Genomic DNA, 935,426 nt, shown 5'->3' on the forward strand with positions numbered 1-935,426 from the left:
AGGATTAAAGTAAGAATTATAGAAATAGCTAAATCTCACAGATAAGTTGATACTGATAGTAGTCATATGCAAGTAGTTCAGTGCTCAGGGCTGTAAGCCATATGTTTCTGATTCATGTCTGCAGAGCAATTTTGCCTCACCCCTAGGAATGCTCAGAATAAGCATTCACCTTTTTGCTTGTTTGGGAGGAGATATTGTTCATTTATTTATTTCCATCCTACAGCTAAAAGGAAATGCACAATAAGCAGACACCTAGAGGAAGGCAGTAGAAGTAGATGACAGGCAACAGACTGTAGTCTGAAGTGTGACTGCTATGATGGTAGAGTAAGAAGGATAGAAATAGTGACATTGAGAGTTATAGGACAAGACATCTTGGGACTTGTTTTCACCTTTGCTACAGCTGTCAAAACCCATGAACTTTTCATTGAGATCACTACAGAACTAAAAATGTCTGTGCTTTGGGAAGGTTGAGCATATTTTTTCTTACATTATTTGATTCTTGAGTTAATATACTGATTTATTTTAGCAAAGTAAATACCTTACTTATGATGAGTTCCATTTTCAAATTATTACACATGCATTCATTCACTGCATAAATGTGGTCTTTCTCTCCACGTGAGACACATTTTATTTCCTGCAGCATGTAGAGATCTGCTCATCATACTGTCACACTTCTTTTAAGTTCTCAGTAACGTCACTTATTGCACTGTGACTTTTAAATAAATTTATTTTCAATATGGTATTTCTATATGTTAGATCATGCAGAATGGCCAAAACCACCAGCCTTCCATACCTGACTCACATTACAATGTAATTTACTGGACACAGCACTAGACCATGATTCAGAAGATAAATTCTTTCCTGGCATCACCTCTAGCCAGTCACTTGTTCTCTTTCTCCCTGTCTCAAGTTCTCTAATTGTAAAACGAGCTGAAGTTTTTGTGAAGTGGAAGTTTTGCTTGGGAAAAGCACTCTATAAGTTGTAGGTAATATTATTACACAATATGCTAAAATAGTGTTGTTACAGTGACATGATGGTAATTCTAATACCTCATTTTGAATTTGTTCCCAAAGCTATGTTAGATTTGTATTTTACTCAATTTATTAATATTTATTATTTTTCTTTCCAAGAACCTTTTCCTTCCCAAATAGGAGGGAAAATAACCCATATGTTAAACATTTTAAGGAGCTGCCTTTTGAGCCTGCTGAAAAAAGCTCCTTACACCACTGCCTCTTCTTCTTCATTGTCATATTTTGTCCTCTGAAGGGTCATTTCTTCTCCTCTTTAAAAATTTATAAACTAATTGTGTAGTGCAACATAATCTGTTACAGTCTGTCCATTACAGTTCTTCAGTGCAAAAATGCTGTGTAAGGGGTTGTCTTGTGCTCACTTTAGGGACATACCCTGTACAAAATTTGAAGGCATCTATATGAAATAATCTTACTTTACCACTTTTATCTCAGTGGGACCTCACTTTTCCTTTCACCTCGAGTACTGTGTCCAGTTCTGGGCCTCTCACTTCAAGAAAGACATTGAGGTGATGAAGCAGGTCCAGAGGGGATCGATGAGGCTGTGAAGGGACTGGAGGGAAAGTCTTCTGAGGAGAGGCTGGGGGAGCTGGGGGTTTTCAGCCTGGAGAAGAGGAGACTCAGGGACCTTATCACTCCCTGCAACTACATGAAGGGAAGTTGTAGTCAGGTGGGGGTCGGGCTCTTCTCCCAGGCAAGTGGTGACAGCATGCGAGGTCACGGCCTGAAGCTGCACCAGGGGAGGTTTAGGTTGGATATCAGGAAGCATTTCCTCATGGACAGGGTGATCAGACATTGGAATGGGCTGCCCAGGGAAGTGAAGGAGTCATTGTCCCTGGAGGTGTTTAAGGAGAGACTGGATGTGGCACTTAGTGCCATGGTATAGCTGGTGTGGTATTAGGTCATAGGCTGGACTTCATCTGTTCCTTTCCAGCCTCGGTGATTCTGTGATTCTTTGATTATCACTTGGCCTGACTGAGACTTCAGATGCCAGATTTGTTTTGTCATACTGGTGACAGCCAGGGCTCTTCACACCCACTTTCCAGGTAGGCAACCATTTAGTAATGTACCCTATAGTGATGTGCTCAAATAAGGTGATAACACAATGAGAGCAGGACTTTGAATAGTTGTTCTGGATAATCACAGGACTTGCCTTCCATCCCTGCTTTCTGGAGCCCTGCTTACATGAGCATCATTGCTTATTGTGGAACTGGAAGGCTCCTGTGTCATCAAGCTCAGGCAAGGAGAAACAAATTGTTCATGGACTGACAATTACTGCTCTAAGGAAATACAATTCAAAATCCTAATTTAACTGTCATACAAATATCTATTCTTTTCAAGCATTTTCAGGCTTTGCCTGTTTCAGAGAAGAACCTTTTCTCCTTTGGCTGCAGTAACTGAATAATGAAAAGCCTTTTGTAGAGACCTTCTCACTTCAGTGTAAGGAAACATCCCGTTATGGTGAACAATGCTGATCTCAAACTCATTGTTTTGTCCTTTGATTAACCTCCTACCATTCTAATTTGGAACCCATGTCTTTACATCTCTCTTCTTCTGTACCCATACTGGCATTTAATCTTTTACCCTTTAAGTAAAGAGTGCTGTTAAACTGGGATGGGCCAACTTAGAGAAAAATGCTGTACTTAACATGATATTAGCTTCCTCCTAGTCCTTTCCCTGTTTCTGGGGATGGATCTTTTGGGGTTTTTGGGGGGTTTTTTGTGGGGCTTTTTTGTGTGTGTGGTTTGGGGTTTTTTAATATACAGCCAACCTCTACTGGTTTGCTACCTTAATACCTATTTTGTTTTAAGCATATATTCTCTGTGCAAGCATGTTGTATCTACTAGCATAAAAGAACTGATCTTGATACACTGTTCATCTTCTTTCTGATCCCAGAATGATAAGATTAATCCAGATGGAATTTTGTAATCTGCAGCTCTGGGATAAATTAAGCACTCACAACTGAGGTGTAACTGGATTGTATCACTGTCTTCCTATTATTCTTACAGATCAAAGAATAACACAAGTAGATACTTACATTCAAAACAGATGGCTGGTTTATTTTTGTAGAGGTTTGTGCTTTTTAGCAAAACAACTGCAGAAAGGCCATCATTCATTTCTGCCAAATGAGATTATTCCATTATTATTATTCTATGTCTTTTTCTTTTTCTTTTTTTTTCGTTTGTTTGTTTGCTGTTGAATATGGTCTTCTACTAGTGGCTTAGTCTTTGTTGCAAATAAGAACTCTGTACTCAAACATTTTTGTTTCTGGCCACTTCCAATAGATCTGTTGCTTACAGCTTGTATGGTAGCTTGTAGTATCTCCCAGCTGCTTTGCCATTCATACCTCTTATAGCACTCATCCACACCCCAGAATGCAATTATGCAAGCCCAGGAGCTTCTCCAAACTGTGGACGTGCTGATGGTGACATAAAGGAGATACCTGAGCCCTGGCACTCAGAAGCAGCACAGAGAAAGAAGAGGAGTAGCTGCAGCCAGGCTGGGGATGTTGATGCCTGCACCTTTTAGTTTCCTGTTAGGAGGAAAGAAACTAAGAAAGAGAGGAGATGAACAGTATTAGAGCAGAGAAAGAATCTAACCTGCTTTCCAACATATTAACTATGAAAATAAGCTCAAGAGATACTATGACTAAAACAAAAACTGATAAGGGCTTGCAGCCAATCTAGACACTGTATTTCCTGGGGCATAAAGTTCATAATTACTGATGTCCAGATTTACAGTTCCAACTCCTAGCAGGCTCACCATGGACAGTCCAACAACATCTGATTGTTTAATTGAACATGTAAGAATTACTGTGTGTATATGTGTGTGTGTTTGTGTAAGTAGATGCAGTTATTAGTAGGATTTTGCATTTGAATGTAGAGCAAACAACTCTAAAAAGAATTCATAAAGACAGATCAACCAGGTGTTTGGTGGCTTCATGTGGCGATGCTTTTTTGTGCCACATAGCAGGTACAGAGCTGGAACAGCAGAGTTAAGAGAAGGATGAGACAAAGATTCCTATCACCTGTGGACAGGGAGGTTATAGTTCATCTGGAAAAGTACTGATTGTGTTCTCTGGCAGACTGCTTAAGAAATACCTTCTGGTTTCCATTAGCAATGGAGCAGGAGGCAGGGAGACAGAAGAATGCAGTCACTGATACATAAGCATTCCCATGGACACACTCTCCCAGTGTATGTGCTGCAATGTTCTGCTTTCAAAGGACAGCATATTAGCTACTGTTTCCTTTTATTCCTTGCAACAGGAAGGAGCAATAGCCAAAATACAGGACAGCAAGGAGTGTGTGTGCTTGCTTATTCACTTTTGTGTAACAAGTGCTAGAAAGCTTGAATGGGTTAAAAACACAGGCATGTTATTCTCAAGATGCTATGTTCTTGTAGAGAAAGAATCAGCAAAAAATGTAATGGATTTTGTGAAATCAAAACTTGCTTAATAACACCTCCACAAGTTTGATCAGAAGGATGCGTACAGCTATTTAAATCCATAGTGTCATGTGGAAGCTGCAAACAGTTGAACTATTTCCACTTGCTGTGAGAATACTCTTTTTCTTGAAGATACTTGAGTTGTAAGAATCGTAAGTCTGGCTACTCAGTTTCAGAGCTTTCCATAATTTATTTTATCATTAAAAACTACAGGAGTGACATTATTGAGTGAAGGAGATTTTAATATATTTAAGTGGAAGATTTTAGGTTCTCTGTAGGTCTGACACTACTTTTTCCATCCTGTTTTGCTCCAGAACTAAGGTACGCCAAGAGACCTTGAAGACAAAAAAACACCAAAACTTAGACAAATAAAACTAACATTTGGATATTTATGTTCTGATCTCATCTTGCAGTTAAGCCACAAATTTCTCTCCTCTGCCTCATCTAGGAAAGAGTCACACAGACTTAAAGAAGAAAGAGATGAGATGTATACACGGTGCAATCAGTTGCTCTTAGAAGTGAGGGTTTGGGTGCATCCATCTTGCTTTTGAAAGTAAGAGATTAACAAAGCTGTATGTAGACACCCTCTTCAGCTGTGTCAAGGTACCTTGTTCCTGAAGGTTCATATTCCCCAGTGACCAAGTTACAAGTTTCTCACAGTCCCACCAGTGAATTTCAGTTCTGATATACAGTAGTCCTTGTTCTTCCACACAAGGTTCTCTGAAAGCTCTTGCTTCACAGCCCATGTATGCAAAAGTTGCCAGTGTCATGAAAAACTACTTCTGGATTTGTTATGTAGAAAAATACTTTCTAATTCCTCTCTCATTTTCAATGCTATCAACCCACTGCAGTTCTTTGGTTCACCTACATTATGAAGGAGAGATTTTATTTAAACAGAAGGAACTAATGACAAAACTACTTTCCCTGTTTTGTATTTTCTCTGCTCTTTTCTTCTGGTCTGGATTTTTCCCAAGGTGAAGAGAGTGAACTCTGGAAATCATTAATCCATGGGATTTGGTCATGGTGTATAAAAATTTCAAAAAGAATTTGCTATATAAAAATTATTTCCTAATTGATTCTGTCAGAAATGAACAGAGTAAGGCAGCTCTGTCAAAATAACCAGACTCTCTTTCAGGTCCTCATGCATGTTGTTTTGTTTTAGTTTATGAGGAGAAAATGAAGAAGGTTAGATTTAAATCCAGATTTTGTCTTTAAAACAAATCTAAAGAAAACTAAGCATGTCCCTGAACTTTTGTGCTGTTGTCTTCAGAAGAAACCAAGTATCTGTGCAGCAGTGAACTGAGCTGAACTGAACTGAGGTCAGGCTGTGTCTTTTTGAGAACTTTCTTCTGTTTCCATTTAAAATAATGAAAGAAAGACACCAGTGATAAATTGTTCTGCATTTGGGAAAGCTGTTCACTTTCTGAGCCAAATTCATGCCTCATAAAACTGCATTGCATTCGATGGCTACAAGATGACTGTAGTTGAACCCTTGCATTTATTGCCAAACAAACACAAATAGTCTGAACAAGAAGGCGTAATTTACTTTTCCAAGCAAATACTTCCAGACTATGTAATTCAGTATCTTAGTTTATTTCCATATATCCCAGTATATTTTGCTGCATAAGCAATTTTTCCTTGTCTGATGATATCTATAATAAAACACAGATAGAGGGAGGCATCTGAGGACCCACTTAGATCCACTCCATCTTTTGTTAGATTTTTCAGGTCCTTCTTGGAATAATTCCTTTTTAACATGTATTTACCTAGACTTTGAGCCCATCGCCTCCTGTGTAATGGTTGTTTGGGAAGCAGGTTTTGTTGAGTAGCATAGTTCCATCTATATGTAACAGTGTGAAAATAATTTCCCACTTTCACATTAAAAATGTGATTGTGCTTGCTTGCGTGCTCAGAAAAATCATAGCTATATTCTGTAAGAAAAAGATTACTGCTGTTATTCCATGATTCTGATGAGTAAGGCAAGTTATGCAAGGAAATAACTTCTACAGATCAACTGATATAGCTTGAAAAACAGGCTTCTAGAGATTCATGTGGAGACTTCCTTCAAAATGGGAGCTGCAGATTTTTTGCTAAATAGAAATTAATAAGATATTCTCTGAAATTAAATAAAGTTAATTATGTGGTTTGGCAAAAGAGGAGTGGTTGCTTCTTTCAGAGAAGAAGGGAATGTTAGCAGGGAGAAAGGTGACCAGGTCATTTGCTCCTCTGCCTGGAGAACCCATAATTTAAGGCTGGTGGTCATGGTGAGTGTGTCCTATTGCATTTTAATTATTACTGTACTTTGCTTCAAGATGTCTATGGATGGCCAATATCGCATTTTTCTCAGTTTGACATTGCTGCGTTTATACCCCATGTCTTTGCATAAAACCATCTACATGGTTTTTGCATAATTACTTTAGGCACTGCTTAGACAATCTTTTAGACATCACAGTCTCTGTATGGGTGGTATATTAATCTTTCACAGTAAAAGTGACCAGATATTTAGATAGGCCTCACCAACTACCTTTTCTTATCTGTGCATCATATATGTACATACTTTAATGCAGACTTTTTATTATAAAAAACTTCTAAATACAGTTACGCCTACCTCAGCTTACCATTGTACAGCAATAGCAGGAGTACCACTGAAAAAGCAGTATGAATTCAATTCTAAAACAAGTTTTTGCCCCAATGATTTGCTAAGCTACAGTTAGATTCCCATTTGTCATGCTCAAATTTAAAAAATAATCTGTGAAATCTCAAAAAAAAAACAAAGCATGTTGTTTCCAAGTTGAATTTGTTCTGGAAAATGTTCTCAAATGTCTTTATCAGTTGGTAAAGGTGGTTTGGGTTTGTATTAGATATTTGTGAGGCATTTCCTGTTTCTACTTCATTATTGTACTGATTGCCTGCTTTAGCAAAACATATTGTCAAACTTAGCTGGCCACTAACAATATTCTAAGCTTGAGGGTACATTGAGCAGACCTCATTCCATGCATTGATGAGGATGACCTTAACCTATCAGGGCAATTAATGAAGAGGCTGCTTTAGAAGATATTCCAAGGTTTGGTCACTTTACCTGTTGTTTTCCTAGAAAGCTCCGGGCTGGTCATGAGAACAAGATGTAGTTTATGAATCCAGCCCTGCCCTGCCTTTCCACTTAGCAAATGCTCTTACACCCTCTTGAGATAAGGCAGTGGCAGCTCTGCTGTGTGGGAAGCCCAGTGCCTCTTGTTAAGAAGCTATTTCAAATTAGATATGGCAGGAAGGCAGATATAGGGGCATTTCCGAGTTGAGTGGCAGGGTTTAATGGATCCCAAGTGAGAGGAATGATTGCTCTGTGAACAGCTTTGGGAGGGCTGCTAGTTAAGAACTTTCACACGCCTCATTTGGCCTGTTTCCAGCTTGAGGTAAGGGAGGAATGTGCTTCGAATGGGGACTTGTCCCTGAGCAGTGCCATGCGACTTTTGTATGAAAATCTTCCATCCTGACTTGCTAGAGAGCACCTCTTTTTCTTTTTAAGGGACAGTTTCTGTTCACAAGTAGCTGGCAAGTGGGATTCGTTTTGGACTGATACCTGCACATCTGATGGATATTCAGTAAGCTTTGGTGTCTGGAAAAGAATACAAGGAGGCTGCTACCTTTGTTGGACAGCTAGTTATTAGACAATGACTAATGTTCACATTTGTAAAAAATAGTAGTTTTTAAGATGTGATATTCCATCACTCCACCCTCTGTGGGCAACCCAAATAGAAAGGAAGATAAGACATTTGCTAAGTTAGAAGCATCACCTTCTAAGAGGCAGCACACATTCAGATCCTAGTCTAGGTAACTTAAATTATAAGAAACTGAGATGAATTGTGCAAATTAAATAAACTACCAAAGTTGATGGGTATAATTGGCTAAATAGACTTGTGCTTGATGATGAAAGAGAAATGTAACTGTGTTTTTGCTGCTAAAATATCTCTTCTATTACCCTTTATACAAGAGAAGAGTATTCTGTCCTGATGGAGTCTGCAGTCTTGATACCTCAAAGCAGTATTTTTCCATGCGTGTTTATATCTGCAAGCAGCTGTTCCCCCAAGGCTGCATATAGCAGTAGGCTTTTTCTAAAGCATGCGATCTTGCTCTCTCTGAAGGTGTCTTCTCTGTCCCCTCTACCACAGCTGCTGTGTTGCTGTGGCTTTTTGTAGCTGATATTCTGGTGTAGGCTGCTGAGTGCAGCCACGTTCTGCAGGACAAGGAGCCTGACATGAGTTAGCTGCTTAGCCATGGCTCTCAGATCCTCTCACTCCACAGAAATTAATCTATGTAGAACAGTGTTAGAAGCAAAACAAGTGAGCCCTGACAGCCTTATTAAAAAGGGTCGGAGCCTGAGTCTTTGTTGAAAGTAGTGCCATCACCCTGCCCTGTTGACTGAGAGATTATCTCACTCCTCATTCATTAGCAGGGTCAGAGGTTTCCTATTGAAAAGATACCCTCATCCTGCTAACAAACAGCAGGTGCAGCCCTGCCTGGGAACACAGGACAAGTTGCCAGTATCGTGGCAAGGCTTTCCAGCTCTCCTAGCAGCTCCACATCAGGGCCCATACTTTCAGCACCTCATTTCATGGTGCGGAGGTACAGAGCCCCATTCTTCCTTGATTTTTCATCAGCTGCAAACCTTTGAGGTTTGTATTACTGCAGTTTTGAATACATGCCCATGAACACCTTGAACAACATGAAACAGTATTCTTGTAGGAGAGCATAGAGAGGGATTTTTGGTATGTATTTATGCACTTAAGCACTATGTGTTTTTGTAAAACAAATGAAAAATTACTCTTCAAATACTTTTTATGGGAACTGGATGACTCAAGTTTAGACTTCAATGAGATTTCAGATTGGGTAAAGTATAATGAAATAAAATTAAAGTTCTTTGATTTAATTTTTTTAGTCCATTGTGTGGAATCTGGCTTACAAACTAAATTAAAGTAATTGCCTTTTCAAAATTATTGGAAACTATATCTTAACTTTCTAGTTTAAGATATGTCTCTATCTAGTTTCTACAGCAGATATATGTTCATCTTAGATATATGTTCATCTTTTGGCATCATTTGAAACTCTTCTCTTTAGAACATGTTTATTGCATACTTAAGTTACAGTGAAATGTTTGTTGGCAAAATGGGTTAAAATCTACATTGCTATTGCCTTGGTTGTGAGCAGACACCTTGTATCAGAAAGATTTGTTTTCCTTAAGTCAGGGAGTTAAAATAGCTGACTGAAGCATTGCTGGATAATCAGTAGTATTAATGCATTAAATTTTATTACTGTTTCATTTTTCATTCATATCATTATTATTACCTAAATTAATCATGCAGATGCCATCACCATATCCCCTTCCCTTAGTGTATTTGGTATCTTTCTGTTTCCACTGGATGGCTGCTGGGTTATGGGGTAGAAGCACTGAGGGGAGAAGGAGTGTGTTCAGTTTCTTCCAGTACGAAGCTGAACAAGATTGTCACTTAGAGGCTGATCTTTGCCTTCACCACTGCTGGGGCCTTCGACCGTTCCTCACTATCTCTGTTTTCTTACTTTAGATAATTCAGCCCCTCTTAGAACTTGATCAGAATCGCAGCAAGTTGAAGTTATACATAGGACATCTGACAGCCCTTTGCCATGACCGTGACCCCCTGATTCTCCGTGGACTCACCCCACCTGCTTCCTACCACCTGGATGATGACCGGGCAGCTTGGGAGAAAGAGCTGCAGAAGATGACCCAGGAGCAGGTGAGTTTGTGGTCTGAAGCTCTGAAAAAAAGCCTGTACTGTAGGTCTTACTGATGTGCCACATCAAAATGATGGGAAATTATTCTGTAAGTGGTGAAAACACAACGCAAAGACCTACTTTTCACCTGACAGAAGGAGTAAATAATTTTTTTGAATCATTACCATTCTATTGTTTTATGGGATTTCATGTGTTCTTTAGTCTGTACTTGAGGCTGTGCATCTACACACTCATGAGAAATCAAACTGCAAGATGCCACTTCAGCCATGTTTTACCTTTTAATGAATTTTAGTTTCTCTTTCTAGCTTAACCTAGTCATAGGGATCTTAAATAATTTTATTATTATTCATGGTAACCATGTATATTTTAATTAGCATATTTTTATGAGCCACTTAATGTAAATGAATACAATGTCTTTACCTTCTGCTACAGTATGTTCTGCTGGTAATTTTTTTCTACTTACCACCTCACCTGGATGCCTAAATCAAGATTTGGACCCAGTGTGCCTGGTGCAATACAGAACTGAAAGGGTTTAGTAACAGCTGGTATGATGAAGTCTCTGCAGAGACTTCTATCAATCTAGCTATAATTTAGCTACTGAAATAATCTTCCTTTATCCCAGCTCTGGTGATGTCTTGCCTTCCTTAATCCTTCACTGGCAGTTTTTATCTTGTGTTTTTGTACTATAATTTATCATTCCTCGCAACCCTTTTTTTCTCATTCCTTCTTATTTCTCTTTTCAACTCAAGAGTTTTACTCCTACATTGCAAAACTCTTTTTTTCTTAGTTATACTAACATAGGAAATGTATCAGAAATAAAGTTTGTCTTTTTGACCTGGATTTTGGATTAGAATTCTTTCACTATGTTGTTTACTTTCGTATGTCTCTACCAAATTTGATCCACTATGCACAGAAGCTAGTGCAAGGCTTACCTAATTAAAAGTTGTTTTGCAGGTCATTGAGCACTATCTTTAGCTTACCATGAATGCTTCAGCTCTGGTTTTCTTCTTTTGTGATGTTTACACTCGTTCCCTTGCACTTTCAACTTAAAGCTGATTTTTGATCCAAAAATCAGCAAGAGCAGCTCAGCAGCCAAAGAAGCAACAGAAGCATGCCTGAATATTGAGAAAGAAGAGCAGACATCTGGAGATAGATGTGCCTGTAACAGGGCCTAGATGGTACCAGGCAGTTGATCTCTGCCTTTGTATCTGTCTTCATACATTTATTTGATTCAGTGTGTGCTGTGTACCTCACTTGATATCTTCATTTGCCTCTGTTCATCTGACAGACTCCTTTTTCTGGCAGAGCAAGCAAGCCCCTACACACCCAGAGTCAGCATTTTATTTACATCTTGGTTTCTGTGACTGCTGCTATAGAATTTAAAGTTTTTCAGTACAGTGCACGCACATCTGAATTTATTAAAGAGATACGGCCCCTGTGTTACAGACCAAAACCTGAGGCATACCATTTTGAACCACCTTATCTGCTAGACTGGGATGAAGCAGTGCATGACAAAACCTGTAACACATGTGGAGGCATTTCTGAAAACAAAGATAAGGGCTGTATGTGGGCAAAATTGGATATCCCTGAAAAAAATTGACTAGTCTTTTGTAGTTGTGATGGTCTTTGAATACAACCAGGATCTATGGAGAGAGGTGGTATCTTCTATTTGATCAAGAGATGTAGGTAAAGAAAATAGAAAAGACCTTCTTTAGCAGTCCATAATAGACAGCTCAAAACAGTCTCTGTTTTTTCTGTGTACTGATCCAATGAAAGGTAATATTTCTCATCCAAACTTTACTAGCCCATTAGCAACATTTATGGGAAGAAAGCATTTAAGCCTAAATTATTAGGAAAAAAATTGTCTAAGTTGTCCTGGAGATGAGAATAAAAAAGTATTTTTCTATCCTTTCCCATTATTGTCTTAATTCTAAATTGCTATCACCACAGTTGTTTAAAGTTAATACTCCATTTGAGAGTCCTATGTATGACTAACATCTGCTAAAATAAAACATAGTCTCTTCTTTCTTTCCCATGTTTACTTAGATAGTATTTAAAAAGCTTCAGTTGAAAAATACAATCTAATGATATATTTAAATTTGCAAACACTTTTTTTTATAAGTAATGGAGCTTTTCTGTTTCTAACTGCAGAATTTCCTTTGTGTTTAAAGTATTCCCATGGGGGAGTAGGAATCAGTTCTCCAGATTTGCAGAAGCCAGTCACAGTATACTCATTTTGCATCTTTGGAATTTTAATGAGTTTTGTAAATTACTTCAAATCCAGTGCATTAAATTCACTCCTGTCCCTTCTAATATGATCTTCTGTAGATAATGCTTCACAAGCCTCAGTGGGAAAAAATTAATCCTCTTGAATGTTAAGAAGTGCTAACATGATTAGCAAGGATACATTAACTGAACACCAGTAATATTTAAGAATGATGCCAATGCATCCACTCTCACCAGTAACATTTTTTAGTTTGTTTAAGATTTCAGGTTTTTTTATTAATTAGCTGAAAATTTATTTTCATCCTACTGCTTGAGCAACTATCACTGATGAAGGTTGGTCCTGCTGTGTTTCATCATATACCATGTAGGTTTCTCATTCCTGTTGAGGATGCTCAGATAGAAATAGTTGTAGAAGTTTTCTGTGTCTTCTGGTAGGTAAAACATGAAGTAGGTGTAGGCTTTTCCAGTCTTCCACCACATCCCCAGTGACCCACAGAAACTAATGTACAAGTCATTGGAAAAGCTTCTGCCAGCATCAACACCATGATTCTAAGGAGAATTTATTGCCACAAAAATAATTTAGTGGACTCTCAAAGTTTGATTGATAATTGGTACCTCTCATATATAACAGTTTCTTTATGCTACCATTAAGTTCAGCTGTATTCCTTACTTAGTGGTTTAAATTGATTTTAATCAACATGTGGGGGCAAAATGTTTTATCCTATTTCTGGCATTTTATCAAAGACATTTTGTAAAACTGACTTTCTGCAGTAAAATTTTGGTCCATTGGTAATGAAGGCCTAAAGCCAGTACTTCATGAATATCTGTTATTTTAAAACCTAATCTACACCAGTATATTGGCCTAAGTTGTGAACAATAAAGGATCTACAGTGCATGGAACCATTTCATTAAGTTAGTCATTTGGTGGAAAATATTCTTTTAAGTCAGTTCTGACTTAATGTCCCCAAAGAATTGAAGCAGGACTGTTTTTGGAACTGTCTTTCTTCGGCTAGTTCATGTCCTGTTCAACTTTTCCTATTAAAAAACTGAAATTACCAGAAAGAAGGATGTTCTACATCTCAACACTGAGAAATAAAAATTAATTCATTATAAATAATCACATTATCCCAGCAACTTCTAGAAAATACAGTGTTTTCTTTCACTTTTTCCTAAATGTATCATTATGTTAATGTTCTTGGGCTCTGTAAAACTATTGCTCCATTTCACATTTCCGATGGTTGCCTTTCAGTGAGGGCTTTTTTTAATATAGGAAAGGAAATTACATTAAGAACACAATTATGGGCCGCGTTTTTACTTATATTTTGGTTTTTGTTTTTCTCTTACCTTTACAAAATAGTGGAGTAGCAACAGGAACTTTCTGAAAATCATTACTTAAATTATGTTGGTGGTATGTTCTGCTGTGGGTGGAAGGCAGCATTGCAAAAAAGTAAGAGATAACCAAAATGAGCAGCCAGATACTAGCGGCAGACAAGTGTTTTTCTGGTAACACCTTCTGTAGTGTAACAAGGCAACCAGGTGCCCCTGATTGGGCACAGGTGGGCTTAACACAAGCTCATGCCCACTCCCTGGCAATTAGGGGCACCTGGTTGCCTTGTTACACTACAACCTTCAGCAGTATTACAAATGTTTCTTATCACTTCAAGCCCAGCTCCAAAATGTGTGGAGCCTCATGCTACAGAGAGTTTCTTTTTCTCAGTAGATCACAGAATCATAGAATGGTTTGGGTTGGAAAGGACCTTAAGATCCCTTGCCATGGGCAAGGGCATCTCCCACTAGGCCAGGTTGCTCCAAGCCCCATTCAACCTGGCCTTGAACACTTCCACGGAGGAGACATACACAGCTTCCCTGGGCAACCTGTGCCAATGTGTCACCACCCGCACACTAAATAACTTCTTCCACAGAGCCAATCTAAATCTACCCTCTTCCAGTTTAAAGCCATTACCCGTTGTCCTATCACTACACACCCTTGCAAAAAGTCCCTCTCTAGCTTTCCTTCAGGCCCCTTTCAGATACTGGAAGGCCACTGTAAGGTCTGCCCAGAGCCTTCTCTTCTTCAGGCTGAACAACCCCAACTCTCTCAGCCTCTCTTCACAGGAGAGTTGCTCCAGCCACCTGATCATCTTCATGGCCCTCTTCTGTACTTGCTCCAAGATGTCTATGTTCTTCTCTTGTTGGGGGCTCCAGAATTGGACACAGGACTTCAGAACAGGTTTTCTGGAAAAATATTTATTCCATCAGAAGAGGTACTATCAATTAAAATCATTGTCTTAACCTCAGGAATAGGAGAGGTGCTTTTGAAAAACCTTCATGACCCTAGAAAAGCCTTTGTTGTGAAGAAAGGCTGTCTTCCCTCTCCCTGTGTGCCAGTTTCAGCCAAAGCACAGACTATCCAGAGATCCCTACGTACTAATCTTCTCCCAAGAAGACAGAGTTGTCTTTTCTGCTCAGCGCTCAAAACTGAGGAAGAAAAAGGTGATAATATCACTTCACTCCATCAGTCACAACCTGCTGTATCAGCCCAAAAGTCGTGACTTGGTTCCGAAGAGCATAATTTACATTGCACTTAATTCATGTTTCACTCTCAGCAAAGTTATGTTAATCTTTTCATAGGAAGGGACACCAGGCCACTTGTATGTAGCCTTCAAATTCCAGTTTAAAATTGCATGTGCTTGCTGAATTTTGAAAGTAATAGGCACACATTTTGATTTGTTATACAAACAATATTGTAAGTAGGATAAACTTAGCTCTAAATAACAAATCGCTATTTTATAAACATCCTGTGTACTTATTTGTTCAGATTCCACTTGTGTTCTTACTTCTGTATCATCTGTGAGAAATTACTCAACTTTTTTAGTTTCTGTAAAGAAATTACTCTGCCATGTTTTGCATTTAGTCATTCTAAATTACTCTATTACTTCAGAGTTTATCCTGCCTTTCTTCTCTGACTGCTCTTCCATTAGCTTGTTATCTTTCCCACCTGATTTATGTCATTTATTTTTAATTTGTAATCTTATGGGAACACATAATGTATTTTAAAGTTAAACAGCCCACTTCTGGTCTCTGTTAGAAATTAGAAGTAATAATTGCAACAATTTATATCCGTCTTCATGTGCAAATGTATTTCCTGAGTTCAGCTGAGAAAAGTAATGGTTAAAGGGACTCTCTAAAATTACTACATTTTACAGTGTTTTAATCTTCTATATTAAAATAATGCTTTGGGTAAGGATGAGAACTTCAGATCAGCTTCATAGTTCTTAAATACTGGTTGAAGTCACAAAAGTTACCTGTAAGTTGATCATATCCATAATGCCATAACGTTATCCATTTTTATTTGTGCATGGAATTGCTAATTCATTTAAAATATATATTATCAATCAGTAATATCAATTATTCCCAACTTGAAAGGAGATACAAACGGAATAAGATGCTTTCAGGACACGGTCAAGTATTTCATGTGTGTGTGACATCTAAAATTTACTGTGGTCCCATTTCAAGCATTTCCTACAAGCAGATGATGTACCAACTTGTGCTATTCCTTATTGTTTTACCTCTTCATATGTTTTACTATTAGTAACAACTTATGTTGGGCATTGCTCAATCACTGTGGTCCTTGTGGAATTTTTTTTGCAGCATCTCCTGGTATGAGCTGCTGCTGTGAATTTTGCTTGGCTTTGCAGGGATTGCTGGGGACCCTTTTGTGGCCATTTTCTCCTGCCTGGAGAAAACGAACCACATGCAGGAGCAGCTGAGTCCTCTGTTGGCTCATTCAGCTCCCTGGCCCAAAATATTCCATGAGAATTATTTTTTTTAATGTCTGTGAGAAATTTCAGAGCTAATAGGATTCTCCATGAGTTCATAATAAACCAAATTAACTTCCTCTTGGAGAGAAATAGGTAATATGGAAAGAGTAGAAAGGACTCCATCTTCAATCTTGAAATAAAAGGATGCACATAACTGCATCATCTCATTCAGGTCCTTTCTGCTTTGTCCTTTCTCTTCTCTTTTGCACCGTGCAGGTATGAAGCCATGGCTGTCCCCCAACCCTCTGTTCTAACAATTAAAATGCTTTTCCAAAACTCATCAGGTAGTATATATGAGAGGTAGTTAAGATTTGCCTTGTAGACAGGTGACTTTTCCCTGCGTTTATGACTCTCAGGTCCCGCCTTGACTGAAGAGGCAGATCTGGGGGGATGCCAAGGCCTAATTTATCTGCAGAGAAGCAGAGGGGCAGGGTACCAGCCCAGCATGCAGGGTGCATCAGAGGTAGCTCTGGCAGTATCTGGCAACCCAGCTTCAGGAGAGTAAAGTGACACGTAAGGTAATGCAGTGCAACTCTCAGACTAGGAGAAGCAGCCACCTGGCCCTTTTTCACAGATCCTTTAACATGCAGAACTGCAAGGTGGTAGGGATTAGGGCTGTGGGGTTTGCCTGCCTTGTGTCTACTTAGGTCAGCAGGGCCTGGCCCTAGCAGATAACCCTGTGGTAGAAGCAATAACTCTGCTTTGTTCTGCTTAGCCACAGAATAACAAACTTCTGTAAACTACAGCAGCATTAATTTTTAAGTGTATAGCACAGACCAGATTTTACATGAACAGAAAATTGTCCTCTGGCTGTGAAATGATTTCTACAAAGGCAGGATTTGCAGGAAAACTTTCCCAGTCAGATGCCAAATATAACTTTTATTTCATTCTTTCTTCCCATTTATATAATTTTGAAATTCACTCATTACCAAGGAAATAATAATATTTCCACTGTTCACAAAGCTTAGAGATGTTCAAGATAAATCCCATGTGCAAAATTATTTCAAATATGGGGTGCAAGACCCCCCTCAACAACTTTTTTTTTTCCTTAAAATTTATTGTAAAATCCACTCAAGTGTATTTAAAACATATTTTTAAAGTTTACATTATTTTAAAAGACAAGACAGAAGTGTTTAATTTGAAATCTTGCTTTAATTTTTAAATATTTTTAAATATTTAAATATATATTAGTGTTTTAAGTATTTGAAAAAGTTAACATAAAAACACAATTTCCACGTATAGCAAAAATGTGTAAGGGTCTACATTAAAAAAAATGTGGGTTTTTTGGTTTGGTTTTTTTTAAGTTTGGCAGAATGGGATTTCCGTATTTCTAACCATTTCTTTAGGACTTTTTTATAGGTCTGTAATTGAGAAATAAATACAGACGTACATACTTACAGTGGTTTATCTGGGAAGATGCAAAAGCTCTTGACCATTTGTCCGAGAGTTTCAGTGTAGTTTAACTTATTTTTAGACAAAACAAAGTTTAAGATTAGATTAGTTGAGGGGGTTTTGTGCTTTTTTCTGTTCCTTTAAGCTCTAAATGTGTTTTTCAGACTAACCATAGCCTGATCCAAGAACACCTAAACTTTGGAGAAACGTAAGATCCCAGTATTGTAGTTTCATAGAGGTCCTGCAGTTAACTTTCTGTGCTGCTCTACAAGCACCTGATGTTCTTTATTCAGTTTTACTGTCTGTAACCTGAGATTAGTCACTACTTCGTTTCTGTTGGGCTTTTTCATCAGTGTTTTTATGGAGTTGTTAATGAGAGTAAAATAACACTTTGGGGAGTAAGTCTCTTTCTTACAAATAAATTTTAAATCATTTTAGCTTAATGTTGCCTTATTTATGTTATGAGATAAGCAAAGGCAGCAAAGGTTCTGCAGAGCAGCAGCACCATTCACCTAGGGTGCATATAAAACAGTAGCATCCTATTTTTTAACTATGAAGTTATCTTCCCTCTGAAGGTCAATTAATCTTTAAATAAGTTCTGGAATATCTTGGACAAGAGAAGCACAATACCAGTTAAATTAATGGTGAATGTCTGGGGATTTTTTTCACTGATGGAGTTTAACTATAAATGGAAAGTATTCCCATTGCAACTTGCTCTAAACCCAGGGAGGAAGGCAGCAGTGGCAAAAAGCATCTGAACCTTTTGCAGATTATCTGCAAGCTTCCATTCCCCTGATATGCTGAAGGTCTTTTCTGTTCCTCTATCCAAAGATAAAGTATAAATACTATGAAGCACCTCTGGGGTCATTGCTGTCTGTTTCTTTCTGAGCTGTCTACAAGTAGTCATCATATATCATTATATAGGCAAATATATCTAGCCTTGCCTTCTCTTTTGGTCATTTCTATGAGACAAGTGTATGAATCTCCTCATATCTTCAGATGAAAATGCCAAGAAAAAATGGCCTTAACATTTTATAACACTTATTTTCTTTGAAAAATGGTGTAGGGAAGATTGCACCATTTTCATTTGCATTCACAAGAGGAAAATCTATGAAACCAGGAGCAGAACTGGTAGCAATATTTCTAGACAAATGTCCCTAAAATTTGGACTGACAAACATGTAGGTCAATCAACGTATTCCATGGAGAACTGGATGTTCCCCATGAAAGAGCTTGTCTGAATGAGGAGTGACGTGTGCTGCTCACAGCTGTTTCTGAAAGGAATGACGTAAACGGAGATGACATACATGATACAGAAATGCTGCAACCAGCCACATAGTCAATTAAGATGTCTTTGTTTAAACAGAAATCACATTATTAAACCTAGATGTTCTGAAGCTAGCAAACTCAACGCAAGGCTATCATTGCTACTTTTTTCAAAGACGTTTCATCACAGACATCTGCCAGCCAGCTGTGCAGACTTTCTGTCTGCGCTAATTTGCAAAGTATTATTGCTGGCCTTCATCATTCAGAGTCATCTCCTTTTGGGCTCTTGTTGGTTAAAAATGTATGTCTTGAAAACATTTTCTACTGCTGGTTGATTACTTTGTTTGATTGCAATGGATTTATTTTAGCTTTGGCATGGGCTGATTTTGTTGGGCCTGCCTTGATTGTGTAAGGATTTGTACAAATACAACTGAAGCTGAAGACCACATTCTGCAGCTTGTGTCCCTTCTCCACAAACCTTTCAGTTCTGAATCTCTTTGAGGTGCTTTTATATTGGATTATTTAATTGTTTTACCCTTTCCTGGAGCTTCATCTGGAGGATTTAGCTGAGGCAGCTGGAGCAGGGATGCTGACCGGGGCAGGTGGTGGTACCGGACCTGCAGGGAGCCAGCCCAGCTTTCCCTGATAACACTGCCCTCTCCTGGCTCTCCTGTGGGCCCAGGGCCCCTTGCAGGAGCTGGATGAAGAAAAGAAGTACATCTTTGGCTTCTTCTTCCATTGCTTGCTATCTCTGCTGACCTCCCTGATAAGTGGCACCATGGAAGCTTTGCACTGGCTCCAGAAGCCAAGGCAGCCCTGCCTCAGAGTTCATCATCCAAATCAGTCCCATGAATTTCCCAGCAGTTAGGTGGTTTGCAGGCTGCTGTAACTGGGACTGCCTGAATCCTTGGTGTTTCACTGGGCTGAGTAACCTGAGATTCAGATGTAGTCCCTGCCACCCAGTCCCCTGGCTTTTAATATTCAGCACTGCTCCTGGCTGGCTGTGCTGGCTCTTTCAATCCTGCTTGCTGACTGGACCTCTCCTAGACTTATCCACCCATTGCAAGTTTCTGACTGATAACTCTGCCAGGCTGTTGGAACCAAGCTAGCTGTCTATCCACACCGTGCCATTTCTGAACCATTATGGGTTTCTTCTGAATTCCCCTCCTCCTCCCCTTCTCCCCCGAGAGCCCTTGCAGAGCCCGGAGTGCTCCCCTCCCTCTCATTTTCCCCACTTCCCAGCTAATGTCACTCGGTGGAGCAGGATCAGGTTGCTTTTGCATTGTGATTCTTGGCTGGAGCCCCTCTCAGATTGGTAATAGCTGTTCTGTGAGTACAGCAGCCAGTAGGAACAAAGCACATAAGAACACATTAAACTAACATTCAGCACGCAGAGCCCAAATAATTTACTATATGCTACCCTGCTTAGTAAAGGGAATAGCATAGCAGGCTTACCCTTTTAATTTCCTTTCTCTCAGTTTTGTCTATAGAAGGTTATCCCATAACTTCCTTAAAAGGTGTTTATATTTACTCTGTAGTCTTTCTTAAGCTCTTTGCTTTTATGCAGTATTTCTTGCAGTAATAATCTCCCATACCTTGCTTGATACTGTTACTAACCAGAAACTTACCATTGTATCTGATTAGAATTTTAATTGTAGAAATATAACCTTTCCCACTTCATTGTGCTCTTACAGTGGTAAAATGATCCCTGTTGTGCTGCTGCCTGACAGTTCTCTTTTTAAAACCTACAGTGAGGAGTGTCACAGAAATACAGAACAAGAAATGTGCATACTAATGACTAGTTACCCCTTCAGGGATGAAAAATTCAAAATTTGACATTATTTCCATGTCATATATTAACATAATAGAGTTCCAATAAAAATATTAATCACTTAGGAATAAGGAAGTTAGCAGACTGATGGATAATATTATGAAAAAAAATAAAAAGAAGGTTCAGAAGTAGATAAATTAGTTGCTACAACTGCTTAAAATGACAAAGGACTTTGGATGCAGAAGCTCACAATAAACTTCAGAATCCATCTAAGTGTACCTGCTACAAGTGTGCTTTTCTTATATTCATCAGGAGTACAATTCATTAGAAAAAATCATATCCCTGAAATATCAGAAGAGAGTTTTTTTGGATATAGAATATATGAAAGAGTTATCTGCTTGAAAGCTTATCCAATCTGTCTGCATCATCTGGTCTAGTAAGAGATGCTGCTTCTTGTTCTGTTAGATCCTTACAGCACTGTGAGAACAGTAATCCCTGAAATGCTTGCACAAATTACATCCTTACTTGGGATTCTTCACAGTTCACAGGCTAGCATGGACTTCATCAATTGCTGGGCAGATAAACAGGTTACCAAAGGCAGATGTTTCCTGCTCTTCATAAAGACTCTGTGGGCCCCTAGTTCTGGCAATGGTATTAGACTTGGAGCTAAAAATTATGTTCACGTTTACTCCAAGATGTTGTGTGGCATGGTTTGTAACACTGCATGTTGGAAAAACAGTTTATAGACTGTAGACAGTGTGAGTAAGACAGAGGTTTGAAGTTCCACATCTTGTTCTGTAACAGTTACAGTAATCTGAACACCAGATGATCCAACAGGAAATGCAGTGTTAGTAAACAGAACCCCTGTAAGCTCCACCACAACTGTGTATGTGTATCTTATGACTGAATTAGGAAACACCATCTCTGAAAATTATTAATTCTACAGAAAAAATACAATTCTGGTTAATTCTGAGTGTAGTATTTATACTTATATAACAGTTCTATTGATTTCGTATAGGAAATAATTCTGAAGTGACATCTCATGAAGCATTCTGTTGTTCACGAATAAAAATCAAACTATTTAAAATTATGTACTAGTAGAATGTTGTATTGCTTCTGGAACAAGTTGCTTTCAGAAAGACATTCTGCAGAGGAAACTTTTCTAATACTTACCATAAAACAATTTATTCAGGAATAGTTAAGTCAGTTTTACCATTTGGACATGGGAAGGTCACAAGCTTGGTCCTGTAGACTGAAAAAGTGAAATAAAGAGCAGGGAGATCATCCAGTCCTGGTGAGGGTGTCGCCAAGGGAAGATGCTGGTCCAGAAAGTTCACTGCACATTATACCTCTGCCAGCTCCCTTTCTGAAGCTGGTGGTAGCTGAGGGCTGAGCCTGCTGGGCAGGTCTCTTTTATACTTTTGTATTATGAACATGTTTAAATGCAGAGAATGACCATGCCTCTGTGTGTTTCTTGCAGCTTCATGAGGAGTTAGAAAAGGGCGAGAAGGAAAGTGCAGAGCTGCAGGAGTTTGCCAACGCCATCTTACAGCAGATAGCAGATCACTGCCCTGACATCCTGGAACAAGTCGTCAATGCACTTGAGGAGTCCTCATGACCTTGGCCACTAGCCCCACTGGAGCAGCACATCAGTGGCCAAACCCAGCCAGTCCAAGGAGCCATGAGAGTGGATAGGAATGTGAAAGACAGAACACGGGATGGAAACTTCTGATGCACCTTTTACAAAGAAAACAAAAGCAAAAAGAAAAACTTCTAAAAACTACATGCTCTCTAGGTTCTTCCACTCTATAGTTAATCAGTCATGTTTGCATTCATCTGCTCACTGCCTTTCTACTTCAGAATCCCATTCCCCATTGACTTTGTTGATGGTAACTTGTGGATACAATTAACCAGAGCTCTTCTACTGAGCAAAGAAGAGGGGATCGACTGAATACAGCAGCTCTCATTCACCATGAGGTTGCAGAAGGGTAGCCCTTGCCTTTTATTCATTTATTGCTTCTTTTTTCTTTTTTCATTTTTCATTTTTTTTCGGTTGGTTTTGTTTCTTGGTTTGGTTTTTGTTTTTCCTTAAAAGATGAAAGCCTGAATTTCATAGTGCTAAAACCAAACCTGAGTGTGCTCTGATTATGGCTTACAACTGGCCTGCATCAGCTAGCTCAGGTCTTACTGCCTGTGTCAATGTTTCTTATGTTCTTAAATAACAGAGAGAGGAAAGGAAAGTTTCCCTATTTCTTCTTGTTAGTCACTTCATCTAGCAGCTGGGAAACAACGTAGGCAAACTGGTACTTTCTGTTTGCTTAACTTTGATTTTTATTGTTCACTGATCTGACTTTGAAGTGCTGAGTGGGGCATTTTTTCAGGTAAATGTTTTCATCTGTTGGTTTCTTCTTTTCTTTTTAGCTTTTTCTTATCATAGGTCTGTGTCTCTTAAGTTCTTATTTCATAGAGAGCTCTCTCCCTTCAAGCAGGTGTGGTCAACAGGGCAGATCCTAGCTTTAATTTGTATAGTTTGTCCATTGCAAATTTTTCAGGCCATAGCTTTGTGAACACTAGCTTCCATCAAAATAGTTTTAGGCATTTTGTAAATGAAAAAAATGCATCACTTAGCTTAAAAGTATAATTTTAAAGCTAATTTAGGTAAATTGGTTACATATTTCTTGCTATAATTATAATTTAATTTATTTTGGTTTAGCTTAGTTTGACAAGGAATGAGTTTGAGTTCAGAGCAATAACCCATTCTTATGAAGAGGAGAATCTGCTGGAGTTGGCACCCAGCTGAGTAAATAAATATAAAAATCACAGCTTTAGTTAAACCAGTGCAATTCTTATATGTATATGAGAGGCCTTAGTCTTTTTCCCATCCATCTTTGACACTCATTAAAGTTTCTGCTGATAGGTAACATGACCTGAAATAGCAGGTCAGTTTGTCATTGTGGTAGCAAGTCAGAAAACTATTTTAGGAGTAGGACTTGGGTGTTCATTCTTGGACTATGCATTAATGGGGAGACACGTTTCTTCCTGGCTACCAGTGGTTATGTGCGTCTGGGGGCATCTGCAGGACAGACCCCTGTAACTTGTCCCCTTGTGCTCCTTAAAGGAGTTGTTCCCCTTTAGCTTTCTCATGTTACTTAAGAGAATGAGGGGAGGGGGAAAGGAGACCAAATATCAACATGGCAGTGGAAGAAATCTTGGTTTTCTAGTCACTACCTAATTATGAATCCTCTCGGTAAACCTTCCGTTCAGAGCCTGCGGTTTTAATTCCATAGGACTTACTACATTTTGAGCTTAATCACTAAACTGTTATGCTAAGGAAAATGTCCCACGTTCTTTTAGGAAAACTGCATTTCTTATGTCTTTCAAATTCACAGCACAACTCCCCTGGAGGTCTTTCACACCTTATTTTTATCTTAAGAAGTGACCAATTGCTTACAATAGAAAGGAGATCAGTGAAAGTTTGAGTAAGGGAAGATGTACCCTGTTGTTTTTTCCAAAGAAGCACTGAAAATCAGGCAAAACAAACCTTATATACCTGCAGACTATTGAAATCTAACAGATAGAAAACAAATCACATCCCAGTTCATTGTACTGTGATGATTCAGCAGAAGGAAATGGATCCATAAACACGGTGCCCACTAGGAAGAAATATGTAAGTCTCCAAAGAAAAACTGATTCACACCTTTTCCGTGTTTTGAACTGCCAGTGCTTTCCAAGTTGGGAAATGTAACTTTAGTTCTTGCTATAGTAGCAGCCTTTGTCTTAAGCTTTTTTTATCATGGAAGAGGAGGGTAACGAGAACCTGAATGTGTGCAAGGAGGGAACACCGGAAGGCATGTAGACAGTGACTGAGCATACCACTGAGCCATGCCTCATCATAGAACCGCCCCTTTGGTCCCATTATTTGAGTCAGCATGTTTCAATATGAGCTGTTGTTTTGAAATCTTTCCTCTTGCTTTTTGTTCATCACCCCTAATTACTCACACAAGGAATTTAATGCCGCCTGTAAAAGCATCAGAGCCATCAGCCAAACATCATCACACCACCACCACTCCTGACTGTCTCATTAACTTATATGGTCAAATCTCCAGCTGCCCTGGTTCCCTGCTGTAAAACAATCCCTCCTCTGTGAGAAGCTGTGGAATTTCCCTTATCGATGGTTCAAATGACTCCTGCTTGTAAACTTCTTACTGAGATGTTCCTTGATAGTGTTTCCGCTGCAGGCAGGGGCAGGGGGAGGGGATGAGAACAAGGGGTGGTCTCTTTGGGCTGTTATTTCAATTCCCTGGGTTTACTGCATTGCCCACACAATGCAGGAAAGCTGCAAGTTTCAGTGCTGGTTCTGCATCTTTAATGCAGCTGACAGCCTGTGGCTGTGTTTCTAGAGTTAAAAATGCCCCAGCCAAAGGCAAAGCTTGCACACGACATCGTGTGCAGCATCCATGCATCAGCATCCAGGTGAATCTCACTGTTTACACATCTCCCAGCCTCTTCCCTGTGAGGATTCCCCAAGCCTGGCTAGTTTTCACGCTGGCCATTTGGTCTTTTATCTCCCAGCCGCACACCTGCTGTTCCTCCCATCTGGGTTGTTGAGCCTTTGCAATTTTTGTTGTTAACTACTGTTATCTTTTAAGCTTGTAGGCTTCCCATCTTAACCATTGATCTTAGACCTCAGTAAAGTGCTTTCAGGGAGAGAGCAGATCTCATTTAGGAACAGACTTGATCCAACTTATCTCCACTGAACTTTTTCAGGTAATCTCTGTGATCCTGTGCCGGTGGAGATCTTGTCATAGTGAATAGCTTGAGGAACTATGTGATTTGGGAGGTGCTGCTGGCCACGATTTCCTGCTGAATGTGACCAGTGAAAGCTTTTTGCTTTTTGCTTGTAGGAGTGCCACACCATTGGCCTTAGGGCATCAAAGGGATTTGTTATCATAATCCATCACGAAATCACATATCAGGCACATGGCAGAAGAGCCATATGTGTACACAGACTGCGATGCTCATCCAGTTGCCTAACCCATCCCTGCTCTTTTAAAATCTTATACTCAGGTGTCAGCAGCCAGGCAGATGCAGACAGTTTCCTAGCACAGCAGTCCTGCAGAGCAGCAGCGCTGAGAAATTCAGGAACCCTTCCCAGAGAGCCTGGGGAAACTTGCTTTTTCTTCTCTTGTTCCATTTGCTACCAGAACTGTGAAAGTTTTGGCTACTCAATTTTTTTTTTTTCTTTGAAGCTGTCATTTATGGCAAAACTGAGAGATGTAAGGACTTGAGGAGCTGTCTTCAGAAAATTAAATAGGCCATTTTAGCTCGGTTAGGGCTAAAAAATAACTCAAGTTTGAAGCCCCCATACAGGGTAAAAAGCTGACACCACAATCATGCTTGTTCATTATATCTCCACGTCCAAGTGCATCTTTTCCTCTGAATCCAGCCTCATGTAAAACACTAAAAAGACATTACAACACTAAAATTGCAGGGTGAAGACATGAGCACTGTTTGTAACTGGAAGAGTTGCCTGGCATGCTCCCAAGTGAAGCTCCAGGCTTTTAGTATTCTCTCTCATTTTTACTGCCTTTAACCAGTTTTCCCTCTAGAAAATGCCAAACCCTCTTTGGAGTATCCAATTTTTGCCAAGTCCCGGGGACAGAAGGTGAAGGTCTGACGTGATTCATGAGACTGTGTGTGCCGTTTCTGGTTGCACAGCTGGAATATCCCTTCTCTTGCAAATTCACTTGGTACTTCAGGGCTCTCGGTGTTTTGCACAAGGGAGCATTAATGTCATAAATCTCATAGACATAACCCTGTGTTTTGAACCAAAGGGGCACCACTTTTCATTTGCCCTGTAATTCCCACCCATTCTGCTGCTAACGCTCAAATTGTTGGGAAGTTTCTACAACGAGTAGAAGGTTGACAGGGTTGAGTCCCCACTCCTGTACTAATTGCCAACCATTGCCACTGCAGGGGTCTTTTTACAGAGGACACTGAGAGTCACGCTGTGATACCATTTTAAAGCAAAAATTTCATTATGTAAGTAATGTTTATATTCCTCAAATGACTCCAATGGAAGACAAAAGGGAAACAGTACAATCAAGGAGTCTGATAGAAAAGGAAGCCTCTACTCAGCTCAGCACCCATGCTGAAAGAGGAAAAGGGAGAGGATGCAGAAGGCTGTGGATAACTAACACTGCCCCAGTGAAGCCGGCGGGGTGGGAGGGTCAGGCAAGGGGCATCACGCCTGGCAAGGCCGGCTCTGCCAGCCCATCTTGTCAGTGTGGTGAGGAAAAGGAGTGTTGAGGGGTGTGTTTTTTAAACAAAATAATGTTTTTAATTGTTTTTTCCACATAAATGGAAGGAACCTTACACAACAGCAATTCTTCTGAACAAAATGGCTGTGTCCGCTGACTATTTTTAAAAAAAGAAAAAGAAAAAAAAAGAAAAACTGTTTCAAAACTTTTTAGTGTCAAAAGCATAAACACAGAAATCCTGACTTTTTTCAGTGTGTGTGGTGAGTGCTGTAACCCTGTCATCAGTATCTCTCCTGACTTTTTCAGGGGTGTTTTTTCCTGTTTTGTTTTCTGCTTGTCGATATTGTCTGTGTGGTCCTAAGGCTGGGGCAGTTACCAACAATGTGTGTCTGTTGTCGGATTAAAAAAAGATAGTAGTAGAACTGAAAAAAAGATGTGTTTTTAAAAATATATTAAAATATATTTCATCAAAAGGAATTCAAGTAAAGAAGTGACAAATCCATGACTCCTCCTCTTGGGATTGTACAGAAAAGGATTTGTGGGCTTAAAATTATAACCAGTTGCCTTTCACAGGCTTTTGAGGTCCGAGGCAGCTTGGTCTCTTAGGAAATATTACAAACCCTGTATAAAATTCCTGCTTTCCCAGGTTTATACTGTGCACGTGTAATACAGAAACGGGCAAAATGAAACAGTATTTTGGAAATCAATCTTTTCAAGTAACATTTATCAGCTCCAGGTGTCTCTTAAGATAAGAGCTGCTGATGTACATGAGCCAAGTACTTTGGCCAGATTTTCTCTGTCTTTGCAATCGGACCCATCAGTACCAGGGACACCTGGAAGCAGGGATCAGCTGGTGCAGGTGATCATGTGGAGGTCCATTATCAGAGTTGAATTTTTTTGTATCCAGTGGTGCTCAGATAGCCACAGTGGGTTATGGTACAGGAGAGGACTAGCAGCTACCTTATGCTGCAGTTGCATCAAAGACTTTACCTGCCCAAAAGGGACAACATGAGGCTAAATGGGAACATAACATGAACAAAAAGAGCCACTCAAATCACTTTACCTTGAAGACTGGGTAAAAAATTTCATTAAATGGATGTATTTTTTGGTACCAGAATTATCATATTCTGTTTGTCCCCATTTTGCATGGTTTGTTTGGGTCTTGAAAATCAAGTTGAATCAGTTTTGGCTGTGAATAGACGTTTGCACTTTACGTTCTCAGTGCTTTGGTGGGGCTTTTTGTTCAAAAATTTTTCTTTCACTTTGGAAACTGAAAAAAATGATCTGTCAGTCACGTGTATTCTTATTTTTTCTAAAATGTGGTTATCTGAAAGCCAAATTTGAAGCCAAATTTTATGAGTAGACATTGTTCCTTTAATCTACCCCATCTTCCCAGCTCTCCATGGACATTGCCAGGTCTCTCTTTGCCCTGTGCCTGCCCAGGGGTGACCACATTTGGCGCTTACTGATGTGCTTGTTACAGTATATCTGGGGAGGCTTTAGTGGCAGATGCCTTTATCTGTTCAGATGCTGATGGAGGATGAATCAAACGGGACCATGAACAGGGGAATAATTTCTGTGCTAGCCTAACATGCTGCTCCAAGCCTACTAAATCAGTATCCGGCCGTCTCCCTCCAAGTCTGTAAATGAGGGGAGCCGCACACCTGGCTCACAAATCATTTGTGGGAATAAAAAAAAAGAAATCTGTGGGATGCTCCAGCCACTCCACAGACACAGATCCCTCATTTGCTTTGAAAGAGACGTGTTGCACTTTAGCGGAGGGGAAGACAGGCTGCGGGGATGGGATCTGGCATACTTGAATTCCTTTTTGAAATAACAGCAGCGGGAGACACTGATGTCTGTGATGCAAGTGCACACGCTGCCTTCAACTTGTATGTGTTTTATTGCTGGAGTCATGTTACTGACAGGATAATGAAATCGCAAAGAAAATGTGTTATATTCAACTTTGCCTTGATAATATAAACACTTTGTTCATTTTTTTTTCTTCTTTTTTTATTCACAGACTAAGTTCATCAGGAAATTATAAAATTATTTAAAAATTCTGTGCTGTGTCTTCATTTCGGTGTGTCTTGCTTGGTGCCCCCCTCCTGAGTGCCCAGGGCTGGAGGGCAGGTAGGGGGCTGAGCAGCTGTGTGGCAGTTCCCCGAGACCAGGTCCTGTTGTTGCCCACCCGGACCACTGAACCAACCCTGGAGGGCTTCTTGGCTCCACCACATTCCTCACGGTTGTTGGTGGGCACAGCAAGGTGAAGTCAAGGGTCTGTCGATTACAGGAGTGCCCCTCATTGCCCTGGGACCTCACAGGTCAGGTAAGTGGGGTTAGAGCAGCAGTGTTTACTATCAGCTGTTTCCTTTGTCTTTCTTGTGCATGTTTTCTAAGTAAATGTGGCTTAAATGTTGCATCCAGCTTTGAGTAATGCACCTGGAAAGTCTTGCTGTGCAAAGACCAATTAGACTCTCCTACAGAACATGTTCGTGGTGAGATGAAGATGTTCTCCCCCCTGTAATGCTGGAGGAAACAGGCTCTACCCAGGGCCCAGTCTCCAGCCACATTTTGAGGACATGGTAAATTGCCTGAGTAATGTCACTATAAAAATCTCATTTTTCTGGTTTTTAACTGTTCTAAAGAGAATAGCATTGCAACACTGTGTCCCACTGGTAGAACAATGTCCGTGTTAAACACACTCCACCAGATTCTCCGCAGCTATCCCAAAGCCTTGGCAGAGCAGACCTCCCAAAATAAAAACACTTTCTAACTAATTCCTCTTTCAAAACCCCTGTGTTTCTTTCTCCTTTTGTTCATCTGTATAGCCCATTTTTCTTTGGGCTTTCTCGCTGGCCTTGTCTTTTCTGTTTTCTGTAGATTTATCAGTTTAAGGGGCTCTTGAGTTCCTGACTTGCTGTTTCCATACGAATGACTTCATGTGCGACAGGAACAGGCATCCTGATCTCAGTACCGGGACATTCCTCTCCCTCTGCTAATTGGGCTTCAATCACTTGGGCTTCAATCAGGCACGTAAAGCAGCGTGTGGAAAAAGGATACTCAAGGATTAAGGGTCTCAGGAGCTTTGAAGGGATGAGTCCATTGGCCTTTTGGATTCCAGTCTGTTTTATGTTCACTTGAGCGTCTTTGGCTGGGAAGGGGATTCGTGATTCCCATCAGGCCAGGGTGTGCCTGGCTTGCTCAGTGCAGTCCAGATCAGCTGAATGAAACCACATGCCACATAAATTTAACCAGTTTCCCTACAATGGGGTATCTGAAACTGTCTGAAAGCAGCACAAATGCCATTTCTGAACGGCTTGTCCTTTTGGAAGAGAAGGACAAGTGAAAGGCAAGGCGTGGCAGATGCCACCAGCAGGAGAGCAGATCTTCAGGGAGCTGAGCCCAGCCGGGGCGAGCTCCTCAGCCCGCACTGCCTCTGGCTGCTTGGTGTGCTGCAGCGCCATATCCCTGCAGGCTGACTCATATTTTGGATGGCCCATAACAATAACATTGTTCGCCTTACAAAGCAAAGATGCCAAATCCCTTTTTGTGTGTTATCGGGTTACATTGTGTGCACCGTGCAGCGAAACACGGCGAGGCATCTGAATAAAACTGTGTTGTCCACTGTTCCTGTAACAGAGAACAGGCGAGGCAGCAGCGGAAACTGCAAATGGTCAGCCCTGGGGTGAAGCACACATTAGTTTAAAATGTTTCCCTTTGCACACACTGCAGCGACAGGTTCATAGGGCTCTGTGGAACCCCTGTGTCACCCAGGCTGCTGACTAAACTGTCTGCAGTCTTCTAGCCAGGGTGACTGTGTAAAACCTGCTTTTCTAAATTAGACCAGGCAGGGAAAGTCCACTGAAGCCCATTTCTGATAGGGTCTGCAGCACAGACATGTTGGACTTAAGCAGATTGATGAGATAGGGATGCATCAGCTGTACTGCACAGGATTACCCAAAATGCTAATTACAAACTAATTGCCTGGGCAAATGAGGTGATCTGCATATGGCTAGTGACCTGTAGACAGGAACTTCAAGGTATCGAGTAGCCACTCTTCTCACTGAGCTTCAGAACTTTTAGAAATGTTATGCAAATGGCCAAAGTCCTATTTTTTTTTTTTACTGTCTTTAAAAAAAAAAAAAAAGCCATATGCTCTGGAAAACTAATTGTACTGTAGCTGTATACAATAAAATTAATTGCAAACAATTTTTTTTTGCTTATCAAGCAAACAAAGCCATACATGTTTTGTTGGTATATTTTATTTCTGAATACTGATGATGTAGTAGAAAACGTAAGTGGAACAGCTGGGACCAGCTTGGGTGTAGCCATGGGGTTACAGCAAGTGATTCTCTGGGTGTGGGCTTTAAATCCAGCTGGTTTTAAGTATGTGATCAGTAGCTTTTCCCAATGGCTACAACTGCAAACATTAAAGCTTTTCTAGATGAATTACTAGGAAGTTCAATGTTTAGGCCCAGGTTCTGCAGCCTATTTGTGTGAAGGTGTCATTTACTTCAGCAGGAATTGAGCTCCATGATGTCTATGGGGACAAACTTTGTGACAAGGCAAGTTAAAAAGTGTATTATTTCTTTATATACTGGGAAAAGGGGTGGGTTGCTGCTGTAGCTCAAAACCCTTCCTAGAAGGATTTTTATTCAGCTCAAGTAAACCCTTCATTTTCTGTAAGGGTGCACCATTTTGGGGAGCCACAAGTCTTGGAATGTATATGAACTATTTTAAACTCTCTTATATAACACAGAAACTGTTTTTAGCTTTAAACAGCATGTTATCTTGTAGCCCAGTGTATCGCATTTACACACGTGTGCATAAATCTCTATCTGTTTGTGCCCATCTATGTGATAATATGTAAATATATACAGCTACACACTGAAAACCATATTTCAGGAATACCAAGCTTGCAATGCCAAAGGTCTGGAAATTAGAAAGTCTCCATGACTTCATACCTAATAGGTCCATGATGCAATTTTTAGTGATGTACTTATATAACTATTTTTTTGTTTGACCTTTCCTTTGTTAAGCATACAGGATGAATTGATTTCTTCAAGTCAGCAATTGCATAAATTCTGGTGTTGCTGCCATCCATGCTTCTTCCAAGATACCAGTTCTCTGTTGTGAGCCTTTTGTTACTTGGATTCTGTAACTTCTCCCTCACATTAGTGACTGCTTAGACATCAAGAGGGCTGCTCCTATAAAGAAGGAATTGCCTCAAAGTCCTTCCACATTTTTCAAGAGACGTGTTCTCATATCTACATTAATGTGATTCTAAAATGAACCAAAACTTGATATTTGGGAAGAACCCAGACTTCAAATTCCACAGCTAGCAAGTGCTGGGAGCAGGGGATTTGGTCTAGCACAGCACGCATGTATTTCATCTACATTCAGAGCTGAATTTTGGTACATCATTCTACTTGTACATGTGCTCCTTTGGCTAGGTCTACAAGTAAAATCTTGTTATTCCAGGGATATGTGCATCACACACCTATTTGGTCACTTGGCCCAGTTTAGTTTTGCATGTGTAAAAATGCCATCTAGTTCTGTTTAACTGTACACCTGCATTTACCCAAACTTTCCATTTGTTTCTCTGCTCGTCCCCCTCTCTTGACAGAGATGTCTTGACCTTTCTCTATAAAACATCTGCCATGGGGGCTTGAGGCTGCTAAGCACCTGCAGGTGAACAGTGCTTGTGAGCGGATCTCCACTTCTATCTCCACCAAACACAGAGTGGTACCAGCCTGGCAGCAGCCTGTCCTGGTGCTCCCTGGACATGTCAGCATTTCCCCATGGGATGCATCTTTGGCCTATAATTGTCCCCACTTGTTTCCAATGGGTCTGATAACTGGAAGCTAACAGAGATGACTCCTGTTTCTTCAGACACACAGCTGGGAAGTACCTGTGATCAGACACCACAGACAGCAAAGATTGCCTGAGGCTTGTCAGGGAGTCTCAGAGGGAGATCTGGTTTGACATTAAAATTGAGGTAGCAATGAGTTTCCTCTGTTCTTATTGTTCACAAAGCATATTGCCTTCCTCAGCCAGGTAATTCCTGGCATCACAATAAGTCTCCCACAAAGTCCTGTATAAAATATTTGGGACTTTACCTAACAGCTAGAGAGACATATATCACAGAACAGGTGATACAGACAGAACAGTGTTTACAGACATTTGTAGACTGTGGGTGCTAAGAACTGGAAGATGCTGTCAGATACTTAATGACTTGGAGGACCCATGAAATACATGCAGGTGGGGATTTAAAGACTAAGTGTGAAGTGCAGAAGGAAGCTGGATTTCAGAATCTCATTTTTTGGCTTCATGTTTCTTCAGTCAGCAGTTCATGCCATTCTTCTGTGAATTAATTAAACTAGTAGTTGCTATTAGTGTTTGGGGGTGGGGGTGGTCATTGAAGTTGGAGAAAACAAAAGGTGTGACTACTAAGGTCATTTTGAACTATTGCCACTTTTGCTGATATCCTTCATTGCTGTAAAGTAGTATATCTTGGCTTCAGGTGTGTTTTCCCAGCCTAAGTGTAACTATAAGGCTGTTTTCAGAGGGAGCCAGGACTCAGCAGCAGCCAGGGCTGGAGCAGCTGGGGAGCTCTTTAGGCCCATGGCACCCACCAAAGCCAAGGAAGCTCAGCAGTTCGTAGGGAAGGTGCTTTATGCATTGCTTACCACAGAAAACATCAAACATGCAATTACAATAAAACTGTCACATTAGTTGGCCCCGACAGCTTGCAACCTGAGTGTTATCAGCTGTTGCTTGATATTAAATGTTAAACTTTCTCTGAGACACTTTCAGCCCAAGTAGAGAACACCATAATTTTAACTGGAAACTCTAAAAGCTGCCCTTATTTCTTCGCCTAGGAAATGTGGCTTTGTGTTAGGTTACTGTGGGTGGGGACCAACATAAAGTTCTGGTGAAAGAGCAGCTGGTGACTGCATTTGCCTGGGGACTAAGCGTACCCAGCGTGGGATGGGTTTCTTAAAGGCCAATGTTCAATAGGAGACACGAGTTAGCTTCCTTGCTTCTCCTTCTGCAGTACCAGAAATGGGTGTCTTCATTGCTGCTTCCATCTGATACAGAGGGGAAAAGCCAGCAGCACTGAATGGCTTTTTCTCTATAATTTTGACTTGGCAGAGGAGTTTATTTGAGGGACTAATCTCTTATGTGTAAATCCAGCAGAAGGATGCTTGTATGGGATATCCTCTTGTCTTTTTTTTTTTTTTTTTGTACAGCTGAAGTGGTAACAAAGGTATTAACAGGTTTGTGTGGAGCGTGGCTCTTTTCCCAGTATGTCTTCCTCACAGTGCCTGGAGCAACTGGTGAATACTCATGTTTGTGCAGGCTCTCAGGGCTCAAAAGATGTAAAATGAACCAGAATAAGTGAGAATTTGTGCTCGATTCTCTGGATAAGAGAAGAGCCTACAACAGAGGATTTTATGAAAAACCAAGAATCTCCACTGAAGATGATGTATGACTGTGACAAGGTCTTTCTGCTACTCAGCAAGGAAGGAGAAGACAATGGTAGCTGGCAGCTACTGTTCCAGCTGACATACTTGACTTAAATTTGCTTTGGGCTAGGATCATGCATACTGCCAATTGCTAAAGCTCAGCTTACTTGCAGCAATTTGTTAGGCTGTAGTAACTCAATGGCTTGCATTGTCTCTTCAGATGACAAACTAACAAAATACTTAAAGGCAGTAGCACCCAATTTTTTTTAATACTGTCAGTTTCTGTGTCTCTCAGCACCTTTTTTTTTTTTTTTTTTTTTCCAAAACTGTTAAACATGGAGGGGTTGCTTATTACCCTGAGTGGGCTGCAAAGCCATCCAATGGACATGATAAATGCAGGAACCACTGCCCCAGAGCACGTGGTGCTGCTGGTCCATCAAGAGGAGATGGTAGGAACTAAGTTGCTCAATCCACTCTGGTTTCTGCAGACTCCTTTGTGACCATTTCTAACACTGTAATTTCTAATACTGTACGGTCCCTATTTTTCTGCTCAAGTGACATGAGAAATGTGAAACACTCTTTGATGCACAGATAAAAGAACCACTTTCTCCTTGTGTGTTTAGGCCAGTGTTTTAATGCCTCTGTCCCCATGATGACATTGCACACCTTAAATTGTGCTTCCTATCAGTGCCTTCTGAAGGGTCCTCTCCTCTTAGTTTGACAGCAACACCACACCTTGAATAGAGACCTGATCCCTCCCTAGATGCAGAGCAGGAGAGGTGCAACAGCCCAGAGGAACTCCAAGGAAATTACAGAACTGGGATTTGTCAGCAAAATATAACACATGTTCACAGCTTCCATCTGGAATCCATGTCCACAGCCACTCTGGGGATGGCAGGGAGGAATTAATGTCTTCAAACACCCACTCTCTGTAACCCACAGTTCCTCATGGACCCGAGGAGGGGTCTGGCCTTTCACCCAGCCCATGAGCCCGGTGTGCCGGTGTGAGGCAGCTGCTGCTGGCTTCACACCAAGCTGCAAGGACTTCATCAAATGGTGAGTGTTGGAGATGTAGTGCACCTAACACAACACCAGTCCCTACAGTCTCCACCCAGTAGCCCACACTAGCCACAAGGACTTCAAGATGGCAGTGAAAGGCTGCTCCCTGCCCTTACTGTTGGAGTCTTTAATTTGATCCCTTTGTTAATGAAGTGATGACTCTCAAAAACAAGAGCAGTAACACAACTATTTATGCTCATCTGTCAGAAGAGTAGATCAAAGCTATCTGTAGAGCCACAGACAAATATCACCATGGATGACCCAGAGTCTTCCTTTGTGTGAAGTGACAGTCTGGAGCATGACTTCATTGGGAAACCAGTCTTAGTCCCATGCAGCAAAGTCACCCAGCCTAACGCTGACCCAGAGCTTTCCCTTGCATTTGCTCACAGCTGAGCAGTGACAGGGGCTAGAGGCAGTGACGCCGACTTTCCCTGGTTTTGTTTTTGTGGTAAGAGACCTTATTCAGCACAACAGTATCACCCATGCTCATCCCTGCATGTGCAATCTTGAGATGGTATCTCGGCAAGTTCAGACGTGATGGAGGCCTTTGGGTTGTGTCTCTGCAGGGTGTGCTGCAGCCTGGTGCTCTGCAGCCAGGGTGTCCTGGAGCATTTGGGAACCTCTGTGTGGAGTCGGTGGCATAGCAATCACTCCATGCCCAGCTTGGAGCCAAACCTGACTGGATCCCTGCCATCCGGGTGCCTCAAAGCACATCCTCACATTAACACTGACACCACCACCTCAACAAGGAAAAACCAAGGAAATGTAAGAAAGGACAGAAAGCAAGTCCACAGAAGATGATGTTGAAGTACCTTTGCAAGAGTACATGACAGCGAACTGTCTGTTCCAGAACTGTTCAAGAGTACCTGAACTCATTGGTTTATACATCTTTAGTTTCTTGCACATCTTAACGTGCTCTTGCACACACATTTTTTTGTGATTTTTTTTGTGACCCTTGAAATGTGCCAAGACCTGCTTGTGGTGTTGGACCATCAGTATCCACATGCATCCCTGTGTCTGATGGCTGAGCACTGAGCCCATACTCAGTGCAGCATCCAAGTGCCTTAGAAGAAAGCCATCTATTGCCACGTGTTTTCTTTTCCTTCTTCATATCTTGTGGCTGCAGTGCTGCCTACTTTGCGTGCTTTAATGCTGATGTTTGTGTAAGCCTGTATATTACCCATGCTATATATATTTGTTTAGAAGCCACAGTGTCTAAGAATTGCATTTATATTTCCTTCAGCTGCACTGTGAAGGTGAGACTATTAAGCAAGGACATTTGTCATCAAAGGATACTTCAGAGCCTACAAAATGCCATGGTTTTCATCCAAAATCTTTATTTTCATCAGACTGGTTTGTGGAATGATTTGTGAGCAGCAAAGCCAGGAGCTACAGAGTCCATCCTAAGCCTTGCTTACTCTCAGAGCCCATCCCTGGGCTTTGTGGAACCCAGAAATAAAAGCAGGAAATGCTCTGTGGTTTCACCAGCTGTAAATAGCGACCGTCCCCAGGCTGTGTGAGATCTGTCCCAGGGAAGCATTTGCCTCTGGGCAGCAGCACCAGCAATCTCTCCTGGCAGGCATGCATTGTATCATATATATATTATCCCTCCCTGCCCTAGGCCTCCCTTGGCAGCCCCCTCCCACCTTCCCATTCCACAGGGTGATGTTCCCCACCCCCTCCATCCTCTGCCCACTGTCCCCACCCCAGCACTGGTGTCAGGGAGACACAGGTTGCACCCTCCTGGTTTGGTGTCTCACCACCCTTCATTCCCTTCCCTCAATACCTGCCAGGCCGCAGAGTGTGTGCCACCCACCCCAGAAGGAAGCTCTGTCACCTCCTGGTGCTGGCCCTGCAGCTGGGACACCCCAGGTCCAAAGGCACCAAGTAGGCCCAGGGAGAAGTTGTTGTGCTGGGTTTGGGGGACTCTGCCCCCCCATGCACACCCACCAGTGAGCCTGTAGGGCCAGGCAGGTGAGAGGATGCTAAACCCTCTTAACTCCATCCTCTGTCTCTCCCCATTGGTATAAGGGCACCCGTCTGCACCATCCATGGGAAATCTGAATGTAAAGTGTGAGTTGTATTTTGTTTCCTCCCTCAGCTGAGGTTGCACTGTGGGGCTGATCCCACTCATCAGGAGAATGATCCCGTTTCACCTCGACAGTGCTAGGTACAGCCAGAGACCTGTCCTCCCCACCTGTCCTCTGAAGAAAGAAATAACAGGAGAATGTCTGAGAAAGTGAAGTAAGAAATTAATGAAGGAGAGAGGGAAGGAGAGAGGGAAGAAGGGAGGAAAGAAGGGAGGAAGGAAGGAAAATTAAAAGGAAAGTAAAAGAAAAGGAACAGATAAGAAAATAAAAAAGAAATGAGAAGGGAAACTAAAATGAAAATTAAAAAGAAAATTACAGGAAAATTAAAAATAAAAAAGGGAAAAAGAAAGTATGAGGAAAGAAAAAGGAAAAGTAAAGGGAAAGGGAAGGGAAAAGATTACATAGAGAAGTTAGGAAGCATATAGTGAAGCCAGGTATACCCTTAGCAACACCTGGGAAGTCATGGTGCCATGCCAGGGAAGTGGCTCACATTCCCTCCCACCCCAGACCACAGGAGAGGGGAATGCTGGGGCTTGCCTGTCTCAGACAGATCCCAGCTTGAGCCTTGCATGCACTTTTCCCCAAACCACCCGAGGATGCTCACCTTTTCAGGGACATCTTCTTGCCAGATTTCTGGGGCTTCAACACCATTCCACTGATGGAGGGGGAGAGGGATGGCAGGGCAACTGTTCTCTTCTGACTCTGCAGGGCAGGAGTCTGGGTTTTGTCATTCCCTGACAATAAGGTGTGAGGGGGAACCCTCTTGTCACCACACCCAAGGGGAGCAGCCCCAGCACTACGGCCTCAGTGCCCCCATGCCCCAGCCCAGCTGCACCCTGGGGTTGCTCCTGTCCCCTCAAGGTGATGCTTGCCCCTGCCTGCAAGCAGACAGGGGTGTGCTGTCACCTTCTGTGAACCCCAGCCTGCACACACACACACACACACACACACCCATGTGTTGCTGCTGCTGCTGGTAAAGCCCATCACATGGTTGCTATCACAGCCCATGTTTAATTGCTTTGTGGAGCTCGTTACCACAGGAAGCAGCCAAGGCCAAGAATTAAGTAAGACTTTAGAATGGGATCGACCATTTGAAGACAATAAGAATATACTGAGTTGTCATAATTCATGCCGATAAAAATTTTGGAAAGGATATACAACTCTTTGCCTGAGGGTTTAAGCCAAGTAGAAGAGACCAAGAGGCTTGGTCTGAGAGGAGGGGGGCAGATTACCTCACTGTCTGGCTATGGCCATGGCCCTTTGCCTCCCCCAGCCACGTAGCCCTGGTCCTCATCAGTGGCGGGCACAAGCCTTGGGGCCCCAGGTTGGCCCCAGGAGCATCTCCTGACCTCCCTCACTTGGCAGTGCAATGGGGAGGGGGTGATGTTTATTTGCCCCTAGGAAGGATGGATGGGGAAGCTCTCCCAGCTCCATGGGACAAAATATAACATGGTGGTGGTCCACTCCTATGGCTGTCATGGGGATGGGGGCACCTCACTGCCCCTCCCCCCGCAGTAGCCTGCAGTCAGGGCCAACCCTGAGTCCCTGCTCAGGCCAGCAGTGAAGGGTGGTGGGACTGGAGTGTCATGCTGGTCCTGCCCTGGTGACACAAGCTGTGGCTCCCGAGTGGGGGCTGCTGAAGCAGTTACACTTTAACTCAACCAGTCCACAGAGCCGGCTGTCAGGAGAGTCTGTCTAATGATTAAAGTGCTAAACGAGGAGGCATGAACTTTGCGTGCTCTCCCTGGCCTTGCTACTGAGTTACGTGGAACCAGCAAGTCAGGACTTCACAGCCACCAGGTCAGTCTGATTACTGATGCACCCTTTTAATCCTTGTGTCTTCACAAGGGTTTCCTGCTATTTGATTTCTTGCTATTCAAAATCTAGTAAATGAATCAGTTCAACCCTTTGTTCAAGGACTGGGAAGGAAGAGAAAGGAGTTACAAGGAGGAGGGCTGCAGCTGCAGATCTACCTTAGGACAGCTATACCCAGATCAGCTCTCTGTCCTGTGGAGCTCAGTGTTCAGAAGTGCAGCTCCAGACACCGAATCCCCTGTGGGCACTTGATGAGCTTCCCAGAGATGTGCTTCAGAGGACCAGGAGGGCAGGAACAAACTGGACAGAGGATAACATTTGTAGCCACTAAGCATGAGGAGGTAGCCTGCCAGGGCAGCACATGTCAGCCAGAAATGTGGGCTGCTCTGGAGTGGCCCCCAGCCAGAAGCAGCAACTAGATGGGGAGATCAATCCCAGGGACTCTGCTAGTGCATCATTGAGATGAGGAAATGCAAATGCACATCACAGAGTTGCTTCATTGACCTTTATGCCCTGTGCTGGTGGATGGGAAGAGCATGCCTGAAGATGTTTACCTCCAAAGGCAGCAGCTTCTGCTTGTCCCATGAAACCCCACTTTGGCTCCTGACTCTTCTCAGCAGGGTGCCTTTGAATCCAGGATGGATTTTACTTGGTGATGTCAAGCCAGATGAATCCTCGTTTAATTGACTGTGGGTGAAATTGTGCTTCGATGGTTAATGTTATACTTGGGTCTGGGAAAACTACTGCAACATCATAGCAATTAGAGCTGGAAATGATTCAAGTAATCTAATTTATTTCTCCTCTCCCCCCTCACTGTCTCTCCTGGGGATGGGAGCAGTAAGGTTCCCAACAATACATCTCCCTGTGTGTTGTCTGTTCCTGTCTCCCCTGACTCAAGGAATGGAGCATCCACGTGTCCCTGGGGAGATGATTCCACCATTTAAAAGACGTCAACATTAGGAAATGTTCCAGAAGTTTAGCCTATATTTCCTTTTGTGGAGTGCCACAAATTCTCAGTTCATGAGCTTTATGCCTCAAGGGAACTGGCTGCTTCCCATGAGGGCAGTGGCTGGGAATAAGGTGGTGGTTTTCTTAGGTTTGCAGGGGCAGGTAGAGACCATGGAGGTGGGTCAATGAAGGTTTTCACACCTGCAAGGCATGTCAGATCAGGTAACTCACCTGGAATGAGCCCTCCTTTGGCAGGAGTTCAAGATCATTATTTTTTTCCATTCCTATATTTTTATTCCACCTTGACTCATAAAAATCTCACTGCTAGAAACTTCTCTAGTTCCTCACAAGCACTTCACCCGCTTTGACTTGCTCCAAGTACAACTACTAATCCCACCACAGGAAAGTGAGGCAAATAGTAATGAAAGGACAAAAAAGATACATCCTGGTGAAAGAAACATAGCAGGTACTCCTTGAAAGCTGTCACAAAACAGGCATCATCTTGCCCTTGTCTCTGCCCTGTACACAGGACATGGGACTATCTGAGTAGGGGGAATCAGATTGTGCAGTTGGAGGAAAGATCCCAAGAGATCAGAGCTTATGAACACCACAGAAATGCTACACTGGGCCAATATCTTTGTTTAGAAAAGATGGAGCCACATGGTTCACTTTCTAGTGATAAGAATATGTTCTGCAGGGTTATCCCATTGACTACGAGCGGGTTATGCTCCTTACACGTTTGAAGTCACTCCTCTGCCAAGTGAGTTGAGTATTTCTGCATCTCAAGCAGTTTGTGCACTTCCCCACCCTCTTCATGGTCACCAGCAGCAGTGGCCAGACAGGTGAGATACATGACAGCCAGGAGTCTGAGGGTGACTGGAGCTGTAGGAATAAAGAGAAGCAAAAGGGTTTGTGTTGTCCAGAAGACTGCATGGGTTAAGCTACTTTTCACAACTGATCAACTGTAACATCCTCCCTGTGCGTGCTGTCACAGTCTCCCATCAATATTAGTCATATCTGAGACTCTGGTTGCAGATTAAAGTCCAGCTCCAGTTGTGGACACTGCTCATTATTAAATCAGTGAGGCTTAATTATATTGGGACATCTAAAGCACACCTGGATGGTATCTTCAGCAGCTGAGAGTAGATAGGAGCCCCTCCTACTGGCAGATGGTGCCCCTGGTATTTAGTGAGGCTCACAAGTGCCCTTCCCCCTTCTGTCCTCCTCTGTTGACAGAAGAATAGAGTCAATGAACAAAAATGATGGTATGAGATTCAGGGTCACTGTTTTGGTGGAGTATAATGCAAACTTGTGGAGGAAACTAGAAGGAAACTAGTAGAAGGTAACCATCTTTTCTCCTTCTGAGAGAAAAACAACACCACCATTTCAGGAGAAAGAATAAAGTGAGGTAAAGTAATAAGTGTTCTCCTGTCTTCATGAGCCAGACAAGAACCATGACCAGCTCATTCTGATTTTGGTCCTCAGTGCTGGTGGGACTGCCAGGTCTTCCCCCTTCTGAGACACACACCCCCCTAGATGGGCTACAGACCTTGTTACTGCTGGTTGATAACTCCTTACCTCTTCTCCAGCCCCTCAAGCAGCTAGCCAGGTGTCCATGCCCACTTTGGGCATCTTTGGAGGTGCACATCCCTAGCTGTCCCTCCTCCCCTTTCTGGCACCCAGCACCACCATGGGACTACCTGGCAGTTCTTCTTGTCCCACCAAGGCAGGAGTGGAGACAGAAAGGAGGGATTCCACCTTTCTCATGGACTACCACAGAAGCTATCATGAGCTTTCAGTAAGCTGGGATCTTCTTTGAATAACCTACATAGCTCAGACCTGAAGGTTTTAAGGAGCACATGTATCCATCCTGGCCCATCCATCTATGCTGTTGGTCCTACAGGGGCTCTGCCTTCCTCTTCTGCTGCCTCTCACCCTGATTTGAGGTACCATCTTGGGGTGGGAAGCAGAGCAAGTCCCAGGAGGATTCCCATGAGGATGAATGAGGGTCTCTGGCCTGCTAACCCATTGTAGCCAGCTGTCCTTTGTAACACCAAAAGTGAAAAAGTGTGTTTCTCAACAGGCCAAGTGATTTATTACCAAGCCTCCTGTCTGTGACATCTCCCTTTCACACCTCTAGGTCCCAGGAAGTGACCCCAGTGTTCTCCAGGGCCCCAAAGGAGCACCCTGCCAGCCTACGCAGCCTGATCATGCAAGTTAGAAGTTTGCCCAAAAAGCAGTGAACAACAGCCCTCATGGTAAACCAGCTTTACCTCGGAGTAAAAGAGCTGGCACCTAAAATTTCCTGCAGCCAGCTGCAATTTCAAGACTGCCTTTGCCCTCTAATTAGTTGGTATTTGCTGTGCCAACCATTATCTTTCTAGTTACATAGTGCTGAGGACAATGGCTCCTTATTTCCTACCACAAACACTGGGTTACTATTTACCTCCAGCTGTACTTCATCTATCCTCTGTGCCCATTAAAAGTAAGTATCGCTAATGACTACAGCGATGGGAAACACTGGAACAGTTGGTCATAAATTAAGACACTCAGAGCCTTCAATTATTTGTACTCTGTAGCCTGTATTCAAACATTTACCTGCTCCTGTAAAAATGCTCACGTGAGCATCTCCACTGAACATAAACAGATCCTCAGGTTTGAATCCAGGCAGTCGTACAGGGGTGCATGCCTGGAGCTGCACCAGCTCCCAACCTGGTCCAAATCTGAATAATTTTGAGGGGGCAAATACCTCCTTGCTGTGAGTCACTTTGGATGTGACGCCCCGCATGGGGCGTGTGTAGGAGCAGCAAAGTGTTCCTTGTACTGCAGATGAGGCTCTGCAGCTCGTTGTATGGAGATTTTGGATGACTGATGCTGTAGGGGCCTGGAGATGGGGATCCTGACAGAACAAGTGTAAATCCTGCCTTCCTCGGCTGCTGCCGAGCTGCCACCAAGCTTGGGGGCCGGGCATGTAAATCCTGCCTCTGTGCACTGAGATGCCCAAGGATCCGGAGGGCTCGGCACCGCTTTCGGTTACACCAGCACAAATTTGCTGTGATCCTGCTAATGCCTGTGCAGCTACTCCCTGCTTCTGCCAGGAAAAGTGAGAACAGGGTCTGGCCGTGAATCTGCGAAGTTTTATGGGAGGAGAGGCGGGGGAGAGTCCCTGGTGTGATTCCTGGTGTTGCAGGCAAGGGATGTATGTGCCTGTTGAGAGCCAGCCCCATCAAGAGCTTCATGCAAGCTGTGTGCTGCCTCCTCTGCCAAACTTTGCCAGCCCTTTTTAAGATGAGTCTCGAAAGAGGCTTTGCCTCATTCACACTTTCCCTCCAACCCACCCCTGCCCGCGCTGGGAGACAGATGCCAAAAATCCCCACTGGGATGAAGCAGCAGGTCACTAGGTCAAAAATTCTTCACTGGCTAGAGCCAGAAACCCCATGATGGAGCGATTTTGGCTTCCAGCACGTTGGCTACCCGAGCCACATAAGCCAGTTGCCTGTGAGCACTCACAAGCAGAAACCTACTGCAGGAGTGCGCTGGGACCGACCCACGTGTGACCGAGAGCCCCAGCGGGGGCTGCGCTGCCGGGACTAGGGAGGTCCGGCAAGAACCGGAGGGCTGCAAGGGAACCCGCCTGGTCCCCGCGGCCACCCCGCAGAGGCACGGAGCTGCCCGCGGTCTCTTCCCGCCTCCTCTGCCGCACAGGGCCGTGGCGCTCCCCACCTCCCCCGTTGCCCTCCTCACCCGCCAGCCCGCCCCTCTCCCCCGACGGCAGCGGGCCGGCACTTTGCCCCCCGCCCGCCCCGGCGGGGGAGGCCGTCTCGCCCCCTCCAACGAGCCCCATCCCGGCGGCGGCGGTGCCCGCGGCGGGGCGGGCGCAGGGCGCGGAGGGCGGGCGCAGGGCGGGGGGAGGCGGGGCGGAGGCGGCCGGAGCCCCCGGGATCCGCCGGCACCTCCCGGGCCCGGCACTCGCCACAGCCGCCAACTTAGATCGGGAGTCGCCTTCGGTGCCGCCGTTCAAGGAGCCCAGCGCCGCCGCGGCGACAAGGAGGGCAGCGTCGGCAGCCTCCCCCTGCTCCCTTCTCGCTGCCGGCGGGGGGCTCGGCCCGACGCGGCGACGGGGCCGCGGCCCCCGGGGCAGGTGCGTCCCCTCGCGGTCTCCGGCCGCCGCGACGCCCCGGCGGGGGTTGCTGAGCCCCGTGCCCGCCAAGGACTCCCCCTCACCTGCCGTCGCCGGTGCCCAGGGACGCGGCGCCCGGGAGATGCAGGTAGGAGGCGGCCCCGGCCCGCGGCGGAGGGGAGGGCGGCAGCAGCGGCGGCGGGGGGAGGGGGCCGGGGGACTGGAGGAGTTTCGCCGTGCCGGGCGACCCGGCTGCCCGGGCCCATCGCGGTCTCCGGACGCCTCCACGGGCGGCCCCCGAAGGGGCGGGAGGCGACACGGGGATTGCCGGGGGTTCGCTGGTTTCTCTCAGTTCGGGAGTCACGGTCGCCTTTTGCCGCCGACCTCCGGCAGCGCAGCCCGTGGGCTGCCCGGCCCGTTACGGCCGCCGGTCGGGGGTTACGGGAGGCTGTGGGGACGGGGCGGTTCAGGCTGCGCGGAGCCCCGCGTTGGGCGGCCCCGGCTGCGGGAAGGAGCCGTCGGGGGCCGCGGCTGTGGGGAGTGCTTGAACTGCAGCTGCCGCCCGACAGCAGCCCGAGGGTGAGCCCCCCACGGCACAACACGGAGTAGAGGAGGGGCGACCAGAGCACGGGGCTAGGGCCAGTTTGAGGAGTGGCCTCAAGGTGGTCTTGCCAGTGTTACAGCCATTGCCGAAGAGGCTCCGCGGGGGCCTGAGGGACATTTCTGGGATGTGAGGGATGTTTCTCTGGGGTGGCAGGCGCTGAGCTGGTAAAATCGATTTTCCTTGTACATGACAGCCATGAGTTAGGTAAAACAGATGTTACTCCGGTAAGGTGAATGTTACTCTGAGCTGAGAGATGTTGCTCCCTTTCCTTGAGTGTGACCACAGTGATGTTCCCAGAAGCACCCAAATCCCTGTCCCACAGTGTCCTCACTCACGTGTCCGTGATGTGGCAGCAGACACACAGTCACAGACCACGGCATGCGGCATGGGAGGGGGTGCTCGTGTGAGTGGAAATGCAGAGTAGCAACAAAGTGCGTGGTCTCACGGTACGAGGGCCCGAGCATCCCGTTTGTGTCCATAACTAGCATGCTGTTTTATAAAACCTGCTTTGTTTTGTTTTGTTTTTCTGAGAATTATGGTGCAATACTTCCCTTAGCGGTATGGGTAAAACAACTTCCCCAAACCTATTTTTGTATGCTGCGGTGCACTTTGTTGCCCTGTATGTTTCATGCTTTTCCTCTGCCACTAGATAAGCATCCCTGTTGGTCTCCCTATGCAACTTTTCTCTGCCTCTGAGTGCTTTTCCTGCCTCCACTCTCCATTGTGTGATCTCTCACATTTGCTCTGCTGCCTGCACCCACATTACTCACCTGTTCAACTCTAGGGTTGTTTGGGGTTTGTTTTGTTTTGTTTTGTTTTGTTTTGTTGGTTTTTTTCCCCTGACGGAGCTGTTTCCCACACATGTACCAGCATTTATGTACTTGCTTCATTTTCTTCACTGCCAAAAACTTGCGTGTGTGTGCATCGTGTTCGCACCGGCATGTTTCCTGTATAATTTGCTCTTCCACACTTCACCTGCACACACAAACTGTCTTCTCCACTAATGCCCACTTGTCTGCCTACACATCAAGGACTCTTTTCTGTTGCCCTTTATTTGGGCTTTTGTGCCTGCAAAACCTCAGGCGCACGCATGCAGTGGACACATAAGGTATCTCCTTCCTTTACGCTCATCTTTGTCCATCTGTTTCTTTGGAGCTTGTCTGCTAAATGTATATCTCTAATGTCTTCCCCACCAGGTAGGAGGTGGGGAAGGGGGGACACCAACACTCAGGTGGAAGCCTGTCCTTGCCCTTCCTTCCCACATTTGCTGCTGGGAATAGACACATGAGCTGAAGTGACTGCTTTTTCTGATGGTGGCAGATTTAACCTGTGGCTCCCTGACTTGTATCACAGGCACAGATGCTGTTTTAGAAGGGTAATGGATTTCCGTGCATGCTCTTCTTTCAAAAAGAGAAAAGTGGCCAGGAGACAGATTCCTCTTAAACCAGCATCCTATGGAGAACACCTGGGCTTACGCAACATAAAGGCAGAAATTCGAGTGGCATTTTTTAACCTTAAGCATCCAACCTATGGGCTAAATTACAAGGTGTAGCAGTAGACCAACTACTTGTTGGTTTTTTGCTCATTTTTCTTCTTCTTTAAAGAAATTATCCAAGCATATGAAGGGAAAAGCATAAGACTGAGCTGCCAGTGCAGAGCTGGGAAGGCAAGCTGGCTTTGTTCCAGCCGTGGGTTTCCTCTGCTCCCAGGTTTTGTCGCTCACTTGCATTTCTGTGCCCAGGAGTGTTCGTGTGAGATTCCTCCCTTTTGGAAGGGAGTCCTTCCCTAGGTCCTTCTGTGCCTTCAGTATTAGCACACCTTTCCTCAGTAGCTATAAGCAGACCCTAAGTCCTTTTCCCAGTCTCTAGAGCACACACAATGAAAATGTCCTTCCATGTGTGACTAACCTCTCTTCAGGGAAAGCTGAAGCGGAAATCGTGGCTGCAGGGTCCCAGCTCTGCAAAGTCTTCTCTCGGCCCCTTCTGCCAGAATGCATTACATCAGTTGAATAAAAAAAATGAAGTTTTGAAAGAGCTGGATCTAGTAAATTGGGGGTTCCTCTTTTTTTTTTTTTTTTTTTTTTGGTAATAAGGTATGTCCTAATTCTATTTTCCAGACTTTTTCTACAAAGACCAGAAACACACTCTTTTAAAGAAAAATGTATGTTCATATATAATGAAGTCTCCAGGAGCTTGGACTTTTACAGAGACATCAATAATTGAGAAATTAAAAAAAAAAACCAACAAATAAATCAGTCGAGTCACATTTAATGTTATTTGTTCCTTTCTCTAACCCAGTTGGTCTCTCTATTTCTGGACTAATTCAGATCTTGCGTCTTTGTCCTGAAGTCATTGGGCTTGGGTTTCAAGGCGCACAGGAAAACCATTTCTTTTCTGAAAACTGCATGATTATTCATTTAAATGAAAATAAATTGTTTCTATTCATAAAATCTGTATTTCTAATGACTGATCAAAGTTGGAGTGAAAACTGTTTCATTTCCAAATTAATTGGACGGACACAATAAGCATTTCAGAGAGACTTTTAAACACAATACTGTTAAAATCAAGTTGTGGATAGCCAAGGCATGTTGTCATGTAAGACAAGGCAGTCTGTGATTTACTTCCATTTCTTGCAGAGAAAGGGACCTTCACTTACTGGAAAAAAGGCATACAGACTTTATTGAAGCTGAAGGCAGTGCAAAGAAGAGTCGTGGGAATTTTTCCTGAGCTGGAAGAAAAAAATCCTTTACTTATGGGAGATTTAAGGAATATGGACATAGGTAGCGTTTCAGAAAGAAAAATAAGAGGTAGCATGGTGTGATACCTGAGCACTTTCAGCAGCACTGAGATAAGCTGGAGCTTGGACAGCTTTTTAATTCCAAAAGAGAACTTAAAGCATGTGGCTGGGCATTTAAGCTCTGTACATTCACAATAGAAACAGGCAATGTTTTTAACAGTGAGGTGATTTAACCAGCGGAACAAACGACTAAAGGCAGTGTTAGCTTCTCCAGGTCCCAAAATCTTAAAATAAAGAGTGAATGTCTTTTTGGAAAAGTCTGTTTACTGGAGCGTGAGTTCTTGGGCTTGCTGCAGAGATAACTGGCTGAGACTGTATGGACAGAATTACAGACAAGACCAGACCCTGCAATCCGTCGCTGCCTTCCATCCAGGCTTTGGCTTAGGCCTTGGTAAAGCTTACGCAAACCTTCCCCAGCTCTGCGTGAGGCAGAGCAGCAGGGTCACTGGAAGCAGATTGTCACTTTTCAGCACAGCTGTTTCCACAAAGTAGGGATGGCTCTGGTGTGCCTCCTAATTGCGTGGCTGCTCTCTGCAAAAGCGCTTATGCAAGGGGAGCCTGGTGTTGATGGCAAGCTGTCTGTATCTGGGGAGCTGCCACTTGGCCTTGGGAGCTGGGAAATGGGCAGCAAGGTCTGATGGATTGCAGAGGGGCTGCAGGGAAAGGAGTGCTGTGTGTCCCCTCCAGTCCCCAGGGCCTGTAAGACAAGCTTGAATTTGGCTGAGTTTGCGAGGCTTTAACACCTCGTTTTTGCATTGTCACAAGCAATTGCCAGCCCTCTTCTACTCCCTGCTCCCTCAGCAAATGGAGCTCAGCAGGGTTCTGACACCCAAATGGCTGTACTGATGCTGTGGCCCCCATGTCGCTGGCTGGGTTTTTGCTGGTACCTTTCCTTTGGTACCTTTCCCTGTACCTAGCTGGTCGGGCTATGGCTCTTGTCAGGCTGCAGTGTCCTCCACACTTCTCTCAATAGCTTCCCTACTTCCCAGGGATGCTGTAAACACTGGGGACAAAATGTCCATGCAATTGGTCACTCTCCCACCTACTCACCCCAAGGGTGCCCCAGCCTGCTGCTGCAGCCCACCAGCAGTTTTGCTGGAGGTCCTTCTCAGGGCCTGGCAGCGGGAGATGCTGAGAGCTGTGTGAACCCCATCTCTTCCCCTTGGCATGTTTACCTCTCTAAATTTAACTCCCTGTCCAGCTTCATCCATCCTAAGCCGACCTGTTCTCATGTGGCTGAGCTGTGGGTCTGGCTCCTGCTGCAGCGTTTCCTGGCTGCCTTGGGCTGGTGGTTTGCTGCTTGCTCCCTCTCTCTGGTGGATGCTGGCTCTTTCGGGGTCCCAGGCAAGCCAGTTCTCTCCATTTGTAGGTTTTATTTTTAAATCTGGTCTCACAGCCCTCAGGACTGGAGGGTCCCTTGTTCTCTCATCTTTGGTTGCTTTGAGTATTTACTCTGCAGTGGGCTTCAGGAAATCTCCCCTTGTTCCGCTGCAGCCTACAGCCATTTCCCTTCTGGCTGTGGTTGCTCCCAAATGGAGACCAGGCATGCTGAGAAGCTCTTTGGCCATCCCTTAAGGGACAGTGCCTCTTTCTGTCCCCATTGGGACTCCAGTGGTGGGATTGGTAGGTGCTTCTCTGTGAAGGCATCTTTCTTGTTTCACTTTGTTCAGAGCTGGGCTTTCCCGACCTGGCTTTCATCCCAGTTTGTCTGGGGATCTAGTGATGTGCCCCTTAGCTTTGGAGGAACTGAAGAGAGAAGCAGAGGAGAGGAGCACTCCTGTTTCTTTTGAGCTGGACAGAATAAATTTTCTTTAAAGTTTCAGAGTTTGGGATAGTAAATATGGCCCAACTTGGCAGCCTTCATCTAAATAAAACTGCTGGGATCAAGCCATTCATGTCCTGCCTAACCCTGCAATAGACCCCTAATTGATCTCTGCTTTTCCAGGCATGCCTGCTTGTCATGTAGTTAATGCTGTGGTCAACCACATGAGAGGGATGGTTTGAATCCTGGCCTCCTCTGTCACTCTTTGAGCTAACCCGGTGGCCTTGTGTTTAATACTCTTGTATTCAGAGGAAAGGTAATAAAGGCCAAAGTTTTCAGTAATGACCTGTGATTTGGGGTATCTGACTTGAAATGCTGTCAAAAGTCCCCATTTTTTTTCCAAGTTTCAGCTATTTCTGATGCTTGGGCAGGCTTAAGTTGCCTGGACTTGAGTACTCAAAATGACTGGTTCTTTTTGCAAACCTTCATCTCAGGATCTGGAGACGAATTGGGCAAAAAACCCTGACATAAAACAATGCACAAAATAGGTTTCTAGCAGGGTTACTCAAATGGAGCGAGCATTCTAGAGTGGGAATTGGTTTATGGCTGGAGAGCTCATGGCACCATTGCATGCAGAGATTTGAAAAATCTTGGTTTAGTCTAATTTGTGGTTTTCAGTAGGTCATGGGAAGGGCTTGAAGGGTTTGATAGTTTTTCTCTTAGGGAAGGAAAAGAGAGCAGCACTGGGTTTTTTTATATTTAGATATCTCTGCGTGTATATATACATGAAGTTTAAGTCTTATTGTAAGGATTTGGGGAAAATAGATGATGTTTTCTGTAAACTCATCTCAGCTGCAAATGAAGGAAACTGAAATGCTTGGGTGGAGCACATGCTTTGTGGTGTGGTTTTTTCATCATTAAGGTTAATAAAAGTCATACCAATGCTAGTATCTCAGTGGTCTCCTACATTTGTCTTGCATTTGTTCTCTGTTCATCTTTTTTGCTGGTTTGGTATCATTGTTTCACTGAGTCCTGAAGTATTCTAACACCTCTATTATGAGTAAGTTGGAGTTCTAAAGCAAATTAAATGACACTGTCCCTGGCTTAGCTCTGAAAATGTTTCTAAGCTTTTTTATGCATCAGAAATGGCAAGAGAAACATATGAGCCCAAATATGTCTTCATTAATGGAACATTTTTCAGAAAAAATAATTTTGTGACTGTCAGGTTCATTACTCTCTGAGGTGTTCCTAAGTACTCCGAAGTTGTTTCTAATAATAAAAAATTGATACTGTACAAAAGAAAATTAACTTCCTTTTTTCCCCCCCTCCTCTTTTTACAAATAGAGCAATTCTAGAAGTTTCCTTATTACATTCTGTTGCCCAGATTTGTTAATAATCACCATAAATATTGGTCCTGGCAGGATGTCAGGGTTTTGTTTAGTAAATATTTTGCCATGGTTATTTCTGTGTCACAGTTGGGAAGGTCTGGAGTATCCTGTGGCTGTCATCACTGTCAATTCTGCCTGGCCTTGCATCTTTGAAAACTAATAGGAGCTTTACAGTCTTATATGAAGGTGATGCAGGTCTTGATGGAGTAGCTCCACTACTCTGCACGCTGTAAAAGAAGCTTCTAGTTTCAGACCAAAATGTCAGCTCTTGCTCCACTACATAGCGTGTCCAAAAATCCTAGATTTTCTCCAGTGTATGATGTGTCTAAACCGTGTTTCTCACTCCTTGTGGGTGGCTACAGCTTTTATACTGCCTGTGGAGATTTTGCAGCCTGACATATAGGTAGAGTGGAGTGAGGGCTCTTCTGAATTATGACCAATTACTGTCCATATGCATTTTCTGTTTTCATAACTATTCCCCATTTCTACCTTTTCTTAACAAGCTTTTTGGGAGTATTTGCCAAAGTACAGAACGAACTTCTATTTTTTTTTTATTAATGGAAAGAAAGTTTTTAACTGGGGAAGCCTGGTAAGTGCATCGTTTACATTCAGCTTTTAACATAGCTGCACAGGTTCTTCCAGCATCTCTGCAATTTCCCAAGAAGCCTGCACACTTGTGAAAGACTCAAAGGCTGGTTGTCCCCTCCATACATAGCATACTGTGATGATCTAAGAGTGGATCTTGTGTTCTGCACAAGAACAATTGCACTCCAGTGGCATAGAATCCCATGTGACAACCAAAATTTTTGTCCAGAAGACATGTAAAGCTTCTGTATCTTCCATGAAAATGGTTCACTCTTAATGAACAGTGACAATTACCCTGATAATCTCTGTCTGAATTTGGCTGCCAGTGTTAGGGGGTGTCCATGCCAGAGCAGTGCCAGCATGGCTTTTCTGCTCATGGAGCTGTGACACCTTTCCAAAGACCATGACTGAAGGCAGCAACAGCTCCTTTTGCAGGCACAGCTGTGGCTGCATTGGCATCTTTTTGCTCACTGGGGTGTTGGGAGGCATGTGGTTTTATTATTTATTTAAGATCTCAAAAACAGCACCCATTCCCAAATTGTGTTTTGTCATTCAGAAGGTCCATCAGTCTACCAGGTGCTGGTCTGATGTTGAGATCTGTGCATTCACTTGGACACAGCCCCTTCCCTGTTTTGGTCTCAGGCAGATATTGCTGCTCTACTCAGTCACAGGGTAACTCTACCTGAATAAATTTTACTTTTTCCTTCATCTCCTCTATTCAAATATGAAAAACCTTTGGCTTTAAATACCAACATCATCACATCAAATTTATCTCTTGATTCCATCACCATTTCCTTGGTAGTGCTTTCACTCAGCGTACCTCAGCATTGTGCTGAGTGAATCTTCCTGACTTGCAATCTGAGGTCCCACATCTCTGACTAGTTGCTGTAAATGGACTTGCTATGTGATTTTTGTGCTGCCCTGACTTGCATGTTCATAGCTACTGTCCTGTGTGTCCAAAGGAGCAGATGTTAGTGCCATAGTTACCTTTTTGGTTGAACTTTAGAACCCTGTGTTTGGGATATACTTCTTTCTTTCATTGTCTCCTTTTTCACAGAAGACTCTGGCTGGTTATTTCTTCACAGGGCAGAGGTTGCTGGTTGTTATAAATCTGCCCAGAGATGTATTCATAAATGTTCTGGATCCCTAGAGTTTTGTGGTTTTTTGCAAATAATTAATATTAAAGAAGCAATAAATCATTAGAGGTAATATTATGTTTCCAGAATTCCATCTGCCTTTTCTTTTCCAAAGTTTTGCAAAGCAGGCTTTTGGAAGGAGGTCTGTATTCTCCTGTGGTAAGATGGAGAAATGCTGCTTTGGAGGACATCTAGGCATATCCTCAGTCCCTACTCCTCATCTATATGCAGAGATGCGTTTCTGCTTGTCCAGTGCTCATCTGACACCATGGACACTTTCCCCTAAATTAAAATTTGTATTGCTTTGTAATATTTCAGGGTATGATGTTCCTAAACAAGTCTGGGTGTAGGTATGCCAAATTCCTGGGCTTCTATGAGGAATCTCCTGTGTGTCTTCAGTGTGTATATCAGCATTGTGGACATCCATAGGCTTGGAGCAGATGCACAGTCCTCAAGCAGCAAAACAAGCAAACATGGAGCTGGTAAAATAAAAGGGCTTTCACAAGAAATCACCATTTGGTCTAAATTGAAATTTTCAGAAGAAAAACATTTTTGTCATACTGATGTTTCAAAACCTAATGATTTCTGTTTCCCATTGACATTCAGACTTAAAAGTCAGTTTAACCTGAAACAAGAATTTACATTTCATGCAAATGTCCCAATGTCTCTTGTTTTGGATAAACATTTTATTTTTCATGCTTTGTTTCTATCAGTAATATCCTAGGGCTTTTTCCCCCACATTTTCAAATCAAAAGCATTTTAAATTGTTCATGACATGAAATGATATTTTGTCCTGTCATCCTTATTTGGGATGCAGGCAAATATTGAAATCCCAGCCCTTCTTGGGGAGCAGAGACTGTTCTCCAACCAGATCCACAAAAGTGTATTTCCACTGGTTTTGCTGGCTGGCTACTTCAGTACTTTGTGTGTGATCATTTGTAATTCACTGCAGATTGAATCCATGGCATGTCCACATGGCTGGTCTGGAGAGGTTGAGGGCAGTTAATCTTTCTTGCTCTGTGTTATTCTTTCAAATTAATATCCAGATTTCTCTCCCAACATAAATTTTCCTTTCTAACCAGCATTTGGTAGTGCACCGTGCAGCTGCCTGATACAAGTTTTGTGCCCAGATGAGGACTCTGGTGCTCTCTCAGTCTAGCTACAAGCTCTTCTATGAAATGAGGATGTTTCAAAACTTGAGACAGCTTCTTAGTCCTCTGTTGTTTGCAGCCTCTCAGACTGCCATATATCTTTCTGTTCCAAAGTTACTTTTTCCCCTGTCCACAGTTGTGGGGAACTTTTTCCTGCCAGGCTCTGTGCAGTGTGTCTCTGAAGCAGTTTTATAGTATTCCCCAGAAGCACACTTTTGTCAAGCTGCCTCAAAGCATAATCCAGAGAAAAGTCTCCGAAGGAAGATATGCCTTTTTCTGTTTGGCTTTGAGGTGTTATTGCCCCTCTTCCAAAAATGCAATTGGCTCCATCTACATCCCTAAGCTGTTTTGTTTGGAGTGAAGAGAGCTCAGAAAACCAAGGCAGGCCACACACATAAACAAAAGTGTGTGAAACCAATTAATCTAAATGAGCAAGAGACATATTCTTGAAGGAGAAAAGACTGTTTCTCACAGAAACTTCCCTTGAGTATGGCATTGGCGGGGCTGCTATAAACATTATGTCACTGGAACAATTATGAGCTAGGTGAATATTTTGAACTTGTTGGCTAGTATTGGCCAATATTTAGAGGAAGAATGATGTTTCGTTGTGTTTGAAGAGTCTTCCATCCTCTTTGGGAATATTTTAACAAATTATTTTCAGAATGGAAATGCTCACGTTAGCATGCTAAAGCATTGAACAAACCTAAATTTTGACATCTCAACTTCAAATATTTGCATTATAAACTTGATTGAAGGAACTGCATTCATCTAATCAGGGCTAAGAAGTCATACCTGTCATTCCTGTGTATTCAGGTAGCAGATATTGTCAGCAATACATACACAAACAACCTACGGGATGGGAATTATTTTCAGTTTTTGTAAACAATTTTTAGTCTCCAATTAGAGAGAAATCTCATATTGCTTTTTTAAAAATCTGATAAGAAAAGAGATTTCCTCAAGCCATGTATTATAAACTGCTGTTCATCTCTGAAGTTGCAAGACTGTGAACAGGACACCAATAGTAGGGATTTCTAACCCTGGTTAGCTCTTGGATGGTGATCACGCAGAGTGGCAGTGCCCAACCTTCCCCTCAGGATGAGGATTATTCATGTCTCAGCACATGGTGGTCCTGTGCTTTAGTGTGCCCTAGGGTCAGTGATCACAATCAGATGCCCAGTTCCTCTCTGTGTCCCTTCAAATAATAGTGTCATCCCTGAGCCAGCTGGCCTGGGGCAGCAATAAAACTAGCTGGGAACAAAAAGCTGTGCTTGGTCTTTCTTGGCTGAGGGAAGGCCATGGAAAGAGCTCTTTAGAGACCACTCTTCTGGGGAAAGGGATGAAACTACGAGGCAGCTACTCCACTCAACCTCATTAATTGTCAGAGGAGAGGATGAAGCAGTGCAACTCTGAGAAATCAAAAGGCTTTGGTGTTGCAGTGTTACTCAGACATTTAAGTCTTTCCACTGTCATGAACTTTCCCTGACCCTACCTTACCTCTTGTTTGAGGATAAGGAAAATAATTAGAGAAGTTGCTTTGTGTTCTGCTCGGAGGTCTCCCTGATGAATCACACACTACTTAGTCCAGCCTCGAACTAAAAGTTTGTTCTAAGGAGTGGAGGATTCCTAAAGGCTTGAACTAACCAACCATGTTACGGACAGCTGCAGGATAGGGGTCTTGCAAGGATACTCCTGTTCAGGCAACCTTGTCATTAAGGTTTTGCCCTGAATTCTTGTTTCATTTCTAGTATGTGATAGACAACTTTCCTAATTTTAGAAGAAAGTCTTTTACAGCTATGACTTGCACGTGTAGTTTTTTTATTTGAGGCCAGGAGATTGTCCAGAAAGGAAGCCAAGAAGATGCCCTGTGTTTCTTTGCTACAGCTGGGAGTTTGTCTAGAGAAGGCATAGAGCCCTTCTTTTAGCTTTCTGGGTGTAAGGGAATCACCATGTACAACCTGCTGGTGCCAAAACCCAATAGGTTGGCAGATGCCTCTAAGCAGCCACTGCCTTTAGTCATTCTGATCAGTATTCTTCATTCTCCTTGATGGAGGCTGAGAAGGAGATCACTTCCCAGGACCCTCTGGGCTTCCTAGAGCTGTGCTCTCTTTCTGACCCTCCCACAGCCCTGGGATGACCTGCTCCCAAAGGCATCTCTCTAGGAAGGTGAAATGCAGCAAGCATTTGCAAGTTAGCTGGCTGTACACCACTGAAATTCATCCCCCTTGGGCACTTTTCTAGATCCCAAAAGCAGCCATCAGGCACCTAGATGTTGTTAAAGTGGCTTATTGTCCCCTAGTTTCACATTAAGAGGAAAAGAAAAGAGGAGTCCCAGCATGTTCACATTTCCATGATGCTTGAGTAGTTCTCACACCATTTTTTCTCACAAGAAGCTCAAGGAGGAAAAGTAGATGCCATTCTTGTCCCCCGTGTTCCCATCTGGTGCTTGGATGGAAATACAAAGAACATTCGACAAGACAAATAAATTAAACTGTTAATTTCTAGGGCTAATTACAGCTCTTGGGTTTGCTGCCAGACCTGAAAATAAAACTCCTCATGCAAAGTTTCCTTGCTTTGTTATTTTTGTTTGTTTGTTTTAAACAAAGCAAGTAAACAAGAGCCATACTAATGAATGGGAGAGGATGGTTTGCCCGGTTCATTTTCCTGTATTCCTCCCTGGGTTTTGCTCACTTGGTTGTGCCCCACGCTGTGCTTTGGGAGGGGTGGACCAGGCTAAATATATCTGCACTGCCTGTGAAATGCAGTATGGGGTGCTACGTCATTTGGTAGAGTTTACTTGGAAACTAAGGTGGGAATCCAGCTTTTATTTTCAGCCTGGGGTCAGTTGCATTGGTCAGTCGGCTCACTCAGAATCGTCTGGATCAGGAGCTTGTCCTTGAAAGACAGATACAAAACCTAACCTCGAAACAAAAAGCCAAAACCAATTGCAGCAACAAACTAACACTGGGGCAACCGTATTTTTCTTGTTCAGCAACCAGATTTACAATTTGAGAGCTTCTTCAGATATGTTACCTTAAAAAAAAAGCAAAAAGCCCCATAGCTCACATATCACGGCTTATTGAGTGAAGGGATTGGTGTGATGCTGCGTGCTCTAAATATATCACAGAGAGCTCCAGCCCTGGCAGCATGGTGACAACTGCAGCCCTTGGGCTTTCACTTATGTTGAGGCAGAAATGTATACCTCCAAGAAATGTGTGAGGAACAGATGCAACTCAGTGACTAAAGAGGATTTAGATTTTGCAATTTCTAGTTCTCTTTTTTGGCTTGTCTTCCTCTGCCATTTCTGCTAGGGCACTGAGAGTGATTTCATGGGAAGGGAAGTTATTCCCACAGCGTGGAAATGCTGAGGGGTGGATGCAGCGCAAGGAAGCCACCTGAGCTCGCTTCAGTCTCTGTCACACACAAGTAAAAGCACCAGGGTAAGCATAGCTGCATTGGTGACACATTACCCGTGCAAATGCAGGGGTGGAAATCCCTGCTCTTTCTCCACAAGTTCACAAGGAGCACCTGCCTGCATGTCTGAGGTACTGCAGTCACACCTCTGGCTGCTGAATACATTTTTCTCTCTTCTTCCTTAGCCCCTCCAGAAGTGAGAGAATACCAGTGTTTCTATATGGCTAGATTATTAAAAAAACAAAAAAAAACAAAAAAAAAACAAAAAAAAAAACCCAAAGAAAAAAAACAGAAAAGAAGAAGAAGAAGGAAAAAATATGTTTAAACTCTTTGCTGTACGGTTTTGTAATTATCTGGGGGGATAGTGATGATGTGAAGTAACCTCTGCCTTGTTCTTTTTAGTTCCTAGAACACTGTGGCCTCTGAATATTACTGCAGCCACATGTTGCAGACCAAAGCTGTACAGCTTTGGCAGCATAGAGATCCTGGCACACTGAAGTCCTGGTCTACACCCAGGGACACTAGAACTCTGGGGTTGCGTGCTTCACGCTAATGGCAATAAAATATTTTAGGTTTCTCACAGAGGATTTGGTTATGAGGAGGAGGGCTGGGCACTGGGATTTCTGGGTTTAACACAGGCTCTCTGACTTCTGGTAAGCCTGAGTGCCTCCTTTCCTTCATGGACCTCACCTGGTCATAAAGGTGAGGCTGTCAGAACTACCATATGAAGAGGATTCTCAATTGCCATTTGAACCTGCCCAGGTGTAGCTTATTTTGTGTGTAACTCAGGACATTTGAAAGGGCAGATGGAAATTTCTTTCCTTTAGCTTCTGTTGTGGGGGCTTTTACTTTTTTTTTTTTTTTTTTTTTTTTTTTTACTGTACAGCACTTCCTAGGAAGGTGGTAAGTGAACAGTCTTAGCAGATACAGCTATATGTTTGTCAGCTTTTTATTTCCTTGACTTCCCAGTACGTTGTTCCTTGGTGCTTTACTGCAAAGGGATTTCTTCCTTCCCCCTTCTAGTTCGTCAGCATCCCTGCCTCAACCCCCAGGAGTCAGTATAGCTCCTGTATTTGGGATTACCTGGTTTCAGCAGTGGGACAGCAGGGCTTGGGGAAGGTGTCTTGTTTTGTTTGTTTTTTTTCTAGCAAGCAGAGGCAGAGTTCACATAGCTGTCCCACAGACATGTGCTCCAGCTGCTGTACCATGTTTTTATTCATAGCTTTTATTCAACTGTTATGTGGAAAGTAAAGGTTGTCTGCGCAATATGCCACAAAGATACATACCTCTATTAGCTGAGGAGGTCCTTGGATGGAAGAACATGTCTCACTCTCTAATCCACCTCAGGTTATTAACTGAGCCATAATAATGTGCAATTGACCATTCAAAAAATAAGTGTTGCTCTTGCATGAAGTTTGCTCCCTTTCTCCCTTAAGCCCTTCTCTCTACCTCTCTTATCACTATGGATTGCCTCCTGGCTGGGCACTTCAGCTGTCAGTATCAGTGGGCAGGTTGTGGCCTGAATGTCTGCTGCTTGAAGAACATATGTGGTCTTGCCTTAAATCCCAGTGCAGAAGGTGAAACTGGCTGAATTGGTCACTGATCCTGCACAGAGGGTGGGTTGTGTGAACACAACGAGTGATAACACTTGTGCACTTGTGAGGACACTGTGTGGTTTTGGCCATCATGAATGCTGGTGGAATGGCTCTGGGAATGCTGGTGGGATCTAGTCTATGTTTGACTGTGTTAATATCCTCAGTTCCCGTGTCTTGGGGCTCCAGGGCAGGAAACTGCCTGGAAAGGGCAGCTGATCTTGAGATACTGAAATACTGCTGGTTCTCAGTCTCCTCTGCAGAGGGATGTAAGGTAGCACCTGAGGATGTGGTGGGCAGGAGAAGGGCTTGCCTCTCCACCAGTTCCGCTGCTTAATCCAAGTGTAAATGTAAAGTAGCAACTAAATCATGGCAGTCCCAGCTCTGCTTTAGCCTTCTGCACAGGCTGCAGTTTTTGGGAGCAGCCCAGCCTTACAAGATCAACTCACTCAGCTGTGCCAGCCAGAGCAGCCATGAGCTTCCCTGCTGTTGGCAGGCATTGACTGCAAGAAGATGAGGAGAGGGGCCAAGAAGGGAAAAGCAGCCTTGGGACTGGAAAGAACAGGGACAGAAAAGGAAATTAACAGGGAGAGAGCATGTGGTAACCCAGCTGGGATATGGCATATGAGAAGGAGGGTGCAAGTTTGCTTATGCACTTCCCAGTATAGACACTGCAGCGGCTTCCTTTGCTGGTGACCCTGGCACAGACAATTGATGGACAGTTGTGGGTGTGTGTGGAAGGAGATGGGGAAGAAGGGGTTGTGGTAACATGGAAGATTAACCCCACAGAGTGGGGTCTGTTGGCATTGATCTCGTATTCTGTATTTTGATTACCTGACCTTGATTACCTGACCACTCTCATTTCCCAAAGAAAACCTGAGTGTTGTTCATATTCTGTGTAGGAAGGCTGCAAAGAAACCTCATGACTGCAGAAAACAAAGCAGGGGATAACACTGTTTGTTTTTTTGAATTAGTATTCCTCAGTCATTACTGAACCGATGTTCCAGGAAAAAAAAGAAAAAAGAAAAAAAAATAGGGTGTCATGTCATGGGAGAAACAATCTTTCTCATGGGGTACACCACTTTGTGTCTGTTTGGTGAATGTCCCCTGGCACTGATGCTAATCATGCCCAGGTTTTACTGGGCAGTATGTAATGTAAAGCATGCGATAATTTCTTCTGTAGTTTCAGTAGAAATTTTTCATTTCCTAAACAAGTGTGCTGTGTTCCTACATCCTGTTAAGCCTCTGCTGTGTGCAGCTCCAGCAGCCCTACCTTAACAGCTCAGCTGGTTTGCTGGGTGGTTTGGATCCTTTTGATGGAAGGCGCTATTTAATTATCAGCGGTGTTATATTCCCGGAGCTCCCTACATGAAAGCAAAACACCGGCAGCCTGTAATTAATCTAAGCTAATGTGCCACTATTTACACTCCATCTCCCAAACCAGACAGATGTAAGAAGACACCCAGCCTTCATCTGGGATCCTCCCAGGTTATTTCTGAGCTATCTTTGAAGAGCTGCAGTGAGCATATCTACCCACCCTGCAAGTCCCTCAGAAATTAGAACCTTTAACTTTTTGAAGGAATGAGGGGGAGACTTTGTTTCCCTGCATGGAGCAGGGTTTAATGTCTTTGCCTTTGTGTTACCACTGGGTAGCATGGTGCAGGAGCACAAAACTCCTGCAGTTGTGAATTTTGTGGTGTGAAAGTGTAAAAAGCCTTGCTTCCTCAGTTGCTCCCCTTGCTTTTGGCGAGGGGGCAGCTGCTGGCAATGAGGATGTGCTCTGGATCTCTTTGGTGGAAAGATGAGGGATTCTCTGGGGCTCTGGTGTTAAAAAATAAAACATCATCCGTTCATTTTCAATCAGTCTGCTACAAATATTTAGCAGGCAAAGGTGATGAAAACACTTAGAGCTGTGGAGAGACTGAAAAGATTATGCATCCTTAGTTAGAGTGAAGAGTAATAAAAAGCAACATGACAGAAGTATATAAACTTTGAAGTAGAGAGAAGTAAACCAGGCATTCCTGTGTATACTTTTATGTAATATAAAGGTTTTGGTGACATTTGAAATAAAACATCTGACATAGGTGAAACTTAATGTTTTCTTACAGCACATAAATAATTGAGACCAAGAACTTGGTAGAAGGTACAAAGGACTGGACCTAATTTATCAATTAGATATTCATAAAAATCTTATGCAGTTTGTGAATTTTATGCTAGCTGGTTTAGAAGGGTTAAGCCTCCTGCTCCTGGACACCCTTCCAGCTGTGTCTGGTTAAATGCTCTTACTGGCCCCATAAGCCTCCAGTACTTTCCTTTGGAACATCTGGCAGTGGATGATAGTTTAGAAGAGTCATTGTATGAGCCTTGCATTCCTGAACATCTCTGTGTTGAATGATTACTATAAACCTGGCTGGGATCAGAGGTGACAACAACTTTCTAATCACCTGAAGGCTGAGATGTAGCATATGAGGATGCTGTGGTCATCATCCTGGACTATAGATTGAAGATTACAATTATCCACCTTGTCAAACCATCAGCTCTCTTGTCTCAGTTGCCTCTTTGCTAGTCATCCATCCCAGTGTTGTGGTGGATAGGTGACCTCTGCAGGTCTGAGTTGCAGCAGAAGAACACATTACAACATCAGAGCCCAAATACCTCCTATCCTCTTGGTGAATGATGCATTTTGGATGTGGTATTGTCATCTGTTCTTCAGCAATGTTTTATTCAGACTGGAGTGGGCTGTAAGCAGCTCAGTCATGTGGTGAACGCTTTTGCTGGCTTTGACTTTCTCTTCTTCCTAGTGTGCTTTTGGGCTCTGTTTTCAGTGACTACTGACTTATCTCACTGCAGATACTCTGATGCAGAGTAGTCCTCCCCAGTGGCTTGGGCATGTTGTACTCTGGGGATACCCAGGACAGGGTCCCAGGTGCCACACCCCAGCGTTTTGCTGCTTTAGTGGAGGTAGCCTGCCGGCATCCCTGGCCTGGAAGGAAGAAACATTTGTAGTATCCAGCAGAGGGTGCTCATAAACAGATATCCCAAGTAATCAGGTACCACTGGTACCTCTACTCCAGTTCTCTGCTGGGTAAGCACAAGTTTTTGGTGACCATGTTAGCAGGCATTGTGCCAAAAGAAGTGGGTCTGGAGAGTAAACAGGAGGTGCTGAAGACCTGGCATGTACACAGGAGCCCTGTGGGGGGGGGCATGTTATTTTGGACTAATTGTTGTCTGGTCCCATGGTTGTGGAGGAGGAGGAGACCTCCTCAAGCATGATCTTCTGTGCAGTTTCATCCAAAGGGAATCCAGTTTGTTAGTTCTAAGGCTGTATCAATTTGCAGACTGCTATTTGGGTAGTGGGATTGATGGGATATTTTCTTCAGAAGTGAATCCTGAATTTAACTACAATAGCTCATGGCTGCTCTGTGTTGGTGGTGTCAGGTGTGGTGTCATGTCCCTGTCATCCATATCGAGCTGACCCTTGTTTTCTGTGCATATGAGTGCAGATACTCCAGCTGCTTTCCATTCAGTGCAGTTTTTAGGCTCTGAGTTTTGAACTAAGTTTATGCCTGAAGTGAACTCAAACTCTCTAAGTGAATCTCCATCAAAGCTTCCAAATTTGATCAGATTTTTTTTAGTCCAAGCCACGAGGTATAATGCAAAACTAACTCGGCCTCAGATGTGCTCAGAAGGGTCACAAACCTTTCAGTGAACCTAGGTTGAGTTTGTGCCAAATCCCTGAACCAGGTGTATTTTTCATGTGTTTTTAGGACTGTGTGTTGTAAATGTCACATGGATCTGAAATGGAGTCCCCAGAGCAAACGTAGCATGTGATCAGAGCACTGGGATTAGGGAAGAAGAGGAGGAATTTTTCTTCAGATAATTATAGGCAGCTGAGTTGCCTGTGGAAAAAAAAATCCTACTAATGCTCTGCACCTTTAGAGTACTTACTGTAGAGTAGGCATGACTGAGCTCCTCTGCATCAAAGGAGGAAATACCTGTCTGGTCTGTACTCTGAGACACTCTGGGATTACAGAAAGATCATAAGTCCTGATTATATCAAAAGCAGAAGATTCCACTGCTATTTGTACAAATGTCTCTTGTTTTCCCTAACACCTTTTCTACTGAAAAACATCCCAGAGTATTTAACCAGCATACCTAATTAAAAGGTAATTCACCTTTATAGTGCTGTCATGTGCTATAAGGAATGTTTGCCTGTAGCTCTCAATGCATTTTCCAAGGTGAGATTCTTCTTGTGAAGAATCCCCTTTTGCACATGGGGAAAGCAAGGGAGGAGGAAATGTAGAATAGACAGGCTTAGGTTATGGCGCCAACCAAAGGTGGGGTCAGCAATGAAATTCCAGTTTTTTAGTTTTGGGCTCTGCTGGAACTTCTTCAACCACCGAACTGCAGTTAGGGCTGGATGAAACACAGCAGCTATTGAAACAATTCAGGACAGAAAGTGGAGGAGGGCAGAAATGTAATTATGCACGTAGGGAGCGGTCACGTAGCCAAATGCTGATGTTTGTTCAAGCAACGTGTTGTCTTTAATAACCACAAGTGTGGTCAGGTACCCATTTATTTCCTCTGAAAGACAACACGCTGGGCAGGTCAGCTCCCTCCAGCATGATGCTGAAACACTGGGTCAGTGTTGACTCAGAGGAAGGAGCTCCATGGCCTGAGTCACCCGTGTTGCTTCCTGAGGGACCCTGGTTTCCCCAGGGAGTATCAGCAAGACCCATTGCTGCCATCCTGCTGCCATCAGATGAGATCATGACCTGAAGTGGTCTGGATACAATAAAATATAAAGAGCTTTCTTTAACTTGGTAATAATAGTATGGTTTTAAAACTACTTGTTTAGCCAATGCTGACTATATGCTTACACAGCTAGCTCTGGCCTGGGAAAGACTGAAACCACAATGGCTAAGTATAGAGGCCTCTAAAATATCTTCATATATGCAGTGCCTGAATACACAAACAGAACTGGCCTCTCTCCTGTCTACAGGAGCAATGTTTTCCATAGGATTTGTATTGACAGAGGTTTTCCCCTGGAGTTATGCATATTTATTAAAATAAAAATCCTCCAGAACTGCATCCATGTGCTGAACCCCATGCCACAACTACCTTCAACCTGATACAAGAAATACAATCTCTTCCTGAAGAAAATAAGCACTTTTTTCATTCTGTGGTATAGCAGGCTCCTGACGAGGGATTGGTGTATTTTTTATTTTTTTAAATTTTTTTCTTTGCTTTTAAGGAGAGGGGGGAAGCTGTTGCCAGGATTTCAGCCTTAGCTCTTGAGAACATCTAGTGAAGTGTGGTAGGATCCATGGTCTAAGCAACCAGAGCCGTACTAGATGCTGGGCATACTGAGATGCATTTGCTTTTGTAAAGAACACACAGCCGTACGCAGCGTGAAGCTTGCTGCTGGGATAAGATAAACCCCTCTCTGCATTTAGTTCTTTGTAGCCTGTTTTCTGGAGCGTAAATCTGTCTCTTTTGGAGCCTGACCCCTGACTTCTCTGTGTGCCTCCTTTTAAGTGTTTGACTTAAACTGCTGCAGTTGCTTTTGGGCAGTTGCGGGCAAAGCAGCTTTTCTGTTCCTCTTCTGTGAGTGTGATACCTCAAATATGTTCCTGCTGATTCCTAGCTGTGGGCTAGTTTTGTACTGACACAACATATTCTTGGGTAAATGACAGATTTCTCTGAACTGGGGTTGGCGCTACTCGCTCTGCACGTAGCTGTGGGCCGTGTGTGACATTGTTCTGGTGGGAGCCAGGAGGTGGTAGGAGTGGCACGCTGAATCCATGCCCAAATTATGTGCTCCAGGGAGCAACACCTGGTTTGTGAGACATGTGCAGCAGATGTTGCGTAGGTGGTCCTCGGGCACTTGTAGGTTTTCCTATCGTTTCCACCGTGATTATCTATCCTGGCTCTGGATCGTTTGCTGGCTCACCATAATCCTGGAAACCACCCAGCTTTCGTAATAATAAGAACTTGTCCTTCCTTCTTGGATACAGCAGCTTCTTTAAATGTTTGTAACAGTGCGCAGCTGAATATATAGACAGTTCTTTCAACACTGAGCCCCTGTCTGACACAATGTGTCTGCAGTTACTGTACTCAAGCTGCGTTTTGGAACCCTTCTGTCTACAAGAGCTGTTCATTCTTCAGGGAAATGGTATGGAAGAGGGCAAAAATGAACATGTGCTGGGATCTCTTTTCATTGTGGTGTGAGGCTCTGAGACAGGGATATCAGGAAGAGGAATACTGATGATCATGTTTGAGACTTCTATGATGATTTCTATGCAGGGGTCTTGAGTATCTTTTTTAAACTTCCAAAAATAAGCTTTTCTATCCTCATACATATATAGTACTCTCAGTTTAAGCATGAAACAGCTTAGATGCAAAGGGATGGTGGCAGGACTTGCCTGCAGATGTGTGATGAGCCTGGAACAGAACCCACTCTTGTTATTTTTTACAAGGAAGTACAAGTCACCAGGAGCTCCTGTGATGCTCTGGGACACCTGTGTGCCTAGACTGTTAGAAAACCTCAAGCTGTAAGTATCTTCACTTGCCTTGCTCCACACCGATGCCCCATGTATTATGTAGCTACACACGAGGGCAATGCACTGTGTTAAGATACAGAACTAGATGTCCTAGATGAGCAATGTTATTTCTGTACTGTCTGGTAACTTGGAACTTCTTTTCAGTGACAAGCTTGAAATTGAGTCTCAGAAGTAGCAGTGATAGCACAAGGAGAACAGAGGTCCCTACCTACCTGTGTGACATACCTTGTCTGGGTACAGTAACAATCAGCATGGCTACTCTGCCGAGAGCTGGAAAAGGATTTTTTTTTTTCACTCTCTTTGTGATTGTGGGACATCTTGTACTGCTGACAGAATTGACAAGAGCCCATGAAGGTCAAAGGTCTGTAATGCTCATGCCAAGACAGCGTCAGTGCAGTGTCCACACTGAAGAGGAGTGGTTCTAGTTGTAATGGTCTCTCGGTTCCCTCTTTTCCCTTGCATCATAAAGCTATACTAGAAAAAGAAGATCCTTCGACTTTGTGCAGCTCCATGTGGAATGCTGGTTATCTGCCATAAAATAAATATGACCACTATCCAGTCCTCTTAGGTTTTTAAATCCCCTTCTAGTGCCTGAAGGGCATCTACAGGAAAGCTGGGGAGGGACTTTTTATAAGGGAATGTAATGATAGGTAATGCCTTTAAGCTGGAAAGGGATAGATTTATATTAGATATACGGAAGAAGTTCTTTAGTGTGAGGGTGGTGAGACACTGGAACAAGTTGCCCAGGGAAGTTGTGTATACCTCTTCCCTGGAAGTGTTCAAGGCCAGGTTGGATGGGGCTTTGTGCAGCCTGGTCTGGTGGGAGGTGTCCCTGCCCATGGCAGAGGGGTTAGAACTAGATGATCTTTAAGGTCCCTTCCAACCAAAACCACTCTATAATTCTGTGATTGAGTCTTATTGAGCTGAGCACATCCCTCACGTCTCCATCGGTGGCTCCAGGTAGGAGACAGAAATACAGTCCCTGTTGACTTCTGTGGGGAATGCTGCTGTTAAATCAAGGGGTATGAGAGAACACCTGTAAGGAGCAGGGCTGCCAAGATGTCTATAAAATAAAGTAGTGGAAAACCAGGATATGGTGGATATGGAGAAAAATTATTAGAAGTAAACTGGAAGTGGTTGGGTAGGGAAGGTGCAGGCTATGCCTTTAGGCAGAATTCTAGGAATGGGTAAGATAAATCCTTGTCAGGAATGATCCAAGTATACTTGATCCTACCTCTGTGCAGAATTGGGATGATGATCTCTGGAAGTCCCCCATGTTTCTATCCTGTAAGTAGGGCTTTTCAAGGTTTTCCATTGACAGAAGTCTGTGTATGAATAGAAAGATTCAGGAGTCCAAGAGTGAGGCCTGCTGACAACATTCAGGAGGCAACAGGCTGACAACATTTCCAGCAGGCTTGGAAAGATCTGTTTCTCTTAAAGTACTAAAGGGCAGCTCTCCTTTGGTGCCATGCCTGGTGTTCTGTTACTTAGGGTGAGAAGATGGAGTTAAATCTCACTCTTCACTTGATCTTACACTTGTAGCACTGGTAGTGAGTCACAGAGTTCACAATCCAACCCTGCTAGTTACTGGGTCCCTTATCTTTGGGTGCCGAAGCTTTCACACTATCTTGGAGAGCAAATTCATCCATCTTTCAGAAGTTAGACATGTGCAGAGTATCTTGATGCACATCAGCCTTAATGAGTAATTTTGAGCAGCTAAGCCACTGGTCTTTTTATCTTACTGTCTTAAAACTCTGCAAAAACAGTGTCCCTATGGATGGAAAGAATGAGTTAGAGATGGGCAAAGGACCTGATCCAAGAAAAAAAAAAAAATCCACACAATCCAATACATTTAGGCAGTAAGCAAAAGTACAAAATCTAAATCCCCAGCTTAAGCACCACCTAGCTCCTACAGGCATCTAAATTCCACAAATGCCTCGTTTGCCTTTTTCTCAGTGTTTGTTTATCTGGTTTTTAAAATTAGTTTTATTTTAACACCCCTCAGGTGCTGAGCGTTGTAATTTCGTGTCTGCCCAAAACTGCACGAGTCTGATCATGATCCAGAAAGCAAGCACCCTGACCCCCTGGCCTTCCTTCCTGGGTGCTTTCAGAGCGCACCTAGCACACACAGACAGGATAAGATTGAAAACCCAGTGGCAGCTGCCACTTTCTTTTGAAACATCTTACATAGCAGCCAAATGGCTGGAAAACTCAGGGGTCAAAACCTGATTCACTGTTTCATCCCGCAGCTGCCCCTGGTTCTCAAAGGAGAGACTGGCCCCCAGAGCAAAGGCTTGTGGGCTGTAGCGTCATGTACTCTGTTTCTTGCAGCAGATCTCAAATAATCATTGGTGTGGCTTAGATGAGAATAGTGAAGAGCAGCCCTTTCTCCTGGATGGTTTCTCCAGGAGGGGTAGGTTTGAAGTGCCATGAAGGAAAGGAAGAATTAAAGCAGGTCTCCCACTTCCCTCAGTGCTGTTTCAAAGCAGGGCATGCAGCTGCTTCCTCCTGTTTGCTTGCATGCAAGCTGGTGTGCAGCAATTGCTGGTAGAGGAGAAGCACCTAATTTTGGATCACAGTGAGCGTGGGCAGTTTCTGGTAGCTCTGAGCAAGGTATGGAGCTCCTCAGGCAAGAGAGCCAGTGGCATTTCTCCTCTGGTTGGCCCATGATAAATGTGCTGACAGTAAGTGGCTCTGTGCCCAGCAGGAAGTTGTTTTGGAGCCTTGAAGGTGTCTGATTCTTCTCAGAAGAGAACAAAAGCCCTGAGGACCGCAGCCCCAGGACCCACCCCTGGAGCAAGGCTGTTAAAAGCTGGGTGTTGCAGTGCATGCATCTTCAGTGCCAGGGCTTTTTTGGAGCTTGCTACAAGTAACTTGTGTGAGACCTCCTGCGTAATAGCTTTGCAGAGCCAAAGCCCAGCCTGTCCAGTGGACCGCATCCCTTGCCCCTCCTCCCCCGCCTTGGTTTTTCAGTTCAACAAGGCTCCCAAGTCTGGAACTGGTATCTTTTTTCTCAAGCTGTTACTGCAAATATCCCAAGCTTCTAGTGTTGGTTCTACTGAAAAGCATTTCTGATTGTTGCATGGTGACTGGAGTCGACTTGTCTAACCCAGAGGCTGGGGTCTGTCCTACGGGACAGAGGGGATGTGTGCCGTCCAGCTGAGTATTGGTTTTGCTGTATCCAGCTGCAGTGGTTTAGGTTTCTGGCTGAATCTGTCTGGAAGCGGCACAGAGCAAAATACAAAGAGAGGGAGGGTCGTAAGTACTCCCATTCTCTCCTGATAATCCCTTAAAAAATAATTGCAGGCCTAAACCTCTGGCCTCTAGCAAATTTTCCACTCGATTAGAGGCTTTTGTGAAGCTAGGGTAAGGGACATGCAGACTTGCACATTGTGCCACTGCCCGAAACTTCCAGCTGGGATTTTTTCCATCAAAAGGGGATTTTAGTAAAACCATTATAAGGGGCTTAGTCACAGAAAAGCAGTTGAGCTGAGACAGGGGTAGATTAGCTTTAACATGCTTGTTTTTGGCACCAGGGACAGGGTAGAAGTTACACCCAGCCGCTCACATGCAGCCTCCCCCATCTGGCTGAGTCCCCACCAGGTGTAGGGGGAGGGAGATGTCCCCTCATGTCCCCATGATGTCCCTGCAGCACTCTGCATCTGAAACCTGTGCAGAGAACAGGCAGCCCCGGTGCAAGTCCTTGCTCCCTGTGGTCTGGAAACCAGAAGTTGCTGTGGCAGGGTCAGTCCTTGGTGTGGTCTGAGTGATCTTTTTTGCTAATGGACAGGTGTGTCCCTGGTCAGAAAACCATGAGGGGTGAAAGCCTTTGCAGCCTTAAGGACTGCGGTCCTGCCTGTGCCTTTGATCCGTGTGGGTGGTCCCATGCAGGGACAGGCCCGGTGAAGATGTAGATAAAGCAGCTGGGAGAGCTGCCACCCCAGCCATACCTGTTGTTGTGACTTGGACCTTCAGGGCTGTCAAGGCAGTGCTTTTTATTAGCTCTGCATTTGTCTGCGAGACTCACTGTTGTCAAAATAAAAGCCATGAAGAGTCAGAACATGTAGGGGATGGTTTGCCAGAGCAGACCCTTCAGCTGGGATTTCTTCCCACACTTGTACACCAGCTCTTCTGGGGGTCTTTGGTGGGAAGAGTAGGAAGATGTCCTCTGCACTTAGTGTTTCTCTGCTCTGATCTTCTCTCTCTCCAGCGTTACACGGGGCTGGAAAACTCATTTCAGGTTTCACCATACCAAGTGGCACAAAAAAATAGCGGGACCACAGATGATGGGTGAAGGGGGGGGGACAGGGAAGGTGAGTTTGCCCACTCAGGGATTTGGGGCATACCTTTAGTCAAGCTGCTTCGACCTCATCCTTTTTCCCGGGATGAGTCAGCCAGACGCATCCTCCCTTTCCTCCCCCGGCCACGGGGAGCCGGGGTTCCGATGGGGCCCCCCGTTGGGGGGGGGAAGAGGAGGGGGTAGGCGGGTTGACCTGGTGGCTGGCGGTGGCACTCAGCGGGCAATGCTTCCCCCTGGCGGAACGGAGCCCCAACTGCAGGCCTGGCCCAGCCCGACCCGACCCGAACCGGAGCGGGGATGCGACAGGTCCCGAAAGGTTCTGAGAGATGGGGTTAGAAACCTATCGGTGGCAATGCGGCTCCGGATGAAGGATCACAGATTCGTTTGGGATGGAAAAGACCTCTAAGGTCATCGAGCCCAAGAGTTAACCTAGCATGCCCACCACTAAACCATGTCCATGAGCACCACATCTATATGTCTTTTCGATACCACAAGGGATGGTAACTCCATGACTTCCTTGAGCAGCCGGTTCCAGCACCTGGTAACCTTTTTAGTGAAGAAATTTTTCCTAATATCCAGCCTGAACCTCCCCTTGCACAACTTGAGGACATTTCCTCTTGTTCTACCACTTGCTACTGAGGAGAAGAGACCAACATCCGCCTCATTGCAACTCTTTTCAGTTAGTTGTAGAGAGTGATAAGGTCTCCCCTCAACTTCCCTTTCTCCAGACTAAGCAACCCCAGTTCCCTCAGGTGCTCCTCTTGAGACTTTGCTCTAGACCCTTTCCCAGCTTTGTTACCCTTCTGTGGACATTGTCCAGCACCTCAATTATAGAATCATAGTATAGAATCACATTTTAGGAGTTGGAAGGAACCTCTGGAGATCATTGAGTCCAACCTCCCTGCCAAAGCAGGCTCACTTAGGGCAGATAACATAGAAACGCATCCAGGAAGGTCTTGAAAGGTCTAGAGAAGGAAACCTGGCAACCTCTCTGGGCAGCCTGTTTCAGTGGGCTATCACCTGTATATTAAAAACATTTTTCCTCATATTGAGATGGAACTTCTTGAGTTCCAGCTTATGTCTGTTGCCTCTCATCCTATCACAAGGCACCACTGAAGAAGCTGAGCCCTTCTTGACACCCATCCTTCAGATATTTATAAACATTAATAAGATCCCCTATCAATCTTCTCTTCTCCAGACTAACAGCCCCAGGTCTCTCAGCTTTTCCTCATAAGACAGATGTTCCAGTCCTCTGATCATCCTTGTACTCCTCTATTGGACTCTCTCTAGTATATCCCTGTCTTTCTTGTACTGAGGGACCCTGAACTGAACACAGTGTTTGAGGTGCAGACTCACCGGTGCCAAGTACAGGAGCACTGTCACTTCTCTTGTCCTTCTGACCACACAATTTCTAATGCAGGCCAGGATGCTGTTGGCTGCCTTCACCACCTGGGCACACTCCTGGCTTATATTAGCTGGCTGTTGACCAACACTCCCAGACCCTTTTCTGATGTGCAGCTTTCCAGACACTTCCCCAAGCCTGTAGTGGTTGCATGGAGTTGTTGAGACCCATGTGTACAACCCAGCACTTAGCCTTGTTAAACATTGTTAAACTGCTCTTGACCATTGATCCAACTTGCCCAGATCCCCCTGTAAAGCCTTCCTACATTCAGGCAGATCAACACTTCTGTCCAGCTTGGTGTCCTCTGCAAACTTGCTGTGGGTGCACTTGATCCCCTTGTCCAGAGCACTAATAAAGATATTAGAGACAGTTGGCCCCAGGACTGAGCCCAGGGGAACACCACTTATGACTGGCTGCCAACCAGGTATAGGGGATGAGTTTGCAGATAGAGGATAGAGATGCACATAGGGGATGTGGATGCTTCACCCAGCCCCTGCCAGTGCAGAAACCCCACTTGTATCATAGGCAGCATTTGCTTTCCCTTGTTACTATGTCGTCCCTGTCTCATTTTACTGGCTGTCTGGCAGATGAGTGGTCTGAGGGATCCCCATCACCTCTGGCCAGTCTGCATAGGGTTTGGTGGCATGTAGGGGGCTTTGTCCAAGTGGCTAGAGATTTGCTAGCATCAAGAGGTGGGCATTGCATCCACAAGCCTGGAAAAGCAGAGGAAGCCAGCTTGCTTGAGGCACAAGCAGCCTTACAGGACTTCTCCTCAACATGTGTGACAAGGAGTTTATAGCACTGAAGGATGCATGTTCTTCACACTGGGATACTGAGCAGGCAGCTGTGGCTGTCATGAAATGAAATAATGGCAGGGTTTTGTTGCTGATGGGTGTTTGGCATTTCAGCTCATTGAACAAGGAGAGAGGCTGCTGGCCACAGAGCTGTGATCAGTGTGGTGGTCTGTACATCTTTGGTGCCAACCTGCCAAACTGGCTTAAGTTGCCCAGGGGTTGTAAAGCTGGGACACTTAGTGGGAGGGAGAGGGAGGAAGAGAATGAAGCTCAAGTAATTTTCACTGGAGTTTTTATTTAAAGCTAGGAGGGGAAATTGCTTCATCTTCAAATTACTAATCTGTGCCTGGAGACACAAGACTCTAAAGGAAAATAACTAGGAGGAGTTGCCCGTTTTTAGATCCAACTGAGTTTCTGTAGCAGAAGTGGAGTTTCATTTATGTCTCAGTTAATTCTCTCATGTGGAAATACTTGCTCAGGGCATGTGTCCAGACCCTGGTATTAAACTTTTGACGCCCTTTCCAAAACATGCCCTAGATTTTCTAAAATCTTTTTGAAAAATCCCATTTCCGCTCATCTTCCTGTTGTAAGGACAAATCAGGTTCCGATCTTTCGAAATCTTTGCAGTGCTGTTTCAGGTGGAGCTGCCATTGAGCTAACGCATTTGGTAGATTCAATTAAAGAAGGGGGAGAAACACTAGCATCCCTGCCAAACGTGGCTGGAGTCTGAGTTCTGGCACAGGATCCTGACAACCCCTCTCCAGCTCTTTCTTCCGTGCAGCTTGGGGCTGGGGAATTGAGCGGGACGGCCCTGCTGGCTGGCTGTGGCAGGGAGTGTCATGCAGCCCAGCCAGCAGCTCTGGTCCCTGAGGGGTCCTCATATCCAGCCCACACCACCCTGTTTGGTTTATTGATTATCTTTTTCCTCCACAGAAGGCACTATTAAAGAGCTGCTGGCTGAAAGAGTGGGATTTAAGGTAAGGGAGGGAGAGAGAGAAAACAAAAAAATGTTCCACTTTGCCAGAAGCATCCTGCATACGTACGAAGCGAGGCTGCCAGATCCAAGGGATGCCTGCCCTTGAGCTGTTAATGGCAGCCTGTGCTAAGTTCCAGCTTTAGTTCCAAAAACTTGGGTGTCTTGGCCACCCAGCTCTCATTTTAACTCTTCCCTGACGACCAAAGGGCATGTTCAGTAGTAACCTCAATACTATCTAGCACAGAGATCACATGTCCTGCTAGCACAGGCCCCAGGTGGCTTGCATGACAGCTGCCCCGTGACCCCGTTATTTATTATCAGGGAAACAAAGGACCCCAGAACCACCACGACGAACTGATTCAGTCCAGCCCACAGTATGGGGTGGGAACATATAAAATGTATAAATCTGTCATGCGCGGACCTCCCATATGCCAGTCCAAGGGCAGTAGGACCCAGGTGGAGCCTTCCTGTCCTCCCCATCTCCCAGAGAGAGGAGCCAGCTCTGGCCAGAGGAGCAGCTGCTGCAGCAGACTGGGGACCTCCACGCATGTAGGGACTTTGCTGCAGCTTGTGAGCCAGCATACCCTGTCACTCACCCTCTGTTCCTGACCACCTCCTCTCCTGACCAGTCCCCTCACCCCCTCTTAATGTCACTCCTGCATTGCTCTGCTTTCTGCTGCCACCTTTCAAGCGTGGTCCCTCTACTCCCCAGGGTCACCAGTCCATAAAGCAGGTCCTTGGTTCAGCCTCTATGCCCCAGCTGTAGGCAAGGGACCCTTCTGCCCCTGCTAGAGTGTCTGGATATGCTTTTGCTGGGTACAGCAGTGAAAGCTGGCACCAAAACCACCGCTGGGGCACTCCAGGCTCTCTGACACAGATGAAAGACTGCCAGCTTGCTTCCAAATAGTGGTGCGGGTTTTTTACGGTTTTCTACCCCAGTTGCCAATTGAGTTGTCTTCAAAAATTCAAGAGCGTCTGGAGAGTGAAAATTAAGTTTCCTTGTTAGCCTGAGGAGTCACGTGGTAATTTGTATATGGCTGCTGGCAGTGGATTGTGTAAGAAATCCTTCTCTTCACTAGCAAACACTTGCACCCCCCCCACCCTGGCCTCGCTGGGCAGTGAAGAGCACAAGGAGGTGCTGCCCCACTGGGGCATGAGGAGCATTTCTCCATTTGCAGGAACAGCCTAGGGTGTCTAAAATGCTGGGCTTTGGAGAGACTTTGGTTTCAGCAGCTTCCTTGGGCTTCAGTTCCCCTTAATTAGCACTGTGAGCCATGTGTGCTATGTTTTGGCTTGGTTTTGTTTATGTGGGAAGTTTGGGGATTTTTTTTTAGGGGGAAAAAAATTCTGTCCTAGTTCTGATTACAGAACTTACAAAGTACACACATTTTGACATAGATGCTTCACTCTAACCCATGTGATCATGGGGCTTATTAAGGAGATGCCATTTTCATTCTAATCTAGCAGAAACAAATCTACCTTACGAGAGGTGTATCTTGTTCCCCATCCCTGTCTGGAACTGCTGCCTACCCCAGGAACATTTGCATTTACAGCAGTAATGGAAACCTGATCTGGAATTCCCATTGTTTATAATGTTCATACATCCTCTTTTTTAGTCAAGAAGTTACTGTAAACTTTTTTTCTTAGTGCAGAGAAGACAGACCCCAAGCCTCCCTCCAAGGAAAGGAAGATGGATATAGTGTCAGGCTCTATTAGATCCAATTGTGGTGGCTTTCCCTAACACGAACAATGCAGCTTTTGTGATGGACTCCCAGCAGAAAGCTTGGAAGTCTTGGAAGGAGGAAAAATCAACACACACCCCAAAGCCCAAGCCTTGAGGCAGTCCAGGTCCTCGGGATGTGGAGGAGGTGGTGTTTCTTTTCAGAAGGGCCAGAGTTGGGAACTATTTTCCCCTTAGAAATGCAGCAGTGACATAAAAGGGGTGAGGTGGTTAGAGTTGGCAGCAAAGTATGCCCACCAGTCCGGCCTCAACCAAATATACCTGTGGAGGCAGAGGTTAAGAACCTGGGGCAGGTTGGCCCCCCTGATGCACAGGGCATCTCCTTTGGTAGGGCATATGACCCACCTGGAGCAGCAGCCTGTGGAGGGCTGCAGGAGCCAAACAAAGTGGCCTGCTCAGCGCTGGAAGTGCTTAAAATGCAAATGTACAGGAACTTCAGACCATCCCCCTCCCTCCTCCTCAGCGTGGAGGAAAGCAGCTTAAATACAGCCAGGCCTGGAGAGGAATGTTAAGAAGAGGGGAAGAATCGCCCTCCTCCTTTCCATAGGGACCCGGGCCCGGCCAGATTGAGTATGCATGACTGAGCAAGCAAGCAAGGACAGCTCCTCTTTTAACTTTGCTGAACAATGGCTCCGGCTTCTTCCACCATTTCGCATTCCCCCTCCTTCGAGGCAGAAAGGGGACAGCGGGGCAAGCGAGCCCCACCACCGGGCTTGGGGGGGGGGAGATGGGCTTTTGTCACTGCCTTATAAATATCACGTAAGCTCCGTCTCCAACAATAAAAACCCCACATCATGGAAGGTTAAAAAGCGACCCCATCAGGTTAAGAGTCATACATTGTGGAGAAAGATTATGGGCTAGGACAAAGGACACCTTAGATAAGTCAATTTATTTTTATTTTTTTTTAATATTCCCGATTTACTTCCTCCTTAATCTTAGCCTGGACAGTGGAAACTAACCAGAATATTTTGGGTTTCCCAGGTCCTAGTGCACTGGTGAGGGCATGATTGTTGAGGGTTGTCACTCCTGGGGAATGTTTTTTATTTGATGGGTCTTCCACCCAGGGCGTGTCTCATTTAAGTAAATCACACACACACACATAAAAACCTCTGCTACCTTGAGCTTTAAAAAATTAGGAAACGCAGCCTTTCTATCCCCCCTCCCAAATGCCTTTCTCTGCCCTTGAACAATCACTAGCAAACTTCAGTGCTTTCAGTCTGTCTTAACCCCAGACTGAGCTGACACCTCACACCTACGAGCAGCTGAACTCAAGTTTCTCACCACGGCTGCTGCTGCTGCGAGCGTCCTGGCAGACAAGTCTGGTCCTACTAAGCCCCCTCCTTTCAAACTCTTCAAAGTGATGTTGCTCAACATCCTGCATAGGAGGCATGGGCTTTCTTCCTTCTCTTGCCACTCACTGGAACAAGACTGAGCAGCCCCAAACCCCCAACACGAGCCCCACAGGATACTTACCAAACTCAACACATAGACAGAGAGATACCCATCTTTAAAAAGCACAGACAAGACACATATGGCTTTTTTTTTTTTTTTTCAAAAACATACTTCATATTTCCTCTTTTATTATATAAATATGTTTAACCTTTTACTGTAAGAATATAAAATGTTTTAAGAGGATCTTTGTTATTTTTTTTATACAAATTCACAAACAGTACAATTAATCCATAGGGGTCTCTGGGTTTGTGTTAACTCCGTGGTCTGGCCTGTTACTGTGGAGGGTTTGAGATTTTGAACAGATGAGCAGGAAAAAACCCAAGATATTTTTCTTTTTAAAAAAAGCAAACAAAACAAAATCCAAACTTACTCTTTCTCTTTAAAATAATAATTAAAAAAAATAAATCTAAAGACCCAGCTCCATTTTATTGACAGAGATAAGACAGATGAACTTCAGTCTCCTCCCCTTCACATTGCAGCCTCAGGGCCTGCAGGCCAGCTCTGCTCCTCTCCACCTACAAACAGGAAGCCTGGCATAGTGACCTTTTGTAGGTGATCTGGCAGGGGAGGGGAAAGCATTTGCATATATCTATATATATAATTTATTTTTTTAAAAAAGAGCTTGCATTTTACATGTTTCTGTTAACAGTAGCCCAATTCTCAGCATGGATTCTCACGTAACATGTTTGTGCTAGAGGAGTAAAAATGCAGAAGCACAGTTTGGGTCCCCAGTCCCCAGTGAAGAGGGAGGGAGAGGCACAACCAGAATGTGAAGGTGGGACACAATAAGGTAAGCTTAAAAAAAAATGAAAAAAAAAAAAAAAAAAAAAGGCGGGGAGGGCAGGGAGAAAAAGAACAACAAACCCAAGGGGCATTATTCCAGTCTAGGCACAAAAATGTTTCAGTTTCAAAATCTCTTTCCTGTAAGAATTCCAGGGCTTTTGAGGAGGAAAAAAAAAAAAAAAGTAACAAATTAAAACGAGGTAGCCAGACATCATATATATATTTATATATATAGAATATATTCAGCAGAAAAAAAATGTACTTAAAAATCCACAAGAACAGCAACTTCAAATGTCTTAAAAAATAAAACCATGTAAGAAAATGAATACTGTGAAGAATGAGTGAGGAAAACTGGAATCAGTTGCAGGACATAAGCAAGGGATAGATGGGAGAGTAAGAGGCTGTTTTTGTAGCAGTAATTTTTTTTATGCATTTCAAAATAAAAACAGGTCACAGTATCTCAAATGAAGCAGAAATGAAGCTAGGGATTCTTCCTCAAGTCCCCTGGGTAGAGGGGAAGCTACCCACCCCTCATACCCGCTCACGCCCAACTCAAAGAGGAATGGATATGTAGCTGGATATGTCTGTCCCTGTTGCCAAGAAGAAGGAGGGGAGAAAAAGAGAGAATGATCAAAGGGAAGATGAGTCTAGGTGTCCCCCAGTGTATGGGAAGGCTTAAAAGACTGGGGCCCATGTCCAGTCCCCACAGAGACAGGAGAAGGAGGAAATGGTATCTTCATCTCCAGTAGAGATGGGGAGAGAGAATGGAGTGCCTAGGCTTTTCCATTAACTATAGTGCAGGATGGCATAGAAACATTCTGACAAAAGGAGGCTGTAGCTAGCTATCCCTAGTCTCAGTGCAGTGAAGAACTGGAATAGTGGGAGGCTGTATCCACCCACAGCGGAGTATAACATGGAACTGGAGATTGAAAACAGATTAAAAAAAATAAAAATAAAATAATAATAATAATAAAAAAATCAATGTACCTAGGGAGCAGTATTTCTGTCACAATTCCCAGTTAACAGAGGAGGGGCAAGTGCAGAGGTGGAATGGTTATTTTACCAAAAGCTGTATCTGTGCCCAGTGCAAGATGACTGGGTGGCTGGGTCTCTTAAGTGTAGCGAGGAAGCCTTTTCTGCTCTTGTTATTGGTTGTTCCCATCTCCATTCCCACTCTCCTTTATAGAAACCAAAAATAATCTATTCTGAATACATGGCAAAACAAGGGTCTATCTTTATCCATCCTTAGTGCACAAGGGGATGGAGTCAGGGAGTGGAGATAAAGAGGGGTGTTTCTAGCCCCAGTGCCTAAGAGTGTGGGCTTCTACCTCTTCCACAGGGAAGGATGCTGTGGGGGAAGGGGGAGCTCTGCCTCTCCAGCATGGAGCTGGAGGCATTACCTGGAAAAAGGACAGGTGCTTTCCCTCTCTCCTCCTGCTCCCCTTCCTCCTCCTCCAGGGCAAGGGTAGGTAAGCAGCACAGAAGGGTCAAGGATATACTCTCTTTCTCTATGCTCCTCCCTCCGGTGCCAGGGTGTGTGGGTGGCATGGCTCTGTGCGTGCCCCTCTCTCTCTCTTTCTCTCCTCCATTGCAGCAGTCAGTCAGTCAGTCGGTCGGTCTGTCAAGGAGTCCCTCCAGAGGAGATGGAGGTCCCGGGCCGCCCCCCTCCTCTCACCTGACCTTCTCGCTCTCAGTCATTTCCCAAAGTCCCAGGTTGAGCACCTTGAGGCAGGGCAGCTGGGTGATGCGCTCCAAGCCCCGCTTGGTAATGCGGGTGCAGCCGTAGAGATCGATGCCGGTCAGCTGGCTGAGGTGTTCTGCGATGAGCTCCAGGCCCTTGTCAGTGATGCGGACGCACTGCCCGATGTTGAGGGTGCGGAGCCCGTGCATCTGCCGCACCATGCGGTTGATGCCCTCGTCGCTAATGTGGCAGGAGCAGAGGGAGAGGGAGCGCAGCCCGTCCAGGCCCTGTGCGATATAGGCTAGGCTCTGGTCCCCCACCTTGTCGCAGAAGGAGACGTCGAGGCCAGAGAGCCGCAGGCTGCCCATGGCCAGATGCATGATGCCCGTGTCACTGATGTTGTCGCAGGAGCGCAGGTTGAGGCTGCGCAGGCTGCTCATGTGCGACAGGTGCAGCAGCCCCGCGTCCGAGATGCCCCCGCAGAAGCTGAGGTTGAGCTGGCGGAGGCGGCCCAGCCCGCGGGCCAGGTGCTTGAGCGAGAGGTCGCTGAGCTTCTGGCAGTCCTGCAGCGTGAGCTGCTCCAGGCCCAGGCAGCCCTCGGCCGCGCTGCGCGTCATGCCCGCCAGGTGCCCGATGCCCACGTCGGAGAGGTGCCGGCAGGAGCGCAGGTTGAGGCTCTTGAGGCGCTGCAGGCCCCAGGCGATGAGGAGGAGGCCGGTGTTGGTGATGTTGCTGCAGCCCCCCAGCTCCAGCACCTCCAAGCCCTTGAGGTACTGGGCGATGCGGCCCAGGCTGCTGTCCGTGATCTGCTTGCAGAGGCTCAGGTTGAGCGAGCGCAGGGAGCTGATCTCCGCCACGAAGGCGTGGCCCAGCCCGTTGTCGGTGAGGTTGTAGCAGCCGCTGAGGTTGAGGCTCTCGATGTCCGCCATGCCCTGGATCACGTAGCTCAGGCTGCGCCGCAGCGACAGGATCTGCACCCGCCGGATGCCCCGCGCCGCCAGGCTGGGGAAGAGCGAGGGGTTGGCGCGGCGCAGGTGCAGCTTGGCCTCCACGCCCCGCCAGACCGAGCGGTGGTAGGCGGCGTCCCGCCAGGCCGTGCACACCTGCGCCGCCCGGCCCTTGTCCCGCACCTCCAGGTACCCGAAGATCATGGCCAGCAGCTCGGGGAACAGGCACGAGATGTGCGTTTCCATCGCACGCCCGCGCCCGGCCGCCCCCGCCGGCGCCGCGCTCCTCCTCGCCGCCGGGCCCGGCCCGCTTCCGCTCGGGGCCCGCCCGCCTTCCGCTCCGCGCCGTGCCGCGCCGCGCTCCTCCTCGCCGCCGCCGCCCTCACATCGCCGGCCCGGGCGGCGCGGCCCGGCCCGCGGGAGACACTTTGCGCGACCGCCGGCCCGGCCCGGCCCCGCGCCCTGCGGCCGCCGCCTCCTCTACCGCCGCGCCGGGCGGGCCGCGCCGCTGCTGCCGCCGCGCTGCTGCGGCCGCGCCGCCCCGTGCCGCATCGTGCCGCCTCCCGGCGGGCGGGCGAGCGAGTGCGCCCCGGCGGCGGCGGCGGCGGCGGCCCCCGTGCTCCGTCCCTGGTGCCGGCCGCCGAGCCCCGCCGCCTCCCTTTGTCTCCGCGCTGCCGCCGCTCACAGCCCCCGGCCCCGGGCCGCCCGCATCCCGCGGCGGAGGCAGCGAGAAGGCAGCGAGGCCAGGGAGTCGCGCTGGCCCGGCCCGGCCCACCCCGCCGCCGGTACCGACTCCGCCGCTCCGGGCCCGGCCGCCGCCAGCCGCCTGCTTCACTCCGCCGCGCGCCGCTCGCTGCTGGGCCCCGGCGCCGCGCTCCGGCCGGGCGGGAGGGAGGGGGAGGAGGCGCGGCGAGGCGGGGGGGGTGGGGGGGGGGAGGAGGAGGGAGGGAGGAACGGAGGGAAGGAGGAGGCGGCGCTGGGCCGGGCCTGTCGGCGGCGGCGCCGCTCGCCTTCTCTGCCCCCCTTCCTTCCCCCCTGTACCGCTTGCGCAATGGTACGATCCGGAACACTCGGAGCCGTCGCCCTGGAAACAGCGCGGCCCATTCGCTGAGCCCCGCCGTTAACTGTTGCAGCGCCGCCGCGGCGCCTCTCGTCTCGCCGCTCCTCCGCTGGGAGCGGTCGGAGGGTGACTCGGGCGCCCCCACCCCCTGCCCCCCCATTTCCTCCCTGTCAGTGAGGAGAAGTCGTGTCTGGATGCTGCGTTGTCACCCTCGGGTGACTTGTCCCTGCTGCGGGTGGCCGTCCCTCTTCAGGCCTTCCTGCTCCCCCAGGAGCCACCGGCACCTACCAGCGGCCCACCTGTCACTGCCGCTTGAGGCTGGCGAGTGAGCGGAGCCTTGAGTTGCCTGGGGATCCACCGTGAGGAGGGACTGGGGGTTCACGCTGCTGCACAGTGGGGCAAGGGGAAAGCACCCGGTCACCCTGTGGCTGCTGTAGTCTGCGGTTTGGCCCGAGACTGCATGATGACCTTGAGGGACAAAATCTGGGGACTCCCTATCTAGGCATCCCTGCAGGAGTGATAGGAGTTTATCCATTTATGTAAACAGCTCGGAGATCTGGGTAGCTGTCAAGGCTGGGAGACCGCTGCATGGGACATGTTATGGTCTCTGTGATAGGAAATAGAGAAACTTGGGAAAATGGCTTTCACCTGATGGTGTCCATGAACTAACTGTGAAAAGAGTTCAAACAGTCACATAAACTGAACCATCTCTACGGATTTCCAGCACTTTCAAGAAAGTATGTTTGAAGTTCATGTTTTTTAAAGGTCCATAGTCTTGTGTAATGGTAGCTTAATGTTTCAACATTGGGCACTGTTGCAGTAGCGTTAAAAATGGGTTAAATTCTACCAGAGATCAGGTAGGGCTTTTCAAAACAGTTTCAAAACAGCAGGACTGCCCTTCTGTTTCCACAGGGCTGTAAGGAAGAAAAAAAATAAAGTTCACATTTGTTCAACACAACAGGGTGCATTTTAATACTGTTTAGATTATAAAATACTATGAAAATCAGCCTAGTTGCATGTTTACTGGGACTTTCACCATGCTGAAGGAATAGGCTTTGTTTTAATAATAATGTAAATTTATCTGCTACAGTAACACCCATGGCTACATCTTCACCTACAGAGTGTGCAGACCCCACTGGCAACTTAAGAGGTTAAATGTTTAGATTTCATCTGGCTTTTTTCTTTCCTTTTTGCTTTGAGTTGGAGGCAATGCAAGTTGAAGGACTGAGGCCCTGATCATGCAGTGAGATCCCTGAGCACGTAAGCATCTCTATCGACATCAGGCTGTGGTTTGGCAGCACAGAGAACCCACCAGTACGGCTTCTATTGTTGGCTCAAGAATGGGGTGGCTGCACGATGTGAAGCGCTGACCTGGTATTCACTCGCTCTGCCTGCTCAATTTAATTCAAGAAGTTTTTGACAGGTTAACATTTTACTAGCAGACTTTATGCTGGATCAGGTATCACTGTACACAGCTCCAGCCAGATCAGGTATCGTCTGCACCCCTGCGGCTGGCGCACAGCCAGCGTAAAATTGGCGTTGGCTCCGTATCGTGTGCGCTGGCTCATTCAGCAGAAGTGTGATCACATGCCTTGGCCCGATCCCGATCAAATTTGTACTCCTGGGTGATCCAGCAATGTGCAGACCTGGTTTCAGCGATTGTGGAGCCGCAGCTGCACACAGTCGCTGCACCAGGCTGTCACCCAGTACGAATTATCTCTGTCGCGTTAGTATGTTGTGCTGTCAAGGGGAACGGAGGGTGTGTGAGGGGGGTGGTTATGTTTAACCCTCAGGTTAATAAGACAATATTTAGGGAGGATGGATTTTGCCACCACACTACAGGTCTGCTGTGCTCAGACCAGTCACTGAGCATCAGGATAGAAGAGGAGCATTTCCATGACACGAGGAGCAGGTGAAAGGTGCGACGTCTTGCACACCGCGTGGGCAGCCCCAAGTGAGCATTGCTTGGCTGAAGACAGTGAGGTCGTTTACCAGAAGGCTGAGCCCGCTAGACATCAGGAAACCTGTAAAAGAAATGTGGTACAAAGGTGGTGTTGGTGTATCTTAGCGATTGTTGCATTACTCATAGCTGGCAAAGCTAGGAGCAAGTTATACAAGTCATTCTGAAAGAGTGCTAATGAAGTCTTTTACCGTATTATCCCAAATTCAGCTGCAGAATCTTCCTGTGGAAATAATGTGGCATTCCCTCCCTCTAAGCCTTTTACCTTCAAACCACATTTGAGAAGTGGGGAAAGGCATACGCTTTAAGGCATAAAAGCTTACCTGAAATACTTTTTTCTTTATGTTTTAGCATGTTGTGTCTTTAAAGCCTATTGTGTGTAACAAACAAAGATTGGAGATAGGTGATGCATCTTCTGGAGCCCCTGAAGTTCCCTTTCTCACAATTTTTATACTTCAAGCATCTGTTCTTTTTTTTGAACAATTAAGATTTATGATTAAATGGAACAGCCCTGGAATTGGACTCATAATCCTAATCTACTGTGGGATGGTTTTTTTGAGAGGGGGATACCAGTGTTTTTCTAGTAGATCTTTATTGCTCACTTTTTCTAAATGATAGATGTTTGGAAATAGAGATTGGGAAAGACAAAAGTGCATGAAAAGGGCCAGTTTATCACATGGTTGTTCAGCTAATATTTGTGTTTCCAGGAATAAGGAAATATCTGCCATGTTTTTCATGATCTCATATGGTATAAATAGGAGGTGGTAATCACCCTGCGATAAAATGCATTTTATTAAAAATCTCTGCCTGCCTCGTATACATTCTGACAGCTGATCTGTCCCCGTGGAACTGTCTCCAGCATTCCAGCCCCTTGAGCAGCTCCCAACAGCCACTTTCTCTTTTTGAAAGCACTTGCCAGATAAATGTTTCATTTGTTTTTTGTTGGGGTTTTTTTCCCTAATTACACTGGTGTTCAGGAGAGGCCGGACAGTTTTGCTTGGCAGAGCTTCAGGGGGATCTGCATCACTTGCTTGTGGCTTCTGCAATTGGAAATAATTCGTGCTGATAAAGCTACACCTTTGCCTGTCCTCTGTCTTTTACTGTGTGGTTGGGCATAAGGTTCATGAGGTCTTTCTTCAGCTCCCATCTCAGTCCAGCTGTAATTGTTTCTTTTGCTTGTAAATTTGCAGGGTAGCTTTTGGCTCAAAATAATAATTTAGGAGGTAATGTAGAGTCCTTTCCTACTCTTCTTTTTCTTTTGCCACTCTATTTCATGTGTTTTCTGCATTTTTATGGCTTCAACCATGGAATTAAATACTTGTTAATTTACCCATAGGCATCTGCTTAGCATTTGGCTTTTTCTTACCTATGGGCTGTAGCCACCGGGACTGCAGGGCAGAAATTACACAAAAAATAAAGCCAGCCTGTGGTCTGCAAACTCTTCTCTTCCTTTTGATGTATTGAACCTTAAATTAATTCCTGAAGTACTAGACTTAAATGCCTTATTTCCTCTAGCTGACAGTACTACTTTCCCTTCCTTGGCTCCTTGAGAGTCTGTGCCACTTTTTGCCTTGTGCCTTGCAATCCTTCACACTGGGTTGCACCATGTGCCATCCCAGTCCAAGTGCCTGAAAGAGGAGAGGCAGCTTCATCCCAGGGAGCAATGAGCTGCAGGAAGAGGGTATCCGGGCAGCTCAGATTCATGTGCTGCACCCCCTACAGCTATGATGATTGGGCAGGTAGGGGCCCAGTGGGGCCCTTGTTCTTGTAGAGCTCTAGGCTTTCATTTGAAACAGTGGAGCTTTCCACCCTTGGGAAAAAAAAAAAGGGCACCGATGACTAGAGCTTCACTCATCTGTTGCAGAGGCTGCAGGCTGGTTGCCTTTTGGGGTGTATCCTGCTACAGTCCCTTAGCTAATTTCCTGTTACTGGCTGATGTTGAATTTTCAGTCCTTTTGTCCAGCCCACCATGACATTACTTCTCAATTTAAAGCATTTTGCCACAGCCTAAGCTTCTGTGGGGAAATTTCTCCTCTCCAAAAAATGCAGCTGGCTTAACAAGTAGTTCAGCTAGTGCTGTTTTGGGACAGGGTACAAGTTTTAATGTCAGCCTCACTCCAGGGGCCTACAATTGTCCTTCAGAAATTGCCTTCCAGACCTTCATTACCTCTGAAGCATGTTCACAAAAACCAACTAAGCCTGATAGAGCACATGGTTTTAAACCAAGTTTAAAATTCATTTAGTGTAACTTTTGAGAAGTCAGTTTGGGGAATGTTTTTCGTATGTGCATGAGATCAAAATAGTCCTTTTGCATTGTTGGCACCTGAGCCAGCTTCATCACCTTCTGACATGGCTTAGCAAAACATTGGTGCCAGCTTGTCATGGAGAGAATGTAGTGCTCATCAGTGTTTCTCACCCAGAGTGGACTCCTGACTACTGCTGTGGATCTTCCCTGCTCTTAGCAAGGTTTCAGAGAAGCTGCAGTGGAGTGTTTTAGAGGTTCCTTTCCTTTCTTCAATGTAAGCAAGAATGATCCCCTAGAACTCTTCTGCGAATGCAACTAGTAATTACTTGACAAAGATCTCTATTAAGACCTATGCATTAAAGTGTAGGCAGAACAGAGAACAGGTGTGTAATGTGGATATTTTAGATACATGAGCATATATAATCTATGTTCACATACATACATGCATATAGAAATCAGGATAGGGCTGCTAAGCGAATTAATTCCCTTTGGAATTCATGCTGGTTAAAATTTTTTTCTTTTTTTTTTTCTTTTTTTTTTGCCAGGGATTGCAGAGGAAATGTAACTGTGAGTGTATTGTTTAGAAATTCTAACATTAGGATCCTCTTGCATTGCAGAGCTCTGTTGTGGAGCTTAGGACACTGTGAAGCTTTCCTTGAAAATAAAAATAATGGTGTTTTTTTCTGTACTTTGCAGGTATTGTGACTCTAATGAGTGGTACACGAGGCAGTATTTTAGGATTACATGGCTCCTGCACAAAGTAATTCTGATCTATCACATATTTCCTGGTGTTGGAGGTGGCTTACTCAAAATACAGTATGCTGTGAATATGTGGTTAGGAGTGCAAAATTCAGAGCTGATGCCTCAATGAAGGCTCCAGCTCTGAATTTGAGCCTTTGGGATTTGGGTATTTTATTCAGGTTTTGATTTTACTTGTCCATGAAGAGCTGGCAAGAATATGGTCAGAGGATATAAAGCGCAAAAGGTCCGGAGCTGGTTCCCAGTTTTGCTGTTAAATTGGCCACAGCAGTTGCTGGTGGGACAGATTGAACAAAGTATGAATTAAAGGATCATTCAGAGAACAAAAATAATGTTATGGACCAGGTAACCACACTTGAACATCATGGACTTGTCATGTATGTCTTATCTGCTCTGGTGGGACAGAGCTGTCTGGTGCTTAGAGCAAGTGTCTGGGCCCCTGGCAGCAGGCAAGTCTCTGACTCCATCGAGCATTTCACACCCTTTGTGGCTTCTATGAAGCTCAGTGCTCAGTGGTTAAAGGCATCGAAGGCATCCTGCTCTGGGAGGGCAGGATGTAAAATCCCACGTTCAGCAGTTGCAGTTCAGTTCATTGGGTGCTGTTTTAGATGTTGGGCTTCATCTTTTCTTTATTAGCAGTACTGAAGAATATCAAGATGGCAGAAGGTATCTGATGTAATAATTATTATTAAAAACAGTAGCACAGCAACAAAGAGACCTTTCAGGTAGCAATTGCTTTCATAAGCCATTCCTGGAGATTGAACTCAGACCTTTTACAACTTGATCTAAAAGGGGCAACCCCTGCAACCACAACACAGACATCATATGTCTGACCTGCTGTGTGGTACCTGTTACAGCAGCAGGTTTGTGCAATCTCCCTCTCTTAACAGCTGTTTAGTCCAAAACCCAGCAGAAGTGGCCAGATGCTTTGCATGTGCATGTGCGTAGCTCCACTGAAAGCCGGGACATTCAGCCTGTGATAGAGAAATTCAGGCCTTTGGTTGGGGCTGGAGAAGTGGGTGCAGCCTCCCCTCTGCTGAAGGTTTCTAGCAGTCAGGGCAGATGTGACAATAGTAGCTAGCTTGCTAGTAAGTGTTACATGGCTGTCAGGCCAGCTTGTTGGTGGTCTTCTTTGTAAGAAGCTCCAAGGCATCGATATCTGAGCTTGTCCCTCGGTGATAAAGCCTTGTCAGGGGCCTTAGGAGTGAGGTGCAGAGGTGGGTAATTCATATATTCAGATCCTGCAGGAAGGCAAGGGTTTGAGGGAGGGTAATTATGTTGCTATATGGTTCTTAAAACACAGGATTTTTGTACCCATGGATTACTGCAGCGTTACTTTTAACTCTGGACCAGGGCCACCAGCACTTTTTCAGGTAGTAAGTAGCATTCTAAAATTGTCTAGAATTGGACCAAGTTATGTCATCTGCCCTACAAGCACTGGCTTCAAAGTAAGTACTTAAGGGAAAAATGAAAAATAGGGCAGTACTGTTTTGGAAACATGCTATGAAAATCAGAGTTGGAACCCAGCACAAGCTGCAGGTGAGAGTTATGAAACACAGTTATATGCAGAACACAGGATAAAGAAACAAAATATAGTTTTATACTTAATGGAAGATTTACATTAGTTTTGGCCAGTGGGAGGTTACTTTAATATCTTCTTCCTAAAAGTAATCCTACAGAAACTGTGGTTGCTACATTTCCCTGATTTTTCTGAAAGTTTTCTGCTGTGACTCCAATAGGTGCACACAGAAGTGGTAGCAAAAGAAGGTGCTTGCAGAAGCTGCTTCTGTTCTTGCTTTCATTCTTAAGTATGCACAGATGTGCTAAAACCCCATTTGAACTCTAATTTCACCTTCGTGTGTTATCTGCCTGTGCACGCCAAATATCTTGAAAATCTTCTCTGAAAGTATGGGTGCAAAATGAAGGGCATATGCAAACAGAGTAGGAAGAGAGTATGGAGTTTACTATGTCACAAGTGAAAATATTAAAACAGGATCTGTGTTTTAAACTAGCTCTTTCAACTTGTTTCTGCTCCATTCAGAAAAAAACCCAGAATAATTCTTTGCCTACAATATAATGTAAATTAATCTTCTCTGTGATCAGACCCTGTCATGTACAATGAGAACACAACTTTAATACAGATGGTTCCCAGTTAAAAAAAAAAAACAACCAAAAAAAACCCAACCAAAAAACGTGCATGTACAGGAAAATGCAATCTAGAAATACAGCTTTTATTCCTTTTTTTTTTTTTTCCCCTAGCATACATGCTGACTAAATTATGTAGAAAAGCTGCTTGCTTTCCACTATTTCACCCTTGAGATCTAGTATTTTCCTACTCTTGTCAGTGTTGTTGTTCCATGCTTTTTGCCAGCAATCCCAGTCTGTATTCTTTATGTTCCTTTTGGAGCAGTGAATCGTTTCATAAGAAGATTATTCCTTGATGCCCTGAAGCGGGAAATGTCAACAAAAATCTTGAAACCTGTGAAAATATTTATATAATGGCAGTGGTTGCCAGGACATGAGAAACAACAGGTAACTAAATAATCCCCCTTTGCAGATCCATAGCACCTCTCCTTTGGCAAAACGAGAGGTCTACATAATCATGTAATACCAGCAGGTTTGTAGCATTTCAAGTTGCTTCACAGGTTTTATGCCTCATTGCATCTGTGATGAAACTGATCCCCAGAATGTATCCTCTGCACGGGTGGGAGGTTAGTACCTGTGCCTTAACTTTGTTTGAAATCCTGGATGTTTGGGCTCCTGCTGTCTCACGTTAGGTGCCCAGAAGTGTAGGCACGAAATCAGTTTTGGAATCTAAGTTTTGGAAACTTCGAGCTGAATGACTTTCCAGCGTCACATGCTGGGTTTGCTGCAGGGCCAGGAGTACAGCTCAGATCTCCTGGCTCTCTACCCACTGCCTGAACGGCAAGGTTAGTCCTCAGCTTCATTTCAAGGGATCCTAGAGGGCGCTGGCATTTTAGCAAGTCAGCTGGCAACTCTGCTGTGTTTTGTTTAGAATGGTTCACATTCTTCCATCTAATTCCCGCACTGAAAAATTCCAGCTTCCCATTTTCCCTGAGCTGTCCCAGCAAGACGTATTAAATATGCAGATGTGATGGCACACACTCACACACGTGCTTTTCCTGAAGCAACCCCTCAAAGTTTGTTCTGGATGTTTGTTTTACTCCAGTTTTTCTAATCCCCAAAGTGACATTAAACAGATTTTTTTGTTTAACCTTTGTATGAAGCACTCTCTCTCCCTTCATTTGTAAGGATATGTGGTTTTAGTTACATTTTGTTATGTTCCTTTGTGCATGGAGCAGACACTGTAAATGAAAACATATAATTATTATACACCATGTACAAATGTCTTTTTAGACATCTCCCATACATGATTTCCCTAGAACATAGTTTGGACATGGACATCACTATATTTTCAAAAACCATTCATGTCATAACTGCTTGCACTCTATGAGGGTTCAGCAATGTGAAGGCTGTCCACCCCAAGTCTTGGAAATACATCTCAAAGGCAACAGAAGTGGAAACTGAGAGCAGGACTAAGAGCTAGGAGGCTTGGTAGCCCATTTTCTAATGATTAATCTCTCAGTACAAAACCAGCACTGGGCCTGACTGAGGAGCTGCACACTGTCAGCACGAGCGAAGTAAAGACAATGAAAAAGTTGGCTTCTGCTTCCAGTGAGGAAGTTATTTTGCTGGAACAGCATAAATCCTTAATAGGATTTCTTGCTTTCTCTGCAATAGAGAGACTCAGGCAATTCCTTGTCACCTCCTACACCCCTGCCTCATCCAGGGATGAGTACATGTATCCTCATTCACCAGCTTTCTGTGGTCCCCACCTGCAAACACACACACAAGCATGACCCATCTGTGCACTGCAGCCTGCCCCCCTCACCTACAAGACAAGCATTCCTTACCTTCTCTACAAATACAGTATTTTTTGCAGGATAAACACATTTTTCACTTCGAGAACTTAATATTTGTCAAAAAAAGCCTAGATTGCATTCCAGATGTACAGCTGTTCCACCTACAGAAATCCCATAGTCTTGCCTAGTCAACATATCCAATAACATATTGCCCAGAGAGAATAAATATGTTCAAGATAATGGGGGGAAAATTCTCTGGTAGTGTATATATCCTTTTGAATGATAGCATAAAATAGATCATTTTCATTTTCTCTGAATGGTAACGGGAAGAACTTAACCCACTGGATTTCTCCCACTTCATACTTGTTTTCCTTTTAGCTTCAAGGGAAGAATAAAAACATTTCTTCCTTTGAAAAAAAAGCTGTCTCCTATAGACTGTTCTCTTGTGTATGCTGTGTTCTGCCTGAGGTATTTCTGTAAACATAGATTTAATAATAATGGTATTTACACATTTTCACTGAAGGATCTTTAAGTGCATTGGAGCCCGTGATGTATCACACCATCCACAGACAAGATCACAGTTCAGTTCCTGAATTAAATTTACCTCCCCTTGGCAGATGAAAAAAACTGAATTTCAGAGTTAGTTATAACCAAAACAAGTGGGCTAAGCAAGTCAGCAGTGGTGCTTGGAAGACAAGGTCCTGACCTGTAGTCACCAGACACAGGGTCAGTTCCCCACCTTGCCTGGATCAGCAGAGCTCCAGACGAAGTCACCGTGGGGAAGGAGGACTGTTTGTGCCAAACCATTGGCTTTGTACGTGCTCCTTGCTGGAAATGCCAATGCAGTGCAATTTAAGTGCCATGCATTATATGGCCAACGAGTACAATTAGCATAAAGGTGTGATGCAGCCTCAGTGACCAGGGAAGGGAGGCAGACTGTCCCTGCAGAGAACGTGGCCTGATGTCCTCTCTGTGCCCAGGGTAAAGTTTGGCTAGAGGAGAGGATTTTTGTCTTCCAAGGTGTGTTTGCTTTTGAGGAAAATGCCCTTCCCTCTGACAAATTAGTGCATGATTGTCTGCACACCTGGATTTTCACCAGGAATGAGAATCACTCAGTTGTTACTGGTTTCGTTCTTCAAGTGTGATGCTGTGACTTGGTGACACTCTCACACCACCTGATGCTGTAGGTGTATGATTATTCAAAGATTACATCAACCCACATTGCACCAAAAGAAGCAGTCCTGCCTTTCCTCAGCTTTTGATAGCAAACTGGATTGAAAAACTGTTTGGAATTAAAAGCCAAAACATCCAAGTGCCTTTCTGAAGTTTGCAGGATCTTAATGATCCAAACTGGGTACCCTTATCCAGCCCAACTGCACCTGCTGCAGGAACTATGACTTTTAAATCACTATTTGAAGAGCTGTGAACTGTGAGTACTGCTGAATGGACTCTCAGAACAGCTTAGGGTCAAATTCTGTGGTGCCCATCCTCCTCAAATTGAACAGCACTTTATGAGTGGATGAGATGTTAGATAAGTACTTACATTTTCCAGATAATTTAACCCCATGGAGTTTTCTCTTTCATGTCAAAAGCAGGAAAGGGAAAGCTCAGTTTTCCACAGGCACCTCTGAAACCTGATCCCTTATTTTGAAGCCTAGGTGCGGGCTGATCTCTTTGCAGGATAAAGTCCTTAGCAATGAAGTGCAGGATGTGCTCAGAAACCCTCAGGATGGGTGGAAAGCCTGTCTGGTGACAACTTCCACTGGCTCAGTTGATATAAAATGAGTTTTGACTTTCACTAGCCCTGCTGGGCCAGCAGAGCTGTAGGAGGAGAAGATGGGTGCTATTCTGGTGTCTGTACCACCAGCATAAATGTCATATTACAGTTCATGTTGAGGAGAGAAGCAGGAAAAATGCATAGCTTTTTTTGGAAAGGTTTTGGATAGCTTTGGCAGTTGAAATATATATATAATATGCTTTGAAAACTGAGTTAAATTCAAAGTCATTGAAAAGGAATAAATTTTAGTAAAGTGCACTTGCAACTTTAGTTACTTTTCCAGTTCTTTTTTCTTTATGTTCAGGAAAGGATTTACAAAGCAGCAAATAGTAGTTGCTGCACTGGAAACCTCATCTGTTCAAAACCAGATAGTTTTACACAGAGGCAGATTTCAAATTAATGCTTTGTTACTAAATTTTTAAAGCTCAGATTTAAATTTATTTTCTTCTATTACCATGTTCTTGCACTTGATGTCTTGCCCTGGTAACACAAGGGCTTTGGCAGCCATATGGGCTTAAGTAGTTCCTGTCCAAGAAGCTGATGTTCACCCTCTGTGCAGTTGTGCCCTCAGGCTGTGGCAGTGAGCTGTGAAATCAGTCAGGGAACGGATCCACAATCAGAAAAACCTCATAGGAATATAACTTTTCTTGATGCACCAGTGTGACTCCATACAAATCTAACTCAGGCAAGGGTGGAACTGTTGTGGCTCAGCCCCCTCCAGCCTCTTGGTCCTGCCCAACTCTGCTGTGCTTCCGATTCCTACATGAACCAGTCCAGGTTTATAAACAAGTAAAACTCAGTCTTTTGTTTTTATAGGGTTAATTTTGAATCTTTTCCATTCCTTCTATCATCTGTTTAACTGCTTATATTGTCAAGGGACTTTGAAAGAGAAGTGTGCTGGGCACAGGTCTGGGATCAGCCCCCGGATTGGAAGGGGTCTTTATTACACTGGTCATGCTGCCAACAGGACCATATTATCATGCTCTGGCCTCAGTTTTGGCATCCTGAGCTCTAAGGGACAAGCTGGCACATGAACAAATGGGCGTGAGCTGAACATGAATAAATTTAGACTGGAAATTAGAGTCGCAGTTTTTGCATGGTGAGATGCCAGACAGATTAGGGACCCCAAATAATCCACATCTTTCAAGATGTTCACAGACTTTATACTTGGGATCATATGATGTGCTACTGAAAAGAAGCATGACCCTTTGTTCCTAATATTAGACCTTATATACTTAAAAATAAGGTGCAGTGATTTAACTGAACAGTCTAGTTAAGTCGGTATGGATCTTAATTTTGAAGGCTTGCTTTTGGTTTAAAGGGTAAGTAGCCTACACAACACTGATTTACTGATAGAACTCTTCCAGATTAGGTTTGCTGGATACACATTTTGCTGACAATTTGTATCTAGAAGCCCTTTATTTAACCAGGTAATAATGTTACAATGGCATTTTACAAAAAAATTCTTAAGTAGGCTACTCTATTTTCTGAGGTTAGAATTGCACATATATGATTGGCGTTAGAGTAAAAGTGAGATATAAAATTATCTTCTTCTTGGTACAAATGTATCTGCAGTCTATTCCCAAGGTGGCTTGAACAGGTTTAGCTTACATCTGTTGCATCCAGCATTAACAGGAAATTCCTAACCCCAAGTAACAGTATGGAAGGTAAGTTCTGAAATTGGTTAGTTCAGTGTAATTTTCTGATATATGTAGGGTTTATTTATAGTGTTTTAGCCTTTTCTCTATTTTTTTAATACAAAAACTTAGAAGCATGCTTGGAAAATGTTGTTGGTTTGGTTTGGGTTTTTTTCATTGGTTTGAAAACTGTGTTAACTATGTAGACGATACAGTTGATACACTGGGGCATTATTCCCAGAATGTTTTGTTTACTGGTCACCCTTGAATGGCCTGTATTTGGGCAGGAACAACACTTAATTGATGGCAGAAGTGTCTGATGGTCGAAAGGATGGAAAAAGCAAGCAGATTTTAGTTTTGATCTTGATTCAGCAATAATAAGTAGGCATATACTTACTTTTAAACACCTGGTTTAATGCATTGCTGAAGGGAGACAAAATCTTCACCACAGATTTACTGTTTTTGAACTTGTTACTCAGCCCTTCCTGCACTTCTCTTTCCCTTTCTGTAAGGTAAGAGAAAAATAATGGCTGTTAGAGCTGTGGGATCTAATGTATGGGGTGTATGTGCTTGCTTTGAAATTCTAGAGTGGAGGAAGAAAAATGGTCATTAACATTATTTTCATTAGACGGGACTTTTTAAGAACATCTTTGAAGACTCTAACAGGAAGGAGAGAAATTTAATTAAGTTTGAATTTATTCCGTGCCTTCCCATTTCCTTTGGAATATCGTGCTTTGCTGTCAATGATTTAACTGACAGGAGACTATTGATCCAAGTTGGTCTGACACCAATCCCTGTGAGGGGCACCGAGGTGCTGAATGTCCAAGACAGAGCAGAAACTGCATCTCCCTGTTTGCCCTGGTCATTCACTTCCAGAGAGCTAAGAACTACTGCAGCAGCAGTTTAACTGCATTTTACATACTTTACTGTCTTTGCCAGTTAATGTAATTATTACAGAGCATGGAACAAACTGAAAGGAATATGTACTCAGAGCAAAAATTAAGTGCAGGCCTGTGAGATGTAGAGACATAATCTTCTCAGTCTGGGATGGCTCCAGTAGGACGGGGAGAGACCGACACCCCTTTGGGGAGGATGAAGGGTGCTCTGTGCTTTGCAAGATCAGAGTGAAGAAGAAAACACTTAAAAGTCATCCATCTGCTTCCATCCCCTAGCCTGTTTTAGAATCTCTGCAGAGAAGTTGCTATGACTTGGACTGCTTTTCGCTGCCTCATCCACACTGTTGGAGAACATTGTCCTGTTATCCTTCCTAATCTTCAGAGAGGGCTGTGCGTGCTCATTACCACCATAATGAGAGTCCAGAGTTTTCATGCAAATCCTGCAGCCAGCATCAGCTCTCTAACAGGACTAGGGCTGCCCTTCTGTCACTGCTTGAGGGGTCCATGTCATGGTCAGCTATGGCAGGCCAACAAACCAGATCCAACAATTGCCCTTGAAGAAGAAATAAAAAAGGGATGCACTTTCTTCTTTTTCACTTTCCTCATGTTTTATTCCCCTCTAAGATGGCTAATCCTCCATGAAAAATTAACACTTGGGTAAGGTGTTGGCTGGATGGCCTTAAGGGTTGGAGTCTTTCATTCCTAAGAAGCCACAATGCTGGGGAGCAGCAGTGTGGGCTTCCTAACCCTGCCTGGGCTTGTGTTTCAATATGACCTCCCATGGCTCCTTTGAGCAGGTCTGGTGAACAATTTCTGAAGCAGAGATTGTTAATACAATTAAAGAGATGGGGTGCCTGTTTCGCAAGTAAGCTGTGGCACTGTGGGCATGTGAAATAAGCCACTGAACGGTCATCAGAGGATAATGCCTGGTGCTTTTTTCAAATATATGTGTGAAATGATTTGTTAGATTATGATTACACATAGTGGAGCTGGTCTAACTTCTTACAGGGCTTGCCCATGTAAATAGATGAGGCTAAGAAGGTTTCAGTTCATTATTACAGATGATTTGCTGTAGCCCCAGAAGCACTTGTATTCTAGTAGTTGTGGGAACAAGAACTGCAAAATTTGGGCCAGACATGCCCTAATTCAGTTCTCTGGCTCACAACTGAAGCCACCAACATGCAAATGGAGTTCCCATGGAAAACCGCATGGCCTGGATCTGTCCCTGGGAATATCATAAATATGGATGTTTTCCAGGCAGCCATGTAGCTGCTGGGATGGATCTGAGTTGCTTCCTTCTGGATTTCAAACAATCAAAATCAAATTTGTTTCAGCTCTACAGGTTGCTGCTACACCTCTTGCACTTTTTTTTGGGACGTGGTCTCAGTGAACCCAGTTAGACCAATAATAGTATTAAATCTTTTGTAAGAGCACAACTACCATGAATCACCTTGAGAGGGAGGAGGGTCATGTCCTCCCTCCATGTGTATCCTTGGAGTTTGTTTCTTTTTTTTGCAGTGGGTGAGATGGTCTTGCTCCAGGTGAGCCAGTTGCCTGTCATGTGAAATATTGTAGCATAAATTACAGTGCTCATAAGGCTTTAAATATATTCTGTATTTTTCACTAATGGGGAGCTGTTTTACTCATAGAATCACTATGCTTTAAACCTATTCTGTTTTTAAATGGTGAAAATATTTAGTGTATAGCTTCTTTTGTTGCCTAATACATCTGCTTTCCTTGCAACCTTCCTCCATTCTAGCTCTCCTTGGTGAGGCACTTCAGGGACAGCTGTCACTAGCTCTGCTGAGACTGGCAGGTATATCTTGGCATTTGCTGCACTACATGCCCTGGTGACAGTGAGAATGAATGTCATTGGCCAAGGGAGTCATGGAAAAATGAAAGAGCAAGGTAGTGGTGAAAGGAAATCTGGATCTGTCAGCAGGGGTGACAGGTGATGAGATGCAGAAAAAGGTAGCACATGAGCACATCAGAAGATAAAACTGAGTCTGTAAGTACCAAAAGAAACAAGCAGGACATAAGCAGGAACAATCTGCTCTTCCAGTGGAGACAGACAGTGTGTAACAATTCAACGAGGCAAGGCAATGCTGAAACAAAAGAGAGAGACACGAATGGCTGATATACTGGGATACTTGGAGAAGGTTTTATTACACCTTCTGAAACACTCCATCAGGATCTGGACCTATGGAGGCAGCTCCAGTTGCTGTTTGAGTAATAATCACAATACAAATAAAATAACACATTTAGATCTGGGAAGGTTGACTCCAGTACAGCAACGTGATGGTTACAGCACTGGGAAAGGAACAATCTGGCAGCAGGGGAGCCACACAGGACCAAACAAGTGGAGGGTGGTCAGATAAAAGATGATTTAAGTTTCTGTGTGAGTGATGGAATCTAGCATCAAGGGCATCAAGGGACTTCTTTTTTTTTCTCTCTCTCTCTCTCTCTCTTTTTTTTTTTTTTTTTTTTTTTTTACTACAATCCCTTTAAAACTGGTTCAGCTGAATGGGCAAGTATGCAACTTTAATGATATTCCTGAGGTCTTTGTAGGAACTGTGGTTACAACCAAGCCTGGCTGCCAGAAGCAGATATATAGCAGGACATTACAGTATGTCTCTCTGCTGTCAGGAAGCAGGACCAACCAGAGGGCAGGGATTCCCTTTCAAGCAGAATGTGTAAAGCCTCCTTCTAGAGTAATGCATGTTTACTGGCTCCTTCAGTAGAGACCCTACTTCAGTGAATATTTTTCCTGTCTTGAGTAAGTGACTATGTCCGGAGAGAGCAATAAATGTTTCTGGATGCGCTGGACATTGTGAGGCATTAAAAACAAGCATTGAACCTCAGTCAAGTTGCAAGATTAAACAAGAACCCAAAAGCAGCTCTTGATCATTACAGGGAGAATGTAAATCCAGTTCTCCCCAGCCTGGGAGAAAGCAGACAAGAGGCAGAAAAAAGGATCATTGGAGTTACATGGAAGGAGACCTACGTTTTCTTTCAAAACTCTTACAGCACTTTTTATCAAGATCTGTGTCACGCTTGGGGACATCCAAATTTTTTGAAAGACAGTAAGGATAGGATAAGAAATTTGCATGAGTAACTCTCCTCATTTATCAGGTCTGTCTTCCAGCCAGGGTTCAACTTTTTTCATGGTCTGCCAAATCTTTGCAAATGATCTCATGGACATGACCTTCCCTTCTTTCCTGGAGTTTTGAGCCTCCATCCAGCAAACGCAGCCGGGATGGTATTGGGAAAGCAGTGATAGCTCTCCAGCTGCTCTGCTGTGACTTTCAAAACTCAGTGTGCATGTTTTTGCTTTGTGCTCAGTTGTCACCTCTGAAAATCAAACAAAGGCAAACACAGGTACTAATTTTAGGTAGCCAGGCAACGCAGTAGACAGTTGCCTAGGGCAGCAGACTGTTGAATGCAGCAGAATGCCAAGGCTTTATGAAGATGAAGGCTTGCTGCCACTGTTCTTCCCCCTAAGTACTCCCTACTACAAGTAATAGACCTTCAATCCTGTTTTCAGGTGACAGTGGTCTGGGTGCCCGCAGTGCTCAAACTACAGTGTGGGTTCATTGACTCCATTTGAGTGGGCCAGGTCCACTGGAAAGGGTGGGAGGGGGCCTTTCCCAGCAGAATCAGAATGTTTCTATGGCCACTTCCTTTTCTCCTGCAGAAGCAGTGTGAGCTCATGTGAGTGGGCTGCTGCAGGGGAGGGATGGTTTGAGATGAAAGTAGGAGTCACTTGGGTGGCATGGGGAGGACAGGGGTGATGGCCATGAGGGGTGATCTGCCTGGGATGAGGTTGGGCTCTCCTGGATCTGAGACAAGGCTTATCCAGGGAACAGAAAGTCAGGTGAGACCAGCTTTTTCCAAGGCCTTCCCAATACATGTTAGTGTAATGATCCTATTCATATCACTCATATGTAGCCACCCCAAAATCCTGCTCACTCCTAGCTTCCTTCTCCTGAATCCCCTAAGTCCTGATGACCCTGCCATTATCCCCTCAGTCGTCCAGAATTAGCCACTGTCAGATCCTTACTCCCCCTCTTACCTGACATTTCACTGATTCTGTTAATCCCAGATCTCCAGCAGCCCCACGTCACCCCACTTCTCATGTTTACAAAATTTCAGTCACTTTGCCCACCCAGCTGTGCTTTAGCAGAAAACCTTGCCAAAGTTGTTTGAACCAGCCCTGTAGTTTGACTTTAAAAATGACCCAAGCTTTTTATTTACAAAATGTAAAACTTGCTTTTGAGATTTTGGTGGCAAACAGATAAAGGTGCGAGGAAGAAGGATGGAGAGTATTCTTTGGACTACAGACCAAGTGCTTTGCAGCTTTTGGTGTGGAAGTTGCTGGTTAAGGCTAAATCCCTCCAACAGCACCTCACCTGCTATTACCTCTTTATCTGAAGTCATAAACAGTGAAAGAATTATTTCCAGCACCTTAAAAAGGACTCAGTTCTACATTTAACATCTTAATTCAATGGCTGTCACTCTCACCAGCAGCAAATTTTGGTTAGAACCCAGAGTTCAGACCTTTCCTGCTGAAGATCTCCTTTAGCCGCTGCCTTTCACAAGTTATTAGGTTGGCTGGATATGTGATCCTATCCCATAGGGCAATTTTTGTCTCATGTTTCAAAATAAGATCGTTACCTTGCTTGTAGCTTGTTGGTGGTCAGCTTGCTACTAGCAGTATTTACAACACTTTTCTGTTGTTAATCATTGGCTGCCTTTGCATATTAATACTTAAAATCAGATATTTAATAAATGTTGTATTTTTCTGGACCAAGTTTCATACGAGCCTCTCCCAGGAGTTTGTAGCTGGAAAGGTTTTTGTTTCCATGATGCCCCAGTGCTGGAGGTGGACCACTGGTCCAGCACTCCATGGTGGTACATCTTTGCTGCCCTGTGGAGTGCTGCAGCTATGCACAAGCGCTCAGAGAAGCTCACACATGAACACGGACATTGACATCACCCGTATTTGTGGAAGTGCCTCATCGGCTGATGCCGTCTCGCATTCCTGGCTGGGAGAGGCACCAGGGTGGTTTACTGCTTTCTCAGAATCTGGGAAGAGACTTGGTGAGAGCAAAACTTGGAGATACACCTCTCTCATTGTGTCATCTATTTACATGGCGCGTGCCTTGTGTGAGTGTGTGAGACAGGGAGAGCTTTTTTTTTTTTCGCCTGCCCTAGTGCTTCCTTCTGCCTGTGGTGAGATGGAAAGGTGGGACACCCTCTTCTTTGCCAGCAAGAACGTTTTCTGTATCTAAGTCTGGGTTGGAAATTCTTTAGGTGACATCACACCATGTCTGTGCACACTCATTGTTTGTCATGGAAAAGCCATTCATCCATACACAACTTCCTTCCTCCCCAGACTCCTGGAGATAAACTTTCCATTCTGTCTATTCCCTATAGAAACAGACCCAAAACATGTATGCGTGGCTACACACACATACACCTCACCATCCACCGTCACGCTCGGGGCTGTGGGAGGAGGAAAAGGGAGGATACAGAAGATGTGAATAAAGTCACCCTGTTTTCTTCAGACGTGAATCCTGCTGTGCCCAAGTAGTAAAATTTCCCTCCCACTGAGGTTCTGGGTCACACAAGGCTTTTTTGTCCTGAAGCTAATTCTGGCACTCACAGCCCCACATCTGCCTGCCAGGTGAGGTGGGCCACCAGCTGCAGGTACAACACATCTGGATGGGGGAGGAAGCGAAGCGTGCTGCAAACAAACACAGCAAGTCCACCGTGGTGGGCACGAGGAATGCGATAAAAAATATACTGCAGCGGTCTGAGATGCCGAGTCTGGTGATTCATGTCTCGGGTGCTGCTTGTGAGGCAGAGCGAAAGGCTGAGTATTTGTGGGTCTTGGACCATGTATGCTGTGGCCACAACCTGGGAGCCAGTGGAGGGGACTACATGCTTAACCTGCTCTTGGGGAGCCATCAATGCAAGGACAGGGTCAAGGGGACGCCAGGCCCTGGAAGGAGGTTGTGTGGGGTAGGAGGGGGTGGCATTTGTCTGTGGCAGAGAGGTGTGGACTGCGTGGCCCAGAGGAGGATCGGTCTGTGCAGAAATGGAGGCAGCAGCAGTAGTGTCGATGCTATGATAAGGTGTGTGTTTCCCTGCAGCGTGAGGGAGGCAGAGTGCGAGAAGCATTTGTTATAAGAACCCCCCCAAGTCCCGGGATGCTTGCTTTTGCTTTCTGCCAGTGTTGGGAGGAAAAGGGCTGAATGAGCTGACAGCTTGCCCCTGCCCCAGCTTTAAGGGTTCCCCGTGGGTCAAGCAGGGAAGGGACAGGGGACATGAGGAGCCTTTGAAGCTTTTCTCCTGCCCACCTCCCCTGTCCATAAAGCCATTAGGCTCTGGTGCCAGCCCTATCTGCGCTCGTCGCCAGCAGACCAGCTTCGCCTCACGGACCCCCTGCCCGGGGCATGGGGCCGGGGCCATGGCGTGGGGCCCTTCGAGAGGCCGTTTTGGGGAGAGGGCAGCTCATTTCCGAGCGAGCCCTGCATTACAAAGGCTGCGGAGCCAGTGCCAGCGCTTTGATGTGCCTCGCCGGCTCCCCGCACACCTGCGGCTTCGGGGCTCCCCGCCACGGCCCGGTCCGGCCCGGCCCGTGGTGCACCGGCGGACCGCAGACCGGGAGGAGGGGGTCAATCAAAGGCGGCCAAGTCGGGGCGCCCCGGAGGCTCCGGGGGTCCCTTCCGATGCTCCTGATAGCGAGACCAGCCCCATACGACTCCCCATTCCCCCGGAGAGGAACGGGGAGGCTGTGTCGGTACCGGGGGAGCCCCGCCAGCGCGGCCCCTGCCCCGGGGCCGAGGGAGGGCGGGAGTCTGGGCCGCCGCCGGAGCCCCCAGGAGGCGGCGGCCGGGGGAGGGTCCTGCGGGGGGCGGGGGCGGCGGGCGGCGGGGGAGGGGTGGGAGGGGGGCGGCAGCAGCCGGGCTGTGCTCGCCGCGCCCCCGCCGCACGCAGGCCCCGCTCCAGGGCTTCTCCTCGGCTTTTCTCCGCAGGGCGCCCCGTCCCGGCGGCCGGCTCTGCGGGGGCTGCCCCAACGCCGCCGCCGCCCGCAGCCCACCATGACCGGGCCGAGGCTGGCCCTCGCCGCCGCCCTCCTCTGCAGCTGCACCTCGCCGGTGGCCGACGCCAACTCCTGGTGGTGAGTGAGGGCGCGGGGCAGCCAGCGGAGCCTTTGTGCGCCGCCGTGGTCCGGGGACGGGGGACCAGGGGTCGGGACCGTCCCGGGGCGGGTGGCGGAGCGGGAGCGGAGCTGCTGCCCTGCGTCTCCGCGGGAATTTTCCTGCCTCCCCGGCTTCTTTCGCAGCAGCTCGCTTGTTTCCAGTGTTCCCCCCTCCCACTGTCCCAGCCCTAGTTTTGGGGAGGTGGGACGGAGCCCCCTCTCCTCCTCCTGGGCTCCTTTTTTGTGCGGGTTCGCTGAAATCTCGTCCGGGTTTTAGCATGGGAGGAAAACACAGAGGATGGGTCAGCATTTCTACCCGCTGCGAAAAGCCCAGGGGGCAGCAGCAGAGCCCCCTTCCCCTAAAGAGCGGAAAATAGCCCTGCTCGAAGTCAGGCGTCGCTCGCTGGCGGTCTGCAGAAAGCTGTTCACTTTCTTCTTTTGCAGAGAAAGTGCTGAGCTTTCTCTCTGCCCCCTCCCCATCCCGGGTGTGCTCTGTGTTTAAACTCAGGTTACAAACGAGCTGTGTTTCTCCCACTAAAGCCCTAGAAAAGCCTCGCATCTGGCAGAGCCGTAGAGGGAGGCAGCTGACATGAGAAATCCGCCCGGGTTTTCGGAGCGGGGCTGGGCTGGGCTGGCTGGGAAAGGTGCCGGGCGTTTCGCGAAGGGGGCCTCTCCCTCCAGACTCCCTGGGATGTTTTTCTCATCGTAGGTCTTTGGCCATGAACCCCATCCAGAGACCTGAGATGTACATCATCGGCGCTCAGCCGGTGTGCAGCCAGCTGCCGGGGCTCTCCCCCGGGCAGCGCAAACTCTGCCAGCTCTACCAGGAGCACATGGTGTTCATCGGGGAAGGGGCCCGCAGTGCCATCAAGGAGTGCCAGTACCAGTTTCGGCAGAGGCGTTGGAACTGCAGCACGGTGGACAACACCTCGGTCTTTGGGCGAGTCATGAAAATAGGTAGGAGCCTCCGGCACGGGGCAGGTGCGAGGCAGAGGCCGGCTGTCCTCGTTCAGCTTTCTCCCTTTCTTTTAATTCACACGCCGTTCCCGTAGCACTGCTCCTAATACTAACTTTAAGGAGCTTTTCCATTCCCTGGTGTGCTGGTGCTGCCTGTGCACAGCCTGCGCCGGAGTTTGTTTGGGTTTTTTGTTTTGTTTTTTTGGGGGGGGGCGGGGGCACCTGAGCCACAGCAGGAGCTAGCCGGGGAGATGGATGCTGTCTTTGGGGGGGGGCATGAGAAGGTCAGGAAGTAGGGGGCTGCTTTTGTTTTGTGTGCTTGTTTAAAGGTAGGGAGGGATGAAGCTGGAGCCAGGAACAATGGACCTGCGTTATCATTCCCAGCATCTGGAGTGCCCTCGGACAGGGAATGCAGCCCTGAGATCTGGGAAATATGGACTCCTCTAGCATGGGATGTCCCCTCTTCCCTCTTCTGCCACTTTCTGTGTAAACCTAAGAGCTTTTTATAATTCCTGTCCTGCTGGCCATAAGAGGCACATTGACAGGCCATTACTGCACTTGAATTGAGGTGTGACCTAGCTACATTGTCCCAGCTTCTTTTGAAATGCAATCATCTGATGGCAAGAAACTGAGAAATCCGGGCTCAGTTTGATGTGTCCGACAGCCAGGACAATAAAGAAAAGGTGTTAAAATGGCTACTTACACACACACACACACACACACTCACTCACTCACTCTTTCTCCAATCCCAGGTTTTCTTTCCCACCCACAAAGCTGATAATTTACACTGAAGAATCCAGAACCAGCACTATTTCTCGGTGGTAATGTCAAGGAAAACACTAAGCAAGGGATGAAAAAAGACCCTCCGGCTCCTGCACCTCCTCCCAACAATTGCCCCCAACTTTTTGGCCTCACAGAGGCAGCAGGACACCAAGAGATGCATCTTTAATACCTTTGGGGCATCAAGGTGATAGGGAACTGGGATAACCAAGTCCTGTGGTCCCTTCCATTTGATCCTGGAATTCTTACTTGTCACCATGGAGAATTTTAGGAACTTTTCTGCACATGTTACTCAACATTTCAGAATCCCTATTTCAGCCCACCACAGCACCATTCTAATTCCTCCCTTCCTACCCAGCTCTTACCTCAACAAATCCCCACTCCTCTGGAGTGCTCCCTTGGGAAATGCTGTTTCCTGACACATACTTTCAGCTCCTGACACACATCCAAGGCATCTGTGCATCATTGATCTCTTGCTTTCTGGTAGCAAGGGTGGTGGCCAGATGAGGCTGCATGCAGTTCCAGATTATTAAAGCTTGTGCTTCAGGGTATTAAAACTGAAATTTCAGCCACCAAAGGACAGAAATAAGTCTCCATCTCTCCCTTCTGATGTTCCTCCCTCACATGGAACCTTACTCAAAGAACAGGGTAATTTCATATCCCCAAAGAGATGCTAGTTATTCCATAAGGACACAAGAAAATATGAATTTTCCCTTCTGAAGTGGACCTCCTCTTCTTCTTCAGTACATTTCTGTAGCCCCAGATTGGTCCAGTGGGTGAGTCCAGAGCTGGAGAAAAGAAGAATGAGCTAACAGAAAGCAAAGATCAGAGGTAAAGGAAGGATCAGAGGGTGTACTGGAAGGAGGGAGTAGAGTGGCTAGTGGAAGAGGATAGATACCTTCTCTCTAAAATGAATTTGGTTGTGTTAGTTTAGACTGGGAGTAGAATAGGGTTTTTATGAGGAAGGAGGTGGTGGGTATATCCAGTTGTCCTGCTGCTGTTAGGTGGTTTGTGTGTGTGTGTGCATTTGTTTGCTGAAAGTACTGTTGTATCTCTAGTAGAAATCTGCTGATAATAGTGTCTGTGAGGTGACTGCCCGTGGTTCCCTGCTGTTTAAAAACCTATCCTAACAAAGAGTTTTGAACACATCTCCTTTAGATATTCTGGTCACTTGGACTGTGGTCAGATGATTACACTCGAGCACAAAACAGCGCAGAGGAGAATTCCAAGACAAATGTCACTAAACGTGGCCTGGGGTGTTACAGGTTTTGAGATGATTCATTGCTGTTGTCTAAGTCAGTGATAAGCTGTTGTGGAGGGGAATGCTGTCTCTATTCTCTTTGTTCCACCTTCTGCTTTTACTTCTTCTTACTTTGTAATGAGGCATTGTGCATCATTTCAGCAAATCTATTTTCCACGCTGGCAAAGAAAACAAAGCCTTTCAGTCTCTCAGGTTGTGTCAGCTATAAAGTCATTCTTCCCTGGGTTCAGACTGTGTGCCTGTCTCCTGTTTTCAAGCTTTGAGCCCCAATCCTGGACCACAGCCCTTTTTCTGTATGCTGTGCCAATGGCACGAGAAAGGTCTGGAGACCAGAATATCTGCAGGAGTGCAGAGGCATGCCAGAGTGTTGTGGAGAGGAGGGGAAAAAAAGAGATAAGAAGGACTCAGAAGGTATATAGTGTGCCAGCAACCCTGGGCTGCCCACCCACTGCTGCAGGCATGGCATATATTATATGATTTCTTGAGCTGCCCTAGATTGTGAGAGGGGAGGAGAACCTGCTCTGGCCAAGTCCAAGCCTGGAAGATCCTCAGGAGAGCATTCACTCAGAAACCTGGAAGATTAGTTTCCTTTCCCTCTCACAGAACTTGGCTCAGCTTGTTAACGGGAGACCTGGTCGGTCTGTGTTTAATCATTACACCTTCATTTTGTGCATTTCATAGAGGTGAGGCAGTCCAATGATACAAAGCTTTTGTGGAGGTATATGTAGCACTGAAACAGGCTGCTTTTTTATCATAGTTTTTTTTCCTAGTGTTCGTATTATTGTGAGAATTGCTTTTACCTTTTAAATGTGGTTTCTTCAGTAATGGTATCTGGTGATTTACAAAAAACATCCATCTGAAGTTGCTTATTCTTTTGTCAATATAAATTTTAGAGACTGCCTGTGTGTGCATGTATATATCCATACATTATATAGACATATTCCTTACTTTTGCATTTCTGGGGGAGAGGACAGAGCACCCAAAAAGTTAGTGCTGTAATTCCCTCAGGGGAGGAGGAAATAGATCTCTTGTCAGTGCAATCCTACATGCAAGGCTGGGTTTTCCAGATTAGTCCAGGATCATTTCTGGAGCCAAAGGTTGTCTCTCCATCCCTCCTTTCCAAATGCAAAAATGGGGAAAAAGAAGTTGTCGTTAAAGAAGAGAACAAAGAGAAATATCACTTTGTGATTGCCAAACATTAGGGAAATGCTAAAAAAAAAAAAAAAAAAAAAAAAAAAAAAAAAGAAAAAGACAAGACACATCAGTTGAAACGAAAACTTTTTCATCAAAAAAGTGAGACCGACACCTCCTGATCACCTGATCATCTTTGCATGATCAGGATCATCTCCGCCGTGGAGCGTTCTCCTCCCATTTCCTTCTCGTACAGCTCCAGAAAAACTTTCCAAGGACCGACACCTGGCCTGGCTACAGCTCATCCTCGCCAGTGGCCCCCGAGGGCCGCCTTGGCCCCGGGCTCCCCGCTGGCGCTGGCCGGCGGGCACAGGAGGGCAGCAGAGCTCCGCGGAGCTCTGCGCCGGCGGGCAGAGCCTCCTGAGGTCCGCGGCCCCCGGCATCGTTCCTGTCCCCTGGCTTGGTCCCACCGCTCAGAGAGCTTGTCAGGGGCGTTAATGGTTCTTCTTTATCGTGTCTGCACAAATTTGGAGTATAATGCCCCTGTCCGTTTAGCTAGATGACAGCACCATGGCGTGGAACCAGAGTGAATTTTGAGATGATGAGCAAAACCCTAAATACTTTTCTAAGACTGGATGGCGTGGAAGGAGAGCAGAGGAAACTAGGCAATATAAGCCCACGATTGCCAGCTACAAGTTTACTTCGTATTAGCTGAGGGTTTCTGATTCTGCCTCCTGAAACAAGATGAAGTCTTCCAAACCTACACCTATTGAACACCGTGGTTTCTTCTGCTTTGTGGGCAGAAAGGGACAAAAAAACCCCAAACAACACCCTGTGACTTGCTTCCGTCTCTCCCACCACTATCCTCAGCAGCCTAAACTCATCCTGCAGGTCCAGAAGCTGCACATTGTCACGCTGCAACATCTGAATGTGTAGATGGTTAAAACACAGACAGTAAAAGTGTAAATCCAGTCAGTGCTTTCAGGGATCTCAATCAAGCCGTGAGGACGCTAAGCACCTGGAGCCATGCAGGCTCTGTTGCACAAGCTGTAACACCGGGAGTACCTTTCCTTGGATTTGTTTTAATCTCTATTGATGCAGGGAGTGCTCTGTAGGAGGATTGCTGTGTCCACAGGGCCCTTGCCTTGCAGGTGTAGACTGGTAGGGGCAAAACTGCACACTGCACTATTACTTTAAAATACCCATAGCATGCAAACCAAAATAGATGAGTGAAAGCTTGATTTTGTTTTCGGCTGAATTACCTTAACTAGGAGTAATTTCTCTTTGCCTCTTGGATGAAGTAGGTTTGAGGGGCATAGTGATCTCCTTATGACCTGCTAGAAAAACCCTCCCTTCTGTATTATGTGTCCCATTGCATTTTTTCAACCTTGTATTGTACTATTCCAGAGGAAAAGCCAATAGTTGCAACTCTCATTTAGGGGGAAAAAAAAATCTCAAGTTGTCTGCAAGGCGGTTTCCACTCACAGCTTTGCCTTTGTCTTGGGTCATTACCACTAAGCTGGTGATAAGCTGCTATTAATTACAGATTGTCAGCACATGCAAATTGGAACAAGAGCATACCAAAAGCATCAGCTCAGGCCTGCTGAGGGAGCTGGCATTGAGAGCCTCGTGGGCTGGTGGCAAACTGTTCTTCGAGGATCTGCCCTCTGAAGTCATTCAAATTTGCTTGAGAGCATTAGAGGGTCACTTCTTCCTGGGGTTTAGTGTAAGTAGCTCTTAACAATCAGATTTCTTATTCCAGTGAAGCTTTGGCAGTTGTTCTCTTTATCACCTGAAAGTTTAGTGATGCACACAATGACTCTGGAAGTGTCAGTTTAGCTATTTATTACACCGGTGTGGTGAAAGTGCAGGTGTAGATTGCCTCCTCATTATCATTCCCTATACTCTTCCCCTTCAGACCCACAACACTTGCTGGTGCAGTGTGCTTGGCCTCATGCAGTGTTCTGGCTGTGTTGGTGCCCCGGTCAAATTGGGGCTGAATCACTGCCAGGAATACATAGCTGGAGACCCGATCCAGCTGCTTGGCTCAGACTCTAAGCTGTATAGAGTGTACTCTCCAAGCAGGGCAGTCTCTAGTAAACCTGCTAATGGAAAGTCATTTCATTTATTACTGTCTACATGGGAAAGTTTTACTTGTTCCAGCACTGCAGTTCTGTAGGTGTTGGGAGAGCCTCTGCCTTGATGCTGTAGCATAAAAATGTATTTCTTCCAGTTTGTTTCAAAACAATTCTCAGCTGACCTTATGTAAACCAAAATTAAGGTCAATAAACTGTGAAGCTCCTAAAGCATGCTTGTCCCAATTAAATGAAAACTGCTCCAGAGTGATACCTGGCTCAACCAGAACACTCCTTTTGCACAGACCTAACCCTGTTAGTTGTTCTTAATGATTATTGGCAAATTCAGTTTCTGAGGCAGCAGCTGTATTTTCATCAAGTGAATAACCGTCCCACTGCTTGAAAGTTTCCTCTGGGTTAAAAAGAGGATACTGAAGGGTTGATCTGCGGGGAAGGAGGTTCAGTGGTCTCTGCCTATGGTGTTTCTGTTTCTTTTGGTCAAGGCCCAGAGTTTCCAGGGCTCTTAAATTGTCGAACATAAGTATAATAAAAACAATAACCCTTGAGGGGCAGTACCTACAAATTCATGAAGAACACGCTCTTCTCAAAAATATTCCTTCAGGTGACAGCAGGAATCTTAACCCCTGTGTGTCAGACAGATTAGGTTTGGGTTTGATCCTGGTTACATAGAAACTGACAGCTCTAGACAGGAAATTGACTGGAGCTGTTACTGTGAAAAGAAAACAAAAAATGGGATGCAAGCGTGTGTTAGGACAGTTTCCCCTTCCACCGTAATGGGGATGCCTTTGCATTTAACTACCCCATTCCTTTGTTCCAGTTAATGACATTCACTCTCTCAGCGCACACCACGCCCTACTCTCCAGAGCCCCGTTCCCTTGCTCCTTTCTGCAGGTTGTGTTTGTTAAATTTGTTTCTTGTTGGTTTGCTTCTCCCACAGGTAGCCGAGAGACTGCTTTCACCTACGCTGTCAGTGCTGCCGGGGTGGTGAATGCCATCAGCCGGGCTTGCCGTGAGGGAGAGCTCTCCAGCTGTGGCTGCAGCCGGACTGCCCGGCCTAAGGATTTGCCCCGAGACTGGCTGTGGGGTGGCTGTGGAGATAACGTGGAGTATGGATATCGTTTTGCCAAGGAGTTTGTGGATGCCAAGGAGAGGGAGAAGAACTACGTGAGAGGTTCGGAGGAGCAGGCTCGTATGCTGATGAACTTGCAGAACAACGAGGCTGGTCGCAGGGTAAGACGAATGCTGACCCTTTCCTCTTTCTCAGAGGCAGATTCAGAAGGCTTGAGATAGCTAGGTACCAAATCACTTGGAGGTTTGTTGAGGGGTAGCCCGATGATGCCCTAGTGACTCCCCTGAAACAGTGGGTGGCCGCATATTCTGTGTTTTTGTAAATACTACAGGTGATATTGACAATGTTATATTTCAGTTTTAACAGCAGGCTTCCATTGATAACTAAAGCCAGTTGAGTTTTTGAGTCTGTGGATGTGTGTGCAGACATGTAAACCCTTCCAGAATAAACTAACTGCTGTCATGGCCCACTTTCAAGGTTTACATCTCAGAAATTGGCTTCCCAAAGTTGCCAAAATGCCAGGCTGGGGGTGGAGAGGAGAGTCAGTTGGCACAATTGTTCAGATTTGGGGGAATGTAAGGCCAGAAGCAAACAGGCTACCTGTCTGTCTCAGAAATTTTGGCTTGCTCAGCTACCTTCTTATTGGGCAAAAGAATTAATTTTCATATAGGTGACAGACAGACATTTTCTGAGAAGGTACAGGGTTTTTGATCCCTAGAGATGGAGAATCCATCACTTCCCTATGTAGCATCATTCACATGCAATCCAACTGTGTAGTCCTGCCTCTTTCCAAATGCAGAATAGGAATTACTTGAATGTTTGTGACTGTACCACAGCATGTTTAAAATTGTTATCATTCTTCCCTAGTAGTGAGCTTTTCTGAGGTTCATTTTTTTTCTAATACATAGTAAAAAAATCCTATTAAGCATACTTAACCTTGCTCTTTTGCACATTCTTAACTAATATCTTTAGTTTCCTTATCAATTTTCTACCCTTTCTTACTTCTAATTGTTACTGAATTATCTTTCCCTTTCCTATGTATGTCTGTCTTTTCTGCATGTAATTCTGGCTCCATTTTTCCACCAAAGAAGATTTGCTCTGGTTTTTTTTGATTGTGAAATCCATGTGTCAGGTAGAAGCATTGCAAATACTCCAGTCTTCTTTTGCAAAATCAAATTGGGGTAAGTTTGCAGTAGGTGGAAAACTGTGGACTTGAAAGCTGTAGAACTCAGTGGGCTTGGGGGTTGTTTGTTTTTGTTTTGTTTTGTTTTTCTTGGAAGGGCAGAGGGTCTGCATTTGCTTAGAAATTGAGAGGCATTCCTCCATGGAGTAGTAGTCTGGAACTGAAATTCTTCTCTACTTTACTTGCTTTGAACATCTTATACCCCTGGAGTCATGAACTCATAATTGCTACAAATAAATATGCTGCCTAAAATAGGGAGTGAACATGTCATGGGACTTTTAACAGGCAGTCCCCTTGCTTGGAGAGATCCAGAGACAGAATATGACCAATATTTTGAGGCGCCAGTTGAACTGTAGTAATATCTGTATTAGAAGATCAAGTCAGAAGATACTTGTTCCACAGCAGGAGTAAAACACTACCCTGTTTTTTTATTGTTACATGGGCAAGAATCCAACTGGACTGTGATTTCAGATGATAATATGGTTTTAGATAGAAGAAAGTTTTGTCCTGCTTTAAGGATAGAGCTAAAGCCAGTTATGTCATGACTTTACTGCCATGCAGAAAGTTGTTTAAATTGTGCTGGGAATGCTGTAGCCTGTGGTGCTTTGGGCAGCTCCAGAGAAAAGCTCTCAAGGTTATTTCTTTGTCTCTAGTTAGCCCAGGAGCTGGAGAATAGCTTTCCAGAGGGCCCAGCAAAACACAGTGCTGTGTCCAGCTTGGCTTTAGTAGACTCAGTAGTAGAACAGGCATAGAAAATAACCTCAGATTAAATGAACACAAGTAATTTTAGATAAAATTAAATAAAAATATTAACCAGTGTGTAATTAAGCTTGTGGATTTCAAAGGACAAACCGTGACAAACTAAGGGAGTCGGTTAGTAAACTCAGCTGGGGAACTCGATGTGGTGGAGGTCTGGAAATTTTTCAAGTCAGAGATGCTAAAGCCATTACAATTCTGCGTGCCAAGCAAGAGGAAAAAGCTTGTAGGAAGAATATCCAGACCTCACTGAATGAATAATTACCACAGACAAAATATTAGGAATAGACGAAGAGCCTACTAAGAATGGAAAAAAAAAGAACTGATAGCAAATAAATAATAAGAAGCTCTGTCTTAGAGGTCAAGAATGCGAAGATGAAGAGTAAAAAATCATGCTGAGTCAGGCCTTGCAAAAGGTAGTGAAATAAACAAGGAAAGTTTCTTAAACTTTGTAAATTGAAGGAGATTGGAAGAAAGGAGGCTCCTAGTAAATGGGCATGGGGCTGAGTCTAAAGACAGAGTAGTTTTCATCCGCAAACTAAGTGTTCTACTTGGGGCTTCAGGTCAGAATAGGGGACATTGCTTGTGGAGAGGGGTACTACATGTCTGCTGCAAAATGGAGGTGTCTTTTTCTGTCCTCAACACTTCTGCCTAGGGGAGTAAGTGCTTGAAGTGTAAGATTTTATTTTTTCCAGGAACAGTGTTTCTTTGGGGGGAAGCCAGGCAGGGTGCCCTCAGGGCAGGCCCAGTAGGCAGTAGACAATGGTGCTGGCAGCCTGTGGAAGCAGAGAAAGCATGAGGAGGCAGCTGTTGTGCTCAGACAGGTAGAGGGGTAGTGAAGTATGGAGAAGTATGAAGTATGGTGCAGAGAGCTGCTAAGAGGGGAGTTGGGACTGGGTCAGATGATTTGGATGGGAGTCAAGTGGCAGCAAAGGTTTGGGAGAACAGAGGGCTCTGGAGTAAATGAGACTGGCACTTTGGGGTTGACCAAGAGGGTGTGGTTGTGGGTAGTGAGAAATGGAGATGCTGGGGTCAGTAAAGGAGGTGAATATGAAAGGATCTAGATGAAGATGAGACCTGGGGTGGCTCTTAGAAACCATTACTATGGGTTTCAGGGTTGTCTGGTCAGGATGGAATCTGTTCAGTACAGGGAAGCCCTTCTCTTGGCTATGAGAAATATATTTGCGTGGGAGAAAATCAGAAAGATTGGAAATGGAAATTATCATCACCAAGCTGGAAGCAAAACTCAGGCAGTGTAAAGCCTGCGTCACAGGGAGTGCCTACTTTCTTTTCTGACACTCTGAAAGAGCTGGCACCCGGCAGCATAGGCAGTGTGACCTCAGCAGCATTTTCAGGAGGACCTGGGAGGAAGGATATCTCAGAGGAACAGGCAAAATATGAAATAATGAGAGAAGAATTTCTAAAAGATTGATCACACAGTCATTTAGAGCATCACTGATTTCCTAAAAAGCAAACTAGATCTGTTAGGTCTGGTTTATCTGAACTTCTGTGAGACATTTATTTCTCACATGGGAAACGCAGCAGCTATGAGATAGACAAGAAACTGTTTCAAAGAAAGATATCAGTAACCTGTGTGAAAGGATGTCTTATACTTAATGGAACGTAATTAGGGGAGTTCTTCAAGGACTTGTCTCAAACCCAGCACTTAGTATTTTTGTTTCTCAGCCTCAAAACAGGAAATAGGAATGGGCTGATGAAGTTTGCTGGTGGTGCTGAGGTGGCAGGTATTATGAATAGAGAGGATAATCCAAATTTTTCACAGCGGATAACGATATCTAGTAAAACCATGTTAAGACCACTGTGTAAGGTCTTGTATGAAAAATGTTTTTAGCCACTAGGAAACAAGTAGAAAACAACTGGTCACAGCAGTCAGCTGCAGATGACTGCAGAAGTAATGTGGCTCAGAAGGTCGTAAATACCCTACAATGCACTAGGGCAAGTCTTTTCATAAAACATGAGGGAATACTAATTCCATTGTATTAGCCTCTCATGAGGCCTCAAATATGGTATGTTCTCATATTCCCAAGCAAAATGACCTCAGACTAGAAAAGGCTTGTTATGGCTCACCCAAGGGATAGGAATCTTTTCCTAAGAAAGTGGCCTAGAATAGCTTTCCATGTTTAGCTTAGCAAAGTGAAAGTTGAGAGAGAATATGAGTGATGTCTGTGTTAGTGGGAGAAATAATAAGGAAGAAAAAGTACTTTTTAAGCAAAAGGCCTATTTGGCACAATAACAAATGGGCAAAAAGTGAATACATTTAGGTTGGGAATTAGGAAAATATATTTTATCTTTGGAATAGTGATCAGAATAACAGTGGCTGAAAACCTAATTGCTTTTATAAGGGCACTCTATACATTTAAGGAAAATGTTATTTGAAGCAGTGCCTAGAATAGCAAGAGATCATACTTAAGGAGGATAGGGACTCCTGTCTAGTCCTGCATTCCTAAACTTCTTAGATTCCGGGTTTGGAAGTGGGAAGGTGCATGTGTAACTCCATACTCCTGAAATCTAGTGTTGGAAGGAGTACTGGGGACATGGCAGTGAGCAGTGCTTAGTGACCACCAGGTGCCCTCTCACGTACAGCATTGCCTCACCTTCCCAGCCAGGGTTTCAGCTGCTGTTTCCTAGGCTGGCGGATGTCTGGTGTGTTCCCTCATTCAGGTTCCTGTGGATGAGGAAGTTTTCCTTGAACCTTGAGGAGCTCTGGTGGCAGGAGAGAAGATTGTCCCTGCTCTCCATGGTTCTCATAAGGAGACACAAGAGACAGGAGGGGGCCAGAGGTCTTTTATCTTTCAGGCAGTCCTGACCCCGTCACCCCTTCACTCCATGTTGGAGTCTTTGTGGTAGTGGCTCTCTGGCATTATTGCCCTTGTTTGTTTGTCTTTGGATGTTATCTCAATGTGTCCTTTCCTTCCATCTGTCTTTTCCTTCCAACTGGTCTCCATTACCCTCTCATATTTCCCCCCTTTCCTTATCTGTTGCCCTGTCTGGTGGACTGTGGCAGTCAGTCCTTGCACAGTGTTTACCTAGTGGGCATATGGCAGGCCTCAGTCATCAGTCACTCTAGTCAGTGCCTGAAGAGCCTGGAAGGGGGTCTGGCTAATTGACCACATAGGAATTCCCCATTAGCTCTCTTCCGATTTCCATTCTTGCAAGAAAATAATGGGAAGAGAACTTATGAAAAGGGGATGTAAGCCTTTCCATTTAGAGACGTTTTCAACCTGTTCAAGTGGCATGGCCATTGATCAGACCCTGCCCTCAGAACTGCATGTGGGGTCTGTTATTCTTTACCTTGACCTGAGTCCAGTCACAGAGGAATTCTCCAGTTTCCTCTGCTCTCTCCCTTGTCTGGGCAGACAAGGGAAAGTGTGGGAGAGCCATTTAGCAGCTGAATCTATGGTTACCTCTGTGGGACACGGGCAGTGGGAGCTGCTGGGGGCTGAGTGGCACCATGCTTACCTGTGATAACTGGTAGCATTTGCATTCCCCAGCACAGCTACTACCCACATGGGCCAGATGTTTTGAGCATCAGTTGCTTAAAGCCAAGTCAGAGTGAACTTAGTCCCATGACATTAGCTGAAGCAGATCAAGTTGCAGTGTTTTTATAAAGGAACAAAGCCCCGGATTAGGAAGAATCGTAATACTTTATAAAAACACATGCAAGGGCAAGGCAGGCACTGGTGGCTTGGGATTTGAGAGAACCATAACCAAAAAGTGCTAACACAAGATTATAGAAAGCAGGCTGGCAGTGCAGTGAGGATATACTAAGTGTCTGGGGCTTGGGAAATTCAGCTGTAGCTCTGTCTGGTTATAGTACAACAGGAATCCTTAAGTAGCCATGTGGTTGGTCCTCCAGAGTTGTAGTTTGATCCCAGACAAGTGCTTAACTCTCAGCCTGTAGCTGTTACATTGCACCATGAAGGATTGCCTCAGTAAATTGAGCTCCAAGGGGCAGAACTCAAGCTTCTGCGTTTTAAGTACGCACTCCATTGACTTTCTTGGGAGCTGGGTCAGCTTCCATGTGATTTAACCATTAAGCCAAATTGAATCTTCACTACCTGTCAAAAGAACTAGATGTTAGTTAGACCATGAGTAAGTTGTTGTAGAGCTCTGACTTCTCACTGCTGGTCCAGAACACAGTTGTAGGCAGAAAGTTTTGCTTGCAGTATGTTCAGTTGCCTTAATCACTTACACCTTGGTAAGGAAATGCAGAAAACCTCTCCAGAAGACATAGCACCATCTCGTGCAGAACATCCTATTTTTTTCTTAGTTTCCTTCATCTCCCTCACTAGATACAGCAGGTGGTAATTTTGCAGCTGATGCCAAACAGCTCTGCTTGACACCTGGAATCTGGTAGAGGCACTGCCTTGCAAACCTGCAGGATGGTTGGGGGAGAGCAGGTGAGAACCTGATGGTGAAAGCATGAGGAGTGAGAGCTGGGGGGTAAGCTGCTGTAACATGGAGTAGCTCTGATAGGGAAGGGATGACATCTCTTTGCTTCTCCAACTCTGTTAGTGCCAATGTGATCTCATGTAGAATGCAGTTTTGTACCTGTCTCTGAAATTAATGGAAAGAAAACAAGCCCAGCCTGTGTTTTCAGTTTAGTTTGAGCTTTGTTATTCTAGATTATTTTTCAATATTTCTCTCTCCTCCCAGCTAATGTGAGGAGAAGGAAGGTGCCCACCGTTACCCTTTACAGCATGTACTTGCCCTACTCAGGGGGCCTACACTCGCGGGCCTGAATTTTCAAAGCGATCTGTTAATTTTGATGCCGGATTTTCCGAGGTATGATGCATCTACAGCCCCCGCAGACTCATGAAAATGTAGCTGAAAGTATCTGGGAAAAGACAACACGGAAAGCTTGCCTTTGCTGTGTAAAGCAGCGGCCCTGTGAGTGCAGGGAAATGTCTGGGCACAAGATGGCGCAGGTTTGTAGTTAGGCTTTCTCTTCAGGGAGGGCTCCTGGTAACACTCGGAGCTGAGCTGCTTTGCTCCGGGTTGGAGGTGCTAATTTTTGGTACCACCACCCCTGCTTGCTCCTCACTGGAAGGAGACGTTTTCTAAGGACGATGTCCCTGAACAAGCTGTTCTCAGAAGAGGTGGAGGGAGTGGGTGTGGGTCCGTGGATTCATGTCAAAAGGATGCAGATGTATCCCTACAGCGATAGCATCAGTTCCTGGTGCGGGTGGTAGGAAATGGACAGGTTCCTTTTCTGCAGCTCTGAAGGGAAAAACATGCAATTCTGTGGTTGGATTTGCAGAGTCCACGCAGAAAAGGACTGTTCTCCTTTTTTTCACACTCTTGGCCCTGCTGTCAAGTCAAGAAATCTGTCAGGGAAAAAAAAGGTGGGGTGGGGCAGTCATGTTTGGGGGCAATATGACCAGAAACAGAAGTATTTAGGGAACAAGTAGGCAGCAATTGCAACAGAAGGAAGAGGAGACTTTTGTCTCTTTGGAGGGGTGGAAGAACAGAAATCGGGGGATAACCAAATCAGTTATGAAAAATGTTACTAATTCACTGTAGTTAAGCCAGCTGCCAGCGCAGCAGGAATAAACGCAGCCGTGCACTCCCTTTCCCGCAGGCCGTGTACAAGCTGGCGGACGTGGCCTGCAAGTGCCACGGCGTGTCGGGCTCCTGCAGCCTGAAGACCTGTTGGCTCCAGCTGGCCGACTTCCGCAAGGTGGGCGACCTGCTGAAGGAGAAGTACGACAGCGCCGCTGCCATGAGGATCAGCCGCAAGGGCAAGCTGGAGCTGGTGAACAACCGCTTTAACATGCCGACACAGGAGGACCTGGTCTACGTTGACCCCAGCCCGGACTATTGCCTGCGCAATGAAACCACCGGCTCACTGGGCACCCAGGGCCGACTGTGCAACAAGACCTCGGAGGGCATGGATGGGTGTGAGCTGATGTGCTGCGGACGGGGCTACGACCAGTTCAAGAGTGTCCAGGTGGAGCGCTGCCACTGCAAGTTTCATTGGTGCTGTTATGTCAAGTGTAAAAAGTGCACAGAGATCGTCGACCAGTACGTCTGTAAATGAAAAGAGCCACCAAAGCGACAAATCTATATTATATAAATCTATATAAATATATTTTATATTTGTATAAATAAACAGATGATGATAATAATTAAAGAAGCTTATTTAAGAGACATTTTGGTTTTGAAATTTCCCCCGTGAGGCCGGCTGGTTTGCCATTGCTGCAGTTCTGCTAGGGAGTTTGTCTTTGGGTGCATCTCCCCTTGGATGTTTCAGTCAGGGTGAAGAGGCTGAGGAGGTGCTGACAAAGTGAACTCCCCCCGGGGCACATGAGCACATACTATTTCATTACAGAAACAAAGCCAGCAAGAAGAAGAGTGGCTTCTTTCTGCTCTCTGATCAGTAAATGTCAGCATTCTGCATAGTCATTGCACATCTGAAGTTACAGCCAGACATGGGTGAGTCCTTGTTATCTTGAGTTTCAAACCCTGCCACCCCCTAAACCCGCTGGAGAATTTGGAACCAGTTCTTAATCCCTTTAGAGGGCTTTGCAGCATTAGAGGGAAGGTTAGCCAAGGCTCTTTCTCAAGACGCTGCTTAAAATCCACAGCCTTGTAAACCATTCCTGGACACTTCACAGACCATAATTTGGCGGAGTCAGGTTTACAGCCTGCTGTTGTGAGGAAGGAAGGTGTGACCTGTGGCTGACCAGTGCGCAGTCTGGGAGTCCCAGTGAAGCCAGCACCCATCTCTTCTGTACCTCCCGGACAAAGGGGAAATCTATCCAGCTCAGACTACAGGGCTATGTGCACGAGGGAGACTTTTTTTTTTTCCCTTTTAATCCCGTGTTGAAACTTAATTTGTCAATATAGAGGAGAGGCTACCAGTGCCCAGGGATGTTTGCAAAGGCAATGTACTTCATGTTTTGTCATTAGAAAGAAGCATTTTGCACATACACGTGCACGTGACTGCATAAGCACTCCTCATACCTCTGCCGGTTTTCCTTTTTGAAGTGGATGCAGGTGGTCACCTTGTTCAGCTCTATTAAGTCCTCCTCACCACCATCCCAGATGTATAGTTTCTCTTTTTACATTAAACATCCCTCAGTGACATTTCTTTCCCTCCGTTGCTTGTGTATATGTGTGGGTTTGTTTTATTCTTTTGGTGGGGTGTCTTTTATTTTGCTGCCCTGTATTTCAGATCCCAGGGGCCATGCTCTTCCTCGGCATAAGCTAACCACAGCTATGTTTGCTCCCAGAATGTGGTCGTATGTTCACCAATGGAAGTCTTTTCTGTGTTTTTCACTGGTAATAAAAGAATATAATAAAACTGTACTAGGGCAGAAGGCATTACCAAAGTCTGCTAATCAGCCTTACCATGTTGGAATTTTAGTAGAATCCAATTCATAAAGTAGGGAACAAATGCTGCTTCTAGCACAAGACATTTCCTGTGCCTCTCAGCATCTGCAAAGTTCATTTGGAGTCAGAATAATCTAGAGAAGCCAGTTGCCAAAATATAAGGGTTTGCTAATATGTGTCCTCTTTGTTACTGACATTCCAAGGGTGTTGGGTTTTTTTTACTGTGAATTTTAAAATGCTCAAAATATGCCAATAAGCAAAGAGCCAGTCATGAAGATTATTATTTTTATATTAAACTGCTGTTTCTTATAAAGTGTTGCAATTTTACAGATTCCACCATTTCAACCACCAGAGAAGAATTTATATGTACCTTTCATACTTTAAATATTTGAGGACTCCAGAAAAGCACAGGGAAGAAAAATTATGTTTAATAATTAGGAGCTGTTGTTTTTTTAGACCAGTGTGTCCAGTTTTTATTTTATTTTTTTTGAGCCAACAGGCAATATATTTGCTGGCATCCCAGAATGCAGTTTCTTGGAATATAAACAGTGGCCTAGATTTATTTTATTATATAAAATCCAAAGCCAGTGGTATTGTAATTCAAAGTAACGGAAATAGTTTTCCATGCATGGAAAAAATGTGAGTGCAATGGCCTGATCCAACTCCCATTAAACTTCAGTGGGAGCTGGACTGAGCCCAAGATCGGATCAAATGTGTGAGCTGTTCGCTCCTGGTATATTATACATTTCTAACCCGGTAATAAAACTTAGTCTACCTTGGATACAGCTGAGAAAGACCTTGCCTCCCACTGCCCTCACCTCATGTTCTTGTCCATCCTTATTGCATCAGTACTTAAAGGTGTCAGCTATTTGTATATGACACCCTCAGGCATTGTTAATGTGTCCAGTGATTCCAAATGATTTCATTTGGCCTTGCCAGTGCAGACCACACATCTAAGGGAGTCGCGACTCTCCTTGCAGTTTGGCACTACGAATAGTTTTGTGGGTGTAAACAACTTTGGGAATGGAAAAGTCGGCATTATTAGGGCTACTATTCATCTGGGTGACCTTGGACACGGCCTTCTTTTTCCACCTAAAATGTCTGGATGGAAAAAAGATGATTTTTGGCCTTTTGTCCCAGCACTTCAGACCTCTGGCAGGCTGGTTGGAGCCAGCAGTTCCTATTAGACTGGGTTCATACAGGAGAAATGACCACTGCATTTCTTTCCTTTCCTTCATACCCACTTTTTTACAAGACCTAGGTTTCAGTCTTCACGACTTTCTGGGAGTTTTGTATCCAAAAATTTGATTCCACTGAACTCTAGCTTAAAACTTAATTTCTAAAGCCCTCACACGTAGAAGAACCTCCTTAGGGTGGTAGTAAGTATAAAACAAGAACACAGCTGGTTTGGTTTAATGCAAAGCGAAATGAAGTCAAACAGAAATCTGTAGCAGAATTGCTTCTTTACCATGAGAGTTAAGAAGTGGTGGATTTTAAGTTGTGCCTTGTTAGATGCACAGAGTGCTAGAGGGATGTGTGGAAAGTGGAGCTAAGCTTGATTCTGAGTTTTGCTGATTAGCTGGATTTACAATCTCCAACGAGCTACTTCTTTTCATTTTAGCCTCTAGCCTCCTCCTGTATAAAATGAGGAGCAGAATACCTCCTTTTTCTGTAAAGCTCTTTGAGAAATATGGCTGAAAAAACTATAATTGAAGGCCTGCCCTCTAGGCTTATTAACTCCAGCAGGCAGACAGCTGTATCCCCATTGTGCAGGGACATGCTCAATTCAGGACAAAGAGGCTCTGCAGCACCTTGGAGGGCCAGATGCTTGGAGGTGGTTGTTCAGGGGTTGGCTCAGCAGGAGACTCGCAGGGTTTGTTGCAGCAAAGCTCTGTTCTGGCACAGCACTGGAGGAAAGACCATTCTATAAAAGAGAAGGAAACCTGGGGCTTGTTTATTTATGGGTATTGAATATCCTGTAGCAAGAGTGAGGCTTTGGGAGGTTAGTCTGGTTTCTGAATCAAATACCTGCCTGCTCAGATTCTGTTGGCTGTTCATATGGATAAGATATTCACACAATATGCTATTATGTAGTGTGTGCTGGTAAACTGGCTGCCACATTCCAAACCTGAAGTCACTGCATTTCAAGGCTGATAGAAATGACCACCCATAAGTCATGTAAAGCTAAAATATTTTAGAGTTTAAGGCACTATGCAAATAATACGGTTATTGCAAGTCAGTGATCATCAGATCCTAAACGGAGCAGAGCAGGATGCAAATCTGTCATCATTTTCCAACTGGCTACTAATACATAAGGAATGAGTGAATGAATGAGGCCTTAGTATGTTCTGCTGCAAGGTAAGTTAAGCAATAGCTGATCCCCGAAACAGAAACTTTCATTTTATATTATGGTAAAAAGACTGGACTCTAGGCTGTTTGCGTCATTGGAGGCTCCCATTCTTTGTCCCCAAGACATCTGTGCCTACCCAGAGCTCAATGTAATGGAGAGGCTGCTGCCTTTTGCAGTTCAGGAAACAGCCAAGCTGAACCCAGACCTGCAGCATGAATGTAACTTACACTTTCTATATGGACCTGAATTTTGTAGCCCTGACAATGCACAAATTAAGCAGATCCTGTGCAGTTGTATAAAATCAAACATGTAAGGGTCTCTTTGCTCACTTGACTCCATTTAGGGAGAAGCCTTGTAGGTTCAAATTACTCTCTGAGAGCAATTCCTCATCACCTGTGGCTACAGAAACAGTATTTTTATCAGCTGACACAGACATAGAACATTCCAAGAGCTTGGGAAATACCTTCCAGCAACTAAAAGGCATTTCTCAAGTGTCTGTCACAAGGTTTTCCAGAACCTACTGGTTATATGGTCATTCACTTTCCTTTAGCTTTTGTTTAACTACATTTCAGATATATTATTCTGGAAGATACTCTATGAAATCAAGTTCACCGAATGGCAGGCTCTAAACGAACTGTCATACAACAGATAGTGAGCAGATCTGAACATAATACTTGTTCACCTCCTCCTCAAAGGTACACTCTGTCTATCTCTAATCCATGGGACTCAGTGATGCGTCCCATCTCCTTAGTCCAGATGTGTGTCCTGGCCATGTCCTGACTCCCTGCCAGGACAGCGTGGGCATGGATATCCTGTGTACAAAGGCTGATGAGTCAAGTGGGTAGCCTGTTGCTCCAGCTCCAGTGTACATGGCTGGTGGTTTTGGGACTGGGCCATGTCGTGAGCATACCAGGTCTGAAGTCTAAATATAACCAGCCTCAAGCAGAACAGACTTCCGTGGTCAGCAGGACAAATACCAGAAAGGACAAGAAGAATCATGATCAGCCATTGTAAATCCTGAAAGAAAAATAATAAAAAACCCACAGTATGATACAATGATCACAGCACGCTCATGCTTTCTACTCACTGTCAGTCTTTTTTAAATTTTTTTTTTTTTGGGCACTAGGGAACAAAAGGACATGACTTACATTACCTCAAACAGAGAAAAGGAGAACAAACAGTAGGGTCAGAAATGCTTCTTCCTCTGTGATCAGGGATAAAATGCAGTAGCCTTAAAATAGAGTATTAAACAATGCCCTATGGCAGTCAAGTTGGACACCTGCCCTAAGTGTCACAGTTACCTCTCCATGCTGGCTGCCCAAGGAAAGCTGGGTCTCATGGCCCTGGGGGCCTGCTGGGAACATGGTGGCTGCAGCAAGCACCAGCCTTTGGCATCGTGAGGGTGTGTGAGCTGAGGGTCAGGCCCTCAGTGCTCTGAGAGGGGAAGAGGACTTTGATAAGGAAGGGAATGCAAAGAGAATAAGCAGGCACTTCTTTACTGAGGGGCAGGGAGGTGATAATACCTCCCCCAAGCCCTTTCCCCACTAGTGCTGCCCCAAGGCACTGTCACATGGTGGCAGCCATCCTGGAGAAGTCAGAAGGGAGCTGCTCAAGTATGTTTGCCAGCTGAGATGAGACAGTGTGAAGGCTTGCAGCAATAAAGCATATCCTGGGGGGGAGGGAGGGGGAGAAGGAGAACAAGGAATCATAATTGGTCTTCTGGCTCTTCCTAGAATGCCATGTGGTTGTGTTACTCCTTCCCATGACTGCACGAGCATGGTGATCATGCTGGATGGGCAGGATGAGGCATGTGCAAGGACACATTACAATCCTGCCTTTCAGGGGGAAATCAACAATGAAAAACACTGATGTGGGTTCTTACTGTCTCTTAATAAATGTCACAGTCACTGTCCTGTCTTGCTCACAGCCCCAAGGAGCTGCACAAGTGCTTAACCATTACCTTTCACAGGCCGAGAAGACATCTAGACAAGGTTTCAAAGTGGAAGCCCTCTGCAGTTCACTGTGATGAGTCTGGCCAGTCTGAGTTTCATTTCCCACAGATAAATTCTTTCTCTCTTGCTCTGGAAAAATGGTGGAGCTAACAGAGACCTTCTAACTTACAAAGTGCAGGGCTATGGATTGAAGACAAAAGCATTCAGCAATGGAATTATGCAATGGACATTTTATATTAATGCTAAAATATGTCTTTTTGAATGAATACATCAGAGCATGGCTGTACTTTCTAATAAACCTCCCTAATTGCTTTTATTTAATATTTAATGAAATAGTTTTCCAATCTCAATTTCAGTCTTGATTGGCTGAGTACATCTTAAATTATGGTGACAGGAAATGACAGATGAAAATGACATGCAGTTTTTATATGTCTTTTTCGTCAGCAGAGCTCAAAATTAGTTGAAAATCATTAGCGCCATTTTACAGATGAAATACTGAAAGACAGAGCAGGAAATACTTCATCCAACAGGCACAGGGTGGAGCTGGAGCAGGCGCTGCAGCTGCTACTCCGTGCTGCTGCTGCTGCTCAACAGCCGTCAAAATACATTTTGATTGATGAGAAACCAGAAGTGCATGTAATAATGCAACTGTGTGTTTTATCTTACTTCCTTTGCAATAATACATTTTTTTTGCAAAGGCAAAGAAGGGAGAGTAGGGTATCAGTTTTATAAACATAATTTTAAGGAATAGCCAGTGTATATTTAATGTTGGTGGGTAGTGAGGATCAAAACACTTCAAATACTAATTTATAGGGATAGTTTTGCCTCCATTATTTGTTTACAGTCAAGTGTTTGAGATAAAATTTCTGTGTGTGGCTACAAGTGTATTGGAATCTTCAAGAGTATTGATCAGCAAAGCACTTAAAGTGTATGGAGCCAAACTAAGTAGATGGGCGAGTCCTTCCAGGTCTATTACACTCCTTGGCAATTCGAGGTTGCCCTCTAACAAGAAAGCGTTTCCATAGTGTTCAAACCAGCCTCACTGTACAACATGCAGGATTAGGGTTTCCACCATTTTTCTGTAGGACATGATTTCAGAAGCCATCTCCTCATTACTGCTCAGCCTACACTTCCCATCACTCAGCAGAGGAACTTCTCATTTTGCTGTTGCCTCTCTGTGCCTCTTTACCAGACATAGCTGTTTGGGTCCTGTCACAAGACAAGTCTGCTTTCCATCATCTTTCTGGACTTGCACCGGCTGTGGTCCCCTTGCCCGGTGCCACGCTCAGTCCTGAGCATTAAACCCCGGTCCAGTGGTGCCTGTTAGCCCCTCCACAAGATCTGCGGCAGCTGCCGTGGCCAGGTGGGGGGGGCACACTTCAAACCTCAGCGAGTTTCCCAGTGCCTCCCTCACCCTCGATGGCTGCACCGCGAGTGGCCTCTTTCGGGTCGCGGGTGGGGGTTCCTCTGACACCGTTTTCTGCAGAAGCTCACGCTCCGTGGGCACATTGGGAGTCACAAGAGAAGCCCCGACTAAGCCCCCTCTTGAGGGCAGAATAGGCCCGGCACTCCCTGAGGGGCTGGGACACCGCCCCCTCCTCCTCACCCACCGCCCCACGAACTCCCCGGACACGGAGAACAAAATCCCGCGCAAACGCCCCTCGCTCCCCTCAGCCAATCAGAGCCGGCGGCCGCGGAGCGGGAGAGGGGGGGGGGGGCTGCACCCCCTCCTTCCCCTGGGCCAGGGATGAGGCCGTCCCGTGCGCATGCGCAGCGCTCCCCAACCCGGGGGTTCCCCTCCCCTTTCCCTGACTACATTCCCCATGATGCACTTCGACCTCTCGCACCTCCTTCCGCCGGGCCGCGCGCAGGCGCAGTGGCGCGTCCTGCATTGGCGGCGGCGGCCTCGTGCGATTATGACGTAGTAGGGAAAGGGGGAGGCGACACCAGGGCCGGGGAGGTGGCGGCGGCGGTGGCGGCAGCGGTGGCCGCAGGAGGGGGGCGGCGGTGGCGGCGGCGGTGGCGCGGGGCGGCGGGCAGCACCTCGCGGGCACCGGGGAGGGGGGCGGCGGCGACGGCGGCGGCCGTTGCCAGGTGAGTGCCGCGAGGAGCTTGCTCCCCCCCGCTCCTCAGCGGAGGGAGGAGTGCGCGGCCTGGGTGCCGCCCGAAGGAAGGTTCGGCGGGGCGGTGAGTGAGGAGGATCCCCCGCGGCACGGGGGGGGACGTCTCCTTGCCTCCCGCCCCTTCCCGGGGACGGCGGTGGGGCTGGGGGTCGCGGCCTCGGAGCGGGTGGGTGGCGGGGGTGCTGGGGAAGGCCGGTGGTGGGCGCTGGTCTCGGGCCGGGCCGGGTGTTGTGTCGGGGCGGCGGGGAGCGGGCCCGGCGGGCGGTTGGTTGGCCGGGGGCTGAAGTGAGGCGGGCTGAGGTCAGGGTGTTTGCTGAGGGGTAGGAAGGAGCTCTTAGAAGTGCTCGGCTGAAGGAGGCTTAGGCCGGTGGAGCACTCTAAGTGGGTCAAGAGCACTGTAAGTGGGTCTTGTTAACCTGCGCACTTGTTGCTTGTCGGGACAAGGAAATCTGCTGCTGCTCCTCCTAAAACCTTTTTTGTGGAGGCGATAAAAATAATAACTCCTGAGCTTGCACAATATGGGAGCCTTGCCTTGCCCGTGGAGAACTCTGTGTGTATTTACGTATCTATAAAGAGCAGAGTTAGCAGCAGTAGATAATGTAAGTAATCGACTCTACTGTAACCACAATTTGAACGTTCCCAAGAGGCTAACTAAACTTTTTAAAAAGTTGCTTTTTTTTTTTTTTTTCCTGGGAGAATCAGATATTTGTCTCTTGGTTGCTTAGGATCAGCAACAAGGTTCTAGAAACATATGGTAATCGACTAGGAGAACAAAGCAGATATGACAGCTGCTGTTCTTACTGAGCTTATCAAAGTGTTTTCTGTTTGTGTCTGTCTTAGCCTTTACAAGTCATTGATGTAGTGGCTTTAAGTGTCTTTGTTGGCATATGTTTAAGAAAACTATTAATATCAAAACTTATTTGACATGCAGACTTTGTCATTCCATGTATGTAAGCTATTATATGCACCTGCCACATAACAGAAAAGCTTTTAGATATTATTCCATATTAAAACATACATAGTGTTCTTACTACAGCATTAAAGTTTTTTAGGTAGTTGAATTGCCTTGTGTATCACAGCTGCTTTGCGTATTTTTTTTAAATGGACCAGGTTTTATAAGGATGGCAGTGTCCTCTGGGCAAACTCTGTCGGTTGCAATCTGGTTTTCAGGGGTTGAGGTCCTGGCAATAAACTTAAACTCCTGATTTCACTCCTTTGCAGTAGTCAGTGTCAGGTAGTATTAAATTTCTGGTTGTGTCCTGGCTGTGGTCTTTATCGATCTGGAAGTCGGTGAAGAGTTGCATACTGCACAGTCTTCCCTCTCTAAAAGTCCTCAGCTTTTTGGTAGCATTTCAGTAGGGAGGTGCCTACTTTCTACAGAACCTTAATGATACTACTTCAAGTTTGGTCATGGCTGCTGTAACAGAGGAAAACGTGTTTATCCTAACACACATCTACAGAACTAGATGTTGTGTCATCGAATTAAGGGTGCAGCATGGTCATAAAACACAGCCTTATCATCAACGATGAGCTAATAATATTTATAGAAAGAAGGACATTACAGTGTATGGGTACTAGCCAGTTCAGTTACCAAAATTTTATGCTCTGGCTCCTGTGTTACAGAGATAACTTATGTGTAGAATTGTGAAGACTGTGAGTTTGTGTGAGTAGGTAACCTTTAATAAATTCATTGTTGTCTTCCAAGTGTAAGATTAGTTGACTAACACATGGCAATTACTCCCTTGTCTGGACTTATAGCTAATAAGCCTGTGGATAATGTTGGCAGCTTCATGGAGCAAAACGTGAAGAATCATTGCTAGTGTGACAAATTATTGATGGAGGAGTCTCTGCTGTCATCTTAGATCTTCAGTTACATGTTCAAGGAGAAGCGTTGAGCAGTTATGTACAGAACCACTTAATATTAGACAATAAAAGCTTTACAGTTTTTACAAGTTTCTGATTGTGTAACTGTATTGTCCAAGACACTCTGCAAAGAAACAAGACTTGCTTTCATCAGCAGAGATGCTGTCTGTGCATGAGGAAAGTCTTGATAACGAAACTTAAGGGTCCTTGGATTATTATGCCAGCAATTCAGATGCTTAAATAGAAGTAGTTCTGAAATGGAAATAGCAGTTTTGAGTGTTTATGATTTGAAAGTGTCTGTGTCTGAGTCATTCAATGAATTTTCTGGCCGACAGTCCTGGCAGATTTGAAAAGATGTTACACAAGATAATGGTAGTGATTATGAAAAAAAGGTTTGGGACAGTATTTAAGGGGAAGGCTATTACTTGAAGCTGCATCATTCCTGATAAAATTTGTCTTAAATGCTTCATGCTTTCTGCAAAACGTTTTATTGTACTTAAAGTGGTGACTGGCTTTCTTTGCTTTTTAAAGCAACATGTTTACCCAGGCAAGTTCAATAAAGAAAGTGGTATTCAACAGTTAAGAGTACGGAGACAAACAAGGTACTAGTTCTGTTTCTTCAGATAACATTTTTTGTTTTGTTTTTTTTTTAAACTTTCACTTGTTTATTTCAATATGCACCCACTATCAGAACATTTTACTTTTGAAGGAGCACCCTGTAGAACAGTATGTAAACTAATAAAGAGCAGGAGGTGAATTGTTTCCACATAGTTCCTGTTGCAGTGCTTTGAAAAGAATGACATCCTGCTTTCCCTGTGCCAGCAGCTAGGAATGAGAGATTCAGACTTTTATCATCAGCTAACTGTAAAAGTGAGTTAGACTTTAATTTGCCCAGTAATTATATATGTTTTCTGGAAAGTTTGTCTTAATGGTTTGACATAAAAATAAAAGTTTTATTTTAGCCCAGTTTGAAGGTGAATCTCAAGGTTTCCTTTCAAGGCACAGTAGCAGTCTTTTTTGTATAGAGAAGACTGCTCACCACATTGTGGTGTGGTGATGATCAACAGCCAGCCTCTCAGGAAAGGAGGTGCCACAGCTGATAATGCTGCTGCTTGGTTTGAGAAGTAGCAAAGAACCTGAAGTGAGGAGGTGTTGGCAAAATTAAGAGAGTTGCTCAGAATTTCACAGAGGAAATATTAAATGTCTAATTCCAATTTGCACTACGATTTCCATGATTTTCAACTATAACTTCTTTTGAATTTCCAGAATATCTCTGTCCTTCACTGTTTTTTGTTAACTGGCATCTGCTTGAGGTGTGATATGGCCAGGGTAGAAAGAAAAATACTGTTGCTTTTGTTTGGGTTTTTTTTTGTAGCTTAATCCTCTCTTGAGCAGATGGAATATATTGTAGGGATAGTGGGTGTAAAACAAAATTAGATGGCAGTTGTATTTGTTTGTTGCATGTAGCCATGATTACTCTTGTATTCTAAAGTTACAGATTTCTGTTGCTCCGTTAGCAGAGGGGAGAGTTTTTCTGGCCATGCAGGTTTCTGTGGCCTTCTGTGAACTCTTATGTGTCGGTGAATGTTTCAGAACCTCTCAGAAGTCTCAGAAGAAGAACCTTGCAGAAGTGTCTTTAAAATGTACAGGTAGATACAAGGTTCACAAGAACATGTGGTAGCGTAGAAAAATTTGCAGCACACTTCAGATGAATTTCAGTAGCTGTTAAAATGTGATGGAGTGTTGGGATGTGCCAGCTGCTGTAGCTCTCTGTGTACAAGACTAATTAAGCCCTTGTGAGAACAGAAAATGGGCACTATTTACAGGAAGAAAGTGTTGGAACAGGCAGAGCTATAATCATTGGCTCTAAGGTACTTTTAGACAGCAGTAAGCAAGAGAGTAGACGATGTACTTGCAGAATGGGTTGAAAGTCAAGTCTGAATACTTAAAATGGGTATTGAAGTGTTCCGCTGGCAGATTGAAGTACCCTACAAGCTTCTGTTTGGGCCTGCTGCAGGGAAGGCTACTTCCTTTTCTTCTATTGTGTCTCAGTCTTTTCTTTCTTCCAGAATGGTTAGCATTTATATTTCTTTATCTGATGCTTAAAACTAGATGTCAGAGTATTAGTGTTGCATGCATTTTAACAGGTCATCTAAAAATCTGCCCTTTGATCTTCGTTGTGTTTTTCTAAATGTAGCTATGATCATCTGCATATATTCAAAGGGAAGATGTGGCTAGCTGACTTCTGATAAGTACAGCAAACCTGCTTTTTATGTGAGTTCATCCAAGTTTCTTCCTTCTTAACCAAATTAAATGCTCTTTTCCTCAGCCTGTTTTAGTTCCATCTGCTTAGATGGTCGTAGAGGCTGACATTTCTTGGTTGAAGCCTAAATCAATCGTGCTGCTCTGTTTAGGTCTAAAGGATAACAATTTGTATGCTACAAATTTTGTTAGATTACTTGGTGTGTTAAGCAGTTCTTTTAGGTAAGGATTGTTACGTTGGTAGGAAACTCTAGCTGTTTTTTTGTGGTTTAATAACAGCAGTTCCTGTTTTAACTCCTTACTGTTGGATATGGGGCTGCTCTGCTGGAAGGAGCAGGTCATGGACCTTTTGCTGCATTAAGTGTTTTCTTCCTGTAATTCTGCAGACATTAACAAAAGCACTTTTTGTTCTTTTTTGATCATTTGTGTGAACAACTTGGTGGGCAATACTGTATTTTGGGACCTGATACTCTGATAAAGACTTCAAGGCAATGTATGCTTGTATACTGTGTTTTTATAAAATGCAGAACTTTTGATGAGACTGGAATAATTGAACCGAGGCAGTAAAGGCTGCCTTCTGGGAGAAAAGGCCACCTCTGGCTTCTTAGATAAAATCTGATTGGTAAAATTCCTTTAGCTAATGGTGAAATTCCTCTAGCTAATCATTAACTCCTGCTTGTACTAGAAATACTTGTACCTCTGTCTTGCAGTCTGCAGTGGGAGCTATTTAAAAAACCTTGTGCAATGCAAAGGTAAGTATAGAAGAGACGGGCTCTACTCTCAGTCCTGACAGTATTTGCAAGCTTTTACTTGCAGGGAAAGGCATTTTAGCATTTGAAACAAGGAGGTGGATGGCTAGTTGGGCTTGAGGTGAAGAGCCACTGAAGAGCCATTTCAGCTTCTCTCAGCTGCGGGTTCTGGTATGCTTTTGTTAGGAAGAGTACTGCACTGCATTTTCTGATGGGCTTCTCCCAAGATTTAGTGGTTGCCATACCCTGGCATAATCTGAAGGGTATACTTTTCCTGGTTTTCTTTCTAACACTTTAATTCATGTCCTGATCTCCTTCACGGCTTGAGAAATTTGTGGACATGTGTTATTTAGACAAATAGTAGTGCTGTCAACATAGCTAGTAGTGGGGAAATCTGATATTTTCTGACATTATGGGATGATACAATTTGCTTGTGAAGAACAGTGTGCTTTGCAGATTGTGTTAGTTTAAGCAATTCACGTGCGTCTCTATGTTCCCTAGAACAGCATATAGCCTTGCAAGGTTGGTAACAGTAGTATTCTGCTGTTCTCATTATTAATCTTCTAGGCAAATAGTTTTTTGTTTTAATGGGACATGACTAGGATTTAAAGGAAGAACCCATTCATAATTCTTACTAGAGCAGCTCTGTGACAAAGTGCCAGCTATTGGCTTTTTGCCTGCTGTACCTTCAGTGGAGAACAAAATGGATTATTTTCTAAAGTGTGGGTGTCCTGAGAATTGTGAAAAGCATAACAGAGTCAACAAAAGCTTTACTTAGTGATTTTCTGACCTTTATATAGTCCAAGCTAAGAGAAGGCTACTGAAAAAAAATCTTGTGTCCTGATGATCTTTATGTCCATGGTTAAGTGCAGCCACTCTTTGACTTCCTTCTTTTTGACCTTTTAATAATTGGCAACCATATGAATTCTGCAGTGTTCCAGAAATAGTTCAATAATGGATGTATTGTAAAAATCCTTTTTATGAGCTTCACTAATGCAGTGAAAGAAGTTGCTAGGTAGCTTAGACTTGATTTGTAGGATATTTCTTGCAGGGCAATTTTCAAATATGTTTTTTTGTATAGGAGAAAAAGACTATATTTCTCTGACCACCTGATAATTATGAGTTATTTGTTTCACTCTTACTAAAGATACAGTTCTTCATGGTAGTTTTTTGTTCTTGTTTTAGATCCTCCTCCAGAAACATGGAGGATATTTTGCCAAAGCTTCCTTTTCTTTTTATTGCAGTTTTTTGTAGGTGTTCTGACATTCTTAGGTCAACTAGGACCCTAGAGAAAGATCATCAGTAATAAAACATTAAAACTTTCTGGGTTACCAAAATCCAGTGCTTAGTTTTGTTAGGAGATGACTTGTTGCTAAGATAATTGAGAAGATGTGTGTTTAGCCTCTGTATATATAAAACTTTTGTAGTTGGGCCTTGATCTTATATTCTGGAATATAAAGGTAGAGTATTTCCTTTCTCCTGCTATGAAGGCAAACTTAGAATTTCAAGCTAAGCTGGTCCTTGATAGAGAGTGAGAGAGGCTGACCAAATTTCTCAGCATTTCTATGTTTCTGTCCAAAACATCTAACTAGCGCGTGATGCTGTTGAAATTATAGTTATGTCAACTGATTTGGAAAGACTCCAGGTCAGCATAGATAAAGATGATACACAAGAATGTTGGAGAGGATACTGAAAAGTCTCTTATACTCAGATAAGATCAGGACTGAGCTAACAGTACAGCTCTGCAGGGCTTTGGGTTACCTACGTTCACTTTGGGTTTTGAGTAGCTGAGCCTCAAAATGCTGTTGGGAAAGTGGTGCAAGGAGCTGTCAGAAGGACAATAGTTTGTCATTCTTCTGTGTAGGCCCTTTCCAGCTGACTCTTTATGTAATAGTTAACAGCTTCAAATACCCTCTTGTTAACACATCACAGTAAAGTCATTGTGAGAAGCAAAGCATGATCACAGAACCCATGACTGTTTTCCTCTAAAAAGTCATTCCTTGGGTCTGTTTCATGATTATGTAAGTGCCTGAGGGCTTGTCTGCCTGCAGGACTCACATGAATGTTTTGTGCAGTCTAAGGTCATCCTTGAAAAGGTACAATTCCACATTCCTTTCCTTCTAGCAGTCTGATGTGCCCAGTAGTCCTTGTAGTGCCACCTGAAATTTTACTGCCTTTTCAGAGGCTTTATCCTGTGTGGAGAATGAAGTTCTTTAAAACTTGGTGCTCCCTTCTTGGAGATCCTGTTCTGAGGTAACAGAATATTTGAACGCTTTCTCATTTCAAGCCAAAAGGACTCCTGAATTGGGTGGTAATCTAAGTTATGACTTTGTAATAAATGAACAATTTATGAAGGTATTATTTATTATAACATTCAAAGTCACAGGTAACAATGGTGATATTTGAGGTTGACAATTATACATAGTTGCATAATCCCTTTTGTAGAATGACATTTAGTCATACCAGTGACGGAGTAATTGCGAATTACTGGCTCTTAAGACTAATTACTAGGCAGACATAAAAAGAAAAGGTGTAAAATGTGTCCATTACTGCTGTTTGCTTCGCAGACTGCTTCTTCAGGGGATGTGACAGGTAATAGGACTGTATCAGCGCATTGTGCTGATGGTGATCCAGTTGCTAAGCAAACATGTGGGATGTGTATGCTAAAACTGCCTCTCTTCAGTGACTGTCTGGTTGTCTTTACTTGTCTTTGAACTTCAGATTTGATTGTACTGAAAATCTTGGATTATCTGGTGAGTTGTTTAGAGAACTGGTTATATTAGGAGGCATGTGGTCTGTTAGTGAAAACCAATTCTGCTTTGTGTTGAGAATACTGAATAAGGGAGACGTACAGCTGGAAGGTTTTAAACTGTTGGGTATGAGACTTTGTGTAGAAATATTGCCAGCACTTAATGTACATAATGTAATACGTGTAACATTTGAGTCAGCTTCTCTGTCTCGTGTGCTACTTGCATTATGTCTAAACTTAACTAACCCTCCTCTGCTGGAGTGCAGTGAATGTCAGTTTGAAGCTGGCATGTGAATAGTGTATGCTTTACAACTCCAGTGACACAGGATCCTAAGATAAACTCAGCCTTCATTTAATGAAATTTTAGGCTCTAGCAGCATGCCATGAAGTGAAGCAGAGAAAATGGATTACAGGGAAAGTCTCCTGCATTCCTTGCTGGTTTCATGCTGTAATATTTATGTCATAGAGGATCTCTCCCAGGCTCTGATTTCAAACTCACGGTTGGACCAAAAGCAACCTTGAATGAGCTTGACAAAAGTCCTTTCTGGCTAACTTTAAGTGACCTGTAGCAGATTAACATGCAAATTAATGTATTTGACAGTAATAAATCAGCTTAAATAAGTACTAAGGCAGAATTTTTTTTTTTTTTTTTTTTTAGCAGAGTTAGAATAAAATATGGTATCTGCAGTTACAGTGAACATTTTATGGAGAATGATGTAGATGAGATGGCTACATAAGTTCCTGATTTCCTTGGTTTTGTGCTGATGCATCTTTATACAGTTTAGCTGTAACTATGTGGGTTGTCAAAGTTATCTAGGTGAGTGAGCCTATAAAAATCAAAGTATTCTAATTTGAATGGAATGTGTGCATTTTGTTATCCACTGTAAATATTTAATAGCTGCTGTATCGCACGCATACTTGCAAGGCCTTTTTTTTCCCTCTGTCTGCGTAAATTTATTATCAACTTTTACGCTAACTAGGAGAAACAGCATCCATGTTGATTTCACATCCATCTTATAGGAATCTTGGACTTTAACCATCTTGGGCTTGAATACAGACACCAAGAATCAGTGACAGTTTTTAGGTGAGAGAAACTCATCTATGCTTCCTCAGAAGTAGCACAGCAGTTTGTCAGAGAGCAGTAACAAATTAGAGATGGGGAATACTGGGTGTTTTTGTGAAATATATTTTAGTGGTTAACTGCTGTACAGGGAAGATGCGAGATCTGTGTTTCATTGTTCCAAGTTGTATTTCACAGGACTGAGGCTTACAGGAAACTTAGATATATGTGAATCTAGTGTGAGAAGCTTTGCTTCCAGATTGGAGTTGGTTGTTGAGATGAATGCTCTGTACATGGTAAGAGTATAAAGCAGTCAGAGATGGGACTTGAGCTAGTGGTTCTTTTCCTGTTCAAGGAGAGAAACTGTAGCAATGTGTCAGAATCATAGAATTGTCAGGGCTGGAAGGGACCTTAAAGATCATCTAGTTCCAACTCCCCTGCCATGGGCAGGGACACCTCCCACTAGATCAGGTTGCTCAGAGCCCTGTCCAGCCTGGTATTAAAAACTTCCAGGGATGGGGCTTCAACCATCTCCCTGGGAACCTGTTCCAGTGTCTCACCACTCTCATGGTAAAGAACTTTTTCCTAACATGTAATCTGAATCTACCTACCTCTGGTTTCCATTCTACTAGATACCTCTAGTATCCATTCCCTCTAGTCATACCACTACCTGAGATCCTAAAGAGTCCCTCACCAGCTTTCTTGTAGGCCCCTTTAAGATACTGGAAGGCCACAATAAGGTCTCCTTGGAATCTTCTCCAGACTGAATAACCCCAACACTCTCAGTCTGTCTTCATAGGAAAGGTGCTCCAGCCCTCTGATCATCCTTGTGGCTCTTCTTTTTGGTACATTCCAGCACATCTGTATCTTTCTTGTAATAGGGGCTCCAGAAATGGACACAGTTCTCCAGGTACAGTTGGATTTTTGAGTGGGGTTTTATGGTGGTTTGTGTTGTTTTTTTTGTTTGTTTGTTTTTTCCCCCCAGGTTTGTGTTGCATTTGTTTTAGGGTTTTTTGTGTGGTTGTGTTTTTTCTTGGTTTTGGGTGTTGTATTGTTTTTGGTTGGTTTGTTTTGTTTGGTTTTTTTTGTTCTTGTTATTTAAACCTCTACTCTTTTGACTTTCATTTTGGAGCTTCTGCTTTAGCTTCAGCCCCATGAAACTGACCAGACTCTTGCATGGCATGTAACCCAAGTAGGCTTCTTGATACCTACCCAGTCTGCCTCTTAGCCATGGTACAGAAACATCTTTACATTCCAGTGCTCCACTTGTTCAGTTTTCTTGGCCTTGTTCCCCACCCATGCACTAAGTGACAAGACCTCCTGCCTGGAATGGAGATGGAGAAGCTTTGGGCTGGCTTGTGCCCAGCAGAATCTCTGTTTCACTTGGGGATAAGTTGATGTTTGAGAAGTGTGCAATGCGTGCATTCATCATATGGTTCACTTGATGAGTGCATGCCAGATGTACCAGGCTGCAGCACCTCTAGCTGAGGCTTTGACTGTTCTTTGTCCCTGACCTTTCTATTTATACCCTTTGAGTCTGAAGCCTGGCCAAGCTGCAGAACCACCTACTGGTCCCAGCCAGGCTGGTCATTCAGGGGAGGAGGAGGAAACTTGGCAAATGAGGTTCTGGCAGCTATTAGTTTTTTCTGTTCCCTTGTCCTCTTATGTAAGTCATAAGAGAACATCTCTTAAGCCATCTCTAAGTCATAACCCAAAACATCTCGGTGCCTACTGGCTTCTTGGATGCCTTTTGGGAGTTATTGGTGTTGTTAGGGTGTTATGCCTGGTGTCCCTGAGAAATTTTCTATTTCATCCTTCATCCTTTCTTCCATGGGGTTTTTATTTTTCTGTTTCAATCATCTGATTTCTGTCCTATTTTGTTTTTATTTACTAAACACTTTGCTGTCCTTCAGAGAGGACTCGGAAGGTAGGAGTGTTCATTCCCAAAGGAAGAAAATGTCTTCTAAACATGAATATGAAAGCAATACACGACAAACATGCATTAGTAGTTAGGGGCTTCTAGAGCTGGAGGTGGCTTTGTGTGCCTAGCACTCTGGTGGGTTTAACCTGTGCATTTGAGCTGTTATCCTGTGGCAAGGAGTTCCAAGGTTCAGTTATTTGCTTTGTCAAGAACAACTTCTTTTTGTGTTTGGATTTACCATCCATTAACTGTGGCTTTACCGTGGCTTACAGGCAATGCTTGGTATTTTCACTTTTTCTTGGTTTTGGTGGTGGTGCTGATGGTGTGGACATGAAGATTGGGAAATGTGCTGTGCTGGGAAACATTGTGCTGTGTTGAAATCCTAATGCAATTTTGAGTGGTCAGCATTGGTTTTAAATAAAATTTTCTTTATTATTGCAAAGCAAATGCTTTCTCAGAAGATTTAGTAAATGTGTGAAAAGTGATGTAAAACATCTGAACTGTTACTGATTATCTAGCACATGATAAAAATAGATACCAGATTCTACACTGCATAAATGCAAGGCTTGTATTACTTCATGCTCTTGTCTCTTTAGCTGCAGCTGCTTGCTTGTCTACATAGGTCAAAGTTTGCCTGGTTATCTAGGCAGGTCAGTTTTCCTCCAAGATTTTACTTCTAACATACTAAATTGATAATAGACATTTCTTAGGACTTGCAAATCTGTCAGTTTCTGCTGCTTTCTGAAAGCATATGCTGCTACTGCACTGTCAATGCTAGAAGAACCTCTCTTTTCACAGTATTATACCTGAGGATTTTAGAAGTGGGTAAGGCAATGCTCACTTTATGCTTGAGTTCTCTGGTGGGTTTCCAAATCCATTATTGTCATACTGATTAGGGGGTGGCTTCTACATGTAGCTCTCATTCCCTACTGAGGAGCTTGGCCTGCATTTTCTCAGTATTGATAATTGCTGTCTGCACATCAGATGAATCTGAAGAGCTTTGTTGTGTCTCCATCATGGCCACAGAGCGCTAGTCTTTTCATCCAAACTATACTAGACAGCTTGTTTTTCTTACAGAAAGAGAATAAATATGTACTAGAATGAGATCCCTTATTTGCTGACTCCATTGATAGCAGGTGTTGTGTCAGCAAGGTATTTTTTTCTTCCTTACCCGAATAGTTGTACATGTATTAACACCCTGTGGTACTGTTGGGCTCAAGTAAGAGTACATTCAGTGAGTATTTGAAAAGTAGGACAAATAACCATTTAGTAATTTCCTATCTCACTTCTTGCTCTCTGCTCATGTTCCTCCTGTCTGGGCCCTTGCCCAGGAAATAACTCAAATTCCTACTCTTCTTACTCTTGAGTGTGGATGCTTATCAACTTGTCCATGCTTCCTTCCTGTTCTTAAGGCTTCTTAACGAAATCAAGTTGTCTCCCATGATGTCTAGAACTTCTTTCTGCAAATAGCAAGTGCAGACAGTGACTGCTTAGCTCCTTTTTTAATTTATTTTTAATTTTTTACTTTTAGGTGCTGTTACAGTACTGCATATACATGTATAAAAAGGCCCTTTGGTACAAAACAACATTGACCGGGTCACCCTGGCTAAAAGAGTTCCCTTCTGGGGAAAGAGCATGTTAGAAGTTCATATGGTCTACTTAGTTGCTTTTCCTGGGGCTGCATCGGGCTTTGTAATTATATTTTAATTACCTACTAACACTAAGACAGTGCTTTTCAGAGTTGCAGAATGGGAGAAGGAATGAAGGGCTCCCTCTATGTTACATTCTTGTTCATTGGCAAAGAGGAAGCCCCCCCTTGTGTGTATGTTGGTGCATATGAAAATGTGTGTAAAGCCAAGAATCTATTGCTAATATAATGAAAATCTTAAGGGTCTGACTCAAATCATTAGCCTAGATTTAGTTGTTAAAGAAAAATTAAGACTAGTGGTGTGTTACAGTGCTTACATACAGGAAGGTGCTGCCAAATGCAGCTAAAATTGTAAATGTGAACCTTTTGGTTTCTGTCCCTTCTCCTGCAGTTACTTCAATCTTCCTGTTGCTTCTCTGGGTCTTTAAGTTGGCAGCGTTCAACTGCTGCAGAGGACAAAGAGGGTTTATCAGACTTTCAGACTTGGGAGTCATGTGTTGGGCAGAGTATGGTGTCGATCCTTCCTGTTTCTTCTTCCTCTATGATCCACTTACAGTTTTTTTTTTCTGAAGTGCTTTTATGATTCCTTGTTTCATTGGTCTGCAGATCCAAGTTATGTCTGAATTTACTATGTGTGCTACCCTATATGTAAATTAGTTGCTATGTTCTCCCTAAAGCCAGATTTGTTCAGGTCTTTTTTTTGTTAGTTTGTTTGTTTGTTAGCTGAGCATTAGCAAGTTGTTTATAGCCACGGTCTCTAGTGGCAAGCCTGTGCCCATCTCTTATCCCATGCTTGTATACTCCCCTGATCTGCATCCTGTCTTTCAACTTCTCTGTTGACATCTTAGGCCAGTATTTCCTGACATCATTGCAGATGCCTCTTTCATAGAAAGACAGCTTGAGGTTATAACACACCAAGATAAACAAAAGTAAAATAAATTAGCCATAGACATCTAGTCAATTAGAGAAGTTGCTGTTGCAGCTAAACCAAATAAAAGGTAAGTCAAGAAGAGTTCAGACAGAGCAAGCCCTACAGGCCTTGTTCTTAAGGCCTTGTGGTTCAGTATGAAGCTTATAGCCTGCTGCTGGCAGGAGTAGTGCTGTGCTACAGGGCTACATGGTTATCACAGAAGTCGCAGAAAGTTAGTGGTTGGAAGGGACCCCAAAAGATCAAGTCAAACCCCCTTTCAGAGCAGGGTCACTACAGGAGGTCACATAGGAACACGTTCAGGTAGGTTTTGAATGTGTCCACAGAAGGAGACTCCACAATGTCCCTTTGTCAGCCTGTTCCAGGGCTCTGTCACCACCACAGCAAAACAGTTTTTCCTTATATTTATGTGGAACCTCCTATGCTCAAGTTTGTACCTGGTGCCCCTTGTCCTGATTCACCCTGCTCAATGTCCACAAATCATTGCCTGTCAGTCATGAGGCCAGGAAGGGTGTTGCAAACCCTCCTGTGGTGTAAGGCTCCTAAGCAAGACGTGGATGTTTAACTTTTAACTTTTTCAGATTTATGTGAAATTACAGTTTTGTAATAAGGTTTGTAATATTGTTTAGCAGCAAGATATTTTTATAAGTAAATACTGTGTCTTTTTTTCTTTGAGGAATTTTTTTGCTTAATATCCTGTTGTCATTATCTTCTATTTTGAATATTTGACTGTAGTTTGACATAATAAAGGTTATTTTCCTTCAGTGATGCTGTTAAAGCCAGTCCTCATTTTACTAAAATGGCAGTGTTGATCTGTTCTCAAAGGCTGGTTTTCAGTTACATGCTCCTCATTGCTGTAGCTCACTCAGAACATTTTTAAATGCAATTCATATATGTATATGGGTGAACATTTTCATTCAGTGTTTTGGAGTTCTTTGTGGGGTTTTTTTGAGTTGAAAGAGATGTGGATTGCTTTCTCTTTGCCCTCCCCATATAGCTATCTGTTTGTATCAATAGGTGATATTAAGTAATGCAACACATCTAATGTATATAATCCCCAAATGCTTTCTTGTTACTTGAAAATTAACTTGGAGCACATTTATGGTCTTAAACTGTTTCAAACTTAAAATTTACACTAGCATAGCTTTGCAGATTTGACTGCAGGCTACAGGTACAGTAGCAAAAACCTCTTCAGAGAACACCTATGCTAGCAAAAATGGTGATATCAAGTGGGTAAACCAAACAACAAAAAGATGACTTTTTGTGTGTCTCCTTGGTCCTCTAGGCATGTTTTGCTACATCCCTCTTTGAAGGGTTTGTATATACACAGGTAATAACTTTGTTACTTAAAATTTCAGCAGTAATCTCAGGGCATATTTTAAGTGGACTGTGGGTGTGTCTCTCGAGTTTACTTAGTAGAAAGTAAAATACTTAACGTTTCTGCTTTTGAATGACATGTTTTCATATCTATGTCCTTGGTCTTCTTACTGAATGGGAGACTTTCAAACAAGGTTACCAGCAAAGAAATGTATATGGGAAAAAGTGTCACTAAATGGTAGAGGAGACTAAATGCTCACTTGAACTTATTTCTTAACTCTCAACACTTATATTTTAAAAACTAAATTACTCTGTGGCTATTGCACTAAGGAAATTAAGATACAGAATTAATAACTAGCTTCACGTGGTTATGTCTAAAATTTCAGCTGTTTGATTAAATCTGCTTCTGATTGACATAAATTAGGTGCAGCCTAGTAGATCTGTTTCTTCTGCTTGAGTTTTAGTAGTGAAGAAAATATCCTAAAAAGATGCTGCACCGCTGTTTAGATAGTAGTATATTAGCATGGTGTGGGTGTGGATGCTGATTATTCCTACAATGCTCTTGTAACATTATTGCTACAGAAAACTAGCAAATTTTTAGAGCTGTCTGTCTTGTGGCAAAACAACATTGCAGTTTTTGAGGAGAGGAATATGGACTGCTTTCAACTGTAGAAATGTCATTGTTGAACATACGTAAAGGAGGAAGCTTTCTTCTTATTTCACAAATATATGAATGCAAACATATTTTGTAGACCAAAACTGTCGACCACAAATCAAAACATTAATGAGTAAAAGCTTATAAAGATTATCAGCAAAACTAAAGAGCAGGTGTTTCCCAAATCTGGGAAGAGTGTGATGGTCAGCTTTTTGGAACCCAAGCTTCCAAGATCTGACCACTGTTTTAAAGTCAATAATCTTGGTAAGGTATCTGGTTTTCTGTGCCAGGTGTGGTCTGCAGCTGGTCAGCAGATCATAATAAAGGCTGTGGTATGTACATATATGAAAACTAAAGGCTTGGGCCAACAGATAATAACTGTCAGTCTGCAACAGGTTAGGAAAATACACAATTAAAATCTTGACTATGTAGTCCTATCCTTTGTCATGTTGTCCATGACAGCGTAGGGAGCAGACTCAGTTTGCTAGGTTGATGAAAAATTACTACCTCACTCTCCTCCCTGGGCTAAAGTCTTTCCAAATTGTCACGTGGAGTGGGTTGCGACATAAGTCAAAGCACCTCTGGGTGAGCAGCAATAAAATGTGGGGCTGTTTGATGCCCACCTCAGGAAGAGGGGGCTGCCACCTCTTGTCAGCCCTTAAACCTATACAGTGATGGCATCTACAGAAAGAGGTATCTAAGCAACCCAGTCAGAAGCACCAAAGGCAGCTTTCTTAAATGCTTTCCTGCTTCAAATATGCAGAATAAAATGTGTGTATTACTCTTCTGTATTAAAAGCAAGGTGATATTATTTGGTTTTGTGCAGTTGCTCCAGGCACCAAAACATTTTCTTGAGTTGTAAAAGATCTCGATTCAGTTTCTAGAGAGATGTAAGAAAATGCTTCCTAACAGAAGAGTGTTGTACTGCCAGCATAGTGTTTACTCTCTGGATCACAGCTCTTAATCTTGGTGCCATTTACATTTTCCTGCAAAGATCCTCTGTGTAAAGGGGTTAAATTAATGTAGCTTCAGTTTAGTAGTCTGGCTCTGGATTTTAGTGCCTTGCTCCAAAGATTGGTTTCTTCATCTTCACCCAACATTTTTGTGAATTGGATATCCTTGAGGGCAGTAGTTAAAAGGATTTTCACTTAAGAGGAAAGTAATGTCTAATTCAAGTCTTTCACTTTTAGACAGTCTGTAAGCCACAGTCTGTGAGCCACAAAACCCAACTGCATCTTTTTGTTGTTGACAACCCTGAAGTTGGTGTAACATGCCACAGAAATAAGATTACAGAAGGGCACAGAGATGGAACATTTCTCACTTGGGGGAACTGGGTTACTTAATGAAAAAAAGAAAAATAGCCAAAAGCACATTTCCCAGGTCTGGGTTATGGATTTTTGTAGAATGGGATGTGAAAAGAACTTGAACTTAGTTTGTACTGGTTTTGTAGATATTCTCTTGCTTTTGGTTTATCGAAGAGTAAAACTAATTTACAGCAATCATCCAGTCTGTAACAGCCGGACATTGTGCGCTGGGGGTGGGCCAACCTTTGACATAGTGCTGAACCAAGTTACTAAGCTGGGGCCCAATTTGCAGTACAAATTGGACAAATGTTGTAACAATGTAATGCGATCCTCTGAAATGGAAGCATTTCCTTAATGTAGGCAGACTGCTGGCTTGTTCCCTTTCTTTGGATCCAAATGCGTCAGAATGTACTTGATTGTTTGCCTCTGCAGCCTGCTGTGAAATAGCTTAGGTTGAAGTGTCCAGTGACAGTTTACAAGTTACAAAGACAGCTTTTTGGCCACTGACCCTCCGCGGGAGCCTAATCTTTGTTTTGTAGATGTCTCTTTATCTAGGGAAATAACATCTAGGAGAAGAGGTGCTGGATTGCTTCCTTTTTGTTCCTCATTGTTGAAAGATGACCTCTAAAGAATTTTTACAGCTCGATTCATACTTTTTCTTTAGGGTACATTGAGAAAACAAGGTTTTATGTGATTTTTTTTTTTTCCTCCTCCTTCCCCCTATTCATGTTTACCCTTGTTTGCTTTGGCTTTTGCTGTAGTTTTGGAGAATATTTGGAATGTTGCTGTGGATGTTTATCTCCTTAATTGAAAAAGACAACTCAATAATTGAAAGATTCTAAGGAAAAAAAAAGGATAATTCCTTGATACTTTATACCTTAAACCTTACTTTATACCTTACTTATACCTTATACCTTACTTATACCTTATATCTTTATACTCTTGAATATTTTCACCTTATACTCTTGAATATTTCAATATTACTGTTTTGTAAATTTTTTAGCTGAGGGCTTCTAACTTAGGGTCACTTTACATATCTACTTGAAATGTATGGCTTTCTTATCTTTTCTTTTCTGTGTTGTTTTATGCATATTCAAAAAAGCTGCCAACCAACAGATACTTCGTGTAGTTAGTGACTCAGCATGAATTAGGCCACATGTATGAGTGACCCCCAGCAGCAGTCTCATGTGAAACTCATGTGAAACTGAGGTACTTGCTGTCTGACTTCCTCTCTCGTTACCCAAACTGTTTGCCCCTTCCTTACGTTGGCACTGGTGCTTGCCTTGATTTCCCCAATAAATGGACCAGGGTGTGGTGTAGGCAGAAAATCAAAGACCACTACCCCCAAAAAAGTGCCAAAGCACAGAACTTCCTTGCCAACAGCTTACTGTTGATAAGCTCAGTTGAGCATCAGTACTTGTGCTAGGAAGTAGGGGAACCAGCTGGGTGATAGGATGATCCCAGTGTCACCTGAGAATAATTTAAGCTTTTGTGTGATGTTACTGAATATTTTTGGTGTTACTCTACCATTAGGCACTACATGTGACAGCACCTCTGTGCCAGTCGAGAGCAGTAGAAATACAATGTGCTAAGAAAGCTGTATTTTGTTTAGTATACCTTAGTTCAGTCAAGGTACTCAGAATCAACTACTTTTTAGGCAAAAATCCCCTTCATCACCCTATATGTGTTCTTAGGTACAATCTGCCTATGGATTGTACTGGAACTTTGCCATTTGTACCTGTGCAAACGGTTCTACAAGTGGAGTTGTGCCTGTTTAATTGTTACTAAGTCCTAGTCTAAACAAATAAACTTTGGATATGGTAAAGTTTTATTCAACCCATGGGGTGGTTTACTGTTCAGTTCTGGTGATGTGGATGTAGTAGCTGGGCAACTAGTAATGCAGTTGTAGCCGTGATGGTACTTAGACACAGAGAAGGCAAAGTTTGTGAACTGAGATAGTATCTCTTACAAGACTTTGGTCATTTGAGCCCTTCCTGAAATATTAATGAATGTTTTGATAAATGATGTAGCCTGAAATCTTTTCTTCTTTTGTTAAGTAAGCTCTGGTAGGGAGAATAAGGTACTTTAATGAAGATTTGTCTGGTGTGTATATATTGCTTATGCTAGTTTAGAGTACTTTGAAGAGAATTATCAAGGAAAGAGCATACAGTGGGTACCATTGTCCTGAACAGGAAAATTTCTATCAGAAAACCTGTTGATCAATGGAAGGGGGGCTAGGGGGATGCAATTTTCATTCTTCTTTCATGTACTGGCTTCAGACAGAATGAAATAGCTGTAAAGGGATCATTCTTGTGCTGCTTATAGGAGGAACATACTGGGAAGAGCTGGATGCTGGACAGATTGCTTTGCTTAGGAGTAGTAATGTCCCATGCAGTATTGTGTTTTATCTTCAGAAGGGAGTTGAAGATCTAAATTTAACTACAGACAGTATCCCCTTAGCATGCTTTTTTTGCTTTGCTGCCATGTGGCATTCTCAAGATGAGGAGTAAAGAGTAGAAAACCAGCCCTCATGCCAGGTGAATTCTGGGACATTAAAAGGACTGTGCCACTTACCCTGGGGAATATCCAGGATGATCTGGTAAAGAACAGTATTAGCATCCTGACATGCTTAAGATTGTTTCACTCCTCAAGATGACAAGGAAGGATTCTCTACACAATGTCCTAAATGCTGCTGCCTTAAGTGTTCTGTAATTGTTGACTCCTCTGACATTGCACAATTGTGACAAACTGCTGAAATTGTCCTGATTTTGTTTTCAGAAAGATGATGACTATCTGTGTACATGTAGCCTGACTCAGTAGATGCTTTTCTCAGCTGATTTTAAACACAGCAGGAACTCACTGATTTATCTAGATGCTGTTATGCTTATTTTGTATGTATGCAATCAGTAAGTAGCTTTTAAGTTGTACATGGCAACTTTTTCTTTAAATGGAGACTAATTTGAATGAAAACATTCAGTTTGTTGTATGCTGCAAAAAAGTTTAAAGACTTTCTAATCTCAGTGCAACACAAAGAAAACCTTATGGAAAACCTCAAACATTCCATAACTCTACATTTTATGGTTTTAGTTTTTTTGTGAACTGCCAAATCTTAGAGACAATGTGGAGGTACATCTTTTTATTCACAATGTTTCAAACATGGTCTTCTGGCTAGATGATACTGACCATACTTAGACTTATTGTTTTCTTGGGAAAAGGTCATTTTAGTCACTCAAGGCCTTTGCTGAGATTTGGAGTCATTTAAACTTTATAGTAGAAGTTAAAGACCATCTATGCCTTTCTTGTTTGTAATCTCAGAGTCCTTTCACTTGTGAACAAACAATTCTGCTTGTTAGCAGTTTTCTCTTGGCAACACCATATTGCATTCTGGCCTCTGTTTTTGGCTTTTGTAGTACATTTTTAAAAAGGACTCAAAATTGGTAGCAATACTTCAGGGCTACCTTTCAGCTTGCTTACATTTACGTGCTCAGAAATGTTAAGCATATTTAGCACTAAGCAGGTCATACATGAAAGCCATCATGGAAACATCTTAGTTTGTTAAGGAGTTCCACAGTAATTACTAGAAACAACTTCACTTGTGCAGAGCTCTAAAGTTCAGCTTTTCTGCTGAATGCGAATCTCACTTCTGGAGGTGAAATGCATCTTTTATTTTTAACCTTGGTGATTGCTTGGCAGCGACTGCCAGTGAAGTAAATCTTAAAGGGCTGATTTAAGAAGTCTCTTGGCATTCTTGCATCTTCTTATATTAGAAGAACCTTTCGCAAGCATCTTGGCCAGATGTGGTTAAGCCTGTTGTGCTGATGTCTCTGAGCGTTGCTTCCACAGTGTCATAGAGGTAATGTGAGGACATGCTCTGAGGCAATATGACAGGTAATTCAGCACAATGGCAATTCTATTGCTTAAAGCTGGTAGAAAGAAAAAACTAGTAAAACTTGTTGGTTATATGTCTAATGCAAACTGAATGATCCGTGAAACTAACAATGGCTGTTTCAGCTAACAACCTGTTTGCCATGCTGTGTGGAGTATCAGGTAGGGGTGTGTGCATGTGTGTGTAACTGTTGTTTATGAACAGCTGTTTTGCTTACTTGTCTTTCTTTGGTTTTAGCTACAGCTGCAAAGTGATGCAGTGTACTGCCATGAAATGAGTCTTGAAATTGCCTTTTAAAGTGAGACACCCAACAAGTTCATTTGAAACTGTAGTTTTTGTTGCATATGCTTTTCTTTCTTCCCTAGATCAGTTTTGCCAAATGGCAGTGTCATTATGTCTTCATGTTTCTTGCACAAAAATAGAATTGTGAATTGGTTGCTTGAAATAAGACAAAGCAAGGCAAGATTTCAGCTGCTCTGTGGTTTTCTAAATATTTGTCCTTGGCTTTAGAATCCAGTTGCTTAACTTCTTTGGGCTTCCTGTGTAATGTTGTTAGACCTTGGCTTGACCTGTGTAATGTTGTTAGACCTTGGCTTGATTTCCAAGGGGTGATAGTCCTGTGGCCCTTGTGTTTACCGAGTAAACAGCTGTGGCCATTTTAGATATTACCTCTTGTGGAGGTTACTGACCGTGTAGTGGAGGTAGCAGGAAGATGAGCATACCATCTGCTCTGCTGTCATACTGTAAACTTACCTTCTTGGGTGATTAAAGCAGTGTGCCATACTGAACTCGGACAACTGAAGTATCATTTGGTTTGGCAATGTCTGTTAACTGCTCATTAGCAGCACTTTTCTCTCAGGATTGCCAGACAGCTGAGGGGATATAATATTACAAACTGCTGCAGCTAAATTAATGATAGCACATCTGTCAGATCTGAGAATTATCTTGCAGTGGTCATACATTAATGAGATTAGTCTGTGAAAGGAAGGAGTATATTATTTATTGGCTTTTTGGAGATGGTGTTTTATCCCCCATCTTGTATATTTAATCTGCCCACCTGCATTATGGCAAAGTTCAGCATCTTTTATTGGGTACTAAAATTTCAATCTAATTATGCACCCTGGCAAGCTAAAGCTTCTTAAATCTGTTATCTCAATGTTACATGTTAATCACATCTGAGTACTTTGATGCTACAGTAATAGAATGACACCAATTGATCAATGCAAAGCAGATTCTCATTCAAACTAATTCTCAAGCTTCCAATAAGCACTGATTTGTTCTGATGGCTTCTGGTGCTGTGATGTCAATGTTCTGGCTGTTCGCCTCCCAAGGCAACCAAGTCTCAAACAGGTATTGCTTGGCTGGCTATCAAAATTACCACCACACAGTGATGTACAAAATAAATGCGTAACCAATAATTCTCTTGGATGAGGGCTCAGATTAACTGGTTATATCATTAGGTAATTTTCTGCAACTTTAATTAATCTTCAACACCTTGAGTTAAATTTGTCTCAAAATCTTTTTGCAGCGTTGTAAGTGTAAAATAACATTACTCTTCTGAGTAGAAAGCACAGGTTATGCTTTTCTGGAGGAACTGTCTCTGATTGCTGTGGTGGAATGAATGGTGTTTCAATCTGTCTGGTCTAATTCTTATGTAGAGGTAAAGGTGCAGACCTGTTGCTAGCAGTAACTGTGGATATGTTACTTTCAGTAGAAGAAACATACTCACTGTGCACACCACTGCCCTCCTTACAGTCTGTCTAAAGTTTGTTGCTGCTTGAGATGTACTTGCTTGCTACTACTTGAGCAGCTGTACTACTGCTTTGTGTTCTAGTTTTGGTGAAGCCTACCCTAGGTGGTTGAGTGTGGGTTTGAGCTTCATACTTGGAAAGTGCTGATAATTATAGAGTGGGTGTGGTATGTAGTTTTTTTCGAAATAGTGTTAACAGTCTAGTGTTTGCAACTTTGTAAAAGTGAAAAAAAAATTATAAAACATCACTGTTTTTGTGAATTTACTGTTTTATGGAGGTCACTCTATGTAATCTTTCAAAGTTGTGTTTAACTTGTGTTAGGATACAGAAGTATTGATGGTCACAATAAGAATTCATTTGCTAGCAGTGTCGAAATCTATGTAATTGATCTCTTGAGAGTTTGTGTACATATAAAAGGCGCTGCTCATAGCTGCCTGGTAGCTACTGAGTATGCTCTTCTTTCAACCAACTCTTACGCTCCTCTTTTTAATTTTAGTTTAATTATACCAACTCTTTGTCTTTCAGAACCCACACATAATCAGGCAACCGAACCAAGAAGAAGCAGAGTATTTGCAAAGGCTCCCAGCATCTCATGAATGAACTAACGGAACCCGATAATGCTGGTTCTGCAGAGCCAGGTCTGCGGCTCAGAAAAGGACACATGTCTGACACTGCAACAGCACACGCAGCCTTTGAAGAGGACAGCTCTGAGCAGAGCCTTCTTTTAGTGAAGCCACCTCTGTCTTCTGACCAGGAAAATGTAAGTTATATGATTATCTGCTAGGTTTGCTAGGGCAGAAATAAGTTTTGATGCAAGTGCTTCAGTGCTTTATATAAAGTTCCAGGAATTTGAAACATGGCCTTACAACCTCTTTGCTAAATAGTTGTAATAAAACCAGGAAGATATCATAAATACTCAGTTACATGTACGAGAACTTGGGCGACGAGAGGATAGATTTGCCACTGTTAGATATTTTTATTCCCACCTCAGAGAAATATGACTTGTAATGGTTTATTCTCTGCTGAGATGCTGCTGTTATCAAAATATTTTTGTTCTGTAACTTCCAATTAATTATAAGTGAAAGAAGAAAATATATTGACACTGTCTGTCTGAATGTCATTGGAACCTTGGATAATTGCTGTAATTTTAGAGATTTGGACAGAAAAAATTGTTTGCAAGTATTCTTGTTGGAAGAATGGTCAGGCTGGATTAGATATAACATCCATAGTCACAATATCCTATCTCAGACAAGCCTGTAACAGACACAGAAGGAAGAGTATAAGGATAGAGAAGCATGTAGTATTGCTTTGCTAAAACACTCTCACAGCTTTTATTAATTGGTGGCTCATAGATGTCCTGAGCCAGTGGCAAAATTTTTGAATTTTTGGTGCATAAGCCTTCGTATGTTTTAGCAACCACAGCATCCTGCGGAAAGGCATTCCACAGTTTAATTAGGTGTTGTATGCAGGTAATGACTCCAAGCATTGGACAGAAGCACCTTCTGATTAGAGAGTTTCCAAATTGTAATTAGTGCTTCTCCCAGGATATATACAGATAGATACCAGCAGAGTTAAGTGGAAGAGGCATTCAGCTTAGACTTGCTGTTAAATTTATCACAGCTTAATGAATTTATTGTATCAGCTCAGTTACAGCAACTGTGTGGTTTTAGCCAGTAGCAAAAACATACTGATGCTACTTAACATAGCCTTCAATACAAAAGAGTTGGATTGTTGCTGTGATTGCATTTGTCACAGACTCTAGGTGTATGCATGGACCACTACCATAGTTCAGCTGACATGAGAACTTGTATTATGCTAACTCCAATTGATTAGTTTCAAGTGTCCTTATAATGAGATGTCAGAACAGGTATTCATGGCTGAGTAGCCAAACCAACATGCTGGAAGTTGTACACCACTCAAACTTTTATAGGACATTGCTCAGTATCGTAACAGGAAGCACCCAGTCTTTATTTGCATTCTCTGGAAGGTCATAATACATGTATATAAGGTGCAAAGTGTTAGCCAATAGCTGCATTTGGTAAGGTTAGAAAAAAGAAACGTTGAATTGTCCTAGGAGATATTTTGAACTTTGAACTTATATTTTGAATGCAGTCATGTTTATATGACTGCGTTTGGGACACCTGTTTTGAAGGTCGTTTTCATTCTTGTCTCTGGTTTCCTGGTTGAATAATGGGACTTACCTGTTGCCTGCAGATGGAATAACCCAAAGTAAAAGCCCATAACTGACTATTGCCTCTAATTGTTTCTGTATATTTGCTTAGCTAAATAGAAATTATTTAGATGAGTTCAAGTGTTTAGTTTTAGAATCTGGGAAATAAAATAATCAAAATACCTTCACTCTCTCTTCTGCCTTTTCTGGCATTCTTAGCATGTGCTAGTCTTTTGTGTGTATTTGCTTTCATCTTTATGACAAAGGTATGTATTTCTTCTGCTTACTACTCTTTTTCTATTTGATGTCTTCTGTCTTTTCCAGTTTCCTAAAATGCAACTACAGAAAGTTGTTCTTGCCATTTGTCTTGAACTGTATCTCTTTCTTTGCCTTATATAGCCTCCTGGTTTTTTGACTTTTTTCATCTTACACTTTTATTCTTGGGCTTTGTGTTTTCTTACTTTTAATACTCTAATATCTGTACATTTTTTTCTTCTTAGAAGGGTATAATTGGTAATTCAGATGGAGCATCCCAAAACACACCTCTGTCACAAGTACCATTTACAGCTTGCCAAATGGCCTTTATTATGTGACATGCTGCAGTGTTCTAAATAATGTGGAGAAAACATTATGGTGTATATCTTCCTCTCTTGTATAAGCCTCAGCACAGCTGCTACTTGAATGCTTGCTAGAATTCACTTTTTTTGCTCTACTGTATGTTGTGGATAAATGCAACTGCCTCAGTAGAGATTACCTGTTAGTTCCAAATCATGATCTTTCTTTGGTTTTGAAGAGGCCCATGTTTAGATAACAGTAATATAAGGTTGTTGTTCTTTAGTGGATGTCAATAGTGCTCCGGCACACAGGCTAAACACAGGCTAAAAGAATTCAAGTGGTGCCTTGCTTGTGTTACTGTTCTGATGGCTAAATGCAACCACACTGAAGCTGATGAGCACAATCAAGGAATTCCCATGTTGGAGAAGGAAAGTGGATGAAAAACATATAGTATGCTGATGGTAGAAGAATGGTGGTGATTGAATATACTTTTAAGTGCTTCTACTTATGACAGGTATTGACTTTCTTGACTATCATAACACAGATGTATTCTCGTAGATGCACTACTTCCCCAAAACTTACTTGGCTTAAGGAATGAGGTATTAGTGAAACACTGTGGTTTTATGCAGTGGTAATATTACATAGATTGCTTTTTCTGTTACCTCCTAATACTCTATGTTGTTGCAGCTCCTTTATATATCTAAGTACTGCCCCAAACTTGTCTATACAAGATTCCTTTTCCTCTGCCTACTTGTATCTACTTTCTGCTTTACCTGTAGGAGGAAGCTGTCTGAGCTCTTAAAAGATAGTAGTTGCTTTTATTGCATTATTTTAGTAGTCTTTTCTAAGGAGGTGTGTGGAAACATACCACTGCATTGTTCAGAATTATTTTCCATTTCTTCGCCAAGTTTAATAACTGTTTCTCATTTTGATGGGCCAAAATATTGGTCTTATTTAGAAATAAAGCATACTCATGGGAATTTTTTTTTCCATGGTATTAAGTAGTCAAATTCAGTCCTACATGTTTTTTTTCTGGGGCTTTTGTCCCTCAGTAACCTACCTGACTGGTTGCATAGCTGTGAAATAAAAATTACATTACAAATCTCATTTTCTGTAAATTGTGCCATTCACTGAGTACATGTAGCAAAGATTTAGTAGCTGTGTTGAGCGTGCATATCCAAAATAATAATAAAACAGCTGCATCATTCCGCCAGTGCTGTTAATCTGCCAGCTTTATAATGATGCTTACAAGAAGATACAGATCATATAAAGTCAATATCTTTTTACACCTGAACCTCTTAGTTTGTGTTTTATCCCATAATTCTGTTCTCTCCTAGACTGCATGTATGTTTGTATATTACTGCCTTTTACAAATATCTGTTCCAAAGAATAGATACACATCTTGCTATCTTGTTTAAACATGCAGTTAATGTAGTGGCAGATGAATGGTGTACCACCTGTGAGAAGTAGTGACCATTTCTCTAAATGATAAGGATTCGGTGGTGAGAAAAGGTTCAGGTGAGCTGTTTAAGTCTTCTCCTTTCAGCAGTTTAAACTTTTTTTCCCTTTGTTTAGTTTGCATGTGCTGTGTATGTGCCAATAAGGCTTTTTTCAGCAGATGCTTCCCCCCTGTAGTATGCTGGGTTGCCTATCCTTTGGGACAATCTTTGCTGCTCTCCTAGTGTGCCTATGCCTGAACTGCCTTTGTAATTCCAGCAGTGATAGTTCCTGAAGAAACCTCTCTTACTGTGGCTTTGTTAAGCTAACACAATCAAATGCATGTGACTTTTTATAACCTGATGAATGGGCTCTGTATGCAAACCCGTGCTTGACTCTTTCCTTTTATACTTTAACCTGCCAAATGACAGGAGGTAAACAAAAGAACCATCTTCTTTGCTTTTATTTCAGTTGCCTGACTTTAATGATGATTCCTTTTATGCAGTTGAGTTGTATTGTGCAGTTGTCCTGTGTGGCACCAAAAGTTATCCATGAATTGGAGACCTGCTACTCTGAAGTGTTTGATAATGCATAGTAAAGGTTTGAGAGGAAGTATGCATAGGTCTCAAGTCATCTGAATAGACAGAAGAAATTTGGGCAAACACTCATGTGGATTGCTTCTCAAGGAGCATGAGTTTGACTTCAACAGGAACTTATTTGACTTCTGATGAATTTCATGATACCTAAAAAAGTCTTGAGGCAGGGGGCAGAAAGATAATAGATTTTAATGCACAAAGGATAAGTTTTGGAATAATTGGAAGGTGAGCTTTACTTGAGGCTTTAGACCAGGACTTAACCAAGGCTTTTTTTGTGCTGGAAGTTTGTACATATGTACAGAAATAATGAGAAAAATAGTTTTGGTATTGACAGAAGGGAGCATCTAAAGTCAAGAAATCAACTATATGGTACATGCTGAATGAAAATATACTGGTGAAGTTTTAAACCAAAGGTGAACATTTAAAAAAAGCCATCTGTCTGGAGGTGATACCTGTAAATTCTGATTTCCTTTTTTTTTTTTCTCCTTTATAGGTATATTTGAAAGTTTCTTGTGTAGCTTGAAACTATTTAGCTTTGTTTTCAAACCATTTAGTTTGTTTTTCTAGCATTTCACTCTTTGTGAAATAATGATTTATGATGATTTGAAACTCAGCATCTGTATTTGCCTTCTCCCTGCATTGCATTACATTACAGTTTTTGTTGGTAGAAATTGTCTTTTAAGTGTGTCTGTGAAAGACCTGGCCTAACAGAATTTGAGCTCCCACCAAAACTAGTTTGCTTTTGTTTTAAGGCAGATTACTTTTTAAAAGTTTTGTTCTGTAGGATTTATAATCTCTTCCTTTCTTACATTTTTTCAGCTCTTGGGAAAGAATGTTATTTCTTTGAAAGCATGTGTAAATAGGCATTTTACTTGGAATCAAGATATCTTAACAACTGAATTTCTCCTTAATCTGCTGTTTTAAGCACTGGAAGTAATGCATATTTTTTACTCAGACTGTTAGTCGCTGAAGTGCTCAAGTCTATCTTTCCCTACAAATATGCCTTGTTTTTCTTGTACAACAAAGCCTTTTTAGATACACAGAGTAAAATATCACCAAGTATTCCCACTGAAAACAGTACAAAGACACTGTACTTCTGAGGAGATGTTTTTGAGGCTTCACAGGCTTGAGTTGGTTGGATGCTGATGCATCCTTTGATGAAGGGTGATGTGCCTGGTTTATTAACAGGCTTTTAGAGCTTGAATGTCTGCAGAAAAGACAAACTGGTGACCTATTCAGCCTGGAGTAGACAGTAGTCTTTGGTAGCATGTGGGAAATATCTGTTTCTCTGTGTTTGCCCTGTCTCCTAAAAAAACCTCACGTGAATGAACACGAGAGTAGTAATAGGTTATGGTTTCTTGAACTGCAGTCGGGTTCAAGTGCCTTCTGTTAGTCTGGAAGAGGGTCTTAATTCTTTTGAGAGGGGAACTGTTGGTACTGTGCTGAGTTTGCTGCCTGCCAGCTGGTTTTGTAACCATTGCTTGCTGTGCTGTGTGTTGAAACTAGGAGAGGGAGGGAGTGGTTTTGTTTGTAATTCACTGTAAGGACTGTTTGCCTGGACAAGGGTTAGATTCCACAGTTTTTGCCTTTGTTCTCTTGGAATTTGTATCTGTCTGATTTGGGCAGCAATGGGGGACGTGATAGCCTTGTGCAGAGACATAAGATAGTGTTGTACTGGCAGGTTGACTTGCATCTCCCTCCAATTGTTTTAGATTCATTAACTCTGCTCTTAAGTTCAGCAGTACACTTTCAATGTCTGTTTTTTAACTGAGCATTTTTTTGCATGAGGCCAGCATGCTTATTTTCTTTGTCTGTTGTCAGGATTAACAATGATAGAGGAGCAGAAAATGGTTCAGGAGAGCCTCCTGAAGTAGAAGCAACTTCTACGGGCTTTTCCCTGAAGTCTGTGCCATGAGTCTGTCCCTAAAGTCTCAATGCCGTCAGCTCATGGGCATTGAGGTCTTTGGTATCGACAGGAATCAGTAGTTGTTGCTGCTTAAGAGATTCATCAGATCATTTTCATCTGAAGATACTTAATGAGAGACCTAGTTCTAATAAAGGGTGTATTAGCAAAGTCGATGAAGCCAAAATGTGACTTTGTCATAGGACTATTTGCTAAATGAGTGTGAAATGTTAGTGCTTGCTTTTAATGAGCTCCAGCAAGCATTCACCCATGACCAATTGTATAAAACTGTTTCCAAGTGCTGTATTAAGTGACCTCTGGCTTTTATAAGAAGGTGACCTACAAAGGAAAAATACTAAACTCCAGGAACTTTGAAGCACTTAACATTTTGTCCAATAGGCTGAAAAGGTCATTGGCTCAGTGCTAATGAAAGACATACTTCAGTCCTGTGACAGTGTGAACAGCTATGTACACCCTGCTTAGAGGGTGAATGTAGTTAGCCTTTTGGAAACTCTGATGTCTGTATGTTTACAAGCCTGTTAGCTTGAGAGAGAACATGAAGTTAAGTGACAAAGCTATTATATAGCATAAGCTGGTATTTGCAGAAGTTAGGAAAAGTCAGTCAAAGTTTTAAGATGCTTTGCTTTTCCAGTTAATGACTTACAGTCCAAAGAACACAAGCTGATGAAATTCTGAAAAATGTGCAGCAGGCTTTTATGATAAATGCCATGGCATGGCACCATCTACCACTGTTTTCCCCTTGCGAAAGACCAGCTGATAAAAGGTCAGTTGACAGACTGGGTACAGAAGAGTTGCTGAAAAAAGCAATCTAGCTAGCTGAAAAGGATGTTGTTACAGGACTGAGATTAGAAAAGCAGCGTTTTTATGTTGTAGCCTTGAACTGATCCTAGCCATTATGCTGAATGCTCTCGAGTTACTGAATCTGGCTTACTGCCCCAAGAAACATTAAATGTCTTGAATGTCATGTTAAACACTATTAATCATTCATCTGATGAGATCAAGATAAACAAGAGCAAAATCTCCCAAGTTGTGTCTAGACTTTGTGACTTCAGTTTAATATGGTGGATAACAGTGCTATTGTAAATGCAGCAACATATGTTTTCTAACTTGCATTTTAAGAAAATAATTGTATGTAAGTACCGAACTGGATAATACCCTACGACACAGTCTTGGTCAAGACTTTTGCTTTTTCTGCAGTATCTTGCCTGTGTTACAAGGATGTGTTTCTACTGGGGCAGATTTCTGTCAGTACACAGATCATGAAGAGAGTGGGGGAGCATCTGTCAGCAGCTGAAGGAAGCCACAAGGACATTAGAACAGATTCAGACTCCATCACTCTTTTTGGAAATTCCTGTGATGGTAGCTTTAGGGCACTGGTGTGGTGTCTTGGTGGTGAATTGGCATCACAGACAGTTGAGCTTTGAAACATGGGGCTTCATTTACTCCAGAGATTAAAACTACATAAATATGTGCACAGTTAGGTCCTTGAGTAGGTGAGTGATGAATGTCCAAAAAGTAATCCTAACATGGGAGAGTTGTGCCCTTTCTGTGGCATAGGAGACTTGTATTGCAATTAGTGGTGTTACTGATTAATTACTGGTGCACTTCTGGTTCTGCATCAAATACCACTGACATGCAGTCAGGTCAAAACTGCCACATTTTTGAGGGTGCAGTCCTGAGAGCTGCTGGAAGTTTTGAGGGTACAGCAGCCTGTTGAAGTGATCAGTAGTTTAACTTGCCTTAGTCCATGTCTAGCTAAGTTCTTAGGCTCCTTTTTAACTGATGAACAATACAAAAGGGGGAACTGGAGATCATTTGACATCCAGCTGGTATGTGTTGACAAGAAACGTGGCCTTGCATGTGATCCACAGAAGGAATTCCGGGATGTATCACAGTGAAATGGGAGCTGGTGTTCCCTTTGTTTCTGTTGCACTAGCTTGACTTACTTAAATCCTTTGGTTATCTGAAAAAGCTCTCGATAAAAATGTTACCAGTTTCTGCCAGATTAGTACTGGGCTGGCTGATGAGCCCAAGGATCAGAGGCATGCCAGAAGCAATGTAAAAGAAGATGGTGGTGAAGAAGAAAGAGGACCAGTTTGGACAGAGTAAGCTTCTTAGGTGGCTTAATTCAAGTGTGACTTAAATTTCAGTTTGCACACTCTAATGAACACAGATTGATGATCTTACCTAGGAAAGCTGCAGTAATGAATAAGAGCTTGCTTGTCACCTGCACAAGTAGCAATGTGCGAGCTCTCAAACTGTCTAGAAATCTATAAAGTGACATCAAGAAACTATAGGCCTGAAGAAACTGCACTTCTGCCACTGGAAGTCCAAATTTTTCAGAAGTGGGAAAAGGGTTTCTGGAATCTTTTTCTGCTGTTGTGACTTGACTTCTGACCGGCTTTTCCATAGTAGGGGCATTAATAAACAGTGTGTCTGCTAACAGATTTGAGAACAATAATATAAAAACTTTTAATACATGTGAGAAAGATAAGCTGTTGAAGTAGATAAGTATATTGCATTTACTAGAGCAGGTTTTACTGCAGTTTTGTCTGTAGCAAGATTTTTGGTATGTGATCTGACATTTTTGGACTGCAGATTGTACTAAATGTAAACATTTTTTTGCTTTTAAGCTTTTGTGCCATTGCTATAATAGACCAAGATTTTAATGTTTAACTTATTTAATGATGAGCACTGTACAGTTGGACTCTTTGGTTTCTTACTTTTATTTGCTCTGGTGGTGCTCTTAAGTCTTGGTTTTGGCATTCAACTTTTCCCTCCATACAAAAGCACGCTCTCAAATTATTGTTAAAATGATGATCTGTGCCTAGAAGTGTGTTGCCTGGAACTCTGTACAAAGTGGTATATTTGAGTCTGATTTCTACCTCTTTCTTACCTTCTTTTCATCACAAAAAAATTCTGGAAAACTTCCCAAAACACAGTGAATATGTATAAACCAGTAAAACTATTTTCTTCTGGTCATTGCTACTTCAGACTTAGTTTACTCTCTGGCACTATTATTCAATTTGGGATGTGTTTATACTTCTGTTGTGTAATTTCTATTCAGAAATACCAATTGGTCACTTTAACACTGAATTTGCAAAGGGTGGGGTAAGAGTAAATTTTCAAGCATTGTTTGGCCCTTCCACAGAATTAAATGTTCAGATCCTCTAGAGTGTAAGTATAGAAAAGCCATGATTTCTCTTTTGTATGAAAGACTTGATTCTACACATTGCTAGGTATGTGCAGCTGAATAACAACTGATGATGGCAACAAATTAGCTTGTTACAAGTGGAAGTAGGATTTTTATTTAAAGAGACTCAAAAATGTTCTGAAGAGTTCACAGAATTGTAATTTTATTTAGTAAAAACCTGAGATGGCTTTTAAAAGAAATAGAGTAAATTAGATGTAATAAAAACATGTGAAACATTAGCCAAGTGAAAAACCTTTTCACCAGTGATCTAGAAATTACAAAGGCAAAAATTATTCTGGAAGCACTTGGTTCAGGGTATACCATACTGCCTTAGAAGTGGCAGTATCAGTTTTGTTCTGGGTGCTCATTTCTTGTATGGTGTTAGGCAAGTGAGATTATTTTGCCCAATGTGTTCCCCATTTTAAAATTCTGTGATTCTGTGGGCAGAACTTAAAAATAGTTGAAAATGGATCCTAAAGTGTATACTTACTATTGCTGCTTCATGTCAGAAGTATTCTTGAATTTCTGATGTGATCAACTGAAGAGAATATATGAGTCCTGAGATAAGAAGGAACTTGTCACAATGGAATTTTACAATATGCTTTTTGAACAGAAAAGTGGTGTTTTCCCCCTTCAGTCATTGTCTGAAGAACTGAAGGTCAACAGACTCCTTCAGATTTCCAGATGAAAACTGGCATTTGTGTTGAACTCCAGTTTCCAAGAAGCACAGATCACTATTCTTTCTAATAGGACATTAGAGGAAGGAGTCGGGAGAGGACAGACATTCCAGAACAGACCTCATTTTCCCTTCTTAGCAAGAAAAGGACTAAGAAGCTGAGCTTTAGTTTTTTGTCTTGAATGTTAATTTTGCAGTTTAATGGCAGGAAGGAGGTAGTAAAATCAGTTCCATTTTCTGGCAGCAATCTGGACTGTATATAAGATATGAATTCTTTTTATCATTAAAAGAAGCTCAGTAATGATTTGTTTGTAGGCACATTGCCAAAATGCAAAGATTTTGGACTAGTTCATAAATAGCTGTGCTCTCCGAGCTTTACAGTCTGTTTAAATTCAAACCTTCCCATCATTCTAGAAATGGGAGTATGTGGAGAGGGGGAAATGAACATTTTTTGGCTTTGAGTCACTGAGCAGACTGCAATGAATACAGGCTTTGATTACATAAGGGACCTTTTTTTCATTCAGTCCACCCAGTTTTGTAAATTGAGGATTACTAACTTGTTCACCCTATCCCATCTGGTCAACGTGTGGTGCTGAGACAGGGAATTCTAGGGTAGCTAAGCTGTGCTTCTTGTATCAAGGACATTGGAACTTAAACACCAGCCTTGCTTTCTGTAAGGCCAGTTTTTGGAAATGGAAATTTTCCTAGATTTCTGAGATGGTGCAGACTGTCAAATGCATCTTATCCAGACCTGCACGGCAGGGGTTATGGACTAAAGGATCTTTAAAGATTCCTTGCAATCCAAACCATTCTATGTCACTGTGACCTTGAGTTAACAATTTATAATACTGAAAACTGAGAATCCTAACCAGAGAGATCCATTAGTAGAAAAAGGAAGTACAATTGACACTGTGGGAAATAATGTCAGTGAATGTTGCTGAGTCAGATTGAAAACAAAAGGGTGTTTTATTTACACACAATCTGGTCCAACAGGAGATGCGCTTATTTTAGGAAGATACTAAACCTGTTTACATTTCAGTGTTGCCTGATGCCTTTCTCAGTAGAATTAATAGGCTAATATAGACAGAATGTATTTAATACTGTCGTATACTGCTGTAGGACATGCCCAGAGCTGATCAATATTTATATCAATTATCTGCTCTGAAATATGAAATCATTGCCTGGACTTGGTCAAAGAGGGTATTGACTGGAAGGATAAATGAGGGTGTGTAGACAGTACAAGGAACCTGGATGATGTTCAAAGATTAAATTAGTCAATAAAGTTGTCCTTTTGTGAACAAATGGGAAGTCATACATAAAATGCTAAGAGTGTGTGCTATGTATTGCATAGCAGAGATCTGCATTCTGGATAATCATAATTAAGGAACTTTTGAAGAGGTGCAACCTCTTCAAAAGATGAAACTTCAGTAGCTACTGTAAGCCTTGAGTTCAAAAGCAAGCATGTAATTTCTCACTCAAAATACATAATTTTTCAAGAATCTATGTAGCTTATTGTAGGTTGGAAGAAATCTCCTTTTATTTATTAAAAAAATAAAGTCTTGAGCAGCTTGACCAGTTAACTTGTTGATGGAAAAAGCCAATAAGGCCTTACTCCTAGGGGAGAGCTGCCATATGGAATGAATGCACAGCCAGATCTGATCTCTGAATCAAAATTGAGGATATTGAAGAAAAATGATAATTCATAAAGTATGCGAGGCTCCATAATAGACTATGGGTTGCTTTGCATGGCATTACTCTAAGTAATATTGATTTTAAAGTTGTTAACCTTGATTTGGGAATAGGAGAGAGGAGGTGGAGTAGCTGGGCATAGCGAAGAGGCCAATCTCCATACAGATTGTGAGGCTTTCTTGGCTTGGTCACTTGGTGCCTAGCAGCTTGCTAGGAAGGGGAGGGTACAAGCCTGGAGGATACAAAAGGTTCATTCTCTCTTTTCTAGCTTTTTGAAACTTTTTTACCTTGGAAGCTGAAGTGTTGAATGGAGTCTTTTCATGAGCAATGAGGATTGTAGTAAGAGAAATGCAGAACTATTGTGCCCCCCTTTACCCCTCCCCCTTTGTTTTTTCCTCTGTGGAAAGCTAGAGTGTATCATACTACATATGGATGGGTAAGGCAGCACCAGGGTACAGAACTGCCAGAGTTGTGTACCAGCTGAATGTCCAGACTCAGTGGGGGTTTTGTTTGTTTTGTTTCTTTTTTTAATTCTCTTGGTACATTTTGAGGGATATTGATGCTTCTCTTTATTTGAATTCTGCCTCTGGCTGCTTTTCTTTGGTAACTTGCCTTTTGTCTAACTGGCAAAAGTTTCATACTAGTTTCTGAAATACTTTGAAAGTCAAACAAAATGTCCATTACTGGATTACGAGCTGAACAGAAATGTCAGTTAAACAGAATAGATCTTCAGATTTGAATTTAGAGTTGAGGTGAAGCATTTATAACAAGGTGAGTGGATTCCCTTCTTTGGCTTGCCTTTTATTATCCCACAATGCCAGCTATGTTATAGGGTCATTAAGGCAGGCACTGTGACATTGAAACAAAGTAGGGAAGTAATCCTTCCCTAGAGGTGAGTAAGATGAAAGACTCAGACACTGCTTCCAAACCTGGTAAAAATGTGCAAAATGGATTGCACATGTTGTTCTCACATGCCTAAGAAGGTAATAATTCTTCTGAATTCCTTCCTCAGTGCCTTACAGGGGAAGAAGACTTCTTTAGTTGCCAAAATATAACATCATAATTCTGTATGAAAAACATGACCTTTCTCTGTTCATGTTTTATGTTGCTACAAAGCATTTTCTCTTTCTCCCCCACCCAGTGTTCTGAAGAATATAAACACAATGATGAGTCACCTCAAGAAGATGAAGGGTTTATGGGTATGTCACCTCTTCTGCAAGCCCACCATGCTATGGAGAGAATGGAAGAATTTGTGTGTAAGGTAAGGCCACGTGGAATTAGTTTCCTTTTTTAGAGAACTCTAGTGGGCAACAGACTATACCTACAGCAGCTCTGCTACTAATGTGGGGGAAAGCAGGTGCACACCATCCCTGAATGGGCATCTCTTACAACTAGTATCTTAAAACTAGTAACACTGCAGCTTCTCAGGATCTCAGTAAATGAATAAATTGTAAAGCATGGAACAACAGGGATTGCAAATCAGACTCTAAAGCTAATAATGCAACCGAGTCTCTCTTGAGATACACCTGTGAGTGCAAAGCAGCTCTTCTGGTTCAAGACACTTTCATTTACAAGGCCATTTTTTCCATGTTTCTTCAAATTTGCAAATATTTTGCTTTTCCAGCACCATTTGTCTCCATTGTAGAATAAGCTTTGTCCCTTACTTGAGAAGGAAACAAAGCTTTGTTAAAGCTGTATAAAAGTAAATCCATTATGAATTGTGTGATGGCTGACCTTGGATCAATTTTTGCTACTTTTTAAAGCCATAGGGCTATATCAGTCTCTGGCTGTCCTTCCTTGGTGAAAGGAGTGCTGCATCTTTATACACTTGTTCCTTATGGTTTTATGAATGATTATTGGATGTTTTTTGGAGAGTGACCCTAATTATTTGGTCTTTTTTGTGTATGTGTGTCTGTTGAATTTTTTTTTTTTACTACGCATCTTTCCCCCTTTTTAGAGGTTCTGTAGGATGGATTGTGTAAAATTAATTCCTTCCTGCTCCTCCTACTTCAATTCAAATTTTTTGGTTCATGAAGTAAACGAGTGATTTTCTTCTTTGGTGTATTTGAGCACCCATTCTTTAACTGGGTTATTCTGTTTAGTTTTGTTTTGCTTCTGTAAAGTAGTATGGAGAATTGGTTCTAAAACTCTGGGCTCTTGTTGAAACTGAAATAAGAATGTAGCTTTCTGAACTTAGTGTTTCAGGATTCTTCAAACTTGCTCCTGTACTACTAGCCAGACGACAAACCCAAGAAACACTGCAGAAGCAACCCCGGTACATAAAGCATTCCCTGATACCCCTCTGCTTGGCCGTGCAGCTTCTGAAGCCAAACTGAAGACTTCATGTGTCTTATGTTACTGAAGCAGTGCCAAGAGCACCTGTGCACACTATTTTCATTCAGAACCAGCTGCAAGAATATATTTGTGCACATATGTTCTGTCTCTCTGAAAAGCAGAAATCTGATGGAATTGAGTCATGGATCTGTTGCCTTAACTGATTTGTCACCATTTGTTTTGGGAGTGGGGGAGCATTTCTTTTCCAACCTGGCTAAGGGTTTGGATACTTCTCACAGGACTCTGCCACTTCATGCTTTCTGGCCCATATTAGTGCTGATAAGTAGCTTTTTTGCTAAACTGCCCCAAAGGCTAGCAGGTACAGAGTCTGAATGGTTTGTGGTTAGAAGAACAGACTTTTACTTGTTTCTTGGAGAGAGATAGGTGTCGGTTTCTTTAGTTAAATGGAAAGCATAATCTGTGAAAATAACAGGACATGGAAATTAAATGCTTTCCCTTCATTAGCAGTGAAAAAGCCCAGTAGCTTTCCTGTTCAAGGAGATGCTGAAGTATTTCTCTCTGGTCACGCAGCTCAACTTCATAATTATACTGTTTTGAATAGGGAACAGTGGTTTAAGTATTATATTCCAAGTGTAAAGCCTCTTTGCCAGAGATGTCTCTTACTGATAGGGGTTTTCTGACTTCTGCCATAGATCAGTGGAACTCAATTTCCAGCATTTAACTAAAATCCTCTAACTGGCAGGTATGGGAGGGCCGATGGCGAGTCATTCCTCACGATGTTCTGCCTGACTGGCTAAAGGACAACGACTACCTGCTGCATGGACACAGACCACCCATGCCTTCCTTCCGGGCTTGTTTCAAGAGTATCTTCAGAATACATACAGAGACTGGTAACATCTGGACACATCTTCTAGGTATTTTTAGCTTTCTCCAACATTTGTGGATTTTATTGTTCTCTTTGAGAGAAAGATAGAAAAGGGGCTGGAAGGTCAGCATTAGGTCACTGGTAAGCGATTAAATTAACAAGTTGGTATCGCTCTCCTGTTTTTGTCCCAACAAAGTTGGATGGAACTTAATTATGGCATTTGGTACAAAGTGAAAGATTTCCTCATCATTAGTATAGTACCAGTAAGGATTCTTTTTTCCCAAGTATGTAGGTGTTAATTGAAATTGCATTTCTTGCCATTCATTGTGTAGAAACACAAATGAAGTTTCAGCTTGTATAAGTGGCTTTCAGCTTGGAAGGAGCCTTGAAGAGGAAGGGTTCCTTTGAACTATGCCTTTCTCTTTTTATAATTTGCAACAGGATTTTTTATTGTTCTAGAATGTACAACATTGTCATCTTGCAAAACAAGTAAAAATACCTACTTTAGTGGGAGATTTGGACTAGGTCATTTCTAGACATCCCTTCCAGCTCTGATAATTCGGTGTTACAGAGTCCATGCAAGTCTGTATCAGATCAATCTGAAGCAGAAATGAAGTTGAAATGTTAAGCTGCATTAGGGCAGTACTTTATTCTGCATGCATGCTGCTGGTTGTTGTGCAGCTCCTATGTTTAGTGCTCATGTATACTAAAGTCATGTTTTTAAAAAAAGATTTCATTTTGCCTGAACTATACACCTTTCTGCCTTACTGTTTTTCAGGATGTGTGTTCTTCCTTTGTCTGGGAATTTTCTACATGTTCCGGCCAAACATGTCCTTTGTAGCACCTGTGCAGGAGAAAGTGGTTGTTGGGTTGTTCTTCTTGGGAGCCATACTCTGCCTCTCCTTCTCATGGCTCTTCCACACAGTGTATTGCCACTCAGAGGGTGTTTCCCGGCTCTTCTCCAAGTAAGTGCCTAGAGGAGAGGGCAGGCCAAATAGGAAACAGGTGGAAAAACAGGGCTGGGATTCATGCCTGGAGCCTCTGTGCTGGAGTTGTTTATTGCCTGACCATGTGTACTGTTGAACAGAGTTGAGTGGAGATTTGATGCAGCTTCGTGTAATTATTGTTTGCTTCAGCACAGGTTTTTGTGCTGCTTTAGTGTTAAAACAACTTCAATTTCTGCTGTTTGGCAGGCGTGTGCATGCATCTTGCTGCTGTAAGTAATGTACCTAGAGCTTAGTTGCAGGACTTGGGAATTTTAATGCAGCTGTCACTTCTTGTTATTTCAGCTATTCTGAGTAACTTCGTATCTTAAGCTTATGTAAGACATCTCTGCAACATGCATCAAGATGTCTTGGTCTTTTGGTTTTACTATGCTTTCTTTTTTGGCTGGCCTCTAAATATGTTGTTTTTCTTAAAATCACTCAACCTAGGATTGTGTAATCTGCAAGACCACCTCTAAAGTAACCCAGCAATTAAAATCCTGTACTGAAAAATTAACTCCCATCTTCTGTAGGAGCATTTTGTCAGAATGTGGTAAAAAGCGATAACTGTAGAAATTCCTTTTCTTCACTGATGTATAGAAAAACTGTAACTGAAGAATTGTGACATTATTTCCCAGTGGTCACTTAAGCTGATGCCTAACTAGCTCATGCTTGTCTGATGCTAAAGTGTTTGTGTTGGCTGTGCTCTCACAACATGCTGTGTGTCCTTTTTTGTGTTCAGAGAACTCTTCAGATGAGGAAAAAAGCGGCCTAAGCTTAACTCTGAGCTTTAGTCTAAAGGCTGCTGCATTAATTGCTGATAACTGTCCAAAAATGGCCTTCCTAGTTGTTTATCCAAGTAATCCATTATTGTAGGAGGATGGTGGTGAAAGAATTGCCATCAGGAAGTAAGTTGCAATAGTGAAATAACTTTGTTTGGTAGTGGGAATGAGACAGTTGGTCTACTAAAGGGAGTGTGTGTTGGTAAGAGGACTTCCATAGGTTCACATTACTCATCAAACTGATATGTGTTTCCTTCTAGGCTGGATTATTCTGGCATTGCACTTCTCATAATGGGCAGCTTTGTACCATGGCTGTACTACTCCTTCTATTGCAACCCTCAGCCTTGCTTCATCTACTTGATTGTGATTTGTGTCCTGGGCATCGCAGCCATAATTGTCTCACAATGGGACATGTTTGCAACCCCTGAATACCGGGGTGTAAGGGCAGGTAAGACCTGGAGTTAATTGTTTTTTCTTCTTGACTGTCTTTCCTCCTTCCTGCTTGCTACTGGGAAAAAAACATCTTGAAGATTTAAAAGAGCATGATTTTGAAAGAGAGATAATGTTCTTTGATTGGTTTTTATTTAGCATTTATTATAGCCATCTGGATGCACAGATAAGGGCTGGTGTAAGTCTAGAAGTACATTCCTGAAATGGGCAGTAACGCAGCAGTAGGAAAGGTGGTGTGAAGTTTCTAGCGGTATCTCACAACTTTGCTTCCAGAAAAGTGACTGACTGCTTGGTGTGTGTATGTGTGTATTCCTTCTATTGTTTGCCTTGTTTTTATAATAATGGGCTTAGCCAGCAGCAAATCATTGAATAATTTAATTAATCTGAATGATTTGCCTAGATATAACATGTTTAAGACCAAGAGCCTCATTTTTCTTTACATGATCAAAAGAACAAAAACATTTGGTTTCATGTTCTGAGGCAGGAAGAAAGGGAAAAGCTTTAGGGGATAGCTGTGGAATCTGAATACAGCTGTGTTGAATACTAATATTTCTTGTCAATTAACTTGCTTATGCTGTCTACTGAAAAGCTACATTTCCTCAACAAACTATGGGTGTACCTTCAGAGAGCTCAGCCTTCCAGATTTATAATCTGCATAGGACATAATTACTGCCCCCTTGCACCCTTTTTTTGCAAGATTTCTATATTTGCTGCTATAATCTAAATAAATCAACCATTTTTTCATATATGGGAGACAGATGATCTTCAGGTGCTACTTTCCTGTTTCCTAGGGCGACTTGTACAGTATATACATCATCTCTTTGTGTCTCCTTGTTGTCTTGCTCTTGAGAGATTAGGGTGCAGTGAGACACAGTTGGTGTAGTCTCAGTGCCCTCTACAGTCCAAGATGTGTAACTGGCGTAATGTACATTAAAGCTGGCAGGCACCATCATTAAGTGAAATATTTTGCTATCTCCTGGCACATATAACTCTCTTCTTGTATATGAAGAAAGTCTTTTTTAACCTCTTCTCCAGTTAAACTCTTTTAGGGACCTCCAGCTTCAGGAGTTGTCACCTTTCTGCACCTTTGGCAAATACCAAGTTTTCCTTCTGTAGCTTTTGTGTTTCAGTTGTCTCCCTTTTACCGCCATGGTATTCCAGTCTGACTCTCCCACATTTTCTTTACCCCCCAGGAGTATTTCTAGGTCTGGGTCTTAGTGGGGTTATTCCCACGCTGCACTTTGTCATCTCTGAGGGGCTCCTGAAAGCAGCCACCATGGGGCAAATAGGCTGGCTGGCACTCATGGCATGCCTGTACATCACTGGTGCTGCACTATATGCTGCCCGCATCCCGGAGAGATTCTTCCCTGGCAAGTGTGACATCTGGGTGAGTCTACAGAGTGACTGATGAGCAGAACAGTGTGAAAGGTTCCCCTTGAGGCTGGAGGATATTGGGTCAATTTTCTTATGGCAAGTATCAAACAGCTGCACCAGGAGCCTAGGTCTTAAGGGGCTGAACAACTGTGGGCTCTCTGAGCCCAGCTTACCTGGTGCCTCTCTTTTGTTATTACAAGCTGTCTGCTCTGAGGTAACTGCTGGTGTGCAAACTCACCATAGCAAGTGTACTAGACAGCTTTACTAGGTGGGTGACTTTGTGAACTTTTTTGTGTGTGTGTCGAGCATCCTGCAAACACACATCTTACTTTGCTGCTGTGCAAAGTAGTGCATGGTTATTTCTCAAATGTTCAGTGTGCTTTCTGGGATCTTCACCATGTCTGGCTTCTCAACCTGTGCAGCCAGTGAAAATGTTGGGTAGAGATGGTAGACTCCAAAGGGATCTCTGGCCAAGCAGGGGTGCGTGTGGGAAACTTGGTGCGATGGAAAAAATTGCTAAGAGTGTGGGGGAGAAGTAAGTGGGTTAGATGTAAAGAAGGAAATTGGATGGAGCAAGAGTAGAAATGAGAGGGAGGAGGGTAAGCCTTTGGAAGGCTACTGTACTTCCACTAGGATAGGTTAGGGCCCCTAAAGAAGATTTAGATGTTTGAACGAGGCATGGGCTGTTTGTCTTTTGCACAGCACCAGTTTTCTAGGTTTGTTTAAATTACCAAGAAAAACCTTGTTACAGTAGTAGGTTCCAAAAGCACTGGAGTACCACCAACTCTTTCCTGAATTTCCTGTGGAGCCTGCAAATGCACATTTGTAGAGATTTTTCAAGAGTGTTATCCATATTGGTATGGGTTCCCTCAAACAAGAGCATGCTTTGTCATGTAGCTCCCTTGTGGATTGTATTTTGCTGTAATATAATCAATAGCATCCTGGGCAGTCATTCAGAACATCTGGTTGTTTCTCGGTTTTAATACAATACTGTTTTTTTCTGTTCTTTTTCTCTGAGGCAGAGAAATAATATCATAACATTCTGAAAATCGACTTGGTAAAACTTACGCCTGTGCCCAGAGAGGAGTTGGTACCTGTTGGCTGCATGAGACAGCCCTTTTTATTAATCAACCACCAGTGTTTGGTGTGGAGGAACTAATTTAGAAAGCCTTTTGCCCAAAGCCTTGGATTATCCTTGTTCCTTGACAAAGATACACTCTAGCATACTTGCTGGTTGACCACCTGGTTAAGATGACTGAAGGGGGAGAGGTGTGTGTGTGTGTGTGTAGAATTTTATTATTTTGCTAATGATATGAGAGGAATGGACTTTTACACAACTTGGAGAACTCTACAGCTTGTAGTATGAGGTACAGCTATGTGTTACTATGTACTTCAGCTGAATATGTGGCTTTTTTAGAGATAGGGTTTCATGAGAACCCAAAGTATCCCGTCTGAACAGAAGTGTTTTCTTTTCTGCAGTTTCACTCCCATCAGCTGTTTCACGTCTTTGTAGTGGCTGGTGCTTTCGTGCACTTCCATGGGGTTTCCAACCTCCAGGAGTTCCGTTTCACACTCGGAGGAGGCTGCACAGAGGAAGATGGGATGCAGTAGAACCAGCCTTCAGCCCAAGATGTAACCAAAACAGTACCGCAAGCGCGGTTGCAGCGTGCAGGCTAGCAAAATGAATACCTAAGAAGAATCCAAGCTTCAGCTGGTGGGGCGTGGAGCTTCGTGGGGGATTCTGACTAACCAAGATAAATTCTATACCTCAAGCAATGGAATGAATCAATTTGAAGACCAGGAAATTCTGAAACCCTAACTTATTCTTGGGATCTACAGAATGAGCTACAGAGGACCCTTTCCAAATCGGCTTCTGTTCAATGCCATATTTATTTGTAGAATTGGGGAGGGATAGCTTAGCGGTTTCCTTTTTTTAAAAAAAAAAGAAAAAAAATGAGGTTAAATTTATATCCTCTTGGAGGGTTTGGGAGTTGATTTTAGATGCTCTTTTGGGAGAAAAAAAAATTGTAAATAAGATTTCTAACTTTCTGTTTAAATAAAATTTATATAAATGTTTTAAACAAAGGGTGGGGGGGGGAAGGGTTTTTGTAAAGAATGCAACATGCAAGTACCACACACTGTTTCAATTTTGCACAAAATAAATGATTGCAGGAGGACCAGGTAAAATTTCCAGGAGTGAAGCATATTGGCCCTGCAGATTTTCCTGGTGGCCAACATGCCCTGGGCAATATGGGGTCCTGGCCAGCACTTGGAGTAGGTTCAGTATGTGTACACAAGGATTGTGAAGGCTGGATTAATCATGTTGTCATCCAGGTCACAGTGTTAACAAGTTTATTTGCTTGTGTAGCTTGAAGATTTATCTGTGCCCTGCCTAAGCATGTGGGACAGCTGCCTTCCAGGCTTCCATGGCCTGTGTAGTACTGGGTTGTGGATCTTATAGTTGTTTTGGCTCTCATCATATGAATTGGAGCGTGGTGGGATAACTGCACGTGGAATGGCAAACAGTCCGACTCCGTCAGTGCCTGCCTGTTCCCAGGGGCCACCATTGAGTAGATGGTTGCCATTTGCAGGCCTGCCCTGTTTTGTTGAACAAATGATGGTAATGCATTTGTCAGAAGATAGTTGAGCATGTGAGGGGAAAAGAGGTGGGGTTAAGAGGGACTGGGAAGTGGAAGCTGTGTGCTTCAGGACTTGGAGTTAACAGTTACTGCAGGCCTCAAGCACGGTACCTTCTCATGGGTCAGGATCTGTATGCCAAGGGGGTTTGCAGTTTTTTCTTTTTAAGAAGGAAAATCCACAATCAGCCCAATGCAGTTCCATTTTTAAAATTTTTTTATTTACTAAGGTCTGCTTCCCATCTGTGCTCTAGCAGTGGGACTGCTGGTATTTCTTAAACCTAAAACTAAGAGTTCAGTTGGATTGCTGTGGAGCAGATGGCACCTCCTGTATAAGGGGAGGCATATAACCTTCTCTTGTGTAATTGATGTAGCTTGATCTTTGGAGCCTAATCAGAAGCCAGAATGAAGGAGAATCTTTGGAGTCATAAGGTGAAACTTGAATGTTTTGTTTCTTATGACACAGGTATTGCTTGGAGTGTTTAATTGGAAATTCAAAGCAATTACCTCTCATGGATGAGTTAAACAGCTCATGAAACGCCGTATTTCACAAGGAAGAAAGGTACAGCATGGATTTTTTGTTGTGGTGTTTTTTTACTTTGTTTTAAGACTCCTGCAAGTTCACCCTTCAAGAGAAAAATGTAGATTGTGAAGATTTGCCATACTCTGGATATTGCAGAGTGTGTTTTGGGGAGTTGCTTTGCCTAATGGAGTCAAGTAGAAGCAGAATGCCTTCTGAAAGTTTGACTGGATGTTAAGGCTCCACCCCTCTAATGGAATCTTTGTAAAGCCTCTGAGAGCAAGGTCAGCTGCACAAAGAGGTGCTGCAGAGCTTAGAGGGACATGTTCTCAGTAGGATCACTACAATGGATGCCTGTAGGGCCAGAAGTTATCACAGGTCTGTGAGGTACTAAAAAGAATCAAAGAGCAGTATTAACTTGGGCATAAGGGCTAATAGCACTGGCATCTCAGACAAAGATGTAGAGTTGCATGGTAGGAAGTATGCTGGTGTCTGAGAAGGGCCTGGTACATATCAGAATCAGAGTTGTCTGTAAGGTGCTTTGGGATACCTCTGTATCAGTACCAGCAGAAGTTGCAGTCTCCATCCTGGATCATCCCATGTTCACTCCTCGAAGGGTGATTGTAACCTGGTCCTACACAGCACAGAATTATTACAGAAACACAGTACTTCACCTGCTATTCTTAACCCAGTCAGTCTCTCCTTTCCAGAAGTTTGTGTTCCAATAAAAACAACTTAGCTGTGCACTTTTCTGTAGCTCTTGCTGAGAACTCTTCCCAGGTTGGCACCTGAATGCCTTACTCTCAGCAGTCAGAGGCTTGCTTGCTCTGTGTGCAGGTTATTGCCATAGAATAGTTAAGACCTACAGCTTCTTTCCTTCCCCATTAAATAGTGGCCTTGTTCAGTATATTTCTTTTTAAAAATTGCTTACTGTTGAAAGCAATGAAGCACATTCTGGGTTTTTGATGGTTGGGGACTCTGGTGATGGTTCCATATAAGATGGGATCTTATTACTTGCTGTATTCTTAACTTCTGCTAATAAAAGAACCAAATTGAATATTGTCTGGTTTGGGTCTTTTTGTGCTGCATGGGAAGCTTGAAAGTTTTTCTTTCCCTGTCTTCCTGATGCTTACAGGCAACACTTCATAGTTTAAAGATTTCTGCAGGAGCAAAATCTAAACTGATGGCTAAAGGCTTGGTTATGTACAGTTAAACTGATGGATGCTTGGCATGTGCCTTCTGGAGCAAAAGTTACTGGATAGTGGGAGTTCATGCCACGAAAACCATTAGTTCTGCTAATAACTAATTCACATCAAGTTTGTGCCTGCATTTGTCACAAGATTTCAGTACTGTTTAATGTGTATAAGCATTGCAGCAGACAAAAGTGTCCATGAACTGTGCTGCCTCTTAGTGCTAATCTCAAGGGAAAGTTGTTTTTCCAGGATCTATATTTATTCAATGCCTGCTGGAGTTGACAGGTGTAGTACAGGGCAGATAGTGGGGTAGTGGCAGGGGTAGTGTTGGGTGTATCAGGTGCCACCACTTCATGAAGCTGCTAGTCAGAAATTCCCCTGGCATACACCTGCTCTGAATTTGTGGAAAATGAAGAGTGTGGGACAACATTTATCCTCTCCCGTGACTGCTTGTTTTTGACCTCTGTCATATTTTAAAAGTAACTCCAGGACAAAGGGGGCTTGGTGTTAGTGTTCAGCCTTTTGTTTTGGAAATCTTAGCCTGAGGAGTGAGGCCATAAAGCTGCAGGGTGGCCTTGGGGCTGGTTAGTCTTTGACAGGCCTCTCTCTCCAGCCCCCAAGCCTCCATCCAAGCCTAGGCTAGCTGTAATTTCAAAGGTTATGTTTTTGCATGTTTGATGACACTTAATTCTCAGTGACTCAGTTTTCCCATTCCAGCTCCTGCAGGCTTTAGAGCAGACTGCATGTGTACTGTCCTTGTCCTTGCTCCAAGGTTCCAAAAGGCTGTTTCTTAACACTGCAAGGTGTGTGCCAGGGGTAGCAGGCAAACAAGGGAAAGGAGCAAACTGGCCAAGGAGTTCACCTGCATGGAGCATTGTGGAAGGAGCAGAAAATGGTTTATGGACAGTGTTGGAAGGCCGAAGGTGAAGCACTGGGGTGTGGGAGCTTGCAAGAAGGAAAATGGGCAGCAGGGCCTGAGTGCAGTAAATGAGCTGGGGGTGAAAGAAGGTGGGTGCCGCAGACCTTGGTTGTTGTGTGCAAATTTTTAGGTGAGCTGAGATCATAGAATCATAGAATCCTAGGGGTTGGAAGGGACCTCGAAAGATCATCTAGTCCAACCCCCCCTGCCAGAGCAGGGCCACCTAGAGCACTTCGCATAGGAACGTGTCCAGGCGGGTTTTGAATGTCTCCAGTGAAGGAGACTCCACGACCCCCCTGGGCAGCCTGTTCCAGGGCTCTGTCACCCTTACAGTAAAAAAATTTTTCTGGATATTCAACTTGAACCTCCTATGCTCCAATTTACACCCATTACCCCTTGTCCTATCACTGGTCACCACTGAGAAGAGCCTAACTCCATCTCCTTGACACTCACCCCTTACATATTTGAAAACATTGATGAGGTCACCCCTCAGTCTCCTTTTCTCCAAACTAAAGAGACCCAGCTCCCTCAGCCTTTCCTCATAAGGGAGATGTTCCACTCCCTTAATCATCTTAGTAGCTCTGCGCTGGACTCTTTCAAGCACTTCCCTGTCCTTCTTGAACTGAGGGTCCCAGAACTGGACACAATACTCCAGGTGCGGCCTCACCAATGCAGAATAGAGGGGGAGGAGAACCTCTCTTGACCTACTAGCCACACCCTTTCTAATGCACCCCAGGATGCCATTGGCCTTCTTGGCCACAAGGGCACATTGCTGGCTCATGGTCATCTTCTTGTCAACCAGGACCCCCAGGTCTCTTTCACCTACACTGCTCTCCAGCAGGTCAGCCCCCAACCTATACTGGGACATCGTGTTGTTCTTCCCCAAATGCAAAACTCTACACTTCCCCTTGTTGAATTTCATCATGTTTCTCCCTGCCCAACTCTCCAGCCTGTCTAAGTCTCTCTGAATGGCAGCACAGACATCCAGAAGCCTGGACTCAAATTCCTGGTGTAGGGGAAATACCTCCCAGCCTGTACCCAAATAATGGATTGATCATCTCCTCCAGAGACACAGGCTTAGGGGTAAGAAGGAGATGGGTTTGGCTGGGGATAGAGTGGAGCTGGTGCTGACCAGAACAACTGTATGCCTGGGGTGAGGTCTTAATTGCTGGTCCTTGGCTATCAGCAAACATCTCTGAACTGCCTGGGAGAGGTAGGGCTAATCCTCCTCTTGTGTTGGTTCACAGAGTCTGGGCATTTACAGTTGTGCTGTTTATCAGTTACTTGACTCAAGATCCATGTTTTGCAGTGAACCATAGGAAAGCTGCTTCCAGTAAAGGACCTGTGGCAGCTTGAGGTCTCAGGTGGATATTTTTTTTCTTGGAATGCAAAGCAAAGTCAAGGAACATAGAGAACAGATTGCGTCAGATTTCACGTAAATGATATGGAAAGAAACTGCCACGTTTTACCATGAATTTGATTTATTTTGTTTTCAGAAGGCAGAATGATATTTAAAATGTGCCTGTGCAGACCAAAGTTGTAGGTCATCCTACGTCTTTGGCATGTAGCTGTGGCCATGCTTTGCCCTCTCCCAAGAGCCATTTGCTTTGTTCATTGCAAAGGGTGAACTTACCCTGACTGTGGATTAAAGCACTGAAGTCTAGGTGAATGGGTGAACGTCTAAGCCCATTTCCTAGGTTTTGTTTTGTTTTTTGTTTTTGTTTTTAAGGAGCTTAAAATAAATGATGCATATGATTAGCGCAGAGGAGCTGAGTTTATTTTGGTATAACCCGTTGGAGACTTCCCTGCAAGACTGACTTCATTTCCCTCCACATATTTTTTTTTTTTTACTGCCTGCCATGTGGCATCAAGTAGTTTGTTTGAACCAAACTCTCCTGCTGGTCAGTGCTTCTTTATTTGTCTGGAGTACCCTAGCTGACATTATCCAGGCTGATTTCCACAAGTACGCAGCACTGATTTGCTTTGAATAACGTTCCCTAAAATTATCAACTCCCTGGAGAAGATGTCTTAATTCCTAAGTCACTGTTTCTATTTATGAAGAAGGAATACCAGTCTCAAGCTCATGGCAACACAGAGCAAGTCACATTGGATCATCTTCAAGTACTTGAACAGGAGCAACGCAGGCAAAGCACACAAGGAAACCCTCTGCGCAGCATCGCCTGGGCAGTGCTGCAATCCAGCTGCTGCAACAGGACCTCAGTGTATCTGGTCCTTGTTACCCTCAGGAAGGTAGGCTCCTTGGGGAGCGATGGTGGGATGTGAGCCTGGCACTCCCACGTGTGCACAAGGAGGTAGTTTGCCTGCTCAGTCTTAATTCTGGCATTTCCAGAAGCTTCACCTTTGCCCCTTTCTCCTCTAGTGGAATTGGTGTTTGGACAACAAAGCTGTTACTGTTTCTGAGCTCAGAGCTGTTTGCACGGGGGAGTCACGCTGATCTGGCTTTTTAGCAGCTTCATCTCTGGTACACTGGTACTGCTGGGCACAGAGGCTCTTCGCAGCTGGCATCCAACCCAAGTGGTCTAGTTGTAAATGAGATGAGAAAATCATGGGCCTGGCTGAGTTCCCAGAGCAGTGATGCATTTCCCTAACAGGCAAATGATGCCCAGATGAGCTCCAGCAGTGTGGCCCTTTGTTTCCATCTCTGACTGTGCTGAACCTCTGCATATGGTTTGAGGTTTGCCATAACGCAGGGATGGAGCAGAGCTCCCCTAAACCCAAGCAGTTGTTCTCAGCAGCTGAAGCAAGTGGGGGGCAGCCCCTCAGCCCCTCCCTGTCTTGCAACAGGAGCAGCTGGGACACTGGGGTGACAGCTGCTGCTGGGATGGAGCACTGGGAAGCCATCTGTCCCAGGAGGGGGAGGGAGCAGCCACTGCCACCACCTCCTTGCCAGTTCCCTGACTGGGCAGCCAGCCGATGGCTCTGCCCTAGCTCTAGCCCAGCTCCCCCATCCCGCTGCCTGCAGCTGGATTTGCTGCCTTTGCCAGGGAGCCTCCTGCCAGTTTTGAAAGCGATGCTGTGTCCCTCAGAGCTGGGCAAGAGGGAGGTGACAGCAGGCTCCACCCCTGGCTGCTGCGGGTGGGAGACGGCTGAAGGAAACCATCGATGGCTGAAATTCAGACAAGGAGCACACCTGTGGCATCGACGTGCCTGCTCTCACTGGTGTGAGGGACTTCCCCAGCAGATCCCTGTCCCCTTCCCTGCCAGCCCCTGGTGTGACAGTGGCCTCCAGGAAGGCTGGCAGCCTCCTGCCACCATCCCCAGGGCTTTCCTTGGTGGAGGGCTGAGATAGCACCTGCGTGCATCCCTGCGCAAGGTGCACGCTGCTCCTTGTGATGCTGATGGAAGGGATAGCAGGGGCTGCCTGGCCCCAGTGGAGCCAAACTGGGGTGCAGTGCACAGCCCCCTCTCCCACTCCTGGTGTTCTGCTCAGGCAAAAGCAGGATGCCGGTGCTCCCAGAACACGAGGCAGGAGCAGGAAGCAAAGCAGGACGAGCTGATTAAATTTCCTGCCTGGCCCATAAGGTATTTACAGGAGAAACGTGCTTGGTAGCGTGCAGGTGGGGCTATAAGAGTTTGCATCATGCATCATGGTGAGAGCTGCCTTGCTGCTGCTGATGTCATGTGAGGTAATGACAGCAGCGTTGGCTGAGTGAGGGAAGGTGTAAAGGCTCCTTTCAAGTGCAAGCAGAGGTAGTGTAAGGGGCCCTGCAGCTGGGGCAGGGCAGAGGCCAAGGGAACAGCCTGTGTTGAAGGATGGGGGAGCTCCCCAGTGCCCAGCAGAGATGAGAGCAGCAACCCCCCCCAGCACCCCAGCAAGGACCTGGCTGGTGATGGAGTTTGATGCTCCTTCCCCACTTGGTTCCAGAAATTGCTTCGTACACAAGTGCCACCTTTGGCTGCCATCAGCCCCCCTTCCCCTGCTTGTGTGAGCACAGGGTTTGTATGGGCTTTGTCAGCAGAGAAAGCATCTTGGAAAACATTCTGAAGAGCTCTAGCCTGATAAGCACACATAAAACCAAGCAAGACTATGGTAATGGTCCTTCCGTGTGGCAGAGAAGGGCAACCCCCTCCTTAACCCACTTGGAACATGTGGCTCCTGGCTATGACCTTTGCCATCCCCAGCCTGGGATGTGCCAGCCTCTCACTAAGTATAAGCTGACTCAGGCTAGCCTGCTGAAAAGCTGCTGCTTTTGTGCCTGTTCCCAATTGCAAACAGCTGCTGTAAATCCAGGGCTGATTTTCCTACTATACTGTGGGATGAAGTCATCCCCATCTGGTCATACTCAAAGGTGTAGTCATCTGTCTGCCCCATCCCAAGGCATGAGTCAGGGGAGGGCACACGTGTGTGCGATGCTGTGCGATCCGTGTGTCCCTGCCTGCAGCTCGGATGCACTCAGTGCCCACCACAGCATTTGGGGGGGGACAAGGTTACCTCAGCATGCAGGGGGGCATTTCTGAAGCGTGCAAGGTGTGTAGCAGAGAGATTTCAGGTCTCTTCACAGCTCCCTTTTGACTAGCCTGGGAGGAAACTGCAGATTTAGGGCTTCTGAATCCCCTGATTTGTGTGGCAGGCAGATGGGGCTGGGTGGGTCTGATGGACACCCCTTGCTGCAGAGCACTACTTGTGGCTTTTCTCCTATCAAGGGTTGCTGTAATAGAACAAACCCCAATGATACAGTTTGTGTGCTTATGGTAGTGGGCAGGATCTTGCAGGAGGTACAGCGGTGGTTGGTAGTGCTGCAGCAGGATGCTGCTCAGCTGGAAGTGAGAGATGGCTCCTCTCACAGCTGCTCTGCTCCTGGTCAGATTCTCTGGCCTCAGATCTCTTTGCTTTTGCTGACCTACTTTTGTCTTCTGTGTCCAGCATATGGCTGAAGAAGTTGGGAGCTGGAGCAGCTGCTTTTCCTGGTGGGTTTTGTTTCTGTGTTTGCTTGTTTTTTTGTGGGTTTTTTGTTTGTTTGGTTGGTTTTGTTGTTGTTGTGTGGGTTTTTTTGTGGGTTTTTTTTTTTTTTTGGTCACCTGGTAGGGCTGTAAGCCACTATCTCTTCTAGGAGAGCACAGCAGGCAGTGGAATTTGTGTAACTCCATGTCAGAAAAGAAACAGGTAGGTGGGCTTGGGGTTTGTTTTAGTGAAGAAAAATAAAATTAAAAAGAAAGCAAGCTATACCTGGACATCATGGATCAGCAGTACTGTGGGAAGAAAATAAATGGCTAAACCAAACCTCATGTAGTGAAGTAGGAGCTTCTGTCACATAACCAAATACCACAGCCTGTGTGTGTTGCCTTCCCTGGGGACTGCTGACACACCGCTGTCCCAGCTCCAGCTGCAGGTCTGTAAAACACAGCCCCTCCCCAGGCAGCAGGCAGACCCCTGCAGAGGGGTAACTGGCACAGTCCAAATGGTGCTGCTGGAGTTTCCCAGGGACGCTGAGGTGTGGGAATGGGCAAGGGGTGGTGGCCAGGGCATGCCTATCAAGCAACAGGTGGAAGGATGGAGGAATGCTCTAAAGCACAGCAGGGGCTGGGAGTGCAGCCCAGTGAGGGAGCAAGAGGAAATGTCTTCTCCCATGGCCCTGGAGCCAGAGGCTGGGGAGCTGTGCTGCAGATTTGGGGCAGCCCCAGAGCAGCCTCAGCTCAGGGTGGTAAGGGGCTGGGGGGGTCACACCTTACCCTCTCTCTGGAGACACACACCAAATCCATTGTCTATGAATTACTGACTGGTTTCAGTCCCCCCAGTCCCTATCTCAAGCCCTGCATGGTGGGTGGGACACAGGGGGCACTCAGGGGGCAGATGGGGAGCACTGGAGGGGAGGCAGCTTGGGCTGCCCACTGCTTGTGCCTACAGCCTAGTTCTTGCTGCCTGGCAGGTGCCCAGGGAGGCCTTGGCATGGAGGCACCAGAAGCTCCTTTGGCTTTAGCCAAGGGCACCCCAGCACCGGTGGCACAGAGGGAGATGTCTGTCCTTCTGCTACTCAGTGCTGAGGTGTGGAAATGGTGTACTTGGCTCTGCCACTCAGTTCCTGCTGTGTGCTGGGGGTTTTAAGTCATGGCAAACTTTCACCTTTATTTTTTTTTGGCTTAAAAAATAATCCAGGTCTCACCCCTGTCCTATTCCTACCAGTAACAATTTATGCATAAACTGGTTGAAGCAACTAAACTGGGTAAAATTCACATCTTCACTCTTCGCAGGACCATGGGTACCATGGATTAGTGCACCTGAAAACAAACATGGTTACTTTGCAGAGGAGCAATGTGTATTTATGTCTCTTTTTTAAACTGAGTGGAGATGGGACTGCTAATCCTTTCTGACAGGGAGGTCACCCTTGAGAGCGTTGCCCCAGGAGGGGAGGCACCAAGGCCAGGCGTATGGAGCTGGGGAAGATGGGCCAGGTGGAGGGGGATGCCCTAAGCTGGTGGCTCTTCTGAGCTCTGAAAGCACTTCCTGATCCTAGGCCTTGACAGAAGCCCTTTTTCCCTCCATGCTGCCTCCATCTTTCTCAGCTGCTTCTGGCTCTGAAAAGGTCACTGCATATGAAACATGGAAACCATCTCCACATCCAGATTTATTCCAGTAATGTGATTGTTCCTCTCCCCCTTGCTGTAAATGCATCTCCAGCAAAGCAAAACCAGGGGCACAGCTGTCACAGGGGCAGCTGTAACATCCTGAAAGGTCCCCACCAGGACCCAGTTATGGCTGGTACTGTCCCCTTGGTGTTGGGTGATGCTGGGGGGCAAGAGGAGCAGCACTCACACTGACCCCAGCACACCTGGGGTGCGTTTGTGGGCTCTTGCAAGAGGATGGCTGTGATATGAAGGGAAAGCCCTTGTCCCTAAAACAGCCCTTTCCAGCAACTGTGTGTGGGTCAAACCTCAGCAGTGGTGGCTGCAGGACCAGGTGGCTTGGTGGGCTCTGTGAGGGGCCCTGCAGCTCCACATGGGCAGCACACGTGGAGGGCAGTGCTGCTTGTAGGGCAGTAAGCAAGGGGGGGGTGGACACTTGCCCTGCATCAGATGATAGCTTGGTGTGATGAGGCACATAGCTATCAGGGGTCTGTAGGGTTGGAGGGGGCTTCTAAAGAGGACCATCTGGCAGAGGAGGCCAGGGCAAGGTTCTGCCCTGGTGGCCTGATCCCTTGGTGCCACCAGAGCATGGTGCAGTGCTGGTAGCTACTGGAGTGCTGAGTAGCTACAGATTGGGGCAGTGTAGAGCTCAAAGTGAGACCTTATTTCCACCTGTAGCTATTGGCTGTGGCATCCCTACCCCTGGCATACACCCTGCTGGCACCAGGACCCCACCTTGCCTCAGATGTGACTGAGAGCTGTGAGTAGCAGCTGGCTGGATCACAGTGTGCCCTGCATGGCCAGAGGCTCCTCTTCCTGTAGCTCTGGTAAAAATAACAGGACAGCGACCAGAAGCACTTCTTGGCCTCCACCTGAGTTGCTGGCACACCTCTGAGGGCCAGGCCACTGCATGCAGCTGTGTTTGAAGTCCTTCCACCTGCACCCTGTCCCTGTGGGTTTGGCAGGGAGAGGGGTTTCTGGGATGTAGTGTAGAGGAGTCATCAACACCAGACATGACATGCTGATGCTTAAGTATCTACTTAAAATATGCCATATATTTGTTTTTAATGAGATGGTATGGAGCAGATAATAAAAAAAAAAAAAAAAAAAAAAAAAAAAAAAAAAAAAAAAAAAAAGAAAATCAGTGCTCCCTACCTGTTGTCTGTAAAGCTCTGTGAGTACAACCAGCCCATGCCTACCAGCCAGGAGCACCAGGCTCAGGGCCAGGGCTGCTCACCCCTTGACAACAAAGGGCAGCTTCAATGAGCAGGGCAGGGCTGCTCCCAGGGGTGAAGTGTTCGTTTCTTAGCTGCTTCTGCAGTGAAACTAGTAGGCAGTGGGGAACATAACCCCTCTTTTGGTGGGTTATACATAATAACCCTTTCCCAGACTAGATGTCCACGTCCACATCTAGACAAGAATCTGGATGCTGTGCTAGCAGTGTCTCTTCAGCAGAGCTAGCTTAGCTGCACCAAACTAGTCAAGTCATGCTACTTCCCATCGTCTGGTTGCTTGTTAAGTTAGTCCAGTTCAGGTTAAGTTCCATGTCCTGGGGTCCCAGACCACCCCCAAGAGCAGGAGATGCTGCCTCCCTCCTGATGGACCAGTAAGGGCCCTGTTCTGGCAGGGCTGTGCCTGGTCTGCTCCAGTCTCAGGTTCTCAAAGTCATGGTGGCTTCCACTGAGGGACAGGCAGACAGCATCCCCTGCCCCTCCTGCTCTCCTGAGGCCAGGTCTTTCTCACCAAGCCTTCTACATCCTGGGGCCACCTATACCAAAGTGGCTCATGGGTGATGGTGAAATGCCAGCCCTGCCAAAGAGCTCAGCAATCTCATCTGTGAGCTGATGTCCAGGAGGAGCCACTCAGCAGGTGCTGTGCAGGAAGCTGACCCTGCTGCTCTTTGCTCCTCTAACAGGCCTTTCTCTGTGGGCTTCTGAGGAGGGAGCAGCTTGAACCATCAGCACTGTGCTGGGCCCTGTGGCAGAGGACACAGGATGTGTTGTGTCTTTAACAAATCCATCTCCTCTAGGACGCTGCAGTGGGTGTCTCAGAACAACCTTCATTCTCATCTCCTCCCCTCCTGCTGCTCTGGCCACTGGTGGCCCTGTCTTCCCAGCTCTCTGCCGTGTAAAGTGCTTTGAAGGCAGTGTCACCATTGCAGGCAGTGTCACCGCAGGAGCAGTGCCAGGGGCAGGAGGAAGAGGGTTGGTGACATGGAGACCTCAGCAGCACCGCCGCAGTCCTGGGCATTTTCCTGAAAGATGAGAGATGGTGTCAGCTTTCTTGCTGCCAGAGAGAAGGGAGCCCAGCCCTTGCCATTGGAAGGAGGAGAAATGCCAAAACAGATGGTGTGGCAGCTACCTGTGAGCTAGGAAGCCACCTGCCTCCCCGGCTTTTGCCATACTCTGCCCTGCACCCCGATTCTTATCCCTCAGCCTTGAAGGCTGCAGCAGGATTGGCTCCTGCTTTCATGTCCTCCCTGCAACTCCTTCCAGAGTGCCCTGCCCATAAGCAGCTCACTGTGCCTGTTCCTGGCCCTATGGGGCAGGGAGAGGCATCTGGGCTGCCTCGCATCCCGTGCGAAAGTGCCCAGACCGAGCTCCTGCTGGCCTGGCAGGCAAAGAGAGCTGCGTAGCTGCACCAAGCCCAGGTGACAAGGGCTGGTGACAGGAATTGTGCCTCTCCCAGCAGGTGAACTTTCCGAAAAAACCAGCAACCTTGTGATGTTTGAGCTCAAGCCCTTCCCCAGGGCCATGAGTGTGGCTGTCCCTCCTGCTAGGAATCTCTCTGGGCAGTGACAGGGCTGTCTGTGTCCACACACACACAGAGGACACAGGGGTGTGAGAGGGGGTGTGTGGGCATGGGTACAGGCACACCCCTGACAAACCCCAGCCCTGTGCTCTCCCTCCCTCCCTCCCTCTCACCCTGCCCTGGAATACCTCGGGGTGAAAGGCATGGCACGAGTCTGGCCGCCGCCTCAGCTTCTGGGACCGCATCCTCTCACACTTCACGGAGGCGTTATGTGCTGGGCTGTTAAGGATGCTGGCAGTGGCAGGCAGAGACAAGGGGGAACTAAGTGTGGCCCAGCCCCACAGGGCCCTGATGCATGCTGACGAGATGTACCTGCACAGCTTGGGAGACAGATCAAGGAGGACAAAGGAAGGACAGATCACCCTGCATGGGCTGGAGATGTCTCCAAGGGCTAGAAGGCAGCAAGGAATGATGGGCAGCTGGAAGTGGCCTGAATGCACAAAGAGGGCTCAGCTACACGGTGACAAATCACACCACATCACTGCCCTTAGGAGAGGACCCTGCAGGGACAGGTTACGAAAGCACCTGGGAACACTGCTGGAGAGCAAGTCCAGCTGCAATCTCTCCACTGCTGACCCTTTCTCCTGCCCTGTCCTACCTTCACCTTCATACAGCACCTCTGACAGCCTGCCTGGTGGCATCTGGATTCCTCTTGGAGAGTGGAAGGTGGGACTGTTGCCTTCTCACCACCCCACTGCAACCCTGCCTGTCTCTCTCCCTGGTGACAGCTGTGACCCCTGTCGCAGGTTTTCTACCCTAGCTAACATGGAGACAAAAGGGCACGTGGGGTTGTGCATTCCTGCTGTGCATGGAAGGATATATTTGACCTCTTTTGCATCCAACAGGACGGGTGGGAAGGTGCTGCAGTCGCAGGTGGCATCTGTGACGAGGAGGAGGAGGTTACTTCTGGTGATCTGCTGCACCACAAACATTCTGCAAAGAAAAGAGCAGTGGAAGAAAGCACATCCCTCCCCTTGCAAAGCCAGAGCAGCAACCCCAGCATCACTAGGCCCACAGCAAAGAAATCCAAAGAAAAAAGAGATCATTGGAAATGGGATGTCAGCAGGAAGCACAAGAGATGTGGTGAGCAGCACTGCGCATGAGGGAGAGGGTGTTTGCACACCTTTCTGGCTTCAAGAAGCTCCAAACTGGCTTAGATTTATGACTTCTATGCTAGGCACAGAAGACAGATTCCAACCCAAAACCCAACCAGACAGTGAAAAATATGAACCAACAACACAAGCCCTCCCCAACTATGGCAGCCATGTCACAGCAGATGATACCCAAGAAGGCCTGATTTCATGTGGAGGTGTGCCAGTGTCCAGTCAAAGTACATAGATGTATGTATGCATATCCTTTCCCAAAGCAAGGCTGTACATACTATGTGATCCTGCAAGGGGCAGAGTTTGCTAAATTTCATGTTCATGGAGTGAGAAAGGAGGATACCAACAGTATCCCATGTTACGTTGCCGTGATGAAACTGGCCAGCTGGTGCTTGGTCTTGCCTACTGCCACGAAAAACATGCAGCTTCACTTTGCCTGTACCTTCCCCATCCCTGTTGGACAAGCAGACTACAGTGAAGGGCCAGTGAGGAGCACAGGCATGTGCCAGGGAGGCTGTGTCTGGGTCTAGGGGTGAGCCTGGCAGAACAGGGCTGGTGTGGGCAGAGCAGGATGAGGGCAGGGATGTGTTCTAGCTGTGTGCATGGCTGTGTGCACACGCATGCTGGGCCAGCTCAAATGTGTGTCTCTCTGCTCAGGAGGCTGTGAGTGGCTGTGGGTTTGCTGGTGGCAAGCTGGTGCCTGTTGCTGTGGCACAGGGTGAGTATGGGGGTGTCTGGGAGTCCGTGTCACCACATACGCACCCTGGTGTCACCACAAAGCTCTGTACCTGTCTTGACCATCCCACCAGCCTGTGCCCCATGCCTTGTGGGCACTGCCTGCTCTCTGGAAGCGCAGAGGCTGTGGCCAGCCCAAGCAAGGCTGAGGTGCCCAGGCTGCCATTCCCCCAGTGCCAGCCTGTGGGCAGCCGTCAGCCCTGGTAAGGAGCCTGCAGGCTGGGCTGGGGCCGCTGAGTGTGGGGACATGAGGCTCGGTGTGCCCGAGCTGGTGGCCGGGCTGCGACACTGAGTTCACGGCTCTGTGAACTCCGGGTCCTGCTGACCAACTACCAGCCCAAGGAGAGAGCTTCTGGATTAGAAACACAGGTTTGTGAGGGTGTGCTCACTGCACCGACCAAGCTGACGGCACTGGGGCACTGCGCTGCCTCCCTGGTTATTCACCACCTCGTCTCGCCACCTTCTGGCCTCCGGGGATTTCTGTATTCACTTTTGAAGATACTCATTGTCACACACTGCACCGGGTGACCGTTTCATTAGCATTCCAGGCTGATGACTGCTTTAACAAGCAGATTTTAATCTGCTCACAAGATCAGCAACCAGCGCAGAGCCGCCCCATGCACCAGTCTGCAAGCTAATTTTTTTTTTTGCCCAGGATGGAGCAGGCTGTCCTCGCCCTCCTGGGAACCACTTGGGCTTGCAAAATATGATGGGGAAAGCAAGCACTGCCCAGCGGGCCACTGTTCAATGCTACACAGAGCCTGTGTCAGGGCACAAGTCTCTCCCTAACATGGAAGTTGCAAAAGAGACGTGCTCAGGACCCAGAGGCTGCAGCCCAGCCCCACATCTGAAACTGAAGGAGCTGAGCAGGAGCTGCTGCTGCTGCTTGTGAGGTGCTGCATTTATACCAGCAGGTTTTATACCCCACCCTGTATACCATGGGATGGGCAGTAGGAGACATGGGGTTTAGGCTCATCACCCTCGGATCATTTGACCCTCTCTGCATCTCCCACCACTCTGGGTATTCCTATAACCACCACTGTTTAGAATAACCATGGTAGGAAACTACACCAGCTGCCCCAGGGAGGGAGGGTGGGTGTCAGGCTCCATCAGTGTGGGGTCAGCCCCAGGATGGGAGGAGATGTCTGCAGTAACAGCTTGATGCACAAACAGTGAGTTTGAGGCAGTCAGCTTCTCTCGATCTGCCCAGAGCTTATTGCACCTACACAATATCTTCTTGTTACCAAATCTGCAACCTCACCTAAAACAATGTTTGGCAAGGCCTAGTTTTCCTAACTAGTACAGGCTGTTTTCCTAACCTTTAAGTCTTTCCTGCAGTTGGTCCAAGACTGAAATCAGACTAGGTAGGACTGGGGTTGTTGTTGTTTTTTTTTTTTCTTTTTTTTTTTCCTAAAGAGAGATTCCAGTCAGATCTCTTTGGATGCCTCATGTTAGGAAAAGCTGGATCAGTGGAAATTCATCCCGCTGTCACCTTTCCACATGTGATTGCTGATGGTGCTATGCAGCCACTGAAAATAGCCTCTTTTCACAATACCTTTTCTGTTATTTTGCACTGTTCATTTTCTTAAAATGAAAATGGAAGATAAAAAAGTGGACTCGTTTTCATTTTTTTCAGTTTAACAGTTTAACACTTCTTTTCCCCCTCCTCCCTCCTTTTTTCTTTTCTTTTTTTTTTTTTTTTTTTCCCCCATAGACAAACAGAAAAGAGGGAAAATAAAAGAAAGGAAAAGGGAAGTTGAAAGCATTGCAAAAAGGAAAATTTTCTAAGGGGAAAACTTTTGCCAGAAACATGGAAAAGTAGAAAAAGCTCCTTTCTGAAATCTGTGGAAAAATATTACATATATAAATGCCCTTCCCCTTGTTCTATTAACAGATGGTTTTAATTTTTTTTCTCCTTTATCAGTAAGTGATAACTCAGTAATTTCAACTCCTCATTGTCCAGTGTGGCTCTGTTTGTCTCTGCTCTGCAGCCAGAGCTGCAGATGGGGCATAGGCCATCTGATGGGCACAGCAGCAGGAGACTCTTGCTGGGTGGCTGCTGTCACTGATGGGCTTGGCAAAGGGACTACCAGGACCCAGGAATAGGTGTGCAAGCCCTCAAATGAAAAGGAAGCTGCAATTCTTACTTTTGGCAATCTCCACACTCAATCAGCCCGTTGGTCTCCTTGATGGTCGGCTCGTAGACGAAGACGGGATACTCGGTGTCACAGGGTTGCAAGCTGTCCTGCTTCTTGTGCTTGTGAGCTGTGATGGTAAGGAGGCAAGGTGAGAAATGAAGGGCAACGGGATCATATAGGAGCGAACTGCACCGAGGTGGGAGCATTTAAAGACCAGTGATGTAGGTTGGAGGAGCTGCCCTCAGTCCTCTCCCACAGTGGCCAAGAGGAGGTGCCCGGTGGAGAAAAAGATACCGGGTGCTCCAGAAAGCAGCCAGGCAGTGATCCCTGCTCCCACTAGGTGGGGTGGGAAAACCGGCCTATGTGAGAGACGTGCCCAGTATTTCCCGAAGCAGTCCTGGAATCGGCTCTGCAGAAGCCGTAGCCGGGGGGGCCACAGCATCCCAGAGACCCCTGCAACCAAGTCCGCATTTGGGCACAACATCCCGGTGCACAACATCTCGGTGTTCAAAGGAGAGGGAATCAGTCGAGCAAGCGGTGTCAATAAAATCCCTCCTGCCTAACCCAGCCCCAGTTCGTGCACTTTTTCAACCATCCAAAGCTGTAACTGGGCTCGTCCTCAGTACCTGTGCTGAGGGATCTGCCCCTACAGGGACCCTGTGTGTCTGTGATGGGCTTCCTCACCGACTGCTTCCTCAGCCCTCTGACATTTCAGAGGGAGCCCACAGCAGGCAATGAGGTGCTAAGTGTCACATTTCAAAGAAAAACATCAGCAAACAGATCTGTCCTGAGACCACAGGCAAGCAGACCATGGCTTTTGAGGAGGATCAGAGAGACCTGGCTAACACATGGCAGTGACTTTGGGAAGGACCATTTACTGCAGAGGCAGGGAGCAGCTGCTCCATCACTCATCAGTCACACTCCTTGGGATCCCCAAACTAATTTGGGAACGTGGGGGACCTAAACTGTCTTCCTGAGCCTCCCTTGAGAAGCATGGGCATCCTTTCTAGGAGGTCAGCAAAGCCCGCCTTGCCTAAAACTACAGCCTTGGGCCCTTCTGGCAATTATTTTCTGCAGTCAGAGACAGCAAAGCCAGCTCCTGCCTCTGCAAGACACAGGGGAATGTCACCGATGGAAATGTGAGGCTTTGTTGCTAGGGAAGAGGTGGTTGTGGCTCAGCCAACAACAAGTATGAGAAATGGTTTCTGCATCAGCTTTAGGTCTGGGCACAAAAGTCTCATTCCACAGCCCCCATCCACACAGCAGCTGCAGGGAGCCCTGCCAGGAAGGACGGGCAGGGAAGAAATTCCTTCTAATGTGGAAGATGAATAGCTTATCCCTTGCAGCAGCAGAGCTGAAGATTTATAGAAAAATACAGCAACGTGGGTTTTAATCAGTAAACATATGGTAAGAAGGCACCCAGAGGGCATCCACAATCCTGGTGAGTAATATGTATCACTGTAAAACCCTCACTAAGAGTTATAGTCTCCTCTCCCTTGATGCTGCTGGGGCACACAGACCTAGAGAAGCACCACTCTGCAGAGCTTGTCATCTAAACACTGTGGTTTACATGAGAGAGAAAAGCTGGATGATTTTTCTTTCCACCACAATCATCCAGTGACACAAGACATCCATTTAAGAGCAGCATAATCTCCCCTCTGGTACCTCCCCAAATAAATGTGATGGGTGCTAAACAAACACTCCCTTGCAGCCCAAAGTCCCTGGTAGGTCTGCCTCATGCTTTTCTCCTGAACTTTGCAAAAATGTCACACACAAGGCATCCTCCCACTTAAATATTTCCAGATGGTAGGATCCACCTTTCAGTATCATGATTAGGTACATTTTGCACAGATCTAAAAGCACACAGGGCTTGATTTTGTGTGATGCCTTGTTTGGTATTCACCATGAATTCATATAAAATCAATCTAAAATAAACTCAGCATTTCAGGGTCTGGCAACAACACCATTCACCCTCCCTCTGTGCAAATCCCACACTGCATGGCCTTTCCCATTTTTACTAATGAAGAACTAGTACCTGTCTTGGGGCTGAACTACTCTGGGGACTTTCACGATGAGCAGAAGACCCTGTTAGTAAGGTGAATTTCTGACAGAACATGCAGAATATCCTCATTTTATGCTGTAAGGAGAGACACTGAAAATCCTTTCCATCTCTGATCAGCTCCAGGGCTGGTAACTGTACTCTGGTCAGTGAAGTCCCTGATGTACCAAGGGAGTGTGAGGAACCAAGCGAGACACCTTTCCTTCAGCCTTAATTAACTGTACTAGTGACTGGGAAAACAGCTCCAAACTCCAAAACAAAATGGTCAGACTATCATAGTCTGGGCCAGGGACAGACCTTCTTAGGGACATGCTTGTGGCAACTCCATACATTAGTCCCTCAGCCTCACACCACCAAAGTCACCTTGTGTAAGCCCTTGGGTTCACAGCACTGGGTGACTGGCACTGTCACAGCGGCAGAGTTGTTGGTGACAGACTGTGCTGGTTCTTGGCCAGAAGAACAGCTGTGATGACCACAAAAGTGACCTGATAAAAGCTGGGGTACAACTTCTTTCAAGAATTTAGAGTATTGCTCATGTCAGGAGTAGCAAAGGGTCCTAAGATAGCAGAAACTTCATTCAGGTACTTGTTTTTCCCCTGTCCCTGGCAAGGAATGACATTCTCCACTAGCTCCAGCCTCCTGATTCAGTGTCATCAGAGGGGATGGAGTTAAAGCCATGTAAAAAATGAAGGATGACCCCTGTCCTTCACAGGATGGGAGGAACCAGGATTAGAGGGAGAGATTCAGACACCTGGCTTCGAAAATATAGGATGGAAGGAAATTTGAGTCCTCTCCATCTCAACCAGTGTTGAATCAAGGCCATTGTGCTGGACTTGGTGGGCTTGGAGAACTGAGCCTCGAGATGAATAACAGATAAGGAGACTGCAGCACCCACACCCAGGATAAGCCTGGCTTGTGCTGCTTGTGGGCCTGACCCACATACATGGGCAGAAGCAGTATCTCAGCTCTGGACACAGACAGGACGAGGGAGGCAACATGTAAGCAGTAATTCTGGAGCAAGCTGTGCTGTGGTGACAGAAGTATCCCACGTATCTGGAAATGGGGAATGCATTTGATTTAGTCCTTCAGGGGCAGTTTTGCCACTGGCAGTATGGACTAAATCACCAAGAGAGGCTGTGTTTCTGTTTCCAATCTTTCAGGAACATCTGTAATTTGACTTGCTCTGGGTTAACATCATCACATGCACCAAGCTGTATTTTTAAGCTGTGCTGAATTGGCACAAGCCCCCTGCACAGACCATCTTAAATCAGCTTCTTGGCACAGGCTTAATGAAAAGAAGCCACTTTTAAAATCTCCTAACTTCTGCACCGAGACAAGACCTATGACAGAGATTATGCTTAAACTTACTGCCACTTAATTTCCTTGGAAGCAGTGCAGCTGCAGCACTATTGAGAAGTTCAGAGGAACCCAGTAGCACATACATCATCAGCAAAATGTCTGGGCTGAGCCTCTGCGTGCACATGCTGGACATCAAAACACTATCAGAGCTCTGAGAGTCTGGTGATCAGGGATTAGTAAACAGTCAGAGGAGCTGATAACAAATAGCAAACTTCATAGCAAAGAGTGAGTTAATTCCAGGCTGTCGTTGCTACCATCTGCACTTCCAAAAAGACTTTGTCAGACATTTGGCAACTAATCCTTCTGAGTAGCAAAGGCAGCCACTGTGTCTTGTTATGAACTATACAGCCCAGATTGTGAACTCCTTCCCACCAGTGTAAATCATGGATAACAGCACCCAAGTCAGTAGATTTACTTTGGGACCCTTGAGACAAAACCTGCCACTTAGTTACAAATACAAAACACAGAATTTAATCAATAATCTTTTAAAATATTTTCTGTGTACATTACCATGCAGGCAAAGAGCAACTTTACTGAGCTACAGAATTCTAGAAATAGTTCTTTTTAGGCTGCATGCCTTGGCTGGAAGTAATTTTGGCTTAATTAAAGGCTTTCTAATCTATGGTGATGATGTCCATAAAAGCAGAGGCCCTTACAAACACAAAGAACAAGAGAGCAGTGAAAAATCTCTGGAAGCAAACATGTCTTCTCACCACCTCTGAAAAGCAGCTTTGCATGATGGTGCAGTCTGAATCTATCATGCCTGTATTTGAATGGTAAGCCTCATCTTCCCAGAAAGCAAGAGAATTTGGACAGCAGAAATAGTCTCAGTGCTGCAGAGCCAGAGGTGCACAATCAGGCATTAGATCCCTGACTTGGATCTTAATTCCCCTGCACGTACTCCTGAAAAAATGTGCTCAGTTTCTCACTCACAAAATGTCTCCTTCTCTCCATATTTTTTGCATACACCAGCCTTGGCATGCAGTCAAGAAAATGTTAACATCTCTGGCAAAAATCTGCAGCCCCTTCTTAACAACATATGCAATCAATTTCTTTCAGTCCCAATAGTATTTCTCCACCCTGCTACTCCCCCTCACACATGGTCACTACTTTTTTTTTTTTTCATCCATGGTCACTCTCTCTTTCTCTTTCTCTTCTTCATACACTATGACACATTCCAACTGTCTCTATTTCTCCATCTCTGTCTCACACATATGTCTTGCTGGACAGAGAGCAAATAAGGGAATATAAGCTAGATATGGAACATGGAGTTACAAACACAGGCACAGTCTGGACTCAGTCTGGAGGGATTTTTAACTAGCCTGTAGGAACAGATTTATGAGCCAGAGCATGCACTTATCAGTTGAATTGCTTGAATAAAATTCTACATTATCCTGGAGCTGGGCTGGAATTCATCAGAAGGAGCTAAGCCATGGGGTGTGGAAAAGAAGAGTTAAGGTGCCTCTTAATAGCTGAAGTCTATGAGACTTGTACAGCTTTATTTATTTACTTTTTCTCTGAGTAGGCATGGTTTGGTCTTTGGTTTTGAAGTAATGGCTGAAAACAATAGGGCAGCTGGGAACCAAGGTGCCTTAAGGACATGACATGGTACACAGGCTACAGGCCCATCGATGCCATAGTAATGAGTGATGGTTTTGTCTGCATCTGCAGTCACTGAGGAGGCTGGTACACCCCTTCTTTTATTGCTTTCTCAGATACAGACCTTCCATTACCAGCTCAGCCAGCTAAAGAGCATCACTTGTAATGCAGCGAACTGGAGCCAGACATTGCCTTGTCCCTCTCATATCATTCTGCAAGCTCCCCATTGCCTGAAAGATGGAAAAGTCTTTCCTAGCCTGGGATTTCTAGCTAAATCCGCCTCTTTTCACAGCTAAGTGGTCATACTTACAGTGATGGAAGACAGCCTTGGCTGGGAAAGTCGTACAACACACATGGACACACAGTGAAGATGGAGCCACGTGGCAATTTCACATGATGGCAGCACAGTGAAGAGATGAATTTGCACACAGCAGTCATGGACGTGAGGTGGGAGAGAGATGAAGAAAGCACAAAATGAAATGGTGATGAGCAGAACAGCAGTAAGAACCCTCGTCATTTTTTTCTCCTTTTTTTCTCACATCTCCTGAAGCAAAGACTAAATCAATCTGCTGCCATTCAGCATCCACAGCAGCTCCCTGCAGGAACACCAGGCTGTCTGTCCTCCAGTAAACACAGTCCCTTCTGCAACTTCTACCAATATGTGTGTGTCAGTCATCTTTGGAAGAGGTGAGTTGAACCTTAGTAGTACCCAGACACTGGGTGGGTTCTCTAACTGGAAAAAGGAAATGTTGCATTCTAAAGTGACTGTTGTCCCATTACACCAGGAAGAAAGAAAAACCTCCCCCTAGCCCAGCAGTTACCTTGAGGAAAGCAATTGGTGTGCTCTGAGCTGCACACATCTCACCCTGACTGCTCTGGTGCTGTGGCAGCCTGAAATGGGATGGGTGTGGAGAAAGATGGGGTGATGGTGGGACCTGGAAGCTGGATTCCAGTGTCCACAGAGGGAGAGGTGTTGGGAAAGATGACGGGCTCTTTGCACAAGGCGAGGCTTCCTCATCCAGCTTCTTCTGCCACCAGTGTCTGTAGCATTCATGTGCTATGGGGTGGCTGGACTCTTGTGTACTCACCATCTGCTAAGTTGTCGAAGTGCCAGAAGCTACTCATGTTAAACTCCAAAAGGAAGCTGTCAAAAGAGCAAGAACAGAGGATGCTTTTTCAGCAGTCTGGAAGGATGCAGGTGTCAGGGAGATGGCCCTGTCGCCTGGTGAGTATCAGTTCTGAAATGCTTACTATCAATTTGCTGGCAGTGGAAGTCTGAGATTTGTTTTTTTGTTTTTTTGTTTCCCTCTTCACATGATGAGTGTGTAGCTCTGTATCATGGGATCTCTACTGTGGAATAACTGAATGGGCTTTTTCCTGGAGTACATATTGTGCAGGGGCTTTGCCAGCAAAGGAAGGACTGAGTTTGGCAGCCACCAATGGTTGGAGGGGATCCAGTCACCATGAGACCCACCTGAGGAGCAGGCATGGATGGCCCCAAGGGAGGCCATACACTAGCTACTTAGAGGTCACATTGGATTATTTTGAATTATGCTCATTCCCTAGGAGCTGGATTTTTTTCCACACCTTGCCTTTTGCACACCCAGCAAGATAAGCAGTGACACTTTCATCCTAGTTTGAGCTTGAACTTCGATTCCCCCCAGTAATTTGAGCTAAGCCCGAATCTGGAGCTGGATTCATAGCCCTCAGTCTTTTCTCCCTCTCCTGTCACTCCGACCTGAGCTCTATGGCTTCCTTCCTTGAGCCTTCAGCCCCTGCAAAGTGTAAGTGTGCATTTGCTCATCACGGGCAAAGGAGACAAGCAAGAGGACTCAGCATCAAGGATCCTTATGGGGCCCCAGGAGACCTGAGTCCTATTTCTGACTCTGCCACTTTGTACTGAGTGACTTCAGGTAAATCCCAGACCCGCTCTGGGCCTCTGCTTCTCAAAATGGGAATAGTAATAGCTTTCTGTCTCCCAGGAGCAAGGCACTGAGCTGAATGCCAGGAGGAGGCTGAGAGCAATGCCCTTTATCAGGGGGCCCTTCACTTGCAGCTTTCTCAGCTTTCGTCCCCATTGGTCTGAGCCTCCCAAACAGCCCCATCTTTTGGTACTCACATGAGGAAATCACTTATCAGCCATTTCACTGCAGCTAGAAAGGCATAAATTGGCTGGAGAACAAAAGAAGAAATGAGAAATACCATAAGAACCTCTTATAATAGGTTATAATCGTTATGCAGGACCCCATGTTTCAGACCAATTCCCTCCACTGATCAGAGCTCTTGAAGACAGGCTGGAAATTCAAGGTCTGAGCATCACTAGAAAATGTTCAAAATACATCAAAGACAGTGGAGCTGCATTGCTACTAATAATATCTTCTCACCCCCTCCCTGTCAGGGTCAGGGAGTTTATCACAAATGTATGAAGGACTTTGAAGATATAATTGCTTGATGATTTCTCTCCAGTATGGATGACCTTGAGAGCTCAGAGCAGAAGAGAAACACAGATAAATGGGACACCACCAGTTTAGGATGCTTTTATATTCTGATAGCAAGTGGTGTTTCTGGGACAGGCAGCAGCATTGCCTGGGATTTAGTATTATCTGCCATGGATTGGTTATGCTTAACTGTGCTTTCATCCAGCTTTTCCTCAAGATGGCACGACTTCTATCATCTTCCTGCTTTTCAGCTACAAATTAGAAATCCAGCATTGTCCCAGGGACAATTCATCTGCAGAGGATCCTGCTGCTTCTTTTCTTCATGGTAACCATGTCTAATTTTCATCTCTCTCTGATAATCATGCCCATATCCTCAAACCCAAAACAGATACAGCAGTCACAGACACAAGATAACGTTCCATTACTGCTAACTAACTTATCTTTAACCAAAATAAGTCAGCAGAATAATATATATAGATGGTTGGGAATTTGCCTGAATTTTCCTTTGAATGATACATATGAAACATATGATACATATGACTTTTCTTGAGTTCTTCCTTCTTGAAGAAAGAGCAAGTTGAAGGCTGAATGCTCACCCTTTTATTCTCTTCCCAATTTACTCGAGTTCTGTCAGCGTATATTTTCTGACATTTTTTTCAGTAATCAAAAGTCTTGAGGATATGATAAAATATTTTCACTACAGTCACAATATTTTATCTACCCAGCTTAAGTATAGCTATTGCCAAACTGGATATATAATTAAAAATATAACACATTTTTACAAAATAACATTTAGTTGAAAATTTTTTCACCGTTAAAAAGAGGACCATGTTATGCTGTAGGATATACTGCCAGCACGTCACATTTTAAAGTGTCAAAAAAACAATCATAAAAGCAATAAACACATCCCTGTTTAGAGTAGCTTCAACCAGTGTGAGGTGGCCTGAGTGTCAAGTAATTACTCAGTTCTGCCTGCTCGAGGCCAGGTAGAGTGGCATTAGATTATTAGCTTGTATCAGACTTCTGAGAGGTTGCATTTGGTTACTGGCAAAATTATTCACTCTGATAGCTGTTTCCCTGAGCTATCAGCATTTCCAGGCAGCTTTAAACCCTCTGTCTGTTGCTCCAAGCCCACTCATGCTTTCCTGAGAGTCTGATAGCTTTCTCCCAGATGCTCCATTCCCTGACAGTGCAACCCTCTTTTTTGAGCTGCTGAGTGAAACCATGCCCTGTAAAAGCATTTCTGTTCATTTCACCTGCTAACAGGTTCTTTGGCTTTTAGGAGATCCCCGTCATATTCTAGTCCCTGTCCTCTTCCCAGTCTTTCTTGTTTCCAGCAAGATCCTAAATGCCAATAAACAGCCAAATTGCAAACCACTGTCAAGTGGCTATCACTGCCTTAAAAATCTGCCTTTGGTGAGACTGGGCATCACTGCCATCACCTGAAAGCAAACAGCTACTAAGTTCTTTTGGGGAGCATGCTAAATCAAGGTATTGGAGATGTCCTCTAGGAGTGAGCCCCCATAGCCAAGCCCAGAGGGGGCTGCGTGCTGACAGATACATACGCTGAGCAAAGGCCGGGCACCGCTGTGGTGGTGGTACACAACTTTGCACATTGCTTGGTAATCATACATGGTCACCCTGCAATCAACACAAGACAAGCAAGCAGTCAAAAGCAAGCAATGCAACCGCCTGTGGGATGTGCACATAAGCATGCACTGCATTTATATAAAAGCTTCTGTACAGAAGAACGAAAGTAAGTGGCTTGCTTACATATTCCTTTAATATTTGGTCAGTGCTGGATTTTACAAAGCAAGAAATACAGGCCCTGGATTGATAAAACTGGGTCAGTACAGGAGTAAATATGTCCCTCATTTCAGGTGGCGAGTAAAGCAGGCTCTGAAGCAGAATTGTAATTGTTGCTACCTCAGGTTCCCCTATTTTCTCTTTTCAAGGCACTGAAACTCTGAACTCTCTTTTGACAGGGGGTGGGGGTAAAGTGAGATGAACAGCAGTATTTTCAGGAAAAAGAGAAATGTGCTCGGCCAGATGCAATATCACATCTCAGGGGTCTCAGACAACAGCTCATAGAAAGGCTTTCCAAAGTACAGGAGAAACTGAAGCATTCCACCCAAAATGCCAAGAAGTGTTTCCCACAGCCCTGGAAAAGACAGAGGTGCAGCTGCTTTCTGGCCACCCAGAGACTGGGAATTACTTGGTGCTCTGCAGCAGGTGGGAAAGCCCAAAAGGAAGAAAACCAGGGTGTGTAGTGACAATGGCTGAGCAAGTCAAAGGAGGGGTCAGGTAGCTAAAGGTGCAAAATAAGAGAGTTGCATGTATTCTCCTCTGCTGAAGTGCTGCTTATGGGGCCCAATATACTCTGACCCACACACCAGCTAAAGAGAGAGAAGCAGAGTACAGAGATTCCCCCACTTACCGCCTGAACATGCCCATGTTTAGTAGCTGGGTCATTACTGAGCCATCCACTGCACCAAAAAATTTTCCAGTCTGCAGGCACAAAAAAGGAAAAACACAGAATAAACTGTCAACAGTAAAATTTCCAAATGCTTGATGGTTCCAGCCAATCCACTCTGTCTGGAGGCCTACTACACATAACAAATGTTTTAAAAGGAAGCAATGCTGAGCTTTGTCCTTTGGCTGGCTGGAAAGCTTGAGGGAGGACATCTCCTGTTGCCAACTGGGCATCCTGCACCATTCCTACCATGTCTGGAAATGATTTAGCCCACGTGAATCCTTGAAGCTTGTGATATAAAAAGGCAAAGTCTCAAGCTCCAGACACCCAGACATGTTGATACACTGGGAGCCTGGGCTCTCCTGTGGTCTTTGTAAACCCACATGCTCTGGGTCTGAGGGGTCTGAGGACGCCAGCCTCTTCTACTTGAGCCCCTCCACTAGCCCACAGCTGCAGTGGTTTTGGAAGCCTCTGCTCTCCTGCTGCCCCAGGTGACCTGACCCACCACTCACAAGTGCACTGTACAGATTTATTCAGGTAGCAAACACAATTTTATTACTCACTGCTATGCAAGTCCCAAGCAGGCAGCAACCCAAACACCACAACACACACCAACCCATCCCTTTGCACTGCCATACACTATGCACTGGCATGGCCAGAGATGTTGCATCGGCTCCACCCTAGCATTTGTGGCTCAACAACCACCAAATCCCAGTTGCATGCTTGTACCAAAACCAAAGCTTATGTCCCTCGAGTCCAAACTTTATGTTTTGAAGTTAATAGCTTCAAATATAGTGCCAGCCTCAAGTTTGGGAACTGCTGCTTGAAAGGCTTCTTCAAACAACAGTTCTGGCTTTCCTCAGTACTAGCCCATGACAAAACTATTTGCAAAAATACTTCAGATCTGCAAAGTCTACTGCTTTGTTTGTGAGTAAGTAAATAAAATATTGGTAAATAATAAAAAGACAGATATGAGCTTTAATCCATTTGTTTTCCTGGTCTATGGGTCTTGACACAGTAAATAACTCCCATATGTTATGGAACCACTCATGCAGTTTGGGGGGACTTTCGCACTGATAGGCTATCAGTCATTTAGCACACATTAACAGATACAGATGACTTCACTTATTTGAGTGGGGCATTTCCACCAAAAAAAAAGGCCCTTAGGCAGATTTACCTAAGATCATATGGTAATCACCAAACAGTAGTGGTTATGAGCCTCTTCCCAACAGGCTTTAGAAGGCCTTTACTGTATAAATCATACATAACATCAACTCCTCTTTAAGCATTTAGGCTGTAATCCTCCCAGACATAGTCAAAGGTGTCTGAGTAAGCACTAACTTTTTTCACCTCCTTCGCTCTTCCAATCTAATCAGGGTGCTGAGGAGGCCAGCTGCTCCCCTTTAATACCAGTCTGCAGCCCCAGCAGGAGCCAGAGCCAGAGCAGCGGGATTTAGCTCAGTTCAAGCTGCAGCCAGTGTGGTGGGGGGGAGTGGGTGGAGGCACTGCAGGACTGTAAATGGGGTCTGCCCTGTTTAAAGATGCTGATGTCTGACTAAATTTTTCCAGGTAGGATGTACTTCCTTTAGGTACAAGTATGAGGAGCTATTAGTGTAACTGAGCATGACAACTACTGTACTACATCCCACTGCAGCTGAGCCTGAACAAGCCCATATGCATTGCAGGGTGCACATGCAGCTCAGAAGGTACATCACGGCTCACAGACCATGTATGTATCCATGTTTTGCTGGCTTGTTGAGCAGCTTGGATTTTTGCTACACCCAAAAGCTGTAGACAAAGAGGATCTGCCAAATGGGTCAGCTTTTGGGTAAGGAAGCAGCCTTCTTGCTGTATGGCTCAAACCAAAGCCAGCATTTGCTTCTCCACAAGTACTCCTGGAGTAGCCCCGGTGGGATCTTGGCCTTTAAGCTGCCACCCTGCACTCTGCCCCTGGAGGTCCACCTGGACAGAGCTTGCAGACATATCCTGCAAGATGTCTCAGGGAGAAGGAAGCAATCCTAGAGAAAGGTTTAGAGAGCAAGGGGACATCAGGGTGCAGTGGATGGAAGGACCTCTGGACCTGTGATCTGCAGCTGTGCCTCTTGGCTGGCAGCAAAAGGTGGCTAAACACTCAGGGGTTGTCATAAGCCACTGCTGCCAATGCTGGCAGAAACACAGTGCCACAGTGTAGAGCAGCATTTCAGCACAGACTGGGCCTGCCACTTGCTTTCCCTTCTTCTTCCCCTGCCCTAGATTGACTGGCCTGCTTCTCCCTCCATCACTCCCTTCTCCTGGCTTTGGCTATTAAACCTTTGCTCCTCTGTGATGAGTCAGGATGGGGAGATTAGCCTGAATTAGGAGATTACCCACTCCTCCCCAAATAATCCTACAGGGAGCTTCCAACTCATCACTCTTTTAAAATCCTGAGCCCCTCTTTCTTCCGTGATGTCTTCTGGCTTCCAGTAAGCTTCCTGCCACCTTCAGGCAGAGGTTATTAGAGCTGATCTCCCAGCCTGATTCCCCATCTCAAGGACTAAGCAGGGCACAGCCTGAGCCAGGCTGTACCCACCCTGCTCCTGCATGAAGAGGGTGTTCCATGCTCTTAGTTTCCAGTGTGGTCACCCAGAAAAGGAGGTGTGGGCATCAGGCAGCCCCAGGCAGGCAGCAAGCTGAATGCCCAGGAAAGCACTGTAACCCCAAGGGAGTGAGCAGAGAGACAAAACAAAACCTCTCAGAGCCCCCTGAAGCAGCTGTCTGGTGCCAGCTGCTAGCTCAGGGGGCTTGTATGGACACAAGCACTTTGGCATCCTTCTCTTACTCTTAACTTATGCTTTGCCCTGGGATGCAAGTGTTTTGGATGTGAAAGCTCCTCAGCTGGCTTCCTTGGGGAAATAGGGTTGTGCATGGCATGGGGTCTGTGCAGCAAAGCAAGGCAGGTGGCTCAGCTGTGCACCCTTGCTCCTTCAGCATCCCATAAACTCCCTCATGTCCTGGATGGTGTGTCTCCTGCCCTTCTCCCTGCCACTGTCTTGAAATGCTGACCTGGGCAGCTAAGCCACTCTTTCTGGTCTTGATGTCAGGCATGAAGAGGGAAGGAGGGCAGCAAACTAGCTTACTTCTCAAAAAAGGCAAAAAACCCACAAAAATTCAGGTATGGGATTTTTTTTTTTCCCCATTATGTTAAAGGATGCACTGAGTGTGAGATGATACAGGCAAAGCCACCTAGCAGCAAGTCATCCTACACAGCAACATCCAGGTAGCAAGGTTATGAAACTTGGTATTTATTCAATGCTGTTGCTGTTTTGAATTCCCTGTAGGGTTTAACTGTATGGACACTCAAGGTGCTACCTGGAAATAAAAGCTGTAACTGGAACAAGATAAATAACTCAGAAGAAAATTTATGGTGAACTCTTTGAGGTCAGGGGAGGTAACAGCTAGGTGAGATGACAGCTCTGGTGTCTGTTAAAATGCCTGATCTTGGAGGCATATGGATAATGTTTATAATTTACTCAAATCCACTATAATTCCATGTTTCTTCTTACCAGACCTTTCAGAGATGAGCTTTTTTTAAAAAAGAAAAACATTTTCCATAAGATGCAGGAATAATACAGAGGCAGAACTCAGGAGGGTGGTGCTGAGGATGAAAAGTACCCCTGGTACCTAAGGGGTGAACTTGCCTTTTTTCTATGTGCAGAGGCCACAGGACCCAGGAAAGCACCTTTGAAAATGTTTTGGAGATCAGAGGAGGAAACAGCAAATTACTAAGAATAGCAGCTCACCCTAACATACAGCAGGACCTGGCCTCCCAGAGTAAGGAGACAACTTTACAGCATTTTCCTCCCCTATTTTTCAAGTTTTCATTGCTTACTTCGTCACACCAAGATTGAAGGGACAATTTTACTGGAATATTCAGTGTGCCAGCTAGGTCACTTTCCTGACAGAGAAGAGGTTCCTTGCAATATGCCCTCCTTGATATTTGTCTGTATCAACCCCTGGTGCCACTGTGTTGCTGATTAATTTTGCTTTGTGAGTCTCCACAGTTCTCATTTTGGCATCTCTGAACTTGCTGTACAGTGCCTGCAGAATTAACCATCTCACCTTTTTCTTTTGTCAGTCTACTCTGAATGTGCTAACCAACACAGGTCCAGATAGAAGTCCATGGTACTTGTATAGCTGATGTTTTCCATCTAAAAATTCCTTTTCTTTCTTTTCTGTCCCAGTTACTTTGAGATCAATACCACTGCTTCACATTTCACTATTTAACCATTACTTTCTCAGCCTCTTGTAAAGGAGGCATTTAGAGGCATTTAGGAAGGCATTCAAGGCATTTAGAAAAACTGAAATGCAGTAGGTCATCCATTCTTCCTTATCTCCTGACTTATTCACACTTTCAAAGAACTATAGCTAATAAGGAATTCTTCCTTTACAGAGACTGTGCTGATATGTGACAATCACGTCCATCAGGTGTTCTGTTACTTTATTTTTAATTTCCATTTTAACCTGTTTGTCATGCATTGAAGAAAGTAATTTCTGGGACTGGATCTACTGCCTTCTGAAAATATGCATACAGTATCTGTTAACTCCAGTACTACAGCAATTTTAATGAAACTCCACACTTCTGTCCGTAACAAAACTGCTTCATTTCCCATTTCTAAGTCCACTCCTGCTATTGACTTATTGCTTTGAAATTTATGAGACTGTTCCAATACATCACTTTCTGACATCCAAATCTATGGCATTTTATTATTTTTTTTTTAAATTAATAGCTCTGTGGTGAACTTACCATAGAACAGAAAAATAAAGCTAAACCATGTCGGGGCTCGTAATGCTGGCTTTACTGAAGCTGCACAGGATGTCACATCCCAAACCCCACGCCTTCAGCTCCCTGGAAGCTGTTATGGAGGCATTTGCAGTAGGAGAGAAGGAAGTCACTTTTGTTGCTTATATGTTTATTACTATTCTAAGTCTTCTTCCTTACTCATTTTACCTCCATAAGTTTAGTAAATCCTCCAGTTCTTCCGGTGTCCTTCTGTTTCCAATTTTCTTTAATGATTTCATCTTAATTTTTGCCTTTGGCATTTTGCTCTTACCATCCCCTCAGTTTCCTTTGCCAAGGAATGCCTGCTTTGGCTTCAGAAGCACTAAAAAACACTGCTTCTTTTGCTTGCCTTCCCATGTCAGGGCATGCCTGCCTCCTGGGACTGTCTCAGATCATCTTTCAGTAGCATCCGTGCCGAGGGAAAGGAGTCTAATTTCCTCACCTCTGATAAAAAAATATTTTGACTACTTCCTTCCTTATCATTGCAAATTCCATTCTTACCTAGGATGTGCTGTCACTCTGTCGAGAGGCTTCCCCCTCACTCCACAGCCAAATTTAATTATAAGGTGGCCACACTTTATTACACAATTGAACTGCATTTGTGTTAACCAGCTCTGGTGGGTTGTTTAGGAGCAAGCCAAGCACACTCTCCTCCCTCTCTTCTGCTCTCTTACCTCTGCAGGTCTTTTGGAAATGAGTATAAAGCCGTTGTTATCAATGAGGAAGCAATTCAGAATCTGCAGAGATGAAAGAGAAGCAACATTAAAGACAGCATGGTTGGCTGGTACATACTGCTGTGTGCAGGATGGAGCAATGTGGGCTTGTGCTTATGGCAACAGCCTCAGCATTTCCATGCCTAGCCCCACGGCTCAGCTACCAAGGGTTTTAGACAATTGACTTTTCCCTCTCTGCCTCCAAATTTTGAAGTATTTCATTTGTGAGTTGCCTGTGACAGATTGTCTCTTGCCAGGTCTATGTACAGGCCTAGCAGGCTCTGAGCCACTTTCAGGAAGACAAGGCATCCTGAAGGAAGTGGCAGGATATTTGGAGAACATTTCTCCTTAATAAAATGGTATCTAATGCTTCCCATCTTCTGATTTCAGAGTTTATAACCACTCGTGAAATAACCCTTTCCTCACCACTGAGTATCATTGGTGCTGATCTTATTTTACAGAACAGGAAATGGAGGCACAGAGTTCAGATGAAAACTTTTAAGTCTCACAGGGAAAAACTAGGATGCAGAGGAAATTCTACATGAGCATAGAAGGAAAACTCTCTGGTGCTCTCACTCTCCGGGGCTGAGGAGCTTCTGTACCAAACATGTCTTAGACCAAGCCTGAAGCATTGGTGTAAATGCAAAGAGAGGTGGCCAGCATTCATGTCATGACAGATCTTTGGCAGGTCTGGGATGTCAGTGAGACAGCCTTAGAGCAGATGAACTCCCCTTAGAGTCACTAGCAGGAATCCCCATGGCCCTGCTTGGGCTCAGCTGACATCTCAGAACTGAGAGAAAGACTTAAACTGCAGGTTTGCCTCAACAGCATGAGGTCTGGCTCCAGCTGTGCAACCTCTTTTGAGGAGATGACAGGGAATACCTTTGTTTGGAGGAGAAAGAGACCTCCACAGAGCAGGTAGCCAGTCACATGCATCACAGAAACAGAGAAGAAATGTGGGCAACTTACATCATCCTGACAGCTTAGTGGACAGGCACCATCGAAGGCATTGCACTAGAAAGGAAAAACAGCATGGCATGAGCTCATCTTACAGTCTCCCCATGGGGAATGCTGAACTTGAGGTCTGACTACCAGCATCTCCTAAAGCTCTGCAAATTAGCTAGTGTTTCCATCAAGGTGAAATCTATGGGTAGCACAGGTACCACCCCAACAAGTTGGCCACTCAGTGGCTCTTGGTGTACTCCCCAATTCTGTGAGAAACATCCTCTTTGCTAAAAGGCTCAGATCCTCTCTGACACACTTCCAGCAGAGACTTGTTAATGAAAGGTGAGGCATCAAGCTCTCTGGCTGTGAAAGCAAAGGTTGTTGTGCACTGGTGAGAAACCAGCACGCATTTCAGCATCTGCTGGTATCTGGACTAAACACATGGCATTGTATTTTAGATCATGATTCTTCTCAGGCGGTGATATTTTTGTTGTTGTTGCTGTTGGTTTCTTTATTATCCAGACAGCTAATGATAAAACTGGATGTGAATGGTTCTCATGTAGCCCAAGGCTCCATCCATTTGTTTCATTTAGGATTTCTGTGTACTGGACTTGACATGTGTTTCACAACACTGAACTGGGTGGGGACACAAGGAATTAAGTGGTGAGTAACAAAGCCCTTCAGGTGCTTATTGATTTAATAATTGTTCTGAGTTTGCTGTGGCTGTGTGTGCCTGTCTCTTTGCGTTATATTTAATGCTATTTTCTCTAACAGTGGTGAAGGGTGAAAGCTGACATGGCATTGCCATTTCTGTATGCAGGGTCCTCTTCCTGCCAGGGGTTTTCTGGGGTCAGGGAAGGACACTGATGTGTTGCATAGACTGCTCTCAGCCAGATGCCCTTTATTTTGTCAAAACCCTTCTACGTAAGCCCCAGCTTCCTTTCAGGATGATTCTCAGTAACAAGAAGTGACTTTGCCATTTCAGACCACAACAAGACTATTACTTTCAGTTAGAATTTGTTTCTCCTCTTCAGTTTTGCAGAACAAACTCTAGTTTCAGATTTCTGTTCCTCTGCTCAACTTCAGAGGAGACTCAGAGATGCCTGAGTTTGTTTCAAGCCCCATGGTTTTGCAATGTCACACTCCAACTTTGACACTGTCTCTGAGGATGATGGTTTTAAACCATCTGTTTAACCACAGCTGCAAGCATCATCTCCCTTATGCCTCACCACAAAACATCATTGTGTTGTTTTGTCTGTCTGGATGTACGCACAGAAGTGGCCCTGTACTTCATTCCTTTGATCAGCAGAGAAACATAGCCATAGGGAACAAGTTTTATTTTCTTCGGGAATGGTAACCAATACAGAGCTCAGAAATCAGAAAACAGAGTAGATAAACTAGAGTGGTTTTCCACAAGAAGGGCTTGTGTCTCACAGCATCTTCCTCCACAGTGTGAGGACTGAGTTTCACTGCTGTTGCTCTTCCAAACCTGGAGAAACTCCAGCAGTGCCTGGTGCTGGTCTGGCCAAGCAGCAGAGGGAGTGCAGTGAGGAACCTGGTCTGAGAGCATCGGCAGCTTGCAGAGAGCCCCTGAGGCAGCAGCAGAGCTGAACCTGAGTTTCCTGGTTTCTCTGAGACCACATCTACTGCCTTATGGGCACAGCTCCCTCCTCAGAGAGCAGCCTATCTCACAGCATCTTCCTGCTGTTGGTCAGGTCTCTGAAACACTGTGACCAAGAGCACTCTCAGCTTTGTCAGAGACCCTTAATTACTGTGAAGACAAGCACAGCCTATGACAGGCTCGGACCATCTCCAGGGACTACAGACAAGGGCCAGGGCCTATAATATGTTGGTACACAAATGACACATGATTACAAAGCCGAGCTGTGGTGAGGCACATGGGGATGCCTCCCTGTCCCCAGCTTTTGTCAACTTACATCAGTGTCATTGGGCTGGGAGATGGGAGGCACAGCATGGACATCCAGAGCAGCAAAGCATGCAGTGAAGGGGGAAAGAGAGAGAGAAAACAAAATCTGTTAGTCATTCCTCTGTCCAAAGGCAGTGTGTCCTGAGAAACCATATGCAGGCTTTTTTCATATCAGTGCCTCCCAGAGCTGTGGCATGCAGGCACTTGGCACACAGGCCTCCTTTTGGCTTCTTTAATGAGGGTTCTCAGTTTCACTTCACACCCTTGGAGCCATGCATGTGTTAGAACCACCTGGGTATGGCCTTCAGGGGATTTTTTTTTTTAATTAAGCCCTCTGCTGATGCTCCAGGCTGTGCTCATGTGCTTCACAGGAGTCCTTTTAGCTCAGGTTTGGTTTATGTGGCCTCCCACCTGCAAGGATACTCCTGCCACCTGCAGCCAACTCTGAGCTTTTCTGTTCCCCATGTGTGCTCTGGAGCAGCCTCCTGCTCTCCCCTCTGTCAGAGTTCCCTGTCATGACAGCAGAGAGCTGTTTATGCTGGGTGCTGCTTCGGTCCATCAGCCCCACCCTCCTGGTATGTTGCCCCAAAAGCAAAGTCTGGGGTAAAAGCTTCTGGGCTGTAAGGGAAAGGTGTTTCATACAGCCTGCCTCTCAGACCAGGGAGCTGTTTTAGTTATTCCACTTCCCTCAGTCCAGCAAGAGTGTCCAAAATTAAGATACCAGGTTATCCCCAAAGCAAATAATTTTTTATTTTCACAAGCTAGCAGTGTTTTGTTACTATTATCAAAATGATAAGAGAGGGCAGTAGAATTTTTTCCCATGTGCCCAAACCTACAGATTTCCATGAGGTTTCTGAAAGGCTGAGTGAGCACAAACATATTTCCACAATTAAATGTGTCATATGCAGCAGAGCTAATGCCAGGCCAGGATGCTGACACTGTCAACACAGCATTTGCAGAACAGATTCAGGACTCACATGGCATTAGTGTCGTCAAAGGATTACAGAAATGTGTGACTTCAAACTAATCTACTTCATAAATCTTTTAATATGAATTTCACAAAAGCCCTCATCAAAATGCCATCATATGTGATGTAACATAGCATTGACACAGATGATGAGAAGCATTAAATTGTCTCACTGCACAGTTGCTAATGATCCTACCTGTTGCATGGCCACCCAAAACTTGCGTCGGAGCAACTCCAACCTAATTTGCACGCCCACAGCTATGGGAAACAAAAAGAGGGGAGAATGAAAAGAAGAACATTCAAGAGAGAGAAAGAAAAACACAGGTTAGGAAAGAAGGAGTAAATATTTGCCCAAAGTGATAGGATGGAAATTACAATCACAATCTGCTTCCAAGTGAGAATGATAAGCATCAGGGTGTCAACACTGAGTCAGACTGCCAAGTGAGAGTCAGAGGTTTAACAAGGTAGAGGAAAAGGGGAGACTGACTGTACTGAGGTACTCACACCTTCCTCCCACTAAACACTATGGAGCCACAAACAAATTAATAAAAAAAAAATCCCACACAAAAACCTCAGGAGAGATAGCATGCAAGCTTTTCTCTTTGTCTTTCCTAGATTTTTCTGACCAGAAAAGATGTTTTTGATCACCCCAGCCTCAGCTCCTGCATGGCACAGCATCGCTGACAAATAAATTAGGCCAGTGTGAGGAAGGGATTAATTTGAAACCTCACCTGTCTCAAGGGGAGACCACAGTGGATTACACTGCTCCTAAGCAACTGAAAAAGCACAAAAATATGACTGCCACTTGATGAAAAAGTGTCAACTAGAAATAGTGCTTCATTACCCAGTCCCAGTGTAGTGCATGCTCCGCTAAGCAGAAGTGCGTGTGTGTGTGTGTGTGTGTGTGTGTGAGTGTGTTTCTCAATGAAGTGCATCCTAGTTTCTTGGCTTAATTTTTCCTCTATTCCCAGTATCATGGTTCTGAAGCTCCACAGGAGGAAAAACGGTGCAGGGTCTCCCCAACAGAATAACCCAGCTGTCCTCAAGCAGGTTGCCTGCAAGCACGGGTAATAACCAGCACAGCCATGCACAGCCTGGCAGAGTGATGGGGAACAACAGGGCTGTGTGTCAACTGATTGAAACCAAGAGCTCCACAGGAATTACAGCCTCAAGCAAGACCTTGAAATAGAATACAAAGTGCGAGGGAGGGAGAAAAGAGAGGGAGAATTTAAGACTTTTTTCACAGCCACCAATATTGGGCAGATGAGGTGTTGCTGTTGCTACAGATTTCATCTGAATTAGCAGAAGCTTTAAAGGGGGCAACACCTTCTTCAAAGCTGAATCATGTGGTGTGGGTGCTTTCAGGCTAACCTGGTGGTCTAATTCAGATGGGTATGAATTAAAACCAGAGTATGCAATAGTATATTTTCTTGCAGCATGTACAAAGACTAACCTGGCACCAGCTCTGCCTTTTATACCAGTGTCTTCCTTGTCACATTCCCCCTGTTGGCACATCACACAAAATCCCATTCATGGGTGCATTTCTTTCCCAGCTCTCCCTGTTGCCTGCACGTGGGGGAATGACTTTTATAGAGCTGTCTTGCCCTAAGCTTCCTAGAGCACAAACCAGACAAGACAAAGAATGCAAACAGAGGAAGGATGGGGCTCAATACAGCCTGGGTGAAGAATCATCAGCTTTAGCAGTGCTATTGCGGGCATGGTTTGGCTTGATGCCCTCACTGACAAGACCATGACAGAAGGAAACGGTGCTGTTGCTGCTGAATTTGATGAGGCCCAAACACCTGAATGGGTATGGAGATTTAAATAAATTCATAATGATCCTTTAAAACCATCTCAAGGAAGAACTATGCCCCTTATCACATCAATGGGACTGAGCATTACCTAGGACATACTGGTTTTATGACACTCGAGGAGTTCATACATACATAACTAACCTTGCAATTCAGAGACTTACTCAATGGCTCATGCTTTTGACAGTGGGAATGTCTAGCCTCAAATTGCTCTTCAAGGGAGTTTGGCCCAGGAGGCATGACTGCCATGTACCGAACTTGGACAGAGTTACTTGCAACATGAGGTAGAATACCTTGGGGGGTTGCACTGGTGGTCGGCACAGGGACAGAAAGTTGTGGCTCCCAGATCCATCCTTCTTTCCACATAGCTTATGGCCATATCTAAGCTGTCTGTGCCATCTGTCACCAAGCCTGTCCATTGGCTGCAATATTTGCCGCCCTAACCAATTCATAGGGCTTGCAGTTAATTGTCTTCTGTGCATCAGCCTTTTCTTTCCTTCCCAGAGATCCAACACATTTCTAGCCGTCCCTGTTGAGCTGCAGCAAGCACCACTCTCTTTCTCACACCACGGGACAGCCTGAGGAGCTCACTGAAAGCAAAGCTGGTGGCTACTCTGCCTTGCAGTCAGGTTTGTCTGGATGGATGGTACCATCACAGGGAACCATATTAGAGTAACTGCTCTGTGCTCTTTCCTTTCAGTTAGAGTGGACTAGCAAGAGCTGTGAGAAACTTCCATGCATTTAAGTGACCTGAGGAAGAGATGGGAACTGAGGAGAAACAGGTCACAAACATCCTCTCAGTGCCCTTAAGAAATACTTACCCAGGTGCCTTTAGGCTGTTGGTGAGGATGGGTAGAAAGGAGGAAAGCAGTGGTTCAGTCTGAGGTAAGGATGATGCTACAGCTCAGGTGTGAGTGAAAAAGCTGAAATAACCCTCCCTTGCTTTTTCCAAAGTATAGGGATTTGCTCTGGTGGTAATGAGTATGCTGCAGTAACAGGAAGATCTGAGATCCACGAAATGAGGTGTGGCCTTGCTGTGCAGCTCATCAACAACCAAAGAGTCCTTGGTGAGACCATGGCGAGCAGTTTTATTTGGAATAATGTGGAAGCAAACTCTTCAAGCTTAGCATCCCAGCAATGAAATAAAACACGGAGGACAAGCAATGCTGCACACCTTGCATAGTTACGTGCTGCTTCACCATGCTGACAAACTACCCAGACATCTATCTGCATGACTTCCTACCAGCAGGCACCCTGCCTTCCTGCAAACCCAAGGGGTGCATGGCTGCAGAGGGCTTTCTCTGGGATCACACGCTGCCATTCATCATGGAGATAAGAGCCTTCCCCTCCACCTGTTCATCCCTCTGTTGAGCATGTCTGCCTCATTAGCTCAGCCTCTGATTCTCTCCCTGTCTGCCTTCCCTGACTTGGCTCCTTGATTATCCATATGCTGTTCTCATAAGAAGCTTTCCCTGAGATTTAATTCTCAGGCCTGCCACAAAAGGAAGGCATAACAAAGAATTGCAAGATTACATCCTATTTATTGATATGTACCTTGCCATTCAAAACCTGTTTTCATGGCAGCCACTTTGATGGTTAAATAAAAACCTATGATTCAAATAGGAGAACATACCAGAACATACCAGGTCAGCCCTGTCCTTACCACCCATTTGCATTCTCCATTCCCTATTTCTGAAATATTCCCATTTCCCCTCTTAAATCAGCAGAGGAGCTGCCCCATTCAAAATGTTTACTTTACTAAACATCTTACTTAAAAAATAACTTCCAGGCAAATTAAAAAGAACAAAAACCCCAAGCCAAGGGCAACCTGCCCATGCTGCTGGACCTGACAGAAGAGGCAGTCCAAGTGGATAAGCACAACAATAATTCTTGCAAATGTGGCTACCAAGGTCCTCGGGAAGCATGTGAATGGCCTGATTTTGAGGGAAAAGGCTGTAGGAGCCCACAGGAGTGACAGGGGAAGCTTGACAGAGGAAGTGGGCTGGATTCAGGTCCTTACTGCATCCCTGTACCAGCAGGACATATCATACAGGGCAGAGGATGCCTCTGCAACTGCATGGATGTGACTGCATCCAACACTTGCACTGGACATACAAGGCTGTGCATGCTCTCCCCACTGCACACCAAATCCAGTGGAGAAAACCACGGGTACTAATACTCCGCTCTTTCATCCATTCCCTTCATCCCACTACCCCTGCCAGCATTCAGATTTTCCCCAGATTCTCAAGGAAGGGGATGATAGGGTATGCTGCATCTGAGCAAAGAAGCATTACAGCAGCTCATGTGCTCAGCCACTGTGGCTGGGCAGGGTACAGCCAGCCTGCTGTGGGCACCTCTTGTGTCAGACACACCACCTCCCCTCACCATCTCTCTAGATGACCAGTGAAGAGGTGGGGACTTTACCCCCAGGTCCCCTGGTTTCCCCCTGCTGCCTCGCCTTGGCTGCAGCCACTTGTCTGTCTCAGCCCTATACAAAACTCAGCTGACAGCAGGGCTCATCCTTTCTCCTCTTTGTGCCTTTCTCTTCAGGGTTATTGTCATCAGCCATACCAGACAGGGGAGGGATGGAGGGAGGGAAGGAGGTGTTCGGCTCAGTGCCTCCTCTCATAACCTGTGACTGACCAATCTGCCTCCTGAGGGGCTGCAGGGAGCTCCCCCCACCCCAGCATCTCCTCCTCAAGCTCCTTGGCTCCCGACACCCAGAGAGGGATGGTGGCATGGAGGGAAAGAAAGAGAGGGACTGACAGCAACTGCTCTTTCTTCACGATGGGTTGAGAAAGCTGAAACCTCCTGAGCTCCTTCCTCTGAGTGTTTCGGAGCAGATCCTGCCTGCCTGGCGGGGTGACTCCTCTGCACTGTCTGTGCGCGCTCCTCTGCGTGTGCTGCTGCCATCGCAGATGTACCCCCAGCTGTCACTTTGCCGCGCACAGTCGCTCCCTCTCCCGCCTCTCTCTCTCTCTTTCCCTCTCCCCCTGTTTATTATTTACAGAGGATTACAGTCCCTTTCCCACGCTGCCATCTCACCGTGTGGCTTCTCTGCCCTCCACACGGAGCGAGCGGCTGGCTAGGAGGGGCTCCTGCCAACTGGGGTCCACTGAGAGCCCAGCTGGCAACAGAGGGACTTTCTGACGGATTCGTTTTGGGATTGTACCGGGTTTGCTGGAAGAGCTGCCATTCTTACAGGAGGGTTGATCTGAGCCTGAGAGAGGTAAGCAAAGATGTCTCTTGTCTGTATTTCCCCCCTCCCTGGCTATGTGAGATCAGTGGGGCTGCCCCCCAGGAATCAGCTTCCCCACGGGAGAGGAGCGGCAGTCAGGGGCAGCACCATCTGCTCGACGGCATGGAGAAGTCCTGGCTGTGCGAGGCTGATGGGCAGCAATCTTTCTGATAAAGCAGAATGACAACCCTGCCGCAGAGGCTGCTGGTACTGGTTCCAGTCCAGTTTCAGTATTGGGAGCAACTTCTTCCAGCTGTGAATGGCACCAGTGTCTTCTGGTGCAGCACAGGAAGCTCAGGTGCAGCTCTGAGGCTAAGTGCTCGGTGCTGTGGTCACTGGACACTGGGCAGCTCCCAGAGAGCCCTGGCTTTTGTCCTCTCCTCAGGTTTGTGAGTGCCACTCATCTGACTCACGGTGGCTTTGCTGGCTTTTGGTCTCAGTTCTGTTAGTAAGAATGACTTAAAATGGAGATGTGAAGACAGACTTCAGGATGAGGGGTGTGTATATGCATGTGTCTGTGTGTGTGTGTGTGTGTACCATTTCAAACACACAGTTCAGACATGAGCACAGGACTTGAAGTGAAGGATGTATACCATAAGTAGAGACAAAAGGAAGCCCCAAATTGTTTCCTGCATCCCTGCCTGCAATTTCTGAACCTTTGGATGGGAGGCACAGAACCAGGAGTGGGGATGAAACAGCACAGAGAAACTTTACAGCCTTTTCCAGCCCTGCCCGGGAGGAAAGGAAGAGAAAGGGTCCTGAATTAGGATGATGTGATGCCACCTACAGACAGGGGTATATTTGTGAGCATCAGGGTATTGGGATGTGCATATATACACGTGTGTATACATACACATGCACAGGCACGTGCACACATACATTCAGCACAGGGCATTCTGCCCCCCCTTCTCCTGCTGCCTGCCCAGCTTATTACTGCCACTGCATCTCATGCTAATTAAGAGAGACATGTAAAATTGGAGCTCTCCCTTTCTGAAGAGAGAGGATGTTTGGAGCTGTTGTTCCAACCAAGTCATGACTGAGCCAGGCCCCAGGCCACCAATGTGGACTGTCAGGTTGCCTGAATGTGCCACATCCAGCACATTCCTGATGCTGACAGTAGTGAGCAAGGTACAGCACTGTTCTGCTGCTGCTATCTGATCTGTCACACCAGGAAACGGGGGGAAATGAAGATCTCATTCAGGGAAGGGCTGAAACAGCTGCTATTGCAGGGTTTGGAGAAGGAAACCCTTAAAAGACAGGGGAACCCTTGAAGGCACACAGGGTCATGTCACAAAGCAGGGGACACTTCCAGCAGTGAGGAGGAGGAGGTGCCTTTCCAGAATCACAGACCATTTTTCCTCTGAGCTTTGTTGCTCAGGTCTGTTGGGGAGCAGAGGGTGGATCTGCCTCTAACTGCTGTGGGCAAACAACATTTGCAAGGGAATTATTCCACATGAACAAAAGGCTTGCGGGAGTTGTCTCCTCGTCACACATCAGTGCAGTCTCTAAAATGATGGTAAATCCTGAGTAAAGCTGTTTGCTAAGAGAAAGGGGAAAAACCCTCTTTTGGCATTTTTAGACCAGATCATAGCTTTACCCTTGCCGCCAGCAAAATGAATGCCACATCCTAGCAAGGTGTATTCCCAGCTTGGATATCTTAATGAGCTATGCCAGCTTCTTGCCTGGCTTTTCTAAACCTGATGCAGAAAGGATTTTCTAGGCTTTTCAACACCAGAGAAAGCTGATGAAGGCAGACCTGTGCCTCAGTGTGGCAGGGTGGGTCAGCAGCAGCACAGAGCCCTCTATGAGGAGCATCCAGAGAGCAGCAGGGGCTGGAACAGAATGGGGACAGGCTCAAACCTGTGGAAAGACAATTCTGGGAAGTTCTTTGGTGAGTCTTCAGCCGTTGCCTGTTGCTGATTCAAAAATGAAACCAAGCAGTTTCCCTCACTTTCCATGTTTGGTTACAAGCAGCTCCTTACTCTGCTTGACATCTGTCCCAGCCCTGGGTGGCTCAAGCTGTAATTCAAATGACCATACTGGGATGCTCCTGCCAGCTGGGTAACACTCCAGAGGGCTACACCATGACACACACTCCAGTCCTCAGAGGGAAGGAACTGGAATACTCAGCTGCTTCTATGCTGTACCACATGGAAACACCTTGTAACAAATACCTTACACCTGCTGTGGATTTACTGAAATTGAGGCTCACAAAAATGTTTTGTGTGGCTAAGGGCATTCTAATAGCAAGAAGATTTTAAAATTTAAAAAAAAAAAAAATAAACTAGTTCAGTTCCAGGATGGAGAGATGGAAGGAAAAGTTGCTTCACCTGTGAGGGGTGGGATTACATGAAACATGGTTTTATTCCCATTGGGAAAACAAGCAGTCAAAAGTTAGGAAATGCTGGGATTCAGGGCAGCATGCCATCTCCACTGACTAGTGGAGCCCTGACTAGTAGGATCACACCCTGTATTTCCATAAGCTGCTTCATGCAGGGCACTGGCTACACAGTGCTCAGGGAGTGAAGCAGGGGGGCTGTTATTCTTTTTTTGGTACTGCAAATGTGTGCCTATTTTATTTGTTTACTGCTTGCTATCCAAGCCCTGCAGGCAATACATCATTATTCATTGTCTTGTGGTGTTCTGACGATGTTCGCTGCTACAGATGCATCATAGCTGATGATAGAGAATTTATGCTCCTGATGAGGCAAGAGAGAGTGATTGTTTTCCTTGCTTTTGAAGGGAAAAGAGAATTCCTCTTTAGCCACATGGGGAGGGAGCAGCAGATGCAGGACCAGAACATGCTGCCTCTTTGCTCTCAGTGCCATTGAGTCCTTGAGACCGTAGCAGCTTTCTGGTTAAACTGATGTGAAAAAAGCCTGGTTTTGGAAAACTACTGTGAGTGCTCAGCAGTTCAGCAAGATGGCCCCTAGGGAATCATGTTGAGCACCCACAAAATTAGGAATCTACAGACTGTGGCCACCTGCCAAAAGTGTGGTTTAATATTTAATGATGACCATAGGAAAATAGCCTTATTTATTACAACGTCCTCACTGTTCACCTGAGTATTATGTGTCCTTAGCACTGAGTATGGGACAGGGTCATGTGAAAAAAAGAATTAGTACTTGCTCAGGTAAGCAAAATCTGTGAGGTAATGCATACATGCAAGTGGCTGAATGAAGGCTGTACAGGTATTAACTCACATTTAAGTGCCTGGCTTTGCAAACCAAGTGGCTTATTTTATCATATGCCAATTCTTTAATGAAATGAAAACTATGCCTTTTTTAATGAATGGGGAAAATGACACTTTCCATTATTTATATTCTGCAATGCCCTAAACCCATCACAAGAAGGACTGAGACTTATACAACAGGACTATACAAGTCTGAATGACTGCATGAAAGCAAAGGATCTTTGAAGACAGGCTTTGCTACCATGCTCCTTCCCCATAGAACATGCCCTTACAGGAAGAATGAAAAAAGGGGGACCACATCCTGAGTCTGGAGAGGAGTCTTTAGAGGAAACTTGACTTAGCACTCATCACTTGCGTTCCTTTTCTGCTCCTGGTGATGCTCTCTGCTGCTAGTGGTCCCCAAAGCAGAGCATGCTGATGTGATTTTGCTGTGTGGTGCCTGCATTGGGGCAGAGGAGCCAAAGGTGGGCCCTGCTCTCCACACTGCTTACATTTAGTGATTTTGATGGGATGTGAACGTTGCCATGCCTATATCTCTTCTGTGGCTGTAGTCCCTCCAGAAAACTAAAATCACATCAGATTTGAAGATCTTCCCCAGCCTTGGCAAACTCTGCAGCATGGAGCTGTGATGTGTGTGCTGATCTAGATGCATCCAAGGGACCTGGCTGGAGCTCTGGGTTGTGAGAGCTGTCACCACATCTTGTTGAGCTGTGGGCAATGTTCCCAGCTTGAAAAAAGTCTGTGTCCCAGAGATCCTCAGCCACCCTTGGAGCTGCAGGCAGCAGCCTAGACCTCATGCAGTTTCTATGCACTTTCTGGGGATGCCCCTCTTGGATATTCTGGGAAGATGATGGGGGGGGCGATGGGGAAGAGTAAGAAGAACTCCAGGCTCTTTCTAACAGGCAGCACCACCAACCTCATGCCATGGTGACAACCAAATGGAGCAGATTTATGCATCTCACAAAGACAGAAAAAGCTCTCCTTCAGAGGTCAATATAAACACATCATGTGCTAACAATGAGAGTCAGCCTTTCCTTGGGAGGTTTGCCAGGAGCTGTGTGCGTGCTGGGTCACCAATCCCCTTATGACAAGAGAAGAGAGGATTTTTACTGATGGCATATTGTGTCCTGCCCCACTGCTCTGCATGCTTCTCTGCCACTGTCAATGTGCCTGTGGTAAAGGCTTGTGAGGTGAGATGGTAGTGAAGTTCTTCCCTCATTCCACCATGTTTTCTACCTCCTCTCTCTCCTCCCACTTAAACTGGTGACCTGGCAGGACACTATCCTTGCATCTGGGGTCTAATTCCGAGAGGCTGGCAGCCAGGGAAGCACAGCCAAGGTGCTGGGTGAGGAGGAGGGACTCTCACTCTGCAGTTTAGACAGCAGCAGTTCTGCATCATGTTAGCTTCCCCACCAAAAGCAAATGTAACAAGAATCACGCACTAGGAAGACCAGTGAGCTTGGGATCTTGGCGTATTTCAGAATGCAGACTATGAAAGAAGGCAAGATCAGTTCTTAGGCTAATGCAGACATGAATAATGACAAAAAAGCAGATATGGGACATTTTGTATGCAGGGATCACCTGGTGTTGCAGAAGCTCACCTGATTCTACGAATGAGGAAGCACAAGGAGAAAAGCCTATGGCTGAAGTGTTTGGCCCCCAGAGGATACAACAGACATTTCTTGTTATTGACCTGGAAGCCCCTTGATTTGGCAGTCTGGACATACTGTTCTATAGACCTCTGACCTAGCATTCCAGGGGGAGAACTGAGAGCTTACATTGATTTTAAAAAATTACATTTTCCTCTCTTGCTGCTAAATTGATGCACTTCCATCTACTGCTTTGTGCATGTAAGTGTATCTCCCATCACTGACATCTTCCATCGCATGGATCTGCTGCATCCTTTGCCCCTTATAAGAACCCCAGGGAAGGTCAACTCGAACTTTCTGAGCACTCAGAATCCTTCACATACCTTCCTTCTTGAAAACCACTTGAATAAAAACAGTGAGGCACCATCCAACTGGCTTTTGTCTCTCAGCCCTGTAAAACTGCTGTTCCTGACTCCAGCTTGCTGTAGCAAACCACTCCCCATGTTACTTGGTTCTGCTAAATATCTCTGCTTTGAGTTTACAAGAAAATTACCTCAGCATTTATTCTTGCTATGCCTGTAACATAAAACAGCCATATTTCAGATAAGAAGTGCAGAAAATACCTGTGTGTGGGGTGGGGAGGAGAATGAGAACCACGAAACCATGATTCTCCCACCAAGCAACTTTCTCTGCCTGGAGGCTCTCCCTGGGGTGTGCCACCCCCACACACCCCTGGAGTACGCTTGGCAGGAAGGGGGGAGATGCATTTTAAATGTCAGTGAACTGAAGGATGCTTGTGGGGTGTAAAGGAAGAGGCTCCCTCAGACCTACTGGGTCAGAAGCGGCCGCAGTCCTTCTGTCAAGAGGCTGAGTGCAAGGATTAAGAGACTGAGCTACTACTGACCATGGGGTTAACCCCCGCAGGAAATTAAAGTTGTAGAGAAGGCTCTTCATTCCATAGCTGATAGAAAGAGAAAGACTGGAATCTGGATTAGAATTGGCAGGGCTGGTGACAACCTACCACCCACAGCCAACTGTTCCTGGCTGGATCAGAAAATGTTATCTCAGTCTTCATGTAGAAACCCCCTCCACATCTCATTTGATTATCAATTTTTGCCAACAGTGTGAGAAGAACAAAAACATCACCCTGTGGCAAGTAAAAGAGGAGGAAACTGAGTAGCAAGCTCATGTGTCCCTCCTCTGAGCCCCTTTCCCACTCCCTCACCCGCTTCCCTTCTCAGCTGCCTCTGTTTTGCAGGGAGGAAACATGCACGTGGTCTGTCATGTTCCATAATACTTGGAGAAGATGCTGGCACACACATGGCTAGATTTCTTCCTGTCAGCTGCCCCCTCAGCTCTCCTCCTGCTGCTGCTCTGGGCCTCCTCCATATGCCACACTCTTGCTGTGCTGGGACTTTCCTGTCACTCCTTGTTGTTGGATATCCCAGTCTCCCCACCTGCTTCCACAGACTCCCCAGGAATCCCACTTCTCCATAGCTATTTGGATCTTTCCCATCAGTGCTACCCAAGATGATTAAGGGAGTGGAACATCTCCCTTATGAGGAAAGACAAGCTTGGAGAAGAGGAAAATGAAGGGTGATCTCATCAATGTTTACAAATATGTAAGGGGCTAGTGCCAGAAGGACAGAGTCAAGCTTTTCTCAGGGGTGACTAGCAATGGGACAAGGGGCAATGGTTATAAACTGGAGTACAGGCAGTTCTGTATAAGGAAGAGTTTTTTCACTGTGAGGGTGACAGGGCACTGGCACAGGCTGCCCAGGGAGGGTGTGGAGTCTCCTTCCCTGGAGACATTCACAGCCCACCTGGACAAGTTCCTGTGTGACCTCCTGTAGGTGACCCTGCTCTGGCAGTGGGGTTGGACTGGAGGATCTTTCAAGGTCCCTTCCAATCCCTAACTTTCTATGATTCAATGATCTATGATTCTATCTGCCTCCGCTTCTCTTCTGATGTACTTTCTCAGAGGGTTCAATGGGGCCTGATGCCCTTGGCATCTCCAGCACATATCCCACATCTCCCAGTCTTGTTATTGTGCCTTGGTCAGAGAGGCTTGGGATGCAAACATTTCTTGTTTAAGGTACAGCATAAGGAATCAAGAAAACTGTCTTCTATCCTGATTTTGCCACAGGCCTGTCAGAAAACTTTGGAAATGCCTGGTCAAAACTCCTTTATTCTGAGCAACTTTGATAAGCCCTACAAATCATCTCTGCAGGACAGGAGAGCATTTACAAAAACCCCAGTGATCCCAGGGCAAGCATTGCTCTTGGCAAGTTTCAAAACCCTGAGTAGGGAACTGGTGTGGGCTCATAAGAAGGTACGAAGAGCTGAAACTCAGAAGCCAGTTTTACCTCTACCATAGTTTACTCCTCCATAAAACAGGGATAAAGTTTATACTTCTTAGAGGGGTCTGGGGAGTAAAAACATTTTAACACCAATCACATTTTCACTTCAGAGATGCAGAAATGACACACTGTCATTTCAAGGAGCAGAAGGTTTCTGACCTCTTTACCATCCCAGAGAACAGGGTGAGGCTTTTTTAACACCAAGTCAGGATCATGGCAGGGTCCCTTACAATACCAAGAGGGCTTTGCATGCTTTCTACTTTACAGCTTTCGGCATGAGGTGTTTTGCTTAGCTGTGATTGATCACTGCAAGTCAGATGGCACCATTTCTTCTGCAGTTTCACTTCTATTGTGAATTTAAAATGTGCTTTTCATTGATTGTGACAGTACAACACTAATGAATCTTGAACACACGTGTTAATAAATCAGCAACTGCTGAAAATGAAGCCCCCAGCTATTTAGCTTAGAAGCTCGCTGGGGCAGTGACATACGCTGTATGTTTCTACAGTGTTGTTGAGCTTGGCTACCACCTCTGGGTGCTTTTGCAGTTCAAATATACAACAAATGAGGAGCTGCTGCTGGGAAAACGTGAACTCCTGTGGTCAATAAATTGTTCGATTGATTCAGGTCTCTTGAGGGACCAAGAATGGGCATCATCGCCATGTCATCTAAACTCTGGTACTGCCAGGAGCAATACCCCACTAGGACTCATCAGCCTGATTACTTCATGAACTTCCAGTTGCTGTAATCAGACCACATCAGTGATGGGTGTTCCTGCCCTCTGTGTAAGTGTAGCTACTCTTGCCCTCCAAGGGCTGATAAAGGAACAGACATAGAACAACATGCTTTAATTACTGGATGCTGGTACACTACTGCCTCCCTGCATTATGGGGTGACAGTAATAAAAGAGGACTCCTAAAAGCAACAAGGAAAGGGAAGGGAAAAAAGATAATCTCCTTAAAGTGTCCTCCACACCCCCCCCTCACCCTGCTGCTTTCCTGATAGATGTAAAAGCAATCCAGCACTGGAAAGAGGAAAGGGACTTTGCCATCACTCATCAAGGGAAGGATGGGGGAGGGATGAATGTGCGCATGTACTTCCTGATAATTTATTGCTGGCATCTGTTGCAGCCTCTGTTACCTCCCCTTTTGTAATATAGGTCACCCACATGCCCTGCCAATGCTCATAAGCCAGGCTGTTAACGGAGTCTGATCCCTGAGCCATGATCCAAGGGTGAGTGCAAAGGGCTAGGAGAGATAATCAGAAAGAGAGGTTGCTGGGCTCTGTTTGTGACAGTGGCTCATCATGGTGGCACAGTCACCTGTCTGTCTAGCCTCGACATTCCTGGAAAATGGGGTAACTTTACCCACATACCTAGAGCAGGGGCACAACTGGCTAATACTTCAGCCTTACTCGTGGGGGTCATTAAATACAAAATAACACCACCTACAACCATGGAAAGAGCCATTTAAAGAGCAGATGGAAATCTTTGGACAAAAGGTGTCACAGAATTGGGAAGTGTTACTAAACCAGTACGTGGATGCAGTAAACTAAGATCCTCCCCACTCTAACAGTGTGCTCCCTGGGAACTGGCTTATGAAAGCTAAGGCTCTAGAGTGATACTGCAAATATTATTGGTGTCTAGGCAGAGAATGGAAGTACAAGACAGTGACAGTGCCTGCTGCAGCTATTATGCCCTGGCAAGTGTTCCACAGTCATTACAATCTCCTCAGCATCCTCCCCCAGAAGTAAAATTCCCTGTTCAAACTAATAAGGGGAATCCTCATTAGACAGTCCTCTAGAGTCTGACAGCAGGCCAAATGTCCAAGTGGCACTTCATCTCAGTGTATTTTTGGTCACTGGAGCCCATGGGCCAGAAATGGATGATTTCATTCTCTTGCTCTGAGCTGAAACTATCAACGTTGTCTTTTACTGTCCTATATCAAAAGCCAAGAAGAAAAGGCCATCACCAGCCCCACAGGCTACCCTGTTCATGTCTCCAGTATCTGGAAAGAAGACTGAGCTCTGACCACAAGGAAGAAAGCTCTGGACATTGTGTCCCATAGATCACAGGCCATTTCATTGACATGGTGCTCCAGGGAGAAGGAACCATCTAGTAAACCCACAAGAAAGACTAATGCCTGGTTTGCGGAGCCCTTTGGTGACTTCAGAGTACCCAGAACTCCAGCAATGCACATCAGCCTTGAGTGTCCAAACTCAGGCAATGCCATACTAGTTCAGAAAGGATGGCATAGTGCCTCTCCTCTTGGGAGGGGAGTGTATGAGAGGCACTCCTATGGCTGGCAGAGTTTCGCTGCTGGAAAAGTCTTCTGAGAGCAGCCAGGCAGCTTTGGTGCTGCTCTGGAAAGGCTTAAGGTGTAGGCAGGGGCTGCTGATTGTCCCAGGACCACAGGGTTTTCAGTGTTGTGTTGGCAGTGAACACAGCTGGCAGCTGCCTGGTGCTCACCAGAGCAGAAGGAGTCTCTTGGGCCACAGTAAAACAGCTAATTAAGTCAGGACTCGAGACAAAACAGAGAAAACCTTTATAAAGGAAACTCCCCCAAAATCCTCTCTGCCTCCTTGCTCTCTCCTGGGTTCAGAATTTTAATCACTAAGGGTCTAATGTGCTTATGGGCAATGGATGCGTGGGAGAAACTGGGTTTTTCTGTATCCTTGGAATTAAAATTTCTCCATAAACATACTACTTTAAGGTATAAATGCTGAAGCTCATTGGCCCTTGAACTCCAATTCTCAGGAACATGTACCTGTTCCAGGTCTACTTCTATGCCACCTGAGCATATATTATGTTTGGAGATGCAGCTGGTTTTGTGCAAGAATTGGATGTTGATGTATATGGGTCACAGAAGAGTCCCCAGTACATGTGCTAGCCCAGCCCTGTGCACACATTTGTAAGTGTAAGCCAGATTGGAAACTATATCTGCATATGCACATGAAGATAGCTGCTTTTAAGTTTTAAAAACAGGTGCATGAGTGCACAAAGGGTGGCTGCTCTCTGTGGGGTGGGGAGTGCTGCATTTATGTGACATGCTTTTAAAATAATCTTGGGTTTATCAAGGCGCCTCCATCTTTGTGTGTGTTGCAGTGCAGGAAGCAGCATTAAAGCCTGAGCAGGTGTTAATCACTATGTACTGTAATAAATTCTAAACATAGGGAAAGGGCTTATTTATACATAGCTGCTCCTCCCACCCTGCACTCTGTGCTTGAGCCTTGGCAATGCCTGAGAGGAAGAAGTGCCTGTGAGTTACCAGAAACCAGTGCAAGAGCTGGACTAGCCCTGCCAGAGCAGAAGGAGCTAGGGGTTGAAACCCTGAGCCTGTCACTGTCCTCACTCCCAGAGATGCTGGTTCTGCTCCAGCCCCCCACTGTTGCCAGGGGATGGTGTGGCTGAATTGCACAGAGCAGCAAGAGGGATGGGAGGGACACCAGCCCGTGGCCTGAGTGGGGGCCTTGGGCTGAGGGGAGACTGCAGATGGAAGTCATGTCACAAAGCACCCAAAGAGGCTGTTTTTTTGTTGGTTTTCTGTTTTGTTTTGTTTGTTTGTTTTTTTAAACTTAGCCCCCCTGATTGGAGCCGAGCCAGCTGATACAGATGGGGTGTTACAAAACATAAGCCAAAAGGCAAGAGCGCAAGGAACAGAGCTATCTATAACCCTGACAAAGTTAGGTGGAGTGAAGGTGGGGAAGAGGGAAAGACAGAGCGTGGCAGGCAGCCCCTGATGCTGAGAGCAAGGACACGATCGTTCGGCAGCGGGATTTGGAGCTGATCAGCTCCTGCTATCCAGCAGGCAGATAAGGCTCTGTGGCTGTCAGCTTAACTCCGCCGTTTATTCCTGTGCTGTAGGGAGTTAAATAGAGCACACGGAAAGCCTGCTGCCGGGGAGTGAAAGTCAAGGAGGGAGAGGGAAGGAAGAGAGTGTAATCGGGCAGTGCCTGGAGAGTCGAGTGGACTTGGCTGCGGGCAGAGCCCCTCCAGGTAAGTGCTTGCAGCTCTTCATCGGCTTTGTTGATACTGAGAGTGAGGGACAGGAGATTTAGGGGTGGCATTTAGGACGGAGACATTGGTATGTGGGAGTCTGGAAGTCTCTTTCTCAGCCAGGGCGAGCGCAAGCAGCGAATGGGGACAGCTATTTGTTGCAGCTTGTTCTTCAGCAGGGACTGCAGGGAAGGGGCTCCAGCTTGGTTTGGGGAGTGGGAGCTGCAGTGGGTGAAGGTGCTGTGAAATGTATTCACCTATTCGGTTCATCGGCATTTGGGTAAATGATCTAAATAGTCTTTCAAACTGTACTAGTTTAGGCACTGAACCTGCTAATATTTCTCATCAAGATACTGATTTAAATATTTCCTGGCAGTTTGCATTCCCCTATAAATCAGTCATGGGAGCCTGGGGGAGGGAGAGAAGCTGGCACGTGTATCGGGAGAGTGAACCGGTGGGAGTTAAGCACCCATCTAAAATAATGTCTGTGGATGTTGTCAGAGCCCTTCAGTGCAGATGAAGGATGGTTTATTTCTGTACTCTGGTTGAAATGTGTCCATCCAACTGCTGCTGTGACTGTGAGAAATACTTCAGAGAGCAAGCAGAGGGACAGGAGGGTCCATGGTGTTTCCCCTTTCCCTGCTTACCTGTACCCAAAAGGGGAGCAGGAGGGAAGCTGGAACCTGTTGTCAGCCACTTACTGTCAGGGGAGAGTTTATGGTCTTTGGGTTTCTAATTAGACTGAGAATTTTTCCTTCTTCTTATTAAGATGTAATTCCTCTCTTTACAACACTCCCACTCAGTCTCCCCCGCCCCAGGTCCTCCCTTCTCTGAGGCTTGCTTGCTCTTTAGCTCCTGCAGTTGCTGCAGTGTGAAATCCCTAAGCTGAAGGTGTGCTCTGCTCAGCCCTGCTGTAGTCACCACATCCGTTTTATCTTAAAACAGAAAGGAAGCACTGGTGGGGAATATGGGAGGGGGAGAAGTGGCTTGGTAGCTGCTGGTGCCCAGACCTCAGTGAGCCTGAGCCGTGCATCAGGGAGGGGATGCACAGGTGGTACCTGGTGTGCAGGCACCACCAGCCTGCGTGATGGTGAGAGGGAATGAGTGGAGGCCACTGCCCTGGGAGAACCACCTCAGCAATTCATCAGGTTGACCTTGAGTGTGAGGCTAAAGTGGCAGCCACAGAAGGCTACTCAAGCACAGTCTCGTCTCTTCTGCATTAAAGCGGATCAGGTCTTATTTCTGCACTGTGAGGTTCAAAATGAATTAATGTTGCACCTTCATCATGCTGCTCCTCCTGAAACATCTTCCATTTCTCCTCTAAAATGGAGCTGATACCTCAACGGCAAAAATACAGCTGCAGGGGGGAAAAGCACAACACGGAGCCTGGCCCTGTGTCCTGCACCCAGGGAATAGAATCCCAACCACTCTGCTCTGCTCTCCCCCTCCAGGACCTGGCAGGCAGGCTACAAGGTCGCTCCTCCTCCCTTTGGGGCTGTGTGCCAGGCTGGCTGGTGGATGTGAAGACACGTTGGAGAAGACAACAATGCTGCCTACAACTGCTGGCCACCGGTGGAGGAGCAGGTTCCTCATGAGGTGGCAAGAAGCTTGTCGTAAGTAATGCCTACTCAGTTGCTAAGTATGATGATCCTGTTTGTCAAGGGAGTGGAAAGAAAATAGGGCACATCAGGGTTAAGAATAGGGGAGAGGGACAGCTAAGAATGGAGATGTTTGAACTAATTCCTGATTCCTTTAGAGGCCAGGCTAGCCGGGAGGGAGAGTGAGACTTTAAAGCTGAAGATGGGCTTAAAGTGGGACAGTGAGTGATGATTGCTTCTGAATTCCAGTGGGCCTGGCAGGTGAGAAACAGTGAGGCAGATACCACTGCACAAAGATCCACTCTGAATGTTTCTCAGATCAGCACCTTATAACTGCAGACTCCCCTGTGTTGTAGAGCTCTATCTGTAGGCTGCTGAGCAAGGCTCCCAGCTCTTCATGGCAGAAGTCATGACAGATTTTAGAAGGGAATGCAGGATGCAAATGCAGAATTCTCCTACTGGGCACTGCCACATGTAGTGAAAATCAAGGAGTAGATAAGTAGAGCTCTCCTTTAAATTCAATTGTAAAAGTTCAGTCTCTGATTCTTCCCAGTGGACTGGGGCATCTACTGTAGTATCACTGAGTGCATGGCAGAGACTGCTAGGGCAGTGTGGGGCTTCAGGAAACGTACCTGCCCTTCAGAGAGGCATCTGGGGACTGCCACAGAGGCAAGGGAGCAGGGCAGCAGTTGGAGAGTGTCCATCACTACTGTATGACTACGCAACCGAGTAGGTCTGTGGTTCCCTTTGTTCCTGCTCCCCTGATGAAACTTGGGGCTGCCACTGTAAGAAGCTGGGGGAATTACTTCCTTCTTCAGAAAACAGGCATCTTTGTAATCCATCCTTACAGACTAGACTGCTGTATAAATTATTTATAATGAATGCTACTGAGCCTTGACTGTATCTGATACACCAGGATCAGCTTGCTGGCACCTACTAGAGTCACCAAACACCCTACAAGTAACTTCATCTTCCCCTAACACAAAAACACATGCTACTCATCCTCCTGTAGATCTGGATGACAGCTTCAAGTTCTGTCTATTGCTTCTTTGCCTCTTTCCCCCACGGAGCTGCATCATAACCAGTGCAATTAATTCCTTGGTCTCAGGTCACACCTTAGCAGATGCATCTCTTGTAGGGACTAAAAATTAAATCAGACTTTCTCCTCTCTATTATTTTAGTAAAATATTTCCATGAGCAAAAAACAATATATGGGTAACAAGAAGACATTTTTGGCACATCCTGCATGGCTGCAGAAACTTGGCATAAACCCAGTTCCTGAACATAACCACAGCCAGCTGTCTGAGATTTTGTTCCTACCAGCCACTGCCAGCATACATACTGGTGGAACCCCACAGCCACCCAGTCAGAGCTGGTGGCAGATAGGCATTTTGAAAGATAAGCCCTGAATGGAATGCCACCTGTATAGCATTACATGCTGTCTGCTCTTGCCTTTCTTGCTATACAAAGCAGCTAAGTGTTATCTCATCATCACAGCTGTCAATCTATTATTAATACTGTATTTTTATTAAGCATCCAGAAAAAGACAGGGTCACCCGAATGACTCAGGATATTTCCCATTCACACTCTAGCTCCCATTCTTTTAATTCTTTCCCTACAATAAGAGCGCAATGTGTTCTGAATGGAATCAAATATTAGCCAGCCAGATAGTACCTGCACTGCACCAGTCCACAGGCTATAATCTGCTTTCACAGCAATTTCTGCTGTTGACCCCAACCTCTGCATGACAAAAAAGCACAGAGGCACTCAGGGTAAAGATTTCTCTTGTATTTCACCATAAGGATCCATAATTATCATTAAAAGCACAGAGATTGGCATGGCCTGGAATGATGTACTCCTGAAATCTCAACTCTATGACAGAAAAAAAGTCTTGAAGGAATTGTGAAAGGTGGATGAAATAAAAAAGAGCAGAGACATTCTCTCTTCTTATCCTGTGGTCCTTAGGATCCAAGCTGTGGAGTCTCCTTGGGCTACCAATCCAAAAATCTGTCAGTTCTCACAAGGATCGCTAGGAACACAAGCAGACCTGACACAGGATGTCAGGATCTGAGTATGAAGGCATCATCACTGAGAGAAACCAACTCAATTTTAAAAAATGTGCAATGGGGCAGACTAAACTCCAGAGAGTGGTGTGAAGGAAGGGAGGAAGAGCATAGATGACTGCAGAAATCTTCCAGGCAGAGCTTCTCCATAGCATGAATCTTCACTGGCTCTCTCCCCTGTGACAGTGCTTTCACAATTCCCTTGGGGTTAACGATCAAAAAACCTGCTTGTTTGTTCAGTAAAAAACCAGCAAGACATTAAATGCATCCATTTTAGCCATCATTCACCCCTAAAAAGACTTTACCAACCCCAAGTGACTACCTTCTCTGAAGCAAAATGAGAAATGGAAGGGACAGGGCATGATATGCAGACAAACCTGCTTCAGTTTCAGTCAAATGCTCAAACTTGTCACCTTAAAAAACAGTGAAGGAGCTGAAATTGCTTCCCACATTGAAGAAACTAATTTCAATTCCACAAAAGGAATTAAGATGAAAGATGCAAATGTTTTACACAGTCTGCTTAAACATAACTCCCACTCCTCTAATGACAGGAGGCACAAAACTTACTTTCCTCTTGATGGTTCTTTGTCACAGAAACGAGAGTTTTAAAAGCCACTGTCTCACAGGTAGGGTTGGTAACTAGTGCCCTGACACAACTCACATGATCTAGACACAGGTCTTGAATGCTGGTCCACAACAGCCCTAAAAAATGCTGTTCTGTAGGTTGTCCAACCTTACCTTTAAGACAGTGCAGGAGAAAGGGTGTTTGTGCTAACACTTTTGCTAACACTTCAACTACCAGTCTGCATTTTTTTCCTCATCTCTATTGCTATGGTCAATTTTGACCAGAGGAGACATGTGGGGCTACTGCTGTGGGATTCAAAAATTATTTTGAGAGCAATGGTAAGTACTAGGTGTCCAGTGGCCTAGGCTCTCTTTGTTACTTTTTAACAGCTTTCTTGGTCATCCCTTTGTAAAGTAATCTAAGTCATAATATAGACTCTTGCCACAGGGCCCATACAACATGCTGTGGATATGGAAAGCAAATGATACTCTGATTTAGAGGCTAACTGAGCCAGACCTGAGTCTGATCTACCATAGATATTAGGATTCAAACTGCAGGAGCACAACTGTGATGTAGGTTTTCATTTTTCTTTAAAGTTTTTCATTAACATGTCTATTTTGGAAAAGAATAGAGCTTCTTAAATATATACCAGTCCCTCTTCTCTCAGCTCTGACTATTTAGAAAGAGCTGTCCTCTTCCAAATGTGACATTTCCCATTGCTCTGCTCCGTTCTCCTCTGACAGCTTTCAGTGCTCTAGTATCTGGCAGCAAAGTCCTCTTACTTCCTTGTGAAACTGGAAGGATATTTACTTGCTGGCTGTTAAAAATGACTAAGAGGAAAATCACACTGCCAGGGTGCAAGACAGCAGAAAAAGGACGTAGCTGTGTAGTAGCTCATTACTCTGCAGGACAATGTGGCGAATAACCCCGCTGTAAGGGTCAATTTGTAGCTGTAGCTGTGTTCAAGGTGGCAATGCTTGGAGATGAGAAAGCCCTGATCTAACATATAAACTCTCTCTCTACTGCTTTTCACCAACCAGTGCTCGGGTGCTGGCTGTCACTATGTGCTGCCGAGTCCTTCTTTGCTTGCCCTTCCTCCTGCAAGTGTAACAGTGGCAACCTGGAAGTGGACTGTAGTGGCTTGGGCCTCTCTTCCATTCCCTCAGACATCCCCACAAACACCAGGACCTTCCTCTTTCTCAACAACAAACTCAGCATCCTGCCAGGAGCAGTGTTTTCCAACCTCTCTGCCCTCCAGAGACTGGATCTATCCAACAACTTCTTGGACCAGCTCCCTCAGAACATCTTCAGCGACCTGGGGAACCTCACAGAGCTCCAGCTGAGGAACAACAGCATCCGGGCCTTGGACAAGGACCTGCTACAACACACGGCCCTGCTGCGCCAGCTGGATCTCTCCATCAATGGTCTGGCCCAGATACCCTCAGGCATCTTTGATGACCTGCCTGCTCTCCGCTCCCTTTCTCTCAAGTCCAATCGCCTACAGAGCCTGGACAGGGTGACCTTCGAACCACTCATCAGCCTGCAGCACCTCCAAGTTGGAGATAACCCCTGGGAATGTGACTGCAACCTCCGAGACTTCAAGCACTGGATGGAGTGGTTCTCCTACAGAGGTAGGTGGTCACAAAGTGGGAGACAGCTGCAGAAGTGATGGTCTTCCATGGAAAGGCATAAAAAAGCAGGCAGGGAAGAAATACCAGCAGATACATCTGGCAGATCAGACTGACCTGAATGCCAGATCTTAGCCAAGGAGCATGAGGACTGTGCTACAGTGCTAAGAGTCAGTTTAAACACTGCCATGCTGAGAAGTCCTCTCCAGCCTCAGATCTCCTATTTCCTTGTTTTGTTTCTAATCTGAAATATTTTTTTTCCTTGGAAGAGGAAAGAGCTTTCTCAAATCACATCAAAGTTTTAGGATATCTCCAAAACCTTTTCTGTTCAGAGAGAAGAAGTATTTTTTCACACTTGAAAATAACCATCCCTTTCTCTTAAGCTGGCAGAACTAAAAGCCAGATTTGGCTGTAGAGCATCAAGTTTGCTTTCAACAAGAAAAACCACAGGAAACAGTGCCACTTAGGAAAATGCTGCAACTAATATTGGCAAACTCAAACCAAACCTTGTTTTTACAATCCAGGCTCCAAGTCAGACTGGCTATAAAATTGCCTTTTCAAACCAAGTGGTTTTTGACAAGTTTGTGTTTCCAGCTTTCCCTTGTACTACAGAAAGCTGGAAAGGTAGCTATCACTTAGCAGCAATGCCAACAGGATGACATGCTTTCAGGAGCTGCAACTCAAAGAAAGATGGCACATTTTAGAGGAATGACGACTGAAGGCCTGACTTTCTGTCACTGGAGCCAGTGAGTAGGAAAGGGTCTCAAATCATGCAGATAGAAACAGTCAGCTGTCACATCCCTGATGATCAGAGTCATGCTGCAAAGAGATTATCTACGCCTATGGCTACATTGCAGTCTGAAATATACATTTGTGTGAGCAGAATCAAACAAGAATCCACTTTTTTTTGTTGTTGTTGTTTTTGTTCATTTCTTTTCTTGAGTCTCATATCAGAGAGATGATGGAAAGCATACAGAGTTAATTTTGCTTTTTTTTCCCCTTCCAAAGAAATTGCCCAAACTCACTCGAGCATTTGTTTCAACATCTGTCACTATTTTCACAGAGGGGGGGATGGATTAGTTGTTACAAGATGGGTCTGCGTGTCTGTTGTTATTTTGAGAAGATACAGCCTGGCCCTATCATTTTGCTTTTATTTCTCTTCTAAAATGGTTCTACTGACACTTACATAACTCACTAAACAGTATGAGCATGACTTCATAGATGGTTTTAGAGGGCTTTCATATCTTGGCCTGAAAGATGTCTATGCAGATACCATGCACCATGAGCTCTACTGTCAAATCCAACCTAGGATGAAGCATACCAGTCATCTGCCATGACTGAAGCTGTTCCAGCTGTGGAGGGCTAAATGTCTTTAAGTTAGGCAAAAGGATAATCTTAAAGAATACCTCATGGGTGTGCTCCTTCTGCCTGGTGCATGGAGCTGCAGCCATTTCTCCCTCCCTCCATCATTGACAAGTGATGAGGATCTGGCAGGTTTTCTTGAATACTCTCTCTACTCAGCAATGCATTCACATATGAGGGACTGGATTTTATGGCCCTACTGCTGTAATAAAGCAGTTCCCCACTTGATAACTATAATGCTGCCATGCCTGATTTCCGTAGGGCAAATATTTAGCAGATGTGGATGGAGTCATAGGAACTTACCCTGATTGAGGATCTAGATCTGCTGTCACTGAGTTGGGATGAAGCTGTGGTTCACTCCTATTATCTCTATTGGAACAGGTGGGAAAATCGACCAGCTGGCATGTACCCTGCCCAAGGAGCTGAAAGGGAAGGATATGCGAATGGTACCCATGGAGATGTTTAACTACTGCTCCCAGCTGGATGATGAGAACAGCTCTACAGTGCTGGACAATATCGGCCCTCCCTGCACTAAAGGAAGCCCAACTCCCCCCAAATCTAAATCAGGCACAGAAACAGAAGTGGAGCCCAGCGTGGGATGCCCTCAAAAACAGCGATATAGGCCTGTAAGCGTGCGCCGGGCTATTGGCACTGTGATCATTGCAGGGGTGGTTTGTGGCATCGTTTGCATCATGATGGTGGTGGCAGCTGCTTATGGTTGCATCTATGCCTCCCTCATGGCCAAGTACCACCGGGAGCTGAAGAAAAGGCAGCCACTCATGGGTGACACAGAAGGTGAACACGAAGAACAAAAACAAATCTCTTCTGTGGCATGAAACTCTTCTAGGATGGAAGGGACAGATATGAACAAAGGTACCTGAGAGCAGTGAAGCATGAGGTCCTCCTAAAATACATCTTCCCAGACAGACAGACTGTGCTATTGCTCCACTCACCTAAGTAGTGCAACATGCTTCTGGGGGGTCAGGCCACCTGGCTCAATTTTCGTTCCTCTGCCCCAGGCCTGTTTCATGCCCTTTCACCCTTGGGCCCTTCCAGATGAATAAAGTAGAGTCAGACCTCGAGTGCTTGCTGTGCCTCATGCCCTTGCACAGAGCTTCCCTCACATGCCTGCTGTGGAAGCAGCTGGCACTTTCTGGGAACCTGTGTCATCCTCTCAGCTTCAGAGTCCTGAGCTGTCCTGTATTCTGTCGAGGTCTCTGCAGACAGAGAGTGGCTCTGTGAAAGCTTCTGTGAGGAGCAGGACACCTGAAGTGTCCATTGCCTCACTGTTAGGGTCACTGTTGTTGCGTGACAGTAAGTCGCTGCCCATCTTCAGCCACTGCTGCTGAGAGAACATCAGAGAGGAGGAAAGGTCCCTGGGGGATGACAACAGTCAGGGCGAGATTTCCCTTCTCACTTTTAAAGGTGGAAAGATACCTGTATCACTCTAACACCCTGCCAGGGAGCACAGTGTTCCTCTTTTGGCTCCTGGCAAAGTCCAGATCTGCAAGCTGACACACACACACACACACACACACACAATCATCTGCTGCAAGTGCACAGACAGAGATGTCCTCCTGCACACACACTGACTCATTCTCATCCCCGCACACACACAGACTCGGCCCCAGATCCAGACACCCAGGCACCCCACCCATGCATGCAGAGCCACATGCACCCATGCTGATCTGCCCCCTGCATGCAGCCACAAATACATCCAGCCACTCTCCCTTACTCCCATCATAACAGTGCATAGCACCTTCTGCTTCAGACACAATAGATGTACTCTGCCACCGAGGAGCTGACAGCATCTCAGACACTGACAGCAGAGCCACTGGAAATGGGCAGGAGAGGGCAGAGAGAGGCAAAATTAGTATGGTTACAGTATGAGTTTGGGGAAATAAGTAGACAGCATGAAAAAAATAGGGCATGCTCCTGGTGTCTGCTCTCTGTGATAAATGGAGAGGGTAAAAAATATGAAGCCTTCATTTAGAAATGTTTAACTGGCAGAGCAGAAGTGGGTCTCTTTCTCAGAAGGAAGACCAGAGGAGGAGGTGGCTTACCAGCCTTGGTAGTGTAGGCCATGCTGAGAAGTAGTGGGAGCCCAGGGAACAGTGGCTGTAGAAGAAAACACACAACTCTGACATGGATGGCAGAGGGTCAAGCATGCAGCTGGGGTGACTGAAGAGAGGGAGCACAATTCTGGAGGTTGCTGAGGTGAAGGCTGAAACCATGGACCACAGCATGACACAGGCAGAAGCACCCAAGAAGGGTCTGGCACAGTGGGCCGTGCAGTCCACATATGCTTCCCTCACCATCCCTGCTGTGTTCACTGTCATCCACGGGTGCACGTGAGCATGCCCACACACACAACTGCACACACACTGCCACTTCCCCCAACCAGATTTGAAAGCCCTCAGACTGCAGTGTCTCCTGTTAATCTTAGCTCTTTCTGATATGATGGGGGCAAAAAAAAAAAAAAAAAGTGAGAGGGGAAAAAAAATATGAAAGGAACTTGACATAAGGATTCATTTTGTATTACTGGAAGTGGGAGAGTGCACATTGCCATGGTAACCTGCTCTAACCCGTCACAGTGGGTATTCCTGGGCAAGGAAGATGACACCAGGAGGTCGTGCATCCGCAGTGCCTATGGATGTTGTGATCCCTGCCATCAGGAAACAAGCTGGCAGTCAGCCCAGCTTTGTGGGGTGTTTTGCTAGCAACCTGTGCTCAGAGCCCAGCACACACTGCAGGTGGGCCCTGCCAGGGCATGTCACCTCTTTTCCCTGCTCCAGCTGGATCCTATGCCTTCAGATGTCTCACAGCCCTCCTGCTCGCTGCTGCTGGATCTCTGTAGAAGTGATGCATGTTGGCTCCTCACCTCCTCCTGCTCCCAGACAGGTGGTTGTACTGACCCATGGGCACAAAACACCTAGACTTCAATTAAAGCCTGGAGTTGCAAAATCCCTCCTGGCCTACCCATGGCCACCAGAGACAAAGAGACAGCATTCTATGGACTATTTTACCATGACTTCCCTTTGACACACAGGGATGCATGGGACAGGGGAGGATGTTCTTCAGGAAACAGAAGACCAGGATGCCCTGGAAGAAGTACTGGGCGAAGCTGTCCACCCACAAGTGTGTGCACGTATTTTACTCCCACTCTCAGCACACTGCTTGTGGGCAAGAGGAAGAGGAGGGGCTGGCAAGACATGAGGAGGAAGAACTCTGCCCCTATGCACTGTATAGCCACTCCATCCATCCATCCATCCATCCATTCCGTCTGCTGCAATGGTAGCCTGATCTGAAGGGTGGAAGGGGTGCACTGCAGACTCTCTATGTGTGTTACTGCTGCTCCACACTCCCAGCAAGCCAGGACTAGACTCTGTCTGCTGGATCCAAACCTCTCCCTGACCTCCCTCTCAGGGGAACTTCTCCCTTTACCATATTGGATTCTGCAATCATACTTGAAATGGGACTTAAGTCAGAGTGGTATATTTATAGATCTATATTTTACTTGTATCAAATAATGGTGAAACATTGCACAAAACAAATGGGATCTATATATGTGTTTGCGTGTACGTGTGTGTGTGAGTGAGCAAGAGAGAGAGATTGTTTTTAAGGGGATAGATTAGAGATAAAACAAACAGGAGGGAGGCAGGGGAAAATGTAGGGGTTGGGGGGAGGGAAATCCTCCTCTCCCTGCACCTTCCCTCTGACCTTCTTCTGCCCTGACCAGTTTTTCTTTGTTGCTAATAATATTTTCTATATCTTGTGTCGTGGGGCTGAAGATGACCTTGTCCATCCTTTCCTTTTTGTTTTCATTTATAAGGCAGAAAGTCTGGATTCATCTCAACCCCAGGCAAGGGACTGCTATGTTTAGAAACCCACCAAGGAACAGAGAAGATGGGAAAGGGGAAAAAAGAGAGTTGCTAAGAAACATTGAAGGTTGGCTGCTATGGGTAGTCCCACTGGAAAGCAAATACTGTGCTTAGAAGGACAAGGACCTGTCCTCTTTCATGCAGAGCAGAGTAACAGGGTTTACTGGGAAATGCCCTCTTTATACCACTGCTTGCAAACAGGCTCTTACTCTGTTCCCTGGCTTTGGGAACCTGGAAAACAGGCATTCTAGGGAACATAGTACCCAGGATAGTCAGAAAACAAGGTCTCCGGTGGGATACTGGATACAGAATGAGACCCAGTGCTCCCTGTGTGCTCAGGCAATGGGTTCCACTGGTGTGTGGGGACAGGGCCTCCTGCTCTCCCTGCAGGCATGGCTAGGCATGGGGGGAATCCCCCTGAAAACATCCTTTGCTGCAGGCAGGTGTACCAATCCCACATGCAGGTGCCTGCCCTCAGAAAACATTCTTCTGGGACAGGCAAGTCCAACACAATGTAGGGGCTAGCAGGGCCACCAGAAACTCCCCTTCTGCTCCCCCAGCTTCCCTTCCCCACACACCCGACTGTGATACAGGCAGGCACATTTATTGCAGGCACATTTATTGCAGGGAACAGATGGCTCTTGTAATTTCTTTTTCTTTTTACTACTGTTTGAGGGAGAGCGACAAGATTTTCTAAAATGATTGAATGGAGGTTTCTTTGGCATGAGATAGAAAATTTTTAAAGGTATATTATATTTCTGGCTTGTTGTTACAGAAGAATAATAAAGAATGTATTTTCCTATGCTCCTTCTTGTTTAAATGAGGTCTCTAATACTAACCTTTCCTCTCTCCCCTACCCCCTCCAACAGCAAACACTGCAAGGATACAATCAGCCAAACAAAAAAGCCCCTGAATTCCCACATACGTGTATGCTTGACTGTACATAGTGTTTGAACTTGGAATGAACATACATACACACACACATAGCCTAACTCAATGCAAATCCTAGGAATCCATGTACCTGTAGCCGGGGAGAGGCTGTAGGACTAAATACAGTCAGTCAAGGTGAGACCTTAGATCTAGATACACACACACACAATGCTCCAGGGACACAGTCAGACAAGGGCGATTGTGTAACAAGGATAAGATACTGTGGCAATCAGCTCATTACATAAAAGTAGAAAGGGCCAAATTAATCCCCAGTGTAAGAACGCAGAAGCCAATGGAGTTATATTCAGGTCAAATTTGATTCCAAAGCCTTTGCGTGGGTTTGGTTTTTTTTTGTTTGTTTTTTGTTTTTTTGGTTTTTTTTTTTTAAATTAGAGCATAGTGTTCAATAAAACTTACAGTAACAAACAGTGAGCTATGGGTTCTGACATCTCCAGGTTCTTGACCCTCCTGAGCAAGGTTATTTTGAAATGAATGGAAAACACTATCTAATCCTATTGCACCCCCAAGTACACAAGCTGTCACCCCTAGAGCTAAGAGTCTCTCTACCAGCTGTTCACTAGCTAAGTCTATCACACACAGCTAAGAAGTTTAAATTCCCCAATTCTACACTTTCAGTGCTAAGCATGCAAAATTCATCACATACTCCTCCTATGATAAAAAGCTCATCCTAATGCACATAGAATCACAAAAGATGTTAAACCCTGCCATAAGCAAACTTTGTGCCACTATACTCACATGGTTATATTCAGCCACCTTGGTATACTCAGTCTGATCTTCAGAAAGAAATTGAGAGCAGAACCCAAATACTCTTAAGCTGATAATAGCTGAGGCATCTGTTCTGCTGAAAAGGTATGTGCCTGAAGAGAATCACCATTACTGTTTAATACTATGATGTCTATGACACATGGTTTAATCTAATTTAGCCATGTAGGTAAAGGAGCACACAGAGATACTACTGAGCAGTTCATATAATACCAGAAATGTAGAGCAGAAAAAAAAACCCAAGCCAACACACTCATCAGATGACTCTAGGTTTTTTCAGTTCATGAATTATCTGGGAGCAGTCTGTGATTTTCTTCAATTTGATTATCTTTCATTTGGCAAATGCACTTGCCATGCATACATATCTACTCATGCACACATACAACACTATATAGATATGTAATTATGTATATATAATACATGTAAATCCTCCTGAGTATATTGTTCATCAGCAGTTTGCTGTGCTGGTGTGAACAGCATTTGCCAGCACTGATTCGAAGCACAGGTCAGAGGGTCAGCTTCTACCCTCTGATTAGGTAAGCACAAGCCTTAGCATGGGATTTCTGAGGAGTAAAAGCCTTTCCTGTGAGCATGCTGTGTAATACAGACAAAAGAATCAGCATTCCTTGATGAGTATGGTTACAGAGTGGAGTGCAGGTAAATAAAGGTCATTCCAGTGAACTCTCTCAACACATCAGTGGCAGCCCTGAAAATCTGGGGACGAAGCAGCATCCTCACAGCTTTTCTCCCTTTAGAGTGTGGGGAGAAGCAATTAACAGGGGTTAGATATCACCTTCCCACAGTGGTACTGTGCTGCACCCAGGCAGAGGCTTTTGCAGGGCACCTGGAGTCAAGGAGAAAGCAAAATGTGATACTAAGAATAACTCTGCCTTGCATGAAGCTTCTGGGCCAGGACAACAAAATGACACTCTTTGCTCAGGGGTTCAAGTTGAGATTTGGCCCTTCACATTTGCTTTTTCTGTGTCCTAACTTGGGAACAAACTTGTTTGTTAGAACAGCTGCTGAAATCAATTTGTAAAGGGCATCAAATGAGAGACAAATGCAGGTATTTAATTTGAGAAAATATGCACAGATGATACACTGAGATATTCAACCAGCTCTGCATAAAGCTCAAGGGAATATCCAGAGTAACAACAATGCTTTGCATTTCAATAGTGCTTGCCTTTGGCAGCTCTCTGGTAGCTTGCAAACATTAATGAATTCACAGAGGCAGAGATTCAGAGAGTATAAAGGCCAGAAGGGACTTTAGATCATCCAGTCTGACCTTCTGCATATCGCACGCTACTTGGAAAGCGTGTGGGAAAGAACCACAAACATTATTTGAGGGTGGCAGAAAATGCCTTGCTGTGAAAGGCTTAAAGAGCTCAATCTGTTTAGCTTATGAGACAAAAAATAGAGAAATTATCCTGCAGAAAGTCCAACAGTGAGTGTTCGCATGCAGCTAAGATGAATCTTCCAGAAAGGCATCTACCTTTGATTTAAAAAACATTCAAGAGATAAAAAAATGCTTTTCCCTTGGTACCTCAGTACAATAACTATTCATGTCTACTGTTAGCATTCATGCTAAACATCTCATCTGAATCTATTTGGTTTCCTGTCACAGGGTTTTGTTATGCTTCTTGCCCCTAGATTAAAAAACCAAACATTCAGCATCTCTCCCTGTCAAGGTACTTTATACTTTAATCAAGAAATCTATCAGTCTTTTTTCTTTTTTTTGTAAGGTAAGCAGATTGAGGTCATTAAGTCTTTCACTGTAAAGCATTTTCTCACCTCTAGAACAGCCCTGTAGTCATCTGTCATGCTCTTTCCAATTTCCCCCCCCCCCCTTTTAAAAGTATGCTTCTCATCCACCAAAATCTGATCTGATCTGATCATATTGTAGATACTACCTGACTATTGCCATACAATAGTAAATACCACCTTTCCCTACTCCTCCCCACCAAACAATGTCTCATAGCATACTCTCTAGGCTGTGTGAACATTGTTCCTACTTCAAAGATGGAGGCATCTGGAATTGCTAGGGCAAATCCCTAATGAGTCATTTTGAGGGAGCCAGATTATGGGAAACTGGTTCTGATCCCACAAACGACCACCTTTATAGTAGTATAAATTCACTCAATTTTAAAGAAGAATCTCCAGATTTATGCAATTCTTGGCAAGGAAAATATCTAGCCCTTTATTTAAATTGATGATCCATTCTAGCAGTTTCCACTTTCTCATCCACTCATGGTCTCATACAGTTATCTTTCATACCTCTCTCACTGGACATAAATGTCCTTGAATCCAATTATTCTTTCTCTCTCCCCCTTATTTCCATCCTCTTGTGACTGATCATCCCTTTTTCAGTGGCTGCCTCTGACCAGCTGCTTTTGAGATTCTCCCTTCTCCAATCTCCTCAACAGTCACTTCTCAGCTGCCACAAAACTGGCCAGCCCCCACATCTCCATCTGCTTTTTAAAGGCTCGTTATCATAAGAAGGGCCTTCTCCTCCCTCTTCTTTACTTTGCAAAACTCAAATCAGTGAAGAGAAACTACCAGCATTTCAAAGGCTGAGAGAGTGGTTTGGGTCAGCCCTGACTTCTGGCCTTCCAGGTACTATGCTGGAGCTTTCAGCTGCATTAATGAGCACATTTTAATTCAGTTGTGACTAAAATCATGGTTGCAAAAAGGCGCAAAGGGAGTGCTGTGGTGAACAGGGAGGACCCTGAGTGACTGCCCCATGGCTTGCTTGCTTGCTAGTAGCTGTACTGTGGCATGGTAAGACAAGGGACTTCAGCAGTTCTCTGGTGATGGAGAAGGGACTGGAGGCTAACAGAGTCTCATCTCTCTATATTCCAGACACCACCAGCTTCTTACAGACTTTTCAAGCTCCAGCTTAAATCCGTTTGTCTTTTTACCTCAGGTTCCAGCTGAAGCTGCATTAAGCTAACCATTAGAAAGCCTCTTCTAGTTTTTCTCCCTAAATATTTTCATGGCCTGCCTATACTACACTGCCTTCATATAAACCATTTGTTTTAGTTCAAACATTTCCTCTAAGATGTATTAATTACAGCAATCCTATCTATTTCAGCCTTGGTTGCATGTGGTTAAACAAGCTGGTTTCTTTAACCAGGCTCCTCTCATGAAGTCAGGCTTCCCTTTCCTCTCATCATCTTTCTGTCCTGTCTGTACCCATCTCAGCCTGTATTACTTTGGCCAAAACTGTAAGACAAAGTATACAGAGAAGTCTCTCAGGGCTTTGGGTAGAAGCAATAATACACCCCCATCCCCGTTGGGAACACCTCTCCAGGTACATTCCAGAACAATATTTGTTTCATCACACTACCACTTGCCATCATCCTACCGTCACTGATACTAATAAGTTTTCAGCATTTTTCTTCTGCTCTTTCTCAGGGTATGTTTACCTCTGATTCTGCCTTGCCCATTTGGCACGGGTCTCAGGACAGAACCTGGCAGATGACAAAGGTTCCCTGAATTTTATGTGGGCATCTGGGGGAAGTACAGTTTACACTGAGGATCCTCACCGAGGCTTGGCAAAATGAGACCAACAATTCCCAGAAGACAAGGGCTGACTCTAGCCCTGCTTGCTGTGCTCTCTGTGAGATCTCACAGAGTTCCCAGCTTACAGAAGATTTCTAATATTAGCTTTCAAGCATATGACCTTGTCTGTCGTATTATTGAAATTCTGTTTCTAGTACTCCTGCCAAGGTCAAATAAGGCTTTCTCTACCATATTCTGGTCCTTCCCTGTACTAGCAATGCCTTCTAGTGTTGAATCATCAGGACACTTCCTTGCAACCTATTGCAACCTGAGCCAGGGTTTCAGGTTAATTTCAGCAAAGGCTAACCCCATGGCTGACCATGAGGGAGCACTGCAAGTAACCTCTTGCTAGACTTTGATCTTGCAGTTGCCATCTTCCCAGACTGATTTCTACCTCCCCACCCCTTACAGGTCCTCTGCCTTTCCTGGTCTCTTCCATTTTGACTAATTGTTTCTTATGTGTCACTAAATTACTGAAGTATCTGCTAAGATTACTGCTTAACTGAGATACAGAGATGACACCTTCAAAATTTCTTTTGCCTTGCAGGAAAACAATTCCATCTTAAAGAAAACTATTGGGTTAGTGTGGTATGATCTAGCACTGATAAACTCATATTGCCTGACTCCTTTTCCCCTAACTGCTTGGTAAGAGTTCCTTCAAGTGACAGAGTTTCCTTCACAATGTACAAACGTTAGAGAGGACACGCTTACAGGTCTGAGACTGACAAACTTATTTCTCTCTCTGCCTTAACCATAACTGTTGAATTTTCACTTTTCCTGCCTGCCTGGAGCCACCACTGTGGGCAAAGCTGAAAAAACCCCAACCTCTTGCTGTAAGGCTGTGTTTTCATGTGCCATCTCTCCTGGGGCAGGAGGGCACCCACACTCTGCACTGTGACTACACGAAGGAACTTGAGCTGCTTATTCCCAGTAGTCAACTTGTTTCTTTCCCCAGGGATGATATTGCTCCCCTTACCAATAACTTGGGCACAAAATCCTCTTTAGTTTTGGTTCAAACCATAGTCTCCTTAATCCTGACTTCACTCTTACTGCCCAGAAGTAGCCTCACATTTTATTCTCTTGTTTTAATAAATACCTGAAGAATCTTTTGCTGTCTGTTTTAATCTCCTTTGCAAGGTGTAACTTAGCTTGATTTGTAAGCAATCCTCACTTTATCTCTGCATTTCCTGACCTGTAAAACACAGCTTTCTTTCTGTTCTTTTTCCAGTCTTCCTCGCAGGCTCTCTGCAGAACCAGTTTAAGCAGTTGCTTGTGGTGGCAGACAGAGGGAGGGCAACAGAATCAGGCATTGCCATTCTATGAATCCCCAGAAAAGTGGGCTCCACAGGGTTCCTGAAAGCTGAACTGCTCCCTATCCACACTCTGGACTTCGCACTGCTGTCTGTGAAAGAAGCACCAAGAGCCAGAGCAGAGCACCCCTCCCCATGCTGTGGGCAAGCAATGTTGTCCACATCTTGCCTACCTCCTGCACACACATCTTTGCCCTGTCTCGGAAAAGCCTGGTGCTCCTCAGGGATTCCAGGCAAGGGCTCCTAGCCAAGTACACAGGCAGGAGGGCCAGCTTCCAACTCTGCTGTCCTTACATGCTCTATGCCCCACTACCCATTGCTATGCCCATACCCACTGCAAACTATCCTGCATCCAGCATCTCCTCATGAAGCTTTGCTGATAGGTCCCACACAGAGCAAGGATAGGGAGGGAGAAAGAGAGTGGCTATCAGTACAGCCTCTGTGTGGTAAAGATAATAAGGGCAGAGCATATCAGCCTTAGCGAGGAACAAGGAATATTTCTAGGAATGCTACTCCAGTAAAGATCTAAGCAAACTTATCTGATCTAACAGCTGATCCTGCTTTGATCAGGAGGCTGTCTAGAAACCTCCTGAGGTGCCTTCCAACAAAAATTATCCTATGATCCTATGAATGGACTTCTGTATCCCGGTAAGAGAAAACAGGATGAGTGAAAAGACTTATGATGGGAAAAGGCTGACAGTGGCAATCCCATTACATAGCCTTATCATGAGGAGATTTGTGCCTTAAGTGGATAGGTAGAACAGGAGAAGAGGAAGGAAACAGGTTGAGTTTGATGGTAAAAGCAATGTATCTTAGAAGTAGACTGGAGATGTCCTCAGATCTGTCCACAGATAAGTTTCTGTGGTTCTCACCTGGCTAAACTTGTCTGCTTGTGCCTCGCCTGAATTTAAGAGAAGCCATCTCATGAGACATTTCCTATAGCTTTCTCTGCTGCAGTATGTACCCTGTTCAGACCTACATCTACAGACTGCTTCTATGATCCCATTCAGTACCTGATCTCATGACTTTGCTCCTCTGCTGACCTACAGCTCCTAACACAGGTCATGACATCAATAATACCTATGCTAAGGCTATCGCATGAACAATGCTGCTTTCCTCCATGTACTTCAGATGCACAGATGTGGGCTCTAGTCAGGGGACACAGGTGAGTGAATCAGTGAAATAATCCCACAAGAGTTAGGTTTGCATTCTGCTTGGTCAGAGCTGCTAATGCCACTTGCTTGGCAGTCTGGATCTTCACACAGGTCTGGGTGGAAGGGCCCAGTTTGTCAGTCCCCATGAATACTGGGAGCATACTGGCAGACTACACACTGAGCACACTCCCATGACCACGTAGATCACTCATGTACAGACCTGTGTGCATACACAGAAAACACATGAGCATGGTGCCCCAGCACAGACAGAAAGAAGTGCAAATCACTCTGTATGTGCATTTGTGCACAGCCCTGCTTACACAGGCAGACAGGTGTCACAGCCACACAACGTGCTGTAGAGAAACTGCTCGGGTGTGCAAAGCCACTCGTGTACACACAAATCCCCTCACACACTCTGCATCTACGTGTATTCTGCACACAACGTGCCCCTGCAGGCCCACCTGGTCCCAGGCAGAAACCAGGCAGAAATCCCTGGTGGTACTGGCTAGGTAGGAGTTAATGTGAGAGAGAATAGGAAGGAAATTAAAAACAAAAACAAACAAACAAACAAAAAGTTGAGAGCCCAGCACATGATTCTTCTCCTATCACATCTGTGAATCCTGGAGCGTGAGAGTAATTGTCTGCAATGAGTCAGACCAAAAGGCAGAAGGAAATGGTTGCCATGACAACCCACGCACTGCTCTAATTCGGCTCAGAATTAAAATGATATCAAATAATTTGCAGGCAAAAGGAACACAGTAAAGGCGCTGGGTGCCAATCTAAAAAATCCAGCTATATGCAAGCCTCTTCTGAGCCAGTGTCAAGGGCTCTTTTTCCTTCAAGCGTGACAGCCATGGCAATCAGAGGAACTACAGAGGCAGCAGTGATGGATAACCTTAGGCTAGAAGATTTCTGCTATGCACAGGCAAGAACAGGCTCCTGGGCTGAAACTCCAGCATGGAACAGGCTCCAGGACTAGGGACGTCCCAGAGAAATGCCTCATTCGACCCCACAAGAGAACTCCCATTGCTCACAAGTTGTTATGGTCTCCCATTGAAAAAAATACCCTGAAGCAGCTGGTGAGGGCTGGGTCTGGGCAGGGGCACTCAGCCACAGTGGGGGCTCTATGCTGGCTGAAGCAATGGCCACACTGGCTGAGAAAAGGAGGGCTGATTTATTTATCTTTGGTTGGTTGGTTAGTTTTGGGGGTTTTTTTGTTTTGTTTTGTTGTGTTCTGAGTAAGTGATGCAGCATGTAAATTCCAGCACTCAGCTGATGCTACAAGGAACTATTTGTTGACTATTGTCTTTGTTTTCCCTCAGCCAGGGGCTCATCCCCAAGGCAACAGACAATGTCCACCTACATAGCAAGGAGCACAATCCCTGTGCTGAAGATCTTATAGCCTGTGCAGACAACAGATATGGAAGAAAAAGAAATTGTGATGTCCAGGTAGAGTGGGCATAACGCTATGGAAGATGTCTCACATACCTATTTTTAGCATTGTTTTGAGAATAAAACAAATGTATTTGACTCCCTTGTCACTAGTTACTATCTATGCGTGGAGATATCTGTATGGACTTCTGCAGGAAGACGCTTCCTCTTTCTGCCTGTTCAGTGACCTGGCTGGAGGACAACCAGCTCTGAGCAGATACCAACCTTGGTGAAAGAAAGTTTTTAAGATCAGAGACAGTGTAAAATCAGACAACCATCTCCCTTCTGTCTGGCTCATGGAATGGCCTGTGTCTATCCTAGAAAAACCCCAAAAAGCAGTCTTTATGCTTACAAGTCTCTCCCCCAAGGCTCAGTATATAAAGTAGATTGCAATAGATGGCAGGCAGATGGATGCAGGATGCAACAGACACTGGTTTTGGCACATCAACAGCTTCATGTTACGTTGATACCCTGGCCTGCAGGGTACTGGCTCAATCCTCAGGCCCCACAAATGTGTACTGACTGTTAAGGGCCTCCAGACAGGTGTCCTGAGAGCTGGAGAAGGCTTGACTGCTTTTAGTACTAAAATCATCAGCGTTTCTCCCTTATCAAGTGGCCCCTAACCCTTTCTGTGACTGAGCTCCCAGGCACAGCTCCTTCAGATTTCTTTGTCTTTGTCACATTAAAGGCTTGCCTGAGAAACTGCCTGGGCTTCAGGGGTTGCCAGGAAGGAATGCCATCAGGCAGAAACTACATGTAGCAGGTGGGAGTCTGAAAACATGTTGAATCTTCTTCCTTTCTACCCATGCTACTGTTGGATGCAGGGGAGACTGTAATTTCCATAAAGGTACCTTGGTGATATCTGGGGAGAAATCAGATAAATCCTTGAAGTGGGATAATGTTGATACAACCTCAAGCATTGAAACAGGGACAGCATTCCTTCTGAATACTGCAGCACACATTCAGGGGTCCAGGCATTCTAAGGTTTTGTATGGGTAATGTTATGCTGGTTTCTGAGCCAGCCAAGTAAAATAATTTTAATTCTCCAGCTTGGATGCAGCTATTCCCATGAAAAGGTGCTTATATTCTACTGTAGCTTATTTCCATGTATTTTAGCAGCTTCTACAGTTGCAGCTGTCACTTTCTAGAGAGAAGGTTGAAATGTTTTATCCGCTTCAGGAACAAAACTGTAGGAATACAGAATTGTGTGTAGATTAGTTTGAAAAGATGCCACGGCAACAGAACTGCTGAAAAAGCCACCTGCATCTCATCTCCCTGCTTGCTGGCACCAGACAGCAGGGAGCCAAAACTGGGAACTAAGAAAGAGGATGGAGATACGTCAAGATGGCCGGGTAATAGGTTTTCAAATGAAGAGCTTCTGTCAGACGGATAGAGGCTGGATTTTAACCAGGGGTATAATGGAAACATTACTTCCCATTATCTGTTTTCTAGACTGATTGATTTCAAATACTTTTGACTGAAAAAAAAAACCAAAAAAACTAAGCTTTTAAAAAAATCTGCTCTTGCTGTGAGTACAGAGCTCTTATGAAAATCCTGGCCTTAATAACTCAGTGTCCCAAAACCTTCTCTGCAAAATAGGGACAGTATTTCTCCTTTCTCACCTGTCTCTGAGCTTGTCTCAGACTCTCCCCAAACACATCCTGTGTCAGCATGGGGTAGGGATTTCATCGTGGCCACACCACTGCAGATAAGCACTAACATTAACTTCCAGTACAGGCAGGAGAGGTGTTGTATAAAATAAACCTGCATCTCCCACATGGCTGTTTGGATTTGGGTTTTTTGGCGCCATGGGGCCTGGGTATTCTCCATGGTTTGCCAGAACTGGCTGCTTCCCATCCCTGACACAAGACAACCACGGTGAGGAACCTAATGGAAAGGAACCCCCTCCCTGCCCCTGCTGAGACAGCCATGTAACTCAAACAACGGGGAGATCAGGCAATGAAAGACACATCACACACAGCCCAAAGTAACAGCTAAACTCCTGCACATATTCCAGCAGTTTCACTGGGGCTTTAAATCACTAAAAGCTTCTGTCAGCAGCTACATGTGATTTCTGCAGTGCACCCCCTGAAGACTAGAAACCCCCAGGCTACTGACTCACGGGAGGGAGGAGATGACAGTGCTATCTGGGGCAGGACTTGGCTTGGGGAGAGTGCCATCACAATTCCTTATATTTCATTCCCAACAAAGTTATTGTGTGTGAAAGGTACTGGACTGACATCCCAGGAGAACAGCTGCCTTTAATTAGTTATAATTAATCACCCAGGCATTACTTAATGTTTGCATAGTGCTTTGAAGTGCCAAAGCACAATATAGCAGATAGATACTATTAATTCAAAGAAACAGGTATAGCCAAGGCAGGGGTAGGTTTGCTTGTGTGGCTCCCCACCAAAGAGACCAGATCAACTCAGGGTGCACAAGGAGCACCTCCCTTGGCTCCATCATGTCCTCTGACAGATCTGTGGGTACCTTGAATTCTTTGTGCATCTCCTTCATGCCCCAGGCATAGAGCAGAGGGAGAGGAATAGGTGAAAAGGGGAGAAGAGTAGTGTAGGGCAGAGGACACCACTTTTACCTCCTGTATTTGGCCAACTCCTTACCTGTCCTTGTGTGGACCAGCCCCTCTAATGGTGAGAGAAGCATCTTGGGTCTCTCTGCCCAGAACTGTTCTGTGATTCCCTACTGAGCCAAGACAGGCAGAAACAGGAGGAAGGAGGCCCTTGCACTCTCTTTCCTCTATCTCTGTCCTCAGCCCTCCAGCCCAGTTGCTCTCTAATTCCATCTGACTGCTTCCCCATACCCTGACAGCATCCAGGTCTGCATCATCTCCCTGGACATTTGCCTTTCTCTGCCTTGGCTGGAGACTGACATTCCACTGCCAGAAGAGAAGGGGCCCAGCATTGCCTGTCACTGGTGTCCTCCCCATGAGGGCAATGGGGGGTGGTTCCCTCTCCACAGGCAAGGCTGTAAATCCTAGAGCTTAATTTTTTTGCTGCATGCATAGCAAATATTTCAGAATGTTTACAAATCCCCCCAAGCACCATCAAGTCAAACAAATGACAGTAATAATCAGTGGCAGAATGACAGGCCAGTTCATACCACTTGCACTTTTATGGGGGCATGTAAAAAGCCTTTGTTGTTCTACTTTTAGAGAGCAGCATCTACTCACAAACTACAAGCTTACCCAGCTATTTGACTTCTTGGGAACCAGTGCTGGGTTATCAGGCTGTCTCCTGTAGTATCCAGCTCCAAATAAACACTATATCAAGCTCATTGTAGGCTGATGCCATCAGAATAACAATAACAACTACAATCTGCTTCCCATTATGCCCTGATTATTTCTTGCTGTGTCTCTGCTGTCCCCTCTTCCTTCACCTCTCTCCTGTACCTGGGATGGTTTTACAGCACCTCCTCAGGATCCTCTGTGCTGCAGCCTCCACTATAGGGTGAAGTCCCTTAGAAATGAATCCCAATCACTCAGGATGATTGTATTAGTGTCATGACAGATGAAGAGAGACCCAAATGCTTACCCCCAAAGCTGCTGTCCTCAAGATCAAGCAGTAATGGATTTAGACTTATTTTATGGTCTCACTATTGTGAAAGAATTATGGCAGTGTGACAATAATTCTTGGGTTCTCAGACTTTGAATGAATTACAGGTAGTTTTCTTCAAAGCATAAGAAACAGGGAATAAAGAAGAACTGAATGTACCATGTGTGGAAGTAAGCAGAAGATGTTTGTGGTCAGATGACCTAATCTGCATGCTTGTGGCAGGAACCATGGTACCTTTAAGGAACAAAATCAACTGAGAATTTACTTCTGTGTCTTAACTTCTGTGGTTACCAGTGAGGATACTGGTTTGCTCTGTGTCATTTTCACACATGACAGAAATTTTACCCAATTGTTACGGTTTTAACATGATTTATCAGCCCATTCTCTGCTGCTTTCTCCACCTTCTTCTCCCCTCTCCCTAAGATCCTACCCCTTCACAGCATGTCCACACAGACAGTCGATTCAGCATAATTGAGGAGGTAGAAATCTCCACATGGGTTGTGAAAAGCACTGCTGACAGAAGAGAAATGGCTCAGACAGGGGCACATCTTCCTGCCACTTGTTCTTGCTCAAGCTCTTCCACCCAGAAGTTTCTTTCCTTGTATTTATGCTGAGTGCCAGATGTACTGCTTGTGTGCTCCCTGCTCTAACTCACAGATCAGGAAAGGGAAGGAAATGAACCAAGAAAACCAATATTTTTGTAAAGAAAATATGCTGGGTTTTTTTTCCTCTTCCAAAATTAATGCTTAGAAAAATGCTCCAGTGCTGCACTGGGACCCTTGGTATAGTTCCACTGCTATTTCCTTCTCTGCTAGGTACATTCATAACAGTACCAGCTAGTATTACTTTTGAGAGCAGATTCTATGACTCAAACACCTACTTAACATGAACTTTATTGAAACCATCTCTATTTCACAGGGGTCTCTAGGCAGATTTCATAATAATTTTCTGACTTTGGACTTGAAATGATAGTCTATTAGTGAAAAGTGCTATTTCCTAACACCCCTCCTTCAGCTTGCAGGTACTTTCTCAATGCTCAGGTGCTACTTAAAGAGTACCACTCTCAACTGGAACTTACTGAAAGCTTGAAAATTAAGGAACTTTTAAGCAGATGAAGTTAAATTGCCATAGTTTCACTGACTTGTAGTACTGAAGAACATTGATTGTATCTCAACTAGCTTAGGCAAAAGCAAAGGCTGACTCTCAAGCTGAAGGTATCTGCTATATGGCTGTCTCTCTACTGGGTATTCCCACAATAAGGTCACTGTTTGGTATCTATTTTGCTCAGTCATTCCTTCCACCACAGGGGCTCAATTCTTTCTCTAACCATTCTTTCACAAGCAGCTTTGCATCTCATTATGTTTCTGGTGATAATTATTCCCTTACCTGTTCTAGCAGCCTCTACCCCCAGTCAGTGCTTCCAGGTCTAAAAAAAAAATTCCACTGAGCTTGCTTCTCTTGTCCCAATACTCCTACACAGACCATTGAAGTTGGGATATGAAGTCAGCATTACTGATTAATGATTCTTTGTTTGGCTAAATGTCTCCTCTGTTTCACTTCTGAGTTTACTGTGCTCCCATAAAGGCTGAAACAATTGCTGCAGAAAATGGTAAAGCTTCAAAAGTTCTAGGGTTCTGTTCAAAATAATGTGCTTTACAAATTTTTCAAAAGCAGATGCAGAGTCTAGTGAAGGTTTGTCAAAAAGTGTTTAAAACTCAGTTACAAATCTAAGTCTGGCAATGTGTATGTCTGAGTTGGAAATCTACTAATAAGCCCATACCACCAGCAAAACTTATTTTTCAGCTGAGGTAATGATAGAGGTGCATGAATGTGCTGTTCTTCCCAAACCAGAAGTGTGTCCTGCAAAGAGCTCAAAACCTGCACAGACTTCTTAACCTACTAATGCTCCAAAGAAATAGTCTCAATCCAGAAACTCACTGGCACTGAAGACAGGAAGCTTCCATTCAAACAGCCAGTTTCCTTTTCAAAGCCTATCAGCCATTCAGTACCTGTTCTAATCTTCTCTGCTTAGCCCAGTTTTCGGCATCGCATGCTATTGTGGCTCCTGTCATTTCCCTTGAATGACAAGATAACAGCTTTCAACTCCCACTCTCAGTACAAGATGCAACCATTTCATTAAAGATAATGAGAGAAACCAGAATGTCCTACCTGCAGCAATACCCATCTTCCCATTCACAGACACAGTCACAGCTGTGCTCACTGTCACCACATTTGGTAGGCCATCTCCCTCTGTCAAGACACAAATAGAGCAGGCTTGGTTAGTTTACCACCAGAGAGGAGTCAAACACAGCAGCAGCAGCTTGCTCACACACTTTCACATCCAGACCAGTGTGTATATATATGCCTCAACTCTGAAACATCCAGGGCTTTGGAGGACTGCATATTTCAAGACATATGAACAACCTGAGGGGTTGTGAGTAGATTTGTTTTTTCCTTCTAGATAATGTCCCATTATAAAAGTACTATCCTCAGCATAAAATGTAAAGGATAGGTGTCCTCAATCTTGGGTGTGTATAGCCTCTCTTAGGCCAGAAAGCTGCTCTGCTTCCTGCATCTCTGCTGACAGAGGAGAAGCAGGGCAGGTAATCCTAACACTGACCATGCTTTATGCTTAGCTCTGTTACCCAAGCCAGGCCAGAACTACAGACTGGAGAGACAGACACAGCACTTCCAGGTACTTTGAGGGTGCACTCCATTTTAGAAACAAAGTCTTCTGGGATTTTGCTGCCTAAACTACGTTATGCTCCAGGATCTCCAAACTATTCTTTAGCTGCTGCTTTAAGCATCCTGTGGGCCCTGTATCACATCTGCCAGCTCTCTGCAGATCTTTTAGCTCCCACCGGGCACTTAAAATAGCATGGGTGGATAGGTTTCAGCAACAGAACCTCACCTCCCCTCTTTTGTTATTGCAGTTGTTTCAGTCTGCAATTGTCCATGTGACAGATTCCATTTCTGTATTTTTTTAAAGTGATTAGATTAGCTTCATCTGGGGCACCTCTTTTAGAACTGCCAAGGGACACTTTGAAGGTCAGCATGATCAATTTAGACTGTAACCAATCCTCTCCTTGTGCGCTGTATGGAAATCAGGAGATGGGTCAGGGATTCTTCCCTTCCAGCGTTTATTGCTTTCCATTTCTGCATCCATCATTCCAGGTTCTTCCCAGTGTGTCCAGAGTTTTTTTTGGGGGGGGTTGGTGGAGTTTTTTTTGTGGTTTTTTTTGTTTGGTTCGTTGGTTGGTTTGGTATTTGTTTTTTTTTTTTTTTTTTTTTTTTTTTTTTTGGATTGAAGCCAGATTAACTTGCCCAAGAATGTCAGAAATAGTAAAGCCCTTGTGAAAAAAACACCACACCAACTTATCCCAACATGCTGTGAGCCTGATCCTGCTTTTACAGTCAACCCGAAAAGTCTTGCTTTTCCTAGAATGGGAATGATAAATGATTCCTATGACCTGCAGCCATTCTTGCTGGTTTCCTCCTCAATGGGGAGATCTTCAGGCTCTTCCCTCTTATGTGACGAGAAGTGCATCTGCCATCAAAATGCCTTGTTTCAGGGCAGGCTCGTACTGAGTCTCATGGAAAGCATGAAAGGGGGACTTGGGCATCTATCATCAAGTATTTCTTCAGAAACAGGAAGGCTCAGTCTGGCCAAAAGGTGGGGCATCCTACCTGCTTCATCATATGTCAAGGCAGGGCCTGGGCTCTGCTCTTACATTGAAGCACTGTGTCTCAGAAGCATGACTGTTACTTCCTAGCTTTTCACAAGTGTCTCGTGATCTTACAGATCAAAGTCTCTCTAAGCCCAGATGCTCATCTCTAAATAGATAAATTACGTCCCCTACAGCTTATACTCTAAGGTCTTCAGGGCCATACCCATGACCCCAGTGTTTAGCTGGCAGTGACTACTGGGGCCAGCGTAATGGCTGCCTTAGGGAGTCCCACTGGGTGTCAATGACTTATTTTCTTTCTCATGCTCTACTCCAAAGAGCAAATGCCATGGTTTGAAGGAAGTAAAACGTCTCCCTGCCATGCCTTCCTCTCTCTATGCATTTGCCTTTTAAATGAGATGTGAGAGTGCTGAGCAGAGAGGCGTTCATGGAAAGTTTCAAGTATTTTCTTTTTCCATCCCTCTCCCTTTACATCCTGGTTCATCTCTTGCATCCCAGTCTGGTTTTCTCCTCTTTGCTACTTGCTTTCCCACCCACCAGCCTCCCACTACTGTGCCACAAAAAGCTTTAACAGCTAAAGTGCTGAGCTCCCTGACAGAGATGGAGTGCTAGGGGACAGGGAAGAGCACAGAGGGGATTTCTGGTGTCTGTGTAGGAGTCTCACACGAGTCTTTTATTTGATTGTTTCTAGGCTCTTCTGCTCTCTTCCCATCTTTGAGAAGGTCCTGGCTGGCCTTGCACACTCACAGGAACCAACATGCCAAGCAAGAGACTGAAAAGAGGGTCCTTGCTTACCTCTCATGTGTAAGTTCCTTAGCTGAGAGAGAGGTGCCATAGTCTAGTAGTATGATGGGACAGGAAACCAATAAAACACCCTCACCGAGAGGAAACCATGAAAAAGCCCTCCCTTTTCCTCCACCATCTTCCATAACAAACCCATCCTTTCCTGAAATGAAAAGTGGTGATGGAAAAAAAGACACCCTCTAAACTTACACTTCCCAACTGACTGCTTGCTGGTCCCTCATCATTCCCTGCTGTTACTGTCATTCAGTTCTCATGATGATGTTCACTCCCAAGACTGGTCACACTTATGTGTCTAATTCCTTCTGCAACACCTTACCCTTCCCTTACATTTCATGGGTTCTCCAGCCACAGGAGTGCCTTGAGATCCCTTGCTTCCCTAAATCCTTCTGTCTACTCAGGCTCTGTGTCCATATATCGTTCACCTCCTCTGTAACCTCAAGGTATACAGACGTCTTTTCCACACCTTGTAACTTTATCTTTCTGCTGTGCCCAGTATCCTGGCCATGACCCCTCTGCCTCTACTCTGATGCAAAGACAGTGCCAAGAGGGACAGGTCTCAGAACTTTCCACTAGGCAAGACACACCAATAAAAGGATCAGAATGAGCATGGGCAAGATACGAAAGGCTTTCTCTTCCCCTCTCCTCTGGTGTTCAGGCTGGGGTTACCTGAATCGTCTTCCAAGACAATGCTGTAGATGAAGCTCCCAGGGGGATGCTCTGCTGCCCGGCGGTACCACAGAGGGAAGTGATCCATGGTGAAGATGCTTTCCTTGTCCTTTCGTGTCAGGAATTTCCTGCCGGGAGAAAACCCAGTATACAGGGTGGAGGAGTGGCAGCCTTCCCTGGGGCAATGCAATGGGACCTCGGGGCTGGGCACATCACCTGCACCTCATCCCCTGGGGCTTGCTCGGTGGCAAAGGGACCCCCGGGTGACCAAAACAAGCCAGTGCCAGGATCCTCGTGGTGCACCCCTCATCCCGGGGACTCTGGGGCAGTGTGCGATGCCTCCCTCGCTACCGAAACTTGGCTGAGCGTCTGTGGCTCAGCGACCTACCCCCGGGACGCCTCAGCAACCCCTCCGCAGACAGCCAAACCCCACCCGCCCTCCCGCGGAACAACCACCGCCATTTTCCCCTCAGCCCCCGGGGGCCCGGCGGCGGCGCCCGCTCCACGCTCCCCACCGGGTCCAGCGCCGCTGCCGGCCGCCCGCCAGGTGCCGCTGTTGCCCCGGCCGAGGCCCTCGGCACCGCCGCCGCCTCCAGCCCCGAGGGCGGGCGAGGGGAAGGCGTGGGCCGGCAGCGTCCTGCTGTGGGGAGGGCAGTGTCTGCTGAGGCGTTCCCGCCGTCTCCGGGAGGGGGCTGGTGGCTGGGGGGTAGCGGGAGGGGAGATGTTGCCATTCTTCCCCTCCCCCCACCGGAGCGGCCTGGCGGGCTACGGGCGTGAGGAGCAAAGGGCAGGGCGGGGATTGAGATGATGCAGATGGGTGAGAGGAGGGAAGGTGGTGCTTGGGCGTTAATTACTGCAGGAGAACGGGGACAGGTGAAAAAGGGAATTAGTCTTAAAAAAAAACCAAACAAACAAACAAAAAACAAACAACAACAACAACAAAAAACAAAAACAAAAACAAAAAAACAGACCAAAACCAAACAAACGAAAAACAACAACAAAAGAAACCCCACCCTAAACCGAAGGTGATGGTGCTTTTGGCCATTTGGCCGCTGAAGGAGAGGTGGGCGGGCTGAAGTACTGTAGGCAAAGGCTACTCCTGAAGACGAGTCCTAAGGGGACAGCAGGGCAGGGAGAGCGTGCTCAGGAGAGACCCTCCTGAAAATCAGGTCATGGGCTTCCCTGGAGGCCCCTGCCTCTTGCCTGACAAATCCCCTTTGTATGCAGGCTCTTGTTTTGCTGTATATTTTGACGTAACGATAATTATTCATTTATATGGTTCTTTTCTTTCTGGGGATTCCAAAAATGTGATGTTTGGAGGTCTGTCACTGCAGTGCGGTGATGGCGGCTGCTTCAAAGAAATGAACGATGCTCCCTGATGAGCAGGGTGGGGGGAAATAGGGAATAATTTTATCAGCTTCCGGCAGCACACATTGTTTTCTCCCTTGTTGCCAGAGCCTGACTGCTCCGACTTAACCAGACGGCCTCAAAAAAACCAGGAAGGGTGTCAACTTTCAGGCACAGCAGAGCTTTCCGTCTTGAACTTACGACGGGGCATGCGGAGACAGTGAAACAGCTGCTAAGAATCTAAGGACCACCACAGACTCTGTCCCCACCCGTCCTGTCTGCTGGTGTGCCTCTGTGACCTGTCTGACCTGTCCTTTCCTACAGCACCATGCACCAGCCTGAGTATTCAAAATGCAACACATGCAAACCTTTCCGTGTCAAAGCCTTCCACTGAACACACTTTTGCCTTGAAGGAGAGGACAAGTGAATGAATCATCTATGACAGATGTCAGTCACATCACTTAATGCCTCACTGGAAAGCGCTGGGATATTACTGCATTGTGAGCAATGCAGGAGGCAGAACAAGAACAAACCTGGAAGAGGAATTGTGACAGAAAGATCAAGCCTAGCCAAGCTGGAATGTCACCAGGACACTGGAGTGCAAAAATCTCTGCTCTGCAAAATGGTCCTGAGGATATATAGTAACTGGACATTTTCTCTGCCAGCTGACTGAAGTCGTGGAGTGATCGAAGGTTTTCATTTCAATGAATACACTTTGAGATAATATTTTAAGAAAAACTCAAAAGAACCAGAGGAAAAAGGAGGCCCCCTACCCTGGCTCTGTAAATCAGCACCAGTGCCACTGATGCGTTGCATCTTTCCTTTTTGTTTCTGTCTCCCCAAATAGATTTCTGAGGCTGGTGATGATTTAATGCTGCCCTTCAGAGACATTGAGAGAAACCCCTTAATATAGTTTAGAGACTCACCTGTTGGAAATTTTCTCAGAGCCCACATATAGGATACTCCTCATGAGCCCAGCCCGAGTGCCTAGAAATGCCATCTCAACACCTGTTTCAGACTCTCTGTGGAAAAAAAAAAAACACAACACACTAGTAGAAGCAAACAGTTCTCTGAAGAATGACCATCTCCCCACCCTGGGGTGAGGACCTTTCAAACTAGAAGCCACAGCTGGAGGTGTGGTCCCAAGTTCATTTGCATTTTAACTCATTTCCACCAGGAGTAACATTGGCTCTTACCTACGAATGGGAGCTGGCTGTTACTGGCTAACAATTGGCAAGTGTAGACTGGTACCTAGATTCACCTCTCTTTAAGTTTGCTCATTTGATTGTCTTGCAAATAGAACATAAGCTGCTCTCCTCCTCCCAGCCCTGCTCCAGGCTGCTTGCATGCTGCTGAAGTTAGCGAGGGAGACTGAAGAGAGAGAATGGCTGCCTCAGATATGTACACCATGGGCATGCTGACTGACTCTGAAGCTGTAGATTGACTTGAATTCATCTTGTGAGAGGTGTCAAGGGCACAGATGGGCCAGCTAAATGGTGGAGAGCTGGCTGCAGCGTGATGGCCTTCAAGCAAGGAGGGTGTGTTGGTATAGCTATTTAAAGATGTGGTGGTAATTGGGTTTCCTAGTGTGATTGCCACTGGGTCAAGCTCTGTTAGTGGCCGGGGTACTGGTAACAGAAATAGGGATAGAAGTCATACAAGTAGCATGTTGTCTGTTAAAAGATTTGTGTGATAGGATACTAGACAGAAGCATAAGGTGCCTCACTGGAAATAATAAAGTAAAAAGTTGTTTACTGAAGCCAGCCTGTCCACTCCCTTCCTGAAGCTTGTTTTGAAGCTATCACCAGCAGAGACAAGATCAAACTCCCTCTTCTTCTCTACTGGGAAGGGAACAAATTCTTTGCCACCTGGGAGGGAACTTCTGCTGCAGCCATATGGAAAGTCGAGCCAAACCACACTGCAGCTGTTCAAAGGAATTAATGATGCATGGGTAAATAATTCATAATAATTTTAAACTGAAATGGTCTCAAATGCCCTGAGATATCAAACTCTAGCAACTAAAGAGGCAAATGAAGTGCATCTGAGCTAGGTGCTGCAAAGAACTGTGCTGAGCACCCTTTGCAGTGACACAGCTGGATCACTGCCGTCTTCCAGTGATACTGAGACAAAGTCACCAAACTAGAGGCTCCTTGAGAAGGCCGAACCTGCTGGACTTCACTCCTGAGAGGCACTTTTGAGCTTTTTCTGAAGATACTGAGCTATTTCTATGACCTTTTTGAACTATTTCTAAACTTTCTTGTTTGCTGTGCAAGAATCTGTGACTATTTCATGCACTGCATATGCCCATAGCTTCTGGAGGTGCATCTTCAGTGGTGTTTTACTCATTTATTTCTCATACACTTACAGGGACATATTGAGGGCTAATGTTGTCCAGTAGGCCTCCATGGGTGCAGTGACCACTGCATCAAACAGAACTTCCTGGACCAACTCCTCATCACCTAATAAGAGAGAACAAGAATCAGGAGAGAAAGATGTGTCCTTCCCTAGATGTCTTAGAAAGTTCCTTGTAAAGGAGCATCTGCATCACCCAGGACAGTGAAGCAACATGGCAGAAAAAGGAGCCTCCGCTTGCAGAGCTGAGAACAGGACCCACCACCCTTGATGGTGCAGGCCACAAGGATAGATGTTACAGCTAAGATTGGCAGACTGGTTCACCTGTAAAATCAGTCAAAGGGGTTTGGGTTTGAAAGTGTTGGTCAGAGAGGCTTTCAAATAAAGTTATTAATCAGGCATCACTCCATCTTCTTGATTAAAGAGGCTACCCACAACCATTGCCTCAAATCCCTGCTCTGACCTTTCTCCTAGGTGCCCTATAAGAGGGCACCAGACACCCCATTATGCAGGGAGATCCTATAGAAGCCTTCCAGTACCTGGAGAGGGCCTACAGGAAAGCTGGGGAGGGTTTTTTTACAAGGGGGTGTAGAAATAGGACAAGAAGTAATGATTTTAAACTAGAAGAGTATAGATTTAGGTTAGACATTAGGAAGAAATTCTAGAGGGTGGTGATACACTGGCACAGGTTGCCCAGAGAAGCTGTGCCTTCCTCCTCCCTGGAAGTGTTCAAGGCCAGGTTTGATGGGGCTTTGTGCAATGTGGTCTAGTGGGAGGTGCCCTTGCAGGGGGATTGCAACTGGATGATCTTTAAGGTCCTTTCCAAGCCAAACCATCCTGTGATTCTGTAATTCAAAGCCCCTAGTGACTTCATTGCTTCTACTCTATGCTTGTGTTCCTTTGCTTCTCTGTTACTGCTCTGTCCTTCCTTTAAATCTCACAAAACAGTCTCCTGCCCTGTTCCCCTTCAGATGCTCAAGTCAGTCCAGGCTACCAGTCTGGTCCAGGCTGGACTGGGACTGAAAGGTGTTTACGAAAATCCGTATATGCTCTGTGCTCAATGGCATGCTCTAAAATCCCTTTTTTTTTGACCCACTTCATTTCTGTATTGTCCTGCCTGCATTCAGTTCTCAGTGCCTGTGAGAATATGATTGCTGTCATAGTGCAGATACACCCCTTTCAGTGCTTTTCTAGATGGAGCTATCCCCCTTTCCCATTTCAGTGTTTCCAGATCCACTTACTTGGTTCAGGTCCCAGGCCTCCCTTAATATTTTCCCCAAAGGTTTACCTTTCTTTCTCCTTTCTTTGTCACAGCTATCAGGATCAATTTCTCCATCCTTGCTGTCCATTCTGACCTCAAAACCAGAGCTCACCAGCACATCTTTCCCTCCCCAGGCCCCACATATCTAGGATGTATCCAAATCCTGTTTCTTTTTTCTCCACAACAGTTCCAAATCTTCATGTTTCTCACAGTCATCTCTCCTGAAACTTCCCTCCTCTTCTCTGGCCTCTTCAGCTCATGTGTCTCTTTTAAGCTTCTCCAAAGAGGGGAGCCAGGAGAGGGCTGCTCAAACTATGTAAGGGATTGGATTACATTTGGTTTTAGTGTTAAGAGATTCCCATCCTTATGCCAAAGGTTTGTCCTTCTCAGGAGGAGCATTCCATACAAAAACTTGAACTTGGCACAGCTAAGGGGGCTGAAGTTGCAGAGAGTGAGGTGGGCTGAAGGACATCCTACACATAAATTGCTGTAGGGGATTCCCATGCACAGCTGCCCACCACAGAGCTCCCACTCCATAGAGGTGCTGTATCAGCTGCTTGTGTGGCTGGCTACACATTGCATGGAAAATGGGACCTGGTGCAAGGGATGAGCAGCAGAGAGAGCAGGAAAGAGAACAATTCTGTAATATTTCTTTTCCCCACATCAGTTACCAATTGTGTTTGGAAAACAAAATTAATAATCCTTGTACTGAAAGATCCCATCTGTCTAGGTGGCACCATGCAGGTCACAGAGGATGCTGGCTGAGGCACTGGGGAGTAGTATAGTTACAGCAGCTGTGCTCTCTCCTCCTGCCAGCACCCTCTCTAGCCCAGCAAGTCAGTTTGTCTTAAACATGGTGTGCAGCCCTCACCAAGCTCCATTCAAGTCTTTCACTTTTCAGTATTTCCCATAATGAGACCTTCAATGAAGTCTGAGTTACGTGGCAGCTTTGAAATGAAAAAAAATAATCCTCTGATTAAGATGAAGAAGTGGATCCTTCAGCATGTGAATTAATCTGGGCTGTAGATCAATCCTGCCTGTGCGAGCAGGTGCCACAGGATCTCAGTCTAACACCAGTCAGTTTGTCACAGTCCCCCCTCCCCTGTGGTGGGTACAGGAAAACCCTAGAAAGACCCTTTTGGTGCCCGGGACTCACATTCCAGGTCAGGTTCCTCTCCGGTGAGGAAACGGATCATAGCCTGCAGCTGGCTGAGCTTGCGGTGGTCAGGATCAATGTCAGTGATGCAGTAAATCCTGGTGGGAAGGGGAGAAGCAGCCCGCAAGGGCAAAAAGAAACCACAGTTAAGCAAATGCTCCTGGAAATTAAAAATGGCAAACAAAAATTCAGCAAGAATGCTCGGGCTGTGAAGATGTTGCCATTGGTGTATGCCATGCCCACTCAAAATCTAACAATGTGGCTGCGAGTCAAACCCTATCAATAAACCAAACACCAATTAATCTGACTGCTGTGCTTAATAGGGCTGATATGTGCCTTGGTATAAACTCAAAAAGCAATGTAGAAGTCCCAAATCCTTGCAGCAGTTTTCTGTAATACATGTTATGCAAGATGTGTACTTGTGTCTCTATAAACAATGACAAGGTGATAGAGAGACCTGAAAAGCAGAGGGTCACATGCAAGGTAAGACTGGACTGGGGGCAGTTAAACCAAGAGACAAAGAAAAAAATGCGAGATGAGGAACGAGTTTACAGTATGATCTGATGGTAACAAAAGCTGTCCCAAAGGGACACTGCTGCAGGAGCTTCAAGGCACAGTCTGGGGAGAAACTGGAGAATGTATTAGAAATTTATTATAAAAGAAAACAGCCTTCTAATCCTGCTTCCAATTTTGACCACTTTATTGTCAGGACAATGGAGAGGAAGGGGTTGTAAAGCAGAATTACAACTCATAAAGGGGCCTAAAGGAGCAATTTATGAGAAAAGTTTAAGAGGAATGAGTATGTGAAGGGTAGTAAGCTGACACCCCCAGCTAAGAGTAGAAGAAGTCACTGCTTGTGTCTCAAAAGCACTGCCTGTGAAACTTAGCAGTGTAATGAGAGGTGTGAAGGGCTGCAGGGCTCCTTGAATATAGTTATTTTGGCTTTGGTACAGGCTGGGTTCATGTGCCTGGGTGTAACTGAATGTTGGGTTCATGAAAATTCCAAACCTCACAGCAATAAATGGAAAGTGCCATGCTTCACCCTGCCTCGTATCCAAACAAAGCAAATCCATAAATTATGCTTGCTATTGAAATGAGGATCATAAATCACCTCCATGTTCACTAGAAGTAAGGGCTAGGCTCAGTTCAGAAGAATGCCAACCAAAAATAAGCTAAGATTTAAAAAAAGCATTTCAATCTCTCCCTAAGCTTTTGCAACAAAATTTCCTGACAAGTCTGACATACTGTAGGTTTTGTAGCAGAATTCTGAGCAATAGGAGGAGGAACAAAATAAGTCTGAGCAGAGAATACGGAGGCTAAATCTCAGAAAATGTTTCTTAGCAGAGGGTTGTGTCAGGCCTTGGTGAGATCTCCCACAGGAAGAGGTGGAACTGAACTGCTTGTTCAGTCAGTCACGTCTTTGCAGGTATGACCCCTAAACAACACTGCTTTTTCTCTAGCCCACTGAGGGTGGTCAGATTTAAGCCAAATTGATGGGAACTTTGCCAACGTCTCACGATGAGATCCTGTGTCATCGACAGGATTTCCTCCACTTACCATTCATCTGCTAAAGACAAGTCTGGCTGGAGCAGGTCATGCAAACCTGAAATCAGATAACACACAGAGTTCTCAGTTGGGTGGCAAACAGACAGGGACAGGCTGTGAAGAAGGGAAGCAGTGAAGTTCAGAGGAGCTACCTTGACTGTAGGAACAGAATGGCTGTTCCATGCTGACCTACCTTCTTCCACAGAAGTGTTGCCCAACAGAATGTACTCCCCATGTCCCCTGGACAGCACGACACCCAGGCTGCAGGCAGGAGGGAAAAGAGAGGGTTTGTCAGCAAGGAGAGGTGTAATCCCTAAACATGACACTGCAATTACAATCCTTAAGGACCCTGACTCTCTCCACAGCTATTAAAGAAAAGAACATCATCAAAAGAGGATTAAATGAGATCAAATTTCAGCACAAGAGGCTAAGGAACCCATCTATAGAGCTATGAGGCATTTCTTGGTGACAGTTTTTTTGACCAACTATGTAGGTTCATGCCAACAATAAAATTTCTCAAATCTGTGGTAACTTCAAACCATCCCAACTGGGGAAGAAACAAAAAAATTTTTGCTTGATTTTTTTATGTGATGTTTTTTAGTTTTCAGTTTATAATGATGTTTTCTTTAGACCCATACACAAGAACATTAAACACTGGGCGGAACTGAAAACTGAAGAGGTCACATTTCTCTGAAAGGTAGCAACATGCTTCACCTAAGCTGTATTTCTTGGCCCCTGAACTGATAATATTCCTTTTGAGCTGGCCCCAAACAATATTTTAGTGGTTATAGGAACAAAGACGTAAGTTATTCACACTGTTCTACTCATGAGTTGTAGAAGAAAAAATTTCTTCTGCATTCTAAAATTCTAAAAAAAATTTTTATGAAGAAAAAAATTTCCCATCCCCTATGGCAGACTTCTGACACACTGTATTGTGTCCTGTGAGTCCTTGCTCACCTGAAGGGTGTGCCACTGATGTCCGTGAAAAAATAATCATTGGTGAGGAAGAGAACTCGTTTCTGGAATAAAAACATTAATAAGAAAGTGAAAGACCGTCTGTCAGACCAAGAGCACAGTGGTTATGGAGAGCTGGGATATGTGTCCCCAAGGATAAGAAGCCATTGATCACCAACACTTCACACCCTGCTAGGGCTGGCTGGATGCAGGGATGAATGTGCAGTATTCAGCATATTCACCAACTTGTGACTTTTGGGATCCAGGCAGTCACTCTGTCTTTCCATCTAGGGCTTCAGTTAAACCTTTCTTTGCTTTAGGGCTTCTGCATGGGCTGGAGGAAGGAGTGGGGTGAAGCTGCCCTCCTGCTTGCGCCCTCCAAAGCAACACACTGGTGCCCTTGCTGCTCTTTTGCCATACATAGCAACCTTGATGGCTTTGCACATCATCATCATCCCCAGCAGGAGTGGGGGCTCAGTGGGGCAAGTAGGCAGGAGAAATAGGGTTGGAGGAGAGGCAGGATGGCAAACCTACCCACTGTGTGGGTGTGTGGGCAGCCAGGACCAAGTCTCCCCACTCCTGTGGGAAATGCTGGGTTTCCTGACATTTGCTTTCACAGCATACTGGGACAAAACATTAACATATTCCAATTTTGTTAAAAAACATCAGTTAAAAAATTTACATTTTCGAATTGAAGAAAAGTGCTGATTCAAATCCAAGCTGTTTTGATTCACGTGAAAACATTTTCTTCAGACTGACATTTCAACTGAAGATATTTCAGATTATTGAAAGCTGCTTCAGAGCTTCAGCTGTTTGCCAGACTGGCCTTTTCCTGTAGGAAAGTGTTGATTTCAGTGGAACTCTTTTCCAAAGGAGAAAAGTTTTTGGAAAGTTTCTATCCAACCCTTTTGCCAGTATATGAACCCTAATATGTTTGAAAACCCAGCCCCAGTCTGAAAACGAGGTGAGAGGATGTGTGTGGGAGACAGGGAGTGAACACAGAAAAGTCAGTGTTCCCCAGGGTCAGTCACTGCTGCTCTAACATGCTCGAGTCGTGCAGCAGTGGAAGGGGAGCGAGGCACAAAGAGAGAGCCCGTGCCAGCTCTGTGGTGTGCCCTGAGTTTGTGCACATAGTGGATGGGCTGATGGAGATGAGGGTTATTGTGAGGTGATGAAGTGGCAGACAGTTCATCCCCTTCCCTCCCCTCCCCTCCCTCTCCCTGCATGGCAACTGTGTACTGTTGAGAAACAGGGTCCAAATCTTTTGCAGAGCTGAGATGTTCTATAAGTGCTGTCATACCCCCAAGGTACGTGATGGTATTTTGGTGGCTGAGGGGGAGGTTTGAAGAGGTATTAAACCTCCCTTTCCTTATCAGTCTCATCTGATAATGGAGGAGGGGAGTTCTGGGGAAGAAGATGACCTGAGGGTGTAGGACTGCTACTGGGGGAAAGGATGCAGTAGAAAATGGCCCAGGGGTGCCACTCTTCTGAGATCCTTTCCTTCATCAGGGTTTGTTCTGTTCATTCTTTGTTCCTCTGGCCTAACCCTCTCTGCACATGCAGCCACTCAGCACTTGTGCCCTAAGGGAGGGAGGGAGGACAAACTTCTGTTTGGGCATGGTGAAGGGATGGGCATCCAGCTCTCCTCATGACAGCTGGAGGTATCACCACATATCCATGGGAAAGGAGTGAAGCAAAGGCCCCCTTCAGCCAAGCAAGGCTGAGGATGATCAGGCAAGACTTTGCACAGAGCAAAGGAGAAGACAAGAAGCCTGGATTTGCTGGCACAGTGATGGGTTGTCTGGCTACGAGCACCTGTGGTCTGGGAGCACGTGTTTCTATTTTTAGTATTGTCACTGTACTAGGCAGCCAGTCCTGGCTAATACCATTATCAGTGGTTTTCCACAGCTCCTACACATGTCCTTGATCTTTTGCCTTCACAGTCACAATGCTTTTGTGCCCCAGCTGCAAGCAAAGGTATTTTTACCACTAGATCTCTGTAACGACAGACTTGTGTCTTTGGTCCTTGTTTTTCCCTCTCTATCTCAGCCTACTTGCAATACCTTCCTGGAATAAACCTAGGGAATCAATACTTAAAGTGGGGCTGACAGTATCATTTCTATCACCTTCACTCATCCCTTCTCTCCACTGTCTGACTGCTTCATTTTCTTTGTTTCAAGGCTCTGTCAGCATTTTCTTTGTTCCAATGCTGTTCTGCTTCCTCAGCTAGCAGAGTACAAGAAAGAATTACCAAGTTTCACTTCTGGTCCCCCCTCCTTATATATTCTGAGGAGAGTAAAACTGTCACATACTCAGCTTCAGTTCCCTGTTGTGCTTCATATGGCTTGCAGTGTTGCAGAATAAACCAGGTAATATCTCTTACCAAGGTTACTTTTGTTTGCCATTTTTTTTTCCCCTGGGCAGGGTAGCAGAAAGATGTCACTAAAATACTGAACTACAAATGTATCTTTGTATGACTCAGAAGAAATATTGTTGAGAGTGCAGAGAGACAGAGAAAGAGGTTAAACTAACCAAATAAGCCATCTGGACTTACAAAGAATTTATTTTACTGGAAAACCTTGATTGCTTTTCTGACAGAATAAAAAAGGTAATGGATGAAGGGAATAAGGGACATGCAATTTATCTGGGTTTATATAAAGCACTTAGAGGGGCTGCTCATGAAATTTTCTTCTAAAGAATCAGTTAAAATGTGCTTAAATAAGATGTGGAGTGAGAACCAGCTGTGGCACTGGAAACAAAAAGAAACAATAAACAATAAGGAATTGGTGGAAAAAGATCTAATTAGAGGAACAGACAGACTCTGTCTTAGGAGCCCTTATGTGCGGTGATCTATAAGACAAAATAAAGCAATGTTTCTCTGCATTCTGAGGAAAAGTCCCAGCAGCAGCCCTAATAATTAGAAAGACTGGAAAAATAGGAGGAGTGGGATTCATGTGGAAAAATGTCAACTGGAGGGAATAGCTAAGAAACACAGAAACCAAGGCAGCTGTTCTGGCACAGCTGTGGGAGGGATAAAAAAACAGAGGGGACAACAGAAAGGAGATTTGGGCCCCCTATTGCAAACAATAGATGCTCTTTACAGAGCAAGAAGGAAACAGTACTCAGATAACTCAGTGAAGCCCTGGTGTTTTTGTACCAAAAATGATGCAAGACACAAAGGGAATAAAAACAATTGCTGAAGTGCTTGGACTGAAAAGCATGCAAGTGTTTCAAATGCAGATGTTGGCAATGTCCAGCAGAGGAAGGGCAAAGACATTGACAGGTTCCTGATAGCTGCCATCCCCAGGATTGGAGAAAGGGAATTTAGTTACAAGATCTAGCAGTACAGCCATTCAGAAGAAACAAGGGGGGATGTCTTCATTAGGAAATGGCACCATTTCAGCAGTAGCTCTGAGCAGTTGCTTTATATGGGTGCTGACTGTGGCTTAGCATGGGAGCAGTTCAGCCAGCCTGATGGCTGAAAAAAAAATGCTAGTTATAAAAGGTGGAAAATTTTCCTGAAATATGGAAGATTTCTGGGCAGTGTAACTTGCAGAATTCTGGAATACTTCCTAACAGGAAATTATAAAAGCCAAAATCTTTAGGAGAGTTAAATAAACCTGAGTGAAAAAGTACCAGTGAATGTAAATGTACAAGATAATTTTGCACTGATTCCAAGAGAAGATGTATAACCCTACATTAGAACTGCTAGGGAATGTTCAAGTCTCCATTACACTAGGACTTTTCATAAAGTGCCTGGAACTATTTGCACAGAAATTTAATCCTGGACCTGGGATAAAGGTTCTGACAGAGAGAGGGACAAAGTTTTCATGAGTGTTTTTGGACAGGGAAAGGGAGTTGCAAAAGAGTCTCCAAACCCCTTTCTGTCTAGGTCAGCTCAGCATAGGTTTCCCCATTTTAAACACTTGAAGGTCTCTGATTCATTTCACAACCCTATAAACAATGAACACACTTTTTGGCTTTGCCTGTAGGAAGCTGTGAGGCATTTCCAATACCTTTGTAAGAGCAGAATGTCAGTAGGTATATAGAGCACTTCTAATGATGCTCTGTTTTACGTCCTTAGCACGTGTTATATAAGTGGCAAAACAATAAAATCCTCACACTCAGAAACACTGAACATGAACACCACATACTTTGTGATTCTACAGCATCCATTTCCCATCCCTTCCCTTGTGTGACCTAAAGAAAAAGATAATTTCTTACCCCTTTATCCACAGGAACCTTCACATCCATAGACAGGTAGCCCGTTTCCCCATTGATCATGGCAGTTCTTAGCTGCAGAGGTGAACAAGATGAGTATTAGTGGCTCCAGGTAGGACAGGAATTCATAGACCCACTTGGCATTAATGCACAGGAGCTGTCAGAAAAGAGTGACCATAGGTTTCCCACTGTACCCTCCAGAGCTTGCTTGTTTCTTTTAACAGAAAACCTGTTCTCAGTGGTCAGGATCCTTGTTCAGTCAGGTTGGTATGTGACACAGAATAAAAACTACTTGTATTGAAAGCTTGCTAATATGTGTTTTAGCAAAAAGAAAAGCTCTGGAAGCTGTGAAATGGTCAGTCCAAGTTTCAGACTTCAGTGGTTGGCAGTCAGAAAGTCATCAGCATGATGCTTTGATAGCCTGGAAGAGGAGGCACCCGAGAAACCCAGTAACTCCCCCAGACCAATTCCAAAGCTCTTTGACATTCTGAAAACTGATTTGGAAATTATAGGCTGTATTCAGCACTACTTCTGAGGTGCAGCTAAGTAGCTGTTTAACACAGCGAAGCAACACTGTATGCTAGCAGTGTAGGCAGTGACAAAACCATTTTATTCAATACAGGTTTCAAAGGCAAATTGTAATTTTCTCAGCAAGTCCCAGACTCTTGAAAGAAAAAGACAAGGATTTTTTTCCACAAGTGCAGGGGCTTTGACTTTAGGTCCAGCCTGCCAGAGCATATCAGCCTGTTGCTTCAGCCTGGACAGAAAAAAAAAGGTGGGAAGTAACTTATTCATTCACACAAATTGCCTCCTTACCTCCAGAGACAGGCCTCCATTCAGGTGCTGGCCAGTTTCAACTGTGTTTGCTTTATAAGGCCACAGTTTTGCTTATTATGGCTGTTTGATGTGAATTATTTACAGACCTAGAGTATAAAGCTTCCCATAGCCCACTTCTTGGAAATCAAAACACTGACTGCTACTGTTGCTCCTTTTGACTAAGAGTGTTTGACCTTCTGCCAGAACCATGGCATATTCTGTTCTGGTCTGACAGCCTGCAGCATTTGCTATGTGTTCTGAGTTTAGTGTAGATACTGTTTTTTCATCCATATCTTCTTGAATGTCAGGCATCTTTAATTGCCCTGTGAAATAAATCAGTGAATATTTGAGATCTCCTTGGATCTCCTCAGCTCATGCTAGTCTGCAGGCAAGCTACTTGTCCTGTGCCCATCTCCCAGGTGACAGTGGCTGTAGCTTCATGACACAGTCCAGGTTTGCTGTTTCTTCCTCAAGAGCTTCTCCAGCTTTGAGAAATCATTTACAATTCTGGCGTGTGTTAGCCCCCTAAATGCTCAGTCCTTTTTAGGCAGGATACTTCTGGTAACAGCTGGCCTCCACAAAATGTGTAGCAGAGTTTGGATGGAGAGACACTCTGGTGCGTGCTGAAGCACTCATTTGCAGCCCCCCAAACAGCAAACTTCTGATGCAGGCCAATGAGTGCCCCTGGTGCAGGTGCCCCCATTATTGGCTGTGAGTGCTGCTGACTCTTTCCTCCTGCCTGCTTTTGTGGTTTCAAAACAACACAGATGACTGGTCTCACAATATCTCAGTTTTTTGTCACTCAGTTCCAATATCTTTGCAGACTACTACAGTGGGTCTGAAGAAGGCTGAAGAAAATCAATTTGGGTAACGATTCCTAGACTATTGAGGAGGATCCCTTGAGTCTTCCCTTCTCCCCTCACACTGAGAATCATGCCTGTGTTGCTTCACAAGCAAGCCCAAATTTCCTTGCTACCTACCTGAAGACAGTACTGTTATGCACCAGTTGGTATTTCCCCGACAGTGCCATCTTCCCTCCCTTGGATTTCTTTATAGCAGCTGGCTGTGTTACACATCATTAGCACTTGGACACATTTTTCCAGTCTGAATTGCTGCTTATCAGTGTTGCTGAGAATATACTGCAACTGATGTTGAGTCTGTCATTGATCTAATAGTGTAACTGCAAATCTGAGTGTTGAAATGTGGGCAGCTTTCTGCTGCAGTGGGTGTTTCTTGTGAGTCGCTCGTCTTGCTGAAGTCGCACTGCAGCTATCGTTCACATCACTGAATGCCTCTGTACCCTCTGTGACTGCAACCTTTCTTTCCTCTGGAATTTGCAGTACAGGAAAACAAAGTGGCTTTGGTTTTCATGCCTCTTTTGACATTTTTTTTTCACTAGATATTTTTGCTCTGCCTACAGACAGAAACCTTACACTTTGCATCGTATTTGCATTCAGGTATCAATATTATTTGATCAGAACGACTGAACAGGTTATTTGGAACCTGCTAACCAAACAAACATGACAGCAAAGAAAAGCCCTTTGGTTTCCTGGATTTTTTTTTTCTGTCAAACTGAGTGAAGAGAAGCAGCTCTAAAATCAGTCCCAGTGAGACAGAAAACTATGATGGGAATAGAGCTCCTGTAAGACATCAGTGAACCCACACAAAGTCATTTGGCAACCTGTAACTTGGTGGTTCCACTGCATGTAAAGGCTATTGTTTTTATCTCACTTAGCATGTTTCACACCCAGTCCCACTGTGTTTCCTTTCTCAAGCTGCCATTTTTCCACTTCCCAAGTTCCCTTTTTACCGAGCCTGCACTAGCTGCTGTAGCTACTCTGGATCCTCATGCTGGGCAGTTCTTTTGTCCTGCCTGTTTAAGTGGATATCTACAGCATCAGATCCATTTATCTCAGCAGTCTCCCCTGTAATCCAGAGGCACGTGTCTCAGGGATAATTGTCTTACTCCAAATTCCTTTCTTATCTTAGAAACTTAAATACCTTTCCTCTTCTAATTCTTCCGCATAAATAAAAACCAGCCACAGAGGGACCTCTCCACCTTCTCATTTTATCTGGGTTCCTACTTGTGCAATACAGCAATGTGAAGCTGTTGAAGTGCATGCTGTTTCTTGATTATCACTTTTGAATAATTTTGCTTGAAAGATGATAGAAAAAGTATTTTTAAATATTTTCCCTCTGATCTGCTGTTGTTCTCAGTGTCTCCTCATCTGTGCAATAAGGTGTTTTCTGGAAACTTTTTTCTCAAATGTCAGCCCCTTATCATCTTTGTTTATTATTAATAGTGACTGCAAGCTTTAGTCTCCTTTTGAATGCACTATCTTCCTCTTTACAGATCTCATTACCCGAGTGGCTTCAACCATACTCATGTTACATGGATGGGTAATTTGATGGGAAAGTGCCATATTTCTAAGCCATCTTGGCTTTGTATTAAGGCAGCATTTGGGTGATGTATACACAGACTGGCTCCCTGAAGCACCCTTCAAAGTGCATCCTTCCTCCTGCCAGTGCTTTCCCTACCAGTTCCATGAGAAGGAAAACTCCTACTGGGAAGGAAGACAAGCACTTTGTAGGGGTGCATCACCCTCGTCCTCTTGTAGGCTACCAGCCTAGCTTAGTTAGAGCCAGTCTGGCACAGAAAAAAAAAGAGTGCCAGCTGCTCCCCTGACCCCTTCCATATGGGCACTCATGGTAATAGAAAGAAGGACCTCCAAAAAAGGCTTAGTTAATTTTCTGATACTCACTATTTCATCCTGGTCTTCCCATTCGACTTCTGAGAGATCTACGCTGTTGTAGTTAGGCTTAGGCTTCAGTTTCTTTCCTTCTTTATACTGGCATTTATTAAAAAATAAAGAAACACACAAAAATTATGTCTAGGAAGATGACTTCCTAAACTATCCCCTTCAGAGTTGATATGCAATTTGAAAAGTAGGGTTGCCCCTTTTCTTGTCTGACTAGGGAGGCAGTGTACAGATGCAAGTGCCTTCTTGGTCCCAAGATATGGTCCCCAGAACATGCCATATATGTCTTTATGCAAGAAAGTTCAAGTGGGAGAGGTTCTTTCAGGAGCAAGGGATAAGCAGGAACACAGATAAACTTGCAGGTAAAGGCTACAGCCTCCTTTGTGAGAATATTCTTCTAACTAGATCAGTACAACACACTTGCCTCCAGGAAATGAGGTTTGGTTTGGGTTTTTTTTTTGTGGTGTTTTTTTTTTTTTTCCACAGATAAGATTGTAATCCCAGTAACACTATAATACCAGCAGGTGCTCTTTTCTGAGGGGAATTAGGCTTTGGCTGCACTGAGAGAAAGGTAGGCTTCTCACCTAGGGTTGACTGGTGCAGGAGAGCTATTTCCCTGTAACCTTCTGGGTGAAGGGAAAGGTGTGGAACTAAGACAGATCAGTTTCAGATGGGGAATGAACCAGTGCCCTTATCTAGCTTTCTGTTGCCTCATCCTGGAAACATGATAGGTCCCTTGCTTTCACTTAGTGAATCTGTGCCTGTGGTCTGCTTCTGCAAAGCTGCCTTTCTGACAGCTGGTGCAAAACCCTGTGGTGGCGTTTTCTCTTGCCATTAACCACAATAATGCTTATAGCTGCACGCAGGTAGATTTGTCCCAACAGGCATGTGTATGAAATATAAAATTGTTGTGTGCTGGCATAACAAGGCCATCTGTGCGTTTGCAGAGAGATGTCTGGTCTGAAACCCAGGTGGCACTATGAGGGAGAAACGCACTTATGTCCACTTCCTCAAGTCCCAAGATCATTGTTGCAGCTCAGTGGTTTCTAAGTTGTCTCTGATGTAACATGATACTAAGATTTATGGTAGTGGACCCTGCTATGGCCAGATTCCCAAAATGTCCAACACTACAACTACTGGGTAGCTATTACCAGGGTGCTACTTGTGCTAAGACTTCTTGCAGGGGATACGCCTGACCAAGCAGATTTTTTTTTTCAGATCATCAGTGGAACCTTGCATGGACACAGGAACACATGCACCCATGCTACAGAAAGTCAATATAAATACATCTCTCAAATACTCTTCCATGGAGAACAGAGAGGTGGGGTACCTTACACTTCATGTGTGCATATATATATATATATGCCTATGGAACTGATTTCTCTTATGCGTCTGGGTGCCTATATATATATCAGAGCCTGGTAGCCTTCACAGCTCAACAAAATATGAGAAATAAGGAGTATCCCTGAATACCTGAAAGCCATTGTTTGCAAGTAAGCAAAGGTTCATAAATTCACAGCTATACATACCAAAGGACGGAGGTCTGGGTGTGAAAGGATGTAGCCATTGTTGGTGTTCAGAAAGGCATATCCATGGACACCCAACTGGAGAAAGAGGCATGAGAATAATTACTGTTTTAACTAGAAACACTGCTGTGTAACGGGTCCCACTGATACTGATATTCAGAAATATTTTCCTTTTAAAGATATTGACCAGCAGAAAATATGATCCGTCCAAAACCATTCCTTTCTGGGTCTTTGCTCTGTCTGAGCTGGCTGACTATGCTTAGATGAACAAAAGGATGGGCAGGTAGTTGATTTGTGTCTGCATTCAGAAAAAAGATGCCCTCCTAGAGAATGATTGTCATCGTGGACAATTGCCACAATTGCAATTGGACAATTGGACAATTGCAGAATAAGCTCTCCACAGCAGACACAGCAGTGCTGCACGTAAAGAGGGCAATGCTGTAAGCAGTACAGAGCCAGTGGTGACAAGGTCTGTATGTCCGTCACTAGGTATGCACAGCAGGGAATAAACAAGTGAGTATGAACTTCACAGATGGCTTCCCTGGAAACCCTATTGGTCTTCAGAGGAGTTCTGCATTATGTTTCTGTGTTGGCAAGACCAAACCTAGTGTAGGATGATTTCCAAGCCTATAGTCTTAAAATGCTTTTTAAGGAATAGTGTAATCTACCAAGAGCAGACACTGGCTGACCTGATCTGCAAGAGATTTCTGAGAGAGCAGTTACTCAGATCAAGCCCATTTATAATATAAATTTCAACAACAACAAAAAAGTTGCTAAAAACCCACAGACAGACTGTGCTTGCCAAAACAAGAGACATCTCAAGGAAAACATGAGTGGCTAAGATTTTTATCTTCAAAAAAATGCTGCAAGTTTATATTCCTGTAGAGACAATCCTGGAGGAATAACAATAGGGAAAGAGGGAGTTAAATAAACTACAATCCATCTTTGCTTTTGGGAGGGAATGAATTCTGCATTTCACACATTCCAGAACAAAACTTTGAACTCTCTCAGTGTGAAATAGTTTTATTCAAAGAGCACACTGAGCTCAGCTCAACGTGGCAGGAATGAATCTAAAACATTGGATCAGCACTACGGCAAACCTCCCTGTTGGCATATTAAAGCTGAAGTTTCCTATCTCAGTAAGTGCAACCACAAATATATGAACTCTCAAGGGCTGTAACTCTGGAGCTGGTCCTTTGTAGCCAATAAGCCAGGGCATTCAAGCTGAGGATCCTAGGCTTCCAAACTGGTCTGGGATTGGAAGAGCTTCTGGGAAGTTGTGTCTTGCCTCTGATGTAAAGAAACCCTTCAAATAATTTTCCCTCCTTCTGTGGCACTGCTTAGTGGAAAGACCAGTGTCCCTCCTGGGCCTGGAAGAAAGATTATTGTGACACATGGCCTTCGAGTGACATGGAGGAGGAAGGCAGACTAAAAGGTATTTAGTTTTCAGGAGAAAATAATTATATATAAAAATTGAAGTTCCTAGATAAGGTTTCCCTCAGACCTAGACCATCTAGCCTGTTCATGCTGAGTTCCCTGCTTGCTTGAAGGATCATTTCCTACAGCTGCATGTGAATGGTCTGCCCTGCATCCTCATTTGGAAGCATCACACAAATTCATAGCTTCTGACAGCACTTTCAGTCCTGTGAGTCTTCAACAATCAGATCTTGGACAACTGCCTAACTGGCAGTAGTTGTCTGTTAATTAAGAGACACTAAAAACTGTAAATGAAGGCTCAAGTTGCCTGGATTCGTGGTGATCCTCAGGTGTGCTTACTGCCTCCGGTGTGCAGACTGACTGAACAAAAGGCCACTGAATTGAATTTACAGCAGAAAATAATCGGTGTATCTCTGAGGTGTTTTCCTATGGTATGGATGAGCATACATAATTTTTTTTAGAAATACTAAATACATAGCTAATGGAAAGTTTTTGGACTAACAGTTCTGGAGAGAAAATAATCTTATCTAGGTACAGCAGAATTGAGTGAGAGCCAGCTTCCTGTACACTGTGCTGCCAAGAAATCTTCCTGCTGACCTGGAGAAAGGAACATCTAGGCATGACAGAAAAGTTGGCTTTTCATAGCCCATTCAGTCCTCAGTTTTCTGCTACAACTGTTGACAGCAAAACTAGTTTAATTTTTTGTCAGCTGGCATGGAAGCTTTTGTCCACTGGGAATTGGATATAAAACACACTGCTCTGATACAGGCTGCCAGATCCATATCATCCCAGGGGGATCTGGGTTGGTCACAATCAAAATCCAAAGGTTCCATGACCTGTTGCCAGTCTACTGGGTTATCCAGTCCTTGTATTTCTGAAGCAGCCTAAGACCTTCTATTTTAGTGACCGATGTCTCATGTGCTATATTGAAAACACACACGACCGTATCTGACATTGCTTACTTTATGCTCAGAGTGCTTCTTACAGGCAGAGGAATGATTTTTCAGTCATGGCCATGGAAGAATGAGTGACTTTGCTGTCCAAAATAACAAATGGCATAATTTTAGTCTTACCTTATACCGTGGAGCAAGTTTTAACAGCTCCCTCAATGGTACATCAGAGCCCACCACACCCAGGAGAATGCCATGAGATCGCTTAAAAACAAAGGAGAATCAGTTTTCAGAAGAAAAATCAGGGCAGCTTTCTACCTGAATACATACTGTTGCCTCCTCTCTCACATATCCTCTTCTCTAGTCTTGTGTGAATATGTTCATTCACACCCAACCAACATACCTCAGAAAGTCTAAAGGGGCTGCTCCAATGTTCATGGAGAGGAGTATTTCTCCCCAGTACAAGCCAATATTTTTTACTATGATTTAGAAGTAATGCAAAAATCACTGAAAGCAAATTTGAGGGAAAAAAACCCCCATCTTCATTCATTGCATGTAAATAACAGCAAACCAAGCCCATGGATGGGCTGATAACTTAAGCCAACCAAACCAAACACCAAATACAAAACTGTTAACCTAGGAAAAAGCAATGCAGGAAATTCCCATGAAATGGGGAACTTGTTGTTTAGAAAATGTCTGGGGAGCATGATGGGAAAGTGACACACAGACTCCCACTGAAGTGCTGTGGTAATTCATATTAAATCCAGCCCCAGGTGGAGAAGGCAGACAATTCTTTATGGGACCTAGATGAAGAGCTTATGTCTTGTACATCATAGGTGAGGTACCATCTCCCATTTAAAAAGGGTGTTGAGGAACTAAAATGGCTAAAGGGTTTCAAAACCCAGAGGAAATGTCCTTATCAAAGACACCAAAACTGTTCAATTTTTTTTTTCTGTTATCAAAACATAGTCAGGTGTGATTTTATTGCAGTATAAAAGATGCTACCCAGCAGAAGATACCAAAGAATCAAGGCTTTTTAGTCTAGCAGAGAAACCCATTATGACTGGAAGGTGAGGCCAGATAAATTTAAAGTGGAATTTAGACACTGTTTTTCAACACAGAGTGAGAAACCACAACAGAGAGCTCAGAACTGAATGCCTTGCTTCAATGACACTTTTGCCAAACAGATATTATTGAAGTCATAAATGACCATATGAAATATTAAGGGCTGCAATAAAATGCATACATTAGGCAAGGTAAAGATCTCTTCAAGCTTGAAAATTTATGGTTCTGGGAATTAGGCTCAGTTTGAAAGTGGAAGGGATAAAACAGGGAGAAGTGTCATATCTAAGGGATATTTTTTAAAAAAGCATTCAGAGGAAGTGACAGACTATAATTTTGACAGGTGAATTATCAGCTTCACACCCTGCCAGAGGTCCACCACAGTCCTTAATGGCCAGCTCTTCTTTCAGAGACCCTGGGCTTTAAAACCCCACAAAGGTCTACTACATCCTTTCACTTCTGCTGGCTGGAAGGAGAGCAAAGCCTGTGTTGCACTCACCGTCTCGTTCTTTTTGCTGAAGACTGGCATAGCCACTGTTGTCATGAGCAACAGGCTTTGAGCCTGAGATGAGAAGAGCTGCCACAGAACAACCAGCCGTGTGTTAGCAAATGCAACAACACAGGTAACCCCAACAAAAGGCACTGGAATCCCCAAGATCCAAATCTGTCAATCCCCAATTGTTGACTGGCAATTAGCCACTTCCTTGCCTCCCACACCCCTCTAAAAACAGGTGGCAAAACTTTTTGATACTCCCTATCCAAGAGGATTGTGGATGTTTGCTCATGTGGGGTGATGTGGATGGGATGAAAGCCAGTGAAATGTGTTGAAGCAGGAGAAATTAAAGAGTTGTTTTAATGAAAAGACAGGAACCTGTAGAAGTGATAGTAACAATTTATACCCACCAGGCTCTGGGGAGAGTATACATGAACACTTATGCAACTAGTGTAAAAACCACCAATACAAGGAGCACAGAACAAAGGAAAACAACAGAAATACGAGTAAAACTCCAAGCAAGATATCATCTATGCTGCAAACACATAAATACCACAAATAACATACACCATGGGCAAACATTTAAAAGGCACAAATACACACAGAGCCTGCTTATATAAATTTGTGACTAAAATATCTAAGCTTAGGAAAAAGACAACATCATGATCCAAACAGATACAACGTGACAAGCTATCTCTACAGGAGATAGAGGACACACATGTAACTGGATTATAAATGATCTCAGTATTGCAAAAGAAAGATGCTCTAAAAGCACACACACAAAAAGAGGTAAAGCAGGAAAGACACATGCAATGAAGTCTCCCAGACATGCCTCGCTAGTAAAAGGACCTAATTTGTTGATGCCAGTAATATCCCCCTTCCATCTCTCATTTGTAAGTTAGTCATAAGGCAAGAAATACATCCTGCCTTCATTAAGTATACATGCTGGAGCCATAAAGGAGCCAGTCAAAAATCCAGACAGTAGTTTGGTGGAGATTTTAGCCTGGTTAATCTTGAGTTACTGGTCTTACGGAATGGTTTAGGTTGGAAGGGACCTTCAAGATCATCTGGTTCCAACACTCCTGCATGGGCAGGGACACCTCCCACTAGACTGCATTACTCAAAGCTCAGTCTAGCCTGGCCGTGAAGCCTTCTAGGGGTAAGACATTCACCACTCCCCTGGACAACCTGTTCCTATGTCTCACCACCCTCACCCTAAAGTGATGCTAAAGAATCTCCTCCTAATGTCTAACCTAAATCTAGATTTAGTTTAAAATCATTACCCCTTGTCCTATCACTACACTCCGTTGTGAAAAGTCCCTCCCCAGCTATTCTGTAGGTTCCCTTCAGGTACTGGGCAGCCACTATAAGGTCCCTCTGGTGACTTCTCTTTTCCAGGCTGAACAACCCCAACTCTCTCTGTCTTCACAGGAGAGGTGCTCCAGCCCCCTGATCATCTTTGTTGTCTTCCTCTGGACTTGCTCCAACATCTCCATGTCCTTCCTGAGTTGGGGGCCCCAAACCTTGCCACAGTACTTCAGGTGGGGTCTGACAAGAACGAAGTAGGGGGCAGAATCACCTCCCTTGATCTGCTGGCCATGCTGCTTTTGATACAGTCTGGATGATTCTTTGTGGAAACATCCCATTTAGAGCAGCACTCATACTAACACACAGCAAGTAAACTTCTCTGGTATTTACTGGACATATGCAAAATTAGATCTGGTGAACTAAGCTACTGTACAACACAGACACACTGACCAACCCCATGCCAACATCACAGCACAGCTCTCCAATACATCCAGCATTTCCTCTTTTCTTCAGTGCTGCACCCCAATGGTACATCCATCCCTCCTCTGCCAGCACCTCCAGATGTGCAGGCCAGCTGTGCTGTGGCTGTGAGTACTGGCACTGACACACTGACTGGCACAAGGGACACAACACGCTCACAAAACACAGGGGTGCAGTTACCTCCTCAGACTGTGGCAGCTAGTGAGAGACACGGATGAACAGAGGAATGAATACATGAATGGAGGAATGAATCAAAGATGGGAGAGGCTGGGGTGGAGGAAGAGCCAAGAGGCAAGAGAAGAAACGTGGTAAAAAAAAGTGCAGCAAACAAATCCCTATGGTTGCCTTAGGAAGTGTGACACCATACACCACTGCCAAGTGTGGCATTCTAGCTAACAGAATAAACTCACTGGGTAGAGAGTGGCTTTTTGGGAGGTTCTGCTTATACACTCAAGTACAATGTCCCCAGCTCTCACTTGGCATAACTCCTTCAACAGAAGACTTCCCCACATCACCCTCATAGAGCTAGTGTGCCAAGGCTGCACCCTCAATGGAAAGCCACAGCACTGAGGTGGGGATGGTACTTCCCACAGGAGTCTCCTGAGTATGGCATCTATGCATCATGACAGTGCAAGCCTGGGTATTTCTTGGGATTTGTGTGGTTTTGACTCTGAGCATCAATAACAGCCATGTGTGACTTGGACTTCCATGTTTCCTGCTACAAAGCTAATTTCAGTACCCCTAGTTTTACTCCAACTCAGAGTTCATGTTTCTCACTGTAAACCTGGAACCCAAAAACTATGGGTTCTCCCCAGAGCTGTGGCAGACACCCTGAAGCTGCAACTGGCTAGACAAGCTCCAATAACTTTGGTCTCACAGTGGGACTGTGTACAGAAACATCCTCAATGTTTCTAGAAGATTTTTCACCTCAGACAGTATAAACAGTCCCAGCACCTCAGGTTTGTCTCTGATAGAGGGAAACCTGACTTCTGCTCAGCTCTAGGTGTTACAGTTATGCAGCCACTTCTCTGGAGGGAAGAGTCCACTGCAGCAAAAAAAGCCTTTAACTCCCTGAAAGCACAGTCCCAAAAGAACTGCAACTTTCTCTTTTTGCAGTGTAAAAAGGGTTGGAGGTAGAAACTGAGGAAAGCCTTCTATTTGGGGAAGTACAGGAGAAGGTTCCTTCAGTGGTGATCTACTTTTTTGTCTTTCCCTTTACTCCTTTGAATTTCAAAGCTGCCTTGGCAGCACAATACCACAATACCACCTGCTTGTCATCCAAAGGTCTCCAGTCTTCCAGTAGGGCAGGCCTGAGACAAAGCAAGGGGTGCTGGCAGTGGTTTTTTTCTGGTCCTTTACCATGTGTCATTTACTCACAGGGCTGAGCACAGCGCTGTTGTGGTGATACTAGGTCTCGCTAGCTCAAGAAATTAAAGAGTGAGCCTGATTGCCAAATGGAGATCTGAAACTTTGAATGGCAAGCATCATGCAGTTAGCCACTGGGCTGGAGGAAATTACTCTCTGTGACCTTTTTCCCAAGCTCTAAATAATTTTTTCTGTGAATAATCCTGTGGAAGGTAACCTGCTTTTAAAGAAGCACCACTGAAGTCATGCGGTGCCTGTGTGATTAGTCCTCGGGTCCTGGGTTACTGCAGAATCAGACCTGAAGTCTGCATACACATCACAACTCCAGGAGTTATAACAAAAGAAATATTGTCTATCTCAGCAGAGCCAGAGACCAGTGATTTCTATCCATCAACCAGCTCTTGGTTTTACACAAATGTGAGGACTTTACTTACATTCTGATGCATGTAAGAGGTTTAGATGGGAAGCTGGGATAAGTTATATGCCGAACATACTAGATGGGTGTTTAACAACTTGGCCAGCTTGGCCCACAGGCCCTGCTGTTCCCTGACTAAGGGCTTGTGCTACAAGTCCTTACCGCGCTGTCCATGTAGGCTTCAGTCCAAATAATGTCATGGTCATGATTGATGACCATGGGACGGCTAAGGACATGCAGGTACTCCATCACATTCTCCTGGACGTCAGCCAGCGTGGAGATCTGAGTGTAATATCCTTCATGGAGAAACAGAGGTGTGAGTCACTTTTCTAATGCATCTTCTGTATTTTTAAACAAGTGTGTGCAAAGCTAGGGAACTGGATGTCAAGAACTGTATCTACCCAGATGGTTTCTCTGCTCTTTTGAAAAAGTTCCTTGACACACCTTGTATCCACCAACTTCTTTAGGAACCTGTTTCTGTGGAAATCTAGAGTTTCAAAGCACTAGCTCCATTCTTTTCAGAATAGTGGACCAATGCTTAAGACTAGAGTTTGATATAACCAGAATCGTGCCGAGCAGATATAAAATGTTGCTTTGCATTTTAGGCAGACAAAAAAACAGTCCCCTAATCAGGGTGCCCTTGGTCCTGAAGGCCAAACATGTGCAAACAAAGTACTCCACCAGGCCACCCACTTACTCTGCCCAGTGTTACATTAGGTACAAACTCCCAACTTCTCTTCCACATTTTTTCCAGGAGTCTACTCTTCCATCTGCTTAGCTTTTCATCCAAGGACGGCAAATACTTCCATCCACCCATTGGAAACAGACTGTAAAAGTGCAAGACCTACTTCCAGAGCTCTATCCCTGCAGATGGACCTATAATACTTTAACACTAAAACAAGGACTAAAGGAGAAGAATGTTTTCAAGTTATCAAAAGGCCCTCAAAACTAGCTGCTTAAGTGGTTATAAATGTTAACACAATGTAATGTCCCAGGGACTCACGTTCTGCTTCTCACCCCATGGAAATGATTGGTGTAGAAGAGAGTATGCCAGATAGATGGAAAATATTTTTACCACTAGGAGAAAACTGACACGTGAAAGGGCTTCCAATCTGATAATCTGTGATGTGGAGACAGATTTAGTGTGCTTGAAAACAAGGACTACAAGAGCTGTAAGATGTGTTGAAATAAAAGTACAAAAATCAGTGAGCCGTATGCAGAGCTCAAGTCTGGTGAGAATTCAGGTGCAAAGAGCACATTTTTGTTCTCTGGTTATTCAGGAGAATCCATTCTCACATTTTATGGTGAACCAACAGCACCATTAATTCCCTGTCACTAATCAGAATGCTGAATATGCAATCTGAAATCCAAGCTTCTGGTTCATCTAACAAAAACTAAAAACATTGAGTGTTTTTCCTAACACTAAGAGATGAACATTTGAGCCTTGGACACCCCCAGCTCACAGACATTCTGCAGGCCAGCAATTCTTGTCTGTCAATTATTTTCAGTAGCAAATGCACCCATGCATTTCAGTCTGCTATAGCCACTGCTCAGAGAGGAAGAGTTGATAACCTTAGCTAGTGAGCCTCCAAATTCAATCTCCCTTTCCCTGTTTAAGCAGGATACTGATGTAGCAAACATTGCTGTCTGCAGGCACACTGTGGCCAATTAATGCCCAAACAGGGAAGACTCCCCCCCATTTCTTCCTTTACCCTTGCAGGCTCTGATAAGGTTAACTGGGCTTTTTAAAAGGCCCCAAATGCATAGAGGTGACTCACCTACTCTGAATGGATTTTCCCATTCATGCAGTTTCATGCCAGCTAGAGAGAATATTGGTTTTGGGGTAGGATGAACAAGTTATTCTGGTACCTCAGTGAAACCACTTGCACACAAAGATTTTGACCAGGATATAGGGGGTAACCTGCAGACCTTGGGAAAACTGCTGTGAAATGTTTAAAAGAAGAGATGCTTGCTTTACATCTCAGCTAAAAGATGTCAGGCTTTCTGACAGAGTTTTGGACAGACTGTCAAAAGCCAACAACAGGGACACAATAAGCACTTAGATGGACTGCAGCCAGCATGAATCTCGGTCACAGTGTCCCTTGGCACCACGACAGGAAAATGTGGTGGCTCAGCATGGAGAACTTGCATTACTTGGACACAGGCACACTTCACGTGGACTAGCAGGGTCTGCTCTTTCCTTAGGCTGCCTTCCAGCCAAGGGCTCAGCTTAAGTGGAGTAGCCTTAGGGGGGGTCCCTGTGACCTGTGTGATGGGGCTTGGGGAACCATTCCTGTACAGCACCTTTGTTATTGCAGGCGATCCATTTCACATTAGGGGCAAAAGTGACCTCCCGTCCAATAAGGTAAGTGAAAACCCGGACCTAGGAACAGGAATGAAGAGATGGAAGAATTAGGCTGTAATGTGATACCAAATCCAAATGGCTGAGGTCTGGCATCCTGCTATACACCAGTGTGAATGCCTGTTTGTGGTGCAGAACAGTAACTCTGCTTGCACACACAAACAGGAATCTCTTGGCCCATTTGTTTTGCATTCTGTGGACTGGAACTTCATCTCCAATTACAATAAGCTCAAAAAGCCAAATAGCACCCAGGTTCATCTGAATAACAAGGCAGAAATGCAAATTTGGTTTTATGATAGCAGCTCTGCCAGGCACTCGGCAACCACATGCAGAGAGGTTAATAGCTCCCAGGAATCCTTTACCCAGGGGAACAGCTGGCCCCATGAATCATTTAGAGAAAGCTTCACCATTTCTTCTGTGTTTGACCAACAACAAAAGAGCCAATCCCAAAATAAACTGCTTTAACAGCCCCATGCACTGGCCTCATACTAGGCTGCTTCTCTCCCTCTGTGCATTGCTGCTATATGGAATGAGGCAAACATAAAACAGGAAGGCTTAGGATGAGACTGGTCTATTCCACTTTCATGGTCTGCTCTTGCCAGTACAAGCCTGTGATCATAGACTTTAAAGTAAAAAGGGTGGAGGATAGCTGGAGGGGTTGTGTCATCCACTCTCCTGTCCACTGTAAGAACCTTTTCCTAAACAGGACCATTTATAAACCGTCTTAGATGGGATAAAATTCTTTACAGAAGTGTTTTGTTTTGTTTTAATTTTAAAATAGTCAGTTCGGTCCTTATCATCTTATCAGGAGAAAGTTCTGGTTGCCCACATCTTTGGAAAATGAAGTGTACGGAGAAAACAAACCTTCACTGACCTACAGATATCCATTTGTCATCCTACCACCTCTAAAATCACCACAGCAGGCTCTTGCCTGGCTGCTTTGTTTTGTTTTTACAGCTGGATGCACACAGGTACTGGAGGATGTGAATGCTCAGCTCCGCCTGTTGTCCTGGCTCATGCTCTTCTGTTCCCACCATAGCAGGACCATAGGACCTTTCCTTGCCCTTTCTATTTATCACTTCCCAGACAAACCTTCCGATCTGGCCAGTTGTATTTCTCAAACACAGACTGATAATCCTCCAGTGCTCCGTCTGTGATCAGCATGATAGCTTGGTTACACAAGCCTCCTTGACCAGCTTCTCTGAACTGCAAACAGAGAGGAAGAGCGTTAGTTAGGCCAGGCTCCTTCTGTGTAATTGCAATGCATTTATTACGGATGGGCCACCCCATCATTGACACTGAGCTAGATACTTATTTCCTCTTACAAATCTCATCCTGTATTCAGAAAGATCTCTGCTTAAATAAGGACTGTGTATATTTGATATATATACAGCCCTTCTAGCACATGTGGACACAGGAGTGTAAAATAAGTGTGTACATTTTGCAGTGTGTAAAATAAGGAGAAAATCAGTGCTGTGGAGGAAGGGTGTGATTCCCTGCTGCCTCATATCTTGCGTAGTCGCAGTCGTTGATGCAAAATGACTACAGAGTGACCATAAACACTGCAATTCTGATCTGAACAGCAATAACTGTCACTTTTTATGGCAGAAAATGTGAGAGGAGGGAGAAATCAGACTCATTATTTTAGGCTACATCCATCAATCTGCCAAAAATAGCAGAGAAAGGCAGGAGAACATGAAAAGAGAAGGCAACTGCCATCAGAGATGAAACACGTCACAAATGTGCCAGACCGAAAAGCCATGCACTGTGATGACAGGGGACCTTATGCACTTATCTGTGCATAAGTGATATTTGAGGTAGTGTGGCAATACAGGGGGACACTTGGTACAAATGCTGATGTGCTCCCAAGGGCATGTGGGGACTTACTGAACAGCCATGATCTTATTGGCAAGCCAGACCCTGCCCATTCACCCAGGTAGATCAGCCTTTGAAAGCTGCTCATCTTGTAGTGCTCCTGCCTGTCCCACCCTCAGGTACATCAGCTCTAGAGAACCAAGTGTCTCATGCTGCACTGTCTGGGGTGTTGAATTGGCAGTCACCAGAAGAAGAAGCAGATGATGTGAGGGCACAAAAATGAGCAGCTGATTTGCTGCAGCTCCTAGCTCAGCATCGGTGGGCACTTGTTGCACAGCATCTCACCACTTCTCTCTGAGCACAGAAAAGGCTAATCAGCAAAGGAGGATACAGAACCTGGTGTAGAGTAAACCAAATATATGGAAAGAGGAAGATATGACAAGTCTGCACAAGAGATTAATGAGTGGCAATGGCATGAGATGGAGAGTGTACTGGAGACTAATTGAAGGGTGAGTAAAGTAATATCAAAAGCAGCAACACTTTTAAATTGGAAGAGAGTGGTTGTATCTTATAAATGAGGAAAAAGGTATCCAAGTGGTAAGACTAATTGCATAAAATAAAACACACACTGGCTGGGAGAAGAAGAGCACAGGGGGTGAGAACTGGGAGTTTTTAGATATTTCAGGGTTTGATGCACAAGTCCCTTTTGGTTTGGTAATGCTATGTTAGGACAGAAGGCAAATGTTTTTCCCAACACTGATGGCTACTATGGTTCCACTGCAGATTTACATCATGACCATCGATACCTGGAAGCCAACTCCAAGTCCAGATTCACCCAGTCATTTCACCACTACTACAATTACCTGTGACTGTCCCTTATTAAGAAATCACCAGGTTTAGGGCTAATATCACTATAACATCATCTTCCAGCACCATTTGTATTGTCAGACTTGCCTCTTTCAACATTTCTCCTAATATTCTCCTAATTTCTGCCTGTTAATCTACTTCAGTATGCATGGATTCAGCAGCTTCTGAATGGCCCTGTGTTTGAACCCATACAAATAGTATCCTCTTAGGTGCCAACAAAAGGGGAAAAGCAGTTGACAGCCACAGGGCAGACCAGCAGGTAAGAAAAGACAAGGAGTCTCAAGGGAGCTATTCCTAGGATGGAGATCAACTGCATGCAGATTAGCAGAGAAAACTGCTAGTGTGAGCATCCATTAGGGAGGCAGAGGTTTGTGATGGTGAGAGAGATGTTGTCAGAATGAGGTTCAGATCACAGATTTGTGAACCTTGTAATTACAAAAGCAGCTTATTTCAGACTGTTGCAATCTACAGCATGTTTCATTTAGATGATTATTAAATTAACACTTAATTAAGGCCATCCACCTTTTCATCAAACTACTTAAGTCATCTCTTCCTGTAGCTTACTTCAAACCTCACAATACTGAAAAATTAGATGCTGCATTAGAACTAGCAATCTCTTAATTACAGGGGTAGATGATATTTTCAACAGGGAAAATGAGATCATCAGTGTCATAGAAATAGAGATTAAAAAGACAGATTTAGAAAACAAACGAACAAGAGGTAATCCCTGATTTTTAGGTCCTTTTGTGGCTGGCTGCAGCTGTAGCAAGTGATCTGACAGCATTCACATCAAGCTCTGAGTGTAATTCCCTGCTCTGACTGAAGTCTCAGGAGAATATAAGAAGGGGAGATGAGTAGCAAGATGTCCTCAGAATAGATGCCTGGAGAGATTTGGGATAGAGCTATAGCTGATAAATGAGTCACAGAGCTACACATTTTCCTGTATAACTTTGGTCATGTTGCCAGCAGTAACAGGCATGATCTAATTAAATCAGGGTCAGTCTCTTGTACTCCCTTGTTTGCTTATTGCATGTATTTTGCAGTTATAGCCTGACACAGAGTTACTAGTGAAGCAATAGGAGCATTAGAATAGCTCAGTGATGTGCAGACATGCCTGCTGATTGTACACACATCTGGCCAGACGACTGAGCAGGCCCTCTCCTTCTCCTCCTGCCCTATTCTGATGCAGACTCGCCCCCAGAGTGGCCTCCAGAGTGACTGAAAATCCCAGCCATGTGGAAAGTGTCTCATGCAGAAAATAAACAACAGAGAAGGAAACAGAAAGCCAACGAAGAAGAAATGAGAGATGACATTAAGTAAAATTGTATAAACTGCCAAACAGGAAAACCTGAGCTTTACATATCCTGAAAAATATGCTGCAGAATCTAGGTCCATAAAAATGTGAGTGAAATAAAGAAAAGTTTTCAGAAAAGAAGCAAGAAAGAGATTATGAAGAGTATGCTGACAGATGATTAAAAAAAAAAAAAAAAACAGAGGGAAATGGTCAGGCAGAAATACTTTATACCCGCCATACTTCATCCTCAAAAGGACAATATTTTAATGGCTGGGTACATGCTGAAGTGATAAGAAACAAATTAAAAAAAAAAGAATACAGACAAGATCACAAAGTGGCAGTGTTAAAGAAAAAGTTACTTGAAAGTCGTTGAATAATTTTTGCTTATCAGGAAGGAAAAGATTTGTAGAAGGTGTTTCTGGACTACTTGCCTCATGGACTGAGAACTGACTTGGACTGGATAAGATCCCTAAGGATGAAGAGGGAATCAGCAAAAGATGTATTATAAGAAGGGAAGAAAATAGGTAAATTGTCTTTAAACATCTAGCACATTGCTAGAAAAATCAGTAACACAGTCCTCTGAGTAAAATTAATTAATAAATAAAAGTTTGCACACCCTGAGTGTGCAAATGAAGTGCTTCCCTCCCCACAGTGCTGGGGCATAAGATGCCACAAAGTCCTTTGATCACTCACATTAGGAGCCAGGCTAATTCTTTTTATGACACCAGTTTGCTCAAGTTATGCAGAATTTCATGTCTCACTGAAATCTTGTAACAAATCTAATAACAAATCTAGTTTGTTACTAGTTTCATCATTTTTTCACCTATGATGATTTTAGAGGGACCTTCTCATATGTCACTTCTGAGTTCAGGAGGAAGTAAAGGTACTATTAAAACAGCTTAGTGTTACGAGAAGGCATCATTCCAAGGTGGCCTCAGAGAGCAGAACCTAGGGTTTCTTTTCCTCTAAAAGGTCAGAAAACTGCCAGCTTTCAAAATAGTCTGAGCAGGTCCTGAGGAAAGAGAATCCACAAGAGTCAAAGATTTTGCACTATCTAATCCTAAAAGATTCATATACAGCAAATATATTAATATGTATATCTGTATGACTCTCTTGGGATTAGGGGTGTGTGTTTGCATATGTATGCACATACACACATCTATGTAGTATACAAAAAAGCTATAAATAACTTTACAATTGATGTACATTGGAAAGGCTAGTCAGAAACTCAAATACCTACCAGGAGGATAAATACTGGCTGGAGAGAAATACTGAAGGGGCAGATCAGCTGGATAGGAATTAAGAATGTGACAGCATCTGAAGGAAGGTAATGGTTGTCTTACCTTGCCTTAAGAGGACTATGGTGTGCAAAAGAAGGAAGGCAATTATTCTGCTCTGCTTAGCACATGATGGCTCTCAGCTGCAGCATTTACATGCTGTTGGGATCCTGGTGTTTCAGGGGAGGCAGGCAGACTGCAAGTAGCCAAGAGCAGAGCAGTGGCCAGAACAAAGGGATATACATCCTCCAAGAAAATGTTGAGAGGACAAGACATGTTAAGCTTGTTGAAACAAAGAAGGGAGGGTAGCAGAGAGACAGACTAAAGCTTGATAACCAAGAAAGGAGCTTGAAAGGTAGTAAGCACTTTGTGCTTCAGAATTTTGAAATGCTTTATAACTGTATGCGTTAAGGACCATGGTTTCCCTGGGATCCTTTATTTTATTTTATTTTATTTTATTGAAAGCACTGGCTGTGTGGCTAAACTGAGTTTAAGTAGTTTATTGAGCATGACAGAGAGAGGCATGGGAGGCTCTGCCTAACTGTTCTCCTGAAGCTGGTCTGGAAATTGCATCATGGATTAAAGTATGCCCTGTCTATCCCCAGAACATAATGGAGGAAAACAAAGATGGTGAGAGACTGTGCTCTTCCTCCAACCCCTCTCTGATTCTCAGAGACTGAGTAGGTCTCTGCTGGGCTATTAATTCTAAGAGCAATTGGGCTGAGGAAAATTACCAGGGAAAATTTGCAGTCACTTTCATTACAGATATTATTACTGGTTGTCTGTTGTAATCAGCAAAGCCTGTTTCATCAATGTGATGTAGCAATTCTCATTTTTATTCTCTTGCGTATGCTCCTGTGAACAATAACAGGACAGTCTGTGAGGAATGGCTATGATTACAAGCTGAGAATGTGAATTTTGTGTCACTGGAAGGGGGTAGCCAATTCCACCAAAGTTCTCCCTTCTCCCTCTTGCATGACTGCAGCAGCAGAGATTTGCTTCAGGACACATTGATGGAAACCCTTTTCCTCCCCTATTACTGATATAGATCTAAAAAGCTCTAAGAGAAGATTTCAGAAAGTGCTTAAAGCATATGAGCTCTTCGAGGTGGTGCACTTTGCTTCAGGGAGGTTGGCTGTAGTACTTGCAGAACCTGGAGTCTTCCAGTTGGTGATATTGAGGCAATCTCTAGAGGAGCCCTTTACTTTTTGGGGAAGGCTGCTGCAGGCCAGCAGACATGTTTCCATTCCAAGGCACCCATGTATACACAGCCTTTCAGTGTGCACTGAGATACAGTCTCTGTGTCTTCTGAACTTCACCGGGCAGACAGAAATCCTGGGATGAAGCTGTCAGGCGACTTACAGGAGGTCTTGCAGGCCTCATGCTACATGTGCAGCCCTCCCACAGCTGGCTGCACACAAGGCTTCTAGATGGAGGTTTCAGTGACCTTGGACTGAGGTCCCAGACTGATGAAGAGGAGGCAGTCATAGTCCATGCTACAGTGAATGACACTGAAAGAAAGCTGCAGCCAGTGTCGCTGTGAAAGGAAACCTGGATGGAAGAAATCTATAACCCTCTTTTACACATTTGACGACAAAGTTTCTTGCTGTTCCTGAACTTCTGCCTTATGGACAGCATTCCCAAAATGCAGAGAAGGACACCATCAGCCATGGAGAGTACAGCTACCTTTCCTTATCTGCAGGTGCACAGAAGAAAGAGACGCAAATGCCTGAGTGAGTTGTCCTCTCCCCAGATCTGAGGTGATAATGAAAGGAATGAGGGAATCAGCATCTCACTCTGTGAGTAACATCTGGTTTTATCACTGCTGGGTGCTGTGCTGTCTAAGAGCAATTTCAGAGCTGTTTTGACCTCATTAGCCAAGGGAGAATCAACAAAGATCAAAGTAAGTGATGACTACTCAAAGTGTTGTCTGCCTTTTTAATGCTAAGAGAGGAAAAAATTTCTCTACCTGCCAAGGATCTTCTTCTTTGCTGCTGCAGTGGAGTTATGTTAGTCCACTGGGCTGTGTGGACATCACTGTCCATCTGGAGGTATTTTAAGTGAAGCCATGTCAGTGAAGGACAGGTTTTTCTCTTTTAGCTGTTCCAGCATGTCTCTTTTTTTTCCCATGGGCAACTTTGGCTCAAGGTATACAGGGTTTTATAAAGTTCCAGTCTCCTGAGGGCTTGAGGATTACCTAGTCCAGTGAGTGAACGATGCCTGCTAGAAAGGAAGTGTGAGGTCTCCTCATTAGTGGGACCTGATCAGATTTGATGCCTGTGCCTGGCATGCCCAGCTGCTATTTCTGTTAGGGCATGCAGACTTTCTGTTAGGGTTATCTTCCATTATTCTCTACTGAGACCTTCAAAGCTGTGTTGATTGAGAGAATCTGAAGCTGTACTGCATTGGGTTTCTTTAATATTTTGCCACTATATATAATCAGTGATACATTAGATATTAAGAAATCATTTTCATCTGGTGGAAAAATGTAAGTGTTCTAATATATATATTGCAGGCCTACATAGGCTCTGGATCTTTGGTTTTAAAGATAAAATTATTTTTGTCATAAGATGCAAGGATACACACAGATAAATCTAGCAGCCATCAAGCCCATGTAATTGCTCTAGGCTTATACAGTTACTACTTCCCTGTTCATATCAGCAACTATCTTCCCCCAAAGACATTGAACTATTACTACAAGGAGTGCTACCATCCTGTTACTGCAATGGCAAGGCTACACCAGACTCTTTTCAGTTTGCCAATTAAACCATCAGGCTGCTATGACCACTGCAAGTCAGCTCAGCTACAATTATCCCTGGTGTTCAATTCAGATATGCTAGCACTGGCATGAATTAGAAAAAACATTACCACAGCCAACAAATTAAACTTCCAGTTGGTAAAATAAATAAGAGTACAGTGCCATGAGGCGGAGGGGGGTGTTTAACTGGTACTTTGTCCTTTTTTTAACATTACTTAAAAATCAGAGTTAAGTTATACATTTCCCTCCAGGCTACTAAACTCTCATTTTTTCACATAAGGCAGTGAATCATTTACAATTCTTATTACAGGACATGATCAGACTGACTGATTAATTCTCCTGTACCTCTGATTTCTTCCCCAAGTGCAGATCCTCAGAAAAGTGACACTGAATAAATCTGAAGCCTTACAATTATCTTTCATGTCTTCATCATCATCTGCTTCCTAGGGTTCACTAAGAATTTTCAGCTGATTAGTTACATTTCATTGTTACCATTTATCCCAAAGTGCCTGAGTGATGCCCGATTGTAGGGCTTGTTAAGGAAACACCTGCTGGCTCCTGATGCCTTCTGAGCAGGGATTGTTGGCCCCAGGGCATCACACACTGACTGACCCAACACCTGCTTGTTACAAATTCAGGGCCCATGAAATTGGTTCATATCTCCCCTACCCTCTGCAGCATCATGGTGGATGTAACTAACTCATTACATGCAAAGGAGAAAGTAGGGGTAGGCAGGGAGACAAGTGCAGGGAGACAAGCCCCAGCACCACCTCTCTTACCTCCCTCAGGATTCTGAAGGACTCCTTCAAGGCCTTGCTCACAGTCCCCACTCCTTTTGCCTGCAGTTCGTCCACCAGCTGCTTGAAATGCTGGCAAGAAGAGAGGCAAAAAAGGCAACAGTGAGTTGAAAGCAGGGGTGCTCCCTCAGATCAGAAGAAACCTGGAAAATTCTGTGCCATTGGGCTCCCCCACTGCTGACAGGAGAGTGGAGCACTGTGATAGACAGGGATGGGAAAGTCAAATGGATGCTCCACTGTCAGAGCCCTCAGGCTGCAGCTACCCCCCCACAGACACAGCATGGATGCCTGTATCAGCCTGTGGGCTGTGATCCATTGGTGGCCCATGGAACATCACACAAGGGACATAACTGCTACAAATTGGACTGTCCCTTCTCCAGCCCTTCAGGAAAATCATTCCTGTTTATGCGAGACCAGTAAGACTGGGAGAAAGAAAAGTACTTTAACATGTATTAATCTGCTTGTGAATGAAACCCTCAGAGAGTGCTCAAGGATGGACAGTGCTCAAAAAGCTAGGGGGTTTCTTTGAGAAGCACAGCAGAAGACATCACCCTCTGGAGTCATGCTCTGCAGTCTAGGGCTAAGCTGGGAAAGAAACGTGTAGAAAGCTGGTTGTAAAAGACACTGAGGAGTGTGCTACTTCCATGGTATTAATATTGAGAGAAAAGGGAAGGAAAAAAAAAAAACAAACCAAACCAACTACCAACAGTAAGAAGAGCTAAAAGTGTAAGTCAGCCCAAAGGGTGGCCTCCTCAGAGCTGCTGAGCCCTCCTGAATCAGGGCATCAAACCTCTCGTCAGAGCAGCCTTGCTCGCAGCACACCCTGGTGAAGGATTAGGCCAGAACACATTCACCAGGAAAGGGCTGATTTTTTTTCTTTCTGAGGGTGTGGGCTGTCCGATACGGAGAACTGTTGCCTTGTGCATACTGTTTTTCCACAGTAGTCTGGGACAGGTCCATTTATGCTCTGGCAGTGGTGGTGCTGAGTCTGCTGTGACACAGGGAAGTTTTGTTTCTTGTCCCTGGAGATTCAGGCTTTATCATCTTCAACCTCATGTACTTACTGCATTAAGAGAACTACCTGTATAACACTGATAGGAGCCTGCTACTCACCTCTCTGTTATCTCTGTCTGCCTGGACCAGGATACCCTTAAAACAGGGTTCAAGAAAATGAACATAATCATTGTACTGCAAAGAGAAAATGGAAAAAAGAGAGAGGGGTTGTAATGACAGAAAATTAATAAAAGGGGCTCCTGCCCTCCTGGATATTCAAAAAATATTATGGAGCATTATGTCATTTTATACACATTTCCCCTAAGAATTGTGGGAAGCGACCACAGCAAATTATATTTTAGATAATTTTTGTATTTTTTTAAATAATTATGGTGTTTTGCTGAGTTGTTTCTGGGCCTTATCTATACCTATATATTTACTTTTTTCCCCACACACATTCTGGAGATCTTCTCTACACTTGTGCCCCTGGCTTTGCTTCTAGCACTCTTTGCAGATATTTTTGACTTCTGGAGGCTCTGAATCCCCAGATGCTGGCTGAACCTTGCAATTGGTTTTGTAACCTAACCTCTGGCACTCAGCTGAACAATAACATAGCAAGTTACCATGCACCCACCAAACTAGCATAATTAGTGGGGTGTATGCTTCTGGACTGATATATATATTAGGTAAAACTTGCCAGTGTAAACCTACAGCAAGGCTCAAAAGAGCATAATTCATAAGAGCGTGCCTAAGAGGTCACTAATCCTCATCTGATCAATAGGAGCTTAGGTCAGGAGATAATGTATCTGAACCAGAAAGTCCTTGGTGTAAGTACAGTGGAGAAATATGTTCCTTCTAGAACTGTTTTTGAAGAACAGATGATATTTTCAACTTCCCTTCATTTTTATGTCAACACTGTTCACTCTTCCATCTACCCAGCCGTACAAAGACTGAGTTGTCACCACTGGAATTTCTAAATATCTTGCACAATGAGAAGCTATCAACAAAAAGTATACTTTATATCTCACTGACCATGCCCTGGCCAACTTTTATAGAAAGGAGCCTGGAAAAAGAGATGATGCTTGAATCAGCCTTGAAAATCAGGAAGTGAGCCATCATTTGCTTTTAATCTGGCACCAAACCCTTCAATCTTGGTGTGAATCATACAAAAGTTTTGCTTTCTGTTGTCAGTGGTGCTGGTTCTCTTTGGCAATCACCCCATCCTCATCCTGGTCAGGGCTTAAAAAGGAAGAGGGTAATCCTGAGTCAACCTGACCAAACTCCATGTGAGCATTTGCAGGTTGACTCTTCACTGGGTTGCAGCCTTGCATCAGATTCCAGTGCACAAAAAGCTATATGGTGGTAATTTTCTAGCCTGTAAACATTGTCCTGAGGATTATACTACTACTGAATCCACACACATTGTTATGCTATGCTGTGTGAATTTATTAGCCTACGTCCTTCTTAGCTCAGGTATCTCAACAGATAACACAGGACTTTGTTATCTGTTGCAGTCACATTCCTAAGTAAGCCAGAAGACGTAGCTGGCATGCTTCAGAGACAGGGGCAAGAAGACTTAGCAGACACCTTGCTGACCACATGAAGCTGACTTCCCAGGGGTAATTGGTTTTAATTCTCCATCCAACATAGCTGCTAAGTGTTGCAGGTGCACCACTGTAAAGCCTGTTTGCCAAGGGAACTGAAAGGTTCATATGAGGCAAAAGGAAGACAACTCAGCCCTGAAAATAGGATATGCGTACCGCAATGACGTTGACAAAGTCATTTTCTCCCAGAGTATCTAAAATGGTGACAATGGTGTGTTTGGCAATCGTCAGCCGCAGGCCCTTCATGCTCCCACTGACATCCACAACGATGACAATGTCCTTGGGAGAGGTGGCTGCTTGGATGTACCTTTATGAAAAGAAGAATATAAGGAAGCAGGGTGAGCATAAGGGGAGGAGGAATGCTGGGTGTGCTGCTGTAACATGATGCTAGCTGCAGCATAACATGCTCTGCAGGCATCACCATCCAGCAGGGTCAGGTTGGGCGTCTAATGGGTCCCCTTCTACTAACCTGCCGGCAAGGCAGCCCCAGCATCTCACTTCCCACATCAGCAAGTGCTGAGCGTGCTGCAGACATATGTCCAGAGTCAGTTGAGAGTGACAAGCCCCATTTAGCTATTTTGAGTGGATTGAGTAAATGCCCCACATTTCTGGAGGGTTACAGCCCTCTCCCTCCAGTCACAGAATTGTAAGTCATCTCCACGTAGCATGTGTTAGGTGCCACGTGGAGAGCTGATAGTAGTAAGGCAGGCTTCCTAACCTGATATTGCCTACACTTATGTACCCTCCATCTCTCACAGGAGCATCATGGGGCAGTAACTGGTGATCATCGAGGTGTTATCTTGAAAAAGAGCAAGACAAAAAGATAGGGACTTTGGTGAAGTCCCTCCAAAACTCTTACCAGCCACGATTCCTGCAGTCGAAGGAGATGACTCCATTCTCATCTGGTAACCACTTTATACCTGAAGGGAGCAGAAAAAAATGAATCATAGAATCATAGAATTGGCTGGGTTGGAAGGGACCTCAGAGATCATCGAGTCCAACCCTTGAACCACCGTTGCGGTTGCTAGACCATGGCACTGAGTGCCACATCCAGTCTCTTTTTAAATAGTTCCAGGGACGGAGAATCCACTACTTCCCTGGGCAGCCCATTCCAATGCCTGATCACTCTCTCCGTAAAGAAAAGCAACACACACAGACAGATGGGCACCTGCTCCCCAGACAACCTGTGCTGCTGCTGTTCACTGAGGAGACCTGGTTACCCCATGGGGACCACACGTCTGGCCAGCAATACCAGCAGCCTTTCTGCAGAAATACAATCTTCAGCAGTTCTCAGTAAACTGTTTATTAATTTCTATATAAAAATGCAGCTATGCATAGTCTGTTTGAATTTGGGGAGCAATCACACTTACTTCAAACTTTCTGCCCCTTTTTATGCAGCTCTCAACATCTTTTTCTTCCCAAGGGTGGTTGGAAGCATGAAAAGGCAGCAGCAGTGACAGGGACGTGTCCCAGATTCTCCACTAAAGGCTCTGTTCATGGTCACCTCTGCTTTCCCCTTGCCAAACGTGATAAGTCACAGAACAAGAGCATGCAGCCACCTAACTAGAGGGCCACCAGATTGAGCTACAGCTGTGGGGGACCTTGTGGGTTCCTCTGATCAAGGGGCCTGCCTCTTGCACAGTGACATAGCATGCCACTCACAGCTGGTGAGTGAATAACAAGTCAGGGCTATACCTGGCTGCATCTGCCATGTGAGGCCTTGGAAATGGAGAGAGACTGTGGTCACCGCTAAAAACCACAGGGAGCTCAAGGCAGGGAGGCCTTGTGGAGCCTCTGCACCCTGACTATGGGATTTGTGGGTCTTGCCCATGGTCTTTCATGCTTTCAAAAGGCAGCCTGTCCAAGGAACACCCCTGCCAGTTGACTGTCCTGGGCTCACAAAAATTCCTTTTGCTTGCTGCACCCTGCTCTTTGTGGGCCATGCTGCCTGCAAGCTTCACAAATTGGGCTCTTCTATGACACAGTTCCTGTCCTGCAAAACTACTGCTTTGCTCTGAAGAGTGAAGCCTCTGCTCTGTTACCTGGGTAGAGCCTGAAGAATCCAGTGGAGCTGCCGAAGTACTGCCAGGTCAGTGTGGGATCCCTTTCAAAGTTGTCCACAAAAATAGGATTCAAGGCTTCTGACATGTAAACGCCATTCAAGATGTCAGGGTCTGTGAGGAAAATAGTAGAATATTGGGGAAAAAAAGTGTGTGAGAGATGGAGGATCCCTGCTACCCCAGATGGAGGTCAAGGAATGAGAGCAAAGAAACCCCAGGAGGAATGCAGCTTTATCCAAAGGAGGTTTTCGTCATGGTCTGCAAAAGCCATGTCTCTTTTTCTCAACCTTTTCCCCTCAAAATGACACCTGTGCCCTCAGCAGCAGCTTTCCAGCAGAGATTACAAAGAGAATCATCCAAGTAAATCTTGGAGGGCAGGTCACCACTGGCCACTACAGGCTATCTCTGTTTGGTCACACACATTATTCCCATTTCTCTTTCCAGCCTTGTCTGCCCTTGGATGTTACATCTGGTTGGAAGAGGGCTCCAAGAGACACAGGAAAACCAGCACTGTGCTGAACAAATGGTACAGGCAGGACTTGGCTGCTACCTAAGAGGGGATGTGTGGCTGTTGTAAGGTAACTGCCTGATGCACTGCTAAGGTGAAACAGCCTTTCTACAAAGTGTTCAAATTTATGCTAGACGCAATCACCTGAGACAGAAGAGCTCTAGGATGTACATACTATTTCTCTATCCCTTCTTTTACTCCACAATTTTTTGATTCTTTTCTTCTTCACCTTCCTTTTCTTTCACAAAGCCTGAGCTGTCCTTCCTTGCCCTCAATCTCATCAGAATCAGTAGGAAGCTGCAGGCTTTCAAGAACTCATATGAGGCAGTGTCTATTTGGTGTCTGCATTGACTCATTGCCTCAGGAAACCAAATAAAGCAGCCGCAATAGAAAAAGCAATTGTAAGAAATTTTTGCTCATGGTAGGATTAATGGTATTTATGTTACAAGGGATGGGGCTTTGACCTACTACTTCCTGTTCAGTCCCTTCACTACAGGCACTTTTGGTCAAGATAGGGGAAAAATTGAACTGTGAGTCTGCAGCTATGAGGCTGAAGTAACTCATGCAGGAAGGGAGCCAGGAGAGCTGTGGACAGCCAGGCTTGCTCCTGTTTGCAAGAGAGGTAGGTAGTACTGCCAGGCACTGCTCCTGGGAGGAGCCCCAGGCATGGAAGCAGCCCTTCTCCATCTTCTGCTCATCCTCCAGCTGTAGTCAGACCCGGTGAAAGGTTTATATCAAGCTGAAGAGGCAAGAAATCAGCTAGCTGGGCAGTGCCTCTCTGCTGTCAGCAACCATTTGGCCACCTCTTTCTGTATGCTGCTGTAAGCAGCAGCCTACTTTGTGTTGCTCTGCTGTACCTACCCAGAGCCAGCTCTGCTGGTGGCTCTATTGTGCTCAAGATTTTAATGTCTGGGGCTGTCAGACCAGATGGAAGTAATTTAAAATCATGGGAGAAATAGAACACCCTCTATTGTCCTAAATAGCATAGCAGTTGTGAGCACAGTCACCAGCTCCTGCCCCGTCTGCTCCTGAAGATTGTAAATGAACTCCAGCTATGAGAGATGATATGGCCCTATTTTTTTCTTGCCAAACCATATGCAAGGGGAAGAACTGATAGGGTGGCAAGGCAAGGAGCCAGCTTGGACAGCTTTGAATGTTGGCCAAAAGAGCAGTAAACTTAGGATGATCTCAGCTGGTGTGTCAGTCTGCAAGTTAGGCAGGATGCTGACCAGCCTGGAGATAGATCAGTTTCTGGTGTGTAGCTAGGGTGGTGTGAGTGTGGGAGAGGACACAGACCAGGCACAGACGAGGCCATATGAGCATTGGTGCCTCCCTGGGCTCCTAGATCTGCCAAAGGCTTGCGGAGAAAAAAAAATACCCAAAACAGTCACATCCTGAGAGTAATTGAGAGTTGCCATCAGTCCCCTACAGATATGCTGACTGGGAATTAAGAGTGTCCCCATCAGGTGTTAGTGCCTCATAAGACAAAGGTCCTTGGGATCTAAACTGACAACCGAAATCAATTAAATCCTTGACACCTAAAGACCTTGACAGATCTGACCCTTTGTACAGAATAGCAATTGCCAAGAAATTCACATCATGGGTTTTTTTTGCAGCATCTTTGATTGGGTAGATGAACCCTAGGAGATTATACAGCCTGCCTAAGATGGAGGATGCCTATCATTAGAGGTCTTCCAAGAGCAAATTTTATCTAAGCCCTGCCACAGTGACAGGCTCCAGTACAGACATGATGGTGCCTTGGGACCATACCTTTCCAGCCCTGTTTTCTGTCTATTGTTTTTTTCTGTTCCCATCCATTCTTTCACCATTATTCCTGGTAGTTTCTACAGCAACCTGCTGGTAGTGAGAAAGTAGAGGCCATTACCTTTGTTGTAGACATTCGTGGGGAGCTGGATATCACTGTATGTTGTGTTCACCAGCAGGTTATTGAAATGCTCATTTGGTTCCAAAATGAATTCATCTCCAAGCTCCACATAATTGTCATTTTCATCCTTCTCATTAATCAGGAGAGAGTTGTAGTAATCAAACTGTTGATGAGGAAAATGGAAAAGAAAAGCAACAAGAATGAATAAGACTGAGTGTTATCAGTACTGCCTGAGAAAAAATGCTCTTTAAAACATGAAAAAGGGAGATCTGGAGAGTTCAGGCTTCAACTTGGGTCAAAATGAGTTGCAAACAAGAGCCATTATCAACTGAAAAGCATCAAGTTGCCCAAAAGGTGGTTTCTGTCCAGTTTCTTAGTGTCAGGTGTTCACCTGAATAAAAGTGTGGCCATAACTGGTAGCAGAAGAGCCACCTGAGAGCAAAGAGGCACAGTGACAGATTGCTGTGGTCCCTCAGAGGTATTTAAGTGACTAGCCAGAGAAGTGGAGTGTCTCATTGGGTCTGGCTGCCAGGTTTGCTATTGGGTATGCCAATGCTGACCTTACTTGCCCTGTTTCTACAGCTGTAATTTACTGGAGTTAACTCCTGATGTAGATCCAGCCAGGATTAAACCCTCAATCTGTCACTCCAAGCAGAACGTGTTTGTCAAGAGCAAGGGTAGAGCAGAAGGTGCTCAAAGACAATGTTTCCCTCCCTGTGTAGTCCACTGAGGACTCAGAATCTGTGGTCACTTTACCTTCAGGACTCTCCTCACCCTTGGATGACAGATTTTAAGATGGATATGTTGGCTTTATCTGAGAGAAGAGTTTTTTTAAGGATTTATGTTCAAGACCTAAAAATACTGAGGGGGTGCAAACTGTGTGTGCAGATACAGGGTCATGTACTTTGATTCATCCATGACTCTTGCTGAAAATACAGCTGACCCAAGAAGCATGACTGTAACATGATTCTTAAATAGAGGCGGGAGAGGTGAAATTAGTAAGTAGTTTGATTTCAAGAAGCATTTTCATTCCCAGCATAGAAAGGTGTATCCTGTATTTCTGTTAAGCACTCTCTGCTTGTACTGTGGGCAGTGGACTTGCTTCATCAGAGTTTTCACTCCAGTTCCCTTCACCAGCAATAAATCCCATAGCGTGGCTACAGTTTTTAACAGAAAGCCAATTATCCAGATTGCTTGAGCAGCACCAAGCTTTCACCTAACAAGGAGTCCTGACAAGTGGATGCCTGCAGGGTAGAGAAAAGACATAGGAGCTGTTGAGAGAGATGGTGAGAAACTCAGATCATTGGGATTAACAGTTTGCTGTGGGTATTTGTAATAGCATCCTCCTCCTTGCTCATACACACTCAGTTTTAGCTTATTTTCCAGTCAAGTAGCCCACAAAGCACCAGCTAATTTGCTCTAACATGTCACATAATGACAACATTGGTGTAATGCCAATAGTATCATACAAATCCATGTCTTTCCAAACCCTTCTCCTCCTGGAGGCAAAGGGACTGACCTCCTAGGTATTACTAGGGGTCTGCCAAGGGAATCATTTACACTGGTTTCTATAAAAGCTGGGTGTCCTGAAGACAAGGGAACTCCCAGCCTGTCTAGGAGTCCAGGTGACTGGGTGCTGCTAGGCTTGCCTTTTGGCTAGTCTGAGGATGCTTGTCACATTTTGTCAGTGACAGGGATAAACTTACCTCCAGTGAGGAGTTGTACTCATGATTCAGATCTGCATCTTCTGCTGCTTCCACCAACCTCTAGTGCACACAGAGAGAAAGATGAGGGGGTGCTGTGGAAAGCCTTCCAGCTGCATCAGCCATTCATACAGTTAATGAAAAGACACACGACTGCCTCCTTCACCACAGCACAGAGTCACAGTGCTATAAATTTCCCTCTTTCCCTCCCTTTTCTTCTGGCCTGTCATTCTGTGCTGCAACTTTACAGCTTGGAAGGTGTATTCACAGCTATTTATTGCTGAGTATATTCACACCTACTTACTCCAGAGTCCCTGTTAAACCCCTGAGTAATCTTAGATATCATGGGACATATACAAAGAGAAACACGTCCATTTAAAGAAACAACAGCCAGAGATTTAATTTCATTTTCCATGAAGCCTCCCAAAAAGCCATGGGAAAGGCATTTCAGATCCAGCCTGATGTCAGTATCTCATCAAAGGAAAAGGCCTTGTGGGAATCTCAGTCTGGTATTGTTACCGAGACAAAGACCATGACTTGATTTCGTAAAGAGCTCAGCAATGCTGTGGTCATTTATAAGCTCTTGCCATTAAAGGAAGGCAATATAATCAGCTAGTATTCTCCAGTATGCTGCTTCAGGGCACTAATTCTCAACTGGTACAAACTGGGAAGGAATCCAGCTAAACATGTAAATATTTTCAGGGCTGCACAATCAGCGACAGTCTCAGCAAAACTACTTTTCGTTCCTTCACAAAGGATAAGGCAATCCAAACACTGGAAAAGTCTGGCTATGAATTTAATGTTATGGGCCAAAGCTCTGGGCCTAAATATGCCCACATTTCACTTTGAGATTCAAATGATGTGTTTCTGGATGACTTTTCCACATTAGTCACCTTAAACAGTCAAGGCTCTGTGACTGCAGAGACATGCTTTTCATAGTGGGTAAATACAAGGGAATATGATAGATCCTTAGATGCAAGAAGTAAGAGGGGCCATAATGATTACATGCTCTGATCTCCAACACATCAACAGCTAAAGGCTTCTTGCCACCTCCTCCATGCTTCCCCATGTACACAGCTGGAAATCCAAGCACTTTCCTTGCAGCTCATGTTCAAGGGCTGCAGGAATTTCCCTTGAGCCACACACAGAGCTGAAACAAGCTGCTAGTCTTCAGTGGCCAGAGTGGATTATGCACTCTGAAATGTATTTTAACTCATGAGAGGTTTTCCCTCTTTAAACAGCTATTTTCTTCTAAAAGTTCATTCCCTCACATTTATTCCTAGACTCTTTCGGTGGTTTTTTTGTTTTGGTTTTTTGGGTTTGTTTGTTTTTTTTTTTAGTATTTTATTTCCTACATGTGGCTGAGGGAGAAGCCAGCATTCCCTTGTCTGAACGCCCACATCCTCCCACCAGTGTCTACTTACAGCTCAGAGTGAGCAGCCAGCTGCACCAGCAGGCATTTAGTTGGGCAAGGAAGTCCTCACACAACCTCTGTGCCCACACACTCCTGGTACAGCCAGGAGCACAGCACCTACTGCTCTGGGGCTGGCAGGAGAGGACTTCCTTCCCAGGGGCCCCATGGTCATACCTCAACAGCTTCCACCTTCCGCCGGAGCATGCTTTCCATCTGCTCTGAGAACTTCTTCACCAGCTCCAAGCCATCCACCTCTTTGATCTTCAGAGTTGGCTCCACATCTTTGTACTTCTACCCAAGGGAAAGGAGAAAATCCTGCTGAGCAGGAGGCTCCCAAGGAGAGGGGTGATTCTGCAGTTGTTAGCTGGGTATTGTCTCTGGCGAAGAATGATGTGTTTAAATGGGATGTGGCACTCGGTGCCATGGTCTGGTAACCACAGTGGAAATGGATTAAGGGTTGGACTTGATGATCTCAGAGGTCCTTTCCAACCAGGATGATTCTGTGAACTGGTCTGATTTACCACCTTCTCCCATCTTTGTCTTTCCTCCCTTTGAATCTCTATAATTTGGATGTGTGCAGATTACTGGCCGTAACACAAAGTTCTTTGATTAAGTACAAGTAACCAATCCAGTTGTAAGCTTGTGGCTCTTAAAAGCAACAATGTACCCAAAGCTATTGGTGCCTACACCTAAGAGGGAGAGAAGCAGAAGCCCGACTTTTGACAACTTGAAATACACATTGTGCTTACATCTATAATATCCTTGTATGCACCACATACCTGAAATCTATTTAAGACAGAGGGGAAGGTGTTGGAGACTTTTTGGAAGAAAATGGACATGTGAGCAATCCTGACTATTTAGCTTTAGCCAGAATGAGCTAAGGGCCTTGAGGCCCAGCTGCAAGGTTTCTAAAAGATCATCTACAGGCAAAAGATAAGGGAGTTGGCAGCAGAAAAGAAGAATAACAGGATGGGAAAGCATCTCATAGACAACACATAAAGAGTTGTATTTAACCAGTTAGATAGTGCACTGTGGCGTATGAAGAATGTGTTGCACCAATCAGCAATATGATTATGTTATCAGCCTGACTGTATGAAAAGGCTACCACTGCTCTCAATAAACAGCAATACTTTGATTATATTATCTGCATGTTGTCCACTGTTCTCCCGTAGAAAGGCAAGGGAATGGAGTTCTGTGCTCTCATTACATCACCTCCTACGTCGTATGTGCTCAGGGGCACTGGTGGGAGAGACGTCATGCTAGTGTGAGCCCTATCCTGCCACGCTGTCACCCAATCTGCAGGGTAACTTGTCAGGAAGGATCTGCTCAGTGCTTATGCAGGACAATGGCAAAGAAAGGTTGGCAAAACAGTTATGATGCTCCTCATTCAGTGCACTTGAGCATGTTCTGTGCCCAGAGCCTCACACAGGCAATTCCAGGAAACTGGGAGCATGGCTATTTACTGCCACCTCCACTGGGAGAGATGCTGTGATGAGGGAGATCTGGATCGGACAGCTTTAGAGATAACCAGTTTCTTCTGACCATCTTTGATATAATCTAGGCATTGAAAACCTGAAAGTACTCCCAAACTGGGTAACAGTAATCTACCTCCCTAAATCTGTTCTTTCAAGACTGAATACAACGTTTTTTATTTCCCCATTTCAAAAAATCCCAAAGCCAACAGAGATAGGCAAAAAGGAAGAGTAAAATAGCCTGCAAAAGGACACAGTGTGATTAACCTATTTCAGAAAAGACAGAGGCTTATCTTCCTGGCAATGCTGAAGCATGAAGGTAACCAATTGAATTTTCCTGAGCCCTCATCATCATTTCTCACTGCAGTGTGTGCAGTCCCCTTCATCTTCATGTTGTATTAGCACCATAGCAGCGATCTCAGACAGAAAAACACTTCCTGTGCTGGTACAAAATGAGGTGGTAAAAAGGGTAAGGGGATATCAGGGGCTTTTGTGGCAGTTTTGAATTAGAAATAAAGTCTGGTGGGGAAGGAGTCTGGATGTCTTTAGGATGAGCTGTCTTTTGTTCAAGAACCACCCGGAAAGACGGCTGAGCAGAGGGGGAGTAAGAAATGCCTGCGGATGGGGCAGGCAGAGGAGGTCAGACAGAAATAGCAGCAGCATCCAGCCTGCAGCAGGCATGGTAGGGATGCTGCTTGCTCTGCCTGGCGTGATTAACAGCAAGGGTTTTACTGGATTAAAAATTCCAGGCCTTGCGTCCCCTCTACTGTGGGTGGGTAGCTGGGACAGGCGGGGGAGGAAGAGGAGGAGGAGGTCAGGTTGAGGGGGAAGGTTAGTGTAACCATACTGCTGAAAGAGGCATGTGCAGAAACAACCCCCTGACTGAGGTCCCTGGCTGCTGCTGAGACAGCATCACACATCCCAGCTGGTGCCTGTCCCATTTAGCTCCGTGTCATGGTTTTGTTAAGAGGGAAGTGATCTCTGCCATGCCAGGCTTTAATCAGGCCCTCCTCTAGGGTGGTGGGGGGATGGTGGGGATGGTGGTAATCTCTCCTGGGAAAGCAAGCAAAGGGGAGGGGACCATTCCAGCACAGACCAGCATACACTTTACAAGCCATTATTTACCTTGCATCATATTCTGAATTAAAAAGAGCAGGGATCTTTACCACCCAATTATTTTTAATGTGCTTTTGACACACAGACACGTGGAGTTTAATAGGGTAAAAGAAAGCAGGAGCAATCACGACCAGAGTGTTAATACTGTACACACATCACAGCTCTGGGAACCAGCCAGAGCTTGGAAGACAAAAGAGAAACCCCAAAAAACTTTCAACTCTTAAGTTGGCTGAAAAGAATACACTAGGTCTGACCTGAGATCCCCTTTGAGTTTTTCCCTACAAGTGTTCCAGTGAACCATTTTGTGTCTGTATCCCTGCCACTAAAATCTCCTCCTACTAATGAATATTGTCCTTTCCAAAAGAAAATTATTCTAGGATTCTATGATTCACTGTAAGATTTCCCAAGCGTGGGCAACAGAGTAGTAGTACCTGTGATATTAATATTATTACTAGACACCATGGCTAAAAATACACAGAAAATGTCAACACACATGCTTATAGCCAAACAAGATTAACCTGCAAAACATAAGGCTAGAGTTCAGAATATCAGATCATTATAATTTACAGAACAGGAATCAGATACAGATTTTTGAGAACAGGCTGATTTCTGGTGTTGAAAAGGGGCCAAAAGGTTAACTCTGATCCAACAGAAAATCTTTTAATATTCATCTAGGACTAAGTATTCACTTAAAACTACAGGAAAACAATTTATTTAAATTGTCCTTCTGCACTGATGAGGGTGGTGATTTAAAAGTGGAAGATCCAGGAATCAATCTGTGAACAGAGCTATTTCACCAAATCTATTTTCTTCTTCCCACCTCCATGAAATTTAGCCTATTGAAGGTACATGGTGTTGCATTACTCACTGCTAGTGAAACTATATTAAGAGTGTGAAAGACATTCCTTTCATCTTCACCCAGGAAAATGTCTTGACTGAACCTCTTGAATTTGTCTGTTCTTTGCCATGTAGTTGTTTGTAGTGCTTTCTAGTAATTATACAGCTGGAGTCAAGCCCTGCTCTCCTTTCTCAGCCCTATCCATCGGGGAAGGCAGAGGAAACAGAAGGTAATTCTCAGAAACACTTAGAATGCATCATTAACACAGTAGAAAAAAAGTTAGGTTTTGGGTCTTATGAAGCTCATGGTGATTCTGTCACTCAGAGGCAAATCCTGAGACATTCAGAATCACTGTGGTATACTCATGGCATGGTTACCATTGGTGGCCCTGGCTTTTGGTCACTGCCTGGAAAGCTGCAGCAGCTGGACTGTGGCAAGCAGACTCAGGCCTAAGAAGCCACAGGTTCAACCTCTTTGTTCCTTTGGTCTGGGAGATGCTACCACCCTTCCCCGGATCAGCTTTCCACATTACCTCTTTGCTCCAGCTTTACTGTTCTAGACCCCTGCCAGCATTTCATTACAGATACAACATCTCTGAGCCAGGCTAGTGAGCCAGAAAAGAGTGTAAGCTAATCATAGAATCATAGAATTAGCCGGGTTGGAAGGGACCTCAGAGATCATCTAGTCCAACCCTTGACCCACCGGAGCAGTTGCTAGACCATGGCACTGAGTGCCACATCCAGTCTTTTTTTAAATGTCTCCAGGGACGGAGAATCTACCACCTCACCGGGCAGTCCATTCCATAGCCTAATCACCCTCTCCGTGAAGAAATTCTTTCTAATATCTAATCTAAACCTCCCCTGGCACAACTTAAGACTGTGTCCTCTTGTCTTGTTGAAGGTCGTCTGTGAAAATCTTAACCTCTGCTGCACGACCGTCAAGAGAATGCAGTGACTGCTTCAGCCATCAAACCAAAACTACTCTTTTGCTTTTGCTGCCACTGTGAGGTTTAATTTGATGACATCTTGACTGCTTGGGATTGACAGGAACCTAGGGGCTTTCTCAAAGCATTCTGATCCAGGGTGAGAACCTGCTCTTATTGGTTCAAGAGCTGTCTACTTCCTCACCAGATCTATGGGAACGATAAAGCTGTTAAGAAATTGAATGTCAAGGTTTGCAACAGAATATCAGGGTTCTTTGTGGGGAGGGGTGGGGTGGAACTCCAAAGAAATCTGCATGAACTCAAACCCACCAAAGGAAATTTATGCTAACTATTAAAAATAAGGTTTAAATATTCAGTAACTGAAAAATTATGGGTCTTAAAACAACAATATACTAGTTACTCCAAGCCTATTTGGCACAAGGGAGTAAAATCTGAAGTAAAATTTGAAAGGTGCTATTATCTATCTCTCAGCTTGTATTTCCTCAAAGGCAAAGTGCCCATTGATTTAAACAAGCACAGAAGAAAGAATTAGCTGGGCCTTTGCTTTGTACTCCCCCCCTTCTCCTGGTCTGCATATACTCATGCACACAGACATATATTTCACGTGAAAAAGAGGCAATGGCTCAAAAAGAGAAAAATGTGTGCAGAGGACATGTTTAGAATTCCAGACTTGGTACATTTGGCTCCCCAGGCCTGATTTGCAGCAATCTGGACTAGTGCTGTGAGCTATATAATAAGCCATTTGGGGTCTGCCAAGGTGTGTCTCATGAGGTATGGAAATGTTGCATATTAGTAAGAGACTTGGCTGTATCCTACTGGAGCTCTCCTCCCACAGTGCTGGAAGTGGCAGGGATGCAGAGAGAGCCCTCTGGGATGGTCCCTGCTTTGAGACACTGGTTCATGAGAAGGCATCAGCCCCTGTGCTTGCTAAGGAAATGGAACTGAGAGGACTTCAGTGGGTGCCAGATGATCTTCTCCTATTTCCTTGTCTCAAGGAAATAAGTGGAAACGAAAAGCTCGAAGAGTGGGGTGAAAGGTAAACCTGAACAGCTTAAACTGCTGAAGTAAAGTTAGGGCAGGACATGCATTTAGGAGATTACTCAGATGGAGAGTATTACCAGAGCAAGCTCATCTATACCCCTGCTGGAAGTGATGACAGTGACCTACTGGTGGACATTTTCCCTTTGAGTCATAGGTGATGCTGTGTCCCACCCAGTGGTGACCAGAGACTGCAAAGCACAGGCAGTCTGTGCTGCATCAAGGCCCCAGTGCATGCAAGAGCAAGCCAGACACCTTCCCCTCCTCAAGAGTGAAACTACAGGGACCTGGACTGTGGCAGGCAGATGTGATTATTTTATAGGGCTGTAAGATCACCAGGAAAATACAGCTCGCCTTGACTCCCCTTGACATGAATGCTAGATTGGATTCCATTACATTCAGGGTTCTTTTTCATCAAAAATTAGTTTCCTTCCAGTGAATTACACCAAAAGCTGGCTGAGTTGTGAATTTTTGCTCAAGATCTGGTTTCCATGACTGTTATTTTAATCTGGGGTATAGGAACATCTACAGGTCTCATATAACCCCTGCCTCAAAGAGATCAAAATCCCAAGAGACAAAATATATAGTCTGGACAGAGGGAGGTGAAATGACCTGGTGCAATGGCTCCAGAGGGCAAACACAAGCACTTGATACCTGCCATGTCATGTCTGCCATTCTTAGCCTCCACTTTTAACTTTTGTGACACTGGCATTTTCAAGATAAGCCCTGTTTTGTTTAGTCAGGCTGATTTTCGGACCTCAAGAAACATGTGCCCTCTTAAGCTGTTAGTAGAAGTAGCCACAGAAGTAGCACAAGCTGGCTGTGTTGAAGCAGTAAGGAGAAGACATAATGGCTAATGTATTTCTTCACACAACATAGTGACACCCTTCCTTATCTTTCAGGAAAAGCTGGTATCTACAGACTTTCTGTTGGACAGCAATACCTATAGAAATCAGACACAGATACCTGACCATCAGATAGCTCCAGTCAATCTCCTGCACATCGGAGCTGGGTTCTAGGCTGCCCCCTGTCACTACTGCTTGGGGACCCCATAGAAGAACAGGGAATTCAGAGGCATCATCAACACTGCTAAAAGTCAATTTTTTGCTTGCTGTGACATGACACCACAGCTGCCGGATGATTAGGGCATGAAGTCCCTATACCAGTGCTGACAATTTTTTGTTGCACGATGACGCATTGGTCCTAAGAAGAGCTGATGGTCAGTGTAGACCTTTGTGATGGATGGTAGGAGGGAAGCTTCTCTAGAGGTGCAAACAGGAACATTTACCTAAAGCCTTTAAAGCTGGTAGATAGTTTAGTGCCGCAGTGCCTGTTGTTTAGTGGCCAAGCCAAGCATGCCAGGCAGGGGAGTGAGGCAGAGCTCTGCACCTCTGGGATATCACAGCTTCCAGGGCACCTGCTTCAGAGACCTTTCTCAGAGCAGGGTTTTAAAGGCAAATTCAAAGAATTGATGAGTGACTGGAGGAAGACAGATGAGGAAGCAGAAGTAAACAAGAGTGCCAGCTAGAGAGCTACAGGAGAAGACAATATGGTGAGATGAATGGATGAGTAATGAGTGGGATAGGGACTGAAATGCATTTAGGAATGAATGGAGGACTAAAGGGTCAGTAGGGAAGAGCATGAAATGATCAGAGTGGAAACACAAGGAGTAATGTTAAAAAGTTTTGTTTTGTTTTGTTTTTAATGGCACAATTTAGGTGGTATTTGGCCATGGTTAGTGAAAGCATGAAAGGCAATGGATGGATCACCTTCTCCAGGTCATGGAGAATGGCCACAGGGCCATATGCTTATGGATGTGAACCTGCCTGGTTTTGAAAGTTTGCTGGAGACTTTTGTGTGTTTTGCTTTCTTCCACCCCAGGGGGAAGCCTTGGAGGGCTACACAGGGAGATGAAGTGAAGCCAAGGAAACATTCATGGCTCTTGCCTACCTTCTGCAACAGGAGAGAGCCTGAATACTTAGTCACAACGGAGTACAGCTCCGCACCGAAGGCATCTGCCCAAGACTTCACCCTGAAAAGAGAAAAAAGGAAAATGAACATTAATAACTAAAATTCAGCAGAACTGTTTACTTCTTCAGACAGGGAAAGCTCCATTTTCCTGAATATGAATCCTCCTCATATTTCTCTAAGCCACTATAGTAACAATTCTTTCTCCCTGATAGCCAGAGAAGCATTAAGGTAGGAGGTAGATGCTGGTTTTGGACATTCAGTGGCAAGCATCAGTCAGCGAGAAGGAACAGAGATCTGCTGGTCATTATTCACAATATTTTGACTCAGAGTGGACTTTGTCTCACCTTACTTTAGGCAAAAGTTGCACATTTGGTCTTAGATATAATTTGGTTTTCTCTATTTTTGGTAAAGTAAAATAAACAGCTCTGCATACAGCTATTTGTCTTCACTGATTGCAGAGCTAGACACCTAATGTCAAGATTACTGAAGACAAATAAGTGTCAGACCTTGAAGAAGTTGTCAAGATTCACCCCTTGGATTCCATTCCCAGAGCTGTGTGAGGCAGTGACTAACAAGCCAGAAGAATTCACTGCTCTCAGTGGAGATACTACAGCTTGATAATGCCAGATTAGATTATGCACCTCATCACTGTAAAACACTACTTGCATTTGTGCCATCCTGTAAATAACTGATGATAGCAATACCACATGGAGAACATAAGGATGCTGAAGAGCAGCCTGAACACTGAGCCATCCAAATCAAAATAGATGGCTCCCATAATTGACAGAGCACTTCATCAGAAATCTGTTACGTGATTCACATTAGGCGGTTCCACCTACGTGCTGCTCCTTCAACAAGGATTCACTTAGGAGAGATTTATTTAATGGGATAAATGGGCCTCTCCACTTATAAGAACCCACTGTTTATTTATGGGGTGCAGGGTCTTACCTATGGCTTCCAGCAGATTTCTTCAAGTCCTAAGCATACTTTAACCTCAGGGCCTGATTGCCCAGCCCACTGCACCACGTTCGTAGCAGACTAATATGCCAACATAGATACAATCCCTGGAGTGAAGCCATCAATGGTAGAATAATCACAACAGCTAACTTCAGCCTAAGAAAACCTCTGCTGGCCCCCCTCTTGCAAGCAGAGACAGAGAAGCAGATAGGGCGACAACGTAGAGAATACAGAAGGCTTCTTCTCTGAACTGTACCTCTACACTGCTTATGAAAGCAGTATAACAAGACTGGGTGCTCTTTTAAATGACTCCTTAATTGGCTGAGATGTTAATTTCTAACCACTGGGTGTGACTCAGCACCAGCTGAGATCAATAAGAACAAGGGCTTCTTGCTTTCTTCCCCCCCCCCCCTTTTTTTGGGTTTTTTTGGGGGGTTTTCTGGTGGTTTTGTTTGTTTGTTTGTTTGTTTTTATGGGGGCATGGTGCTTAATATTTTATTTTGATAGCCAGAGCTTTTAACTCTTCATTCTTAGAGAAAAAAAACCATGTTATTTGCCAGGAGGTCAGGAGTCATTGCTCTGTGTTGGAGTTATGTTAGCAAGCCTAGAACTAAAGGAGGTAACCAGGACAGGGACCCCAAGGGATGCTTTGCTATTTGTTGTAGTGACTAACATGGTCATTGAGGTGTAAGGACCTCTTTATATCCACCTGCTGCTGCTGATTTTATAACTTTTATGTATGAGATGCTTTGTGCTGAGAACAATTAATGCAGAGAATAATTAATATTCTCCAGTCTCATCACATTTCACTATGTGATATACACATACAGAACCTAACTGAAATTTGGGTTAGTAATTTTGGCAGGGAGGTTTATATCTACCCCATTCCCTCCCTCCAGAAATAAGGTCTTGAACCCTTGATCCTGGTCTTTCTGTTTTGTGTTGTGTCTGTGGCCCCGTTCCTCCCAGCACTCATTATTTTCCAACCCAGCAGGACTGAAGAGTCAGTGCTATTAATTTATAACTTGTGGGTGCTGTTGGACAGCTTCAGCAGGAAAATGCTATTAGTGAGGTAAAAGGTATTCAAGTAGAGCTTAGCAAGGATCAGTCAATAGAGAAGCCAGCCACAGAGAGTTTCATAGAAGACCCAGCCCTGCTGCTTGTGGAACTGCTCATTTGTGCAGTCCTTAAGTCCACCATGACTTGGGATTCTTTGCTTTCATAAAACCAGGAAAAGGCAAGGTCAGGTTTTTCTTTAGCTTTTGAGGATGTGGTGAGAGAAGCCTAAATATGTAAACCTTTAAAGTTCCAATAACATCAGAACTTGAGGATAACAAGTTTGGGGTTTGTGTAACTTCCCAATTTCTATGCGGATGCCCTGGATGTTGAACACCCAGCTGGGAAGGGCTCTCCCAACCCACCCAGGCAGCAGACCCATGGCCACTGCTGAGCCCCCACTCCAGCACAGGGGCTGTTTAGTCTGATGAGAAGGAAGCTGAGGGTATACCTCATTGCTCTCTACAGCTCCCTGAAATGAGGTTGTAGCAAGGTGGAACTGCTCTCTTCTCACTAGGAAATAGCAATAGGATGAGGGGAAATGGCTTCAAGTTACACCAGGGGAGGTTAATTGGATGTTAGAAAAACTTCTTTACAGAAAGGGTTTTTAAGCACTGGAATGGGTTGCCCAGGGTGGGCAGCTGTTGAATCACCATCTCTGAATGGGTTTTAAAAAGGTATAGATATATGCTGAGGGACATGGTTTAGCAGTTGGCTGTTAGAGCTAGGTTAGTAGTTAGGTTACAGGTTGGACTGGAAGGTCATAGAATCATAGAATTGGCTGGGTTGGAAGGGACCTCAGAGATCATCGAGTCCAACCCTTGATCCACTGCTGCTGCAGTTACCAGACCATGGCACTGAGTGCCACATCCAGTCTCTTTTTAAATATCTCCAGGGATGGAGAATCCCCTACTTCCCTGGGCAGCCCATTCCAATGCCGGATCACCCTCTTCGTAAAGAAATTCTTTCTAATATCTAACCTAAACCCACAACTTAAGACTGTGCCCTCTTGTCTTACTGGGAGCTGCCTGGGAAAAGAGACCAACATCTCCCTGGCTACACCTTCCTTTCAGGGAGTTGTAGAGAGTGATGAGGTCTCCCCTGAGCCTCCTCTTCTTCAGGCTGAACAGCCCCAGCTCCCTCAGCCTCTCCTCATAGGGTCTGTGCTCAAGTCCCTCCACCAGCCTAGTTGCCCTCCTTTGGACCTGCTCCAGGACCTTGATATCCTTCCTAAACTGATCTTATGGGTCTTTTCCAACCTGAACTATTTTATGATTCTATGACTTCTGCTGCTCTTGAAGCAACTCTGCAAGGTGCCATGTTGCAAAATACTCTCACCATGGGAGGACAGGGCATGAGAAGGAGGAAAGAAGCACAGAGGCAGGGGGGAGCAGAGAGGGACAGAGAGAGGCAGCTTCAGAGAGCTGGCTGGAAGATAAGGGGCATGGAGGAATGAGATGGCACAAAGTCCCAGTGGCTTGCATGAAAAGACTGGAGAGTGGATAATTAAAAATATAAGGTGGCATTTCATGGAAGCTGAATAGGTGGCAAGCACAGAGGCTGAAATACACTGGCATTTACATATTTAGAAGACAATCATTTGCCAGGGAAAGGAGTGACCTGAATGGGAAATTGTGGGCAGCCTGCTGAATTTAAATAGGTTTCTTTGTTTTTTTTCATAAATAAGCAAGAGAAAAAGTCAGTCTAAAATTCAAGAGGTTACAGAGAAATTTCAACTAAGGCTGCTGTCTCCATGAACCTAGGAGCAGTAGGGGCAGTCTCAAGAGCCAAAACTGGGTCAGTCTTCACTTCTGTCACCAGCATTTTCTGATGTTTCTGGAACCCCAAGAAGAAAAGGCTGAGCAGCCTGCCCCAAATCCTCACCATTCTCAGCTGCAAGTACTCCTACCCATGTCATGGGTCAGCCTGTAAGTAGAGCAGTGTCCAGGAGGAAAATAGGAGGTGGCTTCTGTGCTGGGTCTGCACTCCAGAAGTATTGCTGTTAATTGTCTGGCCAAGTTTTTGCACTGCTGGGGTGAGAGCTGAGTGAGCTTTGCAGAGCTGTGAATAGGTTGGCAATGAACCAAATGTGGTGCTGGGGAAGCTGGGGAAGACTTAAGGAGCAGCAGACTTAGCCTTGTGTCACTTAACTGTGATTGAACCCAGCTGGTGTTCAAAAACCTCTGGTTTTTCTGTCCTCAAAACGTCCCTCTATGAAGCCAATTAATTTTCTGCTGATTTACTCTCCTTGGTCCTCTGGCCAATGTGCTCTTCTACTGAAATTTCATTTGAAAAGGGCAACTTTTGCATTTTAGTTAAATTCATGAGTGGATTTGAAACACTAGGGATTAATTCAGCTCTTGGTCTGGTTTCAGTACCAGGGGAAAAAAGCTCTTTTTCTTTTGTTTATTCTTGCACATGAAAATGTTCCAAATTGTGCCAAGTGATGTAACTCTCTTCTCAGTAGTAAAGGGCTATCAATTATAATGAAACACATCAGAAAAGGATTTGGTCAGAGATTGCCTGCCTGTAATCCCTACACTTGCATTCTGTAGTGAAAACAGCAGAAAGGACAGGCTGTCTTCTTAATGCCACAGATTTCAAGGCCTAAAGGTATTTCCATGCAGAGTTTACCCTAAGTATGTGAAGTCTATTTTTATATTACAAGGTTTGAAATGATCAGAGGTTGGGCTTTTTTTTTTTTTCTGTATAACCTCTGTGTTCTTTTTGTGAAACCCAAATCAGAAACACTTTGCTTTCTAGCACAGCCAAAAATAAAGTCAGTAGCAAAGTTTCCTCCATATAGTCAGTGTAACTCTTGGTGATAAATTGGGTGGTATAGGTGAGCACATCCTCAAGGGTCTTATCAGCACTTGTTAAATATAAACCATTTTCTCCATCTCAGGAAAGGGCCTGAGCTCACTTTGGTTGGTTTAGTGGCCGTATCTCCTCCTGAAACTTGATAGCTGTGATCTCTCCAGGCCAGCCTGCTGTCCTGTGCAGATGGACCTATTACAGCTCCAGAGAAGCTGCACCACAACAACTTCTACCAACCATGGTGCTGACATTTTTAATCCTTAAGGGATTTAACTAGCTTAAATCAGCTTTACAAGGTGAGGTTTTTATAAACTGGGTTTGCTGAGGGCTGCTAGCCTCCTGGTGAGCTGCCGGGGGGGTGGGCTGCACTGCTGGGAGGGAGGGAGTTTTCCAACAGGAACCGTGCTGGAGGAGCTGCTTGCACACACTAACACAGGTACAGGCCCTGCATATCTGAAAACCTGTATAAAAATTCCCTACACGTGCACTAGCATCCAGACCCAAATGCAGTGCATGTACAAAAAATGGCTGCTCATACTTCTATATTGCAGCTCAGCTTCTCATTTGTAATACCTCAGAGCTTTGGCACATGTTATTACAGCCTTGGTAATAAGATGGAGCAGGAAAAAGCACGAAAAGGTGCTATGGCCTCTTTTCCTCTCTGTAGCCCACCAATAATATCCCCTGATATCTGCACACGTGAATAAGTGTATGTGTGTTTGTGTGTGTGCGTTACCAGGGCTGTGTACGTATGTACAATGGCTTTTTCCATCCATCAGTGCACCAAACTGGTGCAAGGGATCAGAGTTTTCGAGATGTAAACCTTGCCCTGCACAATCTGGGTTTCTTGTGTGTTGAAGAGATGCGTCTTTGCTCAACCTCCCCATGCATAATACCTCCCACCAGCAGGTCCTGACAGGCGCTGTGCATCCCCAGTGTCCCTGGCAGACTGGTTTGAAACTGGGATGCTATACTTGGGGAGCTACTGAACTGGGGTTGATGATGTCTGCCTCCTTGGCTGAATCTCCACAAGCTGCACCAGTGGGGAGGTTTTACAAATATGCCTTTAAACTGATTTTACATCCAGCTGCCCCATGCATTAAGCAGAGCATTAATCGATGTCAAAGTGTTTAACTATAGGAGACGAGTACCATTGCCCTGCTTGAAGAACAGGGAAAATGAGGCACTGCATCTACACTAGACCTGAGAATGGAATTTGTGGCTCCTGTGCCCATGTCCTCTCCCAGGAGCCACTGCCACCATCGTAAGGAAATGCCACCACCCTGCAGTGATGGAGCCCCACTGGCAGTACCCACCACATCTGGGGAGGCACTCCCACACGCCTGCCCATGCCCTTGCCATCACCCAGTCCACACCAGAAACAACCCCCCGCCACGGAGAGGGAAACACTTACGTCTCCAGAGGGATCTTCGTCTGGGCCCTGGCAGAGGGCGGGAGGCAGAAGAGCCAGAGCATTATCCACAGGACTGCCCAGGGCCCCATCCTCCGCATGCCAACCATCAGCAAGGGGACCGGCCGGCGGGATAAGGGGGATCCCTGCCCTTCCTGCTGCCCCAGGGAGGGTCCCAAAAGGCCCCTGCCATTCTGCCAGGCCGGCTGCCCTGGCGCTATGGGGCCGAGCCCCGGGGTGACCCCGGCTGCCTTTGCCCCGAGGACGTTGCTCCTGCTGCCAGGCGCCGTCAGGTATCTCCAGCGCGGGGTGGGCAGCCAAAATCCCACCGCGGACCCTTCTGGGAAGGCACCCGTGGGTGCAGTGCTTCTCCGTGCCGTGAGGAGCGGCCGTGCCGGGAGGCAGCTCTGTGCTGGGAGCCGCAGCAGCTACGTAATCCCCCACCAGCCCCTTAATCCCCTCGCCGAGCAGCAGCCGCCGCAGATTTAGGGAAGTGGAGTGGGATAAAATCACCCGGGATTACTCTGATTCCTGAAGACGGGGCTCGGCTTCTCCAACCGGAGGTCAGGCTGGGCCTGCTTTAAAGGGGTCACCTCCACATACCTGAAACCCCACCTTGACCTTTGATCTCTGTCCATCAGACCTACCTGTCCCACCATAGGATGCTGGCAGGTCACTCTCTCTTCCCTAAGGGGGAACCCAGGGATGGGAGCAGGAGCTTGAAGGTGTGTGTGGTGGGTCCTGAGAGCACTGGTGGGTTCATGCCATGCTGCTGCTTAGTGCTGAGGTTTGCACAGGACTCACAAAGCCATACAGAGCCAGTGCCTTGGCAGTATCCAGCCCAGGTCCTGCTGATGTACTTGTGCTCCGAGCTCCGAGTGTCTGAGGACTTCACACAGGCTTCACAAGACGGGGGGGAGGGAAAATGGGCAGTGGGAAGCAAAAGCAGTATGAGAAAAAAAACCAAAAGGCTCTGCTGGTTAACTGATCGCCTCCTAAAGTGAGTGATTATTTATTAATAGTCAAAGTCCTCAGCTGAGGCAACATTCAGTTCAGACTGCCATCCCCTCATCTATGTTTGGAGAGCCATGAATCAAAGGAGCCCCATGGCTCAACTTGATGAATAGCAGCAAACTGCACACTTGGATGAGGGGCATGCTATATAAACTCATTATCATCAGGAGAAGTATGAATTATAAATAACTATAGATACAGCACTGAAAAGATTATAAATTACTAGAGCAACCTGTTGAACAGCTTGACTATGCCTATCAGCCTACTTATGAGAGTATCTTCCAATCATCTTTTGCACCTTTCCAGATGGCTTACTTAATATAAAATGCAAAGCAACAATGGCTTGTTAGGCTTCTCCTAAGGATCTGGATGGGAAAACTAGGTGTCTAAACACTGAAGCAAAACTAAGGGCTGTATTATAGATGTGCTACTATAGAGTGCAGCATTGGTGCTGCACATTAAATGGGATAATAGAAGTAGCAGAGGAAATACAGAGAAGGGAGTAAAACCATGAAATATGGAATAGCAGTTAAATTGTATGACAAAGAGGCTGAAAGCCCGGGTTGAGTAATTAAGTAATTACAGGAATAACTCACCTCAGGATAGGATGGTTTCATAATTTATTACAATCTTTACTCTGGACTGAATAAAGCAGGGGTTGTGGTCCTGAAGGGCAGAAATGTACAGATGATATCTTCTCAAAGGGTTGCTCAGAGTTTAAAATATTCCTTCCTGACCTTAAAATCTACAAAAAAAAATTATTTCTACACACACAAACACTCTAGAGACAGTGCCTTCAAGGTACCACATGGCTGTACAGCAAATGTTATAATCAGCAAATGAAGGCAACAGGCAGAGCAGGCCTAGGTCTTTGTAATGCAGCTCTCAAATGGCCAAAATGTGCTATTGTGTGGTGTCCTGGAAAGGGGTTCATACAAACCCAGAGGGAATCTGAGAATGTGGACAGTACAGAGAAACATTGCATTCCCAGAAATGTTCTTGGCAGATAAGGGATGCAGGGTGTTGCCCATGGGAACAGGAGGGCTGATTGCCCTTCCCCTGACTCTGGCCACATGCTGCTGGCATCAGGGACCATGGTTCTGCTGTCTCCTTCCTCTGCAGCCCCAAAATAGGAAAAGACTTCTCTTAGAGGAGTTAGGAAAATTGGTCATCGAGGTCTTATTTCCCCATGTTTACTAGGATTAAGTATGAGGGGCAGGGTCCAGGCTGGCAAGCTTTCCTCTCTGGGTACTGCAGGGAAGAGATGATAGGAATTTATGTTTTGAAAAAAAGTCTGAAATAAGATCTGACGGCAGGAAATCAACATTTTAAATAGCATTTTCTCTCCAGTTTTCAAGAAGTCATAAGCAAATACTTATTGTGAGCGATTTTTGGAGTGTCTTTTCACAAACCCTTCCAGTCACTGTGCACTATTTGCATCTCAGATCCAGTTAAATCCAGATGGGTTCTCCTTGTCTGAGTGTGTTTGGAAAACCCTGAAACACATATAAAAGGTAATGAGACATAGCAACACGCTAAATCTGGAGACCCAAATCCCTTTATTTGGGTTTATCTCATTTACTGAATATATCTTGCTTAACCCCTTAACGATCTGAAGTTGCAAGGGAGTGGGATTTGAAGATGAAGTGAAAATAGCATGGAAAACTGAGAACCCCCAGGTGATTAGAAGGCCCTTAATTGGATTAGTGTGCATCCAGTTACTTCTGCAAAGCTCTGCTACCACAGAATGTGAGCACACCTGGAGCATGGGGAGGAGATAAATGATGGCAGAGTCTGACTGGGGAAAATGAATCCTACAAGAATGAGTGCAAATGCATAATGAGGAGTAAGAATTTCAAGTTGCAAGAGATATGGGGTGAATGAGTACAGTAAATTGGAGGTAAATTTGCCAAACTATGGGGGAATAAAAAAAAAATACAGCAATTTTGTGCTGTATTCACAGGCAGGGGGAAGATTTACTGGCTCTGTTCACTTCTGGTTTGACTAGAACCTGAGTTCAGTTTGGATTATCTTGTTATGAAAAGATGCTGGCAAATGTCAAGCTCAGTCAAAGAATAAATATAATGAAAACACTGGTGTAGCAGTGTATGAGGAGTGTTTATTAAATAGAACTCTTCATTTGTTTAATGTAGTCATGTGTGACCCTGACCTGGTCTTGGCAGACCATGTAGTCTTACAGAGGGATAAATAGGAGAATGGACCAAAACTTAGAAAGTGGAACTCTACACTGAGCATCAGGAAAAGATTATTAGAAAGCTGGAAAGATGTGCCAGGCATGGCACAACTTCTTGAGGCCCCATCTTTCCACACAGTACTGGTCAATAAGGTACATTTTGTAAGAGCCAAATATTTCTTTGTTAGGAAGTAGGCTGGAAGAGGGGATATAGCAACAACTTTGAACACAACAAAGAAAATTGTGTGCTGCAGTGGTAAAAATGGCCCACAGGATTCATCACTAGCAAAGATAAAGAAGTCATCATCTCATTCTACACAGTGAGCTTGTCAGGTCATCCCTGGGGTGCTATGTTCAGTTCTGGTCTCCTCTAGACAAAGAAGATGTGGACAGGCTTGGGAGGGTTGAGAGAAGGGCTATGAAGGTGATCAAAAGACTGAAAAGCAGTATGAGACTGTTTATCCAGTCTGGAGAAGAGAAGGTTTAGGGGAGACAATATTGCCATGTTCTAGTGCTTAAAGGGTGGCTACCAAGAAGATGGAGAGTCCTTTTTCACAAGGAGCCATATGGAAAAGATGAGGAGTAATGGGTGCAAGTTACTCCTGGGGAGATCTCGACTGGACATCAGAAGAAATTTTTTTTCTGTGAGAACAGTTGGACATTGGAATAATCTCCTGAGGGAAGAATTTTTTGCCCAAGTCTCAACACTTTTTAAGACTCAGCTTGACAAGGAGATGGGTCATCTAATCTAAAGTGTGTTCCTAGCTAGGTAGGTTGGACCAGAGCCCAGAAAGGGATCCTTAAGGTTCCTTCCAACATGGCATTCCAACATTTGATTCTATGATTAAGAGTGTGCTGCTTCATGGAGATGAAGAGCAGATGGGACTGTGTTTTAGCCCTCCCAGGTATCAAGCTCATTGAGATCCTCTCCTGTGGCCAGGAATTTTATCATGCTGGAGCTGCCCACCAGAGACATTTCTCCTTCATGACACCCACAATACTGATCTGTCAGTTGGCCCTTGCAGAGAGAGGGGGTGCTCTCTCCTGTTTTCTGGGCACCCTGGAGCAGTGTCTCAGGGCCCACATGGAGTGAGCATTAGAATTCTTTTTGCTCTGTAGGGATCAGGAGTGGGGTTGAGGTTGCAGGAGATCAGTACTGACTTGTTTTTCATCCTGGGGATATTGGGATCTTCCTGTGTGCCTGCTACCACATCTTAACTCAGAGCAAGTCTTTGCACCATCATGAACTTAAAACATCTGGGAAATAATCACTTAATTAGAATAATTTGCTTTGATTTTGGATAGCTTAAAACAAGGTATGATGGGAATAAACTCTGTGGTCTTGCTCAGAGCAGATGCATTTATTATTGTTGTTGTTGTTGTTATTGTTGTTGTTATTATTTAATGGCAGGACTCCTTAGATAAATATCTGGGTATGAAAGCTCTTTTTTACCCTGGTCAAACATCTGATTGCAAACCTGCTGTCTCAATGGTGTTTGAGCTCATTCCCTGTTGGGGAGATATGAGGACAGTATCTCTGGCCTGCCTGAGTAGTACTACCTGTTCCTCGGGGCAGTTTGGAAAGCAGTTGTCTAGAAATACGGGGGAATCCCATCTCCCTCTCCCAGCAGTTGGCAGGAGGAGGGGACCTTTGCCAGAGAGCACCCCAGTGATGGCATAGCACTTCTAGGTCATAGTTTTATTGGCTGGTCAGGCAAATCTCTTCTGATTAGTTTTCAGTACTGTGGTGAGTTAGCACTTGCGATCTGAGTTTGCAGAGGTGTGGATTTAATAACTGAACAGGGACGGAGAAGAAGGCTGCAGCCTTGCTTCTGCCTGAGGGTTGGTGCTGCAGGCTGATAGAGGGCTGGGAGCTGGGGAGGTGTCCCCACAGCTGAGTGCTTCTCTTCCCCCTGGTTTGGTCACACAGGGGCCTGTGCAATCCCAGCCAAGCTTCTGGAAGCTGCAATGCCATGAGGAGATGGTGGTAGCCCTTGTTGTTTTGGGCTGGCTGCATGACTGACAAAGTGCCTGGGACCAGGGAAGTTCAGGTTGGTGAGACCTGAAAGATGTTCATTCAGTGCTGGGTGAGCACAGCTTCTCTGAGCGCCCACTTGTGTCACCACAGCCACTGTGGAAAATTATACCACCTTCAGTTCCAGGTGTGTTTCGGGTTAATCAGCTGCTTTAACACCATCTGGGAGCAGGGGAAAGGATTCCTCCAGTCCAGAGCTGTGGGTGGAAGGGTCCTTCTGCCATTGGAAACCAGGCTGATGAGTGCCAGCAGTCACAAAGGGATCCTTCTATTACTCCATAGAGGAGTCACACAAAAGCCTGTTTACCTTGGGAATGCAGCTGAGACCTGGATACCTGATTCCTCACTAGGATCTCTGTAGACCAGGACAGATTGACCTCTAGTTTAACACAGGGGGGACATACAGGGGAACACACATGCCCACAGACTGACACAGAAACAGGTATCATACCACTGACTTTATTTCAGGTTGCCTCAAAAGCAGAGAATGATGGATGAATATCTGGCCTGCAAAGCATCAGCAGCAGGATGACCCCAATCAAACATGTCCTTCTAGACCCCACATTCCACTCGAGTGCTCTATAAATATCTGACTAAAAACCCATTCTTTTGCAAGCCGAATGCTCTCCCTCTTGTTTATAGGAACAGCCACAGAGGTGTCATATGAATTAATGCCTTTGGCTGGTTACTTTGTCTGTATTGCTTTTCATTTTTTTCCATACTGCTCTGCTCTAAATTAGACTTGTTTAAATACTTCAATATGAAAGGAGCATTGTTTTTCCTTTTTTCTATCAGCATTTTAGACCCTCATCAGGCATAGTGTTCTGAGCAGTAGGAAATTTAGGGCATGGAGGGAGACACCAAGGGAAAGCAGAATGCACAAGAAACAAGGAGCATTGAAGCATCTTCCCACTTTCTCTGAAGGCATGAAGGCAAGATGAGAAAAAAAAAAAAAAGTAAGTGAAAGGAGATACTCAGTTTGGGGAGAACTGTGAGTAGGCTGCAGCTTTTCTGAATGCTGTTGCAAAAGCATCCAGAGTGAAAGTCAACTTTATCCTTCTCTCCCCACTACCAAAGGGTTAAAAATTAATCTTTTCCTTTTCAAGTCCACATGGACTGAAGAATCTTGATTAGGAGGAAGGGAAACCCCATTTTAAAAGAGATTAAAGCTTTTTGTAGTAAAGTGGCTGCACTAAAACAGCTTTTTCAAGGGAGGAGGCTTTCTTCATGGGAGCTCCGGGAATTGTGGTGCATCAAGTGACTAAACAAATGATGCCACTTATTCTGATAATCTCCATGGCTTCAAACACACTTGACTCAGTGTGCAACATCATTTAGGTTGCCAAATCCTTTGCGTTAAATGTGTGATGCAATGCCCCTATTCAGGACATGCTTCAAACACCTCCTTCTCCCTTCTCAGTGTGTTAATAAAGATTCATGTTTTTGCAAGGTTATCAGCAGAGAGCTGTGTGGGCCAAATCAGGGTTTCTCCAGGCTGGCTGAGCTAGAAAGGAGAGGCTCTTCTTCCACGTGTTCCCCTGTCAGGGTCAGCAGATGCAGAGGGCACAGAAGTGAGTTACTTGCCTTCCCCGTCTGATGTTACTATGAACTCACCTATTTGCTGAAATCCTGGTGAAGATTTATTAGGTAACAGCTGTGGGGTGTTTTGGAAATGCAGGGCACTCTCTAATCCTTGCAAAGGGAGGCAGCATAACCTCTGGGGCCAAGGACCTTCTTCTCTCTTGGCAAGGGACCTGCAGGGGAAGAGCAGCAAACCACTCTGCATCCCTCCCCTGACTTATTTGGGTCACATTGTCAGTGGTCCAGGGCTCAGACCAAGCCCACAGGATGCTTTTATTTATTCCCCAGCTATGGGGGTGGTGCAGGGAGCCAGCCAAGCTGGGCTGCAGCGTTCTGCAGACCTCTCTATAGTGATCCAGGCATTAAACATCTGCCTGTCAGGAAAAATGGCATCAATGCAGATGAATTGACTATCCCCAGTATAGCATCTGTGGGCCACAGGCTCTGGGGCTGTAGGTTTGCACAATATATACAGCACTCATGCCTGATCCCTTGGGAAGCTGCTGCATGCTACCATAGCATAAATAAAGGGAAATCTGTAGGCAGAAAGAATTTTTACTTTTTTATTTTATTTTTGGTTTTTTTCAACGTGTTTCCTGTTAATTAGATTTGTTTTGCTTCTCATCCTTAGAGTCTAGGCAAGAGTTATCATGAGAAGAGTTATCAGAATTGCAGGAATAGTTGGAACTCAATTAAAAAACTTAAGAGTTTGATTAGTTTTTTTCTTCCTTTTGATTTTACAGAAGGGGACTGCTTTGCCAAATTTATAGGTCAGAAATTACAACATTTCATGTTTTGCCCCTTGAAAACAGGCCTATTTTTTCCCCAGAAAAATCAGAGGCAATCGATTTCAGTGTGATTAAAGATAAAAGTTGGGCTTTTGGCTACATTTTACCACACACTGATGTAGGTGTAGATAAAAACAGCCTATTCTTTCATGAATATTAATGAAAACATGTTTTGTGATTTTAGGCAACCATCGATTGTTATTAAAAATATCCTGACAGTTTTGAAGAAAAGCAGGAGGGAAGGATCTGCAAGGATCCTTCAAAGTCCTACATCAAATTAACACCGTTTTGCAACACCTTGCATTTTGCCCCACAATTACTCAGCAGCGAATGTGAAAGGTGATTCCCTGACCTGCAGCTGCTCACCGGGTTGACAGAGGATGGTGCTCAGCCCATCCGAACACAGCAGCACTGACACCGTCTCCTTTTAACCTCTGGTTACAATTCCAGTCACTTCCCATCACCCCAAATTGCATCCGAGTCCGTAATTAGCTCAGTCACCTGCCAACTTCCATCACACCCCCTCAGCCTTCCTCCCATCCCCATCTGACAGCGTCTCGCTTGGCGAGCAGCATTCAAAGAGATTCCCCCTCCACCCCAGGGGTTTCCATGCTACGAGCCTGCCTGGAAAGGCTGAAGATACAAATCACGTTGTGCCCAGAAGGATCATTAAATGCCTGCTTTGGTTTCCTTCGAGGAGCACAAATCAGCTGAGGAAGCAAACCAGTGCGTTTCTTGCTAGAAGATTTTGTTTGGGTTTTTAACCATCAGCAGGGAATGACAGAGCCAGGGAGTGGGTGAGGTCTCTCCAGGTTGCAGCCATCTTCTCCTGACATGGGTGCTGGCTGAGGAGAGCATCAATCCCCCAGGACAGAGCTACTCATGAGGATTTAGCATGGTCTAGGAACATATGTTATAAGTGCAAATAATCTCTCTCTTACTGCTGGGAGGTGTAACAGTACGTGTCTGAAAAAATCAGTTTCTAGCAGCCTCAAATATTCTGCTTCCTCTTGTTGTTGTCAGCATCTGGGCAGCACATGTGGCAGTCAGCAGAGAGGCAGGGACAGCCCAGCTAACCATTTGCCTGGTTCGGATCCAGAGAAGTCTGCAGCATGCTTGGAATATAACTAAGAACAGCGTTGAACTCTCCGTGACAAAAAAAAAAAAAAAAAAAAAAAAATTACCAGAGCTATAGATAAATAAATAATGCATTCATAATTTGAAAAAAAAAAATGAGTTCTGAGTCATGATGTCTGTCTAAAATCATCTGCCATTTGCTAAGGAGGCCCTCCAGCTGCCTGCCTTCTGGTTAGAGCAGCATCGAGGTTGCAGTTAGCATCTTTCTGAGCCAAAGGATCCTAAAGTTTCAGACAGAAGCCAAACAGTTGTGCCCTGAGGAATCCCTTCACAGGAAATCTGATGTGCATAAAATAAGCAGAGAGGCACTGAAATCTCATTAGTAATGGTTGCTTGCTGCAGCTCTGACCTTAGTTTGATTTGTTCAAGTGAAGCTGGACTTAATTGGCATTTGCAGTTTGGAGTGATTCCCTCTTCTAGCTGCAGTTAAAACCTGGATCTACTCTGCGCACCAGGTCTGTAAATCCTCTAGAAAAAAAAAATCAACCCAAAATTAAAATTTTACCTGGTTATATTGTACTCTAATGTAGAGTCTCACACTCTGATGGCCACTAAGGTATTTTATGACTGTGTAGAGACCAAAATGTCATAGCAGGCAGTGGGGAAATATGTTGTAGCTTGCATGCTGGTAGTTCTGGTGGAGCACTTCTGCTCTGAATGCTTAAAACAGCTGCATCTTTGTCCATTTTCAAAGCACTACATTGCAATAAATAAAGCCCACATCTAAAACACTGGGATGGATAGAGCCAGAAAAGCTGCTCCAGAAATGCTGGGCCTGGGAGCTCTAGCAAATGCTGGTTTGAAGGGATAAGTCCTCACAGTGGCTCTTGAAGGATTCTTGAGAGCTGCACCTAATTGGAAGGGAGAGGGACAGCGGCCTCTGCCAGCACACAGGGCCTGCCACACTGTTGGTGTGTGCTTCAGAAGAGCCCTGGGCAGAGGTGGGTGATGTTTCCATGGAAAGTGGGACACAAGGTCTCTCAGGTGCGCAGAGGTAGAAGTCTAAATTATTATATCAGGCAGGCCATAGTCAAGTTTCTCCCTGTACTTTCCAGCTACTAAAGATTCTACCAGCTGCAGAGTGATGTGGAGATCAGTGCTGGAAGGAAACCATGACCAAACACAACAGCTGGGTTTTACCAGCCTTATGGTTATCTGCTCTCCATCACTGAGGCATCCAGCCAGGACTCTCCACCTGCTCTCTTCTTCCAGCAAGTTCCCCTTACTCAACTTGCACCTTCACTCTAAAAGTTCCAGCTCACATAGGAGGTGAATTCTTGAGACTGGCTGGAGAAGGGTGGTACTCAGTGCCAGAGATCCAGCATTCATCATCACACCCTAGAGATGTAAACGATACCCAGGAATTAGCACCAAACACAGCACCAAACTGTGCTGTGACCATGGCAAGTGCTCAATTTCTCATCAGCTTTGTCCCATCTTTAAAGGGCCATAAGCTCCCTCTTGTCCCCTACAAGTTTTCCAGAACTCTGACGTTTTTTGGTTTTGGGTTTTGTTTTGGTTTTTTTTTTTCCCCTGTGTGCTAGTGTCTGGCTTCACATCTGCCAGCAGCTGCTTTCTCCTTGTCTACCTCAGCAGAAACAGCAAATGCAAAGGTTATTCACTTCCAAAGCCTTCCCTCCAAGGATGGTCTCCTGCAGCAAAGGGCAGACTGTTGTTCTTTCTCATCTCAGTGACATGAACATCTGTTCAGGGTGATCAGGAAAGAAAGGAGCTCACTGCTTTCACGTTCCACCCAAATTGCTGGGGGGAGGCCAGCATGTTTTCAAATACTGTATGGTGCTGCTCATATCCTGGCTGAAAGATAAAAAAAATAATATAACCTTGTCATGTGGAATCAGGTGGAGGCAGAAGAGGTTGATTTAAGTAAAACTCCTGAGAACTGATCGCTTTGGTGAGCTAGGAAAACCGACAGGCTAGAATAGCCATAGAGCTCTTTTCCTGCTTTTTCTGGCAGAGAGGACACCAATCAGCTGGATTTAGTACAGTGCTGCTCATGTTAACCAAGTAGAAAATTGTTATTAGCACTAGAAAATTGTGAGTTGTGCACATGGCATTTCAGGGCCAATAAGGTGTGGAAACAAACGCAGATAATGTGCTCGAGAGTGCAGAGCAACCTCCATCTCTGTACAGGAGTTCTGTGCAGATAAGGTGAAATGTTGCTGTGTTTGGGACTCAGGAAGGTGCTTTATCACTTACAGTGGTTTTCAGCATTTCTGAACAGTGCTATGCTGGGCCATGGGCTTCCTGTGAAGAATGAAACTGGGATGGCAAAGGACAGGGCCAGAAACAGATCTTGATTGCTCAATAGTCCAACCTATTCTGGCAAATTTGCATTTGTGGGAAAGTTGCTAACACATGGGAGGTTTTTCCTTTTCTTCTCCCACTGAAAACAGGCCTTCTGTCAATTCTGGTCTTTCCTGAAATGTAAGTAGCAATTGCTCACCTCTGGACAGACCTTCAAAAAACCTTTAAATCTCCCATTAAGTTTCAGTGGTCACCTGGCTGAAGAAAAACATTTCTAAGGAGGAAGAGCAACACCACCTTTGTCAGCAGCACCTTGCAAATCACCTTAGAGACTCTGAGCAAAAAGCCAAAGGAAGAGGAGACACTAATGGGACAGGAAGGATAATGGGAAACCTTCCCTGACTGGCCTCTTTAGTGTGGTCTCTATTACACAGCTGGAGAGAGTACGTTTCAGGGCAACGCTGATTTATTTTTTGATCAATATAGGAGCTGCATAAGAAAATACTGTCACTGTTCAGTGCCACATCCCAGGCTGTGAAACACTGCAGAGGGAGAGAGAGAGGAAAGGATTCCTGCTGGGTCACATAGCACCTGCAAAGGGAAAAAAAAATAACATCAGAAATACAGCATTTGTCAGGACTCATTTTTGGTGGCTAAGCTGCTGCTGTTGCTTCTATCTGTTCCTTGCTTTTTCCAGTTTTCCCCACCTACACAACGTGATGATCTCTTATGAGGTGTTGCATCTGGGAAACAGAGCAGTTTAGGCTGGACTGAGGGATTTTTTTGCTTGCAGCAAACACAAGTGAAGTGATGGAGAAAGGAGTGAAGCCCTAGTGAGGCATGACTGAGAATCAGTCTCCACTTCTGCCTCTTGAATTCTTCTGTGACCTCCACAAATCCCTTATGGAACCACTCTCCACATCCATTTTAAATGGAGATAGGATTTCCTCCTCTGTCCTTTGCAAGAGTAATTTGTATGGAAAGCACTACTAGATACCTTGTATCTATCTAGCTATTTGTGTGAAAGCACTTTCAGAGCAATGTTGAAGGCACAGAAAATACAGGCAAGAAATGGAAACCTATTACAATCATGTGAGAGATCACTTAGGGTTAAGTATTGACCAGGGTGTTTGGTTCCTCAGTTCCATATATGAGCCTGCCCACCTTACCCACTATCTGTATATTCAGATATTCAGATCTGCCCCTCCAGGACCAGTTTAAACATACTCCAGTGGTGTGAGAAGAAAAGCCCCCAACATTTCTCTATCTATTACCTCCTAACCTGGCATTTTATTTCTGGAACCTTCCTGTTTAATGAGTGGCTTTCTTTGACGTAGGCACAGTAGCATTTGCAGAGTGCTCTGCTTCACAAAACCTGCTCTGCTTTGACTGCCTGCCAGTGTCACAGAGCTAAGGGCTTCTTGTCTTCATCTTTGGTCATCTGGCAGGTTCAATGCACTTGACACTGAAGAACCTTCATCTGCTGGATTTATCAGCCCCTCCCCTCTGCTGTCAGGGATTAGTTTAGTGTTTCTCCTGAACTTTAATAGTGTTACAAGGAAGTGAAAGTTTTCCTGGACAAAAGCATGTTTCATTTGTGCTTTCAATCCCCTGCTTCCTCTTCCTCACTTTCACTTCTGTCCCTACAGGTGGGATGCAAATTCTGAGCTTTCACTTCTGGTTATAGTTATTCACTTCCTTTTTCTTACTGGATTTTCTCCAGTACATAGTCAGTGTGTCTTCATACCTCTCAGTCAAAAGAGTAACTGGGAATTGTTCATCTCCTTTTATGTTTCTGTTCATTCCTTCTACCCTTCTCTTGGCAAAGCTTATGTTTTATGATATATGCAGGGACATTTCTCAAAGATTGCAAAGCTTTTATTTATTGTAGGAGTCACCATCTTCACCTTAGTGTTGCTGTGGATGTCCATACATTCTTAAGTCGTGGTACACATTTTTGGTGGGATGTGACCCACTTGAAAGTAGTACATGGTGGCAGCTTGTGCTTGCTCACATGGCAGAGTGGGCCAAACACCTCCCTGTGAGCAGCTGCTTTGGAGGAACTGGAGGTGGGAATTACAGAAATTGAGGCAGTGGTGGGAAAGAGCACACAATCCCTGGGAGCACCAGGTTTTGGCCTTCAGGTGTAGAAAGAGGGGAAGGGAAAGGCATGTGACAACAGTGTGTGACAGTAGGGACAAGCATTTGATTCTGCTCACAAACATTGCTCTTGGAGAGATGGGAATTCTATCTCTATTGCTGACCAGCAAGTATGGGATCCCTGGATTATGCTATGATACCACAGCCTGACCAACCTTCTCATTCAAACTCTTGCCCACAGCTTGCTACATCCATGGGAGAAGCCCAGAGAAGCAGGACTTCCCTGGTAAGAGGGGAGCCACAGACAGGCATAAAACCCCCCTTCTTAGATGAATGAGAAATGTAGGCACTTGAGCTAAATGGTAGGTCTGGGGCTAATGCTCTAAGTGAAAAAAAGAAGGTGGTTGTTCGTGATCCAGGCTGCTAAGCCACAGAAAAAAATTAAGGAAAACCAAGCTTTTGTTCCCAGCCTGAGTATCCCTACACTGGGAGTGCTGCCAAGAGCCTGCATACTCCTTCCCCCTCTCCCTCTAAATGTATTTACAGGCAAGTGTTGGAGAAAAACATGCAGGTGGGCAGGTTTCTGAAGTGACATAGCAATAACCTCCCTCTCTGTTTCAGATGTTGATTTCAGGTACGGGGTGGAGAAATCCAGCACTCGGTGGCTGTACATGAACAGGTAACACAAAACAGCAGAGTCTGAGGAACCGAGCAGCAGCTCTGCAGTCAGCTCAGAGTCCTGTGGAGCAGGGAGGCAGCACCTGGGCAAGGAAAGCATTAATATTTATGTAGGATCTAATGAGAGGATTAGCATCCCTCTACTTACATGGTAGCAGCTGTAGGACTTTGACATCATTTTCCATAGTTCCCTCATCGACTGAAAATAGGCTACTCTTTTAATGATAGTAAGATGTCATCCTTTCTATTCCTTGACTTTTGTTTAGTCACTGCATGCCAGAGGGCTTTTTTCTTCTGCCTTTATTGACTTGTGGTGTTCGTGCAGAAACTTTATTCTGAACTCAGAGCTTACTTTGCTTTTGGTAGAATTTGTGTCCAAATATAGTAAAAAGGGCTTTTAATTAATATATGCCCCAAATGGTTTCAAAGAGTTTGGGTTTTTTTAACTACATGTATGACTGAAGCTGCTGCTTTCAAAAATGTGTAGTGGTTTCCAATTGTATGCACCAGATGTTTATTCTAAATTCATACTTCAGAAGTTTTTATGACATTGCTCACCTTTTAAAAGGAAGAAGCATAAAGACACTCACAAATTATTTCTCTAACAATTATAAAAGTGTTCATATACTAGACACTCTTTTTCCAAAAGCTATTCTTTTAAATGACCTAATTTTTTTTGTTTGTTTGTTTTGGTCTCTTCTTTATCTTTCCAAGCTTTTTTTCCTGCTTGCTTCCATAGGTTTTTCAGCTACACATAAAAAAGCAACCTGTCTTTTAGCATTTCCCATTCACTTCCATGCTGGGAGATTTATATCCAAACAGTCTGTTCAGGTTTGATGGTACAGTCACCACTGAATTAAAAAAAAAAAAAATCAGGAAGAAAAAATTTGCCCAAACATCTGCTGTACAGTGAGAAAAGGTAAGGGCTGACTCAGATGTCAGTACTGGTTCAGTATAAGATGGGGGATGGGAGAGAGGGTGCTTGCAAGGCCTAAATTAAACCCAGTCAATCTAATCTCCCAGTCTAAATTAGGTTTATACTGAGACTTGTCCTCAAGAGGACCCTGTCTTTCCACTGGCTCTGCAGAGAGACTGGAGAGATTAGGCTCATGAGCAGCAGTTAACCTTTGTGGAGGTTTGTGCAAATGCTTCCACGGATCCGTACCCAGAGCCAAGGTAAGAGATAACGATGAAGTCACATTCTGATCATTAGGGCATCTTCTGTGTCCTAATGTCAGTGAAGAGGGAAATGACAGTTTCACCAAAGGTTCTGGTCAGTTTAAGGTAATACTGCAGCTCAAACCTCTGGCTATAAGCTGCCCGGGCTGCTGCTCCCTGAACAGATGTAGGTTAAAATACACCTTGGTGTGGAGGGAGTCTTAATGTGGACAAATTCTGCTGCTGTACACTTTATCATGTATCTGTCTTAATTAAAAAATAATCTTAAAAAAGGAGAAAATTAAAGGTAAAAGGAAGAAAAGACTGGTATGGGAGCAGGGATGAGCTAGGAGTGGGTAGCTGGGATGGGCTGTTTCTTCAGCAGCAGAACCACCTTAAAGTGTTTATAAAGCTACAGCCCTTGTTTCTTTGGTGTATGCAGAACCACATTTTCCTCCTCCTGTTTGTATATATCAAGCTCTCTCCTATATTCCCAATTCAGCTGCACATGGGTTTAGGTTTAGAGGCCAGAACAAGCTTGTTAGAGATACTCATAGAAGTCTGGAAAAGGCAAGGACTTCTAAGATTCTCTTAAAAGTCCTTAGGATCAGCAGTGAAGTTTACTGGAGGTTGACAGGATTAATTTTTTAGTGCATTATTCATCTCCACAATAAGAATTCTGCCTTTTTCAGGGTTTCAGGAGTCCTTATGAGTAAAGCTGCCACGTCATAACATTTTCTATATTAGAACCTCAACTGCTTACTGAAAAATGTCTTTTAATTTTGCCTTTTCCTCAGCAAAGACCTCCAAGTTTGCTAAAATATCAAACCATGATTTAAGTATCTTAAAGTGATGAAGACATCTAGAATACTTGTCACTTTCATGACTAAAATTCAAAGCTCAACATATTTTAAACAGTATGTCAGAGGAGATGAAGCATCCTGCCTATGCACCTGGATCCTGGAAAACTTTATTTTGCTGTTCAGGTTTAATTATCCCCTTTGCAGCTACAATAAGACGTAGTAAACAGAAGAGCAACAGTACTAATGAATAAAAATCAAATTAAGGCTTTGAATTTACTGTGAGAAGGGCCTGAGCAAAGATCTGGATACTTTCACTAAATATTATGTTTTCATGATAAACACTGCCAGAGATCATGCTTTAGTATTTCACTCACTTTCTACTTGTCTTCTCACTCTAGTTTAATAGGTGTGGAATTTCTTAAGGACAGTGGTTAAGTGAAAATACATTGAAAACTAATATTGACTTAAAGCTGAGACAGGGATTAATGCATAAAGCACTGCTGCAACTTCTGGAATTCTTGCTAAGCCCCATTTTTTTCTTTCTGCTGAAAGAAGAACCAAACTCAAAAACTTAGCGATATATTAAGGAATACACAGATAATAATAAAAATTACAAATGCATACTGTGGAAACATATAAAGCAGAGTTTCTGTGATCCTTACATATCTTCTCATTTTCAGCTTGCTATTTCTTTTCCACTTTCCAAAAAGCAAACCCACAAGCCCAAAGAAAGACAACTCTAACATTGTGGCCTTTTGTTCTCCAAAGGACTTATAGCTTAACGGCTTGCTACTTCTAACAATGTGTTAAAAAATAAAATACAGGAACTTTTCAAAACCACTCCAATTCAGAGGTGACCCATCAAACCTGAAATAAACTTTTTGGAATTTTTCACAATCTGGCTGCATAAAGAGATGGTCCCAGCTGATAAAAAGGCTATTAAACGAAACACAATACCAAAAGGCAGAGACGAAATTGTCAGTATTAAATGAAGGTCCTCCCGCTTTTCCATGGTACTGGAAGGCTTCCACTATATTTCTGGAAAAAGCCTTTTTCTAAGACAGGTACTTCAGTTTGCAGATGCAAGGAGGAAGATATACAGCACAGTTCTACACTCTGATATGACTCCAAGCTCAGTCTGCAACTCTCGAACACCTCTGAAGAAGCAGATCCTGCCATCTGAAATGCAAATCTAGACAAAAAGTTTGGCTTTGTTTCTCAGTAGAATTCTGTCATTACTTTTTCTCTTCTGTTGTCATAAAATTCAGAGAGTTTCTTTCTGAATCTGTTCTATCCCTGTTGCTCTTGGTAAGCATACAATTCAGCTAAAGGCAGCACTCCCTTCTATAGCAATTGCCCTTCTTTACTCCACTCCACTCCACAAAAAGCAGGTTAATGCCTCCTGAACACTTCCAGAAATCCCTGATAGCATAATACAGGGAGAGAAATCTGACTCTGCCAGTGTTACTTGCTGTAGATGTGACCAGGAGAAAGAGCAAAGAGAAGCAACCCTGAATTAGATCTGTCTTCACTTCAGGATAAGCCTCAGCTTGTAAAGCATAGTGCCAATACTACTGTTGTCAGAAGCATCAAAAGTTAACAGAACATGTGTTAGAAAATATGCCTCTTATTTTTATAAATTATACATTACTCTGAAAACCAATAAATAAGGATATTTTTAAAACACCCCCTCTCCTGTTCTATGAATATAAAATTTTCTTCCATGGCTAGAAAATTTATCACAAACACAGCTTGAGGTGCTTAAGGATTATTTTTACCCACCAATTACATAAGTTCTACATGTCAAATATGTGTCTCCATCATTAAATTGCATTCTCAGATAATCCAGTGTCAGACACCAATTATTCATGTACTTAGTCTCATACTAACTTTTTTGTTTAGATTCCAGTTCCTTCCACAGTGGTTTGTTCAGAAATAATACCAAGTAACTTAGTAGAATCCCATAAATTAGAATGGCTACAGGATTAGAATTAGGACCTGCTGTCTTTCAAGTCTGCCCTTCCTGGTAACTGCTCAACATTTTATTTTCACAGAACCAGAAAGAACTGTAAGCAATTTGGTAACAAAATGGAACCAGAGTACAACATGCTGTCTACAAGCTACTTAGTGTAAAGAAAGTCTACCAGTTTTGTAAGTACAAGTCTCTTGGAATTACTTGTGTCTATAGAAGTAGCTTTTGACTTTTCTTTAGTATTGATTTAGAGTCTTTTCCAAGGAATGTGAGCAAATCCCCACCCTTGCTCCAGCAAATCACACTCTTACACTGGAGAAAGGACAGATGTAGGGGGATGGGGGCAACTGTTTGAATAGCTACAACTACACAAATTGAAACCTGCATCCTCATTTACAGTGAAGAACCTTCAGAGATGAGGTTGCTGAGTTAAGCCTACATCAATGCCCACAGTAAAGAGAAGTATATAACTCATTTGTGTATTTGCAGATTGGGTCCCTTGCTTCCACAGAAGTGCCTTCTCAGCTACAACTCTGGGGTCATAAACTGTAGTAAGCTAGGACTTCAGTGGCAGATGCTAAATAAAAATATACATAAAATTTCTTTCAGTCATTTATTCTAATTGATTAAAAACCTCATGTTTTTCGCCAAGTGTAAAAACATTTTAAAGTCATACAAATACAAGTGACCCAACACCTCTAAATACACAGTCCGTGGTACAATAAATGAAATCAGCACATAGTAGGGATTATCTATTTTATTCTTTAGAGGTGGAACAATGAAATTACTGTGCTCCAGGAACACAATAAAAAAATTATTAGGACTTTTACACCAGATAGATTTCCCCTTAATAAAGTTGTACATTGCTTATAATACCGTAGATTGGATCTGGAATGATAGAAACATGAATTCAGTGCCACCCCATAGCTACAGTGATAGCAAGTACATTCACAAACAAACCCTCCCCCCAGTTCTTCAAAACACCTGCAGAGTTCCCATTTCTATAGCTAGCTAAAAATATTCTTGTTAAAATAGAAAAAGATTTTTCTACAAAAAATTTTTGGGATAGTTATGACATTGCATCTAAACTGCTTTGCAAACAACTAAGCACGATGATAAATCAGTGTTTCCAAGACTTTCCCTTCTAAGAGTTCGCCCGGATTTTCACATTCCTAAGAATAGTCCAACATTGCCACCAGGTGGTCAGAGATGCGCATGTTCATCGGGACAGTTGCTTACGACACCTCTCAGAGAAAATCCATGAGAGATACCTTGTCAATGACTAACAATATTGCAAGTAAAAAAGGGAAATGAATTCTGAAACCACAGTCCTTCTGCAGTGAAACCACTTCAAACCATGGAAAAATATATGAAAAATAATTTAAGATATTTTGGGTTAAGTCTTCGGTATTGTGATGCTCCCCTCCCTAAAGGCACAATCCGTTTCCACCCACTTCTTTCTTAGTACAGCATGTACTTGCCAACAAGCAAAATCTACATGTATGCAAAATGCCCAAGCCCATTCCTTTCTTCAAACATAAACATACTTGAAAATTTCAAAACCTGGAGTTCAGGAAGCAACAAAAATTGAATTTTTAAAATAATCTTTCACATAGACTTTTTCACTGCTGCCTTTCTCACACTGAAGAGATATGCTTCATAAATAATATTTAAGAAGTTGTCATCATTCTGAAAAACAAAACAGGTAATTGTTAGTGCATGATAGGTGCATGAAGTTTTTTTCCATTTCATGGATGAAATACTTTTCAACATAATTCTATTTTAAAAGGTGAGCAACAGGAAGGCTATTTCTTTGGCCAAAAATATTTATTGTTTCCAAGCCTCCCTAATAGCCTTAGAAGAATGAGATACGAATATAAACTTTATTGCAGCAAACATTACTACCTCTTTAAGAAGTAATGAGTACACAGAAAGCACATTTTCCAAATTCACAGTGGATTTAACCTGAGTCCACTATTCTTGCATGATATTGCAGTGATGATACAGACCTGTAATTTCTTCTCGTCCCTCATTTACCTAGGGATTACTTTAAATAGGCTCCTCCATTAGGTCAGTGATAATTCTAAGCATGTCTGAAGGAACAATGAAACACCAGGGGTCTGATACTCTAAGTGGACAAATCCTTGCATCTTGTTTAGTTCTTTTTGAGCTCTTCAATGCTTACTGCTCCTAAACCGACACTGTTCCTTTTGCTCTGATGCGACTTTAGCTTTTACTTCAGAAGATCATTTTGCAGGAACAGGTCAACTCACATGAAGAAATAATGTTCTAAAGTAGCTTACACAAATTTATGAAGACAACTAAAATCCAGATACTATTTAAGGAAAACAAAGTGTATTTGAGATTGCAGTTTTATACAATGGAAAGGCACAGGAAAGAAATTGGCATTCTTTGCATATAACTCAGTGACTCCCAACAACCACCAAGAACAGCAGGGTCAAATATGGAAGTAGAGTTTCAGGGGGTAAAATCCTGTTTTCCTTTTTTAACTTCATATATGGTTTCCTACTATCCAGATAGTCAAAGTACATAAAGATGGGATAATGTGATTTTATTTTTTTTTTTCAAAATCCCAAACTAAAAATACTTGGAAAAATGAGAAAAGCTTCTAATTTGTTAAAGATATTTTTTATCTGAGTCTATAATTTATATTGCATTTTGAGTTACTTCAATATTCCAGTAATGACTTTATACAGGCACATAGTTTTGTCCCAGAAATGGGACCTATGTCTCTACCCCTCATGCTTTAGAGTCAAGTCTTTAGATATAAAACCTCATCTCAACCTGTGATATTTATCACAGGGTAAGTTAAGGAAAAAATATTCATAATCACTCACATCAACCCAGAGCAGTAAACAATCATCTCATACATAATGTTGTTAATGCTTCGTCACATTTAAACTGAACAACTGCAGCAAGAACAATTTTAGCATTTGAACTAAAAAATAACATTGAATAGACTGAACTGGTGTATTTTTAGGTTATCTAACCCATATTTTGAAGTTGCTTATACTCATCCTGCAATTTTAATTTCCCATCTGAATTCCTCTTACTGCTAACCTGCATCTCTGAAATATTTGGCAGGTAAGGCAATCACCCATTATTTATCCTTGGCTAAAAATATAATAGATACCTTTCTGGCTCATAGGCTGACCTTATGAAGCTTTCAGTCATCTTTGTTCTTTTCCATCAAATTTATTATCTTTCCTGAACCCAAACCCAGATGCATTAATCAAAATGCAATTAAGCCAGCAGTGTGCACGGAGAGGCTATCAGGTCTGTGGTCTATGCCATACTGCTCTGTTAACACACAGATGTAAATAGCACATCCTATATTCTAATTACTCAGCCTCTAGACAGATGGATGAAACCAACTTTATAGGCTGCTTATATCAAAATGGGAACTGGAATTTTAAGTGAAGCAGAGAATTCTCAGTGCTTTACCTGGATCAGGTGTAAAAGTGTTTCCTGCAGCTGCATCTTTGTCATTGAGCTGCTGTTGACCACAGATGGCTCTGGGGTTTGCAGTGGCAGGAGAAGGCTGGCTGAGCTCGCAGCAGGTTCTTGGTTTGCTGCTGTTAACCGCCCACTTTCACTTGGTTTTGGTGGAGCAGATGTGGACTGAGTGAACACCATTGGGGACATCAATAAGGTAGGAGTCACAGTGGTAGGAATGTGTTGAGGTGAGATTACCTGTCCATATAAAAATAAAGTCATCAGTTAAACACAGATGCTTAATTCTACAGGAATATCAATAATGAAAACTGCAGACTGACTGGCAACAGGTACAAAGCCTGTTGGAGTTTGATACACTTCTGTGAAACTCCAGTTCAGGACCACCTACATGACCTCTTTCCAGATTAAAAGGTTTCCATAAGGAAAACCCTACCTCTATATGTAAGTCTCTATGATGGCCAAATGATCTCAGGACAAGAGTATTTTATTACTATGAAATATCAGCACTCTCAGAGAATGCAGCTGTAAAGTCTTCTACATAGGGACAGTAAGTCACTAAGTTTAAATTTTGAGAACATACTTAAACGCACACACAAAAACAACCTATGTCCTGGGCTGCATCAAAAGAAGCACAGACAGATGGTCAAGGGAGGTGATTCTCCCCTCTACTGTGCTCTTGAGACTCCACCTGGAGTACTGTGTCCAGTTCTGGAGTCTCCAACATAAGGAGGACATAGAGCTCCATGTCCAGAGGAGAGCCACAAAAGTGATCAGAGAGCTTCCCTATGAAGGCAGGCTGAGGAAGCTGGAGTTGTTCAGCCTGGAGAAGACGAGACTCCAAGGGGACCTTATATCAACCTCCCACTATTTGGAGGGGGCCTACAAGAAAGCTGGGGTAGGACTTTTTATACGGGTGTGTAGTGAGAGGACAAGGGGAAATGGTTTCAAAGTTGAAGAGGGGAGATTCAGGTTGGACTTTAGGGAGAAATTCATTCTTGTGAGAGTGGTGAGCCACCGGAACAGGTTGGAAGTTCTGGCTGCTCCCTCCCTGGAAGTGTTCAAGTCCAGGCTGAATGGGGCAACCTGGTCTGGTGGGAGGTGTCCCTGCCCATGCAGGAGGGTTGGAACTAGATGATCTTTAAGGCCTCTTCCAACCCAAACCATTCTATGATTCTATGAAATATCACTGATAAAGACTAATCTTTGCACCTAATACTAGCAAGTATTTTGCAATTATATGAATACTTTTTTTTTCTTCTTGTTTTATTTAAGGAGAGGGGAAGGAAAACAGAGATGATTTATCTAATTTGATTTAAGGGCTACAACACACTGGTTACACTGTCAAAGAAACAAACAATTCCTATTAAATACTCAGTTGACAAAAATCAAGGCCTTCAAGGAGAAGGAAAACTTTGATGCTGCAATATCTGTGCAAGTTCCCTCAGTATCATATCTGTGCCAGCCTGCCAAGATAGGTGTCACAAAATTTTACTTTCAAATTTTGCTATGCATCTTTCAACTGTTAACTATGCAAGACTAGCAAATCCTATTGGATATAACATACAGCATCAAGGAAAGTTCATTCACTGCAGATATTAGAGCTCTGTCCAGGTAATCTCCTGGTTTAATTAGGTAAACTCTAATTAGAGTAATAAATCTTAATCCTAATTGGCCATCTCCTCACTTTCTAAAGAACGGGACATACAAACGACTTGACATGAGCTTACCAAAACTCCTATCTTTTGGACTGGAGCACAACTTATTGCTCATATAGAAAAGTGAAAAGCTACTGAATCACCTCATTCTGTGTCCTAAGTTCATTTGAATTTTTCTTCAAAATTGAAATACAAGAAAATATAAAAAAAAATCTTCTAGGTATGCAAACCAACACAGTTTAGCATTAAAAAACATTCAAATTTTTGTAGCTTGTCTTACTCCTAGTTATGATTGTTGTACCCAAGACATTTCTGAACAATCTTCTTACACAAAATTTAAGGAAGCAGAAGAGTAGGGGTCAGGAAATACTCATGTATATTAGAAAGCATGTAATTTGCAAAAATCTCCCAGCTCACATTTAGGAAATATTGTTTTAATTTAAAAAATCTGTTTCTTAGATACAGAGTACTACTTTAAAATGAAACTCATGACCCACAGCTTTTTTTTGTACCTCATACCATGAAATAATACCAGCAATCTTCAAATCTGTGTCAGAAGCTCCAGAATGAGTTAAGGTATTCCTAATTCATTGTAGGTGTGCTTCAAGCAGTCAGGCAGTGCATCTGTTTGTGCACCTATGCTTGAAAAACAACGTTTATTTTAGAGAGAAGCCAATATAAGTCCAAAGTGACATCCCTCTGTGGAGTGAGGCTTTCAGGCTCTGCACAGATGTTCTCCTGAGAGGAAACTGTTCTCCTGTCTGTGGAAGACAGATTACCTCCAAACACATATCACAACACTTCTGCTCTAGTCATCCATGCTCTCCATCCATGCGTCCAACTTCTCTTTAATTTACCTCAAGTAAAACTGGCAGGGTTTGCTTAAACCAGATGATTTTTCCTAATGTGATTTAAAGAATGTATATACAAACTGCTCTGCAAGGGCAGGAACCTCAAGGAAAGGCATGGTGGTGAGCAGCTGGAGGAGATAAACTGACTAACATAGCTGAACCTATGACAGACTGCATCAAAGATCTAGATAACGTCCTTTGAAACCAAAAGACATTTCTCTCTACAGTCCAAGGCAAATAAACAAAACCTGAAAAAAATGTGCTCCTAATAATAAACAGTTACTACTGTCAAAAACATATAATGTTGCGATTTAAGAGACATATGAAAAATTGTTTCTTTGACCAGAAACTGCCTTATGGTAGGAATTGCCAATCATATGGAAGCTATATGGAATAAGCAATATCGCCATCTACCGGTGACACAGCTAATATCTACAGGTTACTGCAAAACAAAATATTTGTGTCAGAATGGAAAATATATGTATAATTTTTTCAGTTGATAGCATTTGTTTCTGCATGCAGACACTAAAATGTGGGGGTTTTCTGATGGTTCATGCTCAAAGCTTCTGCCATTTAAAAAACTTTAAACACAAGCAGCATGGGTTTTTAAAAATATAATAGCAAATTTTCATTTTACATTCAGTTCAGATCACCTTCTATCACTGGGACAACACTAACCAGAAAATGGGATGCTGATCTTGACATTACCAGTACAGCTCCTATAGCACCCTACTTTTGCTCAAAGAACTGAAAAAGCTCTGTAGTGACACAGAGCCAGCCTTCTAGCTTTGAGTAATTCCTCACAAGATGTAACAGCCCTTCCAAATTGCTGTTGATGAGGTTCTTTCCCACAAAACTGAACCAGTGTCACTTGTTCATCCAGCCTCTACTGAATTATCTCCAGCTTTATCAGGTCAACACTTAAATCTCTGAGACACTAATAACAGTAGGAGACTACTGCCAGCTGTTCAGCAATGGACTAAGAAAAATTTAAAATGTGCAAAATAATTTTTGCAGCATACAGTATTCCTTTTCTGAAGCACAAATACTCACTGTCATACCTACTTGATATCTTGTGTGGCTGTTGGCAGCTAGAAGACGTGATAGCTGGCAAATTCACATTAACACCATGAACTAAGGAATGTCTTGGATCTCTTGTAATAAAAACTGGCACCCATCATTGCTTCCTACACGTGCAGAATCCCACATGCATCAAGTGCTCCTCTGGAACATCAGCACCTGGTGGGTGCTGTGGGCCTCAAACTGTTTTTAGTGTCATCTCTTAAAAAAGAGAACATTTAACTTAAGAATGGTTCAGGAACTTGAAAGAGAGTTATTGTTAAAATGAAGCGTGCTACAATACTAACATTGTTTTGTCTTCTAAGTTCAATTCAGATTTTTTTAATTGATTCTTACCTAGAGAATCTTAAATTGATTTTCAAAAGAAGTTTAATGTACCCATTGCATTCCTTCTGGGCATGTTTGAAATCTGATATTGAAACTGAAGTGAGGAAATGCTCACACCAAAGAGATACGAGGTACCACGCACGTATTCAAAAGATGTAACACTATGCACAAAATACATTCTTGATGGAAAATCTTCCAAGAAATGAGAGAAACAGCCTGCAAGATAAGTGGCCTTCTGAAGATAAGATAAATTTGTGTCAAGGTTATTGTAAGCACTTTTAAAACCATAATTCTGATTAACATAAACACTTATGTATGCATACATCTATAATCAAGATAACTTATGCCTAGCACTAAGCATATGATTAAAAGCCCACTGCAGATTGTTTTTTATTGCATTTTAAGCACACGTTACTCACTGTCCACATAAGAAATACTTCATGGAATAAGGCTGGCACCAGACCAGACTGAATGCTTTTAAGTATTATTCTTCAGCGTTTTTTGGTTGTTTTTTTTTTTTTTTTTTTTCCCCTCATAACTGGTCTCTTCCTTTCCATGTGGGAGATCACAGCTCTTACACCATATGGAGATGCAGCAGAAGCCAATTTAAACTTGGACTGTGTAACATGTCAATTGTGGAAAAGACCATTGCTTTCACTTTCTCAGTGCTGCTGATGGATCTACTGTGTTTCTTTAACACAATTTTTCCAGCAACAGACACTGTCCAGATACCTTTCCATTCCTGACAGATTTTTTTGAATTTGCTTTCTCTGTATGCTGAACTGTAGTAAAAGAAGAAAAACCAAAAGATAAATAATTACAGAGAACAAACCTTTTGCTGCATTTGTTGTCAGGATCTGCTTTGATCAATTTTGCATGAGCATGTGCAGATACATTTGTGCCAATTCAATTTCACTTGAATGACTGTCTGCAGGCGTGGCAGCACTTAAAGCCTTCGGTCTACAGCAAGGATGATATTATAAACACATTAATGTTGGTTTTAAGGTTGCTTCAAATTTTTATCTTTCAATTAAAAAAGAAAAACTAGGAATACTTCATGTGGCTAACTCATAGCATTGTACAGGAATATAGGCTCTTTCTTCCATTTTTAACCACCTTTTCCTGTGGTGGTGATTTTGTTTTGTTTTTGTTTTCATTCTGCTGCATGCAAAAGAAGGCTGCAGAGCTTTAGGTATCCTAACCAGTAATTAGTCTTACTTTCATCACCATTTATATGTATAAAGTCTCATTAAAAAATACTAAGTGTTGGAAGAAGTGTATCTAATAATGTTTTGATACAGCCATAGCTGTGTCAGTCCATAAAGCCACTCCTGGGCAGACTCAATGTGGTTGGTCTGCGCACAGCCATGAAGAGCAAGACTTAAAGTCTCCTTAATTGTTTGGGTTTTTTGTTGTGGTTTGTTGTTGGTTTTTGTTTGTTTGATTGATTTTTTTCCCTCCTTTTTCTTTAAGGCAAACTTGCAGCAATAATTGCAGTGAATGAGACTTGTTCCAGTGAATATCCCTGTCTTTTCTCAAGCTATTGTTCAATTCATACTCAGGCATAAAATTACTGAAATCGAATTATGTCAGACCCCAGTAATTCCCTGTCCAAATTGCAAATAATGCTAGCATAATTTTCTGTTTCAAGTGTAGACAAAGTCATTAGCCATATCAGCATCAATACTGATTTTTAATTTGAAAAATATAGCAGCATATTTCTCATTTAAAAAAGGCATACTGGCTTATACATATGGCCTGGCACTTGCCTCATTTCACTTTTACCTTCAATAAAGGTCTTTATGTCTCCATTTACCAGTGAATCAGACAATTTACTTCATTTGTAACAGGCAATTTTCATTCCTAGTGGAAACAGAAGTAAGTTTTTGTTTTACTTTGGATCCTCTTTTTATTCATTAGCACTCCACTGGAAAGTCATGTCACCATCTGCAAGCAACTCATCCTGAATAATTTCAATGACTAATCTCCCCAAAACTCTTTCACACAGATTCAAAGTCATGCTGCTTTAATTAAAAAAATAAAAATAATGATAGATATTTGCTGTATCAAATTCATCTTCCTCTGACCTCTCTCACCAAATTAGAAATCTTGACCTGTCACACTGTTAGTGACTGATGTGACTCTAATTGTTAAATGACTATTTCAGCCTCTTCACAAGTAGGACAACTTTCTAGAATAAGTATTTTTGTAGCATGCCAAAGTATTCTGTACTTTCTCATTCAGCTTTTCAAGCAGTTGCATTAAAGAAGGCATCTTTTGAACTTTATACTGAAAAGGTGAATGCTTTATCATTTGGATAAGTATCTTCTAGACTCCAGTACGGTATAAATAGAGTGCATTACAGCACAAGACTTGTGGATTCCATGTCCACAATAAGGGAAGTTAAAAGGGGCTAAGATGCTAGCTTATCCCCACACCAGGATACTGAAAGCCACTCAGCTGTAGAAGATCCTATAGAGAACGTGGACCTTAACAAAGATAGCAGCTATCCAGAATGGGACATTTTGCAATTGCACATGATGCTTTTCTGAAGAACAGAAACTTGGTTTTGAGAGCCCACTCAGAGAGACACAATTTCTTGCAACCTCCTGGATTTTTTATGACCCTGATCTGATTTTTAGGATCATAATCATCAGAAATAATGGTTTAGGACTTTTTGAAGGTATTCAGGCACAATACCTTATTTCAAAAGAATACACAGCAAATAAAAAGAAGCTACTGAACAGCTAGAAATAGCAGTTATGGTATAAGATTACTAATTCAGAAATATACAAATAATTAAAAGACCTGCTGTTAGAAAATACATGACTTTTAAGCACCTTTAGCCCTTTTAGCAACCACCATACAAAGGAATGCATATCTGGACAAAGAAAGCTTTGATTAATTTTGGAAGGAAAAATAAATAAATAAATAAATAAATAGAGCAATAACAGCCTAAGACCAAGTATGGCATCTGAAAACTAGGCGACTTTTCAAAGTGCCTCTATAAAAACCCAAGACTGTAGTATTTTTGATCATTATTAATATGCAAGAGATGTAGCCTTCAGTATTTACAATATCACAGTCCGGTAAAACATAACTTTCTTGATGTTTCTGCAAAATGAATGATGTGTAACACCTAGCAAGACAGTAAAAAGGATACATTGCCCAAAACAAAACAAAGGCTAACCTTACAAAACCTTACTTAAACTTAAAAAGATTGCAATTTATTTATTTCTTTATTGTAAATTTGAAAGTTGCCCATTTACCTGAAAGAGAGAACTCTGTTTTTCTTTACCCGGTGCTTTTTCTATCCAGGAATCCAGTGGTTTCAGTGTGCTGGTATTCTGAGTGACAACAGGAAACTTAGCTGCCAAGGTTGGTCTGCTGGATACATGCAACTGTTCTTGTTGCACTATGTGGAGTTTTTTCAGTAACTCTTGAGGTGAAATCACCCCAGAACTGGCACCTTGATTGCCTGTGAGACTAAGTGGCTGTCTAGGAAGTTTGGATTGTTCTTTACCAGCTGTCTGAGACTCTAAAGTCTGGCCTGGTAGGGAACCATTGAAATATACCAAAGGTGGCTGGCTCATGGTGTTTACTGGTGCTGCTGGTGCTCCAACAGCAGTGGGAGTCCTGCTGAACACAGAAGCTGTCGAGTTCACTGTTCCTGTTGCACTGGGCTCCATTTTAGTCACTGGCCCTGACTGACCCTGCAGTTTCTGTAATAAGCTCTGAGTGCCAGCAGCATCCTGAACTACATGAGTTGTTGCAATACCATGAGAAGTCACAGGCTGGAAGAGTCCTGTGAAAGTCTCACCCACAGGGTGGAGGTTGCCATTTTCACAGAGTCGGTTCTCAGGCAACTCAGCAAGTGGATGAAGGTCTGTCCCACGCACCATCAGCTTCTGAATGGCAGGGCAAAGCTGCTTCTCTGCAGAGGGTGAATGCCTGCTGGGTTCTTCATAGGACAGGGAACGTACCACACCCTGCCTGACAGGAAGATTCTCTTGATGCTGTTTATTAAGAGGTTCTGAGACATCTGGTTTGTCTTGTTTCCCAAACAGTGCTGTCAAAGACAAGTGCTGTGGTTCAGGATCCACATTCTGTGAGGAGATAAAGGAAAGAAATAAACACAGCTCCTTCATGCATAAGTCACATTAAGTAGTGGTGATATTTAGCCAGCAGTATTCAAGGAAAAGCCAAGAAAACTGTTCTGTTTTGGGTTTTTTTTCTCTCCCAAGAGAACTTTTAACACTTTTGTCACATCGGAAGGGCAAGAAGACAGTTGTCAAGTTGCTAATGTGGGAGAAAAAAAAGTGAATCTGAGAGATAGCAGTGGCTTCACTTTAAATACCAGGAAAGAGCATCTTGCCTTCTAGCCATCAGTACAATACTAGTAAGAGACGGAAGTCTCCCCATGTGTGAAGCAGGGTCACTTCTTGGGCTACTGCAGCTGAATTCAGTTCTTAGCATTTTGCAGTGTGATTGAGCTTGAAGATGAATCAAGAGACTTTTCTATATTTAGATTAACTGAATTCACCTATAGAAAAAGAACATGAAAAATGTGGTCCAACAAATGTGCAGACCAGCCTGCGATCAAAGTAGCATCTGAAAACTGAAAGACCATTTCTTTCTTGCATCAAGGTAAAATGCCTGTAATTTACATGTTTCCACACAATAAGGTGGGGGATAGTAACTTCATACAGAACAGTTTGGGTTTTTATTAAAATAATGCTTTACTATTGGTTCCACCTCAAATTCTTGCACTGACCTGAATCAAACAAATATTGCTAGATGGCTGCTCAGGAAGCACTAGTCAGAGAACACACAAACCATTTTACCTTGCTTTGCTGAGGTATTCGTTGATGCTGATTTTCACTAGGCTTCACTGGAATTGGTTTGATCAGGTTGGGGTTGTTATAGATTGCAGAGGAACTGGTTATTTGTTTTGGCTCTGAGCAGGTCTTACACTGCGACAGAAAAGAATTTTTTAGTAAGTGGGACAGTATCTTATCCCATAGTTCTCCACTATAGTAAAATCCAGACATAGCGAAGTACTCAATAACCAAAAATATCAGTTGCAGCACTGATTATGAAATGTTATGCTATTGAAAGAACTGTAAAGACTGCAACCTAATTTTCTAAAACCACAAAGCATATGTAAAAATAAATGCTTGATCCCAAGATTCCCTGAGTATGAGGCTCCCTTCTAATTTAAATCTCATTTCTCTTTCGTATCTTCTGCTCTTCCAGCACTTCAGAAAATAAAATAAAAAAAGCACATAGAAAGCCAAGCAACAGCCATGCATCAGTAGGCAGCTGAGATACATGAAGGATTAATGCACCCATAAAAACCATTTAAAATGCTATTTGTTAAAAGCTGGAATTATAACTCATATTCTTTTTCATAACTATTCCACGATGTAGGAACTTGAAGGGTTCTGACAGAAAAAAAATTAAAAATTTATCAGGTTTTTAGAATCAGTATTTTTTTTATTAAATATGACAAGATTAATAAAAATATTCATAAAACAATGGGCAGACACAGACAACTAAAAGTTATCAAAGACATGGATTGACTGACAGGAAGAGAGTGGGGAATGATTTAATTCCAAAAAAGTGCACAAAAAATTCTGCATGAAAATTAACTAATGAATAGAATAGAAAAGAAAAAAGTGAGTAGGATGCTATTATATCGTATGAAAAATAAGAATATAGTCAATGAAACTAAAAAAGCATTGTGTATACAAGGAATGCTAATGTCAGGAAAAAAGAAAAAAGTATGTCAGAAGTCATTGTCACTGGTTACAACTGAAACCAAGAAACTGGAATGACTTTTTAAAAGAATTATCTAACAAAAAGTTAAGTCGATCTAAAAAGAATATCCACAGTCTATTACCTGAATTTGAGAGTCTCTAAATTTCATGCTGAAATACTAATGGTTTGGGTAAGGAATGATCAGTTTTGTCTTCTCATTCTTTCCTTCAAAGAGCCCAGTCTTGTGCATTACTTGGACAGAACTCTGAACTGGACAGACTGCCACATGTACACAGAGCACATCCACTGCTGTACGATTACGAAAATGTCAGTTTTCCAGAACTTTCCAAGCCAAACGCCATAGGATTAAAACGTGTTAGATAAGAAAATAACCCCCATCCTGAAGTATAAAAAAAATGATCATTTGATCCATTTCTGGCATCTACAGCAATAACCAAACACACACTTTGTTCCAGCGCCTGTTTCAGTAATACAGAGCTTGAGTTCTCAAAGGGACTCAACGGGCTCTAGAGTTACTCAAGGCCTCCTTTGCAACATTTATTTTCAAGAATCCCAGACTCCTGAGGCTGCTGGGAAAGTCTGAAGTGATAGAGACTTACCCTTCGCAGAGGAGGATCAGGTTAGGGAGTATTTGAACAAAATACATAAACAAGTCTATGGGATCTAACAGGATGCACTCATGAGACCTGAGAGAGTCTATTCTATTTGTTTTTGAAAGGTAATAGCAATTGGGGAAGGTTCCCAAGGACTAGAAGAAAACAAATATCCGTTCTGTCTTACAGAAAAATAAGAAGGAAGATTTGAAGAACTTCAGGCTGGTTTGCCTCACCTTAATCCCTGGGGAAGGTGATGAAACAAATGGTTTCAGACTGGAAGCCATTTCTAAACATATTAAGGACAAGAAAGTGATTAGGAATAGCCAGTGTGGATTTACAAAGTGGAGATCATGCCTGTATCAACCCAGTAGCCTTTTATAGTGAGATGACAGCTCTGAGGATGATGGGAGAGTAGTGGGGTTTGTTCACCTATACTTTTCTTTACTTTTGCTAAGCTTTTGACACTCTCCTGTAACAGCCTCAAAGAAAAAGTGATGAAATGCAGACTAGGTAAGTGGAGAAAGAGGTGGAAATAAAACTGTCTGATCTGCTGGACCCAAAATATTGTTGGCATGAAGTCCAGCTGGAGGCAAGTCACTAGTGGTGTACCCCAGAGTATGACATGGAGGTCAGTACTGTTTAATATCTTAATGACCTGAAGACCAGGTTTGCAGACAATGTAATAACAGGGATGTGTAGAGAGAGTTAGAAAGTGACTGATAGACCACATGGTTGTGCTGCCATTCAGAGGGACCTCAACAAGATGCAGAAATGGATTGATAGGAACATGAAGGTCAACAAAGGGAAACTGAGGAACAATAATCCCACATAGTACAGGTTTGTCCCAGTGACTGAAAAGCAACTATTCAGAAATTGACCTGGATGGACAAGGACCTGATTATGAAACAGCAACATTCCCCAGTGGCAAAACAAGGCCAAGAGAATCAGTGGGGATTGTGGGGGACAGTGGCAGCTTGTCAAAGGAGGTTCACCCTTAGTGAGCACTGCTGAGACCTCTCTACTGAGCACTGCAGTGCTATACCAACTCTGGGCTTCCTAGCACAAGAAAGACACAGACACTTTTTTCTTTGACATGATGCATAAAATACTGCCAAATATTTCTCACTGTGTTCTACAGTATTTGAACAAATAATTTGGCCCTTATTTCTCCAGGATACTCTCACAGGCTGACTTCTTTGGAAATCATGAGTACATTAGATTCCACTGTACCTTAGATTCACTGATGAGAGAACTAAGCATATAAAAACAAAGTGAGAAGCAGCAGAGTTTAACAGATTTATCGTTATATAAGAATTTTTCAGACCAAATTCCTCAGCAAAATGGACAGCAGTATACACAAATGCTTACAGAGAATGACAATGACCTGACTTAGTGTCATTTCCATGATCTGGTAACATGGCTAGTAGGCTGCTATCAAATCCAGGAAAGCAATTTGAAGAGTTAAAAAAAAAAAAAAAAGAAACCCTGTGATGATTTCAAAGGAACCTGTAAGTAGCAGAAAGGATTTTCAGTGAGAGCTGTGCTTAAATGAGACAGACACAGAACCACTTCAGACTGGTAAAGAACATTAGCATATACTCTGTATCATTCATGTCAAGCATGGCACTGTGCCCCCACGGAAGTCAGGCTCTCTGGATCCTACTATGAAGACTTTAACACAGGTAATAAATCAAAAACTAAAGCACCTGAAAACTAAGAAACTACATGCTTGTTTGGGCAGGGAAATACCATTGGAACATGTTGGTGAAAGACAGTGAAGAGGCAGCTGAAGAACTAAACTTGACGAGATGATTTTTCATGCAACCTCTAAATGTCTAACTTAATTTGGGAATAAGATATACCCTTCAAAATTAGCTACACTCTTTAAAAAATAAATTTAACCCAAGCTTTAAAAATTGAGCAAAATTCCTCAGATGCTTTGAAAATTGATGCTCTTGTTCTACAGCTTCCAACACTTTAAAGCACCCTCTTCTCCAAAACACACAGAATTAAAAAACCAGAACAATGTATTTCATAACTCATTTCAGCACACTGGCATTTTAAGTCACAAGACATAGACGGGCAAAGATATAGATGCCATAAGGCAGCCCAAAAAGCATGACTGCTTGGAAATATACTCACATTAAATTTAAAAAATTACTGTCATTGCCTTCATCACACCCTTTCTAATATTATTTTACCTACAAAACAAGAAAAAACTACATATCCTGTTCTTAACATGTCAGATATTCCCTTGTCATGTGATAAAGGGGAAGTTTTCCTGTTATTTCCTTAGCAATCACTTAAATGCAGAAAGATTAAAGAGGGAGTAAGAAACAAATTTGCAGATCTTGTCTGCAGGAGAACTTTAAAGCCTTATTATTTAAACAATGGATCCTCTAGAATTTCCTCTCCTTTGTCTTAATTTTCTGTGCGCTCATACAGAAATGGAAGGTAACATTTTTAAAGATTTATTACCTCCTTATTCCAGTTTCCCAATTACAGTATTTTAAAGATAATTTCTTAAAAACTGTTTAAACATTTCACAATATTTCAAATCATAGTTTTTTTATGCCAAGACTAGATACTGATTCAATATTAAAACATAGAAAACATACCAGATTTTGGAGGTGTTCATCTACTATAATACATTAAATCCCTATTATGCAAAATATGAAGGTCTTAAGCTCCAGAAGAAGCTATGCCACAACAAAAAAAGGCTACATTTCACTAAACCTCAGACAGTTTGCTATTATTTCTCAAAGATCTTATTACTAGCCCCACTTCAGAAAAATAAGGTTTTCTCTCTGTAAATTGCTTATGTTTAATATATATATATTTATTTCTAGACTCAGAACACTTATGAGCTTTATTACTGCATAACAACACATATGATATAAAGGAAACAGCAGTAGGAACCTGCAGGCTCCATAACAATCCACAGCATATATGTGAATAGTTGAAATTATTAGATTTTTATTCCCCAAAGTGAAATGTTTTTAATTGCTCAATAATACAGAGCATTATTAATCCATTAGTTACTTCTTTATTCAGAAGACTCAGATGATCAAAGCAGCACATGGGCTGAAATCCTACTACATTTCAGCCTGTTCATTTCTTTCCATTAGTGTTTGAAAGGAGCTAAAAAGCACAATTAAAACCAGTAACTTCACTGTTAAAGGTCTCCTCTGAAGGAAATTATTTGTACAAACCACAGAACCTCCTAGCAGGTTTGAAAACTTCACCCAGAAAAAGGACACAACTTTCTGGTGCTACCCAATAACCACAGGAACTCTAAGGGTCAAAATAAAGCATATTTAGACTTGTTCTTACCTCCATTCAAAAAAATAAAAAATCAACTACATGCGTGTTCTCTTTTCAGATGTTTTTGCTGATGGCATTAATTTTTTTAATTGTTGGCAAATTCAGACAAAAGCTTTCTACCAGCTGTTTCCACAAAAAATGAAAGCACACTGTACAAAATTTATTTCACTTTGAGTAAAATCATATTAAGATGTTTTACAATGCAAAATGTTGGCATCAGAATACCACAAAGAAATGTGCTCTTTTTAGGGACAGCAAGTCTCACCTTGGTATACTCATCTTTGGCCTTGGTAAGCAACCGTAGTATATCCACTTCTTTGTTACTGGCAGAATTCATGATCATTGGGGACACTCCTGTTGCTGTGCCCTGCTGTGCTTTGAATTGCTCCTGCTGAGTTAGGCTGAAAGTTGGAGGTGAGAGGAGAATATACAAGACAAAAACTAGATAAAATATAAAAAAGTTTAAGCCCAGCTACTTTACAATAATTAACCAAAAGTCAAATAGTTTCTTTTTTTTCCCCAACTACATAAAAAAATGTGTTAAAAAACCTCAACTGAAATATCAATATTAAAACACAATTTGACCAGGAATTACATTAATTTTCTCCGAACTTGACTGCATTAGGCTTTAGGCTAAAATTTCTGTTAGTCACATTTTCTGTTCTGAGGAGTGGGGAATTTATAGTGTTATTCAGTTCTGCTAGTGGTGGAGGATGGCAAACACACACAAATCAGTCATTAACTACTAGAAAATGACCAATTTCCTGCCCCAGCTGTTTTATTATTATTGTAGAATGCTGAGAATTAAAACAACCAGCCAACTGGCTGAGCAACAGGGTATTTTTTATCTATATGCAACATTGCTATTATGTTGCACCACTACGTGTGGTTTACAATTCCATGAATCCTCTGAAAACTAGTTTTTATTGTAGAAAATTACCAGTTTGAGAGTACCTAATCACCACCAACTGAAACTTGAGCTAGTTAACTAAAATTAGCTGTCAAAAACCTGGGTTTCCTAGGGTTTATTGCTACTTGTGTAAATTCATCCCCACCAATTATTTCTTGGGTCACAACTGACTCATTTTAGAAATGCAGGGTATACAGCAGCCCCCTCCCTCAACCCCCTCCCCAAACCCTAAGCAAGCTCCCACCCTTGTCATGATTTTTGTTTCACAATGTTTTGTCGCTGCAAAATGAAAAGCAGCAGGTATTGCCTTAAAAAAAAAGAGAGACAGAGCAAACACCTCTCCATCCAATATTTTATAAAAAATCCTATCTGGAACATAGCAGCAGTTAAACCACTTTGCTATGAATCGAGATGTGTGAGGATGAGCCTTGTTTGGACTTGTTTGCAGTGCAAGACACAAACAGGCTTTTGGGCAATCAAAAAATTTTGGCAATCAAAATCGATGTCGCTTCCTCAGCATGCTTCTGGCTACAGAAGCTTTTAAGACAAGGACAGGTGACCTGAAAAGGAGATTCACAGGTCTGGCAGTGCCTTTGCACTGCGCTCTGTTAGTACCTAATGCTGTCAGCTTGACTGTATCTGCCTCCCATGGCTTTTCTTGGCATGACAAAGACCAGGCTCTGTGTCATCCCTCCTCCTCCTGTCCTTTAAAAGAACTGTGACACAAAGATATGTCCAACCCGATATACCACAGGCAACCAGTATATCCAATCTCTGCCCACCCCTATCAGGCTACTTTTCTATATCCTCCACGTTATACCTCTAAAAAATTTAGATGGCATATGTTGGCAAAAATCTATAAGGTTTTAACTCCTTCCTCCTCCAAATAGACATGAAAACCTGCAGAATATAGTAATAAGAAAGGGGTCATTGCAAGAAGGCTCATCATTAGGCCAAACAGAGGGTAGAGCAGAAGAATGAGCCCTGTCCATCCTGGACAAGTGAAGAAACAAGTGACAGTGAAAAAATTATCCATGATACTGCTAGATTAAATACAGCAGAGAATACAGTTCTGTCTCAAATTTACTCTCTGAGTTGATTGCAAAATTAAAGATCATACAACAGGTATAAAATGATATTATCTACATAAAAGTAATTAATTCAGAGCTAATTAAAGTCTTGTTTTATAAGATAATTTTGTACTATCGATAAGAAATGAGGAAGCAGGAATGCAGCTGTAATGCAGGAACAGGAAAAAAAATTGTATTACTACAGCCTTCATGATAGCCCTCAGTTACACTGATACAGTTAAAAAAAAGCAGTAACATTACAAAAGGTATGAAAGATATGAAAAATATATTAAAACCTCAAAGCATACAGTCCTTGAAAACAGATATTGGAGTCATCAGGAAGTAAATCAGATGAAGTGTTACATTCTTATGTAGCTTGAAAGCTGTGTTGCAAATTCTGAAAAAGTACTGCAATAGGGTGACTTATTTGTGATTATACAAAATGCACACGTGCGACAATCTTTTCAACAAATTATTTGAAAATAGGCTTAAAGTAGAAAGGTAGGACCATCCTAGTAATATAATGTGCATTTATGTACAGAAACACACTCATAATAAAATCACGGAAAGTCTTGTTTACCCATCACTTACTTTTTCATGAGCTCTGCAATTCTTTGGCATTCTTCCTTATCATAAAACCAAATCCCATATATGGACACTGTAAATGCACAAACACAAACTATGAGTATCTTCTCAAACAGCAATTCTACCTGGTAGATATTTAAAAGTGACCTGTAAATGAATTATTGCATTCACTTCTGTCTTATGTTTTCCACATCTATATATATAAAAATGGCACCTCAGTTCCTCCAGACTGAAAAGATCAAAGGCATATGTCCAAGGATGTAAATTACAATCTTTTAAACCTTCAGTAAAGGCAGAGGTATTTGATCCTTTTCTTCAGAATGCTAAACTACAGTTTTGTTTCCTTCAGAACTTCTTCCTTTGTTTATTTTGTCAGCTGTCACATCCATTTGACTCCAGTGGCTAGTGTACTGCAGATACTGTTGCATGCATATATAAGCAAGCAAGATTTGTTTAGTTTTCAACAACCTTCAGGACTACCTTATATATCACCAAAGTTGTTAGAATAGTACTAACTCATCTCTGCCTCCCTGAAGATTTCCTGTAATGTTGCCTATTATTTTCACTGCCAAAGACATAATTATTTGTAGCAAGGCCCAGAATTGGAAAATCTCTGTGCAAGTTCAGACCTCCACTAATGCAAGTGCTTGCAGCTCTGCAAAACAACAACAGAGTTAAATTTAATAGTAGTTCAAGATTCTAAAACCTACAGACCACTGATGAAACCACGATGGAACTGCAGTTTGTGCAGCTTCCACCTTAATAAATAGGGAGGTTTTTCCACTCATGACAATGTTATATAGCTCTCGTAAAATAGCCTGGGAATACATCTACAAGACTGTCTCAAAACAGTGTGTTCACATTTGTCAGGGTAACTGTACTGTCCTACCTTTAACCAGAGGCACAGATTTGCTGTGAGAACAGGATGGAAGAAGCACCTATATGGTTAACACAGATCTTCCCCTCTCTATCACTGCAACCTTGTGTAACACTCATGCTCCCTTTACATGATATGGTAGCAAACAGGTAGCGGCTGTGTTTCTTCCCCATCCCCTTTCCACCATATTGCAGACAAGAGTTTTCCCTTCATCCTTCTTAGAAATGGTAATTCCTAACACGCCTTCAAACGTAATAGAGGCTGGATATTATTTGAAAGGGGCATGAAAGGACTGAGTATCAATTAAAAACAACTGCAACACTTATCCTGACCATTAGCAGAATCCAAAAGCAATCACTTCTCCAATCCCACAACCAAAACTGTGGCAAATAAAGTGTAAACTGGCTTTGTTAATGTTTGGAAAGAAAACGAACATGCAGCTGTTGGTAAGACACAAATGTAATACCTCCATTCCCCATCACATCCTCAGACATGTGTTGTCTTTTACATAGCTAAAAATGGTTCAACTGCTCAATAGTGCATAGAGGCTAAAAGCCTAAAAAAAACCCCAGAAGCCATCCTGTAGCCATACAGCAAATACCTTCCAAAAGATGCCCAGTCCTTCTGAAAAGTGTGATGGTGATTTCTAGTATTCCTCTAAAAAATGGCAAGTAACACAACAGGCAACAGTTGTTCTACAAATGTGCAAAGTAAGAGCTGATATGAATCAATATGATAAACAATTCAATTTTTGTAACATAAATACTAAAATACAGATTAAAAATAGATATTAATAGTCTAATACATTCCAGTAAGCATCTAAAAATAATCTGCAGACCCATAGAAAAGTGTGTGAATGATTTGCCAGGTTCCAAAATCCTGACCTATTATTCAAGACTACACATTATTCTGATGAAGCACATCTGAAAACATCTGGCTGTTCATATTACAATGTAGCAAGTAAACTGAAAATCCCAGACAGGAAAAATTTGTTTCAATCAAGATTTTTCTTTGCAATAAAAGAATGTCCAATGCAAAAGTGTATCAATGAAACTTTGTCCATCTGCTTCATCTTCTCAGTTTTTTTTTTAATGTCTGCCACGGTTGGTGGCATCGCCCATATGCTAGACAGGTTGAAGAGCTTTACTTTTTGGCCAGTTGGTCAAATGTCCCAGCCTATTTGTGAGTATCTAATAAATCTGAAAGCTGACAGGCCCATGGAAATACTAGAGTGCTTCTGGACATTAAAAGATGAAAGACTGGAATCAACAGCAAGGCAGTTGACCTCAGCCCAGTGACAAACACAAGTAAACTGTCTGACCACCACTATAAAGGATCAATTCGTATTTTACTGAACTACAACTAATATTCTGAAATAGAATGCAAACAAATGCACCCCCATTTCAGATCACAGAATAAAGACACTAAATATTGTCTGTCCCAGCAGACCAAAGCACCATCCCAACAACGTCTCACATCTCAACTGAAGCTTTAAGTCAGGATATTGCAGAACCAGAGACCTTTATCCTAGATGTTAGCCCAGCTTCAAAACCACCCACCCACACTTTCTTACGTCAGCCAAATGATAGTTTCAACCCAGAATATGAAGCACAGCTGAAAGCAAGCCAAGACCAAACCCCAACCTCTGAGCTTACAGCCCACTCATTCCATAGTGAAATATTTCAGAAGTGGACAGTCCTCTTCTTCCTTCCACACTTCTCCTATCTGTCTAGAACAGATGAACACTTCAGAAATACAGTGAAAATAATCACACAGATCATAGAATCATAGAATCGGCTGGGTTGGAAGGGACCTCAGAGATCATCAAGTCCAACCCTTGATCCACTACCGCTGCAGTTCCCAGACCATGGCACTGAGTGCCACATCCAGTCTCTTTTTAAATATCTCCAGGGACGGAGAATCCACTACTTCCCTGGGCAGCCCATTCCAATGCCTGATCACCCTCTTCGTAAAGAAATTATTTCTAATATCCAACCTAAACCTCCCCCGACACAACTTGAGACCATGCCCTCTTGTCTTGCTGAGAGTTGCCTGGGAAAAGAGACCAACCCCCTGCTGGCTACACCCTCCTTTCAGGGAATTGTAGAGAGTGATGAGGTCTCCCCTGAGCCTCCTCTTCTTCAGGCTGAACAGCCCCAGCTCCCTCAGCCTCTCCTTATAGGATCTGTGCTCAAGTCCCTTCACCAGCCTGGTTGCCCTCCTTTGGACCTGCTCCAGGACTTCGATATCCTTCCTGAACTGAGGGGCCCAGAACTGCAGCATAGTGTCCTCCGAGTTATTTTGTGCATGGGAGAATGATGTACCAGTGAAAAGGCAATTACTTGATGGAAATCTAAGGTAACAGGTATCCAAAGTACATTATGGTATGTTTTCATATTAGGTGCTCATTATCTGGACTTACCCTGGTGTAAATTCATACTACAGTAGTACATTCTGCTATGATCTACATTTAAGGAAACAGAATTATAAACAATAGTAGTAAAAATGTATATTAACGGCTATCTTCTGGATTAATGATGAACATGAAATGGCAAAAAACCTTGTGCATGACAACACTTAAGAAGGCAAGATTATCAAAAGATCATAAGAGGTGATTACAGACATTAACTGTCAGGATAGGAAGATGGCAAGTTCTCCATTAATAAAAAATAAATATACATACAATACATACTTCACTACAAGTTTTCTACAAACCATGAAAACATTGCATGTCTTAGCAGGGTCACAACTAAACAAATTAATTTTATCCATCCTCCAACTCTACCACACTGTTTGACAAAAAGGAAATCCTGACCCAAGGATCCTCTGTAGAGTGGTAATTTCACTATAATGTTCACGTGTTAAAAAATGAATCACTAAACAGCTGGAGGCGTGACTAAATCACAAAACAACAGAGGCAAATAGCAAATTCTTCTACTGCAGCACAAAAGAGCAAATATTAAGCCACTTTTAGGTTTAGATTCAGATACAAAGTCATCCAAGAAGAGACCATTGTAAGAAACAAAAAGAAAAAACAAATCAAAGTTAAGTATATTCTGCCAACTAAGCGAGCCAGTTACATGAAAAGTAGCTAAAAAAAGTAAAATTGTGAAAGCTCGTTTTACACTGACAAGATGGCACATATCTATTCATCCACTTTCAGCAGCTCCAAGGTCATTTATGAAAAGAAATGAGATCTGGTAATAAAGTGATCACATTAAAGAAAAAAACCTAAGACACCAAAGTTATGATGTGGTTAACAAGATTACACAAAACTGGAAGGATATAGTGCAGCTATCAAATCAAGAAGATACAGTTAATATTGAACAGGAACAAGCCAAAAAAATTTCTTAAATCATCTAATTGAAATTACTAAATATTAAGGGATATCAGTCTTCAGAATTTTTAGGATTTGAAAAAGGCAGGTTACCCATAAAATTTTTAACAAAACCTGTGAAGCTCATTTAATATAGCTCAGTGATAAAATTTCAGGAAGTATGTTATTTATTTTTTAAATCACAACTTCAGAACCACTTCCACAGCTTCCGCCTGACAATTTTCATTTTCTGGCTACAGATTTCTCCTGTCCTTAAAAACACTAGAGCACTCAATACTATTTATAAACAGAAGCTGACAGCTGCTATCTACCAGAATTATAGATGACAGTTCCTAACCTCTCAAAATTGGAAATATTTATTTATTATTATGATGAAGAATTTCTTACCAACCTCCATAATTCATGCTAAGTATCCTATTAAAAATGAGCGCATTTTCTCTAGGATAATTTCTTTTACTCTTCATTTGTCTAGCTTCAATTTCCAGCCATTAGATTTTTGTCTTGTGGACAGACATTTCCATTTTTCTGCAACACATTCTCTTCAATCAATTGCTCTACAGATTGCATACAATATTTAAGCTTGGTAAAAATAAATAAGAGAAACATCAAACCTACTGACTAGAGACTCCCCTGTGCCTAGAAGCTGTTTTACACGTGCTAGTATTAAAAATAAATATGGAGAAAAAAAATGATTCTTCAACATTCATGTTTTATTCTTTGTATCATGCTTCCTATCATACTTCATTTCCTATGTATGTATGGCCAGGACTTCTGCTCCTGAATATGTAAATCTACACTTGACTATATTAAAATGCAGTTTCTCTACACACATCTTACAAGTCCTTTATGTTTTTTTGTTGGCTTTTTTCTCTCTTTGGTATCTACCATTCATGTAATTTTTGACTATTCAGCAAACTAGCAATGCTTGCATTTTTTCCTACTGCTTCTTAGAATATTGCAGTCTCCGTTTTGGAGGACCTGCTGAAAAAAGAACAGAAGTAGGTTATATCCACAATAGTAATTTTTAATCTATGAGTACTTAAAACATGAATGAATGCATGCCACAATAGTTTTGTGCTCTTCTACTCCAATGCAAATGTGATCCCTTTGTACATTATTCTGTCTTTACAAGTGCAATAAAAACATATGATGTTCCATACACTTTGCCCAGGCTTAAGTAGTGAGGGAGATTTGCCTGCTAAAGCTCTACATCCTTTTCTGCACAAAGCAGGAGAGGACTGCAACAAAGGAATGATGATTAAAAAAAAACCTGCAGCCAAGGCAGCTGCATGCTATCTTGGAAAATCTGAATTCCATCTGACGCTGCCCTGGAGATATTATGCAATGATACACAAGTTGTGAAATGTCATCTTAAGTGGCTGTCACTGATTGTGTATGTTTCATTTTGCAGTGTTTGATTTGAGGTCCTAGACCTGCATGTAAGATTTGAGTGCGTGACCTGCAAACACACCAGCTACTTATAATCACAATCAAAGTCTTTAAGAAGACTTCTTTGAACATATGAATGAAAAATATTTCAGAAAAAATAGGCCTGAGTAACTTAAAATCAGACACCCTGCATTTAATTGAGCATTGCAATTGTAACTACTCTGCCATAGTATCATAATTTGTAAAACCGGAAGACTAATGCTTCTAATCTGAGCAAGGTACAACAGTTCATCTTACTCACGAGTTCCTAGCTATTATGCAGATTAATCTCAGAAAACAACAAAAAAGAAAGAAGCAATAAAGAATTCTGTCCTTAGTGCACAATTTTAATAGTATATAACAAAGCAAGAAGCCCACATGAGGGAAAAACAGAATACTGAGTAGTCGCTCTTTATATGAATGTCATTCAGGCTCTGTGATACCTGAAGTAAAGCCCTTATTGCAAAAGATGTTTATCATAGAATTTTAAAATCCATAAGCAAAAAACACAGATTGCACAAGCAACCTTTATCATGGTATTTGCTTGTTTAGAAGCCATAAAGTTCTTTTAAGTTTTTTTGCCAACCAAAAATTATTTCAAACAAAATATTTTTTTAACTATTAAAGTATTTAAAAACAAAACACTACAAAAACTTTATTTTTCATTCTATTATACCATATTGATAGTGATGTGGGTCATCAACAGTACTGGAACTTCTAGGTCACTTACTTCTCTACATTGTGTAAAGCAGCAGAAAACAACAACAATAAAAGCTCATGTGTATTTGTTTCTAAATAATGGAAATTCAGCTTAGAAATATCCTATTTTTTCTGGAAGTTCTTACAGAAGAACTAAAATTTTTAGGATGTTCTAAGCATAAAACCACCAAGAAACTGAAGCAAGGTTTTTCAAACAAAAACCGCCCTGGTTTTGATATAATCTGAGCTTAAATTAAAAAAAAAAAAACCCAAACAACCAAAAAACTGAAAAAAAACCAAACGTAAGACACTTGTTCTTTCATTTAAGGGTTGACAAAACTCCTGATCCACTTAACTTGGGGAATTTTTAACAGATACAGGGAAAAAGATGATTTGGTATTTCCATTATTTCAAATGTATAAAACCTCATATATCAATAAAAAGAGAGAAAAGGTCAGCTACTGACAAGAAAAGAATCCTGCTCAGAGACATCCTAATGTAAACTGATCATCAGACAAGGAAAGCAAAAAAGCTGATTTTCACCTCAAATTCAAGTGAATTTCTATTCACACTATTCAAGCAACTTTCTTAAAAAAACAACCAAACAACAAAGTAAAAAAAAAAAACCCCACTCTAAAATAACAAGAAAATACACAACTAAAAACCCAAGAATATGTAAAAGTCCCTCAAAACCCCTCTCCCCAAAAGCAGATGGTTTGACAGTGGGCAATGATTGGCAACACTACTGAAGTCAAGAATTTAAGTTCCTCATCACCATCTGTTAAGTTGTGCCTGGAACTATGCCTTAAAAATCAATACAAGAAAAAAAATTTTGTTAATAAGATGGACCCTAAAATATCCCTGCAATCTTCTACCAGTCATGAAAGGTGGGTGATCAATTTGCAGACTTCCAGATAGAACCAGCAAATATTCCTGATTTCTTGAGGCAGAAAAAGGGATAACTCAGAGATGGTGGACTGTTCATTAAATCATGTCTGTGGCTCTACTGTGATAACCTGACTTCAGATTTTTTCAATCAAAAATTTATCAGAAATTCTTTCTGAAAAAATATCAACTCTGTAATTAACATAATCAATTTTGGCTCACCAGAATGGTTCTTAAACAGCCTCAAAGCTAAAGTTGTCTCAGTTTTGCACACAACTTTAAAGCTCATTGACCCATTTATTTCCAAATGAAGCTCAGCAGATACCAGAGTCCATCAGCAATTTCTTTACTTTTTCAAAAAGAGCCCAAAGGCAACTGAAGTTGCAAGATTTCCCTTCAAATCGCATTCTGTTGATGCTGCAAGAAATTTTTAGTCACGACACAGGAATAGCATCTATGTTATGATCCATCTGGCTTAGTGCATTTATTTTTTCTTCCCCCACCACTGGTTTTCCTGACACATCCCCTGCCATTGCATCATCAGTTCCAAGTAATTTTAAAATCATGATGATGCGTTACACTGAAATTAAGGCAGGATGCCTATAGATGCCAGACTATCAATTTGTTAAATATAAATTTGTTCTTAATAAATCCTTTAGTGTTCTTATTTATGAGTAGTTCGTAAATAACAAGTGGCTCTCGTTAATATTTCACAACAGACTTCTGAAAAGTCCACATCAGACTGGAGCTCCTGTTGTAATGGAAGTGATTAATCAGTCTTACTCAAGAAGCGTAAAAGCTAAGAAGTATTAAGATAAACAAATAGTGGGTGAAAGCTCTGTGACATTTTTGATACTGAATAAATTATAAACAGTGCCTTTAGAAAGGTAAGCGAAGAAGTCTGCAGCAAGGCTACAAACTAGATCCAAATATACTGACTCAAAAAAGCATCCTTCCTGTGAAAAAAAATTCCACCAGAGAATGGCTCAGTGGAAAAGACACGTAACTCCTCAACATCTGAAACTCCTGCCTGTACTACCTTACCAGTGCTCCACATTGCCTGCTGTCTCCAGCAAACCATTTAACATGTCCTCAACGCACTGAAATGAAGCCAAGCCCTCATCTAGAGGAATCATCTGAACATAAATGTCATTACACAAATCTAGGCCAATTATACACCCAAAACTTCCATTAGCAGAAAAGCTTACACTAAGGTCAAGCTCGAAATCATAATCTTGATTTCATGCATATAGCACTGTACCTGCTAGCTAAATACAATGAGAACTCTTCTCCACAAGAAGGGGACAACACTGCCTTTCCAACCAGCAGGTAAAAAAAAGTTTGCTTTTTCCATTCTTTTTATTCACACACAGCCTTCAACTACATTTCTAAAAGCAGTAGTTTCTGTCATATTTCTTGTTGACTATCTGGGATCCTAGTCCTGGGGAGATAAATTCTGCTCTACTGTATGTGACATGCACAGTTGGCAGAGGACTCATCAGGATTCAAACATCATGGTTTTCATTTATAATTTAGTCAAGTCTAAGAATATGTTCCTGAAGTTTTTTAAAGTGCATCTCTGAGGTACCTGCCAAAGGTCAAAATACACCTCTAATTCCAGAGCTACAGTCAAGTTCAAATACAAGTTCTTTTCCACTCACTGCTAATAACATTTTTTCAGTAAGACAGAAAAGGAAAAAAAGAAGGAAGAATATTTTAACCTTAAATAGGTATTCAATAGCACATTATGCTACTTCTCCCCTGAAGCCCAAATTTTTACTATTATCAGTTTGATGAATTCTCATCCCAAGTTGATTGAGTCCCACAAATTTATGAACAACTTCAAAAAGGTTTTAATGAGGAAAATAGGCAACTAAGGATGATGTTTCTAATTCTGACTGCTGGGATCTCATCTCTTATTTCTTCATTACATATTTTTATATCCTAAGTAACAGAAATACATTTGCAGATCTGGACTAAGTTCTTAACCTACAACAACAAGAGTCTAAGTTGCTTGTATATATGTACTTGTTCTTGTAACCTAAGATACACCATAAGATTAACAGAATTAAGAAAAGCTTTGTATTTTTCCATGCCTAAAAGCTAAATTTTAGTATATGGCTGCACCTTGGACCCTATATAATTGACATGTAGCCACTGCATTTTTCCATTCTTAAAAACTGAAGGGTCATTGAATTAAACCTTTAAGTATGAATAAAAATATTTGAAATATATTTTATGACTTATTTTTTCTTATGAAAGTTGCAAATTTGTAATTTCTTTCATGAAGCACAAATAACACCTCCCTGAAGTACATTATTGTGCTGAAATTGTTTTTTCAAACATATTTCTGCATCTTTAAAAAATTTATTTTAACTATTGAAGTCAGTATTGTGAACATTAGCAGTTTATTGACTTTTTTACCCTCTTGCACACAAGACATCCTGTGTGGTTATATGTATAGAGGGAGAAACAGAATGTACTCCTTAGATGAAGTTAGTCATCAAGAAAATAAAATCTAAACCGCAAAGATTTTCCTGTTTTAAATTTGTAATCCAACAGATAGACACATTTATTAAATTCATTTTATGCTAGCAGCTAGATATTTCACAATAGCAGCACTGGGAGGTACCCAGCAATTTTTAAATCCCTGAATATAGAATAAAGAAAAAACATTTAGATTCAAAAAAAAATTTGGAATTTTGCATTGGGTTATTTTCATGACAGCAATTATATTATTTCCATACAGAAAGCAAAAGTGCGTATTCCATTATGCCTCAGAATTCAGCTGTATTTTACTAATTCATTAATAAACTTTATGAATAATACATATCAATAGCCATCTTCTGCTTCCTCAATCTCTCCCCTCCGTCTGCTTTTAACTCTCAGTGCATATTTTGCTTTTTGTTTCAAAGAGAGATGTACAAAATAGTCATGTGAGAGAAACCAGTATAAAACCAGAAAAGAATAACAAAAAACCCACAGCAAAACACTGCAGGAAGGCATGTACCTTACATAAAAATCCAATGTGATTTCTCTCCTCTTCTAATTGTTATGAAATATATAAATCTTTTCATTGACAGATGCTATACATTCCAGTGTACAGGATTTAACACTTTTGTGCTGTTAAGCAAATACCAAAATTTTACAGAAAGGCAGTTTGTTTGAAAGAAACAAAAGAATTGGTGGACCTCATGAAACTGAAAGTCCATATCCTGCCTAAGACAATGACCAGCACCAGATGATTCACAGGAAGAATCTTTCTAGTCCCTTTATTGTTGACTTCTGACCTGAAGCATCTGTCTTACATCACTTTCATTTTTTTTCCTCTGGCTACGAGACCTCTGGTTGTTTTTATTCATATAAATAATACCTCTGCTATGCAAAAAGATTACTGAAACAGGCTGCAGAAGACCTAGAAGTATGTATGTCCAAAATAATAAAGCTAGCAGGTAAAACCCGTGGGGGTTTGGTTTTTTGGTGGTTTTTTTAGACTGCTTTTAAGCAGTACCTTGTATGAAAACTTTGCATTTTATTAAATGTCATTAAAGCAAGCTCTGCCTTGCAAAACCAACAAGTGGTCTGCAATTGCAGCCACTAAAGCACAGAAGACAGCAAGTTTTTAAACCCAGCGTTACTAGTTTGAATGTGAGTTAAGGGAAGAAAGCAACGCTGCATTTGCAGCCTTAGTGGAATTCCACTGGAACAGTTGCACTGTGTTTCTGTATGGAACACATTCCTTGTCCTTTAAAGGGTATGCTATCTCATACTTGAGAAGGGTTTCTTTCTTTTTTTCCTCCTGTAACTGAAAAGTATTGTTTACTGCCGATTTAAGGCTTGTTTTGATGAAGAGAGAGCAGATGAGGCACTCAAGAGCTTGTATGAAATCAATACTAGTCAGAAGTGAGCAGCTTGTATGTGAACTGTGGGATACACTTGCTCACATATTCATCTTCCATGTTTTGAGAGAAGGTTACAAATATTTTTATATATATACACACACTCATAAAAGAGTGTAAGCTTGCATTCCAAAAGAAGTTTTCTGGCTATGTCAGGAGTGAAGTCCACCCCGTACCAGACAAACCTATTTTTTTCAAACACAAGAGGTTATTATCACAGAAGTCCGTGCTGATATACAGAAACCAGAGATCGTCATGGCTCAGTGAGGTGATGAGCTGACGGGTGGATGGCGCCCATTATCTGCACTTCTCAATCCAAGTTTTCCTGAAAAACCACAGGGGGAGGAGAAGGCTCCAACTGAGCATAAGGCACAGAGGACAAGAAAAGGATTAGGACTGAAGAGCAAGGAAAGGAAGGATAATGCAAGAGATACTGCAGAGTTCCAAAGAGTCAGAAAATAGTTTCTAGATTAAAAGACCAAGCTGCCAGTAGTTTAAAGACACATTCAGGTTTTAACTACTGTACAAAGCTATTAGATAAAATAACTCTAAAGTGAGAAAAAATTGACCAAAAGGAATTTACCTCTACTATATACAGCAAATATACTACAGTTCAGCAGTTGCAACACTGCTTGGAATTTTAAAATGTTTCAAGCCTTTGTTCGGCAAGCGTATCACCCACTTCCCAACCACCAGCCAGAGGAACCTGAAACGAAGTACAAAGGGAAGCTGGTGAATGAAACTCAGCTTAACTGCTTCTACATCAAACCTGGAGGTAAGGCATTACCCAGTCGTGTGCACGCAAACTGTACCGGCATCTACCTGCTCGGATAAGTATTCTGTTTCTATTTAAATAGGATGTATGAAACTACACTAATAACTTATAGCAGTAGTTGAGGATTCTTTACTGTGAAGTCCTGTTTGTGTGACCACACTACCAGGGGATCAAGATAATTTTGGTAATTCTCAGATCTGTGGAGTTAAGTAGACGCATGGCTTCTCTTCGTCACATATTGCCATTTGAGAATCTAATGAACATAGCTATCCCACTTCCACTTTGACATGAGAGAAAAAAAAGGCACTGAAGTATAAAGAACAGGCATGGAGGTATAATGAATAAGAAAGAAAAATGTGCTTTTTTTTTTCTTTTTTTAGACAAAGAGGTGAAGACGTTTAAAACATACAAAATCTCAAAGTATTAAATGCATATGTTTCCATGTGATGGGACTAATCTGAAAAGGTCACATAAAAGATTTCTAAGAAGCACTCAGCTCTGTACTATTTTAAATCACAGAAGAAATACACAGACATTCACAAACATACTTTGCTGATCTGGAAACACCTACCATTTTACACAAGGTGTGTATGAAGTAGAGGGTACGCAGGTAGTCACATGAAAATAACCTCTTTGAAAAAAGTATTATCTGTTCCAACTTGAACTGTTGAGCTTTACTGCATCATATGCCTATCTTATCTTCCTTGAAAAGATGTCTGGAATTCCCAGAGCTGGCAGTACACTCTCAGCAGTGAGCATCCAGAGAGGCTAATATGTTGCTTATATGCTGACATCCATAAATGGGAAACAAAGACTGTGTAGCAGATATATGTAGTATTATACACCTTCCATTCCATACAGAAACTCTGTATTTATTCTCTACAATAATCACAATCCCAACACCCTAAAGTAGAGCTAACCAATATCCAAGAAACCTCGAATCAGAATGATTTAGTTTTGCTGGGGGCCTCTGCAGGTCAGTAAGTCCAGCCTTCTGCTCAAAATAGGGCCAGCTTCAGGAAGATTAAGAATTAGAAAAACAAGAAATTATGATCAACCAGAAGTTAACATAGAAAATATATTATATGGCACTTTTAAATTCGATTTATTTTTTACAGTGCTTTGAACATATGGATAGGTTTTCACCACAAATTATCCTGTAGCTCTCACTACATTAAAAATGCAATCCTAGCTCCATAGAAGTAAGCAGAGTTTATATTTCAAAATCAGGTGCATCAGATTGTATACTCTAGAACTGACAAGCCAACTCAGCAACCAGAAAGCAACATCATGACTCCCAGTCTTAAAATTTATCATCTGCCTTGAGCCAGCTCTGCTGCCTGTCCATCCACACCTAAATGCAAAATAGCGTTTAGATACGCCATCAAGTTACAACACTATTTTTATATCTTGATAAGTAAGCATTAAAGATTTTTAGGCACTCTTGGAAATTTAAATGAGGCAGAAAGCACAAGAATAATTGTATGTATTTCATGTTTTATATGTATAAAAATGTAAATCAATACCTATACCATTTCCAAGGAGCAGATTATTATTTTTCTTGGCATTCTGAAGCAATTTTTACCATCTCCTACGCACAATAAAATCATTAGTAGATGGAAACTTAGAACACAAAGGGAAGAACTGTCTTGGAAATGTGATAGGAAATTATTAATACTTCTATATAGGCTTTTATAAATTGGAATAAGAACAGATAATTTCTGGGTGGAGGTACAGTAAGCCACTAAACTCAGTGCTAGACAGCATCTTGCATGTAAAAAAAAAAAAAAAAAATCGTACACGTTATAAGCAAGTTTCTTCCTGCTCCTATTCATTTACTTCCCTAAAGAAATTGGCACATGACAAACTATTTGTGTTAGACATAAACTGTAAAACAGATTTTAAAAGAACACTTTCATGTAACATGACAAAGCTCATTCTGTCTGAAAGCCGACCTTAATTTTCTAGGTTTAGATTCAACTTTTATTACAACACTAATGCATTTCCAGAATGTATATTTTGCTTTTACATTATAAAAAAACCAAAACAAAAACCCCCCAAAAAACCTATGTTTAACAGTGTTAGCATTCCAACGCTCTCAATAAAACTGAGATTTCACTTTAAGGTCAGTAACACTCAGAAAGACAATTGTGACCTCTGCTGCTGTTTCTGTCTTGCTGGATGCATGATGAATTTTCATAATGCTGCTCAAAGGCAAGAAAGTGGAATGGGAAGAAGGAGGAGGAATTTGCTTATTTCTCTGAGATAGAAGTGTCTCCAAGGACAGAATCTCAGGTAAAATACAAGCATTTGTGTTCTGAACAAATGACAGTTCAGAGGCAAGCTTTTTAAAGTAAACTTCAGCCAATTTGTTTAGCAAATGACAGGCTGAGAAGAACATACCTCTAATGAGGGCAAGGCCCTTCTGCCAAAATTACTTTGAATTTCTATAGTTTGATCTTTCACTTTTCAATTACTTTTGATCCAAATTGACAAACACTGTTACAGAAATATTTTCTTCAACAAAACATGCAGGTTCTAGTAAGCCATAATAATAATTTTGCAATCAAACTTAATCTCTGAAATTTTTTTTAAGTCATTCAGCTGTGACAAAAAGATTGAGTTTTGCATCATGATGCAGCAACAGAAAGCCATGTAATGTTACTGAATTAGTAGACCACTGAATTTAGAGAAAAACAATACAAATTGAATAAAGTTAAAAACATTTAAATGAAGTTGTTACAAAATTCAAAATGACCAGTGAGCTTTTGGGGAATAATCAACTGAATACAAGTTTCAATTTACTGTGTTCATGCTGTTGATTTTTTAATTTTTTTGTTTTTTATTGAAGTAAATACTGTATTTTGGCAGGTAGGAGGTTGATAAACAAGGTTCTCAATTTTAAACTGACGTTTTTATTGAAACCAAGAGCCAAACTGAAACTCTATTACATCATAAAACAAAGTGTGGAATATCTATTTTGCCTGTCTCAATGGAAACAATTGAACAAGTAGTTGTCAATTGGTCAATATTCAGAAGGTTGAATCTAAATATATACACAAGCAAATTTAACCACCAAATGGTTTCATTCTCAAATTAAAACACATTGCAGAAAAAAGAAGATTATTTTAAACAGTGAATTATGGAATATAATGTAAGATAGACTAAGAACATATTTCAGGGTGAAAAAGACACTATAGTATCCAAAAGAAGATGTCTCTTCATAACAGACTCATTTTTACATATCACTCAAATTCTACTACTGTTGAATCCTGCTTTCCCTTCAGAACTAAACTTCTAACAGACTAGATGTTTTTCTTACAAAAGAAATGCTGCTTAGAGCTTTTATGGGTCTTCAGAAAGGCCTTCAGAAGTGGGACACTCATTATCTGTTTAGCATTTTTTACCAGCATATATTTACTTAGAAGGGTGAGCTGAAATGAGCCATAATGAGTTTCCAAGATGAATTGTTCTATTTGAGAGGGCTCTACGATCCTCTAACACAGTTTTAGAATGAGAAACAATAGTTTGGGGAAAAAAATATACCATTATTTTTTCCTAAACATTTTACAACCACTCGCCCCCAAATACATAGTTGGAAAAATTTTCATACACAAATATTTATGACCTACAAGGAACCCCTCCTTCCAAACAAAAGTAAAACAACGTTTAGGCTACTTCTTTGGACAGCTGACAAGCTGCCCTCTCCCCCTCTCATCTACTGGACATCTTTGCAGTATGAGAATCTGGGAAAGTAATACCACATTTTTAGGGTTGTGATAGACATACCTTGGAATGTTAAACTGGGCAAGTGAAACTAGTATGAGGCTGTGTACATATCACCTGTTTCTGAGAGGTGGCTGGGCATGTCTAGCCTGCCTGTGTATCACTCCCCAAAGCTCTGCAAAAGCTCAAATTCAGTAGAATATGCTACACCTGACTAGGAAGCTTCATTTAGTTTCAAGTTTCATTTAGAATGGTCAAAGTCCTAGCTACAGTCGTGGCACAGAAATGAACAATAACTTCTATGCCCAAATAGGTGTAGATAGAATCTAGCCCAATATAGAATATTTCTTCATCTGTCACACAGTTTCTTTCTCCACTTGCTACTGCACAAAAGCACCCAATTAACCTGTATTGATCATTGGCAAAATTTGCATACTAATAGCTATTATAAGATAGGATCTTGCATTTTTTTCTGGCAGCTGAAATACTCCAAGTGGAGCTGGCTCTATGATATGCAACTTAATACTCACCAAATTCTGTGTCCGGTAAGCGTGAAAACCAGCATTCAATGATGAAATGATAAATCAGCCCACTCAAGAAATAATTCAGTGATGGAGCATACACCCATATACATCTCATACAATATACAGTTGGGAATAATTTTGAGTAAACTATTATATGGCTGACTAGTGCTAAAAGGAGAAAATTCGGTTATTTTATGCGCTATTTTACATGTTAGTTATGTGCTTTTTCTGAACTATTTCATAGTAATCAGCATCAAGTCTTAAGCAAAGGGCTCTAAACATTGGTTTTCACAAAAAAATACCACCAAAGATTAAGGGAAAAAAGTAATTATGTGGTTGTTATTACTGAAATATAGAACTCTGGAAAAAAATTTAAACCCTTGTAATTATTAATTTTCTAAACAAAACAGAATTACTGTCTTACTTGCTCAGAGACAGAAAGCATCTAACACTGCAGTCAGACAACTATGTAATTTTAAAGGTCAAACTGAAAATACCTATTTGATCTATTTATCTTCTGTTTCTTGGTGGACAAAGATTTTTGCTGGCATTCAAACACATAATCTGAGCTTCCCTTCTGGTTTTGAAATTAATCCTGCCTACCAGATTTCCTAAACTAAAATTTTCTCTGAAATAGTGGATCAGGGAAAACATTCACTGGCATGGACCAGTGAATACATCCTGAAAAGTCCTGGGATTAGCCTGTATGTGTCTGCAACATGGTGTTTAGATAGCATTTCAGCTTTAGATGACAAAGTTCATATGGAACAGCAGAAGAAATACGAAAACCAATAAAGTAAAAGATCAAAATATTACTTTTCTAAGTAATAAAATTTTATTGTGTGTAATTTTGGAAAGTTTTTCCATTGTAATCATATATTGGATGCAAAGAAATCTTTACTATAACATGACAAAATGTTTGCAGACTTGTCCAGTACACAAATACCACCTTTTGCTTCCAAAAGCACTTATTTTAGACTGTGTGATCCAACCAGCCACAGATATTTGGCTGTATGGAAATGAAGTTGATTTCAACAAATGTTCAGATTATTGCAAGAAAGAAAACACTGGGCAGGACTGCTTCATTCCTCCAATTGCTTGTTTTTGTATTTTTATGAAATTTACATTGTCACCAAATCCAAATGTAAGCCCTGTAACATGGGAAAGCATCTATGACAATTACCAAAAAAAGGAAACTCTGCTACTTTTGTTATAGCTAAGAAGGAGATATGTATGGAAAATAGAGTAAGAATTACCAAGTCAAACAAAAGGTTAGGAAGTGGGAACTTATTTCCAGATCCTGTTATGTATTAACAAACTCTACACTGTTTTGCCAAGTGAAAAGCTACTATTGAGTACTTGTTAGTATCTGGAATCAGGAGATAAAAATAATACTAAAAAAAAAAGTTATAAAGACAAGTTGTATTATAAAGCAAAATGCAAGCAAATTATAGGAAATTATCTTAAGAATGAGACCCTGGCAAAACACATATTAATATTGAGGAGGTTCCTTTATTTTATGTAGTAAAGGCTTTGAAATACACAATAATGAAGAAAGGGCTAGAGGACTCCATCTCAGTAGAGAAATTGCCACATGAACAATTTGTAGGGACATAAACAAAACATGTAAAAGTCAAATGAGTTGCTAAATAACTTTTCTTCTATGGGTCCTTTTGATTTGGGAACAGATGTTTCTGTGAAAAATCTGAGAAAACAGAAGTTTTCCCTTTAAATACCAAGACTTTCAGTTTTCTTGAAGAACAAATTATTACGCCTTTGTAAGAGTATTTTAGGACGATACATAACTAGTGTATGTAACATATTCCTACACCTGGAACACATCTGATACTAAGTGAAATCCTGAACCAGTGGATTTTTTCAGTGAAGCAAACACAGTATTCTCTCAGACAAAAACAAAAACAAAAACAAAACAATTCAAATTAAGTAACAGATACAGATTTAACCATAGTTATATCAAACAGCTAACCATGGTAAAATCAGATCCAGAAAGCCTGACTGATGATGACTTTATAAAACTGGGCTAGAGTTCTTGTTACTTCTTCTTTCATGGTTGCATTCAGTGATACAGTAAAAAGTGTCATGAGGTCAAGGAGCTATCAAATCTTTTGGCTGAGAGATCCTAAACTGAAAGAAATGTGTCAAAACTTTCCTCTTCCCACTAGCAAATTGTCAGTGTAGGTGTTGTGGGTTCACCCTAGGTGGCAGCTCAGCCCTACATGGTTGCTCACTTCGTCCACTCTATGGGATGGAAAAAGAAACAGAAGGGCAAAAATAGGAAAACTTTTGGGTTGATAAGAAATTCTGTTTAATAGGTAAAGCAAAGATGCCTGTGCAAGCAAAGCAAAATAGGGATTCAATTCACTACCAACAGGCTGACACTCAGCCATTTGCAGGAAAGCAGGCTTCATCACATGTAATGGTTACTTGGGAAAACAAATGCTTTCATTCCAAAACTCCCTTCCTCTGTCTTGCCCCAGCTTTTATTGCTGAGACTGACATCATGGTCGGGGGCATCTGATTAGTTGGGGTCAACTGTCCCATGTGAAACCTCTCCCAAATTTTTCTGTGCCCCAAGCCTACTCACTGGCAGGGCAATGTGAGAAAGAGAAGCCTTGACACAGAACAAACTGTTCAGCAGTAACTGCCCTAAAAGAATCATTGCCTAGACTGAAGAACACAGAAAAGAAGCCTTCTGCATTTTGCTATTGCACAATTAGCCAAAAAGCCCTGGACAAGTTTCTTGAACAAAGGCCCAGTACTTACACTTGAGACACTGCAAATCTAAAATTCTCACATCTCTTAGTAAACAAATATCTTATACCCGCCCTTCAAAACCCACAGTTTTTCTCCTAATAGAAAAACAAACCAGCTTACTTGTAGTACTCAGACTAAAAACTGTCTTTCTTCACGTGAGCATAAAACTGAACTTGAATTACTCTTTAATACCAACTGTCTCAACAAAACAGAAAAATTATTAGCTCAGATTTTAAAAAGTAGCCATTAGTCTACACATAAATAAAATCCTAGTGGAATTCCAAAACTAGATAAAAAAGATTACATATACATAGGAAAGACTTCAACATCTGATGGAGTAAATAAGTCTCATGGTAACCTACAGTCTGGTCTAGTCTAGATTAGCCTGGAGACGTCTGCATTACTTTTCAGTTTCTTTGGGAATTGGTTGGTCTATCAAATGCTTTCAAGATGAGAAGTTTTGTTTAGGTTATTTAAAAGCTAATTCTCCACTGTTTCTACCACATAGCCTATGCAAACAACAGGATTCCCTCTTGATGTACTTTCCAACCCCTTTTTACACTTTAGGAAGTAAACAGGTCTAGCAGATTATCAAACTGGGCTGCTTTTTATGCCCGAATTTCCTCCACTTTTACTTCATCCAGAGAGAACATTTCTGCATCACAGTTCACATAAAACATATTTGCAATCTGCTTTTATGCATCAAGCACAAAGTATAGATCATACTACGACTCTGCTTCCAAGCTCATAAATGAAGAGTAAATTTGTAACTGCTCATTCTCAAGTAACTGCATATTATAATAATTCATACGTATATTTGCATGTAAAAGTACAGCTTTCTCATGTCTTCCACTTATTTATGAATTTGCCTGACACTTGCTAATTCTTGTATAATCATGCAAGAAAAGCACAGAGCCTAAAATAATAACTTTGTCTTTTATTAGGGTTTAAATTAGGAACAACACTATGCTGTCAAGAATTATTCCTCATGGTTTAGAAGTAACCTACCTTCCAGCTTCCTGTACGGAGAGTATTTTGGAGCTGGAGCAGAAGACAGGTTTTGAATTGGCTGCATTTGTCTGTTTTGATGCAGAAAACCAAGGCTACACATATTACTCCAGCCCTCAGTAGATCTCCTTTATGATCAGACTTCCCAACACTGACCAGGGGATATTCAGAGCACACATGAGTTTCAACACATATCACATGCACACAAAAATAATGGTCTACAATTTGTAAGTTAAAGGAAGAGGTTACTGTTAAACATATTCTAATATATTTTTTTGTAAGAGTAGCACTTTTGGGAGCACTCAGTGGCTCTTTCAGCACATCAAAAAGCAACAAGGATTCCTTAGATTGTAACTGTTAACCAGCTAGTTTCCGCCCTTAAAAGCTGCAGTCTAATAATTTTCACTGCCTTAAACCATGAACAGACTCTGAGGAGAAGCAGACATTTTCCTATCACATACTTACATCTTGCATTTCTGTAGAGTAAAAAAGGGTCCTGCAGCTGAAAATCAAGGTCTTTAGTAATAGGTTCTGTTCGATTTTCCATGCTCAGTCTGTTCATAATTGTGAAGCCATGCCTTGGAGAGGCTGATCTGAAAATCATCAATTAGAAATCATATCAAGTCAAAGAAAAAATAAATTACTAGAATGTATTTGTTGTATAGTTCTCAAAAAAAATTTTTTTAAATTTATTAAATATATGACAAAAATCTAATTTTGTTGACAAGGAAATAACAATTGACTCCTGTAGAAGAATGTCATGCAAGCCTTTTAATTATGTGAAAACCATACATTATGTATGACAACTAACAGAAGCACCATCGGTCTCACAATAGCTCCAGAGTGTTTCACATCTGTGATGCTACCATTTGAGGTCCAATGATTCAGTCACAGTATAATCAGATCTGAATATCAAGTTTTCACTTCAAGATACAAGGGTCTCAACTTCTGAACAGACAAGCTGTCACAAAAAGCCTCTTTGTCCCAGGCCATTAGCATCACATTATCCAATTACCACCATCTACCCTATAGTTTCTCACTGGAGTAGATAACAGCAATTAGAACGATTGAGTAACAGGCCAGAGGGAGCATATTTTTAGCACTCAAGTTAACAACTGAAGAGAGTAACAGTCACACCACCTCAGACAGGATTTTCTGTATCACCTAAAGCATAAGGACAAATGATAAGGAGGCAAGACAGTGGGACCAGTTGCCCAGGGAAGCTGTGGCTGCCCCCTTCCTGGAATTTTTTAAGGCCAGGCTGGTTGGGCTTTGAGCAACCTGGTCTAGTGGGAGGTGTCACTGCCCATGCATGGGGGTTGGAACCAGATGATCTTTAAGGCCCTTTCCAACCCAGACCATTCTATTATTCTATGACTCTAAATCATTATGCTCTTCCTGGGGGGTTACACTTCAAGGCAGGTAATTTTTATTACTGTGAGCTGCTGAATCCACCACAATACTAACAGGATATGCTAATTTCAAACCAACTATGCCAATAAAGGAAAAGATGATGGCTAGATATTCGAGAAAAGTGCCATCTCCAGTAATTCCTGGTGGGTGGATTTTTTATGAAATCCAAAGCACAGGAACCTTCCCTACAGGATTGGAGTCTATAGAAAACTAAATAAAAGTAGAACCCTTAACAAGATTCCTTGCTTTGCAACAGTCAGTACTTCGCTTAAAAAAAAAAACTAAAATGAGAAACAAAAAGAGTCCACTTCCACTGGTGTTAATCCAGTTGGAAGTCTGATACTCAGACTGTTCCCAAGAATTCACAAACATGAGATAAGTGATAAATAAGTCAGCTCAATTAAAACGGTCACATTTCTTTACAATGCCACAACAGTAACGAGGAGCAACAAAGGCAACATCAGCAGTATCCAACCTACAGTCTGTTGACAGTGGTTTTTCCACTAGACTTTATGACACTGTTCAAAGCCACAGGAAATAGAAATTAAAACTGATGGAAAAGGCAATGTATGATGTTACTCAAGAGCTTACAACCTGTTTCATAATGTTGCCTACAGGGCAGCAGTCTCTGTGGTAGGTGGAAACCACCTCAGCCAACAAAAAGAACAGTGAAAGGTCATGGATGCCAGAAGTGCCAGGTTATAGGTTGTCAGTTTTGGAGTGTTAAAACCAATGTACGAAGAGAAATATCAATTCTGTTTTGCTGTAGGCAACTGGCCAGCTGCTACCATAACTAAGTGCCAGTTCTTCCTTCTTTTAGTGGTAATAGACTCTTATCTCTGCTTACCTGAAAGCAGCTTAGAAAAGTTACTGATGACGGCTTCCACTGCTGGTACAAAAGAGCTCAAGAGATTGAAACTAGTGTTTCCACTTCACAGAAAGCTCAGTCTCTTGGGCCTCTCTGTCAGTTTTCATCTACATCTCTTGCTTTCTCAGTTCTCCTACCATATCCTCACCAACATAAAAGTTAAATGAGAAAGCTACTGTTTGGGCACCCCATCCCAGCAGCTACTGCAAGATCTGCTTACTCTTATTATTTTCTGATTTTAATAACAGTCAAAGGCAAATGGTGGGCATTAACTTGGAAACCTAAACATAGGCCAATACATCTAAGGTATATACTGACATAAATGATGTAACCAATGCTCTGGAAAGCCACAAATAGAGTTGCTTGTAAAAGAAAGCACTAAAACCATCCAAAATGTTGAATGAAATATGCAAGGAAAATGAATAACCAGACACAAACAAAATAGAAGTTCCCTACAAAAGGAATGCAACACTACAATTCCCTTTAAAAATATTATTATTCAATACACTATTTGCTTTTAGTTAGGGCAACTTTTAAACTGCAATGCTACATCCTATTTAAAACAATGCAACAGATTTCTATGGTTTACTTGTCTTGAGATTTAAATTACATTTGGAAGTTTTATCCAAATACAAGGTGACATCTCCTTCCCAGTTTTTTTCCTCCCTGCATGTGCCTCTGCCAGTTTCAGTTTCTTTTCAGCCTTGAACAAGGAGAAACACTTTACTTCATACAGCCACACTACATCCCAGCTAGCTTTTCCACATCTGAGTTTTATTTACAGACGTTAAACTTTATGTCCTCACCTTGTGTAAACAAACAGTGTTCCCTCCACATCAGTCTTCTCCTGAAGGAAAGGAAAGCAAAGAAAATTGAAATCAGGGGAGCATTTTGGAAGCCACCAGTGAGCCACTCCTTTATCTCTGTTTTAGCAATAACATCAGTTACATCACTCTGACCTAAGACACACAAAAAATAACTAAACTCAACTTTGTCAGATGGTGGCAACAGACTAGAGCTAGCACAGGTCAACCAAGTTTTATGAGAAGGTATGAAAAAGCGTAGTGCTTGACATCATGAGGCTAAACATTGTGCTGGATGATTTTTACACTACGCCCAAGAGTGACACATAGGCCAGATTCAGAGAAAGGAGTTTCCAAATGACACCTGCCCTCAGGGGTTACACTCAGTACTGGAAAGGGAGAAACCACAAAAAAGGCTGATTGCATGACTTCTTCAAACAGAGGCCCTAAGTCCCTCTGTTACAGCAAACCATGAAGCCAGAACTGTCAAACGATTCCCTAAGTTTTTTACTTCTAAATAGCCCTCTTAGTACTGATAACTCCAACACTCCTTTACAGGTCGCCCAGGGAAGTTGTGGCTGCCCCCTCCATGGAGGTGTTCAAGGCCAGGCTGGATGGAGCTTGGAGCAGCCTGGTCTAGTGGGAGGCATCCCTGCCCATGCAGGGGGTTGTAACTAGACGATTTTTAAGGTCCCTTCCAACCACCCAAACCATTCTATGATGTAGTTCCACTAAAGCCTCTGGGATAGCAGAGGACCACCTCCTGAGGCCGGGCCACCTGGTTTAAACCCTAAGTCTCCTACAAGCCCACCCTGCAGGCCTTGAATAACCCCTCTAACTTTTCCCAACCCGCTTCCCAAGGCGTCACAGGGCTTCCCCACTCTCCTAAGAGAGGCCGATCCAGGCACAACCCATCACTGGGCTTAAGTGAGGGCAGGGAGCACCTCCGGCTGGGCCAAAAATCCGCCCCCCCCCCGGGAGGGATCCTCGCACCTCAGCCACCATGGCTACCCCCTCTTTCCTCTCCTCCACGGCGCAAGAAGGAGAGGCGGAGCCTACTCCTCGACGCACCCACCCACCCACTCAAAAAAAAAAAAAAAAAAAAAAAAAAAAAAAAAAAAAAAAAAGGTGTAGGCGGGGTCTCTGCCTCCTGTCCCCGCCCCGCCTGAGGCGGCGGAGGGGCCGGGGAGGGGCGGCCTGACGTACCCACTCGTTGGCGCGGTGCCCGAAGCTGTAGAGCGCCACCTGGCTGGCCACGTCCACGATGCTGCTGATGTAAGGGTCGTGCTGCCGCAGCGCCGCCAGGCTGATGTCCAGCCCCTTGCCCAGCAGGGCGGCCCCGGCCACCGCCGCCGCCATTTTGCCTCCGACAACAACACAGGGTTCCTCGTAGGCGCAACCAATCCAGCGCCGAGAGGAAGGGTGGCGGCTCCCACGCCGCCCTCTCCGATCCCCCCCCCTTCCCCTCTCCTCCCCCGCTTCCCGCTCCCCGTCCTCCCCTCCCAGTCGGAGCGAGGGCGGGCGGGAGCGGCCCAGCCGCCGCAATCGAGCGCCGAGCGCCGGCAGCTTCGGATTGTTGCCATTGGCGACGGGGCAAGCCGAGGGGCGGTCTGGCGGGGCCCGCCGCGGGGTAGCGCGGTGCCTCCGCCGGCAGTCCCCCGCCTCTCTTGGCTGTTTCGCCCGCTGTGCTGGGGCCCATCATGTTCAGGGGAACTGGGGAGGCTACTGTATGGTTTCCTCTCCAGAGGGACAGCTCTGCGCTTGAGAAACAACATGGTTCCCTTGTCTGCAGCCTAGGCCTGGGCGCTTGCTGAGCTGAGTCCTTGCTGAGCTGAGTCCTGCCTGCCCACTAGGCTCAGCCCCTTAGGCTGAGCGGGAGAAGGTGTGGTGTGAGCCACAGCCTACAAAGCCTCAGGAGGGCTGGGAGCCACATGCTCCAGGGTGGAGCTTTTTCATAGAGTCATTAAGGTTGAAAAAGGCCTCTAAGATCATCAAGTCCAACCATAGATCATCAAGTCCAGCCATAAGGCTTTCTGCATACTTCATGTACAGTTGGGAGCAGTTGGGTGGACCTGGTTGATGGCAAACTGAGTATGAACCAGCAGTGTCCCCTGGCAGCCAACTGTGCCCTGGGGTGCATCAGGCACAGCGTCACCAGCCAGTGAAGGGAAGTGGGTGATTGTCCCGATCTTCTCTGCACTGGTATGGCCTCACCTTGAGTACTGTGTGTGCTTTTGGGCACTGCAGTATAAATAAGCCGTCAAGCTACTGGAGAGCATCCAAAGGAGAGCAACAGGGATGGTGGTGGGTCTGGAGGGGATGACTTCTGAGGAGCAGCTGAGGTCACTTGGATTGTTCAGTTTGGAGAAGAGGAGGCTGAGGGGTGACCTCATCGCAGTACATTGCTTCCTCACAGGGGGAAGAGATGGGACTGGCACTAATTTCTTCACTCCTGTGACCCAGGACAGGACTTGGGGAAATGGTAAGAAGCTGAGTCGGGGGAGGTTTAGGTCAGATATTAGGACAAAGTTTTCACCCAGAGGACATTTGAGCAATGGAACAAGCTCCCCAAGGAAGTGGTGACAGCACCAAGCCTGCCTGAATTCAAGAAGCGTTTGGATGATGCTCTCAGGCACGTGGTGTGATTCTGGGGGTGCCCTACACAAGGACAGGAGTTGGACTTGATGATCCTGATGGTTCCCTCCCAACTTGGCATATTCTATAGTTTTATGATTTGGGCACACTGGTGTACTTGAGGCAAGATTATAGGTGTGTCTAAGCACATGTGTAAAGTTAGCACATGTATCTGTTCGGGTGTGAGTGCTTCCCATGTGCTCACACAGCTGCACCAAGGCATTGCACATACTGCACTCAAACAGGAAAATAAGTTGGTTCAGATCAATGAGGATACACGGTCTGTATTTGCTGGCATACACTCACAGGCTTAGAACTTAGGGAAAAAAAGAATAGAGACTTATATGAAAAAAGACAAAAGCAAAACCTAAACAACAGAACAGCCCATAAGTGCAAGCTAAGCCACCATAGAAGCAGTGTGTGTGTGTGTATATATACATACAGGCATACATGTGACAAGAGGCTGAGACATAAACAACCTACTATGATATGGAGATACACAAACAGCAGAGGAACAGATGGAGAAGACCATGAATTTAGTTACCATATTTTCCTGTCAGGCACACATATTTATTATTAATCTATTGATAGCAACAGTTTACAGCAAATATATGAGCTTTATGTGGCATGCTGATGAATTCAATATGTACTTACATTAAAAGATTTGCTTAACTGTTCAGCCTGAACCCCCTTCAAGAACAAATATTTTTAATTTCATCACCTCAGATGAATGTAGCAATTTGAAAGGAGTTACCACCTTCTGTATATGTAAGCAACAGGATGATATATTTGCTTCCAGAGAATGAGATACCCTGGAATATCTAAATGCAAAGGTAATGGATGTTATCTTGTTGGTTTCCAATATCCCTAACACAACGTTCTAGGGGAGTAGTAGCTGGACAGAGGAGATGAATACTGCCATTTTGTTTTCTTCCCTCCTTTTTACTCTAGGCCAGATGTAGCCTGTAGGATAGGGTGAGCAGCAGCAGCAGCATTTGTTTTGAGAGCAAAAGGGCAAGCACGGATGAAAAAGTTTCCACGGTGTGAAGTGGGGATAGGGGAGAACTGAGAGACAGCAATCTAGGAATTCATATCATTAAATGTAGGAACAGTGAGTCTCTTGAGTGGAGTTAGGAAGAGGCATGCTTTCAGAAAGGACAGAATGAGAGATTGTTCTCTGGGACTCTTGAGAACATGTAGGTTATGTTGTAGCCCAGAAGGCTACTGAAAATTTTGTTACTAAGAACAAGGACCTACAGCTTGCTCTGTGAGCATATTGTGGCAGAAGAAACCTCTATACATATTCTCTTGTTATAAACCATCTCACTTTTAGTTGCTCTTTTTCTAAAGCCATCTTGTGTCTGGTTGGGGCTATGATGAAACACAGCTTTAGAGTTTAGAAGTTTTTAAGTGGCTTTTGGTATACGCATGATAGGAAAATGGCTCTAAGCAGTTCTGTTGCAAAGCTCTGGCTGACTTACAGCAAGAAAGATACATGGGCTGGTGTTGGACAAGTGAAACTGCTGGTTTTGGTCTGGAAAGGAACAGAGTAGAACAGGAAAAAAAGAAAAAGTAGTAAGTAGGAAAGACAAGTCATGTTGCTCAAACAGTGATCAGAGGGACAATTAGTCTTTTTGCTGATTAGGTAGTCATCAGTTCCCAGTTTCCAGGCACACCTAACCACATCTCTCTGCATGTGCTGAAGTTTCTCATTACCATCTCAATCTCCAATTCTTTGTCAGTTTTCCTGCTTACTAGTCCCAACTTATCACCGAGGTCTAGAAGTGACAAAATCTATGAGTTCCACTCTTGGAGTTTCTCTTTCTAGATTCCTTTGCACCCTGCAGCAAGGTACCTTTCTTGGTTTTTTTGGTGTTGTCAGGGATGGGGTATTACAAAGTCCTGTAAAGAAGATTGTGTTGTAGGAACTGTATATGTATGTTCAAAGCCTATTGATTGGAACTAAAAGTAGTTACTATTAACCGTGATCGGGTAGGAAAAAGCATTATGCAGAATTTAGAGGATGTATTTCAGCCCAATTGAAAAAAATGTTTGAAGCAGAAATAAGTTTCTTTCAACATTTACAACAGACCTTGTTTCTGTTGTTGCCAGGTAGTAGCCAATACTGGAAGCCTTGCATGTTTCTTATGTTAAGAGAGACAGACTGACTGGGTCAGTTTTGTCTCTTGCGCCCTTCTCTTGACAGACAAAGATTGCAGAGGGTTCTCTTTCCTTGATCTCAATGGGGAAAAAAAAAATCCACCTATAGGTTAAATATTATGAAGTTGGCCTGTCAAAAATTTTATCTCTCTGTTTTTGGTGCCCTGTTTGTGGCTGCTTCTTTAGAATTACCTTCCTCCTGCATTACTGTGTCACTTTCTAACCCAGCTGGACAGACAGTTCCCTAGCTCTGTGTTTTGAGTCAGCAAATCTGTCAAGATTCTGATCAGGCCTTTTTATATTTTCTGTTGCATGGTGAGGTAACTTCTGCTAGTTCCTGCTGTTTTGCTTGTATAAGTGGGGTGTAATTGCTCTTTCCATTTAGCCTGAAGTAAAAGTACTTAATAAAGCCATTAGTTCTGCCCTGCTTTATGGGATCACTTGATGGTAGACTGACAATTTTCCAGCATAACAAGATCTTCTTAAGAGCAACAATACTGTGAATTCTCACTGCATCAAAAAAAGTTAAGAAAGTTTCAGCAAAAATGTCATTGCTTTAAAAGGTTGGTTTTTTAAAATGCAGTTATTTGCTTACAGTAGTCCATAACTAATTGAGTTTGAATGATTTAGATGTAATTTGTTTATGAAACAAAGTCATTTTCTAATTTTCAGAATGTCATAATTTTATGAAATATGTAATTAGAATGTCACGTTTTTCTCTTCCACCCACCTGGATACTATTCTGTTTAAAAAACAACACACTGATGATTTTTACATGGAATGAAAGGGATTTTGTGTAGGTAATATCCTTAGTTATTTAAGGCAAAATCCACACAAAATGATGTTCTTAAGGGTTTCCATTACTAGTAAACATTAAGATTGCTAGGCAAATCTTTTCACAGGGTTGTTCAAACAGATATCAAGCCTTTGCTTCACAGTCAAGAATCTATGAAACTTGTAAAGATTAAACTGTGCCTCCTACAGCAATTGACTGACACTTAAAATATGATTTCATGTGAATCTATTTGGTGGCACTGCTGGATGCATGCAACCTCTGCTCTAGGTCCCAGCTGCTCACTCCTGCCATTCTGGCACCTTGGTAGTGCACTGGCACGGGTGTGTATGTGCACGGTGTGAACAGGTCAGACAGCTGAAATCAACTTATTGGAAAACAAGTGTTCATACTGCTGCTGAGATCACAGCTCTGACCGACTGCTTTCCTACCTGTTCACATTCAGTCCTTTCTCTGAACAGCAATTATTTTAATAAACAGCAAGAGTCACTTGAAAAAATGTAGTTTTGAGCACCTCACTTACTTCACTTCCCTTTTCTCCATCCCCTTTGGAATTGTTATTGCATGCTAGTTGCCTTTTCCTTTTTATTCCTCCCCCAAATCAGCCATTATTTCCTTCTCATTCTGTGACTGGTGGCACCTCTGCCACCCCTGCTAGCAGCAAGGGTGCTGAGGCAGAATAAATAAGCTCCTCCTACACCCCCTAGGGCCCCTTGGGTAGCTGTGCCTGGTGCTTTGAGCATGCCAGCTTCCTGGGGAGCAGTGGGTTGCTCTTCAGGAGCCAGAATGACCCCACAAGGTTTCATTACCCAGTCTGCAGCAGGGTACCTCTCACCACTCGGGAAGCAGGGCCCTGGGGGTTGTGCTGGAGGTTTAGCTGCATCCCTTCCCAGGCACTGTTGCAATGTGCAGTCTTTTCAGCCAGCATTTATTCCGTGCTCACAGTAGCCAGCTTTAAAGTGCTTTCCTCATGAAATTGTTTGCTGTATTGTTGGACCACTTCTGAGCTCCAGTCCTAATGGTTAAAGCAATTTCAGGCTTTGTGTTAGTAATTTATTATTTGCTAAAGGTTCCGAAATAAATACTGGGTCAAGCTATTAAAGACAGTTGTTAAAAAATGTCTCTACGCTAAAACCTGATCTAGTTACTTTCATTCCAATTCAAAACATCTCTCTTCCCCTTCTCTAGATATATGCCAGTGTACTAAGTTATTAGCATGCACATGTGAGTCTGTAATGTTGCTCCCTGGTGAAGTTTATGAGACCATTTTGAGATTTTCTGCAAATGTTAGTCCACACCAAAATGGGATATTATTCTTTGGCATTGTTAGTTTTGAAATTCTGATATTATAAATCCTGTGTATGAAATAATTATCTATAATTTACTATGATTTTCATCTGAAGGTTGTTTTTTCCCCCTATGTATAAAAGCCTGTGTTTTTATCAAAAAGCTGCTTCCTTCTTTGACTTATATTTTGCTAAGGGATTCTGGTAACATATACACCCTTTTCTTTTGCTATACACTTATTTGCAAGATACTGAGTTTTACCTTTTTTATTGCCCAGATTCTGTCAGTGACTTAGCTCGGGGAGAACTAAAGGGAAGTTCCCTACCATCTTTAATTGAACTACAGAGTTTTGTTTTGGTTTGGGGTTTTTTTTTTAACTTCCTATGTATATATTCTGGAGTAAAACATTCTTTTTGATTTGGCTTAAATAATTTTTCAGAGGGCATAATCTGAGCTGAAAAAAATTAATACCAGGAAAAGACTGTTTCAGGAGGAGGAAGGGAGAGGCTGCATCAATATAATTGCATTGAATTATAGTGTTATACAGAAAAATATATATGTGTACATATAATCAGTATAAACTGATTTTTATCCATGTCAGATTTTCAGTGTTTAATGGCTGTATGATTTCAGTGTCTTACCTTTCAGTAGAGCAGAAAGGAGAAAATGATAAACCTAAAAAAAGGTTTTTGTGCGTGGGATATTTTTCCCAATTATACTACGTGATACAATAAAAGATGTTACCTCTATCCATAAACTTTGCCTGCCTCATATAACTACACAATTGTATGATGCTATCAGGTCTCTTAATAAAATTCTAGATTATATCCTCCAGTCTCTGTCTAACACTGGTGATGTTGTAAACAAGCATTGTTGACATTTCTGCTATAACAAAGAAAAAAAATGTGAAAACTTGTTGCCTTATTTCACTCTGTTTATTTAATGTAGCAGAGATCACTGAATTCCTTCAGTAATATTTCTCATAAGGTTTAACTTTACAAGTTCCTTTACTTTCATGCCCATACTACTCTAATTACCGTTAAAAATATGCCACTGGATTTTATTATGAGATGGCAACCATTTGGGGCCAGTATTTGAGTTCTTCAGTAATTTTGTTACCACAACTACATGTCTCAATAATTAATAAAATACTGTTGATAGCCAGTACTTTATTGCTATCCTGATAAGCTGCCATGCACTGTTTTGATTCATCAGCTTCATTCCTTACACAGTTGGTTGGCTAGGCAAACCACCAAAATACTGATGAGGATAGGGCATTCCTGCTATTTCCCATAGGTTAATAAGATATAATAATATAATTATATCTTACCTAATCTAATACCTTTCAAACCATGTCTTTCTGATAATCACCATTTAATTTGGCAGAATCAAACACCTGTAGCTCTAAAAGAGCTATTTTCCAACTAGTTACAGAGAAGATGGCCTCATTTAATTAATTCTTAATATGAAAAATTCCATTAGGTAATTACATTAAGTCAGGACCTCATTTTTACACCTCACCTGACACTGGAGCTCTTTCTGTATTAGGGAAATGGAGTCATCACAAAGATTTGCCACAGTTGCTGCTGCAAAGAAGCTGGTAGCAAGGCTGGAGAAGACTTGAGCTAAGTCTGGTCAGTGGGCTAGGATGGCACAGCCAGTTGTGCCCATGATCATACAGATCATAGAATCATAGAATTGGCTGGGTTGGAAGGGACCTCAGAGATCATCGAGTCCAACCCTTGAACCGCCGTTGCGGTTGCTAGACCACGGCACTGAGTGCCACATCCAGTCTCTTTTTAAATATCTCCAGGGATGGAGAATCCACTACTTCCCTGGGCAGCCCATTCCAATGCCTGATCACCCTCCCTGTAAAGAAATTCTTTCTAATATCTAACCTAAACTTCCCCTGACACAACTTAAGACCATGCCCTCTTGTCTTGTTGAAAGTCGTCTGGGAAAAGAGACCAACCCCCCCCCTGGCTCCAACCTCCTTTCAGGTAGTTGTAGAGAGCGATGAGGTCTCCCCTGAGCCTCCTCTTCTCCAGGCTGAACAGCCCCAGCTCCCTCAGCCTCTCCTCATAGGGTCTGTGCTCGAGTCCCTTCAGCAGCCTGGTTGCCCTCCTTTGGACCTGCTCCAGGACCTCGATATCCTTCCTGAACTGGGGGGCCCAGAACTGGACACAGTACTCGAGGTGTGGCCTCACCAGGGCTGAGTACAGGGGCAAAAGTATGATGCTGAAGTAGCTTTCTATTAAAATGAGCTCCAGGTGCAAATCAGCTTGATTCTTTTGGGGTCTTTTTGTTTGTGTGTTTTTTTGGTTTTGTTCTGAGTTAATTGAAGAATTAAGTGAAACTCTTACAAACTGTTATACTATTAGAGTGTAACTTTATTAAAAGGATTTGTATTATTGCCTTATCAGCTGACATAAGTATCATCTTGAGTTTTGTTGGTTTGGAGTTCTTTCTTGAGTTTTGTTTGCTTGGGGTTTTTTTGTTTGTTTTTTGTTTTTTTAATCTGATAAAGGATTTCATAGCCTTAGATATAGTACAAGTGGATAAAGTTAGTGTGTTGTAACAATACTGAGTTCTAGATAACTACAACAGACAAATGATATAAGGAAGGATCTTTAAAGTTAAAAAAACAAAGCAAGTAAAGTAGGCTTTCTGCCTCAAATATTCCCCTAATATTTTTGTGTTTTTCATAGCTCCTCATGGAAATTGCCATAGAGAAATTCTTGTGACACTAATGGCTATTTCATATCTGATCCTGCAGGTGGTAAAAGCTTGAGAAAGTTCTCAAATGTATCATCTGTAGTTAAAATTAGGTTTAACAGCTACTGTATGTGTCTTTAAGTGTAATATCAGCTAACTGATGATAGCATGATTTTTACACTTTGTTACAACACTCTGGGTGATCTCTTTAATTTGTTACTGGATTTATTTGACTAACAAGTTTCAGTGAGATACTTGTTTCAAAGTGAGATTCCCTTCACACTGAAAATTGACCTTTTTTTTGTTATGCAGGGTGAAGCGTTGCTTTTTCCTGAAACTTCAGAGTGCTTAATTTTTATTTTATTTTTTTCATTTTGGTTGTTTTTGGTGCTCTAGGGTTTGTAGATATAGAAAGAAAGGTCTGGGTAGAAAAAGAAGCTCATATTTGTGTGACTGTACCAGAAGATAGCACTTGATAACATTTGAAATGTTGCCCTTGGAAACAATGAATGCAGTCTATCCTTGGTTGTTAGGAGGGATGGATCTGGGCAAAGGCACCTTCCAGCAGGCAACAGTAGAAGATTTAAACACTTTGAATGCGATTTTGAATTGGAAACTGTAGCCATTAACACCACGAGCCTCGAGTGGGTATCTGAGTTTGGCTTTATAGTACTTGTGTGAATTTGTTTCCCCTGGTGAATTCTGAGAGCTGTGAAGGCATTTGGCAGTCCCTCTTCTACAGTCTGATTTTGTCATTTTCTGGTGATGCTGTACTGTGTCTTCTGTCAGATTAAATTTACAAGCATATTACCTTGCTTGACAGAAACATGAACTACACAGATTTTTCAAATAAAAACTTCCATAAGCAGTTAGAGATTGAGGTTTCTTTTTCCTCTTACTTTTTCCTGCAGGTTTGCCCAAACACTTTAATTTTATGATAAGCTTAAATTAATCTTATAAATATAATCCTCAGGTGAACTTATTTTGTGATCAAGGATGATGTTGGTGTGTCATTCAAGCACTAGTAAACGTAACAAGACTAACATTTAAAAAGGTTCAGAACATTGGGGGTTTTTATTTATTTATTTTTGAGTGCTTCTGTCATTCACTCGGTTTATTTCTCAACTTTAAGGAAATATCCTTCTGAAACAGTTTTACATGGCTTCTGAGGGAGTTCAGTTGTTAACATGTCAGATACTACAATGTACATCATGGTGCTCTTAGAATCACAGAAGGCTGAGGTTGGAATGGACCTCTTGGAGGTCCCATTGTCCAACCCTGCTCAAGTGAGGTCAGCTAGACAGGTTGCTCCAGTACTCCAGTAAGGGAGGTACTGCAGCCTTCTTGGACAGCCTGTGCCCACAGTTGGTCAGTAAAAGGAAAAAAAGGGCATTTCCTGATGTTCAGTGGGAACCTCCTGTGTTCTGAGCTTCAGTTTGTTATTGTTGCCTCTCGTCCTTCTGGTGGACACCACTGAAAAGAGTCTGGCTAGATCCTCTTTGCACCCTCCTTTCAGGTATTTATATATCAAGATAAGATCTTTCTCTAGGCTGAACAATCCCTGATTTCCCAGCTTTTCCTTGTGGTAGAAATGCTTTAGATTCTTAATCATCTTTGTAGCCCTTTGCTACTCTATTAAATAGGAGTTTAACATCTTAAAAACTCCTTTAGACCTTGTTCTAATCAATATGATTTTTTTTTTTCATTTCTGATGCAAGAGTTAGCCTGGTTGGTTTAATCTCTGAATCAAAAAGAAAAGGCAATGGGGCAGGGGAAGGGGAGGAAGGGACAGGGGACAGAAGGAAGAGAAGATGCATGAGAGAACTCGATAGATTGGATTATAAAGGAGAGAGAAGGACTGGACGAGAACTAAGGATAGTACTGAGTTTTCATTTATATAATACATGTGCATACAAGCTGGGGAAGCAGGCTGTGCGTGGTCACAGTTGATGAGATGTGGGGACGGAAGAACCAGGAAGAATGGGATGGAGTGCAGGAGGCAGGAGGTAGGACAAGGGTTCCCCTAGTGGAGTCGAAGGCAGGATTAGCAGGGGAGCAAAACTGAAGGAGGCTTGCAGCAAGAATGGAACACCCACTAGGCATAAAATGAAACAGAAGGGACAGGGTGGTGTAGATCTTGAGGCAGAAAAATACAGGTAGTTTTTATAACTGGAAGTAGAGTAAGAGGAGAATTTTGATGGTATTAAATTCTGAGCACAAGGGTAGGTAAACAGTGTGTTGTCATTACTGGAAACTGCCCTTCTGCCATGACCATTTTTTAGGTCACTTTAATCACTGCTTGTGACATGACCCAGTTGGGATTAGTTGCTCTTACAGAACAGAATGTATGGAGAGTCTCTCCTCATGCAGCAATGAGTAATTAGGAACCAAATGCATCATCATGTACGTTTTCTTTCTCTTTGTCTCCAAGTAGTTTCTGAGGGATACAGAGAAACAGGCATTTTCTCTGCCTGCTTGAGGAAGAAAGGGACATAAATTTAAGAGCTGGAGAAGTCTTTTGACCATCAAGAGAAATGTTGCAATGACTGAGGAAATACATGTGAAAAGAAAAAACCTGCTAGAAAGCATCAGTTTTTCTCTACGTCTTGACAACTGTTGCTGTAACTCTGCTGTACCCTCCTGTACAGTTCCAAGAGAGATGATACAGTCTAACATTTTCAAATGTCTTAGTATCATTGATACCAACTGATAAATAGCAATTACATTTTATCCTAAAATTAACTGCATGTAAATAGAGACTGTGGTTTAAAATGTGGTTTAGGATACACAGGGAGGAAAAGGTGTAGGGTACTACTCTTGACATTCTATCTTGGATATTGCTGTTTGCAAACATTACATAAACCAAGCTGTTTTTTCTGAGCTTTAGGTAGTATGTGCATGTGTGCTTGTAAAAAAAAAAAAAAAAAAAAAAAACAAAACCAAAAAAACAACCACAAAAACAACCCCTAAACAACTAGATCAAAAAGGGGAGAGGGGCCTCTTTTACTTGTCTGTGCAAATTTCAAGCAATGAAATGATATAAAGCTTTTCTGAAGTTTTATTTCCTCTAGCATTTGGTTATCTGCATTAACTGCATCAATGATGACTATTTTCATTCAGCGTAAATGAATAAGTTGGCTTGACTTAAGGGTTTTTCCTTTCACATGGCAGATCCATCTTGTTATTTTAGGAGAGCATTATGACCATGTTTGTCATTTCATTGATTCTCAGGTGCCCAAGGAATATGTTCTTTTGCAAATGAAAATAGTGTACTTAAACTGCTACATTAATAGAAAAAAAGTATCAAAAATCTGTTGTTTTCTTAAAAGTGACTCTGGATGGATCTTTAATTGAAAGCAAAAGAAGTAGCAATATGGAGATTCCGCAGTGTTCCAAGGCAAGCCTTTCCAGCATTTTACCACCCTCATAATGAAAATTATTTTCCTTATGTCTAATTGGAAGTTTCTTCTTTGTGAGTTGTTTGCTTCCTCTCTTCCTTTCACTATGCACCTCTGACAAGAGGCTGGCACACACTTCTCTATACCCTCCTCTTGAATACCTAAAGACAGCAACAATGTATAGGTTACTAATTTCTTTCTCAGGACTAAAAAGCCCAGTTCTCTCAGCCTTTCCTCACATGTCATGTGTTTCAGCCCTCTAATTTAGAAGTTCTGAACTTCTGTTGCTATGTCAGTGTTTTGTACTCCATAGCCCAAAACTAGATGGGGTACTCCAGCTGTGGTCTCACAGAATGACTTCCTCATGATTGGTTGGCAGCATTCTCGCTGATTAGGTCCAGGATGTGGTTGGCCTTCTTCACAGCCAGGGCATTCTAATTGCTCATATTCAACTTGTTCTCTATCAGGATGCTCAATCCTTTTCAGCCAAGATACTTCCCAGCCTCTACTGCTGCATGTGATTATTCCATCCCAGATTCAGGATTTTACACTTGCTATTACTTAACTTCATGTGATTCCTGCCAGTCTGTTTCTCCTGCTTGCTAAAGTCCCTCTGGGTGACAGCTCTGTCTTCTAGTATATGGACTTCTTCCCCCAATTTCATGTAACCTACAAGCTAGCTAGCTAGCTACCTCTGATATCATGATTGTTAATAAAAGCATTCAGACAGCATTCACCCCAATTTTAATACCCAAGAGACATATGCCACTAGTAGTTTGCCACAAGTAGGGCTTTACAATACTGATCACAACTCTTTGAACATGCCAGTCCTGGGAATTTCCACATTTCTACAATTAGACTACAAAACGTGGGAGACTCAAAGGCCTTGCTAAAGTCAAGTGACACACTTTAGTCTTCTCTTCATCACAGAGCTGGTCCTTTCACCATAGAAGGTAGTCAGGTTGGTCTGGCATGGTTTGCCTTTAGTAAAGCTAGTCTGACTGTTCCTTTTTGTACTTTGAGTGCTTGAATATGGCTTCTGGGATGGCTTATCCCATAATCTTCCCAGGAATGAAAGTTAGGTTGACTGCCCTACAGTTCTCTGTGTTCTTCCTCCTGGAAATGGATGGGATGTTTGTTTTTCTAGTCATCAGAAACCTCCCCTGATAGTATGACCTCTCAAAAATGAGAGAGTGACCTTACAGCAACATTGATCACCTCTCTCCACACCTTCAGATAAAGCTCACATCATTCCAAGGACCTGTGTGTATCCAACTGGATTAAGTACTCCACTCTCTCAACATGCTACTGGGCTCAGAGACTGGGAAGAAAAACGTTACAAGGAATAAAAAAAAAACCCCAAAAACATAAGGCAAAGCAGACATCGAAGACCTGAGCCTTATCCACATATTTTATCACCAGTTTCCTTGCCATACTGAGCTGTGCGTCCACATTCCACAGCCTTCCCTCTGCTGCCAATGTGCTTACAGCAGCCCTTCTACCCTTTCCTATCTTTCATTACTTACAGTTCTCTCTGAGCTTTGGCTTTCCTGACTCCATCACTGTGTTCTTAGGCCATGTTCTTGTATATCTCCTGGGTACCCTGTTGCTGCTTCCACACTCTGCATACTTCCCTTTTTGCATTTGAGCTCAGATTGGACTTCCCTCTTCATCCATGCTAGGTTTCTGCCATGCTTTCTTCACTACTACAAGTCAGAATTGCCTGTTCCTGTGCACTGAAGAGGGGTTACATGAGGGCCAACTACCTGTCCTGGGCCACTTTGCCCTGCAGAAAAATCTTCTGTGAGATTCCATACAACACATTCCTAAACAAGCTGAAATACTTTTTGAATTCCAGAGCTATAATTTCAGTTACATCTTACTCCTTACTTGCTTACTTCTTTCAAGATGTCATGTTTGCTGCAGCCTAATCTGCCCTTGACCTTCACATTGCCCAGCTCTTCATCCTTTTTCATGAGTAGGTTGAATGCCTATGTTAGTCAGATCATTGATAATCTGCACTGAGAAATTATCATCAACATCTTAACATGATCATTCATGAGAAGGGTTTGATTTCATGAACTGTCTATTTCAAAATTATAGATTAAAGAAGTTTGCATAAGTTTCCAAAACTGCTGGTTAATTATCCAGATAGAACCTTTTAAAGCTCTTCCACTCCATATATTAATAGGAACCACAATATTCCCATGCCAACTATGAGGGGAAAAATCAATATCAGCAAACATACATTCATATTGATTTATCATCCCTTTTGGTTTTCTAATTTAGTAAAGGGTACTAATGCAACATTACTCAAAGATTCTCAGGAGAGTAAAAAGGCTAATAAGATGACATATCACTGTTTATTCTGTGGAAGGGAACTGACTTTCCTGTACAGAGGAGTCAACTGTTGGGCTGCCCAGCACAGGAAGGCTGGTGTATGCTTTTGAGGAATGTGTCCGAGGATTTTGAGGATGTGTCCAAGGTCTAAGAAGAAACCATCAAGATGACTTTTGGAATGCAGGCTCAGCATGCTGCTAGGATAGGCGCATTGAAGGAAAGAGGTCCAAGGAACCAAATGATAATTGTTTTTTCCCACTTAGTGTTCGAAAAAAACATCGTATGTGTGTTTGAATATGCTGTTATGCACTTCTGTTCACAGCAGCTAATAAATTTTTTCAAACTAGGTTAGAAAAGGGTGCAAGTTCCTAGGCAAATATTTGATCTTTCAGATACTGTGAAAAAAAAAATGATATTAAAATGATCAGTTTGCTTTTCTTATCCATTCTAAACAAAGGGAAGCAAATGAGGAGGGAAATACTGTTATGATTTGAAAACTGAAGGTTATGGCTGTCCAGGAAAGTATTTTTTTTGTGGGAAAATAAGTCAGCTACACACATACAGGTTAAACATTTAGAGGTGAAATTAGGACAAGATATAGTGTAAGCTATCACATGTTTGAAAGGATATAAAGCTTCAGAAACAAAGCTTATCAATTTTACAGGGAGTATACACTTAACACAACCCTATCAATCTTGTAACACTATTTCTTTCACTAAATATTAAATATCAAGATACTCAACCTTACAACTGAAATATATACTCCGTTATGTTAAAAACATGAAAGTGCAACAGGTCATAAAATGGGAACATAATTATCTGTGCTCTTAATATATATCATGTATATGCACAGAGTCATATTTGGAAGTATTTTCTGCATTCCACAGTGCTGTTTTTTTTTCCCCATCTTCTGAAGTTAGGACATTCATGAGGGCACTGTTAAAAAGTAGGACATTTCTTTATCTTACTAAAGGACAAGGAAAACAGTAGATTACTGGAAAATAAGACCGAATAATTAGGTCACTGAAGGTCCATGCTCATAGAGGTATTCGGTGTCCCAGATGAACAGCTGATAATCTGCAGCTGGGAAATCACATTGTCAAGATGATTGTAAAAGCTGAGTTCCTTCTCCCATGCCCCCAATTTCTAATATTCTCTGCTTTTAATGAACTTGTCCATTGAAGCATTCTACTAGAGATCTAAATGGAAGAACAATCTTTGTCCTACTGTAATTGATGGAAAATTAATTTTCATTAGTCACTTGCATTGGACCATCAAGATGTCCTTAGGAAGAAGGATTACATTTTGGAGTACCATATGATAAGGTGTCTATCTCCAAATGGCCATGAACTCATAGCTTAAAAACAATTGTGTTCAGACTGTGCTTTCCCAGCTTCTGCCTGGAGCTACAGTTCACAGAATCACAGGAACACTGAATCATCTGAGTTGAAAAGGACCTCTGAGGTCATCAAGTCCAACCCTTGATCCACTACCACTGTGGTTCCCAGACCATGGCACTGAGTGCCACATTCAGTCTCTTCTTAAAAACCTAAAGAGACAGAGAATCCACCACCTCCCTGGGCAGCCCATTCCAATGCCTGATCACCCTCTCTGTAAAGAATTTTTTCCTAATATCTAACCTAAACCTCCCATGGCAGAGCTTAAGTCCATGCCCTCTTGTCTTAATGGGAGCTGCCTGGGAGAAGAGACCAACCCCTCGCCTGGGAGTTGTAGAGAGTGATGAGGTCTCCCCTGAGCCTCCTCTTCTCCAGACTGAACACCCCCAGCTCCCTCAGCCCTTCCTCACAGGACTTGTGCTGGATCCCTTCACACCCTCCTTGCTCTTCTCTGGACCTGCTCCAGCACCTCAATCTCCTTCCTGAACTGAGGGGCCCAGAACTGGACACAGGACTCAAGCTGTGGCGTCACCAGGGCTGAGCACAGGGGAAAAATCCCTTCCCTGGACCTGCTGGCCACAGTTTCTGACATAGGCCAGGATGCCATTGGCCTTGTTGGCCACCTGGGCACACTGCTGGCTCATGTTCAACTTCCTGTCAATCCAGACTCCCAGGTCCCTTTCTGCCTGGCTGCTCTCAGCCACTCTGTGCCCAGTCTGGAGCTCCCCATGGGGTTGTTGTGGCCAAAGTGCAGGACCTGGATCCCATTGGAATCAGCCCAACTCTCCAGTCTGTCCAGGTCCCTCTGCAGAGCCCTCCTGCCTTCCAGCTGATCTACGCTCCCCCCCAGCTTACTGTCGTCTGCGAATTTGCTAATGGTGGACTCAATCCTCTCATCTAAATCACTGATGAAGATATTGAACAGAACTGGGCCCAGCACTAGTCCCTGGGGGACACCACTGGTGAGTGGCCGCCAATTGGATCAGCACCGTTCAGCACCACTCTCTGGGCCCGGCCCTCCAGCACAGGGTGCTCTTGTCTGAGTCCTGGGCTGACAGCTTTTTCAGGAGAATGCTATGGGAAAGTCAGTTATTCTAGTTTGGTTCAGTATACAGATGTTCCTTTTTCCTAGGAGCAGAGATTTTATTGTAAATATGACCTCTTTGCTCAGACCTTTGGTTCCAGAAGTAAAGAAGCTTAATCAATATCACAGAAGGTAGGACTTCCAGTAATCCTGTGAGAAAGCAGTACTTGAATATAACTTAAATATTATAAGACATAACTCCATGGAAACAGAATTACAAGGTTACTCAGCCAGGCTTAATTCTTGTTTCTTTCACATGGTCTTTTAGATATAATTTTCTTGTTATATATCTCCTGAAACACATTTTCATCCACCCCCAAATTTAAATATACCAAGTGTTATTACTTCAAAATTTAGTAAAAAAAGCCAAAACATTTATATTCATATCTCTTTTTTTGCCACTTGAAGACCAGGAGTTATTGATAAGATGTAGGTGATCATACTGTTATGTCAGCCCTGGAGAGAAAACAGGGACTACAACTACAAAAGATGGGGAAGCTACTCCCTCTGAGCATAAAAGTGTTAGACTGCCAGGTGTGGAGTTCTAGTCTAATGTCTGAAGTCAGTGACTCTTGTGTTCTGGGATGTTTCTGGCCCTATAGTTTGTTCTTTTTCCATACTGAGCATATGGAAGCCTCAATTCTTTTATGGAACTGTAATATGACAAGGTTCAAGTCATGTGTATGAGAGAAAGCCTTGGAATTGTCAGATTGCAAGTCATAGTTTTGAGGCATTTATTACTCTATTACCCATACTCACTTGGAATTTCTAGCATGTGAATTTTTTTAATATTGTAAGAAAAAGCACTTCTAACCCTTCTCAGGGAAATGACTGATTTGTTCTACCTGGAAGCTTTCAGAATAAATTCAACCTGCAACCTGAGAAATTTAAATCCAAACACTTAAAACTTTGCTATCAAAATACTTAAAAGAATATTTTGTGATAGTGTTGCCATGTTCTTATTTTGTGTAAAAGCAGATTATGTTTAAATGAAAATCAGATTACTGGGTACCATTTAGTAACACCATCGTTCATGTGTACTAATATGGACTTTCAGGTTTTTCATTCCAAATCTCAAATAACTTCACAAATATCTCAGTGAGATGCAGAAATACTATATTAATCTTATTTTAAAGTAAAAATGGGGGGGCAGGAGGGGAGGATGCAATTGATTAATATGAGTAAAGAGGCAAGTTATATCTGAGGTTAGGGATTAAGTTTTTTACCAAGTCATTCCTGTTAACCTTTGAAACTGCAGCTCTTCTTTCTGAAAGGATCTCTAGGAAAAGTGAAATCGTTCCATCTTTGTTTAGAATGGCTGTATTATTCACTGGAGTCAGTGTGGCTCTTTGACTCCAGTAAGTTTGGAATTAGGTCTCTTATTGTGGCTTGCACAGTCACAAAATCTTGCTTAGTGATAGGAATCCACATATTTTTTTGCCTTCCATGTTTCTTTATAGGTAATGCTCTGCATGTCCTGCCCAGGGGCCTGGTCAGTGGATCAGCAAGTATTTTAAACAATTACTTCCATCATGTTTGCCTGGCTAGTGCAAAACCACAAACATATGTGATGTCTTTCTTGTTGTCTATAAAAGTGCTTGTCAACACACAGGCTGTTCTGGTTTGAAAGTGCCAGGATAAAAATTGCCACACTGATCTCATCATTATTACTATTTATTACTTCATTAAACCTAATCTAAGGTTTTGGGGTTTTTTTTCCTTTTTTTTTTTTTCTTTTTTTTTCCAACCTTTGAGTCTCTCTCCCTTATTCCCCGTTTAGGTTCCCCAGGGAGGATAGTGGGGAGGGATAACAGAGAGCATATCATCAAGTTATTGGCTAAAACTGGGACACAGACCAACTTGGAAATAATTCTGCATAGCTCCTAATAGAGGGCTCTCTTGGTGCCCCTTCTTTAAATAAAGTCTATTGACTGTAAGTTAAATAGGCACTATCTTAGAAATATAAAATGGTTTGATTTGGAGGGGACCTTAAAGATCACCTAGTTTCACATCCCCTGCCATGGCAGGGACACCTCCCACCAGACCAGGTTGCTCCAAGTCCCATCCAACCTGTCCTTGAACGCTTCCAAGGAGGGGAAATCCACAGCTTCTGTGGGCAACCTATTCCAGTGTCTCACCTTCACAGTAAAAATCTAAATCTACCCTCTTCCAGTTTAAAACTGTTCCTCCTCATTCAGTCAGCACATACCCTTTTAATAATTCCCTCTCCTATTTTCTCGTAGACTTCCTTCAGGTACTGGAAGGTGACTATAAGTTCTCCTCAGAGCCTTCTCTTCTCCAGGCTGAGCAACCCCAACTTCCTCAGCCTAGAAGAAAAATTTATGAAGCAAAAATTTGTTTTTAAGTATTTCAGCCTGCGTATTTCAGACACAAGTTTTAAAAGTCAACACTGATGCTGCTTATATTTTGATTTTCATTCTTATGAAAATGATAATGTTATCCTTTGTAATCACATCCCCCTTTTATTCCTAATGGATTAGTCAGCAGTTCTTCATCTCATGTTGCTTGATGAAGATATCAGCATCTTTACAATCAAGGATTTGCCCATACTAATGAAATATCTCTGAAGATATCAAATACATCATCTGTCTGGACACGTTTCTGCTGATGATAAAATAATGACAATTTTTTTCAAAAATATTTTCAGTATTCAGAAATTTTCCAGTGGAAATATTGCTGGTATTGCATGCAAATGATATGGTTTCCCTCCTTGAGATATCAGTGAATTATTACTGTCTGCAGGGAGACTATTTTTCCCAAATCATCTTCTAGGCTTCTTCAGAGGTTTTTAGGATGTATGTTACTTTCTTGAAAAATCCATTTTCTGATAATTAGTTTTCTAATCTGAGGAAAGGAGGCCTATTTGCTTGTAGCTTTTCCCTGTCACTGTTTATCCAAATGCCTGGGTGATATTAGCAAAATATATGAAACACATAAGTCAAAATTCAATCTCAGAGAGTGAAATGAAGTGATGGATGAATGAGAAAAATAATACAAAGAATTAGTGATGCACACTGCATCCTGCCATGAGGAAATCTGCCTGAAGAGTCAAAGTGCTTGCAGTCTTGTGTCCTCCTAGATCTTATTAATTCCAAAACTCCCTAAAAATTTTACTGAAAGCCAAATCTTTTCCACCTGGCAGCAGCAGGAAGACTCCATGTCCTCATGTGGAACTTAGGTGTAGTCAATGGAAAGCCACGTGCATTGCAGTTTTCATTCTTGTAACTTTGCCTCCTTGGTGCTTTCTCTCCCTGTGAAATCTGGGGAGAAGACTTTAGGGAGAGGGACACAGCACTGGGGAGAGAAAATTATTTATTTTGCAGTGTTACTAGAGGCTAAAAATATTGGAGGTGTACCTGAGCAGTAATGCAACTAGAAATTAGCAAGGATTCTTTCCATTTCTGTAGGTTTCAGTAATAAATTACCCTGCACTTACAGATCTATTCTTCTCCCTCCCACCCTCAGCTGGGAGCACAGTAGCTTCCACAGTGCCTCACAGGTTAAGGGGAAAGACAGGAAGGTGTCAGTACAAGCATCCTTACTAACTGCATGTGGTGCTTGGGAACTAAAGGGTGAAAGATGCGACAGTTTGGCTAAGTTAAAATATGTCTTGAAACCAATGTTAAGGAAAAAATTGTCTCTGTCTTTATGGTACTTTAAATGTGATCTGAACCCAGAAAACTAGGTAGGGATAAGAATGAAAAACTAAGATGAAAGTATGTAGAAGATACAATGCATTATGATACTTTAAATAGTGCCAAGTACTAAAGAAACAGAAATATGTTGCATGTTTGGCTTTTTCCCCTCTTTTTAAAATTTAAAAAAAAAATTTTTCAAATTTTTTTTTATTTTTTTATTTTCCTTCAGAGAGGGGAAGGAGGGACAGCCAGTACATGTCTTCATCTCTTTAATTGAAATACAGTGCCTTTTAAGATGCACTCTGGCTAATCCTTTCAAACTTTCAACAGTTTTCATGTGTTTAGTAAGCTACTGAATAAGATAAAGTATCTGTAATAACAAAGGTCTTTAGCAATTCAGACATCATTAATCTTCCTCTTACTGTTCAACAGTCATTGTTTCTTGGCTATTAAGGATGACAACACTCTCTTCCTCAATGTTTTTTTATGAGAATAAATGACTCAGGAGCACCTTCTTGTTGTACCACTTGTAGTAACTTCCATGTTTGGGCTGATGTTTTGCTCAGTGAGTTCATGATTAACCAGTAGTTTTCCTCTCACCTTACAACTCTTGGAGTAAACTCCATTTACTTTGTGGATGGTTTTTCCTTTCAGAGCTGACAACAGTTTACTTAGGAGTTGTCTTTGCTTTGCCAGGTATTCTGTGACACAGGTGACTATATGTAAGTAGTACCCTCCATTCCTCATGGAAAGACTTTTTCCATTGGGAAGAAGTAAGGTGGTGAAAAACATGGGATTTCCCACCCTGCTGCATGTGTCTTTCCTGGTGGGAGGTGATAGTTCAGTCAGTGATGCATTCATGATGTGCACTGTAGTTTTTCAGGTCCATTTCTGCCAGATGTGCAGACCATAACTTGCCAAATGCAGTCTTTTACTTTTGTCTACAAAGAGCTGATTTTGTGTCTGGCATGATTTCTAATTGTTTAAAGTCACAAAACAACTTTTTTTTTCCTTTCTTTTAACCCTATACAAAGAAGAGGGCTGCTACCATTAAAAAATAATTGAGTCAGAGCCTCTTGCAATCAATAGATGATTTGTTTCTTGTGTTTATGTGTGCTCTGATGTGAACCAATCTATTATGTCTGTTTTGTGTTCCTAGGGATGCACTATTTTTATGTGGAACTTGCAAAAGCAGACACAGTTCACTGATGCTTTTTAGTGACCTTGTCTTGTCCTCTGAATTATGGTCAGTCTGCTTTGAACATGGGGAAATACTACTAGCAGTCATTATGTGGATGTTTGGGTTTTCTTGTAGTTGTTTAACCTCTCCAGGGCCCTTTCTAGAAGTGAAAAAAGAGAAACTGAATTATGGGTGTTTAAAGCTGAAATATTTATAGAAACAGTTTTTTATTTTAAAATAGCATTTGTGCCTGAGAAGATCAGATGTACTACTTCAGTAGGAAAAACAAAACCAGATTTTAGTTGATAGTAATAATAGAAATTGCATGAAATTTTTATAATATAATTTAGTTGAAAATATTTTTGTCCAGTCTAGATTTTGAAGTGCTTTACTTTTACTAAATATTATGCGAGGGGAAAGGAAAAAGAAGAGAAGATAAACTGTTAAATTATTGTTTATTAAATAAGAGGATATAATAAGGACATACACCATAGAAACTAGATCTTTCAAATGGAAACATAGGCAAGTATATTTGAAAAACTGTTTTACTTACTATGGAAAGATGGGATTCCCCTCTATCACCAATGAAGTGATATAAAATAAAATGAAAATGTGTTCTAGAAATAGATTTAAAAATAGTAGTAAATAAAAACCTGGATTATTTAGGATGAAAAATTTCCTTCACTGTCAGTGAATGGAGCTAACTTGGACTTTAAAAATCCATCCTTATTAAAAATGAAAAACAATACGTGGAATTCTGAAGTCACTATTTATTTGAAGTCAATGTTTAGGTTGATTAACATTTTACTTCAATGAATGTCAAGTACTGCAGGATGTTGGTCAATTGATTTTAAGGTGGTGGCAATCATTAGTGCTCCAAATTTGGGTTGTTTGGAAATGCTTCCTGATTTTTGAAATGATATACTGATAGTATTGAAAGAGTAAAAATGTACCCTATGTGTCTGTTTTAAGGCTCAGGCAAAGAATGTAATATACTATGCTTTTTTTTCCAGCACAATGAAAGAAACTGTTTCACCTTATAAAATACTAAATTGTGGTAGGGAGTAAAGGGCTGTTGTGAACTACTGCTTTGGCTTTTAAAATGCTATCTTATAGCACACTCTGGGGGAGGAGTGGCCTCTGAGCAGTGACCCACAAGTCCAAATCAACAAGTAAATCGATGTGCATTTTGAAGAGGGGTTTTGCTCCACTTTCTTCAATGCTTGAAAATGTTCCCTGTACTGTGACAGCTCCCTTAAATAAAAATTTGAAGCAAGAAATCTGCCTAAAACTTTGAATACCAGCTGTGGAAACCAAAGCCTATCTGAACAAAAGAAATTCCTGCTTCGTGTTTCCTTAAAATAACAGATCTCCTTGGCTTTGCAGTATTCTCCTCAAGAAGAGCATGAAGTAGAACTCCTGACTAGTCAAGAGAAGGCAGCATGCAACCATTAATATTCACTGTATTACATCACACCATCTCTCTCCATGATCTTGGAAATGATTTCTTGTATTGTTTAGTCGTGACTGACTGGAAACAACAAATTAATTGGAAGTACTATTATGATTTACCCCTTACTCTTGAGTCCTCATAGTCTCTAATTAATTTTGCCTCTGAAAGACCTAAAACTTTTAACTGTATTGGTTGATCTATTAAGAAGAGATAGTATCTGTTGTATACTAGAACATTAAATGTCTAAAGAAAAAAAAAGTACATGGAAACTGGTGTAGAACTTAAGTTTTCTCTTAAAAAACACACCAAAAATATTTTTGAATGCTTGAAGGCTTTCTGTGAGGGTCCATTAAACATCTATTCTCACATATATTTATGGAGAGAGGAAGGAACTTTAACATGTAGGAATATTGCTAGGCAAGCACTTGACTCTATTTCCTGACTCAAAACTGACATTTCACCTTACCTCCAGATGTGTGATTTTGCTACAAGCAAATTTCCAAGATCTCTGCATTTAGTCTGGTTGCATCTGAGCATGAAGAACAAGATTTTATTTGCTGTGTTCATAGGTGCTCTGAAAATTAATAAACCCAAGCTTTGTAATGCCTTTAAGAGTTAAAAAATGCTATGTAAGCATTAGAATTTAATTCTTTAGTGTAGTCCAGCTTTTACTTGCTCTGTTTGTCATACCAGGACTTGAACTCTTGCAAAATACCTAGAATCAGCAACAGTTATTGATTGAATGAGACATCAAGTAGAATTTGGGGTGATTCCATATGAGGTAAAGCTAGTGAAGAGACTGCATTCTTCTGGAATACTGAGCCAACAAAACTCTGTGCTTTCAGTTTCGCTGTGCTGCCTAATATGGTACCTTTCAGTAGCTGGAAGGTACATCTGATAATAATTTATGGTCATTATAGGTCTCACTGAACCTTTTTGTAAAGTTTTGTAAAGTGAAAGCCAAGCGAATTTCCTGTTCTTATATTCTGACCAAATTCTTACAATAGCTAAACAATTTCATATGGCATTTTTTAATTCCAGTTTCAAAATATGGTACGGTGTTAATTCAAGATGAAGCTTTAACTTAAATGCCAATTCGATCTCTGTGAGTAGTAACATTATTTTTAAACAGTTTCTGAAGGTTTTTGGTTGCAAGGCACTCTGAATATCCCCACTGACTGGTTTGGTGCTGCTATGGAATATGGGAGCTTCACCTCAAGGACAGAAACTTAGAACATGGGGAGTCACAAGTGTGTTTTAACTAATGCCAAAACACCTCAAGCTGATTGATCCCTTGTGTCACCCTTAAGGCAAAAGTGAATGCTGAAGTACAGGTGCATCTTTATGGGTTAGATTTTAATTCCATTGAAGACTAAATGGTGTACTGATGTGCTGTACATTTCTAATAATGTAAGTTAGGAGTAATTCAGTAAGACTTATTGACCTAGAAGAGTAAAATTCTTGTATGAGATCTTGACAGGTTCAACAGCTTCGCTAGAAAGAGGTTTGGTCTTTGCAAATGCATATGTTCAGCTCCCCTGAAAAGTATGTGGATTTCCCATGTACTGGAAATCATGTCTAGGTACTAATTCTTATTCACCACCAGAATATTTGCAAAATAAATTCTCTGAATAAGTTTAAGCCATGTGCTCTTCCTGTGTAAAAGTTCAGGAATGATGCTTACAATGAATTATTAGACTTGACCACCAGACGGCTTCCATTTTGACAATAATACCATCTGCCATTCTTTCATAGTGTGCTTGTTCCTCTATCTTTGTAACTCTCTTGATGACTACATTGTTTTGATATGCTGGGCCACTTAAGCTGCAAAAATCTAGTTTAAAAATAGCAGTATGATTTTAAAATGATTTTTAAAAACTGGAGGAGCACAGAAGAAAAAATTGTTTATATATGGTTATAGATCTATTTCTGTAGTTCTATTTCTGGTAAACTGAAGCTATCTGATGTACTGGAGTAGCACAAAAAAGAAGTTTATGCAAGTATAGATAGGGATTTTTTTCAGGCTCTGGTCAGGATGATTTTACTGATGTGTCTTTGTGTCACTGAGCTATGCAGGGCTTTGGTGGTGGTGTTTTTTGTTTGTTTCTTTTCTTTTTTTCTTTTTCTTTTTTCATTTTTTTTTCTGTAGCATTCTTCTATTGACTCATGTTCTTTTGAGAACAAAATTTCCTTTCTAGTTTCTTCCTTCTTAAATTAATTGATGTCTTTTACATCTAGACATTTGGCAGGCTGGAAAACTGCAATATCATAAGGTACAGCTAATACAGATGTTCAAAATGTCAAATGTGTCTGTCCATCCCCTGGGCACAGGTCTATGCCTATTCATGTTACAGCAACAGTCAAGTGTCCTATTAAACCAGGTACTCTTCTTGCAGCCCATGTGCTGTAGATTTGTTCTGCTATATACTGCATAATTCCTGATAAGAATTCCTTCTTCAGGCTGCAGTGAAAACCAGCAGCCCTTGTTGTGTGTGGTAGCAATTGCCATAAACACTACAGACTTGAATGGAAGAGAAATGGAATCAGGAGGATGTAATAGTCCCATGCTATTTAAATACTCATTTTCTACATTCTCAAAGTCTCACAAGTTAGAACTTGCAGGCCACGGTTTTCCTTCCAGGCAACACTGAGCAGTAGAAAGCTCAGAATGAAGATACCTCCATTTTCTTCTCTTCCTCCAAAGATCAAACTGTGTTTCTGCAGGAGCTGCCAACATGATACAGTAACTGGAAAAGTCAGACTCTCCTATGAGACAGGAAAGGGAAAAAAAAATTATATATTTCCAACAATTACTTAGTTAAATAGCAGAACAATCAAGCCTTTAGGGTGGTACAGATAGCTGTAAGATTTTGAGCCTTTTGTGTTCCTTTGATGCAAGAGAAGGATCCTCCAGACTAAAGGGAGAAGGAAAATTACAGTATCAAGTGAACTAATAATTTTGTTTTTCCTGTTCTTGTTTCATAATTGCAGTGATCAATAGACATTTTATTCTGACTACTACAAAAGAAACAGCAGAGAAGTTTCATTTAAAAATTGGCATTTTTTCCACTTTCAGTCATAGAAATAAAACAATTCCTGTTGGAATGGACCTCAGGACTACCTACTCCAACCTCCTTCTTGAAGCAGGGATCAGCTTGCTTAGGGATTTGTCCATTGACTTTAAAAGCTTCCAAGAGATACCTCATCCCCTCTGAGAAACCTGGTCCAGTGCCTGAGAACTCTCAGGATAAAGAAAGTTTTCTTTAAGTCAAGTTGGACAATCCTGTGTTTTAATTTATGAATGCTGTCACTTGTGTCTGTTGTAAAGACCCTGACCCTGTCTTGCACTGGAAGTTTAGAAGAGGAAACTGGATAGGGAGACTTTGTCAGGGATTTAGTCATTAGGGAGCTATTTCTGAAATATTCATCCTTCATTCATTCATTCATTCATTCAGTCATTCTATCTTTTGAAGGCAGAAGGCTCAAACTGTCTCATGGAAATACAAGTAAATGAGATATTAAGAATATTTCCTGAAAAAGCAGTTCCAGAATGAAGTGGGAAGTGTGACCTTTGCTGTTGTCTTTACAGCTTATTGCTTGTGCAACACTGGGTCAGATATTTATTCTTTTATTAATATATTTTACCAGTTTGGTTTTTGATGTCCAGATTTATTGTTCAGGACCAAGGCCTGAGTTCTTTAAAAAAAATACAAAATGCAATTCCTTTTTCTTTTATTTTTTTTTTCCCCCAATTTAAAAAACAGTGCAGAAAGGTGAGATGGACAGGACAAGAAGGAGATATAAAGGCAAGAAAGAAGGTGCTGCAATTGCATATGCTTGCTGTATGCATAAGTGGCATGAGCTTTCCATTCTTGTGATTTCTTTTTTCTTATTAAAAAAATTGTTAGTTTTTTTTCCTATGGTGTAGAAGGGAAAATTTCCTAAAGACTGAAAAATTCCATGGTGTTCTGAAAAAGGGTGAGTTATGTACATTACTGGCTCTAGCTGGTGATGAACAGTATTATGAAACCCACCTCTTGTTACTTTATAGAACCCCATAGTATTGATTAGCTGGTGAGAAGGCAAGAAGCTTCCCCCTCAGTATAAGACTGCTACTATTTTAAGTTCCAGCAAAAGGTGGTCTCCTCATAGTTCACCTTTAATGAAAGAAAATATTAAATGTTATCTGTAAAGCTGACCTCTTGTGATGCATTCCTTTGGATAAAATCGCCCTTTTAAACATTTTATTTATTTCATGTGTGTGTATTAGGAGTTTAGCTTGGTCATTCTTGGTCTCATGGAGTCCTTGAGAGGCAGCTCCTATAAACTTGTGTACATGTTGATGGCATGATAAAATAACTGAACTCTTAAATTAATATGCAACACAAATATTTCCTTCAGATCATATGGAAGTAGTGAGTAAAGATTTTAGAGTTGTTTATTTGTTTAAGTTTCCTTGTCTGCATGTTTAAGCAAAGATGGGAAGAAATTAATGGGAAGACATAAGTGAAGTCTTCTGATTGCATGCTGGAGGAGTAGTTTAAATAACAGGATAACATTTTTTTCTCATCCTCTAAGGCTACAGGTTTTTTTTAGAAACTGTTATCATAATGATCATCTCTTACACTGTGTTGATTCAAAAGCTACCTTACTGTATTAACTCCAAATCAAATAATGCTCTCAACTTTCCTGCCTGTCACTTCACCTATTTTACTGCTTCTGTTCTACCAAGGTTCCACTGCAGCTAAGTAATCTTTGGAGGAGACATTTTTGGGCAACAACCCATTACATTCTACTGCAAGTATTTGGAACACTCTGCAGCAGATATGGAGTTTACAAACACTGAGAGCCATGCAAACATTTTAGAATGAAAGTTGTTTGACTTCTGTGTGCAAGCTCAAGTCCATGCAATTGGAATGGATTGAATTTATACAGTATTCAGGAATTATTCCAGGATGCTTTTAATATCTCTCCAGCAAATTACACTTTGAAACACTTTGTTTCATATTTTCAGAATTTCTGTAACATTTTCTTAAGGTCCTACTAAATGAGATTTTGGATGTTGTAGGAGAAGGATTAGTCAAGATGCAAACATAATGAAATGTGCAGATTCAAAGTTGATGATTTAACCAATTCAGTTAGGGTCTGTGTTGCATATGCTTGTGGTGTTTTGATAGCACTTTTTATGGAAATAACAAGCGTTAATTTTGAGCAATCTATTGGAACTAATTTTATCTTAAGGGACCATTTGCAAAGAAAGGCTTTAGATCCTGTGATTGCAAGGTTAAGGTGGTACTGAGGTGACCCTGGATTGACTGTAATCTGTTACCATCCAGTTCTGGAAACTGGGGTAGAAATCAAACATTGCTACACGTTGAAGTTATCTTTAACTTAGCACTCATTTGAAATTACCACAAATCATTATTCAGCTATATGCAATTACAAACAATTTCAAAAGAAAGCAGTGGGAGAAATGCAAGTTCTAGACCAGATGTTAAAATCACATGAATTAATGGTGCTGCAGATGAAACAGAGGCTGATTGCTAAGTGAGTTGTGAATTTCTTTATTTTAAAAGAAATACTAATGAGAAAAAAGCCAGAACAACACTACAGAGGTTGTTACAACCAGATATACTTACTAAGCAAATTTAATCCTTCAATATAGAAAGACCCATTATGGAAAAATGAAATATTTGACATTTTATGGAAGGCAAATATCACAATAATTAACTATACTGATGAATTAATTTAATTATCTTCCTTGTGGCTGATATGTAAGACCATGTATTTTTAGGCAACTTTATCTCATTAGTGATTATTGAAAATCCTCCAAAATTTGTCAGAATTTTGAATTATTGGCTGCCTTGAGTTTGTCAATAATTTTCTATGTTGACAAAACAGATTTAGAAGTTCCAAGACTTGAAATGCCAAAAGTGAAGGAAGGAACTTGGTCTTGTAGCCCACTCCTACACTTCATTTGTTTTCCTTTTTTGAGCTCAGTTTATGGTTTGTAAAACTGGACAAAGTTGTACTGGGTAAATATATTTTTCTGCATTGTCTTCTGATTTTGACTGTGAAGTTTTCATTGCTTAATAATTAGATCCACTGAGATTTCCAAATGCCAACATCCTTTAATCCTTCTAGTCACTGTAAAGTCTCCCTCAACAGCTTGCAAAAATTTACTCTTTGAAGAATCCATCTCTTTCAAAAAAAAGTCCTTCTTTGCACTTGCCCTAAGTCTCAACTTATACGTGGTACTTAGTTACAAATAAGATACAAACAACATATTCCTGAGTATTGTTTAGAACTATGGTAGACGATGAGAATCGTAATAACCTACTTTTGTTGTGTAAGCAGTGGCACGTATCTAAAATACCCTCAACATTGCCAAAATGTAGGCCAGTTGGATTAAAACTTAATTTTTCTTTGTAGAAAGACATAACCAGTTCATGTCTTTTGTTTGGCTGATAATTTTAGACTATTATGAATGGTAATTACTTTGCTTTTTTTAAGGTGTTTTTTTTGGGAGATTGTTTTTTTTTGTTTTGTCTGGGGGTGGGATTTTTGTTTTTTTGTTTAATTGTCAGTGGCTAATGAAGAACTGCTGAACTTATGTCTCTTCCTATCAGTACATATCCCAATCTAGATAGGCCCAGTTATTTCTCATCTGAAACATAAACAGTGCACACTTTCTGTTAAGTTCAAGTCTTTCCCTCAAGCTTTTATAGCAGATTCAACTATTGACCTTATCCCTTTTTATAGGAACAGACTACTTCTGTTTCAAAACTCGTGAAATGTGTTAGACCTTGCTCAGTGCACTGGATGGCTCTGTGGATGGGTGTCACTGATGGTGATGGCACAATGGAAATTGTCACCAGTTCTCTACTAGTCTGGTGTGCGCACCTGCATTTATATTTTACTTGGGATAAATGTCTGTCGTGTTGCTTCAGAGTGTTCAAGTATTTGTTCGCTGCTGGACTTCAAATCTGTGCATGAATTCATACACTGCTACACAGTAACAATTAAAAAAGTCTTCTGTTCACAAGGATAAATGGTGAGCTCTTTCATTTCTGCAGTTGTAATTTAAAAAAATCACCTCTGCCACCACCCACTGAAATCATAGATCACAGCTGAAAGCTAAGATAGCTATCAAGATTTGAATAAAATCATAATTTCAGATATCCAGGTTACTTTCTAGATGCTTCTGCAGTCTAGGAGATCAGAGCCTACTTAAAGGCTATCAATTTAATCTACATACTTCTGTCTAATGACAGTTTATTCTTCTCTCCTATGCAGTTGTCAATAATTTTCTTTTCCCCCCTTAGATATTTTCTATAAAATAATATAATGTTTTCTAGTTTTACTGTAGTAGGCCTTAGGATACTTTAGTAGACCATACAAATATATGATAAAACTTATAATTTCCCTTCTAACTTTTTGTATTTGCTTGTTGACATTTGAATGTGAAGGTAAAAGCTAATGACAGAAATTTCAGAGCCAAGTAACCACTCCTATAAATTCCGATGTGAAAAATTGAAATCTAAGTTTTCCAAATTAACTTTGAAATAAATCTTTATGGCTGTAGACAGTATCAAAAGTTCCTGTACCTATAGCACTGCTCCAGATTTTAAGAAATGGACTCACCTAGAGATTCTGATCATCAGCTTTCCTTTTCTTTTCCATCCCAGATTTCTTTTTTCTTGAGGAAGTCTCTTCCTGTGTACCAGCAAGTTAATGGTTTTGGAAGGTCTGCTGTTTTCTGACCAACCTTTGAATAGCTTTAGATAGGACTATCGATGTTTTTCTTCAAATTAAAATTAAGCAACAAAAAAGACAACACTTTTTTAGAAATCCATACTCTTAGATTTCAAGTTATTTTTTTTTTCAGTAACAACTAGAAGGTTCAAATGAAGAGGATGATACTCAGTTTTAGATTACATGGAGTTCAGAAGAATAAAAAAAACCTTAAAAAACAGTTCTAAGCAGAGCACTCGTGAAATATGAGAAAAAATTGCTATCATCAATATTTGATATTAAAAATCCCCACATTATAGGAATGCAAATACCCAACGTTACTATCATGCTATGTATGGAGCAACATGTAGTAGTGTCAGAAATTACAGAAGTTGTTGAGAGTATTATATCATTCATACATAATGATTCCTCTAATGTATTCAGGACCAATCAGACTGTCACTTCAGGTTTGGATGCTCTAAAGGAAACAGATTCTAGACACAAACCTGAATTATTGATGTGTTAGCCTTTGAAAAAAAAGGTCAAAGTCTTCATGCAAAGACTGCATTGTGTGTAGATCCCATTTATTTAAATTGGTGACCAAAAAAAAAAAAAAAAAAAAAATCCCATAGTTTTCAGTTAAATGTGTAGGGAAAAAAAATACCTTTCAGCAAAGTAATAAAGAGCTCTGGCACTGTTTCTCTGAGCTGGCACTGGAAATAATCACATTTGTCTTATGAATCTTAATACTATTTCTGATGATAAATACATTTCTTTTCCACTTTTGAATAATTTACCTTATTTTATAGTAAAAGGCAATACTGACAAAATAGTATGAACATAATCGACAGCAATTAGATACCTAGATAACTTATACAGTAGGCCAAATGAAAACCCTAAATCATTTAAAAAGCACCGAGACTGCTTAGAAGAGCCTATCAAATGATTTTACAAGTTATAAAAACAATTCAGTGCAGAGTTATTGCATGCTCTTGTCTGTTTTCATCCCATTGCTTCCTAGGCCCATCTTTGAATACAGTAACTCTTCCTTTTTAAATCAAGGAAGCATTCTCAGGCGCAACCTATTTGGGTGATTTCTGTTCTGAAGATGAATGTGGGTTCTGATACTGGATTTTGCTGAAGATGTTGTGCCCAGTGTACTCTATATATGGCTGGGTACTACACTGTACACAGAAGAAAAAAATTCCTGACATGAAGAATGGACTGTTGCATATTCATGTTATGCACCCTACAAATCATCCGTGACGCTTTGTAACTTTAAATAGCTATTTCTCAGAAATCTCTGTCTTAGAGCTTTATATGGCCCTCATTACCATTGTTCTCAGAGAAATTTCAGAACTGTTTTTTTCCTTGTAACATTCCTGTGGGGTAGAAAACTAGTATCTCCACTTCAAAGCTGGCCTAAGGCTTGAACTTACATTGGATCATTTGTCCAGTCTACAGTCATCTGCTTGGAGCAAGTCTACAAGCACAGATTCAGCCTGGTGTGAGATACCCTTATTTCTGATCATTACATTCTCTACTTTAAATTTCCTGGCTGGCATGTAAGGCTGGGAGTCAGGACTTTCTAATTGGTTTTGTATTGAAAGAACAATTCTTCAATAAATCTTTAAAGATCTTTCTCTCTCTTGTATACTTCTGTTTGGGCTCTGTGTTTATATCTAACTCTGAAGAAGGTTAAGAGTGCTACCCCTTTGGAAGGCTTTCAAGCTTTTTTGGGTGTCAGGTGTTCAGAAAAGATAGAAAGCCTTGTAATTAATTTAGGCTGCATGCTTTGCCTTTAGAGTCCTGGCTTGGAACATAACTGATTGGAGAGCTCACGAAGCAGGGAAGGATTGTTGGTCTTCTCTGAAGTCTGAACTGCTGCTATGGAATCCCTAATATAATCCCTTCTGTACTACTCCGAAAAATGGAAAGAAAGTGTGAAGAACTGAGAGAAACAAATTTGGGGCCATTTGAATTTTCCTGGTTTCTGTGGAAGGGAACATCTTTGGTTCTTTCCTGTGAGAATTGCTACTAAATGTGAATTTCCATATTTGCATTAAGAAAAAAATTCTTACAAGCACTTTTACTTCAAACACCACCTTCTTTACCAAAACTTCTTTTCATGAGCTACATCTTCTTAACACACTTTGACAAACCAAATGCTTTAGGGGAAGGTGTGATGTTCACTTTTCTGTCACCTGATTCTCCTTCATTAGGAAGATCTTTCATGTTAATCCTATAATCAATTTTTTTTCACTTCTCTGTATGGAAAATGATGTGCATCAGAATTGCTAATTGCTGAGTAAGGAAACCTTGAGTGATAGTAGAATTTTATTTATGCTGAAGAAATTAACGCCAGCTAATGTTCTTGCTTCTTGTTCTATTTTTCTTCTGTATTTGATTTTTGGTAATTGGCCCAACTTGTGTCCCACTGTGGGAGCTTGGCGGAGAGAGAAGAGTAAAGAACAGAGAAAAAGATTTGTAGGTGGCAGGGACAGCTTGTGTATGTGGCTGCATACGTATGTGAGCTGGCAAGGCTATGTGGATGTTAACTGTTTAGCTAATATTGTATATAAATTCTTAGCTAGCCAAAAATGTGAAGACCAAGAAGAGAAGAAGAAATATTTAGAGGAGCCCACCGGTGTTTAATTTTTTGATTTTAGAAGATGAGTGATCCTTACGCACTTATTTACTTCCCCAGAGATTATGGCCATGCAAGGGTATCTCTTGGTTGTGGAGTTAGCACAATCCAAAATGTTAAGGATTTATGGTCACAAGGAGAAAGATAAAACGAGTGTACATTCACACAACAAACATAGTGAAGCATTTTCTCTGCAGTCCTTCTTATAATGGTGAAGGGAGGACTTTTTTTTTTAAAGAAAAGGGCAATTAAAAAATGAAAGTTAATATATTGTCATTCACCCGCTAGCTGTGATCTTGCTTGATCTGGTAAGTTAAACGGGGTAAGTGCATGTGACATTCTTAGAGAAAAACTAGGCAAAAGAGGACAGAGTATTTTAATTGCTCAGAGGATCTTTTCCTCCTGAGTCAGAAATAAAGCTGCGTCTCTACGTGCTGTCAATGGCAATATGTTGTTGGTGAATTACCCTTAGAATAGCATCTAGTGGAGAAGTTGTGATCATCAGTGGTCATTAGAAACAAAACTGACCTTTTTTTTAAGGACAAGTCCTGTGGCTGCATCCAGTTTTTGGTAAGTGCTTTACATCTATTCCAATTTCTTGTGTAGGTCCAAGAGGACGTGTTATTATCTTGTTCTGCCTAAATCTGTTAGGTGGTGTTGTTTTCTATTATATTTTGAGTTCCATCTGAGACTCAGCTCATGTAATGTGGTGGTGGGAAAGCCTCAAAAAGAGACAGATATCTGATACATCCCACTGAAAGGCACTAAGTTTGTTTGGAAGTAATTCCTTTATAGGGTTACTACCAACTTTAAAATACTCTTTTTCAAGTTGAAATGGAAAACCACTCGAAAGGAAAGAACTGTTGTATTTTAAGTTCCACAAATAGTATTGCATGCATGTGATGTTAAATCGATACTTTTTTTATCATGAGAATTTACAGCCATGGGCTCACACAGTGGACATGGAATTCCGGATGATTAGCCCCGTGTAAGCCAGAGGTGTTCAGTTTCCCAGGTTGTGGCAGTTTCTGCAGTAGGTCCTGAGGGGTAATTTTCAACTCTGCATCTCTTGTTTAACATGGCAGCTCGGGGAGTCCAGATACGTTTAACATGTACTGCATTCAGTTCACATTTCGTTTTAAAGAAGTCATTTCAATTACAGAGGGCCAAATGACAGGCATAATTACGGCGAGTAGTGGGATACCAGCGGAGCGCTTTGGTGTTTCCACCGAGGATTTTGCAAATCCTAGCTTGATTAATCTGTTTAAACATCTGTGCATCCTCTCGTCTGTGCAACTTATCCCTGGGTATCTCTTTCCCTTCCGCTGCCTGCCTACCATGCCCGTGCTTGCCGGCTGGTACCGGATCGCACACAGCCGCAGCCCGTTCGGTTAAAACGCTCGCACACGGTGCCGCCCGTAACGCTTCAGCAAACGATGCTGTTTCTCCTTGAAATGCAGCTCACACTCGCATTCCGTAGTGGAACCGCAGGGCAGAGCCCACAGTATTGAGAAACCGGATCGAAGCGGGGCCGGAGGACGGCGGCGCCAGCAGCCGCGAGGCTCTGGGCGCGGGCGGGAAAGGCGAGCGCGGCGCTGTGCCACCGGTACCGCCGCCTTGACACCGGTACCGCCGCCCTGCCACCGGACCGACCTGCCGCCCCTCGGCCCGGCCCGGCCCCGCCGCCGCTGCCCTCGCCTGTCCCCCCACTTTTCCATGCAGCCGGCTCCAGCTCGCCTCCTTGACGTCATGTCTGTAGCGAGGCTTCGGCAGGCGCAGTGACGGCAGCCGGGCGGGCGGGCGGGCGGGCAGCGCCTTAAACTTTGGGATCAAGTCCGGCGGCTCCTAACGCCGTGCGCGGGGGGCTGCGTGCAGCCGCCGCAGCTGGAACATCTGGAAGCGTTCAGTGTGTCTGTCTGTCGGCGAGAGGGAGAGCGCGCTGAGGGAGGGGAGGGAGTAAGGGGCTGGGACTGTGCTCTCTTCCTCTGCAGAAACAGCTCCCTGCCAACACAACGCGCTCAGAATGGCTTTGAAGAGGAGGAGCAGCAGCGTTTGAACATCTCTCTCTCTCTCTCTCTTTTATTTTTTATTTATTTATTTTTTCTTCTTTCTCCTTTTCTTACTCTTATAGTTGGTGGATTTGTTAAAAAGACATTTAACCCTCAGAGGTTTGTCCTGGATGCTTTTGCTTTTTCCTTTTTTTCTTTTATTTTTTTTTTAATTTTTTTTTTTTTAATTCTTCTTCCCCTCGCTCTCTCGTTTCCCCCCTTCCTGTTCTTTTTTATGGTTTAACAGCCAGAGGTGCTGTGCTAAATTCTTGGAAGGGGCCCGGATGTACTGAGGATGCATTGCAATTTCACTAAAGGAGGCAGTAGTGGAAAGGATCAGTTTTTGGTGTTTGATGCAATAATGGGAATCAGGTAATAATAGAAGGAGAAATTCTGCAGCTCCATTCTTCCTTGAATTTTACCAAGCCGATTTTCGGAGGGATTAACCTGGACTCGTTTTAAATGGTCAATGAAAACAAGAGGATGTACATTCCCGAAGAAAACCATCAAGGTAAGCCTGAGATTTACCTCCCTGGGTCTAGCAACCATTCTCTCCACTAGCCTTTGTCCCTGTTCTCTCGGTTGGGCTCAGCCCCTGCCGCCGCTGCCACAGCCAGCGGGCAGTCGGAGGGGCCGGGGCAGAGGCAGCTTTTGACACCGGGTTCCAGTCAGAGCACGCAGCTCCCCTTAGCCGGGCGTGCTTCAGGGAGACCCCCCGCAGCCCCTCGGCGAACGTGTGGTTCATAGGAAACCCCGGCCAAGGAAAAGTTGCATTAAGTCGCCGTCGTTGCCTTGGGAAGCGGAGGGGCGAGGAGGGGCAGCTTGCTGTGGCCAGGGGTTCGGTGAAACTGCGGAGCAGCCTTGCTCGTCCGTGTCAGGAAGATTGGCTCGCATTGAGACCGGGATTAGGGGATCTTTCCCAATTCATGTCGTCCCGCTGCCCTAACCCCCATCTGGGTACGGCTTCCTAACACACCGGAGAGAGGAGCCCTTCTCTTCTCTTGCGCTATTTCTAATCTCTCACACGAAGCGGGAGGGGAAGGGGGAATTTTCTATTTACACTCACTCATGCTGATGAGAATGAGGGACACCGGGGGTGCCTATATTAAAATTAAGGTTGGTTTTACTTGGAGCAGTGATTTCTCGCCGAGCTCCTCTCAGCATCGCCCGCATCATGGATACCAACCCATGTTGCTTCTCTTCGGCATTAGCAAACATCCCCGGCTATTCCCTGTAGTAAAACTTTGTTTGTCCAAACTCCAGAAGCCTTCCCCCTACCTCCCCCGCCCAACCTCGATCTGCTGTTCCTGGAGTTATTTTTATCCTGTTACCTGCGTGTTGTCACCCCCTCCCCACCCTTCCCCACCAGCCCTGGCTGCACACACACGTCGGTGTTGCAGAGCAGACAGAGCCATTTCCTCCCCTCGGGGAGAGGGAAGCAGCGTTCCAGCGGGAGCGGGCTACCAGGCTGCTTCTCGCTTCCCACCAGAAACCCCCAGCCCCAATCAACTTCTTCCTCATCTTCCTCCCTCGTCCTCGGCCTCACCCTACGGGGCAGCCTCTCCTTTCGGTGCTCCGTGTCCGGAACCAACTTGCTTCCAGCGAACGTGCTCCCTCCTGCTGTGATTGAACATCTGGTGTGGGTGCAAATGTGCCCGGGTGTCTGGGGGGTAGAGGCCTGGAGAGGGCCCCCACCCGTGGTATGCTCCCCAGGTGCCCCCTACTCCTAAGCCCCTTGCAGTGGCGGCCAAGGATGCAACTGGGGAGTTTTATTGGAGCTGTGGCAGCCCCTAATGGTGGACGGGCAGTGGGTTTCAGAGATAACACCACCCTCCTTCCGTTTAAATGCAGAAAAAACCCAGCACCCCTAGCCACTCCATCAAAATGAGGTGGGAGGGGAAAGAAAGCAGCCCCTGGTCCAGAGTGCTCCTTCTAAGTGGGAACGAGTCCACAGCACATGCATTCAGCAGGCGTAATTGGGCTGCATTTCCTGGACCACAGCTGATAAAGTGGACGAAGAGCTCAGCCTCCATAGCAATATGCCAATGCTATGGCAACCTAAATCCAGCTCTCTCCTTATCAACTGCAGTGATTATATAATTGGAGGAACGGTTTTGCATCTGTCTCTTGATGCGGATTGTCATTACTCCCAGGTGAAAGAGCAACTTCTAAAGCAAACAGAAAATCAACCAGGTGGAAGAAAGTTCTGTTCCCTGATAGTACTCAGGCTGCAGTTTATTTACAATCTATTTTTATTTTGTGCAAACAGCTCCTGAAAGGTTAAATTGATCAGTAGTCAAGAAAACCTGGTGGCAAGGAGAGAAGGAAACCAATCACAGTGTGGATGGAGTGATTAAAGCAGCCACAGCTTCCCAGCTGTAGGACAGAGAAATAAAAGATGAGTAGAAGACAAAGCTAGGTCTGTGATCCTGGTCTGCTCCTTGCTTGTAAGAAGGAAGGTTTATTTGGATAAGTCTGGGGTCTTTCATTCTTCTCAGCTGTCTTCTCAGCTGCTCGCAGTAAGGTGGATGTTCCAGGTGCTACCAATGCAAGACAGATTTTTATGTCTTTTACTGAAATATGAGCGACATGACTAGGCCTCTGCCAGCACTTTCTGCATGTCTGTTCTCAGTTAACCCCTTATCAGCCTACCTGAACAGCCTTATGTTTAGGATCTGGAGCAGCAGGGTATTTGTCATTATAGGGGCTTGCCTAAATAAGTAAAGCATGCTAGAGACCATTCCTTAGGTTGTGAGGACTGTGGAGAAGAGGATTTGTATTTGAAAGTGCTTTGTTGACTTCTTAACTGCTAATTTTGGTGTGTTTGTAATATACTTGTCTAATACTTCTCAATGTAACAACACATGGAACACTGAAAAGTCTTTTGCCCTACAACAAGGATTTCTTCTTTTTTTTTTGGTGTTAAAATATATGTCTTCTGCGTTTTCATTGCAATCTCCTATTAGACAAAGAAAGGGGAGCTGATGTTATTTGTTGATGCTGAGACACTTCTCAGTATTTATTCTTGCTACACAATGGAATGGGTTTTTATATGAATTAATTATTCATTATTACCATAGAGCATGTGTTTATCTAGAAAATATTTAAAACTCACCAGGCAAGGAACAGAAAGAGCTCTCAAAACTGACTACATCACATTTAATGCACATGTGGGACCGGGTGGAATCCTGGATGGGCATCTTTAATGCGTTCCCTCATAATATTTTGAAAACATGCTCTCATAATATAAAATGGAAAAATCAGTTTGCAAACCCACATTTTGCAGCCCTCTCAAGAGAGGGAGGAGAATGAGTCAACCTGGCCTCTGGGGTTGCAAATCTGAATCTCAAGTGTAGTTTAACCCATCTAGTTAAATTTTGCTGCTTCTGATTCTGGTGTTCGGCAGGATTTTCCTGGTGAGATGTGGTAACTAGCCAGGAAATGAAACAAAGCCAGTAGTTTTACTGTGCCTTCCAGCTGTAGGGACTAGGTGGGGAGATGGTGGTGGGATGGAGAGAGGTTAGGGGTCCCCGGGACTGCCTCTCCCAGAAGGTGGCACTGCAGGGCTGCGGAGATGTCAGCCGTGGCTGTGCTCCAGAGGGGCTTTGCAGAAGACACTTCTAGGTCTGCTTCATCCATACCCTGCTTTTCAGGAGAAAAGGCCAGATGTGACACTGAAAGATACGTCTCTACTCCAGAATAAATTTCATTAGAATGGAAGAGCCCCTGGTAGGTCGTTTATTCCATATAGTAATGGCCCTCTTAAGTGAAAAGCCATTTCTGATACCATGTCTGAACTACCCTTCCTTCAATTTCAGATAATACCTTTGGGCTTTGCCCTTGTTGCAAATTTTGAACAGATTCCTACTTGCTGCTGGTAAAAAAGAACCCCCTCAGGTATTTGTCAACCATAATTAGGTCTTCTTGCAACCTCCTTTCCTAACCTGCACATATTCTGTTCTTGAAATCTTCCTCTGTAAGACACTCTTTTCATAGTCCTTGTATCTTTTGTGTCTTTTAAATTAGGAACTAATTAATATTCCCTTTATTTCTCAGAAGCCTATTGATAGCGAGAGGGTCAAGTCACAAGCATGGTCCCTAATGCATTTTCTGACCTGAAGTGAAGTCAAACCCACAAATATTCCCAATAACTTCACAGGTATAAATACACAGATGATTGTGTACACTTCACAGCTGATTTCAGTTAAAGGGTTGAAATCTGCCTCATGCTGTGCTACAAGACAAAACAATTGGGTGTAAGGTCTAGAATTTATTGGATGTTTGGTTTAATTTTCTGCTCTGTTTTCAGCATGCCAATTTTCTTCCTGTGCTTTTGCGTGTAGGAGAAACTGTGCTCTTTCTGTGGTGACAAAGCATTCACATTAGCAAATGGAGTTGTTGGTTTTGAGTATTTTTGTACTCTCAATTTGCTGTAAGAGTCTGTCAGAATAGGCTTCAGTTGTGGGACATAATACTGCTAAGTGCTTTAAAACAGTTAATCCTCAGGACTTTTTTGGGAAAAAGATTCTAATCAGTTTTAAATGTAGAACTAAAATTTCAGGCCTCACTCATTTAACAGTAAATGCTGTATTTAAAAAGTATGATTTACCTCAAACTACCTGGAATATTCAGCAAGTGTTATGTTTTTAATTCAACATGACATGAAATAGCAGTCTAATGTAAACATTTTTTAAAAATAATGTCAAATAACAGTACTTAAACATTTTGCATAATACAGTGCACTGCATTTACTTGTGACAGTTGCCAGTAGGGTCTTCAGAAAAGTATCTGAGTGTTTTCAACTGTTTCTCATCCTTAAAAGGTGTACTTAAGTATTCTTCTAAAGGCATAGAATAGTATTTACTTTTCAATTATTTTCTTTGAAATGATCTTCAGTTATAGAGACCAGTTTGGGTTAGGTCATTATCAGTGTTCCTGATGAGGTTTGTGTTCTTCATGAGGTTTGTGGGTTTCTCCTGTCCTGGCTGTCCACTTTTGAAGACCTAGCTGGTGTATTCTCTGCAACCAAGTCAAACTTAGAAACCCACTCTTAGTTACATCTCTGATCTAAAATCAAGTATGTTTCTGGGTTATATCTGTGTAATTCACTGCAGTAGATGTGGACACACCTTTGCTGTGTGGAATTAATTCATCCTACCAAGACATTTAATGTGAATTACTTGTCCTTGTATTTTGTTTTGTTTCCTCAAAACATGTTTAGGGAACATGTCATATAGCTGCACTACCGTGTATGCTTATATTTAGCTTACTTTCTTTCAATTTTGTGGAAAATGTGTCCACATTTGTACTTAAAATAGGATTCACCTGAATGGCAATTGCTCTTAAATTTACTTTTTGCTGATGTATATGTGTGAAAACTGTCATTGTGGTTGCTTGACTTGTTAGGAGATGTCTTGTTTAACTCTTTCGGGGAGTTAATTCAAGGAATGGGCTCACTAAAGTTCAGGAACAGCAAATACAAGATCTCTTCTGAGCAAATGTGTTTTCTAAATTTATTGTCTACCAATCAACATAACAGATGAGACTGTGTGCAATAGAAGTCTCTTAAATTATTAAAAACAACAAATCAAATTAACAATGAAGAAAGCTTTTACCAACTGCAGATATATACTTTGCAAAACATAATGTTATTAAATAATTCAGTTTTTTTTTTTTAGATTGTAGCCAAATCCAATACATTTTTAAGTCGCTCATTTATCTGGAATATTTTTATTTAGATAGTAGGGATAAGATGAATTTGAGAGAAAGATTATTAATTTATTATTTATTACTAGATCCAGCAACATTAATTTTAAGAAGATGTTATTAACCATTCAGACATAGTGCTTATCACTGAATACTTTTCCTTTTGATAAAGTTTATCTATTACTCAACATAAAATTAGCATAATTCTTGTTTCTTGTGACTTTTACCAATGGATGTTTAAAAAGAAATTACTATTTACCTGTTTTAGGTACATGGTTGTAGTAAAAGAATTATTTTCCATTTAAGGTACTGGGGAATCTTTTCCCTCATCTTTCCCTTTTTAACATTTGGAAGAATAAGTCACAGTCAGTGTTCTGTGGAGAGAACAGAAGGCATGGTGATAGGCTCACAGTGCATCTCCCAGAGACCAGGTGTAGTTCTAGGTGATAGAATGATCCTTTTGGGAGCTCTGAAATGCAGTAATGAAGTTCTAAGGACACAAGGGCACCTGTTGCTATTGCAAGGTTGCAGTGGAATAAATCAGGATATAGTCAGAGTGTCTGAAGCAGTCTTTGAAATGGTTTGTACTCATTTCCATGGATGGAGCAAAACAATGAGAGTAATACAAACTTCATTAAGAAAGTGGGAGAGGTTCAGAGTAGTTCTCTTCCAACTGGAAGAATCACAGGTGTCTCTGTAGTGTGTATAGAGATTTCAGGAGCAGAAGTTCTTGCTGAATTTCTCCCAGAAACCTAAATGTAACATTAATAGATTGCATGGTTTGGATTGCTGAATTTGCCAATCCATGGGAAATGGGGGGAGAGGAGGAGGAGGAGAAGAGATTAATATATGTGTCAGAGAAACTGACAAAAGATTTGATGGAATGACATTTTTTTCTGTGTTCTCATATTGGCAGTTGTCTAGATATAAAGGTGAATTAATGTGCTCTGCAGCTGACAGATTATTAGCACAGTTCACCCTCAAGAGAATCTTAGATTGAGGGGAACCCACTGATATTGGCTTTGGAGCTGGTCTGCTCTGTACGTCACCTTCCCAGGCGTCTTTCCCAGGAAGACCACGCTCTCTCTGTTACGCATTTCGGTCCAAAGAATTGTATTTCTAAGGACTGAGGATTAAATAAAATCATGATTTAGGATGGAAAGGACCTACAGAGGCCAGGTAGTTCAACCCTTTGCTCAAAACAGGTCTAATTAGATGAGGTTTCTGAGGGACATGTCCAGTCAAATATTGCATGTCTCTGAGGAGACAGGTTTCACAGACTCACTGGGCAGCCTGCAGTAGTATTAATTACCCTGGTGGTAAAAAAATAAAAGAAAACTCCCAACACGTTTTTCCTTGTATCTGTATCTCTGAATATATATATCTGTATATTTTAAGATGGATTGGTCATTTACATATACCAGTCAATACCTAAATTGCAACCACATTTCTGTGTTTAAACAGATATGGTGGCTATTTGTTGAAACTTTGAGATGGAGGGACTTTTGCCATGATACTTTACACTAGTTTTAGAGGAGTTTGCTGTTTTTTTTGTTATTTTGGAAATCTTACCATAATTCATGGGTGAGGTGAGACAACCCTGGAGTCTCAATTGCTCTAATAGGATCACTGAGTTTGTAAGTAGGTTTTTTTTCTTTCTCTCTAGAATGGTTTTAATGTAGGATTGTGGCTAGAGACAGAGACCTGTGCATGTAACGATGAAATAAACTTTATGACTAGCTCTCTTTTATGTTCCAGTACATGTCAACATATCAGGTCAATAGATGAATCCTGCTGTGATTGACAAACATCTAGCTGAATCTAACTGCTTAACTGCTGAGATATATATACCCGCACATAAAATCACTGTGGAAGTGATGATTACATAGGGCTTGAATCCAAACAGGACTGGGTCCTAATTAAAATTTAGATTCCTTTTTTCCCTGCTGACTAAAGAAAATTGAGATAACTCCTAGTGGGTGTTCCATGGGATGTTAGAAACTTATACAGGAATGCTAAGACTATATATTTGTAAAAAATTTCCTTTTTTTCCTGTGTGTGTATTTAGTCACAGGTATTCTAAATCTCAGTGGCTGTTTCAGCAGGCAAAATATTCAGAATCCATTAAAAGAAACCAGCAAATTTTATCTCTTTTGACATTTGGGAGGAGTTATTAAAGTACCAGGTAAAGCCTTGTCTGGGTATGGGGGTGGAAGTGGTGTTTAACCTGACACCTGTAAGGAAATAAAAGAAATCCATGGGATTCATCAGTCTCCTCTGCCGGGCACCAACAAGCTTAGCACTGCTAAGAGGGAGGGAAAATTTGCTTCTTTTCTCAAAGACAGAAGATTAAAAAAAAATAATTCTTAAGGGTGTCTGAAGGCTCAGTGGTTTTCAAACCAGACCCTGAAGCGAGAGGAAAAAAATCTGGCTACTCCCACGGGAACTCTCTTTGCATCTTGTACATAAATTTTGAGTTAATTGTTTTAAGGAAAATATTGTCTGAGAGCCATCTAACCTTAAGGTATTTTTTATCATATGTTTAAAATATGTTTCTCTAAATGGTATTGTTATTTATCTTGAAGTTTTCAGGTTTTCAGCCCATGATGTGGATGATTGCCTTTGGGTATTTTGGAAAAAACAATTCAATATGACTGAACATGACATTATAATTACAAAGTAAATATGTTCTAATTGAGTAACTAGCTCAACATTTCTTCCTAAAGGCATTGTAGGAATGAATTCAAGCTACTGATCAAATTTCAAATTCCTTATACCAAAGGAGAAAAAAAAAACTTCCATTCTTCATTATGGCTGGCTAGATTTAAGAATTCTTAAGATATTTCAGTTTTTAAAATTTAATATGTTTTTGATGTCAGATGTCCCCCTAAAGCTTTTTGACAGATGAAATAATATTTTAAATATATAAGAGAAGTACATGTCTCTCTTTCCTTGAGTGTTAGTCCAGCTGTGTTAGGTACCAGTTATATTCTGCTTCATGCATTGTTGATAAAAATCAGAATTCTGAAATTGAAGCTTGTATGATGTAATTGTTAGTAGTAGAGTTCATTAATTTTACATTAAGAAACACTACAAAGGGCTGTGTTATAAGCAATGGAATCCATTCAAATGTAGGAATTCAAATTGATGTTTATTGAAGATAGCAGAAAAATGAATTATTTCACTTCAATACACTGTACAGTGTGTTTATTTCAAAATTGTTTAATCCTGACATAGATTGACAAATATAAGGAAGCTGTATTCTAAGACTGGTATTTGCAATGCCAAACTTTGCTGTGTTTTCTATCTTGTAACTTTCATATAGTTTGAAAAATGTTTTCCCTGCAGACCTTAAATATGGATCGCATCACATGGTGTGATGTCCTTGAGATGAACTGAACATTTTGACAGCACAATTAGCAAATTTAGTCAGAGAAGCTCAAGAGCCATTTCAAAAACAGAAGAAATCCTTAGTATTCACTATTTACTCAGGTTGTAAACAGTCTTAGGTGTAGGGAGGAAAGCTTCACCTGTGTGCTGAAATTACATGATAGCTAAAGTGCCTATCACTGCTGATTTTTAAATTGTATAGGTGCACAAAGTGTTTTCAGGTGTAATTTCAATTTGAATTTGTGTTTAGAGAGAAGAAAAATGCATGTATAGAATGCAAATTGGAAGTGATCGGGTTTAATTGTGGTTTGAATGGAACTTTTGTATGAATGTATTCAGGAGCAGTATATAGGGGTGGCTTATACAACATTTTTAATTCCCTTGCACCTAAATAAAAAAACCAAAACCAAACGTGAGATTTGGAGACATTAGTTAGATTTGGTGTGGCAGTGTCAATATTTAATTCTTACTTGAGTGAGTGGCTCGAGTGCTGTAACTCTGCTATCTTTTGTCAAATTCCTGCTGGCTTTGGCTCAAGCACACAAATCCCATGACTGAAATGTTTGTTAGCATGTGTTTGGGATGTGGTAGGTACTGTATACTGCTGGATGTTCTCTGCTGATCTTTGAAACCCATTTCTCTACAGTTTTCTTTGAAAGGATTTTCTTTTTTTTTGTTACTTGTTAAAAGTAATGAAGTTTATTGCTTAAATCAGAAATAGAGGAATCCCAGATTTCTGAGAAGTACATGAGGGACTGTGTTGAAGTTGAATTGTTAATTTGCTTTCTGGATTCAAACTGTGACCAAAAATGCTTTAGTTTAATTTCAATTCTGGGATTTAAAATAAATAAAATGGCATAGTGATGGCTGGAATAAAAAGAGTAACTCTTGTCAATTTGGCAAAAGTCAGAAATAAAAGCAGAGAGTTAAAGATGAACATGGCTTGAAGACATTTATCATCTTTAAGGCCAAAAGTGTCAAGAAAGATCCTAAAAGATGAAAATGTGTCCTAATTTGCTAATTTGTAATAAAAGACTTTAAGCATGCTGCTAAGTCAGTAAAAAAATACCTAGAGGTACTTGCTACTGGCAATTCCTAAAAAGGAACTAAAGTGCTTTAAAAAAAAAAAAAAAAAGTCAGCTATCAAGCTTCAGAAAATTTGAGCACAGGGTCCTACAGGTTCTTGGCAGAATTTCTAGGGAAGAATATTAGGACATGTTCAAAATTGACGCACATTAAAAAGGATCACATCTTACAGGTATTTCCACAAAACATTGTAAAAAACTTTTAACGTTAGCGATGCAAATTCTGTTACTCCCTATGAAATGTGAGGCATTTTTAAGTGTGTTTAATCTAAAATGTGTTACACAACTTAGGATATTTCTGTCAATAGATATGTGTTTGAACTAGAACATAGACACTGCTGTCTTAATGCAAAGCTTATACTAAAATAAGCAGTTTTCTGCGGTCAGCAGTTTTCTCTCTGCTTTTATAATATTTAGTGTTCTAGTTGAATACTTTGCTTTTATGTTACTTTGCCTTGATTCTGTTCTTATTTCACCAGAACACATTTTATCTTTTATTTTGGGGTATGAATTTTTAAATTTTTTTGTTGTGCTTTAAGGTGGCTTCTCATGCAGAATATTAGTGCATAGAATACAGAGTTAGGTTTGACTGAATGTTGCTAAGAATTTTGTCATTCATGCTGTAGGGCCAGAGGATGCATTATTTTAGAAAAATATGGATGGGCAAACCCTCTATGGAGTCAATTCTACAGATATCAGAGGGCAGAAAATTTATTCCTGTAGCACGTATCAGTAATGTTTTGATACTTCAAAAGGAATGTGAGGTAAGATCATCCAGATGGCTTAATATATTGGTGAATTTTATTGTTCATTTCCCTATGTCAGTGTTGATATAGTATTTTGAAATACTATTTAAAGAGAGAATTACTTTACTAGATGGAAAGCCCCACTTGTCATCTTAGGTTTTAAACCTCTAGTTCATGTAGCTAGTTGTTTTAATAACAGCAATAGAAAGCTCCTAAACCTGATTCTGCAGCTACAAAACACCGAACAGAGAGATCTGACAGATTGTCAGGTGCTATTTGGGAGATTTATGTAAAGACTAGAGAACAGGCATTTAGAGGATCAGATTGTATTTTAATTTATTTCTGTGCTATGATGTAGACTTTCAGAAATTCTGTCCTACCTCCACAAAAGCCAGATTTCTTTCCTTTTTGGAAGACTGGCAAAGAAATATTTTCTCTTAAGTTATCTACCAATGTTCTTATATATTTACATGGTCATGATCCCTGTAGTATGAACATCTGTTAGTGTTAAGCACTCTTCTAGTCTTCCCAACATGCCAGGTTAATAGGCTTGGAAAATTCATTTTCTTTTTTCTTCGTTAAATATATTTTGTGTACTTCCATGAAGATATTACTCTGGGAGGTGTAGGTAAAGAAATGGTAATGGTTTTAGACAATAACCAGGTTGACAGAAGCTTTCTGCTACCTCCCTACTTCCCTCCCAGGGTACAATGAAAGGGGAATAAATGAGAGAGACTTTAAGGTTGGAAAAAACCTCTAGAAGGGCTTTAATGAAATAATAAATAGGAGTATTAATGGAAAATTACATAGAAACGTATACAAATACTTAAATATGGAACCCACATTCCTTAGATGATAATTATGTCCCAAATTGGAAGTAGCAGCAGCTGGAGGCGGTGGCAATGCCTGAGTCCAGGGTCCCAGCAACAGTCCACAAAAAGCCTTGCAGTGTCAAGTGGCAAGTCCTGCTGGGGGAGGCAGGGGAAAGTGACCTGTCTCAGTAAACAGTATTCTTCTCCAGTGTGAAACCGGGATGCAGAACACCAGCAGCACAGGGAAAGATGACAAACAGCAAACTCAAAGCATGCCAGCCAAGGAGGCCAGGAGAGGGGTCTTTCTGGAGCCATTTCAAACCAACTACCATGGGCAGGAGCTCTGTGATTGATCCATTAAAGTCACTTGACTCACACTCTCCACCCCATAGGCACAGCTGCCCCTCATAGTCACTGCCACAGCCACAGTCTGGAACCTGCTGAGGGGTCTTGGGTGGGCTCAGGTCAGTATGGCCACAGGACATTTTTATCCTGGTCATCTTTTAGCCTGGATAGAAATTAATATGGCATTTGATTTTAATGAGATGAATGTTATGAAATGGTGTGTAGTTACTGATGTCATCATGACACTGACATAGCAAAACTGGGATGCTCAATCCATCTGTCTGGCTCTAAGCCAGGGAGAGCACCTCATGCCCTGGTCCTGCTGATGGCACGACTAGGCTTGAATCTTATGGTATGATCAGAACAACACGTTCGTTTGTTGTACTGGTCCAGCTGTGGAGAGCAACTGTAGGGCTTCCAGTGAGTACCCCCATACAACTGTTGTCATGTGCTTTGCATCATCCCTTTTCAGTTCTGCTCTCAGTTTTGTTTTTTTTTCAGATCCCTTTCAGTCTCTGCCTTTGCCTCTGTGCTCTGTCCAGTCTGCTCCAGAATGAACATTTCAATCTTGCTACTATTTTTCCCCACTGGTCCCAGATTTTCTACATCCATACCCAAATCTGTTGTTTCTGATACTGGTACTCACTAACTCTGGCCTCATTTGGGATGACAGTTTCCTGGGCACAGGACTGCAATACTTCCTTTTGCTTACCTGTGGATTTTTGTCATCTCTGATTAAGGCACCCTCTTAACTGTGTGTGAAATTTGGCCATTCCTCACGATACTACCTGTAACTCTTGTCAGGTTCTCACTCCATTGGCATGTCTGGTAATTTCTCATATCACATCCAGTAGTTACCCAAGCCAGGACAAAGTCATCTGCCTGCAGACTCACTACCAAGCATTCTGAGTAGTCTTAACATTGGCAGGCAAATGCTACATATAATAAGTAAAGAGGATTCTCTTCTTTGTACTTACAATCTCTCCCTGGTGATCAGCAGTTTTATATTTAGGAGATACATGAAAACAGGTCAGTGTCATAGGTAAGAGGAAACAAATGATTCACAGGTTTATGAGGAGTCAGTACAGAGTCCTTGGTATGAATTCTGTACCAGATACTTTATCCTTAGACTGTGTGTGGTTTCATCTTTGGATGTAAGTTGCAGAGATAAGGTGTGCTTCTTTTAAATGTAGATGTTGCCATGATGGGATGTGAATCTGATAGCAAAGGGGATGCTTTCTGGTCTCTTTCTAGAGACTGTGCACGGTAGTATGTGGTGTGCACACAGTGTACTTGGTGCTGATGGATGAAAGGAATTAAGATTCTCTCTTCATCTAAACTCTACACATATTTATCTGTAACCACCAACAGGGATGAATAGCAGGCTTGATATGCAACCATTTCTGGTTTTATCTGCCATCTTTCCAGTTAGTGTATCATGGGGCAATTTTATTTTTGCTTCCAAGTAGCTGGGAAAAAAAATATGCTCTGAAACCATTAGAATGTCTTGGAGATGTCTGCAGTTGCACTGTGACTACACAGTTTGGTGTGTATATATAGTATAATAAGTATAATTTGCTTAGTGGACCAGAATTAATAAGTGCCTGTGATTGGAAGGATCTTGCTGTGTTATGAAATATTTGGAAGAAATAGAATAGTATCAAACAAGAAAGAAATGGTCTATGCTTTCACATTGTCATTCTTCATATAGTAAAACTAATCATTTGGCATAAATTTTTTTTTACCTTGTTGTAGTTGTTTAAGTTGTCTAGTTGGAGCCAATAATCTAGAATCCATGTGTTGTCACTGGAGAGGATGGCAGGCGTAGACATAGAACATTATAGATATGTAGAGTAGGTGAGGTAGACTGCTTTTTTTTACAGTACTTTGCCATGCCCTGAATGTATAGATAATGCTTTGGTTGCCAAGTTAGACTTAATGTCAGATTTTAGACCTAGTGAAATGAATTCCAGTCCTTGATGTGTCTTTATTTCTACTTTTGATTGTCAACAACCAAAGTGTCATGCGAAGACAGGAGTTATGTCCTAATAGTCATCTGTCTTTGAGGTGGCTTGTTTGGATGTAAATAGATTAAATATATACTACCTATCTGAGCACATGCCATTAAATAGAATAGATTGTTAAAGAACAGAAAAGCATAAGAAAAACAGTAACTCAGGAAAAATCCCTGTTGGAAATTCAGGAAAGCTTCTTCTTGAGGAACAGCCCTGTCTCCATCTGGGGTGAGAACAATTCATTCTTCTCAATACTATGGTTAGGAGCAGAGAATATTGTAAAGTCAAAACAGGTAGCTTCAGGAAGGAGATGGGGCCTTCCAGGCAGTGTCAGTGAGGGATGGCAAGCCTGCCAGAAAACAAAGCTTCAGAGGAACCATGCAGTATTGAGTTTAATCTGCTTTACCTAGCTAGAGATGGTGGTTAGGCAGGCTGGCTGGAATGTACAGAAATTTACAAGTAAAGGTGAATAATTAGGTAATAGCAATGTGGAGAGAGTTCTCTGTAGTAACTCTTTGGGCTGTGTGTTTTGTGCTTTTGAGGAATAAAAAATACAGCATGCCTTATTTTGAAAGTGCCATTTTTTAATAATTTCAAAATTATACAGTAACAGGGTCCCAAACAGAAGATAAATAGAGGTGGAAAATTCTTTTGATCTTGTTAACTTCACAATTTTATCCAAATTTGGTTGTGCTGGCAAACAGGCTTCTGCTTGCCAGAGCCTGGAGTACTGGGTGAACCATGATGGGTCTGTCATTTCAACAAGAGGGAAGAGCCCTTGTCCCTCAGGGATGCAGCCAGAAGAGGAATAGAAAGGTGTTTAATTGTGGCAGCATTAGGAGAAACAGTTAACCCATCTCAGCAGGGCAAGTTTTTATCATCATAAATAAAGGGGGACACACACACTTAAAAAAATATCTTTATAATACTCTATTATCTCAAAGAATGCATATATCTTTGAAATTTATTCTTCTCACTGCCACAAGCAGAGATAGGAAATCTTTATGTATCTTCCTATTATCTCTTCAGAGACTCTTTTTCCCTGAATTTACAGCCTTGACTCTATCATGCTGCCCTTTGCACGAGCTGTATAGTGACTGAATGCCTGCCATGCCCTCAAAGAAAGCCCAAGCTGCTGCAGCTGTGGTCCTTGAAGCAAATGCTAAACCTTCCTGAAGTGCACCAACAAAAAATTCTGCTCACAGAAACTGTCATCTGTGGAGGGGTAGGCCAGTTCAAAATAATACCTGCCCTTCTTGAGACAAACTCTTGCTTGTGAGGTGCTTATAAAATAGATCACACTTTTTGAACCGAAATTTGAATAGTGAATTTTGAAAATAGGAAGGGGAGTTCTTAAAATGTAGTATTTCTCAGCAGAAGCCTCCACTTCAAGCTTTCTATAGAGATCACAAACACATGCTGTGCCTCTATAGAAAGTTATTGTATAATTTTGCATAGGATTGCTATGATGCTTTCTGTCATTATTTCAACATTTGCTTTTGAATGCTCTTTTACTGCCTGAGCCTGGTAATGATACAATGACTCAAATCTTGAAACAAGAGAATGTTTCAGGAAATGTATAGATTTGAGTAGGAGTAATTTACTTAAAATAACATTACTGTTTTTGTAACGCTATTTTTCTGATTAAGCCATTGTGCTGCAAATAACATGAAATAAGGATGACAATGGGGATCCCCAGTCTGTAAGTGAAAATGTTGCATTTATCCCACTACAGGGCTCAATGCGTTGTAAAAGATACGATTTTACAGAGAGATTTCTAAATGAAGTATTATTTAAAAATATCATTATAATGGTTTTGTGTTTCCTGCTGTCCTTGAGTTCTCTGTGAATAACATATTTTTTGAGGACATCTGCCAAGCTGAAGACTCTCACCCAGCAGTTTCTAAATCCTTCTGTTTGAGCACCAACAGGACATTGAAAAAACACCCAGGCGTAACATGGAGAAGCAAAGTGGAGGGTAAACCATGACATTTCAGTTATATTTTCTACTGGTTAGGATTCCTCACTGTTAGCAATGTATACCTTATGAGACATCTGAGTTTGCTTAATTACAGTTACCAAATATTTATTCTCATAAGGGTTTTTCCAGTTAGTTGAAAGAGTCATGGGATGTCAAAAGTCCTTTGCATGCTCATGCTGATAAATTTTGAATAATTTTTTAAGCTGTCTCTTATGCAAGATTAAATGATTCAGATGTCTTTAGGCTCTCACTGGAAGATATTATTGCACCCTGCATTTTCCTGTACCTCTTTTTCTCAGTCCTTTATTTTACAATTGTTTTGAGGTGTGGATTCTAGAACCAGGACCTTTGATGCTGTGTTTTGTAGTAATGCTCTGTAAAGCCATGTTACCTGGGCTTTTAGTCTCACATATGGGTCGAAACTCATTGAGGTCCATGTTGTTTATTTGTTGGTTCATTCAGAGCATTGGAGCCAGGCAGCTGGCTCCCTGACCAAAGCAGCTCAGTCATGAAAAAGGGGCTACCTTGTATGCACCCTCTGTCTCTAAACAAGAGATGCCAAGCTACAGAGGTAATCATAGAACTGTAGGGACTGGAAGGAAAGTCTGGAGATCGAGTTCCACCTCCCTGCCATAGCAGGGTTACTTACTGCAGGTCAGACAGAAATGTGTCCAGGTGGTCTTGAAAGTTGGATGCCAGCTCCTTGCAAATAGGCTGGATGTTTTTGTTTGTTGTTGTTTTTTTGGGGTTGTTTGTTTGTTTGTTTCTGGGGTGGTTTTTTTGTCATTTTTTTTTTGTTCTTTGAGGCTCAGGGTATTAATTTATTTTCTTCTGTTTGTTTCTTTGTTTGTTTTCTGATGAACAGTATAGATGTAGTTATCTCTTAACCTGTGTTTAGGTGCTATTAGAGTAAATAGTTTGTGGGAAATTTCTTGACTCTCTTGTGATGCTGATCCTATGAAGTGCTAAGTGTCCCAAGACAGGAATGCAAAAGCCTCAGCTTTCAACACCTTTGGTGTGATCTGAAAGCTATCAGAAAGATGGAACTGAAGCAGTTGGCTGGAGTGCTATCTCAATGGCAGTACAGAAATAGTGCCCGCTGACTTCTAAGCAAGTACTCTACAAACCCAGTGTGCATCTCCTCTTGCCACCTTTGCCAGATCTGGTACATGTAAACTCAGTAATGATCAGTGAATCTGTGTTTATGTAAGCGGGACTTTTTATTTTTAGAAAGAATCTATAAAGACCATCTCAAACGTTTGTTTGCTTCTGCTATGGAAAAGGTCACAGAGGAGGTGGTTAACAATGTTTGTATAGGCAGCCAGTGACATAAGAACTATTTCAGGGTTACATCTTACAGTATTCAGTCTAAGATGTAAGCCAGATGCTTTTTTTTTTTCTCATACAGGTGCTTACAAAGATTGTCTCTCATTAATTTTTCCAATCTTTTATTCTCTTCTACCCCCCCACCGCCCCTCCCCCTCCGCCTCTCTTTTTGCTACAGTTGCAATCTTCTGATTTTGAGCCTTATTTAGCTCGGAAATGGTCTTAAGCAGCACAGCAAGTCAAGAGTGCTTGTTTTTGTATCTGAATATTACACATGCTTAATATTCAGATCAGAGGATACCAGTAAATAATAAAATAATGGTAGAGAAAAGTCTGCATATTAGAGATAGACGATTGTATTATAAGTATCAAAGAAAGTGAAGATATTCTCTGTTTCTATGTATTTCTACTCAAAGTGACTGTAAAAATATGACTCTAAATCTGTTCCTGCTGCAGTACCTCTAATCAAAAAGGTTTAGTTTGAATACAAGATTTTTTTTTTTCAAATAAACATTTAATATCACCCTGAAAATGAAACAACCACTGTTCCCCTTTGTTGTATAGCATGGCTTACATTCATGTGGTCAGTAATTTTCTGTGGATTTGTTTTAATGGAGGTTTGCAAGTGTGAGGGCTTTCTTTTCTTGCTTTGCAGAGCATGTTGCATATGGAGTATCCTCTTGAGATTCTGTGGATGAAAGGAAATAGAAGGCAGAATATTTTCTTCTTTCCTCGATTAAAATTTTGCTGTTATTTGCATGATCTGTTTCTAGCACCTTAACATGGCCAAGTTAACAAGTGAAAAAGAGCCCTCCTGATGAACCCTCTTATTTTGCCTATATTATTAAAAAGGAGCATAAAATTAGTTAGATGACTGATATTAGAAGAAAACATGAATTTATTTTACTTGCTTAGTTCTTAGGATTTGCTCCAGCTGTTTGTATAGCCTGTTTCAAAACTTCCCTCTACAGCTGCATTTTCTGATGTTTTGCTGATTTTAATCCAACCAGTAGGGGAAAAAAAATATTCACATTTTAATAATGGAAAACTGGTGTTTAGAAAACTAAGATTAATAGCTGAAATCAAAGTCAGTTTTGACACTTGTGGAATCTTTTAATACCTTTTCCTTTGAAACTGCCTGAATTTCAAGGAGTGCATCTTTAATTTATTAGGATATTGCATGCATAATCTAAAATTAGGTAAATGCAGTTTAATGTAAATCTTTGCTGCTTTTCAGAAAGGCAAAACCTAATAGTTTTTAGGTGACTGTTTTTTTGTTGGGTGCCAATGATGTAATTTACAGATGTCTGCTTTTCATAAAAGATGAAGTAGTAAGTCATGAAATTAGGTATGTACTGTTCTCTTAAGCTGTGTGCCCATTACAAGAATGAGCCTTTGATTTGGGCTTCTGCTGTGGTCAGTCTTTGCAACCCTACCTATGGACCCAGGTATAGTAGTAGTGGTGCAAACTACTTTAAAATTTAACCACTTTGAATGAGGGAGCTAAAAAGAAGGAGGGCTTTAACCAGATTTAGCCACATGGCCTTCAGAGCTCCCTTTTAGCCTAACTTATTCTATGATACCATAGTTTAATGGCTTTCTGCTGTAACACATCTGTGAGGGAGGGCTGGCAGGGAGTACTATGGCTCACATAGGAAGGTTAGATATATACTTGCCTTTTATACACTTGCTAAGCTCTTTACAACCATGTTCCTGCTGTCTGGTTTTGAGCAGCTGGACACCAGGCCCATAACAGCAAATGGAAGCAGAAAACTCAGCCTGTAAGAATTAGCACTGTGTATTGTTTATCAGGGAGGATCTCCACTTAGATCTGGATAGTAAAGGGCATTTTTGTTTTGGCTGGCTGGTTTGTTTGTGTCTGTCTTCATTGTAAGTCAGATACAGACCTAAAGAGAGATCTCTGTTCCTTTTAATCATCATCTACCTGATATAACTGGGAACAGACTGCTATTTCTGGACTGAGAATACTTTGACTTGTGAAAGAATTTTGATCGATTTTTCTAGGATGAAGAATCATTACAATTGCAAGCTTTGAATTATTTAGATATCATACATTTGTATATATTTTCTTTTTTTTTTCCCCACCTTTTGGGCCAAAAGCATCTCTCTGCCTCATATGTATGCATGTACTCCCCACACATAAATGGGAGTAATTTCATCTCATTTAATCCACTTACATTTGTGCAATTAAATTTATATTCTATACTACTTGTGTACAATCTGAAGAGAGATTGGCACTTCCAGCAGCTGCTTTCACTTGCATTTCAGACATCTGTCTTAAGAATAGAATAAGTGGTCCTCTGCTTTAACTACAGAGGGAGCTTAGACAAGATCCTTTCTTAAAAACGGTTTGGGTAGGTCTCTCTTGATATCTCCAATTGAGAATCTGTGTTTGCAGTTTGTCCAAGCAGCATGTTCTAAGAAAATCACCATGATATGCATGAATAGTACTGCAGAAGTTTTGTACTGATGGATACACTAAAATACTTTAAAAAGATGCATTAATGCACAATACCATGACACATGCATCTGTGACTGCCTCAAGTAAAGAAACTCGGTTTTGAATTTATATGCCATTTGTTGTTAGTAATGCCTTTGTGGTTTTCATTCTGTGGGAGATGGCATTATCACAGCAGAACTACTGTTTTACATAAAAGCTCTTGCTAGCCATTCCTTCAAATACATGGCTAATTGGGTTCTCTCAAGCTTATTTGAGATGAATATGAATACTATTATTAGTAAAAAGGATCTTTACGTCACTAGTCCTCCATCGCTATTTTTGAGTGTTATAAACATTTCAGTAAGCTATAGTTAAAGAAAGGAAAATATTCCCTGGCTTGATTTCTGGGAGCTTATTCTAGGTGCCATCAGAAACATGTCTCCATAGGCCAAGAAGGATTACTTGTGTTGGCTTGGAGTGTGAAAGCTGCAAGGCGATGCAAATGCTTCAACGCAAATTGGCCTCTCAACATCTGCCCCTTCTTACCCACCCCACCCCCAACCTAATACCTAATCTGCAAATAGAATTGGTAGTCCAGCTGAGTTGCATTATAGACTTCTCTGGCTGTTCTGGTATCTATATGAATTACCAAACTTCTCATATTAGGCAGTTAGTTCAGGGCTTAACATTTAGCAGGCTCCATGGTTTTTCCCCTTCTTCCTCGTCTCTTAAAAAAAGACCTTAACCTCCCAGTGTAGTTCTACTGAAGCCATCGATGGATTTTTGTGATTACTGAGGATTTTCAAACTTGTGGCTTTCTAGATTCTTCTGAACAAAATTTTTTATGAGATGTTTCTCTGGTGAAGGAGGCATAACAGGCTTTGTTTTGTTTCAGAATGAAAATATAAAACTAGAGAATTAGAAGAAGGAATACTTAAGTGATGAAATCTCAGATGACATCACCTGCTAATTAGAAAGAGGGAGAAACTTTATAATCTATATTTTTCTGAGGTGTAAAAACCTCCATATTTGTCAGTAAGTAAGAATATAATTTGCTTTTACTACAAGAACAGGATTGTGTCTTTTATTAAAAACAAAACCAAAGCAAACAAACACAAAAACAGCCAGTGCAAACCCCCCTGCTGCCCAAAAGCCCCCCAGAAAAAACAAAACCACCACAAACAACTGAATTGTTGTCATTGAAAAGCATGGCATTTTCAAACAGAAAAGCATGGGAAATGTTGGAAATGTGTATCTTGGTGCCTAGTTCATTTTGTGTGTCTAAGTGCATATGGAGGGTAGGTCTTACCAGGAAGCAACAGGTTTTCAGCACACTCTGAAACAAGGTATTTTTGCATGGAGACAGCTAAATACATAATGATTTTAAATGAAGACTTGTTCCATGATTTGTTCCAGGGTTGATAAGGAATTATTATCGCTTGTATTCTTGTTGTGCCTTATTCATGAGCCAGGAATATGTTGTGCTGGATGTTCTACCAATTAAGAAGAAAAGTACATCTCTTCCTCAGAAAATTCACAATCTTGGCAAAGTTATATGAACTTACTATGCCGTATCCGCAGTTAATTTTCAAGCATAAATATTGAACTCGGACTCATTTGATACTTGAAGAAAGAAGGCCTTGTGCAATTAACTCTCCTTATTGAAATGGACTGGTTTTTTCACATTGTTAGTAGCTCCTTGCATCTTCCTAAGTTAATGGTATGCAGCAAAATAACCTCTGTTTGTAGGGGGGGGGGATAAAGGAAAACAAAGATCCAGTTGCAAATGAAGCATGGTCATTGAATAAGATTTTTTTGTTTAGAATTCAAGAAGTGTTTAGTCTCAACTACAGCAAACAAACTGTCTTATGTCATCTGTCTTTTATGTGTGTGTTCTGAAGTCCCAAAACAATTTACAGGAAAAATTCTTTAAATGTCTCATCTGAGCTAACAACTACATATTGAGTTTTATTCTCACATGATGTTTAAAAGTATATATGTGTATTACAATTTTTTTAAGAGGAAAAAAGTTTGTTTTTTTCAAAAATTTTTTTGAAAAACAAAACAAAACTAGTGTAACTAGTAATTCTGACAATTAGATGTCAGAATTAAGATTTTGTCAGCTTTTTTTATCAAGGGCAAAGAAGGAAAAATATACAAATCATTATTTCAATAAAGTGAGTTTTATCTGTGTGCAGCCCTATGTTCACTAGGGAAAATATCCAGGGATGTCTACTGAAAATTTAATAAATATTTCTGCGAAAGGATGTTCACTCACTCAGATAAATGGTTTTATTTCAGTTCAAGATTTTAGATTTTGTGCCTGGCCAGTTGTTATTGTCCTGAGATACTTGAAGTCTTTTAGAGAGAGTGAGGTTTTAAAACCAAAGGACTTGATGACCTCAGAGGTCCTTTCAGACCTCAATGCTTCTGTAAATAGAGTTCCAGGTCAATCAGACTGAGGGCCCTCACCATTCACCCCCCAGAGTGATGAGCTCTGAAGTCTGACAATATGCTGATGTATCAAAGATTAATCTAAACATTTGAATGGAGCAGGGTTTACTCAGAAGAATCTTTTTTTGATAGATTAACTGATGGAAGAAATATATAAGCTTTCTGTACAAAGGACTTCAGGTCAAACTCGCTTTAGACTATCAAAAGAATCTACTTCTCACTATAAATCTTGCCTCATATGCATCATTAAGGATAAATATTTTTCTGGCTTGTGTAGTGAAATGAGGCAATCAGGTGTTGCTAATTACAAGATGGGAGGCGTGAGCTTGTGTTAAGCCCACCTGTGCCCAAGTAGGGCTGACCCCAGCTGTGCATGGGCAGGACTGGGGGGCCAATAAAAGGTGAGCTTCTGAATGCATGCTCAGCTCACTCTCGAGCAGCCAGAGGAGGAGGTTAGCTGAGCACGGAGCAGAAGCACTAAACAAGGCTAGCCAAATCTAAAGGCAGCAAGATCAGAGCACTGTTTGTGCACCTTGGTGAGAACACCTGCTTGACTTCAAAGCACTGTGCCCCAGGAAAGGTTTGTCTGCTACAGGCTTGGTCTAAAAAATCTAGAGTATTAGAGGTTCTGTCACCAGTAAATAGATTGTCTTCATTGTCTCTGTGGTTAGAAAATATTTTCCAAAGTTAAATACTGAATTATTCTTACTGCAAAAGCCATTTCTTCTGCTTATTCATTCTGACTATGGTGAGAGATAGGCCCTTTAAGCTCTCTGAAATACACACATATATAAAAATATATGCTAAAAACATTTATAACATATGCATATAAAAAAAAAATATATATATACACACACATGCTTAAAGATGGTTATAGAATGCTAGAATAATTTTATCATATCTTCCTCCCTCTCACATCCTCATAAGCAGCAGTCCAAGTTCCAGCATTCCCATTTCTGTAACTTTTCCTTATAGTTCATATTTTCTAAGCCTTTGGTTGGTATCTCTGTTTTCTTCTGAGCAGCCTGGACCAAGCCACATCTTTCCTGAAGTGTGGAACTGAAACTGTCCATGTATTTCAGCTGAAGTCCTGCCAATGCTGAGCTGAAGAGAACTACTACTTGCAGCGTTGCTTAGATTTTAGCCCTGTTTATATACTACATGGTGACGATTGCGTTTTTTGAGAAGGCAGTATGACAATACCATCTTCTTTTCTGTGGTGGATCTAATATAACCCCCAAGGCTTTTCTGAAAATAATCTGGGCAGATGATTCACTTTGCTTAAATACTTTTCATTTGTCCCTGTTGAACTCCATTCTATTTTAAAAAATCTTTCCAACTCATGAAACTAATTTTGAGTTCAAGCCTTTTTCTTCTTTTATCTCCCAGCTTCATCATTACCTGCTTGTTTCATAACACCATTCACCATTTTATTATCCATATCATTAATGAAAACACTGAACAAAATGGGATCCAGGACAGGCAGTTGTGCAACTCCATGTGATAGAAACTCCAATTTACACCGCGTACCGCTGAAAACTGCTCTCAGGCATTTGTTGTGCTCTTACTTGTTTATAGCAGGTTTTTCTTCTTTTCTTGCTCATATGTTCTTAGCATCCTTGTGAAGCTGTCATACAAGATCTCATAAAAACATGGATAAAGAGGGCATGGTCTCAATTTGTGCCAGGGGAGGTTTAGGTTGGATATTAGAAAGAATTTCTTTACAGAGAGGGTGATCAGGCATTGGAATGGGCTGCCCAGGGAAGTAGTGGATTCTCCATCCCTGGAGATATTTAAAAAGAGACTGGATGTGGCACTTAGTGCCATGGGCTGGTAACTGCAGTGGTAGTGGATCAAGGGTTGGACTTGATGATCTCTGAGGTCCCTTCCAACCCAGACAATTCTATGAATATATGTTTTGGTTTGGGGATTAATTTGTGCTAATCATCTGGTTTTGATGGATTTTTTTCTGCGGTAAAAATTGGTGCAAAAGGGTCATGTAAAACTAAAGTGGCTTTAAAATATTCTATCAAATGTTCTCCTTTTTCCATTGGTTAATTTATCAATGTTTTCCACATTCTTCCTTGTATTAGCAGATGGACACTGACTTTTTATGTGTGTGCTCATGTGCACAGTTCTTCATGTTTCTTGGTAGGCATCTCTCCAGTCTTTTAAAAGAAGGTTTTTTTCTCATGGCCTTGAAGTAGGGTGACTGCTTTCCTATGTTGTGAGTGCTTTCTTTCAGCGTTTTGGTTAAGACATTATGATTTAACCAGTTTTGTCTTTTCCTAAGTAAAATTTAGGAAAATGAAAATGAAATTTTAGGAAATTTTAGGAAATGAAATTTCTTCCTCTGCTTTGCGGAAAAATACAGCTGTGTAACAAAGTTTCAAGGTTTGCATTTCTAAGATTGTTGTTTATAATGTGATGCGTGAAAAGAACTGTAGCTGAAGGTCTCTGGTTACAGCAAAATTTTGTGGTGGTAGAGAAGCGAGGGCTATAGGTGAAATTTAGCCTGGTGTCTCACAAAGTCAATATGAATTGTGTTCTATTTACTTCCTAGGCATTAACACCTAAGCATTTAGATCATAAAGTAGAATTTAATTTTCCCTGAAAGTCTGGCTATGCTCTTTGAAAATATTTTGCTCAGTTCTTGAATCTACTTTCTGTGAAGCTGGGTGAGCTTCACTCTTTAATTTAATCTAATTCTATAAACTGCCTGTGGATCAAGCCATTTGTCACTTCTATTAGTTTTTTAGTATAGATAGAGTCTGCAGTCTCTAAACTTCATAAAACAGACAGATTCTTAACAGCAATCAATAATTGTAATATTTATTAATATAAATCTGTCATTACTGACTCATCGTTTGAAATTAATTTGAGACAAAGCACTTTATTATTGGACTGCTGACCATGGTAAGAGCAAAAGCAGCAAAGCCACTAGGAGTTATATCCTTGACTTTGCTGGCCTATCAAAGACAAAAGGCATAGACTTGAAATCTCATGTGAAACCTAACTAATAAGCAATAATATAAGAAAAGCTTGTCACACTCCTAAATTGCAGAAAAGTCTTCATTAAGATGCAGCAGCTGTTTGTTTTCAGGACCACATGGTCTAGTCAGCATGATAAGAACACAGTGGCGATGGATCAGCAAGTTTGCTTTTACTGAAAAACACATGCATAATGGGTCAGTATTAAAGAAGAGCTGGATTTGGAGAATAATTAGCGCAATTTTCCATTTATTTTTCTTTCCAGCATGCCTCAGGCTAAGAAGGTCAAATAGATGCTAAAGAGAAAAATCTGCATCTGGAACAAGTCTGAAAATAAATATGTATCTCATGAGTAGTGCTGTGTACAATTTGCTTCGTCTTAGAAAACTAAGTTTGTCTGCCAATTGATTGCCAGCTTCATCGAGAAAATCTGTTTAGCCTATGTGATTCTGAAAGCTCTTTTTCTTCAGTTTCAAAATCTGAGGGATGTGAATTAACTATTTCCCATTTCTTGTTTCTTTCAGCTTTCCCTTTCACATATCAGAGTCATATTACTCACCAGCTTCCTTTGGCTGGTTTGCAACTAGGAGATTTTTTAGTGAGCAGACAAGCTCTTGATTTTCCTTCTATCCAAACTTTAACAGCCTGGAAATTCTGTGGCAATGCCTGACATAAAATGACATCTGACTCTATTATGTCCTTCCTTATGATTCAGTGAGATGATTAAAATCTTGAATGCTTTCAGATTAGAGGTAATCCTGATTGCACTCGGTGTGTCAATGTGATTATATTTTTTTTTTACCTGCTTCAGTTCATTTGTAGTGCAGCCATTGCTGTGATATAGAGTCATAGAATTGGCTGGGTTGGAAGGGACCTCTGAGTTCATCAAGTCCAACCCTTGATCCACTACCGCTGCAGTTACCAGACCATGGCACTGAGTGCCACATCCAGTCTCCTTTTAAATATCTCCAGGGACAAAGAATCCACTACTTCCCTGGGCAGCCCATTCCAATGCCTGATCACCCTCTCTGTAAAGAAATTCTTTCTAATATCCAACCTAAACCTCCCCCAACACAACTTAAGACCCTGCCCTCTTGTCTTGCTGAGAGTTGCCTGGGAAAAGAGACCAACCCCCTGCTGGCTACACCCTCCTTTCAGGGAATTGTAGAGAGTGATGAGGTCTCCTCTGAGCCTCCTCTTCTCCAGACTGAACAGCCCCAGCTCCCTCAGCCTCTCCTTATCTGTGCTTGAGTCCCTTCACCAGCCTGGTTGCCCTCCTTTGGACCTGCCCCAGGACCTCGATATCCTTCCTAAACTGAGGGGCCCAGAACTGGACACAGTACTCGAGGTGTGGCCTCACCAGGGCTGAGTACAGGGGCAGAATCACTTCCTTGGACCTGCTGGCCACGCTGTTCCTGATACAGGCCAGGATGCCATTGGCCTTTTTGGCTACCTGGGCACACTGCTGGCTCATGTTCAGCTTCCTGTCAATCCAAACTCCAAGGTCCCTCTCTGTCTGGCTGCTCTCCAACCACTCTGTCCCCAGCCTGTAGCGCTGCTTGGGGTTGTTGTTGCCAAAGTGCAGGACCCAGCACTAATCTCCAGTCTGTCCAGGTCCCTCTGTAGAGCCCTCCTGCCTTCCAGCTGATCGACACTTTCCCCCCAGCTTAGTGTCATCTGCGAATTTGCTGATGATGGACTCAATCCCCTCATCTAAATCATCAATAAAGATATTAAACAGAACTGGGCCCAACACTGATCCCTAGGGGGCACCACTAGTGACCAGCCGCCAACTGGATGCAGTGCTGTTCAGCACCATTCTCTGGGCCCGGCCGTCCAGCAGTTCCTAACCCAGCACAGGGTGCTCCTGTCCAAGCTGTGGGCTGACAGCTTTTTCAGGAGAATGCTGTGGGAGACGGTGTCAAAGGCCTTGCTGAAGTCCAGGTAGACCACATCCACAGCCTTCCCCTCATCCACCAGTCGGGTCACCTGATCATAAAAGGAGATCAGGTTGGTCAGACAGGACCTGCCCTTCCTAAACCCATGCTGGCTGGGTCTGATCCCTTGCCCATCCTGCAGGTGCTGTGTGATTACACTGAGGATGATCTGTTCCATAACCCTGCCAGGCACTGAGGTCAGGCTGACGGGCCTGTAGTTTCCCAGGTTCTTCTGGCCCTTTTTGTGGATGGGTGTGATATTCCCACCCATGTCCAGTAAAGAATGGATGTTTTCCTTGCCCCTCCTTTTGCCATTGATGTATCTGTAGAAGGACTTTTTGTTATCCTTCACAGAGGTGGCGAGATTCAGTTCAAGTTGTGCCTTTGTCTGTCTAATTTTCTTTCTACACAGCCTGACTATATTCCTAAATTCCTCCTGAGTAGTTAGCCCTTTTTTCCATAATTGGTAGGCCCTATTCTTAAGCCTAATTTCTTTCAAAGTCTCCCTGTTCAGCCAGACTGGTCGTCTTCCCCGCCGGCTCGCCTTTTGGCACACTGGGACAGCTGGCTCCTGTGCTTTCAAAACTTGCTCCTTGAAGTACGTCCATCCCTCCTGGACCACTTTGTTTTCAAGGGCTGTTTCCCAGGGTATACTCTGGACTAGTCTTCTGAGTAGACCAAAATCTGCCCTCCGGAAGTCCAACGTAGAGGTATTATTGGTGACCCTCCTTGTATCCCTGAGCATTGAAAACTTTATTATTTCATTATTGCTAAGTCCCAGACGTCCACCAACCACTACATCTCTCACCAGTCCCTGTCTGTTTGTGAAAAGAAGGTCAAGCGGGGCTCCATCCCCGGTAGGCTCATTTACCAGCTGAAGCAGGAAATTATCTTCTATATACTCTAAGAATCTCCTAGACTGCCTCCTCTCTGCTGTGTGGAGTTCCCAGCAGATGTCCGGCAGGTTAAAGTCACCCACGAGAACAAGGGACGATGATTTTGAAACATCTGCCAACTGCTTGCAGAATAGTTCATCACCCTCCTGACTGGGTGGTCTGTGACAGACTCCCACCAGGATATCAGCCTTGTTGGCCTTCCCCATGATTCTGACCCACAGGCAGTCCACCTTATTATTACAGACTTCAATTTCTACAGAGTCAAGAGACTCTAACATACAGGGCCTCTCCTCTCCACCTCTCCTACTCCTCCTGTCCCTTCTGAAGAGCCTGTAGCCACCCATGGCAGCACTCCAGTCATGGGAGTCATGAAGCATGCTGCTTGTGTAATTATTTATGTCCAAGGCTTGGATGGGCATATGCTCTGCTGGGTAAAAAAACTGGCTGGACTACTGGGCCCAAAGAGTTGTGGTGAATGGAGTTCAATCCAGTTGGCTGCCAGTCGCAAGTGGCATTCCCCAGGACTCAGTACTGGGGTCAGTTTTGTGTAATGTTTTTATCAGTGGTCTGCATGAGGGGATGGGGTGCACCATCAGAAGTTTGCAGATGACACCAGGCTGGACAGGAGTGTTGATCTGCCTGAGAGTAGGAAGGCTTTACAGAGGGACCTGGACAGACTCCATCAATAGGCTGAGGCCAATGGTATGAGGTTCAACAAGGCTGAGTGCTGGGTCCTGCAATTGGGTCGCAATGATCCAATGCAATGCTACAGTCTTGGGGAAGAATGGCTGGAAAGCTGCCTGTTGAAAAGGGCCCTGGGAGTGTTTGTAGCAGATGAACCTTTCTTGGGGCATGGTGCTTCAAAGTCAAACAGGTGTTCTTGCCAAGGTGCACAAACAGTGCTCCAATCTTGCTGCTTTTAGACTTGGCTAGCCTTGTTCAGTGCTTCTGCTCTGGACTCAGCTAACCTCCTCCTCTGGCTGCTCGAGAGTGAGCTGAGCATGCATTCAGAAGCTCACCTTTTATTGGCCCCCCAGTCCTGCCCATGCACAGCTGGGGTCAGCCCTACTTGGGCACAGGTGGGCTTAACACAAGCTCACACCTCCCACTTTGTAATTAGCAACACCTGATTGCCTCATTTCACTACAAGCGTTGGTTGACAGTCGACTGAATATGAGCCAGCAATGTGCCCAGGTGGTCAAGAAGGATAACAGCATCCTGGCTTGTGTCAGAAATAATGTGGCAGACAGAACCCAGGAAGTGATCATAGTCCTGTACTTTTCTCTGGTGAGGCTGCACCTCAAATCCCAAGTTCACTTTTGTGCCCCTCACTGCAGGGGTATGGAGCTGCTGCAGCATGGCCAGAGAAGAGCAGTGAAGCTGGTGAAGGGTCTGAAGAACAAGTCCTTTGAGGGGCAGCGAGGCTGAGGGGAGGTGTTATCACTCTATAGCTATCTGAAAGGAGGTTGTAACACAGGGAGGAGTCAATCTTTTCTCACTAGTAACTAGTAAGAGGGTGGAGAGATGACTTCAAGTTATATCAGGGGAGGTTGAGGTTGGATGTTAGGGAAAACCTCTTTACAAAAAGGGTTATTAAGCACTGGGACAGGCTGCCTGGAGAAGTGGTTGGATCACCATCCGTGAATGGGTTTAGTAATCTTATAGGTACAGTGCTTAAGGATATGGTCTAGGAGCAGGTAGAGCTAGGTTAGCAGTTAGGTTAAAGGTTGGCCTGGATGGTCTTACAGGTCTTTTGCAGTCTGGAAAACTCTATGACTCTGTGATTTAGGTTCAGGAACAGGTTCCCAGTTTTCTGGGTTTGCATGTCTTTTATCTCATATTTTAAGGAAAGCAGTGCGTCACATGGTCTTCTGTTTGCTTTGTCCAGTAGAATATAGGAGCCCATTTGGTATATGTAATAATACCATATATTAATCTAAAGCAGAATATAGTCAATAATAGACTTTGAACTTTGAGATAAAAGGTGATCTTACTCCTTTGCTGGGTTTCTACTGTCTGCCTCTTGCATGTATGCTTTTTTCTGAAGCATCTGATCAGATGCCCTGCTGGTCAGAAGTAATGAGAAACAATCTCTTGAGTGGGCAGTGTTTTGAAACTGAAGACTGGTTTTATAGCCTATGGAGGAATAAGATGTGTAGACCACTTGGGCTTCCTTTTATTTGTCTTTTAACATAAGGGTCATAAGCAAACTTGCAAATCCACACAATATAAGTAGTCTCCTAAATCTTGTACCTCACCTTTTGAGATTTCTAACACTCAAACTTGCAAAGTGTGTTGTTAAAAAAAAAGAAAAAAAAAGGAAAGGAGGACAGTTTCTTTTCTGTGAATCCCTAGAGATTTGTATTGATTAGGAGCACTTCTAACAGCTTGCTGTCCATTTGGACTTGTTGGGAGACTGTTACAAGATGAATGATTGCATAGAATTCTTAAAAATGAAGAGCTTGTATTGGAGGAACAAGCTGGTAGTAAGTGGATAGCCTTAGCCAGCTTAGCCAGCTACGTAACCTTAGCTCTTGATTTTACTTCAGATTTTTAAAACCCCTATTTCTCTTTTCTGCTGTTTAAAAAAACGCCTTCACAAATTTCTCTTTTGTTTTTCCTTTTGCTTTCACAGGTTCCAACTATGGGAGTCCCCGTCCAGCTCATGCCAACATGAATGCCAATGCAGCTGCAGGGCTTGCCCCAGAGCATATCCCTACTCCAGGGGCAGCTCTGTCCTGGCAAGCTGCAATCGATGCTGCCAGGCAAGCCAAACTGATGGGTAGTGCTGGCAATGCAACAATATCCACAGCCAGCTCCACGCAGAGGAAACGGCAGCAGTATGGGAAACAGAAGAAACAGGGTAGCACCACAGCTACACGTCCTCCCCGGGCATTGCTGTGTTTAACGCTGAAAAATCCCATCCGGAGGGCATGCATCAGCATCGTCGAATGGAAATATCCTTTTTGATGTTCTCACATTTGGAAAGCAGCAAATAGTTTGTGTGCATCAGGTGCTATTCATAAGTGTGAAGAAATCAATACCTCAAGTTGAAAGGCATGGCTAAGAATGTATAGTATACAAATATTTCTTGATGTCTTAACTGAGGTCATTTATGCTGGGAAGAAAAAAACCACTTAAGACTGAAGCCATAACTATACCCTTTTGTAAGAAACCACTAGAAGTTGTTCAAATTATAAAGGTTAGGAGTTAAATTCTACCCTTTTAAAAGCATGTCATCTAGGCTGAAATCAGTGGGAGATGTGCAAGGTATCTAAGGCCAGAATTGAACCAGCTCTAGGGACTGATAGCAGCTGCTGGCTTTTCCCTTGTTTTTTGTTTTGTTTGTTTTTTTCAGGCACTTAAAAAGGTGCCACCAGTTAAACAGTTCTGGTACTTAGAATCAAATGCTTTTTTGTTAAAAATGTGATATCACACTTGCTACAGTAAGGAAAAAAGAAAGGGACAAAAGGAGGGAAGAAACCAAACTTATGCGATAAGACCGTAAAAAAGGACTAAGTTCTGTTAACTATATTGGAATTCCACTTAAACTAGTAAGGCTTACTAATGTATGGTAAGAGATACTGGTTTTATGGAAACAGTGAAAAAGACACTTGTAATCCTTTAACGTGTACAAATGCAGTAGAGGGCCAGATCAAGTAGCATGGAGACAGATTGTGTCACAGATGATAGATGCTAACCATTCACACAGAACTGCAGAGCGTGAAGATCAGTGCTGATTCCCTGGGAAAGTTTGTAAGGGTTTGGCAATTGGCTTCATCAAGCCTTTTTACTTACCCCAAATGTGATCAGCACAAGCTCATATACTAAACCTGAACTGTAAATGGCAGTAAATAACAAGCTAATGGGACTCTTAAGTAAATACAAAAGAAAAAAACATTTTATTAGGGATAGGTAGGTACATCAAGCAAAGGCAGTACAGAACTTGGCAGTAGTTAATATGCTAACAAATGAATGATGGCACTTAAGAAAATGTGATAATATTGTTCCTTTGGGGGTCTGGTGGGATTTTAGAACAATGAAAACAGAATATGCGTTTATTGACTTATTTTTCAGACTAAGAACTTGTTTAAAATATTCCTGTCAATTCTTGGATGTCCTTAAACTACCTGCCTCCATTTTTTTTTTTTTTTCTTCAAATGCTAATTTTTAATCCCCCTGATTAAGTTTGCTACTTTTTATCCGTTCTGGCACAGCTCTGATACCATAAGCATAAGATGATGGATGATGACTAACAGGATGGAGCTGAATATTGGTTTACTTGCTAGCACTCGAGTAACCACATCTTTATAGAAACAGCACAGAATGACATTTGATAAATGAATAAGATCAGCAATGTATGGTGGGAATGATGTGTTGTAAAACAGAATATGGCACTGCTGAGACTGAGAGAATCAAAACAGTGCAATTAAAGCAATCGAAAGATGCTGCTGCTTGCTTTTTTGGGGGTTTTGTTTAATTTTAGGTGAGTTGGTGGAAGTATTTTTTTCCATCAGGACCTCTCATTGGACATCTAATGTTTATAAATGTGAGACAGTTCAGTGACAAGTAACATTATGAGTGTTGTGACAAGTGATAAGTTGTGATAAATTAATTTCATTCTGTACTCTGACTTTCCTAATTGCTAAAAGCTACTGAGAAAACCGTAGCTTAATTTGTAGACCCATTTAAGTCTAAGCAAATTAGATGTTAAACAAATATCAAATGGTACTTCTGTGGTTTTTCTAACCCAAACATTATACCGTTAAGGGCCTGAAGGTGCAATTGCAGATAGGAAAAATTGAAATTAATTAATTACCTTATTTAGTAAAGATTTAGCTGTGTATTTTAGTTTCTGCTTTGTGTGCAGTGTATTTGTGGATTTCATACCATTTTATTTTTACGGTGCAAAAAAGAGAACAGAAGAAAAAGAAACTTAAACAGTGATAAATTAGTAGATAAAGATCATGTCAAAACAAAGCAGTAGAGGAAAAAAAGGCAATTATGAAAAGGAAACCCTATAGGAATCCAGTTCTTTATGCAGTAGACACCATATAAAAAGCCAACATGGGGTACCTGACAAGTCCTCATGGTTTCATGTGTAATTTGCATACTCTCCTCCATATTACCCTATATCTCCTATTTTGCAGGTTTAAGCACAGTAATCTGGCAAGTTTGAAACCCTTTGGCTCTGGGAAACATAGAATATGTCTGAGTAGACACAAAGCTCAGGTGTCTGGGATTTGTGTACATCTAGCAATTCAGGCTGCTGCACGTCCTGATCTCCAGTTATTTCCTGCTAAAACCTGCTGAGAACAGTAGTCTGCTGACCAAAATCATACATGTGCTGTCATTTGGCAGTGCTGAAAAACCTGTCCCATGGTAGATAAATTCATGCTCAAATGCACTCTGTGTCACAGGTATGCTTGGCATTCTCCCTGTCCTATTCTGCTTTTCATTCCCCTCCAGAGCACTGGTGAGTTATCCCAGAACTAGCCTCCAGGATATGCTTGCAGGAAAGTAAATGTAGACAGACTGTAAATCTGGTCTCTGCTCTGAGTCTGAAGACAATTCACAGCAGTGAAAGTTAAGGAATCCACTGAAGTAGATGAAGTATGGTGCAAGCAAATTGATCAGTAGAAAAATACTTTTTGTTTCCACTGGACAGTAAGTAGGCTATCAAGGTTGTGCATAATTTGTTCACTGAATATCTCAAATCTCTGTTGTTTTTTCTTTCCTATCAACGCTGATGTCAGGCTGAAATTCCCCTGAATTGTTGTATGTTTCTCTGTCATATAGAACTCTTAGATTTCTGCTGTGCCTAATATGCCATGCTGGGTACATTTGTTTTCCTTATGGTGCCAAATGGAATACAAGTAAAAGAAAAAGAAATACTCCCTCAAACATATCTTAAACAAAATGAGTATACATAGTAATGTATAGAGAAAACAAATTTTGGACAAAGTGATTCTTTTTGCTGTAACTAACTTTGTAATCATTTAAAAGCCTTCTAACTGAATATATGAATGTAGTTTTTGGGCCCTTGCATTTAACTTTGAGATAGGAAAGAAAAATTGAGAAAGGGGAAAAAAAACACCACTACAACAAAATAACTCCAAAAACTTCTGTTAAAATTATTTCAGGTTTTGTAAATGCACATTGAAAAGAGAAAGAGAAGCTAATTTTAAGAAGCAGGATGACAGTCCTTCTAGAACATGTTTCTGTTATTAAAAGTAGTACAGCCACCCTTGAAGGAAAATGGGGAAAATGCAAGCTAAATAAATAGAGGAAGAAAAAACTTTTAAGAAATCTCTGTTTACTCTGGCACGCGACTGGCCTACACTGCTTTTGACATATTAGGAAGATTCTTGGCTGGGAGCTCCTAAAAGCACTTAAAAAGGCATATGTTTCTTTTCAGAATATAAGGGGCTTGGAATGTTTTATTTAAACAGAATTCTTATAAGTCTTTCATTATTTTTTTTATTTATTTATTTTGTGTGCACATTCTGGAACTCCTTAACTCCATTCCTCAGACCATTTGAAATAATTATTTTACTGACTATTTTTGCCAATTGTGTGGCCTTAGCTATCTATATCCCCTTTCCAGAAGATGATTCCAATGCCACCAATTCCAATCTGGTAAGTTCTTGATGGTGTTTCATCTTACTATTTTGAAAGTTCTTTTAAAGATTGACCAGAGAGACTGTTGATGCAAGGGAGCATAAATATATCCACCAAAGATGAGAATAGAATAAAAATTGTTTTTGAGGGCTATGTCTCCTCTATTTGTGTTAACACCTGCTTCGGTTGAGCTGGTTTAAGAAAAAATGTTCCAAAACCTGTGTGTGTGCTGTATGTGTTGTTTCGGATAACAAACTTCTGCAAAAGTGCTTGGTAAACTGAAGGTATTTGCAAAAGAAATCTTTTGATCATGGATTATATGGTGGTTTTGCTCTTACAAAGTGCCATTGTGAAATTAATGCTGTCCTCCTCTCAGGTGATACGAGGGTACAAGCTTGATGACTGGTTTCTGGGATGTACCTTAATGCTTGCATTTCACAGACAACATTTCAGTTGAACAATGTTTGAGGGGTTTGTTTTAGTTTTCTTGCCTCTTGTTAGGGGAACATAACTTTTTCTCTGATGCCACTGAGACTGATGTTGGTATTTTGGGATGTACCTGTCCATATAAAATGTCAGGAGTGTTTACTTTTGGCTTAGTATGAATTCATAGCAAAGAATTCTCTTTGGTAAGGGCAAAACACAGAAGAGCTCTGGACCGCTAGTTACTGTGTTAGCAGGAAACATTTTTCCTCCTTTCAAATATGTGAAGAAGTCTCCTACTTGTCTGGTTGGATCAGGATGAGAACTTGCTCCCAGAGTTTAAGAGCTGGGGTGCCATTTCCTGATTCCTAAAATAAGTTTTAGCATAACATAGGAGGAAAACAAAAGCCCTATTTCCAAAGTAGGGATAATAAGAATGGTTGACTGATGTTGTGATTAAAATGATCAAGACTATTCTTGGAAGTCAGTGATTTGATTGTAAGTTTTATAAAAGAAATTGTGAACTTCAGGACTTTGCTGGAATAGTACTGTGTTAAAAAACGGACAAACAAACAAGCAAAACAAACTTCAAAAGCAAAGCCAAACAAAATCCTGAGAAAACAGTACCTAAAAAGCCCGAACAAAGGTTCTAGTGTAGTGGTTTTCCACTGCAGCTCCTTAAAGAAATTTAAAAATAGGAGCAGGAAGAGATAAGTGATTGTTAACTTTTAACTACACTCTCTGTACTCTCTATTTACAGAATGTGAGTTGGTCTTGTTTCTCTTTTGGTGCTATCTCTTTGTTAGCCTGACTTAGTGTTTAACAATGGTGAACTGTGGTGTGCATGTTGAAAACACTTCAGTATGGCATGTTTCAAAAATTACTATTTTTATTTAAAAAAAGAAGAGTCAATTGATCCTCTGGCTGTAAAAGACAGTATGTTGTTTATTGCACATTCTAACTGGATAGGTTGAACGAGGGAAAACAAAGAAGAGCTGAAGATTAGAGGACCCTTAATTTGTCTTAAGTTTAATTGAGTATGGGTATATGCCTTATTCCAGTGAGGAGACTTCTGGCTAATACTAGGTTGAGAATATATTCACAATTGAATATGGTGTATTAATTTTTCTGCTATCAGAAAATATATGCACTTTGTGAGCTGGGTGGCTATTTTGTATCTCTTTTCCAGATGCCTTTTGCATCATTCAATCTATCAAAATGCTCCTGTTATTTCTGAGTAGAATTTAAAAAACCCTGCCTACACTAGAATTATAATCTCAGGAAATGTTATAGCCTTAAGGATAAGGTGGCATTGCTAATTTATCTTAATAGCTGTTTCATAAAAGTAAGGGGAGAAAAAATAAAATGCAGAATCTGTTTGACTACAGTTTATTATTTGGATATTAATGGAAAAAGTAAGGAAAAATGGAAAATTGGATGCTTACTATTACATGAAAGGCTTGCACTAGTGGAATTAAGACTATTCTACACTATAGGTGAGAGCCTGGAGCTCCACCTACTCAAAAGCTTTAGTCCTGTCAATCTCTCTTTGTAGTTGTAGTTGCAGGGTTTCATGTGTTTTGGTGTTGTATTTTTGGTTTTTTTTTTTTGTTTGTTTGTTTTTTGGGTTTTTTTTCCCTCAGGGTGATATACATATGTCTTTGCAAGTATATACTGCTTTTGTACTGCTTTTGGGAAACAAACTTTTTAACTATATGCCATACTACATTCCAAAAAATTTTCACAGAATTTTGAAGTGTTGTATGTTGTCATTAGTGAGTAAAGTACTGAGCAATAGGGAGGGGAAGTAGATGCAAAAGGGTGAGATAAGAATGAAAAAATGTGTTAGTTGTGTCTTGGAATGGGATGAAAGGATAGATGAAACTTTAAGAAAAGCTATTCCAGATGTCAAGAAGTGCAGAACAGTGGGACCTTACACTCAAAGAGCTAAACTATACATGGGAGAGACTAGAAAGTAGCTAGAGCCAATAATATATTACTATAAAACCTCATGCACTCACTAGATTTTTTTTATTTTTTTTTTCCTACTGGTGAGCATGTATTTTACAATCACATCTATTTTATAGCCACAAGGTCTAGAGCTCCAAAAGCTATAATCTGGAACAGGAAAGGAGGAAAAGAGTGTATGTCTGCAGTGTGTGCACTTAGGTTAAAAGCATACACAGATGTGTGTGCTGTGCTGAACTGTGAATCTGACCAAATGTGTATGGAATCTCCCTATCTGCCTTGAAGAAATTTTTACTTGTGTAAGAACTCTTGATTCATTTCCATTTTGTGACATAGTTCTTTTAGGGGGTAAAGCTATTTACATACCTTCCACATCCCAGGTTTCCTGAGCCATGCCTACCTTCCTGAGACATGAAGGAACTTTCTACAGAAAAGATACAGATGTAACAGTTTTACCAGGTTTGAAAGTGAATCAATGGTTTACCAACGTGCTGCTCTTTTTTGCTTAAGGTCTGAATATTCCTTATCTAAGGTTTCATCATAACTTTTCAAACAATGTTTTGTATGGGGGCTGAGGCAAAAGTTCAATAAGCTGTCTTTAAAAAAGTAATGGAGTAGAGGAGGGTGAGAGAAGAGAAAGGAATTCTGAATTATATGAGTGGCTTCTTCTCTCTGTAAGAGTAGAAAAAGGATAGCTTAGTAATGTTTTGATAAATAATTATTCTGTATGAATTTCACAGATATGATCAGCCATTGGTCAAATGTAGCATGCTTATTGCTCTTTGCCTTCCACAGGAACCTTAAGAGACACATGCTTCATTAGCCTTGTAACAAAATCATTACAAAACCAGTAACCTGTTGCCCTATCTCCATTTTAATAAGCCTTGTCTTTAGGTGCAAGACCTATTCGATAAGATGTCATAGTAATTAGTATGAGAATTGGAATTAAATACAGAGGAGTCCAAAAAATAATCCCTTTCCTTTAGTGTTAGTGAGAAATTGTGATTAGCTGTTATTACAAGCTTAGGCCAAATATGAAATGGATGTTCTGACTGGTTCTCTGCAATCTGTCTTCCTGTAATAACGTCTGTAAATCTTTAAGCCATTGGTGTCAAGTCTAGGGATGGTAACGTAGACTGTGAAGCACTTTCATTTTTCAAATGCACATTTACACTAAACACCATATTTTGTATCTTCATGCTCAGTGCAGTGTATTTGTCACTGGCTTTAAGAAAAATTGCAGAACAATACAATGCAATAATAACAAGTGCTAGAAATTGGCTACAGAAGTTTTGTTGTTGTTTTACATCTGCAGTTTGTTCACTGTAAAACTATTGAACTTGCAGAAATGGAGGGGAGTTGTATTGGGTACAAATTATTTTTGGTATTAATGAGATCTTCTGAGACTTTGCTTAAATTTATGAGTAAAGAAGGTTCACGCATGACTGCGTGAAAAAAAAAAAAGTTATATGTTCTCTTAATGCAATCAGGAAAGTTTGAGCTAATTTTGGGGGGAATTAGAGTTAGCCTGTATGAGAGGCTGTAACTGATATGGAGGCTTTCTGCTTGTTATCCCTGCAATTATGCATTAGAGCAGAGATAACATACATTTAGGAGTAAAACTATAGACTGCCTAAGATAGCAAGCTGAGAGGAAAATGTTTCTACTGCTTCAGTGGTCACTGTAAATGCCCGAGCCTGGTCAGTGTCACAGCAGGGTGAAAACATAAAAAGGCTAAGACCAAGGTTTACAACATGTCCTGTGGAAGTGGACCTGGTAATTTGTTTATGCTTCAGATAAGTAGCAAGAGATTTCTTGTGTTGTTTTGATAGTTCTGCTTTCCCTCCCTTGTCCTTATTACAGGAAGGAAATCGTGTTGTACACTAGCTAAGTTTAAAAAAAGATCTCCCGTGTTTATTTGAGCTTCTGATGGGATATCCCTTTCAGTCTAATTTGTTGAATCTGAAATAGGACCCTGTAAAAGGAAAGATGGCTTTTCAGTTTGCTTGTCAGAGCTTGCACCAGTGGTGTTTATGGGAATCCCAGCCTACAGAAAGGAGGGTTGCCTTCCAGGAAGATGTAGCTGCCTTATTAACTCTAGTATCCAGTTGAGCAGGTGATTTCTTTCCAAAAGAAGAATTTTTTAATCCTTTTTGCATTTACAATGGACTAACAGAATATGTGGATGTGGATATATAAATACCATTTCTAGATGCTGGCATATCAGACTTCAGTGTTTTTTATATCAGAGAATTCTGGAGTTTTCTTGTGTAAAGTCAGAAAGTATTAGAGAGCCAAGTAGGGGTGAGGAAGTCAGGAAAAGAAAGGATGGCTTTTCTGGATAAGAAAGAATACTGCACAAAAGCTCTTGGTTTTCTGTCGTTGTGACAGTTCCCAACTAGTAAATGAATGCAATAATGAGATAGGCTAACACTAGGCATGAGGTGCAGGGTGGGATAAGATGGATACCAAGCTAATAAGCACTGGTAGTTTTATTATCTTGGGTCTCATGGCAGCACTGTTACCTCTGGGGAAGTTACAGAATTTGAAAAGAAACAAAATCTGTAGCATGCAATTCCAAGCCAGTGGTCATTAACTGGAAAAGAAGGGTAAAAAGTAGAATAGAGGCCCCATCTATTTGCACTAGGGAGGGCACAATCTAATTTCTGCAGAGAAACACACAGGATTGTATTCCTGCTCTTTGCTTATGTGTGCTGAGTTGATTTGAGAAGGACTTGCTTAATGCTTACATTTTAATGCTTAAATTTGCATCCTTTGTATCTTTCTTTTAACACCGTGGTGTCATTTCCAAAGCTTTGGGAAGATGAAACATCTAAAGCAGAGATGAATATCTGTATGTGTTACTAACAGGAAAAAAACTGTTGGGTTCCCTGGGCAGACCTCTGCCACTTGAGTTGTCTAGGTAATTAGCAAGTGGTAGGAGGAGGCTCTCTGTCTGGAACAGGTGAAGATAAGATTGGGAAACTTTTCAAGAGGATTCAGAGGTGTTTTGCCCACAACAGAAGAATGCCAGGTTCTATTTCAGGTTCTGGAAAAAATTATAAGGGTTCTGATGTATCTTTGGAAAAATGGACTTTTTCTGGCTCTTCCAACAGTAAGTCCTGAATGTCCCCCATATCAGGTGTAGTTGTTTGAGCTATGACTCTTCCTTGGTTCTGCAATTCCTGGTTTGTTTTGGTTTTTTTTTTTTTTTTCTGTTACATAAACTAGTCCAAGTCCATGGAAATAGTAACTTGAAATTTGCAGGTTGCATGTTTCAGTGTAAGTGATTTTGAAATTTTAACTATATATTTTTGTTCTGATGGATGGCAAAGTTTATTGGTTTAGTTCAAACATTAACCCATTTATCCCATTTCTTTTGACAGCTTTGATTACCATTTTCTCTGTCTTGATGTGAAAGCTTTCCAAATCTGTGACTTATCAAGTGTGTTTTAGATATTTTTTCAGGTAGTAATTATCGTTGTTTATCAAACCTCAAGTTCACTGTAGGACACCTTCTCCCCTCCTCATTCCCCCCCTCCAACCCCTGTTCAGGAAAGGTAGGAAAAGCCTGGAAGCATGCCAAATAAGAGATTTTTAAGTACTGTTGTTTTCACTGTAGTTTAATTTCTGCCTGCAAAAGTAGCAGTCTTATAAAAGGAAAGATTTCCAAAATACCAGGTAGTTTTTATATGACCTTTTTTGTACAAGTATCCTTATCCCTCTGTAAATGTGTGGGATGTTAGATTTCTGTTCATAAGTGTATCAGAATCCTTTTAATGAAGTTAGGAAGTAAACATCTCTTTCTAGAAATTAATTAGATGGTTTTACATGTGATCTTTAGATTTTGTTAGGTATACCACATTACTGGGCTTTCAGTCAGGCAAACTTCCTGTTGACTTCACTGGAGTTGATTTCACTGGAGTCGCCCAAATCCATCCACTTATTCAGTGCATTCTATTGACAAACAGTTGTTGGAACACTGGGCTTTGCTGACATCAACAAAATCATTGACTGCAAAGGCAATATTTGTACTTGTGCAAACTAGAAAAAACCCCAACAAGTTCTCAGAATTCCCTTAGAATTAAATGAATAGATATGCTGCTTGCCAAGGGGCAGAATTGGCAGAAGGGAAGAATGTTTTTTATATTCAAAGTTTTGACTGTCTCTTCCTCTCATGGACAATTCCTTTCCCCCCTGTGTTTTCTAACTCTTAAAACATGAGGGTCCATAGGTCACAGCTGCTTTTCAGTCCTCCTATCCGAATGAGAGGCATTCAGTACTCCAATCTAAAACCATACTTAAATTTTACTTTTGAGAAGTGATGGACAGTTTATAAATGCATTTGTCTGCAACCCCATGGAACAAAATAACTCTTCTTGTACAATAGCCATGCAGAGTTTATACTTATCAATGATATTTCTATTCTGGGAATATAATGACAGAAATCCATAGTTAGGGGAAGACTTCCAGTAAAGAGCAAGGAATATTCACTAGCATCTCTTCAGTAATTTTGCACTTCTGGCAGACACTGGGAAACTGAGACAGCAGGTTATGTCCTTAGGACATCTGTAGCTAGTTCTGTTTCACCTAAGCCTAGGCAAAGGAGCTGGACTGTTTTTGGACAACAGTGTTTTCATAAACTTTTGCTATAGCCTTGATAACCTATTGTGGTCTGTGGGACACTAAGGAATGCTCCACTGAGACACGGTAATGATGTATTCCTGTAAAGTTTTAAATATGTATAGTATAGATTGATGTCTTGATACCCATAGTGAGCATAAGCTCATGCAGACCTGGGGTTTTAATGCAGAATATTTGGCCAAAGGAGCATAGCCACTCTTTGAAAACTCCTACTCTCTTGTGGTTGCTGATAGTACACTCCTTTACAGTTTCTCTAACAGTGGTACCAACACCTTTAGCCCAATAAACTAAATTTGGCAATGCAAGATGCCCCAAACCCATGGCATAAACTTTCCAGAAGCAGCGCGTCTGCAGTTCTCTATGTAGCTCTGTTGGCAAGTGATAAAATCTTTTTCAGGCTGTCTTAGTAAACATCCACTGATGGAGAGTTTGGGGTTTTGGAATTCTTCCTCTGCTGCTGACTCGCTGTTGTCTTTTGCTTGTAAAATTATGTTCAGGTAGCTTATATTGGAAACTCAAGCAATCGTGTTTTGCGTATGATTATGTTCATCTGGTCTGCTGAAATGTTTTTCTAGTTAGTAATGGATGTGCTCAATCTCTTACTGTTCCTCTTTAATCTGAAGCATGGTGAATGCTTTTTATGTGGACGTTTTAAAATGTTTTAGTTCTGTTATATACCCTCAACTATAAAGCCTCACTCAAAAGCAGAACTTGCTTGTTATTTTATGATGATTATTTTTATCCATTGAAAACCACTTAGAGTGCTGTTTATCCTTGTGTGTCCTTATTGTTTGTTAGAGTAACTTTAAAGCAAGAGTCCCTGTTCAAATCAGATTATGGAGACAAACATGTCACAAAAGATTTTTAAAGATCTAGTTGCATAATTGTTTCACAATCTAAACTTTTATTAAAAGCAAACAAATAAAAAGCTTCTCCTAATAATGGTCACTAAGATAATGTCTGAATCTGAACAAAAGCCACATCAGCCCTTCAGGGGTAGTTCACTGAGATGAAAGACTGCACACCTCCCTTAGCTGTTGACACTAAACCATAACAATTATAAACTAAGATTGCAAACACACATAAGGTTTGTGCCACTGCAGTGATAGATACTGGGGCATTTAACTGTTAAAGATTGTTATTCTGTAGAACAAGGAAATCTGCTGCCTCTGCTCTATAAAGCCACTGCTGTCCTTGCAACAAACGGAAGGAAATACAGGATTTCCAGCTTTCTGCTTCTGCCTCAGGTGCCTCCTGAGTCCAAGAAGATAATTAAGCATTTGCTTGTGCAAATACTGAAGAGTCGTGCATGGCTATAGTAATGGAGTGGTACTTCATTTTCATTTGGAATTTTCTGTAAAATTCAGTGCTGTATGTCAAAGTAGGGAGGATAGTAGGTAAAAATTGGCACCTGCATATTGATATCCAGGCTGAATGTGCAGCTGTGATTTGCACCTTATGTTGCATTGATTTTTACCAGCAAGAAACTGATAAATCTCCTTTAAACCAAACAACTTGCATCCTAATTTTTATAAGTCATTAACCACAATTTATTCTTCCCTTATTCAACCTGAATCAAGTTTTAACTGTGAATCAAGCTGCTGAAGTTTTTATAGCTCTTATTTAATGTTTTCACCATATCCTACTTCTCATTTGACAATTATATAATTTTTATTCATCTCAGGGATGTGATGCTTTCATCCTGACATAAATAAGTTCTTGTTTATAGCAATTCAAACCCCAGCATTACCTTTTTCTTACTCAAATCAAATGTTTAACACATTTTACAACACACTTAAGAATTACACTCCAGTTTTAGTGCCTTGGGATTATTGGATATCAATATTAATGTCCAAATCTATTTTGTCTGCAATTTTCATTGTTCCTATGATAAAACCAGCACTGCTACTGCTTTGTTTTCCTTTTGAAGCATCAAGCTGTGGCATATGAGTACTTGACAGTCCATTGGGGATAAAGGAAGAAGCAGAGGAAGCAAAGTTTGAAGTTTGTTTTTAGCCTTTCAGAGGCCATGAAATATGAGAATGCGTTCAAGCCTTTGGGCTGATCTTTCTGTACTGAAAACTTATGGAGTGGAAGAAAAAGAGGACAAAAATATATATGCTGAAATGTTTTTTTGACTCTCAGAAGATCTAATTCTTTTAAGTTTTGAGCATGTACATAGCAGTAATCTTAAAGAGGATATGGTTGTTTGTGGGACAGGAAATTTTAAAGATGTAAAGGGTAGGAGCAAATCTAGGGAAAATGCAATGCAGTATTTGAGTGCTGGAACAGCTGTGGAAATATTTTGATAAATATCTCTTGAAATAAATTAAGTTCTGTCTGACAGCTCCTTTTGGAAATGTTTACCTTTGCTTTCGCATTTCAATACTGTATTGAGAAAGGATATCACGGAGATATCGATCCTCCTTTCAGTGGAAGAGAGATCACAGCTTTTATTCAAGATGCTGCTCATATGCCTCTCTCCTCTATTCATCTTGATTACTCAAGTAATTTTCCATGATAGGTAGGTAACATTGTTGGACTGCAGTGTGAATCTAAAGGAGTGCTTTTAAAGCAGTCAGTGTTTTTTGTGGTTCATTTTTCCCCCTCCACCATCCAGCCCTGAACTAACATGGCTCCCAGCCTGTGTGCCTGCCAGTGCTCTTCAGTAAACTGCAAAGAAAGTTTTAAATGGATGATAAATTATAACTTACACATTTTTCCTTTTCTTAAAATAATAAAATTTCTAAAGAAGAATTTTTTAATCACTGGTTGCTTGAATCATTGGTTCTTCCAGCATGTCTTGGCTTTTTTTAAAAGCTTCTGTTGATCTAATACATTGAAGCAGAAGAGCATTTTTCCACCTTTGCTAGGATCCACTTCTGAGATTTTCTTGGGAGCCAGGGTTATGGATGATTCTGAACTGGTACTCATAGCAACCCATGCCACTGAGAGGCTGTGCAATTGTCAGAGGGATGTCTTGTTCTTCTCTGTCATTCATTGTCCCTAACAACAGCACACACACTGACACAGACAATCAGGATAGCAGGCACCAGTCTGGAGACTTTTCCCATATTCCTGCATGCAGACACAGTGGCAGCTGTGTGTGTAGGAGTGCCTCTTCCTCTTCCTTTGCACCCTCCCTCCTCTTTCACTGGGGTGGGTAGCAGGTCCACTTGACAGTCTGTGCAGGGAAGGAAGCTGTTCTGCAATTGAAACAGCAGCAGAGCAGGTAAAACCTTTCACTCTTCTCCTATGGATGACTGTTTTACACTTTGAGAGCGTGTTGAAAATTGCCTCATATTGATGCATCTGCATATCTGGGCAGAGGGCTGAACACAGCTAAGTACAGTGATAACCATGTTGATCTCTGTGCCTCTGGCTATAGAAACTGATGTGCCTTTTCTGTTCCAGCCCAGAAGGCAAACTGGGCTCAGCAGAGCCTTTGACCTTTTGAAAGCATGAACATCCATAGGGAGCTGAAAATTATTCCTTTTTTTTTTGTTGTTGCTGAACTGCTTAAAATAAAGTGGCCTATGACCTCTTGAAAGTATGTCTGACCCTGTGGGACTAGGGAGAGACCAAATGAATTAGACCATAGCAGGATCCAGAGGTGTGCACAAACTCAAATTTGGAGACAAGCTCCATATATCAGGCTATGTTGTTAAGTGGGAGGTGGTGATTTCAGAAATATAGTCTTTCTTTCCAATGTTCATATAAATCAATGCAGTAATTCCTCTATAAAGAAAAGAAAAGATGTGTATGGCATATTTGTAAGGACAACCTGAATTCTAATTTAGAGTTGCTTAAGAACAATGTAACCTAAAAAAGGAAGAGATATTCTTTGTTCCTCCATATACCCTTCTACTACTATACAAATTTATACTAAGAATTAAGATGTCTTTCCTAGCTTCTGTAAATTCTGACAGACTATACTTGACTCATGGCTCAATTGTCCCTATTATAAGGACCATAGCTTTTTCTGTTTTTTCACTATTTCCTGATGATAATTCTGATGGGGTTTTTTTCCTCCTGAAAATACTCATTGACACTCTCACTGGATGGACATTGGAAGTAGATAATGTTTTTAATACTGCTTTCTCTATCACAGGATAGAAAATTCGTAACTCCTTTCTGGTTCTATTTATCTCCTTGGGCATCTGAGAATCGTATTAGTATCTTATCCAAAAGCTTTACTCTAATGCTTATGTTGGCCCTGGATGTGATCTAGAAGCTACATTGAAGAACCAATATTTAATGACAATTTGATAAGTTCAGTTGATATTCCTCAGTCCCAGATATATGCCTTTGTTTTTGGCTATGCTGAAACACATTATTCCATAGTTTCCAATTTGCTGATAAATATTTTTAAGTTTGCCCTACTTTAGCAACATCTGAAGCATTCAGATTGATTGACTCAGCTGGTGAGTCCCCCTCTAACAGCTTGCAAATAACTTGAGTTTCTTCTGCTGTTTAGCTACTCCAGTCATGTCTCTACATATCTCCATCTTACCTGATGGAGACCCACACTGCATACAAGTAATCATGTAGTTACTCTGTTCTACTATCAGTAAATACTAGAGAGCAAGAGAAGCCAAGTGTGGGCTTTGAACCCTTTGTATTTACTTGCCATATTAAAGTCTATTATTTTAGAACCCCTGGTCTTTATCAGAAAGCATAAGGGAAAGCCTGTAAACAAATCCAAATCTTGCTTCCCAGGACACAGATGAGAACATATTTTCCCTCATCATACCTAAGTGAGAAAAGAGGTGTGATGATTGTAAAGCAAACAAGGAGGGGAAAATCACTCGTAAACAGCGTACAAAAAAAAAAAAAGCACTAAGTCAATTTTAAGATGTTCTTGTGATGCGACTGACCAAGAGGGGTTGTACTGCAATTTGTTCTGATGTTTAATGTCATAAAAAGAAATCAGGATATTCGTCACTTTCTTAGCAATAGTGAAATACTGGATAAAGCCTTAAATGTTTTTGAATCTAATCTCATCATTTCCATCAAATGACCATGCTTGAGGTATTTATTGATGAGGCTGGATAAATCCTAGCTAAAGAGAACACCACTTGTCATGGAGTGAGTAAAATCCTGGGCATGATGCCAGACGCTCAGGGACAATTTTGCCTTGATGGCATAGAGTGATTTATACTTGTCTTTGCTTCCATCATTGAGTGCTGGAACAGGGAGGAAGGAGGACAGCAAAAGCACTGTCTTCTCACAGCAATGTTATTTACTTAAAAATTAAAATCTTCTTGCCATTTTCGTTGAGGGGTGGGGAGGGGAAGGTAGTGCAAGTAGACTCCTAACTTCATTGGAAAGTATATAGTCTATGCTAAACATGAATCAGATATGATGACTGCGATGACTCTTTCTCACCCTAAAATAATTTTTCATGCTGAAATGCTCAGAATCCTGTGAAAATAGAAGGTAGTTCATATTGCATAATCTTAGACTAGACTGCTGATAAACAGACTGAATTCTTGGTAGAACGAGTTAAAGTTCATTTTTCCAGTCTGCTTTCAGTGAATCAGAGAGATGTCTATACACTTTGAAGATGGAAAATGGCAGACACATAGAAGCCTTTTATGACATGCAATAAAACATTTTTTTTCTAGTTTATTAAAACGAATTTTTGCACTCGGGAGCTGACTGACTTGTGCAAGGAGCAGTAGATTCCACCTATTCCCTATAGCCCCACGGGGAAAATAACACTGCTTAACAAAAGTTGAGTCAGGAGAGAGAAATGACTCATTCTTTGTACCATTCCCCTCTGACATTACTGCATGAAGAATCAAGAGGTTTAGTCTGAACTATGACTGTTGTATAAGAATGCAGGAAGTTTGCATAAACTCTAGGGAGGAATGGAGCAAGGACTTGGAAGAGACATCGACTGAGGGTTAATAGATAGACAAATTGCATTAGGCTGAGAAAATCCCCTGGGCTGAAAATAACTGAAGGCTGGGAGAGTACAGAAAAGAGATACATGCCTGTCCTGTCATTGATCTTCCATTGGTTTTTGATTATGGCCACTGAGGCATTGTACTGAGTAATTTTTGTTTGGGGGTGGTGGCAGGAAGCTTGAAAAAAAGAAATTTGGGATTCACTATCCAGAAAAGATTCCAAGAGTTTTTGTTTCATGGTTCTCTGGCCGACTTTTGCTGGCATGGGAGGAAAGAAAAGAAACCACTGTATTTTGAATACTTGAGACTAATAATGCTGAAATTATCATTTGAGGTCAGTAGTTTTTGTTATAATTGAAAGTTAAGATGAAGATTTGTGTCTTGTTACTTTAATTAATTCTGAAGAAAAAGAAAGGTTCAAGGTTAACTGTGAAGTTAATCCTGAGACAGTAATATAAGAACCACTAAACTCAGGTAGACACTCACCCCAAAAATGCACTTTTACCTCAAATAGCTATTTTTGTTGGTAATAAGCATTGGCTTCATATATTTTTTGTATGTAGATCCAAAGGAATCTGGGAAATGAAATCTGAATATGCCTGGTAAAACTATTCATAGGCAATTTTCTTCTTTCACATCCCTTTACATGAAAGAGCTTTTCTCAAGAACATGGCTTTAACTCTGTCTTACTGGTTTCTTAATTAAGCTGGTCATCAAAGCTGTGGCTTGTAAACAAAAAAGCACCAGTGATTCCTGCCATGAGATAATACTGTTCAGCTATATTTAAGGTGAAATCACTAACAGCAAAACTAAATTCTGTGCTTTTACTAAATCTTTCAGTATGCTGTCATGGATTTCCCAAAATACTGAAGGTAAAAGTAGTCTTCTAGTTACATAAAGAAGATTTCTTTTGGGAGGTCAGTAACTGTGAAAGGTTATTCAGCAAAAATTCTTCATCTGAGATTGGTACAGAGATGGAAGAGTGGTATTAAGATGAGACGAAAATCTCATCTGGTAATTGAGGGGGCGGAGGGGGGACAAGATATCACAATGTCATTTTGTTAATTTATGATACACCCTCTATCCAAAACAAATATTTTTAAACCTAATTTTGTTTTCACACTGCAGTTAAGCAAGAGAAATTGGAAATCTGTGAACTGACACCACGAATCCCACATTAGTCTTGACAATATAGTGTCTCCAAGAAGCTGACAACTAACAATCAGATTTGTGACACTTTTTCTATACATGATGTCCTTCAGTAGCTTCATTTCAAGGAGATTTCAGTGGAGAGTCACATACAAGGACTATAATGGAGATGGCAAGACCCAAGACATTTCAGCCTCTCTCTGAGGAAAACAGACCTAGCAGCATGGTCTAGATACTGCCCCTATTTTCATCAATTCCCTAGCAAGTTTGAGTCCAGATATAAGTGTCCCAGATATTAGAAAAAATGGATCTCTGTAAGGCCTCAGAAACCTTGCCTGAACAGAATTCTCTCAGTCTTTCCAATAAAGTTCCTGACTGGGGAACTTTCTTAGAAGACAGCTTATAGAAGCAGGTTCTGCTTACTACTTACACAACAGAATTAACAAGTGCCAGCACTGATCACTTAGAGGGTATTCTACCCATTTTTAACAAGATACTTTCTTCCCTTTTAGTCTTGTCACTTCCAGCATAGAGGAACCACAGCACTGGTTTGGTATTTTCCCAAGGTGGCTTAGTCAGTTTACCAACTGCGCAGAGGTCATGCCCTAACCCATTTGAAGGTGGGTATGTAAGAACTTTGAGGCAACTGTGTTCACTCTATGTTAGTAATGAAAAGGAATTTCCCTGGGATCATGAATCAGGCTGAAATGAGCTCTGTGGCATGTAGGTCACTCTCTAGTGTTATCTGAATTGAAGGTCTGAATGCTGACTCTTTATGTTGGAAAATATCTTGCTGATTTTGCATTTGTTTTTGGCATTTCTCAGATTCTCTAGGAAGGCAGTTCAGCAAAATTATTCTGAAAGCCAATAAAAAGAAGCTGAAAATACTTTTTAAAATTTTATTTTAATTTTTTGTTTAGCACACTAGTATATCACCAGGATATCATTAGAATCCACACATTGATGCATTTCCAAATCAAGATTCTTTTCTCTGTACACATACTTCTGCTAAATTTTGTTGGTAAATTTATCTTTTGCTGATAAGGTGTCTTTTATGGACCAGTGATGGTTGATGGTGATCTGGAATTGAAGTTGGAATGTCCAAAGATGGACAAAGCAAAACTGCTCTGTTATATAATCTATGGCTGGATCTACTTGACTTCAAATTGGCCACTGTTCTCTTGATATCAGCAGATGTAGAGGGTAATTAGCAGGAAGCAATTTCTGCATTAGTGAATATTTTGTCACTCTTGGAACTTTTGTGAATGTCTGATTCAAAACAGGACAGAAACATAGGAATACATTACATTGGACCAAGACAATCCTGTGCCGCCTCTTCAGGTCACAGGATCCTCTTCCTTGAGGATCCCTATATGAAAATGTTGGTGAAACTGGCTTTTTTCATGGCTTTGAAATCTGGCCAAAACCTTTCTTGTTAATTCATTTCTATTTTCATAACTTTTCTAAGTATAGAACTGTCAGGAAAGATAAAGATCCAGTCACAGCTAATAAGGAAGTAAGTGGTATGCTAATTGTTCTGCCATGTTTGCTTTCACTTCCAGCACTTGACTTAGGTACCTGGATTTAGGACAAGCATTAGATCTTGTTTGGCACTAACTTCTTCAAAAGAATGATTTTAACATGACAGGAAGGTCACAGATTCCACAGAAGTACCATCTGTGAGGTATTATAATAATTTCCACTTGGAGATTGTAAGAGTACATTATCATGACACTACCTTTGTTATTTCAACAGGAGTCAATATAATAATAGTTAATATAATAATTTGAAATAGTTAATATAATGATTTGAAGGAAAGCCCTTCGGTTCTATTAAGAATACTAATTATAGACTTCTGAAGAGAATCATAGAATGGTTAGGGCTGGAAGGGACTTTAAAAATACTTGAATAATACACAGGACAATGGGGTTATAAAATGGTTATAAAAATCTTTCTTTTTTTTAAACTTTCCAGTAAGTGATTCTAACTCATAATCCTAATTCAACCAGAACAAATAAATGCAATAAAAGTATCCATGACCTAAATTATGTCAGTAACACTTGCTAAGGCTCTGAGAAGGCTGTGAGTATAAACAGTGATAACCACTTTTAAAAGAAGTCTAATTTAAAACTGCAGAAGAAAATATTTTTCTTTTTATCTCCAAATTAAATTATGCCATTAGCAGAAAAACCTTCACAAGCAATATAAATTATGTGTTTGTTTCTTGAAAGAACTTTACTGGAAAAAATAAGGGAGCTGCTTTTACTGATATTTGTCTGAATATCTTTAAGCAACACTGAACTGTATCAAATAGCACTTGCAAGATAATGTGTAAATACTTATTTTTGAATTGTTTCCAACTGTGAGTTGGTTTGTGGTTTTTAAGTTATATTGATGCTTTCCCAAGTGCTATATCCCTTCCATGTAGGAGCATTTGTGGTATAGTTGGCAAGATATTCATTCTGAACATTCATCAATGCTTGCTGCTTAGGACAGCACTTCAGTGTGTGTTTGGGAGCACAGAGGAGAATCTTTGGTCATCACTGCTGAGGTGGAAGCAGGACAGTAGCAGTCTGCTTCTGACAGGGCTTTCAGAGTTGGAGAAGTTAGTTGAATTTCAATAGGCTGGAGATGATTCTAGAAGCATTTTGTGTATCTTTATGAAAATATCTTCAATGCAGGTTTAAGTGAACCTGTCTTCTTGGGTTTATCTTGAACAAGTGCAGCCACATAGCAAAACACTTGAGTAGCACATAGCATTTGCATTTGCAGCACAGAGTACTGCACAGACTAATCTATGCCATCTATGTCATTAGACTGCAGTAAAACTAAAGAATCAAATCTGCTAGGAGCTTTAGTGGTAGGCTGGTCTCCATCGTGCAATGCATTATAGAGAATAAAAGGTGATACCTGCCCCAGTCTTCCAGTACAGTGCTTGGAAGAAGCAGTCCTGGGTAACTGTCCTGATTTGAGCCAGGACAGAACAATTTGTCTTTTTAGTTACTTCCATATGGTGTTTTTTCTTTAGATACTTGTACATTTTTAATTCTTTTATTTTTCATCATTACTGTTTCATTAAATCTGAGTAGTTTAGTTTTCAACCCATAAGTCTCTATCCTTTAATCTCTTTCCCCTTTCTGGGAAGGTGGACGGGTTACATAGAGAACATTTGTCATAGGTTTAGTTGCCAGCCCAGTGTTAAACCTTGACAGAAACTCAAACACTTTTTTCAAAGTGCTGGGTTCTGTTTCATGAATGTGAACAGAGAATGTGTATATCAATACAAACTGAAATCTGAGTGAGTTTATCTGAGAATCAAGAACTATCTCCAAGCAAGAGACATATATCATAGGAAGTGGCATATATCACAGAGAATTACTGCTTTGCATGTCTATATTTAAGAATGCTTCACTTTACACAGCGTTATCAGTTTCTTAAGATGTGCAGAGTTGCCAAAACAGGAGGAAAGGGTTTAGGACTACTCTATTATAGCACTATATTTATCAGTGTAAAAGTGGTGGGGTTTTTTTCTTTAAGCTACATTTTCCTAAATGGTACAACTGGAAAAAGAGATGTCTGTTGGATCTTGTGTATCTAGAAGCACAATAAGGTACCACTGCCTCAAAACAAAATAAATAAGAATATAAGAATGTTACTGTAATTTTTTTGTGCTTTAAAAAATCAGTTCTGAATGATGATAGCTATGTTTTCACATAAAGAATGTGAGACAGAATACATGAGGAGGAAATTTTAATAGAAAATATGCAACATTATTCCAGTGATTTTACAGTGTTCTCAATAGAATAGCTTGTTGGCCTTGTCAGATTCTCTTTGTGTTGTGAAGGGAAAAAAAAATGTGCTGGTGTTATCTTGAGGCCATGTTGGGTTTTTTTCCATCAGAAGATGAATCCTTAATACTGGCATTATCTGATAGTAAGTTAAGAGTCAGTGTACTTAGCCTTATCCTGGCTCACTGAGGATATCACTGAAATCCTACCACTTTAATTATCCAGTACATTTCCTATAAAATTTCTGCTTAGATTCTGTGTCCAAGTTCTCTTCTTTGAGATTTAATGTTTGAGAACAATCACAACTTGGACCAAGAATCATGGATATAGCCGCAGTATTTTAGAATTAATCTGTGAGTGGTTGCTTTAAGACTATGGCCAAAGAGTTAAGTTTTAATTTACCAAAAGTTTCCAATCTTGTGGTGCTGGACTTTAAATCAGGAATGTGATCTAGATAGAGAAAAGGAACAATAGACAGTAGTCTCTTGTTGCCTTCAGATGCTGTATAAATGGATAACAATTCCAAATTGAATAGAACACAGTTTCTCAGCACTAAAGTTTATGGTATCTTAGTTTAAAAATATTAAGAGTTTCTGTTAAGGAAAAAAATGGTTTGTAACTAGAAATTTGGAGTGAAGCAAGCTGCATTCTTAATTTCCAACACTTGCTGCTTTCTCCTTCCTTCCTCAACCTCTTAGAGCAATTGAGGGAATATAAACTTTAAATTCTGCATCCTATTCCTTCAATCTAATTTGTTATTATACATTTACATATAAAATATTGATTTAGGACCAGGATAGAGAAGAAGAACTTTCTGCTGACACAGAGTGTTTCAAATGAAATAAAAAATTGTAATAATTCAATTTCAGTCATTGCAGTGAGTCACTGTCCTGAAGACTTTATGTTCTGACACAGTAGTGGATTAAAGAAGACTCTTCCATCTTTTCCTCATGCACGACAAGTCATTTTGAAAAACTGTGCAGCTGGCAGAGAAGAGGTGTTTGCATGTCAGTCTCCTTGACAGGCCTGACACTTTTCCAGCTACATTAGGTAAAATTCACTGATTGACTAGGAGCAACTTCTGGTTTGTGCTAAGGATAAGGAGGAACACCTTGAGCATGATTTACCTTCATTTTGTTTTCCATGCATTTTTATAATACATAACTATATTAAGGGTAAACATATTTGTCAGCCACACAAGTATTTTAGTTTTCTTCACATGTGACTGTAAAGCTCAGTAAGTTAATGAAGTTGTGAAACACTCACAAGGATATTAAACTGAAGAATTTACTGATAAAACAGTGTGGTAGCTGGACTTCAATGCTATAATGCAGTGACAATCACAGTTTAATTATGCCACACACGTTGACTTAAGAGGTTTGCCTGTGGGAATCAGTGGAGTTCCTTGCATCTCTAACTTTCACACATTCACAAATCTCTAATCTCATCCAGAGGGTTGATGAAGATTTTTTGCTTTCCTGTGAAATTTCTTAAACCAGCCATGACTCAGTATAGGTAGTCAGATTAGATTAATGATCTGACTGTATTGCACATTACAGGGGGTCTTAGGATAAGGTTATTATTTTCTTCTCTGACTTTCTCTGTAACAGAGTGGTGGAGATTTTTTTTCTTGTGATTGCCCTTGAAAATCAGTTGTCAGAGTATTGTCTTTTATCTAGAATGTAAAAGTTTGCATTGGTACTAAAACAAAAAAGGAAGAATATAGCTATTTTTGTGTTGAGGTAAGGTGCAAACTACAAGGGATTTTTGAATTTCAGAATTGGAACACAAGATTTAAAAAATGAGCAGAGTAAAGCTGTAGTGAACTTAAGGGTGCTTCATGAATCACAAAATCAGCTGGGTTGGAAAGAGCCTCTGAGATCATCAAGACCAACCCTTCATCCACTACCATTGTGGTTCCCATAGTGCCAGTCCCATGAGTGCCACATCCAGTCTCTTCTTAAAAACCTCCAGGGACGAAGAATCCACCACCTCCCTGGTCAGCCCATTCCAATGTCTGATCATCCTCTCTGTAAAAATTTTTTCCTCATATCTAACCTCAACATCACAACTGTCACATTACAAAAGCAAAAATTTCTTTTTTCTTTACTGTGCTTCCTTTGGTAGAGAAATATAATGGTGTCTGAATAGAAGAGTGGAAGAGGAAAAGCCATTATAATTTGCAAGCTTATCTGAGAAAGAAAATATTTTTCCTCATACTAGTTGACTTAGGCTCTGAAAGATACTTTATTCCAGTGCGTTGTTTTTAAAACCTCAGTGAAGTTCTGATCTTTCTCATTTCATGTGGCAATGAATTTCAGCATTTATATATAATCTTCTACTTAGTTAGGTAGGCTTTTGTGCTTCATCTGTCAAATTTTCTAGATGTATCATGAAAAATTAAAGTGAAACATGTCAAACAAACTTTCTTTAAAAAAAATATCCAAGTTTCAGTGACTTATTCTTCATCCCAAAAGTTAGGGTAGGAGCTGTATGCTTAGCACTTTTGAATATTAAACTGCTGCTTTTAGGTGCCTAAGTATACATGTAAAATGTTTACTTCATGCAGTCATTTTACTAAAACATTGGCTTTGGTTACAAATATCAGTGAATACAGGTAATAGCAGAAGTGCTTAATGCAGAACTACTTAATGCCAGACTCTAAATAATGAAAAGACTTGGATGGTAATCAATTAAAATCTATTATTGAAGCGTGAAGGAATTATTATAATTAACTTAATACCAAATGACTCACTAGCACATGAAGACATATTGTAAATAAATACTTGTTTACAACATAATAAATATTTGGCTTAGAGCACAGAAAGGAAGAGGAAGGACTTAGAACCTTCTTCTGGATACTGATGGAGGCAAATAGGGTATTACAGAAGTAACAAATGGTGGCAATGATATGCCATTCTTTTGGCCACCCATTTCAGTTTGGAAGATAAGCACATCTGCCTTGGGAATTGTGCAATATTCTAGATGGTGAAATGTGGCTGCTGAATCACTGGCAGACACTCTGCTGCCCAAGCTCCTGGAAGGGTTATTCACAATTCTGTGAAATGGCAGAGCCAACAACATACCCAAGTGGCCAAGAAGGCCAATGGCATCCTGGATTGTGTCAGAAATAGTGTGGCCAGCAGGACTAGGGAAATTATCATCCCTTTGTACTCAGGTCGTATCCTGAGTTCACGACTGAGTCCCTCAATACAAGAAGGACATCGATGTGCTGGAGTGTATCCAAAGAAGGGCAATGTAATTGGTGAAGGGTCTGAAGCTCAAGTCTTGTGAGGACTGACTGAGGGAACTGGGGTTTTTCAGCCTAAAGAAGAAGAAGCTGAGCAGAGACCTTATCTCTCTCCACAACTACCTGAAATGAGGTTGTGATGAGGGGGGTGTTGGTCTCTTCTACCTAGTTACAAACAAGAGGACAAGAAAAAATGGTCTCAAGTTGTTCCAGGGGAGCTTTAAATGGGTTATTAGAAGAAAATCCTTTACTGAAAGGGTAATTAAACACTTAAATAGGCTGCCCAGGCAGGTGATGGAATCACAATTGTGTTTAAAAGATGTACAAGTGTGGTGTTTAGGAACATGGTTTAAGCACTGGACTTGTCAGAATTAGATTAAGCTTGGACTCCATCTTAAAGGTCTTTTCCAACCAGAAATATTCTGTGATTCTGAAATATTGCTTGATGCACCAATGTCTTTACACTGACTGTATCTTAGTTATTGTCTTATTCAATTGCCTCCAGATTTGCCCATGAAACCAAACTCTTCTTCCATCCCCCTGGGGCAATAGTCAGCGCAATGTCCCTGTCCTTCAGTTGTTCCAACCTGTGCATGGGGGGGTGCCAGGCTCTCTGCTATTCTCAACTACCCTATTACCTCTTTCTTTTCCTTGTGCTAATAGTGCTGCTGTCAGGATCACAACCTAATGAAAGACCTGGTTGAATAGCTGGAGATAGTAGAGTAATACCTATTTCTCATAGTGGTGATATTTTTTTACCAGTATAGAATGGCAGAAATTCATAGACCAACCCTCTCTACAGAAGGGTAGGAGCAATTCAGCTATTAAGTGAGGGAACAAGTGTTTTGGTGGCAGTTTTCATATGTTTAGTTATTGTGAGACTTGAGGGAAAGTAGTTAAAATGTGGTTGACAGTTAGATGGAAAACCAAGAGAAGTCTTGAACTATGAATTAATTTTGGATAGCTCCATTTAAATGCATTTTGCTAAAAGAGTAAATTGAATAACAAAACAAGGGTGCTAAGTTTGACGCAATAAATCACAGGAGAGAATGAATTCATTAGAGCCTAAAAATGGAAATTCTGTCCAAACACCATTAGCAGATTGGAGCACAAGTTCTGACACAACCTGAAAATAATATTTATTAAAAGACAGGAAGATAAATACAAACAGTAGAAGTGTTTTGAAGGTATGATGTAAGGTAACTGAATATATAATGAAAGGCTTCTGCCCTAGTAGGAGATGACCTAGAGAATTCTGTCTTGCGGAAAATATTGAGGAAATTACTCATTTAAAAGCGTTTTATAAAACAGAGCAATTTAAAATGGCTTCAAATGAAGATAGAACTTATGGAATAGAGTTCCTGCCTCTTTATGTATCTGCAGTTTGGTCTGCGCTTTAACTGGCTGAGGTTTGTTTGCAATTTTCTGGATTGGGGTGATGGCACTTTGCTGATCTTTAATTTATGTACCTATTATTATATAATAATCAGAACATAGGGGAAAAATGAAAGGACCAGAATCAAATTATATTCAGAAGCATTTTGAACAGATGGACAACTGAGAAGTTTGGATCTATATCCCAAAATCTGGGATGATTGAGGTAATTATTTTCTTTTCCAGTCAGGCTCTAGATCTAATGAAAATAAATGGTAGATATGGCTGAGGAAGCATCATGTGTCCACAAAACCAACTGTGATCAAAGACCTGAATTAAAAAAAAAACAACAAACCCAAACAAAAAAAATCAAACCCCAAACTGTTCACATTCTGAAACTGAACCTACTTAAGAAAGAATTGTTTAAAGACCTGAAGTCTTCTTTGAGCTAAAAGCTTGTCTTTCAGTGGGAGGTCAGATCAGATGATCTCTAGAGGTCTCTTCCAACCTAGATTATTTTATAATTCTTTGATTCCCTCTGGTCTGTTTTATAGTAGGCACAGAGAGGTACATTTTATCCTGGACATCTGACAGATGAACTCAAAGGCACTGCAGCTTCTCTGGAAATGCCTCTTTGTATGGTACAACTTGCCACAAGCAAGGGTTCATCTCAAGGAACATGTGTGTTGGCAGTGGGCCCGATTACCCCCAACAAGGCAGCACATGGTAGACAGGGTTCCAGGATGGTTGGATGTGCAGCCAGGAGCTGCAAAGATGCAAATGTTTCCAGGAGTGAAGTGAGAGTGGATCGCTTAGGATTTGGATTCCCATCCCACAACAGATGCTTTGCAAGTCAACCACTGAACTTGTGCTCAGTAGGAATCTTGAATGCTATTTAATATTCCTTTATTTGGGAAATAAATATGATGAGTTATATATTTGTAACTGTCAGTATGTTCACCTATATGGTATTATATCTGCTTTTGAAGAGTAAGACAACATGAAATAACTTCCTTTTTGAATTGTCTGAGCAAAATTGCTTAAACAAGCCCTTGATTTTGAATGACACTCCATGTTCATTAGGACAATATCTAAATCTGCTTGAAACTTGGCTTGTTGTAGTCCTCTTTGCATTGCTTGGTGCCTAGCAACCACAATCAGGGCCAGTATTTTCATCCACTTTCCTTTTGATTTGCTTTCCAGTTTCTTTTGACCAGCATGTGAACAAAAACAACCAGAGAGACACCTACCTCTGTATGTAATGGCTATAGCTGATTTTATTCACTTCAGGGCAAGCTTACTGTGTTAGGAAGCCCTCCAAATGATTCTTTGTTGTTCTAGTATTATAATCTCAAATCCTTGAATTCAATTTCTTGGAAAGGCTTCCTATCCATGTTGTAGGAAGATGCAAAAATTTGTGTGCTCTGTGCCACTAAGAAAAAAAAAATCACAAGTCATCTGCAGGGAAGAAGAGAAATCAGAAAATAGTCTTAACTCCATTTTCCAAAGCTGTTCTTCAAATGTTATCAAGAGAAACAGTCTTGAATGCTTTCTAAATAAGCAGGCATCTTGCAGATACAAACAGGTTTTCATCTCTATGCTATTCAGCCAATAAAGCTATTTTCCCAATATTAATAACTGCAGGGGCTTTAGGGGAAAATCTACTCTTGCAGCAAATGTTAAACCAGAATTGCATAGCCTAGACCTCAGGTGTGAACATCTTGCTTTCTTTGCCAGGTTTCAGTTGGAAGGTTTCATGTTGTTCAAATATTGGCCTTTTCTTTCCTCTCTCAGGAAGCTACTGTGCCTGCTTTACTTATACAAGCCTCATGTTACTGTTCATGTATTTGCAAGTACCCTTTGCTTGTTGCATAAAGGCTGCTTTTCTCAGTAGTGTCCTGAAGTGATTATTTATCTTGGCAGTAAAGTAAAAGAAAGAAATAACTATGTTTGTTGTTTTCTTTAAAATCAAGTAGATTTAAAATTGAGCATCTACATTGCTAGTTGTAGCATTTAATTTCTTTACAATGTAATAGCTCAGCTAGGGTATGCTGAAGCTTGTACTTTACATAGGTCCTGCAGAGGCAGTTCAGGCCACACTGCAGAACTAGCACTTCACTGCTTCTATGAAAACAGAATTAAAACCAGGTGGAAACCTCTGGACTCCCACTATAATTTATTTAATTAAAACTCATGGAAAGTTAGTGAGATGAGATAATTTCTGCCCGTATGAGACTCTTATGATGATGAGTTATTTCTGAAGACTAAATGGTTTACAAAATTAAAATTTAAAAAACCAACCAAACAAAACAAAACACCAATCAAGAAGCTTGATACTCAAACTGTGTAAACTGGTGTAACCCTACAAATTTCAATGGAACTAGGTTATGACTGGAAACATGGCTGCCACATTAAAGACAAATTTAGCTGTGCCAAGGGTGAAGAACAACCTACCTATAAGCTTCTGTCCCCTGTGCCTTTCATTGTTTTACTACTTTCCTGCAGTCTTCCCACCTACATAGCTCTTTTTTCTTCAACAGTCAAACCAAGGAACAACATCTATTTGTGCAATCACAATACATTTCTGGAGACTGTCCTCAGAGACTGGCTGATGTAGCACAAACATAAACTTGGGATGTATTACCTAATTCATATGCTGTTTGAAGGAGAAAAGATCTTTTGAAAATATTCGTTCAGATAGTTGAGTGAATTTTGCCTTGTGGAAGTTCGAAGTTTCTTATTTCATTTCCTCACTTTACTGAAACATTGCAGTCCAAACTGGGGTTCAGTACTTTTAAGCAAATTTGATGCTTACAGATGTGAGATTAAGTGTTATGGATTAAGGTCTGGCTGTCTAATCCAATGAGAAATACATGTATTTTATCTCCTATTGAGCCAATTGTTGGTCTGCTTCATGTGCACAGACACTGTACTGCCAGTATGTATTTGTAATTCACTTACTGCTGCTCAGTCACATCCCAGGTAAAATTTTAAAGTATTAAGCTTATGTATACGGCTCTAAAAGGTCACCTGGGACATTTGTTGTGTTTATTTCCTCTGAAATACCAGTTCCATTTCAGAAGCACCTTCAATTACAAAAAAACCATTGATATATATTGCCAATTATACAACATAGATAACGATATTCCTTGATTTGCCTACAAACGTTAGTTTTGATGTGGCCTTCTGTCCTGGTTGTGGCTGTAGGGGAGAAAGAGTTTAACAGTAAAGGTATAGAGGATTATTATTTTTGGTTGTTTCATTGTCTACATATTCCTCAGTGCATGAGGATCAAAGAAATTAGAAATATCATCAGAGTGTGCTTGTTAAAATTATGAATCGAAGGAAAGTTGCTTGAGGTGACATTATCATATTTGCCCCCATTTTTTTTTTATGTGCCAGATTTTTTCTTGGGGCATCTAGATTCTTATGGTCACCTGTTTATACAGAGGTAGAAGAACCAAGGCAGCAGGTGAGAGTTTTTTGAGAGAAACCTTCTTTTTGCGACAGAGATCTTGTCCTCTGACTCAGATCCATCCAAAAGAAACAGGAGTTTCCAACATGTAGTTTGCATAAATGTCAAGCTGCAGTTTTCTGAGTAGCATGTGTATTACAATCTGCACTTTTTATAGCAGTCTACACTACTGGTTTCTGCAGAAAAATATTTTCAGCCTTATTTATTTATGGCATTTATAGTAAAGAGGAGAAAACAGCCTGAAACAGACACTGATAGCTCAGGGCATTCACTTGATGAGGATGATTCAGAGTCAAGTCTTCAAAGAGCTCAGCAACTTAAGAGATAGCTCTTATCACTAAGTGTAGTGAAATGAGGCAATCAGGTGTTGCTAATTACAAGGTGGGAGGCGTGAGCTTGTGTTAAGCCCACCTCTGCCCAAGTAGGGCTGACCCCAGCTGTGCATGGGCAGGACTGGGGGGCCAATAAAAGGTGAGCTTCTGAATGCATGCTCAGCTCACTCTCGAGCAGCCAGAGGAGGAGGTTAGCTGAGTCCGGAGCAGAAGTACTGAACAAGGCTAGCCAAGTCTAAAAGCAGTAAGACTGGAGCACTGTTTGTGCACCTTGGCAAGAACACCTGTTTGACTTTGAAGCACCATGCCCCGAGAAAGGTTCATCTGCTACAGGTAGGTTACAGAATAATTCTTGGCTTTTTACCTGTTAGAGATATTGGTAAAAATGTGAGGGGGACTGAATCCATGCCCGCAGTTTGAACTAGACTAGAGATGCACAGAAGAGGTTCAAGTATGATTTGCAATGAATCAATCATTTATACTTAGTGAGGGATCTCTGACAAGAAACCTTGGGTGAGAATAATTCTGTAATGTAGTTGCTAAGACATGCTTTTTTTAAATAAGCACAGAGTGAAGACTGGGATTTTCCAAACCCAAGATGAATGCTTTAATCAGTTGCAGAGCTGCTGGTTATGCAGTGGGCAAGGGCTCTCTATTTCTTCTTGTAGACACCAGAAAACCTTCATCTGTAAGAAGAATTTGTTTCACCTAATTTAAAACTCTTGCGTTAGGAAACTAGGGACCTTTTTCATGCTTAGATTCAGTTGTTTGGGACTAGATGGAACACATGGTGCCTCAGTGTTATGTATTATAGGTGGCTCTACTCCATTTTATGTGTATGTTCTGTTGCAGCTGTTGCACAATGACCCTCTGTGGACAAAGGATGTGCCTCTACATACCAAACTACTTGTGGCTGGCTTCTTTTTGCAGTTTTCCTTATAAAGGGTCAGAAAGAATGATGAAAGCCAGTAATAAGAGCAATACTGTTTGCATTATTAAACTGCCTTCATTGTTTTGAAATGCCTCAAGTGTATAGCAACAGGAAAAAAATTAGAAAAAGGCCTGTATATGTTTCACTGGGATGTTTCAATTACTTTAACCCTTATTTAATGAACTGCACTAAGCTAAGTGCTTAAAAGCCTCATAAATAGTCACAAAGATTGTAAGCAGCCCTTTTGAACCCAAAGCAAACTAATGAGGAAAATTGATTTAAAGGAACTAAATAACTTTGGCTCAAATTAGTAATGAGACAAGAGAACATTTTACTGCTTCAATAGCTTGTGTGAAACGAAATGGTGGCTCCAGTCCAGTTTCTAGTAAATGCTTTGCTGCTACAGTAATAATCTCTCTATAAATCATCAGTAGTGCCCACATCAGAAAAGTCACTACTAACATTTGACCATAATTGGCTGAGTGAACATGTTCATGAAGGATTGTCCTCAATGCCTTTCAAAGGAGTTTCTCTTTGCTAATCTTAAAAAGTATTGGCAAGGATTTTGAGAGGCTTTGGTGAATGCTGCTGCAGATGTTCTTTAAGTAAAACCTCTTGATTTCTATTTCTATAAAAGTTTCACTATTGTCCAAACTAAAACAGCAAAAATGGAGGAATGTAAAAAATGACATTGGACTGTACAGGCCTGACTTTCTCCTGTTCTAATGGCTAATGTTTCAATTATTTTTTATGATACTGCCTTTTCAGTAATATGCACAATATTATCAGTAGTAATTCTATTTCTGGATGTTCACAGAAAAGTTATTTTGCAATTCTTTATTTTGATCTAACACTCAGTGGTGTTTTCTTTAATACAGTAAACCTGCTTTATACTGTAAGTTGTTCTTAGTTGGCTGCTATTTTAAGCTTTCCTTATGAGCCATAAGGAAAACTCTTGCCTGCTGTCCTATTGCCTTGCCCTAGGGAATCTCCACAATATGTTCTACTTAATGGGAGCTAGTAAGTTATGCTTGGTCAAACTGCCAGTTTGCCAGCAAAAAAGACTCTTCAGGGTCTTAAAAATCTGACATCTGTGTAACAATATGGGTGTAAGATCCACAGGACTGTGTTATGAGGGCACATAGGACAGCCATTACAAATAGGGGAATCAGTCCAGATAAATTTAGAACTGACTCTGTTCTTTACCAAGTCCTTGAACTAAACCTACATCAGATTACTTTTGAAGTAACTGTCAAATATCACACATTTTTAATTGGAATCACTTGTTCAGGACTCTGATCTTTCCATTTCCTTGAGCTCTTCGTGCTAATCCAATTTTGTTCATTTTCATGTACCCCGCACTTCCTTATTCTAGTCATAGCCTTTTGTGCAAAATCTGCATAGTAGAAGGGTTGCTATTCCAGCCAGACCAGACATGGGAGGGACCAGAAACTTCCCCATGGAAAAATAAAATCAAATGAACAAAATACAACAAAGCAAGAAACAGGAATTTTTGTATCTGCTCTTGAAAGATTTCCTTCTGTGTTAAGAGACTGAAGAGGTTTGGTAAAGTTTTTGTAAATCACCAAAAAGGTTTGGCAAATCAAACATTTGGTGTACTTAACAGAACCTCAAACCTGTCAGTGTTCAGAATTAAAAAGGCTATCCTTGTTTAAATGTACTATGCATACCTAGCAGTCAGTCTTTTCTTTTTTTGCTTTTTTTTTGTGTGTGTGTGTGCTTCAGATAAAGTATTCTATTAGAGCATTAATGAACAATTCTCTTAAAGGTCAGATGAAGTCAGAGAAGTAGATTCCTCAGTGATAATAGAGTAAATCCAGAGCTAACACTTCAACAGGGCCAAGGAAAACATTTTGTCTGCATGGATGCAAGTGTTCCTGAATCAGAAAGCCAGTCTCTTCATTCTTTTAGAACACCATAATAACTTCAATAAAAGTAGGTTTCATAGAGAAATGTAATATTGACTCATGAAATGACAAAATTGTTTTGTTTTCTTGAAACAGTAATTAGTAATCATCATCCGGGTGCTGCAGCTAGGAAAATGTGGCAGCAAAGTCCATGCCAATTGCATTTGTATAATCTTTTTCCTTATGACAGAGTAAAAGTATGAAGTTATTGGAGATATCTGAAAATTAATTATTTAGGAAGGAGTTGGATAAAATCATGGTACTTTTTGTTTCACTTCATGTTACTTTTTTCGTATGCTGTTCAGGATAATTAGTGAGTAAGACTTCAGAGTGGCATGACAGGTGATGGTAGGAATGGTACTTTGATTAGTTTATTTCAGTATTTACTCTGTAAACATATTTAGTCTAATTGAGGCAGTCACATAAAAATCAGAACAAGCAGAGAAAAAAGAATGGCCCGAAGGCATACTCTCTACAGTGAATACTTAAAGGTTGGATTTTGGAAGGCTTTTTTTCTCACTCAGCATTATTGATAATGAAGTCGTAACTAGAGTAAACCATAGCAATCTAATCGAGTCACATCTACCGGGTTATACTATAACCTGTAATCTGGTCATGAATTAAAAGCCATGGGAATCTCCTGCAATGTAGAAGAATAAACCCTTGGAGGTGTACAGAACTGTACATAAGCATCAGTAGAGCAGAAGTAATCATGTGGTGGCTCTCACACTGAAGGTAGGTTAGCAATTTTGTGCTTGTTGACTGTTTTAGAAAAAAAAAAAGGAAAAGCTATTTACTTTAGAATAAAATGTGTTTACATTCCCTGGAGCAATAGTTGATATTATCTGTGTTATTATGGTAATGCTAATGTGTACCTTCAGGTCTGTTCTTCCTTTCCGCCCCCATCTAACATATTGGCAGATAATTCTCTTCAGAAATTAAATCTGCTTCCCAATGAAGCTAATGGAGATTCTAGAACACTGATAGTAAAATATGTTACCTATAGGTAGGTAACTGTCACATCATGTTCACAGGGAAGTAGTGGATTCTCCATCCCTGGAGATATTTAAAAAGAGACTGGATGTGGCACTCAGTGCCATGGTCTAGCAACCGCAACGGTGGTTCAAGGGTTGGACTCGATGATCTCTGAGGTCCCTTCCAACCCACCCAATTCTATGAAAGGCTCAAAAATTAGCTTACCAATTGTTGGATCGACATCCTTTTCAGTTTAAAGCTTTAGAATGTCTCAAACTGGTGTAAGAGTTCTCTTACAATAGAAGATAAAAGTAAAGATCACTGTAAGTGTTGTATAAGGCTTAAGCTCTATCCCTCAGAATTAAACTGGTCAAATTCAAAGTCAATAATAAAATGTCTTTTTCCACAAAACAAGACCTTCAACACTAAAAAGAAAATGAAAATTCTAGCAAGGCTGAAGTGAGCATTGGTCTAAGTCCTATGAATCTATATCATTCTGGCCTCGATGCAGATGTCTCTTACCTCAGATGCATGTGACTTCCTCAGCGAGTTTCAAACTCATGAACTTCTGACTTCTGCACCTACAAATTGTATGAAGCACAGCACAGATATCTGTTCTGCTCCCAGTTCTGGTGTAGATGCAATTGCTTGAATGGGACAGACCCACATATGCTCCCCCTTCAGACAAAATCCCATTGGACTACTTCATCCTTCAGGACTCCAAGGTGTGTGAGATGATGGATGCTCACAAAAAAATTAGAGGGGCTGCGGATATGTGTGAGCCTGAATTATGACTGGCATGGGGGAGGTGGTTATGCAATGTAAGATATGCTTTGAAAACAGACCTCTCAAAAGAACAGCAGGTACAAATCAGTGATGAATCATTCTAGTAAGATAACTGCAGCTTGTACTCATGCAAGTTGTGAGATGCTTCTGCCCTTAACCTAGAAACTTGACCTTGAAAACAGACTCACAGGATAAATTAGGTTAGTAGGGACTTGTTAAAATCATCTGGGCTCTGCATTGAATGAAAGCTTAGACAACTTTGAGGTTAGATTGAACTTCAGAGTTAGATCAGATTGCTCTGTGCCCTGTCCAGGTGAATTTTGATAAACTTCAAGAACGGAGATTCCACTTCCTGTTGGCCGCATTTTTGATGAAGTGTTTTGCCTAATATCTTATCTGAAATGCTGCATTAAGGTTTTCTGTAAAGTCTGCTTTGAGTTACAGCCTTCTGTGACAGAAAATAGAACATGCAGAACATTTTACAATACTAATTTCTATTTATTCAATTCCATTTTTTTTTCCTGGCAAGCTGTCATTACAAAATTAGAGGAAATGCTTCCATTCTAAATAAATTTTATAACATTCGGAGAAAAAGCAAATGAGATGCCTTTTTCTTTTATTCTTAATCTTCAACGTCTGTGAGTTTCTTCAGGTTACTCAAATAGAAGGTATTATTTCTTAAAGAAAGATTTGATTCCTTTCCATTAACACAAGTTTTTATGAACATATAAAATTGTGATCCCAAAACTGCACTAAAAAGATGAACAATATCCAATACACTTACATGTAGTATTTCTATGCTAATATATACCTGTGAAAATCATACTGTTCGCTGTAGCAACAAAGCCTATATAGACAGGACATCATTACCTAAACATCTTTTTTAATGAGTCAAATTACCTATCTGCATGTTCCTTATGTAGGCAGCAAAGACTAGAAATCATAATTTCAATTTTTATTTTATATTATTCTAGTTCAATATTTATTATACCAAGGGTTTTAGAAGAATGTGCTGTTTCAGCACATTCATACAGGTAAAAAATGTTGGAAACATTTCTTTTGTGTGTTTGGGATGGCAACTAGATGTTTTGATGTATTTGCTATTTTCCACGGGGTAAATATATTTACATATATATAGATATTTCTTCTGTGTTCTTGCTTTCTGAGTGAGACTCTTCTAGCCAACCAGCTTTCCTTCCAAACAGGCATATTTTGCACCAGCTGCTTGATTTGACCTTGATTCACCTGTATTGCTGCTTAATATGTCTTAATTTTGCTAAGATGTGCCTGCTCACCTTGCCTTTCCTTTGGGGAACTAAGCATGTACTTCTCTAAGTTTTATTTCAGTTTATAGGCACCACTGCTGTTTGATGGTGTCCATATCCAGAATATGCCAGACTCCTTCTGGGTATCAATAGTTTCCCATTTTTTTCCCCTCAAAATGGAGCTGATGCAAGTTGCTTGTTGTTTGAATGATCCTGGAAGGGAGAATACTGTGATACTGGGTGTAATCACTTTAGGAATGAAGATGAAACAATTAGTGTGAAATAAAGGGTCAGAGGTGATGACATTCTAGTCACGTGAGAAAAGCCATTTCATATTCAGAAACTTTCTTCAGCATAAATATATTCATAGCTTGAATATTCCTATATCATCATCCATCATCTCTGTCAGCTCTTTCAATCTCATTCAAATCTGTTTTATATATTCCTGGGAAACAGAGAGAACATGTGTCTCATCTAGTTCTGCTGAAATAACAAGTGTATTTGGTATATTCTAAAATGTTTGTGGTTGCCAGTACACTACAAGCCAAAGATTTAGCAGGAGTCTGTAGCAGGTAAATTTGGATGTGTGTAGGAGATCCAAAAGTTTTTTAGTGTTTTTGTGTTTTGGGAAATTCTTTTTTGGAGTAGTCAATGAAGAAAACATTCAGAGATTTCAAAAATCTGATCTGGTAATCTAAATTTTGTCTCCCTTTTGAATCTGATGTTTAGATAAGGAGCAGTCCTATTTCCATGCTAAAACAAAAACCAGAAAAGTACTTCTAAGACAGATGTATCAATCCTTTCTTCCTGTTAGATTCTGACATAATTGGTTTGTAGAGCTCTACTGGCCTTAGAGTTCTGATTCACCCTGGAAATTGCTCATTATATCCACCATTCTTTTTGTGTAATGTATTTGTCAAATTAAGTGTTCTTTGCTGGAAACACCTTTTGTCTTTATGTGGAATTTGTAGGTATGTTATGATTTTATATTTGAAAATACTATTGTTTAGATACCAGCAGGGGTACTTTTTTCTTTGCATTTAATAGTTCATTGTATACCCTGGCTTATATATAATGATGGTGACTGGCTGCAGGACTTAGGAGATAACTGTCACATTTAGCAAGCTCATGTCATGCAGGTGGAAACTTAAGGCACACTGTTGCTACACTAAAATGGTAAAGCAAGAAGGGTTTTCAGGCTGACTATGATAAGCAAACATTTCTCAATAGTTGTACATGCAGGTATGAATATTGATATAGGTACACAGAGCTAGTTGGAACCCTAGATTTTGGTTAAACGATTTCACTTTGGGTGCCTGATAATTTGGAGAATAGAGGAGAGCTTTTTGTTTGGGAGTTGTTTGTTTGTTTACTATGATGGAAATTGCCTGAAAGCCAATACATTTTGTTAAATATTTTCATTATCACTGCTCGTAATAACATAAAAATTAAATGATTTTCTGTAGTGAGACAGGACCAGGTGCCCTGAGTTATTGATGAGTGGGTGTGGGTTCACCTGTGTCTGGCCTCCCTCCTGAGCATGTGCAGGAGCAGGGGGCCAATAAGAGAGCAGCTGACACCCACGGAGAGAGCTCTTACTCTTCAGTGAGGATGGAGAAGCTCACAGCTCGAGGAGCCCCAGGAGCAGGCAAGAAAGGGTAGATCCCGAGGCCACAGGAACAGCCCTAGGACATGGTCCAGGAATGGGCTAAACCCCGAGGCCTCAGGATCAGCCCTAGGAGCAAGAAGGGCTCCTCCCGCTACAATTTTCTGTGGAATGTTGCTGGTCACTAAAATTGTGAAGTATTATCACTACCGGTGAGGATCTGATATTATATGAGAACAACTTGATGGTTAGACTAACGTAGGAAAAATCGGATGTAGTCTTGTAGCGCAAAATGGAAGGTCATGCCTTAAGGATTCACAAGAATAAATTTGCTGTATCATCTGGAAGAGTGTTTTTTTTTTGTTTTGTTTTTTGGAAAAAGCTAAAACAGCTACAGTTGGACCAGAGGATGAGTGTGAATTTTCAGTGCAGTTTAGCTGTGAAGGGGATAGATGTGTTGCTCGTGTAACAGAAGTCAAACTGGAAGAGTTGTTAACTGCATCACACATGGTGCTTCACATGATATTAGATGTGAACAAACCAGAATGGTTAAAGGCATACTAGTAGTAAGAGAGTGGAAACCATTACTGATTAAGTTGATTGCAGTAGTTTCCCTCGGCCTGCTTAGTAAAACAAAGCTGAAGAGGAGGTAACAGTTGCTGTCTACGAGTTCTCAGGAAATAAGTAACAAGAAGAAAAATACTCGGTTAAAGGATAGCTAAATGGTTTATTACATTTCAGAGGAAATATTTTTAGCACACTGCTAGGCTTCATTTTAAATTTGTACATGAATTCATAGAGAAAATATTTACAATTTTTTCATTCCTCACTAACACCCAACCAACACTTATTTTGAAGCAGAGAAGGTAATAATGCAAACAGGCATAAATAGCAATGTCTTCTATGTAGAACTGTGGGATCTGTAGTAACTGTAAATGCTTGAGATCCCCATCTGTAAAATCATGTCTCTGTTAGTAACAGTAAAGCACACCCTCTAAGAGTCTCTCAAATCAGTCATTCAGTTACTGATTTATCAACAGTGGCTTCTGTAAGAGAACACCATGTGCTGAATTATGGATCAAGCTTTCCAGAAAGATTCTGTTGAGATTCTGCTGTGTACTTCCCCTCATTTCTCTTAAATAGCCAGTATAACCCCAGACAAGCTGAGGAACAGAATTTTCCCTAGGTGCATGTTTCAAGTTACTCTCTTGTGCTGGGTGCTTGGTGCAAGAACCTGCACTAGGAGAATGATGGAGCCTCAGCTGAGCAGAGATTGAGCATCCAGGAGAAGGAGCTCAGGTCTATGAGTACTGAGAAGCATTCTGCTATTTGGGTACAAGTGGTGACAAATTTACAACATCCTCACATTCTGTTGTAGATAAATTGATGTCCATGTTTCTCTTTAGAGCAGCAGTGAGACTAATAGCATAACATATACAGCTGGGGGGTCCCACTGAAATATTCTGGATGACATAACTACTTTTGTCTTCTTACCCTGTTATAGTCCAAAATCCCTTGTAGGGTTTGCTGGCTTCTCAGGGGTTGGAGTAAGTGGAACATTGGTCACATCTGAAGTGAGTTAATGTAATAGATTTTGTAGATCTATAGATTTCCCCCAAACCAGGTTGAATCTACAGTATCCCCTTCCTTGTGAGCAGAAATAGAATTCCTGAGGTGCTAGTGTCTCAAGGTAAATATGAAATTTCATTAGGCTTTCCTGGTCCTCTCATTTTGTGAACAAACACTGCTTGTGTTAAAAGGAGCACCAAAGGTGAACAACATTCATGATGGTGTGTTTATTAAATATATTCTGAATTTTAAATCAAACTGTTTAAACTAAAAGTTTTGTTAAACTAACATTAAACTAACATTAATTGTTAGTTTTAAACTAAAATTAATTGTTAGTTTTAATGTAAAAATTAATAGCAACAAAATGCTTAAATGTATCTAAGATGGAAAAATCCCATTAAGAAGTCCAAAATTTGTTCAATTTTTGTCACTTATCTTGTCCACTTCTCCCTAAAGGAGGGTTACAGGTGTGACCTCTTTACTCCTTTTCTCTTTCTGGACCACAAGTTGTTCCTCAGAACTGAGCAGTGGCCTTGCTTCTCTATGACATTCTGTAGCTGTAACTATAAACACTGAGTGTTACCAGTCCCAGAAGTAGACACTGGCTGAGAAACTTACTGTTAATTTCAGCAAGTACAGCTACTTACAAAAGACTTATCTGAAAGCAAGATTTCAACATTTCAGCAATTTTAAAAGCTTTCCCTCACCCACCTTTATGAATTGCCCTAATGACTAGAATTAAATCTTTAAGTCAAATTTCTTTTGATTTTTTTTTTCCTACACATGATTACATTTATTCTATAGAGGAGGTGACATTCGCCTTCTCTCAGAATGATAAATGTAGGCCACATCTTCTGTTTTCCACTGTCACAAAAGAGCAAAATAGAATATTTTTGGTATAGAAGCCAAAGAGGAGAAAAGGGGGAGAGACTGAAAAGGGAAATACAGATTATAATCCCACATGAGTGAGTGACATATTTTATGACCTTGTGCAAAACACTTTAAATTTTTTTCAACTCTGTATGAAACACTAGCTGATTTGGTCAATAAAAAAGAAATGTAGTATAACAGGAAAAGTTATACTGAATCTGAGATTAGTTTTGTGGCGGAAGACAGAATAACGCTATGAATGACTACTCTTTGAACTGTGTTTTTTTTGCATAGGTGCTTCAAGAAAAAAGCATGTCACTTTCTGTCAGTCTGCTGCTAAGAAGTTTTGAGTGTGTTGGCAAATTTTAATCACAAGTAGCATGTAGGCAGAGATCTCAAAGTTGTTCGTTTCTAAAACATTTATCAAAAAGGGTGGCTGATTGAACGAGAAAAACCTTGTTAGTCTTGGTGAAAGAATGTCTGAGAAAACTCAACCTGTTATTCATTGAGTTTTGCAACAGCCACTTGGGCAGTTAGCAGAAGAAAAGCAAGCAGCATGTGAACAGTACATGAGCAAAGTCCGTGTGCTGGGGCTCCAGACAATCTCATGCTGAGCTTTCCCTAAACAGGAAAAGTCAGTGAGGAATACTGCTGCTAGGAGATGGGTAAGAGAACATTTAGAACAACATGGAGAAATAATGGCAGTATGGTGAGAGACAGAATGTATTTTGCAGGTAGCTGGTACTGCAGGTATTTGGGTAAACATGAAAGATCTAAAGAAAGTACAATGGGAAACATGGAGTGAAATGAGCTTCTTGTAATGGAAGTGGAGGAGGCAGAATACATGCAATGATTTTTTTTTTTAGTTTTCCTCAATCAGGAACCATGTGTTTTCTTTTTATTTTGCAGGGTATGGTGTACTGTTCCTTCTTCTAGGCTGAGTTGAATATGGTAGAGGTTTTGTGCATACGTAAGGGTCCTAATCCCAAAGACAGATCTGAATTGTCCAAGTTTTATTGAAAATATTGTGCATATTTTCATACTTCATTATTGAGAAAAGATAATTTTTATGCTTAATTTTAGGTGGGTTTTTTTTTATCACATTAGAATTTTTTTTGCAAGCTGTAAATTAGAGATTTGTGTTATGTCAGAGACCTTTCAAAAGAATCAGAAATATCCATATTCAGGAACCTCATGTTCTCTTGAGGCTGATCAATATCTCTTTTTTTCCTCTGTGCCTCTTACTAGTTGAATTAAAAGGATATGTCACGCTACCTGTATTTACCGTTATTATTATTTTTTTTAATCTTTAATGCTGTGATTGGAAGTCATTGTTTAATTTATCATTTTGTGTTGCATTTTTCCTTAAATATATAGATAAAGCTGATTAAATCTTTCCTTTTTTTCCTAAAGAAATAAGTTGTTTCAGTTTTGATGACAATTTCATAAAATCTTAGAATTTCAGCAAAACAGGTACAGATTAATGTAAATCAGTGCATGGGAGATTTGTGATCCAGTCCCTCATCTACTGATCAAAACACAAAAGAAATCAAAGCTTGAAACACTTTAAATATGTAAATCTGTTGTTTTCCTGCCAGCCTTACCAATATTCCACATGGATAACACACTTCATTGGTTGAAGAAATCAAGCTTATTTCATTTAGATAGTCCAGAATAACTGAGAAATATTAAACAGTAGAAAATAGGCATCTCTTTGTGATCTTGAGATCTTAGCCTTTCAAAATGGTGTATCTGGTTTGTAAAATACATTCATCCCTATGTATTAGCACCCAGTATAACTTTGAGGAGAAAAAAAGACGTGTTGACCACTATGGGTGCTGCAAAGAAATTATGCTGAAGAGTCAGAAGCGAGATCATCTGGAGACTGGTGGGTCTCTTGACCTCTCGGTGAAGTAATTCTCAGAAGGAAAATGGTGCAGAATGACTGTGATTCATCAACAGGTTGATTTCTAACTCTTTTTTGAGGGTTTTCCAGGAGGTGGTGATCACTTCTGAAGGACAAAGTTCTGCTCAGTTCCCCTGTATATCTCTGAAGGAAAGCCACCTTTCCAAAGGGCACAGAAAATGATTGACTTAAATCTAAAGATATCTGCTGGAGCTTTGCATGTTCATAATGCTGGCTTTATGCTTTCATAACTGACTCAGACCTCAAAACTTGAAAGACTCCTTAAATTGCATTTCTTCTTAGAAATGTGACTTTGTTTAAAAAGAAAAAAAGATGTGATAGGTTGTCATGTTTCTCTCTATATAGCTTCAGATCAAATATATTTAGATTACAGATATTTTTGCTGTCACCCTTACAGACTTAGCAAAGAAAGACAAGCCTGATTCTTTCTTACTTGCACATCATCACCAGTAATATTCTGCAGCACAGATTTGCTTCTCAATGAAACTTATACAATCTCATTGTTTCAGTGTAGTTTAAGAGTTGCCATAAACTTCCAGATCTGGCACTTCAATGGAAGCTTCTAAATTGATATATAAGCCCAAAATTAACTTTTCTGACTTTGATAGATGTATTTCTTCCTCACTGACAGATATAAGAAAAGTTATTTAAAGCAGTCCCTAAGGCAATCAATTATAACAATGTTATATAGCTAGTATTCCTGTTGATAAAATTATTTTTATGGGTTGCTTTGTAGAGAAGAAATCATAGAGAGATTTGTTAATCTGTCAATTACAAGTTTTTAGTGAAATTTAGCTGCAATTCAATTATTCTAGGGAGGATTTTACTCTAAGTTTTAGGTTTAATTAGATTTTAACTGTCATAAATTGTTTTCACATGGAAATGTAAACACATTAATGTAAACACATTTAAGTGTGTACTTTCATGTCAGAAATTTTGCAATTCTTACTTAGGGGACAAGAGAAGGGTATCCTGTAACAGTGATTAGTTACAGTTGAACAAAGCCTCTGTAGAGTCTAGTGAAGGAAAAGGATAAAGATGAGAAGGTACTTGATACATATTTTATTTTGAATTAACTCTTTGCTACTGTACTGCATATAACTTCTGGACATAGATAAAACGTTACATTTTAAAGAGGTTTGGCTTGCTAATGATTAATTGCTCTTTCCTAACTAACAATGCAAGAGATGGTCATGGTCCTACTTAATTACTCAAAGCAGAGAAAGTGGTCCAGGAGTCAATTCCATTACATTCAGAAGTTAAAATTCTCATCAGCATAACACTTTTATTGTGCACCTAAAGTGAAGTTCTCTCAAACTGAACAATGCTCAGGTAGAGTCGGAGAGATGACACTGGTGCCTCCCCATCCTAGTGCTGCTCAAGAATGAGACCCATGTTCTGTTTCAGCTTCAGGTCTCATCAGCACTTCTCCTTTCAGTATACAGTCTCTGAATTTTGGATTAATACAGACAACTGGATTTTGCAGGCCTTCAGTCTCTAACTAGTGTTTTCCCCCATTCTTGTGATTTGTTCTCTGAACACAAAGCTTTATTAATACTTTGCAGTGAAATAGGTCAATGTTATTGCAGCTTTTTTCATTTATTACCTGGGGTAGCTGCTGTTTTAGCCATGAAATATAAAGAAGCTACACAAAAAGGTAAGAAAAAATAAGTATAAAATGCTTCTCGAAGCTAGAAGGATTTATGCAGAACTTTGAATTTAAATTATATTTTAATGTCGATATTCTGAAGGTAAATTAATAATGACTTTTTCTTGAGTGTATTCAATTTAGCTAATGCTCCTGGGCTTGCAACTGTATTCCCCAAAAGATTCATGTGAATGTGTGATAGTTATGTGTTTAAAATAGCAGATTTTCTCTTCTATGGGAAACTCCAAAATTTGATTGGAAAATAATTTCAAGTTGTAATATGCATCCAACATTTTTTTAAAAGAAGATTCAAAATATCAGTCATTTTAACGGTGTCAAAATATTTTCATTAATTTCATATCCACTTTTATGTTGTACTATCCCACAAAGTATAATACATATTTTTACATATACAGTTACAATTAATATTTTAATAGGAGTAGAGGGAGTAGATTCACTGATGTGTTTAGCATCTTAAGTGGAAAGCTTTGAAAATTTTCTTTCAAAAATTTAGTTGATATCAACAACTCTGCAGAACATTTCAATTTTAATAAAACTATTTTTATGCAAAAGGGAATTTTCTGCCTTTTTAAAAAGCTTTAAAATATACCAGAATGAGTATTTCCTCTGAATGATGGCTGTTCCCTTATTTGCCCTTAGCACTCTACGTGTTAAAACTTGAAATAAGAAGTCTCTCATCTGCTCCTCACCTCCCAGCTGCTCCTCTGATACCCGGTGAGGAAACTGCTCCAGCACAACCAGTAACCATCACTGGGTTTCACTCTGTGCACCTAAAACAGTGTTCAGGCCTCCTGTTTGGGTGCTGCTGAGGGGTTTGCCATGACAGATTCCTCAGAGAAGCATCCCCCTAAGTAGTTCAACTCAGTGGATGCAAATAGAGTCCTTAGCGTGGCATGGGGAACAGAATGTTTCCATAAAGTCACGTCAATTTGTGCCTCTCTTTGGAGAGCTGCTACTTCCATGGGTGCCAGAACTTGGCTCAGGCTAAGAAATCCTTAATTCTATTGTAGAAACAAAATGAAGAAACTTGGAGTTCAAAATAACTCTTCAGAAAACATTGTATCTCTGGAAACCATTTCTGGATGGGTATTTGTGTTTCTCAAGAGGATGCAACAAAAAGAAAAAAATCAAGTCAGATTTTTTTCGGTATTCAAGTTTGTGGCTTCCTTAAAGGTTATCACCATAGTCACAATTGCTTTGTGTTTTCATGGGAGCTGAAACCCATCCAGAGAAACTTAAAATTCTAGGCTGAAGTCAGCGGAGTTATGATACAGTTATAGTAAGTGTTCTGTGTGTCTTGCTATGTTTGTATAAATTAATCTTATTTGACGCTGAGAAACTAAAAATATATAAAATTCAGTGATGGATGCCAGAAGAAAGGGAAGAGGATAAGAATGATTCTTCTAACTAGAAGAGACATGTTAATTTTAGGTCCTTTCTGAAAACAAACAGTCATTAGTAAAAAATCCAGCCCTCATTGTTTTAGCTTTCTCTGTATTGTTTTTGTTTGTCTCTTGAAGTAATTTTCCACTCAAAATTCACTTTTAAAAACTTTTTTAATTTTTTTTAATTTCAATTTCATGCCTTTGTTAGGGTGTCTAGAAGTATATTTTTAGAATGTTCTCAGTAAATCCACTGCTTATTTATGCCACTGTATTAAAGATTCTTGGGCACAAGGATGTTATTCCGGTTTCTCAAATCAATCATGCCACTATTAACTGTTTGTTGTGACATTTTCCACTTGCCATTGATTCCTGTTATACACTGAAGAAGATATATTGTTTATTAGACACAGCAAAAAAAAGTAAAATGAGAGAATTTTTCACAATAATGCAGCTGATGTGCTGTGTTTTTCTATACACTCAGCCATGTACACCATAGATTTTATGGGGAAAGTATTGTTTGGGCTGGGTGCTTGAGGTACTGAATATTTTGATCAAATTTTGCAGAAATCTGAAATATACTGATTTGGTAACATCAATATGTTTTAGAAGTTTCTTTTTTGCTGCCCAGTGTATGTTTGAAGCAAGTGTTCCTAACCCACCAAATGTTGCATTTTAGCATCTTAAGCATTGAAAGTTTATATTATTTTAAACTGTAACTGCTTTCCATTTCTCAGTTCCTTTTTATGTCATTGTATTTTGTTTTCAGTTCACAAGAAAGAAGAAAAAAATGTTCTCTGCCATAAAGAATTAATATTTCTTCAGACTTTCCTTACTTGATAAAAAGAAGTTCTTGTTTTTTACGTGACCCAAAAAAAAGAATAGTTGATTTTGCACACTGAAATAAGCTGAGACTTGACTCCATATTTCATTCTTTGTCTTACTTTTCCTGTGAAAGGGCTCAGCTGGACAAGAAGTTTGGCCTAGCCCTGCTGTGTTTGTGCCATGGGAAACCTCCAAGGAATGGTTCGGGGGAATTCAGTAGCACAAATCCATGCAGATCTTGGAGTCAATAACTGTAAAACACTACTGGTTAGCTCAGACTTGATTTTGATATTTTAGTTTACAGTGGCTCCTACAGATTTTTCTACTGTAAAATACTTGTTCTTGGGAAAAAAAGGTGCTGCAGAGCTGTCTTTCTGTGGGACCTGGGAGTGGTTTGTGGTTGATTTTTGGGGTTGGGTATTTTTGCTATTGTGTCCATCTATTGCCCAGGAATGAGCAGTGAAAGCAAACTTTTATTTTCATAGTTGCAACTTCTATTAACTTGTGCTGAAGAATTTTTATCCTCAGCATTCATTCCTTCCTTGGAAAGAAATTTTTGCACCTTTGGCTTTCACAGACCTTGTTCCAGTTATTTATGGTTTATCTTGTATTCCCATCATGGCTTCAATCTGAGAATGCAAAAACCCTCAATGTGTTCAGCTGTACACTACTGAGCTGCATTTTATTTTATAGGGTCCATATGCATAGAAAGTTTTACAGGTGGAAACAAAATCCATTTTTTTCTGATCCCTTTAACTGCAAGGCAGATGATGTAAGCCAGCAGAGATGCATGCTTTCTGACTCTTCTGATTTAAGGTTTTATTCTTTTATCTGTCAGCTTCTTTGAATATTCAGAACAGTTTACCTCCTTTCCTGATTTTTAGTCTCATATTTTCTTTGAATTGGAAAATCTTCCCACTGTTGTTTTTGTTAGAAAAATATGCTGATTTTAAAAGGTGATCAAAGCCTGTGGAACATAAACACCCTTAGATGCAGAGATCTTGAGGGAGTTTTTATTATTATTTTGCCTGTTACACATGAACATCTAGGAAAAATACCCCAACATCTTTATTTTTAGGCCTTGCTAATTCTCAGTCTTCTCTTAGTCATGGGCTACCTGGCAACAGCTGATTGCCATGGCAACACTGTGCTGATGAGTGAGGATCAGGCTGCCTGTTCTGTCTGGGTGGTTCTGATAGGCAGAAAGCTGCTGTAGCTTTACAGCCATCAAAGGGCATAAACCAACAGAGTGCCTGCTCTCTCAAGATGCTGCAGTGCTGCTGGTGACCCCATGCATGCTGTAGAGCTGCAAGGAGAGAAGGGAAGGAACTTGTTGCCTGAGGTTCAGATTTTTGTCTGATTTTTGTCCAATTCATCTCCTCTACTGAGTCATTATCCAGATTCTCAATGTACTTATTATCTTTGTTTAGTTCACAACTGCAGCTCCACTGGTACCTGTTGGTGTTCCTTACTCTGCTTGTTGAAAGTACCTTGTCTTTTACCAAGTACCTGTTTCTGCATCTCAGTCCATGATGCTATAGCCTGTGCAGGCTAGATTCAGATAGTTCATGCCTGCCACTGTAGTAGTTTTGTCTCTGAGGCCAGAGTTTTAACTGGGACTCTAGTGCTGAGTTGTAAGCCAGAGCAGAATTTTGACCATTTGATATAAGGAAGTTAAAATAGCGCAACAAGAAAGAACTATTCATTCTTTTGTAAATTAATATAATACTTAATGTTAATTCAGAGGTTAGATTTCTGCCTATTGTTTGTGTTTATTCCACTGAACACTCAAAATATTAATATTTGATTTTTTTCTTTCTGGGATATTGCAATGAAAGTTTGCTGGAGTTTTGTTAGACAAAAACTCTTCTCTCCCCTGGATGTTAGGACACACTGCTCACTTTGCTACTGGCTTTGGATTGAAGAGTCGGCCAGCTAATGCACAGTGCAGGGAACAGACAGGAGGAATCAGGAGTCTGTGTGCAATTTCAGGGCTGTGGTATCATCTGAATCATAGACAAGGTGGGATAGCTCACTCAAGAGCAGCACTGTAATGGGTGCACACATGCTTTTTAGGAAGGATGGACCAGGATGATAAGGGGGAAGTTGCTCGTTTGGGAGAGCAGTGGGAGTGTATGGAGCTAGATATGGGCTTCTACTGTATGTAGATATTCTCTGCCTAGAAGCTCTGGCTCTGATGAGCCACCTGGGACCTTATAGGTTAGGGCTATAGGGAAGGCCCATATGGGTGACTTTTCAATAGGGGTCTGTTGTCAGGTCCTTGATCAAGACTCATCAAAGAAGATGATGTTGTCTTGAGGCAACTGAAGGAAGCCTCATGTTCAAATGCTCTGGTCCTACTGTAGGACTTGAACCAACCCAACATCTGCTGGAACTCCAGTACAGAAGGCCATAAAAAGCTCAGGAATTTTTTGGAGTCTATTGGTGGTAACTTATTGTCAGAGACCATTGAGGAGCCAACAAGGGGAGGACACCAATACACCTCATACTTGCAAACCCAGGAAAAATAGTCAGGGAAATTAAAGATGGGTGCCACCTTGGCTGCAACAGCCATAAGGTGGTGGTGTTCAGGATTCAGAGAGGGAGCAAGGCAAATAGCAGGATCACACCTATGGATTTTGGGAGAGCAGACTTTGGTCTGGTCTGGTATGTACTTGGAAGAATCCCATGGAAGACAGGCCTGGGGAGCAGATAGGGGGGGCAGGAGAGGTTGTTGAAGTTTTTTAGGGGGACTGTTTTCCTTTTTGTTTGCTTTGTTGTGTTTTTCTGGGGGTGCTGTTTTCTCAAGAATCACCTCCTTAAACCTTGAGAACAGCTGATCCCAAAATCCAGAAAATGGAAGGTGGCAAGAGGCCTGCATGGATGACCACAGAGATTTTAAACTCAGATTTTAAAAAAGGAAGCATACAACAGGTGCAAACAAGGTAAAGTGATCCAGGAAGACTACAGAGACATGGTTGATGGGGTTAGGAAAACCAAAGTCCACCTGGAGTTGAATCCAGAGAAGGATGTGGAAGGCAACAAGAAGTGCTTCTATAAGTATATCAGTATATCACTTACAAGGTGATATACAGTGCTTACAGTATATCACCACTGTAAAAGCAAGAAAGGGTGAATCAGGCTGCTGCTGCATATGGGGAGTGACCTGATTACAAAGGACAGGAAAAAGCCAAGTTACTTGGTGTCTCCATTGCCTCCACCTTTGCTGATAAATCTTTACTGATACCATCCTTCAGTAATCGCAGGATCTTGAGGCTGGTGGGATGGTCTACGGTGATGAGGACTTACCCTCAGTAAGGGAGGATCTGTTTAGGGCACATGTAAACAAGATGAACATACACAGGCCCATGGGACCTGATAGATGCACTCAGGAGAGCTGAAAAAGCTGCCCCTCTCACTGTGAAACCACTTGATCCTTTTTGAAAGGTAATGTAGAGTTCCTGAGGACCAGAACATGCTGTCTTTTGCTCTTCTGTAGTGTGAAAATAGATGGTCATACTAGTCACAACAACAGAGCAAACATGAAGTCAATAATGCCCTCAAAGTGGTAACGAGAAGCTGATTTTCTTCTGAATTTAAAAAAAATCTGAACTTTCTACATAGTTTGTCAAAGCTAAATCAGTGTTACCTACATAGAAGTAGCCCTTGGCAGGTGTGCTAATGGTCAAACACAGCAGGTACTAAATGGCAGAGAGCAGAGCTAGCACAAAGGCAGATCTAGGACACCAGGCACTCTCCAAAAACATTTATGAGGGTGAATGCCTCCCAGGGTCTGCTTTCAGAACTCAGAGGGAGGTTTTGGCTTGTACTCATGAAGTGAATGACAGCAACATCTCTTGAGTCCTGCTGAATATCCACCATCACCTTCAAATGTTCAACATCTTACCTGGGAAAAAAAACATACCATTTAATATACTCTTCTTTACAGGTAGATCACTGATGGTTGCCTTGAAATTTCTCCTCTTGAATCTGAGTTGGTCAGTTTTGGTGTTTTTCCTTTAATTATTTGTGTTTTCACTAGATTTTCTAAATCTTGCTGAGTTAGGTTCAGTAATACTAATTTTAGGGTTTTGATTATGTAGAAGTAAATAGCTTTTCATGTTACCCAAATATACTTTATTAAAACCCAAATATGCTTCCTGTCATGTGACTTGGAGCATCTGTACTTACCCATAAAAGCACTGTTTGACATGCTTACTTCCCTTATCTGTCATTGGAATAGAATTATCTGTCATTGGAATAGAATGCTCTGTGATTGGTCTGATGTTCTAGTAAGCAGTAAAATACTAAGTGCTAATGCCCAGTCTAGACCTTGACTGAAATTCCAGGGTTTGTGCAAACTAGAGGAGTAAGAATATATAGAACATGTCTTGATTTAGAGAATTTTGGGGTTAGCTCATTTTCAGGTTTTTTTGTGAAAAATGAAAGTGCATGTAGGTATATTAGAAGAAAGGGTGAGATCAAATATTTTTACCATTTACTTTGCGTTGTACATGTTTCATAATCCATGGGTGGAATGCTGAATTATATTACATGTGAAAGATGCTTATTCTTAGAAGCAACTGAATTTACTAATTTGGATGAGTTTAAAAAATATTGCTATAAAACTGTGGACAAAATTGATTGATACTCACTGATTGAGAGCTTCAGTGGGAGTAAAAACAGTTCTTGGTCTTGGTGGGCTCTGCATTGTTGAACCCCATGAATGAAATTATTTCCTAAATTGAGATAATGAGCTTCTTAGGGGATAATATTTCTAAAATAAAACCTGTGAAAGCATGAATTTATTGTAAATTCTTTAGCTATGTGATGTAGCAATCATTATGATGTCAATCTATCAGCAATTGATCTGTACTCTTAGTTTGTATCTCTCTGGTAGTTCACTGCTATTCTCTTATACATATTTGTAGAAATCACAAATTGGAATTTTAAATAATTCAAGAGGTATAATAAAATATTTATAAAGATATTCCTTTCCCTTTTGATCCCAAACTTACAGTATGTTTTGGAGCTACTGGATGTTCTTTCAAATCTTCTGTAATAATTTTATGGTTCATTGATTGTATTCAAGCCACTGGAAATGCTGAAGGTTGTCCTATGTTAAAAATATATTTTTACTCATTGGATACATCATTTTTGGTCTATCATTTTAGCAAAAGTTGAGTTTATGATTTTTGTTTACTTCAGTTGCAGGGCTTTAAAACTCAGCTTAAGGCCCTAACACAACGGGGAATCTTTTTGGTACCTGTAGGTGTTGTCACAGGAAGCCTTAGACAAACTTGTAGCAGAAAAGAATATGTATCTCCTACTGTTGGGAGGGAGCTACCGGAAAGGATACATAAACATACATAAACAAGAGAAACAAATGAGAAGCCTCCTATCACTCAAATGCTCTTTCAGGATAAGAAGTTAGCAGAACTGGGTTGAATTGTGTTCACAGTGATAAAATAGAAGATGACTGACACTTTGGAAGATAGAGAGGATAGGATAGGTTGCAGTGAGCTCCGCAAGAGAAATTTCTTCTAAAATTGAGATTATTCACACAGCCACAATTCTTTATTTGAGCACATAGCTCGTTTTTGAGGATAGACTTTATGAATGTTCATGTCTTTTTTCCCTGGATATAATTACCCTGCTAGCATAGTAAACATTTTATTCTCTCAATAACATAATCTGTCCAACAAGCTGTTGGCAGGATAGAAGATGCTTTAGAATACATCAAAGCTACAACTCCTATTGCAATCACAGTATTGTTGCGGGTAGCTGCTTGTAGTTCATAATTCCTTTGGGAATGAAAACATGAAAAATTTATAGGAAAAGGTGTAATACAGCTATTAAAAATAGGTCTGTGTTGTTGAGGGGAAGGACTGTTGTCCATGTAGGCTTTTAGAAATACATTTACAATTTTAATTGTAGCTGAGCCACAGTTTTTTCCCTATTGTCACCCCAGTTGTTGAAACACAATGCTTGTAACATAAGAAATGCTGCTTCTTTCTCATTTCTATAGGTCTAGCAGTACCTTTCTATTAGGAATTGCCCCTGCCAGCATCTTCCTTCCATTTCTTTCTGAGCTCTGTTTTTATCTTTCTCTTCCTCTCTTATCCTGAAGCCTGTCACCGAAGTTGGGATATAAATATAGCTTGCAAACATACAGCACTTTCAAATTGTCAGGAGCACTTAGGAAAGGAAAAGGGTATGGGCAGAAGCAGAACCTGAGTTACATTCCAGCAGGAATGTGAGAGATGTACCTATATTTTTTTCTAACTTCTCATCAATTGCCTTTAACTAACAAAAGCAGAAAACAAGGATATATTGGGACTGATCTTTTTTATTCCTAATCCATTAAAGTCACTGGGTGTGTAGTCTGCCTAAAGAAAGAGCCAGCAGGCCTTTATGATTTACAGTGCTAGAAAAAGGAATAAATACTGAAATTGTTTAGGAAAATGCATCTATGCAACTCTTAATTGTAAATTGCAGTTACGGAGAAGAGGCTGAATCCTTTTATTTTTAACTGTGATGGGTTGACAGTGTGTTATGTAACTTCAAAATACTGCCCTCATACTTTCCTTGAACATCTTAAAATCCAGGAACAAAAGCATATAAAAAAAAAAGTGCTTTGCTGGGTTTTATCATCCATGCTGAGTGCTCTGCAGGAATCATCAGGCTGGACCAAATACACAATGATGTGTACTGTTGCTATCACAGATGCATTTTTTCAATCAAAAGTTTCCCCCTTCACAAGATGAAAAGATATTTTCTTAATGTGTATTAAGGCATTAGTCCTCAGATCCTTTCAGAGCATTAGACAAAGCATTGTCATTCTTTTGTTTTCATCGGATGAAATAATCTGTTATTTGAAATTGCATTACCTTCAAATAAAATAGGGAAGAATATGGGCTCAAGCTTTGACAATCAAGGCTTACTTTAGGTAATGCAGTTAACCACTTGAAGTAACAGAGCGGGACATCTGAGCCATTGCTATGTAGCAAACCAGCAGAATACAGGGCAGTGATTTTGGCTTGTTCTACAACACTCCAGGCCTATATTAAGACAAAATCTAAGGCCAAAGTCAGCCTACTTGTGATAAATTTCCAATTTGACTTTGCATTAATAGGTGAGAGGGAGGTGAGAAGCTGTTAGGAAAATATAAAAACATTGTATTTTTATTAATTTGGGGTTTACTACAGAGGCATAGACATAGAGGCAAAGTTGCTTGTGACCCTCTACAGACAAATAAAACATGAGGTCCTGACACTGAGGAGTTAAGACTACAGTAGAATGTTAGACAGTAAGGGATGGAATTATTCACAGGGAGATTAGAAGAAAATTTTTGCAGAGGGGTGAACTTATCTTGAAATGGTTTATTACACACATGTTGATGTCATTAAAAGGTCATAATAAAGCTATGCTTCACAGAATGGTAAGGATCTCTGGAGATGATTTAGTCCAACCACCCCGACAGAGCAGGATCACCTGCAGTAGATCAGACAGGAACCTGTTGAGACAGCTTTTCAATGTTTCCAGAAACTGACTCCACTATCTCTCTTGGCAGCTTGTTCCAGTGCTCTGTTACCTTCACAGGAAAGTTTTGATTTGTGTTTAGGTTGAAAAAAAATTCCTTACAATTAATTTAAGGTTGAATATTGCATTTAATACTATGAAATTGTTAGTTATTTCCCAGAATGAGGGTTGAACTTAAGGTAGTTGTTGGAAAGATGCCTGAAAAAGTTAGATACATCAGGTGCCTGAAGATGGAAAGATGGAAGACAGGATCTGAGAGAAAACTGATGGCACTTCCTACAGTGGAAGGGCATGGCAGAAAAAGATTTGTAGTCTACTAATCATCAGCAGGTCAGACTCACTCTAGCTGTATGTCCCTGAAATTCTGGTTGTAATCCCAAACTGAGGAAATGGATTTTTGTCTTTGTGCATAGTCCAAGGCTATTCAAAGACCTCATTCTCTTCCATTTTGCCATGAAAAAAGGTGTCTGTTTTCTCTCCCACTTTCTTACAAGTGAAGAGATAGTTTATGACAAGGTGGTAGAAACGGCCAAGCAATCAGAGGAGGGAATTAAAGAGCAGGATAAAGCAATGATCTGAATTTAGGTAGTGGGCTGAGCGAGAAGGGAGCATTTAGACCATTTAGTCTCTATGAAAATAAGCAAATTGATAAGTACAGTGGAAAATTTTCCTAGTAATGGCCTACTCTGCTAATCAAATCACACAGACTTCAGAGAACGCTTTTTTGGGGAAAATGCTCATTGTCTTTCAGGTCACTTGCAATGGCGACTTTGTCGATATGTTACAGAAATAAACATGTAGAATTTTGTTGGAGATGTTCAATTGAGTCTTCCATGAGTATTATGGCTAAAATGACTTGCTAACTTTCCTTGTGAAACAGAAGGACAGATAGTAGCATGCAAGAAAGACTCGATTTTTTCTAATATCCAAGAATTGAAATTAACTCCATTCATAGAAAAGAAAATCTGCAGAGATCTACTCCTTCCTCTTTGATAACTGCAGTGTTTTCTGTCTGAAAAGATAATTCATGGTGATGCGTAGTTTGGTTATTTTTTTATTCAAATGTATGACGATGGAAGATTTAATTCAAGTTATTTCTGTATTACTTGTGGAGAATGTGAACCTGGACAAGAAAAAGAGTGGAATTATCAATTGGCAGAATTTTATTTACTGCTAATTTTCTAGTGTTTGTGCTTAGCAATACCTCCATAGTTAAGTTGGGTAGAGGGAATTGAATAATTACTGTATATTGCAAACAAAATTCTGAATTGAAGAGGATTTTGAAAGGCATTGAGGACTGGCTAATAGATGTATGTTAATCAAAATAAAGCCATTCATCTGTAGTAAAGATATGGGATCTTCAGGTAGGATTGCTGAACTGGAACAAAACAAAAACATTTTCATGGATAAGCTTTTTCTAAGTTTTTTAACCTATGGAATATTTTAATCTTTATTTGCTTAATCAATCTGACTAGAGATGCTACTGAAGATTTTAGGAATTCACCTATATATTTGTTTTTTTTGATAAACTTCATTTTCTGAGTTAATAGTTCTAGCTATTTTTTAAAAATCCTACCCAAATCTTCTTGGAGTGTAAATTTACAGCCGGAGTGCCTATTGGGTGCTGCAGATGGGTGTATTCTTTAACTAAGAATAATCAAAATCTACCAGATCCATTTTATTGCATTATAACAAAGATAATCTCTAAAGAAGGTCAATCTCTTTCCCCTCTGTGTGCACAGGAAAATGCTGCTTTCCAAGCTAAATCCTGATTCCCTTAGTCAGTTTTGACTTGGTCATGATTCAAACAGAGACATCAATAGCTTTGCATTGACTGAAGCAGGAATAACTAAAAATGTGGGAACTTGTCCCTAGAGTCTTTTTCATGACAATTTAATAGAAGGAAAATATATTTTGGGATTCAGAGAATCCAGTGGAAGTGGTGATTTTGGTGTGAAGAAAGTATAGTTAGCTACCGGAGTAATTTTGTGAGACCATCCTGCCAATCCTTATGACACTTCTTTTTAGCACACAAAATTTAGCAAATTGCAGTGAGGATTTTTTTCTAACTAACAACGGTTTGGGCTTTATGGTGTTCTTAATTATGCAAATTGGTAATCATTGTACAAACTGAGATTTAGGACTACTTGGTAATTATATCTTTTCTAAGTGCTATGGGGCAGCCATCAATGCTTTTGGATGACTGAACGAATTCACATTTGGGTGGGTGAGTGCTTGATATCTACATGTGGACTACCTCTTTTTTTTTTTTTTTTTTTCCTTTATTGTCCTGAGAACTCCTAGGTTCATTCAGGAATATTTCAATGCATCTTTTATGAACTCAGTATCTTCATGTACTATTTAATTTAGTCAAATATTTCAGTCACAAATTACCACATTACATAAATTACCACATAAATTACATTTTACATAAGAATAGGTAAAACTGAATCTGTCAAGAAAAGTAAAATTCTTGCTGCAAACTTCCACTATCCTTGCAAGCAATTGCACAGCACTGCATTTGAATGGACATTTTCAGATTCAAGCTCACAACTCAGTATCAAAGACAAGGTTTGACTTCCCAAACCAGCAAAAATTAGAAGCCAAAATTCAATTCTAACCTCCTTGATACACCTTATTTGGAGTCAATTTGAGGTCTGCATGAGAACAGATTAGCCTTCCCTTCTCACTGTTAGCATCCTGCAGCTCCACTCTCTCCTTTCAGCTGAAAGCATATTATGTCTCTGGTTTACATTTTACCATGTCTCTTTCTGTTAGTAGTTACTTACTGTTCCTGTTTTATTGCCCTCAGTTCTCTCACGTTGGTCTTCCTTGTCCATGTAACATCATAATATTTTTGAGACAGGCACTGTCTCAGATAATGTAGAAATGTGATCTCTAAAGTGATGGGAATTGAACTTCCACAAGCCCATTCAGTTGCAAAAAGATAAAGCTTCAGGAAAAAGAATAATTCCTGCATCTTAGATGATACAGAAAAACATTAGGCAGACTAACACTTCTGCAGAAACTACTCAAGGAAGTACTGAGGCATTTGCTTCAGTTTGTTTGTGGGGCTGCTGCATAGGCCTAAAGTTAATCATATTCTTAAGTACTCTTCTGCCTTCACAGCCTGAATTATATTCTGTTGCTGTGTGATTATTTTTCCAAATGAAAACCTGCATTAAAATGGAAGTTTTCATTAATATTATCCTTTGTTATTTGGGAAATTGCAAAGAGAAGCCTCTGGAGAAATAAAAGCCAAAAGGACAGGTAAAGTGGCATAATTGACAAACACCAAGAGAGCTCCACTGAGACTAAATCTCATTAACATTGTTGTAGAGTTGAACTGGGTAATCTCCTTCCTGATTTCCATTTTCCATAGAGAGATAGATGTCATATATATTAGCAGCAGAGAAGAATCCCAGCCACACTGTTAAATATTTTCTTTATTAACCTTTGAGAAAGTCTGTTTATGTCCTGTATTGTTCACTTGTACACAGTAAATAACAATGAGGAAATCATGTTTTAAAACCAACAAACTTCAAGCAAGAATCCCACCACATTGCTGTGGAGGTTTATGATGCTGAGGAAAAACTTTGTACTGAAGCCAAACTGCACAGTGTTTGACCTATGCATCAGTAATGGCTCTTTGCTATTACATTTGTCTGTTAGCTTTATGAACTTCAAAAATGAATTGTATTGGTTATAGGCAGGCTGCAGGATCCAACATCTTGATATAACTGTGGTTAGCTAATATGATGGATGACATAATTTGCAATGATATGATAGTGATTTGTTAGATGTTTCTCCATCCAGATGATTTGTGCCAAGTAAACAAGGCCCTAGTGGTTTGAAATGTTTACATACTATAGATCAGTATGTAAAAGATCAGTGACACATCTGAATATCATCTGGGTATGCAGTTTATCACGTAGATTTCAATTCTGTATATGCATGAGTGTAAAATATAAAATATGTACGAGATATCCTCCCAGACTTGTAAACACAAATCGCTTTGTCTGTTATTAGGTAAGCATTAGCAGCTTGCATTCAATTCAGGGAGCAACCTGATCTCACATAAGAATGGGTTATTCTTAGTTGATAGCACCTGGGATTAGGCTTTTTTTTTTCATTCATACACAACTGCAAAGAAACATTCATTATCAGAGAGGATGGTTTCTGTTGAGCTGTATTATTATATAAATCTACCATAAATTAATTCACAAAGGATGCCTGCAGAATACTGCCACAGGAAACTAGGACCAATGAGATCTTCTGCATGGTGCTGTCAAGTTAGGGATGCCAAGGATCAAAACAGCACATTTATCTGCATGTTTTCATGGGTACAAATAGGTAATCTGCTAAATAGGCCTTCAGGTTTAAAAGGATCTCTCCCAGCTTTTATTTATCAGTTGCTCTTCAGTCTACAGGTAATGTGTTGAATTTGCTGCTATGGTAACTTAGGATTTAAAGCCAGCAGAAATTTTGCTATTTTAAGGATATCCTTTTGCCATTATCATCCTCTCTGTACTTTTATCAGTCATATTTCAGAATTATATTAACAAAAAAGTAATATTGAAATAAATCTTTCAAGTGACAATTAGCTGGGCCATTAGCTAGCAGCTGAATAAATCAGTACAGGCTGAAGGAGCTGAGTTGTGGAAATGCTTGCTATATGTCTCTAGTGATGTGCTGTTGTGACATGATCAGAAAACAATTCAAGCAGGATTTTTTTCAAAGGTCTATAGAGAAAGGACGACAAAGAATTGCATTTGCAGATCGCAAGGATGTGAGTAAAACACATGGACCAAATGGCAATGCTTACAGGATTGGTTTGGACTGACTATTATTAACTCAATAAACTTGAAAATTACTGTATCAGACTCTCCTTTTTTTGTTCTCTTTCCTAGGAAAACAAGTAAGCATAACTGAGAGATTCTTTTACAAAATCTTTTCAATTTAAAATTAAGAACAAAGGAACAACTGTATAGGAGATGGAAGAAGGTTCTATTCTTTCTTTCTAGCCTAAGTAATGCACAATATATATATATATAAAATAATTCCCTGGAAGTTGATGAAAATAAAGGATACAATAAACCAGATGCACAGAAAACTTTACTAAAACATATACCCTAAACAATTATATTTTACAAAAGAATTGATCAGGAAGAATAATCTTAATATATTTACAACTTGATAAGTCAAAAATAGATGCTGGTAAATTTAAACCTGCAATTTGAAGTACTATATGCTCACATTAGCGTGAAATTGAATCAATCTTTTTCCTGCCTCTATTCTCTCTGTATTCTCTACAACAAGATCCTCTTAGTCAGAAGTAATCCCTATCTTATAGTGCTTTCCTTGCTGTTGTACAAATCCTACCCCACTTCACAGTGAAGTAGATTTTGCTCTAATTCTGATTGGGCTCTGGAACACTTGCTGGAAGAAACAAGGAAATTTTATTGCACTTTTCTTTTTTAAAATAAGATTCCTAAGGTATAGATGTAAGTTTCATATCAGGACAACTGCTTCCCAGTAATGACAGCTTTATCTTTCTGTAATTTTTTATGGATATTATTTGATCTGGGTTCAGAAGTGGTTAGTTGAAACGGGCAGAAGAGACAATAGTGTCCTGTTGTGTGCGATGTTGCGGTATTTCAAATATTAGCTCATTCTGCAGATGAAGAAGTCTTTCAAAGAAAAATGGTCCTTCTAGAGTGTTAGACACCACGTTAAGGTCTATACTTGGTTGGGGTAAAATTTTAAACCTCCCTCCTCCATTAGAATGTAACAAGTTATTTTCTCTTCCTGCAAAATGGAGCTTGGTTGAGACATTCTCCTATTTGGGCCTGAGAACCCATCTTTGTTGATAGAGGCATAGATATTAATTTGAACTTTTGACTTCAATATATCAACATCTTTCTGGAAAAAGATAAATGCTTCATGTGAAAATCTTTAGCCAGTATTTAAAGTCACTAATTGTTTAAATATCTTCTCTTTGGAGACTGTTGTTAGACTTTGGAAAAGACTGTGTCTCTAAGGAGGTGATTTCCCTGTGTAAGGGAGCTCACAACATCTGCCTTCCTCATATAGAAACTGATATTGTTAATGAATTTATGTTCATGGCTTGCTATGTTATATCTAAAGCTAAATACTGGATGAGAATAAGATTCCTGACCTTGAAATTGGATGTAGTACTTTTCTAGGCAAAACTTAGTCTAGACAGAATGTGGCAACCCTTTATTTATCTCTTACCCACCTATTTTGCTAAATTGCAGCTCCTTTAAAATTACACTCTAATTAATCAATAATTCAGCAGTGAAATCTTTAGAAGAAAGCACTAGGTGCCATTTTGAATAGCTCTACCATCAAATGATCAGCTATTCAGAGAAGAGAGTGGGAATACTGCTGAGATACTGTGTCTGTTCCCAAGCGAAATTCAGTTAACATGAGAGAAAACTACAAAACACCAGGGCTCAGGAGATTGTTTCACAACAGACTTTTGGTAGGCACGTAGCAGATTGACAGGAAGGGAGAGGGAAGCCTGTGGGGTAAATACATCGATGTTATCTTCTTGCAGCTTTGCAGGCTTATCTGGGTATTTAAAGCCCACGCAAAAGAAGCAGATCAATGCGTAAACCACGCGCACTGCGCATGAGCGCCGGGGGCTGGCACCCAGCCATGCTCTGCCAACGCCACAAGTAGTCAGTGTGTGCTAAATAGATATGTGTGTGTGTGTGTGGTATCCCTTTAGATCAATGCTAGGCTTAACTCTTTCGGGATGGCTGGCACAGCACAGGGTGCTTGGTCGCCTCACCTGTGTGCAGGGCTGTCCTGTGCATCTGCTCGCTGTGCCAAATGCTGGAGAAGGGTGGTTGCAGCAATGTGTTTGCTTTTCCAGTTTTGTTATAGCAGATAGCTCCAGTTGGACTTTTTGGTGTTTCAGAAGTCTTGTTCTCCCTTTTCCTTTCCATGTTTTACCATGTGACAAAATAAGTGGATACAGGTATATCTGGATATCTGGATACAGGCAGGGATACGTACGTACATATGCTATACATACACGTTAATGCTGTAGTAACACTTAATGAGTGAAACAGTACTTGTTAAATCACGTGTAGATCAAAAGGATTATATCATTGAAACTGATTTAACTTGTAAAGTAAATCACTTGCCTCAGTTTTTGATTTGCATGGAAGTTCTGATGGACTTCTAAGCGTAACTGTATTTTTTAAAAACTTTTCAATATATTTGAAATTTTCTTTTAGTGAAAAGAGATTAATGACATTATGAGAGGACTTTGGTTATAGGTACTGTGTGTATATACCTTCAGACTTCTGTATGATAGAAGCTGAAGAAACCTTCTTGCAAGACAGTTTTCTTGTGGAATATCTGAACCCTGGAACCCACTCTCAATTCCTTGCAGCACTATAAAGTCAGGCCCAGGGTGGAAGCTGTGGCCTGTACAGGTCTGAGCACTCCTATACAACATTTGATGTCTTATGGAAGACAAAGTCACTGTTTCTGGTTGTGCTTGGTTATCTACTTGATCCTAGTGTCACTGGTCCTGTGTCTGACATATTTCTCTCTGTGCCTTCCCTTTAAGATTGGGTAACAGCAGCATTTATTTTTCAGGGACCACCTAGTAGCTCTGAAATGAGCTGCTCTGTGCAGGGGCTATTTAGCTCTTGATTGTAAAAGCTCACCTAGGCCCTCAGTGTCTTAGGACCCATTCCAGTGTTAACTGATTATTTATAGATATTAATGCTTAAGAACAGCAGCCTTATCCTGCCCAGACTATCATGATGCCAGCAGAATTAAAATAGCACTCTTATTTATAAAGTACCCTCCATTTCTTTTTATATTCTGTTTGTTTAAACAAGGAACCATTAATTTAAACATAAAAATTCAGTAATAATAAATAACATAATGTTAAAATGCAAACACATTAAAAACAAAGGCAGCATCGCACTATCCCTCTCTCTCCTACACATTCACAGGCTCATAAGGGAGGCTGGGAAAAACATAGCATTAATAAACATAAGGCCAGCAGCAATCATTAAATAAATATAGTTTAAAAATCCCCTTGATATTAAAAATTGCTGAAGGATTTGTTTTAAAAAATCGCTAGGAATAGAAAATGAAATGGGTGCACTAGAGTAGTGAATTCCATGGTCAAGAAATCAGACACAATAAAGTACAAAGACCCACCACTTCAACAGGCAGCAGTGGGACTCCTGGAGAAAAGATGAAGATAAGTCAGTCAGTACAGAGGTCTCTGTGTTGTATAGGGTCTTTCCATTGGGGGTTTTAAAACTGAATGAGATTGCCTTCAAGTAAAAACACCGCCCACAGAAAGCACTCAGGGCAGATGAAATCTGACTGCTCTTTGCTGAACACAACAGCAGACAGGCTATTCCATTCTGAAGAAACTGCAAGTTTTGGAGCTGCACAGCAAAGACAAAATTACAGCACCTCCAGCCACGTGGTGACCAAGGCACGTGTTGCTGGTATGAAGTTGTGATGGGTTAAGTAAGGCTACAGTACATGCAAACTATGCAACAGGAAAAACATTTTCAATCGTGTATTCATGTCTCATTCCAGAGAGAGAAACAAACGTCAGAATTCATCTCACTTGCTTTCAGATTCTTTGAAATGCTGGAGGACCCCAAAAGAGAAAGCTAGGAAGGAAAGTGGTAGATTGTCTAGTTCCAAACTGAAGTGTTGGCCTGTTATGTTCAAATCACCAGCATCTTAAACAAAAGAATACCTGAGAGCTGTAGAGAGGGAATCATTTTCCAAATACATTCATGGTAAAGACTCTTGGGAGTTTCAAGACTCAGAAGAAACTTTAGTTAATCTAAATAGCTGATAGAACCCTGGACAATGATGCATATAGCAGCAGCTTGTGCAAAAGTGGAGCTAGCTTTAAAACTGAAGAGCTTGTCTAGTAATAGCTCTTTTATCACAGAAGCACAGAGTTTAGATCAAACTAACTGCTTCTCAGGAAATCTTTGCAGTTTGTTTGGCATTCTGGGATTCTACATCCATGCTGGTGGCAGAACATATGTAAGCAATGTTCAGGCTTAACTGTGTAAATGTTGCTGTGTTTATACTGTATAAATATTGTATTCATGGAAACGACTGTGGAGAGAAGTATTGTATCTACTTTAAAAAAAATAGCTCATAGATTTAGCACCACTGAGGAGTGGGATCTCCTTATGTTCATTCATTGTCTACAGCAAAACCAAAGCAGTTTATGTTGTTAATTTCTTTTCCAGTGAAAGATAAGTAGGAATATTTTGCTGTAACTGTGAGCTCATATGTAATGGAAACTCAAAAGTTCTTCCAAATGAATGTGTTGGTGGTATTCCTGGCATAGGCAATACCTGATAATGAAGTACATTTTTGCTCATAGGTAGTGTATATCCATACCAGTCATCTACTATAGACCTTTTACATCTAATTGACATCTATTGTACCTACAAAATGGAAATGAGTTAAAAAGTGTCTGCATTTAACTTATAAGAACAATTGCAAATTTTATCTCCTATGTCTTCTGAGAAGTCTCTATTGCCTTCCTTAAATAGATATTGGGAATGTAAACAATTTGTGAGATTATAAGAGTGTTTTTTTAATACAAGCCATGGTGTAAACATCGAGCAGTTAGGTTGCTGAAGCAGTGTTTTTTTCTTCTCCTTCTGTTTTAGATTTTACTTTTGTAATTCCTATTTCTTGTTCAGATCTTCATTACTTCTTAAAAAACAAAGTATTATCAAATGTAACAATTTTTAATGCTTACAAATTTGGTGGTCACTAGAGTTTTAGTGAGTCAGTAGGATGTCAATGCATTCCAAAAGGGAATTTTTTTTAATGTAGAATACTTAGTGTTCTGGAGACATCATAAACCATAATTTTCCTGGGTTTTGTGCTTTTGTCTTCCACCACAAAAATTCCACTAACAAGATCCCACTGCTATACTTTGCAAAACAAGATAATGTAACTTAACTGAACTATTCTGCAAGTACCCTCCAGAGAAATACCAGGTAAAAACAGAGCTATCCCAAGTTATTTTTATTGAAACACAGATTTCATACTATTATGTATATTTGGATGCATGATAGATTTAAGTCCATAGTCTTTGCCTTGAGTAATTTATTTGGAATAATAGTGGCTCTCATTTCTGCTGCAGACTTATTATGCAACTGATGGGACTCATCATACTATATACAACCTCACAGACACTCCCTAGGTGAACTGTCTACTGGAAGACTTGAATATGGGGATTATATTCACACTCATTCATCTCTGCTGGTTTTGAGGCACTAGTTGTCCAATAATCCATCGTGCCTTTCCCAGTGAATAGATCAGCCAAGCTTCAGAGCTGTAGAAGTTACTGAAGTAGAAGATCAGATAATAGTTGTAGAGCCACATGATATTACTTTGCCCTGAAGAACATGCTCAGTTGTAGGAAGGAATGAATTAGTTTAAATTACTCTTAAATTGGACTTGATGGGCCATAGAGATAGAACTTTCTCCTATGGAATTTCACATTGTTGCTGTTGCTTTATGACATATGCTGAATTGGAAGGGCTTTTTGTTGAACTTTGCCTTCTCCTATTCCCCTCTCCCTGCCCTGTGCATAACAGTTGTTTTTCATAGTAATTATCAAGGTGTGAACAGGGAAGACTTTGCATCACATGGTGGATGAGCCAGTGCAACATGCAAAGCACAGGCTTTATGATAACTTTCCTCTCCTTTCTCCCCAAGTTCCTTGCTGCTATTAAAGTTTGGCCATATTTCACTGCAGTTAATACCATGCTTTAAATACAGCAGGCCCTGTTAACATTAACAGTAAGACCTCTCTTTCTCTCTGTCTCTCTCCTTTTTTTTTTTTTTATCACAGGCTGCTCCTGTGATATTTTCAATATGTTGCTAATCTGCAAATACCTGCTCTTGTCAGTGACTGAGGACCTCCTGTGTCACAGGTAGTGTCCTTGGCTTCCATTGGTTTTGGCAGAAGCTGAGGATAATCAGTACCTTGCAGGAATGGCCATAAGTGAATGCTTCAGGCGGTAGGAGCACAGGAAGGTAATCACAGTGCTAATGAAAGCAATAGGTGGCTGTCTGTGAAATACAGGTTTTTATATTGAGTTCGTCTTGAGAGATTTAAGAAAAATTTTGCTTGAATTAAGTATGTATTAAAAAGCCAAAACCATTCCTTACACCCCAACCTGCCTGCTCCCCACCCTCTCCTCCCCAAAAAAAGAAAATTGAGAAGATTATTCATATTAACATTTTGAGTTTATGTTCTCAAACATCCATGCTAGCACTTGTCAAAGGAAGAGTCACTGAAGTGCTTGGACACAGAGAAAAGGATATTTTTCTGTTGGCCAACAGCACAATTCTTATGACTGAAATGAAAATGAAACACTCCAAACTCAGGATGAAAACTTGAAAACTTTCCATCAAGGCAGCTACACATCAGTAATAAGCAGTGGAAAAGAGTATCTTTTAATATGAGGCATCAGACATCCTTAAGCTAGATGTTGCTGACAAGAATATTGGCACCTCTGATAGCTTCTTTGTCTACAGTAGACAGTGATTTGGGACACTGTAGAATGGTGTCAATCTAAAACTGAAAGAACATTTTTAGGATGGAACTAGAGGGTTAAATAGAGGTAATGACTGGAAATTATAACAGGATCATTTTTGACCTGAGGGGAATAGATTGTGGAACAGAGAAATAGTGGGAACCCTATTGTTGACACATTTAAATATAGACTGGACAAAACGTTAATACATGTACAATAGGGAGCAATTTGACATTGTACTCAAGGAGATGTAAAGGATACAGTAATGAGTCTTTAAAAAAGGACATCAGATTATCTAATATTATAGAATCATAGAATGGTTTGGGTTGGAAGAGATCCAGTTCCAACCCCCCTGCATGAGCAGGGACACCTCCCATTCTTCCATGTTGCTCAATGTCCCATTCAAACTCTCCTTCCAGGAAGGGGCATCCATAACTTCCCCAGGCAACCTGTTCCAGTGTCTCACCACTCTCATAGCAAAGAATTTATATCTAGTATCTTATTTAAATTCACCCTTTTCCAGTTTCGCACCATTATCCCAAGTCTTGTTACTCCATGCATTTTAAAAAAATTCCTCCCCAGCTTTCCTGTAGGCCCTGTAGGTACTGGAAGGCTGCTATACCATCCCCCTGGAGCCTTCTCTTCTCCAGGCTTAATGACCCCAGCTATCTCAGCCTGTCTTCACAGAAGTATTCCATTTCTCAGATCATTTTCGTGGCCCTCCTCTGGTCTTGCTTCAGCATGTCCATGGCCTTCTTGTGTTGCGAGCTCCAGAACCAGATACAGTATTCCAGGTGGGGTGTCATGAGAGTAGAAGGGAGGATATATTTTATTGTAAATTTTGTTTCACTTAGAACAAGTTTGTGTTTAATATAAATACAACAGCATATGTTCTATTTATTAAAGAAAATTTTGCTTTCTTTTTATTTTTTTTCCATTCAAACATCACAATTTTGAATTCAACTCACTGTCCTCAGTTGTTTTGTTGGGCACGGGGCTCTCTGTTGATTTGTACCTAGTGAGTGCATAGACAGGTAATTTATCTTTTTGTAACTCCAGGCACTAACCTGTTCAGTTTTAGTAAATCTCTCAACAAGTAGCCCCAGAGATGATAAAGGCATTTGGATATGACCCTTAGCATCTGAAAACCCACTGAGGCTATTGAAAGGAGGAACGTTTAAATTGGAGCAGTCAGTAGGATCAATTAGGTGTTGGTCTTGATATTTTCTGAACCTCCTGTAAGTGTCCCAAAGTAATGAATCACCAATACTAAACAGCTGAAAACAATGAGTGCTATCAAAAAGGTAATTTTTATTTTGCAGGCAAGGCAGTGAGAGAGTGTAGAGCTGCCATCTATTGAAAAGATATGTTCAAATGAATATTTTTTTTAATGATTAAGGTGTGCTAATTTAGTTTATCATTTTAAACTCAGGCAAATCTCCAGAAAATTGTGTTTGCTTTAGCATAACATTGAAAGATAATTAATGGTCCTTGACATTGAAGTTGTAGGTCAAGTGTAAGAACATAGTGTAAATGTTGGGAAAACTACCTTACCAGTGACATATAAAAATAATTTGTATTTGCTACTGGTTTTCATCCTGGAGGACATCCAGATATTTTGCAACTCCTGGACATGTGATAAGGTCTTTGCTTCTCATTAATAAGAAGATACTGTTTACAAGTTTTTGGTATACAAAATGTTCTTGACATTCTGTGGATATATGAGAAGTCAGTTGTTGTCCAGAGGTTTTGTATGCTAATAACAGCTGAAGTGTATGCTATTACTGCAGCTGTAAAGGGTTGGTTTTTGTGGGGTTTATGGTGATTTCTGCCTTGGCAAGCATGGAGAGAGAGTGTATAGGGCAAGGAGTTTAACCTGCTCTTCAGCCAGGCTGTTGATGCTGAAAGTGAATCTGTGAGCATATACTCCAGTGCTTTTGATGCTTTTCTAGGCTCGTGTAAAGAGAAGAAGAAAGGTTTGAGAATGCTTCTAAGCTCAGGAGCAGTGACTGTCAAGTGTGAAAGATAAGCAGGAGGGAAAACCTGAGCAGTGAAGAGCATTTCTGCTCTGCAGAGACATTACATAGGAATGTCTGAATTGAGTGAGTGTTGGTAGCTGTAGGTAAGGAAGAGCAGGAAACTGAGGACATCCTGAGTTCACAGAACACTGTATTAAACAGGGCAAGACTGAATAAAAGGCTGTCCATTGCTAAATAATGATTTCTGTAGTACAGAGAGAAGAAGACAAAATTTAACATTTATTGAATTCTATACTTTACATTAATTTGAAAAATGTGTGAAAGCAACTGCATAGCAGCCAAATCTTTCTGTCACCTCCTGTTCATCTGCTCTAGAAATGTTTTTATTAAATGACCTAGATATATTAATAAACCAATTAAAAGAAAAGGAGGGACAATATAACGGTATGAGTGATTTCCTTAGCTGACAGGAGAAGGGCAAACAAACCTACAATGGATACCTAGTTTTGTTTTCCTTTTTTGATAGCACAATTGCAATTTGGACAATCTTGTTTCAAAGAACTGCTGCTCTTGTGAACCTTGCAATAACCTTTTGTAGTGCAGTGGTTAGACACAACTTGGTTGCAATTGTGTTTGCATTGCTGGTTGACATTAGGTTGAAGGAGGCAGATTCAGTCTGTCAGAGCAAAACCACAATATCTCACTCTCATTTGCATTCTGCATGCCATGTTTCAATTTTCCATCATTAAATAATAATTTGCAGCTGTGTAGAATCTTCTATTAGGGATCTTGGAAAGCTTTATGAATATTGTATTAATGAATAGAGCCTTGCAACATGCCTGTGAGGTACAACTAGGTAAGAGTCATTATCTCTGGCTTATGTAGGAACAAGATAGGACATTATAGCAGAGGTGGACTAAGGCTCTGAGTTTGATGCCGAGATGGTGAAAGCATTTTTTTATAGCAAAGCAGTTAACTGTTGAACATGAATGTTTGCAAAAGGCTGATATATATATATATGTAGGTAACTTGAATGAAGTTACAAAATAAAACCTTTTTTCTTCAAGGTCATGTAATGAGTTTGATCAGAGTGAGGAAGGAAACTGATGTCTTAAGTCTCCCTGTACTGGTTTTAAACATAGAGCTACACATCCTCCTTGAATGGCTGAAATTAACAGGGAGGTTGATATATCCCAGAGAGGATTAATCCTACTCAGAGTTACATGGATGCTTCTTTAATTTGTTTTGGGGTTGTTTTGGTTTTGGTTTGGATTGGGGTTTTTTTGTGTTTGCTAAATGGCTTTATCTCACATTTTCTTTTCAGCTGGATTGTTCCCCATTGAGTTAAAAATAAATGTCAAGCAATATGACTTAAAGGAAAATCCGTGTGTTTCAGATCTGACTGCTTTCCCCTGGAAATACTAGGCAATTAATAAAGCAGAATGAGGGATTTTGCCTAGGGAGCCATCATGAAATAAGAAGTGTGTATAAATACATGCACAATGAGACACATACAAACCCATTAAAAGAGCATTTCATTTGGACAGAATCTACTTATTAGAGTGGATATTTATGAGGCATTGTAGAGCATATGCAAACACAAATCATAGGATGCTATTTTGAAAGGCTGGTAAAATTTTCCTTGAGTATTTTTTTTTTGGTGCTGCATAAGGAAGACCATGAAGCCATTACTGGTTAAGTTTGTACCACAGAAGTTTTGAAGCAGTTGTTTTTCCCCAGAAGACTTAAGAAGATGTTATAATTCATGTATCTACTGCCATTTCCATACTGCATGAAAATTCCCTGTGTCATACAGCTTGAGTATCTCTCTCTAACCACCTTCATTAGCAGCTTTAACTTCCCCTGTGGAGATCTGCTCTAATATCTGATTATGCTGAATACTAAGATACTTGCTACTAGTTAGTAAGTTTTCTGGCTAAGGTTCAAAGCCAGATTTTTTGTATTGGCTTTGCACAAGTTGCTCAGGTTCTTTCTATGTGATCTGTGCATGTTATGTGCAATACACATTCATCTTCAGATTACCCATCCTTGTCTTAATCTTCTCCATCTGAAGGCTGATAAGTATTCTAAGATGGAGTTATCACAGCAGTGCCAGGTAGGAAAAAAAGGCTTCTTAAAAGAAACTCACCATTACAAATACCATACAGTTAAAAGGAATGTCTTACTTTCTGAAATCTTAGGGATTAATAGTGGCAGAGGTAATAAAAATCTTCTTAAAAGCATTTTGTGAATTATTAAATAAATTTTTCCTATTGCTTTATTACTCATAGGAATTGTATCAATCAACAGTGAGAGCTAAATTACTAGATCAGTCAGAAAATATTGTTGCAGTTTAAGAATCAATCCTAATTGAATCATTATGGCATTATTACATGAAACACAAATAGCTATGGATGATAACTCTGCTCTGCTTGATCTATAAAGAAGACAAAATATCAACAATTGCAATGCTTCCTCATTCTCCTCCTTAGCATCATATTTTCTTAATACAGTATTTTTCTCTGTTGGTGTCATTTTGCTTGTAAATCTCCTGCTAGTGAATTTTTCTTTTAAAACCCCCTCACTTTAGTTCAATGCAATACTAATTTTCTCTGTACTTCAAAGGTCAAAGTTTCTTCAGCCAGACTTCCAGTGATTGCAGTGAAATCCAATGTGGTCATTTTTGCTTTAACTATTTTTGCACTTCTGAAGAACCCTGTTGGTGTTATCCTTCCTACACTGTTAAAAGCAAGGCTGGATCTGGGGAAACTTCTGAAGAACATCTGTATTAAGACTGACATTGATTCAGGGAACTCAGTGCCTTGGGTCCTCTGTGTGTGTGTGATTTGCCCTGGTTCCCTCTTTACTGGCAACCAGGAAAGTTTGCTGTTAATGCAGAGGACGGATGTGGGTGTTGTAAAGATAATTGTATTTACAAGACTATGTCAGATAGGATGAACAAGGATGGTGCCATATCTTCTGCTGCTCAACCAATTCCTAAATAACAGCATTCAATGTTCTGGGCTTTGCTCTATTGCTGTGCAGTTCAGTGAATGTTGCTCTGTCTCCTAGCTGTTGTAGTATCATTGTATTATGGGTAAAGCATGGACTACATATGTCTATGTGGGTGAGAGATAACATAAATATATGGGACTGTTAGTGTGCATGTGCTAGTAGTGGTGATGAGGATGGTATTTAGGTGGGTAGGAATAAGAGCATCTATGTGAGAAAGCAAATGTGTGAATATATAGGTTAGAGTAGGCTTGAAAGGGTGTTTTTGTTTTGATTTTCCTACTCTCTCTTTTTTCCATGAACAAAGCAACTTTGGGTTTAACATATGTGCTTGCAGTCCTAGCAGGATTTTGTTATACGGAGTATGATTTTTTTTTTCCATTTCATCCCAATAATAAAACAAACCTGCATCTTGTATCTCCAAGAAACTTAGGATATTTCCAGCTGCTTGGTTTCTCATTCTTCTGAATCAGGAAAATCATTTTAGTGCATAAGATGATTTCTTCTGAAAATTGCCATCTCCTGCACTCAACAAAGGTTTGGAGCAGTGTAAGTGCATATGTATGTGTGTACATATAGTGACCAGCTCCATGAAAAGTAGCTCCATGGAGCTGGAAAATATCGGTCAGGAAATCACAGAACCCATTATATATTCTTGAATTCTAAAGTTCATTGACTGCATTAAGAAGACTGATGACTAAAAGATCTTGATGCCAACAAAGACTGGGACTGCACATTTTGAACCTGTGTTAATGTAATTTAATGGGAAAGAACAACACAGTTGCATATTTTTTTTTTCCTTTCTTTTAAAGTAAACAGCTCTTTTTATTCATGCCGATGGCTCTACCACAACCTTTCCAGGCAATTTTTCTGCCAGTCCAATGTATCAGTTGGGAAATCTATGAATTGCTGCTTTTTTTCCCTCCATCCTTTCCACATTTCTGTTCCTCATCATTGCCCTGAGTGAGTGGTCACCCAGTTCTGTAATCACAAGACTGCAGATGCTCGTCATCCCAGGATGGTATAATATGGCACAAGACGCATTGGGGAGGCAGCAAAACATCATGCAATCATTTTCACTGAAGACAAAAGATATCTGGAGATTTTTATTTCTTTATTCTTCTTTTTTCCCTATCTTTCTTTCTTTCTCTCAGTCCAGATCTCAGACCTATGCAATAGAAGACAAAGCAGCATGAGAGACATACTTTCATCTTTCACCCAACAGAATTCTTATCTTAATCACCATTTCCAAAATGTGGCTTTGTCTGCTAAAGAAACAAATTCATGTGAAGTCACCTCCACAGTAAAATAGGGCAGTTGTTTTAAAGTACTCACAGTTACAAAATAATTTCAGATGAAACATACCTGGGCATATCAGATAGTTAAGAAATTATTCCCTAGCTTGGAATTTAGCTGGGAAACTAAGGGAAAAAACATGCTCTGTAAATGTATGAGATTTGTTAGGAGAGAGATATCTCATACAAAACCTCCTGCTACTACTGAAAAGTCGTCCATACCAACAACAAAATATTTCAAATGTAGGCAAGTTCTAGCACTATTTCACTAACAACTCTCCCAGCACTTTGTTTTTTGTTTTTAGATGGTCTCCATTCATTTGTGACTTTTTCCCACATCATTCAGTTAGAGGTACAACTTGCTAATACAATGAAAATAATGACTGAACTGAAAGATTTGCAGCCTTTTGGGGTGTTTAACGTTGATTTACTGGCTCATCTGTCTTGTGTACTTTTTTTTTCCTCTTTCCAAAAAAGACCTGTCAGCAGTTTCTTCCAAATTCTGAAGTGTATTTCATGGGATTTGTGACTTCTCCTACACTCATTATTGAGGTTTATTCCATGTTATTAATAGGGACATAATTTGACGTACAGACAAGAAAAAAATTTTTAGGAAGTATCCTAGGGTCTGTTTCAGGTTAATTACATGTGAAAAGCTCTAATATACAGAAAAGTGAGGCCAAGGATAAAATGGAAAGAAGGTCTTGCCCATGAATACTAAAGAATCTAAAAATACCAGAAACAACATCTAAAGATAAAGATGAAGAAATCAACAAAATCTTCTCCATTACTGGTGACTGTGAAAGTCTCAAATCCAAAGCTCCTTTCACAAGTATGATTCAAGACTTTCCTGTCTCTAATGTGTATTCATTTCTCGTACTAAAATAAGTGTATTTCCCTATTGGTTTTAAGACGTTTTATTCCATCCTGCACTGCTCCATGCTTGAAAAGCAGGACTCAGAAAAATTTTCACTGTTTGTGTACTAGAAAGGGAAAAACAACTAAAAGGACTGAAATGTGCTTCCTAAGAACAATGAAACTAAGTCTTGTTTTTGCACCCTCACAATGTCACTCCATGCTCATATTTCAAATACTCTATTTAGACCATCCTGAATACCATTCCCATGACATGTGCTGGAAGGATTCATTCCAGATACTCAGGTGTTGCTAGAGACAGTGTTGTCTCCTGATGATGACTAACTTTGTGAAGTTAATACTCTTCCATTCTGCTTGCTGCCTGGCTTTTGTTCAAAGAATACTTTTTATGCTGGTGCACACTCTACTAGAACTGTGTTTGGCCCATATCTGGACGATGGCTAGTCAAGGACATACATATCTAAAAAGACTCTCAGAACAGAAAAAGGTCATGTATTTCTCTATTTTTGTTTTTATCCAACTTCTGATTTTTCATTCTTTCCTTTGAACCTCCAAAAATAAATACGGATGTTTCTGCAGTTCCTGGAGTGCTGTGATTATAAAGGCCTTTTCCAACAAGTCAAGTTAGCTCTATATAGTAAATCCTGAAAAAATTCTCATAGAAAACTGGTGATTGTTGAATGTGAAAAGTTGAATGTAGTGCGTTCAGTCCCCAGAGTGCCCTTTAGATCAGAGGTGTGTAAGTTGATGATGGTTTGAGAGAAATGTTTTTAATGGATCATGAATGCAAAATAAATTTCCTGAACCGAGCCTTATGATTTGGTGACGGAATATTCAGATTGGCTTCACTATTACGAAGAGGCAGTGGGAAGTCCTGATTCTCCATTTGATTCCCATGACTGCCCTGTTGTCTGTTTTGTGAGCTGTGATTGATCTGTACAGCTTTGTTCCCTCCTGGCTACTGTATTATGGCAGTGGAAAAGAACAGTCCAGTCACTCAATTCTGCACTCTGCTGCCTTCCCATGCTGCAGAAGTTAAAGGGCAAGCATCACTACATTTTACTTAGAACAGCAGTGCCTCTGCCCAAATGTGGTCTCCCTTCTTCTCCAGAGACCTGAAGCAGCTAATGGGAAAAAAGGAGAACAGACCGATAGCAGAAAATGTGATAGATTAGCAGCAGTTCAGTATGGTTTAGTCAGAACAATAGCTGAAAATACAATTGTTCTCCAAGCTGTATCTGGAGTCCCTTACCCTCTGGTGCTGCTGGCCCCTGTCCACAGATGTCTGTCCAGGCGTTCAAGCTCGTAGTGACCTTCTCTGTCCTCCATACTTTGTGCCCAGCCTTCTGTGTGTATTTTTGGGCTCCTTCTTTTGGCCCTTGCTTCCTATGTTCTTCTCTCCCGGAGGCAGGTACTGTGATATACTCTCTGAGTCCCTGAATGTTGGTGGCAGTCTTGGTAGAGAGTATAACAGCTCTCAGGATACTCTAACTTGACCCTGTTAGATGTGATTTGTAAGGGCTCACAGACTATGTCGCTTACAATATGCTGCAATTATTTTCTTCCTTTCTGCTTGCTCCTGGCTGGACATTGTCCAGGGCAATTCCCTGCCTGCTGGTGGCTTCCTTGCTTAAACACTTTTCTCAGCAGAAAAGCAGTTGGGTGGTAGAGCATCTGTCCCAAAGCATTCAGTGTGAGCTTTCCAAATCAGTCATTTTAATACTCACTGAGCTTCCCTTTTTTTACAGGATGGTATGACAGTGCATTATGTTGATGTTTGGACATTGAGATGCTTCAGTTTTGCAGAGCTGCACTTGCTTGCTTTGTTGCTGAGAGAATATGTGGTTGGATATCAGTCACTCAAACTCTCCAGTAGTTTTTGCTTTGCTTTAAGATGAATCCTGTGACAGAATTAATTAAAACTTAGACATTTCAATAATTTAGTTACAGATTCTGCCTTCAGCTATCTGTGTACTTTTCACAAACAAGTAAGAGCTCTGTGTTTATTTTAGATCCATCTGTCTTGATCTTTCATTAGTTTTTCAGAAAGGAAACTGCTATTGAAAGACAATGCAAAGAAATAAGGAAAAGAAAAATATAGAAACCTTTAAAATTCATCTCTGCATAAGCCTGAGTTTTTCCCTTCTCAAATTTTATCAGAATATCCCTTACTCACAGAGACTTATTTCCTACGATCCCAGAATCTCAGAATCTTCTGAATCTCAGAAAAGATTCAGATTTCGACTTTAAGACTCCTGAGCTATTTTGAAATCTAGAAACACCTAAAATGGCTTAGGCAGTGTCTCTATTGCAGGATAATCATCCACGCATTTTGGATTCCTTCTCAGATTGTTTATGCTGAACATTCTCTTAATCTCACTTGCTGTAGTGCCACCTTCTTTGTAAGAAATAATAAATCAAGCTCCTGGTGTTCTTTGCCCTCCACCTCTAGTCCAAGGCTTGTACAAGAGTGATCAGATCCAGCTTCAGTGATGGTATAAGAATGCCTGGAATCTCTCTGATCTGTTTCCAGGGAACATATCCCCCTGGCATGGCCAATGAGCAAGAAAACTTTCCTTTGTAACAGAGCTGAACCCTTGATTCCGCTCATGATCCTCAATAAATTTAGCTTTCAGTAGCAAAGGAAGTGTTGGGTCCTTGGTACCTTAGAAAATGAGAGGTGATAAATGTTTCTAGTTGGCCTCCTACGCAGGATATTTCCTGCGTTATAAGAGAAAGGTGGTGGCACTACCTGATGAATAAGAGTTGTTTTCTTTTGCTGGCACAAATTCTCTTATCCCTCATGCAAACTTCACCCTGTCCAATGAGAATTTAGAATCATAGAATCATGGAATTGGCTGGGTTGGAAGGGACCTCAGAGATCATCGAGTCCAACCCTTGATCCACCGTTGCGGTTGCTAGACCATGGCACTGAGTGCCACATCCAGTCTCTTTTTAAATATCCCCAGGGACGGAGAATCCACTACTTCCCTGGGCAGCCCATTCCAATGTCTGATCACTCTCTCCGTAAAGAAATTCTTTCTAATATCTAACCTAAACACACAACTGGCACAACTTAAGACCATGCCCTCTTGTCTTGTTGAAAGTCGTCTGGCAAAAGAGACCAACCCCCACCTGGCTACATCCTCCTTTCAGGGAGTTGTAGAGAGCGATGAGATCTCCCCTGAGCCTCCTCTTCTCCAGGCTGAACAGCCCCAGCTCCCTCAGCCTCTCCTCACAGGGTCTGTGCTCGAGTCCCTTCACCAGCCTGGTTGCCCTCCTTTGGACCTTCTCCAGGACCTCTATTTCTGTTGATGTCCAGGCTGTGCCTGTGATCTCTGAAAATTCATGAAAGGGAATGTGAGGTGAAGGCTGATGGCAGATGATAACTGCTTTTCCACTGCTTTAAAGTCAGAATATAATGCTGTGTTATGCCCATGGAGGGGGAAAAGCTAATTTTTGAATTTTCATCTGTACCTCTACACTTCTATGCAAAGTGAAATATTTGAGAGTCAGATGATGGAAAATCAACTGATATAACTTAGAAGAAAAGCTAGGTCCAGGCCTTAAGTAATCTTTGAAGGTGTGATGAAAATTAGGCTTCTAGAACTTTCATCATCCCAGATGGAGAGCTAGTGAGGTCCATACTGCCTTTCTAAATATTTAAAAATGGGTTAGAAGGCCGTTTTCAGAGCCCTGGTTAAACTCATAGCATAGTCATACAACCATTTTTCTTAGTCCTTTCTGTAGTGGTGGCAGTGTTTTGCAGTTCTTCAAAATATTTATGATGTCCAAGGAGTCTGACTTCAAAATAAATTTCCTGAAATATTTCACTGTTCTTAATTCATAAAGCCATATCACATCTTTGTGTAAGGTAAGCTAATATTATTACTTTTGTGTTAAGAACAAGGAACAGAATGGTTAAAATTATTGGCCAAAACTGCTGAGAAGGTCTGTGGTAATGCTTCAAACAAGAAGAAATCTTGGCTATCAATGTTCTTTTTTAAAAGTCCTTGGTGGTCTTATGCTATAGAGTATGCAAAACAGTAGAATTTGAAAAAAATATTATTCTTTATTTGATGATATTACAGATGAAATGATTTTATTAATTTCAAGTTGAAATTTTACTTTAGGGTTTCCTCCTTCTCATTTTTTATCTGCTCTTTTTCAACTTTTCCTTTTTTTAGCTGCTGAACATTTTTTGACTAAGAAACCCAGAAAATGAAAGGAAGTAGAAAGCTTAGGTGAGGTATCTGGTGGTAGGGATGGCTACCTTCCCATACTTGGGCAATGGAAAAAAATCTAGGGGAAATTTCTAAGCCTTAGACAATTAACTGCTTCCTCTAATGTAGTTTGGATTCTTTTGATGATGAAAGAAAAATTCAAAATTTATTATGGATTTGTTTGTTTGTTTTTTAGTGAAAAGCTATTTAAATTTATTCCTTCCAAAAATTATAGATACAAAGAAAAGTTTTCTAAGAACATTCACACTGAATATAAATAGATTTAACACCAAAAGATTGTGTTCTTTTTTAATCAAACTTTGTTTGTTTCTTTGGTTTTTAATTTTAAGTCTGAGGCCTCTGTCTAAATCAAATCAGGAAATTTGATTTTAAAGTTATATATTTTTTTCCAGAATATTAAAATATTGACCAAACATTGCTTTTCTATCAATATTTTGTAGATGATTATGTAGGTATGTAGTTGGTTCTGAGTTTTAGTAATTAAATATTCACACAATGAAAGAATGGTTTATGAAAGTTTTGCTTAAAAATGTTAATTTCACTGCGTTGGAAGTGGTGTAGTATACATGGATTTTAAATGGATGTTTGAAATCAAGCAGTTTTCAGGAGACTCAGGGACAAGAGAATTCTACACTGGGAACTAGTCAAAAGTCTTTACAACATGTACATGAACATGTACCTGTTACATATTTGAGACATAGTAGTAGGTTTTCCATATTTAAGCTCACCAAAGGAAACAGTAAATTAAATTGTTGAATTTCAGAGCAATATTAGTTCAAACCATTCTAGTTTCAAACTACTGAAGAATATACTTGTATTTTTGCAAAATGTGGTAAATAATTTCGGTTTTAAGAGATGCAAAAAAACTTAAGTTTTTCTTTGCAAAACTGATGGTATGAATTTTGATATATAATATGATATGAAACATTTTATAGAATTTTTAAAAAAGTTTTCAGGTTTTAGTTTTGCTTGGGAAAAAAACAAAGAAAGAAAAAAAAGGTTATTTCTCATCAACCCGAAAAAAAATATTTTCAGCTAATATCAATGTTGAAAAACCCTATAAAACCCCTGAAAAACCTCCTCTAAGGAGTAGCCTGCATTCCTTTCCATATATCACCAAAAAAGCTTTATTAGTATACAGTATTCACAGTGTAACTTCACCGTGCTCCAACAACTCTCTTCTCCAGTCCTGAGACTTTCTTCCTTGTGTACCCATCCATGCCTCCTTTCTTATCTAACTCTACATTGACACTTATATAATAACTGGGGCAGCTGCTGGCAGAGGACCTAAAGGATTTAGAACAACTTTTTCACCATGTCAGATCTTCACCATACTCATTTTGTTGCCTGCTGTGGCCAGGCAGAATGCCATGGTAATGCCTGACAACACCTTGCAGTAAAACCAACTGGTGTTCTGACTGTCTCATATCAATGGAAGGGGAAGGGCTATTGCACACCCATAAAAAATTGGGTTCTGTTCAACAGAAAGCAATGGTCTAACATCACATTAAGAGCCAATTAAAGACAGTGTCATTATAAGCAATCTTCTTGTTGACTGTGTCTTATCCTCTTATGTTATGTCAAAAAACTGATTATTCTGCTGCCAAAGGATAAAATGCTCTGGAATTCAGTCCATTTTATCTTATGTTTCAAATGCCACCGCCTGGCTGCCACCTCTTCTGTGATATTTGGAGTTCTGTGTATCTGGGTTGTTTCAGAATCAACAGCATGACTTCATTGTGCTCTCCCAGGCTTCATTTTACATACATGTAAAAATATTGATCAATAAGAATTTATTAACATGTCCTCAAAATCATTTTCAAGAACCAGTGTGTTCACACCCCTGCAGCAGTGGCACACAGAGATTTGTACCTGGTTATGTATTTATACAGCTATCTCAGCATGAATTCATCTGCTACCAATTTGCTCACGTGAAAAACAAAGCTTGGGGTGGGAAGAGTAGGAGCCATATGTTCCTTCATCCTAAATTCTGTTCTAATTTTGTCCATCTTAATGTACAGCTTTACTGGAAAAGGTTTTAGGGGGTTTGCCTGGAGCTTCTAGACAGGAGGGGGAAACAACAGATTCAGATTCCAGCTTTGTCTGGTAAGGGTTAGATACTCAAACCTGGGTCTCATATGCATGTGACTGCTACAGTTTCAAAATTTTCAAGAATTAGCCCCTTCCTGCAGTGAGTTCTGTTCTAACCTGGGACAAAACAAAGCAAGTGAAAACCAAACCAAACCAAAGCAAGGAATTTCCATGAAATAGCATATAGCATTGTGACTTTCCAGCTCTCCTGGTTAAAAGACAGAAGAGAATGTCTTATGATATTAGAAAAATTCACTTATATTTAAACATGACATAAAAATGATGTGAAGGGAGCATAAGCAATGCCTTATAGAAACACCATGGACTTGATAGTTTTGTTTCTCCAAACTGAGTTTCTAAAAAAATTTGAATACACTTTTCCATTCGGTAACAAAGTTCCACTGTTTCTCTTAGGAGAAAGGAAAATGTCTTTTCAGGAAACAGAAAAATAAGGATGGGTATGGAATAACAGCACTTTCAACAGTCAAAAATACCCATATTTGATTACTCTGCTCTCAAAAGACATATGCTCATGCAAACTAACAAATACTTCTTTGGGAGAGTTAGCAAATGGGACATTTTTGTGGCAAGCTTATACTTTTTGGCCCAGCTTCTGATTTGGCACCTGTTCGACCAGACAGTTAAAAGCTCTTTTCTGAAAGACAGAATTTGTCTGTTACCTGTATCAGAAATAGGAATCTCAGTGGGAATATGTGATCCCAGCTGCTTGTAAAAAGCTTTTGTCCTTCCTTGTATGTCCTCCTTACCTTTGCTGAATTCAAGATGTACAGAAACCTCCTAGCAGTGACTCGTGCCATTTCATTGACTCTTCTTCTGTCACAAGTAGCAGTACCAGCAGTGAAATGAAACTATTACAAGCTGCTGCTTTGGCATAATAGCTTGGAGTATACTTATAGTTAGTATTCATAGTTAGTATGCACTTGGTGCACCCAAGCAGGGACTAGGATAAAAAATATGCCTAAATACTTAATGGAAAATGCCACAGTTTATCTGTGACAATTATAGAATCCTGGCTACATTGGTCTGGAATGTGCTGGCTTTTGGTCATATTGCTTAGAATTTCATGTTTCCTAGAGATTTAAAAAACAAACAAACAAAAAATCCTTCCTGTAGTTCTGGCAAAGGCAAAGAGAAGGGATAATTGTTTCTAGACGAACAGCAAATGAGCAGATTCAGTATCTGGGATTCATATCTCTTTTATGTTTCAATTTTCAGTTACTTTGTAAGAATTAGCAGTTTCTGAAGCACATAGGAAGGTATAGTTGGTTCGGTCATCCTGAATCAAGCTGTTGCTTTCTCAATTCTAATACCTTTACCTGGGAGTAGCCATCATTTGAGGCAACAGAGGAATGTACGAAAGACTCAACAACATTCAAGGGATGTGCTGTCTTTCTGGGGTGAGAAATGAGACTTGGGTTTCCACAGAAGTGCTTTTTGGACAGTGATAAAATCTTGCATCGTTCCAGATGTTAATGATAAATTTTTTTGCCTCCTCTTTTGATGAATTAATCACTGAAGTTTTGTGTAGAAAGAGCAGGAGAAAATATTTTTTAATTTCTTTAAAATCCTTTTAAGTTTAGTGAATTTGAACTTCAAACTGGAGCTGTAGTTCCTTCTAATTTTACTCATGTGAGTAATATTTGTCATTGCATCCTCTACTTTAATACACAGTAGCCTGAGCTATCCATCTGGATCAGTTTAAATCAAAACTATGTATTTGGATTAGTAAGCTTTCTGCCTTTCAGACTTGCATACTTTGTTCTACACTTCTGTTTTCAGTGCTCTTCCTGACTGCACTTTTGAACCAGTTTGGTTGCATAAAATAATTTTTATATCTCTATATTCCACTTCATAGTTCCAATTTAGGTACTGAATACATTATTTAATATCTAGAGGCCTTCAAGCTCTTGTAGATGTTTATTAGCATTTGGTGTAGACCAGACAATTTAGAGTAAGAAAACCTCAGCTGAAACTGAAGTCTTTTGCAGTTTGGTTCTCTGTTGTTTCAGCTCTCTTTCCTTCTTCTTGGAAGGTGGTCTTATACAGTGTTAAGTGCAAATTTCTGCGTAGTGTTTCTGTAGTAATGGCTTTCAAGCTGTTATATTTCCCATATTTTCTTTGCTTAGTGATTTGGATGTGCCCTACAAACAGAATGACTCAGATGTATTTGGTATAGACTTGATTATGGCAAAACAATCAGAGGAGTTCAGCCCTTTTTGAAAGTATTTTTTCAAACTCCTGCTGGTTGTCTGATGAGCCAAACAGAAGTGGCTACCTGGTTTCAGAATCTTTTCCACTATTGTTCACAGACATCCCAAGGCATACATATCACACACCCCCACTTACAATGCTCATAGTACAGCTCAAATGGAAGAGCTCAAGCCTTATGCTCAGCTTCTACACAGGGAATTCATTTCAGCGTCCCACTCAAAAGGAAACTTGCATTAGCACCTTTAGTGGCCTCTTTATTGACATTAGTGAATATGAGTGAATTTGAAAAGATTTGAAAGCTTTCTAATTTTCTACAGAAGTATTTGTGTTTATGGAAGGATTATGCGTTGTATCATCTGAATTAACATTTTCCCCCATCCGGAATAATCACTGCGACTCTTTAGAGAGTATAAGGACACTATTCACATAAGCTTTTCTCTATTCATAAGATCTTATAACAGGAGTCTTGACTAATGTCTTATAAAAATAAAGAGTCAATCTGACCTCAGGTTGACAAAAAAAAAAAAAAAAAGTTCACTTTGTTGCTGTTATTATATTGAAAAAAATAATATATCTAAAGGTAAAAGTAATTTTTCAAACAAGAATATTTTTGATAGATACTGTTGTTATTTTGGTTGGTTTTGGTTTGGTCTGGTTTGTATATTTGGGCTGGGTTTTTTTGTTTGGTTGGTTTGGTTTTGGTTTTGTTTGGTTGAGTTGATTTTTTTTTTTTTTAATAGACATCTCATTTGAAATATTTTGGCAGTATTTCCCAGGACCATAAATCACTTCCAAAACTCAGCCAGATAATTTAGCTCTTACATACCACATATATCTTAGCCTATCAGGGTTGAAAGCCCTTAGCAAATATTATGACTTTGTTGAACTGAAAAAAATGAACGTGTTGGAAATACAGCAGGGTTGAAAACTGCTGGATCCCAGACTGGGAAAATAATATTCCTATTAGCATATTCAGGCAATTACAAGAGGTGAGTAGACTTTCAGGTTGCAGAAGTTTCTCTTTGTTGATCATAAAATGATACAGAACAGTCTTTGTGAGGTTCTGTATGCATCTCCTCAGATAGTATTTTTTCAACTGAAAAAATGGGACACCTCCTCCCCTCCCTAGCCCCTTTTCTTCAGAGTTCCTTGTCTACACTACCAGCAAAATAAATGAACTATACCTTACAGTAAAGTGATAGACCCCAAGTTTACTGTGTGATATGAAAAAATCAGTGCAGTCATCACAGTGCTCAGGTGTAAGTCCCTCTTTTCATGGCTCTGCACCTTTCTGTGTTTCATATTGAATCCCGACTTATTCCCATAGTTTAACTTTTTTAAAAATAATTTTTAATTATCCTATTACAGCCAAAATGCAACATGGCTGTATGTTAGCATTTTGATACAGAGAAGTAGTGCTGTTTTGAAATTACTCCTCTGACTGTCCCCACTTAACCACCTCTTGGTTCTTTTCTCTCCCAGTTTTGGTTCATGTTAATTAGATTCTTTTCAGAAGAAAAGTGACCAAAAGCTCTGATCTAGGTATATATCTGTAAGTCTTAAAATCCTAAAGGGAGCATGGGGATCTGAACCAAGGATCTGCTGGAAACTTTAACACCTCTTACATAGCAGGGATGTTTTAATCGAGGCCAGATAGAATTTGATCTGAAGTAACAGTGGAACTTTGTATGGTGGCGATATGGTGGGCCTGAGAACCAACTGCTCTAACCTAGTGATCCTCTTCTGTTGTGTTAGAAAACTTTCCCATGTAGATATAGCCACATAAAGCAGATTTTGAACAAGTGGGTTTTCAGTGTTGTTGTAAAACTATCACCAATTATTGTCTTCTTAAATCTCCTTTCTACCCCAACCTGATGGGGTATTGTATGGCATTCTAGATCTGAGCTTGATGATTGAAAATACAGTATACCATAGAAGACCCAAAAGGGAAATACTGTCATGGGAGAACAGTCTTTCATGCTTCCAGCTCTGCAGGCAAAGAACAGATATTATCTCCCACTATGAACCAAAATTAAATGACATCCAAAGTGCTAACCTGTCTTCCTAGTGGGGGTGCTCATAATGGAAACAGGTAATTTCTAGTACTACTGCTCTGTAAGGTCATTCAGAATTGAAACACAGATGCTCCCATCTTGTCCTTGGTGTGAGTACAGTTGCAGCATGAAGAAAAGGCAGCCTGGTTCAATGGGAGCCTGCTGCTACTGAAAACCTACTAAAGGAAACTCAGGATAATATGCTTCTGAGTGTTCTGCTACTATGAAAAGAAGATTAAAGGATAAGTGGCTTATACTGTTACATTGACTTGAGCCTACAAAACAAAGTGGCAGAATTCTTTTCTGTGGCAGTTTTGATAATGCTGTTTATCAGTAGTGTGTGGCATCTGTTTGAGCATTATAGCATTAAAGAAATAGATGGGAAAACGCATTTTGCCCTGTAGGGAGGAATGTATTCCAGTGAAAGAAGTGTGAAAAATGTAGAAATCAATTATTCTATCTAACTTGCTTCATGACTTCAGGTAAGTCATATTTTCCCAAATTTTCAAACAGAAGTGGTTAAAACTAGGTAATTGTGCTCTTGAAGCTTGGCTAGCTAAATGAAAGAACTGAAGAAGGCTCAGACTCCTGTACACAGATGGAACATTTTTCTGGTTGACAACTTCAGTTGCAAGGTATCCACACTATTGGGGAGAATTTACTGCTTTCAGAAAAATGAGGGATTTTATGCTGCTGTCTGCTACGGGAGGCCTTTTGAATCAGCTGTTTGAAAAATCCTATTATAAAAATGCAGCGATTTTCCTACATAGAAATAAGTTTCTAAATCATGTATGGAACGCTTCTAATCCAGGTCTGTCACCAAAAATTAATAGGGCTCTCATCATCCAGAGAGTGGAGGCTCACCTAATTTTGCAAAGTTGCTGATGATTTACTGTATAGGTAAGAAGCAGCATGTACAAACCACCTGTAAAATGACATTTCTAAAGAGAACTTTTTTGATTTGCAACATCAGCTTTCTTTTGTTAGCATACAGGCAAGTGATTTCTGTTTCTGGCTGCCTAGCTCTGCTGTTCTGGAATCCACTTACAAATCCCTTGCTGTTTTCCTTGCAAAGCCAAGGAAGATTCTTTCTCCTAAAAACCCATACATGGAATCTTGAGACCTCATTCTTTGAGATTCAAGTGTGCTCTTAAACAGCTCTCAAGGATCTGAGTGTACCTTTCTTGTCTTCCTTCCTCTTACCAGGAATATAAACATAGATTTAATTGTTAAAATACCAACAAACAAACTCACTTCTTTCCCCCTTTGTGACCGATAAACTTCTTGATAAATGCTAGTGAAGTTATAGACTTAAAGTTTCAAATTAATTTCCCATGGAAGCTACAGTTTTGTGTCTCTGTGGAAAGCAATGCTCTGGCAAAGTGGAAAGTGACCCTTCCAGACTGTGTTCATGAAATACAGTGAACTGGAACATTCTTTCTACCTGGACTTTTCAACCCATTTTTTTCCTTAATGTCCTGCTGAGTCCTTGGCCAATGTGCTGTAGACCAGTAAGAACTTTAATCTCTAGGGTAAGGACACTATATAATTAAATGCTCATGTACTGTCAAAATACTAAGTGTTACAAAATGCTCCAGCCAGGAACTTGTTGGAGAGCAAGCAATGAGCAAAATTACTTCAATATGCAGAAGAAATTTATATGCCCTGAGGGAATGCTAATTCAAAGAAATAGTAATAGGGGTTACTATTTGATTTATAATGTGGATTGAAAGGAATCAACAATACCAGACCTGCTGCCTGCATGTGCACTTAGCCACGCACTTACAGTTCAGAAAGGGAAACATTAACTGTCCATCTTGCCTAAATGCTTCCTTCACCTCCTCTCTGACCTCTTTCACTCAAAGTCCAGGTGGATTCTTTTCTGACTCTAGTTCAACAAGTCCTCTGTGACTTCAACTGTCCCTCCCATTTCCACTTTGTACCTCTGTTATGTCACCTGAAAACTTACTGGGTTCATAATTTGTAGCTGATGTCCCAGGTGTCACCTCCTCCTGTCTGATGCCAGGTGTAACCCCTGTCATTCTGTCTCCTTCTCTCTCTTCTCTCTTCTGCAATAACTGCACTTTAATAAGTAAACTGTACTTTAATAAGCAAAGTCTAGAAAAGTTTCTTTGTTGACAAATACTCCTCTTTGCCACCCTAAATCTTAAATAATTTTTTCTCTATTCTACTTTCCATTTCCTCCTTTGAATCTTCCAGTTACTGTGGAGTATCTTCTGTCCCACTTAACCTCCAATTTGGGAAAGGAAATTGCACTTTAGCATGTCAGACTGGAAATACAGCTGACCCCTCATTTAATTTCAGCTGTCTGACACGCTCCATGCTCAGCCCTCTGCTCTTTTGCTTTACAATGTTTCTTCTGCCACATTTTATGGAAAAGAGTCAGAAGATGGAAGGATAATCTGTGAGTCACTTGTGCAATGATGACTTGCAGATTTCCTGCTTCTCTTTCTCTTTTTTTTTTTTTTTTTCCTGCCAATCGTTTATTTCAGTTTCTTCTTTAAGAGGGGAGGAAAGCATTTTTGAATATAAATTCTTAAAGTAGAATTTCTCAACTTTCATCTGCAGGGCATATCTAAAGGATTTTTCCTTTTTGTCAGAAAACATAATCTTATCACAGAGATTTTAGAGCCCTGTTCATGACAGCTCATACAGGGAGATTATATACCCTTTGAACTCTAGTTCTCTTATGAGAAGCAAAATGCAACTTTTTGCTTGTGTGACTGTGCCTTTGAGCTTTGTTGTTTGTTTGTTTGTGGGGTTTTGGTTTGTTGTTTTATTGGGTTTTTTTTTTCTCCCTTGTTGTTTAAACTATGTTAGAACATGGAGATACTTTAATGCTATGAAAATGAAAAATACTAGATTTATTATTTGGGACCCAAGATATATTATTGAGTAACTGGGTGGTTGAGTGGGGAGATACAATTAAGTATTGCTCTGGACATTTTTTTACTGCAATTACTAAGTATTCTGGAAGTCATCTTAAGTTTCTAACTGGGGTGTACAGTTGCCTTGCTGTTTGTATTTGTCAATGACTATTGAGGTGGAGAGGAGAAACTCACAGAAGAGAAATGAGAGAGTATATTACATAGTTTTATTTTAATGCTTGCTGATAGATTTGGTTTGAATATAACTTATGTTCTGATTTATTTTGCTCTGCGCATGAATTAGTTATTTCCATATGTACTATAAGTAGAATTTGTGTCACTGTTCAACATTCATCATTTGGCTATGAGACTTGATATAATTTTCATTTTTTTGTCTTTGACATTTTTAGGGTAAACATGTTTTTGGAATGGCTTGGGTCATTATCTAGTCAAGAATTGCTGTCGGATAGAGCTGCCTGGGCAACTCATCCATGGCTTGTGACATCTCATTACTGTTGGCCTCTGACCCTCACCCAGCTCTTTGACTCTGCTTCACATTCTGATTTCCACCTTCCTCACTTCTGCTGTTCCAGATATGTGAACTACCTCCACCATATGTCATCCACAAACCCCTTTTCTGTTCCTTTTAGAGTTTCTCATATAGTTTGCCTATTGCATTTAATTTCTGATCTGTGTAGTAGCTCTGCTATTTGAATCAGGCCTTACCTGAAGAGACATCAGCCCTCCTGTCGAGTCCTGTGAAACATGATAATAGTCCACAGTCATAAAGGCTGCACTCCAAACAACACTTTCCTAGCAGAGAAATTCCTGTTATGAACTGGATTTGAGGCCTGAGTTTCAAACACTGAGTTTGTAAAATGAATAAAAGGAAACTAAGGTGATATCATCCCAGTCTTTTTCCCTTTCACATATGCTACCTACAGGTTTTTCAGTGGGAAACTAATTCTTTAGGTCCTGTGACATTTAAGCAGAACAACAAATGCAAATCTTGTTTATTTCAATAAATGTTTCACACTGGGAGAAAGCTATAATCTTATTCTAGTTACCTGGGTCAATATGATGGTTTCATGCTGCACAGGTTCTGACTTTTCTCAAGGAATGCAGGAGCAGATCTATAAAGCCACAAATAATTAGAAACTGTAATTAAAAAGCAAAACAAATCAGGTAAAGAAGTTAATCTAGTATTTAAAATGAAGGGGATTATTTGAAGATAATCTCAAAATTTAACATGTCTCTAATATTTCTTTAAGAAAGCAAGCTATGAATAAGAAGGGACACATTCAACCTATTTTATTTCTGAAATGAAATATATTTTATGAAATTCCATAATACATATTGGAGTTGAAATGAGTTACTTCTATTACACAGGCTAAGAGTATTAGAATCATAAAAATGAAATGCTTAACTTCTAACTAAAGCATGTTTATGTTCCTAGCAACATGTGTTTGCATGGCAAAAGTTGCTGAAAGCTGATCCCATACTGGGAAAATTGCTGATCTCCAAACAGAATTCTAAACAACGTAAAATAAACATTTTACTGCTTGCATTTTTAAGGTCATCTCACAAGTTCTGAGACTGTATTTCATTCCACACTGGCAATGTGAATGAGCTTGGTCCTCCAAAATGTTGTTGCTATTTTTACCCGAAGGCTCATCCCAATGCCATACCACATTCACTTAATTCAGTATTTTCTCAGATGGAATAAATCAACTCTGGCCTTGTTTTTGAGTTTTTTTGATGATTTTTCATTGATTATTCAAAAAAGAAGTCTTCTCAAGTGTCATTTACTTTGCAAAAATTAGGTTTAATACAGAATGAAAGACATTATTTCATTTAGAATTTCTTTCTCTAATCAAGTTGTAACTGTATTTTACAATATAAATTTAAACATGTTATATTGCTATTTATGCACACACACACACTTTTAGAAGTAGTGAACTACATCTTGTATTTTGCTCTTTTGTCAGAAGAACTAGTATGCTCTGCAGCCCTGCAAGATTTTAAGAAAAGATGCCCTTCTGAAATATTCCATGGTATGGTAAAAACTGGTGATAGCCAAATTGGAAATATCTCTCCACTTCAACCACTGGGTTGCAGACAAATAAACAGAGCAAGCTGAGGAACAAATTTGATATACATGGGTGGCCCTCAAGCAGGAACCAGGCTCCAGTAAGAAAGATTTCCTATAGAGAGAAGAGAATAAAAAACCAAGTGTCAGCCAGCCACTGGCAGTGAGAAGCCTCTGGCTTAGTAACAAAACAAAGTGTTGGTTGCTGCCTTCAGTAATATGATTATGCCAAAGTCATGCTGATTTGCAACTCATCATTAAGTCTTTGGAAAAAATGTGGTTCAGTTCATCCACAAGGACAGATCTGATTATTACAAAAGTCTCTCCCAGCCTCACAGCACTGATTCAAATCTTAGCTTTGATTGAAACTGTTGACAGAACTACTAAGTTCAAAACATCCTTGGCTGCTTCATCTGAATTCACTGTATGTACATTAACTATTCTAAAACCAATAAAGATTCCTTACATCTCAACTATGGGATGGCTCAATTCATCATCTTTAAATATCTCAACAGTTTCAGATGAAAAGTACTCTTTAGATGTGGAGTATTACTCTTAATACTTACGTATTTTTTATACTTTATATTTTTACTACATCTTAAAAATGTCTCAGTTCTTTCTGTATTTACCTAAATTAGTGTGATGATAGTTTCCTTACAACTGTGGTAAGCCTTTACTCATCACATCTTTCTCTTCCTTTCTGTATCCACAATTTTTCACTTTTTTATGAACTGTATTTTTCTGCATCTGGATATTAAGCTAATTAGGTTTGTGCACCCAGCATTCATGTTAGAGTGGATCTGGACTTTGCTTATCACCTCTTTCTTTAGCACATTAAGGCTGGCTTTAGATTTCTCACATTTTTAATTGTATCCGAAGAGAGCTGTTTATGTGAAGCCCCAAAATGGATTTGTTTTCCAGTGCTTCTCCTTTGTTGCATATTAACGTTTAATTAGCAAAAAGATCCTATTACCTTGGCACTAAAAGTGAGAATAGCTGAGGGACCTGCTAAGTATAAAATTAGATGCACAGTCAACCTTTATTCTGGTCATAATGCTGTTACCTAAATATTGTTCTAACCCCTATCATAAACTATGATCTGATTGATTCTGAAAGGTTTATACCCGGTGTGTCTGGCACAACTTGTTTTTGTGAGTATGCTAAAGTCAAAATGTCTGAACTAAAGAGACAGCTACTCCTAACAGGCTTTATTTGGGGTTTTCTTCAGTCCAAGTGGCTGGTCCGTAATGTTCTTCCTTCAGAATGGGAACTGAGCTGGAATCCAAGTTGAACTTGAACCAAGAAAAACAATTCCTTAAGCATACTTAAATCACTCTTAAAGGTTCTCAGGACTCTGAGGACTGTCTTTCTGTGAAATCTGGTTTTTAAGGACTAGGAGACTTTTCCCTGGTGGTACTGGAAATTGTGGGTGCATAGGTAAAAGGCAGATGTAACACAGAAATATATAGGAAAATATATTCTTTTGTTCAGGTTATGTTTTGAGGTGAGAAGCATGAAGTCAAAGATTAGATGGAAGGTTTCATAGTGGGATACAAAAAGAATGACAAACAGAAAGGCTCTTGGTATGTCTGTCCTCCAGCTTTAAGGAGAGCTTTGCTATTTATTACAATTATTACAACACTTAAAAAGGCTTCTAGTAACATGCCCTGTGCAAAATCCTTTGACTATTTTTTCCACTTCATTTTTGTTGCTAAATTCAATTTCTAAACATGACATCTGTGTGTTTTGTTTTGTACCATGATGTCTCTGCAGCAATGGTTTATCACGGACAGTTGTTTTGATGCTCACTTGTTAATACAGTAATGGGGATTGCACATATCCCTCTATTTTAAATTTGGGCCTGCTGTTAAAAATCATGATTAGAGGAAACACAATACAGTTGTCAGGATATTATGTGATGAAACATGCATCTGTAATTTTCTTCCAGCATATAAAACATGTTCAAGCCAGCTCAGAAAAGGGTAAAAACTGAGATATTGTTTATTGTTATGCTTCCAGTTTGGAAATTATATTTGTTGTTCTGGATTGAACTTTGAAGTTAAAATAGTTTGAAAGTCACACATGTGCTCTGTTTTTGTAATTTAGAAAGGGGATATCTCTTGAGAGGATTAGATTTTGTGACAGTTTCAAGCAATTTGCAAATGAAAGAGGATTTCTTTGGTTTGTATCACTATTTATTACAACATTTCCTGCAAATATAATTTGAAAACAAATTGTCTTTTTAAAGTCTTGTATTTTCCTTCAGAAAATTTTTACCAATGTTTTCTTTTTCTTGCAAGAAAAAGCAAATTATTTAATTTTGAGTCTAGTTAATCTGATGCAGTTTTGTGCTGAAGTGAATAGGAGTCTATTCGCTGTTAATTTCCTGGCCTGATTTAATGCCTCACAAAAGAGGTAGCTGAGGTACCTGCTGCCTCTCCTTCTCCTCCTTGTTCTCCATGGAATGGTCTATAGCACACTCAGAGCCTTTTCTCTGGTTGTAAACTGAACATCCAGAAACACATCAAAGAAGCAGTATGACAGGTTTCAAGAATTCACACTACTGAAAAATCAAACTTGAAGAGCTTTCTTTTCAATGGATGGTATAGAAAAAATAGTTCAACAATTCATTAGTTAACATCTTTCTAATTCTTTCTAATTTGAAATTCTTGCTAGCAATATTTAATTATTAAAGCCTTACCCTTCAGTACATCTTTAGTACTGAAGTGCCTGAGAGGTGGTTCTTGGTTGTCATTCTGAGTGGACAAGTATGGAAAAAATATCCAAGAGGGATCACCTCTTCTGATGTGATGGTATGATACTTGCAACACCTATTAGAAGATTATAGATATAATTCAAATTCCTTCAATCTATATGCTGCAATTTTTGAAGCACACAATTGCTGCTTGTGTATTGATTTTTTGTGGTTAGTTCAATGAGTAGTTACTCTTGTGGCTTATCTCTTTCCTCCTGCAAACATTATTTTTATTTTTTATTGAGTTCTCTCATTTATTGAATCTTCAGCTCTGTTGTTGGGCCAGAGCTAAACTTTTACACTAGGCAACAAAAAGAAGGCTGAATGAAATTGCTAATACCCTGAGAATGCATTTTCTTCTGTATTTGAGGAGTTGCTTTGAATTCTGCCCTGAATTAAAACTGATGATTAGAAGTGAACTCACTTGATATTCAAGGGGGAAGACACTGAGCATGGCTTGCCATTAACAACTAGGAAAAGCTCACTCTTTGTGACCCAAGTAACTCTCTATTTTCCATCTGTCATTGTCATGCCATAACACCACTGGTGTTAGTCACAGGAGATGTCCTGTGGTCCTCTGAAAAAAGGCCAGACTCCCTTGCTGCAAGGACAGATGGGATTAGTAGGTAGCCTTATTTGGACACAGGGAGACAGATTTAGGAATACTTGACAGCTTCCAGCTGGTCCCAACACCAGCCAGCTCAGGTGCAGATATGTGTAGCCTTCATGTTAAATCCCCAATGGATGCAAATAGGATGGTTCCCTTTCTGAAGTACATGATCCAGCTTAAATGACTTTTGTATACTACTATATTCTTGAATTAGTTATGTATTTGTCAATTTTCGCTATCTTTCTTTGGTCTGGTATGCTTTCCACTACTCTTTTTTACCTTTTTTTGTTAAAGTGGCCTGATTTCTGCTAGTATGAAGTGTATTCTGTACATTTTGTTTTTTGCTGGTTTAGTGCACTGCAGACAGTGATTCTGTGCAAATTATTTTAATTTTCCAGTCCTCCTGCATGAGCTGTTATTGAATGTTTTTCACCATCATGGTGACCTGATTCCATCTGCAGTGAACTGTAGTTGTTGGCAAAAATAGAATTTGGGGACTAGGACTGTAGTCCTTTCTAAATAGGCTGTTTGGAAAACAGGGAACTTTTTCTGCCTTCCTAAAGATTCAAGAAAAAGGGAACCAAGTGAGAAACTCTTCAACCTACAGACAAGAAAACATTTTGATGCTCTGTGTACATTATGTAAAGATCAGATTTAATTTAGATATTTAATATGGGGACATCATCCTTCAGGATACTTTATAAACCAATTCTGCTTCAATATCACAGCTCTCCAAATGTTCAAGCAGAAACACCTGATAGTAGACCCCAGCTTTTCAGTCAGTTTAACTGAGTAAAAGAAGTTATTAGCCCTCCTTCTGAGTGAGATAATCGAAATGTCTCTTAAAGTAAACATGGCAGATAGCAAGGTGGAAATTTTCAAAGTTTTCTGAAGATTTGGAGTCCTTGAACTGGTGGCTTTGAAAAATCCATCTTAAAAGTTGTCAAAAAAAAAAAAAAAAAAAAAATTGAGTGAGAATCTGTCCAGATCTTGTCCTTCTGGCTTCACCTTTGTATTCCTCACTCCCTTAACAAATCTTTCTCTGTTCATACCTGTTCTGCAGCAGGACAGTCAGTGAATGAGGTGAAGCAAGTCCCAGTGAGTCTCCCTCTGTCCCCTCCCCCTGTGAGGCCTCTTTTGGCTCATCCTCTGCCTCCTCTCCATATTTCTGAGACCTGAGTTGTTGTGTTGCAGGAGCTCCTTCACTGTTCTGTTACTAATTTGTGTTCAAAGTCCTAATTACAATTTACAAAAACGTTTTTCCATTTTCTATCTATCATGTTCTAAGCCTATAAAAGAGTGGGTGAGAAGACTTGTCAGTAAGTCACACCTCTTCCATTTTTTAAGCTATATTTTTAGTTGACTGACTCAGATGGATTTCTGCTGTCAGAACATCAAAAAAGTCTTAACCAGTGTGTGTATCTCTTTTCATGATTCGACTCATTTGGAATTCAGGATTTGAGTTCATGTGTATTTGTATCCTCAACTTACTGATTAATTTCAGCCTGCATGTTTTTCCAGTCTCCTGAAGATTGAGGATAGATTTCATGAAGCTCTGAATATGACATTTCAACCTTTCCAGTTGTTTCTTCCAATAAACAGTTTCAGTAGTAAGCATTTGCACTATATGCTTTTTGCACAGGTAAGATGTTTTGCACAGGTGTGCAGTGAGAGGACAAGAGGCCGTGGTTTAAAACTTGAAGAGCAATGATTTAGATTAAATATCAGAAGGAAATTCTTTATGATGAGGGTTGCAAGACACTGGAACAGGTTGCCCAGGGAGGTTGTTGATGGAAGTGTTCAAGGGGAGCTTGGATGGGGCCTTGAGAAACCTGGTCTTGTGGTAGGTGTCACTGCCCATGGCAGGACAGTTGGAACCAGATGATCCCTTCCAACCCCAACCATTCCATGATTTTATGATTCTGTATGTCCTGATTGATGTTAGTACAAAACCTGAAATTTAGCTCTAATTAAACTGCATGTATTGATGAACCTGTGGTCCCTGCAATTACAGTAAACATTTTCATTTACTGTATTTTTTTATCTAAGGGGGTTAAAGTACCTTAAGCATGCAATAAGGTATGAAAGAGGGTTTAGTCAGTGCCCTTGTTTAATTGCTCTCATTATTCCTCTATGTCATTTTTTACAGTGCTGCTGGATTTTCATTTGTAGTATTATGTGGTAGTATAATCTTCCATGTTATTGAAAAATATCTGTAATTTATCTTATAGTGATAAGTTTTTCTTGTCTTTGCCTGCTTGCATACCCACAGTCACCCATCTATTCTTACGCCCACCTGCACACAGCAAATGCACCTGCATGAACCACTCACATGATTCCTTTTGTGGAAGATGAACCTGCTAGAAAATCTTCCTTATCTTTATATACCAATCATTCTGCATAATGGTGCACCATCTTTTTCCAACATGTATCCTGAAGATCTGGTTCAAGGTGGAAGCCCAGCTCTGAACACTCTGAAGCTGGAAAAATTCAGTGTCTAATCTGAATTAGACTTCAGTCTTCAACACAGAGGCTCAGGGAGAGGCTGTGGTGTGAGGAATTACTTCTTCCCAAAGTTTATGTCAATCTTAATATAATCGCTTCCATTATGGTCAGAGTGCCTTAAATGTTTCATGCTGTAAACATCACTAACAGGAAACCATTCATCCCTCATTGATCTTTTCTGGCAGCTTGCTTCCTCCCTCCAGTGGAGAAGTGCACCTTTGGCTTCACCTGCCATACCACTGGCTATTTCAAAACCAGTACTGATGTTACTGAAGCTTTAGGGAGTCTTTCCACCAATGGCAGTTCAAGTCTGAGTGTTTAATGTCACTTTAGCAGTTGTCACAAAGGAGAACAAAACACTGATTAAGTGATTGCAGGGGCAGGCCTGACCCCAGCTCTCCCAGCCAAGGTAATAGCAACTATGTCATACCATCATACTGCCTTTGTTTTTCTGGTCTAACCTTTTCACAACCTCTTACAGAAGCCATTTCTCTTCTTGCTTTGTCTTTTGTACCAAAGCTGTAGTAAAATTCTGCCCAGCTCTATATTATCCCTCCCAGGTGTACAATGTCTTGGGTTCATATGTGTTAAGAAATGCCTGTTACTGGAATCTTTGCAGTTATCTTAATTTCTCAAGGTGTCTACAAGCACATCACTAGCTTTGATGTCTGGTAAAATCTGAAAGTGCAAGTCCACTTGCTACCCTTTGTGGGACAGTGTGGAAAGTAACAAAAGGATTGAAACCCATGATGAAGAAACTTCTGTCTTCATTTCTCTGGTTCTAGGAGTCACAGAAGGTCCCTGGGGTGACCTTCAGTGAGGTCTGTTCCCTATAACACTTGACTTGTTTCTGAGTTGAAATGAACACAGGTGTTGGTGTGGATGACATTGCTCTTTTTAGAGGAAAACACTTCTGCGAGATGAGGTTTCTTGCTGCGGATCCCCCACCAGGCTGGGGCATGGGTCACTCAGGCTGTTGTGCTGAGGATCCCAAGGCTGCTCAGGTGTTTTCTATTCCCATTAGAAAAGCTAAAGAGCCCATGCTCCCTGCATGGGGCATAAAGGTGTGTAGTGAAATGAGGCAACCAGGTGCCACTAATTGCCAGGGAGTGAGCATGAGCTTGTGTCAAGCCCACCTGTGCTAATTAGGGTGGGCCCCCACTGCACATGAGCAGAACCAGGGGGCAAATAAAAGGTGAGGCCTAAGACACAGGCAGAAGTCAGTCCCTTGCTAGCCAGCAGAGAGGCCAGTTGCTCTTGGAGCAACAGCACCGATCTGGGCTAGTCAACTCTGAGAGCCATAGACTTGGAGCATTGCTCGTGAGTCTCTGCTGGAACACCTGGTTGGACCTTGAAGCGCTGTTCCCTAAAAGAGGTTCGTCTTGCTACAAAGGTGGGCTCCCTTTCTTTTCTATACAGAGATGAGCTTTTTTATCCTTCTAAGACAGAGAGGAATGGCAGCTCCCAGCCCTTCCTGGCCCTTCTGCAGGAGCACCGGTGTGAGTATATTGTCTGCCTTGAAATCTCTGAGCTGGAGGTGTTTTCTGCAGTCTGTATTCCTCCTATTGAAATTGCTGATGCTTTGCCTGTTAGCAGCCTTTTGTTGTTACACATAGTTCTAGTTTATATTTGGTATGGAGAGCTTATATTTTTCCCATGTTATATTCCATTTCCAGCAATTTCTGTGTATAGGCTGCACAATGAACATTAACAGCACAGCCACTTGTGCTTGCAACACATGGGTGGGAGAGAGGATATCATAGGTACTAATGAACACTGCTTGATTTGCTTCTTTCTAGTGGTTCTCATAGCCTTTGTTGAGTAATATTTAGTATACTTGGTTGGAAGGACTGTGACTGTCAAAAGGTAGTGCTAATAGGTACATTTGACCTGAAAATTAAGCTGAGGGGCAGTTAATGTAGTATAGAATATTTTAATTAAACTCTGTTCAGAAGGTATGTAGCTCATTAAAATAGTGGGATGCCAAGTTGTCAGCTTGCCAGTCAAACTAATAGGGTTTCCATCTAACAAAGTGGACCCATTTGAAAAATAAGATTTGTTGAAATTTGGCACCTTTGAATATTTATGGATTAAATGTGTCTGCCCTGTGAAGCATCACTACAATGGATGGAGTTGTGCCTGGGAGGCCAAAGCTTTCTGAGCAATAAAGAGTCTGTGAGACAAGTACAGTCTGTGCGTCAGGACTGCTTAAGGGCAAGGAGGGTGATACACAGTGGGCTGGAGGTGTAAGACCACTATTATGTGGATCTCTGATGGTTTAAAGAAGTCTTTTCAACCTGTAAACACTGTGATTTCTTTTAGACTTCAGGGTCTTTGTGCAGACCAAATTCGGACCATTTTGATAGATTTTTATCTTTACCACACAACACTGAGGAAGAGTAATGCTGTTTGTACTGATAATCACAAAAGGATGGAGCTCTGGAAAACCAGCACTATAACTGCTGGACCTACATCCTTTTCCAGCAACACAAATACCAGTTCATTTTCAGGACTTTAGTCTGAAAATGCTCCTAGGACAGTTTCAGGCTATCAAGAACATCTGAAACCTGTCAACTCACTCAGCATAAGCCAGCTAGAGATGTTACAGCTGTGCAGAGAATGAAATAGGGGACAAACCAGGAGCAGTATTTGTTGAATTTATGTTGGCAGGTCTTGGATCCAATGTCCTCCTACCTGTGTTTAAGTTGGAGTGGGTTATTTTTTTCATTTAATAAATTTACCACCAGTGTCTTTCAAATCCTAAATGAAGTTATTTAGAACACTTAAAGCAGCTGTTTTCAATTTGGTAACTTTTCAGCATTTCCACAAATATGCAACTTCATCATGTAATACTGTGTCATACTTCCTGTATTTACAAGTGAAGCAAGATCCCTGTATGAAGTACAGTTTATGGCTGTGAGGATTGTGATTGTTCTATTTGCCATGGTATTGGAGAACTTTTACTATTTTCCAGAAGGGCCCAGAATTGGCCGTGTAGCTGGGCAACAGCCAGAGAGTGTAACAGAAATATTAAGTATGGTGATATTAAGGTCACAGTATGTTGCAAACTTGAAGAAATGTTGACTGAAAATGAAGTGCAGGATGTTAGAGGTATGGAGAGGATGAATGATGCAGGGATTTTGTTTTGTTTGAGGCTAAGAGACAAATAAAAGCAAAACTGTGGTTCTGTGATAGTTTATGGTCCTCACCAAAGGGGTACACTTCTTTTCTTTCTTCTGACTGTATTAATTCCACATCTCTTGTGCAAACACTAATTTTGCAGCAGTAGAGTGAGTCAAATCAGGATGAGAGCTAAACCTGTAGGACAGCCATGACTGGTTTTGAGCATGGTGATACAGATATTAACAAATATATGTATTTTAAAGCAGGGTGTGGGGGCTGTTGATGGTTGGATGCAGTTGATGGTTGGATGCAGGCTTTTTCCAGCTGTTATAGTTCTGTGATTCCTGCTCAGGTGAATGGAAAAAGCTGGGGAATGTGGAACAAAGTGGGAGGATGGCCCCTTTGAATACCAGCGTGTGCTTAGATATTTTATTTATTTTGTTTTATTAGATATTGGCATTAGGTTTCATAAAAAGTACCTTGAAAGCTACAGCATTCAACCTGTTGATGGTTGTGAATTTGATGATTTGGGATGTTAACCACTGTAACTCTACCAAATGCAGTCCTCTTTTCCAAATCACTCTTTTACCCAAATACAGTAAGCTTCACATATTGTCTTTTAGTGTTTCTAAAAATACTCTCTTCTCCATTAATTCAGTTGGGTAGGCCTTCAGAAATGGGTGAAATACTTATTTTATTTTTTTTATTCCTTTCCTGCTTCTCAGGAGATGCTGTGATGCTAATGAGTCAAGAATACTCAAACAGTTGAATCTAAAGTGGTGTAGGACGACAGAGTGTCTTAGAAGATGCAAAGAACATAATACCCCTTTTGCCAATTTGCACATAGAAAAATCACTCTTTTCTTGCCACTTTTAGCAGAAATGTAATAACATAATGCTGCAATGCATTTTTTAATTATTAAGGCTTTTTATTACTTTACATTTTTAATTACATTTTATTACTTTTAACAAAATATGGTAATGAACATTTACTATTTAATTATGAAATATTATCATACATAACACTATAAGTTACATTTGGAAAATAAATGCTCAAAGTACATTGTGTGATGTACTCTGCTTGATTTTGTGTTAGTGTTGTTCATTTATTTAGTACCTAGAAAAAATCAGGAATTTTCCTTGTGTTTCATAATGAAAGATTGGAGAAATGACAATTTAGTGTATAAAGCTAGAGACTGAAAGCTATAGTTCAGTTACACAGAAATAATTCCACTGATTTCTGTGAAGTTGTATTTGGGTGTAAAACTAATGTCAAAAAAGTATGAAAACAAGAAAAATATAGAGATTGTAGTTTTGTGTATGGATAGTAATGCCTAGGTGAAAAAGGAAAAGAGAAAAAAAAAAAACAAAACAATGTTTTGTACTTCTTCCAAAAATGGAAAATTTTTAATTCTAAAATACTGCACTGTATGTATCACACACTTGGTTTACTTTCTTAGATGAAACATTTTTAATGTTTTGGTTTTTTATTTTAAGTTTAGTGACAAGCTGAAATATCCTATTCCGAACTAAAGAATTTTGACATAATAAAATTATTATTTTTTTCAATCTTCAAGGTCTTGTTGATTGGTATTTTTGTTTAATTCAGTCGCAGTATTTTTCTGCAAATTGTCCTGTCTCTAACTTCTATCATCACTGGTTTACCCCTTTCTCATTTTGTGCCATTCAGAGTTAATTTTTTCACTTGTGAGGCACAGCTTTCATGAAGATATATTTTAGTCTTGGCTTCATACCTAAACAAATATGCACCCTTCATTTCTTGGAGGGAAGATGAATAAAATGAGACGACAGCTAAAAATAAGTGACTTGGGTACTACTTTTCCCAGTGCCATGCGTTCCTCAGGAAGCCAGTTCCCGATTCAGTAATGTTACAACTGGAAGATGAGAAAATACCTGATGCCTTGAAAAAGAGAATACAGTATCATTTTGGGGGGCTAGAGATTAAATTTTGTAGTCATACTGAATTCCCTTTCACTTTAAGGAATGATGGCCACACAAAATAGAAGCAGAAATTTGAAAGTAGAATAGCTGTTTGCTGGCATTCATGAGTGCAGCCATACACACGCTGATGTTTTCAGACTTATGCTGAAAACTGGTGAAATTTTTGAATGAAAGAAACCTGATCATTTAAAAGGAAAGCAACAATTCTAAGATATTAAATCTAAGTGTAGTTTAGAAACCTGTTATTGCCTGATTATCAGAATATTGGGTTTGGTTCTGCTTAGTGGTTGGGGTTTTTTTGGCTGTCTTTTTTTAGAATCCTTATTTCAGTTGTGTAGGTAACTGGTTGCTAACACAACCTATCTGATGAGAAAGTCCTTCTTAAATCTAAATTGTTCCTGTTAATTTCTGTGGAAAGAAAAGAAAAAAAAAGGGTGTATTCATTTGAAGCTCAAGTGTATCTACACAGACAGCTTTAAACAGGCTGTTTGAGTAAAGAAAATAGATTTCATTTAGCCTGTCTTTCAATAAATATAATCATTTAATAATTAGTTGCCAGAAGTGAGAAAGATTAGGGTTTCATTACTACAGCATGAGGGATTTATTATGCTGGGCGTATACCTAAAGCTGCTGATAGTTTGGAAAATCCTCAGGCTGAGCACGCTAGTACTACAGCTGTCACTTTGTGGGGACATGAGGAAGTATGCAGAGCTTGGTGCATCCACTATTTTTGCCAAAAATTGCTTGTTTTTATGCTGTTTGTACTCATCTTACCATAGATAAAAGATATTCAGGAGAAAAAGAAAAACAGCCCTCCTGCCTGAGCTGGTTTCTTTGAAAAACCCTTACGCTGAACTAAAGCTTTAGCTCTTCAGTACCTATATTTAAATAGCGCTACGCTTTTCGTTTCTTTTTAAAAATAGATTATTTATCCTTCCATGTAAAAGAACACAATTGACATGAGAGGCATAAGGAATAATTATTTATTTCCACTCCTACTCTCTTGTTTCTTCCCTATTAACATTATCTCCTTGGTAACACATCCCATGCATTGTGTCTATGATATGTCAGTCACTGTGGTTTATTTAGTGTCTTGCTACTTAACTATATTTTAATTTTGACTGTGAGGTTCCACCCTAAGTGGTGAACTTCTTACATACTTTTTTGCTTTTATTTTTCCTCTCGTCTTTCCTGAGTGTGGATTTTTCTTGATTTTGTTTGTCTTCATTGGTCCCAGGTATAAGATGACCCTGCCTCTGAAATGAACGGTGATGAACTTCATTTCAGAAATTCTGGCTCAATTATTTTACTCTTTTAATCCTATTTTATTACCTAAAAATGTTCATCTTTTTAGTATATTAAGTAACATCTCATCCAAATATATGCTCCTGCCTAAACTTCCCAAAAAAGAATTTGAAATCTGTTCTTTGTGATATTCTTGAGAAAGGACATACTGACTTTTGTTGTAAATATTTGATAAAGTGTAATCAGAATCCACCTGAGCATAAAACATTACGACTTTTAATACCAATTATGACTAATAAGCTATTCTCTCTTATATGGGGCTCATCAGACATTCTTAGTGTAACTTTTGGAAAGCTATAGAGGTCTGCTATATTTTTATAATGTGTACTTTCTTCATAGGCATCTATAATGTGTACTTTCTGCATAGGCATCCTCAGCACTGAAAAACTAGCTAGTCATTTGGGATGGGGATAATAGTAATCTCTGTCAATGACTAAATTGACCTTGATGCAGCCTGCTTTAACTTGTTACCTTCAGCACCAGAGAGGTTCCTTGTCAGAATGAAATCAAATTGCATGCTGGTGATCTTTCTCTTTCATCTATTAAAACTTATTAAATGTCTTCCCAAATAAATACAGGGGCACAGAAATTACATTAAAAAAAAATCTATTTGAAAGTAGCCCTCTTGTATGAAAAATTCTGGATTCATGGATTCAGAAGAAACACTACATTGCCTAATTAAGCATTGACTTAGCTCTGCTAAGTATGTTCATAGCTCCCTTCTTTTTATGGTGATGAACACAGGCAGAGAGGTGAAGATATTCTTAGTTCTGTGAAGCAGAAATTGTAGCAGATATCTTCTACAGTGTGTCCTGCCCAGCTGTGGAAAGTGGAGACCTCAGCAATGGCACTGGATACTTCTGCAGTACAATCCAAATGGGCTCACAAAATTACTGGTTGGTTGAAGCAGTGCTGTCTTTAATCTGTTTTATAATAGAAAATGGATAAAATAATGGATATCATTTTTATAGAATACATAAACATTGATATTCACAAAATGAAACTGTAGCCAATGCAGACTTCAGAAATGCAAAATGTCGAAAAAATGCAGTAATGAGCTGGGGATGTTGCAGAGGGCAATTGCCATAGTTTAATGCAGAGATAATCCTGGTGAGATAACTGAGCATTGGCTGTGTTAGGGGAAAGAAAGCTTGGCACGAGAAACCCACTAATAGGACTTGTACATCTTGGGTGTTAAAAGCAGCTTAACAGCCTACAACTGCATTTCTGGCTGTGCCTCTGTGTGGGTACTTACACAAATGTGTGTCCTGGTGACAGCTAAGGCATTGTAAATACAAATGAATAAGCAAACATCTTTTTCATTGTCAAGAAGTTTAGATTATGTTGAGCTACTCCATCTGTCTCCTCTGATTTGTTCGCTGGTGATAAAACTGTCACTTGTCTGTATGTAAAGCATCAAAATGTGTAAATATTTTCTTGGTAAATAGAGTAAGAAATCACTCTAACTACAATTTTAAAAGGTTGGGAGTAGTGTTGTCAATCTTGAGTGTCTGAGAGGTTAGGTGCTTGTCAATGTAGAATGGTTTGGGATGGAAGGGGCCTTAAAACTCATCTAACTCCAACCCTTCTGTATGGGTAGGGACACCTCCTTCTACAGAAGGTCACTCAAAGCCCCATCCAATCTAGTCTTGAACTCTTCCAGGGATAAAAGGTAAAGTTTTGACTAACTAAAGGCTTAGGAATTCTTTTGCTTTGTCACTACTCTGTATGCTAGGTGGTGGTAAGATCTTTATTCCAGTAACCTGTACTGATGAACCTTGTGAACACTTTTCATGAAGTAATCTTTATTTCCCTTATGAAATAGGGTTTAGTAAAATAAGGCTGATTTACCCAAAATAGGGGTATGCGAATATAATGTTAAATTATCTTCTCCTTTGTGACTGGCATGGTGTCCTTGTGCATGGGAAGCAAAGAAAGTGGAAAGAGAAGGACTGACAAAGAGAAATAATTTTTAGGTTCTTTTAATCATTGTTCTGCCACATAACTTAGAGAAGATGAGTAAATCAGTCTCAGGGCAGGTATTTAAGTAAGCTAGAAAACTGTGAATCTGACTTCTAAAGAGCTAGAGAGCACAATATATTTGCTGCAGTAAAGCTGGCAAGAGGAGTGCTAGATTCTCTTGTTCTCCAGATATTTTTGTGTTGCATAAACTAGGCCCATGCAGTTTGGCCACTGTGAACTTAGAAGAAAGAGCCAAAGACTTTAATGTGTTGAGTAGGACGCCCAAAATCTGTGCCAATACTTCATGGGAACCAAGTGTGAAAGGGCATGATGATCTTGCAACAAAGAAAGGGAGTGGAAATAGACATGTCAGTTACTGGAAGAAAAAAATAATGTAATACAATGTAGGCAAGGTGAATTTTGATTGTATTTGCAAATTTTCTGAACTCGCTTAATTTTCTCTTGGTTGACATGTCTAAATTCTTAATGTCAATTACCCACAAAGATGAGCAAGGCGAGAAGAGGAAATTACCCCAGCTGTCAGCACGGAGGACTGTGCTATTGACAAGGAGCATTTACCAGACATGTTTAAAGGTTGTTTGCTTTATCAGCCACACTGGTTGTGTTATAAAAGAGATACAGTAATCTTTCACACAAGGTAAACCTGACAAATATAAAGCCTCTGATGGAAACAGACACTGCTATTAGGTTACACATTCGTAGCAGGATATTCTTATTACAGTATCACCTATTTTGAGAGCATAAAGACTGCCCAGACGGCAGCCTTAGATTACAGGCTTTTCTCCCTTTCCCCTGCCAGGGCAGGAAGGGATGTGCTGAACAAACCCTGAGGAGCTGGGGCTTGGCTAAGGAGAAGAGCTGATGTAATGTGCTACTTCAGTCCACCTTCTGGGTATGAGACAACTCTCACCCCACATCTCGGCAGGAGATTTTTTCCCCCCTCTTTTTCTTTTTCTTGCTAGTAGAAAAAATATTGTCCTCAAATTTCAGGAGACTATTTTGGTACAATATAAAATCCTCAGGTTTTTATGACCAGTTGCAAAGGAAGTTATGAATCTGGCCTTCTGACATGCATGCAAGAGACTGAACTTTCAAATGTCTCACCAGGCTTCATTTGTTTTATGATGGGCTTAATCTCAAACTTCAGCACAGCCATTCAAGCTGAGCTGTTGGGTATTATCACTGAGACCATAAGTTTGGCCTGTCACAATTTTTGTCCAGTTCCAATAAGAAATGTCCTACAGGCTACAGTGTCATGACTTGGGCAAACAGCATCAGATCTATACCTGAAAGATTTAGCCTGCAAGCACATCTAAATGTGGCAAGCTCTGTCTGGGTGTGCATGCTTCTTATCCATGTACATTTTGCATATGTTTTTATATTACTTTGAAGGTGTTCAGATGAGTAAAAATGATTCTACCAAGAAGCTGGAGAGGATGGGTTTACAGGGATACCATAAGATTACAGTTTGAGTGAGTGGCAAGTAAAAGGGCTCATCCAGGTGTCAGGAAAGATTTAAAGAGCATTAGTGAGAATGAAGAAATTGGGTCAGACAATCTGCAGCCCATGGAACAAGGACAAGCCACTTTAGTGCCTGTCACCTTCAAGAAATATTCTGAAGGTAGTGATTTTTAGAACATGGAATTTAATGCAGGCAATATTGTTATAGGTTTTCATCAGCAGTCCCACCATCAAGCACATGCAAACATATTCCCCTGGCAGGAACTGCACCAATGATATGCAAAAAAAAAAAAAAAAACAACTTAAAAAAAAGGCAACAATAGAAGCTTGGAAGGAGTCTGCCTGCAAGACTACTTCAGGGAAAATTTGGTCAAGTCTAAAGTTGCATTTAAAAAATATATGAAAGAAATACTAGGGTAAGTTACTCTAAACCAAAACACTCAGGTTTTTCTTTTTCAGTTTTAAGATATTTCTAGCCATATATAAGAAAGTAGTGCTAACTCCTGTCCTATTCTCTATTTAGAGGAATTCGCCCATGACATAGCTACAGCTGAACAAAATAAATTGTCCAAGTTCACATCCATAGTGGACTAAAATAATTGCTTTTTGTAAATATTTTTAAAACAAGAAAGTGTTCTTTGGCTTACAATTTTTCTTCAGATTGATACTGGGACATGTCAAATGCTCAAAGTATTCAGAAATTGTCATGAATAGTTAGTAGTACATCATGAAGGCAGGAAAAAACAGAGCTATGTTGACTGGTGTATTGTGGGTAATGCAGGCAGGCAATTGGTGGTCCTAAGCAGAATAAGAAACTATAAGAACAAGATTTAAAAGTTTTTTTACAGAGGATAACAAAATAAAATATGTACCTCTACATATTTTGCACTGACTACAGCTGTGCCAGTGACAGCCTTCTGGTTAGAATCAAATTAATACTAAATTAGCATTTCTCTTTCCTTTGGACATCCTGAGTTACTGGAGAACTAGAGTATATAGATATGAGTTCCTGGGCACCAGTGATACCTCCAAACTGTTCACAAGGATAGGAGCTTTGTGTATGTAGATATATGTATATATATATGCCAATCACATCCTAATTCACAAAGAATTAGAGAACTGATGTTCTCCTGCTTTACTTTTTGTGAAATTATAGCTGTGTACTTCGTGCACTTCAAATGCTGCACAGAATTTTAGGACAAGTTCTGTGTGGGGTTTTGGTCTGAGGGTTTGGCCTTCCCAGGAAGTTTCCATGTCTTAGACATCTTTTAGCACAGTATTTTGCAGTTTTGTTCTGCCTAGACTCGGCACAATACAGCTTTTTTGTTGTTCCATTGCCTGAATTTACCACCCTTCTACTCCCACTCTTCATAATAGGTTTCTAAAATGAAGACTTTTATCAAGAAAATTGAAGCATAATGTAAAAGGAAGATACATTTAATAAAGCATTTCTTCACATGGAACTTTCCTAAGCTTCTTAAAGCCTCTTTACCCTTAGTTAGGATATGTTTCTTCAGAACTGCAGTGAAATGTCTGAGGACAGAAGCCTTTTCCCTGTGAACGTGTCCTGGAAATTACTGTCTGCCAAGATCAAGTGTTTTCCATTGAAATCTTATGTTACCTGTTTCCATGCATTTTTTCATAGCTGAGTAATATATGGGTTAGCTCCATACGGGTTAAACCATGGCCACAACCTCTGCATTATCTCAGGTATTTTTTGAGAGGATGTTAATGAGGCTATAGACCTCCTTCATGCCAGTATGCAGCTCTGTCAGTCTTGAACTAAATCCTCCTGTACATATAGTTAATTCCCTTTATTGCAGTCACTTTGTACCCCATAGGAACAAGGTAATGATTTATGGAAGTATGTTTTGTAAGGTACTTTCAAATATTTTTCAATAAAAGCTGCAATTCAATCTGCAGCAAGTGTTACTACTTTCTTTTGGAAAAACCTACTGGTAAGTGTCTTGTCTAGGCATTACATCACACCAATTAGTGTTTTCTAGACGAACACAAATCCCACATATCATGACTTTTTCACTTTTGGTTGTGCTGCAAATCAATTTTGTATGAACTGTACTTGTAAAAAGGTATGCAAGATTTCTGAGAATATCTGTAAATCTTCCTCTTCCCAGCATTGCTAGTGGGGATAGAAATAGAAACTGAGATGATGAGGAGCATTAGTCTACTAATGTCTTTATCACTTTGAAAGTAGTCTGCTTTGATGAACACAAGGTGATGCTACATCTTAAAGCTGTTTGGGGACTGCAGTGATTTGTAGTCAGGAAGGACTCCTGCTATTTCTTTAATAGATTAGTTCTATCCTCTTCAGTCCAAACTGTTGCTGGTTTTCAGATGCACTTGTATAGGCTTTTTGTTAAACTTTCTCTTGTTTGGGTCTATTAAGATACTAGTTTTCTTATTGTAATGTTTTCTTATTGTAGTTTTTTTCTTCCTCCTTTCCTTTGTTATTTGAGTCGTGGCACAGGGATTAGTGAAAAGACCAGAAAGTGTGTCCTGGTCAGTGATGGAATCCTCTATGAAAATTTGTTCCAATGTAAAGCAATAATAATTCCAGTTTTTGGTAACTGTTAAGATTTTAATCTAAATAAGATGCATTTCATACCTTAAAGAATACTTGTAATATAAATCCTTTTCTTGACTAATAACAACACTAACTAGAAACAGTGTCTCCAGATTACACCCAAAATTTAAAAATAAGTTCTGTATGTCATTTGTCTGGATTTTGACAGCTTTTTCACTTCTGATCTTCTCTTTTGACTATGGAGCAATACCTCTGTCCTTGAGCAAGAAACATAATTTGATATCTAATGGCATCCCTTTCATCTAGCTTGCTGCACCCATATAGCCCATTAATTTGCTCAAGCGTTATGTTAATGAGAGAATAACTAGAAGATCATGTATAACCTCTCTTCCAAGTGCAAAATGCCTCCTTAGGGGACTTATTTATCTTATTTGTGATATGGTTATTTTTTTTAAGTAAGTGGAAACAATTCTGTTTCTACATATGGGTGTAGATCTCTGCCTAGGATCTTGCTTAAATCATCAGAAACATTAGTGTTTTGTAGTTGGAAGGAGACAAAAGCTGCAGAAACAAGGCAAAACAAAGTCTTTAGTGGGTTAAAGAATAAGACTTCAAATAAATACTGCGAATTTGTTCTCTAAATTTTTTGTACTATTTTTAGTTGTTGAACATGTTGACTCATGCATAAGATTCTTTTAGAATATATAAACGATTCACGTAATATTCCTAAATATGAAAGAATCATGTTTTCACCCATTTTGTTTCTGTCTTTCACATTCTAAAACAAGCCATGGGGGTATTTCACATATATTTCTGTAATAGGCGCATGAAGTTCTAACATTGATCTATAAGTGTATATTAAATACTAATAACACTGAAGGGAAGTCACGACTTGGGCAAAGGGAGAGATATATTTTTTGGTACGTGTGTGTTGTATATTTAAGTTCTATATCTTGATAAATGTGTGTGGAACTTTTTTTTTTTCTTTCTTTCTTTGTCATACCTGCTATTCTGCAGAGCCATTGCTGTGCTGAGGAACTTTGCAATACAGCTACTTGATGACCAAGTAATTTCATGATGTTTTTAACCATGGCTATATCTGTATTGCTTTTGGTGGATGTGCTGGAGTTTAGACTTGGCTACACAAAGTAAAGTTGAGTTTTATCCAACTGACCAGAGAGATAGAGGTTGTGCTTGAACCCAACCTTATGTTCTAGAGTTTCTCTTCCAGCAGATGAAAAAAAAGAATTAGATTAAAACCTGTTGAGGAGCTGTGGTCTCAAGTACATGAATGAGCTTTCTGGTAATATAACTATCTTATCTCTCTTGTTACAAGATGTTTGGGATGCAGTGGTGGTATTCAACTTTGCACAAGTGTATATGAGTCTCATGTGGGCAAAGCTACAGTTTCCAAAAAAGGAATTTTTTTCCCCCCGCCGCTGAAAACTACTGAACACTTTTTATGTTTTATTCAGTTCACTACTACTTAGTTCCTACTAGTTGAAGTATAGCTGCAGTATGATTATGCATATTATTGAAGACCAAGACTCCAAGAGATCCAGAGTGTTTGATCTAAGGAGGTACGATGCTGGGGCAAGAGATTTCACTTAATGGCATTTTGTGTCTGAAAAATCACAGTGTAATTAGGATTAGCCTGGTCTATTTAGGTTAAATATCTTTTGCTACACTTTATTATTCATAGGTAATGCTTTAAAATTAATAGGAAAATACATTGACATATCTTCATCTTGTTTACAAAAAAAAAAAATCCTCAGCAACTGTTTGGTCACATCCCTGAGGGATAAAAGAAATGGTTTGACACTCATTACTTCCATTTGATCACTATCTTCCCAAAATTCTACGGATCTGGAACCCTATGTAGGAGTCACTCCTGTCTCCAGTAAGAGAAAAGAGGACATCTAGGAATCTCTACTATTTGTCTCTTGTGCAGCTTCCTCCAGGAGGAATTAGGAGCCAGTCTGACATAAGTGTTTTCAAACATACATGGAATAAACAATAGGGAAGGGCAAGTGTTGGAGACATTTAAAACAAAACAAAATGAAAAAGGTTTCCAGCATTGCCAAGCTAAATAATTTTAAATAGTTTTCTTCTGTGAAACAGTGTTAAAGACCAGCATTGCAAATGAGAAAAAGCCTCCAGAATATTAATTCCTATTCCTTTCTACCTAGCAGAGGAAGGGGAAAATTGCTTCTGCTGCTGTTCCCTCTGTCCACTCTGGAAGTGTTTGCAACTCAATGCATAAATCTAATTCTTTCACCTCTGTCTGCTTCCTGACCTGGTTCTGCAGGGTGCTGCAGAGTATGGAAGAACCCAAAACTTAATCCCTCTTTCCTAAAGAAAATTGCTTTACCTAACAAATGGCTTTGATTAGGTTCATAATGTCTCCCAGATGTTGCCAGTGGTGATCAGTGAGACTGTATTGCTCTCAGACATTCTCATACCACAACTGTACTTGGGGCTGCACATGCCAAACTTGAAGGTGATTTGCAATGTGATTGCTACAGGGCACAGAGAGGATTTAATTAGTGCCACCACCACCACGCCTGTAAGACTGCAATTAGTTGTTGATATTAATACCAAGCAAGGTGAATCCACTCTTATTAGAACAAACACAACTGAGTGACTTTGTTCCTTACCTGCAAGAGGGAGGGAAATCACTGATGATCTGCTAGCATGAATCTTCACAAAAATAATCTTATTGTTTCCTTATTACCACAGGAATTTTGACTGGTGCAGAGTGAGGATGGGGTGCTGTGTGAGGAAAGCTGAAGTTATAAGGTGTTTTGTTTCTGTTATGAAAGCAAGACATATTCAGTCTGTGGGCTGATATGATCTGAGATTTCTTAAGGGGGTCATGACTAGGCAAAACCCACTAAAGCTAATTCTTAACATCAGAGAGAGAGAGAGAGGACTCACAGCCTCCTGTTATGTATCACAGAGATGAAAGAACCTTTCTAAGTATTTACAGAATCCCAACAAGTAGCACAGAAGGAACAAAATACAGGATTTCCACAGAAAAGAATCACAACAGATCTTCCAGGAAAATAGTCAAAAATCTTGTAACACGGGGTTAAATAGCATCTAGTGAAAAAATGGAAAACAAATGTTAACAAATAAAAAAAAACAGGGCTTGGCACTTATTACCAAACATCAACCTGCTTCTCAAAGTCTGCACAAGGAAACATAAGCTGCTGTATGACTCACAGTATGCATCAGATGAAGCAGATTCCTCACCCATTTTGCTGGCACCTGGAAATAAACTATTTTAAAAATTACGATTTTGGTAGCAGCAATTTTACAGTCACACCCTGGATAGAGGAGGTGCTCCAGACAGCAGCCATCTTTTGGGAAAGATGTTGTGCCTGGAGCTGGCAGGAGGTGTGGTTTGGGTTCCAGCTGTGTGGTGATGCTGCCTCTCTGTGAGGTGAGCTGTTGGGTGCTTGCACAGATGAGTGGAGAAGGAAACAGGAAACAACAATCCCCTTGGTAACACGGCTGGCCCTGCTTCACCTTTCTCTGGCACCTAATCCATGGCCATCAGGAAACCACTCTGCTCAGTAGATTTGGGGGAAAACAATAGATCATACATAACACAGGGAGATTGTAATATAAAGTGCAGCTATATATGTAAATATATGTACATACATATATTTCACACATACATATATGTACACACATACATTTCTTCCTGAGGCATTAAGAGTTTTCTACTAACATGTTTTCTCATGGGGGAAGCTACAGTTTTGCCCATACTCCTTGATTTTATATTTTGGGATTCAAAATGATGTTTCACTTTATAGATCCAAACAACTGAACTAGTGTGTTTCAGGTCAAAGTGGTGTCCATCTTTCTTCACCAGAACTGCTGTGTTTCCTTCTGAGTGTTCCTATTCACGTGGTGTGTGTCTCTTTTCTTTTCCTGGGTTAGGCCTTGCCGTGTGGTTCTTTGTTTTGTGATACCATTTCCTTGACCATCACAGTATATTATGAGACTCCTAAATTCTATGAAAAGCAAAATACTTTGAATAAAAGTATAGCTTCGAGTTTCTGTTTGACGTTGATGTCTAAATAAAAAATATTGGCATTTCTAGTTGAAATTTTCTGGTACTTCATATTTTACAAAAGATGCATGATGTTTTGGCTTTTTGACTGAATTTTGGCACATTTACTCGATCAAAATTACTTTTGAAATATCGAATGCCAGTACTGAATTTCCATTATTTACTAGTTCTAGCCTTTGTTTATGCTATTCCAGCCTCAGCATACTCAGACTGCTCTGCAGCATTAGAGAAACCCATATTTCACACAGTCATCATCAAGGCTTCAAGAATAATGTATATATACTCCTACCAATCCTACTGAAACAGAAGGAAACATGCATTGCCCAACTAGTAGTAAGAAGACAGTATCAGATAGCAAGTGCTGATAGTAACAGCATGACAGCACCCTTGCTGTAATCTTATATTAATAGTGTGCTCATGGGAGTGTCTTGCCACAAGTGATGTCTTTAATGAGAAAAGAACATTTCATAAACTTATCTGTTCAATAGCTTTATTCACATAACTCATAATTTCTTACAACTCTCAAACCAACCTAATGTGACTTTACTCTTTCCCTCCCACTTTCGGTAGCAGTTGTATCATATTTTCTCTTAACCTCTGTGTCTGTCACTGTCTATGTGTTTATGAACCAAAGGCCCACAGATTTTTTTGTTTTGGTTTGGTTTTTTTGTTTTTGTTTTTTTTAGTTATTTTTTTACAACTAAGAGTTCTGCTCAGATGGGGCTATTTTTTGTGACTAGTACATTTTCTACCATCCTAATTAGACTTGTAATAGTAAAGTGACATTCAGCTTCTAGGTCCCATGCAAAATATCCTCAAGATACATCTGCACATCAGTAAAATACGAGAAATACATGTTTCAGTCTCAGTTTCTGTTGCATCTCTTTATATAGTCAGAAGGATTGTAAAACTGTGATTTTTCTCCCCCCCCTCCTCTGTTCTTCTTGCCACTCGGAGATTTAATTAAAATACAACTTTTCCTGAAAATCTGAACTTTGTTCTTGTGCTAGGTTACAATTCAGTTGACCTAGCAGTAATATAATAGAACCATTTAAGCTAAATAAAAAAAGAACCCAAACCACCAAAACTGAAGGCAGTGTATTTAACAGGTTTTATTCCTGATTTAATACAAAATGAGCCTTACACAGAGCAGTTGTCCAGTAAGGTAGGACAGAAAGTTTCAACTGTTCCACAGATGTGCTTAGGTTTTTTCTAAATGATTATCAATATTCTGATCCTTTTAGCAGCCTCATCTAAACAAACAGTAGAGCTAAGCATGGATGTTGCCATAATGCAAAGTACCCATTTATACTTCCTTGGTTAACTCATGTATGGTAGGGTTCAGCAGTCCAGGTCTAAAAATGAGATATATCTACTTGATTGAGCTACTTGGTTGAATCTCAGCCTGGAAGCATTTCTTACTTGTCACTAACCTTTTAAAGAAACAAAAATTTTGTTGACTAGCTCAGTTACAGCCTTTCAATAAAGACCCTCTTTCTTCTCTATCAGAAAGCTAGGAATCTCACGATACATTTCCTAGGTTGCCTTATGAGAAAATGGAAGAATACTTTTTTGGGGTTTGTTCAGTCTGAAGAACAGGAGGCTCAGGGTAGACCTCATCACTCTCAACTACCTGAAAGAAGGGGGTAGCTGGGGGGGGAGGGGGGGTGTCAGTCTTTTCTCCCAAGTATCTACTAGTAAGACAAAAGGGCATGGACTTCAGCTCTGTCAGGGGAGGTTTAGGTTGGATATCATGAAAAAGTTCTTTACAGAGAGGGCGATGAGGGGCATTGAATGGCCTGCACAGGGAGGTGGTGGATTCTCCGTCCCTGGAGGTTTTTAAGAAGAAACTGATGTGGCACTCAGTGCCATGGTCTGGGAACCACAGTGTTGGTAGATGAAGAGTTGGACTTGATGATCTCTGAGGTCCATTCCAACCTGGATGAATCTGTCATTTTCCTGGAAAGAAATACCTATGATCACATGTACCAGCCTGACTGAATACTGGTTGGAAAGCATTCAATTCAACTTACTTAATTTTACTTAAAGGAAAGAGGGAATGGCCATCTGAGTGGAATACATTCTCTGAGCACTACAACACCTCTCTGCCTGCCTGAGGGTGCTGCCTGCTACTGCTGCTGGCATTTCTGCTGCAGCTCTGAGAGATACTAAAAAAAGAGAGGGCAGATGCCACTGCCAAAATGACACCTCATAGCATCAGCAAGCATTCCTGAAAACTCCAGGAGTGGCAGAGCTCTGCAATGTTGTGAGAAGGGCTATGTTTGGCAGATGATTGTGCTTGACACAGATGGGAACAGGCTTGGGAAGAACGGGTTAGGTGCTATGGGGAGGAATTGTGGATGGAGTAGAGGGAAAGGCAGAGTCCTCAGATCTTCCCTGATGTGGCTGGAGGGTGTGCTGCAAATGGCAATCATGTCCTTGTCATTGCCTGACCATCTCCTCCATGTAAAAGAAACAGTATTTGGGGGGAAAAGAGGTGTCTGGATGACTACAAATAGTTCAAGTATGCGCTTATCTCTCCATTAAGTGAGGTACACAAAATATTGACATCTTCCTACAGATCACTTCTGCCCACTTCTGTGCTGTGGCAGACTTATGTTTGGAAGAGTAGGGCTGCTTCCACTCAAATGACCTTTGACTGGTGACTCAGTTTGTATCACTATGGATTGCTACAGCAGACCACTTGAGGAAATTGTTCTCTTCAACTGCTTGTGAAAGGAATGGAAAAACACTTTTCCATTTAAGCATTGTTTCCCTTAAGTAGGTATAGATTTCTGACTCTTTTAGCAGTTTGTACTGTAGTTTCTTGAAACACACTTGTTGTTTTTTTTTTTTTAGTTCTTAAGGGTTTTCAGAAATAGTTAAAGGGCATTATTTAGGTACATAAAGACATGAAACCTTAAAAGGTTTTTGTGGGTCATGAAACATCAAAGAAATACCCAGAATCGTGAGTATGTAGCCATGAAGTGTGTTTTGACTTTGTGCAAAGACTAAAATACAGCCAACACAGAAAAGAATAAAAGAACTCTCAAGACAAAAATCTCTTATATTATGTACTTTGCACAGGTACTTTTACAGATTTTTCTTTTGTTTCAAGATAGAGATTATAGTTCCAGCTTTAAACACTATTTTGCCTGCAGCTCCATTTTTAGTCTCTTTATAAGATCTCTATTCTATAATATAACAGAGAACTTCTTTAAATATAGGTAGAATAGTAAGGAAACAAGACCGTATTGTCTGGAGTGATAATTGCCTCTTGATAGAAACTGATGACTCTGAGGTCTTGAATGTAAGCAGCGTAATTCCACTTTGACTGAAGTAAGTTGGCATTTTTTCCTACTGAATTCTGTGTAAGAGGAACCAGGCTCCAGGTGAATGACAGTCTGAGGATGGAGATGAAAGAGGGAAGTTTTTCTTTGTTCTGACTTCCTGAGGGTTTCCTTTGCTTGTCTTGCAGTGCTGGGGGATTTTGGCAAAGCTAAACTCTGCTGCCTAACAAAGTTTCACACTTTTTTTTCAGAAGGGCATCCATAGCAATAAACTTTCTTAAGTCACTGTGACAGCATAAGCCTTTAATATGTGTTGTCTTCAGTGATTTTTTTTTCAAATGCAGTTTATTTTTTTATGAAGAGCTTAAATAGTAAAAAAGATAATAGACATTTTAGCAGCACAGATTTGACATTACTCTTTTTGACAAAAAAGGGTGGTTCTTTCTGGAGACTGGGTACAATTTAAGATTTTAGTGTAGGAAATAGATTTGATTTTTAGTAAGTGTTTAGAAGATTAACTATTTGAAGTTTAACGTTTAGTTAGTAACTATTTTATCCATATATTTAGCATATAGTTAGCATGTATAGTAACATATCTATAGCATCACTGTTATGTTAATTACAAGCAATGAAACTACTAATTCTTTCAGTAACTTCTCTTTGCCTTCCACAAATGAAAGAAAAGCAGGTTATACACAGGTGTAATTAAAAATTTGGGAGTCAAAAGATGTTTTGGATTAGTGAGCTGGAAATGCATTCGTTCTGTTTAAAAATAATTTTTTTTTAATAAGGGTATATTTTCCCTTGTTCTTTCAAGTCAGTAAATACTGAAACCTGTAAGTTGGCCTTTTTATGATTGTAGTAGGATGTGAGAAAGCTTCTTGCATACTGTTAAAATGTAGACACCTGACTGGGGTGCAAAGATGAATATGAGAACTTCCCAAAAGCATAAAGTAATGTTACCAAAGATTTTTGGGATTGGGGGGAAGGCTAAATATCATTTACAGCTAAAACTGCAGTGAGGATTTCAAAAGGCACTCTCAAATTAGCTGAGTGGGAATGGTGACCATGCTGCCATATGCAGAAAATATTGTCACCTAAATCACTAATGCTAAATATGTTCTTTGGAGGATTTCCATGAGGCAGCTGGCCTCATATGACCTTCTTGAGCTCCTGAGACCTGGTGCTATGGCAGTGCCAGGTGGGGGGGCTGTGGGCATCAGTGGTATGCTGAGAAACTGGAATCCCTGTAGCAGGGGAGGTGTATGGCAGCGTTGCAACAAAATCCTTTGTAGTGGGATCATATAGGAGGAAAAAGTCACCAGGGCCCCTGCACACATTGGGGGGGGGAGGAGGGGCAGTAGATCAGGAGCCATTTGGTCAGTAAACAGTGCACACATTCCCACCGAGACTGTTCTGCTTGTAGCCTTCATAATTTGGGACTGTTGTTTTTGCAGTTCATACTCACACAATCAAAAGTAGTTTCTTTAATGCTGTAGAACATAATTATAGGCCTGACAAGCTCTGACAAGTTGCTAGAGACATTTATTCTTGCAGTCGGCAGATGCTTAAATAATTTTTGTATTGGAAATGATGCCTGTGAAATGTTCTGTCTTAGTCTCTGTTACTAAACCCAGATCCATATTGAATTCTAGCATCAAATATTTATGTAAAATTACTTTAATCTGTAAATAGTTTTATCTGTAAAATATAAAAACATCTGAGAAAATTGGTTAAGGGGGTTTCAGAACTTTGTGTTACAAAACAGTGATGTGTTTCTTTTCTGGAGTCTTAAAAAGCTGGCACTTTCCAGAGAAAGAAGTCTACAGTATCCATTGCTATCTGGAAGGTGTTCATGTTCTGATGTATTAATAGCACAGTAACCTATTCCTCGTGGGGTCAGTATGTATTATTTAAATCGTCTCATAAGACCCGTTTAGAAAAGCAGAAGGCTTTATATAATAACCATGAATCAGTCACAAATAAAACACATTCCCACAGAGCTGTCCTCAAACCAGGTTTGTTCTTATATAGGAAAGCCAAAACTATATAGGTTTTGCTTGCATAGCTCTCTCTACCTCCTAGTTTAAGTTGTTAAAAACAAAACTGAAGAAGCAAACCTTTTCCCGTGAACTGACTTCAAGTAATTGGAAAGCCACCAAGAAGAGAGGGATGTCTTTAGCTATTAGAGCTCTTTCTTGGAGGTTTTGACAGTAACTGAGTTTATTTTAATGGATCGTTATTTGGGTGCTTTGGTAGGTGGTGGTTCATCCACAGCATGGTTGAGTCTTAAAGTGACTGCATCCTGATCCTATGGAATTGCACATTTCCTAAATATTTTAGTAACAGCAAATCTACTCGAGTCCTTTTTTTTCCAGGTTTACACACACTCTTCTGAAGGGCACTACAGAGGCTTTGCTTATCCCTACCACAAGGGATGCATAAATCTCAACCATTGGCGGCTCTGCTTACAACTTTTTTTTTTTTTTTTTTCATAAGGTTTCTAAAAGTAATCCCTTCCTAGCCACTAATCTGACCTAGTTACTATAAACTGATTTATCTAGGATGAAAGGGCCAGTCATTCCTCTGGGACTACTGCAGTGGGACTCTCACAGATTACTTAGTGGGTTTTATACTTGCCTTTATGATTGCATAATTTGGAGACTTTCCACTGAAGTGTTTGTATAGCCTATAGAGCTATAGTATTCGTGTATCTCAAAAATATTTTAAAAAATGGTGTCACTCAGTTCCTTTCCAGCTTGGAGAAAGGAACTGCTTGTTTCAGTCATAGGATTTTGTTGGTGTTTACTTATTCTTTTGTGCTTGTGGGTGGCTAGAAATTTTTCAAGGAAAAGCTCAAAAAGAAAAAAAAATATATATAATTTGGTTCTGAAACCAATGAGAATGTGATAGGTTTTCTCTCTTGTAAGTGTAATCTTACAAGATAGGCTTAGCTGCTCTCAAAGGTGTGATGGTTGGTGTTTAGCTGTGTCAGTGAAAAGTAGGTGTTGTAGGAAGGCTTTGACAAGGGGAAAGCACAGTTCAGTGATGGCCAAGAATAACCCTAAGAAATATTTGGGTTTTTTTCTGAACAAGGACCTCAGCTCTGCATCCAGCAGACTCTTGGAATAGAAGGCTGAGTATTGCAGGGAAGGGCATCTGTCATTTGTGCTCTCATTTGCATAACACTCCAAGATAAGCATGGCTATTGACAGATAGGTGATATTCTTCTCTCTTGTCCTCTTTGTTTCTAGATGTGCACACAAACGAGCTCTCTCTTGCTACAGTGTCTCTTTGGCCGTGGCTTAAGGAATCCAGATGAGACTAAATAAATCCCAGTTAGCAAATCTGAGGACAAATGTCTTTCACTGGAAAAAAAAACCCAAAACCCTGCATCTTACCAATGTTACTCAGTCTTGTGTAGGTTGTTCAGCTGTAGGTAGATGCCATGTCTCCACATGCTGTTTTCTTAGAGGCACTGAGAAAGCTGAGGGATGGTGCTATTTACATGTGATAGAAAGGAGATTTAGAGCTGTGGGTTGGCTCACAGACTGCCAGCAAGACAGTGTTTGTTATCTTGCCCGCTCTCCCATCAGCTTTGTGCAGACAGTGGGTAATGTGGAGGAAAGATCATACTCCTGAGGTCTTCTCCAAGGAGGATTCTAGAAGTGAAAGAGCAATTTCCCAGACCCCTTCTGTTCAAATGAAGCAAAACAGTGTTGCTATTGACTGCTGTTTGTTCTCTCTGACAAAGGCCATGGATTAAGTATGAGACATAATGCTATCATTTCTTTATTGAAATCTTGGAAGGATTAAAGCCATTAGGCTCTCTTGCACTAATGAATGCACTAGAAGGAATCCTGAACCTTTCCTCCAAGATGTTAATTGTTTTGATTTTCAGGTCTTCTATGTAGCGCTTATTATTCATACAGGTTTTATGTAAAGACCTGTACCATTCTTTATGGTAAAGAATAAATTTTGCCTCAAACTAAGTTAATGGAATCAATTCTAGCATTTTTGTCATGCTGGAAGCTACCAATAAAGAGAAAATAGTCCCTGGGATTGTATAGGAGAAGAAGAAGGAAGCTTCCTCTTTTAAAGAAATGAAAATAATAAGAGCCTTCAGAGTTACGTAACAACTTGCAGACAGGAATAGAGTGTGTAACTGCCAGATTTACTCCAGATTATATGCACATAATAGAAATTTAATTCTTCTTATGCTTTATAGCTATATAAGTATAGGAGGTGTATATATATACACACACACACACACACACACCAGTATCCAATAGGATATCTTGGAGTTCTTAAATCTCTGTAGGTACCTGTGGATTAGCTCATAAAGAACATTTCATTTTTTCTATGAAATCAACTGAAAAGAAGAGGAATAGACAACTAGACAAGAAGGATTTGCAAAATTATTGTCATGTTTGCTTATAAAACACACAGTTCATATTCCCACCATTACTTGCAGTATGCAGACGCTCTTGATCCTTATGCACTATATAATAACTTCCCATGAGAATCTTTACTTACCATGCAACTTGCTATTTCCTTTCAGAAACTAAAAAATAATTTTGTGGTCATTTCACTGAATGTGCACTGTATGAAAATAGTTTAAGAGTTTGACAGCAATAGTGCTAAAGGCTTGCTCAGGGCTATTGAAATGTTTTTATTTTTGATGGGAGCTGCAGCTACACTTCTTAATGTGATAAGAAGTGTTAAAGAATATAAAAAGGTTCCAGCAGGTATTTAAAGCATTGAAAGGTCTTATTTTATAGCTTGTAATCACATATTTACAGTGCTTCATTACTCTAAATTAAAGGTGTGGTAAGCTAAGCAACAGTCACTTTCCACAAAAATCGAGAGAACTGCTTGCCTCAGTTGAGAAAGTGGCTGTATTGTTCAGAACAGGTCAGAAAAGTCTTGTTCTACCTTCTGGGAAAAAATAAAAGGAAAGAATTGAAGAGAGAGGAAAGGAGAGCATGGAGCGAGGAGGAGAATATGTATATCTTGCCAACGCTCACATTAAGATTCCATAATGTAATACAGCAGATGAGAAAATATAGGAGTTAAGTTTTCTTTTATAACACTAAGCTCCCTGCACAGCACAGACTATACTAACCTGCCTCTTTAGCTTTATTACCAGTTATCCAAAACAAGACAAGTAGTTAGGGTCAAATTACCTTAGTGTGTTTAAAGTCTGTATTTCCTAGCAAAAAAATGTATAGTATTGAAAAATGGGATTACAGCATCCTATGTTTTTTGTATTTAATTTCACAAAAGCAACTTTAAAAGAATTAAGAGCAGAAAATAATTTTGAAAGTTCTGTAGCATTAGTCCTGGGAAGTTACCCTATCATTACTTTGGCAAATCTGCAGCCTGTATGCATGTATGTACCATAGATAGAACACAACCAACCCAAATGCTGTGACTTACCATTTTATTCGCCTTAGGGCTAGAGAAATGCCTTAAGGATTGATGTACCTAGAAACCTTTTCATGCTTTTTTTCCTTTTAGTGGTGGCTACTTCTTCAGGTCTTTCACTGTATTCTAGACTGTGCTTGCTCAGTTCTTCTGGAGTATGGAGCTACATTGTGGTGTGGGTTGGAAATTGTCCCAGTTAGGCTGGAAAGTCCCCAGTGTAAGAAGATCACAGCAGTAGTAAATTATAATCCTGGTAACTGGGGATCTAAATAGCTATTCTGGCATCCAGAAATTATTGAAGCATAAGCAAGATGAATCTTTGACAGGAGAAGCAAGGAAACTGGTACTAGGAAACCAGCATAGAATTGTATAGCCCAGTATGGTGGTGTGAGGAGAGTAGGTGCAATCTTGGGATGCCTGAGCAGAAGAACAGACTGCAGAAGAAATGAGAGAACCCTTCAGTCTTGCTGAGCTCTAGCAAGACTAAATGAAACACTGAGATAGTCCCAGGTAGTACATGCTAAGTTAGTTGTTCACCAACTGCAAAGAGCACAGAGGAATGATGGTCACATCATGACTTGCAGTTTAGAAATGTTTTTTCTAGAGATAAGAAAAACAGACTGGATATTAGGAAAGACATTTTAACAATAAGGATTTGGAAGCTGTGAAATACATTGCCAATGAAGGCTGTAGAGATTCATTCATTGGAAGTTTTCCAAAAGAGTAAGCAAACATCTGTTAAGAATGATGTAAGTATGCTTGATGCTCTCTTGGAACATGGAGAAGGAGTATACTATGCTTAAAAGGCTGAAATAAACTAGTGATTTTCAAAGTCTGGGTCGTTCTACTCTTGAATTCAAAGGAGTCTTAAAGTGTTAGCAGTGGCTACATCTAATACTATTTGACCTTGAAGTTTCTTGCCTCTATTCACATAATTGTTGCAAGATATATAACCTGAAAGGGAGCTGTACTTTCCAGAAGATGAAAATCATTGTAATAAATAGCTTTTGAAGGTTTCTCCTGGCCTTCTGACTGTAATCCCACATAATTGCTGCTCGGGCAATACAAAAGCAAAGCAAAGTGGACAGATGAGATCTGAAATTCAGATTTCAATTTAGGTTAATCTCTAGCACTCATTTTTAATGGATAAAAATATATAATAGTCATTGCTGTCAAAATTTAAGCTCAGTGGTCATGGGTGTTTAAAGTTGTTGTAATTTTTTTATAGCTATTCAAAATCTTTCTGCAGAAAGACAAGGAAAATACTGTATTTTTCTCCTTGTGTAATTTATAAAATAACCAGAAACATTAGTTTAACAGATGAACAAATAATTTTTTGTAAGATGTTCTACCCTACAGATATTTCTTTAAAAAAGCACTTGTGTAAGAGTGCATGGCAAAACACAGGAGATTTTGAAAGTCTGCCATGAACAAGTATCCTTCTTGATATTGGTAATAGTGAAAGGCTGTTGATTCTGAAAGTCAGATGCAAATTAAAACATCTGTGGAGTTCATGAATGAATCATGAAGTAGTCAGTTCATTTAGTGGAGCAATGCCTGAGCAAGAACCACTGCCCATACCTTAGGAAATGAGCATGGATTTACACCATTAAGCTTGGATTTTAAAGTAATATCTCGTCTTGGTTTCTGGCTTTTAACACATGCACAACAGAAGAAACATACTTTACTGAGTAAAAAAACAAAAAAAGGAAAACTAAGAAATTATACAGGATAACAAAAGCATAGAACAATTTAGATTGGAAGATTCCTCTTAAGGTCATTTTGCCCAACCATGTTCTCAAAAGAGTACTGACTAAGGTTAAAACAGCTTGCTCTGAAGCTTCTTTCATTTGAGGTTTGATTACATCCAAGGATGGAGATTTCATAACCTCTCTAGGTGCCTGATACCGTATTAGATCACCCTCATTGTAAAAACAAACCCAAACAACCAAACCCCACAAACCAACCAACCAAGCAACTGGAAAAAAAAATCTATATTGAATTTTTTCTTGGTATAATTTCTATTGCTTCTTGTCCTTTTGTTGTGTTGCTCTGAGTAGCGTCTGGCTCCACTGTCTATTCACCCTCCCACCAAGTAGCTGCAGCTGAAGACAGCAGCTACATCTCCCCCGCACCCTCCTCCCCCAATTTCAGCTTTCTCCAGGCTGAGCAAACCTGGTCCTCTCTGCCTCACCTCATACATCATCTGTGCCAGCCTCCCCAGTGACTGCATTCTGGCATGTCAGTCCCTGGCTTGTACCTTTGATGGGAGCCCTGATGTAGCCTCACATATGCTAAATAGGGAGAAACTACCATTTTCCTCTAATTTTTAACATCATTTCTCCAAATAGGACACCTGGGTGACTTTGGCATTACCAGGGTTCATTAGCAGGTTCATACTGCTTGGTAAGCACTTGCCATACCTGGTTGTGTGTCCAGGTGATGAGTAGCAGAATACCTCTAATGCTTTCATGTGCTCAAGGTCATTGAGCAGTGGTCAGGGTTCATTGCAGAGTTGCCTGGTTCTAGCACCAGCTCTTGTATAGTTGTCTCATTTTCCCACAGGAAAAAAAAAAAAAAGAAAAAGGTTGACAGTCTACCTGTGCTCTGATTTTGTTTAACCATGTCTTCATAAGTTTCATAGTTGGAGATTCTGAGATAGGGATTTGAAGTTTCATAGGATGTACTGACAGATGTCTTTAAAAAAAACAACAAAACCTCTTCCACAATGTAGAAACTGTTCTCTTGTTTTATGTTCGTAGAGGTATTTCTGAATACAGGGTCACTATCCCTCAGTACCTCTCATCTGACTATTAAGATAAGAAAATTCTTTGTAGGCTTAAACAAACATCATACTTGTGGCTTTTCAGCTCTTGAAATGTTTGGATCCACAATAGTCTTCTTGAGTATCCACAATAATTATTTGTATATATATTATATTTTCAAATGAGACTTAAAAATCGTATTTTTCGTTTTCTCTATCCTTTCTTTCCTCTGGTTAAGAAGTGTCTTTATTTTTTTTTATTATTATTTAGTTTATTTTTTTTTCTCTTGAGCTTATTCCTTTTCTCCATGCAGAAGAATTACTATGGCCTGCTATTGGTTGAATATTGCTGTAGTTATTGAAAAGAATCATGTCTTGCTTTATATGTATTGATACACAAAATATCACTGAGAAATTAGGAAATATTTTGTATAGAGCTACTGATGAAATTTTCTTCTCTAGAGAAAAAATGTACTCTAGAAAAAGCTGACATGGATAAAATTGATTAATGAGTTCTTTAGCTTCTTTCTGCATACCTACCATTAGGTATTTTTGCCTAGCATCTGTGTAAGATATTTATATATACTGAGATCCTCGTAATGCCTATTTCAGACTTATTCTATGTGGAGAAAAAAGTCTAGTTCTAGTTACCTCAAAATTTTTTAAAGAAAAAAAGCTCTGTTTTATTACAGGGTGTTTTCATATCCATTCAAGAGGCAGGACAATGCTTTTTTAAAATATATATGGATACTTTTATTAAGGTTTTATCACTACTGTGTTGCATCAATAACAGAAAGTAGACAAGCAAAGCATTACTGCTCTGCATGGCTAGGCTTGCTCTCTTACTGTGCTCACATACACACAATGTACAGGCAAATTCACTGAATTGCTTCTGGGACTTTCCCCAAAATAATTATGGGTCAAAGTTTCTAATATATGTGCTGAAATGGAGTTGGAGCAGGTGTAGAAGGTAGACAGGGCTTGTCCCTGATGGAAGAACTCATTGAAGTGTGACATGTTACTGATGACCAAATCAGTGCTGCCTTAAAAGCAAGTTTCATAATTTGTTCTCTGAAACAGAAAAAAAAGCCCTAATGAAATAAGATGGCAAACTGCAATGCTATAAAACTATGGTCCCAATGAAGGCAACAGAAACTGTTTTAGACATCCTGGGACATAGGAAAGTCTTAACTGTTGAATGTGGAAGTTCTGGTGTGCAGACTATAAGATAACTGCATTTTATCTAGAACCTAGTTATTGCTATTGAAACATGAACCCCTGTAGCTGCATTTGATTCTTGTTAAGAAGTTCAGAATTTCATGAACACATTTGAGTCTGTATTGTTAAGGATGTGTTTGGCATAATTATGTCTGGTGTGACAATTTTTTATTTTGGTTTTTTTTTTTGCAAAAACATTCTCTGGATAATCTTATCTGCACACCAGTGTAATTCTATCACTATTTGGATCTGTACTGTAATGCAGTGATAGAGTACAGACATTTAGAATAAAGTGATTTTTTTGAAAAAAGCTGATTCCCTAAAGATAAAATTGAAAATACATTCTGAAATATGCTTATTACTAGTGCTCAACATGACTTTTTCATGTTGAATGCATGCTTTTGATAGGATGAAGGGCCCAGGGCAAGTATGTAATGGCAAGAACTGTGTAAGTATAAATCACAAAGTATAATTACTGGCCCATTAAATCTGTTTCTTGCTAACATTGCCAAGAAGGCCACCTGGCAACATTGGTGAGTGATATATGGATATTAGTAGGAACTGATATGAGCCCAAGAATTCAGCTTACTACCTTATAGCAATACCTCTTTCACCAAACACTTTATAATAGATTAGATCTCTTTAATACATGATCTAGACATAGATGATCGTAGGAAGTAGCTTAAGTTTCTTTCAGCTTGTTTTCTGTGAATGATGAAGTAAGAATTTCTGTGAACCTCTACATCTGTTTCTTTTGTACCATCCTATCACTTTATTTGACCAATGTCAAATTGATAGATTTTCACCATCTAGTAATTTCTACAATTGCCTCCTATTGTTTTCTTGGTTATAATTTCAGAGTCTTCTGAGGAAACAAAACCTGTAGGGAGAGAAGACGAAATGAATTAAAAAAAAGGTCATTTGAATACCAGGCCCCCCTTAATTTTCAAAACCTCAGAGCATACATCTCAACTGTTAACAAGGACTGTGCCAGAATTAACAAGTTTGAATTTCTCTATTTAATTCCTTGAGTGTCTGATAAAATTGTGGGTTAATTCAGAAGGATTGTAGTTTCAACCAAAATTCAATCCAAAGACAATGAAAAGCTGACGTTCTAATTAGCTATGGATGTTATTTATTAATGTGATGATCATGTTTATGGCAGATCAGCACTTTAAGAAAGAGCACCTTTTTTTTGTTACTTGTGACATAAATACAGTCACTTCTGCTGTTGCCAAAAGTTCTATGTCCAAATAGCTGTCTACTTACATGTCTCAAGAGCCATTTCAGTGGTGCATTGAATAGAAGCAATTTTAGTCTGTTAGTCAATCTTTGATAATTTTTGGCAGTCACATTGAGTTTTCAGCACCCTTTTACAAAGCATTGTAGCCTAGACTTGACAGGAGTTAAGAGAGCAGTCAAAGACTGGACTACTTGATCTGCAGAACTCTTTTTCTGGCACTGAGTCAGCTTAATCCCTGCCAATCTTATTTAATTTTTCAGAATTCAATGGATTTTTTCCCACCTTTTCTTCAATATCTCTTTTCCAGCTTGCTGGCTGTGCATGATCCCATTCTTTCTCTCTAGCCCAGCCCTTGTTAAAATGTTATTCCTGCAACCAGCAAAAAAGGGTTGCCAGACTGAGCATTATTTTCACTTACAGACAAACCATACTCTTTGAAGCAGTGTGGAATAAGTACTTTAAAAAGAAGGCTGCCCAATTCAGGCAGTCATGAGTGAGCACAAGTGTAAGTACTTGGATAAGAAGAAGTTAAAATGTGTTTGGAGCTTGATTTTATGATTTACATGTTGTTTTTTGGTTTGGATTTTTTGTTTGTTTGGTTGGTTTTTTGTGTGGTGTTTGGTTTTGTTTTGCTTTGGGTTTGTTTTGGTTTTGGTTTTTTTTTTTCTTTTTAAAATTGCATCTTAGAATATAGGATATGATTAAAACACTGCTTCCCCTTGAATTCTGAAAGATTTTATATCTCTTTCATGCCTAAAATTTTGGTTGCAAAGGCTGGCAGTAGGAATGCTGTGGAAGTTACTTAAATTCTTACACTTGATTTTTCTTTGAAAGTAGTAATTCTCTAACCTTCCCAACCATTAAATTGATCACTTGGATATTGTTTGCCATTGATAGTAGTATTTCCTCAGTAACCCATGTGGGCCATTTTGCAAGAGAGAAGCATGCAGCTGGTGTCAAGGGTATTGAAGTTGCTATGCAAGTAAATGCAGATGAAAAGATTAAGCTTTAGGAGTTCCTGCTGATCACATGCCCCAGTTCTGTATTGGAACAGAATTCTTTCATCATATCAGTTCAGCAGACAGTCACAGTTTCAATTTTGTGAAATTATGTCATACACATAGGCCACTTTTTTGTTGATCAAAAGGAAAGTAATTGAAATGCTAATAAAAATTTATCATGCTGATGGACAAGTTAACTGCTGGTCTCAACATCAACTCCAGATTCACAATAAAAGGTAATATGAATAGTCTTTGTGCCTTTCATGATTAATTTTCCTGGAAACTTTGTAGGACTGCATTCCAGGTTATGGTGTTTAATTTAATTTGCTTTTATACTTTATATCACAACATTCACACCGAAGTGAAAGAAGTTAGCAGCAAGATCTGTCTATAAAATTTGCACATCATATTTTTCATTGTATCTTTCTGAAATGTGATTTGATGAATTCACAGCTAACTTACTAGCACAAAAAAAAAAAAAAAAAAAAAAGGGGGGGGGGGGGAAGGGGGGGAATCCAAGCATATTTGTATTATGTTTGAGCATTGGAATGTGTATTCTGAGAGACCTGTAAAAAGGTTTGGGTGGCAGGATAAGGTATCACAGCATTATCAGTTCAGGCATTCTTTCTTAAACATAATCAGATTGCTTACAGGTAAACAAGTCAAAGATATGTGGTCATTAATGAAATACAGGTGAAGAAGCATAATGCAAACACTTTTTTCCAAGTCTCAGTCTGTACATATTCAGAGGAAATATGTTTATTTCTGACTGCATTCAGTTCCAGGGTCTACAGTTCCTATTTTTAGGAGCCACACACTATTGTTAATCTGAGATTTTTGACTATCCAGTGAGTCAGAAGGTCTGACTGCCCAGAGATACATGAGTCAGACAGGCAGGAATAGTCTGTTCTTCTTCAAGACACCAGGAGACATAGATTTAAAAAGGAGGTTTCATATTTAGTGAACAATACAAATGGAAACATAATGTATAAATAGAAATCCTTTTACCCTTCACATTGCAGTCTTTTCCCAGGAAACTCTTGTCCCAAAATTGTTACTTACTACACTATCTATTTGTATATAAAAAGGGATAGCTTGTCACCCTTTGTATTCTTTCCATATCCCTTGTCTATTGCCTAGTTAATGTATTTCTAGGACACGCAATCCTCTCACTGTGACATAGCTATTCCCACAGTAAAAGAATACGTAAGAAGCCTAGAGAAGGGGTGTGGGTCAGGGAGGAGAATTTCATAATCATTTAAATTTATCTTCTGAAATTGCCTCTCTGGAAAGGGCAAATTCCATTAAAACAGCAAAGACATGGGGGTGTTTGTGGTCCTGAAATTTCCTTCTGAAAGCTTTTATTTTCAAATGCTAATATTACTGATGGTGGAGAAAAACCATAGGGCTACACATAAGGTGCAATCTCAGCATGGAACAGTAGCCTGTAAAAGGATGCATGTTACAAATTGATATTTAGTCTCAATCTCTGCAAAATTTCCCTCAGGAGGACAGAAATGTCCAACCAGTGATAAAATTTGGTGGGTTCTGAGCTGGGGATCAGGTTTAATAAGTAAATGCAAGATACAAAGTCACACTGGAATGCTTACTAATGGAACAACAGTTACTTGGCAGCTCAAAAGTTTGGGAATGAAACAAGGGTGCTGTTACTCAAAGGTCATCAGTTTAAGAGCTGTCTGTGTCACAAGAGACTAAAAGGCATGGCAGTGTTCAGAGGGAAAGACTTTGGTGATCTTGGGTCTAATTAGACCAGCTGGGAACACAAACAGCATCAGCTGGCTGCCTTGTGGCCAATTTTAGCAGAAAGTCATAGTATGAAGTTTAAAGTCACCTACTTTTTGGGTGAAGAAAGAACATGAATCTCTAAGAATCCAGAAATTAGTTTTCAGAATGAGTTATTAAATGATGCCAAGAAAATGTATTTTCTAATATCTGCATATTTTGAGAGGTGTTCTGAAGACCTCTAGGGGCTTTTGAGTTAGAGCTCAATATACTCAGTCCCCTTCGGATATGGTTCAAGAAAAAGAAGTGTCATGAAGTGATTTGGACAAATAACTCATGGAGCTATTTAGAGAAACAGTGGCCTGTAACCGAAGCAGAATGCAATTATACATGAAGTAAAATAGTTGCAGTTATTTTCAAAGAATAAAAGCAATTGACCTTTCGTTTAGCCTTTAGTTTGCTATCTGCAACATTTGTATCATCTGTTCAGCTCTCCTAGGGCTTCAAGTGGTGCACAGTGTCCTTTGAGCCAAGTATCTGACTGTGAGATTGGAGTAGAGTAGAATATTCCAGTTGGAAAGGACCTACAACTATCATCTAGCCTGACTGTCTCACTACTTCAGGGCTTAACATGTTCTTAACATGTCTTCAAGAGCCACTGCTTTTTCTGCCCCATGGTCATTTGGGCATTACTTTGAATAGCACAGTTAGTTCTGCAATTGACTATGCAGAAGTGTTCAAGCTGGAAGGCTGCCTGAATAAGGACATTGTCTGGTAAACATGAATGAGTATATCAGTTTTTCATTGCTGGAGGCATCAAGATGCATGACAAAATGCATCTAAGTTTAATATTTTCCCCCATAACAATTGGGAGCTCATATCCAGACTACACTCAATATGGCTCATCTGACTTTCAGTTTTCTCTCCCCTCTCAACAAAAGTTCTAGAAAGCACTGACTTCATCAAGAAGAGTAATCAGAGCCAGCATCTTCAGAAAGATGTTGCTGAGTTGCTAAGTCAAACAGAGTAGTCTGTACAACAGTTACTGATAGGTGTATGTATGCCAATTTTTGATGATTGATCAACACGCAGTATGCAGAGTTAGTAAAAGGAAAATAACTTTGTTTATTAAATGGTCATTTCTTCAAGTGAGTGGTCAAGCAATCTACCGTCTCGCCACAAATGTGTCATTTGACTTTGTTTCACTAAAATTATATTGATAAACAGAATATGAAAAGTTTCCAAATTCTTTCACATTGAGGCATATTACATCCTTGTTTTCCTTGACATTTAATTATTTGGACAATTTCAAAATTATTGCACTCTTGTGACTTGATGGTATCCTGTTGATCTATCATTCAGTCTCATACCAAAGCTACTTAAATCACAATGCTCCTGTCAAAGCCATTCTTAAAAAAACCCCAGTCATTAAAACCAGAAAAAAAATTTAAAAATATTCTTCAAATGTTCTTTCATGGAATTAGTATTTCATTTTTATTAGCTCATATTGACCCCTAAACTGTACCCCTTCGTAAATTCATTAGATAAAATACAGGAACTCTTCTAATAGTGAAATTTTGTTAATAAGAGCACTTGAAAAAACTAATTTTTGATGCCAAGCTAAAATCAATTTAAGTGCAGTAATTTCTAGTTGAAGCAGAAATAACAAATTCATGTATTATTGTGTACATGGCTATTGTATTAATCCAGGTGATCTGGGAACAGATACACTGCAAGTTGGTTGATATGAGTTGTCAGAATTATTTTGAATTGAATTATGATGCATATCAGCAAAAATAGTCAAACAGCAATCCATAGATTTAAAATACACTATACCCTTAAGAAGAATGTAAATATTGTCATTTGGGGGGGGGGTAAAATTTATCTCAGCTGCTCAATTTGTTGAATGAATTGTCTTTAATAATTCTGTGCACCACTGTAGATTTGCAAAAGTAGTCAGACTGGTATCAATGTGGTTGTCTATAAATGGGTGATTCCAAGCTATGTTGCTTTACATATAAGGGAAATACTGATTTTTGTTAAGAGTTGCATAGGGAAGCCTTTTGCATCTCTTCAAAGGAGCTGTGTGCTTTTTTGAGCAGAGTAGAGCTGATCAAGGCTGAGGAAGTAACCATAGGGAGTCAGGACCCTGGGACTAGAGAAGAACTCAGGAGAGCAGCACATGTACACTGCCTGCTCCTTCAGTACTAGTCTGAATCCATTCCAAAACCCACAGTTTCCTTGACAAACCTATTCTCCATCTAAAGGGAAAAAATATGAATTGTGTTGACTATAGTAACCAATATATCTGCTAAAGAAAAGATAACCTAATAGATTATTTTCAAATATTAGACAAGTACAGGATTCTTTGTTATTAAATATTATTCTTTGTGTCTTCTGTCCATCAAACATTACTTTGTGACAATCTGTAACTTAGAGATAATTGTGAAGTTTTTTTCAAATTAAATTACTAACCCTGTAACTCATACTAGGTGTAATATTAGCTATTAAAAATTATTCTGTAGGAGGGATGGTTTTCTTTTTAAAAGCCAACATTATTATCCTTTTTTCCCCCCTCCATTGTGCATGCTTGGTGCATTTAGCACCAAGTCCTAACAGACATATCAATGATTGGAGGTAATGAAAATTCTTGCTAATAATTTCATATTTTCCTCTTGAATGCACTGCACTAGTATTTTTTAGAAAATGTTAACTAATCTAAGTTGGCAGAAGTGCCTTCTGGAAGTTTCATTATCATCTGATTGATGTCAATTTAGTCTTTAACTACAAAAGCATCTACTTTCCATAGTTTTATCATGATGTGCAATTTCTTTTCCATGGTTAAAGAGACGAAAGATTTTAGAATTTACAGTTATGACCATTAATACTATTTTCTTTTACTGGAGCTATAGTCGGTTACATGAGCAAAAGAAATTGTTGCTAAATTTTTCTCGCTTTCTCCTTGCCAAAATATTAGAGCCTCCAGCTGGAGTTACTCCAGATTTTCACTAATGTAGTTACAATTAATGTGAATTGCAAATGATTCAAGATGGGAAAAGGTCTTCAGACTTTAAATCTGAAATAAAAGGTTCTGATTTTTGTCTACAAAAATGAAGATTAGAAACACCCCTAATAGAACTAGAAGAATTAACACTAGTGAAAAGTCAATGCAAATGGGATTAGAATTAGGTGGAATGGAAATGTACCTTTCCTGTCAGATCCAAAATCTGGTTTAGGCTTAATTTATGCCTAGGCTAGAAGTCAAAATCTTGTTCATTAATATACAGGGATTGCTTATGGGTTAAGGAAAGTAGATGGTTTGTTGTTGGCTTCTTGGCAGCAGCTACCTTGAGCATGAGGAGTTGCTGTCAGTTTATTTAGTAAATTTGTCCAAATAGGGCAATTTATATTGTGAAGGATAATGTCTATCCATAAATTCAATTATTATTCAGTTGCTAGTCTGAAGATAGTAAGATGGAAGCTTCAGGCAATAAGGAGAGATGTGGAAGAAGTATATTGATATTCAGAGAGGGAGTAAACAGGATCAACAAATATGTAAGAAGTATGTCTAATGAAAGGAGCAGGATAAAAGCTTTTGGCTCTGAAATCTGGATTGTCTCTTGTTACTGAGGCTGACTGTAAAACTGTACACTGTTGTAAAATTCAGAGTGGGATTTCTCTCCTCTGTTTTCTTCCAACCTCACTGTACAAAAGTAAATCATAACATTGTTCTAAAAGTGAAACTCTGTTGTAAACTCATAGATTTTAACATGAAACCATGTTTAGAGCATTAAAATAATTCCATAGCAAAAGCATTTAGGATAATTTGATCAGGTGCTCTGACTCTAGAAGAGTAAAAGCCTCTCTGCATTGATTCCTCAGCAGAGCTTTAATAAAAATTTCAGAAAAAGAGGAAGCTTGGGGAAAAATTCATATGGAATCTACTCATCTACCATGCTTTATTTAATGATACGCTTCAGGGGTCTGACAGCTTGCACACATTGTTCATAAATCCTGATAGCCTCGTGGTCTGTATTTGTAGAAGGATTGGTACTATATGGGAAAGATTTAAAAGTATGTGCTAAAAGCATAATCTGATGCTATATTTCATAGCAAAAAATGTAAAGCTTTCCCAAATAGGGAAGGAAAAAGGTATCCTAAGGTGTCTTAGTCTGTCACTGCTTGTAGTTCTGTCAGCAGCTGGATACAACTTTGATAGGAGCCTGCTACTCTAGGACTTTTCAGTAAAAACTCTTGCCAAAGGTAAAAATCGACAAGAACTCTAAAACTCCACTAAGTGTTCACAGAATCTTCAGAGTTGGAAAAGAACTCTGATCTTAGAGTTTAGTCATCAACCCAGAAAAAACACCATGCCCACCAGAACATATCCTGAAGTGCCTCATCTACGTGGCTCTTGAATAATCCGCCACCTCCCTGGGCAGCCCATTCCAGTGTCTGACTGCCCCTTCAGTAAAGAAATTCTCCCTAACGTCTAGCCTAAACCTTCCCTGGTGCAACTTCCGGGCATTTCCTCTAATCCTGTTGTTATTTACTTGGAAAAAGAGGCCAAGCCCCACCTGACTATTACTTTCAGGGAGTTGAAGAGAACAATAAAGTCTCCCCTCAGCTTCCTCTTCTTCAAACTAAACAATCCCAATTTTCTTCTCCTTTTTCCTTCCTAATGAAAATAACTCTATGAAATGTGTATTTTAATTAATTTACCTTGGCTTCTGCTTCCACAAAGCAGCAATTGAAATTTGTGAGATATTCACTGTATGCTTTTGAAATGAAGATTGTGCCCCGGAAGCTTCTGACTGTAGCGAGGATAAAAATAATTAAAGGAGCTCCTAAGAGGTAAATGATTGTTTTTTCAAGAAATGAGCTTAGCTGCAGAACTTGTGAAGTCAAGAACTTCTTAGTTGTCTAAAAATTTGATTTAAAGATGTAAATTTAAAATTGTATTACAACCAGGAAAGCCTACTTGCCAGTTATATAATTAATCCACTAGATCATGCCGCCACTTAGCTCTGCTATTAAGAAATGCTTGTCTGCGTAGCCTCTCTGAAATGGGGCCTCCTGATGAGATAATGTATTAGGGAACAATGATGGGTTGTTATATAATGAAACCAAACTCCCTATAATCTAGGGCTGTGCTGGTTAAACAGCCAAAAAAAAAAAAAAAAAAAAAAAAAAGCTGTTCAATCTATTCTTTCTAGAGGTATTACTTCGTGCTTTTCATGCTTAGTCCCTCCTTTAAAAAGCACTGTAAAAAATCCAGCTTTCCAGGATGCCTTTTACAAGGTCAGAAGCCTATTGCATCTTGTGAAAGCCTACGTGTAAGCAAGAATAAGCTACAAGTAGATAAAAGGTTGAATTTTCAGAGGGAAGAGACCAGATTTTTCAAAACACACAGGTATCTGAAGATGCAAATATGTGCCTAGTGAGATTTTTTTAAGTGCATAAGAAAGTTAGGGCCAAGGAGGTATATGGCTCACTTGGTTACTTGTGCCTGAAAATCTCACTTGGCCCTTCTTAGCCCTTTCCATCTCCTCAGTAGCTTTGAAAATTTGGCCAAGGGAGATGAAAATCTGTTTTCTCTGTTCTAGAAACCTGGCAAGTCCTGTATGCCCTGGGTGTTGGGGAAGTTCCAGTGATTTCCAACAGGCAGATTTAGTTATCTGTCCTCTCAGTTTATAGGCATGTGTTCCAGACAGTGCAGGGCATTACACTAGCCAAGAATTCCTCCTTCTTTTTTATTTTTTTTTATTATATCTGCACAATGTGGTAAACTGTTTTGTGAGGTATGAGTGCTGCTACACAAAACAATATGCAGGAAGAAGAAAATAAGATATGCTATTGATTCAGAAACATTCAGTCAGCAAGCATGATACACACATGCATTTACTTTCACTTGAGAAATTCACAGGGAATCTAAAGCTGGACCTTTCCAAGCTGTTCTTGCCTTGGCTCCCATTCAGTCTAGGGAGCAAAGGCAATCATATGCCTCTGCTTGGCTTTTCCAGTTCTGAAATTGCTACCTGGTATAAATTAGTTCTTTTCTCTGTTTCTTTAAAACAGGGATTCAGTTCTGTCTTCCATTCTTAGCATGGACTTCTGGTTGTCATTAGCTCCTTGTAACTGGAGGAGACAATCTGACTATTTCTTTTTCTTCATTCTACTCATTTACATTGCATTCTCCTGGTTCAAGGATATCCCTTCATAAAAAGGAATTACATGAATGACATAAGTGCTTCATCATTAAAAATAAAAGCCACTGAATAACGAATGAAATGTGTAAGATAAAACAAAATCACTTGGTGTTTCCATGAGTTTGCAAGTCAGCAAAGCTAATGTTGTAACTGCGGAAGGCCTAGTGATAAGACAGCCCTTCAAACTTCCCTTGCTGTTTCATTGTGCTACATTTCTCTAATGCCAAGAGTATGCTTTTTCAATAAACTGTAGCTGATCAAAGGAGACAGAAGGAAAGAGACAGAAAGTAATCCAAAGCCAGCCCTGCTTTATACAGGATTTTCTAGCTGATTGGATTCATAGTAAAGAGAACTAGAGAGAGAAAAATAAACCATTTAGTAGCAATTATTTTTAAAACTTTATTTTATGGTTGGGGTGGAGACTATTGAGGAAATAACTCTATAAAATTCAAATGGAAAAAAGCCTCACCAAACACAGAAAAAAGGAACTTGATTTGTGAGGGTTGGATGTGATTATAAAAATTCTGATCAATTCTATTCCTGAGATTGTAATTGTATTACCATAGATAGCAAGCCCTGAAGCAAGAAGGTAATAAGAAGAATATATCTATTCTTTTACCCTATTTTTCTTTTAATCAAAACATGTGGCTTAAGTGGGTCTTTGGGTTTTTTTATAATTAAATTTTACTGAACAATGCAGAAGTTGGCCATTTCTCAACCGTCTGGGGCATCTGTTTTCACATACTGCAAATACAATAAAGATTTTTGTTGTGGGAGTTTTTTTCTTTTTTGACTTCCTGTACAAGAAAAGTAGCAATGGATGTGAATTTATAATTGGATATGCCTTTTGGGTACAGGCAGCTGGACTAAAAACTGCATGAACCAAATTTTGCCCTTAGTTATTCTTAGATAATCTTTGAGAGTTTAATTTCTACACATATAGAGAAGGGGCAAAACTGTTGTTAATCCCTTTATGTAGAGCAGCTTTGTCTTCTAAGGAAGCACTGCTTTAGTACTCCTTAGTCAAATTAACCTGAGCTTAGCACTTTCCTTCAATCTGTCTTGCACTCAAGCTCTGTCTGCCATTTGTCACAGTGTTGGTGTCAAAATATTTATTTACATGTTTTTTTCATTCTTCTTCTGGAACTTGACTTTTTCAAACTTTTCAATGAACTGCAAGTTGCTTTGGTAACATGAGAAACACCCACGAACTTGGGACACTGCACCATTAACTATTCAAGGAACTAAAAGCTCTTAAACTTGTGTTGCACATAAACTCCTACTGGCTTAGCGTCACAGACTCTGGGTTTTTTTCCTGCTGTTTTTCATAAATTTCTGGTGCTTGGAAACAAAAGCTGGTCACTCTTTTCCCAGTAAAGGCATTTAGTATCAAGAAGTTTGTCTTCATTTTGCCAGTCAACTAGAGCTAGATTTGTTGTCCTTTTTTCAATAATTTTATTTGAGCTTCTCATGTAAAATCAGTGTGAGGAAAAACATACTATAAATATCTTTATATCTAAAGAATTTCAATAGTAATCGCAGCCTGATTTTTCCCTTTCTACTGCTGTAAAATGATATAGTGACACCAAGCTTTTTATTTATCATGCAATTCATAAAACATCCTAAATCAAGCAGCTCTGTGACCAATAAAAATGCCCAATAGAAGCATGATTCTGCCACACAGTTTGTTTTTATCTTGGTGTTCTACATATCAGAAGTGGTACTACCTATTAAAGTTAAAAATTACAATCAATAGATACAGTGAACAAATCATGTATTTGAAGGAAATTTTAAAGTACTTGGCTTTATTTTTGTTTAATTTTTTGTTTAATTTTCCTCTTTTTAAACTTGTGCCATTATCTGGACCATTGCTTTTCAAAAAGTGAAGTTTAGAATCTGAAGATTTTTTTTTTTTTTTTTTTTTTACATTATTCTATAATGATAGCCTGCAAGGATTTGGGATGTGCCTGCAACATTTCACACAGCCCAACTTACCAGTAGACCTATGAAACACATTGTATTTTCTGTGCTTCAGATATTTTTTTCTTCACTATTCTGACTTTTCCATACAAAGTTATGCCATTTTGAGCAGTTGCTAGATAAAAAAATAAACTTAGACCTTTTTTTTTATTTTTGGTGTTGTTTGGGTCACTGTTCTTTGTTTTATTTCAGAAAGGCAAGAGGCCACTTTTCGAAGATAAATTATTTTCAGATAAGCTCAGCAAATATTTTACAGAAAACAGAGTGTGCTGAAAAGATACCAAATTAAATAAGTATGTATATGTATATGTAGTACTGGGCTAGTGCAAGGAGTTAAATATTGTTTATATAGACTTTTTGCAGCTCCACGTACAATTAGTTCTTCTTTCTCTGTGAATTCATAGGGGGAATATCTTTAGAAACACAGTAAAGGAATAATTTCTTGTTTTCAGCAGAACTGTTTTCTTCTTTACATCATGTGGAACAAATAATAGAAAGTTTTTATGTGAGAAACTTTCTTAGGAGAAGATGATTGGGCCTGTTATGTTAGCTCTTTTCTCTATTGTTTGTTCTATTCCATATTCCTGTTAGTTAAATACATTATTGCACCAGCTCTGGTTTGAAATTCCTCTTCAGAATATACAATTCTCCTAGGAACAGACATACACATCAATATCTCTGTCTATCTGGCTTAGAGAATTTTTTCTTTTACTCTTTTTTTTTTGTGTTTGTTTTGTTTTGTTTTTGTTTGGTTGGTTTGGGGTTTGTTTGTTTGTTTGTTTTTCCCCATCACTTCAGTATTTCTGTGAACTGCTGGTCATCACCTCACATTTTGCATGAGGTTTTGTATCGTTTCTTGGATCCATAGGCACTGCTACAGTTTTGATAAGCCATGGAAAAATGTGCCCATGTTGTATGTTTCTATGAAGCCTCTTTTGCTTGAGTAATATTTTGAATACAGTCCAGTTGGTGGAATTTAGTATGTGAATGGCATAATAGGAATGGTTGCTATTCTATTAATTTTCATGTCTTTGTGCACTGAACTGTATGCTGTAGAAGTCTTTCTGGCTATTTCTTATAATCAGATGTTGAGATGCATTGCAAACAGCAGTATTTCTTGATTGTTTGCTATAAGACTTATTACTTCACTATACTTTTATTCCCAAGTAAAAAAAAACCAAAACAAGACAAAAAACCCAAAACAAACAACAACAACCACGAAAACTAAACGTAATGTATGTGACTGGTTTTTTCCCCCCATCTTTCTCTCAAATCAGTGAAATGTCTCTGTCAGCATACACAAAAATCTGCAGTTTTTTCCTTGTTTTTCTGCATTAAAAAATGGCACTTCAGAGTTTTGAGAGATCAGGTTAGAATCTGATCAGGGCTGTGCACGTAGCTGAAAGGATTATAAGAGTTCCAAGTAGTCCTACCACAAAAGCAGTTTAGGATATATAAACCAGTTTAGGTATATTAACTTCTAACTGAAGTCTTCCCACAAAACTCAGATGGAACTCTTTCTGTAATTCAAAAATGTTCAGCCACTTTTTTGCCTCAATTTTTCATATTTTCCATGTCTCTGCGCTTTGTTCAGAAGCCTCAAGAAACAGCAATAAAGACTATCCTGCAGACTCAAGGGATTATGATAAGTATCAGACATTCTGAATGCTGGTCTGAACCTTCAAGGTATTTACGGTTTGCCCATGACTAATTTCTGGTTGGCTCTGGAGGGAGCAGCTCAGGATGACAATTTTTCCAGAGTAATGTATCTGGATGTGCTTTTTTTTTTCACCAAATAGACTTTTAAGAAAGTTTTCTTCCCCTTTCAGATGCACCAGTTTGCGAAGCAGTCCTTTCATTTTTCTACTACAAGGGCGGAGGAAAAGAAACCTTCAACCTCTGTCATTTCTTTTATCTGATGCTGCTCATTTGCTTGCTTAAAGTGATGGTAGGGATCGCTAGTGCATAATATGAGGTCTGCCAGCTGCCCTTTTGTTGTTGATACAGCTCTTAATGTGCATTTAGTGTAAACAGGTAAAATGTCAGGGTAGCTGAAGAGAAAAGAGCAGTAAAGTCAGTTAATTTGATGAAACACTACAAGGGAAATTCTACACTTAGCCGTACCTCACCAAGCTCTGGGGTTTCAGTGGGATTTGGGCTGTAAATGGTGGCAGATGATGCCTGCATGTGTTTTGCTGAAGAGCTGAATGGTAGTAGCATTCAGCTTGGAGGAGATGATAGCTCCTGGGTTCTTCTGTTGGCACTGTGCTTGAGATCTCAAGGGAACACACTTCCCTGCAATAACTTGGGAAACCACCTCTTTCTAAGGAGGCTGGAATATTTTGATAAGGGCATTTCTCATGTTATCTTGAGGACTAGTATGGAAGTGTAGAAACTTGTATACAGCATACATGTGGGACTCCTGACTGAGACAAAAAGAGATGAGGAAGCTTGAGATTCATTTTAGATGAGAATAAAAAAATAAAAGGTTATGGCAGCATCTGCCTGGGCCAAAATGGCAGCTTTTTAAAATGAAATCACTGTGTCTTAAAAGGGACAAATATTTTCATTCAGCTGTTCCTGACCATCACTTAGCATTATATTTAGTCAGGAAGAAATAGGGATGTGATTTTTTAAAATTTTATTTGATTGTTATTAGTCTCCTTTTTGGTAATTTCTCCTACATCTGGAAAGCTTCAACTTCTAGAACATTCGTAGTACACAAAAGACTTACAGGGAGTTCCCCACATAGCTACAGCAATTCAGGACGCAGGATTTTCATAAGAGTACGTTTGACTTTATAATATGGTAAGAAGAATGGGTAGCTATTTTCAGGGACAGGCATATTTCATCTATCTCCGTCTGTTATTTAATTTCGAATCTCAAGAAATATAACTTACAGTACAAAATAAGACCTGGTTTCTGTAGGTTCTTAGAGAATCAGATACATTCTCCCAGTCAGTGTTTCAATCTGTACTTCAATGTGATGTGCTTAAATCTCTTATTAATCATTTGATTCAAGACAAATTTAACTAGCATCCTAGACAAATAAGAGGAAAGCCACCCAAAATGAGATTTTTGTTTTATATAATTGAGGATATATAACAGAGTATAATTACTAAAAGTTGTTGCTGGATTAACAGTGTACAAATTGTTGAGGTAAGGTTTAGGCCTTGTGGCTAAATACAATGTTTAGAGCACTTGTCTCTGCAATGTGGAACCTCTCTGAAGAATCTAACACTAAATACCTATTTCACAGTTTTATTTTCACTGAAGTGTTTGGAAAACCTTTTCTAAATAAATTGTGCAGTAAACATAAGGTAGAACAGAATAGCAGCTGGAGATAGGAATGACTTCCCAATTCTCTTTTTTTCTTGGCTTCTCCTTTGTAAGTTGCTGCTGTAACATGTTAAGATTTTTCCTCTTTTGTTCTTGCTTCTCCTCAACTAGCTAGCTTGTTTGGCTTCTTATACTTGTGAGTATTTTTTGCACCTCTTGAAAAACTCTGAGATGGATTCCTGCTGCTCATCAGCCAATGCTTCACTCTCCAGTAATTGCCATCAAAATATCTTCTCTTTCCTTGGCACTTTTTACTCACCTAGTTTTTCTCTTCATATTACCTCCTAGTATGTGTTCCTTCTTTTTGGGGAAGGAGACCTGTGAATTCTAGCTTGTACCTTGGATGTCTTTTGCCCAGACTCTCTACTTGCTATTTAAATACCTGACAGAAACTTTGGAGTTATATTTCCATAGTGATTGCAGCATGTTTACTGTAGTATCTGCCTTGTGTTTTTAATGTTTGAGAGGTCCTGTTCTCTCTTAGCATGGCTTTTTTGTGATACTGCAGGGATATGTCTTACATAAATTCTGAAAAAATAACCTCTCACTGTATTTAATGCAATGGGATTTATTTTTTTTTTTTTTGTTTTAGAATAACTAAAACTAAGAGAGGAATTGTCTTCTGAACAAAGACAGGCTGTAAGGGTGGTTTTTTTTAGACCTACTCGGTACATCTTCTCCTGATGCAATAGCTGCCTTATATAGAAACCTGAGTTTGCTCACTTTAAACTCAGATAAAATGTTCTTAGTTATTACAGGCTGTTTATTAGCAATGACAGTTTTCATATCAAACTTCCAGAATCAGTATCCTTCTGCCTGGGCTCTCTTCTGACACTTGTTGGAAATCTAAAATGCTTATGCAGTATTTACAGCTGTGTTCCAGGGACATTTCTGCTGAAGCTTTTGCTAAGGTAAAAATTAATTTGAAGCACAGACAAACAAGTAAAAGGTAAAGCACAAAATGAGGCAAGATTGGGTTCATGTCTCACTACCTGGAGTGCTGTGTGACTGCTGCTGCATATGCCCAGTGTTCAATCCACAGCACAAATGGTATCCATCTACAACTGGATCAAATGAGGACAGCCTTCTATGCCATTTTAGTAGGAGAACTCTGCCACCTACATCCCTGAAATGAACAACATATTCTTTATTTCTTCGTAGTACTTCTCACTCACTTTCAAGGGCCAGATTTCTGACCTGCAAAATACATGAATTGGATTCAAACTGTATTTCTGAATTAGCAGACTTTTCTGGGAAGCACTGTAGGAATCATGAGACCATGGTTGTTGATGTGAGCCCTCTCCACCTCAGCTTATGAATATGGTTTTGCAAACAGTGCATGTGGTGCTGGTATGTATTGCCTAGATGTTGCTTAGCCTTTTCAGTGTTGCCCTGGAGAGTGAACTATCATAGATTCCTTATTTTTCCTGTCCCTGCCCACTTTCACCATTTCTTGGTCATGTGGGGAAGAGTAAACTGTGCTATTGTCTTTGCTCATGAACCTGAAGCAACAGGATCTTCACACTGCATGTTTGTCATCAGAGGATGGAGCAGCATCTTGGAAACTCCCGGTTTATCAGGAGTATCCTCATGTGCAGGAAGCTATAGACATCAATTCCACAGTGAAGAGCATATGTTTGTCATGCATGTACTCAAAACAGGAAAAAAAAAAAAAAAAAAAGGAGTATTTGAATTTCTGATGGTGATATCTGGGAGTTGTGTTCACTGATATCACAGGATACTATAAAGAGAGGAAAGAATCACCTCTCACTAAAGTGGGAAAATAGGCACAGAGAGGTCAAAGGGCTGAGTGGGAATGGACCTACCTGATGCTTGCTATATTATATCCAGCTGCTATCACAGCTTTATCACATTTATCTTACATGGTTTACTAAAATCTTATTTATTCTCCTCTGAAAGCTAATTTCTTGTCTATTCAAAACTTCCAGTGATGTCAGAAATTTGAACATGCAAGGAATACAGCAATATGTCCTGAGAAGCTGTTCAACCCCTTCCTTTTTCTAATTCAGTTTAAATATATAAAAATTGAATTTCTTATGTGAAAAAATAAGGCTTTTGTGTTTGAAAAACAGTCAAGTGGACCTCAGTTAAATCCCTAAGGTTTTGTTTTCTTCTGTTTTGCTCAGAAAAAGATATCAACTAATATACCTTACATTATGACAGTGTCTTTCTTTAAACAGAAACTAATTTAACTGAACTCTCAGTTAATTGGTTTAAAAATATGAAAAATCTCAACTAGGGTGTGCAGTCAGCTTTTCATAGCACATCCCAGAGTCAGTTACCATGGCACTGAGAAAGATTTTGGTCTCCATAGCAACCTCAGGTCGGCTTGTCGCACCTTTATCTTATGTGGACTGAAAGCGGCAGCTTGTGGTATCTGGAGTTAATATGTCAAGGAGGAGAAAAATCCATTAGCAGAGAGGTGTTGGGTTGTTTGTTTTGCTTGTGTGGGTTTTTTTCCTCCTGCTTCAAACTCAATCAGTCTTTTAATTATTCCTGATCGGGCTAATGGAAGGAGCTGGCAGTAAAGGGAGTGGGTGGAAGAGACACGCTGCCTGTTGGGTGCACGGAGGGGCAGGGTGCTCCTGGGAGCCTTGCAGCAAGGGGGTCATCTTCACCTTTACCTTCTGGAACTGGAAAGCCACGACTCCATGGACTTTTCAAGACCCCCTGCAGCTGGTTGTTTCTTTGCTAACCCTGTGATGAGAAAGGCTGTGCCTTTGGTCTCTTGTTTACAGTGTGCTTATTGCAGGCTGCTTCAGCTCAATGCTGTCTCTGGGCACTGCTGTCAGTCTCCTCAGTGTGCAGCTGTGTCTCCTGGCCATCAGTTCCTCCTCTCATGGGTGGCTTCACGTCTGGTTGTGGCTGCTCTGTCTGACTGTGTTCCTGCTGCTTGGGGCAGGGAGGAGAGCATCTCAGCTCAGCTTAGGGAGGGCTGGGGGTGGCCTTCATGCATGAAGCAGGGCAGAACAGAGAGGAGACACCAATTGAGGCACTGGGAAATCATGTTTCAAGTACATTTTCTTTTTCAGATTGCTTGTATCTTAAGTTCTGAGCGATTTGGCCAATAGGATGGAAAAGGTGGTAACCTTTATCTTTCTGATCTAGCTGTGCAAGTTGTGGTGTATGCTTTTATGGGATTTATTTATTTATTTGTTTGTTTGTTTTTGCTTGTGTTTGCTTGTCCCTGTTGGAACTAGGAGGAGTACACCATTAGATTTTGTTATTACTTCTACAAATAGCCCTGTGGAGGAAGATGTTTTCTCCTCCCTCTTCTGGCCCAAGGACTGCCTGGCTAAGCAGGGTGCAGGAGGGAGAATCCTCAGCATTCCTTACTCTCCCTCACTCTCCTCACCCTCTCACATGTTTCACCAACATTGCTGTGCTGCTCTGGTAGATTTGTCACATTCAAGGGCATTGCAGAAGATAGGGTGACGGAGGAAACCTCTATAAAGACCACCTCTGCTCAATCATTGGGCTTGTCTTGCAAAATCTTGTTGGGGGTGTTCATGCCCCATTGCTGGAAAGTAAAGAAGAGTTTCTGAAGATAAAAAAAAAAAAAAAAAAAAAAAAAAAATCTGACAACTCAGTGCTCAGAGCTTCTTTAAATGGGTCTTCATGAACTCCCTGTTTACTGTAACATAATGGCTGAGAGAGCAGGCTGGTGAGGCAGACTGACAGTGGAGGCAAGAATCAAGGCAATATTCTCTAATTTGAGAACAGATTGAAAACTCTCTATGTTGATATTTTCAAAGATATCGTGTGCTCTCAGGGCAGAGCGACATAGGCAACTAGAAAAATAGCTGCTGGGCAGTGGGAGTCTGTGGTGTCAGATGAAGGCTCTCTAATTACAATGTTTTTTTAAAAGCAACCAATGCTTAACCCATTTTAATAGAAACTTCTGAATATTTTGTCTACCAGGAACTTTATTCTTAATAATCTACCATGAAACCTTCAGACTGCTTGTATTAATGCAGAATATACTACAAACAGCAGAAGCAAGTAATTTTTGTCTATAAACGAAACTGAAAGCCATGAAAATCCTAGGTTGCTGGTAGACAAATGAGCATTATAATACATTTTAAATGTCCTTGAAGATTTCATACATATTGTCTTGATTTTACCCAGCTGCCAGTATTGCGTTTGTATGCCAGGGTTTATTTAGTGGGGAAATGCAGGGGTGGCTTCTCTGAGAAGCATAGAATCTCTTTGGATGAAAAAGACCTGTAAAATGACCAAGCCCAACCTTTAACCCAGCACTGCCAAGTCCACCACTAAACCATATCCCTAAGGCCCCCATTTATATGTCTTTTAAATACCTCCAGGGATAAGGACTTCACCTGTTTCAGCACCTGATAACCTTTCCAGTAAAGAAACTTTTCCTAATATTCAACCTGACACACCACACACACTCTGCCTGCCTCCTGCCCCCACTTCCCCCTGGCAAAACTTGAGGCCATTACCTCTTGTTCTTTGGGGAACAAACTTCTTGGGAAAAGAGACTGACACTCACCTTGCTACAACCTCATTTCAGGAAATTAGAGAGAGTCATAAGGTCTCCCTGCAGCCTCCTTTTCTCCAGACTTGTGCTCCAGACTCTTCACCAGCTTTGTTGCCCTTCTTTGACCACAATCCCTATTCCCCACCCCTCTGTGCTGCCCGGGGAGAGGAGGTAAAAATTTGAGAATGAAGTTAAGACCGGGAAGAAGGGATGGGTGGGAGGAAGGTGTTTGTAAATTTAGTTTCATTTCTCATTAGCCTACTGTGATTTGATTGGTAATAAATTAAACTAATTTCCTCAAGTCTAGTCTGTTTCGCCTGTGACAGTAATCAGTGAGTGATCTCTGCCTATCCTTATTTCAACCCACAAGCCTTTTCTTATATTTTTTTTCTCCTCTGTCCAGCTGAGGAGGGGAGTGATAGAATGTCTTGGTGGATGCCTGGCATCCAGCCATGGTCAACCCATAGCACAGCATACCTGAGATGCAGTTTTTATTCTCCTTCCTCTGTCTGTAGGGGTACTGGAAAAAAACAAAAACAAGCCCTCAGGAGGCCCATAGATTCATTCACAAGACTTTTGTTAAACCTTATTTGGGCTATAGTGTTTTCTGCTCCCTTAATATGGAAAAGAAAAACTTCCCACCCTCTACCCAAATTAAATCTTTTCTGAATTTTGTATCTAGTTCAAGACCAGTGGAATGAAAAATTAGGGCATATGGAATATTCTTGGGCCTCAGAGTAGATATATATTTCATATGGACATAGGCTTTGTTTGAGTCTTATTTTATCATTTGTTCTTAACCTGATGATGGGGCCAAGGAGTAAAGTTTGGATCTGCTTTCAGAGAGGGAAAGTATGTATTGTAAAGAAGACTATTAGTGATGGCATGAAGCTTTTTGGCTAAAATTAGAAAGTCTGTTTTAAGATTCAGAAATTACATTTTTTGATTAAAGCATTGATATCTAAATCTGTATGCTTTGAAATACATGTATTTCCTTTAGAAATTTAACAGCCAGAATTGAAAACACTTAACTGTGACAGAATAGTACCCTGTTAAATTCAGGGAGAAAAGAATTGGCAATGACAACAACCAGATGTAAGAGCATGTTTTAGAGTGATCCCAGGATTTGAATAGACTGCTTCCTCACTTGCCTGTGCAGTGGCCTTTCTGCACTGGAGTTGAGCAGTTTTCCTGCAACTTCCCAGCAGGCAGCTGCCCTGAGAGCATCACAGTCCTGCTGCATTGAGAAGGCAGAGCTGTAAGGATAAATTTCATGTCTACATTTCAAACCTTGCTCTGTCCAATACACTGAAAGACGGAAATGTATACAGCTGTAAGAAATCGTATAGCTTTTCTAGTTGGAAGCTTCATTGTGTAGCTTTTTTCATCATGTAGTTGTTTTTCCTGTAGCACTTGTGTTCTAGAGAAACTTGTGACTGCTGTAAGGGGCAATTATTTGCTCTGACTGTGGTGGTTTTCAGTGCTTAAAACAAGGCTTAACAGGTGCTTAACATCCCTGTTCAATGTTTTCAGGAATTGCTCTGTATCGACAAAGGGAAAGAACACAGAAAAGCAGAGCACGCTCTGCCTTCTGCTTGACTTGAGATAATTGACAGTAATCACATAGACAGTAATCTGGCCTTTTCTGCTCTGCCCACTTGCTGCTGTTGTTGTCATGCTCTGCACTCTGCTGCCATCCTCTGTGACAGCGGCGCCTCCAGCTCGGCACTGCTGGGAATCATTAGGGGTGGCACATCTCTGCAGCTGCTGTGGTGGGAAAGGGGGGTGCAGAAAGAGAGGGGGTAAAAAGCTGGGCTGGAGCCAGCGTAGCAGGAAATTAGCTGAGCTGTCACTCCTGTGAACAGCGAGTGGTTTAGCTACAGTTCTAGCTAAAGGGCAAGAAAGGGAAGGTTTTCCAACTGGAAGTCTGACTATGTTACAGAAGGGATGAGATTAAGGGGCATCATGAGAAGTTCAGCCATAGGCCAAAGTGTAGATGGATATAATGAAGCTCAGAGGGCAGACCTTGGCATCTTTAAATACAGCTATGATCCTTTAAAGTTTCACCTGCCCTTCACAAAGGGAGCCCTTTATAGGGCAGCTCTGGTCTTCATTGGAATTGTCCAGGGCAGAAATCCTCCCAAGGAAAACAGGCTGCTTGAAAGGGCAGGCACTGTCTATTTTTTGACGCAGAAAGGGCACATCTTAAAACACTTTAATGCATCCCAGCTGTAATTAATGAGGAAACAGAAGTCTATGATTGTGTAATTTAAAAAAAAACTAATAACTTTTAATGGTAAATTTAAGAATGCAAACCCTACTGGGTGTAGCTAATTGAAAAAGCTGTGGGGATATGGAGTCTAGGTAAGAAGTGAGCTGGTGAAGAGTGCAGATTGAAGAATAGCGAGTTGTAGGACATAGAGGTCTGCCCTAGGTCTGAATTCACAGATGGAATGTTGATACGATGTTAGGTCTCAACAGTGGCTTTTAACCTTGCAGAGGTCAGGTTATAAGGTGGAACCCGGAGTGTTCCTACTAACGGGAATTGTTAGCACTCATACAGGGCTGCAGTGTATGGGGTCATTGTTTTATCTGATCTAGCTATTTTAGTCTGACCCTCTATAGTTCAGCATAGATAAGGACAGTTCTAAGGAATATAAAACAAGTGGACTTCTTCTGAGGACATACTAACCTACATTGTTTTATGTGCATAAACATACACACGCATACATATATAGTGTAAAATTGTACACTGGCATGACACGGTCTAATCATTTTTGACTAATTTTCTGCTGTAGATGAGCTAGAATTGTTCTTAAAATGCGAAACAAATGAGGTTAGTTACTGCTTTTCTGTATCAGTATTGAAAGGATGAACTTGTTACTATTAAGAGGCTTCTGACATGGAAGATGTTCAGATTCTATTATTGGTGCTAGTGCCTTTGGTAGGCCTCTGTGAAGGATGTTTTTGAGTCCCTTCATACTTTCCATTCCTCCCATTGGACTTTCTTTAATAAGCCTCTGTGTGGTCGCAAGAAATGGACACGCAGATCTGAACCTTCCAGTTGTTCAGTAGAAAAGAAGGATAATTTCACATTAACTATTCTTGTGCGTATCAGTAGTTCACACAGTGACAAATCTTGTTTGTATTTTGGGAAGTAATCTCTAAAATAGTCTTCCTACTAGTTTGCATCTATTTTAATTTAAGTCTTGTTTTCTACATTTATGGCACATAAAAGAACATTGCATACATTACTGAAGTCAAGTTCTACAACACTGAACATTTTTCTCCTTTCATGAGTCCTGGTACCAGGTCCTAAAAATAAATTAGATTTGTGCAACATGATTTTTTTTCACTGAATGTTGATAATTACCTTCCATATAGTTACAAATTTTCCATAATTTGTTCCAGAAATTGAAGTTAAACTGACTGTTTCCAATTCTCTTTCTTCTCATTTCACATCTTATAAAAATAAAAGACTAGAGAAAGGTAAATGTGGTATCTAATACTTTACCAGCCTTGATGAGTTTTCAAAATAATGGCTAAAAGGTTTAGATTTCATCAACCAAACCTTTAGTTTTAGGCTGAGATGGAGCTCATTAGATATGGACAATTTAGAAACAATTGAATTTAACTAATGCTTGTTAATCTGGGGAGGGTTTTTTCTATTTGAAGACTTGGACCTTGCTCTTTTGTGATGAGAATTAGATATCATAGCTGTCTGATGAAAGCTTATCTTTTGTGACGATTGGCACACAAAAAACATTAAACAACTTGACCTTTTTGACATCACACATTAAAAACTTCTCCTTTGTTTCAGGGCAGACTACTCTTGAGCCTATTTTTATTGCTAGTGTCTTTATTGAATGATTTCCTCACGTTTTGTGGTGGTTACATCCAACTTTCTACCCTGGGCATTCTTAGTGAATAACACCCTGAAATTAAATGTAATCTTGTTGGTCTTATACTTAGCTGTCTGTCTTGCTTTTCGTTGCTGGTTTTTTTCTTTTCATGCTTCGGGTCAGTGAGGAGCTTGCAGTCTAATCAAGATTAGTATGTGACTTGTCTCTTCTCCACAGTGAATCAGCTGGCACTCAAGGCCATCAGATTTATTTCATTAAAGAACTTCCATCTTTCTTTAATGCCTTTTTCTGTAGACCAGTCTCTAGAGGTCTTTCCTGACAATCCTCTGGGGTGACCAAATTGTGCTCTCTTCAGATCCACTCCTTTGATTTTCCTGTTGTGCTGCCTTCCCAGATGTCTGCTGCCAAAATTAGGAACTCTGAATACTTGCAGCTTTTCCCTTTAAGCAGCACCACCATATTTTCTTTCTGTTAGTGTTTTTGTTTGTACATGTCCCCTACAATTGTCTCAGATTAGATACACAAGAGTGTGATTCAAAGGATGCTTCAACTCTTGCTTTCTGTTAGTATTTATATACTGGACCCCGCTTGTTTCTGGGGGATGTAAAGGGAGACTGAGTAATTTAGGCTTTTAAGTTTGGTGCTCAAAATCAGGCACTTTTCCATGGGATGCCTTTCTTCACTTTCCCTCCTAAAATCCTCTTTAGCCTTATGCTCCATTGCAATGTCTCTTTAAGATTGAATGGAAGATCCACGGGGAAGAAATGTGATCTGGAAAGCCACAATGCACTCTACAATTTTCTGCATTCTGACTGATAAATTAGTGTGTCTTCAGTGTGCTCTGGCATGCAGTGCAATTTGTCCATGTAGCAGTGATGGTAGGTTGTTCTGAGTTAATAATCACAACTCCTTTGATTAGATTCCTCAGCCTTTTAGAGAAGTCTTAAAAAATAGTTCTTAACTCTTTCTCAGTTTTTATTCACATTTTATTGTAAATGAAGAAAGGTTTTAGCCTGGAGAGTTTTACTGTGATCATGGTAAGAGGCAATCTTAAAAGAATTGCCACTGTTTGCAGTGACAGATTGTCTTTGTGCATCGCAAGAGGATATGGTTAATTGGATGCTGCAAAATGCTTAGAAGAGGCAGGCTACAATTTACTATTGTGCATCTGAGGTCTTAATGCCATCTTAAAGCAACAGGCTGGCTTTGCCCTGGAGTTGCCTCAGCTGTTCAGCAATGGCATGATTTCACACTTTGTACCCTGTACCTACTCATCTTCCTTCCACCCTGTGCTCAGGGTGCCACTCAGAAGTGTATTCCAGTATGTGCTCTGTAGCCTGGTACTCTGTTTCACATTTAGTATCTACTAGAACACTTCCTTGCCATATGAGGTGAAAGATTTCTTTCAAATTAAAAATTGGTTGTCAGGGTCACAAGGGCAGTATAATTACCTTACAGAAAAATGTTGAAGATAATTAAATTAGATTTTCAGCTATAATCCTGCATTATTAGCTACTTAATTTTGATCATTTGAACAAAAACTATTAATGGTTTTGAGGGACCATAGAATGTTTTTGGCTGGAAAAGACCTTCAAGTCCAGCTACTAACCCAGCACTGCCAAGTCCACCACTAAACCATGTCCCTAAGCACCACATCTACATGGCTTCTAAATACCCTCAGGGATGATGACTCAGCCACTTCACTGAGCAGCCTGTTCCAATCCTTGACAACCCTTTCCATGAGAAAATTTTTCCTAATGGCCAATCTATACTTCCTCTGGCAAAACTTAAGGCCTGGACTGTTCCCTCATGGTGCAGGGATTATTGGTAGAGCAGGAATGGTTCCATGGCTATCCAAAAGCAAAATTAAAGGATGTTGAAGGTGGATTGTCTCTTTCTGAGTGTTTGTGATAATAGAATGCTCTCCTTTTCTCAGTATGATCTGCAGCTCCACTGTGTTATCTGTCATTGCAAAATGTAAAGCTCACATATAGATGTTTTAATTCAGTTTAAGATTGCTCATATATTATTTCAATTGTAGAGATGTTTAATCTTCCCTTTTACCTGCTTTGGGGCCTTGCTTGGTCATGTTAGCCAAACTTCATAACTGTGTTTCAAGATCTGTTTTAAGTAACCAAATTAATATAGAGGCAAACCAACCTCTCACTTATGTAGTACTTTAAAAGATGTTTTGCAACTCATTTCAATGACAGTAGCTTTTGAGTTTATTGGGAGATGCTAATTTGGCAAAACCATTTCTGTTTTCAAACACCTTAATCCTTTTTTCTTCTATGTCAACAAAGCATAAGCCACCAGAACTGGTGACTCCAACTCTGTCATTATATCATGTATTGTATTAGGAGTGGCACCATGGAGTTAGTTGTTAACGTTTCCATTAAAAGATTATTTTTCAGAGCAAGTGGATTCATCAAAACTGAACTGGTTCACAGTCACAAGTTAGTTTTGATTAGTTTTTCAAGTCAAATATTTTTGGGGAGCGGAAATTTTCCACATTTGCAATACATACATTTTGACCTTTTTTAGATTTAAAAATAGTGCTTTTTCATTTCAAAATGACCTTTTCTTTAGAAAGCTAAGCTAATTATAATTTTAAACTTTCAAAAACCAAAAAGTTTAGATTTAAATCTTTTATACAATCTGAGCTGTTTTTTGTTTTGTTTTTTTTTTTTTAATTCTCCTGTTTTCTCTGGGGCAAAATATTACATTTTTGCACAACCACAGAGAAGCTAAGAGGCTTGCACTGAAGCTGAATATACATTTTGGTGGCAGGTTCCAAAGAAAGAACTCTGCAGTCTTTTCACTTAGATAATCTGGAAAAAAAGGGACCAGTCACTACAAAACAAATAACTACTGTGGCCTTTAGAGTTGTAGATTACCCACCTGTTTAACACAACTATCAACTTCTTCAGAAAAAATGCTGACCCTTAAGTCAGGAACTATGCCTTCCATAACTACACATGCATTCAAGAATTTTTTTACTCCTCTCCCAGCACTTTCTCATGGGATTTCATGTGTGTTCTGAGTGCTTACCAGGCTGTGGACTAAGATGGTGTGATCTTATTATATTAATGTTTTGAAAAATTCCTATGAGAGATGTAAAAGAAGCGCCCGTAGGCTGTAGTGTAAATAAGGATCAGAAAGATGTGCAAAGGTTTACTGCAGAAAGAGCTGTTCTAAATGAACTCAGCTCTCTTACTGCAAACATCATGGCTATTTTTGTTATGCTCTCCAAAATCATGTACTTCTAAAGTAACATCTGCTTGAGTGAAGGCTGAATTGAGTTTCCCAAAGCACTGCATCTAGAAGATACACAGCTTAATTAGTCCATAAACCATATTTATTCAGTCTTGTATTTTCTTACCAGGGTGTCACATCTGTGTTTTGTTTGAGGCCTCAGCTAGTTTGAGGCAGTTTGAGGCCTTGTTACAGCTTCCTTGGCTGAATGCTTACCAAACTGCTGTGTTCTGATCCTACCACCTAAAAGGTTAATGGTTCATGGATTCTTGCTTTTCCTGATATAGAGCTAACCGAAGCTGTGAGCTCTGCAGCACTTACTAAGTAGAATTTTGCTCTCTACTGGTCCTCCTTGTAATGTGGAACTCATTTACTTTCTTTTCAAGATCAGTGCAGAGCACTTACCTCTACCTTCAACCTAGGTATTTTATGCCTCATACTTATTTATGCTCTTTTCTGCAGATCCACTTTTGATATATCTGCAAGTTCATAAGGGGATTTTAAAATGTTTTATAATAACTGAAGACTCTTGTAATATGTATAGATTTTTCCTTGTGTTTATCTGGTCTCTTTCTATCCTAACTAGCCATATCGCTTCTTTCTCAGTGTGGTTCCTAGCTCCATGAGACCTCTGAGAAATGAAGTCAGGTCCAGGCCTGCTTAGGAGACTTTGTGAGTCTTTTTGTATTTCTTGCATATCTCTTGGGCTCCATGACATTTATGAAAAAAATCCCAATTTCCAACAACTTTGTCTCCTTGTATGGATGTTCACCACTGTTTATGTCCCAGCATTCTGTACAAAGTTTCGAGGAAGTTTCTTTGGGCCATCCCACCAAGAGCAGCATCAAGGTTCAAAAAGTCATCATTTTCCTTGGCCTGGGAGGTGCACAACAGTATAAATGACTCTGTGTGCCAAACTATCCCATGGATCAAAAATTACAGAACTAATAAACTGTAAACGGATAGAGTCTTAATGTCTATCAGGTCTTCAGCCTGAAGGAGACAAGACTGATATATACAGACCAAGGTCTAAATTTGTGTTCTGGAGTCATGACCAGGATTCTGGAAGTAGGATGAAGTGACGGGCTGTTGAAGAGTGATGATAAAGGTCAGAACTGGGAGGGCAGAAAGGGGAAAGCAACTGCTGTTAAGTCCCCTTTTCGTATATAACTGGAAACTGTGGCTATGGATTACAACTTTTTCCTCACTCACCCATGCCAGACAAGCTTGGTTTATGGAGTTAAGTCTGTATTTTTTTGACAGCTATGGTGCATTTGCACCAATCCTATGTAATTAAGACAAAATTAAACCACAAATGTTAAGCAATGGTAGGACACACTGAGCTCCTACATCAGTGTTCTCTGTACAGCCTTGTTGCATGTGGTATGATATTGAGGTTCATACTGTCCTCTCCAGCTACTCTCCATTTCCACAGCTGAGTGTCTTCAGTGCTGACCCTGACATGCTACCTCAGTTATGTAAGGAAACTGAGATCACATACACAATCATCTCTGTCTAATCCTTGTCAGTTGTTAAGTTTAGTTCTCCATGCAGCTTCATGTGTGATGCTACATACAGTGAGAATCTTAGTTATAGGGGCAGGGACAAAAACAGATAAGGCCTTAAGCTCTCATGAAGTTAAGGGAGCTATGGAAGTGGTTGGGGTGCTGGATGGGGTCAAGTCAGGGTGAAAGGAAGCCCAAGGGGAAATCTGTTTCAAGTAGGCACACAGAATAAACTACTTGAAGTAAATTTTATCTTACTGAGGAAGATATTCCGTCTAAAGTCATGTGGCAGAGACTTAGGAAAGCTGGTAGAGGAAGACCTGCTGTAGTGATACACATTAACACACAACATCATGTCAGTCAACAGTGCTGCTTGGTGACAGATTCCTGCATTACAGAGGGGATCACCCAACTTAGCATGTCAAAAAATATTTAATCACAGCACTCTTATTTCCAGGAGACATAAGATTAATTTAGTGTTTGGTACTGGAAAATCAAGTCCCAGTTTTTGAGTTGGTTGGCTTTCTCCTTTAGGATAAGACATCTAAATTCCCTGAGCCTATGTTTAACCATCCATAAATGAGGATAATTCTTACTCATCTTCCAGGCTGCTGAAAAGTTTAATTAGCATTTTGAAATTGTCCTGAACTATGCAGATACAAGGCACGGGAAGATGCTATTATTTCTTAACACTAAATGCATACTTTCTTTCCTTTTTTAAAATTTTTTTTTTAACTGTAGCTGTTGAAAGAACCCTCTGCTGCAAGCTACTGAAGCTGCATGGTGTTTTAGTCTATCATGCTGTATTAACCTTCTATCCAGAAAAAAAAAAAACAAACTGAACCAGACATTGAAACGTTTACAGACACTTTTCGGTAATCGCTGCAGTTAATAGAAACTCTAGTTGCTTTAACAGAAGTCTCAGTTTATGGCTGCATTTGGTTTCATGGCACATTAAATTCATTCTGACATGAACAGAGCCTGAAGCTTTTGCTGCTCAAACCTTGCTTCATGAAGCTGAGAATCCTAATGAGAAATGAAGGCCCCAAGCTAAGGATCTCACACCAAGCTGTTGCTGTAAACAGAGCAGAAAATGCACCCCAAGGTGAGAAATCGTCTTTAAAAGATTACTCTGCTGTGGAGGTGGAGGAATGCCAAAGCTTCCTTCATTGACCAAATTGTTTGGAGCCAGGTAGATATTTTGGCAGATGCTATTTGATGAAGAAGGAAAACCCCACACCACCTTGGAAGGTTTCTACAGCAGTGCTCTGTGGATGCTACAGGGGCTCCAAAGAAAACCCTTTCCACCATCAGAGCTTCTCTTTCCTTTCAGTTCATTTAATTCTCCTGCATACCAACCCTTTTCTTCCCTCCCAACTACATATTGACTTGCAGGTTGTTGAGTGCAGTACTTAACAGCATTTTGCAGAAGTATGCCAGACCAATACAAGCCATGGCATATTTCTGATATGAAGGCACTTTTGAGATTAACATTTGGACTCTTTTTCACCGGGCAAGTTGTGAGAGCCAATTCAAACAGAGGGCAATATGGGCAGCAACACAGCCACGTCCTTCCTCTGTCTTTCCACAAGCAGGTGAATTTTGCCACCTGTACCAAATTCACAGCAACCAAGTTGCAGCCAGTCAAAATCTATGTCTGGTATTTGCGTTATTGACAAAGAGACATTCAGTGCAATGCAGCAAATCTAGCCTACATTTTTGATTTAAGTTCCTTTACAAACCTGGGTCTGGTCTACAGTAGGCCATTTTTTGAGGAATGGTTGCCATCAGCTGGGTTTGCTGTAGCAGTCATGAGCCACCTCTCTCTGCAAAACCCACTCTGTTTTCAAGAGGGATTAGTGTGTGGCCTTCAGACAGATTAAGAGCGAGAGGGTTAGATGCAATAGGCTAGTTTATTATAACCTCTGTTACTCTGGACAATATAATGTTGAAAAGTAAAAATTCCCCTGTAGTCAGAACATGTTGCTTCTCAAGGCAGTGGCAAAAACCATGGATTGTTCATAGAACTGGCTAGTGACAATTTGATAAAGAGGCAGAACTGCTAACTTACCCCAGATGCTCGCTACTTTACACCAGAAGGACTGGGGATGATTCTATCTTTGCTAAATGAAAAGAATTAACAAATTGGGATATGTATAAAAACATAAATATGCACAAACATAAATATATAAATGAATGTGCACTGAGTACATCTAAAAGATCTGGAGAGAGAGAATGATTTCATATTTCTATTGACATTGTTGCCAAAACTGAATGAACACAGTAAATTCAACAATGCTCTCTGATCATTGTTATAATCAAATTGAGTATAAATATTTTTGGCAGAGACTTTTATTTCTGTCAACAATTATTAGTCAAAAATATATTTGCTCTTTGACTGAAAGGCAATTTTCATGTATGTCACCAAATTTAGTTACTTTAGGGCACGTTTTCAATGTTAGGTGTTCTTGTATTACACCAGCTTCAGAACTCCCTGTTCTCTCTCTTTAGTAAATAAATGAATTATTTAACACTCACTTGAATCTTTGTACCTATCCTGTCTGGTTGCTCAACGTGGAAATGGCCTTTTTATTCTGTAATCTTTTTCATTTCTTGCCATGTAATAGTAGATCTGGGAAAAGAGAGAGCCATACATAATTGTGCTTGTCTGGAAGAAGATTTGCAGTCTGTTCTGAGTGTATTTGTCCCACATACTCATGTGTTGTTTACTTTGAATGCAGATGGCACAAGTAATAGGAAAACTGTTCAGTAAGACTTTGGCTGATAAAAATTAAAATTACTAATCGTCTCCCGCAGTCAGTGTCCCTGTGCCTTGCTCTCCCCATTTTACCATGCTGACTGTTCCAGAGCTGCTGCTTTATGCTGCACTGAGAATTTCTTCAGTCTGTTTTCAGTATTTAGATCATTTAATTCAGCATTTTATTCAACATATAATTTCCTCTTACATGCTCCTTCCCTAGGTCTCCCAGTTGCTTGGCAGAGCAAAAGAGCTCATCAAAGACATTTGAATTCTTGCGTCTGGTATAGCTGGCTTGTTGCAAACAGAGAACATTCCTTCAAAAAGTTTTCAGATAATTTTGACAAACGTGTTCTCAAAAAATGAACACATTGCAAAAACAAATTTAAATCTCTTTGCTTTCGTAGACTATCTAGTCCACAAGGAAATTTTACAGTTTCACAGTTGGTATTACCAGAGGTTGTGGAGTCTTTAGTAACATCTTTGTCTTTCTGAGGAGCGAGGAATAAATTCAGTAAATCAGACTATCCATTAGTTGGGTGGAATATCAATTTTAGATACAGTTTTTGTTGGGGTTTTTTTTCATAATTTCTTTCATAAAGAGAAAAGGGGATTTGGTATGTAGGTAGTTTTGAATACCTATGAAGATTCATGAATTGCCTTATCTTGCTCATGAACAAAGCAGTTTGGGTGGTTCAGGCATGCAGCTTGGCTCTCCAAAATGGTCTTCTCTTGTCCATTTCCTGGTCATCAATGGTCTTGTCTTGACCATTCTGGTAGCAGAGCCACCTCTGGCTTTGGCAACACTGAGTGACAGCTTTCCACAGTTTCCTGTAGTCCAGAATATACTTTTAGTTTTGTTACAAAACATGATAGGAAATGTAGGAATGCCTTAGGAGAATCTTTGAGTTCAAATGCAACACAGCTTCAGAGAGTTGGCAGTGAGGCCGGTCTGTCAAGAAACCTTAAAGCGAATGACATGGAGACCAAGAGGGAATAAGAATTCCCTTTCTCTGTTCAGCAATATGAGTTTCCTAACAGAAACAGCAGAGCAGTACCATAACTGAAGCTTTAAAATTGCAATTCTTACAGGTAGAGGTGTTTTTCACAGTTTTTGTAAAGCGAATAAGCATTAGCCTGCAGATGTGAAATGGACATTGCATGCAATACTGCTGAATTCCTTGTTAGAACATCTTCAAGAGAAAATAAAAGGAATAATTTTATTATTCATCCCTTGTCAATAAAATGGAAGACCGATGCTAATTTGGAATACTGTATGTAGAAAACACTGAGCTCTAGTAGTCCAACGGCTTTGTTAGCAACAAACACGCAGCAGATGTCGTGTTGTTTGTTATTGGTGACACCTTTAGAAAGCAGAGAATAGCGAACAGATTTTCTCTGTACTAGTGGGATTCAAAATAAGTCTCTTGCAAAGTTTATGATAACCAAGTGTCTATTTGGCAATGTGAGAAGAAAAAAGAGTGTTCTTTTTGTGCTGTCATCATTACCTCATTGAGAAACGCTGACGGATGTAGGGTGGAGTCTGAAGTGTAAGTAGAAATGGAAGAGAGCATGTGGGCTTGGGTGGCATGAATGTGGCAGTGTAAGGAAAAGGGACTTGTGTTTTAAAGCTGTAACAGAATGAAACAGAAGAGAATGAATGCCTAGGGAGGTAAGATGATGGGCTGGAAAATGTCCAAGGGAAGATAGAAAGGTTGGGGCATCCTTAATTATTTGTATGACAAACTGTAAGCTTTATTAGTAATTTTGCTGATAATTATATTTCTTGAAGGGAAGTTAACAAATGTCATTTTTTTAAAACATGAAAGTACTGAATTAATCATGTAATTGAACTGCATGTGTCTTGTGCAGATACATGTCACAGATCTGGTCCACCTCTCTTAGCCTTCTTCAGAAATTGTGCCAGTGTCTGTGAGACTTCATTGCTAGTGTTTCCTGAAAGGGCTAAGCATTGATGGTTTGGATTCCTTTCTGGTTTGATTAAATCCAAGTTCTGGGCCCTGAAACACAGTCTGGCTCTTCATGGCATATGGCATCAAACAGCATCATCATCACTGCCAGCCAAACATGGATTTCCTGGCTTAGATGAAAGGAAGAAAATTTAACACACTAAATCAAGATACTTTTCTGTGTAACATGCAATTTGGTCTGTGTTACAAATGATTAAATAGGTCACTAAGAGAAGATTGGACTTGTGTTCGAATAAAAATAGGGATTATTTTGGTTTGCATAATATTACAAGCATGTCAGCTCTCTGTGTTTTAAGAAACTTTCAGATAGCATCAGAAAGCAATCATGCATGTATGTAGTAATTTTACAGCACCAAGATATTCAAGGCTTTGCGGAGGTCAAGTAAGTGCATTTGGCTTTTCTAGGGCTCTTTAGTTGCATTTTCATATGGAATAGGTTACCTTGTTGTTGGAGAGTTTCTGTCTCTATCAATTCAATAATTATTTTGGGGGAAAACAGACTGAAAACCAAATTTGGGAATTTCCTAGACCTTCCTGATCACTGAAGCCCTTTCTAGTGATGTAGGAAAAGCATGGAACTTTCATAAACTGATTAAACCTCAGCTTACAATAGTTTTCTCTTGACAACTAGGATTTGAGGCAGTCCTATAGCCTCACTTTTTCTCAGAAATCTTTTTCTATTTTGTGCTTTAAGCATAGGCATGTGTTTCTTGAGCAGCTATGTCATTTTTGTTAAATAGGTCTTCTCCCTCCTTAGAATTTCCCATGGTTTGTGTATAGACAACAATTATATCCCCCAGTATAATGTTATTACTGGTTAGCCTCAGGTGAAGAGATTACATTCCAAACTTACCCAGGTGGTAGTGGAAATGCATTCCCTTACAAGAGAAAATAATGTAGCTCTATAATTTGGAACTATGTTTTATAGAATTTGAAGTGGTAAAACTTCCATTGTTGATAAAGCCCATGTTTATTTCATCCCTCTAATCAGAAGTGATGAGTCATTCTTCTGTGCAAAACCAGTTCTGTGGTCTGTCAGCAGCTTCTGAAGAAATACTGTCACTTCTGTAGAGCTCCTCATCTTGGGCAATCCAAAAGCAGTTCACAAAATTATATTTAAACTAAAGAGGGGGGTTATTTGTCCACTCTGGAAAAGAAGCCTTATCTCTGTGGTGGGTAAGCAGTTTCTTAGCAGAGCATTTTATTACCACTCTGAAAATTTGTTTAAAACTGGAGGGTAGACTTAGGTGTTCTGGAGGAGATGCTGGGACAGCCAGTGTGCCTGCTTCTGCACTGAGGCCTGAGAAGTTTCCTCTTCCTTTAGTTGTCATTTTTGTTTGTCAACTTTGCAGCTCCCTCAGTCATGTCTGTCATTCTTGGTGGAGCAGAAAAAAAGCCTTAATGGTGGTGCTCGATCTGCTTTCCTTTTGATTAATTTAGGCTTTTTGATTAAGTGACAGCTTTCATCACTTTCAGCACTCTCTGACAAGGCAATTTATAGATATTTTAACATTATATGATTAGAACAAGCACAGTAAATAACAAATGAGAGTGATTTATTTTGAAATTTAAACAGATCCTCTTCCAAAATTCAATGTTCATGCTGTTTTCATATACAGAAATAAATTTTGTTTGCTGAGCAGTTTAATACTTGGTGCTCCTTTCAAGGGTAATTGCTACCATTAACAATGAATACAAAAGACAAGGTATTTAGTATCACTTTGAAATTTGGTCTGTATTTCTGCAAAATCTGAGCTAACTAGATGTAAAGAAGGAAGAGTTAGAGTTCAAACAGCTCTTGCTGTTTCCATCCTGCACCAAATCAGCTGATAATTAAATGTCATGCTCTGGTTAATCAACAACAGTTAATCTCCAGCTACCAATGTAACTATTTCAAACTCAGGGTTTATAGCCTCTCCCTAGACATCTTAACACAGTTGTGATGAGACAGACAAGTACTCTAGTGATTGATGCAGCTGCTGGGATTGGTCAGACATTTTCTGGAAATATTTCACTTACAAAAAAGTAATTCCAGCAAACCTGAGATTATTGAACGGTGTTTGTTACCTTAGACAAAATAAATAAAACACAGAGAGAGCAGGGGAAGAATATTGTAACATTTTATTTCCAGCTTTTTGGAGTGGAATATTTCAATTTTTCATTTTGAAATGTTTATTTCATTTTTAACAGCTATTATTATGTTATACAATAGAAAACACAAAGAAGTAGGAATGAAAGGTTTTAATTGCTCTGAAGAGAAAATTATTTGTTTCAGTCTTGAGTGGGAAGATACAGAAGTTTTGGGGTTCCTGGCATGGGCTATAAGGTTATTGTTAAATGTTACAGACTAGCGTGTCTCAGGGAGCTGCAGGAAGCACCAGCAGCAGCCACCATGTAAGTGTACAGTCCCATGGGGACAAGATGAAGAATGAGGAAGTTACTGGGGTTATGTGATATTGCAGACACTTTCAAAATTGTATTTGGATGGATACCTCCTTTGGAGAAGCAGTAATGTGAAGTGCACAAGTCTCAGAGTGGTACATCTCAGAACATATTTCAAATAAATGTTGAGGATAAGGAGGAACAAGAGAGCCACTTCAGGGAAGACACAGTAGGTGCGTATGACAGAGCATGGTCAGTGACTCATCATTTACTGGTGCCTGGGAATGGGTGAGCTGCAGCTCTTGATATTCTCTAGCAGTTGCTGATCCAGCTCTGAAATACCAGCTGAGGGCAAGTAACAAGATCTAGAAAGTCATTAAGGTCTTAAGATTTGAACCAAAACATGCTCACCTAGCAAGTTATTAGCTTCTGAGCAGATCCCGTTCCTGCTGAAGCAACTCCCTCAAAGCAACCCCCCCCTGGAGCCAGGGGGGGGTTGGGCTCTTTTCCCAGGCAACTCTCAGCAAGACAAGAGGGCAGAAAAGGTCTCAAGTTGTGCCAGGGGAGGTTTAGGTTGGAGATTAGAAAGAATTTCTTTATGGAGAGAGTGATCAGATATTGGAATGGGCTGCCCAGGGAAGTAGTGGATTCTCCGTGTCTGGAGATATTTAAAAAGAGACTGGATGTGGCACTCAGTGCCATGGGCTGGGAACTGCAGCGGGAGTGGATCAAGGGTTGGACTTGATGATCTCTGAGGTCCCTTCCAACCCAGCCAGTTCTATGATTCTATGAAATATGTGATTTCTTTGCATCCTGTTATTAATTTTGATCTTCCAGAAGTGTATGGTGGAGCAGTGGGTAGTTCACTTTTGGTGGTTATTATAAAACCAGATTTTGGCTCTTCTTAGGCCTCATGAGAGATTCCTGGAGAAGTTTCATTTCTGTTCTCACGTCTGTTTTACATGTTGTGCTAATTGTCTTCATTTTGAAAAAGCCTTCTTTGTCTATTAGACTTTTGTTGGTTTGTTTATCACAAACCTTTAAGCCTGAGATAAACCAAGACAGTCTCCTTACTTAATTTGATAAATGAGTGTAAAGTAGCAGCTTTAATGGAAATAAAAGACTGATGGAAGACTATTACCAATCAAAAATATGAGGGTCTGGGTTTGGGGTTTTTTTGTTTTTGTTTTGGTTGTTTTTTGTTTTTTTTTTTCAGAGCTATGGTAAGAGAATACTGGAATATCATGAAAGTACTGGTTAAGATATGGCACCAACACAACTGTATGTGTTTATCTGCAGGCATCGACAAAGGTCACTAAAGCTATGCCTTGAATAAATCCAGGGTTCTGCTGTTCCAATGTATTCATGCCAGTTCATAAATTAGAATAATTTATTTTTGAAGTTCCGTGAGATCCCTGCTAATGTTTGTTTTTTTTTTCCCCCCCTAGATTGCTCTAGGTGATAGGAGACTCATCTCTCAGATGAAGAAACATTACATTTTAGATTTCGTTCAGAATATCTTTAGACCTCTGCTGTTAGATCTTGTTAATATACTCCCCCCTGATTTGTAGGCACAGAAAGGTGCAGCAGAATTCATCTCCTTGTTAGAGGGGAAGTGCACAGTACCACCAGGAATTACTGAAATGGATATGTGTAATTTCTATTGATTGAGAAACAGTACTTTCTGTGCGCTGGGGTGGTAAGTCGTGGTATGGAAGATTATAGTTTACTGTATGATTTAATTCTGATTCACTAAAGCTGAAGGGAGGGACAAAACTTTGCCAAGTGAAAAAGCCCCCTGCTGGAAAGGAGATTGTATTGGTGATTATATTGTTTATATAATATAAACCACAGATGTCAGGATTCAATAATGCTGTTAAAGATGAAATAGCATGAATGTTAATAGCTGGCTTTCCCAGTGTTTGAATTCAAGAGATGGTATTGAAACCCTTCCCTTTTTTGTGCCTAGATATTTTGTATACAGACCTTTTAATCGTAAAACATAAATTCCTGCCCAAAGCTCCCTGCCAGGCTCAGTGATTCCTAGGGAACATCTATGGAGAGCCTTTCCTGTGGTAAGGAGAAAAGGGATGAGCCCACCAGCTGCCAGGAGTCAGCGATGCCCTGCAGTGTTCTCGCAGCTTCTGACTCAACAGCTCAGCCAGATAATCCTTCCTCCCTGCTGATGGGAGGCTGTACCTAGGATCAGAGCTCAGGCTGTGGCTAGAGCTCAGCAAGTCTGTGTGTCTCCAAAAATGCTTTTTTCTCTAGCACACACACATCACTAAACAACACTGTGTGCTCCAATGTGTTTTATGGACATAATAAGCTGACCCTCGGGTTAGCCGCAATGGCCAAAAGCCAAGCAAACGCACCATTTTTTCCTGGGCTGCAGCCCTTTTTAAGAACTGGCATGGCCCTCCTACTTGGAAATGTAAACCCCACTAGCTTAAGCATATGTTTATTCAAATTCTCAGGAAGCTGTAAGTTGAAGGAAGCATCTTTGTCCTGGATTCTGTCTGCCTGTCCTCAGGTTTTTGCTTTTATGCTGCTGCTGTTGCTGTCTGTGTTGGTTAGAGGCACTCAGACACTGGGACATCCATGCTTGAGAGGAGTGTGTGGGTGTATTAACAGAAGTACCAGGAGGTACTATACATGCTGAATCCCAAGCGGCTGGAATTAAAACAAAATTGCCACAGGAGAGCCAATGAGTTGAAATGGGTGTGATTTCCAGAGGGCTGTGCTTCTTAGAGAGCAAGCATAAGCATAAGGATTTCTTTTTGGTTCTCTTCACCTTTCTCATTCTAATGTGCCTTCTTTCTTTGCGAAGAGAGGAATTATTTATAGCTGCAAACATTAAGTTTACAGCAGGCATAAACCGCAGTCCAGTGCATGCGTGTAAAATTCTGTGTACTTGTGGAGCACTGGACACATTATTAGCAGTTAATTCTTTTTAATATATTAACCACCCATCAGATTTAGACAAGCCAGGGCATATAATAAGGACATATGTAAATATTTCAATCCAAGCTCATATTTGCTTTTAGCACTGGGGTTTTAAAGTCATATTTGCAGGTAGTTGCCAGAACTGTGCAGACCATCAGTGGAGGAACACGCATGCATTCAAGTGCACATTTGCACATGAAGAGGCTGTAACTGTCTCTCCAGATATTAGGTAGGTGTAAACAAGTGACAATTCCTGCATGCATGAACTGAAAGCATTTACAGGTAGTGGAAAAAGTGGATTTTCTGGAGGCTATTAGGAAATGTGATCTCAGATATCTTGTTAAGACAGCACCACCTCTAAACTGAGTTTACATCTTATGTCTCTGTGAAAGATGAGTAAGAATTGACTTCAGATTTCTGTATCTTTTTTGCTTCTGCTTAGGGTGTTGTATTGAAAATCCATTTATTTATGCATTATATATTCCTGAATATTGCAGTGTCAGCCACAACAGGTGGGATCTACACCTTCCTGGCTTCCAAGGTGAGAACAGAGCAGCAGGAAAATTTGCTTTGACCTCTCACTGAGAGGGCTGATCCAAAAGTCAAAAGCAGTTCTTACTTTTGGTTTCAGCCCCTCCATGTTAAGAATCCTTTGCACCTCATTTGCCCTACCACTGACTTTTTAAAAAACATATACTTTCATTCAAGAAAATAGCCTGGGTTTTGGGGGCATTCCTTTCCAACTGTAGCTCTTCTACAAGCTTCCTAGGTCAGGTTGCAATTGAAATCCCAAGAGTGGCACTGAAGAGATTCGAGTCATGTTGACAGCTTACCATTGCTGCCTTCTGGCAATGCTTTTATGCATCATTTTTCTTAGATCTGAGAACTGACTTGAGCCCACTGCATGCCAGTAGCACTTTCTCCAAAGTTGTTAGGTATTACTGGTTCCCAGTAACTAATATTCAGTCTGTGTCCTGCAGAAGCTGTGTTTTGAAGTGGAGTGTCATTGGGTAGCCTAAAATGAAAAGTATCCAAATTTTTTTTTTATGTGGGTTCATACCGTTCTTACTCAAGACCAAACCTTCTGATTTATAAGTGGAGAAACATGTTTGTTTGTGTCTGAAACAACAGTCAGTTCTAAAAATGTGATCTGAGAGCCAAGCTGGGCTCTTCTTGGTTTAAGAAGAATATATTGTTCTGAGACACAATTAGACCTTCATCGACATTTTCATTCCTAGTGTTTAAGATACAGAGGAGTGCAGTTTCTTTTCAGGATGCAAACAAATGACCTTCTCCATTGTATTTTAACAAAAATATTTAATTCAGACTCATACAATACCCTTTTAGTTATTATTAATTTTATTTTGGTTCACTTACAGGCAGCTCTTTTTCAAAGTACTTTGCTAGTCCAGCTAGCCTGAGAAGTGGAGTGAGCCTCTCTGCAAACAGCTGTTGTTATTGAGGACCTGATCACCTACAGCTTTGTTGTTGTCAAATGAGATTTGTTAGTGCTGAGAGACCTTGTAATCAGTTCAGGGAGAATTGTTTTTCTATTTTCTACCTGAGATGGAACTTGTACAACCTTTTTCTTATGTGATCCTTAGTTAGGCAGATTCTCTAGCATGTCTCTGAGTGGTCTGACCACTACAGCCTCAGGACCTGGGGCTCAGTTTTCGGACCTAGAGGCAGGCTGCTGCCTCCTGCCCTGTGTAAGGAGTTGCTTGCCTCCACCCCTCCCACAGCAGCAGCAAATGTTCCCACAGGAGATGTTTCTTGCAGTTGGTCCTGCTCATGGCTTTGCCATTGCCTGGCTAAATTGGTGCTACAGGAGGTAATCTGTAATTTGGGTAACCAGCTGCACTCAACCACATCTGAACTGTGCTTTTGGGAAGTATGCTGCATAAGCTGCTGTGAGATTTTATAGATTCTGCAGGGAAATGAGTGGGAAATGTATTTATTTGGGGTTTTTTTAATACTTGTAGGTAAGTATGGCTCTGTGTGTTGGCACTCTTGAACACAGCACATAGCAGTTTATCACCCATCAGGAAATGAACAGGTGCCACTTAGACTGAGACATAGCCAGGGAGAGCTCTGACATAGTTTACAACCAAAATAATGTTCAAAGCTGCTGTATGTTGTGCTGGTGTGATATATAGGAATAAATATTGCTCAAGAGAGCTGTGTAGGATGAATGCCTTAGAATGAGAATACTCCTTTTCATTCTTAATATTTTTGGTGTGAAACACCACCCTTTAGGCACATGTCATATGTTGTAAATTATTTTTTGTCTTCTTGTCATAGCTATTTCAATTAAAGAATACTTTAAGCAAGCAGACAGAAGTGCAGATGGGTCATACAATGATACTGTCATGATAGGGTCTAATGATACTGTCTGTGGAACTAAATGTGCTATTTTAGCCCCAGCAAAACAGGTTCAAATGTGAGAAGTTGTAGGTCAAGGATTTCGATGGTAAAAGTGTATTTTCATGTACTTTTCTTCATCGCTCCATTTTTTTGACAGATATGTTGGGCATCTCAGGTTTATACCTTTATAAAAGTCAGCAGCTTTATAGAAAGCCAATAACCCACATCTTGCCACAATCCTGTTCTTTGACCTCAGTGCAGACAAAATCTCAATGTTATACCCCCGTGGATTTTTAAACTGTTGCATGAATATGTATGATTTTAAAAGGTCTCCCACAAAGTAATGTTTGTTTGGTTTTTGTTTGGATTACTACGGAGGCTTGTCCTCTATGCACATATGTATTTGTGCATGCAGAAGAATATACTTTTGTATTATTTTATAACTCTTAGGCTATTTATGTTGCTGTGTGTTCACATGCAGCCTTGGTCTAAAAGAATTAAAAATTATCATCTACTATATCTCTCCAAACTTTGGATATAGGCATTGAATGATACTCATGATTGGTGTCTTTTAAGTGATATAAAAATTGTGAATTTCTCTTCTTGGTAGTGCTAGCCCCTCCCCCCAAAGGACAAACTTTTCTAAACCCATGAAGATCCAGATTTGGTTACCAAATCAGTAACTGTAACTTCAGCTCCACTGTGCTGCATATAGTACATCTCAGTAAGAGATTGTTTTGCAGATGGAAATGATTAGCAATAAAATGTATTGTAATAAGGGAGCATGCTGAGGTTATGTAAGTTCAGAAAATACACAGTAAAACCAGGCTGTTATTTGCCTTCTTATACAGCTGGCCCAATTAAAAATGCTCACTGTGCTGCATCATAAGAGCAGCCACCCTTTCTGTCTTCCCCACTTCTTTTCTGCAGTCTCCTTCCATTTTTTTTCCTCTCCTCCCTTGATCGATCAGTTCTTCACAATTAATATTTGTGTGTCCCAACTTAGCCTCTGCTCTTCTATTTCCACAGAAAATACTGTATTCCTTCTCAGTTGTTCTCTGAGAAGGGGTGTACAGAAAAGACAAGTGCCTGATAAAATCCACCCTAAAGTGCAACCCATGCAGACTAAGGGAGCAGTACTGCCACATGGAGTTTGTAATATGTGTATCTTGATGTGGTGACAGACACAAAGGCTGCCCTTTGTATTTCCTCCAGGATCACCCAGACAACAAAAAGTAAGCGCAGAGGCAGGATCAGTTAATGATACCTTTTACTTTTCTGCACAAGATGTAGGAACAGAACTTTTCTTCCATATGAGGAAAAAGAGAGATGAGGGTGCTGGAGCTAAGGTAGGTCTCCTTTGCCTGGCAGTGATAGTAGCCAGGCTAGTTGTTCCCTTATCATCTGCTATTTTTAATTGGGTTGCATTAGTGAAGGACATAAAAGTCTGTGTGAAGGCACCTCAATGAAGTTTGTTGTTAACAGAAAGGATCAATCCACTGAGGAGAAAGGTGGTGTAAGAAAATACAAGTAGATTGCCTTCCTCCTGCTCGTTCATCAAAAGTGATTTTCTGACTTCTCTATCTTGTTAACAATGTACAATAACAACTATACCAAAGAAAAAGATAAGCCAGCTTTCTGATTCAGGGAAGCATGAATAGGATAAACACCAGAGCTTCCCCATGGAATTTTTGTACTTTGCTTTTGAAATCATGACTTGCACCAGGTGGAGATATAGGGAAATAACTGCGCACCGACTTTTCCTATGCGTGTACTGAGGAAGACAAAGGATTATGTGAAACTAGTAAGTGATAAGGCAGGTTCAAAGCAGTCAGAAGAACTTGACTTCTAACATGTCCTGGGATTCATCTGTGGAGCTCCTTCATGCAGGGTGTCATGGATACCAAGAGTTCATGGAAATCTAAGACACCTGGCTCATCCACAGAACAGAAAACCATCAAAAGCCATTAGGTACGAAAATAATACTTGTGGTTCAGAAAGTCTACAAGAAGTACTCTGCAGAAGTACCACTGGAGGCTTTCCTTCATCCTGGACTATTAGCTGAGCAGCTACTGCTCTCCACAAGATAAGGGGCTGATCAGATATTTCTTTTTTGCTAATGGCTGCTAATATGGCTGCTGTATTTTTACACTGTCTGTTTTTTCCTAAGCTCTCCTTATTGCTCTCAAGTATTACTCCTATTATAGGCAATCTGAACCTGTACTTAAAAAGTGATGGCTGCTCCTGATTTGTGCAGATGTCTTTATAACACACCCAACCTCACATGGCAGATAATTGATCCAAGCACGTTTTTTCTTGGGGTTTTTTTTTTCATTTTTTCTTTTCTTGTTCTCAGTGACTTTGATCTTTTGGACTCATGCTTTGGTAAGTTATCCACCCTAGTACAATAGTGGCTACTGATTTCCACACAGTTCAGGCTTTTTTTATGTTGCCAGGTTGCTGGAGAATGAGAAGATTTGACCCTGCTACTGGTCCCCATCGTTCTGGATCTCTCTTTTTCTCATTGGGTGTCTGAATCTTTGACATCTGATCTTTGACATTTAAAGCACAATTCAGCTTCCTGAACTTGACCATGCTGTGCCATTTTAGATATCCAGAACTCCTGCCTGGCCTCCAGGAGAGTCTGACTCTCTGTCAGGTTCTGAATCAGATCTGCCAGCCTAGTATGGGGGCTTCAGAAAATTTAAGGTTTTCAAAATGTCTCTGTTCAGAAAACTTCAGCCCATCCTTAAAACGTGTTTTCTTTAGCAGCTTTTAGTAGGTCTGCATTGCTTGTATGATTTGAATTCTGTATTTCATTCATTCCTTGAAATCTTTCTCTGTCCTCTTATTCTTCATACCCCTTCCTTTTGTACTTTTCCCTCCCTTCCTAGATTTTCATTCATTCCCTTTTTTTTCTGAATATCTCGTCATTTCCTATCAATATTACCTTCTTTTCATTCCTTCCCACTTCTCCAGACTGGTTAATGTGGTTGTCCTCCCTTTTCCACCCATGCTGTCATCTTTCTATCAGGAAGGCATTTGGGAGTATGGGAGGCATCTTGAGTTTGTGTGCTGAAATTAGTATGTGGATTGTACAGGGAGCTCTAAATGCATGTGTGTGACTAGAAATTGTTGGGAGGCTGACACTTCCCAAGGAGCTAAATTACAGAACAAAAGAAAATCACTTCAGCTTTAACCAGTGACTTTTGGCTTCTCACATGACCACTAGCTAGGCTACAATTGGGATAGTTTATTAACGAAATCATCTTCCAATAATAGCCGTCTGTATTGAATCAACTGCATCTCTGTACCCCTTCCTTCTGACTGCCTTTTGTTAAGAGGATGACTCAAACGCTATAGTGCTGGGGCTCTTCTGAATACCTAGACAAGCATATAGGCCCTGTTAAATGGTGTAGGGTATGTGGGGTGGCTTTGTCAAATGTGGTCTTTTCAGCCCTACCATAGGCAGGTCAGGACAGCCTGGTCCTCCAGCAGGCAGGAGCCCAATGCTTCCTGTGAGGCATCTCCAGCCCACCCTTGCCTTGCCTGCCTCCCTGCCTTGCCTCCTCAAGCCCGGGAATCACAACAGCAAAGCAGTTTCAAAGCTAGATCACCAAGGAATGGGTTAAAATGCTGTTGAACTGCAAGAGTCAGCCTGTGTCTGTGTAATCCCTCCACAGCTACCCACTGCTGGAGCCCCAAAGGGAAAGTATTAGATCTCCTTATATGGGGATCTTCTTTTCAGAAGAAAGTGGTCAGAGATTGAACAGTGTTTGTGTTCAGTCTCTGTGTGTATGCACAATGCTGTCACCTCCTGCATTATTGCTCTGTGCAGCTCAGAATAGATTTTCTCCAAAGCAGGGGGAAGTGAGGGATCAGGGCAGCTCAAATACCACTGCTCCTCATAGTACAGCACAGTTACAAAGAAACCCGGTGGATATGATTTTTACATTTGTGGATTTTTTTTTTCAAGACTGGTAGATGATTCCCCTGTTTACATATAGTGGTATGATAGATTTTCTGCTCCAGCACTAGTGCTCAAAATTATTCTATTCTTATTCTTTGATTTTTTTTTTCCTTGTATTACTTTTCAGGAATTGGCACATGTGCATATGAATATCCACACATGCACTCAGCTCATTTAGTTCAAGGGTATCTGCACATGCAAGGGGCTTGGGATGATTCTTTAGATTTCCTTATATGGGGATCTTTGTAAGTGCAGTTTTATGGTGATTCATGTTTTGGCCAAGGCTTGGCCTTGAGCCTTTTCAGCTTTTTCATTAAGAAGACTGTTGCATTTAGTTGGTACAACTATCAAATGAAAAGTGATACTTTGCACTGTTTGTTCTCCTCCTGCCTGCCTTGACCTGTGCAGTGCTGCACTTTGCATTGGTGGGGAGGAGAGAATCAAAAGCAAGGCAGGACATGCAGGTGGCTGCTCAGTGCAATTAGGACCATGGGTCATTTCCCAGTGTCCTTCCACAGACTGACAAAGAAAATGATTTCCATTCCCCACTTACTAGTCAGAGTCAGAACCCCTAGCTTCTTGTTTAATTTCAGCGCTGCACCCATGGAGAGAGAGAGGGACTGAGCTCCACACAGCCATGTCCACCCTCAGCTCTCTGTCCCATGGCTCTGCTCCTCTTCCTGTCACCTGGGGTGGTCCTGGGGTACACCCTGGCAGGTAGCCACAACCTAAGCTGGGCTTCAGCGATCCCATTCATGTCTGCACTGGAGGGAGGTTCCTCTGGCTGTCCCTTTTCAGTGTGTTCCCCTGGCTGTGCATTTTCAGGATGTTCACCTTGGAGTAGCTGCATGGAATAAAAGCAGTGTAGTCTGTCCTACAGGCTCAGCGTGGCAGCTGCTTGGCCCCGTGGCATTGTGAAGAATATATGTAAACGTGCATGCTGTGCAGGAGAAACTGAGGATAAGTACAAAATAAGAAGGAATCAAAAGGGAGCTGACAAACTGTGTAGCACACACGTTGCCAGCCCTGGGCTCTGGTTTGTTAATGACTCCAACAACTCAGATACTTTCTTTCCTTTTATACAATAGTTGGAAACACAGATCCTCCCTCCACCTCTCCCCCTTTCATATTCCCTGTAAGAAGTGCTAAATCAAAGGAAAATGCAGGTGTTGCAGAGACCAGAAATCCATTAAGTTTGAGGCCTGTGCTGATTTCCCTGGAACATCTCTCAAAACAGACAGAACACTATGAGGATGGGCTCTGGGGACATAGCAGCATCGTTCAGCCAACAGCCAGTGCAGCCACACTTTCCCCTATAATCTTAGTCTTGTGCCTGGGCAGGAGGGCCAGGGAGCTATGTTCCGCCTGTGAGATGGCAGCATGTTCCCATCTCTCAGATGTGAAGCACTTCCCCTCACACTGGTGTATAGACTGGAGAGGTCACAGCACCACTTTGCCATTAGAGGTCCAGGCACTAAGTTTTAATTCCTAGGTAAGACTACAAGTGGATCCAGTCTACTCTGCTCCCCCTTTGCTTAGGATCCTGAATTAATTTTCTGCAAATGAAGCTGCCATAGCCTCACTATTGTCCAGCATCATGTTTACCCTCAAGATTTGAACAGTTCATGAGAGCCGCAGGCAACTACAAAGTGACCCAATGGGATCCAGCTGCTACCCCTCATTTCCATCAATGAGCAGTGACAGTGATGCTTTTTGTTTCCATTGGTGATGCAATTGCTTCATCCCGTTTGAAGGACTTGAATTAATTTCTAAGGGATTGGGCTCTTCTCATCAGCCTGTCTGTGACTCCTGACAGTACTAATACTGCAAAAGCAGACTTGATTAATCATTCGGCTTTTAAAGAAGATTTCCATCTCTAGCTGCCTGGATTATCTCCAGCTGCTGCTGCCACTGGCAGAAAAAACCCTTTATTAGAATGGGACATAGTTGACGTTCAGCTGTACATCCAAGCATGGTATCTCTTCTCTATGAGAGTAAGGTTTGGAAAGTACTTTTTACCTGCACCGAATTTATTTTTCCTAGTACAAAGCAGAAATGACCTCATTTAAGGTCAAAAAGGTCTCTGTTCAATTCCCCAGCAGGTATAAAAATCACCCAAATGTTTTCAATGCATGAATGGAACAAGCTTCATGGATTCAGGCTTGGTCATGCGTAACAAGTACAATTCTTTTCTTTTTGGCCTTTTGATCTACAAAGGCTCTGTTTGTTTGAAATCTGCTCTTACTATTTTTAATATAAAAATGTTTGTATATCAGTTGTCAAGTTACCTTTATACATCTAAATATCTGTTCCACCATGTGACTGAATGTATCTTCATTTTCTATGACTGCTAGCATGCTTCTTAGTACATCTTGTAATTTTAGATTTACTCAAAGCACATTTTTTAATAGAGAATGAACTCTTATTCATGACATGAGCAGGCACATGTCCCGTTGATTTACAAAGGGAATCCAGTGTTCAACTTCTTGAGAATACCCCTGGGATCAATTCTTGGCTTCATGATTGTCAAACTCTGGACTCTGAGGAAGTCATTTAAGCTGCCATTGCTTGAGTGGGTTTTTGTCTCAGTTTCTTTGTGGTTTAAATCCTTCAAATATGAAACAGTTATATCTTCAGGTCCTTCTTCTTCATTGTCTCTTTGCCAAGATCTGCATACTTAGCTTTTTCTTAGTCTTTCCTTTTAAATTGGTTACATGGGGTTTAAATATGGTGATGTCAAACAGTATTCACTAAGGAATGTACAAAACTGTTCTATTTTGAAGGCTCTCCTAACAAGAAAAGACAGCATTCACCATCTTTATGAGCAAGAATATCTCATTTTGAAATTTTATTTCAAAAAACATGTTCAGAGAAGTCACAGTGAGAACAGCTAACAAAAACTTAATAAATAATGCAACTTTTCTGGCTCTCAGTGTGGAATATTTTCCCTACAATGCACTTTTAATTATTTGTCAAAAATCCTCCTAAATACCCAAAGCAATGGATCTTCTGAAATTTCTGTTGGAAGACTGCTTGATATCATGCTAGAACTACTTGTAAAGACAAATTGATGTTTCAGTGCAAGTTTATATTTTCTTAATTTAATGTTATTACTCATAGGTTTACTACTTCTTGCACAACCCAAAATTCCTCTCCTTTCTTGGTGTTTATAGCTTTCAAGTATTTGTAATTTCTTGTTACATTCTTTTTCTTCATTGTCTCTGAGCCAAGGTCTGTGTATTTCATTTTCTTAGTGTCTCCTTTTAAGTCGGCCCCAGGATGTTCTTGTTTCTCCTTTGCTTCTGCTTTAGCTAGATTTTTGTTTTAGTTAATGAGATGTCTCAAAGTGAATGAATTATCCTTGAGCGTTCTAGAAATAGGAACTGAGTCTTCCTGATCGCTGATGTCCTGGCCCCTAATAAAAAAAAATTAAAAAATAATTTTAAAAAAAGCATATGATTTTGGGAAGGTCGAAAGATCCCTGAGCCAATGCAGGAATTTCCAGATATTTATTGCAGGGTTTCTCATGTACATAAAAAAATTTCTGTGTACTAAGAGACTCAGTTTTTCCTCTGTTTCAAGGGAAGCAACTTGCAAGGGCTGCTAATATACCTGTGCAAATGAATTGTCCATGCAGAGCAAATCTGGTGTTTTGACTTTAGTGCGGAGGCTCATCTGAACTCTCTCACATGCTGTGTGAACATCATCAGACTTGCTGTCTGCATGTGTCTTTCTGAAGTTGTAGAGATGTTTAATAACAGTCGTGTCATAGGCCACTGAGCTCCTGAAGGGATTCCTCCCTTATCCTTAGCTACACTGGGGTTACTTTGCATGTCTTGAGACCTGAAGCTATTTTTCAAGGTTGTTAGAGGGATAGTAATATCCTTTCAAGGTATGAGGAAGAGAACCTGACTGATATTTGTGCACTGTTGCAGTCTATGACACCGTATGTGATACTTACAGTCAATCTGTAACAGTGGATAATGCTTCTGTATAAACCTCATGTCTGTCTCGTGTTTTCCAGTTGTTGTTCCAGCCTCTAAAGTTTTCTTTCTTCTCTTCTTTTGATTTCTGGTCTGACTAATGTTTTCAACAATTTTTTAGTTTAACCATGTTAATCTTTCTTATGGACGTATATGATGAAGATGTTATGGACGCAACAATGATGAAAATGTTAGGCAAATACTGAACTAACCTGTTTCCCTATAATATTCCAGTAAACCAAGTATTCAGACTTGATATAGTACCAAAATCTAGATTTTGTTTACTGCCATTTAGTTTTGCTTTGGATGATTTTGCTCCCACCTAGACTGAAGTCAATTAATTCTGGAGATAGTATTTCCTGAGATGCTCCATCAAATGCTTGTAATTCAGATAGATCATGAATACTGTATGCCCTGCAGCCACTAATTTTACAATCCTGTAAGAATTTCCTGGCAGCCTTTATTCTTTAGGAACTAGTGTAGCTGAAAAAGTTGTTCTATTATTCTTTCGATTAGAACTGACTGACTGTGGTCTTCAAACCCTTGTTTTGTGTTTCCTGTGGTCTGCAAAGAATTGTCTGGCCATAAAGTGCTGTCTCTTCTCCTAGACACTAAATTTCATTACAGAGAGTTAAGAATACATTAAGCACACTTCTTAATACTAGTCATATATATAAGGTGTTTTTACATTTACTACAGGACTGTGATCACCAATAAAAGGAAAAGCAATTTGTATAACAGCAAGAGGAAAGGGTGTTGTGTCCTAATTAGTTTGCATTAAACTGTTGACCTCCCTGCAGAACAGAGTGTATGCTCTGCTAAGACAGCTCGGCATCAATTCGGCCTTTGAAAGATGTATATTATGGTGTTATAAAGGATATTCCAAACCTTTTATACCTACTGCTTTTGATGCTACTTATTGAAGTTCCAGTCCTCTTATGCACAGAGTAACTTCTCCATCTCTGTGTTGCAAGGCTTACATATTTTTCTTGGGGGACTAGAGAATAGAGAAAGCTGTACTGGCCTCCTGATAGCTGGTCTGGAGATACCTCCCTCTTTGAGATCTCCTTGCTGCATGTTGCCAGTCCTTCCTTTGTGAGATTCAATCCTTGTCCTTGTGATTGTTTGCTCTTTTATTTTCGACTTGCAGTTTTCATACGTTCCAGTTTGTTGCCATACAGAACAAAACAGAGTAATCATCAGTGCAACTACACAGCTTGGACTTTTTAGGTGTGTAAGTGCATCGCACACTCAGAGTTTCTTGCATTCATGTGGTTTTCTGCCCTGCTATGCAACCTGTATTACTTGCTCAGCTCTTTTCAGTTCTGTAGTTTCATTCCCTTCTTGCCACAGGCTCTGTGCATCTTTCTGTTTCCTCTCTTCCAGTGCGTGATTTTGCACCCCTGCTTTCCCTCAGAAGCTAGGTTGTTATTTTACAGTCACTGTGCAGGGGTTCCAGGTATTGCCATTTTCTGCAAAGTTGCCCACAGCTCATTTCTTCCCTTCTTGTGCCTTCCACAGCATGAAGAAGATATTTTAAACACCCAAATATGCATTTGACTCATAGCATCTTGTTTCTCCTTGATCCTTTATCATGGAGAAAAGACCAAAGCTTTTCAGAGAATCAGTGTAATGATCCCTAGATGGGAGAGGTGAAGGAAAAGAAAAACTGACTCTCATGGTTCTGTGTTTTTCTGATTTGGAGACAATTACTGAGGCACTAAGATGTGGACTCACTAAGGCTGTAGGTATTCTTCACTACCCATTTTTACCTTTGTCTAATTCTCCATTTTTATCCTAGACCAATACATTTCTTCCAAAAATACTCTGTGAAACTGTGGAATCATGTTATCAGTAAGTCAAAAGTTTCCTTAGTAAAGCAGTTCAGCTTCAGTACAAAATTTCTTGGTCTATTTTTCTGTCTTTTCCAGAAATGAATATAAGAAAATTCAGATATTGAAAATTTTGCTTTCTCATACCTTTCTACATACTCTGCAATTTTTAGTGTGTTTTTTTTTCTTTGTCATTTAGACAAAAAAAGGTGCCCTTTAAATCTCACATTGCAGAACATAAATATGCTTTCTTTTCTCCCCTTCCTCTTAATATTCATACTTACAGTAGATACTTTGTTTTATTTCACCCTAGTATGACAAAGCTGGGGTTTTTTTGCAAGGTCTATCTCCTGCAAAATTTGTCTTATTTTGTAATCCCTCATTTTCTTAATTAAAATATCCTCACAAGAACAGTTAGTGACACTGACCTTTAAATCTCTGCTTAGGACACATACCAGTAAATTATTGACTTAGAAGTTTTTTTCTGCAATTGTAAAATAGAACTAGGAAAGCAAAGAAATTCTTATACTATGATGATAAATTTTGAAACATGGAGAAAGCTATTTCCTTCATATCTTTGTCTTCCATTAATACCACTAATGCACAAATTCTTTCACAAGTGAAAGCAGATAAGATAGCCACATAAAGAATATCTTTACATGTCTCTGACCCATTTAGCAGTCCTCAGCTGGGAACCAGAATTTCTTTCTTATTTTTTTTGCCAGCCTGTATTTTTCTGGGTAAATTTTTCACCTGCTGCTATCTCCAGTTTTATATTATTACTCCTGTTACTGCAGTCCTAAGAGATTTATCAAGTGCACATTAACATCCCCTTTTGTTGAACTTTTAACCCCTGCTAAATTCTCACTGATGGAAAGAGCCATACTTCCCTGGAGTGCACTTAGCTAGCAGCTGCCCTGTTTGCTTAAGCTCCATGATAGAAATTGTCCTCATCTGCTGTTTCTGCATCAGCAAGCCAGTTTCTCTAGTTATTTGTTTATATATTTTCCAATTTTTCCTAACATTCCCTGTTTCATGCACATATTCCGCTGAGCTGTGAGTAGCAAGGAGTCACTAAAGTAGAGAGATAGAGAGCTCTTCCAGCTGGCTGAAGCTCCAGAGAAGGATATGGTAATGATAAGAGTGAGATATTACAGGAAGGGCAGGAGCAGGGGGCCTTTTGTGATACAAGAGGGAGCAAAAAAATCAGATCAATAAGATGACTTCAAAGCTGCAGTTAAAAAAGGGCCTTGATTTTGCTTATGGGCTACCACATAAAATACTTGTGCCCCTCTATGATTTGGTTTCCCATCACTTCAGTCAGGATTTGGAAGGAGGGAGTAACTGATGCTTTCCAAAATGCACCTAACACTGGGCAAGTAGCTGCCTGATCCCTGCTATCTAAAGGGTGATCTGAAGACTTCCAGTATCAGACATGGCCAAGTTATCTCAGATTAATCGTGAAGGAGGTCACACACTGGTTTAGGATCAGGCAAGTGGGAGTTAAAGAGCTTGGCTTATGAAATGTCCTAGATCTGTTTGAACTGTCCTAAGAAAATTTCCTCTGTTACAAGACTGACTGCATTCACCCAGCCACCTTGGGACAGCAAAAGGAGAACAGCATCCCAGCATGTTCTGCCAGTGCAGCTGCTGGGGTCTGGTATCTCTTGTTGTGAGGCCTGCTTGGAACTGTCCCAGGATTAAATTGCTGGCAGACACTGCATCAGCAAGGAACCAGAGGAAAGTCCAGGTTGTCTCTGCTTTGCACTACTTTGTTTACATGACCTGAACTCCCTCCCTCCAGGCTGCACCTTTTTGGTCTCAAGTTAGAGGCTCTGCATATTGCGTTTTGCTATCCTGGCACGTGATTATTTTGTCCTTAGTCCTGCTGATGTAGGTGAAGGTTGCAGATAAACATGCTGCTCTCCATGTGGGTCACTTTATGTCATCAGGAGCTGTGATAATAAGCCAAGTTATTGGAAATAATCTTCCTGTCTGTCAGCTGCCTATTAGGAAACTTTGGTGAGGGTGTGCATGTGTCTGTAGTAGTATAGAGAAAAGTCGTACATGTAGCAAAACCACCTTGGGGAGTGAACTTATCAGCTGCAGCAGTCACAGAGAGTCAGTACGCGGGCTCCAGATCCCCTGACACACAATTTGCTGATGAGTGCCACTGAACCACCTACTGAATCTGGTCAGACAGTTAATGAGGATGCCCACTTGCATGGGAGGAATTCCTGAAAATGAAACCACAGAGTGGGAGACCAGCACCTTCCAGCCTTGCTGGGAGTCTGTAGGTTAAGTGAGACCTCCCATGTGGGACTTTACAGTCCCTTTTAACCTTAAAAAACCACAAACAGTGTTTCAGCTGAAAACAAAGTAAACTTTAAAAGGAAAACTCATTTTCAGAGTTCTGTACAAGATATGCCTCAGCCTGTCATGGGAAATTGCACTCCTTTGACAAGTACTCCCCCTTTTAGTATGCAAATGATACATAATGATTTTCTCTAGTTCATTTTTCCCCCTATCTGGAAGCCATAATGGGTTTAAATCCAGCTTCTTGCTTTCTTTGACAACTGAGTGTCCAGGATAGTTCAACTTGGAGAGGCTAAAGGCAAATAAAATAACCAAGCCCTGTCCCTTTTTAATGTCCCTTCAAGTCAGTAGAAGCAGTTCCCAAATCACTGGTTAGTTGTATGACTTTCTCCAACTCCATAATTTTCAGCTACCAAGTTAAACGGATTTAATGTAAAGGTGGAATGGACAGCTTCATGGAAAAGACTTCCTTTATGGACTGAGTATCTTCTGTCCTTTTTTTTGTACAGGTTGTGAGGTGCATGTATCCCAGAATGATTAAAATTTTGAAATGTTCATATTGCCCATCTCAGAGGTAGGCACCATTTGTATCCTCCAGGCCCGGGCTCCAGCAGTCTTTGAAAATAAGTGATTTTCTTCAGAAAGAAAAGGTTGATTAACTATATACCTCTGATTTCATCTGTACTTAAAAAAATAAAAATACAAAAAAACAAACCAAACTTGTACAGAGTACATAGCAGGCTTCATCTGCAGCTTCATGTATTTTCCATGTAGGGATAACCCAAAATATCAAGTTCTTAGCATGCAAAAATACAAATAAATACTTTTGAGCATAACTGTCACTTGAGACTGCACACCAAGGCCTGATCCAGAAGACTCTTGCTCCTTTTTGAGTGGAATGGAGAGGGGAAGTCTATTGGGCAGAATCCCAGTCCTCAGGGCATTGCTTAATGCACATCCATCTTTGTGTTCATTCCGTCTATAAGCAAGCAGTGAGGTCCAAGTGTGCTTTGCACTGTTCGGGTCTAAATGTGTTCTCTGGCTGCTTCCAAACCCTATGCCTGGAGGCACACAGCCTTTCACAGGGTAGGAAATCTCAGGGACTTGATAGCACACGTGTGGCTCTGATGCGGACAACAGGCCAGGAAGACTGAAACACGCTGCAGAATGCATCATGGTTTAGTTTCAGTCAGTGATGATCAAGCTGCCTGTACCGAATCCAGTCTGCTCTTCCATCTCGTCTTGATTATAGCCCCAGGGTTGGAGGGGCTTAGCTTCCTCCAGCTGCAACAGCAGAACCACTTGTGTTTGGGTCTTGCTTATCCTGCTGATTTCATCCTCACACCAGCTGATGAGCTTTGAGCCAAGATGCAATCCTGCAGTTGTGCTGCTTGGGCAGAGCTGAGGTCTTCCCTTGAAATGGCATTCTCTCCCCTCTCTGAGAGATGGGCTGCCTCTCTCACAGCCTGGGATCAACTGCACTGTTCCTGGTAGGATTTGGGTTGGCCCACATAGTTGGTAGTGCTCTGTGGGTTGCAGCTTGCTTGTATGGACTCTAATTTGGGGGATGTTAGTACATCCAATATAATATCCATTTCTGGTTACAGGCTTGTCTTGCAGGGAAGCATTCTGTGTTACTAAGAGGATAGCAACTTCTGAGTTAGACTTCACAGGGCCACATCTCTAATGCTACTGCTGCCTGTGCTTGTGTAATTTGAATCAAGGTGACTTTATCTGAGCCTAATTCACTTTTCAATCTCATTTCTATTTTGCATACTCTGGGGATGTATCTGTCCTCCCTTTCTCACCCCAGTTTAAAAAATCTCTGATCCCATTTTGGTAGACTTCTTTTGGTTACTAAACATTGAATTTAAAAAAGGTTGATTTCTTACTTCAGAAATAGCACACTTCTGAAGCATTTAGTTAGTACTTTTTGCCCCAAAGACTAAAAAGATAAGTCCCTGGGTTTGCAGACTCATTTGGAGGATGGAAACAGAGTGAAAACTAGCAGTATTTGACAAATAAAATGATGATTCAAGTATTAGGAAGCATTCTAACTGTAAGGCTGCCTGGCTTGTTGGAAGAGAAATAGTGTAAGCTCCATTTTTATAATGTAAGCATAATAAAAGTAGACTGGACATTGCAGGGTAGAAAATATTGTAGAGTTCAGTCCTATTTCTTCGTGTGCAACTGTTAAAATTTACTTTCCTTTTTATGCTAGTAGAAGCTTTGCTGCTGCTGAGATAAGCACATGTCTGTGTGAGGTGTTAGCTTTCAAATGAAAAAAATGGGGTCTCTTCAAAGCTAGAGGAGAAAAAAACAGGTAATATCTCCTGTCTGCTCACCTCTGTCACCATTCCACTTCCCCTTGCTCCCTTATTCTCCCCTACTTTTGTCAACCATAGGAACAAAAATCTAAGTTTCTATGATTCTATTGGTGATGTTGGGTTGACGGTTGGACTTGGTTTGTCTTAGAGATCTTTCCTAACTTTAGGAATTCTATGATTATAACATAAACCATTTGTGGGGCCTCTGTGCTCAGCAGCACATTCTCTTCTGGTTTTCAGGATGGAAAACAATGGTTAATGAGGCATCATGGAAATTTCTCTGTCCTTGGGTGCCACTGTTAATATTTGTAAGAAATCAAACTTGGAAAAAAATCTATTAATCTCTGGTCACAATGACTGCAACACCTGGGCTGAAGTATAAGGGACACTGTGGCTGTGTTGATTAGGCAGAATAAGAAACTCTCCTAATGGAGGTGAGGCTTTTAAGAGTTTATACCATGAAAGTTTAAGAGAGTGCAGACTCAGAGTCACATACATTCCTTGTTGACAGAGAAGTTGAAACATTATTTCTCCTGCTCCCAAGTGATTTTTTTCAAACATATAAATAGTGTTGCTGACTTAAAATGCTGACTTAAAATGCAATGAGCCTGCAGACATGGGGAGCTCAGCACAGGGCAAGCATCACTATTTGCTTCCAAGGAATCTTAAATTTTGAGATGATTTTGCCCCATCTGTGAACGAAACTCCAGCCATCTGCTTGCAGCAGTCTTTCATGGCTCTGCAGTTTGGCCAAACCTTCAGTGACCATACCCTCAAATTATTGGATGGATATGTGTGTAGTTCTCATACTTTAGCAGCTGTCACGGTGCTGTAGATCTTGATGATATATGGCCTCAAGACATTTGATAAAGTATTAACCTTTAATATTCATTAGGGAAGACCAGTTATTGATAATTTGATTATGCAAATGTGTATAAACTAGATTCTAAAAGTGTTTAAGCAATAAAATATTGCATGTATAGCCAAGATATTAATTAACTGTGTGATACTGGAATGGACTCTTGTATGAATTTGTAGTTGAAAAAAAAGGTACTTGTGAGAAGTGGTGTAAGGACACAGGGGCTTGAGGCTCATGCACTTAAGTTCACTGAACACACGTCATTAATAAATTGTGAAGCAGTGAATTGCAGTATTATGAATACCTGAGATCAACTTTCTTCTCATATGCTACCAAAGCACTTAAAATTCACTGGAATGCTTTGATTCTGAACCAGGTTAAGCTGAATGCTTAAGCACAAGGTTAAGGCTGGATGAAGTTGATGGCAAGTTATATTTAGCCCAGGTCCTTGACTCCAGCACTCATTTTCCTGCTAGTGCAGCTGGACCCATCTCTAATGACCTTCAGTTCACATTGCGAGATAGATTTAATCTTTGGGACCTTTGGAAGGAGGAGTTGGGTGAACTCTGGTGGTCTAGTGGAAGCTGCTTTCACTTGTAGTTTAATGTGTATATCTTGCTGAATCTCACAGTTTTACCTTGTATTTCACAATAGTTGATTATTTTGTAGAAGCCCAGCCTTCTGCAGCTAAGTTGTTCTCAGCTTTGGTGTGAAAAAATTTTTGCTCATATAGGTTTTGTAGTAAAGTTTGAAAATGTGCAGTAAAGCCTCAGAAACTATGAATCAAAGAAGAACTTCTAAGCGTAAACACACTACTGCTGTTCTTAATTGATCCTTTTTAGGCAAATTCAGGGTTTGCATATTTAGTTGCTGTTAGTTATAGTATGTACTAGCTTGAAATAGATAAAGGGTTCGTAGAAAAAATATATTCGAAAACAACAATAAGCAGTATACAAGGAAGTGCAAAATGAACTTAGGAAGGGATGATTTATTGTCTCCCCTAAAATTTTCTGGAAAAGGAAAAAAATAGAGGACATGATACATGGTGGGTTTGTTTGTGGGGTTTTTTGGTGTGTGTGTGTTTTGTTTTTTTTTAAATAAACCTTCTTTTTATCTGTCACTGACTTTAAAAGCAGTGCCACTGAAAGCCATAGGAGCTGTGCTGGTTTTGTCACCATTGGGAACAGAAGAAAGACTTTGGGAGGGAACTGACCTGTAGATATCCTGCAGGCATCTTCTTTCTATGTGATCTCTCATAAACTACGTTAGTAGGAATCTGTTGTTTTTCTCACCCTGATTCAGTGAACTAGATATTGAATGAACTAGTTGAGTTCCTTGTTTTGCATTATCAATGACTTAATACTTCTTCTGTCACTGTTTTCTAAGTGCTTTCATAGAGTGAGCTGTGGGGTACAGATGATAGAAGGGGCTTGACCTGTGACAGAAGCCTTGCAAATGGGGGTCTTAAAATCTCACTCAGTTAAGCCAGAGTGACTGAGTAATGTATGTTTCTCAAATTGAGAGTTTTAGAAATGGAGAAAAAGTCTGAAGATGCCAGAGTCTTTATACCATATTGTTTCTGCATCATTCATCTCATTCCATGCTGCCCCTTGTTGGAATGGAAGGATGAGTGCCACGAGTAGGACCTGATCCTGGGAAATTAATAGTGGTATTCAGAGATACATGGTTACAAGACTCATGTGCTTTTCTTTAGTCCTGATTCACAGTCTGGGTATTACAAAAATATCTTACTGGGATTGCTAAAATCTGGATGTTTGCTGTTTGTGGCAGACCAGACTTGGAGAGGATGCACTACTGCCTCCCTGTCTCGGTAAGAGCTGAGCATCAGCGTCTGTGCCTCCACTGCTCTCACCCATTCCTTCCACTCAAGCTTACTGCTGCTTTCTGGCAGCCTGTCCTGTTTGTTAATGTCAAACGATTTAAGCAGAACCTTCCTGCCCACAGAGCTTCTCTTGGACTGGCAGGATGAATGTAGTACAGCTGATGCATATAGATCTCAAGAACACCCATTAGGATGCTTGCTTTTGCCTATACCCTGAAGGGAGAGGAAGGAATTGGAAGATGTTTGTGCTGGCATTGACAGCAGGCAGGTGAACTGAGTATTCTGCAAAGCCTTCAAAATGCAGTGAGACTTTCTGTCTGTAACAAACATTCCTTTCTCAACTGCTCTGTTTACATCATAATAAGTATATCCAGATCAGTTATACTAATGATAATCCACCAGAAGCCCAAAGCCTATAGTCATGGAAATTTACTTTCTCATTCAGTGTACCAAGATATAAGCAAATAATTACATTTTTAATATTTGGTACTGTCATCCAGAAAAATAATATTCATAAATTTCCTGACACTGAAATAAAATGCAACCCACTTAATTACTAGCAAGTAAACAATGATTCTTCCTCCTTAAAATACTCAAATATGTTCATAATTAGCTAATTAAACTAGCATATAAATGATTATTCAATATAAAAGAGCGATTGAGAGGCAGGCAGAGGAGGAAAAGCAGTAAAATCTTTACCCACAGCCACACTTCTTTCTCCAAAGAAGCTAGCGAATCGTTACAGGAGAGATGATGGGTGGAAAATAATAAGAAGAGCAGCAATAATTAACTCGACAGCAATAATTAACTTGACAATATCTGCAGTTTGAAGCCAACCAGTATGTTTGTTTTGCTGAGAGAAGACCACATGTGAGAAGATGTTTACCTCCTCCTCAGCACTTTCTCAGTGCGCATTGCAGATGGTGCCGGCAGAACAGGGGCTGGCATGGGAGCTGTGGGTTGTGCCCTCCAACAGCCTCAGCTCACTGTGCACAGTTTGGGTAAATCACACAGGCCAGAGTTTTCAGTGTCGAGTTCTCAGTTTGAAGTGACAAATTCCACATTTGTGCGGAGCTTTTGAGTGGGCCTGAGAAACTGCAGAAGAGCTACTCTCAAAACCAGCCTCACAGTGCTATTTTCTGCTGTAGACAGAGTAGCTGCCCTAATTTGGTGCTGCTGTGGGTTGAGTGGCCCATTTAAAACATTCTGTGCCTGATGAGCCTTCGTTCATCTGTAGCCTAGGACAGAAGAAATACCCAGCTTCCCCCCTCCCTCCTTTTCAATATAAACTGAGAAATCCTTGAGGTTATGAAAGATTCAAATGTTTTGCATAAATTGGCCATTAGAGTGGAACTACAGTTTGGTGTATCTTATGCAGATTGGTAAGAGCAGATTAAAACAATGGTCATCTCTCCCTGGTAACTGGGTGTTAATGCTGAGTTTTTAATGACACCACTCTTAATTACACCGCTTTTAATACCCAGGCAAACCAGCAAACTTCTGCTGGTCTGTAATTTCACACAAATTTGTTCTTTCAGGCTGTAAGGAGCTTCACTGCTTAAAAATATTATGTAGGTGTAATTTATATTTAGGTATATCAAAGATAAGTGACTTTTCCTAAGTTCTGCATCTTTTCTGTGTTTCTGTAGCCCTTGACACTCTTGTACCTGAGCAATGTTTTGCAGTTTCAAGACAGCAGTGCTTCTCTTTCCTTTAAGCAACCAGGCTAGGGGGATTTCATTGTCTTCCCTTTGTCATCTACCCCATCTAGCAAATATCTTACAGAGGTGTTCTGGTTCTTTCATGTTTCTTTTTTATCAGTTAAGTAACAGTTAAAAACCAGCAAGGCTAAGAGGGCTATTTGCTAACAAGGAAAAGTTGGAAACACTGTTCAATAGAATGAAAAATGCAGGTGCCTACAGGGTTATGGAGACAAATGTACTGTAGTAATTGTATGAGTCAGATTAATTCTTTTCCAATGTTGTAAACCAGTCTGCTTTACTCTTTTTCCTTTAGCAGATTGGCAGAGGACGTATATCTATTGGTTGTCTTTCTTCCCTTAAATCTAATCATTTTTTATAAGGCTTTTCTGTATTATGGTATTGCAGATGCTGATGTTCTTATGATCACTTTGTGACGTACTAAAGTGATAGCATTTCTGGACAAGTACTGCAGAGATGAGGAACAAATTTTGTGCCCTTCAGCTTCTGTTTCCTGAGAGAAGTGTCTGGAGTATGTGGGCCTTGATAACTTGAATTGGACAATAAATTGAAGTGATACCTTAATCGCTGTGCATTTTAGCTTTTCTGCCGTGTCACTGAGACTTTTGTAATGTTGGAAGGGGAAACATGCATTTTGTTTAGAGGCTGCTTAAAAGGCACACTGCTTGGTGACTAAGGAAAAAAATAGAAAAAATGGCAGTGAAGCCTAAGGATGGGTAGCAAATGTGAGGGATGCCTGCAGAATTGATCAGTCTTTCCCCGCAAGCAGCTGCTTCTGGGCAGACAGGTGAACAACCACTGGGCTGGAGACCAAGTAGAGCTTTGGGACCACTGCTGGAGATCAGGCATGAGGGGGAACTGAAAATAATAACGTGCATATCTGCAACAAACACTGGAGTTTGTAACTGGTGTATAAAGTACACCAAAGTACGATAAAATTTGGTGTACAAAGTACAAAACTCCTTGCTAGTTTGGAAAACACAACCCTGTTCCTCTTCCTGCTGAAGACAGTGGGAACTACTGAATAGGTAGGTGCTTTGGTACAGACAGAGAAGCCAGAGCTTGGACAAGTGGCTTTTGAAATATTGGCTCTGATTCACTGTTGTGCATATTGCAGAACTAGTAATAGCTTGGGGAAATGCAGCTGTGGAATTTTGGATTCTTCAGTTTTCTGGAAATTGTGAAGGAGTCATTTTGGTTAGAAGTTGGACATCTCTTGGGTCCAAACGTCCAGACCAGCAGTTGGGAATACTTTGTACCCTCTGTTCAATACCCTTGCTGAACAACAGCATCATACCATGACAGCATTTCTTTGCAAGTCAGGGGAAGAGAATTAGAAATAAGCTTTGGGCCAGCAACAGTGATCCCTGCATGCTCTTAAAGAAGAGCCAAAGCACCATTGAACCTCAGACTACCTTTTTTTCTCCCCAGCTGGCTCTGGCTTTTTACCTTATGTTTTTCTGGTGTTATCTTTGGGCTTCTCATGGGAGGCATGAGAAGTCATGATCTGATGGCTCTTAAGGAATGTATTTTTCCTGTGGATTTCTGTTAAAAAAAAACATAGTCCAGGGATTTACAAACGTAGGCTCATTGTAGCATTTTATCAATGGCTTGTGTACTTTGACAGTGTGACAGAAGTTAATACTAAAATAAAATTAATAAAGAGCCAATAAAATGGGAAAACTCACAAGAAGGAGGGCAAGAAACATAATCCATCAAATGTGAGGAAGAAAAACAAAGAAGACTTGAAATAACAAGCAATTAGCTTATACATTTTCCAAATTAAGCTCTGTTTTTATGACTGCTCTTGCTGCAGTCCTCCCTGTTGTCTTGTATCCACATCAGTGGTCTCTGGAGACAGCAAACCATCTCCTTAAAATAGGCATCTGTCCTCTGTGTCTTGCAGAATGCCATCATCCTTTCTCATGCAAAGCAGCCTTGACTCAGTCCCTGTGGTAAACTGCCTTCAGGCCTTTCAAAACCACATTCATTTGTCAAGTGCTTCCAGGAGAAGTTAGCCAAACAACAGGTTTTTGGTTTTCCTTACCTTCCTAAAGTACCATGAGTTCAAATATTCTTGCTCACATTAAACACATCTTATTTCTTTTCTCTTCTTCCATTTTGTCTATGTAGTTTTGACATTGCTGGGTAAGTTTCACAGCCAAGTAATCTTATTTAGATTTTTATTGTTTTTTCTCATGCAAACGGCAGTGATTCTTAAGAGTAGAACTCTGAGCATAAAATATTTTCATCTGCAACATCTGCATTCATATACTGAAGGAGTTTTAGCATCGTTTGAAAGCTAGATATTTTTGAGGAAAATTTGAAGTGTAAAAAGATTGGCTACTTTAGGGCAAGACTAGACAAACACGATGAAATGAAGTTATTCTGAGCTTAAATTGGTATAACTGAAATGAGACCTACAAGTGCCCCAACAGAAAAATCTGAATGTGAATTCTTCCTTCCTGTGGCCTGGGAGTCTGTTACTCATGGTGCTTTGGTTTTGCTTTTATTTCTGCCTTCTCACTTGCCTGTATAATTTTTGTTTATCACTCTGTGGCCCTTATGGCACTAACATCCCAAATTAATATAGCACAATGTAAATATCTTGCACAACTCTGTTATCTAATGAACAAGTGTACATGTTAAATATTAGAACGTGATTAAGCAACTCTGAACACATCCTGTGTCATAGATTCTGCATGACTCATATATCTTGTCTTGTCAGTTAATAACCAATCAGCTATAATTGAGTAAAACGGGGGGGGGGGGGGGGAAGATGACACTGAAAAGGAGAGGACTTGGCTTTTTTTAAAAAACAGTACAGGGATTCTTTTCTGTTAATAAAAGAAAATAGATTTTTGGGTTGCCTCCGTTTAAAGATCTGGGAATGCTCTGCATTCTTTGCAGGCAGATTGGGAGTACACAGAGGGATTAGGCAACTCTCTGTAGGAATGCAGGCGTGCTGGGCAGAGATACAGCTTTTCGAAGAGGCAAAGCCACTAAAGAGCTCAGGGTACAAAGTAAAGAAAGCCTTACCAGTCAAAAAAAAAATGCAGAATATGGGAATTTCTCTAATCGAGGTAGGCTGTATTTATCTATCAGAAATTAGTCAAAACAGAGAGTCACACTTCTAACTCACGAGGGAAAAGCCATAGGGATGTTAATATCACATTTTATTAAATTGTTCTGAAAGAGAAGTTTCCTAAGGAGACTTGGGGTTTCGAGTTACAAAAGCAGTACAGATGATGCGGTACATTTTTAGGTCTTGCTCAGAGGTGGAAAAACTTGGAGGCTAGATATGAGAGAAAACTGTATCAATTAATTTATAGTCTTGCATGTATAAGCACATTTATTTTTTTTTTCCTTCCAAACTAGGCTGAGTTTCAAAGATGGAGAAAATCAGAAGTTGCTAGTACCTGTTACTGTTGGGTTCTTTTTTTCCTGAACACCAGCATATTCTTAAACAGTTATGAATAACTGCTAAAGCAGCAGTATTCCTTTCAGAAATTGCTGCCTGGTAAAACACAGGCTCATAAAGATTGTTTTAGAGAGCTGTAAAGCTCCCCTTGGGAGAATACAAAGCTGGAGAACTGGGGAGGGAAGGGCATTGCAGACACAGCTAAGGCTGGAATGATGCCACATCCCTCTTTCTGGGGACTTTCTGCTCTTTTTGGTGTACCTGCCACTGCTTATTAGAGGCCCTCATTTCCCTCCTTGTGAAGGTCTTCTTTGTTCATGCTGCAAAACCCTGAAGCACAAGCCTTACCAAAAGCTTACCAGTACAGATTTGTAGGGAGTGTGGAGAGGTTACTGTCAACAGGAAGCTGATATTATTTCCTTTTATTTATGATCTGCTCAGAATTTGATCTCAGATCTCTATTCCCGTCAACCTACTCACAGCATGAATTCTGATTGCTTTAAGGAGGAGTGCTGTAGCTTTAGCAGGTGAGCTACATGGCTTCTGTTTTACAAGAGACACCACTTGGTAGGTGCACTGTCTTTTTATATAAATGTTTTTTGTTCTGCACTTTAAGAAGGAGAGGCCTACCACATTACTTTGTCATCACCCCAGATAGTGCACCCTGTCAGATACCATTTTAGTTGAACTGACTCACAATTTTTCAAGGGTCGTTTCAGTTTTGCAGAGGGAAAAAAAAATGTACCAACAGGTAGGAGAAGTGGTAGGTTGACGTACAATGTCTAACTCAATTTTGTCAGGACTCTGGCAACTGGTCCAAGTCAAGGTGTGTAAACAGAGCAGCATAATTTTATCGGGCAAAAAGTATAACAGTTCCCACTCTGGTGAGTGTAAATGCAGCACATCTCTACCATGTGAGGTGTACTGCAGCCTTCTGCACTCCAGTGAGCAGCAAACTGTGGATTAAACAGAAGCGAGACTTTGGAGAATGAAATAACATTGCAGCTACGATACATTACATTCAATATGCTACGATGAATTATATCACATTCTCCCCACTTTCAATAAATATATCAACAGAAGGCTGCTAGACTCTTTCTGACAGTGTTTTGTTCAAACATAATGTGGCAGTTGAGTGAGAATTTTAGGTCTTCTGGTCCACATTGACTCTGCAGTTATATCTGAGATGCCCTGGTATCAGTTTGATGTAACAATGGAAATGTCACCAAATCATGTATTCTGTTACAGCACTATATATCAGAATACTTTATGGAAGTGACACAAAAATAACTTTGTCAGATAATGAAATTTCCTCAGTACCTCACAAACCATGCCTGGTATACGCACTTTATCTACGTGTGGAATAGCAAAGTGTCCCCCCAGGATTACAACATCCTACTCCTGGTACCATCATAAGACCAGGCAGGACTAATTTCCAAACTTGTCCCACAGTTCGGAAACAGATTATTTTTTGAAGCTGGAGACCCAGAAATCTGCAGTTTCAGATGAACCACTAGAACCTTGTATAAAGAAGAAGAAAAGTGGAGTACAAAACAAAGCAATAAAGAAGAAAAAAGCATAGAAAGATGGCAAAAGCAGGAGGGATGAGGTAGAGTGAAAGCAGTCAAGTGGGACAAAGAGGGACAGAGACAGCAATATCTCAGTTTTCATCCACCAGGAATTAATCAAAGACTTTTAAATGTTTAGACAAGTTCTTTTCATGCTTGTCAGAGGTTCATCTTCTCTAAATTGCTATTAGCTCGTTAGCTGGTTAAGTCAGCCAAGTCAGTGTGCCAAGCTCCTATCCCTAGAGGCATCATCACTTCAATTAGTCAACAAACCACTTGGTGTCTCTGAAAAAAAAATAATCAGGCTGTCATTGTCCTGAAATGGAAACTGGAAGACCTCAGATCTTCAAATACCTTTATCCTATGTATTTCTCAATTTTCCCACTTGTGAAATGGAGGCAGTTTGTCTTTTGCCCATGTGGTATGATTTATATTATAATTCATTCATTACTGTCTGTGAAATCTGTTGCAATGCTTGGACGAAGGAGACTGTACTTATTCAAGCTCGTAGTGTTGCTTCTTTGAAGACTTCTCTGATCTATGGAAGTCTGTAGATTCAGTGGCCTAAGCCAAATTCTCAACAAATGCCGACCTTTTCTCTGCTCCTTGGAGCAAGGAAACTCTACCATTGCTCAGGAGACATAAAGAGTTCAGCAATCCACTAATCCCCATATTTCTCCAAGTCCAGGATTAATTAAAAATATGCTCAGCAAAACTCATAGATTTCTGTGGCAGGGACTCTGTGGACCTGAAATAAAAGAAATCAAAAGAAGACTAAACATTCACAAGGTCGTGTTCTCAAATGCCTTTTAGAATCAGATCCACTGAGGAAGAGAAACTTCCACCATAAAATCACCAGCCCAGAACTGTCAGAAGAGTAATGCTTGAGAGGGGGAAATGTGTCCTCTTAACTTGACCCCTCTACAACATAATCTTAGAAAAATCTAAAACTACACAGTAAGAACAGAAAAAACTTACTCTATTCTAGTGCAATTGCAATGGCATTTCTAAACTGATCAGCCCTAGGGGGAAGCCTGAATTCTGTTTCCCCCAAGGGAGCTATTGAGCTCCTTTTTCAAATTATGACATATGGAGGCATTTCTTGAAATCCTAAAAAAACAGTGGGTTTCTTTCATAGATCTGCTTTAGCTGCATGGGTGTCAAAGGCATTTTGAAAGGCTATTCACTCATGAATACAGAATGACTGTCCCCTGGTGTCTTTCTGTCCAAAGCCAATAGACAGCTGTCTCCCTGATGAGACAAATCTAGCTGGATCTTTTAGCCATGAACATCTATTAGAGCTTCAGGAATATAAAAGCTGGGACTACAAGATACTTTAGAAGGACATTTAGCCATTCTTCTCTACAGGAGGGTTTAACCTCTAGTGATTTAAACTCCATGAATTCTGAGGCAGTGTAGTCTGAAACAGCCCTGTCACCAATACCAGCATGCCAAGGAAGGGTTTCCTTATTGTCCATCCTAAACATTCCTTGTGCCAGTGTAAAGCCATTATTTCCTGCCATATCCAAAGTGGATGCAGGCAAATGAGTTATTCACTGTACTATATACAGCAGCAGTCTATAGCTTTGTCTTGTCCTGCCTCCTCTGTGCTGAATGGCCTCATAGCAGTCTTTCTTCTCAGGTAATTTTTCTAAGGTTCAGAAGATACTTTTGCTCCCCCTGGCCCTTCTCCAATCTATCCATGTATTCTTACATTCACTAAATTTCAGCAGAACTTTTACCCCACTGTGTATGGCACGACTTTTTCTTGCCTCTTGTGGTTTGTACATTTGTTTATACGTCCCAGCATGTTGTTTGACTTTGTTGTTGTTGTTGCTTTGCAATAGCATGACATTGAGTCATATTGAGACTATGATTGACTATAAACCCTGGAGCCTTTTCTGCTAGAAAGCACTAAAGGTGATCTAAAGCACTAAGATGATGATACAAACTTATCCCTGGCAATCTCATCCATTCAGCATGCTCTAGAAGACTAATAATTTAGCCCTCCTAGTTTCACATCTGGCAAGTAATACAAGAGATTTCACTGTCAATTCTGGTTTTCGGTGTAACAGCCCAACTGAACATACTATAATACAGTAAATCTAATGGCATCAGTTTTTAGTAATTTAACTTTTCATGAAGTGAATGACTGCAGAAAGAAAGCTAATGAAAATTAAAGAATTTCTGTTAATGATATTACTTTATGGTCTTTTCTATAAGCTGGTGGATTCAGAGTCCTCCCTGGTTTTTTTGTTTCATCTCCTTGTGAAAACAAACAGGGTTTGAAATAAAGCAGAGTGAGACAGTGCAGAGACAGTGAAAGAGAGGACATGAAAGTGGCAGACGTGACTGGAAAATAAGTTGTATGAAGTAGCTTATGGAGTCACCCTGGAGGCCTTGAGACATGATATCTTACTAATATTTTTTTACATCTTCATGAATCCTGATAGATCTTATAAAAAGGGAATGGCTAGAGGAGAAAAAAAATACTTAGGAAAATTTCACCAAAACATAAGTGTTTGTGAAAATTTAATCACAAAGTCCCTTTCCATTCTTAAAAGGTTCTATGAAAAAAAATTAGGTTGCTGTTTGTTCTTGCAAAGTTATTCAAGGGGTCAAGAAAAACTGTGGACTGATCAATGCTTATTACCTGTGAATCTTTCTATTTTTCCATGTGTATGTTGATAGTGGTACCAAAGACAGTCAAAATGGGATGGAAGAGTAATATTGAAATTATTTCTCACCATTTCTACGTTTGTTCTTTTTTAACACCTTTTTTGCTGTTCTGTAAATAACAACAGCTTGCTCCATTTAATTTTAGTTTTTAATCAGTTCCACCGTTGAGCTCAAACATTAGCACAACACTGGCGTAGCAGAGTTTGTAGACAGTTGAAAGAAAACACTAAAATCTCCCAAGTCTGTGCAGGCTGATTTGGTGTTACAATAGGAGACTGTTTCTGGTAATACATGACAGAGCTTACTGTACTTAGTTCTTACTGAGTTCTTAATCTTGCAGATATTCCAGAAGTTTGTGCAAATTATGTCCAAATAAGGACTTAATTTTAAATCTGTTCCATAAGAGATTCTAAGTGTTTGCAAAATACTCTTTTTTTTTTCTTCTTTTCTTCTTTTTTTTTTTTTTGAGTGTTTTAAGACACAACATGTCTGATTTTTTGCAATGTAGTTTAATTTGATATTTCTGAATTAAGCACGATAGTCTTCAGCTAAACTCAGCAATCATTGCATGTTTGACTGGGAGATAACAATGTAATTGGAAAGTAATTTTCTTAAAATGGTATCCAGGAGTTAATCCAGCTTCTGCCACTTTTGCATTGGCAGCAATGAGCCCAGATTTACTATGCATGACCCAAAATGTACAGAAAGCAGAGTAGGGGAACAGAGGGGTAAAAAGCCAGAAAATGTCATGGAAAATGTCACTGCGGAATTTGGGAGGATATGAGGAGTATGTACTGAGCACAAGAAAACTCTCATGCCCCACTGACATTCAACTACAGACGTTGGTTCTCTTATTTCTGTGGCATGAGCTGGGACTTGGTCACCAGCAAGGCAAAAAAGGTGGGTTTGCTGTATTACCAATCAATTAGAACAACTAGTCAGGATTAAAAATTTAGAAGACATCCAGTACAGCAGCATGTAACATTAATAGCATTTAAAATAATTTTGAGGCAGATCAATATGCATCCTGTTCGCTTAGAGCTCTGAGTATGACTGAAGAGAGAGGGAGCCTTGGGAACAGAGTAAGCTAAAACACAAAGTGTGTAACATCTTATTTTCATCAAATGAATGCAAAATCTTTGAAATCCGAGTCCATTTGGCAAAAAGCTTGCCAGCCCCAAGCAGTAGTCTGTCTGACATAGAGGAAATCTGGCTGTGTTCTTAGAGATCATTTCGCTGGCAGTGACCTCCCAAGCAATGGACGTCATAAGGATTTGACTGTAACTGATGAAACAGACTTCTGATTGCGGGTGGGATTTAGATTTTTTTTTTTTCCAGACACGCCAGCTGAAACCTACTTTTCCCTGCAGACAGAAATTCTTTGGCCTGCAATGCTTGTAGGAGATAGAGCCACCCCTAAAGCCAGTAACGTAGGAAGAGTATGACTTTTTTTGCAACCTAGCCAGAAGCTACTGAAGCTGACTTTAATTAAAGAGCATTATAGGATATTAATAATATTCCTGGCCTTTCACTGTCTAGAGTCTAATGTTTTTCTTAAGTTTTTCTAAGAGTTTATCTACCTGAGTGTAAATACTGTTTTGAGGGTTGATCATAGTAAAAGAATACACAGGTACATTCTCTGCCTCTGGCATGAAAATCAGCAGTTCCCTGTAGCTCTTTAGAGAGTTTTTGCTTGCAAAAATTGTCCTGGGTGCAATGTTCATTCCTTATTAATGCCTGAACTTCATTGGAAATCCTCCTTCATGTGTTAACCCATTTCAGAGCTGTTTCTCTTCTTTCCTTTTTCCCTCCTACTGGTTTGCCATTCAGGCTGCTGGAAATCTGGGTGTTGTCTGGGAAATTCCTATATGTCAAAACTTGGTTTTGTTGAATATTAGAATGAGAAACTGAAGTATTCTATATGTAACATTCCCCTCTCTAGTGTCCCTAAAGGAAAGTTCTCAGAGCATTTCAGTGCAGAAATAATAAAGCGTTATGTTTAAACAGTTTTTATAGAACAAAAATATTTCGATGTTCCCAGATTCATGTTTTTGGGTTGCTTGAAGCAAGTCCAAGTATTTTGTTATGACATGTCCTTGCATTACTCTGCACCCACCCAATCACTGCTGTGGGCTTTGTGGGGATGATCCTAGTGTCCTGCAGGGTAAGGTTACACCAACATGACACCTACCCCCAGCCAAACTGGGTGGAACTGGTGGTGCTTGGCAAGATTGTAAGTTTGCCTCTTTACCCTTGCAATACACACACTTATGAGGATGAAACACGTTTGTCTTACAAGAAATGAAAGTACATACCCCTGTCTCACTGAGGGGATGTGGGGCGGGGGTGGGGGGATAGACAGAAAGAATCCAAATTCCATTTTTCAGCTTCCTATATCTGAGTTTATTTCAACATCAGCAGCCACTACAGCAAGGGTCAGCAGAGCGGCTGGTGGGAGTCAACCAATTTCAGAGACTGAAGAATTGGTGAAAAATATCGGTTGTTTGCCTGTTTTTGTGCAGCCTAAATCAAGAAAAACCTAAAGAACTTGTTTCTTTTGTCCTTGCCCAGAAGAAATCTTACTACTCTGCAGAGCTGCATCCTTAGGAGCTTTATCTGTTTAAAATTAAGTCCATTTCTATTCTCTGGGTATTGCACAGGTCACAGTCATGTTTTTAATTACCAATTAGACTTCCATTAAGGAAATAAAATGAGTTTTATGTGCTGGTTGTCAGAGGTTCTTATTTCATGTGCCCTGTCCTACCAAGCAGCAAGCAAACAAACTTACTCAGGGGTAGTACACAAAATCTGAAAACCTTTGCCCCACAAAAAGGAAGATAGAGGCTGAGATGGAGAAGATGCAAGGACATTTCATTTTTCATCCCCTTCAGTTGTGTTTTTCCTATCTGCCATGAGCAGTGTGAACAGAATGTTAAATATGCCCTTAAGTTACTCATCAAAAGAAAAGGTCACACACACGTACACACTCCACCTCTGTCTCTCTATTTCTCTCGTGCATGTATCACGTGTTGTATGAATGTGTACAGAGAGACTCCAACGCTAGAACATTGAACTCTGAGACCGATTTATTTGCTTAGAAATTTAAAAAGAGAGAGGTTATAAATAGTCATAAATTCAATTTATTCATAAAGCATTTCCTGTCAGGCGTCACTGTACTGCACAAACAATTACAAAAGAATTGTAGTAGATTAAAAACATAAATTAGAGCATCATAAAATGCACAAGAGTGATTGGATTAAAATGAATTTGACAGAAATGTTTTTAAAGTGGGATTTGATGAGCTCTTCTGGGTGGTCAGTCAGAGAAAAGTCTGTGCTCAGTTGCCTATTAAAACGACAATTCAGGACCAGATGTCTGCAAGGGGTCTCTTGTGGCTCGGAAGTTCTTAGCTCAGTAGTTGATTCACTAAGGGCCTAAATTGTGCTAGCCTTGGCTGTTGTTTCTTGTGGAGACCATTTTTGCTGACATCCAATCCCATTCCTGCTGCCCAAATGGTTTCTTTGGCTGGTCTACTTTTTCTCCTGCTAGTCCTGTTCTCTTCTAAAAACATACCCTATGTCAAGAGTTTGCCCAAGAGAGTCAATGCCAGTCATTCCGTCAGCTCAATACATGGTCATGCCCCCTTCAAATTGGGTTTCCCTCCTGCAAGACAAATTAGGGAAGTTTCTAATTCTTTAGTGGTTCCTGAGAAGTTATAAAGAGGATGAAGAAAAAAGGAAAAATCCAGCTGTAGACAATTCTTGACTAACCTAATAAGATGATAATATTTTCCATGTTAAATTATTTTAAAAATTCTCCCTGATTTAGACTATAGTTCAGTCTAACCTGGCATATTCTAGAATTATTCAAAATCTTGTAGGATCACACCATTTTTAAAAAAGGAAAATAAAAATGTTTTCTTAGAGAAAAGGTGCTTCATTAAATTAAGGGTATGGAACGTAGCTCCTCCATATCCCTTATCCATGAAGGGATCGTAAAAATTCCTGGCAAACAAAAAGTCCCATTATGGGCATATTTCCAAGAGCTGTGTTGGAAATTCAGTCCTTCATTTTCGGGACAAGTTTTCAGTGGTCTCTTAGAAGAGATGACTGAGTACGAACATGAATGTACTTCAGCATAGCTGTTTATATGACAGCAGTCTCAGCTTACAAGGCAGTTAGGATGCTTTTGATTCCAAGCAGTTAAATAAACATCAGCTCCTGAAATCCTGTGATTGACTTGAAATTAAGAAATCTTATGGGGACAGTCTCATTTTTTTCAGCATTCGGATGTTTGGAATTCATCTTTGTTAAGCTTTTTTCTACCACAGAGAAGTTTAGGGACTCATTGAAAAATTAAGTATTGAAAGCACTACTTGTGTAATGATGATCAGATCAAAATGATATAATGAGGAGAACTCCAGACCTGTGACTGTAGGAACCAGCCTATAGATGGTGCAAAACAATAAAATCATTAGAATAGTTATTGCTGAGGTCATGTAGCCTGAGGTCATGTAGCTTGTTTCCAAAACCAAACATAGTTGTGCATCCTGCCTAGATGATGCACTGTAAAGATGACATTCTAGAAAATGCCCCAATGAGTCAATATTTAATTAGATAGTTTTTAAGAATTCCTCCTACGGTGGGATAGGTATTTACTGTTCTGCCTGGTAATCAAATGCTTGATATTGAACATTAGCATGCTTTTGAGCAGAGAAAGATTAGGTTATGCTGGGTTTGTTTCTTAATATTATTAATAATAAAAGTAATAATGAAATGGAATACTTAAATGTCTTATGTCTGATAGACTTCTTTATCTCATTGCATAAATAACCATGTTCAAACACCTTACCATGGGGAGTAGCCAATTTCTAACTTATTTGAGTTAGAAATTTGAGTTTAGAAATTTGAGTTAGTTATTTAGGGAGCTGGATGAGATACTATATGCCTTTTAGATGTAGCAGTCGTACTGGGACTGCTCTGATTTAACTGGATGCGTCAGGTATCCCATCTTTAATCAGTGGTTGGTAGATGGACAATTGACTGTGGTATTTCAAATGGCTCTGTTAACCTTGGAAGAAGACACTGGACTGCCTCAATGCCTCTGAAACTGAATAAAGAAAACTAGTAAAAGCTTTCTTCTAGGGTTGAATGTAATTCGTAGGCATGGTAACAACACAAAAACTAGCCAGCTTCTAATTTCTATCCAGGGATCCTAAATGAAGCTCTCACAGTCATAAACCTTATGCTGCCTTCTCTAATGTTACTTCCTTCTAGAAGGGTATTCTCTTATTGCTTTGATCAGAATATAAAGTGATAGTTCATTTTAATTTAATCAGAGTAATGGACCAAAACAAAAGAAAGTAGGATATGGCATTCTTTGCCTCTTCACAGCTGCTCAGGTTGGAATGTTTGTAAATGGCCTGTTTGGATGGCTTCAGTTCTTAATCATGTCAAAGAAAACCAGAGCCTATGAAGAGTATATTGTCTGGATTTAATTAATATATAAAAAGAATCGAATTGTTTTATTTCAAAAAAGAAATCTTGAGCAACAACACCCAAGAGATTTTTCCTACTGCAAGCCAACGACTGTAAAGAAAAATCTTATATGTTAGACATTATCTAATCGTCACCAGGATCCAAATTTTAAGTCCAAGTGAATGCATATTCTTTTATATGAAACCAGAAAGGCATATGCTTTTCCATCTCTACTATGGAGAATGAGGTATCCCACTGGGAAGTGTTCATATGCAATGGAAAGGTAATAGAGAGTTTGTTAGATTATTCTGACGACTAGAGGTTTATTTGGAATCATAAAATATGCGTATAGAGTTGAAGGGGACTTCTGCGAGTTTAGTCCAAATCCTGACTCAAAGTAGGACTCAAATCAATTAAGTTCAGAATTTCTCTTGCATAGAGGTTTCAAAATAATATTCCTCATGTTGTGGTCCAAATGATATTGTCATGTCTATCCCTTCCAAAATTAGGATTCACAATAATTGCATTGCTTGGTGTAGCTGGAGCCTGTTTCTGCACTTAGTGTCAGTAAAAAATGTAGGTGAAATGATGGTAAATCAGAATAGTAATGGCATTCAACATCTTTAGGATTGAGTGAATAAGAAACATGGCTCACTGAAAGGGAAAGTGTGCTTGTACAAGGTACAAAGCATTGAGGACTGACCCCCTTGTACCTGGGCTTTGTATTAAAATTGGACTGTGACAGAATTTAATTCCACTGAACCCATAAACAAATTCAACTTGATCCTTCCCAAAGTGCTGTAAGAAAAGTAAGGAGCTTAGACTAGATCCTGCAAGAGAGTTATGCATGAATTCATTCATTTGCCAAGGAACTCTTGAATATCAGGCATGTGTATCAGGTCTGTACTAATTCAACACTGTTGCTGTCCTCTCTTTTATACATTTCAGTGGAAGTTCCTTAAATGGATCATGGGCATGTGATGAATTATCATAAAGTACCAAAGGCTGGCTTGCACTACATTCCTGTTTTATAATTACTCACTTCAGATTAGTGAGAATTCTACCTTTGTCTGGTTTACTCTTCTAGTGTTGGACACCTTAAAATTAGCTGCACATGAGACTACCTCATGTTTACAGGTATTAGAAGGTGGTATTTCTGCAGTACTCAATGTGACTTTTAACTCTGTTCATTGTATAAGCCTGATGTTATATAGATATATATATAACATGATTGGAATGGATAGAGGCAATGCTGACTGTATTCCGAAATATAACTTTTCAGAAGTTTTTCTGACTTCTGTTTACAAACACTGTGAGTTATGTTTAGTTAAATGCTAGCCACCCACTTCCTTCTTTGCACTTATTTTATCCTTGTTAGGTAAAATCAGATGGTGTTCTTTTCCTCAAATTTTGTTGCTATTTATTTTGGGAAACAGGTAGAAGAAGGGGCACTGTGTTTTAGGACCAGCAGTTACAGCAAATGGAATTATATTCAGTAGTATGCTATCTTACCATCCCTTTATTTTTATCAAACAAATTGATATGGGCAGTTATTTCTACAATGGTAGTAATTTTAAGAGAAAAAAAAAATTCAAACATTCTCTCCTTTAAGTTTTATTCCTTCATGTGCCTGCATACTGTTTTCACACACACACACACACACACACACACACCATGTGACTGAAAATGTCTGTTGAGTAACTGACTACATTCATAGAATCATAGAATTGGCTGGGTTGGAAGGGACCTCAGAGATCATCGAGTCCAACCCTTTTACCACCATTGCGGTTGCTAGACCATGGCACTGAGTGCCACATCCAGTCTCTTTTTAAATATCTTGAGGGATGGAGAATCCACTACTTCCCTGGGCAGCCCATTCCAATGCTTGATCACTCTCTCCGTAAAGAAATTCTTTCTAATATCTAACCTAAATTTCCCCTGGCACAACTTAAGACCATGCCCTCTTGTCTTGTTGAAAGTCGTCTGGCAAAAGAGACCAATGTCTACCCGGTTACATCCTCCTTTCAGGTAGTTGTAGACAGCGATGAGGTCTCCCCTGAGCCTCCTCTTCTCCAGGCTGAACAGCCCCAGCTCTCTCAGCCTCTCCTCATAGGGTCTGTGCTCGAGTCCCTTCACCAGCCTGGTTGCCCTCCTTTGGACCTGCTTCAGGACCTCCATATCCTTCCTGAACTGGGGGGCCCAGAACTGGACACAGTTACTCAGAAGTAACTCAGTGTCAACAAACTTGTCTTAACATATGCTTTATTGCATTGATCCTTTAAGCACACACATGTGGCTCTTCCTTACCCAAGGTCAAAGTTACTAATGTTAACAGCAGCCTTCAGGTCAGCATATTCACATAGTGAGGGTATCCATATCTTGGATGGGATGATAATTTGGATAATATCCAAAAACATGGAACTTTTCTTCATAAGGTCTCTGGACTATCCTTCCCAGCACTGCAGTTTAATCTCCTTAGTGCCCATCAGAAAATATTTTTGCCCTGCTAGGAAGAAGTTTGAATGCTGCCCCTCTGACTTGAATCTTTCATAGACTATTTATGCAATTAATGTCGAAATACCGTTATGACAGAGGCCTTTAAGGCTGTTTTCCTTAGAGTACTGAGTATTTGCATTATGGAAGAAATGTATTCTCTCATGTTTAAGGAAGCACTAGGGAATAATAACGCGGACACTGACATAACTTGCTCTAAGATCCCACAGGCATCTTCATAGAAGGTTCTAGTTTTTCAGGACTAGCTGTAAATACTTAAAATATAGAAGATTTAGTTTTTGAGATGTGGTTTGTAGCAAGATGAACAGAGTACAAGAAGAGAGACAGCAAAGTTTGAGAAAACTTGTCGTGACTGAATTTTAATTATAAGCTCTTTAAACTTGGGGTGTGTGAGATATAAAGACTTAATTGTGTTTTGAGTCTTGAGAAACTCTTGCATTGAAAATGTTACAACCGAGTAATACTGCTGTGCAGATGAGGTTTGGAGAGATGGGATCAAAATGGAGTGAATCGTCCTCTGAATACAGAGGACCATTTCTCTGAAATAGCACTGGTCTACTCACTCCTCTCCTGGCAGAGGAAAAGCCTTATGGCACCCTACAGCAATTTGCTTGGATTTCCTGTTTTCAGACTCCTTTTATGATCCAGGATGTCATTATGTACAGTTTCAAAATTATAAACAAAAACAAACCTTTGACGTCTTCAGAAGACATATGGGATTAGAAGGGGTTTCATACTTAATGCAGTAATCCTCTTCTGGAAATATATTTTAGAGGCTTAACAGTAAGTTAATATTTGTTTCTTTGCTAAGGGTAAGTTGATGTACAATTTGTTTCTTGGCAATTCTACTGCTGACTAACTCACCAGATAGAGTAGCTGATGCTTATGTCCTGTATCTGTTAAAAAAAAAAAAACAAACCCAAAAAAACTAGTGGTAGAACCAGTCCCAAAACATCTGTGTATGCTCTAGAGACTGGACAGTTTTCTAAAACTTTTGTTCTTCCTATTTTTCTGCTCATATATAACTGGGTTTTATTCCTTTGGTTTTCAAAACATTTTCATTACCATTGCCCAAGCAGGAAGCTCCTGCTTCGTAACTCTGCAACCTGCAATATACTTCAAGTGCCTTAGCCACATCAGCGTAGCTCCCATTTCTAAGGCACAAATGAAAAAACACTGTTACCTCTTTCTTCCAGCTTCAGAATAAGTTCCTTCTCTTTTGATGCTGTGGACTGGGTTTGTGTTGCAAGGGATGATGCTGTTGCTGTCTACTATCCACCTCATGAAGGTAGTGGGCAGCGACCTCCCTCTCTGTCAGCAGGGAGCTCTGTCAAAGAGAAATGCCAATATTTGTCTAGCTAGGTTGTTTTTTTTAAAAAAAAATTGCTCCAAGTTCTTCTCAGAGGAGTGTGTATTACGCATTGTGCATTTGCAGGGCTGTGTCCCTCAGGAGTCTGAAACACTGTGGCCCAGTCTGCCCAGCCTGTGAGAGCAAAGCTCCAAACAAATGGTAAGAAGTGTGGAAGCCCATTTAGCAGAGAAAAATTGTTGTCTGGCTGTTTAGGGCAGCAGATCATCCTTTTATTTCCAACCTGAGACAGGGCGTGGTTGAGTCGCATCTGTGAGTTCACCAGGCAAGGTGGCATCAGAACTGGGACTGAAACCCAAATTCCTGGGAGCCCAGTTGAGCTGTATCGTTACTGACTTATTCTGTGTTCATAAAGGCTCTTGAGTTTTGTAGTATAAGGAGTGAAGAGAATGCAAATTAATTAGTAGGCTTTTCAAATTCTTCTTGAGTCTAAGCAGGAGTAGCTTCCTGAAATGGTCTCAGAGTGGCCACTCTGTTTAATCTCAGCAGTATTTTTCCTTCAGATTTAGATCTGGATATCATTAATTTAAGTGCAGAAGACCATAAAATCTCTCTCCTCTGTTCATCGTTCTGTATCTTATATTCACTTCAGGGGCTTTTAAAGAATTGTATTTTTTTTAGATCTTTTTACCTTAAGCAGGAAATTGTAGGGACTTGTAAGTCGAAGTTGTAAGGACTTTATTCAAACAGCTTGTAGTTGTATATGCCTGTATTTATGTACAGGTACATACATGTATGTGTGTGTAATATTTTGGCATATTATTTCCTCAGTAACATGATTTAACAGATAGCATTTTTACAGTAACAAAACAGAGAGTCTATAGGCAAAAATGCTCCTAAACCCAACTAAATGGACCGTGCTAATTGTTGAAACACTGGGTGCTCTGTGCAGTATTTGTTTTAAAACAAAGCAAGTTATTCCTTCTCAAGTGTTTGCTTTCTTGGCCTTTTAATTGCCGTAGTAGAGATATTTCAATGGAATTCAAGGAGTGGAAAGGCTCTTCTGGCCTGGCAGGCCTGCACTGTGGCCCCGGGAGAAGCAGAAAGGGGACACAGAGACGGCAGAAGCGTTTGTCCCAGGGCACCTGGAGGTCAAAGATGGTTTTTGCTGTTAAATCGCTGGGCATGGGAGCAGCTTTAGTTCTTCCTCTTTCGTTGTTCTGCCAGGCTGCATCAAATCAGACCTGGAGGTACTAAATGAGAGGCTCTTCAACATTCCCTTGGTGTCAGTCTCCGCTGTGACTGCCAAGGGAGAGGTTTTTGGGGGGAAGTCTGGCTTTTTAGGTCCTGCAGCATTTCTCCATGAGCTCAGACCTCTGTTAGCAGGGTGGGACGCTGGAGAAAGGCCAACAGGCCAACATCAAAGGCAGCTTGAATGAGAGTCATCTCAAACCTACTGTGGCCCTCTTTTGTGAGAGGGAAAGAGCTTGCCCAAAACTGTGGAAAGCCCTTGGCTGAATCAGTGGACTGGGTTGCAGCAAGAGAAATCTTTGTCTCTATCCTAAAAGATGTTTGTTGACCCCTAGTGAGGCCACATCCATCCCAGGTTTAACGCTCCCTCTTCCCATCCTCACTTCAGGGCATGTTCTTTCCCCACAGAACCCATTTCCATCTTCTTCCAGCATCCACGCAGTCTTCACCTCACCCTTTCAGGGTCAGGGCATGGCCTCCCAGCAATGCCTGCAGCGCGGGTTGGTGTCTGGCCTCACACCATGCTGACAGAGGCACATGGTGGCCTCAAGGTGCAGGGCAATTGGGAAGATGGTCTGTAAAGGCCTTCCCATCACGCAGTGATTTTGTTGTGTCTTTTTTTAAGAAGCTTAACAACAGCCCATCTTACTTTACAAGTGTGTGCATACAGCTTGATTGTTTTGCTCTAGTTTACTATGATTTGGAAGTCAATTAGTACCTGTTCAGTTCTTGGTGGGCTGTGGTTAGCCCCTTCTCCATTGTGCAAGCCATTATGGGGCTCTTTTCTGTGGCCTGGCCCATGGCTGGACTCCTGGTTGTTAGCACTTACATGCCAATTCTTGTGTTAAATTAAATAATGTGCTTAGTATTTGTAGAGCTGGGGATGTAATGGTTACTAATATTGTATGGTGGTGTTTCCTTCTCTGAGTTCACAGTGAGGGAAATTCTTAGTTTGAGCTGTCTCCATCTGGGTCAGCAATGGGCAAATTCTGTGTTGTGGGCACATTCAGAAGTTTTACAGCTGGATCAGATAACTATAGAATGATTCTACTACTTTTTTAAGCATTTATTGTACTAAGCACTGGGCAATAATACTGCAGACATTGTGAAAGCACTGTTTGAGTAAAAGCTGCAATATTTTAAAGGATAAACATGTGACTGTTGTTGTCAGATGGGAATTTCTCTCTCATGTAAAATAACATGGAAATGTAAATGTGCAGATGAACTAGAAATTGGCTTTTTTTATTAGTGAATTGCTAGCAAATTGTTAATTACCTGGAGCTGAATGGAAGCAACCAAATGGGCAACCAAGTTAAGTGATGAAATTATATTTTGCAATCCTTCACATCTTGCATCATATGAAAGCATCATACATGCACTCAGCTGGACAGAGGAACAGAGCAATTGCAGTTTGGAGCTCAAAATAAAGTAGTGACCTGCCTGTCCTACTTGTTACCCTGTATGATATGACTAGAAATACATGGGGTGTTTTAATTTATTTAATGTGAATTTTTAACACATTTGTAGTTCTAGGGAACCAGTCTCCCTTTCCTGTCATTTAGTTTTCACTTACTTATTTCCCACTCAGCTTGCTATGGAATACTTCTGTAGTGATTACCTAAAATTGCAGTTTCCCTCCTACTTAGTTGGAAGTCCTTACCATTTCTTCAGCACTGCTGTTCTTCTTCCATACTGGGCCTAAAACCCCAGAGATGAGGGACAATGAGCCCTGTGTACTGACTGCAAAAGCCTGCCTGCTTGCCTTTATCAGAGCGTGCTGTCACTGGAAGTGACTTTGTTTGGATATGCTGAATTGCAGCCTACATTTCACAGGGACATGTACATTTCTGATGGAATGACTAAAAGCCTCTAGTAGCAGTTAGTCTGATCTGTAAATAATTTTTCAACAATATCTAGCCAACTGTTTCCCCAGCAACAGGAAAGGGAATCCCAAAGAAAGCACAGTTTGATACACACATCTCTTTATTTCTCCCTGTCTCTCTCCACAGCATTGCACCCAGTAGCATTTCTTCTCCAGAGATAGAAAAAAGACTCGATGCAGTTAATTCTGATGGCTGATGTTACTTGGCAATGAACTTTGTAGAGACCTGAGTGCTGGAACATGTCTGTTGACCCTCTTCCCCTCTCCTTTTCACAGGCCTGTGCAGCAGGCATTCCCTGCCAAGGCAAGGGCAGCAAATTTCAGAGCCTAATCAAAATTTACTGCCACTTTCTTGACAGGATGTTTGCAGACAATGCAAGCATAAAGACAAAGGTGACACATTAGATGTAAGCCAAGTGGCTAGTCAGCGAGTTGGAGGTTACATGGGTAGACTGTGGCAGAAGAAAATGTTCTTATCCATGGTTTGTCACTCATGCTAACCACTGTCTCTCTTGTTCTCTTCCCCAGGAACGAGTGGAATATCTCTTTCTCATAATTTTTACAGTGGAAGCATTTTTAAAAGTAATAGCATATGGACTTCTCTTTCACCCCAACGCTTACCTCCGCAATGGCTGGAATTTACTAGATTTTATAATTGTGGTAGTAGGGTGAGTACCAACATTTTGTCTTTGAACACACTTGCACACACAAGGACACTGGAAAGGTCTGGGAGCATGAGGGTGGGTGAATGCTTGGTGCCTTACTTATTGGTGATATTAAAGATTGCTGTCCATCATGTTTCTCCTACTACCACCGTTTGTCCCTCCTGTGTTAGCACCTCTACAGACTCTATGTGTTTTACCAGGTATTACTGTGTAATCTAAAAAGAGAGTTCACTAACTGGTCGTCTGTGGGTGTGACCTGATTCATGCTTGATTCATTATGTAGCAATGATTTATACTGAGGTAAATACTAAGGTAAATACAGTCAGTTGATATACATTTTCTGTCTGATATCCCTTGCTACTTAGCCTTTTCTAAAGCTTCTAATGGTCTGCAAGACATGTAAATTCAACAGCACTTTGGGAGCAAGGATAAAAAGAGGAAGCTGTGCAAAACTGTTGGATGAAGTCAAATGCCTGAATATGCTTAAATGGAAGAAAATAGCTTTGTAAAGCTCTATGAGTATTAAAAAAATAATATTTAGACAGTAGCCTTTAATTAGGGTTAGAGTTGGATGACAAATTCTGCCATCATCTTCTGTGAACTTTTACTGTTTTTTCTTACTCTCAAAGATGGATAAAAAATTTACATCCCAGGGTTTTGTATTTACAAACAAAAATAAATTCTTCACTTGCACCCTTCTGCTGGTGATTTCAGCATTTTTTGAGTCTTTTAATGTTTTAACCTTTTTTAAGACTAATTTTACTATTGTAGATCAAATTACCACTTTGAGCAACCTTTCTAATCCTATTATTCCTCTCTGTATTTTTCAAGCTTGGCATTTAATTTATTTGAATAAAAGCAAAATAAATACATCCTGCTTTTTCTACCTGAGGGTAAGAGATAAATAAGGGGTTTGAATTGTGGTTATTGAAGGGAAGAAGTGAAGGCTAAAGTACCCCTGAAGACAAAGAGAACAAGTATTTTTTCTCCTGAGTAATTTGTCCCGTCCTCCCACTACTCCGTTGTTAAAGAGTTTCATCGCCCACAAAAACTTGCAGTCTTTTCACCTCTTTCCCAAGGAAATCCTGCATCAGCTCCTAAGGAAATCATCAAGAGGGACTTATCACCTCCTTTGTAATTTCTGACTCAAAGTCTATCTAGCTTCTTGGCCATTTTTGCAGTACCCCCCAAAAAATTACATCAGCATGCTGCTGTGTGCTACCCAACCCTCCCTACTTTCCATCGTCATGGGGAAAAGTGAATGGAAGGAGAATTCCCAGTGAAGGGGAGAGAGGAAACTCTGGAACCTATTTTTAGTCCCAGGACCTCTCTTCTTCCACGTGGGTATAATGCTTCTCCTTACAGCAGTGCCCCCTTCCCTATCTCCTTCATTCCTACCCACAGCCAAAGGATCCCACAGCAAATTAGTAATTTAAAACTGGCAATTCCCCAGCCCCTCCCTGGTATTGGTGTCCAATTCCATAGCTGATTCTGCCTTTGAATCCCCTCAGATATTTCTTCTGCTTTGAAGTTTCTGCTTAAGTTCAATAAAGAATGGAGAACAAAAGCTCTGTGAATGCGATTATCTCTTTCCATTTTTAAAGGAAAGACTTCTTAAAGAGAGGACACACTACCTCTTCTTCCATTGGAATGCAAGAGAGCAGGGCTCCAGAAATCACAGGGCAGCATATTATATCTAGTTTAAGTGCAATCCTATTCCATTTTCCTACTAGGGCAGTTAATCAGCAAAATGATATTCAGACTGAAATTAATTCCCTTGCCATTGACAGAAGCTGAAGCTCTCGGCTCTTCTATCTGCTCTTGCCTCCAGGAGCTCTCAGTCACTGGATGGGGAACAAAAAACTTAACTGGGGTGAGATTACACAAGTATAATAAACATGACCAAGACCCTAAGGTCTCTGTTAAATAGTAACAATCTCAAGTGACAGATTCCACTTCAAGGCCAGATGCGTTTCTTTGATGTTTATCTGTTTAAACTCACTTGTACACTACCACAGCCTGGCCTGGTGCACTGCTTTTTCTCTCTACAACCCCTCTACAAAATGTACGTGGTGATACCATCTGTTCCTCTTCTGTCCTATCTTCTTTTCCTGGGGGCTGTCTGAAACCCCTCAATGACAGTACGTTTACATTTCAGGCTATCTGAATATTTTGTCAGGGAGGAAGTCTCATGGAAAAGGCTTAAAATAAATTTTAAAGAGAGAGAGGAGTAAAAAAGCAAGTGCTGGTAGCATTTCTGTATGGTGCCTTTTTCTGCCTATTGATGGAGCTACTGAAGAAAGCTGAGTACATTGGGTACAGCTGTAGTACTGGGAAGAGGGATTCATTTGTTGTGTGAGACCAGACAACAATGGTATAAGACTCATACTAGAAGAAGCAAGTCCCAGAATGACTGTGGTTATTGCCATTCATGCTTGTTCTGCCTTAAGAATCATATTCATTTTCTAGAATTATTGTCCTTGCTACAAAAAATAGAAAGGCTAGGTGGGAAGTATTTCTTCAAGTACCATTGGTAGATCAAGAAAAAAAAAATAGGTTTTAGATACCTTGTTTCTAAATACACCTAGTTTACACTGCTTACCACATATACCTTGAAGATATTATACATCAAAACTGACTTCCTTTATGTTGAAAAATACAAGTCGACAGTAAAGAGGAACATACATGTGCAGGAAGAGGCATAAATTTTGGAGGGAAGTCTGAGTTTTTATTAAAAAATTTGTTAAATTGTGCCTGTATATTTTCCCCTTCCTTCTGAAGATATGTCCCCTGATATCCAAAAGGATGTTAGAGTCAGTGTTTCTAACAAGGCCACAGGAATACAGAGCAGCAGCAGGGGGGAACACTGAACACAACTGCTGTATTTTCTAGAGAAACGATGCACTTTAGATCTCTAAGCTTGTAACAGCTTATCATTCTTGCTCTGTGGGAGATTTGCTTATTCATCAACTAAGTCTTTTAAAGCTTGATTCTAGCTTATCTTTAAATAGCCTATGACCCTGCTACAGCAGCCACCATTGAATGCTGCTTTGAAGAAAGATGTAAGTGTGTGGGTATCAATCGGAGGTTCTTAGGATAAAAACTTCATTAGTTAAGAGCAGAGATCACGCTTCTAAGCTGCCTGGTGAGGCACAACCCACAAACACTAACTATTAGTTAAATTGTTTCCTGGTTCCATCAGTCTTACTGTTCTTCTTTTGGGAAACATTAAAAATTTCAGATGTAAGAGTGATGTCCTTTAATATTAGGCTGTTGGATGAAATTTCTCTTGAGAAAAGACTAGTTTGACAATGTTGTGCTAGAAGAATATCTGTCTTTCCTGGCAATGCTGTGGTTTGCCTGCCAAGCACATTCTCCAAGGACCCATAGCTTCTGCCAGAAAAAAAGATGTCGTAATTTGAAAGGCAGTGTTACTTTGGAAGGTAAGCAGTGAAGGTGTTTGGAATGCATCTGAAATTCAGAGCAGACTGGAAAACGTGGTCAAAGTATATGTCTTTCTGAAAACCTGTGTGGAGTTTCTAAGGGGCAGATTCAAACACTTTCGCACTCACAAATCACAGGTGAATTTTAAAGCATTATGAAAAATATAATTGTACTTTACAATTTCCTTATACCAACGAGAATTCTTTCAACTGTGTTTTTTCTGCTGGTTTTTAGCCTTAGAAATACCAAGCCTTCTGTTTTCTTTTTACGCTCTGGAGGTCCTTTACAAGTTCTTTTTTAATGCTATAAAAATCAGTGTGCCCTCCCCACAGAGGAAGAGATGAAGAGCTGTAAGAGGGTTACAGCCTTATGATGTTGTTAGGGCCACCTAGCTAAGTGAAAACCTTTTTGATGTTTCAGATGTCAAAAGGGAAACAGAAAAAAATAAGAAAAAGAGTCAGTCTAACTTCATACTTCACAAGTAAATATTAAAAAAAAATAGAAAATGGACTATGTCCACACACCCATGTGTGAGAGAAGTTTTTTTTATAATTTATAGTTCATGTGAGTTAAATATAGTAGTCATGTCACAAGTAAAATTCAGCAATCAAGATGAAGATGCTGTTAATTATGTTACATCAGTGGAAAGTGCTATCATGACAAGAAAATGGGGAGTGAACTTAGACTGGAGGAAAGTAGTCAGCTGGAAGGAAATAAGATAGATTTCTGTAATTTTTAATGATATTTTCTGTGGCCACAAGGATTCTCGTTTGGCACAGTGCTCTCTCACACCATGCTTGGAGCATTCATTTTGACCAGCTCACCTACTGAGAAGGGAAGAACCACACCTTGCTCCACCACACCTACCATAATCTTTTCCCAGACGTTTTCATTAAAGAGCAGATTTTTCCAAGTAAATATCACATAGAGGGACCATGACTTCCTGCTTTAGATCAGTAGTTTAACATCTATCCATCTTTTTAGGGTTGGTAAAATAATTAGCTGAGAAACTAGGAATTCTATGGACCTTACAGAAGCTACAAATTCTAAATGATTTGTGGGTTTTTCTTACTTGAGGATAACGGAAAGGGCCATCAGAAGTCTTACTTTTTCAATGGTGCTATTTCTGAATAGGACATTTTCTTTTCATTTTGTTTTTTCTTTCCTTATGGGTCATAACAAGTTACAGAAAAAAATTCTGTGGTAGTTGTAGCCTCTGAGTCATAGGTAACTGCCCATGCCCTGACTCAGGAGACAACAGGGACAATGAAGTAGAATTGGCCGATCTACTATGAATTTGAAGAGTGGAATAGAAATGCACTAGGCCATATTGGGCACAGTCTAGACCTCAGTACAAAAGGGAAAGAGAATGAAAGAAATGAGAGAAATAAAAAGTTGGATTGCATTAGTGAAAAGAAGGATTTAGTACAGGGGAAGATATTAAGCATATATTAAATGCGTTAAAGCAGGGTTAGCAAGGGTAATGTAATTCAAGTTTAAATGTAGAGTATTAAATGAGGAGCAGCAGGAATTACTGCAAGTTATTCCTACAGTAGAGCAGGAGGATGACTGTGGATACTTTAAGACAGCATGTTTAGCATGTCAACACTTGAGCACACAAACAATGCCAGCATGCCTGCAGTGGAGCTGCATTAGTATAGGAAGACAGGCGGAGTGAGCTCCAGTGGAAGAGCTGTCCTACTGGTTGTGTTTCTGCTCCTCATGAATTAATTTAGGACATAAATAGCTGTTATTAGGATGCAGAATTCTAGAGCAGCCCATAGTTTCCTCAGTGCAATGGTGACAAGAGAAACACCCTTGTTGCCAGCTTCCAAGAGCAACTGTTTGACAAAGCATGGGGTCTGCAATGACAGGAAGACAGACCTTCAGTTTTGCACAATTGCTGGCTGAGTTTCTTGAGATTTCTTGTTCTCAGATTTGCAAGAGAGCTGAAAAACCCCAGGAGACAAGGAATGATGTAGAGGTGTGTCACTCACCATCTAGTGTGGGAATTCTGTTGACTAGGAAGATAGAAACATTTGAATTAGAAATAGAGCACATTCCTAATTTCTAATCACTAGCTTACTGGAAATACATTAGGCCAAATTTGACCTACAGTGTTTCTATTATGAAGACCAGCAGAAAATTACAACTGTATAATTTGTGTACACAGCTCAAGAAATACATACATTCCAATAATTCATGTTCTTTGCATCAGCCCTTGTTTACCTCTCTCTGTGATATCTGTACTCAACACAGTATTTTTCATAGGCTCTTTTTTTGTCTTCTCTGCATCCTGCTTCTTAGTCTGCAACACCTACAAACTCAGCATCCAAACTCCCCACATGGTTTTCCCCACGCTTGTTACCCAGTTGTTAAATCTCTCTACAGTGCTTGAATTTGAGGCTTTGAATAGATGCAGTTAGGAGTTCCTCAGTCACAGCTGACAAGTCTTATAAGACTTTTGATATGAGGATTTTTTTTACGAACTACTTAAGAAACTAATTTCACATTTGCCCTCCTCTAATCCATGTTTTTGCTTGGATTTAGCGCTGGGGAAATGTGTGTGGCTTGAACGTCTCAGTAAATGAATCCACCCTTTTCTATCCAGGGTAAACTCCCTATGCCTGTATAAGTTTTAACCATGGATTGCAGGGATTGGATCTCCTTATTAAAGGAATCAAGCAGCTTGGTCTCTGCTTGATATGCAAGTTTTGGGGGCTCCCTGTGGAATATGTCAGTCAGGGCATATGGATGAGATCCTGACAGAGGCACTGCAGACTGCAATATCGGAGGGAGAAATCAGTCAGTGCTGAATCCAGGCCACTCCAACCAGGTGCTTTCTGGCATCCCAGGCAGCTTCTTTAAAGCTGTGTCTGGTGTCCTCCATAGCATGCTGTGGGCCATGGGGTTTCTGCCAGTGGCAGACAAGCTTTTATACAGAGCGCCAAGCATCCATTTAGACTGGAACAGCTTTTAATCTCTACTGAATTTGGCTGGATTCAAGCTGATGATTTCAAGGCTGAAAGCAATGTCATTAGCAAATTCATGAGGACTCCATCCTCCCCCAAAGGTACTAATGTTTTACCAGAAAAATAGAAGCTGCTTCCTGAAAGCTAATTTATTAAATCAAGTTCTTATTAACACACAGGGTGAGCCTTCAGCTCTTTCACAGAAGAACATTGTCTTTTCTACCTTGCTCTGTATTTTCAAATCTGTTCTGAGTGAGACATCTTCTAAAGCAGCTACTCCTACTAGCCAAGATAAAACATTAAGACTGGTATAATAAAACATTCTAATAAGACTCCTACAGTTTTGTGCTTTCCCTAGCCAATTCATTAGATTTACACATGGATCTGTGTATCTATGCATACTTCCTTACCTAAAAATTTGCACCTTGAAAGATTCCTGAGCTTTACACCATGTCTCACCTGCAGTGACCTTGGTGAATCTTAATTCCTTGTCAAATGGGTGACAGATAAATAAAGACTGCAATTATTATGAATGATATTTGTACTTTCTCTCTTTTCATCCCAAATCCCACTATGTCCAGACTGTTTAGTAAGGAAAACCTGCAGACTGCCTTCAGAATCTGACCTACGCGCTTTCTGTGGGTGATGGTTTAAATCTAGCACAAGGCATTGCCAGGATGGCCATTCTGAAGCAGCTGGCACATCCTAGCTTGCAGGGCGGGAAACAAACCTCCATGTGGCACCAGGCAGGCTGGTCACTGGGGTGCTCTGTATCTAGCTGCAGGAAATCATTAGGCTGAAGGAGGAGCATCCTGCATTTATGTCTACTCCAGAAACAAGTGTTTTGCAAATGGTATAGACATAACTATTAGGCTATGGCATATAGGAAGAGTCAGTCTCTCCTCCACCATATGCAAATGTCAACTACGGTGTGTGACACTTTTCACAGGTCTGTGAGATAGTTTGGGTGATGTGATGATGATGATCTGCATTCCTGTTTAGCCCAAGCCTTGCTGTCTGCCTACAGATTGTTTCCTTTTTCTTTTTGCAGGCTTTTTAGTGCAATTTTAGAACAAGCAACCAAAGCAGATGGGGGGAATTCAATAGGAGGAAAAGGTGCTGGATTCGATGTTAAAGCACTGCGGGCTTTCCGAGTATTACGTCCCTTGCGACTGGTGTCTGGAGTTCCTAGTAAGTGTCATCATTGTTTTTCTCTTATGTATAGCATGGGACAGTTTGTGTAACAACTTTGGAGATGCAGTGTGATGCAGACTGTTTTGGGGGTGTGTGTGAGGCATTTTTTAAAATTAATGCAGATTCATGATAAGCTTAATCAAAGGATAATACTAATCAAAGGATGACCAAACAAGAGCTGAAGTGTAATAAAAGTTTCATTGTGTGTCAATCTGATTGTCCAACCTTTGTCAACAATGAAAGTTTGACATCCAAAATTTCCATTATTTCAAGCAAAAAATCCTCTAAAAAGTTGTGGAGTCACAGTGCATTAATTGGTATTATAAGTATTTGAACTTGATGGAAATGCTGCATGGTCATTTGTGTTGGTTTTGGAGGGAAAGGAGCTTTTTCGTTTTCTTCTTTGCACGTGATGTTTTGATCAAGAGTGCTGGGAACAATTTAGAACCAAAAGGACATAGGGCAATGAGATAGTGATATTCTCTGACAGTCTTCTTTGCTTAAATTGTTTTTAATGCCTCTGAGAAAGTCCTCAAGCAGCTTTTGATAGTCTAAAACCCATTTTCTTATTTATAGTGAAGGTATGAGTAACTGGAAGTTCAGAAATTCTGTTTTGAAGGTGGAATATGGGCATCACAGTGTGGGAGGATTATATCATTTGGCTTGAGAATTTCTTGTAGAGGTGATCTATTGACCTTTTGGAGAGAGCATTAATTGGAAGCTGTCATTGCTTTCCATGTTTATAGCAATGAGATGTAGTTAGGAGAAAAGGAGTTAATCTCCAAAATAGCTGTGGAGAGGGCTTTGTTTATTTTCATTTGGGAAGCTTGCTAGTTTGATATCTTAAAGTGCTTCTAACCTTAGTAATTCAGAAACCTTGAGTCAAGTTACCATAAACTGTGAGATCATCTTAAAAATCATGATTTATTTGTTAGGAAAAAAAAAAAGTATGAGGTTCTTTGGCTTGTTTTCTGACTCATGAGGTTATGTTGAAGCCACATTTGCAGGCTTTTCTACACAACCATAGAGGGAAGAAACTTTTTAACTGAAAGGTGAGAATCTTTGTGGCAGGAGCTGAAGCACTGATAAAAGCACAAAAAGTACTGAGACAATTGAAAGCACCATTATTTGGTCTCATAAAAAGTAATTTCTGATAACCTGGCAGAGAGGCCTCATCTTGTGTCAAACTTGGGGTTACTTTGGGTGGATAGAAAATACTTAAAAATAAATGAATTAGACAACTAGGACCTTCCCCTCTGATACAGAACTAACAGCCACCATTCAAGCCACCTCTATTGGGGATTACTGCATGGCTTGATCCCTGCAGATAATCATGTGCCATGCAAATTTTCAGTCCATACGGAACGCAGATCTGCTTTTGGCTAGATTTGTCTCATGAAGCATATTCAATCTGTGGTCTTCAGTCTGCACTAGAAGCACTTAATTCCTGGCTGTAAATTAAAGTTTTGTTGTTCTTTCCTAGTCCTTCTCTGCTCGGAGTGTTTTGACCCCACTGTATGATAAAAGGAAGGTACTTGAATATAAACACCAATGACCTGGAGGTTTCTTGGTGAGATGTGGTTCACACTGGGATGTGTTCTGCAAGTTGTTCAAGTACAGGATGAGCTTAACTGTGCTTCTAGTTCTTGTTGTTTTGGAGAACATGTTCCCCAAGACCAAGGTCTGTTGTTACTACTTGTCAAGCCTCTTGACTAGTGCTCTTAGAGGACTAGAGGAAGCCAGGGAGGGATTCAAATCTGACACAGTTCATACCCGTGTACATATATGATCTTGATCCCAGTGGGCACTACCTAATAGTCTATTTGTGGGCTCTCTCATCAAAAGAAGTATTTAATTTACACCAGAACAGATCAAGGTGGACTGATGCAAGATAAAAAATGTTTGGTCTAGACATTGAAATGTCAGTCCAGTGTGAAGCAGGTAAACCATCAACTTGACCTGACAGACATCTCTATTAATCATTCTGACTAGGGTCATATTTATTGCACCAGGTTTCTTTGGGGCTTTTAGAAAGCCTGCTGAGATATGTAGGTAATACAGTATTAGTCTTCACTGTGCATTTTTGAGTTCTACAGATGCCTGTTGATTAGTCTAGATAGATGTTATCACATTCGTATGTATTGGAGCATAACTTTTCTCATGAGGCCATTTAGATAAGATTGCCTAAGCCAACTGTAAATACTACATTACAGGGTTACATTATTACACAATAAATTAGTCCAGAGGTTTGGAAGTCAAATCTCTGGGTCTCATTCAAGTTCCGTTCCTGGAACATGATAAACACAACTGGGTAAGTTACCAACATTGCACTTGCAGTGTTTTGCCATCATAAAAAAATGCCTTTAGTTTCTTTCCCCTTCCAAAATGTAGTAGACATTCCCATTGTGAGGAGATGACCCACATAGATTTGCTCTAAAATTACATGAATGTAACATGCACTGCAGTTTCCTCTCACTTAACAGACTCTGAAAATGTATGGAAACAGAATCTTATTAGTAAGAAGGGTCATTGGCAGCCTTCTTCTACATGGAAAGCCCAACACCTACTGGTTACCTTGAGGTTCAGATGTTAAGTGCCACTATTTGGAGGAAAAAAAAAAAAAGGTGTAAATCATAATAATTTTTATAAACCAAATTTATGAAGCACATGGTCAATTTTTTATGCAAATCTTAAACTCCTAAGCATTGTGGTTGGGAAATAGGTTGTCTGAGGTAGAGGAATTGGCTTGCAATGTGGAACAATTTTTTCTGAGTCAAGAGGAGTTTGTGTGCATTTTTTTCCTCTGGCTATGTTCATCATAGGAAATAATTCAATATAAGAGGGGCATCTTTTGTATTGAGGTTCAAGCATTTAAAGACCTGTTTCACAATACAGATTTTCCATATAAGTATGATTAGAAGTAAAGGAAAAACATATTAATTGCCCTCTAAAGCAAACTACCAGTGCCAATATTTTGCAGATGGAGAGACTGAAGCAAAAGTTCAAGGTTTAACGGTTTCAGAAGTGGCTTCTAATTCTCATATTGGCAACCAGTGCGAGACACCTGGGTCAACATGGGTATCTGAAAGCTTCAGACAGAGGACATTAGCCTCAGACATGAGAATCTTTTCTTTGAGTCCCCTCCATGGTTCTTTGACTTGGCTGTCTTCTATCAGAAAACATCTCATCTGTTCAGTGCGGGGAATGATTCTTCTGCAAGCAAAGTTGCTTTACCCTCAGGCAGAAAGGCAAGGTACCTTTGACAATCTGTTAGGATCTAACTGTCCCAGCCCCTAAAATACTTAAATGAAACTCAAAACCAAAAGGATTTGAGGTCATGAGTTCAAGAAATCCTGAAGATACTTCTGTATGGCTGTTGTGGGCACATTAATACTTCATAATCTTTAAGAGAACAGATGTTACTTTTATTCTTTGACATTATATGGATGTTCTCAAGACCATTTGTCATAAGGAATGTGATAGACATTTTGCTTGAAAGATGAGACACACTTGTTTAGCCATGTCAGAAAAACAACTGCAACATTATGGGAAACATCTTTAAAGGCACTGAATTAAGTGGTTTTGTATTCCCATTACACCTTCAAAGTTGGTTATTTCCAAATCTGTTTAGCCTGGCATTAACTTGTAAATTAATGGTGAATATTTGAAAAGCATGTGGATGATTTAGGTTTTGCTGTGGTAAATAATTTTTGAAAATTATGCATAAGGATTTTGTATCATTAATACACAAGCAAGATAGCACTGCTCAACTGTTCTGTTATTGTCATACTAACATAATTCTTGTAGTACATACTTTAGTTGCTGAAAAAACTTTAGAGTTGGTTTACCAAAGCAGTCTCCTTGTACAAAAAATGTATATGCGCATTAGAGTACCCATCTTAATGTGACATGAAAATCTATATATTGATTTGAGAAAGGAGAGAGAAAACAATTCCCTTGACAGACATATGTAGACAAGTGCAAAATCAGCAGGTATACCAAAACTTTAATCACTCTAGTGTCTTGGAAACTGTTACCCAGTATCTCGTTTGGCAGGAGTAAAGCATTGCAAAGCTCTCTAGGTACGGAGTCAAGTCAGCCCTTTTATGTCAGGACTGTTATGTTGATTACTCTTTTATCTCTGTTTTACATAACTAAATATCTCAAAACTTGTTTTAAACATTTTGTGCCTGAGAAGGGCAAAAAGAATCATCAAGTTTGGCAATGAAGAAAAATGATCAGTTTAAAAAAGAAAATCACTCCTGGCTATTGGAAAGGGCAATCAGTTACTACTACACAGGCTAATTCATGCCCATTTAACTTAAGAATTTCCAGTTCCAACACCTTTATTCATGCTGCTCAATTATGCCACCTCATATAGTTTGTTCATCTTCTTTATGTTGTGCTTTGTCTTCATGTACCTACATTGTTGTCACTAGTCATTGCCTGTCTGGTACTTGCCAAATTTAATTTATGACCTCTTCTAGATAACTTGAAAGCCATATAATTTGAATAGATGTTGTGATCTATATTTCTATTTTCAGTGAGATCCTCTGCTGACCAGCCAGATTTATGTAGACAGAAGACTATGGTATCCTTACCATAACTGAATAGAAAACTTGAGTGTTACATTAGGACAAAATCTTGCCATACTTTTCCTTTTCTTTTTTTAAAAAGAATATCTAAGCCTGTATGTGTTCAAGTTTTGCTGGAGAGACTCTTAGCAGGAGAGTTACTCAAAGGCAGTGTAAGCAAGTCTCTAGCACCAGTAATTACATGATCTACTGGAGATGCAACAATAGCAAAACCGGGAAATAGAGAGTATAAGCAAAAGAGCTTAAGCCAGACACTCCTCGTGGTCTTTCTGTCAGTGAAAAACAGTATATATGGCTGAGCATATTTCTTTATGTAAAATCAAATAAGACTAGAATTTTCATCCATGAATGCCTAGAGGTGATTACCTTTACTTGTATTTAAATAACTAATCATAGACTTATAGAAGGGTTTCACTGGAAGACACCTTAAGAATAATCACGTTCAAAGCCTCCTGCTTGGGCAGGGACACCTCCCACTAGACCAGGTTGCTCCAAGCCCCATTCAGCCTGACCTTGAACACTTCCACGGAGGGGGCAGCCACAGCTTCTCTGGGAAACATGTCCCTGTGTCTCACCGCTGTCATAGTGAAGAGTCTCTTCCTAATGTCTAACCTACATCTAGCTTCTCGGGTTTAAAGCCACTACTGTTTGTCCTATCACTGCACGCCTTTGCACAAAGTCCCTCCTCAGCTTTCCTGTAGGGCCCTTCAAGTACTGGAAGGACTCCATAAGTTCTCCTCAGAGCCTTCTCTTCTCCAGGATTAAACCCCCCAGCTTTCTCTGCCTGTTTTCATAGAATAGCTGCTCCAGCCCTCTGGTCATATTGATGGGTCTCCTTTTGACTCATGTCAGCAGATTCTTGTCCTTCTTTTGTTAAGGCATGCAGAACTGGACATAGTACACCACATGGGGTCTCAAGACTAACTAGTGTGACTGATATTGCTGTTGTTGAAATCTTTGCTTGCTCTGAGTTCATGTGAAAATTGAGCACCTTCAGAAAAATGAAAAATTTAGACGTTTTTAGACTTTGATCTGTCTCATTACAGTTAGTCCTCATTTGCTCTGAAAAGCTTTTCTCTATTAAAATTTATAATGCTTTCTCAGTCCCGCAACATTCTCTACCATATATTCGTTGCAGTGTTCTCTCATTATCATAGTTATCTTCCATCCTTATTCCAGACTCTCTGGCAGTAATCAGATTGTTTCTTTGAACTCCTTAGTATGTAGGAAATATTTTCTTTACTTGCAGTGTCCTGATATACATTCAGATGTGTACCTATGATGCCACATTTCCCACATGCCATGAATATGAGAAGTGTTAAAAGCCCCTGAAAACATTATGAGTAATGCATGAGGAAAATTCCCACTTGAGAGATGTTGTATTGACAAAGTCACCCAGCTGGGTTCATTGTTAATTTACCATATTGTTACAGATAGGTGAAACAGGAAAATCCCAGGGCTGATTGAACTGGATTAGTCAGTCAGGATTTTTTTCAGTCTAGGATTTGTCTTTGTGGGATACTGCCTTAGTACATTGCACATGCTAAATTACAGCCTTTTTTTTTTTTTTTTAGAAGAGAAAAAGCCTTAAAATACTAACAAAATATTTATACATTTAGGCTATAGGCTACATTTTCCAATGGAAATTGTCCATAACTCTAACATTCTAACACTGGCAACATTTCTCTTCTAAGGTATTTGATCAAGTCTGTTTATTTCCAATCATAAGGGAATTCTGATCTCATACTTCAGGGAGACTTTTATAGAAAAATATAGAGTTATTTACAGAGTTTAAGACAGTAGCAACATGCCAGGTTCACCATGGTAATGCTCCAAAATTAAGACTGAACAAATCCTTTATCTCATGTTTGATCGCAGAACTCTGAATCTACTCTTGAATGATTTATTAAAATAGGGTTTTGATGTTTGTTGCCTATCAGTAGGACTTCTTGTGCTCTGAGCTAGAAACTGGTATTATACTAAAGACTTAGTCTTCAGATACACCTGGTTTGGAGGTACTGTGCATCATCAAGAAGGGAACAGACATAACATTTTCTCTCTTGTGTAATCCTTGTAAAACTGAATTTGACTAGAGGCCATATTGCAATGAGATGTAATCAGATCATCCTCAAAGCCACCCTACCTGGTGTGTGGAGAAGACTAAGACAGTAAATAAGAATCAAACATCATAGAGAGAGAGAGCCCAGTTCCTGTTTGTAGGCACACTGCTCCTGAAACTTTACGTTCTGCCTGCACTATATAAAGCAGAGAGAGAGAAATGGTGATTAACTACCCTCAAATGCCCTCTCCCAGTGGAAATTCACTATTCTTATTTATAGTATCCTCTCAACTAGGGTGTGCCAAGCCACTTTAGTGGAGGATGAGACCTACGGTAACTCTACATTTTTAAGTTACTTCTGTGTGTGTGTGCATCAATGACATCCTCCCTATTCCATCCCTTCCACCTGACTGTCTGGCCCATCATTGCCCTTCTGCAATTGCCCTTTCCAACCACTGAGACAATGTAGCTCAACCTATTGCAGTGATTCTATTTTGCAGCCACTGAAACAAGCACACTCAATGCAGTTTTTTGGCTTGCATTGGGATTTCTTTTTTTAGTGCACAATCAAATGTTCAACTATAATTTGTCGTTGTTTTCTGCACAGTCCAAGAAAATTAACACCACTTTACATAGTTGAGAAAATACTGTAATTGAGGTAACAAACACAGAGAATTCAAGAATTCCAAAATTACATCTCTTTGGAGAACCATGCATTTTTGGAATATGGCAAAGAAATATGAGCCATTGCCTGTATTTATATGTTGAATAGCATATATGAAGTCTTAAGTTTTAAGCAAATACTAACTGTCAGATAATTTTTTTCAAAATATGTATGCTTCTGAGACAGTATAGTTGACAGCTGTATGGTTTGCACATCGTTTCTGTTTATACGCTGCCACTGGTGGAACTGGGGGCTTAAGTCTACCCTCCTGATGCATGTGAGGTTATGGTATAGACAGCATACCAGTGGAGAACTCTGACTTGCCTTCAGTGTGAGGTGGTAAGAGGAGTGGCCTGATCAAAGCTTCTGCAGTGTGAAAGGTTTGTGGGTAGGTACAAAAGAGTAGAATAAACTGGAGGAGACGACGTACAAAACCTATGTGATAAAAGTCATTGACAACAGAAGGAATCACTGCAAATACATTTGGGCAAAAATTTGATTCCAAATCTTTATTCTGCCTTAAATTTTGTTGTTGTTGCATGTAATAATGTTGGCTTTTGCCAAGTCCAGTTCCTTGTTTTTCTCTTGGGCTCTAAAGCCTTAGGAAACGTGCTTTCAGGCAGTTTTCTTTCTCCTTCACTCTTGAACAAGACTTCTCAACCATCTGCACCATCACTCCAGCACATACAACACCGTGTGAGGACAAGTTGCACCACCTTTCCCATGTCATTGCCTAGCTGTTTTTAATCTCAAGTGGCCAATTTGTTTTTCATTACACATGGAAAAGGAGTGCAGAAAAAAAGAAAGAACAGTCTGAACCAAATGTCCCCATTAAGCTAATTTCATAGTTAACTTAAAACTCTACACATGCTTTCAAGTCCTTTATTTACTTAGCTCAACATTACTCAAGGGAGTATTTTGACTCCAGCATAGCATCTCCCATACGGAAAGATCATTCCTGTGAGCAGGGCTTACACAACCTTGATTGGTACAACCTGCAGAATGATGTAACTTGTGGCAGAAGAGGTTAACTCAGTGTAACAAAAAGAGGTTTGTAAAAAAAATCTTCTTAGTAAAGAAGATTACTCACAGAGGCACAGACTTCTTGTTGTAATAAAGATTTCTCTCATATTTAAGGAATGCCAATGAAAACAGAGAAATATTTATTATTTGATCTTGGCTATGTAGCTCTTTTAAAAATAGCACTGACTACGAATGTACCAAATAACTGTGTCAGCCTTTATCCTACCAATTACTGTGCATGCTGGCATGATTATTCAACATGTCTTCACAAGAGAAAAAAATAAACAACACAATATCATAATGTAGTACCACATCAGGGTCTAGGCAATCTCTTCCAAATGAAGAAAATAAAACCCATGTTGACCTCAAAGAACAGATGTGGAGATAGTAAAAAAATCTAAGCTTGCCTCAAGATGTTTTTTTACAAGGGTCCTGGGTGGATCAGACTTTCTTTCTGGAACCTTTTTTTTCATTCTTCAAGTAGTGCCCGGAGTTCTCGTTCAGAATGGGTATAGGACATAGGTCTGTGAGAGAGCCCATGCCATCAAGATGCTTGTCCTAAAGCATTTGAAAATATAAGAATGCCATCTGCTGTCTCCTGAGAACAGTTTGCCTTTGTCTGGACCATAAAGTAGCAGAGGGGTACATAGAGATTGTAGGTAACTGGTGTCACCACGAGTGTGTTGAGTTCCCATTTGCTCAATTGTACTCACTGGCTGTTGCTGTCTCCATGATGGGTGAGGAAAGATACTGCTGTTCCAGATCATAATAGTAAGAGTACAATCTATCCTGTTTTCTTCTTACATTCTCTCCCAGATAACATCTTTGTTCCATCTGATGTCATCCCAGGCTTACATACACCAAATGTAATTTCATACATTGATTCCAACTGGCTAAATTTTGTATTGCTTATTAATTTAAGATCTTGTAAGGAAATCTTTAATTCTTTTTCTCCAAAGTGAATATGCATCTATAAATTTGTTACTGAATTGTTGGAAATTTTTTATATGCCTGCAGTTTTCTCATGCTCTCTTGAAGAGGTGACTAGCACATGCTGGGTAGCATTTGTCTCAGAAGTGGGACACAATATAGTTCACAGATGAGTGCTTTGCACAGGACTCATGGCAGTACATGGATGCTCTGTGGTTCTGGCATTTTTTAATTAATTCTCTTTGTCCTGGTCTTCTGAAAGCATTGTTAGATGCCTATGGTCATTGCTGTGATTTTCACAAAGCATTATCAAAATACCAGCAAAGCACAGAAGCAGTGGACCAGTCAGGTAATTCTTTCAACCAATGAATACATTTTAAGTTTCCTGTTTAGGCTTTGAATAAATTATATTTTTAAGTGATGATCTGGTTTTGTAATAATATTGGGTCTTGTACAAGTGCTATAGGAGGAAAAAACCAAAGCATACTGAACTGAGAGGAAACAAATCTGAGGAAATGTATTTAAAGATTTCAGTGGCTACATAAATCCATTGGAGGTGTTTCCTGTTTTTTTTAATCTAGTTTCTCCAAAACCAGCTACTGCCTTCTGAGTTAAATCTGCTTGACATTACTGTGCTAGTTGAGAACACAGGAGTATTGGCTGGTATGAGCAACTAATAAACTTTTCTATGCCTAAGATATTCACTGATGGAAGAAATAGTTTGTTATTCTGATTGTTGGGAAGTATTGACCAAACACAAACTGCTTTCCACCTAACCCACCCAGTCTTGTAACATTTTATCAAAGTTTCCTTTCTGCCAGGAAAAAGGGGAGAAGATTGGATGTCTGTCTTAATCTCCCTTTTTCCCAGAAGCAAATCTGACTTCTGTTTAACACATGTAACAATAACCTACCCCATATGTGTGTTGCCCTTTGTTGCAACTGGTTTTTTCTGAGCTGTTTGAATAGCTATGCCTCTTATTTTTTCAGTTTTAGATTATCTTCTCTTGGTTTGCCCTGCCACATCAATCACAGTTCAGAAAACATCTGCTAGCCCTCTGCAAATAATAATTTTTCTCAGCTTCGGTAATGCTAAAGCTGTTTAATGTTTTCATTTTTCACAGAAAGTAGCTGGATATAAATAATAAAAGAAATACAAGAAATAAAACAGTTCTGTTATTTAGTATGAACAGCACCCAATGCAAAACTTTAAGGTTGGGTCTCACCATTGGCCTCACAATATAGGTGAAAATTTAAACTCAAGCTTTATCCCATCTTTTACTTATCCCATTATTTATTATCCCATACTTATCCCATCAAGCTTATCCCATTTTTCACATTCCAGTGCTGAGATCATTATTTCACTTAAAATCTTTAGTTTGGATGGGGGCAAGTTCCACTCAGGTTTATTTTTGTAGATTTCTGTATCAGTAAAGAGTTTAATTTAGCTGTTCATTTTGCAACAGAGGAGCCTTATGATTCCCTCTTGATAGCTTATTATATGTAAGAGGAAGTTCAAAATAAATAAATGTTTAGTTCCAATGCATTCCAGCAATGCATGCATAATCTGAATAAAAATCTTTTGAATTGTGTAAGTTGTAAAGAAACTAACAGGAAAGTAAATATCAATAAAGAACTGTTCTTTCACCTGACACATATGTCTTTACAAAACTACAACCATTAATTTTTCTGTCCAAACATACTGGAGATACCTGGTGAGCCAAAGGAGGTTTTGCTTTTTATATCAGGAGCCATTTTTTCACCTAATGCTATTTTATTATCTGATGTCTTCAACCAGAGCTTTAAGTCTAACCAGAATTTAAAAATCAAAAGCAACAGTCTTACTAGTGTGGAGAAGAAAAAAACTTGGAGTTTTAGGTATTCTGAGATGGGAGTGATTAACCACTGAATACTACATGAGTCCTTAAATACAAATTCTCTTATTAAAACTAAGAGGTAAAGTTGTCCAGATTTGTCTGCCCATGATTTTTAAGGATTTGGCCATTGTACCATGCATTTTCATTAACACAATTTTTAGTAGTTTAAAAAGAGAAAACAAATCCCACATGGGCATGAAGGCAGTAACACAGCAGTGATCATATCATGTGTGTTTTGCATTAATTCTTTCATTACCTGATCAGGTAACTTTCTGGTTTTGGATTCTCAAAATACTCATGAAAACGCAGCATGACATCAATTTTGAAAATATTATGCTATATCTCTCCAGAGCTCAGTCCCAGATATGCACATTAAATACTAACCAATGTTAAGAGGTAGACTGTTTTCTTCTCCTGGCCTATATAGCCTATGTTTGTCATATACAATTCTGCATTCCTATGTAGGTATGCATCTAAAAAGAAAGTTTTGGGTTTTATCTAGGTTTCGTTGCAAATTTTCTATCATAAAAAGCTAAAACTCAGTGTAGCTTATGGTATGCTAATTAAGATAGGCTTGGACAGTTGAACCCCCAACAAGAGGAATTTTTGCCATAAGTATATTTTTTCCAAGTGCTACAAGACTGTAATATTATCATCCCTGAATGCACTTTTTACATTTGCAGGATCCCTGATGACATTTGTTACCTTCCTTTTACCTCTTCTAAACCTGTTCACAAGTGATGTTAGAAGAAGCATCAGGAGGAGCTCAGATAACTAAAAGACTTTATTATTTATAAGAAATTTTTATTTAGCAATGAACCAAAGGCCCTAATGTTCACTTATCATGGGACCCATGAAAATAAACGCTTAAAAGTAATCCTATTTAGAAGCCTGGGATTTTAGCAACTTTAAAAAGGCATTTGTAACCCATCAGTGATTAGTCCTCTGCTTAAGGGCTGGTACATTCACCATTGAGAGCCAAGTGCTTGGAACCTGTTCCTGTTACTGGGATGTTTTAGTTGTTAAAGATGTCCATAGTTTCTTGTTTCAAAAACTACATCTTTAAGATAGGATAATGTGTGTAGGAATTCCTCAGAGATGTTTACAAACAGCATTTGGCAGTCTGAAACAAAACTTTGTCATTGTTATCTCAGAGGTTACTTAACTACTGTTTGTGGGGGTGGAGGGGAGTATGCTCTCTTGGCCATACTAATGGGAATTCAACACTTTGACACATTTCTACACTAGTTTTCTGAGTGAATAAAGTGGCACAGGACTAGAGCAAAATCTACTGTTGTACTGGTGCTTGAAAGACAATTCTCTGTCACAGCTGTGCTTGAGCAAGAAGAAATTTAAAAACTGGAAGTGTAATGGGTCATTTCACAGGGAACTGCTGCAGTCTTCTTTGATTTTGCATAGCTCTGTAGGGAGAGGGAAAAATAAAAGCTATTCCTATATGTGATCCTGCACAGTGATTAATTATAGATAAAACCTTTACAATAAGCCCACAACCATTTTCTCGAAGAGTCCATGATTGTCCTGTCAGCACGGAAATCAAGGAAAAGATGGCAGCTGATCCTTGCTGGCCAGGGCTGCTATGTGCCCTTCACATGGCCTTATTTTCAGCTCATCTTTAGGAATCCATGCCTGGCAGTGAATACTTGACCTCATCTTCCCCCCTTTCAGCACCTTACGTTACAGCACACTGTGATCCTTGTTCAAAATACCCAATGCTCAAAGTTAGCTTACCAAGCTACATTTGTGTTTTTTGATCAAAATGGTCCTTTTTCTCTAACATCGAATTTTCAGCAGGCAGTTACTCAGTTGCTACTTTTATTTCTATGCTCCTTCTCCAAACTCAGGTAGCTGCATGTGAGGGATGTTACACATTTTTTTTATTTATTTTATTTATTTATATATTTACATTTAAAACCTGTAGATCTTGTCTAGACCTCCTCAGCTGAACTGGTCTAGGATCAAATGGCTGAAGAATAAAATTAAGTTTATAAAGTTACCTAAAGTATTGAGACTTGAAGGATGAGCAAGGTCTTCTGAACTGCAAGCAACTTTATAGAAAAGTGAACACTTACACACTTGGAACAAAAATCTCTTAAAAAAGGTTAAAGCCCTCCAGGACAGGAGAGGGATGCTTCTATGAATGGCAGTAGAGGTTTGTTCCAGCAGAGAAGCAGAGAGTCTACAGCAGTTGTGTAGAGTTATCCAACAGCCCTGCTCAGGCAGCCAGAACTTGGTGCCATGTGGCCACCATGCTGAGGGCAAGCTCTATTGTTTGGCTGTCTAGGTTAGGTCACTCTGACAAGCAAAGCATACTGAAGATGAATTGCTTCCCAAGAGAAAAGAATCCAGAAGGAAGAGCTGGGGTTTGTTGTGATTTTTGTTTTTGTTCTGCTGTTCCTTTCTCGCAAGGGTGGTACTGCAAGACTTGACAAATATAAAACATTTGTGTTTGCATACACATATGCATTTCTATGATTCTCCTTTTGTGTGTATGTGTATTTCAGTTTAAAAGTCAATGAAAGCATGGTTTGAAAATAAAGGAATGAGAACATGGGGAGCAGATGCCAAAACTTTCTTTTTCTACTCATTCCAGCACATGGTTTTGAACTTGATGTTTGTATGTTTCTAAATGGCATTACCAACTCAAGAAAAGTCACTGTTTATCTTGAAAAATGTTTTTTCTCTTTTTTCTTTCTTTTCGCTTTTCAGCTGGGTTCTGTCCTGTGCCATGTCTTTCCTTTCTATTCCAAGACCTTCTCTATTATTCTTGAAGTAGAAATGACACCTGCAGCCCTAAAGTTGTGCCACTACACCCACAGAATTTGTTTTATATATCAATCTGCCACTAATATTTTAAGGCTCTAGCAAGACAGAAAGAACTACCTGCCCATGATGTTACTATATACATGTCCTTAACTGAACCATGCCATACGAGTTCCCTTTGCAACACCAGGGAAAAAGGTCCTCAATGTTTTCCCTCACAAATCATTGTGTATGTAGTTATCTAAGATATCTTGTCATGACTGGAAATTTTTCTGGTAGAAATGACTGTCATTTTCTTAGCTTCCCTTAAAATTGGTATAAAACCTTTCATATTTATGAATATTTAATTGTTTTCAATTTTCTTAGCCAATGCCAATGTTTATTAAATTATAAACATCCACTTTGGGGACTATTACTGATTATATTTCTTGTACTTTGGAAACAGAAATAACTGTAGTGGCAGACTCTTAGTGTATCATCAGAAATAACTGAGATTTGTGGGTAGGCCTAGCTGATGTCTAGGGATGGTGCATAAACTCTACCACTTAAGAGTGGTTCCCAGAAGTGATCTGACTCAGGCACTGTGCTGAGTCACAAATCCTCCTCTGCTTCCTTCTTGCAGAAAGTGGTAGCTTTCTTCTGAACTATATTAGCAGAAAATAATTGCCTCCTACACCCTTGGCACTGGCTGAAGTACGAAAATCTGTCTGTGTGTGTGTGTATGTATCAGGAAGCAGAGGAGATATGGAAGGCGATGAACCTCCTCTCCTTTTCCCTCTTATTCCTGCCCATTTCCAGAAGGTCATTTGTATGAGGTTGTGCTTGCTTGTACTTCTGGTTCAGGCAACAGGTGCAGGCAAAATTCAGACTTGCAAAACCAGTGAAGGAGTAGACTCGGGATACACTTTCTCTGAAGATATGGACCAATAGTATGATCAGAACAGGAAACCACCCTGTCCAGTAAACCAAGTTCAATCCATAATTGAAGACACATGAAAATGTGAAATAGAGCTGTGCATGGGAAGGCTCAAATGTTTTTTCTGACACCAGCCTACCCTTAGTTTCCTTGGATATATTCCACTGTGCAACAACGCCAAGTTCACTTTAGCAGCTGGGTCTGGTGCACCTTTTATTTTTTCGTGCCATCTTGCTGAGCATTGGTTGAAATCCAAAATAGCTTGTAAGTACACAATGGGGTATGTAGGTAATCCCATTGCTCTAGGTGATGACACTTACATGCTCAGAGATAAGCACATTCTTCAATAACTGCCTGAATCCATGAGACAGCAACTAGCCCCTCTTATGATTATCTTCCTGAGAGAAAACTACACAGTCTTCTAATAGCTCTAAAACACCTGCAGCATCACTTACGGTGTATTTGCCATAGCTTTGAAAAAGATCAGTGTTACTCAGTTCTTTTCCTTCTCTCTTCCCCATTCCCTTATTCCTCGGTTGTGCCCTAAACCTTTGACTCAATACAGTCCTCTAGAGGCTGAAAAGGGCTTGACCTGCTAAAACACTGTTGTAGCACATATAATAAATATTTAAAACATTTTTTTCAGTGTAAATAAATGCTAAATGCTGTGAGCCTAGGGAATGACATTAATGTGTTTTGTGTACTGAAACATTTATGGGCTCAATGTCAGGCAACAGAATGCAGCCAAGAGGGTTTTTTTAAAGGTAAACTGAAGTGTTTTTAAAATAAATGCTAAAAGCTGTTTAAGATCTTCAATTATTAACAGAAGAAAAGTGTACACTGAAAAACTGCAAAAACTGCTTTTTATGGCACTTTCCCTAACCTCTGTGCAGTTATCTCTTTGTCCAGCCTGGAATGAGCTCCTCAATCCAGATTCTGTCCCTTCACAGGTATCTGTGCTGTGTCCAGCACATGGAAAGTGCTCCCACAAATTATTACATATATTTAGAATGCCAAATATTTGAAGATCATTTGTTTTTATATTTAATTTCCAGGAAAAAATGTTCAGGACTCTGTGTTTATGCTTGGCCAATGATGCAATTGCCAGCCTCTGTACAGCAGTGTAAAAACATAACTCTTCACTCTACTGTGGGAGGGAAGTTACTGGTATCACTTACTTGAAATCAGAGGCCAGCGTCAGGTCTGATCAGATCACCAGGAATTCTGATTTAATCATGATTATAAGCTGCACAATTCATTGCTAGGAGTGCAAGCCTTACCTCCAGAAGGCAGAAAATGGCAAAGATTTGCAATGGTGTATTGGAGACAGCATCAGGAAAGTGGAACTGTATTGTGCCTGTATTTGGGGCACGTATGTTGGTTGTTATCTGTGTGTCACAGTGTACAAAGACTAAGACTATGCATGAGTTCAGACAGAAAAGTAATTTCTTTAAAATGTCATCTGCCTTTTTTCCTCTGCACAGGGGAAGATCATGTAAAAGTATGTAGAAGTTCTCACCAATGGTTAGAAAAATCTTGCTGTCTGCATGTAAGAGGACAATTTTCCTTGAGTTACCCTGATTAGAAATGCATCTCTCAAATTTCAGAACACAGATCTGATGCATTTTGAAGCATGTGGTTTTTTTATTTAAAAAGTGTCTCTGTCTGTTCTTCCTGCTCAGGGCTCTCCCCCAGTCCTTTAATCCTTCTTTATCTGTTCTTTCCCCCTTTTTGCTCCACAGACTGTGCTGATTGTCAAGGCCTGGTTCCTCATTGCAACAGCTATTCATGTTGCAAGTGGCTGCCTGAACTGAGAATAATAAAGTGACTTAACTGGCAGCCAGATATATTGCAGCAATAATCTTGACAGAAATGCTGGGAGCATAGTGATGTGAATATATATATATATACATATATATATGTATCCCTTTCCTTTCTACAAGTAGCATTTGTTACTTCTGAGAGGACATTTCAGAAGTTGCTCCAAAGTTAGTTGTTTTAAACTTTTAGAAACTCTCTGAGTACTTTCATGGTAATGTATGTAGAGTTACTTTTTAGGAAACCAGACTGCCCTGCTGCTAGTACACAACACACACACATCAGTTCATGCTAACAGTGTTTGGTAACTCATCTCTTCTTCCAAGCTGGTTTATTATCCTTGAGAAGCTTTTTTCTAATTAACCTAGTTGATGTTCCTGTAAATCTTCTGATGATACATGTTTCTCTTGACTGTCTAAAGACCTGTTTACAGTGTAAGCCTTTGATTTCACAAGGACTACTTTTTTCTAACACAAAGGTCATTGGCTTGTGCAGATCTTATCTTCTCTGCACACATGAAATACACTGAAGCACTCTCATGGCATGGGTGATAATGAAGCCACATTTAAATTGAGAAAGCTTTTTGTTCATCATTGTGTCTGTCCTCAGCGTTCTCCTAGAGCACTGAGTATACCCCATGATGAATATTAAATCAATTAATAATTAAGGGTATGTTACATAAGACCTAGTATTAGAACCTTTGACTTTCTAATCCTGGCTGCTTTTGGATTAACAAGACTCTTGAGATCACTAAAATATGGAGGCATTTTTTATGTCTTTGTGTAGATTTATTTGAAGCTACAAATGTTTTAATCTGCAAAGTCTGTTGGGTTTTTTTTCAGACCTGTAGTCTTTTAACTTTCTTGTATTGCTGTACATTGTTCGGCAGAAGGTGGGACATTGTTTTAATTTCCTGCTGAGTGTTGCAGTCTCAACTGCTGTAAAGTATCAGAGTGATGTTGATATGGACTTCAATCCATCTTTTTGTATAATTAGAATTAGTAGACCGTTTTAGATGTGAATTTCAGAGAAAGACTGAATACCTCGTGTAATCAAATTAATGTTTTTTGCCGGAGACATTGCTTATCCAGAGTAGCTAGACATATCTGAGTAAGCAGAACACCCCACTCTTATATAGGATGAGTTTTCATCATGTCACTATTGCATTTCATGTAAGGATCTCACTGTGAAAGCCAGAATGTTCTATGCTGAATATTACTCCCTTTGGGTGAAACTTTTTCAAATGAGCTGTTAACAGATAACTGAACTGACTGCAGGCCCCTCATCAAATGTTCTGACTACTGTGGTGCTAGTAGCCAGCTTTGTGTTACTATCAGACAATGAATGATCTTTCTGGCTTGGCAGCTGATGCTGCTTTTGGTGGCTTCTGCTGTGTTCCAGCATAGCTGGGGAGCAAAAGCAAAATCTCTGCCTTAGCTGGAAGTTGACAAGCAGATTGGCTATGAGTGAAGTTGCTTGTCAGGAGGTGTGTCATTCTTATTAGAAAGCATTTAAATTAGTTTAAAAAAAAAATAAAAACGAAAATCTGAAATCTCAGATGATAAATTTTAGAAGTTAATAGTTGTGACAAACTCTCATGGCAGATGTATAACAAGTATTTACAACTCAAGGATCTCATTTTTCAAAAATCACAGCTCACGTCAGTTTCTCTGAAGACATGACAGCATTTGCAGGAGACATTAATTGTTTCTGGCTCTCAGTTGTAGCAAAATCATGAGCTTGTAATTGTTCTGACCTGTCTATTTGTAGACTACAAACCTCTAAAGGTCTCTCAATTCTTCTAATATTAACAACTTGCCAGTGACATTGGTTGGCATCGGTGCCACCAGTGATAATAGCTTTAAGACTTTTGTAAATGTAAACCCTTACTAAAGGTTTATGAGGCTGGTTTGGTTATTCTGGTTTTACAAATGAGGAGAAGGAGACAGCGAAAGGCTGGTGAATCTACAGCTTGAGTTAACTGCATCTGAAGGTACAAAATCCTTGCACTTTAGCAAACTTTGCTACAGATCACCTCCACTTGGCCATTCTGGAAATGTATGGCTCACTCATGATTAGGGCTTACACCAGTCTCAGGCCTTAATAAGCACTGTGAATAATATTTTTTCATACTCCTTTCTGGGGATCTGGATAACCTCTCTTTTAGAGTGGATTTAGCCTAAATCTTAGGCCAAAAGCAAATCTACTGGTTCTGATTTTCCCTCTGTTCAGGCTGAAGTAAGGTGAGGTAGATCTGAAATGCAGAGAGATCTTGAGAGGTCCAGGAGCTCTCAGTCAGTATGGCTTTGGTGGTCCTACAGCAGCTCAGGGTCTGCTTGAGACTGGTTTGACCCATAGAAGAATCTAGAATTAGAGTAGGGAGAAGACTACAGTTTGCCACCTCTCCCCATGCTCCTGGGTGAAGCTGTGTGGTACTCCAGCACTTACCATCATGTACTGTCGTGTACCATCTTCTGCCTCAGTTTTGGATGTTGTTTGTTTTTTCTATGCTTTCATTCTCCTCAGTACTGTCTGTGGATTAGCTTAGGGCTGGTTTTCAAGAACATGAAGAATAGCTAATGTGTTCTCTCCCCAAGGTGTTGGTATTTCAGTGACAGGTGAGGAAATACCTGGTTTACTTTAGTCTGTGATTTAGCCTGTGACAGTAAATTTATGAAATGTTGGGGATCTTCTAGAAGGAGGTCATCTGTAAATGTACATCTCTACATCAAAGAGATAATGAGTTCAAGTGAGGGAAAATGAAATTAAAATGACATGTTATTGTGCAATATATAGCCTCTCTAAATTTCGTTCTCTTGCTCATAAGTACTTCCTTCTGTTCTCTCTGCAGGTCTCCAGGTGGTTTTAAACTCAATTATCAAGGCCATGGTCCCTTTGTTGCACATTGCCCTGCTGGTGCTGTTTGTCATTATTATCTATGCCATCATTGGACTGGAGTTATTCATGGGGAAGATGCATAAAACTTGCTACCATGTGCAAGGGGGACTTATAGGTAAGGGGAACACTGTATTATACATGGGAAGATTTTCTGAGATAGGCTTTCCCCGTATATAATGGAGCATTTGCACTGGCACAGAAGATGGGTGGCTGTCACTTATTGCTATGTACCTGTCTGGGGTTTCACAGCAGTGATTCCTTTGTTCTACTCCTTGGATATGAATCACTTTTGATGTGGAGAAACTGTCTCTAAAGGTGAAAGTTTAGCTGGCTCACACTGGGCATTCAGTTCTTGGCCTCACTGTAAAGGATACAAGCAGAACTGCCAATTCTTTACTGAACACAGCAATAGACTTTCTAATACGTATCTTTGGCACTTCAAGCCAGCTTGAGTTCTTTAGCAAGTCTACCAGAGGCTCAAGCAACACCTTGATGGTTTCACCACTGGTGGACTGAACTTTGAAAGAGATGGAATCATGGAAATTAACAGTTCTTACATTTTATTATTAGTCTTGTACACGGATACATCTTAACATTAAAATTGTATAATTGTAAAGGAATAAAGGAATATCTAGTTGAGGCCCAGAAGCCTTTTTTTTTTTTTTTTTTTTTTTTTTGCATTTTTTTATTTTCTTTTCAATCACAGTTTATGACTGCTGCAGCTAACAAAAAAAGTAAAAGTACATTGAGAAAAAACTTTTTACACCAAATCTATCAGGAAAGAACTTTCAAATTATTTACAGAAAGAAAAAGTCACATTTCAAATTAATTCAGTTGCATTGTCATTCACTCGTCTAACTGCCCTTTTTAGTTTTTTTTTATACAAACTGAGCAGCTGTGGCTCCCCGTGTGGTGGTGGGTACCACTGTCTAGGGCCCAGTTAAACTTGCAACAAAGAAAATATTCTACAGCAGGAAATTATTTCAGAAGTTCTATATTTCCTACTGCTGTAACATTGGAAGATTTCATTTTCTGGAAAGAATGCTAAAATTGCAGCAAATAGTCTGATTTACATCTTTAAAGTGTATATATCATACTGTCTGTAATTATTATCCATTATAGGATCTAATTCTACTATTACTATTTCTAGTATGCTTTAATGAACATAGTATGATCAAAACCTTTGGAAAATTACATTTTTCTCCATGTAAGATAGAAACAAACATAATTACCTGCTACCCCACACAAGCATATCTGCACCTGTTAAAAATATAGCAATATGCACTGAAATCTATGTTTAAAAAATCCTATTGCAGGAATGTGTGTCTTTATAAAAATGCTTTCTCTATCATTTTACATGTATCAAAGCATCTAGGCACGTTATTATATGGGTTTGCAAATCTTTGGAAATACCTGTACATAGTGAGAGGTGGATTTAAGCAGTAGAGCTTCACAGAGCTTCTGAGTGCCACTGGGCTATTGATAAAATGCCACACAGCTTCTAAACTCCAACAGAGGAGATTTCCAAAAACTGATGTAGTTTAGCAGTGGCCCAGAACTGTATCAACCTATTTTCAGAGCACTGAAGCCTTTCTGCTGCAGGCGTTCAGCCTCCTTCAACAGGGAGACAGTCAGTGCTGCAGTTCCCTTCCAAGATTAACCCTGATGCCAGGTGACTGCAGTGTGAAAGCACAGGTTATTATATGCAGCCCAAAGAAGTGTAATAGACTTCATCTAATATTCCCACTCATGTTGAAAGACAGTTTTGACTGTAAAATTTGACGAATTGGCCGATGCATAACAAAGTATCCCTCTGTCCATTAAAATTAATAGTTTCTTGTGTATTCCTTGACGAATCCACTGCATTCACTGCAAATTCACTGCAAAATATATGTTAAAATCAAATCTCCTTCACTTGCTTACCAGTGTGTCAAATAACAATGAATTCACTTCATTGTCTCCCTCTTCTCCTTTCAGATACACCTGCAGAAGATGATCCATCTCCCTGTGCCCCCCAGTCTGCTCATGGGCGGCAGTGTCAGAATGGCACAGAGTGCAAGGCAGGCTGGGAGGGTCCCAAGCACGGCATTACCAACTTTGACAATTTTGCTTTTGCCATGCTGACAGTGTTTCAGTGCATCACTATGGAGGGCTGGACAGATGTGCTGTACTGGGTACGTATCCGAAAATGATGAGCTAAAAGGGCTGCTCAGGTACTCTGGCTATGTTGGAATTTCAGAGCTTTAGTTCTCTTGCTTCTTCTATATAGCGAAGGCATGTTTGTTTAGCATGGAGCTTTAATTAACTCAGAATATTTATGGGTAAAATAAGAAGGCTTATCTGAGGCAGTTAAATGTAAATGTTAGCTTTCCATTGATGTTTTAAAGTTGAAAGATGGCATGTGGCTTCTTGGTTTGGAGATTTGCAAATGTACCTTTGTTGAGTAGCATGGCATGTAAAGACCCTCTCTGCAGGAGTGAAATACCTCTTACATCTCCAGATTATTAACGTAGAAGAATTTGTGCCAGATAACTATATGCTCTACCCATGACATTACTGTTACAAAGGCACATTGATCACATACTGATCAGCTCATAGGTGTTTATAAGAAAGGCCTCACAAATCCCTTTCCATGGCAGCTCTACTCCTGATTATGACTTCTATCATAATAGTATTAGAAGAAATTCTCCTAACTCTGATACTGGTGTTGATAGTGGTTACAGGTTTATCTGAAACATTATATCTTTAATCTAAACTCAGTCCCATCTTGCTCTTTAACTTAACAGTGGAATTTTCAATAGCTTTGGTTTCTACCTTGCAGCTCCTAATGTGTTGTGATATTCATAGGAGTTAAAATCAGATTTAGCTTTTACCTGTAAACGAGATATAAACATGCTTCAGGATTCAGGTCTTGCCATCAACTTTTTCAGCAATATGTTATGGTCCAGGAATTTAATTCATACAGCTCAGTCCCATCTATATATTGGTAACCTGGACTCTGACTAACTTTGAAGATTGGTGTATCATGACACCTGTTTCTCCAAGACGGTAGTAAATTCCATGCATGATGGAATTTAACTCAAGATGACCCAAAGCACAAAAAGGATAATCTGAACTGATCAGTCAACATCAGCTTCTATCTTAAACATAAGCCTGAAGTTGCATTCTACCCACCAGTGAACTAGAGTTTACAAGATTTCCTTTTCAAGATTTAGCTTATCTGCAATAGGTAGCCTCTATGTGGAACAGTTAGCAGTTGTCTTTTTATCCTCATAAATTAGGATTAGAACTGTGACTCTAGCTTCTTTCTAATGCCTGAGATAAAGCACAGAGTTCAAACCACAAAAGGAGTCTGGGTCTCAACGCACAAAAATTGCCTTTACTTGAAAAGAGAGAATAGATTAATGAAATAATGGAGAAGAACATCAGTCAGAAAAGAAACTGGGCAAAACTGCTCCACAACTCAAGTATGACTATATATAGTATTACCTGTCTTTTTGTCACCTTTAGCTCATATTCCTTCAGTCTTCTTGTGACTGAGAGGATTTATAGGTAGTTCAGGGGAAAAAAAAGGGAAAAATGTATCAGAAATAAACATGAAAATAGGTTGGGCAGTGTATACCATTTAATAATATGAAATCTATCCTCAAGTCCTCATCATTTTCCACAAAGGCAAGTGTCATGAAAGATCTTGCCAATCCCCACACTTCTGGGTCCATGCATCTTTTGCATGACTGGATGTGAATCATTCAAAACTCAGTTATCAGTTGTCTAATAATGGGAGCCAAAAGCATATACTCACTGCTAAATGGTTTTCTACCATGACTGCTGCAGATGGTCTGATTTTTTTTAATGACATCCCTGCAGCAACCTGGATTCTAGCTGTTAGCTTTTGGTTGGTATTCAGCCAGCTTTTTTTCACTGTTTTTCTGAGCTCATCTTTTTTCTTTAGAAGAAGTATGGTGAACTGAGACCTGAAATTAATACAGATTGATGGTCATTATTTTTAGGGGCATCCATGTAGTTAGCCTTTTAGATTATGGCTCTGATAGAATGCTTGCTTTGGAAACAAAATAAATATTTGTTATCATCACTTCCCTGTTATTCCTAGACAAGACTACAAAAGATAAGAGTTAGCACTGCAGATGAAATTTCAGTAATTGAGGAGGAAGAAATCCAGTTTGCAAAGAAAATAACAGCTCTTCTATATTTAAAGGCCATTAAATGCAAAGTTCAGTAAACACCTGAACACCTGAGCTGACAGACATACTCAGTTAAGCCTCTGTGGATAATCCTAAGAGTACTATTGTACTATCTGACTTTTTGCCTCTTTGTCTTACATGGATGAAGTGGATAGAAGTCAGATCTGATCAGTGTTTGCCACAGGGCAAATAAATTATCTGAGATGAGATGCCTATTTACTTCTCCAGAGAGGTCTGTGCTGCTCTGGGGTGAGATGCTGATTGGGCAGTTACTACAGGGCACACCTATGAGAAGCATTGTGACTTAAAAATTTATGTGTAGAAACAGTCTCTAACCATTTGCACTGTAATTTTATGTGTGGGTGTTTCTATGGTGGTTTATACAATAAGTTTTATAGTCCATGAAAGGGCAGTCTAGTTTAAACTAGCCAGATCAAAAAGAAAGTGTACTTAGTAAAGAATAGAAAAGATGCAACATTTCAATTTGTGAGAGTGAAGGAGTAATTTTTGTAAGTGGAGTAGGATATAAATATATGTTTAAAACCTAGTGTTAGCCACCGCTTCATTAGTGAAGTCTGGGTCATACATAACTCTACTCCCTGGCCTTTGCCTTTTCAGCCAAGAGCAGACATGTCATAGACAACCCACTGGGGACTACATCTCACAAGACTGCAAAGACAGGAGGCTATTCTCTTCTCAAATAGATAACACTTTGAAAGAGTTCCTGGATTCACAGTGAGGTCATGGAAATTAAGATTTTCTTTATTAGGAAATAAATCTGCACAGTTAATCAAATTAGAAATCCAGACTTAAAGATTCCTTCTCTCCAACTACATTCTGAGGCAGAGAGCTGGTTATCTGTTTTACACTGAAAGGCAAATACAGGTTTAAGAACAATATAATTAAATGCTGTCTGCAAATCAGTTTTGAAGCTAAAAATTGTAGATGATGCTTTCCAGAGGTCGTTCCTTAAGCTTAATTATGTAAGCTCATGAGTTAATATTAAAAGTGCTGAGCATTAAAAGTTCAAGCAGACTTAGGTTCTTAGCTCCTCTGCAATTCAGGGTAGATACCAAGGCTGAATCTGGAGTCCTGCTGGAGTCAATGGCAAAATTCCAATTTATTTCAAAAGGTCAGCATCTCACTTTCTAAAATCTCACTTTGTAAAATCTTGATCATGGTGCTGAGATTTTCCACATGCAGTCGTGTGTACAACAAGAGAACTTTCAGATACCTAATGAGGGTATTTGTGTCTGTTGTCATAGTCTTCCGAGGACATACATGTGGATGTAGGGAGATTTCTTCCCTCCCTCCTTAAATCTGAAACTAAGAGCCTGAACAAAAACTCAGCAGAACAATAGATAAGGCTCTGGCCTGAATTACTTGGCTGGAAGTGTTTAGATAATAGAGCAATTACCTTGGATTGAATGTTTCTATAAGTGCTTTTCAATTATATCTTCATATTTTCTGAAAAATAGCTTTGAAAGGTACCTAGATCTCTGTATTCCTCTCAGTAGGAACAGAGGGACCTTAACACATTTCAACACATTGCCCTGAGAAATATAATAGTAATTTCATGAAACCTATATCTGTCTTATGCCACACTTTACAAGTATAAACCTGCATGTTTAAAAATTAGAAAGCTGTATGACATTCCACAAGCCCTGAATGCCTAATGCACTTAGTAGCTCTTCAAATTTTAATTTCATTTTTCTGCTTCCTTCTTCATGCTTCCTCCAGTTTTTCACCTCTGTAGTGAAGCTGTGTCCTCTCTCATAAAGTACTATTTTCCAGCCTGTAATCCACATCCTCCCAAAAAGATAATCAGAGACAGGAAAGCATAAAACCTATTCCCTAGAAGGACTTGCCATCAGTGAGATCAATGCACTTTGCAGTCTCCTCTCTTACTCAACAGATAAGATTTGAGAGTAGATTGGCTTCTTTTGAAATTGGAAATGAAAAAAAGTGTTAGGGAAAACAGTCTGACATTGCTATAGTGTCAGGTAAGACAATAAATTACAAGGAGCCAATTTTTTGTCTAAAATAACTAATTTGGACCAGATGAAAATCTGTGCAAAACAACCATCTTGACTCTTAGGTGAAGAATTGTTATTTGTCGAAGGGAGCATTAGGTACTTGCAGGAGCACATCTCCTACGCTTCCTCAGCATCTTACAAGGTTTACTTTATCCCAATATAGCTGCCAGGTGGTTTTTCCTTGTGCAGTCACTTCATAGAGTCTTTCAATATACAGGTACCTCTTATGATACATCACATCATAATTTTTCCAATGGATTGTAGAAATATTGAGATTATTATTCTCAAAACTCTCTTTAATATATGATCAGACAGTATTAGCAGCTCACTCCCTTGTGCAGGCACCAAGGCCCATTTCTGGGGACCCGTCAGTCTTAGAAACTTCCAGTAGCAGATACAAAGCTAAACATTACAAATTAAGTTATTTGGTATTTTGAAAGCGGTGTCAGCTACAATCCCTTATTTCTTATTGTCTTGTTGGCTATAGAAAAGAATTAATCCCTGTGTAGTTTGTAACATCCTGTTGAAGTGTTCCCAGGCATTTGTTATCTTCCCTTAATCTTTTTCTAATCTGAGCAGACTCAGTTCTTTCAGCATTCCCTAGAGGGGCATCTTTTTAATTACTTTTAATCAGTTTGTTAGTGTCCTTCAGGGGAAGCTTCGCTTCTGAGTTAAGTAAAATTCGGACAGTGCCCTGTCCCTAGAAAGGCCTTCATCTCTGGGTGAAATGTGCTCTTTGCAACTGGATCCCTCTGACACTGCAAACAAAACTGCAGCCTCCATTTTACATTTCTGGTCTCTCCACTGCCCTGCATTTAAACAATTTTATATATAAGTTAAAACAAGTGCAAAATGCAACTATATGTTGTTGCATTACCTACTCACACTGCTGGGTAGTGGAAAACCTGGTCCTGAGATGTTCTGCATGTTGCTTGACCATTACAGCTTACCCATTACAGCTTGAATTCTAAGAATCTAGGATCCAGGATTCTAGAAGCATGTAATTCTACTTGATCTGCTTGATGATTGTCCATAATGAGCAGTCTTGAGCCTGGAGTATTGGCTTTGTCCCATGTCATTTGGACAACACTTCAAAATACTTGGTTGATTCTCTGAAAATAACATGCTGTGCCTCCAGGGACAGTTCACCTCAAGGCTCTAACTGTAAACTAAAGAGTGTGGTATTATTCTAGATGGACTATGGCCAGGTCTGGATGAGACCCAGGGTGCTAACCTGTCCCTGGAAGAGATGCCTGAACTGGCACATAATAAGCTGACTCTCTGAAATTTAACTGACCAATCTTTGATAGGCTTGCCCAGACCCTAGGCAAGAAAATGTTTTGTAGTCTACAACAGTTCAGTAGAGCAACCACAAGGTAGTGAGAATGACAATGTAGTGAGATTTAATCAGTGGAAACACTCAGAAACATCACATACCCAAGGGCAGCACAGAGCAGAATATATAGATGCAATGGTTTAAACAGACTGTCATGGAAGATACTTCCATCTCTGAATCTATGAGAGCGTACTTCCAAGTGTCACTAAATGAGCTTGAAACTGGACCTAACAGTCACTTTTACCATTCTCATCATGAAATCAAAATGGAACAAACTGGACAACAGATATAGTTTACTTTGCTGACAGCACTGATGTATCTTCTGAGCTTTTCTCATCCTCCACAGCCTGTTGCAACCAATGAGGAAGATGATATGAGGAATACAGAAATTATCCCACAAAGTGGAAGACATTAAACGCAGAGCCGCAACCCCCAATTTTCACCAGCTGTGTTTTTCCTTCTAACCCTTTATTCTTGCCGAACTTAGGCTTGAATTAGCAAGGCTTTCCGCACAAGAGAATGATCTGATTCTAAGAATATATCTGTCTACATGTTTCCATGGTGTTTATTCCCCATCCACCCCCACTCCTCCAATAAAATGCTGGGGTTTTATTGTTGAGGGTTGAGGTTCTCTAATCATCTTTTTGGCAGGGGTTTGCATGGATGTGAAAAAATTACAAAGAATAAGCACGCAAGTATGAGCAACCCATCTCTGTGACTGCAGAGGTTGTTTCATCTCCATCTGCTGTAATAGTGGTAGGTAAGGGGAGAGGGCCCATAGTTCAGAGCACTGAAGGGCCATAGCATTAATGCACTGAAAAAACAGTGTCCCCAGTCAATGTGTGTAAATGCTGGCTTAAATCTGTATTCTTTTTCTCCTGAATAATAACATGTGCAACTGTCATGGTTGTCTGTATTGCTGCCTCGAAAGTGAGTAACAGCAGTGACTTGCTGGTTGCCTCTTGCCACAAAAACCTGCTGCTGAAAAATCTATTCAACACAAAATAGGCACTTACTGTGCAAAATGAAGTTTTCATGAGCCCTTCAGACCTCAACTTTGGACCTCTCAGTCCTCTTCCTCCATATGAAAAGAAACTTTCCCTTAAAAATAAGGTTCTTTGGGTTGGTTATGGGGAGGTTTTAATGGAGAGCCTCTGCCCAGTGCTCCTGCTTGGGAAGGACCTCTTTAACAGCCCTGTCTTTCTGTTGCCCTTTCTCTATTCTTACCTCTTTTTTTTCTTCCTCAGACTGTTCCTTAATTGCTTCTGTCTAATCACTACAGAGACCTTTTTATGTCTAAGCTTTAATCTTCTATTCCAGAGCTATGAAATCAAGACCTAAGCTACTGGAACTCTTGTATATGACGTAGGAATTTGAGTGCCTCTCTTTGTGGGTGCACTGCTTGGGCCCAACTACCAATTTTTTAAGAAGTGATAATCGTTACCTTCTGAAATAATCACCTACAGAGTTATTAAGTTTGAACCCATACTCAGTAGACAAATTTTTTTCGTTCATTATCTAGGCCCTGGCAAAGAAAAAGACAGGGGAATACACCCAAGGTCAGAACATAAGTGGTGGCTCTAGAACTGTTTATGAAACTCATGTATTTTGAGTTCAGCTCATTTCAACATCTTGTTTTCAAGACAAAGGACAATATAACCATTCTCTCACCAGTCTTACTGGGAATAAGATCTTCCCTCCTGCAAAGCAAATTGGGCTTCTAATATTGGCTTGCTTAATTTACTTCCATAGAATTGCTGCTTGAGTAGGACTTAAGTGCTCATTACGATCATGCATCATAAGTGTATAGCACAGCTGTGCCCATGGCCTCCTCTGGAACTCCTCTCCAAACTTTGGAATAGCACTCAAATTGGAGACCTAGAACCAGAATTGGAGAAAGATTCCTAAAGATATAAAGTAACTAGTAGTAGAAAATGAAGGGTTTAGTATGCAACCACAGGATTATTTACCACAGTACCTCCACACTTTGGATTTTTAGAGCGTATCTAGACAAAATCGGTCACAGATGTTGTGATGAGCTTGCCTACTGGGTGTTGCTGATAAAATTCACAAGAAAAAGGATGCAGCAGTCTTGTCTGCTTGTAATGCAGTTGCACCTCATTCAGATCTTTGATAGTAGTTTCTCCAGTGCATCTCAAGTGCTTCTACAGTATGAGTGGCTGGTGTGCCTTCATATGGTTTATTAGCTTTCTTCCATGAGTGCTAGGTATTGTACATTTTATTTAAGAATTAGGGTGTGATTTCATGACTAAAAGCTGGATTCACTACCTAAAATATAGAATGGATTTCTAGGAATATCATAGGTTGGGAATTGGCTACACAGGAAATTGGGATATACTGATCAATTGTTAAAAAAAAAAAAAAAAAAAAAAGAATTGAGAGTTATATCTCAATTTCTTAAAGAAGGTAGTGATTATCTACAGCTTACAGTACTCTTTTACATTATTTTTATTTTTAAGGACTTAAATGACTATGTAAATCAATGAACAGTGTGTGTTTGTATATTCCTGTGAATGCATCAATCAGTGCTGTTCTGATATACTTGTGATAGCATTTGCTATGAGTCTGCAATGAGATAAATAGAAGCAGTTATAAAACAGCAATACAGTCAAACAGGCAGAAAAATCCTTTCTGGATAATCAGTCATGCAAATGCAAATATAAAGTAAACAGAGACAGGAAGGGATAGCCCAGAATTTTAAGATTAAATGAAATCTCCAGATTTAGAAATCCACCATCCCAGGGGATATTTTCATGCTTGAAATCAGCACTTTATTCTTTTGCAGTGAATTTCCAAAGCCTTTCAAAGATGAAAAGGTTTTTAAATAGCTGAGCAGCAGTAAGAGATAGAACTGCTGAAGTAGCTATAATGAAAGAACTATCAGCCCTGTGGCTAAGTAGCCCGTGGGCTTTTAGATTAATTTTTCAAAGATCAACTTCTTCCTTTTAGAGGGAAAAAAAAAACATACACACACTTTGGTGGAAACAAGGCAACTCACTTAAAGCTCTGTAACTTTTGTTGCCTCTAGAGCCTGAATTCAAATCCTCATTAAGTAACATAAGTCCAAATAGTTTTTGGAGGTCCTATATGGTGTTTCTGCAAATAGAAAATTCACTCACCAAGCTAATCCACTCACATAATCAGCCACAGGAGAGAACTGAGAGCCTCGGTGGGTGCTGTTACCTGTGTAGGGACTTGACTTTCAGAAGAACACTGCGGTTGAATCAATGACATGAATCTTCTCTAAGTAGATCTACTCTTCAGGAACCAAAAAGAGTAGTGCAATAAGAAGTCAAAACTCATGTCACTACTGGTGTTAGCTACTGAGTAGGGAAAAGGCAAGGAAACGTTCTGTCAGCCTTCTATATCAACAAGCAGAGTGGATCAAGAACAAGGGCTTGGTCTAGCATCCAGGCTACATTCGTGGAAAGTCCTGAAGGCCTGCTCAGGTCTGAGCCTGGTGTCTCTAAGAGCTCTCCCTGTGTCAGGGTATGGCTGGTTCTTTCCCAGGTGGTCTGTAGGACACAGAGCCACCATTGGAAAACAAAACAAAAAAACCTCAAACAAAGCAAAGCAAAGCAAAATGAAACCAACCAAAACAAAAAACAAAAAAAAACATGCAGCAAACTCTTAGGGGAATAGTTTAGAGAAAACTATTTACAACTTTAAAGTACAACAGTTCCCTCACTCTTGAATGTGAGCTGCTTTTATCATTGGCACTAAATGCATTTCAATATTTCACTACAGGGTAACATGTTTTATGCTAAACAGAATAAAATATATTTAATTATTTTTTTCTCTTTTACATACTAAACATGGAGAAAGAGAGTGAGATGGCAAAGCAGGAGGCTTGTTTGAGCTCAGAATTTCTCTGATGTAAGGAATTCTTGCTGTGAAACTAATGTTTTCAGTGAGAGTTCTGTATCCCTGTTTTACCAAACATGCTGCAGAGATATATAGCCCCTTCCAGTTTTCACAGAAAAATAGGGAAGAACTACAAGACAGCAGAGAAGACAGGTGAGATGGGAGGAGGTGTAAATAACAGTTTCCTGATTTCCCTCCCTTAGTACAGTTGACTATTTTCCAGGTGGTACTTGGCACGAACAAAATTTAATATGTTGAGATTTTGTCAGCAAAATACACTTTTCAGATAGTTGATTTTCCATGGTAATACATGTCTCTTTGGAACATGATTAATGCTAATAAATGTTCCAACTTTGTGAAAACACAACCCAGTAACACTGCTGTTCTCTTTAAGTCAAACACGAGCCTAATTTGTTTTCCTGTATTTTGAAATTAAAATTATGAAGTCAAATGCCAGTGGCCTTTGCTATCAGTTGAAGTTGCACAGTATCTTGTCTGAAGGGCATTCAAAATTAGTGCTTTAATTAAGACAGCAGTAAACATACCCAAGTCAATATTGTCTCCCTACCTCTCCAGCAAGCACAAGCTACTGTGACATAGAAGTATAGGACCACTAAGCATTTTCAACAGAAATAAATGGCAGTGAAAAAACAGTTCATTTCAGTCATTGTGTACCACAGACATTTTGACCTGGTGGTATTTGAATACAAGTTTTAATTCTCTTCCCGTTCTCAGACAGAGACCTTGTATTTCTCATAATAGCTCAGTCTGTTAAAGAACAGCTGACTGCAAAAAACAATGTGCACCCAAACTGAAAACAGCTGAAATACAAATATAGAACTCTTTAGCAAAGGATGAAATAATGTTGTGGAATCTAGTGGTTATATACTTGGGGCCTAAAAACACAGTGGAAGAATTCCATATCAGCATACAGTATCAGTCAGTAATCCAGAGCTAGGTTGTTGAAAGTTGGTTTTTAACGTGTCTCAGACTTTATACAGTCATTTCCAGCTGAGAAACTGTGCGTATCCTTGAAAAGGTGGGCAAGTATTTAAGTAGTGTTGAAAATATGACTCAGTGCCTGGCAAATTCTACTGGTAACAGTCTACTTCCTGCATACAGTATGCAACACAAAAGCAAATACAGTTTGCTTCACATCTTTTTTGTGTTCTTCATTAAAGGGTGTTCATATAACAATGAAATGGCATTCCACTGTGATGGTATAATTTCAGAGAAGCTCAAACAGCTATTTTACATGTTTTCACTTTGCCATTAAGAATCTGCCATGGTTAGAAGGCAGTGCTCCTAGGTGTCCTTGTTCTTGCACAAGTTGCAGCAGCCTCATAGAGCCCTTCTTCAGGACTCTTGCCTTTACACAGTCTCCCCATTAATTTCAAGACAGTCAAGGTGTACTTGTACACTTGTACAAGAGTGTGTACTCTCATGACTCTAAGGTTAAGCTCCGTGTTGCTTTCACTTGTCCTTTACTGTGGTTTTTTTGTGCAAAGTTTGATCAGTTCTGACTAATTCATTCTCTTGTCAGGGAGGTCAGGTGGCGTATCTATGATCTATATCTATACCCAAAGTTTTTCTAAAATAAACCAGGAATTATAGTTCATCTTGATCAGGGCAAGTGTAGTTGGATGAAGACATCTACAGCAGATTCAACATAGTCTTTATCATCAGGTGAAGAAGGAACCTCCATAGATTCCATCTTCTCAGATCTGTCTGCTTCCTTCTTCTTCCTTCTTCTGGACTCCTTTCCCATTGCTGCAGCTTCTTCGATTCTTTCTCAAGGGTTCTCTGTTGGAAATGAACCTCTTCCCTTGACGTTTCTGTTGTCTTCATTGAGGCAGTCCTTTCTCTGTTAACGGCTCCACTTAACTCCTGCAGAGTTCTGTACTAATTGCCAATATTTCTAGCTCAGAGTAGAATTTTAATTTGCTCTTTCAATCACTACAGAGCTACGGAACAATTGGGGAAGCAAGGTACACATAGGAATCTTGTTATTCTTCCCACTGCCCACGTATGATGAATCGTGCCTACATGACTTGCATTTATCCTACAATTACCATTTAAGAGAATAACCTACCTGAAGTGTTCTCTGCCCTGAATCACGATCATTGTGCACTTGTCTTCATCCAGCTCTGTCTTGCCTTTCTCTTGGAGGCACTCTGAAAAAAGATTATAGATGCTTATATGTAGTATAGAATGCACAAATGGAATTTGTAAAATTCCATAATTGAGATAACACAGTAAAAAAAGTCTTAAAAATAAGTGCTTCAAAGGAACAACCAAGCCTAAAATTTTCCTTCTCTACAGCACTTAAAAAATATTATTGTCAAAATAAATAATTTTTAAGTGGAGCAACTGATCAAGAGCTCCTTCCTTTGAGTGTTCATCAGTTCAAACTGAAGCTGGGTTGAACTCTCCAGTCTTTCCACTGTAACTACAGACTGTATCTCCAGTCTCTCTGTTGTCTGATAGTGCCAACTACAAAATGTGGGGTATTTCAGAACAGTCATAAGGAACAACTGTGGCATGGAATCCCTTTAAGACTAATACGATGTTGATGCATAGAAAGAAATTCTACCCAGAAAAAGAGCAGAGGAACTTGGAGTCTTTTGTTTATGGTTTAAGCCATTCAAAAGCAATTTTATTCCATTGTTCCTAAGTCTGTAAAATTAAGCCTAGTCTGTTTTAGAGGTTTTTGGGGTTTTTTTGGTTATTGGTGTTTCTGGGGGGAGGTTTTGGTTTGGGGGGTTTTTTTGCTTATTACCAAGTTTGTAGTTCTGTGCTTTTTGCCCACACCTCTGTCCTTCTGTCTTGAGTCATCTCTGAGACCTTAAATTCCCACTCTATCACCTGTCTTAAAGCCTCAGAAAGGCTGAAAGGCTATTTCAGGTTGACAAGACAAATGATAAAACTTCTCATGATACGCTAGAATGTCCAGACTGAGAAGCTTAAACCTACTCATTATCTTTCTGTCATTCTGTACATTAAACTGCTAATTTTTCCAAGGGAACTTCAGAAAATGATCTTCTTATATTTCTCCCAATTCTATGCCCTATTCCGTTCCAGCAAAGCATTTATGCGTAGTAGTTCATTTCTGCTGGTAAAAATAATACTGACCATTGACTTCAATGGAATTATTCACACACCTTAAATTATGCACATATATGAGTACTGGATTAAAAACCAACCAAGCTAAAACAATTAGATTTTAAGTACTGAAGGATGTGCAAAGTGGAATCTTCATCTTTAGGGTAATAATCTACTAAGTCTAAATCAAACTTTAAGGATATACCATGGGTAATAGGAAATATGATCCTATTCTTGCTCCTTCCGGTGACAGATGGATGTATAATGTATAGATTTAATTGAGGTGCAGGGGAGACCAGTCAGGAATTTCTTAAGCATTGACATGACATGCAGCAGCCTCACACTGTTCAGCCTTCAAACCAGTCAGCAGATCCAGGATGTGTAGGATTTCAGTGCTAAAGAAGCAATTCCGTAGTTTGTCCCACAGGCTGAAAAAAGTGCTTATGGAGCCTAAAATACATAAAGTCTTTCAGTACTGTGTCCCTTTTTACCATACATTTAGTTATTTGTCACCTCATTGGCATTTTTCTTATTGGCGTTTAAAGTTCTGTGGAAAAGTTAGAAATTGTAAATGACAATGAATAATTTCCTTGTTAAAAGCAATATTAAGCACAGTGGGGCTTATGAGAAGTTGCAAGATGCATAATTAATATATTTATCACAAATATTACATGAAAAAACACTATAACATAGGCAGCATACTGTTTAGAGATCACAGGAAAAATACAATATGCAGGACTTGTTACCAGAGCTAACCAACAATACTACGTTTTTGCATACTTAGGGGTTTGTTTATTTATATCACAGTCTCAATAGTTACAGTCCAACTACCTACAGGTGACCTGTTTAAGAGCATGACAATTGTCAGATGTCTTAGATGCATAAGGAGATGCTGAGTGAAAGAAAGGAGTCAAACCTTCACATCACAAGTTGTTTGCCTGCTCTGACTACTAGTAAGATCTTTTATGCCAAAGGCTGCAAGCACATTGGAGCCAAGGTGTTCTTAAACACAGATCAGATCAGCAGTTGAGAAGTCAGCCACTGGACAAACAGTTTCTTCTTTGTTTGTAGAACAACCTCAAAAATCATGCTATTGCCACTTACAGTTGTCAGGTGGATGTTCTTAGGAACTGCCAGCCATATCCTATTTCTCATGTGGGATGAATATTTTGTTCTTCGGCTATGTTTGCTGATATATCTAGCATGAGGAAAGGTAGAAAAATAAATCTTTCAGAGTTTTACTTCTTCACTGGACACATGTATCTAGACACTTTCCGGGAAATTCACACCAACTTAGTTCGAAAAGATTACATTGGTTTTATGAGACCTTTTTTCATTCCTGACTATATGAATTCACAGACTTTAGCCCATTGTGAAGTTTCAGGAAAAAAAGTAAAGCTTTAACTATCAGGAAAGAATGCAAAGATATAACTGAAGTAAAATAAATAATAGAAGAGTAGGAGTGCTTTCCTTTCTAGACCACACAGCCCTTGCTCAAGATGTAGGGTTTACTGACTGTCCATTATGCAGACTTTTTTTTCTTTAATTTTGTTAACACAGTCATAGCTGTGAAAGTTGACATTCCATCTTCTGATTATTTAAATTGTTTTTAAACCTAAGTTCTGACTATAAAATTTGGGAGAGAACATTTTTCCCTTATGGAGCAAAGCAGCATGTCATCACATATAAAAAGTCTCTAGTGTTGTTTAAGCAGTTTAAAGTTGTAGTTCCATGAGCATATATGTGAATGAAACTGATTCACCTAAATAATCATGTGAAGAGAAGGAAAGAGGGGAGTGGAAAGGAAAACTTATGTTGTTATCCAAAAATCTTCATTACTGAGCAGTAAGTATCTAAATCTCATATTGGTATGTGAGTGGCCCTTATATATCACCTGAGCCAGGCTTGTCAGTAGGCTAACATTTGATCTTTGATCCAAGATAAGGAAATCACTTCTATTAATCCTTGAGTTATGAAGGTGCTTAAGTACTCTTCCTGAAAAAAATATGGTTTTCAAATTGAAAAGCGGGAAAAGATATTCAGAGACAATGATTTCCTCCTCTTTCTCCTGTCTTCTTCTTCCAATATTCTCCAATTTTTATATTGTTACAAGAAAGACTGACTTGGTTTCAGCAAGTGATCTTGCTACATTTGTCTAAATAACTTTGAGGCAGTGAATTCCACAGGCTGCATAAAATAGTATTTCTACACAAAATGGCCAAATTTACTGTGCTTTAATTTTCTTGAACATTCTGATCTTGATTAATGTTACTTTGTGACAGGTTATACACTTCCTTATCAAACACTTGAAGCCCTTGACTTGTATTTTAAAAAGGCTATCCTAAGATTTTATAGGCATTAGAAATCAGTTAGAAATTTTTGCAAGAAATGGAAGCCTATCCCTGGTGCCCTAGCTAACATACTTTCCATTAATCACCAGCTCTCCAGTATTGTGCATTGAACAGGACAATTTTTTTACTTCAGCATCCTGGTTTCCAGTGACAGCTGCCCTTCTACGATGCTTTAAACTTTTCCTGTAACTTTCAGTTATTTCTGAAAGACATTTGGCTTAAAGTGCCAGGGTGTGGGGGTGTGAATTGTAAAGTCAGCAGAATTTAGAGAATTGTGTCTACCTCTCTGATTAAGCCACTGAAAGACCTCTATTATGTGCTTGGCAATGCTCAATTATTATGTTAAAAGATAATATGCCTCTAATATTATCTTTGAACTATGATGCCTGTGTAATTAACAAGATACTTGCAAATGTGCTAGACTATTGTTCTTGGGAGAAAAAAAGTAATGTCTAAACAAGTAAAGGATACATATCTCCTATGGCTTTACCAGTATGTCTTCACCTAAGTGTTCTGAAAGAGCAGAAGGCAAACACAAATGTCTATTTATAGGGAGAAATAGACTATTATTCCTCAGCCCTACTGAATCTGCTTGTTTTAGCTGTGATCAGCAAATCACAGAATTAAAATTTTCTAGGGGATGAATATTGGAAAAAGCTTCAACTGGACATTGATAGTATTGATATCATAGCCATGATAGCAATTAAGATTACTTTGGCAAAGGATGAGCTCCATCAAGTACATAAGGACCATCAAACTTCAACTATGCCCAAATACCCTCTTGTCATCAGGATGCTAAGTGGACACTTTGACAGTACCCAATGAAGCAAGGTAGTATCCTACTTCAGAGATTGGAAAGCTGAAGCCAAAATGAGCTAAAAAATTATATCCCCATGGTGCCAGAGAGCAAATGTAGCAAGTCATAAGAAGGAATCTAAGATCCTTTTCTCTGATGTTTCTGAGAGAAGAGAAATTGATGTTCAGAAATGTACCAACTTTCTCACTTTTCAGAATAATGAGATGTGAGTGTTTAGATATGAGCTGTGAAAGGTCAGGCAGTTTGATACAGAAAGTGAAACTCCTTTTCTAAATGACAATATTCAGAGTACCAACCAATGCTGTGCTAACAGCTGACCTAGCAATCGTCTCATACATGCTTAAATTGACTCTAGAAGGACCTCTGCAAGTCAGACCTACACTGCCTGATAATCTTTGTTCATATCTGTAAATTTAGAAGATGATTCATCTTTTCTGTTTAAGGTTCATTTGGTTAACAGTAATTGGTCAGGGAGAAGAGGTGCACTCAGTGACCAGACAGATGAGCTGTATTTTAGGAGTTATACTGTTCATCCTAGAGAGGTCACCTACAACTGAACGCTTCTTGTGGTTCAAGCCCAGCAGGCAACAAAGAACCATACAGCTACTCAATCTCTCCTTCTTTCACTGCGGGACAGGGAGGAGAAAATCTAACAAAAATCTGGTAGATCAAGACAAGGGCAAGGAGGTTTATGTCACCAGTTATGTTTAAGGGAAAACCTTACTCAACCTGGGGAAAACAAAAATCAACTTAATTTGTAACCATTCAAATCAGAGCAGGAAAATAAGATACAAAATCAGATCCTAAAAACACCTTCCCCCATCCCTCACTTCTTACTAGGTAATAATTACTTTGCTGGTGATTTCTCTTCCTCCTCTCCCCAAGCAGCACAATGGGACAGGGAATGGGGTTTGGGTCAGTTCATCACACACCATTTTCTGCTGCTCCTGTCCTCCTCAGGGTGTAGGGCTCTTCACACTCTTCTCCTGCTCCAACACAGGGTCCCTCTCACAGGAGAGAGTCCTTCATGAACCCTTTGACACCAGTCCCTCACATAGACAGCAGTCCCATAGGAACAGATTCCTTCAGTTCAGGCTTCCCATAGTCATGGCCTGCTTCAGGTGCAGTCACCTCCCCTGGCTGGGGCTCATCTACATCTGTTCCACTGTGGTCTTTCACATGCTGCTTTACCATGATCCTCCATGGGTTGCAGGGGACAGCAGCCATCTTCACCATGGCTGCAGGGGAACCTCCTCCACCTCCTTTCCAGTCTTGGTGTCTCTGCTCAGATGTTGCTCTCACGTCCTCCTCTTCTCCCTTGCAAATCTTTTAGTTTCCTTTTCCTCTTTTCAAATATGTCACTCACAGAGGTGTTACCACTGTTGCTGATGGACTCAGGCTTGGCCTGAAGCACATCCAGTTTTTTTGGAGTGAGAGGAGCTTCCAGCAGCTTCTCACAAGAGCCACCCCTGTGCCTCTCCATTCCTACCAAAATCCCACCACACTGACCCAATACAACCCCTTTATTTTCTCTGTTGACAGAAGTACAATATATATTTCGTATATCTTTTTTTTTTTTTTTTCTGTTCTTAGTAGTGAGCATATGGTAACACTCCTCCTGATCTTGCCATGACCCTCTATGGCTTCTCCACTTCAACAGCATAATTAGGAAAAATCAGCTCTACCACTTCAGTTACTCTTGCAGCGAAAGCCTCCAGCTGCTGTCAACAGGACATGTGTACCCATACACACCTGATAAATAGCTACATATTCACAGAATGATAAGTTTCCAGGAAGCAGTTTTACTCAAACACAGGTGCAAGATTTTTAATGGTAACTGGATAGGAGCATTGTTCAGTTGAGGATGGTGCATCCTGGACTTCTAGCATACTTCCTTTTTGGAGGAAGCATTTCTGGGTATTTGGAACCATACAATCTTAGCCAAGAATTTAATGGTTCTTAAATGTTAAAACATTGCTGTTACTGTTCTGAGTAAGTCTATTTCTCTTTTTTTCCCCAACTTCTGTCAAGCAGCTTATACTTCTGCATTTCTCCTGCAGATGTTTTTCAAGAGCAAAGAGTAAGCTCACACTGAATTGTTTCCTTATCAGAGTGGAAACATCTTTTTTAACATTATTTACCAAATACCTAACATTGTATCAAGATATAACATCTATTTATGTCTTTTGTGGCTCAGTCCCACATTGTATGGAATCATCTTGCTGTCTACAAAAGAATGTAAGAAGTGAGAGCACCGAACTGAGGGAGTACAGCAACAGACAGGCTCAGCTATCTGCTAACATTGATGTTTTCTTTGCACCTGAGAAGTTTCTCTGCCTCTCAGATTCTCTGTTATGTATAGGACTGGGCAATAAAAAGGAGATGAAAAGCCAATCTCTTAAACATCTGAGAAGTACCAAATGCTGTGTTGTACCAGAATGTGGGTCTGTTCCTCAGGACTAATTTGTGCTGATGCTAGCTGGTACAATTGTTATGCAATTATGCAGGCATTGGGAATAGTCAAAGTACACTCTACTCTCGTTATATACCTTAGCAAGGCCACAGTGGAAGCTTCTTGTGATCTGGAAATTTGTTTTTGCCAGAGAAGGTGTCCTGACATGCACCTTAATTCTGTTCCTGGTAACCTGGCATTTGCTATTTGGGATTCACTTGTACCAGAGCTTTAAAAAGTTCTACTTTCCCAGCTGACAGAAAAAACAAACAAACAAACAAACAAAAACAAACCACCAAAAAACCCCCAACTGTGGATAGATAAATACCTGAAGCTGATGCTTTTCTGTCACCATCTATCATAATTAGAGGGAAGTCAAGTCATTTTTGTGCCTGCACTGGTAAATTCTTGTTGCAGTTTTACCGAGTCATCCATACTCACTGTTTGTGTGAATTGCTTTATACAGGTAGTCTCATTCTTTGTAGAAGAGAGGGGATGTTAAGTGTCATTTCTTTACTTAATTCCAGCTTAGGCAGCTACATTTTGCCTACCTGATTTCTCCACTGTGATTTCAGGTGAATATTTGATTCCAACTTTATATACCTTGTTGGTTTGTTCTTTTTAAAGCACCGATGTGTTTCACACCAGAGTTGTCTACATTTTGGTCATGTGGGGTGAGACATGGCTTGCGAACAGAAAGAATCATTCATACTATTTATAAAATAACAGAGCAATTCCACAAAAGTATTGAAAGGGAAGCTGCTTAATATTATGTTAGATTTTCAGGTACTGTCTTCTGACCACCAAATGTATTAGACCTGTGAGGAAGGAGCTGATGAATGGTTTTCAAAGGTGCAGATTTTGAGCTTCTTTTTTAACAGATCTACATCAGGTCAATTGCAGCTGAAGGATAGCGTTCTAGACTGACCCATTGACTGATCAATTGCCAAACAAGTGCTTTAATGACTGTAATTTGAAAGAAAAATGGATAATGCACTTCCATCCACAAAGAACTCATTATGTTAATGTTATTCTCCTGTGCTGTCTTACTGAAGGTCTAAAATTCCTTTCCTGAGTTTTTATGGATCTTGAGTCAGATAGCCTCCTATGAAGGGTCACAGTGCACATGAGTGGAAGAATATTTCCTCTGAGATCACAACAAATGCTTCGGTTGCAATGGAGAGATCTTTTTCCTGGAAGGAGAGGACAACATATGATAAAATATTCAAAAGCATAGAAAACAAAGGAACCTAGACTCTTTATGCCTTTTAATACTTCCAAATCTGCAATATATGTTCATAAATCATTTTAGTGCTCCTGAAAATGTTAAACACCATCTGTTCCTTTACTGATGTTATGTCTGGCTCAGGAGATAAGAGTTCACGAAAAGTAAAGAAAAAGACACTGATATTTTTGATAATGTCATGAAAGTGAGATTCTATTGAGGGATCCAGCAACTTTCAAAAATTTGGAACTTTGAAGGAGACTTAAAGATAAAATAGTATTTGTGTGCCAGATGCTTTTAGAATATACACAATATCTTACGTGCTAGAGTTGCTCTACACATAATAATAATGTAGATTCTGGTGCTAAAACAATAGCCCTGCCACTTCATTTGCCAATGGTCATTCATTCAGTTTGTAGTCTCAAATTCTCTAATTATGCAGGAATCACATTTTAGAGGAGAGATTCATCATTCAAGGAGAGAGAGAAGTTTGTGAGAAAGCTTTAGGACACTTGACAAGGTCAGAACATGGGAGGCCTTGAGAGAACTTTCGTCTAAAGCATTCAGCTACTGCCCTCACTGTGCTAAACTGTGAAGATTGCCAGAACACTGCCAGGGAAAGTATTTGCCCACAGTTATCACATGCTTCTCTATGAGGTACATGTACCTGTGCTACATGTGGGAAGTAAAGATGATTTGACAACACAGTGTGGCAATGCTTAACAAAAACTAGAAATATTTTCACTGTCAGCAGGGTCATACGTATGTGCAATGGTTAGAAGTTCAGAAGTCATCAGATGGACCCTTGTAGTGTTGTGCTAAACTCCAGAAAGTGACAGTCCACAACTTTAAGCATTGACAGATGTGCCAGTATGGCACATGGTTATATCTCAGCCTGTATTAATCACTGCTTGTAAGGAAATAGCTAAAGGGAAAAAGCAGTCAAAGGAGTGGTCACATCAGAAAGAACCTACAGAAACACTTGCTATAGTCATGTTTAAACCAACTACAGGCTCTGTTTACAAACCTTTCCATCTGTTCCTTTGCCTAATCATTTCTGCTTTTCCTCTCTGTCTTCTAACTTTCCTTCGTCTTTCCAGATGCAGGACGCTATGGGCTATGAGTTACCATGGGTGTATTTTGTCAGTCTGGTCATCTTTGGATCCTTTTTCGTTCTAAATCTGGTTCTTGGTGTGTTGAGCGGGTAAGCTGACAGTTTTGGTGTCCTTTTTCCAATGCTACAGGGCAAGACTCCATAATAAGGGTTCTTCCCTGTCACCAGGATTCTTTCAGAGGGATTAAAAAGCTGAACCTAAGGAAGTCTCACATCAGCTCTCAAAAATTTTGACAAAATGTTCAAACATTGCAAATAAAAATACAGGTAACAAAAGAGGTGTTATTCTCTGGAAAAGAAATTCAACCTCAGGGCATTCAAAATTGCTGATGTCAACCTGTCATAAATTTCCACAAAACCGACTATTGAAAATCCTACTGCTGGTGACTTGGGATCTCTTTGGCTGGAGCCTTGCAGTGCTCAGAATCTGAGCTTGTCTCACTAATTATCATTCCACTCTTCCAGGTCAATGATGCCATAGGAAGGGACTGGCCCTGGATCTATTTTGTTACACTAATCATCATAGGGTCATTTTTTGTACTTAACTTGGTTCTCGGTGTACTTAGCGGGTAAGCAGTACCAGGAAAATGTTTTATTATTGTTTATTTTTTAAAATTTGTATTTCTCTTCCTCCTCTCTGGTTACCAAAACAACGGGCAGTGTTGGGTTGATCTCAGGAACCTTAACAGAAGGCCTAAACTGTTGTGGTGGTAAGAGCAAAATATGGCATTCCTAATGGCATGGAAGGAATCTTTTGACTAAATCAAAGCAATAGAAGACTACATTTGCCTGTAACATGTTCACCTTCCCAAAACCTCTACTCATAGTCTGCAGGAAGAGGACAATGCTAGCTCCACTTTGGGTGAAGCATACCATTCACCAGAGAAAAAGGGGAGTATAGAAAAATCTCTGGACGTCAATGGGACTGAAGGTTGAGGGAGACAAATCACTTCACATTTGTGGGATAAGGTTCCAGCCAAGTGATGTCTTCTCATATGAGAAACTATCACATTGCTAAGTGTCTCTAAAGCACAATCTAGTGGGAAACTATTTTCCTTGGAGAGTGTCTTGAGCATGTTTCTTCCCCAATAAGCACATCTTCCCTGTTGTGCAGATTACAAGCCTAGCATGATGCCAGGAGGAAAGGTCATTTTTCTCTGACCTTTTCTAAGGATCAGCATAGAATCAGGAGAGTTCCTTCTAGTATGTCAGAATTTCTAAGACCTCGAGACACTTAGCTGTGTTTCAGTTCTGCAGTATGACTCACTGCAAAACATCATGTTAGTAGCTTTGATTAAAAACAATTGATATTTTCCCCAGTAGTTAAAAACTTTACTGCCCCTGGGGACCCACATAATTAGAGGAATCAAGCCAGCAAACATTCCTCGCAAGATTTTTAAAAAAAGATCTCCTAGAATTAGGCTTCTAATTCCATATTCGGGCATGACTGAGAGCCTTCAGCCATTCTATGTACATGGATAAATATGGTATGAGGACTTTTATGCATTCTCCTTTTCTTTGTTTTCTAACATCCTGCCTCCTTTAATGAGTGCTAAATTAATCTGGCCAGAGCATTGTTGCCTGAGCAGGCAGCCCTGTAGTTCCTTATCTTTTGATAAGAGAGGCAAAATTATCTAGGAGCCATAGAGAGGACTTGAGGCCTCACAGAAATTATGTTCTCAGTATAACAATATAGAAGGGCAGTAGTAGGACTGAGAAGAAGATCTACAATTAGCCATCCTGCAAAGAGACAGGTAATAGCAGACCTACAGGAGGTGTTACTACAATCTTCATTACTTCATTGAAGAATACAATCCACTAAGACAGCTGCTGCAAAGGGAAGGGTTTCCAACCTGTTAATGGGAGTGGTGAAAAATCCCCACTAATGAAATATCAGGCAATAATCTGTGTTTGGATATCTGGAGAGTGATACTCAGGGTACAATTTTAAAATGTAAAATTGCTTGTAACGTAAATTTAAAACAAAATGTAAATTTAAAACTTTAAATGTAAGTTCCTTGTTTGTGAAGGTGGATACTCTAATTAGTAGATAAGGATGTCATCTGTGGTAGAGGATGACCAGTTGACAGAGGGAAGGTGTCAGAGAGGCATTCAAGGACCATATAGGACAAATGGTTAAAGATTATACAGTATCTGACTAGATAAACAGCTCTTGTGAGCCCAGCACTGAGTAGTGCATGCAGTTGAAGCACTACTGATTATATTTACCTACACTTGGATTTGTGTCTGTAAATAATTAAAAATTGAATTTCTTCTTTTGTTTTTCAAATCAAGAAAGTGTTTTGGGGCCCAGGTCTTCTACCACCTGACATATTGCAAATAGACCACCATAGTTAGTGGTAAGAGATGGAAACAGTCTGTAAAGAGAACTGAAATCAAAGGCAAAGTTCACCTTGTCCAAGCTGTGAGTCACTATTTCTGGATGTGTTCACAGTGTTATAACAGCTACCCTGTTTCTGCAAAATTTTTCCCAACTGGAGAAAAGGAAAAAGAAACTTAAGAATTTGAATCCATGAAAAAACAGAGAAATTATAGGAGACATGTTCCAAATTTTCTCGGGGCTAAATAAGCAGTTCTTAAACAATTATCTTTCTAAAGCAGCTCTAAATTCTGCTGAGTTGCGAAGTGTCCTTGCTTTGCAGGTTCAGCCTTTTTTTTTTTTAGACACTTGCTATTGCAATTAGTCTGACCTATGTAGATGATCCACCTGTCTATTCCATGCAGATGCAAAGAAGCATTCCCAGCCATCTTTAAATATCTGTTCTGGGCACTTCTGATTTCTTCCCATTTATCTATTTCAGGAACTTCACCAAGCATGTTGTATAGCTACACTTTGTCAATGACAGATCAACTTAGGCTTTTTTAATCACTGCTGAATATGTAAGTGTAATTAATTGTATTCACAAAGACACTTTGATTGCACCTGCAAAATCAAATGCTGAATTCTGCTCTAACTAAAAAACCCATTTGTAATTTGCTTTTCCTTAGGTATGTCATTCATTCATGGTCCTTCTGGTGAATTTACTAGTCACATGCTAAGCTAAACAGAATGACAGAGTATTCATGTGTGTAGCTATAAACCTCTTCCTGTCTTGACTGAGCTCTATAAATTTCATGCGCTCCAAAGGATATATCTACTCAGCAGATCACACAGTAGACTTTTTCAGGCCCAGGCAAAAGGTTTCCACATCATTGCTGCAAGTGATGAAACCACTCTTAGAGGTCTCTTGAGATCAGAGATGTTCACATCTGTGTTACCAGTTTCAGTCAATTAGTGAAGAAAAAATGGCATTGTGGGTTCAACTTTTAGACCTGAACACCAAAGCATATAGATTCACGTTCCTTTTCTATTTTGCCTGGCAGTGATCTGAATCCCAGGGCACAGGCCAAACAAGCAGTTGCCTAGGGCAAATGGAGGGCATAAAAAGAACCATTTCTTCTACTTTGAGAGGATCCTGGAAAGCCCAGTTGGTTGGTTTTGATCCTCTTACTGCCAGAAAAGAGGTCAGAGTAAATGAAATCCCACGTTGGTTTAGTCAGCTCTGCTTTCAGCCCAAGTCCCATTTGAGAGAGACAGTAAGAGAGGCCTGAAAAGACTTAAGTAGTCATGCAGCTTAAATGCATTCAACATAAATGATCCACTTTGGTGCACAGTAGGAATTTCACTTTCTGTAAACTGGGCTGCTTCATGATGTTTTCCACTTTGGTTTCTAAAACAGCCCCTTGCTAATTATATCCATGCAAATGTAAATAGTTCACAGTTGCAGCTGAGGTCCTTTTCAAAATTGGACCCATTCTAAAACACCAGTTTAGGAGCCAACAATTAAAATATTGGCATTTGATTTATCAGTCTTAAAAATACATAGCTTTATTTAATGATTTATTTCTTTTTGAGAGTTTATTAATTAATTTTGATAAGGCACTATATGAGACCTAGAGAAAAGATGTTATTGAAGCAGAAAATATAATTGCTATCTATTGAGTTTTTCAATAATTCATAGTACAGCTTTATCATTATTGTTGTGGGTTGTTTTACATTCTAAATAGCATAATATTTCCCCAGCATGAGTAAATTTGATTTTTCATTCTTACTGTGCTTGCGATAGCAGTTTTTTCCTTGTGACTAATTTTGGTCCCTGGGTTGACTGTGATCTACCTTCAGGCCTGAGCAGCCGGGGTTCTTTTCCTCATTTCTTCCTTCTTTATTGCAGTCCCAAGGGATGAGATAAACCCTCAGCACTGTGACAGGGTTGGAGATCACACAGGCATACTTAGTCCATACTCTGTCCTAAAGTGAAGGCATCATCCTACTTTCATTCTGCTGCAGTGCAGGTTTCATGCACAGCTCATAATATAGAAAGCCTGATCCAAGGCATGTAAAGTCAATGAAAATCTTTCAGTGGGTTTTGGACCATACAGGAGGCAAGTATTTCACTATCACTGCTAGAAACTTACCTCCATTTCAATTGTCTGAGGACACTTCATGTGGCACTTATTAACATTCTCAGGAGGGTTTTTATAATCCTAATATTAACCCACCAAAGTTTGTGGTAGGTTTCGTATCTATTTTTGCAGAAGCAAACCTAGGACAAATATTGGGTGAAGTTTTGCTCTGTTTTTTTAAACCCACTCACTGCTGACAGTCATCAGCAAGTGTAATGTATAATGCATTGAAAAGAATTACTTTACCTCTCTCTTCTAGAAACAGTGGGCCATATTATCTGCTGTGTGTGCTTTATGTACTCATTTGCTACAGCAGACAGAAGACAATGCTTAAGCACTCTTGATCCAGCACTTTTCATAGTCATTAAGCTTACTTTTTAAAATATAAGTATTAAAACCTGGTTTAGAACCACAGGAGAGTCTCTAAATAGAGGCAGCTCAGCATTTTCAGAAAAAAATAACTCAATATAGGTTTCTCTGAAAGAAAGGAAGAAACAGGACCACAGCCAGAAAGAAGACAAAGAAAGAACCCACCTTCATAACTAAGCAAGATGAAATTCATATTCCTGTGCCCTTTCTTTTAAGTCTTTATTGTCATTAAAACTATCCAATATCTACTTTAGTTCATTCTCTGGCTGAATCTTAGTTTTCTCTGCCCACAATTTATAATGTTTGCCTGTCCAACTTGGGTTTTGAAAAATAATGTTTTGTGTCAGATAGTAGCCCTGAATACTGAGCGTCTGCAGTTAAACAATGAGGTCTGAGTTTTTAAATGTATTGTGCTGTACTGTGGCTGAAATTGCCTAGAATTAAATGTGTACAGAACTGTGAGTACCATTAATTGCACTTACAATTAGGCCAGTTTAATTGTTATTACACATGTAAGTTTAAAGACAGATTGAAATCTGGCTAAAAATTAGAACCATCCTCTCACTCTCCAGATGTCAAATTATTGTCAAATTGCTCACGATTGAATTAAATTAACTATTCTTCATATAGATATTTATGGATAACTGTTGGGGATTATAAAGTTGTAAAGAATATTAGAAAGTGTATGATGCCGTACATAAATGTTACATATGCATTTTATATGAATTTTCAATGAAATGTTGAGAATGGAAGGATTATAAAAAGGTATCAATCTTTTCCTACACATTGGTTGAAAAGTGAACGCTCCAGCTTTAGATGTGTATCTAGCAAGGATACTCCATTCATATGTCTGCCTTGAAAGAATAGAGAAAACTGGCTGTACTACACAGGATGTGGAGACCTTCTGATGGAAATCAGTCTAACCCATTTTTTTTCAATGTCTTCCTTCCCTTCGCCCATGTCTTCTCCCTCCCTCTTGCTAGGGAGTTTTCCAAAGAAAGAGAGAAGGCTAAGGCTCGAGGTGATTTCCAGAAGTTACGGGAAAAACAACAACTGGAGGAGGATTTGAAGGGATATTTAGACTGGATAACTCAAGCAGAAGATATTGACCCAGAAAATGAAGATGAAGGCATGGATGAAGAAAAGCCTCGAAACAGTAAGCAATTTTCTTTTGTCTGTCTGTCTGTCTCTGTCTTTCTGTGTGCTTTTAGCAAGAGAGTCTGTGCTCACCTGATGTAGTGCTGAGGTGTCTTATAAGGAAGAACAAGTTCTTCTAAGACTCTCACTGTGCTTACATATGATTCCAGTATAATGCCCATAGGAAACTGCAGGAGGGAGAAATACAGTATACAAGCATTGATACCGTTCTGCAGATCCTCAGCTTCTTGTCTGTAATACTGACATAAAAGCCTGATATTAAACAGAAATAAAGGTCAATGCTTGCTGTCAAAGTCCACTACTGAGATGAGATTTGAAATATACATCTGTCTCCTATTCATCTATTTAGTTGAAGTCCAGTGTTGCAGGCTGTTTATACATTTGAAAGCAAAGGTTATTTGGCAAAGCAGTTGCTACAGTATGGAAGAAGGGTCAAATCAACCTTGTTGTACATTGAGCCACCCGTAACTCCATTGAAATCCATGGAATTTTTTGCTTTTGCCAGGCTGCAATTAAGCTCTCAGAAATATCCACTAAGGGAATTATCTCTTATTCTTCTCTTCTGGAGTTAAGTAGACACTTGTGCAAAGTGAGAATTCACCATCTTCCTTTCTTAGAAGTCCTAAAGAAAGAAGGGCTTGAAAAAAGCTGAGATTCCCTACATTTCATTGCCTTCATTGAATCTTCTCCTTCCATCTCCTCTTTTACCAATACAGACTGTGTAATTCTTCAGAAACACAGTTGTCATTGCAGGTCATGCATTTGGGAAGTGTCAGTTAACCTCCAGTCAGTAACACAGTTAATGGATACTATGTCTACTTTTAGCTTTTATTACAAAAATGTGCATATTCCTAGTTTGATTTTGGAAGAAAAGGCATGAACCATTTTCCTAGAGATCACCCTTCCTACCAAGCAAGCCAAATCCATGGGATAATCCAATCAGATGCATATATTCTAGTAATAGGAAGACTGTACATATGGAAGTTGTGTCTAAAAATTAAAGCAAGATTTGTATCAGATGCTTTTGATATTCTGGTGATTAAGTACTGTTCCCTTTTGCTGCCAGAACACTTAAGGTATTTTAGAAAGAAAAATGTGATGTCATTAACATCAGGTTATAGGCATGATATTTAGGTATCTGGACTTGAAGGAGTCACTGGAGTAACTTCTTCAAACTTTCCCCAAATCAGATTATCTTGATTTTTATGCTTCTGTCTTCATAGGGCACACAGCTTACTTTCACAATTTAACCTCAGTAATAACTCAGAAATGCATTTATTATTCATGGTAAGAATTTGCTGCCCTGTGGCACATAATATGTGTAAGGTGATGCCTGGTAATTTAAATTAATTTATTTGTAGATAGAATTCTCTACTTAAAAACCAAAACAAACCAAATTAAAAAAATACAACCATGGTGGGCTCTGGTTGATATACTTAAATGACATTTAAATGGGGATGCCAAGGACTAAGTGGTACACAATTCCACTGAAGTCACCAGTAGACTTTCCCTTGACTGCAGTAGGAATTGGGTTGTGTTTATCACATTTCATCTTAGATATATGCTTGCTAAAGCAAATTGTAACCATACTGGTAAGGTAATGTGATGAAAACTTTCCTTTGGTTACTAGTAAACCTAGAGTTTTTCCTTTTTAACTAATGTTATCATAATGGTGCTTTGGTAAAAGAGTTGTGGAATATGTCAGGTGTAGATTCATTGCATATGCTATGTAGTGGGGTCAATCCATATTTGAGCTAAGAAGCTCCTTTTATGTCTGGTGATGCCAAGATCTGAAAGATAAAATAGCTTGTTTTCAGCTCTTCCTATTTCATTTAATTAGGTGAATTTTATAGGACATGGTTTATAAAATTAGTCCTTTTACATCTCAAAATTTGCCTAGAGTTTCTCACAGTTGTCTGCTAGTTACAGAACTATGTTCTACTACCCATTGCTTTTCCAGACTATTAATGAATACAATGTTTTCAGTGCCATTGGTTCCAAGTGTCAGGGCTAAGGGCAGTGGTTGCTGACTCGTCCTTAGTACACAAGAAATCATTCTCTGTGACACCTTTTTGTCCCATGGCAGACTGGGCTTGGGAATAGATGTCTGTGGTGCCTAGCACTAAGCAGGAGAATTACTCCTCTGTTGAGAGGAGTTTCTGAGGATGTGAAGAAAGTCTGTGGATGGATTTTTGCTGTGTGCTGGGGACAATGGTCATGCCAACAAAAGTCTCTGCACAGGAGAACCAAGAAGACACCAAGCAATCTGGTCACTCCATGAAGTTTATTTGCCTGTTATTCAGACATATGTGCCCCATCTAGAGCAGGCAGTTGGTAGCAGTATTCTTCTTAGACCCTGTGGCCAAATTAATCCTTCTATCTTTGATGTGTATTACCTAGTGCTTTATCTTGGCCTGCCTGCCGATAGCTTTTCTATGAAAGTAAAGGGTCTCTGTGCTGCCATCCTCTGGTGAGCAAGCAAATAGCCTCTGGTTACAGATGGTAAAAAGTAACATTTTCCTACCCTACCCCACAGACAAGGAAAATACCTGGGTGCATACCCCTACCCAGGGTTTACACCTTGACCTTTTGTATTGCACTGTAACAAAATCAAACCAAGAAGCAGACTTCAACTTAAGCTAATACCTCAGATAAGGTACTATGAGTAAGTGACATGCGGTTTTGTTTGGGGGTTTTTTTGTGTGTTAAATACTGTGTCAAATGTTTTGGCTTTCATGGCAGCAGTTAGGGCCAAACTGGGGGAGAAAGATGGTCTTGCCTAAAAAAGAAATCTACAAAATAAGATCCAAATATAATGGACAGATGGGTCAGTTGTAAATGCCCTCAGGAATCCTTTTGGCTTAAGTGCCTGCAAAAACATTCAAATCTTATCTACTAGCAAGGCTGAGCCTCCAATATCTTCCATGTCTTTTTGTCTTTAACTATAGCTGAAAGAGTTCCTCATATGTGGCATCAGTGAGCTTTTCTTTCAAGTGCTCTTCCAAGTTCAGCGAATTCTGTCTTTGCTACGCCATCCGTAACTTGACAGAAGGGTGTTACTGTCCTTTTACAGCACATTTTGTTCAGTGATTAAATAATTAATAACATTGATTTTTAAGATGCCAACCCTAAGACTTTCAGACAAAAATTCACTGTGGTACACAGGGTATTTCAGACCTTAAGCTGTTGCTTTAGCTCAATAAACTTTAGGAATTCCCCTTGCATCAGTTATATTGTATTGATGCTCAGGAGATGTGAGCTCCTGTCTGAACTCTGACAGTGACTCGCAGAGTTACTTTAAAGAAGTTATCAACTTTTGCTTCCTCAGTTTTTAGTTGGAGGTTGGTTGGAGGTTTGAGTTGGTGTGTTGGTTTTTTATATGTATAAAGAATATCAGAAAAGCTTAGAAGTTAAAATATACTTATTAAATTGTAGTCTCAGCTAAGTAAATTCTGAGATTCAGCAATTTACACCATCTGGGATCTGACACAGGTAGTCTACCTAAACTGAATCATCCTGAACACAGGAACATATATTTCCAGTTTCATCTCTGTCCTTGGCTGCAGAGGCAGGTTTTGCTGTCCTCTTACTCTGTAGAGAGGGCTGTCTGCCTGTCAGCAGAAGAACTGCCTTCTGTAAAACAGAGAACACAGGGTGGAAAGGAAGAGAAATTAACTTGCATCCCCACTTGATTTGAGTGCCTATGCTGGTACTTAAGATATAATCAGTCATATATTGTACAGGTCACTGCTTTCCTGAAGCTGTCAAACCTCACCTTAAGTCTCATTGCTTGTTTACAGCCCTTGATGAAATGGTTAACAAGTCCAAGGACTATACCAGTGAGACCCTAGAGTGGAATAAAGTGTGAGAAAGGAAGATAAATGCAGCCAGCGTCAGACAATCAGTGTAGCCTTTACTTGTTGCTTTCCACAGCAGACATTCTGCCATTCTTCTGAGGAAATTTATTGCCAGTTGTCTCTCACATGCACTGAGGAGCATTCAAAGATCAGGCTGAATTCATTCTCTGTATGTTTAGGTACATTTAAGGCATTTTTTTCCTTGTTGTTAGCAAACATGATTTTGCTGTTCTGGCAGATGTGAGGTGGGAAATGTGAAAAGGCTTCTGGGGCCTGTTTGTGTTGATGGTTTTCTTCTATGCTCTTTCCCTGATGGGCCTTCCGCACAGGAAGAAAACATTAATTTGACAGAGGAGAGAAAATGTCATGGCACAAAACAGCTACTGAATATCAAAATTACATGATAGCAAAGAAAACTGTCCCTCCTGTTGCCACAGTAACTGGGAATTTGCCCTTGCCCTTTTTTTTTTTTTTTTTTTCTCTTCACAAGAGTAGTCTGGAATACATCTGTGTTGCTGTGGGCAGAAGCAGGAAGCCTCAATCCAGCCCAGATTCTCCTCTTATTGAAATTAATTGGCAACATTCCCATTGACTGCACTGGGGTCAGGAAGAAGCTGTGAATGGGCAGGGAGAAGTAATTGGATGTTTCTGACAGCTCAGATTTTACCCTCCCTCTGTTTCCCCCCTGTTTCAATTCTGTTTGCTGCTGCCATCTGCAGTGTGAGTATGACCACATTAAATGTCAAGAGAGTGCCTAAGAGTAACTAGTCTGAGATCTGATAACAAATGCATTCTATGATTCAAGACTACTCATTCTTCTAGTTAGGTTGTATCCAAAGTAGTACTGTAAATTCAAGAGATGATTGACAAGTAGCTTACCTACAAAAATTTAATGTCTAATTGTACTTCAGGGCTCTATTGTAATGTTACTGATGGCTGAAGTTAATCAGATTTTCATGTAGCACATCAGAAAAAAACAGTAAAAATCAATGTGCTGCCTATCAAAAGCATATAGTAATACTTCAGATATTGCATTAAATAAAGAAAGGTGTGGGAAGGGGTTGACTGGAGACGAAGATTTATGACCCAGATAAAGTGGGAATAGAAAGTTTCCAATTGAAGACAACAAGTACAGAAATACAGAAAGGTTCTAAATTATATAGAAAACTAAACTACTTCAAAAGGTACAGTCTTCAGCCCTCATCTTCAGAGCAGTTATTGTAGTGTCCTAATGACTTTTGGAAATGTATGTTACTGAGTTCCTGCCTCTGAGTTCACTGCCCCTAAGGAATCAACAGCAATCTAACTTTTCATTGGGTCACAGATTTTGTCTCTCATAACCACTGTTACTTGTGAAAAGCACTAGTCATGACTGGGCAGTAGAGTGCATTTAACCACAGTCTTATGAAGTCTTCCCTGGGAGAAAATTAGTTTCAGATAGGGTGGAAGTTTTCAGTTGCAAAAGTACAACTTTTAGGAGAAGTTGAACCATTAGAATTTTTGGAAGATATGTATCTTTCATGGAAAATATTTGTGTTTCTGAACATCAGTCCAGAAATGAGAACAGGAGAGCTGGTGGTTGAAACAGGAGAGAAGAAGTTGAGAACTCTAGAAATAGAAGCCTCAGTAATTTCAGCCCAAACAGGGCTTTATTCAAAGGAGTTCCAATAGAGTTCCAATGGTTATGGTTATGGTTAGACTCCATGATCTTAAAGGTCTTTTCCAGACAAGGTTATTCTGTAGTAGTAGTTTGACTCTATTACATAACAGGGGTAACAATATTACCACTTATCTTTAAAAGTTCAGATTATGTAGGATTTATCTTTCTAGTTCCTGTTGACTTTGCAAAGTCAACAAACTACAAGGAGATGCCACTTAATTCAGTGTGGCTATGTAGCAAATACTTTCTGTTGACTTTAATGAAAGCTGTCACTCAATCCTGTGCAACTCTTTGGGAAAGTTAGCAGTTTTAAACTGTTGGCTAGAGAGAAATTTGTGTACACATCTAATCAGGATACCCAGGTAAAAGAACACCACTTTTACATTTAGTAATTTCATATGTCAGCTTGCTCTGTGGCCTCTAAATCATGAGCCTAGCATACTGACAAGGGAGTAGCTTATTCCTTTCAGCCTGAAAAAATAGCATGGTGCTGTGGGGTAGTGTCTAGGGTAGAAAGTGAATAACAATATTTCAAAGACTTGTTTACAGACTAAAATTTCAGGGTGGCCTAAAAACATTTGGTCCATTTTTTATGATGAAATTTAATGGGGAAGTGCACAGCTGTGGAATTAACATGAAAAATGCAGAAGGAAAAATGAGAGTATATTTACAAGTTATCTATTTTAAATTCATTCCAGACCATCACTGACTTAAAACTTATGTCTTCTTACTCTTTGAGCAAAAAGATGGAATACTGAGTTAATTTTTGTCTTCTGTTTAATGGGACATACTTCAAACACACTTGAACTTATCTGGTGACAGCAAGTCAGTTCACCATGATTAATTTGCCTGGATTTCTATATATCCACAGATTTTGTCCTGATGTATTTCACATATACATGAAAGGACATGGGACACCACCCCTTGACAAGCATGTACAACTTGATATTCTAGAGGATTTTTCTTAGTGTCAAAAATCAACTAAAAAAAAAAACAAAACCAAAAACCAAACCAACACAGCACACTCAGTTGGGATTTAAGATCATCTAAGCAAAAGCTATAAGAGTCACAGACTGGAAAATGAAACCTTTATCAACTTAGTTACTCCAATACCAGGTGATGATTTGAGAATGGTATCACACAACCTGATTGCATTTTGCTTTCCATGCATAAATGCAAGGAAATAAAAGACAGTGTAGTAAAGTGATTTATTATCTGTCATGACCACATCTACATAGGAAAAAAGCCCAGTATCATCTACTTTTATCATTATCCACTGATGTAGAAAATAATCATCTGATAACTAAGAAAATATTAGCTGCAGTGACAACAGTTCGAGGCATTTCACAGGGGCACCTGGCAAGTGTTTCACCAGGTTTTTAGTAGGTGTGATAGATTCATTCTCTTTCACCTGGAGAGAGACAGGAGGACAAAAGAAGTGCTTTTTGGTGTTTGCTGCACCACCAGTTTCTTCTAGGGGAAAAAAACTCCATGTAAACAGGTGCAGAGGTTCCAAATCACTGTTTACTTGGATTGGAGTGGCAGCAACTCCCAGCTGTGTGCTATGCCCAGTGCATGCTCTGTGGCACCGTGGTGTTTTGCTACCTTGCCATCTTTTAAATAGCTTGTACATTGCTCTGAATATAAATACTACAGTTTGAGTACACTTACTAAAATGCCCTTATAAATGATAAGTCAGCTTTGGTTTTGTTGTGTGGTTGTTCTCTTCTTCACAGAGCTACTCAGGTTGCAAAATGCTGCATGCATTTGCACTACAGATGTGGAGCTTGGGTCTATAATTAGCATACTGCCTAGGAAAAGCTTCTGGGATGTTAGTTAACTCATTGGGCTGAATCACTCCTGCAGTCCTCAGGCAAAAGCCCTACTGAAGTTGCTGGGGATTTTGCCTGGGTAAGGACTTGGGCCCCGCTCTATTTCATCTGAGGTCAGTAACAAAACATGCAAGTGTCAGCACTTGACAATGTTGCCCAATGAGAGATCTCGATGTGCCAGAGGCTTCTCTGTGCTCATACATGACTTCAATATTGTGTAACTATCATCTGCCAAAGGGAGAGCATAGTCCAGATAGTGCTGTTTGCCCACTGCATAATTCTGCTGGCTAAAATGCAGCTGTGTCTGGCATGAATTTGACCCTCTGGCATTACAAGCATTTTGCTTTGTTAACTGTACTTAGAGAAATGTGGAATTGGACCCAGATAGAGTTTTATAACCGAAAAAGGAAAAAGAACATATATCAGAAAAGAATAAGAAATCATTTGTGAGGCTTCATAATGACCCTGTAGATAGTTGTGGTGGCAGAGTACCTAGAGCAATGGTAGTCAGCACGGTAGATGGGAGAAAGTGAAGTTGCCATTTAAAAGTTTCATTTTGGTTGTGTAATTTTCTGTGCAGCTGAAGTAATAAAAGAAAGACCATTTAGGGTGATTCTGCTTCCACTTTTGCCCCATGTTCCATCATTGTCAACAGAACTACGATGCCAACATTTGACTTTTTCTTTTTGGAATAAGAACAAAACTGAGAATAGACTTCCCTCCTGACTGTCTTCACATGTTAATTTCTTAATCCACAATTTTATTGTGAGTGAAAATGGAAGGAAGTGGTAGGGCCTTGCCCTTGTTCATTTTGTCTTTTCCCCATTTCCAGGAGGAGAAAGGAGATGCTTAGGGAAAAAAAATTAGTTTTCTCAACAAAGAGAAACAAAAAACTTTGGCATTTCAGTTATGCTTAGAAATGCTTCATATACATTAATTCTTTAAAAGATGTATGCAGCTAAATATTTGGAGAGGGGAAAAGGGTTATTCTGGGCTCTTTTGTAAAATTTAAGGAAAAAGGCACAGGAAGGCTAAAGATGTTCTCGAAGTCACCCTCCTTCCCAGTGCCAGAGGTTCTGACACTATTCTCTGCCCTTTAGACCAGAATTTTGATCTTGGATTGTATCACATAAGGCATTTATGGATGTGATCAGGGTACCTTTGAACAATCTTTCTTCTCCTAGAATTCACTGCAATCATCTTAATCACTTTAGTAGATACAATTTCCTTGCTTCCCTGAACATGTGAATGGTTGACTCTGTGTAAGTTAATCAACAGTCTGGGTTTTATTACCAATATAAATTAACAGCCCAGCTTTTATCAAAAGCTGCATGTAGGTTGTGTTCTGTAGATTTCACTACTTCACAGTTTTCATAATTTCTGTCTGAAATGAAGCTTTGATCATAGTACAAAAAGCGAGCAACCATTTGAAAACCTTCTTCCCCTTCTTTCTCTGCTAATAGTTACTGCTTAGAGTAGGTAAATCTTGTCTAACCAAACGTGATAAATAAGCAGTTTAGCACAAGCCTGGATTTTATGTCAAAGCACAGTATGGTGAAAACAATGTTTCCTTTGTTTGAATGGAGAGCAAAAGAAGCAAAATCTGCTGGTATGCAGGAACCCTCAGGGCAATTGTGTGGCCAGTGTTACAATATATAATTCTACAGTAATTTGTTCCAACATAGCATCAAAAGGTCTGGTGCTGTTTGGTGAAGTGGGAAAAGCATTTCTAGAAAGCAGAGATGAATAACTGTTCAGCTTAGGGAAGGTGGGCCAAACTCAGTCCTCTGTCTTACTCTAGCATCCAGCTCCTTGAGTGAGTACTGGTGAAAAGTGACAGCTCTGAGATAACTACTGACCCTGAAAAGGTCATTGCAGTGAGCATCCACAAATTCTGTGCTACTGCTGGCCCTTCTGCATGGAAGAATGGAGGGCAGTGGGGGAAGCAAACTCCAAACTCTGCTAATTTCTTCCCTCTGCCTCAATTTTCCTTCCTGGTCTCTTGCAGGCATCAAAAGCTCCATACATTAGGTTAGTTCCCAGGTGACTATAGTTCATGTCTGGGGAAAAAAAACAACACTTCTTCCTCTTTGGCTGAAAAAATTTTGGGATGATCTACCATGCGCTCTTGCTTTCTTCTAACTGGGAGTGTGGCTTTTATTGTTCATTTTACAGGTTTCTTCAGCTTCTTCCTTCCCTGACTCTTGTAACCTGAAATGCAAACAACATTACTCTGAGAACTGCTAGAGCAGTGATGTGTGACTGGCTACATATAGAGGCTGACATTAATGTTGATAGGGCATTAAGTTTACCTAATACAAAAGCTATTTCTGTAGCAAAGACTGTCTGGTGTGATAACACCTCTGTTTTGCCTGCTGAAAGAGATACTTATATTGATGTAGGAACCCTCTTATGGTACTAATATGTTACAGAAAAATATCTTTGAAGGTAAGGTTTTAGAGGAAATTCATTGTTTATATTGCTTAGGAAAACACCTTTGTGCAAATAAATTAATCTCCATCTCCCCTGCTGGAAAGAATTTCTTGAAGCTGTCAAGATTTATTCACTGCCACTCTGGTTCCCCTTCTCATGAAAGGACATTAGAGGAAACCGTCTCTGTGAAAATTGCTATTGCTACAGTTTCTATTGGATTGAATGTGCTTTATTTCCCATGATTTGAGAGGTGTAGAAGACATTCAGTACCAGGATCTACTACTTCTACTCTGCTCTCATGAGACCCCACCTGGACTCCTTTGCCCAGTTCTGAAGCCCCCAGCACAAGGACATGGATATGCTGGAGTGAGTCCTGAGGAGGGCCACAAAGACAACCAGGGGGCTGGAGCACCTCTCTAATGAGGACAGGCTGAGAGACTCAAGGTTGTTCAGCCTGGAGACATTGGATCAGGTTGCCCAGGGAAGCTGTGGATGCCCTTCCTTCACTGAAAGGGTTGTCAAGCACTGGAACAAGCTTGACACAGTGGAGTGACCATCCCATCTATTTAAAAGATGTGTAGATATGGTTCTTCAGGACATCGTTTAGTGGTGGACTTGGCAGTGCTTGGTTAGAGGTTGGACTTGATGATCTTGATGGTCTTTTCCAACCATAATGATTTTGTGATGCGTTTCACTTCTCCTCGTCCACTTGAAAAAGGACAGCAGTCAGACTTGTCCCTCTAAGTGCAAATTACGGAGGTCTCGTAGTGGACCCCAAGGATAGGTAACAGGGGAGTCACTGGATGAGGGCATTACCAACTACGTTGAAAATCTATAGGCTGTAGTAGCAGAAGGGTTAAGCTTCAGAACAAGGATGCAGTGACAGAGCTGCATGGATCCTCACAGATGTGCAGATAAAAATGTAAGTGTATTACCTAGCTGTTTGAAGAACCACGAGCAGAATAACAGGGCTATGCCAGGTCACAAATGAATTTCTTTAACACAGCTGTGTAAGGGAAGCTTGCATAACACCTGCCCACACTCAGCTTAGCTCAAGCTGTTGTTATCAGTCCCTCACTCTCCTGCATACTAGAAGTATTTGCAAACTGGGAATCTATTACTTCAAAGCCACTATAAAATGCCTGTTTCTTTGGCTCAGGGTAATTGACCTGTTCTCAATGCCCTGCTCAAGAGGTATAAAAGCTTTAATTACAGGTTTGACAAGCTGACTTTAAAGGCAACACTTTTTACCTTGAATTCTTTGCTTTTTCTCCTGGCTGCTCAGTAAAACACAGCCTGCCCAGCTAGCATCTCATGCTTCTGACTCATATGATATTGTGATAATAGTGTCTAGTATCAGACTAGTCATTATGTTAGCAGAAGTGACTGAAAGAACACCCCATGCAGGAGCAGCACACAAAATCACAAGCATCTTATTTACTAGGCACAGAAGGAATGTAGCAGACTAGGGTTTCAAAACAGAATTCAGTGAACATTTCAGAATAGGAGGGATGAGTTCCATTTCAGATGATGAAACTGAATAGAAGCTGTTCAGTATGATCCATGAATGCAACTGCAGGGGACCAGTTCTCACACAGCTCTGGTTCCAGAGTGACCTCGATCTGATATGTGTGTGTTGCTGTACCCGTCCATCAGTGAACTGAATTTCTTGATTGTTTACCAACAGGGAAGCATCATCCAGAAGCCTTTTCATGCATTCCACATGAATACTGCTATTAGAAAATGTCTGTACTTGCTGAGAATTAATCTTTGTCTTGCCCTGCCTAAGCAAAGGGACTTCTAAAAATGGACAGGGCCTTGCTTCTCTCTTCTTGATAATACTAATGCTTAAATATTTGAAGAAAATAACTCCTGAATTAAGTGTTTCCAGATGGAAAAAGCATACACTACTCTACACACTACTTGCAGGGTGGTATTTCAGGAGAAAATATTCAGCCACTTGTTCTTTCACACAGTCCCTTCATCTCTGGCCCAGCCTCTGCCCAAATACCCAGCCTGTCCTTTGAAATAATAATACAGCCCCATTTCTCCCTCACATTTGGGTTTCCTTTCCTTTGTGATGTTCTGACAACAAGGGCAAGCCTCCAGGAGACCAGTTTCCTTCTTCTATACCTGAGATAGTCTTCAGAGAGATCTACCCTCTCAGGAGCACAATTCCTACTTTAGATCCCTGGTTGCAGGGTTGTGCAAGCTTCAAAAAATGTCCAGTGCAAGCTACCAGGGCATGATTCCCTACCCACTGCACCATCCAAACCATCCTTTCTTTCCTGAAATATCCTCTTATGTGCTCTAGATCACAAACTGTAGGCCTCTTACCAAGTTTTAAGGCAGCACCCACCTTGAAATTACTTGTGACAGGCAGGAATGTCATAAAACAGCTGGAGCTGCATCTCTCACTTTAAAGCTTAGCAATCTATGTGGCAAGCAGCACTCCCTGGAGATTTTCTGATGACCTAAGCAGATCGACTTGGAACTAGCTTCTGCGATTATTTTTTTTTTTTTTGCTTCTCATTGACTCTGCACAGACAACAGATTCACAGGGCTGTGAACTGAAAGAACAGAGATGCTTCTGCTGAAATAGAGCTTCTTATCAAAGTTACTGCTTCACCACCCAGGTGTATATTTGTAAGGGTGGGCATATGGACAAATTCACACATCCAGAGGAATTTCAGGAAACATGTAGTCTGCTTTAAAACTACAGTTGTGCTTGAAACTTAGGTGCTGGTTATTTTCATCAATAATGGTGTGCTAGTGAGCAAAATATGAATAATGCCATGATTATTAGAGAGCCAAACCCAATCAAAATACTAGGGACTTTTTTTTTCCTTGTAGTTGTTGATTTTACTGTCTTGAGGGCACTCTGTGGTGTAGTTATTTTGTTCATGATCAATGTTTGTATCACTTCCCAGCACATTATCTGCAGTGTTTGCAGCTCTCGTTCCCCATTTCTAAGGTGCCTGCCAGACCAGCCTACAATAGTAGAATCTTTCTGTTTTTTTAAGTGAGATCCTCCTTCTTATTGTGCCTATGTCATTTTGCAGGGTAGATTCAGGTGTATTTGATGGCACTGCTGTTTTCTCCATTAAAAATCATAAAGAGTAAGAGAAATCTCGCAGAACCGTTCTGAATCTACTGTTGTGATTTGTTCAGGATCACAAAATACTGTTGAGTATCCTCAATTGTTCAATTGTTTTGCCTTTCCTTCTTTTTTATTTCTTTCTTTCTCTTTCTATTTTTTTTTTAATTTATTCCTTGAGAATTCTGTGGGAACTGGAGAGGTTGCTAAAAAGTTTTACAATGACACCAGAAACGTATGCTATAAACTATGCCCTGGCAAGTAAATGCCTAGCACTTTAGCCTATTAGTTTGTTGTTGTTGTTGTTGTTTTCTTTCTCCTAGCAAGGCAAACAAGTAATCTATCAGACAAGAAAACCAATCTAGGATGTCATAGGTGGATCCAGATTAGGAGAGAGACATCTTTCATGATCTGTTGGTGCAGCAGCCCATGTCCTTCTTCAGCCATATGGATTAAGAGAATTGTTAATTCCATTGCACTTGCAGGCAGTCACTCTGCAGTGAATGGACTCCTCTCATGGACTGAGATGTTTGTTCAGCAGTACAACCAGTCACCCAGGGACACTCTTGCCCCTTTTTAGCAGTAAGATTTCCCTTCTGTAAAGTCTGCTTTTGAGTGAGTCTTACATCCTTTGCTTAGCAGACACTTGAGATAACACAGGTCATGCAAAATATAATTTTGCCCTTCAGGCAGGAAAATGGGAAGAGGATTTTAAGTTCTTTCTTTCAAATACAGAACAGAACAGGTGTGAGGCTTGCGAAGTCTGTCTCTTGGCAGGGGCTGGAGTTTGACAGTGCCCATTCTTTGGTCTTTTGTGCAATGTGCATTCCACTTCCAGGTGAAATGAACAAATATTTGTGGAATACAGCATAGTACTGTCAATATCCCTGTAAAAAGAAGAAAAATGGTAGCTGTTTAAAGTAGCTGAGGAGTTTGTTGTAGCAAAATAAGTCCCAGGAACACTAATTAGTAGCAAGGTTATGCATGCATAGGAGTGCAATAATCTGAATGTGGTAATGACAGATCTGATAACCACATGTCTGCACAATTGATATATATCTCTCCTACTCCTCTTCATGTGTGGTATAAATTTACTCAGCCCATGATTATATCCCCTCAACATCATAGGATGTGTATGCACCTATGATAACATGAGTGGAAGAGGAGAAAGACATGTAGACCCAAGTCTTTTTATATAAAGTATGTACGTTGCAATTTTGTATTGTAAAATATATAATTTATCTCTGAATGAAACATTTGGTGATAAGATTCTCCATCTCAGTTTTGGCACTGTTTCTAATTTCTATTGCTCCATTTAGTAAAACAGTGCCACACTGCATCAGTCTTTCCTGATGCAGTCCAATGCCCAGCCTGGTTTTACAGTAATAGCAGGTCTTGTTACTACGTACCAGCTGTACCACCTTTGCTGCTGGGTGACTGGTGTAAAGATGGTTTTACTGAAAGCCTTTTTCTGAAGTGGATACAACTGGCCATCACTTTATGGCTCTTTATTACTACCCTAGATCCTGTGGCTGACCTTGAGTGAAAGCATGAATCAAGCTGCCTCTCCTTGCAATTGCAGTCATTTGTACGTAACCAGAAATTAGGTTAAACAAAGTGTGAATATTACATTTATTTATTGTAATATTGTGTTTCTGATACTGTCTGTATGAACACTGACCTCTGAGCCCTTGGTAAGCATTTTCCAAGCTTTTCCACAATTTTTTTCTGGATTCTTTTGTTTGTTTTTTTACTGTGCTAGATTTATTGCTGTATTCTCTCTATCTTTGGGAGAAATGCAACCACCAAGGTCCAACAAATATTTCAGGTTTCCTTTCCTCTTCTGTAGAAGATTTCATATTGCAGAACTCCTTTCCAGAACAGAAATTACAGGAGTTCTTCAGTCATATCCGGTATATTTTCCTGACAAAATCAGAAGGTCTAGAGATTTACCTGTGCACAGTTTACTTTCTGCAGGCTGCTACTCGCTGTTTGCTCCCAAGACACTGTATGCATGCAGTAGAAAGAAAGCTGTATCTTATTTGAATTAATGAATGAGATTAATGAGTGCAGCATTTCCAAAACAAGCAATGAGAAGAGGAAAGCTAGGCAATATTCACTTCTTAATTAAAACAAGGGCTCTCCACTGAAAAAATACGACTTGATTGATATTCTGACAGCTGCCCATAGACTCATTCATGAGATGATGGGCATGAGAGGCACCACGGGAAGCAGGGTTATTACTGGAGACACAGTCATTCACTTGATGCAGGTTCTGGTAAAGGAAGCATCCTGGCTAGTGCAATTTATTCCTGTGCTTGTTGCAAAAAGAAATCTTAAATCCCAGGTGGAGAATTCAGAGGACTTCTTTGCTCTTTAGATTTGCTTTATAGTTCAGCAAAGTCCCGCTAGGGAGACATTAGCATCAGTAGTAACTATAGTACTTAATGCTTATTATAATGTGTTTCATCTGCAGATCTCAGAGAGGTTTGCAAGGTGAGGGCAGAATTATAATCCCCCTTTTAGAGAAGCTGAACAGATACATAGAAAAGCTTTGTTGTATTTCTAAGCTGACACAATAAGGTGAAATGATGATGGAGTGATGTCAGGTCCTTCTGATCTCAAATACCAGCATGGGGAAAGGGGGTGATTTAGACACTTGTTTGCCAGGTTATTCAATACCAGTAGAAACTGGAGTGTTGGAGAAACTGGAGTCTAAGTGAGAGTATTAGAAAACACAATCAAATGTGTTGTTGCTTTTCTTAACCTGAAAACCCACTATGGATCTTTTTCAGTATGAATGAACATGCTGCTAGATGCACTGTTTCAAGTCAGGTACCTAACCCAAGAGCACATGGTAAATGCCCAGTCTGTCTACACAGTTGAGGAAGACATCAGTATGGCTTTCAGAAAACCTGTGATGAGAATCTATCAGCCTCTGCAGCCTAACTCAAACAGCTAAATCAGAGACATGAAGTCAGGTGATATGAATAGCCTCTGACATACCCAGTTCTAACAGAAATGCACTGATCTGCAGAGTCGTGCAGTAACATGGCACATTAAAATCTGTGAAAAGTTTATCTTTGTCTATATTTGTGGAACTGGGTACCCTTTGCCTGGACTTGATCTGCTCTGGATCTTAAATTGTCAGAGTATTAAAGTGATATTCAGCTGTTAGTGTTGTAATGTTATATAATCCATGGAGATAAATCCAAATATTAGAATTGCTTCCACTGCCAAGATGACCAACATAAATGCAAGATGCAACACTGATTATGTTTTTTCTGAACTGGGAGAAAATATTATTCTCCAAGTATATAAAGGAAAAATTATCTCAGGGCTAGACAGAAGGTTATTTGCTTGTGCCAGCTTTCTGTTTCAGTGGTTGGCTGTCTTTTGGCAGTCTGCCATCCCGTAATTCATTGCATGTCCATGGGGCATTTCATTGGAGAAGGGACATATGTTAGTGCAAGAGTAGAACTGGTGTCAATGCTTGATGCCAGTGACATGAAACAGAGGCTCTCAAAGGGTCTTGCACATCTGTCTGTCTAGCCAGTCACAGGCTGCAGACTCTTTGTCCGTATTTATGTCTGTTGGGTCTCATAGATAGAATTAACATAATATGAAGCATTTTTCAGATTAATTTTTAAGGAAGGTTTTCTTGTTGCTTTAGCTGCCACCAGGAATGCTGCATAAGTAATAGAAAATTGGAGTTTAGGTAGTCCAAGAGCCAAAATTCACATTCAGAGATGAGCCATGCTGTGGCACAATGCAAGAAGTGCAAAGCTTTCAGAAGAAAATGTAGAGACTATGAAGCCTACTGTTCCTTATGGTTTGCTCTCTGTTGAAACCATTAAATACTTGCATGGCTTTAAATATTTGTTCCAATTATTAGGTTTTTTTTTTTAAATTGCTATGCTAGTTGGAGAACATGTAACTAATGGGAGATTTAATCAACCACAGTGAATTATGGTTGTGATGATAAATTGTAAAAAAAGAGATTCTCATGTCAGCAAAGCCACCATGATTTGCTCCAGTAACAGGTACACTGGAACAGGCTGCCCAGAGAAGTTGTGGATGTAAGATCATTATAAGTGTTCCAGGTCAGGTTGGCTGGGTCTTTGAACAACTTGATCTAGTGACAGATGCCCCTGCCCATAGCAGGAAGGGTGGACTGGATGGTCTTTAAAGGTCCCTTCTATCATTCTGTGAAATATTTAATATCTTCTGTGTGACCTCTCCTTGTGTTATTTTTAGTGGTTAACTGTACTGATTTGATTGAAGAGAGCTGCCCGCTCTGTGTGCTCATTGCCCTCTTAGCTGGACTGCTGCCCCTGGTGTAGTCAGCCAAAGGCAAGCTGCCTGATGAAAATGTCTTCTCACCCCTTTAACAACCTCCTATCCCTTTGGATGGACAGGTATGGGGACAGAGTTGTTCTCTACTGTCAAGAAGTCACCTATGTCCAATACTGATATTTCATTGTATGACTTAATACCTTATGATACTATGTGAGCAGCTGAATAATATGCACAGATTGATCACTTCCTTGCCCATGCTGCAGTTTGGACACTGAAGCACCTTCAAAGCAAAGTATGTGGTAAATGGAAGGTTTGATGGTCTTCTTGAAGGCTGGGAAATGGAGAGTCCCTCTATGCCTGGAACCACTCCTGTAAGAAAGCATAAGTCACTGGACACACATGGCATAGGAGGCAAGGCACCAAGATTTCCACTGCTAAATTGCTTTTGCCCAGGTGGGAAGAAATCTGCATTCTTGCCTTTGTCTCAGCTCCCAAATTTAGTGGGCTGAAGTGGCCACTGAGATGGCAAAGTCTCTATACCATACACCTAAACATAACTCCAGTCAGGTCTAGAGCCCACCATTTAGGAAAAAAACATCTTTTCCTTATTAAAACATTCCTTTGGTGGATACCACCAGTATTGTTGGTACATGGTTTCAGTAATTAATTTTTCAGACTGCAAAAAATGCCTTCCTTTTTTCTAGACTAGAGCTTGTGTGTCTTTGAGAACTAAGTCAGAAGAAAGCCATCTGAGCAGTAGTTGGTCTACTTCCTCTTGTATTCCACCCCCTTTTATGGACAACTCCTCTGCAGTATCTTCTATTTTCAGGATTTGTTAACTGGTCTGAATGAACCTCACACCATCTGCATACATAATTTTCCCTTGATATTGAAGGTGATGTGAGGTGCCAGGTAATGCAAGTGATTGTCCTGTTGAGAGCATACCACACTGGGGAATGCAGTTCTTATCTCCTTTTCTCCTGACCTTTAAACTTGTAGGCTACTGTTCCTTTAATACTTGAGAGCATCTTAATACTTTTTATTGTCCTTAACATTTTCCATTGGTGAAGTAATAATAAACACCTGTGAACTCTTACCACCAAACTGGCCTGAGCCACAGGTGTCTCTTCAGCCCATGTGCCACTGCACCTGCATCCCTCCCTTTACTTAAATTTGGCTTTCTGCTGCAGTAAGATTAGGGGAGCATGAAATATGCCTTAAGATGTCTCTGTGCATGCATCTACGATCTGTGCGGGCTGAGGACTTCTGTGAATAATAGGCAGAGGATCAATGTTAAGTAATGCCATGAAAAGCTGTGCAACAGGAGGACATCAGAGGGAGAATGCCACATGTGAACAAAAGAAAATAATGAGACATAGTATAGGGATATCCTAGTTTGAGTAAGATGGTGTACATCTGAGTGCTTGGTGATGGTTGTTAATCTCTAGAGATGGTGAAATACAGAGAAATGTGATTACTCAAACAACTTTCTTTTAGCAGTTTTAGAACTGTCTCTGACAGTTTTGAAAGAGTTTCTAGATATCAGAGAGGTTTAGGAAGGATGTCAATGAATCCCATTCAGAAATAGGCTAGTCCAGATTCTGACCCTAATGGTCAGGGCAAAACCTCAGGATACATTGAAATTACCTAAGCCTTTTGCTAGGTAGTAAAACAAGAAGAGTTTTGTCATGGACATCACTGGGAAAAGGATTTGACCCATAAACTTAAAATCAGCAACTTCCTGTTCTCAGAAGCAAGATACAAAAAGGATCAGAAAGGAAGGGTTACCCTCTGATGATCTGCTATGATATTTCAGACTGCCGTATACCTTTCCATTCTGTACTTTTAATTCACATGATGAAGTTTTCAGACAGCAGTGGATGTCATGTGTAAGCTGAGTTCCTTGTTTTTTTCTTTTGCCTGTCACTGGCTGCATGTTCTCTATTGATGTCTTGTTCCTGGTACTTGACACTGACCATCTTGTCTGTGAAAGGAAGCACCCCAGCTGGCTTGCCTGATAAGAAGAAAGGAAAGTTTGCTTGGTTTAGTCACTCCACAGAAACTCATGGTAATGTTCCACAACACTATGTGTCCACGCTGCATTATATCTGTGTGTGTGTGCCTATATATTTGTATGCAGACTGACATATAATATAGCTTTGTATATTTCTGCATGTACACGCCTTGCTTTTTCGATTGCTTGTGCAGTGTCCTCTTCATGCATCCAAGAGAATAAGCTGCTCTGCAAATCAATCTCTTGTTAGTGTCTTAAAATTTTATTTCCATTTGCAAATAAGCTCAAATATGTCTTGGAAGTGCTTTTACCCCATCTCCAAAGCTGACTTGTGAAATATCAGCGTTTTGGGTTTTTTCTTGAAGGGACCAAGAATTTTAATTATGAATGTTATTTTTTCTTTCAGCTTACTTGATTGTTTCATGTGCCTCAAAATATAAATTGAGTTGATTCCTTAATTCGTCTTGCCAAATAGACAAGAAGTAAAACACCTAGTCTTCATAAAGGAATGGGCACCACTGGAGAGCAATGTTTCTTTGTTATGTCAAGAGTGCTAGAGAATCCATTATTTCACATGGTCATAAGAATACAGCACAAGAACTTCAGATTTCCTAAGACATACATTGTAAGCTTGTGAGTTGTTGGGATGGAATGAAGGAAAGACAATTCTGTTTGAGCAACATTTCTACCATATTGCTTTCAGAACAGAAGCCTAGGACCTCTTTGGAAGAACCTTCCGAGAGCTTTATAGCCTCTGAAAGATTCTGAAATGGTCCCACAGTCCATTAAACTTCTGCCCAATTGAAATGCAGAACATATTTGGTCTACATTGCCTCCTTTTACTCCAAGGTCCCACAAATCCTTATGTTCTTAGTACAGGCTATTAGAAGCCTCTCCAATGGCTAACAGTGCATGCTCTGAGTCTCATCCCAGATATATATCCAACTGCTAATAAACGTCATATTCTGAAGTTCTACCAGGCATCTGAGAGGTCTGTTTAAATCCTCCATCATTCAGCTCTAAGTATAAGTTTTTTCATTTGTGTATTTGATAAGTTGGGAGAAGGGAAGAGGATGTATATTGGATCCTGTCCATTGTTCCAACTTACAATGGATGATATTATAGTAAGGAGTTATTAGAGCTCATCTAGGAGCTGGAAGCAACTGTTGGAATGGCAATAATGTTGGGGGGGGGAGGATCTGCAGGAGCAAATAAAATACTGAGATTTGATAACAGATAAAAAAATTGACAGGCCCTTAAATCCAGATGAGAAAGGTTCACAGCTAAGGTTGCTTTCATTTGATGTTTGTTCCATGACACTTCTGTAAAAGCCTAGGAGATTTAGTCTAGTTCTTAGTTAGTGAGTGTCAAAATAAAGTCCACAACATAGTCAATATTCATCAATTCCTTTCCTGGTAATATCTGAATCAGTCAGAGAGTCTGCATTCCCCTCTCATCCCTATAGGGCCAGTTTACATGTGTGAGTCTGAAACACCTTAATGGTTAGTATATGATAGGTGAACCATCAGTATTGTTTATGTGGCACTTGCTATCAGACTAACACAAGCTGTTTGTCTGAATTCATGTCAGTTGGGTACTTTGCATTCTATTCATAGTACAAAAGATTGGGTGGGCAGTGAGGTGTTTGGGCTGGTGCAAGTAAAGGGACATTTTTTTAAAAGCATTCCATTGAACCAAACAAAAGCTTCTTGCTGGCTTTGCTAGGTTCTCCAATTTTCAAATGTTTTCATTCATAAAATTTCCAGGAACTGACTCTGAAAAAAAGCTAGCAGCTGCTTCTTCCCTTTTCTTTAGCATTTGAGTAACCTGTGTATGTTCCTGAAGTCTATCTGCCCAACCTGGTCTGTGCAAGGAGGCATTAGACTTGCTCAGCAAATTGCTTAATCCTCAGGAGCTGCAGCTGAAGGTCTTTTCATTAAGCCAGTTCCTTCACTCATGTCATTCATTAATAGACGTGTCAGGTTCTAATGGCCAACCCTCTCTCTTTCTTCCCTTTGACTCTTGCAGTGAGCATGCCCACCAGTGAGACCGAGTCCGTGAACACAGACAACGTCCCTGGAACAGATATTGAAGGAGAAAACTGCGGTGCTAGGCTAGCGTGAGTACATATACACAGATATACGGACGTAGGGGTTGGATTGAGCTTCATGAGTAAAAGCTAGGACAAGTGTCAGCCTTTTTAAGGAGAAGAAAGCCCCACAGTGGGTGAAAGCAGAGGGTGCAGAAGATCTATTCATCCCAATTCTTATCTTAATTGCAATGTAAACTCACTCTGGATGTTACTGGAGAGCCTCTCTGTTTACATAGATGTAAATAAAGCACAGAATGTCCAGGATAAGCAAATCTGGTTCTGTGTAATAGCTCAAAGAAGAACTGATGGATAGTAGTGTTCATATTTAAAAATTCCTCTTTGGTGATAGATAATCAAATCTAGTAAATGTAGACCAAATAGTGGAAATTATTGGTCTATTTTAATTTCTGAAATGATTCCTGTACACTTTACAGTCTCTTGTAATACATGAATGATAACTCCTATCCTGCAGCCTGAATTACACTCTTCAAATGCTGAACACAATGCTGCAGTGACAAAGAAATAAATTTATTAGTAAGGAATAATGTCTCCTGAAATTGCACCATTGCAGTTAATGGAGATGCTCAAGAATGTGACAGAAAGCACCAACGGAATACCATATCATATGTTGTATTTTATAGCATCACTGAGAGAAATAATGAGCAAGAGGAGACCTTTCTTCCCTTTTGCATGACTTGAACAAGAACAGACTTTATGCTGTGGGGGAATATGTTAGTCCCTGCAGATGTCCATGAAAAATGGGCTAAGCATATCAGTGCTATAGCTTGTACCATGCTGGAGTATTTTGATACCCTTTCCTGTCCTTAGACATAACTTGAGCCCTTTAGTGTTGGTGAAATGCTCATCATAAGTGTGTAAGAAATTATCTGGTCTCTCAGAGCTGTGGTCCAACTGCCCCAGTGTTCACATCCTGACAATGATAGGAGGTCAAGTGCACGAACCTGGCAATTTCCTATGCTGTAGTCCCCTGCCATTCATGAATTCATCTGAACCCACTAACACTGTCTCTCATTGCAATCTCCTGTGGCAACAAATTTCAGAAGTTTACTACCATCTGTTTAGGAAAGTACTTCCTTGTATCTGTTTTAAGCTGATCTACTACTACTTACAGTCAACATTGTTTCCTACTAATACTGTGAGATTTAGTGATCAACAGTTCCACATTCATCTTATCTAGCATTTTGTGACTTCTTAAACCTTGATTGTATCTCCCGCACAGTCTTTGCCCCCTCTACAAAGTGAAGTGGAGGAGATCATATCCGCTTTACAAATATGATATGTAGAATATGTTGTAAATTCAATCTGTTGTCCTGTAAGCATCAGCTCACAAACTTACAAACTCCAGAAGAAATAAGGAATAATTTGTGATAGCTTTCCTTCACCTGCCCATGGCTACTCACCTGCTGAGTCCTTGAGTTTAGTTTATGAACCCTTTTCTGAAGGTACAAGACTAGATCTATTCATAGCACTGAGGCAGCTGTAGCCCTTTCTTTAGCACTCCACCAAGAAGCTATATGTGACAAGAGCTGCTTGTGCTCTTGTCACATTACAGAAAGCAGCAGCTGGATATGTGACCACTTATTCCAGCTGGATCCAATTTAGAGAACCATCTCCATTCTGCAGTTGTGACTCCCAAAACAATAGATCCCCTGGTGCTACAGAGAGCCAACAACAATGGCAACTGTTACTATGACATTGCATATATTTTTAATATTACAGCTTGCATTAATTTAATGTCCTTAATCTCGAAGGATCCTAAAGCACTTTACAAACTGTAAAGCAGGGATTGTTTTCACGGCGTTCGAGTTCAGTCACCTTTAGGGTAAAATCTGACAGATGTTTAAAAACAAAGGGCACAAGTGTATGAGGAGAGGTATAAGGGATATGTATGTATGTATCCCTCATCCCTGTGTATGAGGGATAGCTTGTTTTTCACTGAAACTGAATGGGGAATTTTAGCAAGCAGAACGTAATTATCTTGGCTGGAGTGTGGCCAGGATAGCTGAAGTTAGACCCAACTCTAAAGATAAATATTACTTAGAGTGTAGTTTACTTAAAACAGCCCACAGGAGAATGGCCATACTGTGATCTGGCCCCACAGTCACTATTCTCCTCGTATTGGGAGAAATTATGGCTACACCAAATAGATTTTAGGGAAGAAGGTATAGGAAAATGACTGGAAAACAACTTCATTTCTTCTTCCCATGTCACAAATGTTAAAAAAGGGACTTAAGTTTCACAAGAGCAGGACATGTAAGATTCAGGGACATAAACAATTTCCTTGCCATTTTACACTTCATTTGAAAGTGAGTGATGAATAGTAAAGGAATTGAAGTCTTTTATTGAGACGGGTGCTTTTTTACCCATTATCCAAGGACAGCTAAGATCCTCAAGGCCTCAATCAGATTGCTTTTCATCTCTAAGAGATGGATAGGCTCCTTCATCCAAAATGAGTGACTGTATTATTGTATTTGAAATTCTGGAGTGGGATGAACATTTTTCCAATGCTTCCTGCTTTTGTAAAATGTTTGTTTCAAACTTATGAGCTGCAAATACCTTAGTTATGTCTAAATTCAGATCTGCCTTTGATTCAGAGACTTGGAGTCCTCTCTGGTTTGCTTTTTTACTGCATGACACTCTCAAGCAGGCAGAAAAACTAGCTTTCCTGTGATCAAGAAATATTAAGTCCCCTTCTCACCTGGTCCCCATTTAAACCCCCTATAGGCCAATATGCTGTCTAGAACATAAAAATGTAAGCAAGAATTTATTTCAGCATTTTCTTTTATTGGAACCTGACTAAGAGAATCAGAATTCGGCCTCGTGTTCAAGAATAGAGATAATTCATGTGGGAAGTCAATTGAGTTTTTCAAATTAATTCCTCATCTAGTATTCGTGAATTTCAGTAAGCATTCATAATTGCAGTCATGCCATCCTGATTAAGACTAAGATCCTATTGAAGACTAGGCCTGGATTTCTAAGAAGTCATCTGCCCTCTGGAATTTGTTTTTACAGTGGAAATGGATAGATAAACTTTTTGTTTGACTGTTAAGTTTCATCTATTGCACATTAGTCTTAATTTTTACCAGCCTGCTAAAATCACCTGGTGACCATGAATCCCCATTGCCTTCCTATAAATTTTTTTTTTCCCAGAGGGCAGAGGCTGCACTGGGCAAGTTGCTACCAGATATGACTGAAGTAACAGGGAGATTTCAAGTCAAAGGTAATATATCTATTTATTTAGTGGCATCAGACTGCTAGGGCATTTAACCACCCCAGCACCAACACCATGGTTACAGGGTGAGCTTTCCATCATCAGTACACTCATGTTAGAATGAAAAAAGTACCCAGGACACTGAAAGAAAAAACACCGCTATTGAAGATAACTTAGAATTACTGGGTGTTCTTTCTGTTCTTATAAAAAGCTGTAGAGCTTTGAAAGGCTGGGTCTGTAAATGGCAGAAAGACGTGCTTGAGAAGCCAGGATCAAGAATGCCTTTTGGAAAAGGAGATCTTCCCTGACAGCCTTTCTCAGCTCCACAGAGACATATGCTGAGTGAGATCAGGAGAGTACCTCTCAAACACAAGCTATTGTCTACTGATGAATTGTCTCAAAGAAGCTTTTGTTTCTATAGTATCCATATTATAGAAACTGCCTTCATCAGCTGTGCTGTCTGGACCAATGCCAGTCTTCAATCCAGCAGAAGGAATTTCAGAAAGAATCTAACATGTAAACCTTCTTTGCTTATTGTGTAAATCCAGTGTCTTGGAACTCAAACAGGAAAAGAAACCTCATTCATATTAATTCCTGGTGTAATTCTGTTGCCATCAGAAGAGCTGTGTTCTCTTCTTAACATGGGTGTTAGCTTTAATAGGCATCTGACTTTGAGAAAAAGGTGGTTTAGTGTTCAACAGGACATTGAAAAGCATCCCACAACTTCTGTCATCCTGTCATGGTTTTGCCTTGAACTGCACTGACATCTATCCTGCAGTGGAAATACAACACACAACTGCTTTTATCCTCAAGGACATTTGGAAATGGACCTTACCTACTTCTGATGTGTCTCAGCTCTTATAACCTGTTGCCTCTGAGTACAAAGAAATGTGTTTCCTCTGCAGCAAGCCTCAGTGGGATAAACCCAGAACTAGGAGCAATGAGTTTCTGTTTACAGGATAGCTTTATACCCAGGACTTAGCAATAGCGAGTTATTTCCCTGAGCCTCTACAGTTACTGCTGTGTAGGGGCTTGGATTCCTGAGGACAGGCTATTGCTCATAATCAGTAGTAATCTGTTCTGTGCGGGATGTCAGTATATATAATCTTCCAGTACAACCAGAATGTTAATTTTCTAGCACAACCAGACAGATCTGGAGTGCCACAATAGAGCTTGCTTTTATACATATGTATTAGCTATAAAAAAGACCTTTGTGGGAACTAATGTTTCATAAAGCCTCAATAGAAAAGTGAAGCACTTGAGCTCAAAGGGGAAAAGAGCTTAAAATTATCTGCTTTCACTGAAACAATAAGCCACTTGGTGTTTTCACCTTGGTCAGGATTTCCATACATTTTGGGGACAGTTCAACTGCTTTTTCCACCAAAGAGGGTTGAAAGGATAAAAGAAATTGAACTTACACTGGCTTTCTTACTGAAAACAGTGTGTCCTGAAAATACGATGAATGATGACAGTTTTCTGTGGTGTCTGAACCAGCAGTGATTTTTCCTTGGAGCTTTTCTGTCTGAGAACACAATTCCTATGCAGTTCTTGCAGTAACCAGTGTAGGAGCTAATGGTAAAAGTGAAAGAGTCAGTTTGCTTACAGGTTTGATACAGCTGCTGCTGGTTTTCACTTTATGAAAAGATAGTCTCCTTCTTTCCATCTTCCCCCAAGACTGCATCACATCAGAAGATAAGAAAAGTCTGCCAAAAGCTCTGAAACCACTGGTGACTTTAGCAGGAAAACACACAGGATCGACCCGTATGTGTCAGCCTCAGCTACTGCTCTCCAATTTATTATAAGGAAGGTGCTTTCACATTCACAGTCACCTCTAGATATGTGTCTAAAGGACAATAGCATGCCCTTGTGGAGGAGGAATTATCTTCCTACTTCAGATTCAGTGACAGAACTTGCCTGTGACTTGCCCCAGGGATAGTAAGATTATTCACTAAATGCTGAAGTAAAAAGCACCAGAAGAGGCATCACTCTGTGGACTCTGCTGAAATTCAGTGATTTCCTCAGCAGGAGGATCTCAGTCCACAACACAACTCATGTTCTTCAGGGCTAGTCTTCTGTTCTGTGTTGCTGGAAGCTTTTAATTAATGGTCAGAAATGAGAAATGGTCATTGCATGCCCCTCTAGTGTTAATTGCATTGTACAGGCACAAGGATGGAGTCCCGTTGCTTCAGTTTGAATCACAGAGGCATAGCTGAGTGTAGATCTTGGTCCTAACACTTTAGTAAACTGAGAGATTATTAGATATGCAGCATGCATTCCTGAAAATGTCATTCCACTATATGCTCTTGTCCACAGTAATATGTGGAAAAAAAAACCCTTGGGAGGGCATCTTCTGTCCAGGGATGCCAGGATCCCGACTAGAAGGAACAAAATGTCATCAGCAGGAATAGAGAGACTGTTCGCTGCATGAATGCACAGTATTGCACCAAAACAGAACCAACATCACACCAGGTTTGTGTTCTCACAGTCTTAAAATCTGTTGGATTCCTACAGTGCAGCTCTTTGGATGTTCCCCAAAGCTGTGTAGAACAGAGGCATAGTAAGTAAATTTCTGTGTTTTACTGAGATCTTTTATTAGTATCCAAGGGCTTTTCTAAGTCCTCGTGAAGATAGTTGTCTATAAGAGGGAGCATATAGTGTAAAAATAGTTGTGACCAGCATACCAGATAATTTCATGATCATGGGTAGTGCCTTCTACACCCAGAAAATGTTTCTAACGTGGCCTTTGTGTCATGCTTAGAGATCTATAAAATTTTTCCCTAATTGTTTGTTGTGTATAAAATCATACAAAGTCCTAAATGCCTGTTATACAAGAATGTCACAACCTTCACAAGTACAGTTTCTTCTCTCTGGTGTTGATCATGAACAAAGAAATGAGGCTTCATCTCTCAGATTGTAGGATATCTTCTACATTTGAATTATGGTGGTTATCCTGAGCTTATGCTGATAAAATCTTTAAATTTTACTGTATGTGGTACATGACTATGTAAAGTTAGAAGAGCTTTAGGGAATTTAAAAGATAACTAGCCAAAGTAGAGGTCTGATTTTTGTATTTGTCTTTCTAAATTATAATCTATGTTACATGGTTCCTATGAAAGAAACACCAGTGGTTTTTTCTATAGGTTCTTATACCGTGATTTTGAAAATCAGTTTCTCAACACATTCCAGAGATGGACAGAAATGGGGACACTCTCTTTCTTGCAATGACATAAGGGTTGCAGGATACCATAGATTCAAAAGATCTGTGTTTAAACTTATCAAAGAATCTGTTCCACATGGAACTTCTGGCAAATACCAGTTTGGAGTGTCACAAAGAGGCCACAGCAAGGCCCCAAGTCCAGAATATTTGACAGCCTCTAGTGATGTTATGAAAGTTTATATATATATGGCTTAATTAATGCTTGTTTTGAAAGAAAACAGTTTCTTGACCTTAAGGGTCATTTGAAATATTTGTTTCAGGTTCGGGCACAGTGTTTTCAGAATCAATTATTATACAGTTCATGTTTCCAAAATTTTGTTTCACTCTTGGATTCTGCCTCTAAATATAAATCTCTTCCTCCTTCCTTGTCCTGTTCTATATATATAACACACCCACATGTGATAAAGCCTTCTGCCATAGCAGTAAGGCAATGGTGGCGGGGGGGCTGTAGCTATCCTGTAGGCACACTGAATGCACTTGGCTGCTGCTCATAATGCTCCAAAGATATAATTATCTCATGCATGATGAGTACTATACCTGCCACATCTCTTCTGCTTAAATAAATAAAAGATTCCTTAAATGCCACATAGCTTCCTTACTGGAAGCCATTAGGCAGAGAGGTCACCAGAGGACTTCACTCCCTGTCACTCGTTTTCCATCTAGCAGGTTCCCTATGACATCTCTCTTGCTCTCTTTTCCCCCCTCCCCAGCCTTTTTCCATGAAAGTCCTTGCCATCTCCTTTCCAGTGCCCAGTTTCCTCTTTCATTGTGACTTTCTTTTTTTTTTTTTTCCCCCGTCTTTGTGTGAGCTTTCTTTCCTGTTGCCTCTAAATGTGATCCATTATGATTTGTAGACAGGGCTTACCAAGCTATAATTCTTAGTGAGAAGTTGGGACAGTGTTAACATCAGGGATTCTCTTTGTAGGTACTTCACTTCTCATCACTTTTAAAGCTTTCTTTGACACTGAAGCATAATTTAGCATTCTGTTCAGCCAGTTCATTATTTCTTCTTTATCAAAAGAGTTCTTGAGTATGTCTCTAACCACACTGTTGCCTAGTATGTGGCCTAGACAAGCTGCCTGTGACACAGCAGGAATGATGTATTCAGTGCAAAGGCTTTTTTTATTTTTTATTTTTTGGCTTGGACCATCTGCTGTTGAAATGTTCCTCTCACTAAAATCTCTTCCACATAAGGAACTGACCCATCACTGATTACTTGTCAGTGACTGATGTCCTCAGACAGGGATATGACCATTTTTAAGACTGCTACAGAAAGTAGTGCTAGATGCTTTAAGAAGTACTTTGTCCCATGTATACTAACAGTGATTCTATTTTTAAGCCAATACAGTGCTGACTGTTGTCAACAATTAATCACTTTCCTATCACAGAGGGAACCTTAAGAAATGTTTCAGCCTAGGAGAAATATCTTGTTCATAGTCACTCGCCAGATTCTCATTCCTTCTACCATTTTTAATAGATTTTGCAGCTACTTAAATCACTTCTGACTCATGTCATCGCATCTACACACCTTTATTTCTCTCTCTGCTCCATTACAAATGTACTAAAACACAGCTAAAGAGTTCAGAGGCTTTAAAGGACATATGTCAAGCAGAGCAAAACAATGATTAGAGAACTGGGCTCTGTCTCTAGCTCTGCCTATGACTTCTCATACAAAGCTAGAATTAGACATTTAAATATATACATATAGAGGGAGCATGTGCAAATTTTCGTGAATGCTTAATTCCCAAAATTTCATTGATAGCAACAGAATCTGTTAATGCTCAGACCCTTTTGAATTCAAACCAATTTACAGAGATAGCAAAGACAAATAAGTGTTAGTATCTAAGTTTAACAATATCCACCACATGCTGTTTTTCCTTCAATTGCTGGGGAAAAAAAAAAAAAAAGTGTTATTTTCCCCATGGTTTTATAATGTGCTTATATATCCTGAAGTGATAGGTGATGTGTGAAAGCAACAAGTCTGTCTGTATAAAGGCATAAATATTTCAATATAAAAAAAAAACCAAAACCTAGTGACTAAAAGAAAAAAGATGCATACTTGAGAGATAGATTTGGTGACAGATACAGAGCATTCCTAGCATAAGCCCAGCCTTTTACCTAAGAGAAGAGCTAGTTCATTGATCTCTCTAGGGGGTAGGATTCCAGTACATCACAGCTCCTGCTTCCTGACTCCCAACAAAATACAGGATTTGTGTATCAGGGAATTCTAGCCCTGCCCAGTGCCTACATTGACTTAAAGAGGATTTAAGAGGAAAACAGTATCCATTAAAATTTTGATTGATCTTAACTTTGTCACTTTCTATTGCTATTTTCATAAAAGCCTGGGAGGCATGAGACAGCTTCAGAATTTAATGGCCGTTCTTATCTTTCAGGCATCGAATCTCAAAATCAAAGTTTAGGTAAGTAAATTGACTTTTGTTCCTTTCCACTGATTTTGTTCCTTGATTTGTGAAATGGTTTACTCTTGCATCTGTGGGACACAGTGGTGATTTTAGGACATACTGCTAAGCTTGTCAAATTTTAGTTAATTTTTCATCTATCAAAAATAAAGTGCTTTTTATTAGCTTCATAATGAAATAAGGCACAGGAACTACTGACACTGTTTCACTCAGATGTACCCATCTTATTGCTACCTACATATCTCCAGATATAAAATATAAAAGAAGAAGAAATCACGTAATTATACTGCATCTGTCAACATCAACCCTAGCAGCTCAAGGATCTCTTTTTTGCACTACTCTACTTTGCTTGATCTTTCAGCTGATGAGTTTTGCATCTCACTTGTGGAAAGCTCCCTTCCACCACGGGATATGTGGAGTTTTTATGGTGATATTTGTTCTTCTGTTGACTTAAAGCTTTTGAAAATGTGAAGCAGTCCCCTCGTGGTCATTTGTGGTTTCAAGATTTACTGAATTCATGGAACCTGGTTGTTGAGGTTTCTAGTTCTCCAGGAGAGCCCAGCTGCCTCCATAACCCTGAATCCAAAGTCAATTTTATAAAAAATTAAATTGATTTATAGAATAAATGGAACAAATGAGCAACATTGTCCTTCAATGTACCTAAATAATGAACAGTAATGTGAATTCAGGAATGCTCAGATGCAGACGACCTAGCTACATGCTTCCTTGTGCAAAGACTTGCATACATTATCACATTGCTACAATCTGTGGATTTATTTGTACGTAGGTGTAACTACAAAAATATCACCTGCATCATTGCATCATCATGGGCATGCACCGTTGTGCAGGAGTACACACAGAAGTGTGTTGGATTGCTAATGATTTAATTACATGCCCGTGAATGCCTAAGTGTTGTGGTCATTTTGAAAGTTGAGACAACTGTTTCTTGTCTCAAATCCACTGCAGGGCACACAACCTTAATTAAACGTTCATGCTAGCTAGACTGGATGCCTTTATCAAGTGCATGACTAAGTCAGCTGGGATTTGATTACCTGTGAAAATGTTGCAAAATTCATTCATGTTCACATTCCCTGGGTTTAGTTTATATAGATGCTGAACCCTGACCATGAGGTTGGCCACAGTTTATCACTGGTTATACAAGAGAAGGCTAACAAAGAAAAGTTTTTTTTTCCTGTAATATTTTCAATGTGTGTGTCTCTTAAGAGACATGCACACATGCACATATGTATATAATATCTATATAAAAATATTAGATTTATTATACAGTGGCAAGTGTTGCCTGGAAACGGGTTGCTATGCAAGTTAAATTCTGAAGAGTAGGAGGTGTGTAATTAGCTTTAAATATCTTCTGTGGTTAGTAATTACCCTCAGAAATCAGTGACACAAGGGAATGTGTTCATGGAAGGCAAGTTTTAGAAGGTCTGTTGATTAGCAAATGATATCTGTAGTTCGAGGCCTGAAGATGCGATGTTGAGATCCCCTAGATTTTGTTTTTCTGTTTAGAGTTAGCTCTCAAACTGGGCTTAATCCTGAACATTCCTGAATGCTGGAAATGCTCCATGGATTTTATTTGACCTTACCTCTCCAAGGAGTTAATCCACAGGTCCGTGGTACATGGCGGGTTTCTTTTCATAGACTATCCTGAGACTCTGCAAGGTCCTATTGCAGGCCATAAGTATTAAATACAAAAAGAATAATTAATTTTTGTGGGACCTGAGCTAAAAACCCTCTCAGGTTAGAGGCAATGGATGACAAGATAATTACCTGGAGAACAGGAGGCTTGTTCCAGTACTTGAAGGGCTTATTTCCAGTACTTGAAGGGGAGACTACAGGTGTGTGGAGAATAGTTTAAACCTTAAAGAGGGAGATTTAGATTAGATATTAGGACGTAATTCTTTAATGTGAGAGTGATGAGATGGTAAACAGGGTGCACAGGGAAATTGTGGCTTCCCTCTCCCTGGAAGTGTTCATCCAACCCAGGTTGGATGAGTCCTTGAACAACCTGGTCTAGTGGTAGGTGTCCCTGTTCATGCAGGGGGGTTGGAACTGGACAGTCTTTAAGGTCTCTTCCAACAGTAGCCATTCTAAGACATTGTCTGAAGAAGTTTATTATTTGTTTATTAACCCCAAAATATTGCAAATTGGTTTCAGAATAACTGTGTTCCTGTAGCTAAAGGAAGGATGGTAGCAACTGTCGACTCAGATAATAGTGAGAGAACATTTCTCAGGGTGAACTTTAAAGTTACTCTCAGCCACTCTTGAACAATAAATCAAGAGCAGAGTGTCTCTTGACTGAAACTTGAAATAGCCTAGGGATCTCTATCTGAAAAGAATTTTTCCTTTTCCAATTTTCCAAGTCGCTACTGGCGCCGATGGAATCGATTCTGCAGAAGAAAGTGCCGTGCTGCTGTCAAGTCCAATGTTTTCTACTGGCTCGTGATCTTCCTTGTGTTTCTCAACACCCTCACCATTGCCTCTGAACACTACAACCAGCCAGACTGGCTCACAGAGGTCCAAGGTGAGGAGAGGCTGATAGCTCTGTTTATTATGGTTGTGTCAAGAAAGAGGGCTGAGGGAGGAGCTGATGCATCAGGCCACAAAATGTGAAAAGGACCAGATATAGCTTCAGGTAGATCTCTGTCTGAGGAGGATCTCAGGTAATAGAACAAAATACCTGCCCACAAGGGGAGAAGCTTCATGGAAAACCTAAGCTCCTTGTTTCCAGCCAAAGCACATTCTACTGAGTATAAGAGAAATCAGGAGCTTATGCTAAATATATATTTGCAGCAACTGGATTCCCAATTTATGGATAGTTTCTAAGGTTCTCCACAATTTTCCCTGAAACAGCATTTATGGCACATTCTAGTTACCAGGGAGGTGAGGAGGGAAGAGTGATTTGTAAAGTTCTTCTGTCTGCAGAACAGTTGAATCCTCACTGGAGGTGAGAGCAGCTGAAAAGCTTAATTAAGCAACAGTAGGTAGCACAGCAGCTCTTCTATTCCCACTCTCATCTGCAGATGACAAGTGTGATGGGAGGTTGTGCACAGGAAGGCATGTCCCTGGCATGGAGGTTGTGTGACTGTGTAATACATCACAGCTGTATGTGCAATACCTAAGAATCTTCTAAGCATCTTTGTAAAACATTTCTCTAGATGAGATGTCCACACTTTTGAAGTCCATTCATTGGAGCAAGTTTATATGAAGTTAATCTTCCAGACTGATCCCAGAAGGGGTTTCTTATAGGCAAGGGCCAATGGATAGCTGTGATGAACTTTCAACTAAGTTTCATTAATCTCTTTCTTTTTTTCTATTTTTCATGAGACACTGCCAATAAGGTGCTGCTAGCTCTTTTCACGGCTGAGATGCTGCTGAAGATGTACAGCCTTGGTCTCCAGGCCTATTTTGTGTCCCTCTTCAACCGCTTTGACTGTTTCATTGTGTGTGGAGGAATCCTGGAAACGATTCTGGTTGAGACGAAGATCATGTCACCACTGGGCATTTCAGTATTGAGATGTGTTCGACTCCTAAGGATATTTAAAATCACAAGGTACTTTTATGGTTTTTGTGAATGAAGGAGGGTTGCTGCTCAGTGTACAACATATATATGTATAAGTCACTCACATCCCTGTATTTTCACTTTTTCTACCACTAATTGGTGGTGAAAGTGCTAAGCTGACAGTCCTCATCTTCTGGGGTAGATGAGGAAGAGCTCTATAAATTGGATATCCCTGAAGTGAGTGGTAGGTCCTGCTGAGGAGTCTGGTACAAGGGGCTGGTGGAAGCTGTTGCACGCTTCAATGTTTGACAGAGGAACCCATGCCAGGTCCAGTAGGAGACAGTGTGAACACCAGCTTGCTAGGACATTGCTAGCCCTTCTTCAAAGGAGTCAGGCATGTAGCAGCAGCTTGAAGTAGATACCACACTTTTTCATACTCCAGTATCCCCTATTTTTCCTTTTCTTTCTTTCTCCTCTCCCTCTACATAAAGTCTCTGCTTCCTGCAGCCAGGCAACTCCAAAGCACCAGCTTGGTTAGGGAGTTTTTCAGCTTGATTGGAGGTTGTTGGAGAGATCAGGTCCCAGCTTACCCACATGAGAACTCTTGGAACAAATTTATCCAAGTGCTCACCTGAAGTAGCACAAGGCTTGTCTTCTCCTTGTGGGCACCAGTCAGCACCATATAAAAAGCTTGACTGAGGTGGTGAAAGTGCATTTTCTGCAAACTCATCTGTGAAAACATCTCTAGAATTGCTACATATTTCCCCAAAAGAAATTTCAGACAAATTTGAGACAAAAAGATAGCAGATGAGAAAAGACCAAAACTGGAAGATAGTCATAATGGCAGAGTTGTGAGGTAGAAGAAAACAAACAAAAAACAAACAAACAAACAAAATCAGATTTGGACTTGTGCACCAGACAAAGTTTACCCTTGAAGCTTCTGAGCCTCAACTCTCTGGCAGAGTGGATGGTTTTGAGGGTTAGATGGCAGACAGAAAATCAGTTTACAGTCTTGGAGAGAGAGGCCAAAGCAAGACTACAAATAGTCTGTTTAGATGTGTGATCACAGAAAAGGGAAAACTGTCCCAACTAAAAAGAATTTTGAGCAAGAAAGGCATCTTTGTCTTTTCAGAAATAGGGGGAATCTCTGGTCTGGTGACTGTTTTTCCTGGATCCCTGAGTCTGCAAATGTTCATTACAGAGTCCCAGGTCCGGTTTCTGAGGAAATCAGTAGCTGAGGCATTGAGTAATAAGATACACCCAGGGCAACATACCAAAAGCTGTAAAAATGTAAGTTTCAACATAGCATCCTGGAGAGGACATTGTTTTTTCAAGACGTTTCTCCACTTCTACACAAAATATATAATCTAGCTAAGAGAATACTCTAAAAGAAAGGCAAATGCTGATAGAGTATCATTAATACTTTAGGAAGCTTGGCTCATTGTACTAATCAAGTATTCCTAAAGCTTTTTGCAGAGATGTAATATTGAAACTAACCAGCAGTAGGACTAGTTATATTTATTTACCCTCATTCTGCAGGAGAACTAGAATACAATGTTTAGATAGAATAGAATTTATAAAATTCCATATTACCTGGAGTAAGTCTCCAGCAATTTGTACAGGGGTCTATGTGAAAAGCACAGAACTGAGGAATAACTAGTAATGAATAATGTATTAATCAAATTTTTACTTCTTTCCTGTTCCTAAAATATTGGCAAGTAGGTTGCAGTAGTCTCAGATTTAAATGTGGGTTTTAATTATTCATAATTTTCTTCATGATTTTTCCCCTCCGTGGGTGAAGTTCACTCTCATGCAGAAGGCCTTAGCACAAGCCTCCAAAACAGTATTTTAGGCCCACTCACATCTTACTGGAGGAGAGAATATTCTGGCATTGAAGCAAAACTTTTACCTCTGATGTTCTCCAGAAAAATACAGATTTTGCCATTATTCATTCAGCTCTAAATATAATGATGGTTTATTGACCACATTATTAGTACTGGTGCTTTCTCTCATATTTCCCTGAGTGCAGTGAAAATAAAGATATAATCCTAGAAAGCTGGGAAGAGCAGAGGGAATGATAATGTTTTAGACCAAGCATACATACGTGAACAGTGACATGGAGGAATACAATGGAGATGGAAAGAGTGATAACTAAGGTTGTTAAAAAGGCACAAAGTAGGAAAATTACTCACATGAGATTATATCAGTAGGTAGCCTAATCTTTGCATATTTGTATGGATTTTCCATGGTAAACATGAAACACAAACAAGTTCAGGGTGTGTCAATATTATACCCTTCTAGGGAAAACACAAATACAGCTCCCTAATATAATAGAAACAAATAAAGACAACATCAGATGAACAAGGCATCATTTCAGAAACTGCATTTAGAACTTCAAGGGAAAAAATTTCTTCCAAAATTATGAATAGTCTTCAGAATTGTTTAGTCTTGTACATTAGACAAGCAGACAATATAATCTGTTTGGTTTAGTCTCCCTAATTTTTAAAGGGTTCTGCTGAAAATCTGTTGTTAAAAAGAGAAATTATTTTCTCTTTATAAATAGTGCTTTACTGCTTTATAAATTCCTGTGTTTAGTGCTTTATACTTATAAAATAAAGCACTTTATTTGCAACAGCATACTGAAATTTGATATTTTATACATATGGCTTGCTACTAGATAAGGCATTGTTAACTGTAGCAAGGAGACACACAGGGTACCTTTTTTTTTGTACCTGCTGTCAAAGTGGTTTTATATTGGATGAATAATGTGGGAAGCTTTCCTGCAATTAAACTGCCAGCTGTTGCTTGCTATTGTTTTAAGCTCTGTGTCTGTGATTGCCAGTATCATAAAGACATAGTGGAAGGTAATGGAGAGGAAAGGGAAAAGAACGAAAGAACCCATTCTGTTCCAGTCCAGTTCTACAATTGATTTTTGTGTGAGATGTTGAACAAACCATTTAACTTCTCTGCATCATTCCTTCATTTTCAAACAGTAGTCTTAATCATGTCCTACTACACTGTCTTGCAGGGCCTCATTCACTGGCATCCTTAAGGATTTGCAGAGGCCTGCAAGTGGGAGATGTTCAGAAGCACATTCATTTGTATATATATGTATAGTCATTCTGCAAGTCTGAGGAAGCAGCAGTGCTTTCTCTCATACCTCCCATTTCACTGGGTTTGGGTTTTTCTGTAGTGTATTAACCAAAGAGGGTGAAGTGATGAGAGACTTATTCTTTGTCTAGGCTTCATTCATTCATGACTTAAAAGCCTTGTGTTTCATTGAGTAAACCCAGATCTCCCTGGGGGGTGTGTTCGTGTTATTTCTGCAGCCACCTAATGTGACAGATGGTACCCTCAGTTCAGACATCTAGGAAACTAAGATAAGACAATTGTGATTTTTACATCATAGTCAATTCAATCCTTTTTCCTTTTTCTCCTCTCTCCCCTCCCCCTTGGTTTGTTTACTTTTCTAATGGTGGTGTGTTTCTAGTTAGCACTCAGCACACAGCTAAAATAGCACTCATTTTATCACCAGGTCATCTCAGTTAATTGCTTCAAGTTTAATAGTTAGGTAAGAAACTTAATCTCAGGTACTGAGCCATTTGTAAGGCATGCAGAGCTGACAAAAGTCCGTGCAGTTGTGCTTTGAGCTAAAAAAACATTAAAGCTTTAAGTCACCAAGAGTATTCAGATGGGTAACAGCTCTACTGTCTGCCTCTTAAAGGACGCTGCTAGAAAGATCTAGAAAATGTGTGTCCTGACTGACACTGGAAGGCTTGGAGAGTATTCTGGAACCCAACAGCTTCTGGTTTAAGGATACTGAAGTCAGTCAAGTTTCATCAGAAATTAATTTTTCCCTCTTCACTGTGATTCCCAGCTCTGTCACTTTCCCTTTCTCCCAAAGTGTGAAAGTATGTGAGCTGTAAGCATAAATGCAAATAGAGCGAGCTGCTACATTGCACATTCAGTGCAGAAATTTGGTGGCACTGAGCCCACAGCTGCCATGCCCTTACCTTGACTCTGTAGTTTTTCATTGTTCACTTCTTTAATTGCAGTTAAACTTTAAAGCATTCTAGTTTTCTCTGAAGTGCTGAAGCTAAGCTGGAGGGAAAACATCACAGTTTTCTTTGAAGCTCAGCCCTTGGAGATAAACCAGTTGCTGAACTTCAGAAGACATGGCTGTGTCCCTCTGCAGATCAGATTGCTAACCTTCAAAAAGTGATTGCGCACTCAATCATTCCTGTCTTCCATGGGACGAGGAAAGTCATCATTTTACACTGACATTTTAAAAAAAAATTAAAAAATATTCATTTAACTTGGAGTTTAAGAACCCTTGTCTCTAATGACTACATTACCTTCAGGACAGATTTGTATGTTGTAGGACCAGGCTTCCTCAGAAGCAAGAGCTATAGACATGTCTGCCATTTTTCTCAAGTGGAACTTTTGTCTTTGAGGAAAGTAAGTGTAGAAATTCAAAGTCATCTAAAGAAAGAAAAGTTCACTATTACATTCTTTGAGAAGAGGTAGGGGAGGATTTTGGCCACAGTGCGATCTCATAGCATAGTGTTAGGCCACAAGAGATGGTGCTAGAAGACTTAGAGATTACAGGCAAACATTGCAGGCTTGCTGTCCTGTGAAAGCTGTTGAAGCTTGCTAGTAATGGGCATTCAAAATTAGTCTGAAAGCTCTGTCAGGCTTAAAACTACATAAAAGGTCAGTGGTCATGATGAACTAAGCAGTAGACTAGCAGTGGCTGAGCAGATTCAAGACCAAAATGTTCTACAATCTGTCTCAGAAATTATAGTGGGTTTGCTACCCAAACCCATGGTGGTATGCTTTTCCAACTGAAAAGTACTCCAGATTTTCCAGATACAGATCTGCAGTTTCTTCTAGGGTCAGTATAAAACAAATATTGGTGGACATGTAGGACCTATAATATCTTCCCCATTCCTCCCAGTCCCAAAAACTTTAGCAATCTATATCTGTGAGTGAGCACATAGTCACACACACCAGATTTTGGACAAGTTTGTGTTTGCATCTGAACTGTTTCCCCATCTGCTCTTGTTAGCTATTACAGGCCATTCTCTGGAGGTATTCGGGCTGCCATAACATCTGTGAGTGTTGTAATGAGGTTGGTTAGAATGTAACTCACTGAAGCAGCAAGAACTAATCACCATGTATTGATATAAGATTTGCAGAGACTTAGATGGAGAGTGCTGCAATAATCTTCTGGGTGGGCATATGGGGTGGGGATAGAGGGAATTGTGTATGTACAAGTGTGGTAGTAAAATTACTCATTAGCTGCACTAGGTCTCATTATCTTAGGGAAGCACATTGATGATTCACTGCTTAACAGGGTGTTTGGAAATGCCTGCTCACACACAGAAGGCAGACTGAACCAATATCCCATGCAGTCCATGAGCACCTGTCTTGGACTGAAGGAATTTTAACTGCCTCTATTTTCTCTCCCAGATACTGGAACTCCCTGAGCAACCTTGTGGCTTCACTCCTGAATTCAGTCCGCTCCATTGCCTCCCTGTTATTGCTTCTCTTCCTCTTCATTATCATCTTCTCACTCCTGGGGATGCAGCTCTTTGGGGGCAAGTTTAACTTTGACGAGATGCAGACCAGGAGGAGTACATTTGACAACTTTCCCCAGTCCCTCCTCACTGTATTTCAGGTAGGGGCAAGAGTGGTCCCAATGGGGCCAACATATTATGTTTACATAGGGTAACACAGAAAGCAGGTCCTGGACCCTTCCCCTGCAACCAGACAGTCCCTGAGAGTGAATGTCAACCTAAGAACTCCAGCAGCAAAGTGCCACCCTGTGATGCCGGCATAGGGGTGTTCCCTCCCAAAGTGGGGAACCAAAGCTAAAGCCCCTGTGTGCAAGGAGGTCACCAGGCCTTAGTAGGGTGGGACATGAGAATGGCTCTTGCCATGTCCCAGGGCAGCACTTGCATGCCAAAGCCCAACCCTCTAAGTGTGCTCCCCCCTCCCACAGTAATGAGGAGCAAATACCTGCTCACAGCACCAGAGAAGTAACGAAATGTTTTTTAAGCTGACTGCAGTTTTGGGAGCAATCATCCAAGAGCACGAGGGTCATAATTTCAAATGCAAGGTGAAGAGAAGTGGTAGAGACGGATGTGAGGGCTTTCATCAATATTGTAGGTTTTGCAAACTCTCTGAAACAACAGGCACATGGGAAGCAAATGCCTGTCAGAGGTGGGAACAGTTGAACAGAATTTTCTGGGAGAGATGTTTGGTTTCAGCCATTGTCTTCAGGGGCACATATCTTTTATTTTTTATACTTTAAGCAAAGGCCCTTTTTGCATTCTCCCTGTTTTGGTTTGGGGTTTTTTTGTTTTCTAGATGGACACAGACAGATTCTCCAACCATCCTGGGGGAGGGGTTGTTCTCTAGGGTAACAAGTATCTTTGTGTTAATGGGGTTTTCAGATTCTCTGTGTGGTCTAACACTGTGTCCCTTATTGGTGGGAACGTGTCATTTAGATCCTGACTGGGGAGGACTGGAATTCGGTGATGTATGATGGCATCATGGCTTATGGAGGCCCCTCTTTTCCAGGAATGTTGGTCTGTATTTACTTCATCATCCTCTTCATCTGTGGAAACTGTATCCTTTCATGCTAGTCTTTTCTCCAAATGGGGCTGAATTTAAAGCCACCCTCTATTACTTTGTTATGTCAGAAAATAATGACTTTCATACCTTAGATTTTTACTTTTTCCCTAGGTCTGAATTTTGGCTTTGTACTGCCAAAAATTAAACAAGTTTGTTTAATTTTAGCTAGTGCTAAGATTTCAGGCATATAAATAGTTGTAAGAGCCAGCTGCATGCCAGTTCCACATGCTATCTTTTATTTAGTATCTGTACACGTTTAGTGTTTTTATTTTTCATTCCTCTTAATTCTCTCATACTTTTTTTCTTTCCTGCCTTCTCCAGAAACGTATCTCTGGGTGTACCTACTGTACTTACTGCATAATTTTGTTTTAATTGCCTTTTTAATAGTATATTCTATGTGCCTTTATCCAATCTTTATGTGAAATAAAAATATGTATAATCTGCAATATGCTATATACAAATGCTGTAATAGGAGTAACATATGTTTGACATAATTGATTTCTGTGAGATCATATATTAATTCATGTATAAAATAACATGAACTGTGTTCCATTTCAGTTACTGCAATCTGCATGTTCTTCAAACAGAAAATTGTGTGCTCTGTTATCTTCCAGCCTGCACTGGTGTTAAGTAACTTCAGTTCCCTCTGGCTTCAAGGTGAAGTGAGGGCACTGTACATATCCCAGGAGGTAGAAGGCACATTGCATTATTAGGCTGTGAGTGTCTTTTCACAGGAATTTTCATATAATAGATCTATGGTTCTGTTCCATATTCTCAGTTTGCTCCAAATTTGTTCATGTTTAGTTTCTACTTCCCTAATAAATGTCCCTCCTGTGTCAGAGGTGAGATTTCTTTTTATACTGACTCTTCTATAAAACCCAGCTCTCCTGGTCTTCCTCATAATTCAGATCTCCCAAACCCTGTTATTTGACATTTTAGTTGACCCGTACACCCTCTCTTCAAAGTGAGATGGTGCAATTCTACTTATCTGAAGGTCGAGGGAGACAGCCTGCCTGACAGCTTAAAAAAGCTAAAATGTGGATCTCCTTGTGAACTGCAGAGGAAAACGTGAGCCAGATTTACATGCTGGCTGACTTTGGAGCCATCAGACCTTGGAGCACAGGCAGAGGAGTGGCTGTATTTCCAGACAAAGCCTTGAACTGGGGTTTACTTAGAAGTTACCACAGAAATGTATAAAAGAAGTTCATGTTCAGGTTGATAACACAAGATCTGAGCAGTGACTGGGAAGACAAGAAAACAGTTGTAATTCCTTGCCCTGCAGCTCCATGAACATGACTGGCACTGCATGGACCCTCTGCTAGGAGATGGCAGAACTGTCAGCTCAGCTCTTCAGTGCTCAGACTAAATTAATTTCTTTTTGGTTGCCCCAGAAATGCTAATGAGAGTGCTGTGTTCACTGTCCATAAAATCCACTCTTGTCTATGAGAATACTTATAATGAGGTTGTTCAACTCAATACTGAGACCAAAACTGGAACGCTCGTGTGCTTTTTGATTTGAGGCTCTTGAATATGAGAGTTTTAATAAAAGTGACCATACAGTCGAAGATGCAAAACATTCCATGCTCCTCTTCAGTGTGATTTGTTGCACAAAGCAAGACTTCTGGGCAATTGGAAACTAAAATGTAAGTCTGGAATTAGATGTTTTATATGAGTCATTTTGTGAAAGTTTGGAAACCCCACACACTGTGTTAGCCATCTGAATGGAAGGTGAATGGAAGATTTGTGCATGCTGGTTATGGACATCCTGAATGTTTACACGAAAGAGAAGTTTGGAAAATCAGAGAGAAGTGATGACAGGTTGCTAAAAATTTTCATTTTAGAAACCTTTGATATAATGTTGTTCTGCAGTTTTTCAAAGCCCATTTTCTTTAAGCAAACAAACAGATATCCTGCTGAATGTATTTTTGGCCATTGCTGTGGACAACCTTGCTGATGCTGAGAGTTTAACATCTGCACAGAAAGAGGAGGAAGAGGAAAAAGAAAGGAAAAAACTAGCTAGGTAAAGCCATTTGCGTACACATATCTATACTGACATGCATGCCTTCCTGGGTGTATAATTACACACATTATGTACATATAAAAGTGCAAGTTAAGTATGTATGTATATATAACATATATGTGGGTGTATTTAGATATATGTGATTAATATAGTCATATATGGAATTATGTAAATGTAGATTTTTATGTAAAACAATTCAAACTAAAGGAATAGGAGGTGTCACGAGCTGGGAATCCCCACAGTTGCTATGATTTAAGCAGAGAAAAAAAAAGTCTAGGTGACTGATGAGCTTTCAGGGCATCAGCAGAGAACAAGTGTGAAACAATGCCATTTGAATCTACCTATTACCTTCTGACTGTTTTGAACCTCAAGGAATATTTTCAGACTGTTGTTTCAATGACAGAAGATTCAGCAGCTTCCTTCTTTTTTGATGCCGCATGCTGTTTTTCTTCTGCCACTCCTTTAGTGTTTTTTCAGACTTTTAGGAGGCATGATCTGGAAGCAGAGCTTCTCTGACATGCCCAGCTGCCAACAGTGTAGCCTTCATGGTTATGTCTATTCATTATTTTACAGACTGCTTGTAGGGATCTCTTTTGCAGATCTTTCTGCTTCATCCTGCATGCCAGCTAGCAGGTTTTCCTTGCTCTGGGAGTACAGCAAGGAGTAAAACTTTGTAGGCAGCCTGGAGGAAGAGCACAAGATATGGTTTGATAATGGTTGGTGTTTAAACCAATTTTGATAAATTGGTTTAACAAAGAGATCTCTACTGACAGACCCAGGATATGCATGTGCACAAACACACAGGCACATATTTCCCCATATGTGCATCAAACCCTTCCACTCACACACAAACATATAATTGAGAAAGACATAAAATAAAAGGATGCTATATGGAATTATAGCAGAGTCTCTGCCTGTGCCTGCAGATGAGGATAAGCTGAAGCCACTGGTATGTGAGGTGGACTCAGAATGGAGGTGCCAGCCACCTGGGTGTTCTCATGTTGTGTGCTGTACTATATGAAGTTCCTGAAAAGGATACAGCTTTTCACCTCTGTACCTCTTTGCTTTTTATCTCATGAAATTGTTAGGACTGCTAGTCCAGAAAAGAAACAGGAGATAGAAAAAACAGCTGTGGAGGAGGAGACAAAGGAGGAGAAAATTGAGCTGAAATCAATCACTGCTGATGGAGAATCCCCACCTGCTACCAAGGTAAGGTCTGCTGCCAGCCAGCACTCTGTGCAGTGAGAATGTGAGCAGCTCGAGCTTCTGAAGGAATGAAAAGCCTCTGCCTTGTCTGATTAAGGCTTTGCCTCTTCTCCTTCCATTTCTGTCAGATCAACATGGATGATTATCAGCCCAATGAAAACGAAGAAAAGAGCCCATATCCCCCAACAGAAGGTCCAGGTATATATCTTCTTCCTCATATCTCTGATTCAACAAAGAGAAGTTCTTGTTGCTAATGCATGTAAAGCCAAACCGTGGTAGCAAGTATGCTGAACACGTAACGCTTTCACGACAAGACAGAATGATGCACTTGCCTATCTTTACACAGGTGTGAGCGTGGCCCTTGCTGTCCCTGTACTGATTATTCATATTTTAGTAGAATCATATACAAATTTCTGTATAGGAAAATGTGCATATGACTGTTTTCATTCTATTTTTTCAGTAGTCAGTGATCAGGGGAGACACGCAATAGATACTCATGACAAGCAAATAGCTGAATGCCTTTTTGCACTTTTTTAAATAAAAAGAGACTATGACAATATCATTAAAGGCATAAGTTTTCAACCTAGCATTGGTACAAAAACAAACTAGATCTTTAGTTACACTAGTTTTTAAGTCAATTGAACATTATTGACTTCATCTTCAGATACTTAAAGGAGTGACTGAGGTTATCTCAGAACTTTGAGCAGTTTTTCTTGTAGAGATCCTGAAGGCTAACAGGGCATGGTGTTGGAGCAGGAGAGTTATAAGCTAGTCAGTTCAACTTCCATTCTTGGAAAAGTGCTGGAACAAATGATAAAACAAACTGTATGACTGCAAGATAAGGAGATGACTAGCAGCCAGCATAGTCTTGCCAAGAACAAATCATATCAAACCACCCTTATTTACTTCTAAAACAGGCTGACAAGACTTGTAGACAGGAGAGAAGAAGCTGATGTAATTCTTTAGCTTTTCTAAGGCTTCTGATTGTCCCTTCCAACATTCTCATAAACAAGCAACAAAAACATGGTCTAGGTGATTGTTCAGACCCTTTATGTGGAGAGTAGTGATGGCCCAAGTGATGGCCAAGTGTAATGATGGCTCAAGGGGTTGTGCTGAGTTCATTGTAATGACCTGAATTAGCAGATGACATGAAGCTAGGAAGGACATGAAACATGTTGGAGGGCAGCATTAGAATTCAAGGAGCTCTTAAGGAACTGAATAAATGGTCTAAAAGTTGGCAGTGCCAAACTCTGCACATTGACAGGTATAAATAGGTGCCAGCTAGTTAGGTAACAGTCTGAAGAATCTGAACCTTATGATCACAAGCTCAACAGGTGCCAATATTTTGCCATCTTTCCAAAGGCAAGCAAGCAATGGGGTTTATCAACAGTGCAAACACAACTCTTTAGTCCATTTATGGGGTTTTTGTCTAACTGGCTGTTGAAAGCTAACCAGAGCAAGCAATTGTTTTATTCAGTTTGGCACTGAGAAAATCTCGGCTGGGATAATGTATCTAATTTTGGGTGCTCTCTTAGGAGAAGTGGGGCTGAATTGCAAGATGTGTAGAAGAGCATGGTAAAGCAATGCTAGCAGGAAGGACGAATTAAGACAGAAAGAATTGTGGTCATTTGAGCTAGGTAAGGCAGCAGAGATCTCTTCAAATTAATAAAGAGGTTGTTGCATGTAGGAGGGGAATTATCTCCATTATGAAGAAGTAACAAATTTAAGATTGACACAAGAGGAGAATATTATAATGTTCAGACTGGAAAAGATTATGAAGGTGATTGTGGAGTCCCAGCACCACTGAATGTTGCTAACAGATTAGAAAAGCGTCAGGCAGAAAAGGTTTAGATATAGCAATTTGCTGATCCTGCTATTGAAGAGGCATAAACCAGAGGGCTTTGTGTGATCCTTTCCTGCTCTGCTCTTCTGTGTTTCTATGACTATGTAACAGTCTGTAATAGGTACTGAAACGCATACTCTTATATTCCATAATTCCTGGTAAATGTCTGGTAACACATTGATATGATAGGGTGAAAACAGACACAATAGTTCATTTTAAATAGATGGACAAGGGCTGCATACAAGGAAAAATTAAAAGTGTTCATTGCATTTGATTGTCAGTACAAAAATTCCCTGCATTTGCTATACTTCTATTCATCCATATTTATAGCCCATTTATCAAGTATAGAGTGTGGTTCCAACACCATGCAATACTATTTTAACATTACCTGGGGACAGATCACTCGGATCACTCTGTCTTTAATATTTCTACCACCTCTACAGGCACAGGCACTTACTGGCCACCCATCTCCAGTTGCTAAGGAGCTTGATAGACTCTGTAGTCAGAAGCACAAGTGAAAACAGCTTTATTATGGTTCTGTTTCACAGCTTGCTTGGATTTGCAGACTTTTTTTTTTTTTTTTTTTTCCAAGTGAAGCTACAGCCACTCAAATAGAAATAGAACTGCGGTTCAGTTACGTTCTGCAGACAGGCTTAGAAATATTCCAGCATATGAACCATATGACAAAAACTGCATCTACAGGTTGTGTCATGGACATTTTATCTACAGTCATGCATAGGATTAGAGTTCAGTAAAGTAAAACTTCTAATGCCTGCCTTGGAGTGCCAGTCCACAGCTTGGCATACTTCTTTTGAATGGAACTGAAAATCTGAATGGATGATCACTTTTTTTGTCTGTCTCCTAAAATACTAGAAATGTGAAAGAGGACAGTATCTTGGTCATTTGTCATTGTATAATGCCATTTCTAAAGAAGCTTGTTCCCTGAATTGTTTATCAAGTCTTTGTGAAGAGTGAAGTTAATCTTTCTCTTTTCTGTCCCTCTGAAAATCTTAGCTTTTGGCTGAAAATGGTCTCTAACAGCTCACAAAATTGCCTGGCCACTTCTTTCAGAGTTTATGAAAGCCAACCATAATGTTCAGATGCAGTAAAGTTTTGATCATATTTGCCATAGTCCTCTATTCCATTCTTCTATATCGAGCTCAGAAATGTCAAGGCCCTCTCCAGAGCTGATAAGACATGTCACATCTGTCTTGTGTAGTCAGTTCTAGAGAACTAAGCTCCAAGGCTATCCTTGGAGCAAGCAAGCAAGAATTTCCCATTGCCTGTATGTATACTTGCACAGTTCCCTTGTAGCCATCTGACTGGTCCATAATACTTCTGCTGGTTGCTTATTAGTCCAGCTGTATTACAGGAGATGCTGTGATGCCGTATACAGCCCATCCAGGTACAACTTTTCTTGCCTGCTTGCATGTGGATCCATTTCACTTGTGCTTTGAATGAAGCATCCACTTGTTTCTTAGATGAAGTCAGGTGGTTTTACGTACTTTTTGTTCATGATTTAAGCTTTTAATGCCTGTGACCTTTCCATGGCTGTGTACCATTCCATCCTCTGAAAATATCATTTGCCCTAACCCAGTGTTTAGAAGCAATTTGAAATGGCCATTTCATCTGTTTTCCCTTTATTCTTTCAACTTACCTCGCTCAGTCTCCTGTTTCCAGTGCCTCAGTCAGTTTTCTCAGTAACCTTTTCTCACTACATTTGCTTCACAGTGTTGCTCTTAGCTCCTAGAATAATCTGTGCCATCGTAGCTCATCAGATCATCTATCCCCTTTGTTGGAGGCAGAGATTCATTCTTCCAGGGATTTGTGTATAGTAGCAGGATTATCACGATGATATGTTTATCATAGAAAGACAGGGAGCAAGTCTTGTGGTCTAGTACAGAACAAGACAAAGAATTCACAATGTCAGATGAACATAAAAGCTTGGGATGATTCATGGCAGCTTGAAGTAAAACAATGCCCTTACACAAGAGTTCTGGTCTGTGTTCCATTAAAAAAAAAAAAAAGTCCTCATCATTGAATTTCTCACTGATGCTGCACTGCTGCACTGTAGTCTGTGTGTGCTCATGGCCTCACAATCAAAGGACGTCGGTTTTCTAATGAAGCATAATTCAAGATGACGGTTCCAGATTTGAATTTCCTTGAACTTTAGGAGACTTTAAATGTAGATCTGAACTTGCCAGCCCTGAGTCATGTTTCTTTATGATATTAGCAAGCTCGACTAGGAGAGTCATTCTTTAAATGCAAAGATACCCTAAGCAGAGAAAACAAAGAACAAGTGTTGGATTGCAGCCCACGCCCTTCCCAGCCCACATGTGAATCCTATGTTGACCTTTGCTTCTATGAATGCTGGCAGCTGTGCAGCATGTCATTTCTATATGCAGTAGGTCTGACATCTAGATTAGGATCTCAGCTGATTCCATTACTAGATCAAGTACAGTATCTGACTCAACAGTAACAGGCTCTTCCTGAAATTTCTCACACTTTATGGACTCAAGATAAACCTTTTAACTAGATTTTCCTCCTTTGCATTGTCTGGAAGATGAATCAGTTGCATCTAACCTGTCAGGCGCAGACTCCTTTGTTAAAATATTTTTCCTTGTCATGCTGATTAAGTGAGAGGATTGGGATTTTCAAAATAGCAAACTCCTATCATGTCATTTACAGTATCTGACTTAAGCAGATATAAGAACTCCTCAAAGGTGGAAGGCTGTGTGAAAGGGCCCACTTAGCCCCCATCTCACTATTCTTTTATCTTGAGTACCTGGATCTGCACAGTGCCTGGACACATGCTCCATAAGCATCAGGTTCAAGAGTCAACCTTGTTCCCACCTTTTCAGTCCTCCCCCAACTGAATTATAAATGGACACAATTTTAAGAATTTCTGACTGGTGTAAGTCAAAGTGCCCATGCTTCATGTTTGCTCTGGGGCATAAATGGGCTGATCCAGATACAATCCCAGATGTGGCAGTGACTCCATGGGGAGCTTTACAAAGAGGAGAAAAACAGATCTTGATAAACTGGAGGAATGGCCTGAAAGAAATAAGATGCACTTCAATAAGATGAGATCAAAGTGCCATTCTTAGGAATAGTCAGCAGCAGAAATGCAGAGGAGGGAGTGACAAGCTAGGCAGCTGTTCTGTGGTTAATAATCCGTGCCTTGTGCAAATCAAAAACTGATGGCAAATTAATGAAAAGAAGTGCACAGAAAGAACATTTAAACAGGAAGATTGTATTATAAGAGGTAATCCAGCTGTCTTCTGCAACAGTAAAACTACAACTGCAGATAAACTGGAGGAAAGTAGCAAGAATGATCAGGGTCTTGGGAGGGAACACAACACTTCAGGAAAGACTGTTGTTTTACTCTAGGAACCAGAAATTCTTGCAGAGGCATAATAAAGGTCCTCAGGTACATAAAAGCCTAGAAGAGGAAGGACTTCATTTATTTTCTGTGTCCATGGAAAATAAGCAAGTAGAAAATGGATTTAGACCACAGCAAGAAAGATTAGTGACAGTCATTAGAAAGGGTTGGGTTTTTTTTGCTCAAGGGACAGGGAGGCAACAAAGGAGACTGTTCTGAGGGTATTGTGGGTTTACCAGCATTAAGGGGAGTTGTATTAAAACACAAAAATGCTTCTTGCAGCTGAAGAAGATGAGGAAGAGCCTGAAATGCCTGTCGGTCCTCGGCCTCGCCCAATGTCTGAGCTGCACCTCAAGGAAAAGGCTGTGCCCATGCCTGATGCCAGTGCTTTTTTCATCTTCAGTCCTAACAACAGGTATTTAAGAGACTGCTTAGCTGGAACAAGGAGGCAGAGAGCAGGTACCCGTTTCACACTGTGCCCCTAAGGTCAAAAGGTTCAGAACTCCCTTCCAGTAGTTCATACCAAAGACTTACTTTGACCATTCTCTCCTTTAAAGGCTTTGACATGAAATCCTCCAGAAAGCACAACCATAGGGAGCCCTCAGCTAGTATTCAGTGGGATGTCATGGCACCTGCAAGGCTGGTTGAAGACAGAAATCATGAAAGCTTTGGAAATAAGGGACTTAGAGGCAAACCATTAATTGGAATTCCCCAACCTATTCAGGTCCAAATTGCAGACAAGCCATCATGCAATCAGTCAAGCATGAGATAGGAGCTTCCTGTCCTAATGGCTGCTAAAACCCACTCCCAGCAGGGAGTTTGTGTGCTTCTCTGCTCATTACCAAGTGTCAAGAACAAGCATACCAGATAAGGGAGGAGGGGGAGGATGAAAGTCCAGCGCTCTGAAGGGAGGCTGAGGAGCATAATTCTCTCAGACCCTTTCCTTGGTCTCCCACAATGAGGCTTCATGTCTCCACAGCTGTCTTTCCAACATGGATGTGTGAGTCCATTACTGCAGGAGGACTGAACTACTACACAGGGGAATATATCTTTCCAAGGGGGCAGAAATGAGCTCACTGCCCGGTGGTCTGTGCAGTACTATGGACCCCAACAACTCCCTCGGGGACTTGGCCTCCAAACACAACCCCAGAGTAAGGCAGGACCATAAAAGCAGAGCTCAGTTCAGATGCGGTCTTTCCACAGCAATACTCTTGCAAGTCCTCCTTGAATATATGCAACAGGGAGGGATTGATTACACTTGGGAGTTATGGGCTCTAATGCCAGCTTTGCCATCCACCCACTGCCACTTGTTGAAGAAGTAAATTAACGTCTGCTATCAACTGTAAAATTGCTATAATAGGGGCTTGGAGGCTTAACAGCCAAAAGTAAAGCTAAATATATTAATGAATTAACTCTAGAATTACACATAGGACTTTTACATCGTTTAACTCCTGGTATCCTGATACCAACAAATGGAAGGCATAATGGTCTGCAGTAAGCATGCTGCTGTTTGAACAGCCACTTTATTTGCTGGTTTCCCACTAAGTGCACCAAGCACTTTATATTAGGGTGATATTTAGCAGACAGCCTGCATAGCATGATATCTTCTCAGAAACCCTTAGTAAATGCCAGCCTGCTCTACATGCATTTGTCCATGTCTGAAGGCATTAGCAAGGCTGATCCCTCACTGCTCCTGCTCAGTGACACTCCAGCCTCAGCTCAGAAAGACAGTGGCCACCATTGCATGACATGGAAAGCTGAGTCTGCCCAGCACCCAGCAGGTCCAGCTTGCCTGGGCCCATCCATTTTCCCTGCTGCTGGGGTAGGGGGAAGCTGCTCTGCAGAACAATCCTCCAGGTCCAGTCCTGCTGCCAAGAGAGGAGGGGGGAATGTTTCCCAGGTCTTGCTGTTTTCTGAGAGGTAAGGTTGTGCCTCTCCTCTCTCTTGCAGGTTTCGTGTCCACTGCCATCGAATCGTTAACGATAACATTTTCACCAACCTGATCCTATTTTTCATCTTGCTCAGCAGCATCTCCTTGGCAGCCGAGGACCCTGTCCGACACCTCTCCTTTAGGAACCAAGTATGCTTCCCATCCTCCTTCCCTCTTTGTGTATTAAAAGTATGGTACCAGCAGATCATGAGTTGAAGCCAAGAAAGGCAGAAAAAAAACTGCATCAGAGGCTTTGGGAGTGACTGTCTTCCCTGATTTGTGCCTTTTGTAGGCTGTGTGTGAAATCATTCAGTTTTGCAGAGAGCGTGAGGCAGTGCAGAATTTGGCCTCCAGTTCATTTCAGAAGTGCGTGTAAGGGAAGGAAAGACAGGAGGCTGAAGCAAAATTATTGTTCCCTGCTATTAAGGCATTAGAAATAGCCTGTAGAAACACTGATTGGAATACAGATAATTCTAATTTGGGGGCATTTCCAGGTTCCCTTTAGAACATTTGCTCTCCTGCCGGGTGCTTCCTTTTGTACTGAAAAGCTAGGGCCTTGTTTTTACTTTGTTCACACTGGTGTAAACAAGGAGTAACATTCTTGAGTTTGATGCAGTCACTCTGTGGGAAATTGGTGTCATCAAAGTTAGAATCAGGTTATTTCAACACAAGATGAAAAGTTATCATTAAATTTGAGGTAATCCTCAGAAAATATGATGTGCTTCTCACCAGCCTGGGGAAAGGAGAGGAAGGCATTCCGCACAGAGATACATTCTCACCTTCTTTCCTAATTGTTTGTTTTTACCTTTTGAAATGTTCAGTGCTCCCAGTTTTGCTAGTAGTTGTTTCCATTATTCTGGAGTCACTGCAGAAATCAGAAGAATTGTCAGTCATATGTAAGGCTTCTGATCCTTGGTGTCTGCTGTGGCATTTTGGTGTCTTTAAGCTGGAAGAGCTTGGTAGGCTTTAAGAGTGGGACAACTTTTCTATTGGTTAATAACAAAACCTTAATTTAAGATTCAGTGTTCTACCTCCCTGAAGTTTGCTGGCCTGAGCATGCACTTAAACATGTATTTGTATGCAGAGACGGTGCTAAGGGAAGTTCATTCCTGAACTTATCTCAAAGCTGTTTTGCATTTTGTCCTGCAAGAGAGTACTAAATAATGCAGTCAAACCTAATCCACCAATGACCCAATCGTGAATGGCTAAGTGTGCTCACCATATAAGGATAAATATATGTCAGTATGTGTTAGCACTGCAGCAAGATGTCAACTGGCATACTGGCTTCTGACATGCCACCAAACTGCTGCAGTATCTGTAGTAGCAAGATTTAAATAAGGAATAAAAGTAGTAAAAGCTGGTTGTCCTGGATAAAAGAGCTGAAGGTTTGGGGCAAAGTGTTGTCTCATATATTTGAAGCCACTGATGTTTGCATGAAAATCTGTGTTTAATTTTTGCAGGTACAGATGGTAAATTGTATCACACAACAAGGGGACACTGGCAAGATTTTGGGTTGCAAATGTGATCTGCCTTTACACTTTGACAGTAGAATAGTAAGAGTGTGCCCACAGAGGCCTGGCAGGGAAAGAAAGCAAGCAAGCTGAATGCAAACCACCTCTACCTTCACTCTGGGACAACATTATTAGGCATTTACATGTGCACAACTAGTGCTGCCATTGACAAAAACTCTCCCAGAGCAGGAAGAAAGGAATGCAGAGAATCTCCTCCAGCAAGGGCTAGTGAAGAGACTTGGATGCTGCAGCTTCTGTTCTGGGTCGGGCTAGTGGCTGCATCTGTCCTGTGTCACGCTGGGCTGTGGCAGTAAGTTTTTGGAAGTGCCTCTCCATCTTATCAAACAGCCTTTAAAAGCCCAAGCAAGTCATAAAACTTGATGTGTTCACAATATTCTCCTGTTTGTAGCTTGGTAAGGTGCTTGTTCATTTTAATATATTCTAGAGTAAATTCATATTTAGATAATAATCATGCCTGCTGATAAATGGTCCTGCCTGCACAGGTGGATCATTGATCATTTTCATTAGGCATGATTTCATCTATAAGGGATATTTTACTAGCTCTAGATTTGGGGGCAGATTCACTAGTATTCTCTATCTGCTTTGTGGTACTCTGGTGATGTAAAGCAGATGCAGGTACAGCTTAATCATCCATTTTAATTAAGTTTATGGATGCTTTCTGTTGATGGAGTCATGCAATGCAACCCAAGTGTACCCATGAATCTGGCCCATTGATTGTAAAATTATTCCATTGATATAATAGCCAAATATCAGGACCTACAAGGCAGCAAGGCTAGGGGACATTTCCAGTTATAATGTGAGTAAATTGATATAGGATGCAATTGAGATTTGTCCATCCTTGAAACGGCCCTTTTTAAATTCTCTTAGTTGCAAAAATCAATAGAGCCCAAGACAGCCTTGAAGTAAGAATGACTTGGGGTCAAAAATTGAGCACTGGCTGGAAGAATTTTAAACTACACAGTAGCAATAGGTGATACATTTTTCATTTGACATTCAGGGTCTTCAAATTAGTCCAGATTTGGATCATGCTTAAATAATGCATTCTAAAATAACCCCTTATTTTGCAGTAGCTCCTCCACTGCCCTTGGCATACCAAGCCCTTAAGAATCTAGCCAGCTGTAAGTCTGAGTTATGCTATGTCATTTTGATACAATAACCACCTGTGGGATGAGGGAAGGTGGTTTACTGCTGTATGTTCATCAGTGTTTTACCAGTAAAGGTTTAAATTTCAGAAATTATCAGTTTTCTACAGATCCCAAATATTGGCCTTTCTAGTTTGGAATTTGGTTGAGATAAAACAGCAGTAATCCAAGGACAGAATACTTTTGATTTTCACAATTTCCACTGTAGATAGCACTAAAATTTTGCATGGGTGTGTAGTGAGAGGGCAAGGGGCAATGGTGTAAAACCCAAAGAGGGAAAATTTAGGCTAGACATGAAGACAAAAAATCTTTCCTGTAAAGGTGGTGAGATGCTGGAAGATGTTGCCCAGGGAAGTTGTGGATGCCCCTTCCTTGGAGTGTTCAAGGCCAGGTAGGATGGGGCCTTGAGCAACCTGATCTCTAGTGGTAGGTGTGGCTGGAATTAGGTGATCTTTAAGGTCCCTTCCAACTCTAGCCATTCTATGATTCTAAGACATAAATTGAAAACAAATATAGTTCAATATTGGTCCCATTAGTCAATTAGAAAGTTCCCATTTGCTTTTGTAGGATACCAATTCACCAGTGAAAGACACTTCTGTCCTTGATGCTGCTACTTTGAAAATCACTTAACACTTCCAGACTTACTGTTGCCTTCTGTGACAATGCAGGATCACTTTTTTGTGGTCTGCTATGCATGCCAACAGCATTTCCACCAGTGGGTATGAATTCATGGGAATGATAAATGTTTCAAATTGCCTTGTATCTAGGATGCCAATAGAAAGATGCAAGATCTAAGTTAGGCACCTTTAGTACACAACCAAATTTTGTTTGCAATACAAGAGCTGGGATTCTGTTCAATTGGCAGAGTCTTTGTTATTTTGTATCCTAATCCAGGGCAAATCAGGATAGAGGAAAAAAAAATAGCTAGAGTGTGAATTTGCAGTTTGCTTTTCTTCTTTTGTGAGAGGCACGGAACAAGCCTGAATGGAAGTTAATAAGAAGAGATGTCATGTTTTCCACTGAGAGACCAGTCATCCTTGTATTCTTAGTTTGGAAGACTACTGGGGAAAATCCTTGAATTATCTGTTCTTTATTGTATTTTTTTAAGGGAGAAAAAAAGAAACCTCTACGAAACCTAAAATGTTATTTTGCCTCTGGAGCTCTCATGGGATTGTAACTCAAAAAAAATTTCATGTAATGTGCTTCTTGTCCTCTGTGCCAGGACCTTCACTGCATTCAACAGGATGTCATTACAAAACCATTTCCCATATATTCCTCCCTGATCCCTCGTTAAAAGGCATATGCATTTGATTTTGAACTGTGATTTCCCATGCAAGTGATCAGTCACTGATCTACCCTCCCTGCTCCTATTCCCTTTTGTTTTTACAGATTCTCTATTATTTTGATATAGTTTTTACTGTAATTTTCACCATTGAAATTGCTCTGAAGGTAAAGTGCCCATCTTCATTACCATTACTTGTTCACAAGCTTAATAGTTTTCTGCCACTATCTGTTGCTAACACACTCGCCTGTTTGTTCCTGGGTCACGCTCAGTACCACTAACCCAATTGTGCTTATTTTTCAGATCCTAGGCAATGCAGACTATGTCTTCACTAGTATCTTTACATTAGAAATTATTCTTAAGGTAACCAATCTGAGCAATACACTCAGTTTCTCCTTTATTTCTTTATTCCTTTCTTTCTTCCTTTCTTACTTCCTTTATTTATTTCTTTCTTTCACTCTATTTTTCTTGTTTTTGTTTTGCTTTGTTGAGGTTTTTTTAACCCTGTTACTATCTCTACACAAATTATTATTTATCTTTTGATTTTATTGTTTTGGTAGTTGCTTTAAAAGCCTTCTGTGAAATTTTGATATTCAAACTTGTAATTCAGGGCCTACATCTAAACAATGGTCTTTAGGGGAATTGCAATGAAAGGATGATCCTGTTGGTAAAAACCAGAGGGCACCAAGAAAAAGGCCATCACTCCATAAGTTTCTTTCTCTACACTTGCCAGTCTTTCCAAAACACAATTTGTTTGCTGTGCAAGGAACTCTGAGCACACACACGCCTCCTCTTACACATGCTCTAACCCAAAGAGAAAATCTCCATTCTGCACAAGTCATGAGGCTGGGCCGGAGGGCAGCCAATGACTTCTATGAGATTACAGAGTTCACAGTCAAGTATTAGACAGGGAGCATAGTGCAGAATCTCAGTTTTTAGGTGTGGAGAGGTAACTGAGAGTACAAATCACTGAAACATCAAGCCGTGAACAAAAATTGCTGCATCACCTGTTTGAAACCTGGCTTCCTGTTTCCCGGGAACATACTCAGTACTATGGGAAATGGGCAGGAGAATGGTTTAGCTTGGAAGAAAATAAAAATAGGCAGCCTTGTTCTTAACTCTAATTTTCCCAAATTGGTAGGCTAATAATTTAAATAACAGTAATTGAGCAAAGTTCTGGCTTTCTAAATGCTAGGTTCTCTTGGCAGCTTGTTTTTTTTTCTCAGCAAGCTAGAGCTAGTTCAAGTGCTGGTAGTCAGTACCTTAGAGTTTCTCAGATCTTCCAGCTCAGGACCCTAATAACAGTATCCATATTGGAGGCTGGCAAGCAGGGTGACCCCTGCATATTTTTGTGGAGAGATGTCCTTTTTGATATGACAGAAAATCACCAAATCCTTAACATTATTCAAAGAGGTGTATATGTTATGCTTATGTGAATCTGTATTTGCACAGTAAATCTGAATGTGTACATACCAAACAGCTGATCAGTAAGGCCTGTTAAAAAAGGAAAGCATCTCAAGAACAATATTTAGAAATAAAGCTATAGTTCAAGGCACTTTTTTGAATTTAGAATTGCTAATTCTGCTCACACTGAAGCAAACACTAATACTCCTCATGGCTCCAGTGGAGGAAGCAGAACTTAACACAAACCATTGGCATATTGCTCTGTTTTCAGCAGAGGAGAGTGCTGCATAGCACCTGAGCCTTCCCAATGTTCTCCTGTTAGCTTCAGTGGATTTATGTCAACACCCCAGGGTATTCTCTGGGTTTATGTGGGAGAAGAGTGCAAGGACTACAATGGTTCTAAAAATTCTTCTGTTCTTATCCTGTCAGTTCCTCCAACTCAGGTTGCTTTGTTTCTCAGAATATATTTCTCTGCTGCCTTGCATTGAGCACAATGTTTTGCACAGCAGCAAAGTTAGTGAAAATGGTAAGAAACAAAAGCATAAATGGCTATAGGATGTTCAAGGCAGTAGAGAAATAAATTCCATCTGCCCTCGTGTGGCTGATGACATCTGCAATCATCACACTGCCACCGCAGGATCTGGTGAATGTTAGCAAGGTGGCCACCAGGTTTGTTTTTAACTAGCATCCTAAATGCATCTTCAGTGCCCCCGATGGGAAGCAGAAATAGGTTATACACTCTTTAAGAGTTTCTTCTGAGATTACAAATTTCTTAACAGGCTTGAGAGAACCACAGTTTGTATAGAACTTAAACTCAGCAGAGCTTCCCCTCCTGATTTCAATGGTGTCTCCTTTCTTTAAAGATTGCCATACAAAATCTAACCAGTAAAGCACAACTTTACCACCTTTGTTATGGCAAGAATCCCTCCTTCCCCTCCCCCCCCCCCAACTGAATGTGTCCATAAGTATAAATTCTAAGCCAAGACCAGAGTTTATACTTTCTCCCCTTCTAAGTTCTGTCTGACTGATTTATAGACAGTTCCCTGATGTCATGTTTGATGAAAAAAAGTAATCTGACATATCATATGCCCTTTCACCCTACTCTGAATAAAGTTGTCACAGGTAGGCCGTTCTGAAAACTACTCACAGAGATGCCATTCTGAGCTATTAGGTGGAGCCAGAAAATTCCAATGTGAATTTCTAGTTTCCATTTCTCAGCTGGGAGTCTGGTTAGAGCTCATCATTAAAGAACAGTCTCACACTATCTGCTTCAAGTTACTTTAGATATCTAACTTAGATGAGATCCAGAGGACCAAATTTAGAAGTCTATGTTCCTAACCCAGGTAATGAAGGGAGGTTAGTAGTTGTAGGGTTGGGGTTTCTTCAAAGCATCTATACTAGACTGCCCACCGAGCCTAAGGTAGGTGCTACAAATATCCCAATCACCTCACCCTCTTTAACCATTCCAGACCCATTTAGTCTTCATTTTACAACTGAGCTCAATCTAAAATTCAAATTCTGAGCTAAGATGTGTTTAGGTCTGACATTGTGACTGATGCCCATTTCTGTTTACACTGTCACTTGTTGCAGTTCTGGAGCTGTGACATCCTCCCCAGTACCAGCCAGTATTCAGTACCCCTTCATACCCAGAAGGGCCAGACAGACCCTAGTGAAATAAGTAAAATCTTTCCCTTCCTATACTGGGTGATGTATATAATTATTACTCCCACAAAGAGACCACTCTGTCTGGAGGAATCTTACCTGGGGCTTTATGAGGAAAAATAAGAGGAAAATGCAACTTGTTCTAGAACAAAAATGGAGGAAGCTGGGTAGGAGTAGGAAAAGAGATACAGGATTGAGCTGAACAGGAGGGACAAACTGAAGAGAGCAGGGATTCCTCTTGTTATTTCAGGTCAGGTCTAAACCACCAAGTCCTGAAGGGATTCTGTTTTTTCTCCATGGAGTGAAGAGAACTCAGCTCTCAACTGCTGCTGGTATAAGCACTGAAAAACATGACAGAAGAGTCCTTTTTATTTTCTTTTTTTTTAATTCAATTTAGCTAAAAAGTCCTTTATATAATAGTATCATGCTCACAAGTGTCCCCTGCCATTTTCAGAAAAAGGGTAAAGTATTTAAATGCAAGGAGTAGTTTTAGCAAGCAGTCACTGCTCCTTTGCTGATTCTGAACATTATATACTCTGTGCACTTAAAGTGCATATTTTGCTCAAACCTACTATTGGCTTTCCCTAGTTAGGCCTTTCACAGTTATCTTACTGTCCTCTTCATTCTCTTTTCTTTCAATGGGGACTCCACTTTCGGGGCCTGGGGGTAAATTGCCTGCTGTGTTAGAAATACTGCCCTTCCCCAGTTATATACTCTGAGCACAACCAGTTGGCTTTGGTTTCTGAACAGATGCTAATGGCAAAGTGTGTTTGTTGTCTTCATGTGCCTTCCTGCAGATGACAGCATACGGGGCTTTCCTCCATAAGGGCTCCTTCTGCAGAAACTATTTCAACATCTTAGACCTTCTGGTGGTCAGCGTTTCTCTCATCTCTTTTGGCATCCAGTGAGTGAACTAATTTCAAATGGGCTATTTCGGGATGGATTTTAGGGCTGGGTTGGGAGGGGATACCTTAGTCTCATTGTCTTATCTGGGTAAGATTTTTCTCAGGATCCTGGAGATATTTTTCTCAGATGATTCAAGATCATTAAAATTCATACTCGTAAGGGAAGGTAGTCATTACCAAATGCAACACTAGTGACCTGTGGGGGAAATCTTCCAGAAGGAGCAAATGAGAACAAGAAATGGTCCATAGGGAATCATGATGTTTAGCTCTGATATACTATATAAGCTCAAAACAGTAAAGTGGCTCACTTTTCTCCCCTGGAGTTCTCATCACCTCTTTGGAAAGTAGGGTGATAATACTTTGCTACTTCCTAAGATGTTGTGGTTATTGTTCAACAGAAAACTATTAATTACTTGAAGAAATGCATGAGAATCTGCAGAGTACTGATGGCAGTGAAAGTTGATCCTTCTGTCATGGCACATCAGCCAACGCTGATCTGCTAAGTTTACTGATTTACTTGACTGTGGAACTCTATTTATCAGATGGGGAGTTTCCTAAGTAGTAGTTTCACATCTGGTAAGAAATTAGCTTCTAATGGTAACCACTTCAAGTCAGCAGCTCATGTATGTTATGTTCCAGAACTAAGTCAAGCCAAAGGATTTGCCAGGTCCATTGAGCTTTCAGTCAAGGTGTTAAGAATGTCACAGCACTCATTTTGATGTATTGTTTCTTTCTTGCAGACCTAACTAGACTGTTTGTATGTTAGGAAAAAAAACCTGTCCCCAAAATCTGTAGGAAGGCCTGGTATCTTTCAGCATGGAGAAGATTTTCAGCCAGGGTTTTAGTCTTAGAAGATGCAGAGAGCTTTGTTGTAGTAGATAGATACGTTCAATATTTAAAATTATGTGTGTAAGTCATCCTAATAAACTCAGTGATAGTTCACATATCCTTAAACTTATGTATACATTTAATTGATTTGTGAGATCAGAGGCCAAACACACTGCAGGATCGAACACCAGGTGGACAGTATACCTGTAACATAGGAGTCATCTGAAGTTTCCACTCTTCCATGGATTTATCAGTGGAGTGTTTCTTTGAGCCTTACCTGAAAATGTCTCGTGATGACTTGGGACAATTCCCTTTAGATATCTACAGAGTATTTGGCAGATTTCTCTGCTTAAGTAAATACCCTACCCATGTTCCATTTCCTTCATTGATACAGCAGAGCTGGTGAAAGCCAGGAGAATTTATACTGAGTATGCCCAGAGAAGGAAGCAAGACCTATCAAGATAACATCAGAGAGCAGTGTCCTTACCTCTGAAGTGCTGTATCAAAGAATTAACTCTAAGTGTCCTAGACAGTCTAAGGTTATGTAGAATTCCAAACAAGAAAGAGTGGGTGAAATCCATCTGCATTTGGAGCACAATCCTATATTGCTGGATCTCTCAAATCTTCCAATTCTTTCTTTTAGGTCCAGTGCCATCAATGTGGTGAAGATCCTGCGTGTTCTTCGAGTTCTTAGACCACTGAGGGCCATCAACAGAGCTAAAGGACTAAAGGTTAGGAGAGTTCAAATGAATTCTCTAAACTACAAATTCAAGTTATTTCGAGCTAGAAGAACTTTTGCAATGGTTCAAGTAGTGTTTCAGCAGAATAATTGAACAGTTGAGGTTTGGAGGGACCTCTGTAGCTTGTCTTGTCCAATAACTCTTGGTGACAGGGCCACCAAGAGCAGGTTGCCCAGGAGCATGCCCAGATGGCTTTTGAATATCTCCAAGATGGAAGACACCACAACTTCTCTGGACAAGCTGTTCCAGTGCTCAGTCACCCACACAGTAAAATAGTGTTTACCAATGTTCAAATTAACCTTCTGTATTTCAGTTTGTGCCCATTGCCTCTTGTCCTGTCAGTGGGCACCACTGAAAAGAGCCTGGCTTTGTCTTCTTTGCACCCTCCCTTCAGGTATTTATATACATTGACAAGATTCCCTTGAATCTTCTCTAGACTAAGCAGTCCCATTTTTCTCAGCCTTTCCTCATGGGATGGATGCTCCAGTCCTTTAATCATCTTTTTGGCCCTTTGCTGAACTCCCTCTAGTGCATCCATAGCTCTCTTGTATTGAGGAGCCCAGAATTGGACCCAGTATTCTAGGTGTGACCTCACTAGTGCTGGGTAGAGGGAAAGAATTACCTCACAACCTGCTGTATTTCGCATAGTGCAGCCCAAGAACAGCATTTGCTGCCTATTCAGCAGGAGCTCATGTTCAGCTTAGATGTCTACCAGGATCCTTGAGTCTTTTTCTGCCAAGATGCTTTCCAGCTGGGTGGGCCAGCGTTACCACTAAGTTAAACTATGTAGTTTTCTAGAGTGATAACTGTGTTCACATAGCCTTTCTGTATACCATAAACTCCTTCCTGTCTACTGGGGGGTGTAAGTGCTGTTTCAGAGAAGTGCTGTTCCAGTGAAGTGTGTTTCAGTGAAGTTTCAGAGAGCTGAGCTCTCGTATTTTCCTATCCCTTTCTGCCTGCTGCTAAGACTATGTGAGGAACATAACAAGATTGTGGTCTTTCACCTTTTCTGAGACATTACTTAATGGGCAATAGTTAAATGAAATTCTTTTAATTGAACTTTTAGTCTTGGGCTTCTCCTTTAGCCAGAGCAGCTCAAAGCAATCCTGGAAGTTATTTTTATTCCTATCTTTCATTTGCAGCATGTGGTCCAGTGTGTGTTTGTCGCCATCCGAACCATTGGAAACATTGTGATTGTCACCACTTTGCTGCAGTTCATGTTTGCCTGCATTGGAGTTCAGTTGTTTAAGGTAAAACCATAGGGCTCATTCATTCATCCTTTAAACTGAGCTGTATTCAGAAGGGGGAAGAAAAATAGCATAAAATAGCCTGAGAAAGGGGAGATGGAGTCTTCTGTGTGAAAGCCAAAACATTGTTACCAGTGTTACCTGCACTTCTGCTACCAGAAGTTCACCAAAATTGGACAAGGCATATTTAGAACTCCCACCCTTCACCTGTAATTGCAAGAAGTCATCAGTAACATCAGTAGCTGCCTTCTTGCCTGAATAGGTTGTGGCATGACTGAGTGCCAAGAAAGCAAAGGGGGTATTTTTAAAGGACTGGTACTCTCAGGCTGCCTACCCCTCACTTTGTAGAAGAAAAGGCATGCCAGAGACTCATGAGAGGTTATTTATTCACTTCTTTATGTCTGATATTATTTCTTTGCCCTTCATCACCCTTTTGGCAGATCGTGTTCTGCAGCACTCAGTGGTAAATAGACCTCAGGATATAGACGTTGAAGTCCTGTACAAGCAGATGAAAGCCTGTGCTCTGAAATACCCAGATACAGGCAACTCCAGTCCAGTTTGCTCACATCTACCCGCATGTAAACACATGGATAATTAGTTAAGCAAGTAGCAAATGCAGTCCCTTTGCTACATGTTGTGTCCCAACCCTTGCACTGTCAGGAAGGAAGTTTCATTCCTCTTTCTTCCTTTTCAAGGGCAAGCTGTACAGCTGCACTGATAGCTCCAAACAGACAGAAGCAGAATGCAGGTGAGTTTATGCTTTCCCAGTTAGCTCCCTTCACTGGCCACCCACTCTCAGGGCGTTGTACTGGGAAGCACAGTTCTGCCATGTTCTCTCTCTGCCTTCATCCACAGAGGGTACTACATTACCTACAAGGATGGTGAGGTCAATCAGCCAATGATACAGCCCCGGAGCTGGGAGAACAGCAAGTTTGATTTCGACAACGTCTTGACTGCCATGATGGCCCTTTTCACTGTCTCAACCTTTGAGGGCTGGCCAGAGTGAGTGCTTTTTGGGCCAGTGCAACAGTAGTAATATCCTCATTCATTTCAAAAGAGAAAGTTCAAATGCAGAGCATAGCCCTTCACACTCTAAGTAAATAAGTCTAAAGTATTATATGTAGCAATAGTAGCAGTAGTCATCATACTATTATGTGTTTTGTAAATTTCTTTGGGCCTGCAGCAATTGCAGTGCATAGTTCTTAAAAAATTATTGTCAGTGGTAGAAGCTATAGCAATATTTGTTGCAAATATTATTTAAATAAATGGATATAAAATGCCTGTCAGGCACTTAACAGTATTGCTAGGTAGGTGTTGCAAGTTTCCTGATGGAGCCAGCAGGGCAATATGAAACACAGCAGTGCTATCTCTGCAGTATGGACATGGGATGTCTGGCTGTGCTGTCTGTGCCACAGGGGTGAAGGGCTTTCACAACTCCACTCTGTCAGAGTGACATGGGTATGCAGAGTATCAGAGGACTGAACCTGTGTCAGTAGGTGATGCTAACAGCAATGTTAACAAATGTTAGTAATGCTGAGATCCTCTTTTCTCACAAAACTTTCCTTCCAACAACACAACTTCTGCTAACTGAAGGGCATGCATTTATTTTAAATTGTAATTTTTCAACAGCAAAACCTCCTGAACATGTTCAAACGTGTAAAGTTACCAAGAGCTTTGTCTTCTCTTTTGGAAGAGTTTATGCTCTAAACAGTGCAAGCCTGTGCATCTCTGAGTGTTGCAATTTTGATAAAAGTAGAACAAAATCACAAAGTTAAACTTTATAGCATCACCTCTAAGGCTTCAAGGCAGTTGCAAATTTTCTCTGCATTTGGCTCCTGTTTGCTTTCAGGTTGCTGTATAGGTCCATTGATTCCCACATGGAGGATGTGGGACCCATTTATAATCACAGGGTTGAGATCTCCATCTTCTTTATTATCTACATCATCATCATTGCTTTCTTCATGATGAACATCTTCGTTGGTTTCGTCATCGTCACATTTCAGGAGCAAGGAGAACAAGAGTACAAGAACTGCGAGCTGGACAAAAACCAGGTATTTTACAACAACTTGTTGCCATTAAACACAGAACATACATGAAAAGTAAGCATTTTAGAGAGAAACAAATAAAATGAGGAACATGTGGAGATTGCCAAGATAAAACACTAAGCTGTCTTCACTGCCACCTTTCAGGAGTCAGGTGAAAAATCTTGCTGTAAGATTTGCTCAAGGGACATTTACTTAAAAATTTGTGCTGTACCATTTGGATCACTGAGATTAGATGAGCATGCCAGCATTGTCTGGCCAAAATAAATGCACAGGGAACCCTTCCACAAGCAGAATATACACATTCAGATGAGGACCTAAAATAAAATTTTCCAAGCATTTTCATTTCAGTAAAAAACTTGAATGGTTTTGATTTTTAAATCTTCCCTGCCTCTTTCACAGCGCCAGTGTGTAGAATATGCCCTGAAGGCCCGGCCCCTGCGGAGATACATTCCTAAAAACCAGTACCAGTACAAAGTTTGGTATGTGGTCAACTCTACCTATTTTGAATACCTGATGTTCGTTCTGATCCTGCTGAATACCATCTGCCTGGCCATGCAAGTAAGTATGAAAGCAGAAAACCTTGCAGGTTTTCTGTCATTAGACTTTGTTGAGGAATATGTAGAAATGGCTGAGATTGAGACCTATTTTCATATTCAGACCATGTATTGAGAGAGGGGGCAGGGACATGATAAAAAACATTGTACCATGTTCACTTCTGATGACATTTAGTTAAAATGAGGCCTCTTCCTCTCTTCCTTTTCCTGCTAGTATCTGACACTTCCAATAATTCTTTTTGTAACTCCTTAAAAACAGAGAACAGGGAAAAAACCAAAACATATACCTCGCTAATCAATTCAGTGACCATTATAAGCAGTGACTTCTCAGTTCTGACTTATCTTCTCTGAAATGCAGGAATAAGCCTGGAAATGCTACTCATCTTAGATCTAAGAACCATAGAAACTGTCTAGAAAGAACCTGTAGATGCCATAATGTCTTTCCCGTCACCTAAAGGTCAGAGCAGCTCTTCCTAAAGCATTTTCTGAGCTTGCTTCACTAATGATCCTGCTGATTGCCTTACTATCCATTGTACTGTGCATTCAGTCCCTTACCATGTCAAGTTTTTCCAGATATCTAAATACACCAAACAAATATTGGCAGCTGGATCTACAAAAATAGCAGATGTAGTGGATGTGCATGTGGAACAACATTAAAGACGAAGGAGTAAAAATATGTATTAAGTAGAGAGTTTACAAAAAAGAAGTCTTAGGTTCCCCTCAGTCAGGAAATAGGCCCTCATAGACATGAATTGTTATGTACATTTCCCCAAGCCTGTACTTTCCTGCTTTGTTCCTTCCTGTCTGTGTCTGCCCAAGCCATCCCACACCTCCCTCTCATTCCCACACCCCACCTGCTAAGCCAGCCTCCTCACTCTCAGTTTTCTTGGCCACTTGAGCCATGCTCTGTCTGCTTAAGGGCTAATCTGCCCATCACTCTTTTCCCTGAAATCCGTCTTTCCTCCTCACACAGTCAGTCTCAGAACTTCCTCTCCTGGTCTCTGGTCCAGTCCAGATCCCCACTGACCAACCAATCTTCCTCAGTACACCAACTCCTAATTGCAGTTATCCCTATATGGACCTCCTTTATATTCTCTCTATACCTTTCCCATTTGATCATCCTCTGATCTCTCCATGCACTCATACACCTTCCCTTTAGCCCTTGGCATCCCACCACTAAATTTTTCACTGAACAGTCCCAGTCTGCCCCACTTCCAACCTTCCCTCAAATCTAGCCCCAGTGTCCTATCACTCACTAACAGCTGAAGTCTACATTCACAGGCAGTTATCACCTTGTTTGTTCTCACTGCCTCCTGTCCAATTTCACCAGATTTCTTGAACCCCAACCCCTAACTTGTCTTCCTCTGGTCGAGCTCCTTCCCATCCCCATTGAAAATGCTTCTTCTACTGTCTTGCCTAAGGTATCAGCAAAGGAGGGAGGGAATATGAGCTTTGCTCTCAGCTTCAGTACCTACTGCCCTGCTGTCATGAAGCAATAGAGAAGGACTGCTGTGTTTACTCTTTGAAAGCTTTGAAACACACTCAGTGGCCATGGTACAAGCCCAGGGCAGGTAGAGCTAGAAGGTGTAAGATGTTTGTGAGCCCCCGGGCAGCACAGCATCTCTGGAAATTAGAGTAAGCTTTTGTCCAGCTTGAGAAAAGTACAGTTTCAGTTTTTCAAAGTACTGGGGTCAGATTTCATCAAACAATATGAGAGACAGCAAATGCAAAAGCCATGTTGCAGTAAAATTCCAAGTTTTTAAGAAGAGTCTTGCAGATACTAGAGTCCTTCAAGGAAAATTTTGCAAGGTTTTTGAAAACACCTCAACAAAATATTTTTCTCTGGCCTGGCTTTCCACTGCAGCTTAATTGTTTTAATTGAAATTCCTTTAAATAAATCTTCCTGATCCAATGCAGAATATTAAGATTGATCCCAGTTTGTTAAAGTTTATCAAAGTTAAGCAACAACAAATGGGGTCTTATGACATGAACCAGAAGATTACCTTAGATTAAGGCAGTGCAACCAGTCTCAAGTATAATGATCTGGAAGTAGGGATATGAAAAGTGAGATGGCAATATTCGTAGAAGACACGATTTCAATTAATCAATAGAAGACAGAGAGTAACTTCATAAGATCTTAATAAAGTTAAGTGAATAAGCAGCATGTTTGCAAATTTAATTCAGAGTTGACAAATACAAGATAATGTATATTGGAAAGATATGATTTGAGCTGCTGATGTACTTTGTAATATTTTGAATTAGGTGTAATTTCTTGGGGAATGGCTTGGTATCATTATGAACAGTTCAGTGAATCCCCTGTTCACTGTGCAGCGGTAATCCAAGTGTTATGGATGGGTGAGATAAGAAACACAATTGGAAACTGCCTTGTACCATTATGCATATTTATAATAAGCCCTCACCCAGAATGATAAGTCTGATTTTGGTTACCCTTACTCAAAGCGGTGCTTTTAAAAAGATAGGAGATCCAAAGGCAGATGGCACAAATGGCTAGAGGTATGGAGATGCTTATGTGTGAAGCAAGATGGGAATTCTAAATTGAAAAAAAAAAAAATATTGAGCATGGTGTAGTTTACTGTAGAGGACCTTATCTGAAAGGGAAATTAGCAGGGCCCTGTGGATTCCTAACTAGTTGACGTGTTGGTTCCTGATGCTGCTGCCATGACACTATTTTTCAGCACTACGGTCAGAGCTGCATGTTCAAGGAAGCCATGAACATCCTCAACATGCTCTTCACTGGGCTCTTTACTGTTGAGATGGTCCTGAAGTTAATCGCCTTCAAACCCAAGGTAGGTGCTGTAGGCATAGAGTTTCCTGGCCTCTGTGTGTGTGTGCGTGTGTGCGGGGCAGCTGTGAGGAGAAGGAGGAGGTGAAACTTTCTGATCTATTACCCCACCATTAACTGAGCTGGACAGTTGCTCTCTGGATTGGAGTCTCATACATATGTAACAATTTTTTCTCTGGAGAGTAGACACACTATGAAAAAAAAATATCAAAGAAGCAACACCTTTTCATAGAAAAGTTTCCTAGTTCTCTGTTTTCACTGTTATGATAGTGACACTATGTTAACACTATGATGTTTTCCATTCTGAATGCTCACTCTGACTTTACTTAAATTAATTATAAATAGCATCCATGATTAGTCTCCTGGCCCAAGTGAAGTTAAGCAAGTGTGACTCATTTTGAGTTATGAGCTTTGGAAAAAGATGTTTCTTCAGGGAGGCCTACATCTCAATGGTAGTTTGTATTACTTTAGTTTTGAATTTAAGACTTCTCTGACAATATTCAGTACTCCAGCAGGTCCTGTCTAAGTGTTGTCCTGTCCATCAGGCTGTGGCATTTTGCTAGTATAGCTGCAACATGCAGTACAATTATAAACTACAAGATCTTCCAACTAAGCTGGCACATTTGATGCAGGACAAGGGCAAAGATTTTGACCTCACATAATTTAAGGTTACATAAAGCTTTCTTCCTTGGGATTTAAATTCAGGAATGGAATCCTGATACTTAAACACAGGTACCTCTTGCCACTCCATATCTTCAATAATACCTTGATACATGAGGTTGTACTTTGAAGAATACCTTGATACAATGGGGTAAGCAAATACTGTCAGAAGCATCAGTTATGACATTGGTAAAGATGAGAACAATCATGTCTGACAGTAGTGTTTGTCCTTCATGTTAAACGTTTAGGGGACCGGTGAAGTTGAGCTCCTCCCAGCTCAAACCTAACACTTTCCTCATCCTCAGCTCAGAAACTTTGCTCTACTGAGTTTGATCTTACTTTTTCATGTGTTAACTTTAAATCCATAAAGTCTCTATGTTCTTCTTTGACACTTGCTAGGACTTCTTCCTGGGAGAGTAACAATTTTAGGATCATCTTGTGCTGTTTGAGTAAAGGACTGATTTTTTTCTTTTTTTTTTTTAACTTTTTTTGTGTTTGAGATTCCAGTCACTGTCTTGGGAAATTTCAAGGTATCATCATCTCTTTCAAAAGGGATTGTAATTTCATTTTTGACTTTTGAGATTTTGCCATGCCTATTAGCAAGTAAGTCTTCTGGCATATTATCTGCACATAATATAGCAAGAAATGTATCTCACAGGCTTTGAAATGTTCTTCTGATTTTATGGTTCTGCTTTACAGGAGATTGTTAACTTTGAGACAGATGATGTTCTCAGAAGTTGTTTTGAGCATGTAGGGGAAAAGTTAAATCAGTTCAAATATTGAGCTCTCAGGGAAAGCATTAGCTGACATGGTTGCCTCCAGCAGTAATGAACTGGACTTTATGATTCTGGGGGTCCTTTCTTTTTCCTATGTCTTATTTTCCTGTGTTCAATTTCAAGTTTTGCTGTGCAACAAAACAAAATCAACTGTAGGTAAACTTTTATCCTCTGGGCAGAAAACACTGGAACAGATTGCCTAAAGAACTTGTAGAATCTCCATAAATTGACATTTCAAGATAAAGTTAGTGGAAACTTCCATTAGGAACAGTTTAGGAATGTATCCCCCCTGCCTTTGAACAGGGGAATGGTGAAGACCATCTCATGAGATCTCCCTTGGACCAGTTTTCAATGATTCTGTAATTAACAAAGTAAATCTCCAGCTACTACACTATAGTAAAAGAAGATTTTATTATGACCAGAACAGCAGAGTATTAATAAAGTCTTCTCAATTAAGGATCAGACAACAACCTCAAGGGTGGTCCTGCCCATCCTGAAAGAACAGCAACCAAAAAGAATAAATCTGTTTCAAGTCTTGGTCTGTCCTGTATGCCAAAAATAGTATGAACTTTAAAACTGCTATTTTGGTCTAATACCTTCAGGAGAATAAGCAATGTTCTTAAAAATGGAACCACAGGACATACAGGGAAGAAAAGCAGGAACAAACATGTGAAAACTGCATCTAAAGTAAAGCAAAAAAAAAAAAAAACAACTTGCTTCCAGCAGCATCTTCATGCTGTATTATGTTGAGTACCAGCCCAGTGACTCAAGTCTGGGAGCACCAAAATTCCTTGCATAACTTGCCATTGTCTGTTCAGTACAAGGTTCTGGCCTTCATTCCTTGCTCCTTATAGACTCAAGCTGGTCTTCAAAGAAAGAAACCTCCTCTCTCAGATTACTCTGGAATGGTATGGACCAACACTTGGGAGCACAACCTGCTCCTCCTAAAGTTGCACATTGGGATCAAAGCTGCATTTGCCTGGAATAGCTTCTGACTCTCTCCAGCATAGAGAAAGTTGTTACATCAGCTCTCTCTCTGTCCAGACCTCATGTCCCCTGATCATGCAATGCAAATTACACAATTCAGATGCAGGTTGTCCCCAGGAACACCAGCTGAAAATGTCCAGAAAGATTTTATTGTCACCCATGTGAAAATCAATACAACAACAGCCACAGTCCTCACCCCTCTAACCAGTCAAGGTACTCAGACAAATCAATGAGATGCTAGGTTATATTAGTGTTTCCCAGATGTGAAATGGCAAGCTTAAATGCTCATGAGATCTCTGTGAAGACAGATTTGGCTGCCATTTCCAGAGCAATAAAATACAAATCAGCATTTGTTTAAGCTGTTTTATCTCATATTGAATTTGGGCCCAAACATTGCTCTTTTCTATCTGAAGAGTAGTCTAAAATGAGGGAGCTGTAAGCTTTATGACTGACAACAAGAAATCAGGAGACCTGGGTAGCTGAAAGCGTTGTGTCCTTGGCTTTGGAACAAGTCTCAGAAGAATGTGGCAGAGCAGAACTGAAGCTGGCAAAATTCACTCCATTTTCTCCAAATTTGTGGTACTTAACCCAGCAGTGAATTCTGCAGCTAACCTTCAGCTGCCCCAAGCAGCACAGTGACTGACTTTTAACTCTGGAGCAGCCACCACAGAGCTCTCCCTTGCTTCCTAAAGGCACCTTGGAATGAGCAGTCTGCAGCAGCAACAGAGGATTGCGGTTTTCTCCATCTGTGCAAGACAGAACAAGCTGCTGTTTATTTGAACTTCTACCAGAGAGGCTTGCTAAGGGAACTGGGACAGATCTCTGAGGTACTCAGAGCTCCTATCGCCCTAGCTTCTTATAGAAGTCACCACAGGGAAGTGCCCTTGCAGCACAGCTTTGGGGGAAGCCTTAATATGCAGAGTTCCAACTGCAGGCAGCGGTGTGGAAATCACTAATGTAGGAAGTAATGCAATGCACTACAGTGCTACCCATGCATTACATGCGTGACAACAAAAAGGGTGTATTTTTTACTGCATCCAGTTTTTATTTCTTCACTCCCAGTCTGTGAAGAGACATGTCCCTCTTGCTGCAAAAGGTGGGAAAAAAAGCAGTCAGTTGCAAAGGCTTTAAGTGGGATCACATCTAAGCCTGACTGCAAAACATCAGCATGGATAATCCAGCTGTGCAACCGGTTTGTGTGGTAAGAGCACAGATTTACTCCTTGAGAAGCTGACTGTAGCAATAAGGAGCCAAATCAGAGTCAGGGCTCATCTCCTAACACTTACAAGAAAGTAAGTGAAGGGGGTAGAAATGCAAGGGCTTTCCTAACCAAACATGCTGTTACTGTTGAGATTGCTTGCTCTAGTCAGTAAGTCCCTCTGATACCTGTTCTTTTTATTAGCCATCTGTGAACAGAGTTTTGGTTTGTTTAGTCTCCAAGGAGTCTACAGAGAGGTGAGATGCTGGAGCAGCTGCTGCTGGTACAGGGTGGGCACACCAGGCAGGAACAGGGGCAGCCTCTGAGAGCCCCCCTGTTTCTGTGAGGCACATTTGCTGGAAGAGATGAAGAGTTTTTTCCAGGGTTTTTTTTTGCATGCTAAATATAAGCAGTATATAAGGCTGCTCATCTATGTCTGATGAAGTCTTGACAGGAGGATGTGCTAACAATGAGCAAGAGAGATTTGGGATGATTAGATCTGCTGGTAAAGAAAATATCCACTACATGCCCTGCATCTCCTTACAGAGCATTAATATGTTGCTCTAAAGCAAAACTCCCAAATGAACCTGAGTGTTTGTCTTGGCTGACACTTAAAAACTGACCCAAGACTAGTTACTTCAAAGGAGACAGACAGTCTAAAAGTAATACTGTTGAGCCAAAGCCTTTTGCTACTTTGTTATTCTGAGTTTATAAATTCTATGGCCAGTCTGGCGAGCTGTTGTCCAGTTTCTGTATAGAGCAAGCTGCTGCTTCTTATGCTTTTTCCAGAGAAAACTGATAAAGGGAATGAGAGGTGCTGTGCTGTCTGAGTTGGTCACAGCCCTTAGCTTCTTAAAGAAGAAATCCCTACAAGCATCAGTCCATGGAGAACCAGCTGCTCTGCAAAACTTTATCTTTTCAACTGAAAGACAACAACTTAGAATTCCTATTCATATGAAGCCGTGCCATCTATCAATGCATGTGCAAATATCAGGATGGATATGGCTCCAGAAATTTCAGATTTTTCTAGCTTCCTAGAATGGCTCTTTTACTAATGAATCACATCTACTTTTTTTTTCAGACATTTCATCTGTCCCCTTATTACCTACAGCAGGACTAGTAATCTGAGCACTGTAAATTTTCTGCTGCTGTTCCTCAAATCTCAGGCTAGGGAAGATGTATTAGTGGAACAACTCCCATGCATAAAGGACAACTCATGTTAATATATTTTGTCAAATCCAGGGCTCTATGGGGAAAGGGAATCTTGGAGATTTCCTCTGTGGAATTGTGACTATCAGAAAGACTACAGATCACAAGTCTATTCTATTTACCAGGCACTGTCAGCACCTTTCTTCCCTGGGTGTTTATAGATGTTACTTGTAAAGCAGCCTGTAACAACACCATCTGTCCTGCCTCAGATAGTTAGTTCAGTCCCTTTTTTTTCACTGCTACATTACTGTTAATTCTTGCCATTCTTTAATGTCATTTTCATGCAGCAGAGTTCAGACTTCCAGACAAGTTTCACATTCAGCCCAAAGCCTAGAATCCCACATGACCCCAGGAAGAGCAATGACCCTGTGAGTACTAGAAGTCATGAGTGTTGCCCAAGGTTAGTTCTTAGTCTCCATTCAGTGATGGATCTACCTGTCCTTAGTGTTCCTTTCTCCTCTGAGGCATCTGTCCTTCCTTATTGCTCTTTAAGCTCCTCTCAGTCAGAATTTATCATGCATTTGATGCACTGATACGTCTTCTCCAACTGGCAAAATGACTCATCTGTTTTTGTTCCCATATTACTACTCAATTTCTCATACATTTATAAGCCTATAAACAGATCTTTGAGCAGTCTCTCCTAAAATCACACTGGGTCCTTCATACTACTTGCATTCTTCTTTCTCACCATAACCATAATCTGTCATTCCTTGCCCAGACTAGAGGCTGCACCATTTTCAAAACCAACAGAAATTTATATCAAATCTATTCCCTTGCACTACAGAAACCAGGTTGGTTAATTTTGGAAATTTAATGCATTGCATACTTCTTCATTTCAGAAACTTTAGAAATACTCATACAGCTTAGGATGCTGCCTTGGGATCATTCATCACAGTATTTTATCTCTCCAGCTTATACAGAGGAAGCAAAGACAGTCAGCACCGATACAAAAACATCAGGAAAACTGTTAACACTTGAGTGGTCTTTTGCTCAGCACTGAAAAACACTTCAGGTCCATCCCAGAGACATAGGAATCATATTTAGATAAAATCACATGGTCTGAGATGCAGTATGATGGTATAAATTAGTAGTTTAGGTTGTTTAAATGTGTAAGTGCAGGCAGCTGCCTCCTTCTCATGGAGTTTAGCCTAACAATTCTGGTTGTCAAAAGACTCTTTGCAGATTTTCTCTGCTGGTTTTGGCAGGTTCTTAACCTAAGTAGTCATCTAACTGTTTCTTCTCTTAAGCTTCAGTATTACCCTTTCTGTTTTGGAGGGACAGCATCTAGACGTGGAGTATTTGCTGACTGAAGTCATCTACCCTGTGTAATAGGAAGGGCAGTATCTAACCACTACCCTGCCTTTGGGTGGAACAAGTGTTTTGTCCTGGTTTGGAATTTTCAGACTTTCCAATACATTTAAACTTCACCCAGAAAAAAAATCATGTGAAAAAGGAAAGAACTTCTGAGGGAACATACTGATGCATTCTGGACCAGGGTTGAGATTAATCCACAGAAGCAGGAAGGTACATTGCACCCAACTTTATTGCAAATTATTCTAATGAGACAGTACAGAGGGAGGGTGTGTGGCTGAGATACTGATGTGTTTGAACATGGAGACCTGGGATGTCTGCCAGGGAACTTCAATAAAATATAGGAGCATAAAAAAGACTCAGGGGTTTTGAAAATACACTAGAAAGGCGAAAAAATCTTAACCTCTAATTAATCACTCTTCTGCTTTTTCTTTACTGTGATTACCTGTCTGCCAGGAGTTTCATGCATTTTGTATAGCAATGCATGTCATGTGGAGATTTGACCATATGGTCCTTCATGTCTACAGGTCTGGGAGGAAGAATGAGCCTCTTTTCTAAGCCCTTTCAACAAAAGTAAATACTAGAAATTCTGTGTGTCAGAGCAGCACGTTGAGGTGACTTTGATGTGAAAAAATACTTAGGACAATTATTCAGGACATAGATGATCATGTCATCCCAATCCTTCATACCTCACAGTAGGCTGGAACAGAGGGTCATCAAGTAGACTTACTTGCTTGATCTGCCAGTGTTTCCAGGAGAAAGGAGAGAAAAAAAGAGGCTAGGAAAGTAACTGAGCCTCTTGTTCCACAACATTCTCACAGCAGCTCTGCGCTGAGATTTCTCACAGAACATGCAAGGGCACCCCACCAATAAAGGGCCAAAGCAGCTGTTTGCGTTATTCCAGGCCTTAAAACAAAACTACTCAGGAGTAGAAAGAAAGAACTACATCCTGGTGTTTTAGTGTTTGCTCATCAAGTTAAACAGTATACCTGATATAACTGTAGAGCCTCAAACAATAAATCCTTCAGTTAGTACAGAAGAAGTAAATTTGCTACAGAACATTAAAGATGAGCTTGATTTAACAACAGTTTCTAGAAGTGAGGAATCAGCAAGCAAATAGTTGCCTCCTCTGTCACATTAGAGTACAGGGAATCCTCTCTGATACTTCTAGATTTCACTGAGTTTCTTACCAGTTCCTGTGCATGTGTAGGAGGCAAAGTCTGGCCATTCCCAACACTTTGAAGGAGATGAAAGTAGTGCCAGACTAAAGTTTTTTCTATTGTGCATATGCTTATATTTTGAGATGGCATAAGCGTGACTCCACCTAAACAAGTCATGCAGTGTGAAAAACACTTGGTAGGTGAATGTAACAGAAGAAACTAAATGCATGATGAGACATGGAGTTTTGCAGTATATTCTAGCTCCTAGTTGAATCTGGGTCAGGAAAAATTAGTCTTTCTTCTGAACAATGTGGTTGGCATCCTATATGAATTACATTGGTCTATTTCATGTTTCATTGTGGAAAACATGTTGAGGAAGGACGTGAGCAGAGCAGATCTCAGTTGGTTTCTCTGTTGGGCCCCCCAGAGAAGAAGCCAAGAATGCAGTGTGTATACAGAACAAACCTTTCTTCTTTCCTTTCATGTTATGGTGGAAGCAATTGGTGAGGGGCAAAAAGGCTGTTTGATCTACTGCTTCCCTTGTTACATTATTTTTTTTAATGCAGGATGTTCTTCCTGCAGGATGAGGCCAGCGACTTTCTTCTCACAAATAAATCCTCTAACTACTATATAGAATGTGTGAAATTTCTAACATTGATCAGCCAGAGCTATGCAATCCTCCAGCTTTCTGAAGGATCAATGAGAATTTAGTAGGCAGAAAACAACTGTTAAAGAAGCTGTATAAAAGCCTCAATGAGAGGGGACCATTTTCTTCACAGCAAACATACCAGGAGAATTTGCATATTGCTGCAACATTGTGACAGATTTATTTTCAGTCTGGCACTTGGGGGTTTTAATGTCATTATAAATGATCAAAAATAATTATATGACTGCACAATGCAACAGTGTGGGAAGTACTGTATTAGCTATTACACTTAATTATTTAATACGGAAAATTATTCACACAGTGTTAAAAGCCCAGTGGGATGGTGAACTGGGGTCTCGTTCACAACAGCATCAACTGTGTCAGCAACAGCATGTAAAGGGAACAGTTCCAGGGAAAAGTGGCTTGCTCTTACTCTCAGAAGAAAATTCCCAACCCTCTGTCACTTCATACAAGGTTGTTTTAAAGGGCTGAAAGTTCTAAGAGATGTGAATCTTCTCTTTATGTAAGAATAATACCAGATAACAGACCTTGATACAGCCCCTGTCAAGAACATCTCATTGTGTTAGGAAGTGACATTTGCACTGCCAAATGATCACATGGCTGGGATCAAAGAGTTGATTTCTCTTCCCTGTCATGCTTCTGGCTATTTTAGAACCTTGAAAACCTTAGTTTTCTACATTTTGGCTTCCCCAAATGTAAAATGAGAGTAACCATCCCCTTTTGGAAAATTATGATTGGTGGATTAAATGAAACTAAACATTATTTTATTAACTACTCTAATCTATAGAAAATAAATTCTTTTATGATAATGGAGATAACTTACAAAATAATAAACTACTCAAAACCTATTGCTCATTCCCACTGGCCTATTTGTAGAAGATTGTGCCTTTCTTCCAGTAAATATTCACTCTCCACTCAGCAAACATGTCAGAGCAGTCCTTAGCCTTTTCCAATGGTGCATAGAGAGACTGGTAAACTATTCCACGTCCAGCCCTGTATTCAGGATGCTTCTCCACCTGTTACTTGCCACAGTTTTGTCTTCCCACAGGAATAAGTGGCTCTTCACTCTGGAAGATGTGTCACTTCTGCACTTACAGGTTGAGTGTTACTTATTTATAGTCATCCTTCCCTTGGCTGAGATGTCAGTCCAACTTCAGCAGACTATCTTAAACAGCAAACCCATCCTTTTGCGCTTTTTATAAGACTGTTTCATGTTGCTGGTTTGTTTTATTGCCTTCAAGAGCTACTTGTTGGCCACTATCAAGACCTGCTTTTTCTAGACCTTGCAGTCTCTGAGCATTTACTGATTCTTCCTAACAGAATTTGACAGCAAAATCCTCACAGACTGCATTTTGTGATAAAGGATCTGTTCAGATATAGTAAGCCATTACATTCACTTTTCAGTCTTTTCAGTAAGACTGGTGTTGATTTTGTTTCTCTTTGCTGAGAACAAGTCTGGTTTCTGACTGCAAAGCAGCAAATGTTAAATGATGACAATGTAGTCACTGTTCATGAAGGAAAGGGCCCAGCTCCTCAAAGGATGTCACTGTGCTACAACACACCTGTAGGAAAGTCATGAATTTGTGTCTTATTTTTCTAGGTGGACAGCAGAATTTATAAGAGAGCTTTCTGTTACTTTGCCTACATTTTCATGTATTGATGTCAAGGAGGCCTTAGGCATTACTGTTCTGAGACACTACTCACCTTCTCTTCAGAGGCAGCTAAGAGTAACCCAGGTCCAAATTCCATCAGGGTTGTATTACCCAGTTTCAGCATGTTTTACTGTTATCATTTCCTTAAGCCTTTTCATCATGCTGTCTTGAAATATATCCTTTGCCAGCTCTGAGAGATGTTTTCACAGTAACTGTTTCCATATTGCTTTTCCTTCATCAGACCTTGGACCATAACACTGCACTTCAAGCCTCCCATGTGGCTGAGTGTTTATCTACTACTGGCCACTTTACAGTAAATGAAATACAGAAAGATGTAAAATAATTGTACTACCCTGTAGGTAGGCATGGAGAGGCTCATGGGACCATCTAGAAAATACAATTCTGTTCAAATTAAATGGGCTGCAAGTTCTGGAAATGGGGAATTCCCAGTTCACAGGACAGGCATAATTAAGACTTTTCCAATCATTTCTCCAACTTTGTCAACTATCAGTAGGTGTGGAGACCATAAAATAGATCTGCTGTGACACAAGCGATTATTTAGTTTCAGCCTGCAGATGTTTTTTAAATGATGGCCTGGGGAGCTTGGTTCAAGCAGCAGGTGGTTGGTTGGTTTGGTTTTTTTTTTTGGTTGCTTCCTGTGGCAGAATGATTTGTACACTAGAAGCACAAGTGAGAACCGTAAGTGGTTTTAGGACCTACAGACTCAAAAATAAGTGGAAGGTAGTAAATTTTAACCAGTAACAACCTACCCCAGGTTTATACTGGAGACTTAGAAATAAATATTTGTGGGGGGGCTTTTTCATATGGCAGAGCCATTCAAGTGCTCCATCTCCTTTGTTCCTGTCAAGCAGAGTGCAGTGTATCCAGGCAGGCACTCAGAGCCCCTGGGACACCAGCATCCCCACTGTGAGGGCAAGTGCATGAAATAGACTGAGGACAAAGAAAAACATTAAAGTTATTAAGCACCGATGTTGCTCTACAAGTTGGTCTCATTCTCTTACAGAATGAGCAGGGAGAGGCACGAGGATTCTTTAGATTGGACCAGACCTCTGGAGCAGTCTGGAAAGCTAAAAAGCTCCTTTCCTTACTCCTTGTCTATTGAAAGATATGACTAGGGGGGAGCTGCTGCAATTCCCTGCAGCAGTGACTCATTGCAGAAACTGGTAGGTGAACTGCAGGGAGTCTCTGTCTCAGAATTAATCTGTCAATGGGTGGGAGCTGATAGATAGCATGCAAATAGATGTTGTTTTCCTCCAGCCTGTCAGGAGCTCCAAGCAGCTTCATCCTCCACTTTATTCCTTCTCTATTAGGTTCTGCTAATTTCCCTGATTGCTGTTACGGCTAAATAGTATCTTAGTTAGTATAACAGAATCTGACATAAATCCCCATTTGGTGTCACAAGCTATTGTAGCTGTGTAAAATTGTTCAGGATACATTCAAATCACTCAAATCTGCTGTGAGAAAATATGCCAAGAATCACAGTACTGTGTAAACATAGTTTGATTCAATAGTATTTTCCAATGAAACTGTCCCTTTTTCAAAAATACTTTCAGGGAAAGCCTCTTTTAATGAAGTCTGAGAACCGACTCTTGGAGCTTCAAATAGTCTTCAGCATCTTCAGAAATGGAGTCACATGCTGAGCAACCATCAGCCTAACTAGCAGTTCATCTCACTTTGCAAATCCCCCTGCAAAGTCTCTTTTGGTGCTCTTTACATTTTTTTGCTAAGAAATCACACCAAATATGAGGGTATCAACCCCATTCTATGACTACTCTATACTCTTTCCATCTGATTAAGACTGATGTTTCTTTTTATAGTTTGAACATGCAGGTTTATTTCAGTTAAGTGGTAGGAAGGTTCTCCTGTAGTTGACTTTTTTTGGGTGTTTTTTTAGTTTTGTTTGGCTTTTTTAGGCTGTGTAGTTATCTATAGGTCTTAGTTTCTTCTCTAAAATGCTTCATTTCTGTATTCATACAGGCATGCATGCTTGCATGTCTTCCCCTGTGACACTGCAGCATCTTCTTCCACTGGGGACCATCTGACCCACATTCAGATCCCACCCAGTGAACAGCCTTGACCCTTGCTGTGCTCTTCATCTTGAGAGACTTTTCCCTCAGAGGAGTTTGTTAATTTTTACCAGCCACCTTGTAAGGGATGGAATGAAAACCTGGGACTAAGCAGATAAATAACTGCACATTGATTGACACACAAGTGACCCTGCAGCTCCCACCAGGATGAATGCTCAAAACCCAGCTGGTGCCATCACTCAGCAGCACGATCCCCCTGAGTATTTCTGTGTTTCAGTGTAGCTGTATAGCTCTCCGGCCACCACACATTCTAATTATGGGCCCCAGGTGACTCTGAACTCAGACTTTCGGATAGACTCCAGCGGGCAATTTTCCCTACTATTAATGAGGGCTCTTAGATAATGCATTTGGATCTCATATTCACAAAAAGTAATAGCAATGGTCTTCAGAGGTTTCAATGGCTCTATGAGTAGCAAAACAAACCCCAGCTTCTTTGATAGCTAATTTCAGCAACCAGGAAACCTAAAAACGATTGGCATACTCATTCTGAAATGCTACAACGTCTGCTCCCTTCACACAAATGAGATTCCATTCCAGTCAGCTACTGCATATTTATGCTCAGCCTTTCATTAACTTATTGATCATGTAATGATACAATATTCTTTACTACTTTTGGGGAAATTTAAAAAAAAAAAAGGAAAAAATAGGCTCTAATGGTGGGGTTATTTCATGCTTCCTGAATATTCAGTCCAATCCTCCTGATCTCTTTCTGTCCTCCTTTTTTCCTAAAAGCTTCATGGATCTCCAAAGACATCCCACGAGAGAGAGGGATGGGGACTACCATTCCCCAGTAGCCCCTGAGGCTGCCTTTATGTGACATGGAATTAGACAGCTAAATCAGGGTCAAGCGTCTCCCTTTAGGGGTAAAATATGGTATTACACTCTAAATTCCTGTACTGCAAAAACAAACAGTGCCATCAATTCATTTCCAGTCAGACCTCCATCCCCTTGGGAAAAGTATACAGAACTTTCTGGTGGGAAAAATAGTTTGAAAATACTCTTTATTAGAGTGAAAGCTCTTCCTTCATTCAGCTTGTCTTTCATTAGCGACCCTGGTACACTCCAGTAAGGAATGTGGCTTAAAGAGGTACTTTAAGGTCGCAAGAGGCAAGTCCCAAAGGGGTGTTGTCCACTCTTGACATATAACTCCTGACAGGATTATGAGGTCTGATCCAAAACGAAGTAACCACATGGATTTTCACAGATAAATGACGCAAAGGAGGGTGGCTTTTTAAGGAACAATTCCATTACCTTGCACACAAATGAAGCATCTATGTTCTGTTTTCTTTGAGCTCTCTTACTGTCAATATCTTCCTGTTTTTCACCCTTCTGTTTGAAATACAGAGGGAGCAGGTGAGGAGGAAAGGAAGGTTTTTAAACTCGCACGTTTCCTTAATACAACACTGACATATTGGATGTGGGGTTGAGTAAAACTGCATTCATATCCATGGTGCCTCTCTATCGCTCATTGAAGAGGCACAGAAAGAAGAGTTCTCCGAGCCTGCCTTACAGCCACCTAATAACATACCACAGTAATGCTTTCTGTGATCCCAGAACAAAAGAGTCTATGACTTTCAAGCAAGGAGTTTGTTGATGAGACTCAGCAAGAGCATTCCAGGAGAAAGAGCTCACAGTGTAAATTTGGAGCAACTCCACAGAAGTTAGCAGAGTAACTTCAGATATGCTGTGGTGTCACAAAGGTCCAAAGCAGCTATTTATGATAGCAATGAAAAAGGGATCTTTTCTTTCCAGGCCTGAGTCTCTCATGAGATGTGCCAACTGTGTCAGTGCAGTGTCATTGATACGACTGAAGGTACATTACTGCATCTGGGAGTAATTTTGAACTGACTTCAGTGGTCATCTGAGGACAGGATTTGATGCTGCTTGTCACCTGGTTTTACTAGCAGCAATGGGATCTATGCCTGGAGTTGCTCAGTAAAAAGAAATTGTGAAATTGTGAATTTGTTTACACCAAAAACATTCCTTGCAGTATGATGCCAGTCATAGTAAACATAACCACCTATCCATCATCACAGATTTAAAAATAAATGGTCATCATTTTCGTGGGCAAAACCTGAACAATGTGTTTTGAATCTTAACCCTTGCAGCTGCTTAAAAGCAAACTGGTTTTTTGGAGCTGTTTGGGTTCCTGCTGAAATCCTTACAAGTCCCAAAGCTATGCAATTTGAGAAGGGAGTGGAAGATAGCTATGCTATATTGAATGCATGTATTCATTTGGCATGTGAGCAGTTCCATTGCCTTCAGCAGGACTGCACACATGAACAGGGGCAGGAGGATTGGGTCCATTGCCTTCTACTCTATTCTCTTTGATCCTGCAAGTGTACTCTCTGCCAAGGTTGCATCAGGCTGCAGAGGCACTTTTTGCAACTCTGTATGAGCTGTGTCTGTTCTTTATTTATTCAAAATGCATTTGCCTTTACAATTTAATCTGCTGTTCTCTCCCTCTCCTTCCTCTTGGTGAAGTCTAATTACAGTTTTATTCCAGGTCCATCTGGTTGCTAACGATGCTGGACATCACTGCTGAATTCATTCTAATATTTGTTGTGTATTTTCTAGGCTGGACGCTGAATAATAATATTCTCTAAATTTGCTTTTGCTCCTGTTTCCTTCCTCCTTGTTGTAGCTAATTGTATAGTAATGTGTAGCTGTGAGACGATTACTCTGCCCAGTGTAGGTCTGCTAAGAGTTGCCTATTTCAGGCAGCAGAATAAAGGGGGTGGTTCTTTTCTGATTTTCAGGATGAGATGTCCAAGTCTACTCTGCCAGCTCTCTTCACTGGTGTAGAACCCCCCTCCTTGTTTTGTTTTTTTTTTTAATTGTTATTTTTCCTGCCCCAAAGAGAACACAGTTTATAACTGTGAAGCTCAAGGCATTCTGGAGGCAGCATTTCAGCATTTAAAAAGACACTTTTTGCCAATGCCTGTTTCACGTGATGGCTGAACCCACAGTAATTTCAGGTTCCCAAGTCCAGCTTGTGCAATGCCAGTGCTGGGATATTTTTAAATTTTTTTTTTCTTCTCTTTTTTGTTTTTTGCAATGTTGCCTGGGAACACAGACTCACATTTTACCCATGACCTGACTCTCTGGCTAAGAATAGAATTGCAGTGCAACTTGGGTTCAGTCTCACAGGAGACATACTGCAGCTGGGAAACAGGGAGGTCAGATGAGCCCATGCTCACAAAACCAAACACAGAGGAGTATGGAAGATTATGTATGTTTGCCTCCTTTTAGGACTGCAGAATAAGGGGAGAGGGAGGCACAGGTGTTTAGTGAGCCAAGAGTTTTCTTGACATGACATTAACTTGCACTTGTTTAAATACAGCAGCTCACTGCCTGGGCTGAGCAGAACCTTTTCTAAAAGGGTACTGTATCCTTATGGCCCATCCAGCCAAAAACCATGCAGGATGGGGACAGCAAGCAGTGCTGATTAGCATCTCCTGAGCCCTACTTAGGACAATGAGATGCTTGAGATAGCACCTGAAGTAATTCTGAATAGCAAAAGGAAGGTATGAGTTAAGCACATGCTAGTGGGTCTACCATAGCCTGTCCTACACAGCTGATATTGTGGCACTATCTTCAACATGAGTGAACAACAGATCTCATGCTAAAGCCAGATTTGCTCTCATTCTTACCCCTTCATAGTAGGATGCACATGCAACATTCAGACCTTCCTTTTGTCAGACTTGCTTTCTAAGTAACAGAACTGTTCTGACATTTTAAGATGGAAGCTAAAGTAATAGAAACTGTTAAGCTAATCACTGCTGCATTACTCATTGTGGCTGCATAAAGATATAACACAGCCTCAGCTCACCTGTGCCCTCTGCTACATCATGACCCAGCAACTGGCCATTCCCACTGCCAGCACAGAGCATTACACCTGGAATACAGACTGGATTCACACTGGCAGAAGGGGAGTCATTTTTTGAGGGAACCGTACTCTGTTCTGTACTCTGTCCCCAGACAAACCTAAGCCAAATGTGAAAGGGTGCTGTGCAGTAAGTGGAGATATGTGGAGAAGCTGGTCCTATAAACTCTGCTCCTGTGAGTAGCCATACTCAAAGCACTCTATGCTGCTTCCCTTCACCCCTCATCTCAGAGCTGGAGGGGAAAGGTGGCTGCCCTGGGATTGAACTAGCCGGATAGAGGGATGCTCACACAAGTCAGGAATCCCATGACTGGGCTATAGATAAAGTTGCAACGAGTAGAAAGACTCCTTGAGGTATCAGGGCAGTAATTCTAATGGTAATTTTGAACTGTTTTTGTCTGTCTAACATTCCTTTTTAATCCCCATCCTGCCTGCCCCTTCCTTATGTAGGGTTACTTTAGTGATCCTTGGAATGTTTTTGACTTCCTCATCGTAATTGGCAGCATTATAGACGTCATTCTCAGTGAAACTAATGTGAGTATTACTCTACCCTCCCCAGGATACCACCACCTCCTCCTCCTCTGCTGTTCCTCTCTCTTTCTCTCTTTCTTTTTCTTATTTTTCTTTTTTTTCCTTTTTTTTCTGTTTTTTTCCCCTCTAGTCATGCTTTTATTGAACTTGCCGTCGTCCTTCTCCTTCTCCCAGGGAAACAAAAAAAGGAGGGGGGAAAATGCCTCCTTCTTTTTCACTCGTCATAGCTTGCCCCAAGGCTGTGACTGGTGAAAGTGCACAGAGTTTGGGGTGTGTGTGTTTTTTTCCCTCCAAAAGGTAGACATGCTTGAGTGTAACTTTCTGACTAACCAGGCTTTTGTTGATACCCTCCATCATGTGAAACATTACAGAGGTTTGAGCAACCAATACTGTAGAGTGGTAAGAGACTATTTAATATGCCCACGTAACCTCTTATTTTCTTATTTTTTTTCCTCTTCTCTCCCTCTTTCATGCTTTTGTTTTGTTTCGGTTTGTTTTTTTAATTTTATTTTATTTTTTGCTTTTTTTCCCTCTTTTCTGCCTTTCCCTCTCTCTCTCCTTCCTCTCTCTCTCTCATTATTTTCTTCTCTTCCTCTCTCTCTTTCTCTTCTTGGCTTCTCTGCCACATGCAGCACTATTTCTGTGATGCATGGAATACATTTGACGCCTTGATTGTTGTGGGTAGCATTGTTGATATAGCAATCACCGAGGTGAACGTAAGTAGCTGGCGTCTGTCCATGATCGTGCCTGCTCTAACATTCATTTGCCTTTCCCGGGTTTGGTTTTTTTCCTCACCCTTCCTCCTTTCCTTTGAATTTGTTTTTGTTTAATTTTTAAGCTCTCTCTATTTTTTCTTTTTCCTTTTTTTTTTTCCCTTTTTTTTTTTCTTTCTTTCTTTTGTTTTTGTTTTCTTTTCATTCTGTTTTAATTTTTGGAACGACTTAAAGGACCTTTTGACTGTTGCATCATTTTCTTCCCTTCATAATCCTCCTGGCATGAATTAAACTGTATAGCAGGAAAAGTGATGGGAAATGTGGAGTGTAAGTGAAAAAGCTATTTGTGCCATGGGAAGCTGCTAGTATAGCCCCAGGCCAGCACTTTGGTCTACCCAGAGTCATGCTTTTCTTCCCATGGCAGTTCAATACTCCACCCCACAGAGATCTAAAGGTCAGTTCTTTCGAGGTGGAACTGCGGGAACCAAACCAGGAATCCTCCCTGTGACTTCTTGCCCAGGCTTCTTCCAAAAGAAATAAAGATCAAATTGTCTCTGTTTGGAGCAACCTGCTCCTAATCTTCAGTTTCTACACTAAAAAAAAAGGTAGATAAAATAAAAAGAAAACAGAAAGTTCAAAGAAGAAAAAAAGCCTAGTTTTTTGGGTTTGTAACCCGGTTTGCTCCAACTCATAAATTCCACCACAATAAATGTCACTGATTGCCCCTCTGGTGCCCATCTCAGCAGACAGGTGAAGGACTGAATGAGCCATGGAGACTGAAACGAGCAGCTGGTGTTCAAGGAATAAATCACATCAGGCACACTTTTCCCTCTCTTTTTGGAGGTGAACGGATATAGAATTACCAGATAAATAGACAAAGGACAGGTAGGAAGCACACAGATTCTCAAAAGAGAGACAACAAAGAACCCACTGGGTTTCGGAGTACTGACAGAAATTGCCATGCAAAATCCAGTTTATTGAGGTAAGGACAATAAAAGATTGAAAGGAAGTTGCAGTAAATATGTTAACAATGAGCAAATCAATCACAAATTTACAAAACAGTGTAGCTGTTGAAGAAACATTCCAGCTTGGAATTGTTGAGTACTGTAGACACAATCCATGAAAAGCAGAGAAATGACAGAATAGTTTTCACTTAGTGGCATATTTGTGGAAAAATGTAGGCAACATTTTACAAAAATCAAAATGTCTTACTTTGAACTTTCCAAACAGAAAGTTTTCATATTGTGGTTCTAGTTTAATTTCTGTCCAACTTCATTTTTTTACATTCTGAAACTGAGACATCAAAGTTTTAGTATTTTGATTTAGAATAAATATTTTATTTGACACAAGTCTGTTTTCTTTATCTTTTGAGAGAATGGAAAATAATTTCAACTGAAAATAAATTTTCATTTTATATCTCTTAAATGTCCTACTTTCTGGACAAAAAAATCTTGTTTGCAACGTTTTCCCCAGAATGTTGTAAACAATTTTGGTTGCTCTTCTATTAGAGACATATTAGGACTGGGCTGATTTTGTAGAGGGAAGTTAAAGAAGTGAGCAGGCTGAAGTTGTTAATTTTAAAGAATGAAATGAAGTGCTTTTTTATACCACACTTGTCATAAGAAAACTTAATGGGAAACCTGGTAATAGCCTTTGGATTGTGGAAAAGTTCAGTTTTCATCTATAGAGGCTGAGCTGGTAATTGAAGAAATAAGTACAGTTAACTGGAGATGCATTATTGTAAACATCAACAGTACTTTCCTGACTGTATTGGAATCCATACAAAAGTCTTCCAAGCAGAAAGGAGGGAAATCCTTGGTTTTGATAAATAAATGAATGCTTGTCACAGTCAGAAACCATGTACTGATGGAAAATATGATGGATTCATTTGAAGAAATTCACAGCAATTTTCTATTAATTAAAGAACTTTTTCCTTCATGGTTTAAGTCACTTTTATATATATTTCACTAAACTTTAGTCATCTGCAAGGACGACAGATAGTCACCCAGGTTTCCTCTTAAGAGTCAGTGGAAATGCACAGCTACCCAGGCCAGCTGATACATCTCTGTACATAAGAGTGACAGGGAGACAGGGGAGATTAATTTCTCTTTGGGGGTGCCCATCCTGTGACTGGAGAGTGTCTAGGTTTGTTAGGTTTGTCTAGACACCCAGCTCTCAGACACTACATTTAAGCAGGATAAATCATGCCCACTCTCAGCATGTTGTTGAGAAGGTCTCGCTGCTGCTAATTGTGTTGTGTTCAGGTCTTCAGTCTCCAGGGCTATCCATACTGATGTGTTTAATTGCGACTAATAAGGCTTCCTCTCTTTTCCATTCCCTGTCTAAATTCAATTTCATGTCAGCCAAGGCACAGGATCCAGTTTTTTATTGCAGAAGTATATGAAAATTGAGGCTGTGCCTTTGTCCAAACAGTCATCACCTGTCTTAGTTGAGGAGGCAGCAGAAGTGGCCCTGACTCTTTGGTTAGGGTTATGAACAGCATTTCATGATGGTCCCTCTGTTTCCTCTAAAGAATCCGTTCCTTCTATACAGTTTTTACAGATTTTTGCACATGTTTTTTTGTTACCTGGCATGTTTAAATCTTCTCTTTTTATCTAGGCAAGTCCTTTGCTACTAGTTTCTAATGTTTGTTACTAAGAACTTGCACAATCTTTTGATGCACTGATAATTGAGCAGCAGCTATGGATGAAGTTTGTTCTGAAATGTTTTGAAATCCCTTTGCACTTATAACACGTTGAATAAGAGAATGTTTTTATGTTGGTTTGTCCTGTTGGATTCCCTTCCTGCTAGCAGCACTCGAGATGTTACATCTGTAGCAAACGGGCTTTGGAAGTAGCAGCCCATCTTGGATGGACAGTTGTCACCTTCCCAAGCAGTGTGAGGCAGTTTATCAGATCCAGTTCTCCCCTTCTACTCAGGAGCTTGTTGCTTTCTTGCTGTTTGTGGGTTTGAGCAAACCCTGCCTTGTGTTTTTTCTGTACACTGTCTTGTCGTGTTCCTAGAGTCTGAAAAAAAGAAAAAAAGAAAAAAAAAAACAAAACCCTAAAACCGTTATTTGGATATTTTTAGCATGGTCAGGCGCTGGTAAGCTGTTTCTGCCCAGTATCTTAGAAGCTGAAGAGCATTTGTGGTAGGGTCTTGGAAGGTGCTGCTCATGTAGCTAAGGGACAGTTGTGATTGCGGGCAGTTAGGGAAGATGGAGGCACCTGGAGTTATGTGGCCATGGATATGTAAACCTGAAATCTTTGTGAGGTTCACCAGATGTTTTCACTCAGGGCAAGCATACCCAGCAGGTGCTGAGCTGCTGTAGGTGTTGGTTGTGGTGGTACTGACAGGCTCCACTGCAAGCGTGTGGGTATGCGCTTGCATTTATTTCTGCAGTTCCCCATGCTCTGTTTTTTTTTTTCCTCTTGACAATTATTTTTGTTTCTTGAAAAGGAATTTCCCAGACCAAAACCTCCATTAAGATATATGTGAGTGTGCATGGGTGGGTGTCTGTGTGTGTAACCAATTGATTGTATTATATGTTTTTGAATGTGGATATTCTTGTGTTAGCTGCAAATCCATGGGAGAGTGTACAGATATGAATCTGTGGGAGGGGAAAAGAGAGTGTGTCTGTAAGCCTGCATATTTCATACGTACTTGTGTTGTGAATGGTTGTTGATAGAGATATATGGGTTGCTGTGTACATAACTGAGTCTATGAACATGTTTTCTGAGCCCATGTGGCTATCTAACTGTGCAACTTTGATCTGTTTTTGGGTTGGTGCTTATACCTGAGAGTTTCCTTATGCGGGCATGTTCAGCTGCATGCCTAAAGTTGAGTGCACACTTGCATGTAAAGCTCAGCATATTTTTGTTAGCATGGCTGTGCATTGAAAAACAGTGAGAAGGCATGTACTCATGAGGTAGGCCCCCAGGCTGCCTTCAGAATTTCTGAGTCCTTAGGAAGATCCCACTTGGAACACCTCCATGGCATGGAGGTATGTCAGCCGATAAGTCCAGTTGCATCACTCTAGGCCCATTTGCTTTCTGCAACTTGGGAACATCTCACAGGTCCCCCCAGCCAGCTTCACAGACACAGGGAAATGTATTTCACACCACTGAGTAAGTGAAAGGGGCACAGGGCAGGTTAAAATCTGGTGGGTCTGAAAACTGACTCAGAGTGGCACAATTTCTGTCAAAATTCACTTCTAAATTGCCTTACTTTCAAGCTGCTTTTTCAGAACCTTGCTTCTTAAGTGTTTAATTACCCCTGACAAAGCCAGCTCTCTTTTGCATTCTCTGCCTAAAATAAAGTTGATGCCATCCAAGGCCCAGAATCCAGTTTTTGGTTGCAGAAGTCCATTGAAAAATATGGGAGTGCCTCTGTCCAAAGAACCACCACCTGGTTGTTACACAGCTAACTTCCTAGTCACAAAATGAACATTTTTTCATAATTTTCTGAAAATATTCAATGATTCAACTCTGGCCACTCTTAAGCCACTCATTAAATAACTAAAGAGGGAGTAGAGGACTTCTTAATATGCTATTTAAAAAAGAATTTCTGGGGGGAGTGACTGCATCTAACACGTGTCAACTCTCTTTACATGCTAAGACCAAGCACAACTTTTGGGCAACAGGGTGAAAGATGATGTAGTGCATGGCGTCTGCGGGTTGTATCCCTTAGATTTTTAATAGATCCCAATGCCTCAGTTTCCCCATCAGTAAATTGGAGATTGTGATTTTTTCCTACATTAAGAAAGCATTGCCAGTAGTGTTTACAAAACACTTTTAGTTCTTTAGAAGAAAACCTTAAGGTGGAAAAAATACTACTATCACAATACTAATGGGAAAGACAATGTTATAGGAATTGAATAAAAGCCAGCAAATGCCAAATATATCATCCCAGAAGTAGCCACAGGCACAGGCTTGCATTTCCTTCCTTTCCACATCAGCAGGCACAGCCTGGAGTTGAGTACTATGAAGCTGACTGACAGCCTGCTGTCCCCTCCTCCAGGCAAAGAAGGTTGCTCATTACTATTTGTTGTGTTGTATCAAAGGGGGAAATCAAGCTCAATTTGTGTTCTGTGCTGTGGTGCCAAAAGTGATGAAAGAAAAACAGCCAGACCCTGAGTCACTGGGAAAGCTGTTAATGTGACATCCTTCCTCTCAGTCAGAGAGAAAAGGCAACATATCTCTGGTCCATGGGGTCCTTTTTTTTTCATTCTTTACCCTGCTGGTGTCAGACCAAAGATGCGCTGGGGCTGCGTCTTCATTTGCCACCCAAGTGATGCTCACAGCAGTGCCCATTGAGCTGGATGGGTCCCTGTGGCCAGCTGCAGTGGGAAGTTCACAGCATGAGGATGTGTGAGTTACAGAGTGTCTCCAGAGCACCAGCATACATACGTACCAGTGACAGAGGGAGTGTCGTGTTTGTTTCTGTCTTGAAAGGGTGTCAGGGAGGGAGGACTGACCTGTGAGCCTGTCACTGACAGGTTTTTCTGCTGCCTCTGAGCATGTCTGCATGTGCAGGTACTTCTGTGTGTGTCAGTCGTGTCTGGGAGTGCATGAGGGTGACTGAGCAAAAACATCTGGACTGGTATCCATCCTGCCTGTTCTACTCAGTGACTGTAGTTGTGTGTCTGAGTGTGCCTGTGAACACTGCAGGAGGTGCAGAGGAGGAACCCATCTAAGGTATGCGATATTGTCAGGTGATGTGATGAGCCAGGGGGGTGTGCATGGATACAAGAAAATAACTGTCAGGGATAGAGAATTGCACACTGTTGTGAAATAATGGAGTATTTCCCCACATAAGTTGTTGTAGCAGTACAGATTTTCCTAAGAGTGAGCACTGTGACTGGTTCGAGGGCTGACAGAAAAGGTGGTTTTTTTGGTCGGAGAAGTGACAGGAAGAGAGAAAAAGGAAGTGTTGTGTGTGATCTGATCCATGGTGACATTTGGGAGACATAGGGCATGTGTACTTCAAGAAGTAGCAACCCTACGAAGAACGTTAGAGAAACCCTAAGCCCATCTTTCTGCATTACTTCTAGAAAATGTTGTGGCTGGGCCTGTGGTTTGATGTGCCTAGGCCTGCAGGGTAGTGGTTTGGTGTTTGCTTATCAGATATTCAGAAAAGCTGAGTACTTTTTGATCTTGCATTTCTGAAAATGTTTCCAAACTCAGACAGGAAATCAGCAGAGGGTTGTAGCTCAGTTGATTCCTGAGCATTGATGCAGTAAGGTCAGGGAGACACCAAAGCATTAAGCTCCCAAGAATCTTTGGAGGCCTGTTCAGTGACTCCTCCTTTAGCCTTTCTTATTTCTGAAGTCAGGAAGTTCAGGCTTAAACCAGGCACATGAGGCCTTTCCTTATGGTCATCTCGGTTTTAGTGTCAAGAGGCTTCATATGATTTGTCATGGGCTCATGCTCCCATTCTTTGGAATACCTGACAGCCTATACTCAAGCCTCCTTCTCACCTTCTCCTTCACTTCTCCCTTTTAACCCACCCCCCCTTCTTCCTTTCCCCTCTTGCTTTCCTCTCCCTTGTCTCCAGCCACACTAAACCTCACAAGTTCATTTCCACCCTCAACCAATGTGTCTGAAGGCAGAGAACCTGAAAGTGGCTGAAACCTTGCAGTCCTTATTCAGGCAGAATGCCCCGTGGCATTTCGCCTGCGCAAGGACGGGAGTGGTCGGCCCCTACAGCACAGTCCTATACACACACCCCCCTGGAATGGGAGAAAGGATCGGTGGAAGGACGACATACATCTAGCCTGAACCTCAGTTGGGACTGGCATTCATCTCTGTCGCTGTGTCTGTTTGTCTGTCTGTCTTTCTGTCTCTGCCTGTCTGGTTCTCTCCGCTTCCACGCCCTTTGCTGCTCAGATTTTGGCCGTCAGCTGCCACTGGACAGAAATTTTTGCAGTTCCCGGAACTTGCAAGTTCATTTATCCAGACCTTCCAAAAGAGGCAGAAAACATCTCCCCCCCTCTCTTCTTCTTCCTCTCTCTTTCTCAAATGCCATCTGTGTAGCAGAGGCCTCCAAATTATGTAGCAAAGGGCTGGAGAAGCACAGTAGCTTCTTTTGACATCTTGTGTTGTCATACCCTTAACTGCTGCCATCCTAGAAGTTGTATGTAGTCCCAAGCTATCCCTGTGTGTGTGTATATGTTTGTATATATGACTTGTGTTCTTTGTGGAAGAACTACTGGTAAAATTGATGGTGGGTGGGGGCAGTTTGCTTTTTTTTAATATCTGGTGGTGGTTTTATCACTAGAATATCTGGTGGTGGTTTTATCTGGTGGTGGTAACATATCATGGTGGCCCCAGCTTCTCTATGTAGGAAGCCAAGTTGAAGCATGGTTGTGAGTTTTAGCAATGGCAAATGACAGGACACAGTGATTTATTTTGCCTTTTGTGAACATCAGGAGATGTGCACTGACCTCTTCCCCAAATTAGGCTTAGATCAATTTGAATTTGATCGCCTCTTATTCTTAATCAACATCACCAGTTCATGTTTTTCACTATGTTGGTGACAAAGAAATATGGTGAGACTATCTGACCACAACCACGTTTGAACAGGCTTGTTTTGTTTTTATTTATGTATATTTTTGTCACAAAGATGGGGCCTCTTTTTTTTTCTATTTTGACTTTAAAATGTTGATATTTTGAGTGCATTTCCAGAATTCATAATATGATATGCCCATTCATAGAGCTGAATTGGCAACTGCACAACTTTTCTGTAAGGAAATCTATGAAATATGGGAAAACAGGAAAAAAATGAATTTTTTTGCAGAAAAGGGGATAGTTAATGAAAATTACTCCTTCCTCAGTTTACATGAGTATTTGAGTTGTTACTGATGACTAGCAGTATCAGCACTATAAGAAGCAAGCATGTAATTTCCATGGGCAAAATCACTTTGAAAAACTCTCCATACCATCCAGTTTTGAGGAAATACCTCACTATGGTGATTTCCACAAATCTACCTGTTATACTTAGCTTCTAACATTATTCCAGGTGCATAGGATTTTCAGAATGCAAGGGAGATTTAAGAGCAGCATAAAACCAAATTTGCCTTACTGGATAAAATATAGCCACACACATGCTAGTTAATCAAAAGAAACAGAAGGTAAAGAATCCAGGAGAAGAGAAAGTCAGATAGCCCTGTAGCTGTAAGATTTGGTGCACAGACCTCTCTGGAGTCCTGAGTGATAATGTTTAGAGCTGTCTTTAAAACGATGTCACACAGCATCTTGCTGACTGCACTGAGGAGTAGCTTGTGCCTTTAATTACTGCAGGCTTTCACATACCCAAAACCTTGGTAGGTTTTAAGACTTTTAGAGAAGGCTTCCTCATTTCTTATTTGACTGTAAATTATTGTTGCAATAACAACAATAGCTAATAGTAGAAACACAAAGTACTGCAAGCCTTGTTCTGTGTTGATTCAATAGTAAAAGCGTGATGTGTACATTTCAGTACAAAAAGTTCTTTTAAAAGTCTACATCCAGATTTTCTGGCCAGTATTTAATTTTTCTTGTAATTTCTATATTATATCACTTGAAAACAAAAAAGCAACACAAAACAAATCAAAAATACTCCACAACAATATTTTGGCATTAAAATTTGTGATATCATATGGTTATATTTCATTTTACTTTTAATTCCAATATATTTTTACACAAAGTTAGTTAAAACACTTAAAAGAAAAATTTATCAAAAATCTTAAGAAAAAACTACCTTAAGCTGGTTATATTTTCCACTGGCTTGCTAGCCAGGATAAGTCATTCCTTTTGCAGAGCAGAAATTTCTTTTAACTTTCACTGAACCCTAACAGATTGTATCTTTCTATGAACCCACAGAAAAATCTGAGTCTGATTCCTTAGATCATTTTTTAATATATTAATGTTAAATAATTATAACTCCCCAAGCCCAAGTTAGATGGCCAAAAAGGTGCTTAGCTAAGTTCAAACTAAGTTCTGTCATCTAAAGCAATTCCTTGAAGAACTGAAAGACATTTTCAGGCTTTTAATTCGCCTTTTTCTAAGACCTACTTTTCTGAGAATGCCCAAGGAATTTTCCAGCATCTCTGTCCTCTACACGCAGACTGCAGTAAGAAAGGGTGCAGTCTCCTGTATTTCACTCATTTAGTTTTCCTGTAAAAGCTTCTATTCTTCATCCAAAGTATAAGGGCTTTTATCATCTGCCCTCCAAGACCTCATTGTGGGCACCATCTATTACTATTATGCATATTTAGACATCTGCTAACTGGTTTCAGATTGCACTGCCAGTTCCAATGAAAGCAATAAGGTGAAAGAAGAAGAAAAACACACAAAAGTATTTAACTTGTTTTCCTCTTTAACTGTCCCTTCTTCTCCATCTTCTTCTCCAAATTTTGCTGAAAACCTGGGTAGCAGAGATCATCTTTCCCTTTCCCAGGAGCACTTGGAGTAGCTTTGAGCAAGGCAGTAATTAGCTCCTTTCTCCCTACTGTAATCAGTAATTTTTTTCCTGTCTTCAGCCAATACCATCCGCTGAGAGGGGAGGCTGTTCTTCTTGGGGAAGGATGTTGTTCCAGGCGCTCAGCAGCAGTTCAGCATGGTGATGGGTACCATTTTGCAAACCCAAATGCAAAAACTAGCAAGTTCACATTAAATAAAGACCTGATTGTGGATTTTTTGCTGGTAAGCAAGGAGATATAGCCTCTAGCCAGATTTGCAATCAAAGGTAAACACATGTAAACTAGTTTTAACCTTCCTAATGTAGTCAACATTGCACCCTCATTAACTCCTACTGCCTTCTCTCTACTTCTATATATACCAGGCAGGAAACCATAGGGGATTTTTTATTTATCAGTAGAAAACTGTTTTTAAAATGGTTGTTCTCTTACCTTCCCTCACTAGTCTGTTCTTTGTTCAGATTATCTGCCATAACCTGACAACAAAATGACTTCTTCTTCATAAAACATCTTCCTAATCTTCAAAAACATCTGCTCATCTGCTAAATGGGACCCATTCCCAACTACATCCAGAACATCTGGGTTGCTGCTTATGGTCAGCTGATCGATGGCCAAAAATCTGGGTCTGGCTCTAATGGCCAGTAAAATTTACAGTGTTACAGAGTAATAGGACATCCCAGCTGATCACATCCCAGTCATTCTCTCAAAGTTCAACTCTGTGATTCCAGTCAGCAGAGCCCTTTGCTAAGCCTTGTCTGAGTGACTGGAAGAAAAATCTGCTCTGTCCAAAGCCAGATCAGGTGAAATCTTTTCCTAAGCTGAACAGACATGAAGACAAAGCTGCCTCAGTAGTAAAGGAACACTTCTTATGAGAAAGGCACTAAAATAAACTGATACTTAGAGCTAGGGATTTTGAATCTCAACTGTTTGTCCAGACTCAAACATAGTAAGTCACCTATGGTTAGCATTGCAAATCATCCAGTCCATCCCTACTATTTTTTTAACCAAAGAATTCATCAAATCAATACTAAGTTTTGGAAAGAGATGTAGAACAAACATGGCTTGTAGTTTTTATTGTATCCCATATTAATATACAGAAATCCAATATGCCTCTGTAGACTATTCTCTCCTAGGAAACATTCTGCACAAACATTAAATAACTTTCTATTTAAAATACAATGAAAAGACAAATCCTGGGGATTAAATTCTAACAGCTACAAATCTTAAATGAAAATAGTCCATAACAAACTCTATTTATGGGCTGCTGGTATCTCTGGCTATCCCTCTCTCAAGCAAATTCATTACCAAAACAAAGATTGCTAGTTCACCTTTGTCTACTATCTCTTGCAATCCAAAGTCCTGTTGCATTTGTATGCAGGTGGATTGGGCTTTCTCCTGTTTTCAATGGAACATGCAGTTTTCTTTCAGCACCTTAATCAAAGCATAAGATGGCTCACTCTTCATCACCCTACCCCAGTTCCTTTGGGCTTGCCAAAGGAAGGATCCTGGCAGCACTGCATGAAGAGTCTTTGAGCTGGTATATTGCCTGCCTTCCTCTTTGGAAAAACCTGCTCATAATCTAGTTTCCATCTGGCTCCACTTGTGCCAAGAAGAGTTACCATACTGAGGAGTTGGTATTTTGCTGCAGACCACAGTTCTGCTCTTGATCTCCACGCCACCAGTGCAATTCCACATCTATTATGCAGAAGTTGCAAAGATGCTACTGAAGCTTCCTTCCTGATTCGTGTGCATCTGGAACCACATCACAGTAAATCCTTCATACTGAGCAACTCTCTTCACAGGTGGAGCCCTACAAAGTCCAAAGATCTCCAGCCTCCTTTCTTCCCCAGGCAGATGAGGCTGCCCAGAGACACCCCAGTAACCCAAATACACAGAGGGCACCAAGTTTCAGTCTGTGGTTTCTTCTTCCTTATTCTTTTCCCACATAATACAATCTCATCGATTAATAAGTAATTAACAAATAGCTGTAGATGTGCTCAAATGCTCAATGCACTGAAGACTAACACAACCATGATAGAAGAAGGACGTGCTTCTGGCAGTTGGCTTAATTCCTCAAATCATCAGCCCCTAGGGAATACCAAACCAGTAGATGATAGTCACCCTCTCAGTATTAATGAAGCATTGCAAGGTGCTAGAGACAAGGAAAGTTCCTGCCTACTTATGGCTCAGGAAATTCATCTTGCAGAAGAACTCTGTTGCTCTTATGCTTTTCAAGACAGGCTGTGAGGTGACAAGTGAAAGGAAAAATATACAGTGTACACACCAGCATGTCTTTAAAGTAACCAAGACAGGTATGAATGCTTTGAACAGTCTCTTTCATTTCAAGATCAAAATCAGTGGCACAGTCTTAGAACTCAAGAACCTTAGCAGGACAAGCCATCTCTACTTGTGGCCCTCCAGAGCACCTGTGCTTTCTCAACACTGCTACAGATAAGAAATCAAGATGGTGGATTTATCTGGGTGTTTGGAATGGGGGATCCTGGATCTGAGAAAAACTGTCATTAAGAGTGAGTCAAAACTACATCCAAGATGTGCTCCTTTTCGAAAACCAGACCCACACATTTCTCTACCTCCATCCCTGCCTCCTAGGCAATGAAAAAAAAAAAAAAGAAAAAAAAGTAAAACAAAAAGAGAAGAGATGACCAATGTAAGAGAGAATATAAATCTTCCTAAAGAGGCAGAGGAAAAGAAGACTGCCCTTTGCAGAACAGTGATAATTACACTGCTGGGTGTTTAAAAGTCATATTAAGTTTACCATGGGAAAGACAGTGAGGCCCACTGGACCACGCAAGAACAGCAATGAGGAAACCATTGGCATTGATTGCAATAGAGCTGAGGGAAACTGGAGACCTGGGCACTCTTAATTTTCACACTGACTTGTGCTCCATCCTCCTTAGTGGTCTGATCTATTCCTGGGGCCATCCCCTGAGTCTGCTCTGGGTTGGAACAGCCTGGTTACCTCTCTTGGGTGCCCTTGCCCTGTGAATTAAGAACTGATAAGTGAAAAGGCGAGCTGAATGAAAAAGGCCACTCTGTCACATGTCTTCCAGCAGAGATGTTCAACAAAACCTCTCCTAAGATGATACTCAAACTGGAAAATCCTTAAAGTTATTCCACCTTTAAAACAAAAGTAAAAGGTCCAACACACAAGTAACCTTTCTATATTTCTTTTTATGGCTTGGTTCATCTTCAGACACCTCCTGTCCAGATATTCTAGGGCTTTTTTTGGTGACCTGTTCCATAAAGCACATAAAATAAAACACAGATAATCTGCACCTGCCTCTCCAAGTCAGGCCAGTAGTTGTACCTAAGATGAGCACTACACCTCTAATAGTGTTTGATATCTACTTGCTTCTCAGGAGCCCTCAGGCTTGATTACCATAAGATTTGAACTCATCATTAATCCAGAACTAATGAGAAGGATTATTAAAACATTCTGAAAATTAAGAATAATTTGCATAGATATATTTTACCAATTGTTCTGCTTTTCTGAAAGTCATGAGAAAAAATAGTTTTCAGCTCTGTAAAAAATTACTCTTTTTTCAACTGCCCAGTAATTGTCAATCTAGGGTAATCTGCATAACCAAATTAAAGCAATTGACTCTCCTTATATTTACCTTAAGCACTGGGAACTGTAAGATTACTGTCTGCCAATTTCATGGATATGCATATATATATATATATGAAATTAATTAATAAGCTACACAAATTGGTATGATTTGCATATTTGGAGCTAATTAGAAAAGCAAGCTCTACAATTTCAAAATCTTAGAATACATAGGAAATGAAGGGGAAAAATTATAGCTGTAGGACTCATTTGCTTTAAAAGTTACCTTGACCCTACTAACTGTATTTGAAATAGGCTTTTGTTGCATACAGATATGCTAATATTTCCTATGACATATGGGATCATGTGGAATCTATGTGAAGTATAGACATATATATATATTGCATTTGTGTGAGCTGGCACTCAGTGTCTATTTACCCACAAGAGTCAGTGCAGACACAAATGTAATGGCAAACCTCATTGCAGGTGTCACATTTTTCCTAATTTTCCTTATAAATTTGGGAATAATTTATAAAATAAATTATAATAAAAATAACTAATAAAAATTAAATTATCTAGTGCAAGAGATATCAGACTCTTCTGCAATGCTGTCTGATGCTTACCATGTTACGTTGCACTGGAGCAAGTCAGGGCTTTTTCCAGGGAAATCAGCAAAGTGTTCACGATTTGCCCATGTGAAGGCAATATCAAACACCTGGATTCCCTCTTTTCCTGTAAGATGGAGCCCTTAGGCATTAAAATAGGCATTAAAACCAAACCAAAGATCATTCCAACAGAAATAATTGAGGAAAACTAAAAATATTTGCTTAAGTAAGGCAAAAATAGTTTTGTCTGAGCTTGATCCTTTTTGCATTTACATAACATTTCTGATGCAAATGAAGGCTCAAATTGAAATGTGCAAGGACAAAATGTGGTATTTCAATCTTATGTTTCTGGAAAAAAATTTCAAAATTGACATGTTTCTACAAAATATTTAACTTTCAGCATCAGCATTCCTCTAACAGAAGATATTCTTGTAGGAAAACTAAATAATTCTGGCTACTTGTATTCAAAGCATTTCCAGACACTCTCAAAGGGGTGCACACTTACTGGAAGAATCCAGAGCTTGAGCAGCTTGTCTGGTGCTTTTTTTTTTTTTTTTTCCCCCTAATAATTTGATTTCACTGTAAGGTTGTAGGAATTGAGAATTATGCCATCTGCAATTCAGTATTATTTCCTGTCAGAGAAATGCCAGGTACATTTCTGCCTGGTCTTATAACCTCACAGACTTTGGTGGCAGGTGGATTATCCCTAGAGTTCTTGTTATTAAAACCACACACAGCAGCTGCAGACAGAGGACTCTGGAGGGAGTTGTGGTAACTCCCTGGTGTAATGGCTGGATATTACCTGCCAGCAGCCAGGTTGATTTGAAACCCTGACTTTTTCCAGCTCTCCTTTGTTACTCAGCCAGCTTCCTGAGGTCACTTCAGACTTTTGATGCTACAAACACACAAGTCTAATGTCTTCTCTTTTATCATTGATAAATTCTAAACATCCTTTTCTTCTATTCTCTAGTACATTCTTGTTGTTCGTAAAGTTCATGTCCTTGCGGATCCCATCTCAGTGTGACCCACATATGTGAAAGAAAAATCTCAAGAACAGTAGTGTTTTTGGCTTGACATTGCCTTGTGTCTTCTACATCCAGTCAAGATGAAGTGGCTGAGCAGCTGAAAAAGCCCATCAGTTCTTTTTCACTCCTTGTAGCAACAAAATCAAATCACTGTTGCTTGTCTGGTATCCCTTAACAGAACTGCTTTTAATTCTCTTCAAAATCTTCCCTGTGTTTGCATAGTGAGTTCTTTTTCCTAGAATAACTCTTTCCACCCTTAATATTGTTTCCAAGAAGGTCAGAGATGCAGTATGGCTAAAATAGGCAGGACCCTTGGAGTACCTCTAGATCCAAAGTTTGAGATAGAAAAGATTGATTATCCTAGAACTGCAAAGGAGCTACACAGCACTACAACATGCTCAGGCGAACAATTCAGAGCCTCAGAAGTATCCTTCCTGCAATGAGCAGAAAAAAAAGCAAGAAGTGAACAACTATCACCCCTTCACAGGAAAAAGCTAATGAACTACTGGACAAGTTTCCAACAGATATGGCATCTTCATGGGTAACTTTTCATTCACTAAATGTCAACAGCAATCAAGGAAACGTCTTACTAGACATCCATCACCAACACCCACAACTGCAAGTGGTCTCCTAAGAGCTTCATCCACAAGCCCTGTTGGCCTCCACTGAGAAATGTCATTACCGATTGTTTGCCACAAAAGGCAAAATAAGCATCTGATCATTTGTTTTCTTGAGAAATGTGAAGATACTCTGTCATATTACGGTGATGAAGTATCGAACACAGATTTCCTCTCACCTCTTCAAACCTAGGGATACCATACAAAATTAGAGGGCTGCCACTGTACCACTGCATTGACTGAGACAGCTCTGACTAATAAAGCAACAATAACACTGTGCATTCAGCTGCTTGAATGTTCCCCGGATCAAGCCAAATCAGAGCCCTCCACGACATAAAAGTTGGATGCTGTCTTGCAAAAAGAGACTCCTCTCTGTGAATGGAAGAAGAATTGTTAGAAAACTATGACCAGGGAAATTTTATTCTTCATACACCAGGAAAATATCAGTTTGGACTTCCAAGCAGATATTAGATCCTCTGAGGAACTGACCTCATCTTCAGTGCAACCTGTGTAGAAAAAAGATCCAAATCTTTACATGCCCAGAAGATATTCTAAGCCATGAATATTTCAGAGGTCTTTGATACTATCATGACAGTGAAACATCTTTAGTCTTTTCATATTTTTCCTTGTCTCTACAGCTCTGAAGTGGCAAGCCTCAGAATTTTAAAATGGATTACATTAACAGCATAAACATTGTATGATATTGACTGTTCCACATTTCCCTTCAAACACTGAAGCTGATTCTACTGGAGTACAAATTCTGTACTCTTCTATCTGTCAAAGCATTCATGCTATAATCTAGACTTGGAAACCAAGAAACACAACCTGTGTTGGCAAGATCAGACATTAAGTTTGATATATAGATCAGCTTGGAGGTTCCAGAGACTCTGATAGAGGTGGTATGTTCCTTGCAAATAGCTGCCGGTAAGCCTCATTCCCACTTGCCCAGGAAGAACAAGATTAGCAGGGACACAGTACCATCACTTTATTTGATGCTGTGGTCTCTGAGGTTTTAAGTACCTCTTCATTGAATAAACTTTCTTTCCCAGTGACTGACTAACTTGGGATCCTAAATTCACGATGAGCATAAGCTGTGCCTTCCACTTTTATGCCTCTAGAGGCTTTAAGGACACACACAGGTTAGAAGTGTCTCTAGCAATGTGTCTGTTTAAGATTTTGGTGCTCTAATACAGATTGAAAATAATTAAAATTAGATCTATGCAGGCAACAATATTCTGAGAAGGTTTTCAGACATGCTCCAGGAATACCTCAGTTTCTATCTTTCTGAATCTTTACTTTGGCTTCTAGAACCTGCTTTTCTGTTTCTTGACCTCTTCTGCTCCTTAGCATTTCTATTACCTTTTTAGATATGGTGACATCAAGAGAAGAGAAAAAAAAATAGTCTAAGCATTTTCATTGGACTCATCCTCACTGAGTGTCTTTATACAGATGCATCCTGCCTCTGGTATTTCTCTTCGCATTCTTAGATTGCAGGTTCCCTTCTACATCATTCTAAATATACCCCTAAATTTGTTTGTGGTTTATACTTCAGGTCCCTTTTCTCTGTGATGGAAATGGCTCATGGCTTGACTGATCTGGCAATTATCGTTGTTGCCTTTTTTCATTCAGTTATGCATGTGCTGTTGTGCCCCAATCGACAGCCAAAGGTGCCTTCTCTGAAGTGGGGTAACTTCTCCAAAAGTTCCCTGAAAGCCATTAGACAGATGAGGATTTACTTTTGTACATTGCTCTGAGATCTGTAGAAATTAAATCCTGCCCACTTCAGACAAGCATTAGACACTTCATTCCAAGTACCTATCACCATGCCTCCATCTCTGGGAACAACTGATGTGGCTACTACAATCTCAGCTGTCGAGTGCCTGTCCTTGTCCTAAAATTGGGATCTCTTGGGAGGCTGAAATTATCAGAAAATCTAGCACTAGCTTTCTCAGCCTTATAGTTAGGGATGGCCACATGTGGAAGTCCCGGCAACAGGTTCTCAGATATCTGTGGCACAGGTGGAAAATGGTAGGATTTAGGTCCTCTCTGAAACTTTCGTGCATATAAAAATATATTCAGCAGCCTGCAGCTGGGGGCTGATTTCCCCCTCATATCATTACACAAAAAATACTGTATGCACAAGTATATCAGGAACATCAGCCCATAGTGCTGTAGTTTGTACAAATACCACCTGCCAGAGTTAACAGAAACTTCTGTGCTGCTTTTGAGCCTTTGCTGTAGGCAGTGATATAATTTGCTACATATTTGACTCCATCTTAAAACACAGGCCAGTTAACTCAGGGAATAACAGAAGAGAAAAGCTCTACTTCTGTTTCTTATCATTGCCAAAGATAATCACAACCTTTGGTTTCTAATTTTTCAATGTGATGCCAGCTCCTCCAAGTTGAGTGTCCCATATCCACAGTGCCCTATATAGTCATATCCTTTTGTACAGATTTTTTTACTCTGCTACATTACTATTACTTGCACTTCCCAATGAAACACACTATCAAAATGGTAATTAGGGCATAATATTCCACAGTAATTTACAAGGTTTCTTCATCCAGTCAATCACAGGTGCACCAACATGATCAGCCAGGGAAGATGGAGAATCCTGGAAAGATGCCGAAAATTTTTGGGCTTCCTTCAGTTAGTTTGAAGGGGCTTTGTACCTTCTACCAGAAATGCATCCTCTAGCAGAATAAGGGTCCATCTAATGTTAGAAAATATGATTTGCAAAGCTAGAAGGAGGAAAGAGGGAGGGGGGGGATGGATAGAGAACTCTGCTGGAAAGGAGATATTTGCCCATCAACACAAAATCAAAATCTAACCTGATCTGTGAAAAACGTCTCTAATGGGGACTACTCCTTTATTTGATATTCAAGACACCATTTGCCCGTATGTGATCTGAAAAAAAAAGAAACAGAAGAGCAAACCTGTGAAAGAGTAGGGAAAAAGCAATGCAATCTGATTCTACCAAACCAATGAGTTAACCCCAAAGACTCTATTTTATGATTAGATGTACCTTGGGTTTTTAACTGTTATCATTTGCCTTTATCACTGTTCATACAAACTGCAGTTTTTATTCAGGTAATACACCAGTATTTTGTTTACTGCAGTGTCCCTCAAGACCAGGAGCATGCTGCAGGAGTCCTCTGTAGCACTAGAGGTGAATTCTGCCATTGGCAGGAGAAGAAATACATAAATTCCAGCTTTGCTAATGTAGTCACAGAAGCAATGACAGACAGGCTTGGCATATGGGACATATAGTAGAGGTTAGGCCTGAAGGATTATGTTACTATTGAACTGAAGAATTCCCAGTAAAGCAGGGTTTATTCAATTTTCAATTCTGCTTCTTACACCTACGGGTATTTGCAGCCTTGGGTAGTTTTTAGAACTGTTCTCAGTATTGGAAATAGCCACAGGAGTTAATCAAGGGATGTCAGGCGGAGTATTTGCAGCAACCAGACTCTTCCAGACATGACCAGGACTTGGCTCAGCTCAGCTTGGCCCCCAAGGGCACATCCATTGGGTCCCTGGAGTTCTGCTGTGAGGTGGGTGAAGGTACAGCAAGCTGACCAGCTTTACCAACCCACCTTCCAGAGATGGCGGTAGGTGTTGTAGGATTGCCAAGAGCTGATCAGAGGGCCCAACCTGTTGTTTTAGTAACAATGTTATCACCTAGAACTATGTGTGAGGGAATTTGGATGTATAAATAGGAAATGTTCCTTTAGCACTGGGATATTATGGGTTTAAAAAACAAACTGATGCACTAGAAGCTGGCTGGTCCCTGTGCAGACATGGCCTGGATCGGAGCTGGGGAGCTACATCAGCCCCTCGAATTGAATTTGTTTGTAGTGACACAAGAAACATTTTAACAATATTTGTACCTCCACCCTCTGGATGGCACAGTGTCTAGCACCCAAGGAGATAATGGGCGCAATTCACATGTGGTGGTAGTGGGTACAGCTTACACCAAATTCAACGGGGGTTGTACCTACTTCTGCCATGACCAGCTTTGATCCTGGGCATCCTAGGGAATAAGCCCAGCCTCTTGTGCATTTCTTTCAAACTCCCTTTTGCCCTCTTCTGCCATTTTGTTGCTCCTGTGTTAGCCAAGACCTGGTTTGCTAGGGCTCTTGTTTGGAGACTTATTACAGCTTATTTCTGTCTGCCTTTCTTTAAAGCCAGCTGAACATACCCAATGTTCTTCCTCTATGGTAAGATTGAAAATACAGACCACCCTCCCAGCTTCTGTGACACTCTTTCTAACACACTCCTTTTTTCTCTTACCTGTGATCACGAGTTCTCTCTCCAAGCCCAGCCTAGTTATTTGTGCATGAAGCTGCCATGTCATGTATTGGTGTGAGTCTGGTGTTCACATGAGCTGTGAATATGCTGCACATGTGTATTTCTTGTGCATCCTGAGCTTTCCTTTGGTCAAGTTAACTGTTGTTCTGCCTTCTAATGAATCACCAAGAGAGAACGAGACCTAGTAAGATTTCTTGTTAGCAAACAACTGCATCACTATCAACATGACACTTGAATGAGTTTTCAATGTGACTTCATGTCACTCCAGACCAGAAAATATTAAGACTCTGAAGTTCCTCTTCAATGAGGTGATTCACTGTAGCATTTGAGCTCATAGTTTGCAGGAAAAAAAAAAAAAAAAAAAAAAAGTCATGCAATGGTGCACACAAACTCTGCTACCTTGCTGTACAAGACAGTTCCCACACCACCCCAACAGAGTTGCAGTAACTCCAGTCTCTTGATCCAGCCACTTTGCAGAACCTCCCTCCTCTGGCAAGGATATGCCTTCAAAAAGCTGGATGAAAGCCAGGAGAAAGCAGTCATGGCTACTCAAGCACCAGCTAATCTGTAGCCACCTAGTCTTAAAATGACCATAATCTCCTGAGGCATCACTGAGTGTTTTCAGCTAAGTGCTTTGCTGCCAGTAAATTGCAGATTTGCGTCAGGGAGCAATCTGTTCTGTTTTATCCACTGCTTAGACTTTGCCTGCTCCAGGACACTAGGAGGACAGGGATAATTTTCTGCCAAAGCAGCTGCCTCCTCTAAGGAACAAAAGACAACGGAATGCTAAAACCTTTGTTCAGACCCAAGTCCCAACTTGATGCCATGCAAATGGCCAAACCAACAAAAGCAGCAGCAGGCAGAATAGGAAAACACTTCTATTTTTTTGTTTTGGTCACAACCACAACAGTACTGTTGTCCACGCAACTTTAGACATCAACCCTCTTTCAAATGGTATTGCAATTTAGCTTCTTAGACAAAGAGAAAGGGAGGCCATAGGACTTGTGTAGGACTGGAAGAGGTATTTAGCCCTCTGGGATTATAGTGTTGAGAGCACTGGATGCCACAATGTTTGATTACTTGGAGACTGCTTTTCCTCCTTGACCTCAGAGCAATGCCCTCCAATTCACTGAAGCCTACAGCATGTTGTTCAGATCACAAAATGAGAATTATATGAGGTCTAGGGAGCACTCAAGCTTTTCCTTGACACAGCCTGCTCCTCTAATCATTTTCACCTGGGTACTGCACCAGCAGCGAGCATCAGCCTTTGCTGCAAACTGAAGGAAGCCACACAAAATAATCCTCTGCTGACTCACCACAGACAGACAAACTTCACTGGGGTGCAACCCTGAACTACTGCACAGGGCCCTCAGCGTTCCAGGCGGGGAAGTTCACGCACACACCAACAAGCAGATGTGGCCCCTGTCTACCCCGTGGCTACACAATAGGAGCCGGGGAATGGGGCCAGACAGAGCCAGCAAAGCTGAGCGCCCATCTGCTTGCCTTGGCTTGGAAACAGGAGCACACACAGAGCACAGGTACACATCCCTATCTGGACATTCAATCCCAGAAATGTACATCCAGGCGGTTCCTGTGCCTTGGGTTTTATCAGGAGCAGACAGTCAAGCAGCTGCTGTTTTTGCTGCCCAGTGACAGGAAATCCAAAGGGTCTGTTCTCTCTTGGTTTACACAGTGGTGAGTAGTTAACAGCGGGGGTGATCTGCACTGTTTCTTCCTCCTAAATGTTCCTCTTTCAGAGGCGACTCAAACTGTGGTCTTTGTAGCCTGGGAGGGGGCAGAGAGGGGGTTTCTGTGCACTTCTTTGCTCCATAGTAGGTCAAGTGGCAGGGCGACAGTGTTATCTCCCTCCATGACAGGAGGTCATGTTCCCACAGTGCTGCTAGTGAAAGCCACCAGCTCCGCAGGCTTCACACAGTATTTTAAGAGGTTAATTAACTGGGGAACATGGCATTTTCTATGCTTTGCCTTCCCTGGAGCCAGGCAGTAGGTCCTCTGCTGAGGCCCAGGTGAACCTGCCACTGTGGCAGTGCTCAGATGGATTCACACGTGTGATGGCTGGGGAGCATCAGAGCTGGTTACAGACCCAGTGGAAAATGCTGAGAGACAAAGCAGATGCTGTGAGAGAAAAGAAAAAAAAAACAAAAACAGAGGCCAGAGGAAAGCCTATTTTAAAATGCTGCACGCTTGAACAGTAGCAGTGAAGCCAAAATAAAATGTTTTTAAAAAAACAAAAGTCAGTGTGCAGACTGTGGGAAATACAAAGGGGTCATGAGAAACACGAGAGGCCCCAAGGCAGAGCAGCGGGGGCAGCGAGCAGCCACGGGCCCGCCCCCAGGAGCACGGCCCGAGCAGCGCAGGGACCGCAGGGCTGCCCCCGGGGACAGTGACGCCGGTAGCCTGGGCTTGGGGCAGTGCACACTGTCACCCCGGGGGGTTTCACACCCCGCAGCAGACCTGGGACCTGCTAATGTTTCCCAGCAGAGCAAGAAACCCATGGCTGATGTCCGGCACCAGTTTCACCAGAGCCTGAGGTGCTCACTGGGGTAAAGCATCTGAGACAGGTCAACAGAGAAAGTGTCTATGTCAAAGGAGAATTGCATCTTTCCAGTGTAAGGAGGAGATGTAATGGAGGGATTTATAGCATTACATATCCCTAATCCCATCAGTCCAGGAAACCCAAAGGGACAGGCTGATGGCCCCCGTAGAGTAGCCTCACGAGCATGTGAGAGAGTGCAGGTTTGACCTGCCCCAGTCCTTTTCTGGGGTGCCAAGGCAATGCAAGTCCAGAGAGCAGTACCAGGACAAGGAACAGTGCAGTGAGCTCTTGACATAGCTTCCTCTGTGGCCCAGGGTCTCTGTTCTTCCCATGCTGTTGTAACTTCTGCCTCTGTGCCAATGGCTTCCAGAATGCAGAGGAAAACTCTCGCATCTCAATCACCTTCTTCCGACTCTTCCGTGTGATGCGTCTTGTGAAGCTCCTGAGCCGAGGGGAGGGCATCCGGACACTGCTTTGGACCTTCATCAAGTCCTTCCAGGTACTCCTTTATTTATCTCTAAGACCTTTATTTCCCCTTGGTGGTCTCTTGGGGAGGGTTTGTACCCAAGTGCCTGAGCCCAAAGGCAGCTGGTCAGAGCTATGTGCACTAGGGACACGGGCCACAAATGACAATCAAGTAAATGGGGCTTTGTAGGGGATGACTGCCTGGGTATAAGTTTCATCTTTAAAGCTTGAGTAATTGCTTGAGACCTTCCTGAACATCTTTAATAGTTCAGTTCAACTCAATTACTGCCTGTCTGTAGCACTTCAATCTCCTCTTTTTCTTTTTTCTTTTTTTTTTTCCCTATTTTAGCGGTATTTTGTATCTGCTGCTTTATTCAAATATGAGGTTATGGGCAAGGCCTGGTCCTCAATTAAGTTTCCCTTAAGCCTTGTTTTCAGGATTTTTCAGTGAGTATTAGAGGTGTATGGCCCAAAGGCTTTTATCCAGGAAGAATTTCACCTTTTTGGCCCCACACCTTTGACTCTGATAATGATGCCAAGACATTAAATTGCTCCTGCTTTTAGCCTGGATGGAGGTTACATTTCAGTCGTAGGTAAATGAGTAGATGGGGGAAGGCAAAGGAAACCAGACTGGGTAAGAAACATCATCTCTTGAAGAAAACAACAAGAGACAGTTAATTGCTAGAAAACCTGCTGCCAAACCAGCCCCTAACCTAGCCATTTATAGAAAAATGCTAGTTAGAGATGAAGAATAGCATTGTCTTGCATTTAACAACTAACTAGCTGACTTGGGTTTACTGGGCCAGTACAACATGGGTGTCAGCTGGGGCAGATCCAGAGAAAGTGTTAGGGAAAGACAGCACAGGGATAAAAATATTGCTCTAAACATGACTGAAGATGCAGGATACACTACTGGATGAAAGCATGAAAGGAACTTGTCCAGCACACAAGTCTTGAAAGACTAGCCATATATCCCTCAAACTGAGGCTTCAGTAGCATTTGTATTGACCCAAATGGGAAAGGATCTGATCCATATTTAAAACTTACACCTCCTAGCTACAGCACAAACTGGGACTGAAGCCTGCAGAGCTGTGGATTGTTTCCAGACAACTTCTGTCTCTGCCCACAGAAGTAACATGTACACCAGAGGTCAATTTGGACCTTTTCCAGGGCACATCTCAGGTGATCTCAGTAGCCAGACCACCAGGCTCTTGCAAAGACCCATTATTTTGCACACTCCTGGACTGCCAGAGCATCTAATATTGCACAGCAGTTTTCTGACACATGCCTCAAACAGCTTTTTTCCATTGCTTACATGGTTGCTAACTTCCAGGTTGTTATTTGAGCAGTTCCAGTGGGAACCCTTTTGTCTGAATACATAGGAATGAGATTCCCATGGCACAGCTCAGTCACCCCTGATGCATGGGACAGAGTCACACTTTCCAGTTCGCGCTTCTCCTCCCCTTGCCCCTGTGCCCCTCCAGCCTCTTTAGCAATAGCTCGCTCTTATCCTGAGCTCAGCTTGCCACAGCTCTTGGCTGGAGAGGATGAGATGGATGGGAAAGGGAGTGCCTTGTACTTTCCTCCAGTGACCTTCAGATCTCTCTGATTGGAGAGTCACTTTTAGGCAGGGTTCTAGGGTGATGGGAGAAAGTACCAAGGGAGGTAACTTACACAGCAAGGGAAAAAAAATAATACATAAAAAAACCTCTGCAAGCGTCTTCTTCTTTGAAAGCCTTTAGTCATTTATAACGTGGTATTCTCTGCTCCAAGCTCCTCCTCTTGCAACTACTGAGAGGCTCTTTTGGTAGCTAAGAATAGTCCCTGTGCTGAGCTCTTGACTCAGCCACTCCCACTGTCAAAACCTGGGATCCCTGTAGACTTTGGCACAGGCTCTTCTCCCTGTCCCCACAGGCTTCCAGGAAACATCCCTGCTCACACGGGGCAGCCTAATGAGCAACAAACTTGTGCTGGAATTCAGAGCCCATCATAAGAACCATGTGCCCTGTGCATGGTGGGCAGACCTCACATGCAACTTGGGGCACCTGTCAGAGGAGTGTGTGGTGGGAAAATGCTCAGAGGGGTTTCCATCTGCAGGGATAGCAAGAGAGCCCAGGCTGGTGAGTGGGAGGAGTAGGAAGTGAGAGGGGTGCTGAGGGCAAGGCAAGGCCATGGGAATCACAAGGACAAAGTGGTAACACCAAGGAAGGGTAGAGACAGAAGAGGACAGAAGCAGAAGAGTGGATATGGGAGGTGGGGAGTTGAAGGAGCTGCCAGGAATAAGGGGCAGGGATGCGTAGGAAAGGTGCATGAGAACCAGGATGAGCATAGGCAAAGGAACTTGGAAAGAAAGTGGAGGGCCAGACAGCTAGGAGGGAAAACACTTTTTCCCATCCCCATTTGAAAGACAGAAGAACTGGTGGGGTTATACACCCCAGATCTGTCTGGCCACTATCCCGGGAGCTGTTCTTAAGGCATGTGTGTATCAAGTCCCAGCTAGATCATCACAAAATGTTTGGAGCCCAGTGCAGCTCCACTGACATTGTGGGGTACATGTTGATTTGTCTGATCCCATAAAACACAAAGGAATCTGTCCCCAAATCTCAAGATGATGATTACAGATATTGTTTAAAGGCTTGGGTTTTTGTTATTTTAATATTCTGATCTCTTTGAGATTACTTCTGCAGATCTTAGCCAAATCTCCATAGTGGTCAGTGATTTTTTTTCCTCAATTCCTCCTGTAGTATTAAGTGCTGCTGAATGTAGACATAAACTTAATATGTGTAAATAATCTTATATTTCAAAAAATAATAATGTTGCAGGCTTTTTATGCTCTGTGAAATGGGATGTTCAAAATCCAGATCAGGGACTGTATGCATTTTCAGGATGAATGCATCCACCCATTGGCTCTGCAGTAAGGTCTGGAAATCTCTGGCTTGAGCACTATATATTTCAAAAGCAACTGAGTAGAAAATTCCTCCTCAAAAGCCTGAGCCTGTGAGGTCCCAAGCTGTGGCCTTGATTCCTGCTGGAGGCAAATGAAACCCATAGCACTCGGCACTCAGCTGGCTGCGCAAGCCTCTTCCTTATGAGGCAGCCCTGCATATCAGGGCCCTGCATTTCCTCTTCAGCATCTGATCACAGACACTCAGTGTATTGCGGACACCATGACAGATACCAAACACTGATCAGGGAGCAAAGCTGGTGCTGCTCTAGGTACTCAGGATGGTAGCAGCCATTGTAGCAGAAGCCTTGAATTTGGATCCCAGCAGCTGTTGCAGTTTTTATTTCACCAGACTGGCTCCAGGAAAAAAAGCATTGCTACTAGTGCGAGAATAATACTGGTTATGAGTGTTTTTTCCTCCTGCTAAGCAGCTGTAGACACTTTTTTTTTGCCCTCGCTTTCCTCACTACGTCAAGGACAGGACTGCCTTGAAGGCAGCAAGAGATACACCATCACGAGTGGGAGCAGAGTCAGGGCCTGCCTGAGCTGGGTGCCAGCAGCCAGGTGGTGGAGAGGGCAAGCAAATGTGGGCCTGGAGAGGCACCTAGTGGCCACCGGGCCAAATTACAGACTCCACGTTTGGGGCTGGGCTCTTACCAGTTTTCCGAATCCAGGAGCATGAACCAGGCTCCAGTGTGCAGGACTCGTTGGACACAAAGTTTTCTCTTTTGTTTCTTTTTTATTCCTAGGCTCTCCCCTACGTGGCTCTTTTAATAGTGATGTTGTTCTTCATCTACGCCGTGATCGGGATGCAGGTAAATGATGCTGAAGAGGTCAACTTTGTCTTTTCCTGTTAAGAGTTTTAAGAACAGACTTGTAAAGTAACTAGATCAATGTATGGTCATAGGGGCTTACAAGATTATTTTCCCCCAGTAAGGTCAGGTGGCAGCTGCCTTTGGTTGGAAAACATTGTCTGCCTTTGTCACTTCCAAAAGCAGCACAACATGCAATATGCAAACACTGCCTTCCATACTCCCAAAGGAATACCCACCAGCAGTGGCAAAGGAGATTTTCTGCCTTACTTATCACTTGAAAATAGGCGTTTCAGTGGGCTTTTGGCCATGCTGCACTGAACAAAACCAGTTTTTCTCTTGCATCACTTTCACACTGGCATAACTTCCACTGATTCTTAAAGAGCAGCTTTTGATTTATGCCCATGAAGGCACATACAAGATCAGACCCAACATACCAATGCTTTGTGTTTATGCCTGTTCTTTGGGAAGATGCATCAATACAGTATCCTGTTCAGTTAGAAAATTAACTTGGAACCAGCTTGAGCATTCATTTATGTAAAGAACCGATGTTACATGCAGACCATTGAAGAAAGAGTGTGATATATGCACAGCCTGTGACAGTCCCAGCCTCATTTTCTGGGCTGCTCTTCAGACTAAACCTCTCTTTCCACTTCAGTGTTAATCAAAGATCTCGGACAAGTCAGCCATCTGAGACCAGAGACCAAAGTAAAGAAAGGCATGGTATAATTGCTTCCAGAGTTCTCCAAACATGACAGACTTCTTGGTTTCACAATGCTGACAGAAAATTCATCTGACCTCTGTGACCTTGTTTTAATTTGTTTCCTGTTATTATAATTACATCTTTTCACAGACTCCATCTACCCTGCTCCAGTTTGAAAAGTAAAGCCAATCTTTCCTTGAATTATCACAGGTTATCTCAATTGCCTCCAGCGATTACAGCTGCCATTTAGTCTGCTCGACTCATGCTGTAAACTTGCCAGTTTTACCTTTAATACTTAACTAGCTCAAATGGCCAAGATCTTCCAGGATTTCCTGTGCTATACAGAAAATCACTTCAGAATATTACAGCAGCGTTATGAAACTACACAAAGCATTAAAAATGGCTTCCAAGCAGCTATGAAGACAGGGTTTACAATGATTGCGGTACTGTCAAGTCTAGATATTTTATTCTGTGCATCTATACCCTTTTCTGTTGGTTAGTTCTAAGTCTGATATTCAAGCATTGGCTTACATTCAAGCCTCTGTTTAAATCATAACAGCAGTCTGAAGACCATACATCTGTCTTTCACATTGGACTAGATTACTAGATCACCTCCTGCTTTTCTGTCTTCAAGTGAGAAAGCCAACTTTTGTCATCTTCCTTCTTTGCTTAGAGCCCACAAACCTGTTATCATCACTTTTTGTCTGAATGGCATCTCAGACAATTTCTGTGCTGCCCTCTTGAACCTGCTGACATGTAGGGACAAGTGGGAAGGAAAATCCTTCCTCGCCTCATTAAATAGCTACCAGATCTGATGAAAATATAAGAATTTACCACATAAAGGAGATCTGCCACTTTGTTTTAGCTACTTCTCTGACTTGGAGCGTAACAGCATTCAAACCTCACTACCTAATATGCTGAAGTGGAAACACCCAAACTGATATTTATGGATGAAGCCACTTATATCATGACCCAGGAGGCATAGACTGAAGAGGCCACCTCCTCATAGGTGCCCAGGGCAAAGTACCTGCAGTAGCTGCCACCAGTGCCTCATGTCTAAAGGAAACTGCAAGATCAAAAGGAAAATCAGACTTCCAGCATGGGAAGCTCCCTTGCCTACGCTTGCCTGAAGTGAAAAATATGGGCTGCCTCAGCTCAAACTGCCTCTGAGCATTTAAACTCTCCTTCTGCTCCTCCTCAATGCAGCTGGGGCTGTCATTGCTAACCCCTGGCATGGAGGTGGCTGGGCCTGGGGGAGGGCCCCCACATCCATGAGGAACCCCTGCAGAAAGTCTCCCTCCCGCCTGGCATGGCCTCCCTGCCATTGTCCCTGCTCTTCTCTCCAGGTTGTTGTTTCTCTTGGGGTTTAATTATCAGTGACATTTGCTTGAAAAGAAACTCTGTGTTCTCCCAGAGCTGCTCTGTTCCTGATGCTCATTTTGGCTATGAGATTGCAGCTCTCAGTCCTTGAGATCTCTGTCACATTGCTATCGATAGGGAATAAATAGTTCTGGCTGACTATGCTAGCCAGAGACCTGTCTGCCAGGCAAGGTTTGTTAAACTCTCAGTCTTGGTACCCAGAAGTACCAAAGCTATAGAAGACTTTCTCAAAGGAGTCTGAAACTCTCCTGCAGTGGGGACTTCACATCCGAAGGCAAACCCAAAAAGGTTTGGTTGGTTTGGGCCAAACTCAAAAAGGTTTGCTGATGGTTGTAGGATTCATGCTGTGGCTGGATGAACTAGTGGCTGGATGAACAAGCAGCTACAGTTGCTTGGGCATAGAGGGAAGCTGTAAGCCATCCTTCTCTGGACAGACCTAGTAATCACCTTCAATGCGATGCATTCTGAGGCAGGCCCAAAACACCTGCTGGTGACAAGTGTGGGTACAGCATGTGGACAGTCTCCAGATCCAAGGCAACATACTTCACATTGTTGTGGGAAGTTCCAAGGCACTCCACAGTGTTGGAAGCTCAAGGCTTTGTAGCTGCTGGTCTTTTGCTATTATTTCTCCCTACTGAAGACAGATAAGCAATGATGGAAGGAGCCTTTTCTTCTGTGTTACTGTTTACTTCAGATGGACCCGCTCTCCACATGAATGCCTGTTAAAACAAGACCCCATTTCACATACTCAGTATATAAAATAAGGAAGAATGTCTTATTTTAACAGAAGATGCCTCTAAAAAATTAAAAAGCACTAAAAAATTAGTGTTTTTCTGGTGATAAAGTGACAAACAAGGGAAGTAACAGTAAAATGAAGACCCGAGGAAACAATTTTTTAAGAGAGAAGCAGATTCTGCCAAATATTCAAGTCAGAGTGAGGCCAATGGATACAGGTGACAAGAGGCTCTGGGAATTTTGCAGGGCTAAACTGAAAAGACTTCTGCTTTCTTCCAGGTGTTCGGTAAAATTGCGCTGAATGATACCACAGAAATCAACCGAAACAACAACTTCCAGACCTTCCCCCAGGCAGTGCTGCTGCTTTTCAGGTGGGTGTCTGACAGCTCTGGGTTGTATCAATCTGAGAGCATGATTTCCCTGCTCTTGGGCACAGCTTATCTCCTTCCACTGTGTCATGCTGACGAGGTGAGTAGAAACATGTTGTCCCTTAGCAGGGAAGACTGGAGTTATGTCAGATGAAACAACCAGCCCATTAAGCCTTGTGCCTTGATAGCTGACACTGGCCAACACTCAGTGCTGGAGAGGGAGAGAGGGATGTCCTCCCACTCAGAAGGAAAGTAGCCAGTTTTCAGGGCTCTCTAATGTTGATATGCATCACAAACTCCTTTTTTTCTTTTTTTTTTTTTTTTTTTTTAAATCAAGTCAGCATGATTTCCACCTTTTTTTAGCAGGGAAAGGGACATGAACTCCTACTCATGCTTTGACATGGTCATGTCCAGCTCAGCTTAGCACATCATCCTGCTCCAGCTGTGGCCATGTGTGTTGTGGATAGGGAGGGGTGATGAAGGGGTGGGCAGCTGGCACGAATTCAATACTCTCTCTTCATTTTCAAGGAGTCTTTTTTATGTGATCCATAGCCATGTCACACGTCTTGATGACTCCAGCTGGTTGGAACATGACAGCCCCATACCCAGACTATACAAAACCGTTCAAAAATAATATACTGATGATGGCAACAAAGCCAAAAAGAGGAGCAGGGTGGGCCAGTATATGTCAAAGCCTGACCATCTTGCTTTTAATTGACCTCAATGGCAAAATTCCCATTAATGTTCATGGGAGCAAGAACAGGTTGCTAATGTGCCAGTCCCTCTCACATCGAAGGTCAATGCTGTCTTCCCTTGACCTTGCCATGCTCAGGTGTGCCACTGGTGAGGCCTGGCAGGAAATTATGCTGGCATGTCTCCCAGACAAGAAGTGTGACCCAGAGTCAGAGCCGGCCAACTCCACCGAAGCCGATCACTCCTGTGGCAGCAGCTTCGCCGTCTTCTATTTCATCAGCTTCTACATGCTCTGTGCCTTCCTGGTGAGTCTGCCCCAGCAACCAAAACCTGCCCTCTGTCAGACTGAGCCCCTCACTCCCCAGACACCAGCCCTACACAGCAGAAGAATGATATCAAAGAGGGGAAATCTTCTCATGGGGTCTTTCCCAGCCATGCCCTTTCAGTGACACCTCAGTCATTGCCATTCCTGCCCGACTCCCTCCAGCCCAGGGGGATGCTCTGCTTCCACTCCCAGTCCTTTGTGCACAGCAAAGGAGTGTTCTTTCCCCCTCCTCCTCAATGAGAAAACCAAATTAGCGTGTTGTGGGCTGTGCTGAGGCTAGCAACGCCTCAGCCACACTTCCCACTTTCTCTCCTACCTTCCTTCTGGCTGCTGAGCAGGTTTTTCCTCCCCTGCCAGCAGCAATGACTGTGAGAATACACATATCCCACTTGCATCTGCTCGCTGTTGGCAATGTGGCGTTGCTCAGAGCGACAGCACATGCTCTGCAGCTGGCATCTGTGCAAAACTCCCAGTGAACAGCAGCAACGTTTTAAAAGTTGTGGTCTTGGGCCAGAAGAAATGAATTTTGTCTCAGCCCTACTGCCTATAGCGGATAAATCCCAGGTTATCTCACCACTATCCTGTTCTGCTGGGCAAAGGCACAGGTAAATTAAAAGCCCCTCGCAGCATGTTTAAGAATTCAGCAAACTTGTGCCTCACCCATTTAGTAGGGAAGAGAGAGAAATGTGACCAGCTGAGAACATCCTGTCTTTGGGATCTTCCTATTAAACTGAAGGGCTGGCAGGGGGAAACAGAAAACCCATACCAAATGACTTCCTAGTTTTATGAGTCAAAATCCAGGCCTTAAATGGAGAACCCAGAAAAGTCTGCTGTTACCTGCCTCATCCACCAAGTCATCTCTGTCCTTGTTTGCAGATCATCAATCTTTTTGTAGCTGTTATAATGGATAACTTTGATTACCTGACACGGGACTGGTCCATTTTAGGACCACACCACCTGGATGAGTTTAAAAGGATCTGGGCAGAGTATGACCCTGAAGCCAAGTAAGTAAACCAGCCTGGATATCAAAGCTCCTTGGAAGAACAGTCTTGGGGTTTTTTTGTTGTGTGGGGTTGTGTTTTTTTTGTTTTGTTTTGTGGGGTTTTTTTGTTTTGTTGTTGTGGTTGTTGTTCTCTTATTTTCTGTGCAGTGTCAAGTTCCTTCTGCAGGAACACTTTTTTTTCCTACAAAAATCTTAAATTAAATACATTCACAGGGTATTGATGGTGATCTATAAGCCAGCAAAGTACAGAACCACATAAAAATCTCAGTGTTACTGACAGGACAGTGCTTAACTTTCTGGGTGAGATTTAGACAGTTTAGGGACTGGCAACAGGAGTCTGAGAAAAGGAGGTTAGAGGGCTGGTTTATTGCTGCATGTGTTTGAGATATTGAGGTGTGACTGTTCTGTTTGTCTTTCTACTCACAGTAGAGTTGATGTGCTCTTATCTCCTTTTTGTCATACGCCATATAGGCCTATCACAACCTGTATCTTCACATGGCTGCGATGCATTGTCTGTGGAGGCTGTTCACATCAGCAGACCTGCAGGGATTAAAAGTTACACAAGAACAACTCACACAAAGGCTTAGCTGACATTCAGTATTATATGCTCTGTTTGACACATGCTTAGGCTTAAAGTGTATTTAGATCCCTGTGACTTTACTGTACAGTTGACAATTGTAATTGCAAAGCCCCGTTCATAACGCAAAATGCATGGAAAGGGATCTTGGCATAAACTAAAATCAGATCTCCTTGAGACATAGTGTCAGGATTATTTGGGGCTCAGGTTCTGCAGTGTGTGAGGCCGGGTCACATTATCAGAGTGACACGTACATTGAAACCCTTTTTCCCAACCATGGTGTCACGGTTTAACACTGACCCGGCAATTAAACCGAATAACAGACGCTCTCTATTAATCTGTCTCTCCTTGATAGAGAAAGGAGAGAGAATAAGGGAGAGAGACTTATGGGTTGGAAACTAAACTACACAACTTTAATGAAACAGTAATGATAAATAGGTAAAATTACTAAATATATACAAATATACAGGAAAATGGAAACCACATTCCTCCCTCCTTTCCCCCAATAACTCTCACGTCACCACCGAGGCTGTAGGGCAGCCCTGGGAAAGTCCAGGCTGGACTCCTGGAGTCGGCAGCAGTCGGGAACTGGAGGCAGGAACACACAGATATGGGCTGGCACGGATCAGGACCACAGGCAGATGAACAGAACAGGATCCTTCCAGGATGCCGGGTGAAGGAAGGGAAGCAGGAAAAGATCTGGCTCGGCCTACGTGATGCCTCAAATTTATACTGAGTGTGACGTATATGGGATGGAATACTCTGTTTGGTCAATTCTGGCATCTATCTTGTCCGTTCCTCCCTAAAGGAGGGTTCAGGTGGGGCCTCTGTGTCCTTGGCTCTGCATACCAGTCTCTAGCAGTAACTATAAACATCAAGTGTTATCAGTCCTAAAAGCACACACACTGCATGAGAAACTTGCTGTTAATTTCAGCAAATGCAACTACTTACAAGGGACTGAGCTAAAAGCAAAAGTACAGAAACAGAAAACCACCTTTATCCTGGCCCAAACCAGGACACATGGGGACTGCCCAGAGAGACTTCTTATATGGACAAGGGGATAAGCACAGAATTCTAATAAATATGATGTTTGTTAACTAAACAGCTGCTGCTCTTTGCATTTGTTGGAAGGCAAGACTGCAGTGGCTGAAGCTATATAATAAAGAGCCACTCTGTCCAGATGACATCCTGTAAATGGGAAGCTCCTTTTTTCTCTTCCCTGTTGATGTCCCGTGCTGGAAACCCCACCTCTGGCTCTGGTAGATGTCACCCTTCCATGAGACAATTCTTTTGAGCTGCATTTACAGGACCTAAAAGAAACCCAACTGCTGCTGTGGAGGAAGTTCAGCACTTTGTTCTGTGCTGGTTCCAGTGACAGCCCAAAGCATAAACAAGTATCAAGACAGTGGCTTAGGGCTATTTATACGGGAGGTAAAGCACCAGAGGAAAAAAAATGGATCCTTTGCACCACTGTGCCTGCTGTAACCATAAGACCAACAAGTAAATAAGCAGCTGTAGATTTTGAGGTCAGTGGTGGAGGGGACAACCCCAAACAGTCTATTCTGACACCAAGAAAACTCAGCCTTTAAGCCACTGAGGGCAGTTCCTGCAATTATTGACTTCTGTATGACTTACAGCTGGGTCGTCTCTACTACTAGGAGCTCGATGAGTGTTGGGCGAATCCTGAGGAATGCACAGAATGCAAAGGGGTTGGAAATTATCCCTGAAGCTATGCCCGGGTTATGGGAGGTGTGGCATCCGTGGTGCTGGGAAGATCTCCCCGATGCTTCTGGATGCATCCACAGCAGGTGACCCCTCTGTAAGGACACACCCCTCACTGTTCCTTTTCCTCTTTAGGGGACGGATAAAACACTTGGACGTGGTGACACTGCTCCGGCGGATCCAGCCCCCCCTGGGCTTCGGGAAGCTCTGCCCTCACCGGGTGGCTTGCAAAGTAAGGCACGCTGCGGCTTGGGGACGGCTAGGAGTGACAGCAAATAAATAGCCCACGGTGGCATTTCCTAGCCAAGCCTGTCGCCCAGCCCGGGTGACTCTCTCTCCGCTGCCCGCCGGCCGGGGCTGGCAGGGATCCCGGTGGGAAGGGGCCTTCCCTAGGCTGCAGAGCCTGCAAACATCAGGTCTCTGAACCTCTCTCCTCCCCCGGCCGCCCTGCTCAGGTCCCCGGGCTCCTCTGGGCGGCAACAACTTGGGCCAGGGCTGGAGGGTCCACTAGCAGCGGGGTTGTCACCTAGTCAGGGACATCAGCACACGTCCAGCCCCTTTCTCCAGCCTGCGAAGAGCATCCCTGGTAACTACATACAGCTCTCAAATGCCAAGCACAGAATCCATCACACATAGGTTAGTGTTATCAAACACACATCCCAAAACAGATTAGGACAGACAGAAATAACAGGGCAAGGAAAAGTATCTCTGAGATTTTTTTTGGAATAAGCAGTGCACCAAAAGCTTAGCGTTTTCTCTCATTCTCATTTAAATAACTGACATATATTAAACAGAAAGGTGAGCTTGGTATTAATGTACACAAAGGGCATGAACAGTATTTCTCTGAAAATGTGTCATTTATTTGGTTGTGAGACACTGACTGTGTAAAGGTCTCTCTCATTATAGTGAATAATGACATGTTTATAACCTTTATGCTTCCTTCACTCCAACAATACTCAGCACTCACTGTCTGTCCTACATGGCTTTATAGAATTACTGCAGGGCAGACAGCCCTGTTTTAAAAGTGAGAGGGGTAATGGTTGGATAAAACAGACCCACTTTCATGTTCAGCTAATACCCTTTCCCCAAGCCTGTCACTTAAGAAAAAGATTCTGGCTCTCTGTTTATGTACAGTTGCACCAGGCACAGCTTTAGCACAGGCACGTTTTCAAGTGCCTTATGAGGTATGAAGAAACCAGTTTGCTCTTTGTAAAGAAAAAAAGGTGTAATTTAAAATCCAAATGGTTTAGAGACTGGAAGAAATATTTGCCCAAGCAATACACTGCAGGCCACTGGGGAAAACAAAGGTTAGAAAATGATAACCACATTGAAGAAAATAGAGTATCTAGTAAGTAATGGGAGAGAAACCTCAGGAGAAAGACAGCATGTCTGGAATGACAGGTAGATATGACAACTACCTTTATAATTGTTTAACTAAATTCATAGACCATGGATGCTTACATAAGAGGGGTGGCAGGTCTGGATGGCATAATGAGGGTATGAAGAAGAGCCCCATACATTCATGTGCTTTTGAAGTATGAAGATTTTCCTCTTTCTTCTCCTTACATCACAGCGCCTTGTCTCCATGAATATGCCACTGAACAGTGATGGGACTGTTATGTTCAATGCCACTCTCTTTGCATTGGTCAGAACAGCACTGAGGATCAAGACAGAAGGTAGGAAGCTTGCTGACTGCAAGAGCATGAAGGTATCTGAGTGGTGTTCACACCAGATTGTGATGAGCTGTAATACAACACTACAGATATCTCTCGCAAATTGATACCATTTACTGATACACAGCAGATGATACAAAAAGCAAGGTAAAGATGTTTGGAGGAATAATAGCTTCTAGAAAACAGCATTTCCAGTTACCTAGAAAGCTGGTGCTTCCTGTGGTATCATCTCAGAGCATTGATCAGTGGTCTCAAAGTTAAAAGTTTTAGATCAATGCCTGCTCAAACAGCAATCAGGAGAAGGAAGAAGACTCCCCCAGGGCAAACTGGATGCAGAGCTGGTCTGCTTTTTGACTGCTGTTGTCACTGAGCTTCCAATTCAAGGGAAGCAAAAGAGCTTAGATTCAAGGGTTTTGCCTCACTAAAACTCCTCCTGTGCTTTCATTAGCATGAGTTAACATCACTTAGTGACAGGGGTGTTGTAAGCCTAAAGACAGATGAGAAGCAAAAGGCACTGCTAATAGCTTTGCATAGGGCAGCAAGTATAATTGTGGAAAGCAGACAAGATTTTTGGCTCAGCTTGTCTTCTTTGTTGCATTCTTAAAACTGCTGTACTCAAAGATACTGGCCCTTTGCCAAAACCTGTCTTCGTTTATTAATGTAATGCTCTAAACTAACTGTGATTCACAACTAAACCCCTCTGCTTCAGGAGTGGCTGCATTACATCGTGGGCATGGGAAAGCAGAGACCAGCAGAACCTTAATTTACTGTGCCAGGATTGCACTGTCAGTTGAGCTAAAATAAAAGTAGTCAAATTTTAATATTATATTAAGGCCTTGGATGTTGTGCTAAGCAGAATTTGACTGTAGCCAAGGAGGCTCTCCCGAGGGAAAAGCCAATCACAACACTTGCAGAAATTCTTGTGTTTTATGAAATAGAGACCCAAAAAGTACTCAATTTTCTTGTCCATTTTAGCCTCAGACTCTCAGAGACAATGCCAGTGAATTCCTGGGAAGCCACCGATAGCCTCAACCCTCTTTCTTGCCTTAGCAGGACTGTAAATGGTTAGGGCAGTAGTTTGGAATTAACACTCTTGAGTCAGATTTCTGCCTTTGATGCTGTCCACCTGTTCCCTCCTCAGCAAGTTACTTGGTGTCCCTGTCTTCACTGCATCCTATTAAGAGACCTACTGTCATGCACACTGAGGAGCCTTAATGCTGGGGAGCAATAAGAAAAGCTGCAGGAACACCACCTTTAGGAGGACAAGTTAGTGGTTTTGTACACCTTGAGAGAGAAGGGAGTTTCAATTATAAGGGTTCAAATGTAGATAAATCAAGAAATAAAATTGAAGGTGAGTCGTTTGGGAGGAAATGTGGTATCTAGAAGGAAAGGATATAAACCAGTCTGCTTCACTGACTCTCAAAAGGGTAATGTGGCTTGATTAATGTCCCATCTAGCTTAGAGCTCCTTGGAGGAACATGTAAAGTCTAAGTTCAGACAATTACATAAAAGGCTTGTTACAGCCTATGCTGTTCTTCGGAGAATAAATGCTAATATCCTGGGACAGTCCTCTGAGTCAAATAGTGAAAGCCTTACACATACCTGGAAGTACCTTGCCAGAGCACTGTGCAGACACTACAAGGCAAACCATGCAAACAATTTTAGATCTGCTGGGAGGCAGGGATTGCAACAGGTAATTCTTGGAAAATGCTGCAAGCAGGCCCAGGTTTTCAGATTTCTAAATGCATCTTTAACCACCAATTCTGTTCCCTGGGCTGCAGTTTTTCATTAACTGACCTCCTTTCTCATCATATTCAACCTCACTGGATCTCAATTAAAATTTTAAGTGTTAGATGAGATTTTTGCTTTTTGGGATAAAATAGCACCTATACTCTGTTGTTTCTGGGTGTTGCAGACTTTCAGTCAGCAATACAGTCACCTTCCTACCCTGGAATGACTGCATATTTAGGTGGAAATCTCTTCCTATCAGGAAGCTTTAGCAACAGTCAGAGCATCTTTTTGTCTAAAACTTTCCACTACTGAAAAAGCTATGATATTTTCTTCCGAAGGCTGCCATGCCAGACATGAAATTGCTCCTCTGCAGGGTCTGCTTAATTCCTGTCTCTGATGATTTTCACCCTGCAGGTAACTTGGAGCAAGCCAACGAAGAGCTGAGAGCAATAATTAAGAAAATCTGGAAACGCACCAGCATGAAGCTATTAGACCAGGTGGTGCCCCCCGCAGGTGGTAAGTGCAGGATCTTATCCCAGTCTCTCCCAATCTCTCTTTTTCCCCACCTGACGTCCTACTGCACCTCATGACTGTCAGGTGGAATATGGAAGGCAAGCCTTCTTCTGCAAGCTGTTACCTGTATTTCAGCAGGCTGAGATCTGTTTCTGCCTGTACAAACATGAATATCATGTTCTTTCTGCTGAGCAATCAGGGAAGGAAGAATATATGCATAAATAGGAGTTAAAAAACTTTATTCCTAGATGCTGCTTCAGTTTGATCACAGTGCCTGATGCCTGCCAGGGGCGAAGGAAGCAGGCAGAGCTAAATAGCTCCTGGGAGGCTGGTGAAGGTTCTAATCTGATTTTGTAAGGCATATAGCCAATCACTCAAGTTAAGGACTTAACCCCATATCATAACCCCTTCATATTGAGCAAAACTACTTTTATGATGGCGTATAACTCTTTTTTCATTCACATAACTTCTTTGTGCTACAATACCTGACAAAGACTCATGCACCTGTGGACATTCCTCAGGCAGTGTGAACCTGTGTAACAGATTGCTGTGGGTTTCCATGCAGCATCCCTGCTGATCTGTATTTACTGGGCTTTTGGGTGACTCCTTTTGCTATGCTTCTCGAGGCCCCAGGTACACAGGCATCCAGTGTGTCCTTCACTGACTTTCCAGGTGGCTATAGCACAAAACAGCACTTAGCAATTAATAAATAGTTGCACCCAGATCCTGAACCTTGCTCATCCTGCTCTGAAGTCAGTGGACCATGTCTTATAAAATTTCCAGTGGGTCTGGAGAAGGGAGGAGAGTTACCTGGATAAAACCTTGGTGCACATTTTGGCTGACTGACAAATTGTATTGATAGAGAATACAATAATTACTTCATTTTTGGGGAGATGTGAACATTTTGGTGCACTGACCCCCATGCTAGGGGTCTGCTGCAGGCCACCCAACCAGGATGACCAAGTGGATAAGGACTTCTATAAAAAGATAGGAGCTGCTTCACCCTCACAAACCATGGTCCTCCTGGGGGATTTAATCACCCCAACATCTGCTGGAGGGACAACACAGCAAAGCATCAGCACTCCAAGAAGTTCCTTGAGTGCATTGATGACAAATTCCTCCTTCCAACAATAGAGGAACCAACCAGAAAAGAAGCTTTGCTAGACGTTGTTCTCACCAACAGAGACAGGATGGTGAGTGATGTGAAAATTACTGGGAGACGAAGCTGCAGTGACCATGAGACTGTAGAATTCAAGATCCTTAGGGCAGTGAGGAAAGTGCAAAGTAAATGGACAGCACTTGATTTTAAAAGGGCAAACTCTAGTCTCTTCAAGGATCTGTTTAGTGGGGTGGAATGGGATGAAGACCTGGATGGGAAAGGAGCCTAGGGAAGTTGGTCCATATTCAAGGATAACCTCCTGCATGCCCAGCACAAATGTGTCCCAGTGAAGAAGAAGGCAGGCAGGAGTGCCAGGAGGCCGGCGTGGATGAGCAAGGAATTCCTGGACACACTTAGGGGTAAAAATTAATTTTATCAGAGGATGGAAGCAAGGACAGATAACCTGGGAGAAGTACAGAGAAGTACTACTATAGAGAAATAGTCAGAGAAGCAAGAGATCAAGTTATGAAAGCAGAAGCAAGAGAGAGAGAGAGAATTGGATCTGGCAAGGGGGGTTAAAGACAACAAGAAAAATGTCTCTAGGTATGTAAGTGATAAGAGAAAGACCAGGGAAAATGTGGGCCCACTCCAGAAGGAAACAGGAGACCTGCTCACCCAAGATGTAAAGAATGCCAAGATACTCAATGACTGCTTTGCCTCTGTCTTCACGGGCAAGGACTCTGTTCACACCCTCCATGTTACAGAAGCCAAAGGCAGGGACTGAGAAAAGGAAGATCTATAGATAAGAACAGGATCTATACCACCTAAAGAAGTTAAAGAAGCTGAAGGTGAAAAAGTCCATGGGACCTGATGGGACTCAGCCAAAGCTCCTGAAAGAACTGGCAGATGAAGTTGCAAAGCCACTGTCTATCACATTTGAAAAGTCATGGCAGTCTGGTGAAGTTCCCACTGAATGAAAAAGGGGAAACATAACCCCCATTTTAAAAAATGGAAAAAAAAAAAGAAGACCCAGGGAAATACAACCAGTCAGTCTCACCTCTGTGGCTGGCAAGATCACGGAGTAAAATCTCCTGAAGGCTTTGCTAAGGCAAGCAGATAACTAAAGGGATGACTGGTGACAGCCAACATGGCTTCACCTGGGGTAAGTCATGCCTGACTAATTTGGTGGCCCTTTATGATGGGGTCACAGCCTTGCTGGACAAAGGCAGAAAACAGGCATCATCTACCTGGACCTCTGCAGAGCATTCAACACTGTCCCAGGTGACATTCTGATCTTTAAACTGGAACCATACAGATTTGATGGATGGACCACTTGCTGGATAAGAACTGGCTGGCTGGTCACACCCAAAGAGTTGTGATCAGTGGCTCAGGGTCCAAATGGAGATGTGTGACAAGTGGTGTTCCTCAAGGGTCGGTACTCAGAGCAGTGTTGTGTAACATCTTTCTTGGCAACATGGACAATGGAATCAAATGCTCCCCCAGCGAGTTTGCTGACAACACCAGACTGTGGTGAAGCCAACACACTTGAGGGAAGAGATATCATCCAGAGGGACCTTGACAGGCTTGAGAAGTGGACTCAGGAAGTTCAAGAAGGCCACGTGCAAGGTTCTGCACCTGGGTCGAGGCAATTCCATGCACAAATACAGGGTGATAGGAGAAAGGATTACGGACAGCCCTGAGGAGAAGGACTTAGGGGTGGTGGTGGACCAGAAGCTCAACATGAGCTGTCAGTGTGTGCTTGCAGCCCAGAAAGCCAACTGTGTCCTGGGCTGCATCAAAAGAAACAGAGCCAGCAGGTTGAGGGAGGTGATTCTCCCCCTCTACTCTGCTTTTGTGAGATCCTACCTGGAGTGCTGTGTCCAGTTCTGGAGTCCCCAGCATAAGAAGGACATGGAGCTCCTGGGACATGTCCAGAGCAGAGCCACTAAAATTATCAGAGGGCTGGAGCACCTCCCTTATGAAGGCAGGATGAGGAAGTTGGGGTTGTTCAGCCTGGAGAAGAGGAGGCTCCGAGGTGACCTTATAACAACTTCCCAATATCTGAAGGGGGCCTACAAGAAAGCTGGGGTAGGGCTTTTTACATGGGTGTGTAGTGAGAGGACAAGGGGAAATGGTTTCAAACTTGAAGAGGGGAGATTTAGGTTAGACATTAGGAAGAAATTCTTTATTTTGAGGGTGGTGAGATACTGGAACAGGAAGTTGTGGCTGTCCCCTCCCTGGATGTGTCCAAGGCCAGGCTGGATGGGGCTTTGAGTAACCTGATCCAGTGGGAGGTGTCCCTGCCCAGGCAGGGGGGTTGGAACTAGATGATCTTTAAGGTCCCTTCCAACTCAAACCATTCTATGACTCTATGCTAGGCACAACCTGACAGAATTTCAATGCAGACAAGGGCCAGATTGTGTCTGGCATGGATGATCAGTCAGATGATGCTGGTGAGCCCAGACTCTGAGTATCTGTTACCCCAGGTTGTCACAAGACAAAGCAGCGTGCATTGACCCCCAACTGGGAGGCTGCTGCTGTAGCAAGATCCTATGTGGAAAACTAATACCATAGACTGCAAAAGTCAGAGGCACTTCACCGTAAACAACATACATCCAGAGATGCATGGCTATAGGGGTTCTTTTCTCTGCCAGCAGAGATAGCCTACCCAAGTGCCACATGCACCTCTTCTCCTGATGGTGCAGCAATCCCATCCTTCAGCACTGCACCTGGATGCCATAAGAAGCAGAGATGCATGGCCACGCCCAATGTTCCTGCTGCAAAATCTTTTACAATCACTTGCTTGTTTAATTTATTGCTTTTTTAATACCCCTTTGCAGATGACGAGGTGACTGTTGGAAAGTTCTACGCCACTTTCCTGATTCAGGAGTATTTCCGAAAGTTCAAGAAACGCAAAGAGCAGGGATTGGTGGGCAAGCCCTCCCAGCGCAATGCGCTCTCCTTGCAGGTGACAAGCGGGCACAGGGTGGACAGGGGTGGTACAGTAGAGGCATTAGACCCCACTTCCCTCTCAACATACTGGGGGCTGCAATGGACTATCCACACTGGGAAGGAGCTTGTAGACCCTTTGAATTGCTACATCAGTCCTTTTGGATAAACATATATGTACCACAACCTCATCCCTTGGCTCTGTAGGTGGAAGGCACAAATGAGGTATATCCATGGTTTATCAATCTGCTGGTAATATTTGAAATTTGGGTTCTTTTTAGAGAACTGGTATGAAGTGTCCAGCAGACGGTTATTGCAGCATTCATTCTACCCTTTCTGAGGGGGATCACTCTAGCAGGGTCAGAGAGAGCATGTTGCTGGGAGGCAAATCATTTCAAGAGCAAAAAAGCATACCTGGATGCCAAGTCTGTCCAACAGACCAGGCATCAGGCTCTCAGACCTGAGATCTGTTCACCACATGTTCTACTGGGTGGACTGGGTGGCTGTGTGAAAGAAGGAGAAAGCCTCATTGACTCTACAAGCAGCACCATTTGTGTCCCTCAAGTGTACAATAAAGAAGAAAGTTAACTCTGGAGCTCCAGCAAGCTAAAACGTGCTGTGATGCAGGCATAGATAGAGAGTAAGGTCTCAGCATACCCATAGCTTACCTCTATTGATGGACTCCCTGGAAGGGATTCCAGTCAGTGAAGGCTCTGAAGACTGTCCAGGTCCAGATGCCAGAAGTCTAGCTAGCTATTAAATCCATATTTAAGCTGCTGATTCAAAAGAAGATATTTTCAGAGGCACTGGATATATAGTTCAGCTGGAACTGTGGGTGCTCTAGGGCTTCTGGATTGTGGATCTAAGAACACAAAGTTGAAAGCATGCAGACTTGCTTAGTCAGGCCTATGGATTTATGTCTCTGTCCTGTTGTGATGAAGCCAGGGGACTAGCAATAAACATTCCTATGTTGAATTGCTAAGAGTTTTTCCATCTCTAAGATGGAGATAAAAGAGCAGAATTTGTTGGTGTTTTTCAAGAAGCTGGAGATGCTTAATATTTTAAGTATAAGGGCTTTACAGTTCTTAGGAAGAAATAACAGTGCTTTTATTTCTCATGAGCCCAGTCGGAGATATAAAGCTCTATAGTTTGCTGTTTTGCAGGCTGGTTTGCGCACACTTCACGACATTGGGCCGGAGATCCGACGAGCGATTTCTGGAGATCTGACAGCTGAAGAAGAGCTAGATAAGGCCATGAAAGAAGCTGTTTCTGCTGCCTCTGAAGATGATATCTTCCGGGTAGGTGCTGAACAAGTTTACAAACTGAGGTTAGATCAATAGCTGAGCTATTTCAGCTGGGTCCTCCTTGTTTTCTTGACCATAGAGTGGTGGACACAGGGTGACAAATCCTAAGACCTTTGCACAGTTTTTGTCTCCTTTTCTTCCAGTGGAAGTTTCTCTCCTCAAACCTAAATAAAAGTAGAATGAGAATGGGCAAAGAGTCTGAAGAACAAATCAGTTCAGCCATCCTACAGTCTGCAGAGCAGCTGCCAGTCACAATTCTGTGTTTTGTTCACTCCTCCTTTCAGTGGCACAAGTAGCATCCTTCCATCCTTCCTTCCAAAAATTAGACCAGAACCCAAGAGAGCTCCTATGGAAGGAGGAAATTTTCTGAGCAAGTTACCTAAATCTTTTTTTTATTTCACTCCTACTTCTTATAATTGTCTCCCTGGGTAATATTCCCTCTCCTTTAGCATTTTCCTCCTTTCCTTACCGAAAGATGCTGTTAGTGCCTTTTATTACTCATCATTTAAACAGCACATAACTGGCTCGTTAAATCTTTCTTCATTTGTTCCTCTAGGCGGTTAGTAGTTTCTAGCGCTCTTCTCAAATTCCCTCTCATGTCTAAATGTTGCTTTGTAGTTGCACTGTGAATACCAGAGAGCAGTTACCTTATTCTTGCACCCCTACCCATGAATAGAAGTCCATGTACCATTCTTTGGTGGAAAGAGCACTGGTGCCATCATGCACACATCCCCACATTTTTTTTCCTCAACCACTGCCTAAGCAGGAAACACCAAGCACATCCTCTCACTCAAAAAGGGACAATAATTTCTGTTTCTCTGACAGAGAGCTGGAGGCTTGTTCGGAAACCATGTCAGCTATTACCAAACTGATGGCAGGAGTGGGTTTCCCCAGACATTCACCACCCAGCGACCTTTGCACATCAATAAGTCTGGCAACAACCAGGGAGATACTGAGTCTCCATCTCATGAGAAGTTGGTGGACTCCACATTCACTCCCAGCAGCTACTCATCTTCAGGCTCCAATGCCAACATCAACAATGCCAACAACACTGCCCTGTGCCGCTTCCCCAGCCCACCCAGCTACCCCAGCACTGTCAGCACAGTGGAAGGCCACGGGACCCCATTGTCACCCACCATACGTGTCCAAGAGGCTCCTTGGAAACTACCTTCCAAAAGGTAAGCTTCACGGAACAGAGGGTGGGTCGAGGGACAAGGGGGAGGAACATGCATGCAGACACCAGAGCTCTGCTGCCACACTGAAGTCACCACCAGACCCAACAAACATCAACCAGCCTGCAGCCTGGATTGAGCCACCTGGTTCTCCACTTGTGCCAAAGCCCAGAGTGCCACAAATATGCATCAGTTGATCACTCTAAAGAAGCAGTACTATCACTGATCAATACACTCAATTTCTTTGGGTTTTGTCATGAAGAAACTCAAGTGAGAACAAAAATGAGCCTTATATGTCCCTCCTTCACTACAGGGAGGTGTTTTGTCAACTGTTAGCTGCAAGACAAAGTGATTGCAAATCATCTCCTAAGCACCCAATAGGGACCTTTGTGGAATAGCAGTGTTTTTTTAGGCAATGGGTCTCATCCCTACAGAGATCACTAAAGGCATTAGGGGAGAAGGAAAGCAAGGCTTTCGGAAATGCAGCACTATGCAAAGCAAAGAAATCCCTTTCTCTGGACAGCTTTCAGGCTGTCTACAGAGAGATGGCTTAATATGAAAGGAGTACCATTTTTATCAATGGGGGTCTTTTTTAAACATTTCAGTAACAGCAAGAAGGAGCTGGATTTTTATTTTTTTTCAGTACAGAGAGGGGGCAATGTGACAAGGTTGGGAAACAGTGCCCAAGCAAAGGACAGAATAGGACATTAAGATGGAGAACATTTAGTGGGTACAGAACTGCCCAAAGAAAGAGCCCAGTGTTTTTTCTATTTTGTGCCTTCCTGGGGGAAGCCACAGGAGTTGCACAACATGTGTTGCCATCTGCCCTCCTCCCTTGCTGATTTGTGCTGCTATGACACTACTAACATGGTGTTCTTTTCTCTCCTTGCTTTCTTGGGTACCTTCCTTGAATTAGGACTCATTACTACGAAACACTGGGACGGTACGTGTTCTCCCTCATGCTCTTCTGCTTGCTGGGTGTAAGACCCATTGTTTCTCCCATTTAAAGTCCAAATACCCACTAATGCTGAATATGAACTCTTCTTTTTGGTGTCAGTAGGGCTAAAACAAGAGGTAATGATCACACTAACATCTCCAGAAAATACTCCCAGATCAGGCAGGTAGTGATGCATGGACTGTACCTAGCTGATTTCTAGATATGAGGGTTTTTTTCAGAGTTTCTAGCTAGGCTTACACATCTAGGCACTTGCTGATCACAGCAAAGTAAAATACACCGTGGCATGTTTGTACAAAAATTCTGTATGGTTTTGGCTAAACACAGACTGCTGAATAGGGGAAGCTGCCATGTACTGATCTTTCCCCTCCTGTACCTTAGCAGTTTTACTTGCCTCCCATTTTATTTCAGCCAGGAAGGTCACTCCAGCACTGTCCTACAAGCTGTTCTATATCATGCAGAAGCACATTGCTCCTAGTGCTTTTTGCTGAAATCAAATTATAAAATAATGTTTCCTATCCAGTCCCTGGAAGGTGAAAAAAATCTGCCAGACTTATCTTTCCTGCAAATTCTAGCAACAGACTGACATTGGCTTCAGTGCCTCCATGTTGGTATCTCAAACATTCAGACTACCTTCAGAGTTGACTTAGCTCCTCAGAAAACACAAATTCAGAATGAAGTGAATTATGAGGGCTGAGACATGAGCAAGAGGGACAAAAAGGAGGAAAGCAGGAAATAACGGGCTGTCATGCTTAGGGGGGCTGAACAGACCCTACTGAATACAGTAGAAGAACTCTGCAGCTAATGATGAGAGAAAGGGAACAGAGATGGAAAACACAGCAAGGAACAAGAATATGAACAGGAGGCAGAGTGGAGACATGGCACAAAGTGATTTGGGAGGCAGAGACCATACACCACAGTACTGTTTGTGTTTAGCAAGCTTCTCTGAAATTCCAAGGCTTTTGCATCAAGAGAAAAAGCTGTATTTCCAAGAGCTCATCTCAGATTTTACTTTGGGTTCAGTGAGGTGTATATTTGGAAATGTGATTGGTGTGATGTGCACATTTATAGCGTACATGTAGTCATAAATGATAATAGTAAGTATACAGTGTTGTTTTAGCATTGATTTAAGAAACTCTTCCTCTGAAAGAGGCCACAGACAAATGTTGTTGCTTTGTGTTTGAACTCTGCAGATCTGTTCAGTCATTGATTTTTTCTATGATTGCTCTTCGACATTATAATAAACTGAGACAGATGGAGCCTGTCATTTTTGTCTTTATAACAAGTTGTCTTTACCATCTCCATATCTTGACTTGTCTTTTTTGCTCATTAGCTCCAGTTCCAGAGACAGCCAGCTGGCAATTGTTTGCCAAGAGGAAGTGTCTCAGGATGAGACTTACGATGAAAATTTGAATGAAGACATTGAGTACTGTAGTGAACCAAGTCTGCTCTCTACTGAAATGTGAGCTTTGCAGCTTTAGTCAAGGTGTTTGGGTGGTTTTATAATTAAGGGGGAGAGGTGGGAAGCGGTGACATTTTTCTGCCAAAATTGAAATTTATGGGATAAGACCAAAGACCTTAGTCAGACAACTCAAATACCAGAAAACATTTTTGAAAAATGCAGCTCAGACCTGAGAAGTAACAATGAAAAGGATATCTTTCACCTAGGATTTTAATTCTCCTCTGCATGAGACATCTGGACCTGCAGGGCCTCCCCCCTCCCCATTCACTTCTACCATTTAATGTTCCCAGATCTCCTCTTTAGAACTTTCTCTGTCCCATGATCTCTCTTACTGCTCCTGGACCAGTTAATGATCCAAGCTAGCTCACTGTTGCATCCATTTGATAGCATGAATTTCCTGGCGTCCCTGCTGGAAGAGGGGTTATTCTGTCCAATATCAGCTGCTTTTCTAGAATCCCTCTGTTCTGTTTTCCAGGCTTGCATACCAAGATGATGAAAACAGACAACTTACTCCACCAGAACACAGCAAAGGAGAGGACAGCCGGCATTCTCCGAAGAAAGGGTTTCTGTGCTCCTCAGCACTAGGTAACATCCCAGTGTGACATGCAAGCTCTGCTCTCCTGTGACTCAACTGAGTTGTCACATCTTGCTGGAGAAATCCCCACACATATGGGCACAGGTGTTGCTGTTTGCTGCATTTAGCTCGTGAGACCAGAAATCCCACAATGTGCATGTGATCCTGATCATGCACATGACTCTACTGACTTTATGCTCAGGCAGGAGATGAATCTGGGGCTGTTTGGATAGTCCATGTGATCTGTTTGATTAAGGCTGCCTGTGAATAATGAGAGTTTATTAGAGCACTATAGACTCTCCAAACAATCAGCAGGGAGTCATCAAATGGGCTAGGCTGGAGTATATGGTGTTCTGTTCTGTGTGTATTTAGCAGGGAGAAAGCAGATGTTCTCCTTTGTATGCTGCAAGGAAAACCACGCATTTCAGATTATGTTAATACAATATAAATTTGCTTTCTGCTCTGGTTGTACCTGGAGATTTTCAAGTGCTTGAGCATGCAGACGTTGCCCAGGTGAAATCCATTAATCAGGGGATCTTGTGAAAGTATCAGGACAAATGTGAGACTTTGGAAGAAAAGGAGATCTTTTATGTAGAATATTTTTCAGCTTTTTTTATGAGTACTGATGAGGAAAAAGAAGGATGTTTGGGGGAGAAACTAAAAATAATCCTGTATTAGATATATTAGATATATTATATGTTACTATATATATAATATATATATATATATAATGTATTCCTACATAATAAAAGTGACAGATTAGGAAATGTACTCTTTAAAGTGGGGCTACTGAGTCTTTACTCAAATCCTTCAGGATGCTTGTACAACAAAGGCATTTACTTTATGACAATTCCTGTATCTGTAAGGCCAAATTTGCAGTCAGTCCTTGACACAATGCTTCATTAACTACATTCCTACATTAACTACTAAGTGAATATTTAAATAGTGATGTCATACTCATTTTACTATTACTTTTTTCTATAGGAAGAGAAAATACTTTTTTTCTGCATTGTTGCATTCATTCTCTGGCTTATACCATGTTTCCTTCAACCCCTGAGAGGGTCTTTGCTCAACAAATCAGTATTATAGATACTTAAAATTTTCAGAATTATAATCTTTTCATCTTTAGAAAAACGTCAACAGGAGCAAGAAGTCCACAAATTATTTCAGTGTACCATGAAGCTCTATCTTTAATACTGGATTTATTTGCCATTCCTCCAAAATAAAGCCTGTGTACTTGTTTATAAACATACTTTTCGGTATTTTGAATTCTTGCACAGGGAGTACCTTTCTCATATTTACGGAATTTAATAGAAAGTAAACAATGTGAACATGTCAATAGTTCGCCCTAAAAGATTTTTTTCTCAAGAGAGAAAATGCTTTTTCTCTCTCCCTTTTTTATGAAGTTTGAAAATGTTTCATGCCTATGTAAGCAGCCTTCCATTCACCAATGAATTCACCATGGATTAATTCCACTTGACCTTGCTATAGATACAGCCTCATAAACTGTGGTATGTCTGGTAGCTAAGGGACACAAATCACATGCAAGCAGGAGCCAATGTCACCTGAGCATCTCGATGTCTCCTCCTGCATGTTGTGTGCAGCCAGGCACAGTACCAGAGCCTCAGCTACCATCATCAGTCCTGCTGAGGGCTTTCCCTGAGCCTGAGAGATCTAAGAACACTTCCACTGCTTAGGAGGGAAATCAGCTGCATGATTTCTACTACAACAGTGTTTTAGAAGAGGAAACATAAAAATTGTTATCCAGGTTGTCCATCTTGCAGCTTGCTTGGAAGGTAGTGCTGGTTGGCCCATGATGCTTGACTGCTTTCTGTAAATACAAATGCTTTGGAAAGGGCAAGGTGTTGAGGTAAAGTGGACAGAGCTTAAAATGTTTGTGTCTTTGCTCTATCTTCAGTGGTGCAGCATTAAGAGAAATTTAATTCAGATTAACTGTAGAGTAGCATGAGTGATGATAATGAACACAGTTGTGTCTGATTGCTGTTTCAGGTCGAAGAGCATCTTTTCACTTAGAGTGTCTGAAAAGACAGAAAAACCAGGGTGTAGACGTCTCACAGAAGACAGTTCTGCCTTTGCATCTGGTACATCATCAGGTAAGCATCAATAACCCCAAAGGCCCCATCGATGTCACTGAGACTTTACCGTCTGTAGTGCCCCCACACTGTCTCCCAACAAACTTTTTACAAACTGTTTGGGATAGTTCTCATCCAATTTTTAGAAATCATAGTTCCTATCATGCTCATTCCTGCTTTCAGGATTTTTATAGTTCCCAGTAGAATGTTACAGGAGCATATCCTTTGGAGTCAGCAGAGTTATCATTTTTTGATGTCCATAGAAGAGTAAAATAAAAAAATTAGCTACAAGAAAAAAATAACTACCCAAATTGTATGCTGCCATGCAATTACACTGCCTTTGATGGTGATATGCACATGAATAAAAACTGCAGGTTCTACTTTTGTATTAATTAAAGGTAACCAGTAACTGTAATTCATCATTTTGAAACCTAAACTGATTATATGTAATTAATCAGCTTCAGCCCTTTGTAATTGCTTTGAGCAGCCTGACAAATATATGCTTAGGCACATATCTAGATGATTAGCCAGCTGGCATAGTCCAAAGTAGGTTTATCTTTTCGTTTGATGATGCCACTTTTTGTCACCATAACCGAAACAAGTATAGATGGTAGGACCTCCTTGCAAGTGAAGTATCCTGACCTGTGCAGTCCCCCAGGGCAGGACTGATGGCTTTCCCATCTCCTAAGGCTGCCACAGGGGCAGAAAATGCCACATTGCAGGGGTGAGAAGAGTGGGAAGTCAGAGCAGAGGAGAGCACACTTGAGGCTTCCTGTTTTTTCTCACCTCCACTCCCAGCCTGTTATCCTTTAAGAATCAACCTCCAGAAAGCAGTGGCCTGCAGAGCGTTAGAGCTGTGGCAGGAACAAGTAGCAAATCTGATAGGGCAGGGAGGGGTGGGCAGGAAACACCATGCCACCTTTCCCACAGCAGTCACAGCCCTCCTCAGACTTCCTGCCCTCCCATGGCTGGCTAGGCAGAGGGGACACATGCGTCCCACTTTCTCAACCCACCCCACTTGCAGAATCACCTCCTTCCAACCTGTACAAAGAGGACAGAGCTATTTCACTCTTCCTCATCCCACCATGCAGTTCCAAACGTAGAGGGATGGGGCTCTACCCACCCACCCGTGTTACCCAGCCAGGCTGAAAGGTTAACCTGAAATAGGCATTTGGCCTCCAGTTGACAGCCCTGAGCAATGTTCATATGTTTATAAAAATGTTAGCCTACAAAAGTGCTTAAAACAAGAGCGAAAAGTGGAAAGGTTGCCTCTGCTAAGCACAATTCATTTGGTTGCTCATGAATGCTTGGCAGAGTGATCTCACAAAATGCTAATACTACATCATAATATGTAAATATTTGCAGCTGAATCTCAAAGTGTTTCCTTAGAGCTTATTTCAACTTTCTCAGTTCCTTACATTATGGATAAAACACCTTGTATATGTTTCTGCCAGCAAGCTGAAAAGCTGGTTTAGTTGTCCTGCCTGGCAGATCTAGGGCTCTCCTTGAAGTCACATGAATTTAAGGGATGTGCTGAGGTCATCATAGCCTACAGGGCATGATTTATACAGATGAATTTTCCAGGGCTCAATTCCTCACCAAAATTTGGTAGGAGTCTAATTTTCCTGAGAAAATCACTGTGAAGCTTGTAGGTGACTATTAACGGATTTTTTTTCCTCATCTGTCTCTGAAATCAGCAGCACAGCATGGTTATTCATTCCCAAGGATTTCAGTGGCACATGGATGGAGCTTCACTTCACTTCACTTCACTTCACTTCACTTCACTTCACTTCACTTCACTTCACTTCACTTCAGATACCCTAAAGTTAGCCATCTAGTTTAAACCAGTCAGTTCAGTCTCACGGTGGTCAACAGAAGGAAAGAACATCTCCAAAGGGCAACAATGAGTCTTGTCTAGGTCTTGTCCTCCAGAAAGAATTTTCAGGCAGGTATCCAAAAGAGATGGGCAGCTTGTTGGTGCCTCTCTGTGCAGTTGGCTTAGACCAAACACAGAGCCATCAGATAGTTGAAGCTGGATAAGAACAGCACCAATCTGAACAAGAGGATTCTCTGCAAGTCAGTCCACATGTTTTTGTACTTTCTATGCATTTATTTGCTCATACTAGGCAGTAGTGAGCCCTGTAAAACACACTTATTTATGAGACTGACAGCGTTGCTTATGAACAAGGCAGCAGCCACTGTGACTAAGGAGTCAGATCAGCCCTGTACAACAAGGGCTTTGTGAGAAATTCATTCTAAAAAGAGACTGGATGACGCAGAGGTTGTGTATATGATTACAGGAAGGACTAGATGGCTCCAAGTATAATCAGCAGATACTGATCCTCCCATCAACAGCAGATGCCTTAAAATCCAGTGGTGGATTTCTCGTTATTGTCAACTGCAGACACATCTAAAATTCACATCTAGTATATATTCAGGTTCCACAGCAGATACTTAACAAAAAACACAGCAGCTGGCAGTAAAAGCTAGCAGTAGGGTGGTGGCAGTGGTGGGAACATGAATTGCTGTCTCACCCACTGGAGAAGAGGGTGGTGTTTCTGGCAAGGCTGCGGGGAGCGGGACTGCATCCCTCCTGTCAGTGCAGTGGCTCCGAAATTCAGCCACAGGAGTTTTTGGTCTGGTGCTTGGCAGTAGTTCAGGATGCACCATTTAAAGGAAAGCATGCAAAATGAGTTCACAGGAAACACCCAAACCATTCCGGCAGCTAGAAGCTTTTTTCACAAGCTTCCAGACCTCCCGGGCCTTTCTCAGCTAAGTTTCACCAGCGCCTCCTCTTTCGATCCGTGCTTTTCAGAGCAGGCTCTCCTTCATGTTGTTCTTCCTCTGTCCGCAGGCATTAGCAGTGGCCGGCCTGAGTCCTCTTCTTCAGCGAAGCCATTCCCCCACCATGTTCTCTCGGCTCTGCGCTACGCCCCCCGCCACCCCCTGCAGCCGCGGCTGGCAGCACCAGAACATCCCGACGCTGCGCCTCGACGGGGCGGAGTCCAGCGAGAAGCTGAACAGCAGCTTCCCCTCAGTACACTGCGGCTCTGGGTACACCGACGACACCGGCTGCGGCAGCCCCAGGCGAGCCAGGCCCGTCTCCCTCACCGTCCCCAGCCAGAGCGGAGGGAGCAGCAGCCAGTTTCACGGCAGCGCTAGCAGCCTGGTGGAAGCGGTAAGGCTGCAGAGTGGTGAAGGGCATGAGCGGTGTTGAGGCCAACTAGAAAGGTGGCTCTGGGAAGAGGAGGGCGACGGATATATTGCTGCCTGCAAGGCCGAGGGTGGTAGAAGAGCCCGTCTCCATGCAGGGGTTAGCAGGATGAATGGGAGAAGGACTGCTGGGGAAAATACAGCAGTGGAGAGGGATGTGATAGGGTGCGATAGGGTTGATGGGGTGGAGCACTAACATTTCTCTTTTTCTCTGGTTTCCTGCCTGCTCTTGAAGGTCTTGATTTCGGAAGGACTGATGCAGTTTGCTCAAGATCCAAAGTTCATTGAGGTCACAACCCAGGAGCTTGCAGATGCCTGTGACATGACGATAGAAGAGATGGAAAATGCAGCAGACAACATTCTCAATGGTAACAGCAAGCAGAGCCCCAATGGCAACCTCTTGCCTTTTGTTAACTGCAGGGACCCAGGGCAGGACAGTGCAGGAGAGGAAGAGGAAGAGGTGCAGAACCCGGATTGTAGAAAAAGTCAGGAGGAGCTCAAGGACAGCAGGATTTATATCAGCAGCCTGTAGTTGCCAGGGCTGGAAGCGATGCTGGTTTTTTTATTTGTTTCAATGTTCCTAATGGGTTTGTTTCAGAAGTGCCTCACTGTTCTCGTGACCTGGAGTAACCGGAACAGCGTTCTTCATTCATTTCTGTTGGGACGAGTCGCAGAGTTGGGTGGTGTAAGAAAGCTTTTCAGGAGCGGATATAACCCCAGCACGTGTCCATGAAGGAAGAGTGAGGAGGAGGAGAAGGAAGAGGAGGAGAGCCAGTTCCCTCTTTTTTTCAGTCCCTGCACAAGGAACGACTGCCTCCGGAGAGCAAAGGAGAACCTCAGCTTCCTGTGGATGGCCCTAGCCAAAAGGACCCTGCGTCAAACGGGTGTCTTTCAACTTTGCTTGTAAAAATCATTTTGCACATATTCTGTATGAGCCTCACCATCTCCATAAAGCCAAGGCCCTTTGATTCAGAAGGAGAGGAAGACTTCTGCTGTGGATTCCCATACCGCCCAGGGGAGGAGGAAGCAGAAGAAGCTTGAGGGCACCTGAGGGGCAGGTGGAAATGCTGCCCACCCCTGCCAAGACTCCCAGGCAGCAGTCTCTGCCAACCAGTCTGAGCTCAGGCAGCCACTCCTGACAACCAATCAGAGCTCGAGCAGTCACTTGCCAGCCAATCCAAGCCCAGGCAGTCTTCTGCCGACCAGTCAGAGCTCAGACAGCCAGCTGTGCCAGCCAATGGGAGAGCGGGGAGCAGGCTCTGCGGCGGGGCTGCCCTGCCCTGTGCTTGCTGAGGTGGTGGTGGGCTTGTGTAGATCTCTCCTTGTTTTGCAGTTTGATATTTTCTTGAAAGCATGTTGCAGTTTTTATTTTGAATTTTTTTTTTTCCTGAGGGAGAGTGTTTACAACGTTTTGTAATCACCTACCTTTTTGTTTTGGTTTATTTTCACCTTCGCAAATGTTAAATTGGTTTGATCATGTTGTATTATTTAAAGCTGTGGGGGTGTTCTCCATTGGAATTTGGTAGAAGAATAACAATAGACAAGTTTTACCAACCATTATGTACACTGAGAATTTGTAATTTTATTTCCTAGTAACTGAAACCTCCTTTTTTTGTTGTTGTTTTATAATTTAAAGATAGTAGGCAATGCACTTGATATAGTCTTGCACATCTGAGTGATTGATTTGGGTTCTTTCTAGTGCTAAGTATATCTGTGAGTGTGGGAGCAATACAAAGCGAGTGTGCGAGCGCGCGCGCGTGTAAGTGCGTGCAGTTCTCCACATCCTGGTTTGAGCTGCAGGAGATCCGTATCTGGGGCCATGTGGATGCAAAAACAAACCACTGTCTCTGCTTTTGAAAGGGGAATCAGTAACTCTTTGCATTTTCTGTTCCACAAGATATGCAAAAACAATGCAATAATATTCATTTTAAAATACAATTGTAAGTTGTGTTGACATGAAAACTGTACAGAAAAAAAAAATTGTGGGGGTGGGAGGGAAACAAAAAAACAGAAGGCATTACGCTTCAATATATTCCATGTGATGTTTTATTGCATTGATAATGTTTCTGTTGAAGAAACCGTTATACTTGAATTCAGGTCAGTTTCAGTACTTTTCAAATATTTTTTTAAAATTAATTGCAATTGTGCCAAGCAAAGATAATGAATTTAATTAAGTTTGTTAAAAAAAAAAAAAAATCACTTCTTGTATATTTTGCTGCATGTCAAGTGAATCATTTCGTATTTGGAATGTGCCAAGCTTTACCTTTGAACTTCTAAGTGCTTTTCTACGTGTGGTTAGGAAAAGGGGTACTATTTTTTTCCTTTTTTAATTTGTACAATGAACAAAGTGTACCTGGTGTAAGTAACTATTCTTCAGTCCACTGACAGGTTGAACGTTACTGATTTTGCATATCTTGTGTTCATTTTCCTTCTTCCTCACTCCCTTTGAACATGCACAATGACTTTAGAAAATTTTAGTTCCCAAGAATGGGACATTTTATCCAGGCAATGTCCTCTTTCCTTTTGCACAGCTTCTCTAAAGGTCTCATCCCACTTGAGGGTGGCAAGAGCCCCAAGCCCATTTGGCAGATTCATTCTATGTATCCATCTGGCACCAGCAATTCAAGGAGCAGGGAAATAAAAATCTGCTTTTAAAAATCTTTTATTAAATAGCTGACCCCAACTGATCATAGCAGGATCCTGAGATGAATAAATGCAAGAGGCAGAATTGTCAGCAAAGCAAAATTATCAAACTTTGATCTGGGCTGAAAGCAGAGGGTAAGTGAGAAAGAGAGTTCTGAATTGTTACTTAGGAGAACTGGTGCAGCCTGGTGGAGATGCAGTAGCTTTTTTGTGTCCATGCACACAGTCTCATCCCTCTTCCCAGACTTTGGTGGTTGGGTCAAATTCTAAGTCACAAAACATCTGACAGCACAGCATGTCCCAGCCATATTTCCCTACCAGTGAGTGTGAACCTCTCTTGACTTTCCTCTCATCAGTATTTGGCCCTAACCTGTGAGAGAGGCTGAAAAAATGGGCAGATATTGTTAGATTTTTCACAACTGATTTTTTTTCTAGACTGCTGCTTTTTTTTCTCATTTCTCAAGATGGTTCACAAGCTTGCAGATCAGTGATGAACCCAGGAGATGTGATCTGACTCAGAGCTAAACTTCATTCAAATCTGAGCTTCTGCAGCTGTTTGAGAACATAATTTATCACATATGTTGATTACATTCTTTTTGTCATGTTCTTGTTTTCCTTCTTGATACTCTGGGGCATAAAGCAGAAATAGCAAAGGGTATTTTTGACAGTGCACTTTTTTCCAGTGTCATTTGGAACTGGCCAGTAGCAGCTCAAAATATCTTGAAAAAAACCCAAATCCTTTTAAACTAGAGAATTATGAATCCATTTATACTATCATCTGGCATTAAAGTCCTACTTGAAGACTTCCCTGGAGAAAGCAAACATCTTATATCAGTCAGTCTCATCCTTTCCATTCCTTATGTCTACATCAAGATGGGCACCGAGAGTGTCTCCCTTTGAGAGTTTTCTGCTGAAGTGCTACAGAGCTAACCAAAAGGTAATAATGCTATGCCTACCTGTATCTGAAAATTAAATCAGTATAAGGGCTCCCTATCTCATTTTCTTCCACTAGAAAGCCCACCTGACCCTCCCAGTGGGAGACAGAGGTGTTCTCTGCTCAAATTAGTGGTAGCAATGGGTGTTTTGGATGCTTCATTACACATCATCTTTTAGTATTGTTTTTTTTTGATGGGAAGCAAAATGGTGGCAAATGCCCTACACATATTCCCAGTGAAAGCTGCAACTTTCTTGGGGATCAAAACCTATAATGGCCAGGGGAAACACAACTCTCTGCTAGAAGACCCCTTAGGTCCTGCAGAGTGAAAAACATGTGGGTAGCAGAAGCAGCAGGTGACTTTTGCAGTTTAAGGGGCAGGTGTTTAGTAATTTGTTAATTTTAGTAATTGCTGGTGCCAGCTGTGCAAATTTCTGTTTCTGGGGAGGGCAGCTTTTCCCTTTTTTTTTATTAATTTGGGGTACTTCCAGTGTGCACATCGTGACAGGCCTGAGCAAAGAGCTACTGGCTCCTTCAGGTGAGGTCAAGTCTGGGGGATAGTGGGAAGGCAGAGGCAGGTTTAATTCCTGGAGTATCCTTCTTTCCCTGTGCATGGGAGTGGTTGGTTAGTATAATCACTGTGCTGTGGATGGAAGCTTTGAAGGAACTGATGGCTGAGGAGTGACATGAAAAGAAAGAATGGGGAAAATGATCTGCTGTTTGCCACTGAGCATCTCTGACTTGCAAGAGTACACTGCAGACTAAAGACATTTCTTATAAAACAACAAACCTCCTCCCTCTATCATTCCTGCTCATTATTCCAGGCAGTACTGGGCCAGCCACATCGGGTGCATTTCTTTTTCTCTTATTTCTGTGTGGCTGACTTGATGGGGAAGAAAGTAGAACTCATGATCCAGAGCAGGAGTTTCATTATCCACAGACCTTTTCTGCATCATCTGCCTCTTCAGCTGGACATATGAACAATGATGGTGTAGATGCTGCTGCTACTGCAGGGGTCCTGCCTGTTTTGTTACTCTGCCCACCACACCCAGCACAGAGGGACAGCCAGCGAGGCGCCATGTACAGAACTGCATCTATTTCTGCTTTGTTTTCTGACTCAGAACCCTGCCCCGATGACTACAACAATGATGACAACAACAACAAAAAAAGGGCAAATGCATTTTTTTACATTTCTTGATAATTTTCAAAGCAATGTATCATTGCTTTCTTTAGACTGACGCCAATATAACAGTTGTATGGGTCTCAGCCAGGCTCCTGTGTCTTTTCTGCCTGATAGTTTCAGATTGCTGTATGAGAAGTATGCGCGTTTGCACACAGACACAATCATACCAGGTGTGACGGCACCACGAGCCCGTGGGGCTGTTCACCTGTGTTGTAGATGAAGCTGGAGGCCTTGCTTCATCCATGTAGATGAGAAGCCCCAGCATGGTGGTCCAGTGAGCTGAAGTGAAGCAGCCCCACTGAGCAGAACTGGGTATCCTAAGATACATGCGTGGTCCCATTGTGACTGTCTCCATGGCAGGGCAGGGTGGGGGAGAGAACACTGAACGGGGGAATATCAAGCACAAAAAGTTAATAAGTAAATTCAGTCTGGGGCTTCTGGTAGCAGTGAGATTTTATTAGTTCCCATAATGAAAACTGTAATGCATACTAGAAAAGCATTCCAGATCATCAGAAGCCCCAGTTCCTGTCTTGCTAGCATAAAGATGGAGGGCATTAGAGGCTAATGATGTTGCGTTGATGCAAACAATGTGGAAAACAGAACTGGGCCCAGAAAATTTTTTATAGACTTCTCTGGAGAAGAAAATTAACAGAAGAAAGTTAAGAAGCATAAATTTCAATAGCTACACAGGGTTTCTTTTTTTTTTCATCTTCTGAATGTGGCAAAGTTTTCTAAGTTTTATTCTGGGTTAGGGATCTGAAAGGTCTCCAATGAGCTCTCAGTCTGGGGAGCTTTGCTCTCTGTTGCTGCTTTGTTTTCTGGACAGCAGAAACCACCATATACTTGCTGCTACAGCCCCCTGAGATGGGGCAGGTGAGGACAGAAAAACAACTGAGAGATCTGTCCAGTACTGAAGACAGGCTGGGCTCAAATTGCTTTCAGAGAAGTCAACATCATCACACTGCAATGGAAGACAAATGAAAAATTTAAAAAAAAAAAAAAAAAAAAAAACCAAAAAAAAAAAAACAAAAAAAAAAAAAAAGAAACAAAACAAACAAACAAACAAAAAAAGCCCCTCTTCTGGTATAAACTTTAGTGTTCTAGTTAAATTCTCCATTCTTCCGCTGTCCCTTACAGGGGACTTGACTTAACTGTTAACACCTAAGCATAAAAAAACCAGGCCTTCTTTAGGGTCACAGGGCTCGACTCAGTTGCCTAAATGTGGGCTCTACTGCCACTTGAGGTACCTTGCAGTACCCTGCCCGACCCGCAGCAGCTGGTCCAGAAAGACAGGACACCTCCCAAGGGATGATGTCAGAGCCCCACCTGGATAACAGGGATCTCAGGTGGTAGGAGACAATTAGGCAACTTAATCAAGTTCCTTTCTAAAGGGCTAATTGAGAGGACCAGCACCAATGACTGATGTAATAAGGAAATCTTCATTAGTATTACCAAGGCCTTAGTTAGGCAGGATCAGGAGCTCATCATGCTCCCGTGCTGTTGTTCTTCTACCCCACGTCAGGCAGACAGCCTCTGCTCCTGCTGCCTGAAGTTCATGGAGCTCTGCCCAGCCCCTCTTTAGGCCAGGGTTAGCAGTTGCACCCCAGGCCCAGAGGAGCAAGGGCAAGCCCAGGCAAGAGCAGGCATCACTCCACCTGGCAGATTATTCTGCCAGACCCACAACTCAGACAACATTCATTAGCCTCATCTTTTGGATTATGAAATGCCCCTTGTTTTCTGTAGCGTTTTACATTTTGCCTGGCTGGGCATAAAACAAGCTCCTTCCCAAACAGGCTGTAATGCTTTTAATATTTTAAACATCCCACGCTGGTCTGCTCCCATCTCAAGCACTCAGGTGGACTGGCAGCCAATGCTACCTAAATATCATCAACCCTATGACTGCTCACAGAAGTGAATGGTTCAGGCTTATTCAGTCTTGACAGTTTGAATGTGGGATGATTTCAGAGGAGGAGGGACTGAGATTGTAAATATCTCTTAGACAAATATTGCTGCATCACACACACAATAAAAGGGGGAGATACTTTTAAAACTGCCTTAAAAATCAATCCTGAATGATGGAATCTCTCTCCAAATGACTGCCACTTGATAGAGCAAGGGGTAAGTTGCTTTGGGTGAATTCTGGCAAGAAGTGGTTGGAATGTAGTCCAGTTTCAGGAGCAAAAGTGTAATTTAGAAGCTGATCTCTCACTCAGTCTGAATTCACATCAGTGCTGATGAGTGAGCACTGCAGGATCAAAACTGTTTAAGGTCTGCGGGGGGATCTGTGTCTGGCCCGTATCTGCGTGGTTTGGGTCTTGCATGGCAAGGTACTGCATACCTGTGTTTCCCAGTGACTTCAGGGAAGATGGAGTTCCCCAGCACCTCTTAAATTCAGGCCCGGGAGCATCATTTCCTGCTCTGATCATCAGCTATAAATGTTGATAAATATAAATGTTTTGCCTTCATTTGAATTGCCCAGAGCTGTAAAATGACCCTCTCTCAAGTATGAATCAGTCCAGATATAAACCTCCTCTCCCACTCTTCCCTACACTCCCTGCCCACCCTCCGAGCCCTCCCTTGCATCTCCACCCAAGCCTTTCCCCTGTCTTAGTTCTTTACCTCCTCCCACAATTTTATATCTAGTTTTCATGAACCCACAGAAATGCTTTTGTAAATAATGCTGTACAGTTTGTAACCGTCATGTAAGCCTGTCATCAGTGCCAGAGTCCGTCTTGCCCTCTCGCACGTTTTAAAAACAACAGAAGAAAGTTAGAGCGAATGGCCCTCCAGTGAGCTATAGGGTCAACTCTGTGTGGGACAAATGTATATTCCTGTAAGATTGCATTTTTATCTAAGGAATGATGTTATTTTAAAAATTGCTAATAAATTTCTAAACAATGTCCATATTTGTTTAATATTGTAAATGTTATCAGAACTCTTTTGCCACCACTCCCCTCTCTCAGAAGTGATGGAAGAAACAGTTTCCTGCAGCCCCTTATTTCCCATCACTCGTCTCACAGCCATTCATGGGATTTCTCATGTATTCAAGGGCCAGCAGAGCAGTCTTGGATGGTCTCAGCCTGCCCCTTAAACAGTAGCTTAGGAAATCGAATCACAGTTTGTGCTATTGTCACCAGAGAAATTCTGCCATGTCACGGTGCCCAAAGTGTGACTCGTGTGTACCCATGCATTTAACATTTTCTCCAATGGATTATTTTTTAGCAAGCATATGGTAAAAAAAAAATGCTTACAACCTGAATACAGTATAATTAGTATATGCATAAGCCACGAAGCCAATGGGACGATAGATAGTAACACACTATGCACTTTTCTATTAAACAAATTTGTTTTTCTGTGGTTATCCAGCAACTACGCTGCCGTGGCAGCTGAGCACTTTGTTTCCTGTTGCAGCACTCTCAGTCTGAGTCTGAGCACACTCAGTCTGAGTGCTTTGGTATACAATCAAGTGAAATAATGTCTAAAGAAAAAAAAAAAAAAAAGAGAGTTTTTCTTCAATTACATGTTGGGGTTTTGGCTGGTTGGTTGATTGGTTGTTTTGGTTGGGGTTTGTTTTGTTTTTTTTCCTGACTTGCACGCAAATGTCAGAACTGCAGGCTTTGCTGCTACTATTAATTAGAGATGTCACAAAACGATAAAACCCAGGAAGTGATTAAAGCCTGGGGATGTCATCAGCGTGGGGCGCTGGGATGGCAGAACGATGACCAGAAACCTCGTTACGTCCAGTCTCAGACCAGCCCTCAGTTAGACGTTTGCCACCACAAAACCCTATGAAACCACCGTGCTCTCGGCTCTCAGTTAAAGCCCAGGAAATAGGTCAGCTTTGCTAAAAAGCTTGCTGAGCTGGAAACACGGCTGAGCTCCCTGAGGCTGGGCTACAGCTTGGTGTGAAAACCATGAAGTGAAAAACACGGCAAAACTCAGGTGAAAGTCAGCTGCGGGTGTCCTGCGGAGAGAAGAACGGTGCCAAACCCCGAGTGAAACTGGCGAGACAGCCGAAACACGGTCATCGGGAGCAAGCAAAAGGTTTGCACAGCCCCCTACGAACTGGATACCTTCAGAACAGCCCGAAAACGGGAAAAACACAGCATTACCCCTATGATGCTTTTTATTGGGTGGCTGCAGCCTGCCGCTGGTGGTGGTTTTTACTTCCGGCAGCATTCACCCAAAGCTACAGGCGTGTTCCAGGGAGGATGAGGGCGCAGCCCTCGGCAACCTTTTCGTTTACTCACGGACGTGCAGAACAACCTCAGCGAAATCCTGCTTGGGCTCCGCAGCCCCGATCTCTGCCCACAGAGCTGTTTCCAGCGGGGCCACACCTCCCGTCAGGGGCGCTCACGGTAACCCGCAGCAGGGCTGTGGAGGCACTCGGCCCCCGCCCCAGCTGCAGGACAGAGCAGCCCCGCCCGCTCTTCGCGGCCGCGCCCTCCCACACAAACCAACCGACACAACCGTTAGCCCCAACGGTCACTTGCGCCGAGAGGGCGGGCCCCTGGTCTGCGCTGGGCCGCACCGTACCGGGCCGGGCTCCAGCCGCGCTCACCGCCCTGTCCCCCTCAAGCCCCGCCCGCAGCAGTCTTAGCACCGCCCCGCCGCGGCCCCTCCTCAGGTGAGGGCCGGCCCCGCCCTGCGCCCAGGTCGGAGCCCGGAAGCCCTGAGGCCCTGGCGGCAGGGCCATGGCGGGCGCGGGGCGGTTGCCTCTATCCTTATCTCTTATCCTCCTCTTCTGCCCCATCCCGCCGGCCGGCGCGGCACTGCGGCTGCTGCTGGGCGCCGAGCCGCCCTTCACCTGCTCCCAGCCGGTAAGCGTGGAGAGGCTCGGGGGCGCCGGGAATTAGGAGGAGCCGCACGGCAGGCACGGCGGAGTCGGGCAGGACACGGGGCCGGCGGCGTCCCCGCGGCCTCCCTAGTGGGCCGGGCTGGGCTGGGCCGGACGGGGGTTTCACGCTTCCTGCGGTGTTCCGCGCCGCTGACCCCCGGTTCGCCTTGGGGTTCCAAGGCGCGGCTCGGGGCCGGGTTAGGGACGAGGATCCGGAGGCAGGGGGGCGGCCATTAAGTTGGGATGAGGAAGCAACAGCTGCTTCCTCAGGGGCTGAGGTATTGGGCGGGGGTCAGCGTGGTCTCGCCGGGCCGGGAGCGCGGTGCCCCGCTCCCTCCTGAGCGTGGAGCGGCGGGTGGCTCCGAGGTATCCCTTTCCCCAGTCACCTCGGTCCCAGCCGTGGCCCCGCGTCCGCAGGGGGCCCCGAAGGGCGGAGCCTCGGGAGACGAACCCTTCGTGGAGGGGTCAGGCTGGCGGCGAGCGCCCGGCCGCGGGAGGGGACCGCAGCTCCCGCAGCTGTCAGGGGGTGCCCATCGATGACGGTTCTGGTCCTGCTGCTGACCTCATCCATGTGTCAAGCTGTGGCCCTGGGTTAAGGACCAGTAACTTGTTTTTGTACAGTTTGTTGTGGCTGAGGCGGGGCCGTACGTATCGGAGCAGCTGTATATAACGCACATCTGCATCAATTTAATGTTAAACTAGAGTTACAAATACCACAGAATTTGCCTGGCTGTGTGGTAACTGTCAGGAAACGCCTGTCACTGACATCTGTCGGGGGGAAGGGGCGTGTTGAGTTTTGCTAAAACTGCCTCAAGTTACTGAGCAGGATGTGTGGAGTCTTTGCTAATAGCTGAAGTTGCCTAATGTTTTGAATGTTTTAACCTGTTCTTTGCAGCTGAGGTCTTTTTAGGAGGAAGCAGGGAATCTCAGCTGAAGGAAAGGGTAAACAAGCACTCTGTGTACTTGAAATTTTGAAAAGACAGATTTTCATTGCCTTTTCTGTCTGTGAAAGCAGCCAGAAAGGATACAGGTGAAGAGGTGCAGATGTGGTGTCTATATAAACAGTGAACTAACTGAACTGAGCTAACGTACCAGCCCAAAGTATGAACTTGTAGCTGGTCTCTGGGGGGTAGTTGGGATTTGTTGTGGGTGTTGGGGTTTTTTGTTTGTGTGTTTTGTGTTGTATTTTGCTGTGTTTTTTTGTTTTTGTTTTTCTAGGATACATGTAAATAGTTTGTAGGAGGGAGGAAGAGATGTGTTTTCTGCTTTTTATTTCTGTTACAATAGTAGTGCATGCATAAACATGGCAATGGGCAGTTATCTTCTAATCTAGAAAGTTTTAAATGTCATTATGCACTCTCAGTAGTCTAGAGAAGGCAGCTGCAGATGCAGCTAGTCAGATGCAGTTATAGACATATGTAAACCAGAATGTGTCCTTTGGGATGAAAGCTTCTGTAATCTTTTACCTGTCCATGCTTCCTATCCTTTGTCTATTCTGCCTTCTTTCCTAACATTTGGCTGTATTTTGGTGTGTTTTACCTGAACTCTGCTCTTGCATGCAGTTCTACTTGAAGTGCCCCCAAAAGGCAGTCCAGGTCTGCAGCATTACTTTAGGCTGGGCATTGTGGAGTTACAAAATGCAAAATCTTAGCAAAGGGGAAAGAGAACATTACAGTATTTCTTAGGCATCTAACAAAACCATGAGTATCCCAAACCTTGTTAGTCATGCAGAGCTTGCTAGTAACACATTGTCCTTGAACGCCTGGGCTTTGACTGACTTTGTCTTCCTATCTGTATCTCTTTTTAGGGAATGTGAAACACAGTAACTCACTGAGAGGTTCACTGGTATATCCCCAGTTTTCCCTGAGGAAACGTGTTGCCCCGCACTCTGGGTGTGCTCATAGATCAGTGAATGTGTAAGCCTGCTGCTGCTGTGGCCTTTTCTTTCAGTAATCCTGTTATCTAAAATGCAGACAGACTTAAGAAACACGAGTTGGTTTAAACCTATGAGTGGCCTCCTTGGAAGTAACTGTGAAGCTGCTGACATACATATTAAAAAGTACCAGCAGCTGAAGTCACTGACAGTTTAAAACAGTTTCCCCTTCCCTTTCTGTTGGTTGCACTGTTTCTGCAGGATGATTCAGTAACCCTTCCAGTGAGTGACTGTGGTGTGGTTCAAAAGGGAAGCTGTTGCTGAGCTGGTGAGACCCACTTCCTTTTTCTAACCCACTGCACTCACACTGCTCTTCCCAAGCTTCAGAGTAAGTCAGGGTCTGCAGCTTTTTCAGCAACACATTCATGTGACAGAGGCTGTTTTGGACATGAAGTGTCAGGGAAAGTGTCATACCAGTATCAGTAGACACCTGCAAATTGCAAAAGCAGAACTAAATGTTCATTAACATCTTATTAAAATGTCAACAAATGCACTTAGTGGGCCCTATTCTCCACCACTCCATCAAACCTGCTCAGTTGTAAGGCTGAATAGCACAGCTGCAAATCCAGTTCCTTCTAATAACTATTATTTGAATATATCATCTGCAAGGAGGTGGGGTTCAGGGGTTTTATCTATGCACAGGGGAAAAACATCCCACTGTTTAAATACCCATCTGCTTGTTCACCATCAAGTGTTTAATAACTGTGTTCAGTCACTGGGGTGTAAGTGTTTCATAACCCAGCATGCCACTTGTCCTAGAGGAGTGCAGTGTTTATAACTTTGCCATTTTTAAAGAACTGGATAGGTGTGCATAGTTCTTTGAAATCCATCTGCCAGCTATCACTAAAAATCTGGCAGAGAACCAGTGTATCATCTCTTATGAAGATGAGTGATGGTGGTGCTTGTGAGAAGACTGCTCTTGGTCCTCCTTTACAAATGTGTTCATTGATCAGAAATTGTGTGATGACCAGAAAGGAAGTGATTGTGCCTCTACTTCGCATTGGTGAGGCCGTACCTTGGGTACTGTGTTCAGTTCTGGGCCTCTAACTACGAGAAAGACATTGAGCTGCTGGAGCAGGTTCAGAGAAGGGCAGCCACAATGGTGAGGGTTCTAGAGAAAGCCCTATAAGCAGAGGCTGAGGGAACAGGGGCTGTTCATTTTGCTGAAGAGGAGGCTGAGGGGAGACCTTATTGCTCTCTACAACTACCTGAAAGGAGATTGTAGTGAGGTGAGTGTTGGCCTCTTCTCCCAAGTAAATAGCAATAGGACTACAGGAAATGGCCTGAAGTTGCACCAGGCATTAGGAAGAATTTCTTTACTGAAGGAATAGTCAGGCACTGGAACAGGCTGCCGAGGGACTTGGTGGAGTCACCATCCCTGGAAGTATTCAAGAAACATGTAGGAGAGGGACTTCAGGACATGCTCTAATTAGATTGTTATTTTTTAATTTTGCTTTTCTGGATTGACAGTTGGACCTGGTGATCTTAGAGGTCTTTTCCAGCCGTGGCGATTCTGTAATTCCGTGATTTTTCTCATTCCCCTCTGTGGGAACTTTTTGCTGTGTATGATGTTACTGTAAACCGTGGTCACACTTAGTTCTGCTAAAATATTTCTAGACTTCTTGGAACAAAAAGGATTGGTGGTCAAAATGACCAAACTTCAGCATAAAAAGTATTAGTGATCGAAACTATCAAAAATATGATAAATAAAACTTTTGGAATCGGTTTTGTGAAGAAGATTCAGCTTTTGCGTTTGGATTTGATTTTGCTGAGAATTTATGCAAGAACAGGAGAAAAATGTAGCAACTGTAGAGAAAAATGCTTAAAAAATAAAAACACTTTTGTAGAAGATGGTTGTTTCCTATCAGCTTTATTAAGCAAATTGTCTTTTATCAGTTATTCCTGTAACATCTGCATGTCCTATTGATCTCTGCTTCATTTAACAATGGACACAGGAAAGGGAAACTGCAGTAAACTTCAAATCCGCCAAGCCTCGGAAGATATGTAGAATGGCACATAGGTGAGAGGCAGATTTTTGGAAGCTGGAGTCCTTCCCATTCAGCAGCTGCTCTCTAAAGGAAACTTGGATGCTTGCCCAGATCACAGCAGTTTCTTGCTAGTTGCCACAGCATCCTGCTGGGAAATCTTGGCCTCCTATTAATTTAATAGAATTGTTATGACATGGTGCTGTTAATCAGTTTCTCATTTCTTTCAGATTCCTATGGTTCTCCAAGGCATATGGCGTGTTCTTTTTTTCAAAAGCAAGAAAAATCTTGGGGAGGAAAAAAAGAGTGAAAGAAGCAGTTGTGTTGCTTTCTGTGAAAACATGCCAAATAAACATGTAGAGGTGACTGTGCCTGTCCTGATAATAGTTTTGGGCATCACCCCACAATCGCCTCATTTATGGCACCTGTTCCTGTAGCTTTTCTTGTTAGGCATGCAAGGCAATAGGAAAGTGATGGGAAAATAACATCTCAATTTAAGCCCCTTCTATAATAGTGTCCAGAGTATGTTGCCTGGCTGTGGTCTCCATCTTTAGCTTTTCTGAAGAGCTCTTCATCTTTGTTCCTCCCCTTCCATTTCTCTGCTTGTCTGTTGTGTGTGGACTGACACATCTCAATTCTGTCAGTGCCTCTAACTTTATGTGGGTAAGCAGAAACAATCACTGTAATTTTATTGCTATGCTGTCATCTAAATTTGTTCTCATTCAAGTAGGGTCTGCTGACCAGAGCTTTGTTAATGCTTCCTGAATGGGCAAATGCATCAGAAAGTTTTGAGTTGGTTGGATCTTTACAAGGGAAAACCAACAAATATTACCCCTGGTGCCAGTTTGAGTCAGGAAGTAGTTGACTTATTTTGCTGCAAAACTGACTTGTCTTTTTCTTTAATTACGTCCTGACTCTCGGATATAATTCTATGGATTTACACTATCTTGATATAAAAAACCATGCCCACAGTTTCAGCCCAGCCCAGTTCACCTGGGCAGTACCTAAAAAGGAGATGAGGGTTTTCATGGTGTCTGCTTTCTAGGTATCTTTTGGGGTTGTTTATCACTGCCAACATCGTCTTTGTCTTGTCCTCTGCCAGATTTTCTTCCTTATGTGAATAGTGAGGGCTTCTTGGGTGGGCAGATTTTTCTGGGCATTTTGGGCTGTTAGGTCATCACTACAGCATGTTGGGGTCTGGGAAGGGTGTAGGCCAACAATAGAGTTAACACAGGCTGCCACGTGGTGGGAGAATGCTTTCCCCACCTTCTTGTGGTAAACCTGTAAATTCTTTACTAACTGTAGAAGCTTAAATCACTCCAATATAGCCAGCTACACATAAAAAAAGAAAGTTACTGGAATAGCAGATAAACAGGCTAGTGTTTGATAGGAAAAAAATTGACGTAGCCCCTTGAAAATCCTGTGTAGAGCTAGGGAATGATGGCACATCAGAAAAACTAATATTGTTTGTCCCCACAGAAGCCCAGTGTTTGAAAGGTAAGAGGTATCTTTTCAAGTTTCAGTTCTGAATCCTCATCCACCAACTGATGGTTCCTGATTAAGCTCTTGGATTTTTAATGAAAGTCAAAAAGGGCACAGATTCCTCATCAATGTTGGGAGCATCATTGCCAACAGTTTACTTGGGACAATAGACCTGGAAGAGGAGAGAATCCATTTATCCACTGTGCTGGTTCATTATTCATATTGATCATAAAAAAGGGAAATGCAGCACTTACTTAACTGTCTTATTTGCTAATAAGCAGAAACACCAGTACTGAAATGAAAGCAATGTGGCTTCTGCTCTTCAGGCAAATGCCTTATAATTTATATATGGGCTTTGTCATTATGCAGTTTACAGTAATTACTGATAACTTCAACCACAGAAGGACAAAATGACTGGATATTAAGGCACAGGTTTTAACAGAAGTCATTATGTTACAAGCCAAAAAGCCATGGTTAGAAGGCAATTATTTGTCTGTCACAGGCTTACCTCTAGCTGGCAGCTCAGCCCCACACAGCTGCTCACTCTCTCCGTTCAGTAGGATAGGAAAAGAATTGAAAGAAAATTTGTTGATTAATATAAGGACAGTTTAATAGGTAAAACAAAAGCTGTGTGCGTAAGCAAAGTGAATTAAGGAATTGATTTCCATCAATGAGCAGATGCTTATTATCCCCAGGGAAGAAGGCTTCATCATCACACATAGCAGTTACTTGGGAAGACAAATGGTGTAACTCCAAATGTCCCCCCCTTCCTCCTTCTTCCCCCAGCTTTTGTTGTGGAGCACAATGTCATGTGGTCTGGGGTGTCCCATTAGTCAAGTGTGGTCAGCTGTTCTGGCTGTGTCCCTTTCTAATTTCTTGTGCACCTCCAGCCCAGCTGCTTGGGGGTAGTAGTGCAAGAAATATAAAAGGCCTTTATACTGCATAAGCAGTGCTCAGTAATAACATCTCTGTGTTATCAACACTGCTTTGGTCACAAATCAGAAACAGAGCACTGCTGTGAAGAAAATTCATTGCATCCCAGACAAAACCACTTTACCTGTTTACCCAACAGGCCTTGTCAGACCAATTAATTTCCCTAAGGAAGTTCGATGGAGCATTTTAAGTGTTAGGAGTATATTTTTTAATAGCTTAATCTGCTTTTCCATACTCGTAGTTACAAGTAGTATTCTTCTTTTTCAGAGTTTGTAGTTTAGCTAGTTTGGATTTGGTTTAATCTGCATTTGCTTCCTTGCTTTCATTATCAAAAGATCCAGGTTGCAGATGATATGTGGGAGTGTTCTGGGGTGGGAGGGAAGAAAGTTGGATTTGGAAGGTACAAAGTTGCAAAAACATTTCTATTAACTGCACTTGCAACCAATTTTTCTTAAGTGTAACAGGATCTAAATACTCAATGGACGATTTTTCTGTATGTTTGCAATAACTATATGCAGTATAATTGCAAAAGTACAGTTCATATGAAATTGATGTTTATGTTCAAACTGATTAAGTTGATTCCCTTCCTGTGGCTGATTTGATCTTTTAAGCACAAAAAAAAATAAAAAAAAAATTAGTTACACTGATTTTTTTCAATATACCTATATCTGTGATATGTTGGTAAGTCCTGTTGACCTTAACAAGTTGCAGAGAGGTTAAAAACCTTGTTGTCATACCTTCTCTGCTAGAATGAATTCTACTGTAGCAAGTGTTACACTAATATCCACCTTTATATGTCAAGACACAGGAAACAAGTGGGAAGAAACCTAGTCCTCACCTTGAGTTACTAAATCAATGAAAAATTGAGATTTCCTTTATTGCTGGGATTTTGCATCCAATTAACCAAGCAAGCTTACATGCTTTTTTTACTGGTGACCATGGGGTCTTCCTGTGTCAACAAAACATACCTGGGAAAAACTATGCAGAGCTCATGTAACTTATGGTTGCCTCTTTACATCAGGAAGAAGTCTGATTAATATTTGTTTATCATAGGTTGTCTTTTATATACTGATCTAGGAAGTAAAATCACCATGTCCTACATACAAACCTGGTAATTATTAAATGTTTTTTCTGTGCTTCATATGAGGCATCAGGAAAAAGACTGTCCATAACTGATGCAGCTTAGGGTGTGCACAGGTTTCATGCCTGCTGTCCTCCTGTTTTCTGATCATAAACTTTGTGCAACATTTACTGATGGGTAATTCACAGAATCACAGAAAATTAGGGGTTGGAAGGGACCTCAGAAGATCACTGAGTTCAACCTCCCTGCCAGAGCAGGGTCACCTACAGGAGGTCACTTGGAACGTGTCCAGGCCAGTATTGAACGTCTCCAGAGAAGGAGACTCCACAACCTCCCTGAGCAGCCTGGTCCAGTGCTCTGCTATCCTCACAGTAAAAAAATTTCTCCTCATGTTTATATGGAAGCTGCTATGCTCACACTTGTATCAGTTGCCTCTTGTCCTGTCATTGGGCATCACTGAGAAAAGCCTGGCACCATCATCCTGGCTCTCTCCCTTTATAAACATTGATGAGTTCACCCCTCATTCTCATCTTCTCCAAGCTGAAGAGGCCCAGCTCCTTCAACCTTTCCTCATAAGGGAGATCTTGCACTCCCTTAATCAATTCTTCCACTTTGTGTGTGTCGTTATTACATGAATTGGGTTTTTTTCTGCCCCTCGGTGTAGCAGATGAACCTTTCTTGGGGCACTTCAAAGTCAAACAGGTGTTCTTGCCAAGGTGCACAAACACTGCTCCAATCTTGCTGCCTTTAGAATTGGCTAGCCTTGTTCATTGCTTCTGCTCCATGCTCAACTAACCTCCTCCTCTGGCTGCTCGAGAGTGAGCTGAGCATGCATTCAGAAGCTCACCTTTTATTGGCCCCCCAGTCCTGCCCATGCACAGCTGGGGTCAGCCCTACTTAGGCACAGGTGGGCTTAACACAAGCTCACACCTCCCACTTTGTAATTAGCAACACCTGATTGCCTCATTTCACTACACCTCGGGCCACCAAGTAAAAGCAAATAGCTGTCTATCCTGTTTCTATTCAGAGAATAATATTCTTTTTTCTTTCCCCCACAGGATTTAAACTGTCTCGTAAGAAATAGTAAGTAATTTTTTTCTTCATTATGGTTTTCTCATCAGATCATATTTTGTTTATTGTTTTGTTTTTAACTGGGTTCATCTGGCAAGTTCTTCCTGTCAGAATTAGAGTTATGTAAAGTGAAGCACTGCTATCATGCCTTGCTTTGGGAGTTTTTTATTTGGTCCATAATCAGCTCCAACTAAAAGAAAACTGGGAAGTTAAGTCTTTTTCTGGAGAGGGTTTGGGGACTGGGTGGGTGGAACGCAACCCAGCTTATTTAGTTTCTATTTAAAGCTGGGACAGTCAGTTTTTCAAGAAATGGGAATTTCAGAACAAGTTTGTTGGTAAATACTCATTGTAAGCCAGTCCTTGAAAAATTACTGTATGAACTGAAAGTTAAAAAGGGGAGCAGATGAGAGCAATTAATATAAAATATTTGGCATCCCTAAATGATACAATGAGTTGGAAAAGGAAATTAGTTACTTTAAGTCCAACTGAGCAAATATATTGAATGTATCAGGTGTAAGGGGTCAAGTCTTGGCAATGACATGCATCTGAAATATTTTATAACTATGGGTAATATTGTTAGAAAAGGGAGAATGTTCTGCATTTGTCCATGGAGGCATCTGGACAGTGCTGCAAAACTCCTTGGCTTTTCTCTTTTCTTTGCAGTTGTCATTCTCAGCAGGTTCGTTTTTGCCTCAGTGCCCAACCCTGTATCAGACTGGAACAAGTATTTTTGTAGCCTCAATTGGCATGCTAGATCAGGGAGAAGGTTGTGCAGAAAATAACCAGATTTAAAACCTTTTTGTCAAGGAAAGGGATTGTGTGGGATTAGATTGAATCATATTTCCCACTGGCAGGCAGCCATTGGAATACAGCCAACATGGTTAAGCCAAACTGCAGCTCTTCCATTAAAATGCAGCCTCATTTGAGTATTTGATTTAAATTCTGCTGTATAGTTCTTGCTTTTCTGTTCTTGGGGAAATATGTATTTAATTTTTTCAGTGCTTAGTGCCCACTTCTCTCAAAGGTACTTTAATCTTACCAGTTTTTCTAGAGGTATTTCTAGTAGAATGAGCATTTTAGGGTTGTCTTAATTACTTCCTAAGCCTAAAACCATGCTGCCATAAGAAAGGATAGTGCTCACTTTCCACTGTTTCTATCACTGACCTAGCAAAAAAGACCAAAAATGTATTTTGATGGGGAGTTAACTCTGCACTGTGTAATGGCAAACTGCTGGGGGAGGGTGCTGTACCCACCTATGTCCCTGACAGTTGATGGCTCCATGCTCCCACTGCTTCCCCTGGAACAGTGGTGATGGTGGTGGGCCTGCAGGCTGAGCTGCTTCCCTGAGCTCAGCCTGACAGAGTAACCCACGAAGGAAATTAAGAAATCTTTTTTAGCAGATTTTTTTTTTTTTTTAATGTGAACCAAATCATCACACAACCCTCAGATTTTTTTTAATGTGTACAAGGGAATAAGTGTAAAATAGAGCTGAGAGAGCAATCTTTCATAGAATCATTTAGGTTTTGTTAGTGTGGATTTCTGCCAGCTGAAACTGGTAGCAAAACATGGCTTGCTTTTGAGGAGTTCAACCTACAGATTTATTCTCTTGCTCTTCGTTGTTCTCTTTTCAGTAGTACAGTGGTTTAGTGTGGATGCAACAAATAGCTACAAGAATACCATACCAATGTCCCCAGTCCATGTAATTTTACCTCTTCTATTTTATTCCTGGTTTGATGTATTCAGTGATCATACAAGTCTGTTCTTATGTTTTATAGATGGCATGACACAACTCTAGGTTTTCTGCTAGTTTTTCTGCAGTGCTGTTATAAATAAATACCCTTAGAAATTTTCATTTGGTAAATATGGCCTATACTATATGTACTTAGATATTACAGTGTGTCAGGAAGTGTTTTGTCTGAATGAGTCCAATATAGAAAGTGACTCAGATTATTTTTACCGACAGTTCTGCCTTCCCATCCCCTCTAGTTTGACAGTTATCATATGCTCTATCAAGAATTATTTTATATTTACTTCTAGATTGTTGATATTTTTTCAGAAAAATACATCTTAGTGGGCCTACACTCACCCCCCACAGCTTTATTTAAAACATTCAAACATTAATGACTTCCCACTTGCAGCTCCTTGATTTGTCAGCCTAGTTCTTCCTAAGTTTGTGCTTCATTGATACTCAGCGTCTATTTTTAATATGCTCTGATAAGTCAAATATATTACAGAAGGTTAAGTTGATCATGTCTGTCTAATGCCTGTCGTACCTGACTTCATTTTCTGATGAGATTACAGGACCAGTTTTTCCTAACACCGTATTGACATGCATAAATCATTTTTCTGTCCAGAGAACTCATTAGTTTAGGAAAGGCATGACAAGCAGTTGTTGGAATCTAAGTTCAGATGTATATTCAAATTAGAAGGTGTATTTTAAACAGAAAGTAATTTACTATTGGAACAATTTCCCTGACAGACTTCTTATCATTGAAAGGCTGGAACCTAGCACTAGTCTTCTAATATAGGAGTGTTTTGTCAGCAAGGTATGGATTTACAAGAATAAACTTATTTGACCTATTTAACTTGACTGGACTGGTTGTGAAAATTACTAATGGATTTTAAGGAAAAGAGGAAGTATAAGTTACTAGAATGAGTGAGTTCAGAATATTACACGCAAATTATAAAGTACTTGCATGCTAAAAACTCCCTTTCTGAACTGTGAAGCAGTCTATCAACCAGTTGTTCCTCTGACTAATGCTAATCCAAAGGGCAGACCATAGTTGCAGATAAGCAGATTTTCCTCAGCCCTGCTCTAAATGGTGGCTTTTATTTGCTGGACAGGTACCTGCATGGAGGCAAGCTGGCTGCAAATTTCCCAGTGGACTCCTTCTGCTCCAAGCAGTCTTCATGTCTCTTCTGATGTTTTCCATCAGATGGATGGAAACATGCTCCCTGTGCTTCGGATAGAATGGAAAGTGGCCACTGATGGTAAGTGGTGGTTGTTTAATGTGAATATGGAGTGGAGGAATTATGTGTGATCTAGTAAGGATAGTGAGGACAATTATGACCTGAAGTCTTTTACTGATCGAGTTATAGAAGCAGGTCTTTGAAATTTGAGGGTTTGGCTGTTTCATTTTGCTTGGTTTGGGGATTGAATTGGATTTCTTTGGTGATTGTATCAGGTCTTTGTGTGTGCTGGGTATTCAAGAATCTTAGATGTTTCCACAAATGTGGGATAATGTCATTTCAAATGGGAAAAGCAGATAAAAATTAAATCAAGCAGACCACACCTTTACCATGGCAGTGAGACGAGAAAGGAGTCTCACACTGCAAGCATTGCCTTTCAGAGGCATAGTAATGACTGCAGCAGTCTCATGCAGAGGAATTGCATCTGTGAACTGAACAAATGAGAATTAATTTGAATTGCTTGTGCACTGTTAACCCAGTGCAAGTTCCTCCTATTTCAGGTAATCTAGTCCTTGTTACTTACATTTGCTATATGCAGCTGTGTCTTGATAAAGGAATAATTGTCTCATTGTTGGAGCCTAAATGAGTACCAGTAAGTTGTTTTCTCACTCTCCAAATATTGTTGATTGTTTTGTTTGTTTGTATACAGTGTTTCGCCCTGCATGCTCTCATCCATAGTTTTGCACTGATTCAATACAGAGTTAAGCACATTAGTTTCTTTTTTCTGCATGTCCTGTGTCTGAGGGCTGTATAGCATTATCTCAGCATAGCTGCAGTAGTGTAGTTACTTTAGTGTAGTGTAGTTACTTTAGTGTCTAAACTGCATGAAACAGCCTTGAGAGGCAGAGCTAAACACAACCTGTGTGTCTGGAAGAGTAAAGTTGCCCTCTACTCTGCCCTTCCTTTACCCAGATGAAGCTTTTATCATGCAGGACAACATTTAAGCTGAAAGTGCTGCAAGTCAACACAACACACTCACTTTTTTTATGGCCAGTTATTCTTGTGTTGCAATCTCCAGTGCTTAAAAAAAGTAAGACTCTGATAAGACAAGACACAGTGGTAGTCTTTGTGAGGGTTGCAACCTCTCCATATGCAGATGACTGGAAAAGACATCTCTGGCCCTTTGCATGCAGCTAGCATCTGGTACCTCCGAGGGGCAGAGCTGGCTGTCATGCAAGTGAACAGCAATCAACAGATCTGCGCCCAGTTTGACTTTCAGAACAACTTGCCACTTCAGGTCCGTCCAGATGGAGGCCGGGTGAGTGCAAAAGACTTATTTTCTAGTCCATGGGTTTGTTTCTACTTTCACTGTCATACAGCAAGGTTATAGATTAAAAAGTACAGTCTGAATAGAGTTGATTAAATAATCAAGATACTGACCTTGCAACCTGGAGTCATTTCCTGTTTATTTTATGCTTGTGTGTAACCATGTACAAGCTGCTTACTCATCTTGCTTTCTTTTCCACTCTTCCCATCCTTTAGGTTTTAAGAATTGTTGTTCTTGGTGCCCAGTATATGTAATTTTTCTGGATGTAGTTTTTGCATTCTTCTTGACAGCCATGACATTCATAGCCTTCTCTTTAACTTAACCCTTCTTTTTACTTCCACTTCTTTCTTGCACTCTCTTGCTGTTGAGGAAAGCACCACCCTTGGGGGGGGTCCTTCAGCTGACACTCAGTCTAGGAAACTTGTCAAAAAGATGCTAAGCACCCTTTGTGAACAGCAGAAACCTGGCATTTGTTCCTTACCATATAGAACAGGGCTGTAGTTAGCTCACCATCTGGAGCCAGTGTCTCTCCCAGAATTTGCACAGCTTTGCTGTTATATGGAAAGCAGTACAGATTTAAGATCTGTATGGAATGGCCAAGTACAGAATTGTGTATGTATAAGTGCAATTCTAGCTGGTTAGCACTTGCACAACACTGCAAGATTCATACTCAGCTAGAATTTCAGAATATTGTAGCCTTATTTGCTTCTAGTTCAGAATGGAATTAAGTGGAAATTCCACACTGTTGTTTGTCATGAAAGTATTGAAAGAGTTCAGAGGTCCCACAAAACAACTGCACTTTTCTCAGTCCAAACAGAAGAATTTGAGACCAGGGGAATGGTACATTTAATACATCTGAGTTCTGGGTTGTTTGTTTTTTATTTTTATAGTCAAACTTCAGAAAAAGGGTCATATGGGATGAGGGAACACAGTGCATCAGGACCATGTTAGATGTTAATTATGGAACCTTTATAGAATAATATTCTTGTCTTATGTCCTTGTGAATGTGTTTTGTTTTCAGTGGAATTTCACTTTTGACCGTTTTGAAGTGGAACCTGGCCAGACTTACCAAGTGACTGTCTACCACCTGCCCAAACTGGGAGTAGCTGGAGACCACAATTGCAAGTCCATGGCTCTCACAATGCCTGGTAAGAGATGCTCTAGGTTACTTAGTTAGCTTAGAACTGTGATGATTTGTGGACCTCTAGTTTGGTTTTTTTTTCTAGACCAGACCCATCAGCTGTGAGCAAGTTTGGCAGTAGGGTGACAGTATGATAAAAACTTGTTGCTCTTTCTGAATATTGCTGTATAGAAGGTCCATGGTGCTACTCTGTGGTGTATATATATAAAGTCAGTGTATCATTTGTACTACAAGTCACCATGGAGAGACTGTTCTTTGAAGGTCAAAACCTTTGATTCTTGTTGTCTCTAGTTCCTACATGGAAAAATTTTTATAAGCTCTCTAGAAAGCTGGACAAATCCTTGGACTTGCTGAAAAGCTGGTAATACAGGCCAGAATTTCCAAATCAGAATGAGTCAAGTCTGAAATCTAATACTAAGTTTAGACAAGTGAAGTTTGATTTCAAAGGCACAGCTAGGCATAATTTATCAAGACACTGGTAGAGCTGAGTGCCTGACCTTTTTTTGTTTATTTGAAAGTCTTTTTATAATCTCTAAAGAGCTTGTTTGTTGTTTTTTTTTTTCCCTGAAGATACTGAGTATCTGTAGTGCCCTCTGGCTGCACTTCGTTTATAAATATTTGACACTCAATATAGCTTGAAAACTAGTTCATAATTTTTCTTCTTAACTTTCTTACAGTTGTCAAGGTGACTTTGTAGTTACAAAACAGCAGAGTACATGAAGTTTGTCATGTAAGCTGGAAATGCAAGGGGAGCACTTGGCTTTCAGCTCTTATACCGGATCATACTGACAACTTTCTGGCTTTTATCCTGCACTGTTCAGAAACCTAGTGCATTGTGTCAACCTCAGCAGTTGCAGGGCACTTTGCTGATTAGAACGCACATATTTTCCAACATTCAAAGTTGAAAATTTAAGATATGCAATGTTTTCTTTCAGCTGTTTATGCAGCAAGGTTGTTCCTTTTGTGTCTGAGCCCTGGAGGAGAGAGGCAGTTTAGTCTGAGATTTGTAGAACCCACATTGCTAAATATTGAATATGTTACTCTGGATTTGACTCTGACAGTCCCTAAGAGCAGGGCCAATCTCTTGAGTGACATAGAAGTAGAAATGTGGAAGAGTGTTTTAGGCTCAAGAAAAGATTCCAGCCTCCTAGTTTTCCTGAGACAGACAGCTTTTGGAGGGATTTATCACTGTGGCACTCCCAAGGTCCAGAAATCAATAAGTTTTAATTCCTCTATGACTCTCTACACAAGTCTTATATTAACAGGAGTTGTCAAATATTACTGTTATAATAGTATTGTATGTTTTGATCTTTTATTGTTAATTATATGTTTCCTGGAATAAAAACTCACCATAAAATTGGTGGAGGGGTTAGTTTACACATCGAAAACCAATACTATTTGGCTGCAGAATTTTCCTGCTGCTTTGAAACACAGGTCTCATCAAAAAGACTTAAGTTAAGTGTTTGGCTTCTGCTAAGAAAGTGAATGCTTTTCCTAAACGGAAGTATAATTTTTCTAGATAGTCACTGTTGGTCTTTCTTGCAGATTGCAAGGACTCACTAAGAAAAGAACCATCCCATGCATAAAGACAGGTAAAGATTTTCTGTTTGGGTTATTTCGACATGGGTGCTCTGTTGAAATATTTGACAGTTATGAAACTTGGGGATATCTTCACTACTTCAGGCAGTTTGTGGGAGCCCAGGATCCAAGGTAAAAGTCTAGATGATACAACTCTGCTTGTGAGCTTTAACCCATGGATGGAGGCAGCCCGATACCAAATTCATGTTGACCAGTTTCCTAAATGAGAAGAAGTGTAAAATGATCACACGCGATTTCACTGGGGTAATTATCTTATGTTATATCCTTTGTGGTAATTTAGACAAATCACTACTAAACAAAGACTTGGAGCCATGATGTAGGAGGAGTGACAAATATGCTTGTTCAGCAATTTTCAGTGAATTATTTCACAGATTTTTAATTAACTTTGTGAATGGAAACTTCAGAATTTTGGTGGATAAAAGATGTAAAAGAGATATTTGACTGTCTGAGCTTTATTATCTTTGTCAAGCCAACACCTGGGGATAAGACTAAACAATCAATCAAAATTGAGGTTTCAGTAAGTCATTTGTGTAGTTTATCAAATGTGATGGGGGGTTTAATTACATCTTTTAGATCAAGATGGGTGGTTTTTGTAACACATATTTCTATCAATTGAGAATCTGTTCCTGTAGGTTTTACAGCCTGTGTTGCTGTGAATCTTAAAGTAGATCTAGGGTGTTCCCTTTCAGGCATCTGAGGAAGGAGAAATGCTGAATATTTGGTACCAGTCCCCACCCTTCCCTGGGAGAACGGTGGATATATTGGCATTCAATTTTGCTTAATCTTTTCATTCCTTTCATACTTAAATCCCTTCAAATGTCATGCACTAATATGCCTTTTATTGTGTCATTTATAACTGACAGAGCTGGTACAGTTAGGTGCATATTTCCCTGGCATAGAGGAATATACCTCATTTTGAAGTATGTATCTGCAAGGTTATTGTTAAAGAATAGTATTTAGATTGCCATTATACTGATTGTATACAGCAGGTAACAAAGACAACTTACTTGCATGTTCTACTTGCAGAAATGTTGACAGCATTTTAATTATACAAGGGAGCCTATTAATATCTACTAATATCTACACATTAATAACACTTACATTACTAAGAAACTATAAGTTTAAGTTAGCACATTTGAAGTTATAAAATGTACATCTTTAATAGTTTCCTGTTACCTGTGCAGCCTTAGGTTGGTTGTCCTTAATTTTATTACCATGTCTGTTACGCAGGGCACTTGCAGTGATGGTGGCCAAAACCATTTATCCCATTTGTTCTCTGTGGGTTTCTTGTTCTAAATAAATAAATAAATTAATTAATTAATTGAAATACCTGCTTATTTGGAGCCCTATCATATTCTTATGTTCAGTTCCTTTCTTTTTCCTGCTTTCATTCTGTTTTCTTCCTTCCCTTATAATTTGCATCTGAATTTCTACAGAGTGGACTGCAACAGCAAGTGAATGTCACAATCAAAATAGAGAAGAATATAAGAATTGCTGCAACTATGAAATACAGGTAGGTTCACCAACAAGGCAGTGAGCAGCTGAGGAATACTATGCTTTTTGCACAGTGTTTTGTTCTAAGACTGGCCAATTCCTAATTGCCTCTTTTAGGTGAATTGTGATTATGGATGAACAATTTTTTTTTTATGGAGATGTTCTCTGCAGACATTGGATTTTCCTTAATATGGGTCTGTCAAGTTGTAGACTATGGAGTGGGAATGGCATTGGTTTTTAAATGTATACTGTAAAAATTCTCAATTAATCTTGTTTTCTAAAGGGAAATTGGAATTCCGTGTCTCTGCTAAAATATAGGAAATGTTAGAGGCAGGGGAAAAGTAAAGTGGGGAAAAATTGCTTTTAAGAGTAGCTTCTGTTTTCTGAATTTATTTCAACTGCAGATTCAGCCGTTCTTTGCAAACTGTGGCACAGACTGTCTGAGACACTCTGCTTTCATCCCATGTTCACCAGCTCCAAGTGAGAACTGCTTTTCTGTAAATTAGATTTCCATGGTTTTACAGATGAGAGTTGAATTTCTAATCTAATTCTTGTCTTTTGCAGCTACAGACCCATCAGGTAAGAAGTTTTTCCAATACCCTGAAATTTTCGTGCTGCTCTTTTCCTGTCAAATAGAATAACAAAATGACCTGCCCTGGGAATGACCTGATGGGCAGGAAACGTCCCCTTGTAACACTGAATTCAGACTGAATTGTGTTAAGTGTTACTTCACCATGATGCAGCTTGGAAAGTTTTTGTATGCAGTGTGAACCCTAAAGAGCAAATTTTTACAGATACTTCACTTGCATAAAATTCTTTGAGAAGCAGTTTTGACAAGAAGAGTCTTAATATAAAATACTTTCTGTCACTTTGCTCAGTGTTAAAAAATTTGCATAGTATAAAGCAGCTTCTGGAGATAATAGCTTGCATATATTCATTTTTATGAACATCAAGATAAATCATGTGCATAATGATTTGACATCTTTTTTTAGCTTCAACAGCACCTGTAAGGAGCTAGTTTGTCCAATATTTAAAAAGAAGCACATGTAGACTAAAAAATACATGACCCAAAATGATGGTTTGGGTTTTTTTAATCTGTTTTTTTAAGATAGACTACATGAGCAAGCAAGACATGGGTGGCATCCATGTCAAAGCTGGATAAACATTGTTTAGAGGAAGGATGTTGCTCTGTATTTTTAATGTGCTGGCACATATGGTTCTTTGTAGAGCAAGCTTGCTTCATCATGAAAGCAGGAATTAATTTTGAGAAGTGACAGTGCTATGTTGTAAGGGGAAGTGCTAGACTACCTGTGGTTTTGGGCAGGTTTAGGTTTCTTCTCCCTTGGCCCCTGCTGCTCAAGAAGCTTCTGTTCTTTGGTGAAACTGTAAAGCAATGTCCAAGCACTATTTTTATGCTGCAGGTGATATGATTATATGGCTCTACTGGTGTATCACTGGGATCTGTGTGTTACTGGTGGGATCTGTCATAGCAGGTGTGGTTTGTATGACCAAAAAACGAGCAGGTAAGACTTGCACTGGCTAGGAAGAAAAGACTTTCAGTGCTATATTTTTTCTTACTTCTATAGCTCTTCCTATTGCTGTTTTCTTCCTTGCTGTTCTAGTGTATGGCCACTGAGATAATGTCCATATAAACACCTTCTGCTTTACATCGTAGGACTTGTAGCATCTTAATACCATCCATCTAGTTATCTAAAGCCTTCCATGATTAAGCTTTCTGATACTCCATTTTCTTAGTGTTTCAGAGCTCATGAGGGGGAAAATTAGCTTCATAGTACAGGTCTTTGTTTCCTGCAGGTTACTACAGGTATCTTTTATTTTACTCCTGTACTGTGCAGGAGTTTTGAAGGACAAAAGCTTCCTGTTTGTCCAGAGTGTAGTCTTTCCCCTGTCCCTCAAAGTCTAAAAAAATCCCTTTTATAGTTTTGTGATTTGAAATAATACTTTTCAATGAAGATGGAAGAAGAAAAACAGGGCACAAGTTGACAATGAGTGGGTTGGAAAACTGGGTTGTTAAGGGCTGATTCCTAGTCTTTTGTGCTACCACCATAAAGCAGCTAACACAGGGAAACTTTTCTACTCACTAGATGCTGGGGTTTTTTACCCAAGAGGGTTTTTTTTTTATCTGGAAGTCTTACGGAGAATTTCCTGACATCAAACCTTCATATAATATGTAGCTATAATGTTCTAGCAATCTTTTCAGAGAAACCTCTTAAGAAAAAGCTGTCTCTAAAAAAGCCTCTTCTACTTAGTAGAAGAACAATTGGAGTTCTTCTTGAGGCTGGCCAGATCTGGGGAAGATAGAGAAAATTGGTTTTGAGTGCATTCCTTCTCCTCTCAAAGGAAACATGTAGTGAGGTACATAACAAAATCAGCTGTAGAAGAGTCTTCATTCATTTAGTGTATCTTTTTCCATTAGGCTTCGTTCTCCCTGTGGTTTCATCTCTGCACAGCTAAAGGTTTCTTAGCTTAATCTTTGGAAGGGATTGTCATTTTAAGGGTTTCCTCTTATTTCATGTTTTCAGAACTGACAGTGACTTTCTCTCTCTTCCAGGACACCAGCAAGGGAAATGCAACCACAATGATTTGCAAACAGGTAAGGTGGTCCTGCCTGTGTTCTATCAAGTACACGTGGTGTTTTCTGTAAGTCTTACACAATTGTTCAGAAGGGGCTCTCATGGGCTCTAATACACTATAGGTGTTTCTCAAAACCAAAAGGTAACCTTAGAATCTTTCTGTTTACTAAAGGAAATTTTCCATATGGAATTTGGAATGTTGTATTTGTCAGAGGGGAGGCAATTGCTTGATAAAGTGGTGAGGCTTTTGACACATCTGGGTTGTACTAGCAAAAGAACCTTTGCTCATCATCTAAGCCATAGCAATAGGAGAGAGTTTTGGGTGGGTGCACTCAGCTTTCCAACAGAGAATATAGCTATGCATGTTGGCCTTTTGAAGCTGGTGTATTATTTTTGTGTGGTGAAGTTCCCTGAACCATCCAGGCATTATTATAAAACATAGCTCCACTGCCTGAACCTTCATATTAAACTTCTAAAATGTTGTCTGCATTTGTTGCCAAAATAGCTTCGAAAGTGGTAGTTTCTAGAGCCTTTTGTTAATATTCACTTATGGTGATTGCTGCTGGCTCGCACTCGTAGCATTTTAGGAATGTTGTTGAAACAAAAATGTTTGCCTTTCAGCAGCAACATATACCAACCTTCCTCTACCACCCTTGAAGCCCCGAAAGGTTTGGATTGTGTACTCTGCTGATCACCTGCTGTATGTGGACGTGGTGCTGAAGTTTGCAGAGTTTCTGATGACAGTCTGTGGCACTGCTGTAGCCTTAGATCTGCTAGAAGATCATCAGATCTCAGAGTTAGGGCCATTACCCTGGCTTACTCGACAGAAGAAGGAAATGGAAGACTTGTCTTCAAAGATCATCATCTTGTGCTCGCGGGGAACCCAGGCTAAATGGCAGGCCATGCTTGGGAGTGAGCCAGTGTGTCTCAAACAAGATCAGCAAAAGCCAGTGGGAGATCTGTTCACCCCAGCCCTGAATTTGATCCTGCCAGATTTCAAGAAGCCAGCCTGTTTTGGAATGTATATAATCTGCTATTTTGAGGGGATAACTAGTGAGAAAGATATCCCTGATCTGTTCAACGTCACATCCAGGTATCAACTGATGGACAAGTTTGAAGATATTTATTTTCGGATTCAGGATTTGGAGAAGTTTGAACCTGGGCGCATCCATCGAATCCAGGAAATCACAGCTGAAAATTACATTGATACCCCCAGTGGGAGGAAGTTGAAAGACGCGGTGCTAAAGTTCAAAAACTGGCAGACAGAGCACCCAGACTGGTTTGAAAATGAAACCATCTGCTTAGATAATGAAGAAGAGTTGCAGTCTCTAAACAGAGAGAGCCAGGTGGATTCACTGCTAAGTGAACCGGGTGGAATTGTGAAGCACCAACTGCACCTGCGGGAGCCTGACCCAAACTGCTGTTATGTCATTAACCTCCATATGCATGAAGATGAAAGTGGAGGCTGTAAAACTGCAGCCTCAACTTAATCCACGTGAGGACCTGACTTCTCAGACCATGGTCCTTCCTGTGGATGAGTTCCTCTAGTTCACGTAGTGGAGCCTGTGTCTTCCATGAAAATCAGAAATACTTGGTCATTGTGTGCTGAGTAATGAGGACTGTATGGAAGGAGTTCCTCTTCTGGAGACAAGCTTTTCTATGAGGAACAACATCATCCTCCATGATGACTCCAGAGTTTCAGCAATTGATGACCAGAGTCCTGCAAGCCTCTCAGGGTCAACTGAGACACCATCTGAACGGACTCATGTACTCTCTTTATCAGCACAGTGTTGTTTCCTTCAGAGCCATCCTCTGCCAAGAGGAGGCTAACAAGCAACACCAGTTGGTCTTTGATGACCAATGCAAAGACCAAAGACAGTCAGTGCAGTCAGACCAGGGCTACATCTCTAGATGTTCTCGTCTGCCTCCTGAGGACCTTGTGGAAGAGGAGGAGGAAGAAGAGGAGGAGGAGGAGGATCAGGAAAAACAGGAGATCTTCCAAGAACTCTCTCCAGAAGTTTTAAACAGTCTAAAGAGCCTCCAGCAGCAGTTATTTTTCCAGGACATTCAACGGAGCTCTGACTGGGGGGTATGCAGCTGAGGTGATGGAAAATGGCCAATCTTTGAAGGACTGTTAGGTTCCATTTGAACTACAGGAATGGAAGGTGGTACCATGCACAGTGCTGAAACTGCATTTCCAGGACCATTCTTGTCCTTGTATTATAAATTACTTACTGGTGGGATTTTTCCATCTGCTGCTTGGTGGCAGGATTGTCCAGCAGACTTGGTAACATTGGTAAAAATATCTGTGGAGAGCAACAAGAAATAATAGCCAGCCATGTGAAAGAACAGACTAGTTCTGTTCCTTGAGGAATGTATTTCATTGAGTCCTCACTGATGGATAGCAAAGGAAGCTACTGTGGCTCATCCACTTGTGCCTTCAAAATGCCCTCCAGCTATACTGGTTCTACTGCACTGGATAAAAGTCATTGCCAGGGTTTGGAAATAGATTTAGGTAACAGGGCAACGCTTGCATTGGCATTTTAATACACATTTTAAATATTTTGTTGTAAACTCAGTGTAAAGATGAGTGCCTTAAACTTCAGTCAGGTTAGGGCTGTCTCTAACTGGCTGATAATGTGTATCTGGAGATTTTTTTTTTCTTTTAACTACTCATTCATTCATTCTGAACTGTGTTTCTGTCGCCATTGAAATCGAATGGAAGAACTGAGCAGTAAGTGGACATAAACTTTTAATTAGGAGTCTCTGTAATTCTCCTATATCCCTGCTGGGAGGTGTACTTAAAAGCCGCCAATAGGGGAAAGAGGGGAAAAGGGACAATGGGCAAAATATGGAATTTGGGCATACTGTACAACTTTAAGAAGAATCTGGGACAGAATACAGAATAACTGAATCATGGAGTCTGGTAAATTCTCTAATGCACTGATGTTTGCTTTTGACATCATAGCACCAGGAAGTCTTGAACTAAAGAGGCAGATAGTGACACACAATTATGGAAATGAGAGACTATTTTGGAGGGGGAAAATTGTAGCTTCAGCAGCTGCTGTTTTAGAGTGGAGGCTGAGCAAAAATGAGTGTAAGATGGACTTGCCTGGGTATAAATTCAAGTGAAGGTCTTCTAGGCTAACGTTTGTGAAAGAGTAATAGGCTAAGATGGGATCATCTTCCAGGTGCAGTGATAGTAACATATCATTCCAGTGTTTTTAAAAGTCTGGGCTTTGAAGTACTAGAAAAATTTTTCCCTGCAAGTGACTGCATGTTGGCCCATGTAGCACTGGCGGGGTAGTGGACTAGTCAAGGCTGGTGGTTTCCATATTTATGACAGTTTCTGCAGTCCAACCTGCTGGTTAACAGCTTGTGAGATGTAAATATGTCCAGGCCTTTCTCTTTTGTGTTCAGATAAGCTTGTCATCTTCCTCTCCTTCTAAGTTTACTTATCAATAAAACCTTAAGAGAATTTTACTTCAGCTTTTTAAAAATCTGTATCTTGGAAGGTAATCTGCTCTTTGACTCACAACCAATGCTTTATTATGTATATTTTATAAATTTATTTGTTATAAGGTGTGTTTTGTTCCTTAAATAAAAAAACGAGTAGTTTTGGATATTTTTACTTATGTCCTCAATTCTGTTGAATTCTCATGTTAACATTCCTTAAAAAAAAAATCTGAGACAGAACCAAGAACCAGAACTGAACTGGTTGGCAAATAGCAAAACATCCTTGCCAAAGCACTATGCTGCTGGATACAGCTGAGGGCCCTCATGTGGAAAGTGCATGCTCCTTCAAAATGGATGTTAAAAAAATGAAATGTTTGTAATTTCTGTCAGGGCTGGCCAGTGAGACATGATTGTTGAGAAACTTGCTTTCTCTGTGGCAGGTGCCCAGCAAGGGTAACAAAGGGGACAGTCCATGCATAGATCCAAGGTTAAGACTGGGTGCTGCCTTTGTTCCTTGTCTGTACAGGACCCAGCCCAAAAGGAGCCAAGCAAGAGGCATCTGTGTTCTCAATGCTTCTCCAGTGAGAACCCGTTTCTCAGTTTATGTGAATAACTGTCATCTTGATGATCCCACTTAGTTTTCTTTTCTCTACAGCAATTAACATGTAAAACTGATTATTTTTTTCCTCTGAGCCTTTTTCAAGTGGTATGAATTCCTATAAGTCATTTAAATAGGAAGCTCTGAAGTGTCATCTGGATTTTCTTGTGTTAGTCATTCCCTTTTCAAGTAACTCCCTTGGTGCTACAGCTTTTAGAATTTACTGACACTTACAAGAAGTTTGAAGGAAAAATCGAGACACTATTTTAGCAATTCAACATGAGGAAATCAAGTAGTTGTACTACATCTGTTGGCTCCTGTATGCAAAATTGAATAGCCCAGCAATAATTGAAGGAAGAAAAGAGCAAAATCAGTCACAAGTTTCTAATTTTATTTTAACAATCTTGCTTTTTAAAAAATACAATTTCTGATTAATGCCAGGGGGATGCCAAGTGCCTTGGCCAGAGGCCTTTTCTCTCACTTCAGTTTCCCCTCCTGGGAGTCGTCATCTCTCCTGTCAAGATAGCAAACAGAGAGCAATAGAATGCTTAACTGTATTACAAAGCTCCTACCAGAACACCATGGACATATGTCTTAGTATGGCACAACTTTGTTTAGCAAAGTGTTATTGACCTGGACCAGGAGTTTATGGTTGGGGGCTAACATGATAGGTGCACAAGGTGCATTGGATGAGGTATTCTTTGTACTTTAATGGTACCATTATCTTCTCTTCTGCAAGCTGATCTATTATGCAACAGAGGGGTTTAAATGTAAGTGAGAGCTCAATTACTAAAAAGAAGGGAATTCAAAAGGTTGGCCAGGCTTACAAACATGACATTGAAGAGCTTTAAATGTTTCTCTAAGTAACTGAACTGGCAGAAGAGCTGCCCTTTTAGTTCCAAGGGGACTTCTGTACAACCAACTACTTACTACGAGAGCTTCATGCTCTCCAAGCAGCACACTTACTAACAGCCTAGAAATCACAGCACTACAAAGAATCACTTTTTCTACAAAGGAATTCTACATAACAGAAGCACTGTCTTGCAGGGTCATCTGTCCCTGGCAACCTTTGCATCCACACACAAATTTAAACAGATTTCACTGTCAGTGGTTTGAATATGCTGTGGCTAGATAAATTTCAAATATGCCATTTTCTCAATACTATTTTAAATGGGAAAAGGCACTCACTGTTGAAACAGCAGCTTTGTGTGCTATGAAGAAGTATTGAAGTAAGACTTGTGTTCTGCTGTGATTCTTCCAGTGTCTCAGCTTACACTTCAGTGTAAGGGATGTTCTTCTATGGACTTTCATGCTATTGGAAATTTGGCCATAGAAGCGTAATTCAGGATGAATAGTTTTCCTTTTTTTACCTTCACCTTGTATTTTGGCAAAGTTTGGGAGTTTATTTTGCTTGATTTTTTTGTCTTTAGCTGTTTGCCTATGTATGAAATATTCCTAGGTACAGGTATCTCATTCTCTCTTGAACTAATACTGTAGTTCTTTCTGCGCCTTTACTATCTAATACTGAAAAAGGAAGGTGCAAGGAAACAAATATCTCTACAAACATAATATACCTGTAATTACACCTCCTTTGGCCAGGAGCTTAGCATCCCCTTGACACACTTCACATCACATAGGAAAAGTTCACAGTACCAAGTTTTACAATCACAGTCACTCACAGCACCAAGATTGTCCAGACAAAAAGAAGTTACTGAAGAAAAAGGCCACTGGCCCAAGTTCACACACTTGCCCACACAAGGGCTCAGGTTAAAAATAAAGCACTGGTGGGAAAATGAAACCTAGCCTTTGCTGATTCTCCATGTGGTGTGGGGAATAAGCAAGTCCTCCATCTTAGCTGCAGCTCTGAACAGAACAATGCTATTGCCCCATCTCTTCTAGGGGCTTTTCTAACCCTTTGAAACTCATCAACCACCCAAGAGCGAGGGCAGAAGAGCCCCACAGCACCCCCACTTCCACCTGGGGGAGATGGAAGTTACCAGACTGTAAACATTTTGTTTTAGCAGTCCACTGGAGCAGGCAGGTGATCCCACTTTGAAAAGGGAGGTGGGACAGGGGTTCAGTCCCACTGAAGGCAGAGCCCTGAAGCAGAGAATGGATGAGTATGCAGGTGTCTGGGCTGCTCCTGCAGTCCTGCTCTTGGCTTTGGATAGCAGTGGGTTGTGCTTTATTTCCCCTTCCCATCAGGACAGCTTGAAAAAAAAAAAAAAAAGGGGGGGAGGGGAAGTGCAGGAAATGTGTTTTCCCAATGAATGCAGCTTTGCCCAGATAACAAAACATAAGCCTAGAAGAGGCAAAGGCCTTCCTCTGAACGTGGCCTCTGCAGTCCTGCTTCCATTGGGCTGGTTTCAGGAGCAGCTGTAGCCAGGTAGAAGATCAGGGCCTTAACCCCCACCAAACACTCATGGAGCTTAAAACCAAAGAGAAGGGTTTCTATGACAAGTTACTAATCATTTATTCCCCGCCCACCCTTAAACACATGCACATGGAGGACACGGTGCTGGTGTGTGGGATTTCACCAGAGCTGTCTCAGGGGCTCCTGCAGCACCTGAAGCCTTTCTGTGCTGAAAAGTGAGGTTCACTGAGCAACAGGGCCTGCCCCAAGCAGCGCTGACACCCCCTGTCCTGCTGTCTGAGAGGGAGCAGTTGGCATGCTCAGCACCATCTCTGCTCTCTCAAACAGACAAGGAAAATTCTTCCAGCCTTCTCGGCTGATGTAAAGGGAGTCCCTACACTGCATAAAAGGAAACCAACACTGATACCATAAGCATGCATATTCACAGAGAAATCAAAGCCCCAGCACGTGGGTGCTGCCGTCTGAAGCAAGCAATAAGCTGCTGTAAACCCTGTTCTCACCAGAAATAAGTGTCTTGGTGGGAGTGAAATGGGGTCCAAGACCCTGGATTATGTCCATGCTGAATTCATGTGTTTCTTTAGAGTGAAAAAAAAAAAAAAAAAAAAAAAAAAGTTGAAGCACATGAAGCACAGAGGTAGACATTTTCGGCTTGGAGAAAGTGCCTCATAGGCTTGAAATGACCAGAGGGCCAGCGTGCTCTCAGAGGTTGGCACAGCTGGCAGGCAAAGACCCTCCTGCAGCTCTGCTGCCGGGAAACGGAGGTGGCAGCTTTGTAAGACCAAAGAGTCATTCTTTTTGTCCTGCCCACGCCCCGAAAGCAGTCTCTGATGGTCAGACCCCTCTCACAACTCGTCGTTATGGGCAGCAGGAGCTCTTAAAGGAGTGAACAAAACCAAGCGGGCCCTGTTGTTGAGGGGGAAAGAAAAAACCTAAACCTTATGGTCACAAAGCAAGAAAATGTCCTAGCGGGGTGCGGGAGGGGAGGAGTGGGGCCCTCCAAACAGTGCAGAGGGGCAGGCGAATTAGAAGAAGACTCGTCGTGAAAGGCAGGTGTGTTTTCCGGGATAAGCATCAGCCGTAGGCTCCCGCGGGCAGTCGGGTTTGCGCTGAGCTTCTCTACTGGACTTGTGCGCGGGAAAGAAGGAAGAGAGCGAGAGTCCGGCGGGGGAGCTGGCGTCCTCGTCCCCTGCTCGGCCACAGCGGCGGGAACCTGAGCAGAAAGGCAGAGAGACTCTGCCGACAGCAGAGCCGGAGGCGGCAGCAGCCCCTCCGGGAGGGAGAGGTCAGCCCTGGGCGGTGACCGCCAAAGCGTTGACGTACCCGTGGGGACCCACGTCTGCGTCGGAGAGCCCGTGACCCAGCGGGACGGGCGGGGGCGGCAGTGGGGGGCCGTACTTGGCAGGCGGCGGGGCGGCGGCGGGCCGGAGGAGGCAGCAGGTCTCCAGCGCCTCCAGGCCGCGGCAGGCCAGGAAGAAGAGGTTCTTCAGCATGAAAAGGGAGAGGGGCTGCTGGTAGCGCAGGAGCAGGAGGCAGCGGAGGGCCAGGAGCGGGGCGTCCAGCAGCCCGGCGGGCAGCAGGAGGTGGAGGGCGAGGCGAGCGGCGCCGGGGGGGCGGGCGGCGCTGAGCTCGTAGAGCCAGAGCACCGGCGAGGCGAGGCAGAGGAAATAGACGGCGATGAGGAGGTAGCGCAGCGGAGCGGGCAGCAGCGCCGGCCGCCCGGGCTGCAGCACCAGCTCCAGCAGGGAGAAGCTGTCGAGCAGATCGAGGCAGGTGGCGAGGAAGGCGGCAGCGGCGCGGTGCTGGGGCGGTGGCTGTGGCGGCAGGAGCAGCTGCCCGGAGCTCTCGGTGCCAATGGCCCGCAGCAGGCAGTAGAGCAGTGGGGCGGAGAGCGCCAGGGTGATGCGGAAGCCGGTGGTACCCAGCGGCAGGCGAAGCTCGATCAACTCCAGGATGGAGGTGCCCAGGATCAGCGCCGCCTTGGGCGTGAAGGCGATGGAATAGATGAGCCAGGCGAGGTGCGCGTAGGCGAAGTCTCCTCCGCGCGGGGGACCCCCGGTCCCGCGGCCCCCGGCCCCGCGTCCGCCGGGGGGCCGTGCAGCAGCAGCGGGTGGGGTGGCGGCGGCCCGGGGGCGGTGGGGGCCGCTCCCGGCGTCTCGCCCGGCTGTTGCGGCAGAAGAAGATGCCCCATCCAGCCGCCAGTACCAGGTCGGTGGCGATCCAGCTGCACCAGTACAGGTCGGTGACAGCGATCAGGTAGAGGTCCAGCAGCGCGCCCTGTCCCAGCAGCAGCACCAGGGACAGCGCCTGGTAGCCCCAGCGTCGCCCGCCCGCCGCCCCACCGGGCCCCAGCCCCGGCCCCGCCGCCGCCCGCCGCCCGTCGCCCGCCGCCCGCCGCCACCGCCGCCGCCCCGTAGAGCTCCGCCGCCGTCATGCTGCGGCCCGGGCTCCCGCCACCGCCGCCGCCGCCGCTGCTACTGCTGCTGCTGGGGAGCGGCGAGGCGGCGGCGGGCAGCGGGCGCGGGCGGTGGCACCAGGGGCTTGCTGATGCTGATGCTGTCCTCCTCCTCCTCCCTCAGTGCTGCTGCGGGGGCTGCGGGGCGGCGGGCCCGCGCCGAGCCCGAGCTCGACCCCGAGCCCCGGCGACTGCAGCCGCTGCTGGAGCCCCCCGGAAAGAGGGCTGCCGGTCGGCGGCGTGCGGCAGCGCGGCGGCGGCGGCTGGAAGGAGCCCGAGGAGGAGGAGACCGAGCGCTGGTTGGAGGCAGCGCGGTGCATGGTCCTCCCCGGCCCCCCGAGCCGGCGCGCCGGGCCCGACGGCCCCGCCGCGGCCCCCGGCCCGCCCCCGGCCCGCCCCCGCGCCGCCGCACCGGTACCGGTGGCGGCAGCGGTGGCGGCAGCGGTGCGGAGAGCCCGATCGGCGGGAGCCGGCGGGGGGAGGGGGGGGGCTGGGGCGGCGGTGAGCCGCAACCGCAGCAGCTGCCGGAGCCGGTGCGGGCGTCTCCGCTGGCGGCGATGTGTGGGATGGGGTGGGGGAGCGGCTGTGCTGCCGGGGGAGGGAGGAGCCTGTAGTTTAAGCGGGGCGCCGACGAGGCCATAGGGGTGTCCTCGGAATAAGGGGGGGGTGACGCCCCTCTCTGTCCCGGAGCTGCGATAACGCCAGACTTGGAGGAGTGAGGCCCAGCTTCCTCCTCTCCCCCCTCGAGCCCCGTTGGTGACCCATGGACGCACCAAACTACCCTGGCACCCATTTCAGAAAATCGGGAGCCAGTCACTCTATCCTGTTCTCTCTAGGCTGACCAAGAGCCAACATCGATGCACTCACTCATGGTGCCTCATCTGTGGTGCTTGAACATTAATCTGCTCTGCCCTGGAACTGTTGCAGATTATTGGACATTGAAGTAAGTGGCTTTTACTCCACTGGTTTCCTGAGCTGACCAAGCCACATTCTGAGGGCTCTGCCCAGCTTGCTGTGATGGGACAGTGGCTTTAAATTGATGTGAATAGCCCTAAAGTTCCCACTTCTATTGAAAGACCCAGTTGGGGCCTTTATTGACCCACTCATAATGGCCTCGAATTGAGCTTGGTTGCCTGGATCTGTCACAGCACCAGCACTAATGACTTGGCACATCATGTGATAAAACAGGAAATGGCCTCATATTGTGCCAGGGGAAGTTTAGATTGGTATTAGAAAACAAATTTATTCACTGAAGAAGTTGAAGGGGTTGTCAAGCACTGGAACAGGCTGCCCAGGGAAGTCATGGAGTCACATCCCTGGAGGTATTTAAAGATGTGTAGATGTAGTGCCTAGGGAGATGGTTTAGTACTGGACTTGGCAGTGTTAGCAATTGGACCTGATGATCTTTGAAATGCAGAATCATAAAATTGTTTTGGTTGGAAAAGACTGCGAAGTGGCTTGGTGCTCAGCATCACCAGTCCCTCATTCCCACCTGTGCCGACCAGTGATGAGCCGGGTGATGCCTGTCAGTCATCTGAAGCACACCAAGTAAGCCGTAGCTGCAAATGACTGCATTTAACTACACTGTGTGATAAAGATGCAAAATAGTTTGGCTTTGGACAGTGTTGCTAACATGAGGTTAAGTGAAACCCAGATGCCCAGTACTGGCAGAGGACATCCAGGACAGCTGTGACAACTGTCTAATCCATGTTGGTGCAGGATCCCTGAGGATCCCTACTCCAGTAAATGTCACTGGCGGCTTGCAACATAGAGAAATCTGTCTGGGGTACTAGGAGAATTCATGCTTAAGCCTGAAACAATGAAATAATTGAGAAAGGGAAAGGGAGAGCTTGGGGTGCGTTGAAATTAAGATTTCTTTAGACACACAATAATAATCAAGAAGAAAAGAATCACAGCAAAAGCATTACTGTCAGTGGAGACTGGAGAGGGGGCACAGATGAATTTGCTTTCTAAAAGGATGGTGAAAACAGAGCAAGGGGAAAAAAGGTGAGAAGCTAGGCAGGCTTTAATGGTGTTGCTTGGGCAACACAGTACTGAAGTGGTATAACACCTGAAGTGGGGTAGCAAGCTACAGGCATTCCCAAGATCTCCCATGCTGGCTGACATCCTGCCTGCTGCAGTTCTGCTGCGAGGACCTGCTTGGCTGGGACACAGCTAGGACAGGGACACCTATTTTCTGTTACATTGTGCTTTCAGTGTTAGGATCCACTTGCCAAGATCCAACCTCGCATCAGCACTACTTGTCTGCAGTGCCTTCCCCTAACTCACCTTGTCACAGTATTCAGTGACAGCTGAGACTGAGCACGCATGTGCTTTCCTGCTAAGAACCCTTTCTCCCTAATTCCACATTTCAGTTAGTAAATAGAAACATTTTGTTTTAAGAAGGTCAGTAATTATATCACAAGAAACATGAGTGTTCCAAAGAACAATCCAGCCTGGAGGGCATTGCATGGGTTGTTGTACCCTAGTGCCAGGATGGAGAACAAAAGGTTCACCCCAGGGCAAAACAGGCAGGACACCTCTGCAGGTACTCAGAGGAATCTGGATGCATCAGGTAGCACCACTAGCCTTGTAACCATGACAAGCACCATTGAAATTCACAAATTAAAGGTCAGGTGAGTCCAAAGAGGATTGGTACCATTTATTTTCTAGCAGGTGACTGCATGGCAGCCTAAGGCTGAGGACCTCTCACAGCAGGCTCTAGACAGCCCTGGACAGTGCTGCCCACGTTTAGTTCAGGCAGCTTATGTGCTTCTGCTGAGGCCTTGGCTCAGGGTTCACAGCTCCAGCATCCCCCTGCCACACAGAGCCAAGGAGCTGCCCAAGGTCTGCTCTCCACAATCCACATACTTTGCCAATGCCTCAGAGGTGCTGCCACATTGCTGCCTCCACAGTGGCATAGGGGACACCTTTCCCTCCACAATACTGGGGTATAGTGCATGGAAAATAATGACCTGCATGTCAGAAGCAATACAGCACCACTCTCAGCTGAGTAACTCAGTCTGAGGTCAATGACAATGCAAGAAGACAGTGAGCAGTGAGCCACCCCTCCTTTCCTTGCCAGATATGCTCCCACTGTGTTTGCTTTGCCCTTCAGCTTCTCCAGATGTGTGGACTTTGTCAGAGAAGAAAGCATTGTGCTACATGTTTCTCTGGTGAGGCTCTTTGACAGACTTGCCTGCCAAAGAAAAAAAAACATGGGCAAAGAATTGATTGGACTACGATTTTCGTACAACTCCACAAAAACCTTGTTTAGGGTTCTGCTGGATGGTCTCTGTTATAAAGGGAGCATGAGGCTTGAGGCCGTGGCCAAGGTTTGCTGTCTGCCTTGCTCTTTCAGGTTCAAGCAGGGCCCAGTGCTACTTCCCTTTCACTAGTGTGGGGAGTTGCCCAGTTCAGGATGGCTCGGGGTGTCAGCAAAGGTTTGTAAATGACAGCAGCTGTGTCTCCTAATCTGATTTCCACCCGAAGTCTTGGTTAGATGACAGCGTAAGTGCATGTGACCCACGGAGGAAGGTAAAACCACATTCTTATGTACTGGATCCTGGAGTTTATCTAAGGAGCGTACATTCACCTGGCTCTTCTCAGGGTAAGCCAATTCCTGTGTCACTGGCACCATTTAATGTGTGGTCGGTCCTGAGGATTAGCTGAATTGGCCTTGCTCCTTCCACATTCAACTACTGCACAGCAAGAAATGTTTTACGCCTCTACAAGAGGACATGGGAGTGAAAACCAAGCATCCATCTAAGCCGCCAGCCTCAGGCAGTGAAGGTTGCTCCTGCCCTACCTGGGCAGCAGATTGTGATGGCTCTGCCTCGTTGGTTCCTCTGCTTCAGGCTTCCTGACCAATGCACTCCCCCATGCACTGGGCACCTCAGGCTGGATATGCTCACTTAGCTGCCCTGGCACTCTGCCCATAGGCACTTCCATCTCCTCTGCTTTCAATCCAGAGACATATTTCACAAAGAAGCCTCATTTCACAAAGTTTTGGGTGTGATTCTTGCCAGACTGGTGTCTATTCCACTGCAGGGGTAAAGTGGTGATGATGAGGGTCCTGGGCTTCAGCCATAGAATCATTAGAATCATTAAGGTCATCCCAGCTGGACTGCCCACTTAGGGAATATGGGCCTCTGTTGTCAGGCAGATGAGGGGTGAACTTCGTGCAGGTGGATGCGAAGTGAGGACCTGGAGAGAGGAGCTGGATGCAAAGTGGGTCTCCATGGACTGGTATTAGTTTGGTGAAGGAGCTCTCACTTCTTGGACTTTGGAAAGCATGGTTCTGCAGTCTGGAGGCTGCGTGAGCTAAGTAAAGAGCCTTATGGAAATGGTTCTCCAGAGACCAAAGTATCCCTGCCGGAGGTGAAGGTCCCTGCATCCAAGGTAGGCAGGTGGAAACAGGGACTGTGGCTACTGGTAAAGGGAAGCTATGAGCAGGGATGCGGGACGACTGGAAGAATGTGGGAGCTCAAAGGGCTTACTTGACTGAGTATGGGGCTCAGCGGGGCAATACAGCCCAAACAAACAGTGAGAATAAGAAAAGAGCTTATTTGTGGGGAAGGAAGCAGAAGATTATGCCTGTACCTTAAAATGGGAGTGAGGGGAGAAATCTCTCACTTGAGAAAGCACTGAAGAGCTTTTTGTAGCACACTGTAGGATGAGATGTGACAAGCTGATGCTTCCCATGTGATCCAGTTATTTAATGCAATGTGCAGTCCTTGGAAGTGTTAATGCTTGACAATTACTCTTAAAGCATTAAAATGTTAAACTATAAATAGCTTCTACTCTCTAGCAGCTCCAAAGCTATGTTTGCGGCTTGTTTATGTGTGTACAGAAGATGTGTATGTATACATTTATTTAAAGGTAACCACAGACCAACAGTTTTGTGAAATAGTTTATACTGAATATCTAAAATTACACTACTAGCTGGAAACAAAGTACTGTGCCCTCAAAAACATCCTTGCTGGGAGAAAGACGAGAACTTTCTTTGAGAACTTTCTCTGTGTCCTGACCAGGAGGAAGACGAAAAATAACTGATTCAGTTCTTGGGGTGGGGGGAAAGAGGCAAATATATGCCTGAAAGCCAGGAAACTAAATCCCTAATTATACCCTGCAGTAAGCTGTCAGATACTGGCCAGCAGTTGGAGGGAAGGAGGCAAAGCTGCTCTCAGTGAGTTTGAGCATAATCTGCTCTAACCATACTTAAAATGCCTTCTGCGTGGGAAAGGAAGGTTCTGGTATTCTGTGACACAGGCTTGTGTAGAAGAGTGCACCTGGCCAGCACTGAAATTCCAAAAGACACCTTGGTTGTCTGCCTCCAAACTCCAGAGTCTTTGCAACTAAAGCAGCTGAATCCAGTATTATAGTTTGGGGAAACAGATATGCTTCAAAAGGATATAAAGTGTAACAAATCTATTTCTCATAATTATGTTTTTGGCTCAAAGAGCTCTTCAATTCTATGCATAAAATGCAGAGTTTTTGGTTTTTTTGTTTTTGTTTTTTATGAATGTAGCAGGGTAGAGGTTTGGAGAATGAAGGAGTTTGGGAGCTGTGCTTACTATTTGTACCTACTTAGTTAATAACACACGTTGTGGAATGGAACTAATCTTGAGGAGAAAGTGAAAGTGTTCAGAGCTGAACTGACTGAAAGGGAAAACCAGTTTATTACAGTGAATTAGAGAAAAGTGACTATGATGAAACAGTTCAGTTCCTAGAGAACACATAGGTGCCTTGCTGGTGTGCAGTTTTCAGCTGTTTCAGACTAGATCCATAAAGGTCTTTGAGTGCATAATTTTCATCAAATTTCCTGTGTGGCTACACAGATCCATAAAGACTGTGCTTTTATAATTGAGGTTAAGGGTAGATCAGTAAAGGAAGGGTTTGGGCATGCCCCTGAAGGGCCAAGTTCTGTATCAACATTGAGCAGGTAACTTCTCAGCTTGCATTTAAGGTCGACTAGAATTAAAACACTTAACAGGGTTTATTCTGGTAGGGATTTCTCACCTCATCCACCTGAGAGCAAATTCCAACCTCAATAGGGCTCTCATTTCTCTTGTTTATAGGGGTCAGCATTTCATGATGCCAGCATTTAACTCTGTTCCTTATATTGGTCAAGGATTTTCATGGGATTCTATCTTCCAACTAAGGCTGTTTCCTACAGTGACTTGTAGGGTAAGGTGTCCCTAGGCTGCCTTTTTGCTTTGACAATACTATAGTGATTAAAAACATTCATTTGAGAGATCCAGGTTTCAATCTGTTTCTGCCAAACTAAATCTTGATCCACTCTATCTCGAGCAAGTGCTCCAGCTATTCAAGTACTGGAAAAAGGAGGGTGTTGGTTAATACTTTTTTTTTTATATTTATCAGAGGTTGGGTCATAAGTAATTTATTCAGGAGTAGAATATAAACTTATTCTTTCTCTTATGAGAATGGGATCCTGTTCTATCCTTTCAAAACTGCTTTACCAATTGCTCCTCACAATATCAAGTAGTTCTCAGGGCTTGTTATCATGCTTGTTTTGCTGTCTAATATGCCTCATGTAAGCTGTGAACTTGTAAATGGAAAACCTTTGGGTGGAGTATCTCTAAGAACAATGCAAGTGAACTGGCTGCTTCTAGATCATTAAATTTTCACCTAGTGGGATCTTTAATCTTCCACCTGCTGAAATCAATGGAAGCTTTTGGCTTTGAAAGTTTGCCAGTTAGTATGTGTCTCCCCTAACTCCACTCACCTTTTTCAGCTCTGATCCAACAGCTCTGGTCTAAACAGCTTGGGTTCCTTTTACACTCACAAAGGGTTTAAGACAATGCTGATTGTGCTTCTAATGGTAAGGATGTCTTTTCCAAGGCCCTTAGGCTTGCTCTTCATCTGCAGCAGCAGATGAGTTGGTGGAATCTAGCTTGTGCCTACCTCACCCAGCATAAGTTATCATCACAAACAACTGCTTAGGTCACATCACAACTGAATGCTAACTTGAAAGCACCTTGTACACAGGTGGCATCCCAAAACTGACTGTGAACAGCCAGGGCATCATAGCTTGTGATGTGTCTTTTTCTTTTTTTTTTCCTCTCATCAGAGCAGGAATGGTCAAAGTTGCATTCATCCCACCCAACTATGGGCAGACATAGAGTCTAGAGGGTATTAGAGTTTAGCCAAATCAAAAGAATTGCTGGAGGGGTACATTCTGGGGAGGTTCTCAAGGAAATCTCAGAATAGCTGGATGAACAGAAACAAAAGACAGAATTAGTCCTGACTCTCCTAGGACAAAGACATGAAAGAGATCAGGGCAATACTCATGAAGCATACACACAACAGCTTAAAATTTCTTTCAAATAAAACGTCTTTTATTATTTTTGTATCTGCTAGATCAATAGCTCAACGGAGCATCTCTGGGAGTGGGTCAAAATTAATATGAAATCTAAAGAACCACAGCTTGCAATTTCTCCATATGATAGGTAATCACTCTACTACGGTGTACATGACATAATCTGAAAGATTATCCATTTATTGGAGGGGGAAAGACACATGAGAATTAAGATTGGAAGAAAAGGGACAGTAGTGTTATACAACTCCCTGACAATCAGGCTAGTAATTGCATGTGTCCTGTAGAATAAAAGAACTGACCTGTCTGCCCACCATGTCATTGCCTGAAATGAAAACTCTCTGCTTCAGATCCAGAACAAGGTCTATCCCTCTTCTGGACCCTCCCTGCTATTCTCAGTTGCCTCGCCTCACTGCATACCCTGCCTGGGCTTGACAAAAACCCATCCATCTGTGGAAGAGGGAGTTCTTAGGATCAGATCTTCACCATGTTTGTTGTATAGGGCAGTGTACCACACAAATATTAGGGTATTAGGTCAGCAAGGGAAGTCCCCTCTCCTCCCTGGTCCCATAATCTGCACAGAAGCATGCTTGCTCCAAATGAGAGAAATGCAGCTTCAGAAATACCACTTCTGTGCAATACATGAGACAAAAGAAATTTTTTGTTCCAGTGACACTTGAAGCTAATTCCAGGAAAATGTCATTCCAAGAAAAAAGGATTTCACTGAATTCTAGCAATAACAGATGTCCACAAATGAACTGCAGATAAACGAGAAGCCTGCACAGCACTCTAGCAAAAAACGCTTGGAACAGAGACCTGCAGGCACTTTCCCTCTGTAGAAATCCTACTATAAAATCCAGTATCCGACAGCAGCTGGAGAACCCAAATTTCTTCCTCCATCCACTGTGGCCATGCAGTTCCTGGGCTGTGACTTGGATAAAGTGCACTGTTTCAAGGAGTTAAGCATGGCAAAGAGGAAACGTCTCTCTGTTGCTCGGTGGGGAGCCCATCTGACCAATTAGTGCACAGATCAACAAGCAGAGCTATTTGTGCAACTTCACTTGGTAAGAATTGGGGAAAGAGTATAGGATCGTTCTAGATTTTTTTCTCCTCCCCTCTGTCCAAGTTTAATTCAAAAGTGAAACATTTCTTTAGTTCCTTCAGTGATTAGGAATTAAGTTCCTCCTATGCATTTTTACGACTCCCAGGGTCCTGTTTCAACACCAGTAATGGTTAAAAAAAATAAAAATCTGGACATAAAAGCCGACTTGGAATCTGAAACAGATTCACATAATTCAGCCCACCTCCACTGATGGAGATGCCTGGCTTGCTCTCCATGTCTTCCTTTCTTGAAGGAGGTGCTATCTCCTTCCTCTTGCTACCTGCCTCGCTTCTGGCTGCCATGTGCTGTGCATGCTGATAGGAAATTACAAACTTTGATTTCTTCAAGTTCTGCACATTCCTTCCACAAAGCTACTGCCATCACTGGAGCAGCAGCCAGTACACCTGGACAGCTGATCCAGCAGCACTACACCCCTCAGGGAACACTGGTTCAGCAGCACCTTGTCTTTGAGTAACTGGCACCACAATCTTAATGAGTAACAAGAATGAGCTCTCTAAAAGGTTACTGCACACAGATGGACAGACCTTAATATTTCTCCAAATAAGTACCCACCAAACTGAAGGCATTATTGCCAGCAACCAGCACTCTTGAAGTCTATATAATCACAGGTCTAGGAGACAGTTTCCAACTAATCCTATGGAAGTTATCACCCAAGTTAGCAACTTATGAATGGGAGAATTCATCTTTCTGCACTGAAAAGTGTGGCTGGGGTACATTGAAGCTTTTTATTAACAGATCAGGTTTGGGCTTCCCAGTTTCACACATTGCACAGGAAGTCCACAGCACTCCTGTAACTGTGGATATGCTTCTGAAAGTTTATAGATCTTCCCTAAGTTATATGCAAAGTCCTTCCCTGTACTCTTCTGGAACTGGTGACAACTCCTTGTCTTGTGTAGGTATATGAAAAGGTAACTTTTTATCTCTCCAGTAAAAGATTAAAATCTAAGATGTGTTCCTCATGTTACAGTAGCTTTTAGAAGCAATCTAGCAATTCTTGTCCTGGTAAGATAAAGGAGAAAAACCCCAACAAGTGCTAAGAGATGGAAGAGACTGCTTCTCACTGTGGATTTCACAGGAGGGAAATGCACACACAGAGTTGCTTCTCCTAATCATAAAATAAGGTATAAAGAAGCCACAGAGGACTTCTTTGTCTGGATCACTGACAGTGCAACCAGTCCCCTTCAGATACAGAGCCTGGTACAGTGTAAGAAAAAGCCTGCTCTGCAGTGTGACCTCCCTAGGAAGACACATCAGCATTAAGAGGATGGAGAGCTGCTGAAGCAGAATATCAGTGCAGACAGATGCTGAGATTTTAATTAAGAACAACCCAGACTTCTGAGCAGAACATCCTGTTTGTACCCCGTGTATTGAGCTGCCCAGTAAAGTAGGAAGGGAGAAAGAGGAGGTAAAGCAGACCTATTTCTCATCTCTCAGTATGGTGTGAGATAAGCATAACTAGGAACACCAACTCAATTGTCCTGGCTCCATAGATTTTCTGTCATGTGTCAGCTGATTTATGCTTCTAAAATCACAGTGCTCCTCTGGAATTAAGATGCTCCTTGTTGAACAAATCTTTCATATGCAGCTTCTGGATCAATACTTGCTTAACTTCTTTGGACTGCCTAAGGAGACACAGGACTTGATCTTTCTCTGGATAGCCCAAGTTAGGAAAACAGAGGCATGTCATTAGGGACATGGAAATGTTCCCAGGCAGGCAAGTCCCAGCTGCTAATTCATCTTAGGGAGACTCTACCTGTAGGCTCAAAGAAGAGGAGGGAACAGGGATCGGACCACATGGAGTATTCCTGAGTGCAAACCACATGAGGGAGAGATCAAAAAAACAAGAAAGTGAATGACAAGTACATTTGTACTCTTAAAGATGAGGACTGGAGATTTGGAGCTCAGGCCACTATCCTGGTTTGACAATCTCTTTCAATCCTTGCACGCAAGGAAGAAGCAAAGATGGCTGTAACTCCTTCTGGTTGGGCCATATTCCAAAGAGCAGCCCCTCTGGCATCTGTGTGGACTGAAGCAGGAAGATGTTCTTTGCACCACTTGAGGTCAGGGTGCGTGCCAAAACAGCCTCTTGCTGCAACACTGAGTTTTGGGCAGAGACCTCTGGAGATTCAGTCTCTGTGGTGGCTTCCTCTGCTATTGAGAGCAGGCTGCTGGCTCCCTAGTGGGGTGTGAAAAGGCAGAAGCGTTCACAGAATGCTAAATAGGGAGGGGGAGGGAAAACACAACTTTCCCCTCAGCTCTGCAGCAAGTTGTTTTGGCTACTGCAGCTTTGAGGGGCCCTGCCTCTCCACAGTTGCCTGCAGACTGCAGAGTGGGACTTTGTTTCAGACTGACAGTGATGCAGTGGCAAATCCCCAAGCAAACAGAATTTCTTGAAGTTCATAGGCACTTATTCTTTATAAGGATAATTTTAAAGTCTTCCCTTGGCAGTGTCACAACACAACTTGTGGTGTACTGAAGTTACAGACCAGACAAATAGTACGTTGTACAAATGCTACACTGAGTGATGGTGGGCTCCTTGCACAGGGAAGAGTTTCATGCTCAAACACATCAGGAGAATGAGGGTGGGACTGCCTGATCTTCACGCACAAAAGGTGGGGAAAAAAAAAATCCTCTGATGACTAAGCAAAACTGGGATTGTTGGAACAGGCCTTCTCCTTATACCCTGTTTCCATTATGGTTCAGTTTCTGATGGCAGCAATGTATGTTCACAGTAGAAAGCCTGCTGTCAGGATTCCAGATGGGTATCTATAAAAGCAATAAGCTTTTACTGCTGAGATAGGGAGTTTTCTTTCATGTTGGCTAGACCAGATCACCCCAGGTCTCTCCCTGTTCTTCCTCTCTTCCCTTCTCAGTACATAAAAATCCCTGACAGTAGATTTTTCAGCACACCTCTCTTATCCCTAGCTCCAGTTTTCCTTCTTGAAAGCAAGCTGCACGGCTTCATTCACATCCTGCACTATGTAAGATGCCTCCAGCAGGCTGGGGTCAAAGCAGAAGTCCCGATGTCCATGGAACACCGACTCCATCGTGCACTCCTTCCTGTTACTGGAACATCTGCATTGTGGCGGTAGACCCCAGTGCAGACCAGAATTGACTCACAACTCTCCACTGTATTGCTGAAGTCCCTCCTCAGCTCTAGGTGATCCTCCATTTGGGGACTGGCTGCCTGTGGGTTTCCTCTTCCCCCCAGCCTGGACCTGGTTCTGGTGAGCAGACTTGAGGTAGCTGTTGTAGAGATTTGCCCCCATAGATATCGGACATGGGATTATCCCTGGATAAGGTCACAGTGTGAAACAGAAATAAGACACAAGCCCATCAATCAATTTCTGCCTGTCAGACTGGGATTAAGGCAGCAGTGAGGGAGGAAGGGGCACAAGATACTTGCAAACATCAAGAGAACAAACCAGACTGGAACAGTAAGCCTACCTATTGGTGTGTCCTGTTCAACTGTGATGAGGGCCAGATGCTTCATACACTTCTTTCAAAGGGGAAAAGACACTCAACCCCCCCAGAGACAGTTTCACCCATAACTGTAATATATCTCCTATGTACCCAAAGTGCTTGACCTAACCGGGCTCGTGGTCCTACCTCTGTGTCTCTTAACTTTTTCTTTGTTCCAGTCATGCTACATGCACTCTGCATCCTACAGTGAAAGTTTTGCTAAACTGATAGGGCCCTTCAAATGATTAAAAGTGTAGTGAGCAACAAGCTAGAAAGCTTTTCCTCCTGGATGTGAGGCTCCAGAGACACTGTGGGGATTTTGGTATTCGTTTTGGAAATAGTCATTAAAAAAACCCCAAACACTTCAGATAATTCAGTGTGCAACTCCCTAAGGACACCAGGAGAAAAACAATTCTCTTACCCAACTGCATAGAGGCGTCGGATGGGAGACTTCCAGCCCTGTTTCTCTGCCTGCTGTTTTATCAAGTACTCAGCATAGCGGTAGGTGACTGTGCTGGGTTTGCCAATCAAAGCCTCGTACTTCAGCTCCCGGCCTGTCACTTTCTTGTAGATATTCTCCAAACAGAGAAGGAAAGTGCCATGGCCAAACCTGCTCCAGAAAGGAGGTCATCAGTATCTCTAGTCATATCCTCTAAGGAGCAAACACTCCTCAGTGAGGACAATCTGCTGTAGCCAAGTTTGGATACAGTATCTACCCACTCACACCCACGGAGGCAGTGGTCTGACTTTAGTCTCTTAGAAATTTAAGTACTCATTTCTCCTGCAGTTTTCATGTCTCTGCTACAAATTCTGCCATGCACTCAAACTCTAATGCCAAAAAACTGCAACTGGAAAAGATCATTTGCAGGACAGGTGTATGGAATAGGCTAAAACAAATACTACACATGCTTTTCACCTGGGCATCTTGGCTTCAGCCATCCAGAGGAGATCCATGTTGCAGGCAAGGACAGGCAGATGAGGGTATGGTATATCTTTCAGCTCTGCCCCAGGGTTCCCATTGCTCAAGAGTACATCAACAATAAGTTGCAGGCTTGTCTCCCACCTCACTGGCTCACCGAAGAGAATCACTCCTGGAAGATTTCAAGAGGTGCTTGGAAACTCACAGCATCCAAGTACAGGACCCAATACTACCAAAAGCCACCCATTAACAAAAAACACTTCTCTGCTGGGATGCCCTGGCTAATACAGCTCCTGTTGGAACATGACTGATGCCAGGGCTCCAGTCTGCATAACCCTGCACCACAAGCACAGCTGGTTCTAGATGTGGAAGCGTGGGCACAGAGAAAAGTTGGCTTTGCTCTTATCAGCTTGTGCTTCGTGCAGTGTGAGGCCAGCAAGACCACCCTCCTGACTCTGTCCTCTGAATAAGCTGCCTGTGGATACCAATGAGCCAACAGCACATATTAGCTCCCATCCCAGCTGGCTTGGGCTGCTTGTTATTTCTGCTTGCTGCTCATATGTAAACAAAGGCTACTGCTTACCTTCTATATTGGGGAAGCCAGTGGTTGGAGGAGGCTGCCAGGAAAACATGAAGTGCATTAGCAATGGAAAACCTAATGTGGTTTCCAAAAACAAAATTAAGAATGCTTCCTTTGAACCAGCCAAAGCAGTCCCATAAAGAGGCAGGACAAGGCCACCTGCAATCCAAAGGAAAATTTCCCCCACCCCCCCAACCCATATTGGATTTCACAGATCATGTCTCAGAACTAGAGGTGTCACGCAGACCATCTTGCCATTCACTTCAAAGGAAGAGCAATGAAAAGAGGCATAAGGAAAGGGAAAAGCCATTGCTTCTGCAGCAGGACCATCACTGAAAAGAGCAGAAAGAGGCTGGCTAGTCAGTGCCAGTTCCAGGCTCTTGCTAAAGAAGGTCACTAGCAGCCCTGAGCCTCTGCAACTTCTCCATCCCATGCCTTGTGCTGTAAGCACCACCACACCAGACCAACACATCAGGAATTACCAGCTCCTTTGGCCTCCGGCTCTGATCCACCATGTCCAACAGGGGATATGCCTTCCTCAGGGCCTCTATGGTGACAACATGATTGAACCCCAGGCTATTTCAGATCATCAAGGAAAGATATGGGGACTGTTGGTTCTTTTTAAGTTATTTGTAAAGGCATTTACAGGTCTAACCAATACAAGTCCTAGTAGCAGAGCAGTTTTTTAACCTGGTAATACATGACCTTATGGCTTTCAGTCAAGCTGTATGCTGTGCTTAGGATGATCCTAAAAGTTACCAAAAAAACCCAAAAACCCAGATTAGGATGTTTCGTTTGTGACCAGCAATCCCTGGAGTTAGGAAAAAAGGAGAGGTGACTCCAAGACCAGGTTCCTCATACTGCAGCAACATAAGGGGCTGGCTGGTCAGGCTTCTTGGCTAAAAGCTGAATGAGTGAAGTTCTGGTCATCTTAGCTAGAGAAAATAAAATGGTCTGAACTGATAAAAAAATGCAAACGAAGGGTGACTTTAATTTGCTTTCAGAGCACCTTCTCCATAGCTCAATGGCTCACACTCCTGGCCATTGGGAAAGAGAGGCCAAAGTTTAGTATCAAACTGAGTCAAATATTAATCAGAAGGCATGACAATGTGTGTATAGGGTAGGATGCCATTAACCCTGCAGATAGCTTACATCCTTGCTGATATGGGATATGTCATACCTGCTGCACCCTCACCTAGGCCAGGAAATATGTATGTTGGACTGTCATTTAGATCATGTCCCTGTACTGGGACACTCTGGTTCTACTATTAAAGTTCCTTCAATTGCTGCCAGATTCCTGTGGAAAACCTTAACTGTGGGAGAGTTGGGAGTGGTCTCTAATGCACCTTGCATATGAATGGAAAGGAGCACAATTTTATAAGAAGCCCACATCTTATGGAGTCCTCACGTTGATACCCAACCAGCAGGAATAGCAACGCAGCCCACAGGACAGGTAATCAGCATGAGAAGCCAAACACTGACCAAGGAGGTGACCAAGATGGAGACCAACAGTAAGTGCCCACAATGGAGCCTCTCCACCAGGGTGCCTTTCTGTGGTAGAAGACCAATGCCCTTTCTATTTCCTTGTGCTTCTGCAAGCTGCCCGAGAGAGTGCCAGGGGCACGGGCAGGGCAGGAGCAGCAGCATTGAGTTGGGAAGCAGCAGCAGGACGCGCAGAGCACAAGGCATGCACAGCAAAGGATACTTCTGGGCGTTCTCTTCCACGGGCCCTTGCCCAGCCACCAGCATGCACCTCTGGTGGAACTGGCTGAAGAGCCGCAGCGGGCTGTGGGACAGGATCACCTGCTCCGGAGAGACCTGCAGGAGGGAGGAGAAGCTGCCGGGGGGATCCGTGAGGAAGATGTATCCTTGAAATCAGTCACATCCTTTCCTCACGCCACCAACCCTCCATCTCCTACGGCCCAGGCAGGGCTGGTCACTCTGTGGTGCTGCCACCCCAGCTCTTCATTACTCCCGGGGATGTGAAGTGGTGCTGGGTGAGCTCCCCCCTCCTCCTCCTCCCGGTGCCTCAAAAGCCGGGACAGCGGGACGGGGCGGGGGGAAGCGTCGGGCGGTGAAGAAGCGACCGTGGAGTGGGTCCGCCGTCCTTACCTGCAGCCCCAGCGCCTGGGAGAGATCTCGGGCCTTGGCCGCCGTCAGGCAGTTGCCGGCGTTGGTCAGGAAGACGACGGGCACCCGCAGCCGCCCGCTGCTGTCCGACAACCTCTGGAAGGCCCGGCGGGCGGCAGGCACCACCTGGCTGCCCCGCACCAACACCCCGTCCACGTCGAAGAGGAACCCGAAGGCCGGCGGCTGCAAGGTGAGCGGAGGGGACGGTCACCTGCCGCGGGAGCCCTTCCCGCCCCTCTCCTCAGCCCCCCGCCACAACTGGTCCCGGCCCGCAGCGCCCTTCCCGGCCCGCGGCAAGGACGCGGGTGGCGGGCCCGGCCCCTCGCCCTTCGCCCGGGAGCTCACCCGGCCCCCAGCGCAGCCCCTGCGGGCGGGCGGCCCCGCGGTGCGCAGCGGCAGCAGTCCCCGGCCGGCCCGCAGGCAGCCGCGCAGCGCCATGCCGCGCCGCTCTCTGCCGGCTCGGCCCCGGGGCAGGCGGTGGGGCACGCCGGGGATCGTAGTTCCCGGACTACAGTTCCCAGCGAGTCGCGAGGCCCGGCGGGGCGGGACCGGGGCGGGCGGACGGACGGACGCAGGGGAGATAGGGGGGGCTCGGCGCAGGGTTGCCTGCCTTCACCCCGAAACTGCCCGCAGGTAATGGGCGGGGAAGGGGTGAGGGGCTGCTCCCCGCCAATGTTCCCCCATCGTTGTCCGGGGAGAGGATGCTTCGGAGCAAAAGGTGACAGGCTTGGGGACAGAAGTTTGGGGACGGCGTGTGGTTGTAAAAGCGGGTGTGGGAAACAGCAGCGAGGCTGCGGGGATTGAGGCGGGAAAAAGGGTACAGCCCGCCCTGGAATGGGAGAGGCGGGCAAAGGCACTACCGAGGAGAGGTTTGGGTCGTAGGGAGCGACAGGAGCAGGCCCCTCCAAAACAATTACAGCGGGTTTATCTGACCCGTGACAAAACGGCAGGAGACTGTGTTTCGTGAGTGAAGCTGCTCCAGTACTGTATGAGCCAGTCCTCACGCTTCCAAAGGCATCTCCCAGGGTATAGCCTGGCTTCCATCTGCAGTGGTGACAACTGACCCTCCCCTCGGTGCTCACGCAAGGGCTCTTCACTGCAACTTTGCACCCCTGCGAACTGCTGCCTTTGCTCAGCTTTTTCTATGCAGTCCCACATCCTATGGACTTTTCCTACAGATCATGAAGTTTTCTAAAACTGGTCATTTTTCTTGCTTTCTGTTGGACTGTGTCCGAGGGGACTCCTTCCCTGCAGTATGGGATGGAAATCTTCACACTGAATTCAGCTGAGGCCTTTCCAGACCAGGAAGGTTCATTTCATATCCATGGAGATGAAAATGATTGATTGCTTTCTGGATAGGTGTAAGATCTGACTCCCACCATAAGGCAGGTTTAACACATACAACTTCAGGCATCAAATACACAAACAGTGCAATTGTTTGGTTTTATGCTTCAGTTGCCATGAACACCCACCTTAATTAATTTTTTACCCATGTTAACAACTTTAGCCCTTTCTGCAGAGCTATTAAAGCACTGGCAATTCGGTGTTGCACATTAGTATAGATGTTTATTCCTCCTTAAAGTGTTTTTGCCTTTACTAAATTACCTGCTGTTTATTTTACATAATTTCCACAACTTGCCAGGTTCACTTTAATTTCTGAGAATTTTTTGCAGCTTCTCCTGCTCTGGCAATACTTATGCCAGCCTTGAAGACATTACTGAAAATATTTTGTTCCCTGCAGAACTGGGCTTCAAACCTTCTAGCACAGGGGAGCCAGCTACAGCTACTTTGAAGTATGCCTTCTTGACTACTTAAAACTGAGGGGCCTCCAACCCTCATTTCCCTTGGCTGTTGATAAAAAAATACAGTCAGAGAAAGGGAAAAAGGCTTTTTAAAATTCATGGCAGACACAAAAAACTTGCCTTGAGCATTTCTCAGCTATCCACCAAGGCAGTTGTTTTTCCTGGCAGAGAAAAAGAACAGAGCGGTTTGAGTCAGAAAGGATCTTAAAGAACACCTAGTTCCACCTCCCCCTGACAGGGACACCTTCCACTAGACATGGTTGCTCAAAGCTTCATCCAGCCTGGCCTTAAACATCTGCAGAGAGGGGGCATCCCCACCTTTGCTGGGCAACCTATTCCAGGGTCTTACCACCCTCACACTAAAGAATTTTGTCATAATGTCTAACCTAAATTTACCCTCTTTCAGCTTGAAACCCACTTCCCCTTGTCCTATCACTATATGCCCTCGTAAAACATCCCAGATTTGTAGGGCACCTCAGGTACTGGAAGGTGCTATAAGGTCTCCCCCGCACCTTCTCTTAGGGGCCCTCTTCTGGACTCCCTCCAGGTGGGGTCTTAGGAGAGCCAAATAGATGGGGAGACTCCCTCAACCTGCTGGTCACCCTTCCTTGGATTATGAGTGATACGCTGTGGTTTATGCCAGGAGCATTGGCTAACACGGTATGTGACCTCTGGACAGCACAGACACTTGAAAGTGAGATGGGTTATGTTGGTTACTGCTCTTGGAGCCTCTAGTTGGTGACATCTGGCTGACCGAGTTGCATTGCTGCCAGTCCCTTCTTTTTTTCCACTCTGAGGATACTTCTGCCCTTTTCCCAATCCTTCAAAAGAGTGGTGAGAGGTCCCCAGCCGGTTCCTTATTGCAGGTTCCTTATTTCCTAACAGAAATCGTTTACCCTTTGAGGCTGGAGTTTTGGCAAGTGTTTTGTTGCTTTGTGGGGCTTTTTTTGCTTGTTTATTTGTTTCCCCCTTCCCCAGTCACAGCCAAAGCCGATGCGTTTTTGGTTTTCTTTACGGTCGGAAGTGTGTGTGGATTTTTCTCCGCATTTCTGTCCGCGCCGCTCCCAATGATGGGGGGGAGCGTGCCGAGGCCGGTAGGGGTCGCCACTGCTCCATGGCAACGGCTCTCGGGGGGAGGGGCGGGGCCGCAGCCCCTCACCTGCGCGTGCGCCCACACCCCCCACATTTCCCACCCCGTTCTCCCCCCACACGTCCCCCTCACATCCTCCTTACCCCATCCCTACCCCCCCGCTATACCGCACGCCTCGGCTGAGCCACCTGGTCTGGTGGGAGGGGTCCCTGCCCAGCGAGGGGTTTGGAACTGGGTGGTGTTTAAGCTCACTTTCAACCCAAAGCGTTCTGTGATTCTACGAAAGTGAACTTTGGAGGTGCAGGCTGATGAGAGGCGATCTCTAACCTCACCCCCCTCTTTTGTGTGCAGGAGTGGCCCTGATAATATGTTTGGGTGCTTTGCAAAGTTTTCCTCCTGTGAATGTTGGGAATTCTGTGGCTCCGACACTCGGGGGTTGGTGGAGAGGGCAGCTGTGTATCCAGCCAGGGTGCCCACCCTTGAAGAGGTGCCCCCACAACTCGTATGTGCCCCAGTGAGCATTCCCAGCTGGCTGGCAGAACCGTTGTATTTATTTTACAAGGAAGACTGTCCAACAGGCTGAAGTGATTATTTTTAAACCAATGTGGAGAGAGTTTGCCAGCAGTCAGGCACAGACTGGGTCTGGACCACGCAGGAGGGACTGATGGCAGCACGGCTGCCAGGCACAGGATCCTGTGGCCCCTGCTTTGGCTGATGAACCCCAATCCTCCCAACACCAGCAGGCAGGCCCTATCTGTGCTAAATGCCTGGTTGTGTAATTTTTCCCTCGAAGAGCTGAGACTTAGTCAGGGACTTTTATATTAAGAGCTTCCTCCTTTGTATGTTGTACATGGATGGACCTTATGATTTCTTCTGCAGGCACATCTGGCAACAGCCATATCCGCTAATATCTTTAGAGATGATCTGTCTTTCCTTCTCACACCAGCCCACAGGAGACCCTCTCTCTTCTTCCCTTGTCTACACTGTGCTTAATGTTTCCCCACCCCCTTTCATAGCTGCCTTTAAAGACAAGCAAAACAGGCAGTTGCCCACAGCCCTTCTCCCGTGTGGGTTCCTGTGTAAACTTTGCAGCTCTGTTTTCCCTGGACTCATAGCCCTGTCATCACTCCCCCCTTCCTGACCTTCTAACATCCCTCTCAAAAGCAGCCATACCTTCTTACTGGAGAGGCTCTAATGGCCTGAACCAACCCTCCCCCCACTTTGGTTTATCTGTTCTCTTTCTCTGCTGCAGCCTGCTCATGGAATGATGGACAAGCTAAAGGTTGAGAAAATACAGTAAAATGCCTTTCTTATCCTGTAATGACCAAGGGGGAGGACACAGCCTGATAAAAATAACAAGCCAGAAGAATTGAGAGCCAGACCCTTCACCTGCCTGTCCCTCAGTGGACAGAAAACATTTGATAGGCCTGCCATGACTGCAACTGCTGCAAGGCTGGAAAGGAAGGAATTAAGTACAGAGCCAATTAGAGCTACAAGTTCCTGGCCACAGAAATGTCCTTCTACCTGTGAAGAGACTAATTCTCAAAGCAGGGTAAGCATTGGAAAGCTCATGGAAAACACATCTATAACCCCGTGTTTTATGGCAAGAGGTCTTTGCTTAGCATCTGGCATCTGCATAGTCCCATTGCAGTGATGGGGGCTCACATGACTTATGGATCAAGCTGCTCACTTGGTCCTATCTCTATCTTAAACCAGCTACTTCTCTGTTTTTATTGGCATGATTTTTGACTGGATTAGTCTGGATTTAGTGCTGGATTAGCAGTTTCCTGCTGGTGAGTGACCAGGAGGCAAACATTTCACTTTCTGAAGTGCCCCAAAGGTGATCTGAGCTGCTGTGCAACAAAACACTGATAGACCTGTGACACGATGTGCTCTAAACAAAGCTCCATCCACCTCCCATCTGAACAAATTCAACCTTAAGAGGCCACAGGAAGACACCAGTGGGGGAGATAATAGGCTTAAGGCTTGATGACTATGACTATGACTGCTTGAAGAAAGCAGCATGGAAATTTCTGTGGATTTTTTGCTCTCCATCCTTGCTCCTCTGTCTGGATGGAGACTTAAGTGGAGACTTCTTCTCCTTTAGGCCTGCCCTGCTCTACCTCAAACCAGCCTTGTGGCTGCCTCCATCCATGCTTGTCCAAATACTTCTTTCATCTCAGGTCTTCAGGTTGTCTAGCTGGTACGAGACGTAGCATAAGCAAGTCATGTCCATTGAGGAGTCTCCAAAAACACCACACAGAGATGGATGGAGCTGCTGTGTCATTTGAGGAACTGAGGGGGGGGGGGGTGAAGACCGTGTCATGTCTCTGCAAGGTGGCTTGGACTGGGCTTTACAGTGGGCTTTACCTTTACAAGGTGGGCCCCTTGGATCAAATTGCCCTTTGCATCATGCTGTGAAGACATTTCAGACCCCCTCATAATTTTATTCCAGACTGAGTGACGTGAAACATCCCCCTTCCACTGCATATTCCAGATTAAACTTCACATGAAACACAGGCACCCTCAGTTCTTTTACAAAAAAGAAAGGAAAAACCTCAGAGTGGAAACAAGATTTGAATATACACTATGTCCTGAAATAGACAGGCAAGAAAGAATTACATGTGATGCATCTGCAAAACAAACGTGAGTAGGGAACCAAGGTACTGAGGGGAATGGACTGGCAGCAAAATGTAATGTGTAATTTTAGACCCCCAGTGATTTCGGTGCTGTAATCCTGAACAGCATCGCTTGCTGGTGGCTCCAGACACTGGGCCACATCACACCATAGTTCCTTATGCAAAGCAGGTAAATGGCCAAGTGTAGAACTGGCTTTTCCTAGGAAGGTGAGAACAAACTGGAGACAACAGGTAAACTGGTCTTAGCAAGTGTTTGGTAAGCAGAAGATCAAGCCCTGATACTTGTGGGACCAGATGATCCTTGAGGTCCCTTCCAACCTGGTATTCTGTGATTCTATGATTTAAACGCAGGTAATGAGGAGGAGGTAACAAAAGGCCATCATTGGTCAAGCCTTAATGGACCATGGGCAGGAAGAGCTGCAACCTTTCAATTGAGGCAGAAAAGGAAGGGACTTGGATTTTGAGGAACTCAGTTCCTCCCACACTGGCTCTGAACTTCACCTTGGCAGCAAAGAGGCTCATTTAGAGGAGAATCCACTTGTGGCAAAAAGATGTTCCTCCATCCACATATAGCAAAGCTGAAAGATCAGAGGGGCTCAAATGGACTGGGCTTTCTCTCATTGGTTAGCAGCCATTCCACCTGTCAGCAGCAGTTTTCCTCTGCAGCACTGCAGATAAGGCATTTCCCAAGTCAGCATTTACACTCTGACCATGACTAAAGCCTACTTTGGGGACTTTAGACTGAGCTCTGTATGCAACACCTATGGACAAGGAGGAAATGTGTCTCTCCTCTGCCTTCTCCTCAACTTTAAAGCTTGTCCCAGGGCCAAGGCTGCATCAAAGCCCAGGAAGGACAGCCTGAAAGCAGCTGCTGGTGCTTCAGAGAAAGGTGTGAGGTTTTTGGGCAGAGAGAGCCAGAGCAGAGGCAGTTGTGGCTGAAAAGGACCAAGGTGTGAAGCACTCAACCCCCTCAGTTAGTGAGGTATGTGCCTGGGTTCTGGCTTCTTGCTTCTTGTGGTTTGCCTTGTTGGCTTCTGCAGAGTAGACACCTTTGGTTTGTTGTGGTTTTATTTGGTTTTGTTTTTTGTTTTGTTGTTGTTGTTGTGGGGTTTGTACTGTGGCTTTTTTTGTTTCCCTTCTGATAACTGGAGGTGAACTTGCAGCCTGTGAAATGTGGGCAATTTAACATGAGATACATGGGCTGCTCAGCTTGATTTCTGCAGTAAGTACATTTGACTCCTGCTAAAGTGTTTTAACCAAGGTCAGTGGAAATAAACAGTGTGGCCAGGCAGCTTGGGACAATTAGCAGAAAACATAAAGAGACACAGTTTGCGCAAGCCAGTCTGATGAGGAAATGACAGCCCTCGCAAATCTGCAGCTCTGAAGAGGGAGATGTCTTTCAGCAGGATCTTTTGTAAGTTCTGTTTTGCTGATGTAAACTAGTGGGATTGCACTGAAGTCAGAGAGAGGTGCTGGTTGATCCTGTTGGTGTGCAGTAAAGAAAACAAAACAAAACAAAACCAAAACCAAAAACAAGCAAAAAAACCCCAACCAACCCACAGAAGAAAATAAACAACAAACTTGTCAGCAACCAAGGCACCTCTTTTGGCTTTATGATCAAGCAAGTTTAAATGTTCAGGGAGCAAGTTCCATCAGCTCGTTTCCAGCCATGGTAGGTCCTGAAATAGCAGACATCAGACCTATGACTGGTTCTTCAACCTAGCAGTGCTATTTTGGCAGCAGGCACAGGGTTAAACATAACAAGAGTCATTTTCAGTCCTTGCTCTCCTGAAGGTCAGTGGCCCAAGTGGTTGGATGTTTGTCTTAGCTGTTTCTGGACAAGGTCTGCATTTTGTAATGATGAGGCAAAATTCAGAGATCCTCATGTTGGCAATCTCTCACTAACTCTAATTAGAAAGCATGTTTTTCCTGAATAAGGATGTCAGGATTTGGTCATCGGCAATTTTAAATTGTTTTGACTGTTTGGAGTGAGGTGTTCTTTAGTTGCTGCTCTGAAGGCTCACTGCTCCATTTTACCTCCAGTCTATGACTTTCATAGGATAGTGCAGCTCATTCTTAGCATTAAGCCCATTTAGCTTAGTTTACCAGAACTGCCCATTGCCAGGTGAGACTCTGAGGATCATTCATCTGCTCAGGTCACACAGACTAAGCAGTCTCCCTCTTAGCTATGTTCCTGGCTCTCTCCAGCTTGCCAAATGCCTTCAAAGGCAAGTCTCCTCCCCTCTAAAGCTCCCTCAGAAAGCTATCAGAGAGGTCAGCCACAAATTGGTCCCATTTTTTCTGCCAGACCTCTTTGGTCTTGGCTTTCTCATCCGGTAGCATGGCACTGTATCTGTGAGGAGGACAAAAAGCAGTATCAGACAGGAGACAAGGGGGCGGCTATTTCAAGATCAGTGACCAAAATGAAAAGGCAGGAAGCTGTAACAGATTAACCTTTGCAGGATGTGCCACGCAGAGGAACACAGTGTAAAGAGCTTCAAGCTCCTGCTGTCTGGGCTCACGCTGGGACAAGAAGCATCATGGCCATATCAATAACATGTCCTGCACCATGAGGACAAACAGCTCAGTCTGCAAAAGCTGGAGATTTGCTGGGCAGCACCAAGTTACTAGTTCAGAAGATACAGTGCTGCTGTTGCTTTTGGATGCCCCTTGGGCTTGGTTCAGTTTGGTAGGGAACAAGAGTTGGCCCAGCCAAGCAGGAACTTGGGATTGGCATGAGGACTGGCACGGGGAATTGGCAAATAGACAAGAATCTAGGAACGTGCACAAAGACCCCAGGCACCATATCCCCGGGCACTTTTTTGGGATGTATTTAGCTGTTCAGGTAATTGCGTGTGTTTAACCACTTTTTCTAAGGACATGCTGGTAGATTGTTTTTTTGTGTTTCCCTTGGGGGCCATGGCAAATACCAGAGCAAATCAAATTTGGGCGGCAGTAGTCAAGTGTTACAAAATTAGAACATTTCTCCCATAGGCAGAATCAGGTGCTACAGGCAGCTTCACAAAGGATAGAGAAAGGATGAATGCACTTGAGTTAGAGAAAGGCACGCGTGAGTATGGGCAGAGGAACTTCTGGGTCCTTTTGTTCTACCCTTGGAGGACAAACACAGAGGAGACTCTGGTTTAATGGAAGTCCAGTTCATGTGGCAGAGGAGACTCTGGGGCTTTGGGATAAACCCCAAATACAGCAGGTTTCCAGGGAGCAAGCTGATAGTCCATTAGCATTCCTATGGCTAGATGAAAGAAGTGAGTAACTTACTTTATGGAGCTGAGTGCAAGTTGTTTTAAAGTCCTTAGGTCGGCATTCATCCCTCCAATGCCCATGAACACCTCATAGAAGTCATAGGAGACTCCCTTTGCCCCAAAGATAGGGGGATCATCTGGACTGATCACAACAGGGTGTCCTTCAGCCATGAGGGCAGCTGCAGGATGGCTCCGCAAGTCAGCTACCAACAGCAGAACCTCGATGGGGAAGGGAAGGAGACAACACCACATCAGATTATTGCTGAAGCTGTGTTTGTGTTAGGGCATGCCCTGACTGTGTCAGCAGGTAGTCAGCAGGGAGGAAGAATTTCCAGAGGGCTGTTCAGAGCATGTTAGGTGTTCTGTTCTGAACTGCTGCTGGAGGAGCCTATTTGTCTCCGTTGACTTTTCAAGGAGATTGGTTTCTTAATTGTATCTTTCAAGTCAATGCCAGTGGGGTGAATAGCTCCCCCTTGTTTGTAACAATTTGACTGTGAGCATTTTGAGAACAATCTGGGTTATGCATTTGCCATAACACTCAGCAAAGGGCATCTGGAGCTGATACCAAGAGTTTTCTCCCTCGAGGCTCACACCAGTACATCTCTACCCCAGAGCATCCTCTCTACTGTGCCCAGGGGACTACGGGCACCATGCTAAGATGTTGCAGAAGAGTTTCCCCTGGCTGTGAATTTTACAAAAGCAAAGGACTCCCAGTTGCACTCTCAGCTTCTCAGCCTCTGGCCTTCCTGGCTTTGAAGTATTTTCCACTACATCTCTTTAGGCCCCTCCCTGTTTCTGGGCCTCATCTTCACTAGGGAGGACTGCCTTCCCAGGTTCCTTTGCATAGGAATCTAAATTACAAGCCTTATACATACACACCATGTATCTATGTAGCAAGACTGCAGGGTAATGCATTGCAAAGGCATCCGAGCCAGCCTACATGCAACAAAACATCTAGCTGATCTCAGCTCCCTGCTGCTCCAGCTGCTATGATAAATCCCGTTTTATGGTAAAGCCCCAAGATCTAAGTTTTTATCAACATACCTGGTTGGAGATGGGGCAGACTTCCACAGGAATATCCTTCTTCAGAGACAAATTTTTGGCTACTGGGTGTTTAATGAGGGCAAGTCCATGGCCAATCCGGCTGGTATTCAGTAGCAAAGCATCCAGCACATTATTGTCTACAGAGGTGCCCTGCCAGTCTGAGCAGAGACAGGTAAGAATCACTGCAGTGCTATGAGGAAATATGTCTTCTCAAACTGCTAGATGGTTTTGTTAGTAAGTGTCTCATTTGCAGTGTGAGAGGGTTGCACATGGTCTGAGTTCCCACTTTGCATTTTCAGTGAAACAAGGATCCAAATCTGCCTAGGACATCGCCCAGCATCAAGATACCCACTTATCTCAACTGGGTTTAGACATCCACAGGATAGCTCTTACAGCTAAGTTAATCATGTTGGTCTCTGTTCATAGTCAAGGGAGACAAGTAATCATTTCTGCGGAATAGTTAGTGCATTAGGATGAGATGTGTCATGCTTTAGAAGTGCCTGCTACTGTCTGTGGCTATGAAGGGAGCGTAGAGTCTAGAGGTTCACGTATAGACACCTCCTCTGTAGATGGCAACATGTAATAAGCATGATGCCGTAGTTATACACAACTTTCATGCCCTGTTAGGATAAATCTCATCCATACAAACTGAATAAATTATGGCCATTAATAATATATCACCCCAGCAATGAAGGGCAGCAATCAGTTACTTTGATGAGTGTATGCAGTTAAGACTTGAGGCTGGCTCAGACATTGCTTCACCTTAAAAAATAAAATAATGGCTGAGAAATTCTGCTGCTGTAGTCGATGAGAGGTGAGCACTGCACCAAGGTGGAAATGACCAGTAATAGGCGTTGAGTCCTCACCAGTCTCCCCAGCCTTACCAGTCTCCCCAGCATGGAAAAAGTATGGCAAGTTGACCCCCAGGGAATATGGGATGGTCAGGGCATCCTTCAGGTCCCACAAAGAATGACCTTCATCCTCATCACCAACCTGGGGGAAAAAGGAAGTGTGTTTTTTGAATGTCCTCTGGAAGGTGGTGGGACTTACAGCTACATATCATTGAGGTGCCAACTGTACTGAATGTACAATGCTCTGGGGTAGGAACTGATTCTTTCAGGGGATTTTGTCAATTACTTTCAGCAAAATCCTTATCTGGAGGATCTGTGATTCATTTGCACTGATCTCAATACAGCAGCAGAGGATATGGCTCTGGTATAAAATATATGCCATATTATACATGTAATTATATAGCACCCCTAGGGGTTAACTGGGAGACACAGAAGAAATTTGTTTACCAGGTCGAAGCCTGCCAGGGTGTCTGGGAAGTGGGCTCTGAGTGCCATGGCAGTGACGATGGCTTCTTTAATCTGGGAAACATTCAGCATCCTAAAGAGCAAAAGAGAGAAAGCAATGCAGAGGCTCACTCCCACGGGCCTGCCTTCTTTGGGTTTGAGTTGTGAAATGGGGCCCCAAGGGGTATTTCTAAAATGCAAGTTGCTCCTGCATCTGACAATCAGCTTCAGGTCTCCAGAGTAACAGCAGTAGAAAATTGATATTATGAAAGGAAACCCCTGAATGACCAGGAAATGCCTGGCTAGACCCTGCTGTCACTTGAGTTGAGGCATGCTTGTCTAAGACTCACTGTCTTTCCCATCTACCAAGCAGGGAGCACAATGACATGGAGAGAAAATGTTTAATTTATTTGTTTTTCTCTTGACTGTTTTGCTAGGAGATGGGACAGTAGTTGCATATCAAGAGAGCTTTGAAGCTAGATTTCTTCCAGTTCTGTCGGACTTAACCATCACAGTGCATTCTGCAGACAGACTCTGCCCAGACCAAGCTGGCCAGAGGCAAGCCAGCTCTAAACTGTGAACTACATTGTGCAGAGTGAGTAAATGCTGCTGAGGGGTCTGTTATATTTCTGAGGATCACCTCACATGACTTCATGGCATCTGACTTGGAGAACAGCCCTGTGCCCGCCTGTGGACAGCAGCACGAACATACCGTACAAAGGCTGCCGGGAGGACCTTTGCAGTACTGAGTGCCCATACTCGGGCACTGCTCTCACTGCTTCAGCTTCTGCAAGGAGAGGAGGAGTATGTCCAGGCTCAGAAAGAGAGCACACACGGCTTGGACATGCACGCAGGCAAGCAGCTCTCCCATCGCTCATTCCTGCACCCAGGGCTCACAGACACTTGTCTCTCTGGTGCATGCCGTGTCCTAACCCTGGCTGCTTTGCACTCACTCGGGCTTATATAGATGATTTCTCTTCCTCAGCCTTTTCCACGTGCCAGGAGATGCTTCGGGAGTCAGTACCCTGGGCCTGACAACACATGCAGGCATTGCCAAGTGAGTTTGGCACTTCAGCTCAGCCCTCAGCATCGCCTCTCCTTGCACAGCCTGGACACTTCTTTCCCCACAGCTGCCCTCACTGTAACAAAGCCAGGCATGCACAGGTGTTTTTAGCTCTGTTCAGCCTCTACCTGTGTGCTGTAAATATAATCTTGGCTCCAAGAAAGTCAGGGTGCTCCTTCACAAACTGCCTGGTCACTTCCTGGTAGGTTGCCACAGACCATGATTTATTGTGCTGGGTGCCATCCAGTTCATACACCTGCAGGACAAAAAGCACATAGCAAGCAGAAGCTAAGAGATATTTTATTGGAAGATGGGAGAAATGAACTGAAAAAAGCCTTGGAAGAAGCAATGTACTGTGGTCCTGGCAAAAGGGCAAAAAAAAAGCAGTTAGATCTGTGCAGAACATTTTCTTCTTGAAGCCTTTACCAGCTGGCAAGAGCCAAGGAGTGGTTTTCCTCCCTCCTGTGTGACACAAGAAAAACGTTCCTCCATGTTCAGACATGGGAAGCAAGTGCCCTTGTGTACCCTGAGAAGACCATGACCTCTTACTCACGTCTGTATCAAGTGCCAGAGCATTTTGTCCAGCCGCCTGGCAGCTCACACGCTCTGTGCCTTGCAGTGGCAGTCGGTCAGCCAAGGCAGCCCCAAGGCACACAAGAGCTGAGCTCCATAAGCTCCCAGCTGGACTGGGCTTCTGCTCCCCTCTGCCAGAGATTTCCTCCATGACCTTGAGTCAGTCCTTTAGTTTCACCATGCTTTTCCAGTTCTCTGGCTGCAAACTGGGAAAAATGATCTTTTTTGTATGCTGTCTCATCAACTCCCTTCATGAGTTCCCCACTACCAGGGCTAAATAGGGATTTTTCCCAGATTTCGGCAGGGATATAGATCCATCATGCCCCGATCAATGCAAACCCACAAAGGTCCTGCCTGGAGTCACTCACAAACAGTGGATAAAATCACACCATCTGTTTTCTTACCCTTCCCGCCTTTCTTTTCTCTTTCACCCTTTTTCTGCACCCTTCAACTAATCCACTCCACCTTCTTCCTTCCCCTTTGATGCAACCCCTTGCAGCAATGTCCCTTGTGCCCCTTGCTGGCACCAGCAACCATGAGGCGGCTGCAGACACTCAGAAGGAATTTTCCCCTGAAGCAGCCCACGGGAATGTGAGACTTTACACATCTAAATTTGCAAACACAGCTGGCTTTGGGGGACTTCCCACAATGTTTGCCATTTCGCACTAAATCCTGACTTTTCATTTACTTTACCTCAGGGGCTGTTTCTGGCGGCCTTTGCTGCTAAGGGAGCTTTTGCAGAGTGTCAGCGCTGTTGTCCAAGCCTCGCTGAGGATCTCCAGCCACACAAGCATCTCTCTGTTCCCACCATGCTCTCCTCACCTCGACTTTCATGGCAAAGTGTTTTCCCCTCCCCTCTCATCCCTGCTCCAGCCTAGCTGACACTTCCCTGCCTGTGCAGCCTGCCTGCCCACCTGTACCTCACACCATGCCGAGCTGCCTGGTGCCGGCAAGCCCAAGGGTTTTGGAGGCTCCCACGCCTGGAACTAGCACCAGGGGCTGGATGGGAAGCAAATCACCCTTCCAAGCCTCTCTTCAAAAGGCATTACAGCCACATCGAAGGGCTGCTGGTAAAGGCAGGGTATTTTCCAGTCAGACCCACGCATTCGTGTCATCGCAGATACTCTTGGCCCAGAAACCTGTGTGACCTGGGGTCTGCCAGCACTCGTGCGGTCTCGCTGCTCAGGAATTTTGACATTGCTGTTATTTTCTCTTTCCAGGTACCCCAAAGACAGATGGTGACTGAGTTCAGAGCAACTGGCTCACAACCAACCCCCAGCAAAGCAAAGGTACCTATAAGCTTTGTGGTCTTCTCCTCCTTCTTTCTTTTATTTTCTTTCAATACACCCTTCTCATCTTAGGCATGATAGACTGCCAGCCTGCAGCCCTGACACTGAGCCATATTTTGCTATGGCCAGCCTGAGCTGCAATGGGGCAGGGTTAGCAGCCCCACTCCCCAGCTGTTGGGGGAAAAGGCATTCACAAAGCCAGATCAGCCTCCAAATTTGTCACAGCACCTGCCTGTGGCTGCAGAGGCCTGCCCAGCAGCAGCAGTGGTTGCTGGGGTGCAGACAGACATTCATCTGCAGCTGGCTGGAGCTCACCAGCCATTGCATGCAGGGGAAATGATTTAAGGAAGCTGCTGGCAAGCATGTTCAGGAGTCAGGCCACCAGTGGGACATCAGCATGGCTGCTCCATCCACTGGATGTCATGGTGCCAGCAGCAAGCTGCTACTTGCGTTCCCACAAGCAACCCATCACCACCATCACTTGGTCCTGTGGCTGCTGCCCAATGGACCTTGCACAGCAGCTTCATTCGTGTTTCAGTGATGAGACATCTGCCTGCCAAAGTTCATGCCTCCTGCTGAACCTGGTCTGGAGAGCTGTCTGGAAAATCTGTGTCTGCAATATTGAAATTGCCACTGGGAAAGTAGGAACTATTATATCCAAAGAACAGTTCTGTGGTTTGCTGGTGCCTGGGAAGGTGTTGGGACAACATGCAGGGAGAAAGGACTAAACTATTATCAAACAATGTTAATGTTAGTGGTGATGAAAGGCTTCATACTTCATATACATAGCCAAAATTTTAGGATGTCTGCAAACTGTGTAAAACTGTGCTTTGCCCACTGTTTTTCTAGCCTGTTCAGAAAAATCATTCTGAAATAAGCTGCAGATCCAAAATAACATAAGTATTCCAGAAATTCAAGATGGGAGATTGTTCCAGTAGAGCTGCCTCACAACAGGCAATTCTGGTGCAGACAGAGTTGAGACACATCTTCCCATCCAGCAATATTCCGACACAGCTCCCAGTCAGACTGTACAACACAGTTTTGTACCGTTGCCACAGTCAGTATCTTGCTTAGCTGTTAGGAACAAAGCTTCTCTGACTTTAAAGCTCTTGCCTATGCAAATCTCCAACAAAGACCTTTGCATATGATCAAGGTTTTCCAAGCATCCTTAGAAGGGCAGGTATGCAAACATTGAAAAGCTAAATTCAAGATAGGGCTTGAGAAAAGTTACAGAGAAATAAGGATTTAAAAGAATACTAGAGAAGCCAAAAAATACGTACCGTAGGCAGGATAGCTCTTATCTCAACATACTGTACATTATCTTCATAGAACTCCAGCAACCCCTGGTAGAAATAGGCCTTGAACACAGGTGCATAGCAGATAAGTCCAGAGGCAATGAGAAAAACTTCTTCAAATCTTTTCCAAATGAAAGTCTGAGAAGGGTAGGCCTGCTCAGGGGCATCTGTCACCAGGGTCAAGTTTCTCACCAAGCTGCAGAAAACAGTAAAAAGGAAGAATGAGAAGAACAAGGCAACTGGCTTCCTAGGATGCAAAAAGCCACCAGCTGGCAGCTGGGTGTTTATTACATGAGGAAATAAGTTTGCTTCAAGATAGGTGAGAGTTTTATTGTCAGAGACCCAGCTTTGTGACGCTCTCCCACTTAGATGCTCTGGGGTGCAGCAGGGCAGCATCTGTGCTGTGGAGCTACGTGTTCTTTGGGCAGGACCAAGAAAAGGTGCAAAGCCATTTCAGTCACAATTGGGACAAAGGAGCTTACTCAGGCCTGTTGGCATTGCAGTACAACAGGCCTCATGATGATTCCTGCAACTAGGAAGAATTCGGTACATTTTTCTGCCAGCTACAATTTTTCTTCTAGTGGCTGGTACAGAGAAGAATAATTGACAGGTAGGAAGTAATACAAAACATGTTGAGCTACAAACAGGGTAAGACTAAGTGCTCAAAACCTGCCCCTTCCTTTTTTGAGGGCAGAATCTTGAAGAGTTATAAAGTTACAAAAGCAGATAGGATGGTTTTATGTCATAGGAATTGCACTTTGCTACCCAGGGGTAGCCTTAATCCAAAAGTAGGTTAGCACATTATTCCTGCAGACAATATATTCTCCTAAACATCTTCAAGGCATGTAAAAGAAGTTATGACACCTGGCCCTGTGTGTATGACAGCAGATTCACCATCTGACGGCAAGCTGCGTATCCAGGAGATGTCATGTACTGGGTTACCATCAAGGCACTTACTAAATCTGTAACTTGCCCTTGTACCTTTGTACTGTGAAAATACATCATCTAATATAAAGATGAAATAAAGGGGAAATTATTGTGAATCAGAAGCCCTTTCCCCCCACCATCAGTGGAACAAACCTGATATCCTGCCTGCCTGACAGATGACTTCCTCAGATTTGTCTGCTGGGAAACAACTGATAAGAATTGCAGGTCCTGGCTTTTCCTTAGTGGGATGTACTTATTTCCTTTATAGTCCCAGCTGGTGAACAAGCCTCTTTCAGAAATCCAGAGGGGCAGCAGGTAGTTTTATCAAGCAGAGTTTCAGGGAGCCAGTAGTTGCAAGATTATCTGATTGTGGGTGACAGCTTGCATTGAGGACAGGATGAGCATCTGTGCCCCAACATGGTCCTCTGACAAACAGAAAATCTTCATCCTGCCCAAAGCCTTGCCTCTGGCACCAGTTCACTTCCCTCCACCTGTGGTCACCTGAAGAAAATTTGTAATGAATTTCCCAGGCCAGTGGGTAAAGTCTAAATGGTAATACAGGGGTAATTAACTTCATTCCTTGGTAGAAAAACTGAAGCCATTGCAGCAAGCTCCAACACCAGTTACTTGGAGGTGGGTGGGCTTACCAATCCGGCCAGGCCTGATGGTTATCTAGCATCAGGGGCTAAGCAGGTTCAAATAGAAATACCTTCAGCCATGCTTCATCTTTCACCTGATTAAACTGTTTCCTCTCAGTAACAGCTACTGATCTTTAATAAGGTTTTTTTTGTTTGATGTCTTGGCCCCCATCCTTATGCAGTGCTCTGCTCTGTTACATGGGAGGTGTGGGTTTGATTTGTGGTCTTACTATCTTCTTCCAGGAGGCTTCTGTGGATGGAATTAAAAACCTCCCTGTTACAGATGTAAAACATGATCTGATCCAAACTCATAAAATACGACATACTGAGCAGGGACATTGCTTTTGAGTCCCTCCATCCTGCCCATAAAAACAGAGCCAGTTCCCCTAGCAATTGCCTGCTCTTTCATTCTCTAAGGACCCTCTTCCTGCAGGTGCAGTTTCATTTCTTCTTCATTCTGTTAATTTCTTTGCCAGGAATGATTTTAAAGCAAAACTGTACATGAAGAGATGCTCATACCACATTGGGCATGACATTTAAAATGCTCAACAGTCAGGAAAACTCAGAGTTAAGGTTTTCACAGCAACTTTGCTCTCCAGCACATTACTATAGGGGCTTTTCATGTCATTATCACAGGACACTGGGGGACCCCAGCTGCTGCTCAGTAATCTATACAACCAAAGGGGACAAAGATGGACAATGACAGGGGTGGGCAGCATTTTGGGCAGGCACTGTGGAGCACACAGTAGTGGGAGACACTGCAGCATCACCCTAGAAACCAAGAATGCAGGATCTGGGGGCATCTTGAAGATGCTGATCCAGCTGCCAGAGCTGTGGAGGAGGACAGCTGCCAGCAGAAGGGCTGCACTATTGCTCAGCAGGGAGGGGAGAGGAAGTTTCATGTGGAAAAAGCAGGGGAAAAAGACTTTTCTGCTCCCTCCTGGCCGAAGGGCAGCTCCCTATCAGCCCCACACACCAGCAGAGAGCACCTGCCGGAAACCAAGAGCTGAGCAGGGGTGTTCCCACCTGCCCTGCAAGCACCGAGGGCAAAAACCTCCCTGTGGATCAAAAGACCATGCAAGCCTGTTCTCGCCACCCCACATAGCTTCATTTTGGATAAGGATGGGTGGTTAGTCAGGCTTCCACTGTTTTCTCCCCTCGTCCTGTGAGAACTCGGCTTCTCCAGCAACAACCATGCAGAGGGCTCCCTTCCCTGCCCTTAAATCTAGATGTACAAACTTGTGCTTGTTTACTTAGCCTGTGCTCATGGGCTAGAAACATCAATAAATCCCCACATCGCCCTGCTCCTAAAAGCACATAAATCAAATCATGCTTTTTTTATAATCCCCTTCCCTTTGAGACTGGTTATTGATCCCTGTAACTGTCAAAGATTTATTGCATCATAGTGATCCACCCTTGATAACTGGATAATCTCCTAGGGGTTCAAGGGCTTTGTCATCAGTAGCTCATGCAGATGAAGCGAGGCTTCATAGACACAGTTTTTGCTTCTTTTCTGGAATGGGCCCTTGCAAGTGATCAGGTGCAGACTACAAATAGCCTTCCATGTCATGTCATATATGCACTGAACAATGCTACTGCAATGCATATGCCCAAAGGGGCACAGATAAAACGACCAGCTAAGGATTATTTTCAACTGTGGTCTTGCTTTCTCTTCTCCTGTTTTGTTTTCTTGCACGATATAATGTAGAAGTGAACAGTTTTGTTGTCTTTTTTCTAAAGGGATTCTTTCTCCTGCTTCTTTTTCTGTTCTTGATGGATAATTATACCCCTCTCCTCACCATAGCTTCTGAATGTCTTCCAGTGGTGCATTAAATAGTGTGACTAACATCTGTCACATGTGGTTCATTCGCTCTCTCTCTCTCTCTTGTCCCCTCTTCTTCTCCCCAAGGGGAGACTTGCAGAGTGCTTTGTTCCTGTAGTGGATTTTTATTCTTTTCTTTTTTTTTTTTTTTTTCTCTCCTCGCAATGCACACACTGCCCTATTTTTCTGTGAGATAAGGCAGTCAGAGGACACAGAGGGGAAGGTGATGGCGGTCTGGGCAGCTGCTAATGCCCAAGGGAGTTGTCCCCACAGCCTGGGCCATGGTGTCAGCTCCCTCACAGATGACTTCATCCTGGTGATAGAAAGCTCTGCAGGGCCAGCAGAGCTGCACCACTGGCCACAGCCTTAATCCTCAGACTCCTTGTGGGGGAGAGTGTGCAGTGGTATTTTACAAATATCTGGAATGTCAGAGCTGTTTCCCTACATATCTAGAGCCATGCTCTTGCTCTAGAGGCAGTAGCCACTATTTTGCATCTTGAGAAAATAAATGGCATTCTCCTATATTGTAACTGATTGTAAAGTAAATAAACGAGGATTATTTTTTCTTTTAAGTCTCAAAGCAACATTCCCTTGCTTTCCCTTTCTGTCTCCTGGCTTGTGGTCTCCTGACTCTCATAGTAGCATCCTTTTGGAAGCTCACCAGCACCAGAATACTCCAGGGTCTTGGCCCATAGGATGTGAGTTGAGATTAGGAATGATTAAACCTTTTTTTGAGGGAAATAAACAAAAAGACATCCTTCCAGAAGACACACACACTTATATATATGTATGCATAAGTACCTAAAGATACAAACAGCAAAAATGTAATGCAGATGCCTCTCTCCCTCACCCCTTCTTAATCTGGAATGAAGTTAGGTGAAAGAGGTACAGTCTCTCAGAAACATTTCTATTGTTTCCTTCACATTTGCTGATCCACCCTGTCTTGCATGAGAGCTCTTCCCTGCTGCCATATTCCCTTGATACTTCCTTGAAACCACCCAACTATCCATCCGTTCCTTCCTCTGACATCTGCTTTCTCTCAGCTTGTCAGTGCTCAAGGGCAAAGAGGAGTGCAGGAAAGAGGTAGCCTGGGATGCACATGTTCAAGAGACTGGGAGAGTTTCCAGAAACTGAGAAGCAGAACAGATTGGGGCCTATTCCTGGCTAGAGACCTATTTCCAGGCGGCCAAAAAACATTCCTAACCCCTAGACTAGTACCCAGGGATTAGATGAAAACAGGAAAGGAAGAGCCTCAATGTGGCTGTTGTTCATGTGTTTGCACATTATATGCAATGACTCCTCTGTGATTTTGTGGTGATCAGCATAGAAGGGCAAGAAACAAAAGACAACATACTCAAATGAGTAAGTCTGAGTACCCAGGATGTGAGAGATCCAAGCTTTTACTTGACTGTGGCACACATTTGCTGCAGAAAATAACTTAATTGGTCTCTGCATTTGTTTCCCCCCTACCTTTAGGGAGATCCTTGCTGGGGTGTCTGTCTTGTGTTCCTGTGCAGTTCCTGACACCCTGAAGTCCTGCTCTGACTTGTGGCTACCAGACATTGTCAGTTAACTAATACAAAAGAATACGAATGTGATAACACTGCCTCTGAAAAGAAGTTGTGTTGCCAAACCGGGCCCTCAGCTCCAGCCTCCTAGGTGTATAGGAGGATTCTGTGGCATTCTATACCAGGGACGTTACACTGGAAGTACAACCAAACCAAAATACTATGATGGGTTGCTCCTGAGGCAGTTCTGAAACACGCAGTGCAATTGCTTGGGCTTGAAGGATGTGAAGCTGTTTCAAAATCCAATCTCTTGCACATTATTTATGGGTCTCCTGGTGGGGTTGAAGAGAGCTGATGCCATGCTCTTTTCCTCATCAGCACTCCCAGTAGAAATGTAAGGGAGCTTTTCTCTTTGGAAGACATAGATAAGTGACTTCTCACTGGATCTTACTTCTTCCATCATGTGTCAAGGGCAATTGAGCCTCAGGGTACAAAAGGTCAAGAGCCCGGGCTCTGGCAGTCCCTTCTCCTCCCCTTCTGGAAGTGCTCACACTTCTGCAGGAAAGGTGAGGTGGGTGCCCTGGAGGGTCTGCTCCCTCTTCCCTGCCTCTTGCTGTCATTGGGTAGGGAAGGCAGTACCATGTCAAAGGTCTGGCAGCTCCTCAGTTTCCCAACCTGACCTCCTTCCTAGATCTGTAGGGCACAGAGCCCAGACAGCTTCTACATGGAGGGGGTACCAGCTCCCTAAGAGTTAATAGGTCTCTATTTAAGAATACACCCCTTCACTGAAGAGCACTACAGTAAAAAACATTGTTTCACTTAGGAAATGCTGTGATTAGGGTCACCTCCATCACCTTAATCCAACCTTCTTCTCATGTCTCAGCATGGCAATACTGTTTTTAATTACATAACACCCCACACTTTTTTTTTTTTTACTTTTTTTTTTTTTCTTTTTTTTGTGGGACCCCAGCCTCCTGGGGCTCTGAGGATAGTGGTGATCTGAATGGATCGCTACTCAATATTTTCCTTTGCCCTCATCACTCAGTGTCTGACTTCATGCATTATTTAGTGATTTAGTGTGCTCTCTCCAGCCCCTTGCACACCACTCAGATCAACATGCTTCCTCCTGGCCTTTTCCCGGGCATCGTCCTGGGATCAATGGCCCCTCGATGGGGTAAGAGAGCTCCTTCCAGCCACCACCAGCTGGAGGAGGAGCCAGGCCATTCCCACACACATGGAAGTGATTAAATGGTAGGTGGCTGCTGAGCAGCCAGCTAACACCTGGTCCTGATAAAAGGCTGCCAGGAGTTAAGGTAGGAACTGCCTACAGCATAAGGAGCTTCTTCAAGAGAGTGAGTCATGCCTTGAGGAGCCATCTGAGGCATGAGCTCCTGGATATGGGAGGCATCTCCTGTAAGGAGAGAAGCTTTGTTAGCTGGAGGGTGTTGAGGGAGTAGTACTACCAGGGAGAAAAAACTGTGTGTAGGTTTCACAGGCACAGCCAGGGCCCAGGCAGAGACTGCTTGTTTGAGGGTAGGAGGGCAAATCACAGTTTGTGGTTCTGGGGCTCCTGTTGGGAATGAAGGTCCCCTCCTCATGCTTTGTTGTGCTGGGTACTAGTGGGGTTTTAAGGGGACCCCTCAGGAAACAAGGATGGTGTTTGGAGGGGAAGGCTGGGTTGCATTTTCTTATGGATTACTTTAGATTTCTTTTGCTAGTGCAGTCATTAATATAAGTAGTTTGCCCAATTTCTTGCTCTTGACAAAGACGATGACTTCTCCCCTGTTGGAGAGGGCCTATTCCTTAGCTACCTGACTTCTGTTCCTGGGCACCTCAAATGGATGAGGCAAGGTCTTTGGACAGGCAGCCCTGTCGCATGCTGGGAGCACATCCAGCCTGGGTGCTGAGGAAAGGTGGGGCTGTGTGACATAAATCTACTTAAACCACTGTCTTCAGTATGTCTGCACAAAGGACCAGTGTGAGAGTTGCACGGAAGACTTGAATTTTTATGATTTATAATTCTGGGGTACTTCATGCTGCAGCCTGCAAGTTTTGATGTTGCTATTTGCTTGTTCTATGTATGCAGCCCTGAACAGAGTTCCCTGCTTCCAGAGAAGCAAGAAAATGGGAAAGTTGGACCAGAATGGTCTTGCTGTCTACACAACGCTATCATGAAGCACTTGCAGGCTCACAACTCCTTTTCCTCACCTGCTGTCAAACTCGCTCACATTGTGCAGCTGTTTCCGGTAAGACTCCAACAAAACCCACTGGGAGCACTGGGCTGGCACTGGGTGAGGTGGGTGGGGCTTGGAGAAACGAAACCGAACGGTGCCTGTGTGAGTGAAGCAGATGTAGCAGTTGGGGAGGTAGCTGGCATTGTACACCAACCAGCCCACGCTCAGCATGGCATAGTCGTGAAGGTGTAAGACAGCACCTAGGGGGGAATTCAAGTATATCCCAATAAGACAAGGCAGATGAGAAGGAACAGTGGTTTAATATGACAACACTTTGGGTTTGCCCATCCAGAGGCATCTGGAAAGGCTTCTAGCTGGCTGTGAGTGACCTCTCCCAGTGGAGAGATGGAGCGGCTGCTTTGCCTCCCCCATGTTGGGGGGTGCAGCCCCTTCCACATCAAGCATGGAGCAGGCAAAATGTGACTACTCCCTGGGAGCAGAGGGGGGAAAATCAACAGGGAACTGTTTCTCCACAGGAATGGAACATACTCCAGGTTATTAAAAATCTTTCAGACAGACTGCTGTCAGCTGGCTCAGGCCCAACTGATTTAAAGAGGAACTGGCATAGGAGGCAGCAGTTTACAAGGCATACTGGCTGAGTGGCAGACCTGAAGCAAGCCTCTGTATCTAAGCTGTTTGAATCCTGAACTCATTTTTTTAAACTAGTCTGTCTCTTCTGTCACCTTTTTGAAAGTCTGGTGTACACCAAAATCCCAGGCAATGACACATCAGGGAATTGCACTCAGATGCAGAGGCATCATCTACTTCTATCCTTATCAAAAGTGTGCTCACTTATGTTGTACATCTGTTGCTGGCCAGCACAAAGGGCCTTTGGGATGCTCTGTTATTGTGCAGTATGTTTGCAAGTGCCAGCCTTCCTGGCATAGGAAGCATCCTCTGAGTGCACCTTCCTCAGCCCATCCTTTTGTTTTGCTAAAAATATCTCCTTTTGCAGAGATTTCTTGTGTTATTTGTGATTGAACTAAACTTCACCTTCATTGAGGGAAGATAAGTTTGTTTTTTTTTTAGCCCAGGGACCTTGGAGTCAAAACAGCTTTGGTGCCCTTAGTGGGGGTAAAGGGACAACATGAATAGGAGGAACAAAACAAAAGACTGATATGCATTTAAGATTAGACAATCTTCAAGACTATAATCTATAGGTGGACTAAGCTAATATAGATTATAAATATCTTGCCACAGAGGGTCTAACTGTTAAGATGCTGAACAACTGTGGTTACTGCTCTCACCAGAGCTATCATGATGGAATGGACATGCCACAGCTCTCTAGATCCTCTCACTGGCAATGTCACCCTCTTCCCTGTGTGAGCAGCAATAGAAACTGCAATAGCAGGTGAACTAGCAGCAGTTCCCCAAGGGCTCTGATCAAGACTGATGTCTCTACAGTTGGGTTCTACTCAGTTACAAGGTTATCATCTCAGCTCTAAAAGCTTATAGCTCTGGCAAAGATTATTAGAATGCATTTTGGCATCTTCGGGATTGAAAAGTTAATTTTTTTTGTTTGGATTCCTCCTTGGTATCTATGATACTTCATTTGAAGAGAAAGGTAATTTAAAAATCCTTATTATTCGATTCAGCAATGAAAGGGTAAGGCACACTCTGACATACCAGTCATTTATGGTAAAAGATTAGGAATCTGCAAGCCAGGGATCTTCATTCTACACCAGAGGCTGGGAGGCACAAGCTGAGAAGTGAGGAAGATGGCTCTTATCCAGTGTCACAGCATTGAAAGTGAAAAATGCTTCTGTGGAGAAGCTGAGTCCCAAACTTTCCAAAAAAGGACACCAACCTGTTTCCAGACAGTGATATGGGCAAGGGTATGGGGCTCTGCATCTAAAGAAGGAGCACATAGAAAGCTGGACGTAGTGTCCAGAGACACAGGGCTCTTAGCAATGTCTGCTGCAACTATCTCCTATCTTTAGTTGAAGAAAGCACCTGGTTCAAAAGCTTCCTTACTGAACCAAGGACACTGGGGAAGAAACTAGTCAGGTAGGAGTAAAGGCCTTTCTGTGATCATCTCAATCTCCTGCTTCTCTGCTGAACTGTCAGTGGATCAGAGACATGGAGAAACCAAGCTTCCTGCTCTGTAGCCCAGGTGGATTTGACTTCTACCTGGCTGAACACATTCTTTCCTCCTTTCTATCACAACCTGGTGTACTGAGCTTTCGAATGCTGCTATGTCCCAGCATGCTCATCAGAGCATGCACAGGGTGATGTGGTGAAGTTATTGGACAATCCTATGCCATTATCTAACCAAATGCCTTTAAAACTATGTGTGTGCTGCAGAGTGCAGAAGCCCCTTTTGGTATAGGGCATGGCAGCATATTAGCACCAGCCTTGCTGCACAACAGGAGAGAAATTAAGTTTCTAGATTAAAGACAAGAGGAGAAATGCCTGCCCTTATAGGCACAGATCTCCTATAACTTCATAGAACTGAACTAGATTAAGAAGACTTGAGGGAATGCAATAGTTTCTGTATCGTGCTCTGCAGATGACATCAGTGCAGGCTTTGATTTCCACTCAACAAGTAAAAAAAACTCACTGTGCTGGAGCTAGCATGTTCGTTCTCTAGTGCCCCCAGACTTACAGGCCTGTTCCAGAACCCCCTGCCCAAAACCTTATTGGGACAGGCAGCATTTTGGGCTAAGAAGTGGGCTAAGGGAAGGTTGGTAGCATGTCTGTGTTATGCACAGAAAAAAGAAAGGCCCTGACTGGAGCATGCTGAACAAACAAGTGTTTGATGTCTTGTCTTTGCTTCCTCTGCCCTTTCTCCTTTTTCTGAAGGGCTGAAGGATCCATATTGTAAGTTTATAACAACTCTTACAATTGCTGGAAACATACATTCATCCAATCCATCCCCCTTTTCCTCTCGCCCCTGCCCTGTCCTCAAGCTCAGAGGCAGGGCTCTTCCTGGGAACCCAGGGAGTGTGATTTACAGCTCTCATAAGCTCACCTGCAACCAAAGGTCTAATGCATCTCCTCATGCTTTGTCCCAGCTCTGGCACAGAAGGCAAAAGGTCAGAGGGGTATGGCTAAGAGGAACAACCCTTAGGCGAAGCCTACCTTTTGGCATGAGCTTTAAGATGTTGAACACCTTGCTCTGATCAATGAGGCGTTTTGCCTGGAAGAAGTGCATGCTTGGAGGAAATTGTCCTGTAGTCATGGCTGTTGCAACTTCCATCTTCTTGAGGCTTACAAGCTTTGTATTGAGCTGCTGTTCCTGTCTACTCAGCACCAAATTGCCACCTGTCTCTTGAGCTTTCTCCTCCTGCATCAGAGAGTCCCGGTCCTTCCAGAGTGGGATGGGAAGGCAGAGAGAAGCCAAAGCCAGGAGAAGGCATGTCAGCCTTAAGCCTTGACTCGATGGAGGCTTCATCTTAGTGCTGCACCTATGGGGATGTAAAAGAAAATTGGAGCACTAGCACAGGTCAGAAAGTGACATCTTTGCAGTGACCCATTGGGACATTAAACTGCTGGCCCACCCTACAGAAGTAGTGGATGTTTATTACTGGAGGAGCATCTGGTACCTGTGTCCCCTGTATTTAGGACTAAACATTCATGCACTGCCCATACTGCTTTCTGCACACAGAACAGGGTGGAGAGGACATGTTGCTCCCCAGATCAGGCTGGCAGCACATCACACAGACCTGCAACCTGTCAAAGTTCTCACCTTGAAATGGAAGAGTGGTAAGGTCAGGACTCTGGTTTGCAAGCTGGGACAAACAAGTGTTTGATGTCTTGTCTTTGCTTCCTCTGCCCTTTCTCCTTTTTCTGAGGGGCTGAAGGATCCATATTGTAAGTTTATAACAAGTGTTACAATTGCTGGAAACATACATTCATCCAATCCATCCCCCTTTTCCTCTCTCCCCTGCCCTGTCCTCAAGCTCAGAGGCAGGGCTCTTCCCCCTGTCCCCTCAGAATAAGGGGATGCTGGTGACAAGGTGATGGCTCTGCTGCCAGTGTCCTGTGGAGGAAACCAGGAAACCATAGGACTTCAGGTGCTTTTGGTTTTTGGTGATACCCTGCAGTCAACACCTTGTTGCACCCTTATAGTAGATTCCAGCTATCAGAGGGGTTTATTTATGTGCAGAAAACCTCTGGCTTCCCCTGCAGTGCTGAGGCGTGTCCCTGCCTTGTGCTCCCAGAAGAAAGAGGACGGAAGAGAGATCATGGAAGCAGTAAGAAATCACAGGAGACAGGCACATGTGAACTCGGAGAACTCTGCCCTTCCCAAAAAAAGCACAGCTGCAATATAATCCTTCAACACCAGGCTTTAGTGACCCTCCGCACCGATCCCTCCAGACCAAAGCAGGCTGGAGAAAAGCTCAACATTTTGAAAACAGTTCCCTGTGCTTTACATAGTAAGCCCCTGCTTGAGCACGTGTTTTCTGCTTCCAGCCTCTCCACTGTGCCTCCAGCCCCTTGGCCTCTGCCTGATCAGTGGGTCCCAGGAGATGGAGAATGTGCTAGGGAGGGGAGTAATCTGCTGGGAACAGAGATGGGGGAGGTGGGTAGACATAGCCCCATGTCAAGCCTTAGCGAAAGAAACATCCGAGAAGTCACTATCTTATCCCTGGTGAGACTGACTCACTTACTGTTAACTTTCCTCCTCCTTGCATCCAAAGCTCATCCAGCTGCCACCCGAGAGAGCAAGGAACACTTTTATCTCCCTCACAAGCGGGCTGTGTCCCAGCAGAGATAAAGAGTCAGGATCCGTCCCAGTGGTGCAGAGCAGGGCAGCCACCGCTGCAGACAGTTCCTCTTCCTGTGCTGTCGCTCCAGCTCCCTCAGCTTTTATTTATCCCTGTCCCTGCCACTTCATGAATATATAAAGAGGAGGAGGAGAGACAGGAGGTTATGAGAAAGAGACATAGGCAGGCAGCTGAAGGGAGCTGGGGTGGAAACTAGGAGGTCAAAGCAACAGGGTCACCTATTGAGACCCCTCATGCTCTTCTGCAGAGTAGAGGTGCGCTCTTTAACCCACCCGTGCAGCTTCCCCACCCCCACTCCAGCCCCTCCACCCAGGGTACCCTGGTATGTCTAATACAGCTTTTAAATATCCTTGGAAAAGCGTCTAGGCAAGTGTTCCCAATACAGGCAAAACTCTCAAGCCTCACGCAGGCTGTCTCAGGAAGACTCAAGGGCTTGGGTATCTGATCAGACATACAATACCATGTGTTTAATGCCAACAACACAGTGAACCCTGCTTACTGAATGGGTTTTTGTCTGAGAAGACAGTAATTTGTAAAAGTTGTTTTATTTTGCCCATTCCTTGCCAGCTGCACAGACCAGGCAGGCATCAGTCTGACTGTTGGCACTGGGGCTGCAATGGGTGCACAGGGATAAACTCTTTCCTGGGATCTAAATCGGGTTAAGGTGGGTATGGTCTGATAATTTTTTTTATTTGTTTTTAAATCATAACAAATACTGTGATTTCATGGTTTTATTTTGCACAGTGGATTGAGTTTGAAAGTTATTTAAAACAGATATTACATAAACAGCTTCCAGTGGAGAGCAAAGTCCATTTGGTTTAATGTAATGAAAATTTTAATGGCTTTAATTCTTTTAACAAAAAAGAAAAATCTCATAAGCCAAGAGCTATTGAAAACAATCCACAGCAGTCACAAAGATGGTTTTCAAGGCAGATAAAGTAGAACCTTGTCAATAATACGCTAAATTTCATTAACTGCCACCACTGCAACAGATTGAAAGGGTGGTGGACAAGCCCTCCTGAATATCCCAGCTAGAGACCTGCCAGCTTTCTCTCCTTTCTTGGTCCCTTCACCCTTTGCTGTCACCAAGATCAGTCCCAGCATCAACATAGGGATCATCCAGGATCCTTCAATGCTCCCTGGGCCCTGGCAGAGAAAGGATGTCTGTGGCCCTTTGCCTGCTCCTCATTAGGGTGTTTTTTCTGGTGTTCCAAGGTGATCCTGCTCCCAAAGAGAGACCATAGGAGCAGAAAGATGAACCAACTATGCAACGGTCTGCGTAACTGATGAAAGCAATCCCAGGAGGTTCGGGGAAAGACAACAGAGGGAAGTGTGTGGAGTGGAAAAGGGATGGTTCAGCAAGAACAAGAATTCTGCCTACAAATAGCTTCAACGAAACAATATAAGAGAAGGAAGGGATTTGCTCTAATTATGTCAGAGTAGTAAAGTCTAGTGTTAGGACCATAAAACCAAATTCAGTTAGAAAACCATCTCTGCAGCAAGCAATTGGGCCCTAGAGACAGGTTCCCAGGGGGGAGCATCAAGAGGGTTTAAAATGCTGTGCAAAGGACCTCAAATAGCAGCTGGGAGCCAGGTGGGGGTCTTGGAAATTCCTGCCAGAGGGCCTCAGAGATATACAGTGCTGGTTCCTCTTGTCAAATCAAATCTGAAAAATAAAACCTAAGTCCACTACTGTAACAGTTCTTTAATGGGAGTTCTACATATAAGCAATTGCAACCATTGCCTGGAGAGCACTGTTACAGATGATGCAAGGGTTGAGCTAGGAACTAAGGTGTTCAAGATGCCATATTAAAATGTGGTCCACACTCGGAAAACAAAAGTCATACAGAGCCAGCACTGGTAAAATAACACAACAGCTGCTTTTAGGCAGGATCTGTTTGGACAGAGGGTGAAAGGAGAGAGAACAGGACAACCTGAACCAGGGTATGGTTGCCAGAAGCCCCATTTGTGGGAGGGCCTGGGTTCTTCTTGTACCTGCAGACATTCACAGCTCTGGCTTCAGACCTTTCAGAGAAACAACCCATGGTACAGAAAGACTTGCTCTGTATTAAGAACCAGCAAGGAATGTTATAGGGGTTTTTTTCACACTGATTCATCTCTCAGCTAGTTTGAATTCTTGCTGAGAAGTGGGTAGCCTTGCTGGAGGTTGTGTAATAGCTGTTTGTCCGTCTACAAGATCATGATTACAGCTCCTGTCCAGTTTTTACTGGCTCCTGAAATAGTCTTCAGCTCCCTGGCCCTGGTCCCACTTGCTCCTTAGCTAGGGCTGACAGGGGCAGCAGTCATGCTTGCTCCCTCCTCAAATGCCCTAGATATTCCCTGGATTCTTGGGTGGTTTCTAGCCCATGATGACCTCTTGTCTGCTGCAGCTGTACCTAGCAGTGCTCAAAAGCCCTGTTTCAAAGCTGTCATGGGTATGTCTGTGCAAGCTGCAGGCACATTCTTTCTGTATGCCCAGCTGCACATCAGATACATAAGAAGCTTTAAATAGCTGGTGGCCACCACCACTTAACTCAGTGAATTCCCCTTGATTCAGTTTCAGTTCTGTATGTGAACCAATTTTTTTTCAAGCCTTCTGAACTTCTTGAAAGTGATGGCTAGAACCTCTTCCAGCATTGTCTCCCATGTCTCCCTCCCACACCTTTCCTGCTGCCACCACAGCTGGGTGTCTGCTCCCACCCTTCAGCAGCAGCAGTGCAAGGGCTGGGGGGGCATGGACAGAGTCCCCAGTGGTGGGTGCAGGAAGGAGGATGAACTCTATAGGCAGCAGCAGCAGGCTTGTGAACATGCATTTTCCACTTGATTTTTCATCTGGGCGTATTACACAGTGCTTTACAGCATCCTGTCAAATCCATCTTCCTGCTGCATGTGCCACAGTAAATCCTGGCCACAGATTAAAGCCCTGCAGTGCATGTAGGTGACTGCAAAAGTTACAGTGATGACAAACCCAACAGAGGCTGGACCTAGGAGTGTAGCACATCTGGCTGTGTTTCCTGTGTGGACAACCTATTTCGCATAAGCCAAATCCAGATCAAGGATCATTTCTGACAGTACAGAAGGTCAGGGTGTTTTTTAGCTTCTGAGCCTCTCTGAAAATTCTGAAGTCTAAGTCATGCTCTGGAAATACAACTGTAAAGCCAGGAAGAGAAGGCTGGAGACAGGAAATACGTTCCAAGCTCTACCACTTGGTGATCCTTTTTGTACCAGCTGCCTCGTTTTGTGAAAGGGGACCAATTCTTTACCTGGCTGCCCTCCTTGACAGTAGTGATTATTTACTGTACTTGCTGGTGAAACAGCCACATTCCCCAGGCCAGTGGCTGGATGAATCCAGTTTTAAAGAAAGTCTGCATAGGGCACTCATGTTTTAAAGAGGAAAGGCTAGAGGTGGAACAAGGGGCTGGAAGTACATGGGCTGACTCAGCAGTGAATGAAGGCAGGCTGTAGAAAGCCTGGTCTTGGAACCCGCACCTCTCTGCTAGGTCTGAGAGAGACTGCAGTGCCAGTCCCTGCTCCAAAGCAGTCCCAGCCCTCTGTCAATGCCTGCAAAATGCTTAGGACATGTGAAAGTTGTAAGTGCTATAAATTATTATTAAGAATAGGCTGGCCCAGGATGTTTGGGGTGATTAAAAACCTCCCCACTGCCCTGCTTCGGTCTGGCTGGGCACAGGTTGGTATTTTTTGTTTTCTGTTTCCCACACACCCACACTTGGTGCCCAGCCAGGCAAAAATATAGGCTATTTACCAGATAAGGGAGGTCAGCAGGGGCCCTGCAGCAGAGAGGACTCCTGTCTACCCTGGGTCACACTTGGTAGCATTGCTCCCAAGCCTACAGCCAAGCTGTGCTCACCCTCAAGGTACTTCATCCCCATGCAGAAACCCACCTTCCCCTTGGCTTCCCAACCATGGCTCCATCCTGTCCTTCCACTCCTGCTCAACTACATCCATAGTTATCTGATGCTTTAAAATGAATAAGGCACTTGAGATGCTACAAGAACTGGAGCTGGAAATGGAAAGAGCCAGGGAAAGAGCTGAACTCCCCTGTTGATGATGAATCACTCCAGGAGTGAAGACACTGATTTGTAATCATTGCCTGGCTCCCAAATACAATCGCCATGAACTCCTCTGACCAGTGACCAAGATAAGGTGTCTTGGGCTATTCCCAGCACACTTGCAGAAGTTCAAATTTGTTTTGCTCACAAGAGCTCATAGCTCCAGGAGACCAGCAGCTTCACTGGCACTCACCCTCTCCCAAGTGGAGCTGGCGATGCTTGCTGGCAGCAGCCAGCACACACACCAGGCTGCTGCTGAGCTGAACTTGCAAACAATTGAAGTCAAACCACATTGTTTCCTTCAAAATCTGCCTCCCCACCCCCATAGTTGTTCCTCACAGATGTCACCCCGCAACAGAGGGCTGGGAAGAGGAAGGACAAAACAAAGTGAACCAGTGCATGTTAGCACCCTGTTGCTTTGGGAGCAAACAGCAGGCTGCCAAGGGCTCACAGGGCAGGAGCTGAGAGCCCTGGGTATTTAGGAACGAGGCTTGATGCTACCCAGGGCATGTTCCACGCTGTCTCTAAGGTTTCTGTACAAAGGCTCCCCGAGAATATTAGCAAAGTTTTCAGTTTATTATTATTTGTATTCTCTTCCTTGCCCATCTACTAGGAGCAAAAATGAGATCAAACTAGCCAACCAAAACATCCTGGGTTAGCAAGAGTACCTGACTCATTCCCTCAAAGGAATGACTATAAGGAGAGAAGCAGCCCAATGCTACTTTGGCAAGCATTTTCTTGCTTTTTGCTTTAGTCACATCAGGTTTCTTGCCTGCCCTGAGGTGCCTGTCCATCACCAGACTGGTGGTTCCCACAGATTAGCAGAGGCTTGAGGAAGTCAGCCCTAGGGTAACAAGCAGGGCAAAATTCCTGTTCCTAGAAGTTATATTCCATCTAAACCTCCCCCTCTACTCTCTAACTATTGATCCACTCATCTGGCTTCCCCAGTCAGAACCTAAAGAGAGCCACATCTCTACCCAGACCCACTCTCTGCCTCAAGAGTCCATCAGACTCTTACAACAGAGGATCTGAGTTCATACCTGGTCACTCTGCAGCTGTGGACCTCCCCATGACATCTGCAAGGATACCCTGTGTCTCCACAGCATCAACCCTCTCTTCCTCTCGTTGGCTCTCCATTTCTCTGCATCTACACCAGACAGGTTGCTCTATTCTCATAAAGATGTAAAAGCCTAATGAGTAAGAAGTACAAGGTGGCACAGGACTATGGTGTCTCTTTCACCCTAAGGTCTCATGGAAAGCCTACCAGAACACACATATGCTATACTGCATCCCAAAACTATGGCTCTGTCTCATACTCCAAGGCTTCAGAAATGCTTAGAGAGAGAACAGCAAAGGCTGGGGAGCACACCAGCAGCTACACCCAGCCTTCAGCTGCTCAGAGGTCACCTCACTGTGTACAGTTTCTTTTCCTCCTCTGTATAAGGCATGCAGCTCAGGATTTATTATAGGTTTATACTACAAAATTAATGACACCAAGGAGCATTTGAGTTAAAACCTGACTGCTCTCCCCAAAAGTGTCTGTCTTGTAGCCAAGCTTCATCTCGCCTAGGCAAAAATCCAACCTCTATCAAAGCCTTGAGTTGTCAAAACAAGGCTTCTGCCTCATTCCCTTTACAGGTACCTCCATATACCATCACCACAAATGCAGACACTGGCCTCAAGCCAGTTAGCACAAGCAGTGCTGCCAGCAAAACATCATTCCCCTGCCCCCAGCATTACCCAGCTTCTTAGGCAGGGTCGCTCCCTGGGGATTTATCTTGCTCTCCATTGTAGCAACACCTCAGCAGCAGAGCTTAAAGCAAGGCGAAGAGTGCTCATCACAACAACCACCCGCCCAGAGCAGAACCCAGCCACTGGGGGATCATTGCAGAAAAATCTCAGGGCATTTCTGGCATGCCTAGACTTGTTCATCCTGTTCTTCAGAGCCATTGCAGCCTAGCCTGTAACACTTTGTCTCTTGTCCCCTGGCACCTCCCAGCACAGGTAGTGATAGGCTCAGTCTTACCTTCAGCTAAATCGCTGCATTGCCCCAAGAGATGCACTTTCATTAAAGCACTACAGCACTACCTGCATCACCACAGCAAGCAGACAAATCCTCAGTGCACCTATCCCAACCTGTGTGAAAAGAAAGGCATGAAGCACACAGTGAGAGTCTCTTTTGGAAGGTCTTCAGCAACCAAGCTTCAGTATGATCACCAACCTCACAAAATGAGGCACAGGCAGAGGCTTCAAGGAGATGGCCTGTAGAGTTGTCAAGACAAACAGCCCATGTCTTTTTGGTAGTCATGGGATTAAAAACCACTTATCAGTCCTGGGAACAGATGGCTCAAGCCCACCTTCTTTATATCACTAATGAACAAGCCTTAGCTCTTGAACCTCACTGTCAGCTCTGAAAATGGCTCCTGGGTGGGTGATAACCCTGTACAACAGCACAGGGATGGTGCTGCTATGAGGCCTGCTGTGTAACCTGGATCATCAGCTGTGGGAGGAAGCACTGCTGCCGGCAGTGATCCCTCTGTCTTACTCTGGGATCCCAATCCACACCTAGCTTAGCCCCCCACCTCCAGAGTGGCATATGAGGAACCCTGGGGAGCCATTATCACCATCTGCCTAAAAGTTCCTGTTCCCATGGTCCTCTTCAGCTTGAGAGACAGCCCTCATGGCTCTAGCACACATTAAAAATTTGGTATGTGGCACATACGTGCAGGAATGCTACCCATTGCTGCTTTGCATTATAATATGTGAAAGCTGCTTCCTTTATATTCTGCCTGATCGATACGTCTACCACAGACAGACAACTCTATTTCCCACTGTGGTTTTCAGTGGTTTCACTCCACTGGTGACAGCCAAGACAAGATCACATGCCCACATCAGGGATGTAGGCATCAATCAGTGTGTCAGCTGCAAGGAAGCAGCAAGGGCTGGCTGCTCCACAGGGGAAGGTGATGCTGGAGCTGAGGGCTGCAGCAAGGCAGGCACAGGGCAGCAGCTACACTGACAAAGGTGCAGTTCCACAACATGTGAGCAAGAAGAGCAGAGCAGGTCTGGTGATGGTAACAAGGTTTAGCCAAGAGCCCAGCAATTGTTGGGCAAGTCAGTGATGATGAGATGTATCCAAGGTCAACTCAGGGATGAAGTCCATAGGCTATGGTCCACATAAACAGGGTACACAGCTGCAAGGTAGCCATCCCAAGTGGGGACCAAGTGCAAGAGCCTCACCTTACCAGTGAACAGCAGAACAAACAGAGCTTTCTTAAACAACTCTCCTCAACATCAGACACCTTCATAATTATCAGTGTCAGCCCTCAGTTCAGGGAGCCAAACCCCAACAGATGCACGCAAGGCCCTGACACTAGCTACCACAGTGTTTAAGGCTGGTACAGATGCCAAGGATTAATATAATCTGCTGCCAGTCTCCAGAATCAAGCACCACACCATCAGAAATGCCCATGGTAAGAGCAGCAGGCATTTTAAAGAAAAGGATTGTTAGCAGACACCCATCATGTTTATCCCAAAACTCTCTGCCTGTCTGGGACAAGGCTGTGTTTTATCTGGTGTTTGTGTAGCAGTCTAATCCCCAGTTCTGCTTCCTTGAACACCACCAACATCTGCCATAACTCAACCCAAGGTAAGCCATACAGTAGTACCTGTGTACTGTGGTTTCACTGAGTCATGCCTCCAGCTATTTTAACCTCTTGCTATTTTACCCTCTTGCTTTTATTCTGACAGCAAATGCCACTTAAAGCCAGCTGCCATTTTTTTCCCATCACTGTGTGTTCCCTACATCTCTCAGCTCTAGTTTCCCTGCCCAGCTGTGTAAGGGACCTTTTGCAGAGAGAAAAGCTGGGTACCACTGATGCCACTACCCCAGCTTTTTGGGGAGGTACAGAGGTGCAGAGGGAGAAATGGTTTGTAGCAGTACAACCAAGCAGTGGTGTATCACTCCTGTGATTTCTTCAGCAGTGGAGCTCTCTGCTAAAGATCTTGCTAGCAAAGAAAGGATGTGGAAAGTTGCTGCAAATAAAAGGAAGTGAATAGAGAAATTGCTGGGCACCTAAAAATAACTGTGTTTTAGCAAAGCTTTAGAAATGGTGCTGGGGAGAGAAAGCAGTCCAGTGCAGTGCATGGGAAGGAACCCTGCCTTGGGTAATACATGCATTGACACACCTTCTTATGCTGAAACAGTATTCACAAATTCACTCTTGAGAGGGAGAACTGTAAGCCAGGCTGAACTTCTGACTGACTCCAGTGATTCTGGAAGTTTGTTTATTCACCGTGTTGGGCATTGGACGTGAACCAGATCCTATCTGCGTCTCTCCCAGGTGTTCAAAACCCACTTCTGGGAGATGACAGGAAAAACAAAACACAGCATTTGTGCCAGCCAGTACCTGAGGAGAAGACGGGGCTAGCAGCCACCAGCACCCTTCCCGGACTCTTTTCTAGGACCAAGACAAAGGCATTTCAAGGCAGGGATATAGGAGGGACAGCAGTGTTACACGTTCAAAGATTTTGTTTTAAACTCTGCATCCAACCTCTGCTCTGGTGAAGCCCTACTGCAATACAAGAAATCAGGATTTATAAAACACAACGAGTGCTGTGCTGCAAGCACTGAGACACAGTCAGGTGGCAGCTTATTGGAAGGGACCGTCTCCATTTGCATGCGGAAAGAAGATCCAACAACTGCATGTATTCTGTGGACATCTTAATGTATCCAGCCCTGCCAGCTTGCCTCCTCTCAGCACCAGCCCAGCCCAGCGTGCATCACAGATCGCCGTGCTGGCGTAAAGTTGTAATTGCCAGCACGGGGGCTGGGGCCAAGGGGAATTCACGGAGAGAGTCAGACTCTCGGGCAGCCTATCAGCTCCTAGGTCCACCATGGAAATTAATCACTGAAGCTCAAGGAAGGACACCTCAAACAAAAACCCCAGTGACTACACTGAGGAGACAGGGCATGCTCAGCCTGTTGAAATGACATTGTAATTAAAACTTAATAAAAAGTGGCACATATCGATGAGTTGTATTAACCTTGTCTAAAACCATTTGGGCAAATTAAAACTCCTCTCGGTCTTTTCCTGCTGCGTTAAAAGCAGCAAGGCATGACACAGATCAATAACGCTAGCCACATTGGCTCTTTGTTTGGGGCAGAAGAAAGCTTTGCTGTTGGAAAGCTTCAGCTGGCATGGCTTCAGCCACTGAGACGCTGCCTCCTGGCCTCTGCCAGGGCCCCTGCTGGCAAGCCCCAAATGAGATTGCCAGGGTACTTACATGGGCACATAAAGAATGCTCCCAAAAACGCTGCCGGGGACCAGCTGTCCCACTCCGGGGGACACTTCCAGGTTATTTGCATGAGCAGATACAAATGTATGCCCCGGAGAGCTCTGCCAGGACCCCTGCTGGCACGCAGCAGGGGCTGCTGCCAGGGTTCCTGCCCCAGCACAAAGCAGCGCAAGTTTGGGGTGAGGCTGTCACGGACCCCGAGCCTGCATGCCGCACCCCTGCGAGGGTGCTTCCCTCACAGAAGCACAGGCACCCAGAGCAGCACAGCCAGAGCAAGTCCCCATGTCCCAACTGGACCGCTCCCCGCTTCTTCTGTGCCGGCTACAGACCTGTAAAACAGAAAGATTGCCAGACCTTGAGCTCTTTCTTCCCTCGCCCAGCTGCGTCTGTCTCTCTGCAGCCACACAACAGCTGAGCAGCTCAGCACCACGCCACCTGCTCCCCACCTCCAATCCCCCCCCTTTCCAAGCACCCTTCACGGCCACCCTGGGAACACCCCGTGCTCTGCCCCTTTGGCTGCATCCTCCTCCCAGGGGGCGTCAGCCCCCACTGCAGTCGTGAGGCCGATCAAGCAGTGTGGAGTGGCTGGGGAAACAAGTGAGCACCTTGGGACAAAACTCTAAACTATGCCCCGATGAGGTGGTGTGGCCAAATCAGCCCAGCGCATGCCTCCTCCCTGTGCAGCCAGGCAGGCTGGGCAGGAACAGGCAGGAGAAAGGAAAAGGGACACACGGGGTGCCTTGGTCTTCTGTCTGCTGATTGAGATGCTCGCCATTAGTCAAAACCTGCTCACAATGAGAAGTGATTGTGGCTTCTGCTAAGAGCTGCCCCTACTCTTGCTCACATTTGCTGTTGGATTCGTCTAGGTTGCAACCCTGGTGCTTCCCACTGCTCTCTTGCTGTGGAGAGTCCTGATCTTCTCCCCCGTCACTCATCTGCTCCACTCTGGCAGCTGCTGACCTGCCGCAGACCCTTGCATGTGTGACCACCACCAAATATGTGGTTATGGGAGTTTAACTCCGGTTGTTCTCATATGATCAAGTAGTCACTAGGCTTGTCCCTTTTCTTTTGGATACTGGTAAGTCCTTCATCTCTGTTACAGCTCACAGCAGCCAGTGACAAGGGAATCGTGCTCTGGCTGCCAGCAGCCCCTCAGCGACTGCAGTTGGTGCACAGACGCTGATGGTGTGATGCAGGCACCCTTCAAGGACGCTTATAATGGGGAAAATACTTTTAGAGAGAAAAGATTTAGGAACTTTCTTCTTGGAAATGACAATGCTGAAGCACAGTGAAACCAATTTCTGGGAAGAAATACATGTGACAAAAAGGAAGTTTGCTTGTTTGCTTCCCACTCAAGCAGCTAGTTAAGCCATGGAACTCACTGCCCCAAGGCATTTGTTTAAGGCAAAGGATTTTTTGCACCTTTTCACAAGCCCCCAGCATAAGCCCTTACCTAGAGCAAGAACCCTGCAGGCATCCCCCTAGAGCCATCCGTCTAACCTTGCAACGCCCTAGGGCTGCTCAGGATTACAGTGGGCATATTCAATACTTGACATTTAAAGGAGAAATAGAGGATCTGGATTGTGTTGAATCAGACTAATTTTTCCTCTCTTCTGAGGCTCTGTTTTTGCCAGTGGTCATCATCACAGGTAGGGACACAAAGCCATCCATTGGGCAGGAGCAGAAAAACATCCCTACTTAGGAAACCCTTCCCAGTCTCCAAAGGTGAGTTTTAGTTATAGCTTTTAATATGATCTGTAAAAAATGTTTGAGTCCTGCTGAACTCTTCTCCAATCCCTGCTAAGGGCTCCATTGTACATGGCAGAAGCAAGTTCCACAGGTAAGATGGAAATGGTGTAAAAAGATACTGCCTTTAATTGCCTTGATACTGTTCCTAATTAAATAACTCTGAATTTCACACAATGAAACGGGGAGATGAGTTCCTAGTTGCTTATTCTTCTATGAAATTTTATCAAGCTACATCCACAAAGGAGAGGGACAAATGACTTTGAATCAGCCCTTGCTGGAGTGGAAAATGCCTTTGTTTTTATTGCATGGTTCTGCTTCCCATTTGCATTTAGAATTAAGAGTACTCCGTCTAGTGACAAAAGTAAGTTCTTAATGCTTTCCCCCTTCCTGCACCTCAGTTTTGACAGGTCTACTTGTAAAATCAACACCAGTGAAAGAAATTAATATAAAGGGTCATTGTGCAAAATCTGCCATGTTGGTAAATGCATATAAAGACAAAAACCTTGCTAAAGCCTCAGGCCTCCTGTTCAGTTTGCAGTATTGCAAAACATTAAAAATTCCCTTTTTAGTACATTAGGGAAACGTGGTCTGCAGCAACTGAGAGACAGATGTGGAACCCCATGATGCCAGTGCTACTGACTCGCTTTTCAAGCTAGAACAATACTTTAAAATGAAAAATTCATTACCCAGATCTGTGAAAAGCAAATGAAGCTCAGCCTTTCCTAACCTTGACATTTTCCAGACTGCTGGCCAAATCCATGGGTAGGACACATGCACACACATCCACCCCACCCCCCCTTCTTCAAAGGGCTGGCTGGTCCGGCAGAGAATGTCTTTCAGATGTGACTTATCTTCTATGAATGAGCTGTGACACCACCAGAGTCCCAGTGTGTGAAGAGTTGTGCATCTATATACTTCTAATTACTAAAACTGGCAGTGGTAAAGTCTTAGCTGCACCTTTCTGGTGCAGTCCTCAAAGATACAAAACAGAAGTAGAGCAGGTGAAAACAAGGTGCAATTCTCCAATTCTCGGATGGTTCGAGGAGACCGTTTGCATTTCCTATTGCCACTCCACTTAGCCATCAGGAGCTATTACGGCAGCCAGGGTGTGCTGACTGAGGTGAGGCTATCCCCTATGCCGCCCTCCTTGCTGGCTGTGTATTTTCTCTCCATCCTCCCCCAGCTCTGTCTATAATGTGACAGTTTCTGCCACACTACGTTAGTGCCTCAGCCACTTTTCAGACGACCGCTTCCCTGCTGGGCAGGGTCTCTTCCGAGCGAAGGGATGGAGACCGCAAGGCTCTCAGCTCCAAAGAGATTTTCTCCTCTCCGGTTAGTGGTATTCCCTGAGCCTTGCTGATGAAAGACACAGATGTGTCTGCAAGAGGAGCAGCTCTCAGTGCCTGCCTCATTCCCCAGAGCCCTCTTCAGCCAGTTTGATGTCTAAGTGGAAGGGAAGAAAATAAGCTGACAGTGGGGTTACCACCCAGATGATTCTCTGAATTGATTAGCTGCTTTTTCATAGGTCTCACAGCCATACAAACAGCAACCTCGTTGGATCTCACAAGCTAAGTAATGACCTCGGCTAGGAGAGCTCTGGAGAAAGAACAACCATAATGATGTGCTGCTTCCCTAGGAAAGAAACAAAGGAAAAGCCAGGGGAAAACAACATGAAGGGAACTAAATAACAGCTGGAAAGAAGCAAGGGAAATGCAGCTTTCAAGAGGGAGAGGAAAAAATAAAGACCTTTCAGCACTGACTTGTTTTTGACTCCAATTTGTATGCGAAGAGATGGACAGGCAAGGAAATCATTGCTCAGACTACATCTTTTTGAGGTCATAGCTGTGAGTGCTGGGCAGGCTCACCAGCAGCTAAGGGCCTTCTTTGGGTGTGAGATGATAGAGGTGATGTGGTAATAAAATCCAGACCCCTTTGAGCTGTCATGTGCTGGCCAATCCATTGCCTCATGAGGGATGGCCGGGAGCAGCATCACCAGGTCAGACTGTGACCTCCCAGCCAAATCCAGCTGAGCTGCAGGGGGTGAACACTCCCTCAGGCCAGGGTCCCACACCCCCAGACTTGCCTTGCCAGGAGGTTTTAGGCTCCAGCAGGCACGATTCGTGCTGCAGCCCTCCAGCCAGTGACAATTGCCCCCCTGCCCCCTGGTCCTGCTGCACGCTGCCTGTCTGTTTGTCAGTTCAGGGTCTTGCACCCTGGCAGCAAAACCCCTGGTGCGTGCAAATCCCTCTGATTTCCCCACAGTGTCTGGTAGGGAAGGATCTGCTTTGGCATCTTTGGGCAGTCTCACTCTCAAGGGGAAGGGAGGGTAGGTGAAGCTCTCTCCAACCAGATTGCAGAGCATTTTGTGGGTCCATGAGTGTCCCATGCAGGGCACGAGCTTCACCTTCCTTCAGGTAGGTAGGCCTGGGTGAAGGCTGGCACCCCTCAAGCTGTGACTGTAACAGGGACGTGCTCCACCAGACCCTGCAGAGGTGATGGGTGGTGTGAGAGGAGTGAGCTGTGGAAGTGAAGAGACCTGGGCTGGACTCAAAAAGACTACACTACTTTGGATCAGTTACAAGACATCTATCTTCAAAGGGGAGCAAATGGTCCATCTTTCCTAATCATTTGCTCTTGCCTCCTCTTGAAACCCCAGAATAATGCAGATTAGAAGAGGGAGGATGAGAAGAGTGCTATGGAACCTCATCTCATTGCTCTTTCCCATCTGTGCTGTGCTAGTCCTGCCAGAGTTTTTTCTGTAACAAAAAAAAAAAAAAAAAAAAAAAAAAAAAAAAAAGGGCTGGAAAATAAAACACACACACACACTATATTCCCTCTGCAAGTGCCCCACACTTGGAACTGCAGTCTGCTGCTCTCCAGTGCCTCTAATTAGCTAAGTGAGCAAGCTCTCATTAGCCCCACCTGGGTCACTCTGCAACTGGGAAAGAGAAGCATTAACCCCCACATGGCTCTGGAATAAGTAGGTGTGAGGCAGATTCATTCTCTGTGGCTGCCTGTCCCAGTAGCAGCCTGACCCTGGAGCAGAGCACCTTTGGGTGGTGGCAGTGCTGGGAAGGATGCTGGTGCCAGGACGGATGTCAGTGTGAGTAGGCTGAGAGTGCTTCTCCACAGTCTGACCTCCCTGTGAGGTGCTGTTTGGTGCAGATTTGGAAGGGAGTGGAGGAGGGAAGAAATTTGTTAACAGTGCTGAAAAGCACAACGCTTGCAATTCTAGCTGTTCTTGTGCCATAAGTGCTTTGCTGGTACCATCTCCTGGAATATATCTGCGTGGGAATAGAGGGAGGTTCTGGCATGGTGGGTGCAACTGCAGTGACAGAATTTGGCTTGGCACTGATTTGCTGTTTCATAGCCATAACTTCAGAGAGCTAAGCAAAGCCAGCTGCCAGTGTAATAATAATAATAATAAAAAAATCATAGATGTGTTTTTTGTTAAAGTTAGGGCACCAGGGGTAAATGAACACCAGAACTGTTCCCTGTGCTATCATACAAATATTCCTCTCCTATGTCAAGGAAATATTCCTCTACTTCTGTGTCAAGGCTTCTCTAGAATAAGGTGCTTTTTTTTTTTTTTTTTTCAGTTGTGGTAGTGCATCAGGCTTCAATCTAGAGCCCAGGGTGCCAGGTAGAGCATATACACATGGAACAAATCAACCACTGTTTCAGATTGTTTGTAGCCTTTGAGTAAAGGCACTCATACACTGCATTCACCAAAATGAGCAGGCAGAGTAAGTAAGAAATAAGTGTTTTTCCTTGTTCAGTGAAGTTCATTATTATTTTTAGGAATTTAGTGCTAAAGCACAGAAAGCATTTGCCTGGGAAAGGAATAGAGAGGAACAGGAGCAATTTTTTGCTCTGTCTGTAGACAGGAGATGGTGAAGAACACTGAGCAGCAGTAAGGGCTGAAAAGAAAATCTGCCTCTGTCCTTCTCTCTCTGGTACAAAGAAACAGCATAGGGCACAGCAGCTGCAGCAGCCAGCAGCAGGAAAAGGATGAAGAGTGCTTAAAATACTTCATTACTTTAACTGAATCTTGGGGTTGCAGAGAAGTTCTGGCTTCCTCTGTGATCCCCACCCTGCAGGTGGGAGGAAATTCAGGGCTGAGGAGGCCAGTGGTGGAGCCTGGCATGAAAGTCACACAATCCAGGGTTGGGAATTATACTGGGCATACCAAAAATATGCTATCCTGCCCCTCGTTCCTCCTCTGCTAACAGAGAAAAACAGTTAGGGAGACTCTTCCGAGTTGTCCAGAGAGGGATACACAAATGATTTGAAATAGGACAGCAGTAAGCCATTAAATCAGCAAGTGACTTCAAGTGTAAAAGTGACCCCCCAAACACACAGCTCACAATCTTTTTTGTTTGCTTGGGGTTTTTTTGTTTGTTTGTTTGTTTGTTTGTTTTGTTTTGTTTTTGGGCCATTTGTCACCAGGCACTGATCACTGACCTGGGGATGTCAGGAATAAACTGGTTGACAGTCATTGACCTGACCTACCTAGCAGATTTCTGGGTATAGCCAGCAAGTAAATGTTACTGCTCAAACCCTGCTGTCTCCCCTGCTGCTTCAGTGATGGGCCAGATAGCCCTTCACTCAACAGCTTTGAGGTTTTGGTGAATTTCCCAAGCAGAAAATGATAATCTATATAGGCTACACACATATATATATGCTCATGAGCACACAAGCCTCCTGATATTAATAATAGTGTAGGAATTTCTTGCCTGTCCTAACTATGTAGGCTACCAATGCAAGCAATAAGGCCAAAACATGGCTGTTAGCACATGGAACATCTAACACAGAGTTAAGCAGATCTTGGAGCAAACAGGAACATATTTGGCAAATCATTACAGCACTTGTTGCCCTGATAGTCTTCCACTTATAGCATCAGAGGGCATTTAACAAAGTATAGTTAATAAGGTTGCATATAGGTACAACTAGATGTTAGTATCTTCATTTCACAAACAAGGCTCTTGAGACATAGTTATCACTTTTACTAACAGCAGTTTGAACTACTAATACTGATAGCATTAAACAAAGCAAAAAAAGAAAGAAAAATTTTAAAAGGCCAAAGGCATTATTTTGGCTGGTTTCTCTTTTATTTCAAGTAATCTTCACTTTTCAAGTAATCTTTTCACTTTTCCTTCTGTTTGTTAATCTTCCTCAGCATGGTCTTCAAAGTTGGGATTGGGAAGACTGCAGGGTAATTTTGACTGTCAGTTTGATTTATATTTAATATCAGTGTCATAATGATAGCCAAATGTTTTGCTAAATGAATTTTTGCTTGGTTTTGCTTTCAATTTAAGTCCTATGCTGCTTCTTAAAAACAATGGGAAAGAAAAATCAGTTTAGAAAAGCACATGATTTGGAAAGGTGAGGATAGAGTTGTGATGGGTATTTAGAGACTCTTTACATCAGAAAGAGAGGAGAGGGAAAAAAAATAGTAGTGAAGTTTTGGCTCTCTAAGCAGAAACTCCCCAGAAAACAGTGGACTTATGTGGGGGCCCTCTCTGAGGCCTTAGAAGTCTGGAACAGCTCATGGACCTAGGGAGGAGATGAGCTGGGAAGAGGGCTGACTCCTGCGAGATGCAATGCCTGCTTAGAAGCTTAATTTAGAGAAGGCCTAAAAGATTGTAATATTGTCAACCCAACCAAAAAGCTCTTTGAGTATGTTCCACAAAAAATCTGCTCTACAGGTGTTTGCACTGGGCAGGACTTCATCCTCTGTTGGCATTGTTCCCACTTCTGACAAAGGGAGCAAAGCCTTGCTGCCTGCAGTGCTACTGCTTGTGCCCTTGGGCCAGCAAAGACTGGAGGCCACTGATGTGCCTGTACTGTCAAATGACAGTGACTGTGGCAAGGCCCGGCACATCCACACTAGCTGCCAGCTCACCCACCAAGTAGTAACAGGAGTGAGGATGCTCGCTGATGATAAACCAAGTTCATGCTGAAGTGGGCTGATCTAGTTCGTGCTGAAGCCTACACTGCTGCCTCTTCACTACGGCTCTACACATGCTGGCTCAGAGATATGCTGTCCATCCCACTTCACTCCAAACATATGCAGACAGTTTTGGCAAGTGGTGCCTGAGAAAGGCATGGCTCAATACACGCATCCAAAACACACCTGCCCAGCACCACCTCTTCACAGATCAAAGTGCAGTGGACCTAAACATGAAGAATGGCTGGCAGCTAAGCAATGCTTCTTGACAGATGTTACTCTACAAAAAGCAGGGTGGCTTGGTTCTCTCTTCTTTGTAGAGTCCTACCCAGAGGAGCAGCAAGATAGTCGTGATCTTGTGGTGTGTGACCTGTGCACCATAAACCTCCTGGCTGTGGTGGGTGAGTGAGTGCTTCTCTGCCATGTCTCCCTTGCACTGGCAAATGTTTTCTCCCATCTTATTGCTTAAGAGAGAACATGTGTGTCCCAGCAGTGTCTTTGGTGGAGAGCAGGGAAGCCAAGTGGGCTACAATAGAGTGATATGCCCCACCTACATGTCTCAGGATATCAGATCTGTGTACTGCTGCTTCCCAGGGCAGCTGTGGGCTGCAGGACCTCTTTTGCCTCTGGAGACCTTCCCATCTCCATTTTGACTGCTGATCAAATGCATGAAACATATTCCATCCAGAAGTATCTCTGCAGTATGTAATAACAAGCCATTTTCCCTCCTCCCAGCAGTCCAGCTGCCTCTAGCATAGAGTGTACACAGCAGGACACATTTCACCAGGAAAAGGGAAGATTAATTTCTCCTCCAGCTGAAGCTGTCTGGAATTGCTTTAAGACCAGCAAAATTTAATTGCTCAGGTTGTAATGTGCCCAAAAAATGCCAGGGGGATTTTTAACCATCAGGACTGTCTAGAACTTGCATACCATACTATAGTACTTTAAAGCTAGGATCTCGAGGAACTCCATCCTGCTTCTTCCTGAAATACACACCTGCCCCCCAGCACCCTGCTGTACTTCAGCAGTGACTTGGAAGGAAGATTGCTGACTCTGGTTGTTCTCCAGGGTCTCTTTTAGAGGCCTCACACCCTGCATGTAGCCAGCTCACCTTATGAGATCTTGCGTGAACCAAATTTTTCCCCCATGGAGTCCACACACCTGCACACCTCATGTCTGATGGGGACAGCCCTAGCTGGATGTTTCGGGTGACAGGAGGCAGTGGGTGGATTTGCCTGATGTGCTAGCTCTCTGATTTAAGTTCCTTAACCCCCTCAGGCTCAGCTGTGACTCACTGCTTTTATTTGATCAGATTTTCAGAGAAGGATTAATTACACTTTATTGCTTGTTCACATAACGGACCAGTATCATCTTCAAAGGCCCATTCTTTGGAGGAGAAGGAGGAAGGAGACATGCCCCATAATTTAGTGACCATTGCTTCTAAATGAGAAGGTTAATAGCTTGACCACTTCATATTTTAACGCCCCAACTCTTCTTCCCTCCCTAATTGTAAAACATAAGGTCTTTTTATTTCCATACAGCATACCCCCATGGGGCTTTGTCTATATGTATAAATCAAAGCCTTGCTGCTGCAATTTGGGGCCTGGGGGCAGATACTGCTCTCACCTAGAGCATAAAGTGGGGTCAGCTACACAGCTGCCAGCAAAGTTACCCCATTTTGTCTGCATGTCACTGGGAATGGCCCCTGGGAACATGCAAAGGAAAGATGGATACTCAGATAATCATCAGGATGGTTGGCTGCTGGGTGCTTTTGCAAATCAGACTGCTTATCTAGGTGATTGCACACAACATTAAGTTCCAGCAGTGGATGTTTTTGATGCCATGTCTAGCAGGGCAGACTGCATCTTGGGGGCTGAGGCAGACAGAGAGCTGCTGGCAAACATCCCTCACTTCCCAGCAGGAAAATAAGGCATAGACATGAAGGTGAACCAGGAAGCCTCGATGTGGGAACCCCTGGGAACCCCGAACTTGAAAGATATTAAGTGCAGAAGAAAGAGTAAGTCCTCTGGCCCATCTCCCTGCTAATGCAGGCCTTTCTCCGTACACATTTACTTGGTTTTTTTTCATCAGGTCATGGGCTTCAAACAATTCAGGTGCTTTCATGAGAGAAACAACACCACAGCCAGGTCATTTGTGACAGGACCCTCATCATGAATTCAGGGAGATCAGAGGTGCATTTGCAGAGCTGTTTGGGGAGCTGGGAGCCAAATCTTAGCGGTTACTCTTGAAAAAACTGTGGTTTATTTATCAGATCTCTTGTTCAGGAGCCTACAGCATCTTTCCTGCCTAATGCCTGCCTGTAAGGAGTGCTAGCAGCTTGTATTGACATCCTATGAGCTTGGGAAACCCTGGACCTGAACCTCAAATGTCTGATGAAAGGCAGTAATGAAATACAGCTGGAGGAGTCAGTGGATGACAATGTCACTAATGGCTCAAGCAGGTCTTGTCTTTCCACTTCACTGCTGGTTTAAACTGGCCTAGTGACCAAGAGAGGTGACTAGCCACTGTCTTAGTGTGGCCTGTCTCAAATGCATTGCATGGCCTAAGTCCACACCTTCAAAAGCCTGGGAGTGGTAGAGTTGATGTCGAGGACACAAGGTCTCCATAAGACAGGCAGGGTTGCTTACCAGCAGTTATTTCATCAGTAATGAAATAGACCACTGCTATGCCAATCATGTCCAGTTTGAGCAGATCCCAAACATTTATTTTCATGGTGGTTGAAGCCAAACCTTGCACAAAACCATATCAGTGGCCCAAGTTCCCTGGATTTAGTGTTAACTGTGTGTACAAAGCAGTATGCTGAGAAGAAGGGAGACTCAGGGAGTCCAAGGAGACAGTAGCACCACACATTGCTGTTCGTACTGCTCAGCACTCCCTGTGCACTGCAGCATGTGTAATAGAAACAACCACACTGCTGTCCTGCTCCCCATTCACGATGCAGTGCCCAGGCTGCATCAGACCCTAGGCAGGACCATTTTTGGGCTTGGCACCAGGCTGAGGAACAGGAATGAGCTTCTGGTGCCTTGGAAGAATGAAGCCAGTGTCTGCAAAACACAACGTAGGAAAGAATTTCCCAGCCTGTGTGGACATGCAGTAGAAAGAACGGCCCCATTGTCACCCCCTTGGCTGGTCAGGCACCATCCACCTCACCAGACACAGCTGATGCAAGAAGGAGCAAAGGCAGCTCCTTCTGGCCCTGCTGCCAGAATCTCAGGTCTGTTCTAAAGCACTCTGGGGACTCACGGAAATAGTCCCTAAGGTCAAGACTGTGCTCCTGTGGAGAGACAGCCGTGCCTTCAAATGGTCGACAGAAAAATGTATCTTAAAACTCTCTAGTTACAAGCAGGACTGTTCTGGGAAAGGTCTGGAGATGACCGACTGCATTAGTCACTAGCTCTTTCCCATTGAGATGGGGCACTTAAGATCCCTTTGCTCCACGAAACTTCCAGCCATCCCCCACTTCAAGCTGCCTATGAGCTCTTTTCTCTGAGCAGGTTGATATCCAAACAGGTTTTGAAAGTCTTTGGACTTTCAGACAACAAGGACCTTGTTCTGATTGAGACCTGCCTGGATTATTTATACCAGAGGAAGTGATCCTAACAGTTTTCCTTGCACTGGAAGCAAAGATGAGTCTAAGCCAGTTTAAATTGTGTTTACGTGGGGCAAATTCAATTCCATGTACTTAACTAAGTAATCCAATAAAAGTGCAGTTTAAACTCGTTCAAGAGCTGCTACATTAGAGATCTGGAAATAAATAAATTTTGTTACATGTCAGGGAAACTTTTCTCCAAGCAGACCAGACCTCATACCAAAGCCATTACTGGGAATGTCAACTCCTTGTCTTTGGTATTTACAGAGAAGCTAGATTAAGTCCCTCTGTCTCATGTAGAATAATAATGTTTAGCATGTACGTAGCATTTTACAATTTCAAAGCAATAAACACTGAGATACCACGGTAATGAGAGCTGACAAGGCACTAGCATTAACTTATCAAGGTTTGCAACTTCCCTGAGGTATCTAAATATGACAGCTCCCATTTTATAGATGAGGAAAATGCATATGAATTGATTTACTCAAAGGCACAGAGCAATTTGGTGAAAGAGATGGAACCACAACTCAGTCCTGATAATGTCTGGAAGGTCTCTCAGACCTATGTGAGGGCTCTGCCTTATTTCTATACCTGTGCACTAGTGTAACGTAGTATCCCATTCTTTGCAGGATTTAGAAATAAATTACTTTTAATTTCATTTGGCTGTTATGGAAGGAATGAGATTTAAGTACACTCCTAGCCAAATGCAGCAGTAAGAAGCATAAGTATCAGTGGGACTGAAAATGAATGCTGGTGGAGTTGCAACAAGTTAGTGTTCTGCAGTTGCACTCACCACAAAAGCAGCATAGCAGGAAAAGCAACTAACAGGTGGGTATCAAATGAAGTGTTGGAAAGGACTGCATTAGCCTAAACTATCCTGGGTCTTGCCTTTCCAGCCCCCACCATGGCTGCATTAATTGGTATGCACACAGCCACACAATTTTATTTTTTTTTATGGACTTTGTGGTTTACATCAACACTGAACCTGGCCCAGAAACCTCTGTGGGGAGCTCAGCTTTGGCACCAGCTGTGAACAAAAACCCTCTTGCTCTGCACAGGTAGGTACCCAGCAAAACCTCTGGTAGCTGTGTGAGACCAGCAGCTTTAGATAAGAAATGAAGCTTTCCCTCATGTCACATCTTTAGGCCCAGACTACAGAAGGCTGGTTACAACAAAGAAAAATTACAGCATCACTGTCAGAGCAGCTTTGATACCTTTAATCCCCCTCTAAGAAGGTATTGAATAGAGAACTGAATCATTACGGGTTGTAAGCAAAATGCTCTTTTAGTTCCCTTCAAGGAACGTTGCTTCTCTCTCCTAGAGTGGCTGATGGGGAGCTCCTCTTGGCATGGAGTACCTCCCTACTGTGAAGCATCCTCTGCATTTCATCTGGGGCAGTTCTCTGTGCCTGCGCCTGCCTTGCCCCCGTAGCAGGCTGAGCCAAACAAGTTCAGGCTGCAGCAATGAATCCTAATTGAGCCTCTCATTGGGTGTTTGGAGGCAGTCTGTAGGAACCAGGGCTGGAGCCCACAGTATGGGTATCAGTATCATTGCTAACCACTGCTCTGGAAACAATTTAAATATCTCTTTGTTTAGGCCGTAGCACTGCTGCTTGTGGAAGAGCTGAGGATGGCAGAAGAGACAACAGACCTGGAGAGACAGGAAAGCCCTTGGGTTTGTGCATCTCTCCCCTCTGCTTCCCACCGAGGTGTCCAGGGTGGATCTTGTTTCGTGGCCCTTCAGGCCCGCCCTCGTCTCTCTGCCAGATGTGTGGACCAGAGCTTGGCTGCAGCTGTGAGCATGGCCTGACCCACAAACAAATGTACACGGTGGGCCCCTCCTGGTGCTACTCACTGGGGAAGATCTGGGGAAGATCCAGATTCCCTAGCTTTAAATCCATTGCCACAAATTATCGCTCACCTGTTGATTGCTCTCTAAGGGACAAAACATCAAGTTACAACCTGTGGTTTTCAGCCCCTATGGATTAAGAGCAGAAAATCTGTTGAGACCTAAGGCTCAGATCTGTTGGTTTGATGTATAGTTCAGTAAAGCGGGTAGGAGAGGAGCCATGATGAAGGA

At 41.8% G+C, this 935,426-nt stretch overlaps 12 protein-coding genes and 1 long non-coding RNA gene across 22 annotated transcripts in view; 7 read left to right on the forward strand and 6 right to left on the reverse strand.

Annotated features, from left to right (window-relative positions):
- ERC1 (ELKS/RAB6-interacting/CAST family member 1) overlaps window positions 1-22,726 on the forward strand; it is a 277,653-nt gene extending 254,927 nt beyond the window's left edge. Inside the window, 2 exon segments of the mRNA XM_030447002.1 lie at window positions 10,050-10,238; window positions 22,192-22,726. Coding sequence (XP_030302862.1) covers window positions 10,050-10,238; window positions 22,192-22,329 — 327 coding nt within the window. The 3' untranslated portion in view covers window positions 22,330-22,726.
- A 21,764-nt stretch (window positions 22,727-44,490) lies between these two features.
- Window positions 44,491-117,307, forward strand: WNT5B (Wnt family member 5B). Its single transcript, XM_030447761.1, has 5 exons — window positions 44,491-44,623; window positions 100,798-100,943; window positions 101,674-101,921; window positions 108,127-108,419; window positions 115,800-117,307. Exons 1-5 carry the CDS (start codon window positions 44,618-44,620, stop codon window positions 116,256-116,258), a joined length of 1,152 nt encoding a protein of 383 aa, XP_030303621.1. The 5' UTR covers window positions 44,491-44,617; the 3' UTR covers window positions 116,259-117,307.
- On the reverse strand, window positions 76,213-79,801 carry FBXL14 (F-box and leucine rich repeat protein 14). The gene has a single exon (XM_008495705.2). The coding sequence runs from the start codon at window positions 79,783-79,785 to the stop codon at window positions 78,583-78,585; it is 1,203 nt and encodes a 400-aa protein (XP_008493927.2). The 5' UTR covers window positions 79,786-79,801; the 3' UTR covers window positions 76,213-78,582.
- Window positions 117,308-123,884: 6,577 nt separating the features above from the next.
- On the forward strand, window positions 123,885-169,273 carry ADIPOR2 (adiponectin receptor 2). 5 transcript variants are annotated; one of them, XM_030469209.1, is made up of 8 exons: window positions 123,885-123,949; window positions 146,597-146,831; window positions 159,453-159,572; window positions 161,349-161,520; window positions 162,250-162,436; window positions 163,497-163,684; window positions 164,880-165,073; window positions 166,540-169,273. In XM_030469209.1, the coding sequence occupies exons 2-8, from the start codon at window positions 146,664-146,666 to the stop codon at window positions 166,669-166,671; spliced, it is 1,161 nt and encodes a 386-aa protein (XP_030325069.1). In that variant the 5' UTR covers window positions 123,885-123,949; window positions 146,597-146,663; the 3' UTR covers window positions 166,672-169,273. The 5 variants fall into 5 exon arrangements, with proteins under 5 accessions (XP_030325069.1, XP_030325071.1, XP_030325072.1 ...); XM_030469211.1 differs by lacking the exon at window positions 123,885-123,949 and adding an exon at window positions 123,968-124,042 and having other exon boundaries at window positions 166,540-169,269; XM_030469212.1 differs by lacking the exon at window positions 123,885-123,949 and adding an exon at window positions 124,110-124,144 and having other exon boundaries at window positions 166,540-169,269.
- Window positions 169,274-179,077: 9,804 nt separating this feature from the next.
- CACNA2D4 (calcium voltage-gated channel auxiliary subunit alpha2delta 4) lies at window positions 179,078-308,788 on the reverse strand. The gene is made up of 40 exons (XM_030453451.1): window positions 308,522-308,788; window positions 302,257-302,338; window positions 295,074-295,190; window positions 293,489-293,548; window positions 291,783-291,945; window positions 289,372-289,503; window positions 288,189-288,249; window positions 287,486-287,636; window positions 285,846-285,920; window positions 284,715-284,804; window positions 277,017-277,130; window positions 275,867-275,945; window positions 273,725-273,858; window positions 270,001-270,078; window positions 268,623-268,703; window positions 266,116-266,190; window positions 264,590-264,676; window positions 261,015-261,086; window positions 256,794-256,855; window positions 256,030-256,097; window positions 255,849-255,894; window positions 254,292-254,389; window positions 251,888-251,981; window positions 250,449-250,544; window positions 248,176-248,303; window positions 245,189-245,269; window positions 203,193-203,254; window positions 202,040-202,054; window positions 200,127-200,171; window positions 199,118-199,181; window positions 198,818-198,852; window positions 193,590-193,660; window positions 192,718-192,793; window positions 190,834-190,886; window positions 189,803-189,858; window positions 189,025-189,045; window positions 183,707-183,824; window positions 180,542-180,654; window positions 179,850-179,932; window positions 179,078-179,164 (listed from the first exon to the last, which is right to left on the reverse strand). The coding sequence occupies exons 1-40, from the start codon at window positions 308,626-308,628 to the stop codon at window positions 179,078-179,080; spliced, it is 3,330 nt and encodes a 1,109-aa protein (XP_030309311.1). The 5' UTR covers window positions 308,629-308,788.
- On the forward strand, window positions 220,644-227,233 carry LRTM2 (leucine rich repeats and transmembrane domains 2). Its single transcript, XM_030453459.1, has 3 exons — window positions 220,644-220,794; window positions 224,448-225,038; window positions 226,779-227,233. Exons 1-3 carry the CDS (start codon window positions 220,728-220,730, stop codon window positions 227,231-227,233), a joined length of 1,113 nt encoding a protein of 370 aa, XP_030309319.1. The 5' UTR covers window positions 220,644-220,727.
- Window positions 308,789-326,986: 18,198 nt separating the features above from the next.
- Window positions 326,987-370,286, reverse strand: DCP1B (decapping mRNA 1B). Its single transcript, XM_030469436.1, has 9 exons — window positions 370,123-370,286; window positions 368,920-368,960; window positions 366,298-366,425; window positions 345,906-345,972; window positions 343,600-343,735; window positions 338,478-338,606; window positions 336,903-337,739; window positions 329,709-329,957; window positions 326,987-327,932 (listed from the first exon to the last, which is right to left on the reverse strand). Exons 1-9 carry the CDS (start codon window positions 370,273-370,275, stop codon window positions 327,852-327,854), a joined length of 1,821 nt encoding a protein of 606 aa, XP_030325296.1. The 5' UTR covers window positions 370,276-370,286; the 3' UTR covers window positions 326,987-327,851.
- CACNA1C (calcium voltage-gated channel subunit alpha1 C) lies at window positions 357,670-834,022 on the forward strand. The gene is made up of 48 exons (XM_030469435.1): window positions 357,670-357,799; window positions 436,226-436,549; window positions 440,126-440,229; window positions 639,765-639,904; window positions 647,369-647,508; window positions 667,025-667,186; window positions 669,049-669,245; window positions 689,578-689,681; window positions 695,407-695,579; window positions 716,802-716,892; window positions 725,708-725,734; window positions 728,113-728,273; window positions 729,077-729,302; window positions 734,724-734,931; window positions 735,764-735,884; window positions 737,796-737,910; window positions 738,999-739,119; window positions 739,245-739,314; window positions 744,624-744,756; window positions 746,292-746,421; window positions 750,335-750,394; window positions 754,091-754,197; window positions 755,670-755,757; window positions 756,909-757,016; window positions 757,709-757,761; window positions 757,869-758,015; window positions 758,863-759,064; window positions 759,458-759,616; window positions 762,309-762,419; window positions 778,480-778,563; window positions 798,733-798,765; window positions 801,784-801,912; window positions 805,572-805,637; window positions 808,732-808,823; window positions 809,653-809,818; window positions 810,715-810,842; window positions 813,276-813,372; window positions 814,714-814,816; window positions 816,959-817,060; window positions 820,997-821,124; window positions 822,269-822,403; window positions 823,235-823,587; window positions 824,498-824,524; window positions 825,870-825,998; window positions 826,474-826,583; window positions 828,583-828,686; window positions 831,520-831,843; window positions 832,114-834,022. The coding sequence occupies exons 1-48, from the start codon at window positions 357,670-357,672 to the stop codon at window positions 832,408-832,410; spliced, it is 6,519 nt and encodes a 2,172-aa protein (XP_030325295.1). The 3' UTR covers window positions 832,411-834,022.
- A 7,214-nt stretch (window positions 834,023-841,236) lies between these two features.
- On the forward strand, window positions 841,237-864,648 carry IL17RA (interleukin 17 receptor A). The gene is given in 21 exon segments (XM_030469163.1): window positions 841,237-841,458; window positions 849,948-849,972; window positions 852,805-852,951; window positions 854,064-854,188; window positions 855,219-855,345; window positions 856,884-856,898; window positions 856,901-856,930; window positions 857,022-857,125; window positions 857,127-857,180; window positions 858,374-858,425; window positions 858,428-858,450; window positions 858,836-858,911; window positions 858,996-859,010; window positions 859,853-859,954; window positions 861,004-861,045; window positions 861,647-862,494; window positions 862,496-862,562; window positions 862,565-862,604; window positions 862,606-862,759; window positions 862,761-863,111; window positions 863,113-864,648. Coding segments are annotated over 21 exon segments (2,574 nt in total). The 5' UTR covers window positions 841,237-841,332; the 3' UTR covers window positions 863,164-864,648.
- Window positions 864,649-868,507: 3,859 nt separating this feature from the next.
- TMEM121B (transmembrane protein 121B) lies at window positions 868,508-870,776 on the reverse strand. The gene is given in 5 exon segments (XM_030448495.1): window positions 868,508-869,601; window positions 869,603-869,812; window positions 869,929-870,155; window positions 870,157-870,595; window positions 870,748-870,776. Coding segments are annotated over 5 exon segments (1,770 nt in total). The 3' UTR covers window positions 868,508-868,736.
- Window positions 870,777-877,248: 6,472 nt separating this feature from the next.
- Window positions 877,249-885,915, reverse strand: HDHD5 (haloacid dehalogenase like hydrolase domain containing 5). The gene is given in 11 exon segments (XM_030450785.1): window positions 877,249-881,440; window positions 881,443-881,563; window positions 881,565-881,633; window positions 881,635-881,659; window positions 882,251-882,439; window positions 882,746-882,920; window positions 883,332-883,365; window positions 883,811-883,904; window positions 885,034-885,146; window positions 885,441-885,641; window positions 885,804-885,915. Coding segments are annotated over 11 exon segments (1,266 nt in total). The 5' UTR covers window positions 885,897-885,915; the 3' UTR covers window positions 877,249-881,288.
- LOC115598344 lies at window positions 885,569-925,530 on the forward strand. Of its 2 annotated transcripts, none has more exons than XR_003987586.1 (4): window positions 885,569-885,648; window positions 899,448-899,516; window positions 907,793-907,952; window positions 925,313-925,530. It is a non-coding gene; the product is annotated as an uncharacterized LOC115598344 (long non-coding RNA). The 2 variants fall into 2 exon arrangements; XR_003987585.1 differs by lacking the exon at window positions 925,313-925,530 and adding an exon at window positions 921,084-921,864.
- ADA2 (adenosine deaminase 2) lies at window positions 892,085-922,456 on the reverse strand. 5 transcript variants are annotated; one of them, XM_030450764.1, is made up of 10 exons: window positions 922,368-922,399; window positions 911,022-911,347; window positions 907,915-908,140; window positions 900,797-901,007; window positions 897,783-897,910; window positions 896,595-896,685; window positions 896,181-896,289; window positions 895,297-895,454; window positions 894,269-894,471; window positions 892,085-893,342 (listed from the first exon to the last, which is right to left on the reverse strand). In XM_030450764.1, exons 2-10 carry the CDS (start codon window positions 911,332-911,334, stop codon window positions 893,234-893,236), a joined length of 1,548 nt encoding a protein of 515 aa, XP_030306624.1. In that variant the 5' UTR covers window positions 911,335-911,347; window positions 922,368-922,399; the 3' UTR covers window positions 892,085-893,233. The 5 variants fall into 5 exon arrangements, with proteins under 5 accessions (XP_030306624.1, XP_008493903.1, XP_030306620.1 ...); XM_008495681.2 differs by lacking the exon at window positions 922,368-922,399 and adding an exon at window positions 912,554-912,712; XM_030450760.1 differs by lacking the exon at window positions 922,368-922,399 and adding an exon at window positions 911,629-911,677.
- Window positions 925,531-935,426: the final 9,896 nt, after the last annotated feature.

This window comes from Calypte anna, chromosome 1 (assembly GCF_003957555.1).
Source record: "Calypte anna isolate BGI_N300 chromosome 1, bCalAnn1_v1.p, whole genome shotgun sequence".
NCBI classification, from domain to species: domain Eukaryota; kingdom Metazoa; phylum Chordata; class Aves; order Apodiformes; family Trochilidae; genus Calypte; species Calypte anna.

Excerpts from the sequence above, each read along its gene's own strand:
- WNT5B (XM_030447761.1), top strand. Across the intron at positions 100,944-101,673 it reads GCCGACGCCAACTCCTGGTG|GTCTTTGGCCATGAACCCCA; the intron begins GTGAGTGAGGGC and ends TTCTCATCGTAG. Across the intron at positions 101,922-108,126 it reads TGGGCGAGTCATGAAAATAG|GTAGCCGAGAGACTGCTTTC; the intron begins GTAGGAGCCTCC and ends CTTCTCCCACAG.
- ADIPOR2 (XM_030469209.1), top strand. The coding sequence starts at position 146,664 with ATGAATGAACTAACGGAACCCGATAATGCTGGTTCTGCAGAGCCAGGT. Across the intron at positions 146,832-159,452 it reads TGTCTTCTGACCAGGAAAAT|TGTTCTGAAGAATATAAACA; the intron begins GTAAGTTATATG and ends TCCCCCACCCAG. Across the intron at positions 161,521-162,249 it reads CATCTGGACACATCTTCTAG|GATGTGTGTTCTTCCTTTGT; the intron begins GTATTTTTAGCT and ends ACTGTTTTTCAG.
- CACNA2D4 (XM_030453451.1), bottom strand. The coding sequence starts at position 308,628 with ATGGTTGGCATGCGGAGGATGGGGCCCTGGGCAGTCCTGTGGATAATG. Across the intron at positions 256,856-261,014 it reads AGGTTCCTGTGGATAAAGGG|AAACGAGTTCTCTTCCTCAC; the intron begins GTAAGAAATTAT and ends TTTTTATTCCAG. Across the intron at positions 199,182-200,126 it reads CACTAAGCTGTCAGGATGAT|ATTCTGAATTGCTTCCTCAT; the intron begins GTAAGTTGCCCA and ends TCATCTCTGCAG.
- DCP1B (XM_030469436.1), bottom strand. The coding sequence starts at position 370,275 with ATGGCGGCGGCGGTGGCCGGGGCCGCCCTGCTGGGCAAGGGGCTGGAC. Across the intron at positions 368,961-370,122 it reads GGCACCGCGCCAACGAGTGG|GAGAAGACTGATGTGGAGGG; the intron begins GTACGTCAGGCC and ends CCTTTCCTTCAG. Across the intron at positions 345,973-366,297 it reads ACTCTACAGAAATGCAAGAT|TGTCCATATATGGGATTTGG; the intron begins GTAAGTATGTGA and ends GTGCATTTACAG.
- FBXL14 (XM_008495705.2), bottom strand. The coding sequence starts at position 79,785 with ATGGAAACGCACATCTCGTGCCTGTTCCCCGAGCTGCTGGCCATGATC.
- LRTM2 (XM_030453459.1), top strand. The coding sequence starts at position 220,728 with ATGCTGCCTACAACTGCTGGCCACCGGTGGAGGAGCAGGTTCCTCATG. Across the intron at positions 220,795-224,447 it reads GAGGTGGCAAGAAGCTTGTC|TGCTCGGGTGCTGGCTGTCA; the intron begins GTAAGTAATGCC and ends TTCACCAACCAG. Across the intron at positions 225,039-226,778 it reads GGAGTGGTTCTCCTACAGAG|GTGGGAAAATCGACCAGCTG; the intron begins GTAGGTGGTCAC and ends CTATTGGAACAG.
- ADA2 (XM_030450764.1), bottom strand. The coding sequence starts at position 911,334 with ATGAAGCCTCCATCGAGTCAAGGCTTAAGGCTGACATGCCTTCTCCTG. Across the intron at positions 908,141-911,021 it reads CTTAAAGCTCATGCCAAAAG|GTGCTGTCTTACACCTTCAC; the intron begins GTAGGCTTCGCC and ends ATTCCCCCCTAG. Across the intron at positions 893,343-894,268 it reads CTTGCACTCAGCTCCATAAA|ATACAGTGCCATGCTACCGG; the intron begins GTAAGTTACTCA and ends TCCTCCTCACAG.
- CACNA1C (XM_030469435.1), top strand. The coding sequence starts at position 357,670 with ATGTTTCAAGCCTTTGTTCGGCAAGCGTATCACCCACTTCCCAACCAC. Across the intron at positions 716,893-725,707 it reads AACTGCGGTGCTAGGCTAGC|GCATCGAATCTCAAAATCAA; the intron begins GTGAGTACATAT and ends CTTATCTTTCAG. Across the intron at positions 757,017-757,708 it reads TTGGAGTTCAGTTGTTTAAG|GGCAAGCTGTACAGCTGCAC; the intron begins GTAAAACCATAG and ends TTCCTTTTCAAG.